Raw genomic sequence first — 1,153,433 nt, 5'->3', positions numbered from 1 at the left:
CTGGAGTGTTTCTTTACTTCTAAATGTAGTTTTAGTATAGTATAGTTACAGTAAAAATAACATTACGGTACAATTGTACAATCAATTTTTGCATTAAACGATCTTATATGTTTTCTATTAATTAAAAAAAAAAAAGAAAACGAGATTGTTATTTTCGATGGAAGCAGCGTTCTGACAAATATCATTTTAAATGTTCGAACAATCAAGCGTTCGCTAAATGTTACTGTCGCTGTACGCTTGATACCGAAAGTCCTAAAATGAAATTCAAAATATTTACCAAAGGAATACTCACTATAATATAACACGAATGCTGCTCTTCACTTTAAGACTGGCTAAAGGAGTCTAGCGGGCTATCGGTGCTGTGGATGATTTTATTGACCCTTTGTGATAAGGCTGAAGATAAATCCATTTCATAAACTCGGGCTCCTCTGGAGTTTAAATTCGATTCCGATCCGTGATTCGAACGCACGCAGCCGCTTATCATTTTATTACGAAAGCCAACGAAAGTTCTGGCCCGATGGGGGAAAAAAACATTAACTCTCCGGATGTGAAGCAATCAATCCTGACACAATTGCAACGTATTTCTCTGCGAAATGATAAAAGTATTTAATTCGCGAACCGATGTTCATGGGCGATACGTGAGTCGTTGAGCTGCTCGGCGTCCGCGATTTATCACACCGGGGATCGAAGGGATTTCGGTGCCGTCCCTTACAAATGTTTCCCGTCAAATATTAAATCGAGATACGAGACCGGTTTTCAAATAATTACGTTTCCTCTTCTTATCACCCTCCCTCCCTCTCCCCGCCGTCGTGAATTTCATCGGCGTTGTCGAGTCCGATTTTTCGAATTTCAATTCGTCGAAGCCGCGCTTTCCATGGCGATACCGGCGTTTATATCTTATCGGCTGATTAATTTCTTTTTATCAGATCGGATTACTCACTGCTCTAGGATGATAAGGGCTACGAAGTAGAATCCACCTGCCGGCGAAGCGCGCGTACGAATGCAAACTGAACACTGAACGGCTGAACTGACTGAACGCCGTCGCGACGTTACGGCTCTTAGCACGGCGCCGCGTTCCCCCGTTTCGTAACACGCAGACGGTGATCGTCAACGCTCCCAGCACGCTTAGATTTGTCGTTATAGATGGCGCCAGTTTATAAAAATCTATGGAAAAAAATTAATGGATCTACGACCAATCGAAAAGACCACCAAGAATAACACGTGCGAGGCTGAATTTCATCTCGGAGCAAAGGATCTTAGTTCAAAGCGCAGCAAGCACACTATTTTAATAACATAGACTTGGTCTTCTTCTTTTTTTTTTATTTAATTTATTAAGTAACTAACAGATTTATTAAGTAACTTTTATTAAGTAACTAACAGATTTTTTAATAAAATCTGGTTTAAAAAAAATATACTTGACCATAATATAAGCTATACTGCATGTATAAATAATATTTTTGGTAATGATATAGTTATAAGCGTAACTATAGAAGTATAAGATATAAAAAACATTGTAAAGCACGAAGAACAAAAAATAATATCTATAAAAATCAACTTTTTGGAATAACTAAATATATTTAAACAAATCATCGTGCGTTACGCATGTGCTATCGATAAATACATTAGCACAGCAGGAAATGACGAGGAAAAATTAATTTATTTCTGTTGGTAATGAAATTCCGAATGAGGTCGTGAGGCCAGTCAGAATATCCTTAGCGTTACGTTTGCCAGTAGTTCTTTTTCGGTCTTTCATAAGCGCGTTTCAGTGCGGCTTTGTTTCGAGAAGTAAGTAAAATAACGTTTATTTATCCCTAAAAAGTGACGGATGTACACGTACTTGCATTTTCCTTCCACTTGTATTTACGTTTTTTTCAGTTTATTTCTTGTTTTAATCTACCGAGACATTTATTAACTCTGAGTTTGAATTCAACTCTTCTTCACAAATTTCGAAACAGCTTTATATCTGTTTTAATATTGATAATTATTTGCTTATGATTTATTATACAATATACTATAATTAAAAGTTATATTTAGTGTGCTATTAAACGAACAAATCGTGTGATAAGTATTTGCAAAATATGCATATTAACATTAGGTATTTTATATAGTATTATGTATTTTATATGTTAGTCGTAATATCGACATGAAAGAAATCACGGAAGAGAATGATAGCGTTGGTAAAAGCACCAATGAAACACAAAAAGGGAGTATAAAATGGACTGCGGTTCTCTTTTACATCTATCTTCACGTGTTCGGTTTGGCCGGATTGTACTTTGTATTAGTCAAAGCGAAGTGGATGACGGTATTCTACTGTGAGTATTGCAAATTTTTACATAAACATAAAATAATGTAAAAATAGAATTATAATTAATTTTTTCTTGTGAATCTGCCTAATTTTCGAATAGGCAGAAAAAACAATATTTAAGCTGAACTGTTATTGTCATTAAATATTTTAAAAGATTTGCTTATTAATTTATAATTTTAGTTTTATTCCTCGTCACAACGAGCTCAATAGCGTTGACAGCAGGTGCTCATAGACTGTATGCGCATCAAACATTCGTCGCCATATCGCAACTGAGATTTTTACTAGTGCTAGCACACACTATAGCAGGAGTGGTAAATAAAAAAAAAAATTAACTACCCCGTCTGAATATTTAAAACGTTATTTAAGTATTTTAATGACTTAATATAGTTCCAATTAAACGAAAATATAATTAAAAAATTTGAAGAAAAAATCGTTTACGTCGTAGCAGACTTATTTGTAATATTTATTAAAATTCTCATTAATTTTATTTTAATAGTTAAATAACTCGTATATTTTTTTTTGATAAACTTGAATTGCGCGATACTCATCATTTATACATTCAAATATGGCTTTATCACAGAAATCGAAGTCACGCTCGTTAACATATTTGGCACATGTATACATACAAAGAACGTTCATGATAATTTACTATAATTAAAAAGCCTAATGCCAATCTAGGACCATACACTTGGGAATACAAAAAAAAAAAATAATGACGGTGCAATAAATTGAAAGCAGACTTCATCTAGCATTACTAATTAAATTTTCTTTTTGTTTTTTTCATAGGGCTCGATATATGATTGGACATTTTGGCACAGATTGCATCACAGATTTTATGGCACTGAAAAAGACCCGTTTAATCATAAAAAAGGATTTTTTTATTCTCACGTAATCAGTAATCTTATGTCAGCACCCTCTGATTTAAAATCATATGCGAGGGACATTGATATGCGCGACGTAGATATGGATGGTTACATATGGACCCAAAGAAAGTACGTTCTTTTGATTTATAATTCATACGTATCGCCGGAGTAGCTAATAATTTAAAATACATAATATTTAAACAAATATGTATATTGCGTACAGGCTCTACTGGATACTCTTCATCGTCTTCGGACTTCTACTGCCCATTCAAATACCTGTGAAATACTGGGACGAATCGTACACAAATTCATTTTTAATCATTGGCGCAGTACGGTTGTTAATAACAACGCATATTTCGTGGCTAGTAAACAGCGCTTTATTGGTCTGGGGCTTGAAGAAAGGAGACAAGTCGATATCTACTTTTAATATTAATTATACATATTTTAGCTCGAATATTAATAATTTTTTAATTATTTGTTTGTTGGACTTGTTTCTAATTTCTTCGTGTTTCAGGTTCCCGGTCGATGACAATTCGGTCTTTTTTCTGTCAAAGTCCTACTGGCTGAACTATCATTACATGCTACCTTGGGATTGGAAAAACGACGAGTTCGGCACTTATGAAACGGGATTTATCACGTTCGTCATTAAAATGTGGCGCGAGCTTGGATTCATCAATCAATTGAAAACCGCAACGAGCGATGATGTGCGAGAAGCTCTTTATAAAGTCGCCACATCGAAAATGACGATGAACGAAGCTTTGGATGAGATAAAACAGAATGCAGAGGAAACTGCTTACAAAGAAAAATTGATATATCGCCATTAAAAAAAAAAAAAAAACTTTAAATAATAAATCAATTTAGTGAAATTACTATTTAAAATTAATATTTCTAAAATTTATTTTAGATAATGAAAAAAATATACTTTTAAAACTTTTTACGTAAAATATTTAATTACAATTAATTATTTGCAGCAATGTAATTCTTATTTAAATCTCGATGTATACTAATCATCATGAAATAAGTATAACCGATAAACTTAATGTTTCTAATAAAAAAAAAAAAGTGATACTCGCTAAACTGAAATACTTACAACTGTTTATTCCGGCATTGCGTTTATGGCAAGTTCACGTATAAATGTTAAAAAATTAAATGTTTGAATTAAAGATTTAAATCCTAAGTAAAGATACGTAATGCATTTTCATAAAAATATATTTTATTAAAGACTTAATAATCTAATTATTAACGTGACAGCTCATTGTATACAGTACATTGTGTACAATACAGTCATGTAATTTCTTACGCTTATTTTTTTATAACAGCCGGAATAATTTTTATAATTTTGTGCTCTCGAAGTAAAAAAATATTGTAAAATTAAATTTTTATCTGCTAAGAAGAAATATCTTGTAAGGCTTCGTATCAGCATCCAAAAACCGCGTAATGTTTGCCTTACGGAATTACGATATTTAATACATGTACAGCTCGAAAGACAACATCGGGAGGAATAGAAGTTTCATTACTTCTCCTTACATGAATAATTTCGAACCATTTAAGAGTTTTATAATTTTTACAGACCCAAAAGTATAGTTGAAAAGTTACTTGAAACCTTTTTTGTAATTTATCCTACAGTTGTTGAAAAAAAATCGTAAGTATTTTCTAGGCGGAGCACTTTGAGATAGCATTAAGTTTTTTTTTTTATTAACTTTAACTTTAAGAACAAAATAATAATAATAAAATGTTAACAGTTGGCCAACCTGCCTTCCCTACTTTTTAAAATAAAAAACCTTATTGCGTTTTTACATGTAGTATCTCATGAAAAAAGAAAAATGTATTAAATTTACATCGAGAAAACGTATTTATAATATTTTCTGAACAGAAAATAAACGTGACGAAACAGAAATATGTTCTATGCATATTTGTATCGGGAAATATATAATCGTTTATTTAACTAGAGAGAGAAACAACGAGGTTCGACAGAAATCACAACTTCTCTCGTTGTTTTACAGTTTTATATTAAAAACTGTTATATAAAAGTTATTCTCAAATCTTACATTACGTTGACCGATATAAACTAAATGATAAATTAATATACACATACGTCGTACGTTCATCATATTCGCAGCTTCATTACATTAGATAATTACGTTCATTTTGGTTTACGCAAATCTATCCCTATATTAACACAAACCATTTTTCTCGCAAATATCTTTCTCCCAATTAGAAACATATAAATTGCTTATCATAGAAATAAGTTACACCAAATCCATTATTACAAACTTACAAACTAATTTTTATAATACGATAAACGTGAAGTATACTAATAGGAACTAACTAAAAGAAAAATTACAAAAATGTGATGCTACTTTAAATACGTAAAACAAAATTAATATTTTTTTTCGTTTTATCACAAAAATAAAAACTTACAGAATTTTCATACAGTAATAACGTCGAAAGAAAAGAAGAAAATATAACTTTTAGATTTGTCGAAGAATAATATTTCGCTGATGTTCTGGACGATGCAGTTCTTTGTCAAGTTAATTTTGATTTAACAAGGCAAGTATTATCAAGATTAATATTTGATTTAGAAAGCTAATAGTAAGAAATTATTCATTTTGTTTAAAAAGTGCAATGTGTAAAGTTTAGTTATCTAGTATTAGATATATATTAAAATTGAGCAACAGTTCACATTTTTTATATAAATTCTTAAAAACGATTTACATTTCTATTCAATCAGATTTGTAATTTTTGTGTTACGTTTAAATATAAATTTTTTTTTTGTTTTTTAACACCGTAGTATTATATTTTCTTTTTATTTATGCGATACTTTCAAAGGCAAAAGTACAAAATTATTATATTTAATCAACGTGTCAATTATACAAATACATGTGTATATATCCTCGTTATACTTATATCTTAATAATAACAAATTACGTGAATTATACAAATTGCTCGATAACTTTAATTATCTTATTTTAAACTAACTCTACGTTTCAAAAAGAGATAAAAAAAGCTTACCGAGCAAACGTGAGTCGTCTAATGATCCAGAACACCACCGATACACCACTTTACAATAAGTCCTGCTCGGTTACTAGACTTTTGAAAACTATATGGAACCTGCCAAATAATCTTACACCGTCATGTCGAAGCAACGACAGTTGTGAGTCCTGGAGGTCGATTTAAATAGTACTCTTTTTATTAAATTTCTTCAAACAAATCAATTTTCTGTCCATCGTGGACGAATGCCAAAATAAACCTTATTTGATTAAAAAAAAAAAAGAAATCTTGTATACGTAGTATTTTACTGATTCTTCGTATGATGATGCGTTACAACTGCCCCGTCTCTTTCTTCTTGCGTCTGATCGTTATCACCCCAACCCCATAACTCGTGGCTGCCGTCCCCTGTTCTTTCTACTCGTTTCCTTACCATGTCTTCAGACACGCTCTTCAAATCGTAAGCCCAACCGATCTTCGCAAAGAAGTCGATGAAGGCCGTTGTAAAGTTAACCGAGTAGTGACCAAACTCAGCCGTCTTGTAATCCCACGGGAAGACGTGATGGTAATTGTGCCAACCTTCGCCGAGAGCGAATATGGCAACGCCCTTATTTTCCGATGGATTGATATATCTATATTAAATAAAAACATCAGTTATAATTAAATAATGTTGAGCACACCGCTACAAAATTAAATATTTCGGGTGGGTCTAATAAAAATTTGAACGATAGAAAAAGAAAAGGCTGGATAGCTTTCCTTATCAAATAATAATTAAAAAGAGATACATATTTAATTTATTGCTTGAGGTGTATTAGCGCTTACTTGTCGTAGGGTTTGTTGCCGAACATATGAGCCGCGGAATTCACCAGCCATGTCATATTTAAAGTAAAGATGTAACGAAGAATCGTAGGAATGAAGTAAGCATTCGTCCACGTTTCGTTCCAAGCTAGGACCGGAATGACGGTTGGTAAAATAAAGCACATCAATGGCATCAATATAGTGTAATATCTGAAATTAATAATCAATTTATTAATATGGATATTTCTTTGCCGAGGAAAGAATTATTTCTTAGATTAGATAGATTATTTCTTAGATCGATATTGACAAATTTTTCGTACCTCTTTTGGAATGCTAATATAGGATCGCTCTCGAGATCGCTCAGGTCGATATTCTTGCCCTTTGCCTTGACTTCCGGGTGTTTCCTACAAAGTAGCCAGCCGATGTGCGAGAAAAAGAAACCTCTCTTTGCATTGTGCGGATCGGCGTCGGTCTCGCTGTATTTATGATGAACTCTGTGATCTCTCGCCCAATCAATCGCGGCGTCCTAAAATTCAACAAAATTATATATCTCAATTAATCTTAATAAATGTATAAAATAATTTTAACTGTTAATACAGTATTACATTTACAAGTGATGTTTGTTTAAAATTAAAAACAATGTTAATGCAAAGCGTACAACTCGTTGCACGTAATTCGATATGAATATGGAAAGAAAATGACGTAGACGACGTCAGCGAAAGTCAGACTTCAAAGCATTGTAAAGTTATGCCACCGGTAATCAGCTAAAGGTCTAAAAATGACGTAGTTCGACGTAGTTTTTGTAGGTTTACGTTGCCGGCTGTGAATGCATTAATGAGAGAGAAAAAACAAAAAAAGAAAAAATTTTAATTTGCTTCTTTTGCATCAAAAGCGATTCCGAAGTATTTCTGGCCGCTTATATACAATTTATATTATTCTATCTCACTTACATTTTTTTTTCTGAATATTTATGTTCCGATAAATAAATGCAAATAAATGCTAAAATTACGCGCACGTGCTTTCGTCACAAGCATTACGTATTGTTCGTTCATGTAATATGGAAATACTTTTTTTTTTTCTTTTCGTAACAATACTTATTTGGTAAATAAATCAAATAATACGCACGAATGATTCATTATCCTATTTCGTGCACGCGACGTGTGTCTCAAAGCCGACGTCACATTACACGTATATGAACGTGATTTATTTTATATTTTATTAGCTACATGAATATATCAATTCGTGATTATGATCGACCGACCGCCATATATCGTTAATATACATACACGGTCAATTAATATTCGTCGTCATATTGTAATTAAAAAATATCGTACGAGCAAAATTAATTACAAACTGTTCGTCTTTTCTATCACTGTCCGTGAATCTTTTCGCTCGTTTTCAAAATCTCGCTATAACATTGTTTTTTTTTTTTTTTTTTTTTAAGAAAATTTGCTTACCTGGAAGGCAATGGTATTCATAATAACAAGAAGCAGCTGAAGAGGCCATTTGGCTTTGTACGATCGATGTGCCCAGAGTCGGTGAGCTCCGGCTGTGATTCCCAAGCCGCTGAGTTGATACAATAAAATTGCTGCAATCGAGAAAATCATGATGTTACACGCAGGTCTCTTGTCGTTTACTCTGACGATCATCAATCTTCGCGGAATAACTGCTTCGCGGCAAATTGCATTACGAGATACGATGATTGACAACGCGGAAAAGATAATTCGTTAGTAAGACAAAATATCGAAACGCTTGATGGTAACAATCGCGTAAAAATACAGCGCGTTAAGTGTAACATATAATTTCTACAATAAAAATTACATTAGTAACGTACAATCGATTAGGTAAAATAAAAATGGGGAGAAACAAAAAATTTATCGCGCCAACGGGTCAGTCTCGTTCGAAGGAGCCTTAGAATTTTTCAGCTAATTTAATTAACGCCTTACTAATTAGCATCGCTAAAAAGCTTACGTAAGTGTAAAATTAAACAAAATATTACTATTAGCGAGAGGAATGTGTTGACGAAAATTAACTTTTCATCTAAATATCAAATAATCACATTTGCGAAAAAAATTCATTGTCAAGTATTTGCAATAAATTATGAAAAAAACAAGTTTTTTTCTAATAATTTTTTTTTCTTTTTTATTTTAACTAGCTGGATTATTCGGAGAATTCAAATTTGTTTTTTTTTTTATATTAAAATCCGATTTTGAATAGCAAAAAATATAAATAATATTTCCCGAGACAATCGAGATAATCAATTATTCTAATTACTTACCGAATGCGACGGTCAGCAATTTGGCGGACGTGAACGACAGATAAACTCCGTAAAGGGCGCCGAGATGCAGAAACGCGAAAACAGAGATATTCCTCCAAACAAGACGCCTAACATATTTTGGTTTATCCTTGGGCCCCTCGATCTGCGGTTCGCCGAGAGTCTCATCCTCGAATAACACTCCCGTCGGAGTACTCGTTATATTCGGTGCCATCTTCGCGTCAAATCTATAAACAGTTGCATAAAAAATATTTCATTAATTTCTTTTCCAAAAAGAAAAAGGAAAAAAAAAAATCGTACAAAGTAAATCTTACAGCGTCATCGTGACTCCAACGAATTGTATTCAATTGTATTTTGTTTCATTATTTATCAATCATTCATATTAATATTTTGTTCTTTGAATTTATTATAATATATTACTATTCTTGGTTTTAATTCGTCGTCGTCATATTAAAATAACATATACAAGTAAGCACCTGAAAAATCGAGAAAAATTTTGAAATTAAAGAAAAAAATAAAAATAAAAAGAAAATAAAAATTACAGCACCGAGATATTTAAAAATAGTAGAAGAGATCTTTAATCATCAATGCTAATCCTCATTTGGGAATTTATTTAATAATTCTTACTAATTACAGCACCGAGATATTTAAAAATAGTAGACGAGAATTTTAATCATCAATGCTAATCCTCATTTGGGAATTTATTTAATAATTCTTACTAATAAATAATCTGCAAATTTACGCACGGACCATTATGCTTCAAACTTAAATTGATCTTCTAAAAGGACCAAAGTCTTATATAAGCCGCGTCAGACTTAAGCTAATTTTATCAACTTCGTACATGCATTTCATAAATATAATTAAAGACAAATTTACATTTATTCTAATGAAAGTCGCTGTTGAAAGTAAAATTTCTTTGGCGAGCCTGTCATGACGACAATTATATCTGCGTACAATATTCGCTTGACGAAGCTAAATAGCTCGCGTAATATAATATCGTCGTAATTATCGATATTCTACAAGTATAAAGTTTCAAAAGCATTTGAAACGCATGGCAGTGTGTCGCGTGATGCAGGAGCGATCGATAAAAGAGAGAAAAAAAAAAAAAAAGAAAAATCAGTAACAGCAACAGCGATTTTATGAAGCACAATTAAACATATAGGGCAAGTACAAGTGCTATTTCCAGCTTCTTTCCCTTTTTCACGTCTATCGCGAAAACAATTTCGGCGCAGAGGCGAAACTCACAATAATCGCGGCTCGCAATTACATAATCGAAGACACGGAAAAGGTATTATAACGGCGTACACTCTCCCAGGTGATGCGTGACCTGGAAACGCGAGGTAGAGACGATTACGTCGCGCGTGCACGCACAAGCGCACCGGTCTATCCGTTAATTGGCATTCGGTGCAGTCGGTGGCCCCGACGACACCAATTCCGGGGAAATGACATTTCCAAGACTTTCACTATCGCTCGGTGTTACCGGCTGACGTCTCGAGTATCCCGGTTGAAAAGAAACTCATATTGCCGAGCACGATCTATCAGTGACGGCCAGCGAAACCGCAACGAGCGAACATGAGACGCGATAACGGACCTACGGCTTCTTACTGTTACAGACGGCGAAAATCATTTCTCTCGATCGTTCTCGCGAGTAGAAAAAGAAAACAATAGTCGAAAGGAAACCTTTTCTTTTATATTTTCACGACCAGTTCGATGATATTACCCGTCCGTGAATTATCGGTCCCGGGCCGTCTTCTCTCTCGATTAATCGTCCAAGCCTCCGTACGTGCCGTATCCCGCAGCCTTGAACTTTATCGATGGTACGCGCCGGCCGTGTCTGGGAAATCCGCCGTGTTCCGTGACCGCGAACGTCGCAGAGGAACGAGGGACCCGGTAGTGGCCAGGTCGAGGACCGTTTATCGACTACCGGCTGGATCCTCGACGTCGGTGGACGTCCGTCCTCCGCTCCAAGCGCAGACTCACGCGGGCGCCGGGACGCCGACGATATTCTCGTCGACCGCCGTCTGCCTGCGTCGGGACGTTGGTATCCGCCAGATCAACTGATCCTCCGAGCAAAAACCCGATCGTTGGGATAAGGCATGCTCGCTTGCCTTCGACGCGAATCGAAACCACGAGTTCGCGCGAGAGCGTAATTAATCGACCTACACGGGGATCATGTTCTACTAAGAATTAATATGGGGTCCAAGTAGTTTAATTAGAATTTTAACGCTGCGCTAGGCAAATGCTAGTATAGTGTTTAATCTTGTAATTTCAAGATGATTTATAATTACTTACATAAGGACACCAGAGGAATTTTCAGTAGAACGTTCTTTTTTTTTTTCTTTTCGTTTATTAAGCTGATGAATGCGATAGATTTTTAAGTACATTGTACGTTTATATTATAATCTATATTCATTGACGGAAGCTCTGGTGATTATGTACCGACTGTAGTACTTGAAATGAGTATAAAATAAGGTTGAGGACGCGGCCTCGAGAACTCAGCTTGCTCGAACCTTGATCATTGCCAAGGCTGCCGAGAGCTTCGCGGTCACTTGCGTCTATTTTATATCGATCGATCTAGTACAATGATATCGTATCAATTAACAATGATATAATGCTGTAATGAACAAAGAAAATTTATCATCTGCCATCGTACGATTTAATATTTATAAGTGCATTTATCGATTAAACGTTATAGTCATTAAAAAAAATATATTAATTAAAAAAAAAAATGTTTTAACAAACTGTAAAATTATTTTTTAATGTTAAATGCACATGTATGTAATTTAAATTACTATTATTAAAATCTGAATTTGATATATATATATATATATATATATATATATATATATATATATATATATATATATGCAACGTATACATCAATTATTACAAAATTGTTTATACGTTTATCGAAGTAAAAAATATCATTAATAAATTATTAATAACTATATGTATGGCGCGAAACTTGCAAAAAACGAATAATTGCTATAAAAATCTTGTTTGTCTTTTTTTTTGCATTACTAACAAGAAATACTGCGCGCTTAAATGCGCATAATTGTTAATTGATACAATAATTGGAATATTATGTTTCTTCACGATACGATCGTGACTCCAAATTATGTAAAATGTAATAAAAATACACTTTCGTAGGTAGGTATAATTGATATTTGCATAACAAATCGTTTAAAAGATTCGCTAATATAATGCGCATAGTTATTTTTAAACTGCAATCGAGATAATTAATTCCCATCAAGAGCGAGATTATCTAATTTAAATTCTAAAATAAATTTCGATAATTAAATAACTCAGATAATGTATAAAATCAAGAATTGTAGCGTTCATTTAATATTTTTTACGTTAATATACTATTTAGATTAATAAATATCATTAAAGAAAAGCAATGTAATACAGAATAGCGCATATAAAAATCTGTGACATGAAATAATCTAACACATGAAATTTTAATTGCGTTAAGAAATTAAGTGCTAGGCGTCGATTTTCGTTCTTAGTTATTACCGCTATTTTCAACAAATGCATGTAAAAAAACCTCAAAAAAAAGCACTAAAAACATTATAACAATTAACCTTACTGCATCTAAATTTAAAATTTGTTGTGATAAAACGCAGACACTAATTACAATATTCACGCATATTCATATATCATGTAAGTCTAAAGACAGTCACGTGGCAAAAAAAAAAAAAAAATAAGCTTTTTAATCTTTTTCCTATTTTGAAATTATAATACTTACAGCTTAAGAGCTTTTGATAACAATTGCAAAAGTGATCGGCTAAATGAGCGATTAGCTTCAAGGTTCAACTTCGAGTCCTTCGTTCATCTCAAGATCTCCCGAATCATTACACGCGATCTCTGTCTGGCTCGCTCCCTCTCTCTCTCTCTCTGTATTTTCCCATTCAGTCTGCTCAAAATCGCGTTATGCCGGTTGCGGTAGGGGGGCTTGGGAGGGAATAACCGTCTGATATAGTACGAGTCGGCCGTCCACTCGTACCAGACCTCAGCTGAGATCGTCTGAACCAATAGAATCGCGTCGCACAGCTCTCGCCACCTGAGACTAGCGAATGGTGACGGGGACGGAAGAAAACAGAGCAAACGCGCCACACGAGCTCTTCACGAATATCGACCGCGCATCTATTACTGAACTACTGACCATTTTTATAGCGCTGCTTAAAAAAGAAAAAAAAAAGAAAATGGACAGGAAGCGGGGGAATCTTTTCCGGCGATTACGCAATAATTTAAACAAATTCTTTCTGACCCTACTGTCGCATATATTCAGATAAATTTTACAATTTAAAAAAGTAATCAATTAGTAGATAAAGCATTAGTAATCGTATAAACTCGTTGATAAATCATTAATAGTTGGCGTGATTTCGCGGGTTTATTAGCCGTCGGGGGTGATAAGATATAATTTGTATTCATCAGCTGTTTTCCAGATATGTCGAATTTCTCCATCTCATCTGCTCCATAACGTAAACTCGAGTGTAATAGTTCATGCGGATAATGGTCGGGTAATGCTCGATGACCCTTGCATCATACATCGTATGATCATTATCTCGCGTGATTCACACATATGTGTTACGTACGCACATCTATATATACATATATACGTGCAGAATATGCAGTTCTTTTTACTATCGATTAATAAAAAGTAAAAAAAAAAATTAATATCATTGTTTAGATCAGAATATTCTTTCAGCACGCAACACTATTTTTTTTTTAATTTTTTTTTACCGGAATAATTACACGTCTGTCTTTCTCCTTATATTGTTTAATTTTTTTTTCGCTATTTGAAGAAGTCAATTATTCGAAAACGTTTTAGCCTTCTTGATCTTTATCCAGCTGAAATCGAAAGAAGCATCGCGTAACGTAGGCTTTATTCGTGCACGCATCTCACGCGACCACGTGGATGCGAATTGCGTACACGTCGTACCGGAGATGCGATCGCATTGGTCGACCGCGGCTCGTACGACCGCGTGGTACGCTTCTGGTACCCGTCGCCAAGTCACACATACACGGGGCTTATCGTTGAATCGCCACGACGAACCAGTTTCTTTCTAAATTCGATGTTAAACTTTTAATTCAGTTTTGAAGATTTACATAGATAAGCGAAGTGCACACTCACTCGCGCACCTTATCGCGAAGGTTTGACAATAGATAGCTTTTATTTGTACTACTTAACATTGACCGGGCGATGAACTGTAAATGTGTGAATGCGCGAATTTGTATGTATGAGCGGATCACGCGTGTAACGGCTGCTCATTTTATGTTTTGCCACTTCCTCATACGTGCGCTTCGTATCACGTAAACCGCGCGATCTGGCCACACTAACTGATCACGCACTTGCATTGTGACACACGAGCAAGTATTATTAGAGTACAAAATCGGTTATTGAAATTAAGTACTAAGTACACACGTTCTTGGTAACATTTTTTTTTTCTTTCTTTTTTTTTTTCTTGTATCGCAAGCTTTGATTATGAAATGGAAAATTAATTAATATTTACAGTAACAAGTGCACTGTCTTTTTTTTTTATTTACGAGTTATTTATTAGAATTTGATTTTTTTTTTTTTTAATTTAGAAGATTAAGAACAAAAGAATATATTAACTATATTATATTTTATTATATAAATATATGTATGTAAGTTATAAATTTTGAAAAAAAAAAAAAGAAAGAAAGACTTTTTAATCATTTATAATCTGTCGCCAATTTATAATCTTGTCGTCGGAAAGATTAAGTGTCGACCTTTCTTTACGTATACGAGAAAGTTAAGGAAATAACCATTACGACACGTGATCTGCAATCCTGTGTATAAATCTAAGCTTCTCGATATTTTTCAAACGGTGTCACGCCACATCAAGTCACCCCGGAAACAAAAATATACGCTTTCGCCGAAGACGTTACAAATTACATTGCTCGTTTTCAGCACATGTATACCTTCGTAAAAAAAAAAAATTGTATCGTTTGTTAATACGTTCGTAAAAAATATAATGACAGGCGATACGTATATATATCGCTGTTGACTGAAACATCGCGGAAATTGTGCTAGAGAGAGAGAGGGAGCGCTCCACAATGCGTTTTATTTTCTTTCATTATTTATGCTTACATGGAGAAAATAATATTGGCGAGTGAACGATAATATCCAACGATTATCTAGACAATTAGCTCCCCAACCCGGTCGTTCTCTATGAAGCGTGCAACAGGAAACACTTGATTGCATCGGAGAGAACGCGACGGAGGTATTTCGCAAATGTACGCTATTCTTTGCAAATTTAGCCGTTATCAAACGCACGCGAAGATCGTGCCGCTTCGTAGCTCAGAGAATATTACAAAAATTAAGCATTTCGAAATTTCGAGCAATTAAAAATTATATTTAAAATAAATTCTCTCCACGGGAGCGCGACTTTACAATAATTCAATAAAAATCAAAATAAAATAAAATAAAATATATTCGTAACCGCCTTTTTATCAAAATTGAAAAATCTGCTTAATCAACGTTAATAATAATTAACGGACTTTGGATTCGCATAGAAATACGGACTCGTCCACGGCGGATGAACCGATGGCTCAATGTATCGAGAGCAGTAGGTATACAGTAACGGTGCATCTTATGTTAGTGGAAAGTTTAGGAACACTTGGAATAAGTATAGTCGTCCAGATACACCATAAATATTTCCGTCTGTCTTAAGTGCGAGAAAGAAAAAAAAAAAAAAGAAAAGAAACTGGGTTCTTTCACGTTTTTATCATATCGCGAAATTATATGATGCTACGCGTACCAGTTGGTGATAGTCGCTCGTGACAATTAGCATCCGTGGATTTTAGTAGACGCACTTAAATTTACTGCTTACGTGGAAAGGCACCTATTAATATTACTTTTCTCCCGGGAGATATATTTAACAACAAAGGGAAGCTACCCAGCCGCAATCGTGGCTGATAACGCGTGGGTTGGAAAAGAGCAAACCTTTTGCATTAAAATCTATGAGATTCCCGCGGCGAGCGCATCACGCGGCTGGTCGATATATCTTTTGTCCCCGTACGTAATGCTATATTTGACTTGGTCTTTTTTTCTTTCTTTCCTTTTTTTTTCCCCCTTTTTTTATTTTATTTTTTTCTATGATGCAGAAGCAACGGGTATTACATCACACTACATTTTTTATGTCTTATTTTTTAACAAACACGATTCAATGCACAAAAAATGTGCATTTTTTCGTTGAATTAATTTCTACGGAATAATTACGTGCGTTGAAAACAAAAATTCTATACAATTTTTATAGAATGAATTGACATGAAACTTGAAGAAAAGGAAAAAAAAAGGGACGACTTGCAAATGAAATTTATTCCAATCTTTCTAATTTCTTTTTTTTATCGATGTATAACTGTTAATGTATTAACTAAATGTACGTATTCAATTGTATTTGTAAGTTACAGAAAGATAAATAATGCATGAAAATTCCAATGCACAAAATTTCACAGAACGCGTTTTTTTTTTTTAATCTTTTTATCCTACGTTCCATCAATACAACGTGCTAATTTTAATGTGCTAATATTAATGTAAATTATGTCCTATTTATTTTATTCGAATGATGACTATATGTATAGTCGTACAAACTCTATCATTTCTTTTTTCTTTTTTTTTTTAATTTCTATTTCATTCAATTATGCCGACACTGTTCAATAATTTAAATATTTAACACATACATATTTAACTCATCTTTTAACGCTCCGAGTCCCGACTTTTACTTTGATTAAAACAATTTTTAATGAAACCTATATTAAAAAAAAGACCATACAGATAAATAACTTGGTAATTAAAAAGATCTGCGAAAATACCGATCAGATAAACGGAAACATTATTTCCACCGTAATGTTCACCAAAATTAGACTGCAGAAGTATATTTAAATCGTATTAATTCACCTAAAAATTTCGCCGTTCGAGTTAACATTTTAGTAAGCGAGCCGTCCGAAGGGAAGGGTAAAATCTTTTGTCGCGTCGATTGATTGAAAGCCGGTAGGGAGCAATTACCGTTAAGGGTAGTTCAAGCTCGCGAGTAACGACCCTTTCTACCGAGATGAGTTAACCTAAGTCGGTTCGACTTGCGCTTTATTTTAATACTTAAAACGAGAAAGAAACGAAGTGCAAGTCAAAGCCCAGGATTCAACTTAATTTCCATTAAAATAAATATGAATAATCGAAAGTTATTATTTACGAAAGTATTAACTAACCTATTTTTTCGAAGACTCGCTTCGTCCCGAAGTCTGGCGATGATAGAGCTCTTCTTTTCGACTGGCAAACGCGACGGTAGACGAAAGTAACTGGCGACTGTTTCGCTTCTCAACCCTTGTTGTCGGCGAGGTGTATCGTTGACAGATGAACTACGATCGACGTTGGCAAAAGAACTGAAGAAGCCGGCACTATGTCTGAGAGTTAAATATTACTGCCGGCGCTTGAAGAGAGAAAGAGACTACCGGCGATGTTGGTGGCACCATCGCGTGCTAGTACAGCAAATCAACGAAACCGGCGCTGCAGCACGTGATATTCTCATGTAGGTCCACGTGCAGGTCCGAAGGTGCGTTAAGCGTGATTCATGACGTGTTTAGTGTTAATGAAGTAGCATCGTTTATTGTAAAGCTTTTACACGGTGCTTTACGTGGAATGATTAGAGTACCGGCTGTTACTCGTTGTCGATTAAAAATCGTAAAAGTCATAGCAAATTAGATGACTTAACCAACTAAATGAGACCGTCAACGCATACATTAATGTCGTTCTGGCGTTTATAAATGAGAAAATGATATAGTCGTTCGTATTTTTTTTTTTTTATTTTTTTCTTTTATTAAAAATAATTGAATTTATTAACCTAACCAATAATTAAAAAAAGTTAACAGATAACATTATATTTATTAATTATATAAATTAATCAATTTTACTTTTAATTGTTTTATTGTAAGCCCCTGTTTTTGCAATAGCAATCTTTATTACTGCACGTGTTAATAACATGATGATTGATTCGAATTTTATATGTATGTATGTATGAACTAACACCTACGCGTACATATATAATTATGTTAACGGGCTAACAAGAAATAATTTATTTAAACAAATTTAATCAATTGCATGTATTTTAAATATTTTATTTATGGTACGGTTAAATAATTGGTATGGTATGGTGTGGTTAAATAATTGTGGATAAAATATTTAATAATAAAAAAAAATGCGTATTTAAATTTATGCACACAAACATACGAGAGCAGACGTTCGAGATAATTTAAGGACTCGATATGAAATGCGCGCCAAAAAAAGAAAAAAAAAACAAAAGTAACATATACGGTTAATGTTGAATGTGGCGTGATTTATGCAGATAAGATTAAAATACTGTTTCGCGGAAGTGTGTCTAACAAAAAAAACAAAGTTTAATAGGACTTCGCATCTTGACACTGAACTTTTAATCGCATAAATTGGCCGGCGCGATAATAACATTGCATAATTCTTATATTAAAATTGATATCAGATCATTATTTTTAAATAGACGAATTAGAATTATCTCATCTACATACATTCAAATGGAATATTCATTTTTACGATAAAGTAATGATACGCAACTTTTTTTTTTTCCTTGTTTTTAATTAACTATAATTGATAATTAAACAACATTAAGAAAAAATAATTAAGAGTCACTCAGACGTATAATTGGTAACGTAAAAGAAAAAGTTCTAATGTGATTAATAAGTTCCGCGGCATGCAGCGTAAATTTTATCATCAATTTTTGTTTTACGGGCAACATAAATTAAAAATAACTTGTAATTGGTTTAAGGTATGTGTATAACATATATTCTCTTTAATTAGCGCATTAGTCACAGCCAAATTGTTTAATAAAAATAATTATCTAATGAATCTTTTTGAAAGGAAAAAAAATTTTTCTACGTAGCTCCGAGCGTATTTCTGCGCTGTGCAATAATGAGCGATCTGTTATTATTGTCTCGCCACTTTCCAATGCTTTTGTTTATTTTCTTTTTTTTATCTCACAATCTTTATCGTAGAAGAGTGAGTGGCATATTTTAATTGCTCGTCACAATGTTTGGAAATTTACATGCTCGGACATTTATAATGACTTTTGGACTCCTTTCACGTGAGCGTAGACTGCGATCGCGTTGCACGTGAAATCGATCATGTATGTCATTGGCTACAGTAATCAGACTGTATAATAGATTATTCGGCTAAAGTTCAAACATGTTCGCAGTTCACGTGATTCGAGTGGTAATATTGCCAGTTATGTCGTCACGAATACGGTGATTGTATCGTAACACGTTTATGCATATTTAATATATGCATAAAACAATGCAATTTTTTTTTTTTTTTTTTTTTTTTTTTTCTTTAGTTTCTAATTGACGTTCATATTGGATTTTTATTTCCGCACATTTACTTATAATCTCGAATAACGCATATGTCACCTTTGAACGATAATCCAAATCAATTTGCATATTCACCAATTTATATTATTAGACTTGTTGATATTTCTTGCTACTTTAAAATTACTATTACAACGACTGTGATTTTACACTAACTTTCTCTTATATTATTATTTCGTAAAATGGTTTAAAGCCAATTTATTATTTTAAATAAATAAATACATACTTTTGCGTATCACAATGCTAAGTAATACATTCTAAAAAATTATTAGCTACAAATAATTTAATGTGAAAAAATAAGGTTAAAGAAAAGGCTTACACGATTAAAGCATTTTGTTTGCAGAATCTTCTTTAATAAATATATTAAATTAATATTTTTTTTATCATGTATTTTGTTTTCTACATTATTTTGATGAATTATAGTAACTTTTTTTTTGAAAAAGTTTTTTTTTTTTTATCGTGCATATATATTTTTACCGACGAGAAATTTATCGGGTGAAAAATAAAAGATTAAGACTAAATCCACGTTTGATAAAATTATTTATGTTAATTGACATCTGATATTTTTTTTTTTTTTATTGCAATCGCTATGAGTCATGGCTACAATTTTTCGTTCTGTGTCAATGTGAATTTTTCGCTTAGAAATTACTATTATAGTATTATTAACAAAAATTTTTGTACACCGTTCTAAAAAAAAGTGAATCGATATCATTATCATAACCGAATTGTGCGTATTTAATTCCTACGATGCGTATATACGTTCTACGTAAGCATAACGTATGCTACTTGATCTTAGACCTAGAATTTATGTTCATTGACTCACTGACTCATTCCCCACAAGTTAATATTCTAATCTCAAAGATGAACTTTGTCTTTAATTCAATTAATGAGTCAAGAACTGAAAATCCAAGTGCAGCCTTAATTTTATAAATAATGATGCAATAACGTAATTAGATGAATAATCAACGTAAATTAATGTGTTTGTGAGATTTTTAAAATAAGTTTCATAAAAAGGTAGGTAGGAAAAATATATGATGACGTGTGCTTCTAAACTTTTTTTGCCAATAGTTGCAAGAAATGTATAAATATTGCAAATAATAAAATTGTTTTTCGCATATTTTATTTTTTAAACAAACATTTATAACATGTTGCGAATTACACTTTGGCATATAAATGGCGTATACGCATCTTTAAATTTAACTTTTTGCGCTTGGAAGGATTTTTCAAATCATTTATCAGACAAATCAAAATTTAAACGATGCTGTCATCTTTTTAAATATCAAATATTGACTGCATTTCAGACTGGCATTTATTTGTAATATATAGCTATATATACTTAATTAATTAACCATCAAGTGCCACAAGCTGTCTTTTAATATCTCAAACATTTATACATATATAAAAATGAAAGGAAATCAATCACCTGTATTATTCTAAATTAAACTTGTAATTTAAGTAATAATTAATTTATTATGTTACATATTAAATTACATATTTATTATATAAAATATGTAATTTAAGTAATAATTTAAGTAACTTACATACGTGACAAGCTTCATGTATACTGAAAAGCAGATATTGCGTTTGCTGCGACGACGGCAGCTCGCGAACGCGACTTTAGCGTCGTGTGCGTAAAGTTTCACATGTGCAGCATATATTATATACCGCGCCGGCCGGATTGCCGATGACTGATTTTTCCCTCGTTTTCTCATCCCTCGTTTTTGCCGTTTAGGATTACGTACGCTAGCCGCTGTCGCCGCAGAAAATGCCATATCTGCTCTTCGGTGTATAGTTGTTAACTAATCGTTGGTTGAATCGCACATTGGAACCTCGTCCCACTTGTAGGAGCCGTCGCCCTTTTCGGCAGCAACTTTTTTTACAAGCTCACGAGATGGTTTTTTAAGATTGGTCGCCCATCCGATTTTCGCGAACATGTCAATGAAGAGCGCCGCGTGATTCCAACCGTACCAATTAAATTCGGATGCTTGATAATCCCAAGGGAACTTATGATGATAATTATGAAATCCTTCGCCAGTTATAGCAAGGCTCACGCCCATATTTTCTGAGGCATGTAACGTCCTTAAAACCAGAAAAAAGAAAATAGATGTCAAATAAAAATCGTTAACTCAATTATTTGCTGCACTTCGGTCGATTTAACCAAAAGAAATATTTATAAAATGCATAATTTTCTTTTTATTAAATAAAACTTACTTGTCGTACGGTTTAGCACCCCATATATGAGCGAAGCTGTTTATAGAAAAGCTTGCGTGCGTCACGAGCATCACCCGGAGAACTTGCGAGGTAAATGATTTGTCCCAGGCTTCATTCCAAAAGTAAATCGGTACAAGCGTAGGTAAGATGAAAGATAATACTATGTTCAACGCCATAGCATGCCTGCTTTAGAACGAATTATTAATAAATAAAGAATATAAAAATAATTAACATTAATAGAAAAAAAAAAAGAGAGAGAGAGAAGAAAATTAATAATAAATAAATAATAATAATGTACAACGGAAAATTATTTGCAATTGCATTAACCTTTTTTGGAAAGCCATGATTGGATCTTCCAAGATGTCTCGCATATTGACTTCATGTAATTTTTTAACGACTTCAGGTTTCAATTGTTTTAAAAGCCAACCTATATGGCAAAAGAAGAAACCGCGCCGACTGTTGTGAGGATCTAGATCAGTATCAACATACTTGTGATGCACACGATGAATTCGCACCCAATTATAAACTGAAATCTATTGAAATAAATATAAAAGTGAAAAGTGAACATTTTTACTGAACGCGAATTGAATTGCACTTAAATTTATATAACACACGAAATTGTTTGATTATTATTATTATTTATTTTTTTTTTTTTAATTATTACCTGAGCATTTACAGAGAAGAAGGCCAAGATAATGAGTTTAAGTGGTAGATTAACTTTGTACGATCGATGACTCCACAATCTGTGAGCACCGGCAGTTATGCCGATGCATCCAATTTCATACAAAAACAACACTAAAAATATAGGAAAAAAAAAATTTATATATTTATATATTCTTACATATTTGTATGTATATATATGTACGTGTATGCATGTATTTAGCAAAAGGTGTTGGGTATGAAAGAAAATAACGAAAGTTTAAAATGTTAACTTTTGAAAAGAGTTATTTTTTTTTTTTTTTTTTTTAAGAAATTCACAATATATGACCTCGCTTTAAACAAAGAATATTACAGCAATATTAGGTAATATTTCATCATTGCTTAAACATTGTAGCAATAGTACAACGTTATCGCAAAATTGCTGTAATATTCCACGTTTCTTGGGTTGGTTTCTTGGGTATACATATATTCTTTTATTTGTACTTACACCACAAAATTGTCTTTACTTTTAAAGAAAAAATCGTGATTAATCCATGAATGGCGATAATGTGCAATGTCGAAAAGTATATTATTGGAGTCAAGCTGTCCAAGTTAAAGCGGTTTTTTTTTGTAATTTTATTTTTGCACTTGTTAACATCGCGAGTGTCGTCAGAGGTACTCGGTACCGTGGCATTCATGATGTTGGACTGTTTTTACTGGCAACTTATGGAAGTTTTACTGAAATTATACCACTTTAGAAGTAAAAAGTGTCATTATAGTAAACAATATGATAGTGGTATGGAAAACAATTGTGGATAATAAGTAGCATAAAATAAATAGTAAGACTTAAAATATTTTGCGAATGTAGAAAAAAAAAAGAAAAAGAAAAAAAAAGAAAGAAAACAACTAATTAATTCGTGAAAATTTACATGTTATTATGCGGATTTGATAACAAGAATTAATTTAATGGTTACCATTGCTCTCTCTTAAAACTGCTAATATGAAAGTTAATTTGGAGAATCGTACACAACGTAATTGAATCATTAAATACAACATTAATACTGTTGATTCGATCGTGTAATCAAACGCTAATTCGTAGATTTCTATTAATTGGTAAATTATTACATAATATAATTATATATAAATATATTTAAGTAAATAAAATTTAAATAAAATAAAATTAAATAAATAAAAAATATAATTATATATTAGTTATATATAATACATATATAACAATACGCGAACAAGTTAATTAAAAAAGAAAGTTAATTATTTTCTTTTTCAAGCAATAATCCTTTATTTTACTTTTGAAAATAGATTAAAATTATTTAAATTATATGTATAACTTTTTTGCCAATACTTTATCACTTTTGAATTTTATCGCAAAAATGTTAGATACGTTCGATATCGTTCCGCGTCTATTATACATTACAAATATCTTTATAAACGTAGCTGTTATCGTAAGTTAAATTATTATACGTACAGAATATAGTAAATTTTATTTTTTACCAGCAGGTCATACCGACAATTTTATACTTCTTAATTCTCGTAGCTCACAGCTTTCAGCTCTCAAGAAACAAATTAAAACACGTCTCTTGCTCTTCGTTATATTACATGTTTCACATATGTATATATTTACCATATGTGTATCACCCGTGTTTTGTTATACATATTCTACAGAAATAATATCAGAGATGTAATTACTTTTTAAATTTATAGCCTTTTTTATCTTACCTTTTTATTATACTGTCGTGCATTTTGTAATTTACATTTTATCTATTGTATTATATTATCGTTTAAAATAGTTTAATATTCGTTGTATACATTAATGAATATATAAAAAAAAAAAAAAATGATTGTATGTTATTAACATTTTTTTTTTAAATTCTCTAAAATTAAGGGACTAATAATAATGCCAGCTTAATTAATAGATTAAACGAACTTACCTATAAAGTTCGATTCTAATTATGCCCGTTGTCTCATCTGAATGGTAACTATGTAGCAGTGCATCTGCACGCCTTTTATTAACATTGTTTAGAAAATAAAAAAATTTAAAGACGAAAGCACGAGCGATTACTCGCGCTCCGTTTGCGCATTGATCGTCATAAGTTCAAGGTTTAGGTGCAAATTGCAGGTTTCATAGGAAAGAGAAAAAAGAAATATATGAATAAAAATTTTGTTATAAAAAAAAAAAAACGAGAAGGAAGACCATTTGGATGAGACAGACAACGGGCATAATTAGGATCGAACTTCATAGGTAAGTTCCTTCAATCAATTATGCCCTGGTCGTCTCGTTCGGATGGGTTTCTTTCCCGTTTTATTTTCTATAACAAAATTTTTATTCATATATTTCTTTTTTCCCTCCTCTATGAAACCTGCAATTTGCATCTCAACTTTGAATTTATGACGATCGACGCGCAAACGGAGCGCGAGTAATCGCTCGTGCTTTCGTCTTTTTATTTTTTAATTCCCTGAACATTGTTGTTAAAAGACGTGCAAATGCACTACTACGTAGTCACCATTCGGACGAGACAACGGGCATAATTATTATTTAATTATCTTAATTTAATATATATATAACAAAACATCGGTGTAAAATAATAAAAACGTTTATTAATAAAGAATAAAAATTATTTAGTCAGTTAATGGTTATACATATATAATTAAATTGACTAATTGAAAAGGGACACCTTTTGTTTAAACGATAAAACCTGTTTATATTTGTTATTCAATTTTATCAGCTGGACAGGGCACAGCATTCCACATGGAATGGCTTCCGTCACCTTTCTTCAGCACGACGCTTTTCACGATCTCTAGCGACGGTTGCTTCATATCATACGCCCATCCAATTAGCCCGAAGAAGTTAATGATCTCCGTAGTCACTGAATACCTTAACTCAGCAGCTTTGTAGTCCCATGGGAAAACATGATGATAATTGTGCCACCCTTCGCCTCCTGTCACTAGGCTGACCCATCTGTTTTCCGTTGGGTCTATGTGCCTGCCGTGAAAAGAATAAAATTACGTGCCAACGAAGATACAACTGCTAACGATAAGAACTTTTTACTGAATTCATTTTTCAACAAACAAATTGTTTATTATACGCGTAGAAATAATATAACGTTTTGCTTACACGTCGTATGGCTTTGCGCCCCAAATATGAGCCACGCTGTTGACGGACCATGTAGAGTTCAAAATGATAACGTAACGAATAACCTGCGACAGGATCGCTCGATACCACGTCTCGTTCCATCCGTACACGGGTATCACCACCGGAAGCAGATAGGCGAAGACAAATCTAAATATCGGAAAGTATCTGCAACAAGATGTCGTACATTAATTAATAGCATATTTAAATGCGGTGGCTTTTAAATTATATATCCCTTTCATAAACTTACTTTACGGATAATGCAGCAATAGGATCCGACAATATATCGCTCATGTCGACTTGGCGACCTCTTCGGATTACTTCCGGGTGTTTCTTTAAGAACAGCCAGCCGACGTGAGAGAAGAAAAATCCTCGTTTACTGTTGTGCGGATCTGCGTCCGTATCCACGAACTTATGATGCACTCGATGATCTCGCACCCACTGGTAAATATCATTCTACAAAAAAAAAAAAAAAAAAGAAAAAATTAATAAAATAATTAATAAAAATTCTTCAACTTTCTAACGCACAAAATGATATTATAAATGTTTGTCTACCATGCCGGCTGAAGAGTAGGCAACAGCCAATATAACTCTAAGTGGCCACTTTGCCTTATAAGCTCGATGAGTCCATAAACGATGAACACCACCAGTGACGCCAAATCCACCCGAAATATATAAGAATAAAACTTAAAACAGATAAAGTCAGTTTAATAATATTTAAAAATTAATTCATTATAATATTTTGCTCAATTCTAATGAAATTCCATCGCGTTTTATATTATCAATAAAAATACTAATTTTCTTTTTTTTTTTTTTTTAATTAAAGAAGCGTATTTAAGAAACTTAATTTTACTTATTTAAACTTGCATTTCTGTGTTATATTATTTTATCAGAATATTAGAGAAACGAAATTAAAATTATTCTTCCAAGTAATCCAAGAAATACTTACACCAAGCGGTCGTCTTTAGATTTTTCAAAAAATCAAAAGTGAAACAGGCATATATGAAATATAAATGAAGTGAAGTAATAAGTATGAGGTTAATCCACTTGACATTTCTTATCTCCCAGCCATCAGTTTTTGTAACAATTTGTCTTTCGCCTTGGGTGACACTTTCATCGTTTATTTTCTTCTCGGTCGAAGATCCTTCCTTTTGAAGATCTTTTTCCGTATATACTTTTAGATTTGTGTTTGATATATTCGGTGGCATCTCTGCTGTCGGTTTGTCGCAGAATTGACAGTCAAAAACTCAGTCACACACTGCTAACAAATAGATTATTATTTTTTTTTTTTTAAACCAGTTGATAAAGATTAAATTTATTGCTTTGCGATTAGTAACAGTAAATTTCACTGCTTAAACAAGTACGTTTAAAAAGTAATTTGTTTTTTAATATTCTTAATGATTTTCTCTGTATATAATCTACCTTTATTGAATTCCAGAGAGATTTATCCTTATTATTTTATAATAAAATCGATATTTTTACGCGATCGTAATGATGTGTTTCGTTTGGACACGTTATTCTGGGAATTCACTTCACATTTGCACTGCTTAAACATCCATAAACAAGTTGTATATATTGATTTGTAAGATACGTTTTATTTGCTGGGAAGAATAATGACTTGTACCGTTTGCTTGACATTTAATAGTAGGTCTTAATCATACATTCAAATCGTGATTACTGAATTGTCAGATTGTCATGCTATGCACTTTTATAAACTGCATTATCAGCACATTGCTTCATTTAAAATTGCATGATTGAAGACATTCGTATAATTGACGTAAGCAATTTTTATAATTTTCACACTGACCTAATATTATTATTTTTAAATTATTAATTAAGAGCTAATTAAGGCCGTAAACTTTTTTTTTTACGTAATTATACACATAAAGATATTAAAGATTACATGTGTTAATCTTTTGTCTCTTTTTTTTTTTTCTTTTTTTTCCTTAAAAAAAATAACGTATTAATTTTGATACTTTTATCTTAGTTATTTTTTTCCCCAATGAGACCACTTAATAGCAAGTATTTGGCTATCATCCGAAAAACTAATTTTGATACGGGAGGGTTTATTTTGATGGTTATCTACGAGGACTACACTAATCGATATGGCTTGCTAAAAGAAATTAATTTCCAGTATGTGATCAGTCGTCAAAGTGTCAGGGCACGAATTATGCATCGCTCAGTTTCAAGTAGATTATTTGTTAAAGTGTAGTTGAAAGAGGAAGGTGCTAACTTTAATCTCATAAAGTAAAGGCGTTCAAAATTAATTGATATTTTGACTTAAGTTTATTAAACCCTATTGTAATTTTAACTTCGACTAATTTTAATTATGAATTGATTGTAGTATATACAATTTTATTTTAGTTAAATTTTTAAGTCGTTATTTTTTTTTTCTGCTTATTTCTACCATCAAAGCTATTGACGTTAAGACTTTTTGCCCTTCTTCATCAAAGATTCACTGTATTGACGATGTTCGTGCTAACGTGGCGTTTGAATGATGAATTAAGGATTTGACGAGCTTCAACAAGAGAGCCCGGTATTTCACGATAGCATATATAATGCCCATCATCTTGAAATCGCTTGTTACCGGTCGTAAATTAATAAGCAGTACAACTCAGTAAAAATTGTCTTGACGAGTCGATGCATTGAGGTTTAACAGTGTACCACGAATCATCGCTCTTTTTTCCATCAGAGCCGATCCTTTGACAAAGAATAAATTTCCAATCTTTCGACTTCGTAAAATAATCGTAATTCTATCGACTTTTCAGAGTTATAATAATGTTGCCGATTACGCGCGTAGTCAAAGTTGGTGCCGGAGAAGTAAATTTGATACTCGTGATGTTAATGACGTTTCACGTTGTTGCTAAGCCTTGCGTCTATACATCGCCTTTGACGTTACAATTGTTACTGGAATATGCAGAATGGCGATCTTGGGATCAAGTGGTGATCTTCGATAACGTCAACTCGTTTAGTAAGCGTTCTGAATTTATTACCAAGTCCAAAAAAAAATATTAAAAAAAAGGAACAGCCTTCTAAATTTTTTTTATTAAATTTATTATTAGCAAGCGCGATCGCGTTAGTTTAATATCGAAAAAAAAAATAAAGGTGCACTAACAAATTTAAAATAAATACAGATTGCGCTCTTAATTATGCCCGTCCGTTGATCGAGTGCTTCAGTGAAAAGGGCATCAGCGTGTCTTTACAATCAGCAACGAATCCGAATATACCGGATGCTCTTACGATTCGAACGCACCGCGTCGGCTCGATTGTGCTCTTAGACGGACTAAATCTAACTGCATCTGATAATATCGTCCAACTGGTATTATATTAATTTTTATCTATGTCTAAAAAAAAATGCACGTCGCAAATTGACATTTAATTAAGATTTTTTTATTTTATTTTAAGCCGTACATAAACAGTGCGATAGTTTCGTTACTTGCAGAAAAAATTTATTTATTATTTATGCATGTACCACTTGTTATCAAAATCATTACCGTAAGAACTACATTTTAAAAGAAACCTAAAAGAAGGTAACGAGTCTATAAATCGTTCAACTTGCTAATTTAGAATAAATACATTTAATTTTTTTTTAATATTAAATATACTGCCGAATTACTCACGTCGCCGATATGGTGTGTCTTACTACGTACACTTTTATTTTGATTAAACATTTATTAAATTTATATATTGTTGTGGCAAATAATTATACAAGTATTATTTAAAAATTAACGCAATAAAATGTGTGTGTGTGTGTTTTTTTTTGTTTTTTTTTATTGGTAAAATTATATGTCTTCTCTTTTGCGCTTTTAATATATTCTTTATAACAAAGTAAAATTACTAGAGTAACATTTTGAGAGAATATATATGTAAGTATTAATAGATAAAAACAAGTTTTTATATCTACAAATGTAAAACATAAAATGCATATGTCAATACTCTCGAAATTTTAATATTAGCACATGATAAAACCAATGTCACGTATTAAGTTAATGCTAACAAAAACGCAGTATTTTATATAGCTGAAGTGACGTACACATCAAATTCATTAATATCGTTTGAATTTTTATTAACTTTTGACCTTTATTAACTTTTGAACTTTATAACTATTTTATTAATTAAAAATATTAACACATTTTCAGCCTTGAAAAGCAGTAAAAAAAATACGAATCATTTACTTTAAATTCAGTTCGAACGTGCAATTAATTCCAAGAATTAATGTAGATTATATGTCATAAGCATAGTTGAATAGTTTTATTAGTCATATTTAATTTTTATCTTTTAAATATCACGAAAGAACATGTTGCGTGCTGCGTTAACAATAAAATGTCTCATGGGAATAATTCCTATTTATCAGACGCTCACAGTGGATTTCGGGAATGACGTATACACAAAAGAACGATAACGTAGATTGCATTTTTGCTCTGTCATCCAACATAAAGTTAATTGCGATTCCAACAAAAATTTTTATCTATTATAGTAATTGTAACTCGTTAAAAAAAAGCATTTAACTTTTAATTAATAATCGTACCATTGGGATAAGCGTAAATTAATCTTGCTATTTCGAATTAAATATTCAATCATAATAAAATCCAAATTCTTTTAAACTCTCATATCTCGGCTATTATTAAAAACGTTATGCATGCGTATGTGTAATTCTTGCGCACTCGTATCATTAAAGCGAATGTGTTGACAGGCCTCTCAGAAATTTCTGTTTAACTATTACATCTCTTGGCTTATGGTGACCACGAGAAGAAACGATTCCACCATAGACACCGTTCTTCGGGATCTAAATATCGGCATCGATAGCGACGTGGTTGTGGCCACCTCGCCGCTAACGAATGACGCCGTGGCTTGGATATACGCTCAAAAATATCGCGATAAGTGAGTTGCAATTAAAATAATAAAACGTTTCACTTTAAATTAAATAACAGAAAGACAGGTAGAAATATAAAATCAAGATATGAAGATAACGAAAACGAGGAAAAAAAAAAAAAAAGAGAGAAGCGGAAATGTATTAAAATGTATTCTTTTGTATAGTTTTTTTTTTGCTATTTTATTTTCATAAGATTATCGCATTACACTAACAATGGCAATTTAAATTTGAATATTTCTTTTTCTGTAGGATATGTAGATTTCTAAGACAATACGGCGACCGCTTCGAGTTTACAGGACCGCCGGAGCGACGCAATGTTGAAAATGCGACGATTAATTTAAGCTATGCCACTGAAGAGAATCGCACCGTGTCGTTTTACTTGGTGCACACCTACAAAATACGCCATTCCGACAATGCCAGTTTAATAGTCCGATATCTCGGCTTCTGGAATCCGGAATCTCACACCCTCAAGCCGCCGATGAACGTGAAGCTCAGGAGTGATTTCAATGGCCTTCCCATAGTATTCGGGGTGTTAAACGGGACCAACGACGGGCAAACGGATGTCGCCGAATCGGAAGCCACCGCTAATGATATCACCCCGCTTTTGGACTTTGCTACTATAGTCACTAATAGCGTGAACGCGAGGTAAAAGAGCCACTAAAAGTAAATTAACTTTTGGCTTTTAACAATTTTTTTTAATGGCGTCTTTAGAAGAAGTAGATTCAGAAAAGTTTCACAACAGCATAATCCTGAAAAATTAATATAATTCATGTTAAGATTTGAATTTTATAAATATTTAAAAAATTATTATCTTTTGTCGGCTTGTTATTTGCGTCTTAAATTTTGTTTTACAGCATCGAGCTCGTGCCGCACGAAAAGCTCGGCACGCTGACTAATAAAATATGGAGTCATCTTCTCGGCGATGTCGTCACCGGCACGGTCGACATCGGCTTGGGATATATTACGGCAAATGACGAGGAACGTTGGGCGGAAATGACGTTTAGTCATCCCTTGATACGTTACATGTCGGTAAAAATTTTTTAAAGTAAAGTCGAAGAAGTTAAGCATAATAAACGGATGGTCAACGTAAACTTTATTGTGTAACTTTACATATTTATATTATCATATACTTTTATATTAATTTCCGTCACTTCTTGCAAATATATTCCGCTGATTTATTACGAAAAAAGTATTAATTTATCAATTATACATTCCGTATAAGTCGTATTATTAAATTGATATTAACATAGATTATGAAACAAGGACGAAAGGAGACTCGGCAAAATATACACGTTATCTGATAACTTATGCAAACGTTAAGCACAATTTAAAATAATGCAAATGAAAAGATTTAGGAGGATCGACATTTTAAAACCGATATCTACGATTTTTCGTTTAAATGTTTATTAAATGAGAAACGAGTAGTTCACTTGTTTAGCCGAAAATTAGAATGCTTAAAAATTATATAACGATATTATAGTTTATAGCTGTATTAATAAGACTTATACATATTTGATGATTTTCCAGCTACACGATCGTTATAAAATGATATTTTACGCAGGAGAAATATTTATTACCATCCACTGGAGACTGGCACGATGAGAGATATATTTCTTCAACCGTTTGACAATCGGTTACTTGGGTGCGTCGCAGGAACGTATCTAATTATGTTAATTGCAATGGCAACAGTCATTTACGCCGCAAAAACATTGTTGCACGATAAGGATGAAAAACACGTCGGTATCGGAGAGTCAGCACTTTGGTGCTTGAGTATCATGTGCATGCAAGGTTCATCTTTTTTTCTTTCATGATAAAACGTTATCACAATAATGTCCGTATTTTCCGTTTTTTTTTTTTCTTTTTTTCTCGGGGTTTCCTAATCTATTTGAATACGTAATTATATATACGTAAAATCGGCCGGTGGTCGAACGATGGAAATTTTCAGGATCTCCCTGGACACCTCGAAGCCCGTCTGGAAAAACGCTCTTGTTATTCAGTTTAATATTTTCCCTCGTGATGTACAACGCCTATGCTGGCTTTATCACGTCCATATTATCAGTACAGGCCACTGGAATCAAATCGATTACCGATCTTCTTTTTAATAACTTCAAGCTGGGATACAGTGCCGCCGATGACACGTACATAAGAGTACTATCTATACTATTATTATACCGCCATTAATTCTATACATAAGTATATTATTATTTTTTTTTTTTTTTAATTAAATATTTCATGATCAGAACGCGAACGACAGCAATCTCCGTCAGTTGTACATAAAAGCATTTCATAATCGCGAGTCCCGACTGGAGACGAGGACTGGCCTCATGAAAGCTGTTAAAGGACGATATGGATTCTTCGTAAGTGCGACTTTAGCACGAAGAGCCCTCCGAACTACTTTCATCCAGGAACGATGCATCTTAAAAGAGCTGCTGCTTCCGCAAACGCTCACGATCGTCGCTCTTCCCATGGCGAAGAGTTGCCCGTATAGAAAGATCATAAATCTCAAGTATGTGAATATTATCAAAATTTACGCGACACGTCCGTGTAACGCAGAACGTGCGTTCCTTTATTCTATTTTTGCAGCATATTGCGGATATACGAACGTGGGGTTCTGGACAAGATACAAGAACGGATGCTGCCGACGATGCCGCGGTGCGCATCGTCGGCGGCGTTTAACAGCGCGAGACTCGCCGACGTTTATTCGGCCTTCTTTCTCTTGGTGGCCGGCATGGTCATCGCAATTTCCCTCGGCATCTTTGAAAGAATATGGAACAAGCGTAAGCAGATGCGGGAAACGGTCGTGCGCGGCATACGCCGGCATAATATAATATCGCATCTCCACTTCCATCACAATCACGATGGTCGGGAACGTCTCAATGCCCGCCAGCCGCATCTGCAGGCAGCCGCTCCGACCGGGAAATTATGCGACTACGATCCCGCTTATCTGACCATGCTGCAGAATCATGCCCGTCAAGTACAGACGCTCGTCGGTTTTCAGGAACCCGACGTTCCCCCGGAGAAACCGAAAGGGTCCGTTTTGGAGCCGCGTTTGCAGGTGAGGCGGAGATCGACGGGTCCCAAGAGAGCGTCCTGGTCTTCTTTCTCGGGCGTACCCAAGAAGGACAAAGTGAAATCGACCGAAAGGATTCCGCCGACTTCGAATGCGGATAACATACGTTTCTTTCCGTTTCGCGATTAAAACGCTATTCCGCCGTGTCGAAACTTTTGTTAAGTCACTCAAATATAGTCATAGACAGAGCCAGGCAAATAATTAATCAATAATTGACGATGTAATTACTGTAATGCGCGCGCGCTTTGTAATGCTTAGTATTATTAAAAAATATATCAACAGTTGAATAAATAATGTTTAATTCTTAATTAAAATTAAATGAAAACGGTAATTTAATCATGCGCTTATATAAATGGCCGAGAAATAATTTTTTAATTTAAAATAAGCAGAATGATAAGTTCGTCAATTTCGGGGTTTCGCGGCGCCAAGTATTCGTAATCCGCTCGGGAATAATCGGAGCGTAGGAGTAAGTTCGTGACAGTACGAAGTGCTATTCCACGGCTACGCCCCTTTTAGAATGGCCGCTACGAAATTGGCGGGAACGCCGCTTGGTTAATTCCGATAAAGTCCGTAGCCGTCGCTTTCCGCAATTAGTAGTACGAGTCAGCCGCCATCGTACATGGTCAGATGATCAGAGATTCTAGTAGTATAACTAAACGATAAATCAGAAATTTTTTAATAAAATAAAATAAAGCAAAATCAAAAAAGAATTAATTAAATTGATAACGCGCCAACCTAACTCTGATTCGATCTTAACCCTCGATGGTATAGAAATACCAGTCATAAATAAGTGTTTCGAGGGTATGAGCGCAAGCCAGATTTTCACATATGATTTTATAACCAATAAATCATTCACTTTGCAGTGGCACGGTGCGCTAAGTTCGCCGGATGTAATGGATGTAAGGGCGTAAACGCCGGCGAACGTTTTATAAGTAAGAAAGGAGGATTCCTCGCATAAACGTCTGGTGCACGTTTCGAACTCACCCGGCTCGGCTTTGGACACGGCGGCCGACGCAAGTGACAGGTATGGTTCGAGCGGCAATATAAGATGATACTGAGGAACTTGCCGTTCGCGCAATGGGTACTGATCCTGATCCTCGTGTTCGTGATACTCTACCTGCGACTACGATTGAACACTCTCGAGGAGAGTTACCGATCCCTCCGTATGTTTTTTTTCTTGTTATAACCTTAAACATGGTCTTAATTTATTTGGTAAATCCAAGAGTATTATAATTTATTTATTAATTCTTTTAGATAAAATTGTTGTACAGGAGCGAATTGACAATAGGAACGATGATGGACGTCTGGAGACGCGAGGAGGTAGCGAGGATGATCTGGAGGACATCGTTATGATATACAACAGAGTGCCGAAAACAGCGTCTACCAGTTTCACGGGATTAGTTTATGACCTGTGCAAGCAGAACAAGTATCATGTGCTTCACATTAACGTGACTAATAACATGCACACTCTTACTTTCGCTAATCAGGTGTGTTGCAAAAATAAAATGTTTCATCAATATTTAAATATATAATTTTCATAGATTGTTACTAACAGAAATATTCTGTACAGGTTCAATTTGCAAATAACATATCAAATTGGAATAGTATAAAACCAGCATTTTACCATGGACACATGGCGTTTTTAAATTTTGGAAAGTAAGTACAATGAGATTTAAATCTTTACAAGAAGATAAGAAACATTTACTGAACAATTGTTTATTTGATTTTTATTTTTATATTTTTAGATTTGGTACGAAACGTATGCCTTTGTACATAAATTTACTGAGGAAACCTTTAGACAGATTTATATCTTATTATTACTTCTTAAGATATGGAGATAATTTTAGACCTCATATCATAAGAAGGAAACATGGAGACACAAAGGTTTGTGCAATTATTTAAGAATATATATAAGTATATATGCATATATAAAGAACAAATTTATCTGATAAACTTTTTTTTTTAGACATTTGACGAGTGTATAAATATTGGTCAACCTGACTGTGATCCAAATAACATGTGGCTACAAATTCCATTTTTATGTGGCCATGATCCAGCTTGTTGGTAATATCTCTTTATAATGTAATTTTAAATACAACAGTCATTTATTTAATACATAAATTTAATATCGATTAATTAAATATCATAAATTATCATCAGCTTGTTATTGCGATAATGCTTTTATAGGGAAGTTGGTAACAGCTGGGCATTAGAAGAAGCAAAACGGAACCTTCAAAAACATTACTTTCTAGTTGGAGTGACGGAAGAGTTAAATGAATTTGTAGAGGTATTAGAGAGTGTATTACCACGATACTTTAAAGGAGCGTATAATGTCTTTTTGCATAGTAAGTATTTGGAAAAATAAAAAATAAACGACATCATTTTTTTTTTAAGGATACGTAATCCCTTGCCATATGTTTCCTTTATTATAGTATCACAGTTAAAACAATATGAGAATGTCAATATTTTCTTTGATTTTAGATAACAAATCACACTTAAGACAAACGACGCAAAAACTCAACCCATTACCTGAAACGATAGATAAAATCCAGAAATCAGTTGTGTGGAAGATGGAAAATGAATTCTATAATTTTGCTTTAGAGCATTTTCATGCTGTGAAAAGGAGACTCATAAATGCTTCCCCTCAAGATGCGAATCAACGTTTTATGTATGAAAAAATACGGCCAAAGTAAACTAATTTTTTACATTGAATTTTACTCGTTGATTACCGCAACAATCGATTGCAAAATCTGTATTTATTGTAATTATGAGCAAAATAATTTTTATATAAAATGAATTTATAGAGTTAATATTTTGTTTTATATATGTATATAAAGAGTGTAATGCCAGAAATTTTTCTCAACGTCCTTCGTCTTAAAGAAAAAAAAAAAAACTATTACAAAAACTAAAAAATATAAATAAAATGAAATAATTTAAATCTCAAGGAACGATAATTAAATGTGATTAGTATTGCGCATTGTTAGTTCACTGATTTCGTTTCGGTCTAAGAGCAAACATATAGACTGGATATAAACCACGTGGGAATTTAGTCTGCTGTTGCTCTTTAATGCAAATGAGATCTGCCTTTTCAAATAAAGATCGCAAGTTTATTAATGGCCTCGTCATAGACGAGTCTTCTTTGTCGATTTCTATATTATTTGAAGTTGTAATATTTTCTTTCACGACTAGTACACCGTTATCTTTCAAGCCCAATCTGTAAATTTAAATTACAATACGAGGAACAGCGTCGTGCTTTGTCTAGGATAAAATAAAAAAATAAATCTTACGAGCAGTTTCTGAAAAATTCTATTAGGTCGTCGTCCTTTAAATGTCCCAATACCCATTGACACCATATAAGATCGTACTTACTTGTAGTAGGGCAAAAATTTTGCAATCCTTAAAAGATTATAATATTAGAAACGAATTTTTTACACACGCCAAATCTAATAAACATAATTACCTATAGGATAATACTGGCCGATTCTTGACGAACAGTTTTCCAACGAAATCTTTGCTACCTCTAGAAACTTTGGATTTTGTTCAACGAGGTCTACGTGCTTAAAAAATTTTAATAATAGATTTTTCGTAATTCTACCAATACCAGCACCACAATCTAAGGCAAACAATTTCGAAGGTGGATTTTCTAACTAAAACAAAAGAAATATTTTTTATACACATTTTGTCATAAAAGTTACACATTATATTTTATTTTTATTGAACATGCAAATAAAAATAGATTTAAGACATGTGTTGATAGATTGATAGGTTAGATCACGAAGTATACCTCGAAAAGAGACTTTAGAAAGAATATTGAGCCCTTGATATCAGTTTTAGAGATAAATCCAAAGCCTCCTAGCATCCCGTCCACCGTGGGCGGGATGCGGTCCCAATATTTCGCGGCTTCGGAATAAAATTCACCCTGACACATGATCGCAACATGCCGCGGCTCTTGCATCTTGCACGTTACGATTTGCTATGATTATCGTAAAAACGCTCGCACGCTAAGCACTCTATGTAGTCTACGACTTTTTCCAAAGATTTTTAACGTTCTTCCCATAAACAGTATAAACGCGACTCGATCCGTTCAATGACAAAAAGATAGTAAAAGATATCGGTATACTTGAAAAGAAAAACATATTGATTTGTAACTCAATTCCGAATGCGATACATCAACACGATTCAATGATATTAATTTTTTTAGAATTGTGAAGTTCTGAAAAGTATTTAAAAAAATGGTACTTTCAGGAATTGATAGATTATTAGGATAGTGTAATCAAATGAGAGATGACGTAAATAAAAACTCCAAAAATGTATTTTTTTTTTTTTTTTAGAACCTAATTTAGCTTATTAACTTAAATATACTTTGATGGAACATATCTTAGTAGTTTATAAATGTATTTTGACATAAATATATTATTTATATCTTTTATTTCATGCTTGTAAAGAAACAAATTGATGAAACACGTCCAGAATATGAGGATCCAGGTCTGGAGTGAAAAGTAAAGTTTCCAGAGTTGAAGAATATTTTTGTACTTGCTCTTGATGCTGCAATGTAAAATTAATTTTTTTTTTTATTATGATAAAACAAATCTCATGTATGTACGCTGGAAAGCAGATGTGGCGTTTGCTGCGCCGACAGCAGCTGGCGAACGTGACTTTAGAGTCATGTGCGTCGAGTTTCACATGTGCACGCATGTATGTACCGCGCCGGCCGGTTTGCCGAAGACCGATTTTTACCCGTTCTCTCATTCCCTGCCTCTGCAGCCTAGGATTACGTTCGTTAGCCGCTGTCACCGCAGAAAATCTGCCCTTCGGTGTACATTAATAGTTTCTGTAAATAGTAATCGATTTATAACTTACAGATAAAAAAACTTGTTGCAATCTTCCCACAGTCCATTTATACCAGTGTGTGTTATAGTCAATTCCATCCGTATCACAGCGCACTAAATGTTCCGATAAAATCATTATAAAACGCTAAAAAAAAAGAAATTTATTAATATATTATATTAATACTGAACAAAAGTTTTATCTCTTCAAAAGATTAAAAAAATATATATAAGATAAAAAATTTTTCTTTTTTAATTTAAGGAGAAATTTAGGTTTAATACGAGCTATATTTTATACCTGAAATATAATAAGGAATAAATTTTTCTGATCTGCTTGCGCAGCTTCCAACTTTTCCTCCATTCGTTCTACTACATCCTCCGATGGTCTCTCTCTATTCCTTTCTTTATTAGCATCTTCCTCGTCCGAAGAAGAACCTGATCTACTTTCTGCTCTCCTCAGTTTCTCCCTCGCTTCCGTCAATTCCGTACTCAATTTTGTCACGTGTTTATTCATTTTGCGTATTGTTAAATGTAATATTTCCCAAATATATAATCTGGAAACAAAAGTTTCTTATATTGCAATTCTCCTGAAATTGTGGTTATATTTCGAAGTAAATAAAATTAATAAATAATTATTTTATCGAAATATAGCAACGAGACAAACTTTGTAAATTCTGATGTCATCTCTTTGGAAAATATCCAGTTAGCAATAGCACTACATTCGATAATACCAGTCTTTAAAAATTTGTCAGTTAGTACCACCATCATTTGGTAATGATTCTTCCATAATGCATACATATTTCTTAATATACATATCTGAGCTTCTTCAGTTTCAGCGAGCACCTGTAAATACGAACTATTTACATAAAAAACAGACGCGCACATGCATTTGAATTATACAGCAATAATAATTTACCTTGAAAACGTAATGAAACTTTACTATAGCGGCAAAACTGTGACTGAAACTTTTCGAGCCGAGATTTAGTAAAGTTTGTACAAAGACGTCTATTTTTAATGGATTATAATTATTTGTCTCTTCGTTTTCTCTAGGACCAGGCAATGTATTTAATACATTTAATACTTCTTCTGGCGTACATTTACGCCTTATAGAAACCACCAATTCGTGTGCTGCAGCAGTACCAGGAAGTGAACCTAAAATTAACAAATTAATAAATTATTATGTTATAAATTACTTAAAACTTAAAAATAGTATTTTAATTCATAATTAATGAGATAAAATCGAAAAAAAAAAACAGTTATAATTAGAATGGTCGAAAAATGTTTATACTTACTAGCTCCTTCGGATGAATATTTGTAGACAGGTTCAGGAACTGCTGGAATTAGGTCTACATAAGAGTCTGGCATCATATCCCGAATCCTTTGATAATATGACAATCTAAAATTGTAAATTTATTTTTATTTTTTAATACTTATTTTATTAAAATAAATATATTTAAGTATACATAAAATTTAAAAAATAAGCCGACTACAAACCTTAAAGCCTTAAGTAAAACTTCTCGTATAAATTTTGGTCTTGGATGTTCTGAATCACGTTGCAAACAAGAATCCCAATCTTCCCACGACCAACGGAATTGGAAATTACTTAAATGGTATGCAAACCACCAAACAAAACGATCGAAAGCAGTAGCCGCCATACTGTCTATACGACGAAATAAAATCTCTGTGGCCTGTGCAAGTACCTAAAATTAATTCATATATTATTTTTATCGTATTTCAATAGATATTAAATTTTAAGGTGTATTATTTATATCGTTTATAACCTGTGGCATAGTTGAAGGTTGCAATTTGCAGAGTTCTATCAAAATTGATCCATAACAAATTTCTAAGTGTTTTGGGCTTGGTAATCTAAATAATTCACCAAATATCACTTCAACTATACAATAATCTAAAGGAATTTTGGCTTTAAATGGAAAGTTCAGTAGTTGTGCAGCGCTATAAAATAAAAATAGATAAAATTATTATATGATTTGGGAATAATAACGGTTTTAGCAATATATATATTACCAATCCTTTCTTTCAACGTAATAATTATTAATAATCTGTCGTAAATGCTCTTCTATAAGGAATCTTTCAATAGCATGACTTCCTGGTAATAGTGGCCCTTCAGCAGGACAATCGGTGTAATCAAACATACGAAAGACAACGGTGGGTAATGGGTACGAATAAGATTCATGATGTGGAGGTGGTATCAAAGGTGGCAAATTATGTTGCAATGCTTCACACAGAATTGAATCAAATGCAAGATATGGCCGTGGAATATGTTTCTCGGCCCAATTATCTTGTCTTAATTTACGCACTTGTGCCCACAAGCAATCTAAATATTCTTCCTGTGGATGAGGTGTATCGCTTGACCACACTCTCAATGCTGGTTGATGTTTTTTATTTCGTTTGTTTAAAAATATCTCTATTGTAATCATTAGATGGTCTAATTCTTGTTCCTTTTTTTCGTATAATTCTCTGCCAACCCATGGCAGTGTCGATAAAACGGCATAAACATACCTATAAATTACAAATTTTTTTATATAGTTTATGGAAGAGATATTAATAAGTAGATAAAAATTTTTAACATACCAATCACGTCTCACTTGAGGTACACCATCCTCATTTGCAGCATCAAGCATATTGTCAAATAATTGCATTAATGATCCACATGATAAAACATGGCAGTTTACCAAGTCAGCTAAAAATCTAAGAGAATATCTAGCTACATCCCATTTGCATGCTTTTAAAGAATCTTTGAAATTTTTCACCATATAATCAACAAATTCTCCGCCAAAATTAAAGTTCTTTGCATTTAGTAATCCAACAAGGGTGGTATAAATTGTGCATTTCTCTGGCATCTTAATAGCACAGTCTGTTAAAATCCGAAGAATTTTGCTACGAAATAAGCCTAGGTCTGCCTCTAATACAGAGGCCAAACCTTCTAAATTGCTTTCCAAAGATGATGTAGATTTTTCTCCAACACGAAGAATGAGAGATTCAAGACGATCTTCAATCTCTTGATTCTCTGATCCTCTCCTGCGTTTCTTATACACTCGATCTAAAAACGAAATAAAATATGTAATTCAGAAAACGTTATTTAAATTTTATTTTAAATTAAATAATTAATATAAAATTATTTTAAATTAAAAAATTAATATAAAATTATTTTAAATTAAATAATTAATATAAAATTATTTTAAATTAAAATAATTAATATGAAATTTATTAAGCAGAGTTTCAAATAAAAAAAAATAAAAATAAAAATAATAATTATATACATATATATTTAAAATGTGCATATTAATGTGACTTTCAGTGTGAACTTTATACGTAATCCGAATCAGTGAATCGTAGAATCAGGAGGGCGGTGATAAGTTTAAAGATTGCTTACCATAGCCTTCATCTTCTTCGTGTACCCTTCTACGACTCATGGTTGGCAAAATAGCCAATGGCTTTTGAGAGTCTGGTAATCGCAATCGTCACTCTCACAATCGTCGTAACTCTTTTGAAATCGTGGACCGCGTAATTGCAAAGTTTTACGCGAAATGTGCATCGAATTCTAACCCCGTTGAAACGCCGAAACGAGAATCGAGAAGCAATAAGGTGACGAGTGCAAAAGACGCACGCACGATTTGGATCGCGTCTAGCAGGAAAGCCACCTTCCACAAGTGAAAATTTCTACGTTCAACGATCAAAGTCGCTAAAAAACTTCCTGATTGGATGTCGAACGCTACGTGCCGTCTAATTAAAATCGTATTGTAGTCTATTCGCGAAAAAATTTGTTATTTAAATCGCTAATTCAACACTTTATTAAAGCACCGTAATGTAATTACCGGAATCGTATCGGCATTTAATTAAATTCATTTGTACTCGGCTGGTGACCGACGTGATCATGCGCATGTGTTGGGAGCAGCTCAGCCAATCTCGCGTCAGCGTAGTCCGTCTGGCCAACTGCAGGAACATGGCGTCTCTCGCGTCGGACACGGACGGAACGGACGAGCTCCGATGATCGCGGTGAACTGATTTTCTCGTATTCGTCACCCCCCGTCGCGTCGTCGTGCGACACGTCTCGGCAGTTCCGTCCACGAGACATCGGTTTCGTTTCCGCGACTGTTGCTGCTCGGGCGCTCGCCGATCTTGCGTCGTAGGTCGTGTGTACGTGTGCCTGCGTGTGTCGTTCGTCGCGCAGTGTTGTTTGTGCTCCGCGTGCGTGCGTGGGTGCGTGTGTCGCGGCTCTCCGCTCCCCGTCGCGTTGTCTCGTTGCAGCGACGTGAAAAATAAAACGTGCGTTTGCAGGGGGCAAGAAAAGGGGGGTGGCAGAAGTGCGTAACGACGTCCGCGGAGAAGCGGGAGACGGAGTAGCGCGGAGGCAAGACGTCGCGGAGGCGGAATTCGGCTGCTGGTGATCGATATGACACTCGCCTAGCACGCGCGATCATGGGCCGCCGCGCTGCCCGAGGATCGCCCACGTCGTCGTCGTCGTCGCTCAACACGACGGATCGTGACGTTACGACGGTGGAAGAGTGAGCGGGGTTAAGCGCGCCTCACTTCAGACGCATCTATCGCTTATCGTCGCTGCTCGACGTCGGGACTTCTCGAGAGAGGAAAACAGAGGGTGGAAGGATCCGGAGATCGACTGGAGTCGCTCTCAATCGTCTCCTTGGTCGTCGTTTCTCGTCGCTGGAAAGTCGCAGCGGAACGTCGTCTCTCGAATGCCGAGTGTGCCACGATGGTGATACGGTAAATTATTTGTTATTTATCCTCGCAGCCTTCCCGAAATCGTGAGAATGAATGAGAAAGAGAATGAAAGAGAAAGAGAGAGAAAGAAAGAGAGAATGAGAGCGAGTTAGCGAGCGAGACGGAGACGGGCGAAGGGAGGGGGTGCCCTCCTCCCCGCGCGCGGTCGATAACACTGCACGAGAGACAAATCGTGTCACGCCGATCGACGTACTGCAATGCACGATTTTCCCTGTTTGCGGCCCGATACTGCGTCGCGCATGCCACAAATACGCGCACACTCTTACGCCGATGCATGTCCCGCGTTATTTACCAAATACACGCGGCGAGGAATCTCGCGGCGGCGTTATCTCGGAGACGCGAGATTGGCGCGGCGATATCGGCCTCGCTGCATGGGATCGTTCTACCGCTCCCCTCGCCCCCGCGTGCACCGATTCCGCCTCGTTCATCCTGCCTTTTGTCCGCGCGATCGTCGTCACGGAGAATCGACGTGAAAGGTTCCGCGAGCTCGCCCAAATATTTTGAAAGCCGTCCTCTTCGGTCACGCTCGTCGCACGCCTCTTTTTCTCTTTTCTTTTCTTTTCTTTTTTTTTTTTTTCCTCCTCGCGACCTCCGCTTCTCTCCTCATCCGCGAAAGTACGTAACTTGTAGCTCGCTCCATTTCGGAAGGCGCGAAATTTCATTCAGCGCCATGGGCGTCACTCCGTCCGTTCATTGAACGTTGAAAAAAAAAGAAAAAAAAAAAGAGGAAGCGAGACAGAAACCGATGCTTGTGTCGCGCTAAATGGAAATACCTATTGTCAGGCAAACCGCCGTAATTCCGGCAGATTTCATCCGTGATAAATGCGCTCGGGGAGTTTTGCGGCTTTTCCGCCGCGCGAGAGCCTAAATTCCGAACCGCGCGTCATCCCTCAATGAAAAGAAATGCCGGGAAGTCTCGTCGGGTGCTCGTTGACGACGGCCGCTTTTACTCTTGATTGCGCCGAGCACAACGGACGGAGAAGTGAATCTTTTTAGGTCATCGGCGACGTAACTCAGTACGGCACTGTCCAAGTGGTTGCGAAAGACGGGTGTTTATCCTACACGCGATAAGCGTATTTTGATTGTAATTTGAATATCTGCTGACACTCGCTCGTCGTAATGACTCGCACGCGGACGCTAATTGTCCCGCTATTGTTGAAACCGAAAGTTACTTCGGCGGCATGACTACGCTCGCCGGACAGGCTCTCGGTTAAAACTTATCGCGGGACGGAGCTACGCATGAAAAAATGGAGAACTTTCGTGAAATCGCTACTTTCGTAAACTAATTAGAGCTAACCGTCCTGCTGCCAAAGGCTGTCGAGAATTAATCGTTGCAAAGAAGTCGATGTTCTGTGTAATTCCCTCCCACTCCACCCACCCCCCCCTCTCACCCCCTTCGTTATCTTACGTGTACGATCAATGTGCTTGAAAGAAAATTTCCAAATGGGCTTTCCTATGTGTTTCCAGCATGCTAGTTGTATGTGCTATGTGTGAGAAGCTTGACACTCTTTATTTCACAATTTATTACCGAAACTCTGTTCTAAGTGCAGATGTATTTGCATTTAGCGATTAAGTTGTTGCGAACAGCAGTCGTAATGGCCCATTTGTGTGTAGGAGTCTGTAGAGAAAACTTGAGGATGATTCTGTAAAGCTACAATTTTGCATAAGAGGTCCGATTACGTTTAGAACGTCCGACCGAGACATTTCTTTCTTTTTTTTTTCTTTTTCCCTTTCTTTAAAAGCACCGAAGTTAATTAATTTTCAGACTGTATCTGCTCGCCGTATCGTATCTATTACGTTATCTGTAAAAGTGGTGGTGTTGTCGCGTGAGAGAATTGAAACAAAGGACCACTTTTGTTAACAATAGCAGTTGCGAGGCAACGACGGACGGTTTAGGCGCACGCGCGCTTTCACGGATATGGAAAAACTTTATATTACGCAAAAAAACATAATTGTAAACCGGCAACACACCTGGCGAACAGAATAGAAAAGAGATACCCTCGATTAATTATGATCTTTATATTGAATGTTTTTCATTGCAGATCATAATTACCAATTCGCAGCTTGCCGTGTGCAAATGCAATCGCTCAGATATGTCTGCAACCGCGTGAAGACCCTTAAGACTGCCCGTCCTTACCAAGTACCCTTTTAAGTACCATGTGGAAGTAATAGTCTATAAATCCCACTGAAAGGAGGATGCCAGTAACTAAACGCATTCCATACCCTTCGCGGTAAGTAAGCCTACGGTTTACATATTACGTAATGTAAGCCACAAGAAAGATCTATTCTTCTCTATCACGGCTTTGTGTTCAGATTACGATTTGAATTTTCTTATAGAAACGCACCGTTCGTACGAAAAAAAAAAAAGAAAAAGAAAAAAAAAACACGAAGCGCGCCGTCACACGTTTGTGCGAAAATAAACGCACTTGTAAAGAATTACCTTGTAGAGAGTAAAGTAAACAAGACAGATTGGCACTGTACAGATACGCGACAAGGTGATGTATCGTCATAATGCGCTTCCTTTACTCGTAAAATCAACAAACGCCTTGCTGCTATCTCTAAACGATGCAAGATACGAGAGAAAGCGTGCCGGATTCGTTTATTTGACGTTTTAGCTGGTCTTACTGCGAATATATTAACAATATTAAGTCATTTCGCTCGGCATAAGTACTCAAAAACACTGAAGCCTCGCTGTACAGTCTTACATATCTCATATCTTTTTGCTTTTGGGTTCAGAAAGTATTTCCAGTTGCAGACATCCTTCTGTTCGACGTTTCCATAGTCATTAACATATTAATCCTGGTTTATTCTCCAACGAAGACTTCTTTTCCTTGGTGGTAGCTACAATAGCGCAAAATCAATCAGGGAGACAGGGAATAAATAATATAATTTGTACAATTTTAACGCAACATATATACTGTATGGTTATTCATCCTCCATTTTACTCTGACGATCTCCTAACTTAGGGCTATTATGACTGCATTATCTCTATGAACATTTATTTATCTTTCCTGCAAAAAGAATTTTTAATAAGACGAAAGTTCTCGCTGCTTTATGGGCTTAATTAAATTTATAACGCCATTATGTAATTGGTTCTTGGTTAAATTAATTGTTTTTATACACAAAATTAACAAATATATCTTAATAGTTATATTACAGGGTGATGTATCACTACTATCATTTTTTTTTCATGTATAAAAATTCGAAGAATTTTAGAAAAATAAAAGGAAGAAAAATAAAAATTGGTAATTACTTGAATAGAAGAGATTCTAATAAATATCTCGGCAAGTTAAGCCGAGATATTTATTAAATAAAAAAAATTAGAAAATCGTTTAATGATAGTAGAGAATCACCTTATATTTATGATACGAACAGTTTATTGTACGGTGTGTTTTACATTAGATCCGACGGCGGTAGTAGCGAGAGCCCATTGCTCGTGGAAGAAGGTGAGACAGTCGGTGCACCTCACAGTCCACGCAATATACACAGTCACAGCCATTCACATGGTAATCCACACCGATCTCACAGTTATCATCATGAAAAGCCCAAACAATTAGTGAAATACGGTGAACTAGTTATACTTGGGTAAGAATTTTCAGCGGTATAAAACAGATCTAAAGAAAGCAGAAGATTAACGACTAACAAATCATTATTGTCATTTTTACAGATACAATGGTTACCTTCCACCTGGCGATAGGGGAAGAAGGAGAAGTAAATTTGTATTATACAAAAGACCCGTGCCAAATGGCGTTAAACGTAGCAAGCACTACATCGTTAAAACGCCTCATAGTTCGCAAGCCATCCTCAACACGAAACAGCACTCGATTTCGTATACACTCTCCAGAACGCAGGCTGTTATTGTCGAATACACAGAAGATGAAAAAACAGATATGTTTCAAGTAAGCCCGAAATACTTTATCTTGTGAATACAGAGTTATTCTCAATTAATTAATTAATTAATTAAATTACGTGTCTTTGTAGATTGGCCGTTCGTCAGAGTCGCCTATCGACTTCGTAGTGATGGACACATGTGCAGGCGGCGGCGACGGTGGGCCTGCTAACGAAGGACGTGTCGCTCAAAGCACCATCAGTAGGTTCGCGTGTCGAATCCTGGCAGATCGATCGGACCCCAGAATCGCCAGGATCTACGCCGCGGGTTTCGACAGCTCGAGAAATATTTTTTTAGGGGTGAGATTCGCGAAATTTGTGATTGATTGCGTTATTTATTGCATCTAATAAAAAAAATAAAATTTTATAAAAATATTTTTTACAGGAAAAGGCAACTAAATGGCAAGAGAATCGTGAGATTGATGGACTTACGACGAATGGAGTGTTAATAATGCATCCACGTGGCCAGTTTTGCGGTGGTGAGGCTCAGTGTGGTTTTTGGCGGGAAGTTAGCGTAGGTGGAGGAGTTTTCTCGCTCAGAGAAAGTAGAAGCGCTCAGCAAAAGGGCAACGTTGTCGAGGATGAGAGCAACATTTTGCAAGATGGTACTCTTATTGATCTTTGCGGCGCTACTTTGCTCTGGCGATCAGCCGAAGGCCTTGCAAAGTCTCCGGTAATTTACAGTATTTCTTAAAGAAAGCTTTATAAAATTGTTTTGCAAAGTTTACATTAATTAATTGCACGTTCAATTTTTGCAGACTAAACAGGATCTAGAGGAATTAGTTGACGCTATAAACGCCGGTAGGCCGCAGTGCCCTGTGGGTTTGAATACATTGGTCATACCACGGAAAGCAGCTTCGGATTCAACGCAGCAACAGCCATATGTTTACCTTAAATGCGGTCATGTACAAGGGCATCATGATTGGGGCCAGGAAAAAGATAAGGTTACAAGAAGATGTCCCATGTGCCTTGTCGCAGGGGCGGTAGTTAAATTGTCTATGGGAATAGAGCCTGCCTTTTACGTAGACTGCGGACCGCCCACTTACGCATTTAGTCCCTGTGGGCATATGGCTACAGAAAAAACTGTCAAGTTAGTAACACGTATTAATTGCTATTTTTTTATATTTTTAAACGAATTATATACTTTAAATATGTTTTTTTTTGTACATACATATTTATATCACTCATTTGCTGTTTCTTTTGTTGCAGATATTGGGAAAAAGTAGCCATTCCACATGGCACGAACGGCTATATCGCGATCTGTCCCTTCTGCGCGGTACCGCTCGAAGGAACGCCAGGATATGTAAAACTAATTTTTCAGGATAATGTAGATTGAAGGTATAAAATAATGGAATCATGTAGAAATTAATAACTTCTTAAGAAATGTAAGAATGATTAAACTTAAAATTGAAAGAGCTATTGTTTTATTACAATACCAAAAGATTTAGGAAAATTAGAAAAATGTTTTTTAAAATAATTACTTATCTTTACGTTATTACAAGGACTTTACGGAAATCAATTAGAAGCATTCGTCAAGTTTTTTTATTGCTACCATAACGCGACATTCCCCCAAGTGGTGTGGTACTGGTGAAAAAAAAATTGAATCTACGATCCGAACAGGAAATACACTAGCAACTGTATCGTATGTTTAACGTTGAATATGCAAATATATGTATGTAACGCGCCTTTTTTTTACTTTACATTTACTGTTATTTAATTATTATTCATTTAAATTAAATAGAAAAAGAGGAAATTGATAGTACTGATATTATTGTACAAATTTCAGGAAAAAAAAGAGTGAAATTTATATACGAGTATATTAAAAATATCCAGATGTCCACCAACCTGAATGAGCCAGAAGACATTTAATCCCAATCGACTAGGAAATGTTAAGAAAACGATTGATAGATTTGTACAGTTCATTGTTCATAAAAAGTAAATTTATTTCGTACATACTTTCGTCCATTTCATAATATTAAATTTCGACAGTTTTAATTAAAGTTTTCTGATTTCTTGTTTAAATAAATTAAATTTCAAGGTACGTTGGCCATTATACAGTTACACGAAGCATCCGACAATATCTGACCGATATCATCCAACATCTAATTAAAAACTAGATAAGATCTTAAGATTATTATAAACATGTTACACATATAAGTGTATGTCGCGTACTTCACTTATTTTATGAAAAACTATAATATTCGAAATCTCGAACATAAAAACTAGAGTATACATTTGGCACGATCAAGAGGTATTTTCAATCGTTTTCTAATATAAATGTACTTTCTGCATTGATTAATCTGAAACATTAAAGTACAAAGCTCATGGAAAAATACAATTGTTATTCCTTTTACAATACGTTCTTTGTTAACAAAGTCCAAACGAATAGATGCTGCCTTTCATATAAAAAATAAATAAAATGTAATATAAAAAGCTGTTTAATAAAATAATTCAGTTAAAATGATACTTTTACAATAAATTTGTTTACAACAATTTTATAGTACGTTTATCAGCATTAAAAATGAAACCGATAAAATATTTCGTTTCCATGAATTTTGTTTCTTTAATAATATTATTTTTGCAATATCCATGTTTAATTATTGTGCGAAGTTTTCCTCACAATAATTGAGACGGATTTAATTATGGCCATTTCTTTTTTATGTACATTCAGTAAATATTTTAATTTACAGATACAACTTGTGGTTGTATCAGACACTTGTACATAAGTGTGGCTGTTACATGATAATTATCTGCAAACACTTGGATACTGCACGACATCATATAAAACCCACTATAAATTACTACCGTCTTCCATTGGCACGACAATTACACGCATCACAAACATCGAAAATACAATAATCTCAAAGCTATATCTCATTAACATCTGTTGATTTTTAAAAAGTCGTGTTTCTGGTTCTAGTCTAAACAAGCAATTCTAGTAGCGATATTTATTATAGGTAAGTATATATGCCGTGAAGTATTCTTAATGGCGTTCTTTCCTTTACAATATTGATTTTTGTTATCCGCGGTATATCTCGAATCGGTTGTGTAATTATATTTTTAATAGATCAACATTGGTGAAACTCGTAATGGAGTTTAGGTACGAATTCAAGACATTAGGCTCCTTTTCATTTACATTAACTTAACGTCTCTCACGTTTTACAACAAAATATTTAAATATAACGTTTCAAAATTCTTCTGTAGCTCGTTTATATAAAAATCTTTTTAAATATACCAAACATATTACGGTCAACAAAATTATATATCAAAAACTCAAAAGTTTCATTATTCTATTAGACAGGGTAACTCCTTATTTATGCCGCATTAGTTCGAAGAAATAAAAGGAGTAAAGATAACTTATTCGTTATAACGTTAATTAATTTGTTATAAATATAATAAATAAATAATACTTAAGTATTAAATTTTCTTTGGTATAGCGTATACGTACCGGAGTTACCCTAAGCTTACAGCACAGAAGTACGATACATAAATAATTGCTTTCAGTACTTTTCGGTACTCAAAGGATCACAGATTACATTGTCTTCGGCCAACTGGCGGATAAATAATTCGACAAACATAACGCACGGCCGAACAAATATAAAGAAGAAAATCGCAATGAAGGGATGGAGACGCGAGGGATTTTTAGTTAAAAAGGTGACGTCTCGATTCCGCGATTCGTAGCAGCGTAGAGATGGATCCTCTGGTGGTCCCGCAGATGGTGACGATGCTTGAATCGCTTTTTGCAATTCCCGCACTGATATCTTGGCCCGACACCACATTCGAGGCGCAAGTGCCTCGTCAGGTTGCACTTGTGCGAATAAGTACGACCGCATTTCGGGCAAAGAAACGGCGGCCCGTCCTCCGCGTCCCTTAATTGCTTCCAAACTGAAACATTCGTCGAAAAGAATATTATAAAAACAGGTACGCCGCACTCTCCTTCTTCTCTTCTTCCTTACGTGCTTTTGCGAATAAACGTATGCAAATTATAAGCGTGAGCTAAATAACGCAAAAGAAAACACCGAGTATACCCATAGCAAATCATGCCACAAGTCAGATTGACCATCACACATAATTCTCTTTTTGATATACAAATAATATACATTTATATAAGTCTGTTTCTTTTTTCTTTTTCGCGTTCTAGCTTATATACGCACGTTTATTATTGCATCGCAGCGTCTCGTCGTTTCTAATCTCTAAATACATGCATTTGCGAAGCGGGTGTATTCTACGAATTTCTTTTGATAATTTTACGTGATGTACCGTACATATAATTGCTCGCGCCTACGGTTGACTATCAGATTCATTGTATTTTATTCATTAATCCGCGTTAACTATTTATATATTATATGAATTTTATCTCTGTCGAAGGAACATTAAATCAGCGGACTCACTGAGACGTCGAATACGGCGTGTGCATGAGGTTATGCAAATTCGTAGACTTCGTAGTACACTCTGTGCTTTAGAGGTAATATTCAATGTAATATTTAAGTCAGCAGGGCTTTCTGATGCATCAAATTCTATAGCGTTAAATATATTTAACTAGATAAAGTCGGTAGAGACGGGAGGTAGAGTAGGGATGGGAAGGTTAGGGGTCGGAGGGGTGGGGAAGCGCGCAGCGTACGGAGCTCAGCGCGTACGTGCTCACTCAGCCGTGGGGATTCAAGTACGTCGGACGCAAAACAAGAGCTCCCGGGCGTACGGACAATTGATCGTATTTCGTAGAGAAAGCAATCAGTCGCGACGACTTCTCACCTCCGTGAGAGATCACGTCTACGTGGAGCACCTTTGGCGTCTCCACGGGTAACTTTAATTTCCTTTATATATCATTTATAATAAGTTCTCTCCGCGTCTCTTGCCCGCTCGTCGAATAATTGAGTAAAATATATTTTTATCGTGCGGATGAACTTGAAGCTCGGCTTGCTTTTGACCTCGCCTTTCGTTCGCATTAAGCCGAGATCGAACATAATTCGCATTTATAGACGTTCGACTTACGCGCGCTCCCGGTTGAGTGAGGCTGCCATTACTTTTCAGTGCTACCATCCGGCATTTTCCCTGGACGCACTGCCGGCAGAAAGAAACGCAGCTAGTAGGTAATGAAAGTAAATGGCTGGTTCGTTCAACACGGGAAAATGATCGAAGCAAGTCGCAATCGATGAGTATCGTGGCACATCCACCGGCTGCTTGGTTTTAAAGTATTAAATTTATAATATTTAGTATAATAATCGTTATGCGTAGTATATTTTTACGCGTTAAGAGTGTAGCGCTCGAGAAAGATAGAGATCAGCGCACAGGCGTACGTGACTCGCTCGTTGTTGCGGCGTCGTTTGAATATTCGTTCGCAGTTAGTCGAGCACCTTGCGAAGCTTCTAAAAATAATTACATGTAGTTTTTCATAACGCTGTAACATTTGCGCGGCCGATGGAGACACCGAGAGAACAGCGAGCGAGCGGCACACACCACTCTCGCACTGCCGCACATTTTCTGATCTTCACTGGCCGGCAGCCTAGGAGCATCGTCGCGGAGTTTCGAAGGATAACTACGATGGATAAACGAAGACGTGGCCCGATGCAAATAACCCTCTGCAATCACCGATTTTCACGGAGATTATCTGTAACACGAAGCGCATCCTCGGGACAATAATATAATTATGTAATTAATTTTTATTTCTCAAATTATGTTTATAATTACATGTCGATGGCTTGATTTTTTATTATAAAAATATATTTTCCCTTGGTATGATTTCGTCGCGTTAAATAGAATATTTTTCTTCTGTCAGGGTGAAAATCTTGTGCGAGGAACTTGAAAGACACGGCCCGACATTACAAGAGGATAGATTGAGAGAAGAAGGACTTGGAGAAGCTCTCTAAAAGACAACCTACTTCGGTGGATCAACCTCAAAGAGAGTATTATTTTAATTACATATAAAAAATGTATTTTAAACAGTATATATCTTTTAACTACGTCCGCGCTACGAGAACAAGTTTGATCAAAAATAATATATTAATCGAAAAGTAATATTAATTTTATTATAATATTTTAGGTCTTTTTTATAATAATTGAGCATTCTATAGAATGCTGTCGCATCAAAGATTTATTTCAGTCGCATAAAATCCCACGAATAAAATACGTACCCACTAAGTTTACTATAGTCACAAGCTTTTTAAAAATCAATATTCAATATGTATGTTCAGCGTGATATTTCTAAAAATCTTTTGTAACGCGTTAAACTCCGGAGCGACCAAAACATAAACATCGGCGACTTTGTTAGCGCGCGGCGTAGGCTCGAGCGATATTTTCCCCCTCTCCCTTGTTCCTTACTCGGCCGGGAGACCAACTACATACATGTGTACATACGTAGCGAAACTTCGACCGCATGTAATTGTATGGTAAATCGCGAATCATTTATACTTGTTCTATAACATTGATTATCCGATTTTAAATTGTAAATTACTTTCTTCCCATGGGTACAACATTATCGCGGTGGGTAGGCAATAGTTAATTAAGAATATTAAATCTTCATCTAATAACAATTCTTCTTTTCTGTTAAGAATAAAGAATTTTATCCGCAAAAAGAGGATTCGACCACCCTGGGACCACTAAGACAGTCATCCTGAGAGGAGGAGGAGGCCTCGGATAGGCATCCTGCCTCGGCGAAGCAACCCCGGGTAAGAATCTTTCTTTTAATTTTTACTTCCATTAAATTACCGTACTTTGCTACGTAAAAATTACTTTTCTTCCATCAGTATTATTCAAGACTCTTTTTAATTTAATTTTCATATTTATATGTTACAGATTGTCGCAGAAAAACTTCGCTGCTGTAGTAGGTCGCATGATTTTTATACTACTAACACTGGGGAATTTACCCCAATAAATAATACTCTAATAAACAAAATATGCAGGTTCCCATCGCGTAATTAATACAAAAATTGAAAATAATATTAAAAAAAGAAGCCGCGTATCTCGCGTATAATAAACTTAATTACTTTGAAGTAGATATTTGGCATTGACTAACCACATATAATTTCATATGTACTTAACACATTTTACTTCTCCGAGGATATTATCCAAGCAGAACTCTTGTTCTGTTAGATAAATCCGAAGGAATATTTCAGGATATTCTCGCCGCCGCAATAATCAACGTACGAACTGCAGCCAGTTCGTCGGGCGTTATATTCGGGATTACCGTAAAGTTATCGCGGGCGATTTTTATTGTGCGAAACTTATCGCGAGTACCGTCCAGTATCGCGCGGAAAATTGCAAGTGATTTTTTTTTTTTTAATTCATAGCTTTCGCGTTAAAGTAAAGTCACCCGGTCGCGAATTTCGCGAGTGTCTAGCATGAAGAAAGACGACTCGACACATCCCATCTGAGTGGAGGAGGAGGCCTGGGAGAGGCATCCTGCTTCAGCGGGGCAACTCAAGGGTAAATATCATTTTTAATTAAATTAATAATTTTTTAACAATTGATATAACTCGAACCGTCTCTACAATTTAATTTTTATTCTTTTATGTTACAGATTTACGACGCTGACTAACTCCGCTGCTGCGCATCTAACGGTGAGTGAACTATCTTTTAGTTTGTAGTGTAGAATTTTGTAATTTTCAGATATAAAATTCGTTTCCGAATAATATTAAAATACAATGCGAAATTAATAAAGTCGCGCGTAAATACGAATGAAATTCGCTGGATCATAAAATAGACGGGTTTATCTTTGCTGCAATTACATGATATATTTGAACATATATACATCTGTTCGTGTACATAAATTGTAAATTTCTACGCACGTATATTTGACATAAAGCTCGTTATCGTTGCGTATTACGTACTCCCTATATAAATTTGGGTGGGATAAAATATATTACTATAAATTATATGTGTAATATACAATATATATTATTATTTAACTGGTATGTACACGTATGTAAAATTCAGACTTCAGTTTTATTGGCACTGCTATTTACTTTCTATTAAGTCTAAAAATATAAATCTGTATTTTTATCATTGTCTACTGTCGCACTCGACATACAATTGAAGTACTTAATATACATTTTTTCGCAAAGTTTTTTCTTTATATATTGTATATTATAACTATATCAACATTTTATGCGTTTACCATCACAGTTTATTTCTAATTGGAGATAAATTACTTTAATTCTTGAAAACAATTATTTCTATTGGCAAGCGAATCATAAATATATCTGAGTAGATACATAAAACGTCTCGAAGAAAAGAGCATCTTTGCATATTATTTATAAAATTAATTTAAATATATTTAATCCTTCTACGTCTTGTATACATATTTTTATAAGTATCTCAGGTAGGGAATAAAAAGTTGCTTTGGATAAAAAATAATTATGGCAGTAACTCAGTCTATGAGCGATAACATAAAATTTCCTTCGGTCCTGCTATTGCTGATAACGAGTTCGATATAAGTCGGTTAAATATCAATTATATCTACAAGTTATCGGTCAACTCTATATCGTATACTGTATTTTTAGATTAAAAAATGCATCTGGCTTTTATACTACTTGTCGTAATTCACGATAACTTTCTACAACACGTTCTTCTCGCCTAACAATTACTAGTACCGAATGGTCTCAAGGTTTCTGATGAGTTTTCATATGTAACAGTAGATTATGCTTGTGCTTGGACTTCTTCTGGCAGATAGGGCATTCGAATTGCGGTTCCACGCCGCACTCGAATTTTATGTGCCTGTTCAACGAATGCAATCTCGTGTAGGCATTGCCGCAACGTGGGCAATAGTAATCGCGATTACCCGCGGTTACCTGGTTGCTGTTAACTTCCGTCAGCGGTAGGGCGTTTTGCATTTCCTCGACAGCGACGTCGTCAGGACAAACTCTCGTTAGATTATCGATTTCTCTCGTTGTTTTTATCGTCTCCTTGGTCAATTGGTTTTCCGCCACCAGTCGTAGATACATCGTCTGGTACTGATAGTACCGTTCGATTGCGTCACCTGGCGAGTACTTCCGTTCTAGAAAACACACAATAGAGTGTCAGTAAAGCTTCGCTGGAATCGTCGCGTCCTTTTGCCGGTGGCGATTGGCGATTATGATTTAGCTTAGGAATAATCGTCACGAGATCACGATAAAGACACGAACAGACACTGCATGAGTCGAGTTACACGTAGCCATTCACAATAAAAGCAACTGTACACAAGGCGTCTTTGATGATTGTAATTTTAATGGGATTATAGGATCTTTCTTCTTTCCGCGTGAGATGAAGGAATTTGTTCTATTTTTCTTAAAGCGTAATTTTCGCTGCATTTTATATTGAATTACAGTTTCTTTACGCGAAAAGCAATATTTTAAATTGTCTGCGGCACTCGCGCTAGACGTGAAAACTGTTGAAACTAATAGATTTTATTTCGTAAATAGAATACAACAAAACAAGTTTCTAGCAAGATTGATATAATAAATACAGTTTACCAAAATATAAATCTAATCTGATATTATTTGAAACAAGTAGTTAAAGTTGCGATAATGTAAAGCTTGGAAAGGTTTCGATTATTATTACTTGATATGTGATATATAAATATACGGAAAGCAGAATAATATTCTTTTTAGAAATTATACGTCATATTCTTTTTTTTTTATATTCATAACTTTATTAGTTATTAATTGGAACAATCTGTAATATAATATTATAATTAATATTTAACAGATAATATGTATTTTTAACACATTCTTGATGATAAAATATAAGATAATTGATTGTTTCGTCAATAACAGGAACTGAATCAATTCTTACATTATCTAGTAGTACTTAAGTTAATAATTTTGATAACAAATGAGATAATATTAAACAGTATAATCATGTCTTTTTATTTATGGAATCTAATAAGACGAGAGAGATCACATATTTTCTTAATCATCACCGCGAAAATTAAATCAGGTCACGTTCTTTTAATTTACGAATTTTTACTTTGAAAAAATTACGTTTATAAAAGGAAAAAAAAAATTTACCCGCCGTGAAGGGCGGTGATGTGATTCCGTAATTCGTATCGATATTTGAACTTTCGATCGCACGCGTAACAGGAGAACTTCTTCTCCTTGTTACCGCAGTCCACCCTTTGGTGCCTCCTCAAGCTGTCCAGCCATTTGTATTTCTTGCCGCAGTCGGTGCAAACGTAGTGAGTCGGTACCATCGGCATGTAGGAATCCCCGCCGTACACCTGAACAACCGGATATTCGCCACCGATTCCTAAAGTATCGTGCGCCTTCGACGGCGAGTACGGCTTGTTCGGGAACGGTAGGGACTCCTGACTTTCCTGGCCGATGCTACCCGCTTTCCGCTCCAGCATCCACAAAGGGTCGTATTCCTCGGGTTGATTTACGCCTGCGGCAAGAAAGCAGAGTATCGGAGATTAGGTGACGTCCGAATCGTTTAAAACATAGTCGAAGTTGCGAGAAAAAAAAATAAAATAAAATAAAATAAAAATAAAATTAAGAAATATGCATCGCGTGGCGGCAATTCGGTATAAGATCGAAGATGAGTTTGAATGAGCTGCATGCAAGAGGAAGTTCGAGATAGGGTCGATACTGTCATTACGTTGACTTTAATCATTCGTTTTGTAATAAAATTAGAATACTATGGAATGAGTGTTCGTATTAATTGTTTATAATACGCGTGACGTACTGTGAAAGAAATATTTTTACAATAGAGATTGTGTTAATAATTTAAAATCGTTAGCACTTTACTTAATGAAAGAAGTTTTTTTAGTTATTATATTATGCTTGAGATCAAAGTACATAGAAAAAGTGGCATCACACATAGCATTTTCGACATTTAAATAATCATTATTTATTCGTTATACAATTATTATTGTCGTGATAATTCAGAAAAAAAAAAAATTATTCAACGCTCGATTTTTCTGTGTATTCATTTTTTTAAATACTTTTATAATATATATAAAAGAAACTTAACTAATTACGTACAGAAGTTTAAGTAAAGTACATAAAATAAAGAATATCTTTTTTTTTATATAATTTTTATCAATATAACTTGCGTTGTTTTGATTTTATATTATTACGACTAAGGAACTTGCAATCCATGTTTGTTTGACAAAAAAAGAATTTTATTCCTGACGATATCTAACATAAGATAAATAATTTGTATATAAATTAAATCATAACATTTCTTATTAATTTGCATTTACAAAGAATTGGACGAAATTGATTTGAATATTTATATATAAATTTATATAAATATTAAAATTTTTTTATCGTGCGTGAGAATATTATAGAGATTTATTTACAGACATTAATTCTTTAATCTTGTACACATTTATTTCGAAAATGTTATTAGATATTTAGTAAAGTTCATATAGAATATGAAGCTAAATCTCTCATTGACTATATAATAAAACACATAAAGCTCTCTTTTTCGTGGACATCTGGGTTTATAGCATCCAAGTCAAAGAATTTTCTTGTAACTGTATTTAGAATTTATTAACAATAAAATATGTAATAAATAATTTTTTTAAAGTTAAAGTGTTGTAATATTAATTACAATGCTAGCAAATGTATTATTATATTTTTATATTGTGGTCACTATGCACTAACTTTTTGTTTTATTATTCGACTGTTCTATCGAATTAAATTTACAATTCGTGTTTCAGTTCTTAACGTTTGAGCCATTTATGCATTATGTTAGTTTTATGTTCGCCCCTTTTTAATCAAGCTTTCTTTGACTTGAACACTGATACACTCGCTTTTAAATTGTCAGATCGTGTCACACTTATAACGTTAAAGATAGTTCGAAATTGGCCCGAAATATGTATTCTTACGCAATAATCGGCAATTAAAAATTTGTTTCTTTTTTAAAAAATTTTTTATTTCAATACACATTAAGATCTATGTTGACTTTTACCGCTCTTATTGACTATTATTTATTATCTCGTTTCATATATTTTTTTAAATACTTTACGATGAGAAAAACTGGATCGAAAAAGACAAATCCATATGCTCATTAAAATGGTGTTCACTCGAAGAGTTATGAGAATGAAGCGAGATGTTAACATACGTAAAATATTAATACTTTACTACAACTTGATTGCAAGAAAGTCGTTAATATCGCTAAGCCACCGTAAAACACTTTTGAAACCGCACTTGAATAAGTTAGCTGACAGTCTCGTCAATAGTTTCAACAAATCAGTTCCAAACAGCGTTTATAAATTCGTATTACTTTACTCCAACTTTTAATTAGAACTGACCTTTTGTCTTTCTATCTAAAATTAATCAATATCGCGGATCGGATTCGTTCTTATAAGCTCGTCTTATCTATTTTTGATGAGATGTTGCTCTCTTTGTCGCCGCATACTTGTCGCTGATGTCTGCGCAGAGTGTCTAGCCTTCTGTACGATTTCCCGCATTGATTGCAATAATATTCCTGCTGGAGTCTCTCCAGCGTTTCCTGCCGATGGAACGACGCCAGAAACTCGTCACACTTTTGCTGGTGACGTTTCAGGCTGTCGACTCTCGTGTACGCTCTGCCGCAGCCGTCGCAACGAAATTGCTGGCAGGATTTAGCGTTTTTCTGAATTACGTTTGCCTCCACGCTATTCAGAATCGGCGAGTCGCATAGCAAGTAGTTAAGCTGGCCGTGAAAGGGCACCTCGCAGACTTCCGGTTCCTCGTCATTACTCTTTTCTGCGGTGCACTGTCCATTCTCGTCTGTAAAGATATCGTTAGTTTGTTAAGACGCGAGACTAGAAGACGTGCAAGGCGACTGGCAAGCGATTAACGTAAAGCCAGCAGCATGCATACTTTAAAATGCTTTTTAATTTTTGTCTTGATAATTATAAAGTGAAAAGTTAGAATTACTAAGAAGAAAAGAGAGAGAGAGAGAGAGAGAGAAAAAAAAGGAGATAAAGATAAAGGAGAAGAGGAAAAATTTTCAGTCTTCAATTTTTAAGATTTTGTTAAGATAACAAGAGGTTCATATATTTCTCTTTGTACATAATTTTATATAGAAAAGTAAGGTTTAAAAAAGTTCAATAAAACATCTATTCTATCAAAATTTGCAGCTATTTATTCATTTAAAAAAGCAATAACGATACATGAATATAGTATATTGTAACAATATGGATGTACGAACGTTGTAAATTAATTAATTTTTATTAAGAAGTACAGAATACAAGTGTATTTTAATAAGTTTTTGTACAAACTCTATATTTACGTAAGATTATTACCAAAACGACATCAATACAATACAAAACAGAAAAAAATAGAAGAAAAAAAATCATAAATTAATGTAGACGTATTGATGTATTAACATTCTTTTTATTATTTATTAATTTTACGTAGAAACTTAAATCTATCAAAAAAAAAAAAAATAACAATGTTAACAGAACCTGCTTCTCTTTTATCATTATATCTCATCATTTTCATTAGAATCCATATGCCAATTAAGGTTTATATAAAAATATTTGATTTTGTATAATTAAAAAAAAAATATGAGGTTGTTCTTTTTCGCCCGCATAATACGATAAATTAATAATTTTACAAACGTCATTCTTTAGAGTTCTTTTCTGATATAGGATTAAATTAGTGTATTAGTTCCAAAGTGGTACTCGATTGTATTTAAAGGTAGTTCTTCTTCTTAAGAAAATCCTTACATTAAGTTTCGTAAAGTAGGAAAAATATTTAAAAAGTCTAAAATGATATAAAGTAGATTGCGTTTGGCGCATGATATAGTACACGTTGTTCACGTTTGACCAAAAAAAATGCGTGAAGATGACACACTTTTAATTGTACGTAGATAATTATTTCTTCAAGTTTTGGTGGGTAAAAGACAGGTAACAGACTAGTTCCTAAGAAGGAATGGAGTTTCGTCCACAAATGCGAATTTGGTGTCTTCGAAGACTGTCTTTATCCGTAAACCGTATAGTGCAAATCTCGCATCCAAAAGTTTTAATTGGATATATTCTTGTAGCTTTGTCACAAATTACTGGATTGCCAGCGTAATTATCAAGCTCTTGATTTACGGTCAGGTTAATTAATCGGTCACACAGCTCGTTGTCACCTATAAATAAAAGAAACAAGAAACGTTCGTTAAGTTCACGTCTCGACCATTAAAAAAATCTGCGAAGATGTAAAAGAATTAATAATTTAAAAAAAATGTCTTATAAGCTCATGCATTAAAAAAAAAAGATCGTGCGTGAACGCGCTGTAATAAATGGAAAAGCATAACGCACCAAAATTGCAGAGCGTCGAATGAATAAAAAGTGTAACGTCACAAAAATATCTTACAACGGAAAAATAACATAGAAACGCATCACGGTGTTTAATTATTATTTCTTAAATATTACTTTATTGTTAAATTTACGGAAAGACAATTACAGAGAGACAATTACAGAGTGTAAAGCCTTATATTTTAAAATTTCATACTTGTCGAAATTCTCTAACAGTACTTTGTCATAATATAAACATAATCTGATTGTATTAATATTAGAAAAGAAATCGAGAGAAAAAGAGAATGAAAAGAGAGAAGTGAATTAATTAGAACAGAATAAACTCTTGTAAAAAAAAATATAGTTTTTATAAATAATTTTATTTCGAGATAGTATATACAAGAGGAGCGACATGCCGCTTACGTATTATGACAAAACCGATTTATGAAATGCTTTAATTTTGTTATGCTCGTTCATCAGGATGCCGTCTAGAACATAGAAGAGATTTTATTATTCGTATGAAATTGATGAGAGAGAGAAAGAGAGAGAGAGAGAGAAAGGGACATTAATATTATAATCACGTAAAAATTGAGATCAAGTTAAATCAGTAAGATATTAATTTAAATTACTTAGCACTTAATGAAATCTATTGCAATGAGTATTAATTGATGTACATATCTTATCTTATTATTTATTAAACTTATATTATATACATATATAAAACATTAAATAATTAATCTCGAATCGGATTTCAACGTTACTTTTTAATTAATAATTTCGCTAAGTTAAGGTTTATATTCAGTAATTAAATTTAAGCAAAAAAAAAAAAAAAAAAAATTCGCAGATTGCTTCGTAAGATAGCTTTGATGATATTTTTAGATAAAAGTCGGCATAACACAGATTTAAAATTCTATAACGAATTTTCTGTTATATATTATTTTGCAACAATTAAATACATTAGTTACATTATATTATAATTTAACGGGAAAACATATATAAAATAAAACTTCTGAATTCAGAGCATATATTACGTACGTGCTTTTTGTTATCAGAAATAAAACGCACAAAAACATATATAACTAAATTAAATGCAAATAAATGTACAATATACATTAGACGCGCAGCACTAATGCATTTGAAAGGGTACGCGGGATTAATAATTTATTAAAATCTTTTTCCGTTAATCATGCAAGACCAATGGGGTGTCCTCGCGAATCATGAAAAATGGCCACAATAAATGAAAGCATAAATAATTATGCGCTTTAACAATCTTATATTTTCAATACGATACGTACAGGTTACGCGTTAAGATGCATTGAGTTATTACAGCACTTTAGTATACGATAAAAAATAGGAAGTATACATGTCCAACATTCATTCACTCGCGGAGTAAAAAGCATGGACGACATCGTTTATGTCAAAATAGCAGTATTCGTTTGGCTCCGATTAACAGTTGACTATATATCGTATATGACTACTTTAATGACTAAACTGCACAAATAATAAATGATTAAATATATATTATCGCACTGTGACATCTTTATTATAAGTATGCGTCCAGACGTACGTAGATATGCGCAGCAAAAACAATCTTTTTCGCATACTTCGATTATTTATATCTCTCATGCGTAAAATCCATTTGGATTGTGTGAAATATAAATTAATACTTTTCAAAATTATAAATATACTTTTCTAAGTTAAGATAACACTTGCCTTGGTACATGCGTTTGTCTTAGATCGTTAGCAAATAAGTATCTACTTTGCACGAAATTGCTTTCAGTTTCTTATATCTCGGAAGTATATCCACACGATATACAAGCGATGAAAAATATTTTGACTGGTTCCATAGTTTGCTTTTTTTTTTTTTCTTTCTTTCTTTATATATTACAATCCTCGCTTATAATCGATCACTCTCGTTATTCTTCGTGGTTGATTAACGTAAATGTTAATCGTAGTCTTTCTTCTGTATCGTCTGATTCATTCTCCTCTCGCAGCCGACGATGTGGGCGTTTAGAACGAATCTGTGCTTGAATCTGCGGTTACAGATAGGGCATACCTCGCAGGGCACGACACCGCACTCAAGTCGCTTGTGCCGGCTTAAGGATGTCGTGGCCATGTAGGTTTTTCCGCACCTGTTGCATTCGTACTTGCCGTCGTTTGTGCTCATCTTTCGCGCACCTCTGGATATTTTGTACGGCGATCCGCCAGCTTCGTGCTGGCTCCACTCGGTGTTATCCGACATTAACATTTGGGCCAAAAGACCTGCAACGAAAAAACATTACGGTTAGACAATTTGCGTGTAAATTCGTTTGGCGTTACATCGTAATCGCGATACTTTTTTTCCGAACGGAAATTGCGTAAATAATTGTAACTAAAAATGTAGACTGACTGACTGACCAAAGGGACCGGTATTCATAGTTCGTTTTCGATTCAGTATCATCTTAAGTAATGTTTTAAGACGCTAACGCGACGCTGTTTATTGATTTATTAAATAAATCTGTACCTAAGCTGGTCTTAAATGTAAGAACAAGTTATGAATACCGACTTGTGACATATTTTATTTTTGATTTGTTTTTTTTTTTTTTATGGTACCAAATCAATGTAGAGGTACAAAGATAACACATATCTCAGTCATCATTTTCTCTCTGTAGTCTGATCAAAAAGAATTTCAAAAAGTGCAAAATTAATCTGAGGAAATACAATTTGTAGAATGTAATTTATACAGTCGCGAACATTTGATAAAAATATAAAAGGGAAGGTACATAGAAAACTTTGAATATAACTATCTTTTAAAATAAAAAAATAAGAAAATAAATTTGTTTAATCTAAAAAGTCGAAATATTAAGATATATTATTAGCAATTATGAGTATTTAATAAATGAGTAATACATTAAAGGTTTCATTGATTTATATTTTATTTATTATTGATAGTGTTTGGTAAGCATTGCAGTGATAAATTCGTGCAGTTAAGATTTTTATTTGCGACCGAGAAATTGAATAAAAAGATTTGATCAGAGCGTTTGCTAAAATTTATTTTACATAAAGAAATACAGTTGACGGGAGGGTGCGATATTGCAGAACAGATAAATTACGGAAAAAAAGAGCAGAAAAGAAAATAAGATAGAGAGAAAAAAAAAAAGAAGGCATGCTGATTTTTACTAGAATATCTGGGTTTAAAAATAGAATAAATCTAAAATTACAATAATATCAAATAATTATGTTCACAAAAGATTCTCAATATGCATTTTATTTATAAAATACTGAAACATATACTGAATAAAGTCCATTTTATATTATTTATAATTCACGTTATACTTTGGTAATTGGCGAATAAATATTATTTTAATGTTACGGAAGTTAGTAATATAGGATATAAAGGAAAGGAAAAACTTTGCACAAACAGAATATTTTTGAAATATTTTATTTAGACTGTATTTTATGCCGCTTTTAAGTAAATTTTCGCTTTTTAAAATTTCAATTATATAAACCAACTCAGAGAACAAGTATGTATATTATTTACGATTACATTTCCGACAAGACTTTTCATATTTACAAGGTAATATCTTGATTTCATTAAATAATGACGACATCGCAAATTTCGATTTATTTTAGTTTTCCTTTTTTTTTTATATTATTCATACTAAAGTATTTCAACTGTTTTGAAGAATATAATCATAGAATATATTCTCAGGCTAGCGTAAACAAATAAAATTAGGAACATTGTCTTTTGTTAGCACATATAAATTACTTTACATTTCACCGATTAGTTCGTAACTCATTTATACGTAAATACAATGAATCAATCTGGCATGTGATTGCCATCGGTGTTTGTGCTTGAATTTTCTTCCGCAAATCGAGCACTCGAAAGTGGGATCTTTACCGCATTCGACCCGCTGGTGCTTCTGTAACGAGTCCCTCCACTTGTACTTTTTGCCGCATTGGTAGCAAGACCAGGAAGATTTCCGCTTAGATTTCCAGGAAGACACTGAAAAAAAAGATTAGCGATCGTTTAGCTGTTCTTCTGATTTGCATTTTTTTCAACTGTAACATCGAAAGCGCTCGATTTAATGCGTCTTGGCGTTGCAGATACTAATGATAAATAATCGTGATAGATAAATGTTTCCATACGCTGTTTTCGGATGAGTTGTTAAAATTAAATTAATTTTTCCACCTTAATATGTGTTAATTAATATTTTAATGATGGGTGTCTCGCATCGGGTATTATTGCATGTAATAAAATTCGAAACAATTTTATATGAGAAATAAAAAAATACTGTATTGCGTTACAAATAACATGACAAGAATAGATTTTTATTAAGGTTATTACAATTAACCACATAGAAATAATATGTTCGTACTTAATAACAAAAAAAATTAGCACCTGATATCAAACAGGTAATCAGTCATTTATTACTTAACTAAAATGTAATACGTAAGAAGAAAAAACTCGAGCACATTATTATATATTATTGATTAACACATTACGCATACAATTGAAAATTAATAAGTTTTCTGAAAAATAATAATAAATCCGAACACTGTTCTACATCAGAAATTAAAGCTTAAATTCAACATTAATTGCATTGAAAAATTTATTGCATATGCTCGTTCGTAAAATCCAACGAAAATAAATTTAACAGCCTTTTTCTACGGCAAGTACAATATAAATGTAATTTAAAAAAAAAATTATATAACAATATATTTCTTTTTTCTTTCTTTTATCGAGAAATATTCTGTTAATTTTGTTTTTAACTCTTGCAACACTTAATCTCTATAATATAACGAAATGTATGTCCAAACGAGTGGCAATTAATAAATTCGCGTCAAGTTTGTATGCATGTCACTTCCTTTCGAAAAAAAAAACGCGCAAAAATTAAAGTTAAAGTTATTTTTAATATAGTTCAACATTTCTTAGAACGGATTTTTGCGTTTAAAGCTAAAATTAGGATCGTTCCTAATATAATGATTGGACAAGTGTTCCTTGAGTCTATCCCGCCTGTAGAATTTCTTTGGGCAAAAATTGCAATGAAGTGTCGCTTCTTTGTTACCGCACTGTAATTGATGACGGCGTAAACTGCTTGGCGTCGAGTATTTGTTACCACATAAATTACATGTATGTTCTTGATGTTTTAGAGATTTTTGAGGTTTTTGAGGTTTAGTCGAATTTTTTGTTAGGCGCTTCACAAAGTTCTCAGAGCTTTTTACTTGTAAAGAATCATCCATGCTTGTGAACTCATAAGAAGTTATGCTCCGTACCTCGTCCACTTTGAGTCCTGCACATAAAAATTCCTGTGAGCGGACATATTACGATAGGTACGATAGAAAATTTAATTCGGATCTTGAAATTACTGATTACGCGTGGTATATTCGGATGAAAGGAAAAAACAGTACAAATTTTAATTTAAATAAAAATCTTTATATACTCATTCATTATATAATAAATCGGTTAAGTTGTGTAAATTTATTTTAATAAATTGTCATTACAAATAACGAATTTAAATTGATCACTGTTAAAGTTTAAATCGCTAAAATGAGAATGTATAAAGAATTTAAAAAGAAAAAAAAGTCTGAGGATGAAAAGATTATTATTTAACCTCATGTATATCCGTGATTTGGATCGCATTGGTTTCAAAATAAATTTAGATTCTGTTTATGAACGAATTTCTCGCTCTCCCACTCTCTCGGTAATTATTCTGAACTTAATTCGTTTATTTCATAATGAGGTTTACAACTTCATAACAAATATAGTTATAAAATATGTTTTATTTGAAACTTTAGGAATCCACATATGCGTTTAAAGTAACAAATCACATACACGTTTGAAATAAAAAAATACTTCATCAATTTCATAAATCCAAATACTGATTTATGCCATAAGCCTAAATGTTAAATCTATACATTATTAATTTTACCGTAAAATTTATTGACATTGCTAAGTTTGCTGACCTTATTATTAAAAAATAGATTCGTTTAGAAACTGCTCTCTTTCTTAACAGCTAATCGTTATACGAATTCAAAGTTTGTTTGACACACTTCTTTCCTTGGCGTTTTCGTTGAAAAATATCGCACATTCATTTTTCGTTCGCAAAAGCTCGCGGCTAATTAAATCAAACTATATACAGATAAACAAGTAAAATCGTTAAACGACTGTATAACTATATTGCGAAACGTATCTCGCGTTACAATTTAATGCTGTGCATGCATTTCGCGTGCGACTGCCAGCGATGTTTGTGCTTGAACTTCCTACCGCAGATGGGACACTTGTAGGCCGGCTCTTTGCCGCATTCCACTCGTATATGGTTCTTTAGGGAGCCGCGCCATAGGTAACGCTTACCACATTGGAAGCAGACCCAAATCTTCTGCATGTAGACTGGAAAACAAGAAAAATCGTTCGTAGTATTTAATATCGAAGATCAAAGACTATCGATTGCGCTATCAAATGTTTCCCTCGCCCCTCGCGAAACACCGCGTTTATTTCGAACGATAATAACACCACCGTGTATTACTATTGTAATCGTGTCAATTATAATTTGATTTTTTTTTTTACTTTCTATTAATAAGCATATTAAGCTGAGAAAATAACACATATATCATGGATGATCGTTCTTTAATCGAATCTTTTTGCTAAAACTTTTGTTACTGCAACTTATACTTAATCCATCTAATCTAATGCATCGTCTAATTCCAAAATACTGAAGCACTACAAGAGAAAAAAAATAAAAAAGATTTTGATAAAATTTTATAATAGAGAGACGGGAGTGGGAAATAGTTAACGAAGTAAGTGATATATGTTTTCACTGAATTGCGATAAGATATACGTAGATAATTATCGAGTCTTTATTTTATAACACGTGATGAATAATACAGTTGATTTGCGATGGAAGTGCTTTTTCTTTTTTAAATGTATATTGTAGGATTTACAATTATTAGAAAAATAGCTTATATTAATTCTTGAAAAAATTCTTTATTAATAAGAATAATTTTGTTTGCAATGCGACAGAAATAATGTTTACAAATAAAAATATACAAAAGAGTAGCATCGTCGAAACAATAATTGAAATTGCAGTTTAATTTCTAACGTAATCGTAAAACATGTCCATTTGTCGTCAAATGCGACCGTAGCGTATGTCTGTACTTGAACTTTTTGCCGCAAGGTACGCAACTGTATTTGGGCTCTTGGCCGCACACTCGTAGATGGGTGTACATTGAAGACTTTCGGGTGTAAATCTTGCCGCAATTTCTGCATGGAAACACTATGGTCAATGAATTAGAACCATCTGAAAAACACATTAAAAATAATACGTGTATATATTTGAGAATGCATTTTATAACCGCTGTATTAATTTCTTTCATATTTTCCGCGATAAAAGAAAAAAAAACAACGCAATATATAAATTCGATAATATTAGAAATGGTCATCAATTTAATTCAAAATTTTAAGAAGTCATTATTTTAAGTTTAGTATGAGAAGGAAGTTCAAAAGTATTCAACATCATGTCCTTAAAGAATTAGAGACACTAATTAAAGAGTATTGTTAGTAAGTAAGAAAATAAAAAATTATTTTCTTCAAATAAATGTATAAAAGTACTACAACGACTTCAAAAATTTTCTTTTCGTTTAATTCACGCGCTTCGGCCCATTGATGTAATGACGAAAAGGAGAAAATAAGAAAAAGTGCAAATTTGATTTGATTTTCTTTTTTATTAAGAAACTTTCCATCAGTTCAAATAGCATCCGGGAATGATCACCTTTACTTTCAATATTGAAAATTTACAAAGTAATTGTTATGGCCCAAATCAACGCTATAATATTCTAAATAAAAACACAAAACAACGTGACAAAATATTTTTTATAATAGTATAAAAAAAGAAAAAAAAAAGAAAAAAAACTAAGGTAGCTAAGACATAATAATTACCCGAGTGAAAATTAATTCCAACCCTTATCTAATAATTAGCTAGCCAATTCGTGGTTCATCTCGCGACTGTCTAGCGAAACTGTCCAGAACTGAGCCAGAAACGTAACGTTCAAAGCGTCTGGATACTAAATAAATTTCCACTCGGGTAGATTATTAATTACTGTTGCAAAATGAATTTTGAAGGAAATTTTATATAAAAATTTTGTCACTCATATGAAGTTTGTGATCGTTCCCAAATTTTATACATAATAATCATCCATGACATCATCCAGGGTTTCTTTTTTTTTTTATCAGGGATTTAGTTTCGTTCGGGACTCATAATTAAACCGTAGTTTTATTTCGATCTGAGTTCCTATAATACTATGTTTAAAAAATTAATTATATATCACGTACTATTTTTTTTTTTTGTTAATATAAATAAATCAACTTTATTTATTATTGGTCATATTTGTGAATTGAATTGTGATGCTTCATAAGATGATGCTTATGTTTGAATCTTCTGCCACAGATGTTGCAAGCAAATCGTGGTTCGATACCGCACTCCATTCGTTTGTGTAGACTCAAAGATTCTCTCCATTTGTATATCTTTCCACATGTGTTGCATGGATAAGATAAACGGTACCTTACGTCTGAAACACATACATAATAATTTGAATTTATTTCTGTTGAACTAATTCCTGATTTCGATTTTGAAATGGATAGTTTGTGTGGTTTTCCGCGAAGAAATTCGTAAAAATAGGTATTCGTACGGCCTTATGTGCGTAATAATAATTTGTTAAAAATTTAAAATTATTTAGGCACTGTAACAAATTGCATATATTTATGTTTTATAAACCGAAACGTAGTTCACAACTCTTCTGCTGTGCATTAATATCTCGATAAGTAAAATTATCTTTTATTTTGTGGTAACGGATTTATAATCTAGATTCAAAGGAAATATGAATATTAACGTTAATTTAAAAAAAAATAAAATATTTAATTCGATAAAGTCTAATATTTTAAATAAAGATATTTTACTTACGGCGTATATATTTTCTGCCATCACATTGTTGTATTATTTACGTCAAATAAAAATAATAGATATATTTTATAAGATGCAACAGAAACTTCATATTTGCAAAACTTTGTAAAAATTATACAATATTTATACGTGCACTATTTCTAAAACAAATATAAGTAAAAATTATTAAACCAAATTATTATATTATGTATATTTTGTGCGTCAGTTTTTTTCTTTTTTTTTTTTTAATTTAAAACTATTGGGTGGGAGTAACGGATTAATACAGAGTTACTTCTTATTCTATTTTATTACGTTTTTCACATGTTTATTTCTTAATATTGATGTGCGTGAGCCATGTGAAGCACGAGCTGACGTCTAGGCTTAATCTTTACATTGCACACCGGACACGTATACTTATAATGGCACCCTTCGCGTTTGTGTCTCGTCAGAGAATGTCTCCATCGATATTCCTTTTTGCATGTCTCGCAGATGTATTTGCCGTAATATCGCATATGATATTGAGATTTGTAGACCTTTGTTATACCTACAAAAAAAATTACGACATTAGCATGTGCTCTTAGTTGTTCTTTCTTAATTTATGAACGTATTACAATTTCAATTCATTACATACTTATTTTTTAGTTTTTTCGTTTTTTTTTTTTAATTTAAAATTAAATATCACAACTTATTAGTTAGATTTTACTAGTACAAACTACTATAACTGAGTTCACTTAATTATTTTTAAAGATAGTCCTTTCGAAACGAAATGTATTCACAATTATATAATAAATTCACAATTTTTTAGTTAATTTTTGACGGAATATTGGAAATTTCGAAAGGAGTTTAGAAAATTATGAAACACCATAATCGAAAGCAACGTATGTATTTTTATTTTATATCTTAATGTATTTTCTACTTTTGCATTATCTTCCTTATATTCATATATGAACACGACGATGAACGTACTCATATACTATATTATATATACACACATATAGTATATATACAGTTTTTATTTCAATAATCAGTCTCTTTTGTTCTAATTTATCAAAGTATTTTCCTCAAAGAAATTATAAGATTTGTAAAATGATAAGCTGGCAATTATTTAAATTCACATAAATTTTTTACAGTAAAATGTAACGACAGTTGTTTTAAACAAACTTGATACATTTTTTTATCGAAATAATTATTAAACCCGTTATCTTTTTTTTATCAAGATAGACGTTAGTATCACAAAAAGTTATGTAAATACCATATTTCATTAAGTGGCAATAGATATAAAAATGCATAATATGAGAAAAGAAAAATCATTAATTAAATTTAATATTGAATTATATTCAATAATCTCTCACTTTCTAAATAAAAAATAACATTATGTATACATAACATGCATAAGATGCATAAATTATACTATACATTATTGTAGCATATACATTATTTTTATCAAATACGTATATTATTCTAATATTACGAAAAGCTTTTAAGTACAAACAATTAATAAAAATTATTCAATAATCAAAAATTTAAAGATTCAAATAATAATATCAAAATTATAATTATTAGTTATCAAACATTTAAAATCATTAACAAAGAAAAGAAAAAAAAAACAAATTAATAAAATATAAAATCACATGTCATAAATTTTTTTCAAGTATGTATACAATTCTTATATTTGTTACGTGGATTTTCTTAATTACTGATGACCGTTTCAAATATTTTTGCCGTTCGGGATAACTAAACGATGGACGTTGATCATGTGCTTCTTCAGCTGCCACTTATGTCTAATTTTCAAACCGCATATAGTACAAGTGTACTGCGGATCTTTACCACACTCTTCTCGTTTGTGCCTGATCAACGATTGCATCCACTTGTATTCTTTCCCGCATTTCGAGCAAAAATGTCTACCCAGTCTCTTGTAATAATCCGTCATGACATGTAGTGCTGGATCTGAAAAATAAAATGAACGACACGTTAATACATTCGAAGAACGACTGACGTAACTACGAATCCGAAAAAAAGAGTGTATAATTATCTTTCTGGTTTAGGTACACTTTCTAATTTGTATGCAACACATATATGCGCCATCAATTAGTAAATGAATCAAGCATCTTCTTTTCTTTTTTTTTTAATCACAAGTAATTAAATATTATTATTTTAGTTCTTCCCATTTTCCACATTATTATTGAAATTGCCGATTTTTTTTTCAGCTATAAAGATATTTATACACTTATTTCGTTCTTTGTAGACAAATGTATCTTACTTGACACTTTACTAATTACTTAAACAGATACAATTTGAGTACACTTTTATTTTCATAAGTATACAGCAAAAAGTATTTTAAAAAATTAAATTAAAATTACGTGACGGGAATAGTGACGTTGGTCGAAAAAAAAAAAAAAAGAAAAATGCAGATCAGAAAATGTATCAATGCTATATTTCCTTTTTACAATTGAATGCTGTAAATTTTTTTTTCTTAATCTAACGTTTAAAAAACTGCGGTTAATTTTAGATAATTTTACGTATTACCTTATGTGACGTACAATCATTGCCGCGTTTGTGTTTGTAATAGTCGTAAAATAATTATCGTGAGACAAACGTTTCACAGCTTACAAATGGTTAGAAACTATTTTATAGTATTGCTCGTATCGTACACTCGTTGGAGTTTATGCTACAATAATGTTTTGTATACACAGACTCATTGCAGTCTAACGTTATAATATTGCTTGTCTACTCTTTTCGACGTAACACACACTTAATTTTTACATTCCGCATTCATACCCTTATTATTAAATTACGTCTTATCAATTGATAATTGTATACGTTAAATACTTTTTCCCTGTAAAATTGGCGATGCTCCTTAATATCTCATATTTTGTTTTTACAATGCGGTCGCGACGCACACAGAATACTTACGCAAATAATTCTTCCTTATCGTAATACATATGCCTGTAGCGGCATTTTGTAGAAAATAAGTCATATACAGGTACGAAAAAGCGTGGCTGATAATCTCAAACAGTTACATTTAGGTTTTATATATGTCATCGTATGTATTTATGTACATATATCGGTGATAAAAAGCTACGATGCCTCGCGTTTTATTAGTTGAAAGTACCGAAGTAATGCCTGATAAAAAATTATTATTTAGAAATATTCTCTTCGAAGGCTATAAACTCGATACGCAAATCTCAAAAACATATACGATGTCATTTTTCTTTCTTTTTCTTTTTTATTTTATTTTATTCTTTTTTAAACGAGAAAAGACAATTATCTTACGTCGTACGTAGAAATTGCTTTCTTACATTTAATCTTATGAATAATACAGATTTGTACACTTGGATCGTATACTCGAACAATATCAGAGATATGGCGGGCGGTTCGTATCAATCAAGTCACAATAATCGTATATTTTTAAATATTAGGCTCGTAATATTTTTTCGATAACGGGTTTTATTTATAAGGGAATTGATTTCCTTTTATTTGTGAACGTTGTTCTCATGACGTAGCAGATAATCTTTGCGCCGGAATTTCCTACCGCAAACCGTGCAAATGTGTTTCGGCAACACGCCGCATCCTTCGCGTAGATGCCTCGTCAGGGAATCCGTCCACGTATAACGTTTGCCGCATTTGTAACATGTGAACGGTCGGTCGTAATTAACGCGGCAATGCTCTCTCTTGAATTCTGAAACATGCCACAAAAAAATCGAAATGTGAGATAAGTTTCGTTAACAACGTTTTTAATTAATTAATTAATTTTTTTTATATTTTTTACTTGACTCACATGACAATAAGTTTATTCCAATTTAGTCGAATCGATCAATTTGAATAGATTAAATAATTGGTGAAAATTGACTGACAAAAAAAATCATAAAATCTTAACTGCATCAAATCTTTGACTGTATTCCCGTTTTTCTAAGTAATATAATTTGCAATGTCAACGACATAATTGCGATTTAATAATAAATTTATATAGCACAACTAATAAGGATTTTTTATAATAATTTATACATACGTGAATCGTGAAAATTTTGATAATCAAAATTTCACAAACAATCGATTCGTTAAAATATATTAATACATGCTAGGGTAAATATTTATACGACGAAGTGAAATAATCGGAGTAATTAAACAGGGAAGATTTTCAATTGTGCACTAATACAACTAGAGTCTTCTAAGGTTTTTTTTGATACATTATGAAACTATCAATGAACATTTATTATTATTTTTTTTATTTTTATAAAAAGTTGGTAGATAAATGTCACCGCTAATTCTGAATTATCAACAATTAATGCGTTTCATATTTAAGCACCTCGAATGCACAAGCACATAATAAAGTATTCCTTGCTAAATTATCGAATTGTTTTTCACTTAGATTTAAATAAAACTTACGTCAATGAAATGAAAAATTGGCAAATTTCCATAAGTGATAGCATTATCTTCCTAAAGGATTATTTTTCACTCTGCAAAGAATTATAGGACTTAATTCAAAACAACTAAGTATTAATATATATGAAAATAGATTTGCTCATAAAGTTTTTCATACATTCATTAAAAATGAAAGTAACATCGAATAAATTACAGATACCCTAAATCAATAAGTACGTAAATTATTGTATGAGTATTATACTCAATTGGTTTTTACTGTCTTTATATTTTTAATCATCATTATCTTTCTCCAATCAGTCTGACTAAATGGCTAGCTCTCTCATTTCACTTTAAAAAAAAAATTGTTAACGCAATCGACATATTAATTATCATAATTAATTAATTTTGTGCCAATTCCCTAGTGTTACGTCGATAAATTTTAACAAGAACGTGATACGTTGTGTAATTTACAAATTCGAAATGCAATATATGAAAAAAAATTCATTATTATACGGCAGATATGTTAAATCAATGAAGAATCATTCGTTTAATATTTTATACGGTTTATTATGCGATATACACTGGACACGGTATAGTAGAAAAAATTTCTGATCACAATGAATTTTTTATAAAAAATGTTTTGCAATAGAAGAGGATGTTAATTGTCATGGCATTAAATTAATGAGTACAACTAATTATTCGTAAGGCAATGTTTATGCTTTTATTTCTTCCTTATCTTTTGTACAAAAATAACAATACTATGTATATATAGTGTATATAAGCAACATGAATCGTTCGTTACAATTAAAAATTACGCCATTGTTTCAACATTGATAACATTTAATTCAAAATAGCACGATTACGATTGGGCAAAAAAACAGTGTAACGACAAGAAAGTTGAACATTTACACACTCGTGTACTCTATATCGATTATTATTAAAGCGGTTGCATATTGATTGGAGGTAAAAAGAGTTTTATGAGCTGAACATTCACACAGATAAATTGAATAGGAGAATGTTACACAGAAAGTTATTATTATCATTATTATTATCACTATTACTATTAGTACTATTGTAAGCTGTGTACATCACACTCTTCGAGTATGAGATTTCAAGCCTTTCTGATACTGACGTCGAATGTTTAACACTACGGTATAAATCTATAAGTAATTCCAGAATAAATGAATAAAATGTGAAAGAACAAAGGTATTTATTTCTATCTAAACTTTTATCTAAATGTCTAAGAAGACACGCGCGCGCGATAAAATAAACACTTAATATTACATTGAAGCGGCAGATTAAAAAACAGATAAATCTTTTACTTTCTTTCAAAGAATCAATGTTACACACACAACAATTAACATTTCTCGGTTACTTCACGTAAGGCTGCTCTCGAACATTTTAAACGTTCATAAACGGTTTAATAATTCGATACATCTTTGCACGAGCATATGTGCCAAGTACATTTTTTTTCTGATTCAATACTCGATAACTAAGTAATTTAATTATAACTTACATTATGTTTAACAATTAAAAAAAAAATTTCCTACACTCTTTTGTTCATATAAATAACAAATCTTCTATGAAAACTTCAACGATTTTAATTTTTCTACGTATTAAAATTTGCTTTCCAAATTATTCGAATATTTTATCTAGTATAATAATTCAACAATTTAACAAAAAAACAAAAAAAAAAACGTTAGTTATAATAGCCTAATATTTTATTTAATTGTCTAGACCTAAAACATCACAACCGAAACAACTTAAAATTTAATATATAAAAATAAAAGGTTTAAGGATCAATTCGTTTTAATTATTGAAATAGTCTGGATCCTGCAATTGCGCAGGATCGATTGGAACGACACAATCGCAATAAGACATTGGTTGTAATTGCAAGCCTCTCTCTTTCTCTCTTTTCTTATGCACGTTTCTTTCGTGCCGCTTAGTGTTGCCTCTTTGCGTAGATGAATAATTACAATAACTGCAAGGATTATACGCCTTGTTAATGCATTCGCTTTTAATGTGACGGCGTAAGGAGGAATAGTTAGCGTAACTTTTTTTGCACACTTTACAGTCATATCCTGAATCCTTCGGATTCCGTAGCCGTTTCGGCTGTTTTAACAGTTCTCTACCTGAAAACAAAATTTAAACTTTGATTAACGCACGCGATACACATACATTCAGTAGATATCAACTACTCGGGATCTTCAAGATGTATTTATTTATGTAGATGAGCTTAGGTCGTTGACTGCGTTAAGCAGAAAAAGCTGCTATCACCGTTGTGGAAATCGTGAATTTGGTCGGCGTATGCTCTTAACTTCGACCGAGTCGAAGAGCACGCGTCAGTAAGATTCATTATTTCTGCAGCAGTTGCAGGGCGGTTTTTTTTACCGAACGCAGCCGTTTATCTTCAATTGATCGTAGTTAAACAGGTTGGTATTAACGTCAATCCTTATACTCGGAAAAAAAATCGATTTATATACTTGATGAGCTAAAAATTGCTAACTCGACGAGGTTTAATAAAAACCTAAATATATCAAAAAAAAATTTGTGCATAAATTCGTGCGGTTTGACGTAAGCAATTACCTTATATAAAGTTATCTTATTAATAATATATAACAAAAAATACATTTTAGGCATAACACTTTAGTTTTATATATTTTATTTGAATTATTATGCATGGATTCGTATCTGTAGATGATTTCACACGTTTCTTTTTTTTTTTTTTTTTAACATAAGTAATCTTCCAAATCTTCGTAGTCGTACCTTCAGGCGAGAAATGCTTTCATTTACAATTTATTTTATTTACATTCGTGATAGGTATAAAACTTTCGGTGATTTAACAGTCAATATTCAATATATATATTTACAATCGATCAAAATAAAATACACAGATTCGATATATTGTAATTACTATAAAATATGGCTAGTAATAATTAAAACAATTATACTCTCAGACTCTCGTAAATCAATATTTTTAAAATAGTGATACGTCTAGTTTTGATGATATTCTACAACAAAGTTACTAAAATTCTAGTGCGCCATTAAACAACAAGATACATCTTCCAGACGATTATATTCCCTTAGATGATTTACTCTGCGAATTGAATGCGTGGTGAAAATAATTCTATGTCGTTAAGCCGCAACAATTTATTTATCGTCGCATAACACGTCATCGGTGTTACTCGTTGGCAAGCTCATATTAGACAAAAGCGATAGCATCGTGCGTTTATAAACGTTCTCAACGGTGCGAGAGGTGCGTTTCTTTGGCACGACACTGGATTGAAAGTTCTTAGAACAGGTGCGCACGTGACGTTTAAAATTGCACTTTTGTTTAAAACCCTTGTGGCAGAAATCACAAAAGTTTTGCGGTAGCTTGAAGCACTCAATGTCCAAGTGACGCAACAGACTGCTCTTGTTCTGGTAAATCCTGTTGCATTGAGGACAACAGAACGGCGGCGTGACGGTGATTCTACCTAAAATTTATAAAATCGAATCGAATGAGATTACTAGATTCAACTTGGATGAAATGAAACGGAAATACAAAGCGTGCGTAATCTTTAAAAGCACAAATATATTTCTCTGAACCTGAAGCTCGCGGTAGAATTACTGTAGATGTGTATTAATATATAAAAAAAAATTACTTGATGTTTTTATATTTTGTTTTGTACTATTGTAATGTTAATTCTAATGCATTACACGCGCATCGCGATATGATTGAAAGATGTGTTAATGAAACAGTGATCGATTTAAGGTTAGTAATCTTCCAGATGTTATTGCATATAGTCAATAATCTTGCTGATCTTCAGGTGGTAGAGGAAATAAATAGAACAACTTCACGACTGAAATGATCAATAAATATATTTATCAAGCTTTTATTTGCGAGATCTCATCGTTGAATTTAAGTTTTTGAGCCACCAAGAAAGTCGAGCTTCGAGCACTGTAATTAATATTTCAAGTTTTCAAGTCTTTTTATAATTATGAAGATAATTAAGAATTTATTTTAATAAATACAAGGAGCGTTTTATTATTAATTTTTTTCTTTTTTTTTTTGCGCTTAAAACGAAGAAATATGTGGAGTCTTATTTTCGACATAAATTTTTTGTTTCATCTTCATTGTTGTGTACTGTTCTTCGGATGAGATTATTTTCAGAAAATGTTTTTTATCAATAGATATCTAACAATTTTCTGCTCCTTCGCGATCGATTATTTCATTCTTCGAACTTACTTAAACAATGTTTAACAGTAATAGCATCTGAATCGTGGTGGTTTACCACATTTTTGGACATGTTGGTTCAGAGGGCTCCTCCAAATGTAATTCCTATTACAAAGATGGTAGACAAAAGATGATATCAGTCACTGTATATGATTAGAAACGCTAAAGACATTAATAAAATATATCATAAAAATTATGAGGCTGATTCTGAAAATGAGAGAAACTTTGTTGTACAAGTCACATCGTGTTTCAATTAAAAAAAATCTAAAACAGCGATATTATTATATTGTCAAAATTAACATGCATTCTTACAATCACAAGTTTCTTAATTATGTGCTATTTAAAAAGGATTTTATTTGTATTGTAAAGTCTAGGATAAACTATTTATTGCATTACAAATTTTAATTCTAAAAATTATATATATATTATTAGCCATGTATGATTCATCGTAGTATGAGTTATCAAAAAAAATATTAATTTTTAATTTTCATAAAAGGAGAGTTCAACTTTGATCGCATTGTCGTAATCGTTGCGTACTTTAAAGAAATTAGATAGTTCTGTTGGTGTGAATTTATTCCTGTGCCAGGCTAATTTTCCATTGACATGCGTCACCTGAAAAAGAAGTAATTGTCTAGTTAGAATGGTTAGGTCGGAGTTACCAATGCTTATCTTTTCTACTTACGGAATGCTGACGGGCGGCACGGCCAAATGAAACATTTGCGTAATAAACAAAAATAGAAATAAAAATGTTAATTAACGAATGTCATTAGTCAGAACTATTTTCCATGGCCATGAACTTCTTTCACATGGCGTAGCCATGTACGCAATTTTGGCGATTTAAACGAACAGTATCTGCAATAATATTCCGATCCGCATTCATGCCGTAGGTGATAATAGAAGGAAAATTGATTCTTGAAGCGACGTCCGCAATTACACTGCGTACGACCTGAAAATATAAAATATAAGAAACATGTCAGTATAAAAAAAATAACCAGTTATAAATCAGTTAATACGACGAACAAATATCTCCTTACACGATGTTTGATGTAAGATCATTCGTTTTATTAATTATTATTAAATCTTCGGTATAAAAACTTGATTGTGTTTCGATTAAGACTTGGCCTTATATAACTTTATTACAATTTGGACAAAGCATATTTTAATAAAAAATTTTGGAAAAGAAAAATTAATTAATTATGTGAAATGGGCCATCCTGTTTGCCTAAATAAATATACGCGGTTTAAAAAATTTATCGGATTTTCGATGAAAGTTTTGCGACAAGAAGTTTAATATAAAAAAATATAAATTTTGATTCTGTGTCACTATCTGTAACTTTCTTACCTATAAAAGAAATTGTAAAATTGAATTTATTTCACATGTACACTTGTACATTAATTATTATCGTACAATTCGTAAGAAACGTAATTTTACAAAAATAATATAATTAACGCTAACAACGAAAAATTAATTAACGAGAGATAAAATCATTATTTTATATATATAAAATTTGGACTTGCGTGTAAATATAAAGTAAAATCAATTTGACTAATTCGCAAATTATACATGTGCGTCGAATTAAATATTATAAGAATTATAAAAAAAAAAAAAAAAATAGGGAAACATAAATTTGCGAATAAAATTAACTTTAGCATGCTTTGTGTGGACGAAATCTATCTCGCTGAGTAATTAAATTTATTTCTTTATTATTTGTCGAGTATTCTCGCTAACACAACGATTATTAATGATACACTCACAATTGGTGATAATTATATATGCTTCAAATTGCTCACAAAAGATAAATTCAAAAGAATACGTACAATGTGTTTAAATAAGTTTAAATACGTACAAAGCAAAAATCGGCAACATTTTGCGAGCTGCGTTTAGTATTACAAACAATCGTATAAGTTATAACATAAAATACATACATATCATATATGAAAAACATAGACAGATATTTAGAAAAGAAAACATAAATTCGAGTGATATTAGTATAAGTCGCGTAATCAGCCTATGCTCTAATAGGACCAATTAAATCGCAAATACATCTCGAAGTTATATTACGTTAATGAACAATATTACGCAATTTTTCTTGGCCGTTTATTTAATAATGTCATTACGCCATATTTTTTTTATTTATTTTTTTTTAACGCGAATTCTGCGTAACACCATTTGCATCATAGATTCGCGAAGAAGAAAAACGGAAGAGACGAAACATTATTACGTGTATTATATCTAATGAGAAGGCACGTCATGCGTGCAATCTCAAAACGGAATACCTGCGGGGAAAATAATAGGTAATAAACAGATTTACGACCATTTTGCAACGCAATGTTCAAGTTTCCTCTGTTCGCCAAAGTTCCGCGATTTCGAAATTATATGTCCGTGGCATTAGGTATAATTCGCGTTATATTTTTTGTCCTGTATTCATATATTATGTAACCGGAAAAAGCTCCTAACAAACGAAAGGAGCCAAAACGCTTATATACTAATTATTATCATCACCTTAACAACTAGAGGTATCTCTTTGGTTTCGCCCGCGTGTCCAAAATCATACACGTACATTTATATGTATGTTATGCATATTTACATATAGTTACGCATGTGTTCTACGTGTATTCATATACATGTATATATATATAATATATGTATATAGAATCTTTGCTTTTTCATCTCTGTGTATATATATATATATATATAGTTCTTTATTTTTTTTTTATATCTATATATAAGATGACTTCAAAATAATTTTATAGGCATCTCGTGTACAGCCATTTTTCATTGGCTTGCACGATGACTCGAGTATTGCATATAATAGCTGGCCTCATGTACATTGGCACAAAAATCGCAAGATAAACGCGAATGCGTGCGAATTAATTATAATTTTTTTTTTCTCGATTACATCTCGCAAAGCGATAGAAATTGCCACCGATCTTGTAAATTAAATTCGCCACGCAATTATATCATCGTAGCTAGGTTTGAGTATTAAAAATAGGTATTTTTAAAGATTTGTTTTTTTTTTTTTTAATGTTGTCACATAACAATTTACTTAATTAATTTTAATATAATTTATGCAACGATAAAATGTTTAAATTATCAAGAAGTAATAAGTTAACATAAGTAGTCAACGGTTAGAAATTAAGTGGAATGTTTCTAATCGATATGCGAGAAGATCAAGACAGTTACAACATAGATTGATAAAACAGTCGCACGCATATTTCGCATCTTTCACGGGTAAATAACAAATGTATACCTCTCACTTCGCACTTTCCTCTCCACTTCTTTTCTATTTTCAGTCTTTCTGTCACTGTATGTCCTGTTTTGCTCTCGCATATTTAATCGTAAAGTCGCGCGAAAACCAAGCTTTTCATCCTCTCTCGTGCTGTATTTCGGCTCTACTCTGCTTCGATAACATGGAAAACTTGGAAGACACATTCCGTTCGCTTTCACGTTTCGTATGGGGTCGATGTTACGCTGTATTAATCACCGTATATGGTATAACATTTATCGCATTTTGCACGTATACGTATATGAAAAGTTACAACTGGTAAATGCCACCGCTTATCCCCGTATTTATTCTCGAAAGTTTTTCTGCCACGTGACACGTAGAAAACATTTTATTATTTGATTGACAAAAAAAAAAAAAATTATTAAATTATTACATCCTCTGTCCACTCGAAAAAAAAAAAAATTAAAATATATCGATGCCTTAACATTGTTTAACAACTTTCACAATACGCATAAAATTTTGTCTGTTAAGTTATACAATTAGCCGCAGACAAAAGCCGTTGCTATATTTTTCTTTCGCATTAATTAAAACATGTGTATTAAAAATTTTCAATTTTGTCGCTGTACTTTATAACAAAATTAATTATCCTTTACGTTTACATTGTATAAAGGCAGACTCGTAAATTTTTTCCACAAAAATAGAAAATTTGGTTACGTCTGTATTAACGAGGAAGTTTTCGTGGGACAGCAAAGAAAGCGTTCCTGAACTTTAAAAAGTCAAGTGTCTGTATAATAATTTCCTTTGTTCTGCACGTGAAAAATGTTTCCCGTTTTGATTTTTATTGCTGAAATAGACATTATCGAATAACATGCTGTTTATACTTATAAATTATTCGTGCCAAATATTAATATTCGCTCTTTTTTCTTCCGAAAACGGAACATTGAAAATACGCAGGAATCGGCTGATCCCCGTAGCGCAACAAGAAACTAGACAACGCGACACACAAGTGTCGCATTTTTACAACAGCGTTTTTTTGATCACATTTTTAGGCACATAGAGTCGATTTGGACGACACACGAGAATCCCCTTATTAGTAATTCGTTTTTCATAAGAAAGATGAAGAAAGGAAAAATACAGGACGATACGAGTTAGTGGAAACGTAAGATCGCCCGGACGTGTAAGATTCTTTCGAAATTTTCAAAGTCAACGAGGAAGAGCACGTGGAAGCTGAGAGGTTCGCAGTCGCGCTTTTTTTTATTTTTTTTTCTTTTTTCCTTCACGAGTAGTTCCGATCGTTATTTTGCGTGAAATGTAGATATAATATTTCCTCATTCAGAATTTTTCATTGCGCTGTATCGCGATAGATGAATCCAAACAATTAAGGTATCTCGTAGAGATATCCATACTTTTTATGGAAATACCGATCGGACGATCGTGAAACGAGTCGAATGAGTTTAATTAGAAGATAATTGATAGATCAATGCGAATAGGTACAGATCGATCGTCAATATGACGTCTATATTGAGATTATTCGAGACTTCTTCAAGATATAGGAAAGAGCTTAGCTCGAGATTATGAAGCTTCTTCTAGCACAAAGAGAAAGGTAGATAGGTGAAGATGAATATTGAAAGAGAGAGAGAAAGAGACAGAGAAAGAGAGGAGGAAGTAACATTCAAAGATCTTGATCTGTAGAATAAATACGAGATTTTTTTTTAAATATTTTTAAAGTTATTTAGTGCTCACTTTGTTCTTGATCGGGACAAGACTTAACTATGATAAAAATAATTTTTTTTTTGTCGATCTGTTGGTCCTTGATCCTATGTCTTCTGGAATTCGTTGGATCTCGAAGGAAGCTCATATGTTAGGCTCAGGCGTGAATTATTTTATCAAAATTCTCGCGTTTCACGACTATAATTTCCGAAACGATATATGCGCTGCCTCGTTGTATTGGTATTTACATCAATTTTGATCGACATATGATACTCACTATTATAATTATCAAAATTATCATTAACTGATATGAATTGCCCATAAGAATGGAATAGAGACTGCGTCATACGATTTTAACGAAAAAAAGGGACGTGAATATTCGTTTATATAAACATTTTCGCATTTATCGAACTTTTTTTTTATACCTTTCGGACAATATTATTTCGCGTTATATAGCAATTATTTTTCTAATCTAATTTAAATAATTTTTATTGTACGAGATGTGAATGAGGAAACGTTAAGCAATTTTCATTAAATAAATTTTAAACGAAAATGATTTTATTTTAACTATTTATGATCTATTATTTATGATATCTTAAATCTTCTCTTGAAATAAATTAAAGTTTAAGTAGTTTTTTTTTGTCCCGACCAAGAAAGACGTTTTTCTGTTAATTGTAGAGTAAACAGTTTATAATTTATGCCATAATATATTATCGCAAATTATCGATATTATGTCGTAATATGTATGTATATGATATATATATATATATATAATACATACGGTATATGTTCTTTTTTGATTTAAATATATTCTCTATTTCGAATGTAATAATGTGGAGTAGGTTTTGTATATATTTGCGACCAGCTTAGGCCAATTTTTTTCATTTTTTTAGTATTTTTTTTTTTTAAGACTAGACGGTTCTAATTCAGATAGAAAGACGCGAACAAACACGACTAATAAACTTCCTACGTATTAAATATAGCTTTCGATATTAATTTTGTTTTTACGTTATAAAACGTCGAATCGCTAACGATTATATTTTTGTGCTATGGGAAACAAATTTTTTTTTTAGCATATCTATTAGTTCGAAATCTACACACAATTCTACAACAGACGAAGATCATTTAATCTTGTCTTGGGCGGTGACGGTGAATGTAACTTTTGACAATTAATTTTAGAAATTTTTGAATACTTCAATATTAACGAAAATTTAGATTACGTTTATCCATTGCAGATGTGGATTAAAATTTTTGTTTTATTTTATATTATAATTTCCACTTATTCATTACTGCAATCGTAAATACTGTAATTATTGCAAGTATTTCCGAGCATCGATATTTCATATTAAAATTTAATAATTAATAAATAAATATAATAATATACTTGTAGCACTGTCAATAGTTATGTTTCAATCGAATCGGGAGCAAAAAATTTATTCACTCATATGTGTCTACACGACACATGCGTACCGAGATCTTTTTATACCGTTCATTGATCGTCGCCCGAAAGACAATTAGAAAAGACTGCTTTAATTAGACTAGATTAACAATCCTTAAGCTAGGCTGAACTAGGCAGCTAGGATCGGTAATCTACGTGTATCGGGGGGGTGTTTCGTTGCTAAGAATTTCGCCCTGCTTGACTGACGATTAAGATGGAAGCACCTTACGGTCAGATCTTATTAGCGACTCTCGTAATCACTTATAATTAGTATAAAAATAACTGGGCAATTTAGCCATCTGGAGAAGACTCGAAGATGTCCCAAAAAAGTGTGTCTTATTAATTAATTTTTTTTTTGTTTATTAAAAAGTCGTTTTTAATTATTGTGTCTTCAAAAGTGATTTAAAAATATAGAAGCGTCAAATTTTTTAATAACTAAAGAAAACGTGTATTTGACGTTTCGATGACAGATAATTCATATTTTTAATTTTGAAAGTAATTATTAAAAGATGCAACAGAGCGTGATTTCTTTACACTTTTTTTGGCACACTTTCGTGAGTCTGCAATATTCAACAATGTTCTTATTTGACTTTTTATCCATCTATATATTGTTAAAATGGGAATCAACAAGTACTAACGTTGCGCCACAATGGCGAATCACTAATATTTTTTTTTCTTTTTTTTTCTTTTTTCTTTTAACATTTACTTTATCATTTTCTTAAAACGGTCACGTTTCCTTTCGTTCTATAATATCGTACAGATGGCAATTAAGTCTTGCCATAATCTTATTCTGAAAAATAAACATTGAACAAGGGACTTTTAAAATCTTAATATTTAGCGGTTGAAATACATATTGTCTTATGTAATGCACATCGCAAACATTCCAGTGCCCAGACAAAAATGCATCCTTGGTATAGACTTCTCAAATATTCCTCTTATTTTAAATTACTTGCCGTCTGACAAATAATAACTATGCAGAATAAAATCACCATTAAGGTGAGCAATAAAATAAAATCTAATAAGCTATGTGAAAAATAAAGAGAGCATATATCAAGATACTTAATTAAACTAATTTTTTTGGCACTCATTCTTTGGTAGATTTACGAATAATATCGGGCTTAAAAACAATAGAAATAATTAATAACAAGAATTGTACTACACACAGTTTTTTTTACATAAATAATAAAAATAAATAAATAAAAAAATCTAAAAGAAATATCTTCAATTTCTTGCGAGTATTTTCTTTTTCTTTTTTTTCACGTTGATCAAATGTAATTAAATTAGTTTTAAATTACTTTCAAAAAATAGATAAAAAAAAATTGATATTTTTGAATCCATTAAGAATTCAATGTTCACCAAACGTAAAGGTATATCCTTCAGATATTCGCGCGAGAAGTTCATCGTTCTCCGTGCCTGTCTTTACATAATTACTTCTCGTAATTATCTCGCAAATATCCGAACGATAGTTGTTTGATATAAGTTTGACGATAAATTTGACACTCGGATTTTGGCATTTAGCGGCTCAGCCTTCCCGATCGCGAATTGCGACCGCGATCGATTTTCGGACCCTATCAAAAATACCCATCTCGTTTTACGTCGCGACCTCGCAAGCTCTGACGAGTCACTCCCTGCCGTGTTGATGACGCGTTTCCCGTTGACTGACGACGATGCCGGATAGCGCCGGCTGTAGGTCGATGTGCCGGTGATTGATGTGCGCTTTAAGATTGCGCTCGTATTTCGAACTGAAGGCGCAGTGCGGGCAGCTGAAGGACGGCGCCTTGCCGCACTCGTACAGCAAGTGCCGCTTCAGGATGTACGCGTTCTTGTAGCTCTTACCGCATCTCGAGCAGTTGTGCCGGCGGTCGTGGTGCACCAGGCCGCCGCTGCTGCTGATGCTGATGCTCGGGTGATTATTGTTACGACTGGTCGCGTGCCGCGATGGACAATGCAGCCGGGGACGGCGCTGCGGCGTCAAGGGTGCCGGCACATCGCTCGCAGCTGCCGACGACGACGTCGTCGTCGCGGAGTTGGCGCTCCTCGAAACGCGTCGCGAGCCGTCGCCGGTCCAACCGAGGCCGGCGAAAAATCCTGTAAAAGACGCAAGCAGACGTGTCGATGGCACGATTAATATTCCGATCTATTAATTGTGTCCCCCCCATTCAGCCTGGGGGGGCCACGCGTGGTTACTGTACTCTTTACAACGGCGCGGGCCATGCCAACAAAACAAAATAGACATTCAAAATTTCAAGCTTAGCAACAACGAGCATGTGGCGTCGGGGATAGGGACGTAGGGCTAGGTAAAACGATTCTCGACGATGGGAATAATTAGCTACTCATCGAGGGGCTTTCTCGCGTTTGCTCGGCTGAGAAAGCCTCTCGTTCAAACGTGTGTCAAGTGTGAATCGACATGTCACGATCTTTTGTGAATTATCGCCGAAACGTACCCTGAAATTAAATTAATTTTCAATGAGAATAATAACACATTTTAACTGTCTTCACATCGGAAATAAGTGAGAAAGGATTTAAAAAATAGCTAATCCTGGGGGTTTTTTTTTTCCCTTAACGTTACATGATTAAAAATTTTTTTTTTTTTTTCGAGATGAAAAATTATAATCTTGTTATCCATGCTGGTTTATCGCATTATGCTGAAGAAATTCTAGGTCGATGACATTCGTAGGAATAGCTCACGTGCAATCCCCTTCGTTATCACGCTTACTTTCTGTAACTCATAATAAAATATTGATTGGTTTAAGTAAAATATAATGAAAATCAGAAAACCAACGTTAGGAATAGGGAGTAGAAGGTTTGTCGATTAATTTTCTAACTTTTTATTATTAACAAGTACATTTGTGTCGAAGTGTTCTATGATGCTTCTTGGTCTTCACCGAGCTCACGTCACCGCAGCTTCATCAATCTTTTTCTCTGTAGATTTGCGCCATCGATTGCAGCACCTGCAAAAAATTAAACAAGTCAGTATGCGGAAACAGTAATTAAACCATTTCCAAATGTACTCGGTATTTGTTCGTAAGGAAGACTCCAAATTATCTTTCACTATTCTCATAGATATACTCTCTTGATGTTCGTCATTATTTTCGTAATTTCACTTTGAAGTAAAATATAGAGATTGGAAGAAACCGACTAGAGATACCGTTTATAAATTACTTAAAAAGATTAGGATAAAATTACAAATTGTCACAGTCTTTATAATATATAATTTTAATATAAATAACGAGTCTTGTTTTTTTTTTTTTTTTATTTTAAGAAATTCTAAGCTCATAAACACTCTAATAGATTTTTTTAATTAGATAAATTTTTTTTTTCCGTTTTAATAACAAGTTATTAATAATAAACGTGACGTTCGCGTATGATTAGTACCTATCATCAATTATAAAAGCACTACTTGCACAGTTATTTTTAATCTTAATTGATATAAAGTTTCCGCAAAAAGAATTGCCCATCGCGGCTCGTCGCTATTCCTCAAATCATTCTTTCGTCAATCTGTAATAAAAACAAGTTTCATGAAGGTAGAAAACGCGGGTGGGATATTGCCTTTCTAGACTTTATTTTGCTCTAAATTGAATACAAGGCGCTCTACAAATTGACAAAAAAAAAAAAATAAAGAGGGAAACAGGCGTTTTGGAATGTTCGAAAGGTCCAAAAAAGATATGATATGTGTATACAGAAAGTTAAAAAAAAAAAAAGAAAAATAATAATAAACGTAAAAGGAAGTGCTAATAGAAAGAACAGGTATTCGAACGTTCGGCCCGTCGCGATCAACGCGGGATTAATCTCGTGAGTCTGTTCTCGCGATACAGATTTCTTTCGATTTCTATACAATTCAATGCAAACGAGAAAAGTGTGAGCTCCAACGCGAGTTCGAGACCGACCCAGCGTTCCCTGTGAGTTCCTTAAGTAAGCGACTCTTCTTATAAACGAACGCCAATAAACGGCGACGCGACGATCAAGTTCGCACTCCGCTAAATCACGTTATCTTACCGCAAAAGGGTGATCTTCGTATATGTATTTACAGATGTTTCATATATCTTGCATTGTATATCGTGGATGCACGCGATGTGCACGCAATACGTGTGTAAATGTCTCGGTATGTCGCTGTGAGTTTGTCGCAAGAGAACAAGCAAAAATGTATCTAGAAAGTTTATCGTTATCGTAGCGTAGTCGTTAATAATTGTTGCTCTCTAAATAATATTAATATAAAATGAAGGCAAAAGGAAAAAAAAAAAAAGTAATAATTGATAAATCATTCGTTCGTTGGCAAATACATGGCGACAAAGAAGATTACGATTACAAGTAGTATGTATTTTTTTTTTTTTTTTTTTTTTTTTTGCGTTTTGAGGCGCTGAGCGGAAGTTGTAAAATGCGTTTTTACTTTTACGTGCTCCTCTTTCATTCGCTCTGTTTCACTCACGCTCGCTCTTCTTCATTCGCTCTACCTTTCTCTCACTCACTACCTTTTCGCTCTCACATTCTATCTATTTCTGTACAGTCGAGTACTGTGCTTGTACTAAAGAGTATCGTACTTAAATTCGAGTGCCGAACGTCCATCGAGGGTCCCCTTAAAAAGTAAAAACGTTTGCGGTATCTGCGGATGATTCTCGTACGTAGTATGTATATAAAATAAATCGATATAGGTATGTATAGCGTGAGTATTGAAACGACTGCTTTCAATCGGAGCGATAATGAGACGAAGCTTCGGACGTAGGATCGAAGTGACGTTCCGCACTCGGTTTTCAAATCGCGCGCTCGTGACGCGATTTAGTCTTCGCTATTATTATTACAGATAATTGTACTGTTAATTCAAGACGAACGAAAAAGAAAAAAAAAAAAAAGGTGTCGAAATGCAAAGGAATCGTAGGAAATAAATACGGAATTGCAACACGTAAATTAAAATGTGTTAAGAATCACGCACACATATCGCGGTTGTCGCAGAAGTCGGGGAAGAAAAATGTTCACGCGGGGTTTGGGGGAGGGTGCATGGTTGATCGTGTAAAATGGACCGAACGAAGTACGTCCTAGTGAATATATTGGCAGTATAAAGGCGAGTGATCGAGATTAAATTTCGCTTCCTTCAGCATAAATAAATAATTTCTAAAAAAATATCACTGGTCTCGAGATGTACGCGGATCGTCGCCGTAAATTTCTGCCCGATAGAGCTACTCGTCGTAAAAATTTTCATCTTTTACTTTACCTTTTACAAAAAGCATTGTTTTCAGCGTGAAATCTTAGGCCTTTCTACTGTTTTATATTAAAAAAAAATTAAAAAAAAAAATTAAGCAGAAAAAAACAGGTTCAATAATTATGTTTGTTTAAGGAAAAATGTGATCTCTTTTCATCTAATGATGTACCTTATCTTTTTGAAATTTATCGCCGAGTAGAGTAGCTTTGTCGCACAGACATTTAACACACAAATTGGCGACACCCGGCTGAATAATACCGTAAAAATTCGTTCACAGCTGGATGCGCCCAGCGCCTCTTTTGTTTCGTTTGTTCTACAATAGCCTAAAATCTAAGTCGTACTTTTGAAGGCACTTAACACAAGGCTCTCTCGGTTCAAAACCTACTTGTCTCGACTTTCGCGTCTCTTCCTCGTACGTGCTATTCGCTTCTGCTTTGCAATTTCCTACAGCTATTCGCTTATTTTCCCGCGATTGCTTCTCCCTTTTCTTTTATCGCGTTCTCGCTTAAAGGGATACTGCCACAGGTGATTGAACTACAGTCACAATTACTTCTCACGTCATTCACTTTCCATCATTGTGCACTCTTGCATGTTTCCCTCTCATTCATACGACACACACACACGCACTCTCTTTCTTCCTTTCTCTCTCTATCTTTCTCTTTTCTTACATAGATGTAACACACCATCGGATTGATTAACGATCTAATTGCAGCATGTTATTCTCTTCTTAACAATAGTATGTTTGTTATAGCGAATTGGTTGCCTTGCGAAAACGATGTCGCCAATAATAGCCGAAAAAGTTTATTAAAATATCATGTAACGATTTTATTTAACATTCGTGCTCCCCGCGAAGACCGGATAGATCTTTTTGTTTTCTTTTTTTTTTTTTTTTTAATTGTGTCTCTAACACACCAATTAGTTGATCCAAAGACAATATGGACGTGCATATTTCTACGACATATTAATGCGCTCAATTAATGACGAAAGTGATTCCCAAAATCGTTTACAGTCCATCTTGCCGCGCCAACATTGATTCAACAATTTCGACTAGATTGAGTAAAATCGCAGCAGCGAGTTGCACACCTGACAGACTTCCACCCGGTCTTCGAAATCGCGATTTCGAGCGTCCTTCTGCGCGCGGGATATTCCACCAGCGGCTGACAATATAGATATAATTAATAAATTGCAAAAAAAAAAAAAAAACATAATAAAAACGAAAGCTCCTTTTTTTCTTTTTTTTTTTTTTTTTTTCAACGAAAGAGACCTACCAATATCGTCGTCTCGAAAATAGCAAACGTATCATTGCAGACTCACTCTCGAGCATTGCGCGCCCACGCAAATTTTTAGACATATCTATCAATTTTCTTAAATAAAATTTTTTTTTACGCCTACGTAACGCCTTAAAATCTAAACGCCGAACCCGATCGCCGAAGAACGCCGATTCTCGATCGCAAGGCCACGAAATTCGCTTGTTCAACTTTTCCGCCGATAATTTTGCACGCCATTCGAGCCATGTAGTTCCCAAATCGATGCAAATTCAACGTCACCGTTATTCACCTAACACAACAGCAAGGCTGTTTAGCAATTATATTGTTTGCACTAACGGTATAAAATTCGTGTTTCCTATTCGTTAAACGTTGTACTTGAAAGCTTAGCTTTAATCGTTGGATAAATCAATGAATCATTTTTCATCGTCTGGAAACTAACTGGCTCACTTTACATTCTTTCCTCTGCCAACGCAAAAGCTCTTAATAAATACATCTGCATTTTTCCGATATATATATTATGTATATATATATGTATATATATATATATATATCTATCATATATAGACTTTTAGAATAGAATAGAATTATCGTGTTCGCTATTTCTTCTTTTGCTTTCTTTTCTTTTTTTTTTATATCTCTTTCTATATCTCTCTCATTTATCCAGTGTCATTCATTCTCGCCCTCAAATTGAAGTAACAACCCTCCCGAAAATACGGCTAAAGGTATAATGAAGCTGATCGTTTTTATCGAAATAATCAAAACGTATTGTTCTTATTAACCCCCAGATCGACAAACCGATTGAAAGATTTCTTCCACCTCTCGCAATCTTTCCAATACTTTCCGGTAATAATATCGAACGGGGTCAAATTTTATAATACAATTTCGTGATATAAACCAGCATCTGTTCGCGTATTTTGAGAAACGTGAATGCGTGACGCTTATAAATTTTCTCTTTCCCGCACGCAAATAGAATAATATACTTCTCTATCTCTTTCTTTTTCAAAAAAATAAAGCACTGTACTTTCTAAATACCTGGATGGCATGCGTGTAACACTCGCGTATTATACTTCATCACGTATATAAATCTCTTTTTTTTTTCTCTCCTTCGCTTCACCCTCACTTTTCCCTCATTTTTCATTCCAAAGAAAATTTTTTCTCTTTCTCTCTCTCTCTCTCAAAAAGTGCAAAGCACAAAAAAAGGGCGGCCGATCGTCTGCCACAGGCACTATTAAACCGGGAATTCTTACGTCCTAAAGATAATATTCTTATAATATTCTACGTAACTTTTGATAAACGTAATGTTAAATAAATTTTTAACGATAAACGCGCCGCGTTTAATACCAGAAAAAAAAATAAATCTTTCGTTATCTATACAATACCAAATCGTATAATATTTTTATCCTAAACTCGCGAGTTTCTGTGTTGACGACCGACCTGAAAAATAATTTAGCATCTAAATATCACACGTAGCGCATCTCATAAATCGTCATAAATAACGTAAAAATTTTTGTGGTCGTATAGCGTAATTTTAATTGTAAGCAAAATCGAGCCATGCCGGAATGAATCCGAAACAACTAATACAAATTCTGTTGCTTAAAACCGAGCGATAGGCATATAATGTAATGGAATTTCAACTTCAAGATAGAGAATAATACAGATTGTTCTAGTTTGCAAATATGTAACAAACTTTCTTTTTCTCAAGAAGCGATAATAATTCAAAATCGTAATTTCTTTTTCAATCCCGTCAAGACCACAATTAACGACGTATTTCCGAGGGCAGAAAAAGATATGTCAAAGTGAAATAGCTTGTGGCTGCGTTTTCACCTCACTTTCTCTCGAGCTTTTAATCACGACAACGTAATCGACTTTTCTTTCGCAAATGTTTCTTCGTTTCGGTTAGAGTTTTCCCAATCTCCCAAACCGACACCAAAAAGAAAAACAAAAAAAATTACATACGTATCTAAACGCAAGGGGGGGGATTTTTTTTCCCCCTTCCCTCCTCGCATGGCGCGTCGCCGCGGCTACGATCGCCGTAAATCGCAATATATAAAAAAGAAAACCTAATTAGAAAGAGATTAATACAAAGCCCAATTATTACGCGCAAGACTCGAGTTAGACCTGATTAAAAGCTGTGTAAATAACACAAAGACCGATTTATAAAAAGCTTAAAGACGCTTCACCTACATACTCTTGTGTATATATATCTATATATGTATACATATAATATTTTCGCTTACTTATATTTCAAATCTACGAAATTTTTTCTTTTACCCACCATTACGCTCGTTCTCTCTCGCATGGTCTCAATTTTTTTTCTCTTCGTTATTTTTCTTTTTTTTTTTTCTTTTTTTTTTCTTTTTCTTTTTTTCTTTTCTTTTTTCAATGTTTCTCGTATCATCGACGCGGCGGGACACGCGAATCTACGCGTTTCACGCGACAGTTTTCGTAGGTCGGTGTCGTTTCTTCTCGAGTCATTTTGCTCTTTTCTTCTTCTTTTTTTTTTTTTCCACCCGTTTTATTATCTATTACTTTTTGACATATCCCTATCTGTGTGACTCGTTGCAATCTATAATCGTGACAGCCAGCCGAGTGATTTCACATAGACGCTCCGCGTCGTCTTCGTTATTATCGTGGTCGCGGATTTCGCGAAAGGCAAATCACTCGGACGATTATAAAGTTCCGTGTCCTTTTCATCCACATCTCGCAATATCCCTAATCATCTTTCGCTTTCCGTTTCTCAGTGCTCTTCCCTTTTTCCTTTTGTGTGTTTCACGCATTTTGAATTGTTTCAAAGGCACATGTATAGTGAATTACAAATATCATTAGCACGACACGGTCGCGCCGTCTTTACGCCTCTTCTTTCATCACATCGTCGTCATCGTTGCTCGTCGCTTCTCTTTATATTCTTCAACTTTTGTTGTTTTTTTTTCTTTTTTTCTTTTTTTTTTTTCCTTTTTTTTTCCCCTTTTGGCTGTAATTTTAAACAGAGCTAAGCGAGAGTGTGCAAGCCGCCGTAAATGCGGACGTATCGAACGAAGAGAAAACGAGTCGAATATGTTGAAAGAATACAACGAAGGAAGAATATCCGTAGCTCAATCAATCCATTACATTCTCTATTTTAATGTTCCCTTCTTATTCTATTCATTAATGCGTAATAATAATATTCACTTTAAAAAAAAAAGTTAAATTTAATTAGCAAGGGAGAATATGTAACGAGTCTTTAACGTGAAAGTTTCTAATTTGCGTATATGTATTTTAAAAATACACATTAACAATCCGGAGTTAGATAAAGGTTCCTTCGTTAGAAGTGTCAGTACGTTGCCGTAAAGTGTAGTCGTAATATTAAGGCACACGAGGTCTCCTATGAAAATAAAATTTCGATGTACGATTCGCGACTTTTCTAAAAATCCGCGAATTTAATTGTGTCATTTAACAGAAATTTTTTCAATTAAGCAATTAATGAAAAGAAATTTTTTTTAATAACTGTAACCCTGTCTGCAAGTTTCTTATTCCTCAATTATTTCTCCCTTTTTATTTCTTATATATTTTTTTTTTTTTACTGAATAAAATCCATAATTATTTTCTCCAATTTTATCACTATAATTTTATCACTTTCGTTGTTATCCATACGATTATTCCTTTCGGTTTCAACCCTTATTCTTGCCTTCGATCTATCTTCTCTCTGTACATTGTTTACACATCTCTTCGAATCGGCGCGACCGCAAATTCTCGCGGGAAAAGAAAAACGCCCATACTCGCGCGTTCCCTTTCTTTCCTCTTAGAAAAAACATAGAAAAAAGAGTCGTTAAGAGCTAGGACCTACTTAATAGTACTCTTAAATTCCTAATAATCTAATAATCTCCGTCGATGACGGCGGTCCATTGGCGTTACTCTCACGAGATATACTGTCTCGAGCGCTGTATCGCTTTTATAGCCTGTTCCATCCACTGCTTAATCGCATTTCTCTCGACCGCCGCCATTCATCAAGGCCTCGTGAGGCAGTAGTATTATCAATTATCATTCAATAACTATGTATCATCGATCCATAATCATATTTATCGATTAGCTTTATCGTCTACCATGTCGCCGCTCTCTTTACCATTTACTGCTACGTAACGTCATCATCATTGTCGATCACGTATCTTTCTTCTCTTCTCATTGTCGTCACCATAAACGTTATACCCTTTCCTGTTCCCGCATAATGCACTTTGCGTCCATTCATTTTCGATTTTCGGCCTCAGATCTCCGTCTTACTTCCCTCATTAGCTCGTTTCGCTCTCGCAACATATTTCTTTCTCTCACCGAGATCTTTCTCTTTCATTTCTCTTTCTCTCTTTCTATTTTTCTTTTCTGATGCCTTAATCTTTTGTTCGCTTACTATACGATACGCATCAGCGTGCGGCTACTATCGATCGACCGGACGAAGTCTTGGAAGCGAAATACTCTACCGCCAGTGATTTGTAGAAAAAAAAGAAAAAAAAATCCACGCGATATGCGTCGATTTTTTAGCACGGGACCGAAAGGATAGATTATTAATAGTTATTGCACTTGGACGGAAGACGAGTCCTTCTGGCCTACAATCTAGCTCCAAGCTATGGAGCTGATACTCTCCAGGAAGTCAAGTCAAAGTTTTTTCGCTGTTATGTAGCTTCGTTCGATAATAGTTATTTCATATGTTTTGTCCACCAAATATCGAGAAAAGAAAATCGAAAATTGCAAACCGTTCAACTTTTCGTCATAAAAAAAGTATAAGAATTACATATTTTCAATAACATGTGTAATTTAAAATGTTTTTTGTTGATTCATCAATCAATCAATTCAATTGCGATTGAATCAAATTTAGAAATTAAATAATTTTTTTTGTTTAAATTAATGTAGTTACCAGCAACGCGTGTTCGCGTTGTATACGTTTTTAAAATATGAAAATATTTCATTCGTGAAATCTTTTATAAAACAAAATTTTTAAGTTGTAAATTTTACACACTTAATAATTTATATATATATTACTTTCAAATAAAATTTTTTTTGTTTCATAATTAATATTCAAAAATTAATTAAAAAACTTTGTCAAAAATTTAATTGATGCATTTCCTGGATGCATATTATTGTCTATAAGGATTCCTCCGTTTGAAGTAGAGAGTGCAAGAACTGTAACTCATATTACCTGTACATATTAAAAAAAAAAAAAACAATTTTTAATCCGTATAATAAGACAAAAATGTATTAAAGAAAAAAAAAAATTCTCCACCGTAGCTTAAACTTTTTGTAATGGCTCGCACGATTCGATAGATCACAATTTGATTAATTTAAAACATATTGTTCCGTAAATTACACAAATATGTCTCAGTGTACTCTAAGTACTGCGTTCATCTACGAAATATTACCAATCATCGTACAGATAATACGCGTTACAGTCACTTCGGTTGTGCGAAGATTATTCTCGCGCTCTCGTTCGTAATCCGGGAAATTTTGTGAGGGGCTCCCTCCTGGGGAGATAAAAAATTCCGCCGCTTTGACTGGATCGAGACTTCGTCACGATTCTTATAAGATCGATCGCGAGCACCGCCCGCTGAGGAGCGCGCGATCGCTCGCACACCCAATAAGAAAAGGAAAACTAAATCTATCGCTTCGCTCGCGTTCAGCCGTCGCGCATACTTAACTGTATACATGAGTTACGAGTAATAGTAGCAATAGTAATAATAATAGGTAGTAGTATAGTTTAGCTTGTCTCATAAATATTGTCTACAGTATGGAAAGTCGGGCGGCCGTGACGCGCGCATTTGGCGTGGCGTAGGAATACGGGACCTAGGTGCCAGATAACATCCGAGCACGGATACTACTCCTTTCCCTTCGAGCATCCCATCGTTTGATTATATTGCATTACACTATATTGCAGGTTATCACGGGAAGAAAAACCCGCAATCTTCACAGTATGTTAAACGCTAAGATTTTTTTTTCTCACCACTTTCACGAAATCCCGTTATTATTCAAGTAAAGCGCAATCAAACGATAACGTACGATTTCAAGTACTGACTTATACATTGAAATTAATTAGGTAGACTTTGTGGTTTAGTTCGTAATATGAATTGACGTATTTATAAAGAACAATGTTCAATTTGTCTAATTTCGATTAAACAGTCGAATATGAATTTTTCTGCGAAAGTCAAACCTTAATTAAAATATCACTAAATTAATGAGGAGGAAAATTGTGAATGTTAAGAAATAAGTATTCGACACTTCGGTCGGAAGTGAAACTGAATAATTACTTACTGGGATGCTCGGTCAATTGGAACTTTAAGTGCTGTAAAAAAAAAAAAAAAAAAAATCACGATACCGTACTCGGTACACGACTGCTACGTCATGCCCATCGACCCAATCACGCGCGATCGAAATTGTGATAGAGGAGAAAATAAAGACTCGGTGTATGTCTGTGTGTGTGATAAAGGAATACGCGAGGGAGGGCCTTAACGAGGACGCTTAATTAAAAGGAGTTAATCATACGCGCTTTACATAATATAAATATATATACTCTTAAATGCATCATATAGGAATCTACGTTTGTGTATCTGGCAGTCTGGCGATCACAATGCTGTAGGAATACCTCGCGGTAATGTGGGCAATACAATATATCTATATGTATGTATATAAATACATATGTGTACGTGTGTATGCATAAATGTATACATGTGTATGCTCGGATGCGTGTGGCACGCGTGAATTTGCGTGTTGGCATATACGTGTCGATACGTATATGGAGATAATTCTCTCTCAATCTGTCTCTCTATCTCTCCTTATTAGCATGCGGTGTGTTCGCGAGTATGTATGTGGGAAGCATAACGAAATTAGCGGGGTATAATCCGCGCGAAATCCGTGTCTAATACTGTGTTTGCTTGTAGTTACATCGCTGCGAGAAATAGTGTAAATGGCTGTCTTGTCCGAACAAGACTGTAGAAATTACTTCACCCACTTTCAGGCCGTCTGTACAGCGCGGTGTTAATTTTTCCTTTTTCTTCGTTATTTTCTTTTTTTTTTTATCTCCGACAGTTTTAAAAATCTTTTTATAGATCTAAAATTAGGAGTACGATTGACTAACGTAAACGTTAATACTAAAATATATTGACTTAATTTATAATATATATTAAGTAATTTAAATCAGAATTTTAATAATATAATTTCGTCGCGAAAATATTTCCACCCCCCCCTTTTTTTTTTCCCTTTCGAAACATAACGAAATTAATCCAAGAAAAATCGAATGAATAAATTATTAATTATAGTTTCGCGATTATTTTTTAAAACAACACTTAGAAATACATATCTTTCCGCAATAAATATTTTATATAAATACTATATCTCAAAAAATAATTTCGCCGTTAATTTTGTAATAAATTTTACCGTACGTTTCTCTTAATAATAAACGTAAGTTTTTACTCTAAATATCCCAATAAATTTAATAAAATTTTCTAAACACACCTGCCTGCAAGTTTCATAAATAATTATAAATTTTTAAATAGAGACAAACTTTAATATATATCTTTTCAGATATTTTCTCTAAATATTTTTCCTTTTTTTTTTCTTTTTTAAATTAAAATGAAAAACTGACACTTTTAAAAAGTAACGGATTGCGGAATAAATCGAGGCACCAGGCAATATGATTAAGCGATAAATTTTTTCAATTTTTCATCCCGCTCCGCCCTCCGTTACGATGCAACATAAATTTTACAGCACAGCCGCTAGTACGGTCTGAAAGAGGTGAAGTTCTGGCTCGCTTACGAAGTTCAGTCTGCGAGAATTCAGAGCTGCCTTCTAAGCGACATTGATACTGAAGTGACTCTGTGGCTTGCAGTCATACGTTATCAATATATCGCACGAATATCGTTAATTGGGTCGATGGTTGACTGACGTGGCCGCGTATCCGATCTCTTCGGAATATTTGCTTTCTCTCACCCACTCTCGCATCTCTTTAACTCTCTCTCTCTCTCTCTTTCTTTCTCTCATTTTTTAATGTCCCCAGTGAGCCACACGCGCACGGCTGCGCCCGTTTAAAAATATGGAACCAGTGTGACCAGAATGGTTGCTATGGAAGAGCTCCGGTTTACCGGACGGTCTCAGTCCGACCCGGGGCGGGCCTAGATTAAAGGAAAAAAAAAAAAATATATATATGCAGAAGAAAAGTTCATTCTAACGATCGCGCTTTGAGCCCGCGTTTGTCACGAGATCGCTTCGCTACCGGATGTCGTTTAGAGTGAATGCACTTAAAGAATGTTCGATCGTTCGCGTTATGCTCTCGTGGTTCCACGCATCAATATCTTAGTTTGAACCGTAGGAAAAAGAAAAATAAAAGCGAGCGATCCGTCGAGTACAAACCAACGAGCTTGATAGTGAAGCACCTAGGCCGTAACAAAGCGCGCCCCGGATAGGAAATCGACTCGTTCTCTTGTTTACACGCGGCCTATATCTCGTTACGTAAAAATAATAATTAATTAATTAATTAATCAATCAATCAATCAATTGATTCACATAATAATAAACCTTAAAAAAAGGATAAAAAAAATATGAATCCAAGATCGAGATGAGGGGACGGGCGGTCTCCCCTCTCCCGAGAAGCAGAAGTCTCGACGCTCACCGTCGATAGCTTTAATCAATTATTGTTCTCAACGTTTCAACGTCATTGTACACCAATCTCGGAATCCTTGCCGTGTTTCATCTTCTCAATCTCCCCATTTTGCTCTGCTCGAGGTCGTGCAGACCGGACGTCGGTCGTGCGCAGGAGAGACGTGTCTCCTCTTCGTCGCGTAATCATCCTCTTCCGTTCTTCCTCTTCATCTTGCGCGGTCTCTCCCGTGCACGATCGCGCGCCCGTTTCGCAGACAACGTCGACGACGAGCACTGGACGTCCCACCCTCCTCTCGTCACTTTACACAAGTTCTTGCTTGTAGATCTTCTCCTTGTGCATTCGCTCCATATGCCGCGCGATATGCATCTTCTGCTTTGCCTTGTAGACGCAATGGGGACATTGAAACTGAGGTTCCTTACCGCACTCCCATTTTTGATGGTTCCTCAGGCTACTTTTCAGCTTGTAGACTCTGCCGCAGGCCGGGCAGTTGAAACCCTCCGGGTTAGACATGCCGGAGCCCAGGCCCTTGCCCAAGCCTGCTCCGGATCGCCACATAATCGACGGCACGCTCCATCTTTGCCAGGCTGCCGCCCATTTGAGGCCGGTGATGCTCAGGTCCTCGGCTGGAACACAAGATCCCCGGCTTTATTAGTATGTGTCCCGCATAAACGCGCGATCGATTGAGGCGAAATCTTTATTGCGTTGACAATTGCGCTCGAGCGGGAAACGCGGCCGACAGCATCCGACCGTCGTTCCCCCGAATATATATATATATTTTTTTTTTTCTTTCGACTTAAGAATTAAAGCTTAGCGGCTAAGGGATAGGGCATTGGCTTTAGAGATGCGTGTTGACGGCTCATTGACTCGATACCTCGACGTGCCTCTTCGACGTAGAGCACGCTTCGTGCTCGTCTCTCTTCCTCTCTCTCCCTCGTTCTCTTTCGTGTCCGCGAATTCTCGTTCGCACTTAAAAAAACAGTTCAGAAGAGCATCTCCTCGGCGTGTCCTAGAAAGAAAGCCACTTCGAAAAGGAGCCAGGCTCGAGGATTGTTGGATCCTTGCAAGCCTCGAGGCGCCATTCTCGATCGTAGATCCGTCGATGCAACGATCGACGTCGATCACTTGCCAGAAATAGAGAGAGAGAGAAATAAAAAAGTAATGCGTGTCCTTCGTGTCCCTACGTTCGAGCCCCAAGCAGCTAGTTATGAGCTTCGCATACGAGAAAGGAGCGGCAACTGCATGTTAGGAAAGTAACATTCACAGAACCGAGACCAACGGATTGTTTTAAATAAATCGTTAGCTTATAATGTTAAGTTCAGGACTCGTGTTAGTCGAACGGTGAATGTTTCTTTCGATGCGCAAGCGATGAAAGTTCGATACGTAAGTGGCATTTCTATGTACAAGACTCGAGAAAAGTTAGTGCACATGCTACTCCCCTGATATATCGCACAGGTGGAGAAGGCAGGAGAAAGAAATAAGAAATGTCAATAGCAAATATACTCAGCTGTTTAAATAGCTCTCACTAACGACGCTTTGAATCAACCGAAGATATGCAATAAGATCGATTATTTACAAAGGAAAAATGCTCGTAACATAATGACTACAGTAATTTTGGATTTATTCAGTTTCTTCATGCTTTCATTTAATTTCCTCGAATTTTAATTTATTTAATCGTAATTCTTTTTTTTTCCTTTTTTTTTACGAGTGCCATGTTGTAGCTCTCGATTCAATCGCTGATGTAAAATAATCAATGATCGTATTTCAATTATTTCATTGGTATTAAAAAAAAAAATGTATGGGTAAAAGTTACTAGCATATTATTATTTAGAGCTGCAAAGATAAAATTGGATGATCAAGAATGCATTTTATATCACAATTGCGTATTGATTGAAAATTACTACAGGACAATTTTATCAATAACATAATTCCTAGCTCATAAAGACGGATCGTAGGGATAGTTTGATATGACGTTAAAGTAAATTTATTTTCTTCAAACGTAGCGGACAGAAAATGTCGAATACGGTGTTACTTTTCATTCGAAGTCATACATTATCGATAATTGAGTTAATAATAAGCAAAATTTACGCCTGCTGCGTAACGTCATCAGTCTTAACAAGTTCACTCATTACGTGCCTTAGATTAATGTACAAAAATATTGGTTACGTCACTTACGAACTAGCAATTAAAAACTAATTTTATTTTTCTTTTTATTTTCATTATTTTTCTGTTTCGTTCATCTCTTCTTCATTGTCAAAAGAAATATAAACTTTTTTCTCATTGGCGCAAAGGGAATCTCTGTTTTAAGTGGCACTTATTATTTAGTATTTTAGTAACAATTACATTATGTCGAAGGCACTTTGCTTTACAAGAGCAAAAAAACTCTAAATAATTATAGATAAATTTATCACTCTATTAATTAAATTATCAAACGAGTCTTTTCAATTAAAGAAGAAAAAAAAATATGAAACACACACACACTTATTAAATATTGGCAAATCATTATCAATCAATTAATTAATTTAATCAATTAAATATTTTCAAACGCAAAGTTATACCTAATGAAACTTCTTAACAGAGCTTGTTTTAATCGTAATTTCTTATAAGAATATGCATGTAAGGCTTCATCATTAGTAAGTTATGCAAAGAAAAAAAAAAATAATGAGAAAAATTTGATATATTATTTTTACTTCTTTATGTTCTAATAAATTTAACTTGAATAATAAAATATTAGACGACGTTTGATATCACTTTAATTTACGGAATTTACTGTTTAAATGCCCACACGATTGTTACACTCAAGGTATAACATTAATTAATGCTCACAATTTATGTGACGTATATGTATATATGCATATATTATATACTTTATAACAGAAAGATATGGATTATACATATATGCATAAATATATATCGTAAACGTCATATTTTATAAATATAAAATATTTTAACATATAAATGTTATTACCTTACGACAGTTAATTAGTTCGGTTAATTTCGACATTACTCATGTTTTTGAAAAAGAAAAAAAAATAATACTTTAATAATGTGTTAATTACAAAAAATGTATGCAGTATAAATAGAGAATCTCACAATGTCCTATAATTAAAAAAAAAATTAATTATTCCGATAAACCCGATTAAATAATATTTCCACAAAATTACTTGAGATAAATGCTTTGTCGAAACAGAAGATTTTTAATATTATATATTTATTGGTGGGTTTGTTACGTATAGAACTATTTTATTACACGCAGAATTAATTTTCGTGAGACTTTTTTTACCTGCCGTATCGCATAATCTTCTCAAATACGTGAACAAGTGATCGTAAAATATTCAGCAATAGTTCTATCAAAATCTCGTTATATGTATGTCTTCGTAATATATTGCCTATTATTAAAAAAAAAAAAAAAAAAAATTAATAACTATCACACGTGCTAATTTAAAGTTCTTTGATGACCGAATAGCTTTCGGATTTCTTCCGCCGCGATTTTATATTAACAGAAGTTACCCTTCGCTCCAGTATCGAATCGTAACGAGATCAATCTATCTCTACTTTCGGCATGTGGGAATTTAAATAATTCCTCACATCCACTTTATCCTGATGTTGGCGGCGTATGTGACGCTGCCAGTGCGCTTTGCGTTTGCAACGTTGAGGGCAATATGGACATTTAAACTGCGGCTCTTTGCCACATTCCCAATGCTCATGTCGTTGCAGCGAGTCCTTCCTCCTGTACGAACGGCCGCATCTGGCGCAACCGAAGCGGCCGAGCGGCTTGTTCACGTAATTCCAAGCTTTCGGTATTTTCAGTTCGGCGAACGGCATTACTTTCTCCTGCATCGGCAGATTCGTGGATTCCTCCCCAAATAGGTTGATCATACTCTTGTTCTCCTTAGCCATACCTGAAAATGGAAGAAAACATAGCTTTAGATCAGTTCCACTATCCTACCGTTCCACTATTACGCTCCGTCGACGTGCCGTCGAAATCGAACATGCGATTCGTGCTCATCCTCAATAGGTCCTGAAATGTCATTAATAAGCAATTTGTGAGACACATACTTAATTAAATATAAAACAAATGGTAAAAAATCGTAAATAAAGTATTAATTTTGGAAAAACATTTTCGTAATTCAGAAAAATTTCGTTATTGTAGGAATTTATGAACTATCTTATGAAACAATCGTAAAAAGAATAAACATAGAAAATAAATCTTAAATTAATCATAATTATTGCCTAAATTTCAATAATTTGAAAGGGATAATAATCACAAAATAGGATTTTGTATAAAAAATAGGTCTACAAAGATTTGTTATTCATATAAAATAAATATACGAATAAAATTTTTCGCAATTTATTTTCAATTGCCAAATAATAATAAATTCTTAATTGGCAATAAAAATTAATTAAACATAATTTTGCCTAAATAACTACGATAAAATCATTTCATAATTTTTATTTATACATTTATATAAATAAAATGTAACGATTAACTTTTACGTTTATTTTTTTTTAAGCTTTTCATTTAAAGTTCTCTTAACTATTTTAAATAAAATTTGACTTTTTTTTTTATTTGCTTCACTTATTTTTGTAAAAATTATTTGCATTGAAAATGCACAGGTTTTTTAAATTTATTAATAATTTAACAACGAAAAACTTTTATTTTCTTGTATTAAAAACCACAGCTGCAGCATGTGCTTTAGATCTTCTTCACCTTGCCGTTTGATGACGATTGGAAGACAAGTCCGATGTTTTGAGATATTTGAAGTACAGATCACATTGATACGAAGTGACAATCATCTTGTTGCAATGACCAAGCCGGTTACCTGAAAAAATCAAAAACAGATGAACTACTGTTCGATCTATAAAAAAAAAAGAATGTTTTAATTTACATTAAAAGTATTTCAAAAAACTTACTTGTCTTTTAATCCGCGAAGTTGACGATACGACATAAAACTTTGATGAATAAATGATATGAAGTATATATGAAAATAAAAGTTTCACAAGTTTTTTATAAAACAAAATCAGATATTGGATATAAAGAATTAGAAACTTTTATTGTGATAAAGTAATGACACAATTAACATAAATATATGTTTTATTATTCACGCTATATCGAAACTGAAATCGATATTCGCCAAGCTTAAAATTAGATTCTACGATAAACATTTTATTTTGAGTGATAACTTCTGATAATTCAAACAATCCTAAACAGTATTTCGAGTTTGGCATCGTTTAAAATTGCAGTTATTCTATATTTTGTAGACTATCTTGCAAGCAAAGCGCGATAAACGCAACAGAAACTCGCTTTGAAAATTGTTTTTAATTCAAAATACTGTTAATAGACATAATTAATTGACCATTCATCAATCAGTATCACTCTATTTAACAGAACAGGCACTAATAACATTCTTAGGAACCATTTTATGTATTATTTTTTGGTATTTTTCATAATATTTTAAAGACTCTACAACAAAAGAACGTTGACTAAAAATAATTTTTCTACCTTAATACATATAATAATAATTTTTACACTCATTATTTAATGCGTTCATTTTACATCTCTGCTATATTTTTAACACGAAACTGTTCAACAGATCGCAAATTACTGTCATTTCGCCGCGATTGCTTTTTCATAAGCCTCTCCTGCATTGCCTGTCAAGCGGAGTTCTCGTTGTTCGCGATTGAGTTCTTGTAGAACATGTGAACGTTATAATGTCTCAGTAGACTATGCTTGTGCTTGAACTTTGCATGACACATCATACATCCGAATTTTGCCTCTTTGCCGCACTCGAGTCTTTTGTGACGTTTTAGGGAGATGATTCTTCGGTACTGCCTGTTGCAAGTGTCACACGGGTACATTTGGATGCTGGCGTGTTGCTGGTAGATCGCTGAAAGCATAAACATTCATTGGTTAGATCGATATTAATTAGAACGCTAATTGCCACTTGAAGAGAAAAAAAAAACGTCACGCATGGAGACAAATCTATAGTTTGAAAATTCATGAATATTAATGACTTAATAAAAGAAGCGTAAAATCTAAGTTTACTTGGTGCTTGATATTGCGAGAAAAGGCACATATTATTTGATGCTAATTTTTTTTACATTTTTAACGTTGAATAAAATATATTGATATGTGTTTGTTGTAAAGGAAAAATTATTTCTTTAGCAATATAAAATGCTGAATACGATAACGAGATTTCTCTGCATAGTGGTGTGTTATAATAAAAATTGTTTTTAATAATCAACGTGTTATATTTTTCATAAGTTTTTCAAAGTTTTTAATACACTTTGGAGGTAAGATCTGAAATAATTTAAAAAACAGAAAAAAAAAAATTAGTTTATTCCTAACAATGTAATCAAAGCTGTCAATGATCGGGAAAATCACTAAAGAACAAAGCATAAAATCGTTGTCACTAATAAAAAGTCAGAGATGAGTTTCGGGTGGAAAAAAAAAAGTAAACAACTCGATTTTTAAAAAATAACCCGAAATAAAGAATATTTCTTTATTAATAATATTAATAATAGTTATAGTATGAATTAATATAAAAGATACAATTATGATAGACATTCTTCCACTTAATAAACGTTCCAAGTAAAGAGAAGAGGGAAAAAAAAAAAAAAATTAAAAATATAAAATTAAATATTAGAAATACCAGATGCAACGAAGGGGGAAGAAAGTGTCGCGACGATATTGGTTCAAGTCGCCCCTTTTTGCTCGATACGCTTAAAACTCTAAAAACGAGGACTAAAAAGAGAGACGGAAAAGTTGGCGAGAAAACGTATAAAAAGTGTACTTAAATATTAAGCGATAAGGATTCGGTAACAAGAGTCTCGGAATAACGAGGGCCGGTCTCGGCCGATTGACTCCGCGGTGGCGGACAAAACTCCGCCGAATCGTATCGGCATTCATGATGAGAATCATGGTATAAAAGCTATGGGCTGAGACGTGCGACGGTGTACACCCCGCATCATCTCGCAGGCAGGCAGGTAGAGACGCGAGCGCGTTCGTAAATACTGATATCAAAAATACTGACGTGCGTCTCGTGGCACGTGGCGGACGCACGTCGACTCTCGACGTTTCTCTCGTTCTCTTTCTTAGCATTCCTCTTTCTCTCAATGTGTCTGCGTACATGCACCCGAAAATCGTTGCAATTCCTCTAAATATCTGCGGTTTCTCCGATCCAAGAGAGATCCGAGAATCCCGCTTGAACCAACGCTCATCCACGCAATTTGATCGTCGGTGCAGTCGCGTTTTGAATCACTTGACATCCTCGGATTAAAACGTATTTAAATTTATCTAAAGACAACATTGCATTTTATCATTTATTGAATTTAGAAAATGTATTTAAAAAAAAAACACACACACAGATCTAATTTTTTTTTTCAATCATCTGTAATTAAAAAAAAAAATTAATATTTCGAATTATTATTGAAACTTATACTTGGAGGATATATCGAAGAACCCGCAGATAAAAAAAATTGCAATTTAGTAAGTGTCCTATATGGTATATATGTGTGTGTTTATGTACGTGTAGAAGTGTATAAACATGTATAAAATATGGATAAGAGATATTCATATAAATCCATGAGTATGATCCCACGCGGCGCGGCAAACAGGTCGATCTTATCGATCCGTAATTGAAAAGTTGCGTAGATTATATTACATTAAATACTATATTATAAATAGCAGTTAAAAATGTGGTAGTAGTGGAAGTTAAATGTAAATACCGGAAATTCGCCACTGCTGCGTATAGAAAATAGAAAATACATTAAACGAGAGGTATACAGACAACAATCCTTACGATCGAAAGATCAACCCTTCGCGCGATCGACTCGTTTTTTCTTTTTCTTCCTTCTTTTTTTATCGTTTTTTTTTTTTTTTTCTTTTTTTAAGCTGCGCTCGTTAATTCGCATAAACGCGTACAAATGTGATCGTCAACATTACACAATATGTTAATCATATTCCCCAATTACGAAGTGGACAGTATTACCAATCTTTCGTACGCTGTCTACGTTTGGACGAAACAAACAAACGCATAACGCGAATAAATATAATTTCATTATATAAATACATGTAAATATATTGGCAAATATTACATTCGTTAAAGCTAAATTTATTTATTCGTGCTTATTCGCGTTTGCCTGCTTAGCCCCGGACACGGCTTGAGATACAATACACGCGCTAGGCGATTGTAAAATGCTGATCTTTGTACTTTATCGGAAAACGTAACATAAATCTTTCTGTCGCGTTTATTGAATTATTCTTTACGGTATATAAATATATTATATAGAGATATTTTGGTAAAACTGAATCTTTGTAATCTATCGCCAACATGCCATCCTATTATAAAAATGTTAACAATGTTCAACGAATCAATAGTGGTCTCTCTGCTACGTAAAATACGTGTGCGAAAAAAAAAAGAAGCGGGAAAACCTTCGTTCTCACATCCGTATTCACGGCCACGGACGATTTATTTGGAATAATAGATGATTAGGTATTGTCTATCGTGAGAACGTCTAAATGTTCTCAGGTAACCGATCTTCTGAAGATTGTTTCACAAACACCACTAGTAATAAACCGCGCGAGTTTAGCTTGCATCTCCATTTATCGCTTTTCTGTTGAAGGCACTTTGGAAACTTTTTACCTTTTTTTTTTTTTTAAAATGAAAATGTCTATGGAATTATGTATTACGGATTATAGTCGTATAAGAAACAAATCGAAAGCCTTGAACCATTTTTTTTTTTTTTTTTTGTGAGGTATTATTAAATGAAGCACCATATCGTTTCTCTTTTTGATAACCTTTGAGCCGACATGTCTTGTAGTGGAAAAATATTGGCGAGACATGCTATATTTGATCGATAGATTCTTAAAAATCTAAGTTTCACTGATGATAATATCGGATTGTTTCCCATTACATATATTTCTACTGTTATGTCAATTTTTTTTTGTGATTATACTTCTTTAAATCTCGTCGTATGTTACACATTTCGTGCGGAATGTTTTAAATGTTATAATTAGATTCCTATAATTTCTTTTCTTTTAAGTTTATAAAAATACTCTCGAGTTAAAAATATTTTTTATACTTTTTTTTATATAAAAATGAAAAAATTATCTGATCCGACCTAATCTGCTATTGTCGTTGGAATGTACTTGCGATTTTTGAGAAACAAATCTCGGAATGCTTTAATCGTGAAATTTCTTTGGTGGCATAGTCATACAGCGCGATAAAATGATAGTAAAAATATTCTTACCTATTTTTGTTTCTTTTTTAATTAAACGTGTTAGTCTTTGAAACAAAAATTGAAAAACCCTTCTCATTATTATTATTCTCTTACGTTATATTCCCGATTCCTGCCAATAAAAGAACGTACGCTGAAAGATATGGCGACGGCAGCTAGCGAACGTGATTTTAGCGTCGTGCGCGTCGAGTTTCACATGTAACGTATGAATTTACCGCGCCGGCCGGATTGCCGAAGACTGATTTATCCCCGTTCTTTCGATCCCTGCCTCTTCCTAGAGTTACGTAGAATTACGTACGCCTAGCCGCTGTCGCCGCAGAAAATCGCCACATCTGCCACATCTTCGGTGTACATTACACGTGTCCTTACGCGAACGTTTCGATAAACGGGTGAGAATATTTGTTATTACCGTTCTCGTCCTCGCGCTATAAGTCTTGTGCAAAACTGCGACGATATTATTAACGTAGCGATAGATTCTAGATGACAAATTATTTACGCCGTACATGGTAAAACGTGTGAACACGTGGGCTTAGAAATCAAAGCAGAAAAGTTACGCGAGCTATCAACTACAATTCATCACCAATCCCCAGCCAGTAAAATTAAATCAATAATAGTCTCCTAAATTCCTTAAGTAACCCAGTATCTTACAAGTAAATTGAAATGCTTTGGCCCGTAATCTCGCCGCATTTCTGAGTACGGCTATCCCATATATATCTTACAAGATACAAAATGTTAAGATTCAAGATCGGACGGCCACGTTTCGCGCTAATCGCGGCGTTAAACGATAATGAGATTACGGGGTATCAGTAAGCGCAAGATGTGCAAATTTTGAATCGGCGTAAAAGCCGAGTGCGAGGTAAACTAAAAATCGTTAATTTCTTCATTTGTTTGAGGTGTAATAAAAAAAAAAAATTCTTGTGATATTGTTAATCCGAAAAGTATTTGTCCGAGTTTCGTAAAATTGTCGGAATTGTTTTCACGCGGCCCTTTTTCGCGCGAATATTCAAAAACTGATATGTGTGCGTCTCAAATCTCTCATTTTATAGTAGCAGCTTTAAACATTAGCAGATCTATAAGACAAGTCAGTATTTTATAGTATATGTTGTCAAGTTTTCCCATCAGTAAAAATACTATCATATAAAAAAAAAAAACGAACATTTTTACATTGGATCGGATTTAATATACGCAGCTGTTTTACTTTAACCCTCTGTATTTTAGTAATATCACATGGATAAGAGTTAAATTTTTAAATGTTAGAATAATTTCTTAATAAAAAAGTAAAAAAAAAAAAGAATTTACTTGACGCGAGACGATATCAGGTCTTTTGATGTTAAAATGATATTTAAAAATCACATTATAAAAAAAAAAACACAAAACTACATCAAATGCAATATTTTCGTACATTAATAAATTAATAAGTTTTTTTTAAGCTTTTTTTTTAACTTTAGAAGTCGTGTTATTCTTTCAAAAGTTGATTTTATGAAAACCGTAATTCGTAAAAAAATGGATTAAACCAATTTTAAAATCATGTCAGAAGAAATGTGTATTTAAGTACACGATCAATTATAGAACATTAATAATTATTAATTATAGTCAAAAGCTCAATGTCACGAATTAAATCAATGTTCAAGTCGAGTCCAAAAACATTCCAATCAAATATACCGTGCGAATCCAACTAGTTCATCTTTAATCGGCGTTGTACCGTTTGTCGTGGAATCATAAAGGGTTAAAGAAAAAAAGCCGCGAAAGCTCGAGTGCCCCTCGAGATCGCCTGAAAAGCTTAGCGGGCCTCGCATTTGTTCAATGCCGAGGAGGTTCCTTATGAGGGAAGGCACGGGGGACGCTTAAGATGCTGAAGAGCCTTCGTCGTAGCCCATCTTTTGATGGTGCCGCTTAAAATGCACGGTCAGATTTCCGCGTTGTCGCGCTTTGTACGGGCATTCCGGGCATTGAAAGGCCGGCGGCTTGCCGCCGCACTCGACCGTCTCGTGGCGACGCATCGTGCTCTTCCAGCGATAGCCCTTGCCACAAAAGCGGCAGCGAAACTTTCGCTGCTGCTCGTGCGATACGCCGGCCATGAAGACGACGTTGAGGTCGTGCGGCCGCGGTAGCACCTCGAACGAATCCGGAAATACAACCTCGCGAGCGGATGCGGCGCGGCTTCCGCTGTTATCGCCCCCGCTGCTATCGTCGTAGCTGTTGTCGCCGGCCGCGATGTTACTGTTGCTGGCACGTCGGTTCGCCATGGCGATGTTGGCCCGCGTAGTCATCGTCGGTGCGGACGCACGGTATCCCTTCTTCAACGGTTGCCGTTTAAGGTTGGAGCGCAACAGGTTGAGTAGCGCGCCCATGTCTGCAACAGGGACCCAGCGCCAGCAGGGGCGCGAAGGTGGTAAAGAGATTAAATTTTTGAGAAAATAGACGATTAGCTTGCTGGCTCGCACGCCCGCTTGGTTTCGCGCGATCTTACACGGCGGATCCTCGCAACGCCACGCGGTATCGGTGGAAAATGTGGCTTCGTTACGCTGAATTTACTTCCGTGGACTTCCGCCGATTCCGCGTGCCGAGTACCTCGTTTTTTTTTTTTTATCGCCATTCCGCGGTTGATCACGCTTGTAACGATGTAGCAAAGTTATTCCGCCGTTCGATCAAGGATTTATCAATTTTATTAATTTCTTTTACAATGCAAAATAAGCTCTGCTTGGTTCCCTTGGCAAATTTTCACAAGCTACAAATAAAAATTACGTTTGCAATTATTACTTTCTTAAAAATAGCTTTGCTACAGGTCAAGCATGATCCGACTTGAAGATCGCGATAGTGCCGTAGATAACGATTTCACTGAACGACGATAATCGCATTAGAAGGATAGGAATGGATAGGAATGCAGAATACAAATGGGAATTAACGTTTGTCCACGAGAATGTATCTGTATGCAATTGGTAGAGATCAGTGAGATTAAACCCGTAACCAATCCAACACAAATGTATCAGCCAATAGCCCCGAAAATAAGTGCGCCCAGGATCAAATTTCGCCAAGGATACGTGGCTGTGTGAGAAGCCGTGAAGTAAATTAAAAGATTGAAACGATGGATGAGAGGAGGAGCTATAAAAAAAAAAAAGAAAATGACGTATCAACGAACGAAAGCTCGCGGAAGCGAGTCGCGATATGGACGCGATATTTTAGAAATAAATAGCAGACTTCGTTTTCGATTTAATTTCGCGAGTACATAGCCCCTCCTCATTCTCCAGCTTTTCCACCTCGAGTAAGAAGACACCAACCATTTTCCAACCCTTCAAACAAGATACCCAAAAACAAGATGCGACGACGTAGAATGATCCCGCGTTGAATCACCAAATCAAGACCGAAAGAAGACACGATTAATTTTCAATGTACACTCGAAGATTTATATAATACAATGTGATATATAATGTTGATACACGTATAGACGCACACGTGTATTTACTAAAATCGTATCGGTTAATTATACATAAATATACGGGACGTTCCAGATCAGTGGACGAAAATGAAAAAATAAAACTAATTAAGACAAGTAGAAAAGTCATATAATTTTGCAAAATTGTCGACCATTAATGTAAAAAAAAAAAAAAAAGAAAATTAAAATTTATACGTTTATATATTTTAAATTTTTTCTCAATAATAGTCGACGATTTTGTAAATAATATGACTTTTCTACTTATCTTGATTAGTTTTACCTCTTTTCGTTTTCGTCAACTGATCTGGAACAATCTGTATAAATGTTATATATTAATTTTATAAAGTATCCGCAAAAGCGACACATTAACAAAAATATAATTAATTTATTTAACTTCTTTACACCGATATAAATAATACCTGAACTAATAAACTTGGCCGATGCTTGACAAAAACGTAAAATATCGCCAACGCTGACATTAACACTTTGAATGCCGTGAATGTCGTAGATGATTAGCTATGAGAACGATAATGAAAACATTTATTTTAATTAAATAGCAATTTCATCAAATATTACATAAAAAAAAAATTTTTAATTCATGGACAAGTTACATAAAATTGTTCCGACATTCAATGTGTTAAAAGAAAAAAAAAGAAACAAAAAAAAAAGAAATTAGAAACAAGATCTCTCTAATTTGTGTAAATGCCGTGTACAACGAGCATGTGCTTGGACAGGCTTCTCTTGGGCGACCGTCTTGTAGAGCAGATCGACCATGTCAATTTCGTATTCTTCTTACAGCCATATTGTACATGGCGGTTCAGCGAGCTCTTAAACTTGTAACTGCGTTCGCAGTACATGCAAGGGAAGGGGTTCTTGAAAACGATAGTAGGCCCGACAACTTGACCTGAAACAAAGCGTCACAAACAGTATTTTAGTGCTTGTTCTGATAATACGCGATCGGCAATCGTGGAGGATCTAGTTGAATTCTCGACGAAACCGAGTCCAGACCCTGTTGAATTCAAAATTTATATTAAATCGTAGGAGAGAAATTTTACCATGGGAATAATTATATCCTCGTAATAATACTTCGTCGAGCATTAAAATTCGAACTCGACGAGTAATCTGTGAAAAATTAACATATTAATATTCAATAAACGATAACACAAAAAATAAAATATGCGGAGAGAGAAAGAGAAAGAGAGAGAGAAAGAGAATCGTAAAAATATTATTTTATTAACAGTGACTTAATTCTTTTTATATATTCGATATATACAGAAAATTAGACGTAGCAAAGGTATGATCGTGCCGCAGTAAAATAAGATTTATTTTTATAAAAAATATTCCAAATATAACAATGAATACAGCTCGTGGCTTATATCGTGTTTAATACATGTTGTAATTCGCCCCGTTTATATCTTGGTTTTGTACAAGATATCTTGTACTGGATCTGCCGAATAAACTCGCTGTTGCCGGAAACGAGAAGAACCGGCCAGCACTCTGGACTCTCGCGCACATGCCGATGTAGCGATTTCCTCCACTTATACGTCTTTGAGCAGGCCAGGCAGGTATTGCATTCTGAAAAAGAAATCAACACGTAGGTTCGTCAGCGATTTCGATGAGTATGCGCGTGAAACATCAATTATCTTTCGAACAAACGGAAACAGATCTCAACGCGGTAAATTCTTATCGCGCTGTGTGTGAACTTACAATTAATGTTTCGTGTTCGACCAATAGATTGATAATACAGATCGTAAAATAGTGACACAATATTCACTTTTTGAATATCAATTCATTTATAACACTGTAGGATTCTGCAAGTTTCACTGAAAATATTTTTATACGTCGTTTTAAAGAAGCAAATTAATTCTTTTTTTTTTGCTTTTTTTAGCGCAATTAGTAAATTATATTAGGTATAATTAACAGTTTAAATGTTAAAAATGATAATAAATTTAGATGATCGATGATATATTAATTTCCTCCTGTTATAGTATGCATAACTCTGTTTTTAGTACCATTATAAGTAATCTAATACAAAAACTTATTCTTATATTTTAATTTCTTTAATTCGGCAATTAATACAGTGAGTATATATGAAATATGGCAATATAAAAAGGGCATTGTTTCTCGCAAAAATAACAATTAAGTTGATTCATTCTTTAAAAGGGTGGAAGTCCCGTGGGTCCAAAATAAAGAGAGTAGCCGTCGTCTGTAGTTCACTCTCTTTCCGAGTAATAAACCATTTGGCACTTGAGTCGAACGAAATTAAGAATCTCTCGGAGCTTAAGAGGTAATGGTGCGCGCCGGTTTATGTACATGTCGATTTAGAATCTAGACATTTATTTACAAAGGCATTCATGATATTGCAATGTGTAAAAATACGCGGTCGCGTAAAAATTTACACCAGTTTACAACTTGCTTCTTATGAAGACGTCAAAGGTTTGACACGCTCGAAATATGAACAACTTCATAGACTTGTCAGCGTATTAAACTTTCTTTTTTAGTGATCAGTGCTTAGGTGATCATAGAAAAAAAAAAACATCTAATTAATTTCGTATAATACGACTTCAGCTCTGGCCTTATCCTCGTTGTGTCGTTCTTAGGGTCTGTCACCGTTATCCTTATCGTCCGTTTTCAGTATTCTCAGCCCTGGTCAAAGCCGTGCTTTGTTCGCATGTGCTTCAACAAGTTGCAATGTAACTTCGATCTCTTTGGGCAATATAGGCACTGATATTTCGGCGCTTTTCCGCATTCCTCCCTCATGTGTCGCGTCAACGAGCTGTAATACACGTACATGTTTCCGCATTTTCTGCAGATGTGCGGGTTGGCCTGATTCCCAGGTAGATAGCCTGCAAAGAAAAATGACACGTCCGGGTTATTCCAAATCGCTTAGATTGACCATTTATTTCGATAGTCGTTAATATTTGTCAGGATGTTACTTCTGCATGAATTATCTTTATGCAAATTTATATTTAGAAAAATATTCTGTTAAAATGTTTTTTTTTTTCCAAATTCTCTCGACATAATTATTTCTGTTAAATAACGTATTCGAATAGATTAGATAAAAATCACATTAATATTTAATTTTATGGCGTGAAGCTCAGCAGAAATTAATATTTTTTATTTAGATGGAATTTTATCTATATTCAATTTTATTTAATTTTATTTAAAACTATTAAAAAAAGAAAAATATAAAAATTGAAGTTTAATTGTAAAATTGAATATCAACGACTAATCTTTTCATTGTTAACCGAGTATGTTAATGTTGGTCTCGTAAAAACACATTAGGGGGAGAACGCACACGGAAAGCCTATATCTACACACCTTTTTAATTTGTACGTGTACTTTCTGCATATTCTTCTTGTAAAAGGTCTAATCGTTTCTGTCGGACATTAGACCGGGTTATGTAATTGTTAAAGACAAAGACAGAATAAGCAAACGAAACAAATGACAAAGCAAAATATAAACTTGCGATAAACATAATCGAATTCTCTCATGCACTCATTAGTATTCCCTTATTATTAATTGCGACATCAAATAATTTCCACATTCTTTAAACATTTCTATCGTTATAAATAAAAATTTATTTGTCACAACTAGTAAATTTTTCTTAACATTTTCATTTTATATGCAAAAGAGTGCTTGTCTTACACTTTTTCTTAAAAAGAAAAAAAAAATGCTCAATATGCATTTTTATTTATTAAAAATCTTTTTATCTAAAAAAAAAATGTTTTGAATATTATTTACTCAGTATCCAATCTGAATAATATTAAAAATAAAATAATTGAGCTTCAGAATCAAAAGGTTGATTTAAAATCGAAAGAAATACACGTAACAAAAATTTATCATAAATATAATCCGTATCGATACTTCATATTTCAAAGAGAAAAAAAAATCTATATTATAATTTGTACAATATTTTATCATTAAAATCATTGTATTACTTAACGATACTTTTGCCTTAGATAATTATTTAATAATATAACTTATCAACGTTGCACGCCTGTTAATAATAACTCAATTTACATAGCAATTGGTGCTACAATAAATAAAATTTCATAAAATCTTCGCAGCACAAGGCACCGAATATTTCTCAAAACATTTTCAACATTACAATTGTAAAACGCAACAGGGTTTCAACGCGAATGTTACTTTTAATCGCGCGCGTTTACAATGTTGTAAAAATTGTCAGGTTTTGCCATTTGAACTTGAAAAGAATTCCGTTCGTTCGTAAAGAAGCATCGGCAAACGTGAATCGAACACAACGACCGCGAAATTGATGTGAGAATTGCGTTTCAATCACTCGTAGAGTCAAATCTTAGCAACCGTGCTCCTTCTTCAGGTGATTCAATAGATTGAACTTCATTGGCATGATGTTGCGACAATATGGACAGGTATATAAGATTCTGCCGCACTCCTCTCGCACGTGCCGATTCAGGGCCATCCGTGACTTGTACGTTTTCTGGCACTCGCAGCACGTATGGAAACCTGAAACGTAAGGAAGAGAAATGTCTTAAATAATCGTCTCCACCCATATTACGACAATCAACACAACGCTCCCGCTCCCGCAAAAGCATTAGCATTGACATTAGCATTTTGTGTTTGTGGTATAATATCCGATTTATTTTCTGTGTTGCACTGGGTAGCTCGCTAGATCTTGAAATCCTGTCGAATTCTCCAAACGATATCTAAAACAGATAACGCATTCAATCACCTGTTAATAGCACCTTTCCAAAAATTATATTCGAAAACAAACAAGGACGTTATCGGTTGATTATGGGGGAGAAAAAAATAAAAAAAATAAAAAAAATAACAACGACGAATAGAAATAATTACATAGGTGGAAATTAATGATTATAAAATTGCGCACGCAAGAAATATAATTACAAAAAATATCTTTGATTAAAAGTAACGTTAAACTTTTAAACGGAAAGAAAGGGGGTTTGTCGTCCGGTTGAAATAAGGCCTGTGCTGTCATTACTAAAAATTATTATTAAAACTTCGACCTCGAGATTTCGCTAAGCGATCTGGAACGTAAAAGGGAACAACGCCGACTTGCTAATCGTGAATAAGACTGTCCTTTCGCATTTAATGCTTTTCTGACACTTTATTGTTGGTATTACGAAAATACATGCATTTTATAAATACTACGGATTATACGGTATCTTTAGGTATTTCGTATTTGCGTAAGCGGCCCGGCGTAATACTTTATGCCGGGATAAAATTTTTGAGACTGTCGTATGCGGTAAAAGAAAGAAACGATAGTTTATAGTGTAGGCAGCAATATCTATCATCAGATCTCTCAGTGCTGATCCTCGGTAGACAAAATATTCATTTATAGTATACTTTGTTCTTTCCAATGCTTCAGCCTTCGATGCAACGAGGTAACGTTCTATATTTCCGAAGGAAACACGCCTCCTTGTTTTGCGAAGGGAACAATGCGTGGAGGGCGTTGATTAGTTAACGTTTAAGAGTTTATACCGTTTTAAAGCGTGATACAAATGAGAAATAGCCACATCTCCTAGCGCTTATTATTGTCGTTCAGTCTTCTTTACAGTTCATTGTATTTAAACTACGCTACTACACTGCGTGGATATGTGATTTTGCCGCGTTATACTTCTGCAGATCTTGGTCGCGTCACTATGATACATAATTATATAATAAAGGGAGAAGAAAGATATACTACAAATGACCATTGCTATTTTTATATTATATATATTCTATAATTTTAGCTTGCCATCGTCTATCTGTGAGATCTGATTCGCTTCGTGAGAAAATGCGCTGTTTATTAGCTAATACAATATACCGAAACTATCTTATGATAACGACTCGGGGAACTATCTCGTCGTCGTGGCGAAGTTTAGGAAAAATATATTCTCCGGAGGGAACGCTTTCTCGGGATTTCTAATCGGGACTACGTAGAAAACGGTCGTCAACGTCTCGAGGCTCTCGAGCCGCTCTTTAGATCCTTGTATTTCAAAGCCGGATAAATTTTCGAGAACAGCTCGTCAATCACGACGGTGTGGCGTTACGCGCCACGAAAAAATCGTAATGACGACTAAGGCAAATTTAACAATTCCTCCTCGTTCCGAGTTCACCGTAGGTCGGCTTAAGTGTTCGGCGATGTGACTTTAAAGTGTTGCTCCGCTTGATGAGCGTGCAGGATAAAAGCCTTGAAAGCAGCGAACGGGCACAGTGGGCACTTGAACTGCGGCGGCTCGCACTTGTGTTTCAGGTAGTTGCTCCACATCTTGTAGAACTTGCTGCACATAGTGCAAGTATAGCCGAGAACCTGATCGCCCATGTACATCTTCCGGTAAGCTGGAAGCAGAAGAACCAAGTTAGTTAGTTGAGCGAAAGCCAATCGTGAGATTAAAGCCTCGCGAAAGAAAGATTTAACAAAAAAACAGCAGTATCGGGATTAAAACGATGAAAGCACTCACGGGTATCTAAGGCAACGGATCAGTCCGATTTATGAGATAACAATCATTTCACGTTGGAGCTTCGGATGAAGATATGATTCGTATGGGCGAAAGTAAAAGCAATACGTTTATATATATATGTATGAAAAAAAAAGAGTAACATACCTGTTGGAATTTGCAAAAAGCACGGAATGTTTAAATTAAATTTCAATTTAAAACGTGAAATCAATCAAATTTACAATCAATTACGAAATCTCATAATTGACTGTAAATCTCATAAATCTTACTACAAAGTTCTGATTGTCTTAGACAGATATTTCTAGCCACGAGAATATCGGAAGTTCGTTCTTCTCGAATGTTTGATAATCTTATAATTTAAAAGCTATTTTAAGAATCAATAAAAGCTCGGAAAATTCGGCAAATAATTCACACAAGAAAAAAAAGGCTACTTTATAAGTTTTGAGAGGAGGCTTAATTCGGGATGAGAAGGATCACAAAAATCAATTTACTAATCCGCCAAACACTTTTCTATTAAAGTACTCATTACTGAAATAATATGTACAAACATTGATTCGCTTTTCGGTATTCTAAGATTATAAATCGCTATAAAATTTAATAACTAAAATTCAAAAATTAAAATAGAAAAAAAAAAAAATAAATAAATAAAAAAATAGACATTGTATGTACATTGCATATGTTATGGAAAAGACTTCCATTTTATTTCACGTTTAACACAGTTTCATGAGCTCTATTTTAAAAAGCGGTGACGTTTCTTATGCCGGTTCAGGCACCAATTGTGGGGGGATTTTGTACGAGCACACGTCACAGCTTAGCCTCGGCCTCGCATTTACGCACTCTAATTTCCGATAGCCTCTACAGAGATCTTCCAAACGCGTAAGTCTTGCCGCAATCCGCGAATACGTAAATCTTCCCGTACGTTTCGTGGCATAATCCTGATGCCAAATCTCCTCCTAGTTCCTACTAGCTGATGTTGCGCATCGTCCTTTTCGTACGCCCTTTCGTGCCGCAACGCTAAAACATCAATGTCAAATCGATTAATGAGGGAAACTGATCGCAGAATAAAATGCACCTCGTTTGAACATTCTGAAAGAACCTCGCGATTAATACCGCCATAATTTGATATCGTGGAGATCGATAAAAAGAGTTATTAATATCGCGGGTATTGCTGAGATGGAAATTGTTGAAAGTCCAAGAATTAATTGGAGTGAAAACCTGTGATTTCTGAAAAATCCGCTTGCGTCATACCGAGCTTCTGCCGACGTTGCATTTATCAGTTTTCTTACGAAGAGAATATATGTACGTGATAAGGTACACCAAGCTGAAAGAATAATGTCAATAACTGATTAATGTAAGCAATCTGTTGATACATAATTACGATATATTAATTGTAATTATTTTATTAACGATTTAGTAAAAATACTGCATATGTGTACATATTCTTAAATCGTAAAAAAGAAAATTAAAAATATTTTAAAAGTAAAATTATTTTTAATTACTGTGGAGAGCTTTTATTTAAATCTTATAAACATGTTAAGAAAAATAAAATATATATCAAATTAAAAGTATATATACATGTAATACATTTGGTTTAAACATATGAAATAAAATTATACGAGACACAAACGTAATTCTTTTTTTAAATATATTTTTAATATCTAATTATAATAATTTTTTTTAGATAACATGCGTAAGATATAGAAAATAGGATTATATTGTATATATTAACACGTTAAACGCTGTCAGGTCTTGGAGATCAATATTATCAAGTTAACGTCGAACATTTAAATAAACTCGATGCGCAACACAGTCTCATATAATACATTGATAAAAAATAAAATAGTTTATAAATTATTCGAGACGTAAAAAAAAAAAAAAAAAAAAAAAAAATAACGTTACCGATTAATTTATAATTATAATTTATTTTACACTAAATTTTTAAAATATTTTTCTGAATGTCAAACTTGGCAAGTCGTAAACTGTTCTCCGTTCGTTCACTCGAAGACTAAAGAGGAATGCTAATGCATCAGGTTTTATCATTTATTTAAAAATTAATAATAATACATACATATTTATTATACAACGATGAGGAAACCAAAACGAGAATCTACGGGAGGGAATATGCTAGTTCATTTCTGAGATTCGTCCATGCGGTGGAAGGTTCTCATGTGTCTGCGAATGCAAAAAGAATAATTACTGCGAAATGTGCAGAGCTCACAGCGGAACGTGAAGGTACCGGTGCTGTGAACATTTTTCACGTGTCTCTCCATGTTCCCCTTATATACGCTCTTGTAAGGGCAGAAGCTGCAGGAAAGCGTCGCGTGACATGGATTCATTTTGCACCTGAACCGTATGTGACTTTTTAACAGACTCTTCGTGGCGAAGATTTTCTTACAATGCGGGCAAAGGTAACGCTTGTACATATGATGATGCATGGTACCGCTGCTGTGCACGTTCCAACAGTCATTGCCTGAAACAGACGAAGGAAGCTACGATGTAGCCGTGTTCGTCTCACGGAGACATTCGCAAACGATTATTCGCATAAAAGAGACTTAATTGTCTGATTGCCATAAACTTTCATACAAGCATAATTATGTTAAATGATCAATGCGGCCATACGTTATACAAACCGACTCAATTAATTTATTTACGTGAATATAAATTTTTACACAGCCTCGATTTAACTCTTGATTTTATTTCGCAAAATTAAAAAAAAAAACAATTATTTAATTAAATCCGATACACTGTGATGTCGTAGTGTCGAATAAGAATTAAAAAGAACGTGCTCATCTAGCTTATATATTATATTATTCAAATCGGTCCTTATTCATTTCTAATAATGCGGCATTATATATCTTTATTATTATCTGCAGTCTGAAAACGCATTGACGTTTAATACAACACATTTCAGATACATGCATTCAATATAACGACTAATACGGCGGTTTGATTTAAGAACGTATTGCACATCGATTGCACAACACGGGAGGTGGGTCGTTCACATTGCATATGCGAATTTCAGTCAAATACGTTTTAAGATTAACGTGAACTACTTTGAGAGTCGTAAGGGATTGGGATGCGTTTCGGTCGGCGCGAAACTCGCGCTCCTGCCTTATTACGAACCCATTGCAAATCTCTGGTGCACGTGTCGCATATGTCTGACGAGAACGTCCTTGCGGTTGGTCGTGTATCCGCAAAGATTGCAAAAAAATTTGTGCTGCGTGCCGCACACGGTGCTCAGGTGACGTTGGAGACTTGTCTTCCACGCGTAGCTTTTTCCACATTTCAAGCACACATTAGGTTTGCCCACATATTCCCCGAGATCTTCGGATAACTGGCTGGCCGGACCGAATCCTAAAAATTAGACGCAAAAATATTAGAACAGTCAGAGACTTTCGGGAAGGTAGCTTTTCATTACGTTGTACATACACGTGAACATTAAGCACATATTTATGAATCTTCTGAAATAAAATGAGACTCTTTATTTTACCTTTATTGCTTTCTTAACGCAATTGAAATCGAGACAAGCTCGAGTGTTCGGGAAATAAAATTCAATGATCTTTATTAATACAATTTATTGTTGAATAATATCGATGTCGAAGAGATTATCGTGGAGATTCTTCGCTGAAAAATATACATCAATTTATTGTATTAATATCACATCTGATTTCATTGTGTTTTTTATTACTGCCGTATATTAAATTATATATATTTTTTTGTTACATTTTCATAACGCAGAATAATTATTTTATTCGCTATTCACAATCATGTAATATAACTTTTAAATTTAACAAATCTATAAAATTAATTCGAATTTATTAGTATTATAACAGAAAACAATTTTTAGCAATTAAAGTGGGCTTTTCTTTTTCATTTATTTTTATTTAATATTGGAGGAGTGTACCGCTGTTGTCTTGTCCCGCACCACCGTAACTTCAACGCGTTTCCGCGAGAGATACGTGCTCGCGAATAATGTGATACTTTAACAGGGTGGGTATTCTGGCTCTGTGAGAACAGTATGGGCAAGGGTAAAGCGGTTCCATTTGGCAGAAGAAGTTCATGTGCTTTCGTAGGCTCCGCCAGTCGCTGTAGCGTCTCGTACACTTGAGGCACCGTAGCTCGTCCTTGCACTGCCTCCAAATTTCACGTGGCAATCCGTCGCAAAAGAATCGCAGCTTAGCTGAAACATGATCAGAATTTTATGTAAGCATAATGAGAAATAGAAGGAATATAAGACTGGATTATCGCCTTCCTTCCGCTATATCATCGATCGAATGTGGTCCTTCCAAATCCTAAATATCGACTGATTAGTTCGGACGTTTATATCTAAGAAAAAAAAAAAAGAGAATCTTTCAAGTCATTAGAACATACAATTATTTAGAACAGTACAGTGTGTTTCGTGATTTATTAATATAAAGCAAAAAAAAATTAATTAAAATAAGAATAATTATTTTGAAATAGTTTATTCAAGCTCGTAATTTTCAACGTTTCTTCTTTACACAATTTTGTCTCCAAATGTTTAAATAAATATTGAAACATTTTATATCTCAAAATGTATCGAGAAACACTCTGTACATAGCAGACGACGACACAAATGGATCGAACATACATTAGAATTTTTCAATTCAAGTACTTTGGAAAAAGAGAGAGATAGAGAGAAAGAGAGAGAAGTTTGGAGAGAATGCGTTGCTTTATCTTACATTTTCGCGACGAAGCGCGACGGCAGGATCAGTATTTAGATGAATTACATAAGTGGATTCCCTTGAGATTGCGTACGATGGTCCGAGCTGCAGAGCTTCTAATGCAATTAGAAACGAATTACACTCCAAAGAATGGTCGAAGATATTTCCATGAGGTAGTCGCAGCTCACGAAACGTCGTAATAATCGTGCCCTGTCGCAATCGCGTGACAGCCGGTGACACTCAATGAAACAGCGGGGCATGTGTAAACCGTACGATTTTATTATGATAAGTAACATTTTACAGAACAACAAAATTTCGTCGTAAATTGTATTCCCTTTGTATCGCAAGATATACATATATTTCCATAACATAGATATATAATGAATTGATCAATGCAAACGAACGTTCCGCAAATTCTAATTCATACGCGACAGTTGTCTTATTAATGTTTCTCCATATTGTCCGATAAACGTTAGGTCCTTCGCTTATTTCTTAATGTTTTATCTAAACACGCGCTGGCAAGAATATTCCCTCAAATTTTAACTTTACATTAACATAATTAAACAGATCAACAACTTTCGAATAATCTTCACAGCCGAAACGCACAAATATGACTAATAATTCTTAATTCGTCGCGGACGTACGAATTAGCAGTCTCAAAACAGGGTAAATGTACGCATTTACCTATTTTCGGAATTTTATTCGATAATATATACCGGTCAAAACCCTTTTTTTTTTCTTTTCTTTTCTTTTCAGATTCAAATCAAATCGCAACGCTCGTATGTCACTGAAAAACTTTCTTAGGTGCATCATTGTATGTTAACTTAGCCTAAATACCTTCCGTTATCGGTGCAGTAAATAAGTCGGGTGAGGAAAAATTGTAATTAGCAGCCGAGTAATTAGCGCAACATTAAAATACCGAGATACTAAAGTTAAAGACGTAAGAAGAGCTATCCTACTTTCACGTAAAATCTATTGCAGCATGTGCGATGGGGAAGCTACTTGTCGCCGTTACGAATTGAGATTCACGCCTCGCATTTCGGAGTTACTTAAAGCATATTTCGCATCAAACATATAAAACGGGAAAGCGGGTAAAACGTAACGCTCAAACATCTATGCTAATATACCTGACAGATAAAGACAAACATGCGATATTATCGCCCTAACAACACTCTGAAAAAAATTAACAACAAAGCATATTTGTGCGCTATGCTGCAATATATTATCGATGTGCACGTTACAAAGTTATAAGACACTTTTTGAGACAAGGAAACGTAGAATCGTTTCCAAATCTACTATCGCGGTATTATCTTCTCATTCTTATTTTTTTTTTCCTACCGTATTGCTAAGAAATTTCTATTTTTCCCTCATCACCTTTTTCTGGTGTTATCATTACAGCGTAACGCTAAAAAAAAAATGATCGCAGTCTTAAATATTACCACGCAAACGCAACGCACACATATACACACACACACATATATATATGTATACATATATATGTATATGCATATCGTACTTCGTAACTTAACGTGAGTTTAAGAGTTCAGATTTTTATAATTCGATAATTTCTTTATTTTTAAACACGCTCGTGCGAAACTACGTTTAAAGCTTATCGAATATATAGAAATCCAAATCCGAAGAAAAACAAAACTAAATGTATGGATAACCACATGCCAGACAGTGCGAATCATAAACCTATAATATTAAAAATACAATAATGTTACATGTACAATTTAGAACTTTAAAAAATAAAAAAAAAAATTATTTTTTTACATTTAATTTGAAATTAAATATTAATTGTTGAACACAAATAAAATGTTTTTGTTCAATTACGGAAGAGTAATATGTAACTTTAAATTCGCAGCATTGCGTTAAAATATTTAATAATATAAAATTCAAGGAAGGTAAATTAAATATAATTTCAAACTTAATCGATAATTAATTTATACATTGTTATAATCAAGAACGAGGCATGTAATATAATTCTGATGTTTTACACTTTGTTTCTGATAAAATCATAATTTTAATATAAGATATTAAAATATAAAGATAATTTATAAATTTATAATTAACGAAAATGAACATTTTGCGCTAAGTTAAAAGAAAAATATGTAAAATTTAAAAAACGCATACTAAATAACTCATTATATAATATATTATAATATATTATAATATAATATATTATATTATACAATATAATATTATATAATAATGTTACGTTTCTTAATAATAATCATAATAAATCAAATTAGCTGATAAAAATAACGTATGTACTTTATGTTAACAGTTCAGTAATAATTGAGAAAAAATTATTAAATGACTCGCACTCTTGCTTTTTAAATAATCGTAAACTCTTTGTCTTTATTTAAAAAAAATATTTAAAAAATTTTAAAAGCGAATCTTATTAATTTTCTTTAAAAATTAACATGCTCGTGATTATTCAGATAACATTAAAAAGAAAGTACTTCTAGTAACAACATGGGATACTTATTGTAACAAAATTTTCTTAATAAGGAACCTCTTTGCATTCAAAAATTGTCCAGAAATATCATTTTCTTCTTAAGCGAAAAAATTCAATTCCTAATCGATTTTAAAGCTCATTTTGTTCTTTCGTTTTTTTTTTTTTTTTTTTTTTTTTTGTAAGGAACTATATTTATTCTAAAGTAGCACTTTTTTCACCCAATTTCTTTCACTCAATATACTTTTTAAATGATTAAATTCTCAGGCTTTTTTTTTCGTTAAAAATTGTTTACATAAAAAAAAACTTTTTAAAATGCCAGTATTCACAAAAGCTCGTTGTTTATAATTACACTCCGTTCGTCTCACTTCCAATCAGGCTGTGATTAGGGTGATTCCTTGGTAAGAGTGTCAGTGACAGCGTCATTTTCATTGTCGTACCATTTTTTCGCGCAATCGCTCTTTACACTAATCACTGTTTCTTCTGAAGCAGCAATGCTCTCAGCATAATTGGATTCGTAATTTGATTTCAACATCGATTTTAACGAATCCCTGATATTTTTCAAGGGATGCCGATTCTTTAAGTGCCTAATCAGGCTTGTTTTCTGGGTGTAAAAGCTGTCGCAGAAGAGGCAGTGAAACTTAGGCACCTGATCGCATTCGTATTGTTTATGTCGCGTCAAGCTTCCTTTCATCTTGTACCTCCTATTGCATTTGTCGCACTTATATTTCCCGTTCGTGTTACGAATTTTGCCACAGACAGTTTTTAGGTGGCGATCTAGAGTAGATTTCTGCGATAAGCGCTTGTTGCAATTGTTGCACACGTAACTCTTAAGATTGGTTCGCGTTTTGGAGGCGCATGTTATCTGTTTTACAGGCGTTACAGACGCTACAGGCGCGAAGGGCGCAATAGGTGCTACAGACGCTACAGGCGCGAAAGACGCTACAGATGTTACAGGTGTTACAGCGGTTATGGTTATAGGCGAAGATATCGACAGATATTCGAAACTTGTAAGGAAATTGTTGTCGAAGTTAATCGGTGCTGAACGATTGGCGGGGGTGAGATCAATCGGGGCCTCAGGTAACATCGACAGGAATTCCGACAAGTTGGACTTGTTATCTGAAAATCAAAGTGACGATGTTAAGGAAGATCGTAATAGGATCGGATTTAGTTACAAAAGGCGAAAAAAAAAAAAGAGGAAATTAAATGAAAATTTTAGTATGTCTCGATAGGAAGTCTTTTAAAACGGATAGCGAAATGAATATAAAGAATAATCAGAAAATTTTGATAGAAAATCAGTTAACGTTGATGGAAATTAAATAAGCAGATGTTAGTTTGTTGCGATAAATAAATCTGAAAACATTGCGTTTTGAATAATGAGAAACTTATCAAATTGATAATAGGAATAGAGGTTGAAAATTGAAAAGACGGACGAAACAGAAAAAAAAAAATATTCAAAAAAATATATACGTGTGTCGAAGACACGTGGGTGAATAGTTTGCAAAGAAAGAGCGCGCGGATTATCCAAGGATACTTGGAAGAAATTAAATAACAAGAGTTGATACATAATAACGCACTGATTAAAAGAACGTTGGACTTTACAACTTCGATCATAGACATAGGATGGCAGAGGAAAGTAGAAGGAGCATTGATGATATATATTTTAGTAATAATTGTTGAATACATACGTACACGTGAATAGCGAAGTTCCCGGCAAACGACGGAGCCGAGAAGAAACAAAATTAAAAATGTGACATATACGCCGCAAGATTAATAAAAACTTTAAATGCAACTTTTAACCAATGCTATAAATAACGATAAATATTTACAGAACTTCAGAATCATTGGTAATAATTATTACAAAAGATCTTTAAAAAGAAAATGGCTCGTAAAGTTTGTCAAAAAATTAATCTTCAGTGGAAGACAGCGTGCACCCGCATCGAGCAAAGATTATTAGGAAGCGTAAAAAGTAACAAACGACCATGGCGTCTCGTTGACTGATTTATTGTTACGTCTGTTACTATTAATAATCGATATTTGTGGATCTAGGCACGAAGTGTTACCAGCGTCTACAATTTTATTTATTTGCGATCCAGTTTATAAAAATTGGACCGTGCGGCTCATATATAATAAGTACTATTACGTTGTTTTTTTTTTTTTCTTTTTTTCGTGCGATGGTCTTCGAGCGTGCATAGGATCGATGCGTAGTTTGGAGACACGTGTTACAAGTTTCACTTAATCTTCTAAAGAGCACTAGAATCTTCAACAACAGTAGACTACGAACAATTTTGGTTAAAAAAAAAAAAAAAAAAAAAAAAAAATAGATTGTATAGTCTCTAAAGATGTAAGCCCACTTGAATTGTTGCTCTTCGTAAAGACGTCGCGAAAGATTTCCGCTCCCGAAGTGAGTGATGAATTCTAGCCGGGACAGCTGCGCATTTCGTGAACAGACGATCTTCGATAATCGAGACGGTAAAAAGCTCTTCATTTGCAAATCTTCCGAATGCATTGTCTCTTCGGTGGCTGATAAAAATTGTGGCTGTGCATCAGGTGTCGGCGCAAGCTAATGTTCTGCGTAAAATTGCGCCCGCACAAATCGCAGGTGAAGTTTTTGCGGCCACCGCATTCGTACCTCAAATGCTTCGACAGGCTAGACTTGACCTTGTAACCGCGGCCACACTGCAGACATTTCAGGGTGAGATCTTCGTCCCTTAAATAATACGAGTGCCGCGACTTGCGGGGCGGTCCCGGCTGAACGATCATCTGGGCCATATCTGGAAGAAGACGAAGATGACAGTCGTATTAATCATGAGCTCACTCTACTGACCAAGATCGTTATACGCGAGCTTTAACGATCGAGACCTGATCCGCGCTAGTCCGCTAGATTGCGTACCGACTCTCACCTTCTCGATAAAGGGCACAATCAGCAGTTTGGTCGTTGAAAACGCGCGGATTGTAGAATCTCGTCCAAATTGATCAAACCGGCTGATTAAACAATTCAATTGTACACTTAAAGCGACAACTAGCCGCTGAATCTGTCTTCGATAACTGACTCGTCGATCATTAAATGAAAAAATTAACTTATCGAGATAAGGAAAAGATAAATCAAACGAGTGATTTTTTTTTAAGCTGAAGATACAAGATTGCTCACGTATCTAGTTTCTTAGGGAGACAGTCAGGATTTTGGGGTATCTATAAACGGTAAACGGTCTACAACACGAGATTAGATTCTGTCCCATTGACAACGTCGATATTATGAACTCCCGTCAAATGCCGTTGTAGACTCGTTTTCTGGGTGAAACTTTTGCTGCAGTAGTAGCATGGGAAATAGCGTTTCCCACCGCATTCCCATTTTATGTGCCTACGAAGATTGCAGGGCCTCGTGTAGTTACGTCCGCATTTCAGACAGGTGAAGCGAGACATCGAGAAACCTGCTGAACGAAAGAAAAAGTTACTCTGAGAATACATCCGTGCGCGTATGGTACATCAACGGAGAGCGATCTTTTTTTTTTCTTTTTTTGTTTTAATTTTTTCTTTTCTTTTCTTTTCTTTTTGCGAGGTGAAATTCTAGATTTGTTCAATGCGGGTGATCAATGACAAGATCGTATTCTTCATAAAATTAATAACAATCTTAAGCATCGACAGTGATATACTTCAGCGTCTTGATGTTAACTTCTTGTCACTGCATTTTTTTTAAACCGTTTGTTTAAATTTGATTAGCCTCACCATGCAAAAACTTACGAGAATATTTTATCGATAACAAACATCCGAGATCACCAATTATCATTTTTCCTACGTGAACAAGCTTCGAAATACCGATTCATTCATCATAGAAACAATGCTCGAAATTAATTCATTTTCCGGAACGTTTGTCATGGATAAAAATCTCTTTTAAATGGTCTACTAGTTGAAATATTTAAATATTTAAATAGCGTGTAAATAATAATATATATATTCTTAAAAAATGACACACGTATCAAAAAATGCACTAACATAATATATGATTAACTTGTCTTGCGAAAACAAAACGTAACTACAAACGTATATAATAACATTGTCAATATAGCCATTATTATAATAACTTATAAAGATCGAGATTTTATTAACTTTGGTAACTGTAAAAAACTACAGAAGCTAGCAAAGCAGAAAAGTTTTGTACAAGACGCTTTTTACGATTTTCATTTGTACACGAAAAAAATTTCACGACAAATTGAAGTCTAGTTCGTTTAGAGTCCATCTTCGAGTCGACGATATTTAAATCTTTGGGTTGCATTTGGCACTTGTGTTCATTGGTTTCGCCCACGGCGTCATCTTCCTGGGAAGCTTTCTTACATGCTGATCTTATTGATAGAGAATCCGATCGTACATCTTCCTTGGGTTGTTATATCTCTTCTTGACGGGCACCACTACGTTGTGGTGGTGCGTTAAATGCCTACGTAGACTGACGTTTTGCGTGTACTTATTCGGGCACAAGTGACAAGAGAATCTACGTTGTCCGCCGCACTCGAAGCGCACGTGTCTTGCCAAGTTGTGCTTTAGCGAGTACCTCTTCCCGCAGGCGGAGCATTGAAGGGCCTGATCTTCAACGGCGCCGGGATTCCTCACGCTCGTTCTAACTCTGGCGATCTTCGTGGCCGCGGTGTGAGCTTTTCGGCCGTAGGCAGCGTGATTTTCTGACGAACGGAAGCTCTCGTAAAAACCTGGAAAAAAAACAATATTCGTGCGCTGATTAATACACAGAATCGCGAAACGAAGATTGCACACCGATTCTTCTCCTTTACGTAGATGACCGTGGAACAATCTGTTTAAATCGTACTGCATTTCTCAAGCACAATTATTTTTGCCATGAAGATTTGCTTGGCCTTCGGCAAACGAATGCGGGAGCCACGACGTCAAAGCGCTCCGTTACCTAGTTACTTTAAAACTAAAATAAGATTTAGACGATACTAATGTAAAATTAAATCTGAAATTCTACACTTATGCACATAATGTTTTTAGATTTTCGTAAAACAATTATGAACAACTTGACAATTTTAGAGATCATATACTTTTTGATGTCTGTCGAGATTTATTATTTAAAACAATTTATCTAAACCTTGCATTTATAAAAAGGTGTGTGATCGATGCGATTGGCTGAAAAAGAAACAATTCAAAAGGGTATAAAGATTAATCATGCTGCTGCGTCAATCTCTTACGAAAATAAAGCTTACTAATAGTACCGTTAATCGGCTAGGGCAATAACATTAATATTTTGCACAACTATTACGGATTTATTTCACACCATGCATCGAACATCCCGAATTAATTTAAAATAATTAATCGAGTTCTCTATTAATTCCCTATCGTTGCAACTGCGACAACTTTTTCCTGCTTAAATAATAAAGAAATGAAGGATTAGCAATTTATTTTTGTACTGGGCAACACGCCCGTTTATTATTCAAACAATCGAGTCAAGATTATTTGTTCGCCAGCAACGTGAACCACTGAAAAAAAAAATAATAAAAAATAAAAAACGTTTCGGTTATGAGAATAAAAATTAGTTTCTCACTTAATAATTTAATAAAGAAATAAACATTTTCTCTCCATTATAAAAATGTTTTCGTGTGTTACTATAGAAGCGAATTAAAAATTACAAATCACATTTTTACTTACTACGGTGTTATTCGCTGTCTACGTTATCGAACAAATTTGCTGTGGATCCTAACGTCTTGTTAAATCAACAAAACATCAGTAAAGAATCTTTTTCAGTAAGCGACACTTTTGTCGGGTTGGCACAAAAATGTTATGGGCATTCAGCATGTGCTGTCGCAATTTGCCATTTTGAGTGTATCTGGAAGCGCATAGCGGGCATGCGAAATTCTTCTGCCCGCCGCATTCGAATCTTAGGTGTTTCGTTAGATTATGTTTCAATCGATACGTTCTGCCGCACTGTTGACAACAGAAGACCCCATTGTTCTTCAGGGTGTCTGCAAAGTCTTGCGCGGCAACCGTCAGCAGCTCTGCAAAAGAAAAATGATCGGTTAGCGTCGTGCGCGGCAGTTGCAATTAACGATTCACCAAAACCTACATCGAATATTACGTATTTCCGACTGCGAGCTGGGGTCGTCAGTTTTCTTTCCTTTAAGATGGGCGGGGAAGAATCAATCGTACACAATCGTCTATCAAAGATTTATTACGAGTTACATATATTATATTTATTTCTCGAGCGAAGTTTCTGATGCACTCAGTCATTCAATGTTTCATTATTTATTTCGTGTTCTTTGGTTACAAAAAGTTTGCATTTATTTTTTTTTCTTTTTCTTTTCTTTTCTTAAATGAAATATATATACATATATAAATTATAAATTGCAATATTAAACCTATAGACTTAGCTTTTTTTTTTTTTGAGCTTCAACAAATTCAGCTTATTATAAAACATTAAATGTAAATAAGATAACTGGTTTAAATTATAAAATAAACAGTATTGAAAATTAACAGCATTAATTAAAAACAAAACTGTATTCTTAAACTATTATATATGTATGTATATTTTCTTTTTATTATCTATAATGTCTATGTATGCCTTCTACTTCATAGCTTAAATGCCTTAAATCAAATTATATACATTTATTGAAAATCTTTTTAATCGTTAGATATATAGAATTTCACTCACAATTAATAAAAAAAAAATTGATTTGCCAAATATATCATTAAAGGAAGGAACTATAAGCAAATATCAAAATTATTGCAGTTATTCCACAGAAAACAAAACAAAAAAATATATAAATATCTCAGCTCTATTCCTCGAAAGGTATTAATTTTATTTCGTAAAGATGCGTTTGGGGGTCGAGAATTTCGGTGGCATGTAGAGATTGTGCCTCCGTAAAAGGTGCCGGCGCAGACTGATGTTCTGCGTGTACTTAGACGGGCATAAATGGCACAGGAAATTCCTCTGGCCGCCGCATTCGAATTTCATATGAGTGTGCAGGTTGCGCCTCATTTTATACGTCCGTCCGCACTGCGGACACACGACCGGTGACTGCGTCCCCGTTGATTTCTGCGTTTTCTGCGGCTTCCGTACCCTGAACACGTACCCTGGAAACGAAAAAGGAACAATGTTAGAGTATTTCTCCACGCTTAAGACGCCGCGCGCGTGACTGGCACGACCGAACGTAACTGGCGTCGACTCTTGCCCGGGCGGACATCTCGAAGAATGGCAAGATCAATTGCATGCACGATCCACCGTTAGATTACTTTTCGCACACGTAAACACTTTATTACGCTCCCTCGATCGCACGTTATGCACATTGGTGATACAACATACGAAGGTATAAACAGAGGAGGTATTGAAGCGCGCTTATAATTTCCTCGCAGACTTGTCATAATGAAAGAGCAGTTCTCATTCCCCGCCTGTGACAAAAAAACAAATTATCTGTATAAAGAATTCGGTATCTCTTGAGTTAGTCAGTAAATTTATTTCGCTACTTTTCTTTATACATTTAATGCTATATACAGATATTTGTCGAACGAAAAGGAGAAAAAGGAAAAAAAAAAAGAAAAATTTAAATGATCTTAATAGTTAAGTTGTTTTTCTTTGGTTTGAGAAAACAACACCGCGTCGCACCGCATGTTAATTTTCGTTAGGCAATCGGTACAATTTCTTTCGCATTTATTTTACAATCTGTTTCAATTGCTTGAACTCATACTGACGTTCTTACGATTATTTTATTTCGTAATATTGTACATAATACAACATTAATATTTTAAATCGACGTAATTTTGATACGCTGACGGAATTGATCAAAATCACTCTTACATTATCGTATTTCTCTCTATTTTGTTATTCTAATAAAAATTTGAAGTCAGCTCGATAGCAAGGAAGTTTCAAAGGAAAATATAAATTAAATAAAATTACGATTGTAATATGTCAAGAGTAATTCAAGTAAAATTTGCGTCATCGTTTGAAATTTTATCGTCGTGAAGATCACAAAATTACCAGAATAACCGGATTAAACAAATCGTATTTTATTTCCACTCGTTAACTGTCTAATATAATCGGAATATCAGTCTAATTTTAAGAAAACGAAATAATCGTCATCGTTCAACGCGTATTAGATACGACAACGTACTTACGATACTGATATCTTACATAACTAAATGTCGTCCCTTAAGGTTCAGCTTTTCAGACAAAAAACAAAAAAAAAAAAAACGTAAGACATGAATTATTAACATTATTACGCTAAATTCACTGTTCTACAACGGTATAACGTCGTCAAAGTACAGGATACTTATAGCTTAGTGCTTTGATCGCACGTGACGATCGAGATTGCCCTTCTGGGCGAACCGACCCTTACAGATAGGGCAGACGAATTTCGGCTCCACTCCGCACTCGTATTTCTGGTGCCGCCAGAGCGACGTGAAGAACGCGTACTCGCGGTTGCACTTTACGCAAATGTGCTGCTTCTTCTTAAACCTCTTCGACCTGTCGTAATCTTCCTGAGATTGTCGCCCGTACGGCTGCCGACCCTTGTTGCACTCGAACGCTCTGTGCCGCAGCAGCGAGGCTTTCAAAGCGAACGTCCGGTTGCAATCGTTGCAGAGATACTTACGAGGACCCGTGCCGGTGCCGATTACGCCGTCGTCGCACGAGGTCATCGAACGGAGGCGCCTACTGTACATTGCAATTCGCGACGTCGACGGTAAAGTGGGTATTGTCCAATTGGCCGGACTGTACGTCGTACCTGCAAATTAAGAAAAGAAAAGTTGATGAAGCTGAGCCTCGACGGTACCGACTCCGAATTTTTAATTCGCACACATTACAATTCGCGACGTCAGTTTGATTAATGCTTCGATTAAAAAAAAAAAAAAAGAGAAAAAGCAACTGGTGTGCATGATAAAGAATGCAACGGGATATCTCAGATATGACATGTAATCGCAATTAATAAAAAGGTATATGGATAAATCGTTTTTCTGAAATACCTGAGATATCAATTATTGATTAAAAAATATTTTTAAAAAATTAAAAAAAAAAAAAAAATTAATGGGCAAGGAAAGAATTTATTTAAAATTTATTTTAATACAAAATTTTATTCGACACGAAATGTTATTTTGTATCTTTTATATCTTTCATCAATATACATCTTTTATTAAAATTGAAAGTAACAGCGTACGATACGAGGTTGCAATAAAATGATTTAAAATGTTATAGTTAATAATGTAAATAGTTATTTTATAATAATAATTTTATGGTAATAACTTCATATGATAATTAAACTTTGGTGACGATTTAAAGAAAAAAAAAAAAAATTGATCTTATCATTCTACGAAAATTATAATTAAAGTAATTAATAAAATAATAAAGTTTAATATATTTTTACACTACTACATATCTAAAATATATATTTAAATAACGTCGTAAGTATATAGGCAGGGTATCTTAAAAATTCGATCCCATTTCTTATACTTCGGAAATATGAAAACCTAACGTATCACTTTGAAAAATTTCGCTCCTATATATTTCTCCATAATTAACATTTAATAAAACATTGTCAAAGCTTTATTAAGTCGGGGTATAACCATTAGTGGTCACTTGAACTTGTCACACGATTTTTTGTATATTTGCTTAATCACATCCAGCAATATAGCAACGAAAGACAATTCATTGACATTACGCGGGAAGTTAGAGGTTTTGGGTGAAATCGGGATAAACGTTGAACGTATTGCTGTCTTGCGCGTGAAAACTCATTTCGGTATCGGCATGTGCCTCGAAAACCTGCTGGTGACCGTATTGCAAATTCTGATCCAAGAATTGTTGGTGACGCGCCAATATATGCTTCATCAGGCTGTTCTTGTATCTAGTTTTGTGCGGGCAATAGGCGCACTTGAATTTCGGGTCCACCCCGCACTCGAAATCGTGATGCCGCTTCAGATGGTGCTTGTGCTTGTAAGTTTTGCCGCAGGTCAGGCAGGTATGCTTGTATATCGTAATGTACAAAGTATCCACTGAAACAGAAAAAAGAATTTGTCAACGGTTAGTACGTGTCGCTTTTCGTTACGGTGTTTCGTGACGGTATCGACATCCACTTCTTTCGGATGCAGGGTAACGATCTCGGTTTTCATCGCGACATTCTATCTCGCAGTGCATTAATCCACTGTCCGCTAAATATGCTTTGCGTGAACATCAAAAGGCAAACACAAATGTCATTTGTTTTTATGAGATTTATGAAACGTGAATTGCCACGTTGTCTAACAATGAAGACCAACTCCCCTTTTTTTCCGAAACCCCCACTTAATTATTTATTTATTTTTTTTTAATTGTTTTTACTGCTAATTATTTTACATTTTTAAAAATGTAGCCAATTATCGGTCATAATTGAGCTACTACGCTTTTTATTTTAGATGCGATTAACAATAATTCATAGTTTATAACCGTTTGAAGTGGAATAAGGAAAAATGAAGGGACTTAATCTGTAAAAAACTTCAGAAAAATTGGTATCGCGGAATGAGATGTAGACTTTATTAAATTGTTGAAAGGTGTATCTTAAATTTACGATTCTCGCAAAAGAGATATTCACGTTAGCATAACAATATAAATATAAAATGCTTCGCAAGTTGAACAGAATCGTAAAAAAACAAATAAACAAATAAACAAAAAAATAAAAAAAAGAACACCATATAATATTTAAACGTAATACAATGGTAGCGATTTCTTTAAACGATACTGAAGAAACTTTCGGTATATAGAAAATCTTACATAAATCACATGTGAAAGTTCTCGTTTATTTTCATACGAATCCGCCGTTTAATGAAAGTCTCGTTACCTTCGAGACCCTTATTATAAGTAACTTCGACACGAGAGCAAATAAAAAGTAGAGCTCGTTCTACGAGCAGATATTTTAACACCTATTATTTTACGTTTAAACGAAAATTACGTTTATACGTACATACTTAACACAGACCTTTATTAAATCTATACGTCTAAACATACATTAATGCGAACAGATAGTCATTTCATGTTAACACGTACATTTCGAGAAACGAAATCAAGTCAGAGCCCTAATAGAAAAAGTCGGCGTGGCTTAGCAGGCGAGATAGATCGATAGAGATTTCATGAGTTCTGTTGCTTAAGGGTAGTGCGAGGTACGAAGCCATGCCTGCGGTGTTTCATCATGTGCACGTGAAGGTACGACTTGTAAGTCGCTCTATACGGGCAGAAAACGCATTGATGCATCGGCTGCTTGCCACATTCATTCATCACGTGCCTCCTGAGATTCTTCATCTGATGATAACGGCGATCGCAGTTGTCGCACGCGAAACGACCCTGGCCGCGACACCGCCGTTGGTCCTTCGCCGTTCGTGTCATGTAATACATCTTCGTGTAACCTGCAATTACGAAGAGCATTTTATTAATACTGGAAGTAACTTTTAGATTCGGTAATCCTTGTTCGATGGACAAAATAGATTTCATAAATTTCCTGCAAGGTGTTCTTTTTAAATTGGATGTAAAAAGAAAAAAAAATATTCCCTTTTTTTTTTTCCTCAAAAATCCATTCACGTCCTATGTGCGATGACTTAAACAACATAAACGAAGATCGATAATTGCAAACAGGGATGGGTTTCGTTGAAATAGACTAAATCGCAAATCTTAATATAATCGAAGAAAAAAAAAAATAATAAAAAATAAAAAAATAAGAATGTATAATACAAAGCTATATGAGAAGAGATTCGTTGCATATCCGAATAGTGTAATACATAATGCGACGAGCATGCAAACACAATTACATTTCCTTCGCAATCTGTTCCATACTCACGCTTTACACTCTGTCTACGTCGATATTAATTGCAGTTTTTTTTTTTTGTCGTTTTTCTAAATATAAAAATTGATTGTTAGCCTAAATAAAATTTCATAAGCATTTCTTTCAACGTAGGTATATTGTGAAGATAAAAATCAGAAAATAATTAATACAAATTGCCGCCTGACGTAACAATTAATTGTTCGAATATTCAAACATTCGGACGTTCTAGCTTACTTAGCCGCACCATTAATTAAGATATTTTATTTATTTAATATTTCATACTTATTCGTACTTTATAGTGTAATATGCACTGTCCACAATATTATTATTAACTGCATGAGGCCATCTAGTGCGTCTACTTTTTTTAAATCAAAATATGTGGAATAGATCAACATTTTTATATGTTTAACGTCGTGGCAAAAAAATATCGTCGACAGCGATCTCGATGGCGAAACCCTTATTGCAAGCAATATCTTACATTATAACAGCTTGTATTAAATAAAAATTAACATCACGTGTATTTTATCAAGCTGATATCACAATCGTAACATCGTAACAAATATTTCTAGCTCATTTTACTTGAAACTCTATTTATTCGGGAAGTCACCTTTTAAGTATTAGAAGGAAGACGATACAAAATGTCGTTTCAAATAACTAAGATCTTTTATTGATTTTAATTAAATATTAATATAAAATCAATAATATTTCAAAAATCCACAATCCCAAAAAAAAAAAGTTAGTTTATTTATCTCGTTAAACTTAATAACTTGCAGTTATAAATTTTCTATTATTCTATCGATAAAAAAAATATATATATATCAAATAAATAAAATTTAATAAAGAGTTTAGTCGTCAAGTAATGGCAAATTCGGATGCAAATGTGTAATATGCTTCGTAATGCTAGCCCTGTACTTGCTCTGATGCTGGCAGTAAGGGCACTTGTACTTGGGCGGTTTACCGCACTCGACCACGATATGTCGACGCAGTGATCTCTTCACTTTATAACATCGCCCGCAACGAGGGCACGCAAAGGTCTTCATCGATCTGACTTGTGTCGCTGTTTGGTTTCCGACTATCCGGCAATCTGACCCATTTCGGTGCAAAGATACCGCCAAGGGATCCATTTCCTCCATAACGTTGAAGCACCATTCTGAAAGAATTTGTATTATTGTTAGTCGAAAATTCATTTATAATAATATTCTAAGCGTATATATATATATATATATATATATATATATATATATATATATATAGATATATATGCATACACGTTACAGTAATATGTTATGACCAAGTGTTCACGTAAATGTTCTTCCGATATACCATTGGTCCGACACAATCATACTAAAACGAAACAATTAACCAAAGATTTATCACATGAGAAAACTTGCAGCTCAGTGCTCGCCGTTGATTAGTACTTAACAATTAAATTAATAATAATATAAATTAGAAATTTAATTTAATATTTTAGGACCACATAATTTTTATTTACAGCAATTTTTATTATTAATATATATATATTTTTCTTTTTCTTTAAACACGTTTAAATAATCTCATTGATTTATCGTATCTAAATAAATTATTTTACACTCTAAGTGCAACATCTTCAATGATAAAAACTATCGAAAGAAAATATCTTTTATGTTTCAAAATCAAAACCACCGTGATTGCTGGAAAACAATTTAATTAAAAAAATGTAAGTTATATAGAACGTCATTAATCTTTTCATTTATGAAAGCTATATATAGTTACATCATAATTTAAATTAGGTACTTTTGATACATTAGATAATGTCACAGGACAAGTAAAAGAGAATAATAAACGACATTTGAATAAGGGTTATTATAAAAAGCAAGCCGTTTATCATAATTTTTATTTAAGTATCTATATAAATAGGTATCTATAATAATACTTTGCACGATATTCACGTATATATATATATATATAGTTAATACGTTTTATGAACGTACAGTAAAGCGTATTACTACCCACAAAAGCGTGCATAGTTTATATACTTTTCTCTTTTATTGTCGATCGTGCGTGAATATTAAGTCCACTTCATCTTTCATTAATTATTGTTAAATATCGAATTTGTTTTTTACCGATATTTCGAAACAGTTCTCGTCTCAATTTCGTTAACAATAAACTTAATCAAACTATCGTGAATATTATCGTTTAACAAAATTTATAAAGCTTCTAATAATAACAAAATCTAATAATAACAAAAATTAATTATGTATACTGGCTTGTAGACTTTTTCGTTTCGCAATTAACACATATTAATCTTTGATATTAAAACCGTTGGTGGCTGCTTTTCACATCGTATCAATAATGTTACTTTTTTTAAAGCATTTAAATAAATAACATCATTATATAAATATATATTCTCAGATATTAAATTGAAAAAATATTATTTCAATAATTGGTAATGTGTAAGAAAACAGGACGTTTTAGAATTAACATATTCGTTAAAATTATCGAATATTTTCTTTCTAAAAAAAAAAAAAAAAATTGTCTCTGTTTAAACTTCTAGAAAAACAAATTTACACAGTTTAAAGTTTATTAACTTAGAATTAAACGTTACGTTTAACTCTTAACTCACTAAATTGTTACTTAATAAATTTTTCATAACCTAAATTAACAGGAGTATAAAAATTAAATTGAAAAATAATAAACGTGTATAAAATAAAATAACTTTGTCTTTGATGATATATCTGCCGCTGCAGATACTTTACGAAAAATTAGACTTCGTAATAAAAAAAAAAAAAAAGAAAAAAAACATAATATAAAATATAATACAGACTGCGATCTTTTTCTTTCAAAAAATATAGAATGGTCGCGATAAAGTTTCAGGAAGATATTGTTTCTTTTTTATTATTATACATTTATAAATATCGCAGGACTACCTGACTGATGATGAAGCACAAAACGATGGCTGCTTACAAGAATATAGACTATTGTGTGTAGTGGAAAATAAATACTTATTATCGGCATTTTGTTAGAACATTCTCTGCTTATGAGATAACTAATGCAATACTAAAAAAAAACAATAATTATATGGATGCAATTGTAGGTTTTCAGAGTTAAAGGAAAGGGTTTATAATACGGACTTAAGGCTTAAACAGCTTGAATACGAGATAATTCAGAATCATCGTAAATGGATGAAAAATATTTACAATCAAATTAAATATGAAAAATATTAATATATTTTAGAATTCATTTGTTAACGAGCTTATATAATATTTATATTATACATACGTCTAGTTATATTATATAATTGCACATTATATAATCTTAATACTGTGATTAATAATAACTGCAGTCGTAAAAAAAATATATAAATAGCACGAATTCTGAATTATCTGGTACTGAATGTCGCACATGTAATATCTAATATGCTATTCGCGTTCCAACGCGAACACAATTTAATTCCCGTCCGATGATGACGTTTTGTTGCCGTTGGGCAAGGTATGAACCTCGCTCCATAATTTCATATGCCTCCCATTCAGATGAGTGTTCAGGCTCGACTTATGCTTCGTCCGGTAAGGGCACAAGGGGCAGTGAAATTTAGGCTCCACGCCGCACTCGTGCTTCAAATGCCTGGCCAGGCTGGAATAGTAGCTATAGACCTTGCCGCAATTCTTGCACGGGTACGTCATCTTCTGGCAATTCAGATAGCCGACCACTCGTGCGTCTGAAAAACGAAAGAATACGGGGACACCACGTTAGAAAGCATTGTTCATAAACGCGACCACAACTCTTTCGCATATTCGTGCATAGTATGTATAGAAGAATAGACTCTTCAACGATGTCTAGGATCTAGCTGGGTCTACTCGTCTATCTCTCGTAGCTTAGATTGTCTCAAGGGAGGTATGTGGCACGTTAAAGGAAAAAAAAAAAGGAAGGCCAACCTGTCTGCGTATATTCTCAAGCATATGTAACCAGAGTTTGCATTTCATGCCAAGTTAAAAAATTCGCGATCCTTGCGCGAACGTCGTTCTTTCGATTGCATCACAGTTAGTTTTATATGTACAGTGGAGGAAAATGAAAATAGATAAACATAAAGTCTTGCAGAAGAGCGATGTATTTAGCGCCATATATAAATGCCTTAATCCTTAGATGCGCGACGAATATATTTACTTCGGCAAATAAATACTTTACAAGTATTAAAAAAATCACATTTATAACCATTTTCCTGAATAAAAAGAGACGGGAAGTTTAAAACGTCGAGAGAATATTTCCTTTCGTGAACGATCGACGTCAAGTAATTTCGTTTAAGCTTCAAAAAAAAAAAAAAGTACGAGTCGTCAATAAGATCGAACATGTTTATAAAAATAAAACATAAAACAAATTGAAGTTGTTCAGATTCGCAAGATAAGAGTCAGTATTTTAAACGATGCAACTGTAAAGATAAAAAGAAAACTATAATAATTATAAGTAAAATAATCAATGAGTTTGCACTTAAAATCGGTTTGGTAAGGGAAATATCTGCACGTGTGTTCCGACGGTAATCAGTAAATCTTGCACTTCATCCGTTGCTATAATCTCCGTAAAGTTTTTACTTTTTTTTTTCTTTTTTTTTGTTACATAATAGACATTGGCGGAACAACGAGTGACTGTCTTCTGCAACAAATATATCGATAATAATTAATCTCTCTCAATTTTAATAATATAATATTTTAAATAGATAACACAATAGAAATATATACATCAGGATAAAGCAATAAACATTTAAAATATCCGTAATTAATTGTTAATAATATTTTCTACACTCGATGTAATTTATTTCTTTCTTTATTAATCGTACAAAGAGGATCGCAATATAATAATTATAAAATTATATTGACACCTTAAACGAGAGTCATTTATGTGCGTCTCAATTTTTATATTTGTAATGCATGGTTCAACAATTTATTTGATAATGACAAACAAAAATTAGAACGTGAAATAAAAAAAAAATTGCAAAGTTATATTTTTTTCATACACATTATTAAAATAATATTAAAGAGTTATGTAAAAAAAAAAATTACCGAGTGTAATTAAGAAATCAAAATTTTCGCGGCTTTGTACTGTTGATATTTCTCGTTCGCACAAAATTATAAACATATTTAATAACTACCATAACATTTATGCAAGAACAAAATTTATCATTTAATTCCGCCGCGTAAGAAAAATAACGTCAATCAAAAAACAAAGTCTCCAGGCACATTTTTTGTAACATTGATAACATTTAAAGTCTATAAAAAATTTTCTAATAACACTTAAAAAAAATTACAATATTCTTCGAACATTAAAAATTCGTATATGTTCTGTATTTATCATCGTAAATAACTCGTGACGGGATGCCATCTTTGTAGTATCGGTGTAGAAGTGACTTGGATAAAGAGTAGATTTCCGCGGCTTTTCTGAAAGACATCCCCTTAGCGACAGCATCAATGGCTCTCTGAACTCGTTCCAAATCGTGTTTATACATTCGCGATTTCCTCGATCTTCGAAACCGAGTCATGTAAATAAATGATCCTGAAACACAAAATAGATGCGAATAAAATACATTTATTATAAAAAAAAAAAAAAATTAACACTTGGATGAAAATATTTCGAAAGGAATTCTTTTACGTTTTTTTCGTATTCCCATCAGTAGAAAAATTAAATAAAGTCATAAATTTGACTGTTAAATAATCAAAGAACATTAAAAAAAATAAAATAAAATAAAATAAAATAAAATAAAATAAAAATAACGGGAAAAGATATCGTTAACAGTAAGAGGAGCGTATGGATATTTTGGAAGAATTGCGTAACTTTCGTTAAGGATATATCCTCCGGGAACAACGTTACGATTGCTGATAAATTCAACTACTTTCAAGATGAGCGACAACAGTCGAGAAATCTATACGAGATAAATAATTTATTTTATTAAGAACATTGAAATGGAAACATGTATTGCGAAATACTGTCAGTTAATAACGTATTTCATCGTTAAAGTAATCCATCAATAATATAATTTCGCTATTAGCTTATGTGCTCGCGTGGATCCTCTTCATGTGCGACTTCAGATTCCACTTGCGATTGCTCTTGTAGCTGCAATGCGGGCAGCACTCCGTCTTCTTTTGACCGCACGAGGTCTTGACGTGTTGCACGAGATGATGTTTCCATCGATACGATTTCGTGCATTTGGAGCATTTGTACCTACCAGCGATTTGATCTGCATGCTTAAACCTAATATTGCGAATGTAGTTGCCGGATCTGCTGCCCGTATTCGTATCAAGTATCCGATACCTCCTCCAGACAACAAGCGAACCTGAAACACAAAAGCCAGCTCGTCATATATGCGTTGAAGGCGACCGAGTCGTTAAGGATAATTATTTGTGCGCTACCAAAACGCGACCTGTTTTTAATAAAGAAACATTTACATCTAAGCAGCATGCGATGGACAGAGACATCTTCTAGAATATTTCCAGAATACATTTCATACCTATGAACAGAGGCTGGAACTATTACGCCGTTTATGTTCATAATACCCGCTCCAAACTGTTAAACTGCCCGTAAATAATTAAAAGATTACATCGTCGTCTTAATAATTTGCATTTTTTTTTTGCTTAAAAAACAAAGAACTAAAAATGTTTGTTAATTTAATTTTCAACTTTATAACAATTTATTATATAATAATTAATGATGACCAAGAGCGCTAAATGAAACGATAAAGATTGAATTAAGACAATTTTTGCGTGAAAGTTATTAACTCTGCAATAATGTAATCGTAAGCAAGAATTAGATAATTAGAAGAAGTCAAAATAATAAAATCATTAATAAAAAAGACATGTGATAAAACGATTAAAAAAAAAAAAATTTTTTTTGAAAGTAAAATAAATAATCGAGGAATCTCGTGATCTGATAAAATGTCAGAAATAATTTATAAAATGTATAAAGTAAAGCGACGAAAGGATGCAGTTCGAAGAATATTCTCGTGACTGCGAATATGTACACAGGTATTTATTTAGAAAGCAAACAAATGCGAAACATCGTTACACAAACACTTAATCTCTGCACAGAGCAGCCGACGCGACATGTGGCTTCACCGATCTATCGATCTACTGATCTATTGAATGGATAAATTACATTAGCGGTGCGTCTCGTAGACAGTGGGTTCGTATCATTATCGTCTCTATAACGTCGTTTTTCTGCCAAATGCATCATTCGCACAATAAGAAATTTCGTGGCAATATATAGGTAATTTTCTCTCTCTCTCTCTCTCTCTCTCTCTTTCTCTCTCTCTCTCTCTATTTTATTTTTTACGAGCATCGATACGCGAGTTCTTTCACTAGGGCGATTAGGTGGATCCTGAATTCGTTAACACGCATTTCTCGATATGCGACTCCTGTCACGTTTCTTCTTTAGAATTTCTAAAACTCCCTCTCTGTTTACGAGGGTTCGTTTACATTTAACCGACTCGCGACATTTTCACGTCGGAATATTATTTCATTCTTATGTTACGAAATGTTAACGTTTCGAATTTGGATAAATGACTAATGCGTTTAAGTGATTAATGGGACAATACAGCGCTTCGAGTATCTGATAACAATTCACCTACGATCTACATAATATCTTTTCGTTCTCGTTTCACTGTTGCACGATGTAAAAACGATTTGTGAACAAAATCAAAATATATACAAAGCCCTAAAAAGAAAAAAAAAAGAAAAAAAGGATTAAAAAAAAAAAATAAGAACCAACATTCACGTTAATTAAAAATCTGTGTGTGTATACTGTAAAAGAGGCCACGGATGCCTGCTTATCCCTAATCATGATTACATTGTTGTAAATAAAATTACTGATTGTTGTGGGATACGCTTAATTGCCGGTACGTCGATAAATTGATAGTAATTGTCGTCTAAAATCCGCTACGCCACATGGCTAAGTGTAGTTGGAGCTAGCGTAATTTATAATCAAATTGCACTATACTCGAGCAGTCTCTATAATGCACGATAATCGACGGTACAAGGGCGTATTACTAATCGCGTTAAAAAATGACTCCATCGACACCTTCTTACGTTTAATCGCTTATCCTTAAACCTATAGGTTTGACTTTTTAAGTTCATTACGTAGTCTTCGATGATTGCCGTCCTCCGACATCTTCCGCCGACTATACTTATAATTACGTGACTGTTAATGTCTCATTAGATAGTAATCAGACTTTCCTATCGCACATTGCACATACACGCACACATAAACACATACACACGAGCGGGCGCGATATCGAAGTTACGAATTGCGAGTAACAAATTTCGGGTTATTGCACGGATAATAAACGAAAAAGCGTTTACTTCGACAAATATGCGCAAAGAGATAAAAAAATGTCTGACAAAGAAAAACATTCATTAAAAAAATTCGATAAACCTAAAAATTTTATTAGCGTCCCAAACTGAAATAAAGTTCCTAAAAAAAAAGAAATATTAAAAAAAAAAAAAATAAATAAAAAAATAAATAAATAAAAATTGATAATCCTTAATGCGAGTATACCTAAATCTTTTTTATTCAATTAAAATCAAAATGTAATTAACGTATATTTATAATTGCACATTTCGCTTAGTATACAGTAAAATAATTAAAAAGATGTATTTTGTATTAAAATGCATAAAAATAATATCCACATGGGTTCGTCTGAAAACTTCAAAAAAAAAAAAAAAAAAAAAAGAAAAAAAAGAACAGCCTTTAGACTAGATCATGTTCACTCAATTAAATTAAATGTAATTACGTCTACAAAGTAATTAATCTCACGTCGGGCAATTTCTGCAAATGAGAGAAGCTAGCTTCCACGTATTAGAATCCCAAACAATCTGAAATAAAATAATCTCTTCGAGAGAAAGTGAGGTGAAGGCGAGCGATGCTAAGCACAACTTATATTAAGCTAAAACAGTCAAAAAAAAAAAAATCGCTCTCACGGAGTCTCGAACGTCAAGGATGACATCACACAGAGTCCATAGTACGACACTTATTGTTAGACCATACAGATCATTTGATATGACGTGTCATATTACAACTACATACGACGTCTTACGTTTTTGAGAGTCGACGCTCCGATAAGCTTCAAAGCAATCGGACATAAACGTCGCGCGCACTCGCCGCTTCGGCCGTCACGCGAGCTAATATTTTAGGTCTTCGTCGGATAGCAATACACTAGCTCGAATACGTGAGCTTCCTATTAAATAAAGAACATAGCGTTGGAAGTTACGGGAGGACAGTTTCGCGCGGGGCGTATTGATATTATCCGACTACCGGATTATCTTGTTTCCGGTAGACCGTAGCGAGGTTTTTCTCCTTCCGTGAAAAAAAAAAAAAAAAAAGATCGTCGAGATCTCGGGTCAATTCCGATCGCGAATCTCAGGCCGAATACCTCGCGGTGTTCGCGGTAGAATCGTAGATGCCGGTCCGGCGAGATACACTCGGGGGGAGGGTACCTGTCGCCCTAGTGCGACGTCTACTTGATGTTGTGCACCGAGAGCAGGTGCTTGAGGAAGCTCGCCTCGATCCTCGATCTGTACGGGCAGTACTGGCAAGAGAAGTGCGTTTCGAAGGTGACCATGCCGCAGCCCATCTTTAGGTGTTTCCGCAGGTTCGACGCCCACGAGTACATCTGACCGCAGCGGGGGCACACGTGCAGCCGTGGCCTCACGATCGGAAAAAGGGGCGCATCTGAAAAAAAGAAGCGTCCCGTTAGAGCGCGACTATAAAGACCGCGGAAAGAATTCGGGGTCTCATCCCCCGACAGCGGGGTCGGGACCCTGCGTACAGGGCCCAAAGTCGAGCGTTCACGAGGTAGCAAGCGTCGAACGCAACCAAGATAGTCTCTATACATCGAAGCGCATGCCTTGAGCAAGTCAGGAATGGATCCTCCACGAAGACGTCCTCGTGATGGTCCGTCTAGCGAGATGACGCTTTTCGAGGACGAGCTTTCCGCGCGAGTATCTCTTTCGGATCCGTAAACGCGTATTCAGATTATCCAGAATCCGTGCAAAGTTAGGAGAACCCGGCCGATCTTGCGGAGATTCGCGCGCGATCGACCGCCTCGAAAAGCGCTTCTTCGATCTCAAAGAAAAAAAAAAAAAATAAAAAATAAAAAATAAAAATATAAAAAAGTAAAAAAATAAAAAAGAAAAAACTAACACACGTGCGATTGCCTTCCTGTACATACGTACTTACTCTGTCCACTCTCGCGTTACAACATATCTCGATACCTATGACCTGAAACAAAAGTAATCCACAACGAAACAGCAAGTTCACCAAATCGCATGGTGAACGGTCACGATGTAACAACTGTAAAAAAAGAAACTCGAAAGGATCAGGAGGAAGTTTATATAAAATAGAATACAGCAAATATATTTTATTACATATATAATTTCTTTTTTTTTTTCTCTCTCTTGAAAAGAAAAAAACAATGGCCTCTTGAAAGAAAGAAAGAAAAAAAAAATTATATGACTTAATCACGCGCACGTTGCTACAAATTTATATTGTGCCTGGAAACTAGATGCCTCTTGAGATTGCCTTTGAAGTTCGACTTGTAATCGCAGAGTGTGCAGCAGAAATTCGGTGGTTTACCGCACGCCATTTTCTGGTGCAAACGTAGACTCGACGGCCACGAAAAGTTTCGTCCACACCATTGGCACGGGTACTTGACACCTGTAACAGAAATATTAGTTAGCGAGGGTGCCACTTGACAATCACGCGAGATAACCGGAGAACTTTCTCACAACACGAACGAAGATGCTCTTCGGCAAGTGTCTTTCTATCTGTGGGTGCTTCAAAGGTGCAATCTCGTGCGTAACAGCATGTGGCGATATATATCCCTGAAGCACTTCCATTAGAAACGTTATAATCGTTCTAAATTTCAATACAATTAATTTACCTTTTTATTTAAAATACATTTTCCATAAAATTTTCCACAAAAAATTAGACGATTCATAAATTTCGTACACGTTACATTAAAACTGCAAAAAGAAAAAAAAATCGTATTTGTTAATAACGCATCGGACTCTTCAAATAAAGCACCTGTAACATCTCGGATGATCAATCGATCCTGAAATCATTCAATATTCTTTAATAATAAATTAATCGTGCAACCAATCACGGTTTATAAAAGTTCCCAGGGATATTAAACGGAAAAAAGAAGACGCACGGCAAGCTCTATCGTTTAATATCACTCTTTCATTTCAACTTTCCGACTAGATTTACAATAATTACATTTTCTAATAATTATAAACAACAATGAAATCGATGCTTTCTAAACAACGGCTTCATATATCGACCGCGTTCGTTCAATAAATAATTTTCATAGCTTTGGTCTCTTTAAATACATGTATAGTGCGATTAATAACTAGTGCATAAATTACCTTAAATTATTAACAATTATTGCACAACATTAAATAATTTAAAGAAAAAAAAAAAAAAAAAAAAAAAAAGATATAATTATACAAAATCGTATTCCGGATGTATTCTCTGAATGTGTTTATGGAGACTGCTCCTATATTTAGTACGATGCGGGCAATAAGGGCAACATTCCTTCGGATCCTTCCCGCATTCGATCTTCAGGTGGCTTTTCATGTTCCTCAGCCAGCGATAATACTTGCCGCACTTCGGGCACTTGAAGGAACCCGGCTTCTTATCGAGATAGCTGGGAAATCTTAACTGAGAAACTTTCGGGTTCGCGCAATTAGAATTACGCGGAATTTTGCACCAACCGGTCATCTGATGCTGGGGATACCGATGCGCACTTTGCCAAGCTGTCATTCCTGAAAGAAAATAAAATGCAGCGGTTAGTAAAATGGTCACAGAGATTTCGAAGTAAAAAATTTTAACGGTAGACTTGAGTCCAATTAAAAAATAATAATTAAAAAAAAAGAAAAAGAAAAACTTTCAAACATTTTAATCAAGGAAATCACAGCGTGAAATGACGTCTTCACTGAATTCTTTTAAAGTTCGAAACATTGTTGCAGAGAGTTTATTTTTTACTTTATGGAGCTTATATCTACGATAACTATGTCCTTTAAATAAATTGAATATAAAATTATATTAATTTAAGCATTTTTGTGTTTTATAGAAATCGTTATTAACAAATAAAAAGCTGCTAACAGTTTTTAATAAGCACCATAAAATACTTTTTTTTTAAATTCTTTTTTTAAATGAATAAACACTTATCACTTCATGTTATATCGTGATTGGACTCATGCAAGATTATTCGTATAAGTATGTAGAAAAAAATGATCTAATTCGTTTATTGTATAAAATTAGTAAAGTACTTACAGATTCACGAACAATGATAAACGGGTACAATACGTGAGAAAAAAAATATATATAAAAAAATAAATAAAAAAAGAAAGGAAGACGAGGTGGATTTCGCATTGACATTGAAACCTCAATCACTTCGAAAATTAAATGTATGTATGTAATGCATGATTCTAGTACAAAATCATCTGCGATGCATTGGAACGCATTGATAATTCAGTATCGATAAATCCGATTGGCACTAACGCATTCTACGCTTAAGACTAATACTAATATAGATATATACCTATAGGAAAATATTACTAACGTAAAAGTAAATGTCAGGAAGTAACGATTGCGCAAATTGACGTACTTGTTACACATTACAAGTTTTTCTCTTTTTTTTTTTTTTTTTTATTATTCACGCAACGTACGCAATATCAATTGATCTCAATGGTAACTGCCAACTGCCTTCTCTATCCGCGTATGTAGTCAGACGAAAAATAGAAATCGGATAACCAGGAAGACCGCGAGGACCGTTTTAACACGCGCGTAGCGACGTTTACAAGCACTAGATGCTGCTGGAGAAGACATTCTTCCCGGGATGATTGGTGCGAATGTGCTGATACAGATTGCCGCGTTGCTTCGTCCTATGCACGCAATACGGGCACTTGAATTGCGGCTCTTTACCGCACTCGTGTCGCGTGTGCCTCAGCAAGGTGCCGCGATGCTGGTAACCCTTGCCGCATCTCTCGCAACGATACGGGTATATGATACTCCCGCCGCTCTGCTTGGTCATCCAGAGCGTTAGGTCCTTGATCGACATCATTGGCGAATAAAGCCGTTGTTGCAAATTCCTGGGTAGAATCATGCGCGGTACCGACGGCTCTGCAAGCGAGAGGAAGAAGAAAACGGGAAACGTTAGTCACGAAAAAAGATGCCGTAGCTGCGTTTATGAAAATATAATAATTAGAGTAAAGAGAGAGAGAGAGAGAGAAAGAGAGAAAAAGAGAGAAAGAGAGAGGGAAATACATTTTATTCTCCGAGTTATATTTAAACGTTTGAATAAATAATAAGTACGATTAAATACAAAACGAAAGATTAACCAAGTAATATTTTTTATGTATCTCGGATTAATTTCGTTTAATATGATATTTAATCAACTGTAAATTAAATGTATTACGATAAAAATTACTGATTAATCCGAATGCAAACAATTTCCGCGAAAATTGAGAAAAAAGATTTATTGAACTTCATATAAATTTATTTCTATAGATTATATAATTTCGTTTATTTCACTGACATTAGTCTACAAACTTCGCGGATAAATGCGCGTGAGCATTTACAAGTATAAAAAATATATCCGGATAAAAAATACTAGATCATATACATTTTTTTAAATATTTTCCTTTGATTTATATTAAGCTTCATGCATGTAAAATATTTCAAATTTTCGTAAACTTTAGAAATTACGTACATTGACATACGTATATCGCATTAAAAACGATATAGATACAATCTCTTCGATTTATATTCAAACACATGAAATAAAAATCGCCCAAGTAGTCGCAGCATTAACATTATTAAATGATGCCGGAAGACAAAGTACTATTGCGTAAAAACCAATCCAAATTAATTATATCGGTTCTCTGTTAAAAAATATAGTACCGTACGTTACATCGGAACAGTTTAATGGACCTAAAAAAAAATTGAAAGCATTAGTCTTATTAATAATTGTTACAAATGACGGTGTTAAACTATCGAGCAGCGTCCAAGTGTGACTACAATTAAGCATTCTTAGGAAAGTGACAAATGGTAACAATGCGGACTTGCTTTATTCGATTATGATGTAATCGACGAACGAATAATCTATTAGGAAAACGACTTTATTTTGATTAAGTCAGAAAAATGCTGTGTTTTATTCGTTCTCTTAAGAATAACGATAGACAAGAGATAAGACACAAGAATCGGTGTCATCCTCCTATCCCTCTATCGTGCCTAGATTCTGATCATGATGACTAGATACGTCAGCATCTGTTCAAATGCATTTAAAAAATATATATATAAAAGATAAATAATAAGAGCTTGTAAAAAATATATAATATATATATATAAAAAAAGGACACAAGGCTTATTTCGAGACAATTACGATTGACGAGTCGGCGGTAAGCATCGAATCCACAGAATACTAATACCGATTCGTCATATTGAGATTTGCCGGTCGCGATTTTTCGCGAGTTACGAGTTAAGGTCGATCACGTAGACGTTCTGGCCACGGTGGCATTGGCGGATGTGCCTGTAAACGTGACCGCGCTGCTTCATTTTCGCGGAACAATAAGGACACTGGACTCTCGGCTCTTGACCGCATTCGAACTTCGTGTGCCTCTTCAGGTGCCACGCGTGTATATAGCTCTTCGAGCAACGCGAGCACGTGTGCCTCTCGATGTCGCCCTGCAAGTGTCGGTCCCGGCGCCTCCTCGACGAGTGGAGCGGCTTCTCTTCGTCGTAGTTAAAGCTCTGGGAACTGTCCTCCATCATCACCAGGCACATGTTCTCCAGGTTGGCTTTCACTTTGATCGTCTTCGCGTCTAAAAAAGAAATCGACAGGACGCAGAATTAGCTGAATGATTGAGATGCGCGTGTGCCGTATGCGTGAAGGAGAAAAGGGTAAAAAAAAAAAATTAAAAGAATTTTTTTTTTAAACAAAAAAATCGTGGAGACGCTTGCAAATGTTACGCGAATTAATCCCGTCACCTGACCCTGAGAGGTTGAAGCTCGCGCGAGGATCTCCGTTTATCTGCTCAGCTTGCCACCGTCGACAAGCCGCTGCGTCCCCCGAGGAGCTATCAACGTAAGCATTCGAAATACATGAAATAAATGGAAATGAAACGACTATTTTAAAGGCCAGCAAAGTGCCATGAAAATGTTTTATTCAAATATACAATTAACAAGACGACAATATTACATGTAACATCGCATAATTTATTGCATGATAAAAGTGTATCGAATATACCGAGAGAAAGAGAGAGAGAGAGAAAAAGAGAAAGAAAAAAAAACAAAACAAATAACAAATTCGAAAACAATAAATCAATATCGTCAGATTATACGTCAACGTTGTTTAAGTGCGTAATCGAAAGAACGAGCGTGTTGGATAGAGCCTCATCAGGGCGATTCGATAATATAGATGCGCTGGCCGGAGTGCTTCCTACGTATATGCTGATTCACATGGCCACGTTGCTTACTGCGTGTGCCGCAGTAAGGACACTTAAACCTCGGGGTTAGACCGCATTCGTAACGCAAGTGCCGTCTTAGGCTCTTGATCACGGTGTAACCGTTACCGCACTTCGGGCATACGTGATTATGGCGACCGCTTCCTCGTCGACGGCCTCGAATCGACGACTCCCTAACGACGCTCTGACTCACGGCGGGCTTCGTCGAGTCATATAGGCCGACTCCGTAATTTCCGTACAGAAGAACTGAAAGCAAACAATGTAAGAGTTAGAAGAATAGTCGCCGATAGGCTGTCGTCAGGCTAATAAAAGTTCGTTAAAGTTATCGGGCACGTAAGTGCGACGGCCGTTTTGAGAAATGAATGTCTGGTGCTATGTGTACTTGTAATACCTTCGAACTAATTAAATCCGAACCATAAGCTGATATATAGAAAATATTTTGTAAACTGAGGGATAATATCGTGCGTGAATAAAATACATAAACGATATCGTCCAGCTTCAGACCCATTATAATTAGTTGACACGCGAATTCGTCATCAACTTTTATAATATCGCGCAAAACAGTTTGACATAAATTACACGTGAAATATCACAAAGACAAATAATTAATATATCTTAAAAAAAATAATTGAAAAAAAAAATATAAAAAAAATAAAAGAGAGAAAGCTTGAGATGGACGAGGAAATTTTGATTAGGAACTCCTAAGAAACTCACGTCGTTGTATATTCGTACCTGATGTAACGTAGTTAATAAGCACGTGCTCGTAATGTTGGCAATCTGTTCCTGAAAGTGAAATCCTTAGGACATAAGAGCATACAATTAATGACGAATAACAAAATGAGAGCGGCGTCGAAATCGTGAAAACGGGAGGTAATGTGGAGGTAATATTTATTATGTTTGAAATCATAATGATACACACCGCTCGCGGTGAAAACGGACGTTCGCACGTTTCGTTAGGATTTTAAATCGACGACGAATACTCTTTCGGAGGGGTGCTTTTTTCTAATATGACTATAAATCTGCGACGTTTGTTTGCTGCGCAAGTCACAATAAGGGCACTTAAACCTCGGTTCGTGACCGCATTCGTATCGGTAGTGACGATTACGGTTACTCTTCAAGGTGAAGCCGTGCAGGCACTTAGGGCAGTAGTAAAGAGTCTTCTGAGTCTGGGGAGGCAGCCGTTCATCGGGACCTGCGAAGTTCATGAAGGAGTCCACCATGAGAAGATCTGAAAGCAAAAACCGACCTGTGAGACTCGATCTCGGAGCCGCTAGCTACGTCTGGTAACTCCTGACATCGGGCACATCGACAAGTTTATCGTTTATTTACAATGTTAATCGTCAAGTTGCAGCTTTAGCTTCGAGAAAATGAGAAGTAGATAATAATTAAGCCGATCCGCGATTATTGGGGGAGAAAAGAAAAAAAATTAAAAAATAAAAAACACATCGAAGACACTTGTCACTGGCCCTAAAGAAGAAATGGCTCGTTAGAATTAAAGTGCAAAGAGCATTAACGTAAAGCAGCACATAAATGCAAGTAAGAAGTTACGGCTTGGATTATTAGATTACTAATCAATTAGATATTAGTTTCGTGGCACACGAGGGGAATAATCGAGTAGAAACGTTGACAAAAAAAAAAAAAACAAAAAAAAGAAGGAAAAAAAAAAGAAAAATTTGAACGGAAGAGACATCAAGCACGTTCCTCGTGTTCTTGAAAGGAAGAAAAGTCCGCCGTTAGTTTTGGCCTCGAGCAAACACCAAACGCGTAGAAGATCGTCTTTCGTGCAGCTATACAAGTTCCATCGGATAGATTCTACGTCTCCGAATGTTCTAAACTGAAATAATAATTGTAGTCAATTCGAGTGAGGGCGAGAGACTGTGGGAGCTTAGGATGTCGGAGAGAAAAAAAATACTGCAGCAAATCCGGCAAGTAGGGTGTCCGAACATCAATTTATTTTTATATTACATTTCCACAGCGACGATATATGATCATAAAACGTATCGCGGGAAAATCGCTATTGATATACCAACGGTGAAAACATGTTGCGTTCCTAATCGGCCAGGAACACCGCGAGGGTATCTTGACGTACGCCGTAAGAAGCTCGAGCAACGAACATTTACAGTCCGAAAAATTGTTTGCGTCCGTCAAAATACCCCCTCCCCTCCCCCTCCCTTACCCCCCGTGCGTATAAGAATCGCTTGCTCGCAAAGACTTGCACGACATTTCTAAATTACGCAAAGAACTTAATCCGAAAACGGAATGTATAAAGAACAATTATTTCTACGCGCAATAACAGATACGTATCGAGTACGTAACTTTCATCACATATGTACTTACTCAAATACATTGATATTACTATACGAATAATAATATCACAGCAACAAAAACAGTCGGCCACTAACGTGTTTCGTGTCTTTAAGAGACCTTGCCCATCCACGTGGATGCGATGCGAATTGCAAGAAACGAAGGCAGGCACGTGTCCGCGATAATTAAATCGCAAGGGAACTAAACGCGTGGACAAACTAATGCTTCCGCGATACATGAAGAGCAACACTTCGATCTACTTTTTATTTTTATTTTTTTTTTTTTTCTCCCGTTAATAAGTGAAATATGTTCTATGTTATCGTTTGCTATAACTGTCCGAGGTGTAATGCGCCTTCGTAAACGCATAGTTAAGAACCAAATCACGGCAGCGCGTGACTCTACATCGTGATTAAAACAGAAGGTTAACTACGTTTGTTCCGACCGCTTGAAACCCTGTTCTCTCAGACTTTCTGCTCCCGTTAGTAACAATTCAGTCTTCGTGATGACCACCGATGATCGCTTGGTGCGTCACACGTCAGCTATAACAATTCCGATTTGTCAATTGCACAATCGACAAATTCTTCGCTAATAATAAAACGCCCTGCGGCGTTACATCTGATCGATCCCGGTGGATTTACCTTTCAGACGCACGCAAATATATCTTCGTGTTCCAATCGTCAGCCTCACAACCTGAATCTTTAAAAGGTATACGTCTACGTGTTAAAAAACATACGATTCTCTTAAAGCCTCTAATAATCGAAAGATTGCTTATTGAATAGCACGCGAATGCTGGAACTCGGAGTAACCGAGAATGTGCTCGCGCTAAGATTTTATTTTTATTTTTCTTTTTATTTCTTTCTCTCTCTCTCTCTCTCTCTCTCTCTCTCTCTCTCTCTCTCTCTCTCTCTCTCTCTCTCTCTCTCTCTCTCTCTCTCTCTCTCTCTCTCTCTCTCTCTCTCTCTCTCTCTCTCTCTCTCTCTCTCTCTCTCTCTCTCTCTCTCTCTCTCTCTCTCTCTCTCTCTCTCTCTCTCTCTCTCTCTCTCTCTCTCTCTCTCTCTCTCTCTCTCTCTCTCTCTCTCTCTCTCTCTCTCTCTCTCTCTCTCTCTCTCTCTCTCTCTCTCTCTCTCTCTCTCTCTCTCTCTCTCTCTCTCTCTCTCTCTCTCTCTCTCTCTCTCTCTCTCTCTCTCTCTCTCTCTCTCTCTCTCTCTCTCTCTCTCTCTCTCTCTCTTTCTCTCTCTCGCGTAGACCTGAAAAAGCCTCACATCGCCGCCGAGGATAAATTGATAACGTATTCAGTTCTTCGAACATTATAAGTTTCACGTAGCACATCGAAAAGCTCCGCGCGCCGGCTCATTAACAGCTAAGCATAGAGATATTTCGTAATGTGTGAAGACGGAGAGAATATTTGACGATAATACTGAGTCCCACTATTCTAGCCGCTACAAAATTTACATTGTTCGCCGTATCGCGCACCAGCATACCCCACGACGAAGTTTGTCACGTTGCGCATTATCATACGGCTAAAGCGATTTTTATAAACGATCCGCATTGTTGTCCTCCGGTTGCATCATATATTGCATTTGATATCCGATAAAACACTCGACTGGCGTAGGAACCGCACCGCGCTCATAAAATTCTTAAGACCTAAGGACGTTCGTGAGGTAATTCTGTCGCGTAAAAATCGCGAGCGCGTTTTCCATCGATCTTGCGAAAATCACGACTTACCCCGAGCGAGAAGCAGCGTTGCATTAATACTTGCCCGATAAAAATTCCAAATGGTCAAATAATTAATCCCCGCTCGCACGAGTGCGGTTCCCCCGCTCGTCTTGAGAAATTAAATAAAAAGAAAAAAATTAAAAAAAAAAAAAAATCACTGTTTATCGCGCGAGATTTCCAACGTCCTGCACGATGGTTCTTCTTTTTTATTTGTTCTCGTATTTGAGATGCACTACGTAGACCTTCTGACCGGGATGCCTGGTCCTGATGTGAGACATCACGTTGGAAGTCTGTTTGCTGCGGAACTCGCAATAGGGACACTGGAAGCGCGGCTCCTGGCCACACTCGTATTTAAAATGCCTGGTCATATTGCCCTTGACGGTAAAGCAGCGGCCGCACTTCGGACAATCGAAGGGTTTGTTGTCGGTAAACGCCCCCTTCGAATAGGTATTTCTCACACGGCCGTGAGAATAATAATTAATTGATCCCGACGCGGGCGCGGGATGGGTCCCCCCGATGGACGGGCAATCCTGGCTGAAGCGTTCTTTGCTACCGCTTTCGTTCTCGTAGCCCTTGCAGGATTGCAAGACGAAGTTCAGATCCAGCTGCGGGACCATCGCATAAAAACCTGAAACTTCAAAGTCGATCGGTTAAACGAGGCGCAACGATCCGCCGCGTTCGGAGGCGAATGACGGGTATACGAAGGAGCCGAAGGCTTTCTCTCGGCGAAAGTTGTAAGGAGCTTACGGATTGCTTTCGACAGGAGTGTCTGGTAGGTTTGCTGGTTTGTTATTCATGCTTGCATTAGTGAAAAAGATACCTGTGAGGACCAAAGGGCAATCTTCATGACGAAACTGTGTTCGGCAACGTTCTCGTCGCGCGGGCTACGGTGACACAGAAGCACGGTGTGACCATACGAAAATGCAATCTAGAATCGGAAACTGTAAAACAAATGTAACATAAATAATAATAATAGTAACAAATTAAAGGCAAATAATAAGAAACGTAAAGCAACGTAACAAATCATAAATATAACGTAAGATAAAAATCATAACGGGAAAAAGAAAAAAATTATTGATAAATCAAAATAAATACAAATGTAAACTCGAAAAGTAAAATTACTACTCGTCCTTACTGCTCGTGAAAATCTACGTACTAGAGATTTATTAGAAAAAGTCGGAATCGTAAACGCCGGATTGTGCAATCTTCAAGTGGTGAAAGATGATTCCGTGCTATCCACGGATAATCGTATACTTGAAAAAGGTACGTGAACAAGAATGCCCTGCCGTTTTATTAAGATTCATACGTTTCCTCGGCAGACATGATAAAATTGCGATAAAACTTTATTTTACAAAACAACGTACAAGCGAACCTTGAGAGTTTCTTATAAAGTAGAAGCAACAATTCTTTCGGATCTTAAAGTACAGCGTCAACTATTCAAAAGTTAGAATCTCTCGACGATCCTCTTCCTGATGATTGACTTCGGTCGTCGCTTGGCAAAGTTTTCATGGCGTAGGGTAGTTTCTCAACACGCATGATACCGACCATTTGCGAGCATCTTTCTTGGCCAATTATATTATTTACTTCGACTAAGAAAGAATCAGGCACTAATTGCTGCATTGATTTAAATTAAAAAAAAAAAAAGAAAGAAAAAAATTGAAATAAATTTTTCTGTCGTTAATTAACAAATTTTAACAACGCATTTAATTGCGTTTTTATAGATAAAACAAATATTTCTTTGAGAATAATTTTTCCAGATTAAATCACAGCCATTTTATTAATATTTTATATGGTAACAGCTAAGTAATGCATAACAGTGTTTCACGTAAAATGTCACTCCCAATGACTGTGAATAAATAATAAGACTTTTCGTCTTGAATTGCCTGTTCACAATCGTTAGAAGCGACACTTATTCAACCTCGTGACACCCTGTATTTTAAAAATAAATTTTTTAATTACCTTTACTTTTAACTTTTTTTAACATAAAATTTTTAATAATTCTAACATAAAATCGTAACTTCATTATTTCACAAAGAAAAAGTATGGCAGTAACAAGCGAGGTTGAGAAACATTTGTCTTTAATTTATGTACGAAGATCGCGATAGAAAGTGAGCCCAGTGGAAAGACAAAAATTCACTTCAACAGCTCGAGATGAGGTTTGGAATTAGAGAGCTCGCGATCTTCCTGTCGTACTCAGAGCTTCATATCGAAGATAAAGACCTCCTCTTCCGGATGTTTCTTTCTGATGTGGGCGTAAACTGGGGAAGTTTGCTTGCTGCGAAGTCCACAGTAGGGGCATTGAAACCTCGGCTCGTGTCCGCACTCGTAATTCACATGACGGTCCTTGTTCCTCTTCAAGGTGAAGCCACGACCGCATTTTTGGCACTGGAACGGTTTCATGTTGTCGGCGCTGACCTTACGCGTGCGTATCCTCGATTTCCTGCATGCCTCAGAATTGAGCTTGCCGTCCGTTCCCGGTTGATACTTGCAGATCATGTTCGGCCCGAACGGCGACACCACGTGGAGTCCTGAAACACGGAGACGAAAATGCTGAAGGACATGCTCGAGTGCGCGCGAGAAAGAAATGTTTTTACGATGATCACTTGGCAGTTTATTCTCAGGCCGCATCATCGGGTTCCCCAGCAAGCAAACGCATAATGAAAATGATTAAATTTGAGAGAGGCTCCTCGCAAACGTGACCTTACACGGTACTCAGCATTTCCGTCTTCGTCTATACGCGTCATAAATAAATTGTTTCATTACTGCATAGCACGATAATTAATATTATTAGAAGGCCAAAGTGGCGATTGTCGAGGAACAAACGCCATCCTTGCTTTTAGAATGCCGTTTTATTTTTATGAATGAGCGCATCCGCACCTGCAAGTAAAGCGCCGGTGAGACGGATTAAAGTCTAACACATATATTTATGCTTCCGAGTAAAACAGAAATTAAACGATCGGACGTCGACAATTATGCTGGGGAAGGAGGGGGGAGGGGGGAAGGGGAGATAATAATGAGATACTCTGCAAATTAGCGAATTAATTGGAAATCCAGCTGCTAAGTTTATTGGAAGTGACAATCGTAATACGCGGACGCATGCTACATCAAAGCCGAAATATGACGTTGAGCTTCCCGTCGAAGTACAACGGCGACATATGCGGGTGATGCACGCGCAGATGACGTACGATATGTCCCTTCTGATAATTTCTTGCCGGGCAATACGTGCATTTGAATCTCGGCAGCTGTTTGCACTGATAACGCAGATGCGCTAGCATAGATTTCTTCCACTTGTACGAATTGCCGCAACTGGGGCACATGTAATCGCTTTGCTTCTTCACCTCGCTCGGATCCGAATAAACTTCTTCGTGGTTACTCCATCGTTTAAGAAAACTATCTGAAACCCATGAAAGAGCGAAATCGTTTTAGTAATAAGTAGGTCTTCGACTATCCTCGTAATGAACGTGTCCTGCAAAATAATGTTGTCACACTTCTTCATCGATAAAGCATGAAAACCACTTGAACAGGCTCGTTCGTTAAACGCTGTCGTTAAGAAAATTACAAAATCAAAAACGTAGACTTTATTATTATTATTCGTAAGAATTAATTAAAAAAAAAAAAAAAATATATATATATATATAAAAAGAAAAGACAAAGGATAACACTTAAATAATAAATTGTCTTTATTGATGCCCGCAAAAACGCAAGTTCAACACACGTTTCATTTACATTTTTCAATAAAAAAAAAAGGGGGGAACTGTTATATAAAATGTCCAGTGTGCATAATCACGATTCGGTGTTTCAAATTCACATCCACAGACAAGAACAGCCATGTCTATGTATAGTTACACATATGTAAGTTTTCATATATATTTATCGACAGTACAACGTAGATTCGTTTCATTAAACGACACATGATTTATTAAATGTAATTCCTTCAACGTAACTGCAATAATTTAGTAATATAAATTACATATTAATATATTAAATGTAATTATTATATCGTACAAATTAATTAAAACTCTATGTATCGATATAAGACTTTTTACAAACATATGCGATTCGCATTATGGGAATTACGTTAGGAAATACAGGATACCGAGATTTAACTCGTATCCTCTCGTTTTCTCTTCAGTCCTTACTTCCTCTAACAATTGTAAGAAAATCTGGCAGTTTTTATATCTCTCGTGTAGCCTGCGATACTCTCGGCAGATTTAAACTCGGATTTTCTTCAGACAAGCGCTCGTCTCATTGCACTATAATTATTGCCATTATTCGTATCCGGCACAAAGTAAATTTTTTTTTTTTCTTTTATTTTAATATTTAAAGAACAAAACGTAAACCTTTTTGCCAATTAATGCCAATTAGAACGTCTCGTGAGATATAATTAATAAGCCCAACTTTTTCAACGACTAAAGGCAGGATCAGTTTGTGGACAGTTTGTCCAAGTCGTTTCGTGGCTCCTGCCAAGCGAGTTTCGATTTGGTGATGGTGTCGGTGCAGTAGAGCTGACGGTTCGGATGGAACGTTCGTATGTGCGTCCATACGTGCGTACGTTGACGCAAGTGGTTCTTGCAGTAAGGGCATTCGAATCGCTGCGGTATGCCGCACTCGTATCTGTAATGCCGCATCATGTGGCTACGGTGTTTATAGGTGCGGTGACAATTCGGGCATTTATGGCGAGGAAAACCGTTCTGTATATCGATCATCTCGTCGTGATAGGAGCTCTGCAGGAACAACTTCGGAAACGGATCTGGAAAAAAAAGAATTCGCAACCGATTAGCGATGGAGAATGTGGCCAGCCCGCACATACGTCAAACTCCGCGCGCGAACTTCTTCGTATTCGTCTTTAATCCTCGAGGATAACTCGTTGGACGTGTTGAAAATTTCTCGTGAATGCGTTACACTCGGAGCATCCTGGAGAACTCCTTCCAGGTGATCTTGTTGTGCTATTAAAAATAAAAATAAAAGAAGAAAAAAAAAAGATTGTCAAGAGATGTACGGTCGAAAAAGTAATATCTATAAGGTCGTTACAATATTGGTGAACACAATCAAAAGTTAAACAGCACGATAGAGACACAGGAACACAAAGAGGTAAAATGGAAAGTAGAGATAACACTTGACAGGACAATTTACATTTTTGAGACCGAAAATACTCTTGTTACTTTCTCATAGATAATATTTTGCAGGTCTTATTAACGATAATGTAGAACTATGTACAATATTCGGTTTTAATATCAAATCATCTTATTTATTACCGACAATTTGCAAACAGTTGCAAACAGTACAGAATAACAAGATAATATATCATCGGCAATAATCCATTCTAAATAAAATTAAAACAAACATAAAAAATATTTAAAAAAACAAGAAAGAAAGAAAAAAAGAAAATTATAATTAAAATAAATCACTATAATAAATAAGAGAAATATAAATTAAACCAAAATTAAAATTTCTATCTTAAAAAATTTGTGTAAATTACCAGTTAATTGTTACCGCTTTAAACCGACGCTGATTAATTCTCTCTCGCTTGGTTTGCTTCACGCCAAGCGAGAGTCAACGTCGGCGATTTTCAGATTCAATTTATTTTTAATATTTAATTAATATGTCCAGGCAAAGACGGTCTTCGCGATTTTCAAGATCGAGAACGATCTAGTGGAAATATTGTCTTTATCTGGACATACTAATTAAATATCACAATTAAATCGAGCAAGAGTAACGGATAGGTAGTCGCGGGGGGCAGGGGGGAGGCGGGGGAGGATGGGGTGATAGCGAGCGCGGGCCTACGTGCCGCGCGCTAGGTGTATTCCCCCACTACTCCCACTCCCGCTTTGTCCTTCTCCAGCGGTCGCGCGAGACACACGTACGCGTTACGCAGCGACCGCGTGCTCGTGCCGAAACTAATACGTATTTGCGTTCAACGAGAACCTCGCGATACGAGAACCGTCTTCTCCTCTCCATTTTTTTGTGTAAGAAGAGCACGCGTGATACTCCGTGTGAGGAGAGCACGCGTGATTCTCCGCGTGAGGAGCACTTGTGTCTACGACTTCTTTCTTTAATGTAAGCTACATCCTTACTTATTCGCTCATCTCTCCGAGGTGATCTTTCTATTTCAGAAGTGTTGTACAGTCCCGCGAAACTTTTTATTAATTATCTGGGCTTTTGTTGCAGGTGACGCAGCTCGAGGAGGAAGGTCAGAGTTCCCGAAAGGAAGCTAGACACTTTGATACGGAGGTCTGATATTCTGAGAGGAGGAGGAGGCCTCGGAAAGGCATCGTGCGTCAACGGATCAACCCCAGAGGTAAGAAAAATTTTATTTTTAATTATCAATTTTGATATACCGTTTAGAAGCGCGTGCATTTTTTTTTTAAAGACTAAATACTTGTAGCATCTCTACAATTAAATTATATTTCTTTTTCTTGTTACAGATCGACGCAGCTGCATCTGCCGTCGTCAACGAAAGTGTCGTCACCGCCGAAATAAAAAATTATACGAACCGCAGCCGGTTCGTCGGTCGTTCCGGGAGTTTCGTATAGTGTGCGGGCGGATTTTGTTGAAATACGACTTTCTTTTGAACGCGAGTGCCGAACATGGAACGCGCGAAAGTGATCAGTAATTTTCGCGATTGTTAAAATCACGGTCGGGGTGTTCGCGAGTGACCTGTGCGCGGAAGGATGACTCGACACACAAACTGAGAGGAGGAGCAGGCCCGGGAAGGGCATCAGGCATCGGCGGAGCAACTTTTAGGTAAATATAAATTAAAAAAAAAAAATCTTTATAAAAGTAAAGCTTTACCTTTACTTTAATTTAAATACTAACATTTAAATACTACATTAATATGTTTTATTTTATGTTACAGTCACCGGCAGAACTCTACACCTCCGCTGAAGCTCATGCAGATTGGTAAGTCGCATGATTTTTTTTTGTAGTTTTGTCATTGTCTCCTAAAATAAATAAGAGAAATATAAATTAAACCAAAATTAAAATTAACGTTAAAAATGCCAATAAAATAAATTAGACACCCAATAATAATCACATAATAAAACAAAACGTAAAATCATTTCGTTATATTAAAAAAAATTATTTTTATTATTTCGTGTATGGACTAACATCACAGACATTAGTTAACTAAACTTTTACTAATTGTGAGTTACCGCTGTCTATTAAGATCGCCGGAGCGTCTTTCATTTCCGAATATATCTATCACGTAAGATAACGGAGCTATTCGTCTTGAGAGTTCTTTATCCGGTTCGTTGGAGCGAGTTCATTTTTGTAGGAGGTCGATGGCGTAGATGGGCCGATTGTAATGATTGCCTCGGATGTGCGAGTAAACGTGAGAGCGATGTTTGCCGATGTAAACGCAGTGCGGGCACTTGAAGCGCGGCGTCTTGCCGCATTCGTAGTCGAGGTGCCTGAGTAGACCGCGGTACCATTTGTAGATCTTAAGACACTTGGGACACTCGAAGATACCGGGCAACGAAGTGTCCACCTTCTTCGTATTTAATACGTTGCGGCTGGTCCGGTACCGGCGCCGATGACCCGGGACGATGATAGGCGTGACTTCGACGTAGCAGGGCCGAGTGTAGAGAGCTGTAAAAGCATAGGTTGATCAGAAACGGCGACTCGTCGACGGGAGGAAAAAGACGGAACGGTAACATTTAAGAGAGACAAGCACGTATCTCTTTTCGCGTACTGCGCGCGACATGCCGCTTTTACGGATTCTCTGTATTCGAAATCAACGTAGCCGACTGCGTTAATTCCATAATCTGTAAAATTAAACAAACGAGAAAACAAACGGCGAAAACAATAGATCCATGAATCATTTCAATCGAGAAATAAGTAAGCTACAAGTATAGGAGGAGATACAGTAATGTATGATAAGCTCACTTGTTAAAGCCAAGCTCAAAACGAACAAATCTAAAGAGATCGATACGAGGGATACTTTTGGAAGCTTTTTATTTTGTATCTTTATTCCTTTTTTTTCCGTGATATAGAAAGGGGAAAAAAAATACGCTAGATACATATATTAAAACTTTGTTCTTTCTTCTTCTTTTCTTTAACAATAAATATATTTCGGAAAAATTGATGACGAACTTACGACGAGCAATTAGAACACAGGCAAACGATGTAGAATCGTCAGGTTCAACGATTGCTCAGTACAGCCGTCTAACGTATAAGGGCTGATCGGGATGGTACTTTCGGATATGCGCGTAAATGTTCTGGGTAAATTTCGAGAGCTTGTCGCAGTACGGGCATTGATACTTGGGTGCCATGCCGCACTCGTGGCGCAGATGACGCGTCATGTTCTTCTTCAAAGTAAAGCCGCGGCTGCAGCGTGGGCAGTAGTGACTCTTGTGGACAGAATACACTTTGCGCCGCTTCCTGGCGACGTTCTGGCAGGTACCTGAAAAATTCAGAGTCGAGTTAGCGATAGTGACAATGCGCGGCTTCACTTTAAAGATTTCCAATTTCGCTTGAGATCCGTCTCGCATCTCGTCGGGAGAGAAAAAGATTAATATAAGACCAAACGTACGCTGCAACTCGGTTAGCGGGATGCGTCCTTAGAATTCTCACAAAGTAAAACGTGCCGCCTGCTCGTAATCGAGAACGATCCGGCTGAAAAGAAAATTCGTAATTTACGTGCACGCGCAATTGCTCACGTAGAAATTAAAATTACGGGTGGGACACACAGATTAACGTGACAAGACGAACACTGATTAACATTGATTGTTTTTGTCGCTTTGAGAATTCGTGTTATGTTCGCACGAAAACAAATTCGGTCCAAGACAAGTCAGATAAGGAACAAAAATTAATGAAGCCATACGATTTATTCCACACCGATTCTCCTCGATGGTATAATTACACATTAGCAGTCATGACACATTAAACTATATGTACGGTGAAGTTCACATGTCGTCGCTCTATCGTCCGTTTATATTCCAAATCAATATGTAACACCCGACGTGATATAATATATTTTATATTAACGTTGCGAATAACATTATCCAAAACCAATAATACTGTTGGATTAAAAAAAAAATATATATATATATTGAAAAATATTTATAAAAATATTAACATCCTCAAATGCATTAAATTAAAAAAAATTACTGCGTATAAAATTACATTAAAGAATCGCGTCCACATATCTAAACAGAAATATTTATTCTCACGTATGCAGTAGAAATATATTCTAGTCAATAATTAATACTTCGCTACGACATCGTTCAGGATAATTCGTTTTAACACATGTAGGTAGTCCGAGAGGATACACGGTGGATTTTTTTTTCTTGGTTTTAGATTTTAGATAGGCGTCTTTGCTTACGGTACCGTTTAAAACATTTTATTTACACTGATAGGGTGATTCGGATGCCACCGCCTGATATGCCTGTAAACGTTCGAAGACGAATGGTCTTTTTTGTGGCAATATGGACACGCGTATCGCGGTGGCTGGCCGCATTTATGCCTCATCAAGTCCCACGTTCTCCGGAACCCCGCGTTGCATTTCGGGCAGATATAGGTCACCAGTCTTGCGTTACCCCAGTTCGGCGGTCGTACATCTGAAAACAAGTCAGGACGTTAATGCGCTTTTTCCGATTACGATCCGCGAGGCGTGGAAGCCACGCTTCCCGTGAATGTGCAACATCGTAACGTGGCCAAGCGATACGAACATAATACGGTAGCCTGCGTATTCGATCGTGTTCACAAAGTCTTATTACTTTACATTACACCGTGTTCGATATCTGTGTGACAATTCGTTGTCGCACGAGCATTGCGTGAAAATTGAAAATCGGCATCGCTCGCCACACTCTGTAACGTTTTCGATCTTCTTTCGCTGTACAAAAAAAAAATATAATTAAAAGAAAAATAAAAAGAAAGGAAAGAAACAGAAGACAAAAGAAAATTAATAAATCGCATACATGACTAGAAAATGCGCAACATTAATGTGGAAATGCATTTCGAGGAATGATAAAGCACGACTATATGTCTTTATTGTCATTCGCGTTGTCTTTGAGTAATCAAGCAACGTGCAATAAATACTAATTTTATTCGCATTATATACATGTAATTTCTTCACTGTTACACTTTTGTGAAAGTCACGAATCCAGCTCGATTAATACAGAACAAAAATTGTGTCTCGTATAATCTAAATTCACATAAAATTAATTGACAATAAAGCTATTTATCACTTTTAAATCGTGTATCACAAAAATCACCGTAGTCTCGAGAAAAATTTATATAAAAATGTAGAAAAAAATTAATAAATGCAAAAATACTCATGCAGTATCACAACTACTTAATAAAAATGCAAACGTACTTTTTCAGACGAGCATTAATCGTCAAAGCTGCATTAAAATGTTTTCTTTTCTATCTTTTTTATTTTTTTTACTATTTTATTGAGGTAAACGATACATTCGAGCATCGCAAACGAGTCAGATTGTCGACTAAACATAGATTCGCAAATGGCACATTGTTACAATCCGTAGATTCGGAAATCGTAGTCTGAGCGATTTAGAATCGACGTACTATGTCTTCATTATTTATTAAAAACTAAACAAGGATGTAACATCCTTAAATAATTTAGGTTGTAATCCCTGAACGTATGGAATGCAATCAAAGAGCAATTTCCAAAAGTAAAATCTACTTCCTTAACAAAAAAATTCTTAAATATTATCAAGTCATAAAATCAAAAAATATTATCGAAAAAAAAAAATAGGTAACTCAAACACTTTTGAAAATGTGCTCTTCAATCATTTTATATTGCAGTCATAGACTTTGCAATCCATACACAATAGGAACTTATAAACGAGGAAACAAGATCGAAATATATTTTTACAAATTTACATAATTCACATTTATGTCTATTTAAAGATTCTTGCTTGTTGTACGCGGAAATTAAAATTATTAAATCATAAAAAAAAATAAAAATTATAAAATAACACTTAAACAAATATAAATTACCGTCAATAAAATTATTTTTTTTAATATAAAATTATTGAAAAATTCAATTAAAAAATGTTTAAAATAACTTTCCATATTTTCCATATTAGACTCAACACTTTCTCAATATTTCATTAAAAAAATAATAATAATTTTGATGAATATTACATTTTTTAATGTATAGACATAAAAGTTCGTTTGTTAGACTTATTATAATATATTTCAGTTCTTTGTTTTTAACACGTTAAACAATCTATCGTGTGATTCCGGTTGACGGAATCGCGCGGCGTAAATTTAAAGACCAACAAAAAGTGTTCAGTGCTTAACGTGTTAATGACGACAATGTCATCAGTACGGGCAAACAAAAAAATAAATTAAGAAATTAAAAAAAAAAAAAACGACTAACGTAAAATATATACATATGTATATTTTATAATACTGGCAATTTATATTATTATAAAATATACATTAATATATGTATATATAAAACATATATTATAAATTAAAATTTCTGCTTTTCCTATCTCCTTTTTACAACCACTTGCGTCACCGGTATCACAAAAATTAGTCTTAATTTAGTTCACACAAGTTAAGATGACTGCCCGATGGCAGACGACGACGAGTCGCGGAAAGAAGAGGTAGAAGAACGAGAAGACTCTAATCTGTCCACGTACACCGGTTTCCCATTGTGTCGCATTCTAATATGCTTGTAAATGTTCGACGAGCACTTGTCCCTTTTGCTGCAATAAGGGCACTTGAATCTCGGCTCCTTCCCGCAGTCGTACTTCATGTGCGTCTTTAGAGTCTTCTTATACGTGTAGCCGGCATTGCATCGTGGACAGTGATACGCCATTTTCCCAGATTGCCAGAACGGTCCGTTTTCGTTTTTGACCTCGTTCTGACTGCCACCGTAGTTTACCCTCAGAATATCCATGATACGGGCGTCGTATGGCTGCAGGAAACGTCCTACGAACAGGAAGAAGAAGAGCCATTGTTAGTTTAGATCAGGAATACAGTACGAGCGTGACGTAACTGTGGTCAGAAAAAAAAAAGAGAGAACGTAATAGGCGACACGATAAAAGGGAGATGAATGAGCGAAAAACGTAAACGAGAAGATCTCTCTATACCGCGTCCCTGTGTCGTCACAATCGTAGAGACGCGCGAGAGCGATGAATGAAGTAGTAGGGCAGAACGAGGACCAGGTAGAACATGTAGAATATCTGCCGGTGCGTTTCGTACTGTAGGAGCTACTGCATTGTGAACAGACGTACATATGCCTACGGAATACTGAAAAATAAATCAGATCGAGATCGTAATCAGCGAAAATATTAAAATTTGTGAAACATAACGAGGTTCCGCGCAATTCACGAAAAACAAGAAACTAATTTTACTTTTAAATTCACGAAATCAAGACGTATTTCTTTTCTATTAATATTGACATGATATGTGACGGTTGATATTAATTAATTTTAATACTGATCAAGGAGAATCTAAGCGAATCTAAATTTCTTTTGTCTAATTAAATTACATACAAATCTTATTTAATCAAATTATTAAATAATATGTTTTTTAATCTAAAAAGTTAATAAAAAAATTAATAAATGAATAAATAATTAAGAGAATAAAAAAATTAGTTGTTAGTAAAAATAAAAGTTACTAGGAATAAAAAGAATAATTAGTTCAGCAATAATAATTTCTCGCTGATTTGATCTTACCTAGATCGATACAACCATTAATCCTGAAAAATAGAAGTATACTTTCCACATAAAATTGTCGTAATTAAAAATACATTTTTAAGAGATCAATCAATGTTACAAGGAATGCGATGGGATAATAACATTACGTTTTAATTGACCAAGATAAAAACAACAACATTTATTGCTTAATGATCAAGAAAGTGTAATTACAAATCCACAGCGCAACGTTTAATAGTATAAATTTTGTTAAAAACGCGTATGACTAATATTCAATATTAATAACATTTTATCCATCGTCAACGTTTTAAGATTAAATGTAGAAAAAAAAAACTATACCGTAACATATATATAGAAATAAATAATGTTTTTTAATAGCATCTGTGAGGCTTAGTTAATTAAATAAATGATTAAAAGAAAATTCGCGAACACACGGCGATAAAAAACCGCTGAAAAAAAAAAAAATATATATATATAATTTATTCTCTAACATTTTAATTCTTAAAGGAATTTTAATAAACTCCTTTTAATAATAATCTTGATAACATACTGAAAAAAAAAAATCTTGATTAAAAGATTTCGATTAAATAGAAATAGATATTATATACGTACATTACAAGAAAACGGCACATACGTTATTAAACTTAATATAGAAGGTGTCATAACTTAGATTAACTGCTATTGGTTAATTATTAAATCAACTAGCTAGACTAGTCAGCGAAGTAGTTTAATTCGCCAGTTTATCTTTCGACAAACTCCTCAGTGTACATTCAATTTATATGAAAGTTCATTAAAAAAAAAAAAAGAAAAAAAAGCTCCTTCGAATCAATCGTTGAATATTCTTCTCAACAACGAAATCTTATTAAATCATCTATGAAAAACAACTATATATGATGTAAATTCATTTTCGACATTTTGATATTGACAAAAGTAATACTTATTCATAAACGTTCGAGATAAAAATTTCTAAATGAAAATCTTTATCCAACGATGTGTTCGCATCTCATGCCTTTCTACTGCAACCGATCTGGTTTGAAGAAGGGCATGTGCTTGTGAATCCTTCGCATGTGCTTGTACACGTTCGAGCTGTATTTGGACTGGTACTCGCAGTAGATACACCGGAAGTAGCGTTTCTCGCGATGATCGCCACGGAATCGTTGATGTCGCACTAGCTCCTTCGTGGTGAAACTGTGAGGAACGGCTGAGCCAGAGCAATGAGGAAAGGTGGTCCAGCTATCGCTGTAGGGCATGGATCTACCTGGAAGAAGTTGTTTTAAGATCAGACGAATCGAGTCAACTCCTCTCGTGCAGGCTTCATTAATCGCACAGCGCTCTCTCATATATCTCATTAATTCAACGTCCTCATATTTTAATAAATACACACACGTGAATCTGTTGAACTTGGTCTCGAGACCATTGGCCTGCAAGGTATATACTTGTCACCGTTACAAGAAAACATACGCAGCTTACACGATATTAAGCGAAAACATAAAAAGCAAATATACATTCGAACACGCGAAAATCGTCGGCATACTTTCAAGAATGACAGCATTCTTTTTCAAAGATGATGATGAGATTGATATCAACCTAAATAATAAAATAGTTAAAAAAAAAAAAAAAAAAAAAAAAAAGAACGGAAACTTAGACTCGTACCTCGTACTGTCGTCCGGTAACAATTCAACACGTAATTAAAAATCTTTGACACACGAGAATAAAAAAAATAAAGATGCTAATAAAACATTATAATATTAAAGAACACATTAAACATTGGTTTCGTTTTTTATCGTCTGTTTGATAATTTACAAGTTACATACATCAGATAAAATGCAACAATACAGTTAATTAGCGAATTAGAAAAGATTAAAATTCAATATATCGATATACATATAACAAATATAAAATATTAATAACACATCTTTAAAAATTAATTTGTTCTGTATGATATAATCTAACATTAAAATAACATGTACAGAATTTCATCAATAATTTAGAAATAATATTACATTTTATTAAATATATTTTTTATACTTAATATTTCGTTCAATATATTAAATAACTTGAGGAAATATATATATATATATATATTATATACATTTAAAATTAATTTAACAAAGGGGTAATTCGTATACAATGGCTAGAAATAAAAATAATAATTCATGAAACATCGTACTTTAAATACTTTAAAAGTTTCGAATATATATTATACAATTGCACAAAATTTATTTATGCAATTTTTCTTTCTAATAAATTTCAATTCTTATTGAGACACGTAGCATATCGGAAATTTCAAAGTTCGAATTTTGTTTTAATTTATTTGTACGAAAAAGGAATCTTTTTTTTTCCTTCTATTATTGCGTTTCTATCTATATCGTAAATTATCAAGGAAGATAATTAAAGAAGCAGTTCAATATTTCCACTTCGCTTTTTTTTTCTTTTTTTATTTATCTTCGAAGTAAAGTAGAAAATCAGAGGAGTCTTTAATTATCTCAAGTATCAATATCTCACACGTTATTAAATGGAAATAAACGCAAATAACGTTTAAATATTATTTACGCTCATCTCCACCGTGAATGAATTATATAAAAAGAAAAAGAAAATTTACTTTCTGCGTGCTCCCAAAAATTTTTGAAACAAAATTTTTATTCTGTTGGAGCGTATGTCTATTTTACATCAACGGCCTGATCGGTAACCCCACAATCAACGTGAAAGTTTTGCTGCAGAAATTTTAGAGAGCATGTAATTAATATAAATTAGATATTGCACTTATATCTTGTAACGCAACGCAGTAAAAACTTTCGATTTTATCACAGAAACTTGTCATTCGCGGATTATTAATATTAGTAATTTATATTAAAATTCTTTTATCGTAGAACGTGTTCTTCAATGATAATTATTCATGTCATCGGAAATAAATAATTACCCGAGTGGAAATTGATTCCAACCGTTGCATAATAATCAGCTAGCAAATTCGTGGTTCATCTCGTGGCTGTTTAGCAAAACTGTCCAGCACTAAGCCAGAAACGTAACGTTCAAAGCGTCGGGATGCTAGACAATTATTACTCTTTAATAACCAGCCAAAAAATGTTAGATATTCAAACGTTTTTCTCCGCGTACTAGTAATACTACGCGTCCTGACCTAGCTAACGCGCGCTCGGCTGCCGCGGTCGCTGACCTCCGGGCGCCGCAATAGTTGAGTGCGTGCGTGTGTTGATATCTGGCCGGCACTTTGCGCTCGAAGGCAAGGTGGAGGACGCGCGGGCGGCGGACGGCGAGAACCGGTTTGCCCGGCGAATTCGGCAGTCGAGCGAGCTATCTGAAAGATCAGCACACAGCAGTAAACAAATACGCGGCGAAAAGCATTTAGATATCTATTTTGGTACATGATCAGCTGGACAGTGACTAGTCGATCGATACTAAACAGATTTTGTTTCTTTTCTTTTTCAACGACAACTTTATTTTTTGAAGACAGTCATATATTTAATCTAACCATTAGCTGCAAAATCGGATTAGCTAGATGAATTTCCACTCGGGTATAATTAACTTGGCATATATATAATTTACTTTTCATTAGCTTATAAAATTAAATTTGCTCAAACGCAATTCATCTATCGATGAGATTTAATAAAAACAAATTTACAAATTGCAAACAAGCACGATTAATTAAATCGCGTTTATCATTCAAGTATAAATTTTCTTTAAGAAAAAAAAAAGTAAAAAATAAAGGGAGGGAAGGCAGGACCTTTATTATTAATAATTTCTTTTTTTTTAACCGATGGCATTAACTGTCTCGACACGAATTATAAATTAAATCTAAAAAAAAAAAAGGTATATCAGTCTCAAAATCGCGTTCAATACAGTTTAACGAATCGCAGTTCCATGTCGCGGTGCTTCGCCCGGATGTGCCTGTACACAGCTTGCGTGTACTTGCTACGCATTTCGCAGTGCGGACATTTGAAGCGTGGCATGTCGACACATTCTAGCCGATAGTGCCGGCTCATACCGCCGGTAGTGCGGAAGACACGGGCGCACCTCGGACAGGGAAAGCCACGCCGGTTCGCGGAGGCTTGGAGTCTGAGCGTGTGACGGGTATTCCGCACAACGCCGTGATATTTCTGGAGAACGATCGGCCTGAAATCTGCAAACACAAATAGAGATGGGGATCGAGATTAGAGCAACGACTGGCAGCCAGAGTTCTCTTAATAACGAGAGAAGCAGCGAAGAGAAACGGGTAATGCACGCAGAATATTTTTTTTTTTTTTTTCGGGATACCGCTTTCCGCTTCGTGAGCGATCGAAGGTTGCCTCGTTTTCATCTGCATCGACATGCTCGAAAATATAAACCTGCGCAAGCATCTAAAATCAGCCGAGGTTCTTTAGCCTGGCCAAACGTGGGTGGGACTCGTTTAGGCTCGCTATCGTTTTGAAAATCGTAAAACGCGTCCACTTAATTTTTTTTCCATTGCTGGATAGAACGGTTAAAAGGCGGAGTTTGTCGTTAGCTTAATTCTCGGCGTAATTCGTATCTAATTGCTTCCTCGAGCTTTTTATCTTCAAAGCTACGGATACGGATGGCCGATCAACCTTCAAATAAACACATTAAAAAAAAAAACGCCACTTAAATAGAAACATTTTCTTTCAAATGACTCAACACGCAAATGAGACGAGTTTGATTTTATTGACAATCACGTGTGTTAGTGTGTCTTAATGGCATTATCGTACAGCGCTCTTCCCCACTGTAAATTAGTAGAGCTTGTTCAGCGTGACCCTCTGTCCCTTGTGGATCTTCCTGATGTGATTGTAGATTGAATGCGACCACTTGCTGACGTGGCCGCAATACGGGCACTGATAACGCGGCAGGTTGTCGCACTCGTATTTGTAATGCCGATTCATTGAGTAGCTGTGCGAGAACGATCTCTCGCACTTCGGACAGTGATACATCTTGCTGTGCGAGCCAATTTTTCTTTGCTTCGTCCCGCGAAAGTGAAATTGCTCTGTCTCGTTTCTCTGCTCGTCCCATAATTCTGAAACCGATGTCATCTCACGTTAATAATTATTAATATATTCAATAACAATTGTCGACGTACGATTATTATAACCGCAAGATCTCATGAAACGGAACAAAAAAAAAAAAAACTAATAAAGTTTACTTCGTAGAAAAATAAAAATAAAGAGACATTTCTGAGACACTTAAAATTTGCGAATCATGTTAATTTTATTGTTTGATATATGTCGAGTCTTTTCAACTGGTTAACTCAAGCTACTTATAATAATGTTATTGTTGTGTGCCTGATGTATTTGTTTCAATTACCATACGATAGATGTGCAGCCTATTTTGCAGCTGCAAGTCGTCTAGAAAGGGAAGTCTGTAACAGGACACACAGCGATTATTCGCGTAGCAGTCGATGTATTTTGATGTAGCTTTTACGCGAAATTTACCTCGAGTCCATCATAGCAGCGACCGACGAAACACGTTAAAGGTTTTTGTGATCTACTGCTACAACGTTTTCACTCGGTGGTAATACTATAAAGAAGTATTATCAAAATAACGGAAAAAATTTTTTGGATCTTTCTTAGTGTCTTTCATTTATTTTTACATTTAAAAATTCTATATACAATACAGTCTTCAATTGGTTAATAGGGCTGATAGATTTCAATCACCGACTTACACAAATAAAAATCGGAGCAGCCCATGATTTCATATAAATTAACAATAATTTATTAAAATCATGTGTATAAATTATAATACTGGTAAAAAAAAAAAAAATAGTTTAATAAGATCGCAAATTAAATGTGCAATTAATTGTGCGTCTCTAAAACATTTTAACGTGTCGGCGAATTCTTTTGTAATTATTCTACAAATTCTCTTGATATCCCGCGTGTAGCTGCGCACGCAGGTTTGTTCTTTCCTCCGTTTGCGAATAGAAAAAAAAAAATATAAAATAAAAAACGAAATGACTACGATCAAGTCATAAATATTTATACAAACGTAAATGGCAGGAATACGAAGAGTTAAAAGATTCTCTTCGGCGAGTACATCCGAGGATATAAACTCTGTCGCTTCACGTTGCTCCATGATCGCCGTGGCAAAAGGTGTCGCGGGCTCAATAAAGCTTCACGAGCGTCACGTGCTGATCAGGATGCATACACCTCACGTGCTGATAAATGTTCGAGGTCTTCTTGCTGCAGAGATTGCAATACGGGCACTTATACCTGGGCGCTTTGCCGCACTCGTACCTGTAATGACCGAGCATGGTGTCCCGCCTGCTGTAACCGTTGTTGCAATTCGGACAATGGAACTTGCCGGTGTCCGAATTATATTGTATATCCCGTTTCTTAGCTCTTCCGTACTTGATCCGGCGCGTGACATGAAGCTCCATGGGCCTGCCACCTACAAAAGATCGTGCCACGGTCAACATCGTCGTGTCGTTCGATACGCGTCTCGCGGAACATCCTGTTCGAGGATGGACGCACCAAGATTCCATGCAGAAGGAATATTCGTGGGAATTAAATACGAAAGATATAGACAGAAAACGAGACAGAACGATAGTTAGCAAAAGTAAACTAGTAATAAAAAAAAACTAAAAAAAAAAAGTACGTGAGACATTAAAAAGAACGTAAAAAATCCGAGTTACGCGAACGTAACTCTTATTAATAGTACGTTGTTTTTTTTTTTTAGTGAAAAGATTTTTTTATTTAAATTTGAAAAAACATACGTGCGAACGATCAGTTTTATGACTAAGTCACATTGTCAGGTATAATGAGGAAAATGACTTATCCTCATTTAATTTACCGCAAAACCCCCGATTAAAAAAAAAAAAGAAAAGAAAAAGAAAAAAAAAACTGCACCAGCAGTAAAAGTTTAATTTACTTTTACTTTAACGACTGTATAAATTTTCTGAAGGAAACAAAAAAATTTCTCTTTACTAATAATAAACTTTATCTCGTGTTAGGAAGCGATTTGAGCTCGCAACAAATATTTTGTGCATTTCGTTTAAATTAAAAATTATAATTTAAAGCGTGACGAAATATGTACACATAAAATATGTCGCGCTATTAACTAAGTATTAAGTAAATGTTGACATATTACTTAATTGCAGTACAATATGTGAACACTATTTAAAAACACGAGCGAAAGAAATAGAAAGCTGGAGATTAATAACTCGGTGTTGGAAAGGGGATAGATAACATAACGCAACGCAATAACGAATCATCGATATAACTAGTCCTCCTAAATCCGTTTGTACACGCGGGGCAAAGGCACAGATGTTCCCTTGCGACGCGTGCCACATTCCAATTATATATAATAAATATCATACAATAAGTGAAAGGTACCACTTAATAATCGCTAACAGGTACGAAAAAGACTACTTTTGTTCAGGAATAAAAATCTCTAATCGAATAGATCATTTTCTTGAGCTTGTCTTTCGAGTGATGCAGTTGTAATGAAACGCGTTGACGCGCAGGGCGAACCGAGGCTCGCACGAAGGGGTGTATTTGCACGTGCCGCCTGCGGCCGCGCGGTCTGTCCTAGAACAGCGTGTTACAGATGACCAGCTTCGACGGATGCTTGTGCCTGATATGGTCCTGAACATTGAACTTCTTTTTGCTAAGCATGCCGCAATAAGGACACTCGAAGCGTGGCGGTTTGCCGCAGTCGTACTTGTAGTGGGCCGTGACGGCGCTCTTCGTCGAGTAGCTTTTGCGACAGCGCGGGCACTGGAAGCGGATCCTCATCTTCCTCGAACTTTTGTTGCCCGTACCGATTCCCTCCGACCACGGTAACATTTGTAGAAACGCTGAAAAAGACACGGAAGTGCGGGATTAGCTCGGTTAAATTCCGCGGCGGGCGTACCCCTCTTCGAGGTCGCGTTAGGGACGTAGGAAATTCGCAAACCAACTTTCTATCTCTCAAACACTCCGAAGCAGTGTACTCGCGTGAGAAAATAACTCTTGCCTGAGAGCCTGAAAAAAAAGCCTGAAGTGCCCGAAGGGTTCGGAACGAATTGCAAATTACTTTATGCGCCGGTAATAACTCGAAAGGATTCGTTTGGCCTGATACGGCAAAACTATTTTAGTATATATAACGATGAGGACACTCCCAAAGAGGCAACCGCTATTTTATTTCTAGCCTCACGTACACGAAGGCGGAATGACACGCATTGTTTAGTAAGATATGAACAATAAAGCAGTTAGATGTATCGTCAAGCTGTGAACAAATGGACCGCGCGGCAATCTAACGATTAACTATCGAACGGTGACGGAGAACCAGATCAAATGTGTCTACGATAGAGTGTTAGTTCGAAAGATAAATGTGCGTTTGGCTACTTTAAAAACTTACAATACGAGATGCGATCTCATTTCCACGAATTATTATCCAAGTTCCACAATCTAAAGATGTCTTACTGTTCTGCAAAAAGAAATAATTATTAATAAAATACGCCACTAATTAAACTCAATGTCTTCGAACTTTCCAGTTTCTAAATTGAAAGTAACGCATACGTTGTATTAAGATTAAAAATCGGGGTATGTTAATTTTTTTTTTCTTTTTTTCTTTCTTTATTAAAAATTATTTTACATATATAACATATATAACATCTGTAGAATTAATTAATTGACTCCGAATCAAGCGCTTAATCGGAACTTATTCTTGAACGTAAGGAAGTCTAACAGCTTTGAATTTCAATCCGGGATGCTTGGCTCTTATATACTTGTGGACTTTGTTAGAACGTTTGCTCTTTCCACAGTAAGAACACTGAAATCTTGGCGGGCAACCACATTCGTTATTATAATGTCGCATCATATGACATTTGTGCAGATAACGTTTATTACATCTCGGGCACGCGAACCTAATAAAAAATTTATAGACAAATTAATATTTTATCTGAATAAATGCACACAAAAATTACATGATAAAAAAAACCGTAATCGTAGTTAACGACGTCGCTAAACACAATTAAATAAGAAAATTTAATTACAAGTTTCACAATTTATAACATTTCGTAATTTTATATTATTAATAATACCTAAATCAATAAACAGGCGCCTCGTATCTTACCTTAGATCATCGTTCGAAAAATACTTTCGTCCCAGATTTCGTAAGAATTGCTTTCGAGCGTGCACATTTACAGCTGATGACAGAATAAATAAATCTGAAATGCAAAATGAGAAATCGTAGTAAAAAGATACTCGCCACTCATGCGGCGATGCACATTCACGTGATTGGAAAAAAAAAATATCATGAAGCGTAAGAAACTTATGGGATAATATTTTATTAATTTTAATTGTATATTCTTATCGTGCATTCGTCACAAAAACAGACAAAATTCTTATGTGTTATTTTTTTTTTTTACAACGCAAAAACGCATCTCGATTTTTAACAAAGATAGATGTAGATACTTTATTTGAAAATTTACACAAGTTTCTTGTTAATGTGATAGAAATTTTCAATATATTACTTTATTCTGTAAAAAGAAAATCAACAATTTTTTAGAAATTTAATAACATACATTTTTTATTTACATTACTTAAATCATATCGCATCGATGCCGCAGATATTCCGTGTCTTGTTTAATTTAGACTACTCGGCTAGGATATATCCATTATTATTCCAAGTGTACAATTCTATTCTAATCTATATATGTATAATTAATGAACTATTTAACCTAATTACTTAATTTTTTTTTTTTTTTTTTGATGAAATAGAACTAATCTAAAATTTCAAACCAATGCAGATTCATTTCATGCAAGTATTTACACTTATATATAGATATAGTTGTGCAAGACGTGATTATTTCTAATACAAGAATAAAAGAAAAAAAAATTATAACACTACGTGAAGATGTGTAATAATAACCTGAAAATGTAGTTATATTTCATGACGTGAAAGAAAATTTACTGGAACACTTTTTGCTGCAAAATATCAATCATATAGACATATCTATTGCGATGCTGGGATCGAACATGTTTTCGTACGTCTGTTTTGTATTTAGAAACAAACTCGCAATAGGGACACTTCATTGAAGGTTTCTGGCCGCAATAATCCTTAAGATGGCTCTTCAGATTCTTTTCCCATACAAAAACGCTCAAGCAATTCGCATTAGGACACGGGTATTTGGACTTTCGTAGTCTCTTCTTCTTCTTCCTCTTAATGATCTTCTTTGCGGATTTATTGTTATCTGAAAAAAGAATAACTCGTTCACGATGTGCTACAGGAACAATTATCGAAATGTAAAGAGACGATTATTCGCGTTCCATTAATCGTACTTAAAACTTTAAAACGAAACAAATCCCGTTACACCTGTGTGAAATAAAAGGAAATTAAAAAAAAGTAAAAGGAGGAGAACTGGCAAGTTCTATGTTGAGCAAGGCTATGTTGAGAGGAGGTGAAAGAAAGAGCAATTTTCTCAATAAGTTGTAAAAGTAAGTAAAACACGAATATCAATTTGTTTTTATACGTTTATTCAAACATTTTAATCAGTCGTATTATTTTCAAATGTAATTCGGATAAAAATATCCAAAAGCATACACAGCTTCTGAAAAATATGAAGAAACAGTATTGCACTGTATTAATACATTAATAAAATAAAGCTTATACGATAAAATTAATTTAAAAAAATTATTTAAACTTAAAAAAAAAATTTTAATTTAAATAATCTAAATTAAAAAAAAGTAATTAAAAAAAAAGCAAAAAAAATATTTATTTTTAGCAATTAATATATTTTACGCTATCAACAAAATTCGTTATCTTAACGTGGTTATTTTAAAAATAATCGTGCACATAAAGAAAAAACGAAAGTTAATTTAATTGATCGTTAATACATAGCTGCAACAATTTTTGTGGACTCTTTTAATGTGCCTCGTAATGTTGGCCTTCCACTTGCCACAATAATTGCAATAAGGACATTTAAAACGCGGATTCTTGCCACACTCGTTACGCAAATGCCTCTTCAAGGTGCACTTCCATACAAAGATGCAAGGACAGTTAGGACACTGGTACTTCGCACACAAATTCACAGTGTGCTTCGTTGTTTTTCTTCTAGAGGAACTCTCATAAAAGACACCTGTAAGCACAAAGGTGATTTCACCTGGTTATTAATTTTAACGCGATCGTGTGCGAAAATGCGTTAGCTTTAACAATGATCTGAATGTACGGATGTATAAGATAAAGCGCGTGCATATACATAAAATTGGATAACGTAACAAACGAAACAATGAATGTCTATAAAATATTATTAAAATAAATCAGCGAGTCATGAAAAAAAAAATCTTTACGACGCTATATTAAAAATGTATTTAAAAAAAAAATCCTGTAGATGTTAGAAACATTTAAAAGTAAAATAAAACCAAAACGAAGTAATAATATTCTCTGGATAAGAAAATAAAATTGTTTATTTTAAAATATTATTTATATCATTAAAAAAATAGATGATAAAGCCAATAAAATAAAAATAAAAATTGTTAAGTATCATAATTTAGTACAATATGTTGTAATAAAATTTATTACGTCTACAGTACTTGTTACTTATAACAAAAAAAATGTTTATCATAAAATCATTTAATTATTATATCATTCTATCCTTTTGACGATTATCAAAGGTAACGAACGTGATATTACTCATATCAGGTACATAAAATAAGCGTAAAATATTTCTGCAGTTTTTTTTTCTTTTTTTTAATTTAAAGTTTGCAGAAAGATATTAGTAGCAAGTTAATAATCCGGCAAAACAATCAATGTGGTTTCATGGCACAGTTCCTGATAATGTCCATCGTGTACACTTCATTCCTCTTGTGACTGTTGCGTACGTGTCTGTAAACGTTACTACGCAAATTGCAGCAAAAGCCGCAATACGGACACTGAAATCGCGGTTTTTTGCCACAGACATACAACAGATGCCTGCTCAGGCTGCCTTTCTTCTCAAAGATACGGTTACATTTCGGACACGAGTACGTTTTCTTAAAATCGAAAGGCTGCAACTTCGCCACCAGATACATCTCGTTATCTGAAAAAGACGTAAGCAAAAAAAAATGTTAAGGCAGTAATGCATTAAAAAATGATAATTTGATATCCGCGACGACCTCTTCCTCGCGTTTCATTATACAGCAACAAGAAATAACAAATAATCGTAAAAAAAAAATACTTACGATTTGCTCAGAAGCTCATTTAATTAAACTGTTCTCCAGCGAGATTAATACAATTCTTCATCCTAATTAATTCAAAATTTAACATAATTATACAGATAATCTTCTTAAACCGTCACTCCAGAAAAGCACACCTTAAATTCAAAAATATTCGATATCTTTATAGTACAATATAAAAACTAGTAAATTAAAAATTAATTTAAAAAAATGGATTATATCTTGAAGTTATATTAATAAGTTTAAGAAACTAAAGCGAGAATGGGCTCGCTAAAACCATAGGACAATCGTAGATAGATGAATACTCAAAATTTATTCAGATACATCAAATTTAATACAATCTAAAACCTAATAAAATATCTTTGGGCACGTTGCGGAAATAAATATGTAAATATACAGTGCATTTAATTATAGATACATACATTTTCTAAAAATAACATCTTAAATCTCTCAAAAAATTGTTAAAAATATTAAAGATATAAAATAACAGATCAACCAGTAACATTCAACGTTACAACTGAGATATACCTTGTAGCTCGCAAACAATCTCGAAAGGAAGACTCGTAAAATTCGTATCATTTATCACGGTTGATTTTGCTTGTTGCTCATGTCGAGAACGTAGACGCTCTCGTTAGGATGTATTCTGCGTATATGCGACCTCACGTTTGACGAGTGTTTCGTGCGATACGAGCAATATGGACAGTTAAATCTCGGCAATTGACCGCACTGGAACTTAAGATGATTATATAAATTGTTCTTGCGCGTAAACGCGCTGCCGCACTTGTGGCAAGGGTAATTTCTGCTTTGCTGCTCTCCATTGGAATTGTAGATGCATTGATTGGAACGTGTGTAAAATCGTCGCTCGGTAGCCGGCACGATCTCTGGAAGCAGAAAATTTCACAACGTAACTGGGGTGGAAACTGGGAATTAAAGTAACTCTGCTGCAATCTCGCAGTTTCCCGCATCGAAAGAAAAGGAAAAAAAGTACGCAGCAAAATGCGATAAGTGCAAATGCACGGTATTTCTATTTTTTCTTAAATCATCCTTGAGATATGTCGAATAATTAATTAAAAGACTAAAATACACAGATTCGTATTTTATCTGAGAGTTGCGCAAAGTTAATAAAATTAAAAAAGTACAAGTCTTCGTAGCTAATAATTTTTTTTCTTTTTTTTTGTTAAATACAGAGTGTCCGCGATCAAATAGAAATAACGTGAGAGATAGTTAGAGCTTGTCGAGATAAATAGAAAAGTTCCATATTATTTTGTAAAATTATTTATCGTTATTGAGAAAAAAATTAAAATTTCTAGCGTAAGAGCGGCAAGAAAGTTGCGAGTAAGTGAATTTCTTTGTCGCTCTTACGCTAAACATTTTAATTTTTTTCTTAATAACGATCGACAAGTTCACAAAATAATATGGAACTTTTCTAATTGTCTCGACAAGCCCCAACTATCCACCAAATTATTTTTATTTGATCGCGGACACTCTGTGAAAATTTAACACGTAAGATGCTACACATAAAAGAATAATAAAATTCTGTATGTGTAAAAGAATTGTTTATTAGTATATTACAATATTTTAGTCAGACACACACGAAAAACATGACAAACATAAAATATTGAAGATGCTATGTTAGTTTAAATATTAAAATTCGACTTTCTCACTATTACATAGATAAGCTTTTATTCAACAGTTTTTTTTTATTTTCTTTTTATTATTACTTTTTTTTGTAAGATATATTTTCACAAATTCTTTAGCAACAATAGATTGTTTCAAAGTTATCATCATTTTTTTTATCTGATTAAATTTAATATAAATATATTGAATAAGTTTTATTTCGCAAAAAAAAAAAATACATAAAAATAAAACAAAACTGATACAAATTTAATAATACAACATCAGATATCTAATACGTTTAATTATTTTCATCATCGATGAAAATTTAAAAATAAAAATTAAAATAATACATTTCTATCACAAAAAAACAAATTATACGAAGTAGTATAATCGATTACAAATAATTTTATATACAGGTACAGATGTAACGTTGAAAAAATTTCATTTTTCAAATCACTTGTAAGTTTGTTACATATCCAATACAAATATTAATATTTTAAAAATAAAGTTCTTTATTTCGATCACGCATTTCACGATGAAGACAGTATTAGGAAGGAAAAGATGTTACAGAAGTTGGCCTTACGGGAAACAAGCAAACGTCAATTGTCAAAGAGGTGGTTTCGCAAGTTTCAAATGGTATTTCGCGACTTATTTTAGTTATTTCAATGCATGAAAATTTGTGTCAACGTAATTAAGGGTAAAATCAAATGAGCTCTCGATTATTTAGTTTCGATAGAAAGGAAGTACATCGACGATCGATCGAATATTTCGGCCGTGAAGGGTTCAGAAGAACTGCGGAATATCAGTCTTGCGTATGTCTACTACGTAGACCCTGTTATCAGGATGCTTGCGGCGCACGTGTGCTCGCACATTTGACGGATGCTTCGTCCTGTAAGCGCAGTAGGGACAATTGTATCTCGGCGGCTGGCCGCACTCGATCCTCCAGTGATACTGTAGATTATGCTTCATGCTGAAGACGCTGTTGCAATTACCGCACGCGAACGATCTCCCATTTCGAACGCGCGGCGAGTTGACGGCATTCCTTATCGCGACTGACCCAAGATAATTTTTCCGCGTGCGCATTGGCACTGACTCGGAAGCTGAAAAAGAAAGCATAGAACGTCGTCGTCATCCACAGAGCCCGTTGCGAACATTGTTAAATCCCTGCACCCACGGACGAGATAAAAACAAAAAAAAAAAAAAAAAAAAAGAGAGAGAGAGAGAGAGAGAGAGATAGAAACAAAAATACAACACATTTAACGTAGGACATTCTTCTCGAGTGCTCGTAAGCGATCGACGTAACAACCGTGTACTCTGTTGGATCACGAATCTCGTGCGATCAATAACCCAAGACATTCGGTTCGTTACTATCGTTGAGGACACGCAAGCGTAACATAGATCTTCCACGGGGAGGTAGGACACGTCGCGAGAGGAGGATAATATTCTCAGGAGTACCGTACTTGACAAAACAGGTTTTATTCTGAAGGGAATCCAGGCTGACAATGTCGTTGAATTCACGTAACCGGCGTCGACTCGTCGCGCTGCTGCCAGCTGAGGATGTCGACGACGTAGACCTCGCGGTTCGGGTGCTTCCTGCGCACGTGGGCCCGTACGTTCGACGTGTGCTTCGTACGGAAGGGACAGTACGGACAGTTGAATCGCGGGGACTGACCGCACGCGAATTTCAGGTGATGCTGGAGATTGTACCGCCAATTAAACGCTCCGCCGCACCTCGGGCAATAATAGACCTGTCTGCAGGCCTGTCGTGGATGCTGGGCCTTGTGGACCGATCGGTTAGCGCCGCATCTACGCCGTGCGCTCCTCGGAGAGTACTTGCCTTCTGAAAAATGCAGACGTCCTACCGATTAGCCGTATTCATCGCCAGTTAAAACTTAGTACGCAAATAGACGACGAATCGTCAGAGAAGGATAATAATTCACCGCAAACGAAGGCAAAGGGAGATATTTACTAGGTGGACTGCGGTGCTAGAATGTCGATGAGTTTCAGACGACGATTAATTGCAGTAACTGAAAGTCTTATTTAAATTATTTGACTTGACGTCCGTCGAGTACGTTTAATTTAATGCACGGTCGAGCTAGTAATTTTACGAACGCATAATTGTCTATATTTATTATGGAACGATGAGTGAAACAGTACAAAACGTGGTACTAATTAACGCAGCTGGTTGTACCTAAACGACTTGTATATAATATTTAAAAAACAGACCATTAAATCATCTACAAAACTCTTTCTATATATAAATATAATAAGATATAAATGTGTAAATACGCTTGCACGTAAACGATTGGCACTGGAATATTGCTTTTTCCCATCAATATATAAAAAAAAAAAATAATACAACATAGAATTTTCATAAATTTGTTATATAGATTAACGTTGAAATATATAAATATTAATAACCACATCTTAAAAATATACACATTTATTCGACTAAGATTTCCATTACACAATTCTATTATTTAAAATTGCACAAACAAATTTTTTTTAACCAGTAAAAAAAGATGTCATGTAAAAAAAAATATTAAATTTCAATAACAAATTATAAATTGAATTGCAGCTCTTTAGATTAAAATTTAATAAAAAAAAAAATTTGTTTAATAAAAATATAAAAAAAATTCTATAATAGGTACGGCGAAGAACTTCGGTTTTATATTACACGTTTACTTTGCACACGTCAATGACATATACTTTATCGCCGGGATGTTTTCTGCGTACATGTGCACGCACATTTGACTCGTGTTTCGTACGATAAACACAGTAAGGGCAATTAAACCGCGGCGACTGGCCGCACTCGAATTTCAAATGATAGTAAAGATTGTTCTTGAGGCTGAAGACACTCGGACACCTAGGACAGGGAAATTTCTTCTGTTTCTCGATACTGAAATTGCCGCCGACGACTGCACGGCGTGACATCAGTTGCCTCTTAGTCCTAACGGAGAAAATTTCATTCCCGTAGATCACCGGGTGAATAAGTTCTGAAACAGAAGCGAAAAGAATGTCACATCAGAAATCACCCATTTGCAGAAACCTCATGCATTGTAATCTCTATGCTGGACTCCGTAAAACTGCCAAGCCACCGAGATTGATGTTGACATCATCCGTAACCGTAATTATATGTCGTGTAAAAAAAAAAGGCTACAATTTACAAAAATAAGTTGTTAATAAAGCAAACGCAGAAGAGTCTGATAAACAACAAGATAAAAAAAAGGATTGCTGGGAAGAAGGTTGATCTAAATTACAGATTTTTATTTCATATTTAAAATTGATCTCGATACATTTCACGATAAAAGTGCGTAAAATAATATATCGAAAAAAAAATAAAATAAAATAAAATAAATAAAATCTCGGCAACTCCCTTAACGATGCATTAGCTCACGGAAGATTTCGTTGAGTAATATAGGCCGACTCCATAATTTCCTTATGGAAAAACTGAAAGCAAACGATAGAACAATTAGAAGAATTAATCATAGATACGCTGTCATCAGGCTAATAAAATTGTACAATGTGTACTTGTAATACTTTCGAACTAATCATATTCAAACTATAAGCTGATATATAGAAAATATTTTATAAACTGACAACTCGCATGTACAAGTGAAAAATAATATCGTGCGAGAAAAAACTATGTAAACGAAACAAAAAATATTATTTTATTTTAGGCATTACTTATTACTTGCAAGTACTCAAAATTTTCCAATTTAATTTATTCGTACGTATGTGGTCTTGACGAAAAATATGTATACTTGTAAAATTAAAAAAAAAAAATAATATACATAATTTAAGAGGATAAGAAAGGAATGCTAATATTAAAATTTGACATTTTATTTATGCACACTTAACACATAGTCCACGCAAGTGCGCAGAGTAAAACAATATTTTCATTTAAACTAACTAATCGTCATCTTTATAATTATACGATAAAGCACAGGTAACAGTCCCGATTTAAAAACCAGTAAAATTAGAATTTTTCATACGATTAACAATAGATAACATTAACCTGGAATGTTAAAATAATATATTTTAAATTCAAGAGTACTGAAATATCACAAATGAATTAATTCGTCAACTTATATAAAATTTGAAATAATGTGCATAAATTTCAACAACATTTACACTACACGTGCAGCTAGAAGCTTTATACAGATCTCGTAAGCTTAATTATCGCATTGAATTATCGTATTTCACATTAAGCACTAGTCTATAGTATCTAAAAATAATGGCAATCATTTCTAATTTATAATATTAAAAAATAAATATTTAACTAAATTTTTTGATATAAATAAATTATTTTGACAGCCAATAAAATAATACTGCGTTGATATTAAAGATATGTACATTAAAAAAAAAAAGAAAAAAAAAATACTAATCAAGCTAAATAATATTTTCTCGCGTGAAAATCATGTACCCTGTAAAAATTTGTTAAATACTTCCTCACGTAACCGAAAGTTTCTTTCGTCTAGTCTTACTAATTAATTATTAACAGTAATCGTCATGTCCAAACGATTGATAATATTCTATTTTTTTTTTTTTTTTGATTCGCTATATTTCAACACTAATAACACAGATATTGGTAAATTCTTTTTACACAATCGTTAATTAATAATCTGAATAAGAATTGCTGCAATTAGTCATATCTAAAACGCGTAACAAAAGAAACACTATTTGGCACCGATCCTCCGTCTTCAAATGGAACAGTCATAGCGATCGAGAGTCAAAATCCAGACGGAATATGCAATACACAGCCACAACTATCTTCCGGGCTCACAGTTCAATTCTTCAGGTCGATTAAGCGGAGTCGAGTACGCGAAATGAGAGAAGTCGATGCGAACAGACGCCCGTTGAGTTCTGCGTTCCTGAAAAAGACAGATATATCGTTCACACGGCCTGCCGTGCTGCGCGTACCAGCGGAAAAGCTTACGGTATTCTTCGTGTAAATCGCGAACAATACCGCGCCAAAAATAAAATAGTATAATCTTCGGATGCTCTACCGTTGTACGTAGATGCGGCGTTACGAGGGGGTGATCTTCCCGTGACGTGCGACGTTTGACGTTGCCATCTGACGCGTTTGATCTTGCCGAGTCGTTGTTCTTCAGTGCAGGGTCGATTTTCCGAGTAGACGGCTGGTCTCAAGGGTCGCGTAGCTGGAGCTTGCATAGGTCGATGGTGTGCACGTCCCGACCGGGGTGGCACTTTCGCACGTGCCGACGCGCGTTCGAGATGTGCCGGCCGCGGTAGTCGCAATAAGGGCATTTGAATCGCGGCTCCTGGCCGCACTCGAACTTCCGATGATAGGTAAGGCCACCCTTGCGGCTGAAGACGCTGCTGCAATTCTCGCAGGGGAACTTCTTGCTCGGCAACTTGGCGTTCGCGTCCGCGTCGATCGCCTGCGGTGTCATTGCCGTCATCGTTGACGACAAGTACGACTGGAGGGCGTAGCTGTGGGTGGCGGGTGGTATCGCGCTGACCATACGATAATTCAAGACTGAAACACAAAAAAAAGGCCCGCCGCTCGCCTCAAAGCTTCTCGTATCCACGACACGACATGTCCGAGACAGAGAAACCAAATGGGAAGAAGGGATCAATGGACCAATTCGTGCGTGTCAAACCTTTTTTTTGGCGACAGTTGCGGTCGCAACGGTTTCTGCTATTTACGGTGACAAGCGGAGGTGCTATCTTCATGCGTGTAGAAATTATCGACGATCTGACGGTCATATTCAGAAATGCTACGTTCTTTGGTTTAATTAGTAATGAGAGCAAGCGAACCGCTACGGTCTTTGGTTGAATTAGTAATAAGAGCAAGCGATAATAATCGAAATGAGATGACTGTACTTCCACTAGCTTTATTCTGGAAAAAAAGACAAAAAAAAAAGAAAAAAAAAAGAAACAATTAACGAGTGCGTTTCACGTCGTTATGGCAAGGCTAAGACGAAAGACACATGAATTAACAGAGCTATCAACAAAAATTAAAAAATATAAATTGTTCTGTATTGGAGTTAGCTTTTCTCTTAGCTAATTGTAAATAACTTAATTATATACATAGTATATTTAGAGAGAACTTTATCTTTATACGATAGAGAGCAGGAGATATCTTCGGCGACGACGTTAGAGAAGCGAAACGTGGATCACGTCGACTTTGTAGCCGTAGTGCTTTCTGCGTACATGGGCGCGGATGTTGGACGATTTCTTTGAAGCGTATTCGCAGTAAGGGCAACCGAAACGAGGCTTCTGCCCGCACTCGTACTTGATGTGCGAATAGAGGTTGTTCTTCCGGCTGAAGATGCTCGTACAATTCGGGCAAGGGTACTTGCCCTGACATTGTATCTTCTGGCTGGATGGCATCTTGAAGCCACCTAGCTGTACCAAGTGTACATCTGCAAGAAAACGTTCGACCTTGTCAAAGCTCAAAAGTAATAGCCGTCGATCAATAACGCGTTAGAAGGATGGACATTTAAAAATAGAAATTAAATTAAAGCACAGCCATCAAAATGTCCCGGCGTAACGTAAGTCGCGCTGATATCAAGCTTGATATAAAAAGTCGAATAAATCTTCTTTATGGCACGCACAGTAAAGTTCGCACACACATACATACGCCGATACACGTAAGATGCAATCAAATGTACATTCTATTTATATACAGTTATAATATTTATATGATACACAGAGAAAAATAGTACATGCTTAATCGAGAAATTTCAACGTTCCATAAAATTTACAATCTCTTAATTAATATTCAAGATCAGAAAGTTCGCGCAAAAGTTTATGTCGTAAGAACGTTTCTCGTTTCGAGATCAAATGCAATTCGCGTTCGTCTAAGTCCCAGATAGCAGCTAAAATTTATGAATAAACGCGTGACTTTTATTCTTCGAACAATGGAGATGGCACGAACACTTGAATCTTGATACTTGGCGTTCGTACTTGAAGTAGTGCTTGTACAGATTATTCTTCCGGTTGAAAACGCCGTTGCAGTCGTTCAGGCGGAGTAACTTAACTTCGTGCAGTAGCATGTACAGTCTAAATAGCCGATCGAAGAGAGAAATCTTGTCCGTGGGTTGAAGAAAGGAGCGCGAAACGTTTCGAGCAGTCAGCTCGCGAAGACGCGTTCCCGACCGCTCGATGAGAGCGAAGTGTTAAACGAACAGAGAAACTAGACACGTTCTGCGTTAGGCACGTTACATTTCTACGAGAATAAAATAGTAGGGCCCATTTAAGCATTTGCCTACGAATTACATCTTATAATTCTTGAATCACATTGAATACTACGGTCAAACGCACTGGATTTTAATTAGCAGTCAATGACGTTGGCAATTAACACCCGAAAGAAACGTTATAGACGTTTCACTTTTCCTTCAAGTTAATTGACCGGACTATCTCGCCGCGATGCCTACGGCGCACGTGCTTGTAAAGATTCGATACGAGTTTCGACCGGTGATTACAGTAGGGACACTGGAATCTCGGCGATTGACCGCACTCGTAGATTTGATGTTCCCGCAGACCCTTCCGTCTCAAGAACACGCTCGTACAGTTTGAACAAGGAAACTTCTGAAAGCTCTCGCTTGTCCTCCTGACAGACCTGAAAACTAAAAGCACAACCTCTTGTTAGAAAATTATATTCGCGCAACCGTTCGACATCAGGAGAGACTTGAACATCGAAGAACTCGACTTTTAATCTCCGATACAGAGTGGCACATTTAACGTTTATGATCGAGGGTTTAGTGACCGGCGAAAGGACTCAAGTTCCTAGATATTCCAGGTAATTCCTCGTTGACAAAATGTAATTAGTGCGGAGCATTTACGAACGTCTTAATCAAACAACAAGGAAATTAATTAAATTCACGGACGAAGACAATACGTCACGACAATTACAAACATAAAAAAAAAATTAATTTGAAAAATAACAAAATGTTTTTCAAATCATTAAAACAAATTTCCTTTAATTTATTTTCATACGTGAGCTTTATTAACGCGATTAATTAGTCAATTAATAAAGATAATTTAAATTGATTTGGTGCAATATCGATGACGTTTAAAGCTCGTCACGAATTTTATGTATCTCAGAACAAAATGCCGTACTTTATTATTGCAACGTTCGGCGAATGTAACGTGTGCTATATCGGATATTGGATGGTTGTTGAATGTCTTGGACGTAAACGACGAAGTCCTTGTGCTTCCTCCGTATATGCTGATGCACATTAGACATTTTCTTCGATACAAGATCGCAGTAGGGACACTTGAATCGAGGCAGCTGACCGCATTCGTATTTCAGATGTGTCGTCAGGCTGCCCTTCGTATTATACGCGTTTTTACAATTTCGGCAGGAAAATCGTGCGTTTCGAATGGAAGTCCGAGAGCCGCTGTTCGCGTCTTTCGTCAATTCGGAAGACTCATTACAACCTGAAAATAAAACCCAGTGTCAGAATATCTCGCATGCAACATAAAATTTCTCTTCGTTTAACATCGCCGTCTATCCAACATTTAATGACAGCCAATGTGGAATGAAAATGGATGAATCTAAAAAATACGAAAAAATAAAACATAAAACATAAAATTGTCATAAAAGTTCAACAGCTTAATAACTTATTACTACATTGTTTCAATTAATTAAATTAAATCTCCGTATTTATTACAATAACTGTTATCGCATTTCAATATTGTATTTTTTTAATTTTTTTTAAATCAATTTTAATAAATCACATAATAATAATTTAAAAAAAAAATAATAACGCTACAAAGTAATACAATAAACATTTAAGAAACTTTATTTTTCAAAATGCAAATTTACAGCGATGTATTTGCCTTCTGTCGCATACATTGTATGCGACAGAATATACATATAATTTACATAAATACGTATACATTTTATTTACATAAATAAATATTAAATTACATACGTTTGTTAATAAACCTAATTATTGTATTGGTTTAATATACAACTTATTGTATATATACAGTATTTATTAATCGACAGATGTCTTGGACATAGACATCGTAGCCCTCGTGTTTTCGGCGAATGTGTTTTTGTACGTTCGATGATTTTTTCGAAAGTAGATCACAATAAGGGCACTTGAATCGAGGGGGTTGACCGCATTCGTATCTCAAATGCGTGAGTAGGCTCTTCTTCTGTCCAAAAGTGCTTGGGCAATTGGTACAGGGATACCTCGTACAACTTTCCATTTTGCTCCAACGATGTCTGAGATACGGCTTACGTTCTATCAAAGGCGAGGATGCATTCATCCCTGAAAAGCATCATACATCAATTAATATCGCGCACTCCTACAGTTAAGAACATACAGAACGAAATATTGAAAATCGATTACTGTGGAAAATCACCTACGCAAGTTGCAAAAGAAAACGTTTTCAATTTTTTAATTGTGGTTATTACATTGTTAATTTCGCAGGAATAATAAAAAAAAAATATATATATATATATAACAACTACGGGAGTTCTCGGGAAGTATTATGAGCTGTATACATATATGCAAAAGAGAAATTTTATTTCGAACATTTCGTATAACAAACTTGAAAGTATTTAAATATAGACATCAATTTTTTCACACATAGTGAAATAATTTTATTGTATATAATTCTTTAAATTTCCGCTTTAAATTGCATACTTCTTTTGATTTGATAAAACAGTTTAAATGTGCACTAATTTATAATCACATAAATACATAAATCGTACATAAATATAAAAAAAAATATGTCATAATAAATAATTGTCTGTGATATGTAATATGATGATTTTTCCAAAACAATTGATCTACAAAAGAGTCAAAAACAATTTCGGTGTACAAACTATATTTTATAAAAAAAATTAATTAAATAAAAAATACGAATTACGCGAACAAAGTTTATCTATTCTATTTATATATATATACATGTAATATATAACTTTTTAAGGATAAATTTTAAATATTACATATAAAACATATTCTAAACATTGGCCCACGTCTTCAACAGTGTACTCTCGATAGCTGCTTGTAGAGATCAATGATTTGCAGTGCCTTATCTTTGTGCATCCGTCGCACGTGAACGTACATGTTCGACGAGAACTTTGCTTTTTTCGTGCAGTACGGGCACTGGTACCGCGGTTCCTTACCGCATTGGAACTGACAGTGTGTCTTCATGTCGGAGAGCCTGGTATAGCCGCTATTGCATCTGGGGCAGTGGAACTTCTTTCTCACGACAACGGAGCCCTGCACGATCACGCTGTCCGGCCAGCGAGTCGTAGGGATTGGCGCTACGGCGGCATCCTGACGATGACCCGAGTCGATGTAAAGATACGTGTTATCTTCCGTATCCTCGATCGCGTTCCGAGCGTCTCTTCGCGATTGATAAGACTCCGGCGGCACGGCGCGTCCAGGCATTACCTGGGGTTGCACGTAAGACGACGAGTGCATCTGCCCGTAGAGCGTATCTAGAAAAAGAATCGAAAATTGCGGGATGCAATTAGCAGGGTCACGACAACGGGTAGAAAATACTTTTTCGTCCATGCTCTTCGATTCATCTACATTATCGAGGCTCGCGGAAATCGTGCCTCGTATCACAATCGCACACAGAAATTACGGATTATTACGAAATTAAAAGAAAAGGCCGACGGTCGCATACTTGTTAAACCGATCACGTTAACATATAATCAATTAATACACAGTAATGATAGTTACACACTTCATTTTTATTCTTAAAATATATCGTGCATATCTTTGAGTACTTTAAAGTACGCAAAAAAATTTTGAGTACTTTGAGCACTCCGTGACGATGGAGCATCGCCAGGATGTTGCTCCAACGTGATGAAACAATCGGGTTCCTCCTTGTAATACACAACGACGGTCTCTGAAAAAAGAAATAAATCCCCACGAGGATAAACCTCGACGATTGAATTTTAGAAATTAATATTAACGTTACAGACAGAAATGTGACGAATATTGAGAGTGAACTATGAATAATTTAAAAAAATAAAAAATAAATAAAAATCAACACTAAATATATTATGAAGATTTATATATTAAATTATTTTAATAACATAGTAATCACTATATCTATATGTACCTCGTAATATAGGTATTACATTATGTAATGAAACGAATAATGATTCTGCTTATTAGATATTGTAATGTAATATCGATGTGGTTATACTATAAGAAATCATATATTCAAATGGAATAACATAATTGCAATTATATTTAAAGAAACTTATTATTTAATTATTTTATGTTAAATGATATTATGGATATAGTTTCATAATTAGTGTTTCGAAAAATTTAATTTAAAAACTGTCTAGTAGTTTTAAGGCCTTTAAAAGTTAATTTCGTATTACAATAATTTGTTTCGATTTTAATAACTGACAATAAAGAAATATAAAAAAAATTAATTATTAGTAGGCGCGATCACAATAAATTATTATTCTGATGGCACCGTTTTATGCTACATGATACACACAAAAAAAAAATTGTAATTAATGAAAAGAAACACATTAACAAAAAATTAATCTTAATTAAAATGTGTGTTAAGTAGAACAGATAAATATGAAATAAGTGAATAAGCATAAATTTTATTAATTATATTACTTATTCACAAACAAAAAAAAAGAAAATTTAATTATGATTTCAAAGTATTTTAATTTAATTATTAAATCACAAAACGTGTGATACAACTGTTTGACTTGACTGTTAACGAAAAATTTAACTTGAGTCTATGCTAGACTCGTCTATGAACAACTCGCTATTCGGTTCTTCCTTTACGATCGTTTTAGTAGTTTTGGTAGAGTGTCGTTTAGTTACGCAGTGGTTCAGCTTATGACGTTCCGGAACGCAAAACCCTTTAAAGACCTTGCCGCAATCCGGACATTCAACAGTTTTGTTACACTCGTGCCTTTGATGGAATGTCAGGTTCTTCGCATACTTATAAGAGCGGCCGCAACCGCATACGAATTTATTAGACTCCGTGTTAACTTTAGAGTTCGGATTTACTAAGCACGTTGTCATGACGTGTTGCACAAGCTTATGCCGTTTTTCAAACTTCATATCGCAATGTGGACACTTGTATTTGTTTCTATATTCTGCGATATTCTTCAAGTTGGTCCAAGATGAAGAGCTGTCGTCGCTGAGCTCATTAGTATCGCTGTGGTGGTTATCGCTTTGGGAAATAACGTTGGCCCGCTCTCGATTATTGTTTAATAAGTTTCGTACTACTGTACTAGTTGAAGGCCCATTATCCACAGATTCGGCCTCTGTACCTCGAACTTCGCGTTTCCTTTTTATCGACACCGCCTTTTTTTGCGGCGACACTTTCTCTTTTTTCACCAGTAACATGATCTCTGGCGACAATTCTTTTTCTGTAACACAATTAAAAAAACGAACGGCTTAAAATAATAAATGGTAATAAAAAATTTTTAATATATTGCCAAGAAATTAGCAAAAATTTTCTTTGATTTAGACGATAAAAAATTATCGTAATCAAATTCTCAATGCAAGAATAAAAAAAAGAAAAGACAAATAAAAGAAATTAAGTTGCATGCAAGCCCATTGTAGTCATAAAAAGTGTACGCGGTAGGAAAAGATGTTAAATGTGCATAAAGGTTCTCTCTCTATTTCTTTTTTTTTTTAAAGCGCAAAATAGTCTTAAAACATTTTTTTATAAAGTCATGGATTTTATTATCGTAATTATACGTCATTTAAGCCACTTAAACATTCAGTCTGCACTGAACGCAAATACAACACAAAAGATAAAAACGTCGGGTTAAAAAAGTTTTTTTATAATTATTTAAATTGACGTTTCTTCGGCCCATCGCCTATCAATCTTCGATGTCGTCGTCGGTTTCGAACAAATAATCTGAAAGCAGAGAAACGCGAATCAGCAAAAATACCATTACGAATGCAAAAGATCTGAAGAGAGATAGCAATTTATAAGCAAGAAATTGCTTGCGCGGTGCACGATGGTCGGCAAACGGAACGTTTCTTGCTGAGCAAACAGGCAATACGAACTCGACGTTTCTGCAAAAAAATCAAAGCGCGCCCACTTAAACAAGATCAGAAAAGGAACGGCAAGTTTTCGTTTCAGAAATATTATAATTTATTTACATGTTCATCGTAACGTATCACAATAATTCTTTGACTTAGCATTCGGTTGCACTATAAACGATACGTGCCACGCGCGGCAACGTATACTGCACTTCAGCCTATCGATAAAAAATACCTCGACGGAAACCTATCCTGAGGAACATCAAACGTACTGCGTTGTCAAATTATCAACATAAGATTCCGAATAATTTTTTTAAATACAGTACAGTCCAGGATTCTCACTTCGTCACCGCCGTTTAGCGCCAATTAATTTTACTTAACGTTGAGACGCGTTAAAATCGCGGCCCGCCGTGCGTCCCTTTTCCAAGTGTCGGCGACAAAATTGCACAGCACGGAATCTCAGATATCGAGCGCATTAGCAAAGTTGGAAATTGCACGGTGCTCTCTGACGGTGTCTTCGCAAGCTGCTGCTGTGCAGAAACGTTTTGCCGCAGACGTTGCACTTCTGAGTGCGGCCGCACTCGTGCCGCACGTGGAAAATTAGATGCGATTGCTTGGAGTAGCAGGCGCCGCACTGCGTGCAGGAGAACGGTCTGATCTTCTGCGATTGATGGCACGTGGACCTCGGGTTCCAGTAGCAAGAGCTCTTCTGGTGGCTCCTCAGGTGGCCGGATTGCGTGAAGCCCTTACCGCAGTACTTGCAACTATATTTTCTTTTGGTGCCTTCGCCACGCGTCGAATTATTTGCGCTTAGCTCCAGTTCTGCAACACGATTACCGTTACGTCAATCGATTGCGCTCGCATTTAAGCAAACGTATAAACAAAACTCACGAAGCGATTATCTGAGACGAGATACGTTTATCGGTGGATAGCAAAAGTAAATGTTCAATTACATTCAATCATTTGCGGTTAAACGCCTCGATTATAATAAATCAGTATTCCATCTCTTATAATAAGCAATGTGATAACAATAATTATTACAATTTATTAAACAGTTATAAAATAATTTTAATACAATTATTTTTTTAATTAATTTATTTGTTTTTTTTTTTGGATTTATTTGAAAAATTTTATATATTGACCGCAAAAGATTAAAGGTTTATTAACAAAAAGCTGTAAGATATATTTCATGCGTACATGTAAGTTAAATTGACGAAGGGCTGTTTCCGTCACATCAAAATGAAACGGGGAAAGAATGCGCCGCGTAATCGCGATACGCGACGCACGACATTTTTGCAGCGAGAAGGAAAGAAATACGATACCACTTACTCCCACATTGGATGTTAAAATGTCTCTGTTTAATGCGCACAACGTATTAGTGATGAAATCATTGCTGCGTCTCAAAATGCGAGAATATTTAGTGACATTATTTTAATTTACATTACGCAGCTCGTTTAATTTTCGTTATTTTTGCTAACATAATATAATTTTTTTGTTTCAGATAAAAATATCCAGAGGAAGACTTTCGTCGAAGGAGCACCAGCCTGACATCCCGGTTGGAGTGGCCAGTGCTGAGAGGAGGAGGAGGACCTAGGAAAGGCATCGAGCATCGGCGGAGCAACCCACTGGTAAGGATCAATTTTTTCTCTTTTTTTTAACTTTGCCGTTTTCAAAACTTAATTTTGTGGTATTTAATTAAAAAATCAGAGGCGCGTATAATTTTTTTTTTTCTAAATAATTATTGAGATCTCTACAAATTAATTTTTTTCATTTATTTGTTACAGATCATCTTACCAACACTCCGCCGCTGCATATCCGTGAGTCGCATGCTTTTATTTTGTAGAACTTATTAGCATTTCGGGTGGGAAAACATTTTTATACTACTCGCGGCACAATTATATAATATAAAATAAATGTTTAATAAAATAAAATAATAATACACCGCGCCGGAAACCTAAAATAATAAAAACTTTTAAAACAATATAGATAAATTTAAAAAAAATGTTATATATTTTGTCTTAATTTCAGTTTCACACATCAATGTAAATTGCATACATCTGTATGGAATTTACATTGATATTATTTCAGCTCAGCACTTCTTTGGATTTTTATCTGAGCGGAATAAAAATTCTGCTTAGATAAAAATCCGAAGGAGAAAAGTGTCGTACGCCGAAACTATACGAATACGAACCGCAGCCGGTTCGTCGGTCGCTTCGGAAGTTCCGCAAAGTATTCGGACGTCTTTTTTTTATATAAAAATTTTTTAACGGGAGTGTCGTAGACTATCGTGCGAGTGTTCAATAAAAAATTAATTTTTGTCACAATAATTTTTATCGGGCGCGTTCGTGAGTGTCCAGTGCGCGGAAGGATGACTCGACACGTCCCATCTGAGAGGAGGAGCAGGCTCGGAATGGGCATCCTGCATCAGCGGAGCAACTTTTAGGTAAGCATAAATTTTTTTTTTAATAAAATCTTTATTAAAAAAAACTTTTACCCTTTTTTTTAATTTTATTAACTAATATACTACATGTCTACATTAATATTTCCCATTTTATGTTACAGTCACCGGCAGAACTCTACAACTCCGCTGAGTTCATGCAGATTGGTAAGTCGCATGATTTTTTTTCCGTAATTTATAATTGGGGTCCCTTAGAAAATAGCGCGCGCGTGGCGCGCGCATAGTTTCTTCTACTTATTATATAAAACGCATAGTCATCTCGATAAACGCATTTAATATGCGTAAAATTAATTTCTCACGAGCACAATTAGGAGAGGAAAGTAAATTAAAAAGTACGATTCAGAAGCACATATTTTATTTTTCTGAAAAAAAAAAAAAAAAGAAAACCGTGACGTATAATACTCATAAAAATATCCGCAGTACGATCAAACGATCTCGACGCGCCTTCCAACGTAATTAGTAACTTTTGTCTTCTTTAGAAGAGGATACATTTAAAATAAACAATTAACACGTCGTTCGAATAAATTAATTGTTAAAATTAACACCGATTATAAAACTCTCAAAGTTTTAGCAAGAGTGCAACGTTCCATTTTTTTTTTTTAACATTCGTAATGTAGTTTATCTATTTATTATTAATTATCAGGAAGAGATCTTCACCCTTGTGCTTGCGTCTAATGTGCGCGTAGATGTTAGGCGGATGTTTGCTCTTCAGCCCACAATATGGGCACTGAAACTTCGGCTCGCGTCCACAGGCGATACGTAGATGTGTAGCCAATGTACGTTTGTTCTTGTAACCCTGCGAGCATTGCGGGCAAACATAATTTCTTGATTTCATTCTGTCGATGTTGCGCCGCTCCTCGACCGAGAAGGACGGGTCCATGAAGCAGCCTCTGGTCAGATGGCTTTTCAGATGAGCTACCGTCGAGTATAGACAGTTGCAGAAATAGCAACGAATCTCACTAATTTGATTACTATCGAGCGACAATGCTGCAACAAACAACGACGTGGAATGAATGGGAGAGAAGTGCTATAAAGATTCGATATTTATTGAGATCTCTAACTACTAAACTCGTAGAAATAGAATAGATATAGAGGATGACAAGACAGCGTTTGGTCCGCATGCTCGAAAAAACCTGGAAGACGATTTGGTTTATACTTGATTAGTAAAAAGTAATTTCGGCTTTCCCATTATTAAACCCCGAAAAAGACATTCAATCGGATAAATATAAGAAATTTATTCCGCAACACGTAACAGGATATATTTGTGTACAGCCAACAATAAGACAACGAAAATAAGTTAAATTATTAATAATTAAACTAGGGAATTTAATTAGTTAATTTTTTGCGTTTAAAATTTTAAACGACAGAGACATTATTATATCATTAAAAGAAGTTATATGTTGTTCCGTTCGTTTGTCACTCGAATATTATTTTAAATATGCGTGATTACTATATTATAATATTAATATAACAGCTCATAAATTTATTCTCAGAAAATATCTTACAGGAAACATTAAAATAAAAATTCTAAATTTTCATCATCTATAATCCTAAATTACATATACTGCAAATAAAAGAATCTCTTTTAATTAATACTATTATAATTAAATAACATCGGTAAACTAAAAAAAAATTTTTTCTAGTTCCCTTCAATCTTTAATTTCTTCATTAACTTATTAATTTCAATATATGTTCGTATTAAAAAACGTGCTAAAGTAAACATTTAATTGCCAGTCTCGAGATCGATCACGTAAATCTTAAAGCCCACGTGTTTGTGCTTGATGTGCGATGACATGTTGGAACGTTGTTTCGTTCGGTATCGACAATACGGGCACTGGAATCTAGGATTTTTGCCGCATTCGTATTTCAAGTGTCGCCACAGAGCATTTCGTCGCTTGTAGATCTTGCCACAATTCTTGCAGACATGGTCTTGCAACGATTGCTGCGGAAATGACTGCTGTTCTTGCTGCTGCTGCTGACGGTGATGCTGCTCGGAGGTTTTCTTCCAGTCAATCGACTGGGGGAAGAGCAGACTCTCGTGCAGAATTGGGTATTCGGTCCAGTATGCTGCAAGCAGGTCCGAAACGAAACAAAAATGTCAATTTTGCATTCTGTAGGCAACGCGTGCTTCGCAATTCACTTTTACGAGTATTCCAGCAAGCAAAATCACTTTTTCCCCCTCTTTCTCCGATTCTTTTACGTGATCTTCCAGCGGTTGTGTATAAATACTATGCTCTACGACTAAATTCTCTAACTAAATTATCATCTCAGAACATAGGCAGCATTAGATAAAATAACAGAGGCAATGATTAAATTGTAAATGACGAATAGTTTTGGGGATATTCGTGTTAAGTAGGATCTTCAAACGTTGGAGTGGCATTAAATCTTCAGTGGAGAATTGTTATTTTAAATATTTTTCACGTTCAATTAATCGTTTAGATTTGAAGAAATTTATTATTTACAGCTCGCGTACCATCTTCTTATTCGCGAAATCTTCCTAAATAACGTGGATTTTAACTAAAATTAAAATTTTATTAAATTTTTATTAAATAAATTAGAGTAAGCTTGAAATATTTTCTATTTTTTCTTTTTGCGATAGAATAATATGTGAGTTAATAAATGACGATTCGCTTTACAATCGCAGACGAAAGCATTCCATCATGTCAAAAGCACTAAACGTAGCAGTGCAAAGAAATTAGTTTGCGTAAAACGCATTAATAATTTCAACATTAATTATGTATAAGTTATTTTTAAATATTTATTAAATTCTCTCCCCTTCCCCCCGTTTTATATAATTAAAAATATTATTTTCCAACAATAAATTTCTTTTCAAAGGTAACATTCCAACATAATTAGCAATGATTCTCACTGCAACAATTATAAAACTAAACTTTACCAATAAAGTATCCCTTAAACTTTTTTTTTTAACTGTTTGCAAAAATAAAAATTATCCAATAAATTAACAAAATACATTCAATGTAATTTGTACCTGTTAATAATATAATTAATTAAAGATAATAACATTTGCTTAAAAAATATAAATTTCACATATTGCCAAATTTATTTTACGCGATAAAAAAAAATTAAAAAAAAAAAAAAACAGCAGCTCGAAATCGTAAGTGAGATCAGAGACATTTGTGGATCCTAGTTATGTGATCGTTGAGGCTATCGGGTCTGGCGTAAAGTCTTCCGCAATACCGACAAACACTCTTCAATTTGTTAGGCCCACAGCCGTATTTGGCATGCCTGGATAAGGAGGATGGATACTTGTAGAATTTGCCGCATTTCCAACACCAATGCTTACGAACACCTTTCCCGAACGTCACGTACGATACGTAATCTGTAATGAAACATAAAACGAAGTGATGTCAGTCCTCGCAAAGATCGGTTCTGCCCCATGGATTAGGAATACCTCGGGTAACAAATACTATCCTCAGATGTATGAACACTGAAAGAAATTAATACTCGTATCCCTCGGATTTCCAAAAAACAATACAACATATAACAATTACGTGTTTCCGCCCACAAGAATTTATTCGGCCGACTTATTTAATCGAAAACCTTTTTTCTTGAAAACTTGTCAAACGAAAAATTTATAATAAAACCTTATCGATTCACTTAAAACGATTTTAACGGAACGACAAAGTTAGCACGTTAGAATAAAACCATTAATATCAATCAATCTTTTAATTTTATGAAAAAGCAGTATACGTTTAAAAATTAACTACACACACAATTTTTATATACAAACAAAAATTAAAAAAAAATTAAAATAATATATTTAAATTTTTCATTAAAAAAAAGAATGAGAAAATTTTCAATTTTATACATCCGTTTGTTTGCAAATCTCATCAAATTTTCTTTATTATAAATTTGTATTAAATTAAAAAATTATTTTTTAATTTTGACAAAACACATAACAAATTTTTATAATACACTCAGTCACGTAAAGCTGTTTCCCATACCACATCTAGATGAAATTAAATAAAACAATAAATAATTAAACAAGAAATATAATTAAGTTAAAAGGAACGTAATTACAAAGAAAATGGATAAGAAATGTAAGAAACGACTTTATACAATGTTACTTTTTTTTTTTTTATTGAAATACCATAAAAATTTATAAAGTTTATAAGTAACAATATCTAAAATCAATATCCAACAACGTATAACAGTAATATACCTATATCGTAATTTTTTTTTAAAAGCGAAGTCCCAACTGTACAAATTTGTTCTACATATAAACTCGTATAAATAAGATAATTGCATGTATTTTATAGCCTCAGATAAAATGTGCGACGCCAAAGTCGCTACATATGTATAGCATACTTCTCTTTAAATATAACTAATATTTCTGCAATAAAATAAAACCATCAAAAAAATCGTATCTCCGTAAAAAAAAAAATGTTTATAATTTAAAACATTTACCTCTATAATAAAAAAAAAAATAAAATAGAATAGTTTCATTTTTAAATAAATTTTCAGAATACAAATAACCTTTCCTACTTTCAAATTAAATTCTTTAATTGTAAAAAAATTAAATTTTTAATGCACATTTTTAAAAACTTTTCGCGTTTAATAAATATCTCGAACGTAGAAGCTTACAAAGCTATATCGGGCGTTAAACTATAATTATTTTAAAAATAATAGAGTAAAAAATAAAATATACATATAACATTATATACGAAGAAAAAATATAATTGTAAAAAATAAAATTAATTGTCTATTCAAATGCGAAAAGCAAACTTCCGAATTCCGATATTCGTTTTGTTAAACGATTCATTAAACATATAATAAAGATATTTTAATTTTCGATAATAGTTTCTTTTCAAATAATTAAAATTAATTACGTTAAAATGTATTCAAAAAAATTCAACAAGAGGCAGGAACAAACGTGGACTTCTTTTTATACACAAAAGTTTCGTCGCTCCTAGACAACACTTTTCAATATATTAATTAGCCTATCTATATATCATTGTATAATCGTATACTTGTGTAGAATAACTTAAACGCGTATTGCACTAGAAAAATAGGAATATTAGTCATTTGGCATTTCGTAATCAGGCTATTTGGCAGTTTACCTCCAAAGACACGCAGATACGCAACATACACGCAATCATTTATTTCAATTCTTGTTAAAATTCGTAAAGAAAATATCTTTTGTTATTTAAAATGAAATTCCTACTTGAGCACATACAACATTAATTCATATACATATAATCTTGGAACCGTAAAATAAAAAATAAAAAAAAATTATTGGTAATATGTTTAACTTAACATACATATTACGATAAAATCATATTTGTTGCGCAAAAATTCATATAAATTAAAAACAAAAATTTTTAACGCGAATTTCAAACCGCGAGTTCTTTAAATAAAAACATTTGCATAAAAATATTAAGGTTTTACTTAAAATTCAAATCAATCGTTACCTAAAAAAAAAAGTTTTTAGTCACATAAAAAAGTATTTCTTTATGTAACTAGCCTTACTAACAAATTCAAAATAAAAATTTCCTTTGGTACTCCTTTGGATAAGCAAATCAAAGCAAAAAGTACATTTAAAATATAAAGTTCATTAAACAAAAGAAATAACCTCTAACAAACCCTAAATTACCTAAAGTCTAATGTAAAACACCCGTTCAAGTAAAAAAAAAAAAATTATTGCGACATTAAGATCAAAATAAATTTTATCTTAATCTCTAAACGAAACAACAAATCTCCTTCCGCTGTCGCGCTGAAATATAATTTATATAAAAATAATCCAGCGGTTTGCAAGCTTTAGAATAAAAATTACAAGATTATTTATATATATTATAAAAAAGTTACTTGATGGAAAATATTAAAATCTCTTTTGAAAACGTATGGTGCTAAGACGTTCCCTCTCGGCTTCGTCGACAGTCACAACTACTTTCGCTATAAATTCCGACGCGTCCCCGAGGATCAGGCGGTTTGTCCATTGATAATTAATCTTCGATAGCTAGGCAGCGATTAGATCAGAATGCTTTTTCGGTGCGCCGAAGAGGTACAGCCGCGGTTATTTAGCGACGGAGCCCCCGTGGATGTTGAGAATATGTTGCTTGAGGTGATCCGGCCGGCAGAAATACTTGCCGCAGAGGGTGCAGGTGAAGGTATACCGGGATCCGAGACGGCCGCACTCGTATCTGGAGTGTCGCGTGAGAGACGACCGCGACCTGTACCCACGTCCACACATTACGCACCGAAATGGCAGTTCGCCGTCGCTGCTACTCAAGGCGATCTCCTTCGCGGGGCTGGCTGTAAGCATACAGGGGGAGGCCTTTTACATCATACGGGTTCCTACCGGGCGCACGAAACGAACCCCTCTTATCTGCAAAGGGTGACCCGTCGATCAAGACAGCGCGACCTGAACACTTTAATCCCCTTTTCTCCCCCGCCCCGACCTGTCTTTCTTTCTCGATCGTTGAAAGAAAAGCTCGAAACCAAGCGTGTGGATAATACTAAATCAAGCTCGCTCCAAAAGAAGACTGCGCAAAAAGTATTTAAGCTCCTAAACAATTTAATTTGAATTTAATTTTTTTTTCCCGTGGACGAGTCGACATCGCGAATGTTTAATTACCGAAGAACTTGACTAATGCACGTAACGTCTCATTGCGACAATGATCTCAAGTCGCATTGTCCGCGAATAAAAATTAATAGTTAATTAATTAATATGCGTATAAGTAAACTAATGTCCCGTTTCTTAATACAATTAATTTTCCCTGTTACATATCTGCTAATCACAAAGAAAAAAAGAAAGAAACTGAAAATATTTTTAAAGTCAAATTATCTAATACATTGTGGTAAAAATAATTTATTATAAAAAATTTCAAATAAAGCTATCGTATATAAACTTCAGCAATTTACTAATACTCATAAAAAAAAAAAAAAAGAAAGTCATTAATTCCTAAGACAGATCCTTGTGCACAGTCTTCATTATTTTGGGCTGTTGTTATTTACATGCTGCACCAAAAATGAACTGCTTTTTATTAGTGCATCCATTTTTACACCCGTGATGTAATTAATATCAACCCAACGTAAAATATGATTCCTTGTGTAGTCCGGCCCAATACACATATCCGCGGTGAATAAAACAATGCTGGCTAAAGTAACCACGTGGATGATTCGAACGCAGATGATCTCCCTTCGGCGAGAATCGCTAGAGATACATCTCCTTAATTTACCGATCTTTCAAATACGACATTTACTCGCGCCACTCTGACATTCACGAAGCTTACGTTTGGTTGGATGACAATGTTTCAGCATGCAATACACATCAATCAACAATCATAATTGCTTCCTTTATTCCATCGTTAATCGGATACTGTTATATACAATGCCAGCAGCACGTACCAGATGCTTACTCGCAACTAAAAAAGAATCAGTCATTTTATTAACGTAAAGATATTAATTTATACGCATCGTTAAAAAAAAAAAGTGCAACTTACATTGCACACATCAGATTATACAATTAAACTTTAAACTAATTTATTTTTTTTTCTTTTTTATTTTTTTTTTCCGTGTTATAATATTACGTACTTAAGCGAATAAAATATAAAAAAGTAGAATATGTGAGGCTTTCAATTAAATAAAGTATTTGGCAACTCCACAAATAATTATAATTACGAAAACAATATTTATTAAATATGATCAATTTCATAAACATTTTTTTTTTCTTTTTATTATTATTCACGGCTTTTACTTCGAAACGTGTAACAAAAAAAAAAAAAAATAATTAAGTAGCTGGAACTAATGAAATTATACATTGTCGTCATAAAAAAAGCGAGATAGTGCCTGAATAGAGATACTGGACCGTTTTCCACGTCCGGGAAGCGACGATGGGATCCCGCTTCCAGATGTGAAATAAAATACAAGAAGCTTCTGGCACAATGGAAATCGCAGACTCTTTACTACCGGTTTTCGTTAGTCGATACACCAAGTATCTACGATTTCCAAAACTTGTATAATATCCGGACGTCTTTCTCAGTGAATTGCTGCTGCCGCTGCTGAACCTGCACCTGCTGCTGTTCGCGCTGCCACCGTTGCTCCTGTCGTTGACGAAAACCAGCCTCCAATTTCTCTTTTTCCCAGAGACAAGCGGCGATATGTCCCCGCAGACCGCTTCGATACTTGTAGCTGCGACCGCAGTTTGGACAGGAGAGTCCGCAGTGTTGCGAGGGTTGCCGATGCACCCCAGTGGACTGTGACCAATACGGCGTGGCAGCTGCAAGCATCATCGGCCAACTATCACCCCGGAGATTAATTATGCGCGCGGACGCAAGAACATACGCTCAAATTTTAATAACTCTTTAATAATTCTTTTTCGAGAACTTTATTTTTACAATCACATTTATAAGCTTTCTCCAATACGTTTACTTCATTTTTCTCTCTGTTTCATTTATTTTCAGATTTTCTGTGCGTAACCCACACTGTAAAACAAATGTCGCTTTGAATTTTTTAATTGGTTATTTAATATAATTTGTTTCGTTAAACATAAAACCATTTATACAAAAAAAAAGAAAAAAAAAAGAAAAACACGTAACTTCTTTAAAAAATTAATATATTAGTTACCAAATACTTCGGAAGTTATTTCCTAAAATAAAAAGTTAAATGTTGATCGGTAGTCCGAAGAGTATTTAAAAATAAAATTAATGCCTACTTTTTCGATTAATTATGAATTTTTAGGTTTGATTATTATCGAAGAGGTATGAAATTTATACCACACCAAAGTTAGTAAAACTAATTGTAAGTTATTTCACATTCGCAACGAGATACAAGAACTGAAAAGCTGGGTGGGGAGGGATTTACAATAAAAATAGAGATCGAGAGATTCTGTTAATAGGTTCTTTATTTGTTCTTCGCTCTGGTCCATCGACTGGTCCGATTCGCATTCATAGATGTCGAAAAATTCGCTGGATGCAGATCAATGAGATACATACGAAAGCGTACAAGACTTTAAAGACGTAATTAAATCTCCCTCCTCATGTGCGAGTCTTCATATATTAATCTACTAAAAAAAAAATCTACTTAACTAATAATAAATCGAATTATTACACGACTGAAAAATACTTATTAATAAATATGATAAATCGAAAAAAAAACCGAACGTCATATTACTAAATAATTCTAGAAATCGACATGATCAATTTTAATTAACATTTTAACTAACAATAATAAAATTGATTTTTACAACATGAGAAACATTTTATTATTTACTAAGAAAAAAATATAAAAGTGAATTTTATTTAATTTTATATCTGAATAAAAGTTTTTTTATTTTTAGAATTAATCTAAATTTATGTTGTTGGTAATTAAACGAGTAATGTAGAATAAATTTGAAAACAAATTTTTTAACTGTTCAAATAAGTGCATAAAAGCAAACTTGTTTAATGAAACATTACTTTGAAAGAAACTGCGAGAAATTTTGATTAATATATACTTGTGCACTAATAATTAATACTTCCGAAGAAGTAACGAGAAAGAATATCATTGAAACACATATGTATAGTTGAATTTTCGTAGAAACTAGCCATTTATTGTAACAAAAATTGGCGATTAGCACCAGATTATTTCTAACGAGCCGATTTACAACAATGTTTTAACGCCGATTATATATATATATCCGAAAAAGTTTCTCTCACAAAGGTAATTCCTAATAATTCTGGACTCGATATATTTACAAAACGTACGCAATAATAATCACATAAAATACTAGTCCTCGTAATATTAAGATACAATTAAAACTTCCCAAAGGACTTTAAAATACGCTACTCAAAAATTTTCCTACCACTTCGGTAAACATTAATCACTAAGTCTTCAACGATACAAAAATTAATAAAATTATCTTCAATAAAACAATAAAAAGAAAAACAAAATGTGCTATCGGGTTCATCGTAAATAAAACAATGCTTCGAAAAATTACTAATTAAACGTAGCAAACTCTATTCGCGTCGCGGGACAAATTAATAAACGCAATTCTCCCAACCGAAGTATCGAATCAAACTCCAAGAGTGTCACCGAAAATTAACATTAAAATCAAAATTCAAAGCAATAACAATGTAAAAAACCTCGCAGCAGACTTTATACTTAGAGGCCAACTTGAAGTTCGGTAAATTAATTTCGATTTCTATCGAGCAACGCAACTTTCGCATCTACGCCCATGGAATGTAGATGACGACGATTGATTGCCCGAAAGAAAACGTAAACTACAAAAACTACATTTAAATATAGATATTGATTTGAATTTATCTAACACAAGAACGAAAATGTGGGATAAAAAAAAATCTTAATTCCTAATTTGATATCGAAACGCGCGGCTCATTCATTTGTCGACGAAACACAAACTATTATAAGAGATGAAAATCACACGAGAAAAAAAAAAAATTAGACTATACGAATCGATACGCTAGACTTTGTTGAAGATGCCATTGCCTCTGTTGTCGACTGATGTTGGGCCCTTGTTCTCATATTCTCTTTGGGTGTAGATGTGACGGATCAAACGTGATACTTTGACTCCTTGATATAAGGTGTCAAAACGATGGCCCTGTGACTTTTGATGTATCCGCATGATGTCCAGTCTAGAGAAACGATGCCGACAGGTCCTACAGGCAAATCGCTTCTCTACTCTGCACTCGTAGCGCCGACGCCTATCCAAGTAGTATTTAATCGAATAACGTCGATCGAAGCGTGATCGATATTTGAGACCTAATTCTGAAACACCGTAGGATTCTCGCAGCTATCACACGAGCATACAACTGAAAAAGCGTACCTACATTCACGAAATTCTCTTATCTCGACGAGAAACGCGAACAGACGATTGAACCAAGAAATTTAGCTACACTCTGTCTCGTCTAATCTCACATTTAACTGATAACTGAAGATTGCAAATCGAAAGATAGTCGGAATAGAAGCTTAAATCGAAAATAAGAAACAAATGCGAAAGAATATTCTTTTTTCTTTTTTTTGTTAATGGACGATTTTTAAATTTAATGTCCATCTTTTTTATTAGATATTCGAATAAATATTGTAAATTTTGTTGTTAAGTAATTCTTATAAATTTACCACTTGTACAATATATTGCAGTGCTGGTAATGATCGCTGCGCAGCAATGATTAACAGAGCAACAATAATTGCAATAAAGTGGTAATAGTCAGTTACAATAAATTTAACAAAGATAGAACAAGCACTTTTAATTAAAAAAAAAATTTCTATCCAATTGTAATATTATAATCTTTGGGCATAAATAATTTACAAATTTTATTCTTTCACATTTATGAATATTTCAATCAGACAGTCTAATTTGTATTTATTAGAAAACGAGGACGACTTTTCTAAATCCAATTCTACGAGCTTATACGAGTTGCATTATGTGATGTACTTATGAAAAGTCAACTCTGAACAGTATATACATACGCAAACTTCTCTAAATTGTGACAAATATTATAAAATTTTACATACAATTATTTTCGTTCAAATATAAAAAAAAAAACTTTCTGAGATGTACACGCTTGAAATTTAAAGTGGACTTAAAATCTCTGCGAAACCCGCAGCGAGTTTTTAAAACCAATTTAAAAATCACAACCCGTCAAGGAAAATTCGAATTTTCAATGAAAAATGAACAATAAATTCCTCATTTTAATTTTCACCGACAATTCAAATTATTTTTCTTCCATCGCATCAAAGAAAGTTTTATTTATCGCTCGCCGTTATCCACTAATTCCACGACTTTTATTAAAATTTTTGTTAAAGCTATGTACTGCAACACAGAATTAAAACTCACTGAATTTATTAGTTATATAATAATTCGATATCTGCGAAAAGCGACGCAATATTACACATAAAACTTAATTACTTTGCAACGCTACTCGCAACATATTCGAATTCTTTTAAACAACTTAAAGATCTGTAAGTGCCACATGTATATTCATAATAGCTCTAACAAAAATCAAAGATTAATTTATTGGTTTTTAATTGGATTTATAATCAAACGGAATTTTGCGCGAATCGAAAATGGTTCTGTACATACTGTTCACTCAAATTTTGCAAAACGTAAGTGACGAGGCTCCCTATTACGAATTAACAAACTCCTAAATTATCTCTTCAATACTAAACAATCCAAGGATAAACAAATTGCAACCTAACGACTTTAAAATCTCACCCATTTATGTCGAAATATACATTTTGCGATCTGATTAATTTCACAAAAAAAAACTCGAAAGATTCTACAAGTTTCCCCTCTCGAATCGAATATTTAAACTCAAGATCAGTCCATTCATACAAAAGAAATTATAGAAACATGATCACCATCACAAGGAACGCGATTGAAGCAATGGAATCCTTTTCTTTAACGTAGCACGTATGTCGAGCTGAAATGTTGAAAAAAAAAAGAACAAAAGGAATGGATAAAGGAGAGAAAGGAAAAAAAGAATATATCGGACATGTCATCGATTAGTCTGCATTCAGCGAACATTGCGCGACTTTGACTCATAAAAGCCGCACAATTTTCGCGAAACAAGTTCATAGAAAAATTTGTATAAAAAATTATTAGAAAATTTAATTAAGTCGCGCACTGAGTTTAAAGAATCTAAGTTAATCAATAATTATCAACTAGTAAACGTCGTGGCAATATTACGTCGCTTACCAGCGTATGTATTATTAAAATTATCTCGTCATTTACTGTTACACTTCACGATTTATGTATAAACCAAAAAAAAATCAGAGAAACGTGCCAAGAGTATATCTCATTTTTAATATAGTAAACAAATAGTGGCAGAAATAGAAGTTCTGAATTTGGGCAATGTAAAACTATCGGCTAATATATGTAAAAAAAATAAAATAAGATTAAACTTTTCAATAGCTGTTGAATGCTTAATTATTTTTTAAAGAACAAGAAAAAGATATTCAGAACCGACTACTTCTGCTAAAAATATTTTGCATATATAGATGTAATAAAGGTCGCCTTGTGCGCCGATACAACGCACAAAACTAAATACTTACGTGATTACAATTACCTTTTATGTTATTTTACCTTGACGTCGGAGAAACTCAACATGACAGCATCACATCCTCGCAAATCCGGTTGGCACATTTCTTTTTTTTTTTTTTTGTTTCCAAAAAAGCAAAGTACTTCTTTGAAAACGTCTTCGTCTCAAATCTTCTTGGTATCACAAATTTTCAGAATTAAATTAATAATTCATTATAAAGCATGGAAGTCATACATTTGTAGATTTCCATAAGAAAAAAAAAATTAACGCGATAAATACGAATATCATAAATCTTTCATAAAACTGAACATAATCATTGCAAGACTATCATTTAATAAAATTGATTTAAAAAGTAATTAACTGTAATCTAGAAATATCTTAATAGATAAATCTCACTTTTACCCATTCAAACGTACACACATACAAATTACACATAACTCCTCATACACGCAACAAATTCTTGCACAAAAATATGTAGAAAAATATCTCAATTTCTACGCATGTCACAAAAGTTTGATAAGATTACAGAAAAAAGTATCTATAAAATCCCATCAGACTTTTTAAGACAGCGAGAGCTTGATGTAATTTGATAAATACATATTTCATGTATTTTTTTTCTTTTTTCTATTATCAATCTACTTAAAAAGAAAACAAGATTAGATCATAAAACAGGTAAAATATATGAAATTAAATTACCATGATATTCGATAACCATGATAACTTATAATAACTCGTAAAAACTAGATGGATCATCGCTTATCATTAATTACCATAAATCTTACGCTGTATCATAAAATTACCAATACTGTACCATTCCCTTTATACATTACCAATTTGAAGATTTGAAATCGTCTTGATATCTTCTAGACCCTCGTTCGTAAGTTCTAAAATAGTAGAACCTTCGAACTCGAGCCGTCATCTTCATTCCGAGTTCTTGCAGATAAAATACACATCGCGAACGCGAGCTCGGCCGAAGCTCGAGCAAGAAAAAATTAAATTGTCGATCGAAAAAGCATAGATAAAAACAATAACCAATAAAAAAAAAACCCGATCTTCTCGAAATCCGAATATCCCAAACTTAGGATAATCGAAAAACTCAACCATTTAATTTACCTTTGCTATTGAACTTAAATCTCTGAATCTCAAAATGAGACTCAACGAGTTTACCTCTTAAAATTTTTTTTTTTTTCGTCCAAGATATCTGCTTCAATCTTCTCTCTTCTTTTGAGACCCTGTAATAATCACGCCTTGTTAACAGAAAATCCAGAAATGTGACAATTCATATAAATCGTCAGATCAAATTTAATAAAACATGTTCGAAAAGTGCAAAAGAACGACTCTTCTACAATGCTATCAGCTTGAACATAACGAGTAACGACATTGTCACAATCTTAAAATTTCTGAAAACAAAATATAAAAAATGTTAACACTCCAACACAATACAGTTTCACCAAATTTTAGAAAATTTATTTTTAATAATTCTAAAATACCGAAGTCAGAAAAACACATTTCCAACTCGATACTAAAGAAATAATGAATAAACTCTCTAAAATTTTAATAAAACTGAATAAAAATAATTAAAGACGAAAGTCTCTTTCGTGAGACGCTGTAATTTTTATATCGCTTTTAAATTATTTTCATCGTTGCTAAAAGCAAGAAAGATTATCATCTTTCTTATCAATATATCAACGAAAAAAATAATCTAAGATCGATATAAATACACATTAAAACACAAGTAAAATTTGCATTTTATACATATTTGCCATACACTCGATCTTCTTTTCGCACATTTATACCTCTTCATTCAACCAGACATTTAAAAAAATTATAAAAGGAAAAAAATTATTGTAAACGAAAGCAGAAATATCGCTTACGAGAAGTGATCTTAATCGTCTTACCAATGATTAAGACTCGCCGACTCGTACGTGTGGCCCATTTTCATTTGCAATAACGTCAAACGGTAATCAGCATGTTATACATATCATCATTACGTAAATAGGCGAAAATAAATTACGTATACACATCATTATACGCGTGTAGTACAGCACGCATAAATGCATAAGTAACGTGTTTACGTAGATTACGAGATTATATTGCGATATACCCAGGGTTATTGAAATTTCTGACGAATATCTCTATCGCATTACCTTTTTACCTTGACCTCAGTATTACCTGTTTACCTCATCACTCCAAGAGTGTTCTTACCGGAATGTATTATCTGTGCTGTTGCAATCTTCAATCTTCTTTCTTGAAGAAAAAAAAAAAACGGCGGCGCCAATCAATTTTGTTCTACGCTAAAAAAAAAAAAGTTGCGCGAACAAAAGTCAGCTGCACGCTACCAAAACCGCGAAAACGTGGAAAATGAATCCGTCCCCCCTTAAAAAAAAATTCCAACAGTCAACGTCTGAATAACATTAATTCAGACGTCATCTGTACGTTTTTTAACACTCGAGCACTTCGTTAATCCTTCAAGATCCGACGATCTTATTCGTCGGCATCACCTTTCTGAAACTCTAGCTCGCGCGAGAATACCACAAAGATAACGTTCGAATGAGATCATCGGAATCTAAAAGAACGCGATATGTCACGCGACTACCGAACGCGTTCGCAGCAAAAAAAAGCAACGAAAGCGCGATTCATCAGCTCCTGTTTTTTAGCAAACGTGCAAAAAGCACGCTTGCAGGTTCTCTTCTCTCTTCTGATTTCGCTGAATTCCTTAGTGGAACGTTGAAGGAGACATGTGCGCGCCGTTCCGATCGAGAAATCGCTCGATCGTAACACCACCCTCCCGCGCGTCCCGTCTTCATTTTCCTCTCGAGCTCTTCATCATCAACGTAGCCTAGACACTTGGAGTAGGTCAAAGTACAAAGATAAAGGGAGTATACAGAGAAAAATTATGACATGGCATGGTACAACAATACAACGATAATCGAATAACGAGTACAATACCATGAATAATGACAACGATGTAAAAATATGTTTATACGTAATCATTATAAGTATATGTATATATAACGATATTTTATATATCGAAAAATATAGTATTATATAGTGTTAAGCATTATATATCAAGTATATATAAATGTGAATATATACTATCCTTTCTTTCGAGCGCTCATATGTATACATACATACGTGGCGCATGTACATATGCACATATGAGACCAGTAATATTGTAAATCGGGTTAATTAAATAGTTCATGTTTTATGCGTTACGAACAAAGAAGCGAGTTATGTACACGTGGGTTAGTAAAAAAAAAAAAAATAATCGAACGTGTGTGAGCGTGAACGGCAGTGGCTATTACCCTTTTCTACCCGCGTAAATATTTCGTTTTGCATACACAGGTAATTAAATATCACTACCAGCACCATGCATACGTTGCTATCAGATCCCGTTCCCGATAACAACACGTCCACCGTCACGCTTGCACACCTCCGCAGAGTTAAGGTGTAATAGTTATACTACCGAAGGAAGCGTGGCATGCAAAAGACGAATTACGCCAAAAAAAAAAAAAAATATATATATATATATATGTAAATATATAAATATATATATATATATATATATATATGGCACAAATGGGTTGAAAACTATCGAGTGTACGTATACACGGAATGGACAAAGAAAAAAAATTATATATATATGAATATATAATATATAAATTTTTCACACATCGTTATATCGTACTGCATGTAACTCCTGGTCCGCGCACGCTTGCGCGACCAAGACATTTATGTGGCACGTGCTTTTTTTGTTCGTTTTACTGACCGCGTCTTTCATAGAGAGCCGCAGCACCCAAAGTATGCACATGTTAACATACGTGCGACGACGCGTGAAAGAGACATTGCACGACGTAGACGGATCACGGGGGGATCCCTTTTTCTTTTCCGGAGAATCGCGAGGAGCGGATTTTCGATCGGTTTCGCGACTTACGACCAGCCGTTATGAAAAGCGCGTTTCGAGGAAAGAAAAAGAAACGGGAGAAGAGATAGACGAGGCAGATGTATGTGGATAAAAGGTGATACCCACGCACTTCGTCGTGCATAATAAAAAAAAATTAAAAAAAAAAAGATGGGAAAGAAGAAAACGAAATAACCCCCTAAGTGACCATGGTAACAGAGCAGAGAATTCTATCGAGTACGACTGGCCGTACATCAACGCACCCGGTTGTTCGATCCGCAATCGACGAGAATGCAGGGTAATGCAATGTGTCTCTCACACGATTCTCGTGCAAGCTTCCCGGTTCGATTTCTGTGCATGATTTTAGCACACGCGACCCCGTTTGCATACATACATGTGTACGTGATTCTTTCTTTATTCTTCACCAACAAAAAAAACACGTCACGGCTACAATGGGCTGATTTCTTTTTTTTTTTTATCGTCTGGGATCTAAGGGTGAATCCCGGATCGGCAGAGGCAAACGCGAACGTTTCACTATTGTCGGAAGAAGCGGCCGGAGGCGATTGTCCACAAAGGATAGCAAGAATATTCGTCGACCATTCCTTCGAACAGGCGTGTGCGAGTGCGTGTGCATACGCGCGCGTTTGCCTTTACCCTTTATCTTGTCGTCGGGAACGCTTTTGCGTGTTTCCGCGACAGAAAATACGAGGAAAAAAAAAAAAATAAATAAATAAATAAAACGAGAGAGATCTACGCGCTGCGAATAACGTGGCGCAACTCCGGTCCTAAAGATCGCGAACTCGGCGTCTCGTCACAGAACTCACTCAAAGAAAGATCAACAAACGTACGTGAAAGACATATGAAAAAAGCGGTAACTAAAGGTGAGTACGAGAGAGCTTTTAAAGTGGAAATTTTAAAACAAAATAAAAAAAAAAAAAAAAAAATTTAATGAAGGGAGACGTGTTTTTCGCGGAGCAATAAAGCCTTCAAAAAAAAATTTAAAAAAACAAAGAAAGGCTATGAGACTCCAAATCGCGGTGGCTCGAGACATGAATTTTTAAGTATCGACCCTTCTTTTTGTTCCCGAACGGACTCCGTGCGAAAAACTAGATTCAAGGCAACAAGTCTCTGACGGTGAAAAAAAACGACCTTCGCTATCAATGCGAGCATCTGTCCAATGTATTTTTCTTTCAAAGTGTATCGCGCACGACACACTGATAATACGCGTTTAGAGAAAAACAGTGGAGGGCAGAATGCATTTTCCGTCTGCCGTGACGAGCTGGCAAGAGAAGCCCTCGCGATTCTACACGGGCACCTGGCGCGTAAGGACATCGCGAAAAGAACACTACCGTCGAGTACCACGTCAGGAACCGCGCGATCGCGAGTACGAATTTCGAGATTTAATAACGCTAGCATTGACAGAGAGGCCGCTCCTCTCTCTCCGGAATTACCTTGCCTCCCACGTTGGATCGTCTCGTTAGGACGATCGAGTATCCTAAAAGATTACGGGAAAAAAAAAAATCCCCCGACCGAGTCTAAGAAAAGTCTTCCCCCTTTCCTTATCTAATGTCCATATTAAAGATAAAAATTAACTTCTTGCACTACCTGTCTCTTTCTCTCTCTCTTTTCTCTCTCTCAACGTCTCTCCGCAAATTATTAGAATTTTTGTGCTTCGCGATACGATTATTTTAACGGAAATTAAAAGATAAGAGAAATAAAGCGCCTGACATTATATTAGTTTCATTCTTTCTCGTCGTAAAGAAATATCGCATCGTGATTTTTATATTGTTTCGCAAAGATTGCTCCGACACAATACCGAGACATCTTTTTTTTTAAGCTATCGAATAACTCGGAGAACGTTTTACAATCGCGAAGGATGCGCACGATTTCCGGCTCAACCATCTGGGATAACCGGCATCCGGTTGCATCTGCCGTTCAGTATTGCAGCTGTCGCCGACGCATTAGCAGATGCAAGCAGGCTCACAGCTGGCCTGTCGTTTCGAGAGACTACTTCGCGAAACCGAAATAATGATCCACGAAAATATCATCGTCACTTTCTTCATAAGCGAAGCTATTTTTCCCGAAATATATTCCGAGCTCCTATCGAACTTATCTGTCGCTCGTCATGCGAAAGAACCGATTTTTATCATAACTTATCGCTTATATTCGGCGTTGCAATTATTCCAATCGAACGATATTGCTTCCTATTGTCACGCAAAGTAACTGAACCGTGGGTCAATCTTGTCGTCGGGCGACTTCAACGTTGCGCAATGCGTATAATTGCCTCGATACGGTTCAACGAGTCTGTACAAGAGTTCGCGATAAATCTGGGTCATCAGTAAACCACGAGGGATTTCGTTTAATTTCCTCATTACGGTCTTATCTCCACTAACGCGTTCCTGGAGAGTTCTATCCCTTTGACTACGCGTTGCTCTACGCATTTGCGCCTAACTTTTACGCGCGTGTATTTATCAGCAAAAATCTAGAAGTGGTAAATATCACTAGCCAGTACTAGCAATAATAAATTACGTTTAATATGCAATATGAATTGGCTTTTGGCAGCCTCAATTTTTCGCACGCCCGATAACCGTATCAAATTATTATCAGTAATATTCACGTAAATATGTAATACTCCGTCGTGCCAGAAAATTTTTCTAAAAATAATACCGCGCAATCTAACTGCGAGTCTTTGTATCCCGCGCAAATAAGACACGTCAAAAACTTGGTTAATTCTTTCGCTCGCTCCTCGTCTATTTATATTCGAGAGAAACCTACCACGCGCGTTTGCTCTAAGCATCATGAAGTCCAAGGTCAGTGAATGTTCGTGAGAATGCCTCGGCCAGGCAATAAGCACACATGCCTATTATATTATACATAACGTTATTTGCTCGTGACCACCGCGAGCGGTTTAGGTAGCAACAAGCCTTAAAAATAACGAGCCTTTGAAAACTTCACGTTCGTCAATTCTTAGAGAATTGAATTCTCTCCCGTGAGGAAATATAAAAATTAAATTCGCCTATTGATGTGCCGACGTTCACGTTGAAGGTTGAGGTAAGAAATAAATTGAGAAAAGATTCGATTAAATATAATCTAATAAAGCAGATTTACGTAATCCGGAAAGCTTTAGTATAAACCTTGTCGAAGGCGACAGGCCAATATTCTTCATGGATTTACCGAAATTCACACAACGGTATGTATTCGTTAAACATTACGAAAAAAAAAAAAAAAAGATCCGCGAGGCGCACGTGTAAAGGCGTCACGTAAAAATTTGTGCGATGACATCATTCGAGAGTCAAGTAACTCTGCATAGGTTGCGTTAAATAGGATAGCTACTTCCTTCGAGCTGTAGAACCGTAGGAATCAGCGAAAAATAATCATAGTCGAAGGTGACGAGCGTCACCTCTAATATTCTATATATAGTAGTATCAAATTTCTAGAAAGTATGTAACGGCTATTGAAGTAGATACGCGAGAGCTCACGTAAGCCCCGTTATGAATTTCTGCCTGCCAAGAAGATTTAATGTTGCGCCTCGACTTGAATTTCCCGTAGCAACGGAGAAATAACGCTATCCGATAACGTCCCGAAATTTCTTTCGCCGCTCAATTCGCTGAGCCACGTATTTTATTTCGCGAGCGTACATTTAAAACAGCGAGTTATATTTCATTCGCATATATCCGCATCAAAACAAGTACGTCATACACTGCCCCGATTCATATAAGCATGTATTAAAATTCTCGTCGTTGAATTTATTGCACATCGTTGGACTTGATGAAAACTCGTGAACGTAAACAGATCGGTTTCAAAGGGAGAGAGAGAGAGAGAGAGAGAAAGAGAGACTATCGAGAGATATCTACCTACTCAATTCTATCATGGATCTTTACACCTACACGTTTTATCGATGACGCGCGATTCCGCGTAACAATTTTTATCAACTTTGTCTAACAATAGCAAATTAATTACGTCCCATTTCGTTAAATAAGTATTTATGATATTAGTAAAAAAAAGATTTTTCTTTTTGACCGAGATAACGAAGTAAAAAAATACTTATAATTTTCTGTTTTCCAATCGCCCACTTATCTCAATTATTTCTTTACAGCTGTTATAAGCGCGTTCACGTACAAAAAAAAAAAATTAAATTTTGCATTAGAGGAAGGTAATTACAGTATTTACTGCTAACTACTGTTATATTACTTCGCGCAAAATTATCATCAAGAATGAGATACAGTTAGTCCTTCGTGCTTTTTTTTTTTTTTTAACGGCGCGAAATTGACACGAGATAGTGGGTCTCGTGTTCTCCCTGGTCGGTTTGCGGGATGTCCTCCTCGCGCTGTCGTACTCCTTTCGGAGGAGAGAGAGGCCGCAGCGTCGCGCGTTGCAAGGCTGACGAAGACGAGACGATGATAAAACGTACAACGTAATACCGATTATAGGAAACCGATTGCGGTTGGCGCGATAAAAAAAAAAGGCGCGTGCGGCTCGTCTTACGTCAAGTCTCGCCTATCGCATGGCGCTACGCTAAGAGAGGAAAAGATAGAAAGAGATACACAAAGAACTTAAGAATTTAACGGAAAGCTCTACATGCTCTGGTAGAAAATAAAAAGCTCTTTCAGAGACCGTGCTACACTTGAACGCACCGGAATCTAGGTTGAACCACGTTATCGACAACGAAAGAAAAAGAAGCTCCGCCCCGCCTGCGCAATAGACACATATTACGCACGCGTGTACACGTCATTCGAAACTTTTGTTAACATACTCGGTAGTGAATGAGCCATTCTCAGGTCTATCACATTCAAGAGATATACATATCATTGTTTCCATTTCAAATTTTTCCACGTCATCTAGCTCATTCAAAAACAAGTACCATATGCTTAGTTCTACTGTAAGTTGATTAAAAATTTACATTTCAAACCGTGGAAACGACTCTGGCAAAAATGTCGTTCACATGTGAAACGCTCTGGCGAGTTGAGCCAATTACGAGTGCCTATTGTTACGGGGGTCGGAGTCAGATGAAAAATGATGAGAATGAGCCTACCTTGTGAGTCGCGATGAGCAGCCTGTGCGGCCTCCTGAGCTGCTAGAAAAACCTCATCCGTCGCTCCTCCGCTAACGCAGGTAGTTCCAGAACCCACAACACCCCCCGCATTACTTCGGTCACCGGTAACGTGCCATGAGCCAAGACCTGCTATAAAATAAAAAGCATCGTCCAATAAATTTTAATGCCCCGTGAAACATTTTTTACGTAATACAATATTGTAAATTATCGATATAAAAATTATAACATAAATCATAAGATAGAGATTAATTACAACTTTTCACAGAGTCTATTTAAAAAAAATATATTTATCCTTGCTCTTAAACGAGAATATATTTTAAATTAAATAAGATAATGATACTAAAATATAAGATATTTTTAAAAACTGATTTATCGTCCAAAGCTTAATTGTTGAATTATAAAAAAATTCTTATTTAAAATCATGAAATTTAATAATCAACATATTAAAAATAATAGTGATAACATCTTTTTAGGAATGAAAAGGGTACTTTATTCATAAACTCTTTTAAAAGGGAACAAAAATATTGGGACATATATAATATATATATATAATATATATATATATATAAGATCGATCAAAAAATTACACAGCGAAACACAGGGTTTCACGATCAAAAAATCGCATGACACTCCCTTATATAATGGAAATGCATAAAGTACATACATTATATATAATATATCCCTAATCATCCCTTTATACTCATGATTTGTTACACCAAGTAATATTTGGCAAGTTATGTAGAATACATGATAACATAACACATTTGCTCAAAAATTCGTGCTCGCACACATTCATACGCACATACAGAACAGCCAGACAAGTTTTAAACATTTTAAGCTTGAATACCCTACATGTAACACTTAGGAAATAGATAAATAATACTGGCAACTTCAAACTATTTAAAGTTCAAATACTTTGTACATTAACTTGCGCCATACTTTAAACTCGAATATGCATACATTATCACTAACAAGAGATCGAGAGTATTTAATCTTCGATTTTGATCTTTAGTATGGTAAAGCTACATCAAAAATAAATTGATTCATATTCAGGCTTTTTAATTAACGTGCTTTGTAAAAAAAAATGTTTTATTGCAATTAGTAGTATAATTTATAGAACACAAGTTCCGTGCAGTCGCAATGAGAGAACGGAAGAATAGTTATAGTGAGCAGAGTACAGATCCGGTACTCATCGGCGATGTCAGTCTTTTGTTAATTATTTTACTCTCTCACCATACTTGTATTATACATTACCAATTGTAATAAAAAAAAAAAAAAAAAAAAACTATTACGACCAATAGACTAAAAGCCAGCAGATTCATTTATTTTTAAAGTAAATTTGCCATATTAAAAAAGATCAAAACCAACCGTGAAAGTGGAATTATTGTTAAACAATTAGTTCGGAAGTGATTCTTGTCGGAGATACGATTTTTAAATAAATTTTACGTTAGAGTGCGAAGAGAACAGTCGTTCGGCAATATGTGTAAAAATAATATTTGATTTCTAACAAATCAAACTCACAAGTGAAACGAACAAGTAAAATTCTATATGAAAACAGAACTATATAATCACTATTAAAAATAACGATTGGACTCAACATTTAAAAAACGACGATTTTTATATGCACATTAAGTTTATCTAGGCTGGATTGGGGTATTGGAAGGTTGTCTCCATCTCCTCCTGACGACGTTCAATTTTTTCAAATAGAACTGCAGCGTTGAGCGATTAATGCCGTACATCTCGGACGCTTGAGTGGTGCTAACCCCCTGTTGTAATATTGCCTCCAGGGACATTTTAACCGAGTCTAAACTATACTTTCTGCCCTGCTTGTTCGCCAGTGATTTAAGCAACGCGCCTACGTCAACGTCTGGGCGCGGCCGCCTCATGTTTGGCACTTTTTTACATTCGAGGAAATGGGAAGCCCATGGGGCATCGCCGCCACCGCCACCACCATCATTACCACGACCACCACCGTCACCACTATTCAAATTCCCTCTCGACCGAGACCGCGCTCCCGCCCCCCCACCTGCAACGAGGAAACCCAAGCTAGTGTCGGCCAATTTGTTACACGTCCCGTTTTAACAGATAACAAAACAGAACAACGAAACGACTTCGCGACATCAAAACTATTCGTTCAACGAACAAGCCCTTCCCATTTACGATTAAGTAAGAACAAATTAATTTCGCAACCCGGTCAATACCGCGGACTCTCGTTCAAGAATCACTGTCCAATCGTATAAGACGTCAAGCTCCGCTTCGATCCAAATAAACATTTTGGATCGAAGATTCGCTACTGTCGTTGACTCTTTCCAGAGCATATAAATTTGATACAATACGTAATTAATTATTCGCTACATGTAGCAATCATATTCTTACATGCGGAACGCTGCTTAGCGATGCGCAAGTTTCAAATGCATGTTACAATTTGCATTGCCCCTAAATGAAAAATAAACCCTGCGTTTCGCTACGATAAAATCAAAAATAAAAAATAAATAGCAAATAATATTTGAAACTCACCGGGGTGTTGGGCGGGATCATGGGACGGTCCAGCTCGATTGTTGTCCTGTTCCATGTCATTAAGATCGTTCATATCTTCATCTAGCGTCAGATCTTCGACGCCCTCCTCAGCATCTTCTAGGTATTCAGACTTTGGTTCGATGAGATTATCGTTTGGCTCGGGTTTTTCGAGTGGCAGCTGTAAAATATTAAGATATATTAGAAACGTCGAAAGAGCTTATTTTACAGATAAAAACATGATCGGTAGGAGAAAATTATCTCGAACCGTTTCCACACTGCAGCGGTAAGTCAAAGATAGAACCAAGGCAGTAGGATAAAGAACGATTTTTTTTTACCAACGAAGCGAAGGAAACAGCGCTATGGGCGACAGCCTCTACTTAACCGTTGGCATACGTAAATGCGATAAACATTGAACATATTTTACCTGTAACATCTCGTCGGCAGGTTTCGTCAACTGCGTCATTAAAGCTGACCTGCCGAGAGAATCTGTGGGATCTGCGTGTACTTTTTCGTCTGCCACAGGCGCGATACCAAGCGCCGGTACACCCATTTGCTGAGGCATGTCGCTGGAATTCGATGCATCCTGATTCTCTATCGTACTATCTTCAGTCAGACTTCTTCTTCGAAACCTCTTTTTTTTCCTTGATGTTGGACTTTGTGAACCTTCCCTAAAAGAGTAAATCAAACATACAATACAGTTAGCAACGTTTTTAAAAAAAATTATGCTTAAAGTACAACGTAAAATATACATTATTTTTCTTCGAAGTGCTTACCTCGAGGACAACCCTTTCGACACCTGAGGACTAACCGTATCCTCTGGTAAATCCCCTACGGAACTTTGCGCCAAACTTTGCCTAGGAACTTTGTTCTTTTCTATCGTCAGACCGGAAGACGCGTGTGGAATGTCTAACGACGGTGCTGTAGGTTGTGAGACGGTTTTCTGTGGCCTGGATTCCGTCTTACTACTACCAGCAGTTTTACTTTCCGAAAGGCCCTTAATTTGCAGAGACTCTGCGGCTTTGAGGAGTGCTGCCAATTGGTCTTGGGAAATGTTTACTTCCCCTCTGTACATATAATCCATCATTGCCTTAAGTTCTTTGAATTTAACATCTTTGAGTATGAAGACTGGATGCTTGTCATAGTGTTCGCTGAGGAGGCACTGCAATATAAAAAGATATGATTATTTAAACAATCATATTAATTACAACATAATAATATAATCATTTATTAATTCATACTACATTTAAATGTTATTCTAACACGTTTATCTTATATACATTGTAGCACAAATGTGCTAAGAAACATTTAAACCCAATAAAGCTTAAACCATCGTAGAGTATATTTAATATATATAGAGATAAAATTAATTATTTAACAGTATCAATCTTTTTATATATCTTATGCTGCAGCTAAGAATAAATGCAATATCTGGGATGAGTTAGAGTGTACACGCACATACAATTGGCACAGATAGTACTTTATTAATTTTCCTAGAGCAGTATTCAATTATTGCAACAGCCGTTCTGCATCCCCACCCATATTAGGGTAAAATCCCAGGGCAAGTGCCCTGGAAATCAGCCATCTTGCTTTCCTTGTATTGATCAAGAGGACCTAGGAGGGGGTTTCAGGCTTTTGCTCCCCCTCCATCCTCCGCTATACCTCCTACACTCCTGCCCAGGCAACGTTCAACAAGCACGGCCATCTTGTTTCAACTTGAGATCCCTCTTCTCCCCTTGCTTCTCAACATCTATCTCATTCCCTCCCAACATGTTTCGTATTGATCTAACCCGACTGAACTAACTGAACAAAGAAGCAAGGGGAAAAGCTTCACAACACGCAATTACCATTTATTGCACTTATAATTATTCTATTAAGCCAAAACTTTTTTTCATTTTTTTTTTAATTTAATATCGTTGCTAATAAGCAAATGATAATTAACAAAATACAATCATTAATCAAATTTGATCGACACCGTTCTCTTAATTATTACAACAAGCATATCTCTAGTTTCAAATACAGGCAATGTCTGTCTCCAATTTATTACTACAACCAAAAGAAAAGATATGTTAATTTCAAAATAAGAAATGAAGTAATAATTCCCTGACTTAAGATTCTTTTTTTTCTTTTTTTTTTTTTAATTACATTATAAACGTCCTAGAAAAATGTAAAAAAAATATATACAATTAAAGAATGACAAATTGAATGTTTCGCTTACCTCAAAGTATGGACTGCATGCGGAGAGGACTACTTTGTGGGCCTTGAGAGTCTTCCCCTCCGCCGCCAGCGTGCAGTCGACCAACGTCCCGCTTTCGAGGAGTGTGTCGAAGTTTTGTATGAGCGTACTTTGGTGGTTGTTCCACCTGAGACAGAACTGCTGGTCGTCCTCCATGGTAGTTCTGGCTTCGTTTCCTCGTTTCTGCAGATGAGAAAACAAGCGTGGATAAGCGACGACGCGTAACGTGAACGAGAAAAGCCGGATAACGACGTACGAGTGCGGAACCTGCCGACGGAGCAGTCCTCTCTCTCTTTCTCTCTCTCTTACGCGCTGTTCGTTCTCCTTACCGCTATCAATCGGCTGAACGACCCGACGCTATCTCGTCCTCCCGCGACCGATTATTATCGCGCACATCGAGCTGACCGACGTACCCGCGAAAGTACGTCTTTTAACTTCCGTCCCGGTTCGACAGTCTCACAGTCCCCGTCCTGTCTCGTCTCGTCTCCTTCTCCCTCTTCGTTTCTCGCACACAGCCCTCGCGGGAGGACGACGGAGACGAAAGCTCCGCAGCGAAGCGCCGAAGCTTCCAAAATGGCCGTGTGAACGACGCGTCGGTCGGATCGGTCTTCTGGCCTTTTCCTTTGTGCGTGTCTGGTAACGGTAATAGACTACTTTGGTGGGGATGATGCAGGAGGACGCGCAAGCACCGCACACGCGCAATCGGGACGTCCGGGCTGCGCGCACGGTTTGCGCAACGATCGCGAAGGCTCCTGAGACCCAGGAACGGCAGCTGCGGTCCTACACGGCACCGCCACCGCCATCGAAACTCCTTTTTCTAGGATCGTTCGCGAATTTTATCAAGGGCCTCGCAATTCTCGACAAGTCGCGCGACAATAGAGAAAGAGAGAGAGATATTTAATCATGAGCGCAAATTAATTTAATTAAAAAAAAAAAAAAACTCTTAACGCGCAAAGACGAAAGGGAGGAAGACGGACACGCATACCTGAAGACGATGGTCCGGGCGAACCCGGATCTCCGAGAGTTTAATCACCGTGATAAACGACCGGGACGATCGGCCAGCGTACTTTCATCGTGATGTTCTCATCGACTATTACGACGCGTCACCAGCCCGGCCGGCGGCGTAACGAACAAAATCGGACCGAGTCTAACCCGATTTACGTCAACACGATTTATACTAGCAGCGCGCAATAAATACGGGAAAATCGATCACGCGGCTCGCGAGCGACGATAAGTGGGGAACGGCGAGATGAAGAGGGAGAGGATTACAGAACATGCAGCAGGACTGGTTTAGAACGAGGCGCGCAGTCGCGAGACGACGCCGCGCGCGAGGACGAAGAGGGGAAGAGAGAGGAGGAAAAAAAAAAAGAAAAGAAAAAAAAAAGAGTAAACGAGACGGAAAGAGTCGTTCCTCGGCCTGAGCGAGATTGCGTAATCTATTTATATTGTTATCTCGCGCGCGAGCGAGCGAGCGTTACGTCAGACGATGCCAAGAGCGTGTTGCATGTGCGTGCGTGTAGAGAACAAAAATTGTTGACCATTTTTCCCGATCGCATATCTCGGCCGCTCGCACACACGCGAATACTCGCCCGAGAGAAAAGCGCGACGCAGAGGAGGGGGAAGAAGAAGAAGAAGAACCGTTTTGCGGCGACGCGCTACCACCTCCTTGCCCCGTAAAGGGGCTTTCACACCCGCGGGAGTCGGCGAAGACGTGGAACGCCAACATGGCGGTTAGCGAGGTCGGACCCGGGACAAAATGGCGATGGGTGGAAAGCTCGCGGCGGAAAACCACGGGCGATCGATCCGCGGCGCGCCCGCGCGCGCCGACCGAATTCCCCCGCGCTCGTGCGTCGCGTCTGGACAAACAGCACTGAAATCACAAACGCAAACGCCACTACGCGGCAGGAAATTCTTACGATTTACCGCGGACGCGCGTAACGGCGAGAGCGAAACTCCGCGGTATCCGCGGCGCGACGTTCCCGAAAACGGCTCGAAGACACACTCGCTATCTCGTGGACCCACCCGCCGCACGCCATATCATCCGCAACACCCGACGTTATTTTTTTTTTTCTTTTCCGCGGCTCCGGGGACACGGCTCGCGTACACCGCTCGCGTATACCGCCCGCGTCTTTACGTGCGACTTGATCACTCACCTAATAAGGGGGATATAAAACAATCTAATATCACAGCAGTGGAGTCGGTGAAAAGTAAAACAGCGTGGATCGTCCAGGGCCCGGCGTCCACCTCGTGCGCTGCCCTTTTCAACAATGGCGTAGCTGAACGCCTCTCTCGACACGGCCGCGGTATACCGCCGTCGGAGGGCGCAGACGTGCCAGACGTTCGAGCCGCGTCCCCCGGGTGCGAGCAAGAAGGAAAAACAGGAAAACGGCGCGCATGCGCTCCGCACGGAAATTTTGCTACTGCGACGTGATTGAGAATAGCACTGACGCCGCCGAGGCCGAATTACGATCGGCGTCAAGATGGTCGCGACTTCAATTTTCAGCGGCTCGCGAAAGGCAGATTCGGCGGTCCTCGCGAGAGTATTCGCGCTCACCGCCGTAGTCCTCCCGGAAGAACGGACGAGTCGATTAAGAAACGTGTTTCGAAAGACACCTATAAGAAATCGCACCTACTGTAACGACCTATTTCCAAATCGCGTTACCAATACATTCTGTAACGTTGTTCTCAACTTTGTAACTCGAGCAAAAAATATCCGCGGTCTTTTTCATCGAAGTAGATCAAGTTCGATCGTTCATACGATTTATTTTTCGTATCTCCGATTCTAAAAAAGTAAAAAAAATAAAAAAAATAAAAAGAGATAGATGTTCAATCGAAATTATAATTTATACTGACGAAAATAAAAATTAATAATTTGTCCGAGGCAATTCGAAGAGTTTATGATTAAAAGATTCAGTGTAATTCGAATTTGTAACACGAAACTATTTTTTCAATTCTAATTTGCATTGCATTATAATTCCCGAGCATTGTATTTAACATTACATTCGTAAAAAAGAAAAAGAAATATTTAAATAGTACATCCCCACGCTATTATTTCGATAAAAAGCAGAAAACTGGTTTGCGGAACAATCACGATACGAAAAATAAATTTATATCGCTAATAAAAGTAGTGCAGTTCACTTCACGTTATAATTTCTTATCTTAATTAACAATTAAGTTTATAAAAAGCAGCTAATCTATCTATTTTTAAAAAATTGATTTTAATTTAATTACGCGATCCACGAACTTCTAATAATTTTATCTCAGCTGTGTTTTAATCGCAAAAGAATCTCCGCTTCATGAGAAAAAATATTTCTAAAAATTATATCTAAACTTCTAAAATTCAATCTTGCCACTTATCTACAGATATGAATATTACGTATTAAAAAAAAAAAACAAATGGCAAACATCCTGCCAAAGAAAAAAAAAGGCATTGTGAAAATCATACCGTTTTCGCGTGACTGCGGTTCAATCGACGTTCATCGTTTATTTTTTCTCGTCTTGGTTGTTACCGCATAACTCGTTCTCTCCATTACGACGCGGTTCTGCCCTCTCCGCCGTTGTTTATTTTATTACGCGTTCAAATTCGAAGGGTAAAATAAAGCCGGAACGGAATCCGATCGTAATAAATTCCGAGTGCTGACCGGAATGTCAATAAAGGCAGTTTAATTGCGGTAATAAAGCAGGCGAAAACCGCTAAACGCCGTTCGGGACTTACGGGTCCGCGCGCGTGTCCTTTTCGTCTCGGGCTCGTTGCGTGCTCTTTATGTAATTTTATGTAATTCTACGAGACGATCCACTTCGCCTCGCTCTTATCGCCGCGGAGATAATCAAAACAACTGGAATCCGGCGGTGCGAAAAGCTGCTCGATCGGAGGAAACGCGATCGGTTCACTGACTTTACTTGGCACGGCGATAAATTCGCAAATGAATAAAACGAAAATGGCTAAAGCGAATCTCGTGCCGCGATGAGATAATCTGCGTCGTGGCGGGTCGGTTTCAGGTCAGACGCACGTTATGGCGGATATCGCAGCCGCTTTTCTCATTCCCGAACGCTATAACAGTCATGGCCGACGCTTTCCCGAACCTTTCATAACGCGACCTCGATCACTTTTCTATATTTAGCGATCGTCGAAATGCCGCCGCAGTCACGATGCGCGTGACATAGACGCGTACGGACGCGTTAACGCGATAAGCGACACGGCGGAGAGCTGTCGCCGGTATGAGCGTGAACCGCACGGGCGATAATCTGGGCGTGTTACGTAATAAAAACAAAGGAAAAAAAAAAAAAAAATCAACTCCCGTCTTACATTATTATTCATATTAACAGATATGGATCAAGATTTGCAAGTCAACGGCGCGCCGGTCGAATTATAATTGCAATCCGATGCAAACGAACGCGGAATGCAAGGCGACGAACGAAAACGTAATCGTGTTCACGAAATTCGGCTTAATTTGCCGATTGACGCCTTAGAAATGTGACGTAAAAATGCCGACACATCGCTCGCTCGCGGCGGCGGCGATCGCGCCGCCGTGGATTCGCGAAAGCAGATTCTCACCGACGGCTAAGTTCGTCTCGCAGGCGGGACGTCTTCTACGTCGCATAGTAACCGCGAATAGTTTCGGGAACGCTTTACGAAACGAGCGTATTCCGCTTATTCAAGTCGATCCCCGAAACCTCGCCGACAGTCGCGCGAAACATTCGCGTTAACGTTAATCCGTACGCGGTGCAATAACCTCCGTTCGACGTTTCACGGAAGGCCGTTTCGACGGCTTCCCACGTGCGTCATTCCGGACGAAACGGAGAATTCCCGTGGAAAGGTGGACCTCGTCGGACGCGGGGACCGGTGGGTGATCGCGCGCGTAATGGCCGACCCGTCGTTCTCGGCCCGAGACAAAATGGCGAAAAACTACCGAAAAAGCTCGAGGAAAACTCTCGAGTGAGGCAGGTGCCCGCCCGGGGCGGCCGACGTCTCCGCCGGGATCGTTGGCGCGAGGTGAGAAACGCCCGTGGCTTTACCTCGTCGAAGGAGCGGGCATGCGGATAGAACGCGGCGACATGGCGGTACGCGACCTGGTTTTCCGTGAAACTTTCCACCGCGACGGCTCGCGGCGAGCAGGCGACGAAGGACGCGGACCGAATAAACGCGAGACGCGGAGGCGGCACCCGCGGTATCGGTAAGGCATACGGCTTTTTGTTCTTACTCACCTATGTATTGGCACAGTCTAAATATCACAAGAGGACGAAACTCGAGGGAGGAAAAACTACGCGTCCACTCCTCAGCGTGCACTACCCGAGCGTCATGGGTCCTTTTTACACAATGGCCGGTGCCGCGGTACGCGCTTACGATCGATCAGTTTCTGCGAGAGGACAACGCCACCGCGCACGGAAACGGAGCTCGCGCTGGTTCCAGCGCTCCCAGACGCGGCGCAGAACCCGCCGATTCGCCTTCTGCGCATCGGTCAGCGATTGGCGAGGGCACGCAATGAGAACGAGCCCCAGGATCGTCGAGACTCGCGAGCGGCATGGGCGCCGGTCGACGGTTGACCGCGTTTCCTCGAGTGCGACGATAAAGGAAAATACCGGAGCAGATCGTGTCGCAGCTTCGAAAGAGAGCGGAACAAATCTCTCGGATAATGTCAATGGCGGGCTCGAAAAAAGATGTGCCGGACGGAGATCATCTTAAGCGGCTGATTGGCATCGGAAGTAATTATTGATATATCTCGACAACTACTTTTCTGCCCGCGAAATTAACGAAACATTTTGAGAACGTTAAATCGCATCGGATCGCGCTCTTGCATTACGCTTGACGACGGGACGTCGACGTAATTATAATCGTAACGATTGATTCGAATGACATTTAAAACGGTTGACGACTAAAACTTGACGACGTAAACGGACATTTATTTCTCCACCGTCTAATTGCGTTCGAAACTGTCATACTACATGAAGCTCATTTTTTGCGGGTGTATTAAAAAAATGCGGCCGGTGTATTCGATACGCGGAGGCAGCGGGCGCTGACTATAAGTCGAATAGAAGTACAGATAACCGCTGACGCTAACAATGAGAGGACGGTGTTCCGGCTTTGAAAACGGTCCCTTCTAAAAATCCCGCGCGCGCTTTCGGGCGTTACGCGCCTGACGTCAGGCGCTGCAACGTTACTAGCGAGTGGTGGACCTGCTCGTACAGTGGGGAGGGGAGTGGAAGTGGGGATAAAGAGCCGGGTTTCCGTTCTAGAGCAAGTTGGAGGCGCAGCGCGGTCGGTGCGGGAGAGAGGCGAAAGGCGACGCGCGGGAGAAGTGGAAAGCCGGGAAGAGAGAGCCGACGAAGGGAAGAATCGGGGTCCACAACAAAATCGCTTAATCGCTTTGCGCCACCGTCCGCAACGGAGCACGGCTCATCCGTCGCCGCCGCCATCGCAGTGCCCCCTAGTGTGCATGCATGCTCGACGCAATCGACGCTGTCTTTCTTCCATCCTCTCTCTTTCCCCTTCTTTCTCTTTTCCCCTTTCACCCCCTGTCTCCTTCTCGCCGACTCGTTGCGCCTTTACCATCTCCGTTCTTCTCTCCTTCTCCCTCGCCCTCTCTCCCTCTCGTTTCCTCGCGGCCGCCGGAGTCTCCCGCTGTCTCTGTCTCCCCGTGATTCGCTATGCCACTTCGGGCCGCGACGTTTTCACGGGCAATCCGTGAGTGACAGCTGCCAGTGGGCAACGCGGTACGTGCGTGCGTGTCTCTCGCGTGACGGTTCGACACGGCCAGCACCCGGCTCGTGCGTGGGTGACAGTTTACGGTGCCGTCTTCCGCCCGTAACGTGCGTGGCGCGCGAAAATCGTAAACGCACGGCACCGAGGACCATTTTCACCGTATTTCGCGCCTCCGCGAACGGTTGTGATTGTCATCATCTGGTAAAACAACGAAAGTGTGTGCACGTCGGCAGCCCCTCGCGGAGCGGCGCGGGATTGGCGATCATCAACGGGATTCCGGATCGCCGTTGTCGTTGCTGCCCAACTGCCTGCTAACGTTGCCGCTGCGATTTGATTTCTGGGTCAAGTTATGGTGAGGTGAGTAACTGTTACTATTTTCCGCGGGGGAGACGTCGTCGAGACGACCGTGGTCGCCGTCAGTCGCGCTTTTTCATCGTTTTATCGACGCGTCCTCGACGATTCGTTCTGTGGTTAGACCGCGAGCTTCAATTTTTCAATGTACATTCGTCGGGACTATAAAAATCTTTTTTTTTTTTTTTAAATTAAAAATGACATTTTAGCGACTTCTTGTCAACGAGCGCTCGAGGGGTAAGTTCTTTTTTTTTTTTTTTTCTCTTCTGCCTTTTTTCCCCGTTTGATTATCAATGAGGCCACGTGCTTCCCGGGCAAGTGCGCCAGTCAATGAGCCAATTGCGAGACGCGAACGGGCAACAATACGGCGACGTCGCGCCTTTGTGCGCGAAATTACCGTCCTGTGACGTTGGAAATGTTTGATTATCGGTTTCATGCCTGTCCGAACTTCTAACTCGTCCGGATTCAGCACAAAAACGGAGTCTAAGACTCGAAAAAAAATTTTTCCGCCGACCCGGGGCTCGACTCGAAAATCGAGAAAAAGCGGCAAGATCTATAACTTTAACGCGACTGATTCGAAAGTCAACGATGACGAAACGTGCTTTCCGAGATAGAAATTGTATATTTTACAACCGCGCGACAAGCGAATTAAATCGCGTTCGAAACAATAGCCGAAGCGGCACAGCGAGAGGCAACGATTTTTCTCGCTTTTCTTTCGCGATCGTGGCCGAGGCCGTGCACCGATTTGATTGCGAATCACGACGCGTAATACGACTGGACGTGTGCGACACGGCCGACTCGTGACAAGTCGTTAGGATCTGATGAGAAGCACGTTAGAAGTAACGAAACCACAAGTCTTTGCTAGGACGCGTAAAAATACCGAAAGCGGATAACGCGACGCTTCTGATTTTAGGACCGCGGTTTTCGTTCGATTTACCTTTGTTTTTCTCCTCGGCTTTAAAAAATGAGAGAGATACGAAATTAATTAAACGGTTGTTAAAGTCAATTTGAATAAATTTGTAAAAATCAATCGTTGGGCCGGATTTCTCTTCAAGTCAGCGCACGCGTCTCCACGACCACGCGGTTTTCGGCCGCATGAAACGGCCGTGTCACCCGTTACGGTGGGTCACGTGCGCGATGCACCGGCCAATAATCAGCGATTACGAACGCGCGGGGTGCATTCAGACGCGAGAGCCGCGGCCGCGTCGAAGACGTCTCCTCCCGATATGAATCTGCAGAAAACTGCGCCCCGAAAATCCCGGAAGCTTACCCCAAAAGATTTCCTCATTGCGGAAACATGTAATATTATTCCGCGCATTCGTACACGTTCGCGTAGATAAAATGATTTAATAAAACAACGACGGGTAACGGGCAGCGATCGTCGTGCCGTGTGATTTTTCCCTTTGACAACGAAGCGAAGTGATGTGGTACGATAGTCGTCGTTGTTTTAATTTAATTTAATTTAATTATGCCCGGTCTAGACGTTGCGCAGGTACTTCTCCCTTTTACGTAATACGAAATCTATATGACGTGACTTTAATTAAAACAATATAATTTATAATGAATTAAAATTAATTGATAGAAGCTCGCGGCCCGCTATTCTCGACGTCGACTGCATTAAATATGATAATTGGATAGAATCTCTTTGTTTCTGTTAATGTAAAAGACCGATCTTGATAGTGGAGACATCGGAGGTGACGAGAACATCGTTTGGTCGTTATTAAAAATCAATCTTTTCGTCTCAAATAATATACATATATCACACTTAAGAATTTTTTTTTTTTTTACGTTAAAAAATTTTTAATGCAACATCTTTGAAACAGCTGATCTCTGTCTTGTCTTTGATTCTGGGAGGGAAAAATATTCAGGAACGAAAGGGGTAATAGACTTTATTCTCGCAGATTCCCAGGATTTGTTACCACATTTCTTGCTTATATCGTTAGTGTGCCAGTGGTCGAACGATTGTATTTTCCTGTCAACAATCGCGGCGCCGTAAGTTGCATCGCGTGTCGATCGCCGTGCGTGACACGGCCGACGAAAGGCTTCGCAGCCTCTCGTTTCATCGTGTACGCGGGCGCGTGCAGTAAACGGGTTTATCTTGGTAATTAAATGACCGTCAAATAGGAGAAAATCGCCGATGATTGATAGTGACCGATCGGCCAAGTTTTGTAATTGCATCAACACGCGCGCCCTTCTATCTCCCTTCTCCCCCGGGGAATACGTTAATAAATTCGTCGGGAGAGCTCAGCGACAGCTTAAAACAGGTACTTAGCTCGTTGAAATTCGCGACTGTTCTCCCTTTTAACATTCTTCCACGCCTATGACTTCAATCCGCCGTCGTCTTTAGAACAGGCACCAGCTAGTTGGAAAATTAACACGTCCAACGCTACATAATACTTTTGCGCTTAACGAGATTCATGCTGAAGATTATTAAACGATCGTCTCGTAATTAACGAATTACCAGTTTCAACTTGTTTTAGAGCGGTAAACGTATCGCGGGGCTTTCGTAAAAACGTGATTGAGAGAGTACCACTATATAATTGCTAATGAGAGACGCGAGTCGTCGAATGAGGAACGTTTTTCTTTCTCTCCCTCTTCTCTCTCTATCTCTTTCTCTCTTTAATCCTCCACGACATGATATTCCACGTATTACGAGAACGCTAACGTGAACGAATTCGTAGCCAGGCCGATCAAGGACCGAAAAGTTTAACGTTACGATCTTTCGTCCCGCGATGAAGCGGTCGGTGCATCCCGCGAAAGATTTTCTCCGCGCGCAACGGTCTGCCTATACATCGCGCTCGCGCGTCGTCTGATGATAAAGAGAAATGCTGCCTAGAAAGCAGGTCTTGGCTGAATCTAGGCCACCCTGATGATGGCGCGTGCACATTCTCCACAATTTTACTGTTCCTTCTCTCAGCCTTGCCTCGCGCCTCGCGCTCGATGGAACAACACCTTTTCTCTCTTCCTCTCTTCGTCTATCCATCTTGCGCATATTCTAGCTTCGGCCTCTCTCCTCCCCCCCCCTCGTCTTTCCCTTTTTTCTATCCCTCCGCCTTTCTCCTCCACCGTCTCACCGCATACGTCTCTTCTCTTCCATCGATCGCCTCCTTCTCTCTTCCTGCCTCTTTTTTTTTTCTTTCTTTCTTTCTTTCTTTTTTTTTTTTTCCCACCCGACGCGATTCAAGGATCGAGTTCCGGAGGACGACCAGATGCGAATCGGCGAAAAAAAGAGAGGGAACGCGAGGATCGCGGTACCGTAATTCCTCGCGCTCGCGCGCGCGCTTGACGAGATTTACAAATTGCAAAAGCGAGAACGAGTCTCGCCGCGCGCTGTCTCAATAGCCACGCTCGTTCGTAACTTCGTTTGTGAAATGTCGCGATGGCAACGAGTAGGCGTATTACAGGACGATGCTTGATTTCGCTACGCAACGCAAGGATCTCTCCCCCTCTCGCGAAATAACAGGAAAGATTTTCCGTTCGGCGAGGGAGAAGCGAACGGTCTTTCCGGTCCGTCCGTTCGAACCTTGACCCGAAGTATAAACGTAGGAGTTTTTTTGTAAGAAATTATTTAATTAACAGATTTCGCCAGAAGGCTAAGCTTTCCTAACGTTCAATCATTACATTTGTTTTTTTTTTTTTTTTTTTAATAATCGTAAAACCGCGTAACGAATACGAGCCTCGTGAAATGAATTTAGTGTTCTCTACTCTTTTCGTCTCTTCCTCATTCTTTCTTTCTTTCTTTTTTTTTTTGTCACGGTGTCATCCTTCGCTGTTATCCTCCTTTCGTTCTTCTTGGCCTTCGGAGCTTGAGGATCTGCGTAGTTTCGTAGCTATCGAATTTAAATGCGGCTGTCACACGGTCATTCGTGCGCGCCCAATTGAATCGGAGATGGTCTAGCATTTCGATATCGCTTATCAAAGTAACGCGCGTTTTACGGAGCAAAACTTAAGGTGACGCCGACGTCGAGCGGACGATGTGCGCGGCGGCCAAGCGTTTTCTCGAGAGCTGGATCTCGCGTGTGTATGACTGACAGTGGGGCGATCGAGAGCGACCTAGAAAGGTTTCAAAAGACATTTTCCCGTTCACCCACGTACAAAGCCGCCCTCTCGCCGCGGGAGTGCAGAGCCGCGCGACATGAAACCTCCGCGGTACGACGATTGAGACAAGGCGCACGTACACACACGTGCGCCCCGCGTATATACGCACGTACAATAGCGACGAAGAGGACGAAGGTAGCGCGAAACGATGAGGAGAGGCAGAAGGAGAACGGTATGGAGGGTGAAGGAGGAGGATAGGACAGGAGGTCGACGGAGACGAGGGGGACGTCGGAAAGAAAAGAGAACGCCGGGTATACGTGTATTTGATCGCGTATATAGACGCGGACACGTGTTAGTCGGACGCGCGCGCACGCAGGAACAACGGAAAGTATGGAACGTAATACGGAGAAAACGCTGGTAAAAGGAAAGAGGCCCCTCCGCCTGCCTTTCCAATCGAATCGGCCGCCCCTCTCGCCTTTGTCATTTTCTCTTTGTCCCCGTTTCGGATCTTCGTGTTCTCTCCCAGCTAAGTCGTCGTCGTGGCCTCTCTCTTTTTCGCACGCTCTCTCTTCCTCCGCTTCTCACCCTCTCTTCTTCTCTCTCTCTATCTCTCTTTTCTCTTTCTCCCGCTGCCTTTACTCTACCCGGCTTCCTGTTCGTCCTTCCCCCTTCGCCTGACCTGCGCCTGACTCATCCAGAAGAACGAAGGAGAATCTTTTCTCCTTTTCTCTCTCTCTCTTTCTCTCTCTTTTTTTTTCTCACTCCTCTCTTCTCCTCCTCATCTCTTCCACCCGGTATATCTCGGACGAGCGAAAGAGGGAAGCACAAAAAGAGCCATGCCAGAAGGAGAGAAGTACGGGAGGGAGAAGGGCACGAAATGCTTCTCTTTCTTCGCTCTGCGCTCGTGTACTGTTTCTTCTGCCACCCAACCCTCCCTCGCCCTCTCTTCTGCTTTGTCTCTTCACCCTCTGACTTCCCCCGATACCATCCCGGCTAGCCACCCTAACCTTCTCTCCTTTCTTCCCTTGCTGCGCTTCGATCTGCCTTCACCCGCCGCCTCTTCTTGCTCTTCCTCCTTTTACCTTCCCTCCCAAGTATTTTCTCCGTCCCTTTTCCTCCTCCCGACATCACCGAACCGCTCCACCTTCGCCTACGCCGACGTATCTCGCCCTCTCACCTTCGCCCTCCTCAGCTTTCTCTTCGACCCGGCTATATAGCAGTCATCCCTCGCTCTTTCGCTCACCAGCCACCCTCCTGTCTTTCACATTCACGTCTCCTTCTCATTCCTTCAACGTTTCGCGCATCCTGTTTCTTCTTCAAAGAGGACGACAAATGGCTTGTAGGAGATATAGGTAACATGAAAAAAGAGAGAGAGAAAGAGAGAGAGAGGGAGTATGAGGGAACAAGGAAAGGAGAAAAGGCTACAACATCGATTTCTCCATTCTGTCCTCAACTCGCTTAGGTAAAAAGCTCTCTTGGATCAATTAAGGTATTATTTTTGAAACTTTTTTTTTTTTTTCACCAGCAATACGTTTGAATGACAAAAGAAAAAGAAAAAAAACTGAACGGAGCTCCCTGTAATAGTTCGAATGTATACAATGTTACGAATCTTGCATAATTTTCTTACGTTTGTTGATTTAAATTATTCTCGGCTATGTCGCGCCTGATTCTCGAAGGGTCAAATTAATTAATAGACACGATTAGCGTTGGTGCAATTTCGTCGTACATCCTTCGCGCGCGATCGAAAAGAAGAAACGGGACGCAGGGCGTCGTGAAGTATTATCCCCGGTAAAAGGAGAAAGGAGTTTCCTACGTCGCTGCGTAAAAAGGAGCGGTGCCGATCGACGTGTCTCGTACATATAATTGCCAAGGATGCTAGATGTAGTCGGTGTAAGCTATTGCGCGTTAAATTATCTCGAAACGATTTCTTCTCGTCGTGTAAAGCTAACTGAAAGGCATCGACGTTTGATTAATTAATCCTTAATTAACGCGCTAAATATTCAGTAGCGGATTTCTAAAACTTTTGTTTTTGACGCGATTCACCGTTCGCGTTTATGCAGATCGCGAATCCACAGACAAGGATACATCGTATGTAATTAATGATTTCATATCGGAACATTACCGAGTTTTTTTTTCTTTTTTTTTAAACGCACAAAAAGAAGTATACTCACTTGCAGCTCGACGATTAATTCTATTTTTACTTGGCATTCAATTAATTTTGTTCTTTAATATACAATTATTACCTACGCGACGTTATTTTTATTCGCGGGACAAGAGCGGCCGCGCGTTCGCGCGAAAGGAGAACGATTATTGTTAATTAGCGAATCATAAAATGCCGGGGTAATTTAATCGATGCGAAATATTTAACTTTAGCCCACGGCTGGTTTTCCATCGAGTAACGAACCATGCATCGCGCCTCGCGTGCTATTCTTAAGATTACGACGTAAATGTCACACTCTCGGAGCTACGCGCGTTCATTCTTCTTTAGCGATACGTTAATAAAACTACAGCCGTTGGATAAAAGAGAGAGGAACGGGGTGGAGTACTCAATGAAGTGCACGATCGCAACACTCGCCGCCTTCGCATTGATCGCTTTTAAGACTTAGCATATATCGTCGGAAAAGGTAAAAAAATCGGCCACTTATCCGACTTGTAGGAAGTACATTAAATCAATTTTTTTCCACTCGTTGCCTCGAGAGGCGAGTCTCGCGGATTCCTTTTCTCGCATTTGTCTAATTGACACGCGCGTTTCGTTACCCTAACAAGTCGTTGCAACGGAGTTTCGTGAGTTTAGAAATTGCAGCGGCGCTGTTTATTTTATATACTAAATATAAACCTGCTCCCGCGATAGAAAATTCTCTCTCGGTAATGTCAGGGTTAAGTATGTTACACGTACGAAACGTGCCGTTCAACACGGAGAAAAATGCGCGTGTGTCCTCTTTCAGTTGGCTCGTCGTTAATCGCCCCCAGAAATTGCCCCGCGCGGTCCACTCTCTGCCTGAGTCACCCGTTTTCCATCCTCTTCTCTTCCCCGTGATAGCAGCTCTGCTCTTTATCTCCGTTAGCTCTCTCTTTCTTTCTCTTTTTTTGTCTTTTTCTCCCTTTCTCTGTCTTTCACCATCGTTTATTACATCCTCCACGTCCCTTCCTTGAAAAAGCAGCTCGTATCTTTCCTTCGGCTCTCTCTCTCGCTCTCTCATCCTCTCTCGGACGCTGTTTTCTTCCATTCTCTCCCCTCGCATTCTCGCTCATTGCACTGCCCTTATCCCCGAAGTTTCTCATTGTCTGGAAGGGCCATCTGTCTCCCCTGGTTCTTTTTCGACCGCTTTCATCCCCTTTGCTCCTTCCCGTTCGAGCGCTGCTCGCACAAAGGAGCTGACTCTTCTCTCCGCTATCCCCCGTTCGCTACCCTTTTCTCTCCACCTTTTCTTCGGGCCTCCTTCTTTGTTTCATTCGCTCCGAGCGCCTACTTCGGGAACTGCCCGCCGACGTGGCCGTCATCGCCGTCGTCATCTCGCTGCTCCTTTCTCCGTACTCAAGAAGTGCCATTTCCATTTCTTCTTCCTTGCGGAGGGGAGTTACAAAGAAGCACTGGCAATTCCTAGAGGCGATATAACGCATTCGATTTCTCCGAGCGAGTGGAGAGCGCGATGAGAACGTTCAACGACGTAAATTGCGGGCGCATCGAGGGAAAAAAAAAAAAAAAAGCGAGAAACGCGAGGAGAGAAATAGAACGGCTCGGGGAAGGGACTTGGAGAATTCTTTCTCGCGCGGGATCGCAGCTTCCGCGCTTAGTTCGACGGGCGAGGGAGAAAACAAGAAAAAGAAAAAAGGAAAAAAAAAAGAGAAATGTTTTAGCTCGCCGGAATCGAGACGTGATACCGCTCGCAGCGGTCCACGTGCGACCTTGAGCGAGACCCGCGTTCACCCTCCGCGTTTCGAAGGGTCGCAATCCCCCCCCGCTCGTGATCACGTGGTGCTCGGGGTGGTTTCCATGGTCCTCGTTTATCCCGCTCTGCCGACCGAACGAAAAGAGCTTGGAACTTGACGACGAACACGAGAAAATGAAGGTCGCGCATTATCGAGATTTGTCAAGCGGCAAGTTAATATAATGAATCCATATAAATGACACAGATGTCGTATAAAAGACGAGTACGGATTTGTAAAGTAGTGACACGCTTTTCCATTTTTTTTTTTTTTTTCTCCTTTTATTTTACATTTGTACATACATTTCTACAGCAGCGAAAAGAGTTGAATTAGTGAATAAATTGATTTTATCGTTGATAATTTAATTCTCAACAAAACGTATTGATAAAAGAAAAAGTGAAATAATCAATGAGAATGTATGCGATATTTTCCACGCTGCATCAGTCGCTGTGTAACTCCAGTTATTCTCGATCTCTGTCTTTTTCTTTTTCTCTCTTTCTCTCTCTCTTCTGTTTATTTATTACGTCTGTTCTTTGATTGACCGCGTTTGTACTCGTAAGTGACGACATTCAAGACGAGGTCTCGCTGCCGACAGTAGTTACAATTTTAATTTACGATTGTTGGCTGCGAGAAAAATCCGTTCGTGATACACCTACGGTTTTCTTTCGCCCTTAAACAAAAAAAAAAAAAAAAAAAAAAAAAAGAAGAAAGAAAGAAAAATCATAAAATATATTGTTACATTTAACGTTGATGTTTCTCTTACTTCTGATTATAATCAAAAAGCTGTCGGACAGTTTCTTACCCGGCATCAGTTCCCGAGATTAATTGCACGGAGTATCCACGGGATAGAACAAATATCTAGTTTCCTTTCGCCTTTCTTGGTTCTCTCCACGTGTCACGGATCTCTCTCGCCGTTCTCCTCGCCCGGTGAAATGACGGTTCCGGGTGCGTCCATTCCCTCCATCTCGCGAGGAACGTCCCCATCGCTTCGTACCTTTCGCCTCTCCTTTCCTTCCCTTCGAAAACCAGGCTGGCGCGGAGAACGGCCGGAGCAAAACGGGAGCCGTCTTCGCGATATTATTAAAAAAGAAATCGACGAAATAGTCGCAAGACAGTAGTTTCCATTCCTCCTTCCGTTCCCCATCGTTCGTCCAAGTCATCGCGACAAGAAGCTCGAGTTTAAAGGCTGCAAAAATTGACGATTGAAAAACATCTGTAACGTCGGGATCGTCAACGGGCCGGTGACATTATATCGCGCGGGCGTAAAAAGTTGCGGTATTAAAATAAATCTCATTTTAAAAAATGATGAACGATGTTCTCTCGCTTATTTAGCAGGCTTAATGTCAACTCGACGAAAGAGGATCCATCATTTTTTTTGTATCAGCCGCAGTCGAGATTAGATTTTGGCGGAGAAAGAGGTATCCCGGGGCGTAACAAAAAGAGGCCTCGCTATCGCGTACGGTTTTCTGAAACCGTACCTTTTAACGAAAATCGATGAGGGCAAAGGGGAACAGGTAAAGCGGCCGAGAAACAGACGCTCTCGGAAAAGTGAACGGAGAGAAACGAAGAAACGAAGGGCATTCGGAATGCGGTACTGTTATGCCTTACGGTATACAGACAGGACGGAAATTAGGACCAAACGACGTAAAATTCCACAGGCCAGCATGTTTATTATAATCCTTGCAAAGGAAACTTTTTTTTTTCTTTTTACACAGCTTTTATACAATGCTGTATTTCTCGCTTTACCCACTTAGGTAGATTTAAGTCATTAAAAAATTTAGCCACAGTCAAACCGCGTACGTTAAATATTAGTAATCGAACGGCTAAAATTGGAGTCTGCGACGTGAGATTTGATAGTCGAAAGCTAAGGATTAGGAGTTAAACTCGACGTCTGAGAACTTAAAATGTAGAGCGAAGAGTTGGACTAAAAACTTGAGAGAGCGTACGGATTTAAGAAATTGATTCAGAGTTACGGAAGAAAAAAAAAAAAAAGAAAAAAAGAAAAAGTAATCGAAAATTTATATTTGTAAAAAGCATGTCGAATTACGCGAAATCGTCGATGATTACGTTCTTTATCGAAGTTCCTGCCACCGACGTTTTCTACTCAGTGGCGTTCGGGAGATGAAATGTTAACCGAAAAACGGAGCCGGTCGTTTTGCGAAAAAGGAACGGTCGCATACAATTGCAATCGGGCGGGGAAACGTGGGAAGATCATTGATGCAAACCTGGCAACGTGTATGGGAACGGTTTTTACATCGACCGAAAGACATATCGCGCTGCCGATTCCTGCCATTCCTGTCCTCGACGAGAGTTTGTTTCAGAGAGAAGCGCGTCTTCCACGAAAACGTGATTGCCGAGAAGTAAAATCAGATACTTCGAATTTTTTTAAATAAAACATCCTCTTACGAAAGCACTCGAATACATTTGCTATTATGGAAAATCTTACAGATTTTAACGTGGCGAAATTTCACTCTTAAATAAGTTTCCTTCCGTTTACACGCGCTAGCAAAAGGACAAAATTAAATTAATATCTACAGTCCGTTTTTATTTAAATAATTATCTCATAAAGTATGTAGCCTGACAAGATCGTGTACTGAATCGTATTATCAGCTTGAAATATTACTTTTAACGATCGTGAAATGAAAATAGGCCTACTAACAGTTTTCATCTTCTTCCAAAGCGAATCGGATTTCAATGATACTTCAGCCTAGATGATAGTCAGCTGGCGAAGGCATTTTACTCGAATGAGTTTCGATCTCGTGCCAAATTTTAACTCCCTTCAAGAAAAGGTACGGTTTGAGTTTCTTTTACCAAGATCCGCAATGCAGATATTTTTTTTTTATTTCTTTCTTTTTTTTTTCAAGTCTTGCGACATTAGTATATGTATTTTACTCGAATATTGTATCGCGAGAAATATTGAAGTCGAAGGAAGAAATAGTATTGAAATATCTCAAAGAACAAGTTCATTTTACGCTGCAAATGTAAATTGGAACTCGTTGCGTTTTTCTCTCCTTTACTCATTTAATACAATTCTTCTTCTGCGTCTGCCTTTCTATTTTCAGCTTTCTCTCCCTTTCTATTCATTCTTTCTCCTCCGACAGTCGTAGACTTTGCGTCTCTCGTTTTCTTTTTTTTTTTTTTCTTTTTTGTGCTAGGCAAAGAAATCGATCAGGAACAGAATACCTGAAAATAATTGCGCTCGTGCAACTTTAAAAATTCGTACCTACCTTTTTATTGATTGAACCTTTTATCAAGCTCACGGGAGAAAAGCATGTGCTTTTTACATTTTCCAGACTCGCCTATAGATCAATCGCGCTTGTTTTCGATCATTTTCATTATCCTATATCGCGTTTAAACGTGAAAACATAAATTTTTAATATAAATTGAATATTTCTCTTCTGCTCCCACTTTTAAAATATTCGTCAAAAATTGTGCATTAAAAAAAAAAAAAAAATACAGATGGCAGGGAAATAAAAATATAAAACGTGCAAATACGAAATTTTTTTTAATGATTAAACTGTTGACAATTCTAACTGGTATATTGAAAATTTTGATGTAGCGTTCGGTAAAGTAATTTAACTTGCAAAGTAGAACATTTTTACGTAACGAGAGATCTCATTCGATCTCGTATGCCTGAAAAGAAGAAGCGGTATTTTACTTTGTTTTCTCAGATGGAAACATTTAATAGGAAATCGTAAAAGCTCAAAAGAAATATTCGCGACGAGGGTAGGTAGAAATATGCGACCGTATATACCTCTTTTCGTAATGTCAATTTCGACGACACGTTTTACGCCCCCGAGGTTTCGTAAAAAGACTGTTAATGAAAGCAGCGCTGTAATCTCAAATAAGTCTTCTTCTTAAAAAAAGAAAAAAAAAAAAAAGAAATCCAAAAAAATTCCAAGACTTTTCGTGAAAAAAAAAAAAAAATCTTTTAAGACTTCAATAAACTTCTCTTAAAAAAAAAAAAAGATCTTTACTGAAATATCTTTCAGATAAAAATGTCCGAGTCGGATTCTATTTACGTTCATCTCGGAAAATGATCCTACGAAAGTACTCGCGGGTAACAGTATCTTGTCCCTCGCGGCCAGATCAAATTGACATTTATACATCGCGAAGAAATTCCGGGTTATCATAACAGCGAGGTCCAAGGGACTTCGGGGCGAGAGAATACAGTACTTTATGCAAAATCCGTTGGTCGTCATGCAGATTTTATTAGTTCCCTTTATCATCGGCGTCTCGGCGTGGCCAGGATGGAAATCTAGGGTGAGGGAGAGGGGAAAAAGAGAGAGAACGAAACGACGAAAGAAGACAACGGAGAAAAGTCTCTTCGGAAGATTCCAGTCTCTCTTTCCCCCGCCGTTTAGAAACGCGAAATAGCGCCAAGATGGGGAAAACGGCGGAGGGAAGAAAAGGGGGGCGATGGAGAAAAGGGGGAACGGTAGTTTCCGCTTGCGTTTTCCCGGAGAAAGAGCCGGTTGGCTCCGCCGTCTCGAGAACGGTGGCCGCGAAAGGGAAAAATCCGGGAAGAAGCGAGGAGGCGACGCGTCGATAACGCTGGAAAAACGTAAAAGGCGCTGCGCGGAGAAAGAACTGGCGGATCGAGGCGCGGTGGAGAAGGAGGAGAGGAAAAAGGCAGCTGGGCCGGTGGTTGTGGAGGGAACGGAATGGAAAGATAGATAGATGGATGTAGGAGGGGGATAGAAAAAGCCAGAGGAGAAGAAAAAGAGACGGCCGGAGGGATAAAGGCGGGAAGGAGATATAGGAAAGAACGAGAGAAAAGGGGAAGCTGTCCTCTCCCTGTCGTAGGGGTTTGAGGAGAAAGAAGACCGGGAGAGAGAACGAAGGGTGGCGTATAACCGTGGAAACGAAGGGGCCGCGAGAAAATAGCGTCTTAGGCGTGGAGGGAAGAGGGAATGAGTAAATGGAACCAACGCCGCGCGGCGAAAAAGGGAAAAGGCCTGGGAGAGGGATGGAAAGAGGTGGTGCGGAGGGTCGTGGAAGAAACGATGAAACGACCGAGAGACAAGAAAAAGGAGGGCGAAGGACGACGAGAGAGATGAAACGATGGTCGTGAAATGGATGAGAAAGGCGAAAAAAGAACGGAAGAAAGAGAAGCAGAGAGTAGTTGGAATCGAGAGGGGAGAGCGGAGAGAAGAATGAGGGTGGCAGAGGAGGTTGGAGGAGAAGGAGGGGGTAAAACACGAAGAGCGAGTTCGTCTACTCCGCGAATGGCAGAGGGATAGACGGGGAAAAAGAAAAAGGATATGGCGTGGCAGGGAGGCGAGGTGAAATTGGACACAAAAAGCTCGAAGAAAAATTGAGATGAATCGTGGGAGGGAAGATAGAAAGGGCGGTTTGCCCCCCTTCTCGTGCGGGAAGGGAAAAACCTGTGCTCCTTCGAGGTAGGCGAAAGAAAATGCGAGCGTAAGGGATGAGAACTGGTCGCTAACGCCTAACTTTTTTCGATTCCTCTTCTCAATTTTCTCACGGTGTCGCTGTCTCATTTCCCCTAATCTCAGAAACAGGCTGATTCCATTACTTACAATAAAATTTCACGCTCATTATTACTACACTTATTACAACGGTTACGTTTTCTTATGAAAAATATAATTGGGAAATCGAATTCTCCTCTCGCAACGCGCGCTTCTTGATCTCTGCCCAAACTCTCGGTTTACCGTCTCTCAAGAAAGCGGCAGCTTTCTAACGCGTCCGAAAGATTAGCGTGCGAGCTAACCGAGCTCTCTTCTCTCTTCCTCGCAAACGTTTTTCTTTCTTTTTTTCTTCCTCCCTCTCCTTTTTTCTTTTATCTTTATTATCCTCCACAAGTATGTATGCACTCAGCGAACGAACACAGTCACGGCGACATTCTTCGGTGATGTGTGGCTGGTATGTTATTTTTATAACGATTGATTTGTCGTGAATATTCGCGTTCGGTGTTTGTTCGCTAAGTGCCTTATCGTTTCGGTGTCGCGGCCGCACATCGAGGAAAGATGACGTGCCGTCCTTTCACCCTCTCGCGCTTTCGTTAACACGCGTGTCAAGGGAAACTTGCTCGCGTCTCTCGCGATCGCGTCCCACCGTAAATTCGCAATCTCTCCCGTCGTTTTTCAAGCCCGAGCGTCGTCGTTCTCCACGGTACTTCGTTACCACCATCGGCGGCTTCCTCGCGTTCCTCCTTTCAGTGAAAGTGACAGGAAAATCGCTCGCAACGGGCCGCCGTAACTCCCCGGAGAAACCGGGCGAAGTGTTTTAGATCCTAGCGCGCATCGCTTAGCATCGCATCGCGTCGGCATCGGGACCGGAGGTGGTACATTGAGAAAGCGTATCGATGCCTGCGATCGATCACTACTGTTCGTCGCTCCCGAGTTTCCACCGCAGGTTTAATATCGCCGAGTTATCTGGATAATTTAAAAGCAGCTCCTTAGTGAATATTTTTTTTTACCAACATATTTTTATTTCAACTCTGTGTACTCGAAATTCTTTTTTCTCATCTCGTTGAAGTTAACGAATCGCATTAAAACATTTTGAAATACATTGATTTAAGTAACAGACTTTTTAATATTAATAATTTATTGTAAAATATTTATTGCGATTAAAAAAAAAAAAAAGAAAAATGTAGAAGAGGAATTTAAAACTTTTTACTCAACGTTTTTAATTTTCATTCTTTCTATCTTCCACGGGAATGGAAAATCTACGTTCTTCTAAGTTTTGCATTTATTACTGGACGAAAATAAAAAGGAATAAAATAAAATGTACAGTTACGAAATTCAACTTTTTACTACATCGTAACATCTAGCCGAAGGTATTAACATAAAATCTTCGTTGTATGCGTATAAATTTGCAACAATTTGCTAATTTTTTTTCCCAACGCAAACAGTGATTAGTTCCGTTCTGCCTGCGACGTATATGCAGAAGTGTCGTAAACTTTACCACTGTGCCGAGTTCATCTCGCCGGACTGTCCCCGTCTCACTCCGTTTCTTCACGTTGCGTTGCATCCGGTTTTCTCCCGGTTCTCTCTCCGCGGTCGCTTTAATTGCGCGTCTTCCTTCTTTCACTCAATTATCCTCCTGAAATCAACGCGGCTGGCCGTGTCGCAGGGGGCTCGAACAATGTTCCTCAAAACTAGGTGAACCACTTTTACGCCGCGATCGGATCGCGCCATGGGATCTTTCCGGCTATTCGCCCGCGCGAATTATTCCGCCGCGGCTAACAAATGCGAGGTAGAACGAACGATAATCCTGGAATATAAGAAGTCACTTTCGTGTAACGCGATTGAAAGGTCATTGGATATTCTCAGCGGCCCATTCGCGCTAGATTATTCCGTTGCGGATAAAAACGGCGGAATAAAAAGAATTAAAAAAGAAAAAAAAAACACGACGAGTCCAGATATAGATGAATGATCGAGCATAGAGGAAGCACTTTAACGCGACGCGATGAAAACGCAATGGATCTTTACGATCTATTCGCCTCTGCGAATTATTCTGTCGCGAATAACGAGACGGAATACAAAGCGGAGGTCGTAAAGCTTCCTGTCGAATGACAGAATTATCGTTATTCCTTTCCACTGAAAAACTGATAAAAGTGAAATCTTTTAAATACTCATGTATGCACCATTACGAGGAATCTATCATAAAATATTCCTGTTTTGCGACGTTTAACTTTGCGGATGAAATAAATATAAGAAGTTGTCTCGCTATAAAAATAACAAAAAAAAAAAAGAAAAAAGAAAAATAAAAAGAAGAAGTTGTCTCCGATCGCCGACTATATTTATTTTCGCTCCGCGAAGAAGAAGGAAAAAAAACCCACGAAGATTACGCAATTATTAAAAGATTCGGCTGCTAAAAAGGTGCAAGAAGCGCGATATCGCAAGCGAATACGTTAAATGTCTCCATCTATCATTCTCTCGCTTTTAAAAATATCTTTTTATCAGCTATCTGTGCGGCGTATCGATAAAAGTTGAAATCGAGAAAAAGTAAGAACTCTGTTATTATCGGCGTAACAATGCGTTCCCGAGCTTTCCTCCTGCCAGTTTACGAAGCTGCCTGGTGCTGCGAAATCACGCCGTTGCGACATGACGGATTAGATAAATCGGAATCGGAGGGCGAAAAAGAAAGAAGGCCGCGAGAAAATTACAACGCCGCGCGATCGATTGTCGTCGTTCTTTCCCGTTATCACGCATTATCAGCGCGTCTTCGCAGCCGGCACGCCAGGTAACCCAATTTCATATCAACGCGCGCGTGTACCTGTTACGCGATTCGCGTGTCTATGTGCCGTGCGACACGCACGCATTAACTCGCCGTACGGGCGTAAAGCAATCCGCGGCGATTTCGACTTCACGAAGAGATTTCGAGCGAGTCCAAGTTTCCCCAAACGTTGAAAAAAAAAAAGAAAAACCCTTGCGAAACGTAACTGCGTAACTGCGCTCCTTGAATTAACAAAAGCCCGAAACGACGCCTCGATGCATCGTCGAAGATGCTCTTCGAACTCGGAAAAAGAAAATTCGGGACACGCTTGTGCACCGTGATGCCCCCGATTCAATTAATTTATCCCTTTCTTAGAATCGATTCCGGAGAACAGACGGGGAATTAATTCAACTAAGATTAATTGAATTACCCCCAGGTAGCGAGCTTTATACGGCAACTTCGAAATTCCCAATTGGTCCCGCGATAGCAAACGGCGCGGGCTCGAAGGTGAAATTTCAGGGGATCCGATTGAAACGAATGAGCCGGCGTCTCGAAAAAAAAAGTTTTTCCCGAAAGTCTCGCGGGGGGTTTCGAACGCCGGCGCGGACGCGGTTGTGATTTCTCGCAATAATCGATCATGCACAGGTGAAACAGCACGCGCGCGTACGTACGGCGCGAGTGTAGATAGAGGTCGGCGAAGTAAGTGCGTCAGGTGCGCTCGCATACATTCACAAAACGTGCGTTACCTGCGAGCCGCTCGCAGGTGCGTCCGCGTCGAGGGCCCTCGAAGAAGGATAGCCGGAGAAACGGCAGATGGTGGCGAGCGTGAACAGTGAGACGTAAAAGGGATGACGAAGGGCGCGGAGATATCGCGGAAAAGAAACGGAGTTTCGAAGGCGAGGAGTCAGCTCGGGTAGGAATAAATATATTTATTAACGTTCTATTTGCGCGATAAAATATGAAGAAAGATCGGAAAGGTCAACATTTACGTTCTCAGCCTTTTCAAGTAATCGTAAGCTGAGGAAACTGAAAAATAAAAAAAAAAAAAAAACGGGAGTGGTAGATGGGATAATTTTCAAAGGTGGGAATTAAAATTTTTGTATAAACGAGAGGAGGCAGTTATGCGCCCGGAGATCACGCTTAAGTTAATTTCGGTTCATTTCAAAGGGATTTTCGTCAAGTAGCTGTAGGTGTCGATAAGGGTATATTCCGTAGGCAATTAATTACGAGGATAATAAGATCCCAGGTGTCGTGGAGATTTTCTAGCTGTTCTTCGAGCGTGCGAGCGAGCGGATGAAAGGCAACGACGAGCGTCGAAACGAGCGCAAGTAGCAGGGGAAGGAGAGCCATGAGAATGAGGGGGAGAGAGAGAAGGCGGCAGAAGGCGCGAGCTTAAAGTTTCCCCGTTATCGGCGCAACGTCTAAGCAACTGATAAAAGACCGTGTTCCTACGGACAGATAACGGTCGGAATGGCCCGGTATAAAGAGTCATAGATAGAAGCAGATAAAGCACGGTCCACGGAACAGGTGAATGTCGCGACGTGGGCAGACCAACGCCCGAAGCGTCGCGCTCGAGGCGCGTGCCGAAACCGATCCCGTTTCTGGACCCGCGGACATTTCGCTCTTTCCGCCGCGTCTTTCTTTTCTTTTTTTTTTTTCTTTCCCGCACGGTCCCGATTTCGCGGCGTCCGAAGTCCGATCAGCCGCGACCGTTATCGCCGGCTGTGATACGCGAAAAGTGGATTCCTGGTTTTCTTGTGTTCCCGCGCCTCGCGCTACGAAACTTCCGGAAGTAACGTCGCCCTAACTGCGATCCTTTTTTCTCTTCCCGCTCCCGCCGCTCTCCCCGTTCTTCCCTTTGCCGCTTCCGTTTATCTCCCCGCGCCGCGCCCCACATCGATCTTCTTCCCCTTTCTATTCCGTACATCCCTTTTTCCCCTTTCCCCCCTTCGTCGCCTTCGTCCCTTCGTTCGTCTTATCCCTCTCATCTCCTTCTCGTTTCCGCCACCCGCGCGCTTCGCCGCCCCCGCGGCGTGTAGAAAACCCTTGTACCTACCTATCTTGTCTCTCTTTCTCTTCCTTTCTTTCTCTCTCTCTCTCTCTATCTCTGTCTCTTTCTTTTTTTTTCTTTCTCTCTTCCTCTCTATCTCTTTCTCTGTCTTTCCTTTTCGCACTCGCGCGAATATCGTCGGTACATAAAACCTCTTGGAGATATCTTCTCTCAGCGGCCGTGGCGGAAAAAGAAACCCAATATTTCATGGAGACAGATCGTTATTGGGGCGTGCACTACAGGTACTGTCCCGCTCTCCGCGGATCGATCTCTCCTAGCGAAGGAAACGGTACAACGGGGATGACTATCGCGGCAAGAAAAAGAAAAAAAAAAAAAAAAAGCCGGAGGAAAGGAGAGGGAAGGGAATCACGCGTCGTCTCTTAGGGTCGTCGTCGTTGCCGATGACTTTTCGATGAATCCGTCGACGCGGAGAGAAAAGCCACTCGGGAAAAGAGAAAAATAAAAGGCAGCAGCATCAATCGATCTTTCCTGTTTCTGTTGCAGCGGCGGCATGGCCGGGCAGCATTACTGCCTGCGCTGGGACAACTACCAGTCGAATGTAACGTCGGTGTTCCACCAACTCCTGCAGACGGAGGCCTTCGTCGACGTCACCCTGGCGTGCAACGAGGCCTCGTTAAAGGCGCACAAGGTAGGTCGGTGTAAGCGACAAAGAAAGAGAGACAGTGATCGATAACGCGACCGCGATCGACAACGCTCGCGGAATCGAACGTCGGACCTCGATCTCAAGAGGAAACGAGATACTAGCGCCTGATGACAAATTCATTTCAGCAACGTGTTACTTATAAAAAAAAAAAAAAAAAAAAAAAAAAAAAAAAAAAGACATATAACAGAACGGCCGAACTAAATTTTAAGCAAAAATGAATTAAAGGACTATCCAGTTTTGTACGGTAAAGTTTATTCAGTAAAAATATCAATACATATCGTTAATTTCAAGCATCGCCTAGTAGCTCCGTGCTTCTCGCACCTACGTTCTGATTGTTCAAAGTCATCGTGCGAAACGTAACACGTACAGCGGATACCCGCGGCCGCGATCCAGTGTCGATCTCCAGCGATTATTCGTACTTGCGACATTTTGCACGCCGTCGAAATAATTTCCACTCGCGGGTGCATCCCCGACTACTAGTGCACGCTTTCTGATTCTCGATAGCTAATCGAGTTACCGATGTTCGGCTTGAAACGCGTAGGAAACTCGCGCGCACGAAACGCTTGGCAGTCCCGGCGCGTTTTCGAAAAGCAAAATGGAAAACGATCTCGCGATGCACGTGCGGGGCGTCCTTTGCCCCGCTGCCCTCGCACGTCGTGATTTAATCGGGATCGCCGAACGTGCGTTTACATATCTAAAAGTGCTTCTTCCGCGTGTCAAGGTGGTGCTCTCGGCATGCAGCTCCTACTTCCAGAAGCTCCTGCTGTCGAACCCCTGCAAGCACCCGACGATCATCATGCCGCAGGACGTCGGCTTCAACGACCTCAAGTTCATCATCGAGTTCGTCTACCGCGGCGAGATTGAAGTTTCACAGGCAGAGCTTCAGGTGAGTGAGCGAGAAATAAGGTCGAGCCGGCGTCGCGAGCGCGACGATTTCTCTCCCTCGGCGCGGGTCAGCCTCGAGAGACGGAATCCGACGTGGCTTTTAAGCGACGATGAGCCAAAACGCGACCGTACTCGATAACCCGAGAAAGCGTCGCGCTGATGCGAAGCTGTATAATCACGAGTAAGCTTCTTTATCCCGCATTTGAGCTAGCGAGCCGCTCTCGTAGCTGGTTTTCATTTTAGAATGCCGATACCTTTATCGATTTGCTGATCAGCGGGACGATGTATTCTCGCCCTCGTGCCTTTTAAGTATTTCAAAAGTACCGAACGGTCTGCTTTTAAGAGCGCGACGTGGAAATCATTCTGGGAAGCGGGTTTTTAATGACGCCCGGTGTCACGTGTCGTTGCCGTTACGATGCCGTCCAAGCTCAGAACGAAGCATAGCGATGCCAATGGTCACAGTTCGTAATCATTTCGAAGTGGTACCGACCGTGACTCGGTTGACGCTTCTTCGTTGCCTCCGTTGTGCATCGAAAATGCCGATGCGTTCCCCGATTTTCGTACGCGCATGTTAAATCACGATATTAAATAACGACGAGCGCGATCGTTTCGTTTTATCTTATCGCGCTTACGTGCTATTACGACGCATTGTGTGTTTTATGCCGCGACTTTTCGTCAAATCGATAGCGATTTCGTACGAAACCCGAGATGATGATGCGAGGGCCTTATCTATCGAGAGCTCGACGAAAAAAAGAATCTCCGTTGAATCCGATGACCCGAGGACGATTCGTATCTCGCAAATCAGTCTCTTCATAATCGCGATTATCTCCGCCGGATTCTTTTATCTCTCTGCGCCTTCGCCGCGCAATTTCCGCAGAGATGAAACTCCGTTTCATTTCGATACCGCCGCTCGCGTACATCAGCGTGCTCGAAACGGCGAGAAAGTACACCTACATCGGTGGTTCCTTCTCTCTCTTTTTATTTTTTTTTATTTCTTTTTTTTTTACACGACTCCGAGCGCCTTTAATCCTAGCTGAGGCTTTTTTTTAGCGCGCCTCTGGAATTCGTACAGCGGTGAAAGAAATGCCGAGGATACTTTCTCGCCGGAAACCATCCGTAGCTACCACCTAAGTCTTTTTTTTTTCCCCCTTCTCCCAGGACCTGTAAACATTTTCGAAAGCACTCGATTAGCTCCGACTATGTATTTACTCGAACTCTAAATAAGACGAATTGACGGTCGAAACCTAGTAATGCTGCCTGGGTACGTTGCGTTCTTTCGAAGCGGGATACGTGTTTCCGGTAACGGATATATTAGCGACGTTCGATACTCTTACGCGCCGAGAAAAGCCAGCGCGTTTCAACAGTTAGCTACGATCGTGCCGTTACCGGCCGCGGGAGCTATTTGACCGTTACCACCGCGTCATTTCCTGTTTTCGCTGGATCCGGAACGCGAGGAACGGGCGAGGGTTTTACCGACCGAAGCGCGCGCGCTTTAGGAACCGACTTGACGTTGGCAACAGTCGACGTCGGCTATCGACGGAACTTTAGCTCGCGCGCCCGCCGCGGCGTCGCGCTGCGAACGTCCAGTGCGCGGTTCGAAATGTCCGCTCTGGCCGTGGGCCGGCCGGCCGGCACGCATGGCTCGGCTTTTCGCGGAGTCTCGGCGATATCGCGCCCGCCGTCCGGCCTTTATCGTCGCGCGACGCGCGCGCCCGAAAAAAAACTTTTCTCCCCCGCGATCGCGCCCGCCGCGAACGCCGCGTACGAGTTTATTGTGCGTGCACGTGCACCGTGGTGTCTCCTGAGTGTCGTCGAATGATCCAGATTTTCCGCGGAAAGCAGGGGGGGGAGGCCCAACGCCAGGTATATCGCCGCACACACGGATAAGATAAGAAGGCTCGCTGATTGCCGGCCTGCCCCGAGGATGTCTCGTCAGCGATAAGAGGTACAGCTGCTCTCGTCTTTTAGCCTTTTGTTCCGCTCCCTTGCATCTCGAAATTACGCCGCTTTCGCCCGGCGCACGTCGGCCGAAATCCAACCCGATTTATTCGCGGCGAGAACGCGTACGCGCGCGTCCGTTGACCGTTGCAGTCGTTTCGGACTGACGCGAGGCTCGCGCTGCTTATCGCCGCCGTAAGAATGCGAGCCGCATATATTTTATCGCCGCCAGGAAATGCAGGCGACGGAGCGGCAGTAATTTTATCAACGATCGCGACGTAAATTGTCCGTATTAAATTCTGCTGCGTACGAGCACTTGTTCGGACTAATTGCGCCGAGAATGTTATTGAAAATATCGGCTGTAATTGCACGTGAAGCGTCGTTTAGATTCCGGAATTTTGCGGAAATAATTGCGACGACGGTGGACCGGCGACGCGCGTGTATTCTTGCGCCTCTGTTTCGACCGATCTCGCGAGAATTTATTTGCTCGATTAATAAATTAGTTTTGTACAATCGTTCCGCGGGCCGTCAATAATTTCCCAAACGTTGCGGGACGCAATCGCCGTCGCGTTGTACCGTTTCATTCAAAGCTGGCCACCGCGTGGAATTTATTTCGCGAGTTATCCGCGTTGCCGGGGCTCGTTTCTGACTCGATTGTTTGAATTAACATTACGCCCGTGTGAAGCGCAGGAATTTTTGTCGAATAATTTATCGCGCCTCAGAACGGCATTGTAATTTACTCGTTAAAACAAATTCTATACAACCGGCCGGCAGTTTCTTTTTTTTTATTTTATTATTATTATTTTTTTTATCTCATTTTATATTTTATTACAAATCAAATGGAATGAGAAACAAATGTGAATTATAACATATATTTTGCGATACAATGGCGGCATAAAAATATAACAAACATACATTTATGCATCGCTTACAAAAATTATCGAAATGAAAATAAATTCATATTCTGCTTGCGGTTGGCCCCGATTAAAAATAATCTGTATTCTCAGCTAGCTTCAATTCTCGGGCTTTCTCTTCTCTGATCTCTCTCTCCCTCTCTCTCTTTCTCTTTTCATCGTCGTTAATTATAATTGTTAATTTTGGAAGAATGCACCGAGAGGAAAAGAAAAATGCTTGCGGGTTCAAAAGTGTATAACTGTGTATTTTCTTCTGGGCTCCTTTTCGCCGCCGAGCCGCGGAGATCGAGCCGGATGTAGAAAACACGGTCACGGCGACTTATCGTAGAGATTATTTTCGCCGTGGTTTTCGCGTGAAACGCAGGGGGATACCTCGGCCGGCTATTTGAGATCGCGCACGAGACGCGGCCGGACGACGAACCTGATGCCTCGTCGTGTGTTTCGGGTGCCAAATTTAAATCTTTCTAACCAACAAGCACGGTCCCTCCCTTCCCTCCTTCTTCGGCGCGTTGGCGTCGCTCGGCGTCTCGCGGATTGATCGAAGTAAAACCGAAAGGTAACCCTCGAGCGTAACTATCAGCGTTCTTTACTGCGACATTCATTTTTATTGAATTAACTCGCCGATGAAGGACAAACGCGGTTTGTATCGGTGCCTTCTTGCAACCCCGTCGGGGTTGAAGCGAAGAGCGTCTGAGAAGAGCGAGGTCCCCACGCATGACAAACAGACCGTAACTTCAGAATTTGTCAACTGGAACTTAGTTCTCGACACTAGAACGACCGACAACCCTGCCGACATACGACGGAATTCGAATTTCCTGCTTTATTTAAATTGCGGAAATTATTACGGTGTAATTTTTAAATTTTTTTTTTCTTTCCTTTTCTTTTCTTTTTTTTTTGGAAATTTACATTGCGACTCGTCGAATTAAAAGAATAATTATACACGCCAATTTATTTTAAGTTATTTTAATTTTGAAATTCGATACGCAGGATATCTCGTAAGTACGCTAAATAACGTCGGTCGGGTCCAGCGTCAAGTGCCACCTTTTTAATTCCCCATCGTGGAAATCTTCAATCTCCCGGGGGAGGCAACGGGGAGAGGGGGGGGGAGGGAGGATTCAATTTTCATTTCTGATTCGCGCGGTATAAAAAATGTAAATGGGGCCACATTGATAGGATAAACGTCGGATTCTCCCGGTGCAATTTTACGTTCGGCGGAATAATATAAACGAGCCGAGGCCAGCGTCGCGGACGGGAATTCGAGATCGAGGAAGGAACCTATTTCGCTTTTTCACGGGCGCGCGCGATTGTTTGTCGCCCCGGCGTTCCGGCTCCTCTCCTCCTTCATCCGCGTGGGCTCTCTCTTTTTCATTCTCGGCGCGGACCTAGCAGACTGTTTGAACCCGGGTGCCGGGTGATTGAATATTTGCGTCCCGCTGTCGCGCTTCCCTCGGTACCTGCGCGCGGGCGAAAACACACCGCCGGCCCGCGGTCGCGAAGGATAGCCCCCCCGACACCGGCTCTCTCGTCATTTCGCCGTTTTTACCTCCCTTTTCGCCCCGCTCCGTCAAGCGGGACGTGCCGGCACGCAACGATGCTCGCGCCCGTGATTGGTGCCCCTCGTCGAGGTGCTTACTCGACCCGAAGCCCGAAGCCGCGTATCTTGCTCCCAGGATTCGCTCCCGGCGCAATTTCGGCCTGCCCGCCAGCCAGCGACACAAACCGATCGCATCTACGCGGTGTCCCTAAAGGAACGACGTATTTATAATATATGTATATATATTTGGAATTTTTATCGGTAACGTTTTACTCCACGACGACTCGGCGGTCGACCGAAAATGCAACAATGCAAATTTATCCGTAAAATAAACTGCCGAAGTGCCGTCTTCCATATGTATATATAAATATCATTTGGAAAAAATTTGAAACGATACGAGGTAATGAAATATTTATTTATTTGTTCGAGATACAAAAAGTTGACGCTTTCCGTGTCGTCGTTTTTTTCTTTTTTTTTTTTTTTTTTGTTACATGGAATTTTAATGGAAAGGTTTATAATAAGTAGACGTGTTAATCGAGAGTTAACGATCTCGGTGGATTCTTTTTATAAAGGAAACTGAAGCGTTATGGTAGTTGTACATAATTTCGGGACACTCTATATACGAGACATTCTCAAGTCCTCATGCCGTACACTCGGATTAAATTGAACTCCCCTGCTCCGCATATACTTCCACTTTCTGGTGGCAATCTCGAGGCTCTTATTATTTTAACATTATTTTACATACATTTTTCTACGCGAAGACAAAAAAAAATTGCTCGCATGCAAAATATCCGCAGCTCCCAACGTTGTCTAATTTTTATAAAAACATCATCAGATCGTGCGATTTTTTATTCTTTTTTATTTGCACGCGATCCGTTTGTCGTTTTTAAAAATCGATGCGCGACTTTTCCGTGCGTAACCGATCGACGCTGAAATTAGCTTTCGTGGAAGTTTCACAATCCAAGAGGGCCGCGAATACATCTGACGTGCAAAAGAGCCGCTATTACGCTGGCGATCGCGACGCGAGATGCATTTCGCATTTCATTTTCGGAAGAAAGCCCGCGCAAATCGTCGGATCCGTCCCTCGCTGTCCTTGACACGGCAGAGAGACGACGACACGCGAAGAAAACGCGTATCTCCCGTGTGCATCGCGGCACACCGTGCGCACTTGTGTGCACAGCCGATGTACTGGGTGTTTATAAAGTCGGCCCGTAAATCCCATTCGCCTGCGAAGACCCAAAACGATTGATCCAGACCCGCGCGAGATAACGATTAAACATTTATTCGTTCTTTTCTTTCCTCATCTTAATCCGATATCACGCGGTGAAGCAAGTGATAGCATTCGTGATCGTCGATTTGAAAGAAACGGTCGCAGAGCCGTCCTCGCTCTCGATCGACGGTATCCTTTCTACGATCGTTCGAAAGAAATTCTCGCTACGCGAAACGGAGGATGAAGAGGAAAAGAGGAGCGTCATTGTTCTTACTCGAACCGATTTATTTTGGTCAGGCCGGATGAGGATCGGGTCGTCCCAGATACGTTACAGATCTCGGGAAAATGATCCGACGTCGACGCTCGTAGAGCATCATCCCTGCGAAAAAAGCCGATTAATTTTTAATTACGCGAAGGCCTTTTAGACTCCCGGAATAGAACGCGGTTGTACAATAAGCATCGTAATTAAGCCAAACAAGTAGACCTTACATTATTGTATTCCCCCGTCGTTTTATCGAACGAAGCCGGCGACTTATTGACAAAGATTGAATTTCTCGAGTATCTTAAATACACTTGAAGGCTCCTCCCGCAGCGAGTAACTGTAACCTTGACTTTCTGATTCTTTGAGTTTCATCGGTCGGCTTAATTTACATCGAAAAGCTAATAGGCATGGATCGGAAGAATGCAGTAATGCGCGAGATGAACATTAGAGCGAGATGAAGAGAGAGAGAGAGGAAGAGAGAGAGACGGGGAGTGACGGGGTGGAAAAAGGGTCGCGAAGGGATTTATCGAGTCGAAACTGTAGCGCGGTTTAACTCCCGAAATTCACAATGTGTCGCAGATATTGGCGGGGCCTGCTACGTGAGAGATAATCGATACAAGGGGGTAGCAACGCGACTACTGCGAGACGGTGTAGCTATATGTTTTAACTCCGCCGGATTTAATCAATAATCGTAACGTTAACTGATATCCACGCGACGCTCTTCGGCGAGATCGCCGAGCCATGTTTCCTCCTCATTTTCGCTCGCGTCCCAGGCCGACGTTATTAACACAAATTTTTGTTTGCCTGCCTGGAAACAGCGTAACAGAAGCTGGAATTGCGAAATCCATTATCTTAATTTTGTTTTGTCGTTTATCAACTGCATGTATTTTTTTTTTTTCTTTTTTTTCCCCGAGAAACACGCGGAGGTTCCTCTTGAACGATCGCCAAATAAATTTATTATTACTTTAAAAGCTGCAAATAACTATTTTTTTTCTTTTTTTTTTTTTTTAATAAAGAAAACTGTACGAACGTCCTCGTGCATTTTACCAAATTTATTAATCGGACAAACTAATTATTTCGATTGCTTTTAATTATTCCGATATGGTACTGAAATTGAAGAGAGAAATGATTAGCAAATATAATTAATTGAAAATGTTTTATTGAATTCGATATTTTGCATTTATCATATGTCGAAGTCACCAAAAATATGTGACGGTCGAAAAATCGCGAGATGTAATTCCGCGTTTTGCTTTCTGTGCATTAAATTCACAGTTTAGCTATTGATTAATTTTTCAGATTCAGACTTTCCGCACGTAATTCATTTACAATCTCACCCATTTTTTTTTTTTTTCTAATATTCTGCAAATGAAACACCGCTCATGATACTCCAATGCGCGTTCGTCAGTTACCCAGCGCTTAATGTTAACGTTTATCGTCGCGTCGTGACAAAAGCGTTCTTCGCGTGTCCGTCGTTCCAAATATTTCAGGGGGAGGGCCAAGAACCGAAAAGATCGGTATCGAGCTGCGCTTCTCCGTAACGCCAAATGCGTGAAAGGTCCAGAAACTGAGTTGCCCTTAGTTAAATTTAATCGTCTTCGTTGCGACGTGCGTCCGCGTTTCACCGCGTCGCTGCGCCGCGTGTCCGCGACACGCGGCCGCGAATATCCGCGGAACGGAACGGAACGCATTTTCCGTGCTGCTCCTTTTTTTTTTTTTTTTTTTTTTTTGCGGAATCGCCGTCTACCGCTAGCTGCTGCTGTTGTTGTTAATCGACGCCGCGAGTATTCTGCGACCGCTGCAGAATGCTTTCGTAGCGGGCGACATCGATCGGATGGCGGAACGTGCGCTTGGTCCAAAGCACCTCCGGCTTGTAGGCGAACCGGGCAGGTTATCCCGCGCGAGACAGGGCGACGAAACCGAAAAAGAAGAGAGGAAAACGGAGGGACCGGGGAGGCGGAAAGATAAAAGACGCGAAGGGAAAGAAATCACGGCGGGTTCGACGAGGCTTACTCGCGCGACTGTACCGGGTGTCTGCGTCTCGTCGCTGGTCCAGCCGCTGTCGGGAGGGAAGAGGAGAGGGACCAGGAGGGGAAGAGCCCCGCTTAAATCTCGGCCTACGAAAAAGAGACCCGTTGGCGAACGCGTTGTCATCGACGATGTTAAACGTAGAAACGCGCCTTCTCCCCCTTTAATCGACCGACATTCAAATTCTCTTGCGCGTACGCGTTTTTTTTTTTCCTCCCGTGCGTATGTTTGCGAGAATAAGAGTTAGGTTTGCAGAACTGCCTTTCCACCTTTGCTGAAGCGAACAAATACGGGATAGAAGAGAGAGAGAGAACAGGGAAGGATCAAAAAACGACCCGTGAGGTACCCGTGTCTTATAATAGATCCATTTATATCGCTCGCTTTCAAGCGGAGTACGCTTCATCCTTTCCCTTTCTCATTCCATTCTCGTCGCCGTGTATATACTCGCGACTGATAATTCCGCTCGCCACGAGGGTACCGGGCCGGTCGTTCTGTAGGTCGCGGAATGACTTCATGACCGTAGCCTCCTTATCTCCCTCCCCCGCGGTCAACCCGGCTAGAAGAAGGGTAGAAGAAGCGAAACGCAAGAGATGCGCGAGGGGGGGCGGACGGGGAGGAGGCAGGCCAAGTGCGAAGAAGTAACGGTGAAAGAGAAGCGATTCGGTGATCATCTCGCGCGTTTCCTCCGCCGACTGTACCCGCGGTTTCTGCAACGCGGCGTGCGCGCCCCGCGTTTGTATTGCGTGCGTGCGTGCGTGCGTGCTCGCGCGCGAGCGACGTCGTTGCACACGCGTGTGTGCGCGACGAGGGCGAGCGGAGGGCAGAGGAGGTGACGGGCGAGAAGGAGAGGGCCGCGCGAGAGCGGCTGGAGCCGCAGATTCCCTTTGTCCGCGCAAGCTCTGCAACAGCCCACGATTCCACGTCTTCCCTACCCCTCGCCCTCTCCCTCTCGCCACTGCTGTTGCTGCCGCCGCCGCCGCCGCTGCTGCTGCTGCTTCGCCGCTCTTCCACCCACCCATCTCCGCACCCCCTCCGGTCTATCCGCGCCTCCGCCTCCCCTTCTGGACCCACGACGCGATCGCATCTCCCTCGCGCGCGCTCCGCCGCATTTCTCTCTCGGTCCTTCCTCCTCGCTCTCGCCGCTCTGCCGAATCCGACCCTCTCGTACCTCCGACCTCTCTCTTTCTCTCTCCGCCACTCGATCGCTGCTGAGTCGAGTCAGCTCGGTACGCAGGGACGGCCCGAGGGAGGAATGATCCGAGGGCCCGTCAAGGGCGTGCGGAAGGGGTAATTCGATCGTCCCCGTATGTCCACCGGGCCGCTCCGGGGATTCGAATTATTAAACTACGCGATTCCCTCCCTCTTCCCGCACTCTCCCCCCCCGGCCCGGTCCCACCCCCGCCGGCCACCCCGTGCGTCTCGTGATACCGCGATTTAGCGTTGGATAACGGCCGCCGCCGATGCCCTCGCTGCGTTTGACGCGCGTTTGAAGATCCCTCAAAGGTCCGCCGGAAGGGACGGAGGGAGAATTCCGGCTTCGTAATCCATCTAACGCATATTTTTACACGTGTCCCCGAGACCTGCCGCGGGAATTCGAAACCGCGCCGGCCGAAAAGCGGCACGGGGCGGTATTCCTCCAGCCCCGGTGATCTCCGCGTTTCGCGTCTACGTGAAAATGTACCTTCGCGCGAGACATGAATTTTCAAGCCGCGCAAATTACCTCGGAGACTCGAGGCCTCTCCCGGCATTACAAATTAACGATCGTTATTACACGGATAAGTGAGGGACTTCCTCCGTCGTATCATTTCGCGGCGGCCTCTTCCAGCCCCGGGCATTCTAACGTCGTCGTCGTCTGATGTCGCGTTTTAACGTTCGCAAATCGAAAGCTCGCACAGCTGATCCGCTCGCAGCGGCTGAAACGTTAATTACACCCGCGTAATCGCCGAAGAAGACGCATTCGAATTCGACGCGTCGAAGTAATTATCGCTAAACATTCGGTTGCGTAAAGGCTCACGACTTGCGAAATATTTTATTACGTGGGATTAAATGCAATTATGCAGCGACGCGAAACTCGCCGTCTGCCGGCCGTTTCGACGCCGATCGCCGTTGACCGTGCGTGCGGTGCGTACGTGCGTTTACGAAGCGACCGCGCCGAGGAAACGCGTCTCGGGTCGAACGTGTCGAAGTAAACGATCGCTCGGTGCAGCGAAAAAAAAAAAAGAAAAAATATTCCACCCTCTTCCGCGCGCCCGTCGCTGGCAACTTTCACGAGCGCGCACGAAAAATCTCCGACGGGGAAAGTTTGTTTACAAACGGGCCACGAAAGGAGTGCACGAGCGGATTGCACCCGCTATAAGTTATAGGGATGTTGGGAACGTAAGATTGTTATGTCCGAACGTTTTACTATTTTATTTTATTTTTTATTATTTTTTTTTTAATACTTTAATACGGAGACTTCGTTACTTTAATTCTTAAACCGGTCAACCCTCGTAATCGAGTTTCGAAAAATTATTTCCACGTGTTACTTTGTTGGAGAAGATCATGAATGATATTTTATTTTAAGTGACATTATTTTTTTTTGTCTTTATTTCGAGTAATATAATTAATTAATAGGCGAGGGATCGATATTCCTTTATTAATTCCCGACTCGATTTTAGGCTAAGTAAGTCGGAGCTTGTTCAGCGCGCGGAGATATTCTCCGTCGATTCTGGGTGTTATTAAAGCGAGTCAAAGGCGATTCGCGCGTAGCCCGAGACGCGAAACACGCCGACGTGTCTGGTGTGAATGCGAATTAAACGGGGAGAGAGGATGGAGTCGCGGTATAAGAGGAAAGGGGATAGATTTCGATTCTGTTGCTTGTAACGAGAGACTGACGACGGCGTGCACGCCGCTACAAAGACTCGACTGGAAAAGTAGCTCGAATGCATTCAAATGCACTATAATAAATAATCTAGTAATAAATAGTATCTTGACTCAATAGATAAACGTATAAAAATCTCAATTATTTATTAACAAAATTAAGAAAAAAAAAAAAAAGGGAAAAAGAAAAGAATTATCGCGTCTAACTAGAAGTCGAACAAAAAAGTAAATTTTACTTCGCGAACGTAATAGGTTATTAATTAAAATTATTAAACACTAACGAATGCTTAAAAATATTATACGAAACCCGAATATAAAAAGTAAGCATCGATTTTATTTATATATTCGTAGGGAACCGATCGAGTAGCGTCGATGATTGTTAGTGGAAAGATAGAGTGTGGCGACGGTCGTCGAATATCTCGTGGAAGAGTATTAAAGCCTCTAAAGAGCCTTCGTGCTAGAACGGACGTTCCGCAGACCGGCTAGCCGGCACCGAACGCCGCGCCGATGCGGCACGAATACCGATTGCGCGACGGCGGCGAAAACAACGACACGCTCTCTTGGGGAGATTATCCCGGTCGTCGTTCCGAAGCTCCGCCGATAGATCGATCCTCTCTGTCGTCCGCATACCTCTCGACTTAACGTCTCTCCGGAGCTGTCCCGCCTCGCCTCGCGTCGCGACTCGTGCACACACGCGGGTCGCCGACGTCCCTTCGTCGGGTATAACTCGCTCGGACCGTCGCCAGGATCGTGACGAAACCCCACGGTGCCTGAACGGCATTTTTTTTTCGTTTCGTTTGCTTTTTTTTTATCTTTTTCCTTTATGCCGAGCCACGGCATCTCTCTCGGGTTTTAAAGAAGGAACGTGGAAAATCAAAGAGGAATCGCGACATCTCTCGAATCTAATTTTTAACGCCCGTATCAGTAGTCTTTATAAAACCTTGAAGAGAGGCCGCGAACTCTCCGAGATTCGGCCGTTAACCCGGCATCTATCCCACCTTGGATCGTTTCTTGTTTACTCCGATTTTATGGTCTATCTTTTTTTAACTCCCCCGCGCGCGCGTTATCTCGGCGGATCTGGGTGCAACTGAAAATGGTCGATCGCGGGTAATCGCGCGTATCTATACGTCACAATTAGACAACACGTGTCTCCTTGGCCGTTAATATTAATGGGAGGTATTCCCCGATGGCTCACTTGCGACCCCAGCGGCTTCGTGGCGACGCAGGGAACGCGATGTCGCGCGTACACCACTGCCAATCCTTCGTCCCCCTTTCGCGCCCACGTGCGTGCGTACGACAATCTCTATCGCTGCGGCGGGCGCGAGTGGCTAATATCGTCTCCGTTGCACTTAGGATGAATCGCCTCTGTCTCTTCGTCCCCCTTCCCTCCCTGCCTACTACCCTCTTTACCCTCCTGGGTGTCTGCATCCGTCTTCGTCACGCTGGGTGCATCTCTTTCTCTCCCTCCCCTTATTCTATCTCTCTCTCGCTCTCTCTTTCTCTCTCTTTCGGTCTGTACGTGCCAGCCAAATTTCTCTCTCTCTCTCTCTCTTTCGCGCTACGCGCGCACAGTCTCGGACAGCCTGTGTACGAGCCGCGTTGGGTCTCCGTCTGCGTTTCACGCGTGTACCGGATCCTCTCTTTCTGGCCTCCACGCGCACACAGAGCCGCGTGTCTCCGGTCTACGTCCGTCTCGCCCGTTTCCGCGCGGGTATCGCGCGCGCACCGGCCGTCCTCCTCGCACCCGCGCAGGAGACGGCCGCGTTTCTGTCGAGCGCGCCGCAGACTTGGCTCGCCCCCAGTCGCCCCTCCGACCCCGACCGCGTCGGGCCGTGGTGTTGCCTCGTCGAGGCCCCTCCACTCGATCAGCATCCCCCAGCCGTCCCTGCGCGCCCGTCACCCTTTCTCTGTCCCACGTCGTCGCCCCGTCCTCCCGCGCGTTTCGGTCTCCCTCGCTCGCTCTCGCCCGCCGATGCCCCGCCGCGACCGGTCAGGTGCACTCGCTCTCTCTCTCGCGCGAAAACCCCCCCGTGCAAGTCGTCGGCTCACTCGCTCTCTGTCCTTCGTCGGGCACGCATCCCCCGCGTAGCCCGCTTCCTCGAGCGCGCTCTCGTCCCGTCCTTGTTCACGTCGGCGAATTTCGCGGCGTTCTCCTCTTCCTCCGCCGCCGCCATCTCCTCCTCCTCCTTCTCCTCCTCCTCTTCCTCGTCGTCCTCTTCCTCCTCCGCCGCTTCCTCCTGCACGCCGCGTTCTCCTCATCTCCTCGCTCCTCCGAATGCCGTGCGTCCTCAGCACGGAGCGCCGAATGCCATTTCACTTTCGTTGGGCTTCGCCGCGTAGGAGATCGGGCCCTGCCAGGAATTATCCTCTCGTTCTGCGCGCTCGTAACCTTCCCGTACGCGTGTATTTCGCCCGGCTTTCGCGCGGCTGCGTCGTCCACGACGACGACGACGACGACGACTACGACGGCGACGACGACGGCGACAACGGCGACGAGGACGATCACGTCGGCGACCACGGCGACCATCACCGCGACACGTTTTCTCGCAGTGACTTCCCGGCGACTTCTGCCTCCACCTCCGCGTCGTCCTCCCTCTCGCTCGTCGTCGCCGCCGTCTCCGCTTCTTCTTCTTCTTTCTTCGCTCTTCCTTTTCCTCGTCCTCTGCTTGTTTCCCGGCCGTCACTTCCTCCACCTCCGTCTCCACCTCCTCCTCTACCTACTACTACTACTGCCGCCGGTACTACTGCTCTTCTTCTTCTTCTTCTTCTTCCTCCGCCACCTCCTTCGTCTCCTCCTCTTCTTCTGTCTCGACGAGGGACCGCTCGCCCACGGAACGCCGCAGCCAGGTGAGTGATAAACGATATAACTTCCTTCGCGACCGGATACGGTAGGACGGGAGCGTCGTCGCTCGCGAGGAGCAGCGCGTCGCGTCGCGATATCGCTCGGCGGCCCCTGCAGGGCGATGGGCATTGCTCCCTTGGTAGATCGTCGCGAGAGGAAAAGGGCGAGTGGTGGAGAACAAGGGACAAAGAGAGAAAGAGAAAAAAAAATTTAAAAAAGAGAGAAACGGGCGTGCAACGCAAACTGCATGCGAGCTCTCGTCACGCCGTGTCGTGCCGAATTTTGTGCGGTCGCCGGGGTCTTCGCGTCTCGCCAAACGGACCCGCCGCGCCGCCGTTTCCGAGATATTTTTGTGCCGAACAACGCTCGCGTTGCAGAAGTATGCGCCAGCCGCGGCCGTCGGCCTCCCCCAGCCGCCACACCGGCCCGTCTCGCCGCGATCCGGATTTGTTTCGCCTCGTGGAACGTTCTTGTCGCCGCCGTTCGCGAAGCGAGGCTCTTCTGCCCTCCATCCTCCTCCTCGAGGCCGACGGTTCGCACCTCGCGGTACCGCGATTTTTTCGGAAACGTCGCACTTTCTTCTTGAACGTTTGCTCGGCGGAAAATCCCGGGTACCGATGCTGCTTTACATCTTGGCGAACGCCGAAGGTCACGCGTGCGAGAGCACGCCCGTAACGCGCGAACTGGCCTGCCGCGCACAAGTCCCTTCGTTGTTTAACAAACGGAATATACACCGCGAGCTCCGATCGTTTGAAACGCTTTTCGCGCTGCCCGCTCGTTTATGCACTTTGGCAAGTGCGTGTGGTCTGGCCACCGGACGAACTTTAACAAGTTATTGGCGTTTGGCGTGTTTCAATTTTAGATTAATATTCCTCCGCGAGCGAAAGAACCGATTTAATCTCGACTACAACGCTATAAAGCCGCTATTAAAAATATATCCAACATCGCGGATCGAGAATCCCTTCTCGAGAATAACCGTGCGCGAAAACGAAAGTTAAGTCTCCTTCCCTCCGCGTCGAAATAAATTTCGGCGTCGCGGAAAAAATTATGTGTGTCGTGTCCGCGCGGTTGAACGTATTAAAAAAAAAAAAAAGAATAAAAAAAAAGCGTCTGGAGAAAAAGTGAAGCGATCTCGGAAGAGCTTGGTGGGAAACGTTCTATAATAGTTGAAACGATTCGCGGAATTTAGCCGCAGTAATGAAACGGCGAGCCAGTGCGTGGCGAGTGCGCGTCTAAAGATACGACTTCCTTTGCGCGAGTGCGAGCACCGCGGATGAATTTTCCTCAAATACTCGGGCGATCGTGTTTATGTCCGAGCGAAATATGTTTACCCCTGACCGACAACTGACAAAACCGCACCGACTGCATACCGCTGTCATCACAATTGACACGCGCGAATTTTTTAGTCGCGAGCAGAAACGCCGTAGTAGCCGCTGGACCGGTTTCACCGACGTCGGTTTAACCCTAACCAACGTTACTTGACTCGATCCTCTTTCTTTGTCTACTACATCGTGACCGGCGCAACGATCTGCGAGAGGGGGAGCGTGAATCAATCTGCCCCGAGATTGATTTTCATAAAATCTATTAGTACCGATTGCTCGAAACGAGAGTTGTTTTATCCCTTTTAAACGTACGCGAAAATTAGTTGTCGCTGAAAAAATCCGACGCGAATTGATAACGTTCGATGGCTGGCGATAAATAAATAAGTAGATAATAGCGTCAGTGGCAGAAATTCGATTACGTTCGCGAGCTGAAACGGGACGCGTGTGCGCGTAATCTTACTACGATTAAGAAAGGTTTTTTTTTTTTTTCTTTATATAGACGTCTCGATCTTGATCCAAATATTGGGCGATACTTAGATTTACCGGCTGTCTATGGTCATTTGTAAAAGAGGGAACAACGAAATAGCTATGTGATCCGATAATTCCGATTAATTTAAAGTTCTCTGCTTCGACAGCAATTTGTATCACTTGTGAACTGATGAATTTAGTGGAATCGCATGCTTCGATAAATTTTCGATACTCCGGAATTGAAACAATATTACGGAAAATTTGATAACGTTCGGCATATTGACAATATTACGGGACATTGGATGACAGATGTTGAAGAATCGGTCGACATGAGAATTATCGATGAGACATTAAGAACAATTTTCGTGTGCGGCATTAAATTTTTTAACTATAATAAATATTGAATATTAATCGTTAACGTATTGCAAGCCGTATTAGCAATATATTAATCTTTCTTTTTTCTTTTCTTTTTAACCCTCGAGCGCGAGCGAAACGAGTGCTTCGATTTATCGCGAGACGTCGGTAACGTCGCAGTTTTTCTTAGGTATTATGACGAGTATATTATTTCGCAGAACAGCGTCTTCGCATAAAAAGATATGTGAAGCAACGATAACACATGTCGCGTATACATCTCAAGCTGCGTACACAGCGCATTCGTCAAGTGCTCGTTAGCTTCGCGAGCAAATTAGCTTCCCTGAACTATTTCACGATCATCTCGGCTCTTTAACATCGACGAATTATTCTGAATATAGGCCTCAAAGTATATTTTCTTTTTCTGCCCAAGAAGTGCCACGAGGTTATCGAAATATCTTTATATCATTTCTTTTTTAATTAGACTCATTAAGGTCTTTTATTGGAACTTTTGCCGAGATAAAGAAAAATAAAAAAGAAATTATACTAATTGTGCTACTTAATTTTCTATCAAGGATTTTAATTTCAGAGCTCTATACGTGCAGTGTTCATTGGCATATATCGCGATAACGTTTGTAGTTCTAGTGTTAAACATTTAGCTGAACATCCCGTGCGAGACTGCGAAGGTACGCTCGTAAAAATCCGAGGATCACCTCTCTTTTCGTGAAGTCGAGGGTAACTCGCTCTTGCGAAAGGCCTTTAAACTGTCTACCAGCCAGGTCGTTCCCCCATTATCAAACTCCTTTGCTCCACGTTCGTAAATATTGCGCCTACGTTGGTCACGACGCGATTTGCGGCTAGTTAAATTGTTTTTTTTTTTTATTCAAGTTGTCAGGAAAGTTGAGGAACTATTCAAAAATCCACACGCATTACGATGCAAATTAAAAAAAAAAAAAAAACAACAAAAAAACGTGCATAGATATCGTGATGTCGGTGCTTGGAATCAAATGCTTTCGAGGATCGTTAAATGCCACGAGCTCGATATCGGCGGCAAAATATGAACGCTTCAACATTAGTATCTCGAGGTATTAAATGCATCTCGGGGAAATGCATAAGAAATCTTTAGGTACTCAGCAGAATACCGAGGGGTGTCTTACGTCGGCCGCGGAGAAACATGATATCGATAGAGAACTATCAATATTTTATTATCCAAGTATTATTTTAGTACGTCATATTTTACATCTCCATACGCAGGGTGTCTCGGAATATTGATACCTTTCCGGTGTCAGTGGCGAAGTACGACGGGAATATATCGACAATAAAATATCAATGTACCCTTCGCTATTTATTCCGTGCTATCATATCCGTTCCTAGATACGTAACGTCATACCGGAAACTTAGAGATACCGGCTCGACGGCCGCGACGTGTCGATGACTGTTAATTTAAGAATATTCGCCGATGGATAGGAAAAAAACGTACGACGTTTCGATGCCGTTTAAATGTCCTATAATTCCCGTGTAATTCCCATCCCCCTTCGATGCATCGTCATGAAAGTCTGCGAGAAGACACCTGCTGGTCGTATTCTTACGTTTACTCGAGGGCGAGCACGTGGTGCGGCCAGGGTCGCGCTCCCATTCAGAAAGGAGGTTATGCTGCAACGTGGAGGAGAAGAGAGAGAGAGAGAGAGAGAGAGAGAGAATGTTATACTCGTGACGCCCGTTACATTATCAATTCCGTTATGGCGCCGTATTCGTAATAGTGGAGACGACCCTACGACCGTCTTCGGGGATCTCCCTTGCGCCTCTTCTTCTCACCGACGTGCTTTCACCTCGTGTCTCCTTTCTTTCTCTTTTTCTATCTTTCTCTTTCCTCAACGCGTTTATTCCATCTCCGTTTTTCTCTTCCCATTCTATTACTATCTTTCTCTCTCTCTCTCTTTTCTTTTTTTTTTTTCTTTCTTCTTTCTATATAAAGCACCTTACTTTCCTTCCCTCGGTACGTTCTCTCTTAGCGAGCAATCCCCTTTCCACCCCCACGACGCCCTTTTCACCCCTTTCTCTTCTCTTCTTCTCGTTTCCCGTGAAACCTTCCCGCGAAGGTCGAGCTTTTTTGCGGATTTGCACCTGTTGGACCTCCGCTACGCGCTCCCTTATTTCTTTCCGTTTCAGAAAAGCCGGTCGTTTCGCACGCAGGAGTCTTTTCCGATTCAGCCGATGAATTTCTCGCGCAACGTTTCCTTTCGCGCGTCTCCTTCGGCGCCCCCGACGTTTCGGTGAATTATTTATCGGCGCAAAAAACGGATGCGAGTAGATCGGTTTGATTGACAGGCAAATTTATTGAGGCTGAGACACACGCCGAAACGATCTTTGCGGCTGGGAGAAATGCTGTCGATTATAGAAAAATCGTTTAACGCACCAGAAAGTTTGCCGATAATCTTTACTTACAATTTTTAATTTCGCAGTTTTCACATCCAGTCCGTTTTTTTTTTTTTTTTTCGCATATCCAACTCCACGCACACTCACTCTTACAATCTTACAAAATTAGATTCTCTTATTTAAAAGTGCGAGTAGTTCTGTAGTTCGCGAAGTAGTTTATAGAGAACTTTACGAGCATTCTCAAAGTTTCCTTCAGGAAAAAGAAAAAAAAGCTTCTCCCTCTCCGTAAAACTTAACTTGACAATTCACGGCGTGATAACGCAAGTGATATCTTAAAAAAAAGAAAGAAAAATTTGAATTACATTCGCAAACAAACGAAAGCACCTGCAAAATAAAGTCCGGGCTTGACGACCTCTTTTTCCCACAATGCTCCCGGAGTCTAACATAATTTCGCGGATCACGATGGACATTTTGATTCCATATCGTACACCTTGTGCGAGAGATATTCCTATTCTACGAATTTCGAATGTAACGATTGATTCGATCGCAATCAACGTGCGGCCCGAAGGAAAACTCAGGCGGGTCCGCACCCGGAAGCAGAGCCGCACCACCCCCCAGAGAAAGAGGGAACGATGGAAGAAGGGTAAAAAGGGGGAGTAAAGGGAGAAATCGGCGCTTTTTTTTTTTTTTTGCCAGCGTCTCGCGTCAATTAGTCCGGGATAATTGGTCGGCCGATGCCCTTGAACCCTAAGTATTGATTGGTTAGGTCGGATTCTACCGGTGTGGCGATGTCCCTCTTGCCTCCGAACCGATGGCACCACCTCTATGCATCCACCTCCGAACCGACCAGCCAGCCAGCCAACCACCCGCTCCGCCGTCGCCGTCGCCGTCGACGCCACCGACGCCGCCGCTGCCTAACCCTCCCTCTCCCTCCCTCCCCCCCTTCATCGAACCCCCTTTCGCGTCCCGCGCGCGCAACCCTCCGTCCGTGGTTCTCCAAGTGCCGTCGCCGTTAAAGCACCTCGTGTCGGCAAAGGTTTTTCTACCCTTTATTTATTTAATTGAACTACGAAACGCCATTTCCCACGAACGCAATCCGAAACCTACCCCACACCGCCGCCCTTCGCGTTTCTCTCTCTCTCCATCTCCGTCTCTATCTCGCTCTTCCGGCTCTTTATCTCTCTTTCGCGGCCGCTTCCGCATCCTTCGCTGTCGAACTCGAGCAGCGACAACGCGGGCGAAATTCCATCGAGGGAATTCCACCGAGAATCGAACGTCATTTCGTTCGGATACACGGAGATGCGGCTCATTGCACGGTAATTTCATTGCAACGGACGAGACCCCTCGTTGTACGTTCGTGGCCCCCGCCGAATTTGATTTATCGTGTAACGTGCCTGTCTCGCGAGGACATCGATCGCTCTTTGTGCGCTTACGCTTGTGGAACGTCTACCGGTTTCCTAATGTAATTAAGCACCGTTATTAATCTGCGCGCAAGTCAATTTTTTATTTTACTTTTTTTTTTTTTTTTATTTCGAAAGAAACTGTTACGCACAAGTATATGTCGATAATTTTTATGTAAAACAAGATTGATCGTGCGAAATGCAAATTGTTTGCGCGACCATTTCGTCGGGAAAATTTTCGTAATTGCGAACGCATTACGTTAAATATTATTTCCGTATTGATAAACCGTAATAAGTCGAGATTGACACGATAATTCGGCAATTCTTATTACAAATCCATTACAGTTGCGGCGTGATAAAATTTGATGCTTGACAATTTTGCTCCAATTGCAAATCACTCGATTCGATCCATTAACCGAGAGAGAATGAATGCTGTTAAAACAGACAATGTGTACCGAAATTATAACGCGTCATGCATTGTTATCGAGTGTCCTTCAATTACACGGCGAAAGCGGTTGTAGCATTGGAAGAATAGTGACGGAGACCTTTTCTACAACCGATTTTGCCCAAGTTTATCGCTTTGCCGAAAAACGAAGAAAATCCGAAACTTTAAACGAACCTTTTAATATATATATATTTTTTTTTTTTTTTAATAATTATACTGACATCAAAATTAAATTTTTGATTCGCATAATATAAATTAATTAAATTAATTAAAATTTGTAAATTAACATCAATAATACGGTATCGGCAAACAGCAAATTATTATTACAAAATTAATAACATTTCATTTCTATTAAGCGTAGTTCGCTTTTATATAGTTCTTTTGAATTTATTTGAAGAAAGAATGAGAGGAGGAAGAAAATTAATAGTTTATTACACGCTTCATTCCCGAGGATTAGAAGAGTTTTCAGAGGTTTTGTTGCTACGTGTTAACGAGATTAATTATTGCTGCACGGTGCTTAATGCGGACGTTCCGGGGCCCGTTTAGCTCAGGCCGTGATCTTCCTTGCCGAAAGTCGCATCCCTGTCATCGTCGTCGTCATTCTCGTCGGGGGTGGCCGTTCGTCGGCTCGCTTCCTCATTCGTCCCCGACCGAGACGCTCGATTATCGCATGCCTCGCGACCCGACCAGCGCCATCAAACTCCCGAGCCGCCCGAGATCGAAGATCCGCGAACGTTTCGGGCGGCCGTGCACACGCCCGGCCGTAACGAGCCGGCGAACGGGCGAAGGCGCGAGAAAGACCCAGGGTGAGAGAAAGGGACAGGTGAACGGACGCGTGTGCGCGTGTGGAAACGCTTCGAAGTCATTGGTGTCGATGCCGTCGCGAGCAACGAGAGGAACGAGAGCGAGCGAGAGGGTGTGCGCGCGTGTCGGGGGTTGGGGGTGGTCGATACGGCCCTCGGGCCGCGACAGCCGCGTCGGAGGCCTCCCCATTCTTCCTGCAGGCGTTTTTGCCTCCGCCACGTTTCAGTTCTCTCCGCAACCCCCCGTTTCCTGCCCCGCGTCGTCCACCTCCTTCCTCTCAGCCTCCTCTTATCCCCTATTTGCATCTCTCTCCTTTTCTCTGTGAATTTTTCTCTCTTTCTTTCCGACCTCTCTCGCTCTTTCGTTTGCCCATCGCACTCTTCACCCTTCATCCCCACGTTCCTCTTCCCCGTCTCGCTCTCTCTCTACCCTCTGTCCTCGTCACACTCTCTCAATCCATCCAGCGTGATCTGCCACCTCACCCTTCGGTTCTCCACCCACGCAACGCGTTCCAGCCACCACTGACACCCTCTCCTCCGCCCGGTGCAACCTGCCTCTCTGTCCCCCGGTCCTCTTCCTCTTTCCATCCCTTCTGTACCTCCCCCGCTACTCCATCGCGGTGCCACTCTCACGCTGCCGGCAACCGCGCAGACCCCGCCTAATCGTGCCACCCCCGGCTTGATTAAAGAACAGAGAGGCTCCGACGTGCGAAGGTCGCTGCCGTTGGGCTCTCTCTTTCTCTCTTTCTCCTCCGTCTCCCACTCGCTACGTCGCTCTCTCATTTCTTGCCACGTCCGTGCCATCGTTCTTCGTCTCTTGGCCATCTCTAGGATTCTTCCGAGCAATGCTCTTCCCAACAACTCGGCCACGTGGACCTTCTAATGTCCCGGAAAGCCACGCGACTTTACGCCGTTACGCCACGCGGAAGGTGGCGTTCGTCATCTTTCTTCCCCCTCGTGACCTCACTTCCTCTTCGCTTCACCGTTCCATTCGTCTCTTAAACTTCCCTCCCCATGCTCCTTGCACCGAGATGTCAAGGTTACCTCGCGAGGATGTATCGTCGGACTTACGAGTTCCTCGCCTAGGTCTTTTTATCCACCTACTTCGCTGGAACGGCACACGCTTGAATTTACCTCTCCGCATTTCCGGGATAGTTTTATGATCAGGATCTGATTCTCGTTTCCTGCTTTTATGAGAGAAACTGTCGTCAAAATCCCTCGTGCCCAACCGGTGGAAGTTCGAGCTCGTATGTAAAAGGTCGTACTATCTTCGATAATTACAATAAAAAAAAAAAAATTAAATCATGGAGAAATTCAAGTAACTTCCGCTAGTTTATCCATACCGCAGCACAATATATATTTATAAACCATCTCTTCCTATTATATTCTACAATACCCGAGCCCGTTTATTCACCTCGAAAGCTCCCCGATTCTAGACATACGAAAATAGCTGTTTGCAAGTATCCCGCGCGCCTCGAGCGCTCGTAAAAGCAGAAAGGGAGCGAACCTCTGCTCGGGAATGGTTTTACCCGAGACGCGAATTCGGTGGCTGAGCGGAGAGAGAGAGCCGCCCGGAGTCGTGGACCAGGCGGCATATCTCGGCGCGGATTGTCGGTCGCTGCGACGCTCGCCGACGCTGATTTTCAGGGGAGCGGGTGGACGTCGACGTCGACGCTTGCCACCCTCCCGGTCGCCGCCGCCGCCGCCGCCGCCGACGCCCGTCGTCGAGATGAAATTGCACCGCCGCCGGGCCGGGAGGAACGAGACGCCGTGAACGACCGGGCTCTCGCGCGAGAAATATGCAAATTCAATCGGACCGGACCCAGGCCGGGGTCCCTTCGCCTCTCGCAAAGCGGTTTACCCGAAATGAGTATTTTTCTATTCCGCGTCCGCACCTTGATTCTCGAGTCCGCCTCGTTTCCGCGCGCGTTTCCGCACACGGCCGGCCCTCGATCCCGTTAATTAACGAATTAATTGCTTGCTCGTGGTAAACGTGTGGCGCTTCCTCCACGCTGGACGCTAATTTGCAAATGCCAATCCTAGAGACTACGGGGAGAGAGGGGGGAGGGAATTTCTAAAAACTCATAGAGCGCACGTGGAAAATTAATTGAGCCGCCGAAATCATTTCAGTTGATGTATCGATAATTTCAGGAATTAAAAAAAAATCGTGTCCGACGGTTTTCGAACGTCGCACGTTTCTACAAGCGCGCGTGCTTGTTAATACTCTTGGAGTTCCAACGCCGGGCTTTTTCTGACTTCTGTATTTTTTTTTTTGCAGTCGCTCTTGAAGACGGCCGACCAGCTGAAGATCAAGGGCCTGTGCGAGGTGCCGGAAAACAGAGACTGCCCGCCACCAGTGAGCCTGAGTTCACCGCCGAGGGAGTCCGGCACCCCGAGGTTGAACTACACGAAGCTGAAGAAGCATCATCAGCGGTACAAGAGACCCAGAACCGAGAGGTCCACGTTCGAGCCTCGTGCCACCGATTCGAGACATTACGATCGCTACAAAGAGGAAGAGGCCAACAGCGATTACAGCCGCGATAACAAAGAGGTAAGTTTGCCAAGTCGAGCTTTTCCCAGCTACTGCGAGATCATCAAATTACGAAAATCCCATTTTCAATGAGCGTTCTGACAATGCAAAAATTAATTTACATATAACTTAAATAATTTATTTAAAAATAAGCACCTTGGTTGAAAACTGTATTTGCGAGACACGTTTGTCTTTAACATTTCAACGTCTTTATGAGGAATCAAATTTTAGAATATAATTATAAAATATAATTATAAAAAAAAAATATATATACATATATAAATTTTTTAATAGAAGAGCCACTTTAATTTTTCTAGCATTAATCTCTGTAATTAAAACTAACCGATTTTCTGTTATTCCGTCGGTAATGGTATCTAATCATTGCGCACGCTTATTTTTGCTCGAGTCTTTTTTTTATGTTTTATTTTTTAATATCGCGCATGTTTGATAATGTGGCCATCTAAAAAATTTTTCTGAAGGTTAGATATTTAGCGCGATACAATCGGTCATAATATTGTGAGAAACTTATCGCGGTGTAGATAATTTATCCAAATTTAACTGTAATAGCGGAGATCGCTCCGTAACGCGTTGAAAAAGACCAAGAATAGGAAATCATACAAACGCAACGGCCGTTCCGTGTCGACGGGCTGTTCGATCTCGTCAGGGTCGACTCTAAATTCGTACCGGATATTCCACAGAACCATCGAGACTGGCAGACTGAAGATGAAGAGTGCACGGAGACAGCAACAGCAGCAGTAGCACTGGAAACTTGCCAGCGTAATAGTAACAACAACAACAACAACGGTAACGGCACGAGCAACAACGGTAAGTAGATAAAACTGTGATTTTTGCCCCACACCTGGCCTTTAGATTTTATTTCTTACTTTTCGTTTATTTCTCCGAAGACGTTTACTTAATTTCTTTCTTTTTTTTTTTTTTTTTTTTAATTATTAATATCTCGTATTATTATTCAATATATTTAAATTGCATTTTCTGTGTATTACTTTTAATTGTAAATGAACAATTGGATTTATTGGAATTTGATTTAAAAGAAAAAAAACAATTTTAACAATTAAAAACACGTGGCTGGTACGCGAAAGTATCCAGGTGTGGGGCGATTTACTATTTTCGGAATTGAACCGAACGGATTCTTTTCACGTCGAATAAAAAGGTGGCATGTTCTGTCATACAGGGCTAGGGCACTATGGCCACCATCCAGATCCCGGAGATGTCGATTTACCACCGGAGACCCAACCCACTCCTCCCAGCGCCACCCTGGTCGGCACAACCATCACCCATTTAAGAGATCCGGATCATCATTCTACAGGTATAATTACGTTTTTTGAATATTAGTTTCTATCTTCAAAATAACGGTGTAACTAAGTAAAACAATCGCCTTTAAATTCTCAGTTATTTTCATTAATTTTGGCTAATGAATAACATACAATAAAACTAATACCAAGTCTCAGTGACAAGGCACAATTGTGAAAAGATGTTGGAAATGAAACGCGCGTGCCTCGTTTCTTCGTCGCAAGAGGCCAATAAAAAGAGAACGGCATGCATACTTTAAGAACTATGAAGGCTCTTCTTTTTTTTTTTTAGCCCGTAAATTCATAAAAAATACAATTTCTTATTCAAGATGATAATGCGTTATGTATAACATCTTGAAGAAATTAATTAAAAGAGTAATAATTGTAAAATAATTTATACTACTCTGGCCAATTTTTCTACATTGATAGAGTTACGATTTTCGAGTTAGTCTTTTAAGTTAAAAATATTTCTTCGCAGGGCTCTTTTCTACTTCGTAAGTTTTTCTCTGGATCTACTCGAGGAGAACTTGCGCGAACTTTTACTCGCATCGATGACCGAATATATCTAACTCCATGGGAATAACGTAAATGATCGTCGCGTCTTATTTCGCTGATCGCGTGATAGAAGTCTCCCGTTTACTCAGACCATTCAACGTCGTATGTTTCTATTTGGCCCTCGAACGTGAGGGCACAACGTAGGGTAAAACACTACCGGGCTGAAAGTGCAGCCGGTCATTAGGCGGACAGGGAATCAAAATAATTGGCCTAATCACGCTTAACTGGTCGCGATTAGATTTGCGTTGCTCGGCCTGTAGCAGCAGCCCACGCAACCTCATTTAACGTCCTTCCGCGTCCAGTTTCGCCTTCGACAGCGCTCGCTTATCGATCCTCAGGTACCATCAAGGCTTACCAAGTTACTTCCGCGAGTCCCCTGACGAAGATATATACCGTCGCGAAAGTTATGTCGAGTTTCCTTGATACGAAACGCCAGCAGCAGCAACCGCACGTCATGTCCGATTCTTGCGATCTGTTTGCAGAGATTCAGAATTGCGACAGCGTCAAGATCAAATTCGAGACGCTGCACACGATGGACTCTTCGGACACGATCGACATCGACAGCCACATGTCGGACCGGGCGAGCGTAAGCTCGAAAAACGCCGCCGATAGCGACAACATAATGATGATAACACCAGAGTTGTTGGGATTGATGCCATCGGGAAGCTCAAGCCAGTCGGACTCGGGAGAGAACAATTCGAGAGGACACAGTGGACAATCCAGCTCGCATCATCACGGTTCAAAGTCGTGGACGCAAGAGGACATGGACGCTGCTTTAGAAGCACTGAGAAATCACAATATGAGCCTAACAAAAGCTTCAGGTAACATATATTCTAATCGTTTTAAATCATTAATAATCTGCCACAAAAATATGTTTATCGAAAAATAAAACTTTTTTTTTAAATAAATTAAATTAACAAATTTATAAATATTTAGCAACGTTCGGTATCCCCTCGACGACATTGTGGCAGCGGGCGCATCGATTGGGTATCGACACACCGAAGAAAGACGGTCCCACGAAATCTTGGAGCGACGAGAGCTTAAACAACGCCTTAGAAGCGTTGCGCACCGGCTCGATTTCGGCTAACAAAGCGTCCAAGGCTTACGGCATACCTTCTAGTACATTGTACAAGATTGCCAGGAGAGAAGGTATCAGATTAGCCGCACCGTTCAACGCGAGTCCCACTACGTGGACACCCGCCGATCTAGACCGCGCCTTAGAAGCAATTAGATCTGGTCAAACCTCAGTTCAGAGAGCGTCGACGGAATTCGGTATACCTACGGGAACTTTATATGGAAGATGTAAGCGGGAAGGAATCGAGCTTAGTAGGAGCAATCCCACACCATGGAGTGAAGACGCTATGACTGAAGCTCTCGAGGCCGTCAGGTATCGTATTAATACCTTTTTTTTCTTGGCAAATACATCAACTCTCTTAAATTTTATTAAGCAACGGATGAATTCTATATAATTAATAGAAATTATTAAAGCATAATTATTAAGCACGTTATAAATATTACTTTGAATTTATCGTCACAGATTAGGGCACATGAGCATAAATCAAGCGGCAATCCATTACAATCTGCCGTATTCGTCACTTTACGGGCGCTTCAAGAGAGGCAAATACGAAGAGCCCGTCGTCGGCGACATCTCACAAGATGGCACCAGTCCGCATTTTCATCAGAGTACCAATCAGAATCACTCGTCCGCCCTTCCAGATCAAATGCCTTACCCGGGCAGCTGAAACTTACCTCTTTACTAGAGTATTAAGTTAGCTTAAGCTCCGAACTTTTCGATTTGCGGCAGCTCCCCAAACAACTCTTTAAGCAAACACGCGCGGGCGGCATTCTAAGAGATTAGATACCGTTATCGGAAAGAGAATGTCATTACAAAAACGCAAATTTGTGACAGCGAAAAACGAAGATTTACCCGCAGTATTAAAAGTGGATCGCCGTAAGTAAGTATGTTATGTACATTGTATGATTTTTATGTCGGAACAGAAAACTTAGATTATATTAATTTATAAGAGTTATTTATAAAAAGCACACTGTACAGAAATTGGGAAACGCCCCAACAAAAACTACTTCTAGTGTGTAAGTGTCACTATGACGGTGAGGATAGATATTACGAATAATAAAGCGGCAGTATCTTGTTATGTGAAATTATGTGTGAAACAAAAAGTAATTAATTCGTTATTATGATTGAAAACAAAAGAGTGTAATAATAAATCGTGAAAGTACCTTCAAAATCTAATCTTGAACACATAATTATGTTTTATATTAAACGGTACGTTAAAATTCACAATAATAAACTCGAAATAAAGAATATTTCTTAAGTTATAATTTCACATAACAAAGATATATTTGTGAGCATGTGTCGACATAACGAAAAAAGCGTATGTATAATTTAGTGCTATTTAAAAAATTGGAATACGCAATGAGAAAAAGAGACATTTGTTATAATATACAAATGGCTAAAACGAAATTATATTAAGGGCAATATTTAGAACGAATTTACGATTGGCTTTATTATTTTGACGTGATATTCTCACGATCTATTTCACGCGAAATTGGCAAACGCGTTTAATTCCTTTTATAAAGTTAAATAAGTAATATAATACTCGGAAATTAAAACAAGATTGCAGAATAGTTCTGATATTCCGACGTGAAGGATTTTACAAGAACTGGTGCGCTAATAATTAAAAAAATATTCCACATAATGGACTGATAATGATTAGATTCTCTATTTTTACGTTATTAACTGTCCCGTTTTATTTTATTTTATTTTTTATTTTTTTTTGTTACGAAGAGGGATTAAAAAAAAAGATAATTTTAAAAAATAAGACGGCAAATATTAATGAAATAGGTAGATATGACTTTTAACAGTTTCTTAGGAGAATTTAAGATTCCCTCAGCTCAACTGCCACTCGTAATATGTTACACACATTAATTTATCATGCTCACATAAACTATATTACATAAAAATATACATATAAATATATGCTACTTATAAATATATATATGTACAGTTTATATATATTTTAAATTAAAAAGTAATGCAATCAAAAAAAGAAGATTTTATTTGTCAGTCTAATATTCTTTTTTAATTGCTTTTTTGCGATAGATAGATAAATTAATTATTATGACCGAAGATTTCATGCAACATTATAAAAATAACTCTGCGAAAGATTATATATTTATTATAAAGTAATGTTTAACATAATTTTGAGTGTATATTTTTAGATAAATGCATATTACAATATTTTAATCAGAAAATATGCATGTTTTTAATATAATATTTAATTTTTATCAAAGAATTTTTATCAATTTAGTAATATAATCATTTTTATATTATTATTTTTTCCGTTCTCTAAGATTTTTCTTAAATTTAGTTTCAAACAGATATTTCCATCGCGTACCATCTGGATAACGCCAACGCGCAATGCATTTGTCTTTAAGTTTAGTTGAAAATCCAGGACGACTAGGCAATACATAAAAAGCATTTCTAATTAATATAGGATCTTCGAAGTATCCGTGCTGATGACTGGCAAATTCCATCACACCACTATCCGATTGATTTAAGCAAATAGAATACCACATTTGTAAATGTTGCATCATCTCGCATAAGCCTATTCCACCACCGTGACCCCATACCGGTACTATAAGTTGAAAAAGTGGCGATTAGTTTAACAAAATTCATCTTTACAAAAATATACTCTCTAAATTATTAAGGTCCAACAAATATTAATACATGCAAACTTACTATTATATTTTTTTGCCATAAAGTATACAGCTAACGTTTCGTTAACTCCGCCAAGCCTCCCAACATTAATATTCCAGAAATCGACTCCGTCATATTTCAAGAATTGCTTGAACATGACGCGATTTGCACACATTTCACCGGAGGAAACTGATACGGGGTGCTTCAGTTTTGCTAATGCTTTTAATACTTCAGAGTGTCCTAAGACATCGTCGGAAGACGTCGGATCTTCTATGCAGGCAGGCTGAGTATGATCAATACCTTTCACAGCCGCTACCGCTTGTTCTCTTTCCCAGAACTGATTCGCGTCCACCATTAATACCATTTTGCCTATCATTTTACGTATCAATTCACATCTTTGATTGCTTTTCGGGATTGTACGGCCCATGCAAGTCTTGAACTTCGTAAACTCTAGCTTCATGAACTTTTTACAGACAGTTCTGATCTGTTGATTGCCGAAATGCCACGATCCAACATCAGCCGTATACGCCGGAAATCCAGTGACAGTTAGATCTTGCTCCCAATTCTTTTTATTCGGTTCGTTTCTCCTAAGCATTTGTATCGCCTCCTCCTCGGTCACCACGTCTCTACTGCGTGTGTGAAAAATACCAAACGATATTAAACTTAATGTAACAAGCCGAAAGCGTAGCTACCTGCTCAAGATTTCAGCTCACATATATCTGAAGTCCACCGTGGATACGAGCTGCTCGGGTGTCATGTCTGTGAGCAGTTTCCACAAGGGTTTATTCTCGATACGCGCCCACAGATCCCACAATGCGTTAACGATAGCCGCCGTGGCTAGGTGTACAACACCGTTCTCCGGTCCCAGCTGAAATTACATTCATGAGTCACGACACTTTAATTAAAGTAATTAGTAGTCGCGCATTACTCGTTTACCCATCGTAATTCCGGGTCGGTCGTTAATTGTCTCCAAAATGACGCGAAATTTGAGTAGATCTCCTCGGTCTTCCGTTTCACCACGTGTTTAAGCATGAGCTCGCATGTACGCACCACTAGAACATTTTATTGCCAATAATGAAAGACGAAAGAGAAAGGGAGAGAGTGCGTGGTATTGTTAATATGTACGCACCAAGTTCATTTCCTTTTCCCAGGGTAGCTGCGATACCGTATCCTTTATACTTCGTGTTGGTGTGGAGTATCACGTACGTGCAGGAATGATCAACACAGTTATGCTGTTGCAAAAAAAAATAACGTTAATAATGTTAAACATATATGTTTAAATAATTCGAGGGTAGAAGATTAATTTTTACGCACGCGAGGAAAGATTGTTTTATTCGAACGTCAATTTAAAGTAAACAAAATAGAATTTTTATCGCGAAAAAGGAGCAATAATTTAAGAAAAATTTGATTTGATCTAACGCAGCTTTAGAAATTAATTAAATTATAATAATCAAAACTAATTTTTTTTCTCTTTTTTTTTTTAAGGATATACTAACGTACCATCGAATCGCCTCCAATACGCCACATTGTTGTCGGAAATCTTACATCGTGTACTGTCATATTAACGATTTTTGCGTTAATCATTTTGCCGTATCGAGCAACAACGCGAAAAACTTGCGAAGCCGACGGTAACTTGCTTTTGACTAATAATATTATATGTGGCTTTGAAAAGTGTTTCTGTCTCTCAGGACGTACACATACTTCATAATGTCACTTTTTTTTTTCTTTTCCTATGTCACGTAGGGCAAACGTAACATGTATACATATGTTTACACGCAGTAAGAACACTAAGAAAAATATAAAAAAAAAGAGCAGATTAACATATATTATATTTAATTTATATTATAGTTAATATTAAAAACTAATCCACATAGTTTTCTTTATTGTAAAATAATTCGAAATTATTTCTTTAACGTCTAATATTAATTATAATTAAAAAAAAAATTTGTTTATTTACGTGGACAGCTGCGTGGACAGCAACTATATAGATATCTCGATCTTGCAATACCATATTTTCCAATTAATTTGATATTTTCTTTTCTGCATAGCGTGCATTTTTTTTTCACTTGTTATTTAACTGTCGATTCTTTGCTTGAGCTCTTGCAAGAGATGCAATGTCATCTGGAATAGAAATATATATATATGTATCAATGTTTCATAACCTCCCTGCACGCGCTCGACGTATGCAGTATGCATACACGTATGTATAGTGTCTAGGCTGGACAGTCCAGCTGTGTTCAGTGTCAAACGAAACTAGCTTCATTTATTTTTCGACTTGCAGGATAACCCGTCATTGGACGTTATCGAGTTAAATATCGTCGAAATTAATGAAATTTCAATGGCGCAGCAGCTAGCCAATTGTGTCTTCTGTAAAATTATTAGGAACGAAGAACCTGGCGAAATTATTTACGAGGTATGTACATACATTGACCATTGTTAACCTTAATTAGATCTTTAACAAATGAGGTGTATATAAAATACAAAATATCATATATATTTAAATTATAAATGTGCAAGTGCATGTTATATGTATTATGTAGCAAATATCTTTTTTTGTTTTTTTTTGTTTAATGAAAGAAGAGGAAGAATATTTTGGAGCATAATGTTAATTAGACCAAGTTTTAAAAAGTGTATTTTTGTTCTCAGGACGAGGATGTTACTTGTATTAAGGATATAAATCCAGTGTCCACACATCATTACTTGATATTACCAAATAAACATATACGTAATGCAAAAACACTTCAACTTGAGGATTCTGAACTTTGTATGTATTATTTTTATTAATGTATTCAAATTGAATTTTATTATATAATAATTTCAATTTGTACTAATTATTTATTTTACATTTTAGTTGATAAAATTGTTGCTACAGTGAACATTATTTCTGAAAAGATGAATCTTAATCCTGCATCTACAAGAACAGGATTTCATTGGCCACCTTTTAATACTGTCGATCATTTACATTTACATGTTATTTCGCCAGTAGAGGACATGAATGGTATAAGAAAAATGATGTTCTGTCCCAATACGTTTTGGTTTGTGAGCGTAAGTATAAAAATTACTAAATTTATTATATATTAAAGAAAGATAAATTCTATATTATCTTTCACTAAAATTTTTTTTATTCTTACAGACAGATTATGTAAAATCTCGCCTGGCAAATTGTAAATCGTAAACTATTAATATAAATTTATTTATTATTTGCTTCCTGGGAGTGCAATGGTAATCATCAGTAAGGTATTTTATTTGGTTATAGGTTTAAAAATATTTATTACAAGTTATAATAAAAATACGTTGATTAATAATTTTTTTAATTATAATATTAGTTTTATTTTTATATGAATATAAAATGTATTTTATTTAATATTATACCTATTGTGATATTTACTACATTTGTTATAAAATTTATTATATTTGTAAAAGATGTACATATTCCGTTTAAAAAAAAATTGTTTTTTATAAAAAAAATGATAGATGTAACTTAAAAAGAAATTTAATCACTTTTTTCTTCAGAATCTTGAGATGATACTTCTTCTTCAGTAATTTTATTTTTCCAATAATTGCCATCTGGATAGGAATATTCTAAGATGCTTTCTTCTTTAAGTTTAGTCGAATATCCAGGATTCATAGGAGGCATGTAAGCAGCACGCTTAATGCAAACGGGATCCTCGAAATGCTCGTGCTGTTGGTCCACGAATTCTATAATACGATTCTCAATAGTCTGACTTAAACAGATGTAGTCCCACATTTGGAGGTGCTGAACCATCTCGCACAAACCTACTCCGCCAGCATGTGGACAAACTGGTACTATAAGTAAATAACAATTTTTCCATTTTATGTAATTTTTCTTTAAACTTATTAACTATTAGTGGTTCGTCAGAAATCCAATATTCATTAGAATATTGAATTTTATTAATAACAAAAAAATTATATCTGCAGACTAAAATTAATCAACTTACCGTTAGCTACAAATGACATTAAATATACGCTCAGAATCTCGTTAATACCGCCGATTCTCGCTGAATCTACTTGGCAATAGTTCATTGCGTTATATCTCAAAAATTGTTTAAACATAATGCGATTTGCGCACATCTCGCCGGTGGCCACTCCAATATTATACGGCTTTAATTGTTTTAATATCTCGGCATGTCCGAAGACGTCGTCAGGAGATGTCGGTTCCTCTATCCAAGTGGGCTTGAATTTTGCCAACTCTTTCATCCACTCGACTGCCTCATTGACTTCCCACACCTGATTTGCGTCTAACATCAATTTGTTCTTGTAGCCTATCACCTCGCGTATCACCTCGCACCTTCTAATGTCCTCCTGCAAATTCTTCCCCACTTTAATTTTAAATGACGTATAACCGAGGCTTAAAAACTTGTGGCAAAGTTCCTTGACTTTTTCTTCGCTGTAGCCCAGCCATCCGACCTGAGTGGTGTACGCGGGATATCCCTCCCTGAGCAATTCTCTTTCTCGTTGTGCTTTATTATTCACTCTATCCTCAAGTATTTTTCTTGCAGTATGCTCGTTCACTGTGTCTCGACTGCAGGCAAAATGCATAAATGTGAATGTAATTCCGCGCTTTGATTTAACAAAACAAAAGAAAAATTAGTCTTACATGTATCTGAAGTCTATAAGAGAAACAAGTTGCTCAGGCGTCATGTCCGAAAGGAGCTTCCAAACAGGCTTTCCTTCTATACGTCCCCACATGTCCCACAGCGCATTTAGAATAGCTGCCGCAGCTAGATGTACCACGCCTTTTTCCGGGCCAACCTGAATTATTTAAATTATAATCGTCATACTTTCGCTTACTATTATTCCACGTAATATCGCGTATTACCCATCGCAATTGCGAGTCGCTCGTTAAACGTCTCCAAAGATACGCAAAATCCTTGTAAATCCATTCTAGTCTTCGAAACAACACGATCCTGCTTAGAGACTTGCATGCCAGTGCAACTAAAAAATATTATTAAATTAGCGTTTATCTAAAGTATTAATAATATATGTATATATTAATATATAAAGTACCAATTTCAGTTCCTCTTCCCAGGGTAAATGTAAGACCATATCCCACCACATTCTTGTTTGTTTTAATTGTTACATACACACAGGAGTAATCAGGATCGGTGTGCTATTATTATAGATAACAATATTAAATATAATTGTAATTTTATATTTAAAAAAAAGCTATGAATATAAGTTAATATTAATTTGTTTATGAATATTCGTCAATTCGTTAAAATAACGTTATCAGCGAACGTGTTGTCATGTAAATTATCTAATAATTTTTATAAATTTATACCATTGCATCGCTTCCATCCTGATTAAGCGATGTTGGGAATCTTATGTCCTTGATGTCGACACCGATGATTTTGGCATTAGCCACTTTTTTAAATCGTTGCGAGTGCTCTTCAAACGGCGGCATCGTGAAATTGACTGAGCAATAATCTCGTTACGTCCTAAAATTATAAACACATCGTTTATTCCTTATCATCTTACGTAAATATTTGCGTCACGAACTCTACCGTGTCGCGCGATATGAACATATATCAACATGCAATATCGGCGCAAAGATAGTTAAGAAATTAATTTTCAAGAGATCTCTTCTGCGTATACATTAACTGGTGCAAATAATACTATATTCAACCGTGTAACATTAACTTTAAAAAAAAATCGACGTTGACACAAGTATTAATTCTTCCTCCACGAAAATGAAAACGTGCCGCGTGTTTTTCGCTTTTTGTAACGTTATATATTTTTCTATTACTTCGGAAACTTTATTCAACGTACGTTTAACGACAGCATCGTCTTAGCTGAGAAGAGAAACAAGTAGGATCAAATGTACGATAAACTGTATTAATTCAAATTGTACCTTTTTCGTTTTTCTTATTTTTTTTTGCTTTAACCTCTTGAGTAGAATCACTTGATCGAAAAGTCAGGAGACGCTTTTCTTTGCACCCGACTTATCGTCGATTCGTATGTACTACAAGCTCCAGTGGCAACTCGTAGCGGATTTCGATGGAACTTCGGAAAATTCAGTTTCTCTACTTGCGCACGTGCGAATGTCGTTATTGTTCGTTTCGTTGATGTAAATAAAATATTAAAAAATGAATTCAAATGCGACATCACCGAGTCCATTCGAAATTATAGTAGGGACTTATGAGCAATATCTGCTTGGTTACAAAGTGCAAAATATCGTAAATGTAAGTACAGTTCGGCCATGTACAGGTTAAGTTTTTATAGTAGAAGTACAATTCAACGTAGAAATATATTTAAAAAAATTGTTAAATAAAAATTGTTTTCTTTCTATCTTTAGGAGTATAAAATAGAAAAAAGTTTTGCAACACACAGTCATGTCGCAAGCATACGCACCGTCGCCAGTAATGAATATCACTTGGCTTCAGCTGGAGCTGATGAAACTGTATGTCTGTACGACATGCGTTACAGACGAGAATCTGGCAAACTAGTACATCATAAAGGTGTGCAGATAAACGCACTCTATATTTGAATGCACTTAAATATGTATCATAATTGTGGATAAACTTTAAATACAATTTGTTCATTTTTTTTTTTTTTACAGATACTGTCAGTTGCCTTGCATTTTCACCAGAAGGCTCTCATCTATTCTCATGTAGTAACGATGGAAGTATAACTGTAGTTCGTTGTGGCAATTGGCAAATAGAGAAAATATGGCCAGTTGCACACAAAGGTATGGGTGTTAACACTCTGGCTATTCATCCTACAGGAAAGTTAGCATTATCCACTGGCGAAGATGGAGTGCTTAGAACATGGAACTTGATCAAAGGCAGACAGGCTTATGCTACTAATTTGGTACCGAAACTTAAATCTAATGCCAAATGGATCACTATTATTAAGTGGAGTCCGAATGGCGAGAAATATCTGTTAGCCGTTAATGAAAATATCTACATTTATTCTGTAGAAACGGCTGGAATAGATAGGGAACTTACATTTAACTCGAAGGTTATTTGCGTTGAATTTTTAAAAGATAATTTAATCGCGGTTGGTTTCGAGAACGGAGAAATAAAGTTTTGTGATCTCAAAACCTCTTTGCATACAATAAATATGAAAGCGCACGATATGAGAGTTAAATGTATCGCGCACATGAACGATCTGTTGGTTAGCGCCTCCAGTTCGGGAGAGATTAAACTTTGGAAATACAACAAGCGTAGTTTAAATATTTTACAAACCGTTAATTGTGGTGCTAGAATTACTTGTCTGTCTTTGGCACAAACTTATAAAGATTTAATGCAACAGAAGGAAAATACATCGGAGAAAGAAAAAAAAATAAAAACGACGAAACTTAGATTAAAGCAGGAAGTAATTATTGAAGATGAAGAGGATTTAGATGTTAGTAATCCTAGAAAAAAGACACAAAAAAAGAAACAGGGAAAGAAAAGAGCTATTGAAGACGTTGAAGATAATGTCGAGCCTACAAGAAAAAAAGTTTTAAAAGTAAACGAAATTGTTATTTCAAAAAAGAAGAGAGATAGATCGTTACAGATGGAAAATATTAATAAACCTACAAAAAAGAAAAAACTTTTAAAAAAGATTAAAACAACTTTGTATAACAAAAAACGGAAAGAGAATAGTGCTGCATCACAAATTACTTCGCCAGCAAAGAAAATTAAAAAGTTGAATAAAGTTGAAGAGCTACCGCTTTCTCATAAGAAACATAAAATAAAATTACCAATGGAAGATATCAAAGACGTTTTGCCTAAAAAAATTAAAAAAATAAGTATGGGAAAAGGGACAATACTAAGAAAGAAAAAGAAGAAAATAATAGGATAAATTTAAATTCAAGAATGGATAGGAGTCTCTTTAAAAAAAAAGTTTTTTTTTCCATCTGTGTGATATTTACATAATAAATCTAAAAGTAAGAATAGAGCGCTTAAGTGCTTTATAAATTACTCACTAGTTCCTATAATTATAAATCAGTCTATTTACAATTTCTTAGACTTATCACTGCATCAACGCCTTCTGTCACTAGAGATTAGACTTGAATGAGATAACAGTTTTTAGGCATCGTTACATTTTATACCGCTCGAAATAATGCGATAGAGGTTTACCACAAAATACACTTATGTGGCGGGTTCATTGGACTACCGAGAGGACACTTCCAGGCTTTTGCGAAGTCCGCATTGTTCGAGAGCGTGCCGATAACTCGAAAATGATTTGGTGCGTGGACACCTTCAATCACTTTGGACTTCAACGCTCCGTTCGTATAATTACCACACCAGACCTTAAAAAACATTAACGTTCGTGACTTTATTTTGTAAAGTTTTACACAAGAAAGAATTAGAAAATTTTAATTTGTTTGAGAAGAGAATAAAAAAGATAATTTTAAAATAACTTCGAAACTGTAAATCTTATAAATGTATAAAATTGTTGTAGTATGTTTAAATAACGTCTGATTAAAATATTTTTTTCTCTCTATTTTTAACTTGATGCAATAATAATGCAATTTGATCCGTCTATTAAATAAATCCGTTTAGTATTAACAAATAAAATATTTTTTTTTTTAATCAAAACTGATCTGTATACGATCTTTTACCAGGCGCTAAAAATTTCATAATTTATTGAATAAAAATTACATTTTATTTTCATAAAGTTGTGAAAAATGGAAACTTGTTTTACCTGTGCAAAACCTAAGAAAAACATTTGCTCGTTGCTGTATTTGACGAGACCAGGCAGAGCTTGCTGGTACTGATTGCGTGTGATCAATCTCTGGTATGCCCTGTAAGCTTCCCTGATGCCACCGTTGTCAGCAATATTTTCACCCTGAGTATTGACACCGTTCACCTGAAAATCAAAAGGTAAGTGGAATTAATTGAACACGCAATTAAAGAGCACCTTGGCACGGTTTTTTCTTGATACTTTCAACGAACAAAATGAACACGTTGTCACTGCGCGAAGCTCACCGTGAAATTATCACCCAGCTCCGGTAAATGATAACTGCTGTACTGTTCGATCATACATTGCACTTTCTCATGATAGTGTCGCAACGTCTCGTCGCTCCACCATTGCCGTAGATTGCCATTTTCGTCGTACCGGCGACCTGACACAAAAAAAATCATATAATTTTATATATTATTGACGATATGCGGATATTGTATTATGCTAAAGAAGTAAACGCGGACGAATAACTGTTTTAACAATATTATGTAACATACTAATTACACACCTTGATCATCAAAACCGTGTGTAAGCTCGTGGCCCATAATCGCTCCCATAGCACCGTAATTGATGGATCTGTAATGCGCAGTGTTAGAACTTAGTAATTTACAACAATGCATTACGTATAGAAGTTATGTCCTTTTCGTAAAATCATATTTTTGCATTTTTATTCAGATAACACTTTAATAAGTAAACGGTAGCTAATACATCATAAAAAATTAATTAATTGTCGGCCATAGAATTTTAATTAATTTTTGTACAGTTGATTAGATGTAAAAAATATCTGCAAAATGTATACGTACTCTAGTCCATTGCCATAAAAGGGAGGATGCAGAATGCCAGCTGGAAAAGCTAAAATTACATGTTCTCTTTAAATTCTGAACAGTTAAATGAAATTGAAATTGTAAATCGATAAACTACATATTAAAAAAATTTACTTCTCTTAATTTCAAAATTAGCATTAAATTACTTACTGACTGAGTTTAATATCGCGCTGTAAAATGCGTTCACTGTTGTGCCCGTCGATATCCATCTGCCCCTGTCGGGTTTCTCGCGCAAATTATTTAAATTCTTTTTCATTGCCACGTCGGTTAACTTCAAAAAGGTTTTAAACAGCTTTCCTTCAATCACCTCCACCTAACAAATTACAAATTAGAATTTGTAACTGTACGCAAATATTTTATTTAAGGTGAACTTACCCCTTCGTAAAATTTATCTAATTTTTCCGGATTCATGACCCACTCAGGAAATCCTACGAAAGGCCTCATCGCATGCAATTTTCTATGAGCTCGAGCTCTCGTGCCGGCATCCATCCAGTCTAATTCCGTGACCATTTCGTTAAACGCTGCCCTAATGTCCAGTAGCATTTCCAACGCCTGACAACAATAATCGACAGTAATAAATCATGGATCATGTTACATTTTCTCCTTAATTTAAAATACTGAATAACGAGTGAAGCTCTAATTCAGAGGTACTTCATTATTAAAATAATGATATTAATATTTTTGATTTATTATTATTTCAATGTGCTGATTCTTTTTTTCCTACAATATTTTAAAGGTAATTAATCATCGCACGTGTGCAATCGCAAACCTTTTCTCGTGCTTGCTCATTAAAGTATTTCTGTGCATAAACGTAGCTCATCGCCATTCCGAAATTTGCGTTAACGTTCCCTGCACATCCTTTCCAGCGCGGCATCTTCTCTTTCAAGCCGTAGATCTTCTGCGAAAACTGGAAACCGAGATCGCGGAACTTCTGCAGCGTCAGAGGGGCAACGGTCGAGTATACGCTCCACCAGACGTATCGCACTGAAAAATCGGCTATGCATTAACGATAATTATTTATCACCGCGCCTTATTTATCGACGCGTAATCGTCTTAACACGACAAAACAATCACGGACTTATTTCTATGGATATAGTGCGGTTCCGATAGCTTCTGACCCCTCCTCATCATCAAATGTTTTATCTATCATGGATTATCGACACTTCCAAGTAAAATTTCTTCGGTTACTACAAAGATGACTTGTCGCTTCTATTAATTTACTACTAATTGCAATTATTTTATTGGACCAAGATTAATTAAAATCGTTTGAGAGTTATTTGAATATGCGAGCGCAAAAAGAACGCTTTATGCAGTTTCCCCTCTCTATTTTTTCCTTTTAATGAATGCAAGTGGAAAAGCAACGATGCAGGCCGATCAAGCACGTAGCGCGCACCAAGTAACAATTGACAATGTTCGCTTTGATGAGGGTACGAAATTGGACGTACCTATCGTGGCAGGCGGAGTGATGGACAGAAGCAGCGGCAATTTCTGCAAATACTGCAGGTCCACGACGATAACTCGATCCATAGCCGGATTAATCGTAATGTTGGTATCCTCGAACACGGCTTCCAAGTACGTCGTCCAATTCCACTGAAACAGCGTTTTACGCGTTTAATCACTCATACATTGAGAGCGTTCCCGTTTCTAGGAGCTTCAATTAGAGATAATAAAATAATTGCAATAACACTTTAATTTCGTCAATATACTTAATAGTAATTTAGTATGTTTTTAAATACTATTTCGAAACTTGGCTTCCGCCTACCTTAATTAGAATTTTAAAATTATGTGTTTCCAAATACTTCTTCGCTAAAATGTAAATGTCGCGGATGTCACATTTCATGCTGATTTAACCGGCCGTTTACCTTGTACGGTGCAGATAAAGATTCTTAATGAGATAAACAGAAATGTAGATATTACCTGTTGTGCCTGTAAATCGGTGAGTTGTTGCAGATCATTAATCGTCACCTCGTGTAGGAGATGATCGGGACTGCGTCGTTCCTCGTGCGTCGCCATAATCTGGACGGATAAAAAAAAAATATTAAACGTATTCCTGAAAGAGATTATCCTCACGTTTGAAGTTAAGTAATCGGAGACAAGATTTGTTGGACTGTTCGATCAATCGCAAAATATTTTTACTAATATCTGTATCAAGCAATTGCATTAAAAAATAATACGTAAAATATTACTTGGCATAAATAAAAAAATAAAATTACAGTTAGACGATCTTACCTTGGCGAGTTTCGTGGAGAATTCTATGATCTCATTAGCATAATTTGTACTCATATTACCAGCCCCTGCCAGTTCGACCATTGATTTTACGTACTTCTTATACTCCATTAATTCCGACTCAAATCGCTGCGGTTCCAATAAGTAACGCTCGCTAAATCCGGGAGATATTTGTTCCAACTAAAAGAATTTTATTTCCTGCATTATTTTACGAGCAAATTCATACAAAAGAATTCTTGATGGAAAATCATTATTTCACACGAGATCAATAATGATAATAATAAATATCAAGTTAAAATTACTTAATCCTGAGCAATTTCTTTCAAATTTTTTTTCTATTAAAATATGCGGTGTTTTATACGCATTCTTACCAGCATTCGATTCCTCGTGGTATCTTTAATGTCTTCGTTGATGTAAAAATTGACAAAAATACTCAAGCCCAGTGATCGCAGGCTCGTACCGACTATTTTCGCTATGTCAAGAGACGGTATTTTATCCTGCATCGGCGGGTCTTTCGGCAAATCCATTTTATTGAGTAACTCGGAGATGGGTCCCAGTCCCATTGCTTCGACAGTCGCTGCAATTATCCATAACTTAACATACATTCTATCGTCAAGGCTGCAAATAAACGTTTTACAACCCGATTTTAATTGCACATAGCGCGACTCCTATATTTACATTTTCTTCGGAAAGACTTAATGCGATCGTTGTTTCTATTTAAATCATTTGCACGCTTGGATTTCCCGATTTACGATCGTAGTCGTCATTTGAAGTCAAGAGATCCGGCTACTTCTCCGCGATAATAAAGTAATCAATTTATCTTATTACGTTATTACTGATTACGTTATTGGCACAATAATAATACGTCGCAATGCGAGCGACAATGTATTGTTAGGTAAGTTTATAATCTTTCAAATTTATGCTTATGTAAATAACGTTACGCGCATGCTATTTTTGCATGAAAAAAATGACAATTAATGAATAATTTATCGTCGAAGCAGGTAAATTATCAGAGTTAACGATAGAGAATCTTGATAGCAAATTGGTTCGCGTGGAAATAATTATGTTCCTCTTCTATAGCATCATGAAACTCCTTGCAACTTAATATAACTTTTCAATTTAAGATTAATTTATAACCGTGCAGCGCCAGTTTATCTATTTTAAACTATTTTAAAAACCTACAATTTAATTATATTTATTTCACAAACTTGCTGAATTCTTTAATTAAAAAATTAGTAAATTAATGATAACGTAACTAAAAATTGTCTCTAAAAATTTCTTGAATTTCTTTTCAAAATACTACAAGCTGATTTTCAGTTCTTGAGACTTACTGACGTCCATGCAGGTTCTGTAAAGAGCTCTCGCTAGCTTCACTGGCTTAGAATCGGTTTCCTTATCCGGCTCCTCGAGTAAAATCCTTAAATTGTTCAGCAATTCCTCTCTGAGGAAACTCAGCTGATCCCAGAAAGTCTGACTTTGGGGGATTGGATTCTTGTTGATCCAGCCACCGCAGGCGAAGTTATAAAAGTCCTGGCAAGGATCCATGGATCTATTCATCGCGCCCATTACTCGCGCCGCTATAAAGATAAAAATACACTTATCCTGAGGCATTTCAGCGTAGTTAAACAAAAATTAATTGTCTTAAAAATTAACAATTTTTTTTATATTACAGAATATAACTTAAGAGATACCTGTTTCAATGCATTCCTCACTCTGGCACATCTCCTTGTACTTTTCGGTGCGAAAAACCGCCAGCTGCAAAGTCAGTGCTACAATAAGAGCGATAATGGTCACCGCTAACAATCCAACGACTATTACCAGTCGCATCTCTTTTCCGCTCGATTTCTTCTCATCTCGCTGATTGTAGTCCCTGTCCAAAAAAGAAAAAAAATTCCCGATAAAGTAAATAAAAAGTAATGCAAAGTGAGAGAAGCAAGATGTAAGAAAATCGAAAGTAAGAAATAAGAAAATGTTACCGACTCTTTCTTACAAAACAAAGGAAATACTTATTACCACGAGATGTCCGAGTTTCCTTTCGCGTACTCCACCGTATCTCTGTCATTTTCTTCCGGGTCGTTCACCTTCAAACGAAAAATAATGATATATATTTCACAATAATTGCCTGTTGTCTATTTCGTTATTCTATTTTATTCAGTCGATACTAACGAGCGTGCCTGTCGAAGAATATGCCAATCGTTGTAGCATTATATTTAACTCCGAAATAACAATTATTACTGCATTGCATGAGAAATTATTTACTTTAATCTGACAAAGAAGCAATATCTCGTGACTTGACTTCTGCGCTTCATAAAATGCGAAAATATAAGGGATCAAAGTGCAACTAAAACAGATGCATCTCATGTAACATAATCAGGGACCTTGAAGCGACTCTACCAAAGCGATTCACTGAGAACGATCGGCTCGATTTTCCTGAATAGCAGTTTAATAAAAAAAAAATGAAAAAAATAAAAATAAAAATAGATAGGAATGTATCTTTATTAAGCCATTAAAATAGTTCCAATAAATTGATTTCATTTCGATAAAAGTCGTTGAATTATTTTTATGACAAAGTAGAAAAGAGGTCCGAGGTCTTATTAATCTCGTGCAAATGTATTTTCCGCCTGTTTTCCGAAGAAGTGAAATAAACAATGGGCTTATAAATAGAATCTAGATCTTCGCGAACGACGTGCAGCCAAACGATTTAATAGTTCTCGTGCGCCTCGACGTTGAATTCCGCATCTGGGCTTTACGTAAACTCGCGTTCACTTTTCATTTATTTTTCGCGTCATTAGCGTGAATAGCGGCAATGTCGACAGTTTCGGGTTTAATGGAACGAGGATCTCGTCCGCGGACGCGCGACAGGATATTGGGTACGAGGAGAATAATGACTGAAGTAATCCCGCCGATTCTGGGGCAAGGTGAGTGTATCGATCATACGGTTTTAACACCGCAACAGATGATACCGCGCCGATTTAAACCACGGTGCTAGGCCGTTCTTTCGCGTAATTATGACGCGCGTGAAACAGGTCGGAAAGAACGATCTCATAGAACGCATTGTCTATCCCATACGAGAATTCTATTGGATCGAGGAGATACTTTGTATCATCACCTCGCAATCCGAAGTATGTAAAATAAAATCGACCAGTTATTTTGAAATTTAACAATTCCCGATAGTCCCTAAAGTATTTATAACATAGTTATTTTTGTAATAATTAAGAATAATTTTAATTAATATTTATAACGCAGTAGAAAAAAAAAAGGAAAATGTAATTAATCTCAAGTTCAAATTTTATCGTTTATTTTAAGATTATTTTGTAATGTTAATCGAAATGAAAAATTTCGATGAGACACTCGGATGCAAATAATGATTCAAAGACAACCTAATTCCCAAGTCACTCCGCTTCACCAAGTTCGATTAATATTAATTACGACTAAGTAAATGTTCTTTGTGTGCTCCATCTCGGATCTTTATTTGCCACATGCGTGCTCAAGAAAGCCTGAGACTGACCCATATCGGAATCAACTATCTCAACTTTTTATTTCATTAATTTCAGTTAACAGTACTTTAGCCCGAGTCTAGCTATAGTAATTTTTCTTTTTTTTCTGTCTCTTTCTTTTAATTTCCATTAACAAATAAGTGTTTTTAACGCGTCTCCTTTCGCCCAGCATTATTTTATTGATCCTTTCACCACCGACGATTTCAATGATTTCCTTTTTTTTTTCTAGCCTTGTAATTAAAGCGCCGTCTAACTTTAATATATTTGCAAACAAAGCACATGGTTTTGACATTATATTACTATGTTAATAAAATTTATACAATTTGGGAAAGACTTGAAATAAATTTTACATTAATCATTCATTAATATTTTTGTAATGATGTAACCGAGTTCTTTTTTTTTCTAGATTACAATTACAAATCAAGTAAAAGATTTAAACAAACATTGCTGAAATAAGCCTTAAACCCTCAAAGATTTACAAACCATGTTTGTGTTTAGTCGAGAAACGAGAATTCGATTTTTTGCGTGTGTCGGAGCTATGTCGGCGCGAGTCTGACAACGTTCCCATTATGTGCTGTGTTTCAACCTATCGGAATCGCCAGACTTCGCACGAGAAAAGTCAGCACCCTCTTTTTCTCGTCTTCTCCCTCTTTCTCTCATCTGTCTATCAAATAAACCATACGCATTATCGTATATTTGCTTTATTCTAGTTCTCTTCTCCGTTCGAATAAACAGTCCGATGTCTTACGATACCATAGGCACCATGAGTCCAAGTTAATTCTGGCCATACTCTTTGTTTATTTCTTTTCTTCTTCTTCTCTTTAATCTTTCCAATTTTAAGTGGTAAAATCTGCCATTCGCGCATTTAACAGTTTATTAATATCGCCGATAAATCGCGACTGCTATAATACTTTATTATTAATTACCATAAAAAAAAGGAAAGAAAAAATTATATCATAAATCTAAAATAAAAATTAATCAAAACTTATAAGAACGTATCTTGCCGATGAAACAAAAAATTATGATAATATGATCTCGTGTGATAAAGTCTTGTCGCTTCCTAACCGCGTGTCCTTGCGGGCCAGTAATTGTCATCCGAACGACGTCGCTTCCGATACAATTGTCATCCTTGCGCGACGTAAGATTTCCAAGTTTAACATCCAAGTCGAAAGACGTATGCAGCTTCGATCTAGCGATGCGTTTGACATTGAGTTTCGCGACGGATCGATGGAATCGTAATTGGCTTCGATGATCGGGGAAGTGTTCATCAAACTAGCTCACGTTCCCGGCGTTAATTGCAATAATTTAATATTTCACTTCCCGTTCTCCTAAGATGCGGATCCGGCAACGGTTTCGTCGCTGCGACATGAATACCGCGAAGCGAAGATAATGAAAGTCGCCAAGTATTATTTCTCTATTAGATTACGCTAAAGTCCGCGCGGTGTCCCTCGCCTTTGTCTCGCGAGATATCGCATGTAATTAATTCGTTATGTACGTTAATAGATTCCTCCTCACGACTTACGACGAAGCGACAAACAATCGAGACATGCATAATTCTATTTACTTCAGCCGCGACTCAAGGAAGCAAAGAATCGCGAGCGCGAGACAACATAATCACGTACGCGAAAGAAAAATATTCGAGTATTCTTCCACTCCATGTACGCAAAATTAAAAGAAAAAAAATAATTAAACGCGTTAGCGATGAAAGATACGACGATAATTAATTTCTAGTTCCATTGGCTTTGTTAAAACCTCCTGGTTTGACTCATATGAGCAGTTTCTTTAATTGGAAATATTAAAGACGTAATTAATTTATCGGCATACTTTTCTTTAATGATTATACAGCCTGATCATTAATTCCAGCTGCGAAACAACATGAGTAAGCTCCAAACACCGCGTGCATATCGTGACGAAATACCGTACAGTATTTGTTTTGTCGTCGATATTTTTTCTATTCGTCACGTCCAAGACGAAGAGTCTGAGGCGTTATCAGAGGCATTGACTCCGATCATCGTCCAGCACGTGAGTGTCTTTATCATTCAATCTGTATACTCCTCTGCTGCACGTTTCTGCCGTATCACGATGAAATCGGAATATTAAAAAATACCTGCTAGCATTTTAAACAAAGATATAAATATACTAAATTAACATATATTTATATATGGTAACGCTCGAGAAAGCGCGTTAATTATGCGTGATCGTTGCGCAGGTCGCCTTTGAAAATGATTAAAGTCCAATTGTTCTAATTAAGCGATACGCGTGTCTTTATTTATGTAGAGAGACAGAGAGAGAAAGAGAGAGGCATACGTTTAAAGTCCCGTTTAAGATCGAAATAATGCTAGTGCAACCGGGACAAATATGCACAGAGAACATACACAAGCCTCGTGCAACGCGTATCCTGCTGCTTGACAAGTGAAGCGCCTGAATACGCCATTGAGAAGATCCTATTTCAGCGACACGAACGTGTGGGGCGGTTGGTAAGTGCCGAGCTATTGATGCTTGAAACCCATTATCGTCCTGTTAGTTGATAATACAATTACGGTAGCGAAGGTGGTCAGTGACTTCTAGCGTCAGCGTGATCCCCGGGACCTCGGCGGGCTACGACGTTCGCCCTACGGTTCTCCGTCCGGCTTGCCGCGAAACGAGCTCTACGAAATTATTCCCGCGCTGCGGATCTCGTTCACGGACATCGGGCGAACGATCTGCTCAGAAACGCGAGACGATGAGCGAGGAAAAAGTTCGGCTTTCTGGAAATTCTCTTTACTTTCGCAAAATCTCAGTTTCACGGATCCCTGACCCCGAGCGGATCTCTAATTGCACGTCTAATTACAACGTCAACGTTCCAACTTTCGTGGATTCTGCGTTAATGGCTGGTTAATGGATTCGTCACTTCGTGGCTCTGGCCAGATTACCCCGTAGCCAACGACGGTCTAGAAAAAGCCGGAATAAAAAAAAAAGGAATAAACGATAATCCGCTCGCCTACATCGATTACCCTAAGCGACATAATATTGAACGTTTCTGACGCTGTGATTGAGACACGAGGCGTAATCGCCGCTTAACGAGCTTCCGGGGAAGGGCTCGTGGAATGAATTCACTCCGAGTGCTCTTCTTGCCATTGACTTAAATTTCTCAAACGAATCTCAATCCCGTCGGTCACCCGCTCGTGGATACCCGCACGCTCCACTTCTTCCGCTTTTTTTTTCTTTTTCTTTTTCCTTTTTCTTCTCCGTTCAAAGGAACAATCGCCGCTGTAATGATCTCGTCGGAATACTACAAACTAATCTGCGGCGTAGATAACAAAAAATTAGACGCGATTAGATGAGATAAACGATGATTGATGAAAATAGAGTGTAAACGACTGTTCTACGTAGGAAAAAAGAATTGATAATATTCATGCTACTAGTCGAATGGTTGAAAAAGCTAAAAAGCATCGGAGCTAAAGTGATTCAGCACCAATTTTCGTAAATATATTTTTTCTTTGCCTGCGTCATTTCCAGGTAGAGAAATTGTCGGATTAAAAAAACAAAGAAAAAAATCCGCGGCCGTGTCGCAACGGAGGATAATAGATAATCGCCGTAAATGGCGTCGCTTTATCTGCCTCGAGCACGAATAAAATGTGATTTTCGATGTTAGCAACTGGTCTTATTTTAATTATCCTTCACCAGCACGCGATTGACCTCTTTTTCCCTCTGGTAAGAAAACCAGAATTGGCTGCTGCAATGTTCGACTGCACTTGCGATTTCTAACGAAGTATAATCGAACACGGCAGTTTACTTTTTCCTCTTAATTGGATTTAATCGAGAGAAAAAAAAAAAAAAAGAAAAAGAAAAAATGGATTGATCGATTGCGGATCGAAAATGCATGATCGGCGCAAAAATGAAATTTGTTTAATACGTAACGACGAAGGCCTACAGTTTCTAATATTCGAAATGACAATCGATCGAATAATGAACGGCGAGTAAAAACAAATTCTCGTGACAATTTTCATCTTCGCGACAGCATCTCGTCGCAGCTTCTATTGACATTAAAATCTCTGCGTAAAAACAGATCGTAACTATTCGCGCGGAATAGTTTGCCCCACCTTTGCACGTCGCACATGCAGTGATAAGGCAACGGATGCGTAAATACCTTATGTTTTATGCAGAGAATCGGTACACGTGACGTTAAGAAAAAAAAACAGACCCGCGCGAATGCCGATAGCGAAGCGAGACGAAGGAAGGATTCCGACAACAGAAAAGGAAACTGTTAACAGGTGGAACGAGGCGCCGTACTTGCGAATCAATCAATTCTATAAGTATCATTTAACGCGTCGAATTTCTTTTTTTTTCTCTTTTTTTTTTTATGGCAAGTTTTTCTTTTCAAGCCCGCGAGTCAAGTTCTCGGCCCCGTTATTCCCCGACAGAAACGGCTCCCGAAGGCAGATTCGACGATAAAGCAAGATGCGATCCTTCGGCGTACATTCATCAATTAGAATTTAATTTAAATAAATCACACTTCCAATTGCACGCCGGCTTCCTCTGACGCGAGACGAATGTGAAACGAGAACCATTATACAAACATGTAGGATTTGCATGAAATTTCAAGTACAGCCGTTTGCCGATTCGGAGACGATTTTATCTCCCGGCCGCCGCTTTGCTGCGTTCTCTGCCGCCGATTTGCGTCTTTGGCACATGACCCGAATAATTATTTCATCGAGCGAAATTCGTCGAGCAGCACTGACTTATCGCATATAAATAATTCAAGAATATAAATAAACTCCTGTTAAAAAAAAAAATAAAAAAATAAAAAATGCTTTTCTTTAATAAGCGCGGAACACAATAGGTTCTTATCAGCGCTCTCATAATCACAAGATTGCGCGAGTGGTCGCGTATCTGCGAGAAAAAATATAATTCGCGGACTTTACGTTCCCGCACGAGGAAAAGCCAACAAATTGACCAGGGAACAGTCGACTGAATTTTAATGGGAACTTGACGAGACGAGCACAATAGCTCGCTCGCCTCAGGCTTATCCGCGTCCCTATCGGCACGCTTGTCCCCTTCAGTGCTATTTGAACAAGGAAGCATATCTCTCTTACCTTATATCTCATCCTCGCGTCTCCTTCGCCGTCCCGTCCTTCCCAATCCTCTACCTTCCCGTCCTTCGGTCCTCTTGGCCGTGTCTGCAAAAGAACGAGATAAGTTATTATCATTATTTAAAAAAATGTCTCATCCGTCGCGAATGCAACGGTGAATCACCTGCTTTGCATTGAATGACAGAACGCGAGCGCTCTTTTTTTTTTTTCTCTCCTTTCCTTTCTCCGAGCATCGCGATTTCTTTGTCATCGCTCGCCCGCGATTTGTCCTCCGGGGAGACAACGACGTCGCGGGAATAAGATACAATGTCGTCTGTCTGTCTGCTAAGACAAACTGTCTCTTTTTCTCTCTCTCCATCTTTCGCCTGAACCTTATTTGGTTTTTCATTCACCGACCATCACTGAGCGAGCACGACAAAATGGGATATGAAATGTTCAAACTTTAGCTTGACGAAGACGAGCCCGTAAGTCTCACGGCGCGGTAAACTTCGAGAGTTCGAAAAAAGAAATGGATGAGCGCGCGCGCCGAGACTTTTACCGGATGCAAGGACTTTGGTAGCGCGGATATGCCCGCTTCTATAATGATCTACCTTTCTGGGACCGGCATGGTACATTAACCGGTTAACGAATCGCGCCGCGCGCGATGTGGCTCAATTGTCTCTCAAAACGCTTTCGTTTCCACGAGAGCGGACACGCGCGAGCGATTCACCATCCTGCGCGGCTGAAATCTCGTTATCGCGCCGCGTAAATTCCTCGCGCCGGAGAAGATCGGTGCTGGGAGCGAACTCAGGTTTTCTGGAAGCCTCGATTCGATCTGCGCTCGAGGGTATTTTACAAGGGCGGTTCTCGCATTACGCTGCGACGTCGGAGAGCGAAGGAATCTCCGGCAAATTAGGCCGCGCGGAAAAGTACACGTACCGCCTAATCGAGCGGCGATTCACTCCCTTTTGTGCCGCGAAATGGCATCGTGAAATCGCGAGATCATTATTAAATCAGATGCATCTTGCCGGATCGATGAAAGCGTGCAGCGAGCAACCAGCTCTCGCTCAAGATCGACACTGCAGAGACGCACGTATACGAGCTCTACATTGCTGTTACGTTCATGAATGCAGTAGGAAAACTTGACGCTCAGCAGGAAAGAAAAACCAGAGAATATTTACGCGACCCGATCCTCCTTCCACCTACGATTAAAAACAAAAAAAACATTTTCTTTTTAATCGGAGAAAAGTCCACAATTTAATAAATCTAAAACAGATACGTGAAAAGTTATTCTTATACTTATCACAAGCTGCACGCTTTTATATACCCGTTATTTTTACAACGATACGCCGCGCTTCATTCTCTCGCGTTTCGAGTGATCTTAATGATCCTTTTACGACGCGGTTAATTCCAGATTCGTCGAATCGCGTTTACATAATTATCGTCTACAATACGCGATTCGCTCGTGCGTCCTTGACGACTTGTAATATCGTGAGTCGTCCTGCCTACCGTTTAGAGATCCGACCCTGCCTTGGTTTACGCGATGCTTTCGATTTCGCGTCTACTAATCGTATCTGCCGCCACGCATCTCGCGTGCAAGAATCGCAAGTTGCCGTTGCACTCATCTTCGATCATTTAACGCGGCCCGCGTCTCAAGATACAATACTCAAGTGGATGACTACAGATACAGTTTATTTCTTGCGCAACGGAATGTCCACAGCTGCGGATATCGTGCCTAGATGCGAAATAAAACATTGATTTAACATAAAAATGTTATACTAGTTTAATTGATAATTTATTCATCTAAGATTAAAAAAAAAAGAGATTACGTTCGCTAAGACGTATATTTTATCGCGAGAGATCGTATAAACCCAAAATTTAACTTCTTTAAAGCGATACGATACACTGAGCTTTCCTGGAGCTCAGCCAGAAGTAATTTACCGCCGAAGAGACACTTTTAACAAAAGCACACGCTATTAATCTCGCACCGCAAGACCTCTTCAATTACATTTTTCTCAAATTTTTTATATAGCCTGGACTAAGATAAATTGATTTAGTATATTTTGTGGTAAGGAGCTTTTTGTTAATAAAATAATTATCTAAGAAACAATAAAAATAAAAAAAAATAAAAATATTCTACCTCTTTTTCTCAAGAAAAGGGAATTTTAATTAATGTCGTAACAAATTCTAAGAATTTAAGGAAATTAGGAACTACTTTTATTATGAGCGGTTTCGTCGGAACGTTACTTTGAATGAACGTGAGCTGAAAAAGAATAATCGCGAGGTAAGCATACAAAACTCTGCGGTCTACAGTGTCAGACATGGCTTAAAAAATTCATCTTAGGTATTCTTTGTTAAGAGAAATGCTTTCACTTTCAATAACTAATAATTTCACTGTGCATTCTACTCTAATATAAATTCCAGCGAATATTTTTGAATATACAATTTTGTTTTAACGTGCAAAGCTTTAATAAGGATATGGCAACAAAAGAAAAAGCTTATTGACACGTTAAAAGAATAATTAATTCTTGAAAAATTACGATAATTAATTTCTATTTAAGTGTAAGCTCAAACATGCTTCGTGCGTCTGTCCTCCCAGAAACACGTCATATTGTGATAGTATCTTAAAGAATTTTTCAAAGTATGCGTCATATCACGATCGTATGGCTAAACTGTGCCACTATCAATACGTAGTTTAATGCTATGAAAGATTAGAGAAGTTCACGTCTTATAAAACCTTCGACCTCAGCGAAATATCTGTGTCGCGTGAGTGTGAAAATGTTTACGGTATCACGTTGGTCGAAAAATTTGACATCTCGCGTAATAAGCTTGCATAATGATATTTACAAAGAAAGTTACTAAGAATGTAGAAAATATATAGTCTCGCCTTTGAGGCAAAAAATATTTTTTAACATATCTTTCTATCTTGTGAAAAATGTTTACCAAAAATAAATTAAAAGATTAGGTCATCAAAAAATTGTTTTTAAAATTAATTACAATAATTTTAAAAATAATTAAACGTAATATAAAATTTAGTACATAAATTTAGTGACTTTAATATCTTATTATTTTTTTTTTAGAAAGAACAATGTTAAAAAAAATTTACAAGTATCTTTATATCTCGCGTGAAAGATGAATGCTTACCTATTCGCAATTTTCCTCGATGAAGATTCTCATAAGCGCATATTAGAACGTTGTTCTATGTGTCATTCAGATTTTTCTCGAGTGGAAGCAAACTCGACACGAAAAATCAACCAAAAACGTGGTTTTTTTTTCTCTCAACTCGTGGATTTTGTTTTCCTCTTGTGATGTCGTAGGCGCTTCACGTCATCGCTTCCAGAGAGTTTCGCAATTTTTCCTTCTCTTTCTTCGAGGTTCTTTCTTTTCTACTTTTCGGTAAACGCGTGTTCCATGTGCCGACCACGATGGAGGAGGACACGACTCGAGGACCGCTAGTAAACTAAACTGAAGTTTCGGCTTGTGGAGGAGCGACTCTAATCTTCGAATCCCCCACTATTTCCGCGCCACGATGTTCCGTCAGGAGCGGATTGAACCGTGCGATGTGCGGCTTAACGAGTCCGCGCAGATCGTCACCTGTAACTATATTTATTTTTAAAAAACTGCATTGCGCAACCATTGAAACACGCTCAAAGTCGAATTAGCTATTTTTATTCATACCACGTTACTCGCGCAATATATTTTAGTACATTCATTTAATTATAGAAGTGTTTGTACGATTATATTAAATACTTTACCTTAATTCCTGATTACTTTTCTTCTTTTTAAATCGTAAAATAAATTTTACTGAAAATGTATTCTAATAATCCAAAATGGCATAAGTCTCATAATCTACAAGATCCTTTCAAACAACATCTGGGTTTGAGGCGAGACCATTTCTTGATGGGACGACTTCTGAAAACTAGGCACCCAACAGCGGCGTTATCGTCGTCGCCGATCCTGACCGATCGACGCCGTAGATCCTCGCGCTTCCTCGGCGGCATGTTTTAAAAGACGTGGATTTTACTGTCCGTCAGCATTTGCCGCAAGGCTTCGAAGGCGGGAGGTGTACAGCGCGCCGTGCCCCAAGCACGGCGCCACTCCTCTCTTCCTGCGGACGCGCAACGAATAGTAATTGGCCCCGGCTTACTCCCGCGGATTAGATTGCAATTTATCTTGGCCTCTTTGACCCGATCATATGTTCCCCTCGGCCTCGCGAGCGCGTGGGTCGCGTCGGGCTAGCACGCGTATCCTACTACTATGCCTCAAGTCGCGTGGACGCTTGCGGCGCACCGAAAGTAAAGATACCCGCGAAGCCCGTGGCTATAAAAAGGGTTGAAGTCCATTAAAAGGCGACGCACAATCGTGAATATCTGTTAAGCCAAAGAAGATGTCCCATAAGAAACTCTGCAATCAAAATTAATTTTTGTTATACATTTAAAATATTATAAAGTTTCTTTACTTAATTTTTAATTTTTACTTTCATATCACAAAAAAAGATAAAAGATTTTATATTTTACCTTATTCTATATTTTGGTAAGCAGATTGTTTTTCTAAAATTAGTACTTTACTCATTTTTTCATTCCATCAACTTGTACCTTCAATTGTAGACTTGTCAGGAGAAGAAGAGACCTGAAAAAGTTGCGGTTTGAAAGACGTTATGTCAGTGTCAGGAAACAACATTTAATTGGTCTTTTTTTTTTTGTTTCGACATAATCGATTGAGTATGACGACTAAACGAGCGAAAAGAACAGTTATGAAATGTAACCGGGCGAGATATTTACCTTTTCGTCAACAAGATCCGAAACCCAGCTTTGATGCGCTTCGGTGAATCTGCTTACGACGATTCCGCGCTATTGAGCAACGCTTCGAGAGAGGAAAGTAATCGGATGATTCTTCTCTCGTTGTTTTCAAAAACAAAACTATTGCAACCTGTGTTACAGTGCGCGCGACCCACATCTCGAGAGCAAGTTAACGAAGGCGAAAACTCGATGCGTGCTATGGTGTATCAACGCAGCACTTTCACAGATTTCTGAAAAATGTAAGAACTAGTGCGGCTCCACGACGTAGAGTATCTTATTAGAATTTAATTTGTTCTTATTTGTCGTAGAAAGTTGTGGAAGCAACAATTTCTTGTCAGGCTTTTAAGGTTCAAAGGATGCGCGGTTAACATAAAGCTTCTATAATTATCGAATTTCAGTTGATCGTTAAAAGATTTGAACAATGAAGTACGCTGTTCTAGATTCACGCTTTACGAGCTTCATTTTAATCTTATAAATACCTTGGTTGCGATGCGCCCAAATTACGCCGAATGGATTTCATTGTGTCAAGATAGTCATTATCCTGTCAGCAAAACTTATAATAACCATTCGCTTAAGTGGGATACCCTATAAAAAAAATTATTAATTAAATTGAAAGGGCCTTGTTAAAATCTTGCTGCATACTTATTGTTTTTAATTACATTATATCAAAATATGTAAATTATGATAAAATTATTTCATCATTATAACATATAATTTTTCTTATCTTCTCGGCATTAAATTATTTTCTGAAAATCTACTGCTTTAATTGTAAAACTTTTCCTGCTGGTACATGTAAATTACTTAGACGATACTAAAGCTTCCGAAAAACTTATTTGTTGTCTTTAGAAAGTCGCGCGGGAGCCGAATAGCGGATCAAGCTCAATTATTTAAGGCGCCGTCCCCGATTGAAATATAAGTCTCGAGTTAAATATTAAACGGCGTAATTGACATACTGCGACTTGTCTGCCTCTGTTAGCTGCACCATCGTATGCGTCCGTGCGTATAGATGTGTGCGCGAGATTAAATAATTGCTCCAACATATATTATGCGGCCGGTGAACACGGAGAGGAGGCACAAGACAAAGTAAATTGACTTAACTGCTAACATCCATTTTGACTATAATCGCAATTGAATGTGACGCAACTGGACCGTTCGTAAAATAGTTGCAAACATGTTTGTCAAATTTATTAATTCGTATTGCTTGTTTGCCGACAATTTTAAATGAAGTAAATCGTACGCATTGATATACAGAAACTACGAATTTTATGGGTGGTTCGTTACATTAATCATTATACATGTCAGCTGTTTCCGGTAAAATCAATTCTGAAAAAGGAAATAACAAACTAACGTCAGATAAATTGTAATGCATCCAGTAAGAGGGAAGTCGAGATAATGAAAGGGACAAATTTTCACTGATACTCGTAGCGTGGGAAGAAAAGGACAAGAGGTTTTAACAAAGCACTGGCAGATAAGCTACCGTGACTTTATTAAAAATGTACAACAATTGGAGAGAGCGCTCCAGGTACAAAGACGACATAATGCGTTTTTTATTAAGTGAGATAACACCTCGTGAAAATCAAATAACAACCATCGATGACGAAAACGAGTGAGCGAGACGACCCTACGTGTCGTGATATCTGCAGTAAGCGCTGTCCTCGATAAGCTCCTGAGGAATCCATTCTTCCGCTGGAAATTGATGTGATAGAGTCACCGCGTGATCTTCCACTTCTTTGAGCACACGCAACAAATTTCCGCCCACAAGTTTTTTTATATCGGTCGCAGACCATCTGCGGTCTCTGGTCAACTCGGCCAGCAGCAAAGGGTAGCCGGAAACGTCTGGCAATTCCGTCGGCGGACTAAATAAGTGCAAACATTTCCTTCAATTCTTTTATCGCATAAGTCTATCAAAACTGCCCGAAAGTGCAAACGTACAACAGAATAAAACAGTAAGCTCTTACTGCATAATACTTCAAAAATAATTGGAATTATATCAAGCAGAAAAAAAATTGCTATGGGAGATCATTATTCTATCATTCTGTAGAAGCAAACGTGAAATCAATAGGAGTTCAATAGATAAAAATGATCGATGGAGGATTAAATAACCAAATAACAATTTTTAGCGAAAAAGCGGAACATTCTGTCAGACGTATACTAATTTTTTAAAAGATAAAAGAAGACAATCTCGTTCAATAAACTAGCGAGACAAATCAACGGCAATATTAATTATTGCAAATTAACCACAAAAATGTAGCTGGAAAGTACTTTGTCCACAAACAAGCAAACGAAATTAAAATAAAGTTGTACACAGCAGGAAAGTTATTTAAAAGTAATCGCGTTACGTAACACCTGCAAACATGCATTAGGAACCAGTGCATAATAAAGATACGGCAATACGCTGACGCGTTTTTGACTACCTTAATATCCCGTCATAGCCTGCCCCGAGGCCCACGTGGTTCACGCCAGCTGTTCGTCTGATATGATTGATGTGAGCTGCAAAAAATAAAAGAAACGGCGTTGTGTTTAACTCGTTCGTGTTCTCTCTCAAAGTTTTTTGATGTTTACGATTTCGAACTCTCAATCATCTTTTGATGTTTCTCATACCATGCTACTTACTCACCTATGATATCGTACATAGACGCCTTATCACTACAGCTCAAGTGCGCGCTGTCAAAACTGACCATAACCAGGCCGCCGTTAAGAGACTGAAAGAAGATGAAAACCACGCAATTAATCTTCAGACAAACATTGTCATCCATAAACGTTATACAATAAGCTTTTATTTCCAAAAATATTTAAATATTTCAAAGGAAGGTTTTCTTTTCCTCACCAAATTCCGCAGTACATCGTCCGGGACGTTGCTCGAAGAGTTGCAGAGAGCCTTGGCAGCGCTGTGCGAGAATATAACGGGTGCCTTTGTCACGGCAAAAGCGTCCATCATCGTCCTCACCGAAACATGAGAGAGATCCACGAGCATACCGAGCCGATTCAGTTCTCGGACGATTGCCTTGCCGAACGGCGAAAGTCCATCGCTATGGAAATCGGAGGGCGCGTCTGAGTTTGGATCGTCTACAGAAGACGAGTCTGCCCTGAAAATTAGAATTAAACTTTAAATATCACATCGACTAAAAAATTTAATCTTAAAAAAAAAAAGAAATATAAAAATGCAGTTATAATTTTCAGGATCGAATGCAAAATTCGCGACTACTTCCTTTCCGGCAGAATCAAGATGTCATTTATTCGTATTTAAACCTTAATCACTCGGTACAAGATGTAATAAACCTCCAGGGACTTATCAATCTTTTCGGATAATTAATATAAACATAAACCATGCAATGTGAAAGCAAACATTAGTTAATATCAGATGCCTATTTGCTCTTCCAAGGCTCGTTCCTTTCCGCTGCTATTACCGCATGCAATGTTTATGTGCGCGTCTTACGAGCGTAGAAGAGGTTAATCTTCCCGGCGTGGCGGTCGGACTTACCACGGAGTGTTGCACTTGTGGGTTAAGGTCATGTAGCGCGCGCCTAGCCGATGAAAGCTCCTGAGCACTGCCATAGAGGTTCCAATGCTGTGGCCACCCTCTATCCCGACCAAGCTGGCGATCACCCCGTCTCGGTGTGCATTTTCCAGCTCTCCACTCGTCGTCACCAGCCGGATACGTTTAGGGTAGCGCGAAGTCAACCGGCGCACGATGTCGATTTGCTCGAGGGTGAGCTGTACGGCATCGAGAAACTGGGCTTCGCATGGCACATAAGCCGACCAGAATTGCGCCCCGACTATCCCCTGTTCCAGACGAATCAAATCGGTTTGCCATTGCGGGCCCCAGCTGCTATTGCGCGACAGATCCTCGTCGAAAGGAAAGTTATCCAGCTTTGTGCTTCCGCGATGCTTGCGCAGATTCCAGGCAAAGTCGTTGTGCCTAATGGATATTTATTAAGAAGCATGATAAATATAAAATATACAATTCCAACAGTATTAGTTTAATTATATATACGTCTAATTTTTAAATAAACGTCAGACTGCAGACTCTTTGAGATTTTTAAGTATGAACTTCTTCGAGCTTCCAAACGACTAGCCGATAATTATTTTTAGCAATCTATTTTAACTCAGAATAAAAGTCTAAAAAAAAAAGTTAAGTATACAACTGTTACCCATCGATCAGTGGAATCTCTGAGAGCATTCTCCGAACCACCTGCAATCTGGCTTCCAGCAGATGAGAACTTCGAAGCTCCAAAGCGAGAGGCAGTCCTACGCCAGCTACTAAGGCACATCCGAGGAAGAAGAATCCAGTCATTACCATCCATCTTCTCACGGCACTGCCTCCTACAACATTGTCTAATATTAAAATTTAATTCGCAATTCTAGTTAAATTAAAAAATCGTTTCTAGATTTCTTTAACTGTAAGATATCTATGTATTTAAATGTCAATTGCATAATAATATTCGTTAACATATTATGACACACGTGCTACGAGTAGAAAGAAAGTTCAAAAGCAACCCTTCATCGCGGATCTTACGTTAGAAATAGAATTTCCCCAGAGAGACCGAGACGAAACGAAAGATAAATTACATTTATTCGCACGTATAGTCGTCGTGACCAAAACTTCAATTTGCGATTGAGAAGGTCGCCGAGCCGTGAATAGAAATCATATCAAATCGCGAGAGACTATCTCTCGCAACGCTCGTCGCTTCTCATCGCGCGACGGGCTTTTCTTCCCTTCGCTCGCGGTAGCTTTTACATAAGCGAACTCGTTGACGTGCGAAATTGGAGAAAAGAAAGAAATTGTCGCGTTCAATCGTCGGAAACGACCGGGGATGATGGGATAATCGAGAAAGTGCTCAGCAATCGAGCGCGACACGACGAATTAAATCCGTAATAATCTGATTTAACACTTTGCCAGTCATTACTTTTACGCTGATAGTAGTAATTATAATTGCTGTCAGATGTGCAAGTAAAAAATATATACAACGCAAATCATACATTTATAATGTATACCTAACATAAAAAATCCAGCCGTTTATTGAGACAGTAATCGTTCGGTTTAAGTACCTACTTTGTTATAAAATCAGCTAATTTAATTTAAAATTCTCTACGAGAGTATCTCGCAATTTCTCCAATATAATTTTTTTGCACTGACAAAGTGCAAAGCGAAACTTCACCGTCAAAGTGTCTTAATCTTACCCCGTATGCAATAAGGATTTTGATATGGACTCACTGCTCTCTCTCGGCGGTTCTTTAGCCTTGCTGAAGGAAGTCGAGACTCCCGTGTCCTTGATGTGGTGAAGTGCATCGCCGTTGGGCAATTTTCTCATGAATTCTGGCGATGAGAGCTGCAGGCAGGTCTGCAAAAATGCGCCGATTTACAAAGCTACCGAGAGCGTGCCTCCAGAGAGCAATCGTCTCCGTAAATTAAATCCTAAGATTGCAAACGATTGCGTAATCACCGCGTATTATCCGCGTATTATTGCGCGATTGTCGCAGTTTACGTCGGTATTAGCGGCCCTCTGAGTTATGAAAGACGGGTATATTATAAAGAAAAACGCGCCTGTCCTAGAGAAGAAGAAATATAGGAAACTACTTTGCATGTGAAACATCCCTGGAAGACTTTCCGTAAACGGTTGCAAAAAAAAAAAAAATATAACGTCCGTGAATCAACGTTTCCAGGGTTTCGCGCAAATTATCTTTACGTTTTCCTTTACAAAACTTATCACAACGCCTATCGTAGAATCTAATTTTCAAACGGAACCTTGCATCTTATAATACAATTGTAGGTGCCTTCAGATTCCCATTTTCGAACTGAACACCTCAAACAATCTCAACAGACTATCTTGACAAAAATGTGACGTGGACAAATAAAAAAGAAAACCCATTAATTAAATCATAAATACAAAGAAATGTAGAATGCATGATAAAAAGTAATATTTAATACTGTATGATCTTCATGTCCCAAGGCGTTGTAAAGAAGTAAGAAGTCCTAAAACTATTTTCTCACGTTTCCCATTACGTTTAAAAATAAAATAATATTTCGGAGAGGTTACAATCGACATCTATGACCGATGTGTGCCGCTCTGGAAGAAAAATCGAACCATTGGCGACTTACGCAGCATCCGTATATATCTGTGTAAGTAGACAGGTCATTAATAACGGAAGGTAAATAAAATATTACGGTGTAGGTCCTCTGGGGTGTTCTCTCGCGAGACCCACAGACGAATCAATTAGAAAGACGAGCTTCCCTCTCTGTCTCACCCGCACGTAATCGACGTGAAAATTGGTTCTCGTTCTCCTACCTACCTCCGAAAGGATGTCGACTTCCTTTCTCCTGGGAGGTGGCGAGTGATACACCATGCCATCCTTACCAACCCCGTAGAGCTCGAACATCTCGTGACTCGCCTCGGCGTCCTGTCGTCTTTACTTCCGAGTTTTTACTAATACCGCCGTCGTAAATACGGGAGGAACGGCGTCCTGGCGAGACGTCGGTGTCGGGCGCACGCGTCGGCCTCCATATCGACCCGGTCCTTCCGCGGGGGGTCTGCAAAATTATTAACAATAGAGAACTTCCGCGTGAGAAATGTCGTCCTGTCGAGTATTCGTAGCGCCGCGTCACCTGAAAGTAAAGCGTCGATTAGAAAAGTACAACTCCACCCGTCGAGTCTCGACGATATAATCTCGTTTCTTACTTGGTCGTGTGCGTTCCGTTGTTTCGGCGACCATTTCAAAATTGTACGTGAAGAAGGTAACGGCCGAGCACGAGAGCCGCGCTGTAAACGGCAATAGTGCTGCCATCGGGAGACGGTTTCCGCAGCCGCGGCGCCACGCCGTCCGCGCGGTATTCGCGATAATAAAGGGAGCGCTTCTTCCTGTCTTCCCTGCTCCTTTACCGACCCGCCATATTGTTTGCGATATACATTCGTGTGTGTACACGCTCGCCGTTCCTCGCCGTTCTCGCCAAGCGCGTGTTACTTTTTCCCGCGTACAGTGTACCGTAAAATTGGCAAACATTTCGCGCAAAGGCAGCATGAAGAAGATCAAGGACTACTCGGACGAGGACGATTACGAGGTGGACGATCCGGACTACCCGGAGGTCGAAGGCGCCTCCGAGGAGGAATGGACTCCGGAGGCCGGGCCCGAGGTAAGTCGACACGCAATTTGCCTAATTCTTCTCTCACCTCGCGGCCCACGGTCAATTCTCCCGTTTCCCCGACGTTCGCGTGCGGTAAAAGTCGATGGGAAAAAATACGGCACGGAAAGACGGCGAGAGGGAGAGAGAGAGAGAGGAAGAGGCGTGCGCCGTTGGCGTGGTGGCGGACATTTCCTCGCGGCTCAGATTTCCTAGTGGAGTCGCGATTCTTGCAATTTCTCGGATTTTTTTTCTGTTTCATTTTTTCTTTTTCTGTTTTTCTCTTCCTCGATCATTCGGGCGAGATAAGGAAAAAAGAACGGAGCGTCTTCGTGCTCGGTGACCGTGACGGAGCGCGAGGCGTCGGTAGGGGCGTCCGCAGTCTCTCGAGTCGCTACGCCGTGGAGGAGAAAAAAAAGCGCGGGGGCGATAAGATTCCCGGACGGTAATTCTCGTCACGAGACTGCGCCGCTCGGCTTCTCGCACGGCGATCCGCTCGCGCTGTCCTGGCGTATCTTTCGAGATAGGGCCAGGTTCCGTCTGGTACGATTCGCTCCCTCTCGCCCCGCGGCGGCCATCATTGCCGGCCGGTTGGTCGGGTCGGTCGGTCCGGTCGGCTGCCTGGTGGCGCCTCGCCGGTCGGTGATATTTTAAAACTCCGGAAGCGATCCATGTATGTCTCACGCACTTGTAACGTCTGTCTCTCTTTTGACAAAAACAAGAGTGGCACGCACGAATGCGTGCTTATCGATGAAAAAGCGAAATGTCTAAAGATAACATAATTCCAAATTTTTTTGATGGAATTTTTATACATTGAATAAAAAAAGAAGAACAAAATTAGTTATGTATATTGGGAATGTTACTTATTATTTTTTTTTACAGAGTGGCACTAAAATCAGGCCACAAAGAGGAGCAAAGAAGCGGCAGCATTCTGAAGAAGAGGAGGAAGAGGAGGAGGAAGACTTTGAGGAAGATGAGGAGGAGGAAGATGAAGAATCTGATTCTGATACAGGAAAAAAGTCAAAAAGGAAAAAACAGTCTAAGAAAGAAGACGAGGAAAGGGATTATGAAGATGATGAGGATTCTGATGATAACAGTTACAATGAAACAGGAGACCCACCAAAAGAATACACAGTAAGTTACCGAATCATGATTGGCATTTGATCAATTTATGCTGTTTTAAAATATGGCCTAAATTAATTTCAATATTTCTTGTAGTCTGGATCGTTTGTTCTTGCAAAAGCTGATCTTGAATCAAAGAATAAGGAAGATAATATATCTAAGGGTAAGTCCAATGTAGAAACGAGCCCTTATCCAACCTTATGGAGGATAGATGGAAAGGCATTGCTTCAAAAGTTTCTACCTTTTGAGGAAGATGGAAAAGTACTGTACAAAAGCACAACGACAGTAAGTGCATATATATATACATTTTTTTTCTTTTTTTTTTTAAATTAAAAGTAACTCAGTCTAACATTAGCTAAATTGATTTGTAATTCAGGTATAATTCATAGAAATTATTTCATTTTAGTATTCTGGATGGCAACAAAGTAACAAAGACAATTACATAGCAGTTCAGGTATCCTTTAAAGTGCAAAGTAGACAAGAGACAATTGTTGAACTTCATTTTGATCCAACGCAACCACAAGAAGTAAAGTATGTAGTTGTATCATGTTAACTACATTACGATCTAAAATGTCGGATAGTATACATTGATAATGACGTTAATAAATTTCTCTTAATTTCAGGGATGATAAAGAAGACTAAATTAGATCGAGTTTCTCTTATTTGTTTATATACGTCTTAAGGAAACATGTGTTATAAGGAAGGAAACGAAACATCCACATCTACATGTACACTACATGTTCACAATACATTTACAGTTTACACGTACACATGAATGGAGTTTGTAACATGGTACTATAGCAGGTTCATTTAAATATTTAAAATATAAGATTGGATGGACCATGGCTCTGAGTTTATTACTGGGAATAGCCTTAGCTATAATTGATATCTCTGACAGAATATACGTGTGAGCTTAAATTACTACCAAGAGAGCTACTCGCAAGCATTCGTTGCATTAACAGAATTTAGTAAACGCAGCAATGATGATTTTACTAATATTTTACCTTTAAAAGAACGTTCAATGTTACCTAATGTAAAAGAGGCGCATTGTTTAATTTTTATTATTATTAATTTTTTTCTTTATTGACCTCACTGTTAATTTTCGTAATTCAAATTTTATTTTACAGGAGCAGCGTTGGCCTTGTGACCTATGTGGTCATTGGAGGCGCGCCCTTAGTAAAAAATAAGTGGGACTGTGTGATTTCATAATCAGTTCGAATTTATATATATATATACATATATGCATGTATATATGCATATATATATGTATATGTATACAAGAACAATATAGATCTAGAATTAAATCACATATAACTTACTAACTTGTTATTACATTATTTCTAATATGATTATAACTTTTAAAAAATATGTTAACCAATATAAACGAAAGAAATTAATAGAAAATGTTTCTTATGAGTCCCACACTGCTACGGGCGATGCTAGGTTAGTTCTTGTGTGTCGCTTTATTATAAGATGTAACAAAAATTAGTATACACTTCCAGTAATTGACAATCTGCATTCACATATTTTGCCAAACTTGTAAAGGGAATTAGTTGTACAAAGTAATTTATATTATTATCGATGATTATATTTTGTCCCTGTTATTAAAAATAATTCAATCTCACAGTATATTTACAAAATTACGTTAATTCGAACATCGAGCTATACGAATGAATATAATTTGACAATTATTTATAACAAATATGAATACATTTAAAATAGATATTTGGATAGTTTGTAGTATATACGATTTGTTTTTACGAAGTGTTGTAAACTGTACATTTAGCAGTGTTTAGCTAATAAATTTGATAGACGCAAATTATAATTAAAACGTATAAAGAAAAATACAAAATTTAATTGTGATTAATATTTATTGAGTTTTCACAATTATATATTGTACTTTAATATTACAAGGCTTCTAATCTGTTTGTATAATTACTTTCTACATTCTTTACATAAATAATATATATCTTGGTAGGATTCTATCATTTAATATTGCGTAAGAAATCGGAGAATATATCATAGACTGATTTATCATGTAAAATGTGGATGTTTGTGTGAAACGTTTGTTACGTAAATGTTAATGTTCGAAAATTTTTGATTTATATTATATAACTTCTTTTAATAATCTTGTATTTTATGCTAATTATGGTTTTATTATATATTGTAACAAAAAATAAATACATTTTTCTTTATGAAGCGATTATTACGATTAAAAAAAAAAAGTTAAATTCACATTTAGTGATATAAAATAAACTTCCAATTGATGTTAGCATTTTAAGTAAAAAAAAAAAAAAAAAAATGGACAGACTTATATATACATTTCGTAACAATATATATTAATTTAATGTATTTAACGCCTTTTCTCATTTTTCCCCAAAAACATTTTTGTAAAATTGTATACATTCTTTATTTTTATCAGATCATTTCTCCATTTTATTTGGTTTACTAAATCGTAATTTTTTTTTTTTAGTATATTAGCTACTGATCCCGTTGTTAGATTAAAACTAAATAAATGTACATTGTCTATATCTATAATATGATAGATGAAAATATATCATTCAAAAAGTATTCTGACATGGCAGCATATTGATTAATTCTCAGTAATTCGATATCCAAAACCGAGTTGTCTTTTAATGTATTATCTTGATAGTAATATAAAGAAGAACAAAAGATTAAAAATTAATAGTCGAATATATAGGTACTGTACGAATAACAGTTGTAAAAGACTAGATATCGAGGTCTTTCTATGTAAAGTACGGAATGACCAGCATTTCACTTACTGTAAATATATTTATTAAAAAGAGTGATGAAAGTATCAAACTTTCATTCTGATTGTGCTTTCTCAACTTGTTTAATCTTCCTTTTGTGAATATATACGTACAAAAATATTAAATTTATACAGAAAAATTCTATCAAACGCGAAATAAAACCTATAGTGTTTTTTTTTATAAGCTAGAAATATTCAATCAACAAATTTAATTACAAAATAACAAAGATTAATTTAATGTTTCAAACTTAACAAATATATCGAAACATAATAGTAGGAATGCATGATCAATTTTTTTACATATAAATGTAAATTTTGTCAAATTTATATAAAAATTAAACAAAATAGTATAAAATTTAATAAAAAGTTTTCATATTTTACTATTTACTTGGAATATCTATTATAAATATCTTTCTTTGATCCCAAAAGAACCATCAGTATTTAAATTGATATTAATTTCTTTCATATAATAAAAACTTATGATCTTATTTATTATATATATTATATCAATATTAATCAAATATGAGAATAAAATTGTCACACTTCTTTTGGTCATGTTAATATCTAATATTGAATAAAATATAATAAAATATGTATGTTTATAGCTCGCGTTAAGTAAAAAAAAAAAAAATACATATAATATGTATACATATTTCCACATTCGTTATTTTTTAAATAGTTTTAAACAAAAATAAATTCTAAAAAATGTTCTTAAATATATATTATAGAAATATCTTTAATTAATTTCTTGTAAAGCAAAAAATTCAAAAGTATTTGATTCCCAAATAGAAAAATAGATCATTTCAAAGCGTTAAAGAAGTTCTATTAGTTTCAATCTCCGATTAAATCTACCGGAACTTGGTGAATTGGCCCTAACACATATATTTGCTTATATCACAAGGTGATAGTTTTACTTTCACCAAAATTGCCAACAGATTTTAAAATCTAAAATCCTGGTTCCATCCTGACCGATAATACGTTACTGAGCATATCACGAATCTCTGCCACTTCTCTCCTACTCTTCGCTAGCATGACCTCTAGTCTCTTATTTTCTTGCATGATCTTTTCCATCTTTTTCCGATATTTCCGTTTGTTAATGTGACAACAACAATCCGGGCAATTCTTACCGTGCTTACAATCTTTACATATTTTATTTTTATAACAACAAACTTGATTGTCCTCCGTGCAAGAATGTTCGCTCGATGCTGAATCTTCTTGTGCAGATTCAAAACATTCTAATCTGTCAATAGATTCGCTAATGTTTGATGGCGAAGGCATGTAATTAGGTTGACTAAACGAAGATTCTGAGTCTATTTTTAATTCTAGATCGCTTTTATCTTCGGCTGATTCGCGTGATTTCGGTGCATTTAATAATATACTATCAGTTACATCATTCGATACTTCGGTATCTACGTTAGGTTCTATTATTACTATACTCGGAATGCTAGATCTAATAGGACTTAAATCGCAATGATGCATTGCGGCCGTATCACATACTCTAGACTGTCTTTTGAAACTTCTCCTCTTTTTTGTTAACGTGTATTCCTCGTTTTGATGTTCAGTAATACGCATTGCGCTATCGCTAAATCGCCTGCCATAAAACGTTTTTTTTTTTGAGAGTTTAATATCAACTGAACCATCACTAGCTCTTCGAGTATCAGAAAGTTCGTGCTTGCTACAATTTATATCTGGTGAATCTAAATTATATTTTTTTTCTCTATCGTCTAGACTTACGTCACTTTGAATAATATTTAAGCTATGCTCATTTTCCCGATCTTTCAATAATTGATCAGAAAATTCGATAGCATCGTCAAACGAAAACTGCTTAGTTAGCCTTTTGTCATACTTCGAAAGATATTGGTGTTCAAGTGATATACTTTCCTCCGGAGATAATTGCTTTGATTCTACTGATTCATTGGTATCCAATGAACTATTGTGTTTACTTACTGTATTGCATGTCAGTTTCGTATCACTAGAAGATATTTCGATTAAGTTTCCATCGCATCCGAAAGCAAATGATTTCTGCCCTGGAAAAGAAAAAGAGCATTTTATCAATTTTATAAGAACAACCAATAAATTAAATATTAATAATAAAATTATTTACGTCAGATTTCCTATTTACCTATAATCATACGTTTATTCTGCATATCAGGACTTTTACAGCGCGACTGTTCCAAAAACTGTCTGTTATCAGGAGACAACACAGAGAGCTGTCCATTTTGTTGCAACGAACTATACTGATCGCAACTATACAAATTCGTATCTGCTTCATGGCTTTCATGTTCCCGCAAACGTTCCATAATTTTTTGCACAATTTCCGATGGGGCTACATACGGCGATCCTTCCAAAAGTAGAAGAAATAACAAGATATACCTTCTGTATATTTAATATGATCGATAATAGTAATTGTCATAAAATTATCAAACATAAAATACACAAAGTAAAATTTAAAAAAAAAACATATATATATATATCTCAGAAACGATGACTCGTGCATAGATTCTACCCATTAACATATATATCACAGCTAAATATTTAAAAAAATAAATTGCATACAATTTACAAAACTGCAATAATACTACTTTAAAAATTAAGAAATGTATTCCAACTCTATCGTTCAACACGTTATCACTATTGTTCATGCAAATTAACAAATCAAATAACACATAGCTAACACACGTCTACAACAACATCGGCACTTCGTAGTTGGTTTTACATATAAATTAAAAATCAATATAAGCAGAAGAAGCTGTAAATGTTCACTAAAATTCATTAAAATAAAAAATAATATAAACAACCAGAGAAACTCAATTAAACTTGACAAAACAGATCCCGATTCTCACGCGAGACTTACAAAATTATATGATCTGCAGTTTCCGCGCTGTCGGACACGTGTAGGGACGCTATTGCTTCCTACAAAATTATCATATGCTATATGGCAAAATGTTTGCAGATACATTTTGTACCCAAGAAATATAAATGTACAATAATCATTAACTTGACAAAAACGCTGGCATTAATTAATTTTTTGCGACAATATTAATAAAATACAAGTTATATATTATAAAGATTCTTAATATTTTTCACTCTTAGGTTCTAAGACTGATAAAGCATATATATTTTACCTGTTAGGCCTCTATATCCTAAAGATACTGAATCAAAAGATTCAGTAGTCTCCTGTTGCTGCTTAAGAAACTCATCTATAGCAATGCCTGGTAACGACGATGGCTGTAGGAACCTGCTAGGAATGCGAGATATTGTACCATTTTCCTGTGGACTAGCCGAAGAGCCACCGAACCCGAGATCGAGCAGAATCGCGGTTGGGTCCGCTCTTCGTAGTTCCAATAAACTTTCCACGCTACTACAGTGACTGCTGTCCGACTGAAAGCTTGCATCTCGCGCCAGTCTCTGATGAGGAAGCGAACTAAAATTTAAACAATTATTCGTTTATTTAATCTCGTCTCAATTATGGTAACTTGTTGATCATAAATATTTCAATATCATCAAATCGTTACCTTGGACATATTGGTGTATTCATTGCTGAAGAATTAGGAACATTAGGTGCCGATATGGTCATGCTTGGAGGCTTTAAGTCCTTAGAATATGGAATATCTTTAGGTTCAGTTGGTGTTAACAGTTTATGCTCATGCCTTGAACTATATTCTTGACATTCGCTCGCAATGATAATATCCGACTTCGTAGCCGACGGTATGGAGTCGATCCATTGCTGAACGGGTTCGTTGGTGCGCCGTCTCATTTCCCAAATTCCACGCAACCAATCCGTCACTTTTAGAATAGTTTCTTTGCCAACATTCTCTAATAAAACGTACAAAACATTTATAATACAATTCGATATACTAATTGTATTATAATAATACATGTAATAAATAAAAATATGCAATATTATGAAAATACTGAACGACGAAAAAATAGAGTTTAAAATTATTACGGAATCAAGTACTAAGCTATAACATACTTGAGTACTATCTAATATGTTTATAAAAGAAAAAGGTCAAAATGCAATAAATGATAAGATTTTTGTTGTAGAATGTATTATTGAACTGTAATGTGCGAACTGTAATGAAAAACAGATATGGAATATCTATTTTCCTTCTGTGTTCATTTAAATAACGCGTTTTATGAAATCTCAACACTGAAAAGTCAAGAAAAATATAATAAAATAAAAATAATTCGTAAAAACATTATATTATTCATACAAAAAAAAATTATTTCTTCTTTCCCTCTATTTCTACATTAAAAAATATTACTTTATAAAAATGATATAACTGTGTACATTTTTTTTGTATATCTGATCTTTGGTATTTTGCCAGGATAAAGTTGCACATGCCGAATGCAAGAGTCTAAGAATCGTTCAGCGTGGACTGCGTTTTAAATGTAAACATCAGAATGATAATGCCAATGATAAAAGCGTGTTTCTGCACATCACATTGCTCGAGAGTGACGTCACGCCAGCGAGAAATTTTGTTTCCTATGATAAAACTTAAGGGACGCTTTAATTCTACGAGTTTCATTGAAATTAGGGCATACGATCCAGTCGGGTAAATACCTGGGTCCATATCCTGAGCAGCACAAGGACAAAATATTGTAAAAAAAGAAACGGAGCGGAAGAAAAAAAAGAGAGAGAGCGTAAATATATTGCGTGAAAGCACGTGCCGTGCAGTACGCAACGTAGTAAATAAATTGAGTGGCATTCGCACGCGGTTGCGAAACCACAGGACCGTGCAGAGCAAAGCTGCGATAACAGGCAACTTACGTACCTTCAATCACGCGGATAAACCGCGCGGCATTAACGACGTGATGTTCCTGCGTACAATCGGAGCGATTCGAGGCACATGTTGCGCGCCCAGCGAGCAATTCGTTTGCGGCGCGGAGCGATTGAGACTGCCAGGCTCCCCGCAATCGCGTTCACTTGTCAGAGCGTCCGTGACACTCCGCACGCCCGCCACGTCATGTGCATGCCCGGAGATTCAGTGGCGAACAGATAGATTAGGCCTCTTTAAGTTCCCGTGAACCAGGCAGGAAATCCCAAATGAAATTCCAGCTCAAGATCTACAAGAAAACAGTTTCTTGATTAGTTTAATAAGAAAAATAACTCGAATGTAAATTCCATGTAATTTTAGTCAAATGTCAAATTAATAAATATTAATGTAAGTTTCTTGGAAGCCAAATTGATTCGTTCTACGAAGTAAAATGCATAGAGCTGAGATGAAGGTAAATTATATATATATATATATATAGATATATATATATGTATGTACAGTGTGAAATTAAGTTTATGAAAAATAGAATCAACCGATTTGACTTTAGAAAAATTTACATATTTGATTCTTCTGCAATCAAAAGCGAAAATGTCAAATTAATTTTTATATGATTAAGCAAATATATTCTAAATACCTTAAATTACAAGGTAACCGCATTGCCGGCTGTTCTGATGACTTTATATATGTACACATAGAGCGGAAAGCGTTCGCTACTTGAGATCCCTCGACGAACTTTTCATTGCTGATAACAGATGACATCATGATGCAGAATGTGAACCCAAGAATCGATATAATATATTTCACTTTTCGTAAATCTGCAATTGAAACGAGACGGATTAAACATCGAAAGAAACACAGATATAATTAAAACAATCATAATGTGACAGATAAAAAGATCACTTAAATATAAAAAATTTTCTTAAACATCTCGTTTCTCGTGTGACCGAGGCAAAGTTCTATCGCCTCTTATTCTAGGCATTACTATCGTACAATAAAATAAAAAGAGAAACCTTTTATTTTCTGAATTTCTCTGACGTGTCCTCGTCGAACTTGCTGTGGCATGAAGTACTCGCTACTTCGTGGTCTATGGCCAGGCTGGCCTCACAGCTGATGCATAGTGACGTCACTAAACAAAGCCATGCGCGCTCGGCTCGGCGCGCACCATACATTCGGCGTCCGCGGACACAGCGAGGTGCGCCCTGCGCTGCTCGGTATCGTGAGTGCCGCTGAAGCCCGTCGTTGTTGTTGGTTGTCATCGTCGCGTCGTCGCCCGCCTTCCTAACCGAAGATGCCGTTTATATCCAAGGACTGGCGCAGTCCAGGCGAGGAATGGGTGAAGACAGTCGAGGGCTGGGAAAAGAAGAAGATCCTTGAGTGTGCCAACAACAAAACCCTCTCGCTTCTCCTACGGTACGTCATTGTCGTTTTCTCTCCTCGCTCGCTCTCTCGCTCGCTCGCATCGAGTTCTCTCCTTTCCGCTCGTCGCCTCCTTCTTCTCTCGCACTTAACTCCGTCGCGTTCTTTGTCCGTTTCGCGACTCGACGCGGCGCACAGCTGTTACTTCCAGCATTTACATCGATCCGACTGACAGCTCCGTTTGTTTACATCCGGAGCGTCCTGGCACGCGGAGTGCTCGCAGACTCCATTAATCTCGCGAGAATGTGACACCCTTTCGGATACGACGGGTCCTCTTTATCCGCGATGATCCCAAGATTCAAAATTTGTTCTCGTTGTAGCTATTGTCTTCTAAATTGTTGCTCCATTTGCGCAGAAATCCCTAATGATTCACTTGTAATAATGAAATAATTAATCGCACGCGATCACAAATGCTTGAATCAAACGAGATAAGAATGTCAACGTTTCTTTGTTACCATTTGATCTTTATCTTTACTGGAGATATTTTGCGAGGCTGATCAGCTTCTGTTACAATTTACGATTGTCACGAGGCTGTACGGAGAGCGTCCTTGCGCAAGTCTATTGCTAATCCTGCAACACGAGACCCGCGGGTGATACCATGTCATCCAGCTGGCTCACGCGAGTCGCGATACGGATAATTTTCAAGCTCGCGTGTAACATAACTATTCAAATTGAATTGATATGTAAGACGCAAAACGCGCGATACGCGACGCGAAGTCATATAGTTCGTTCTTTTGAGTCACGCTTTAATCTATAATAAAATCATCGTTAATTAAGAATACGCGGGTCCATTCTTGAAGCAAGAATTGTCAAATATGACATTCTTTACTCATCGTAAATTAGTTAATTTGAATACCAAAATAGCAAATATAGTAGTAATGAAAGATAATTAAATATAAAATCGTTGTAAAAATAAAAAAATGCAGCAATACATAGAGCACAGTTAGTAAAAGAGCTAGGCTTATTGTATCGTTCAGTCATTTTTCATTGTGCTATCTCTTACCGTTCTTCAAGTTGACGTGATTGGGGTTCGAATTGATCGTCGATGCTCCGCGCTGCAGCCTGCGTTGGGTGATGCCATTTCCAGCGTCTCTCGTCGGTGTAGAAGTAACTTTTTATCTCTCTGCAATGCGTTAAAAATATATTAGAATAAGTAAAAATAACGAAACTAGTAACATTCGAGCTTGTGGGCTTAAATTATTCACGTTTCAACACGTTACGCCTTTTTGCTCTTGAATCAAAATTCTATTTCATTCAAACGCGAAATCCAAATAATCTCGCTAACGTAAAATTAATTGGCAGTCTCTGACATTTCCAATTTGCGATAGAAAATAAAATCTTAAAACCTGTTCCTCTGTAATATAGCACGAATTGAAAATAAAAGTTATTTCGCAGTCACCGCGGTGTATATACGCGCAAAAATCATGCAACGACGTTCACTCAACATATCGAAACCGATTCACGTGTCTAGATTTTTATCAGCGCGATCAGCCTGAACGCTTTGCGCGTGAGATTGTTCAAAAATCACGCAAATGGCATCGGGCTATTATGTGTCGCACGGAGACAATTATTTTTCTCTATACGGACAACAATGTTACATCCAGCGAAAGAATATAACATTTAGAGGTTTCTTAATACTCAATTTCTCAAAAATTAATTAGACTTTAACAAAAATATTTGTAAATATATATGTAAGTAACTTGATACCTAAAACTAAAATATATAATTATTAATCTACTCGTACAGTTTACTTGAAAACTTATAACTGTGTTTGTACGCTTATACTTTCAAGATTAAAATTAATAGTTTGCAATTATCTCGAGATCTGTCGAAGACATTGACGCGTCCTCGGAACGATCGCCGGAACAGCCGTGTATCGCAATGTCTTCATCCGGATATTGAGCTTATTGTGCTCGTTGCACCAGTTGTGTTTGTGACCGTGACAGACTTAGATAATTAGAATCGCAGCACATCGAGCTCCGCGCCCGTGAACGCGCTGTCAAAGATTCGCGGCACGATTCTTTGCTTCCGCCAAGTGCGCGTAATCTGGAAACAGCTGCATCCCGTAAATATTCTCTTCCTCCGCGATCTACTACGCCTCGTAAATATCGCGACTGGCGAGCATTCCAGCACGTGTGATCTTGATTAAGAGCAATACGCGATCGATCGTTCTTGTTACTTGCGCATTAATTCCGCTTATAAGCTCGACTTGAGAAATTGAGAGAGTGATGCGAATTATAGTTGAATCATTTAGAAAAACAATTGTCAGCCGAGACAACAGCAACGAGCCTAATTCGAATTGCAATATTTTTATGAATGCGCGTAGTATTACCATTTAAATTAATACTTTCCACGCCTAAAGCATAATGTATTATTAAATAATAATTTATCATAGCCGAGACCTGATTATTATAGTTTCTAGATTGGTCAAAAACTTTCTCTTCTAGAAGGCTAAAGACGTCATTTCATTCCTAGAAGAAACATTACACAGATTTATTGTGTGTAACGCTGATGCTCTTAAATCGTCGATTTTATGCCGGATTTATGGCAACCTGCAGTAGGCCGATCGATTCGCAACGCGAATGTGATAATTGCTTCTTATTATTACGCTTCCGTGACGGCTAGAAGTTTTCTAAGGTAGTAAAACGCATTGCACTGCTGCTTCTGTGTATTAGCTTCGGATAATAGTCCAGAGTCGAGCTACTTCTACGTTCTCATCTGAAATTTGATAATTAGTTTGCTGTAAGTTCAAATAATGGATACGTACCAACATTTATAATGCTTAACACTTAATTGCGGATGTATCTTCCGTTTATTTTTATTAGATTACCGTCAGATACTGGTGAACATTTGGCATCTTACGTTGTTCAAAATATTTCTTTTTCAATTCGTGCAGTTCTGTGCAGTGTCCCTCGTGCTTGTAATTAATAACACGTGCGTGCATGTATCCGGATTTTTTTGCAAACGTAAAGTCTCGAATATGTACATATACATATTCACGCAACAGGCAACCTGCAATCCTTTCATTAGTGTATTCCGTTATACCGTAAATATTCTTGTCATGAAACATATTATTTCAAACACATTAAATATTTGTTGTTAATAATGTCATCTATTTTTACATTATCGTCGAGTTAATTGCGATGTATTATAGTACCGGAATATAATAATAATGACCCAGTTATCACATAATGGTTATTTCATAGATTATGTCATGAAATATTTCGAAATAAGTTACGTAATTGAAAAAAAAAATCATCGCAAATTAATCACCAATCACCATGTTATAAACGAACTCAAGAATTCCATTTTCATATACATATTCTGAATTTAGCATATTATAATTATAGTTGATTGAAATATTTTCTTATATTTATTTTTATATATTCTCAATGTGTTTCAATTTTACAAAGATTTTACAAGTACAACAGTCAACCTAATGTGAAACTCACCGTGGTGCAACCATCGACAGAACGTTACTTCGTCGCGCTTTCTCGCACTCGTTGAAAAAAACATCTTGCCCGTTCTTTCCCTTCACGCTGAGTAAAGACGAGCTACGGAAAAGAAATGTAAAATTAATTAAATTTACCGGAAGTTTGAATTCAAAGTTTTGCTAGTAAAAAAATTCAATCAAATATTCAAGTTAAAGTAATTTGTCTTACAGAAGAAAATTGAATTGAGCACGAATTGTATCTCTCGATGTTTGCCGTTGACAAAGCTGTGAATCTCTGTGAAGATCCGTTCGCAGGAGAAATCATTTCGCTTTTTCGTCGATGGGATTTGGTATCCTTGAGCGGGCTAGGTCAAATTCTGAAAATGGGAAAATGTTGGCGCGTGTCTTGCCAGTGCGGAAGTGGGTCATGACCCACCTACTAACGTGACCTGCGCCAATTCGTAATTCTCTTCACAGAATACGAACACAGCCTTGATAAATTCAGTTAGGCAGCGCGGTCTCGTCGTATGTGGATTCACGTTGAAGCTGTCGACCACGATATTCTGCACAATAACAACAGGAACTAGAAAAATAGTTTAAAGAATTATTCGAAGTGGAAAAGCGTGTTTATATATTTATATATATTTTTTTTACTTTAAAGCATGCAAGTCGTGTCTCTTCCACTCATTTAATTTGATTTTCTCACGACTTCTAAATGAGAATAAAAGGTTTCGAAAGAATTTCCTCAAACGGAATAAAACGGGATCGCTTTCTTCTTGAAAGTTATTAGAATTATAAGGATGTCTTCATTAAATTTAAAGTCTTATACCTTTACAAACACTTACATAAAATATCTTTACGCCGGGATCAGAGTCGACCTGATTGTCGTGAATTAATAAGGCAGCTTTTTTTTACCGATATTATCATTCCTACACACGCAATAATCCTGATACAGTTACATGAAACGGCTGGAAAGTATTGTGTTTGCGTGCGATAGGATTTAAAACTAGTTTTCTCCGTTTCCCTCGTTGACTTAACATACGGCCGATGCGCCCGCCAGCGCCATTATTTCAACGATTCAACCATATAGCCATCCTACGCGCATTTTCTCAACCTGGACGGGATTAGAGTTAGACGTGGTGCGTGCACCACAGAAGGGTCGGTGAACTCGGTAGAAGTAAAAGTTTCGTACCGGCCGATCTCTGTATCTGTGAATTAATTATTCGCACGTTACGAAGTATAAACCTGTCGCTGGTCTGTATAGTATTTCTTTCCGTGCGGTATTATCTCGTAAAAAATCACCATTATCTATCCTTATTGTCCAACTTACACAGCAGACTGGCCTGACCTGCAAGATTTAAATAAAATATTAGAACATTAAATAGAAAATGTACACGTTAAAAACAAATAATTAAAGGTAACAGATATAATAAAAATAGGTACAATTATATTATTAATAAGAGTGTTTATAATTAAACTTACGTTTTGTCGTATTTTTAAGCAGCAGTGCAGCTTCTTATGCTTTCTCTATATTTTTTTCTATTCTTGGCCTATCGTTTAGTACATGTATATATATCCTGGATTTATTTCGTTTCACGGAAAGTAATTCTCGAAAACAGTCTTGTTTTTCACATTCTGAAACAACAGAGAATGAGTCAATCGATAACGAAGTTATATATGATCTAAATTTGAAAACAATCTTTCACGCAAGTCTTTTTAGTTATTCCATCACTATTACTCTCTGCATTACTATAAGCCTATTTTTCAACGTCAAATTTCTTCAAACCATTGCCTCTACATTTTTAGAAATTTTTATCTAGCTTATCCGTTTTGTACCATAAAACCAAACGATGCAATGATACTTCAAGTACAGAAAATGTATTTGCGTTGTACATCAGTCTTTGCATATCGCAGAAAACTAAAATAACCGGTGTCCTTTTACGACGCGGTACCAGAAAGAGAAATGACAGAATGAAAGCAACTTTTTAAGCCATATTTATCATCTATCAGCGTATTGTACTTATAACTTGGAACTATGTCACTCGCTGGTAATAATTTCTATGCTATAAATGTTGTCGAGATAACATTTATTAAGGTAAAACTTTTTTATTATTAATCAGAAAATCGTGAAACCTGACATTATGATTTAAATATTATCAAAGCATAAAAGTTTTCGTTTTTTAATTATTCGTAATTGATAACCTGATTTAATCGTTTGATCAATGTTTATTAACCGGTTTATTACTAAAATAAAACGAGCAATCTTAACACTGTGAATAATATGACGTCAAACCGTATATTTCAATATATGTTTGTCCTTCTACCTACAAACCATAGAACATTGACATGACATTGATCGTTCTAGTTCCAAGTTATCGATATTATACACTGTACTAAGGAATTTTCCACATTTATGGTTCTTTATTCGTTATACGCGTACAAACGCGTGTCTATGGTTGATCTCTTGTAATGAATACTACAAAATAATACTTATTATGTAACTTTGTAGACTAATGATACAAGATAACTACCTCTCTTTCTCTCCATCACCCTTCATCTCCATGTAAGCTGATTAATGTTAAGTCCCCTCTGGGCAATTCGGCGACCTTAAACGCCTCGCCGGGCCCGAGATTTGAAAGGGCAAGGGCACGTTCCACCGATCGATGCATTTAAATCGAAAATGCTCCCCCGCATTCAATGTCGTTCAGGCGGAAAAATCACAAATACGTCCCTCACGTGAAGCTGTTGTATGCGAATATATGCACGAGTTAACGTACAAGGTCATCGTTGAGTCCCTATAATAGAACATTCGTCGCAGTTACTTGCGTAAACAGAATCATCATATTAATTAGTGCAACAAAACGTATCTAAATGTAAAAAAAAAAGAACATCTTATTTGTTAGTTTTTTTTTCTAACGAAAATAATCTGGAAAACTACAGTGAACAGAGTATTCATTACAGAAATTTAATATCTCGCGATTTCTATTTAAATTCGACATAACGTTATTAGATTTTTCTTTCGAATATCGAACTTCATATTTTAAAGCGAGCTTATAAAAGACTGAATATCCGATGAAATATTTATTAAGAAACTATGGAGTCATCCTACAGTAACGTGTGATGACTAATATGATCGCTGGAAATTCAATGCATTTTTCTGCTCTTTTGAACTTATAATGAATCGTGACTGAAATAAGAACGTTATTGTAATCGATGAAAGTGATCATTAATGTCCACTTACAAGGTGTGTCCATGCCAATTATGATCATGTTATATAGCAATTACAGTCTATTGACGGCGGTGAAGGTACCACATTCGAGACAGATTTGTCGTGGCCTGATTTTACTGATTATATCGTAGACATAAACGCCTACACGCCTTTCTTTTTCGTCGATTACGTATAACGGTAATACTGATGACTCCCATCTCTAATCAAATCTAGTCGGTGCTCCCAGTCACAGTAAAAGTCTTTTTGTAAACGGTGAAATTTTGTGTTTCTTAATTTAATCAATTCTCTATATTTTATAATGTTATATCTAACGAGCGCATTACTTTTCCTTACAGCGGCGAAAAAGATGCCGGTGATAAAAAGGAGAAGGACAAGAAAAAAGGTAAATAGCGCAGTTCATATTAAAACTTGAGGACTTATCGATTTTAGCTGATGTGAGACCTTCATTAGCTATAATTATATTATAAATACAAATTTATCATAATCTTTTTTTTTTAAAGTTATTTTGTTGCAATATTAGTGATTAAATCTTATCTCAATTTTTAAAATATGAAAAAATTTTAATTAATGTGTCGAAATTAAGTAATTATTCTGCATAAAGATAGCAATAGAAACAATAATTTTAGTAAAACGATAATCTTTGTAAAGATCTGTGGTCGACAAGTATTTTTCTTAAATTTTAGAAAACGCCGTCCAACCACATTGTCACATTACACTGAAGTGTACACGTGAGGTGAGTGACTCCTTCCGGCCCGATCTTAATTTAGACACAACCTTGTACAAGAGGAAAGAGACTAGGATTTGCTCGATAGAGACAGATTGAGTGCGGCGAGTAAGAAAAAAGAGCAAAAAATACTTACAAACTGTCGACGTCTCCTGTATCTCCTATACTTAGACATTGTAGCGACACGGGATCATTATCCGTTCCTAAATTTACAGATTGCTGGCTTCAATGGCCTGAGTGACGCCCTGAAGAGGCTGGATTTCCTGTCCGCGGTTCATGACTGCCGTCGATTCAATTATATAGTCCGTCTCCTGGATCTCCTGGTCAGTCACAGCATGGGTGGTCTTAGCGGATGCGCTCAAAGAGTGCTTTTCAATATGCTCGAAGAAGTTGCTCTGGAAGGTAAAAGAATTTTATTAGCTTATAATAATTTTTAGATGAGAGAATTTATTCTTAAATTGACTGTTTTATAATATTTTTTTTTTTTTATTAATATCTCTAGCTGCTCTTGTTGTATTATTTTAGTATCACTGTCACAACAACAGACAGGAAAGTTGCGGCGACTCATAGAGAGAGTTCGAGCTTTTAGTGCTGGTTGTTGCTGGGGTGGTAGACCCTTGGGATCTGTTATCTTATGGGAAAAACATAAAGCAGCTCTGGAGAGAATTTTACAGATTGCCTCGTCCATTACTATCACCCAGGTATTTAAAAAGTTAAAGTTAACAACGATTCTACTTTTTACAAAAAATATTCATAATGAGATTGATTAATAATGAACGAGTTATTATAGCCGGACGAGGAGCAACAACCTCAATGGTCGGATCTACCGCCTGAGTGCCGTCGAGAGATCCTCCTACGCTTGAGTGATCCTTTAGACATCGAAGCCTCGTCCGAAGCATGCGAACACCTTGCCGTTTTGGCGCAAGAACAGCGAATCTGGCGCGAGCTCGCCCAGTACCATTTCACGCCGCAACAAATCGCTACCACCAGACAAAATAATCCTGGAAAAGACTGGAAAACTATATTCACTATCGCTCGAAGGTATAATCGTTTTACCTGTAAACTCTTTAGCGGCATTCAAAATTTTTTGCTCGACATATTTTATTTTATTCAGATCGTTCGGGTTGCGAGAAGAATACGCCGAAATGATACAGTTATGCCGTAATTGCCGTTGCTTGTTCTGGCGGTCGCTGGGCCATCCCTGCATCGCGGACCAAGATCCATCATTTCAAGAGAAACTAGCAGACGTCGACCAGGCGTCCCTCCACGTGCCGATCCCTCCGCAGACTTTTCTCAAGTTTTTCTCGCTGTGAAAGCTTTCACGACACGAGTATATTAGAAAAGCGCGTAAGGATAGTGCGTGTGTGTATATGTGCGCGCAGAAAAAGCGAAAATAGCGACATAACTGGCGCTATGAATAAATGCTATTTGACGGGATGAATGTTGTACATATGGGAAGAAAAAAAAAGTAAAATAATGGTTAAAAATGTTGCGCTGCATTTTAGAGAGAGACTTTAAGACGTTACCTTCTGAAAAATATATTTAACTTGAGATATATTCTTTCTCTTCTGTCTCTCAGTATACCAGTATGATTCTGGAAAATAGATATCAGTATTGGGAATACCTTCTTTGAGAAATTCGACACCGACTTTATCCGGAAAGGCCTACTTATCTAATAAACAAGCTTGACAATTGGGAGGATTCAAAAGCCGCCCAGAACCAGGAAAACACTGACACGTGTGCCTGCCACTCCGAGATCAATTCTTTTTTTATGGTCTAGCTTTAATTGCTTCATAATTAACACGCTCGGGTTTTATCGAAGAAAAGTCGATTTCGAACTTTCTCTGATCGTTAATCCTAACTGATTTCCATTTCATCAGGCTCATATATCTTGATCGAGTGCAATTTGTATTTTCTGGTTGACGGAATCTCCCGTGTAATATGAGATTCTTCATCTGGGTTTTCTTTGCTTCGAGATTCCTATGAATACGTTCTAAAAACGATAAGGGAAGGATATTTCCAGTATCCTTCAAATTACTGTTGTAGCGAGTAGATACTAGTCGTGTAATAATGTTGTTTGTGATGGAAAAAAAAAAGTCGTCGGGCGCCCATTCAAAAAAAAAATTGCATAAAATGATTATATCGATTTATACCAGCATGCTTTTGGTATTTAAAACTGATAAATGACTACGTGTGATCTTAGCACCTTTCAAAGTACGTCTTCGCTGATAGCAGTATCAGCCTTCGCGAGTCTTTCATCAATTTATTAAATGTTTGCTAACGAGAAATCTCGAAGCAGATTTGGCTTTCTGTAGTAAGAGCAATTTTTTTTCATCACTTAAAACGAGCTCGATCTTAACTTTAAAAAGAGAAAAGGAAATATAATTTTCTCGCGACTGTTCACTCGCGAAAATGTGCTCCAAGCGTCAAATTATTTTTTCTATACGATATCAACGAAGACAATCTAATTTATTCTCGAGGAATTCTTAAGAATTCTCTTCTTCCGTCAATACAGAATTATTTCGCCGACGTTAAAATGCAACGCAAGGATGATAGAAAAAAAGCCATCGTGCAAGAGCGTTTTTAAAATATCATACTTGTCGGACAGCAGGACAAGTTTTGTAGACAATTATATTTTTAGTGCTTTTTACGGTCCTATTGCATTTTCGGATTAGCATTTAAATTAATTATAAAAAAATGTATGTTTTGCGTTCGTGCTATTCTTATTTATCCAATGGTAAAACGTCCATCGCGCCAAAGAATATCGCACGTCGACTTTCATTCTTTATATTTATACATATATGTATATATAAGCTACTGTCTTTCGGTGCAATATTTTCTTTCTTACTTTTGTTGTTTATCTTGCAGCGATGTAAAGAATTGATAAGTGCAATCAGTCTAGTACTCCTATGAATCTGTCTCCAGACAGATTCTAAGGAATTTCTCTGACTGACTGGCTGTAGAAATGGCGTTGCTATCGTGAATTTCCAAAGGACAGCTCGATGTCCAAGCGTTGTGATGAACTTGTAGCTAACTTACAAAGTACAAAACGTGAATTATTATTATTGTCGCTCGAAAAACGGACGGGGATTCCGTCATCGCCTATACAGGGTGTCACAGTTAAAGCAATACAGAAAGATAGCGTGCGTTTGAACTTTCAATGCTCCGTATGTTTGTTTGCAAGATAGAACTTACATTTGCATTACTTGCCGCGCGTACACGTGCGTGTATTCAAGGCTGTAAGGTGTCGATGAATTTTTCAAAAAGACCTAAGTTACGATATATTACTTGTATTAATAAGCAACAAAAAAAAAGAAAAAAAAAGAAAACGATAAATTGGTAACGATCATGCGCACCTATAATCGGAAAATGAAAAAAAAAATCATACTGCCAAAGCCGGATGCTATTGCATTTAGCAGACAAGAGACGACAACGCGACGTTTTTTCCGCGTAGCGACGAGACGAGTTTTTTTGATATTCGCCGTTTTATTATTCGTGACCGTACTTGCATATATCGCTGCATGAAATGAAACTGTATACTGACCTAGTCATTAATCGAGAAGCCGACCAAAATCGCAGAGAGAAAGATCCAAGAAACCTGGGGCAGCTCATTATGTATATTAAAATAATCCAACGAACTTGGTCTCTGCAAGGTGTGTACATATAAATTTACGAAATATATGGAAGCGGATCTTGTGAATCAGGATTATTTTACTTACGTAAGCAGATGTGTAGAGCAGTGTTGTGCAAAATGCTTCAAAATAAACTTTATTTAAATATATATAAATGCTGGAGTCGATTAATGTAACCCTTATCTTCGTGATTGTTTTAATCATTTCGATACTTAATTGTAACTTCAATTTCAAAATTGAGATCTTTTCCTCGAACGTGATTTCATTTAGATTCGCATAGACATCACCTAAAAATTCTTGCGTGAAAAATATGGAAAGTCTCAATTTAATTTATACTTTACCTTTCTTATCTTTTTAACTTCTAACTTTTGACGATAGATATAAATCAACCAGGTTGTTCCTGTTTATATTATCACGTCAATTAAGATTTTGCCAAGCGTACTCCAATAATTTCTTTTAGTTAGGCATGAGTAGGCAACCGTTAGACAAATGAATTCTTTTTTTAGTTGTTGAAAAATTCGATGGACAGAAAGCGCGTTTCTTTACCGACGAACTATATACATTACCCACGCCAACTAAATGAAACCATTTACAGTAGAACAACGGAAGGTAATTCAAAATGATATTAGCGAGTTGAATCTGTTGAACGTTGAGCGGGTTCTTTGTTTTAAATACTTTACGTTAGTTCTGCAACTTTTGGCGATTCTTGCGAGCACTTGCATTGCAAGAGCCAGCAAGAACTATTCGGGAAAACGGCGGAAATGTGACGAGAGGAATCTTGTAAGGAAGGTTAAACGTGGATCTCGAGATGCTTGGCGGAAGAACAGCAAATGGCATTACCACTTTCAGTAGAGATGAGTATGACGATCATCAGAAGACTCTTTCGTCGAAGAAAGAATGGCCGGGTGTCAACATCAAGACAGGTGAGGAGAATTAATTTGTTCTCGATTGCGGTATTAAGTATATTGACACGTGAGACAATGTCAATTTTAATTTCAGGTTCGCAAGTAACATTTAATGGCCCAATGCTTGTCATGGAATTGCATCGACTAGTGCCTTTCAAAGATAATCGCTATATAAGCTTTCATCCGTTCAATATGCCTTACATTAAAGTGCGTAAGATCGAGCTGGTTGGAATTGTCACGAACGTTAAGCACAGTGTTAAGGATCTGTTTCTGACAAGTAAGAAATGAGAGACAAGGTTATTGACAAATTTATAAATATGTAAGATTAAACTGAAATTTTTTTGCAGTAGAGGATGGGACAGGAGTGATACAAGTGAATTACAAGTTGCAAGAATACAAGTCTCTGTTGAAACAAAGAAATGAGATTAATGAGAAATATAGAAACGAGGCTGAAAATTTGAAAACCTTTGGGGCAAAAGCTGATAAAAGTAGTCTAAAAAAGTTTCCTGATATACGTCCACATTTCAGTTATCCACGCAACGTATCTCCACATGATATAGCTGTAAGGGTGTAAAAATTATTATTTGTGTTTTAATTTTGTTATTATTAATCACAATTTATATAATTAAGTAAATATACAATTAAACTGAATCAAACCTGAAAAGAGGAAAATATTCTTGAAACAGATGTTTATTAAAATAATACATACGTAATTGTTTTTAATAGGTTTTAGAGAATAAATGGTCACAGGAAACAAATGGTGGTTTATTAGGTAAAACAATCCAGCCACTTGATTACGTATATGTCATTGGATACCCAACTATTGATACTCAGTTTCAAAAGGTACCTGAAAAAGTTACTGCAGACTTTATTGAGCATTCAAGAATAATTGTATTTGCAATGTCTCTCAAGTGTATAACCGAGGAAATGTATAATAAGAAATTATTAACGTGGTTGAACACCATTATTCGCCAAAGATACACAGATAATAAAGATGAGAAGGAAATTTAATCTGTCTGTATTGTTTTATTTTTTTTAATACAAGACGTTATTTTATTTCTAAACAAAAAGTAAGAGAAATTATATGATGCCGATTTTGTTGGCGACATCGAGCGCGTCGTAGTCGCGCGTTAAACGCACGTACGCCTTCTTTTTACCATCGGGCCTGATCAAAGTGTTCACTTTCGCTACGTCAACGTCATATAACTTTTTGATCGATGCCTTGATGTGGTATTTGTTGGCGCGGGTGTGCACGATAAAGACCAAAGTATTGTTATCCTCAATCTTTTTCATTGCTGCTTCCGTCGTCAATGGAAACTTTATGATGTTAAATGCATCCATGCTGAAATATTAAACAGTAATGCAACAACAGATTCTCAAAAGAAAATTATGCCGATTTATTTGTAGGGTTTAAAACAGAGTTTCAAGTCTTTACCGATTCCTGTTTGCCACAGATTTACGTGGATATTTTGGATTCCTTGGTGGCCTAAATGTTTTTGGCCTGTGGAAGTGGACGGACGTCCTGATCTTCCGCACACGAGAGCCATGAACACCCTTCAAGATCTACAAAGTAAAAGATGCAATTGTTAAATATGTGATATGTAACATATGCCTACTTGTCAATGTACTCTTGGATTATTTCAGCGGTGTTATGTTTTCATTATATTTCAAAGAGATTCCCACACTCAAAATCATCATTGATATTTTACAAAATATGAGAAAAACAAATAATTTGTAATAAAATTTCATTTTCAAGCACCTTTTTCTGTGCTTTGAGAGCTTTTTGAAGGGGAGTTGCTGGTTTCCCACCCTTTGGGGTCTTCTTGGCAGCCTGTACATTCTTTTTTGGCTTGCTAATCAATGGCTTACTGGCAACCTTAGCTACAGGCTTGGTTGCGGGCTTAGCAGCTGGTTTAGCAGCAGCTGCTGGTTTAGGAGTTGCAGGTTTTTTTGCAGCAGCAGGCTTTGCAGCTGCAGGTTGCTTTGTCACTTTTGACGTAGAAGCTGCTGTGGCTGGTTTCTTTTCAGCCTTCTTCTCTGTTTTTTTCTCTGCAGGCTTGCCTAAACAGAAAAATCAAAATTAGATCAAGCAATTGAGGGAACATAAGCAAAAATTAAATAAGAATTAAAAGTGTGACGGAAACTTGCCTTATGTTCAAAAACAATAACACATCTTAATCTCATTTTTAATTTCCCTACTTCTATTTTATAGGTTATATACACGCAAATGTTGTATCAAATAAATTGCCGGAGAAGTACTTCATGCGATAAAAAAAAAAGTATAACTCGAAGAAACGAGAGAATAAAATAACGCGAGGTATTTCTTCGAGGATTGTCAACGTGAACACGTGTTCGTTCATTCACATGGTTATGGTATCAAGTTCTTCAAGTCCGAGTCAAGGTGCGACATCGCCACATTCCTGTCTAATCGACGCGGTTTATTCAGGAATAACGTGTGTTCGAGAAGTAAAAGAACGAGCGAATTGTTGTCGAATCTCACCTGCCTTCTCCGTAGGCTTCGGTTTCGGTGCCATTTTACTAGAAAAGAACGACGAACCGTGGCGGAAGCATGAAACTCGACTGGCCCGGACTACGTCAGTCTTTGAGCAAAATAGTACAGAGGGCGACTTTGGCTGATTTCCGGTGAATTAATCGGGCGGCTAATGCGAACTAAATCTGAACCATTTAAGATAAACTACCTAATTGCAATCTTTTTCCTACGGAAAATCTGCAAAGCGATTGTAAGTTAAATTGAAAGTTCATCAATCCAAGCAAAATGTTTAATTATTATTGTCGCGCTATATATATATGTAGATGTAGATATACATATATTTTGTATGCAATCACACCTGCACAAGTCTTCCCCACGTGTTGCAGGCAAACACCTGCCACAGCAACCAATGTTTTCCCGATTATTCAAGCGGAAATCAACTGCGCCTTGGCTGAAAAATACGCATAAACGGATCAGTCGACATGTAACCGCACTTGTGCAATAGCACATAAAAAAAAGAAAAAATATATACATACATATATAATAAAAAAAAATTAAACTCGCAATAAGAACATGTTAGAAACGCGCTCCGCGGTTTACAAAATGATAAAAGAAGAGGCCCACGACGAAAGGCAGGTAAACTAAAAATTTGTTCGTGTGAATAAACACCTGAATGAACGTGGAACGTATGTCTACATCTTTTTCTCTGTTCTTTTTTTTTTTTTTTTTAATCTTTAGCTAAGTGTGCAAATATAATTTTATATATATAATAATTACTATTATTTTTTCTTATTTGTATCGCCATTTGTTTGTGCGTACAAAGTTTAATTAATTTCACTATATATCTAAATTTTTCTACCAAGTTTTTCAGTGTCGTAATTTACAAAACTTATTCATCACTTTTTATTTTTTACTATGTAACATGTGTTCGATACTTTTTATCTAACACATAAATCTTCATTTTATAATAAATTATAAAAACGGAGAAGCAGAATTGGCAATGCTTTTCTTCTCCTCTGTTCTCTGTTTATTTTACGTTTAGTATTTAACTTTTATATTAGCTTTTTGTCTTTTCCGTCATGTTATAACTTTAAAAAACATGTTTAATGAATGATAATACCTTTAATTATTCTTCCCCAGATTACTGACTGGCCACCATCTTTTTCATCGGAGGCTACACCGTACGATGAGAGCGATTTTGGCAGTTTGATTAGACGGATTTGTGAAAGCAAGAGCCTCACTCTACGCATCTCTAAAGCGATCGTCATCGGTGATGTTGCCGTCGGCAAGACGTCCTTAGTAAATCGGTAATCATTTTAACAAATAGCCATCATATCTGTTTGCTAAGCTATAAAACACTTTAATTGTTCCTTTCGGAAGTAATCCTAAGATTTAGATAGTAAAAATAAGCTTAATTAATCTTTTACGCAGATTCTGCCACAGATCCTTTAATAACAATTACAAGGCCACCATCGGCGTGGATTTCGAGGTAGAGAGATTCGACATCCTCGGCGTGCCTTTCCACCTGCAAATGTAACAAAATTAATGAGCGTTTTTTAGATGCGTTTGTAAATGCTTAATTATTACCGCTGTGTCGAACGATGTTAGTAATTTGAGACAATGGAATACTTGCAGATGGGATACCGCGGGGCAGGAAAGATTCAAGTCCATAGCGGCATCTTATTATCGCGGCGCCAATGGTAAATTTCTCTTTTCTCTCAAAGTCTTTTAATCCACCTAATCTGCATGTTGTATAACTTTTGTCTTTTTAGTGATTGTAGTCGTCTTTGATCTGGGAAACCTGATGTCCCTGATGCATTGTCAACAATGGTTGAATGAAGCAGATCGCAGCAATGTTGGTCCTTATCATATCTTTCTGGTCGGCACTAAAAAGGATCTATTAGTAAATATTATTCTTTGAAAAACGGAATGTAAGAATTCAGTGGCTCCGGTGATTATTTTTACAAAATTAAAGGATTATCTCTCAAAGTGACATTACATAATATATTTTTTCGATTTTATAAAACATGTAATTAAATAAAAAAAAAAAATCTAGTGCAATTCCTAACAGTCTTTACTACAATCAAATTAGATTTGCTATTTAATAGAAACTGGAGCCACTCAGTTCTTCTAACTTTTACTTGTAATATTCCTCTCGTTGAGCGTTTTCTTTTTTACGATATGCCAGTCTCATCCGGTGTATGAGATAATCGAGAAACGAGCGATCGAGGCAGCAAGGCGAATGCGGGCAGAGTATTGGGCGGTCTCGTCGAGAACGGGTAATGGTGTGGCTGAATTGTTCACGCGGCTCGCAGCACTTTCCTTTCATGCGATGGTCCTACGGGAGATGCAGAGCTTGAAACTTGAGCCGATCAACATCGGCTCGATAAGTAAGTGAAATCTAACGAGATTCTTACCAGCATAAAAAAAAAAAAAAACATACAATAGTATCTGCTAAGTAAAAACGATTAGCTGATAGTATTCTTCTTCCAGCGTTGAAAAAGCTGCCGAAGGAGTCCGAGATAAAACGACAAAAGATGCCCAAGTGTTCTAGATGCTCGACGTGACAAGTGGCTTTTAAATAACATTCAAATCACTAGAAACAAAGTAAATAAGAACGATAGAAAGTATGTTAAGTGTACTTTGCCGAATCTTGTCAATTTTATGCTTAAATAAGGTTATAAGCCGGCGGTATCGTATACGATAGCTTTGTCGCCAAATTACAGGTTACATTAGCAAACTTACGATTTCCATTGTTTAGATATAAAATATATAAACTAGTGACGGCGTATCAGTTGAATGCATGAATGCTAGTAAAGAACGGTCTGCGGCCATTTAAATTTGGCGCAACAGCTTGTCGAGCGTCACCACGCGCGGCGCAACGTTCGTTACGCGTCTCGTTACTAACCGTCTTGTAAATGATTGCTCCGGGCTACGAGAAAGAGAAACGACAAAAACAAAAGAAAAATAAGGACAGCAAACCGATATCGCCGACCCGGCCGACCGCTTCCGATCATGGCCGATCGCCGTGCCGTTCGCGCGATGCGTCTCCATCGTCCATGCACCTCTACAAGACTTTGATTTCCGTCGAATTAGTGCAGTCGCAGCGGGACTACGTAACGTTCGTGGCGTCGCCGTCGCTCCTGGAGGCCGAGCGATCGAGCACCGGACGTTTACCCCGAGACCGGTTGGCCGCACGCAGGTAAATTTCGAATTGCATTCCGACAGGTGATAAGTGTATCGCGCAGCCGCTGGACGGGGGCGGCGCGGGGTAAAGGGGACGCCGAGACGATCGGTCACGTGACCGAGGACCCTGAGATCACGCGAGGAGCTCGAAGAATTGGTTGCGAATCTTGCGATTTTCACGAAAAAGCGCGTGGTGGATTACCGGCAGGCTAGTGGAATTTAACACGCGTAGAAGAATCTAACGGTACGTGTCCGATTTGATTTAGCGTGCGATCGAAATCAAACTGCGTCGTTCTCTCATTCCAAAACTACCGATAGTTCTCGCGGCGAGGTGACTTGATCAACAAGCTCGTCAGCAGCAAACGAGATATATGAACTTAATACGTGTATAACTTTTTATCGATAGCGCAAGAGTTATATATTGCGTATGTTCGGAACAATCTGATCTTCTTTTTTTTCCGCAACGCGTGTTCTTTTAGCCTAACGTTGCGGTCGGCAGCGAATGTTTCGAGCTTCGTCGATTGGACAGACTACTTCCAGGTAGCTTATTCCGTGTTATCGAACGGCGCGAATCAATTATCCTAGAGTTACGTTGATTCCCAGCACGAGCGCGCTCAAACGTACGTTGAAACGACGCGAAAAGAGAAAAGCGAAAACTCTGCGAGATGAGTGTTCGTTCTCCCGACCGACGCTCACGCGAGATAAACGATTTTTCGGACGAGTATCTCTTCGGAGGTGATACGCCGATTACACGCTAACTCCGGCGTAGAGCTTTATAGATTAATTCTGGGAATGACGCAAGCGGGACGAGAGAGTGACTCGGCACCTTAATTCCGCAAGCTCCGCGTCCTACGTCGCTAGATAACGCATAAAATTTTATTGCTACATGATTGTATAAGGTCGCGATTGCGGTGCATATTTATATCTATTTTATATCTGCATATGTATTTTTTTTTTTTTTTTTTTTAATTATATCCTTTATGTATGCGCGCGCGCGCGCACGTTTGTTGCAAACGCGTGTCTGTACGTGTGTTGCGTGTGTGGCAAGTGAAACGCGGCAATTAATGTTGAGAAGTGGACAATACAGACGAAGTCTTGCCATCAGCTTCCAGAAGTCTTGTCGCTTTCACTGCCCGTGATAAGCGATTACTCGGAATGTACTTTTTCTTACAGTCGTATGTAAATACTTGGATTCCTATCGGGATTATAAGTCATCAAGACTGGTATTTGTAATTATAAATTCACTTTTCTAATAGCAATGTTTAAAACGCCTGTCGATATTTTGAACGCTTCGCGAAATAAGAAACGTTTGTAGCTCAAATTCCAGCAAATACTAAATACTGCCGTAGTTTGGTTGCAATATTCTGTGTTTTCTGGAATTATAGAACTGTCTTCAAAACTTAGCAATGTTGTTGTTTGTAGGAGTCGCTTCGTGAACGTGAGGTTTACCGCGAGTTTCCCTATTTAAGGACTTACGTAAAGGTACAAAAAAAAAAAATCGTCGCAGATAATACAGTAACTCACACGTCGGAAAGATTGATTGATTAATAAACGAGATTTTGAACTCGTCTTTCAAAACCTGATGAAATATGTCTTAATTAAAAGCAATTATCTGATGTAACACGTCTGATGGCAATGATGTGTTAAGAAATATTCAATGTCAAAGTACGGAAGTATCCCCAGAAATCAGAATTATCTTGTACGCTTAAAAAAAGTCAGATAAGTTATCTCTTCTTATCGTGATCTTTCGACCGATCTTTCGGCACGTGCTGTACATACATTTTTTTTTTTTTAATCGTAGATCGATGAGAACAATTAAAACTCTATATTTCGTTTCTCGAATGAATACTTGCTCGACTCATTCAGATATCGGATCTCGTATGGAAAGTCGTATTAAGTATCTTTTTCGCCGCCAAGCAATCGATCAGATGAAAACACGTGTGTGATCTTTGATCCGAATGTATTATTCAATACAATTGAGTTACGAAACACTATCAATATCGTAGTCACGTACTCGACGAAAAACTTGTTCTGCGTCGAATGAAAAAGAAAATATTTTTTCACCAAAATTGCATTTAAATCGCGAAATTAACAAACGAATGAAAGCATGGTTGACCGCTGAAGATTTTTGGTGGCGACACAATTTTCGGCGTAAAAAAAATGAAAAAGTGTACAGAATTATATTAAGCATGCATGTCGGATTTATTGATTAATTGTTTCATTAAAAAATTGTGACTTATCGCAAATATATTTCACGATGACGATTTAGCTTATTTAAGGTGATAAAATGTGCACTTACAGATCTGGATTTAGTTAGGGCACTAGCTGATGTTTATTACATCTGGATTTATCCATTTCAATTTATTTTGGTCGAAAAACAGTCGGATGGCGTGCATAGTTTCATTTTTGGTTTATTACAATCGTATCGCTTTCGAATATATTCTTCATAAAGAAAGGTTTTATGGTTTAGTTTTTCTTTCCCACACTGTTCTGATATTCTTGGAAACTCATTATACTTTTAAATAGCTTTACGACGTAGGAATCCTCGTCACAAGCTTTTAGTTGTTTTTTGTCTCCTTGCTTTGGATTCGTTGATGTCATCTCGATTTCTATGTGCTTTTCAATTTCGTCCTTAATTTTATTGTCGCTTGAATCCTGTTTTCAAGTAAAATACATTATACATTGTGAATATATTGAAATAACAGAGATGATCAATAGTTTCGCTTGTGCTATTTTATGTTTTATCTTATTATTGCTGAGTTTTAATCGCGCGTGGTTTGAATGATACGGATAGTCAAGGACTTTTGTATATCACGAATTATATTAATGGTTTACTGTACTTTGTTCTACACTCTGGTTACTAAGCACGTGGTTTAATTATACGTTTAAACAAGTCATTCGGAAATGATCGGTTTTTAAGCGATACATTTATTGCTGTACTGTAATTTCGTTTGTAAATCATAATGTAAATTAAAAGCTATGTACTGAGATCAGTTTATCACTAATTAACAAATATTATATATGTAAATACAATTTACATATGTAACTACCTATTGACAAGTTCTTACTTCAAGGGTTATTTTTTCTTTGGGTTCATTCATCTGAATAAGTCTGTTTGCCATGGTCAGGTAGCTTTGTCTTGCCATTAAAAATTATAGTCAACAGATTTCTAGTTTATTCAGCACTCTGATTTCTTGTCCACTCGTGTTTTATTTTCTTTTTCAATTGTAACTGTAAAAAAAAAAAAAACAAATTAATATTAAATAGTCGTTTAATATTACGCTTGTTTAATGGACTATTTAGTTGTAAAAAGAATAAATTTAGTTAATGTAAATTATACTTGCCTACGGGTCTCTGACGTGAAAGCAAAAAGAAAGCAAACAACGCATGAAGAGACATCATGGCGAGCATGGACGTGTGATTAAAATTATTCCACTCTATTAATGCCATTAGCACGAGCAGTGAAACAAATCGATTATTTAATAGTCGTCCTGGATATTCGTGAATTATTTCGAAAATTTTAATAGACACATGGCAGCCGAAAACGCACCGATACACATGAACAAACTCACGCAGATACGACAAAACAGCTGAAAGCTTGATATTCGCGTTCGTTTAACATAAATCGTCATATGTCGAAGCATGTTGTAACGCCTTGTGTTCGATTAGTCAATGATAATTCCAAAAATTCATGGAAATAATTCACAGTATTACACCATGATACGCGCATACATGTGTATGACGCGATAAGGCAATCGTATCTTCTACTACTATTGCAATTAGATGCGTGACGTACGTAGACAGTATATCGCCGGACGTTATTATTTGACAATCCTGACCTTGGCACAAACATTCGCGCACGCTCTACCTTCCTAAACTGTCACTCGTCAAACTAAATGGCTTATGACCTGTGTATTTTTATTCATTATTTCCTGCTGACAAATTAGTTAATAAATCATCACATTTACGACGAAATGATACTCAGCCGCGAGACTTTCAGAAACAACAGCCTATTCTTTTTCTATGATTATGAGAAAAAGAGTGAGACTTTTAAATGGGTAGAGCAGGGTAGAACTTGCGGAGTAAAATTGCAACTTTGTGTATAGTTGGCGGTTACCATTTGAAAAATTCTTTTCATCAGCGCCGTTAAGTCGGTTAAAAAAATTTCCTAATTACGTAGTTACATTAGTGCAAAGAGAATGCATGTCTCTTTTCACTTGCCTCTTCTTATTGACTTTCACTTTCTCCGTTTCAACGGTCGACTTCCATCTGCATTGCCGTTTTTCGAGAGCGTCGCGATTCCGGGCGATTCTTGGATTAAGCGCAATTAATTCTACTTGACAATGATTTGCTTGTCTCTGTATAAATCTTTGCAAGTAATACATAGACTGCAATAGTGTATTAATTAAGTATTCCATTACGAAATTTTTATATTAATTGACTTATTTAAATGCAAATTATAATCTTTGACCCTCTTCTTTCACAGTATAATAAAAGAGGTTTTTCTATGAATAAAATTTTGATTAAAACTTAATATTTCATATAATGTCTAATTTATCACGTTTCTTAACGAGCGGTTAATATATGCATGCATATGTGATTATTTGTGTAAGTGGACTAATATGCCAATTCACGGTATACTATTAAAATATTTAATTTCATAATCTATACTTTTTATTTAAAATATATCTGTACATTTGAATTTAGAAATATGATACTTTTTACAATTACACTTTGTTTTATCATTTAACGCAATGATGTAAAATTACGAAGTCGAGGCAGTTTAGAAGCTTATGTAAATTTGGAAAAAATTACAATTTTGCAAGACGGTAAAAATAATGCAATAATGAATAAGTTTTTTTTTCATTGAAACGTGTCGAAAAAAATCAGGAGAAAATGACAAACACGTAATCGTGGTCAAGCAAAATCTATTGCATTAAGTGTGATAAACATTTGCAGTGACGAGTTACGACTGTAGCGTTTGTATGACGAAACTCGAATCGCAATGCCGGTTGTATTGTTGACGATAGCATACGTACGTCTACGATTCTCGGCCTTGCGTCATCCATCACGAGAGCCTATTATTCAAACAGGATTTAGCATTAAGCTCACACCGAAGACTAATCCGTTGCAGTCGTGAGAATAATTAAAGTATATGCATTCGCATAATAGTTCTGCAACGTGTAGTTTCATTAATTCGAAAAATCATGATTGATTGATTTTAAAATTAATTCAAGTCATGTGCAATCAGGCACGTACTCATATACGTAGAAGGTCGCCAACCGAAATGTTGAGCAATCGGATTCCTTAAAAAGGAAGCAAATTTCGCGAGGCCTACGTTGTGCGAGGGGAAGTCTTGCGCATGAATTTTTCGAATAGAAACCGTGCAACACCGAACGTTTGATTGCGCACATAAACGGGATGACTTGCCACTTTATCGCAATTGTACATGCTGACGACGGCGACGGCGGTGGTGGTCGTCGCGTGCGCGCGACTACGACGCATACATATTGACGAACACGGTCATATCAGCTTGAGATTTGTAGTCTGCTTCGAGTTAAACTCGGCGATCGGCCAACTCCGCTCGGGTGCGCTTTTTAGTCACGCGCCGATTATCATCGCGAGAGGTCCACACGTGTCATCTCTTCAGGCACTGTACGTTACAGCCACGTGTGCTTCGCTTGCTAAGTTTCCCGCGAATTTCACTCCACGGTACGTTCCTTCGTCGCATGCACCATGGACCTGCCGGTAAGGGAACCATATCAGAAACAAATTAAAAATGATAAATCTGTGATATTGCGATGCGAGCAGATCATATCGCACAATTTCTAGGAATTATCAATTCCTAGCATATCCGTAGACCTACATCATCATGTATCGGAACATGTTTTTCAAACTTTTTTTTATTTTTTAATCGCTCATTAGTCGTAACATTGAATAGAAACACGTTCTGACCACGTGTCAGCGTTGCTAAGTGACTTCACTGATTTCAAGGTTGAACGCGCTGCTTGATGATTTTTAAAAAAACTGAGAAGAACACTTTTCGTTGGAACAAAATTTGAAAAAGAAAGGACTCTTAAGTTAAAAGTGTAAATTTTAGTTTTCTGAAAAGAAGTTTGTGAGCAATTAAGCGAATAATCGATAACATGGTGCTTAAGAATAGGCAGGTATTCCAAACCTTTAGCTTTTACATTTTCTAATACGTCGCGATTATTATCGGTTTCTTCTTTCCAACATTATCAATCAATAACTACGTATTTATCGAAACATGTATGTTAATTAGGTATTTGACAAACTTGGTGCATGTTTCTGCCATGTACGCCTATTGTTTCTCAAAAAATAATTGTGTAAGCTGGTGATATTATCGCGATTTATTGCGTTTGTAACACAAATGTGATTAAATCAGATTGGCCACTTGTGTTCTGTTAATCAGTAACGGCTTGTAAATTAATACTTTAATTAATTATGGTTTAATGTATAATAATTAATGAAACCATAACAATGGCTTAATTAATGAATTGTTTCGACCGATTCGATCCAACCAGTAATGTAAGTTCTCGAAGAGGCGTTGCTAGAACGGGATACCTCACAAGTTTCCAAACTTTCGTAGAACAGAATTTACTTACATAATAAACAGGCCGGAAAATTATGCGATTTTTTCCTCATTTAGCAAAGCCATTTGTTAGAAGTCATCGTGACGCTTTTCAATGATCTGAAAATTACAAACGGAATAAATCCCTGCAGATAAGGCGACTACTATTACATGATACTACATATAAATAGGAAAGTAGATAAGCAGAAGAATAATATTAGGCATTACAAAATATACATGTTGAGGAGCGATAAGTGTTCGGGCTCATTGCTCCTCGATGACGTGACTTACGTACAAACGTCACAATTTATTCTATTATTCGTTTGTAAAGATACGTGGCACGACGATCAGGAATTTAATGAACCCCTCTGTGTTATGCAACTCATAGGCAATGATATAATAATTATGTAAACTCTGCTTCTTCCTGCGCCACAAAATGAGTATTTTCTCGACGTCAGAATGACTGAATAATATCGCGCTCCTACAACATGAGATAACAAATCGCGGAACAAAAACGTGCAAAGTAATACCGAATAATGTGATATCGTTTTATTATCATTATCACCAATCGTGATCGTGATCGCGATCGTGAGTCATAAACCGACAATGACATCTCTGCATTGTCTCGTCGCATATCAGCGAATGACATTCAGAAATTTTCGAATGTCGGAATTTGAAGTCGCTTCAAATTGCTAGAAACACGAGCCAATCTCTTCGCGTAATAAGAGTCAATAAACAGTTTGATCGTTGGCACCGGAAAAATGCTGATACCTAATTTTTTTTAATGATAACAACTGCAAGCAATTCGCACAAGCTGAAATAAAGTAATAAAAAGAGCGATAATTCAACGTTCGAAAGAATGCTAGATAAGCATTAAAACAATATACAAAACTTGCAAATACAACATATTTTTTTAAATTAATATTAATACGTCGTAAAAACTACTTGAAATAAATACGTCTGGCAATTTATACTTCATTATCCCTGACATTCAACCTTGATAAAGACGAGATAGTTCAAGTCACGTCTGATTAAAGCTGCGAATACTTTAAAACAGCAGTTATACTTTTTTCAATACTACAATGAGGTTGCGAATGTTGGCATTTATTAATTAACATCCGCCTGCTTTGTACTATATGTCTGTACAATAGGAACGTTTCAAAATCTTCGAATAGACTTTCAAAAGTTGCCATATACCGCTACGACATATTTCATTATATGTATTATTAATGGCGGAGAGATTACATTGCTAATTGCGACACAAAGTTGAGAATAAAATAATAAGATAAATATAAACGTAATGAAAAAATATATATCGAATTTCACCTGTTTCGTAGATGAGGCTCGACAGTCTCGTAGAGGTGCTCGAAAAATAAATTCTGCTTAACTGATTGATAAATTGACTCGTGTTGAATTTTTCGCAGACTGTAGACGCGTCGCAACCTAAAGCTATAAGAATGGCAGGATCATCGGAGGGCGCAAGCAGTCCAGATGTGCCCGAAGAGGCGGCACTCATAAGCGTCCTGGACATTGGAATAGTCGTCATCATCTTTGCAATAACGGCCTATTGGTTCCTGAAAAAGAGAAAACGTGAAGAACTCACGCCGCCGACGAAGTCTTATTCTATTCAGTAATTATCTTTATCTTGGATGCGTAGTTTCCTCAATTATCTATCGATATAAAACCACAATAACGTACTTTTATTTCCGTCAACTTGTATTAATATCAGTCTCATCAATTAAAAGAATAAATTAAAAAGTCAGCTGAATCGAGATAAAAGGTAATTGGAAACGGATATCCAAGAATTAGTTTTAGTATTTTGCTGTATAATTAATGGCATTACAACGCATCAATGTTAACTTGTTGTTCTTACAGACCGACGTCATTTATTGTACCGCCATCGTCGGAAAACTCCTTCATCAAGAAGCTGAAAACTTCCGGACGAAGTCTGGTGGTGTTCTATGGGAGTCAGACGGGTACTGCAGAAGAATTCGCGGGTCGTCTCGCCAAGGAAGGCATCAGATACAAGATGAAGGGCATGGTGGCCGATCCCGAGGAGTGCGATATGGTATGCAGTCATTATTCCTGTTTTTAATTTGAGAGTGAAAAAGAAAATAGAGAAAGGTGTTACAATCAGTTCGCAATCGTTCTACATGCGAAGACCTACCAGACGTTTTTTTTTATGCGAAATAAAGTTCGTCGAGCAAAACTTCTCGAGCTGTTAAGCCAATTGAGACATTCAATCTTCTTGACTATTAATGTACACGTTTCTTACACGTGCTGTCGTAGTTATTTTATTTAACTGGAGACAGTTGACCTTACTATGGATGATAAATGATGATATCATTTATACTGCTGCTGGAAAAAAAAAAAAAATTAGAGAAAAGAAATAATGATTATGTAAGACATTTGTTTTCGCTGTTACAGGAGGAGCTAGTGCATTTGAAAACTATTCCAAATAGTTTGGCAGTGTTTTGCTTGGCTACATATGGAGAGGGTGATCCCACTGATAATGCAATGGAGTTTGTTGATTGGCTTAAGAATGGTGACGGTGATCTTACAGGATTAAATTATGCGGTATGTATTCATATAGAATATATTATTTCTTGAGTGATTTCCGGATCAGACACTTGGGTGCCCTAATTGCCAAAATTTAATTATCTTAATTGTTGTCCTTTTTTTGTTAAATAACTCTTTCCTTTTCACTTGCATAGTACAAGTAATTCAATTTAATTCCTATAATCTAAACAATCATGACGCCACCTTCATCTTTGAATTAATTACTTCAATCTTAATAATAATACGTTATTATGGCTTATAACGCGACATTATATGTTAAAAAAAATGATTATACGGATACGATTCAAGGATACTGTTGATGCAAATAGCGAATTTACCTACTTTTCCATTGTTTTCGTATTCTTCTCGCTCTCGCGTTTTTAAATAATTCTGTCCAAATTTATCATACAATCAAAGTTCGGCGCTCTGGTATTGGCGCATGGTGGTAGTGGTGATAGCACTACACATTATCAGCTTCTGAGTGTTGCGTAAATGCGTAGCAGTGTGGTGAAGCAGTACGCATACGCATTATGGCTCTCTCACACTGGACGCGATGAGCGATTCGCTATCAATTTCGCAAATATTAAGTCTGCATTCACACTGGAGGCGATGAGCGACGAACAATACGAGGTTAGAAAAAAGAAAATTGGACCGCTGCATTGCGTATCGTTGATCGACAGCGACGAAAATTGAGACTTTACCAATTTTACGAGCGACAGCGCGCGGACCCTCGTGATGGACGTGACGTTTGAAAAATCAGAGCTCTCGTTGGATATCGCTCATCGCGTTAGTGTAGCAGAGCCATTACGAGCAGTGGTCGTGCTCGGTGCCGTCGGTGTGTGAAACAGCAATTTTTTTAAATAGAAAATGAAAGTGCACGAGTATTGACGAGGCGACATTACGCTTATTACGATCCCCGTTCTCAGTTCAATGCGAATTTGTGAATCATGAACGTCGGAAATGTCGGAATATCGTGCGAAAAACTTTTCCACCTCGCTTTACGTCACTGCCGTCTAGTTGGCGCTGCGTTAACGCAGCAACGTGCGGTGAATAAAGCACGTGTCGCATACATGTCGCAAGAGGTATTTGAAGATAGCCGAATTCGAAAGTCGAAAAGAATTAACATGGCCGGAAAAAAAAAAATTATATAAAATAATGAATAACAAAAATCTACGCCGTTTCTCTTAAGATATCTGCTAGTTACAATGCATTGTAATGTTTTTTTGAATATTTTAACATGATAATTGCACCGCGTGATCATCACTTATTTTCTTTGTAGGTATTTGGACTGGGTAACAAGACGTATGAGCACTATAACGAGATAGGCATATACGTTGACCACAGATTAGAGCAGCTGGGTGCCACACGCGTCTGCGAGCTTGGTCTTGGAGACGACGATTCAAAGTAGGTTTCAAAATAAAAAGTCATTTCTTGTCGCGGCAATGTTAATTTCTACAATTTAGAATTTTTTTTTTTTTTTTTTTTTCTAAATAACGTTTAATGATAATTTTTTAAATAACTAATATTGCAGCATAGAAGATGATTTTATCACCTGGAAAGATAAATTTTGGCCGGCCGTCTGTGAGTTCTTTGGCATTGAAGGAGCTGGCGAGGATGTCAGTATTCGACAATACAAACTCACTGAGCATGTGGATCTGCCGGTTGAGCGCATCTATAGCGGTGAAATTGCTCGTCTTCATTCCTTCACGAACCAGAGGCCGTAAGTTCTTATATAATTGTCGCGGAATTGTATAAAATAATTTTTTCATGCTTAGCGTTTATTTTTAATTTTTTAATTTTAGACCATACGATGCAAAGAATCCATTCTTAGCCGCTGTCAAAGTAAATCGTGAATTACACGGTCCAACATCCGATAGATCGTGTATGCATATAGAGTTTGACATTGAGAGTTCTAAAATGCGATACGAGACAGGCGATCATTTGGCCGTTTATCCAGTGAACGATGCGGAATTGGTGAATAAAATTGGTGAAAAATGCGGCGTGGATTTAGATACCGTTTTTACCCTTACAAATACAGATGGTATTTACTTTTTATTCTCTTTTAATATTTTTAATTTTTATACGAGAATTCTGAATTGACGATTTTCTCAATCTAATATTTGTATTACAGAGGAATCCACAAAGAAACATCCATTCCCTTGTCCCTGCAGCTACAGGACTGCTTTGACACATTATTTGGACATTACAAGTAATCCGCGCACACACGTTCTCAAAGAGTTAGCAGAATATACAAGCGATCCTGCAGATAAGGAAAAACTAAAATTGATGGCGTCGACCAGCGCAGAAGGCAAAGCAGCTTATCAGCAATGGATAAATCAAGAGAACCGGAACATTGTTCACATTTTAGAAGATATTCCTAGCTTGAAACCACCATTAGATCATTTATGCGAGATTTTGCCACGATTGCAATGTCGATATTATTCGATATCTTCATCTCCAAAGGTTTTTTTTTTACATTTTAGTTTAATAATGTTTTTTTTTAATTAAAAATAAACCTTTAAATAAAACTTATCTGGTTTCTGTTTCAGCTTTATCCAACTTCAGTTCATATTACGGCAGTGGTAGTGGAATACAAAACGCCAACTGGCAGAATAAACAAGGGCGTGACCACCAGTTGGTTGAAACAGAAGCATCCTTCCTCTCCTCCTTGTGTCGTCCCGATTTTTGTAAGAAAATCTCAATTCCGTCTGCCGACACGTTCAAGCACTCCGATTATTATGGTTGGACCGGGAACTGGTTTAGCACCATTCAGAGGATTTATACAAGAACGGGACTTTGCTCGTAAAGAAGGTAGGCGTGTTCTTTTAAAATTTTATAACGCCGCATTTCAGAACGTCTTTTAAATATTTAAATCTTAATTTTAGGTAAGGAAACAGGTGACACGATACTGTACTTTGGATGCAGAAAAAGCCAAGAGGATTATCTCTATCGTGAAGAGTTAGAAGAATACGTAAAGAATGGTACTTTAATATTACACGCTGCGTTTAGCCGGGAGCAAGAGCACAAAGTTTACGTCACACATTTGCTCGAGAAGAATAAAGAAGAAATATGGCGTGTTATTGGTGAACAAAATGGACACATTTATGTTTGCGGGTTGGTTTAAAATCATCTATTTTTTTTTTTATAAAAAAATATCTTTTTTGTATCTAAATTTATACGTAAATTTTTTAATTTTTCGTAGGGATGCTAGGAACATGGCGCGCGATGTGCACAATATATTACTCAAAGTAGTAATGGAGCGTGGAAATATGTCCGAGCTCGATGCTGCAAATTACATCAAGAAGATGGAATCGCAAAAGCGATACTCTAGTGACGTTTGGAGTTGAGTCATTATTTGTATAGAGAAACGTACAGAAGCATTTTTTAAGTGCGAGGGTTTGAGCTTGATTCACTCAAGCGACAGGACGATCATTAGTAATGACATTCAGTCAGATCATTTTTCATTTGTTCTATGCTCACTTAATAATTTTCATCAGGTGAGTTTTGCCACATCCTGCTAAATAAAGAAACTATAGTTGAACTATATTTGATATAGTCAAAGCCGGCATTATGCATATAGTCTTCATAAATTTTATTATTTAACTGTAATTGACTTATTTTTCATATTTATGTTTTTCTGTATAATAAAACATATTATTTAAATACTTGAAAATATATATATTTATATGTAATTCAGCTTTCAATGAAACTAACGTTAAATTCACCAAGAAAGAATGTAATGTGAAGAGATTCAGTAATTTAGAATTGCATATTTGTATAAATTATTTCACTTATGTGTATTATTACACGCATATGCATAATGTAAATAAACACATGCAATTACATATGATTGGAAAATCGCTAAGCTATCGTAAAAAATTTTCTGCAGTTTTAGAATGTTGTATTTATGATATTCGTATGTAGCGTCTCTTTTTGCTTGATCAAATATGAAGTTATAAAACGATTATAAAGTTATTTTATAAATAATTTTATAATTTCACAATAATCAGCGTTTATTAAATGTAAAATTATTTAAACGGACTTTGCTTTACAGGCTGTACATTTTAGATTCGACAAATAGCTGGACGAGATAAAATTGTTTCTTTGTTTCTGCTCGTCTTGAAATATTTTAGCGTCTTTTTCATACGTATTGCTTAATAAGATATTGTCGGCTTTGGCTTGTCAGGCAACTGGTGAAGCACATCACGCAAATTATAGTTTTATCAAATTTGTTTATCATCATCCGCCATCGTCCGATTGCGATTAAACAATTTAGTTAAATGTTTCGCATTAAATATAATAATATACGAAAATATGATTGTTGTTGTACAACAAATTTTGTGCATTTTATTAAGTTTTACGTACGTAAGCATGTGTTCAAGTCTGAAAGAAAGTGTTTCATTATAAATTACACTCCTTAGAAGCGCTGATTTATATCAATTGGTGGTGATGTTAGTCAATATATACACATAAAGTGCATATTTTTATGCGATATTTCGAGCGAGTTTACGTCAGAGTTTGAAATGACGCTTTACATAGTTTACATCGAAGCTCGTGCACGTGAGCTAAAGCGATCTTTAGTGAAACCTAAAGCTAAAAAAGAACCAGTTATTAGTGGATATAATTAAATTTAAATTTAAATCATTACTCACTCCATTACAATGTGCAATAGGTCTCTTTTCTGTCAGAGTCACACCGCTGAACTGGTGCAGTAAGTTGGAGCGAGAAAAATATATTTGTTTTACTTTAACTTATTGCATTAATGTTCACCAGTTCAGCAATGTAGACAAGAAAACAGACCTAATATACAAGATCGAAATTGTGGTCACGTGCACCTTCATGGTTTGAGTCAATATTAATTAAAACTGTTAACTTTGGGGGCTTCCTGCCTCTATTTAGAAATTAACGTCGACTTGTTAATGTTATTATATAAAATGTTACAACAAACTATGAACAATTGCGAATAACACTGTGCTGCAATTTATTTAATATTATAACGTATATCAAAACTTGCACAAATTAAATTATGCCTCGTGGCAATTGTATAATAAATCTATATCTAATATTTTTACACAATGCATACAGGGATGGTGAATAAATATCACATCAATTGATACATTTATGTACAATAAGATGCAATTATTTCAAGCGTAATCTCAAATAGCATATCTAGAAATAGCGATATTTTTAAGTTAGACGAAAATATTCATATGCAAAATTTAAACATTTATTGTTTTATGATTAATTGTTCTGCAACTTTGTTTTAATTTTGTTATTTCTTTTGAACTCATAGGAATCTAGAGAAAAGCGTTTTATCGGCAGAAAGCAAGACCAAGCAAAACCTGAAAAAGAACGATCTAACCTGACGCATTAGAAACGCGGCTAACGTTTCGATAGCTCGCGAGGAATTGCGCAAATCTCGAACAGTTGATCTCGCAGGCTTGACCAACGTCCGCGCCACCTAGTCGCGTATCGCGATGGACGGCGGCGGAGTGCTGCGTGCGGCGTACTGCTGCCTCCGTACGGGCGAATCTCTTCGTTGAGAGGGAGAGAGAGGTGCCCCGCACCGCGGGAAGTGTGCGTGTGGTGTTAAAACGCGGAAGAGTTAGCTCGCGGATCCGTCGGGCGCGCCTCGCCGCCTCGGCCTTCGCCTCGCGACGCGGACGGACTTGACGGCGAAGCTGAGCGAAGTCGGGCGCGATCGCTCCGCGACGAACGGTCGGGTCGGTCGGTCGAACGGACGAGCGGATGGTTTACGGGGCCGCCGAGCGTGTGCGAATCATCGAGGGAAATACCTCGCCGTACCTCGCGGACTCGAGAACAGTGTGCTCGGCGCGCGCGCGCGCGCGATTCTCGGTGATGCGTTAAGTTGTCACCAACACCTTGCGTCCGTGCGCGTTGTGATCTTGTTCCGCGCGCCGGGACCCGAAGCTGGCTGTCAACGAACGCGGGTGGTCGATTATACCTCGCGGGGAGCTCGCACGGTGGGTCTCGAGAGAGTGTGAGTAGGTCGAGGTCCGAGGCCAATCTCGGGAACGGAGCATCGACTAGGAGGAAAGAGGTATGTCGCCCCTTCGGCGACGAGATTAAGGATCTCGCGTGTTCGTTCGCGCATTCCTCGGATTCCCATCTTAATCCCTTTATTCACGCGCGCCACCTCCGACGTGCGGACGCGAGATCGTCGCGCGCGCGCACGCACGCAAGTACTATCTGGTGCTGTTTGCGTGTGTATGTCATATATCTCTATTTCTCGACCGTATACTTGCGCGTGTGTGTCGCACGCGCGAGCGAATGCTGCGTGAATCAGTCGCGCGACGTCGATCGACGATTTTTACCGTGCCGTTTCCTCTCGTTCGTCGTCATCGTTGTTCCTGGCGTGAGGATCGATACGCAGCCACGGTGTTGAGTCTCGGTTTCGAGAAAGAGTTGCGCGACGGGGAAGGGAAAAAGGGGGGCTTCGCCATTCCCGACGAAAATAGCGGACGAGTCCTCTCGCGGTCTCTTTCTTTCGCGACGGTGTCCTTTGGCCGCGTTTCGCCCGGCATTATTTCACGTTGTCAAGTCGCGGAACGGATGCGTGAAGGGGAGGGAAGGAGGGGAGGCGAGAGGCCACCTTCGATCGAGGACGTTTCGCGTCGCCGGTAGCATCGTTGGCGGGGATCTTCGAGACGGATGGACTGCCGGTCGAGATCGGCGATGTCGGCCTGCCGCAACGTTCACAGCATCGGTCACGGGACTTGCGAAGCTCGCGAACACGTACCCCAACCTCCCCGGGCTACTTTCTGCCGCGTGTGCATTGTACACGTTGCCTACTCGCGTTACTTCTGGGTTTTGAGGTTATCTACTTTGCACGAAGCTCGAAAAGCGTCGCGACTCAGGTTTATTTTATGCCTAAACTGTCCTTAATTTGTCGTCGTAACCGAATGTTTAAGTAAGCTGGTTTAGATAAATGGTATCTTGAATACTGTTTCGGTTATTCTATTTTGAAATAGGTGCAATAAGTCAGAGTGAAACGAGTAGTTTCTCTCATTCTGACTTATTACCCATGCCTAATGGCTTCGTGACAGTGAGAGATCAAATGGATGGGGAAAAGAAAAAAAAAATAAACGGAAATAGCCATTGGTTAACAGTCCCGTGGACCGATGCTGGGGGCTAAAGGCTTGCCGGAAATCGGTGTTAGCACGTTTCGTGTGGGCGGTATTGCGGCTAGGAAACGTCGGTGTGCACGCGCACGTGAGAAAAACTAAATCTCATCGCGTAACACGAGCCTCCCTGCGTTCGTCGCTCTCTCACCATCTCGTTTATCGTTGCAGAATTTGTCGATCTCGCGGCTGTGCGCGGTGTGTCGGGTGCCAGTGCGAATTCGAGGATAAGCCGAGGAGACGTGGACGCTGGACGCGGATTAAGGATTAATAACGTCGGTGAGCCTCGCGAGTGTGAGAAGAAACCGCTTCGTCGTAGGAACGATTCGAGGAGGAAAAAAAAAAAAAAGAACTTTCCGGAGGGGAGAGACAGACGGCGAAGCACAGGATCGCCCTCGAGAAGTTACCTCGGCTATGACGAGGACCGGGAGTCGCGACGGTCGTGATTTGTCAAGTGAAGCCACGGATGTCGACGTAACCGTCATCCCGTTGAATGTGGAACACGATCTCGCGGCTCTTCGCTAAGGGCAGCAAGACCGCGGTGCAAGAGGAGACCGCGCCGTCGCTGCCGACGACGGCTAAGAACGAGCAGCAGCAGCAACAACAACAAGAGCGCGTGTGCAACGGCGTCGCCGACGACGACGCGCCTGCCGACGGTACGAGCACCGTCGATGTGTTCTACGACGCGGCGATGGATCGCGGCGCGAGTGCAGACGATCGACGCAGGCCTGCCGCCGCTTCCGCCGCCGCAACCGGTGCCGCGGCGGCAACACCAGCCGACCAGCAGTCCAGCGGAGGTGACTCCGACCACTTCGACGCCTACGAGTCCCGCCAGGTAGAAAATCTCTTTCTTTCTCTCCCCGGAGATCACTTATTTATTATTATAAAAAATTTGTGTGCCGCCGATAACGTCGGGAAAAAATTTCGAGTCGATATCCGAGCTCGGCAATTACGAATGTATCAGATGATAGATCTATATAAGATACAAATCTTATACAGAATATTGCACGTACGAACAAGCGATCTGGTTCTTCCACTGGACCAGCACAAAGAAAAATTTATTACGCCGCGTAAACTGGTTCCCTTTTCTCGTTTCTGAAGAGCCGGCAAGGTCGTTCCTGTTGCGTGCGAACGATCTCGTTAATGCTGTAATTCTTCGCTCGTCTTTTACTTTTATCGACGCCGCGGATTCGAAAGGAGGAGCCTGCGCGATCTACGATCGTTCCGAGAGCAAACTCATCGGTCGGCGGCGCGTTTTCGTTCGGTACTCCGGCCGCGGTAAGAAAGGATTTCGAAGCGATCTTATCGCGCGCACACTCTCGAGTGGCGATCCCGTCTCGATCGTTTCCGTCGATTAATGTACTGGAAACTAATACGCCTAATTTAAGGCGTGTCTTTCCTAGCAGGCCGAGAACTTTAGGAGCGGACGGGCTCCCGCATTCCACGCCGTAACAGGCGGTGCAATTATCAAACGTGCATTAAGACACGCGCTGCGTGCGACGGCCGTGCAATTAGCTGCCGCGATTTCTCGCACGTTACACGTTCCGATTTCTGAATCTCGGAGATATTCACGAAAATCTGAAGTATCGACTATGCATATCGCGATATCGTGGCCAATTACCGTTATAAGAATGATCCTCGTAACGTTCCCGTAAGCTAGGTGCGAATTCAATTACTTGTAGAAAGTGGAACAAATATTTAACGATAATATTAAACGCAGCTTTCTGTTTTTTTTTTTTTTTCCTTATATATTTTTCTAATAGGTTCGAACAATTAAAAGTAAAATTATGAAAATGTTATTCAATCCTGATTTAAATAATTTTCTTTCTTTTTTTAATTTTTTTTTTTTGTGTAAAATTGATTTTTTTTAATTAATTAGAATTTATCATATCCTGCCTTGGTGATCGCGTTACATATCTTCAACGTAGTGACATTGGATCAAATAGATTATTGATCGTGTAAGTAAAGCACCCGGTGTGCTACTGATCTTGAAACCGATCTGCCGGCCGATCCAGATCTCGTGTTCGGTCACGATTTTAACTCGAGACACCTGCAATTCACGTTGCGAACGACGAAGAAAGACGAGGCCTCGGCTACGTGCCTTGACGGCTCCTTTTCAAGTAATTACAACGACCGTGACACATACTCGGAAACGATTAATGTCGCGAACAAAGCACGTGCGTGGTGCACCTCTTATGCATTCCACGCATAAGATTACTAGGATATTTCGCTGCACGTATAACATTGCTATTATCTTCCACGTTAAAAATATCTGACAATTAAAATTCTTCATTTAGCATTTTCTGTTTTCGATCCTGTTTCAAAAGTCGCCGTTTCCGTAGCAAGCTAAAGCGACGCCGGGCATTTTTTACGTAACAAGAACGCATTATTCCGCGCTCGAACAGGCTTTTAAACGTTAATCGGTGAAAGTGACGCGTTTGCAGCTGGCTCTTCGAGATAATATCAGCGGTTTTTTTATATATTTTTTTTTTTGCGAAACCAGGCGCAAATAGGGAAATGTTGATGTGGGTGGCGAGTCGAGAGGCGGGAGTCGCGGCTTCGCACGGCGCCGTATTTGCGCGGTATTCAATTATTAAAGACGTTTGAATGCTCGTTAATTTATCGTTCACGGAACGTTTTCTCTCCCGTTGTTATTTTAAACGCTCTTACGAGAGCCGCAACATTGTTTCTTCGCAAGGCGCTCGATGGCTAAACTGACCCGGCTCGCAAAGGCGAGCTCTGACGGCGGAGGCGTCGCCGGGAGCATGAGATAGGTTGTCGCGTTACATCGCGTTACATGTATTTCTCTACAATACTTACGACAACGTCCTTCGCCGGGAAAGCAAGTAATCCAATACTCCGTGAGAAAATAAGCCCGCGTTGCACGGCGCATTGTTTTACATGCATTGTCGGATGCTTTCTACGAAAGGAAACGCGCGCCGAGTCATTCCGCGACCAATTCTCTCTGCGTCTCTCTCTTTCTCTTTCTGTTTTTGGGAAAGTTTCTGGAATGCTTGGAAACTGTTACGAAGTACGGGCGAAATAGGATTAAATAGTTTAAATTATTGTCTGCGCGGAGATCCACGCGACTTTGCCGAGCTATTTTTTTTTTTTTTTTTTTCGGTGCCACCTAGTTGTTCGTTTAATTAAACTGGCCTGCACCGCGTTTCGAGATGTAACTACGTATTTTGTACATGCTTATTATGCGACATATTTAGTCTCGCTACATTCGCAGCACGAATTTCTTTTAGTGAAGCTGCGAATGTTCTTAATTATCGTGTTTATTGTTTTTTTTTTTTCTTCTTTTTTTTTTCTTTTCCTTCGAGAGCACGGTTTCCAGGGCGAAAACAATTATTCGCAGTAAAATAACGTTTTAATTAAAAATAACCAACAATATAAAAATTCCTTGCCAAGCTTGGCTGGAATTAGGACATCTCGAACAGACGATTGCGCAGATGATTTTTCCTCGCTCGGTTTGGCATTTAAGACGCGGAGTAAAATTTATATGCGCTCTTAAAATTGGGACGTGATTATGCCGCCGTCTCGGAGATAAATATATTCCCAGGATAGGGCATCGGCGTGTAATTATTTTATGGGAGAGAAAGAGCTTCTTTTGTCGCCGGGGTCGGGAAGGGAGAGACCCCTCCGGTTTCCGCGGAGTGAGTCAGGGTCAATCACGTTGGGTTTAAGGGATAGCAGCAATATCTCGATTCGCCGCGTCCGTGTACGTACACGCATGTCGTGCGTCCCGTGCGTTCGCGTGGGCGTTCGTGGGTACGAAACGCAGCAGCTGACTCATGCGTGCGATCGTAGAGAGTCTCTCGCGCTCAGCGACTTCGCTCGCGTAGTGCGGCCTCGGAACCGGCGGCGTGATGTTCCCCGGTGGACGGCTATCGTGTACGATTACGTCCCGACGTGTCGCGGCTCGAATTGTTCTCCGGTGGAACACTCGCGCGGGATGATCGGCGATATGAGGTCGAAAGAACCGTGTTATTCGCGAGGTGAAAGTCGCCCCTGTAGCAGCACGATTTTACGAAGGTGTATTTTCGCGGGAACGGGACTTCAGGAAAGACAGCAGACGTTTTGCTGAGAGGAAAGTGTAAATGTATGACGATTAAGAATCCTCGCGCGCGAATTGTTCAGGCAGGTTCGACGGCGTACCGGAATCGCAATTTGCGTGCCTCGATCGGGATTTCTCTCTCACGCGGAACAATCGCGCGCGCGGTGCTTGGTGGTAGTGATTCGTCATCTCGGAAGTGCGTATCGATCGCGATCTTTACCTCGTTATCTCCATTCTCGGAGTCTACAGTGCCGCGGTGCAAGTGCAAGTCATAGAACGACTGGCGTTGTTATTTCTCAGCGACGCTTACGGTGGGGAACCCCGACCGGATTGCATGTGAAAATAAAAACGATTCCCCACGAAGGTGTCGGGGACTCCGTCGCCGATCGAAGGCAGATGTTGGGCCGCGCCATGGGAGAAACGCTTTATCGGAAAGGGAGCGATGCATTCCCGATGCAGCTGCAACTGTCGTGCGATCGTTGAACCACGTCACCGCGTTAATTATCATTTAAAAGGAAAGTAATAGAAGAAACAGGGGAGGAACGAGGGACGCGCGAAATAGCCGAATGCTTCAGTGAACGTTTCATCGTTTAATTATCGCTTTCTGCAAGTTTTTTTTTTTTTCGCCAAGATTTGAGAAGGCGTGACTTGAAGGCCATTGTCTTTTTTACTTCGAACGAACTTGCAGTTCGATTTTTGTGGTGCGCTGCCGACGCGAGGTGAGAGTTTTAACGAGCGAAAAGGTTCGCCGGGATAAGGCAAGGATGGCGAGTGAGGTGATGCTGGCGCCCACGCTGGCATCGATACGGGAGATGGACGACGTCAGGGATATGGTTAGATGCGCGACCGTCACGACGATTTACGTAAGTCGGTCTTGGTGCATAAATCGCGTCACATTGTGCTCCGAAATTGGTATTCGGAGTACCGTTCGATTTCTCTCGATTTATGTCATCTGCATTAAAAGTATGCGCGCGCTCTTTCAAAATTTTCGTCACGTCGTAGAACTTCTTTTATTTTTCTTTCTTTTTTATTTTATCTTGTCCAGACTTTGTGTGGGTTCGAGCTTATTGGACGCTGTTTTATTTCTCGGACATATGGCGCTTTATTTGCGGTTTTGTAGGAGCACGTGCGCCAAGAAAATGTCATAAGTTCGCGCGATTCGAAGTACGGGATGCCAATAATCCGCGGTTATTTTACGCAAGCTCTCGGCGTAACGAAGGACAATAGTGCCAAGGACAAGATTTCACTCCCGAACGCTAATCGAGTGATCGTCACAGGCGGTGAACAGCGACGGAGAGGAAAAACGGCGCGCATCGCTCGGAATCCGCGATGCACTTTCGATCTCGCGATACGGCGCCGCTCCCGTTTCGTTTCTTCGCGAACAGGTCAAAGCGACTGAGGAAACCGCTTCGTTGGAAAAACGACGTTAATTATCGAAGGAGTCGAGGATAAAGCGCCGCTCTTTTATTAGCGTACACATATTTTTTTCCGATTGAATCGCGGAAGAACGAGGACGTGTACTTTTAACGCGGCTTCCGCGGATTGCAATTTGCGATACGCTCCGGCGGCTTCTCTCGTTGGTGGAAGTGCTGCCGATTCGTTGCACAACTAATTAATAGGTCGATCGCGTATGCGGAACGCGCCCGGCGGAGATCTTACTCGTTCAGTCGTTCGTGGCGATACGCAATTAAGCGAAGTCCTTTCAAAGTTAATCCGCGAACGAGAGCTCACCTTACGCACCGTCGGAATACATACAATTACCGATTTGTACGATACATTCAGTGGCTAAACGATTTCGTTTCTCTCTCTCTCTCTCTTTTTTTTTCCCTAAATATAAGAATTAAATTTATCGACTGAATAATAAAATTTTCGTGCATGCGTCTCTTAGCCTTCGGCTCACTTTCGATTGGGGCGTGGATTGCCGAAATCGCGTAGGTTGTCATGGAATGACACTTGACTGCCCACTCGATAAATCCGCGTCCGAGATCGCACGTGCGGCGTCCCGATAGATCGGTCTGTGAAACTATTTCACGCTTACGTAAATTGTAATATAAAATACGCTTCTCTTTTTCTGCTTGAGTTCTTTTAAGTCTTATTACATCTGGGGCCGGGTGCGTCTTATATGGTTTCTACCTGCACACGACGCGCATTCTTGCGCGCGCGTGGGTGCGTGTGGGTGTACGGCACCGGTTCGCAATCGACTCAACAAGCCTTTTTTATATATATATATTTTTTTTTTTTTATCCTTGAGACGGTAAATTTTCTGAGGGGGCGTGTAGATTATTTTCTGATCGCTCCGGCTCTTTCTGCCGTCGAATAATGTTATCGCAGCATCTAACTCTCTCCGAGGGTAGACTCGCGTTTAAATTTAAGCGCATAACGCGAAGAGATTTTCTCTTTTTAACGTTTCTAAATTACGAAATGTCTCGGATAATCGCGTTTTTTTTTTAATACATATATGTCAACATGAGACGAAAGAAGCGTTTTGAAAGGTACTCGACTATCTGCGAGGTAATCTTATCTCTCCTTGTCCCTGCCTTATCTAGGAGAGGCATAATCCGTAACTGACGTTCGACCGTCTATCTACCCTCTATGTCACACTGTTTGCACATAAGCTTTTATCACCGCCCGCGGCGAGGAATTTGAAGCAGTAGCACGTTGCATTTGCATATTTGTTCGATTTAACAGACGGCGCAAGATTATAACGCCGGTCGCCTTATTGTCTCGCGCGCGACACATATTTTTTTTATATACTAGAAGAAACTATGCGCGTGTTATTTTTTAAACGACCCTAATTATAAATTACAAAAATTATACGACTTACCAATCTGCATGAGCCTCAGCGGAGTTGAAGAGTTCTGCCGGTGACTGTAACATAAATTAAAACATTAATGTAGACATGACAATATATTAGTTAATTAAATTAATAAAAAAAGGGGTAAAAGTTTTTTTTTTAATTAAGATTTTATTTCAAAAATTCGATACTTACTTAAAAGTTGCTCCGCCGATGCAGGATGCCCGTCCCGGGCCTGCTCCTCCTCTCAGATGGGACGTGTCGAGTCATCCTGCCGCGCACAGGTCACTCGCGAACACCCCGACCGTGATTTTACAATCGCGAAATTTATTTATTACTTTCACGCGTTTCCGTCCGGCATTCGCGTTTAGAATAAAGCCAAAAAATTACGCCCGAATATTTTGCGGAACTTCCGGAACGACCGACAATCCGACTGCGAACACGTGCTCTTCTCACACGGAGAATCACACGTGCTCTCCTCACACGGAAAATAGGGAGGATAAGATAGTTCTCGTGCCGGGCGGTTTTCGTTAAACGGAAGCACGTATTAATTTCGGCACGAGCACGCGGTCGCCGTCAATGCGTAATGTACGTACGTGTGCTTCGCGCGACCGCTAGCGAAGGACAAAGCGAGAGTGGGAGTAGTGGGGGAATATACCTAGCTTGCGGCACGTATGCTCGTTCTCGCTCTCACCCTATCTCCCCCGTCTCACCCCGCCCGCCCCGCGCCTATCTATTCGTTACTCTCGTTTGATTTAATTGTAATATTTAATTGGTATGTCCAGACAAAGACGGTACTTCCAGCAGGTCGTCCTCGATCTCGAAGATCGCGAAGACCGTCTTTGCCTGGACATATTAATTAAATATTAAAATTAAACCGAACCTCAAAATCGCCGATTTGATAGTTGAACTAAATAGGATTTTTTTGTGAGCTGAATTTAAAAGCGTTTAAATTGAGAGGAACCGTGCGTTAAAAATTGACAGTGTCTGTTATGCGACGTGAAACAATTGGATCTCAATAATTATTAAAAAAAAAAAAAGAGAGAGAGAGAGATTTTACGCGCCTCTAATTTTTTAACTAAATACCACAAAATTGAGTTTTAAAAACGTTCGCGTGCCCGGTCGTGCACAATAAATGTAAAACGAGTATCGGGCGTTCATAAGTCGCAAATGTATATTCAACATTTTCGTTTGCTCGCTACTCGTCCCGGCGGAAATAATTAAACAGGAGCTCGATCATTCGCGTATTCGCATAATGCAGCTGCGCTGCGGCAAGGAAGCGCGAGCTCCGTGGAAAACACGTGATGCGAATGCAAATAAGTTGTATGGCGATGGAAGCACAGGGGTGCGCCGTGACTAACGTTGTTATTGATAACTGCCATTCATAAAATTTTCAAGACGTTTTTTTAACGTGCCTGGCCAGTTGTGTTTATATTTAAACAGTTTCTGAAGTATGCGCTGCAAGAACGCTAAAGAGAAGGTGAGAAAAGAGAGAGAGAAAGATAGAGAAAGGGCAAAAGCGGTAAATGCACGCACGCACGTTGCTGCAGCGGCGTATTTTTTATATTTCATAATATGCACCTAGAGACTTCCTGGCTTAGCTTCTCCTCGAGAAGGTACTCATTATAGACGTGATAACGATTTTATTAATATTACATCGACGGGCTGTACGATTTTCACGATTGGATTTCGCATCGGCGAACGTATACGCGACGTGCCGCCGCGCATTTTTGCGAAAGTTAATTAACGCTGCCGTGCCGCGAGATTGATTAGAGGCACATTGTAGATTAATCGGTTGTTGAGTGACTCCGCATATTTCGGCCAGCGCGCCGTAATTAGTTTACGAGGAGTACCCTATGAATGCTGCGAGCGCGAAAGTCGCAGAGATCTCACATAAATCACGAAGAGCCGGGCCTAATTTGCGAAATCGTAAGTGTATCTAATTTCGTTTGTGAAATCCGCCGATTATTATAATCGCGATGTTCCTTCGCGTGCGCGGACGCACCGTAACAATCGAATTTATTTTAGGCACTCACGATTTCACTTTCCTTCGCCAAGAGCGACAGCTATTAATTATAAAAATTTTTTTGGATAAAACTGATTATTAATATTATTTTTTTTTTAATTTGTCAACTACTTTTGCGAATTTAATTATTACTTACTTGCGCTCTGTTTAAAACGCAGTAAGTACATCGAATCGTCGAAAGATGATTAATAGATCATCGAAGTGCTGCTTGCCGTGGACGTGGCCAAAGCGGTCCAAACGGATCTCAAATATACCGCACGTCACGTGGAAACGCGAAGTCTACAATTACGCGACGCGCGAGTAGTCGTTGACGATGGCCGCCGCTCTTTGAAGCGTAAATATAGCGCACAAAACGACGTGGAGGCTTTACCGCGAAGTGAATGGCGGTAAAGCTTCCTTCTCTCTCACCCCTTCCGGCTTCTTGATCGTTCATCGGTTCGTGAAATAATAATAAAAAAAAAAAAGAAATTAATAAACCCCTGTGTGTAAAATTCAGATAACTTTTACGGTTCGCGTTATCACTGTCGAGCGAAAGCAAACACGCGTGCGGCGAGGATCAGCGTTAATTATTCTCGCGAGGAGAGGAAGTCGTGTGCTAGGCGTAAAAAAAAAAAAAAAAGAAATCTTTATGATATGTAGAAACATATGCGGCGTGTGTATAATGATATGCGCGAGGCGTACGCGCCGTTTATCGTAAGCGCGCACGCACGCACGCACGCACGCATGCATTCACTCGCGCACGCACGGACGGGAACTGCAGTTTCATTTGCCCATACGGCAATTCAGGTCATTGACTCATCGACGAGAATATTAGTTGGACGTCGTTGAGAGTACATAGAATGAGAGACGGAAAACGAGGGAAAAAGAAAGAGAGAAAGAAATAAAAAAAAAAATTTAGTAGTATCATATTTCGGTATGGTGGTGGCAAAAAGTACGTGCAGAGCGTATCTGCGGAAGTTCGGTAAAATCTCGAGCCAGAGAGAAATAAATTGGCTGCTATTCAGAAGGGTGCGACAAACTTTGCACTTGCCAGATATATTTATGTAATAATGGCGAAGTGTCCGAGTACTCTCGAAACGGTGGGAGAAACAATTGTATCCAGAGGAGTGTATGCCAAATTAATGTAGGGTCCTTTATAAATGCACATACCTAACATTGATTGAAGTCAAAGGTTGAATAAAGTTATTTAAGTCGTGAATTAGCGTATGTCGAGGAATGAGACTTCGGCGGGATAGATAATTAAATAATCCTACGGTTGCTCCTTACGGTTTTTTCTACAGTTAATTTCCAGCTCGTTGATTTCACGGTAATAAAACAAAGAGAGAGAAAAAAAATGAAGTTTATTAGTCGATCGATTTTCGTACCGTAAATTTTTTTTTCGTTCGCACGCGGGGAAAGAATTGTAAAGCACGCGACATTTCGATACTCTTCCTTCGGAATCGCGGGGTAGCCCGCTTTCGGGTCGTTAAACCCTTCGCAATTAATGGAGAAGTGGACATGCTCAGACGGTCCTCGTTTAAACGATCATTGCCTTCAACAAAGAAACAGATGAATGAGAATCGTAGATAAGATCGGCTGGGATTTCCGGTCGCGCATTCGCTTCCCTTGCAATTCTCTCTCTCCTTCCACGTTCGCGGCCTTCCTTCCGGAATCGCCCGACGAGTAACACCTTTAATCCTTTCTTTTTACGACGATAAAACATTGAACGTTGCCGAAGAGTCAGCTTTTAAATTTCTCTTTTCTTAAATATTTTCTTTACGATTCTGCCGAGATATATCACGATCAATTTTTCGTTTTTTTTTTTTTTTTTTTAAAGGACGTCGTTCGGTAATTTTAATCACGGTCGAATATAATGTCTTCTTCAAATATCAAGATTTAAGAAATTAATTAGCGTGTCGATGTAAAATTTTTTTTTTTTTTGGGGGGAGGATTTTTGGTTAAATGAACATTGTTCTTTATTTTGATGTCACATCGTTGCAATGAGAATTTCCGCAATGCGCTACGACGTTGCACCGCGAAATCGAGGATGTATGCCGGTCGTTCGACAATCCTGCCAGCCGAGGAAAGTAGAAAGTCGCACATGTTTACAGATCGTACACGTTAATCGGACGTGAAACGCAGGTGCACACACGCGACTCGCGGGAAGTCGATCGTTTCGAACGAGGTCCTCGTTAACGGGCCTGCTATTAACGATTCTTCGATTCCGTGAAAACATTCTCCGTTGCAATTCGAGCGTGACGCGTTAAAATTTCGAAAGAACCCCAGAGCCGGGAAACTTAATCGTCGAGTTGCTCTTTCTTCGTACAGTTAAATTAAAAATAATCCGAAATAAATACTAAAAATATTCCTCTCCATTTAATTTACACTTCTGTGGAATAAAAATAAAAAAAAGAAAAAATTTTAAGAGGGTAATCTAAACAATTTTTATGTCGTAAAAAGAGATAACCGCTTTGGTAGGCGCAAACGTATACCAATTATGTTTCACAGAATTTTAATTGAGCTTTGAATCGGCGATTTCACGATAAGCTAACGGCGAGGCACAAGTGCGTTAGCGTTGCTTTCGGCTTGATATTTCATTGTCTCCAATTTAATCGATACGCGTACTTCGCGGAATACGGCTCGGAAACTTTATTAACGCATTTTACGCTTATCAAAACGTGAACATATACGGGTCATGTCATCTACACGCCACTGTGAGACGTAGTCTCTTATCTAATTCATCCACGAAGTGGGTCCTCGGTCGCGTAAGATTACCGGGAACCATACGCGAGCTTTATCATTAACAGTAGCATTGTAATTATCGCGATTCACCATCTCTCGCGCCTCTCTCTCTCGGTTTTGAAGTACCGTTTGGAGGGAATCCGGTTCGCACCGAGTCTTATTGATCGCGAGGTATGCTTCTGCGATTAGATATCGATGTGTTTTACACGGTTTATCGCCATATTTAGAAAGTTATTCTTGTGATTCGTGCATCTTTACGACGACGATCCTAAAGGTCACCGATGATTTATGAACGTGCAATTGCATACGTTCGCGCCGAGTGATAACCGGGCTCTTCTGAAATCGTACGATTTGTGCACGCGCGTTCCATTTAAGCATTGAAATACATTTATCTCGCTACCGCTCGTATGTGTGCCGTATAACGTACGATGTTTTGAAATAAATTTTGACCAGCGGTGCGTATTCGCGGACCGTATTACCGTCGCAATTAATGCCGTCTTGGACCGTTTCAAGTCGCATTAGTCATAATTTATTTTGTCACTCGGTTTATTATTGCATTACGGAATTGGTTAGATTGAGGTTTCACTCGGTAACACCACTCCCGGCGACCTCGTTACAAAGTTGGAGAGCACAACGCCTCCCCCGTTCCCTTTACGGGTGACACCGAGCAATTTCGCTGCACGCGCACAGCTTTGTATCTCGTTAACACCCTACATAATAATCCATGGCTCGCGGAATTACTTTCAAATCTCGTCCGTTTGGATCGATAAGTTTCGTTTATCCAACGGTACCCGATCGACAAATTTAATTCGCGTCGGATTCGGCTCGCCAGCCGAATGACTTCTGCTTTTATTGCCGAGGAGATCGTGGGCGTATCTCATGAAAATTACCACGCTCGTCCGTAATTAGCTGCATGAATCAAAACGCTACACGGCTACTTTTACGACGAAAGGCGGGCTCCTGGCCGTCACTGTTCATTAGTAGATTTACAGGTGCGCCACGCGTAAAAGTGAAACGTTTGCAGATAATCTCCTGAGCGACTTGAGTCGGTATGTGAATCTAAGTTAGCGAAGTAGCACGCTGCGAATTATTTAAAAAAGGAAAAAAAAGCGGAACGGAATTAATATAACGTTATAATTTTTATTTTCTCACTCTTAATCTCTCGCGCCGTTAGCAGTCGTGATAATGACCGATCGATTTTCCCGGATCTGATAGTGACTTCTCTAAATCCATCGCCATTCACAATCAGTTTTCGCTTCTAACGCATACTTGAAAAAACTTTTTCATAGCGTGCTGCACCGTTGATGATCGAACGGTTGCATAATACCAATGTAGTTACGTAATACCGTTAATTACATATCGCTCGTTAATTATTTCCACGCATGAAATCGACGGGACCTCACGAGGCGCGGTAAAACCCGCCGCACCGTGCAGGGATAAGAGCAGTCCTGATAAAATGATCGTGACCGTGGCGACTCGAAGGCCCGTCTTTTTTTTTTTTTTTTCCGCGCCGGGCAGCGCGGATCGTTCGAAACGGTAAACCTTCCCTGCTCTTAAAGTCGCGGCGAAATCGGTCATCGCGGTAATTCAAGCCGATCGGTATCCCGGCGATTAACGATACGCGGACCGTGGGCTCGATCGCCCGTGATCTTTTTCATCGCCGATGATCGTCGAGCGGAGGCCGAGGCGAAGAAAAACGGACTGTCGATGCGCGGAAATCATCAGCTGGAAATTTTTAATGCAACGCGCCCGCGCACGTTTAACGAAGTCCAGCGTAATTTGCTGCGTTAATTACGGACGAAAATGATGATTATATAAGTACGTCGCGGTACAGTTAACCCAAGCGGGATAGCAACCGTACGTACAGTCCGGGATATATCGCGATGCGGTAATACACTGCCGAGTGGAAAAAAAAGAAGAAAAAAAAAAAAAAAAAAAAAATGAGTCTCTTGCTGCCCGTCATATCTTAATTGATAGACCCCTTTCGTTTCGCGCGTACACACCACGGTCGCGTGTTGAGTAATGCGAATATGACTCAGCGGTTCTAATAACTTTAGATAATGCCCTGACATATCAACACTGGCAATTCTGTACTTCTTTCACCCCCGCATAAAACGTGTAATGACTTTTATATGAGCTTATATTACATTAATATTCTAACAAGAACTTAATCGGGTTTGTCAAACGTTTCTTGTAATCCGGAGCACATAGAATGTACCGTAATCCGACCTTGGCCATTGATTGCCCGCGATTACAAAAAGTATTCGCATTCCGGTATCGAGATATCGATGCAGCGGCCGGCCGTTCGCCTCGAGCGCGTTTCCTTGGGTTGTGCAACGTGCAGTGCACGGCGCTCGGCGACCGCACCGTCGGTCGAGCCCAAGGCGGTTAACGTGGCCACCGGCGCGTGGACCGCGATCCACATACGAAACAGTGCGAGGTTCTTTCCTATGCCTTCTTCGAAGCACCGCGCTAGGCCGACAGGCAGTCCTTCCGCGGTCTTCCTTCGCGGCGTTACGCGGGTAGAGAAAACGAGATCGCGGGTACAGGGCCAAGTGCGGGCGCGGAGGTAATGACACGTGGAAGTGATGCCGGATTAAGGATCTTTGCGCGAGAGATAAGGCCCCGCGATCTGAATGATCTGGATACCGCGGCTGTTTTCGGTAAGAGCCTCGCTTTGCGTCTTATTATTCATGGGCGAGTGCATTTAATAAATCCCGTTCTTTTTTTTTTTTTTTTTCTTTCTTCTTTCGGCAAGATCAAAAGTAGAAGTCGACCGTCGGGTTTGTCTAATTTTATCGCCTACTTCACTTTTATTCGTTTGAATTCGAGACAGAAGTCCTTGGTGAAAAAAAAATCGAGAAGACGATTATTTTTTTTTATTCCATATCGTGCATGTCTTGAAATTATTAATGACTTTCTTTTCCTGAATTTATTATATAAAGAGACTACCCTCGACATTTCCAGCATCGCTCGCGAATTTTGTTTACGCGGCGACGGACAATGCAGCTAAAATCGCATTACGCGGTGCAATCTGTCGCGACAATGTCGACAATGTTTCAACCTGTTTGCCGTCGTCGCCGATTACATCGGACAAGTCTCCCACAATGTCGAAAATAATTAATATTCAACAGCCGTGCCTCTTTCTCTCTCCCTGCACGCGCGGTTATTTTACCTCTCGTTCGGTAACGCGTTGTAAATACACACTCTACGTAAAAAGAAGTTAGCGCGAATTAGCGAATAGTTTTTTTAGTACACTCGTTTAGCCAGTCTTCGGTTTTGTCGGCAAATAAAAGGACTCGTATGCAAAATACGAGACGCGAAATTTCATCAGCGTTCATCCGCAAGTCTCGTCGCAGCTCGTCTGACGATAAGAAGAGAGCTCGGCTTGTGATTAAAATTCGACTCGCGAGTCTTCGCTGAATAATCTTATCGCAAATGTTACAAAACTGATTTCCTCTCCCGTGAAAAAAAAACTGAAGGGATATATTTACGTGCGGCCGCTGAGCGATTTAGAGTCACAAGTGCCGCTTCGAATTTTTGAACACGTACAAGTAAATCGAATTTCAAACACCGGCGTCGGATATTCGATATTATCGGAGATAGCCCCGCGCGCGAAAATGTCACCGACAATTTGCGGAAACGATTCACTTAAACCGGAGGGCGTAGAACCGATTTTCGAAAGAGTCGGAGGATATAATTCAATGCCACGCCGTGCTTCAGTCAGCTTTAGTCAGCTTTGGTCTTTAGGTCGAATGACGTAATCGGGTCAGTAATGAAAATTAATCTCAACTAAGATTATTATATACGCATTATAACACGAGAATTACGCACACCGCCGGATCAATACGAGCGTAGGTCACGATGTTGCGCTACGTATTCGCTAACGCGCGTAACTGACCGTCTCTAGGACTGCAGAGCAATTGCAGATATGCGGCGACACGTGCTCTCCTTCGAAGAGAATCACGTTCGCCGTCCCGTTAATTGTAAAACAATTCACTTCGATCCGTTTAATTTCAATTTCTTATCGCTCGCGCGCGCATACGAGTATTATTCTTTAAAAAGCATATAACGGTGCGTACATGTTTTCTCCGCGGTGCCTCCACGATCCTCCGATCACGTATTTACGTGCTCACGTTCCCAGAAGATCGCCTCGGGAGGATTCCGAGAGAATTTCACCGACGATCAATCCGCCTACCTCAACGATTTGTCGAGCGATTTGTTCAAGCGCATATTCAACGCGGTTATACAGCGAGAGATACGTGGAAAGCGAAAAGGAAGAGAGTGTTTGCAATGCGTAGCTTTAATTCATGTACTTTTTTTTTTAAATTTAAATTCCGTAAAAGTTCAATCAGCCTACAAACAGTAGTATAATTGCTGGATATATATTTCGAATGATATTACTTTAAAAGTATTATTTAGCTTCAAAAAACGAAGGCGTGATTTCGATAAACGTGATTGAATCGCAATTGCGATTTGTGCCTGCTGGGAATTTATTGGCATGGTTAGGTTACTCGGTGTACTTGATGCGGAATCACGTTTTCATAATAGACAAACGCAGGGTGGAAATGGGTCAGGCCACGAGAGCAAGTTATCGCACCTGCATGAAGAATCGAACCGAGCCATTAACTAGTCGATAGCTTGCTGAATGGCATCGCAGGAAGTGAAAGCGTACCGCGAGGTCGGTCAATTTACATTTAATTATCGCGGCAATGCGATATTCGATTTAGAGGATTTAGAGAGATTTTAATTTGTACAATAGCGCGTAAAGTCTAAACGTGACCTAACATTAATTTAATATTATATACCTGAGCTGTAAACTATTGGTGGACAGGCGCTTTTATTTTCCGTGTCTATAAAAATGAAAAGCCTAAAGCCGGCTTGTGGCCGTGTACTGCATCACGATGACGTGTTTCATTTTGAGCACCGTCTGCTCTATTCTTCGTGAGACGCGGAACGGCATGGCCGAAAGAGAATTCCCGGCGGCGCTATCGAAAAGTCGATAACGCTCCTCCGATTCAGCATTATGTGAGAACTTTGAGAACCCAGAACAATTTCATAAAATTCTATCTGACGGACGAACACAATGAACTCTCCTTTGGATATAAAGTCTATAATATGATCTTAAACCGGCAATTTTCTTATTTCACACGTAGGCTATTATTATCGAGAGAGTGCTTCGTGCGAGATAATATAAATGTGGTAAACCCGCATTAAAGACAAATATATCTCGAGCAATGTTAATTTTTGTATAAAAAAAAAATTCAGAATAAATTCAATGTGAATGTTAAGTACCTCTTTGTTTTTTTTTATCTTTTTGGGACGGTTTTGCGTATAATCTACGACAGAACGTGAGATAGATTTACTTTGATTCAGAGTTCCGCGGGGAAGAAAGAACAGACGTCGCCGTTGAAAGCAAACAGGAAGTTAGAAAACGGTTTGTTTGATTCCGGCGAGCACTTCGTAAGGAGCCCCAGCATCCGGCGCCGTGGTCCAGTCTATATCTTTCCTCGCCTTCCTTTCTAATGTTTCTCGGTAAATCCGCAGCTCCGCGAAAGTTTGAAGGTGTATACAAACTAGTCGCGGATATCCTTTTCAGATCGCGTCGACGCGCTAAAGTCGCAATTTCTGCGATTCTTTTTTCGAGTCCTTAGGATTCCTTCGTTTACGCAAGATGTTTCCGAGGTTTTTTTTAGGGAATTCTCGATGTGATAGACGCGAGGAGATCACGCTCGTTTCGAACAGGCGGTCTCTAAAGATGGTGACCGAGAGAGAGCCGCATAGTCTCGTAATAGCTCCGCGTCCATCTAGTTGCCTAGATACCATCACCTTATATTATATCACTCGCGAACCTACTCGTGGCTACAGGCAAACTGGATGGAAGTCATTCCAAGATAGAAAGCGCGTATTACTTCTTCGTGGTAATAAAAAACTCCGCATTACAGCAACGCATTTCCCCATTATAATACAATTTCTTTATATTGCCCGTGGAATGTGATAAAATTTCTGGTTTTCCGCTTTTCGTTAAATTGGAAAATTTTTTTTTTAAGTAGTATCAAAAGAAAAATAAATATAGTACGTCTCTCGAAAATTGAGAGATTATACGTAGGATTGTAATTAATTTTTTTTTTATCGAAGAGTGATATTAAATGGACCTGTGATTTTTACTTATTTTTTGGATCTCGAATTTTAAACTTCTTTTTTTAATATCTAATAATAAATAATTCCGGAGGTATGGAGCGGTATGAAAATAATTTCTCATAATCTCTAAAATCCTGCCTGTGCTTGTCCTAAAATTTTATTGAAATTAATGTTTCGTCTAATAATATTATTTGGTATAAAAGAAAAGTTTGAAATTCGAGGTTTAAGAAATGAGCGAAATTTGTCGTCACTCTTTAAACGTTAAAGCAATAGTATCGTTTGATAAAATTTATTTATTGTATTAATTTTTGCTATTGCATTTTCTTTAACATTTTCTTTAACGTCGGTTACGCCATTGACTCTAATCGTGACGCCGCCAGGCTCCGTCGTCTTTCACCATGCTCGTTTCGCGGATAGCGGCCTTATTGCCCGACCTAAACCGCGCCTAAGTGTGCGTTCACGTGCCTCGCAAATAGTCTGATAAATTCCTCGGGATATACACGCGGAAGAAAGGCCACGGCAGGTGGCCGTAGATAGGTTGCAGCGAACACGATGACTGAGCGAGTTCGATCGGGACGTTTTAATGCTTGTCGGCGTGAGCAATCGCGCCTTAAACATTTCTATTTCCGAAAGTAACAAGAACAAAAGGAATTTATCTAGGAAACTTTATTAATATAGATTTCACGAGTTATTTCCTTTCGATTCTCTTTGCGAAAACTCGGTCTTTTCAAAATTGTCGTTGCCTTGAATAAAAGTACATTACAATTTGAAGGAATTCCAAATTGGTGTCTAAAAAAATAAAACATTTAAAAAACGCAATGGCTGTTTTGCTTGCTCGTGATGCTGGGATAGACTTGAATTTTTTTTTTCTTTTCGCGAGGTATTCTTATTTAGTAAAACAATTTTTGTTGCGACAAAGACTGCATTTTACGCGGCAAAGTAGCTTTGTTTTTACGTGTCTGTAGAAGTTGGCGATACATCGTACGGATTACCATTTCGTATTTTTCTCGGATTCTTATCTGCCCTGCGATTGTATTCGCCTATTTTACATTTCTCACGTACGGCTGCGGTGAGATGCGTATTTTTCTCGGCTGCGCGACGTCGCGTGGGCAATGCCCATGGCCGAAATCCATATTAAGAACTTCCACCGTTACCACGGATTCAACATCACGTTTTCTCTGACGGTTGCTTTACTTCAAGCCGCGGGCGTTATAGATGCGGCAATAAAATTCTTTCTTATGCGTAATGCGTGCGTTGCATATTTTTATTTATCACGACGCGGCAAGAGAATAAAAAGAAAGATCTATTAATGTTATATTTTTACATTTAATCTGCGAGAGATTTTGCTTCCAGATTTAAAACATTATTCATTGTCGAAATGTATTTTGTATGATCTGCAGAAACGAGATCGTAGAAATTTTTCCACAGAACGCCTATAAATCGTCTGTAAATTGTGTTAATATTAAATTTGCGTGTATAAGCAATTAATCCGTAAAAGGCCGGGCAGGCTGCGAGCGCGGCAGATAATTTAAAAGTGAACCAACTTGTTAACGAGCGGATGCATACTGAAATACTTATCCAACAAAGCTTAAATTTTATACCTCCTGATTATTAGACTGTGTATTTGTCTTGCACGATAATTATTATCTTTTCAGTTGTTTTTTTTTTTCAATTTCGTTAAACTGTCCCCGTCGCGTGGCGAAAAGTTGTAAGCGGAAACTTAAATGAAAAATTCTTTTCCAATAATTCCTTTCATCGTTTTCTCACAGCGGTTTATAAATACTTCTGGGGAGGGCTTTGTAACGTTGCTCGCTGACGTAAATCCGTTTGTACAAATGAAAGCCGATGTTCTTGCGGCTGTCTTACTCGCATTTTCGTCGCGGAACAACGATCTGAATTGCAATCCGGGTGCCGATTACGAATCCCGGCCTAAGCTAATAAAGATCGATGACGCGGCTGATGGTCGTGGATCACCGATCCGAGACCGTCGTCTCCCCTCACGGCTAATCGGAACGATCGTATCTGAATCGCCTCTCGTATATGTTAGCGCAGTATTCCGCGTAATGTCATCGCAACCAGTTGTTAGCGATGACACGGCTTCTTTTTATAGTCAAAACGTAAACGTCATGCACGCGCACGTGCGTGCGTGCGTTGCTTCGGTGAATCGGTTCCTGCCAGACACGTGTGCTAGTTTACATACGCGAGACGTATAGAGAAGCCTGCCGAAGAGAAGCCACTTCGAATGCTCAAAATTTCTCGACCTAAAGCCTTAGCCCTACACGCCTACTTCGTTCTCACGCACGACTTCGCTTGTATTTTTTAAATAATTTATTTTTAATTTATTTTAGATATAAATGTTGCTTCTATTTTTTCTCTCTACTCGCGTACTTTTAAATCAAGTAAAAGTCATATTTCTGCTTAGATCAGCATCGTCGTCGACCTCGTTTTCGCCGAATATGAAATCATCGCGATCTCTCACCCTTATTCTAATTTCACAGCTCGGGAATCTCTGCTTCGAGACTTCCCGAGGCCAGTGCATCTTTCCGATGCGACTGACGTCAGGAACGCAGCTGACTGCATATGGAAATTAATTGATAGTTAAATATCTTTCGCGGGTTACGTGACAACGAACCGCTCCCATGTAAACTGTAGATAATAGCGCTAAGATAACATTGTTAACTAGGTAGCGATCGATAATCAATGCCCCGGTAGGGTAACCTGTCAGTTTTTTAAAAGTATATTATCGGTGCAGCGTGTTCATTCAGTTGGGAATTGCCGAGCAACATTGGCAAGGTCAATATAATTTATCTTACGCGGTGGGAAACGGCGTTTTAGATTCCGGAGCAGGAAAATTAAGTAGAAACACGCTCGCGTTGTTGTTTAATGCTGAAAAATTGCCTGTTTGGGAGAAAGGATTGAAGCAAGGGAAAACCACAGGGAACCATTTGGCGACGATGACGCTCGAATTATCTTTAATGTTCGCCGGGATAAGCTTTATCAATCCGACCGCGGTAAATGATTACCGCAGCGCAGGGCATTTTTACGGAATCGTCGAGGAACTTCCTCGTGCCACTTTAATCTTAATAACATATGGCGCGGCATGACCTCGTACGACGACCACTCCCATCCTTCCTGGCCCTCCAGGTTTCGCTCTCTTCTCTCCTCTTTTTCGCTCCCGTTTCCAAGCCAAGCTCGACAAATTGATTAGGCGTGCTGTTTCGCGTGCCAAGCTACCGGGCCCCGTCCAGGAAAGTTCTTCGCGAGGAATTTAGAAGCTCGCGAGGGATACGTAACGACTCGTAACACGACCGCGTTGACTTTGATTTCTATTTTCAATACTTATTTCCGCATAAAATTCTTTCTTTCTTTCTTTTTTTTTTTTCTTTTTGTTAGAATTGTACCAGAGGGCAGTTCGTTCACGAATATTCCGCAAGAAACTTTAGAATGAGCAATGTTTTTTTTTTTTCCCTCCCGCATTTTTAATTTACTAGAAGCAACCATGTGCACGCTTTGCGTGCATTATTTTTGGGAAGGTCCTAATTCATGCGCGTTATAATAATTGAGTAATTTATGGTCAACGACGTGTTATCGGTTTAAGAGACTAATACAAGCTACGAAAAGAAAACCATGCGACTTACCAATCTGCATGAGCTTCAGCGGAGTTGTTGAGTTCTGCCGGTGGCTGTAACATAAAATGAAACAATATTAATGTAGACAGGTTGAAAATGTTCGAACAAAAAAAAAATTACGCGTATGTATTTGATTTTTCAATAAAAATTAAGTTAATAAAATGACCAATTTAAAGAAAGAATTAATTCTTACCTAAAAGTTGCTCCGCCGATGCATGATGCCTTTCCTAGGTCCTCCTCCTCCTCTCAGATGGGACGTGACGAGCCATCCTTCCGCGCACTAGAAACTCGCGAACGCGCCCGGATTAATTACTATCGCGAAAATTATGAAACACATTCGCACGCTATTTTTCGGCACTCCCGTAAAAAATTATATCGTAAAACAAGCGCCCGTTAACTATCGGCACCCCCGAAGCGACCGACGAACCGGCTGCGGTTCGTATTATCATGATATCGGCGTGCGACACTTTTTCTCACTGCACAACAGCGGAGTTCCTCTTGATCTGTAACAGAAAAATAAAAAAAATTATTTTGTAGATATTACATCTAATTAAATAAAATAATGGAAACATGTTTTAAAAAATCTAAAGCGTTTTACTCCGAAGAAAAATTGATACTTACCCCGGGGTTGCTCCGCTGGGGCAGGATACCCTTCCTGGGCCTCCTCCTCCTCTCAGGATGTCTGCGGGATGTCGGGTTGGTCCTTCGTCAACGGCAGAGTATTATCTGAAACAGAAAAATTGCAGTTAATATTCTGTTCTGTTCGCTGTAATATTCCGCGCGTATTGTTTTTTTCTTACCGCGCGCGTGTTTTGACACCGGACGACCGGACGCACATACCAGCGTTAGCACAGGTAGTGCGTACCGTCCCCCCCCTCCCCCTGCACCCCTTGCCTACAGTCGTTGACTCCCGTACTTTCGCAACGCGTATGAAAATGAGCCGACTAATTACCGCTAGCGAGCACCCTACCCGATCAGGCGATCCATGGAGCGCTGATTGATCGGCGCGCCAGGGTCTCTATCACCACCCCCCGCCCTCCCCAAACGTCCCCTAGTGATAACGGGTGAGGCGCGAGAAAATCGCGAAGATCTTTTTCACCCGGACATATTAATTAAATATTAAAATTAAATCAAACCTTACAATCACCGATTTGATAACCGACACATTAATGATGTTACGTGAAAGTTTAAAAAGTTCGTAAGAAGCTGGGAGTGCTAGCCATTTTTGGCTTTCCTTCTCATCCAAGCGTATATTATGGGAAGTTGAAGCACGCGAGATAATTAAATTCTCGAACCAGCGAGATCGGCAAAATCAATGTGAAATCTGAAAATACGACGAGATAAGACTAATTTAGATTTTACTGTGATATACACAGTGCGCTATTTTTTAATGCGTTCGAACGGATTAATGCGGTAACTCGATGTGCATTCTGCGAGCGCTTGTAAATACGAAAGATCGGAACTTAGAACTTCGACTTCGCTCCATTACAATATGACTCTAGTAATTTCTTGCTCTAACGATCTGTTGTTGAATGATTAAATGGAGAGAAGTCCACTTTTGCGAAACATAACGCTTAAATAATTGAAGAGAGGGATAAAACTTCGTGTATCAAAAGAATAAAGAAGCGGATGTTTTGAACTAAAAAAATTCAAGCTGCAGAAAAATGTATAATAAGAAATGTATTGCACATGCATTTAAGAATCTATAAATCATACATTTTTTTTTTCTAATCTCGCGGGACTTTCAACGTTAGCGATCTTTCTCTTTTAACTAAATTTTAAACTGAGAAGTCTGCTGTTCACTGAATAATTGAATTAATTTTATAAGACGAAAATTCTTTTAATAACAAAGCGCTAAAAATTTATTGGACTAATTGGCCATCGTAAAAGGCCTCGACCTCGGAATTCTAATAATTCCGATTAAAGAGACGATAAAAAAAAATTAATTAGAAGTTTATCAATTTTATTAGATATTATTAAATCGATATTTTTTCATATATTTTTAATATTCTCTCTTTTTTTTGTTTTAGGCCAAGCAACGTGCCTCCGTAAAATGGCTCCTATCGAAGGCATACAACAATCAAGTGCCAGAAAAGCTTCGTGACCCTTATTACCGTGATCATGAGGTAAGCTTTGTGATTAATATTAATATTTTATTAACGAATATTACGAGGAATTCTGATAAAAGACGAACGATGTCGTGTTACAAATTGACGCTGTCAATAGCTCATTTTACGTTGCTTCGAAAATCCACTGAGGAAATATTAGATAGGAGAGACTTCCGCGAAGTTCACTGAAATTTCACGAAAACTAAACTTTGTACTTTCCTCCCACGAGGATAATATGTGTCAGTGATAACTCTTAATGTGAAATGTGTTTGAGTAAGTTTGCTCAAAAGAGAACGTGATTTATACAAGATATAAACTGCTCGTTACAGCTGTAATTTTCTACCAACTTTTAAATTGATTGCTTTTAAAACACTTTGTTCACGAAGAACAATTAAATGGTGGACAAATAATGTGATAACGTGTCGTGTTAACTCTTAACGAATCGGGTCGGGACTCGAATATTCTTAAAATAAATGTCGGAACGACTTGTGAAAAATGTTTCTGTCTTCCGTGAAATATGGTCATCCGAGAATTGCGTCAAAGATATTTTTTTAAATAAAAGTATATATCTCTAATTGACTGCTGCAAGTTAAATCTCTTTACAATCATAAAGACGCTTTCTGCGGAAACGTGCGTGTTTGTAAAATGAGGAGGAAGCTTTATATATTCTCATGAAATAAAGACGAGGAAGGCTCGCAAGGTATAAGCACAAACTTACATAGTTACAGTTTAAGGATCATAAATATTAAACGCCTTAGAAAGGAAACTAAGATAAATAGCAGTGTATCTATTTTTGCACAGAGACTAACGTTCGTCGACAGTATTTTTGCTTATTCATATTTGTTTCTCATTTGCTTCTTCGTACACTAATAATATAATTATATTTATTAGATCGACAGTACGCTAAGGTACCTGGTGCTTACTATCTTTAAATTATCTCTGCTTCGCGTATTTTTTTTTTCTTTTTTTTTATCACTTGCCCAGCAACTTTCCGCGAAAACTTATAGATCCTTCTTTTGATATTTCGTCAACGTGGTAGTCTTCCGTGGAAGACTTGCACGAGGCGAACATTCCTCGTTGCACCGTTGCTCTATGAATTGCGGTTGCTTGTTATCTGACAGAATCTCTATTAAAGTAATATTTTACAAAATATTATTTGTAAATCTATTTTTAGTTGTTTGATCGAGTAAGCTGAAGAAGAAAAAGTATACGAGAAGCTGTCGATAAGAATTTCTTGTTATAAAAATTATTGAGATATCTTGATATTTAGAAAGATAATTATTTATGAATTCTGCTATTCATATATATTATTCTAGAGATAAATGACGTTTACAGGAACAGGAGCATCTAAAACCGCAAATTGTTCACGCGCTTTCCAATGCGGAGCTCTACTGCCTCGCACTGGCCAACATCTATTCGGATCCCAACTATCACAATCAGAATCACTACGGGATCCTTCAAGCTTTGGCCAGGAGAGGTGTCTATGTTACGGAGCAGAACAATACTCAACTCACCGAAACAATTCTCATTCAAAATTCACCACTCAAGATGGTAAGCTTAAAAATAGTAATAGAGTCTAATTTTCTCATCTTTGACACGTACGAATATGTTTAAATGGTAATCTAAAATTAAGAAGAATATTATCCATAAAACTAAACAGCATAAAATTATTTTAATCATTGCACGACGAATATCTTTATATTTTGTTGCAGTCTGCGCATATGGCTGTGATAGAAGGCCTGATGGTCTTGTACGCGAAAGAAGTGGTAACGGGAGACCGAGTAGTTTCGGCGATAAGACGGTTTGACCCCCAGGCTGTAGTAGACGTACCGTCAGATCACGAGAAAGGTCTTCTGCTCTGGATTAATCACGTGTCGCACGCGTTAATATCTAAGATTCAGAGCGAGGAAGGTGGCGGCGATAAGACGCGGCTGCCCGAGCTACCCGCCGCCAAAGATTTTCAATCTTTGTGCGACGGTGTCGGCTTGGCGGCCGTTGTCGCTTTCTACTGTCCTAACGAGCTGAACTGGATGGAGATCAGGGTGTCGAAAAGACCCTCGGTTGCGGACGCGCTGCACAATCTCTCTTTGGTGCACGCGTTTTGCATCAGATGCCTGCCCTATTCGATTTTCCATATGCAACCCGAGGACGTCACGTATATGAGAGGGTAAATTAAATTAAATTAAATTTGAAATTAGGAATATAACAAAATATTTCATACATTTTGAATTACTTTAAAAAAAAATATAATTATTATTTTTGTTCTAATTATTCTTGTCACGACTTTAGATCAATGAAGCAAAACCTGGTCGTTTTTCTGGCTGACATGTACAACGTTTTAGAGATTCATCCGGCGAAATGCGTGCGCTATCCTGGTGAAGAGCGGGCGATGCAATATCTAGATGGTACGTGGACATTTTCTAATTCGGAATGAGATTGTTTATTAGAATTAGTAAATCTGCGCGACAATATATGGCACTATATTTCGATGGAACGAAAGAGAGAGAAAGGGTGGCAGAGTAAGAGGAATTGTGAAAATTGGTGGTGGATAAATGTGATTGGTGAAGGCTGCTATAAACACTGGACTTTTATATACCCATTCTATTTTTTTTTTTTTTAAATTATACTTTCCTCCATAATGTTCCATTACTGTTGCAAGCAACGTATATGTGTCGAGTATTATTTGCAATTTTATTCTAAATTAATTAAATTAATTCATGACGTCGCACAATAATACAAATTATTTTAAATAAATCGTAAATGAATAACGTTGCCTGCAATTGTAATGGCATCACGCTTTTTATCAGTGTCAATACACACACTCGATATCCCAGCCTCTTGATCCGAATTTACCCTAAGAGCAGCAATTAATTATATTATTTTTCATTTGACCACCATTGGCCTTTTTTGCAAACAATAAGATCACCGTTGCAACGGGCAAAGAGATATGATATACCAAGCGAACTATGAACTTTCCTCCACACGCAACACTTAATCTACAACTGTAATATTTCCATATATTTCTATGGTGTAACCTCTTCTTGACGCTTGATACGACAACGCTATCCTCGTCTTCTTCTTTCGTCAACTTCCGGTTGCCCATGAACTACATGATACGACGGGTGCAGCCTGCCCGCGCAATAGTCATGGCGTAGCTCATAAGAGAAGCCTACCACAGTCTATAGCTCCGATACCTGATCTGAGAAGCAACCTCTCCGTATCCGCGCCAGGTTTCACAGGTATCCATACGTTACCACACAAAGAATCAATCTCATGTCTACTAGGTTGGTCGTCTACCTTTGCGAGTCGCGTTTCCGTGGACTGACATTGTCGTTTGTTTAGAGTGTCTTGCAGGGATCAACGACTTCATAGTCATCTTATCGCGTTATCACTTATATGTAGGTGACATCCACGTTTAATGCAACGGACACTTGTCTAATTGCAAATAGTGTGTTTGATGAAATATAATAATTGTAACTATAATATACTTGTTACTAATTTAATTTCTTTTAATTAAAGTCATATTACCAAATTCTAGAATTTAATAACAGCGTTTAAGCTTTTATCATTTTTACTTTTTCTTTTTACTTTTTCTTATCGACAAATTAAATTACTGTGCCGTTAAAATTTTAATTAATTCTTTTTGGGAAAAGAGAAAATATGTATTTTTCTTCAACAAAACAAAAAAAAACTCAGCAATAAGTGAAAAAAACGCGTGATCCCACTGGGACTAATTTCTTAGTGCAGTTTATAAATTGTGAGGAGCACTGCTTATTACTAATCACGTATTGTTTGCATTTCATGCGATTACTATCATGAGAACATAGAACGATGTATATATATTCCCCCGGAAACAAACCTGCATGTGCATATTTTTGCAACACGATCATTGGCTGTCTGTCGCTTGCATTGGATCATTGGCTTTACCTTATATTTCTTTTGCATGAGATTTTGAGTGCGCAGCTATCAATCAGCGAGAAAGATGAAAACTTCATCATCGTTCATTAAGATCCACTTCATGTTTAGTTAGTACGATTACGTTGCAACGTTATATTCGTATTGTTTATGGTGCCATTTGGTTTATGGTTTATCATGTATTGAATCGTTTGTTTCACGTTATGTTCATTTTCAGATTCTTTGACACTCAACGACAAAATTTAGAAATTAGAATATTAGTAGCGTGACTCGATATTTTTCTCTCAAAATATGTGACATAGATTTTCCGTTAATATTTTGAGTCTTGAAATTTGCACAAGTTAAAATTCTCATGCCGTTATCGAGCGTTTCATCGACTTCTCTCGCTATGGTTCTCACACCGAGTACATTTTTCTTGTATAAAATAATTCACATGAGAATTTTACATTGTGCATTAAATAATCTTGCGTAAACTTTATTTTTAATGTAACATAGAGGATATAAATTTATTAGCTGTTGAGCATTTTACTGTTCCTTGAATATAATTTGAGTGATGAATGAGCCTTCTCATTCAATTAAATAAAAATACAAACAGGCGATGAATTCATCATTGAATTATTCTTCCAGTTACGAAGTCGACAAGCAACACTGTGAAGAAATCCCAATCTTTGCAACAAACTGCCGAGAATCACCCGTACGATGACAGGTGCGTTATTTAATATTTCAAGTTATTTTTATAAAAATAAAAGATGTATCAATTAGTAAAAACTCAAGTTTAGTTCTTATTATAGGCGCGCCGGTAGTGAAGAGAGTTTCGTGGTGCATCGTGGCAAGGGTATTCCTACACTGAGTTCCGTAGCTGATGAAAAATCTGGCCGAACTGAAGCCGCTGGTCGGCCAAGTAACTGGGAAGAACAACGACGGAGTTCCTACGCGGGACGTCGGTCTCGACGGAACAGTATCACGGACGATTCTCAGTTGACCATCGAAAATTTCGGCGGATCTCAAGTACGTAACGCACGTAATTATGCATAGCAATGTGTCATTCATTGCCACGAGAAAAATTTACTGCACAAGATTGTTTGAAATAGACGAATAGTGTAATAAAATAATTTTCTTTCTTATTTAGGATAATCTACACAATTTTGGTAGAAATCCGGATAAAGAGGTAGGCGCGCACACTGGCAAGCGCAACACCACCGAGCCGACGTTACCAGCGCGATCCAGCGTTCAGGATGTGTACGGTAGCGGCGTGCAACATATAATCGCGGACAACGGTTACAGCGGTAGCGAGGAACCGACGAGGTTGCGACGGCAAGCGTCTAATAGTAGTCTGGATAACGTCGCTCTTCGGCAAATCTTACATTCCAGCGCAGAGAACGACAATAATACAGACAGTGGCGGCGGTGGTGGTGGTGATACTCTAAATCAAACGAAGTTTGCCAGTTTCGCGAATCTAAGTAAGCAGAATTCGGAAAAGGGGATCAATTTTACATACACAGAACAGGATGATGCTAAGTCGAGTAGGAAACACGGTCAAAGTAATGGGAACGGGAACAACGAAAAGAAAACGACGTTTGCCACTCTCCCAAACACAACCACGTGGCAACAGCAGAGCAATCAGCAGTCGCAACAAATGGAGCAGCATTCTATTGGTAAATTGAAGCAAAAATCAAATTTAATTAAGAAACAAAACTTATTTTATATTACCACTAACAATAAATTAATTTCATTAATTTGATTTTATACAATTTTAAATTAGTGAAAAATTGTATAATATTAGATGAAAACGGCGGTAGTACCATAATGGCCTCGCAGCTGAATAATATACGATTGAAGCTGGAAGAAAAACGACGGCATATAGAGAACGAAAAACGAAAGATGGAAGTTGTCATGTCGAAGCAGCGGCAAAAAGTAGGAAAAGCTGCTTTTCTACAAGCGGTCACGAAGGTAAAAAAACACGTGAGATTATTTCGAACGTAATTTAGATAATCCACATAATATACATATTAAACACTTAAACATCATTAGTTCTGCGTATCAGTTCTACACGTATATCACTGTCATAGTTCAAATTTTAATGGTTTGTTTTTTTGATCAAAGAAAAACTACAAAATAATGCGGGTAATATAAATCAATGCAAATTAAAAGTAATATTTTATCGGGATAAAATATTAAAGTCTGCCATGTTGTGTGACGGTATTTTTAAATTTAGACTAAAAATTAATATATCTCAAAAAGTACAAAGTTTCTTTTTCTTCCGCTTTTATTAATTTAATGTAATATATGTTTGATTGTAATTATACCGCGGATGTTTGATATTGCTTGTACGTATGTACATATATAAGACTATTAATTGAATTTGTAGTATTACTCGTAAAATACGTGGATGTAAAATATGTATATAATTGCTTAATTTCAGGCAACAGTCGTATTTCATTTGTAATTCATATCTATTAATTTTTTATATATACTTATGTAGATCATCGTTTTAATCGCTTTGGTTGTACATAGTAGGATCTTATCTCCTCTTTGTTTGCGCCTTAAATAATCTCGGTTGCCATGTTATCTTAACACAATTCTCTTTCTGATATTTCAGCTATACTTGATGGTAAGCGCATGCTAACGCACTAAATTTTTGCATTACAACAGGATTGAACACCTCTATTTTAAATCACGTTTTAGTTTAAGCAGGAATTGTTAGTTTGACAAACACAAATTTTATTTGGCACGTGTTATTTTTAATTGAAAACGATATTAATATCTTTAAAATCGAGTGATTAATATTATTTAGTTATTTCAGTTGTGCATGGATTAATTTTTTAAGTATTACTTAACTAAATTGCAGGACATTTCTACAATTTATTTTTTATTTTTCTTTTAACGTTTGTTTTAGTTGTAAAGTATTGATAGAGTTGTGAATGCATTGAATTTGAAACAGTGTTCGAGAAAGTTAAAATCGTCTTGTTTAAACCATTGCATGTTGTTTTATGGACATAATTCCGTCCAAAAAAAAGTTTAATGTATTTAAAAAAAAGAGCTTTCAAGTCGAAACGTTTTAAATGTGATATACTTCCTAGTCAGAGTACTAATAGGGTATAATTATAATTATACCCTAATAATTAATATTTTGTTGTAACCCTTTTATAGCAACGTTGTTATAATAATATATCACACGTGAAATTGTGCAATATACATATAAAGAAGAGATAAGTACAATTAATTTTAATTATACATATAATGGATATATATATCCCCGCACGCACATTTACCTTTTTTTTTAATTTTTTTTATTATATATAAAATAGGATAAATTTGCGTGCTCGTAGTTTAAGCCAATTATTGTTCAATTAAGTATGATTTGCGAGCCACTTTGGATGGGCTTTGGCATTTAACGCGCTTGAGTGTAACGTGACCTTTGGCCGCGGGGAGACACTCGGCACCGTGGTGTTTGGTGGTGATTTGGTGGCGGACTCTGAGTACTTAACAAGGCACGCTGGTTGGGCTGGTTGCAGGGTAAGGTTAAATCTCCTTCTTCGTCAACGTCCGGGGGGGACAGTCCGGCCGAGACAATCGGTCCCCCCAGCCCTGTAACCTCCGGGTCTTCCGGGGCAACCCCGACGAGTGTTTCTGAGGCATCCTCTGTACCCCAACAACCCCTTCAAGAAAAACCACAGAGACCCTTCTCGCTCAAGGTACGATATAATTTAGCCAAGTGTTCCACGTAGACGAGAAACCCCGTGATAAATTACGTTTTCTAATTTTATTTTCTAGAAGATTTATTACGCGCTTATGTGAATGGCTTTTGAACGTCAGTTACATTTTTTAATTAAAAAACAAATTGTTATTCTTTTTTTTTTTTAATAAATCCCAATTGTACGTAGTAGTAAAAAGATTCAGATGTGATTATCTTCCCTATTGATGTTTAGAAATTATGAAGTTAAACGGGCAATGTACAATTGCTTTGTATATCCACCCTTTCAGTAGAAATTATATTTTCGATAATATATTCTTTTGCTTCTTAATGCCTTTTTTTTTTTTACGATTTAGAGGAAAACGAAACCTTGCCTCAAGACAGATAGATCCATTAAATTTTATAATGGTCCACTTGAGCGTTCGTTCATACAGTGCTCCTAGCACGCATGCAATACTAAACACTCTCTGAAAAATAACGCTGTATTTTTATCTGGTTTTTCTATCTTATTATGCATTTTTATATTTGGTGACGGTACTGAGACACAATTCAATATTTAATTTTAATGTTTTAACTTTTCCACTAACGGAATAAATTTCACTTCTTTAATGTATATACTTTGCCTTCTCAATGACTAATTCTAACGTTTAATAGATAAAGTACGAAAATTTAAGTTCTCACTGTTAATTGCCTTACTCTTTACGGATGTTGAGGCAAGTTGTCGGAATTTAACACCTGTAATAGCGTGTGCTTCAGATTAAAGCGCCGAGAACTTGGAGAAATTCGAGAAGTCTTGATATTATTCATAGTTACATAAGATATTGATCAAACAGATGGATAAATGTTGCATATATAACAGTGTCACCAAGTTTCCGGGCCATAACTGGATCGAGAAATCTGTCTGCGGATTGGCAATTATTACGAACGTAATAATTAACAAATTAAATCTACCATCATGTTTTATTCGTGCTTACTTCGGGTAAATATCTATATAGGGTCTTAAAATAACGAGATATCGTTATTGTATCACATCAAGGCAAACTCGAGGGATACACAGGTCTATAGATTTGTTATGCGTCGTCAGTTTTACTTATTTTAATTTTGTATTAGTTTATTGTTTTAATTTCCGTGCAAAGTATACCGTTCGTAATGTAATCAGTATACACTTAAACAGTATAATTATAGAATAACCCGAGGCTTAGAATTTTTTCATAATGAATATGATTAGAAAGTTCGACATTAAAAAAAAAAACAGAAATGTTAAACAGAAGCGTTTTCTCTATACTACAATATTACACACAAGTACGTATTTATAATACTTTATAATAACCTTCTGAAATATTCTATTTTTCTGATAACGAATGCAGGAAATTAGCGAGGATGTACGGGACGTCGAGCACAAATGGTTGGAGCACGACGGTAATGCACCGTTTATTGAGACCAGGCGTACTCCGGACATCGAAAATATGGATCCCGAACAGTACCGTCAATCCATAACGCAGTCAGTACTTCTTTTCGTATTTATTTCATAAAATTATTACGTAAAATTGCAATTAAAATTACGAAAACTAATGCGTAATGCGATGTGTTGTTCTTTGTCGTAGAATGAACAACAGTCTAAGCGAAATTCAAGCGGATATACAGCGTTTGGCAAATCAGCAGAATCAAATTCAGCAGCAGCACTTGATGTCGCAGCACCAGAAGCAAATGCAACATCAACTTCAGCAGCTGCAGAGTCTTAGTCAGCAGCACATGCAAGTACGTATGCCGAAAATAAATCCTGCGTCATGCCGTGACGGTTGCTTTTTATCAAATCTTTACCTTACAGTCTTACGGAATGCCACCGATGAATACGTTAGCGTCCAGGTTGCAAGATCCACAACAATCGCAATTCTATTTGCACGATCAGCCGCAAATGCAAAGGAGAATGTGGGGTCAGCCGGCGCCCGCACAAAGTCTAGCTAATGAAATGGCCGCAGTAGGCTACCAGCAGTCTATGGATTCGCGATATAGTCCTCAACCTACCGGTACTTAATATCAAACTAATTTCCGAACAAAGATAAAATCGATTGACTCGTGGTAACAAACAAACTCTGTCGAAAACTTATTACTAACTAAAAAACGAACAATTGTTTGGAAGCTGCACGAATCTTAAAGCAATTTTTCTTGACTGACTACTCGCGAAAAGCTTGCTTTTAGAAATTGAGAGTTAATCGCCTGTTATTATTATTATTTTTTTTTTTTTTTAATTTTAATACGCTTTAGTAGAACATTTCTGTTTTTCCTCAGCTTATCAGCAGGACTTGCGCATGTATGCGGATCCTACGAGAACCTGGGCTGCGCCCCACCCGACGCAAAAGGGATTCGTTTTGCACGACACTCAGGAACCAAGGTACCTCAACGGGGATCATAGTCTGTGTAATAATCAAATGAGTCACCCCGGTCCTACCAGCGTCTATCCAACATCTTCGTCGCTTTTCAACCAAACTCAAGCCACATCTGCTAGTCCGCAACATCGTAACGCTGTAAGTTTTACCGTCCGATAATTTTATAATCGCGCCTACTTTTCCCACATTTTTCTATGCACTTAATTAATGAAAATGATTAAAGTCGGAAGAATTATATATTTCAGTGCCTTATCACACTCGCTCTCTCGTCACAATTCTATTTATATTTATACTAAATAGCTTTTCTGCATACAATGCACGCATGCATGTGACTGCGTCAATTTATTACGAAAGACAGAAAGCCGAGCGAGACTGAATGCTGCACCCACAGGCAGCGGTTATATTGTGTGAGTGAAAAGTTATAGCTAAGCGTTCGCGATGCGTGCGCCGATCATCAGCTCGATTTGGTCACTTCAGTACGAAGGATCGGCCCAAGCGCGTTATGTATGTGCATGAAATCCAGTTGGTGATGTAATGCACGTTTATAGACGCTTGTTCTTGACACCCAACACGGCAGACACTACCTACACTGGCAGTCTTAGCACCTAGACGGTCGCGTCCGGCTCAGATTTACATCTCTGGTCTTCTCAAAGTGATTTATAAATTTGAATATGTATTACTTCGACTCGGACCTCGCAACATCACCGCGCGATTACTTCATTAAGGTTCGCTTCGGTTTACCTTACTTTTACGCGTTTGTGTCTCGACTTTGATTTGCAGAAGAAAACAGTTATTAAATTATTAAAAGAAAGTAACGTTACGATTATGGTGTCGCGATAGTGTTTTATACATATTGTTTTAGATTTTAAATGTGAATTTAATAATAATAAATGTGAATTTAAGTTCTATAATTTTATATATACGTGAGAAGACGTTTTTAAGATTTTGCATTAAGTTAAATTGAATTTAATTAAATTAAATTTGTATTTATCTCGCTTTCTAATTTGATTATATTTTGTTATCCTAGGTTCATCGAATAAGTCAGTTAATTAGTGAAAGCCCCGAACCTAAGAGATCAACTGTACATCATATCCCAATCTCATGTGAGAGCCCAACGGAGAAGAGGCAAGTTACAACTTTGCATACTCCGGTACCAGCCCCGCCTGCCGATGACATGAAGCCTCAAAATATATCTTTTATCGGTAAGCTATGCCTCATGAAATTTTTGTGTGACAAGTCTTATTTATGTTTTACTAGAAGAAACCATGTGCACGCTTCGCGCGCGCTAATTTTTGGAAGGTCCTAATTCGTGCTCGTCATTATAATTGAATAATTTATAGTCGACGACGTGTTAACGGTTTAAGAGAAAATTACAAGTTATGAAAAGAAAACCATGCGACTTACCAATCTGCATGGCAGCGGAGGTGTTGAGTTCTGCCGGTGGCTGTAACATAAAAAGAAATATATTATTGTAGACATGAATAATAGTTAATCAAATTAATTAAAAAAAAAAGTAACAGTTGATATTTAATAAAGATTTTGTAAAAGAAATTTATGCTCACCTAAGAGTTGCTCCGCCGATGCAGGATGCCCGTCCCGGGCCTGCTCCTCCACTCAGATGGGACGTGTCGAGCCATCCTCCCGCGCACTAGAAACTCGCGAACGCGCCCGATCAATTACTGAGACAAAAATTAATTTTTTTATTGAACACTTTCGCACGTAAGTCCACGACACTCCCGTTAAAAAGATTTTACATAAAAGAATAGCGTCCGATTACTTAGCGTAACTCCCGAAGCGACCGACGAACCGGCTGCGGTTCGTATTTGTATAGTTTCGGCGTGCGACACTTTTTCTTTTACTTTTTTCCAACGGGAATGTCAGGCTGGCGCTCCTTTGACGATAGTCTTCCTCTGGATTGTCCATCTGAAACAAAAAAGTTATATTTGATTAGCAAAAGTGACGAAAATTAAACGTGCTGCGTTACAAATACCCGACACGTACACGTTATCGATCGCGAAGATCAGTTTGCATCAGCTAATATTGTATATTAATATACAGTTGATTCACGGCAGCCGACCGGCCGGCACATATCTAGATTTTACGTGATAACCGCGCGAGTGACCGATTGATCTCTACTCTAGATCACTGCGTAGTCATAAAAATACTTTAAAAGATTTTCAGGCCTCGCGTTCCTATACCACGAACGAATATCTCCCGAATCTATTGCGGACAGGTCGATCGGAACTCTTGAGTTTAACTCTACTCGTCGACACTTCGTTCACGGCAAATACGCGAATTTAATGTGCACGTACACGAGGCTTTAACTTACTTGGTATCAAAAAGACATAGTCGCCGGTACGCACGATTAATCCGGGAAGGTAATCCACGCCAGATTACGTGCCCCTGGGCCGTCGATTATGCGTAAGACCTTTAAAACGTACGGAGCACGTGCTGCGTACGTACGTCTCGCTCGACCGCTGGAGAAGGACAGAGCGAGAGTGGGGGTAGTGGGGGAACGTAGCTTGCGCGCGGCACGTACGCCGCTCCCCCTTTCCCCTCGGCTACCTGTACGTCTCTCTCTCTCTTCCTCACCTCTACACAATTCAACGCGTTATAAAAAAATTAATATTTTGAATATTAATTGCAAATCATTACATTAAGGTATAGTAGTTAATTATAATAATTTCTTTATGATAATTACAAATGAGTGATCTACGGTCGACCTGCGCGTTGTTAGTTAACTTAGATTTATATTTTCCGGTTAGGTTAAGTTTTCCATCCTTCCTTCCTTTCGGCCTTTCAAGGAAAAGAGACAACTATGAAGAAAGTGAGACATTCAACAGGTTCGATTGTTAATTAATCGCTGTTCTTCTCCCGCGGAGTTCTCTAAGCGCCGAACTCAACGCCGAGTTGAATCCGTTCACGTTTTTTTGACGCTCTCGGCGAACTTGAGACGTCTAGATAAGGAGCAACGATAAAAGCGATTTTATTCTTAACATCAATTTGTTTTATATATAGGATCAGCATTTTTTTAACTGCCTTTTTTATTTTTTTCTTTAAGGTAACGATGACGATATCGCGCAGGGTATTCGCGGCTTAAACATTACATCGGGTAGCCGCACATACAGAATACCGTCGCCAACTAGACCTACGATATCGCAGAATTCCTTCCAACCTCACCCATCGCTGAGAGAAACGTCGCGTTCGGGTACTCCGGATGTCATACCTCTCGATCCCACGGACTCGAATGAGAAAGGATTCTACATCTCTTTCGACAATGATGCTCCTAAGAAACCGAAGCCGACCCTCAGAGTGAAAAGAACATCTCCTAAAAAGGTATGAGAAGGCGTTTCGTTATAAACAAATTTCACTTTTAATTTTTTATTAATTTTTTTAAAGTGAGACACTTGATCTTTTTTTATTTTTTTTTAGGAACGAAGCGTATCGTCCTACATCGAGCACGAAGACTTTACAGTGCGCCCGGAATCTCCTCCTTCTAGCGCGATAGAAAGACAGAAGCAAATGGAAGCTCAACGAGAATTAGAGCGGGAAAGATTGCGACAAGCCGACGAAAGGGAACACCAAAGGCAAGAAATGAGGGATAGAGAGCTTAAACGGGAAATAGAAAGAGAACGGCAGAGAGAAAAACAACGAGACAACAGTACAGACAGCCGACATGCTTCCGGAGTTGGTTTGGTGATTGGGAACCAACTCACGAACCCTGATCCGGTAATGTCTTATAATAATGTTAATCATTGAAATATTTGAAACAGGAGCACTGTATCTAATTATACGCTTTAGTTTTAATCATAAAACGTTTATGTATCGGATAATCTAATTAAATTTTTTTTATAGAATTCTATGGACGAAATGGAAAAGAAAAAGGAGAGGATAATGCTAATGTCATTGCAAAGAAGACAGAGGCAGGAAGAAATGAAAGAAAGAAAGGAAGTCGAAGCGCAAGCGCGTAGAGAACAAGATAAATTAAAGGCGGAGGAGAGAGCTCGCAAAAAAGAAGAAGAAAGACAACGACGAGCTGCTATCTTAGAGCACCATAAAGTGAAGAAAGCGATAGAAGAAGCAGAAAGAGAAGTGGGTGATATTTTTATTGTTAAATATTGTCTAATAAAAATAGATAAGCTAAAATATTGTTTCGTGTTTAGGGTAAAGTAATTGATAAGGAGCTTCTGAATGCAATAAATCCAGCAAAATTACGTAACAAGACTGCAACTGCTCGACCGCGACCGAAAACGATTCACGGAGATGCTGGTGCGGTATTGGATTCCGGGGCTCTTACACCCAGTCGCGGGAAGAAAGGTTCTTCTTCTAATTTAAGTACAGGTAAGATTTCTGTTAAAACGTATTTATAAAAAGTTAATTTGTCACAGCACTTCTTGGGGATTAAATATATTAGAAATTGAAAGAAATAGAATTTAATGAATTGATAGAATTTGAGAAGAAGAAAATAGAAAATAAAAATAAGATATGAGTATTCTTTCATAAGATATTTTCTTAATATAATTAATGTATATCTTATAATTAATCACCAAGAAGATAGATCTTTATACAAGTTTTGTCGTAAATGCATTTCCCTGTTATAATACTCTAATAGTAACAGTTTTCTCGATGTCGTAATTTGCATTTATTTATTGCATGGCAAAGATTTTTATGATCAGAGCCGTTTTCTCTTTTGTAATCTTAGCCATATCACTCTTGTTGTATTGTTTTTCTTTTTATTATAATTATAATGTTTTTTTTTTAATTTTTATTATGAATTTTACACCCTGACCACATGCTCACGAGCTCTAAGATTTTCTTGTCTATACTGGTTTATTGCCGCGTCCACGGTTATCATAGATCGCTCTCCAAGCTCGATAATCGAGTTTGCAATCGCGATATTGACGCCAAACTAGAATAGTACAGAAAATACTGAGCCGATTGTTTTGCACTAACACACTTACTGTAGCGTCGCTGACCTCTCCGACGATGAGGCGAGATTACTACCGAGGCTCGCAGGATAGTCTCACTACTGCCCATCTCGATGACCGACGTTGCTCCGGCCCTCTTTATCGGGGTGGCAGTCTCAGGGGTATGCACCACACACACACTCTCTCACAGCGCTTATACAGAACACATTTTCAAGTTTTTTTTCTTTTCTTAATTTTGAATATGAAAGTATCTGCGCAATAAAGTTAACGATTTAATTAATTTATTATATGCAGCAAAAGAAAAACTAGATTGTAAATTAATATAAACTTGAAACAAGGTATTTAAATAATATTATTATATCAAGTATATAAAGATATAATTGAAAAATGAAATTTTAATTTAACAATGAAAATGGTGTTCAATTTTTTAAAGACATAAAACTTGTTTGCAGAAGGCAAACTAATCCTAAGTAAATTTGCAATTTATAAAACGATATATTTGTGTAATAATCATTATTTTTTTTTACAAGTTATTTATTTTATTGCACTTCTTTCCGTTTATCCAATTTGGCATGTTGTATATCTTTTTTTTTTTTTTTTTTTCGGTATCTGTAATTTGATGTATAGTGCATAGTAAACGGCTAAAAAGTCACTTAAGATGTTTTTATACATATTATATAAGTAGTATAAAACCTGCAGTGAATTGTAACAAATTGTAATAGACATACCTCGTTTTTTTTTAGTATCTTCCGTAGATTCGCCTGACGACGGCAGAGGTTCCTCGCCTTGCCGCAGTGTGAATCAGCTTGGCCGACGTGGCTCCTACAAGACTTCCAGAGGTGGGTTCGATGTTGCTTATAGTTTATCGCGGGAATGTCGCAGGTTGTGTACGATTGTTCGTTTCTTAAACGTTTGGCTTGACGATAGTAGACTCGTTGCAGGATGTATCACACACTGGTATGGGCAGCTATGATCTATCAAGAACTTACGATAAATGTTTAAATATTTAATTAGCTTTTGATTATCCCCCTACGAGCGACTGAGCAAGATCACACTTAGCGGGTATGATTGTTCCCCGTATTTAAAAAAAAAATTTATTTTAATTTTTGTCTTTAACTTTTAGTAGCGCCTTGTAGTGAATATTTTTCAGTTGGAACGCAACGTTGTTCTGCACCAAAAACTGCACCGGCCACTTCAGTTCTTGATGTACATTTTCATCCCTTCGGATATGGCTCGTAGTTTTAATTCCCTCCTCTTTTTTTTAAACCTTCTAAAGCCTTTCCCGCCCGCCCGCGCCCGCTCGCTCCCTCAGTGAGATGTGCACGACTGAGACATCTCTTCCGCAACTTATTTAATCTTTTTGATACATGGCGTTTTGAGTGTAACAAGGCAAACATTGCGTTATTGCAGATGTGCAGGAGTCTCAGCAACAAGTTAGAGGCAGGCCTAAATACCAGACTTACCAAAACTTTAAGGGGAGAAAGTCTAATTCCCTGATGAATTTGTGCGGTAAGAAGCACCACAGTGACTTGGAAATACGTTCGATCTCCCTTCTATATCGTGCTACAATCTCAATGTGTCCCATGTATATATATTGTCACATCTGTCCCCAGATTTTTGTAGACAGAGTAGCACATATACACACGCACTCACACGCACCTACATGTATGTAGTGGCATGGTGGCAGGCTGAAAAGCACACAAAGGTGACAGTGGTATTTAACGACTCATACATTCGCACAACAGTCATATGCATTTTTTTTTACTTTTGTTTTATGTTTTGTGCAAAGTTCCACCAACGTGGTTTGACGACGAATAAATGGAATCTTATCTTGGTTCTCTTGTGCTTTCTGAGCGATTTTTCATTTTCTCGCTTCTTCTGTTTCATCGGCAGTTCCATTGAGGCGGAACTTTGCGCTTTCATTCTTGTAGGAAGACACATTTTCGCCGTTGCTGTTGCTGCTATTGCTGCATAGAGAAGGCTGGATTGAAGGCTTATTTAAGCTTGTTGTTGTACAGCACTGGGTGTGGGTACAAAGTATATCTTGTCGATCGGTGTCTTTTTCCAGATTTATTCTGTTGGTGGCTGTGGTATATTTATTTATAATAAATCCTTCGACTCGTGCTTAGGTGTCCTGGTTTATCCCATCACCTCACTTCGGACACCCCGCTCTGTATCCTCTCACTGTTCTTATTTCCAGGTATCGTGGCGACGAGGTATAGCAAATTTCCTTAGTGAACGCGATGTGCGATTTATATGATCGAAATTCACATGCCCGATGCTGGATGAACTTGCTATGTTTCATTATTTAATCAGTAATCGATCAATATATTCATAGTTTTCAATAAATAGTACGCTAGTAAATCATACGTTAGAATCGTGCTAGCGCAGTCAGCAGTTTAATAAGCTGATAGAAACGCGCTTAGAATTCTTTTATCGGATCACAAGCTGCAAATATTCCAAAAGTATATTTATTTTTTTTATAATATAACGCAAGTTATAAAGTTGAACTACTTTAAGACAAGGAAGATGTCTCGCACGCCTGTAACAAGTGATTAATACATATTTCGCGGGGTGGCTAACCATTATTAATATCGAAGTCGAAAGACTTTAATCTCTATATTCTGATTCGTTATTGCTTGGGTGACACAAGGAGAAAGATACAATATAGTCGTTCTTTAACGATAATTATAACAGACGTTCGCCTCTCCGTTGAGATTTCTATCTTTATACGCGGAGTGTGCGTTCGCAGGTGCAACAAGTAGTGATCAAAATGATATGGTGTGTCAACATATAGATTCCGACAGCGGCCTGGGCAGATCGACACCTCCGAGACGCGCCGCCAGTCCGGGCATAGGCAGCATGAGGCATCTAACGTCACCTTCGGGTCCCGGTTCGTTACCACCCGCCTTGATGACATCGAAAAAGAGGATCTACGACGACGGTAGCAGTGATATCAGCAGCACGCCCAGTTCTATGATGGACTACAACGGTAAGAAGCATCAGAATACATTGTTTTGTAAGAAAATATAATTAAAAGTCACTTTACTATTTGCGTGAAAAAAAAGATAGAAGATTAATTAATTATCTCCGCTGTAACAGGCCCAAGACTGTATAAAATGCCGATAGCTAAGTCGAATCGTAACATAATGCTGAACGCCGTGGAGTACTGCGTCTTCCCCGGCACGGTGAACAGAGAAGCCAAATCAAGAGTCTTGGAGGAGATCGGGCGGTCCGAGAGCAAACACTTTCTCATCTTATTTCGGGACGCCGGCTGCCAATTCCGCGCTCTCTATTCGTATTGTCCCGAGAGAGAGGAAGTAGCTAAGCTGTACGGTACTGGGCCCAAACAAGTCATCGATAACATGTTCGACAAATTTTTTAAGTAAGGAAACTTTACATTTTGAGTTTCATTATTTTTTTATCTCTTGTTTAAAACTTTGATCAATTTTGCATCTTTATAATTTTTCGAGTTACTGATTGCTGCCTTTTTTTTTAATTTTAGATACAATTCTAGTGGAAAATGCTTTTCGCAAGTTCACACGAAGCATCTGACGGTGACCATAGATGCCTTTACGATACATAACAGCCTTTGGCAAGGTAAAAAAGTGAACTTACCGAACAAAAAGGACATACCGCTTGTCATATAGTTTTACACAAGTGGTCACACACTTAACATTACGCTATTGTGCCCTCTGTTGTTCATAGTTACTATTTTAATACAGGCCCATATTAAATTAATGCGAATACGTTGCGTTCTTAGTCAATTTTATAAGGACAATTGATCGGTGCTGACTTCGTAAAGAAATAATCATGCGCCGCTTCCAATGGGGTTGAAAAGATCGCGAGAGAATATAATTACCAGAGAGAATGTGATTTCTTTTACTTTTTCTTGTATTTTTTGCGTCCGTTTTTCGTTATCCGTCAGCATCAATCACTGTGTCATATGATTACCAATATCTACTTATAAGAATGATTTGTTGTCCCTAAGATACACTTTCTTTAATTTTGCGGACTAACTCTCGTCATGTAATCGCCTTGTAATTGTGTAAACCGCTGCGTTACGCTGCATGAACGACTTATGGATGTATGCGCGAAAGATTATTTTTTTCTTGTGTTTGTTTTGTAAAAGAAAGGGAGAATAAGGAAGGACGACGGTAATCGTGCAGCTCGTATTTTTGTGTGCGCGTAATTTGTGTTTCGTACAGGTCTTTTTCCATCCTTCGCTAGGCTAGAGGGTTCTAAATTATTCAATGATTATCATCTAGTGCGTTTGAAACTTTTTAAAGAATATATTAATGTATGATGAGCGCGAAAATTATGAGAGATCATTAATCATCTAATAGATGTGTCCCGTGCGCTAATTAGCTTTGAATTTATATTTATTTTCTGTATAATAGCATGGAATGTAATCTCGCAAAAGAGATTTGTTTTATTTCTAAATTGGCTGTACTGATTCAGACTTTATCTTTTTTCTTCCACATTAAAAGAAAAAAAAATTTTGAATTGATGCTATTCAGAAATAAAAAAGAAACCTCAATCTTTTGTCTCTTTATATATCGATTTCCTTTTTAATTTTAATTTTTTTTATTTTTATATACTTATATGTCATATTTTAACGATTGAAATACGACATAGTGCTCGATATGGTTTAAACGGACGAGATTGATTGATTAATGATTTCTCATACTGCATATATTTTCTGCAGCTGTTATGCGTAGCGTAATTCTTGCAGTGTTCTCTTTGCATCCCCTTTTTTTCACGAGGGGTAATTAAAACCTTTTGCCAACGAAACGGCGACAGTTGCGAACGATGATAGCTCTGTAAATAAATCAATTTGTTGCATAATTAGTTGAGGTGTAAAACCAGCCTTATATGATAAATCCGGGCATATAATGTATGTGTTGAGTTTGATTTTTTTTCTCGTGGCGATTTGAACTGTGACATTTCAAGTTTTTATCATAGAAAACGCATGTTAATATACTGAAGCGACTGTTTTAATGCGAGCAATGTGTTTAAGTCGATGGATGATTAGATAATTATAAGTATGCACAGCAAGTGCATGTTTGCGTTGCCTCGAAAACGAAGTAAAAAGACCGTCGGAAATGGAATGTACGCGGTGCTTTTTTTTTCCTTCCGAACACGCTTCAATCTTTATCGTTTTGCAAGAGGAAAGTTGATAATGGATGTCGTCTAAACCGATGAACTTGTCTATACAACCGCGCTTTAATCTGAGCGGAAAACCTCGTTCTAAGATCTTACATTCTTAAATTTTTCGGAACCGTATTTCACTTTCCTTCAAACGAGAGAGTTTAAAAAAAACAAAAAAGAAAAAAAATAGTATGAAACCTTATGTTATGAATAATGTAATTGGACTAAGTGCGTAAAGACATTTTAACGAATTGACAGCCTGATTTTTCTTGAACCGTATCTCGCTACCGTGCATTACGTTTTCCTTGTAGGATTTACCGACAATGCTATACATCCCGCCGTTTCTCAGCGAAACTTCAGTCAGTCCGGGCGAACGGAGAAAGTAGCGGTCCAGGCATGCACATGGACGCTGTAATTTATCGGAGAAACTGTTATAATTTATTGTGCCATAAATTCAACGTTCGTTCTTCGCTTAGGACTGACATTGGCTTCCTATCTCGCTGAACGGGCCTTTTCGGTCGGATACGTTTCTTTTATTGTTTACTATAGAGAGAAGAGAAGAGCTAGAGATAGGTAGACTTCAAATAGATGTTTTATACGACAATATCGGGGGTCTATCGTTTGTACGATTATTTTCTCTTTGGTCCCGGGCTTCGTCCGCGATGGCGATGTCGCGGATGCCGCCTCGTAGATCATTCTCCGATTATTTTATACGATAAGTCTTCGACTCGGTACAGACTCGTTTCGAGTATAGGTAGACCCTCTATATTCCGCGATACGGCGTAATACAAACGTACACAGGATTATTAACGATATAATTAAAATTATAAATACAACGCGACATATCGAAATCCAGTTCTCCAGTAATTGAAACTGCGGGGAACTAATCTATGTATCTTCAATTCGCGTAAGACGTCACGGTCAGTTTGGCCGCATCGTCATGCGTTTCACCGTTCGACCATGTGTAATAAAAGTGATTTATGAGATTAAACTCCGTCGAAATGTAGTAATCGAGAGAGAGAGAGAGAGAGAGAGAAAAGTTTGCTGTTCTATATCCCTGTCTGTTGTAAATTTATCCGAGAGATGATAATGCGAAAGAGAAAGAGAGTGATAAGATAGAAAACTTAGAAGCAGTCCGACCTGACAATATCAAATGTGAGGTTACGCGCCATAAAGAGAGAGAGAGAGAGAGAGAAAAGTTATGAGATCTTTGGGATGCAAAATGTGGTCCATGGTGACGATATTTAAGAACAGAGTGAGGAAAAAGATATATGGTTGCAATTAATATATATATAAATATATACATAGTCATTAATCTTAAGAGCCAGCGAGAATAATGGCTTGTGGAAATGGGATTGATACAAAGTTATGACATTAAGAGAGGTCTCTCGATATTGGTCGCTTATGCTTGATATTTATATTTTTGAAAACTAGATATTATTAGTGAGCTGATAAAAAAAAAAGACTTGAATACGACATTAGGCGCGGACAAAACAGAATGGACCGAGACGAAAAAAGAGGAACAGGAATGCGTATACATATATACACAACTGAACGCTGCGGTACGACGTAAATTTGTACACCACAATTGAATCGCGCTTACTAATAATAAACGATTATTGTTACGTAATAATTATCGATTTTTATTGTCGCAAAATATTCGACGTCAAAGTGAATATATATCAGTTTTAAAACTTCTATCCGTGTCTCTGTAAATATTATGTTTTTATATACTCGTAAAACGAGAAATGTATGCCTACTTACTCGACGATATGTATATTTATTCAGTACGTCATGTAAGATTTGGGTTATAGTTAGTATCTTCGCAGCGAATGTCATTAATAAAATTTAATAACCCATTTGTAATAGACTTATTCTTCCGCGAATGGGTATATGCAAAGGTGAACCTTCGTCAAAATCACACCTTAATCGCGTATTCTTTGGGAGATTAAAACGTTTCTTTAGACAAGAACTTCAATTTGTAATATAAAATGTTTTAAAATGGAAATTATGTTCCTAAATAATAATTAAATTTTCTTACCTTTGTCTTCGATGCCTAAAATGCACCAGAATTCTTTAATGTTTCATGTTCGACAACTTGTTCTACGTTTTGCTGAAAAGTAAATGATTGCATTGTAAAATTTTATAAAAATTACGTTTAAAGTTTCTAAAGCACTTTGTAGGGACCTCAAGAAAAATGTTAAAGAGAATAAGTTAAATGACACTGACTTATACGCTTTTTCTCTTGTTATATATTTTATACACAGCAGCGAATTTGTCATTTGTTATTTTTCCTTGTGTATATGTAATATATTACAGTTCAACAGAAGTCGTGTGCGTGTGTCATGTATGCGAGAGATATATAGATATAAATATTCTTCGAACATTATCTCTCTGTGTGTGTGATTAAAGGACACTTCTTTTTTTACAGGGCACTTGCATGTTTCTTTAAAAAAAATTTTTCGAATAAAAAATCTACAATGTATATACACTTGTTGGGCTTCAATAGAAGTCTAACTATAAAAGTATAAAACATAATTGCATTATTCTCTGTTTGCTAACTCGTCGACGCAACGATCACGAATTCTCGAGATCGGATCTACATTAATGATAATAAATAATGGCTTTTAAATACTGATGTACAAATTGTTTGTGACTTACATCATATAATTAAACTATATGGCAGTGGTCTTGCTATTTACGCATAAAATGTCACCGTCTGAACACATTACCGGTACTTGCGTACGACAAAATTGTTCGTGCCATCGGCTACCGCGACGAAACCGGTGCGTATGGTCTCTTTTCTCTCCTTTTCGTTTTTTCCTATGTTCACCGTTACGACAATTAGATTAATGAAACGGTCTACGGTTTAGCATCTTTTGGCTTTATTAAGTCTTAAATAACTCGACGCCTGCGAATATATGGCACATTAATCCCGGTGCGATTGTTGAACCCAACGTGGCTCCTCGAGCAATCTTTGGAACTAAAAGCGCTGAACGCAGAGGTAATTGTCATTTCTCTTTACATCTCGCTATCATTGAACCGGGCAAGAACTCAGGTGAATGTTGTGCAATTCGGCCATGTCCGTCCAGTCTCGCCTTTCCCCTCTTATCATGACATTCCTGATACACCCGTTGAAGTGATCTCGTGTTAATAGCGAGCCTTTCTGAGCGGTTGCTAGAAATAAAAAAACCATATATTAATTTTATTTGTCATATAAATTTATATGTGCAATTGTAATTTACTAAAATTAAATAATGAGTATTTACCTGGTATACCACCTATATACAACGGGCCGGAGAAAATAGAGCTATTCAAATGATAATTGACGTTTGAAGGCAAGCCGTATTTTTGATCCAACTCGTCCACTTTAAGCGCCAGTTCCTCGTCATTATATACCGCCTGGATTCTGTGCCATTGATTGTCGCAGATTGCGTAGTGACTGGCGAATCCCTGCTCTACATATAATGGATTGTTGTCGCCTAGATCGCCTGACATAATCACTTTACCACTGTTGAGTTCTAGTGATAGAGAAGGTGAACCACTAGGTGCAGTGATTGACAATAATACGCCCGATACTTCCGACGTTCTAAACTCTAATTGCAGTTCGAGCACGCCGTCCACTTCGAAATTATTTCCTAAAAGAATATAAAATACTCTTAAAAATTTTTTAAACTAAATAAAAAAAAAAAATATCTACTCAGTTTTATCCTGCTTTTATTTTTTAAATATTTTGTTAATAATGATTCTGTGACTTACGATAAACAGCATAAGCTTCGCCCTGGAAATACGCTCCGCTCTCGACGCTCGGGAAACATTGGCCAACGTTGAAAGCTCTACTGGTGGACCCCACCATGTCGTACACGGTTCCATTAATTTTCAAACTTTTGATACATCCTTTCAATGTTTCCAATCTAACGACCACTTGTTCCGGGATAGGTGTTCCGCTTTCAGGCAAACCACCGATATACATCATAGACGCCAGGCCTATCTTTTTCGGTATTTTAAGAAAACGCGGTGTTTGACTATCCACTAATAAAGTAAGCTTCCTTTCCTCGTGAGTGATAACTACGTGATGCCAATTGCCATCGTTAAACGGTGTCTTAAATAATATTTCCTTCTTCTGTTTGCTTCTCACGACCAGAAGAAGCTGCCCATCTCGAATAAGCACCATCAAATAGTGCTTCAATCGGAGACCCTGTAAATATGCATCAAGACATATATAATTAACTAATGTTCGAATGTGATAACGCGCGCGCGTAGTGCGCGCACATATCCTTCTAATTAATTTAAAAGATTAAAAATAATGATTATATCGTTGGCTTTCTTACCGGAGTTATAAACAGCAGTCCATTGGGATAGTACGTTCTAAAATCGAATTCTATTGTATATTTCTTGTCCCAGAATTTTTTAAAATTGAGGTAGAGCTGTGTATGACTGTGTGGCTTATCGCCGAATTTTAAAGCACCCATTTCCAACGAGTAGTAAGGCACTTTCTGACATCCTTCGGGCTGAGTGGACATCCCTCGAGACAATGACGCCGATGGTGTGTAATTTGGTGTGTCTTTCTTCATATTTGGCCCGGGACGACCGATTAAAGCATGATCAAAATTAACTGCATCGTCGAATCGAAGATTTCTAAAAAGAAAAAAAAAAAAATTATGTCGTGCAAAAAATAAACTATATTTTATTTTTCATATTTCTTTCTGACTTACATATCATTGAAAATCACATCCTGGATAGCACCGTACAGTGGCGTGTTAATTGCAACCATTTTAGTATTATTAATGAGAGCCGGTAACCCACCAAAGAAAAGTCCTCCCGAATCCGGAGCCTTGATCGCAATACCACTACGTAATTTTCCTGACGTTTGATACGCATCATCGATTCTCAACTCTACTTCTTTTCTTTTTTTAATGACGGTAACTGAATGATATCTTCCGTCATTGAAAGTGTTATTCGATTGAAGAACTAGCTCACCGTGACCAGCGTTTAAGCGTACTTGCACTTGTCCATTAAAAACGCATACAGAATAATAACTGCTTTTCTGAAAAAATAAATTTAATAAATTAATTTTTTATATTCGGTTTGAACAACAATAGAAGTAAAACAATATTAAATAGTAATAGTAATAGTTTTACGTTTGCTGTTTTCTTGAAATTGTCGTTTATTCTGTCTTCATGACCCTCAAATGTAGAGAGAAGAAGCATAGCTGCATCTTGCGTGGTTCTGAAGGAGAAGCTTAAAACAGATTGTATTTTTCGCAGAGTAAATGAGGAATGCTCGAGATATCCGTCTCCATAAAATCCAACTACCTTCAATGGCTGCAATAATAGATAAATTTGTACATAAGAACATAAAAAATATAACAATTACATAAAAAAAAAATTTTTTATGGTAAATTTATTATTTTAAATATATCGTAAGCTGAGATTTACCTTATTGCCGCAACTAGGTTCCACTCCGTAATATTGTTCAGCCATTGGGTCGTAACCCTCCTGCACTATGATATTGGACATGCAGCCAAGGAACGACACCTGCGAAGGTAATAACAGTTTTTCGGCTCGGAAACTCGGCGGTAATCCACCGATATAATACTTGGCTTGTGCCAAATCTGGAATATCTTCCTTTTTAGGCTGTGGTGTGGGAACGTAGAGTCGTTTGTCATTATCACCGTCGATACTAAGCCTGCATTTCTCAATATTCTTGCGTACTTGGTACTGACGAGAGGCGTCTACTTTTGTCCAGTTGCCTGTGTTATATTTGTACATCGAAGACATCTTAAAATTAATATTCCCGCCATAGTTGACATGAAAAATTACTCTGCCTTCCCGCAGGAAAATCATGATGTACTGATTCTGTCATAATAAAACATACAATAAAAATAAAATTAACTTGTATAATTTTAACTAAGCAAGTGATGTATTTTTATAAATGAATTCGTACTTCTTTATTAATGGCCAGAAATAGCAGGGCATTCTCGTCAAATGTTCGAAAACTAATTGATACTCCAAATATGTACTTATTGTATGGACCAGATGAGACTCTGTTTCTCACGGCATAGCCCTCTCCATTAAAATTATAAGCTACGTCATCTCTGGCATCTTCCACACTGTAACATTATTTCATCGCGTTATTATTTTATTCAGTATATGTATAAATTTTATAAGATTATAATTTAAAATTTTTTACTGCGACTTACCCTTCAACACAAGCTTTACAAGCCATGTCTGGTGCTGTCGTGATAAAATTCCAGAGACCGATATATCTTCCGTCAAGAATCACTTGGTGAACACAACCCGGAAGACCATTACCGGCAATTAGTTCAGTTGGTCGTCTCTGCGATTTAGGAATTCCTCCTATCCACACTCGGTCTGTAGATAGAACGTCAAATCGACCATATTCAGGATTAGTCGTGTTAATTACAGGAAGATATTTTCCAGACGTCGAATACTGTTTGTGCACGTTTAGCTTGCCCGTGTGTCGCATTCTAAAATCAAGAAATATCAATTATTCAAGATTAGTTTCTTTCTCTCAATTAATAATAATTTTAATTACGGAAAAGTGACAACAATAATTTCGATTCGATCTAATAAGGCTTTTTTAAGATAGAAAAATTGCTATTTACCTTTCAGCCTCAATTCGGTACCAAAATCTATCATTGTGAATATCACCGCTTTCAAGAATTTCGGGATGTGTCAGTATGCCTGTGCCACCACCAACGTTCCATAAAAATCGTACTTTTTTATCAACTATCTCTAAAGCGATAAAATCATCCTGGAAAGAAATTAAAGTTTCACTTAAATGTGATACGTTATTAATTTTTATTTTATTTTATAAACAAAATTAATTTAATATTCTAAATATTAAATTATTATATGTGAAATTGTTGTATAACGTACATTAACCCCACTAGGCAAATAAAACAAAGAGCCTTCTTTGCGCGCAGTTGGAAGTGCGAATGTTATTACAATCGACGTCGTTGACGAAGGTTGCAATACCCTCGGTCTATACGAACGGATACATTCTTTACTTTCCTCTGATCGTAGAGAAACGCGAATCTAAAATATAAAAAAAGTGTAAACTTATTTTAATAATCTTACAATATGACAATCTTAAATTATTCATTACTGTATCAAAAATTATCAATTATAATTTATTAAAATATTTTTATATTAAAAAATAATTATTGCTTTACCCCCTCGGCGGTATTTCGAGCTTCTGCAATTTTGTCTTTTAGATTTTGCAATTTGGTGGCTAATGTGTCGTTCCATTTATCGAAAACAGCTTGTCGTTTCAATGCAGCATTCGATAAGCTTATTAACTTCGCGTCCGCTTTTTTAATATTGCTTAACGCTTCTGACACTAAAATACAAAAACATTTCTACAATAATTTATAATTTTACAAAATATTTAACAACGAATCAATGATTAATAAGAATTTAACATTCATCAAGTATATACTCGATAAATCATATTAGTTAAAAAAAGAATTACATTTCTCACTGGCAAGACCAATCTTCGAATCGCCTTCGCGCTTTAATTCGTTCAATTTTGGCTTTAGTCTTTCGTTGATGCCTTGTCTATAATCGTCAATAAGTCGTTGCGTATTTTTTGCTGACTTTGCTACTCTGTCGTTATCTTCCAAGATGTCCAACAGATCTTCATGCACTATTAATAAAATTAATACAATATTAAAATATTATTTATTCGATAACTGCATTTGTTAAAAATTATTAATAATATCTGTAATATAAACATACACTTTTTACTGTTACTCTGTAACTCGCGTAGTTTCACGTTGATCTCATTGTCTTTTATCCCAGTGCTGTTCAATGTATCTTTCAAAACGAGCACAGCTTGCTTTTGATCTTCTAACATCGCATTTGCATTTTTGACTAATTCGCCGTGTTCTTCTGCCGATTTCTCCTGTTGCACTGACTTGTGCAATACTTCTTTAGTATCATCCAATAGCGATTTTTGTTCCAAAGGAAGGAAAACCTTGAAAAAAATATTCACATTGTATTTATAGCCAACTTTTCCTATCTTAAAATTATGCACGTAATTTTAATTCAAAAGCAGCGCGCACAAGGTTTGTTCTATTATATACTGAAAAATAAAAATGTCGATGCTCTACATTCAAAGAAATGCAGACGATCGGTTTTTACCTTCTTATGCACGTCTTGAATAGATTCTTTGGCTTCTAGCGCGGTTATTTTTGCCGCGTGTAGGCCATCTACGATGTTCTTATAGGCTTGGCTTGCCTTCAGGGGACTAGCTGCAATATCTCGTGTTTCAACGAACAAACTGTACCGCAAAAATGTTGGCACATTATCGAATTATTAAGATAAGATTAATCTTTTTGAATTAAACTATTTAGTACGCTAACTAAATGCTCACCTTACATATTGATCGGCGTAACTAGACACATTCTTTGCATGTTGTACTGCCGGCACAACGTACTTCTCGTCGTATTCATAATTTAGTCGATATAGAAGTTCCTCCTTCATGCTCAGTTTTTCCGTCAAATATATTAATTTATCTCGTAAATCTGGGAGATCCTAAGAATATCATGTAAAAATAAATTTTTAGACTTCTTTTTTGTAATTATCATTGTTTCAACGAGCATAAAAATGTCTCTACTTACTTGCATGTTATTTTCCGCGTCAATGAGTAAACCGCGAGATTCGTCGACGAAGTTTTTCCCCTCGGTAATACTTTCGTTTGTTCCATCACGTAGTGTCTCAATACGAGCACATTGATCCTTGGCTTCGATGTACGTTTCATTGATACGATTGTACAAATTATCGTAACTGAAGAGCGTTTCCATGGTGTTTTCTATGATCGTCCTCACATCATTCAATTTTATTTTGAAATCTTTAGCGTCATTCTGAGCGATCGTCAAAGGCTCAGTCGCATCGTAAAGAGAATTTAGCCACGCAACATATTTGGTAACATCGCTAATATAAATCAAAGAATATTATTTATTAATAATTTATTTCAACAATCAACTTTTCTTTTTCTCTTTTTGCATCAAATTTGCAGAAAATTATTTAATACATTAAAACAAATACCTACTCAAGAAATGTTTCCACCTCTGTGGTTCTTCTGGCTATATCGACGGATTTCAAATAATTCAAGATTGTCTTAGCAGTTTTTAAGGCCTTTTTAATTTCTATTTTTCTGTTGTCGTTACTATACTGATGAAGTTGCGAAATCGTATCTAAAATCCGAGATAAAAGATTACTTTACAAGTACACACACCACTGTGCAATGGTATAAATAATAATTAAGATAATTTTAAGACAAATTAAATTGAACGTACTGTTTATATTTTTTCTTAAATTGTCGAGCATAATTTTCCCCGTAAAAACATTATTTTTCAAGTCGCCACTCTTGGTCTTCAACGTATCAGCATGTTTTACATTCTTATTTAACTGCAAATTAAAATAAAAAATTAATATTCTTTAAATAAAAATATACTATTATTATAATAATATTAAAACAACGTACACTTCTTAACATAGTTTCAACATTTTCCGCAAGCTTCTTGTAATCATGCCAGGGTACGTTTTTCATTCTTTGCTGCAGTTGAGTTCGCAGCTCCAATTCATCGAGATACGAAGTGACGTTGGAATCTATATATGATAGTTCTACCCAAGGGGGTGGAACGTATCCATCTGCTATATTGCTCGTTCCCTCGGCCATCTCCTCGGACAGCATTGCGATAGTATCGAGTAGAATTCCCGTACAATTGTCATTGCAAGCTACACATTTTGCATAATGGAATGTAAGCAATGAGTCGGTATGGTCACACAATACAAGAATTTGAATAACAAATTTTAAGTTTCAGAATGTTTGTCCACACAGACGTATTAATTTTAAGATAAAATTATTCGGATTGCGAATAAACTTACAAGTGCAAACATTGTTTATATAAACGTGTCGATACGCCGTGCACTGAGAGCAATCCCTGCCCGTAGAACCGTGTCTACATTTGCACTGTCCTGTCTCGCCGTCGCAGACGTCGCTCAAACTTCCTGCTAAGTTGCAATTGCACGGAACGCACTTGCCGCCCGGAAGGCCTGGAGAGCCGTAATAGCTGTAGGCGCAACGTTCGCACTTTCTACCGATGTAACCTGCGGCAAACCAGAGGTAAATGCACGGGAAAAATTAAAAATATAAAACAAATAACAGTATATAACTTTCTACATATTTTAACGAATTGTTTTAAGTTTTTTAATATTTATAACATTCTTATATTTAGAGATTTATTTTAAATTCTTGTTTATGTACCTGGTTTGCAGTGACAAATGGGTTCGTTGTCCGCACGAACCACGCAAGTATTCGAAAATCTTTTGTCGACTTGCGGACATGGGCATGATTTGCAGCCTCCAAACTCCGGATGACCGTAAAAACTGTCGGCGCAGACGTTGCAATGTACACCAACCGTATTCTCTTTGCAGTTCTAAACCGTGTTAGAAATTTTATTATTGTTATTAAATTAATAATTATTCTAGTATTTTATATGTATCATAGATGTATATTACTTTTTTTTCAAAGTAATTTTTAAATAACTTCTAAAATTTATCTGTATAAATAGTGAATAGAGATAATCGGCAAAAAAAAGATGCAAATCCATAAATGTCATGCAGATTCGAAGGCCATCTCAGTAAGAAAATCATCTCGTAACAACTTTAACTCATATCCTTATACACTTGTCTCTCAGCATACTTCCTGTCGCACTATCATCTTCGCGAATAGTGTACACCCATAGTAAAATGTTAGAGTAATGCTTACCAAGCAGTATCCCGTCTCTCGGTCGCACACTTCGGATCTCCCGTTGCACTGGCATCGTCTGGCTTGTCCGACAAGATCGATCACGATGGTAGACGTGGCTGTGGTGTTCTTGTACCACCTGTAAAAACCGATGCTGGGATCCTGGCAAGACGTGCCGTTGTATTCCGGCGGGCACTGGCAGATCTCCACTCCGGTCGCAAGCGGTGGCGAATGCGTAGGTATCAGAACAGCGGCGTCGAGAGAAGCTTCCAGCAATCTGAACGAGACATTTAAATTAATCTATTCACAAAATTATTTTTTTAATTAAGAATTTATGAATATAATACCAATTTCTAAATTTTCTTGAAAAACGAGGAACAAAAATTAAGCAAGAAAGAAAAAAGCATTAAAGGATAAATTATAAGAATGCATTTTATTTTTTATAATGTATCGTTTTCATTACTTACGTAGTTCTCGTAAATTCGGCGTTATCCGAAGCTTTCACGAGAATGTATTGCAGATTTTGTAACGCGACCATTAGAACCTCCCTGGAGACTTTATAATCAGGTCTGTTTTGCAGCTGCCATAGCGATTCGTGGAACCTAAGATAACAGACAACGTGTTAGCCGCATAATGTGGAAACGAATTGAACATTCTCGATAAATCTTTAGAAAAATTTTATAATATACAAATTTAATTAAATAAATTATTCAATAAATTCTAAATATAATAAATTATACTCTTTTAATTCTTTTACCTGACTTCATAACGATTGTCGTTCACTGGCAGATGCAGATAATACTCCAAGACGATTTTATTGTTGCCTTGCAACTGCACCACGGGATATCGAAGATTCGATCTTAGCGGTATCCCACCTTCCGTCGACGTTTTAAAGCGTAGAAACCCTCCGTAAGAGACGATCTTAAAAGATTTAATGAAAGTCTAATATTTAATGCAGTTCAAATAAATTGCTCAACATTTTTATTAAAAAACGAGATAAATTTTAATCGTTTTTCAATTAATTTATATTTCTAACGTGGAGTATACAAAAGATCTTTGAAAAAATTACCTTATCGCCCAGGAAAGAATCCGGTAATCTCCAGTATAAAGGATAACTGTAGTAAAGATTTGTGGGCAACGTGACGTCGCCATCCGAACCAGAGATTACGGTGAGACCATTTGTCACGTTCAATCCGCCGTTCACCGCTGGCAATATATTTATGGAGCCAAAGTTCGTTACCTGCTTAATCGTATAACAATCAGACGATACGGTGCATAAAATATTCAATAAAATTCGTTCGTCAAAATTCAACATGCGAAATTGATCTTACTATTATGTCATTAACGGTGTCGTTGATATAAAGAACGCGAGGCCGAGTCAATCTGCGTTGGCCCCAACTTAATCCAGCCTGCTGGCACAGAGTGCTTCTTCCAAAGCAAAAGCACTCGGTGCATCCTTTAACATTGTGCGACGCGAGACCGAACGTGCCTTCCTTGCACTGGTTGCACTGCCTCCCGATTACCAGTTCCTTGAAAATAATTTCTCAGTTAATTACCATCTAAGCGTACGTGTGCGAGGATTTTTTACTGAGTGGTGCAAATTGATTTTAAACCGAATTACCTTGCACGGGCACTGTCCCTTGTCGTCGCACTCGCAGATGCCGTCCCGGCAGTGCGTCGTCCCGGCCAAGCTGCATCCGCAAGGACGGCATCTCGGGTAGCCGTAGTAGCCTCTGGCGCATCTCTCACACCTGAGTCCGTCGTAGCCGAGTCGGCAAGGGCACTGACCCTGCTGGTCGCACTGGGACCGCGTGGCGCCTAGGGTGCAGGCACACGGCTTGCAGCCGACGCCTGGCACCAGGTCCCACGCACCCGGTCTACACCGATCGCAGTGTTCGCCGTAGGTCAGCCGGGGACACACGCAGCGACCGGTGTCAGGGTCACACACGTGGCCGGGTCTCACACACGAGTCGCAAACTGCAAAGAAATCGTAGAGTCTCACCGTGGGTTCTGTCGTGACTTTACGAGGATAGAAAAAGAGAACACGAGCGACGCTCGCTGGGACTACAATTGCTTCTCTTATAAACTTTAAATTGAGAATTCTGGGCGTTTACTTATCAGATACGAAAGAGAGAACAACTTCGTCGCGTGTTAAATCTCAGGGTAGCGAGAGCGAAGTTCACGTTGCGAATTTTTACTCTATTCGTTGTTCTGTTTAAGATAGATGTATCGTTTGCAAAGTTTATAGTATGATAAAAAAAAAAAAGGAAGAAAATAAAAAAGAATTACAAGAGACGTTGATTAAATTGTCGACTGTTTTGATTAAGAAATGTCATGTTTGTTAGGTCGCGAATGGACCGCGAAGAAAGGATCGACTCACGCTGACAGCCGTTCGAAGAAAACCCATAGTATCCGGACAAACAACTGTCGCAGCGTGCACCACCCACACCCGGCTTGCAGTGACATTCTCCTGTGTCGCTGTGGCAGGACACGTTGTAGGATCCCATAGTGTCGCAGCTGCAAGGAGCGCAGCCTGATCCAGATGCCAATCCCCAGTAACCGCTCTACACATAAATTAATCAATGTTAATTTAGAGCTTTAATCAGCAGAATAATAAATAATAAATAAAATAAAAAAAAAATTTAAGACGTTACTTGTCAATGTTATTGCGTGCGATTAAAAAAAAAAGCTTAAGGAATAAAAAAATATCCGAACTGTTAGATTATTATTTAAGCTCGATCGAACACGAGTTTTATATCGACGATAATCTGGAAGCTCGAAAGTGACGAGAAAGTTTTGAAATCGCGAAAAAATATGCTCGAGCGTCGAGCGAGACGCTTTTCTATTTTAAAGGAAGAACGTTTCGAATTCGTCGAGCGCATTAAAAAAACGTAGACAGATCCACTCGGCGTTGAGTTTGGCGCCTCCGAGAACGCCGAGCGAGAAAGACAATGATTAATTAATAATCGGACCTATTGCTGTCTCACTTCTTTTTACGCGGTTGTCTCTTTTCCTCTAAGGGCCGAAATCTCTAACGGCCATCTTAGTCTAGTTGCGGAGGCCGGAGCGCGAGGACGTGTTGCTAATTACTCCGCAATTACGCGTATTTTCGACCGCGGATAGGAAAGTACCGCGTACGAATCAGTGTCGACGTCGTCGATTTGGGAACGAGCGATCGTTTTCTGCACTCTTTTATCATTCCACTCATCGTTTTGTGCTTTATTTTCGGCTCCGAAAAAGTACTTCGGCGAGGAAAGGGTTATGTCGCGGGCGGCGCGCGTAGCGTCTAACATGAACCGCGCCGCGTTCGGTGTTTCCGACTCGCTTCATTCGCCATCTCCTTCAGCGACGTTCAGCGGGTTCCGGTGACAGCCATTGTCAAGACGCGAGATTCGCGCCTCGCCCGTCTTCTCCGTCGCGGTCGAGGTACTCATCCCGTTTCCAGCAAGAGATGTTTGAGGAATTCGAGGAAGATAAAGTGCGCGGGAAACACGTTTTATTCGCCGCTTACCGTAAGATTTCGGTATCGTTAATTTTGCCGACGAAAATTAATTGAGGAATTAAAAGCGACTTTTGGACCATGCTTTACATCGTAGACAGACTCTTGTGTTGAGATCGAGAATGAGGAAACACCCGACGAAAGTAAGCAACGCTACAAATCTCGAGAGTGGAAATTCGCACAACAGCTGATCGTTCGTCGCGTTTCTTTATTTTAATCATAAAAAATCGCCGCGATAACCCACCGTTTTTTTTTTTTCGGTCGTTCGGCTCGAGTGATCGTCATAGTAATTATAAAAAAAACAGTGTAATATAGGGTCAAGTGATTTAAAGTGCTACAACACGTTAGGATTTACCAGAATATTACCACAGAAGGAAGAAAGGAAGGAAGGAAGGAAGGAAGGAAGGAAGGAAGGAAGGAAGGAAGGAAGGAAGGACAGAAGGACGGAAGGACGGAAAATAACCTAATCTAACCGAATCTAATCTAACCGGAAGATATAAATGTAAGTAAACTGGTAACACGCCATCACTCGTAAATCATTCAATTGTAATAATCATTAAAAAAATATTATAATTAATCAATGTCCCCTAATGTGATAACACGCGCGGTTTCTTCTACTATAAAAAAAAATTTTATAAAATATAATACCGTAAAAATCGAGCCTTACCTTGCATTCGTTGCATTGTCTGCCAACAACCTGTGGCTTGCACTCACACTGTCCGGATACTATATCGCAGACGGAACCCATAGAGCCCAAATTATTGCAGCCGCATCCTGCAATCACGTAAAAACATCACAAATAAAATAACAATTCTTACAATCTCCTTATTTAAAATCTATATTTTTAATTTATAAAATCGGAGCAGCGTGACGAATTAAAAATTTTGCCAAACGTAAATATCTAAGCACAAAGTAATACCGAAGAAGCTACGGTTTTCTAGGCGACGGGAGAGCTAATTAAATCATCGGGACAAGCTTCGGCAAGTGCCGACAGCGCTCTCATTAATAATTCATACAAGATTATTAGTCCTTTCGCATTAATTGCACCGCACCGACGAAACACGTGTATCCATTTCTAATCAACCACTTCGATATAACGTTTGCAAAAAGGAACAACGTCTTAAACAAATACGTGAAAAATCCGGGTCCGGTAACCGTTGCCTGCACGCGTTCGCCGATTTTGTCCTGCGTGGTCACGCGTGAGCAGTTTGTTTATGCAGCATCGAGGGGATTTTGCAATTAGCGATGCCGTCGCCGCGAGCACCGCATTGTATTCAAATGCCGTAGACGACGACTGTCGCCCTGTAATGCCGCGGATATTATAAATTATGCATGGTCGCATCGAGTTGGCCGCCGGTTGAAGCGTATATCGATTTCCTATTAACGGTGGCCCTTACAAAGGGATTACTCGCGAGAATTGATTTGGCGACGCAATCACATGTTTACACGCCGCTGCCGGCTTGATCGTGCAAACCGAGAGACGTTCATCCGCGATTATTATACGCAATAGAAGACCAAAAAAATGTAGGGAATCTAAAAGACATGTTTCGTATTTTAGAATATAAATTTTATATTATATTTATCTAATTTTGTTCCACGAGAAATTACATGCTATTTTATTAAAGAGGGAATCTTTTAATAATTTCGAGGACAATCACGAATAGTAATTTATTTTCTACTGAGAACTGTATCGATTCGTTGTATAAACTACTAGATTACGTGTGTTAGAAACACTCGAGAGAGATGAATAATTTCCTTCGCGGTGTTTCTCCATCTCGTGTATCAAATCCAATCGATCACGTCGCGCGGGGCATTACTGTCCCATGATTATGTGCATAATTGCATCATCGAGTACTATCACGTTGGGCGAGAAATTGCATTATAGCCGGCACCTTCTCATAAATTAATATCGCATTGTAGAACCCGATTGAATCGGAAGTTATTAGCTGTTGAATAGTGTGCGGGATGAATTATTTACTCTCTCGTCCGAGGAACACAATTTGATTTCGATTTTTATCCTAAATTGCAAAATTTCTCGCGCAATTTGTAAGTTTTTCTTTTATTTTATTTAACGTTAAATGTTTCATTTGCCAAAAAATAAAATAAAAAAAACAAAAAAAGAAAGAAAAAAAAATTAATATTGCAAGAAATAAAATTTACGAGAACGTTAGTTCGTAAAAACAGACTTGCCGAAACCGAGGCTTCGTAGCCGATGTCGTAAGAACGCACGCGTGCATTTAATGCACCGTAATAATTTTAAATACCGTACTACGTGCTTCGGCTCGCCGACCGAGGGTTGAATAATTAACCGAACGTTTCAGCAATTTCGAAAATTAATTAACGACGCGGAATCAGGAAGAGAGCGAACTGAAGCGCACGTGGTGATGCGGCACGTCGCGCGCTGTAAATCTCGCGTTACTGCCGTCTTATCAATTAACTCTCCCGACGCAGGAAATGCCAGGGTTCTCCGGTTGATGCCCGGGATATATCAGATACGAGCAGTAAATGCTCATAGTATAATACGCCAGCGCTATCGTTAAAGATTCCGGTCTACGATTAAGATCCATCCGACTCGGCCGCGAACGCGGCGCTTATCTCTTTATTATAATTATAATTGTTGCGCGGCGGGCGCAACGAAAAATCCGAGGTCTTACGTATTCGTACGTCCGCAGCGAAAACTCGAGTGTCCCGCAATCACAACACTTGCCGGCCGCGAATCGGTGATCACGTCACACCTGACACCGCCGTTTGCCGCGAAGATTTTCGCGCGCTTAGGTGCGAAAGACGCGGCGCGTGACAGCACCGTAATTATCCCGCATTAGTTTAACGAGCAGTGACGTTATTACCCGCGGAATTATCCAGCTGAGCCGTCTCGATTTTCGCCGCGCACGGGGCGCGATTTGAATAATTATCGTGCCGCGCGCGTTGTAGATTTATGCCGCCTAATAACGCGCTAAGTGTTTTCCGCGAACGCGCGCGGTCGAGAGCTGTCACACTTGACGCGCGTTAATTCTCGCTGAATTATTTCGCGCGTGTCATCGTGAATTTTTCGCAGCCCGCGTCGCTCGTTAGAAAAAGTCACCGCTGACGGCGTTAACGAGAGCCCCGCTCGAGACCCGCGTACGCGTTATTCACGGCACTTCGTGGGGCTCTTGAATTATTTCGAATTCGGTAATATTTTATAAATGTATCTCGCGCGATAAATTTATCGCGTCACATTTAATTGATCGTATAACGAGCGCGATTTGGCCTTTTAGAGCGTTAATTCCCTCGTTAGAAATCTGTCACCTCTCCTTTTATCGCCCGGGCGTTTTCCAAGATAGCGTGCGTGCGGGTGGGAAGTGAAAATTCCACTTAATAATGGAAACAAATTCGCGCTGGCAAGGATTAAAGGCTCGTTAGCGCAAATATAGTGGCGGCGTGACGCGTGATTAATTCAGGCAGCCGTAAACGCACGAGCGGCGGCAATCCGCGCGCGCATAAATAATGATCCCGCGTCTCTCTAATCCCGCGGGGCATTCAGAGCCGGCATTTGCCGGCGAATAAATATCCGTTTCTCCGTTGCACAAAAGATCGGCGAGATCGGCCGGCGGGGCGATCGCTAATCGTGACAAATACGCGTCGTTCCTTAACGCCGCCGCGTCGCAATAGGGTTTATTAATTGTAACGAACGATTCGCGTCTTAACGTCGGCTCGGCTCGCATTCACGAAATGATTTAGGATTGAAATCACTGCCGGCGAAGGAGCCGGCAGTGGATTTATCCGATTATTAAGGCAGCGCACGTTCGCGCAATTAGACAAGCGTGCCTACTATATATATATGTATATGTATAGAGCCTCGCGATACAAATGACACACCGGGGTGATTAACGTGATGCATTAGCGGTGACAACGGTAATCAAACCGCGGGTAGATTTACGGCTCCCATAACGAACGGCCGAGTATAAGCCCTGCTTTCCCCAAACTGGCGGGAGGAACTCGTAATTTCGACGGGGTAACTTCTAAGAAACGTAATTACCCTCTCGCGGTAATTAAAAGCCAAAAGCGTAGGTACTTTGGGTACGCCGATCTATAAACGGGATTACATGCCGCGGTGCGAAAAGAAAAGTGATGTAGGTATATTCTTACGTATATGTATGTATGATTTTATGGCGAAAACGATAAGCATCGCAGTGATATTGCGCGTTTTAAAAGCCACACGTCGCATGCATCAAGAATCATGTTTATACCTGCGTACACATCGGCAACGGCCGTAATTACGCCCGGTCGGAAACGCCACGCAACAGACCGCGGCCGTTTAAACGTCACTTCTCATGCAAATCGGGGCAATCTTTACGGTGATCGGCGGTAAATCTGCTTTAGAATTTAAGTAGCTGTTTGTACATACTCTTGCCCCGCTCGCGGCGGTTTTACTGCGCTCGCTGTAAAGCATCTCGACGTCGACGGGCGCTGTAAAAGAACGCTTTTACTGCAGCATCGGTTTTAGGCGCCCCTTTTAACGAACGACACGCGAGAAAACGCCGGGCATAAACGGAAGACCCGCAAGACGAATCGCCCGGCCGTCTCTCTCTCTCTTTCTCTGTATTGCACAAGGGGGATCTTAAAATTACTCATGCAACGGAGTGAAATATATTTCGCGAGGTCCAGAGCTCTAATACTTCTGCGCGTAAAGTCGTCGAGTCTTAGAAATAAATCACCGGCCATTTTACGGTCACTTTTCTGGGTCTTTTTATTTTCGTCATAGTGATTTAATAAGACTGCCGGCGATAGAAACTCTACCGTAAAGCTGTTCCGCCCGAGGGCCGTTTAATTGGAAGGGCTAATTAGAAGAGCTATGCAAAAATGATACGAATCATGCGAGAAATGTTTCGTTCGTTTTCCTTCGCAATTACATCCTCGTAACGATCGTAATTACGTTCAGATGTAATAAATAAATTTCACACGATGTTGTATCGAAGGCAAAGACAACGTTGCGTGATTCGATAAACTTTTCTTTTTTTTTTTTATCACCGGGGTGCACTTTTGTTGCAATTACAGTCGTCGGTTATTAATCATTGGTAACGTCGTCGAGTCTCGTTAATGACGTTACCCACTTCGCGAAGGCGAGGAATAAGTTACGCAAGGAAATTCCGCGGGAAATCCTTATAAAATAAATGTTTAATCATTATAATAATCACGCGTAATTCGTCAGCGTTCCCTGACGTTCGATCGAGCTTATAAATCTCAGCGCGGTAAACTTGTACGAAATCTATTTCACGTGGCTCTCGCCATGCAAATTTTATTCATGGATTCGACCGCGGTAGCCTTTTAACTCGCGTATATCCTTTCCGCGATGACTGTCCACCGTGATAAATCGAGGAGAATCTTTTTAATAAGTCAATGCCCTTCCTATCTCATTATATATAATAAATTTCGCGCACGAAGGTATTGACTTAGCGAGATATGTAAAAAAAAAAAAAAAGATATAAAAATTTAATCTCACGTTGACGAAGGGCAGGTTTGGCAGGCGTCTATAACTCTTCAAATAATCACTTAGCAATCAAATTGATTGTGCTGCAAGTCGGGTCGACCCGTGCGAAGAAATTAATCGCCCTATTGTACGTCGACTTTTTAACGTAATAAACAAACGTAAAGTAACGATTTTAAGAAAACGCCTACGTGACGAAGACACGACGCGCCTTGGATAATCTACGTGATAGCGCAGCAACGATTGCTGAATGATTTATGTACGAGAACGTTCGCGCGCTGACGATCATCACGGTTTTCCATGTCGCATCAACGCCGGTCGTGTTTATCGGCTTTTACACTTTGATTGATTATAACACATAAACGCGATACACCGCAAAGGGATCGGCCGTCTGTCGTGTAATTAATGGCGTATCTTAATGGCCAATTGCGTCATTTAATCTGATTATTTAATACGCCATTTTTCATCCCCATTTTTACTTCTTCCTTTCTCTGGCTAAATATGAAAATCCGCCAGCCTCGATACGCGATCTTTTCTTTAATAGTTCGCGATTTTTATACCTTGACGATAACGGCCGGGAAATATCAACGAGATTACATTCGTCATGGAATATTATACGCGTTGCCCTTTATGCCACGGCGAATGTTTACTCTTCGAAGATACCTTCTCGACCCGATTCCATCCACTTGAACTCGTTTGGCGCCGCCTTTTAATCCGACAAAATCTCTCTCGCCACACTCGAGAAGAGTGTCATTCATTTATTTAAGCGGCCTCAACCCGTTATGCCTTTCGCGATCCACTGATCCCAAGATTCTTTCTGACTCCGGCACGATTATCTAATCAAAGTAATTAAATTAAAATTTTATTTTATTATTTTTTTTTTTAATTTACAAAATATTCTTGTAGATGTAGGAAAATTTTTTTTAATTCTTATTTATTTATTTTTTTGTTTAAAGATGTACTAAATATTTATTTAAACATCTTTATATTAAGTTCCATAAGTTGTTCGATTATAAAAATGTTGAATATCGTAGTTCAGGCTTGATTGCGCGAGTATATGTGCGTTGTATGTTCAGCTTCGCTCTTGTATCCGCTCATTCTCGAGTCGTCGACTCGAGCGATTAATTCGAAAAAAAATATATCGCATTCCTGGAATGGGCTCGCAATTTTGCTAGTTACGTAAAGAAAACGTCGGCATGGATCTCGCGTGTATTACACGTTGAAACCCGAGAGGCTCGGAAAGCGTGTATTGACCGCTCATCGAAGGGATATCGTTCCGTAAAACGAGCCCACAGTTAACTAGCAGGTAATTTCATGGCAATTTCTGCGTTTACTTCCCTTTCTCCCTGAATGAGCCACCCACTAATCGATCGGCTCATTTACTATTTAATCGAACGCTCGCAGGATGTCTCATCTCGCGGATTTGCATTACTACCGTCGCTCTTTTAGTTACTTCTGCAAGTGCTTGTTATTAATTTTTATAATAAAACATTAATAAATTGTTAGTAACAGCGTTATAATTAAAACTAGAAAGTAGCTTATAAAAATTTTTGTTAAAAAAAAAATAATTTTCAAAAATGCATTAATTTAATTTTTTAAATACTTTTTAAAGTACTTTTATAAAGTAAAGAGTGCGTTGAGATTAATGATGATCATCTATTCATAAAATTAGCTTCTCGTAGTTTTTACGTCAAGGAAATTTATTAATATCACACGTCTGGCAGAGGTCTCATTCTGCGATTAGCGCAATCAGAATGTTAATGGAATAGATTTGCAGACTCGAGCATTGCAAAGAAGCGATAAGATAGACTGCGTGGCAAAACACATGGCGTATATATGTTCGTTAAGAGAGGCAGGTAAGATTCCTTCGCAAAAACATGATTGTAGAATGCACGGCAAAATTATACGCATTCAACGTGACGAGCGCAACGATTACAGCCAGTATTATTATTAGTGCCAAATTATGCCAATTCGCGGACCATGAAAACGGTTTTAAATGCAACATTACACATTTTAAAATATACACCTTTTTAAGTTCATATTTATTTAATTAATTCGCGAATTATTTGTAAATCGCTGCGACTGATAAGTGACGCTCTTTACGACGCCGATGAAAAAAAAATTGTGGCACAAACTGCCGGCTGCGAAAATTCCATCGCCACTTCACTTCGAGTTACGGCGATGTTTACGCGTGTTCGACGATCAAACAGAGAATACCTCTATTTCCGTCTGGGCCGCCTGGAACTGGCGAGGGTGCTGAAAATTTGTTTTTAATGACGGCCTTTCGACGCGCACGAAAAAGAGCCTAAACGTTTGTGACGCAAGAGTCACGGGTGAAGAAGGAAAAAAGAAAAGGGGGAAGAAAAAAAAAAAAGATTCAGCCCGGTCGATGGACCAGATCGGTGGTCTCTCGATGGTCCAGACTCGCTCCTCGAGTCTCTTCGCGCGCGCCGAAAAAATACACTATGAATAGCTTTCAAGTAGCCGGTTTACATAATGTGGTTGCGTAAACGTCTGTGTTTAACGTTACGCGATGGAGGCGAGAACGGCCGGTATTATTTGACGAGGATATATCGAGAGCTAACAAAATAATGAAGTACGTGGATGACATCGTAGAACGCGATTAGAAATATCTTGGCGCGGATAAAAACAAATTAATATGCGCGGGGTTGCAGGGGATGGCGTTTCGCGTTGCTCTCGCGTTGAACGAAATTTAAATTAACATCTAGAATAAACCAAGAAGCGCGAAAGGCTATGCGCGCTATGTAGAAACTGTCAGAGGCTTCTATGCATTATTATTCTTGACAACATGACTAGGAAGCCATGTTTCAGATCGTCTACCAGTCCCGCGGAGATTTCTTATCGATCTGATCGCCGCGTGGGTGGATCGCCATGATTTACGAGCCGTCGTAGCGACAGCATTAAGGTGATCTATGGATCCTGGTGATTCCGACCCGAGCCGAGGCAGCGCGCGCTGCATAAGTTATTGCGCGTGATCTACGCATGCAAAATGGCGAGATGTCGCGTAGTAAATTTGATCCATCGATCCTGCCAGCGTGAACGAAGCTAATTCTCTCTTGGTACGATAATAAACTGCCGCGTGGACGAGAAAAAAAAAAAAAAAATATATGTCTGAAATTATTTTCGTGAGAATACAATTAATGAGCTCGATTATTTCTCTTATGCGTGTTCGTAATTGAAACTTGATGAAAAAGAAATTCGCAACGCTATCGGTTTTTATATACATTTCATTTTATCAGAAAAAAAAAACGACGAAATCGTGACGTTTGTCTTTTGTAGACTTTTTTCTTAAGAATCACGCGAGCTTTCGCGCACAAGAAGCAAGTTGAGGATTAACACGTGGAGGAAGACTTCCTCTTGCACGCCTATGCGTTACGCCCACGTGGCCGAGTGGTATCGGCGAGCGTGTCGTTAAAGCCGCGCGAAACCGTTCGTTTCACCCTGAAAAACCTTTGTTGCGCTACTTTCGATTGGGCAATCCGCCGTGTGGGCTCCGGCGAACAGTCGGAAAAAAGTACCCGGCGTACCACCTACGTTCATTAAGTTCCCGCCGCCGACGAAACCGAGAGAGTCCAGGATGCAGAAACTCGCGGCCGGATTTAACAAGCTCGCGAGCTACAAGTTGCCGCGCGCGCGGAGGGTTTTATCGAAAACGCCGGCAAGACGGCGACAATAAAATGCGGTTTCGGCCCGAAGGTACGGAACGCCTTCGGCGGAGTTGCGGTAACTCAAACTGGTCGGCGACCCCAAATTAGAAAGCGCGAGTTTTTCGAACGCCGCGCATTTACTAATCACGTTTCGGTGCACCGTATATAATACGTCGCAATTCCAGTCGGCCGGGAAAAGCATTTTCGGTTCTTCGGCGCTGATTTAAGAACGCTCGTAATTTCTTCGCCGATTCGTATGTTTTATCGTAATGTTTTTTTTTTTTCTTTTTTTTTGCGCGCGCACGAGCGTAACGCGTATAACGGTAACGCGTGCACGTAAACCGCAGTTACATTTTCTCTACGATATATTATTACGGCCACGCCTGCGGATTGTCCCTACGGAGGTTACTAGATTATTTCTGCAAAGGTATACGCGAGCCTATCGCTGAGGGTACACTTCCTATCTGCGATCGAGCGAAGTTCTTGCGGAGGAAGACTTCCGGTGCGCCCACACGCTCGGAAGAATACCGCGAAGAACCGCGGCTGTTAAAGCCTGTGGTCGAACCACGGACGGCGGCTCTCCATTCGGTTGTCGGAGGCACCGGCGATGGGTGCTCCGCGTGGAAATACGACCGTCGACGGGACTGTAAATCTCTCGTCTTCCGTCGCGTCCGGGCGAGAGATTTGAATTTAAGGCCAATCGTTTCACCCGTTCAAACAACCGAGACGCGTCTCGTTCGGATACAACTAATCTCTCAGTCGCACGATTCCGTTCTACATAAATCGTAGCGCGATTATGACAATTAAAATTCCTGCTTCGACGAATAAATTCCAACCCATCAGACATTAGATAAATCTTTCGCGTAATTAATTCGAATTCTTTCCGCTTCAAAGCAGCAGTTTTTTTTAAATATCTTTTTTTCTTTCTATTTGGTACTTTTCACACGTCGTGTTATTTTCGAATTAAATTCAAGCACACGCGCAACATGTTGAAGTAGACTCTACGGTTTGCGGTTTCGTTTTTCTCTAAAGCGGGTGTTAGAGGCGACGAGCAAAGTAAAATAGGGTAATAAACGTAGAAGGTGCTGGTGGCGGTTTCAACACCTCTCGATTCCATTCGCGCTTAATATTCAGAAGGCAAATGAGAGATATCGGCGCTTCGCCCGCTTGCGATCGCGCGATTTACTACATCCGGCGGAACGCGTGCTAATTGCGAACGTGCGTTTACAGCTAAATTAGCGGTCGCCTTGCCTTCATTTCGTGCCTTAGCGCGCGCACGTAGAATTAATAGTCGCATGGGACGAGCGTATTTACGAGCAGGCGTTAACTAATGTGACTTTTTCCACGCTTCTCTTATTCCCCGGAGGCCCTTGGGGTCCTCCTGGCGCGAGGGCGTCGAATTCCTTTCCCCCTTCCCTCCCCCGAGGCGAAGATCATTAATTTTTACCCGGCGTACGGTTACGAAACTTCAACGTCGCGAAGGCCGATCCCTTCGCACGTGGCTTGCCTAATTTATTACGTCGCTTTGTGCGCGATCACGGTTCAATTGCGTCATCGCGAGAAGCTGAATGAAAAACCGCGCCGCGACGTGATAATCAATTTCGAGGCCGATTGCAGTCGAGAGCAGTCGGGTGATTTTTAATACGCCACCTTCTTCATCGCGCGACGCGAAGAAAAAAAAAAAATTTAGAGTGAAAGTAAAATTTTACTGTGACGTAACGAAGAATAGTTTCATTTCACGGAAGGCGGTCGCGGAGAGAATGAAGTACCACAATCTCTTTTCCAGGAAGAGAGCGCGGGTTAACAAGGGCGTGTCATAATCGGCAAGATTGCCGACATCGGACGGCCTGTACGCGATTATCCTCGTCGCCCATTATCGATCAGATCGGTTGTCGTTGAATCGTAATTATCCCGCTCGACCGAATTGCGTTAAGTTCCCTACGCGAGATGGGATTTTCTTTAACGACAGTTAGCGTAAAACTGGAGGATCGGCCTGTCCGTTAAAGTTTCCGTTTCAGCGGGACTTCGGCGTGGCGGAACCGGCGCTTCTCGAACGCGCGAAAGAGCGAAAAACGTGTCGACGCATAAACAGGAGGGGGAGGGATATAAAATAAGCCGGTGATAATGATCGCGCGGAAACAACTCCCCTCGTTCTCAGGGTCGATTAATCAAAATCCGCCGCGGCATCGCCGCCAATGCCGCGTTTTCACGCCACGCACCGCAGGCACGTCCGTGCATTACAAATAGAGACGTGCGTGCTTAAGGCGTGTCCTACACGACGCAACAAAGTGGGCACTTGTGCCTTCTGCGAATTTATCTCTGCTGACAGCTCATTATCCGATAACGATAGGCACGTCGGAGAGTAGCGGTTACAACATCGGCTCGGAGGACCGATCCGTCTCTCACTATGTAACTCGTTTATCCCTCATTTTCATTTTTCTTTCGAATCCACCGCTAGCCGTTCCGAATGCATCATTTCAACGTCGTTCGCGGTGAAAGATTAGAGTCGAGAAACAAATGCCCCCTGCACGAAGAAAGAAGCTTGCGCTGTACCTTCTCGAATGTTGCTAGGCCGAAGTTAATTTCATTAATGAATTAATTAATTTATTTGAACGTATTTTATTTATACGTTGCGATTTCACGAATCAGTGAGATCCGCCCGAGTTAGAATACGGACTAATTAAGTGTGTATCTACTCTTTATAGTTTATGAATAGTCTGTAGATATGACGGAGAGGCGTGACGAGAGAAAATAGTCGGGGCGAAATTGTGCGAGGGGAGAAAATGTGTAAAGATCTGGATTGATTAAGATAATATCGTCGTTGATGATCGATCCTTATCCGGGAACGATGCATCTAGGTGGCCTGAGTACGTTTTGATTAAATCAGGATCGGTCTCCCTTGTCGTCTCACAAGTTTGACTCTCTCTCTCTTTCTCCTACCCGTAATTATATTTTAATTAATTTTTCGCTACCGGTATATTAATGGTGTAATATGCCCTTATGCTACCGTACGGGTAAAGTCTTTAACCGTCTTGAAAAATGCCATGTCCTCTACTATCAAATAAAAATCTCTCAAATTTTTCACCCCGATCCGAAGATTGATAATCTGCGGCATAATAATTACTCTCATTTACACAGCGCAATTAATTTACACGCGTATCATAAGCTACGCTAATTAATATCCGCTGATTTATACCTATATCATAAACGTAATTAAAAACGGTTGTTACTGTCCGTTCAATCGTTAACATTGTAATTTTTACCGGTAGATTTGAATTAATGATTAATGAAACGAGGGGGAAAAAGATAAATTTTAGATTAATTAAATATAGTATAATTATGTGGTACTTCGACATAAAAAAAAATATTTATTTATAAAGAGATAAAAAAAATGAGAGATGCCTCGAACTTTTGGTATCGCGAAAGAGTCGAGCGGAAAATCTCGTTCGACGGATCTCCGAGGAGCATCTCGAGCTTCTGAACTAACTGCGGCAATTTCTCCGACCCTGTCGTTTTCGGCGTATACATCGGCGATTTATATTTTTTTACTCTTATTCCGCGTCTTCGTGCACCGCCGTGGTACAAGAGGGATAATAACTCGCGGCGAACGGAAGAAGCGACGCCATAAAGAATTATACGTTCGTAATTCGAGTTCGGCGATACCACGAAGAGCCGCATGAAGACACTAAGCCCGGCAACTGTTCGCCTTAGGCGCGATTCTGCCAATGAGAAACATCCTCCCCAGACTGGCGGAGAGCACACTTTCGTGGTAACGAACGCAATGACACGAGTGCATTGAACCAGCTGTCGCTATTATTCCAATCTTATCAGTTTCTAGCAATTACAAGTACCGGCAGGTGAATGGGATTGAACGATAAATTAGATAACTTTTCTAATTTATGCTTGTGGCGAGATAAGAGATAAGAATTTGGCGTAAAAGAATTTATATAGAAAGTTAAAAAAAAAAAAAAAATTTTATTCTACGATTTTATTCGCGATAATTTATATATCTAAATTTTCGTAAATTTTTGTTATTAAAAAAAGTTCAATAAAAATCTTTACGACCATAATTGCATAGTTAAATCACATAAAAAAGAATTGTTTCCCTTTTTTTTTTTTCTATTCTTTTAAGTTATTGTGTTCTTGGCGTTTTAATCTAGTTTATAATGGAAATTAATTCTCCACAACACAAAGCTTTTTGTCGTATCGTTCGATCGATCCCAGTAGCTCCTGACGTACTTCGAGATTCGTCACGATTCTTTGATAATGCCGCGGATGACGGAATTTCACTCCCGAGAAATTATCGCTTCTTCTGGCAGTCGCGAGCGCAATCCGTTGAAATGCATTAACCACTTGTCACCCTGACATATCAATTAAAATTCTCAGCGATAAGGGATCTTACTAATACTATCATATCCCGATGGTGCCATTCCAACGCGTCGCGTATGTTTCTCGGCATCACTATTATCTAAATCTCATAAAATATATATCACATGGATTAAACTCGCAATAACTGAAAAAAAAGAAAAAAAAATAGCGAGTTACATCCATTAGTATTAAAGAACATCGTTACTTGTAGCTTTAGATGTAAATAAAATTATTCAGAAATTTTAATTTAAAAAATAACGATTAAAACTTTTAGTATAAATAAGTTTCTAAATAGAAAAAAAAATTGTTTCCGAAAAAATTTTCTTTCAAATCTAATTAATCTTTTTTTTTTAAAAAAAAAAAATTAATAAAAGAAAAATTTCTATCAGTTAATCCTTAACACTTTATAATATGTACCTTTGGAACATTAATCGCGCTAAAAAGATGACCGTAGGAAGCTCGTAAATATTTATCGCGCAAAACCGACCGGGATTAATTACGATATCAATATTTCACGCAATTAAATTCCAGCCGATAAACTTCTCTCTAACACGTACCTTCAAATCGAGTTTCCGTCTTAACTACTCGTCATTCTGACGTATCAATTAAAACGGATATTAATGCATAGTATATCAGTTGGCAACTGGGATCTATCTCTCTCCTCGCGAACATGTTTGTCGTCCTGCGGTATTCGTCATTCCGGTGGATAACGATTTATCGCGTAAAAACGTGAACGCGAGATGGTTACGAAAGAGATCCGCGCACGGACCGGCATATAAGGTGTGCCGCGACACTAAGAGTGAATTCCAAAGATAAATCCTCTATTTGTAAAAAAATGTCAAGATAATTTTTCAGTCGTAAACAGCTTCGAATTAAAAGTCAAAATTATACAAATGTAAGCAATAGCAATTTTTTTTTTTTTTTTTTTTTTTAAGTTATTTTAATTCCAAGTGAAAATTTCAAGTGTTAAATTCCGATTTTCTCGAAAACTTTTCAGTAAATCTCGACATTCGTTTTGATAAAGTATCAACGTAAGAACTCGATCTCTAAAGTGGATCTCTCATTATTACAATGCACTCTGTATGCACACACCTTCGTTCCGCGGGTGGTTCACACGTTGCGGTATCGCGACCCTTTTTTCCATCGATTCACGAGTAACTTAATACCCGATGCGATTTCAACGGCGGATTGCATTTCGCACTTTCGAGCCCGCCGTTTCATATTTACGCCTCAAGCCGGTCGTTAAATCCCGACCTTTTGTTTGAAACTCTTACGGTTTATGTGTATTTTCCCTCGGTAACAATCAGGCCGGTCGTGTTTAACGTTAGCCAGCGATTCAGTAAGGCGAACGATTGAACCCCCTTGATCCTGTTTCTAGATTGCACGTCCAGTCGAAAAGAATAACTAATTTCTGCGAAGATATTTATGACGGCTGCAATTAATTCAGATCAAGCTGTATCGCACGCTGTTAAGAGGTCGTTTATTAAAGCACACATTATATTTGAACGTGGCATATAGCTTCGCAAAACATTATTCATACCGATCAATGCGTCAAAAATGAGTAGTAAATCTGATTCGATGATAACGCGGCTGATAAAAATATTCAATATAAAATTCTATTAATATACAAAATAATCTGTACGTTTTTTTAAACGTCAGGCGCCAATTAAATAAACGATTCACAGTATTAAAATAATTAGGAGATCGAAATTTCGCGTACAGCCTTTCTTATCAAATATCACCGAAAGATATTGCGATTGCATTTACTGCAGATACGTAGAGCCGGCACGGAGATAATATCGAGGGAATACGATTTATCCTGGAAAACGAACGATCGTAGGATCGCGGTATCGCGATCGAATCTCGCCGATAGCGAAACGTACGGCGCGTTATATTAAGACCATTCGCCGCACAAACGCGGCTGATTATAATTGCCATGTGGGTGGGCCGTGAGTTACTTTTGCCTTCGTACAATTCGTACCGCCATCCCAGCGGATTAACATACAGACACATTCCCGTCCCGCTCTCGCCAATGGTGAAGTGCCGCCGTGAAAAATCTCTTATCGCAACGTGATTTTTCATCTCGAGCAAATTGAATTTGCGGACGCTTATATTAAACGTATGTGACATTTCGTCGTGCGAACGAGCGGCCGCATACTTTAGAGGTTTAACCGACATACATATACCCGAAGGTGCAACGCGCGCGAGCTAGCGGGGTCGAGTCGACTTCAGCGGGACAAATTTGCAACGTAAATTACGATCGGGCGGGAATTCCGACGAGTTACAGGGCCCATTACGGGGGCCGGGTACAAGCGGGGCGGCGTAATCGATGTATCAATTCTAATCGCGCTTACACGCGAGCCGAACTATTATCGCGCGCCTTAAAGTGCATTCGTCCATCGTCGACGCAATAATGCCACGAGCGGAGCTTTTACACGCTCGTAACCCCCGGGAAAGCCGTAACGAGCGTTACAGTATATGGCGAACGACGGCGTTTCCGACGGATCCCTCCTCCTTTCTCTCTCTCTCACTCGTTCGAATCGGCGCGGCGTGTGTTTACGACGAAGTGCAGCGGGCGTGCGCGCGGTTACGAGCTCTCGACTCCGGGGCGTTCGACTGGTCCGGCCGGCATCTAGCATTTCGCGTGGCGCGCACTCACAAGGTGCACGGCGAGAATTCTTTGCCCGCGATTCCCGGTAATTCAATACCTGGAAACGATTTCACCCCTCGTGTTACGCCTTTACGCGATATCGGTCGCCTCTCGCTTTCGATCGGCTGTCAGCCCGCGGTCGCGCGGAAATATCGCCCGCCGTAACTCAATTACGGTCCCGCAAATAGCGGCGGAACGATCGGGAGATAGCCCTTCGCGTACACGACGCTAAACAAATTTTCCATCGCAACCAAATCGCGCTCTCTTTCTCTGTCTCGTCTTAATAAATTCAATAATTTATTCCGTAACGTGCGCGCTTGCGTGAATCGGGCAAGATTTTATTCGATTTTAAAGAACGCGTGGCTATAAAAGGGATTAAAGGGGGAATAAATTCGAGCGCGGCCGAGCGAGAGTGGCGCTTCGGGTTGCGATAAGGAATCGGCTCGATAAATTTGTAGCGATCGCCCGAGGACGATCGACATAATCCACGTCATTCGTGCTCGTAAATGTCAGATCGACTTAGCTGAAATCTCCGAATTGATGACAATTATTCTCATGGAGTGTCGTCGAGATTGGCCGCTATCACTCCCGTCCGATCTGGTTGCGCTCGCTGGCTTGGCGCGTCGCAACTGGATCGACGGGAGAATTCGAGCACCTCCGAAGGGAAGGTTACTCTCAAACTTAGCATAATTTCAATGCAAGTATGTCGATACGAGATATTCGGATGCAGATCCGCGGAATGATTCAAGTGGAGGATACGGAGGATAAATTAAAAAAATAAAATAAAATAAAATAAGAAGCGTCAATGCGCAAGGAGACGAGCGCGATTTTCTCGTAAATTATTATGATCTTCGATATTTAAGTATTTTACGCGTTTTTCTCTTGGGCCACTTGTCACGAAAGAACGGTCATATCTGGAATTACGAACTAGGGTGCCATAATCTGCCATCGCTCGAAGCGTACCGTGGCCTTGGGTCGGATAAGTCTCGTGCAAAAGCAGCGTGTATTCGGTATCGCTTTGCGTTAAATATATCCTCGGTGGCATCGGTAAAGCTCGCTCGCTCTCGGTGCGATTTAATTAAAATGAATCGCGCAACTCGGATCAAGCTGAGTCGCGGCGCGGCCCCGCAATTATTATTGCCGTAATATATCACATTTTTGACTCGCCGGTTCGGCCGATTTCCTCCGCGAAGTATCCTATTGTTCCTACGTCAATGTCCTACGTAAGAATCCTACGCTATCCGTATCCTATCGCGTCTTCGTGCGATACGCGGTGTGTAACCCGACGCAATTCTGCGGCGCTCAGCGATATGCCACGCCGCACTTTTCCCTCCTCCTACTCTTAATTTATTTCAGCCGCTTATTAGCCGGCGGCCGACCTCGCTCTGCGCCCGGCACTCGCTTCTTACGTCAGAGTGATCATGACGAGCCAAGGATGCTCGTTTGTGAATCAACCATTCAGCCGGAGTGCGGTTAAAAAAAAAAATAAAAGTAAAAAAAAAAAGAGTAACGATGCTATTTTACGCTCGCAGAAAGACACCGCGCGGTTCAAATATCGCTGATTTCTTAACACGTAGATTAGAAATCACTCGTGGAATTGGTATTTTATAAAGCAAATTTGAATATTTTAACAACAAAAAGTCTGTTCACGAAAAGATTATTTTACTGTTGACTTAAGGGGTTAATAATAATTCAGCTATTCAAAGTTAGTCGAAGAAAATCAACGACCTGTCGGATTAATCCCTATCGCTCGAAAGATATGATTCGGTTAGAAATATTGAACACTAGGACTACCCAATGATGTAATCTTCGAGGTCGGAATAACGAGAGAAGTCGAGTTCGATGTATTTGCTATTATCTCGTATTTTACAAGTAAGCAGTTTTAAGCTGAGATTTAAAAAAAAAAAAAAAAATTTTTATCTCACGATACGATACTCGATCTTTCGCAATAAAATCTTACGCAATACATTATATACATATATCAATCGTAGTTCTGGAATTCGTATTTTAGCTGGTTCGTGTGCGGCTCGTTAACTGGCACGTTTCATTGATAAAAATTACACTCGGAGGCATTCTGGTGAACTAAAAGCCCTTGTCGGTTTTATACGCCGGGGCGCAATTTGCTACCGACTTGTTTCATCGTAATCAACTGTCGGCGTCAATATTCATCAGAACGCGCTCGGCGCGCGATGAACGGATCGCATCTCGGAAAGACGCGGCGGAGATGCATCTCTCTTGCGATCGGCATCGACCGCGCGGTCTGTCCGCCGTTTCTTATCGCGCGTCTGACGACCTAATTGCGGGAATCCGATCTGCCCCGGCGCCGAACTTGCCGTGACTCACCGCGTATGTGTACTTCGACGACGCGTGGCAATCCTTTCTAATCAATTTAACCGCGGAACGCGCGGCGCAAGGGTGGCTTGCGCGTATTTCGCGAACAAGTCACGTAACCGCCGACAAGCCTTTTCGCGCGTCAGCGCGAATTTTATACGACACCCGCCCGTGTTCCGTGGTATCACCGCGCATTCCCGTGAAATTTGATTTAGCGGCTTACGTCAGTCCGCGTTTTTACCTCCCATCGAAACGTATCCCGTCGCGAAGGTGATGCGCGACGGTAGCGGATCTCCCTCGCATTCCGCGACAACTAATCCATCTGCCGTTACGCATATATTACTTTTGAGGAAGAGCGGAATGTATAATGAATACCTCGAAATTTATGTTAATTGTCTGGTAACGGGTCGACGTCCGAAGCCGGACGACTGGTGGGGGAACGGGAGAAGATCGATCGGGCGCCTTTTTCGATTTCGATCCGCGCTGGGAGAGGCGTCTTTCGAGGAGGAAATGGTTATTCGCCGGTTTCAGCAAATCTCAGCGGAATCGGGACGAATCTTCCCCGCCCGTGGAAACGGAAATCTCCGAAATTCGCGTAACAAGAGGTTTAATGAGGGTGCACTTGCAAGCCTACGGTATCCGAACAGATTGCACACGGCATCCCGCCGATTATGTATGCGCGTGTTGCATGTGGATATTTCGAGACCGCAACGCACCTGTAATTTTGGATTACGGCAATCATATGTAGTATCGATGTATCGCGAAGATCACGAATGAGATCGTTGAAGATCACGAAACCCAAAAAAAGAACAAAAAACAGAAGAAAGAAAAAGAGAGAGAGAGAGAGAGAAAGCGTATAAGCCCCGCTGTGCGTGCTGCAAATTTCCGTAAAGGTGCGAAAACGAGAGTCGAGCTTTTTTGCAGACCGCGTTCAGACTTGGTACTCGCGCGGAAAGAGTTGGACGGCGAAAATAACTGCTAGTTAGGAAAAAAAGAAATAAAAAAAAAAATTCCGACAAGTAGGTCGCGCAGGGCGTGAGTAAGAATTTCCTGTCATCAATCTCGACGATAATGAACCCCATGCGTGCGCGATCGGGGAAAGTTACGTCTCGTTTATTGATTTGCTTAAGATCAACGCGTGGATACTTCGCGATTATGAGTACGCCGGGAATACGATGGAAGATAATGACGCGTGGTTCTGATATCGCTACGGAACGTAACGCGCTTCGAAGTCGGGAATATATTCCGCGCGATCTAATCGTCAATCGCGACCAACGGCGCTACCCTTGAACCTTTAAGAAAATTACTCCCCGCGTCCTCGAAATAAGCCAATTAACGTAGAACGAGGTATCGAATTACGTTGCGTAAGAGACGACGATCGTGATGCGTTCGCAAATGATATGGGTATTAGTTGGTATCCGTTTAGAAATATGCCAATATAAGAACGCATCGTATAGAAAACTACACGGCTCGCTCAAATTAATCACGAGCGTAATTAAGAGAAGGCATTAGTCGACGGCGCCTCGTAGAATGCTTATTACGGTGTCAATCGCCGGAGAAATATCCGCGCGATTATCGCGGTATTCCCTTTCTCCCCTCCCCTCTCGCGGAATATCGTACCCTGATAATTACACAGCGCGAGAGCGTGCGCGCCGAGATAGAAATGTAATTTCTCATGATATCACAATGAGCCGCACCTGTCCGCGCCGTGTTATTACCGGCGTCACCGCGTTTCGCATTATCTTACCGCCCGCGAGCGTGGATTTTCGCGTGTCTAAATTGCGATTTACCAGAAAGCAATCCCGACCGCTTGCAGTAGAAATGGCGTTTACCGTTTCCCACCGCGAGATCTCCTCATCGACTCTCTCTCTCTCTTTCTCGTTTCGTAACGGAGCGTGGCCTCTGACTCTCTGCATTGTAAAGGGTCAAGGTTTGCCACGAATCGCCGATCCGGTCGATTAAATACCGCAAGGTGATCGCGCGAAGCGCGACGGGAAAATTCGCGGTACAATGATTAACACCGCCCGGCGGCTCGAAGGCACCGCGCGCGATCCCGCCGGGTCGATAAAGCGCAGAGATATTGACTCGTGCACGCCGATTCTATGGAAGTGTCGTAGATAAGATAGCATCGCGAGGACGCGAGCTACTTCCGTCTGAGATGTACCGACGCGGCGCCTATTCCCGCCGCGGCTAATAACACCGGACTCGGAATCATTACGTTTATGATGCACGATGTAAAAAAAAAAAAAAAAACGTTCTCCGAGCGGCAAGGCCGACGTTATTAAACGTCGACCGGAGTGTATCACGTAGCCGCGGCCAACAAAAATCTCGACTCGAGCCGGGAAGCACGGCGGACGGGCCGAGCCGGTGCGGTTTTCTTACAAATGGGAAACGCTCGCGTAACGACAGTCGTCGGCGATCAGATACCCCGCGAGAAAACCGACTCGATTTTCCATCAGCGCGCGAGCCGCCGATAAGGTAATTAATTGCCGGTTTCGCCGCCCGTCCGCGTCACCGCGAAATTAACTTTAACGCGCCTCACGCTGCGCGGGTACACGACGGTATTTAATTGCGCGCGCTTAATTACGTTTATGCGCCGCGCGCTTTAGTCGTTCTCGGTGGGAAAGACGCAGAAATTACAATCCTGCGTCTATAAAGTAGCCCTTGGAGTCGTTATTAATGTATACAAAACAGGGATTTAAATTACGGCCGGCCTGTCCCGCTATTTTATCGCCATAAACGCGGAGACGACTCGTAGGAGAATCCGCGATTAAAATTCTTCATTCCAGCTGTTACGCCGCAAAAGGCGAATTTATTAGCGAGGTAACACGGCACGCGCAATTGTGGATCACTCCGCCTCGGCACCGTCTATTTTTCGCCACTTATCTGCCGTCACGCGTATAATTGCCGACCGGCTCTTATCGCGAACAATGATGCGAGAGAGAGAGGTTCGCGCTCGCTATCGCGCCTCCCCCTAAGTCCGTTTAATCGCGATCGCGCCGGCCGCCTACGCCCGGCCGTATACACGGGGCTCTCGCGAAGGCTGCATAACGACGTAGTTACGGGCTCGCGTATGGTACCCATCCGGCGATGCCCGGCGGCTGGATCCGGTGGTGCATCTATCCGTTTTGTTTGCTTCGCACGCAGGTGGATTAAAGGGCCCCGTGATGCCTGGCCTCTCTCGCGCTACACCTGTTATTGAATAATAACCACGTACGAGGCTCTGGCCGTTCCACGATCGGGATTCCCAACGGACCCTGGCATCGCGTAGGAAAGACGCGCTGCACGAATCCTACCCTATCGGTTGTTAGACGGACTGCCGGTGAATGCGTTTGCAACGAGCCGAGAACGATTCCGGTTGACGGCGCGGTAACGACGCGGGACTCGATAAGAATTATGAATTCGAAAGATCGGAACGAAATTCGATAAAATCAAGAGCTCGGATAACGTAGCGATGAAATAAAGCGGTATGTTCTAATTCGGCGTTACGCTATCTCGACGAGGGACGTTGCGTGCCGGTGATTCCGTACCGCAGCCGCATTCCGCGGAGGGGGGGGGAAATCGGGAGAAATGCGTGACAGCATCTTTAACTCCTGCCTCATCATCAATTATTACGAATCTTCGTGCTGCACTGCATAATTTAGTTGTCAACTACCGTACAGACCTCGCTATGCATATAACACGACGCCGAAGTACAGGGTACCGTTTTATACAATATCCGCGAGATTCACGGAATTATTCGCATTCGTTAGAGGAGACACACACCGATATTCTACTTCGCCCGGTTTTACAAATCAAAAATAAAATTCTGTAAAACAAAAAAAAAATAAAACTCTAAAGTCTCTAATATATTATCTAGCAATGTTAATGTTTTATACGAAACCCCTTGAGCTCTGATGGGAAATAATATTAAATTAAATATTCCACGATTAATCGGAAAGTTTCCTTTTCCTCAGCAGTTCATCGCGCCAGTATCCGATCTTAATCGTGCGGTCATAACGATCTAAATCTTTTTACGATATCGTTCGAGATATCGCTACGGTATCGGTTAAAAATCATTCCTTCGCCCACAGTGCAAACTGCGCTTATCTGCTAAACGATAACTAATGCAAACCATTATTTATGATTACCGCCGCGCAGCAGTGATCTGATAAACACGGAGACACGATGCAAATTGTACGAGCCGCGGCCTCTTGTACCGGTCGATGCCGGGCACAGAATAAAAAATTAAAAAAAGAAAAAGAAAAAAAGAAAGAAAAATCACGTAGCGCAAAAGCGGCCCGCGCTGCTGCAACGCGAACGTGACGCGGAATCCGCCGCCACGTGCGGTTGCGGGCCCAACGGGAACGGGCAGGAAGGAAGTTCGCCTTTTCGTGTTTGGTCGGACACGCGTGACTGCCAGCGAGATATCGCGAGATATATGCCTACACGCTCCGGCTGGCGTGGCGCGCGGAAGATGCGACTCAAAGCCGCCGCAAGCGCGATCCATTGTACTCTCCAACGTCGGCGAGAGAAGGAGCGAGAAGAGAAAGAGATGAGAAAAAGAGGAAACATCGCCCAAGCATCCCCCTATCCTCTCTTTAAATTCTTTCAGCCCGTTGCACGACTTTCGTGCACGCGACTCGATTAGCCTTACCTCACCGCAAATTTCCGAGTCTTCGTACATCGCGAGTGCTAAGACCACGCAACATTGTTAGAATCAAACGTTATTACCTCATAAGATAGTACGCGCGTGTATAAAATATCTTTACCACCCTTCGAGATAGGAGATTAATTTCTTTTCGGTTAATACCGCTCGCGAGCCTTCGAATAACGTAAGCGTGAATAGAGCCGCGGCTAATCAGGCTCGATCAAACGTCGGCGTCGTAATCGCATTATTGAGACGTTGCATCTGTCGGGGTCTTAAAGTATTTAACGACGCTGATCTCAATTCGCTTTATTTCCACCTCGTCGGCGGCGCGCGGGGGCCCGCGGGATGCTGTAAGAAACGAATCGTGGATTTACGAGCCGCGAGAGATTACGATTTATCGCGGCAACTACCGGAACGCCGATCGGAGTATCCTCGAATGTAAATCTATAAATTATACGCCAGCTCGTGCAATCGAAATCATTAAAACTAAACGGCTTCGTCGACACAACGCCGTCATTGTCACGCCGCGGATATTTCCCTTTCCCCGGAGTTTGTTCCGCGTATGCATAATCCGCAGCGTTTCGCCGCACGAAAAATTTTTATCTCGAGTGGGAAGCGCGCGCGAGTCGTTTCGCTCGAAAGGGTACAAAGGCAATCTCGCTTAGGCGAGGCATCATCGCGAAGGATCATCGCGGGAACGAGCGGGAATAAGACGTGTCTTCAGACCTTTGATCCGCGTGCGTGCGTGCGCGTATGCGTGGCGTGCGTGTTACGGATGCGTGCGCGCGCGTTTAAGTAAACCCGCGCGATGAGTTACAGCGCACGAAAATAAGAGCAAATAAGGGCGGGCAACTTCCCGACGAGGAGCCAAAGGGGCGAGTTGGCTGTATCGCGTTGTAAATTACTCTTATCGTGCGCGTCTCGCACCGGTTGACATCCTGACGGGCGAGAAAGTAAGGAACGCGGCGCCCGTCCGTCGGATTGAAATGTCCCTTACGTTTCTTTATCGCCGGGCTACGGCGACCTGCGTGAATTCCGGTCGATACGTCCGATGGTATCTCGCGATGCGAGGGAGATGATCTTTTTCTCTGTAGGCCTTTCGCGCGATTTGCTCGAGGAGAGGGAGGGGGAGAGAGAGAGAGAGAGAGAGAAAAAGAAAAAAAAAAAAAAACAGAAACGCATACATTATGTCAGCCGGCGTAATTCTACTTTGCATGCATCAGAGCTCATTATATTTACCTTAAGAATTTAATTGAATTTGAAAAAAAAAAATGGCATGTTGCGACGTATTAAATTTGCCTGCATATTACACGGTTGTGTGTTCGAGGAGAGAGCGGTGTAATTCCCGTCTAATTAAATGTAATCCCCGTGACGAAAGTGATTAGGCCGAAAGAACGCCTTCGCGATTGTCGTATCGAAGCAGTTTTATTTCCACGCGAAGGCGAAAGGGAGTCGTTGGCACACTGCGAGTGACGTTAATCTGTTTGAGCGGCGCCGATACGTCGCTACGAAGCTTAGTACCCCTGCGAGATGTTACGCAATTGCTCTCGTACGGCTCTCGATGAGAGAAAAACTTTTCCCTTCCGTCATAAATTCGATATGTACATTACAAAATATTCTGGGATTAGTTTTTTAATTCCATTTAAATTAGCGATATTAAATCTGAAAATTAACATTATTAAATTTAAAGTAGCTGTTGATGACGCGCGCAATATTGTTTTAATAAATCTTGTTATTTTTATTCCCGTCGCTTTTTTTTTCTTAATTTAACCAGAAAATTGAATGAAGACGGCGAAGATGACGGTGATTAAAATATGCGTTCTGGCGCGCGTCAACACCGAGATCTACGCCCAGGCCACCCTGCCTGCGAGCTGAACGTTTCCACGCGATTACGGGATCGTTGCGGGAGAGCACCTGGGGGCCGGTTTAAACACCCATCCACTTTTTGCATCGTCGTCAGGATGCACCGAACTCGCGGGATGCACTCGTAACTTAGCAGCGACGCCGGTGCCGGCGGTGAGCGCGAATCGTGCCCACCGTAATAAAATTGATTAATCTCTCGCTCGTGTAATCGAGCTGATTATTGGACGTCACAGCGCGGATGTTTATTCATGCCAAGTAATTTACCATGTCGTCCTATACTCGATCAATCCGTGCATCTTACGGCGAGAAGTGCACTTAAAGTACGAAGATAATTAACGAAATAAAACAGTCGGCGAGTTTGCCGTGTGCGCAAAGAGAACTTCGAATGATTCCTCAAATAAAACTTTCGAAATTGAATCGGGACGAGCTGCGACTTCAAACGCAAACCTAACTAGCAGAAGTTATTTTTCCCAAAGTGGATTTCTATGCGGAAGGAAAATATTTGTCGCGGGCCCCGAGAGTTCCATACGATTGTTAGAATGGCGAACAGAAATATGCAAAGATAAAACGCGCAATATCAGCGGATATACTTTTAACGTATACAACTATTCCTCTACACGTGCGTGATTCAATATTTGCGGTATTTATCAGTGTAAATGTTAACACAAAATGTTAGCGCAGGCTCTAAAATGCCTTTTCCACGAGATACCTCCCCCGATTAGGCAAGTCTTCAAACATAGAGAGATCCTTTGCCGCGTTCAACATTTTTTTTTTTTTACCGACGCAGGTATATATTCCAGGCGCGAGGTAAACCACCAGATCATTTTATCGTGGCCCCCGCGCGGATCTTAGATTCCGAAAGTAATCCCGGAGAAACCGCCCGCGAAAAAGTGTTACCTCGATCGAGGAAAAAATTAAAATCAAGTCGACGGAGCACAATGTAGCGTCGAGATCTTCCCAAGCCCCATCCTTTCTCGAGCGCTGATTACGATTTATTGCGTCGCTGTTTGTATCGCGCGAAACTTCGTGCGATGCTCGGTTAATGAGCCACATCCGTGCGCTTCGAGTTCCTCTTCTCATCGTAGGTCGAAGGTCGCGAGTCTAATCGACGCGAAGAGGTAATTGGCTAAGAAGGTAACGTTTCGCACTTTGCAAGTCGCGAACGAAAATCATAAATAAGTAACGCGATCGACAAAACTCGCATTGTAGCGCGTTGATAACCAAGTAATCCTAGAAAAGCGTAACGACTTCTTAAAACGATCTACAGTACAGATACCGTCTATCCGCATTTCGACTTTTGCGCTCTATCGATCGATTAATTAATTTCGCCAATTAAAATTCGAGTAATCTTCTCCGAATTGCGCCGCGAAATAGTGCAGACCGTGAATGACGAATCAGGGGCGTGGAAACGTTTAGCGATATTGCATTACGACGACGCGAGTGATTAATCAGCTTTAGCAGGAAATTAGTCAGAAGACCTCTCGTGCTATCAGTTACTTAGTTGTATAACTGCAACGGTAATAAAATTTTAGCTTATCGTAAAAACAATTTCTCTTCCGAGCGTAATATAACGCGCCCGTTAAAACGCTCTTTTTGCAACGGAAATAATTAATATTGAATAATTAAAATTGGTTGAATAATTCAATCAAATTGATCGGAAATTCTCGAAGGTTAATCTTCGTCGAAGGACTCGAAGCGTTTCTACTCACCGTACTTGAGTCCTCGCCACTTGGTGGCCGGCTCGCGGTACCTATAACTAGGAAGTACGATTCTGGGCGGCGGCCGGGTTTGCGAAGGACAAGGCTTGTAGACGACCATGCACCGTACGCATTTCCGGCTCGTGGGTGGAGTCGCCGGATATGCCGGTTGAATGTGCACGTAGGCCATAGGGGTGACCGATTGCGCGGAATAATGATTCGCGTATCGTTTTCGCCGGTCGTCGCCGGACGCCACGCTTCGGCTCGGTTCCTGAATCGCGGCCAATTCTGTCTCGTCAGTCGATCCCCGCGTGTCCCTTCGCCGGTCTAAGGATCGGATCTTCCTCCTCGAACCACCGTGCGACGTCCTGCGACTGTCTCGCGAGAAAGTCGGCCGATGCTCCGGAACGAGGGCTCTGCTATTGGCACTTTGATCCTGACTCGTCCATACGAAATTGCTCGTGACCATCAGATCTTTCAGATCCTCGCCTCGCGTTTCTTTCCGCCGCTTGTTGTCTAGCGGTATGACGGAATTTAAGAAGTGATTGTTGTTATTTTTATCTCGAAATTCACTATCGTCGCTGTTCTTCTGACGTTCCATTAAAAATATATCTTGCAATCTATCGTCTTTATAAATCGAAAAATCAGTCTCTCGATCACTGTGCTTGGTGTTATCGTTATCACTCTGTGGATCGCTGTTAATTGATTTTTCAAAGACTTCTTCGCGATGAATGCTGTTATCGCGTCCTCGAAAATTTCGCGACCGATTTGGAATTCGCGCAGACCAATCGCGGCTCATCTCACGTCTCGTCCTAGCAGGATCTCCGCGATCCCGTTCTCCCGGCCAATTTTTACGATCGTGGATTGCCTCCGCGGGGCTCATCGCGGAAGATTGAACTCGCTCGCGATTCTCGCGAAAAAAAAGGAGCTGGTCCACCTGCATTCCTGCAGCGAATTGCCACGCATCCCCATTCGCGGCATTTCGTTCGAAGGATCCCGGAATCCTTGCTCGTTTTCCGGACGTGGTACGCGAGGTTTCTTCAGCTTCGTTCGGTCTCTCGAAGTCTCTATCGTTGATTACGGATCGGGAAAATGTAGGAGCAATTTCTTCTTTGATATCCATCGCGCCTGTAACCCGCGAGATATGCGGTTCGGAGGATTTATATTCACCGCCTAATCGCGCGTTCTTCTCACCCGTCCCGGGAATTCCCTTTCGATCGCCTGAGTTCAGTGTCGATGCGCCGATCTTCGGAACACGATGATTACCAGCCGTCCTCGAGTTCTGAATACTACAAGGCGTCAACGTTGAGGAGCGAAGATAGTTATCGACGTTAATACTCGCCTCCCGTGATCTAGGAGCTCGTGCGCTTCTAGCCACGACGATCCTCGATCCTCGCTGTTCCTTCGTTTTTAACTTCGCTCTTGATCCTGTCTCCGCCGCGGTATCTACCTCAAATCTATCGTTACGTAACTTCGAGGAAGTTACGACGTCGATCATCGCCTGATCGCTGCCCTTTTTAGAACGCCGTCTTTCCCGCTCGCCGTGCCCTCCCGGTTCATTCTCGTCCGACGCTCGAGTCCCGGTATTTAAGTGCGCGTCGGTTCGTATAATTACGGAGTGTTGATCCCGGTCCGAGGATTCATCCGACGCGTCGCCGTGTTCCTCGTTCACGTGGATATTCCAAAGCGACGGTCCGTCACCGTCGATTTTCCGATCACCGACGTTGATCGATGGCGACACCCGGTGCTCCTCATAGATCACCCTAGTTTCCGTGGACGTCTCCGCGATCGTCGATCTACCGTCGCGTGGTTCTAATCGCGTGTTCTTCCTCCATGGCCCGTCACCTCCGATCTCTCGCCGCTCGCGGATGATCCCGTCCGCCGAGGCATAATTCAAGCCTTCCTTCACCGATCGCTCCGAGACGTAGGAACTGTCGCTTCGCGATCCATCCAGCGGAATCGATCTCGCGGGACCGTCGCCTTCCGGCCGGATCGCCGGCTCGAACCACCATTGCTGACCTGACAGCAGAAGGGTACCTGCTCCGAGGGCCAGCACGCCCCAGGCCCAGATTAATTTTCCGGGGTACATTTCTACCCCATAGTCAGAAGGGAGACTGTCTTGCCCCACGCAACACCTGTCATGACGATCGCATCTCTTCTCGAATAATGTCCGGCGGATATTCGAAGTCGACGATAACACGTATATATCTTTTTTAGATAAATTCCTAACGCAAAACTCGAACGTTGATTTACAAAGAGTCAATCGCAGTTATTTCGCTATTACGTAAAGTTTGTAAGAGAACAGTGTATTTTTTGTTGTCTTAAAAATTGTCTGTTACGCAGCTTTGATTTTTAAAGCTGAATATGACGCGGGATTGAAAGAACTGGAACGTTGACACCGCCCAGGATGATTCTTGAATACTTTTCACGCCGCAGTAACTATATGCGTAACTTTTTAACGCAATGACTTGCAATATTTATATAATTTTTTAAAATGTTACTTTTTATCTGCATAAAAGTTCGAGCATATATATTATAACTTCGCGCACGTTATATGTACACACACCGTTAGGTCTCGGACAGAAAATTAATTTACGATAAAATTTGATTATACCGAACTTATTATTAACAGTTATACGAGCACGAGATTCTGAGTTACAAGATCATAAATTATTTTCGCGAATATAACGAGCACCTTAGCAAACTATTCCGAGTTTTAATTTTAGAGAAAGTCGATGACAACTTTGCGAAACATTCGATGAATCACTCGCATTGCTGACAAGCACTCGTTCTCGTCCTGACGTAATCTCTTCATATCGATTTCATAAAAAAAAAGGATCTCTCACAGCATCGCTTTCGACAAAGTTAATTATATCCAAAATCACTTATATACAGTTCCTTCGCATTAAGCTCACGGAAAACATGCTAGAATAAAACCTACTCGTTCAAATTTTACTTCGTAATTCGCTTGTGCGAAGAATTGCAAACAAAAAAGAAAAAAAAAGGAAAAGAATTCGCAAGAGTAGCTGAGAAAATTTCGAAGCTTAAAAACAAGAAGAAAAATGTATAAAATTGTTGCAAAATATTCTTCGACGGGCGATCTTACGCTGTGGATTCCTCACGATTGCTTCACTTTGCCATTATTATTTTTTTTTTCGAATCTCGAAGATGAACCGGGAACTAGTAACACGTGGAATCGCGAGGAGGTGGACGTGTGTACCGGCCTCGAGCGCGGCTCGCGAGACACTGGCTTGATACCATTACCATTAGCTCGGCTGTGGGTCTCTCTTTCTCTCTCTTTCTACCTTCCTCCACCTTCCTCACTGTTGCCTCTTCTTCATCATCTTCTTCCGCGCTGGCATTCATGTTTCCTCCCTCCTCTTTTTTAAGAGAAGAAGACCGAATATTCGTGTTTACTATGCCACGCACGTGGGTGTGCAAGTATTCGAGCGGTTTCGGAGCGTTGGACGGCCCTCTTCGTCGGGGCACTCGAGAGTCCTTCGATACGAGGCTTTATCCGAACAATCGTATTGCACGAAATTACTCGATATACACTGGCGACATTATTCTCTCTCTGCGCATCGGTGAAACGCGTTATCTATCTAAACCTACATCGATAAGAATATCTCTACGTATTTTCCCACTCATTTGCTTCTCCAGTGATTTGCTCAATTATCATTCACACGTTTTTTATTTTTTTTTTTCGTACACTTTTACCATCCAAATTAAATGTACGAAAAGATTAAATAATTTATTTTACAAAAGATTTATAAAATAATTTTAAATGAGTGAGTTTTAAAATCCCTGGGTGCACATATCGTGCTGAATGATTGAAAATGACGGAAGTTGCGTGTTCATTGTCGTAAGAAAGACGATGTATTGTCATAAGAAGACAATGCGCGATTTTAAGAATACCTTGAGTTTACGACGAGGAAGATGGAGGGGGAATTAAAATGTCAGGTCCCGATGTCGCAGGACGATGACAGATGCCGGAAATTTATAATGCATTTGTCACGCGCGTACCCGGGGCTTGAAAGACACTCCAAAGATCAAGGCGTTCCTTTTGCCGAGCCTAAACGTTAAAAAGAAATTAACAAATATCCGGAAAGAAGAAAAAAAAAAAAAACTATTCTTGTAAAAGTTGTAACGCGCACTCACGCTCAATGACCCGTAGAGATCGAGTACGTTTCAATCGCACGTCATTTTCCGCGTTATGCAATTTCGACACGCTCGTAGACTGAGAAACGTGACGTCTATTAGCATTGCCCTTTCAGCAACTGGTGGTAGACAGCAATGAAAATACACGTATCGTGTGTAGAACTCTCTTCGACTACTGTTCTCGACTACCGAGTCGAGGATGTCACAGAGAATTATTCGTTAAATCCCCACGACGTCAAATAAAAAAAATATTCCCTTCCCTTATAAATTAAGATAAATAATAAAAAATATTAAAACTAAATTAATAAAAATTAGATTCAAGCGTAAATTTCTACAGATCTGCTTAGATATTTCAACGTGAGTTTTTCAAAATTAATAAGAAAAAGAAGAAAGAAATAAGAGACATATATATGTAGTAAAAATTAATCCCGTGAACTGTGAATTATGATAATGATCGCAGATAATCAGATGTATGACTTGGTTGTAAAAGTGCAACGGTATCCGTAAGAGAGCCACTTGTATGCGATATGTAGAGTCTTTCCGGGACGTATGCACGTGCCATGCACCTGTTATTTCACCGCGCACCGTAAGCGATACAAAGCGACCGCTCTTCTTGTTAATCGAATACCGGAAAGCCGCGTGTCGCGCATACAAGTGCACTTAGGTGGGTGTTTCATCGTGGGCACGAGTTTTATGAACTTATTACAGGTGGTCCCTTTGACCACGCGTGTCCGTCTGCGCACACAACGGACCAAGCACGTAGCACTTGAGAGAACGAGCCTGTGCTCGCAAAGATTGACTCGGTGTCGGTGGGTTAAAAATGTTCCATGTATGTGCCATAAAATCAAGATCGGAACAAATCAAAATGTTTACGAACTCTTAAAAAAAAGAAAAATAAAAAAGACGCACTTACAAAGAGTAAATAAACCAAAGAATGTAATTTAGAGATTGAGATCTGCAAATGTTGGTATAAAAATGATCAGTGAATTTCAACGGAATGCCGCTCCCGATAAGCGGGCGGAATTTATTATCAGCGTCGCGGTTTCTTAATTAAGATTAAGAGATTAAGTTAATGTATCCGTTCAATATTCTCAAGTGTCTCTCGCGCCGTTTCCAAATCGTATCTGTTATTTATTGCGCAAGTATTAATAATCATGTGCTACTATGCGCCGCTACGTGTCGGTGTTTCTTTCTTTTTTTCTTTTTCCTTTTTTTTTTTCCGCTCTCCTAGTCGAACACTTGCCGAAGATTTTAATACAGACCACCTACGGCTCACGGGACCAAGCGCGTTTTCGTAGCTTCGTTTTACGCGCGCTATCGCACGCCTGATTATTGCGCAACGCGGGTTATTATGAGAAAGCTATTTTTATGGTAGATTAGAGCGAGGTATGCGAGCTCTCGTACGCGCGCACTGAAATCCCGCGTCGTGAAATTCATGGTACGTTTATGGGACGGATTCCCTCCGTGGGACTTGCGAGTCCCCTCGGAGCACCAGTGTCATCGATCTCAGTTTGTTCACGGCAAACACTGTCTTCTCACGGGGCCTGGCGCTAACAAGTACCGCGTTTCGATATGTATATACGAAAGAACACCAATCGTTCGCGCCTCTCGATGTCGCCGCACGAACTCGTCGACGGAGTAAATCCAAATTAAATTCGTAATCAATAATTATAAAACGTGCCTTGAATGAAATTGCGCCGTCGTTGAATTAAAATTTAATTTATTCGCGTAAGTACGAATGACGCGTTTTCAAGGAAACCCGAGATAAAAAAAAAAAAAAAAAAACATTCACCGCCGGGTCAAACGTTATTAGACGCAACGATGATTATGCAATTATATAGATTATAGATATTGCAGTCTTGAATGTATGGGCGTTTATCTATGAAACACTGCTGCGTCATATATTCTTTCATAATAATTTCCGACGGAAAAGATTCTCCTTGAGCGACGCTTCTTGCCGCGGCATCGACGTGATTAATAATCCTCGCCATCAGTGAGACAGAAACATATCTCTTTATAATCATAATGACAAGTTCACCGATCATGCAGACTATTCAAAACAAGATAATTCACTCGATATCGTAATTTTAATTTTTTTTTTTTACTTCGGCTCGTGGTACAAGATTAATCTCGCGCGCGGTGTGGCACGGCTTCGTCTAAGCATCGCGTAATAATTAATTAATAATAAAATAATCGGTAGCGCTTATTCTCGCGTAAAGCGTCACGTTTCTCGCTCATTTGCGCGACGCAGCTATCTCGTAGCGATCGCTATCGCACATTTAATTATAAAAATACGTTATATATTTATATATATGTATATCTATAAATTATAAAAGCCCTTTAATTGGCATTTATTCTCTTCGAACTCTACATTGTTATTTCAGCACGTGCTTTCTCGCGTGCGACGCGACGATAAATTAGAGGCACGAGGAACAATTCACTTCGCGCGCGTTTACGTGGTTTACGATTCGTTCGAGGAGAGTGCCCTGCCCCGGTGTAAGCGAACCCGCGAACAAGACGTAACGTCGCGTAGACGTGATTTTACGAGGCCGTCGGTCCTGATGTGGGTAGCGACGAGACGCGCGCGAGCTCTCCACCAGCTGACGATTCGCAAATCCCTTCGATAAATCACGGCTCGTGATATGTAGACGCCATCAGCGCTGTGTCGCTCCGTCGGCGAGCCAGGTGTGGCTCGTCTCAGGATCCGCCTCGATATAAAATATAAATCCGGCTAGTGAAACATAACGAGAGGCGCGACGCGATGATTAACGATCGGATGCACCGACGGGCTCTTCGCGTCGGCGATTTCGACACCCTACGCGACTTCCGGAATGTTCTTTTTTTTTTCGTAGCTGGAAGAGACACGTGCGTTCATGTTCGCTTCTCGAGCGATCTTCAACAGTAACAGAACGCGAGGTTGTGCAACAGATATTCCTACCTGGGTTCTTTTTTTTTGGGTCCGATTCTTTAGACGTATCTACCTTGAAACACCGGAAATTGGATATTTCTTTCGGAATAATTTGTCCATCCTGATAATCCCGATATTCGCGGCGACTAGCGATGCCGATTAACTTAACGAAGGTATTATTGTTCGAGACGGCTCCACGTCAAGTAAACGAACGTGCCGAGGCGTGGAGTGCGCAGCTCTCGCTTTCGCAGTCGCGAAATTTAACGGCGACTCTTGATGGCCCGCGCGCGAGTAAATCGCGTCCGCGGCACGTAATGAGGATCCACGGTGAAAAGATTTACGATCGAATTCATTGGCTTCGACCTCTCTAACGGGTCTCTCCTTTTCCAGCCGTAACGGTCTTGCCTTCTTCTACTGTATGAGCGGACTCGGATTACGACGAACGAATATATACGTTGCCGACTGACATCCTTATCTTCCCGACCGTCGCGCCGCGTTAATATACGGCCTGCTGGCAATTTTCGCGAAACAAATTCGGAACGGCTGTCCTTCGTCTGAAAATCACTCGCTGTGAATAAACCGTGGCGAATTCGTGACCATTAGACATGATCGATCTACGTATGATTTCGTTCCTTACAATGATACTTTTCACGTAAAATTGTAAATGTATTAAAGAAAAAAAAAAAAAAAAATTAAAATTATAATAAGGATCGGAGTCTAACGATTTCAAAATTAAAAGCGCAGATAGCGGCATTCTCAAGGAGAGGAAACTTTACGTAGTATTCATGGTGGCGCAGGTAGAGCACGTACGTGACGGCGATTGCTATCTATCGGATCATCCACCAGCAGATAAAATGCCGCGGGGTCACGGCTACTTTTATAGGGTTGACTCGACGCGCATACAAAACTCGCTGCTATCGCGAATACTTCCGCGATTAGATCGCCCTTTCCCGCTTTTCCAGGTCTTCGATCTTGCCGCGTGATTGAATCACGCCCTCGAAGAATCGCGCCGCGACCGTGTCTCGTTTCTTTCGACTGCCTTTTCTTTTTTTTTTTTCAATCTTTTTTCTCTTTCTTTTTTTTCACGAAGGAAATACCTACGGGCGAAGATCGTGGCTGCAAATGTAGAAAGTTGGCCGCGACATGAGTCTGTTCATTGTGTTCCCTCCCGAGTTTTCTCTCCTTCTACCCACCGGATTCACACGACTGTAGGCCCGCAGCGGAGGTCCCCGGAGTTCTGAGAGCGTGCATTCATGAGGAGAAGACCCCGATAATACCGCGGCCAGACGCCCGGTGCATGTGCGCAAAGGTAACGTACACCACAACGCGGAGATTAGACGGATGGGAGAGTAGGAGGTACCTAATCGCGCAGGTAGCCGAGGACACGAGGTGTCCCGTTGCGAGGCAACAAGGTGCTCACACCGTGGGTGTCGCAATCTCTCATACTTTTCCATTAGATCCACGCGACGCCGCTTCCGGCGTGCCACCCGCTAGGTGCGAAACCAGGCGCATTAGTCAAATCATTTCTGGGACGTGCGGATTAAATTATATTTCACTCGAATAATCGACGCGCAACAGTTATTGCGAGATAAAAAAAGAACCGTTTTATTTCAGTTGTCTCGACAACGCGGGGAGAACCCGATCGAACGAAAATACGGCGGGGCTCGCTATCTGACCGAGATTTATCACGGGAGAAATCTTTCCTTTCCCTTTCAAAATTTTCTTGCTTGAGTTGTTTGCTCGAGCTGTTAGAGCCGCAATAAAATCTTAGAGCGCAATCTTCGTATTAAGATTTTCACGTCATTCACGGGCCCGACGTAAGAATGTCCGTCCATTACTATAATCTGATGTCGACACGATGCCTCTCTACGCCGTGAAGAGTACCGGTTCGCTAATAAACAGGAAAATCTGCTAACCCTCGCCTTACTGTCGAAGCAGGCTCCCGCAGCGTGCCTCCGAAATAAGCCCTCCGCTATCCGATTTCGCAAAATTCGCGAGCGATAAATCGAAATCGCGCTCCCAGAGTCGTTAATAAGAACTTATTGATAAATACGTCACGCGCTATCTGAACCGTGCCTTTCCTTTTCTTCCTACCTCTCTTTCCCCTCTTTCTTCTTTCCCGTTTCATTCGTACGCGTCCGTTCGTCGCCCACGTGCATCTGCATTCCCGCTGCACCGCCGCGTACAGCCGAGCGATAATGCAAGTAATTACGCCCGGCCGAACGCCACCATTATTAACGGCGACGTTTGCATAAATCGACGATCGCGATAATCGGTCATGCCGCATCTTTTGTATCTTCGGGCGTCGGAACGTTTCCGGTCTCTCTTACTTCGCCGCGGCTGTTATTACATCTCGCGTGGGCGGACGATAAAAACGCTTCATTGACGAGATTACGAGAAAACCGACGGGGTTCGTCCTTGATCATTACGCAACGCCGATAAACTCGAAGATAATTCACACTCCGGCGAAAGTCGCCGTTCGTGGGAAATAGAAAATTGCACTCTCGATATTTCGTGAATTTTAGCGCGATATTCTCCCGACGATTTTTCGAAGTATCTTCCCTCTATCGAAATCGAGAGCGATTACATCGATAGCCGATCGCCGCTCTCGCGATGAAGCGATCAAAAGATCGAGGGCGAGTCTAGGACATTACTTCTTTTTTTCGTTCCGTCACGCCGAATTACGCTTCCCTTTTCGTTAACAAGCCGTCGATGATCTCGAATGCTAAAGTCGGTATTAAATCAGCGCCGCTTTTTCATCAGGGAGGCTCTAAAGGCACGCATTTGACTCCATTACGAGAGCACCTAACACCCCTATGCCCCGCAGTCGTTCGCTAAATCATAACTCGGGACCAGTCTAATATCTCGTAAACACTGTCCACTCGATATCGAAAAATACCAGTCGCCTGAATTTATCTCCGCCGAGCGTGAGATAAAATACTGCCTGTTAGCGAATACGCGAGCTGACATGCGTGCGTATGGCTCTATTAGAGAACTCAGGCGTCAACACTTCTCTATTTTGCGTACACCAAGAGCATACGAGGGCTTAAACGCGAAGCGAGGAGCGTTGCGCCCTCGGAGAATATTTTTTTTCTCAAGAAATTTCGCTTACCCGACTGCGAATAAATAAAAAATCACATAATCCTGATAACAAGTGCAGAAATGAAAATTAACAACGTAATTGCGCAACAGAAACGAGCCGAGGAAAGTACGCTTGGATTCGCGGAATTAAAAAAAAAAATTCACAAGCTAGATTATTAATTAATAAAATTAATATAAGCGTTACTAACGCAGATCAGAGCGAAGCGGAAAGATAAGATCTGAATTATTATCAAGATCGAGCGAGATAAAAGGCTAATTCGAACATCTGCCGACGAAGCCGCGTATTTCCCCGCGTCTAATTTGCGGCAGATTATATCGATAATCTCTTTTCCTTAAATAACCATTACCAACCCCGATCCGCGATAATATCGCTCGCATTATTATCCAGTTAGAGAGACACGCGGTTATCCTACGTGCCCGCTAACTCGAAGACCAGCTCTCTTCGTCACCTGCCAAGCCAGGCCGGCAACGTTCGCCGCTCGTGTTTGCTCTGCACGCATCCGTCTACCGCGAACGGGAGGAAGAATCCGCGAGTGTGTTGACACGTTCCTAAGGTGCCCGCTCGTGGCAGGATACCGTTGATAGGACAGGCTCCACCTTCGTGGACCCATTGACGTGGCGGAAGGTTACCGCGAGGGCGGGCAGGGAAACGCGCGCGCGGGGAAATGACTTAATATGAAGTTACAAGTATGCTATACGAGCGATGGCCGGTGGCGATCGCTTGGACCACCCAGGAGGTGATTGCCGTGGAGAGAATATATCTACAGTCTCGCGTAGCCTTTCTTCCTACGTGCTTAATAGTGCCACGGCTTCGCATGCCGCATTCCTAGATCGTCCTGCGTCAGCAGGAAGCTCTCGCCAGTTCTCTCTTTTCTTTCTCTATCACCCTGAGATTCTCGAAGAGGTCCCCCCGACGAGAAGAGGAAATTAAAAAACCGTAAAAAGAGACGCGAAAACATCGGACGAATTTTTTTTTTTATTTTTTAATTCGATTTTGTTTCCTAAGTCTTTGATCCCCCGTTCGCTCGACCTTTTCAATTACAATCTTCTTCGGATTTAATTCTGCGGTTTCACTTTGGGAAGTTCAAGGCCTACGATCGATAGCATGCGTCCGTTATTAATTTACTTCTTTGACGCTGGCGCGTTAAACGAACTATGTATATTAAATTCCGTTGCATGAATTTATGAAGGGAGTGTACGTTTATTAGCCTCCCCTCGACGACAAGCTGTGCACCTTCGTCGATCGTCGCAGTGCAGGCACCGCGAAATACCGCCGACTCGAAACTCGCCGATAAGTCAAAGAGGGGCAGGGCAACATAATGTCGCTCTTCATGTTTTATGTATGAGAACGAGATTACTTCGGGTACCACCCACTTGCCGAGTGCTACCACGAGTCGAGAGTTACGTTTCGGTCTACCCGCGAAAAAAAAAAAAAAAAAGAAAAGAAAAGAAAAGAAATCTACCAGCGAGGCGCGAGGAACAATAGCGATCAATTGTGCATCAATACGAGATCGAACTCTGAATCGCTACATCAAAGGGCGTAACCAAAAATCCGGCATGCTTTTTATTTATATACATATGCATCTAACTAGAACTGAGAATTTATTTATCGCTATTAATCTCATTCTACACAAGCCGAATATTTAATAGAAAGTGTAATTGTTGCTGCTCAATTTAACATTAATAATAGTTAGCAGGTTGTTACGATCTACTGGATAAAAAGTATTTTAATTCACTTGCTGCGGACGTAATTATTAACGATATTATGCGAAAGCCTAGAAATTATCCGACTGTAAATCGGGCATTGTTAATGAGTTACGAGGATAGAGCTAGGGTGTTATAAACGGCGCGCTGCTCAAAAAAAAAAAAATCATCGTCGATAAATTACGCGCGCTGCAAAGACCCGTCAAGAATAGGGCGAAGGAGCGGTTGCTTGCACACACTCGGTGGCAATGATTACGAGGCGCGACGCACGTATTAGCATATTATCGCCATATTTCTGGGGCTGCTCTAAATCTCGCGTCGTATCCCATTAAGGTGTCGACAGTACAACGGAAGCAGAGAAGAGAAAGAGAGAGAGATAGAGAAAAAACGGAAGCGAGTAAAAAACCGAGAAGCGATGGAACTCAAAGGGCTCGATCGGCGGAAGGAAAAAAATGAAGAAGTAAACTCGGCTTCATTCACCGAGGTGTTTTATCAACATTCTCATGTGATCGTGCGTGCGATCGCGGCTTCATACGTGTGATTAATAAGAAAATCGGCATTCCACGGTCTTGCACCACCATCGTGCGAGACGTCGCATCGCGTTGCCTCGGGCTGCTTATAAAGCGTTCATTCTAGAACTTAATTTTTTTCAAAAATTCCCCTCTAAGACTTCAATCAAATTTTCAAGTATGAAAAATTGCAAGAATTATTTTGCATTTTTCCATTTCTTTTTCGTTTTTAATATTTAACTTGTAACCTTTCACTTTGATGCTCGAAAGCACGAGTCTCTTTCACTTTCATCGTTTCTCACGTGCAGCAGGAAAATCAATTTAGCGAGAAAGGAGTAGGTAAATCAACAAACCGCGCGCAAAAGTCGGAGATAAACGAGCGGGGAGCTTAATTATTATTGTTCCTCGTGATTTATTTTCATCCCGCGCCGGGATGCGATATTGATTATATTCCGCAGCTCGTTGAGATATCTCAACCACTCCTCCGAGGTCTCGAGGGGTTAACTGCAGGATGTACGACGCACGCGGCATCTTCAATGTACACCTGCGGGATGCACCTCGTGATGCTCTATAATACCTATAGCTCGGTGCATCGCGCACATTACGTTTATTTGATCGCATTAAGCCCAATAATATTCTGCACGGTATCTAAACGATTTAATGTACGTTTCTAGTATTTTTTTATTTTTAGTGCTATTGTTCTTCGACTATCTTAATATTATTATTATATGTATATTACATTATTTGTGCATTAAATTTTCGAATATAATCAAATACCGTTTTAGTCACAATTTAATTATTGTAATGCAAGTTTGCGCGGAACGCGGATGTAACCTGATTGCTACATCGATAATTATTTTCGGGAAGATAACTTCGCGATAACTTTGTTTGATGAGTGACATCAACTTATCGCGATCTATAAAAGAAAGGAAAAAAAAATGATATGTTTGAGAATGCGCGAAGTGCATGGTGTTTCACAACGTAGGGTTCAATCGAAATCTCACGAATGGAAAGCACCGGTTGCTTCAGTCCGAGCGGATGGATTCTAGACAAGGGGCTGTAGAGTATACGTTGTCCCGATCGAGATAGAAGAGATATATGGACTTGCCGAGCGAAGCTCGTGATCTTAGCCCTTGGCATAATCGCAATTGCTCGCCTATCGTCGAGTGTAATCGAGGCCGGTATTCTCGATTCGCGCACTTTTCCTTGCCACGCATTCTCCACGAAATTCATACGGGGACTCGGCATATTATATTTTTCTCGACAAAATCAAAATTTCAGAAATTAATTTATTTTTCGATAGTTAACTCGATTATTCAAGGTATTCGAACGATAGCTGTAACTTCTCAAATTTTTTTTTTATTTAATTAAAATGAGCAGGCATAAAAAAGAGAGACCTCGAAAAAAAATTTTAAACATAGAGCGCGATATTAACTGCATATAAATGTGTTTGCGTGTTATTTACGAGTTGCGTTTAATCAATATACCTAAAAGACTTACAAAACGCGCTAAGTAAGGAATTCAATGTTAAACGATGGTCTTTAATGCTCCTTATTATCTATAAAATTAATTAAGGGGCAGATGACCGCCCGCTGGCACGAATGAAAATTCGCTAGTGTACCGTGAGGTTTCCTGCTTCTGATATTTCATTGCCGACAGACTTTCAAGCGGCCAGCAGGAGCCTCGCAGTTTCATGAATGAAATCTCGAGATCGTCCGACGTGCAGCGATACATTAACGTTACTGGTCAGACCTGGGTTCTTTACCAGGAATCCTGAACACGTTACAGCCAGGTGTTGAGATACTACTTCTCTAACGGGTGAATAAAATACACTTTGAACCGGCTCATCGTTTATCATATTCTCTCGTGTTATTATGAATTCATAAAAAAAAAGAAAAAAAAGAAAAAAGAAAAAAAAAGAAAACGTCTCGTTATCTGTACACACCTCAATATTCTTACATATTTAAATATCAAACAACTTTCTAATAATATTCGTTTTGTATTTTTAATTACTACAAACTATATTTTTGATATAATTAAATAATACGCGAAAGAAATAAAATTATATTAAATCACAATGTAAAAAAATATATTATTTATCAAATAATTTATTTCAAGTTAAACGTTGAATAATCTTTCCCGAAATTTTGCGTTCGTAGCAAATAACTATCTTAAAGATATTCGCATCGTTCGTTTCAACGTGAGATGAAAGATTTTCGAGCAGCCGGCAGTAAATGGTTGATCGTTGCTAATTAGAGACATTTCAATTTAACGATACAGACGCGGCGAATGCTCGTTTTACTCCACGATAATTAAAATCAATGAGAGATATATATATATGCAAGGGACGAGCAAATGGTCACCCGTTAGAGGCGCAGCCCACGCGCTTTGAACGAGACGTGCAGACTCGTTGTATAGTCAGATGGGTATATAAGGAGTCGAGGACCAGCCGTGCGAGAGGGAAGGAAGAAAGAGGGAAGAGAAGAGAAAAAAAAAAAAAAATAAAAGAAGAAGAAGAAGAGGCAGAAGCTGACCGCAGGAATATCTGATGGGCCGATTGCATCATTAGCGAGTATACGTGCTCGCTAGTGAGTGCACCGGCGAGACGTTAGCTTGGCAGTCGAACCGATCGGCGAGCATCAATTAAATCTGATAACGATGATCTTTTCGACATTCGATGGGAATGATGTAGAACTTCGATTTCGAATCGCGGGAGAAATCGAGAGATCCGCAGGGTGTCGTGTGCGTGCCTCGGTAATGAGCTACGGTAGGCCAATACTCGTTGATGAGTGGCCGTTGGTGGTCTCTAATACGGATATATTTATGACAGGGAATAACGACGTTGAATTTGCTTGTTGTAATAATTTTAGTGTTGTAAAAAAATTAATACAGTCGGTGAGAGTAAAATAAATATACCTAAGTGCGAACTTTCGAACTTATAATTCCACGCACACGTATCGAAAGTTTTATTCAGTAATTATTGTCTCGGTTTATTAATTTAAAAAAAGATTAAAAAAAAATTGTCTGGTTCTATAATTGGACCTCGATATTAATGATCCCGTACGACGCGTTGTAAGAAACGTTGTTCGATTCTTTCTCTCGCAGTTCTATAATGATATTATTATCTTGATTACCTATAACGGATTGCCCACACTTCAAGAGTGTGCACCTAATTATCTATAATTAGATAAAGCACATTTTTTAAACTCGTAGAAGATACCGTGCTAATTAGAATTAAGATTATTGCTTTTAATTCGAGCGCAAATCGATTTGATAATACAGAATGTCTTAACAAAACTCTTTTTACGAATAATTAAAAGATTTTCTTTTTACCCGATTGAATTTTAATCAACGCGTCGTTCCATCATTTTATCACCGATACACTTTCGCACGTGATTTGAAATAGTAATCGTTGAAAAATCACCATGTCGCAATGGACACTCCGGACATTCAAAGGATTGACATTCCGACATTTCGTCGACGTTTTTACGCCGCAAAAAAAAAAAGAAAAAAAAATACCGCGCGAGGAAGAAGAGGCGAGTGGACCACGAGAGATTCGCGAAATGTTTCCGTTCCTGCTAACCGGTGGCGAGCCACCGTGTGCGGAGAGATTTTATCGGACCTACGAATCAACCGCACTTCGTGCGTCCGCGGCGATTTAAAAAGGAAACGACGTTTTATCGCGCCGCACGATCGATAAGGTATTATTCTGGAATGGAAGCTGCGAGCCCGCTCTTCACGGCTCGGCGCTGTAAGAAATGGAACATCGGTGGTGCGCGTCGAGATATTAAGCGTCACTCATACCGTACGGTCCAGATATCAAGAATTAATCCGAGTACGTACATACGTGTCGCGGCGATTTAACATCTCTATGTTTTATCAGCGCCGTCTTAACGCTCGCCGCTGATAACCAACGCGCTCCTAATGATCGACAAGATCTAATTCTCTCTCTCTCGATCAAGATCTAATTCTTTTCTCAATATGAAAAGCATAAAACAAATACCTGCGTTCGCAAAAAGTCGATCGGGCATAGACGTTGAACTGTTATTTATAAAAAGAAATTTTTTTAAATAATTTATTCGAGAAATGCGTTTTGATAAAAAAAAAACGAAACTGCGGAATGCAATGTAAAACGTTGACTTTTTCGAGGTCTGCAAAATTCTATGCACACTTGCGGAATTTCAATCGTTAGATAACGCTCGAATTCTTGAGCTCGCAAAGTGGAACATTCGTAATACGTATTACGAGATTGTCTATGTAAAGATGTCGTTTCTTATCGGCTTGGATCACGTTTGTTTCGAATCGACACTGGCCGGCCGATCGGTCGCAAGTTCCTCGAGATAATCCGGATTCTTTGCCACGGAACAGCTCTGCTCTAACGTGAAATTGAAAGGAAACCATTGCCCGACAAAAATCCGGTGAAATATTTTACAGAAGACTAGATTCTAGAGGAAGGAAAAAGTAAAGAGAACGTTTTACGTAGAGCGAAGATTTGTTGCGAGACCGCGTGCTTTGATTTCATTTCCCTTCCGTCCTTTATTATCCATCTTTTCACGTATTTCACTCTCGTTTTAAATAGCTTTAGTGCAAATATCCGAGCGCGTTATTCGAAGCGGCTATTAACTCAAGTCGGACTTCCCTCGTGCTTCGAGATTCGGACGGCTTCCGAGGAGCCCGGGCACTCGGCGTTTAACATCATCCCCGGGACGCGAAAGGATTCTAACGAGCCGCGTCGAGCCGGTCTCGATTCCTCAGGATCGCTCGACTTCGGCTGTAAAACCGCGCTCTTTATTTTCCGCCGCTATCCGCGAACGTGCATCTACATCTGCTTATGCAGATCCGCGATCGCGATACCGCGCGTACACGTGGGCGGACTGCGAGTCCCTCGCCCTGGGAGATCGACTTATCCGGACGGAAACCTGAGAACCGCGGGCGACGTGTATATGCGCCGGGGAATTGCTTCTGGTAGTCGGCGAAAAATGCTACGGGAGAGCCTCCGGGAAATGCGCGCTGAGGTAATTATCGTCGTTTACCGCCGACGTTTTAGATACACACTCGCAAACCCAGCCAGTACCGCAAACAAACTTCCCTCTCCCGTTTCATCTCAAACGGTCCTCAAACGGCGGAACATGCGACTTCGTAATAACGCGGCACGGCCGGTTAATAAAAGGGATTAAAATAGAAAAAGTATGTGTGCTAGCTGTCTATCATGTCAGCCTCACCGTCGTTCGATCAGAGACTTTCTACAGAGACGATCGAGGAGATAATCGCGAGGATAATCACCTCGTTTGAAATACCGATCGGTCGTGGAAGTAGCGCGTCGTTTTAACAACGGGTCTTTCTTCCCGACTAGGTCACGCTTTCGAGCAAACGGGGCTGCGTAGATAAAGTATCAACTTCGCTTCAAGAAACGTTGACAATGCGGGGGCCAGTGATTCATCTATGCAAAGCGCTGATTGCGTTTGCGAAAACGCGAAACTTGTTTACGTGTGTAAAAGTCCCGGGTGCCCCTGGGGTAAATAACGCTTTGTGGAAACGGTCGTTCGATATACCATTGCCGCAGCACGCGTATGCATTACGTATTATACGGCGTCTTTCCTGATGCAATCTATACGCATATCCGCGGCGAGCGACGCCAATTCTGCTCATTCACGTGAATACTAATGCGCTAAGAACGTTTTCCCTGCAAACCGTTTCGCACTTATGTGCCTCGCAATGTTACGCCGCGTTACGCGCCGTCGTAATATTCGTGCGAGACGCATTGTGTACTTATCGTTACCAACGCAAATGGGCAGAGCACTTTACGCGAAACGCGACCGTGCGCGTGACTGACAAATCCTCGGTATAAGCGCTTTAACTTCGGCTACTAAAATAATATACGTCGGTGAAGTGAAATTGCACAAATTTAAAATGATAATTAATAAACGTAAAAATATTTTTAAAAAAATCTTAAAAACGAATTTAGACTTTTGTATCGGAATAGAAGAATGTAAGTTAATTGTTAAAAATTTACCTTTCTTTTTTAACTGGAATAAAATAAAAGATACAGATTTCGAGATTGCAAAAAAGGTCGTCGTCGAAAAATTTAAAAGTGTAATAATCTCCGAATTTTTTTTTTTTTTGTACGATTACAATAAATGCGTTTCTTACAAATAGGACTCATGTTATATTATTATTTGTGCTTTTCCGTTTTGATCATTATTCAGGCGTAATGCTTAAACATTATTCGACCAGTGTATACATGTTACGTTGCCTTTGTTACGCATTATGGGCGTAGATGGAGGGTTAACCAAGAGAAGAATTGCCGTTCCGGTAGCACTTTTACGAGGCAAAGCTCGGTAATGACCGAAACACGCGGATTCTATTATCGGCACGTGTGCAACAATGCATGAGAAAAATTTGCATTCATTACTGCAAACAGTCGGACATTCTGCGGATCGAAAGGTCTGTAAAACGCCTTAAAAATGATTCATAACTCGCGGTGTAACGAAAAGATGATTAGCTAAGAAAAAGTCTCACACGTATTACCGTATTTAATGCGTTAACAATTACGCGGTATTAAAAATTATATTTGTGAAAGTTCACGAATATTTAAACGAGCCTGGTAATTATTAAACGAAAGTTCAAGAATTTAACTTTAACGATAAGATTTTATATCATTCATAGATTTTTTTTTAAGTATCACAAATTGAAAAATACATTTACTGAACCGTAAATCCAGCGCGAAAATAACGATGACTCGCTCACGTGGCATTCTGACTTTCCTTTTTGCTGACCTTCTCGTTTCATCAAATAAAGACGGGAGTTCGTTTTGGCATGTGTCCCGATTAAGATTGTGCCGCTAATTGTGTCCCGACCGCATCAGCAGCCTGCGCGGCAGCGGTTATTTTCGTATAATCCGAATGATGCACGGCGCGATTGTACTTATCTGAACATCACGTGCTAATTGTTTTAGAAATAAAAATTTACTGGTAAAAATGGAGCGCCCGTATAAAACAAAATTCTACAAAATTAAATCAGAAAAAATGTTTTCTTAATTTTTTAAATTATTTCTTGCTTTCAATAGAAATTTCGAAAGTGTCTAAGGCTACCACAAACTTTCGTTTAAATTTATAATTACATCCGCGGTTTCACGTGTTTACAATTTTACGAATCCACTTATCGTAAATTCAGCAGATTAGAATATTTGTGATATTATATATCCTCTCGCGAGATACGATACTAAAAACCTGCTCTCCCATATAGTTTTTACTGAAAAATGCGGCAAAACATTTTTTCAGACAAACGAATATGCTATACGACTTCTCGATCTACAAATTCTTCCGGCTTATAAACCACTTTATCTCCTGCCGTTTATTCTGATAAGCGTGATTTCACTGCACTGACTCCGCGAGGCATGCGAGGATTCGTGATTCCAGTCTTCGCCGGCGGAAAATACGATCTTATTAAGGTGCTACATCGTAGAATATCGCGCGACGCGTTTTAAGTACGTCGGCCACGTTAATTATATCGCTTAAGTTAGGATAAGGCTGCCTATGGACATCACGATCGAACGTCCCCGCAAAAGCACGCACATGCCATTTCTCCTTCGACTTCTCCTCCATGATTTATTTAATTGCGCTGCTTAATATTTGCATGTCTATTCAATTCGATCGTGAGAGGCCATTCGTTGAGTTAGTACGTTGCGTTTGATTGCATAAGCCGAATTAATGTATCCGAATGACGTGAAAGAAATAACAAGTCGACGATACAAAATTTAATATCGCTATTACACCGTTGATGTCACAAAAATCTTATTTCAAAACTACGATTCTTATCTAAATACGATTTTTTTTAATTCATAGTCACGTTCTAGATTGATTTTCTTTTACGTTTTAAAATTCATATCGGAAATAAACGACCGATTCATCCCGCGTCAAGAACTTATTCCGGGTCATTGGCAGTTGACACTCGCCTCTTTTTTTTTTTCCCGCTTAACAATACGGCCAAGATGATTTTGCAAATATCACAGAAGTGCTCAATCGACCGATATATATCCAGGGAACTCCCGAGACCTTTGACGTACAGGCGGTGCCGGTACAATCTAAAATTTACAATTCGTGTCTCGATCGCCCGCCTACGTTATTCACGCATGAGCAATCCCTTCGCATAACTAAGAATAAGAGAGTAAAAACATCGCGCTAGTGGAAGATATATTTAGCTTACAGAACAAGATCCTGAGCTTATTGAGAGAAACCTGTGACTCAATATATTATATTGCCATTAATCGAGAAAGAAAGAAAGTGCACGCTCGAGATATTAAACGTAAACATCTATTAGCGTAATTAAATTTAAAAAAAATATTGATTTATCTCATTTATACCTATATACAAATCGCTATTATGCGATTAACATTCAAAGCAGTGTGCATTTTGCCATTTTTTATTTCGCTTTCTAGGACCGAGTCGCGTATTTCTAAATCTTTGCCGGCTATTACAATCGCGAGATCTCAGCGAATCGGTTAACGATTAATCACGAGTATCCGCGACGCGACATTTACGGGCTATTATCGATAGTCCTGTGCACATCGAATTAATTTCCCAGTCCGCGAGGAAAACCGCCGGCCTCCGTTTACCACGCAATATCTCGATATCGAAATCGCGAATACGTAATGTTATTTCTCCTCATTAATGCTACTCCCCGTGATGTATACGATGTAATTCTCTTATAAACTCTCGTGAGAGCGATTTGCATTAATAAAATTAAAAGGAAAACCGTCGAAATTAAAAAGATATATCGCCATAACGATAATTTATTCTAAGCAATTATGTCACTATATTTGAAAATATTCTTAAAAAAAAAAAAAAAAATTTATAAAATAAATTAATAAAATTGCATGTCTAATATACAGCTGAAACTCTCTTTGTGTTTATTACTAAAAGACATTGTACATGATTGAACTGGTGTATGAATATGGCATATGTAATCGACGGATTCGAAATGGTGAAGTTTCCGCGATTGATAGCAATAATCTGACAAGTGCATCAACGTCATTTATGTCGCCGTTGAGGCGATCCACGGTTAAATGGAGCGTATCGTTCGTGAACGAAAGAAGATGGGATCCCATCGCAGGAAGCTAATTAACATCGCAGACGGCTCCCGAGAGCCTCAGGTTGAAACGAGCTAAATCTAAATAAACTAGAAACTCGCGTACAGCGCGCCGTGTCTCGCGCGGTATCTGCCTTCGTATCTGATGCCACTTATGACGTATGCTTAAACTAACGCTCATTGCTCACGAATAGTCGATCATCTAGTCAATCTTCATTACCGCGGAAATTTATCATCCCTTTCCGCGTTGTTTACCTCTTCTAATTACGCGAAAATCCGACATTCCCGATCGGACCTCCCTTCATATTAAGAATTAATTAACGTGTCGCTGTGCCTTAATCCCCGCGATTATCTCAGGCTTAAGGTCATTTTCCTTAACGTCTTGTATATAAAGAACTTTCACGTTACGTAATTAGAAAAGAGATTTACGCGCCGCGCGACGTTATTACCGGGTTAAGTTACGATACGCGGACCGGTCGTTTAAGCGCTAAGCCGACGATACTCCGATTCATCGAGATCGCGCGATCCTTCCCCCGTAACGGGATTTCAAGCGGCTGCAGATTGCGCGGACCGGTAGAAACTTCGGTTATCAGCACGATGACGAGAGAGCGAGCGTCTCGGATCCGGCCGGCGACGCTGAATGATCGCGATTTATAGAATTCCTCGTAGTAGCTGGCGATCTGGCGAACCGATCTCGAGTGGTCCTTAAGCAGAATTTGCTCACCGGTTCTATCGTAAAGCTATTGCCATAACGAGACTGTATCTGGACTTTATTCGCGGTCCTTACAAGATTATTCTTCCCCTTTCCCCACGCCAGAAATGTTAAATTCCGACGTCATATCGAGGTCTCGACGCGGTACGCGGCTTCTCGTCGCCGTGTTTGCTTGTAAATGTCTTCATAACGTTTTAATGCGACCGGACTATTACGTCGCGCCGCACAGGAGTTATCTTGCGCGATGAGCTTTGTTTTTGGTGCTCTTTGTCGTCTCCGTCTCTGTCTTGAATCTAATTTACACGGTAACATCGCTTTTTGCCTCGCCTTTGCGGTTCTGAGTTGAAGTTGTTCGACACTTCGTTTAATCGCCTCCATCTGTCTACGTCGCGTATGCTCGATTCGATCTTTTATCAGCAATCACTTATGTAGTTTCATTCAAGATGTTAAAAATATATTTTTGAAGTCAGCAATAAAGCGTTAATTATCCAGTCCTTATCGTTCAAATTATTTCCATTTGGTTTATTTTACTAAAACAACGGCGTGTTATTTTAAATTTGTTTTCTAAATTTATTTCGAACGAAGAAAACAAGTCGGAGATAAACGTCTCTCTACTGCGCGCGGCGATGAAACACGGGGAGTTGATTTTGTATCGCGAAAAAAGAATCAAGACCAGATAATAAAATATCCCTCCCGAAATAAAACATGAAATGTTATGGGTAACTGAGCGCGTTAAAGCAGCGCATACATTTGTATGATGTACAGTCGTATATAACCCGTCACCATGGGCACCCACAAGATTTACTTACCTTTGCAGCCGTCCGCTGATAAGCCGTAGTGGTCCACCTCGCAGCGATCGCACCGGAAGCCAACGACACCCCGCGCGCAGCTGCACACACCGCTTATAGAATCGCAGAACCCGTCGATGGCACCCACGTCGCAGTCGCATTCCCGGCAACCTGCAGTCACGTTCCCGTAACCCTCGATGCAGGAGGAACAGTCACGACCGGTGAACAAAGGTCCACAAGAACACTGGCCGGTAGTTCGATCGCACTGAGTCGAATTGCTACCGATCGGAGAACAATTGCATGCTGAAATGCAAACGGTATCTACGATCAGAATCCTATTAACGTAATTCATGACATCAACTATTAATTAAATCGCAAGATTTCTTTGTGCAATATATTATTACTATTTTAACGAAATCGTTCAATTAAAAATATCTTTCAATCACAAATAAATTAATAAGATTAATTTCTTTTTAATATTCTAAATAATTCAAAGATTAAAAATGTAAAATGTTGAGTGAACATTGAGTAGTTAAAAAAATAATAGATTGTTGTAAAATATAAAAAATAAAAGCGCCTTACGCATGCAGCTCTGTTCTAGAGGATTTCCAAAGTGCGCTTCCTTGCATCTTTCACATTTCCAACCTTCGGTATTACCACGGCATTCTAGACAGCGACCTGTTTCCTGGTCGCAAGCACCACCATTGCAAGTACATCGTTCGCAAGTCCCGCCGGGTGTTAAAGGATTACCATAGAATCCTACGTCACACCTTTTCACCCAAATCGACATTAAAACTTTTGGAAAAAGTTTCGTGACACTTAATTATTGTAACCATTATCAAAAAATTTTTTTTTTAAAATATACTATTAAATTAATGTCCACTTATTTTTCAATATAAATTTTTAATATAAAATTGCAAAACAAATTTGTAGAAAAAAATCACTAATTAATTTTTTAATTTAATTGAAATGCTTAGACATTTGTTTTCTTCGCACTATAATAATTGTACTTTAAGTTTTATAAAACTTTATTTAAAATGTATATCATATTTTTCTTACGTTTCGCAATGATCCCCGGTATAACCCTCGGGACATTGGGTGCACACGTATCCGCTGTTCATATCAACGGGATTATCAAGCTGACAACTCGGACTGAAATTGTTAGACTCGATGGAAAGAGGACACGCACATTTTTTGCAGTCCTCGCTAGTGCCTCTTGTCGCGATACCGTAATATCCTACAGCGCAACGATCGCACTTTGGACCTGTCGTATTATGTTCACACGTCTGAAAATTATGCAAACAAAATATTCCACAAATTAAAATTAAATATTAGCGATGCCAAATGTAAAAATAATTATTTTAATTTTTATTTGTTCCTTTTTCGCGATAATTAATTTATGGATTTAAGAAAATCTCACAGTCCGAAGATTAATTTTCTCAAAGAAAACTAACTAGTATCGCTCTCTGTAGAGCGCAACGTAACGAAGAGTTACATTAAAAGGCTGAGTCGATAAAATAGTTCGCGCAATAGATCCACGATCTACATAAAGCTCGAGTGCTGTGAACATGCTGTTGTGCACTGAAACGCAGATATGGTGTTTGCTGTGGCGACGGCGGCTAGCGTATGTGACCTTAGCGTGGTGTGAGTCAAGTCACACATGAAGCGTCGCAGTACGTCTGTTACGGAGCGCCGGTAGTCGAGGACTGAAGGGGGAACGCGGTCGGCGCGCTCCTTACTACCCCACGGCGGCCGAGGGAGGGGATCGAGCGGGAAGAAGTCACGTACGCCAGTCTTCAGCCGCCGTAGCAAATTCCATATTTGTCTTTCAGAATACCGGCACCAACTATACCGGCGGCAGATCTGACTTAATATCAACTGCGAAAAGGGCTAAAGGTATCTGCAGCAAAGCCAGTTGCACACTGGGAAATTTCTTACAAATGTTAAGCACTACATCGTATGCTTCACTAAAAAAAATTAATATATTAAACGTATTTAACGCCATAATAAATATGTTTTAACATTAAAAAATAATTAATGTTTATTATGTTATTTTTTATTTACCATTTATATATTTTTAATTTTTAAAAATTGCATTTTAAAATAATTACTTACCCCGCATTCGCCTATTACGAGGTCGCAGGAATTTGCGTGGCTGTTACAGTCACATTTCACACACATGTGAAGGTTATGATGATCGGAACTGTTGACAGGCATTTTCGCATATCCCCAAGCACATTGCTCGCATGACAATCCCATATATCCCTCAGGACACTCGCACATTTCAACCAGATTGTCGTCTTCTCCATCCGGTGACAAATCGCCCACCGTCAGTATGGCAGATTGAAGTCTAAAAGAAAATAGAAAGATTGCTTTGTTACGCGCTATTATAAAATTAAAATCGACGCGCAATGTATTTGTATAATAAAAAATCGAAAATTTATTCACCTTCCTTCGATTTGCTCTGAGTGGTATCGTGCTCTTATCATTAAATACTTGAGATCGGCGAGCACGCGCATCATCTGCGTTCTCGTCACGGGATCGCCGCGAAATTCGGTCCTCCTCAATCTGGTCGGGATGTCTTGGATGTCGCTTCGCACGTGAAACCAGCCTTGCTCTCGTAAAGGCACCGCTATTTCAGCTTCTTGAGTATTGTACTGTTCCTCGCCGTACGCAATGCGCATCCCATTGTTACCCTTGAATATGTGAATATCACGATATTAAATATCTGTTCTCTTTTTTTAATTTGTGAATTATGTATGCAAAAGATATGTTAAAGAGCGAATATTTACAACTAGGATGACGTTGGGCTCCATGGTCGGTTTGCCACTGGTGTCGCCTCGCATGACGACCCACGTAACGAAGTACACCAGATTGCTGCCGTACGAGGATACGCGATTTCCCGTATAAATCTGTGGCGCCAACCAGAAAGGACTATCGTACTCTACATCAAACGCTGCCACAACCAGCCATTCGTTGTCTGTGTCGAAGGTGGGAACGACTGCCCGAGACGCGTTCATGTCGGTCACCAACCAGTTCTCCAGAGTAGAAATCTAAGAAAAAAGAAAACCAAGTCGTGTAATCCACCTTCCATTATTTTATGGGAGGTGCTTATTCGCCTCATTGTCGCTATTTCAATTTTACTTTAATTCCATTTCTCGTGAATTTATATTTAAAATGTAATTTAACATGCAAATTAGAGAAATATTTTATTACAGTATTGTGATTAATTTATATCGATAGTAGAAAATAGTTTCAATAATAAAGCTCTTAGTTCTGATAAATTACGTGCAATAAGAAGCTATATGTGCATTTTGCGTATTATGATAACGTCATTCATGTTTTTTGCTCACATTTCAGTACGACGCCATTACCGTCACCGTAATTGCGGGTCTGCAATTTATCGGCGAGACTGATAAACTATAATTGACTCTTTATCCCATTTATCGCGCGCAACGAGAACGTCGCCCAAGATTAACGCCCTAAACCGAATGGCATGACCGGCGGGAGAAATGCCAACTAATCGTTCTGAATTTTACACCTGTCAGACCTTGACACTTGACAAATAAGATTTTCCGCCATAAAGATCAATCTCATCTCATATACGTGCGAAAGTTATTCGAGATTAACAACTACCATTAATTAACAAAATGTCTTAATAAATGATAAACTCCTGCGGACTTTTCAACGGGAAAAGTATTTTCTTCGCTTGAAAGTTCAAGTTTTTATGTTATTTTATTTCTAATTAAAAGTTTAAGTAATTTCTTTTTTAATATAAAAAAGTAACTTACCATGCTGAGCCGTAATCTCGCAGTGGTGCAATGATCCGCCACGTCAAAGCAGTAACAAGACATACACCCGTCGAGATTGTCCTTCGTGAGCGCGAAGTATCCGGGCTTGCAGCGGTCGCAGAATTCCCCGGCGACGTTCGCTTTGCACAAGCAATCGCCCTCGCAGTCGTGGGACGGCAGAATCCCGCGGGAGTCGCAGGGACATGGCATGCAGTCGGGGAACTGCCGATACCCGGCGGCACATTGATCACACTTGTATCCCGAGTATCCTGGATTGCACTCGCAGGCACCTGCCACCTGTAGAAGCCACGATCGACGTTCAAACTGATTAGGATCGATCGGCGAGCGCGTCTCCGGCTTAGAAATCACTCGGAACGGATAATCAATGCGCGCGTAAATCATGATCGCGCGAGCGATTACGACGTACAGCTTATCAGCTGTTTCTTTTTAGATTCGGTGAGAATAATCGCGGCAAATTCTCGCCAGATAGCGGAGAATAATTTTCTATTTAATATTCCAAAAGACGTTAATCAAAAAATGTTACACGTTCTTTTATATTTATTTAAAAAAAAAATTAATATATTAAAAAAAGAAATTTTAATTCGCTGAAATTGATGTCTCAGCGTTCGGTATAATTGTAAACGTAACAGTGATTTTGTCGAGATATTTGTGTAAATTAAAGTTATAGAAAATCCTTACCTTTCCCATACGCGTGTAAGAATCATCGGGAGTGCAGTAGCCTGTACTACCACGTGTGTTGCAGTCGCAGGGCAGGCAGGGTTCAGGTGCATCAGGTGCAACGCCGTTCGGCCTGTAGTAACCGACCTCGCATTTTTCGCAGTTGATGCCGGTTGTGTGCTCCTAAAATTTTGCGCAAACGTTATCGCCGCGAATAATGTTTCAAAACGTCGTTGAACCTTATCATTCGATAACTATTCTAATCAATTACGCTTGCAATAAAGTATTCCATAAAGACGGTGTGCATTTGTCACTGGGTAGCACGTTCGATTGCAGTTAAAACGGACAAACTGCGCTCGCGTCTCGTTTTAATTTCTTATCAGCTTACCGTGCAATTGATGCACACGCCACCGCCTCGGTATTTCCCACGGATATCCATGGACATTCTCTTCTCGGCCACTTCCTGGTCGTATTTGCAGGACGTTGCATGGCCATTGCAGTTGCACTTCTCACAGTGAAAGCCCTTGCCAGCTGTACCGGGCTTCCACGGGATCTGATTGTACATGGGGCAGCATTTTTCGCATCTTTCACCGCACGTGTGGCGCTCGCACTCGCATTCCTGATGCTGAGGGATAATGCGAAATACGCTTATCAGATACTGCGAAGTGTTCATGTTCGTAAGCTATACTTGTATTAAGTCATGCAGTGAATACGCGCGATCTGTTGCAGATAGACTGCGAAAAAAGAGCCTGCCAAGTTCGCTTCTGTAATATTTCCACGTAATTTTACTCAACTGAAAGAAATGTCCGTAAGCTTAGGTAGGCGTAGCGAAATTAATCGCAAGCTCACGTCACTTTCGTTTCTTTAATTAGCCAAATTAATTTTAATAACGTTTCCGACAAGTGCTAATTAATGTTTGAGAAATTAACACGAATAAAAAAAATTGTTCAGCATTGAATAACTCAATAATTTTTATTAATAATTTTCCCCTCAACATTACGATACGTAAATAAAATTACTCTTCAAGATGTAAAATTAAATAAATTACTTAATTAATGATTAGTCATGTAAATCGATACACCGAGTAACATTAGACCAGCTATCTGGATGTTACCGCGTTGCAAAGTCATAAAGACAGGACTTCATAGATGCAGTCGTCTATCCGAATGTGCAAACGATACGCTTATAATCGCGAATAACGATATGCCAGGCATAAAGTGGAATTCAAATTGCATTCGATGTTATGCATACGGTGCGTGCCCTTTATTTTGCGCGTTTTATTTTATTGTTCAAAGAATATAACAATCATCATAACATCGCGGAACTGGCACTTTCGATCATTCAGAAACACCATTATTAGAGCCAATTCGGATTATGTAAGTATTTTGAAGTAATCGCGTAAAGAATTGGCGCAGAAATAAATAACGCGGTGATTAATGGGCCTCGATTTCACCGAAATATTACATGCGTGCGTCCGATAAATGTAAATACATGCGGAAGAATGAAAAGGTTAACGCGACGCGTGTGGCCTTATCATTGGTATTACGAACGTACGGGCCACTTCGGTCAATTGCAATATCTCCCTGTTAACACGCGCCCGGTATTATTTACTGTCGATGATAATGGCCATCCCATGCGACCCGCAATCAAGCCTCGGTTTCTGCAATTACTCTTCGCCGCGGCGGTATTTAACGAACCTGAATTACATTTCATCGGAAGCCATAATGCTCTCAGGCCGTTATTCTTAAATCGTGATAGCCCTTCGAAAAATGTAAACCGCCGACTCAACGCGGTACTTCACAATGGTTGACCTTAATATTTACGACCAATTTTTGTCTTTTTTTTTTCTTTCTTTTATTGCTTCATCGTTCGGAACAATCTCTTTCCCTTTTTCTAATTAATTCACGTTTCTACAGTTAGGAGATAAAGAAAATCCGGCGGAGAAATATGCCACGGACGAGAGTAATTAATCACTCGCGTTGACTATTGTCTTCTCGCTTGCATATTGTTCCGCCTGAGATAGAACCGTGCCCGTAATTAAACGTGAATCATCCCTTGGGATAAAACACGTTTGCATTTTCATGATTCACCGTTTCTATTTTCAATTCTATTCCCGTGAGTCTGAGCACGTACCTTAGAGAAACCACAACATTGATAATAGTAAAAAAAAAAAAAAAAAAAAAAAAGAAAAAGAATAAAAAAAAATAATGGCGCCTGTAGAAGCACCCACTCCGCACGATCGCGGCAAAACCTTAATTCCTGGTGGTTTCTGCGGGCTTTGTAGCAGGCTACGATTCGAAAAGAAACCCCACCATTAGCGGCGTCGGCGGACAAAGACCTGACAAGTTTATAGCACTTTCGACGGATTTATTTCCCAGGCGGTGGAATCTGACTGTCGCTTTCGAGAGCACGACCAATCTCGACGCGTCATTATAATCCATTTTATATATTGTTAATCGAATTTCGCATTTTAATATAAATACCACGCGATAAAAAAAGAAATTATAAATTATTATTTTATATTTATAATATTACAAAAATAAACGTTCGTACTTACCCCGTGCTGAACGCTGTATCGACATCGTGCCGCATGTCCGGAGCACAGGCAACGACCCCCGATATTGATTTCCTTTATCGAATAGAAGGCACGTCTCTTATCGGCGAAGACCTCGCCGTTACGTCGCAGACCCTGAAGACGGAGTCGCACAAATTTGGCCTGAGTGAATTCTTGCAGAGTCGCGCTGTGGTTCAAAGCTCCAGGTCGACCATTTACCAAGTGCGTGTGAATCTTTCAAATAAACAATTAAAATTTCTATTAATCCCAACAATCTCCCACTGAGTAGTTTGAATATATCACTAATCGAAAAAAGAAAGAAAGAAAAATAATTGACAATCTGCGTTCAAACAATGTGGTTATTTTTTTTTTAATAATTTTAAAACTAAAACCATACTATTATTTAACTCTTTAATTGATTTTAACAGAATAAAAAGCTGCGAATAAAATCGGCTGTAGCTTGACGCAATATCTGTATATTTTTGTGGTTTCAACGATCAGCGACGGTCAATTAGCGTTGGCGGGCAAAGCCACTAAATTCCAGAGACACGGCCAAAGAAATAAATCATCCGCGAATGGCGCCGCGTGCTAAGAACAGAACGGCGTGTTCCGTAAATGGAAGACACGCGGTACCAAATAAGGAACAATAGCTTGTATTCAGAATACCTCGCGATCTTTCGCTGATTGCTAAACATTGTCTTTAATTATTTGTTCATGCCTCCAACGAGTCGACGAAGTTATCCGCGCGAGTATCGTTTTCACCACTTACGTACGCACAATTTGCCGCGTTTCTCTCCTTCACTTTCACGTGCTTTATTTGCAATCTTTTTATTTACGATCGCGAAATTCTGTTTTACGTGAAGCCGCAATATTACGTGGCTGCTCACAAAGACCCGCGTAGTAATATTTGCGTGTTGGAAAACCGATTGTAAACGAGAAGCGAACACACCTGGCACCGAGTTCTCGGTAGCACGGCTGATAATTAAAACTCTTTCTTTCGGAGCGGGAGCGTACGCGCGATCAGTTTCGTGCGAGCGGAATCGCGATGAGGGAAAGAAACGAAAGAGAGAAACGTGGAGAGAGAATCAATGATACAAAAACGGCAATCCCTACATTCCGACCATGTACGGCGCTACCTGGCCGTATAAGGGAGTATAGCGTACGCACCTTCCATAGGGAGGAGTAAGCTTGGCAGTTTTACGCTTCTACATGCGAGCCGGGCCACGCGGAGAAAAGGAAAAGAATAGGATAGAAGTGTCGGATGGAAGTCTCCCGACGTGCGGCAAACTCGTTACACCCGCTGCCGTTTCGCAAGAAAATACGTCTCCGCCACGGGAAGGAGGAGAGATTCCTGATACCTGAGGATCGATCCTCGCCGCGCGGTGATTACCTTTCATTCTCTGGTTTCGTCAAAAAAAGTGTTTTTTTAACGATTCGCGCAGGTAGACGGGATAATGAGGAGATAACATCGGAAATTTGTGTATCCTGAAGTAAGAATATTAAACGGCACTTGGCTGAATATTTTTAATATTATTAATATTATAATAAATAAAAATTTATGCGAGAAGCTTGTGAAAACATGTTGAAGATGTAAAGATCTCGAAATATTTACTATGTAGTTTTACGTCGAGGAAATAGTCTAGTTTGCTGTTTATTAATGACCTTAAATCGCTTCTGTGCCATTACTTCAGGGAAAACGATCAAAACGATTGGGAGAAGAGCGGGAGGGAACGGAAAAACGGGATCTACCGGAAGCGAGCGGATCGGCAACCCCGTTGCCCGTAAAATCAACGCTAATCATCCAATAGCGTAATTGCACACGCGCGGCCGCATAAGACCGAGGATAATTAACGATGTTGAGCGCGGTCGGCTGGATTTTCGCAAGGATTATTGATAATGACACGGTTAATCGCGCTCGTAGCGGAATGTACGCTGCGAAAAAAAATGCGTCGACGAGCATAAACGCTTGTTACGTCACATATGACGTTAGTTTAACGCCCGTCATAAAAAAAAAATAATAAAAAAAAATTAAAAAAAGAAAAAAAAAGAATAATCAACTGCAAAGTTAAACAATGCGTAATAAAATAATTCTACTTGACTTAATTAATAGTGCAAGCGGCTCGGAAACTGCCTTTCGGCTTTACTTTAGGGAAATAATGTCAATGTCATCTGACATTTAAATATTAAATCATTGCAGGTAACGAATAAAAGTAAAGGTGAAGACGGTTCATTTTCAGCGACGATCATGCATTATGGTCACACGGAGGTGTGCCGATTGGCAGTCTGACATTTGTATGCAACAGGTTATTAGAGATAGGTCGTTATGCTACTTTATGGCCAGCAGTTAAAGGGCTCGCGCAAAAAAATGCACTTTGACGTGTTTTTAGTACGGGTTAATTATTCGCGTTTTCAACGCTTGCGACGTTAAGATGAATACATTTACGTTATTTGTATGCGCAGCAACGTATCTGGATCTTAATGGTAGTTGAGTTTATTTTTTTCTTTCTTTTTTTTTTTTTACACATCGATTAAGTAATTTTCTTTTTCTCCACCGGTTTTGCAATGTTATAACGTTGTCTTGCGGGAGATAACAAGCTAACACACGCAAACGCAACGTAAATTCAACTCCGATAATAACTCTATTGTATAGAAGGAAATAATAAATTTAATTGCACATAAATTACTGAATTAATTACGATACTATTTTAAGAATGCAAAAACTAGTAAGATTATCAAGAAACTCTATTAAATCCTGTTGGTGTAAAATAAGATTGATATTACAAAGCGCTAATATTTTTTTAGGGACAAACAGACGTAAAAGAAGATAAAATGCAAAAGAACGAAGCTGATACCGAGCCACATTTTTTTCGAGCTTTGAGAAACAAGAAACATGTCCTCACCTCGCCGTTCTCCATGGGGGTTTGTCTGGAGTATTGGCTGGTGCATATGACCTCGTCGTCAGCTATGTAAACGGGTTTGCCAGCAACAGGCGGTGCCGAATATCTCGTCCAACATTCCGCGTCGCTCGGCGCGTAATACTGCCATGGTTGGAAGTTCTCGCCATCCAAAGATCTCTCCAGAATCCAGCCCGCGGGTCTCGGCGAGTTTGCGGCCTTTACTATCACGTACTCCACTTGGTAGACCTGAAATTTACATAACAACGTCGAGACGTCAGTAAATTCGGTCGATTTTTTACGACGTATTGTAAAGAGCGATATTAGCGCAGTGATATCACGCTGTAGCGTAATTAATAATTCATGATTCAAAATTTTTGAAAATCAAAAGGGGAAAGTGAAATCTATTTTCTTTACACCCACGGCATCTTCGTCTCGCGTCGTCGTAGCGGCGCGCGCCGAGATAAAAATCGCGAGCTCATTGCCGGAGGCCGGATTTGCAGGTCTCCCGCGGCTCGTCGGAAACCCCGCCGAGAGCAGGATCTCGTGACGGATAATTAATTCAAAGCAGTCACAAATCGCGTAGAACTAGTTGGCGCTCGCCTGTGTCCCATCAACGCGACGAATAGAGGAGCGCAGCATCGCGCCGATCTCGTTATCTTTTTTTCTCGGACAATCACCCCATCCGAGAAAAATATATCACGTGTTATTCGCAGAAGCGGATGTTGAATCCTTTATCTACGCGTAGGAACGCGAGAAATGTGCCTTTTATAAGCAGTTTTAACCAGGCAAGCGACGAAAATCAGCAGCCACTTCCTACTGGCTTCTCTATTTTGCCCGTCTATTATCTTTTCATTGCTCGCTCGTTAAAATAGCATATAAGTCGATAGTTGAATATTTTACATGTATATTTTTTATAAATACTCTAGTGTCTCTCGATTATGTTTTGATGTTGCCGTTGACGTGAACGTGAGTTATGAAATACCACGCGGCGTAACAAATCGTAAATGTTGCGCGCACGTAGGCGGATATTGCATTACGGGACGCTTTGTTGAGCGCTAGACAGGTGAATGATACTGTGCATGTATCGTGCATTATCATTACATAGCACACAATATTATGCTACATTTTAAATAAACGCTTCCTCACAAGTATTTTTAGAATTTCCTGTTTGTTAATATATTTAATTATCACAGCAGTAGATGATAGATCAATGAAAAAAAAATAAATTAGTATAAGAAATCTTCGATTAATTTAAAGAATATTTAATTAATATTATAATAAATATTAATATATTTTTTTTTAATTTTGTTTTTTTTTTTTGCTAAGCGATTATTCTCTTTTTCATTTATAAAGATATCACACACTTTAAAGCTTTTGCAAGTCTCAAGCATGTACGGGATATACAGTTGCATGCATCTCCGACTGCAGTCGTGATTTAACAAGACAGGAGAAGTCCTTCATCCTGCTGTCGGGCCGCGTCTTTGTCGTGGCCGTTGTCGCTGTCGTTGTCCTCGTTGTGTCGTCGTTACGCCGGCATTGTGAGACCGGACCGACGCCCACTTTCGGACCATAAAGACAGATCGCATGTCCGCGATACCGGCTCCGTTTCCTTCTAAGGACCTCGTCCAGAACGGTCGATTCGGACCCGAGGAGAAGCCGGCTTCAATTATCCGGCTCTTTTACCTCGTAGACCAAGTCGACGGCGCGTGTGTGGCTTCGTGAGCGCGGATTGCCCTCGGGCATCATAGAATCGTTACATCGGCGATCTTTAATTTGCACGGCCGATGCCTCGCCGTGAAATACATGACGTATTTGACGTGGCGGGCAGTATTAACGAGAATACCCCCGGTCTCGTTTGGCGTGCAGAATGCGCGAACGTGCACCGCGTACGACGGCGCTGAGGCTGCAGGGGAATACGTTTACGCGTCAACATTGTTATGACAGGAGGAAGGAAAAAGGGAAAGCGTTACGATGCCGGTCTCTTCCTGAGGCTGCCCGCCTTTTACCGGCTAAATATTTGCGTTGGCCGCACATGCTCCTCCGGTTTCCAGTCGCCGTCGGCATCGCGTGCCTCGTCACATGGGGTAGGTCATAAGCAAACAACGAATGCATTACTGGCTCAAGGTTGCCCCCTTTCGGCCCTCGAGGGTGCTGGATATTTTATGCGGACGGTGTATACAAGAATCGCGGAGTTTATCGCGCCGGCACACAACGGAATTATCGGGCGATAAGGCCGTTTAAACAGACAACCGTACGTGCGCGTCTGACTCGTTCGAAATAAACGTGTTGGGGCCACTGAAGGAGAGCACACGGAAACTGGGAGCTAGATCTGGAAGCGTGAGTGAAATCGCTGCCGCTCTATGTTCGCATTCCAGCTTCGCATTTTTCATACACGATCAGCGCCGACGAAAATTTACATTTATATAAAAAATTATATTTTATCTATTAATTTATATTTTATAATAATAATAATTATTATTTTTCTTTAATAACTTAGTTTTATAATTTTTATTTTTGAGAGCGATAATATCGCTTACCGTAGCGATTGTATTATTGCGTGAGAGACCGTCGATCCTACGCCGATCGTGTTGAGAAGCTGTTTCAGAGCGAACCACTTGGTTCAACGGGTACTCCGTTTACGTTCTTTGAAGTTAACGCGTGTAAATACTAGGCGGGATTGGATAACCTTGCATCAAGGAACGTCAAGGACCGTACTTGACGCACCTTACCTCGACCTTACGATACGTCGGTGATGTGGAGATCTCGGTCATATTACAGTAGCAATTACTAAGATTTCCAGTACAATTAAAAGATAATTCTGCGCCAATAAAAAAGTTTTATACTAGTCATTTCCTATTGCTTCATGTTTCTTTTTCTTCTCTTTTTTTTCTAATGCAAAATTAAATATTAGAATTACAGTATCGTGTTCCTTTCCCATAAAACAACTGAGCACTCGCAAACTCCTTTACAAGCCAACGTTATTTCTTCCACGAAAATGAAAAGTGGTCGGTACGAGAGTTACGCCCGATCTCGCGCTCGGTATCGGAGAAACATGGATTGTGTTTTGCCTCCCGTGATCACCGGTGAGGAATTCTCGAAGCAGCATCCACGTGACACGGCACGAGAAAAGAAAAAAAAAAAAAAAAAAAGCAACGAACGGCTCCCACGATCGCGAGCGACGGCTTCTTTCGTCAAACGCATCCACAACCTTGTAAGGATGCGCTGGTATTAGCATCGGATGACATAAATGGCTTTATAGCCAATGCGCGAATAAAGAAAGTCAATGATAACCTAAAGGATCGACGTTCTATCTTGAAATACAACTTGCGGCGTAAAATTAAAATATTAATATTTATTAATATCATAGTTATAATTTAAATGATCAACTGCGCGATACTATCCCGTTTTTTTTTTAAATTGCCGCGATCAATTGCTTTTACGTAATCGCACGGCCGATCACTCTCGAATGCTTTCCGAAGAAAAGGCTTTACTAGAATTATTAACGGTTACCATCCGGACGAAGTAGAGCATCATTAAGCGTGAAGATATCATCAGACGCAAGACTCCAAATGATTCTCCGAGGTGTAAAAGCGGCGCAAGAAACTAAGGAGCCGGTATCGTAAACAGATCTTCCTGCAACTCGCGGCTGTTATCCGCGACATAATCTCGAAGAAGAGACGACACCTTCGCCAGTAATGCTCGCTCTTATTCGCGCGCGTTTACAGCCGCGTTTTACAGTTTCACGGTTGCCAGCGACAATGAGCGACGCACCGCTGACCGTCTGTCGCGCGATCCGCGATAATAAACGAGCTGTATAAATCTCCAAAGAAGGACTTGGGTCACGACAATCGATCGGGTTAATGGCAAAAAAAAAAAAAAAAAAACGAGCGACAAGGGAGGGAAATATGTGAAACTTTTATGATAACCGAGAAGTTATCAGTGATTTAATCGATTCGAGACGCGTAGCGCAAAGTAATTTATGAGCGATTAAAGCGCGCTGTAAATTCAGCAGCGAACAAAGAGTTTGCGAGGCTCGCGTGGCGAACAAAAGTCGCCGGTCGTCGTCGAGATTCTCACGAAGTAAGGTGCTCCGGCACCCCCTTTATGGGCGCGACCAGCGCGAGAGAGACCCCCTTCTTGACCGAGGCTAAGGGGCATCACTAATAAATTGGCATTGCACGCTATCTCGCCAGGTCCGTAAATGGGGTGCACCGAGAGAAGAGTGCGCCGGCAAGAAAATTTACCGGGCGGCCGGTTTCCGAAGCCGTTAAGGCTCGAAGCGTCCGCAGCCCGCTTCGCCGCTGAACTTTCTTCAGGATTGAGCAACGATCGAAGAAACGTTTCGTCGTTGTTAGAATCCCGGCTGCGCGCGAGGTCCTTTTGCTATCTTTTCTTACAGAACCGCGAGTAATAATTTACACGCCCTACATACTCCGTTTTACGCAATAAATTGAATATTACTTGTCGCGCGACAAAACTGATTAAAGAAAATTTATATTAAGTGTGCGAATGCACGAAATATTTTAGATTTAATAAAAAAAAATTTTTTCGTTTACATAGAAAATTAAAAAAAAAAAAAGTATCTATAAGGCTTGCGTTATTAGGCAATCTCCTGTCACCACATATTAACGTTTCCCTTTATTGTCGACCCACGTAAATGGACCTACGATCGTTGAAGGGTGAAGAAGCAGTATAAAATGCAGAACAAAAGCGATTCTCTTGGAAGACTGGCGCCTTTCAACTCCCACGTGAGCAGACTTTGAAATATGTTTATCGCGAATTATTCCAATCGATTGGGACACGAACAGTACTATTGTAAATACTATTTTAATAAAGTATTTTAAGCGCAATTTTAGAGAGTGTATTAATAAAATTAATTATTTTATAATGTATAATAATATGCTATTAAAAAAAAAAAAAAAATGTATCTGTCGAAAATTAGTAAACAAAGCCTAAAGTATATCTTACTGTGAATAGTATTAAATATTTTTTAGCAACCATGCATATCGGGCCTACCAACGGCAATATTTTAATTTAATCACTTTATAAACATGCGTGACAAATTATTAAAAGCTGTAACAGTGAAATAAAACGTTCTAGATGGTACCGATAGCAACGATAAGAGATCTTAGAAAATGCATGCACGTGGTATGTAATTAAACGGCTAGCGCCCGATATTATTCAGTCAAGCTATGCTTAAAATAATTTGATAAACGAATCAATTAAATGTCGCCGCGAATAAAAGCCGGCGCGCGGCGTAACGTGTTATCATCGATTGCACGGGAGAATGTTGCATGGAAAATCTGCTCGAGATATGTTATTAAATCAAACCGCTTATTGCTACCTTCCATACTTTGCAATTGCACGTGACAATTTATTAATCCCGGTTACTCACGGAAATTTCTCAAAGTTTCAGATCAAACGAGCGTGTTTCCGCTCGCTTGATTCATAAGCGCGGAGTATAAAATATAATCGCGTTTATATTCCCCACACTTCTCGTTCGTTCTCCGTCTCTTTTTCTCTCTCATACGCGGCGGCCTTACTTATGACGGCCGTATTTTGATGATATGTCATGTCGCTAGCTACCAAGTCTCGGTCCGATGCATCAGACGGACCGTATGCGCGAAACGAGCAGATTTATCGGTGACGTCTTTCCGTTACTACCACTAGAAGGTGGACGTATTAATTGCGGATGGATTTAAAGTAATGCGAGACGACTTAATCCGATTACGGGACTCGTGACGGCGAGACGAGAATTTCGTCGACACGATCTGAAATTCCTTTGCTGGATATAAAATTACCAATGCTCAAACACGTCAACGTAGATCCCCGCGTCATTTTTTTTTCTGTTTTTTTTTTTTTGACGGCTGCGTACCGAAACTGACATTTTCCATCTCTCCGAAACGGATGATCGCAAATGTCATCTGATATGTATAACATATAACCGTACGAACCGTTTTACATAATTGTACATTGTATTATCGAAAATCGAATACGCAAAACGAGAGTAGACTTGGATTATTTCTTGGAATTTTCTCATACTTTATTTATCCGCTTTTTCTATAATCAAGGTATCGCAAATTGAAATTGACATGGTAAAAGAAAATATAATTTCCGTGGACGACTGCGTCTGGAAATCTAATTTTTACTTCGAGCGCCGTGAATGAAATTGAATTATGGAAAACGTCGCGGAGGGAAACGATCATTCGACGAAGAATGAAAGTCGATTGTGCATGTGTTAGAGAGCTTTGCGAGGGAAGCAAAATTGGATTTAGTCATGTAAGTTGGAGAGTGTAGCGACCTCGCGAGACACTACGTCGGGGCAATTTATATCGTTACCGAAGCAGCAATTTAATGGGGAAATATACGATCTGTGCTACTTTATCAGACGAATATAGCTAGTTTTATTCGTCACGTCTAAAATTATTTAATGTATTAATTCAATTTTTTTTAATTAAAAAAAAAAATATATATATACATATTTTGCAAAGACCTAATATATGGAAAGGTTAAAAGTTGCTTCCTAGTAGCCTAAGAAAATTCTTACGGAATTGAACGGTACCGTTAACTCTTTTCTCATACAACTTCTGTTTGCGCTACTGATTGGCATAACCGAGTGTCGGGATCGACCCCGCCTCCCACGCGTACGATGGAATAAATTAATTTGTCCGTGCCTGAAGAAGACCGCCTGACGGACAACCTTTATCTCGCTGCGCAGCGAGAGGGCCGAGACCGCGTTGCGCAATAATTAGTAGACGGCTACAAATGATCGTCAAACATTGAGAAGGGAGCGATCACCGCCGTGATTCGCGTGCGTCTTTTTATTTTTTTTTTTTTGCCGACACATGCTGGCCTTTCCTTGCGGCGAAAGAGGAGGAGTTAGGATGGTAACTGTCCGTGATCGTATGCAATTCATTAGTACTCTTAATGGAATCTTGAAAATGCATTTAATATATTTTGCATGCGAGACAAAACAGAAAATCCATTATGCAGGACGATACGATGGCTAATGAACTATCTTTCATGCAGTTCTAATGCAATTAATAATTCGTAAAAAAAAGTTAAGTTCAAGGGAAGAAGTTGCACAACGACCAATCTTCAAAGTTACAAAAAATTTATTAGCAGCGACACGAATAAGAAAATATATTTCACGGTACGTTAATAATACGGGATAAAAATTTAATTGCGCGTGTGATTAAACAGTTTTGGAATTACGCTTAAATAATAGTAAAATAATTTTTAATAACATATTTAAAGAAGTCATAGCGGAATCAACGTGCCTACTACTTATATCGCTGCACCACTCGCGTGAATCGTCAAAAAGAGAAATTATCCTGTCGAAGGATCGCGGAAGGATCGGACCGCGCGTCAAGCCGCCTCCCTCGAATAGCGCCGGAATGAAACGACCAAGTTATCGCTCGTCGTAGATCGACGTCACCTCTAACCCTGCGACGAGGTATCGAACGTGAAAAGGAGCAGCGAATGGTACTCGCGTCGAGTGGAGTGAAGCTCGAATCCTTCATTGTTCACGGATTAACGAGTCGAGAGTCGCCGTCGTTCCTCCGCTTGTTCGAGGTCCTCGAACCTGCGCACACGCCGTCCTCTCCTTTGGCCGGGTGAATGAATTATCTTTCTGGGGAGGGCGGGACTGAAGCGAGGGGGGGGAAAGGGAAGTGAGAGACGGACGAAGTCACGAAAATAATACCTCGTAGGGTGGAAGATCGCTTCTCGTCCGAAAGCGGGCTTGTTCCTTTTTCCTATTCATGGCCCGGACCTTGCGGGATCACGGATATGTTACACGACGTGTGCCTTTTTATCCGAACTTTATGACCGCGCGCGCAACATTATGCGTTATCGGATCGTTATGGATAGAGAGACGCTTTTGAATTAAATGCCGTGGCGTAGCGCGTGATGTTGCATTTCTTTGCTGCTACAAAAACGTCGAGAACACGGTGTAACTTTGATTCTTTATCTCTCTCCTTCGCAACTACTTTACAATTTGATTAACGCTATATTGAATTCTCGATATAATTCCCTAGAATTGAAATCTCTCCTCGATGGAGTTGTTCATCTCTTCTGATAGAGCAGTAAAAATCACTGTGAGAAATAAAAGATAAAAAGATCGGCGGTCTTTATATAGCTATCTATAATGGGAATGTACAAATCACCGTGGATCATGATAGTCCCGATCGAAATCATCGAATACGCTCGAGGTGGACGTCGGGCGGCTCGGTGGCCTTTTGTCGGAACAGCCACCGTTATGGCATGTCACGAATTTACCTCGTAATTCAATTCCCACGGCCACTGGCGATAATTACAGACCGCGCCGCGCGGCCCTTACGTACAACGGATTCACGGCCAGCCATCTTTTTGCCTTCTGCTCACAGCGTACCGTTGGAACGTCCGCGTTATAGGGTGAAGCGATTAAACCTCCGGGCTCCTCCGAGATGCCAGGCGCGGAGCGATAATCGTATCATCGATTCACGGTCGTCAATTAAAAGAAATAAATCAAAGGCCGCCGTAACCCGATAACAGATCGTAATCGAAATAATTAATCACGCGGCGCAATTTTGATATCGCGTACTAGAGACGACGTGAATTTTCCACGCAGAGTATTATTCTTCAAATATTTATTTACTGACTTACATACTATTTTCTGTATATTAAAATAGAATAAAAAAAAAATTTGAATCTATTTCTGGCGTCTTTTATAAATTATTTTTATCACAAACCTATATCGCTTTCTCAATAATTTTCAGCTTGATAACGTATAAGTATGTATATGTTGCATGCGATCGATTAAATGCCGTGCCATACACGAAATTATTTTTTTTAGATCTTATTTTTTTATTATTAACCCTTTTTTTAATCTGCCCTTTGTAGAAACAACTTGCCCGCCCGAGTGAATGGCGTGAATTATTATCCAGAGCTGCGTTCGAACCGTCAGGGAGCGGGTTATTAAGATATTTCGGAGCTCGATAATATTGCCCTCGAGCCTTATTGAAGACTTCCTTAGCAACAGGATCGCAACGCACGACGGTATTCGCACTCGTGTCTTCGCGTGTAAATTGCTTTTCTTTGATTCTCGCGAAACCGGCCGATAATTAAAACGTCATTTTATTTGTGACGAAGCGAAAGTTTTACGGGACGTTATCTCTGCGGATTTCGCGCACGCAATAAAAGGATCCCGCGGGGCGGGAAGGCACACACGCGAGTCGCGCTCGTATTGGAAATTGGCTTTCGTTAAGTCAAGAAGCGGAACGAAATTTAAAGCGACACTTTGTTTATCGCACCGCGAATCTTACTTTACCGCGATGTTGTGGCGGGCTGCGTGAAAAGGTCGCGCCGGCGAAAGGATCTCGAGGCGAAAAGACGTACGCACCTTCGAAACGTTTCGAAACCAGACTACGCAGAAGCATAATTAAATTAAATACTGATAGTTTCTATTAAAAATGCCACCTACACGATCTACGAAACACAAGCTCCCTACATAACGTTTGTAGTTATCTGCGTAAAAAAATTAGCATCCCCGTTTGCGTTTGTTAAAAAACAAAAAAAAAAAAAAAAGATTGATGGCCACCGTGTCAAAAGCACTTAAGTGAAAGAAGAAAATCAACCTTTACGTCCTCACAGGTGTGCGAAATATTTTAAGGCTGCCGACCACGACGCCAATCGTCGCTGATGGAAGCTTATGAGCCAACACTCGAACGCGAGGATGGCATGTCGTGACCGGTCGTGCCAGAACAAAATGTGAGAAAATCGAGGTATAAAAGGAACTGGCGATAAATCAATTTCGCCCTATCGCGCTCTTGGCGGAAGATCGTAGCGCGGTACTATTTAAATGCCAATTCTTTCCCTTCGACCGATCCAGCTGTTGTACTCGGAACCGGCGGTACGAATAAAATTACTCGATCATGAAGTAATATTGGAAAATATTCCTTACGGTGCTATTGATGATCGATACGTGATGCGGCGCCGTATTTGGATAAAAATATTTGTAGTACATCCCGTTATAAAGAGGATCAAGGGTCGCAAATTCGCCATCGTGACTCGAAGGCGGGCGGGAATGGAAAGCGAGATTACCGCGTCGGTGATAAATCGAATGAATTTCTTGCTTCTGCACCTCGTATCGAAAGCGTGTCAATTACGTGGTGAAATTTAATTACTCGGAATTATATTGAAGCGGCGAGATCGCGTCCGAGCGAAATATGAGAATCATTTGCATTCACGGATTACCTTCGTTCACTACGCGCCCCTCGTGGCACGACGCATTCTCTTAATTGCGATCACAGAATTATCGGGAATTGATTGAGCGTATCGGGGGAATTTATAATTGGAGGCAATTATCGGCGCAACACCCGAGAGATAAACGGGACGATAATATTAATTTGGGACATAGGCTACCGTTTATTGTAGCTCGGGATTTTAAAAAGAAATCACATCTCGTCAATAACGATGCCGCATATAGATAATGAATTTCTCGCGGGCCACCCTGACTTATTTAAAGTGATCACTTCCCGTCACGTCGTTACACTCTGACAACTTTACGGCAATTAAGCTTGTACCACATGAGATGCGCGCTTTCGGGTTATTTTTAAGCCGCACAGACTCTGCGAGAGAGCAAAAGGAAAAACGGATATAGACGGATGCGCTTGAATCATCGCGGCGCACGTGAGAGCACCGCGTGTGCGAAGGGTTAACGATCGGAAGCTCATAGATTTTTCATTTGTTTCTCCACTTTTCAGTCCTCCTATCTCGGTGAGGGGGCTATAGTTCTCGCGAGAGACCGGCCGGAAAATAATAAAAGCGATGGGAACTGGGAACGTTTATGGAGGCTGGGTTTGTGTCGCGCCGCAGGTATACCGGAGCAAGTATTTACCCGTGCACAGATTGTACACGATGCCTGCATACTTTCGGCTCTTCTCCGGCATCGAGGCGGACGTACGTACAAGTATTCGTGGTTCGGTTCCGAGGGAAGAGCACGGTAAGAGAGGACAAAAAAAAAAGAAAGAAAAAAAAAAGCGAGAGAGAAGATCCCGACTAAAGAGAAGCGAGGGCCGCAACTTGAAACTCGGTGGGCTTTCGTCTCGTACTGTTGATCCGACTGCTCACAAAATCGAATTACCCGGTCCGATTAACCGACGGTGTTTGTGGAGCAAAAGGATTGCGGTTGCGGCGTGATTCATCGACCCCGATCAATTATCGCTCTTGTTGCGTGCGAGCTTTCTTCCTCGTTCGTTAAATGCTTGAAACAAGTACCTCTTACAATGTATTTTTATAGCATTTAAATATCTCGTACCGTCTGACAAAGTTTGAAGATACGTGGATCGTAAACATTTTTTATTAAATTTTATTTTTTATTGATATTAGTTAATAAAATTGTAGAATAATATTCATCATATTTCTTTTTTTTTAAAAACATTGCATCTACATTTTTATCTCTGTTCTGATAAATTTTTTTATTACGAGTTCTTTTAAAACCGAGCGTTTCGAGAAACATGCGCGTTTTTAAAGAGTTTAATCTTCAGCCTGATAACCGTGTTTTCGTGACATGAAGTATTTAAGGGCAAAGAATTTATGTAACTTGTTACTAGGGAGGTTTCTCTCTCTCTCTCTTTTTTTTTTTTTTTTTTTTGTCATGGCTGACCCCTTTTTTAAAGGAGTCCAGGCAATTCTCTTTGAGAAACCAAATCGAGTCGTAAAATCGAGTGCTTTGGACCACCCAGAGCCCCGATAATACGTTTCCCCGAACTTTCTCGAGTAATGAGGTGATTCTACTCGTAACGAGCTTCGAAAGATGTTACGTCCATATTTACGTACAGAAGTATAAAATCACGTTCTTCTGTCGTCATTCTTGCAACCATATCTCTAGCATCACTCTCACAACCAGGCTTTTCTTTCTTTAACAATGGTCCACTTTGCAATTCAACTAACGAGTCTAAGTATGACGAATCTCATTTCTGGCCGCGTCTTTGTTGTATCTGTATCGTCGTTAATTTTCGTGACGAACAAATCCGACATGCTTGCATATAAATATCGCGATAATTTAAATATGTTAATTACATTTGAGAAAATCATTGCGTAATTATTATAAGACGATATTAGTAAAAAAAGAAAAAAAAAGAATTTGCGTTTTTATACGAGACTGCTCACGGTCTCACTTCCTGACTAATTTCACTAACGCACTTGGGATTTCTCGTTAACGCGCGACGAAAGCGATCCTCGCACGCGTGTTCGTCGCACGTGCGTGAATGTCTCTTGGCAAACTTCGCGGAGCATTGGACCAAACTGAGATCAGATTGGCAAGAGACCAGGACGTAAAATCTTTCGCGGCAGACCGCGCGGTGTCCATTCGTCGCGTCGATATTGTTCGTTTGACTAAATCTAAAGATCAGCTCTTTTTTTCCTTTTACCTCAAGAATTAAATATATTAAATAATTCAGTACATAAGATTGTTTAGAATTAAAATTAATAGAGACAGTAGTATATGATACATCTTTGTCTAAAGTCAATTTAATATTTAAAATATTTTTTTCTAGACGTAAAAATAAATTGCAAAAAAATTGTACCGGCGAAAAAAGTTTTATATTAAATGTTTAAAATATTATACGTTTATAAATATTTCTTTTCGAAGACGGATATTAATTAAATACGATTTATTTCAGCGGAATAAAATTCCTTCCCGTTAAAATTTAACTCACCCTTGCTCGTCGCGTCGGCACTTTATTCCGCAGATCATTTCGCGGTACTTTAGACCTACGTCCTCATTACTAACGGTCTCTCAAAAAAGGGACTAGCGCGCTCGTTAAAACGTTTTTCTCAGCTTCCCTCCCCCTACTCACAATTTGTTGAAGAACGAAGAGCTACACGGGGCATACCTGCGAGCCGGCACGTAAATTTCCAGAAAGGGATCTAAAGTTTCTCTATCTTTTTCATCTTGCGCCGTATACGTATCTTTCTCTATCTCACTTCGCACAAATCAGTTTCAATTCTCTCGTTTCTTGTATCTTTCTCTTTTTCTACCCATTTCACTATTGTCGGCAAACGATATAAATCGACATGAAAAAGCATAACACCGAGGAACGAGTATCTAACGAAAGGACAAAAGTCGTTTTACGATTTTTTTGGAGAACGAGGACAAAAGGATCTTTAATGCAATATAAGTCGTCGTGAGAGAAGAGACAGAAAACGAAATAAAAGGAAACTCTCAGATATAAATATAAAGCATTTCGAAGGAGCTGCTTTAAAAATTTCTGAACTTATTTCTTTAAATTCATTAAAATTGCAAAAATTATGTTTAACTCCTTTGTTTGTTTTTTTAATTGTTACGTGCAATATCAAAGAATAGAAAATTAAAAAAAATTTGTTTACTATACTACAACTTACCTGTTTGAGGTCCAGAAGAATCGTCACATACTCGTAATGATCGCCTCTGGCTAACGTAGGACTTTGCCACCATTTACTGGAACTCGAATCGAGGATATTGCTAATGTTGTGCCTCTTGCCAGGATCCGGACTCCTGGAATCGCAGACGGCGCATCTCGACGATTCCGAGGGTTTGCAGAAAGTCTCTGGACCCTCCTCGCCGCATGTTGCATTTACGTAAATGTCCGCTTTCGCAGCGACATTGAACGTGGACGGAAAAAGACCGCTGTTTTTTGAGCTTTTACTCAGACTGTATGGACCTCTATTCGCTGAAAATTAAAACAAAGAAACTCTGTTACGTTAAAATATTTAAAAAATATAATTAATCATAATAAATTTATGAATTAAAATTGAAGCAACGTTAACTTTCTATGTGCACGTTCTCATACGTTTGTTATTATTTAAACTATTATTAAAAATTCCAAAATAGAGCGGCGCATCGTTAAAATTTTTATTCTAGCTATTAATATTTTTTTTAGTTTTATTTTATGAAACTACTGGTGCCTTTTATTGATGAATCAGTACATTGATACATAGCGTTGATAAATCATCGTGAATCTCAGTGCCTAGCTATGTTTATTCTACAAGCGTCTGCTTGTGAGGTCGGAGGTGTACATTAACGTCTCATAAATTCGTCTGATGCAGAAAATACACGAAGGAAAGCTAATTTTACTTTTGTCTTTCAAAAATTTTTTTTCTATGATTTTTATTAAACAGGTTAAAAAACTTAAAGCCAATCAAAATTTGATTGACTGTTTTTAATTTTTAAACTTTTTTGTTACAAAAAAAAATATATATATATTTGTAATTTAGAAAAATAATAAATACATTGAACTTGTCTCGTTTAAAAAAAAAAATTGTAATAAATCTAGATATTCAAAAATATTAACTAAAAAAATGCAATTATTATCTTCATTAAATTTCAATTAATTTAATTTTAATTAAAAGTACTTTTTGCTTAACAGATTACAATTTTACACGTGTCATAAACTTTTAACAGTTAACTCAGTCTCATAAAAAACGTCTCGCACATCCGCGGCATGTGGCTTGCGGAACGTACACAAGCTCTGTTCGATTAGAAATGTCATTTATAGCATATTATAACGTGCGCATGTAATTACATTCGGACGAATGTCAGTTGTAATTATATTACATAAAAAAAAAGTTCAAATTTTTCGTGTACGCGCGACATCGTTCGACGCATATACCCTAGATTGGAAAATCGCGTGAGCGAAGATAAAAGGAAGAAGGATAAGATAAAAAAAAAAAAAAGCGAAACGTGTAATCGAGGCGACGTGTCCCGATCCCGTCATTTTCTGCTAGACGATGCATCCATCAACAGGTTTTGACAGAGCTAAACGCAAAACCAGTTGTGCGAAGCTGCGTTACGGAGATGCAGCGTAAAGATGTAGCGAACAGGTTCGTCGCCGCGCCGGTTCTCCGCGGATAACACCTGAACGGGTTACCCGCGTGTGTGCCGTACGACACGTAAGGATACGTGATGAACTATCCCCGGGTTAAAGAAAGACTCGAGATTTAAGAGACATTTTGCACCGGCGATAATGAATTGATCATCGTGGAAATTGCAAGGAAAGAAGCGATCGATCGGGTTTTTTTCTTTCCGACTCGAGAATTGATTAGCGGTTGACAGAAGGCTCAATAACTCATTATATGTTCTTATTAGCTTTTGGATTAATGACACAGTAAATTATTTCCAATCTTACACTCGTTATTATTTATAGAGAGAAACGTCGATGTTAATAAAATTTCGTGATTTGGTATCATGTGAATGTTAAAAGTAACGCTGTAACCCGCCCAAAATTGATGTTATTATTCAATATTATATGTTGTGGGTGTACGACTCCATGATCCATCACGCTTGATTAATGTTCACTTCGTGTGGATTACACACCGTCACGAAAGCGCGGCGGGAAATAATGATCCTTCGGTATCGCTCATTTAAACAATATTTAATAACAGCCTTGCTAAACCCTGTACAGCCTATACCGCGAAAGAAAAGTCGTTAACGGGGCGATGTTCCGAGTGCTACGCAAAACGCGCTAATCAGATTATACTAATCGCGCTGCAATATTTCACGTTGCTAACGAGCTTTTTGTTACTTTCTCTATTAATTCGCATTTTTAAATGCACGTGCCAGAGTATTAATTACGAGATATAGATATGTCGTCTTTAACGTGTTTATGTACTATTATTATTTATAAAGCCAAAAAAATGTAAAAAATCTTGTAATTTGCTAAAAAAAGTTACGATTATTAATTTTAAAATAATTATTGTATATAATTTTGCGTCAGATTATTAAAGAAATTAGAGAAAATATTCTCAAAGCTTTAATTGGTACTCTTAAAATAGCAGTATGCGAGAGCATCTTGACACAAAGTTTTCGTTCATCCCACGAGAAAATCCCTAACAAAACAAATAACCTCCACGTAAAAGGCGAAGCCTTCGCTCGCTGTTCTGGGTCCGATGACGAATCTGTACAAGACCCACTAAGCCCCCATGCGCACTCACGTAGCTCCCTATTTCAAGAACAACGTGGCAGAAATCTCCCGGACGTGCTGCTTGCACCAAACTGCATGCATTATGCGCGTGTAGAAAGAAAGCAACTGGGCGTTTATCGTAGAATGAGCGGACGCGCATTGTGTATGTATCGCTGCAGTCTACCGAACCGCTCCTATTTCTCACGTGGGTAGAGTATTGTTTAAACGGAAAGCGATATCTTCCATTAAAAACATCTAATAAGGAACAATTTTTTATCTACTGCCAAATAATAATTAATACTTTAGATCTGTTAATAAAAAAAAAAAAAATGTATATATTCTACATAAAATTACAGACATAAATAAAATTGAATTTTAACGCGCCAAAAGAGAAATATTTGCACATTATTAAACCACGATGGAAGTTGGGTAAGAACTCTCGCATGTACCGTGAAAACAATTTCGCATTCCACCTGCATTCCACGTTATGGAAATTCGAGAAACGATTTAAATCCAAACGATCGAGTTCAAGGTAATACGCCATCGTTCCCGTCCTTGAAGGATCCATTGATTATCATGAATCACGATCGCTTCTCCCTGCCTTTCCGATTGCACCCCCGATACACCTTGCAGCTACTACCGTAACGACCGCACCGGGAATCCCAAAGAGGCGTGTTCGACGTGTTGAAAACGCTTGATGCATTTTCGACGCATAGCAAACGCGTGAAACATTGAACACGGACGTGGTTCGCGCTGACACGGGATAGGAGACGCGAGTGATCAGGAAATTGGCAGAGGCTTGGTCCGAGAACATTTACTACAGTCATTTGTCGTGAGCGATGTATCCTTCCGTTCATGAATTGGCCTGTCAACCAATGTTTCAAGACACGCACGTTCTACGATCAAATTATGCCGCTCAAGCGAAACGCAATAAAAATGCAATAATTAATCCCCGCGATATTATAAAGATAATCACAAATGCACGAAAGCAAGTAAAAAAAAGAAGAAAAAAAAAGAAGAGGTCAGAATTTTTTTTTTCTAATTTATAAAATCTACACATCAAATCACCCGTCGATCCGAATTCTATAATCAGTCTCCTTAAACGCGTTTACTAAGAAAATATATTTAAGTTTGAAAGGCGCATGTATCCTGCTATCAGCTTCCGCTTAAACAAGCACTCTGCATTTGGTGCATCGCGCTTTCTCTTCTCCCGTAACTAACTATATACTCCACTTTCTCATACGCCCGTACATACTCCCCTTCTTATAATAGTCGCGACAAGGCGAGAGGGAGGAATCGCGTACGCGCCGATTCCAGAAAAGGAGCAGAGACTACGGGCATTGTGTCATGTCTACGCACGAAATCGGAGTCCTCCTCTCCCGCTTCGCGCTCCTTCTCTTCCACTGCCTCTCTCGCACTGTCGTGGATTTAAACCTGCTACGAGTGACTGATGACGACAGAAATAACCCCTGTTCCGTCTTTCCGCCGGCCGGCCAGCCGGCCGGCGTGGCGCGACGCACGTGTCCACGCGCGTGTGTGTAGTAAACCTACGCAACATTGCGCCGAGAGAGGAGACTGATTCGCGTGATTCGCATACGAGCGAACAACCAAGAGATATACCGAGTACGAAGAACGGCGCGGTACATCGCTACACGCCTCCGATGGGGTTTCGCGTCGTCGCGGTAAAGACTTCTGGTAATTACTGCTGAAGAGGCTGTCGTTATTATTAGAATCGGCGTCGTCGTAGCTTTACCTGTTCTAGCGCTTTTACGATTTGCCGACGACCAAATCGATTATCCCGAGGACGGTGCGGGACGAGAAGCTGTCAGAAAGCTTATTGGAATTTATAAGCGGAAACTAAAAGAAAGAAGTTAAATTTTTAATTAAATTCCTTTCTAACGACGCAGTTAATACGAATATTTAAACTCCGACGGAATTTATAATAAGCTCTCGGTTATTGATTTTTACTTATCCTTTTCCCAGTAGAAATTAATCGAATCCGTACAACCTGGCAAATCTAATAATAGAAATAGAGCGCAGATTTACGCCGGTCGTTAGTTCGTTCCGCTTCGTTACACGTATTACAAGCTGATTGTTCTACAAGAATTAACTTCTTCCTCTCGAGAATTAAATGAGACTGGTTCAAGCCATTCTTTACCCCGCAAAGAATTTCTTTTTTTTTTCTTTGCTCTGATAATAGGTGCATCGTGTTCTCACAAAGGACTCGAGAGCCTGCACTTAAAGTTACATTTCCTTTCGTGTTCACGATAACGTGTTTACAAAATATCCGGATGTGGTTTGATTCATATGCAACTGGCTGCGCCAGGGACGCGCTTGGTGGTCTTCATAACTAATAGTTTAGCCAGCTACGGCGTGTTTCATTCGTGTTTCGAGGATCGCATCCTCGGAGTATTAAAAAAAAAGAAAAAAAAAATTATGTATGTGCCCACAAAGCGAGCCACTGACTCGATTCAAGTCCCTTGTTCGGTGACGTAAGATTAAGTAGCCTGAGCTATTCTGAAAGTGACGTTCGGAAACATTTTTTTTTAATTTTATGGTTATAGCAATTAATCACAGATTATGCCGCGTGATTTCAAGTTCGACTCGACAGTTAATTATTTTAATAATACCGAGATGTTAAACAATTAACGATCTTAATGTAGTTCTAATCGGTCACATTAATCACGGAATATCGTATTTTGATAAATAACAAATTAATTACATAATTATACCTCTATTTCACTTTCAGACAAGTTTGATTTAATTTCTATTTTTAATTGTATATTAATATGAAAGAAATACGAGCGGCATATCGGCAACGTTACGTTTTCATAGCTATTAAAATACGCGTGGGAAATCGCGCGGTCACCTGCGATAACGGCGGTAAAATAGCGCAGAGTAGATACATTCGTTTCATCAGCGGGATACATATCAAGAGCGAATATCGACGCTGAAACAGGTATCGGTAATGAAATATTGGCTCGAGGCTGGAATCGCGGCAGGTCTATGGTTTATTGTTGCGTCATTCGTCATCGTGAAACCCACTCGCTTTTGAAGATTGATGCAACGTGTCAAGCGTGTGTACATGAAACATGAATGGGGAAATCGCGGCGGTCCCGCTGGCGACACGTGCAATGAGTTAGCACTTGACGCGACGAAGAATCCGGATGGCCAACAATAATTATAATAAATTATCGAACGCCGTCGTATCTGCGAGAAGAGCGCGTCACTTTACATCTCCATTAACATATCGAGCTTGTAAAGCGCGGCTCAGCGAGTTTGTTGATCGGAAAGTGAGAAAGGCAGTAGTAGCCGTGAGTGTCGGAGTTTCTCAGGAATGCTACTTAACTGTTCTTTCCTCCTAATGTCAATGCAACGTGTTGAGTCGTCTCGAGAAAAGAATTCTTTAAGAAAGGAAGAGCATTACGATCCTAACGTTACGATCCCGAAAAGTGCGATTTTAAAGGTCGGGATTGAATAGATTCCTAAAGGGCCCCCTCGTGATTCCGAAATATCGGCACAGCACGCGCACCATTGTGCGAGTGTGGCGAATTATTTACGATTTTGATTTTTCAGATCTTTTCCGGCGACCACGAGACTACCAGTAAGAAGGAAAAAAAGTTTTCCCTGTTGAAACAGTGAAAAGAAGTTCCCGCGACCGACACTTTAGAACGTCAAAGTCAATTTTCTTCGTGTAAAGTGCAGGCTAAAGCTGTATATACTGTCGTTGAATTTGAAGTACGTTCGTACGCGATAAAACGTACCGATTCTTTTAATACTTATTATCAGTCTGTGCATTTATAAGCTGCGTCATTTGACTTGCGCCTTAATAACGACCAATTAATGAATGACTTTAAAATTTTAATTTTTTATCTATTGTTTTAATTTAGTCGGCGCCCGAAAGCAAACCGGGAAAAGATTTCCCTTGTGATTTCTCAATGACACGCAAGTCGTGATGCATCGCGTATTCACCTGATTTACACGGATGCTCGGAATTACAGGTGCGTTTGAATGCCGCGAGAAATCGATTATCGGTGCGGCTATTCGTATAAGTGGCATCCCGCGGCGAATATCGGACCGAAAACGAAAACCTGTCGGTGCGGCCGTAATTGATGCCCGCTGATTGCCACGCGGCTCAATCGATTAATCAGACTCGCTCCCTGTGGGATTAACGAGGTGTAATATTAATGATCGCGGTGCGAACGCGCCAGTCAAGAATACGATGTGACACGGCGCCGGGATAAGAGAGAGATTGACAGAAATATTTGGCACCCGACCGTCGATTCCCTGCATGCACGATTTGATCTATTCTCGCGTGGGTTGAATTCGTCACGTTTTGCCGCGTCGTTTTAATTAACAGAATTAATCGTTCTATTTTTAATAATTACTTACACGTAACGTCAAATTGTAAATCTTTGAGTACGCGCATAAGAATACGAGTACTCGTACGTTGCAAATTAATTTCAAAACTGCGTCTGCACGCTCGTGGCCGGATCCGACGAGAGTTATGCGATCGCGTAAGAGCGAATTCGTATCTCGCTTTTATTCATAAGTGCTCTTCATAAATCCCCCGCTTGCAGAACGATTACGAGAGCAAGAAAGAATGCAAAGAGTACAATGAGAGGATGCAAGTAGCGACTACTGTGATAGGCGCGTACACACGTAACAATTCTTTGTTTACACACGTCCGGTGCACCTGGTGCGGTAAACGTCAAAGCGTCAAGCAATTGCGGATACGTAAATGCAACGTCCTGCGAACGACCGGCCGGCTCGAGCTGCTTTCGTAGCGCGTGCAATTTAAATGCCTGAGTGGCGGACGGCGTGCAACCACGTGGCTACCACGTACGTTAATGAACTCGAAACCGCTTCGCGTAAAGTATCCCCAAGCACTGATAACAATGGCAATTGCGAGGCGCTCTACAATTGTTTCCCGACCTATCCTACTCTCATTATGTTTGCACTTGACAATGGCGGATTTAACAAATGAGCACGATATCCTGTAACTAACGATATTGATTCAGTTCGAAGTGGCACGTTATTTGTGAAACTATCATGTTAACATAAAAAATTTTCTCATTTTTTCTTTCCCTTTTTTTTTTCAATTATATCCATTTACGCGGAAGTACAAATACTCGATCAACGTTGAAGTTACGCAGAAATACATATTTGTCTTTGAAGCATTATACAATAACGGTACTGATGTCGTGGCGAAAATAAATACGGCGTAGCAGATGGACATGACAAGAAGAAGCAATGACATATGGGAAAAGAAGCAGAAATAAAAAACGTAATTCGTGATAATTGCTTTCCTGAGAATTATTTAAGCACGTTGTGCGACAATCACGAAATGCGTTCATGCACTATGCACTCGGCAGTGAAGCTCACGATCGATGGTCTTAAAAGAACTTACGAGCATCGCTTTCCTGGTATAACAAGTGGTTCTCAGACCGATAAGCCGACCGAGAGCTCAGGACTTTTTCCACGCGAGACTTATAGAGAGGCGATAATCTGTGACGTGCGAGTCTCTCCACCGAAATCTCTACACCGCACGCCACTTAAGAAAAGCCATATTTTTTATACGTTATTGAAATAGTTTCCCTACAGCTTGTAAATCTCGTGGTTTTCTTTTTTTTCGTCTAACTGAAGATAACATACGTATAACGTGTACGATAAAGTCTAACAAGAGATAAATATATCATCATATAGTTTAAGAGATAGATATTAATTTCTACGCAATAGTTCAAAAAAAAATAAAAATAAAAATAAAAAAAATAGAACTATGAATATTTATTATTAAATTTATTTTTGCGCTTTATTAACAGGATTAACTAATATGAACAAGAATTAAATCTATGTTCATTCGATCAACCGGGCTTCGATTTTACGTCCGTAGACGCATGTAGCAACGAATTAATAGACACCCTACCTACGACGGTGGCCGACTTACATTATGTTCTACCCGGACGATCGCATTCACCTTCCGTGGATCGAATCGTGACAGTGCCGCCCACGCGATTTTCATATACCGATATTCATATACCGATTATTAATCATCCCGTCACTCTGACTAACGAGCCTTTTAATTCCATCTCTTCTGGCACGACACGCTAATGGGTTATTGATAACTACCGCGACGAACCGAAATCTAAACGAAATGCATCACGCGCGCACGGTAAAAGCTCACCTTAATTTGCGACAATACATTTATTGCTGTTTATTGCAAGAAATATGTTAGAATTTAATAATTAAAATAAATTAGGGACTTTTCAAAACGTAAACAACAACTGATCTTTTACAGTACTCTACACTCTATTTTACAATATAATATGATATGATATATTATAATAATACTATTTTATAAGTGTAATTAATCTAATAAAAATTTGCTCCGCGGAAAAGTTAACGCGAAAAGTTTCGCGCCACGGAAAATGTTCCCCGTAATAGATCTTACGAGCACTTCGCCGATTCCGGAACTCTTAGCGAATGCTCGAATGACTCCTATATTATTGCGCTGAATCATTTTCCTCGAGGTTTTACGCTGGCAATAACCGCGTTCGGACCTCCCAGACCGCAATTTAGAATGATAGCTATGCAAATTGAACAGCGCTTCGGCCAATCAACCCCTTTCGTGGAAGCGTTGAGTTCTTTCGAGGAGCCTGCCGCTCCTCTCGGGGCAATGCGACAACGCCACCCTGTGACAGGAAACGTTCTCTCCTCCTGCGAGTTCTTATCTTAATTGCACGACCGACAAAGGATCTGATCTGCGAGCGTGACTGGCTCGTCCCTTTCAAGTGTCTGGCGCGCTGTCAGCTCGCTGACGTCTTTACAACAAAGTATATAAAGCGCGCGCGGGGAAGACACGTTGCAAATCGTTGAATTAAACCTCGCCGTCGACCGCGCATTTTCACGTCCGGTCGCTTCCGCGTTGAGGACTTTCGTTACGGTGCAGCGTGCCGCATTGAAGTTAACCATATTAATAAATAACTGTCTATAAATTAACTTCTTACCGCGACAGAAGGAACGGGGGAATAATTGGCTGTTAAAACTGTCGCGATTATTTCGGCATTAAGTACGTTGATAAATTAGTACAATTTATTTTTATATTTAACGACGAACTCGATCGATTGTAGGTTTACGATCAATTGCAGGTAATTAAATGCGAGCATCGTAAAATTTATTACACGCGCAGGAAAAAATTACGTAAATCGCTTAGCACGTCTCGGTGAATACAAATTTGGTCGTGTAAACAGAAGGGAGAAAAAAAGGAAAAAAAAAAAAGCACAAAGCTTTTAACCCGCTTTCGAAAAGTCAAGTGATTACCACTTGCTTTCTAAAACGAGATGTTCCCGAGGGTGATTTATATGGCGGCTAAAATGCCGATTCACCGCGAAAAATACGCCGCCGACTTTCTAAGAGACATAAATCCTGCCGCGCGGCAATTTACCGCGATTATGTACAATGAAATCACCACGATTAAATTATTAGACGCCAAGAAGGGTCGACACCTGCTTAGTTTTCACGGGCATATTTCGTATTCGCTGTGTTCCTCGGAATATATTGCGCGAGCAGCTTTTATTGTGGTTATCTTTCGGTGGTCCGTTTCCGGTTCTCGGTGGCGCCCTGAGGCAGCGGAAAAAACAGAGCGATAAAGGCCGAACGCGAGCGAGTAGGCGTCCCGATCTGAAAGATGCAATTTTCGGACGAGTGGGCGGTTAAGCGAGCGAGGTGAAACGGAAAGGAGCAGGTTGAACGACCGAAACACACCGAATGGACATTTTTATTCTACCGCCGTTGACTCCTCGTTCGAAGATCGTGCAAGCGAGCGAGCGAATCGGGCGAGATGCCTTCGCCTCAACACGTTTGCTTTTACGACCGACGATCGACCGCACGTCGTTCCGTCACAATTTTTTTTTTTTTTACCGCAAATTAAGAATTAACATTTAATATACAAAGTAATAAAACACTGAAAGCTAAAAAAAATATATAAAAAAAAAAGGTATATTCTCCATTGCAAACTTTTTTTTTTAATAGTGTGAAAAATGTAAAATACCGGCTAAACTTATAAAGCAATTAACTGACAAGTGTTTTAACGTACGTGGCTTAAATAATGACTGAACATTAGCAAAACACACGGTGCACAAATTCGTAGACCTCAGTAAAACACGATGTAATTATGCTCTCTGTCGGACGCGCTTTGTGATCATCGCGCGCGCTGAATTCGGGAGAAACGATTACACGTGCCTGATGCACACGGAAGTTAACATTTATACGCACGAAACGCTTAAGGCGTGTGAAGTACTGCGTCCGTTAACACGAGCGGCGGGTCTGACCGCATTGCAGATGCAAAAAAAAATTTCGTAGCGAAAGCCGAGAAGGAATGCGAACCGCTATAGCCAATCGTTTCATGTAATTCGACTGTTATTACCGTCGTAACGTTCAATTTGGTGTCGTGGGTTATCGATTTTACACGTCCTCGCACAAAAATTTCGGCGAAGAATATTTATTTCCTAATACACCAATGTTCCGATAACGAAAATACATCGATAAATTTATCGCACAAACCTGCGTGCGAGGAACAAATAATTGGAAGTTGTTTCTGTCTTTCTTTCTTTTTTTTTTTTTAACAAAAAGTTCTACTGGAAATGATCAGAAATTGTACTAGAAATTATCAACAAAATTGGTACTCTATTTATTTGTCACGCTCAAGAGAATTTTCTTTTTTAAGAATTAGCATTTTCACCGCAAGTCGTGACTATTATCGTTAATGTTGAATTTATATTCCGAGCAATTCGCGTCAATCACGTGCGGGTATCCTCTTACGGTGATTCTTGAACGATTACCTGCAGCTTGTCGATCGTTATCGACGCTTCGTCGACGCGATCGCCGCGTGTCCTCGAGACGATTTGTATTCCGTCACAGGCCGGTTGCCGTTTTGCAAGGGATACGGGTGTAGGTAACCGTCTCACCTCATCGTTGCTATCATGCAATCGTTATTATCGCTCGCGTATTAAGGGGAAAAAAAAAAATTGCACGCAACGTCCGTTTAGCGATTTCGCGGTTTCCTTCCCCCAGAAATAATCCGCAACGCATTCGATCTACTCTCGATGCGAACAATGCGAAAAGCGGCAATTGTTATAAAACAATTTGAACGTCGAGCCCTGGGACGCAAAGACTCCCGATTCATCCGTACCATCTGGCGAGAGATTTCCTGCCACACGACAGAACCTATTTACGAAACGGAGGCGTGAGTTTTACGAACAAGGATTTCCCCTCCCTCTCTTCATTGCCAGACTACACCTTTTACTTCCGGTTGGGAATAAATGAAGCACACGCGTCAACTCAATAAATCATAACGTTCTTTTTTTATAACTGACACGTGGAATATTTTTAAAACCGCCAAATTGACGGCAGCGAATAAACTAGTCGCGTATTTTTATTAGCAATCAATTTTGCAAAGAGATAACCAATGTACGTAGATAGAAATGATAACGAGTGAATTTCGTCATCACGAAACAGAAATGCTCGCCATTCGATCGGGTAGTAAAGCGATCCAACCGAAAAAGGACACACGCCGACGGACACGTTTGAACTAATTTCGTCCGAGCCAATTAAGAACGGTAGCACACACGTTAAAGACTCGTCGTCGATAATTGATACGTCTACCGAACATGTAACAGACATCTAACACGAAGTCGTAAAGCTAAAATATCAGTAAAACGTATGTGATAAATGTCTAAAAAAAAAAAAATATAATTTAAACCCTGATGCCCGCCAAAAACATCACTTTAGCACTAATTAGTTCGACAGTTATTTAATTAATAGTCTATTTTTTATTGATACGCAATTTTAAAATACTAACTCTTCACCTAATATAATTAATTTTTTTCTATTATACGTATTATTTAAATTGCCTTACAGTAAAAAATTTAGATATACTTAAATAAAATATCGATCTTTTGAAAGAAACAAAAATGCGATTATTTAATTTTTTTTTATAATAAAAAAAAAACAAAATTCCAGTTTAAAAGAAAAAAAAATCTGGAAGCAATTAATAGACTGATTTTAGTAGCCTCGAAGATCACGGTTCGCAATTCAAGCGGATCGCCCTAGTCAATCTCGATTTCCCTTGAGGGTCTAACCTCGCGCCCACGTGGATCCATGAGCCCCCTTGGTACTTCGAGCACGTACACGTTGGCGGTGTTATTTTGTAGACCGGCCTAGCATTTAAACAGGAACAAAACGAGAAGTGCCGCGCGGAACGAGAATGAGATTATTTCGAGAGCGGCGCGGAGATTTCGGGTGGGCATCGCATCGGCTTCGAAAAGTGCCAGGTGCGCTATGTAACATCGACTGTGTTTATGTCCTTACTGACGTATTTCAAAATGATTGACGCCCAAGTTGCGAGCCGAGTACTCAAGATCAAGGATACTAAATGCAGTTAAAGCGAATAAGAACTGAACCGCTTAAAAATCAAAAGCCACGGAAAAGCTCGCGCTCTTTTCATCAGACTAAAATTTAAATTAAAACTCAACAATCGATAATTAATATTCTTAAAAAGGACGGCGATAAAATTTATTGAGACAAGCTTCCGATGATCCCGTGCATCCCGATCAATAAATCCATTTTATCTAAGTTCTTTTAAACCTCTCTCTCTTTAATACTTTTTAAAATAACTGCTGATCAAACGCGACGAATGTTAGAACAGAAACGCCCGCTTCTCCGAGATCGAACAACGAGCATTCACGTTGATCCATTGGAGCGAACGATTAAATCCGCTCTTTCTCCGAAACTAATTAAATTAATGATCCCCCCTCGGGCGAATCCTCGCCGTTTAGATAGAGTCCGGGTACCGCCTTCTATGCCTCGACGACTCGAGGGTACCGCAAAAGCGTCTTTATCCCTTTATCTTCATTCGATTCAGCCAGTTGCTTCATTATCGTCCCTCTCGTGGCTTAATGCCGCCCGAAAGTTTCGCAAAAAGTAACTGCATTATCCGAATCATCAATGTCTACAGCGTCAAATTTTTTAATACGATCGTACACCGTTTATCAAACATTTATAAAGGCGCAACGTACGAGAGAAATAATCTGATGGTTACCGTAATTGTGAAATAAATGAGAATACGCGGCTACATGATTTTAATATTGCTTTAGATGCGATCGATCATGAATCTATAAATAACTTTGATTATTCGGCCAATTAACTGAACGAATGTGAAGTAAATTACAGCTTAGGGCTGAACACGACATGCTATTGTATGCTACGCGAATGGTAAGACTGAGAAGAATATACGTTTCGCAATATTCCGGAGTGGAATTTCGCTCTTGCCGTTCGGCGTGCGAGCCAATCGGCTGGATTACAGAAACAGGAAGCAATACACAAGCGGATTGATGCAAGCGCGCTGCTTGATCCTGATATCACGAAGATTCGATCAGAGGCGGCGCGATTCTGCACGGCTACGTGTGCGATCGATCTTGCATCGAAAAGCCGACGGCAAAACGTTAATTATCACGCGTTATTTTTATTTATCGATGTAAGAGGAGCGCACAGTCATCGCATGATGGTTATTAAAAAGGTGTTTCTTACCCGATTGCCTTGCGAAAAAGAGGAGGGTATCTAACATAAGAGGCTTAAAATCGGAGGAGGGAAAAAAAAATTGAGAGAATAGAGAAGAACAAAACCATAAACGACACAATAAACGAAAATATGCGCCGAAGTTAATTATTCTCGATGACCAACCGTGATCGTTAAGCGGCTGTTAATTATCTCGTAAACGAGCTATTGGACGGACGAAAAGGTTCGAGAGAACATCACCGAAGCACGACGATCTAGAATTATGATACATTGTCGCGTTGAGGAATCTTGAATTTTTTTATTACACTTATATTAAACATTAACGATACTCCCGCCCGATAAAATTGAAAATTATACCAACGATACATTAATAAGCAAAATTTTCTTTTCCAAAGAAATAAATTGTAAATTAAAAATAATAAATTATGTAAATATTAAAAATATTACTATAGAAAAAAAAACTATTAAAAAAAAATATTGAATCTATTCTCCAGCTGTAACATTTTCAAAAATCTTTTACTGAAATTAATACTCTCAAGCAGAATTTAATTAATGTACACTGGTATAGTTTATTTCTAAGCGTCCATGAATAAACTCTCCGTGGAAAAGTCCGCACGGCCGCTCATAAATTACATTAAATTACACCGGCCGGAAACGCTTTACCCTCTTCTCGCGCTTTCTCTCTCTCTACATGCTTCTCCTGTCTCTCGGGCATTTTTGTTTTACTCGTCGCTCGAGCGCGCACGTTCCGCGTGATATCGCCGATATGAAAGAATCGATATCCCCGGGAGACCGCCTTTGATCACCCCGGAGTAACGAGGTAAAAAGGGTGCATTCGCACTCGCGATGAGCCCTACGGTGAAGAGATTCGAGGCGGTCGCCGTCGGTGTCGCTAAATATAAAGCGAGGAGCCTCCAAAGTGGAGGCTGCGGAATGTCCTAACGCTTAATATTCTCGGAGTAGACGCGCGTTTTACGAGGTCGCGCGGGATTCAGTTGAAATTTTCGATAATACTTGAAAAGGACCCCACGTCCCGGGCACGATAACGCGACTTTTTTTTTTCTCTCTCTCTCTTTTTCTCGAGTCGAGCCGGATAATATCAGCCGAAATTTAAGAAAGCGAGATCGCGCGTTATCGCGAAAGAAAATCACGCTACGAGGGGCTCGATCTCGGGGAAATTATCGTCGGGGATACGTGGCGCAACATCACGTGGACGTCATTATACGTTGCAGACCGTGCGAGTGGTCTTGAGAGTGCAATCCGGTGAAAGATTTAACGCAGTCCGAGTAATTAACTTTCACGCGGAAGAATTTATTTTATGAATTAGAAAATATATTCAATTATCGACGGCAATTACGTATTTAAAACTGGACGTCAAAGCGTAACGAGGAACGTTATCAAAGCTGAGAGTAATTACTTATGTATTTATTACGGAACATGAAGGTTCTATTTCTATATCCTCATAAATTGCACCGGGGATATTCGTAATCGACACCGAAGGTCTCAAATAATTGTGTGACTGCGTGATTTAATTTATTCTATCGACGTAAGAAAAAAGTTGTAAATAGAGTAATAAATAGGGCACGTACAAATGTATGTCAATGTGCGCATAAAATAGGATCGATTCTGTTTAAAATAAGTAATTTTCTCGCAATAAAATTCAATCGCGATAATTCGCGATAAATGTAGTTACTGATTTGAATAACGTTCAATATTTTATAGATAAATAGCTGTATTCTACGCGTATGCGTAACATTTACGTCTCATGCAAATCTGAGCGCCAACGTCAGTGGCCGCATCGACAGTGATAGGTATCGTAATCTGCATTTATAAACCGTACATAAAAAGAAATAAAGATCGTGTCGTGTGAAGTATGTCATAAAATTTCAAAAGAGCTATAAAAATATAAATAAATCGTGCCAAACAATGAAGAAGAAGTGCCCACTTTTTTTAAATGCAATTATTTTAATGTTTTCAATATGCAAAATTTAATTTATGAAACTTGCAATTAATAGAATATGAAACTAAAAAAAAAATATTTTGTTAAAAGATCTAAAATTAATATAAATTTAATTATTAAAGTAATATAATTTTTTTTCATTTTTTTCTAATAGAAATATTTAATTGTTTTATTTAAAAAAAAAAGTTGAATTAAAAAGCGTTAGATTACTGTAGTAATGTTTTATAAATGCAGATTTATTAATTTCAATCTAGGTTCAACTGCTTTTATTTTTTTAGTACCTTTTTTAATACTTCCTTTTAGTACTTAAACCTTTTTTAGTACTTTCTATCTTTCCTAGAAATTAAAAGAATTTTTACAAAAAATTTAATATTACAATTGAACCAAGATTAAATTTAATTTTTATTAATAAAAATATGCAAGAATAAAACGATTGTTGGTACTTACCCAGCTTGAGCTGGTGCCTAAATCCGCGTGCCAGGACGACGGTCAAGTTGCTAGCGATCAGCGAGAGAACGACAACGGCGAGGTAATGGAACATCACATGTGTCTTCTTCGTGGCGACGGCCATGGTCCACGAGGATTCCGGCAATGTCTCGATACCACTGAACAAAGGTGATCATTGACAGAAACACTCACATAAACCGTAAATGATCGGACGTGAAAAACAGAATAAAAATTCTTACAAGATTAGTTTTCGCGATGCACTTGCCACTCATCGATTCTCGTCACTCGTCAATTCTCGTCACGTTACGGCGTGCCATGCCGATCGTCTCGTGATAAGTCGCAAACGAAAGCCGGTAGTTCATCGAACGCCTCGTCGTCACTGAGTATCACCAATTCGCCAATGGTTATTGCGACTTCCTGGCCGACGTGTCGATGATCATGCTGAACTCGTGTCTCCGCTTCCTCCATGCGACGAGATTCCCAAAGTAACCCCGTGCGTTTACACAGTCTCCATCGGCGAGCTTCTAATCAACATCACTATCTGAGGCACATTTTTATGTGCCGTCGCCTCAGATTTTTCGTGACTCGAGCCTCGATGTTGCACACACACGGATTCGTACGGGAACAATATTCCACAACGGTGCCACGAACGATTCCACGACGCGCCGAACTTGTCGTAGTCTGTAAATTGAAAGTTTCAGTATAAGTTCACTAGGATAGCGATACGAAATGCTTTTCGGGGTCACTTGTTGCTCTAGAGAACGAGCGGGAAGCAAAAGATGTCTTACCGGCACGCTACTCGTTCTATCCTTTTCTCACGGATGATGAGAAACAACCACGACGATGATCACGATGTTCGTACGGCAGCGTTTCTTTTCCTCCGTTCACAAAGGCTCTGCACTTTTGAGATCACTTCGAGAGTCCGGGCCGAAGAGTTAGTCGCGCGCACGAGGGAAAAAGGGAAGCAAGGGAAGGGAAAAATCCGCGCCGCGCAACGCTCCAACACTTCCAGAACGAAGGCAGCGAGCGAACTGAGCAAGCATGAAGTAGGTGCCGAGCGTTGGTGGGGACTCCCACCCTACCCCCCCACTCTTTCGCCTATCTTTCCTCGCTGCGAGCAGTTCGACCAGAGTTGGTTACTGTTTACAAAACAGCTCGTGCTTGGGATACAATACTGGGAAAGGTGTTTTGCGACGCTCCTATATTTCCAATGTCTAGAAAATCTGAACACCATACCTGAAATCAACATAATAAAAAGAAACATTTTAGATAATCTTGGTACGCACGCAAATAAAAAATGTAAAGCAGTTGTTATAATTTAAAAAGTACAATATGAAACTGAAATTGAAAAATAAGAAACGAGTATATAGTTTACATTTTTATCGGATCTTTAAAATATAATTAAATTAAAAATATGAAACACTGTTATTTTAAATAACACTGACTAAAAATGTAGCTTAATGTTTGCATTGTCAAGGGAAAGGTTCAAGATGATTGATTTTCAATGCAATAAAAATTTATAAATGTTGAATATTGCAGAACAAATCGCTATAACAAATATATTCTAACACATAATACCGTAATATTATTGATTCAAAAATGTAATTCAAATATGTAGCTCTGTGTTAATTCTTACACGTCCTCTTTTATTCTCGTTTTTATTTATTTGTTTTCTTTTTTTTATTTTATAACAAGTGGAAATAAAATTTATTGTAATATACGCATGCACAAATGGTTCAAATGAGAGATTATCTCCAAAGTAAAATTTATGACAGTAACATATATTAGAAATATAAATAATTATTATACTTCTGAACCTGGCTAGAATTTTATTACATGTGTAACCATAAATATAATCTAGTCAATCATATTTTAAATTATTTTTTAAATCGGGTCAACAGTATTTATTTAAAAATTCTGTACAGATCCAAAAGTGATTATATTTTTCTCTGACTGCATGAGAAAAGAATCTTACAAAGACGCTGCTTGTAGGCAAACAAGCTTGAGAACTGCTTCGTTGCTCAACGTTTCCCAAAGTCGTTGTTGTTCGGTGCTCTCCAGGTCGCCGTTGTTCGATTTAAGGTCTTCCTTGCTAGATATCTTCCGGATCGCCGTCTTTTCTCTGATTCCTCGGGTCTTAACCTGGACAAAAAAAATAGTTTTAAAATTAGATGAAACATGAAACGGCCGCAATCGAATTAGAAAACAAACACACCACGTAATAACGAGTTCTGCAGAAACAGGCAGAAAACGAGACAAGAAAACGCACGTGGCGATTTTGTACGATCTTTCCACGTTCTCGCGGTTATACATGCATTAATTACCTGCACGACGACTCCTCGCTCGAATACAATCCGCGAAGCTTCGCTTTGCGTTGAACAAGAAGATGGCGGAGCCTCTTTTCGCGCCGCGAATATACGCGACACCGAGTTAAACCGAGATCGAAAATCCAGCTCGCACTCGCGGAACGCATTTCACACGACCGGGTAGAAAATCCGCGCGCGACGAACGTCTCCCTCCACGAGCACTCGAGACTTCCTATGCGTCGTATCTCATTTACGTCGTACTGTAAAAAAGTCGAGGACGCGCGCGCGCGAAATACCGGCGACTCTTTATTCCCATCCGCGATCTGTGTTGTATAATTCCAGTAAAATATACCTTTTTCCGAATAGATGAGGGTGCTCCGCAGCTTCATGCAGACCCGGGGACCTCGGTTCGTTTCCGTAGAGCCGCATAATCGGGAGAAAATGATAGCGCGTCGTCCCATGGCACTCGTCACGGAAGCTTCGCAAGGAATGACGTCACCTTACTGCGGTGAAGAGAGGAGAGCAACAGCTGCTTGTCTTGGGCGGCCACCAGGAGTCGCAAATGCGGATCTTCTTCTCGGGAGTAAAGTGCAACTCATACTGTGCCAGAACCTGTGACGGGATTTGTCCTTGATCGCGTTCCGATATAACTGTTATATGAGAAACGAACATATGATTAATTTTTTATCCGATCTTCCAAATATAATTAAGCTAAAGACACAAGATTCTGCAAGTTCAAATAACGCAGTGTAAAAATGTAGCTTATAAGAAGCATTGCAAAGCGTAGAATTAAAGATGATCAATTTTCAATGAGTTAAAAACCTGCACGAATCGTTCAAGGGGGCATTTATCTCCAGAATGAAATTTAGAACAGTGTGAAATATATTAGAAAAAAGAATAATTGCTTCTGGACGCGGCGAGAAATATATCATACGTTTAACAATAAATATAAGACTAATCAATCATATTCTAATTACTTTGTAAATCAAGCCAATCGTATTTATTAAATAATTACGTACAAATCCAAAGGAAATTATATTTATCTTTTACTGTATGAATAAAAAGGCTCACCAAACTAGCGTGAGTTGTTTCGTGACACTTCCAACGATGGTTCTGCAGGCACTGAAGGGACCGGATCAGCGGCCGGCCAGCAGCGACGACCGGCGACATGCGCGAACGAGATGTGCAGTAGCTTTCATGCGAATAAAGCCTTGCTTTGCGTTGAACAGGAAGATGGCAGAGCCTCCTTTCGCGCCATGAATATACGCGGCGCCGAGTTAAACCGAGATCGAAAATCCTGCTCGCACTCGCGGAACGCATCCCACACGACCGGGTTGAAAACTCTCGCGCGACGAACGTCTCCCTCCACGAGCACTCGAGACTTCCTATGCGTCGTATCTCATGTACGTTGTACTGCCAAAAGGTCGAGAACGCGCGTGCACGAAATACCGGCGACTCTTTACTCCCATCCGCGGTCAGTGTTCCATAATTCCAGTAAAATATACTTCTTTCCGAATAGAAGAGGGTGCTCCGCAGCTTCATACAGACCAGGGGACCTCGGTTCGTTTCCGTAAAGCCGCATAATTGGGAGAAAATGATAGCGCGTCGTCCCGTGGCACTCGTCACACAAGCTTCGCAAGGAATGAGGTCGCCTTACTGCGGTTTAGGGAGGGGAGCAACTGCTGCTTGTCCTGGGCGGCCACCAGGAGTCGCAGATGCGGATCTTCTTCTCGGGAGTAAAGCGCATTTCAACTGTAATATAACTGATGCAGTGGGATTTTACGAATATAAGTCTGGAAGTTTGCTCTTATTTTAATTACGTTCAATAGTTGGAAGAAACGTCTTTAAATAAAGTATAGAGTAATATAATGATGGTAACTTATAAAGAATTATTTTTCAATGTGAGAAATTTAAGGTGATTTATTTTTAATGTTTTTAATACCTTTAAATTCCAAATTAAATTCTCGTTCGCGCATGTCGCCGGTCGTCGTTGGCGGCCGCTGCTCAAGGATGAATCCGGTCACAGTTCTGGCACAGTTTGAGTTGCACTTTAGTCCGGGAAGAAGATCCGCATTTGCGACTCCTGGTGACCGCCCAAGACAAGCAGCCATTGCTCCTCTCTCTCCACCGCAGTAAGATGTCCTCATTTCTTGCGAAGCTTCCGTGACGAGTGCCATGGGACGACGCGCTATCATTTTCTCCCGATTATGCGGCTCTACGGAAACGAACCGGAGTCCCCGGGTCTGCATGAAGCTGCGGAGCATCCTCATCTATTCGGAAAGAGGTATATTTTATTGGAACTATCCAACACTGATCGCGGATGGGAGTAAAGAGTCGCCGGTATTTCGTGCGCGCGCGTTCTCGACCTTTTTGGCAGTACGATGTAAATGAGATACGACGCATAGGAAGTGTCGAGTGCTCGTGAAGGGAGACGTTCGTCGCGCGAGAATTTTCTACCCGGTCGTGTGGGATGCGTTCCGCGAGTGCGAGCAGGATTTTCGATCTCGGTTTAACTCGGCGCCGCGTATATTCATGGCGCGAAAGGAGGCTCTGCCATCTTCCTGTTCAACGCAAAGCAAGGCTTTATTCGCATGAGAGGTACTGCGCATCTCGTTCGCGCACGTCGCCGGTCGTCGCTGCTGGCCGGCCGCTGATCCGGTCCCCTCAGTGTTCGCAGAACCACCGTCGGAGGTGTCACGAGACAACTCGCGCTAGTTTGGTGAGCCTTTTTATTCATACATTAAGAGATAAATATAATTTCCTTTGGATTTGTACGTGATTATTTAATAAATACGATTGATCTGATTTACAAAGTAATTAGAATATGATTGACTAGTCTTATATTTATTGTTAGACGTATGATATATTTCTGGCCGCGTCCAGAAGCAACTATTCTTTTTTCTAATATATTTTACACTGTTCTAAATTTCATTCTGGAGATAAATGCCCCCTTGAACGATTCGTGCAGGTTTTTAACTCATTGAAAATTGATCATCTTTAATTCTACGCTTTGCAATGCTTCTTATAAGCTACATTTTTACACTGCGTTATTTGAACTTGCAGAATCTTGTGTCTTTAGCTTAATTATATTTGGAAGATCGGATAAAAAATTAATCATATGTTCGTTTCTCATACAACAGTTATATCGGAACGCGATCAAGGACAAATCCTGTCACAGGTTCTGGCACAGTATGAGTTGCACTTTACTCCCGAGAAGAAGATCCGCATTTGCGACTCCTGGTGGCCGCCCAAGACAAGCAGCTGTTGCTCTCCTCTCTCCACCGCAGTAAGGTGACGTCATTCCTTGCGAAGCTTCCGTGACGAGTGCCATGGGACGACGCGCTATCATTTTCTCCCGATTATGCGGCTCTACGGAAACGAACCGAGGTCCCCGGGTCTGCATGAAGCTGCGGAGCACCCTCATTTATTTGGAAAAAGGTATATTTTACTGGAATTATGGAACACTGATCGCGGATGGGAATAAAGAGTCGCCGGTATTTCGCGCGCGCGCGTCCTCGACTTTTTTAACAGTACGACGTAAATGAGATACGACGCATAGGAAGTCTCGAGTGCTCGTGGAAGGAGACGTTCGTCGTGCGTGGATTTTCTACCCGGTCGTGTGAAATGCGTTCCGCGAGTGCGAGCTGGATTTTCGATTTCGGTGTAACTCGGCGCCGCGTATATTCGCAGCGCGAAAAGTGGCTTCGCCATCTTCTTGTCCAACGCAAAGCGAAGCTTCGCGGATCGTATTCGAGCGAGGAGTCGTCGTGCAGGTAATTAATGCATGTATGGCCGCGAGAACGTAGGAAGGTCGTACAAAATCGCCACGTTCGTTTTCTCGTCTCGTTTTCTGTCTGTTTCTGCAGAACTCGTTATTACGTGGTGTGTTTGTTTTCTAATTCGATTGCGGCCGTTTCATGTTTCATCTAATTTTAAAACTCTTATTTTGTCCAGGTTAAAACCCGAGGAATCAGAGAAAAGACGGCGATCCGGAAGATATTTAGCAAGGAAGACCTTGAATCGAACAACGCTGATTTGGAGAGCACCGAACAACAACAACAACTTTGGGAAACGTTTAGCAACGAAGCAGTTCTCAAGCTTGTTGTGCCTACAAGCAGCGTCTTTGTAAGATTCTTTTCTCATGCAGTCAGAGAAAAATATAATCATTTTTAAATCTGTACAGAATTTTTAAATAAATACTGTTGACCCGATTAAAAAAATAATTTAGAATATGATTGACTAGATTATATTTATTGTTACAAATATAATAAAATTTTGGCCGTGTTTAGAAATAATTTTTTCTTTTTCAAATATATGTTATTGTTGTTTCTTTTACTGAAAGATAATCTTTATTTTGCAGATTAAAATTAGAGGGATGAAAGAGAAGGCGGTAGCATGGAAAGCATTAAACAACTGCGGTTTGGAATGCATTGGACAACTTAGCACTATAGTGGTGAGTTTTATTATTCATACAATAAGAGAGAAATATAATTATTTTTGGACTTATTCATAATTTTGTAATAAATATGATTAATACAATAAAAAATAAATTTGTTTTGTGCAGATCAAGACCGGAAGGATTAGAGAAACAATAGCTGCTTGAGAAGTATCGACCAATAAAGACTTACCTTGGAGTCAGGCAACGGCGATCTGGAAGGCACTAAACTGCGGCGACTTTGGCAGCTGATCGAGCAACCAAACAGCGTTTTGGTAAGTTTTTTAACTCATATATTAACAGAGATATATAATTCTGTTTGCATGTGTTTATAATATTTGCCAATTAAAAAACAAACTCGGCTCACTTACAAATTTTATAATCAATAATAAATTTATTGCAACTTACCATTTGATTAAATATATATACGTAAAGTTACACGACAGAATAGAGGAACGGGGAACAATAGAGTACAAAATAATCACCAGCACGCATGTAAATTTTTTAAAATTTTTTTACTAAAGAAACATATATTTTAGTAACGAACACACACGGATAAATCAGTGATCAAACTAAATCATACAAGATTAGGTACTTCGCTATTTCTTCTTTGCCTCTAGAAGGTTACAATGCTTTGGTTATCTTTTTTTTTTGTTTTGAATATATTATAGGATATTTACGGAGATATAATTAGTGTTCCTCTCTTTCGGCTTTTTAAGCGCTGAATTATTTTAATACCAAGCGGCTCGAAGTTCCCCGTTGTTCAATCATGGTCATTATTCAGCCGGTCAATCGCACAACCAATCGAAGAAACGCATTCGCTCACGCTATTTCTAATCGGTATACAATAGTTTACTATCGCTATCGAATCCATTTGCCGAGAATGCGTTTTGATCGTGATTGTGCGATTTTCAAACGGCTTATTTGCTACTTTGTCGCAAAAGTTAACACGCGTACTGTTGCGCTTATGCGAATTTTCATTGTTCAAATGTTTTCTATAAAAAAGTATATTTTAGGAAATTTAATGAAATAATAAAACTTGAGATTATCCCACACTCTTGAATACTTTACTGCCAAATTTTTTATGTAGTCTCTTATTCAATTTATATTAAAGTATGAATTAAAGTAAATCTTAAATATTAAAAATTTTTAATTAATTTTTAAAGATGTAGTCACGGATAAATAATATTCAAATAACGTTTAAAGAATTAAAATTGCGCAAGACGTAGAAAGAACCATGGAAAAATGAAAATTCGCTAATAAGTGCTTATACACTTGGACGATACTGCTGAAACATTGTTGGCAATGCCGATACGTCTTGCTGATGGGAGACGGTCGAATACATGGACGAGCACTACTCGTTCCCTTTTTTCGAACGATGCGCAATTTTAAAATCGATCAGTAAGATTCTCGTGGATGTTAAAAATCGTATGAAAGTGTGTATATATTTGAATTCGTGACGCTAATCCAACGGCAGTCTTTCTCTTGCTTCATTTATTGTTACACACGTGATATGCGCGGATACGGTATCGATATGACAAGTAAATAACAATAACACGCGTACTTAAACTACTACGTTAATCGAGCCTATCGACTGTTCGTGTCCTTTCTCTCCCGGCATTTCGTCGAGCTTTCGTTTAATTGACGGCGATCTGCTTAAGAGCGCCCGTGCAACACATCCAGTGTTATTCTGTGCAATATCAAGTAGAAGATTCGTTAAACAGCTTTTACAATATCGTTTAACAAGCTTCGCGATATCGCGCGCTAGTCACGAACCTGCATGCTGCGATAAGCTCTTGTATCGACGTAATGCCGACTTACGAATTATTTTTATTGCATTTATTACACGAGATCGATTTTTTTTTTTTTTAATGAAACGAACTCAAGATTGATGAATGTTTAAACGAAATAATCATAGATTAAGTAGAATTGATGAGATTAAACAGATAATTTATTAAGTCTTCCGGTTATTTGAAATTTCTGTGCACGAGCAATGAATAATGAGGTGAGACATTGAAAGAAAATTTAAACAATAATTTAAAACGAGATATTAGTTAAAGAGTGATAAAATAACATTTCAGTGTCCCTGCAGATTTGTACTTTAACTAGAGCTTTTGCTTCGTAATTATAATTTTTATGTTGTATTATTCTCGGAGGTCGAACGCGCAGAAAATGCAGCGCAACTATTCGTTTTTTTCTCAATTGTGCGCTTCTTTCTTATCGGGAGTATCGAAATCTAGCTTATGAAACAACTTACATTGAAAGCAGGTTAACACGATACAGGGTGACGTAGATACTCTCTATCAAAGAACGTGAGTTCTTCTTATTCGCATCTGGTTCGAAATCTCGTAAGACTTGTTAAATCCGTGCGCAAAGCTTTGCTTATCGCCGTTTCTTTTCACAGGATCAGGAAATATTTCTTTCTCGTAATACACGCCGATTGCGAACCATTCTTGAGATAAATACACAAACAAACCAACGCTCTATTTTTCTTTCTCTCTTTCTTTCTTGAGTCACATACATACAAGCATACAAAACATATGCACACCATGACATACAAGCTTATCGGTTTAACGTTAATTTTATAATCGAGATTCCTCGGCAACTGCTATAGATACAAACTATAGAGTATAAGATATAACGTCAGTACGCGTGTATAGTACAGATTGCTGCAAAAGATAGACTTTACAGAGTTCACAGTGAGCAATAAGCGTCACTCGATCAAAAAAGTTTCAGCGATTGAAGGTTTAAAAAGTTTGGATCAAAAGTATAAAAATATTAATTGTACCTTACATCGATATTGGTGAAAATGTTCAAATAGATTTGACGAAGAGAAATCTTTTCTTTTTTTTTTTCCGATCCGTAAATATTCGAAAGTTTTTCTTAGACTCTGAGATTACGTAGAGATCACGTAAGACAGTCACATTATTGGATCCTTGAATTTCATACATTTCGAATCTCTATATGCATCTCTATGTGCATTTACATGCTCCTAGATTTTTATTCTTATGACTTCTTGAATTTGTTAATTCAATTCATATATGTAGTCGCATACAGACGTAGATTTCTGATGCAGTTGTCGTTCAGTCTCAATAAATGTTATCGTTAAATGTAAGATTTGCTCGACTGTGAATTCTGCGAGTGGATAGTTTTTGCACCGTTAAAATGCGTCAGAGAATGCATCACTTGATACGCGCCGCGGCTAAATATACAGTATACGATAAGAATAAGATTATACAGATACGTAATCATAGTAGTAAAAAGTAAAAACAGTATGAAAAATTATTGTATTGTTTCCCATTACTTATTGTTACGTCTTGCTGTTCCCTACTCTCGAAGTTGTCAACTTAGATCTTGATCAATCTTTTCATTTTCTTTACACACTAAGATTACTATACTTGCGAGAAGTAATCTCTTTCTTTCTAAATACATTTTTGAAAATAAAATAGATCCGTCATGTCGCGATAATTATTCTTGAAGCTAAAGATGTGCATTATTAAACTTATTCTATAAAGTTATCAATTTTTGTATTGACATTTAGATCTTTTTTTTTTATCACATAATAGATTTCTTGTTTTTTAATCAATTGAACGTTTGATCAATTTCGAGAGTGGAACACCTTGTTATAAGTATCAACACTATGATCGTGTCATGTGTACGATGATTTCTATGATGGTCAATGTTCTCGGAGATGACAATATGACATGCTTGACTAATGATTAATAATGAACGATACGTATTTAATAGCAGCCTCTTTTAAACGGACTGAGAGTTTCGTTAATGAATTGTTCGATACGTTATCATTATTTAAATTTAATTACACGAGGCGTATTATCGAATAAATCAGCAATAGCGTGCGTTGTTAAAATTATCTTCAGTTATATTCGGTGCTCGGATCTTTTAAGAAATTATCGTTTTCTTGCACGCTTTTACCTTTTTTTTTTTTTCTATGAAAGTTACAATTAATCGGGAATAAAATTACTCAACTAATACAAAAATAATGGGAAGCTTAACCTACGGCTCGTTATACTTAACGTAACAGTTAGTTGCGAGTAAAGATTCAATCGAAAGTGTTCAAAGTTTATTTGAAGTAGCTAAGATGTTGCCTTAACATGCTATCTCAGTAAAGAATATAGGAGCGCTAGACTGAAGACTTTTGATGGGAGTATTTCCATGTTCTCGATGACGATCGCGGTGAATGGCATTGATTGTGTGTGCGTTTTTGTTCAATGATAATTGGACTATCTTGCAGACGGGTACTGAGATAAATCGTGTCCAAAATGGTTTATTATTGTCTGCTTACATTCTTTTTCTCATGTTAAATAATAATTATTATCACACCCGTGAAAATACTCCCCTCGTACTACTCCCTTAACTATTCACGTCGTTAAGACTTGTTTCTTTCGGAATTTATTACGCGTGTCTCGCGCCAGTTCGGTTCCTTCGACCGTACTGATTAAGATATTGCATAAACATATTTAAGAGTCGTAAGATTTTATCGAAGAATGGAATCGAGACCTTTGTTTTGAAGGGAAAAAAAAATCTGGCAATGCATTGACCAAATTTAATATCGTAAATAAAAACTTGAATTTGTTGAACTAAAATTAACTTTAAAATTATCATGCCATTGAGAAATGAAAATTATTTATAATATTATTAATTAGATGATGATAATAGCACGCGTGTAAATTTCTTGATACGATGTTCTAGAGATACAATCGTGTAAAACCGGCTTTCGCGACTGGTTCAGAACAGATCTCTGATTTATCAAGTTTCAAGAAGAAGAAATCGTCTTTATCTTTGTTTCACACGCGCGTTCTCGGTCTTTCGTTTATCGATTGTGTTTCCGTTGTCGATGCTTGCATCTTTTCCGACGCCAGCAAGAAATCTGTTAGACGTTCGTAATTAAAATCGCTCGAAGCTTCTTTCTAATATAAATACTTCTGAGAAGTGCGTTTTTAAAGGAAGCATTTCGAGGCTTGTTTAAATTACTGCAGCATTCCTTTACTGATAACAAACGGCAGTAGATATCGACAACGAAATTAGCTTGAAATGCACATTTTAATTCTACAAGATTTTTAGATTATTTAAGCACACGTATGTGTATATTGGAACTTAGGTTTTTATTAAAATAATAAATAATACGAAATAATTATTAGAGAAAAAAAGAAGAAAAAAATTTTAAAGGACAATGCATTGCACGATTCTGTAGAGAATTTTTTTATCTCGTTCTCTCGTTATCTCCTATCTCGTATTACCTATTATCACTAATTTCTAAGGGCAGTCACACCACACACTCAATATAAGTTGATTCGTGAATCCATCTGTCTTTTCACAATATCTGTCTATATATGATATAGATTCATCTAAGTTTTTTTTTCTTTTTTCTAAACTTTCAAGAAATACAAGCGCGTTGCGACATTCTAGTCTCGTCTTATAAATTTTAAATTATAGATTGAAAATCTAACAAACGAAGAACTGGAATGTATGCATTAAAATATGTTTAGTACGAACAAATTTTAATGTGCAGGATTCCCACAAGTCTGTTCAAAACTATCACATAGATATACATATAGTTGATGAAACAGACGAAGAATTTTTAATTATTTGTAATACACGTGTTTATAAATTAGATGATAATGTCTGCATTCCGCATAATAAGTATAGGTTCTCTCACCCTGCACTAGTAAAAATGTGTATATTTATTAAAGATCTATCCCTTTTCGTGGAATGTTTTACGGAATATCGCACGACGTTATGCAACAAGTTACATATATTATAATCATTTTATCCTATACACTTTTTTTTTTTAAGTGAAAATTCACTACTAGATTTCTCTCGTATTTCCTATAACCGTTAGAAGACGAGTATTCTGGACATTTCCAAAATTGATCCACTTTTAGCTTATCTCTTTAGTTGCCTCTATCAGGTATACGTACATTGATTTTGAAAGTACACACGGTATAAATGCGCTCGACGAATCGGGGCTGTGCCGAACGAGGCTTCGCCGGGTTCGTCGAAGTCGCGTGGATTAGTGCAAAAATTGGTTGTTCATGAATTGTTGATTGAGAAAATTAAAGAACTAATCCGCCGGTTGCCGTGATATGCACATTTGCGATATGATCCTTTAATTTGATATGCATACAAATATAAAATCGTTAGGTATTTGCTTTTCGGAATTGACGTTTGCCGTTAGATTGATTATTTTAAATTAAAATACCTTAATATCCTGAAATGTTTTGCGGTGATTCCAGAACAATTATTCTTAGTTAATACATTTATCCGGAGAAGTATCAGGCAAGAAATAAAAAAGATACTGCTGGACAGAAACTTGGTGATATTTTGATTATTTGATGATAGAGTTGGATTCAATTGTCCTTTTCATTTCTTGCGTATATTTCTATCGGAGAGCGCTAGACAGCGTGAGAAATATATTACATTTATAGTCGGCGCATGTATATCCGCTGGACGAGACACTGTGACATGATATCGCGCCAATTTTTCTTTTTCCCCGCGCTGTTGCATCGAACGCAATGATCACGCGGTTATATTGATAACGCGCGCTCGCGATTTCTTCGCGAAGAAATATATTCGTATTAAATTCTCCCTAACAAACGTGTTAAAAATTCTTGCCGTTTATTTTTCATTAAAAACCAGCTCTACCGCCGCTCTCACGCGCACCGCAATTAAATTGACTACGAATGAGTTTAAAAATCATCGATAATTTTTCCCCAGTCATTTTAATTAGCGAAACAAATTAACTTATAACTTTGAAAATTGTCCTAAAGTCTTTTAAGTTACGCTACAGGGTAATTGTCTCTAACCATTCACGAATATTTAACAGTTCGTCGCGAGTTGTTAAATTAAGTCTATTAAGATACTCTTCCTCAGACTTGAACTTTTTTTTTCTAATATCTCGTACATTTCTTTTTCCACTGTCCTGATCATGGCAGTTTAGCTAGCTTACGTGTGTCCGAATCCAACAATCGGAATTTCTTACCTATTCACCTTTCTCATTCTCTCTTTCTTTCTCTCTTTCTCTCTCTCTTCTTTATTTTTTTTTTCTCGCACGTACACTATCGCCGTTCACTCGTTTTCACTAGCTTAATCATTTTAATCAACTCCGCATAATCCAGGCACACACATTTCTACTCCTTATCCTCAAAGAAACTACATTTGCCAGTCCGCTTCAGCTCAGTTGCCCACAGCACGTGCTACCGTGCTTATATTAAAAGACTATTTTTTTACCTCAAATTTATTTGTCACTATTGTTAGCTGTCAGTTGTGAACATTACTGTGCCGGATGTAGTCTATTGTAAATTAGCTATTTCAAGACCATTTAATGAACTACAAATTAACGAACGATAACAGCACTTCACCTGAGCTGAAGGGGACAAATACGATCGAAAATAAAGATCGTGGTCTAAAGATCTTGGTTACGTGGAACGTTTACCAATCGCACTTTTCCGATTTACGGTCTGTCGGCTCGATTTGTAAATGTCTCAATCGTGGCGGCGTCGATATGCATGCCGATCAAATATATCACGCGTGATTCGCAGAAGCTACTCCATGATTTAGGTAAAATGAAGACATGCTCGATAATTTCGCCTCGCACGGCGACGTTTTTGGATACGGTGATCGAAGTACGAAATAGTATTAGCGCGCGAATTACCTAATTCCATCTTCCCAAAAATTTCACGTAAATTGATATTACTGATCGCAGATCGATATGGTGTAATCAAGCTCGAATAGAAAGTGTTAGATATGCAGTGGGGGTATAATAAATTTGTATCTTACTGCTACTTTAATCATTCGATTTTTCAATCGGAAAACAAAAGATAACTTTCTGCTCCAACGTGACGATTCGAGATTTTATGTCGTGATCGTTTCTCAATTAAAGTCTCATTTAATTTACATTCGAGCGTGACAAACGCATAATAATTGATAATACCGTCGTTTACTATGACGCGAGTTATGCGTTAAAGTCGCGAAATTAAAATTTTCTTTACGTTAATGATAAATTCTCTTACTCTTTTTTTTTTCTTTTTTTTCTTTTTTTTTTTTACTTCCTCACTCCGCTCTCGTCATTATAACTTCTACCTATGTATATGCTTTTCTTTTTTTTTTTTTTTTGCATTCGTAATCTATGGAAACGGCACAAAGCTGAACGGCTAATGGTAGATACAAGTATATTACAAGTACACGCTCGCCAAGTATTCGCTCGTTTTGTGCGCTTTGTCGGCTCAGAAGCGGAAGTGGAAGAAAGAATTTCTTGATTTATGATATATGAAGAAATCTTTGCGCGTTTGGCTACGTTGGAGAGCTCTTAAATATAATTCTTTATTAAAATGAATAAAATAACGATTGGAAAATATTATCCGAATGGATCGGTCGATTTGTTTATTGAAATTAATGTAACTTTGACTGTTATTTAAAAAAGTTTCTTTTAAATATTGGAGAGAATAGAAAAAATATTGAGTTATTAGATCAGAAATTGACTGTGAATAGTTGAACAAGGCAGGAGCGATAAAAGCAATTAATAGTGATAAAAATTGCAGTTTAAATTTGTAGCTTTATCGATTGAAACGTAATGCATCTTCAGCACACTTTTACGTCAAATACTCGCGGGCGTGTACATAACGATTTCACGTGCACGCGGTAACGATTTTCCGTGTGACAGTTTCAGCAAAAGTCTTTTTTTTACGTTTTTATTTTTAATCGTGTAGACGTTTCGAGATAAAAAGAAATTATTAAATAACGTATATACATATATATTTTATGTATAACAGTTAAAAAATATCTTATTTGCGAGATGTACATCGTAAATGTTAAGCTTAATACGCTTTTTTTTCAAATATTAAAAATCTATCCATATATTTGCCATTATAATTGGCTTGGCAGTTTACTGCTCGATGCATTGTGATACAATTTTTTTTTTATCTCTATTAGTATATTTTTATAGAAACAAATTGGAATCAATTATTCTTTTTGATATACTATCAATAATCTGTTTATTCAGTTAATGTGTCACGATGCAATTATCCATCGTAATATGCAGAAGCGTTGAATTCATTAAGACTCTCGCGAAAATCGTTACCGTGAACAGTGAATGCGATCCGTACTACTAAAACGGCGTTCTTCTCTCTCTACTGCTTCACAGAATACACACCGAGAAACACCTGACTTACGTGACTAGGCTACGTAACGAAAACTCATTGCGCACACGTGCACCACGAGATCGAAGCTCTCGTCTCTTCCCTTTTGCTATGTGCGTGCATTTGTTACTCTCATTCCATTCACACTCACGGCGCCCGCACATACGCACGCGTTATGTACGCGCACACGACACTCACTCACACTGTTTGCAATTAATTTTTGTCCAATAATCTCTCGGACCGCGTGTCCGCGCCTCGCATTACGTTACGCATGACGCTATCCCGGCTCCCGCCCTTTGTACACAATTTGCATGTATCCTCTCAAGCGAATTTCGAAAACAGCGCTCGTTCAATCATCATAAAAATCTGTTTACTTCATTAATAGCTCGATTAGCGATGCAAACAAATTTGTCGAATATCACCTCGGAAAGTATCGATTTTGCTTTTTCGCTTTTCCCCGAATATTTTTGCCTTGCGCGTTTGCAATACTTAATTATCTTTCATAATAACTAATCAGCCTTTATCGTTCAGAAATATTGCCTCGTGACAAAAATTTCTGATGAAACGTAGTTTCGAGATAAAAAAAGAAAAAGGAAACTTAAAACAAAAAGGATTTAGAAAGTTGTTCTTCGGGATGAAATTCAATTTTTCGCGTTTTCCTTGGATGATCAGTCGTACTTCCGGTGCGGCTCCATGTTTAAGGGAGGTCAGGATGTGGTTGGGAATTACGTCTGCGTTACTTGTGACTCGATGTTCGCTGATAACACGCGACCGATATCAGCTGAAGACGATTCGACGTCTCGCGTCGTCCCGTTCCCCAGAGGCGGTGAGGGCACCACCGCTCCGATTCACCCTGCGGGCTCTGGTCCAGGCCTGCCTCTGTTGACACAAAAGCGAATTGGTTATCCACGTTTGTTTGACTTATCGCTGATTTTCTCGACGTCTATAAAAGTTAATTTTGAATTTTTATTGTCCAATTGAAGCTACCAAAAAAATATTCGAAAATAATTAAAGGATTAAATATAATTAATAACGACGCGAAAATTCTAGTATATCACATCGCGATTCTTTGTTAAATTTAATTTTGTAGAAATTTACAGCCAGATTTATATGAATGTATAGGACGCGTACAATTCTTAAAAACTTAAATTCCAATTTAAGTACATGTGTACTACGTTACGTGATAGAACGGACTACGGTGTGTACTGTAAGCGGTCGTAACTTTGTTCATTTTTGAAAGGTAATATTGAAATTGGTAATATTTAAAGTGTAATATTTGAGCGTATGTACATTGGATCTTCGGTGAAGGAAATAATTTTCCCGTTATGCGAATTTAATTTTTGTCGATCGATTTTATGTGGCACGTATAAAATGAGAATGCTTTTCTTATGTAAATACGAGATATTTTATTCTTTTACGATTCTAACTTTGACATGAGTTATTACTTTCTCTCCGTACATTAAAGCTTCTTTTAATTTAATTAACTTTAGATTTTAATTAAGTCAAATAAGCAACCACGCGGTATATTGAAACTACTACGCGGTACATGTTAGCATTACTTTTTAATATTAATATTTTAGGTATTTGATTACCTTGTAATTACTTTTTGAAAAACGAAGAGTCTTTGATATACGAGTATAATAGAACGTCCACCCCGAGGCGGACCGTGTAATCGCGACAATGATTATACTCTTTGTAATTGAAATTTTCAAAGTTCTATAACCAAGCGTGCAAGTTACACAAGGTTGTGCTTCAAAGAGAACGAGGCAAACGATAGAATCGCGATGTGATTCCCGGATAGGTCACATTTTTTTAACTCACCTACACAAACCACTCGTCTTTCTGGCTGGAGGAGATGTCACTAAAAAAAACAACAAAATTATTATTAATTACAAATTGAAAGTAATAGACATCGAGGATAATTAAAAAAAAAAGAAAAAGATTAAATCAAGCGAAACGGTAGTATAGTTATATCAATCAAATCGGTAATGAGCATAAAACAGGCATAAAAATGTGTCCTGTAATTATTTCGCGCGGTTATGGGAAAGTTAAACGATTAGAGTCATTGGAGGGAACTCGACACTTTTCGACCGAAATACCGAGTAACAATCAAAGATGTACGTATGAAAGAATTAAGATCTCACCTGTCGGAACCATGGCTCCTCACTTTGCCTGGCAGTAGAGGCGGACCCGGGCCGCGCTGTGCCCGAGCCTGAGGCCCGCAGGGCGCAGCCAGTTTCCCGGCCGTGGCAGGGTCGTGGCCCCCGTTACTCCCATCCCCGAGCCGTAGTTCCCCAGGGACCCCAGAGTGCCGGTTGTGCCCTTCAGCGTGGTCATGCCCATTGGTAGACCGACGCTTGCTCCGTTCGATCCGTACATCTGTTGCACTAAAATGCCGTAAGACACATCAGTCCCGCCACACCACCTTCATCCCTTTCGATGATAAAGTCAACGCTTTCTTTGTTTTCTTTTTTTTTTTTTTTCGAAATCTACTTTCATACATTTATAACGCCACGAGATTAAAATTCTTGGAAACTCAGACCCGTCGACGCTATGCATGCAACCTATTTTTCCGCGAACGTGAACGGTGATACGCATTGCGCGACGAATTTTCTACGCGTCCTCTCGGCCCGTCATTTATCTCGACGAACGGAACACGGTTTGCTTTATGGGCGAATCGGAATTCGGGTCAAGCGGATTTCGCGAGTTTCGGTTGAGGAAATGCGGTTAACGTTCCCGACGATTTTTTTTTTTTTTTTTTTGGGGGCTCGCGCATGTGTGTATATTCGCGGAGACGTGATGTCGCGAGAGCGTGAAATCTACGCGCGGAACGTGACGGGGATAAGACGACCAGCGATCTTTGGTAGACCCCTGGCGAAGTTGTATGTATTTACGTTAACTATGCAAAAGTTTCGGCGATTTCGGGCGCCCGTACATCACGGCGTGGCTCTGACGTTTCGCGATTATGCTAAAGCGAAAGCTGGGGACGTGAATGGCGTAAAGTCCGTCCTTTTCGCCATATAACGTTTGCCACAATCCCAACTCGCGACGACAATTCGTTCTGACGACTCTTTGCATACGTACTTTTAAAGCTACGAGATATGTATTTCAGGATCTTTTTAAATACTCCCGTTTGAAATCGTATTTATATATTCTTCAAAGTTGTCTCTCGTTAAAGTGACAAATAATAATGTTTTAGGTATTCTCTTGATAATTTGAATATCGTTTTTATATTGTAATAAAAACGCGCGCGTATTTATTTAGAAATATTAATCGAATTAATTATGTGCGTGGAAATGCACGGTTGAAACTGCAGGGGATAAATATTTTCAAAAGCGTTAAAATGTTTCGAGCGTTACCAAATGGCATAGAGCCGAGCAGCTTTGCGACATTCCTGCACTTTTACTGGCTTATGCGATTTTTCAGTGCAAATAACCGTTGCAGCGTTAAATATATGCTCGGAACGTGAGGGATAAAGCTGTATACGACTTTAGAAACTCAAAGTAACTACGTATTAGCTTCATAAAAGTTCCTATTTCATGTTATTACATGTATATATTACGTACAAGTGCCACATTGTTAATTCGAAGAAAATTGTCCATTGCATTTTAATTAAATATTTGTTTTTTTTTTTGTTAATTTTTTTTACAACATAATAATTCAGTTACTCGAGATTATTATTTTATATCGCTTTTGCAAAAACAACGGCTTTTCGTTCACGCGAGCGATTTAAATCACTCTTGACGTACTTTGTTAAAGAATGACCAAATGCAATTGAACGATTAACTGCTTTCTATCGTATTACAAATTTGATATCACGCAATTCGGCTTGTGTGACAAAATACGGCAATAATGTTATGTTACATTATGCAAAAAAATATAGCATAGCATGCGTTTCTCATATTTTTGTGAAAACGTTGCACCGCTTATGATATATTACTCTATTATACGTTTTCGCTGCATAGCTTGAATTTTAAACGACTGTAATGACGATCAATACGGCGCGATATAAAGAGGGAGGGATTTATTACGCTGTGCTTAAAGCGATGAATTTTTTATTTCCCCCAACTTTATGTAGCATTTATATAACTTTACATTAAAATTGCGAACGCAATCAAATACCAAGCCGGAATAAGTTAAACGTACGCCGTGTTATTGCGTCGATACTTTTCGATGACTTCACGCGAGGAATGATTTATAGCCTGAGTTGATGTCCTAATTGTCGAATAATCCCGCGAGTGTGAATTTTTACGTGATCTCTCTTAATTCGAAATATCTCATAGGGGAACGGCGTGCATTCCGCGACGAAATTCCCATCTCGCCCATAAAGGGTGAGAGCCATTTTTTGATCTCCTCGACGACGTCGGCGTTTTCCGCAAATTCGCTGTTCGCGAACGACATTTTTCAGGGCATCGAAAAAAGGGCCGACATAGCCTTAAAGAATGCCATCCGGCCAAAAATTTACGGCCGACGCCAAAACTGTAGAAGAGCCGCGAAAATGGCTTCGAGGGAAGCAGACAAAGATTTTTATCGTCAGCAGATTTATGCTCTTGTTGTTCAAACATTATTCTACGATATCATATTTCTAAAGCGATACGATGATCTAAAGCAGATATGTATAAATTTAAAAGTTTATACGCGTGATTTTTGACAAGATAAAAAACCCGAATGGATTTATATACCATATGTCGAGTAAATAGCATAATCTGTTGCTTTAAAAGTTTAAAAATATTAATAGCGAAATAATTTTTATACGAGACAATTTTAAGTAATTATTTTCAAAGACCTGTTACACATCAGCGATCCGCATTTGTATAATTGCGTTAATAATATCGTTCTTTAATATTTAACGTAATGAACGACGATTTTTTGAACAACATTCTATTCTCTAAAGAGTCTGAAATAACAATTCCCAAGTAAACTATTCCAGCATATACAGAAGCAATCGCATGATGCAAGTTATATGGCAGTTGGAATACAACAGTGCCAAAAGTGAGCTCCCCAAGCTGACGGACGAGTACAGTTTAGAATATGCATGAGGTTGTAGTCGGTGGATGATCGCGCTTTCTGGGATCTGATCTTGCAGTATCCATATGCGCTATAAAGAGCTTATAGTAAAATCGCTAACAAATTTAATGACATCTAGTAATAACGGCAAGCAACGAATTATCTTGCTAAATGGGAGAGAATATTACGGTTATTTCAGAATAACCTGTATTGATTTTCGGCAATTGAGGTCGTGTAAAAACGATAACACTTGCAAATTCTATTACGTAGACTTTTATATAAAAATAAGTTTTATGCGGGAATCGAAGTCAATTGATATTAAAAGAAAAAAAAAAATGAAGAGCATAGTATGCCAGATATTTTTATTTTATATAAAAGTTTTATTTAAAAATAATGTATTTATAGTTCTTTTGCTTTTATACGATGTTTTCTGATTTATTAAATTATTATTTAATTACTTCAAGTACAACAATTAATATAAATTGTTGGTGCGATCTCGACCGATTCTGAAATTGCATGGGTATTATATTAAATCACACCTTTATAGTACGATATCGATGTATATCCAATTCCATTGCACTGGAATTAATAGAGAATTTTATGTTGAAATTCATATGGAAATAGAGGAATACATATTTCGGCAACATTATAAATACTTTTTATGGCAATTTTGCAATTCTTCTAAATATTTCTCAATTATTAAAAAATTATTACTTAGTTCTTTTTTTATTTTTTTTTTTCTTTTTCTTTTACAAAGGATCATAGAATAAAATTATTTTAACGAGACATTAAATGCGAATAGTGTTTCTTCCGTGAATCAGCAGTTATTTGATAAAACACATACACATGTAAAAGTATAATCGATAAGGCCATAAGAAAATTATTTCAAAGTTCTCGAAATGCTGTCAGACATAACATCGTGACTGTCGTAAATCTTACGAAAGAAATTTGCCTGCTTGCGAAAATAACCCCGGGGTAAAGTAAGCAGCCGGGGCAGAAGAGAGCTAAGGTAATGCGTAGCTAATGCGAATTCCGCGCGGTAAAGTTTTATTAAATTATATTCTACTCGGCGAATTCAAATTATCTCGGATACTGTGCCTGCGAGGGCATGCGTATATCACCTAACCAAGAGAAACGTGTTGGTGTGCTCGTACGTCGGGGTAAATCATGGAAAGTGGACTACACAGGATTTTTCTCTCACTTTTTTTTTTATTTTATTTTTTTTTTTTTTTTACGCGCAATGTCGAGTATCGCTGGACGGTACAGTGCAGTATCGTGATATACCTCCATATAAAAGTCGATAAAAAAAAAAATAATAATAAAAATAGCGAAAATTCGTTATAAGTAAAGCTATTAACTTCCGTGAACAACTATTTAAAAGAAAAATTTTTTTTCAAAAAGTTACATATAAATTAGATTTGCGTTATATTACACAGCGCTACTTAAAGCGATCTTCTGAAAGTGTCTTTTGAAATTTTTATATCTTTTATTAATTATAAAATTATAAAACTTGAGAACTTTGTTGATTAAATTAAGGTAATAAATTTACCCTTTCTTTTACATTTTCGTTACTAGACATTATCAAGCGCGCCTTGCACCATTTATTTCTACGTTAAAAAAAATATATACTATTTTACATACAATAAGTTTTATCAATAAATTAAAGATAAGTGGGTCCAGTATCCCGAAATTGTTACTAAAGCAAGACTTTTTTTATTCTGTTTAGATCAAAATCTAAGGGAGAGATCAACGCACCTTCGTCGCTGTTTTGAAATAAACGAACCGTAGCCGATTCATCGGTCTTTTTTTCGGGAGTGCCGCATAGCATCGCGGGATTATAGTTCATTATCTGGGTCTGATTTTCGTGAGTGTCGTATGTGGTCGACAAGAATTCAACTCGACATCCTGAGAGGAGGAGGAGGCCTCGGAAAGGCATCGGGCATTGGCGGAGCAACTTTAAGGTGAGCACATTAGTTTTTATTTAATAGTTTTCTTTTTGCTATTTATCGAGATTACTTTGTCTTTTTGATAACAATTAAAATAACGGTTTAATAATTAGTAAAAGAAATAGAAATAAATTTAAAATTTTAAAAAAGCTTAATCTTGTAGAAATCTTGCTTGGATAATAAATAAATTTGTTTTTAATTGACAACTGAAAAATCAATTAGATTAAACGCGTATAATTTTTTTTTTTTTCAAACATTTAATAGTATTACGAACGCTTCTATAATATAATTTTTATATTTGTATGTTACAGGATCGTCGCCGTAGCTGTTAAACTCCGCCACTGCGCATCGAACCGGTGAGTAAAAAATTTTTTTATCAGTATCAGCGCTAGAGAGATTACACATTACACGTGAAAAAACAATAATAATTTTTTATTTAAAAATAATATAATATAAAAATATCGAAAATAATAATATTAAAAAAATTCGCCGTAAAATAACGAAATGCTCCTAACATAATTCGATCTTTATGAATATTGTACAATCCATTCGAGGTGTTTTTAGAAAAGTTTTCGTCCTTTTTTTCCCCCTTTTTTTCTTCCATTTTCTTCTCCCAAGTTCCCTTTTTATTTTCTCGAAGACTTCTCGCGTTCTATTGCCGAGATTGGCATTCTTGCACACTTTGCGCGAGAGACCAGTGCGAATCAGCCCTTTCCATCAACCCTTTCCTCGACGATCCGTTGCGATGGCAAGAATGCGAGATTGTGGCTAGTAAGGATGTGCATTTCCGCTTAAGTTTAAATTGTGTATTCGAGGAAACGCTTCGCTCAACTATTCCAGCAACTTTTAATACAAGCACCGGTGCTCGCTCGCGAAGTATGATAATCAGTCGACTTTTCCGCTCGTAAATGATAAGGATAGAAGGACAGACAATTCTTTGGTCAATTTCAACTTTTCTTTTTTCAAAACCAAAATTTCGACGCGCTTTATGCATTCGATAAAAGTAGAAATTAAATTTTCGAACAAGAAAGATACATTCAGGACTACGTAACGTTATTAAAGAAGATGCTTATCTTTCAAGTCTCCAGAATAATTTGACTACTTCTGAATAACTTACCAATTGTTTAAAATAACATGTAACAATTAACGTGTATCTAGAACGGTATACTCTATTTGTAACGATTTGTCGTCCGCGGTATCACTGGTCGTGCCGATCTTGCATTCGGAAGAAACTAGTTCGAAGTCGATTTAAGAGTCTTAATTGGGCAGACGCGCGGCGACAATTTCGCAAATTAGTGTCGAGTGCAACCTGTTGCTGAGGCAGATGGGATTTGTCGTTCGGTTTTAAGCTATGATGATTGAGCTTACTCGGAAGAGAGAGAGATCACTCACTGTCTCGCGCTTTTTACTCCAATCATTCTTGCCGTCACGTAGCCGGTAACGAGGGTCTCGTTAGTTACTAACGAATTGTTTGGATACAATCGCGCGAAACCCCTAGGAACGTGCTCCTCGCATTCATTAACATTCGAATCAGGCCGCTTGGATTCCAAATGCTTTGATACCGCGGATTAAGTTGATTGGACCGCATTATTATATGCGGCTCTTTGAAAACTGTAATCTAGATAGAGAATAGGTGATAGAAAGAAAAATTATAACGATATTTAGTAATTTAAAATGAATAATTCTTGTTAAAAATTAAAAGCAATCAAACATTGTTTTCGAATTGTTATAATTAATTGAGTGAAAGTGCGTTAACATTTTTGAAAATTATCGTGTAAAATTTGCTTCCATCACAAAGGTATAATTATGAGTTCGATAGAATTACAAATTACAATATTTTATCTTGCTTTAGTATAATAAATAATATAAAATTTTAACAATCCTGTATTTTCTGGAAAATGCAAAAGTACAAACAGTATTAAAATAATACGTTGCATTAAATTTGTCAAACAATTTATTTGGTTTCTATTTTTTTAATACACATAACTCTTGAATAAAAATAAATATTTTATATTAAAAAATACTCTAGTCAAAAACTAGCACCATAACGATTTATATCAATATTATTAGCATAAAATGTAACAAAAATAAAAAAATTAAACTTAACGAAATTACTTCTATCAGGAACAGTAAAATATAATTTACTTTTTATTTAATGAACTAACGTTAAATAATTGGGAAGCCATTTATGCGATATTTTTTGAGAAATGTTTTTCATGACGTATACTAGCATTAAATTCTATTCTCCTGAGATCAATTCTCGAGAATCCAACAAGATCAGTTGATAAGGCTTCCGGACTTTCATAGCAAGACCTATCATTTCCTTGATAGGAGGTATATTCTCTCGTCGAAAGTCATAAATAGAAAGATAAAATCATAAATGGCACAAACAATTTCGCTCGATATATTACATTATTCTCAAGTAATCCGATATTTTATTTCAAAATTCATTACATTTTATATGTATACTGTAATATTTTATATACATATTAAATGTATTTTAATATGGAACGCGGTTATTTGTTTGTTATTAAAGTGTAATAAATAATCAGAGGCGAGATATTAATTGAGAAAATTAAACGTCAGATTCGCTGCCTGTAAATTTAGCGACATTAAAGCCTGATAACGTCGTCACCGCGACAATACGTCGGAAGGGAACCAATTGAAACAAATGGCTAACTTGATAGATAGACAAGCGGAAGATAGATAGATGAACGGATGAACTAGTTTTTTATTTGAATACTGTACATTGAGTCGATAAGAAATTGTACAAGCGCGACCATGTTTGGCCCACTTCTATGGTTTTGTAACATATCGATTAGCAGGTCCAGGTAGTTATTTGACCTTGGCATGTTACTAGATCTTCGTGTAGGGTATTAAATTCGCGAACTCGTAACATAACGTATTTCGAAGCTAAACCGTCTCATGAGAATTTCCCGTTTAATTAATCCAACTTTGATACATTCTGCCGGCTGCTATCTAAATTGATTATGTCTCGTATCTTTAATTGTCGTTTTTTCTCACGTAGCGTTTTATTGTAACTATATTGTAATAAATAGTTTTTATTTATATATTTCGCTAAGTAAAATTTTATATCTATCTATTCTCAGCAAGTAATATCATTATCTTCTAGAGGGCTTTTTTTAAATAACGTAACGTTACTCTAAAGTCTCAAGCACGTACTACGCAAAAATTTACGTAATATATACATATATATATATTTATTTCATACTGATAGGCGTCTTTAAATATATTCTACTTAAAGTTCGCTACACTTGAATAACTTACAATATTTTCTCGACAAAATACTCGGCACTATTGAGACGTCCCGATCTTCCGACACGCGAGGTGGTGTTAACACGAGTATCCTTTACATTTTTGCAGTAATATATCTTTCTTCTCGCGTTTTATCGATGTACATGGAGTTTGTTGTCGTAATATTTTCTCCGTGCCGAAAAGAAAATCTCCTTACGAGATACTATCGCGATCACTGATAAAGATTCTGCTGGTAAAAATCCTCCATCGTGAACATTCCGTCCGCGTACGGGCTGTGCGCTCTCGTCTTTGCTAGATAAAAACCCCGATACTGCTTATTGACATCCTCGCCCATCAGAACCGCGGGAAATCTAGGCGGGCAAAGACCTAAGAGATAAGCTACGAAACCAGAACAAGGCCAGCCCCAAAAACCGATTTTCGAGTTGATCGACTCGGCGAAATATTCGGCCGATCTGTGATGGTTGCAACCGAATGGATTTCCGTGCTCCCAGCAACCGGGCTGATTAACTCCGCCGTTCATGTAAAAGTCGATGTGGCCGCTAGCTTCGATTTTCCCTTGAATAAAGGCGTTTGTGTGCAACACGTCCACGAATTCGGCGTCGGTAGCGTCAAGCTTTTCGTCTTTATTGACCGTAACGAATAGCGGCATCGCCGGATCGAGACCGGTGATCCTCGGTAGCTTGTACGGTTTTAATGCATTGGCCGCGAAAGCCGGTACATGAGCGCCCAGACTGAAGCCAATCACGTGGATATCCTCAGCACCGTAGTCCCTTAGACGATCGACCAGCTGCGCCAAACAGTCGCCCACGTGAGGCACGTTGTGGACAGCCACAGGGTAACACGGCGCTGTCGCGAGCCGACGCCAATCGAGTGCTATGAGATTGTAGTTCCCTCTATTTAAATACTCCTTTCTAATATCAACCAGGTAGCTTAGCTGCATGTCTGAATTGTATCCGTGCACGATGATCTTAGTAGGCGCCGCTGCGACGAAATTAGTATCGGCAAGATTCGAGCCGGTATCGTTTACGAGTAATTGCTGACCTTCTTCCGGATTATGCTTGGTATAAAGAAAGAACGTCACTTCTTCGTCGGGGCAGGTCTGATTTGTATTTACCAAGCATGGTCCCACGAAGAAATCTCTGTTGATCTGATTATTTTCGGTGTTGCTCACAACGAACGTCTGCACATTCGCGGCTGCGGCGAGCTCGCAGGCTAACAAAAAAATCGCGAGAATCCTCCAGGTTGGTGGACCATCAGCCTGGTTGCTGATCGTCATCTTAGATCCGTCGATAGCTCCACCTTGACCGTGATATCGTGAGACGACACGTCTGCGAATATATCCAGGCGACCGCCTAGCGGGAACTGATCGGCGTAACGACTGGTCGATTGTCGCGGGCGAAACTCCGCGATAGACGAACGGCACGTACTGGACGAGTCTCGACGAGCTTGGAATCCCTAAAGAGCACCGCCACACGCGACGTTTTAACAGGAATGTTTGATAAGTTACGGATCGATGCGCGCGCGCAGAGTGAGTCGCGAAAAGTAAGGGCCGCAATTTTCAGTAAAATGTAGTTAAAACAATTTTTAATCTTACAGCTTGAAGTATAAATTTTAGATTTGCCCAATAAAATATAAAAGTCGCAGGTTAAGAGGCCTTTTTGAAATTTACTTTTATCTCCATAAGATTTTTCGGATGAAAAGTCGTTTATAAACACTTCACAGTTTAGTTATCTTTTCTGAATGAACACTTGTGTTCATAATGATAAACTGATACAAAACAGCGCGGGTTAAAATAAAATATTAAAAGAAGTTTCGGAAAGTATTATTTTATGTAATAAAAAAATATTAATATTTCTATATTTAATATTTGTCGCTTTATTTTACGAGAAAGAATTAATAACGATACATTTATCGATTTAAGAAATTAAATTCTTTTTTTTTTATTTTATTTTCTTTTAAAGAATTATTATATTCTTTTCACGACTCACTTAGTTTGCGAAAACTTAATGCAACTCCACTTAGGTCGAACCGATGATGCGTTAGAGCACACTGAATATTTTACTGGAACTTACAAGCGAGTTGTTTCACAGTCGAAATGATACTGACTGTTGATTTATTATTGATATCTGATACAACACGATAAAATAGTAGCGACGCTCTAATTAGTAAAGTGGTGCAAGTGCGTAGGAGCTCGTGGGTTGATAAATGACCGTGACAATGGCGATGAATCGATAAATATTTAGATGCGAGATTGGCTAGTTAGAATTTATCACTCTGATGAATACGAAAGATAACGCAACAGCATGTGTGTTGTAACGGTATTTGTCTTTCAAAAAACAAATTGAGTATATTCAAGATGTTCGTCTTTCTTTAAATCATTAAAATTTTCGATATATCGGCAGAAATATATTTTATCGTTATGACGCTTTAACGATAGAAGAAAGTCCGGAGATTTTAATGTCGGATTAAAGTAATTAGAAGTTGATTTACAGTACGGACGCGGTAACATGTGCCCTGCATCGCGTGACTCACATCAATGACATCAAAAGCTGCTTTGAATAATGCGCTAACTTCCTATTACGGCTTGAGTCTCGTTCGGAATAATTACCGTGATTGTACTACCAAATATCGTCAAAGCTCGAAATAAGTGCCATTTCCTTACCTGAAAATAAAATATCATCGATCGGCGCGAGGCTCCCCGTGTAGGATCCGCGCGTTTCGGAAGAGCTCGTGAAAGTGTTCGTTACTTCCGTTTCGATAAAGCGTGAGAAGGTGAAATTTCGTTCGAGTTGGCACGTAGCCTACAAACATATCAATAAACTTTCGCGACCGGTCAGGATGTGAATGTTAATCGTGAATCAAAAACACTTTTACAGTCGTTGCCGTTTGTCGATTCAAAGCTGTCCCAATTATGCGTATATTAACGCCTAAATTATCAATATTGCCGATCGTTTGTATTTGCCGGAAACCATTCCACGTTGCGGCCACGTGTATTCGTCATATATAAATTTCGCTCGATATTAGATAAATATTAGAAAGGGCTGAATAAATTTATTCGCGTGTAAACGCGATAGATAGTTACGAAAGACTTGAATATTTTAATTAAATATAAAATCCTACATTTCGGCAGGATTTTATTGAGCCTAGCCGTAAGCGAAACTAGCTTATTTGCATGAGCTAACAAATTAAAAGGGAGGTAAAAAACGCTTTTATTCGTATTTCACGTACAGCTTTCCTACATACCCGACCATTTGTAAAAAGTCTCTAAATATAGATCAGTAGTTTCTTTTCATAATAGAGAGCAAGCATTACATGCATACAAAGGAAAGTCTGTACTTCAACATGTTCCGAAAATATGAATATTTGGATGATAAAATGTGTTTGATATTCGAGTTTATTCCTCTTTTTATTCTTCTTTAATTTTTTGCTTTTAATTAATCGTGGTGGCATCTCATAAACTTAACTCTTTAATCTAATCTCGTCGAGCGTGTCGTTGATTAAATTAAATTATTAATTTCTTTAACAAATATTTTATTCCCGTGGTAGCATAATTGTAAAATAAATCGTAATAATACCTTTTCGATATCGAATTTTAAAAAGTAAACTTACGTATATGAAATAATTAATAACTGCACATTAATATCGTTATGTTGTTACGATTCGTATACAAGCAATTGATAATTAAAATTATTGTGTTTTATCACAATTGCGTCGCGGAATAAAAAAAAAAGGAAAACATCTACAAATGCATATTAATCATAATTAATGCGGTATAAAAGTTTAATGAAACATCATAATTTCAAAATACGAGTTTCAATAATGTCAATAATATTTATGTATTGCATAGTAGCGCTCATTTCAATTTTTCCACGCTTTGCTTAATTACGGTTAAAATTGCAATTACCGTAGATCTCCGTTAATCGTATTATATATACTGAATTTTCAAAGAAAATCGATATTGAGTACAGTCTACCTCAATTTGTGGCGCGCGGCCTATCAGGCAATCATACTGCAATCTCCATTTTAAGAGTGGAATCCGTGTTACATAGACGAACGGTGAAATCAATAGCATAAGCGGAAATACCTAAATTAGCTTATGTGGTTTATACATATATTAGCGATCGAATTCGGTTCATTCGAAAGTACATTGCCCACACTCGAAATAGACATTATATCGTATATAGTTGCAATAATTGCATGAGCGCGGCTTTATCACTCAATGAATTAATCTCGTCGGTTTGTCAGTGAACACAAACGTCATTTTCGATAACGTGTTAATTATAATATCTCGACGTTCATTAATAATAATAATAGCAGTTTAAAAAACTTTAATAATTCTCCGTAATACTCTAATTGATTGCTCGTCTTCGCGTTTTATCATTCCAAACTTTAAGTATTATTAATTAATTATATTATTTTCACAGTTACGTTACATATTTTGTTTTCCCCGTTTCATTCCCGAATATATTCAATTATGAACTGTTTTGTAACTATTTATTATTGAAACGATACGTAAACGAGAGTCGCGCGGAATAGCGAACGAGGTAGCGTATTTTTCTATTTTCTCAGCGAGTCTGAACACCATCGACGAAGTTGTCGAGTCCTTTTTGGACCAAAGCCAAAGCTCCAATGATATATCTTTTACCTCCATTTATTCTACATTTTTCTCTGTATTCCCGAGATAGTAAAATATCAAGAGTGCACATGCATAACTTTTTAGTTAAGATATGAGATATCGACATTTATTTTACAAGAAACTGACGTGGTATCGGCGCATACATCGGTACATGTGTAAATAAGTTCTTTCGCTACTATACTTTCTCTAATTTCCGGAATAGAACATAAATTCCTCTTTGGAAAAAGTTATTTTATCGATAGATTAAACATAAGAAGGAGAGCACAGAAATTAAAAAGCGTTTATGATTGAATATTTGGCTACGCAAACATTGAGGTGCACGATTATAAATTAACGTTTCTTCTGTCAAATCCGTCGTAAGCGCGACTTAGGGCTGTTAGGGTTTACCATATTCGAAACACGTTATTGCAAAAAGTTTCTGTTATGTGCGTCACTAATAAATCTTGCAGTACGCAAGCGAAGGTCGTGTTATCAAGCCGACGCGCTCCATTAAATCGGAGCGACGACGTAGCTAGTGGTCTTCTGCGCTCGTGTAACTTTATCTTTGTGAAGATAACTCCCTATTTTCAGAATTTCGATATAATTGATAGAGTTTTGGCTCTGTTCCAACGATTCAGAATTTTAGATACATTTCGAGTAACGTTTTTTTTTTAACTAAATATATGATACATGACATGATAACACAGAAATACTAATTTTCCACGTTACATCAAAATTAATGACACTTTTGTATAAATCAGGATCGGAGTTCTACATTTTGTTAAATAGAATTCTTGAAAATTTAAACTCAAAAGCAACGTGCAAAGTTTTAAAAATATGTCGCAATTAAGGTTTTTTTTTTTTTTTTTAGATAATTGATTTTCTTCTGAAGTCAATTTAATTTACAATTAAATTAGACGTGATTTAATAAAGCATATTATACTATATAAAACTGAATGCAAAAATTACTATTTATATAAAGTTAGATTTAGAACGGAATAAGAGCGAAATAATTTTGAATGAATTTACCTGGACGAGTGTGATTGACACCGAATCAATTTAATGAAGTAAATTGTTCATTCGCACTCGTCCGCGCTTGTTTGCTTAGACTCGATGCTTAACACGTATTTGAGCGCGGCATCGCCGATAGTCTGCACGTCAATAATCTGCCGAAACGTATCACTTAACGCATTGGCTCGTATTGCCCGTGTGCAAAGCCGAGCGCGCGGAGACAGACGTTGTTCCATTAGTCAGCCAAAAGGGCGCGTTTCTCCGGGAATTAATTATCCGTCGTGCTCGTCTGCCATTTGTTTCGGATAATCGAATTTCCAGTGCGCGGCATTGCGCGCGCGACGCCCGCCCCCCAGTCAGAGTGGCAGAGATAGAATCCCAACTCTCGTATATTAAACTAATTTAAACGCGAGCGTGCGAGCACCACTCTCGTTCTCGTTCCCTTCCTTCGCCTCTCCCACGCGACCTTTCTCTTTCTCGCAGTTAGTAATAGCAATAAACAAACAGGAACGAACAAGCCGCGAGGCACGCGTTATTTGCTATCGATTACCGTGGGGCCAAAAAACAACAGCGATACATCGATGGAATTGCGGCAAACAGCGCGATACCGTGCGCTAGAAATGCTAGCCGATTGAAATCACAGAAAGCCAAACGATATTATAAAACGAGCGCGAGTGGACCGAACGGTAGTATGGCGATCGATCGCTTAATGAAAACACCAACGTGCGTTTTGTTCAGCGTTTGCCCTCTCCCACTTCTCTCTCTTTCTCTTTTTCTCTCTCTCTCTCTCTCCTTTTTTTTATTTTTTTTTTTCATCTGTTTCCGTTCTCTAATTTCGTTGTACCGTCGCAGCCGCCGATATGCAATAGCAGTTACGCGTAAATAAATAACGGATGCCGTTGTAAGCGGCGGAATATCGCAATGGTCTATCGATCATCTCGCTGCTTAATTATAGCAGCGAGTGGGATTCAATCGCGACGATGGCTCCTGATTAATTTAGCGCCGACCGCAGATATTTAGGCTGGCTTTGTTCTGAATTGAAAGGTCGCGAGTTCGAGTAACGATGTCACGAATTCACCTCATGAGATGTTTGTCCTCATTACGTGTTTTATTTATACGTGTACGCCTGAAGGCTCGCGTAAAGATGAAGAAGGCCTGCCTTCGTTAAAAGAGCAATCTTATGCAGTAGAAAAAAGAAAAAAAAATTAAAATAAAAAATAATAATAAAAAACTCTAGAATATTAAACTCGAGTAGAAAGGTAAAGTGTCGGTAAAACAATCAAGTCACAATTTACGCGATTAAATTCTTCTTGTGAAAAGGCATTGTTCAAATATGAATCACAAAGGAGAAAAATTTCACCGTTACAGCGATGTAATTTCAAAAAGTTTACGAGAGCATCTACTCGTGTAAATGACGAGGTCGACAAAGCGATCGCGAGTAACCGCGACTGTTATTTAACTTCTCGTTCATAAATAAATGTAATTCTCAATCGCGAATGACGTATGATTGACGGATCGCCGAGTGTCTCTGTCAAATCTAATTAAATTAATTAATTAGAATCGTCGTCATGAAACGAGATGACGTGGAGAAGTGCGAGGTAAACCGGTATGCAATCAAATGAAAAGTAAACACTACACATGGAGTGTCCGAATGAGATCAGCATAATCGAGTATCAGCACGCGATACGAAATGACGGTGCATGATTATGTAATATTTCGTAATTGTAATAATATTGTAATAATTCTGAATCCGGGTCATTATTATATGTAATTCACTAATCCACAAACACATTGATAGATAAACATATATTATGTATTAATTAATGCGTAATACGCTCAAGAATTTAGATCCGCGTCGCTTTATATGTTTGCGAGCTAATATGGAATTAGGAAATCAATGGATCACATCCCGGTGAAATCTTTCTTTCATTTCTTTATGAAAAATCGATATTGATATCTGATTCGTGATTAATTAGGCTCACATTGATGTATTATTTTTCGAAAAAAAAGAAATATGTTGTCAGGTGCGCAATACTTTGTATTAAACTGATCAATGGTACAATGCACTGGCCGGCGTTTATGACCTCTTTTCTGCATAATGATGTGAGACATAATGGTGCTCTGATGTGCACATACACAGCGCCTGCGATAGTATAAATAAATGAATATTTTATACCGTAATCGCGAACGCGTGCGTCCTTTGATCATTGGCTCGACCCGTGCAGGGCACAACTTTGTAGCAAATCGGCTAAATGCGCTTGCTAACATATTCAGATGAAAATTAATTAATTTTCATAACTATTAATGTAATCCGTGCCACGTAAACTGAATTTTCATAATTAAATATTTTATATGAAAATAAATATACACGTAACACGATTGTATATAATTTAACTTTAAAATTCATAACCGTTTAGCGAAAATAGTTTGCAGATTATTTTGTAAATGTTCAAACTCAGTTACTTGAATTACTCGTGTTTTATTATTAAAGATAGCTCACTGAGAGAAAAGAAGTTACTCGTATATAAAAAATTAATTTAAAATACATTTACGCGTATATGAATATTTCGTTTTTTTTTCTTTTTTTTTTAAATTTTTGAAGTTGATTATTTTATCGCGGTAATCATTACATTTCTCAAAATTGATGCACGCAATATCCGTATTAAACGTAAAAAAGTCTTTTAGTATTTTGCAATTAATAACAATCATCGACATTGGTCATTCGCGTAACAAAAATTATTTTTACATCTTTTAACGCGATCGTATCGTTAAGTACAGTTATTTAGAGATTTTAGAGTAATAAAGTTACGCAATCCGTTGCGAGAGGGAAAGTATCCTCGTGTTTTGAAGCAATAGTACGTAAAGTAAAACCACAAAGAAAACGAACTGGCTAACCGTAGCAAGGTTGCATCGGCTACGAGCGGTTGCAACGACAGCGACAACGACGCGAATCGATCGTGTACGTGTAAGGGAGGTTTTTTGTGACTCACATGGGAAGCTGACTGGGGGATGAGACTGAGCATTGTGCGCGTTATGGGGGTGCCTCGGGGTAGGAACACGCTGCCTGCAAAAGCAGAGAACCGCCGCCGTAACCAGGCCGCCCATGCTGAGTATCAGAAAAACAAGGGCGACGGCGAACCAAGTAGTCTGCATGCCTAGGATCGTCGATGTCTCGGAATCTAAAGTTGCAATGAAAAGAGATTAATTAGAAAATTGTAAAATTAAAGTTGTTCCTTAACATTGCTTGAAGTATATACGTATATACTGTTCCAATTTTCATTAACTTTTATTAAAAGAGAATCTTATAATAAACGATATTGTATAAAGACTGCATAAAGACGATTAAAAAAGAAAAGAAAAAAAAAAGAAATCGTGGGGCAAACTTCTTGTAGAAGCGCAAAAATGCCTGATAATTAAACGTATTTAAAAATTTGACGTGACACACGTGTACTTTCGTCGAATCAGGAAATCGATATTGTAACATGTACTTCACGTTTTACCGTTATAGGCCACGATATCCGTAAATAACGCGAGTAATAAAAAACTTTACGGCCAACATTAATTTTTGAACGAATCGATGATCGTTACGATAATGGTAAAGTAAACGGTAGTGGTTGCTTGCAACGTACGATGCATAAAGTAATAGAGGAAACTATACATACATAAATAATGAACCACGTGAAAATTTTCAGAATTGTTACGAAATTGTAGCGAAGTTGTTACACTACACCTTTTAATATAACTGCATGGTATTTAAAAAATTATTTGATATCCAAATGCATTTTTTCATACGTCGTGTACGTGATATTGCTCGTTGTGTGATCGCGAAATAGTAGAAATTAATTGTTTGTTAATTGAAATCGGAAATTATAACAGGAATATGGGATATTAACAAAATATCAGTAGAATATGCTAAATTCCTGCGAGCCCAAGCATTATGCGACAAGTTAGTAATTTACTCCACCGTTATTGCGAGTTACTCTTGGATATGTAATGAATACGTGGCAATTAGTCTCTTCAGATGTCGACGCACGCGTACTTTCAATCATTAACATAAATGTTATGTAAATTTGGCTCGCACGTATTTGTAACCATTTCCCACGAAATAGTAACGAATTTCACGCACAGGCAAAAGCCGGGAAAATCATTACGTTCTAAAACATTTGACGAATCATCGGGGGTGTGGCCGTAATTATTGGGAAAATAAAAAAAAAGTATATATAGAAGCTCTGAGTTTATTTATAATTGGAGAAATTAAATCTGGGTTTTCCACAAATTACGCGAAATTTAATAAGTAATATTATTACCCACATACAACACTCGCATATCATATTTTATAAAACTTCTGTATGCTTTTATACTCGTGAGCTCGCATGAATTATACATCACATTTATAGACTACGCAAATTTATCTCATTTCAACCGTTTTATTACGATTTAATTTATTTACAGTTAACTTTTGCCGGTAAAATATTTTTCTAATTTACACTTTTTGCTTTTATTATCTTTTTGATATTCGAACGCATGACTAACTCTACTAAGTCATACGAGATTATATCTTCGCGATCTAAATTACTTTGCTCATTAAATATAGCGTGTCTCAAAAAATACAAATAGTTACTTGATGCATCGTACAGCTTGATGACGACCATATTGATTTCATGTTAACTACCACATTATTATCGTCTGCAGTGTTAATTACTAACGTTCAAAATAATAGTTTACAACGTAATCAACGACGTTTCAAAGAGAAAAGGAGAGTATACAATTTTTAATATTTTTCTGGTATTTTAATTTTAAATAATTTCAACAAAAATAAAGTCCAAGACCCAAGTTTAGAACTTACATTACATTATTTTGCGTTTAAAACTATTAAAAATCAGGTTTACGGAATAATAAAGGTTTAGGGAATAAAAAAAGGTGTAGGGAATAACAAACTTGTAAAACTTACTGGCACAAAGGGTGGAAGTAGCCTCGTCAGATCCATCGCCACAATGATTCACGCCATCACAAAGGAGATCCGTCTCGATGCAAAATTCATTCTGAGTGCATCGAAAGTCTTTGCAAGTGTGCTCTGGAAAAAATAATACAGAATAATTTGTTATGCGAGCTAAACATATTTTTATAACTTAATAATTTTTATTTATATCTACACTTAAAAAAAGAAAAAAAAAATACACGAGACGTGCGAGAGTTCAATTACCGCAGGACATTAAAGTCTACCTACAAGTCATGATATACTTTCTTTACATGTATAGCCATTGTATGTACTACATGCGCGAATGACCTCGTCGAAGGGTGTACACCTCTCGCGCTCGACGCGAGTTTTCTTCTGTGGGCGATGAAGCTCAATGACAGGCTATTTTGAGAATACACAAGCCCTTTTCATATGTAGCCTTTCGCGTAATTTTTCACGAGGCAGACATGACGTTATATACGAGATTATTCTTTGAAAATAATATATTCGCTTCGTAACAAAAATTTTAAAGGAGACAACTCCATACGACTTTGAAAACAACAACGTAGCACTACGTTTATAAAAGCGTAATTTAATTTAATGTCTAATTTATATGAATATCTCAAATATCTCAGGAGAGGCGTATCAATTGCATTTAAACGCACTTAAATCGAGCGTAACAAGTCTAAATCACTTTAATTTGCACGTTATTGATAGCTTTATTAACGAATATTCATGCATATTGAATAGCGCTTATAAAGAACAAATTTAATGAGATGTCTGATGAGATTGCCGGATGATACGATTAATTAATGCTAACGCTCAATTTGAATATCGGTCATCTATTAGATTACAGACCATCGCATTATTTAACATAAAATTACTGGAAATCAAAATTGTACCATCTTAATCCGCGAGGAAATTAGCCCTCGGCTAAGTGTAGGTGTAAAAGCAACCTGTTCGATTTAATTATAACGATAAGTTCGAAGACACACTCGATATAAAGGTATTCACGCGCACGCGATTCAATTATGGGGATCACTCGAAGCCCGAGTTCGGCATTAAGCTAATGGCTTTGACAATTTTACTCTTTTACTAATGAAATCTTGAGTTTCAATAAACGTTTTGTGCAACGTACGCGCATACCGCAAACTGCAAATTAAATTGTTTGCCATCAGGTGTCGAAATACCAAAGAGCGTTAAAATTTATTTCTTGATATTTTTGTAACCAAAAAAAAAAATTTATTAGTCGTCATAAATTGACCCTTTGTGCAAATTCATTATTTTATTATTATTAATATTAATTTTCATTATTGATGATATTATTGCTAATATTATACAATTGTTAATTTCGATATTATAAAATTGATAAAATATGTATTTTGCTTTAATCTTGCAATAATATAGAATTAATGAAACTGTTTCAAACATAAAGCAGTTTCATATTTTATAATAACGCTACTTTGAATATTTGATATTTACGCGTTAAAACAATTTTCAATCACGCGGAAAGAGCATTTCTGACGCATTCTCGGACATCGAACCGCCGTAATTCTTGAAGCATCTGGTCTAATTACGGTTCAAGCGGTGGAATGCAAGTAATAACGAGCGATAAGTTTTACCGATCGTGAAAAAGCTCACGGTGGGCAGCGAAGACAGCGATTTTCCGCGTTTGCCCGCCGGCAATTATAACTCTTCGAGGGCTTCCGCACTCGTGGTGAAGGTAATAAAAGGATTGACGACAATTCGAAGGGATAGGGCGCGCGGCAAAAAGGCACACGGATGGCCGTATGTAATTTTACGTAATTTAACAGTCGAGACTTCTTCCTTTTTACCCAAACTTTCGTGATTCACTGCCGTTCGCGGAGTTTTTTTTATTAAGGCTCTGAGAAAATAAAGACTCGGGAATAACAGCATTTAGCCGTAAGACAGTGGTAGGCATTCATTTAGCTCGATAGGCTACGTACAGAATTTTTATACGACCACTCGCAGATAAAGTAAATAATATTATAAATGCTGTAATAATTACTTCGACAATCACTTTCGTGCGTGACGTTATAAGAGAGAAAGAGAGAGAGAAAAGGCTGAAGGAAGATGGCATCAACGACTGTATGTACGGATACCCGCGACAGAGTCAATGTTTAACCTCTCGGATTGGCCAATCATTTAACGTTGGACGGTAGACACCGTATACACGCTCAAATATGCTCAATATGCCATCGAAATTAACAGTCGTGGCTAAGCAAACGGATGCGCAGTCACGCCGCACCACTGATGTGCAGTAATACCAAGTGTTATGCACATTGACACGCGCGTGTATTCGCATTTGCACAAGGCTTATAGGCTCGGTAGGTTCACGCATGCATATACTGAGAATGGGAATGCACGTGGCAGCTATGAAATTTGCTCGCAATCCGTCCATTCTCACGGGGAGTAGAAGAATGTAGAAGTTTTTATCGGCGAGCGAACGATATTTCAGTATATTCTTGAAAAAACTGCGTAACTGGCAGTCTGTTTTAATTACGTAGTTACAATATATCTAATTATTAACGCGTGTATACTCTATTTAAATTTGAAACTGGGGAAAAAGAAGATACAATCAAATAAAATTAATAAAAATTTTCTGCAAGCGATATGTATGTACATATATATATTTTTTTTTCTTTTTCGACTTTATTTAAATGTACATGAGTGCGTTTGATATGCTGAAATGAAACCATTGAATTAATTATGTTGTAAAATAAAAAGATAAAAAATATTAAAGGTAATTTCCGTATCGGGCTGTTAAAACTGAAGTAAAATTTACATCTCGCTTGCAGGGAGGACCTCATTAAACTCTGTCGTGAGATATAATACTCGCACGCGAAAGCACATGAAGGTGGCACGCTAACTTATACCGAAAAAGACTCCTGTAATCTTTTGAAAGACATGCAATTTCGCAATCTGTGACGTACACTTGGGATTTTGTTGTCCGTAGATTATAAAAGACGAACATATAGCTTCTACTTGAGTAAAAATCTTTAAACGTCTTTTAAGTACAACTTTGCAGGTTGAAAACATTTTTTTTTATTTAAAATACAATGTCTTAGGTAAAAAAAAAAAAAGAAAAACGCAATGTCTCAATATCTAATACTCAAATCAACTTTCTTTTTCTGGTCGATTATGTTTCATTTGCTGTTAAGCATTTTACGGAACTAGCCTTGCATTATGAACGTTTTCGTGTTTTGCCAGTTCCATTAGTAAGAGTGACGCTAGTAGACGATTTCGTTTGCACGTGCTGCATATGCAAGTCGATCTTTTTTTGCACTTTACGTGCAAGCTTGTCGTCAGATTTGAAGCAGAATGTTACATTCGACGTTGACGGTACGACCCGAGTTAAAATTGTAAAACTAATGGACCGTAATTCTCAGTTAAAAGATAAACAGTTATTTTCCAAGACAACAGCTACAAATGAATAAATAAAAGATTACTATCATGTCACGTCATTAGAAAACATTAATTTAGATTGCGTTAGAAATAAAAATAAAAAAACCCATCATTTCACTCTTTAACGTTGCGCTCGCCGTTTTGCTTATATGTATAATTTAATCTGCGTGACAATCCGCTCGCAAGATTGAAGTCAAAGATCGCGTGAGAAAGGTTGTATGTTGCTGTTAAGCTAAGCGATTCACGCTTACGGGTAATGACGCCGATGACGATGTTAAAGACGATAATAACAATAATCCCAAGATCCCGTTACTAGAAATAGTGGTGCATTTCATTAAGATAGATGAGTTCGATGTTACGCTAATTTATCTTCTGCTCAAAATACCTAGTTTGCAAAATATTAAAAAAAAACAAAATTTTAAGAATAGTAAGGTTTATTACATTTTTTTTTTAATACGTTTTTATATACGATATGTAAATAATTGATACATGTAATTGATTAATTAAAAATTGATCAGAAAGTAGCGTGTTCGTTGCGCAGTAGTATAGGTAGACGTATACACCGTCGTAATACAGTACGCTGGCGTTATCTTTCAATCATCGCTCTATTTACATATGATTAATGCATGATGCTTAAAAAACTATTACAGCATTTTATAAGTCCGATGACTTTGCGACACCACATTTTACTCGTATACATAATGCATTAACTACTTTAGCATGGAATTTTTTTTTTTTCTTAACTGACAAAAAATTATTTTAATAAATCACTTTCCGTCGTAGTTAAGAAAATAAATTGCCAGAGATTTATTCAAATAACAAACAACCCCGATAGAAATAAAGCGTCCACGTGGAAAATCGGTATCGAACATCCCTGCATCATGTAACAACAAATCGTTTTAAACGTGGCATAATAATTTTCCTGCGCGCATTCAATTAATTTTTATAAAATATTTTTCACACATTGTTTAACACGTTTTAACATCGTATCTCATCATGTAAATTTTTCCCTGTAAAAATATTTGTCGGTAATCTTTTTAACCTGAATATTTTTCGTTGGTACGCACGTCCGATTGAAAAACAAGTTAGGAAGAAAAGGAAAAAAAAAAAAATATGGAATACCGGTAATGGACGCCGAAGCGCATTTGCGTTCGAATGCATGCCTATTAATTTCGCAACGACGTGTAATCGCGCGTTCCATGGACGTAAAATCCATTCCGGCGTTGGGTGCCGACCGGGAGTCGGCGGTTTCGGATTACAAATACGCCTCGTCTCGTACCTCGCCGTTCTGCGCAACGAGCTTTGCTGGGGTAGTTCACGTTACGGAAGCATCATGCAAATGCATAAACACATTATTTGCTTATGCCGCTGGGGCGAAATTCGTGGCTTGCGAAAGTTCGTGGAGACGGTAAAGGGTGAGGAACAATGAGAGACAGAGAAGAAAACAGAGAGATTACAGTAGCAAGCGTAATATAAACAATAAAGGCTAAATAATTATATTTTTTAATTCTATTATTTACATAGTATTTAATAAAAAAAAAAGATTTTCAAAAACGTCTGTTAATTAATATAGTACGCAATAGAATTTTCTTTTTATAATTATTATCTTTCGCAAAGAATTACATATTTTCTTATGCCGATAAATAATTTTCATTTGAATCAAAATTAAAATATAGAGAGCCCGTTTTAAATTACATAAAAATATTTTATTACCTAGGCAAGTTATTTAAATATATAATAATTAGAGCCATTAATATCCGGCGTAATTGGCCTTTTCGAAACTAAATATAGTTATGTTACCGAACCACCACTAAGAAACCACGACAAAGATATTGTATAACGTAGGGCGGAGGGTGGAGGGTGCCCGTGGAACATGAATGTGTACAGAAAACATGCGTGTGTGCGACGTGTGTGGGAACCATCCGCATGGAAATCGGCTTCCTTCTGCCCATCCTAATTCCTCGTTCAATCTCGTGCACGATCACCTCAAGCAATGCGTGCATGCTCACGCTAGCGTGAATACAAGGGAGAGCACCCTTGGTGCACGCGCGGCTGCACTACATACACGTGCCCGTGGTGTTTATTTCACCATCGTTTCCCTCCTCTCTCACTAATTCCCTGCCTTCATCCTATTACCGCCATAAGAAGCATACCATCGTAAACTTCGTGTTGTCAAACGCTCTTCCTTTTACGAGCGTTAAAACGCATCGTGAATTCTCGATCGAATAATCCCAAGGCATACCTCGTAATAGTATTACAAGACGCGAACTTGAACGACAAGGCCGGGCGGGATCGAATCTCTTAAGGTTCGAGAAGCTCGCATGAAGAGCTCGCCTTAAAGGCGCGAGCGTGCTAATGAATTTCCTTTCCACGCCGGTCGCCTCGAAATTGCTCGTTTGCATCGCCTATTACAGGCTGCTCCCGTTAAAGTTCACCGCCGTAATCGATTTCAAAACAGTAATTAAGTATTAATGCGATAAAATTGATTTTAGCGCGATAATCGCTTAAAATTTTATATGGCGATTGTGCAATTTTTTACGAAATAATAATTGATAAAAAATGAGAAAGCTTATTGTAGAGATAATCAATTTTGCAGTTTAATATTTTGTGTGTTCTATAATTATTTAATTTTCTTATATGACGAAAAACGATTTAATGCAACATAGTTTTTTCTTTTTTTTTTTATTCGATTTATGTATGTCTTGCTTATCGAGTGCTTGTATAGTTTGTTACGTTTAATCTCGCTATATAACGCTCAGGTTTGAGAAGTATAAATTCTGTCATAAAACTTTTCTTTGAGTGAGCTTACTCATTTTTTTTTTTCGGCTGTTATCTCGAAGATGACGCTTGAAACTGTCACTCACGAACCAAGGGTGTCGTTGCAAGGAAACGTAAATATTACAAGAATCGCTCTCACGAAAATGCTTGGAGAAACAATGCGGAATAGCTTTCGGATGGGCGGGCAAAAGTCAATAACGTAGTTGGGTGCAGTCGTAAAAGAGAGAAAGAAAGAGAACCGTCGTTTCAAGTGAATCGTGTACTTTTCTCCACGAAGGCCATAGCTTTAGTCGGGGGGGCCCCGCATAAACCTGTACGAGCTGGCTTCATTCATAAAATGCATCGCGTGTCTGTAACGTTACATGTGATAGGGCGCTCCCGGTGCAACGAATTGCGAGGTGCAACAACCGTGAACCGGCAGTCCGGGGGTTAATGTCCGCGGATGATTGAACGTGTCTGACATCTTGCGCTTCCACGCTTGCGTCTAAAATAAAGGGTGTGTCAAACGCAGGCTTTATACGAGAACATTTGCATTTAACTAACGTTAGTAGGCATCGTGAGCTTAATAATAATTCAGAATTAATTGCGGTAAATTATTAGTACTTGACGTATAATTATATGTCGTTATATTAGGATTACTTAATTCTGTTGCTGCAGAAAATTTAATATATGTTGAATCTAACGTATGGATATTATATTACTAGATATTACAAATCGCGCGTTATTTACTCTCGATTTTTTTTTTTCACGTTAAAGAGAATTGTTTTATATTTAATGATTTTCGGTAATACGTATTATACGTGTAATACTTTTTTTTTTAAGTAGGGTACTATACATATAATAAGCTTGTTTCTCGTACGTTAATCTACTACTTTTATTCCGCAACCGTTCTTTGCTGTCTTATAAAATAATTCTTCTTCTGTTGGCCGGCTTTCTTCTAATATCGACCCTCACTCGTTAATCCTTGATAGTGGTGATACCCGATATTACCTCTGTTTCACATCGGGTTACCATAGTACGTATTTTATATGATACTTTAATCACCTTTCGTTTTTTATTTAATTACAATTTAATTTAAATATACATTCGGACAATAATTATATTAATTTTTTAAAGCTAATTACGGAAACTATAAATGATTGCTGTAGTCGACTAACACCGCGGCGTATTTATCGATTATAAATTTATGATACATTAAATTGAATCAGCGTATCTATATTGCGAGACGTACAAGGGGAGCGCGGGGGGAGGACAGGTAGGGAGGTAGGTGGTGGGGATGCGAGCGGTAGGCGGCTAGCGGTGAGCTCGAGCCGCCTACCGCTCGCACGTACGTGACTTCCCCCACCCATACACACTCATCCGGCACAGGTAGACCACGCAGCACGTATAGTTAAAAGAGCACGCGGTCGCACCGGAAGTGAGGTGATAATTCGTTCTACGGAGACGTATCCCGGCACGAATTGCATCTTCCACCCTTCTCTTCATACGGAGAATACGGGCGAACAGTTCCCGTCCCTTTAAAGTAAGTCCAATCCCCATTTAAGTGTTATACGCGTTAAGTAGCTACGCATATCACCGGAGCAGGGCTTTAACTCGTCGTACGATCGCTGTAGACCCTCTTCGGGTCAAGCTCCGAGCAATCCGAATCGGTATATAAATTCCATTGTGCGACGCGTAAAGGTGTGAAGCGGGCGAGATTGAGCAGCGGTCGCGACACAAAACATCGCGTAATATACACGTGATAACCTTGAGCGCTCTGGCTGCCGGTCGAGCACGCGGTTAGGACACACCGAGAAATATCGTCATTTTAATAATCTTTGGTCTCGTTCCTGTTTCAGATGAGGAGAAGCCGAAGTACCGCGTGCCATTCGAGACATTCTGAGAGGAGGAGGAGGCCTCGGAAAGGCATCGGGCGTCGCCGGAGCAGCTCCACGGTAAGAATTATTTCTATTATTTCTCTGATAATAATTTTTCAATGAATATTAATGTGAACGCTCCTACAATTTAATATTCATTTTTGTGTTACAGGATCTTGGTGTGCTCTACATCCCCGACATCCTGAGAGGAGGAGGAGGCCTCGGAAAGGCATCGGGCGTCGACGCAACAACTCGAAGGTAAAAATCACTTTGCCTTTACGTAAAATTAATAAAACGCGTAAAGAATTTTTTTTTCTTAACTGATTTAATTTATACATTGTCACTAATTTCCATTTGGTATTTTTTTTCTGTTGCAGATATTACCGCGCCGTTATCGCCGATATAAGTATTTATACGAACCGCAGCCAGTTCGTCGGTCGTTCGGGGCTGCCGACAGTTACCGGGCGTTTTTTTACGATTATTTTCTATTCGGGAGTGTCGAAAAATTTGTCAAGTAATTTTCGCGATTGTAGCTTCACCCGGACGCGTTCGCGAGTTTCCAGTGCGCGGAAGGAGGGCTCGTCACGTCCCATCTGAGAGGAGGAGGAGGCCTCGGGGAGGCTCCTGCTTCAGCGGAGCAACCCAAGGGTGAGAATCATTTTTATTTACATAGCATTAAAAGTTTTTGTTATTTATCGTGCTTGCTTTGTTATCTTGCTATTAATTAAAAATAATAGAATTAAATAATTAGTAGAGAAAAATGTTAAATTTTACAAAGGCTTAATCTTTTACAAATCTTTCTTTTAATTAATAATAGATAAGTTTGTTTTTAATTATACAAGTTGAAAATTTATTAGAGTCACGCAAATATAATTTTTTTTTTTTTTAATAATGAACAATATGTTAAACGTTTTTTTTATAAATTTTTTATTTTTATGTTACAGATTATCGTCATGCAAACTCCGCTGCTGCGCATCGAACCGGTGAGTCGACATTATTTTTTTCCATGCATGCGTTACGATTTTATACGTTTCGTCATAGGAAAATGCGCATAATTAAATACACATAATTAAATAAAAATAATAAAAATTAATTAAACATATAGAAACGTTAAATAAAATTAATTTAAAAAGATTACTTAATAGAGGGACGATTAAGTAGCACTATAATGATTGTCTTCATATCGTTAATCCGTTTTACTCGTAATGAAAATATCTACAAACCGCAGTTCCGTGTAAATTTTATATCAATGTCGCTCACGAGATGAACTCGGATCGACTTTAATGTGCAGATTAAGCGGACGAACCGAAATCCTACGGATAATCCTACCGAGACATAGTCAATTAAATCGAAGTGAGGACCGGTAAAGCTAAAGATCTCTATTAGAATCCTTGGAATCGCTCTTTCGAATTCGAACGTTGGGCGTCGTATTGGTGCAGGCAATTTCGTTTCGTTTTGTTTCACAGTTTCTTCCGCATTCCGACAATATTTATTGTTAAAACAAAAAAAATTACCTCTACCATAGGATTGATTTGTTTTACACCCATCCTGACCTTTACAAAGCTATTGAATCCACAGCTTTAGCTTTACTCGCAAAAATAAACGCGAACGATTTTCTGCAGAGATTACACAGATTTTGAAGGTATTAAAGGTTTCAGGCTCAATTTATACAGACTCATTTTATTTAAAAATATATCTAATCGTGTTTTTTTTTATTATTTTACAAAAGGATAAAAAGTATTAATTTAATATTTACTTAATTTTTCTTTCTTTACAATTTCCCTGGTTTGACGCAAAAAAATATAACTAAGTTATATTTTACGCGATTTATATGTATAAATTGGGCCACGTACGTTTAATAACACCTTCGCGAATACTCTAATGCTTTATTCTGCTAACATAAACAACAATTCTCTTCGATATCTGTGCACTTGTAAACCGCGAAACGTGGAATGGTAGAGTGTATCGTTGATTAAATTTCATCGGTGGTTCGCCCTACATCGTCCATTTCGGCGATGCTTCGCTGAATGATAAAACTTTTCGTGCACATGCACTAGATGCGACATATTACCACACATTCATCCCCCCATACCGCGTCAGAAACCGGCACCGCTAAGGTCTCGTCCGTTATTACACGAAGCTGGTTACTGTGCAATTTGCCGGAATTAAGTCTAGGAAATCATCGCCTCATTTGCAAACGGTTATATATCATAAACGATACGCTTCCCGATTTAGATGAAAAAATATAATCGAAGCATTTTTCCAATTATTATTAATAATATTCAACTTTGATCAGAAATAATTAAATATTTTGTAAAAAATATAATTATATTTTTTACATATTTATTGCTAGAGACGTGTAATTATTTTTCTTTTTTTTTTTTAAAGAGAATATTTTTTTATTTAGCTTTGCAATATGAATTACAATAACATCTAAATAAACAAAATCAGAATTTAAGATAAATAAAGGGAAAAGAATGAGGTTTTTTATTTCATAATGACTGACTTTTAAAAGTAACTTTTCTTTTACTTTAAAACAAGATTTCGCGGAAATTCCTTTTACAACTCTCTCGAGAAAAATCGCTCGGACGTTATATCGAAGCTGTGCGTGCTTACAAAAGCTCTTTGAAATTGGTATTTCTGCAAGTTGGTCACGCTCGGTGGCTACTAACAAAAATTTCATGAATTGAAATGAAAATACAGAAGTACTGAATTTAAAGAAACATAGAAATATTAGCAAACAAATAATTTACAGTACTATCATCTTATTGATTTAGATGCTAATGTATAAAAATTATAAGATTTAAATTGTTTTGCGGTTTCTAACTGGATAATAATTTTTATATAAGCACGATTACGAAATATAAAAAAAAAGAAAGTTTACATAAAATCAAAGTTAAATCGAAGCATTCTATAAAATAAATCTCAGACTACGTGCTTTCGAATATTTGCTCTATTCTACTATAATTTTAATCTAAAGATATCAACACGTTCATTCCACGAAACGAGAAGATTGCCGGGTAAAGTAAAACTGCTGTTGATTGTAGGGAATTATCGTACGTGCATGTATAAAAGTAGAAAATAAGAGCTTGGAGCAAAAAAATTCAATAGATAATGTCTCTATTACATCTACCACTATTGATAAAAAAAAAATTACTTATCCCAAAAATATTCTTGACAATAAAATTACAATTAATCATCTCTTTTTATATTAATAGTATTTTTATTATTAGTATACATTAAATATAAAAGTTGTTAGATTTTAAAGAACAAAAACGGGAAGTGCTGATCAATTCTAGATCCATTTTGACTTTCATTGTCTTTGCCTTCCGATAATAATTTTCGAATTCCGGCAAAATGTACAAAGTCGGGTGGAAGAGATTGATACGACGATGCTTTCTCCGTTCGCGGCGCGAATTATATGCAGGGACGCATCCAGACAAAAACGACGTAGGGAGCGCGTGATATTGAAGGGAAAAGAACGAATGCTTTCGGGGGTGTTGGCGCATCGAAATCGATATGCGAATGCTACCCGATGTCGGCAAAAGTCGGAGAAGATTGAAAGTGCGTCCGCACTACGACGGCAAGAATTGAATTCGTTGGGCAAAAAAAAAGAGAATAAAAAAAAAAGAAGGACGGTGGAAAGCGAGAGCGGCGTAAGACCTCCGATGGAAATGAGAGACGAGGGTAAGGGGCGGAAGAGCCACGCGGATGAGATGGAAGAAAATGGAGGCACTCGGAGGAAGTCGTGCGCGATGGCGCATGAATCATCCTTCCGATCGAGATCACGAAGAAAAAGAGATCCCTCTCCCCCGTCCTTCTTTTTTCTAACTACTGTAATGCCGCGCGCCAGAGATGAAGTTATTAATTCTCGCTATTACACTCTCCACTCGCGTTTTTTTTTCTTTTTTTTCTATCTCCGTCGTTGCACATCTGCAGCGAAGTGCGATAAAACACGGGAGGGAAAAATCTTTTGTACGTTATTGAGTTTCTCGGTGTGTCACGAGGATTCCGGGCGTAAGAAATCAAATACTTTATATGCTGTTTATTCCCATGTGCGAAACTTGTCCCTGCCACCCTTTCCACATAACTCGCGCGCAGTTAACATTGCACATGTCATTTCGGCGTATTATCGAGAAACCGACATACTGTTCGCGCCGACAGACACATGTAACTGCCGCCCTGCGAGTCCCCTGCGATGAAAGTTAAGGGAGAGAAATCGCTGAGGACGCACGGCTAACTATTCGAGCCGAGATTGAGAGACTTGGCGACAAGGTACTTAAGTGTCTCACTGGATTACACGGTCGGTGCTGACAGCAATGCCTTACACGCGTGAAGACACGTTCCGGAGTGTTTGAGAGAGAGAAAGAGAGAACCTCGCGCGCAATTTCAGACACTTTAGTGTTTCTCACGTTGTACGTTATTTTAGCGTTGCATTTAGAAATATATTTGCAACCGCGATGCAACGCCGTCGGATATTTGTCATGTAGATATGTGCCTTCTTGAGAAAAACGCAAATCGTTTTCTTACCTCGCTTCGCGATACTTCGCCGATTTCGCTGCCTCAATTTCCAATATTTATTTTAACAAAAATTCACGGTGTTATAAGAATTCTGTTTGGCGCGTCGTCACGCAATCTGTATAAGCTTTTCTCAACCGCAACCGTTTCCGCGCGAATGCAAATACTTTAAACGTTTTCATTGCCACGTGCAATTTGCGGTATACGCGGATCGATCGTTTAAAACAATTAATCTTTGCGTCAACATTTCTCGGTTCTATTCTATTTCGAGAATTGAGTGTGAAAAATATGCGCGGGGTTTCTCAATTAATCTAAACTTCGCTTCGGCGATTAAACGCGTATCGACAGTTCTTTTTCGGAATAGCTATAATTCATCGGTAAACAGGAGACGGACAGGCGGAATACGGAAGGACAGAACGTGAGGAAATACGACGGGCATGGAAATCTGTCGCCCAGACAATACCCACGGGGGGGGGGAGAAGGGTGGGCTTTCCTCGATTGCGGCTGGCACTTTTTAACCGCGCCGAACGGAATTCGTGGTGGGTGCCCCCGCGCGCGCGATTGCGCGCGTCCGCGTTCCATTTATCAGCCCGCGTGATAACCCTCGCAGGTATTCTACCGTTCGATCGGAAGAAATTCTCGGGCCAGCGCGTGAGCCAATTAATTACTCGGCGATCATGAAATTCCGAATAATGTGAGATCCGAGTCATCGACGGCCGTAATTGACTTGTCAGATATTCGGCTGCATCCCTTTATTCGCTTATCAAACGTGCCTTCTGACCTGTATACCTTCCGTTTCGAAACGAGCCAAAAGAAGGATCGTTGTTTCGCGCAGAATCATTCCCAGAGGTGCAAATATACTTCCCCCCTCCCCCTCTTCCCTCTCTGTCTTTTTTAAGTAATGAAATATTGAGCAGGTCGGTACATACAATTATTTTATATTGATTTATACAAAGAAATATTCTTGTAATTTGAATGGAAGTATAGTTTTTTTATAAATTGAAATATGCCACGTAAAATTTAGAAAGAGTGTAAGAACTTTCGAAATAGATACTTTTAATTATATAACTACGACGTATGAATGTACTCTGACGCAAGAGATAATTTTGTGGAAAAAAAATAAAATAAAATAAATATGAGATAGAGAGAACACGTTATAACGAGATATAAATCTGCGGGAGTAAAAAGGCCGTGTAATGTCACACGTCAAAATGTCGCGTTTTTTCAACGGAGCCGAGAAAACGGATCGCGCGTAAAATGTGTTTTCTGTCAATCCACGTTGTCAGACGCGCATTGAGCTCCGCGTTCTTCCCTTCGCAATGAGCTTTCGCGCCTATGTATCTTCGTTTTATTCATGTTATACGTTAAGCCGCTAACGTCGGTCCTCGTCCATCAATTAATCACGCGAGGTAATTAGCGGCGCGCAAAAAGGAAAGAGCATATCGCGGGCGCACAATAATTATCGTAGTGAGGTTCGAGCGTTCGCGTTTGCCGGATCGGTTCGAACACAAATACATGAGAGATGCGACGGCGGTATCAAAAGGGATGAACTGACATGATGGGACGACCGAGGGATAAACGTTCGCGTGGCGCGGGGAAAGAGGATAAACGTGGCCGCTCTCGCGGTTCGCATTCTGCATAATTATGGCAAATTGGTGCAACGCTACCGCGATGTCGCTGAACCGTAACTTGCGTTCGATAACGAGCGCGTGTTTAGCTATGTAGAATTCCTGCGGCAACCGCTATTGAGATCGTTGATTCCGACGCTTCCGCTGGAGATTTTATTTCAATCTAATGCCGTATTAAGGGAGCTAATAGGTTTTAGATATCGCGAACGTCGACGAGATCGGCGAAGTTAAAGAACAATCTTTTCGAGACGGATCCATGGTTCTTAATCAGCGGTGCCGATAGAATAGGAGCCGAAGAACAACAGCGATAGTGCGCGACCGAGATTTCGCGTTCTATGTTTAGTTCCGAACTAACTTATATTAACTCTCTCGGATTATCCTTGAAGTGCCCGTTATAACCGCCGGAAGATTACAACTTGAGGAAATTGTTCGGCAGACGAGAGCTAAAGTTCGACACCTGTCGAGTCCCGAGACTGGATAGCTACTTTGCCGAGACTCTCAAGTCATCTTGGATGTGGATCTCAAGTGTGAAATGGCGAAGTCTCGTAATACGAAGATTAACGCTTCCCCTATACTCGATATTATTGCCACCCGTGTCTTATTTTACGACACCGCGTCAAAGACGCACCAATTTTCCAATTAAAAGCACGAAATTTTTATCTAATAATTATTTCACTACAATAATGATTATTTAATATGAAATAATTTAATTCCGGTATGTTATTTCGTTCGATTATAATATTTTTTAGAAAAACCACGGGTGAATATAAAATCGATGCGTTATGCGTGTCGCTGGTATCGCTTTACGTGTAACAGTATTTGTTATTAGTGCATTAAGCCGCATTTTACCGCGCGGCGTAGCGTTTTGTAATCAAGAGAGCGTGGAATGGCGTCAAGCGCCTGTGCATTTTATCAGGATTCCGACGCGAAGATATAAAAATATAGTGGTTGCATTTGTCCCCGGTGCTCGTTTCTCAGGCACCTTATTACATGAAAATATTACGTCGGGTCTCACGAGCGGGGAGGCGAGATAACGATTCGCGAGGAGCGATGTGGTACGCTTTTTCCTCGGTATTAGACGGCCCGGGGTGAAAGCACTTCATTTCAATGTTCCCCGTATTATTAACAGTCTATGTCGGCTTCGAAGGCCCGCTCGATAAAATCGTCAGCGAAATGACGGGAAACGTTTATCGTCGTGCCGCGATTCGCGTCGCGTCGCGTCTTCGTAATGAAAAATTGTTGCGCGCGAATGAAGCGAACAAGATCAGTCTTCGTTAACACGTCCTAACGATGTCATTGGTACGATTCGCGATCAGGCGTTACGGCACTTGTATGTATATCGCGTCGACGCGGATACAGAACACGAAGCCGCGAATAGAATCGAAACGAATCGAATATCCTGTCCTGTTAACGCACCATCACGCTTTTGTTGCCGTCGCGAAAAAAAATCTCACAGCCGACGATCGGTCAACTCGTGAATCGAATCGTCGAATTAAAATTTCGTGCCCGCGTCGACCGCGCGATGTGTCTATAACGACGTCACTTATTGTGTCGACACATATTTCAATTACAAATTTCATTCAATATTTATCCGCGCACTTTTTGCCGTTGCGGATCCGCGTTACATATGAAACGGTTTCCGGACGCGTGCTTTGCTAAACTCGCGTGAAAACTAGGAAAAATGGATCTTCAAACTGGTCAATTATGTGCGCTATTTATCTTGCGAAACTTTTATAAAGCCTGCTTTGTGGTGAGACCGCAGATTTTTGACATTGTAATAAAAATTCAATGATATTTATTTCCAAAACGTTAGTAACAATTTTTTTAGCAATAATTAAAAGCTTTAAACTGTTTTTAATATTTAGTTTCTTTGATATTGATTTATACATATATCAGTGAGTTAATTAAAAAATAAAATTCAGTATTGGTATTATTCTTAATACTAAGCTTGTTATTCTGTTACATCTAACGCTTAAAATAAATGCTCTCTTTATTAAAGCTCGCTTTTAGATATATATGTAGTTATGCAACTTCGCACATGACTGATTCAATTGTGACGTTATTCATTGGTACGAGCAGTATCACATGAATAGAATAATTGAGCTTTATCGCGTGGTTAAACGACTGCACTCTGAAATCGTGCATTAAACGTAGACGCTGGAGAAAATACGATCTCGGGGACGAGTAGGAATTGACACGGCGCTTTAAAGAAGGTGGATTTGAAAGGCAAATTTAATAGCTCGAGAGCTAATGAATAAAAGCGATTGAATGATAAACTTAGATCCCGAGCCGACGACCACGATACAATTCGAAAGACGGATTAAATCAGTGAGGCATAAAAACGAACCGCGGAAGAACAAAAAAAGAAGAAAGAGAATAGAAAAGAAAATTCAACGTTTCCTTTTTCCGGGCGAAGCACTAGGAAATATGTTTTTCAAATGTCAGGAGCATGTGAATAAATTCCAAAATAATTGTATCTGAATAAATTGATCGAGATGTATCAAAGGAATTGATGAACGGATAGAAACTTTAAACGCGAAAGTCTTTCCGCTTATTTGTTAAATAGTATATTAAAAGAATGACGTACACATTTTACACGCAAGCGTAAATCAATTTCCAGAATCGATATCGGAAAAGCGCGTTCTTACATCGCGATCGAAAAAAATTTATCAATTTGTTTCAAGCCTCGCGCTTGCGTTCGGATTGCATTTCTGCATGTCAGAGAGCCGATTGGCCTCCGCGAATAAGTTGAAAACGGTTCCCATCGACAAATACTCACTCGGATCCTTGACGGCTGTGATGACGAGGCGGAAGCCATTCGAGTTGGTGCCCCAGGCGTCGGTGACGTATTTCAACGTCACGAAGTTTGTGCGCGTGTAAATCGCACCCACGGTCTGCTTCGTGTTTCTGCAGGATAGGTCTGCCTGGAAACAAAAGAAAATTGCGTTCGTCGAGTACGTGCCACTTGAAGGGACCGGAGGGAGGAGGGCGCCTTTTTTTTTTTTTTTTGCAGACTCTTGTGCTAACGATGCAAATGTCGCGAGCGTGATATCGAACGAACATGGGGCAGGCGACGGGCGCTTGATTTACGCGCGGATAGTTTTATATCGCAATGGACTAAAAGTCCCAATCGATCCCGTTCGTGGAATGTCACAGGGAAATTTGATTTATGTTGCTGCGCATCTGCGAGGGAAAAGTAAATTTGACGTGGAAAACTTTGCGTATGAAATCTTGAATATTATTGATATTTTAATTTTTTACTTTTGGAGAGCGTCTATCTCTCCGCCTGTTCTCTCTGTGATAAATATTTTATAAGAATTTTTATTTTGTCGTGAATATTACTGGGGGTAGAGATCCTTTTTAAATTTCTCGTATAAGGGCGTAAAAAAAAAAATAAAAAGTAATGTGGGCTCATATTTTGCCTGTAATATTGCCAAAAATAATAAAAATGTTCTCTTTTACATGTCATTAACTGTTCCCTCGCACTTTATGAATCAGGCCGCAATGATAAAGGGACCGTAATTTTATCGCGGCGAAAGTCAGAATAGCGGTTCATAAAAGATCGCGTAAACGTCAAATAACGTTGTTTTCCCGAGATGGCGGGCACTTTTAATAAAGCGGCTATCCGCACACGATGCGTGAATCTGTCCTTTTTCGTATTTTTTTTTTCTTTTTTTTTTTTTTTAGAAGTTTATACTGGTACATTTGTAAGCCGGCTTAAAGCGCAGCTTGACGCAAAACAAAAATAACGTATCCGAGTAGATAATCCTGAAATACGAGCCGTAGATATCAATTCAAGCAGCGGCAACGAGACCGTGGTCGGTGAGCAAGAAATTTATTCGTAGATTTGCAACGCGGTATCTCGCTCGTTTACCTCGAGACACGAGCAACGTAACACTTGTTGCACCCCCTACGGAAGAAACCGGAAATAAACGGCTACCCGAAGATAAAAAAAAGAAAAAGAACGTGGTTGAGAGCGCGTATCGATTTTATATAGCCCACATTTTTTTTTTTTTTTTTTTGGAGGATTTTTAATTGTTTGAAAGTGTTGCCACTTTTTCTGTTTTTAGTGCATAATGCACGGAAATTGAATTAGCTTCGTCATTATTTATCACGACGTGAAACAACTAAAATCATTGGCCGTGTTCGCACAATAACGTCGAAACTCGAGTACGCGCTGAAGAACATAATCGAGTTGTAAATGGTAATTAAATGCAGACGTTGCTGCTTTATTGGGAAAGCAACGTTGCGATCCTAGCTGTATATTTCTTTTTTCTTTTTTTTTTGCGTTTGAATTTTATTTAGAAATCAAATATCTACGCGGCATAGTAAGTTTCATTCGCTAACAAGCATCGCGATCGCGTAAAACGTGCAATTTATCGGGCAGTCCTTATCTGGTATCGCGAAAATCGCAATTTCGTGCCGCGGAAAATTCAGAGAGGAAGAGAAAGAAGGAGTTTCACGATGATAACAGTTTAAATTACATTCCGCACATGCGCTTCCGCATAAACAACTTTTATTGAGATTTTAACTTTGTTTCGCTATACGCGACGGACGGACGAGCTTCAGTCGTACTACTGCATGCGCTTCTGATTCGAGTAAATGCACCCTTTACCTTCCTTTGATCAGCGGCTTCGTTATTGCAAAATATTATTGAATCTATCCACAAGTTGTTTAATAACTGTCTTCTTCCCGTTCCAATTAACGCGAACAAGAGATTGAGCTTTGCCAGAGATAATCCGCATTTAATTATCCCTTTTCGTTCTCCGATCATTAGCTTTCATCCGTCTGCTCTTTTTCTCGCTTTCTGTACGTCATTCTTTTTCTTCCTTTTCTTTTTCTTTTTTTTAATCTTCTGCACGGCTAAATAACAACGTAATTTCTGCGTATCAGATGAACGGAAATAATTAGCGCGCTAGATGAATTTCCGAGTGCTCGCATTAAAAATACAAGCAGAGGATGTGCTGAATGTTGAAAATATCAACTTTTCATTCTTGTTTATTTTCACTGGCGATTCTTATTAATTTCTTATTAGCAAGTATTAATATGAAAATATAGAATTATTTTCGTACGAAATTTCTTATAATTGATGTCTAAAAATTGCAATTTTTATTACTGCATTAGAACTCTTAAGAGGTGGAGTAAATTTTTTAGATCAATAAAACTAAACCTATAATTTATACTTATACTTTACAAAATAATTGTAAATATAATTCTAACAATTGCTTTCACAGTTACAATGCATTTTTTTTTTTTTTGCATGACATGCAAAGTAATTTAAGATAAGCTAATCGTTAAATATTATTCGTCGTTAAGCCATGAAGGATAACGTGCTTGTGCAACGTATTAGCAGATAACACGTAACGAGAGAGAGAAAAAAAAGAAAGGGAATAAAAGTAAAATAACGGTCTAAAAATAAAAATACAACTGCTCGAGAAACTAGGTCGCCGAGAATAAAGTTACGGAATAAAGTCTGTAGTTATATAATGACACAAATTCTTTTTTTTTTTTTCTGCCGGTCGCTAATAACTGTAGAGAGAATTGATAAGGTCGAAAAACCATAGCGTTAATCTACGATATAAATTTTATATCATAGCCAGTTATGAACGCGAGTCATTATTTCTTTTTATTACTCTACACTTGAATACTCCGGGCACTTTACGCGACCAAAGGCTGCTCTTCCAAGTGCGATGTTTAGATCGGGGCGTTTATTTCCGAGGGGAAAGATTTCGTTGCTCGCGCACGCAACAAGCGCATAAAAAGCCACGTTGTCGGAAACGTATATGTAGAGGGTGCAATAATCCGCTCTGTTTTGAATTCGATATTTAACCGCGACGGTCAAACGGCGCGATGAATATCGGCAAAAAACTTTTCACGCCGGCCCGTAAACAATTACGATAATCAAACGCCGCAGTCGAATTTAATTGCCAGTATCTCGTCGCTGAATGGAGGTCAGTCTAATTTGCGATCGTATTATTATCGGCAATACTGTAGGCGCACGGTGATTCACTCTCGGACTGATCTATAGGGTCTATTTGCGCGCAGCAAATTGTGTACTCTGTCTGGTATTAGGATTGCGTCCGTACGCGAACGGCGGTTTAATAACGTGCTCACCGATCGACCGCATGTCAACCGGACGAGTACTTGTCAATTCCGACGACGAGAGTCATCGATCATGCACGAAACGTAGGGTTAAGTAATCTGCATCGTCAAGCAGACAGCCAAGCTGTAGACGTAAGCCGGCAGCAGGAAGGGCTGCTCTTGTACCTGCATAGAGCGTCGGTTTACCCTTTGATATGCCGTTGACGTGCGTTCATGGCAAATGAACTGACACGATCGTACATTCGAAGGTCCCCCCGAGTACCTCGTTCTACACGTCAATTTTTTTAATCTACGCTCTCGCATTTAAATGAGATTTATCGAAATTTCATGTTGTCCATTTGCAGTCGAATAATATTGATGTAGAAGATAATTTTATTTCTTTAATATGGAAAGTACAAATTATAGATAATATAAAATAGAAAAAGGTTTTTTTTTTTGCGCGCGCGGTTTGCGATTCACGTGAAAGTTAAGAATTTGAAATAGATTGGACACGGGAAATAAGGGAAAAGTCCGCGGAAGGGTTCAAAGATCGTCGCGAGATTAGATACATCTTTCGGGAAAACGTTGGGTGAATGGCAATGCCGTGATGCAAACGCGAATGGAGGTCGCCGTCTCCATGAGAGGACCACCTAATCTACATTTACATGACTTTCAACGTATCACGCGAGAATAGAGCGAATCTCCCAGCGAAGTCCCCAAGGTGCAATTTCTTTTTCGTTGAGGAAAAAGTCGATGAAAGAAGGCCTCGAGCGAACTTACGACAATGCCGTCCTAAGTTGATTCCGAAGAGGTTCGAAAGAGGCGCCGAGTGGCGGCCGGGGCGAGACCATTGTCGTGCGTGCAAACAACGAGGATCCTTCGAGGATATGTAGCTCGGTTTGAAATCCCGACTGAAAAAATAGCCCCGAGCCATAAAATTGTTCGCTGCCCATCAATCATATTAAAAATAGATATCCTTATATTAAATGACGTGACAGAAATTATTTGGGAAATTATTCATCGCGTAGCGGACGAATCGGTTTCAAAAAAGACAGATGAAAGCAAATTGACTTATCGTATTTTTTATTTTTTCAAATTAGTGAGTAATAGATATTGGGAAATTATTTTTCTAATCGAGAACCATGTTGTATTGTTATGGAAATGTGTATAAATAATTAGTAAGCAATAATTCAGACATGCTTGCACGATATATTTGACGAAATCGTTCAAAAGCTTGAATGTTTCATAAGGAAGGATAGATAGTATGTATTACATCGATGGCTCGAAGAGCAGCCTCATATTTCCGCATTATATTTTCCATAAAATTTGTCGCGGTCACATATATATTTCCGACGTAAAATTGCACTTCCGCCGTTATAAATTGCGTACAGCGCGTGTAAGGCCTTTATATCTCGGATGCGGTTGCCAAATGCACGCATTTTACGACATATACGAAATTCGTGTAAAGTCGCCTCCGACAGAAATATCACCGCGTTATTTACTTCATTCACCACAAAAGATATATTACTGAAAAAAAAAAAAAAAGAAAGAAAAGAGAGAAGGGATAATCCAGCGTGAAATGAAAAATGTTTATAATTAAATTATTTTAATTTTAATTTTAATTTGTCATCAAAAATAATTAAAATGCAGTACTTTTAAGATTAAAATATATACATTTTGTTACTATAGTGAACGCGTAAAATAGACGGAAATTTTCAAACCTCTCGATAAATGCTCTTGCGAAAACCATTATCGACGCGAGCGAGCAGCGTTTTCTTCGCGCGATCACGAATTCCGGTCCTTCGCTTCGCTACGACCTCTCGGCAAACTTCGAAAACGATGAGATCCAGACGGCTGCTAGTTTCGCAAAGTTCGCTGACCAATTTCTCACGGGCGGGAAGCGACGCGAAAGCTGGTCCAAGACATTACGCGATACCTATGGTGGTGACGCTCCCATAATTAATGATCCCATAAGCCAGAATTATCGCAACGATGCGCCGCGTTGATATCGATCTCCGAAGTCTACAGAACCGTGAAATACTTCTCCTCGTCGAGTCATAATTAATAGATAGTAATCAAATATTATAGCCCGCCGGCGCGGAGAACTGTCCTTTCGACGGTAAATTATTATGGCGGATGACGCGAACGCATCATGATTTACAGCTGAGCGAACACGTTTCATAGATAGCGCGATTACGGTTAACAAAATCCCGCGCAAACATTCGATCATTAGTTTATATTCCTCATACACGATACAATTTACATTTGCGCCACGCTCATCTTGCATCGTTTCACCCCTTTCCCTGCGCAAAAGTCGAATATAATTTCTTCGCGTAATGTATTCATAGAAAGAAAATCCCATTTCGGATTTTAACTAACGGGCATATTATTTGTTTCTGTGAGAATTTTATTTCAATTTTGCATTACTATAAATATTGCCCGAGGTATTCTCGCGGATAAGCTGGCCGATGAATAACACATACGCTGAAAAATCTTTTATATGCAAATTGTTGCGCTGCATATTATTCGCTAATTGAATATTAATTTCCGCCTTTTATTACTGGCCTATTTCAATCCGATAAAGGGTCCCTTCTTTACCATAACACAGGCAAGACAAAGCGTTATTTAATAAGAACTTTTTATGCAATTTTAGTCGAGTTTACTCGACGACGTAACGTAAAGAAATATCCGCGGTGATCGTAATTAAATTGCGCGGGCAGCGATCTTTTTCTGAAATATTATTTGAAATTAAAATGTCGCTCAAAATTTCCGTTTCTTGTATCAGAGACCACGGTTAAGGTACACTCGCTTGTTACGATGAAAGTTAAAAATCTCAATAAACCCCGCGCGCGTAAGAAAGCACTTTAAAATGTATTCCGTAACTTATTTTCGCGTCACTTTTCCGTACGTGAAAAAGAACGGGCCGGCGCCGCGCCGAAACGTGAAAGTAATTTGTTGGATGAAAGCGTTCAAGCAGGGGGAGCGGGTCGCAGAACTTTTATTTCAACTTTTAATCCGTCAAAGCGTTCATCAGGGAAAATTTGCACGGGGGAAAAAAATTAATCTGATAAAATAGCTCGCGAGTGGACACGACGGACGCGCGAGGGAGATAGTGCAGCTTAATAACGGAATGAAATACTGCCACTTAAAAGGCCGCCGGGCGAAAATAAATACGGGGAGATAGAACGTACGGGTAATGCGTTTATTATTCCCGGAATGGCGTTTCACAAAGTTTCCATTACAGCGTAGCGTTGTGACGGGACGAGAAAGCGCGGTGTCGTAATGCGACTAGGGTGCTCGCGATCGTCGCGAGTGCAATTTTCTGGCGCGACAGTAAGGAGAGCCTTTTTCATCGCGATAATTAACCGAGGGGAGACGGGGAAGTGCAGGCGTAAATTACGACAAAACAGGTACTCGATAAAAATGAACGTGTGCGAAAAAAAAGAGGGGGGAAAACCCGCGTTATTATCGCGATGCAAATCGTCATTTGCGAATTTATCAGACCGACGCGAAACGTTGAGGCAAGAAAAATGTTTACAGTCACAATATTGTCGCGAACTCTTCAAGTTCTTGACTATGACTATATACATATACGCTAGGCTGCTCGAAAAAGTTTTGGTACAGCGGCAAGCAAAACAGTTATTAAAGTTACGTTATAATCACTTTGCTAAGCTCTTCGTCTGTTAACTTTGCAGATTTTATAAGCACTCTTGTCTATGTTTGTCACAAGTTTTAAAGTAAAAAAAAAAAAGAAAAATCCTTGCAGCTTACAAACCTTAAATTTTCATAATACATTTCAATCTGTCCGTATTAACTATTGACACAAGTCGATGCATAATAATGCACATGATTCATCTAGTTTCAATAATACGTCAAATGATGAAAACTTGAATTATAATCGCTCACGGTGATGAATTCAGCATTTGCTTAGCTGCGATTATTCGTATCAATTCATTAACCGCGAAACATCGCTCTCCATTTATCGTCATTAACCATCGACCGTAAATATGTCTGTTGCGACACAGGCAGCCTACGAGATCTTAATCAAACGAATCGGGAATTACACTGGAGTAAATTAATAATGCAGCAACACCAACATCGTCTCTTGTCGTGCCTGATTGGCCCAACGAGCTTAACAGCCCCGCCATTCATCTCGCGGGGGATCGATCGCGAACCCTTGCACGATACCGCTCTGTAGTCTGAAGCTTATCGGAGGGTAACGGGATGTCGGTGTTACGGGGGGGTACACAGCGCACGTAACACAGGAAACCGGAAGCGGGATGGATGAACGCGAGTCCGAGACGGGCCATGCTTTCTAGCCGTACCCGTAGACCGTGCCTTGGAAAGCTTTCGGAAGAGGCTTCCCCCGGTTTATCATAATTGCATCTCGCGGCATCCAGACCCGCGCTCTCTTAACGAGCACGCAGCGCGACGCAGGCAGCGTAGTAGCTTGGGAAATTAGTATCCGGGTTTATGCCAAACCGTCACCGCTATGAATTATGGATACATCGGCCAGCCCGCGTTTCGCGGTTCACGTGGGTTTTTTTTATTTTTTTTTCTTTTCGCGCTTTCATGCGAAAGCGCACCCCGTTACTTTCCGCATTTTTCTTTTCGCCCCGACAATACTTTTACCATGTGGCCGCGAATGAAGAAAAAGTTATCTTAAACGTGAAAGACGTCAGCGTGACGTCAAGACGTTTTTTTTTTTTTTTTTATATAAATTTTTTTACAAATTAAATTGATTTAAATTAAATCGCAATATTATTGCACCTAAGATATACGATCCGATTTCGTACACAGCAATCAGTTAACCATAGTGAACTACATCTACTGAAATTTAGCACGACATTGGCGGGATTAGTTCCAGCGGATCGTAGGACTTCCATTGTTCAGATTCAGTCGAACCCATCTCCGCCGGTACATTCCGGATTGTCCTGACAGCCAGACGATCCATCAGCTAATCAGTTCGCTCGGCTTGTTTCTTGGAGTGTGCCGTTTTACATGCGGGCCAACGTCTATGCGGGTGTTAAGATCGCTTTTATTCGCAAGTGCTGGCCCGTCGTTACGTTAATTTCTTAGAAACTTATCCGTTGAGAAAACCATTTGCATAATTAATTTTATCACTAAATGTCTCGAGAATATACACAGCGGCTATTAATCCGGGAATATCGAATGAACAAAATTGAAGTTTCTATAAACGTTATATTAATTGTAAATGCCTGTTTCTACAGGAATAAAACATTCGACGCGAAAGAACACTTTTGTGATTTTGTTAAACTTTCCGTTCGAGGATTGATTTTTGTCTTAATAAGTATTATTTAGATAAAGTTCGTCAGCGGATTAATCAAAGTTTTGATATTAATTTACGTTTGCGGTCTGATTCTCTTCAATATTCAGTTCTTAGTTTTATTAATACCGGTATCGGTTTCAAATAGTTTGTTATTGGTTTTGAATACATTTTTATTAAAAAGAGTCAAAGTTTATTACGCAGCGAATGTAGAAATACAATAAATTTTTTTTTTAAAGCTTGTAGTCGATAGAAATCGACATAAAAACTCGTATACAAAGTGTAAGCGAAGCTTAAGTATAATATAAAATATAATGAGTAGAAATATTCCATGAAAGTTGATCCCTGAAGAGATGCGTGTCTACCTAATGCTCTTGGTGATAAAACTTTTTATGTAAATACACAATTTTTGTATTAGTATCAAAGTCAAAAAGTAGAATTTACGTAGACGGCCGCGCCGTAAAAGTCGGCGTTAGTCAAGCACTTTCGCATCTCGGTGTAACACGGAAAGTGTCACGAAAATATGGAGATTTATATACGTAATGCAAAGTAGGTATTTCTCGCGAACGTATACATTCCGAATATCATTGCTGCAGATCTAATTTTTTTTTCTCGGAAAATACAATTTTTTAATAAATTGAGTATTATCTATACGCGGTTGTACAAAAAAGTAAAGAGAACTGTTTAACGAAGTAAATTATTTTTATTGAAAATTATAATACACTTGTATTATAAGTAAAAAGTAATGAAAGAATTTATGATTTTTTAAAATAATTTTATTTCGCAATTTTATTTCCCTAGGTAGCTTTTAAACCGAGTTTAAATTTTATGTTTCGTAATTATTCGCTCTGTAGTTTCTTTAATTATATTGCGGGATTGTTTCAATGTGCTCGTTACTAGAACGGGATTCTCACCGGTGGAATTATCTGTCGCTAATATGACTTTCGCTATCGGAGAACCTGACGGTACAACTTCCGGAACGACGCTTCTTTCATACCTTCATATTTCATTGGCGCTCTCTAGACTATCACCACCTACTTTCGCGAACTTCGCCGACCGTGCCGGGCAATATTTTAAGCGAACTTAATATAGCCAATTTATTGTCATCTCGAAAGATCGTTTATGGCGAGCTCGCAGCACGTGTTTAACCCATGATTTGCATTTTATCTCCGAGCTAATAAAAGTAATGTTTGTATTGAATTACGAAGCAAAGATATATATTCATATTTTTATATGAATAATACATTCGTGAAACTGGCAATAATTTGCAATACTTAATATTACAATTGAATAACAAAAGTAGTAATTACATTATCATAGTTATAAACGTTGTTTAATATTGAATAGGCAAACGATCGCATTCCTCGTCTGATAAACGCTGACAAGTAGGTGTAGGAGGTACCTCGCAGACACATTTAACGCACCGAACACTGACATCTGTACTTAGATTCAACTCGTCACCGCGGCGCATAGTCATATTACCAAAATGACAAAGATCTGTCTCGTCTAAATTCTTCCCATCTTCACCTAAAAAAAAATTAATCTCGATAATAAATTTATTTTACGGTCAATTCGAAAGTTTTAAATAAAATTAATAAAAAAAAAAGAGAGAGATTAAGTTTTCTAAAAATAAAATATTTTATTAATACTAGAATAAACCATGCGCGCGTGCTATTTTTCAATCCTATCTTAAAAAGTTGGTGCGTTACACATGATTTAACTTTATAATTGTTGCCCAAAGATAGATGAACTTGTAAGGAAAAAAAAAAAAATATATATATATATATATCTTTGGGCAACAATTATAAAGTTAATTCATGTGTAACGCATCAATTTTTTAAGATAGGATGTTATAAAACATTAAACGTACCATCAGTATTTTCGTCTGTAGAGTTACTCCCGTTAGAAATAATAAAGTCATCGCTGCTTTCTAAAAAATTATTATTTTTAAATTATTAAATAACAACATGCATAAGCACAGGCAACATAAATTCGCAGCTCGCTAACTTACGGCATCTCGAAAATAAGCTGCAATCATCAGTTTGCGGTGTTTCATGGGAATAATAAGCCGGGGCGCATTTTTTAAAAATGGTGTATGGTTTGCGGAAATCAGGACTACAATATGGATGTTTAGGCTTCGCGCAAAAAGGTTCAATATTTTTTCCTAAAAGTATGTAATAAAATTAAAAAGGTAAACTATAGGCTTTAAATTAGGCTTGAATCTTAGTCACTTATTAAGATGTATTTTGCACATATTTGCTAAAGTAAAGTGTCTAGCACCGAAAAATGTAAAATGACGAAAAAATGTCTAAGATGATCTTTACCTTCATAGCCTGGTTGGCATACACAATTTAAATCCGGTTCACCTTCAACATTGAAGTATTCTCCATCTTTATATACCGTTCCGCTAACATTACATATAGCTCTGTCTTCGGGATTTTCAGCTGTAAGGCGTAAATAATTTTATTTAAATATTTCACGATTAAAATATCTTGAAAATTTTAAAGTATAATATGTAAAATTAACATTCTTAATTATTAATAATTATTTTTTTTTATGAAACGTAATTGAGATAACGATGTATATTTTGTACAAGACAAAGATGTTTATATTGCATTAATCGTAAAAGCAAGTCATGCAAGCAAGAGTGATGAAATTATTATAAATATGTATATGTAGAACATATGGTTCTTTATTAGAATTCAATTTATACTTACGACAAATTTCTTCTCCATAACAACAACGTAATGGAGAATTTCTCCTATAGCAGTTTGGCTTTGGTGGTCGTTGAAAGCAATCGACTACCGCGCAAACAAATACGGCGCTATATTAAAAACAAATGTAATTTTAATAAGCAAAACTTAAAGTTTAAATAGAGATTATAGTTAAAGAAAATATTGCTAGCTTTACTTACATCTCGTCGCTTCCTTTAGCACAAAAGCAACCGATGTCACAAGGATTCGCATCCTCCTCTCTAAGTTTTTCCCCGATTTCGTATTCTTTACCATTGACATAACACTTGGTAGGTGATCTTTCTTTTAGATGATCACAGTTATATTTCGTTGCGCAACAATCGCTTTCCTTTTTATATACCGGAGTACAACCGAGAACCTTGTAATACCCCAATGGACCGGGGCACTTTGTTTGATCGCATGTTTCTTTATAATTAAGAAAAAAGAACGAAAAGAATTAAACTTTCTTTATATTATCGAACGCGATAAAAATAGATATTTATGTACCGATAAAAGAATCGTTCTGAGTTGCTGCATTATTTTTACGTCACAGATTTATCGAGTAAGAATTATTAAGGAAATGTAACAGTCATAAAAATTTAGTTTCGTAATGTAATAATTAGACATCTAAAAAGAATTTCATAATCGTACATTTTTTTTTTTTTTACCATTTTTATTATTTACGTACGACTGACCTTGATCAACTGCGACAGTAAAGCCGATGAACGTTAGATAGGTACATATTTGAGTGAGAGAACGAAAGCTACGACGTGACATGTTCGAACAATGTTAAAACTTTACACGACTTTTGTTCGCGCGGTGTCCTTTATATCTGATCAGTAGCCACGAATGCCACGATCTGTAAGTGGACACGAGATAGACCGTGGAATGCATAAATGACCCAGACGCAGAGATACAGATAGATAAAGAAGGGGAATTAATACGTACATACTATTACGTAAAATAAATCATTAGGTTATCTTGAAAGTTAGTTGACATTGCAAAACTATGATTAACAGTTAAAATTTATTATTAATTTTTATGAATTAATATAATAACGACTTTTATTATTATTAAATTGCAAGCATAAAGTAGAAAATTTTTAATCACCATGTTTTTTTTTTTTTTTTTAACATGCGATATTTAAAAATATATTTTTATTGTAATCAATACAAGAAACGCAAGTTGCATTAGAGTTTTATACATATGTAGAGAAGTTTTTACATTTACATACTGTTACTATAAAATTCTGCATCAAATAACTGATGTAATCACATTATCACAGATATCGAAAGTATTTATTGATTAAAAGGTGGATGTTTTGTAATATCGCATTCATCGTCCGGTAAACGCTGACAAGTAGGCAAAGGAGGCACCTCGCAAACGCATTTAACACATACAGAATTGTAATCTGTAGCTTGATTCAATTCGTCGCCACGGTGCATGGTCATATCACCGAAATGACATACGTCTTCATCTAAAAAGAGAAAAAAAGAACATAATATGAAACATTATTTGATATCATAAAAGTAGTTTCAAATATAATTCTTTAAATATTTTTTTTTTTTTATCGTAAAAGATGTAAAACGTACCATCGTCATTTTTGTTGGTAGATTTTGAGTTGTTCTCATTGTGAATAACAGTGTCGTTATTATTTTCTAAAAATAAATTTAAAAATTATTATTACATAGTTGACGTTGGCATGCATGTATGGTATACGTGCACCACGCAACAAATTGCAACTTGTGAACTTACGACATCTCGAAAATACGCTGCAATCAGTCTGCGGTGATTGAGTGGAATAATAAACTGGAGCGCAGTTACTGAAAATAACGCTCGCATCATGAAATTCGGGACTGCAATATGAATGTTTAGGCTTTGCACAGAAAGGCTCGACGTTTTCTCCTAAAAATCGTGACATTTTTTTTATTAGGGAAATAAATTACATTTAATTAAATTAGAGACGTATGTTATAGTTGAAATTAAATTTAATTTTTCTGTCGAATATAATTGTATATGTATATAGTATGTGGAATATGAACGTAAGTTACATTTACCTTTATACCCTGGTTGGCATATACAACTTAAATCTGGCTCACTTTCAACAGTGAAGTAATCTCCATCTCTATATTCCTTTCCATTTACAATACAAGTGGCTCTGTCTTCAGGCTTTTCAGCTACAAGAGATATGGACGATTTTATTTGCATATTTGACATACACTTTACAACAGAAATAATTTTCACGTTGCTAAATGGATTGTTAAATTTGAATAGTACCAAAGTATTTTAATTAATATTACTTTCTAACAAAGTTCAATAAATATTTTAAGTATAAAGCACAGGCCACAAAATTATCACAATTTAATTATTAATTTAATTAGCAATCGATTATATCGAAAAATGTAACGATTAAGATTTTTTTTTTTTTTTTTTTTTTTTTTTTTTTACTTACGACACACTTCTTCCCCGGGGCAACATTGTAACGGAGAATTCTTTCTGTAGCAACCTGGTTTTGGCGATTGATGGAAACAATCGACTATCGCGCAATTAAAGCTGGCTCTGTATTAAAAGAATTTGCGTAGTTTTAATGAATAAAGTTTAAATAATATTAGAAGGAGCGAAACGGTTAAAAAAAAATTCGTACTTGTTATCGTTTTCACTTACATTCCGTCGTGTCCTGTGGCACAGGTGCAACCAACGTCACAAGGATTCGCGTCCTCGTCCCTGAGTTTCTCTCCTACTTCATACTCTTTGCCGTTCACGTAGCACTTCGTGCGGGATCTCGCTTTCAAATGATCACAGTTGTATTTTGTTGCGCAGCAATCGTCTTCTTTTTCGTAGACCGGATTACAACCGAGAGCCTTGTAATGCGCCAGTGGCCCGGGACAGTTTGTTTTGTCACATACTTCTTTACCGTAGGAAATAACGAAAGGAAGTTAATACGAGACATGGGCGACTGATAAAAATTCATTAGCCAAATAAAATATTTATTCTTAGCGCGTAGAGCCGCGTCGTTATTCGCGTCACGGAGTGATGCTAGGCGCGCGGCATGACACGATTCTAAAACCTAAAATGTCAACGTTCGTATAATTGCCATTAACTAGCAGCCGCGATTTTATTTCAAGAAGATTCGTTGAACAATTAAGTTTGAACTAACTTGAGTATCACTTTGCGATGTTACACTTACGAAATTTATATTTAAACAACTCTTTTTTTTTTTTTTTTTTTTTTTTTTTTTTACAATTTATTGCGCACTTCCAAGCGTGGTTTTCCCTGTCGTTTGCGACTCACCTTGATCATCCGCGATTGCAACCGCGATGAACGCCAGATAGGCGCATATCCGAATGAGAGACCGAGGATCACGACGTGTCATGTTCGAGTCAATGTGAAACCTTACACGACTTGCGTCCGCGCTGCGTCATTTATACCTCGACCAATAGTCGCACTCTGGAAGTGGACACGAAAAAGAAGGTGAATATATGAATGACGCAGACGCAGGGACACGATGTAGAAAAAGAGGGGAAACTACGTAGGTGTAAGAGTAAATCGAAGAAAACACACGCGTTAAAGAGCGTTAGAGAATCTGTCTAGGAGGCGGGGGAGGGAGGGAATATGCTAGAAAATAAAAGTCGGTACGATAGAGAATCGGAAGCTCGGGCAAAAATGATCCGAACCGATACGAGGACGAGGAAAAATCTGAGGAATTGCACAAGCGTATAAATAACGCAAACAGAAAAGAGTAATTTGCTTTATCAGTCATCGTGCTGATTTAATAAATTACATAACTCTCATTGTATCGTAACGAATTATCTTTTGCCTTGAATCGCTACGTTGAATCTCTGTTGAACGTATTTGGTTTAATTTTCGGAAAGTCAATTTGTTCTTTTGTTATTATTAATATCACTGGACGTATAAATCATACGCGGTTTTAATACACGAAGTTGCAAGTAAAACATTGAATTTGTAATATCATTATCGGTGTAATTTTATTATATATAATGTTTGTCAGATATAATACTTTTATTAATATTTAAATGAATTTGGAATAAGATTTTGCACATTTTCGTAAAAAGAAATAATAATAATTACGGCGTCCTATTATTCGTAAAGATTAACAGAAAATATAGTACCATTTGGGAATCTACACATGCCATTTTTGAAACTTTCGAAAGTTTGACAAGTTAGCAGCGGCGGTACTTCGCAAATGCACTTCGTACAATCGGTAGAATTTAATGGACTCAGCTTGTCACCGATTCGCAATCTTAAATCACCCATTATGCACACATTTTCCTCTGGAAAAATACAAAAAAAATACCAAGCGAATATATGAGTTATATCTTGTAATTAATAGTTAAAGTCGCAATTGACTCTTATTAGACGGGATATTATAGCACGGTATAATTAGTTTAAGTTTTAGGTCGTCACATTCATAAAAAAAAAATGAATTGACTTAGTGTAATAATTAAATAAAAAACGTACCTTTATAATATTCGTCGGAAAGAGAATTTTCAAGATGGGGAATAACGAACTCGAGATTTTTCTCTGAAAAATTCAATTTAAAAAATGTCACAGGACGAATAACATGAAGTGCATGCGTAATTAAAATCGTTTTCGCAGACTTACTGCATCTCATGTCAATGTAACACTTTTTAGGAATCGGATCCAATATATTATATGAAATATAGTTTTCGTAAAAAATAGGAGCACATTTGTGACGAAAATAGTCTGTGTGATCGAATGCGGGATGGTTACAAGAATGATTAGCTCGTACGCAAAAAGGCCAACCGTTTTTTCCTGAAGGTGGAAATGGTTCAGTAATAATTAAAATAAATATACGCTTAATAAAACTTTTCTTAATCGCAAGCCAAAAATTAAAATAATTTTATTTTAAATAATATTATTATCACCGTCATTATTTTCTGGTCGGCAAACGCAAGTCATGTCGTCTCCCACGAAAAAAAATTCACCGTCTCTATATCGTCGGCCGTGTACAATACAAGTAGAAAAGTATTCCGGATCATCGGCTAACACATTTATTTAAAATTTTATAAATACACGTGAACAATGTATAAAATTTTTATAAGAATCACGAGAAATATTTTGATACTCACAACAAACTTTTATAGGATTTCCGCAACAACTAGACATGTCATTCCGTATATAACAATCATCGTCGTTAGATGATTCGGGGCAAGAAGCACCGCTGCATTCAAATGCAGCGCTACGTTAAATAATTGCAGTTTAAAAAAAAAATCCAACACATTTGATTATTATATATTAGTTATAACTTGATTATTATTTATAACAATAACTTCAGCTTTCATTCACATTAAAGTCATACTTACATTTTATTCTGACCTCCGGATTTACAAACGCAGTTGTCCTCACAAAGATTTGCATCTTCTCGCCTCAAATATGTATTTAGCTTGTACACGTGGCCGTTGATATAACACTTGTTCTTAGATCTTTTGTTCACGCGGCTACAGTCATATCTTATCGCGCACCGGTCACCTGTGCTTAAATACACCGGGACGCATCCAATATCCTCGTAATATTTCACTGGACCCGGACAGGGGGTTTGATCGACTTTAGAAAAAAGAAAAAAGAAAAAAAAACAATAGAAATACGTGATACCGTTCGAGATGAGATATACACCAGCGACATATTGGTATCCACCAGTGACATAAATTACACGGTTTTCTCTCCGTTGCTGTAACGCGTGGTTAATTTTAGGTGTGACTATTACATTCCGAGAATAGTTAAAACATTGTTATCTACGTACTTAAAATATAGGCAGCTAGATAATGTATTTTGAAATTTATTTCTTTTATAAATTTACCTATGTAAAAAGCAGCAATTATGGCGATGACAAATGCCACGTAGATAAACGCTTGAACGCAGAAACGTGTTTCTTCCATGATCGGACGTACGTAAATATGCTACCGACTCGAATGTTCACATCACATTATCTATATTACCGGGGCTCGCAGGAAAGGACGCGCAAACAGGAATAAACACGTGGAGAGTAGAAAAATAAATACAATGAGACGAGGCGGTTATACGTATGAAGTATTATTATGGATAGAACATTGTACAGTTCATAAACATTTTTCATAATTATTTAGCTAATACAGACAGTTAAAAAAAAAAATTATTTCAGTCTCTAACGCAGTATTAATATAAAATCCGCAGCTTTGAATATTTTGTCTAGCGCAGTTCCGGGTGCAAAATAAATACCTCTTACTTTATTTTTAACCAAACTGTTGGCTAACATTTTGCAAATGCAAATGATTTCGTGTAATCGAATAATAGATAATCACATTAATCGTGAATAATGTCAGAAAATATTTTTTTTTTTTTTTCTTTAGTGGTACGGAATAAAAGTTGTATGTCTAATTACGGAATTTACATAATTAAGATGATTAACTCGGAGAATATATGTATAACCTTTTTGAATGAATCATGGATTATCTGGCCCGAATATCGTAATATTTTCTGTATATATTTTTATTTTGCCGGCGAACGCCAACTGAAACAAGTATTAACTGCACAAACGTGATCTCCCGTACGCTATGATAATAATTAATCGCGAAGAAACGTGCGATATCGAATAATGAACGAATAAACGTGTAAAACGAATTTATAGATAGAACTTTTTTTTATTTTGTGACAAAATGCCATTAGCGTTGTCTTAAGTGTCCCGGCTTTCAATTAATAAAGTATTCATCGGCACGGTGGGGGAAAGATAACTGACGGATAGACGAAGATCTTTGCAGTTTTGAAAGAACGATCTGCGGAATATCGGGATACTAATTCTCCATTTCGAGGCGACACTCGAGACGTAACGCCATTAAACGCGTTACCGTGTCGGCCGTATGGCCCCGCGTAAATCACAAGGCGGGAATACTCGCGGAACCAGCTCATAACTGCGAATTTACTACACGCTGCTCGCCAACGCGTGCTACTCGTATCTCGTGGACCGAATGTTCGCCATTACACCCGGTTACAGCGGGTCGGCCGATGTAAGCCGAATAAGTTCACCCGCTTGGGAAACTGATTTATCGCGTTCGAGGGATTGGGTCATTAGTCTTATCCCCGTAACTAATGACTCAATCTCGGTCGTCCCTCCCCCTGCCCTCCCCCCTCTCCCCCCCCTCAACTGCGGATTTATCGACCTACAGATCGTACGATTGAACTGAATATTTCCATGGCGGCCGACTCGAGCGAACGTAACTTGGCGCGAGGTGCTCGAATCAGCAGAGAATCTTATCGCAAACGCGGCGGCTCCTTTCGTTACGAAGGGCACGTCGACCTCGGTAAAAATTGGAGCGGATAAATAGCGACGTGGCTCTTTTGGGATAATCGATATTTGCGTAATCTCGTTTTTATAAATCAAGTGCACGGGTTTGAAAAGGTAGAGGGCGGGGGGAAGCTTTTAATCGGTGATAAAATTAAAGCGTTCATTAATTTAATTAATAATTTTCCATGGGAAGTAGATAAAAATAAAATAAAATAATATTTAATCCAGGTTTACATACATTTATGTTTATTATTAATTTGCAATACTTGATTAATGTTCATTGAGTAAGATTGATATATGGCTAATTAATACACGTACACATTAATTATACATATATTATAGTATATCATTGTTTGCTATTTTGTGATAAAATACTTTTAACACTTACTTATTTTTGCTGGTGTTTTTAACGTTCAGTGCGCAAAATGTTTAAGTGAACTTTGAGCGAAATTTAATATTACACGAGATGCGTCCGTATAAATTACTTATGCAACTGAAAAGGTAAAGCGAGAGGACTTAATGTTCTTCATTATTTTAGTTCACTTTGCGAACGTGAAACAGTAGTAATTCAGTCTTTATTAACGCGACACAGCTCTTGGGTTTGTACGTTTATTAGTAATTTGATATGTCTCGTTCTCAGTACCGGCAGGATAATTAATTACTAGTTAAGAAAATGACATAATTTTCGTATTTAGCAATGTGATATTCCAGGGTAAGACAAATGGTACCTAATGAAACATTAATTAGAGGCTTCGCGCGAATAGAAAAGAAAAGAAGGATTCGATAAATTACGTCACCCTCGGTGCATTTAATTACGTATAAAATTAATATTGGTTTAAAATTAAATTTGTAGTATAAATGTTTAAAATTTAATACAGTTTTGTACGATAGATAAAGAAATACAATACAATGTGTCAAATGCAATAAAGGATCTTTATATTTCATGTGAAAGCGTCGAAGATAATACCGATTTTAACATAAAAGAATCAAAACAGATATATTGGTAAATTCATGTTATTCCGATAAAGAGATGAAAATAAAGCATAGCAGAAACGACTAAAATATGCACGAGGTGATGAAATTTGAAGAGATGTCTGTCGGTATCTTGAAGCCTTCGATGCAGAGAATTTCGCGGATGGTACGATCTCATTTCCGCATGAGTACTCTCAAATCATCGTCTAGTATTGAAGTTTCTATCAGTTGTAAATGCTTGTAACGATTTATTGCACGTGCAGGAAAAAAAAAAGTGTTCGCTTTTAAGCTCGTTAAAATTTCTCAGCGAAAAGTTTCTCGCTTTGAGTATTTGTAAATAAACGTAAAAGAGAAATGTGTTAAATTATAAATTGAGCTATTTCATTGTAATTAGAATTTAATTAGAATTTGTAAAAAAAAAAGAAAAAAAGTAACGGTAAATAAATAAAGAATCTTAAACTATTTTTACAAGCTACACGTTCGATTATGAAGTAGAACGTGAAATTTTAACTTCACACATTTATCGACGTGGAAAGAATTCGATGACAAAGTTACGTGACATATAAAAGCTGAATGGAAAGGTGAAATTATTTACATATTTAATCGCGTAGAATTTTCGCCGATTCAGAGCGTCAATTTTGGATTCAGAAGACCGCGAGATAAAATGGTTATAATTAGGATAATCGAAAAATTAAATCGACGGTTCAACACCCAACACCTTGTCTTAAGGTGCGATTTCACGCAGCTAAGCAAAGCTGGCGTTGTACCGCGTGGTTAAAGATATTTCTCCGACGCCTGCACCTTTATAGAAACTGGCTGACGTCGGACGTAATCTTTTAAATATCGTCACACTGGCGTATAATCCTTTTGTTACGCCGCGCGCTTTTCGAAAAGCCATGATACTTCAGAATATCGCGCGACATAAATGGTTACGGCCAAAACAGCAGCAACTAACATAAATTCGGTCAACTTAACGCTACAACACTTTACGGTAACTCTCTTAGTTAGTGCCCCTTCCTCCCCTTTGCCCCTCGTTCTTCTCCCCGACGCCTCGACAAGACTGCACAGCTTCCGGGAACTTACGAAATTCCACGGTAAGCACTGCACAAATTCTCGAGGGCGATATCATGCCGTAAGAAAGTTCAAGTCGACGTTATCATTACTCGCACACCGGCGCAATCGCGGGATACGTGAGAGCTTGAACGGCGGAAGAACAATCCTTCAACTGCCATTCGTCGCATTAAATGGCTTTTTATTCCAATAAATCCACCCTCGTTTCGTCACTCTTACACAAGTTGCGTTATATTGCAATTTGTAATTTCGCAACGGAAAATTTATTATACAGATGATAACAGTAGCGATATAACGTACGCGTATGTTAAAGTAAATTATTACACGTAATACTTGTATAGAATAATTTTGCGAATATTAATAGCGTTTCAATTAATCTAATAGATTTTTTTATTTTATTTTTTATTTTATTTATTAAACTGCTGATGCGAGAAAGTGCGATATATTTTGTAACTTGTAATAATCATTTCACAGAATCATAACATTAGCATGGTACAGAAATTGATTTCGCTCAGTGCTCGTTATCCATATTCAATGTTTGTCGCAATTACCTTCTATTTGGCCCGATTCACAGTACAGTTGGCCGCTTAAGCGCGAGTCGATATCTATATCTCACGCTGCATTTACATAATTGTCAAATTAATTTATCGTAAAGTAATAAATGTTGTAAAAGAAAAAAAAAAGAGAGCCTCTAGACGTGACAAGTAGCGTTGAAACTTTTATACAGCACAAATTCCTTACAACGTGCGAATTATGTTCACATATCTATCACATGTGCTACCGTGACAGAATAATTCCGAACTGTCGACGCGTATGAGAAAGCGTGATGTAATTTAAATAATGTGATGCCGTACATGAATCTTTCATAATATCGAAAGAAAATGCACCCGTACGCACACACGCCGAACGACTGTATTAAATATTCATGATTGCCGCGCTACTCGCAGGCAAAATGAAAGATCCCTCCGGTAAAGTCGCGTGTAACAGTAAACGGAGTTGACAGCATATTTTCACGTTTCGATTATTCGAAGTTCTGCTCCGCGCGGTATAAAAATGACATTTGTCAAAATGACATAACGATCTAAATGCTCAGCCAGTTTTTAAACACACAAAAAAAAAGATATATATATATATATTTTTTTTTCTTAGTCTTCGTTTACCCTTTTACTCGAGAAAAAGAAATATACGTATAAACAGTTCTAACTATTATTCGTGTAAAGCTCGTAGTTAAAATCTATTGTTTAAAATAATTGCGCGTGTAATATTAATAACGGTATATTTGGAGTGGCAAGCAGGAAAATATGTAAATTTTCATTCAAAGATTTCGCGTACGTAAAGCGCGCGAAAATACGCAGATTTTCCGAGCTACCATGTTTGCGCTTGACAACTAAATGGAAAATTGCATGTATGTTGAAGACACTCTAAAAGTTAGCGTGGAGTCGACGTGACTACAAGCTTAAGCCTTTGTCTGCGCCAACAGCCGTCAGGTTAGAGCGAAAAGAAGAACGGCGGCTTACTCGTGCTCGCCGCTGAAAAGCATATACTCGAAAACTAAAAAATTTTAAAGTAAGATTAAAAAAAATAATTAATTAATTAATTAATTGTATGACGTCATAGTGAGAGGTGTAACGCACTCAATTAATCAAAATTTATACTGCATTTTGCCCAAGGATAGATGAACTTGTAAGAAAAGAAAAAGAAAAAAAAAAGAAAAAAACAATTTTGCACACTTTAGAATTGATAAATCATTTCATGCAACGTTTGTTATATGGTAAACGGTTGCCACTTTTGTAATGATTAAATTACAGCAGCAAAGCGATGCATTTAGGAAGTAGAATGAACTTGCTTTCGGTTTCGAATTAAGTACAACACAATATTTCCCGTCCCCTAACCAGAAATATACGAGTACGATGCAACAATATTTATTTCATATTGCTATTACGTTGAAATAAACGTGATATTTTTTAAAAAATATTACGTGATACTCGCTGAATAACAATCGCTCCCAAATGATAACGCGAGAGCAAAGCATAACTGTGCACGTAAATAATTTATAAAAGGCGATTACGTTATTGACGATACGATAAGTTGAACTTTCGGAATTTTTACGTGAAAAATTACTTCGATAAATGCTGCGCGCATCAAAACTATATCAGCAATCTACTCGAGAGAGAGAAAGAGAGAAACACCGCGTGATTCCAATTTTTTTTTTTTTTACTAGCTGCGAGAAAACACAGATATTATATCATTGAAAACAACAGTAGGAAAAAAATTTACGACTCGGCTATTTTAAGTACTTATGCAACTCTCACTCTTATGAGATGCGCGTGTAAGAAACGCCGTCGTATTTCCAGAATAGAACGATTATTAGATTACTATGTCATAAATATTGCGTAATCTTTATTTCTCGTCATTATATTCGCTGGTATCAGTAAAAGCGGAGTTTTATTTTATTAATTCAGTACTGAGATATCCGCGGATTAATTAAAAGCTATATGTGAAGAAGAGAAGGAACATTCCGTAATGCCCCCGCATATCTAGCGGGAGGTATTTAGTGGCGCGTCGGTGCTGAAACATGGAAGATGCCGCGGATCATCTCCCGCCTCCATTATCAATATCTCGAGATATTTGCGAGAGCTTTGTACCGGGGAGCCTCTGCGGCGGGCGGAGGCTTTTGGCGGATTTATGGGAACGCTTTTCGAAGTTCATCCGTTAATGACCGGGCCTTACCTTCTCAGGCGGTGTAACTTCACTCGCGAGCATCCAAGCTACCCCGTTACTCGCTTCGTAGCTGGCTTAAACTAATGACATGTTGAAGCGATATCGTCACGACTTCCGGTACTGCAATCACCACCCTTACGATTATTTGAGACCGCGGCCGTATTGTCGGTTGACGTCTTCATAACGTTCAACGAAAAATTAAACGTAAACGGAGTCGGTACGTCTATCAAGTAATTTATTAACAGCAGAAATCTACAGTGCTTTGTTTTTGTCATACAACACAGTTTACTCTTCAGTCTCATCTCTGCATTTTTAATCAGCAACGTATTTCTCCTTAAAAAAAAATATCTTATACTCTCTCGATATCTTTAATAATCCATAGAGTTTAATCAGTCTACTAATTGCAAAGTAAGTTTCGAAACAGTTCACTTTGCAATTATTACACTTCACGGATTTTGCCAAGTTTTCTCTAAAAGTATCTAACACTTAATTTTTCTTCCAATTATATAAACTCATCCGTTGTCTTGATTCTTGCCGAAGACAAGAGCGAAAGATCCACAGTAAGTAGATGTTTCTCATCGATAAGGAGTTAATTACGTTATTTGAATTAGCAATTAAAGAACAGATTTTTCCGCTAACTCCGCTGGCTGCCACATCTCTCTCTCTCTCTCTCTCTTTTTTTTTTTTGCGAACGAAGTTAGCTTCGCGGGCCAAGTTAATTACAAGTTACGAAATTAGAACTTTACCGCCTGTTCTCGGATCCCGGGACGCAAATTAATCCAACAGGGCGGGAATACAAGAAAAAGAGTATAAGCGGATCCTGTTAAAAATATCGTCCTCTTAGCGACGCTCGCATTGGAACAGCGCAATTTGAAAATTAAAACTTCAGACATTTCTCATGACAAATTTCCTCCTTTACGTATATTCGGTTCATATAGGTACGCATAATGTGCTCTTGCACTCACAAGTAGAAAGATCGCGAACATGGAATATATGTATACATTGAATATTCAAAACATTAAGATTAATTGGCCGATCTTTCTAATTTAGACGCCTGTAATATTCCTTTTTTTCGCGCGGGAAAGACTTCTATCTCGTTGTTAGGATTAAAAAAAAAAAAAAAAAGAATTACCATACAGCCACACAAGAATAAAATTCAAAAATTAAAACTAAGTTTCTTTACACGGCGCGACAGAAAATAATAAACTTAGCTCGGTACTTTTGAAGTTCGCTCTTCATTCACACTTATTCGTATTCAACTTGCTGCATTTATGACTTCCGCTAAAAGTTTCAAAGAATGAATAATACATTTCGTATCCTGTGTGATATGGCGATACGTACTATTCTTTCCCTTTCCCTTCTAAATACAGCTACATTGCTGAAGAAACAGTATATCGGAATAAAAGTTGTCGGGGTATTTTTTTTTTTTTTTCCTCGAGGAGATACCTCAAAAAGCGGAAAAAAGTCTTCGGCAAAAAGGCAGGTGACATAATATGAAAATAAGAGTAAAGAGAGCAGCGCAATAAAGAGAGTATGCTTAATGGCCCATTAGAAAAGTCGTAAAAAAAGAAAAAATTTAAAGTTAAAGTGCTATTACCCAAAATTGTATTACCCTTCCAACTTTTTGTTTTCTGTCACACGTATATCTACGCGCATCCGCGACACGCCAATGCGATGAAGTAACCTTCGTATTCGCGTACGGCCGATAATATGCTGCGAGAAGCATCCGAACATAATTTAAATTAAGAGGATATTTTGCCGACTGCAGGGTCGTTTATTTTCAGTAAATTATGCCCCTAAATTATGCCAGAAGCCGTACTTCTCCGCACTTCGAAAACCGTGAGCGTCATCAGAGGCAAATGCATACAGAGTGGCTAAAGTAAAATGCAACTCATATCCAAGCTGTCTATAATTCACTACTCATTCGTAGCGCGTATTATTTGCAGACGCGAATATATATTTGTAAATTTTTAATTATATAAAAAACGACGCATTAAACAGCGAAGTATTTTTGTTTCTAGATAATACTTAAAACTATTTTATGTTATTAAAAAATAATTAGATGAATGCGACTGCTGCCATTTGAATTGTCTTTAAATACGTGGTAATTAAAAAAAATTTTTACATCTGTGTAATAAATATTTCTGAGTCTCTTGAGAGTAAAAAAATTTTAATAAAATTAATTTGAAAACAGTACTTTAAAATAATATTTTTAAGTGGTTTTTACTACAAATACTTGTGTATATATATAAATATATATATATATATTTTTTTTTTGTTATTCTATTTAGGGAATTTTTATACGTATAGAGACCGAACTCATGTGATTTTAGCCACCCTATATTGCAGTCGGGCTGCGAACGAGAGCGTTGTTTACTGCCGGTGTGGAAGCGTAATTGAGTGCGCTTAATAAATAAACAAGCTCGTGCTCGGATACGCATCCACGGGATGCATAGGGAGGTGGCTGTAAAAAATGAATTCATTTTTCAGGGAATGTTGGTCGGCTCGGGAAATATATCGTCGCGACATTCCACTCGAATCGCAAAAGTACTCATGAAAAGCTACAATAATCGCCGTTGCGTTTAATCAATTTTCTCTGTTCGATACATAAATTGTTATTTGCGATAAGCGCGTTAGACATGAAACAGAACATCGAAACATTTTTCATGCGAAAAAGACAAATGATAATGATTTAATGAAGACTCGCTGGTAGTATTCGTCGGGTTCCTCTGCGAAAAATCGAAGAGGGGAAACTTGAGACAATGGGAGAGCCTGAATCCGTTCGCGTCGTTCTCTCAAGAAACAAATCTTGATTAATGGCGCAAGTTTGCGTTACCATGTCCCGCACCGGCCATGTTCGGAATGCATAATGGTGGAATACATTAAAATTCAACCTCGCGGACGAGCCCACAAGAGAAGAATCTTTCTCTCTCTTCCCTCGCTCTCTCTCTTCTCTCTCTTTTTCCTCGTCATAGCATTATTCTAAACGTAGAAAATAACACCGTTCTTCTTGCAATTAGCGCGGCATCTTTGATCGATGACGGCAATTAGGTCGGTCCGCGTCGAATGCACGCGAGAAGTGCATCGACTGCACACGCCGATCGTTAGGGAAACCGAAGGAAAATCCTTATGGCCAATTGTAAACGTTACGAGTGCAACATCAGTCACGATCTTTCGTTAATGGCCAATTCACTGAATAAAGTCGTTCGCCGAAGAAGCTACTTTCAACCGTCTTCGTGCCACGTCATCAAATTAATCGAAAATGATCGGAGGATTTTTAAATTGCTCGTCCTTTGTAACTTTTTCAATAAAAAAGAATTTATTTCGCATTGAACGTGATTGCGGACTACATTGAAAGAAACTGATTGAATCATTTTCTTAAGCGGTAACAATCGGATATTCCAAATAATAAAACGTTAATTATTTACAGAAACATTATTCGCACGTTATGTTTAAAGTATTAATTATTCATATCTCGAGCATTTTTCTTTTTCTCTTTTTTTTTTTAATTCTCGTGGTCTTTACTCGAGCATTCTTCAAAGCGTTTCATTCTTTTAAAGCATAATAAAATTCTTTCTAAATATTCGGCTAGTTTACTATTGTAGGAAGCAATTTTCAGAAACTATTTACAGACATAAAATGCAGCGCGGCAGTTAATCTTGTTCCTTTTTATTTTTTATTATTATTATTATTTTATTTTTATTTTTTTTATTTTTTTGTATTCTCTGTATTTCGCCGAGAGTGATTACTGTGTTACGTAAAACACTGGCTTCTCGCCCGTTAAGAGAAAATGTTTAAAAATAATCGTCTAAAAATATTATAATGCACGCGCGTCCGCGAGCGCAAATAGCGATAAACATAAAAGTTAATATTATTTTCCGAATGGGATATTACAATTTCATTTGTGAATTTTTGTTTTCGCCCTAGTAGCGAAGCCAAACTCGTATGACATTCTGTATTAGCACGTTTAATACCGTCTGCAATTTCTAGTTGAAACACGAGCCACGCAGCAATTTCAGCGCAAATTGCCGCGTTTTAATGGCTCCCAGTTGATCCTTTAAACACTTTCGTTCTATATAGCATTAAGTAGCTTAATAATTAACTCTTGTGTAGAACTTGCTCTCCGGCAAATTTCATTTCGAATTAATTGAAAAATAATATCTTTGTGCGTTTGCATCATTTGCATGTGCTGCAGTTATTTAAACGTTTCGTGTATTCGTTAAACAATTCGCTCATTAACATATCAAATCCTCATTAGACGAAACTTTCGCTTAAGTTAGTTACTGAGTTAGCCTTCGCTTCTGTTAACACGTTTAGCACACGTTGTACAACACCGATATTTGCCTACTTTTCTTCGAAATGGCAAGCGCTCGCTAACGAAGAAAATAATAGAGAGACTTTGAAAGATTTCATACGTAATGGTGATTTACGTCAATTTCGTTGAGAAATTGTTGAGAAATCTCAAGGTGCTAGCCAATCTAAAAGCCGGATCGTCAGAACGTCTGTCACGGCCGCGCATTAATAATTTTTGCATGCTTTACATGAGAATATGCTTCGTACTATATCGTGAAACATTATCTCGACCTCGCCTTGACCCGATTTAACCATCTCGAGGCGATCTCGCGTCGACCAGCTGAACCAACTCGTTTATTTACTCACGCATTCAAATTAATTTTTTTTAACGCTTTATTAAATGAATTATATCGCTAAAAATTAACTTTGCGATCGAGGAGAGGAAGGATATTTATTCGCGCATTAACGAGTGAAATCCAACATCAGGGAAAAGTTGCGCGAATTTCAAATATTGGCGCGTTCCCGCACTCTTCGACGATTATGTAACCTGAGATAATCATAATTTAACGTAAATTAAATATCTCCGCATAATGTAATGCGACAGCCGAGTTTCCAAACGGGATAATCCCCGCGCGTTCAATTATCGATATCGCAAAGGAAACGTTACCGCGTGTCATCTCGCTCCGAATACCGTCGCCGCGAGCAGACTCTTTCATTACCAAAATCTCGTTTCGCCGTAGCTATATCGATATCAATTACTTTTTCAAATCCATCACTTTTTCTTCTCGATAATTTTTCCTGAATTTATTCCTTTTATACGTGTACGTTATCCTCTCGATCGAAATCGTTAAAGGAAACGTGAGATGTCTTATCGAGGCGGCCTTCACGATAATTCCCCACGAAAGCTATAGAGCCGAACACTCAGCTCTCGATAATATCCCTCGTGCGCGCACACACGCGTAGATTTGATGGCTGCGACTTACCTTGTAACTGCCGACCGCGTGCGCGCCGTCGTAGATGTAGAGATGGTCGTTGCAGTCTAACTGCAGCTGATCGAATCGGAGCATAAACCGCTGGAGGATGCTGTGAGTCTGGAAAGTAATGGCGCAATCGAGGTCCCTCTCATTTTGCGAGGTAAGAACGGCGCCGTCTATCTTCCTGTAGAGATCCCGCAGGTAGTACTTCTTGCAGACGTCGCTCATCTGGTCTGTAACGAAAACAGAAACAGAGTTAGGAAGAGAGTTAATCGACACGATCCGTTCGCGTTTGAGATGCGCTCGATATATTGTACATACAGGTTTTTTTTTTTTTTTTGTATTTTAAATCTCGTAGAGATTTATTTAGCAACACATGAGTTCAGAAGGAAAGTTGTGAAGTACAATTTATGAAGAATTACGTGATTAAATATTGAGATAATAATTATTGAAGAACGAATAAGTATGGCGAAACGCGGGTATGTAGAGCCTGTAGGTGAACATTTCAATGTTGCGGGGGTTTTGAAATTTAAATCTCTGTAGGGCTTTAATTAATTTGATTTATATATAGGTTTCTAAGGTCTTTCGACGGCATCCTTTGCGGTGCTGATTAAACTGTTTAAATAGAACGTTATTATATCGTTTCATAAATTGATGAATGCGTACTTAATTTTTTAGTCGATACAAATAGACAAATTTGTTTCAGACATAATTTTTGGTATATTTTTAATCGTAAATCAAGAGAGATTTTACGATAAAAATTGTAGTGTATCGTTTTTATGATTTTTATCGCAAATCAACTCTGCATTCGGGGAGGGAAACTGGTTACAAAGAGAACATTGGTATTGAATTAAAAAACCAAAATAAAAGTCAGCCGTGCAATATTTTGCTTTTTACGTTTCGGCGGAATGAAACAAACATGCAATCGCACTTGTGCTCCATTACGCGCCCGCTTTAAAAACTGTGCTTACAAAGATGAAAATCGCGTTTTTTCTAGGTCAGCTACTGAAAATTCCACTTTTGCACGTGGATGACACGATGTGACGCTTTCGTACAAATAGTCTACAATGCCGGCGCGGCAATTGCACCGCGGCAGATTTGCGGGATTTGCATTTAAAACGAATGATAACGAATGCACGAGAGTCGGCAGTCGACGCAGTCGCGAAATAAGTTACAGACGCACTTTGTGTCCTCGCGGAGCAGGACGATATTGCGATCGCTGTAGTTTCCCGGCGTTACGCCGCAGCATATTTCGGTAACAGGCAACAGAGGTTGCAGTTTCTCCCGGAACTTAGCGTTCGCGCGCGTCTTCGTTCCTCTCGCGAGAGTCCCCCTCCTCCCTTTTCCCTTTGTTCGCGGCACCCATTACCATCCCTTTGCAGCTGGGCTCTGCAACATCGAAATTACTTGCTCCCAAGACCGGCGGTTTCGTGACGCATGCGTTTCACCCGCGCCGGCCTGAAGTGGTGCCTGCAAAACGGTCGCTGCGTCACCGTCCAGGCACACGCGTTTTCGACTGCGTGTGGGGAACGCGGCAAATAAACAGCCGCGGGAAATCCAACGCGGAGCATTGCGATCAATTACATAGTAATAATTTACCGGGAGTCCCCCCGCCCCATTGGCAAGATACGAGCGCGAGATAGACGAAAAGCGATGAATTCTGTCGGAGCGGCGTGTTAATACGAGTGCGTTATTAATGCGAACGCTCGGGTCATTACGCGTCATTGTGCGAAAGTGCGCATAATTGCAGAATGCACTAATCTATTTAAAATAATTCGCCCTGGGAGCAGGTATTTTTCAATTAAACGCGATTTTAAAGCGCCTCCCGGGATCTCGCAGGGTTTAATCTCGGGCCTTACGATAATGTTTACGACGTGACGAGGTATTTATTACGTTGCGTAATGGGGCATATTGGGCAAACGTATTTGTTTTATCGAGTTACGACTGGTGCGTACCGACAACAATTGTGGGTAATAATAACTTCGTCAAGCCTGTTAACTTTTACTGCCATCGGTATGAAATTTTACGAGTTTTCCTCACGCCTCCGTGCCGCCACCCGCTTGTCGAACACGTACGTTGCGTTGCACATCTGGGTGAGGCGGGTGAACAGGAAAAACGTGACTCACCGTTAAGTAATGTATTATGGCACGCGCAGGTGGCATTTCCGGATCGACGATGTAGAGGCTCGATGCCTCCGAGTCCGTGCTCCCGGTCACACGTGAATCGAGAACCAACCGGCGCGCGATACTTTTACGGTATCGGCAGACCGTCGATATTTTCGCGGCAACGCGACGTGTCCAAGGCGCGCCTGACAATTACGACACGGAGATTCTATCTTGCGCGATCAAATATTTCGAGCGAACGTCAAGAGCGTTTATTATCTTAATACTCGAGCAAGGAACTTCTCGTTGTCTAGTTACTCGAGATACTCAAAACCGGTCAAAGGGAAATTTGAGCGTAACTTCGGAGATTTACAAAAGGTCTTTTGTGCAGTAGGGCGAAACTGGAGTCTTAAAGAGGCTAAATTCGGTGCCCGGGACAAGGATTTAAAGATCAGAAAAACAAGCACCGAAGACACAAATCTTCGTCGAGTTGAGGATCAGTTTTAAGGAACATAAATTTTGTCCGTACACCGAGAATATTTGAGAGAGAACTATTTTCCCCGGCCATCATGATTTAGCGAATTAAGTAACTTTATTGTAGCGAGAAGTTTTAGTTCTCAAACTCTCTCGTATAAGATGATCCGCTGTAGACAACATGCGTACATAAATTCTGTAAGATTTTCAACAAGATTTTAGTATCTTATTTTCATAGACAAAAATAAAACGGACGAAATTTTATGTTATTAATAAAATGAGATTTTTTAAAATAAATTTAATGCATTAATATTTTATAGAATTAATGAATTATTGGCTGCTCGTAAATATTATTAAAATGTTAAAGATATCTTATCAATATTTTCTTCTTGAATTCTTTTTAATTTAAAATGCACTTGATATTTACGTTTCAATTGTGTTTATATCAAAATATTCTATTTTATATTAGATTTCTGGAAATGCTTGTATCACGATCAATGCTTGGTCAGCTCAAAAGCGATTACGTTCTTTAATAGGAAGCGCCTATTCAGACGAGTAACGATCAAGAACGCGCGTCCTGCTGCACTTAATCATTTACAGTTCCTCATCGAAGAATCGATTCGTTGATTCGTGTAATCATTTAAATGCGCGTTCTGACCGATAAGCGGGCTGAGTCGAATTATTCGACCGATTGGCAGCCGATTGATTCATCCGTCGAGATAATGGTTCGACTCGGATCTCAATGCAAGCACGATTAACTTTAATTCACCGCACTTAATAGGACAAAATTTCGCTAAATTTTCGGTTACATTTAGATTATAATCTTAGAAAACTAAGATAATAATCTTAGATCAGCTTCGTTCGCGCATGTTAAACGATAGGAATTATTTTAACAATTTTCAAAGACGGGACAATTTACGCGGAGCCGTACAGCGTTCGAAGAAGCATGAAGAGATCTATTCGACACGGTCGAGCTTCGTCCGCGATCGAGGTTTCTTCGGTGCCGTCGATTCGTTCCGGATGGACGAGCCGCAGGAACGAGGGGGCGAAAATAAAAAGCTCGTAACGAGGGGGGAGGGTAGAGGGGGCGAGATAGGAGACGTGGCGTCGTCGTCGTCGTCGTCGTCGTTCCGAACAAGAAACTCGATTGAAAAGTTTCCGCTCGTCTCGCGCGACGAAAGATAGTTTTCCGCACGGCGCGCCCTCGCAGCTGCCGATGGACCATTCGCGTTCAAGGCGAGAACATTTTTTGGGCCGAGTCTCTTACTGAGATTCTCGCGGAGATAAAGATGCGCTATTTTCTCCGGCGGCCACACGATGCCCCGGTGTAAATACGGTATGGCGAACGGCGTCATCGGAATGCCACGTGCGCGGTGCATCTCGCAATCGTCGAGCGGTCCGGCTTCCTTCCGCCAGCATTACTTCCCCCTGCGGACTCCTGTCATACGAATAGACGAACCGCTACCGCCGCGTCCACGCCGCAAATCACACAGGGCGATTCAGATTTCGGTCTTGCATGCGTCGATAAGTGAATCGTGGCGAAAGGTGGAAATAGGAAATAATACCTAATACGAGATTATTGATTATTTATACCTCCGACGACGTAAGGAGGCTTTAGCGACGGATTATTTGTTGAGACTCCCCGAGAATCAGCCTGCGTAATAAATATAATTAGTCCCCCTGTTCTCTCGGAGAAGGAATAAGAAGTGCACACGCAGAAATTCAATTTCGACTTGAAATTGACGGAGAAAGGAAATTCCGTTGTCTGTGCGCCACCCTCGAAACTTAATTCGTTAAGATGAGTTTAATCTCCGATGTTAAATATCTTCGCAATTAAATCTTCTTTCAAATATTTGCTGAGAAAAGGTCGACTCAAAAAGTCGAAGAATCTTGGAGGAATCATTAAACGGGTATTGACATAAGGTGAGATTAAATTGCAGCAGATACACATTTACATCAAACTGAAAAACTGTTTGAAAGATAATTAATAACGCGCGGCTCGAAAGAAAAAAAATTAATAAATAAAGGTATCTGTAAGTAGCAGAAAATGTTTAGAATAAAGCAAAAACTGGAACTAACAATTAACTTTTCTCGATATTAAACGATACTGAAATTTTTACTCACTTTTCAGTTAAAGTTACCCCCGCAATCTAACTTTGTCTCGCGATAGTTTGACGTTCGGTAAAAACTTTAATACACAGAATGCGCCCGTTTTTAATAATTTTTCTTGTATAATTTGTTATCGGATTTATGCGTCGTTTAAACTCGTTGAATTTGTCGTGCACGTATACAAAACGAATTTCGCGCGGCTATTTTATACGTGAAAACTCTAGTATTTTTTCTTTTTTTTTTTTTATTTTATTTTATTTTTTTATTTTTTAACATCGTTGTATTGTCTGATAAACGCAGATCAACGATTCGTCATACAATCGACGAGGCGGTCATTCAGGAGTGCGTCCGTTCGCGTTGAAAATATCGACCCGTCGCCCGATGGATCGCACCGTGTAATGTCACCGTGAAGTTTCGAATTTCACGTGAAGTCGCGTGCAAAACGAGCCCTGCCGCGGGTGAGAGGGAACGAGCGGACTTACGCGAGCGACCGCGAAACAGGGAAGCGAAACGAGAAGGCGCGGGAAAGAGAGAGAAGTTTAACGAAAGAGAATGAGAGAGGGAAAGAGGGTAAAAGAGGGAGAAAGAGGAGAAGAGAAAGAGGAAGAGAGAGAAAGACGAATGACGGTGGAGGGAAAGAGACCCCTTTGGTCACGATGGTGCGCGTCGGCCCTACGACCCTCTGGCAACCACCCCTTCTCGTATGCCACCATCCAACGCGACCCTCCCTCTTGTACCCGGCGTGCGCCCTCCACCTCCGCCTCCTCGCCCTGGTTTCCTTTCTCTCTCGCACCCTCTCTCTTCCCGCCTTTCTCTCTCTCTCCCTTCTGGCACGATGTAAGCTCGCTCCGTCGATCAATATTACTCTCTTCGAGCGCACCATGGCTCGTCTGAGCGCCAACCGAGCGCTATCATATTAAGTTCCGAGCACTTTCCTCTGAGCACTTGGAGAAGCTTCGGCACATTGCGAAAGTTTTCTCGCGCGAATACGCCGTGAGCGCGCGATATTATCTGTATCTCTCCCTCGTGACGGGGGTAGCATCGCCATTTTTTACGACCGTGCCGGGCCTCTATCTATTTTCTTCTTCGTGCAGAGCGAATGCGAATTTTCACTTATGCCAGATACGTTTTATGTCACCGGATGCTGCATCTCTCCACGGTAGAAATTGCCGTGACTTTGCTTTTCACGATATGTACCCTCGGCGAAAATTAACGCCAACTTTTACTCCGAACGTTGCCAATTTGCGCGAGACCTGAGAAAAACGTTTTAGACGTACACGCGGCAATTTTCCCGATAGCTTTTTGGAGGGCGCGAGAGGTAAAGAAATTATTTTTCAATGGCCCTCAATTGGCGCGAGTCGTGAGACATTTGAATCACGCGTATTACAGTACGTAGTACCTTTAAACTCGCAATGAAATTATTTCGCCGAGTAAAAATTTACAACGTGCGTGTATCGCAGGTCGAAAGTTGTTTTTTTTTATTTTCTTTTTCCTTTTTACCTCTGTCTAGTCGAATAAATCTAAACCTCTATCTCGCGGCACAAGTGTTTTTCCTTCAATTTTCGTTCGCGTTGGCGCGAAAGAGAGTGGTCGTGCTTCGCGAGCATTTCATCGCGAGGACTCGCGAGTTTTCCTTGCAATTTTATCCACCGGGATATAAGAAAAAGCCTGAAAACAATTCCTTTTGCTGCAGATGTAATGCGAATGTTTTTAAATGTTTATCTTTGGGTCGCTACGTTTTAACTTCAATTCCATCTTTCCCGCAGGGATGACTGATCCGCACAGTCATTTGGGCTTAGCAAACCCACGGTTCCCGAGCTCAATATACTGCGGACATCCACATACACGCACGTGCACGCACACACACACACACACACCCGCACGTTCTATACGAGGCGAGGTACAATGGAAATTTAATAAGAGAAATAAATATAAAATTAAATCGCGGATTTAATAGAGATGTAATGCATCCCGTGATTGATCTTTCTGCTTTGATCAAACATTTCATCGGCCGTAAAATGTTAAAATCTCAATCAAAATTCATGTCTAATGAAATCGACATGCTTGCGTGGAGGAGACCGGGCAGATGCGATCGTAAAAATTCTTCATCGCGAGCGGATACCCCACCGAAACTGCGTGTTGCACCACTAAAGGTGATACTCGTGTTTTGAATACGCGAGCCCGAGGGTCGCGACCCGGCCGTAAAAATTCGCGACACGGCGACTCGTCGTCGTAGAAATGGCACTTAATCCGCGTCGCCGCGCCCGGAGTATCGACGTTTCCGAAAGAGCACTCGACCTCAGACTTTTCACCAAGTACAAACTTATGAGCAGGAAATAGCGACGTTTAATTCAAACCGCATCTCCACGAATCCCGTTCGAAAAGTATAAATTTCGAAGTCGCGCAACTTCCGTTATTAGGTAAAGATTGATATATATTTCGGTTTATCTGGTGCACGGTACTACTATCTATAAAAAAAAAAAAAAAACCACTCTTTTAATACTTCTCTCTTTAAGGTTTTACTCCTTATGGCGCCATCCTTAAAAAGAAACCTTCAATTCTTGTTTTATATTTTGTGAATTTACTTCAAACTCGTTCTAAACTTACCAACGTAAATTCGTTTGATTTAGAAACTACGTACGTGAACATATATGTGCGCACGGTATCTAGCTTTAATGCAACCCGGTACATAATGGATTTATGCGTCATTATTTTATTCAATACGTTCCATTAAATACTCTATGGTCACATACATACGTTAATCAGTTAATATACTAGTTAATTAATATATTAAATTCCGTTATTAAATTAATGCCGACGAAAGAGAAGTATCGATTGATATATTATCTACACGCGGGCTATCATATTTTACGGCTTTCGTGTACCGCGTTTAGATCCTCTATTATTTAATAATTAATATTAAAAGCAGGATTATTTGCTCAGCCCTCAAAGTTTATCCAGATTTCAAGTTAAGTCTTGGGTGTAATAATTTTCTATCTTTCGCCGTGCATTCCACGTGAAAATTAACGCAAAGGGAATCGTCTACGCGAACAGACGGTGAAGCGTGTGCTACGTGCACGCATCGCGATAGGATCGATTTTCGCCGTGGCATCGTAAACCTTATCAATCCCAAGTAGGAAGGCGCGCCTCGCGCAAGACACATGCGTCCCTAATGCATTAAGACAACTTTTCTTCGCGCGGAGAATATGGGGGCAACCCACTTTCCGCGGTACACGGAGTCGCGGATGCAGCTTCGGAAAACGCGAGAACTCCGGCGTCGAGAGAAAGAGAGAACGTTACCGACGCGAATCGTAAAGAGTAAATTTTAGAGGAAGGCAGAAATAAGGGGGAAAAACTGAAGATATTTCATACGGCCGACTTTCCCCGTTTCCGAAAGGGATTTTGCGAAATCCTTTCTTCCCTTCTGCGAGACGAGCGGAAATAATAATACTCGGTTGTTACCGTCCGTCCGATTACGAAAGGGACAAGTTTGTATAAAAAAAAATAAGAAGAAAAAAAAATGAAATTGACTTAACGGAACTTTTCCATTCAAATAATTCATTCGCAAGTCGCTCGCGCGTCGAAAAAGGTGGCAGTAATATTTCGCTCGTTTCCGAAGAAGCTGCGAAAACTTTTCCCTCAATAGGAACGTAACTCGGTTCTGTTATAACTCGCGCGAGAGAGCTAATCCAATATTGCTTTTAGCGCTCTGCATATGAAGAAACAGCGACAGAATTCGAGGATTCGCGAAAAGCACGATTTGTGGTAGCGCGCTGAAAATGCCGATCGTGATCTGACGTAACGTCGACGCGTACGTAAACCGTATTTTTAGCATATTCCGACACCGAGAAGACTAAAGGACCATCGGCGGGAATATTTCTTGACTCTCGTCCCTTCCCCTTTCTCACCCTTTCTCTCTTTCTCTTGCGAGAACGGCGCTCGCGACGCGCCGATAATCCGTGACGCGAATTCTCGCGTTCTCTTTACGGCGGGAGACAATTTTATTGTGCAACGCACGTTGTCCGCGCGGTTATCGAGAGCAATGATAAATTTTCAGATACCATCTCGAATTCTTGCCCCGATATCGAGAGGCGAACGACACCGATGGATGGGGATATGCCGGCGATGTCCTAACAGAGATATATTCTGCTTTTGTATCGCGGCCATTTTAAAGGAGCTGATGAAATACTCCGGGCGGCTTACGGCCTGTAATATTCTCAGATCGGCTTAAATTCTAACGATATATATAATATTTCCAGCTCTAATCTTATTGTTAAATAAAAATGAAGGGTTTCAGATCGGAGAGTAATTCGTGTAATCGCATCTTGAGGAGTAAAGCCGAAGTATAATTAAAGTATCACGAGCCCGCGAATCGTAACTCGAATGTTTTATTTTAAATATCACTAGCGCGATATACGTTTGCGTATACGTCGCAAATATTATTATTCGCACATGACGTGACGCATTTCTATAATTTATCCTCAATTGCAGCATCACGTCCGTACAAAAATAGCCTTTGCAATTTCCATTTTAACGCTCGTTCAGTAATTCATTATCTTATCATTTATACTGTTAAACACGATGGCATCCGCAATTATGTCGTTTCATTGTAAAATACTGTTATTCAATTTAGTGCATTTAATTAAGCGTGAGTTGACTAAAGCGACGTAATTGACAATGCAATTTTTAACGAAGTCATCTGCGTCTGTCTCGTGCGGAAAGGTGCGTAATTGCAGAGCTTTAAAGCGTCTTCGCGTGTTTTTAAATTATTTGTACGCGATAAGCCGGATTAAAAATCAGGTCGGGCGTTGATAGAGATTAAAGGAAGCGCGTATCGTAAAAAGGAAAAAAAATATCTCGTACGAATGCGAAAGCATCCGAGCCGTCGCGCTTCGGCACCCCGTCTCTTTGCCGGCGTCGCAATCCTTCCTCAAGTTACATCGATAAGAGGCGGCACGAGGTGCGTACTTACAGTTGTCGTTCTTGCCATCGGCGCGGCCGGCACGCTGGCACAGCACGAGCGCCAAAAGCAAGAGGGCTCGAGTGCCCCCCGCTAAGCACATCCCTGCGGCAGCCTTATCGTTATCGGCACGCGCACATCGTCCGCATCACCCCCGTGCGAAAGGCACAGATAGGGCCGTCGTGTCGGTTTCCTCCTTTGCACGCGCGCACGCACGTACCACCGCGTGGCGAGCACACCCTGACGAAGCAACCGCACCCCGCGACGTGTCCCGCGCGACTGAGCGCCTCCGCTCAGTGCGATTTTACGCGCGAACCGCCCCCACACACGTCGTTCCCCGTCGTCGACGTAATCGTCGTCGTCGTCGTCGTCGCCGTCGACGTTGAAAGAGAAAGAGAGAGATAGAGATAAAGAGGGACGGAGAGAACGAGCGAACTCGCGCGTGCGCGCTCAGAATTTCGAGAAGGGTGTGGATGTGGACGGGGGTTGAAAGGACGTACTACGCCGACACCCACGCTCATTGTTGAGGCGAGTTAATGAGGACGAGCGTAACCGGCTTTTCGACCGGATTACGCTACGTCGCGGCGCGGCGCGGACGCGCGAAACGTATCGCGGAACACGTCGCCCGGAAAATGCGGACGAAAGTGACGATTGGCTCGCGAGCCAAGAGAGAATTTCAAATGAAATTGCTTGACTCGACATCGCTTGCCCCCGGGAAATGCAATTAGATATGCAACTGCGGATCAAAGTATCGACCATGTATTTTCTATTAAGTTATTATATCAATAATTAAAACGCGCCACAGAATCAAATAAGTTATTTAAAAGTATGTCGGGTGCCGACGACTGTTGGGTGGTGGCATTAAGTCGAGATTCGACGCGTGTCAGCGTTGTAAATATCGTCGCGGCACTATAACCGAGTGCACAGGGTGTTCCTCTGGCGGAGCCAGATGCTGCATACGGAAGTTACAACCCCGGTTACACGCTTCCGCGCCGCGGTCGCGGGTGAGAGCTGGAAATCGCGAAGAACTTCCCGCGTCGCATTCAATTTTGAGGAATATTAGAATGCGTCGCGGACGCCGCGCCGACCCTCCCCGAAGCAAGCCGCGCACGGACGGCAGAAAGTCGAGAGAGGGAATTGCAAATCTTGACCGCCGTGATTCGCGCGCGAGTCGCCGGGACGCGGAGAAGTTTGCGCGGATCTTGAAAGCGGATGCGGATTGTCGTTGGTGCACACGAAGTTATAATACCTCGGCGTCGAGCCGCGAAGTCGACCAAAAGGAGGGAACCGTCGAAGTGCCAGGTGCGCTTTCGCAGGCGTTTCCCGCTGACATTGACGGGAAAAATCTCGGGTACGCGTTATGAATATAAGAAAATTGAAATAGCTGACATTACATGAAATAGTAAAAATAAAACAGCGCGCGGGACATGTGTAAGAGAAATCGATTATCGAAGAAGATACGTTATATATATTTTTTTGTCTTCCTCTGATACTAAAAAGATAGGAATATTGCTCGCAAAGAGATGAAATTTTCATTGAAATTCTGTTGCTCGTAAAATACAAATACGCCACAGTTACTTTTAGATCTGCCATTACATTAAGAATAAAAAAAAATAATAAAATTTTAATTAATATTTTCTCCGAGCATAAGAGATAAAATTTATTTTATTATTATGTATAATAAATAATTAAGAAAAATTACGTATAAGAGTAATTAAAGCGGCATCCGTAAGTGCGTTAACAAATTACAGTCGATGCGGAGGAAAAAAAAAATTAACTCTGGTGTCTTTCGGTAAACCGTCAGAGATGAACGGATTCGAGCGACGAGCGATTAAAACCCTTTCCTTTTGGGCGGAAAATTAGATTGCCGTCGGCAAGCGGGGTAAAGACGGGCAAGGTGACGAGATTAAGAAGTCGTCTGCGGAAAACTAAGGAGGTGCGAAAAGTCGCCGTAGTAAATCTCATTTTATAAGCGACGCGAATGAGTTATTGTCTGGCGGCCGGTCGATTCTCTTCGTTCCGAAAATGCCCTCGCCCAAGAAAGCAAAAAAACAAAAATGAAATCTACAAAAATATATTCCGACGATTGTTGCTACAAAGTTCGATCGTGTAATTTTGGTTCGAAATTGATAGGGTGAATTTTTCGAAATTTGCGATCAGATTGCGAGCAATGGGAATACGCGAGCACAAACGCGATTTAATCTAACGTAAAAAGTGTGGATGTTCACTGGTAATCTCGCGTTCGATTTATTCGACGAGGATGCACTATCTTTATAAAAGATCCGAAAATAATGCAGAAATTGGATGCGATAAAAATATGAATATTTTACATCGTCATTGACAGTCAGAGAAAAAAAAAAAAAAAAAAAAAAAAAACAGCAATGCATATTTTACTATCACTGACATACATGCTTTGCGCAATCGACACGAAACTTAAATGGTGCATTTTTCCCCACTTTTATTTAAAAAAGAATAATAATAATAATAATAATAATAATAATGCTAAATAATTTATCTCTTAACAGATTTATATTAAATAATTTTATTACAGTCTTACTCGTATAAAATTATATTCACTCGTACTCAAAATTTACGTCTTACAAAACTTGAACTATACGTATCGCTCTAACGTAATTGTCAATTACGAGACAATAGTTTAACAATCTAGAAGAGAGTCACTGCGCGAAGATGATGATTAATGAATGGAGAGCATTATCGCCGCGTTGTCGATGATTATTACGGTCGCACAAACCGGCGGATGACGGTGGCACAATCCAGTCAATAAAATCCCGCCAACTATTACAATGCTGCAATTTCCACCTCTGCGGATCGTAATACCGTGGCATCATACAAGCGAGAAAAATCGATAACATACGACGTGTCCATCATATCCATCGCGATGTCGTGAAGCGATGACACGACGGCATATCGTGGCCAGTCAAAGGGTTAAATCGATACCGTGATTTCAGGCTATATTGGGAAACCCTTGAATGGTCAAAATAGTAAAATACGCATGCCATCGTAACAATACTATTTTGGCACATTTTTTTATATTTTTTTACAATTAAATATGAATTGTTTTAATACCTATTGCAATTTACGTACACAACACAAAATGTAAGCTCTTGGTAAGATACCTTATTAGTAATCGATATTGATTGTGAAAACATCTCTTGACAATTGTACAAATTTTTATATTTCTCCCTCATCTACATTTTACTTCTCTCGCTCCACCTTTGTCTCGGCCCACTTTACCGTATCAGCGACTGTAAAAATCTCTTTTACATAATCCGCAAACGTTTTATTACGCTTTTGAAGCGCCACTTATTAACAGGTCTTTTCTCTCTTTTATCATATTTCTCAATCTAGTTTTCATCGCGCGACGGCTTTTCGTGTGGGTTAAATAAAAAAAAAAAAAAAATAAAAAAAAAGCTTACACCGTTACGTATTTTAATAGCTGCGCTTTAAATTAGTATCTCGGTATTAAAGCGAACTCTCGCCATCGCCTCGGGTGGTTTTGCAGCGAGGCATTAAATCGGACGTTGCAACGCGAAATTTCGTTTTAGAGAATTAAACGGGAGATGTGCATTCGGAAGAACGCAGCCACGCGACGCTCGTGGCTGCGAACTATTACGCTCGCACTCTGTCCGGACTACGTTTACCGATTAATTAATCTTAATCTCGATTAACTGCACAAAAGCAACAGCGAACACAGTCCCTCCTATATCTTTTGGTAAAAGTAGATTTCGACGCAAATTACGACTTGGCGACACGACAAAGCTGCACGAGTAGGATCGTAGGTCAGAAAAGTCCTAAAACACTTTTTAATAGATTTATCCTGGAATTTAATCTTTAAAAATTCCTTAATTAATATCTGATTGTTGCTTCGACTATAGTTATTATTATTATTATTGTAGCAATCACCGAATAATTTTATATTTGATCGCAAAGTTCAGATTTGCTACAATTTATAATTGATTGTTATTTAAGAAAAAGAGAAAAAGTATACGACGGGATTTATTTTCTACGCGGCCGGGGGCAAAAATTAATTAAAATGGAAATCATGAAGAGAAAGCCATGGCGACGACGTGGATAACACACGCGACACGTATGATCCCGGGATCTCCATCTCTTCTAACAATAAGAATTGCACGGACACGTTCCTAATGGCCATGCCATTTAAATAATAACGCGTTCGCGAAATAGTCGGACATTACCTTTTAGCTTTTTTTTTACCTGCTTTCTCTTCCTCCGTTTCCCTTCGGATCTTTTAGAAACGGTCAAAGTCCTGTACCAGGATCTGAAGAAATTGCGACATAAGCGCCAGGAAAAGTCGCCTCTTATTCGTTTTACCGCAACTCCCGTGAAATTTTCGTCGCTTTTACTTCAATTTCAGAAAGACAAACAAAACGCGGCCGAAGTCTCGAAGACAATTTCTTATTTAGCTCTATTAAACCCGACGTGAGTTCCTCCATTTACTTCCGAAATAAGCGTTATTCAAATTGCGCAATTATAAACCGTCTGTACCTGCCCGGGTTGAATCTGCGAAACGGGGTACGCCATCGGCGGCAGAACCGCGATAATTCCGCGCCGCGCCGTTAAGGTATTCCATATCTTTGAATAAATTTCGCGGATGTAATCCGCGTAAACGTAGACGACCGGTTTTAAGTGCTCCGGGCGGACTCGTAGCCCGCAGAAATCGTTATACTGGTATTGTTAACGCGACGCATTCACACGTAGATCGTGAAACAAATTTGCACCCACCGAAGACGAGATTTGTCTCGATGCGATCGTTATCGATGCAACTATATCGCATCGTGGAGAACCGCCGGAGACTCCGAAGTCGATTATGCATTGCATAGTTACGATGTCTGTCGCATAGTTCCGAGAGACGGAATTTCGATCAAATTTTAGAACACTAAAATTAATGAACAGAGTATCTAATGAAAATAAAAATCGATTAATTTTTAATATCACAGATTTAATTTTATAGAACGTGTTAGGTAGCGATAATCTTTTGTTTTAGCTAAAATAATAATTACGATTTATATATACATATATGATGATTATTAGCAGTCAACAACTGGTCAATAGTTAAGATCATTGAAAATTGCTACACCCCGAGTATTTCACCGTTTCAAATTTAATATCGCTATTTCGAACTGCGTTTTGTAAGTTATTTTTTCATTAAAATCGCGTTTTTCGAGCGATTAGAGTAAAAAGTTGATGTAAATTGATTTCGTGGGAAATTTTCCTAATTTTATTTTGATACGCCGACGTTGGACGACAAAAGGCGAGCTCTTGCCACTTCATTTGCCAATTCTCGCGGAAAAATAGCGCAGGGTACACACGTCGCGCGGCGTTTTTCTCGCCCTCTTCAACATGCGCGGTGGTTACCACAGAATTGGATCACGCGTCCGTGTTTTTTTTTTTTTTATACTCTTTTTTTTTTACTTTTTATTTCTGTATCCGCGACGTGGCTTTCGCGATGCTAGGCACGCGTCGCCGCTGAAAATCTCGTTTCGGAATCGATTAAAGTCGACTGCGGTGAGAAACCCACTCGGGGTTTTTGCTGCGACGCTCTTAAAAATGTCGACGAAAATTAATCGCTCGCAAGGTCGGAGCAATAATCGTAAGCATCGTCGTTAGTTTTCGAACTCTTGGCCGTTATTGGCCCTCGTCGTCCGGATCGTGCCGCGAGAAACGCAGAAAGGACCGATGAAACGTCAGGTGGTAACCTATGGTGTTAATCGAGCTGCTCTAAAGTTGCTTTCCGCAAACCTGTCGCAATAGTGGCCGAGACCGATAATCGATCGCGGCGGTAAAAGCTCGTGGCGTTGCAACTGAACGTCATTGACAATATAATTTCGTAATTAACCAAAATATAGATGCGCCGTCCGATAAATTTCTAAGTTCACCGATTACTTTCGAATCAACTTTCAATCAGACTTCACGCGAGCGTAATCGCTCGGCAACCTACTTTTAAGTTTAAATTGGTTTCTTCTAACTTTATTGCGCGCGCGACACCGTCCACTTATACACACGGTGCTTTATTCTATTTATTACAAGCTGCTCATCGGAGCAAATTTCAATTTTGATTTTGCAATATGAATTGCTCAGGGCAGAAATGTTTTTCGCCGTCTCAAGGTCAATAACGCGTTTGACAGTGGCCTCGCCACGTCGAGGGTTTTACCATTCAGACGGAATTTCATTTAATTAAAAGAATCCCTCGCGTCCGCGTAATTCGGATAATACCGGGCAAACATTCTGCCGATGGACAGCGGTAATCGAGGCTCGTCGTAATGCGAGCCTTAATCCAGGGATAATCTCACGGACGGACTATACGTTCTATCTTGAAGATAACTGTCGCGTAATTCCGGGCGGGTCCCGACGAAAAGATTAAAAACTTTCTCTTCGGCAAGGAAAAGAATTTCGCGTTCTCCGCTGAAAATTTTGCGAAATTCACTGGGCACGATTAACCGAGGGGTAAGCAAATCGTCGAAAACACGCGACTCGAGGAGGGACGGGCTCGTTGAGCGGCGAGAATTGATCGAGTAGCGAGCAACGTAGCCGCGGATTATTGAAGGTAGCTAAGAAAAAGTCGCGTAGCGGCCCCCTTTCGAAGGAAGAAAAATTATTCTCTCCATTTACCTTCTGTTTATTAAAATGACGGTACGACAGATTTATGGAATATTCAAACCGCACGCGATAAGGTACTATTTGCATCTTCGAGCGAATTTTAATTTGAAGTTCTACAGAGATAAATCTGCGGTTAATATCGTAAAACTTGCGATTTTCCGGCAAAATAAATACGCCGTGACATATTTGAAATTGTTCTTGGATTAATAAACTTCTTTAATCAAACCGAAATTTTTATGGAGATTTATCACGAATTAGAAATTTAAATTATATTATTTTTAGACGTAAACGGAATTTTTAAACCTTTGCTGAATAAGAAATTACAAGCTTTAAGTTTATTTAAAGATATATTTTATTTTCTATTGTTTAACTTACAATGAAGATGACAATTATATATTGTTTGTATCCGCCACCAATTTATATTATTTCTTACATTTTTATAAAAGCTTATATATCTTTAATCAATCTCGTTGTACATTTACTTTAATTCGTGTTTCCGTCGCATCAATCCACTGAAGTTACCGGGAAAGAATTTGCTCCGGAATTTATTAAAAATATAAAAAGTAAAATAAAATAAATAGCAGTAACTGGGTCTCGCACGAACTCCGACATTTGACCGGTAAAAACATATGAAAAATTTGGGGCACGCCTTTTTATACGAAATATCGATTTGACGGACTCGGAGTGCGGATCGGATGTAACTATTCGTGTTGCATTCTAAAGTGCTTCAAAAACGGAAGTCGTTCATTTCGTTTTTATCTCTGACACCGGAGGAGACACGGAGAAACGGAGGCTGGAAACGAGAGCATCTTTCAAAGACACGTCGTTGAAGTATTCGCGATCAAATTGAAATAATTGAACTTTAATCGAAATATATTCCCGACCTTGGGAATCCATAAAGTGCCTTCATTTCTTTCGACGTAATTTACCGACGAAAGAATGCCTCGGAATCAGAGCGCGAACAACAAATTAACTGGGTGACTCGAAGTTGTAACGAGTTTCAAGAACGTCGTCGCCATTTGTTCTGGACACCTTACGGTGACTACGCTCAACTCACAATCAGTTCAACCCTCTCTCTGTGCCGGCTTTCTTGCCTCAGAGTAATGTCGAGAATAATTAAACGACCTGCAGACAGGTGCATTAGCCGGCGACCGGATATTCTACGACACGAGGTAGAAAGATTCCTTTCTCGCAAATACAGTCGGCATGATCCCTAACTAAAAATTCTGGACGCTCCAATTTTTTTTTTTCTTTTTTTTTACATCGAAATGAATTAATGTTATACATCGAAAAAGCGAAAATTATCGTTCAGCAGATAGGAATAAAATATAAGCATATGCGAATAGGTGGAGATATAGGACTAATTAACTATTGCTTCGGATTGCTAGATTTCTTTGCGTAGTAATCAGTCGAATATGCAGAAATTTGGCATTCTGTTCGTAAGATTTGCAGTAAACTGCTTCGTGCTCTCAATGCAAACACAATAAATTATGAGATACGCTTGACCCGTGCCGCAAAACCTTCAATTAATACTCAGGTTCGGCATAACCGCGATCGTTAACAGTAATTTCATTCACGTAACGGCAATTTCGTAGCGAAATTTGTGCGCGGCGTAGCGAGAATAGCCTCCCTATTTTCTTCGCGCAGGTCGAAACTACGAAATAGCTTCACCTATCAAATGAAACAGCCATAAATCTTGCAAAATCGACCGCATACCACGGTAATGCAAACACGATCGATCACGAGTACGACATGAAAAGTCGCGTAATGTCTCCCTCGACAGAGCGCTCGGGTTTTTTTCCTTTTTTTTTTCTTCTTTTTTTTTTTGTTTCATCGTCGAATCGACGGCTTTCGGAATACCTGAATTTTATATGGATCCTCTCGCGACACGGTCGAGTTCTCATTTTTCCAATGGCGCAACAAAGTGCGACGAAATTGGACCGGCATCAAATTCGTGCAGAACCCCACGCGACCCGTTCGTGTAGTCGCCGGGATATTTTTTGGATTAATAGGTCAGGTGTTTTAAATAGATATAAAATTGAATTTTGTGTGCATGAATTATTCATGTCTTTTGAATTGGAGAATACACTCGTGTTTCCCCGGCCTTTCATTTTCAATTTTATCCCCGGGGAGAAAAATTCATGGCAGTACGTCGCCCACGATCCTGTAATCTGTCGCTACGCCTCTGCTCTTCATCGAATTTGCTCGTGCTTCGGCGAGAAAATATTCGACAATGATATATCGCGTTAAAGCAGACTACGGTGGTAGGCGGGAAGGACGAGGGGATACGGAGGGGGAGGGACGAGCGGGAAAACCGACGAAATTCGTATTAATACTTGTCAAAGGCAAGCGGCGAGGTAGAAACGCGAAAGATCGGGTAGCATTTCCCCGGCCACGTCGAGCGGACGATTCGCATTTTCTTTCGCGTTTTTCTTCGCGACTTCTCGAGAGTTTTTCCGCTCCTTCCGCTTTACCTTCGCTTCCCGCCGCTTGCACTTCGCGGTCCACCTGTGCATAAAGAGATGAAAGACGTGTATAAGCTAAGAGAAATGTTTCTGCGCAGATGCACCGACCGCTTTTTCCGCGTAACTGCCGTTACACGGTCGTTCCCGTCGTGCTCCTCAAGTTGAAGTTGCGAAAGACGCCTTTTTGCACCTCTTAAGTTCTCGTGTACGTTATCCCGATGCGCGAGATGAACGATGCCTAGGTGGAGAAAATGAGGAAGTTGACCGTCGCAGATGTTTTTTTTTTCTCTCAGCTGATACTAAATGCGGTTAAAAACGCTTAAAAAAATTAATGCGGTACAATCGATGCCTCTGTTTTCTTACGATTTTACGGCAATAATTTAATCATCGACGTCAATTTCAAATGCAACGCGAAATGACGTTTCTGGAGCGTGTATTAATTTAATAACGCGTTAAATACTCGGTAATGACGAAGTCAATTAATAGAACGTCTCTGTCCGAGCAATCGTTTTAAATCGAATTTATAACTATTATATTTTTATAACTCCCCGCTAATTGTATTCACGGCTTCTTGATAATTTACGCGATTGTTATATACGTACATGTACATACGTACAATGATCCTACGTGTCTGCAGGTGAAATGCAAAGTAATCGCGCGTCAATTTTCCCGACGTTATCAAAGTAAATGCACCTTGGCACAGCGCGCGAAATTTCCGAGACGTTGAGAAGTTGCCGCTCATTTTTTTTTTTCTTCTTTTTTTTAAGAGATGCGAAACTTTATTGGCGCGAAAGGATTGATTTAGAATTAATGGCAGGTGACTGGCAAGATAAAAAGTGAAGCGTTATAGACGAGAGAGGGAGAGAACTTTCGGCTCCTCCCGATACTCCATCAGCTTTCCGTGTCTTACGGCGAAATCCAATTACCTATTTATTTTCGGGAACATCATCGTGCCAGGACGGGGAGAAAAGAGAAAGAAAAAGTTGTGCAAAAAGCGCCTTATCCCTCTCTCAGAAGAGCGGTGCAGCGAAACTGCTGGATATTCTATCCTGATCCCGTCGGGACAGCTAAAAGAAATAAACTGCAGTTTCCTTGTTTCTTCGCGAGGCACTCGATCTAATTGCTTTCGCCGCATTAAATCTCTCCGCGCGATCCACCGGGTCATAATGCGGAACATCGTGCGCACATTGTGCGCGGTGCAATTATGTGGCTAGCGTATTTCAACCGTGCTGTACATACAAGATATTTTTGCGCGCGAATATCGTCCGTGGAACAATAGTCGTCGAACTGTGCGGTCGAGCTTTTATCAGCCTCGTTATTTATGTTACATTTGTTCGCCGCCGCGTCGTTTACCGATCTGATTAATCGGGTTCGTTAAACTTTCAGCAAAAAAAAAATATATTAAATAAAATAAACATTTTTAACTCGAACATATAAATTTTCTACAATCAGCTCAAGCTCGTTGTCGCAGCGGATTTGTCGAATTTGCTACGGATGCGCCGGACAAGTAAATTAGAAGTATACGTATATTACATAAATTTTGTATGGAAGTGGGCATCAATTTTTAATTATGAATCTAATATTCGCAATATTCGTAACATAATTTTTGAATCGCATAGTGGTACCTTTGCGTAGCGAGCAGAGATCGCAGCGTATGCGTGTAAGTGCGAACGGCGCTTGCGCGACGGTGCGCCGTGCCTGCTCGCAGCAGCCTCCCTCTTCACTTCTCTCTCTTGGGCCGTCGGAGTAGGACCTGCGGAGCGGGCGCTCCGCATATTTAACGAAAGACGATACAATCCCGACGAAAATTCCTTCTCCTGATCATCCTCTGCATACAAAAAGGCGCGCAAGTTCATCTTCCTTCCTTTTTAAGTAAGTCCTGTTCTCATTTGTAAGTCAATTGTGTTCGCTTCTTCGGGCCGGTCGCGTTAACCACGAACGATTAAATTCAGGCCTATTTCAATCAAGTTCCGGGCGAGCTGATCGACAATTAATTTAATGCAACTGAGGACGCTTCTGCCGGCTGTGGAATTTCCGTAACACGCTCAACAGAAATGTCTTTGGTGGTATTGAAAGTTGATCGTCGATCAGTTTGGTCGAAGCTCGTTTGAAGTGGGATTTCACCCACGAGAACCGCGACGTATTCGTAGTTTTGCGTAGCGGGCAAGTGAATACCAGGGATCGGGAACGGTTGGTCATGTCTCTCGCGTGGTGTGAACGGCACCGAGGATCGTGAGTCCCGGACGGCGTTAGTTGGCGCGGGCGCGCGCGGTGCGGGGGGATCGCCTGCACAAAATGGCCGACCACGCGCTACGTAGCACGTAGCGGAGGAACAAGAGAGTCAAAAAATAGAGTCGAGCGACCGAGCGACCGAGCGTACAGCTGACGAGATAACCTACAACAATCACACGACTTGTGATAATCTCGGCGACGAACGAGACTCGCGCGCGCGACGTCCACGTCTTTCTGTTGCGCATAATGCTATGGTCAAACGCGGTTAGCAACGCGAGCGGAAGTAATTACATTCTTAGAGTACATTCTCAATGGATTTGTTAATAACCATCCAAAACTTTTGTTCTGTTTCAGATCCAGAGGGGAGAGAGAGAGAGAGAGAATATTCTCGTCACCACTACGCAGCGATCGAACCGCAGCCGATTGTGCGAGCAAGGAGAATCCGGGACAACAATCGACATCTCGAGGAGAGAAGGAGGTTTCCCTCAGAGTAAGCAGAGCTTTAATTTTATCTAGATATACATACATATGTTATTATATAGAGATACAGTGTTGCATGATTTTAATGGAATTTTTTCACGGTCGCAATACTGTAAACAAAGATCGGACGGTCGAACGCGCGTGGCCTTAAGCTGTACTCCAGAGTCACCTAAGCCGGCAGCCGAGCACGCAATAAACACGCAGAAAGCAGTTTTGTGCGAAGGTGAATCTCTACGTATTTAACATATGCATACAGCTATCGAGTACTGCGAGTAACCTTTGCGACTAGTAATATCAACGCGGAGAAACGTGCCGAATATATTTAATGCGCTGAGAATAAATACGAAACAAATATATATATTTTAATAATATATTAAGTTTGGATTTATTATTAACCAAAACAATATCTTTTGCTTTATTTCAGATTAAGATCATAGGATTAGAAACTAGCCTGGGCAATCTGAGAGGAGGAGGAGGCCTCGGAATAGGCATCCTGCTTCAGCGGGGCAACCTCAGGGTAAGATTCACTTTTTTTTAACACAAGACTAATAGCCTTGTACTTTCAATTCAATTATTTTAAGACTATTAATAGTTTCAACATCTCTACAATTTAATTTTTATATTTGTTTGTTACAGATCAGACGTTGATATAGACGTCAACTCCGCTGCTGCGCATCGACAAAGTTTGTCCGCATGTTCATTTTTACTTTATACATATAAAAATTTCGGGTGGGAAAAATAAAATACTCACAGAAAATTATATTTAAAAAGTTCGCGTAGGTAAATTTATTAATAGCTTAGGATAAATCGCGTAAATCGGGAACTTCGCGTAAATTAATTCGCGTTATTTATATCCAGTATGTAGAAGTAGAAGTAGTTGTAGTGCTTATACATATATAAATTGAAATGTATAAATGTGCAAACAATATTATTAATAATAGTTTTCTTTCAGCATAGTTCTTCTAGGATGTTATCTAAGTAAAACTTATTGTTTTAACAATATTGTTTTAACAATAAGTTTTACTTAGATAAAAATCCGAAAGAGAACTTGAAGTATCGTCGCCGCCGATAATTAATTAAACGAACCACGGGGTTCGTCGCGTATACCGAATATAAGTAATCGGGCGTTTGGATTTTAAAACGGGAATACCGCCAGTGTCGCGCGAGTAATTTTCATTAACAATCCGCGAGTGTCGCGAGTGACCTGTGGAGATGCGAACTGAGTTCTGAGAGGAGGAGCTGGTCCCGGATGGACATCAGGCATCAGCGGAGCACCGTTTGGGTAAATATTTTTTTCCTGTTAAAAAAAAATGTAAAATCTTTTTCTGCTTAATCAACTCATTTCACTATCCAATAATAATTTATAAAATAATAATAATTATAAAGAAAAAAACAATTTTAATTTTAGAAAAATTTCTTTCTTGTAAAAATCTTTTCGAAAAGTTAGATTATTATATTTTCAAATATCTCTTTGGAAAAATTAATAAAAATTAATAAATATTTTATGCACATTTTTTATATTATTTTTTCATTTGTGTGTTACAGATTATTCTCTCATCACTGGACTATGTAGCTGAACTCCGCTCGCGTCGCATCAAATGTGAGTGATAAATTTTTTTTTACCAAGGCAACGAATTAACGATTTACGATAAAATAATTATATTCTATTATATTATTATAATTTTAAATATATCAATATTAAGTAATAATTGAAAAAATATAAAATTCGGAGATTCGTTGCCTATTATTAGCAGTAGTATTGTAGTTCAAAAGTAGTTTAGTTTGGGGAATCGAAAGACGAATACGTCTTTCACGACTATCTGCGGCATAGTCGACATTGTCGATTAATTTCCGAACCGTTTCCGTTTTAAAATATCGTTTCCGAATTCGCTCACGCATTATAATAATTTTATTCTCACTATAAAAAATAATAATTTTAAACGGAAAACACGATAGTAATAAAAATTAATTAACACTTACTCCCGCGGTAGGAAAAAAGCCAAAAGAAAGACCCAATCTGTAGCTTAGAAAAATAACGTTAATGAATTCGATTCTGGCAATAATGAATTCAATCTCACACATGAAAAATAAAAGTCGTATCTATTTAATTATACATATAGTTCATATTTAATTATGTATAATAATGACTGACTGCTTTTTTATCTATCTACCTTTTTTTCTCTTTCACTTCTTTTTCGTTTATACTCCCGCTCGGTCCATTTCTTTTCATTTGCACTGGTATTGCATTACTACTTATATGTATACGAAGCGAATCGACAACGACGATAAGAAGACGAGCGCGAGATCATTACGTGGAAAGTAAAATATCATTTGTGATAATAACGTGTATGTATGCGCAAAATGCCGCCATACTGGTCGACCATCTGCTTCAATTACGTTCATTAAATGTACACGCTTTACGAACGCGACTTGGTTCTTTACTTTTGTTACGAAACTTTTGCAAAAATTTAATACGACTACTAATTTAATAATTTAACTAATTTTTTTACTTTTTTCTCTCCATGTCGTCTATAATTATATTCGAATATTTTATTAGCGAGGAAAAGAGGGAGAGGTGTTATTTAATATTAATTAACTTTATTAAAATATTCGTATTCTGTTGCTCGTTGCATTTCATTACAATAATGTAGTAATTGCTCTTGTTGCTCGTGCGGCATCCCCCTTATTATTTTAACGTTATTAAAATGAACCGGAGATGTTTAATTATGAATTTGAGGTAAATATATGTGGTGCGCGCAGTGTTACAACTTGTGCAGCGTACATATTGCGAATAGCGGCCGCGCTATTAGATAAAACTGAAAGTCCGACGAAGTGTAGGCGATGAATGCAGATTACGGACAAATGCCGATTCCGCGAGAAGCACGACTTCCCCTCCCCCCTTCCATGGTTATTATTGCCCGATTAATACCGTGTTTCGCAGTCCGCTAATAGATAGAGCTCCCGCGTGCACCTCGCCAAGTATCTGAAAACCGTGTAGCCATTTATGTACGACCACCGAGCGGTTGCTAAGACGACGCCTTTTCCGGCAAAACTTTGGGAAACTCTCCCGCCGTGCAATTCCAGTCAGCTCACGTTCTTCAATAGCTTCAACAGCAATAACTTTTTCGCGGATACCGCAAAACGACGAGGTATTCGTAGATCGATGACTCCTCGCTACGGCGAGATCGCCTCGGAGTTCCCTCTGGCTTCTGATTGCAATTAAATTTTCATTATTCATGACCGGGTTCGCGTTATGCGTTTCGCAAACGCGTAATTGACAGAAGGCGAAGTCGGGCTCGCAATTTAAAATCCAACGTAACGAACGATGCAAAAGATAAAGTTCGAATCGCCCTGGGTTGCGCTTTCCTCGCGAATGTCCCTTGCTTTAAGCTGACATACTTTGTTGAAACGATAAGGCAGAAGTTAAATCTGTTTGCTTTAAAGCCATTTTATTAGTTGAAATAAATTTTGAGATCGATGATAAAAACAAACTGAAATACATTTTTAGTCTTTTCGATATTATTCTACTATTTTTATTTGCTAATTAAAGTTGATTTAATTGTTTTCCGATTTAAAGACATAACTTTTTAAATAATGTTGAGCATATCAATAAGGAAATATTTTTCATTCCAAAGAGAAAGAATTTTTTACTTTGGTTAATTTATTTAAACTTTATTTATGCAAACAATTTTAACGAATTATGGTTTCATTTTGAGGTAATGAACCATCAAGCAACGGGCTCGTTGGTCGTTTATGGAACCTGTAACATTCACATCGGATCCGGGGTTTCCCTTAATCTTCCGTCCTTAATCCCGATTAATGAGAACGTAATCTTTTACCAGACTGCTCCGGGTATGCGATAAAGAGGTCCCCCAGATAACTATAATTCCTGCCTTCTATTGTCTTTAATAATTACGCTCGGTTGGCGCGCAGCTTGTTAGACAAGACAAAATTACCAACAGCTAATTATTATTAAAACTCGCGATCTTGGCGTAAAAAAAATTCTTTAAAAAGACGATCAAAAACGCCATGCAGCTTTTATATTCGTTTATCTCCGCATTAAACCGCAACTTATACTTTCTTTTGTGAACATTTTTTTTTTTTTCTTTTTTTTTTGTTGCCCTTCCAAAATTATTCTATGAACCGCGTTACGTGAGCAAATAAAACGAAATCCGCATTAGATTTTTCAATTCAATTCGCACGAGCGACTGAAACGCTTCCCGTTTCTGCAACTATATTTTTCCAATTACAGCCGGTTGCATAAAGCGCATATTGTTTGCCGTGCGTTCGCGTCGCGCGATATACGTATGCGCGTCGCGATAACCGCGTAGCGATGCAATCGCGAGCTGCCGATAACTCAAACTCCCCGTATATGTAATCGCACCACTTTCAATCGATACATACTGGATTCTCTGTTATCCTGCTATTTTAATCCTAAATTTGCCAGCGTACAATACGCGTCTTTATTATCCAAACTTGAAACGTTACTATTATTATCATAAAAATTTTAATTAGTAATTTGTTAGAAAATATACATCGCGATGCATATAATAAAAAAAAAATAAAAAAAACAGCTAGGTATTCTCATAATGTATTATTAAAAAATTGAATCAAAGTGCAAAAGAAAAAGTAAGTCTGTTGAAAAATTTTTATTACTAATCCACATTCTCCTATGTCTTCATATTCTTTCTGATAACGTAATTTTACATGTCCATTTTCTTAATTTAGAATCTCTAAAATCTCTAATATAAAAGCACCAGATTTATGGATTCATTATCGAGCTTTATTTTCTTTAGCAAATGGCCTTTTTAACGCTGGACATAAAAATCGCCATTGAATATTTTCACCGTAACATTGTCTAAAGATTGATTTACGATTACCCTGCACGCTCTCAGATATTAATCGATTAAATTCGTAATTAAGTTTAGAATTTATGAGATCACTTTAAAAAAAAAAAAAATTCCGTGCATATATGCAATCGGAATTTTTTGTAGGAATAATTGTGGATTAATAATAACATAAAAATAAATGGCTCAAAGATACTTTTTTAGAAAAAAAAAAGAAATTATTTTAATTTGATTAATTTGATCCCGTGACATATAAAATACAGACCAATAGCATATTTTTCTGTAAATTTACGAAAAACCACAAAACTGTTAAATAATAAGGGAAATTATTAATAAGAGAAAATATTTTTGATTGCACGGTCACGTATGTAGATAAATGTAGCTAGCAGACCAAGCTGCTATCCACCACGTTAATTTTAGTTTCTCTAAGTCGTATATTCCATGCATTCTACCAATTACTCATGGCATTCATTACAATATGCGATCTTCCTTCGCATTTTATCTTGTTTTCTGTCTCACATTACCTTCCTTCATTTCGATATTACTGTGCTAATTTATTAACACAATCTAATTAAAAAATTATATTTTATTAAATTTTTTTCTCACATAATTATCTTTAGCATTAAATATACATAGATTAGGTATAATTTAATAACTACGATTACCGATCGATAGAAAGCACCGATTAACATCACACAAAAGTATCCACAATTAAATCTCTTATATTTCCTTAAAAATAAGATTAATTAGAAATACATTAATTTTAATAATGCTTATTTCTACGATAAAAATTGTGGCCTTACTTTGATCGTGTCACTAAACATTGAAATTAAATTGTACATTATTTATGAAAAATATTTTCTTAATTTATATGAATGAAAATTGAGCCATAATAATTAATATAATTAATCTATAGTAAAATGTATACAGAGAAAGATTAAAGCGCGACGTAAATCCAGAATCCTTCGCGATATGAATATTTTTTAACGCCGCCTGGGCAAAATCAGTTCATCACGGTATTACACGCCGTATTTACAACCCTGCGATGTATACCGGTCGCCGGATACACGAGCTCGTTTCTATCGCGGGATTAAAGTACCCTTCGCGTCGGTCTTAAAATCGACGAGAGTAAGGGACCAATTTGTTACAACTCCCTCCAGTAGGGTATATACTGTCGTTGGCGTCGCGACAAACGCGGTCTCTGCACATCACCGGTTATAATTCAATCAAGTACCATATAAATTCGACGAATCGAACGGGGAGAAGCCCCATGAAAATTGCAATTGCCAGGCGAAATCGCGTTGTCGAGCCTGCGCGTGCTCGATAATATAATTATACGATTCAATGTTGATCGGATGCGAGATTTTCAGGGTGAATAAATAAGAAAGATCGCCAGACGACGTGCGTAACTGCGTAAAATTGGATTTATTAACAAAAGTTAATGTCGCTTTATACTTTTTGCTTTTTTCATGCGGTTACAATTACGAATATGTTATATTCTTGATTAGACACGTTTATATCTATAATTAGAAGAGATGCAGTTGAATTCGGGGCACGCACTCATTTGATTGCGTTGTTGCAAACGTAACAGACTCGCTTGTAAACCGATCTTCGTCGTGGATTTCAGTCATGTGCCCTTGCGGCTAGCTTTATGTCTCTCTCTTTCTCTCTCTCTCTCTCTCTCTCTCTCTCTCTCTTCTTCTCGAATAGATATTTGCAATTTAACCCTCTTTGTTACAACCCTCTGCATATTTCGACCATTACATACAACCCTCGACCATTCAGCGCGCAGAGATTTCTGGTGAAATAGTTCTCCTTAGCTAGCAAAATCAATTACCCCGTAATCCGACTAAGCCCTCATGCTTTCAATGTATATAGAAAAATACACCGGTAGTCGACGTTTATCAGGTTTTTGCAAAGGAAACATCATGATAAAGAGATACTTGCTTATCATAATTTTAGAATTAATTTTCTAAAGAGTACTAGAGGACATAAAATCATTAATGCAGTCTATTCTCTTTAGACTTGTATTTTTTTTTTCGCGATGTATTTACGATTTTATTTGGTTTGCCACGTCGATATGTAAAATATCTTTGCGTGATAAATTTTATATATATTTTTTTTTTACTTCCTCGCTAACTACTACGATTTTTAACTGATACAGGCGTCGTCGGTAAAGAGCATTTAACAGTGAAATAACGGATTCGTAATTGTTCTCGAGGAAACCCAATCCCGAGAGCGAAACCTACGCGCGGTATCTTCCACCATTCGGCAAGTGTGACGTTTTAATTAAAATCACGACACATATTACCCCCCTCTCGGAACGTTTAATTGCGCCTGTGATTAAATCTGGAGGCCAAAATACTTCGCGAGAATGATAATTTTTAATTATACCCGCCGACGTGTCTACGACGCAGAGGTCGTAAATGAAACGCGGTTTCAATATACGTGATTAAAGTCGGAGCTATCGAGGCAATTTTGAAATTATTATTTAGAATATATTATAAATTCTTTCGTGTTACTTTCCGAGAGTGATTCGTAAAGAAATGCAACGAGTGAGGCTCGCATGTCGCTTCAAACACTGAAATATCGAAAGATTCAAGTAGTAGGATTAATCCGCGCGGTAATTTCGCGCTGTGCAAACTTGAACGGACACGGCCGCTTCTCATATTTCTGGCCAGCTATCTCCATATTTCAGCGAAGTGCACTTAACGTCAAGTATAGTCGCAGATTCGACAGAACGAAAGTGATGCATCCGGTGACATATTTTCGATCGCATTGTAGATTACGCGCCTTTATTGTGCACGCCGAATCAGATATATTTAAGCGTCCATCAGATAAACTATCAGCGTAAAGTTTTATTTCGTTCTTTTATCATAAACGTAGTGGAACCAAAAGCTATTCGGATATAATAAAATATTTAGAATAAAAAAAGTGTCCCGTGCTATTTTGCATTGTAAATTTTTTTTGACAAAACAAAGATTTAAACATATATGAAAATATTTTAACTAAATATCAAAGTCAGTCATGTTGTACATAATTATCTATATTCACGAATAGAATGTCTTGCAATATGTCGATTCACATTTTCACCTGTAACAGTTCTTTATTACTATTAATAATAGACATTCGTTATTTACCGCGAGACACGGTTCATTAATAAGCGCCATGTCGATTTAGCGTAATATTAAATGCCGGAATAGTATACGTATGAAATATACGACTGTGGGTGGGTTATTTTATCAATTTTATGAGTCATAGCGCCGCGGTAAATTACTGTAAATAATTTAGATAATGATCAATACATCCTCGTTACGCGCCGTGGATAAGTAACAGAGCACTTTTCTATTGGAGGACAAGAGGTAACGCAGATCTAGGCCGGGGTGGTAAAATATCGCTACTTACGAAACTGTACGGAGAATCGGAAACACTTCTGCCGGGCAGAAACCAATAAGACAGAGAGGGTTCCCAGACACCTTCATTGGTTTCGACGGCGAACCTATCGGTCCTCGGAGATACGCGAAAAAACGCAAGGGAACGGAAATTTCCTCGACACCGCCACCGGGAGAGACGATCGCGTTCGATTAACTCCCGCGAACTCGAGCGGCATCGTCATTAAATACACGCTAATCCAGCGTCGTCTCCGTTTTTCTCTAATTTAACAAACCGAGAAGTCCGTGCGTTTCTCTTTTTTTTTTTCCTTGCAAAATACACGGGATTTTAAAGAGATTAGGTGGTTTTCGCGAAAGATTTCTCCAGGGTGATGTTAGATGAACGATATTTCGAGAGCCCGGAGATATTGCAAATTATTAAAGGTACCTTACATTTCCACTTTGCGATTCCTCGAACTCGTGCTCGGATTGCCAAGTGCATTAATACTTTAATACACGATTAAAAATCTGATGAGAATCAAAATCGGTATGTTTATTCGTATTCCCCGCATTTGTAATGCGATTATATTATTATGTTTCCATTTCGTCGTGGCACAGTTGCAAAACTCGTCCGCGCTGCCGGTCATGCGATTGCGCAATTGTTAAGCCACGTAACGTATCTCGCATGCAATCTGCCGGCGATTTCGCCGCGGTGGCCACGGGGGACTTTTAATTTAACCGTTCCGCGAATATAAACTGCAAACATCCCCGCGCGCAATATGCGCGTCTATCCGAGAAGCGTAATATTCTTTATTAATTTTCCGGAAAACCTGTTCTCCTTTTAGGAAGGGCGCGCAGCGAGACGATTATCGCGGGAAATTCCGACTTGATGTGCGCGAATCAGGTAGGGAGGAGCCAAGCTCGAGATATGAACGTGACGGAATAAACGCCCGCGAGGCTTGAGGTGGCCGCGAATGTCGGGGGGGGGGAGGGAAGGGGAGGAAAAAAAATTAAAAATTAGGAATTATCGTGCATATTCGCTTGTCAGCGGTTCCGAAAGATATGTGCAATTTTCGACGGTTAAACCCACGTGACGCCTCCGCCGTCGCCGCGTGACGCGGCCAGAAGTCGACGGTGCACACTTCGCCGGCCACTTTTGGCGAAAATTCAGCATATTTTTGCATAACACCGTCCCTGCGCCCATCTCCTTTCGCCGCACGGCTGCGACGCGGTTTTATTATACGATAAAGCCGCGCCGGTTTACCGCCCGGGCGTCGCAGGGACTCGGCGTGAAAACGGCGCGCGTTTCACCCTTTCATCCGTTTCCCTCGGCCGGCGCCTCGTTGTTTCCCCTTTCGTTTTTTGCGGTAATTAAAAACAGACGCGCGTATACCGAAAACATCGGTGGGGGGTAGAACCGGAACGATTAAAAAAAAAGCTGCCGGTCAGTTTTTATAAAACGGTGTCCGCATTGCGACGCGCGCCAATTGGGAGACATCAAAGTCGAAAGGGGGTTAAATCGATTTATCATCGTTAGCGCGTGCGTCACGATTTAATGACCGAAGCTTTTTATTTTTTTTTTTTTTTTCAACCGTACGAAATGTCGAAAGCACGCGAAACGGGCTCGCGGCTCGCTGCAGAGCATCTCTTCGCGCAGGAAAAATTCAGGTCGTGGCTTCGATCGCTAATTAAGTCAAAAGCTAAGCAAACGGGCGGGTGAGATCTCGAGGGGACTTATTACACTCGGATTCCCGGATGTGCACCGCCGCACGAAATGTCGATCCCGTGAGTGGGAGCTTTTCGCGGAGCGCTCGATTAGGGCGCCGTTTACATCGGGTTTGTACAAAGCGCCTGCGATTCGAACCCCGATTCGGCAATCCTGGACACTAAGCGGTAGTATAGGACCGAAAGGGATTTAACCGCGGATTTGCTCGGAATTTCTACGAGATCTGGCGTTCCGGTAACTAGTAGGTCGACTGCACACGTACACACAACGCTCGGCGTTGTTCAAGCGCACGAGATGATCTTGATCAAAATTCGCCGGGGCCATTAGATCTTACGACCATATCGTTTGCATATATTCTTGGTCTCATGCTAACCAACATATTTCGAAGCTTGGAATTTCTCCCCGCCGTTAAAAGGACGTAGAGCTTCATAAAAATTGATCGAGTATTCGAATACCTTCCCTAATAAATTTTATCACCGTCCTTTGACAACTTTTGCCGCTCTTATTTTCTCGGAAACTCTAGTATTATCTCGAGTCGTGTAAACGTCAAAATTTAATGAAAAATAAAAAGGCTGTTATTTCACCCGCGCTTTAAAACTCGAACGGCTTGAAATTTCCTGCGACAGAGAAACTTGTTTTCATCAACAGCGAAATATGAAATCGTTATCTCGAGTCATCGTCAATCGCCACCCAATAAAGCGGCGATGAATACGAAAATATCGCGACGCCAACGGGATAACGGGAAAGTGAATTATCTCGCTTCACGGAAACGTGCTCCTCGTGAAAGCGAACGGAGGAAAAAAAAAGCGTTGAAAAAGAAAAAAAAAAAAAATCGGAAGGCGGATGAATCTGCGTCCCGACGAGGAAAGCACCGGGGAATTAATCTGTAATCCGTCTACGATTATCTTGCCGTTGCAGCACCTCCGCTCTCTCCTCGACGGAAATCACTTTGGCGGAGATTTCACGCAGCAGTGAGAGCGAGATGCAGGGGAGAGAGGGGGGAGAAAGCGCTATTCGCGTCTCGAAATTTCTCGTTAACGCAGCGTGAACGTAACGAAACGTTTTGCCGGAGATCGAGAAGACCCGGATAACTCCGCTGTCAGTGAATAATTTGCGGTTGCGGAATTTCCATTGATATGCAACACAAGCGACGACGAACCAGCTTTCATCTCGAGCGAGCGCGCCGTTACACCGCGGAAAATGCCGTTGTTGGTACAGTAACGCTGTAAAGAAGCCCTCCTGTAGTCGCGCGGCGTGTCTGAGGGTTGCTCGGGCGGAGAAAATCTATTTCACGCGTGCGTCCCTCCATCGTCGGCGTTTCAACGGCGGGATATCTAATCGGAAAACCCGACAACGGTAACGATCGCGAAATATTCCCCGGGCCACCGGCGCGTTGTCGTCCCCCTCCCTCTCCCCCGCGTTTTCGCGCGTTTAGAAATATTCAGGGCGGATTACGGTTGTGAAAAAGCGCGACCTTTAAATCCTCCCGGGAATGAAATTTCCGCGTTGATGCACCGTTTTTAAGACTCCCTGTGTCTGCGGATGTAAGTATAACGGCGAAATAGCGCGGCGCGAGCTGACGGCACCGCCTCCGGGCGTCATACTTCCATTTTCGCGACTACATCGAATTAGCTCGCTCTAGTAACGCGAACGTAAGGAAAAGGCGGCGTGCGTGTAGGAGTGCGCGTATGCATATATGCACGTACGTGCACAGCCGCAGCATTCTCGTGACTTATCGTGGCACGTCACGTGTTATCCGATATCAGGGGAGTTACGGGGATTATCAGCGCCAGTTCTCACCGTACTGTATTTCGCGGTAACGCGATCATTTCGTTTTTTATCTCGGCGTTCCTTAGGACTTAATCTCCTCGATGTGAGCTCGGCGCTGTTTCGTAGCCGAACGTAGAAAAATATTAAAAGTGTCGGAAAAATTATAAAAACTTGGAATCCATTTAATTCGATTTTATAACCATATGCCATTCGCGAGATTTTCAATTTGTATACATGAATAATTTTTGAAGCTCAGGCGACGAATACGTAATTTGAGATTAAGATAATCGTAACTTCCGACATTCGATTTCGTTAGGCGTCTTAAGCCTCAAAAACTTAGGCGGCTTAAAAGACACTGTTTTATAAATTATGCGGAATAAAGAAATATCTAAACTCGTTAAAGTAGACTATGAAATCCCGGGAGGGCTAAAAATTGAAGGAACTTTCTTGCATTTTCATTTTGAGCTCACCGCGCGCGGCCGAACGCGGGCGAAACGAGATAGAGAAAGAGAGAGAGAGATTCTGAAAATCTAGGACGAAGCTATCATCGCCAGCAAACACCGTTTGAAGCTGAAACTCGTGTAGTACGAACCCGAACAAAAGCCGCGTCCCAAGCTCGAGAATCTCGACGCCAGACGGAATCTTGAGGGAACAATCTTCAATGCTTAACGGCGAGGAACAGCCGGAAGATTGCGGAAAAAGCAAACGTTCGATGCCGGGACAGTATCGCGCGGGTATTTTAACGCGAAATTGTGACGTAGAAAAAAGGACGAGTAATTTTTTTACGTGTTTTCGGCACTTTATCGAGAAATACCGCGGGGAAACGGAGAACGAACTTGACCGTTCCGATGTCCAATATGTCTGAAGGTTCGCACCTGCGAGCGAAGCGAATATATAGGTCACCGCATGCCGGTGACATTTCCTTCCGCAAATCGGAAGCAGTCCTGGCAAGACATAGACGACGACGGTACACAACGCGTATACGAAAGTAGAGGACCCCGTCCCAGATTTCTCGCTCGATTTTTCCTCGAGGCGGGATTTTTTCGTAATAAAACTGTCAGAGTATCAAAATTATCGGAGTCACGAGCGATTGGAATTTCGGGGAACGCGTTTCGGAGACGAAATTTTCAGCGGCGCGAGCAAATCCACCTCTACCTCTAACGTCACGATTGAATTTTATTTTAACACAATTTGCGCAGGAAAACGCATGTTTATTCCCTGCTTTATTCTATTGAATTTTCAGGAGAGGGTGGGAGGGGATAGATGGAAATTCTTTCTTTCTCGCAGTCGGAATACCCCGCTCTTGAATTCATATTTCCACTGCGCTATTATTTCGGGCATTAAATTTTCTGAATTAATCTTCTGTCAGAATGCGATGAATATACCAGAAGCATGCGTAATAAATCTGCGTGTATCGGTGCCAACGGTGCCGTCAAGCCTCGTTCCGCGCTCGCAACCTCGTCGGCAAAATGAAACAATGCGGGCGATCGGCGCCGGTATTGTCGGAGATGCGCCGCGGACGCCGATTTCGTGCTGCATTTCAGTTGCGTTTCTGAATCGGTGACAAATGGAAAAACGCTGCACGAACGCGCGTACGTAAACGCGGACTCTTAAATCGCGGACCGCGCTCGCGGTACGTTAATCGATACATGCGCTGCAGTTTACGCACAGCACGGTGAATGTCGTAAATATTCGTGAAAATTGTCCAAGAGAGACAGCTCGCGAAAAACACTAGCGAAAATTTGATTTTCAAAGCGCGCCGACATTTGCGTTACCATTAATCCGGCCGTTAATTACTTAATCCATTGACGCACGAAGCTAATTAGAAATTAATATTAGCCGGAAAATATCATTTTTGACATAGCGACACTTTCTCGAGCACGGCTCTCGGTTATTTCGCGATCGTTCCCCAATTAGCAACGCTGACAATATTTAATTAGCAATTCTCGTGAATAATTAATCGCTCGTGTTAAAGATAGCCGAGCTCAAAGATCGTATTCTTAAAACTTGTGACATAGATCCGCAAATGGAGAACTATATTTTTAATTTGAAAATTATGATAATAATATAGTCACTTGTATCGCGCGGTTACATTCTCGCCTACACGCGAAGACTGTCGGAAAGAATCGAGCAAAGAGAAATGGCAAATTCGCGAACTGTGCCCCGCCTTGCAACAAATAAACGCTGTCTGTAAAATAATATTAAAAAAAAATAAAGAAAACATTTCTAAATTATTCGCAAAAAAATAGTTTAGATTTTTTTTTCATCACAGTCAAGTGATAAAATTTAGAACAATTATACAAAGTCTGATATCCTCTTTAAGTAATGGAAGTCGGGTTTAGAGACTAAAGAGACTTGTCTTGAGCTTTTCCTTGCCGGCGACCGATCGCGCCCTTCGAATAAAAAAAAATTTTTTTTCCCTCTCAGATTATAGGGCGAAGGAAATCGAAGTCGTTTTCCGTTTCATGAAAAAACAACACTCTAGACGAAGTTAATAGAGGGTGAGCAGCGTCTATTTCCCCCCAATTTTACGGAATCCCAGGGGAGATCTTCCCGGTAATTGCATGATAAATATATTAGAAGAGACGTTATCAAATTTTGTTACAGTCCGCTCTTCCAAATGTCGACCGTTTAACCTCGCGTGAACTCTTTAACATTACGAATGTTTTAACAGCCGCCGTCGTATAGAATATAACGATTCGGGCCAGTCTTCTCTAAGTTTTTGTAGTATTCCCACTGGACATATCGGGTTATTATCTCGAGACCTTCCGCAGTTAAGAAAGAAACGAGATTACGTCATTTACATATAAATAAGATAATTTTTTTGTGTCATATAATGTTTTATAGTTATTGAAAAATAGTCGAACGTTGCAATGTTAAGTGCAGAAAAATTTTATTCATTCAATGTTTTCATTAAAAAAATTAAAAAAAAAAAAATTAGGTTCGCGAGATACGTTACGCGATAATTTTTGTGCGTAAAAATTCGGAAATATCTGGCACGGCATCTTTTATACCAGATGCTTCGAATCGGTCGCGCTCTTGAAAATAATGTTTCCCCGAAAAAGAAAGGCGGCGAGCGAGAAAGGCGGTGGCGGCCCGTGTGTTCACTCACGTGTGGACGCATGCACACGCGGAAACGCCGTGGCAAACGCGGAGCCGAGATTTCCCGAGGAGATTTTCCCCGGATCGCATTTTCCAGGCGGGAAAGCTCGCCCGGATAGCAGCCCCATGTTTCGCCGGGGATTTTATCGCGGAGAAATCCGCCTTCGAGAGAGGCAGACTGCGAATCGCAACAGCAAGTCGAATCACCCATGTGGTGCACGGACGCGCGGTACACGCGTGTGCGTGCGTGCACGCAAGTGCCAGTAGAGACAGTTCTCCATTATCTTCAGGGATTTTTTTTTTTTCCCCTCTTTTGCCGAGAGAGAAACGAATTTGCGTCACGTCGAAGTGGCTTACTTTGAAGCATCCGCGAAGCGATTCGCGCAAAGAAATCCCGCACGGTCGAGAGCCCGAGATCCGTGATAATGCGATGCTTTCGCATCTTTGGTACGCCGCGTCGAAACGACGGTCCAAGGTGAAAAGGAAAGAGTAAGCGAGGGAAAACTGTCGTGACATTCTTTCACCGCGAATTTTCCGCAGTCTGTCGTTAGGGTAAAAGTGCGAGAGAAAGATGGGACGCGTTTAAACGACGGGACGGGATTCTGACACGTGATATTTTTTTAAACATTTCCCGTGAGTTCACGATATTAATGATCGGTATCATTATTTTCTTTCGATGTTTTTCTTGTTACAAATTAATGCCTCGCATTACGGCACCGAGAGAGAGAGAGAGGCAACGCCGTCTGAAATCGTCCGAGCCACTTTCCTGCAGCTTTCGGGGCGAGTTTTCTCTTACCTCGCAATTATCAGAACGAGAGGAAATTGTAGGAGCATAGCGGGCATTTCCGCGCGCGGCTACGCGGCCGTTTCGGTAATCGCGTTGGCACTTTTAGAACGTGCGCTGAAAAAGCTCTAAAGTATACCGTATATATACAAGTAGCCGGGCGTTTCCGGTGCAATTACGATTAAGGCAATTATCGTAAACGCCCAGGCCGGAAATATCGTTGCGCATCGAGAATGCATTTCGTGAATTCGCAAACATCTCTTTAAGGTTACTGCCACTCGGCGCAATTTAGTTATGGCATTGCCCATCGACCGACGATTGCTACCCCTTTTAGAGCCCGCTATTTTGCCCTCTTACGACACCACTATCTCTTAATTGCGTTAATATTGATTTCGTATAAATATGTAGTTCCGGTAAAACGTCAAAATATTTAACTCGATATATTTTTTTTTTTTTTTTTTTTCTTTTCTATCGATCAATCATAATTATGTACGACTGTCGGCAAATATTGATCGGGCAAATTTCCGCGCGCAGTTCTTTCTACGTCTCGCCGGTAATTTAATAAGGCTTACAAATTACGAAATGAGCTCTCGAGCTTTCCGCGCGAAATCTATCGGCGCAAAACGATGCGCCGCATCATATCCGTCTGACTTAAATGGCGTTTGCAGAATGAATATCTATAAAAACGTCCCGTTGGTCGCGATAGAACGGCGATAACGTCAGAAACGTGAAAGACGAGCCGGGCTCGGATGTTTCTGTAATTTTGCGAAATTACGGAAAGTACGCTCGCGGTTATCGCGCGCTCGACGTTTAAAATATAACGAGAAGGTGGGAGCATCAGAGAGCCAAGCTACATTTTCACACTTCCTGACCGCGACGATGCGAAATTATAAATTCCAGTCAGACGTGGCAGTCGTGAAAAAAATTAAGATGCGAATCCGAGCCTCGGGACTATCGCGAGCAGAAAAGGGGAGAAGTTGAAATTCACCGAGGTAATTTAAACCGAAATCCGATCTAGTCGTACAAACTCATATCTTTGCTTTAGCAGAAAATAAATGTTCGGAAGGGGGTATTCACTCCGAGGAATTTTTATTTTCCGCTTTTTTTTATTCTCTTTTCTTTTTCTTTTTCCTTTTTTTTTCCCCCAGTTTTCTTTACGTAAAGCTCTCAATTATCAGCGCTGTCGCATACCGCGGATAGAATAGGCGGGCGCGAGGTGTGTGTATCGGCGGACGTGCGAAAGCACCTCCGTGTCGCTTTAATCCCGTGCTGAATAGGAGAGAAGCCATAGATATCTCCGCAAAATATTTTCACGAGCGACGTGCCAACAACGCGGGCGCCGCGAAAAAAGCCGACGACGGGGGGGAGAGAGTGAACCCCGCCGTGGTATTCATCAGCATCTCGGCTCGGTCGTTGCCGAGTGGATGATGGAGCGATAATGACATTCGATCGGTAGGAGGAGGGGGGCGCCTCCCGGAATATTTGCACGAAGCCCTCCGGGCGCTTTCGCCGCCTTCTCGTCGTCGCGCGATCCGCGATGCTGTGCACAATCGTGCCTTCGCATAACTTGGGCGCGATCGTGTCCGCGTGCACCCGCATGCGCATTCCACCTCGTCGCGGCACCGATTTATCACCGTACGATGAATTAACGCGACGATAAACGCGACCGGCCGTTAACCCTTTCGGAATTCCCGGCTGCAATCGGCGGCTCTAAGAGAGTTTACGCAATTCCGCGAGTAAAAGCTTTCGCTCCGCGCTTTATACCTGGTTCCTTGACGGATTTTGAATGGTTAATAAATGACTTTGTAAAGCTCGACGTTTGACGTTGCGATTTGCGAGAAGGCTCCTTTCTTCTTTCGTAACGTAAGCCGTACATAAAGTTTCTACGAGATTCAATATTAATATTTCTCTCTTGTTGATATATATTACGGATTTTTATTGTATTTTTAATTATAATAAAAATTTTAATACTTTGAATAGAATATAACAACGGTAATTATTAAATTATTAATTGGTTAAATTAAAATTTTCTTACATATTCTTTAATGTGTAAAATAATTTAATGAAAAGTAGGTAATTAAGTATTTATCTAGAGACATAATTATGCGTATGATTAATGAATTTTTTAGACCGAGTAATGATCTGCGCGTAGCTTAATATTAAAATATTTAAATTAGGTGATTCTTTATAATTAGACTACTCGAAACGAGGTAGAACACACGGTTGTTTCATACTTTATGACTGAACCGAATGTAACGAAGTAAAATATGAAGCCTTTTCTCTCCTTTTCTTCAAAATTATTATAAATGGTGACATAAAGAAGGGCAATGAATGGTGCAAGTTTTTGAGGGTGGTCGTTTACGAACTCACCCTAGTTCCCGGGTATTAGGGTCGAAGCTAGAGAAACTATGTTCCCCTTCGTACTTTGAGACTCTACAGCCAGAAATCGTTAGAAATGACGCAAGGTCATGGTCAAAACAAAGACGAGCAACGTGTTCGACTCGATCGAAAGCTCGGCGCGTGATTTAAAGACACGCGATAACATAATTTTAAATTTTATTTATATAGTTAAACTATTTCGTTAAACAATTTCGTTAATTAGCAAGCTAGCGCAGAAACCGTTCGTTCACCAGGCTCGTTATTCTGCGATGTAACTGCAACACAATTCTTGACAATGAATGCATTTCGCGCATTCATTCCGCGTTGTTGACGGAGGGGTTGAAATTAGTCAAACGTCGGATATCAGGGTGCGGTAGCCATCTTCCACGTATCCACAGGATACAAGGGCCGTTGTTAGAGACCTTAATTAAGGAGCCTCAAGCACCAATCCTCCTCCCGCCTCCACTCCGTTGCTAAAGCCGTCTGATCCTGCGGAGACGAGATTGTCGGGCCTGCCACGGTCAAGAGTAGCTCCCTTGACACCGACGAGCGGAAACGAGACGCATACAATGTACATCGTTACACACCGTGTACACCCTATAGCACCGTGGTATTGGAAACGTCGCTTCGGACAAAAAGCACCCTTCATGAGGTCTCCCCGTCACGTCGTTAATTGCACGTTCGGAAAGATGCGCGTTAAATTTCACGTAACAACGTTATTTAAACCGTCTGACGATTCGCGATCTGCAATAATTCAGCGATACCCATTCTGCAGCGAACTATAATAATTTGTAAGCCGAAACAGGAAAACATAAATTTTTTTTTTCTTCCCCGGGTTTTATATTTTTTTTTCTCAAGAATTAATCTCGAATTCGTAGGTAGCGTAATGTTGAAATAGTAAAAAGAGACATATCGAATATTTTAGACCGAATATATTAAAATTCAGAGACCGAAAATTTAATAACTTTCACTGCGAATATAATTTTTTTAATACAAGCAGAAAACTCTTTACGCAGCAGCGATTAAAAAGAAAAAAAGAAAAAGCGTAACAAATAAAAATCCAAGAATTAAAATTATCATTCGGACGATCCGAGTAAACACTTGACTTTTAAATATCACGAAATTCGAAGCACGTAACTCGCACGTGTCCCTATATTACACCATCTTTAGTTGCGTACTGGCGATAATCTAACTCGGACTGGATGCTGCGAGCGTTTTAGGGTCGCAAACTGGGTCGTCTAGGACCCGCGCTCCGAAATTTCCGCGGAATGTCAAGGTCGAGGGTTTGTCCGAGCGAAAAGAATTTCTAGGCGCGTCGTCGAACGAAGATTGGACATCCTAACTATGCAAAGACAGAAGGGAATGCGGGACACGCCGGGAACCCGGGGGGAGTTGGGGACGTCCGCGGAGAATCGAGGCGTCGTGTCTAACCGTGAAAAGTTGCCCTCGTCATTGTAATGCATATTGCCGTGCACGTGCGCGTTCTAACGCAACGGTGCGGGCGTCGAGAACGCCTGATAGCCCTATCTCGTCGGATCTTGATGAGCGCGTCCTGCCGCTGCGATGCGAATGCACGCGACGTCGAAGGGGAAGGTCCATGCGCGCGTGAAACGCCATTCATAAGAGCGCGCGCGCATTGCGACGTGGCCGGCTCGACTGAATGCGCGATGCGATGCGAGAATAGCGTACACAGCTCCCCGTAATTTGTAGCGCGGGGGTGGTACAATAGAGTCGAACTCTCCTCCGCAAAGACACTCATCCGTCAACGGTCCGCGAGCCCGACTGAAATCGGACAGCTCTTCCTCTCTCGCGAATTAATCATTGATATTCCGTCTGAACGTCGCTCGATTTTCACGCGTTTTTATATATATTTGAAATTCTCTCATAATTAATAAGTAATTTAATTTTAACGTAAAAGTATTATTTCCGCAACGCGCGGCGTATTACCCGAACATTACCGCACTTTGGTCTCGTATTCGCGTGCAATAAACGTGAATTAGGTCGTTTTGGAGTAACCATTTCCGGTACATTGATGCAAGGCAGATGGCGAATATGGCTGTATAAATCATGTAATCTACGTTAGCACATAACGAGGTCACGAAACCACCTTGTATACTCCGACATATCCCATTGTCAATTTTGCATGACGTATCCCAGAACTCAGATTTTCACATAGACCGCCCCATTCGTCCGTTCACGCGACAGCTGACGTCTCTCGTGCGAATTGTAGCAATTGTCTTTAGACGTGTGCGTTTTCTGCGTGTCTCCGAATCAGATTTTTAATTAGCTTTTCCCTTCGGAAACATCCGCTGGAAACGACGTCGCGATAATAACGTGAGATTATATTACTAACCATATTTTTAACGTACGTAAGAAAATTATTACGATATAAAGAGAATGAAATATTTTCGAAATGACCAAAGCTCACTTGTCAAAAATTAAATATTACATGTAGAGTGCAGTTGTTCGGTGTGATTATTGCGAATCTTTTCCGTCATAACGGTATAGTTACAAAAATTATTCAACTTCCCTGACAGCGATTAAATAAAATTTAATGCGACATCTCTCTTTTTAAATCTCGCGACGCTTCGTGAAATTATCGAGGAATCCATCTCTGGTTCCGAATGTATATAAAAATACGGAAGAAAATTATTTCAACGCCGAAATAAAAAGAAAAAAAGGGAAAAAAAATAGAGGAAGATTAAAAGAGAAACGGAAGGGCGAAGCTAGAGCAGAAACGATAGAAGACGTGGACGAATAAGACGTTAATCGTAGAACAATGAGCCACTGATATCACCCGGCCTCCATTACAATCAACCGCGTTATTGTTCCAGTCGGCGACCGACCGAGCCAAACTGGGAAAAGGCGGTAGAGATTAACGAAGAGATAGCATCGTCGGGGAATTTAAAAACACGTGGATCGTCCCGTCAATGTCGCCGTCATTACCACCGTTATCTTCTTTGTCGTTGTCGTCATCATTCTCATAACGACGACGAACAAAACGTCGAAAGTCTTTGTCGGAATTCAGGAATGACTGACTGACTGGTGTTATAAGTTTCGGGGACGAACCGTTAAAGTTGACCGAGAGAGAAACGTCTCTTACTCTCGAAACAAAGATTTTCGAGGTCTCTCGAGTAGCGAAGATCCCTCGCGAAGCGAGTCCTAGACTCGCAGTACTATGTTTCCAAGTCGCTTAACGTACTACAACTAACTGTTCGCAACTGCTGTCATCAGTTTACGGCGTCGAGCGTTTCGCTGTTCCTTTATTAATATTCGAGGTTTAGGACTAATGCAAACAAAGACGAGAATTTACTTAAAAAAACGAACGGGGTGGTCGGGAAAATTTATTAGAAATTTACTTTAATAATTTCTTCATGCACCATGTAATTGTTTTTTTTTTTTCTGCAAGCTCTCGCTTGTAAATCGTTCGTTCATAGCACATGTCTCTAATCGCCGGTAATTAAACTCTTTATAAAGTTTTGATTTTTGTTCTTTTTATAAATTCATATCAATCATTTTTTTCTTAAAAAAAAAAAAAGAAAATATTGAGATATATATTAAGGCGAAAAGAACCAAATCCCACGGTCTAACATAGGACACGGTCGTTTCTGTGAAGGATATGCTTTGAGCCTGTACAAGTACCGCGTAAAGCCGGGCGCGGCTTCTCTGCTAAGTGCACCTTTGCAGCAATTACCATCCATTAAGCAGATAATTCGATCCCGTAAGGCCGGAGAGCAGGAGGTGGTTCTTAAGGATCGTGACCCCCAACCAATCATATCAACTGAGTAATTACTGCAAAAGTCGGAAAAAGCAGAATGTCGTGCTTTTGCGGTAATGAAACGCGCGGTGGAAATTCAAGAGGTTACGGAAACGCGTCCGTTTTTAAAACGTTTCTTTGAATGTTAAAGTTTTCCGTATTTTATTCGAATAAAAAAATAAAAAATAAAAAAAGAATCGAGAGTCCGACACGCGTTTCGAAATGGGATGAAATAATGGTAACATTTTTATCAAAGCTCAGGTCAAATAGAAGGAAAATAGTAATTAAAGTGAATAATAAACGTTAATGCACTGCTGAATGATTAATCGGATTTAAGAAACAACGTAAGAAGCTTTTCATTAAGATTTATGAGTCGTAACAAGAAATTCTATTTAGTTTTTGAGAAAGACGTTGGAAAATAATTGATCAGAATTAATGGATTTTTAATTAGATTTATCAAACAGTAAGCACATATGTACAAACATAAGTGCATTTTCTTTTATTTGCATAATACCTATTTAATACTTTCGTCTACAATATAATATTTATCATACATTAAATCGTAATTCGCTAACCTGATAAAATTAATTTGCAAACTTTATGCATCTGTTATACATAAATCGATTTCGATCGACGACATTAATGGCTGCCGTGCGAGCTCGTTACATCTCGTAATTGAAGCTATCGTATTGATTAGTTTTAATCAACTTTTATACTCCCGCCGACACCGCTGAGGCTCCATTTTGTCTTAAGCGGGTTTACGAGCGTAGAACAAACCTGCTAACTACAGCGGGAAATCCAATATAACGTGAGAAGACGGAGACGGAACAATACCGCGGGGGTGCGCGTGCGGGTGAACGATATACGTGCAACGTGTGTACACTGACCGGCAATAATGGCCTGACGCTCTGCGGCGACGGCAGCTAACGTGCGTGAGCTCGGCGTGGAGCGCGCGAGCCGTGAAGCGCCGAGAGCGAGAGACGGGGAAAATTTGGTGGGAGGCGTTCTCATGCTCTATCCCGCTCGCAACCCGTGCGTTTGAGAGAGAACGCATGAGTGGTCGCTAAGAAAAGTTATAGGCGCACCGTTCTTCTTGCACGCGTTCGTGTTTATACGGGCGCGCAAGGATAGAAATAGATCGCAGAGTACGCTATTAATTCTAGCATATACTTCAAGCATTTCGCGATATGACAACCGAAATTGAAGACCCGTACTAATGTTATTAAATATATAATTCTACGTTGCGTGTAATTTATTTTCGCGATAATTTTTCGACAATATATCTCGAGAAGAACATAGGACGGGCGAAACTAGAGGTGCACCTCCGATCTTCGCACGCGTTCGTGTTTATACGGCGCGCAGAGATAGAGATAGATCGCAAAAGTACGAATTATAGCGTATACTTTAAGATTTTCGCGACTAATGATAACCGAAATTAAACACCCGTGCTACTGATATTATAAATATATAATTTTACGTTGATTGTAATTAATTTTCGTAATAATTTTTTGACAAATAAATAATGTCTTGAGAAAGACAATTTAAAATTCTGTTTTCTGTCTTGAGAAAGACAATTTAAAATTCTGTTTTCTGTCTTGAGAAAGACAATTTAAAATTCCATTTTCTGTCTTGAAAAAGACATTTAAAAAAGACGGTATTTCAAATTGTCTTTTTCAAGACAGAAAATGGAATTTTAAATTGTCTTTCTCAAGACAGAAAACAGAATTTTAAATTGTCTTTCTCAAGACAGAAAACAGAATTTTAAATTGTCTTTCTCAAGACATTATTTATTTGTCAAAAAATTATTACGAAAATTAATTACAATCAACGTAAAATTATATATTTATAATATCAGTAGCACGGGTGTTTAATTTCGGTTATCATTAGTCGCGAAAATCTTAAAGTATACGCTATAATTCGTACTTTTGCGATCTATCTCTATCTCTGCGCGCCCGTATAAACACGAACGCGTGCAAGCGAGAGATCGGAGGTGCACCTCTAACAGTTTCGCACCGTCCTCCCATGCGTTCTTTCTCGAGATATTATTTATATATTTGTCGAAAAATTATCGCGAAAATAAATTACACGCAACGTAGAATTATATATTTAATAACATTAGTAACACGGGTCTTCAATTTCGGTTGTCATTATCGCGAAATGTCTTGAAGTATATGCTAGAATTAATAGCGTACTCTTGCGATCTATTTCTATCCTTGCGCGCCCGTATAAACACGAACGCGTGCAAGCGAGAGAACGAAGGTGCGCCTATAACTTTTTCTTAGCGACCACTCATGCGTTCTCTCTCAAACGCACGGGTTGCGAGCGGGATAGAGCATGAGAACGCCTCCCACCAAATTTTCCCCCGTCCTCTCGCTTCTCTCGGCGCTTCACGGCTCACGTACGCGCTCCGCGGTGTGGCCTGACGCACACCACGCTAGCTCACGCACGTTAGCTGCCGTCGCCGCAGAGCGTCAGGCCATTATTGCCGGTCAGTGTACGTGTACGCGCGGCATAAACTTTCCCCGTCAGGGAAAAAGATAGCTGTTTCGGTCGCCGCGGTAATTCCTGTCCCGCCGCCGTTGACTGCGAGACGGTAATTCCGCGTGATAAGTAAAATCCCATCGCGCGGAATTTTTATGGCCCCGTTCGCATTCTGATTTTCATCGCCGGCGATGTATCGGCCGCCCGCCGGCGAGCACTTTTCCAATGTTGCGAAACGCGATAAACCGTATCACATCCCCGGCCCCGAATTTCAACGAGTCACGATCGTAGTCTATGCGGCGAATCCCGGTTAAAAAAAAAAAAGGAAAAAAAATATCGAGTACAGATCCATCAAAACGCGAAGCTTTAACTTCGCATCGAAGCGATTAGAGGGTATCTCATTTGTAGAAATCGGCGATTTCAACCGTGATTATTTCCCCGTGGAGAAAAAGAAGGGAAAAAAAAAAGGGTGGTACAACGAATGCACAACCCGGACCGGTTTCGCAGAAGGGCTGCGGGCGTGAAACGGTGGACGGATCGTAAAAACGGTAATCGCTCGTGCGAGCGGAGGCACGTTTAACAGCGCTTTCGACGGGCGGGAGCGTTGGTTGTAAAATACAGTTTTAATTCGCGCCGCGCCCAGCTTTAATATGCACCGGTGCGCGTCGCGAACTCCACGCGTTCCTCCAGAAACACCGCGGATGCTACGCGGCGGCGGAGGTCGCGGCGGGACCAGACGAGTTAGTTAAATTGCAGAAATAAATCACGGGCGCATTGTCGCCCCTGGCTCCATTTTACGATTTGACGGGAAGCACTGTCGCGCGCACGGGATGCATTTTAGCGTAATTAACGTGGTAAAGATCACGTTTATGCGTACAGTTTGTACACACGCTCACATATCTAATTTTAAAACAATCTGATCAAATCGTCATTAAAGTCAAAAAAGATTCGGAAAGATTTAAATTACAAAATCCAAGATAAAAAATAATACAAATTTTAACACTTTTATTTACGATTTTATTTATGTTTCGCGAATTTGGTGTACGAATTTTAAGCATCTTTAACGTTTTCGCATCCGTAAGCGAGTCGTTTTGCGTCTTTGCACATTCCGCCAATTGATTTAGTATCCACACAGAGCGGGACACTAATCTCGCTATTTACCGATCGGTTTTCCGATGCACGTGTTCACGTTTTCATGCCTAAACGGGAGAAGGGCACACGTAATGTATAAGGGTAGTGACCACGGTCGATCGTCGATGGAAATCACTCCGTTTACCGACGATTTCTCTGCCACGTGCACGCCGATTGCGTTCGTGTAAACGTGTAACACGCTCGATTAATCCACTGTGCGCTGCGGCGCGCTGTTAACAACGTTGCTACTGTGGTCTAGCTTCGATCTCGACGATCGAATGACTCGTGTCCAGTTTAGTCAAACGGTAGAAAGCGTACTTGAAATTTTGCAGATACTCAATCTGTCTCTATACCTTTGCGAGTCCCCAATTAAACGTGCGCGAAGAGCATCCGTCTTTTTATTTATTTATTAATTTTTTTTTCTTTTTTTTTTAAGAAGTTAAAGATTTACTTTACGAGCCTGGTAGCGGAAATTAACCGTAAATTGAATTAACTGTAATTTTATTCGTTTCCATTTATTATTTATATCTCTACGTTATTTGAAAGTATCTACTAGAGCGAAATCACTCCCCGAATTGTTCAGATTTCGTATTTCGGACCCAGATAAACATCGTGGCTCCTCGATCGTGTCCGCGAGATCGCGTGTTTCGAAAAACAACCCTATCCGAGGGGGTAGGCGGGAGGGGGAGGGAGATCGATTCGCTGACTCGACGAGACTCCACTCTGTCCTCGTCGTATCGCGGCGATTCAATTTTAGATTGCGTCCTTACGACGAGAATAAAACTGACCGGAAGTCACTACTCACGGGCCCGTGCTCGGGAGCATGTAGATCGCCTTTACGCGAGAAAATAATGAAGACAAATGCACCGCGGGAGTGCTAAAAGATAGATACGTGACGTAGTGCCGCGGTAATAAAGTCGTCTACGTTTCGCCCTGCCGTATTATTTTTCATTTGATACATGTGCACATGTGCAAAATTAAACAGGAACGCCCGCGACCTCTCAACTTCTCGGCGCGCCCGGCTTTGCAGCGCGCCTCTCTCGCGCGCGAATTAATACGCGGCCAGGTAATCCGCGGGGCGGAATTTAATAAATTCGAAATAAAATTTAGTACTTCGGAAAAGTGACATTCACTACCGCGCGAACGAGTAAAACAAAAAAAAAAAAAAATTTGATTTACTCGCGTCACTGCGAACACCGCGGGATAACGTGCGAATTATTGCTCTCCCCGATACACGCGAGCGATTACGAGAATAAACGTAGCGGTCTCCTCTTTGATATTTTACAACGGCTCCGTGCGCAATTCATTCAGCCACTTGGCTACAAAGTCGAATAAATCTGTGAGAGAATGAGATCTTCATTAGGTGAATTAATAAAATTGCAGGCTGTCGCATTTGGCACGCGAACGGAGGGGGGGGGAGGGCGCCGGGGGTTGGCGCGGCCGGGGCGAAATTGTGGGTAATGTAAATGTGAGAGCATTGAAACGACGTTCACGCAACGGGGCACGAAATGAAATAAAACCGCCAGCCGCGGCGTATCTTCGGCGGTGTCAGCTTGTACCGTGGCCGGGTCAGCGTGTTGCGCGGAAAACTTCTACCTTTCGGTTTTCAATTTACTTGAGGAATGCATTTCCGAGTCTCGGGAGGAAAAGCAGAAGAACTCGGTTGCTCGTCTTCCATTAAAGAGAAAAATATAACGCTCGGCCACCTACACAAGAGCGCATTCCGACACGGTTAACTTCCGAGCGTCCGTACTTTCAGAAAGGAAAGCCCATCAATTTTTCGCTAAATAAACGCTAATTAACAAAAACGAAAGCCAGATAGCTGTCTGAGAAATTTTTCCGGTCGATCATTCGGGAAGACGCAGCCCCGCGCATACTCGATTTTTTTTTTTTTTTTTTTAGTTATTCGACATTCGTTTGTTAGACAGTTTTCTGTTAATTTACGAAACCATGAGTTGGAAACTTTTTACAACGCACGTACTTTTACTTATCGTGGAGGAGCGAAAATATTTCTTTTCTATTCCTACCAAGAAAACGGCACTTTATTGCGTCACGTCAGAATTTTGTAAAACAATGCATTGAGTAAGGAGGAATTAATTCAAGCTGCTCGCTGTTTTCAGAATTTTTACCTGCATTCATATTTATGCGCATATTTAGAATGCCAGCCCTTCTCGCATGCGGCTCTCATATAAAGAAATGTATCGCACGTTCCATTTTTAAAAGCGACCGGCGGAACCAATGTGCCAATGCGTCGCTTGTATATTCGGTGTTGTAAAAAGAACTCGTGTCCTAAATTCAACGGCGGCGAAAGAAAAGAAGGGGGGAATCATGCATTCAATACGTTTTATCTCGCGCAAACAACTGCGGATCGCCGTTCTTTTTATCTTCACCACTAAAAGCACCTGTAGGTAAAATCGCATCACGTGATTACGTTTTAATACCCGGTTTCCCAGTGTGGAAATATCGATAAGCGAAATCAAAAAATATGTATTGAAAAATGCTGAATAGATCCCCAATTCTGACGCGAATGTTATTGCCGGAAATCACGTGTGCGAGATTAAAATTTAATACTCCAATGTAGTTAAACGGGAGGAAAATAATTACGTTTACTCGTTTACGTTTTTCACCGCTGCGTTAACTGTAATAAAAATTTCTTAACAATTTTAACGCGACAAAAATAAGAATTATTAAAAAAGAAAATAAGTTGAGTTAAAATTCAATTTTTTTTTATTATATATTTTTTATTTAATGATTCGCCGTTACGTTCGCGTTACATTATCGTTACGATTATTATTAAAATTTTATCGTAGAACCGTCTGATCTTTTTCAATGCCTTTGGGAAAGAACTTTTTTCCTTTGAAGACTTATTGCGACTTACAGTTTTCACTTCGTTGGAAACGAAGTGAACTTATGATAAAAGCCGCGATTTAAAAACACGTCGGGGAAACAATCCGTTCGATAGAAATGAGACGCCTCATTGATAAAATTTTACCGATGTCAGCAAATAACACCATCATTTGATTCGAGCCGGGAACGATGGTAGAAAAGTGAAAGACGTCAAGAACAGAGACCGCACCGTTTTCAAGTTTGAAGAAGCTTCTTCAGACCACTTGCGCGTTGCGGGCCTTTCTTCCAGTAGTTCTGAAACAATTTAAGTACCGTCTCGGGGTCCGTCCGAGAGTTCCTTGACTGTCGAACCTAAGTGCAAATAGACATCTCGAAAAGTTCGTGAATACTGGCTCTTGACTTAAGCGATCTCGGAAGGCGAAATTCCGAAAAATAAGTTTGCCTTGCGCGTCTTGATATTTAATAAGTTCCACTGCGGATTAGTATACTTCTCGAGGTAGAGGCGTAAAATGATAGTTATATTGTACTTTTAAAGAACCAAAAGCTGAATCTGAACGAGGGTAAGAAGTTGTGAAAGCCTGGTCCATTTCAAACGACGTAATTACCACCGAGTCGTTGATTCTATTCAAACGGGGGGCACATTAAAAATACGCGAGCGATGCGGTTCCACGGGAAAACGTCTTAGCGAACAGTCATCGATAATTACGCGCATCCTCGCCTCACCGCGAAGTCGATATCGAGGCAAATTGGCAGAATAATTAAGCGCGCGATAGAACGAGGTCGATGTTGAATGCTGCGAATTAATATCTCGTTCCTCGGTTTCGCAGTCTCCCCCTCCCCCTCCCCCACGCTTCCCCCAATCAATTCGTCAGAGATCTGGAATCAAGCGGGGACCGGACCTCGCATCCCGAATCACAATACGACTTTACAGAGACGCGCGAGGCGCGGTTCGAATTCGAAATAGCACGTTTCTCTGTCTTTCCCCGTTCCTCGTCTCGAGCGATATGATTTCCAGGTGGAGTCATTGTCACTCGGTTCGGTTTCGCAGAAGGATATCCGATGTCGGACTTGTAATATCTGGGACGAACAGACGACAAGAGCGAATAACGCCATCAAGAGTCGTCATAGCAATCGAATCGCGGAGTTTATTTCCTCGGGCGATCGTGTATTTCAAATAAACTGTTCTTTAGAATACTCGAGTGGAAATTGATTCCCACCGTTATCTAATAATTAGCTAGCCAATTCGTGGTTCATCTCGTGGCTGTCTAGTAAAACTGTCCAGCAATGAGACAGAAATGCAACGCTCGAATCGTCCAAGTACCACACAATTATTCCTAATTAATGACGAGCTAAAAAAGCTAGATATCTAAATGTTTTTTCGCCGCGTACTAGTTTACTGTTGTGTACTGATTTTACGCAACGCTCGACTGCCGAATTCGCCGGGCTAACCGGTTCCTGTGATAGTGTGTGAGCACGTGCGTGTGTTTACGTCTGGCCGGCACCTTGCGCTCGAAAATCTTAAAGTTGTGGACGCGCGGGCAGGGGACAGCAAGAACCGGTTTGCCCGACGAATTCGGCAGTCGAGCGAGACTTGCGTAAGGTCAGCTTAACAACAAAGCACTCCGCGAAAAAAGTTTAGACATCTATTTAGATACACAGTACACACCGGGCAAAAACTATACAGCCGATACTAGACAGATTTTATTTTTCTTTTTTAATACTTATAATTTATGCGCGACCTAACCACCAGCTGCAAAATCAGATTAGCTAGATAAATTTCCATTCGGGTAGTTTATAGTTTCATTTGTTTAACTATTGTCTTTTAACTTTTTTTTTTTTTTTTTTCGAGTTTTCTTTCTTCTGACATTGGTCGCTCATAATTATTACATCGGAAAAGTATTTATTTATTTAAAGCGAAAGGTGGTATACCTGATTTAATTTTTAATGGTTTGACTAATAGCCGTGTATTTGCAATTTAATTGCAGCACGGTCCGTGAATCTCGATAATGGGGGTTGAAACGGGGGACTGTTCAATCCGGCCGTCGAAGAGAGAATGCGGGAACATTTCAACCGTTACGTTTTTTTTTTCTTTTTCTTTCTTTTTTTTTTAATGCTTACACAAAAGGGGCTGGTCAACGGTAACCGCCCCTTCGTGATGCAAGTCGTTTTCCTCGAATCCTTTAAATCCGTCTCGTCGAATGATTTCATTTGCGTAGCTATAACTTCGGACGGCACCATGAATTCCGAGCGCCCGGCGTCCGTCTGAGTTCGTTTGCATAATTATGGCTCGAGTACGCTCCGCCGTCGACCGGAGACTTTGCGATATTAACGCAAGTGCATGATGCCAACTGTATTATTAATTAATCAACACGGGTCTCTTTTCGAGCTCTTGAGATTTCTTCGGGCGTTTCTAGCAATCCAGAAAATAATAGAGGACTTTTTCTTGTAACCTTGTTCTCCTTATAAATTAAATCAGCGCTGAATATAAATCAAACCCCTTTGGCACAGATAAGAATAAAAGTGTTACGAGAACGGAATCAAAAATAATACCTATAATGTTAATACAAATAAGAATATAGAAAGAAAATTATTCGCGAGATAAATTGTGACTGTTATCGCGCTCCAAGTGTTTTATCGTACCGAAGCGACACTTTGAATAATCTTTGCTCTTATTTTAATTAAGAAAATCGCGTACCTCCACTTCGTTAATCAGCGATATTTGATGACACAATTCCGAGGTATTTAATACAGACGATTTAACGTAAAGGTATCAGATAGATGTTCGGAAATTTTTCAACGAGAAGAAATTATCACGTCACGCGCAGGAACGATATCGCCTTCGCGGACGGATATCTCTTCGCGAGTCGTTATCCCGACCTAAACCCTTTTCTCGCGAAAGCCGCGAGCGAGCCCCCTAGCAAATCTTATTTGCCGAAAGTTTGAAAGGGAAGAATGGGTACCGACAAGGTGCGTGATACCGATGCCACCCTGTAGACGACAGTGAAACATTAAGGGAGGGCGCTCCTAATGACTAAGTTCCGCTGTTTTGCTAATTATCCGAGACTCACTCGGTCTCATTGCTCGAGCAGTCTTCCTCCTCTCCTCCTCGATCTATTCGTCTCTTCTTTCTCTCTTATCCTCCCCTCGTCGCTTTGGATCCGTCGTACCGACGTTATCCCGGTTCGGACGCTGCAGCCGTCGCTTCTTTCTCATCCACCATCTTCGCGCGTCATTGTATCGCGCGGCGTCATGAGAAGCGATCATTAGTCAAGGACCTCTCGCGAACAGCCACCCCTATTCTCAGGGGGGCTATCGATCAACGGCCGAAACAAGTGTGACCCGCGTTCTCCCGATCGAGCGTCGACTGATTTGCCCCGGGGCAAAGAATAAGAGCGGTGATTAACGGACTCGTGGGCTGTCTCGTATCGCGCGGAAGATTTAATCGCATCGAGCAGCTAAGACGCGCTACACAAATCACGTCGTGGGCGACTCAATGGGCAACCGGTTATTTCCACATCACACGCGTCGAAGGCGATAGTTCTGTGTAATAGAAATCGCCGAGGCGAGCGGGACCCAGCGGAAATTATTCACAAGCCCGGCCGCGGCGGAAATTCGACGGGTTGAGGCGGGAGGGGCGGACGGAATTTTCGAGTAGTGTCCTCTCCTTCCTTCGTCCTTTTTGTTTCTCCCGTCGCGAGTTTCTCCCCCGGTTCTCGGGCCGCGCCGCGAGTTTCGCCGGCGGCGGGTCGCAAACTTTATCGGGGTCCAATGATGCATCGTGTCCGGAAATGGCGAGGGTAGTTCCCGGCCGGAAGTGTGGCGCATACGTGTATGAGCGCCACGTACACAGTCGGAGGCTCGTAGGTGCGACCGACGTGCTCGCGTATCTCTCGCGCGCAACACCAACCCCCCGACGCGCATAAATAGTCCGGCCACGACATCAGCGATCACCCCGAAAACTATTTTATATCACGCGCTATCCCCGCGAAATCCGAGCCGCTTTTATTTCGGCGAAACATCCCCCGAGTAACGCAACCCGCGCCCTGTCATCGATGCTTATAATATTTCATCAAATTTGTATTAATTTTGGAAATTAGCAACGTTAAATTGTAAGAATACAATTAAATTTGTCATTTCGAATTAATAATAGATCTCGTTTAATTTTAAAGCAAACATAAATTAAAAAATACTTTTGTCCTTTATAAGATTATGTAGATTATTATATATAGATTTTTTTTTCTTTTCTATGTTATTTCCTTAATAGTGAAATTATTCGTTTATATTACTTTTTTTTTAAGTACGTTAAAATCATCTGCGAATCCTGCCGAATTCATTGAATTGGCAGCTGCCGATCTGCGCAATATTCACATACTAAGTAAACATGTCGCGAAATATCGTTTGCGTAAACTGCGTGAGCTCAACTGGCCAGTTATACGTTTATCAGGCGGTTCTCGCTTTAATTACTCGGGATAAATGCACAGCAGAAAGAGGAGGACAGAGAGAAAGAGAGCTATCATAATGCACATGATGACATTATACAGAATGTTCCGCGTCTATCGGCTTAATTTTTACTAACAGCTTCGCAATGCAATCAATTCTCGTCGATTTTATTCAGGCGGATAAAATTATGGTGCGTCAAGCCATACGATCGATAATGAAAAAATTAACATGGGTGATTAATAACCATTTCCTCTGGACATTTTAACTCGTAAATCAACGCGTAATTACCGGAAGGGATCCGCTGTTAAATTAAGGCCGCGGACTTTTGTGCGGCTCGAGAGACAACTGTAAATTTCAACTCGTCGAGCTACCTTACGTAACTCGCTCGTGTGCGAGTTCCAAGCCTTCGATTCCCGATTAAACTCCACCGCCGTCTCTCTTCGGCTATTTCCACGAGTAAATCGCCAACGACGTTGATATCTCTTAACGATGTGTGCTCGGGCGCGTCGTTGATTTTCCCGTAAATGATCCTCTCTCGTCTCGGAGGCATCCACGACGGGGCGAGAAGAAAAGAACCGGAAGAGCTGGACGGGGTGAAAGGGGGAGGGGGTGCGCTGGGCAAGGGTCGATGCATCGCGTGAGGCCGCGTAAAACGTACGGGGGCGATCGTCTCCCTTCGTGCGGCGGATTTAATGGTGTGGCCTCCCCGTAAACGCGTTCCGGAAACGTAGCCACTCGCTCGTGGAAACGAGCCCCTCCGACTGAGGGAGAAAAGTAAGGCACCGTTCGGCTCGTCTGACTTTCCTCCCCTAATCGATCGTGCCATCGACGATCTCTCGAGCTAATTGAAAACCGGGAGTGCACGGAAATCGGTGGATTGTTGCAACGAAAACGGCGCCGTTCAATTTACTCGATCGTTACCGCCGCGGTGTTCTCCCCGCGTTATTCCGCAACGCGGTTTCGGTTTCACGCTGAGCGCGCTTTCGAAATACGCACGTAACGCTACTCGCGAGATCTAAATCGACGAGTCCGATGCGGTAGACTTAAATTTTCGTATCCACGAAATTTGTTTTTTTTTTTCACGGACGGTGACGGTTCGTAGCCTACTAAATTTTTTATAGGCATTAAAAAATAAATTAAAATAAAAGACCAAGAGGAGATATTCGAAAAGCAAATCGAGCCACACGTCGCAGATCTTCCACCGAGGAACGACGAAATTCATTTTCGCTTCGAAAAGGAGGGTGGAGGCTCGCGGTGCCTCGCGCCGCTTAATTGCCGGAGCGGCATAATTTCAAAGACCGTACCAAGTCGACGTTTGGAAATGATATGTTATTTACTGCGAGGCAAGTGCGGGCGACCCCGTCGCGATACCGCAGACCCGCCGCAATTTATGGCCGCGACAGGGTGTACGCGCGCGAGAGCTCGCTACGTGCCCGCGACGGCGGGGTGTCGCCGGGTATATTAGTCGCCCGGGTATATCTGGCAGGCCGCGATAGCGTATCGCTGGACGGGCGGGAGAGAGCTGCGTTTCCGCCGCGGGCGATGCCTCACCGTCTCGAACACGTGCCGCCACGACGCCTCTCAATGACGCCGGTCCACCTGGCGGTAGTTACGCATTTATGATGCACGGGCGGCTAGACGATTATCGTACCCAACACCCTGGAAATAACGACGCACGGGTTGCGTCTCGAGCGACGATGCAACGGGAACGACTGTTCTTATCTATCGCGCGAAGGTAATTTTCTCTCGTAAACTGAATTGCCCGAGCTAAAACCCGCGCGTTATTTCCTCGCGGCATTTAATTCATTTGCGGCGAGGCGTTGCTCTTTCACATGTCGATCCGGCGTTCGAAGAGCTCTTTCCCTCCCCGTATGAAAAATCATTGATATTGCGTTATTGCACGCGACGTCGTGTTCGCGGCCGCTGTCCGATGCGCCGTCAGTCGAGACGATGGCTCAGCACGGAAATTGCCAAGAATCGCATCGATATCTAACCGAGGGAATCGCTGGCGAACTTTCTAATCACTTTTCTTCGTCCGCCTTCCGGTTCATCTCTGCCAATATTATCTGAAATTGCTTCGGGACGGCGAATTCCCCCGGGGGCGGTTTTATTGTTGCCAAGACAAGCGTTTAATGCGCGCGCGATTGCGCCGCGGATGATTGAATCGTCGGAAATGTTTCGTTTTATCGCGACAAGAAATGGTATAATAGTCGGGGCAGCTTGCCCAATCGAAGTCCTTCCGATCTTTAACGAGGGATTTGATTCTATTATTAAATTAACATGATAAAAAAATTATATAAATTATTTTAAAAAGATTAGAAGTTTCGCGACGACAAAGTACGCGTACGATTTTTTATTTTTATTTTGCATTAATTATTATTATCAGTAAAAAAGAAAACTTTTTATAAGATTCCTATCAAAACCGCGTTCTGTCTTATTAAACCGCGAATACGATTTTCTTATTAAGCGGAAATACCGCATAAAAGATTTGAATGCGATCTAATAAACGCGTGTTTCTCAAAATTCCTATTTCACGGTCGAGTGTATCCACATGGAAGTGCGCGCGGCTTCTCCGGAATTCCGTCTGACCTTTGTAACACATTTCTACGATGCATAATGTTATTATTACTAAGCTACCTACAGCCAGGTTGGACCGTAATGCCGGCTGCGCTAACGTTGCTCTCATTTGCTTTGTGGTTCTTGTTAACTCGAAAGCCTGTGCCGCAAGTCGTTTCGGATATTTCTCTTGATAGAAAAGCCCTTCGGGTAATCAGAAATCCAACATAGGAGTCCCGCGGCGAGTCTCAAAGAAGCTAAATGTTTCAGGCTATCTGCTTTGACTTTGAGTTCTCTCTTGCAGATGACTTCCACGCAAATGGAATAGGAAATATTAATATCAGCTTGTATTCGCGCCATATGCAGAATACGCGGCGCAAAGTTATGCGCTGGCACGAAAAGAGCCTCTCTAACTTTGGCAAGTTCTAATGCCAAATTGTCGAATTATCAACGGCCGGGTCTGACTTCGCCGTTACTCAATCGCGGATATTAATTTCCCGCGAATAAAATTAATTACCGTGACACACGCAGTGATGCATTTATTTTATCGAGACTTCGTGCACGCTTTCTACAGAAAGGAAAGACGATTTCAAATCGCTCCGCAGACAGGCGCGCTCGCGGTGCCCATTTCGAAGAGTATTTCGCAAAGTCGAATATCTCCTGTGACAGCTTCCTTCGGAAATCCAATATATCTTGCAGAACCAGTACGAAATTGTAAACATCCTCGATCAACAAATTTCATCTGATCGTGGTTCGCCTTCGTAATATATTTAAGATTCCTAAAGATGGACACCAGAGTCCTTCGTGCTCCTTCGCGCGGAAGGGTGCGCAAAATAAATCGGGGCCGCGTCGAGTTATCTCGAGATCCGAGACGATCGCGGAGCGATCAAAGGAACGGAATCGAATGGTGGAGGGGCCGGGGATGGAAGAGAAAACTCGTCTCGGGGAGGAGTTATCCATTGGAGGTCTGAATGCACGTAGAACGCGCGGGTAACAGCGCTCTACTGCCGGTTCTATCGCGAGAAATATCATAACGCGAACACGTATCGGCCATGCATTATGCACACGCCGCAGCGGGATTCCATACGGACGGGAAACGGGCGCGGGAGATGGACTCCCAAGAGAGGAAATCCTGTCGCGCTGATCTACAGTCGGTCCCGCATATGTAGTCGCATGATTCCTCAAAAATAAAAAGAATGTATTAAAAAACATAAAAAATAAAATACACACGCGAATCAAACGGATTCAAGATTTCGCCAACTGACGCCGATACGTAAGCCGCGTACGATTTTTGATAAACCTTGAAATATTCAACGAAGAAGCGTTAAAACTTTTTTAGAAATTCTTTGAAATGAAATAACGTAATAGCACAAATATACGTATATATATATCTGTTTAATTTCACTTTGCGTGCAGGGTTAAATGATAATGCGATGCTCGCGGTTGAATGCCGCCAAGTGGTAGACTCGTCACAGAATTGAAACTTTGTAATTCCCTTGGCGAAGGACAAGCGTTTGCGGTATGAATGCGCGCCCTTAAAATCAAAGCTCCTCCCACGCCGTGCTGAAAATTTCTCCCTACGAATAACGGTTCCCCGAACAACGGACGTCGCGTCCTGCCCGGGATTCGCGAGATTTGCGCGTTGCGGATTATCCGCCGCAGTTACGGTGCAAGGTAATCTTCGAGAACGCGCCGGGACGAGATTAGGCAGCGGTGATGACGAAAATAAGTTGCGAAATACAGAGCGGGTGATACTTATTGTAATATCGCTTGAAAATTGGTGGAAATGTAGCTAACTCGTGAAACGAAGTTAAATCCTGTCCATAAATAGAACAAGCAGATAATCATTTTTCATATATATATATAGCTCGCTCTCGAGTTTAATTCACGCGGAAATATCTTCACTAACCGCCGATGTAATCGAGTATCACTCGACGAGAATCTAATCGAAGCTTTTAACAATCGCACGAAACAATTAAAGTGACAGTTGTTAGATAACAGGAAAGAGAGATCCTTGACATTAGTTTTCGGCGAGTAAAGCTGAGAGTATGCCGCGAGTCGACGCATCTCTACAATTTTCTCTGCATAGTGCAGCTTTTGTTATATGTGCGCTTTCTCGAAGTTGGTCGAGCATTTTATGCTCGCCGCTCGTATGATTAATACATGAAGCGACCTGTCCGAAACACTCTAGTAGCGGTAGGGAACGCAGGGACGCCGCCGGGTTTCCACGACGCGTTCACTGAAGGGGGGCCGGATTGAACGGAATGGACCGTTTCTCGCGAGGGTGCCGAGGGAGACCAAAGGGGAGAAGGGAAGCTTGCGCATAATCGCGCGCACGACAGGTCGCGACGATGTAACGTAATTCCGTCTCGGGAGATTCGGTAACCGGAGAGACGTCGTCCTAGTGTCAGTTGCACGCGGCGTTGGCGAACGAAGTAACTCTGATTAATCATTAAGTCCGACGCGGCGGGCCGAACTCCCGGCTTGATTTTCTGGATATCGTAAAACGGAAACGGGATTAAGCACACGTGAGAAAATAATTTATAATTTCGGGGTGTTAAATGGACCGCCAGCTCTCGCGCATGAGAAATTGAGCACCGGAGAGCGTAAAATGTTTTGAATTTACGATACGTCCGTCCGTCCGCAGATTAGTCGCCTCGTCGAGGAAAGCTCGCGTTAAACCTGACGCAAACATTACTTTACTGTTGCAAAATGTCGCCGCGTTCCAGGGAAAAAACTTTGATGTTTTACTAACGTATCTTTCTTCTCTCTCTCTTTACAAGCAATCTTGGTTGTCAGCGGAATCTCGCGAGCATGCATCGCCAATGAGTTCCAAGTGCGGTCATTGTATCGGCGATTGCACAGCGGCTTCGGGTACCAGGTAGGCGCGATTTCCGGTTGGTCGGTCATGCAAGTAGTACAGCTCGCGCATATCCGCGACGGTCAGGCCAGCGTAAAGGGCGGCCGGCTCGTACCAGGAAAAGGGTCTCTAGGAATGTTTACGAGCACGAACGGCACCGGCACGGTTTTACGAGCTCGTACGATGCGCGCGTGCGGATTACGAAGCCACGAGGGTTGAGGGTCGAGGATACTTTCGAGACTCCGCGATACCGGCCGAAGTGATATTCCTGAAGGGTTGGAAAAAAAAAGAATATATCTCTTGAAATGTCTCCCGAGCCCTTCGCAATCCGGCAGCAAATTGACGGGAATAATTATTTCCGGATAATAGCTCGAAATAATACGGGCTCGAGATAATATAGGCGCGTCTCCTGAAATTGGAAACTTGAATTAAATCTCGAACAGATTAAATCTTATCTAGGAGGGGTAGAGAAAGCGAAACTTTAATAGAAACCTTTCCGAGAGATGCATATATTAACGCACGACTTAACTCGCGAGTCGAAGAATTGATATTTAAAATTTCAAGGCGAATTAGTTTTCCTGCAATTTTTTTTTCTCTCTCTTTCTCTCTTGCTTTTTAACAATCGTTCGAATTTGTCGAATTGAAAATCTTTCTTATTGGTTGGTGAGACTAACCCGTCAATGCCGCGCCTCTGCTCGTAATAAAAGACTTCGCCAGGCTCAAGCCATTCGACCATCTCGCATTTCGCGACTGGAAAACAATTTACCGATGGTATCGAGGGTGAGATTACGATGAGTCGAAAGTACGATAGCCATCGACGAAAAAATACCGAGTACACTTCGTGTTTATCGAGGTTTACGTTTGTCCTCGCCGTTAACGATAGTGCCCTACTTTTGTAACAGCTCACAACGCCTCGTATCATCCAAATCCTCCGAACCCGTTGAATTGCGCCCGCAACTACGCTACGACGCCGTGGAACACCCTCATTACCGACGATATTACGAACATCATTATCCATTATTTGTTTATTCATTGTGTTATTTCGCTTCCTCGAACTATTATTTAATAATATAGCAAGGGAAAGGTATTTTGAGCGACTAGTAATCGATCAGCGCCAACTATTATACCGCTTTGTTATGCGTTTTAAGAAAAGTCGACGTCTTGTCATAATAATTCAATTCCAGTTCCGTTTAAAAAAAAAAAAAAAAAAAAAAAAAATTCTAGATTACTGTCGCGATAAAAAATAATTAATATTCCTTGGAAAGTTTTATTTTACTTTTACTCTAATTTTAAGTCTACCATCCGGGTCGACAAAAATCGAGATTCGACCGTGTTCTTCGCATTAGAGTTTTGAACGATCGACAATACTGCAGAATTTTATCAAAAGTGTCGTTTTGAAATACGGTTGAAGTCCCGAACACATACGGCGAAGCACAACACGGCTTTCTATCGGTAACGATTGAAATCAAGTGGTGACATTTTCGTGAAGAGAAAGAGAGAAAAAAGGGAGGGTGGGAAGGGTTCACGCAGATCAAATGGGACGCCGCTCTACCGCAGGGTAATATTAAAACCTCGATGAAAAGGAACTTGCGCGAGCCGGCAGCGTTAGTCCTTAGACATCCTCTTTCCTTCACCTCGTTCCTCTTCTCAGTTATATGAGAGAGGACGAATCTCCGTGATTGCCTGCCGCTGAAAGGGATCATGACGATTTTTTGTTTAATTTTCCGCTCGACGCCGGAGGTCGAGAGAGAGAAAGCGCGAAGTCGGATACCTATTCTTCACGAAAAGAAGAAAAAAAAGAAAAAAAAAAAGAGAGAGAGCAAAATCGAAGGATCGATATATACTCGTCGCGCGTGACCGAAATCCGGGATGCAGCGACGCGACGTTCGGCAATTCTGACGATGTCCTCGGAGATTCCTGTCTCGAGATGTCAGTGGCGAAACAGCCACTGCGTTGCAATTAGGCTGGCGCATGTTTCGCCGTTTCTCATCGCTGAATCCGCAGTTACGTAAGTTCGTTCGCACGCGGGACGACAGGCAGTTATGCAACGCGGACATTTGGACCGGCGGTGATCGATACTAGGCATTTTGCGCGTAGAATCGTTTAGGGAAAGTCGTAGCGAACGGAGTGGACAGTTCTTGCGACATGCAAAAAAAAAAAAAGAGAGAACCGCAATTCTTCTCATTTTTCCCACCCACCGTCCTCTTTTCGCGACTGAGAAAAAGGAGAAACGAGACTAGGCGGGGTTGAACGTGCAACGGATGCTAAAAATTCGCAGGGTGAAGGGCCGCGTCGGCCTGGCCGGGCGTCGAGCGAGAGGAAAGGGGTGCTCGGGAAAGTTGCGAGTATCCAATCATAGAAGGATATTGTGGGATCATAACTCCGTTTGCCGCCGACCCGTCGAAGTCTTGAAGGACTCTCTTTCTCGCGCTACATCATTTCTACCCTCTCGAGCGTCTGCAAGTAGACGCTGACTCGGCGGCCGGAGATACCAATTGTTTCGCGACGTCTCGTCATTCTCGCGACGCTGCTCCTTAATTTGACGTAATGAAGAAAATTTGTTTTTTTTAATATTTTTTCTCTCCCTCTCTCTTTCTCTCTCTTTCTTTCTCTTTCGTATTTTCTTTCTTTATTTAATTAAAAACTGTTATAATTAGGATAATACACGAGATATTTCAGCAAATCTTTCACGTGACATTCTCATCAAGTAACACCGGCACTCGCCGGAATAATTAAGCGCTTTATTGTCCGCGGGTGAAATATAAAATATTACAACGATATGGAACGCGCATTTTGATGTACGAGTCGTACACTTCGCGATAGCGGTGGCGCTAACCGGGACAAATTACGAATTATAATATCACGTACGCGGCGAGCGACGTTACGCCGGGCGCGGACACGATGATAACCGACTGTTGGCCGATAAACAAGCGAAAAAGAACGTTGGCGAGTTAACACGCTAATGCAGCCGTCCCGTTTGCGCTCCGCTTGCAGAACGCGGTCGCATAAAATGAATTAACGGATCAGCGAGACGAGACGGGATGGGAAGAGGCTCCGCAGCTGCGTTATGAAACCGCGACCGTTCTTCGGCGACGAAACACGCGGGGGGAGGACTCCCTCGAATAATAAGGGATGAAATATGCACCTCGAGTTACCCGGGGCCCCGAGATGATACAACCGCCCGGGACGAAGCACACGCGCGCGCGACTTCTCGTCGCGAAGGGATTTCCTTTCTTCGTAATCTTCCCCGCTTCCAATTAATCTTCGCTTCCTTAGCGGCGAGCGGTAGAAAAAAATTAATGAATTAAGAATCGCGGGAGAGTGGTTTATCAGCCGTTCTCCGTGTGATACGCGAGTCTTCCGCTAAACTTTCTCGGCCCTCAAATCTCGTCGCGAAGGATATTACGTTTAAGTTAAATTTTCCCGTTTTTTTAATTTCTTTTTTTATTGGCAGTATAAGGGAGTTTGATCGTACGTGACGTTTTAATACTACGGAATCCGCTGATAATCACGGTCTGCGTGTTTTCTACAGAACGTTGACTGTTAAAGTCGCAATCTTGAAACGCGAAAACGTGTTCTGCGTTTACTCGGGGCGAGCAAGCGGTCGTAATTAAAATTTGTCTGGGAGGAGTCGTCTCGAATCTCGCAGTCGAGTCGTAGACAGAAACGAGGGTCCGAGAAAGAGAGGGAGAAACGAAGGAAACACCTGAGGATGGCAGCGACTTTCACGGGATTTCCTACCGACTTTCGTCTGCTATCTAACAATCATCTCGCGTATCTTAATGCAGGATCGCGTTTGCGAGTGCGCCTTGATCTCGTTAAACTGTCGCAACTTTTCGAAGGGTGAATCACCGTCGTCGAAACGACGGGGATGAAAACTCGCGGAGGGGTAAAAATTTCGTGAGATGCGGGAACGATTTATCCGTGCGCGAACCTGGACGAGAGGCCACCGCCGGTAAATAACGAAGACAGATTCCCGTTGCAGAAGTTTTTATTGAGATCGACGACCACGCGTCGGATGTATTTTTTATTTCCCTCACCGATGAAGACGGGAATTCAAAAATTCATTTAAAAAAAAAAAAAAAAGCAAGAAAAAAAATTTCGATAAATCCATAAAGTGTTCGATCGCAATCAATTAAAAGATATACGTGCTTCGTTTCCTACGCTTCAGTTAGCGCGACATCGGGAACGCTTTGCGAAACACGGTGGGCGCGGCGAGGGAAAGCCCGGTATCGATCTCGCGCGCGTTTCGCAATGTATGCGGATATACGCGCGATAAGAAGCTCCGCGAGATTTCCTCGGTTTCATCGTCCCAAGCCGGGGGAGACTTTATTTCCTGGAGGAGCGCGCACGGAGAGCGGAAAATGCGGTACGCTCACATTCTCGGGGACGCCGCCGCTATTCGCGGGTACCGCCGAAGTTGCGCCAATAAATCTCACCTCGCCGGGATATTACTTAACGCACCGACGTTTCGACGCGCGATAAATCCCGCCGTCGAATCGGTGATGCACTTCGCATCCGTCGTATCGAATCCGCGGGCCGGGCTGTCGGTGCGAATCGCCCGGCGTATCGATCATCCCTGGCGAAACAACTGTCCGTTGCTCTTTACGCCTCGCCGCATTTTCGGAGATTTCGCCCCGAGATGCGGCGGGGATTCGATGCGCGAACGGCAGTTTCTTTGACTCGTAAACGAATTCGCAGAGCGCGCGAGCCGAGAAATCAGAACTCGTCCGAGGAGAGTAGCTTCAAATTTCCTTGTTCGCGAATGCCACGTGCAGATTTTTGAGATTGGACTAGACGGAAATAATATACGAACGGTTCTTCTTCGCATTAGTCTTTCGTGGCGTGATCGTAACAAAATGCACGAGTATAACTCTCTGCTAATGATTAGGAAGCACTGCTTTTGTATTATATTGATCCTTTACCGTGCGAATAAGCTCGTAAGTTTTTTTTCCAAACGGCACTCGTCGAAATAGGTATCTCGCGTTACCCGACGACGTGCGGGGCTATTGCGTCTTTAGAAGCGACACACGTCGATTGACCCGGACTCTCCCACAGGTGCAATATACCGATCGCCGGCGTCACCACCGCCGCCACCCATTTCTGCCAATATATTCCCACAATGATCGACCGATAGCCGCCCCAAAATCCCACAACCCGCGGCGCTCGCTCCGAATAAAGACAAACAAACCGCGTCGACCTACCCTAATTCCGTCGGATGCCGCGGCGGAAAGTCGGCCATCGGGGCGGGAAGGGTGGAATTTTCGCCCGTCGGAATGCCCTGTATTTTGGATTATCCGCCCGGACGTGGATAGAAGCTCAAAGCCGGGAGTTTCGCACAATGGATTATGCAATCTGAACAAGGCTCGTAACAATCGAATTGGAAAACAATCGAATCGCGCGGATAAAAAGTCGATACGCGAGGGGGGAGCGCGAAATTGATCGCGAAATAAAAACGCAGCTGGCGATTGGAACTGTTATCGAGGAACGGCGGAAAGTGAATCGAATCTTCGAAAGAGGCGAGATAAAAATTGACAGCGCTACGTAAGTCTGAGATACCGCGTGTGTATAGGCTTTAGAACGTCTTAATTGAACTTTGAGCACAAGATACACCTCGGCTCATCACCGCTTTCCCCACGGCGACGCGTTCTCGTTGATCGCGCTCATTAGCCCGTGAGATCTAATTTCCATTTCCCGGAAACGCCGGGTCGAGCGGAACTTTAGTTTATCGAATTGGAGGAAACTTGATCCGCCGCGGACGAATCCTCGGGCCTTCTCTTAATTTTGCCAGCTTGACGGATAATCAAAGCTCGCGACTCGATGAAGTAGAATATGAGGAATTTATAACGGGCCGAGCTTTCGTAGGCTCTTACGATTTTTAAAACGTCTTTTTCGCCACGAACGCGAGCGAATTTTTTTACGGCAAATTAACGTTCAGATTTACCTAAATTATTTTAGAATTTCGAGGCGCTACCGTGACGCAACCAACGTAGATTAAACTTTAAATCGATTACACCTCGAAGGTAACATTCCGCGAAGATGACAAATTGCTTTCGACGACGTAGTTGACTTACCCCTAACACGGAGCCGAATATCGACTCGAGCGACGTGCGATCGACCGCAAAATTTCCTTCCCCGATTCTTAATTGGGCGTAGGACAGGTTTGCGCAGCGGAGTTTCTAATTGGCCCTCTCGTAAACGGGTGGCGGATCGTGCACTTGAGGTAAAACACGGTAAAATATTCAATCAATTCACCGTGCGCGTCCTACAAGCCGGGCGAGACGATCCTCGAGTAACGATCGCTCATCATCAACTCGGAGGACACGTCCGACGATTTATGAGCCATAAAAGTTTTGCGGAATTAATGCAGCCGTCGCTTAACGATCCGCTGAAGTGCGAAAGGCAGCTCCTCAAAATTCGTGTCGCAGTGTATTATCAGGATCGTCGAAACTTCCGCGGCTAATCTCTATACGCCATGCCTCTTATCGTTATTATAATCATTTTTAAAAAGCAGTCGCCGCGAAAGCGACGATATTTCATTCAAATATTAAACTTTACATAAATATTTTACACGCCGTATAAAGAAATTTGTCAAAAACGAATTACGAGATTATCATTAAGACAATCGATTCGGTGGGATTAGACAGTAATGATAGATTGGCGTGTTGGAATGATAGATAGGCTAAGATAATTTATTTGTTGGCGTCTTTGAGGAGGTATCGATCTTAATCCCCCCCCGAGCTCTTCGGAAAACTTGGCGTCCGCCGTTTGCACGGCGAAGAATTCGCCTCGAACCGATGGTAAAGTGCGGCAATTTGCCGCGCGACAAATTACTCGGGCTTACGCTACACTCCTCCGCTCCGACATGTCACCGGGACGGTTCTCCGTGTCCCGGCTCCCACTCGCTTTCATTATTCCGCTAAAAGCCGAGCGAAAATAAGACGTGTTCATCCATCTTAATTCATGCGCCGCAACGTTTCCGCTACATTTGCAATATCCGCCCGTTCCTCCCCGGCGCGGTTTTGGATTCCCCGAGCCAGCTGGCTGACTTTCACGTAATTGGAACCACGTCGGGCCGGCGTCGGGCGCGGCGCGTCGGCTTTCGCCCGCGGAAAGAAAACGGCGACCCCGCGCGACAGACCTCGTAAGAGCCATCCAATTTAAACTAGATTTCAAATAACGTCGCGCGCCACCCCCATCCCTGATTCCTTATTAATGTACGCGCACGTGTCGCGAAACGCCCGTGAGACACACGCGCGCACGGCGAAGAGCGAGCGCGATAAAAGTTCCATTTCCCGCGCATTAATTCCGGCAAGGAAGCCTTTATGACGGCAAAGCCGGAGTTCAGAATTCAATGGAACTTTTCAGACAATGGCGGCCGCCGACTTGTTCGAGGAGTGGTTCGGTGATGCGGAAGCAAAGCAGATGAAAAAGAGGAGGATCGCGGAAGAAGAGGCGAGGGCGACGGCGATGGTGTCGCTGGATCTAAGACAGTGGTTCTTAACTCTTTCGACGGGCGTTAGATTTTCGCGCAAATTCGTGCGACTTAAAAAAAATTAAAAAGAAAAAGTTATTTTTATTCTCGCCACTTTTAAATATCTCGCTTCTCACGGAAAGGTTTTTTTTTATCGCTATTTCGAATCGACAGTTAAACGTCGTATTCTTTAAAAAAGATCTAACGCAATCGTTCCGGTAATCCTTTTAAATTATACGCGAGTCCGTTCACGGTTAAGAACCACTGACTTAAGGATCGTAGGAAACGGGGCGGGAAAGAGGCTGAGTGCCGTGCGGCTAAAGTCTACCGACGACGGTCTTTGTACCCTCTCGTCCTGGCATCCCAAAGATTATTCATTCGGCCTCTTAATTCATTTATCTCTCTCGATACTCTGTGTTCCTCTCGCGTTCGACCGCCGCTTTTCACCGAATACTCGGCGACGCCGATGGCGTCGACGGTAGCTTTTAATTTTATAAAGCGGACAATAAATTGGAACCGCACCGAATCATTATTCCAGCGGGACAAGTTATATCGCTGGGAGAGAGAGAGGAGGGGAAAAAAAGGAGCGAATAATTATTTCGATCTGCTCTCGATGCCGCAGTCGGATAAAGCGACGCATCCGCCGTCAGTAAAGTGCATTTCGATCATTTTTAAATACTCAGCTTTCTAAAGACTTGTACTTCCTCGCAGCTTCATTCTCGAGGGATAAAATCACTGGGTTAAACACGGTATTTTTCCGTGTACACTTCGCTTATTTACGATCCCAGATTTTACGGTGCGCGAAAATAAAAAATTAATTCGGATGACAGATATTAATAAAGAATAAACTATATTTTTAAAGATTCTAAAGCGTGATTTTAATATCGCACGACGCGATTAATATTACATTTCAACTCTCTTAATTCACGCCTCGGCGTGCTGGAATTTGTGAGCTAGTAAATTTGTGACTTGAGATTAATTTAAGTACTTCTGCTCGAAGGGACGTTCTTATTCAGTTTTATCGTGTCCCGAAGTTTCTCGTCATGTTTTGCGCACAATGTACCCCGCCTTGCTTGCTCGGATATGTAGTTTATTTATCGGCGAAATCGTATCTATTAAGCTAGCGAGAAAGAGGGGACTCGAGAAAAATTTAGGTTACCGCGGAATATGTCGGTTCTTCACGGGGATATGCGTGTCTCTCAGTGTCTCGGTTAGAATTGGAAGTCGCGGACGGTAAGAGGTCGCACACCCCAGCGGGTCGCCCGAGATGGAGAAGTAGGACAAAAAGCTCCGAACGAAACTACCTCCGAGCATCCAATATGTCTGTCCCGGGCTTCGATTTTCCTCCCCGGTATCTGGGCCACGAAGGTTATTACACCGTGTTCTTCTATAACCGACTCGTGTCCTCCGGAGTGAACGTCATTATTACGGCTGGCCATCTTTCAGCGGCTCTCGATCGGACTGTCGTCATTTCGCTTACATTGGATAATAGAGTTTTTATCGCGGAAATGGAAAAGCCACCCCCTTTTTCCCCGCGAGAATTTCAACGTTGGCTTCGAATCCGTCTTACTTCTCGTTTCCCGCGATGCTCGGCGACGCGCCGCGCTCGGAGGCTGCATCTCGCCTCGCGTCGCTTCTTCTCGTATTCAGTTCTTTCTATAAACGCGTGTCTATCACGCGCGCCTATTAATCAAGCAATACAGCTGCTGGTACAAGAAGCGAGAGCTGGCATCGATCGCGGGAATCTCGGCAAAGCGAAAAAAAAAAGAAAAAATAAATAAACGTTGGCTAAATTCCGATGCAACGGAAGCGGCGATCGGGAGCGGGGGAGGGAAAAAAAAAACAAAAAAGAAAAATATATTGCGTTCTCTCGTACGGCTGGCCAGGATTTGCGTATCGATTGCAAGTTGTTCCGATACGCGTACACATCCCGTTGCAATTCCAAGGCACAGAGAGCGCTCTGGAGCCTCGAGTACACGTGTATGTACGCTGAAAGGCAGATATGGCGACGGCAGCTAGCGAACGTGACTTTAGCGTAGCGTGCGTCCAGTTTCGCATGTAGTACTGCATGTATATACCGCGCCGGCCGGATTGCCGAAGACTGATTTCTTCCCGTTCTCTCATCCTCTGTCTCTGCCGCCTAGAGTTACGTACGCTAGCCGCTGTCGCCGCAGAAAACGCCATATCTGCTTTTCGGTGTACAACGTGTAACGCGATTGCGCGCGAAACGAGAACGCCGGAAAAGAAGCGCCGTTTTGTTTCCATCGTGGCGATTAACCGGAGCACCGTTGTCTACAAACTGCATTTATTGGGTTTATCGGATCGGTAAGTCTGCCTGTTTGCCCGTCCGGCGAAACCCAAGAATAATGTTGCCGATTTCGACCGACCGATTTTCATTACGTTACATTCGCGACTACTTTTGTCTTTTTTTTTTCTTTTTTTGGTCGAATAAATTGGTTTTTTTTATTTGTTTATTTATTTTTTTTTTTTTTTAGTAGTTTATTTCCTTCTCATTGCACCTCCGACCTTAGTATCGAGTGCCCATTTGCGTGCACCACCCTCGTTTAACAAGAACGTGGGACTTGCGCGACTTCATCTTCGAATTCCGGAACGGTTGCACCGCACGACGCGGCATTCGCGGAATTTTTTAATTGACGCGTCTTGCCGAAAATGTTCCGCGATATTTCCGCGGTAATTGCATCGTTCTTGCGTGGCCCGATTAATCGGGTCGGAAAATTCCCACGAACGTCTGCGTTAATTTCACGTTAAATGCGTCGCGATCATAAAGGAGACTTGGCGCAAATATGGTCGCTTGAATACCTTAATTATGTAAATTTCCGCGGTGCGCGAAAGGGAATAACGCCGGGAAGAGAAACGGAAGGCGGGAACCGTTAGTTCGTATCAGTAGGTCGCGCGCAATTGCGAGCTAATCCTATTTTATTCCGAGTCACTTCAGCCGGCTGGAGCACGAGGCGCGGCAATATTTCCCCACGTCTGCGGCAAAGCGGAGAAAAATGCTACGGTCTCGAAAATTGCAACGACGGTCGCGGGATTACAGCCGCAACCAGTGGCGGATCCGGCAAAGCCTGACAGTCACGAACGCGTAACGAAAACATTTTTATCCACCGGAATCTCTCTCATAACTATCCCCTGTGCCTCTGCCGGATCTTAATTTCTAAAAATACGCTGTTATTCAGCCGTACGAATTTTATACGCTTAATTTAAAAAAATATTTTCACGAATTTATTCACGCGTTTGTCACAAAGATAATATTTTCTTCCGACCTGTTATCGTCTTTTAATTGTTTATATGAAAATATATATATAAAAAGATTTAGCAAAATATTGTTTTATTTGTCGCTGGTACTTGTATTACTAGAACAATGGGGTAGCCATTCTAGAATATAGCGTCCCAGAAACTTTTATCTCCACAGATAGGGAAACGCCTATGTGTGCCACTGAACAGGCGACACATGGAGCTGGACTGTGGATATGAAAGAGAAGGGAACTGCTGAGATCTATGACAATTCCTGTTATCTCTCTTTACTCTACTTACTTTTACCTTCTCCTGCTAGCGGAGACAATTCTCAGGTCTTTGGCCGCACGCGCGCCCGGCGGGTCTCGAACCACAGACCCTACGAACGTTCCCACTTTTAAAGACTAGCGCTTAACGCGCGCGACCATCCCGAGTTTCTTTAACTCATAGTCAGTATTAGTCTTTTGACTACTCTCCTTATTACACATTATATTTTTTAATAATATTTTCACTTTATAATAATTTAATAAAATTAATTACTGAAACTCTTTTTTAATTTTAATATAAAAAATATTAATTAAAAAAAAAAATTATAAAAATTACAAAATTTTAATTTTAATTTGAAGTATTTAATAGAATCACGATTTAATACCTATGTTAATTAAAATGTTAAACTGAAATTATAATTATCGCGACGGCTCGTATTAAAATAAATAAAAATTCGATATCGCTCGCGATAGTCCGTCAGCCAGGCTGCGAGCGGGATAAAGGAAATATCCTAAGGCGCGCGTATCTTTGTCGAGAAAAACCGTCGGCGACTCGCGTGCACGTGTGTGCGTACGCGACGGAATGCATCTTCCGACGACGCCCCGCGCTAGCTTTCCGGCGTATCCTTCGGCGGCGATTCTCATGGGGGTATCGGCGAAAAGACGTATCAAATTTATCACCCCGGCGAGACGCGGGGGAGAGAAAGAGAGAGAGAGAGAAAGAGCAAGTCGGCGGTGCGCGCGGCAGCCACCAGCCATTTCGCGGAAGTGAATTTTCCTACACACAGCTCGTGGTCCTTCACGTCTCTTTTCGCCACCTACGACGGAAAATGGTATTACGGTTATTCGATTTGTTTCCTCGCATACACCTTGATAACTCCCCGGGCCGGAAACGCCGCGAGATATTTCGCGAGCGCCATGAATACAGACGACGACGACGGCGACGACGATCGAGACGCGTGCTTCGAATCGGCCGACGTCTCCTTCGTTTATTATTCGTACACCGCGCGCCGAAAGCGCGCCGGGAAAATTCAGACGTGCGGCTTCGGCCCGTTTATTGTGAGCGCCGTTTTGTAAGAATGCACGACCGAAGGGACCGTGAGTTTCAACGGATCGGCTAAAATTTCCCGAACGTATTGCATAGTCCGCGACGGGATATGTTTGATACAGCTTTGCAGGGAATATTTTGGAAATTAATTTTGACATTTTTTTTAATCGGAAGCATAGGGGAAATCAAAATTTAAGGAATAGTATAAAAAAATCTATATTCACCGCGATTTGTACCACAAAGTGAATCAATTTTTTTTCCTTTTTTTTTTTAATTCATTTATTGATACCTAATTCTTTTCGAACGTGCGACTAGAGGATTTTCATTTAAAGGCAGGAAAGAGACGAGAGGGATTAAAAAGAACGAGCACTCGAACTAGGAACGCTTGTATGTGGAGATTCTCATAAAATTGAATGCCTTTAATTAGTGCCAGTCAGTAATACTCGACGCAGAACGTTCTCGGAAATCTCATTAAAGACTCATTGTTACTAATAACGCTTTTCTCATTACGGTCAGCCGCAACAATAAATTTGAGTTCGCCCTGTTGTTCCCTGATTAAATAGGAAGAAACTCATCGGTAGGATGAGAGAAATTGGAAAACAAATTAAGAAAGCTATTTTAAACGTAACAATTTTCACCGATGAACCACAGAATAATATTCGACATATTTTATTTTTTTAATAGCGCGTTAAATTACAGAGCGGTAAAAATACATTAACTAAGTCGGTGGCTTTCAGTCGGGTGGGGTAGGTTCGCGATATTCTCCTCGCCACTCTCGCATTCCTTAGCCAGGAGACAAATAGATAGTACGCACGTGGTTGATAAGAGATAGCCTTCGACCGATCGAAACGCTCGAGCCCTCGGAAACTTACGAATCGAATAGAACACCGCAATAAATCTCGCAGCGATCGGCCGAAAAGTGAACCGCAAGCGTTACGACTTTAAGCTTGTCGTGATCGCTGAGCTTTTCAGACCCTTGTCGGGACGAGAGAAACCCCTGGGCCAAACCTATGTAAGACCGGTAGGGCTTAACAGAGGAGATCGAAGGCGTCTGCCTTGCTGATTCCTTCCGTAAAGGTGCGAGGTCTTTGTCAAGAGCGAAATTTTTTTTCTTGCCAAAATAATTTCAAATTAAAAATATATATTAGAATCTTATCTTAATCTCGAGATACTAGAATATCGTTATATTAAATTTGAAGGAATCAAATTTTAATTAATAATTTCTGTAAAGTTAAAACTCCATAAAATTTCTAATTGCTTGATATATTTTTATTTCGTATAAATCTCGTTGTCTTTCCAAATTTCTTTTAACCGAGTGGTATTACGTGCCATTTTTAAATATTTAAATTAAATTAAAGTAAATATAATTATGAAACGGATAACTTGCATAAAGCAAATTGAGCTCTCACGTAAATGGCGGGGCGCGCTTTCACAGCCGAGTTTCAGCCGCGGTTTAATTCGCACAGGTTTAATCTAGCCAAAGTAGGCATGAAACCCATGGTCTCATTGTCTCTTCAGGTGCGCGAGTCCATTATTTATCGAGTAATGTACCCTCGCGAGGACGAAGCTGAGACGAATAGGCGGGCGGATAGGTAGGTAAATCTCTCGCAACGAGATGCATCAGAGAACGCCGTTTGTCTGATGAATGTTTCAGGAATGTAGTACGGGGGCCGCGAGAGGGTTTAAGTAAACTGCCGCCTGCACCCCCTACTCTCGCGATAGATGACCCGTCCATGTATCGAGGCTATTAGACGGGAAAACCAATCGCCGGCCGGATTATCTCGTCGGAAAAACGCGAAATGGACTTGAGCCCAGTGACACTGAAAGCCCATTTCTACCGTCAATCAGCCCGACATTTGTTCGCCCCACCCCTTGCCGTTACTCGAGATCTGTAAATGATTGCTTAACCGTCCGCGGCCCGCTCGAAGGAGACGCTTGAGAAATATATTGAAAGCTGCATCGCCGAGCAGACCAATATAAAATCTCCATCTGGAAATACGATCCTCGCGATCTCGGTACCGGAACGATAGGGTCAAATCTCTTTTCTGAAGTGACTCGAGTGCTCGTTCTTCGCCTCCAGCTTTCAAGAAAATTTCTTCCTCTCCTACTCGACTCTATTTCATCGCTCAATTTTATTGTCCGCTGATAATCTAAATTTATTTTTTATCGATACGTCTCAGCACGCACTACGCGAAAGAATAAAAAGACGAAGAACGTATTTTACAGAAGAGGAAAATGAAAGAAAAAAAAAAAAGGATCTATGAAAAAGAAATGTTTTCAGAAACAAGTGCCGATTTAGAATAAAAAATTTTAAGATGTATGCAATTTCGATGAATCAGCCGCGCGTATTTTAACAGCAAAAAGATTGTAATCACGATTGTATTACAATATTGATATAGTCCCTCGTAGTGCGATCACTTTGAATTAAACCATCCCGGTTAGCAATTCTCTATTCCTTTCGAGATTACAGACCTATCTGTGGCATAGACGAGTAGACAATATTTAGTCAACCAAAGTTACCGCTAACGAACGTTAGTGCAATCAGCTCTTAGAAAGGACCCTTAATTAACTGCGACTGTGATACTACTAACGCGACTTAACTCCCTTAAGTCCGCCGGACTTAGATATATATTGACCCCCACGATCCATGAATATTCAGTGACAGGTTTTGTTTTTTCTATAATTATACGGACGAATGTCACGGTAAATTATTTTAATTAAGACTACAAGACCGTCGTTTGCTACCGCCAATTTTTCGTATATTTTCAAAAATAATTTTAAAGGTCAGTTTAACGAGATAATATCGCGGATAAATAATTAGGTATATATTTTCACTATCAGATATCGTTCTCTTTCGTAATCTTGCGAGACGTCTGACTGTCGCTCAGACTTCGCACGCATGTAGGAAGCCATGAAACAAGACGGAAGTCATTCCGGTAGAGCTGTTCGGGAATAGAACTACGTACCTGTCGCAAACGTGATTCCTTTCGCTCGTAGTGTAAAGCACACGCGCGTGTAGGAGAAAAGCGACGGGTCCGCCTCGGTCGAATGGAAGCACTCCTACACAAGAGGAGAACTCTCCTTTGAAGTCGATCGAGCACCGGGAACGCGGGGGACCCGCTTGCTCTCAAGAAACGCGTGTATCGAGAGAGAGAGAGAGAGAGAAAGAGAGAGCCGATGTTCGGGCGCGGCGCAGCTCGTAACGTCAAAGGCCAAAGGGGAATGTAAAAAGTCTTTAATCAACGGCTCGTTTTTTCGTCCGATTCGTCGGAACTTCCATCCCGCCGTTATTCCATCTCGAGTCCCGCATCGCGTTCTCGATCCTCCAGGTGCCAACTGATAGCACGAATTTTTGTGCTTCACATTTTCCCGTGAAATAAAGAAGGGGTGGGGGAAGGGGAAAAGAGTAAAAGAGAAAAGACAAATGTGCATGTTCAAGTGACACCGAATTACATTTCTCCAAAAATGAATAATCGATGTTGGAACGCGGGTTGAAAATTAAAAACTTCTATTGTCACGAGAACGCTGAAACTTGAACGTTTGCTCTTGAAATTTATTTCTTTTTTTTTTCTTTTTTTTTTTTTTTTTTCTTTTTTTTCTTTGATCATATTTTAAGCTTTAACGCGGCAATCGTACGTACTCCGCGAAATTCCTCGACGAAATATACACGGAAAACTTTGCTAGCGCATGACGTGGCATTTATTTCGAGCGAGTGGTTCATTCCCCGAACTGTCATCCGTGGGCCAGATTTTTAGGAGCGCCGTCAAGCCCTTTCGCGACTGGGCGGTGTGCCAGCGCAAGTACGTTGACCAAGGAAAACTCGGTGCGACAGGGTAACGTTGAAAATTTTAGAGAAAATGTAATCTACAGAATCAACAGCGGCCGAACGTAAAGAATAACGAGAGCAGTCTAAGGAGCTACGTGTACGAGGAAAGAAAAAGTAAGCAAAACGATGTCCCGCGGATTTAGAAGAGCCATAGAGACGGTATCTTACCGTCGACTACGACGTCGGTCTCGAGTGCTCGCCGGGTCAAGATAAATCAAGAGTAATCTCGCCATTAATATGTCACGCTTGGAATACCATGTCGCGTGTCTACGTACGTACGTACGTACATTGTTGGCCGAGCTTTAATATTGGGAAAAGTCGCGCCGGGAAAATCTCTTCGCAAGCAGGTGCGCTTCCCCGGTCCTTGGCGAGGGTGCGCCTGCTCCTGCCGGGCGTTGAGGAAACGTTAAATATGACCGGGAGAGGATCTGTTTACACTGCCCTCGTGCGCTCGGTGAGCGAGGTGAGACAACATTTACCCTAGCCGGCGAAGCGAGAGCCGTCTTCACGGCTATAGGGCCGTGGGACTACATCGTCCCTCGACTTCTTTGAGGCGGCGGCTGTGGGATGATGGATGCAGTCTCAATTTCCCGGCCGTCTCCCCGCGACCCGCCCCCAAACCCCCCCGATACCGGCTGTAGGGAAGAAAATCGTCTGATGCGCCGTTTCCGATCACGAACCTCTCTCCGACCCGACGGTTTCGATTAACGGCCGGCGAAGAACGTGAATCAAACGAAACAAACACGCCGTCGGTACTAGGTAGCCGGGATTTTCCGCATTTTTCCCTGACTGCGGCCGGCCGGCCGGCGCGGTCGATCGAGAAAATGTCGAACGGGACGCGCGGACGAAGGTAGATATGTCACTCCCGAGATCTCCGCGCGCGTCTCATATTTCTTCGCATTGGCAAGGGTACTAAAATCACTCTCGAAAGCTATGAAATGGGAAGAAACGACGTAGAAATCTTTTCTGCTTTATTCAGTGTCAAATATCAATTTAGCAGTCTTAGCTCCGAAATAATAACGCGCGTTTAAGTGCGCGCTTAACGAAATTAAAATTAAACGATTTAATTCAACCACACTCCTCGCGATGCGAGGAAAAAATTTCTCTCTTTCTTTCTTTGGTCAAACAAAAAGCTTGTTTCTTTGCTGTATGGAAAAATAAGAAAAAAAAAAAAAAGAGAGGGGGAGCAAATATGGTTTCATGAGATTCCCGTGCTCCGCACTTTCGCCGTGCCGTACCTGCGCTCTTCTGCCTGCACCTAATTAATTAACTGCGAACGCTGTGGGCTGTGCATGCCCTTTAGGAAAAACCTACATTTCCTGCGCGCGAAGAGGACAAAGGCCGTGGTGGTTTGACCGAGAAACCGCCGGCCGCAGAATTTATTCTCCACCCGGCGAAGTGCACGAAAAGCTCATTCCCAGCGTGCGCGACAAAGGTGTGCGTAACGTAACGGTGCGCAATTAGCATTGTACTTTCCGTTCCTTCCCGTTTCGATCGGTAACGAGACGAGAGAATTGCGACACTCTTCAAAGGTGCCGTCTTTGCCGCGCGAAAACATTTTCGCGGTGAAATTTGCATGCACGAGAGGGAGAGACTCTACCGGGCGAGGGAAAAAAAAAAAGGGGGAAAAGAAAAAAAAAAATAGCAGCGTCAAGGGTCTTTTCGACAGGCCGTGTCAATCTTGTTTTAATAAAGAATCTTTTCTTTCTTTAATAAGTTGAATAATTTAATTGACGTTTCTCGCGAAAAAGAGAAATGTTCATTGCAACACGACTTCTGTCGTAATGAAGATTTAACGTGCGTCGTACAATAATTTTGCACGAGAAATTCACTTAAAGCGCTTCTAAATTTTCATTACGCGAATTTTTTAAATTGTATTTCTTCCTCCTCTTGCCGTTCCCCGGGGAGGTCCGACAGCCTCACTCCGGGATTGCAGCGAAATGTTTAACTTGGCCGTCGCGCGACAGCGCGTACGCGCGGATTTTACACAAAGGGCGCCGCGAATTCCGGCGGCGCAAGGGTACGTAACGTTTGAGACGGAGAGCCGACACGCGAATTTAAAATACGCTGCACGGTCGTCGACGGTGTTCTGACACGTGTATAGTGCATTTCACGTCTTCGCGTAGACAAACGATGGCAGGTGAATTCCGCGGGCACCTTTTGTACGTCAGAAAAATTTCAAAGCGTACGCGGGCACGCGCGCGGAAGATAAATCGCGCCGACGGGAGCAACATAATGAAAGTGCAAGCGCGCGCGTCGAATTTCAATGTTCAGTCGCCCGAAATGAGTCTATCATCGACAGCGTAACCGACCCCTTCCCTCCCCCCTCTCCCCCGTAAATTCACGCAGTGCCGGAATCGAAGAAGAAAGAAAATTCAAAAATAAAATCCAATTTTCCAAGCGATCATTTTTATATTTCGCTCCGTGCGATCGTAGCTCAGAGATGATAACTCCCGTACACGCGGATCGAGACAAAGATCCCGCTTATCCAACAAGACATATTTATAAGCGAAACCGCCCGCATGCATCTACTTCGCCGAATAAAAATCCAACAAGTGTTTGCGCTCGGCGATCGTCTAAAATTTTCTGTACCTCGCGGAACGGCAATTTTCCGTTTTAACATGGGGAACGTCTAGAAAGGAGTCACATCCTTTTTCCCCTGTGCCGCGGCGGGATTAAAATCGCGTCAAAAATTCATGAGGTTCGATCACGGGGAGCGACCCAGCTCCTCGTCGACGTTACGACTTTCTCGGGCGGAAGAACACGCGACTGACTTTTCCATGCTTTGGGTTCTTTTTTTTTTTTTTTCTTTTCTTTTCTTTTTACACGTCGGAGCTTCGATTTGGGCTTGGCACGAAATCGAGTACAAGAAGAGAGGCAGGAAGAAAAAGAATAAAGGCGAGAGGAGAGGCTCCTCACGGATGCTTACGAAAGTCGCGGTAAAGGAAAGAGAACGAGGAGGGTGGAAAGACATTCTTATAAATTAAACCCCCGTGCTCCAACGCCTCCCTCGCGTCTTTTCCTCTCCCTCTTCTTTATATGCAACTCTCGTAGCGGGCGCATTGTGAGCCTCGGTTCGGTTATTTCTCCCCGGGGAGCAATATACCCTCGAAGGAAAATATACTTAGACGCGCTTTGTAATGTTTCTTTCATCCCCTCGCTCGCGGAGAGATGCAAAAGATCAGCCCGTGCCTTTCGCGGCGGAGTGGCTTTTTGATTCGCGCGGACCGTTACACGTGGACGCGATCGGTCGGAAACGAACGGAGCTCGCGAGAAGCGGGACCGATGAATGAAGTTTGTGATTCTCGCGGAACTGCAATTTCGCATTTTTCTCGCGCACCGTTTGCCGACTTGAGAAACAAACGCCGGAGCGCCACGGAACAAAAATAAAGTTTGACATAAGTTTCGTAACGTATTTCTTGGACTTCGTCGAGATACAGCTCCCGAGGGCTTCGTTATCGATAGAATTTGTATTGAGGAGTGTATCACGAGTGCTTTAGTCAAATATACCCTGCTTTTGTTCGCGTATTGCGTGATGAAAGCACAAACAAAAAAAAAGCAAACGAAAAAGAAAGAGAGAGAGAGAGAGAAAAAGAGAGAGAGAGAGAGAAATTTATACTACAAGAAAAGTCGCTTATTACAAAAAGCAAAGTTCCGGGCCCATCTTCGTAAACCTCGCATCGTTTCACCCGCCATTCCGTTCTTCCTTACGTGTCTGCGGAATTCTGAATCGTCTCGTCTTATTCTATCGAAGACGTCGCCTTCGACGTCAACGAGAAATACCTCGTTTTCTCCTTTTTTTTCTTTATGAATTTCTTTCTCCGATTCCGCGTTCCAATATAGAGAAAGTTCGTTCGTTGTCCGCGAACGTTTCAGCTGGTCGGCGTGCAGTGCCCTCATTTAACTCGGCGGCATTGTAGTGTTCTTTTGCGTTCCTCCCATACCACGACGCGACGACGATAAAGCATCTATTTTTTTTTTTTTTCTCTTCTTTCTTTCTACCTCTTTTACATTACATTTTCTTTAATTCGCCCGCGGCTGGGTTATTAACGGCGTATTATTTTTGTTCGGTCGCTCATTCATTGCACAGTAATTAGCAACACCGTATTTACGAAACATTTGTCAAAGAACGTTCAATTGCAATATCACTTTGTATTTTATATTTTAGTACCCTGGCTGCGTAAAATATTTCGCACCGTCTCTTATCGTATTTAAAAGTATTATTATTCAATAATGAAATGGATAGTCATTGCGTTAATGAATTGTGTGGAAGCTACGAAATTATTATCAGGAATACCATTTAAGCGCCGTCAAATTATTTATTCATTCACGCGACGACGTGTGTCTCTTTCGCATAATGTATCAAGAAGCGGCAACGAGAAATGCAAAAGAAAAAGTAAAAGAAAAAAAAATGTGTACTTGAAAAAAAAGAAAGTTATGTATCTCCGAAGTTGTTGAAAACTTCGTCAATTTGTAAAAGACACAACGGGAGCGTTTAAAACGTTCTCACCCTTAAATATTACGATCGGCGTCCTTAACGTCGTTTCACGTGACGAAAATTAGGCGCCGAAGTTCGATAAAATTCGATGATAGGGATCGACGCGGCGAAAGAAACGCGGTAACGATTTGCCAGGAAATTCCAATTTAAAGTAACTTTGCTCCTTACGTGAAATCGATGTTTATCCCTTATCGACACTTTGAAAGGTCCCGGATAGACTGCAAACACCCTAAGTCAGCAGAGCGCGCGGAGACGAGCGGGGGATGGATAGCGGTGGCATGAACAAAAGCTTGAGGCGAGAACGAGGACGAGGAGGAGGACTCCGCGGAGGAGCGAGGATAATGGACGAACTAGCGAACTGCAACAAAATTCCAATTTGAAGAAAGTTTACTCTTCGCGCACGTTAGGTGGGTGGGCGGGGAGGGGGGGAGGAAGGGAAAGAGGAAAGGGGGCCACCGTTCGGTCGTTGCACCATTGTAAAGTAACGCGGGGGTATAATGCTTCGGGTCTGTGCTGTAAAAGGACCCGGTTACGGCTGGATACGAGAGACCAACGTCGCAATTTGGAAACAACAATGAGAAACGAGTAGAAACGAAAAAGGAGACGCCAAATAAAAAAAAGAAAAAAAAAAAAAAGAAAAAAAAAGCACACACTGGGGGCAGAGGGGAAGAATGGAAGAGGAAGATATATCGTCGCGATGTGATAAAAGCCGGGACATGACATTTTCCGCTCCTCGAGACAAATCGTATAGAACTCGCGCGAGACTTTTATTCGGCGGATTTACTCGGGAGGGGGCTCTCAAAAGTACGCGAGTTTTCACCCGGAAGGAATTAATGAACTAAATGATATCTTTTTAAATATCTAAATTAACACCTTTAATCTCGTCGCGAGAGAAATAATCGCATTTACATTTGAGTCACTGAGGTGATTATTTCGAGTTGGTAATTTTAAAGGCGCTCCCGCATATCTGGGTATATTAATAATCGAGGGTGCGAAACGCTCTTGATTCTTAACATTGTAATCGCGATCCCCGCATACTTGTCTACACCTCGGCATATTCGACATCACGTCTCGGCATCGTGACGCGAAAATAGGGCCCCCCCGTAAACAACGCCGCCGAGCGAGCGACCGAAATTCCGATAGGGCGCAACTCGAGCAACTTCGACTTCAACTTCGGTGACGGCCGGATCGATGCCCGCTCGTTATCGACACTTTAAAACGCCCGGCGAGATACAGCCGGGTGCCGATCAATCTACGACGCCAGGCGGAAAAGGGAGGGATAAAACATGTACGCTGCGGGGACTTGGAGCGGAGGAGGAATCGGGGGAGGGTGGGATGGTACCGGGAGAATGGACTTCGGTGGAGAACGAGGGTAATGGACGAAGCGACGAACTGCAACGAAATTCCCAGGCAGTTCGGCGAAGCGCGGAGGGACGAGGGAAAAGCTGTTCAAAACCCCCGAATGATACCTGGGGCCGATCGAGTATCCCGGGTAGGATTGATTCGCCGACGCCGATTGGCCGTCTCGAGGTTACCGATACCGAAGCCCCGCAATTGAGCCGCCGTCACCCTCTCGAAGAAGGGCGAAACGGATGGCGGAACGTCAGGTGAGAGACTACGCCGGCAGTAATCGGCACCCCCGCGGCTCGCGCGTCCCTTTCCTATGAATCTCAGATAATTCTCGCGCGTCGTTCCGACACGACACTCGAAAGCCGCCGGCACGAAGTTACGAGCTTGCGGCTGCAATCTCTTTCTTCCCCGTTTCTCTCTGGCGGGACTTGTCGAACCGAGGAAACCTCTTGGAGTTGGCGTCGCCTCCCCAGTCCTCTAACCATCGATACGAAAGTGAATCCCGCGGGAGGTCGATCTGTATAACCGCTTTATTATCCCTAATTTCGTTTTGATAAGGTCGACTGCCGTCAGTCGTGTACGCGGATATTCGCGTCGGAGAAAGAAATATTTCCTACCCAAGTCCTGAGAAATAATAAAAGTCTTGTCGTACAACGACGTTGCCGCGAACGTAATTCTTCGTAACGTCCTCGATAAAATATAATAAAATCGGCACGCGCACGTCTCGCGGAAATTAAATGGGATCCTGCTTGCCAAAGAGATGTCCTCTTAGCGGTTGACGCGTGGATTGCCCCGGGGGATAAGTGAATGGGAAAAGAGCGAGTCTCCATTCCGGCAGCGAAGTTTCTTGCCGAAGGAGTTTAGCAAGAAATCAAGCCGCCAGACAGTGACAAGGGAAAGGGTTGCTGGTTCTTGAGGTGGACGTGGGGATGGAGGACGAGGGTGCAAGAGACGCGCGCAAGAAACACGAGGGTGCGATGCTACATCGGCGTCGGAGTGCAACGCGAAAGCGAGAGAGAGAGATCGTCCCGCGCGCGAGGAACCGACGTGCGAAACTTTATCGTCCGGATGTACGTACTACCGGAGACGATCTCCGAAGCTCCGCTCGGCGAACGTAAAATTTATGTAATCGATAAATAATTGGACGGACAATGGAAAGCGCCAACGGAATACTTCCAATACTTCCGTATTGTTGTTGCAAAATGATGGATTGTATCGCGGCCGGTTGCCCCGTTCGCGTTTATTCGCGAATTGACACTTGCGGCAAGTACGATTCGCCAGAATTGGACTCGCAATTTTATTTCAGTTTAATTAATTCGTCGCGGGATCGTCGACTAACAATTATAACGACCTTTATATCACGCGCTGGTAATACCTTAATTAATTAATTTATCAGCCGCTATTTAAGTTCGATAGCGGCGCGATGCAGAAAATACTTTGCGTGCATTTAATTTTAGAAAGAAAGAAAGAAAAGACCCGTTGCAGGAAAGCGAAATTAAAAAGATTTATCGTTATACCAATTGCACGCAATATGTTCGTGGAGATATGAAAAATTAAGGACCGACAACCGCGGAGAACGCATACCCTTCCGCGATCGATCAAGCACGTCCTCTAATAACCGATTGATTTATTACTTAAATAGTAACACGTGCAGGCGTATTGACAGTTCAGCGTGCTGTCAATAGCGACTGCTTTCACAATTAATTGAGCAATGCCAATGTTAATCGAGTGAAATATGTGCAGCTCAGTGATTAAGCTAGTCCGCAAATTGAGTGTTCGTGACTATAAGCACCGTAATTGCGCAACTGATTTGACATTATTATAAATTGCTCTCGACATAAAATATTGTAGTCCCGATCTGCGCGGCAAGATGCGATCGTAAAAGCGTATATTCCGTATAACGAGGAAGAAATTCAAGAAAAATCGAAAACACGGGGGGACCTAAGTGAGAAGATAAATTTCCTCTTATTAATTAGTCACTTTAACAAAGCGTATAATTCGCTCTTAGGTATATTTTTCTCGTTTACTATAGCACGGGAAAGGTGAAAAAAAAAACAAGGGTGGACGGAAGGGGGGTGGGGAGAAGGACGCGGCGAAAGGGAGCAAAAAGTCGCTGCCAATATCCTAAGTACCTTATCGGCGAATGGAAAATGAATCCACTGGCATTCCACGGAGCGACAACGTACGGGCCCCGCCGTCATAAATCTAGCACTTCCGGCCCGCGGCGGAAAGTAATATCGAAGTTTGCGTCGCGCGACTAGCAATAAGAGCTACCGTCTTTCCTCTTTCTCGCATGCTCCGCTTCGATCCGGCGCTCGTAACTCGCCGCCAATCCCATTCACATCACCCTCTTTCCCGTATGATGCACGATATATCGGCGCGAAAATAGCATTCAAAGCGACACGAATTTCTTTACGACGATTCGACGCGACTCGGATAACCAGCACGTCGCGAGAGAATATTTATTGGATAAGTAAAAATAGAAAAAAAAATTTTTTTCAAACACGCAATTACGAGATGATAAGAAAATTATATAAAATTTGAAGCTGCTTGCTCGATAATTGAGTAGAAGATAAAGTACGCGCATTTCGATGGACCGCATATTGAAGATCGACGCGTTAAAATCCACAAGTTGTCGCGATTATTTATGAAAGCCATAGTAGCTTCAAAATCCGATTTAACGTGCAAAGGTCTTCTAATCGCGCTTCAATTTCCGGACTTAAGCTTTAAGTTTGACTGGAGAACACAAGATCAACGACGAACCCCCTCTAAGCCGCCGTAGGCGAGAAACGCAAAGCCAAATATTGCACGTTAATTAAAGATACGTGACAGGTATAACGTGTGCGTGTTTGAGCGTGTGTGTGTGTATGTGTGATATCGTTTAAGATATAAAATTATCATCGCGCGGTAAACGCGACACTCGGTCCGCTCGAGGTAATAAATGTTCCTGCGCTAAGCTCAGCAAGTAATTACAGTGTACTTCCTGCTTCGCAGTGATATACCTATGCTAATACAGTGCGGTGGCAATTAAAGAGCCATTCCAGCGAGAGCATCCATTAAAATCGTACGAGATACTTGGGTCTCTCAAGTAAATTATATCGAGCGTCTCGAAGACCGCTCACTGTTTATAGCTTGATGTTATCAATCCGATAATAATTAAATTTCGTGCACGCTAGTTCACGGGTTGTTAATTAACGCAGAAACTCAGATTACATTACGTAAACTTTAAATTATTTTCTGGAAAAAGAAATATATATAAATTATTTCTTTTTTTTAACGCCAAATGTAGAAGTTGGATTTAAAATTGAGAAGAGTTAATAATTGTGCTCATTTAATTTTAAACGACCGTGCTGAATTTAAAAGGTCGCTCCGCGTATCGCGCCGGCAGCGATTCGCCTAATTTTATATCCAGCGCGCTAGATTTGTTTTCAAGCGTGAGGAAACGGTGAAAAGTCGCGGCACGTTTCTACCACTCGAGAGAAACACGGCTTCAGAGGCATCGAGGATGGATGCAAGGCACGGAGCAGCCGGGCCCTTGAAAGCCTGCTGCAAATATAGAGCAAGTGTACTTTGGTCCGAGAGAAAGACCGGGGACGCTCGAGTGCGATTTTATCTAACGGCGAACATCTATGTACAGAAGACCGAATCGATGACGCACGACGACGGGAACGTACTAGGTCGAGTTTCACAACAAACGAAACAAGTAGCGCGAAATAAAACTTAAAATAATCTGAAAATAATAATCATAATTATTGGAGAAAGGAGGGGAGAGCGTGCAATATTCTGATATTATAATATGCAAAAAGTATTTCGAAATAGGGAAGGAAGAACGAGTCCCTCGGAACTGTCCGTAATAAAAAAAAATATATAATCGATATGGCGGCGGTGGCACGGACGGAAAATTTGCCTACGGAGGGCAACACCACGCGTCGAAATATTGTTATATATATTTCACAATATATTCCCAGAATATATGGACTTTTAGATGCGAGAGCAATATTTTCGGAGGCGGGAAGAAAAAAAAAAATATAATAATCCCACGCGCGTACAAAGCGAGCTCGCGAATATATGAAGTTTTGCATCTGCATCACATATTGTGTCAAACAACGAAACGGAATCACCGTCATAAACGGAAATATCGTTAGTTGGCCTCGTTCTGGGAAAATACGATCCGACAGTTCTCCACACTTTATTAATACGGTCTTGCACCGCGACGAGCAGAGCTCTGCGGCTTTCCATTTTTCAGCCCCCTCCCCCTCCCCCTTCCCCGAGATGAGAAACGCTGGGTTGTCGTATTAGCGGCAAATAGAGAGGGAGAAAAATCGGACGTGCATTTTGTCGCGTCGCCCGTACGGAATCACGCCCCAGTCCGAGCGTTAAATGATTTTTATAAGCGGCGCAATCAAGTGTTAATGATCTACGCGCCGCACGCTCTAGATCGCTCTCCCGCGTTCTCGGCTCGATCGATCGATCATTCGCGGCCTGGACGGTGAAACGCCGTGTGCTACCCGAGCTAATTTGTCCGTCGCGTAATTAGCTTCGTTTATCGGCCGGTGCCGCGTTCGTTCCCCGACCCGTGTTACCAGGCGTGGGTGTAATCCCGGCTTGGCTGCCGCCGGTGCAAACAATTAACGTTGTTCCCGGTAACTCCGGCGTGATTACCGCAATTTTCGCGTGCCGATACTTCGTCAGGCAGACGGGCCCCGCGGCGGCGTCACGATAATTCCGTCGCGGAAACGCGCGCGCCTCTCGCCGCGGCAGAAGTTTCATTCAACGTTACGGAGGACGATCGGCTTATCATCGCGCGTTGTGATTTTCCCCCGTCGAAGTTACGCCACCCCCCGCGTTCCAATTTGTCGACGTTAAACGCACATTAATGTCCGCCATAAAACCGCAGCCGCAGGGATTTAACGAAGGGGAAACGTTATGAAAATGAAAAGAGAATTTCCCCGGGAATGCCGGGAAGCAGTAAACGCAGGTAGAGCGATATTCCGAACGGCCTACGCCGTCAAAGTCTAACGAGTCACGGCCGGAGATAATGGAAGGTATATTTTATTATGTTGTTTTATTACTTCGTCCGCGGACGAACGGGAATGGTTATATATATTTTTGCGAAGGATTTCGCGTAACGGAAATACATTGTGCGGCGCGGGTGAAACATGTAAGGCGAAGCGGCGGTAGAGAGAAAGGAGAAGAGGGAAGTTTATTATGTCTCGGGGAGAGAGGGAAGATATCCCCTGCGACGGAAGTTAGCAAAAACTTGAAACCTTGGCTGGATAAAAACGGATGGAAGCCGAGAACATCCACGGGCCGATTGGACAATCGGCAAAAACGCTCGAGGGTCATGCCGCGCGTCTGTACAATAAAATATGATGCTCGCGTACACAAGCCGTACGCGATAATAAAAATAATAAAAATAGTAAAAAGTAAAAACAAGAAAATTATATTTCCCGCAATGAAGAGTAATTTAAAAACGTAAAACTGTTCGGTCCTGAGAAACGCGTCATAAATTTTGAACTCGACAGCACCGCGCCCGCGAATTTGTCGCGCACAATGAAACTCGACGTAAGTGAATTAGCGAAACGCTAATTTGACTTGCGCACGGTGGAACTTTAGAACTTTAATTTCCCGAACTCCGTCTGTGGCACAAAATTGCCTTCGGTTGTTGAAAATTGCGAAAAAGTGCGTAATAAAATTCCTCAGCGTAGAATAAACATGAACGCTGAAATGAAAGCGAAAATGAAGGTTTCTTAAATCCTCAGAAATTAGAAAAAATTAAAAGTTAAAAAGAGAATTTAAAAAAAAATTACTCAACGTTTAATGTTTCTCTTTTAACACGTTTGTATAGGCAAATGAAGCTCGATGATAGTTAGTTAACGGCGAAAATGGCAAAAATTCGTGTGCCGCGTTAATGAAGCGTGTCTAGCGGAGGTTAACGGCATGCTGTTCTCTTTAACCGGATTCGCGGGACAGAGGGTCGAGCCTTTGCACTCACGAAGTTGAGATAACGAGGCAATTTCATCAAAAAGATAGGATTCTACGTACGCCGTCGATTATACCGCTTCGATTAAAGTTGGGGTTAATTTAACTTTTTTCCCGCCCCCCGAGATCCCTACCTCCCGACTTGAGTATTCCTAAGTTTCTCATTCAGGCTTTGGCTAACGATAAATGCGCGTTTAATCACTATGTTTTATTCCGGGAGCACTTAACAGGCGAGATCTCGAATGGATTTTAAAAAGAACGGGAGGCGACGTAAGCAGCTCGCGAAGCAAAATCCGATTATTAATAGATTATTAAAAGAATTGTGTTTTTATTGCTTCAAAGAACGCCGCCATATTTTTTCTCTTTATATATACATGCGAGATAATTATACGTAATGCGAAAGCAATATTACGACGGGAAAATAAATAATAAGATTATTAACGTTATTTGATCTTCTTTTAAAAGAAAATTTAAATTTAAATCGAGGCAGTTCCGACAGATTTTTTTTTCTCTCTCTTTTTCTTTTCTTTGCGTGCAAAGGAAGAACGTTCCATTTTTCAACCACCAGCCGCAAAGATAATATCTTAGGCAATATCTTTTAAATATTTTCTATAAAAAAAAAAAATCTTTTTTCCTTTTTCTCTATAAATGTACACACTTCAGGAAGGAAAACCGAACAAACACAGCGACCGCGCAAATTCCTCGGTGATGTTACCTTTGTAGTCTCGCGTTCAATGTCCGTTCAATATCCGTTCAATGTCCATTTGCTAAGTATACACGCCCGCGTTAAAAAACGTAGCGTTTCTGCTACACTCGACCCGCATACTTTTTATCCCCGATGTACAGAGCCCACGATTTTTCAACACATTCCCATCAATCAACGATTTCAATCGGCGTGCTGCGGCCGTCAACGAGACCGGTTCATTCTTTTCCGTCGAGCGCGCGTGAGAGGCAGCGAGCAGCAGGGGGAGGGAGGGGGAGGTTACTACGCAACGTAGTAAACATACTGCACGCGTACTACGCGCGTACTACCGTCCGCGTCGTGTCGTGAATGAAAGACGCCCGCCAAAAACTTGTTATTCCCTCCACCCCCGCCCCCTCCCTACACCTCCTCCGGCAACCGGCGAAAAAAATCGACGCGTGGGGAGTACGAGACGTAATCTCACGCACGTGTTCTTATCGCGAGGAACGGCACACGTGCGTGCGCATACTAAATAATTTTTTAATGTCACGGTGCACTTCGACGTAAAATTTTACGTAAAAAGAACGTAGCCGAAAGCTCGTTTTCGCAAGCTACGTCGAGCGACATACGGCGACAATGCGTTCGATCGCTCTGTTACGTTGACAGACCCATTATGAACCTGCCGTTTGGATTAGCGCACCTGTAATATTAACGCGAGTGTAAATTCGAACGATGCAATTACGTATGCGTGTGCCCGTGACGTGCGGAAATAAATTCAGTATTTTTGTCGAGTATATTCTAGATGAATTTTTCACCGAATTTGAGATATTTTGAGACATTTATAAGCGGAGCAGGTGCGATTGGACGTCTCCGGTGACAATTCGTGCGTAAATAATCGACAGATAAAAGTCTACGGTGTTTAAAATCTTCGCACGTGAGCGATTTTGCAGGAAGACTTCTCGTAAGTCTTCAGGTGGTCCAGTGAACCACGCGCGAGCCTGACGGTCGAAGCGTCACGATCGCCACGTGATAATTTTGCGGAACCCGATTAAAAAACGATTAAATAGATATGCGAAGTAGAATCACCGCGCGCGTGCCATTGTCAGAGCTGGTACTCACATTTTTTGCTCTTCTCGCCGACGACGGTGGCCGATAGGAGACCCAGGACCGCGGCGACGATTAGCAGGGTGGCGGGCATCCCCCGGTGACGCGGCGCCGCGAGCCGCCGGCCCGCGGCCGTGCCCCAGGACATCGCCGACATATCCGACGCGTCTCAACGCGTCTCGCCTGCCGCCGACGCGACGACCGGCTGCTGCTTCCCGCTCCGCGTACTCACCGCCGCACCCGCGCCGTCGATGATCACGCGATGCATTACCCGCCCGCGTTGAGTACTCACCGCCGCGAGGACCTACGACGCGCCGCGGGTGCTCCCTCGCTCGCCGCGCGCTTACGTCCCGGGACGACAAACCCGGAGGGAGCCGGTGAACCGGAGACCGGATGGTCTCACCGGATCGCGACGGGTCGCACAGCTACCGACGACGGCGCACGTCCCGCGATACCGCGTACGTTATTGGCATCCGGCCGACGCTCGAACGGGGGCGACTCGCGCGACTACCGCTCGGCACACAGAGGTGCCTACGACGACGACGACAATCACGGCGACGACTACGACGACGGTGTCGACGACCACGACGGCGGTGACCGTCGCTCACGGTGTTCGCGCACTACCGTCGCGTCGCTATCGATCCGCTGCCACCACCGACGAACGAACGAGCGGACAAACGGCCCCCGTCGCGTCGACCTTGCGCGCCGACACCACCGTACAATGCACCCGCCGTCGCGGCCATCTTGCGTCACGCCGGGGTGTGCTCCACCTATTGGAACTTCCGGCAATTCGCAGCGCGGGGTATTTTCACCCCTATGAATTTCCGCGGCGCGCGGGAACCGGAGGGCCGGCCGGGATGAGACTCGATCGCGACGTTTGTTTCCCCGCGTGTTTGCCCGACAAACGGAAAAGCCGAAGGCTGTTTTCCGTCGGTGGCGAGGAGAGGAAGGAGGAAGGGTGGAAGGGACGAGGAAACCCCGGGAAATCCTGAAATTTTCCCACCGAGCGAAGCGGCGTTTGCGAAGCCGCGCGACACAGCCCGGCTTCCGCTCGCGAACGTGACTTTCGCGGAAACGATTCGCTTAGGAGCGCAGCCGGGAGAAGCTCCCGGATGGTTTTCGCTTCACCTTGAGCCTTAAGCCTCCACCCCGACCCGCCGACGAAACCCGCATTATCCCTTTCGTTCATGTGAAGACACTCGAGATAAATGATCCGCTTTGTTCCTCACCTGTCGCGGATATATCGGAAATAATATGCCTTGCCTCACGTGATGCGTTTCACGTTACGGCCTTACGTAATTACTTTATCGCGCGCAATAACTTTATACGGTTGCGTCGGATAACACGCTACGTCGCGCGACTACGAAGCGATCATCGGGTTATCGAGCCGCTAGATTATCGTGAGAAATATAACTCGCGAGGGAAGATTCTCCAGACGTTTTACCGAGAAGTGAAGAACGTTGGGTGTTGTCCGGCCGCGTCGTCGATGCAACTTCTAGCTATCGCGATTCAATGAAATTCAACGCCCGCGGTTTCTCGCATCGACGATGCAGAACGCGATTCTATTTCATCTTATCGTAAAAAGTCAACGGCGATCTCGATAAAGCGAGATTAACGTAATCGGAATCACGCGGTGAACTTTGCGCTACTAATGCACGTAAGGAATTCTACAGCCTTTCAAACGCGCGAAATGCGGAATCGGGACTAATTTGAATCATGCCGCCGTGTGGAGTTCATAATTAATGTTCGCCAAACGTTCGGGTGTACTTATCTCGCCATCGCGCTAAAGAGAAACATAAAATATAAATTCGACCACCCGAGCATCTCGCAAACTCAACCGTTTTGCTGTCACTTTGTCGGACGAAAATAAAAAAAAAAAAATGATACTCCGCAAACAACCTTTGCAAATAGATTTCAAATTATATGCGAATGCGCGATATGCGCGTCGTCCTGCCGGTCTCGTTTTATGGGAATTTCAAGCGAATTTGTGAGATTAACGCGGAACGAGTCGCGTGACGTTACCGCTTCGTATACTTTGTAAATAGAAATTTTTCGTTTGAGCGTTCAGCAGCTTTCTCGCGATTTAAAAGGCCATCGTCGCCGGCTTTCAGCATTATTTTTCCCCGGGAATCGTTCAGGCCGTCGAGTAATCGGGCTCGCATGCCGCGCAGGTATGCACGTGCGTCCGTTACACCTGATAGCGAGCGCAACGGCGCGGTGCACGCGGCCGCGATAACGTTATCGGTGATGCGCGATCATTTTTCTCCCTCGATCAAGGCCTGTCCACGTCATCCTGATTAATATTCCCGCCGAAATGCGCTCCGAAAAATCCCCCTTCGTGCCGGCTCGTTCGTTCTCGGTCCCGATTGAACTTTGCCCGTAAAAATCTCTCGGAAAAAATGAAAATCAGCATGTAGTCTCGAATACTTATACGCACTTATTTGCGGATTAGTACACCTGTAATCGTACCCCTAGACCACAAGCTGACTGATAGAAAAACAGTTTTATTTCTTAAGACAATCCGCGGACTCGCGGCCACTCGTGGACGCGCAATGTCGCGTTATCGGCGAGACGACGCGAGCTGCGTGTTCTATTGACAACTTAATGTGCAATTTTTTTTTTTTTTTTTTTTTTTATTTTTTTTTTGTTGAGCGTATCCCTTTTGTCACGCTCGAAAATACTGCGTGATGAAACAAGCAGACTCATTAATTCGTTCGTTCGATTAAAATGGAGTTTGGATCGGAACGTGAACTCAGATTTCTCGGCCTGCCTATCTTTCGCGTGACAAGTGACACTAAATTGTCCGGCTAAACGATTAACAACGCTATCACGAATCCCGAAAGTATGGCCATCGTATTGATGCGCAAAAGAGAGGTATTCGGCACGAAAGCGGTAAAGAGATTGCCGTCCGAAGTGGCAGCGGCGGAATAAAACGATACCGCTTATCACTTCCTTTCGAAAACGAAAGTGAAAATCGATGATGTTTGCGAATGTTTCATTCACCGATTAATACCAGGCGAATTATAATAATCGAATATTTACGCGCTCGTTGCCTGAGGTTAGTTAATTAATCAGCCTGAGCAAAGCAATTAATCAGCGTGATAACGGTATGTACACCCCGATGTTTGGCTACGAATACCGTTTGAGGCTCATTCGCGTTTCCCACGCGGGAAAATTGCATTTGTGACAGCTAATCCGGATAATCCGGCGTTTAAGAGAGATGTTTAATTCCTCGGATATCTTTGCATAATTTAGCTAGACACACAGAGACATCCTGCATTTAGAACATTGTTAAAAATAAAAATAAATCTAAAAAAGAAAAAAAAGGGTCTCGTTAAATAAAATTTCTCTTTTCGTGAAAATCAATTTTAATATTTAATTTTATTAATGCGTTAACAAATGACGGTAAATACTTTTCTTTAATATAAATATTACGTCAGTTTAATTTCAATTTCTTGTGCAAACGTCGTTCCAGACTTAATTTTCTATTTACGCTCCTCAGGATTTATTTCATTAAAGTTTCAAGAGACTTTTTCTTCTTTTTTTTTTATTTTTTATTTTTATTCACGATTCTCTTCGTCAAATTATATCGCCGTGTAATTCCGATCGCGTTATTTGCACGCGCTTACCAGGCTGTTTAGCAACATCATGACGATGCGCGATTACACACACGCGCGTACAGGCATACGTGCGTTCGGACAGCCGATCTACGGTTGAAATTATCACGGCATACGCGGGTCAGCGAGTTATCGCGAATACAGAATAGTGCCCGCAGACACGTCGTTCCCCGTCAGTCGCCGGGAATCATCGCGATCGCATGCATGTGCGCAATATATCATTATAGCCGCCCAATGACATTGAAAACGCTAATAAACAGCGGCGATACAGAATCGATAGAAGTGCGCCGATGTAAATTGCACCGCTAATTAAACGCATCGGTGGCCGTTGAATTTTGCAAGCCCTCTTGCGAGCGCGGGATGCGCGTGAGATTCCGGACGAAATGAAAAATTCACCGCTTGTTCGGCGCACACATACGCTAAGTGCATACTTAAGTGACATTACTGGATAAACGAAGTTGAAACGCTGTATGAGTTTCCATCTGTAAAACACCCACAGTCCCCCGGTTTGACTCGTGAAAGATTTAATGTTTAACGTATAACACGCTGGGAATTTAATGCAGCCCCGTGCCATTCATGCATTTTCAGTCGCGCTATATCTTTGCGAATCCAGCTCAAGCAGAATGATCAAGAAAGCGGAACAAAACTCGGATAAAATTAATAATAAAAGAAGAACGTAGCTGAAACGGGTCGTTTTATCTGCACATTTCCCTTCGCAGATGTTTTTCGAATGAGAACACTGCAACAAAGTTGCGCGAGTAGCTGAAGCTTTTTCATCAATTACCATAAAATCGTTCGCTTGTTATTATCTCGTGCGATCGAAATTCAACTTGGAAATATTACATTCGCGTATTCTTTAATGATTGTATTTTCTTCGATTTTGTAATAATTATCAATCGCATCGCGATACCGCAGCCGCGTTGCTTTTTACCTTACCGCGCCGCGTGTTCGTGGCAAGGAATTTTCAAGTTATTTCCAATTTCCAAAGGTTCGAAAAGAGGAAACGCGCGTCTGAGAGAGTACGGGGACTTATCGTCGAAACTTGGCGCGAGGCTCGCCGCTGACAAATCGAAGTCTGGTAGAATTTATTTATCGACAAATCGGGATTGTGCTCGTCGCGAGCGCAAATCTCGAGACACGGCCGCCCGCGTTTCAGGCATTCCCCGTTCAGCGGGAATTACTGCGAAACTCGATTTCTTCCGCCCGTCAATCCGTTTCTACTTGCAGGCAATATTTCCGGGCGCGTTAATATCTGCACCCGCAACACGTTCATTGGAAAACGTCAGGGATTGCCGGGTGATGTTTTATCTGGACGGAAGAGACGCCGGCGGGCGCGACTCGTCGCCCGGCCGTGAAGGAAACTTCGGCTGGTGGCTGAGCGATCTGGATATCACGGAGTCGTCGAAAGCGTATCGCGTTAAGAATCGTCATCGATCACTCGGATCGTTTTTGTCCTCCACCGATTCGAACGATTCCGAAAGCTGTGACTTCGCGCGGGATGTGTCCAAAAGGAGCGAGGAGAATAAGATCTGCGAAATAATCGAGCTGAGCTCGTTCACGCGACACGATTTCGATCTTTTTGAGAGAGACGCCGGCAAAACGGTGAGTTGTGACGATTTAACATTTATTAACACGTGTTGAAATGTTCAAAGGGTCAAATTTTTTTTCTTTTCTTTTTTTTAATTAAAATCCTCGCGAGAGACTCTTCGAATTTTACATTCATGTGAATAAAATTATTAATATATGTATACATATTAATGTAACAGATTAATATTGGTGATTTATCTGGTTAATTTAACTTTAAATGATGTAAGTAAGTAATACAAGAATAGAAGCGGGAATAAAATTTTCAATTTCCTCTCATTGTGAAGATTTTGCGTATAATAAAATATTCCACGGAATTACTTCGTTAGTAATAATTCAGATAATTCAGCATCAAAGAGTAACGCGTAAAGCTAGGGCGTTCAACTGTGTTTTTAAAATATCTGTCCGAATCTGACGAAAATGTTATTCGCGCGGAACACATCGCCATCACCATTAACGTACTTACAAAATTAAACTATGAGATGGCTGTTAAATTAATAAGCGCCAGATGTAACGCAGCGCACTTTAATTTTGCACCCGTCGAATTTCTCGTTCGCGCTTTCCTTTCAGCGAGAATTTAGTTTATTTACAGGGCGCACACGTACGCACGCATACACACGAAGCTTCCGTGTGCACGTGGTTGCATCTCACCCGCGGTACATTTGTAAAATGTCAGCCTCGCGAAACGTGGATTTTTATTCCCGTTGGCACGAATTTTTTTTTTTTCTTTCTTTCTTTCCTTCCACACGACGTCTACATATTACACGAATTGTATCCAATCTGATTATCAGGCCGTCGGAGACTGCTCAGTTAATTAGATAACTCGGCGAATAAATGTAAAAGAGCCGATCCGGGCGAGTGAGTGATACCACTTGCACACGCAAAGACGCGAGTAAGCACTCGTCATTTAAAACCGCAAATTAGTTTAAAAATGTATCGAACATCTTCGCTTTTATTAATTTTTTTTATTAATTTTACATTCACGCTTGTCGAAACCGCGAGACGTTAATGTAAGTCGCGAGGGTCATGACAGCGCGATTAATAAGCGATCTAAATGCAGAACAGCCACCCTGCGACTGTAACCAGCAGCGACGTCAAGGAAAAACGCGACATTCCGGTTTGCTACACCCCAGACAGGTTGATCAGATCTCAAGAGTACCAGATACCCGCACCTCGCCGTCTTACTTCTTCCCGGATGAGATTCGCGGCGGAAAGCGAGAGCAAAGAATGGAAGTGGCGTTATCAAAAACGGAGTTCGGAGCCGAATGGTCTCGACTCCAAACAAATCGGTACGTGAATCGAGGCTCTTCCCTCCGTTACCTTTTTTCCTTTTCGTTCGATCGAGACTCGAGGAAGGAAGCGCGCCGGTCGCGCTTTGGTCCCTCTCGAACTGACTCTCGAGTAAAGCCAAGCTCGTGGAAACTCGTCCGCCGCTGCCGCAGGTGACCTAATAAAGTTTCGCGGTTTACCAATGCGCGGAATCGAGTTGCTTGACGTATCAGATTTACTTTGTTTCCTTCGTCCTCGGGATCGGCGCCGCCGTCGTAAAGATGCCGGAGTGGCGTGAGACTGCGAAACCGGCGCATTGTTGCGGCCACGCAAAAGGCCGGGAGTTCGATTGAGTCTGCACCGAGTAGGGGTTGAAGAAAGTTAATGGAAGCAGCTCCGAGGTTTGAACGATCATCCGAACTCGAGCTCGATCGACGTTCTCTTCACCAGCTACGTGGGTGTTGCAAAATCGTACGGATATAAGTGTTGTAGATAGATGTAACGCCGCAATGAAATAATGCTATTATTTTTTTATATTTTTTTTTATTTTGTTTATTTTATTTATTTATTTATTTATTTCTTTTTTTTTGCCGCGATTCAGTGCTAAAAAACTCTACAGATTAAAGAATATCTTATCAAAATTCGATCAAACTAATTGACGCGAGGAAATGTGCGTGGAATGAATGTGAAATCACGAACGCAGGTACAACGCAGCTAATGATACTTCTGAATTTCCTGCCGCGTCCGAATGTCAAGACACGCGGGATCTTATCGCCCGCTTTCGACCGGCAATGGACAACCGCTGATTATAACGCGCCAGTGAGAACAAACGACGACCCTTCGATCGACGGGGACGAGGTACGAACAGTCGACAGCAGCAGATTGAGCTCCTTGTGGGACGATAAAGATCCAGCCACCAGGTTGTCTTCCCCGGAGAACACTTCCGGTATACAGAGTTACGATTGGAGCTTGGAGACCCTGAGCGACGCGCAAAACACGTCCATGTGTCTCTACGACGAACTGCCGATCGCAAAAGAACATGCAGAAAACGTACGTGTATGCTTTTTCACATCACGAAAGAAGTTAACAGTAGTTCCTGCGGTGGAACCAAGTCAGTCCTTAGCACGACCTACATTTAAAAGTTTCTTTCATTTCCGTCAAAGTTCGTATTTAAAAAAAAAAAAAAAAAAAAAAAAAATAATAATAATAATTTGTGAGATTTTACTGTGCGATTTGTCAGCCGACTGATATATAATAAATTATGCCGTAGACTCGAGATATCGCTATTGACGAAGTGGCCTCTATCCTTGAAGATCTTCGGAGCCATCCTGGGAGGACACCGGTCCGTCTAAAGTACGAGGAGGATCGATTCTCCAACAACACATCTTCTCACGACGAGTTAACCAGGCTGGCGCTAACTATCGAAACTGACGTAGAACCGGCAATTTCCGATGACCCAAATTATTGGATATACCATTTGCGCGATAAAATAGAGCAGTTGCAGCTTGCCAATAAAGAGATCCACAGAGATATACGTGCTCTACATGCAAGCTTCCAGGTAAACGTCTTCTTGTCTTCACTTATCGCGCATCCTTTCTCTTTTCATCCGCGTGAAATAAATTAAGATCTCGCAAATTTAAAAAGATCATACATTATTAATACAAAGAAGTCGAATAATCTGCATTTTAATATTTTGTTTCCGTTCCTAAAATTGTCATTATAAAATATTCAATATTTAATACAAAAGTCTTATGAATTTTACAGTGCGATGAAAAGAAAGTAATCAATTTGTTGAGTGGTACAACTAGGTTGCTCGAAGATATTCACTATCTGAGACACGTCGACGATGTGGTGAAGCTCCTGGAAGGTAAACTCGTGAACGTGCCTCAAAAAAATTGGCCTTTTATTCTAGGACGTAAGAAGATTTACGGAGAGATAAATCTGATCATCTGATAAAAATCTTAAAAATTATCTTAGATCTCAGAGAATCAAGATCTCAAATCAGAGATGAGTAGTCGAGTGCGGAAAATAAAAAAAAAAGTAAAAAATTGTTTTTTAAACTTATTTTCAAAAAGCCTCTACGTTTGTGTATCCGTCTTTAAAAATAGAAGGTATATATGTATTTAATATTACTAAACAATTTATTATTTATAATTCGTACATATTTAAATTCGTGTACATAGCACCGAGTAAAAAATTTCTAACACATCGTTGCTACTCGTCGTTTACATTACCGTCGTACTATTTTATCGCTATTTCGTCGCGTTTCACGGCGACGTTTTAATGCCATTTGTAATACCCGTCCATAATTACCACATCACATTAAATATTCATATTTCAATAAGCTAGGTCTACACTTAATGAAGTCTATTCAGCGTTCCGTTAATACTTGTCGCCCTTGGTTTCGCTTTTTTCCGCGGGCACGTGAAATTAGGTGACATCCGTGCGCTGCATGTGTCTGACGTGCTGTCGAGAGGAATCGTGGTAGGCGATCCCTGCGCGCAACATCTCGCCATGTCGGAACACATCATGGGAAGCGGAAAAGGACGGTAAAGTGGGCAATGACGGTAGCAGGCAGCTCAGCATACTGGGACCGCTGTCGGAAGAGTAAATTCCGTTTGTCGGCGGTACCATGGACGAGCTGCACGTGGCCGGGGTAGATCCCGCCAGCGGATGTCCGTTCTGATCACCGGAACTCAATAGGGTTGAGCCCGTACCCATCAGGTTCCCTATGGACACCGAAGAGCTCTAGACTTTGCTGATACAAGGTAATAAGATCTAAACACCATAACTTATGTATATTTCTATATTGCAATAAGCACATACAAAGTAATAAAAATTCTAAATTAATTATAAAATGTTATATACGTCGAGTGTAAAAAAAGGAATGGAAAGCGTTTCAAATTTATTATATTTATCGGCATTATTTCACGAGTTATTACGAAACTTAACATCACAGAAATTAATTGTGTTATAATAAATTCCATGGCGAATATCCCAGTCGTAATCACGTTTTCGTAAAACATTAATAATTATCAGTGCTTATTAATCGCGTAGTGTAGAATTTATGCCCACGTAAAGGAGGGACTTGCAATTCGCACGAACATGTTCGCGGTGTAATCGCTTTATTGAAAGCGATAACGCATTCGGTGCATCCATTAATCCTTCGACGATATCGTGTACATCACATAATGCGCGTGAAGCGTTAACATTAAAATTTTAATACCAATTGTGTAACATTTCTCAGTCAAATCAATGGCTTGTGGCCAATGAGATCATTAACAGTATTATTCTTCAAACGTTTTATACATGGAAGAAATCTTTCTTTTATTAATTCTCTTCCTTTTCTTTACTTAGGAAATATTTTTCTTCCATATAACTTTGTTTAAATTCAAAAATTTATTACAGAATATAATTTTAAATAATAAACTTTAATAAAAAAAAAAGAAACAATTCTAAAGAATCGAATTACTTGTGAATGACTTGCAATTCACCTGGAAGACTCACGCTTGAGGCGGAACTGACGGACGAGGCGATCGACAAGGGTGTCACCAGGGGAAAATCTGAGCCTTCGGAGGATCTCGGGGTAAGATGAGAATCGAGCCTGGCGGTGGGACGAACGCAGGCCAAAGTCGATAGGCCGAAGTCGTTGGCTCTGTCTGCCGCCGCCACCGCCGCCGCCGCCGCTGCTACACGCCGGTGCCTCGAGTGTATTCCGGGCTTGCCACCGTTGCCCAAACCGAAGTGCAGAAGCTCCAGGTGTCTTCTGAGATTCCTCGACTGACGTAAGATCGCACCGCACAGCGGGCACGACACCGGCTGATCGGACAGACTTCGTCCCTTCGACAATCCGTCTCCTAGAATGAATTCGAATCTAGACACTTAATCTAGACACCTATCGGATTGAAACATCTTACCCCAGGTACATTATTGCTTTTACATAATTAATTCTAATATTAAAACAAAAATTAATGGAGCGATAAAAAAAAAGGTTTTTTTTTAATAACGTCACAATCGTATTTTGTGAAAAATAACATAGCATAAAATATCACGTATTTTATTTGCGCTTTATTGGGAAAGAAAGAAAACTGGATACATTTATACCCGTTAGTCTTATTTCTTTTTCAATTAAAATACTAAAAGGTCTTGCGTGTGCTATTGCCAACAATCCACGTACGCAGCAGAGCTTGCCATTACAAAATAGGAATGTGCGCCGATCATTTTTACGTAGTGGCTGTTGAAAGATTCTTGATTTAAAAATTCACGATATATATATTCGGTAAATGATAGCCCGTATTATTAGACATGTATTATTAGACCAGTCTATGATAAAGGAGAATGATTAAAAAGGCAGTAAAATAAACGCAGTGGACGAAGTTGAATTGTACAATTGCACGAAACCTCGATTATCATGTAAGCCAATAGTAAAATAATAATAATTTCATGATCATTATTATCTGCTTAAATCTGCTTCAATTAATTCTAGCGTATTATCTTATATATTAACGTGGAAGATTCTTGTATAAAATTAAACGCGCAAATGTACTCCAAATTTTTTACCTAGTTAAATAACGCGTACCTCAATAATTACAAATAACCATTCGCTTAAATGTTTGTATACTATACAAGTAATGCAAAATATCTTTTTATCTCTCCTCTCAGTTCTTACACGTCACACCACTCACCACAACCTTGAGTATCGTATCACTGTAACACAATCTGCAACCGAACGAAGATCGCAAGAAAATTAATTAAAATTAATAACGTGTTTATTTCGATACTCTCGGTGAGTTGGTTCTCTATACATTTATCTAGCGATCGTCGGCGACGGGATACTGTTCGGCGACGATACCACACTGTCGGGCTCGTGCGACGTTGGCGAAGGTAAAATAGGATTGCAGACTATTTGTTCACAGTCGTTACTGCCACTGTCAGTTCCATACGTTACCGATGACTGATCGTTGTAATTCACTTCAACCTCAGTTTTTATTTCTGGCAACAACACCAAATCAGGATTTTGTGTCGTTGTCGTTGTCGTTGGTGTCATAGTGGACGTCGTCGAATTGTGAAACCGGAACTTGCAAGAAGATAACAAATGCCTGCGGAGATTCCTTGCCTGGCGTAGAGTCGCGCCGCAGAGCGGGCAAACACCCGGACAGTCGGAGGCGCCGCGAGACTTCGACTGATTCGCGGCTCCGCTCGGCGTCGTTTGAGAAGCCGTCAAGCCGGACAACGCCAGGCCAGATGGAAAGCCGCCCATGTTGAGAGATGTGTGGAACTGTGGTATATGCAATGGTGAAAACTGCATAGGCATTAGCGTGTGTAGTTGAGATTCGCCGTCCGTAACTTGCTCCTGATGCGCTGCCTGATGATTATCCGCGACGGACGACTCTTGAAGCCGCGGACTGTCATCCTGATGATTGTTAGCGTAGCTTCCAACCAGGCAGTTGCCCGCTGTTAACAGACACAAACACAATGTTACCATACAGGGCTGAACTGACGTTGCTTTGGCTTACTTTGAATTTGTTTCCCTCTTTCTCTCTCTCGCTTTTTTCCTCTCCACCTTATCCTCTCTATCCCCCTCTCTCGCTCTCGCTTTCACGGCCGAACGAATCGAAGGACGACCAATCAGAAATATGCAGTTCAACCCGATCGATGGTTGTGCTTGTGTCCGTTTTAATTGATACGAAAAAAAGGCCCACGTAAATATACGAAATCTGTTGCTAGCGGTGTAACTTTTCAAATATAGTGTTTGTGATATAGCTACCGTGCTGAACGTAAATATACCGGACACAAAACACAAGTAGAAATTACTGATATCGTCTTGCATGCTTATTTAAAATTTTCATAATCAACGGAAAAATTGTAATAAGCACAAAAAATTTTAACTAATGAAATAAGAAAAATTTACCCGATAAATTATAGAAAACGAATATTTTTATCGCACAGCATTTAAGAAATATTTCATAAGCAACAAAAAAAAAAATCTTAGTTCATTTCCCATTTAAAACTTAATTTAGCAAGGGATGAAATTTTTGTCGAACGTTACATTACCTGTGTCATCGCCTTGATCCATGGTATCGTCGTCTTTGCTTTCATAAGGCAATGTTCTATTGTTGTCGTCCAAAGGCCTGCTTTCGCTGTCAGTGGTATTACTAGTGCATTGCCATTTTCCAGAGGATGTCGACGACTTCCTTCTTTTTTTTCTTCGTTTCAGAGGGTAATACGAATTGACTGCCGCCGCTCTCGACAAACCATCGTTCGACGCCGTAGGTATCGCAGATGCAGGAACTTCTTCTCCACTCTAATTATACACGCACGTGCATCAGAAAATAATTTTTATTTAAGAGACAAAAGATATAACAGACGCATACCTCTGTTAATATAGTTGGCGGCGTTAATCCATGAATGGATAAACAATGAGCAGCTTGAAGCAAAGAAGGCAACTGTGCCGGTTCGACACTCACTTCTCCTCGATATACGAATTCCAGCAGAGATTCTAAGTCATCCGCTGCAATTCCCGCTAGCATAACCACCGGGTGTTGACATGGTGTACTCTGTGGACGATACATTGTAAGTTTTCGTGCCATCTTTTAACTATATGTATAATTCATGCTAGTTTCATCATACGTGTGATATAACCTTTAACAGGTCCAACAGGAACGGACTGGCTGCACAGAGAACAATCTTATGTGCTGGAAAACTACGTCCTCCAGCAGCCAAGGTAACGTCCACCAAATCACCGTGTCCTCTCAACAGCTGTACAGCAGAAGCCAGAGAGGAACTAAACTCTCCCCAAGACAGACTGTAGAGCTGGCTGCTGCTACCCATTCCGTCTGGAAGAACTTAACTGCAAGAGAGACAGGTACGTGTAAATACAACTATTTCATTGAGCACAAAGTGTTAGAATTTATCAAATATAAGATATTCAATCCTTTAGAACTGTTTCAATAGAAAAACGCATATGTCCTGCTCGTCAAACAGAAGAAAGACGTTTGTTTACTATTTCACACAGCATTTCTTTTAACATATTACAGAATAAAAAAATTAACGGAAGTTATACGATGATTGAAACGAACGTAATTAAGATCCGACTGTAAACAGTAATCCAGGAAACCGGCTCCGGGTACCACGCGCTTCGTCTCGAGAACAAAACGTGAATTGCAGACGGTCCTGAGGCTGGCTAACGGTAACGACGCTCGCGTGTCTTTCTCTCTCTCTATTTCTCTCTGCTCTCTTTCTCTCCTCTCTCTATTGCCGTTCCCTAATTAGTGCCCCCACCCGATTAAGCGTCGCGGCGTCGTGCCGCGAGTTAACCTAGCAATACGGGACCGCTACCTGCGTGACGGCTGAAGGTATCCTCTTACGACGTCGTCGCCAGCGGCGACGCGGGCGGGGATGACGTGGCGAGTCGGGGCTGCTCGCTTCCCGGGGCCGGCTGATCGCGCGTCCCGCAACCAGGTTGGTGAAAGTCGTGACCGGGGGTCACCTGGGCATAAAGTCACGGGCTCGCCCGCACGCGTTGTCGGGCGACGCGGACAACGTCCTCAGAACGCGTGCGTCACGCGCATCGGTAACGGCGCGGGTAGGCGACGTCGCCGACGGATTGTCCTCGTCGTCGTCGTAACTGTCGTCGTCCGTTCACGGGCCTCGCTGGCGCGGCACGCGGCACCCTCGCTCTCCCTCGCAGGCGAGACAGATTCAAACTCCTATCGCAGAAGCAATCGCGTATGCGTGCTGCACGTATCGTACATACATATGCGCGCGGTGCACGAACGTCGCGCTGCGCGACGCAACGACACGGTAACGCCACCGCGCGACAGCCGGACGAAGCCGCAAAGATGACCGGAAGTCGTCCGGAAGCGCGGTTCCGAATTCGAACACGAAGGAACCTCAACATCGCCACTGAACGCGAGCTATATCTACTTTTCTTAACATTTTTTCATTTCTATCTTGCTTTTTTTTAATTAGAAAATTATAAAAAATTAAAACTAATTATACAATTTATGTTTATTTTTAGTTACATTGTTGGATTTACTTCCCCCCCTTTTTTTTTCTTTTTTTTTAAACGCCAAGTGTTTATTTCATGGTTCCTTCGTTCTTTTATTGCACTTTCTTTGGGTCAGTTCTATACAAGATAAAACAGGAAAATAGATAAGTGCATACGCGAGAGAATCAAGTTTGCCGTTGCGCGTGGCAGTTACGCGAGTACGCATGCGTTACCACGTACCTTGTTATGACTGACACTTCGCCAACGGGACGGGACCGTGGGGACCGACGCTCGTTGTAACAGTGCTCAGGTTTTGCCATTCTCTTTACCGAACTTCAGTGCCTTCCGAGCGGCGCCGTCTCTCTTCCGTATTTTTTTTTCCCTCTTCTTTCTTTCATCTCTTTCATCTCTCCTTCTCGCACTTAGCGGCACGCACGTTTGTTGTGCACGGCGTTTGGTCGTTGGCAATCTCGTCTACGTTGTCACCGCGAAATGTCGTCCGGCAGCTGGGAACTAGTAAGCAGGAAAAAGGACAGGAGCAACGACAAGTCGAACAAGCTGACGAAGGCCGAGAAAAAGAAGTTCATCGAGAACGCGCCAAAGGTTGAGGACTTCCGTAAGTACCGTCAGTCATAACCTGCGCTCTTTTTCACTCCCGTAACTTCTGCTCTAATTTGCAATATGCAAGAATGACGCAGCTCGAGCGTCTAATTCACCGCTTTCGCTTATAAAATGTATAAAGAGCCGCAATATGGCACTGGTATTCATATTTTACGAACGTCCAGAAGTCATATTTAAATTAATTTTATTTTACTGTTTGCCTAAATATTATAAAAATTATGTTTCTGACTTAGTATTTGTATTATTTCAGTGCCATTGAGTCAAGTAAAGACGCTGTATGACAATTTAGATGGTAACAAGGAGAATAAGAAACCTGTGAAGGCACCAGGAAAAGAACCTAAGGCAAAGGAAAATGAAGAAAAGAAAAAACAACAGCAGAAACAGCAACAGCATGCCGAGAAGAAAAAACAAGAACCAAAGGAGAAACCTCCAAAAACTATTAAGGATGCATTGAATGCTGTAAGATTAACTTTAAATTTGAAATTATATTTGTTATTACATCTCTTTTTGTGTATATATATATATATAAATATATTTTAATATATTAGATTTTAAATAATTTAATTAATTCTTTGCATACAGATTAATGCACAGGAGCTCAATGATCTTCTGGCCACTGCACAAATGAGATTTCCTGAGGCTCCCTTACTCTGGCTGAAGGAACTCGATGCTTTCCTCAACATTAAAATACCTATTAACAAAGAAGATACAACATTCTCAGGAAAACCCAAGGACTACCCATTAAGTTTAGTACCTAAGGAAATCTATTCTATATTAGAACGAGCAGTAGAAATGACGGGTCAACAAACTATACAAATTTTTTATGAGAATATTCTCACGGCAATGGCCACCGATATGGTCAAAGGAGTACCCGTCATCGGTCACAAGATATTTTTGCAGCTGCTAGCGCATTTAAATCCCGAAATAACTGCCGCAAACATTCCCAAACTGATTACTATAAAGAACTCGTATGAGAACAGAAAAAACATAGGCCTGTCGCTGTTGTGGGCATGGTCGCAAGCCGGCAAGAAGGACCTTGCGATTGGCTTGAAAGTTTGGCATGAAATAATGGCACCGATGTTAGAGACAAAAGGTTACTCTAGTTACGTCGTGCAAATTCTGAATGATCTCGTTTTCGAACACGATAACGTCGACGATCTTGGTCTGGATCTGTACCTGACGATTATCATGGATACCACATATTCTCAAAGGCTTCAAAACATTCAGCCCGCAAATTTGGGAAAAGATCTTAGCGCAAGTATCGACAAACTGAGAGTAAGTGACACAAATGCGATATAAGCATGGCATATTTTAATTATTTACGATATTATTTCGGTATGCAATAATAAAATCATTACGATACAACTGTCTTTTACAGTCGATATTGTTTAGAAACAAGGATATATGTTACTCAAAACTGTTTGAAATGTTAATGGGAAAAGTGTCACCGAAATCAGAGCAGAGCTACAGGCACGAGCTGATTAAGGTTCTCGCGGACTGTCTCGTTAAGGAACCTGTTTGCTTCACTATTTGGAATTCCATTTATACCAAGCATTTATATCAATCCAGTCTTCTTCTATCATATCTTGGTAAGCATTTGCAAGTGTAAAATATATTTAATTTGCGCAAAATTTCCATTTTGACTAATGCAAAAATTTATATATTTATAGATACGAATCTTCCTAGTTTACAACCGAAGTTCAAGACCAAGCATTTGAAGGAAACCCTTGGAGCTATTCGAAATAATAATGAAAAATGGAAAAAAGCCAAAGACGAAAGCCTGGCGCTTACTTGTAAGAAAACGTCTCAGGTGAGTCTTTCATTTCAATTATATATTTTTAATCTTGATGTAATATACGAAGTAAAGCAAGCCGAGGAAATAAAATTCGTATTTCAAAATATGTTATAAATAAATTTAAATGATTGAGAAATTTGTATTAAATGACGCGTTATATTTATCTAAGATAGCGTATTAATACGTATCTGATAACATATCGTATTTAAAGTGCCTGTATTTCAAGGCAATTACCGCACTTTGAACAATAACAATACATTAAATTTGTGTTAAATATTTTATTAAAAAAAAAAAAAAATTATACAAAATACTTGTAGCATAAATTATAAAGATAATTTATTAAGAATTACGTCACGTCTGTAAAGCCTACAGATCAGTGAATATTAAAATAACGAGTGAAAATTACTACATAATTACTAATCATCAACTTTGATGACACCTGAAGCATGGCGCTTCTTTAATAATACGATTCCGCCGTCGTCACAATGATCGCGTGCGAAAGCAGGTAATAAACCATGACTTGCATGCAACCCATTTAATACAATGTATTTATTATGCGTTTTCACAATGCTCGAACAATACTTTAGCGAGTTCGCAGAAAATTCATCTGCTTCGGCATGAATCGGGCGCTGAACGGTCGCGGACAATTAAACTTAGAAAGCATTTTCTTACGCGAATTCCTAGATCTTTGCTAATCACGTTTCTCATTTTTTATCTCGTAACTTTCAACTGCGCTACGGTAATTACGTTGCCGTAGGCGCATTCCGAGCCTAAGCTTTATTAACAACCAAACTGATTTTATATCGGAAAATAAAAAAGAATACTGATAAACAAATGAATGAGCTTAGGAATTAAAATTTAATTGCCGCGAGTTCAGTTAAAGAGTAATATATCATTTTATTGCGGTGATTACGTCTCAAAGTCAATCTTTTACTGGCACACGTCCACCGGGACTCATTTATCTTACAATTTATTCTGTTTGTAGTAGAATTCAGATGCATTATATAAATATATAAAAATATATAAATGTATTTCATTAAATATTCTTAAAATTAATACTTCTAAATTAAATGTCAAACTTTTATATGCATCCGCACATACATTCTCAAACAGAATATTGTAGTTTTCTCAAAAATCTGTAAAAAGACGTGTAAACAATTTTTTTTTTTCTTTATACGTGATGCTGAACGGTATTGAAAAGTTCAACCGAGCAGCATTGCTTTGTTGCTCTGAATCAGTATTCGTTATCAAAGTGTGCGTGCAATTATCGATAAGAGGCTTGACAAAGTTGATCGGTTCGCCTCGTGTAACAACGCCAGTAGACCAGTAGATTAAGCTGGCATTTGCGCGCGTCGCAGTCTCCGTGCTTCCTATCCGTGTGTGGAATTCTACGCATTCTACGCAGCGCTCGCGTTCATCCCCCAGAACCTTCCTTGGTCACATGTACGTACATACAACCAGCGGTCCACGTAGCTGAGAACGCCACACGGACCCTATTGTAATTCGAATTTTCTAGCCTGCGCCTGTGCGTCTCCTTTCGTCGCGTCCCAACGAGGCTACCTCTCTATGCTAATCGCTCGGTTCGGCACCTCAGTGAAAACGTGCGGCTTCGACAAAGTCGACCTTGGACCTTGAAAAATATAATGGAAAAAGAAGCGGTAAACAAACCCTATCGGCTCCGTTCAGTGAAACGATAACGCGACGTCTTTCCTGCGACTACATTTGAACACTGATCCGCTTTCCTTTCCGCGAAAAATTGTAATCTCTGTGCGCCTGGCCTCGTCCGAGACCCAGATCTTTAACAAAACGAGAGGAGAAAGAGAAATAAAAAAAAAAAAAAACGAGAGAGGTGGGGAGCGATAGAGGTGGAACCACGGAAACAGTTTCGAGGAGAGGTCGTTCCCTCGAAATCGGGGATTCTTCCTAACGGATTTTTAAGTGCCGAGAGGCGCCGGTTAGTGTTTCGTTTTTTTCGGCGGCGGTCACGATCGAGCGACGCCACGCAGCAGCGGCGAGACGTCGCAGGTTAAGGTAGCCGTCGTTTACGCGAGCGTACGTGATTATTGATCGTCCCGGGTCCCCTCCTCCCCGCCCATCGACGCGCGACGGTCAGTGACGACATTGGCACCGCTCGCACGGCACGGCACCGCACGCGACTCTGAACCGTTTTTCCTTTTTTTTCCTCTGAATCGCCGCCTCCTTGCTCTTCTCGCAGCACGAAGCGCGCGGCGAAGCTTGGCGTGCGAGAAAAACGCGTTCCCCTGATTTTTCCGCAGGTAAGAGACTCCGCGCGCTTGCACGCAACGACGCGATTTGCCGATTAACGAGAGGCTCCCCGATCCTCTCGCGGGAGATCTCGCTCGCGCTAGATCCCGCCCGCGGAAAATTTTCCTCCGCGCCTCTTAACAATGACAAGGCGATTTGCACTCGCGCAACGACGACGAGAATTGTGGATACGCGCCGCTGGCTGTTCCGCGCGTTCGATCTCCAGTAGTGATTATCCTTGATAAGGTGCGCGAGATACGCGGTCTCTTCCTCTCGCCTGGCGTTGTGCAAACATGTACCGAAATCGTGATCGAGTCGTTGTTGACACGTTTGTTTGACGCTGACAAGCAATTAGAACTCACCGGCGTCGCAGAGGAATCCCTCCCAGTAGTTTAGTTTCACACGCGTGATTTCCATGACTTCGTTTTCCGAAGCTCGGGTAGAGTTGAACAGAGACGTTGGTGAGAAATGATATCCTAACACGGTTTGTTCTTTCAGGCACTACTGAAAAAAATGACGTCCTCCAGCCGTGGCTTTCCGTGGAGATTTGCTAGTCTCTTTCTGTTACTTCTGATCGGTGCTATTGTAGCATTCGACACACAAAAACACGGCTCCTTCGAAGGTAAGAGACTTTAGCAAACAATACTTCATTGTTCTGCTTCTCATGTCATGCATGTCATCCAGATCATTTTATGTTTCATTAAATTCTTCTCATTTTTGCATTTTTCAAATATTTAACCATGGCATAAGATTGTCATTCAGGGGGAATCTATATGTCATCCCATGGTAATGGTTCACTAACATTTCCATTACTGTCACAAACACTCATCAATATCACACTGCCTCTAATCGCTTTCTAATTAAATTGGTGAAATTGATTTTATTTTGCCTTATTATACATTGGCATTTTATGTTGTATTTATAGCATCCCAAGTTGGAAAATTCTTGAAAACTAGCGGAATATTGAAACATGTAGAAAAGGCGTGGACTACTATAAAGTTATATTGGTCTGCAGGACATAAAGCAATTAAGGATAGCTCACCGGAATATTACAAAGCCGTTGTAGACTTTTGTACACCATACGTTAAATTAGCTGGCGATTTTTATCTCGTAGCAAGAAATATTTCAATTAAGATGTATAATAATGTTGCGGCATACGTCGAAAAGAATGTACCCATTATTTTGGATACAGTAAGTAACGGTGAAAATATAAATTTTTACGGTACGATCTTTCCTATAACGTACATTTTACAACGTTTTTCTTTCATACAGATCGAGCATTACGTTCCAGGGATTTTGGAGCAAATTAAATCTCGGAGTCTTCAAGGATTAGAATTTGTGAAAGTTTCTATCGTTCTGATTGGAGAGAAAGTTGTTGAACATTCCAACGCGTCGATACAGTGGCTGCAGACGAATGTCTTCGTGTAAGTATACTTATACATAATATGGAGATTAAGTAATTGAACATTTGACCGTGACCTTCTCTTCTTTTCCTTTCCCTTTCAGAGGCAAGCTCAGCCCAGATAGTCTTCGTAGCTACGCCATATGGGCATTCGATACGACACAGTCGTACGCCGTGCAAACGTATGACTGGGTGTATGAGAAAGTGCAGACTCTCTCCAAAGTGCCATGAATAAAATCCAATGGTTTGCTGTATAAATAATTATTGCATCGATGACAAAACCTCCATCTCAATACACGACTCGGCATTTGTTATTTATGTCACGGAAGCGTTACATATATTTTTTGAAGATCACGAATGCGTCAGCCATTTTACCTGTGATATCTCGAAGAGAAAATCTATATCTTGTTTTGGTTGGCTCTGACGAAGAAAATTTCGTGGTCTTCTAATAAAGTGAAACAAATGCGAAGATTTTTAAGATAAATATTTTTTTGTCACATTTTTTTTTCGAAATTATTATTATTAGATAATGTATATGTGTATATCCATTTACGAGATTATTCATTGTATGCAAGTCGTCGCAAATGCGATATTCAACATTTTGTATTTTCATTTATAATTTTGAGAATTTTGATTGAATATACATTCAATTACATATTGGATGATCCAATAAATATTTTTTCGTAATTGTTCTTGTAGATGTAGTAAACAAGTACTTGCTACAGATAATAAAGAGATTTCAGGAAAAATTACTTAAGAAAGATGGGTCATGGTAATAACAGCGACGAAAGCAGAGATATTTTTAAGAATAGCAGAATAGTATTAATAAATATCGCAATATAATAATATAATAATAATGAGATGATAATAATAGCGATGAATATGAGATATGCTAATATAATTTTAACAAGAATATATTAAAGTTTTACATGGGAAGAGAGATCTGTGGACTGTGACATTAGCCACTTCCATAAAGCCACGTATGTAAAAATGAGTGTCTTCATTTACTCCTTCCAATAGAATTTCGCCAGCGTGCATTATTTTATTCTTTTTCATTTCATTTTGCACATGTTCACAGCTTTTATCCCTGATTACTTCCGCGAGTGCATATTGGATCAACGCACTCAAAGTCCGTTAATCTTCACAGTGTCGAGTCAATTCGTGCACTATAATTCGTACGGGAAGAAGAGCTTCATTGTATTCTTATAAATTTGATTGCACAGATACTCCTCTTCCTCATCTCTGATTCGCGCTAATACTTCCAATATTTGACTGCAAGTAAATCAAATAGCATCGTGTATACAACACAGGTACGAAATTATTTTATAAGTAATTCTCGTTGTAGGAAAAAATAATGTACTTACACTATCGTGCAAGGTTCGTTCCGTCCTTTGACCATCTGATCTGCTTGCCACTTTTCTTTTTTTACAGATGAAAAGTGCGTGATAACGTCGTTCGCGGATGCGTGCGTCGGCCTAATCTCGCACCAAGGGCAATCAGTTTCTATCATGAGCCTGTCCGATGGAATGGTAGTAATCGCAAAAAGATTTTCCTCCGTTTTTAACGAGCTGAAACAAAATTAAATTATTACGTTGTTCTTTTTTTTTTTTTTTAGCTTTTATGCTGCAATAATCCTACCATCCGTTGACGCCAATATATAAACCTAATTGCAGTATAGAATTGGCGTCCTCTGGATTGCCGTCAAAAGAATGCACAACGCCCGGCGTCAATTCATTTTTGTGCTTTCTCAGAATTCGTACAAAGTCGTCGCTGGCGTTGCGGCAGTGTAGGAACATTGGTAGCTTTAGTGTAGAACACAACGATAATTGTAGCTCGAAATACTTCTTTTGAGTCTCTTTAGGGCAGAAATTCAACCTGTCGTAATCCAGGCCCATCTCGCCAATAGCGACAACTTTGTCCTTGTTGTTTAACGCCAGATCTGACAATGATTGAAGATATTCCTCTGGATTGCCACACTCTTCGAATTCATTGCAACGAGTTGGATGACAACCAACCGTTGAATACAGTCTATCTGCAATTTGTTGATTAATGACAGTCAATCACTCATTTCAAATGTCTCATTTTAAATTAACTCGATTAAAATTCAAGTTTGCTAAAAAATTACTTTCAAAAAAAAAAATAAAAATATATGTAATCTATCACATAAAAAAGTACCATCGGTTCTTGCTATTTCAAGAGCTTTCTTGCTGTCTTCCACGCTGCCAGCCGTGATAATAATCTTCGAAAGATTATTTTTCCAGCTTCGCTCTAAAACCTTGTCTAAATCCGGTTGATGCTTCTGTGACCCGTGATAGATCCCTTGATACATAGAATCCGTTAAATTGGCTCCGATATCTGAAAAAAATTTACCAAATTCCATTCACAACGAAAATAAACCCAGCGTTCCCTAGAAAAGACGAGGGTGAGAAAATTCAACCGCGATCGTCGGGATAGAATTTTATTCAGATACAAAGACGACGGTGTCGCATATTTATAACCTTACTTCGCGAAGCAAAAACACGCGTGAGATGTCGTGGAGCGGACGCGAGATCTTTTACCTATGAATTTCCGTAAATTGGACATTCTGGCTGCGATCATGAGACGTTCCTAAGTAGAGAGTCGTTCGTGCGGGTGCACGATCTCGAACAGACGGAAGAGGTTAGCAGGTGTCCGTCGTTTCGACCGGCTCGGCCAGATAGACACATGGATGAGGGCAGACGGAGGTCTGACTGACATTAGTGACGTTGCTCTTCCATGCGCAGTAGTGATCGTCCCGACGCTATCCTCGTTACCGCATGCCATCGATCCGCTTATATAGCAATCGCTAGTTCTGATCCTCTTAATGTATGTCAGAAAAAAAAAAACAAATAAAATTTGGAGCAGTCAGGAAAGACCTTAGGTCCAGATCTTGCTACGTAAAACAGTCCGTCTCTATTCGTATGGTTCTCTTCTCGACAATATAATTATATAATTAATTAATGTATATCTACTATAATTTGCGTGTAATTACATTAATCCCTTTTTTTTTCTCTCGGTAATAAATATACGTTAATCGAACAAGTACAGTCGAAAAGAATTTTTCAGGTTTGCAAGTTCTACTCCACGCACATTTACATATATTATTATTATTATTTATTTACATATATATAAGGAATATGTATAAGGAATATCATAAGTGATAATTGCATATCTTTTATAATTTTTTTTTTTTTTTTTATTGTTACAACATTTTTTTTGAAGATAACAGATACAACGAAAATCTTTCGTTTGCTTAGTCTTCTATATTTATTACAAATCTTAATTTATATAAATCTTAATCTATGTAGATAAGTGTTTCCGAAGTGACTCGATACGCTCTGTGAATGTATGGAATCCTCTCTCGGCAGTTACTCGCGAATGGAATATTAACAGATGCGAGGTTTAGCGTATTACTGTATTGCAAATGCAACACCGTCGTTGCTCTTGAGGTCCTAGGGTTTGTTTGCAGTACACGCATTACCGGAGCGATTTGATGATCGTGTTAATCTTCTCGATGCAATCTTCTTTTTTCCTGGAGATCGTCGTTTCCATGTCGATAAATTGCTGACGACTGATCTTGCCCGGAATCAGCTTTTCCAAGTACAAGCTTTGCAGCTGGCCGTAGATTTCCTTCAGATAACGATCGCACTTCTGTAGTTCCTGAATGCGATCGTACACGTCGCTAGACTCGGTCTTTATCTTTTGCGCGATTTCGTTGAGCGCGTTGTTCGCCGCTTTGTAATCTTGATTGATACCTTTTATCGCGGACAAAAATCCATTTGTGTCTTTAGACACTTTTAAATGCGCCAGCTGCTCCTCTAGACTATAGTATGTGGCGATTCTGCGATCCTGAGCAGCAAGTATTTTTTCACACTGACCGGCGATCCTCAGCTTGCTTTCCGAAGCCTCATCCTTGTCGATAGAAAAGTCGCATCTTACGTATACTATGACCGCCAGGAACATTAGCCATAACGCCACCATGATCATTAACGGTTCCTGCAGCATCAGGAGTCGCGGGAACGTGTATTTCAGTCTGAAGTTCTGTATGTGATTCTCCACCAAATTGTTTTTAGTCATGGATATCACTGGACGCCCGGTGATGTCCAGATATGTATAGTGCCAAGCAACTGGCAAGGAGGTCACGGGATAGGGCCATTCTGGATTGATGTTCCGCGAGCCCTCCGGTAAGATAATTTTCAGAAGCATTTCGTCTACAACCATGTCGTCGAAGATATGATCCAGCACTCTCATTTCCAAAGCGAATTCGTCGCTAGAATGAAAGAGATATTCGTAACTCGGTACATTGTATCCAATCGTGTAACGAGTTTTCCAACCGCCGAAAAGTGGGAATCTCGGCCTCAAATTCAGCTCTACCGAGTCCTTCTTAATACGAGTGTGCGATGTAGAAATGTTACCGATCTCGTCTCGATAATAAATGTCGGAGGCAGCCGCTGGCAAGATGGTATCGAAGCTCTGAATGCTGGCTTGGCCTGACTTGGATTCGCGGGCGTATTCGTAACGCGAGAAAGGTCCTTTCAGCAATGCTCCAGTATGCAAAAGATCGATATGTTCCTCTACAGCTATGTTACCCCAATGCGAGATCTCAATAATTCTTTCAACTCTCGTCACTGTAAGAAACTTGTTGTTATTTTCAAAGTGTACTGTCATCTCCTCGTAGGCAAACGGTGGCTGAGTCTCGTATGGTCCGTAAGCCAACATCGAGCCAGTCTGGGACACTGGCTTGATCTTGGTGTAGCTTTCGAGGTTGCGAGTAGGCAGTGCCACGTATGTGGTCTGCTTGATAACGGTGTAAGGTAGGCAGGCATATACGTTCCCTGTATACTTAACTAACTGCTTCTCTTGCTGAGTGATCTGCTTGGGATGAGGTATCAGCTCGTGCGTGAATATCGTCTCCAGCTCGATGGTAAGAGTACGACGAGGTGGCAGATGGTTGCCGAGATCAACGGAATAAAAGACCCGGTTGGGATACTTAGGCACCTGAGCCTTTCTCACCTTGAGCTCCTGCTTGCCAGGCTCCACGCGCGCCGCTACGTAACTGACCGACTTGGTTTGGGCGTCATCCAGGCAGAAGAGAAAGTTCTGAACGGCACGATCCTTGCCGCTGTTGTCGATCACTATCCGCGTGGTGACTTTAGTCAACTGGGACTGTAAGTCAATGTGTCGCTCGACGCTCCGAACAACTAGGTCCGTGTCCACGACGTCGGCCGCGACGTAGCTACCCAGGTAGAGCGCGAGGGCGCAAATCAGCGCGGCCACGTGAACGCGAGGCATCGTCAACGGGGCTCTGAAACCGATGAGACAATTAGCGGCGGTGTGAAAGGGTAACGAAACCTCGGTCCCCGCTGGTCCCTGCTGGGACGAAGTACCGTGATAAAAACGCACCGATGTGTATTGTGCACTTGCCGGTACGCGGCGACACGGTTAGCAACAAATACGTGGCGTTCATCGATGGCGCCGGTCAGTCGCGCGCATGTCGATGCACTTTGTCGCGTTCGGAAAGCATAGCTGAAGCGCGGTTAATGCAATTATAAGGCGGCTGTAAAGCCACACGCGGAAACGACCGCCATGTTCTTTTTCACCGGCGCTGTATTCCGTTTTATTATTTCTTTAATTCTCTTTTTTCTTAGTATCAAAATAATTTCAATAATTAATTTTAATGCCAGTGTAATTAATACATTATCTGTTTTTTAATTTTCAGAGATTAAAGGAAGGTGAAAAATAAATTAAACGTTACCGGAAGTAGACGGAGGGCGTAGTAGCCTCGAGTGCCATTGGCCGTGGCCAAACTCCGCGATTTCAGCCAATGCAATGCGAGTTTCGCACAAGCGCGCGATCTAGATTCGCGTGATCCATGGTCAGTGGCTCTTGCGGCGATCGCGAGCCAGTCTTGTTCTTTTCAGTCAATGATCACCGCGAGCCGTCCGCTCTCGAGTGCGGTCTGAGTTTTCCCACGGAAAACACCACTTTATCCGTGGGTTTATCGTCGTCGCGGGTGTCGGAGAGGTTTTTTCGTTCGCCGCGTGTTCAGCTGAGCAGGTAAGCGAACGGTCGGCGAAATTGGCGGCCGCGTGCCGCGTGAGGCGGGCACCGCGTAACGGCACGCGGGCGCACGGTCGCGCCGCCGTCCAAGCGAAAGCGGCTCGCCGTTCGCGGCGGGTCGTGGGGGCCGCGATACTTCGGGGCACGTGGTCATTCGTCGTCGCCCGCAAGACGCGTATTTTCTAACGCCGGAAAGCCCGGAAGCGGTTATTGCCCGATACCGCGGTCGGAGTTCTCGCGACGGCTTCCGCCGGAACGCGCGGCGGCGGTAGCGACGGCAGCGTCCTCGCCGCCACCGCCACCGCCACCGCCGTCGCCGCCGCCGTCGTGATCGTCGTCGATAACGACGGCGGGCGGCATCGCGATCGCCATCGGGCGATCTCTCCTCCGTGCCTGGCGCAAAAAAAAGCGCCGCGCGCGCGGCGTCGCTCGCGGATGCCATGTTCGCGCGCCGTGCCGCGCGGCGTGCATAAGTGTGCGTATGCCGTTTGCACGCACGCACGCACCTATGCACGCAAGCATGTATTCACGTATACGCTCTTACGCCGGCGGAGCATTAAGTGGTAGGGGCGGGAGGGGGGTGAGCACGGAAGGAAAGAAGAGAGCGCGCGCGAGCGGAGGCAAGAGCCAGCCACGTTGTACGCGCGGCGAAACCGAAGGTGCACCGTCGGACGGGCGAGAGAGAAAGGGAGAACACGGTAAAAATTTTTCGGGCGATCATCTATCCGTCGTGTCGCGACGCAAGCGTTGGCGTCGCACCGCGTCGTCAATGGCCCGCGATGCCACCGCCGGGACCTCGTGCACGCGCTCGCGCCCGCCATTGTCGCCGCGTCGAAGGCGCGGACGAAGGTACCTCGACGGAGCACGCGGAGCACGTGCGCGCGCCCGGTCGGCGTCGCCGACGTGATTCGCGCGCGTCGCTGACCGGACGCGCGGGCCAAGCGCGCGGCGGGAAAGGTGCCATCTTATTCTTCGTTCCCCGCGTACCGCCATCGTTTCGATCGACTCCGGCCGGCGCCATGCGGCGTTCCGGTCCGCTCCGGCCGGCCGCTTCCTGTCCGGCGCGCGCGCGCGCGCGCGCGTGCCCACCTCGAGACCGCGTGAACCTCACGGCTCTTTCAGCCGCGAGCAAAGTGCACGTTCACGCGCCCAGCGTGCTTCGTCCCTCCCTTCCCTCCCTTGCCCCCCTTTCACTGCCCTGGAAGCGTTTAAGGAGTCATCTGTGTGCGACGCGAGGTCGAATTCGCTGCCGCTGCTACTGGGTGAGCGCCGACCCTGGACAGGATACGCCGAGATTCCTCGCGTCTCCCCCTCGCGTCTCCTTTCCGTCGAGATTCGCAAGCGCAATTTCGGATGCCGTACGCGACCACGCTGACTAGGTAGTTTTTCGCGAGCTCGATAAGCGCCAGCTCGAGAGCGCCGCGCGAAGCAGCACGACGCGCACTCCTCTCGGTTTTATTTCGCCAGGCTGTAATGCAATTACGTTGACCGCGTAAAATGTAACATATGTTGCGACGCGACGCGCAAATGGGCACGAAACGCAAGGGACTCTTCGCGTCTGTGTCGTATGCGTGACATGCACTTTTGAAGGTGTAAGGTTACTCGGGTCGAACGTTTAGTGCGCATATATCAATTTATACGAAATATGCGTTTTGGCTAATAGTCGAACGACGGGATACTTGTAACGTAAATTTAATTATTCCTTTAGGTAGGCATAGCGAATAATTGATATGACCGAGGCGAGACGATGAATAAAAGTCGAATGATTTTTAAGCTACGTAACGACACATGTGTATATCTCTTTGTACGTTTGCAGGCATAAAAAATGAGTTCAAGCGCGTGTTACAAATGTAACCGTATGGGCCACTTTGCCCGGGAGTGCCCACAAGGTGGAGGCAGAGGAGATCGTGGACGCGACAGGGACGGCGGCTTTGGACGAGGCCGAGAGAAGTGTTTCAAATGCAACCAATTCGGACACTTTGCACGCGAATGCAAGGAAGATCAGGATCTGTGCTATCGCTGCAATGGTGTCGGTCACATCGCAAAAGACTGTCAGCAGGTTAGTACCTCCTCTTGAACTCCGGGGGATTCGATCTAGCATTCGGCTACAGAGGCGATGCAAGCGCGAATTTGCGACCCATGTAGAGAATGGGGGTTGGTTGTCGTTCATCGATTGCACCGGCTACGTGCTTTTCTTTTGACAGGGGCCGGAGTTGAGTTGTTACAATTGCAACAAGACTGGTCACATGGCACGCAGCTGCCCAGAAGGCGGCAACGATTCCGGCCGCTTTGCGATGCAGAGCTGCTACAACTGCAACAAGACGGGCCACATCGCTCGCAACTGCACCGAGGCCGGTGGCAAGACTTGCTACATTTGCGGCAAGACTGGTCACATAAGCCGCGAATGCGAGGAGGAGAGGAAGTAGGAGACAACCGGAATCCGTGCCGCTCGCTTAACGATAACGATAAGCCGTTTACCGTCGCGCGCGCCACTACCGGAGATGGTAGCTAGGTAGGGATGTGCGGACGTATGTCTCGTTGACGCGTACAATTCGCAGAGGACACGAGACCTCGTCGACATCGTCGATATTAATGCAACTAATTCGGCGGCGTCAATCGTTGTCTTTGCCGTTGCCATTAATGTCTCCGTTGTCGCCGTCGTCGTTGTCATCGTAATCATAATCGGATACCATCTCTCCATGCTCCCAACTCCCGGAGGCCAGCTAGCCCACCCTCCCTCAACCCAGAGCCCTCCTCACCCCTATTCCTAATCTCCTTCCCCTCTCTGCCCACCGTTGTTCTCTTCGCAAGGATTTTTTTTTTTTTCTTAAACGATGTCTTTAAGTTTTTATTGCTGTTACACATCCGACACCCATACACGTACATTTGCTACTGCGTGTGAATGAGAACAGAGATCATCCTACGAGTAACACGTCCAACATTTACATTTACACGTATGCAACACATACACACATTTAAACACATACACATACATATACCATGCATTACAACAACCTATGTAATAATATTATAAACTTCTTCTTAGTCGTGCCGCCCGTGCCGGGCATCGTGACAGTATCATGAAATTTTTTCATGTATATACTGTGCTCCTGGGATATTATGTGCGCAGTAGGGTCCCATTCTCTTCTGCGAAATATTATAAACATTCTATTGCATTAGAGTAGAGACATGAATCCTCTGTCCCTTGACTTTCGAATCGTCTCGTACGCGCATTGTTTTCGAATGCAAGATGTATGGATTCTCGGGAAGCCCACATGTAACCTCGCCCCCGAGATTCGGCGTTCGGTTTTGCGCGACGCGCGAGACTGCCTCCACGCATGCCCTCGACGGTTCTCGCATTTGTATAATGACCAAAGTAAATTTTACAAAATGACTGGCACGATTGAAAAAACTAGAGTAACAAAAAGAAGCAGATCGCCACTTGGTGGCCTGTTAACATAAATGAACGTCTTCGCCATTGATTCGCGAACGAGTCACAAGGCACGGGCTCACGTCGCACCACTTTTCGCATCCACGCATCTTGTATTCTCCGGTCCTCCCTCTCGAACTCTCTAGCCGACACTCATAAATTGACGAACGAAAGAAGGAATAGAAAAGAATTTGGAAGCGAACGCGGAAAAATGGGGAAAAAAAAAATATGCGAGAACACATGCCGGCCCTGAATGCATAAAAATAAGATTTAGTAACGCTAATTTTTAATAAAGTGTAAGGATGTAATGAGGATCTCACAGAGCTGTACTGTGCATCATTTTTGCGTTCTTTTTGTCTTCTTTCCTATTTTCTTTTCTTTTTTTTTTAAATCATCGGTCTCGTCTAGTTTCGTATTAAGTACGAACAAAAAAAAAAACAACGGAGTATAGTTGTAGGATTATCAGTGTTTACAGGTTTATATGCAATTATACTCATACCCTCCGACTTCGATGAAGTAGGGCGAAAGAGAGATGTGTGCGCTTTCTACGGTTTTTCTGTACGTAAGTGGAAGGACCAAAATGGTCGCTACATCGAGATGTATGTATATACACATTTAAACACGGTGGTCTGTACAAGTTAACACATTTTGTACGTACAATCATAATTGTTGTAATGACATGACTATAGATTCATATTGTTCATACCGTCACCGGGACTACTGTTGATGGGCTCGCGACGGAAAGAAGAGCCCACAGAACGAAGTGTACCAACCTTACTATATCCTTACATGTTGCTGAAAATACTTCGTTACTAGGTATATGTATATATATATGCGCATGTGTGTATACATATATTTATGCATATGTGCAGGAGCTGTATTTTGTACTGTAAAAAGCTAGCTTATACTCTGGTCGTTGCTGGTGACTAATTCCAATGGTACGATTCTCCTTTGTATTTTCACGAGAAAAATTATATTTTTCATGTATAGAATATATCCCGAGGTCGATATTCTAATTTTTTTTTTTTTTTCTTACTTACATAAGTTGTAGGAACGAAATTTTTGTAGATGCGATCGAAGAAAATTGTGACTGATTCGTGGGATAAAAGAAAACGTAAAGGCTATCATTCTCCGTTGCACGCGAAGGGGACGACCACTTAAGCTCGACGCGAGTACAAAGCAAGATTTTTTCTTATAAACGAAGGAAAGAAGATATGAAAACGCGCGTACCAAACACGACGAAATTATGTTTGCGGAAGCTGCGACTCGTCTGATTGTGCAGGATTTCATGAGGTAATGCGCAACGTGAACAACGCAATTAGTATAAGACGCTATTAGAATCCCGAATACTTTTTTGAATATACCCGGACCATGTTCACGCCAAGTAGTAACAGAAGCGCGACGCGCAGTATCAGTTCCGGACGGGGCGAGTCTTTGTTCAAGTCCGAAAGGCGGATCGCGCGAATGTCGCTGTACGCCGAGAGAACTTTGGCCACGACGTTCACGCGATCCGTACACTTTGCGGACTTCCGTGGTTCTACCAGCAGCGACAATTGTGTATTAACGTTCAGAAGCCAGGCGTGCCTGACTGTCTCGGTGGAAGAATGGCCCGGGTCGTTCTCCATCCCGTTTCCGGGGTGGCGGCGTACCCGGCAGTATTTCTTATAGTAACCCAGGTGTCCTGCAACAATTTTATACACTTAACACACTGTTCGGGACTTTAAAAAAAAAAGAAAAAGAAAAATTACCGGATCTCATTGCGTAGTTTCGGTGTGCTAGTGCTCACGACGAGATTTGGAGAGGATCAAACAAATTGTACTTCGCTATATTGGACCTTCGCGGACCGCTGGCGCTATCGACACACAGAAACACGTCGGACCAAGTATTCCAGACAAAGCAAAGTGTAAACGGACACCCCGAAAGGGGTATCTTTCACTTTTAAGCCGTACTTTAAATTAAATGAGATTTCATTTAAGTTTAGCAAAACCTTCGTCTCTCGCCGATGCTGGAAAGAAACGAAGGCTCGTTCAAATCACATTCAAAGCTGCATGTCTCGGTACTTCAAGCGTCGTTCGACTTTTTAAACGTCTCTTTTATACTGTCTGGCTGGGAATGACTCGGGTACACATCACATGCGAGAGTAACAGTTTGAATAGATACAGCCGATTCCCTCCGCGACACAGTCTCCGTGATTTGTTGGCAGCGCCAAAGGTCTAGTCGAGCATACGAATAATTATTATAAAGAGTAAAAAAAAAAAAGAGTGCGATTAGGGCACCTGCGCTTTTGTCTCTGCTACAAGACTTACGTACGAATATTGTAAAGAATACGACTGTTACAGTATATGAATCTAATTCGACCGGCGGCGCACGCCGGGTCCACGGCTCGACTTATATATTAAACTAATCTATTAATACTTAAAAAAAAAAAAAAGAAGAAGAAACGAGAGAGAGAGAGAGAGTGAGAGAGAGAAAAAAGAAGGAAGAAGACAAGGAGGATGAAGAGGAAGAGAAAAAAATAAGCTACAAAGTAATAAAAGGATTATGGAGTATTCGAAGTTATGTTTTTAAACTGAATTTTTGAAATAGAATGTGTACGGAGAGGCAAAGGAATGTTCTTCTCTATTTCTTTCATTTACTTCCTAAGTGCGACAGTTTCTTCCTCTCTCCAAGAAGTCTCACCTTTAAGGATTGATTCTAAGATTCGTAATTCATTGTAAGTAGCTTCTAATATTTGTCTATTACGTTGAGCTCTAAAAATATCTTGTATATGAAATGATATGACCGGAATGAAATTGATTTCAAGCTGAGCTGTCCCTAAGCTGTTTAACATCCCTCTGCTCGAGGTATTTAGAGACAGAATATAGCAATCACGAGTTCAATTAACTAACAGTAATATTTTTCATCTTTTTTTTTTTTTTCTAAGTGCTGTTTCTATCGATGCAGATTAATTTCAGTTTAATCCCTTTTCTTTTTAATTTTAATATGTAATACATTTTTCTTTAATTAAACCTGGCAAGTGAAGTTAATCTGCAATCAATGTTGGAGTCTCAGGTTCTTTCTAAAATTTCCCAGACCGTCCAATTAATTCACGCTTTGTGGTTTCAGCTGATACGCCCGTATACGCATACGCATAAATCACTGATCGTCGAGAATTACGTAATTTCGCTAACGCATGCTCCTGTTTGGATCTTGGCAATTGCCCGTCGCCGTGAACGCGTAAATGGACTCGTCAAGAATTGATTGACTGATTGATAATTGGCAATCACCTCGGTATGCTTGCGCCTCGCTAATCCCGCACGAGTTTGTAATTTCAAGAAGAGAAAGCTCGATATTAACGTGCTGTTATACAAGAATCGTTCTACAACATGATTCCCGATTGTTTAATCAACGTTTAATATTCGCCGACGCGAATTAGATAGTAAACTCGTAGCGATTTTCGAACGGAATTCTTCAGCGAGCTTTCACCGCGCTAAACGAGTGAATCGCCCGCACATGATGCTCGCGAAACCTTCGACTCCGGCCAGTTTTCTGTGACTCTGTCATTCTAGCTGCGGATCCTACATTTTTATCTAAGTTATCGCCGGGCGACACTTGGACCTCTCGCTCATGAATGAGCAAGTACACGGGGGAAAAGCGAGTGAATGGAGGATCGAGCGGGTCACGGCGCGACCTGGAAAGAAATATAAATAACCGCGTGGCGTCGACGCGTGAACGTTGACATCCACGTGTCTCGATTATCAAGCGAGAGCTCGTCAGGTAGGCGGCGAGGAAAAATCTTTTTGTCACCGCGGGAGTGGCGGGTGAAGGGAAGGGGAGGGAGGAAGAAGGTCGAGTGGCCTCTGCCGGACAAGCGGAACGTTGGATTGAAAACCAGAATCGCGGAACGCGCATCCGGTTGTCGCGTGATCTCACCCGCCCGCGCCCCGTCGGCCGAATCGTCGTGGTCGTCGTCGTCGTCGTCGCGTCTGTCAAAATCGGCGCGGAGGTGTCACTCCCCGCGGTGACGGTCAACGACGGTGGCTCCCGGCCACTGTAGAAGAATGTGAGAAGCCCAGGGAGCGCAGAGAGGAGTCGCGCGCGTTGTCGAAGACAGGAGGAGGCAACGGAGACACGAGGCGTCGGTGGTGAGCAAAGAAAAAAAAAAAAAAAAAGAAACGAGATCGGCCGATCGACCGAAGGAGATGCGCAACCACGGCGACCGGCGGTCACTCGTATCACACGCGATAACGACGCGGTGCTGGTGGTAGCGCGGACGGCGAGGGGGAGAAAGCGGGAGCGACACGAGGAGTAGAAACGCCGGGGGAGAGGCCAGCAGCGTCCTCGTCGTCCTCGTTCTCGTTATCGACTTCGCCGTCATCGTCGTCGTCGACGTCGTCGTGCGTGCAACAATGGCTGCCACCGTCGACGGGCTCGAGGAGCTCAGGACCGAGATCGAGCGTCTGTCGCGCGAGCTCGACTTGGCCTCCACCGAGAAGATACAGTCGGCGCAATACGGGCTCGCACTGCTCGAGGAGAAGTCCGCCCTGCAGCAACGGTGCAACGACCTCGAGGCGGTCTACGAGAACACGAAGCACGAACTGGAGATCACGCAGGAGGTTAGTGTAGATCGTCCTCGGGGATCTGGATCTAGGGTTGACACGCCCGCGAAAGAGCGGAGATACTGCTTTCGCGACAGCTTGATTGACAGCGATGATTAACGTGTGTAATGATAAAAATAGGCCGTATGTACATTTTTTTCGTGCATAGTAAACAGTTTAACATGGAATTTATGAAATGAGAATGCAACTGAGATACTGATCTATTTTCTTGAAGTAAAACAAGTAGGAGGACTGGTCAACATGTCACTTTGACCGTAGAAGAAATGTGAAATGACTCATTCAGTATGCCTGTATTGGTCAATCAACATCCAGATATCTATATTTAGTTATCTGATGTAAATGTTTTAGAAAAAAAATATTCTTACGTATTGTTGGGTACATTAATATTTATAATTCTGGAAACGCAAGAAACTCATTATTTCTGTCACTCGTGGTGTGTCGTATAAATAGTACTCGCGTAAAAATATGTGTATTTTATTGTGATATACAAATAACTTACATATTTTATTATTTTAGGCGTTAGCAAAGTTCCAGACGACTACAAAAATAACAGCAAAGAGCGGCATTGAGCAAGAAGAGAGTCTTCTTAACGAAAGCGCTGCTCGGGAAACGTCTTTGCAGTCGCAGATCATCGAATTAGAAAATGAAACGAAACAGGTTTGTGCCGAATTGGTATTTATTGGACTCGCGCGAACGAAAGAGTTTTGACGTGTTGTTAACTGTTTTTAGTTGCGACATGAACTGGAACGAGTGCAGTCGGAGCGCGATCATGCACTGCAGGAGCGCGAAGAGGTCGGAAAGGATCATCAGCAGGCGGAGACAGAGCGCAAGTCGTTACGGACAGAATTACGAGAGTGCAGATTCAGGGAGACTCGCCTACTTCAGGACTACTCCGAGTTAGAGGATGAGAATATTTCTTTGCAAAAGCAAGTGTCCGGCTTGCGTTCCAGTCAAGTGGAATTTGAAGGTGCCAAACATGAGATTCGACGACTCACGGAAGAGGTTGAGCTGCTAAACAGTCAAGTTGAAGAACTGACGAATTTGAAAAAAATAGCGGAGAAGCAGATGGAGGAAGCATTAGAGTCATTGCAAGCCGAGCGTGAAGCCAAATACGCTCTGAAAAAAGAACTGGATCAGAAAATCAACAACGAGTCGATCTACAATCTCAGTAATTTGGCGCTTTCCATTCGAGGTATCACAGAGGACCAGACGATATGTAGTGACGGCGAGGACGACTCGCCGGCACTACGTAGAATCGAGGCGGACTTGAAAACGCAAGAGCCAGGCACGTCAGCAACTGATAAACAGGTTGACTTGTTCTCTGAGATTCATCTGAATGAATTGAAAAAATTGGAGAAACAGCTGGAGCTCGCGGAGACTGAGAAGGCTCATCTGACGCAAAATCTGCGTGAGTCGCAATACGCGGTTGAGAAGAGTCAGACGGAATTGCAATCGTTCGTTGCACGAATAGTGCAGCTGGCAGCGCATGTGCAATCGCTACATCATCTTCACTCTAAGTTGCCGGAAAAGCAGAGCGAAGAGACGACGTTAGATAAACTCAGTCAGGTATATTTATATACGATTTTTTTTAATTAAAAGAGAAAAAAATACATTGTAAAACAGTTTAATATTACTTTATTATTAATATTATTTTAATAATGCTACTATTTTAACAGGCCGTTGTGCAATATCATCAGTGGAGTACCATGTCTGCTCGCGAAATTAATCAATTGCAGAAAGATCTGTCAGAATTGGAGAACGGTTTAACTGTCTCGGACTCCACGCAGCAACTGAGAACAGAATTGACGAATCTCAGGAATAAGGTATACATGTATTATTCGTGTTTTACTACGATGTCTTACTATGTGTTATTGCAAAACTTGCAAGGAAAAGCGAAGGTGTAAGTTAAAAAAAAATAGCTTATAAGGTGTAGAGAAAAAAAACAAGAGTTTATTATTGGTGAGAGTATAAGTATATGCGATACTGGCGCAATCATCGTGCAAAAACGATAGACTTTGAATAGAAATTGTGGCGTTTCAGATACCCGAGTCAGAGAAGAGCCTTCGAGAAAAGGTTGGGTTACGTGTGGTCCCTTTGACGTATTTACCAGATATTTTAATAACAATTTGTCTTGTTGGCTCCTCTAATGATCCGTACAATGGTACTCGCTTCTCAGTGTCTTAACAATTCACATCGCTTCCTATATATTATACTTCTTTATATATTTAACCGTTCATATTTTCAAAGCTAATAAATTCATTTCATTAATTAAATCCACGTATAACAATAGTCGTACTTCTCTGAACGCAGTAGAGATATATCCGTGTTTTTACATGGAATCTAATATAAAATGCATTTGAACGAATATCAATCGAGTGCTCGAAAGACATGACCAACGGATCATAATGTGCTATGCATTATCATGTGGCTTTTGAGACAGAATGCGCTTAGGAACGAAAAGTCAAAATCGATTGCCTTTCTTCTACCTAAATTTCATACAATGTATCTAACGTAGCATGTCGATCGGAACTGGCCCGAGTCTGTTTTGCACGATGCTCGAAGAAAGAAATTATCTACAACCTACGTCGTAAAACTACGCGCGAACTATAGACCTTACTACCTAATTATTTAATACATATTATTTTGCAAGCATCTCATGAACAAACTTCCGATAAACACGCAGTATCAGGCAAAACGTTACTTAATGCATTTATTGCGACCTGGTATCGCGTTTTCGTCTGCATGTTTAAAATCTCCCTCCGTTATTACAGCTCCTGGATACGGAACAAAGAAGTATGCAGCTCGAGTCGGACGTGTCCACTTTGTCGAAACTCACCGCTGAAGCGGGCGGTTTCCTTGATTCCGCTCAGAACGATCTGCAGAATCTATCCGACGAGCTCGCGCAGCTCTACCATCATGTATGCACCGTTAACGGCGAGACGCCTTCGAGAGTAGTGCTGGATCACGAGAAATCAGAGATCGTGCCCGAAAAAGAAGAAGAGAACAGTAAGATGGATTGGTGCCGAACTTTGTTCAAGACCGATATCCAGATTAAGGATCTCGAGAGCCTCAGTAAAGCGAAAGAAATTGCGAAACACATAGAAACCGCAATGGACCAAATAAAGCATCTTAGAAACGCCGTAGAACACACAATTGAATTATCCAAAGTCAAAGGAATGCAATCCAATATTTGCAACGTTTGCGAGGGTAAACAGATTTTTTTTATATTTTAGAAAAATATTTTACAATATGAATATGTAATTTGAATTTTGACAATAAGCAATTTATTATTTTAATACGATTTTTCCAGCTTCTGTGAATGAGAATAAGGCAGACGTGACTGATCTCCAAGAACAAGTTATCAGATTAAAGGCCTTACTCTCCGCTAAACGAGAACAGATTGCCACCTTAAGAACAGTGCTTAAATCAAATAAAAATACGGCAGAAGTGGCGTTAACAAATCTGAAAAGTAAATACGAAAACGAAAAGAGCATCGTTAACGAGACAATGCTCAAGCTAAGGAATGAGCTTAGAATGTTAAAAGAAAACGCTGCAACATTCTCGAGTGAGTATTTAACTTTTAAATATCTTTCTTTTTCTAACCAATTAGATGTTTTTAATTTAATAGAAAATTACCACACAGAGAAATATTTTCACAATTATATTGGATAATTTTTTTTGCTTTATAAATTCTTACTAAACTTACCCATTTTTAAGATACTATTACAAAACTTGCATTTTATTAGTAAAATTCAATAATATATCTTTTTTCTATTTTGTCCCACTAACACGTGCTTACTAATATTAATAAAAAAAATCTATTAGTCTTAATAAATTCTTTGCTGTTAATATTGTGGGGTACCGCGGTTGATTTTTCAAACTCTCTGATTTTCTGCCATGATTACTGTGTTGCATAATAATTATTAAGCATATTGTTTCATATAACATATTTTTTTTAAGTGTAACTAGTCAAGCATTTTTATTACGCGCTTATTTCGAAACGCGTTGCTAGCAAATTATTTATAATGTACCTGGTTTTTGGTTGATGCATTTTTCTTATCTGCCATAATTTTATATTAAAGGTGCCTTCCGTTTTATTATGAAGCCTAATTTTTGTTTCGTCTTTCGTGGGAAATTTCAATTTACTTCCACTTCCAGTATCCCGCCGTTCCTCTCATTCGCTTACCTCTATATTGTGTTAAACCCTGCTAACCATGCGCTGTCCAGGTCTGCGTGCAATGTTCGCTGCACGTTGTGAAGAGTACGTGACGCAAGTGGACGAACTTCAACGGCAGCTCGCCGTGGCGGAAGACGATCGGAAGACGCTGAACCAGTTGCTACGCTTAGCAGTGCAACAGAAGCTCGGCCTCACCATGAAATTGGAGGAGCTCGAAGTTGACCGTGAGCTGCGCAATACCAGGAGACACGCTGCCGGCGCGAATGGACGTGGCAGACCACGATTGTCGCAACAGACGAACCGTCCCCACTTAGGCAGAGATTTCTTCTAGAAAATGATGAAGATGTGGAGTAAAATATTCTGAGAGAAGCGAGAATTTTGAGAACTTTTTCGAATTTTTCTACTGCTCGTTACCAGGCCCGTTTCGCGGGTTTTGGAAATCTAGTAAGTATACAATTGACTTCTTCGTTATAAGGAACGTCCGCAGTCTCGTTATCCGTGATAATGGTTTCGTCGCGTCGAATAACCGCGACGCGTATTTTTACAAAAGGGATGGACGGGATACGCGTGAATGCTCGAGAAAATGAAAACGTAAGAGAAAAGAAAAAAAACGACGACGCCGTCCTCATTGATACGGGGAAGAATCGCGCTCGGTGAACGGGGAGTAAGGGCTGCGTTTTGAAGGCTTCGAAATGTTCAGTTTCACACCCCATGGATTTTGCTCCATATCATAGAGTCTCTTCAGGGAGCTCTGCCTTGTGTTACCACTATTGTTAGTAGAGGTATTTAGGATACAAAGAGGAGTGTAAGATACACACTTTCGTTGATGGCGCTTCGCTATTCGCGGAGTAGTTACTGCATGTTTAACGCGAATTATATTCCGCGATAATGCGCGTTAGTCGTGTCAAACTGTTAAGTGCATTAAACTAGCGCGAGCGTTCTATCGATATATTCTCGGTCGTTTTTATTGTACGAAGAAAACCATTTCGTCAACGTCGATTCGTCGAGCTCTATTATCGCTTTAGCACGCTTATTTATTAACGCTTTACGTATTTTAAACGATTCAAAATATATTCCGTTAATGGTCTCCGCATAATAATCGTTTCCGGAACGTTTTGTCGGATAAAAAAAAAGCGTACGTTGAAAGGGGAGACGCAAGAAACTTATACCGTTTAGAGGGAGTAGATAGTGGACGACGGAAAAATTTTACCGCATACCATAGAGACAATATTAAATATCGCGCGTGACCGATAGCATTTATAATCAAAGTAGATGGAATGTTGTAGCCAAGTAGCTTTGAAATTTTTAAACGATAGCCGAATAAAATAGACGATATAGGGACCCATCTTCCAAGTAGTACCACCTCAGGTCACTCGCCACTCAGATGATTAGTCCACCCATGCTCATTTATTTTATGTTAACGATGTTTCACAAGTAGAGAAATCGTTTCTCAATCCCTACGCGCTGTCGAGTCACAGGAATATTTTATTACGCTGAAAACTGGAACGACTCATACTTTGTGTCTTGGCGAATAACGTTACGGAAAATTACACGTGAAAGAGTAAGATGTGAAAAATCTTAGTTGTTCTTACGTTAAATATTTATAAATTTTAAATGCATTACATTATAATTCTAAGCAGCATATCTTTCTCTTCGAACGCGAGGTTGGTTGTTCCAGTTCCATAGTATCCAACGTTTATTTATTTAATGCATTATCGGAGATCGGTATACGTTGTTAATTGTAAAACTTGCGCGATACGATTTTTTTTCCCCCGCAATTTTGTTGTAGAAACGGCCTAAATGGGCTTTAGTAGATCATTTATGTTGACTTCTTGGCAGCTTGTTGAATCTACACCTATTGTTCATCAGAAGTTAACTGTTTTATTAAATTAACTGTACTAAATGCAGCTACTCGACGCAGGTTTTATTACTTGTTAAGTTAAGTTTATTTATATTTTTATGTATATGTTTTCTATTATCGTTTGTAAAGCGTTTCGCAAGTCAATTTTAACTCATTTGATGCATAAACGTCGTTGATCTCGTTTATCGAGATTGCGAAAAGGTTCTTTGTTTTAACAAAGGGGCGCGCGACAAGAGCTCTAATTACAATTTTATTGATTACCGCTTGTACTTTTGTAGGAGTAATTATCGTGATAAGTGTGCTCACTGCAACTTGCAGGATGCTCTTTTTACTTTACATTTTACCAGAAATGTAGCACATTATACAGATATAACTTTAGTGGCGTACATCACATAGATTTGTAAAAAAGGTCATTCTCAATTTAGTAAAATTATTAAATTATTATATTGAATACAGCATAATATTTTATAAAATATTGTACATGCAGCATTTTATGAATTTTATTCTGATTATTATCGACGCTGTGGTGTGCAGTTAAAAATGTAATGGAGCATCTTGCAAATAAATTTGTATATGTATACATTATTAATGATATCATGGATTGTCAATCAAATTTGTTATTGTGGCTATTGCTATTATCTTTATTATTATTATTAGTATTATTATCGTAATTATTGCCTGTCGGCTTCATCACGGTGAGACAAATACCTAAAGAGAATTTATCGATCGTTCATTGACTATCAATCGATTGATTGTCGCTATTATATTATATCTATATCTTGTAATTATTGCGTCACCTGTGTCTACGACGCAAATGGAGAAACACCATTTCCCATTTTATACAGTTCTTAATATCGGTCACATTTTGTCCGTATTCTGAAATAAAGTTTTCTTTTTAGATTATTATTTTATTAAGATCATCGACATTAACTTGTAAGTAGATCATTGCAATAATTCAATTTACGAAACTCTCTAGATTTTTAAATTATAATGCCTAGATTAGAAAGACAAATAACGTTTATTCAATCACTCTGATCTTGATGCAATCAACTCTGAATATCTAATTTTACCTATTTATTCTGAATGTTAAATATTAATCTTTGAGAGTAAAACTGGGGAATTTGTACGCACTTAAGCGCTAGACACAGGTCGGGCTAATTTGTGTCCAAAAACCGAGCCAGTCTCAGACCACCGTCCCTTCCCTTCTCGCATCGCATCATCGTCGGGGACGAGCCGGGTAGTAAAGAACATCCTTCCGTTTCTCGAGAAGTTGTCCTTACTATTTTTCATGAAAAATTTCGTCCTCAACTCTACCTAGCCGTCCGCGCTGCTCCACGCGACTGGAAAAACGTACACGTCAGAAATGTCGGAACTTATAAATCTGTATTTTGAAGACAATTGTAATTCAGAAACTGTGCATAATTATCGATACTTAACAGTTACGTTACATTAAATAATATATTTAATATATCTTTTTAGAAACTGTAAAGTCGTTTTACTGATAAGACAATCTGCAATCTGCTAAGATCTGTACGATTTCTGTGTTGTTAAGAATTGAAACTTTTCTGCTTCTTGTTAGTTGATTTAAAGATATTCCGATAATGAGGCACAATTTCCGAAGTCTTTAAAATCGACGATTAAATACGAGTGCTTAGTCGTGGAAGCGCACACCTTCGATAACTTTTGCCAAAAATAATTCTGTCCTTTTGAAGGGCCGACACGGTCCTTTCAGTACATTTACGTCCTTCACAAAGTTCCTCCACGTCGTAAATGGTTGCGTATTAAAGCCGTAAACTTCTATTTTTGAATTTTTATCTCATCGGTGTTGGGGAAAAAAAAAAAGAAAAAAGAAAAAAAAAGAATCTTTTATTGTGCTCAGTTAGCGACTGGTATTTTATGTTAATAATTTATATTAATAATCTCTTAATACTTGTTTAATCTATCTGTCTTGTATAAACTCTGTATAAACTGTAGTTTCTAAGAAGGATTCCAAAAAGTACGCAACTAAATTATTCAAAGTTCGTGTTTAAGATTAACTAGAGAGAAAGAGAGAAGAAACAGAGCGAATTTGAGACATAATAAGTTAAATAATCTAAAGAGAAAGAGAGAGAGTACATTGTGAACAATAATATCAAGATCTATCCGCTGAATATTGGTTACTAGAGATTGGAATAGCGGATAGGTTTGCTCAAGGCTTCCACAAAAGCTTTCATTGCGTCCCGCTCGGTAAACTTCCCGACGATGGTGCGTTTAAATCACGATACGTGAGATTAGACGTATATAAGGAAAGAAAGAGAGAAAAAGAGAAGAATAGGACTCGAGTAACGAGTTTTAATTAGCTATAATGGCGTAGGCTAAGAAATTGACTGTGTAATGTATGCTGGAATTATTATCTCTAAGAAAATTTGAAAGAAGAGCTCTCGATGTAACGATGCGTGTGTAAAACGTCCCGACGGATGTGATGTGCTGCGTTGTAACCGGGTCCATGTTGCATTTACGCGAGAAATTTTTGCACTTTGTCATCCGTAGATTTATATTTCTTGGCAATAATTTTGAGAGACGCGAATTGAACGACGCTATCGGTGCTTGTGGTATTCATTCTGTATCTTTTTAGGCAGCTATTTCTAAAAGGCATCGTTGTTATTAATATAGGATGTTTCACGTGGCACTACAGATTATTAAAAAATCCATAAGCTTTGTCAAAAACTTATATCAATTTTTTTTTTCAATTACAGTAGTAGACATTGCATTTTAATGTACAATAGAATGCGTACGTAGCTCAATTAATTTGATATTGCGTAGAAAATAAATTAGTTGCAATTTAATATCAATCGTAGTATTGACATGGACTTGAATCATAATATTTTAATTTAATGTGTAGGTATAATATTTAAATAACTGTATTGCCCAGAAAAAGGCCAATGCAACTTTAGAAGGAAAGAATTTAATTAATTATTTATTTTCTATTCTCGATTGTAAAAGAGAAAAATCTAATGGAATTTGAAGCATGGACCCAGAACATTGTACATATTGTAAATGCATTCTCTAGCGTTACGACATTAATAATACATTGTCTAAAACGTACCAACATCGTGGAGATTAGCACGGACAATTTATACATACACATACAAATATTATACGATCGTCAACGAGCATATTATATTTTCTCCATAGACACAATAGAACGTTAAACATTAAGGGAAGAAATTAGAAATAATCCCGGACCATTTTAACAACTTCGTGATTTTTTCTCTTGTGTTTATTGAGAATTAATCAGGTGCAGGGATGTGCCAGAGGGATGTCGTTTTAAATTAGCTGGGAAATAGCTGTTAAGTAGATGTTCAGTGATATTATTTGCAAAAGTATCTGTAAAAGTGGTACCAAAAAAGACAAAAAAAAAGAAAAGAAAGAAAGAGGACGACATGTGTATTCAAGCCACACCCGTGGTACCTGGAGTTGACGTTATAAAACTGATACATTATACGTAGTAAAGATTCTTTTTGTAACATAAAGTGAGAAATATAATCATTTGTAATAGGACTGCAAATTAATTTTTTTTTATATATTATTTTATTAATTTTTGTTCTTCTTTATTTTGTTTAGCATTTATCATCACCAAAATACAAAATGTATAAGAAAAAATTGTAATGTTAAGTTATAATACTAAAAAATAATGTTTGATTTATCGTTGATTCGTACTATTTTGATTTGTATGGCGATAGTAATGGCTCGTAGTGGATTTTATTAAAACTAAAGTTTGTTTGCCCCGTTTTTTAGACATACTACTGAGTGGCTCCCGATTCAGTAGTATGTCCCACTGTTTTAACATGTGTTCGAACGTGTGAATTATATAAAAAATAACTTTTATTCTGTAATAAGTTGACGTTATGCAAAATGGTTTTATAGAGAACATTTTCTTAATCTTGGTGCTATTGCATCATTGGTAAACGCTGGTGATATAACCTATAACTTCTCCCAAAGTTCAAATCACAGAGTGATTTTGTACCTGTTTAAATAATTCTGTAATAATTAATATTTATGGAATAGTCGTTAATTAAAATGTGAATAAGTTTTGAACAAAGAGATATTGTTGATTACATAATTTATTTGTAATACACGGTAACTTTTTATATTACATCATGACATTTTTGGAATACGTACAAACTTTGTCTGATAATCCTTACTTTGGCGCTGGCTTTGGCCTATTCGGTCTTGGAGCTGGAGCTGCCTTGTTAAGAAAAGGCGTTCAATTTGGAACCGTATTATTCAGGTACGGTGCTTAATATTAAATGTATTTTGTATGACGAACTTCTTTAAATTAATTCACGTTATTTTTTTTTTTAGGCGGCATTACATGATCACTCTGGAAGTGCCATGCCGTGATAAAAGTTATCAGTGGCTCCTGCAATGGATCACGCACAAAGGCGCACGAAAGACGCAGCATCTGTCTGTAGAGACCAGTTTCGAACAAAGGGATACTGGTCACGTAAAGACCAAATACGACTTTATTCCGAGTATAGGAACTCATTTTTTCAGGTATGTATTATTACGCTCGCGGTGAACGCATTCTGAGACTCGCGAGTTTCGCGAGCCGAATCTTGGTCGGCGGGATGTTTTCCGTCGTCAAAATTTGAGCGAGCACGGACGCAAAAATATTAAATTTTTTAAACTTATATTTGTTGCATAAAATATTAACGATATATTGTATTGCACTAAGGCTTGTCCGGTTTTTCTTTTAATATGTCGCTAATTTTTACAGGTACAAAGGGAACTGGATAAAAGTACAAAGAACGAGGGAGCAACAGACTTTAGATCTACACATGGGCATACCATGGGAAACTGTACAGCTGACAGCGTTTGGCAAAGATAGAAGCATATACTTCAATATTCTTGAAGAAGGTTGAGTTTTTACAAATATTTAGATATGTTACTTGACAATGGAAAATCAGTAGCAATTCTGAATTTGTATAGCCAGACAAATGGCTTTGAAGGAACATGAGGGGAAAACTATAATGTACATCGCTATGGGGAGCGAATGGCGACAATTTGGGCATGCCAGGAAGAGGAGACCGGTGGAATCGGTGGTACTAGATACCGGCGTTTCTGAGAGAATAATAAACGATTGCCAGGAATTCATCAATAATCCTACGTGGTATAGCGAGAGAGGTATTAAGTTTAAGATTTTTGTTTTTTTTACAAATCTTTGATACGATAAAAAATAGATCTGATATTTATTTAATAATTAAAAACTATTTTTATAGGAATACCGTATCGCCGAGGCTACTTGTTACACGGCCCTCCAGGTTGTGGCAAGTCTTCGTATATTACCGCTTTGGCCGGAGAATTAGAACGTGGTATTTGCGTTTTGAATTTATCTGAAAGAGGCCTGACGGACGACAGACTGAATCACTTATTAGCAGTAGCGCCGCAACAGACTATCATCCTACTTGAAGATGTCGACGCTGCTTTTATCAGCAGAGAAGAATCTAAAGCAAGTAAATATCGGAAGCATAAAATAAAATAAAACAAAATAAAATAATGAATAAATTACTTAACATGTTCTGATATACTTTACTTTCAGTCAAAGCAGCGTACGATGGTCTCAATAGAGTAACGTTCAGCGGTTTATTGAACTGCTTGGATGGTGTGGCTTCTACAGAAGGTAGAATATTATTTATGACGACTAATTACTTAGATAGATTAGATCCAGCACTCGTTAGACCAGGCAGAGTTGACGTAAAAGAATATATCGGTACGTATAAAAATAAAATAAATAATAAATCTAAATATATGTATAAATTAATAATTTTGATATTGTGCTCTTAGGATGGTGCAGTGCAAGTCAAATTGAGCAAATGTTTCTAAGATTTTACAAGGAACCAGGCGAGAATCCTAGTACACTTGCGAAGCAGTTTGCGGATAGTGTTATATCATTTAATAAAAACATTAGTCCGGCACAGATTCAGGGATACTTTATGTTTCATAAAAATAATCCGAATGCAGTTATAAATAATGTTGCACAGATCTGGGAGCTCACGTGATAAAAAGGTAAATTAGAATTATAAATAAAGTTATAAATAAAACTACATGTGTTTTGTGTAATTACAATATGTTACCTGAATTAAACGTAAAAAAAATTATACATATATGAATAGGATATAAAAAAATTTATGTATAATACATATATATATTTTGGCAGCCTGTTTTAAAATTGATTTGCTACATTTTTTCTAATTGGAACGTGCCAATTTGTACTGTAGTTACTATAATTTTAAAGCAGTTTCATATGTATTAATTAAATATATAAAAGGTATCTATCTAAAATCATCTACAATGTATATGAATATATAAAATTTTCACAAAGAAAGGATCTAATATACGAGTTACATATCGAAAATAGATCTATCATCACTGGGTTCATTAAAAAATTTTTGAATTTTCTATTTTATATAGCTATTAATAAATAGTTTATGTCGAATTAATAGATATTTGCACCTGTTATGAAATTTATTTGATATTTAGATTTTGTTTCCTTTTAGCCATTAAAAATATGTACAACATAAATGCTAAACTTTAATTCATTGAAGTTTGATCGTATTGTATAAAAGTCAATTTTTCATGTACAATTTAATTTCTAATTACGACTGCGCGTTATTTGAAGAGACGACATACTATAGCAAAATAAACGTGACGTACATCTTTGTTCTGTTCTACACGATTCTATATTTACAGTTGTATTCTTCATGACTTTATGATATAAATTGGTCTAAACGCTGTATGTTACTATAAAAGTTTCTTTTTAAAGTTAATAACTTCTTTTTTTAATATATAACAATTAAATCACCGAGTTTACGTTTTCTGCACATGCACAAACAATTATAGATGTATCTTCTAATATTGCAATATATATTAAAGTTATATTTATCGACAGTATCTCTGCATCGTTGACTCTCAGAGTTATCTCGTACGCAAAGTTCTCTTCGCATCAATTTAGAATTTAGTGAAATTATTGCAAATGGCGCAGTTTAAACGTAACTCAGTTTTTCAGTCCTACATATGCAATTTAAATTTTATCGATTTATTTAAAAACTCCAAATGTACGGTTCGTAATTTAGAGGATCCGTTTGTTCCATGTGACTTGCGTGACTACTGCCGCCGACCATGCACGATGGGTAAGCGACGCCGGAATTGCTCGGACCCGATACGGGTGGAACTATCGGTGCTAATCTACAGTCTGGTCTCTGTTGCATTAGCGGACCCATTGGTTGCATTGGTTGTGGTGCCGGTGGTGGCGGAGGTGGTTGCGGCAGTGCAGGAGGCGGCCCGGAAATATTATGTACTGATTGCATTATATTAGGACCTGAAGCGTAACTTCCCACTAAAAAAATAAATTTTTTAATAATTAATTTTCTTCTCAAATAAATGTATATATGTATATACATATAAAGAAATTACTCGCGATACTTACTGCTTTCGGGATTATGGAATGGTAATGCAGACTGTTCTGGTATTATGTTTGCTGGAGGCGGAGTTGCTTTCGGTGGTGGTGGTTCATTAATCTTCTTTTTCCGCGCGACACGTTTTTGGCTATTATTTACATTTCCCTGATTACGTTTCTTGTCCCCGCTTTTTCTCTTCTTCTCGCCGGGTAGTTTTGGTTTGTTGGGACGATTACCGCTTGGCTGCCACAGGTGAACTGTATGCACTGCATTGCCTTCACTAAAAAATATATACGTCATGTAAATCGTAAGTTTTGTTTTCTATATTACAAAAGATATTTTATATTTAATTTCTTAAGAATTTTTTTTTTTAAAGAAAATAGTTAACCTTTGTTTTTTGCCCAATTTCCAGCTATGTATCCCAGCTTTATGAAGCCTTTCTCTAATCGTATCTACACTGCACTTGAGACCTAGCGCAGGTGCTACGTATTTAGCGGCAGTGAGAGGATGCTGAGTAGCCATCGCGACGATGGCTTCGTCTTGTTCCTTGGTTGTGATTCGACGTCGACCTTTCCGTTCTTTCGTTTGTACATTGCCTTCTTTATGCCAACGTTCTAACCATCTTTTAACAGTACGTTCCTTAATTAAAAAATATGTCCATGTAAATCTTTTGTGTTAATTCTCTCGAGTTTGTAATATAATTTTTACAACTATTTTTATATAACATAATACAGAAATCTATAATATACGATCTAAATTTAATTTAAAAGTGCATAAAAGAAAAGTTTTTGACATACCGATCTATCTATCGCTAAGGCGATGGACAGAGTGGACAATCCAGCCTCAGACATTCCAATCATGCGATTTCTGATTTCTACGCTAGTTTCTAAAGTTCCTTTTGCTTTGCCGCCTTTCTTCTTTTTTTTTCGTTCTGATCTTTCGCCGCTTTTCCGCAATGATGTCTTGTGCTGTTGAGGTTCGCAAGATGACTGACTATTTTCGTTAGAGCTACAAGTATTTGAACTGTCCGATCCTATGTTCACGCTCGTATGCTCGGGACTAGATATGCCAGATTGCAAGCGCTGATGATGCTGTTGTTGAATGTGGTGGTCTACTGATAATCTCTGATCGATACTATGATGATGAGACTGAGTATTCTGTTGATGCGACTGGTCTTGCAATCGCGTTTGTACGTGCTGGGCCTGTTGTGCGTGATGTTGCTGCTGTTCCTGCTGTGTGTGTAATTCTTGTAGTTGCGTTTGCGGTGGAGGATGCTCGTGAGGTATAGGATTCGGCTGTCCCTGTCAGTATATACGAATATGATTAATATCTTGTATAACGCGTATTGCATGTATATTTAAAAAACAAGACAAACCTGGGGATAGTGGTGACTACCTTGCACTAAATCTAATGGCCAATTTTGTACCATGCTCAATCCCGGATGTTGATAAATGGGCTGCGGTTGTTGCACCAAGCTTAACGCGTTGCTAAACTCTGTCTGATTCGTAGACACGGGCTGCGAAGAAGGTTGCATTTCGGTGACTTGAGGGGCGGAAGGCAGTGGAGGAAGATTTTGTTGAGGAAATACAAATCCTTGCTGCTGATGTTGTTGCTGCTCCTGTTGTTGCTGCTGCTGCTGCTGTCGCTCCTCCGTTCTCTGATTCTGTTTCAGACTTTCCGACAGCACGTCATCATTGCTGTATGTCTCTCGAGATTTGATTTTTTTCGAAGGGCTCTTTTTTTTAACCGTGACAATACTTTTTTCAGGTTTTCCCGAGTCCCTGGAAGATTTCTTCTTGCCTAACTGAGTGCCAGTCGGTCGCCATACCGCTTGCTGAATTGCTGCACCATCCGCATCGCTAAAAAATAAGTTGAATATATACGTTTCTATATGAATCGCTGTACATTTATAATTGTAAGATAATTTGAATAATTTATGATTCTAAAATGCATTGATAGATATTAACCCTAATGGAATCCTTTGCATGTATTTCCGCGATGGACTCCAGTTGTGAATGCCAGCTTTGTGTAGCCTTTCTCTCACAGTGTCTACGGAACATGTGAGACCTAATGCAGGAAGAACTGCTTTCGCTGCTGTTATAGGCGTCTCAGTCGCCAAACGAACGATCGCTTCGTCCTGCTCCGAAGTGGTGGCCCTTTTACGTCCACAACGCTCTCGTGTCTCGACCGTACCCTCCTTATCGAATCTATTCAACCACCTTTTCACTGTGCGTTGCTAGAAACAGTCGAAAGACAGATCAGTAAATTTATCGCCGAGTAATCTAAAGAAGAAAGAAGAATTCAACAAAAGCAGAAGTGAGTATCTAAAAGTTTTAAATTTATAATTTATTTACCGAGCAGTTGACCGCTGCGGCGATCTCTCTTAGGCCCAGACCGGCCTCGTACATGCCCACCATCCGGTTCCTCAATTCGGGGGTCGTCTCGTGGACGCCTCTCGTCTTCCCCATCCTCTTTGTCTTCGGTGGCGATGTGCCGCCACCGAGGATTTAAATCGCACGCGAATGTGTGACGTACGCGAAAGAATGCGGATCACGTGACGAGAGGCGACCACCGATAGCCGCCTTCGAATCTCTCTTTCTCTCCTTTTCCCTCTCAAAACTCGGTTTCGCGGCCGCTCGCGGGCATCCTGGAGAGCAACTCGACTCACGCGGGATCCATTAACTCCGCGATGAGCATCTTCGTCGCGCCTGAATCGTCGGCATCGCGTCCGCGCGTCGTCGAAAGCGTCGCCGAAGGGCCGTCGACTTTGGATTCTCGCAGTCACCGTTCTCCTTTTTTTTTTTTTTCCTCTCTCCTTTCACTCGGACGACTCCCGCGTCGACTCGTCCTCGCGCTTCAGGCTCTTCTTCCTTGCCGAGACGCGCGGCCCTTAACCGCACCAAAGGGATAGGGAAGTACCCAGCGATAGAAATCCGCGGTCAATACAACTGCCGCCGCGGTACAGTCCGCCCGAGCAGATCCCCCCGCGCGTGAACAGACGCCGATGTCGAGGAGGCGCGCGCGCGCGCGGATGGCGGCGTCGGGACGCCGCGGATCCCGCTTCTCGTTGGCCCCGGCGAGTCCTCGCGGCAGGCTCGACGCGTCGTCGAGTCGCGATCCCGCGGACTGTACCGCGCCACCGTCGGTACAGTCCGCGGCGGTGCGGACGCGAGCGACAGGTGTGCCTGTAAATTGCACAACACGAATCTCCGTGGCTGAGCCGCGACGAGAGGAAGCGACTGGCGGTACGCGTCCCCGACGATGGGCCCCCTCGTGCCTCAATCCCGATCGCCCCACGTGCCGAGGCCCGCGAAATGCCGACGGTTAACAATTGTCCCGGTACCGAAGACGGTCAATAATTCCGCCGGCGACTGTACCGGCCAGAAGTGAGGTTATTCACGGGGCGCGCTCGCGCACCACCGCCGGAATTGTATTGACCCGGAAAACTCGCGGCGACCCACGTGTACGTGTCACGTCGCCGCGCATTTTTGTCTACTTCTAAAAGCATGAAAATCACGCGAAGCAGCAGCGAGATTTGGTTGTATTAATGATATAATTTATAAATTAATTTAAAAAAAAAAAAATAATAACTTTTTTTTGTTGGCGTTATACAGCGTGAAAAATGGTAGTGCTGCTGCGTTTGTTACGAATTAATAGAAGAAAACTCTAACGGCAAAGGTAAAAAGACTTAGTTCTTAAAATGCTTCTTTTAACGTTCGGTTGTTTCAACGTTTGTATATTTCTTTTTTCTTTTGTAGAATATTTTTTTTTAATATTCCGCAGAGATGCGCAATGCATGCCTGCTGATGCAACACGCGCGGAAGAGCAGCATGACAAGGTAAAGGTATGAATGAATAAAATTGATGAAGAGTTAAAGAATTTTCTTTTTATTACTAAACTAATTGTTTTTTTTTTTCTTTTTGCATAGATTGGATTTACGATTCCTAGTTCGATCTGTGCACGATATTTCAATAGTTAAGACCACAATTAATTTAGGAATCTCGTGACAAGGGCGAAAATGATGATGATGATGATAAGTTTCGGTAGGACGATTCGTTACATAAAACTGCGTGAAACCTAAAAACGAAGACTGAGAAACGGAACGGGACGATGGAGTCACATTTGTGTCGACGTAGAATAGAGGAGATATTACGTAGGGTCGGATCATAAACTGGTAACATCCGCCAATCAAGTCCGTCTGTCTATGTGTACGACCTGGCCTAGAATCGAAAGCTCTTCTGTACCGAAGAGATGGTAATTTATCTTCGCATGAATGAAAAGAGCGCGCTACACCACGCCGATATTATGCAATGTAAAGTATTTCGATCATGATAACGATTCAATCGCGAGTACGTTAATTAAAAAATCACTATCCAGGCGAAAAGATAACGGGATGAAGTATTCGAAGGTAGTTTATTCATTGCCTAATTGAATTTCTCTTCTTCAAAAAGCGAGAGAACAATAAAAAAAAATTTGCGCTACGTTTTCTAATTTAATCCTAAATATCTATCCTTATATTCGACTGAATTTTCTGCAGGAGCGTCTGTTATTGAAAATCGTTTGCGGAAAATGGCGCAAGGGCGGCACACGAGAACGAGAGAGGATGAAAGAGAGAGAAGGATGATAGCTCGGCGACCTGCTCTCGAATCAGCTTCCAGGGCTGCGCGCGGTAGGGCTCTCGCAGCTTCCACCTCTGTCTCTCTCTCTCTGGACCCTATGTCACATCTCTCATCCTGATCCCCCGGTTCGGCCACCGCCACTCTCTCTCTCCCGTTTCTGACGTTCAGTCGCACCCTCACCTCGCGCACGGCGCGCACTTCGCACGCCTTCGCAAGTCGACACGTACCGGAAACGGAGGAAGAGGACTCCGCGACAGTGATAAGGATACGAAGCTCGAGAGACATCAAGGATGAAGCTCCTCGCACTCACTCTGGGTTTCCTCCTCCAAGCATGGATCGTGTCCTGCGGAGTACGTAACAAAAACGGGGTAGTGATAATCGAGACAGATGATCCTGTAGGGTGGAGGCTTGAAAGAAAAGTTATATCCCTTTGAAAACGAAATTGAAAGTATACAGTAAAATTCAATGGAAATTGTTTCAATTGTTCTTTTATAATTTTTCGAAAATTAAAGAGTTAAGTTTGACTATGTCTTTTAAACGAAACTTGATAGAACTCAGAGAGATTCGAGGATTCTCAATTCCGGGCGGCCGAAGATAAGACGTGCGTTTAATAATGTTTTCTTTCGGGCTTTATATTTTCTGTACAGATTTTTAATTGTAATCGTTTAACTTTTCATTCAACGTCGCAAGTTAAATTTGAGATACTCTATGCATAACAACAATGGGTTTTATATTAAGAAGGAATAATCTTTTTTATTTCATTTATTTGTAGTTAAGTATTAAAAAGTAATATTAAAATAATTATAAAATTAATTAAATATTGAAAGAATTGGTGAACAGAAATAATTATATTACAATATCTTTCTGTTAAAATGTAATAGACAAAAATATATGTCATAATTCGCGAATATATCTTTTACGAAAGTGTTTGTCTCTAGCTATCTATCTGGACTAATGTCTATTAATGTCTATTTTGCAGACGAGACCCAGCTTCGTTTCCGATCAGATGATCGCGACTGCAGCCAGTGTCGTGAATGCCTGCCAAACGCAAACGGCCGTTTCTACAGGTATATTCCAACAAGAGAGTTCATTCACCTCCGGCGTGAATGAAATTATTGATCGCACTTTTTATTTAACCGCGACGACGCATAAAGTTACAGCTAAACCGCCCTGCCTCGAATTCCAGTTCCTAATTTTTTTAAGAAACTCACGATGGATCCGCTCTGCTATATTTAAAATAATTCGGAGGCTCGGTTTTACAAATGCGAGTTAATCTAATTGGTCGATTAACTTTCAGAGTTGTAACTCATGTTTTATAAAACTGATGTATCTTTGACATAAGTTATATGTTCGGCAATTGCTGCAACCCTAAAAGTTAACCAACCGATTAATTTAACTCGCGTTCATGAAACCGGGTATAAGAAATTTATAATAGAAGTTATTTCTAAAATATATAAATGTATTAGATTTATATCATTCACGTAATATTTTTTTTTAGCTGACATAGAGGCGGTGAGAAACGGTCAGTGGCCGGAAACACGTCAATTGAAGGTGAGTAATGAAACACGAAATAAACTATTAAAAAAAAAATATTAATTTGATTTAATTTCTTTCAGTGCTACATGTATTGCCTCTGGGAACAATTTGGACTGGTCGACGACAAGAGAGAGCTAAGTCTGAACGGGATGCTGACGTTCTTCCAAAGAATACCCGCTTATAGAGCTGAAGTCGAGAAAGCGATCAGTGAATGCAAGGGGCTCGGTAACTATTTGGGTATCTACTGTCCTTTTTTCTTTTTAGTTCGCCCCATCGATCGATTGCGTGTGCTCGAAATTTATAAAATCTAATCTTCTTAAAAAGTATCAAAATTAATTAGCTTCAAAATTGAGAGCTTTGAATCTTTAATTAATCTTTTTATATTTATTTTTCTTTTGATTCTACGACCCAAATTATTTCATTTTATTTTCGATTACACACGATCCTTCGTGTTACATCATGTACAGCAATTAATGGCCAATTATCCCTGTGTTCGCAGCAAAGGGTGATAATTGCGAGTACGCGTACACGTTCAACAAGTGTTATGCAACGTTATCCCCGAGAGTAAGTGATTCCAAATCATTTAAAATCAGATTGTGTTAATCTGATCTCACGTACAATTGCAATATTTATTTTTCAGACTTACTATCTATTCTAATGAGCCGCGGAAGAACGATAGCTAGAAGAAGACCAAGAACAAAATGCTCAAGATACAATTTCGCCGAATATGTTGAGATGTTTTTACGTTTGAACCACTTTCTACATTAACGTGTAACTGCTGTACAAGCCGTATCGCATTAACCCGTATACGATGTGTCGATCATGAAATAAAAAATTCAGCGATCTAATCGATTATATTTTCCGTTTTTGCTTTTTGTACCTTCGCTGCGGCACAAAACCGAACGTATTTTACATATTTAGAGAAGCGCAATGTGTTTAAAAAATTGAAACTTTGTAAATTATGATCTCGAAGTTTTTCTTATTCAAAGAAGACATTATTTGTATAAATTGTTTCTATCGATATGATTGCTAGATAAATTGATTGCGCTCTCACGTGTAGGCCTAATTTGATATCGCAAATTGCAGCAGAACGATCCAATTGCCAGTTGAGGTCACATTTGATGATCGAACGCAACGGATGGAGAGATTTACAACTATAATACACTTGAAACGTTTATTCGCAAACGAGTCTTTTGTGACGATCGCAGAGCAGAAATAGCGCCGCGGCTCGTGCGTGTTAAGTGAAAAAGCATTACGTTATAACACGACGCCAGCTTTCCCATCGAAATGAGGAGTGTTTTGCTAATTTAAAAAATAAAACTCATGTATTTCAATATATTGATCGTATTGTTAACTCTTTCGCTAATTTTTTATTAGCCTTCAATAATTAAATTAATTTAAGAAAAGGTTTTTTTTTATAAAACTTTAAAGCGCCTCTGCGTCTTCTGACTCAGCCTATATTTTAGAAAAATAGAACAGCAATCTCTACGATTTAATTTTTTAGACTCAATGTAAATCTTGCGACAGTATGATTATTCAATTGTGGAACTCCGGTTGCACGATCTTATAACGAGAAGTTATACAACACGCAAGATTACCGCGGCTTATAATTAAAAGATTAAAACATTTCATTTGTCAGCTGGCGTACGTAGTTATAGTGCTTAAGTTCGACGTCTAAGTGTGCAATTTTCAAATTTGAAATTGCAGACTATGGAACGCGGAAGGAATTACCGTGCGATTGTTACTTGGGAAATAGCTTAGATACATTGTATAATTACAGTCATTTATTACGTACACTGTATGTTACTGATATACGTTTGTTTGCCGTCATGTTTCTCGTTTACGACCGCAAGCAAAATTTAAACTGTCGCACAAAGTATCATACCAATTTTCTTTTTCCGGTGGTTTAAATAATTTTATTCCTACCCCAATTCCTGTTTTACATTTTCTGAGAGTCTATAAAAAAAAGTTTTAGACTTTTGTGACGAGACAAGTATTTTTTAAATTGTTTTACACGTCATACGGTACAGATTTGCAAAGAGCACTTCAAAGTGCTTTCAGAATATATTTTAAAGAATATAATGTGACTGTGACACTCGAAATTTGCGCTCTGAATCTGGTACTAAAAATTCCGCTTATCCTACTTCCGACGCAATATATATTTGTGTAATTTGCAGATAGTTGATTTTTGTCTTTGCCAGCTCATTAATTATCTCCCACTTTGTTCCCCAGACTCTAATAAATTCTCGTTGATTCAGCGCGACCGCGCACTAGTCATTCTAGATGGTCAAGTAAATGTTTTTCGATTAAATTTGTTGCTCGTGAGAAATGCGAGAAATGGCAAAAGAAAGCTTAATTCTCATCTGTGCCTGCTTAGTCTTCACGCAGTTCGTCGTCGCCAATGCCGCTAATGATGAAGTGAGTACAAATACGATAAAATTAAAGGATTTGTAAAATTACTGATATAATTTTGTAGGATATAGATTGGACTACTCTTCATGCAGAGTTAAGGAAATTAGCTGGAAACATACGAAAAAAGTGCATCGGTGAAACTGGCGCAACAAATGGTACGTTTCTCAATGTGTCGCATTAATGGCATTAGCTTAAATTAAATTTTCTAAGTATTTAATAATGATAAAAATGATTTTAACTACAGCGGAGCTAGAGGCGGCAGATGTAGGTGATTTTTCTGGCGAAAAATTAGCGTGCTATTTTAAATGTGTGATGGAAAAAGGAGGAGTGGTAAATTTCTTTTCGTTTTAAACGAAGATATAATGATTAAAACCAAATCGCTAAATTTTTAACTTTTCCTTTTGTGTAGATGAAAAAAGATGGTAAATTAAACCTCAAACTCATGGCCAAGATGTTGCCGCAAGCATATAGACATATTGGAGTAGAGATGTTAGACCAATGTCGTAATACTGGCAAGTATCAGTTTGTTAAAATAATAATATTGATTTTGATGTTACATAAAAATTACATTTGCACAAGAATTACATTATAAGTAATTATTTTCGCTATATTGATTATAAATATTTCACATATTATATAATTATAATTTGTTTTTAGGGGGTAGCGATAAGTGCGAAATAGCTATGATTTTCAACCAATGCATGTACAAAGCAAATCCTGTGGTAAGTATATAATTAATATACCAATTAATATGGTAATTTTAATGCGTTATGTTATATGTCTTATTATATTTCTTTTCAGGCGTATTTCGTTATCTAAGATAAAATAGATCCACGTAAATAAGTGCAAATAAAATCGTGAAGTACTGTTTGTTAAATTTAACATAAAACTGAAAATAAAATGACTAGGTATTCGTTGTCTTTTTCTCGTTGTTATATTTATTTACGAAATAAAGCATCTCGTTGAAAGAATAAGAATTGTATATATTATTTGCAAGAAGATTTATAATAACAACTTTATGAATATAACAGCAATTTTTGTATGTACATCTTATTTTATGTAACAGTCATATCACGATTTACGCATTAGATGCAATCGACATAGTGCCCATGTCAGTGCATCATATCTTATACATCTATACGTTTTACGTTTAATCACATTATTAGTGCTTTTGACATACATATAAATGATTCATTTACGTTTAAGAGAATACATACCTATTGTGACAGTTCTTCAACAATCCTTCCTGTACATTTTTGACAGACTGTTGACATCATTACGAATAAGTCTCACTGTGTAAATGATAATAATAAGATCTATACTTTTCGTGGTTTCGTTTTCCTCTTATTAATATTCATTATTTGTTCGACTATGATGTCATCCGCTCTGGGATCAATGGGAATGGCTTGGACAGGCGTTCTGGAGCTCGGCACGGGTTTAGAACGTCTCTCTACTAGCGCGTTCAACCAGATCCAAAGCTTATCGCGATTGAGAAACGCCAGCGCGACTAGCATGATAAACGGCAGTGCGATTACCGATGTCTGATTCATTTCACCCTGATCGACTTTCCGTTCTGCGTTAAATGCCAACTTGACGTATTTAAACGACGAGTTTGCCTCGAAGTAGACCGGCATAGTGCGATATTTGTGCACGGCCTGAGATAACGATGATTCCAATTGAACAAAATACTTTCTGCCGTCAGCTTGCAACGGTGGAAAATGAACCAAAAATCCAGCGTTGTAATTGTCGGCGTTCTTGTTAGTGAATTGATGCATATCTAATTTAGAAACGTGTACCGGTGAGTCAGGAGCATCCTCTCGACACAACTTTATTTTGATCGTGCGATAGTGCTCCGGTTGGGAGGATGTGACGTGCACTGAGACGTCCGTGCGCGAGATCGGATGGAAGGCAATTAGGCGCAAATTACGAACATCTTCCACTGGCTGCACCGACTCCGAAGTTATGTGTAAAGTGGCAGGAATCGTATGTTGTATATGAGCGTTACTTTCCACATTCGGTTTTAGACGGAAAACATAGGCGCACTGCAAAATTAATTAATCCGTCACGTTATAATCGGTATCAAGCAATTAAAATCACTTTGGCATATTTTTTGCTTAAAATATATTATTAAGATAATACTTACTTTGGGTTGAAGACCGCGAATCCTGAAGGTACCGTTCTCCTCGGTCGTAGCTTCCTCTTGGAGGTTGGAGCAATTATTTTCACCCTGAACCTCGACTAGCAAACCCACTTCCGGTTCTCCATTCAAAGATGTAACAGATCCGTAAGCACTATAGGCAACTCTGTTACCGAATACATTCACATTGACGGTCGCTCCTTCCATGACATTGATCATTTTTGACGGTGGATCAAAGCGGTATTCCTTCATCATGGGTCGTAGATAATATTCGCCCGGTGATAACGAATTAAATATAAATATTCCGTCTTCGCTGGTTATACTGTTCTTACGATAATTTTGACCACCAGACAAAGACAGAAGTACACCCTGCAAAATAACAAAGTGTTAAATTTTTTTTTGCGTTAATATTTTATTTGTCAAATTACCTGTAATGAAGATTTATCAGCTTGATCAGAAACTTGCACGATAATCTCGGCCAATTTATGAGCAAAGAAAACTCCTTTAGCATCAGGCCCAGTAATTACAAAACCTTCTTTTTCAGCTGTAACACTAATAGCAGACATTTATTAATTCCTAATAATTGTCATGATAATAATCTATGTATTACCGATATATACCTATAATCGATTTTTTTATCCAAAGGTCCAACACTGTAAATCCCATCTTTTTGCGTAACTAAAGTATGAATTGAAGACTCTTCATCTTTTCTAATTATTCGTACGGTTACACCTTCCAACGGTGGTGAAATATGTCCGGCTATAATCTAATTATATTTTTGCTTTAATAATATTAATATATTTATACAATAATAGTTACGTACCTTTCCTAAATCACTGGCAAAACTTGCAATATCATTATGGCAATCATTTACACCAAAGACTTTCAGAGATGGTGGATTAAAAAGTAGAATGTCCGATAACGGAGTAATAGTGTACATATTATCCGTTTTTGCCTTGAATTCAAACTCGTATTTGTACACATTATCTTTTTTAATATGTTTCAGTGGACCAATTCTATTAAAAAATATATTAATAAAAAAAGATACGCATGTATATATTTTTATACATCTCAAATAATTAAGACGTTCCATTCGTTTGATAAAATATAAGTAAAGTATTTTTCTCAAAAGATATTACTTACGTAACACTGTCATTTGAGTCTTCGATTTTTACTTTGATATTATTTTGCACGCTTAAACTTATAATACTGCCTTTATGAGTGTGTTCGGTAGAATGTAATAAGATCGGGGAGACATTATTCGTGTCCCAAGTATAAGAGGAATTTTCATACACATGACAACCCTTCGGGATAAAAGTATATGCTCCAGATTTAGGCACACAGTGTCTCATGCTACCTTTATTCAAAGGCAGAGTTATTAATTTCGTATTATTAGGCTCAAAGTACTCTACGGCCGTCTCGTGAGAAGATATGAAAGTGATGGAGAAACCGGTATGCTTAAACGGCGGCACTTCGGCGCGTTCGGACGTTATTGAGATCCTGTAACTAGGATTTTCCCAGCAAAACACATCATTGTCAATGAAAATCTCGTAGTGGCCAGGTAGTATATCCGTGAACTGATATTGACCATCTAAGTAATGGAAAACAACTTCACAGACAGAAACAGTAGTATCGTATTAAACTAAATAGGCAATACTGCAATAACAAATAGGTATAAATATTTTACGTTGCTTAAAATCAAATTAATTTCTAAACTTACTGCAAATGCATTATTTAAAAAATTACTTTATTTTATAAAACCATATTTGTTATTGCAGTTTAAGTTACACTAATAAAAAGATTCAATTAATGATAAGTAGCATTTATATCAGCACACCTTTAGCTTGTACCGTCTTTATTGTAACTCCATCGAGTATTTTCAAAGTAACAGAGACCTGACTGCAATCCGTTCCTGGTAAACAATGTACTGTTCCTGTTAATGTAGCTTTTAATTGCAAGAAGTTGACATTAATAATTGGTTGAGACGTCACATCAATCGTTTGTTGCAGTGGATAAAATCTAAAAATATAATAAAACCCTTATATTCTATAACTTTCTTACAATTTTATAAATATGAATATATATTTTAATTAATTTTTACACTTGTTACTCACTGTAAGCCTTTTGTTTTTTCTTCAGTGCTTACAATTACGCTTAATTGATATTTATCTGGTGCGAGATACACTGAGTATTCTCCCGTTTTTTCGTTGGTGTTGAGTTCCTTATAGAACGTAGCAGCCGTATTTTGAATTGATAATCGGCGAAAGTGTAGCGTTCCTTTCGCCGACAAAGTTACTTTTCCCGAAACTTTATATGCTGAGGGTATCATCACCGGAAGTTCAGGCGAAGTAGAAGATATTTTCACAGTTTTATCACCAAATTGTACATTTGCTAAAAAAAAATGAATAATTTGTCGATATAAATATTTTAAAGATTTACGTTTCGTAATGCTTAATGTTATTAAAAAATACATTAACAATCTGATCCTCGATAATAATAAAAAAAAACGGTAATTTAATCATGCGGCTATATAAATAACCGAGAAATTAAAATTAAATAAAATGACAAATTCGTCAATCATGGGGTTTCACGGCGCCGAGTATCTAGAAACGTTCGGGAAAGTATCAGAAGTTTAAAAAGAATAAGTTGGTGGTACGATCACCTTTTGCAATAGCCGCTACCTCACACAACCGAGAAATCCGCTACGATTACAAAATGTGAAAAGTTTTCTTTAAGAAAAAATAAATAATATATAACGCGCGCGCTTTACAGTATCTAGTGTTGTAAAGTTTTACGTACGGGATTCTGCTTTAAGTATATATTGGCCGGCTTTCATATTCTCCAGTACATATTTTCCATCCTTATCTGTAATAGCTTTTTTCGCAACTTCTTTCTGCGACAAGAATATCTTTGCTCCTTGTAAAGGATGTCCATTCGCAGAACTACGCACAAGACCACTAACTGTGAAGCCAATTACTTCAAAATCTTCAGTGAGAACTACGCTGGTGTGAGTAACTTTGAAAGATAAAACCTGTGGAAGAATGCTGTAGATTGTCTTGCGACTATACCAAGGCACTATCTTGTAATCGCCAGATGATAAACTGGAGAATATAAATCTACCGGTATTGTCCGAAGTCACAACGCAAAGCGGTGCCGTTTCAACCGTCGATTCAAAACTTTTTTCGTCAGGAGGAAGCTCACAGTTTTCGGCAACGCCATTCTGTAAAACAAAATATTTTATTCTACATATATACATATAATTGCATTAAAAAAATTTATTAGTAATAAAAAATTAAATCATACGCCATAAAGGAGAAGGGATACACCAGCCACCGGTTCATCCTCATTGGTGACTTTGCCACTGACATCATATCCTGATACTACTAAACTACCGTCTGCAAGCTCTGTGTTTCCTTCTTGAACAGTTACTTCAATTTTATTTTTTTTAATTGACCATCTAAAAAAATGTAATTATACTGTTACCATTCACTTAAAATTAATTTATTGAGAATCAGATTGTACACTTACTTTGAATGCTGTGCAACAAGAATATATTTTCCAGGCTGAATGGGAGTAAAATAAAATATCCCACCTTCTGCAGTTAACATTGATTTAATGGGAACTTGTTCACTGCTGAATACAACTTCTGAATACAAGGAAACAGTTACTCCTTTAGGACCAGAATCAGTACCTAAACTAATCACCTAAAATAATAATTTATATTAATTTAGTAACACTTAAATATAATAACTGTTAAATTATCAACATTAAATCGTAATTTTCATCAGTATAAATAATTTTAAATAAGAAGCAAAAAAAAGTTTATTACTCACACGCCCTGTAATACCAAATCCTTTGAATGTAAAGTTAATATCCTTTCCCTGGCTGCAGTCATCTGTGACACCATCTACATTTAATGTTACCTCTGTAGGCTCAAAGCTCCATCCTCTGGGAGGATCAACCTAATATATCAAAATACAGAAAACGTCTTTAGCTTTTCGTAAACTTTTAAATAATATAAATTAAAAAAAAAAACATTTTACAAATGTGTACTAAAAGACAACGTTAAAACGTCATAATTATTTAAAGCGACATAAATAATTAGTAATAAATTAATATATTTACGCTACATAAAAATGACAATTTTCTCAAATAGCGCATACTATTTAATAAGCGACATGATAATGATGGTGCATCTTTCCAACTTACTTTCAGCACATATTCACCCTTGTCATACAGAGGTAAGAAATAATAGCCGGTGTTGGGCGCACACTCGGTCTGGTCCTTCAGACTGCCAGTCTTCGTGTACCTAATAAATTTATTTCATAAAATTCAATTAAAACGTTGACGTGTAATGCTCCGATAACCTCTCGTCGGAGCAGACACTCACAGTTTCACGTGTACTTTCGTGAAGTCAATGTCGGCGTGGCTTTTCAGGAAGCCGCCGCATCCTAGAATATCCTGAGCAAATACGGAACCCGCGGCGACGACCGCCAAGTACGCGAGAAAAACGAGACGCCGAATTAAATCCATATCATTTAAGGTTTAAGGATGCGTTCGAAGAGAACGCTACCATTATCCCGCTGTCGGCTCTGTGAATGAAGTTGATAGCGTTAGCGTTTTCTCTGAACGCACCCTAAGGCCGGTATTCATAGTCAGATTTTATATTTCAGTTGGAAAGAACAAACCTATGATCTTCAAATAAGAACTGACTAGAAGTGATAAGGCCGAACAAATTCTACTTCTTTATTTCAATACTTGAATTTTGAAATCTTGAACCAAGCGCGTCAACGTACGAAGATATTTAACTGCACGAGCGTTTTGCATTGCGATGCATTTTCATCCTCGACGGTGTGCCGGTCGCGGCGTGTCGCCGATGAGGCGATGAAGAATCAACGAGTTTTCTTCGCAGAAAAGTCGAGAAATTTCAGAAGACCGAAGACTTCGGCGGATAAAAATGTCTCTCGTGCCGATGATACCGAATCGTTTACTGGCGTGATCCCTACTCGATGACGTTGGCGTGGGCGAATAACGGGCGATGCGCGCCGCCGGCGGCGAGCGCCTTCACCAATCGGCGATCGCGTAGTATCGCCGCGTCCGGGATATGTCGCTCACGGAATCAAGATGGCATCCGAGGACGGTGCGGGTATCGTGTCAAACGTAGGATGTGATGTAAATAATACGAGTCAGCGAGTGATCGAGTACGCCGGGAGCAAAGCAGGACGCGCCGCGCCACCCGGGACCACGTCGCGCACCGTCGTCGACGAGACGGACGGCCGCGCGTACAAATCCACGCGCGACACGCCGAGGACGCCCACGGGTCTCCCCGCGGCGTCACCATTTCACGGCAACACGGAAGAGCACGCGTTACGGAGAGACACGGGCCGCGCGGGCCCGTCTGGTGATGTGGCCGAACCGGTCGCGAGCAATAAGTCCGACAGCGAGGCCCAGCAGCCGTTTCCCCAGCGGCGCAGCATGTCTCACCATGGTGATGACCTGGACGGCGCCGCTTGTCTTCCGGGAGAGCCAGACGGTAATTTTCGCCCGTTACGTTCACCACCGCACGTAGCCTCTCGTAAGATGCTTTCAAGCGACAGATCCTCATTTCTTTGATATCCGAATCTCTCGCGATGTTAGGATGCACTTGTCCCAATAGGCTGACAGCTAACTGCAATTCTGCATTCCATTGCTCTAACACATACATAGAATGTATAGATAAAAATATCACTACAATGAGTTAGATTTTATGGCTTGCATGGCATGTATATAATTGTTGAAACATTGCTACCAAAGAATATTTATAAAATTTAGATTTAAAAAAATTTTAATAATTTATATTTATTATTTTACATCTATTTAAAATGTGCAAAGTCTAGATAAAATAAAAATATATTTCTATATATTTTTGCTAATGTACAGAAAGTATGTAAAGCTTTTTTTTATGGAATTAACACTAGAACAAACTAAAATAATTATTATGTAATTTTTATTATAATAATTATCTGTGTTAAAATTCAATTATATATTTTTGATTTACTATTAGTTTGAAATAAAATAACAATAAATTAGTTAATCACTTTCATAAAAAATTATGCTATTCTGATTATATGTTATATAAAAGTTATAAAATAGACAGATAATTTATAATAAAATTAATACATCATATTTAATAAAATTTATGTTATGCAGGAAGTTCAGATCATTGCAACAATGATGTAGTAAAAACTGCAAAGGAAGCAGTTGAACACACTTCACATGTATGTATCAATTTTATAAAATATTTTTTTATTATTTTATTTTACATTGACAAGATTTTTTTACTGTTGAAATAATATCATCAAAGTAATCTTTATCTGATAATTTTATTTCCTGTTTAGACCGATTCCACATGTAACAACGACACAATGTTATCTGGAGAGGTACACATGCTATCTACAAAAGCGAAATTAGAAGGATGCGTGAATTTCTCCAATAATACACCACAGTTAGGAGAGAGTCCACAAAGTAATGGCGAAGTTATTAGCAGTCCTAGGAGTCCTGACTATCCACCAAGAGTTTCTATTAGTCCTCATCCCCATAGTCCAGATACAACATTTCCCATAGACATGATGTCTGCAAATTCCACAGTTATTATGGACACGGCAAAATATAACGAAGAAAACACAGACAATACAACCACACGTATAGATAAAGTAAATGAAAATCTGTTTTGTTCGTCACCGAAAAACTTGAGCGATTTACAAATTGGCACTACAGAAATAGAACCAGCCAAACAAGATTCTGCAAAGGAAGACATTACAAACGGAGGAGAAATAATAGAGCCTATTGAGATTAAGAAAGAACCTATAGAGTCGGAAGAACTTAAAAAATCTGAATGGGCGGAAGGTCATTATTCGGCGATAGAATCGCACAAAACAGAATTAGCAACAGCGTCTCAAGATAAATCTACAGATTCCAGTGCTAATCCAGCTTCCAGTTCACATTCAAAATCCTATTCGTCTTCGAGAGAGAAACGCTCAAAGGAAGACAGACGATATTGTTCACGATGTCACAAACGCAAAGGAATAAAACGAGCGAGCATTGGTGTACAGTGCAAACGAGATCGTCATGTTTTATCTTCGTTAAGTAGCAAGGTTCTTCCCTTTTCGAAATCAGTTAATGAAAATCTAAGGTTAAATCTACAAACAAAAAACTACAAAATGCTAAGCAATCCAGTGACAAAAAAAGAATTGTTGGAAGGCCTAAAGTACAAAAAATTCATCCATATAGAAACGTATCCTAATGGCGGTGCGACAGTTGTCCATATGTTTCAGGATGAAATTGGTACTTTAACGAATGAACAAATGCAAGAATTGGCACAGGAGTACTTCAAGGTATGTAAATGTTATAATAATATTCTTATATTATTATAACATTTATATAGCTTTAATTAATGAAATAATTGAAATAGCTTTGTATTGTATGCGATTTTAATTTCATCATAGATTATTTAATTTTATATTTAACTCGGAGATTTTTATTTTTTAGGTGGTTTTCGGTGAAGATGAAAATGGAAATGCTCATCATGTTATGGGTATAGTACATAATGCAGCTGCATATTTACCTGATCTATTGGATTATATGGCAATTAATTATCCCACGTTGACTGTAAAAAACGGAGTATTGGGTAGAAACAGTGATATAGAAACGACTACAATGGCTCAATACAAAGACCAAGTTTGTAAAGCTTATAGCAACGGTACTATTAGATACGGGCCATTGCATCAAATAAGTTTGGTGGGCACTGTTCATGAAGAAGTTGGGGGATATTTTCCGGATTTATTGCAAAAATTAGAGGAGAATCCATTTCTAAAAATGGTAAGTAAATACATTGCAAATTCACATATGTGTTAATGTGCATTTTCTAATGTAATTATGTCGTATTTTAGACAATGCCTTGGGGACCTCTGTCCGTCGTAAAGATGGATACGCCGCAAGAATCAAATGACGGCCCTATTTTGTGGATCCGACCGGGCGAACAGCTAGTACCAACGGCCGACATTAATAAAAGTCCATATAAACGACGCAGGACGGGCATTAATGAGTTGCGAAATTTGCAGTATTTACCACGGCTTAGCGAAGCTCGAGAGTACATGTTCGAGGATCGTACAAAGGCACATGCCGATCACGTCGGTCATGGATTGGATAGAATGACTACAGCGGCAGTTGGTGTGCTGAAAGCTGTCCACGGCGGCCAGCCATCTCATTATAATAGGATTACAAAGGATGTCGTGGCTTTTTATGCGGGCGATTTTACCGAACTTGTCGAGAAGTTGCAGCTGGATTTGCACGAGCCGCCGATATCGCAGTGCGTACAATGGGTGGAGGATGCAAAGCTAAATCAATTACGTCGACAAGGTGTTCGTTACGCCAAGATAAATCTTTATGACAACGATATATATTTTCTACCACGCAACATCATCCATCAATTCAGAACGGTTTCAGCTGTCTCAAGCATTGCTTGGCACATTAGACTGAAACAGTATTATCCAGAATCGCAGCATAGTACGAGCATCAGACACAGTCGTACAGTAAATGAATCGGCACATCGCATCAAAGAGAAAAAGCCTTTGGAAGCTGTAGGTATAGGCGACGAACAGAAAGAGAATACAAATCGGCAACGTTTAGAGCAGAAACTGTCGATCGATTCTCTCGAAAAAGCGAAAGAAAGAGCGGCCGAATATCAGGGTAATTTGAAGAAATCCGATCAACACGGTAAGCATCGTAAAAGTCGACATCACTCCAAGCATTCATCGCTCAAACGAAAAGAAGACAGTAGCGATAATCAGTCATCGGATCCATTTGGTAACACTAAATCGTCCAAAAGTGAAACCAACGAACAAAAGCAGAGCAACGACAAAAGAGATGAGAAGAGATCTGAAAAGAAACATAAAGATCGCCGTCGTAGTAGCGAGAAATCGAGTAATCATCACACATACAGTAGCGGCAGTAGCAGTTCCGACATCTGTCATTCTTGCAAGAAGAAAAAATATGATAGCAACGGTCATAAATTGGAACACCGTTGCAGTCATCACGAAAGATCCAGTAAAAGTGTATTGAATAAAGAAAACGTCACCGGTGTAGTAGAAACGAGAATAGTTTCCAAGTTTGATAGTTCGTCATTCTTAAAAGAAGAACCTAAGCGACGATTGAGCGGCTCAGAATTGTCTCCATCGGTGGACACATCTGGAAACGGAGATTCCTCGCCAATTGTTCTTAAAGAAGACTTATTGATGCAGCGACAAATTGTTGCTAAAACGTACGCCACTGAAGTTGTGGATAGAGCATTGGAGATAGCTATCTACAAATCGAAGACTGACGTTGAAGAGGTGTGCCAATCGCTGCGCGCTGAAGTTTCGGAAGCTTCGAAAGAGGTGTTAGAAAAGATTCACAAAGAAAGCTTCGAGATCGCCGAGCAAAGGTTTAAAGATGACCCCTCAAAATTAGAAAGATACTGTCACTTACTCGAAATGGAAACTGTTTTAGCATTTACGTTAAAAATGGAATGCGCGACAGAAAATGCTGTTAAGGCACTGATTGAAATGGCAGAAGACGAGGCGAAAGAGAGGGCAAAAAATGAAAAACCCAGTGACTTTGCAAATGACGGTAATCCATGCAGCGAGACTTCGGCAGCGACGTCAACGACAATTGGTGTCTCGTCGTATTCCTCTTCATCTGCAACATCCTCTACGTCTCCGTCTACTGAAAACGAAAGACACAGCAACAGCAGAAACGGCAGCAGCGATGAAAATTCGCCAAAGCCGTCCGACTCTCATAGCACAGCACATTCGAAATCTAAGTGTAGATGCAGGGATGAGAAGGAGTGTAATGAGCGAAGGCACAAGAAGAGAAGAGATCATGAGAGACGAGAGCGAAAGCACGACCGACATCATCATCGGAGTCCCACTCATGGAAAATCTGAACCTAAAGCTGCCGAAGAGTCTAACAAGGATGATGCATTGAGTATTCCTGGATTATCAAATAATTACCCTGTCGAAAAATCAGAGCGAGTGAGCTCGAAGAACGTCGAGAAAAAGTCGGAGGAGAGGAGAAAGAAGTGTCATTGTGAACATAATTGCACTCATAGGCATGCAGAGAAAAGATCGTCCAGCAGTAATACCAACAAAGACAGCCACATAACGTCGAGTCGTTCCCACTCGTCTTCGAGCTCGAAGCACAAGAGGAAATCTAGTTCATCCGGTGAGCACAAGGAGGTAAAAAGACCTTGTTTAGATAAGGACTCGAGCGTACGAACCTTTGAATCGAGTGCACAGGTGACCAACGTGGTAAGCACGACGACGGTGACAACGACGACGACGATTACGACAGCAACAACGACAAATCCAACGCATTTGTCGCCGACGAACACTGTTGTGTCGACCACGTGAAAAGGTGATGTTTTTACGAATGTAATACAATCTATTCGTTAAAGACGCGGATCTGCCAGTGGCAGAGCAAAACCGGTGTTTTACTTGGGCGCGAATTCTAATCGTATTCTTATCCCACGCGTTTAAACGTGCAAAAAACGAGGGAATAAATTATAAACCACGGGAGACGTACTTTTACCTAAAGTAGAGATCGCCGTGTTTCAATCCAAAGACAAGAGATAGAAGTCTTTTACTTGATCGAAAGAGTTTGCTACCTTCATCCTTCTTCTCGCGATTACATACACGTACATATACATTTAAACACGCATACGCATACCGCCTTAGTCTCGAAAGGAGAAGCTAACAATACGAGAAACTAGTATTGTTCTTTAGAAAGTACATGTATACACGTACACACATACAACACGTATACATACACCTCTGATACAGGATTGCAAAAATTATTTTGCTACGAAAGAAATCCGGACTTCTCGTACACCGCTGAGAGAATAAAAATTAATATTTATAGTATAGACGACCAAATATATGAGCGGCGTAGGAAAGAGAAATTTGTACAAATTTGTGATTGTGAAAATTAATCCCAATTATCATAACGCGGAGCTGTGTACTTGTACATAGATTTAAATATTATTTCCTTTTCCGAGAATCATATCTCATCACGCGGAAAGCTCGCTTAAGTTATTTATATGCGTTATTCTATGCGTAAATTATTTATGATTTTTTATTGGCCAATCTGTGTTAACGTAAAGCCATGTCCATCTTATGGAAACTTGATCGCGATTTTAATTGATGCGGCCGTACTCTTTTTTTCACACTATTTAATAGTACGATTATATGATTTGTGCTATTACCGAATGTTTGCATCTTATACGATATGCAGACGAGGTCTGCATATCGCATAAAATTGAAATATTCATTTATATTTCACACATACACACACATATATTGTATAATGTCTTGAGAGATAAGACATCTTGTACATTACATGAAACTTGACTTGAATTAAGGTACTGAATATATATAGAATAAGAAAAACATTTTTGCACGCGACTTTACGTTTGGTATACACATTGCAAAATTGTCGCGAAAAGTTACTGACTTGATAATATCACTTATTATCTGTTGAGAGTTTATCTTATCCAGTAATAGAGTTAAGTATCAAGAATATCTTAACGCGGTAGTTGGTGGATAGTGCTAGTTATCGCCGATCCCTAGATCTTTTCATGAGGGACATAAAGTAATATATTTCAGTTAGTCGAAAAATTTCTTCTTTTCTTTTTTTCTTTTTTTTTTCCTTTTTTTTCTTTGCTAAAATCATGGCAACCATACTAACAAATGTACAAAAACTCGTCGCCTTCGCAGATAAAAATGATTTTACATCGCAAACGTTACTGATATTTTCTTTATCTCATCATAAAATTAGAGTATTCTAAAAACACTCGATTTACATTTATTTAACGATCGCCGATTTCAAAGAAACGTCGATAAAATAATGATTATTGCATTCAAACGATAAGAAACAGGTTTTATTTAATCTAGATAAAATTTCGTATATATTTATTGAGTTTTACGTTTGCATTTCTTTCTTTTTTTTTTTTCTTCGTTATTAAATACTCCTCCACATGTTTCGTTGCATGGCCGTACACAATAATGATTATATTGTTCACCGTATATTTTATTTTATAAGTTCATCATAGAGCACGAAATACGTTATTATGTTTTTAATATAAGAGAGACATTAAAAATGTCAACGTATACGTTGTGTTACGCTTTCGTTATACATGTAAACCCGTTTTAGAGCTAATGTAGCTGATTTATTTTCATTTTACGTTTATATTAGTTCCTTCACATTACGTTCTTAATTTAGAGAGACAAAAACTTGTAAATCAAGAAATAAAAAAGATTTAGTTTACTTTTCAGTTGTATACGTATTATAGTTAAACCGCAGATTTTGGTCGTAGCATTGACACGTCTGAATAGATAAGTTTGTAGCAGGAAAAAGTAACTTCCCTCCCTTTTTTAAAGTTTTTTTTTGCGTACAAAAGCCAAGAACAGAATAAAAATGTATTTATTGGGTAATAGAGTACGACGAAAGTGTACACAGATAACAGATGTCTGTAGTAATCTGCGGCTGCAGAAAATCGTGTAAAAAAAAAAAAAAGTCGTTCGAGCGTAACGATGGAGTGTGTGTAAAATTGCATAAATTCTAGTTCCATAGAATCGTAGGTGCCTAAAGTCGGCGATGATCCAATGAGATCATTAAAAGCGAACTTTTCGCCATACAGCAAGACCTCTTTTTAGACACTTTTCTATCCCAAAGACTCTTTCTGAAAGTTTACTTTCACGCATTGTCGCTCGAGACGAATGAGTTTTTCGACGGATTGAAAACCGACGAATAAAAATGAGAGACAAAAAAAAACGAAAAATTCGTACGAATGTGAAAAAAAAATTCCAAGTACGCGAAATTCGACAAGCGGATAATTACTTAAGAGAAATACTAACTGGTGCGTCCGCGAGACAAAAAAAAAAAACTAAATCGAGAACAGAATGATCTGTATGTCTCCTTACGGGAGGGAGGCTGGGATCAATCGGTAATTTTTTAAATTTGAGTCAGAATATAGAACTCTTACCCTTACGATTGAGCCAAACTCTTCTGGACTAATCACTCGAAGCAGTAACGTGAAGCTAATATATATATATTCATAGGTGCTGGATAACCGAATACGCCACTTGATATTTTAAGGTGCCTTCGCTCTGTTCGTTGCAGTAAAAGCTGTACGGTAACCACCGATCATTTATCCGATCTATAAAGAAAATCTTGGTTTAGTATGTGTGCGTGCGTGCGTGTATATGTATGTGCATATGCGCGTGTATGTAGTGTGTGTAAAATTTAATCAGCAACGACTAACACGAACGTATCGATGTGTTGCTTTCGCTCCTAAAAACGTCTTATCGCGCACGCAAATTTCTAAAAGAGAGATGAAGAGAAAGAGAAAGAGAGAGCAACGACGAGGATTTTTTTTCACAAAGCTTGTACAATAGATATCTCTGTAAATAACTGTAAGATATTGAAATTAGGTAGGCTGTCGAGAAGTCTCGTCGTGCTGAACGAAGGCATGGCTAGACTTTCTTCGAAAATCCCGACTGTAGTGCGAGTATTAAATTAAGAGAACAAGAATATATACTGACGAGTTAGTGAAAAATACTTGTTAAATTATGAAAGAGGATTGGATTGAGACTAGAAGGGCAGACGTAATTTTTTAAACAAGCATATAGAGGACAATTTAAGTTAAAATTGAGTTTTTAGTTTAAAATTATGTCGATAAAAGTGCCGCAGAGAAAGGGGCAGGATTGAAAAATCAAAAGAATGTATATCTTGGCAGTCGGCCCTTTTAGTGTTGCCAAGAGTTACGTAGAGAAGAGAAAGGAATATTCACCAACTTCCTTTTCGAAGTAGAAACGAGATGGCCTGCGTCGATAGAACTATTCTTTGTAGCTGCAATTATTTCGTTGTAGAATTTTCTTTTATTCTCCTTTCTTCGAGGAGCCTATGCTCTTACTTTAGTTTCAATATAGAACGGATAACGAAGTGCTGCTAAAAAGAATAGGCTTGATAAATTGAGGCATATCGATTTTAGCGTCTCGTGGCCTTCGTGTTTAGGGAGTAGGGTTTTTTCCTTGTCGATAGATTTACATTGTTAGTTAAATGTACAAAATCTTGTCGGCATCAGTTAAACGAAAAATGTGCAATCGCCGTGTGACCCGCGTAATTAATGTTCTGTTGTAAAACGTGACTCGAACGTTAACAGATGTAGAGAGTTTATTAGTTTTTAAACGTAAGCGAGGAGTACGTTTTACAATACTTACACGTCGGAAAAGAGAAACGAACTCTAATCGGCTTTATTCCGTTTTGCTATACTCTCTCTTTCTCACTCCCTCCGATCTCTGCTGCAGACCGCGATCTTCGTAACTCACTGAAGGTACTTTCAGTTTCGATAATCGCCTGATTGCTGATGCAAGCGGCCGATCCCTCAGGTTCTCCGTTCGTCGCACTGCATTGTATAAAGAGAATTAGACGTACGTAAAAGAAAAAAAAGAAGAAAAGACTTATGCAAAAATCATAGACATGCTCACGGCGTGACGGTGATCCTGAGGGATCGAAAGAAGCAGTGACTCCGCAGACTCGTGCACCGAAATTCTCCGCTCCAGGCGGAATTGTAATCTGTATATTTCTGTAAATATACCTGTAGACACTCGGTATGTGTGGCGCGAGATGCGACAGTGGACCGGGATGTAAACGAAACGTAGGGACAGGATGCAAGGGATCGATGCGCTGTGCAAACGACGATAGGAACCCAATCACGAACCTGAGAAGGGAAAAAAGGAAGAGTTAGAGGAGGGTTCTCTCGAATACTTTCCAGAGAGTTGATATCACTTCATCAATTAATAATTATTTGAAACACTTCCAGTAAAGTGCAAATAACACTCGCAATAAGAATATTAAATGAGAGAGTTTCAATCTTTTTGAGGATAAGTAAAATTTAAACTTGGGGAAGAAGAGTTTGCAGACTTGAAAATGTTGGTGTTGAAAAAAAAAAATCTCATTAATATAAATTTATTGCGCGAGTGGTTTGCATTTTATTTCGACTTTTAAAAGTACCTACAAACGGAACGGCACAGTTTTTAATTTATAAATTTGAAAGGAAGGAATTTCATGACGAGTGCAACTTACAATATGTGATTCTTCTTCTTTCTCAGCTTGTCTCGCTCTGCGTCTCGCGTGCGCATCCTGTTCCGACTCGATGATCGAACATTCGCTTGTAAAAGAAAATCAATGTAGCGGGAGGGAGGAACAGCGCGCGGTAGTTAGCGCCATCAGGAGTTTAATTATCGCTATGCGAACAATACGCGTATACATACGCACAAATACGTGCGTATGTATACGTGTACGCAACAACGGCTATTATTCTATTATCTCATATACATGATATATATTTGCGTTGACCAGTGAGGAATCGTAAAGGAATAAGCATATAGTTATAAATATGAATATCGTAGCGTTTAGTTTTACATATTATACCCGTCACACGTGTAGAAGTCGCATTCCAACGTCTAAGTTTTTAATGAAACAAATAAATTACTTTGGGATTACTCGGATTACGCTTTGTCGATCCCACGCAGATTTCCGCCCGCGATCATTCTGCACGGCTGACATTCTGATTTCTCGACGCTCGGGAGAGGTCTTTTAGGTTTTTCTAGGGAAGCCAGGAAACGTCGCCGATCGCTTCCCGCGAAGGCAAAGCCACACGGAGGAAGAGGAAAAAGATACGAATTTTGTTAGGCCGGGCATCCTTTCTTTCGAAGACCGTGAGTTAGATTCGGTCGCTTGAACAAGAGTGGAAACTCGCGCGGCAAATTTTTTGCGAAGAACGCCGAACGGTTGGCAGGGCTGGCGGGTTAAAAAATGAAGAATTCGCGGGCGAAGTATGAATAGAGAATTTTGTAGGTCCCTAGCGCGAGATGTCGACACTTATCGGCATCGCTACGCGGCCTGCGCGGTATACTGTGCAATACTGGCAGGTGATTTTTACGACCATTTGACGATTTGACGTGACATCCACTGCCGTCGACATGCTGCCCCGATTCTTCAGATCTGCAATAAATGCTACTCAACAGGGTGCAAAGCGATTCTCCACAAGCTCTACGGTAAAGTATTACTGCCTCGAACCGCAAGGTTACTTTTCTTTTTCATTAATCGACCGGAAGTTAATTAATGTTAGATAAATATACCCACAAGTGATGTAATAACATTTTTACGTATCTCCTGTATCTCTAAATATCCAGTATATAATAAAAATAGCAATTCAGTGAGGCAACACGTCGTATTCGGAGAAGATATCTTCGAGGGAATCTCACTTCGTTTTATGTAAATTTATATTGGTGTATATATTTATACACGCGTATATTAAAAAAATTACATATTTTTTTTATTAATATATAGGCCATTAATTGTGCCATGTTTGCTTTATCTCACGGATCACTGGTGATAACCAGAAGATTCGACCTCTAACGACACATATGGCGGGAGAGATATCACTTGTCACCTATCAGTTACGTAGGATTCGCATACCGTCGGATCGCGATGCTGCAATCATCGAAGTATCGTTATGCAACTATAAATTCGGCTCCAATGTTAAACTGCCATGTCGTGATATCTTCGAAACCTGATTGAGAAAAAAAATAAATTTTAATTTATTGCATATGTATTTATATAATTGCTTATGTATTTCAAATGAGTTATTTTTTTGAAGTACTAATATCGTGCTTTTTTTTACAGCAAGATGCGAAAGTCAGTGTTATGGGAGCAAGTGGTGGCATTGGCCAGCCACTGTCTTTGCTTCTCAAGCAATCACCTCTTGTTACGGAATTATCACTGTACGATATTGTGAACACACCTGGTGTTGCTGCTGATCTCTCACATATGAATACCACAGCGAAGGTGAAAGCTTACAATGGTCCAGATCAGCTTAAAGATTCTCTTAAAGGCACTCAGGTACATCATTACGATTTGCAACTAAGCTTCGCTTTAAATTTTCACTATTAAGTTGGAAATTGTTTTTAGGTTGTTATCATACCTGCAGGAGTTCCACGTAAGCCAGGAATGACGCGTGATGATCTGTTCAACACAAACGCTTCCATCGTTCGAGATCTCGCCGCTGCAGTGGCCGAAGTCGCGCCAAAGGCCTTCGTAGCTATCATCTCAAATCCAGTCAACAGCACAGTTCCAATAGCAAGTGAAGTGCTTCAGAAGGCGGGCGTTTACGATCCTAACCGCATATTTGGAGTGACCACTTTGGACATCGTCAGAGCGAACACATTTATCGCGGAAGCAAAGGTATAAAATATAGTCGCGTAAAATAAACTGTCGCGTAAAATAAAATAAAAAAATGAACGATGAAACCTGCAGCAGCCATGATAAACTGAACTTCGTTTGTTTTAACAAATGTGTGTCGATCTTAGTAATTTAAAATTTGTTTTTCTGCTCAATATTATTTAGTTCGATAATGTTCGAGATGATAAAAGTGTATTGCTTCATACTTTTATAATTGTGAAAAAACGATTAGTAAGATAAATTAATTTTTTAGGGCCTGGATCCGTTGAAAGTAAACGTACCAGTTATTGGTGGACATAGCGGCATCACTATTATCCCATTGATCTCGCAATGTACGCCATCGGTTTCTTTCCCAGACGACCAGCTTAAAGCACTCACCGAAAGAATCCAAGAGGCTGGCACCGAGGTTGTTAAAGCTAAAGCGGGAACTGGATCCGCAACTTTATCCATGGCTTTTGCCGGTGCGCGATTCGGCATTCAGCTAATCAGAGCATTAAACGGGGAAACCGGTATTATCGAGTGCTCATACGTCAGATCGAATGTCACTGATGCCAAGTACTTTTCGACACCGATTCTTCTGGGTGTAAGTAGAAAAAAAAATTAATTACGTGACATATTAATACGTTTAAATGCTATAAATAATTTATTTTTTTTATGAAATTTCAGAAAAATGGAATTGAGAAAAATTTAGGATTGGGTAAATTAAGCAGTTTTGAGCAAAAATTATTGGAAGCTGCTATTCCGGAGCTTAAGAAAAATATTCAAAAGGGAGAAGATTTTGTAAATAAAAAGTAAATTTTCTGTCGGACCTAATTAAATAGAGTATAAACCATAATTTGGTAAATTGTGGGTGAGATACACAGCCTGTTTATTTTGCAATTATGAGGAACTGTCGAAATAATAGAATTTTTTTTATCACAAATTTATTTTTTAATCTTTTCAAGTTATGACATATAAATCTGTTAATATGCAAACTTGTAGAATTGTATGAAAAATATTATCAAGCATTAGGAATGTATTATAAATGAAAAATATATAAATGGAGAAAGATATAATCAGTAATTTGTAAAATATAACATAGTGTATAAAATAAGAAATAAAATAATAAGACTTTGCAATTGATATATCTACTCGAGAACAATTTTTTGCATGATGTAATAAGAATTCTTATCATCTATCACACCTATCATTAAACTGTTTATTTAAACGGAACACATTATGCGGAACGTTGGATTATTTACTTCCCGAAATAATAATAGGACAGACTTACGATTTTTATGTTGATCATTGGTGCTTAGAAATTCTCTACTTATTGCAAATTTATTTTCACAGCTGATCAAGAAAAAAATTTTAGAACGAATTTCTTTGGCTGGCAGTTAAAAGACATCCGTGGATCGTAGAACACAAAAATTTGCCTAAAAGAAAAGTGTAAATTTTAAAAAGACTTAAGAATGTTATTTTTTATGAATACTTGCTGTGCATCGCATTTATACATATTTTCCTATCCGGATAAGACCAGGACATAATTAGGATTAAACATCACTCAGGTGAGTTCGTTTAATCATAAAAATAAAAGATATAAAAACTTTAATAGCACTTATACAAAAAGAAAATTAATTTTACACGATTGACAAATTGTCGAATTTGGTTTCCAAACAAATTGTTTTTATATACTTTTATTAATCTTCTATTTATTATAATTTGCAGGTTGTGTATATGATAATACAGAATTTTCGTATGTGAAACGTATACGGATGAAATATTTAGAACATGCTGGCTGTAACTTGTAAAAAATTTAACTCCGCATACTTTTCACACGACACTAACATATAAAACCGATTTTATTCTTGTTTATTTAATACGTGATAATCTTATTTAATTTACATAAATTTCATATAGGAATCTCATGAACTTAACAGCTGACATTTATTACTTAACAGTATCACAATCACGTACAGAGCTACATGAAATAATGCGGAAACTAAATATTTATTCACAAAAATATTTGGAGTGCATTTGTTCATGTAGCTTTGGTAACATAAGATTATAACTTAAAAAATTATAACAAATATCTTATTTTCAACGATATTGATATATATAGTATAAGTATTATAATATTATATATCACAAATAAAATTCATTTTCATATACAGCTTTTCTTATATATTGTTTTATATTATAATATAAGCATATTTAAAATAATTAATTTTTGAAGCGTAAATTGTTTATAACTATTTTGGTATAATCTTTGTATAGATTTAATTCGTAAAACCATAATTATTAAAATAAAATTTAATACAATGTACGGCACAGTACACGTTGATATAATCCTCATTTAAATTAATATTACATAACATTAAATTAAATGGATACATGCACATAATTCAATTATTATGTTAATATATTTTGCGTACGTATTTAGAAAATTAAAGCACCTAGTAAAATTTTATAATTTTGAGACTACAAAGTGATAAATAAATAATTTTAACGTTAAAAATAAAATTATAAATTTATAGATAGCAATAGGAATATTAATTTTCATATCTATTTTAAAAGCAATTTATAACGTAATATTATCCTTTGTCAAAATTGGATCAAGTGTGATTCTGAATTTTATAATATATATTATCTCGGACGATAAATATCTACTTCATAATATCAATCGTGCGTATTCAAATGCATACTGGTTCATCTCTTCAATATATGTGAATATATAGACATTCATATAATAATCAATAATGTCTCACAATTATCATTATATTACATTCTGTGTCATCATAAATTAATGCTAGCTCTTTTAAAGTGATCGATGCTACAAGAAAGATAATGCACTATTTTGCGATTTTACTAAATGGTTATATAGATGTTTGAGGCAACTTATATGCAAGATAATGCTCAATCTCTCATCAACACCACAATATAGTGAGAATATATTTCGCGCATATTTTGTATCTTGAAATTAGAAATGTATTATATTATACCGTTATCTACCCCAAATAAAAACATCTATAACTATATTTATAAGCCATAAAATAACACTGATTATTCTAGTTTCAAGATATATATATATGGCATTTAATTTACAATAGAAGCAATTAATATTTTTTTTATGTTGCGTCTTTGGCATACGATATATTAATGTTCAATTTTTCGAACATAGTTATATATGGATATTCGCATGCGTTTTTACGAAACTTTTGCTTTGTGTTTTATCTCATGAATATTTTATATGGCAATATGATAAAATATTTTCTCAAATGACGGTGTATATATTGTCTGTAGTACATACACACATATTTTCCATTTATTCTAAAACTGGTGGCAGCAAATACCGCCATGCATGTTCTAAATCCTTACTAGCATCCGAGCAACGTCGCTGCAATTTATCTTCTGGTGAAAGCGTTGCCATAGGAAACTCACCCTGTAAACAAAGATTATATTATTAGTACTTGCATGCACCATTATGATGCATTATTTGAAAGATATATATCTTACCAAATGTGCATCCGTCCATAATGTTTCTAAGACTTCTTTAAAAGTACACAGCTCGGTATAATTTGTAAAATATATGACCCAATCACCGCTACTTTCGTGGACCTCTCGACATGCAAATTCCTGCAAATATATGATATGCTTTATTAGCAAATTCCACTCGTAATAATAAAGCATGAAATTGACAATCTATTGATTTCTATTAATGTATATTTACCAGTATACACCACGATTGTTGTACCAATGGTACTCGAAATGCCGCTAGATCTTTAATAGAAGCGCACGAGAGCGTTTGGCCTCTTTGCGTGCCAGGATGAACTTCTTTCATCGCCACTAAGTGTTTTGTAGTCGTAACGAGACTGCAAGGTAATGGCTCTCTTTTTTCCGTGCTATCGAATAAACCCGACGCACTCTGAACAAAACTCTGTAACCATTCGGAAGCCACGTATTCGTCCGGAGCAGCAAATTGATATGACTTATTCGGTTTCAGCAGTATCTCAAACGTGTGTGGTCGATGGGAATTAGGAATCCTTCTGCATCCTTGACATAAGCCCCCTTTTAACGGTATTGCACGCTTAGGAAGCCGTTGATTTGAATCCGTGAACATATAAACCACTCCGCCTTTTAATACAAAATAGCCAGCCTCCCAAGGATGCGTAGGTGCGTTCGGATGCAAATTTTGATACGTATGCGGTCGGAACATCAGATCGCCCTCTTTCATTGGCCCACACGGTGTGCTAGGTGGTGAAATATGTTCATCTTCCATATGAATAAGACTATAATGCTGTATTTTTTCATCCTATAAAAGCAATTAAACCCGTCAATAAAAATAATCTTTTTTTCTATAATAATGTACGATGGAAGATATATGGCATTTACTGCGCCGACGGCAGCTAGTGAACGTGACTTTAGCGTCGTGTGCGTAAAGTTTCACATGTATGTACCGCGCCGGCCGAATTGCCGAAGACTGATTTTCTTCCCGTTCTCTTATTCTCTGCCTCTGCGTTCTAGGGTTACGTACGCTAGTTGCTGTCGCCGCAGAAAATGCCATATCTACCCTTCGGTGTACAGAGAAATGATAACGTAATAAAGTATTAATATTGTATAAATATTTCGTATAAATTGTAATAAACAAGGAATTTTTTTTTAGAAAATTTTTACTTCTTTGTTATAAGACATTAAAAAAAAAATTAAATTATAATTTTATAAAGCTTTTGACAATAGTTTTACATACGGGATGCACAGCTGTATCGGTGAGAATTGAATTCCTCAAAATATGCATATCTTCATAATTTAATTCTTTAACTGCAGGAAGCTTTGGTTTTGTCGGCGATCGTCTCATGGCCATCTCCAAGTGGCTGATTAATTCTGAGGTAGTTTGTGAGCTGCCAGTAGAAAATAAGTATTGCATTTCACAATCAGCATTGGAAATTAAAATACTTTGCGCATTTGGGCCAATCTATTTATATAAAACAAATATATATTAATTAGTAAAGTGCATACATAGTATATATCAAGAAAAAAATACAATATACTGCATACCATAATAACATCTAGTTCATTATAAGGAATAACGAACTGATTACTATAAGAATGGTCAATTTTCGAGCCAGTTAAATATAGCGTTTTGTCTGTCAATAACGCTATCATCGGCTTGCTTTCACCATTTGTCATGTACGAACTTCTCACTTTATATACTTTATACAGTTCCTCCGTTTTATCACGATAGATATGTCTTTTGAAAAGTTCACGTAGCTTTAGGCTTACTTTTTCACCGCTAAATTCCTGTTTTTCGGCAGCTACATTTTCTTGTATTTCTTTATCGAGATTGTCATTGAAATCTTTGAAAGAATCATAGCTCATCTTAATTCCTTTAATGTATAAAGTATTCGTTTTCGGTGATTTCTTGTTCTTTTTTGTCTCAAATTTTCTCTCAGTAATCGATTTTAGAAATCTGCTCAATAACGACGTCTTTGATGGCGCTTGACGTAAAGGCGGCGCCAACAGTTTATTGCTATTTTCACCCGACAGTATCGCAGTCATATTGCGCTTCTTTGACGGTGAGAGTAAATGTCGACTGCTCTTGCGTTCCTCTGTTTCAGATGTTGTTACGCTATCCACGTCCGACCAATCACTTGAATTAGCATATTTCTTTGAATTCACCGATTGCGGCATCTCCAGCTTAGATGGAGGATCTTCAACGATATTACCATATGCTTTTTCGACAATATAGGCTTCCTGTGCCTCATTATCTCCTAATTCTATTTCCATTTTAGGCCTCAAACTTTTACCTGGATCTTCTTGACCTTCCGGCGCACCGCGCTCCGATAACGATAAATTGCAATTGCATCTGCAGTTGCGTTGACATGGCATATCAATACACAGTTTCGACAATTCTTTATCAGTTCCATCACTGTCAAATGCATTAGACGATGATGATGAATACGAATAGCAATCAGAATGCACGTCCCTGCCGGTATTCATGTTTTTCTGCACGTATGGCGAATCTCCGTGTGCACACCAACTGTATCTAGTTTTCTGAGCATCTCTCTGTAGAACGGAACTAGGCAACAGAAAACTCATGGAAAAATCAGCAAAATTTTCATCATCTTCTAACTTCATTGTTTTCAGAATATCTTCGTGAAAACTGACTCGTTTTTTGCTTTCACCCCGCTTCTTTTTACGTTGCCTACGTTGTACTATACCCTCTGAACTGGATGAAGATAGAATGCTAGCGTCGGTCATATTAATCGTGTTTAAAATGCCATAAGACGCATCCATATTGTCGCAATCAGAAATGGTCATGCTCAGCTCTAATAAATTCGTGTCGTTATTAATTAGATACGAATTACGAGGCTCTATGTTCTTCTTAAAACTATAAGCGGGACTATCATTGTAGTAGGCGTTTCTTTTACTAAAGTCCTTTACGTCGTTATCAATATTGTTCGTTTTATCCAGTTTTGCCTCGTCCAGACTTTTGCTATAGAAATCGTAGTCTTTAAGAGTTTCTAAACTAGAGCAATTCATTTCGTTATCATCCAACTTTCGCGTTACATTCTGATTAACTATATCGTTTTTCGTCATCATAACAGTTTGAAATTTTGTTATCGCTGGTGATTGTATTGGCGTTTTGCCGTCCTCGCTCGAGTCACTAGATCCCAAATTTTTATTATGTTCTATGCGATTACTAATAATCGTCTTGTACTTATTATTCCGATATTTAGGAATATCATCCATTGAATAATCCTCCTATTAAAATTAATATATTACAATGCATTATTCGTTGGATGTATAAACTTCTTTTTTTTTATATAATTTCAACTCAATTAAAATTTTACCTCTTTATAGCTGCTTCCATCAGTTTCATTTGCTATATCCATGTCACTGTCGAACGCAACGCCACTGTCTCCTGGAGAAGTTAGGCTCGAAACGCTAGAAGATCTTAAATGCAGCGACAAAACTGTTCCCGATGGATTTACACTCATAGGCCTTTGAGGCATATAATTGCAGATATCCAAATATGTCACATCCTGTATAATATTTACGTAACAAAGTATTAGTTTTATTACACATACAACGTCTCAGATCAAAGGACCGATATTTTAAGGATAGATAAGTCTTTTAAAGATTTTTTTACTTGTCTTTAAAAGATCTTATCTACCCCTAAAATATCGGTCCTTTGATCTGAGACACTCGGTATATCAAGCAGTTATTAACACCATATTTATCTAACAACAGATAATTCTGTGTAAATAGGTTTTTTTTTTTTTTAATTCAATAACATGTTTGTAGAAATTTTCCATGAATAAGCAAACTAAACGATATCTAGTCTGCACGAAATAAAGTGTGTACTCGCAAATAAAATGATAATCTCCTGCCCCCTTGTAACTTTAAATACGACAATCTATCAAACTGTGCATGCGTGTGGGACTCTTATTATGTGATTGATGTTATTCATTAGTGTGATATGTGTAACCAGGGGGTGATTACTGATATCTACATAATGATAAGTATAAATAAGAATAAAAATTGCACCATGCACTGAACATTGAACGGAGAAAGAGAAAGTTGATTTGATTCCGTTACTTCTTGCTAAATGCTTCGTATACTATTTATAAGTTGTTATTCATTATATCGATTTAACATACCAATTGCAATGTGAAGGACACATTTTCCAGACCAGCAAGAAGATTAACAAGTTGATTAGTCTTATCAACGTCTCTCACAAGTGCATGTGGAAAGTACTGTTTCTTTAATGTCTTCGTGTCTCGCAATAAACAGGCTAGATAGCTCTCAAAACTGCCTTCACTCAAAGTATGGTAGAGCCATGCTCGACCTGTATAAAATTCAAACATATTAAAAAAGAAATGAAATAAGTACATTTATATTTAAATGCATTTTTAAAAGATAAATGTTCTTTAATGTAAAAGAATACTATGATAAGATATCAAAACATACCTTTTCCTATCGAAGTTAATACACTCTGCAAAGCGTGTATGACTACAACTGTGTCCTGATGACTAAGTTCTCTAGCAGTACCCCAATATCCGTGTCTTTCCACACGTAGTCCATGGCGCAATGCACGGTCGAGCCAATAAACGAGCCAGGAATCACCATCCAAAACTACCGTGCCATAAAGACTTTGGGCATAAACCTGTTCGAGCATATGTGTTACATAAATTTCAAAGTTCTCAAATGCAATTTTTTTTGCATAAACTAAAAATACTTTCTGTTAAAAGCAAATAATTATTGTTGAAAGCAAATTAATTACATAAAGCGCAAAATATGCTTTTACTTTCAAACACTCCCACTTTTAGCCAGCACCATTTATTTCACTTTAATTGACACAACCTAGAAGCGATCCAAAATTATAACGTCAATTTTAGACCTGTTCTTTTTAATGGCACAAGGTTTTTAGCACGGAAGAAAATCAAATAAGTACGCGATCAATAATTTCGGAGTAAAAAGAGAATATAACAAAAGAAAGCTTAGGTGAAAAGGAGTCTTTATCAGCTGTTCTCTACAACACATGGCTGTCAATGAGACGTCAGGGAAGCCAGTTGATTTCAACGAGTGTGACTCACACTTCAACAATTCTCGCGATTTTGTCGTTGTGAGCAAAAAAAGTAGAACAAGTGAGACTCGCCGTATGGTTTTTTATTAGCGAGCAATTTCACATTAAAAAATGCATGCAACGAACGGATGCGAAAGAACTGCGGAGTGCATACACGTTGCGAACAAGTATTCCTATATATGTGAGAACGTTCGATTTGGAGGCGCGCTGCGTCGCGATTAACTCATGAGCAGGTTGCGACGTCACGTCACACACATATACATTTCCCGAACATGTATATGCTCCGACTTTTCTTCATAGGTACGATACGCAGTTAAAACGAAATAAATTTCACATTTGTCTCGGTCACTTGTACTTTAAGATATTTTCCCGCAAATTCTTTTGTTTCACCAATTATTGAGTAACTTTCTTCGAATTTTTTTTCTTGCCTCGTTTTTATCGCAATGTATGCCGTTCGTTTCACGCATTTCCTACTAAGATTTTAATCAAATTAGCTCACCAATGCAATTAATTCTGAAGCCAAAGCCAAATAAAAAATGTCGAGCGCAGCAGAAATATAATAGTAATAATTACAACGTGCATGTGCATTTAAATCTCTACGTGACGACTAACCGATTTGACAGTAAGTTAACGTAAAAACGTTCGATAGGCGACAGATGCAACAAGCAGGGGCGATACGTGCCAACACATAAACCGCATGAGATTAAAAGTTGTCCAATCTTATTATAAAATCTTGATTCAAGGTAGGACGAAGATTAGATAGTGACTAGGTCAGAAGTGACGGACCGGTGTAACGTCGACTAGATTGGACTTCGATACTTCGTCGTAATCACGCGAAAGTACTCTCTATAGCCACAAGACCAACCGCAAATTAACAATTGACGTAAGACACACTTTTTCGTGTCGCAGAGTTCGTGCATCACATGCGGCAGAAACAGCAGTATCGGGCGTGAGTGTAAATACAGGAAAGTGGTCTTGGAGAGCCGGGTATACGATCGGTTGCTCACCAGTTTGACAGCCTTCGTAAGCTCTTGCAGAATCCTACCCTTGGATAGGACCTTGTCGGTGCAAAGATCCATGTCCTCGCAGCCGGACGGCATCTCGTCCTCACTTGCACTTACATGGTCCGTGTCCCGTTGACGTGAAATCGGCTCGTACGTGCCGCGGAGAACGGTGCCGAGGGTTTTGCGAAGCAAGCCGGACCAAACGGCAGCACCCACGACGCGGTTGCTGGTGTCCCACGGCTGAATCGCGCTGCCGTCGGCAGCTTTGTCGCTGAACGTGCTCATTGATTTTAGCTGGGCGCAGGTCACCCGCGATTTTCGAGCGACAACGCCGACAACTGACCGCACGAGCAGAAATATCCGACGGCTTTATGCTAGCGTTCTTCTTCCACTTCCTCCGCGAATGTACATCTTCTATCTCGAGAATGACGGTGGGAGCACTTTTCTGTCCATTCTGTTTTCCATTGCGCTTATCACGTCTACTTGTTTCTATTTGTTGAATATAACTTTCTAAAAAATCTATTCGTGACAAATACCTCCGTTCTAAAAAAAATTAAAAGAAAGTTATTATATTTTTTTTTTACATAAAATTAATTGTTTTAACTTGCAATTTTTATATTTATTTTAGGCCAATTTTCACTATTATTTTTGTAATCAACTCGTGAAAGTACGCAAGTATATATTAATTGAAGGTATTGGATTTTCGGAAGTGCACCCGTTTAAAATTAATATTTAACAAAAATTATAATATATTGTAATTAATCTTACCAAATATGCGAGTTAACCATCAATTTAAGGATTAACAGCTTCCAGGCAAACTAATGACGATGAATAAACTATTGTATGTTTAAAAAATATTCAACAAATAATAAGTTAAGCATGATACAATGCATTTTTGTTGAAGAAACGAGTCGTTAATTAATGTGATAATTAATCGGTTGTCATATCTTGTGTTTGAAGTTTTAACAATTACTCGACTTGTTTTAATCCAGCTTAAAAAAAAATTGTGATACCAAAGCAACATAAGCCTCATTGTACTGAAAAAAATAAAAGAAAATTAATATATTTTTTTATTTAGATAAAACAAATTATTTGGAGCAAGTATTTTATATTTATAATCTTTATATTTTACTTACGTAATACTTTTTCATTCACAGCGATTATCTTTTAAGCTCAAGGATACATTTAAAATTATAAATTTACATTCTTGCACTTGCTTTTGCTGATAGCAAATATGGATTTGATATTGATTCAAGATTCACCTTATGGCACAAGCTGATAATAATATAATAAACTATCCCTGTAATTTATAAAGAAAATTAAGAAAAACTGTGTTAGATAACATCGTACCGGCTTCATTAATAATACGATAATCCGTCAACATCCATCACGTCAAGCTACTAGATTTTTAATAATCGTTACCGTCTTTTATTGCCGATTAAACTAATATTCGTTAATAAGACTGTCTCAACTTACGTGTGCAGGCATTACTTTCCGTAGATAAAATACACGGATTCGATTATTAATTTACGTCTATGTCGTGGACACACGTAGATAGACTGTGGATTGATGTGTAATTCTTACAGAATTTTCGATTAAACTCCGCGAGTTTAATGTTAAGCATGTCACTTCGGCTTGACTGTCACTGCAAATTCTTCTAAAAAACACTGTAGAGATGCTTGAACTATTTTTTGTATTCACAAAAAAGAAAAATATTGTCTAAAGAAAAATCGCGCGACAAAATAACAGTACACAAGATGTCGGAGTGTCGATATGACACGTTTAAAATCCCTACATTATCTTTGTTACAATGCCATCTACTTGAAGACGTTGCAACTCATTTGTGCACGTAAAAACTTGAAATCTTTACCCCGAAAAATCAATTAATATTAATGTTAATTACATTTACGAAAAGTTCAGATGGACATATCCATATATATTCAGTTTTAATGAGGGTACACGATGTCGTATTAAAATCGCAGAAGTATTTTCAATATCTATATAAATCGGACAGTGGACTTACGAAGTCGATTGAAAATTTAATTTGCGACGATCTTCCGAGGAATCTGCCTGATTCCGCTTGATCTCACAAAAGCTAATCAAACGCGAATATTTATCCGAATTACATCTGACTTTCCTTTTTGATTTGCTCTTGGAGTTTTGTACGCGCCGCGCAATTTCCTCTATGTACCTTTGATCCTTTTTGCTAATGTAGAAACGTTTACTGTCGTTCGAGTATTTTTCCAGTTCCCTGAAATATAATAATAACTTAAAACAGAGCTTTCGAATTATCGTCTCAAAAACAAAAATTGATTTCGTTATAATAAACGCTAACATTACGTATTCCAACGATAAAGTTTAGAGGAGTTTCGTGACGAAAAAGAAGGAGCGAGAGAAAGACGAATGGAGAGTTTGTTACGAATAAAATTGAGCAGATCTCACCTTTGACGTCGGAGCAGCTTCACAATTAATTTGTTTAAGTACTGTACTTCTTTCCGTATCATTTTCAGCTCGGATTCTTTTTTCTGGAAATAAAAAGAGGTTAATACAAAATGCACTTGCTTGTTCAATATATATAATGCTTTGATAATAACTAAATTAATATTAATAAAATTAATATATTATATTAAAATATAAGCACGTATCTTGTTAATACTGTTTAAATTATCAATATTATTATTAATTAAACTAATGGGATTAACAATATATTTTTCCTGCTTAATTATATGTATATTTCGTTAATTAATTAAAATTATGATTAATTAATTATATCTATATTTTTACCAAAGCAGTTTACCAAGTAGTCTAAGAGTTACAGTGGGATATTTAATTAAAATTTTCTCGAGGGTTTACTCATTATTAACACAGTACTCTGCACATCAATGCATTACGCTAGTTTTCGAATTGCAAGCTTAATATGCTATCAAGCTTTCGGTTATAGGTATTACCGTCAAAGTATCCGTAACTGCTCGAAGTTCATTCTGGCAAGTTTCACAAAGGTGACGCGAAACGATCGCCTCTGCGGTCAAGCGTGCTAATTGCTGCTGACAATTCCGTTCGCGCTCCATTGCTTTATTCCAGGCTTCTTCTCGGGCGATCACAGCATCCCTCAAAGTTCGCATATCTCTTTCCAGCAATTCATACTCGGACCTAATCTCATTGAGAATTACGAGTTGTGAATATAATTAAAGAAGAGTAAGGCCATAGAAAATTGAGAATACAGTAGCAAATTTAAGATAAGAACGTGTTATTTACGATAGTCGAATGCAATTTAAGTAGATTATTATCAGATGCTCGTGATCATGTTTAATTCTTTCATAACTTATTTGTTAATTACTGTATTTTATCGTCAGATGCTCAATAAGATAAAACAATAGATTCCATTCAGTTTTAATTTTGCTGGAGACTTACTTTGTGATAGTGATCCGTGTAAATGAATCCTTTTGGCATCCCTCTAATTTTCCTTGACAATCTTTGCAGGCTTCCCAAATTTGTAATCCGCGATCAGTCTTAGAAATTATATTCGTCGAGGAGGTACATTTATTTTCTAAACATTTTTTGTCGTATTTCTGAAATTAATATAAAACAATCTAAAATTATATTTAAAAATAATTTTTTCTTATTCAGTAGTTATTATTTTTACCGGTTGCTTTGTTAATATATTTACCAAGTTGGCTTTTTCTTTATCAAGTTTATTTTGCAATAATGATACGTTATTTTCCAATTTCTCTATTTTAATTACGTTCTCTTCCTGTCTGCACGTCATTCATCAGAGAGAAAATTTGTATCAAAATTTAATATTTATTAAAAAACGAACAATTATATTTTATAATTGTATTGTGCAAATTATTTTGTAGACGTGATTGAATTAATTAATTAATCACGGTGTAAGGCCTCACCGCTTCGTCAAGCTCTTATTTTTAGTAATAAGATCACGGTTTCTTAGATGCAACGTAGCGTTGCTATCTTCCAAGAGCTTCAGACGAACTTGCATTCTTTCGATCAAAACCACCGGAGCCGATTCACGGTGCATCATTAGTTCGTATGTGTGTGCATTCCTGATTCTCCCCATTTGTACACTTGAATCTGGTAACAGCGGATCACCCGTGCCTACGACACAAGTAATTTCGAGCTAAATTAATATTCGTGCGGTTTTGCGACTGACACGCTTAGGATTGCATTTATCGAAACGTATAATAAGACTGAGAGCTTTTTTGATTGCACCATATATATAAAAATAGATAAGAAACGAGTCAATCGATTTTATAATATTAAACAAATCTTATTTTTTCTACCATTTATATGTGTTTAAAATTTATACTTTTATCTAAGAATTTCTTTAATTCTTTTTACCTTTTTTAAACGTATCATTATTATTTCTGCTTAAATTAGACGATCTCCAATTTGAATAATTTTCTGAAAGATGAACAAATTTATTTAATTAGCTAATTGTATATTAAGTGCCCAAATTAAACAAAAAAATATTTATGTAATAAAATTTCTTTTTAAATAATAAAAATTACGTACTATTAGTACAGACTTTGGTGCAAACGTTTTTGACGGTAGATGTATAGTGGGTAGTTGTACAGCAGCTATGAGGATACTTGAAGTTTGAGGATACTTCATCTTGATGCAGATCCATTATTCGACAATGAGTGCACGACATCATGTTCCCATCAATTAAATTGGCAAATATGATCCCTTTTCAAGAGTGATTTCCACACCAATTGTTACAGAAAAAATTTCTTTTATGTATTCTCCTTAATTTTAGATTAACAAAAATAGAAATTGATCAAGTCATTTTCGATACAGCAGCCATCGATGCCGCAATGAGGCACCTATACGAGCTTCGTGCGAGGATCAGCTCTAAATATCTAAGTACTCCCGATGGAGAACTTAAGTACGAAAAAAGATTACATTTCTAATTAATATGGATAATTATCTTTTGTAAAATATAGTTAGGTTATATGTCTAGGAAAAGGATAGATTCTTACCTATATGAATTGCCGGGGCTTGTGAAGAATAACTTTTCTTTTCTTAAGTTTTCCGACGAGTCCTAGTTTTGAATTCTACGTTTATCCTGTACGTGGCGGAGTTTTAGTGGGTATGGCCGATGCCCCACACTACCTGGAGGGATCGGCCCTTCAGGTGTGCGTAAAAAGTGCGTTTCTTCCCACACGAAATAAACAAAAGAAAAGAAAAAAGCGGCCATTACAAAAGAGGCGTGGTTAAAAAAGTCGCGGGAACAAGCGATCGCAATGCCACCAACTTACTCTCCCTATACTCTCAGATGTTTCAAACGATTTCAAACACTCAGCGCCGCGAAATTCCGAGACTTACGAATCCAACTCTCTTCTTCTCTCTACGTTAAAGAAAACTGCTGTACGGGAAACAGAGTGAAAGAATGCGCACGAAAGGAAGGTAATCGCATAATTTATATTTGTATATACAGTCATTTTACAATTGCGCACTTTGTTACACAGTGTAGCTCGATTACTTTAGGTCAGCGAACGCCAGGTGATCTCGGTAAAGACGATATTAAAGTAAAAAGTAAAAGTCAATTAATAAGGGGGGTGCGTCTTGCCGCTCATTATCTTTTGGGCGACGACGCTGAGTGGGATATTTAATGTCCGTCCAAGCTTGGAAGCTCTGTTAAGCTTCTTCGACGTATTGCAGGACAGACCGGAGCCTCGCGTTCTCACCGCAGGTTCAATGCGTCTCATAATTTCTAATTGTATCGATATTCACGTGCCCGCTGTCTTTGCTTGCAGCGGCTGATCGTTATCTCTGGCCTTGAACGAGCGGTGGAGAACGGGAGGCTGATTCTTTTCGCATTTCCGAAGGCAGCAAGTTCGCGAATATCTCGATCATCAAAATGTCCACACCTTCCGAGGGAGGGAAAAAACATCAATCTTGGGGATCTCTACGTCTAGATTGGCAGTAGCGTTAGTCGTGTATTGCAACGGAAGCCAACATCATCTTCCTCTTTCCGCGCTTCGGACTCAGTCGAAGCGGCAGCCTTATTAATAAACGATTCTCAGTCGAAGGTATGTGGTTTCAGCGCTTTCTTATAATTTAGAGAACCAAACAGGACCCGATATGTAAGAAAAAGCGTTAAAGAAAAGAAAAAGAACCTTTTTTTTTTCGGGAATATCAAAAATATCGAGATATGCAACGGAATGCCCGTCGAATCTTGAAAAGAGCGTACAATTCTTTTTCGCTTTCTTCTCCGTTTCGTTTCTCGATTATAAACGTGAGCAAAAATTACGATAGGATAACGGTGCTTAATTGCTTGTCTTTCTCTATCGAGTTCGATATGTCAACGATAAGATAAACCGGGGAGGGCAAAAGACCTTCCAAAAGACAAAAACTCGCGTGTCGAAAAGGGAGGGATATGTGTGCGGAGATTGCGCGCGATTGATATTCGCGTTGCTCGTGGATATGGTTCAATTGGACAGCGATCGCGGCTGATCGATATGTCATAAGAGCGTCATATTTACGCGATTTTAATCGCGCCGTGAAAAGCTGCGGTCCGCCCGAGATTTCTAGCGTCTTCACGAAGATGTATCTCATGTACATATTTCTCTTTCAACGGTACTTAAACAGTTTTTAATACGTCTCTCGCATCTTACGCGAATCCATCGGCTTTTCACGAGGCAATTAGAACTTTCGTGATATATCACGGATATGTGTACAAAGAACGTTCGAATACGAGGGTTGAAAACCCGACGATGTTCGCCGCAATTTCGTGTAAGCGTATTTTCCAGGCCGCGCATTAAACTTCCACATTTAGCGCCGAACAGCCGGTTTTGTTCTGTTACATTATTGCAAGGATTTCTCCGTACAATTATCGTCACAAACGTATTTAGCGGCAAATGTCGGATGTCAATACAGGCCGAAATTAGCGGGGCTTGATTCACACTACCGGGGACGGATTTAATTGAAGTAAAATATTAAAAAAGTTTCAGAAAAGTACGGCCACTTTCGCACAACGTACTCGCAAAGAAAAAATTAATTTTACATTAACTTATATAATCCTATATATTATTACGTATGTACTTTCCCGTGTTGTTGCATTATTGGCAATTATAATTAATTCTATAATATTTCTAAATTAAGAAACGCATCGAGTATTTACCTTGCACACACCATTAGTTACTCAAAGCATATGTATAATATCAAATTTGTATTTTTACGTACGTCGATAATCTCATTATTGCGCCTGCTTTCAATTTAAATAACATAATTATGAGCTAATAAACTTAAGCTATCGTATAAAATTAAGAAAAGCTATATTAAAACACGCAGTCTTATGATATCAATCTTATTACATATGTTACACGCAAGAAGTCGAATCATCATACGCAAAGTACGTATTTCATGTTTAAATCATACATTGAAACAGTCGCACCTTTGGATAAGTTTTTAAAATTGGATACGCATCAATTTGTTAACGTTGAGCTATTGCAAAGCATCATTGAGCCCGTAGTTTGAATCAAGCCTTCTACATTGTCTCCGGAGATGTTAACAACGAATAATTTGCGACGACGACCGATATGTTTGCGATTATGGACGTTTGCGTGGTCTCATCGATCGTCCCTACAATGCTTCTTCTCATAAAAGCGATCGTTGTTCACGTCTGTATAACTATCGCAGCATTTGATAAATTTCCGAATTAATTCGTAACGTTTCTTAGATCGAGATTGCGTTAAGTTCGATTGCCAACAGTGCGATTTCGTTCCGACAGCTTGGCGAATTAACATTTTCTTTCTGCAAACATTTTACATCTGATCATACACTGTACTTTCTATTTAAAGCGCGACTAATATTTTTTTTATTCTTCTCGATAAATGCCGACATTAGAATAAATTCGCTGTACATTTCTTTACACGATGAAACATTGTCTTTTTTTTTTTTTTTTTTGTCCTAATCGGCTTGTTTTTTTCAAGGGGGGAAAAAGGGAGACAGAGGGATTTGCACGATATTGGCAAGCGAATAACGTTACGACGCTCGCAAGCAACGGAAGTGAATTACAGTCTCTTGGTGGTCGGAAAACGGCAAAAAATTCGACGGTGTCTCTCAACGTCACGCATTATCAGGGGGGGTTTCGTGGAAACGCGCATCGTCGGACGTGCCGGATGTACATACAAGGGTTTCTCGAGGGTGAGCCCTCGCGCCGCTGCTACTATCTCGTCTCGCGACGACGTCTACGTGACCGGAAGAAAGCCGTTTCTGCCGCTCGCGTACCGCCGGTGGTAATCATGTAAACATCCGCCGAACGTTTCCAGCCTGTCCTGTGCTGACTCCGTCAGGAGCTTCAGCTTGGAGTTGCCGCGACAATTGGGAATTAACGATTCCATTGAAAAAACAGAGCGCCACGCAATTTCGCTAGCTTTACATTTTCTTTTTTTACAAAATAGAATAAAATAATATAATACATCTCCAAGTGGTTCGCTTAATTGTTCGGTTTACAGTATTTTTTTCCTAATAATTTATCGTTTGCTTAATGAAACTCGGCGCGTCTTGGCATTTCGCTTGCGGAGAGAGAGATGCGAAAGGGTGGAAACGTTTGACGGTCTTGAAAATTATCAACAACGGTTGCACAAGATAGGAATAAATTCATGTCGATTTAACTTAGGCGCTCAGCTATTTCGTCCAAAGGGAAGAACACGTTCACATTAGCTCGACATGCGTGCGTGTGGTTGTCCATATATTATATGTGTATATATATATATATTTATATATATTTATATTTGTATTTATTTATGTATATGCGTGCATATAACGCACTCTCTGAGTCACGCAAAAAATAAATGATGCGCATCGCGAGCATCGTTCGAAGGCTAATCCGTGAATTGGTTACGATTATTAGGTCGTTACGATGATCTTTAGGTCCGGTTACAGTATGGTACACTCTAGAACGAACAATTAAATTCGTCATTTAGTTGCGCGTGTGAAATTATTTACAGAAGACTCGCGTGAAATTCCGCCGCGTTCTTTTTTGCCGCTCGTGCACGCAAATTGTAACCGCTACGCGGAGAAATCTGTCGCATCCTGTCGCAACGCGGCCGTGTACAGGCGTAACTTTTGCGAGAAGTTGATTCACGTTCTAACTAATAATTAAAATAAAGTGATAAAGTTGATCGCTTTGAATACTTGTTTTAGACTGGCTCATGTTACATATAACTAATTACGTGAAGTAAAATATATAATTACAATTTGGACACACTTTTATATTATAATTATTGGATGCGACAACATCGTTTTGGTGTTTGCAAAATTATTCAACGTTTAATATTGAAAATGGAAGTTCCTGAAGCATCTAGTTTTTTAAAAATTCAATAATAAAATATAATCTTTTCTTTTTTCATAAAAAGTAAGCGATTTTTCATGATTACGAAATTATTTTTTCAGATCTACAACTCATGGAGACCCAAACGATCACGGATTACGTTCGCTTCGGTCATCAACCTATCTAAAACTTGACCCCGATTTTCGTCCATCAAATGGAATGTAGAATTTTCTGTATATAAGTGGTAAGTATAATATATAATATATATATATATATATATTTATATATATATTTATTCTCTTGCGCATTTGTAAAAAGCCTCCCCTACCTAAAAACAACGTGTCGTGTCGCGTGAGTTTGTCTACTATACTGGCGAATAAATCAACAAGTCCTTTAAAATACATATTTCCTCTATTTCCGGGGAAATCCACGGTCATTTAAATCTCTCTACCGAACACTCAAACATAACACCGAATCATCATGTCTTTCTTTCTCCTCTTCGTTCCTTCGTCGCCGTCGTTTCTTGCCGCCCGCGTGCGCTTGCCGCTTTAGTCAGTCTTGGCATCGTAAAACGTTTAGGTGCTTCAGTACAATTTAATTATAAGTACAGATTCTACAACGAGGTACGGACACCCCGCTTTCTTTCTCTCTCGCTAAATCCACGCTGCTCGCGCGTTTGCCGCATGCGTATACAGATAGATTCATACGTACACATATGTATCAATATCTATATTAATCTCGTCGCCTTAAAAATATATTATTGTCTTTCGATGAAAACGTAGCACTTAATTCACTCCCGTATCTTCTTTTTCTTTTCTATTTTTATCGTCATCCGTTCCCTTGACGTAATCTCCACGGACTGTGGCATCTCTGAACAATATAAATGTGAAATAATCGCGGTCAAGCTTCGTAGCTCTTCTTTACACTTAAACCTCAATATTGTGGTCGGTTTGTGACGGGTGAATGATCGAATGGTGCTACTATGAATACTTCTCTCCTATTATCTCTTATTACTTATTTATTGGATGGCCCTATAAGAAAGCAGTACTCGCGAAGTTTCTACAACACGTCGGTAAACCTCTAATGTAATGTCCGCACTTTTCATGCATGATAACAGTAGAGCTCACGGTTTAGATTTCAGCAACGTAATCGTCTTCTAAAGTGGACGATCCTGCATTCTAAAGTGGAAGTATTTTGGTTCTCAGTCTGGTTTCGGCTATATATTCGGACGTTTAAACGAGTACTGCCATTACCAATTATAATTCTGCATTATCTTCACTATGTTGTTGGTGCTAAATTGAGGGTCCTGGTTCTACATCGGATTTAAATTCCCATTTTCCCAAAAATATCGCGGGAATCGGAAGTTTCGGACAGTTCTGGTCCTACGAAACTCTGGTCCTGCCGAGATAGTTGTCTTATAAGAAACGTGATATTAATTTTTTTTTCTCTCTGAACAAAATTTCTGACTTGCAATTTCTATGAGAATTTTATTTCTTTATTTTCTTTTCGAAAATGTGGGTTTGCAACTTAGCTTCTCCCTGAGACGCGAGTTAAGGACCCAGTGCGATTCATGGGAACGAGGACCATCTTCGCACAACTTTGGCAGGATTCAACACGTCACTCGGTTGGATCGAACATGAGTCTTCCACATTTTTCGACGACGATCTTCGTTGCACTTTGCATTCGGTCTGTTAATTCACTAGGAACTCCAAACATATCTGCTGACTTTCCAACAGCGTGAGCTAGTTGACGATTATCACAACACGCTGTTACGTCGATATTTAGGTGACCGCCGATCTTGGTCCGTCGCGTGTGATTTACGCGCTGAGCTTCGCGTGCACGTCGCGTGATCAACTCATCGTCAACGACGGCGATGTCATCGGATCAACGAAGTCTTCAGATATCGACGTCGCATTGGCGATCGTCGGGTTCGGGGTTCGTTATCATACGTCGTTGTCGTGGCAGAAGTCGATCTTCCGTCTGGCGAGTTGCAGTCGTCGCTTGTCGACGATGAAGTCCGTCACGCAACCCTTGATGCCGCGCTGGCCGGGTTTACCCCCGACGAAGATCTTGCCGTTAGTTGTTAGCAATGTCGTTTCGATCGAGATCTTGACGGGCACGTTCTCGTCGATCTGGATCGTACACGCTTTTCGCCGCCGGGACGCTCGGATGTGGTGGAAGACTCCGTCGTCTACTCTTTCCTACAATGATATATGTTAATAATAAGGAACGTGCAAAAATTTGAGGGAACCGAACGTATCGATTAATATTAAAATTATAAATAACAATTTTCCGCCATAGCGTTTACCTTGCTTTTTATTGAAATCTCTTCGTCAATCTTACTCTTATAAGTGAGTACCACATGACCATCATGCAAGGATATGAAAAGATGCTCCATTTTTCCTCGTCCTATCCATGCGATAAGACCTTCCGGATGTATCGTTCTAAGCCGTAGTTCAAACTTGTTCGATTGCTGTCCTCTGCGTCTATATGAACGCATTTAGAATAAAAAGCATTTATTAAAGACGTTTCAATTTTAAAGCTAAGCACATGCGAACAATTCATACTACAAATCAATATGTTTTTTTAATACCAAAATGCATTTAAATGAAAAGTTAAAAGAATCGATAAAAACAATTAAAAAAAAAGGAAAAAGCTTTTTTCTATAAAAAAAAATTGGAGTTACGCTTGAATTAGCTGTAACGTCAGCTGTCAATGTTACTGCGTGTGAATTTTTAGGAAATATGAATTTTTACGAAAAATATTCGGATTATTAAATTATTTTCGAGGTTCGCTCGAACAGGAATTTTATAACAACGATGATTTGGGAGCTCGAAAGTGACGCTTGGACTTAGTGACTGTTTCAATTTCTTCGCGGTTCTCTCTTTTTCTCGAAATATCGAAATCTTGAATGGCCATTTTAGTTTAGTTGCGGAGGCTCGAGCGCGAAGACGTGTTGCTAATCGCTCCGCAATTTCGAGGATTTTCGATCGCGAATAGGAATTGTCTCATATGAATAAGCGTCGACGTCGTTGCCTCGGAAACGCACTATCGTTTTTTGTATAATTTTATTCATTTTTTATTCTACTTATCGTTTTGTGGTTCGAAAAAGTGCTTCGGAAAAAAAGGGTTATGTCGCGAGAGGAGCGCGCGGAGCGTTCGACTTGAAGAGTGCCGTGTCCGGTACTTCCGACTCGCTTCACTCGTCATCACCTTCAGCGGTATTCAGTGGGTTTCGTCAACCATCATTATCGGAGCGAGAGTTTTATATCGTAGCCAGTTTCTTACGTCGAGATCGAGGACGATTCGTGTAAAGATCCGGCGCAGCGAAAGTAAGCAACGTTACGAATATCGAAAGTGTAAATTTATACAACAAATAATCGTTCGTCGCGCTTCTTAATTTTAATCGTAAAATCGTAAAAAATCGCCGCGATAATCCACCGCTATCCTTTCGGTCGTTCTTCTGTCGAGTGATAGTAATTATAAAAAAAACAATGTAATATAGTGTCAAGTGATTTAAAGTGCTATAATACATCAGGATAATCCAGAATACTGCCACTGAGAGAAGGAAGGAAGGAAGGAAGGAAGGAAGGAAGGAAGGAAGGATGGAAGGATGACAAATAATCTAATCTAACCGGCAGATACAAATGTAAGTAACCCGGCAACCGGAAATTATTATAATTAATTTATATTCGAATGTAATAACGCGTGCGAATTGGAATTTTTTAAAAAGCATTGCGCGCGTAGCGCGCGTATGGTTTCTTCTAGTATTTTAAAATCTGATATTGCAGCTCTTGACTCTTTTGAGTTTAAATTTTACGTATCAAAGTAAAAAAAAAAAAACGATTGTATTAGAAGACTTTAAACGTTGCTAATTATTGATTACGTAACACTCGGCGACGGTTGATAAGAGCTATTGTAAGAAGTTACCCATCTAATTGTATTCAGTTACGTTGACAGCTACGTCAATTACATTCTCTATTACGCAAGAAAATAATTGGCTAGTCTATGGTAGTCTACGGTAAATTGCCAGGGATGTAATTATCGAAGATTGTCATACGATACTACAATGCAGGACAATCAATCTATCCCTCAAACGAGTACACCGCAGCGATTTTTTTTTTTTTTTTTTTTCTGGAAAACTTACTCCGTGTAATCGTAACTGTCGTACTCGTAGTCGACGTCCTCCTCCAAGTCGTAGTCGGAGTAGGACTCCTCAAAGTACTCGCCGAGGGTAGTGTTAGTCGAGTTAGTACTAATTGGTGGTTACACAATCAGATGGTTAGTGAGACAGTATTCGTTAGCTGGGAACGCTAATTAGTCTAGTAGTCGAGCGACCGAGGTCTACTAATCTCAAGTGCACCTAATCGAACATCCTAGAGGATGTGCCGATACGATCTAAAAATTCGATCGTCGATTCTTTGACAATTTAAATGAACGCTACTCACCTTCTTCCGTAACGATGTTTAAACTGAAGGAAGTTGTCGCCTTCGAAACGTACGGGTCGTTCAGATATCTCGGTGCCGGATACGTCGTAGCCCATAACTATAGGAGATACGTGTACACTGAGAGGCTGATATGACGTTTGCTGCGGCGACAATTGCTAGCGTGCATGACATTAGCGAGGAACTTTTTCTTCCGTCCTTGATCGAGGGCGGAGATCGAGAAGACCGAGGAAAAAGTACAAAAAAGAAACGCACGCCACGCCAGTCGTCGCCGTAGCAAACGCTATATCTGTTCCTCAGTGTATAATTGCTTGATTTTAACTTGTAACAGCATATATTTTATATTAAGAAATAATAAAATCGAAAAGCAAAGACTTACAGAATTCGCAATGTAAGCCATTGTAACCACTAGCGCATTTGCAGAGGTAACTGTTCAAGAGTGGAAAGCAGACCCCGCCGTTGTGGCAAGGGTTCTCGTTGCTGGGGCAGGGTAGACCATCGTAAATCTCTGTGTTGTGTTGAGTAATATTCACGGCAAGGTTCTGATATGTTTTGCCATTTACCATTAGTCTCTGCACGGCGCCTACTAATCCGGTCCAGGCTCCGGACAGCCGATGAACTTCTCGCCAGTGCCTGTAGAAATAATCATTCGTTATTTAAACAGTTATTAAAGCTTATTTTTTACACAATTAAGTAAACGTTCCATATAAAATAATTTTATTATAATATCTAGAAAAATTTCAAGACAATTAGCTGAATAATAAAGCTTGAATAGTTTAATAAAAATAACGCACTTAACGCCACCAACGTAAAGTGGCATTTCCAAATTCAGTTCCGTGAGAGGACTCCCGGACAATCCTCTGGCGACAGTTCCATCATCGAGCTGAAGAACACCCTCTCTGCCAAGTCTGTTAATCCTCACGCAGTGCCACATATCTCGACTGACCGGATCCGGTGATGTGATATTCGCGATACCGCTACCGAGATTAAATCTAAACTCCAGCCTGCCGTGAACTAGGTTCAAGCTGATAAAGTCGCCCCTGCCATTATTCAGCTGGCCGTTGTAAAGCAGGAGACCATCGTTCGCACGTGTAAGGAACCATAACTCAATGGAGAACGCTTTCGCGACGCCTTCCAGGCACGGTAGCTCCAGGTATCCGTTCCCATTCATCTCGGGAATCAATAGTTCCGTCAGTTCGGCGTCCACTAGAAAAATAAATATTATTTAAAACAACTTGGAAAATTCTGACAAATAAAATATCAACTTTTGGTATTTCAATCTATACTAAAAAAAAAAAAAAAAAAATAATATTGTTTCTGAAAATAAGCCTGGCAAAAAGTTTTCATCTTTCAAATAATTTTCGAGTGTCGCGGTACTCACTGATCTCGCAATGCTCGCCGGTTCTACCTGGCGGGCACTTGCATACGTATCCTCCCTGCGGCAGAATGTCACAAGTGGCACCGTTCTGACAGGGCTCGCCGATGCACGGGTCCAACGATTCCTCGCAGTTTCTCCCAGTGAATTGCGGCGGGCATATGCATCTGTAGTCAGGCGAGTCGTATTTTTCCACCGCGTAATTGCTGTGATCGTAATTTTTCTCGTACTGCAGCTCGGAGTCATAATCGCTTTTTCTCGCATTCTTCTTAGTCCTTCTCTGGTCGATCGATGTGCAATGAGATCCTCTGCATCTCACTATGTTCACCTCGATACCTTTACCGTTACTTCCTCGATTGTTCCGGTTTTTACCTCTCTTCTGTAATCTCCTGCAATCTCGGCCGTTACAGAGGTCCTCCTCAAAAATAGGCTGACACGTCGCACCGTTCTGACATGGTAGATTGGCGCACGCGTTATCGCCGCATTCTTTGACACGATAACTCTCGAGAACGTCTCTGTCGCGACCCACGTGGAGATCTATGTTGTTCCGATTGATTTTCAACTTGCGTATGCAGCCGAGAAGCCCGTGGTTGGTGCCAATGTTATCGTAAACCCTAAAAAAAATTTATGATTCCAATAAGAACAATTTTTTTAATTAAAGTAGATAGTTCGAAATTAATTAAACAATTTTTTTTAATTATTAATTTAATATTAATTTTTTTTATATTCTTGTTTTCTCTTTTATTACTTGGTGAAATTAGTTGGCATATTTCCGATAAAAGTATCTTGGTTCAAGTCCAAAGACTTTAGCATTCCTTGACTCTGTCCGGCTACGTCTTCGCCGTCGTTAAAAATCAGCACTCCGTCTTTGTGATATCTTTTAGCCGCCACTCTGTGGAAGGTCTTCATGGTCACTCTTTCCGGTGACGTGAGTATCACCGGTCCATTCCCCAAGTTATATCTAAATTGCACATATCTGGAACATACAGTCATTTATCACAATATTAAAATGCAACGTAAATATATATATATATTTGTTGCCTTATAAAAAAATATATATTTTTGAGATGATTGTGATAAAAGATACCAACCCGTCGACAATGGCCAGCGAGACGAAGTCGCCGGTGCCGTCGTTTTTCTGCTGATTATACAGTATGATTCCATTGTCCGCATATGTTTTGAACTCGACCTCGATGCTGAATTTGTGATACGCTTTCAACCGATTCATCCGCACGTAGCTTTTGCCGTCAAAGGAAGGTATCTCGTAATCCCGCTTGTTGATCTCCTCGTCGCAAAGCAGCCCCGTATAATTCGGTCGGCAGATACAGACGAAAGTTGCGCTGGGCAAGTCGATGCAGGTCGAGGTCATGTGGCAGGGATAAGATAGGCAAGCACGAAACTCCTGAGTCGGTGTCACCGGCACGTAATTAGCTGACGAACGATAAAGCAAAAGTTAATTTAACATACGTTACAATTGATTCAACGAGAGGAATTTTTTTCTGTTCCTTCTGTCTCACCGAAACATTCCTGCCGATCGCTAGTTTCTGCGTAACCCTCGGAACATATGCAGCCGCCGTTTGAGCATTCGCTGTTCGGTATAGTGCAATCTTTGTCATCGGTGCAGAGATCGCCCAGTAAAGCGGTGACCACTCGAATCGTCGCCGGCGTCGGTCGATATACCGCCGCCACTCCTGCAATATTTTTTTTACTTCGTAAAAACAGCCAGTGCATATTGAATCAAGCTTATTTAATTTCGAACAGACGCACAGTAGATTTTAAATTAATTAACAATGATACAATTAAAGTTTTACAACCTTTGCATGGCAAAGTATTATTGTGCCACGTTTCAAGCATCGCAAGCAATTTCGAAGCACTGTCACAGTGTTAATCCACAATAAACAATAAATCAATCATACAGTTAATGAAGTGCGGCTCGACATTTACTGAAAACGACAAGTTCACCATGCTTTCGAATATAAATTATAATTTTTACTGACTGCTTATTTTCTAAGAGAAAAAAAAAAGGGAATACGTAAGAAAAGATAAGAGGCCTGTAAAAAAAAATCTTTTAGAAAGGGACGTTTTCTTTTTACCATGTTTTAAATTATCTCTGTCGATGGTGATGGTTTCTTGATGAGCTCGGTGGGTGTAATAATATCGTGGGTCCGGTTCCGGTACCAGGAGATGCCGTGTGGATTTAGACAATGGAGACATGGCGGCTGCTGGCTGTGTGTATTGCACGGCTGTGTATCTCTTAACGGGGAAGTCCGTATTAACCATGGGATCGTCTGAAAATGTTAGGGAAAAATTCCGTTTCTACCATTACATTCTTCCTTCGCACGTACTCCATTGAAGTTTCGTCTACCTCAAGGTTTGCAATAAAAAATGCGTTTATTATAACATTTTTCTGCATATTACTCCGGCCAAACAGGATTCGCGTTTCGTCGCTGCGCGCAGTGTGTGCATGTGTGTATAGATGTGTGAAATTCTATTGTGTAAAAAAGAAAGAATTAATCAATTTCTCTCGTTAAAAGTTATAACGATGATGACACATTTAATAAATGTATACGCGCAATTATTAAATTGTAACGGAGAAAAAAAAAAGGTTTTCTCTCCGTTTGAACTTCTGTTAATTAATTTCGAGATGAAACTCCGGTCCCTTTTTAGAAAAAGATATTTGTAAAAATAATTAATTTATTTTGCCGCGCACAATAAACGAAAGTGTGCGTCGTTAAAACATTGACGTACGTTTTATTCACGTTATGTAATAAAATAATATTTAAGCACAAAAGGTAAAAGAAAAGAAAAAAAAAAAAAGAAAAAGGGAATAAGATCTCGATTCAAATAAGATTATTAATTTTCGTTTGAGTTCAAGTAATTCTGAAAGATCAATTTTCGTCCGTGCTTATGAAAAACCTCAGCGGATCAGGAAATTGTTGGAACGGCACGTTGAATTTTCTATAATGATTTAAGTTGCGGTCTTGAGAGCTACACCCGAAAGCTTTAAAAAGAACTCGAGAATCGTTTTAAGAGCTGCATCCTAATCTCGCAACTCACGCTGCTCTCGTACCTCTGCAGCTTTTTTTTTTTTTCTTTCCTTTCTCTTTATCTCTGCGAATGACTTGTTCTCAAAATACCATTCTTTATATTAAGATATAAGTATGAATAAATGCAAGCTATTACTTTAATCCGACAGATCTCTGCTTTAGCTTATCTTTTACAAAGGAAATGGAAGAAATGTTACGCGAAACTATACGGAAATTATAAATCAAAGTAAAAGATTAATAAAGGATTTAATCAAGTGCTTTGGTTCAATTAATGCCGAAGTATCGTATGGAATATCGTATTGCTTATCTCCGTAAAGTAACTTTACTTTATACTTTTAATTAACTTTATCTACGAATTTAAATTCTAAAGCTCAAGATTAGATTCGAGTTATTACGTATAACCGCGATAACTTCGAAGAATTTATAGAATTCCACGCTGCATTCTATAAATTATCTATTTATTACTTATTATAAAACTATTCAGCTTCCATTGTTCTGTTTTATTTCTATTCGCGCGAGGAATTCGCGTTATCTCGCTTGACGATAAGCGTGACGGCGACAGCGACGACGGTGTTTCTCTAAATAATGAAAATCGAAAAGCTAATTCTATCGGCACGGCGTAACGCAAAACTGTTAACAGGAGTCGCAGTGACCTTAATAGGATTTTAATTATTTTCCAATTGCTACGTCGCTTCCTGTTATTGCTCGAAAACTTCCGTTATTTTTTTCTCAACAATTGCCCGTCATCTTTCTTTCTCCCTCCTCGAGCTCTGAGTTCTCCTTTTCCTGAACTCACCCCCTCGCGCATTCAACAATCCGCTTATTTGTCTTCGTATAATCGATTCGTTTATTTACTGCCGTTACGAGAACGAGCTTTTCTCGCTTTCATGTACTGTCGTTGCAAATATTCCTGCCTTTTCTCTTTCTCTGGAGTCGCTTCGGTCCATTTGAGGAACGAAGACCTCGATTGACTCGCGAAGACGGTGAAATACGACACGAAAATATAATTCAATGTTTTATGATAAATTTCTTACGCTTCTGTCTGATAGATATATATATCGCCTCAAATTTAGAACGTTTACATGCCTGATAAAAAGAACGACACGCCGCGCGACGCTGAGAATTTAATGAGTCGAAGAGACCGATTGATTACCGAAGGACGCCTTAATTAACGAGTCCCCATTTCGTTAATAGAACATTAGTTTAATTAACGGCAAATAAATATTTTCTCATAAACATATTTTTAGATCGAGATCTATTTTCACGGGAGGAATGCTGCCATTAAATTTCCTTATGAGACAGAATTTTAATATTAATAATATCTCCGCTTTATTATATTACAAATGTCGAATTACGTAGGTGATTTATTGATTGCGGACTGTTTCGGGTATCCATGCTCTTCTCAATTTATTCCAAAATGATCCTCCGGCCATAAACATCTTCATTTAAAACGTTGATCGCGGTCTTATTTTTTTTTTTTTTTTTTTTTTTTTGATTATCTCAATATTCCTTTTCGATAATAACGTCATCGTCGTGATTCCCGCCTGCGTCAAGTGTATCTTCGCGGGACACTCTAGTGGACCAGGTCGTACGCCGTCTTAGGATTCTTCGGCGAAATATCCTACGGCGTGACTGTCTTCCTTGCGCCCGGGAAGCCCAAAGAGTTTCGCCGTCACAAGAAATTACGGCATGCATTATTTACCAGGATCCAAAGTGCCGGCGTCCAGGATCCACATCAACCTGTCATTCACTCTCCTTCACCCCTCACCCCTTTCTGCCGTCGTCGTCAACTTCGATCTTGTGCGTTGACGGGGGACGAGACGAACAAGAAGAGCACATCGAACGATAAGGAACTCCATGACCACCCAAAGTCGATGTATACCCGATGAAACTGCTGGAGCGAAGTTGCGAGGGAGATAGGGAAGAAACGGCGGAAGAGAAAAAGAGAGAACGGTAGAGGGGGAGGGGGAGAGAATCCGCGAAGACGGCGTAATCTGATTTATGTTTGACTCCGGAGGACGAGCCCCGAAGAAGAACTTTTTAAGAGATTGACTTTCAGCGAGGAGAGCCGAGACCGGCTGAAAGTGAGGAGGGCGGTGGTGGTGGGCGAGGAGAGCCGGGACGGGGTGGCTGAGCAATCGAAAATAAGGGACTGGGGGGGGGCTCGCGAGAGACTTTAATAGATTCTGACGTTTCGCTCCGCGAACTTCGTCAGGGGCTCGGAATATCTTGAGAACTGCGAGGGAGAAGGCGGAAGAGCAACGGGGAAAGGTGAATCTTCCTCATTCCTCCGTACTTTTTGCGTGGTTTATCGCGGCGCGGGCTAGATCCGCCGGTCTGATTGAGTCGGGCACCGAATTTAATACCGGAATAATCAACGGTCCGCGAAATTAGATCGCGATCGCGCGGCCGTCTCCTCTCTGGGGTTGTTTGTAATTAGTTGAGGAACTCTCGCTAATGATGCGTACGCTTGTTACATCTATCGCCGAGTCTGTGGGAAGGGACGATCGATTACGCGCTATCAAAGTAATCACACAGGAGAGCTTCCGGTTTCGAGACAACATAATTTCACGGTACAGAAATAAAAGGGGCTCGAACGAATCGAAAAAAGCGCCTCTATCGCAAGCAGCATATTTCATTACCTATAAATCATGCTGGCTAACGATAACGTCGCGTGTCTATAATTTTTTAAATAATTACTAAAGAATCTTCTCCAGGATAATTTACTTTCTCATCGATATCATTTTCCGTCGAGACTCTTCAGTTTTCTTCCACGAAGAAAATAATACCGTCCGAGAAATATCGAGTAAAACTCTCACGACTGACAATTTCGAATGAAACTTTGTTGGCCGTATCTCTTTGCGGCGAGAAAGACGGGAGGGGGCGGTGGGAGGTAAGAGAGTTATGCGAGTCACGCGGGTTTAATGCTCGCGGCTGGACCGCCGGACCGCCGCCGGTTACCCTTCTGGATGTCGGTTCTTCTCTTCTGGAGACACGTCCCACGGGCGCCAGTTAAGACGAGATCACGCTGGAAGTCCGCGGTGATTTAGTTAAAACCACCTTCGGCGCTCGCTCAGTTTCGCGAGTTAACGTTCGCCAACTTTCTTTATGTGCAAATGCGATGGTCGCACACCTCCGGGGATGTTTTAACACGGTTCCGGCCGAACAAACCTAGTTGCACGTACATATTCGTGCCTTTTTCTGTAATGCCACCATTTTTCGGTACAATAAATCGCGGAACAAATAAAAAATTAACAAAAAAAAAACGAGCTTGCAAAACGCAAATCAAATATACGGACATATAAATATCGAACGCGTGTATAATTTGAAAACAATTAATTAATTAAAACGGTAATCAGAAATTTATCAAAAAAAAAAAAAAAAAAACAATATATTTCACTGTGCCTTAATAATTACAAAAAGTTTTTATCACGGCGATATATATTTCACAGAGACTTTTAATTCTCTCCCGCGACGAAAATACAACAGTGGTTGAGAAATCGAGAAAAGCTCTCGCGGCTGACGATCGCGAATAAAATTTTATTTCCTTTGTGGCGAGGGGAAAGAGGGCAGGCTCTTCATTTTGTACTCTCATACCCTTCTACATATCGAACCCTTTTAAAAACATTGGCACTAATGAGTCTAGTGGCAATTGCAATAATTATGTAACCGCGAGCGCTTTCGATCACGACGCTTCCATCAAGTAAATTAGGAATATCGACTCGAATGTAATTCATTATTCGCTTACTTTGCTTCCTTTCCTCCTCGATTTGTTTGTAACCTGGCCGTTGCACCGCGAGTACGTATTAATCACAAGTGTTATTCACGACAACGACGGAAACGTGCGGCTGATTAAGAAAGCAAGCAAAGTAGCAGCTGCGGTTGTTCCGGCGTGGTTTGCGGGTGCGGGGGTTACAAACATATATATACATGTTAGTAGAAACTTGATAAGTTTATTAATGTTTGGATATACAAAGTGGACTACTGGTTAGGTTTTTCTAGAGGCAAGCTGGGGGTTCGTTCTCTTTTAATCGAACCTCTCTTCCGCCGAAGACAGAATTTACGCCGTTACGCTTATATTCCGAGTCTGTACTTCCTTATCGTAGCAAACAAGAGTCTTCTATTTTAAACAATCTAAATTATTATAAGCCGATGTCACAGAGTTGTGCGCGGCTGCCTGACAGCTTTCGCCAGGTCACGGATCCTACCAAACCGTTCTCGAAGGGTTCTCTGTTCCTGACAGCGGCAATTATCCTCTCGTATACTTAAACTCTTCCCCATTGTACAAATCTCCCGACAGCTCCCGAGCGATGGTTGCTACCGCAGGTTCTAACTACGGCTATCTAAATTTACCCGATTAATTTACAGAGCCGACGAGTCGTCGACGGATTATTTTCGATCGTCGTAGGCGGCTTCAGCTCGCGGCAATACGCCGCAGTTTTTGTGTATCGGGAGATTAATTTTACCACCGACGCGCTTTCCTCTGTTAACATCGCTACACAATTAGGCATACTCTTCTCGACTACGAATTACGAGCTCCGACGTCCGCCTAATTTAACTACGAGCTACTGGCGACCGCTGCGGTGCCCGCAGCTTCCTCTCTAAGGGACGTTCTCGTTATTAGAAGCCGTCATTTTCAAACGTGTTTTTTTTTTTTTTTGGCTGTGTGTGTGCGCGCGTTTCTTTTTCAATAGCGCAGAACGAAAAGCGACCTGTTCGGCGGAGTGCGCTCAGTGAACCCACCTCTGCAGTGGCCGAAGGCCTGAGTGACCACGTCGGCCTGATGGCGGCACGCGTAGAGCCGCAGCTCGCACTCATTGTCGTAGGTCTGCCCGTCGCTGCCGCAGACCGGCACAGACGGCATGTCCGCCGGGCAGGCAGACGGACAAACGCAATTCACGCCACCGATCTCCGTGCAGTGGCCGCCCGAATAGCACTCCAGCTCGTTGCAACTCGTCGGTACGGGCGGCGTCATGTCCGCTGCGGAGCAAAGCGGATTATAGCGCGGTGTTAATAACCATTACGGCGCGATACCCCCGTCAGGTCTACCCCGAGCGTGGACCTCAAGTCGTTATCTTGAGCGTCCGAGGGATAAACAACGTTTGACGCGAGACAGGTTAAAACGATGCGCGAGCCAGAGGAATTTATTTAATTCAAGCTTGCACATAGAAATAGACAAGAAAAAAAATTTTTTTTTTTAATTTAATTTTTATAAGAATTGTTAGTATTAAATCTCAGCCGATCGGCGGCTTTCATATATTCAAACCATTATTGTTTTATGAAATACCTGAGTAACAGCCGGTGGACGTTAGTATTTTGTTGTGATCGTTGCAGATTGTGCACTTTTGTCCCTGGATGTCGGGCTTGCAAACGCAACGTCCTGTCATCTGCTCGCAGTCCTCTCTAACGGATCCGAACAGCGAGCAACCGCACGCTGTGTCGAAAAAAAAAAGATAAACGTGAATTAATTCCCGGTAAATAATTAACGATCCCATAAATGCAATAAAGATTGCACACATCAATATTAATTATATAGACGTTTAATAATAGTAAAAAATTAATATCCTTTAAAAAACATGTTTTATGCAAATGCTTATCACAGCAGCGCATTCTCCGTATTCAAATTGCATCGCGGATGTCTCCATCAGACGATTACGCGAGCTAATCGCGACGTATATCGATTAGCCTTACGTATGCATCCCTGATGGCCCTCGCTTATCTTCGGCAGACCCCAGTAGCCCGGCATACACCTGTCGCATTTGAGGCCGCCCACCCCCGGCTTGCACTCGCATTGACCGGTTTCCGGGTTGCAGGTGTCAGACACGCTGCCGAGTCGGTTGCAACCGCATAAACTTGGGCAACCAGCGCCGTCCGGGCCGCGCGCGGCGGTTTTCCCGTCTGGGCAACAGCCATGCCACGAGTCCGCGCATTTTACCACCTGGATACCGTGAACTGGAAAAAAAAAGACGCATTTGAGAAACTTATAGGACACGTTGATCTCCTTGGTGCGAGTTCCTCGTGGCTTAAGAAATCGCGTCTCGCAAGAAGCGCGCTTGCAATGAGATAGTGAGCCGCGATACGTCGAAGATAGTTTTATAAACAATTTATTAATGGAGTGCATTCGCGCGGATAAGCAAAAAAAAAGTCGACATTCCTGACCTTTCTTGCAGCAACGTGCGAATCGCGGTGTTTGGTGGCAGTAGCTATTGCTAGGGCAGTCTTTACGCTCTGGTCCACTACCGCAGTCGTACTCTTTGCCCTCGGAGTCCACTAGCGGGGAATCACCGTTGCAGGGTTTGGTTTCCATGCCTGCGCGAACGTCGTCGTATGAGCAGAAATATATTTTTTTTCTTCGCAATATTTATTCGCGAAGTCGAAGCAGTTAATTATTATATTTACAAGATTAAAACGTTATATCGACCAAATGTAAATTCGTTAGTAAAAAGCTCGAGAAAAAAAAAAAAAAAAAAAAGACACGAAAAGCGTAAGGAGTTTATAGCGAAAGCTTCGTCCGTTTTGTCGTCTGTGCGTTCTTCGCGGAGTTCCGAACCTTGGCAGAGATCGAGGGGTCGCAGCCTCAGCTCCTGCTGCCTCTGGCAGGCCTCCATCTTCATGGCGCAGAGGGAGGAATAGATCCTGAGATCGCTACCGCAGACCGGCCGCATGTTCTCCGGCGAGATGGAGGCGCAGTCAAACCTGCAGCTGCACCTGGGAAACTTATCCGGGCCGAGCTCGCAAGTCGCCTCGAAGTCGCAGTGGATGTCCTTGCACGCTTCGCGCTCCTGGGTGCTGGTTACGTCGGCAATGGTGGTGACCACACGCGTCACCGTGGGCGTCGACTTGGTCGCTGTTCGGAAGCGGTTAGAAAGCGGCGGTTAGAGCAGTTTATCGTTAGGCTGGCAAATCGTTAATGGCATGCGGTTAACGCGACCCCGGATCGGCATTAGAGAACGGGCGTCCTAACAAGCGTCTCGCTGGTAATTGCGACCGTCCCCGAGTTATTTTCAATTACGGCGCCTCGTGCACAGCAACCTCGAACGATCACAGAAGAGGTACATGCGAGATGTCTAAACGTCTTTGGAACTCCATAAGCGGCATCGCGTTTTAAGCGTCACGCTCAAAGAGACTGCGGATCGCGTTACGTCAGACGCTCAAACTCGTTGTCAAGCCACAATGGCTTTTCATTACGTCGCTTGAGACGCACGGATCGCAGAGTGTTAAACGTTATATACGCGGCAGCTTTGCTACAGCCGGTCGCTCGCACCTTCGAGTTAAGAGACGTGTAAAACGCGTGCGTTTGATCGCGAGTTTTACGCCGCGCTTTCGCCATTGAAATTTTCCTCGCTCGCGCTGGCAACAGGCGGCGGATTGAATGCGATGAGGGCCTTTGCGAGCGGAGTTCGCGTGGTATAAAAGACGTGTGTTAATTTCGGAAACGTACTCAATGCCGCGGCGGCCAATCTCTCGGCGCAGTCTCCGTAAAATATAACGTGCAACGCCGGCAACTTGGGATCCCTGCCGCAGGCTGCACGCTGCAGCTCGCACTCAGACTGGTAGGTTTTCGCGTCGCTACCGCAAACAAGCTCGCCGCTGCTCTCTGGACAGACCTTCGGGCACACGCACTCCCCAGCCACGCAATGCGCCCCGTGGTCGCATTTCACCCTCGCGCACAATTCTGCAAAACATTCGGTTTCCTCCCTTTAGTTGACTCGCAGCGAATCCACAAACGAGAAAAAAAATAGTAGCTTAATTTTCAAGACGTCGAAAGACTAAAAAAAAAACGTCGGAGTAAATTTACTTATTTTTAATTTTCGTCAGCAAAAAGTTTCATTAATTTGATTGATTGGAATTATTTACAAATATTATAATTAATATATTACACTTTGTGGTGCTGTTATATTAAACTGAAAGCGTTTTCGCAATTATCTTTTGCAGCGGAAGGCAAAGAATAGATTATTTTACTTCTTAGTAATATTATTAATGCATTTAAATTCACAATATTAGTAGTACGCATTTACAAGACGTGACATACGCACGTGTGTGCGCTACTTACCGCAGGCACCCACGTAGCTAATGTTGACGAGGCTTTGGTTAGTGCACGACGCCCTTTTCAGGGCGCACTCGTTGTCGTAAGTCACCCCATCGGATCCGCAAACCTTTTCTGTCCCGGACGGTTCCTTAACCTGCGCACAATTATGCATTCCATTTCAATTGCAATCAAAGTAAAAACAAATCATTTGTAGCAGCATAAAATTAAGTAAATGCGATCTTGAAATAAAATCACGATATCGATTTCCTTTCGTACGCGAGGATTTTCGTTTAAAAACGACGAGGGAGGACGTGGTGCGCCGTGAAGGAACAGCGAAACACAAAGAAATGAAATAAAAATGGAAAGCAGAGGAAAGGATGAGGGAGTGCGTGTCTCACTTGTTGCGCGATACAGAGATACAGGGGTGCGTTTGACGGACAGTAGGGCGAGGGCGAGGATGAGGGTAGACGGGGGAGGAGAGAGAAAAGCAGAGCAATAGCACAGGAAAGAGCGAAACTTAATTAGCTCGGCCGTCATATTCGCGGCTGCTCTTGTTTGCTTATTACACTCGCGTTTCATGCACTTGGCCACCCACCGCCAGTTGCCACGGTTTATATTGGCCAGTTGCGCACGTACAGACCGTTTCAGAGCAAATCGCTCGGTCAGCAATGTTTATTTTTACATAAACGTAACTCGGGTTTATACATTTTTTTTTTTATTTTTCCATTCCCTTTCAAAAATGTAACGAGCAGTTTCGACGCAGGACCCAACGAGGTTAACGCACGATCAATCTTAAACCCGATCATTTACGTAAAGTTACGGCTATTAAACTAAATGATGACAAATCCATAATAATATTTAAAGTACAATTAGCGAAGTGGCAATAAATCAGGATAAAGAGCGACTGTCACGGAAGTAATTAGTAATTCATTTATATGAAGTAACTCGCTTTCCTCATCTGGGATACGCGACGTAGAATAATTACGCGAAAGAGCATTCGGGAAAGAGTATTCACTCGATTTAATTAGAATTCGAGAGAAGGGTTTCCGCGCGGATGGCTTTGGCCATTTTGACGACGGAACGATGGTTATTATTACGGCCGTCCTAAATACAGCCACATCCAGTATGCGGGCCGCGGCGAAGTTTCCCCGTGGCAAAAGCGAGAGAAAGAGAGAGGCAGAGGGATAGAGAAACGTCCGCACGATTTAGTTGGTTCCCTGTTAAGTTTAATTGACGTCAGTCAGCTCATTTTCTGAGGTTAATCCGCGTGCACACGCGGGCCCGCGGTTCGTGTTTCATTAAGAGGATTATTATGTGCGCCCGACGCGCGTTACCTTCTGCAATTATTCCACCCGGAATTAGGAACGAAACCATCTGCCCGAATCCATCGCGCCCACGTCGTCGACTCACTCGATACCGCAATCGCGTTGCCCTTTGCCGTACGATACGGCCGCGAAGAGGCGCCGAGATTCCTTGCCTTACTTTTCAACGAATGCACGAAAAAAAAAAAAAAGAAAAAAATTAATCTGAAATATTCAATAGAAAGATGAGAGATTACGCCGCGGTTCTTGTGATTTCCGGTCGATAGATCGTCATTCTCCGCGAGAACACGTCTCGAGATTCGCGTTGCGGGCAGAAAGATCGCATCGTCGGCTCGCCGATACTTTTCAACGAGCATCCGTGACCGACCGACCGAACGACCGGACTTTCCCTCCCGGAAGAGTGCCTCGCTTTCGGGACGGAGCTTGCCAATCTAATCCTTTTCTCAACTCTTTTTCTCGTCCCCGACGTTGGATGCATTCCTTATTCCTTTCCCGGTCCTCCTACACGGACGACCGCGGTGCGACATCGAGGGAATTCCGAATTGTTCGCCGTCTCGTCAGCAGGACGCTCCGCGAATCGTGAAATCCGAGCCACTTCACCTATCGCTGTCGAAATCGGCTGAATTTTCCGCGGAACCGCTATCTTGATGAACCAACATGCTCACCATTCTGAATGCACGATCACCGTGATGGGAGTCGAGAGGCGCACGAGAGATAGGAAGAGAGAAAGGGGAAGAGAGAGAGAGAGAGATTGTAATATCCGCGCGTGCAACCGGATACGAAAAATTATTTATCGGAAATCGATCCGGAATAGGCAAATAAATCCGCAGAAATGGAAATCCCGTGGAAATGAACCGAATTTTAATGTATCGGCGCGTATCAAATCGTTACTATCAAGCAGTTATTAGCGGAAATAATATAAGCACGAGTGAATCTCAAAACTCGCGAGAAAATAACTCGATCTCTCGTTGGGAAGCTCATTTACTTTTTATTTTACAATCTAAAGCGTCAGATATTTTTTTTACACCCTCTGGCATCGTCGCGGCGGTCTAGTTTCTTTTTTATTCTGGGCATTTACTTTCGTTTTGTCTACGTTAAAGAGACCTGTTACGCGTGTACGACTTTTCCGTAATAAACTGCGTGTCTTACATGGTAATTAAAATTCTTTTTTTATTTCTCCAAATGTGATTTGCATGCGGCCTTTAATTGTATTTATTTCTTTCTTGATTGCGAAAATTACGAATAATAGATTCAATCGACAAACATCGCGATGTAGCCGTCGGTGCTAATCAAATATTAGACATAATATTCGGCATAATAATTAAATTTACAACGTGTTAAATTGTGTTACAGGTGAGAGGCGAGAGAGGAGGGTAAGGAGGGCGCGGAGCGCGGGAGGTAGATGGTGCGCACGCAATTCCGCCATCCTTCTCATTCCTTCGCCAGCAGAGCAGCACGCAGCACGTGGCGCTCCGCAAGTACCGGAAGTAAGGCTCAATTTCAGTGAACAGAGATGTAACCCGCCACGAATTACGCTCTCCTATCCTCGCCCCGTACGCAGGGAGCATCTGTGATCAGTTTTTGTCTCATCTCTGCGCGACACGTGCCGTCATTAAAGGTAAGTTTCATTCTCATTTATACGTAAAGTAGATTCGCCTCATCGGGCCGATCGCCCGGTAATTCACAAGTGGTTAATAGCGAGATTTGATATCAGAGAACCGCGATGCATTCGAGTTTAATTGTTCTGCGTAGAGAACGAGCACGGAACAGAGGTGCGGGCGCGGAGCGAGGGGAGTAAGTGGTGCGCGCGCCGACACCGACGTTCTTCCGCCTTCCTTCGCCAGCAGCGCAGCACGCAGCACGTGGCGCTCCGCAAGTATCGGAAATAAGACTCAATATCAGTGAACAGAGATGGAACCCGCCACTAATTACGCTCTCCTATCCTCGCCCCGTACACAGGGAGCATCTGTGATCAGTTTTTGCCTCATCTCTGGGCGAGACGTGCCGTAATTTAAGGTAAGTTTCATCCTCATTTATACGTAAAGTAGATTCGCCTCATCGGGCCGATCGCTCGGTAATTCACAAGTGGTTAATAGTGAGATTTGATATCAGAGAACCGCGATGTATTCAAGTTTAAATGTTCTGTGTAGCGAACGAGTCGGTGGCGCGGGCTCGTAGCTCGCGCGCTAGCAGCGGTCACGTCGCTCACACATACAATGACCGGGGCCCACGGACACGGCCGGCCACGGAGCAGTGGAGTGGGACTACTTGGCAGGATGCCAGCGCGGACGGCGACGCACTGGTGACCTACTTGTCGCATCGTCGCGCTTCTTTTCTCTCGCATCGTCGCTCTCGCTCTCGCCTCGGCCGGTGAACGACCTCACAGCTGGCGTTGAGACCTACGACAATTCGGCGGCGTTCACGGCTCGCGCTCACGGCGTCGCAGCATTTCATATCGCGGCCTGTCTCATTCGCCGCTTCACGCAAGTTCTTGAAGCCGTCAGGATAATCCAGAAACTATCACAGTAGGAAGGAAGGATGGGTGGATGGATGGGAGGAAGGAAGGACGGAAGGATGGAAAATAATCTACCCAAACCTAACCGAGAGCTACAAATGAACCGGCAACACGCCGTCGACCGTAGATTACTCAATCAATTGTAATTATTGTATAGAAATTATTATAATTAATTAATGTCCCCATTTATAATAACGCGTGCGAATTCGGATCTTTGGAAAAAAAAATGATTACGGAAACTAATAATGATTAATTGACGAACGTAATAATGTATTTATCGGTTACAAATTTGCGATACATTAAAATATTCGGCATAATATTCACAATCATATTCGACTCAATATTCACAGTAAAATATTCAGTGTATTAAGTGTTACAACGCGTTGGAATGTTTAGAGAACGCAACGAACGTACACAAACAAAGGTCGGCCGGCCACGGCTCACGCAACATTCCTAATCCCTCCTATGCTACATACTGTAGTCGAAGCTCGGTAGTCCGCACGTAGAGTTCTTAAACAGCGCTGTTCTCTGCTGATCGAAAGGTAGGTTATATTTGATAAACGATGATATCGCGGACGTGAATTAACTTCTGCGATGTATGATTTATACGTGCAGAGTACTATGTATATAATTTTTAGCGTAGATCCGTAATTCTTAAATATAATACTAATCGAGCAAATCTTTTTCTGTTGCAGATCAAGGTCGAGAAAATTGTATGTGTTTGTCGTCGCCTGTATCAGTAAAAGAACGAACCGAAAAATTTTAATCGACAGTGTTTTTTGAATTATGTAGCTTTCGCGATTAAATTCACCCGGGCGCGGTTGTAGCGAGTGCGTGGAAGGATGACTCGACTCGACGTCGCCACTGAGAGGAGGAGGAGGCCTAGGAGAGGCATCTTGCTTCAGCGGATCATCCCCGAGGTAAGGATCATATTTCATTTTTAATTATTAAATTGAGAGATTAATTAGAGGCACGGATAAACTTTTTTTTTTAATAATTGATTTTTTCTCAAGCATCTCTGCAATTTATATTTGTATTATATGTTACAGGGTCGTCGAAAGTGATTAAATCCGCTGCTGCGCATCGAATCGGTGAGTAAGAATTATTTTTGTACAATATCTGCGTTGTAAAAACAAATACATAATTCTTAAAAAATAAAAAAATAAAAAGCAATTAAAATAATGAGATGAAACGATTGCATCCGGTGAAGTCGCGCGGATGAAAGGAAAACAAAATGTTAATTAAACTTCTTTCTTCGCGCGTTTGTTTCTACGTTGCGTGGCGGAATACCGCTGAGATTTTCGACGTTTTACGAGAGGCCCATTAACTATTGTCTAAAACGAAACATGAAAACGCCATTCACGCCGTGGAAGAAGGACGTAATAAACCGGTCGTGTCGCGAAACTCCGTTGATGGAAAGTCCTGAAAATAGCGCATGCAAATGCACTCGATCCCTTCTTTTTCCCTGTCCCTTCACCCTCTCGCGCCGCCACTTAACGAAGCGGCTTTCTGCTTTTGCGGCGCGCAGCATCGAACGGTCTTGGGGAAAACGCGAAATATCGTCAACGACCGGGAATGCATATATATATATTTATTAGTGCAAGCGCGAGCGGGACATTCATCATCGTGAATGAATATTTTATGTCGGTTACGCTAACGAGCGAGCCTCGGCGAATCGCCACGGCTATCTCGAAATGATAGTAAGATCATAGCGAGTATTCGTATTTATTCTTCTCCAGAAGAAAACCCTATCTTTGCGCGGTCAATTACCGCAATATTGCAAAATTGATATATGCATAATAATTATAAAGAAAAAAAAAAAAAGTAAAATAAATGTAAAAGATGTCGATGTGATTAATAATAATAATAGTAAACCGAATTTAGTATTTCCCGAAGAGGCTGTCAGCCTCAGATCGAGAGTTACATTTCTCTCGGCGTTATATTTCCGTAGAAACAAGACAGGCGTGACATTTATAAAATTTCGGTGATCGAAATGGCGCGAATGCAAATGACAATTCCGAATGATCCAAGCGACCCGAATATTTGATTTAATATTCTATAATGTGCGTCACATGTTTTACTGATATATTTACCACCGGTCGCGTTATTCATTAGAGCATTTGTTTGATGACGTTATTAACGTATATTGTATTAAAATATGAAAGAATAACAATGCATGTTTGCGCTCGATGCTCTCGATAATTCTAACAGTTAGAGCGCATATCGCGCGATAGAAATTAAAGTTGATAAAAAATTAATATAAATTTTTATTAATAACGTAATCGACTTACCGAACTTTCGCACTTCGAAGGACAGACGCACTTAGCTTCTCCTCCGTTGTCGCTCTCGCACTCGCTGTAGAACTCGCATTTCTTGTTCTCGCAGCCATCTAAGAACAGATCGAATTTAAAGTCTTATGTTGTTCCGCGGCGGGTTTCTGTGTATTTAATGCGTATTCAACCGGCACATCCTTTCGGTTTCGTGACACGCGCCGGGGCCACTTATCACGCGCCACCCCTTGACCATTCCGGCGGAAGCAGGCCGGCCTCTGACCGCTTCAGGATAACATTAATAAAGATTCTCGCGCGTATTTGCATAACGGCGTCCGTTTCAAATGGAATTTTCAACGACGGCGGGTGGGAAGTATAACTGGGAGAACGAGGAGAGAAATCAAGACAAAGGGTGGCGCCGAAACGCGAGTTGAGGAAGTCCTGGGTGGAAAGAGGGACGACGGTGGTGGCTTGCTAGTCGCGAAATTATCTTTAGAATTCATTGAAATCCACGGCGGATGCGGGAGTAGCCGGAGAGGCGAGGGAGGGCGAGCGGGGGGGGGACACGAGAGGGATTCACTCCGTCGACGTGTCGATGATACTCGCGGCTTGAGGTGACTTCCCTCTCCGGCTTTCTTGAAAACGGGACACCGCGAGCGTGGAATCGTCGCGCGAAGCGTGACTAGAAATACGGCGAAAGGGAACGGGGATGGAGATGGGGTGGGTGGAAAGCAACGCGCGAGGAAGTGCATGCATATGCAGCGTGCATGCCGCGGGGTAACAACTCATATGATTCCGACCGCGGAACAGCCAACGTCGCAAAATCACCGGGCGGTGCACGAAAACCGAATTCCACGGCACGTTTCGCTCGATTCCTAATGCGAGCTCGAAATTGGTAATGGAAATCGTCCCTTTCAGTTAAATTTACTACGAAAATTCGCACAATGCTCAGTAATTTATAAAATTATATCTTTACGGAACTTAATTATCGTTCTCAATTAATTTCAAATTTTTGCTCGTGCGTTTTTCCCTCAATATTTTCGATTTCGCGTGCCACCGCCACGCTCGCCCGATATTAAAAGTGAAGCAATCTTTTTGGGCGCGCTCGCTGAGGGTACGTGTGTTATGAAGAAAGTTTGGTAAACCTTAGCATAGATTTCCGTCGCGTTGTAGGTACTTCTTCCAGGGGATGATCACTTTCACCCACCGTCGTTCCGGTATCCCGTTTCATCAGATTTTTGTGATGGAAATTACTGTTTGTGTTTAGACTAACTCTTGCGAGTACGCGATTTTATATTCCCCGAGCCTTAAAGCCTTCGATTGAGGGGGAGGAAGGGTGAGGGTTGACGGGAGGGCTGACTGGGTTGATGGAATCGCTGTTTGAACGCATCCCCGCCGGCGCGGGCTTTTGATAAATCTTCTGTCTGATAGTGGAATGCGCTTGTCCGCGTTGTACGTTGACAAGTGGAACTTTTTAATAAAGATGCAAATCAGAAATGTTACGGTTTATTCCTGCGTCGGGTCGTAAGGCGCAAACACGAGTTACGAAATATTTCCGAAGGGATAGGTGTAAAAATAATCTGATTGATCGCCCCGTTAATCTTTAAAATCAAATTAATTCACGCACACTTCGCGACAATCCCGTTTACTCATCTCGCGTTTCGTGATTACGTATATAGGGCCATCACGGCATCTGCGAGGATGAATGATTTGCGTTGGAAATGAATAGCGCCAGGTGACAACCGTTTTCCGAATTCTAATACCGAGTCACGCGTTTGTTTCGCGCTGAAAAGCGTTTCATTTGCGAGCGATTTCCATAAAGAGATGCGAGGAGATGAAACTGGGCGAGAAGAAGCGAGAGAAATGATTTCTTTTTTCCCCGTCTCGTTACGGTGTCGTCCTCATTTTTACGGAAACAATGACTGTCGTGCGTGTAAAACTACAACTTCAACTTTTTATAAAAACACAATAGTCAAGTCTTAGGTTCAATCGTATTAAAATTGTAATTAAAAATCCATGCCCCACGGTAAAATTTGTTGAGCAAAAATGCAAATCAAAAAATGATGAAAGCACGATATTTATCGAATGTTATTAAAAAAAAAAAAAAAAAAAATTGTACGAAGCGGAAAATCGCTAAAGAATTTGCGTCTTTTTGAAACCACGGTCCGGATAGCGGCTCGTTCTGAAATATCGAAGGCGAGGGGGCGAAGAAAAGAGTGAGAGGGAGGGGGAGGAGGCAGATTAATAAGAATGAAATTGCAGGGTAGGGGCCAACGTCGTAAAGTACACGGTCGATGAAATCTCGCTCACTCCTTTCTCCCGCCCTCCCGCCCTCTCGGGATCGACGGAGGGCACGGCGTCGTTATTAAAGGCATCGTGGAAAATAATAAAATGAAGATTAATAGCGCGAGCTCGCGTGCAGCCGCGATGATGCATCGTCGAGTGCAGTATGCATGAAGTTGTTTACGATATCGTCCGGAATTCCTATTGCGAGGGAGGAAACGGGAAGAAAAGAAACGCTCCGCTGCATGAGCAGTATCGCTGAAAAATATCTGACGTGAAGTACAGCTTTATCAAACAGCACATGTCATACGTATGGCGCACCGGCGCTGATAAAACCCGACGGTGATGGTCGAATGTTTGCAAAATGATTAAGTCAATCTTATTTAGGGACTTAAGGATTATTACAGCGGAGCGATTTCTTCTTTTTTTTTTAAATCCTAATCCACTGATCGTAGCTCGTCTCCCTGTTCTCCAATCGGTGCCGGGTTTTTACGGTCGCGGCGGCGCTTTATCGCGCCGTATCGAACGTGAGGAGGCAAAAGTGCGGACGGACGGCCGATCGATGCTTAATTCTGGGGGAACACGCGAGGCCATCGACGTTAATCAAGTTTCATGCCGCCGCGCTACTTAAGATCGTTCAGAAATCCGTTATAAATTCAATTTACCCGGGCCGGATATTCAAATTAGTCGTAGCAAGTTTTAAGTTACCGCCGCACCGTCGGGGCGGTTACGCGACCGTATATTAACCCCCGCTGTCCGACCACTCCGGCATATTAAAATCGCAGATTTGTTCTCTTAGCGCCCCCGCCGCGCGCGGGAAATTATTTTCCGCGCTCGATATTAGTGCCGATAAGAGGAGCTTAATGCGGGACAATCCCGCGGGATTGGGAGCTCAGAATTTTATGCGATTAATTGAAACACTTTTCGAAGGACTTCTGCTTAAGAGATTAACTTACCGACAATATATATTTTTCCCGCGACAAATAAAAAAAAAAAAGGGGGGGATGGAAGAATGGACAAGGAAATTATTAAGCGAGACAAAGGAAGCTGTTGGAAAATAAAATCGTGATTGAATACGTTCCGAGTAAACGGGAAAAATTTAATCGCACGGAAGTTAACGTTACATAGCTCAGACTTTTTAATTTACGAGCAATGTAGTCTAATGCTTTCGCAGCAGCCTTTGTTTTTGTATTATTAGACTGCCTCTTTATTCTGAAGGAAACCGGAAACTTTTTTTAAAGCACAGGGAAAAGATTTTTACTTATATTTGGTGAGAATTATTTATTCGCGCTCTCTTTCGCGGAATAACGTCGGCTATAAAACTTAAAATCATCATTATTTTCCTTCTGCGCGCCGTTACGTTGGTATCGAATAATTAATGAATTGATCGTCGACAATAGTATATTCGGAGGCATATGGGAGCACGGACGACTCCCGCTTAAATTTGTTTTCGGGTACTCACTGCACAGTCCTGGGTAGAGAACGCGTATCTCCCGTCGATGCTGACATGCCTCCAAGCGTAGCTTGCACTCGTTACTGTAGCTGATGCCATCATCGCCGCATACGGGTTGAAATTCTGCCGGACAAGTCGGACATTCGCACACGGCGCTACCGCCGATTTCTGCGCAAATTGCGCCCCATTGACACACCTGCGAACCGAATAATCATACGTGAGATTACACGGGATGCATCGTCGGGCGTCTAGAAAAGCGGCGTCTAAGCCGCCGCTTTGTTTTCTTCTTTTAATTAAGCGTCGTAATTTCTTTTTTTTCCCTGATCTGTTAATGACAAATTATTGAGTGCTGTAAACAGAATTTATAGATAATTATATACATTGATATCGCAACGATTTTTTAACTGCCTCGAATAAAGGCAATGTAGCGGAAGTATAAATAAAGAACGAGTCAGATGGCGGAAAGTCTGCTGGCCGTATCGGGAATATCGCGTGGTTCAAAATCGTTCATGAGAAATACATGGGAACGGGAAACTCGGCACGGGAATGTTTTCCTGAAATTCATCGAGCTCTCGATCGCTCCTCGTTTCTTTTCGTGCTAGTACCCACTAGCTTTCCCGCAGAGATATCCGGGCATAGCGTCATCCAATTAGCGACAATTGCTTTTGGCGAAGGAGCTTGTCGAAATGGTGAGGATCTCACCTCGGGCTTTCGAATTTTGCGGGGGAATCGAGAAAGTATCGAGAGGAAGAAATAGTGAAAGAGAGGAAATTCCCTCCGCACTCTATCCGAACTCTTGATCCCTTCCAATTTCTGCGGTGAATACATCCAGCAATTTCCATTTCGCGAGCGAGCTCGGCATCGATTACGAACCTTGTTCTATAGACCAATGACGCTTATAGTTTAAATTTAACAAACAATAAGTTACCTAGTGCTTCGAATAATGAAATGTAATTTTTACGAGACTAAAAATAATCTCGGCATCACAAACGCGATTTATGATTATTTAAATCTCTTATCGTATAAAGCCAAATAATTTTTTTTTTCTTTTTTCTTTTTTATTAATTTTTTTTAATAGAAATATTTCTGCTTCTGCTATATTTGTCGAATTTAATAAATCGGTATATAGTGAAACGTCTATAAAATATTGCAACGCGGCTTGTCGCGATTTCTAAATAGTCTCCCGTCGTCGAGACTCCGTGAATCCAACGAGAGATCTTGCCCGCGTTGAGCCGAGCGCGGAAACGGAAGCGGAAACCGCGGACATGCCTCGTGTTTCCGTCCGCCAGGCACCGGGCGAGACTGACCTTCTCGGAGCAGGGTCCTCTTGAGCCGCATGTGCCGACGTAGGCGACCTCGATGTTGCTCCTCGTCAGACATGCCTGCCTCTTCAGCTCGCACATAGACGTGTAGGTTGTTCCGCCGCGGGCGCACACGGGCCTCATTACCGGTTCGCATTCCGGACGACACTCGCAGTTGGCGATTCCTTGCCGATTGATCGCGCACTGCTCGTAGAAGCTGCACTTTGCCGTCTCGCAGGGATTGTGTCCTGCGAAACCAAACGATCGCACGACTCTCGTCGAGATCACTTGTATATTTTCGCGAAACGTCAAAGGAAATATATATTTTTTTTTATTGTCGAGAAAATATCAATAAAAAAAATTTAATTAATTTATTGGGTGGGAATAAAATGAAATTAACAGCCATCTTGGCTTTATTACCGGAGCTGCACGCGCCGTTGTAGATCTTCTTGAGCGGTAATCTCGATCGGCATGCTTCCTGTCGGAGGTTGCACTCATTCGAATACGTCTTGCCGTCGCTACCGCAAACCGGCGAGAGCTCGAGGCCGCATTGTTCGCCGCAACGGCAGACTGGTTGCCTCGAATCGTTCAGCTGACAGACTTCCGGCTCTACGCACTCGATGCTTCCGCACGGGTCTGGAAAATTAATTTGTAAATTACGATTTCGATACACGTAATTATATACATAATCATGATTGATATAATTTCAATCGCGCGGGCGGTAAATAATATACGCGTTATATCGAACGATTGTTGCACGGAGAGTCTGCGCGATCTTCCGAGAAGCGTTAGAAAAAGCATTTAATTCCCTTTAACGAGGAAAGTTATTCTCTCTCAGCTTTGATACTTATATTTACCCGCGGCAGAAAAGATTCTTAATTATCTTCGAATTACCGGATTCATCTCGAATAATTATGGGAGTTGATCAGGTGATCCGCGCGCTAAAAGTTCATTTGCATTCGATCGGTTTTTCCTATCTCATTTCAGGAATTACTATTAATCCCGGCGAAATCGAATGAATTTAAATAACCTCCTTGCGATTCCTTTTTATGAGCCGTTATTTGCATACGAGAGACGAGATCTCGCGCAACGCGAAGGCGCGCAGATAAGAACCGATTCGCGCGAGGACTCGAGCAGTCAGGTCGTGGTTCGGGGAAGTACAGTCGCGCCGAGATTAATCTTCGACTTCCGCCGAGGAAGGAAGTTGCACTCCGTTTCCCGTTTACGGGCTTCGGCCTTATACCGGCGGCTGACGAGGCAAGTTCTCCGCCGGCGGTGGTGGTGTTTCTCGGCGTTAGCTCGAGTTACAGTCCAGCGGAGCGACTAAACTCTCGACCCTTCCGTAATTCAAACCTCCGTCGACGCACGGGTACGTCGGCTCGTTTGAGCTTCGGTACCGATCGATCACGAGGGGGAGGAAAAATATCGTGGCATTCGCGAAATCGCGAGATGACGGCCGTCATCAATGCCGCTCGGGAAATGATATTTGGAATGTTAAAGCGGTCTGCTGTGTTCTGATCCGCCCTTCGCGTTCTATTCACCCGACGCGAGGGGGATTAGCGATTAATGGACGACGGGGATATTTCTCGCGGCGCCCTTTTCATCGCCTCGCAATTTTATCTCCGCCCGGGCGGCGTCCTTATATCGCGTTTCCATCGCTTGCATCGAATGAGATAGAACGGTGTCATCGCGCCCTTTCAAGATCTCCGCGCCTTAATGGGATTTCTCATCCCCCCCCCTCCCCCCGCTTCTTTCTCGCCCGTTCGTCCGTTTGCAGCAGCCTTCATCGAAACACCGGCCACGATCCGATCCTTTGCAAGGGGGGGATGGGGGCACGAGGATGGTTACGCGTTAACTTCACGCGACATTACCCTGATGCGGATTTCTTTGTATTATCGGGGCGGGGGCCGCGACGTGAAAGCCGCTGGAAGACCTTTTCAGTATGGACGACGAACTTGCCGTTCGACGGCTGGCATCTCTCGTGGAACGTGTGCAAAGACGGGCGATGTGGTATATCGTGACGCCGGGTGACTGATGGGCCGCTTGCACATTCCTCGTATTATTGGTGGAATTATCATTTAATTTAACGGGGAAAAGAGACGCGACGGATACGGAATATCGATTCTCCTTAACAATTTCGGCCGAGTATAAATATATATATATCGATCGCGGAACGTCATTGTCGCGCGGCGAATTATCGTTCGAAAGGAAAAATTTTATACCGATAAGAAAACACAAGCGCCTTGTCCCCTCCGGTCTATCGACTCTTGATGAATTCGGAAAGCAGCCTTTGAGGTGATTTTCGGATGGAAGAGATGAGTCGCGAGGCAACCAACTTACGTACACACGGCGAGAGTGCATCCTAGTTACTTCCGCTAAAGCAACTGCAAATATCGATCCTTTTTAGACGCCTTCCTTTCATGTGCAGATACCGCGCGCATACCTCTCCCGGCATTCTACGAGCACTGCGAGCGGGAATATCTCAAAATCGCTCGGCGCACGGTAAAAGCCTTGTAAATTGCCCGTCGCCTTCATCCACGGGCCGAGCGAGTCAGCATCATCCGTTTCCGTCTGTAGCTTTACGATTTCGCCGGTTTGCAAGTCCGCCTTTCTCCGTGGAACGGCGTATCGCGCCGCGCGATGAGATTTTAAGAGAAAGATCCTTTATATTCGTATCTCCCCGAGCTTACGCGCGCATCAAATAAAAGTAAAGGGGAATGGGAAAAATCCAGCGAGATGAAACGCATGTTAAACGGCGCGTAAGCTATATCGCGCGAGGTGTAAACCTCCCCTTGTCCTGAAATCCCGTCGGAGCATCTCGTTTTCTTCGCCCGCGTCTCAACCGCGCCGTCTCCCAAGATAACATCCGGAAGTCTCTCTTTTCGCCCGCGCGACTCCGGAAGCTATGGGAAGTTATACGACGCGGTTTGACATTACGCGGAGCGTAAGGTATAAAGGTATTATGTCTGGGGAGCAATGACTGGGTTTATGTTAACGGCACCTCTGCGATACTTCCGGCTTGATGTACGCTGCGTCTTCCGCGCGGCTGACTCCGCTCGACCTATCCGCGCTCGCTTCTTGTCCTCCGTGTAAGTCTTTTTGCGAATTTTTCCCTCTCGCTTCTTCCCTCGGCCACTTAGGTCCCGGGACCCGTAAACATGAGCGCGTCAGAGCGCAAGACGCAATTTACGGGGCTGCTGCCGACGCGGCATAGCCGAATTTGAGTGGCGGTGCAAGCCGGACAAATTGCTCGCCTGCTTGTATAAAGATAAGCTTTTTACTAGCGTCAAGGCGGCCGGGAACTGCCGTCTCGATATCTCACGAGATGACGTTGCGGCTGCACTGACAGCACCGTCGAAGTACGATAACGTTCCTTTCTAAGAATTTGATTAATTAAACTTCCTTGCGTGACTAGTCGGCTTTTAATTAGAACGACTTTTGCCGTTCTCGTCTCTCCTAATCAGCTTCCGGCGCGCTGAAATTTACAGATTCTTTCCGAGTTGCTCCTGCAGCTTTCACGTCCGCCTCTGGCAACTCCGTTAAATCGATAGCAATAATATGACACCGTGATTAATATCTAATTTGCGGACCGTGATATCTGCGGCTCGACGGCCGTGTTACCGGAGCTCGTTAGCGGGGCCTTTGAATAATGAGCGCAATACTCGCCTCCTCTTCCCGTAATCGAACTCGCCGCGAATCCCGCCAAGCGCCGGCCAGTTTGTCACCGCCAGTTTTTAACGAGACGTCCGTTCTTGCCGCGTCCGTCTGGCTGCAGCGCAATCTCGCCGTTATCGACACTTACACGATCATCGATAATCGATCGCGCCCGTTACTTACGTCCACACGTTTCTTGCCCCGTTTCCAGACGCTTGCGGGAGATCGTTCCTAAGATGGGATGTTCCTTTCTTTCCTTTTTTCGCCGACACCGATCTCCAGTCCGATCGTACAAACGCGCCCGGTTTCTCGACTGAGGAAAATCGTTTCTATCGCGCCTTGACACCGCCGAAATTTCCGGCTCGTTAGGTCCCGTTTGCAAGAAGTCCCGCGGATAAACACATTTGCTTGTTGGCTTGTCTCGGGGCCCTGGTCTCGTCGTTCCTTTTCCTCTACGCCGCCGTCGTTTCGTTCTTCGTGCAAGGGCGCGAGCGTATCTCGGTTCAGCCCCGGCTCGGCGAGTGTGAGAATTTAGTTGAATCCATTTCCGAGGTGCCGCGCCTCGGGAATCCGACGTTCCTTCATGGGCGGCTCTACCTTTTCTCGGGCGACCCTTATTTCGGCACGTTCGAGCGTGAAGAAAATAGCACCTTTTCTTTTTCTTACGGGTGGATATGCGTGACGGGAGCGACTTGCGGGCGGTATCTCGCGAAAGTGGGAAAGGTTAGATAGAGCGAGCTGGCGCGAGATGATAGAAGCGCCTCTCTCTTTACGACGTATGTCGAGAGAAAACTCACCTGGGAACGCGGTGGCACGAGCGAGTAGGAAAATATTTCCACGAGAAAGCGAAATAAAAATTTAATCAATACGCAGCCATTATCGATGACGGAAATGTAATATACGAGACGATACTGAAACGCATTGCCCGGCTGCGTTCGGCGGCGATAAAAAGCGAAGAACCGAAGTAAATAAAAAAAAAAAAAGCGGCCGTAATAACGAAGCTCTACATTTCGTTTCTACCGAAAAAAAATTTCTTCATTAATTTATGCGCGGCTAGGATTCTTCTATCCGAAATTAATATTAGTATTTTACTTCCTCCCGTTTTCTTTTTAAATTGAAACTTTCGTGGAATGCCTCGACGCTGCACGTCGCTCGCCTCGTGCTGTATTTACGATGCTAATAAAAGTAGCTTATATAAGGAATCGATAATTACGATCGGCTCGACATCGCCGCTTTTGATGCAGGCTTCCGTCTCGCTCCACCCTCCCTTCCCTGCAACAAGGTTTCAGAACGCGGGAAGCACGACTTTGCTACCTCTTTGCTCGCGTTTCACCGTCCAATCACGACCGCGAAATAGTAGACTGCGCTCCGATGGAGACCAAGGAGGGAAGTCGAAAAGTCTTGAAACTTTTGGGAGTTAATTTGATTTATCGTACCGTCACTTCGGATTCATGGGCTCCGAGCGACGACGTGGCGGGAAACGGGGGGGAGGAGGGAGAAAGTGAGGACGGAACTGCGGGAGAAATTCGCGAACGGGTGAGATTCCGCGAGGCGGAGGTGGTACTCCGCAACGGGAATTTATTATCGATTCCGGCGTTTAAAAGGGTCGCAACTGGCGCCGATTGATAAAAGGGCAGCCCCATTGTTGTACTAGGCTTTCCGCCCGACGAGAGAGAACCGGGGAACCTCGAGTCTTCTCGTTCCTCGCCTCCTTCCGTCCCCGTCGCTCGCCTTTCGACCATTTCTAGCCGGATATTGCGTTTCATTGTTCCCGGTATAATACGACGGCAGAAACAGTGGAACGAAGAGGGAAGGGAACGTTCATCTCTGTAAACTTCCGGCGCTCAGCCCCGCCGCCTTTCGATCTCCTCGTCGCTCTTACGTCGCTTTTACGTCTCTATTACGCGTCCTTTTACCGCACACGTCGCATTATTAAGCCGCCGACGATCGTACGACGAGCATTTGCGGGTTTACCTCGCGCAGGACTATGAAGATTATTATTTTCGAGCATCGTTCTTCTCCTCGTTCAGGTCCACGGCGCTCCGTGCGATTCCAACGTAAGAAGAAATCTGCACTTTTAGCCACGCTCTAGTACCCTTCCCCACCCCTCTCGCGTCGAAAAAATCCCGTGCACTTTATGAGTCCTTTCAAAGTTCATCCGTAATTTTCACTCGTTAAAATTGCAGTGCAATTTGCCCGCGCGATGTTGAACCGTTAATTAGCCACCGTTATGCAAAGTTGGGAAAAATTACTTTTTAGAAAAAAAGTTAAGGAGAGTAAAAAGAGTTGGGCTGGCGCGAAAAAAAAAAAGGAACTGTTGCAGAAACAATGGTTTTTTTCTAATTTTTTTTTTTTTTTTTTGCGTATATTAGAAAGTTTAAAAATAGAACAGTCGGTAACTTGAGAATATTACAAGAGTATTTTGCGCGGGCGCATTCGGAAAGCGGAAAATAATTACGCCGGTCATTTATTTTCATCATCTGGATAGTTTTTGTTCTGCTCGCGGCGCCACGAACTCGCGTTAACTTCCAAATTTCTCCATCGTTATCGAATTGCCTGAAGTTCACTGTGTAACCCTTCGCGTTCACGTGTCCCCGGCGATTATTCCTGAGGGATGCAGATTGGAATCGTTCGGCGACGTATTTAACCAGCTCGTTAACCGGCGGCCGCGATTACCGTAACCGTTACTGTCCGCCGCGTAGGATTTTACTGCGCCACGAAGACGACCCGGTGTGAAAGGGCGAAGGGAGAGAAGCGAGGATGGACTTACCTAATCCTAAGCAAACACGGCCTACTCCCGGTAGCTACCTGTCTGATCAAACATTTGTCTTTACTACTCGGTTGATTAAACGCCTGCCAAGTTTGTACTGGTTCCGTTAGGTAGAGAGAAGGAAAGCTCGGAGGGTTAGACGAGGGGTGGGCTCTTATTCGTGGGTGTGTATGGAACTGTGGACACGAACGGTGACAAATGTGCGGAAATGTAACGCATTGAGAGATGGATAGATAAGACCATTATAGATCTCCAAAAAGAAAAAAAAATAATTTTATTAATGTAGCTTAATCGATATTATAAAATTTGACATAAATATTACATTTTAATTTTTTTGTGAGAAAATTTTACTTGATTACATTTTTTTTTTTAATTAATGTAACTTAATTTTTTATTGAAATAAATCTTATTGGAGAGAAAATCAATTCTGACGTTGACAAGTAATTTTAAAGTCGCAGAGAGTTCGTGAGAGATGCCTGGTTAGGAGTTATGGAATGACGTAGATAGTTATGAAACGGTTAGGGATGATTCGGGAGGGTGTTTCTTTGCCGCTTAATAAATCGTTTTAGCCGAAACGTAAATAACCGTAACGAAATATTGTCTGCGGGAAAGATTCACGCAAGATATCCTTGCTTTAGTCGCTCGGCACGTGATAATTTGTCAATGAAGAACGAATATCTCGTAGCAAACGGATTTTTATGTTACTCCTTACGATACAGAAATCAAATTATTCCAAACATTAATTCTCTACGCTCGCTCTAGAAGCACTTACCGCATTTGCCGCGAAATGCCACAGTGATGTTAGCACCTTTCTCACAAGCGGCTCGATTTAGGTCGCACAGCGTCGGATAGTCGATTCCATCCGTGCCGCAGACAGGTCCCGATCCCTCGTGATCCCCTAAATTTGGGCAGAATTCCAAGCATTGGCAGGTCGCCTCCTTGCCATCCCTGCTCCGCACACATTGCGAGCCTTGCGAGCAGTTGAGCTTCTCGCAGGGATCCTTGATTTCTGTAAAAAGACGGAAAAGCATCGAGGTCCGACGTTAGTTGGCGTCGTGATCAGAAATAAATCTGCCGCGCGTTGAATAATCGATCGGGCAGGCGTGTATTCATTATCGCGCACTTTACCAGCGAGAAAATGGACCGAGTATGGGATCCGCATTGTGCAAGACGTATATCTCTTCTGGTCTACTTGATAATGCTCGTATTCCGGAAACAAATCGGTAATGGCGCGATAATCCGTTGAGTAGTTGAACATTACAATCAATCCCGGAATTAACGGCAGCTGCCGAAAGGGCTTCGATCGCGAAGTAACGAAGGGCTAATGACGGGTACGGAATCAACGGTGTTTCATCGAGCGGCGTATGTTTGCCGAGGACAATCACACGGCGATACGTAGAATTTAATGTTCCCGTGTTTGCGAATTGAAATTGGCGCATCCAGTTTACGAGGAAAATGCCAAGCGGCGTGTAACCCTTCGTCCCACATTGCCTCCCGCTGGAATGCATTTCGCGCAGGTTACGAACGCTCGCTGCTATTCACAAACTGTATGCATGTGTGCGCGCGTGTCTTTCGAAATTTGATTAAGTTTAAAACGTACGAGAGGAGCATGTAAATATTCCAATCCTTGCATTCTGTTTTAAAGTATTTGCTTATTTTTATTCATAATTGAAGGATTCAGCAAATGGCATTCTTTTCAAGCAATTTGTAATTCATGTCTAACTTTGAGATAGAATTCTGTCCGATGCAATTTTACTTCGGATTGCGAAAATGTAAATTTCGATATACGTGTGTAGATTTTGATTCTTCGGGTCCATCTTGCGAGCGTGAAATTATGACGAGAAATCTGAATTTCGACGCAAGTCATGTACGCATCGCCTAAAGAGAGTTTTACATTATTCTGCCTTTGCTCTATATAATTAATCCCGATGTAATTTTCTGCAGCGAAAAATGCGCTCTGTGCCGCACGTTTCGCACCTGAGCCCAATTATTTTTAATCGTTTATTTACAACTGGCTTTTTATGATAATCAGACGTTGGCGCGGTGCGTTGGCTTTTCCACTTAAAACGCGGCGATCCGTTTACAGCGGCGCGCACACACACGCATCACACGTGCGTGGAAAAATTCGCATTTCCGCGGCGCTTGATCAATGATATTTTTTCCGTATCGCGAGTTCACCGCCGCCCATCGTCGAAATGTAATTGCGGGCCGTAAACACGCCGGTCGCGCGTGTACGTACCATACGTTACGTGCTGTAACGCGCCGTGAAATTAAATCCGCCCGATTCGCGATGAATAAACTATCTCCCGCTGGGATTCATTCGCGACGGAATTTACGCGCCGCCGCGTTTTCGGCGGCGGGAGGGGAAAAAAAAAAAAAATAACTGGGCGCGTGTCCCGAACAGGTATCTATCGCGCAGCTTGGCGTGCCGGATCATTAATCCCTAAGGGCCGCCTTGAAACAGCCACGTATGTATACGTGCATATGTGTGTATGTAGAGACGCGTGGAGGGTTGTTTGTGCCCCGTTAAAATTTTATCGCGCGTGCATGAGAGAAATTTGCGGCTGCCAACTGAATATTTCCGCAGACGGGCGTCGTAACCGGTGAGATATATTTCTCGAGGAAAGTGGACGTGATGGTTTACACGCGGTTACTGCATGAATCATTGGCGCGGCGCGACACGAATACGAGAGCCTTTGTAGCGTGTCGCGGATGTTCATGTCGATATCAAGCGCAATACTTCACGTACATTTAAAAAAAAAAAGCAAAAAAAAAAACTTACGAGATTATAATCCGTAATAAAACGATTAAAGGCATCGAAAGCCAGAGTTTTGAATTTCAGGCGCAACACAAATACATATATTTTGTCGTGTGCGTGTCGGTGTCGCCGACGATAATAAAGAGGTTAAAAGAAATGATTTTTAGTTGCGCTTTTCGCAGTACCTTTCGGAAAGACGTAGCAGCAGTTGGATACTGTTAACGTTGTGCACATTATCAGCAGAAAAGCGTACGTTAACATTGCGCGCGAACGTCGTCGGTGTTGACCGCCGCCTTTTCCATTAATTAAATTCGCCATCTCGTCCCCCGTCCACGATTATTAATTTTCCTCGATCAAATTCGCCCTTTGTTCCCTTCTCAGAGGTAGGGGGAGGGGGAGAGAAAAAAGAGAGAAAAAAATCGAAGACTCTCCGCCGATCGTAGGATCCTACGCGAGTACGGCACCAGGGATTACATCTCGCGATCTCGTAATCGAGTATGAATGCGACGTGCAACAAAGCGAATTCGAAAATAGAGGCGGTGAGTTTCTAGCGTTGCACGGCCAGTGGCGGTGTCAATTAGGAATGGTAATTGGAAATTCAAGCCGCCTAAGCGTTCGTGCATCGAGGAGAAAGCACGGTAAAGGATCGCGGTAAAGGATTTACGCTACGTGGAATGCTAACGAAGAGCTAATGACTCGTATCTTTGTTCCCAATTGCCCAATTACCGTTCAATTTTTTTTATTATTACCGTTGTCACCTCCTTTTTTTCTAAACATTGCCCCCGCGTCAAATTGATCATTAAATTGACTTGTCGGAGCTGGAATCTCGGCCGTTCGCGAAGGCTAATGGCTTGTATAGAGTGCATTCACGGTTCAGCGCCGATTAATCTTGTTGCGTTTCGCGACAATGGCTTTTTCCGACGCGCGATTTGCCGCGTAAACTGAGCGATTGAGTTCCGTCATCTATTTAACTCCTCTCGGGGCTTCGCGGAGAAGCGCCCACTCGGCTTCCTCTTGCCCGCCCTCCCTCTCGTTTCCTTCGTCCTAATCAGCGGATAGCGATGCAAAGCGCCGGAACGTCATTACGGGCGTCGAAAGCCAGTAGCTGAGCCGGATGATTGATCGCGGTCTCGTTTGCATTCAATAACTCCCCATCGGTGTATTTTCGATTTGGCATTCACCGCAACTCGATTATCATCGTTAATGCATTTAATTCGCCGGTCAGTCGTTGCGCCGGGCGGCGCATTATTAATTATCGGCATGACAAATGCAATTAGTGGCCGCGTATCTCGCGCGTGTATCCCGCCCGTCCGTCCGTCCTTCCGTTCAGATGTCGTCGCGACTGCACTTGTCTCTGATACTTCCTTCGATATTATGGCTTTCTCACTTCGAAGCGAGCTTCCCCTCGTGTGCAACGGGCGAAGGTAAAATTTTACATTGTATCGCGGTGTATGAACTAATGGCACGATAGTGGCGGCAACGGAGGTGTTCATTATCTAAGGCAAGCTCTCGAAAAACACACAAAACGTGTCTACAGACAGCAAACAACTATAATGAGTGGGAAGCGTGTATGAGCTGCACTAACGGGCGTAGCCATTTAAAACAATATTGTTATATCCATTTGCGAAGCAGGCGAGCATTAAGTCTAATAACAGGAAGCACTCGACGTAAACATTTACCCTAGAAATTTCTAAACTGACCCTATTCTTACGACCTAGGACTCGCGCGGCTAAAATCATCAAGAAGAGAAAACATAACCGATATTTAACAAACGACGTGTGTAAACGATGCACTGAAAGTTGATTTTTTAATTTTTTTTTTTATTTTTAACTCGTTACTCGAGGGATTTAAGGCGCAGCGTCTCGAAATACTTTTTGTTGTCTTGAAAGAGGAGGATTTTAAAACAATGTCGCATGCGAATCGAAAAAATTAAAAATAATGACGTTGATATATACGGGCGGGAGAAATGACAAAAGAAAACTTCAAAATATTCTAATGACCGTGTCGCTACCGGGACAGATATTGGAGCGGGCGCGGCAAAATTAGATCTGGATTTAAATTGCAAGGTGAAGTTAATGAGGTGACTCAACTGAGAAATGGATGTTGAAGTTACTAGAGTTTGGAAACTGAGCGGATCCCGTGGAAGTTCGGCCGGAAGTTGAAGTTTTTACGGACCGGGAAGGGTAAGTCCCGGATGCCCTTAACGACGGTCAAAATGTTCATTAAAGTTCGGGCGACGTGAGCAAATGAGAGACGCCAGTATTTCCGCTGATAGATCGCGCATACCGATTTTTCATAATTAGCGGCGCCGATCGTATCTTCAAACTCGCATTTCCCAGTTGCGGCACGGCTATTGCATTACGCTCGGGTAATTGACGAAAGTGTACACTCGCGATTTTGCAACAGCGTCAATGATAATTGTTACGAGCATGGCACTCGATTAAAATACATCGGTTATCGGATATAAACGTACGAGTTGAATTAATTGAACGTGAAGCGCTTTATCCCGCGTCTATATCGATTGCAGTTTTTCGTTTAAAGTGTCGATCTCGTAAAGAGAGCATCTCGGACATCGTTCAAATAAAACACCTAAATGAAATTGTTTCAGTTTGCAATGTTAGAGCCTCGGACATTGTTTATATAAACGTGCCCGGAATGAAATGAAATTGTTTTATTTAGCGATCGCTGCGATCCGTTAGGATTTTTCGTACGTAATTTTCATCATAAATTCTTGTTTGTCGCAAAAGGCGAGCTCGACATGATATAAATAGCGCGTCAATTATTCATACCCGTTATGCGACGGCTGGAATCGAAGACGCGATAATATTTTTATATTCGCCACTTTTAATCTCTCGGTATGACCCGATAAATAATTCTTATCAGCACGGCGCAATCGTCCTGAGCGAATCAACGCAGATTGCGGTTTTAGGATTTAGGTAGATTTTAAACAATTGTATATCGCGTGAATTGCGTTCTCCAACAGAGGCAGTCGCGCGTCAATCTATTTTAATGAAACGGGGATTTCGCTGCCGATTAATGACGGAAATTAATACACCCGATAGGAAAGTGTCATTAATGATCCTTTCGTCCGCTTCTGTTCATCGGTGATGAAATAATTATCCGACCGCGTCCTCTGAAAATTATTCGCGGGGCTTAAATCGAGGGGCCGGATGAGCGTTGTTTCGCGCGTAGTCAGATTAAACGGCCAATTTAGCAAGAGAAAAGTACATTTCGCCGTAGCCAACAATTGTCTAATTCGGATGAGGCTCGTAGTCGAGACAATGCGCGTGCATACTGGGGGAAGAACAGCTCTCCCGTCTCATCTCTGTCTCTCAACCCCCGTGGTCCTTGCCCGAGCTCTTCGGTCCCTTCGGACAGCGCGTCGACGTAATATCGTAATTAATAATCCATTCTAGTTGGTTTTTGCCGGTCCACCTGACCGTCGCAGCTTGCCGTTACCGCTTACGGGTAATTTATTACCGCAGACCACCTGGGTGGTGTTACTCCTCCGCTTTTTTTTTCCGTTGATGATCATTTCAGTTTCAACGGTTCCGTGAAAATATTGATCTCTATAATAATTTTCATTTAAATATCGCCTCTCTGCTATTCTTATGAATTATAAATTATTAGAACAATACTTGATACTTTTTCTTTTTAATGTGCCAGCTATTAAATCGGCGATTTTGAGCTCTGTTTTAATTTAAATATTTAATTAATATGTTTCAGGTAAAGACTTTTCTCGCGAGTGTCCAGTGCGCGGAAGGATGACTCGACACGTCCCATCTGAGAGGAGGAGCAGGCCCGGGACGGGTATCCTGCATCGGCGGAGCAACTCTTAGGTGAATATACATTTTTTAAAATAAAATATTAAATAAAAACTTTTACCTTTTTTTTTTTTAATTAATTTTATGAACCAATTTACATGTCTACAATAATATATTTTATTTTATGTTACAGCCACCGGCAGAATTTTACAACTCCGCTGCCATGCAGATTGGTAAGTCGCATGATTTTATTTATCGTAGTTTATAATTGTATCTCTTAAACTGATAACACGTCGTCGACAATAAACTGGGACATTTCGAAAAATAGCGCACGCAAAGCGTGCGCATGGTTTATTTTAGTATAATATAAATTTCTCGAGTTTTTTCTTTTTTATTTTTTTTTTTCGCGGCCAATTTCACGTACCGCTAGATAGAATTTTGTCTTCAAAATCCTGTTTCGAAAGCCTCAAAGTCTTTTCGCGTCAAGTCGATTTCGAGAGCCGTAACGATAAACGTCACGTCGAGCTATAACGCTTACGGCCATCAGACGACGCTCTCGTTTCATGCAAGAGTGCTCACGCCGTCTAAAAGGGTACAGCGCAGCAGCGCGGCGATAGGATCTTGTTGGGCGCGTCTAGGGTGCAATTCGACGCAATTGCCAATTAGTGGCTCATTACCGAAACGTATGACGGCAACAGAGGGACAGAATAGATCATGTGGTGAAATCGTAGGCGAGCGGTAGTTTCGGGGCTTCTCCGATCGAAGGGGGAGAAGGGGAGGGGGCCCAATAATGGGATTGCTCTGGCTCTGGACGCGTGTACCGGGTCCGATCGTGCTGAATGAGCCTCATTAGGTAAAGTTTGAGGATCGAACGGCTATTGACGGGTTAGGGAATAGAGGAACGGACGTCGAAGCGAATGACGAGGCCAGCGGCAACGTAAGGGCCAGGCCTCGAACAGGACTGTCGATCGAATCGACCGATCTGAAACAGGGACCCATTAATTTCCACTTGCGCGGTCTCGCCGGGTGCTTGTTCACGCCAGTTGTCGCTTGACAGCTCGTCGAACGCTGCAACGGGTTTCGTAAACCGCTGTTTACAAGACCGTTATGTGCCGAGCGTTGTGATTTTACGGGAAATGTCCTCGCGGCTGGCCCGGATTTCCGAGCTGCGTCCGAGTGAAAGTGTCTTCTCTCAGGTAGAGCCTTGCACTCTCGGCGCTCAATAGCAATTGCAAATCAAGCTCAAAGCCCCTCGCGCGCGCGGCTTAAATAAATATCATCCGAGTAATCCCGACTTTCAACGTCATTAGCAGAGTTCCAACGAAATTCAGGCGCCGTCGCGATTGTGCGCGGACTTAATCTAATTCCGCTCGCGAATGATAAACGGAATCAAACCGAACTTCGTGATTACGTTCTATTGGTCGAAAAGATCAAAGGAAAATGTATATACGCGTATATGCTGGAATCTTCGAGTAAGACGCACCGCCAAAATTATATAAGCGCACCATGTAATTTCGCGGAGGGAAAAGATTTTTACGCGATAACGATGTTTTCACTTTTATGAGCGAAATAACATTCAATATTTGCGAAATAGAAATGCGGCCCCGAAATGCTGTTTCAAAATGGAATACGAGACCGAAGTACGTGAGATGAATTGTAAATAAAACTAAATATCTCCGTTTTATTTCTTCTTTTTAGACAAGTCTGAGGTAAAGCTAATAGCAAAGAATTAATATATTAATCAAATTCAATATTTCATTTAATTCGAGGGTACAAATATTTTTAAATATATTTTTCTCGTTATTTTTATTTTTTCGGAACTTAATTATACATATATCGCATATGTACATTTTTGCACTTGTAGTTATAATATTAATTCGTATTAATATTAATAAATGTCATAACACGTAAAATATTTTATCACGTAATCTTAGTTTAAATTTTTCTAAGTGGTTATCAAAGATTAAAATACTAATCGATACCCATTTCACGTGGAAAAGACAACGGGACTTTGTTCGTTTGAATTGATGTTCTCAATGTTCGATTTGTCTCGGGTCAATTGAACATTGTCGAGAAAAGGAGGGAGGTTGTTCCCCGGGAGGATGCGAGGGGCATTTAAAAGCGCAATTATCGCGGGCTTAATTACAGGACGCTTGTTACATCAGCTGCTTCGCCCCGGGCTCGTCCGTGCCATTCGTTCTTTTGACGCAGAATCCTCTTTCACGGACTTACTTGCCGCGCGCGATAATTCTCCCTGCTAAGTCAATTCATCTGTGAAATATAATGTAAAAGAGTCCGTTCTGCGATCTACTCGTGTTATAAACGTCTCCTCTCCAGTCATCTTAAAATCCGATCGCTGAGATTAGCGCCGCGCGCCGCTTCGAATTAATAAAAGGTTCGGATTTCCGCTTTGCGTAATCGTAAGCAAACCGACGCGATAGACAAAGATCAGAATTAAATGACAAGCTATATCAGCGATGTATTTTTTTTTTTTTTTTACAACGCCGAGGAGAAACGGATATACCTAGGAAAAAAAAAAGAAAAAAGAAACTGTAAGCGCACTCGGGAGTGCACGTAGGTACAATTACGTTTGCAGAGGCGCAATTACATTCTGCCATTAAAAGGGACGCGTGCACGCGAGGCCGTGCAATTAGCGGCTGAATCGTCACATGTTCTGCTGACGTTAACCGATTTTTAGCGAGCCGAGTAAACGTATTTGACCGGCAACGTGAGCTAATCCCGGCGACGGGCCGTTCTGGGCCGCTTATCTGTCGCGGTCTGACCGCACCGTGGATAGTTCAACTTATCTCGCCCGACCCCGCTCGTACCGTCCTTATTCTAAGGACGCGGCATGCCGGTGGCAAGCATCGCCGCTTATCTGTGTATATCTAATCAACGACCCTTTCTGGGGGGCGCGTGACACGCGTGTTATCGCGAGGACGAGGGTGGAACGCCAACCGGAGGTGGAACGGAGGGGGTGAACTCAAGCGCGGCCGGGCGCGCTTGACGTGCGCACGTTCGATGCGGCGATAAGCGGCGATTAATACGTTATCTGATCACTTGTGCACGAGCACGGATTGCCGTCCTGCATCGCCCGCGACTTTTTAAGATTGCGATCGCGACAACGAGGTGCCGTCCGTCTCATCCTCCGTCGCCGCGTGACGGCACCTCTTCGGAGAAGACAGGTCTCACACCGCGGTAGGATCTGATTTCGAGAGAAGGCCTGCTCGCGGATAATTAATTAAATGCAAAACGTTTGCATATCGGGGAGGGAAGAGGGGTAATTTAATTTTGAATCGCCGTTTTATTTAATTTGCACGGATTCATGCGCAACAACATATTGCGACTTTAATGATTCACAAACAATTTTTAATACTACGTTAATTCGTACGTTTTTTTTTTATACATACGCGCGTAGGTAAGGTGATTTGCAGTATTAACATTTGAAGAACATGTGTTTACGCACAACGGCGACGTGTATTGCGCGTTACAGGGTCAGCTCAACTCTTTTAATACGTTTTGATTAATATCCCCCATTCGATTTTATTTACTTGCGCGAAATTCCACGTTTATTTACGTGACGTTTAATTGCAGAAAATCTGACGCGGAGGAACAGGCGGACGCGCGCGTGATCGCGCTATTTTTTAATTACAGGAAACATCGAAATGGCGCACGTTATATTTATCCGCGATATTTTACGTCACGTAGCCGTTTGAATGTATTACATAGAGTATCGATTTCCGCTGCCTTTTTTTTTTTTTTTTTTTTTTTTCTTTCTCGTCGACGTACTCCCCGGAATCAGAAATTAAAGTCACGTACGCGCGAGCGTCCGTTAAACGGAAGTGGAACGGTGAACAGCAATGATCATCTCGCTATGAAGTGCCACTTACTGCTTACATCGTGCATATACATTTCTAGTTCCTTTCGAAACTTATTATTATTATATCCAATAAGTCTTTAGCTTTACCTTAATTTAAATCGTATATTTCTACAAAAGCACATATATTAATTAAAAAAAAAATCTTGTAATTATTTAGATTCTTAATATATTTTAACATTTTTATACGCAATAATTATTACAAAAATAAATCATAGAAACACGTCTATATGTACGATGCATTTAGACACTTAATTAATTTTGAGAAAACGCCAAAGAGGGATTTTATTCTTAAACATTCCTCTAGTGATCTAGCTTTTTAGATTACTCGGTATGTAAACAAACGGGAATCTCTTGCGCAAAGTTATTCCGCGGTGTATCCGAAGGTCGATCTCGAGGATTTCCTTGCGAGTGCAATTCCGTGTCTGCCTCGCATTCGTTTCGCGACTGCGAGCGCTCGCCGATTGAATTACGGGAATCGAAGTCGGAGGGGGGCGGTGTTTCGCTTATTCTACCATCGTGCGCCCGGGATAAGAGCAGGTCGCGCGCGATACGAGATACGTGGTTACCGGTGGTTGCGTTTACCCGCTCGCGGAAGGTCGCCCGTTAATGGAACACGCGCCGCAGCATTGCTGCTCTCGTTACATCTCACCGCCGGTCTTCTCCGCCGTCCAGAAAAGGTTTTCGCTCCCCCTTCCTCCCCCACGAGTTCTTTACCGAAAGTGTATTTCGAGGTCGTTAACTCTCGACCCCCGTGCAACTTCCTACACCTCCCCCCCTCCTCCCACCCCCCGAGGGACACGGCGCGCGTCTCGTTGTTAAAAGGAACCTCGTCCGTTCCATTACCGTCGCGATCGTTTTAAATCGTATCACTTAAGTCCGTCGGTTAACTCCCGCCCCGTTTCCCGAGGTTTATCGCTCGCTTCCTCGATTTATCGCGCGCCCGTTCGTCTCCCTCTCTCACGCCCGCCACCCTCTTTAACGCGCCCGAAGAGTTTTCCGTGTTACGTCGCGGTCGAGTTTTACGCTCGGCTACATTACCCGTCCGACGGTAGCCGGTGCTGGAGTGTGCTTCCAATTACGTAATTAACCCTTCCGCCACGCCCGGCGCAGCCGTACGGTTACGCAGTAACAATACTCGGGGATTGTAGTTGCGAAACTCAGGCACGAAAATTTAAATGAATGAGTTAGAGACGGTTATATACTCAAATTAACGTTGCCGCGTTCGAATCTCGGTCCGGCCACGGGGGGGTCCACGGGCGGGGTGAAAATAAGTGCCGGGAAGGGTAACGTGCGCACCTATTCTCCTTGCAATGTTTCGAGAATGACGCGGTGCCGCTTATTTCTCGGGAACGCGTTAACAAATTCTGATGGTCATTTCCCGCCGTCGTTGGGTGAAAGAAGGAAGGAAAGGCGCAGACGGAAAGGGAGGGTGTTGGATGGATGGTACAACGGGCGAGATGGAAGGCAGGGAAGAACGCGGCTAAGAGGTCCTCCGACACCTCCGGGGAAATACCGGAGCTCTCGTAAAAATAATGCGCGGCTCGTTTGTTGCGTCGGACAGTGATTCGTCCGAGCGGGGCCGGCGACCCGAGAAAATGGCGCGAGGGCCCTCGCGGGGGCGAGAGGGAGGGCGGAACATTTTTCACCCGCGTACTTAGTATTCGTTACAGCGGGAGAGGGTCGTCTCGCCGGCGCGAATTTGCGAGGAATGGGAGCGAGCGAGCAGGAGAGGCAATTTCTCGTGAGGCGATATCTGACCGTGCACCGGACGCACCACTGAAGGCGCATCTCTCTCCATATCTCAGATTATCCGTGAAACTTCCGCGCGGGGCTCGCCCATGCAGATTTCCGCGATGCTGTCAAAAATTTTCCCACCTCTTTCCTCCTCCCGACGCCCGTCCGCGTTTTGTAAAAGATACGCGTTCCCACTTTGCGCGTACGCTGCGCGAGCCGTAATAAACATAATCACTGTAGCTGTTCCGGTGAACGAGCAACGTTATGCAGTTATACGACTTCCGAGTAACAACAATGCGAGAAGCGTCGTAACTCCTCGCCCGGTACTTTACGGGCCGTTCTTTGAAAGGCCGCGGGGATATCGGGGGACCCAGCGGGCGTCGTTTTTTTACGCACGCGGTGATTAAAATGCGGGGCGGGAAGTCGAGGTGGAAATTCGACGGCTAATTAAAGCGGTATTAAACGCGAGGTAAGGGGCGGTAGTGCGCTAGATTACAAAGGAGTCCCAACAAATTTTCAATTTCCGTTTCGCTTTTGCTCGGGTAAACGAATGGCGAGCACGAAGATGCGCCGCGGGGCATTCTCCTATCCCATCCCGCGAGAATGAGTTCCAAGAAGAGCGGAATTCGTCGGAACGCGGCAGTTTCGCCTTTGCCACGACGTCGGCGCGGCGGAACGCAAACCCAAAGCGTTAAACGAGAAACGGCCGCGATGTACACGGGAATCGGCAGGTTCGCCGGGACAGCTCGTTCGGTATTTCATGTCTGTGTAAAAAGTGAGAGAAACTTTATCCCGGAGCCGGCGGGACAGCTCCCCGCGAATTGGACAGACGCGAGGCGGACTTGCGCGAGCCGGATTGGCAATCTAACTACACTTAGAAACGCGTTCGAACAGGATCGAAGGCAGTCGTACGAAAGTTTTTTAACAGATTGGAGCGCGAGTGGGAGAAACTTCGGAAACAAAGTAGACTGATTGCACACGAGATGTAACTACTCTCTTTGATTGCTAGGTAAGCTTTCGTACGGCGGAAAGAAAAGAGAAAAGGGAAGACCTGAGAAGGGCCGCGGGTAAAAAGAAGAAAAAGCGTTTACGTTAAAGCGGAAAGAAAGAAAGAGGGTGGATTATACATTCTTTTTAACGCAGTAATACGGTATTAGCCGTAGGAATATTAAGCTTAGGGAAAAGCGCACCGGTATTTTTAATTATTACAGCTCGGCCCCACAGCGCTCCCGTGATTTCGTCCGTGATCGTCGGTTCGATACCGTTCACATTTTAATAAAAATTAATTTCTTTTAATAATAAAACTGAAAAAATTTGTATCGCGCGTAATTTGCCGTTTTCGTATTGAAAACTATTAAAGCTCGGGGTCTAAAATTATTCACGTCCCGAAACCCGACGATCTCTCGTAGTTTCAAGAACAATAAGGCAAGAACTATTTTGACGTGATATCGCGAAATATGAAGAAAGATACGGCAATTTTTATCGTTAAAAATTGAATTACTGCGAAAACGCTGGCAGGAGGGAATCGAGATATAAATTCGAAGAGAAGGATACGGAACGAGGAATCGGTCAAAAGAGCATCCTCCTTTGCGGTAAATGCCGCGCAAGCAACATTTTGTCTGGTAACATTTATCATAGAAATTGGCTTTGCGGATCCTTTTGATAGTCGGATATTTTCGATGAATGCGGAAGGTCCGGGGGGGAGGGGGCGAAGAGAAAATGATTACGCAGGAGATCTCTGTCGGATCGAAGAGCACAGCGGCGGCGGAGGAATCGGCGTGTAGTCTGGCCTGCGCGGAATGTAGCTACTTCGTTTTGATTACAAAGACACACGGTGGTAAAGGCGGGCGGGGTCGAAAGAAGAGAGATTGGCACAAAGAGGAGACTCGCGTTATGAATGTGCTACCTTAACGAGTGGCGAATCCTTTACATCTTTATTAAATACAGGATTCGCGGGCACGATTAATTGCGCTTCCGTTCGACGTCGAATTGCACATCGGGCACCGATGCACGCCGGGCTTTTATAAAGAGACATTATAACCGTTCGTTTAACGACGAGACCTTAGAATTAACCCTTTATCATAAAATCGATACCGCGAAGCACGCAGGAACGTTCGACTCCGGCTTGTGCCGGTATGTAATGACAGAAATTACATACGCGAGTTGTTAAGCCGGGCAGCGAATGTGTAATTTATGAAAGCACGCGGACGTTGGCTGGCGTGTCGTTAAAAGCGAGTCGATACGTTTCCAGGAAGGAAAAAAAAATGGGGGAGAGAGAGCGAAAGAAAAAATATAGCTGCGCGGGTTGTAGAGTCAGGATAGAAAGGGTGATTAGGCGGTAGGTCTGCCCTCACGGCGAAGGCTCGAGACATTGTGAGCGATGAATATTTAAGAGCGTTATTTTACACAGACGATAAGTCAAATCGAGAGACGTTCTATCAAAAATATTTGAGCGCCCTGCCGAGAACGCGCTGTTCGAAACGGTATACATTTTTGTCAGCGCGTTGCAAAGCTACAGATAATTACGCGTGGAGGTGCGTCTAAGCGATGAGATTCTCAAATATATCTCGTGGAATTTATAATTTTATTAGATGCAACTGGAAGGTTTACTTATGTTAACTTTTACGTTAAAAAATAAAGTTGTACGTGCCACAGGTGTACTTTTAGAAATTAATTGTGTAAACTACTGATAATTGATTCAGCCGACGAATATTGCGATGTATATTAATACCTATCGGACCGTGATGTTTGTTACAAGTCACAAATACATGATACAGTTTAACAGTTGGATTTAATATCGGATATACATATAATATTCGGCATAGAGCTCGGCCGGGAATTCGAGCGCGTCTCTTAGCACAACGATATCCGTGGGATCGCTGTAAATCTAGCGAGATCCAGTCGCATATTTTTAGCCGTTATCGCGGGCAATGTAACATGCCCACCGATCGCATCGAAATTTATCTCCCGCGGCCTGTGATTAATAACGCCGCGGCCCGGTCACGATATATCACGCATAATGATGTAATAACGGGCCCGCAGTTTCGCGGCCCGAGTCACTCCTTATCCCGCGGCAAACCTAATAATAATGCCGAAAGAAACGACGAGGTCGCCGTGATGGATGAAAAGCGGGCGGTGCATCGGCGCCGTGTTCGCATTAAATAAAATACCGCCGCTAAGGGACGCGATTTTAAAAGTTAGCAACGCATACCGGGAGCGCTATGCGCCCTTCCCCGACCCGCCCTCGCGAAAGATCGGCACGCTCGATGGGGAATGATTGATGCAACAAGCTTATCGATGACATCGGAGCGCAAGATTGTCCAGCGGAGGGGGGGGGAGGGGGAAAGGGGTGCTGAATAATTTCATTAATCTCCAGATGAGGATGCTAATGATCATCGATCGGCCGTGAAGTTTCTTAACCGACAATTAATTCGACGTCGTGCACGGATTCAAATTACCTCCTCGGTCGGGGGGAGGTTTTTCCGTGGATTAGAGTAGGTAAATGCACGGCGGGATCTCCTCTCGCTGTTTTTACGCGGGATAAATTAAGAAAACTTTTAAGGAGCGTCAGATCCTAGGATCGGTGTAAGAAGTAGGCTCCCGCGGGGGACAAAAATTGAACGGATTAACGGCGTTTGAGGTGCAATCAGAAAAAGTGCTTCTCTCTTCCTCGTGGAATGCGATACGTACGAACGCAGTTAATCGTCGACGATTCGACCTATTCGCGGGAATGCGCGTCGCGAAAAGCGAAAATTTCCAAAGATGATCACACACGGAATTAAATGCGAACGCGAGTTGAAAGGCCGAAGGGGGGTCTATTGATGGTCGTACGGCGGAAAGGGTGAAAAGGAATAAAAATTGATATTGCCCATGTATAGCGGCCGCGCAATTACAGTCGACGATTAAGCGTACAAATCCTTTCGGCAGCCACTCCGATTCATTTGCTCGCTTAAGCGTGCCGTTTGACAAGTTTCTAATTAAATTTGCATTTAACGGCGAAACGAACGTCGTGCCTGACAAAGGAAGAATTCTCGCTCGACGGTCTCCCGCTCGAGCGAGGTAATATCATTCGAATAAAAATGCTGATTGCATTATAGAGAGGAGGATTTTTTGCGGCGGTTTCCTTTTTTTTTTTTCTTTTTTTTCCCTCTCTCTCCTTTCTGCGGGAACATTGATACTCCGCGATAAAGAACAGTTTGCAGACAAGCGTTTTATTACTATTCGAGCGTTAAATCCGCTTTAGCATTATGTAAATATTCAGACGTTATTCAATACGATTTCTCATCTAATACTCTCTTCCTTCTTTTTCTTTTTAATAAAATGATAATCGTTCTATTGGAAATAATCGTTAATATATCGTAATAACCCTCGAATAAATAGTAACGCTTTTCATTTCAATTCCATGTCTGTTGCCTTATTAAATATTACTTAATTACAAAAAAATTAGTTAGCATCGTAGAAACCGGCAACAATTAAATCATCTGTATCTATTCTGCTAATTAGTAAAGTAAATGGATGTAATTGACTTGTTCTTGGCTGGCGCTCTCACCAGAGCAGACGGCGGACTTGTCGACGTGCATCGTGCTTACGTCGCGTTTTCGGCACGACATTTCACCCCCGAGTATTCTCAATATTACGTTACCTCTTTCCGCTCAGTTACTATTTGATCGCCGTTGGGGTAATTCGCACGTGTTTCGAGAATTCCCGCCGGAAGCCGGAACATTTACTCAATACGCTATACCAGAGAATTCGCTTTCTCTTTTTATCCCCTTTCTTTTTGTATAAAGTCTCGCTCTTCTTTCCCATAAATTACTTTTCGCCACTGCTGTAATAATATATATCGTACACGTATGTACGGGAAGATTAACGAGCTTCCATATATGATACAAATATTCTAAACGCGCCGTGTGATAATGTCGAGGGGGACCGTAGCGAATCTTCGCGCGAATATCCTGTGCTTTTCAGCAGCGTTTCCGCGGTGCGAAAAAAAAACCCTTTATTTGAAAGAAAAAAAAAAAAGAATGGGGGAACGGAGAGAAAACCAGAGCCCGGCCGCGATATAACGCTACAAATTTGACGTGACGTCATTAAAGTACGGATACAAAACCTACTTTCCTAACACTCCGAAGACTATTTTCGAACGTCCGCGAACTCTCTAACTTACTTTGTAGTAGTCCCCGCGAGCCATGTAAAAAGCTCTTAACGAGGTTACTTGCGCGACTGTGCCGAGGTGAGAAAACATTTCCGCGGCAAGAAAACATTTCCGCGGCGAAGATCGTCATATCCCGGAATAAGCGTATCATTTTTGGATAAAATTTTTATTAGCCGCTCGCAGACTTTTCGCATCGGCGTATCTCACTCTGCCGTAAATGTTTCACGTTTAATATCCGAAATCCGATTCGGTGTGTTTAAAATATTATCAATGACAAATCGTTTGAAAATAAAATAAGCGCCGCGTCTTGCAGTTTTAGTCACGTTAATACATTTATAGCCCGACATAACGGCGAGATATAGGGAGTAACAGCGCCGGATATTCCATATGTGGACAGGCTACGTGAATATCCGAGGTTAAACATTAAACTTTTACCGTATCGCACACACGAATCTCGATTTAGCTTACCCTTCATCTCTATCAATTTTTTTGCCGCCATCTCTTTGAATCGACCGAGTTAATTCGGTATTACCTGCATTATTTATCCTCTGACATAGTGACGAAAGCCCTGGCATATAATGTTCATCGGAAACTCAATTTATTCTCCCGCTGCATCAATCACGTACGACCAATAGCTTCTCTTGTTTTATCACCGACATATTGATTAGAAACTAGATTGGTGAGAAAACACATTTATCCTGACCCAATCTTTCCCGATCGATATCGCTACCCCTAAATATATGTATGCGCGCATAAAAATTTCAAAAGGGGTGTTTAAGCGGCATGAAACAAATACCCTGTATAGAAAATCTGACTACGATCGCGCGAAGCAATCACGCTCGGGGGAAAAATAAAAAATTCGGCCGCAATTATTCGCGTTTCGTGCGAATTGATATTATTATCTAATACACCCAATTAAATTGTCTCGTGACGAACAATATCGTCGCTTTTACATACGCGTGTGTAACCGTTATCACCGTCATCGCGCTCATTATTACGCCCGAGAATGCATTTATGACAATGAATAGTTAATAATGCAACGCGCCGTCAATGCGGGCCCGCGATCTGGGAAATTATTTATACCCGCGAGCCTATCCTGTAATAATTATGGCGACGTGAAAGGTCGCGTCGACGCGTCGAGGATATTTTTGTTAATTTTAATTTAGGTCGATAGCCGCGCGTCGAACGTCGCAATCGCGCGGTCAAAGAATAATACCCCGAGAGGAGGAGCGGGTCGAAGTTACACGCGATATCGATTCCTTGGCCTAATTCGTCCGTGCAATTAAACACCGCGAGTTTTTGCGCGCATGCGATTGACCGCGATTTCGCCCTCGGCGTTTCAATTTAATTCGATAATACCGTCTTGGAAGCGCGTAAACGTCGTACCCTACGCGGGGTCGCGTGAGTTCCCTTAATTTTGATCCCTCCACCTCCGCTTCACCCTCTCCTCGATGACCAGGTCGACGCGGTCGACGGGGCACGGTTAATGATTACTTTCGCGTTTCCTTCTAATCGCGAGGTCGCCCGTTTTTCTCTACTTTGGCATTTTCCTTCAGTCTCTCGTTCCACCCGCATCTCTCCGCATTTCTAACGCGTTCCCACTAAATGCAGCTTTTGTAACGAGCGATAGTAATAATCGGATGTTCGTTCCCAAATTGCGGTCCACGCTACTTTTAATTCGGCGTTTATATCTTTCCGACAACATCGGTGATCAAAGGGTAGTTTAACGCGCAGCGCGATCATGTTTGCTATTCATAAATATCTAAGCTCCGCTGTGTAATTCATGTAACTATTTAACAGGCCGTGTGTAAAATGAATATTACTCCAGGGTCAAATATTGGCGTGGATAATAAATGGGTGGCGGCGGGCACGAGGGAGCGACAGGGGGAGGGGAGGAAAGGATTAATAATATATGTTCGTGCGTGCGAGCGGGCACCGGCGCTTTTCCCCGAAATCGGCCAAACGAAGAAAACAATAGCGCACGAGAGCACAAAGCCTTTATCGAGGGGTCGAGCGAATTAAATCCTAAATTATTCGCGGGCAAGGCGAATACCGGGATTCTCGCTATAAAGCGCCGTTTGTTTCCGCCCGCGCGGTGGAATTCGTTTCGCGTTCGCGCTCGCTCGCGCGAAAATGTCGGCGAAGAAAATCTAAGTACCGATTATACGCGTGGCGTCGGATAGTTACCGCGAATATCGGTCAACGAACGCGACTCTCTAAATTTCGAGGTTTAATTCGAGCCCCGCGTGCGTATACGCTTTTCCACGCAGATGCGAATCGTCGTGCATCTTTCCCTCGTGCTTGCAATTAAACCGAGCAACATCCGAGCATTATTAAACCGAGACTGTCAAAGAGGTAAAAGGCACTCGATGCTGTCCGAGATACTCGTCGACGTAATCATAAAACACGGCTGCCTCCACACGTAAACCGGCGAAACCGCCGAGCGCGACTTCGAAGCGCGAAATGAGACTTGCGGCACGAGGTTTACTTACGCGTGAAAATTCGTGGTGCCGTTTAAAATCTTTATGAAGTTCCGCCTCTTTTATTTCCCTTTCGTTCTTTTTCGGTAATTTATATTGTCGAACCCGAACGCTTAACAGTGCCGTTCCGAGGCGAGATCGCCTTCACGAAGTGAGATTGATTAAATGTCCCGTCAGCTTAATTCCACGCTTTCGGTCGTTTAATTGTTTAATCGCTTAAATGCGCTTCGGCTGCCGACAAAAGCGACGATTAAAAATGCTATCCGATTTATCATCGGCGATACGCGAGAAGTTGAGACGGTCCCCCGACTCGATAATTTTATTATTAATGCAGCTCTGTGAACAACGATACCGCGTGGCTTACGCTAACGTACTGTTCCGTGAAACCGCACTTAATTAACGATGGCTATCCAATTGCTGAATAATTTTCTCTGACTCAGTGGCATTGCGTAAATAGTTGCACTTTCGTAATAACTTCAGCTCGATTCTCAAGCCGGAAAAAAGGTATTTTAAATTAAGTTTAACAATTCGCCTGTGCAAGGAGCCTTGTCAATTTATTTCGAGCATTAATTACGTAACATATTTTTTAATTATTCAGAATGTCTCGATTCCCGTCTTAATATACGATCTCGCAGTATTCATTACTTTCTCTGATTACGTCTGGAAGTATTATCTCAGAACGCTCCATAAACCTCTCTTTCTCTCTTTCTCTCTCTCCTTCTTTATCTCCGCAGTGGTACAAAATATAATACCGGAGAGAGATCGGCCAGGCGGAGATGCAGCTCGTACTCTTAGATCTCGGCTCGTGCAACTTTAAAGTAGTTTGTGTCTACGTTGGGGTGTGCATAAAGGCTCCGTGCACCGTGTATGCGGGCGCCATAAACGTTTCTCGGTTATATCGGGTGTGCTCGTTTATTTACGGCTTATGTATGTACATAAATGTACACTCGGCGGAGGGAAAGGGGGACCCCTGGTGAAGTTGCTTCCGCCCGGTTTCCAGTTTCTCGCTTTCCGGCTGCGGCCCGCGTGCGGATTCCGCGCAGATCGTTTGGAAAAGACACGCGATTTATCGACGCTTGCGGTCCCGCGCCGCGTCCGACGTTCGACGTAATCACGCGATGTTACAGCGACGTACGAGCGCCCCCTCGAATTGATTAGCCGACGAGAAATTCGTCATTTACTTTGCAATTTATTATCAAATTAAATTGTAATAGGGAGGACAATTCTAATCGCCGATGAAATTTTATAATACTATCTGTAACGCGAGATATACTCGGACTCTCCTTCGTATTACTCGAGCTTTTAATTTCGCGTTTACAGGCGAGATCGTTTCCAGAAATAATTCGCGGACGGGCCTTAAATATATCGCGCAGCTCCGCGGGCACATCGTCGAGATTTCTACACGATTATGTCAGGCGTGAAAACGCGAGGATTATTTTGCGATAAAGATTCCCTCGCTCTTTCTCTCTCCCGTCGTGTACGTGCGACGCGCGGCCTCGTCGCCGCTCGTATCGCATACGAAAGCTTTCAGCCGCGCTCGGCCGGCTCATTAGGAACACCGCGTATTTGGGTAAGAGCTTTCCCATGAGCTTTCAAACAGATCTCAAAGCTTTGACCGTTCGCACGTGTTCGCGAAAGCCGACTGCCTACTTGCCTGCCCGTCTGCCTGTCCGCCCGCCGAGAACGACGAGATGCCGTCGGGATCGCTTTTGCGCATTAAGGATTTTCTCACTGAATTGGGAACGAAATACTTTTTTTCGGGCTCGAAAACGATCGATTTTGCATCGGCTTAATCTCAGATTAATTAAAGGGGGTATAGAATCTGCAGAATTATCGCAACGAACGGCCGTCTGTCATATCAAACGAATATTGTATTGCAAAGTATTTTTTAACGATTTAACAGTTAAAGAGAAATGTGCGTGCACGGATTATATTTTCATCTTTATTTTTGCACGTATATATTTTTTTTTATACCTGCGACGTGATTTTATTTAACGTCTTTTCGTCCGCGTTTTTATTTCTTTCGCTTAAAACGTCATGTAACTTCTATTCCCCCGCCTCTCATTATGCGAAGCACTGGTGTACCGCATAATAATTGAATTATTCTGCGAACTTAATGAAACTATAATCTACGTTGGAGATACGTTCAATTATTTAATTAAGGTTAACGCGCGTTACGTCCGGCCGATTAAAAGTAGTTTCCTTTAGCAGCCATCGCGCGGCCCAGTTTTATTTCCCCGATATTTCATTATCATACGTAATTAATATTTGCACTGCCCCGTTCATCAACGCGCACCTCCCTCGAAAATTTTTATTTGTCTTAACGATCGGAAAATGCGCGCGTCCCTTCGTTAGATTTATTCAGAAATCAGCACGCTTGCAAAATAAATGGGGATTATGCTCCCGTTGAGATCCGTTAACGAGATTCGCTTATTTCTATTAATAGAAAACGCTACGTACAGCTGGAAATGACAAATACGTTGCGATAATTATGCGAGAAAGTCTGGCGTTTAATTAATACCGACGATTATTCCGCATTTTTTATTCCATCGAGTGGTAAAGATATTTTTGACACAGTTTAGAATTAAATAATGATAGTCAATTTGTAGCGGTATAAATGTATAATACCCGTCGTGTCTTTAATGAACAATTGCGAAATATTATCGGTCACTTAAGGAAGATTATGCCAAGAGTTTCGTGATAGTAAAAAAAATTAAATTATTACGAGCCTGGAAGTTTAGATTAGCTATCAGCGCTCTCTCAGTTATGGTGGATGGGTTCCTCGTCGGCTGATATGCAAAGGATTATATTTGAAAATAGTATTAAGCATTTAAACGTAGAGAGAAACAGAGACCGAATTCCAACGTGACGGCTGATATCCTGCCTGCGAGCGAATAAAACTGGTCAGCGAAATAAAACAGCAGATTTGCTTCAAGTTTCCATCTAATTATTCATGAAATATTGATTGCCGAACGTCGGGCGCGCTTATACAGGGAACGAAAAATCATATTTTTATTTTGAAAGAAACGTAATCGTTAATCCAATTGCCGAGCATTATGACATTGCAGGAATAATTATTATCTTTGTGACACTTGGCGTTAAAATACGTTTGACTTGTGGAGAAAAAAAAAAGAAAAATCTCCGATAAAGCTGTTAGAATTGTGTTGGCGTATTGACAGCTCCGTTATATTTGCAATTTGCGTGCAGCTAGCGCGACGCATAATGATAAATCAACGGCACGGGCTGACGATATAAAAAGTAATTTATTTTAATGTCTCCGAAATTATTTCCCGGACGGTGCTGGTGGAATTTTGAAACATTTCGCACAAACGACAAATGAAAACGTTCATAATTCGTTGACAACTTTCTTCGGTGCGTGCATTATTTATCGTGCTGTTAATTGTTTATTAATTAAATAAGTTCTGTATAAATTAATGGACCCGGGCGTCATGCATTATTGACATTGTTCCGTTTATACCTTTCATATTTTATGAATCGTCGGCGCGTGATTACTGCCACCGTTGAAAATGCAAATTTGTAAAATGCAATTACCTTTACGTCCGATAATTTTGAAAAACGATTAGACAACGTTCAAGACGACGAGCGCTCGTCATTAAAGGGCCAACGATAGATCTCCTCTCGATCGGTAAATTTATGAGCGATATTTTCTTTTTTACATTAAAGAACAATCTGTTTTCTTTTTCGTGACCGAGATACGAAGGAAGAATAAACATGTTCGCGTCTGAGTGAAAAATGCCGGTGTATTGCAGAAAAACTTTATTCCCCCGTTGCGACATTTTCTTTGTATAAAAGTAATCCGAGTCCAGATGCACGCAAAGGTATAATAAACAAAGAAGTCGAGGTAATCGGAGCCACAAAAGGAAACCGCGCGCGTACGTCAAACCCGGCTGAGGTAAACGCGGGACACACGAAAATTCGCGGGCAGGTCACGTTGCTCAGTCAACAGAAACATAATTTAAAGTTAATATTTCCTGGGTGGTACGCGAGACTGAGAGAGGTTTGTCGGAGTCACGGACGTCTAACGTGGACCGCGTTGTCTCGTCATGCAGAAACGAGCTTCGCGGCTGGCACGTGACGTGAATTATGTACCGCGGCGGAGTATTAGCCAGCGCGTGACACTACGATATGTTCAGGTAAAATCGTGCAAGGGACGAAGGGCGCAGATCGTTGCGATCACAAACATCCGCGCGCCCGCGTCGTCGACTGGCAGCGGCGGGTCTGACCATATACTGGACATTTTCACTGCGGCCTTTACGAGCGCGCTCGTTCTCGCGGCTGTGGAAAACGAACGGGCAACGGGATGTTTGCGTTTCTCAATATCGATTTCGCCACACAATCAACTATTTATCTACGGGGACTACGTTTTCTACAAAACTCTCTAGCGGATTGAGGGGGGGGGGACGAGCAGCAAAAGCGAGCAGCGGGAATTCGGGGTGGCGCGCGAAGTCGAAAGTGGCGCGCGTCGGTATTTACGATCGTGGCGCCCCGGCTTTCCTCGAATATGGCGAGCAGGCGCAGGCAAGGGGATGATCACATACACACGCGAGACGCGCCCCGAGTTCTCGCACGAGGACGTCAGGGAGGTTAGCTCCCTTCCTCTCGGCTGCACCGAACTCGGCTCGACACTTTTGCCCTTTCGGAGGCGCCCTCGGGACCGGCGGCACGGAGAGTATCTCCTTTCTCGCGGAGGGTCGCTCGCTCAGGGCCTAAGCTCGGCCTCGCGACGTAAGACGCGACCGGGGAGAAAGCGGTACGAAGACGGGGCGAGACGCAAATTTTAACGGGGGTTGCTCTGCGGCCAGTCGGCGGAGATTTTCCGGACACTGAGATTTGTCTCCGGCGAGAGCCACCTCACCCCCGAGAGGCGCTGCCGACCTCTGATATTGATTTTCCGGGGGAAAACAGAATAGAGGTGTATCTACGACATTCCGTTGATTCCAGAAGGGAAAAGGAGAGGAATAGGAGGAAGGGAAGCAGAATGACTCCTTCCCTCTTTCGCCACCCCCGCGTTTCCGGCTCTACCGTCCCTCGCGCTCGTTACTTCTCCTTTTCCCCATACCGCAATGTATGCGCTTCTATTTCAACTTTTGAAAAAAGAAAGAAAAAAGAAAAATTATACTTTATACGAATTTGCTCAGCTCCGCGTCCTCGCGGCTTATTAAAATCGGGCATTGTGTGCGTTACGTTGTAGATTACATCACGCCGTTTTATGTTTCTATTAAAACTCGCGGGCTACTAAATTATATCAAATAATTCTAGCAAGAGTGGCGCGCGCGGGCATTTGGTGTACGCCCGAAGTCATAAAACGATAAAAAATTTATTCCCCCCCCCGCTGTCCCGTGAACAGGAGGGGGAGGGGCAGACCTTTTTCACGCGTTTGTCGCGTTATTACGAATGCGTCACGAAATTATCATTAAACATTTGTTCGTTAATGCTACGAAAATAGAATATTCGACGAAATATCCGCCTCACTGTTTTTCTCATAAATATGCGGTCCCGGCATAATTATACCGGGCAACAATGAAATGCTTTTTCATTCAGGCTTGATTACGCGATTTCGTGTAATGTATTTTTCAGCATTTATATTTTCGCGCAAAAGAAACGGGCGGGGAAAAGCGACCAATGTGAAATCCCGCTGTTGAATTTTGCTAGATACCGCCAGATTAAGCAATAGTAATTACTACGGCCCGCGATTAAACTTGTAAACCCCTAAGGATTCGCACGCGGTGCAATCATACAATTCAGCACGCAACAGGACGTTATAGAAACTACAATCTTCGTTATTGTCGTGTTAACGTAAAAAAAAAATTAAATAAAATAAAAATAAAATAGAAAAAAAGAGATAGTCGCGTTAACTCTCAATTCGCTCTCCGTATTCGGGGCGATATACGAGAATCTTTCCGGATTTATAGCGGTGCCAAATTTTTCTGTCAAATGGATCACTTCCGCGAACGATACTTGAGTCGTTCCTGTCTCCTCTAAGAATAGTGTCAAGCGGAAATTTTTCGAAAAGGAAAAAAAAAAAAGAAAAAAAAAAATTTCCATTGGCTGGGAAGAGCAACGGGATGCATCTCCGTTCTCCGTCCCTTCTTCCCTTCGTGTTTCTCGGGTAGGTGTTCGCGCGTATCAGCGACCTGGTTTCCTTTCATCCGTTTCGATTCACGGCGGCGAGGACGACGAAGGACCACGTACATACCCGTCCGCGTGACAGATCGCACAGTCGGATTGCTGACACGCGGAATATCACATTGTCATCCCTCCCGCATGAGCAGGCGCGACGTATCAATCCTTACCTGCCGAAGTGGAATCCGATGTTCCCTCACGGCTAAAGCTTTTCGAAAAATAGGCGAATAAGCCCCGAAATATAGATCGCCCGACTGAATCGAAGCATCGATTTCTTCTTAATAAAAAGTATAAACCAATCGTGGATTCATTTGATTTATTTGAGGGTAAAGAAAAAGAAACGCGGACTCTTTTATGGATCCTCGGCGCTAATTGTACAGTATCTAATTAAATTGGACAGGGTATTTTCCACGTTGAGTATCCTGTTATTTTTTACTTTTCTTTTTCATCGTGTCGTTACGATGCTAAACACGGTTGCTTAATTAGCGATGTGATAGTTCGCAGAGGAGATTTTCGGTTTTAAAATCCTCTTACGTTGAATGAGAGCCGACTCCGCACGCTGTTGTGTTTTCGTTAAGACGGACCCGTCTTAGTGTGGGACGCGACTACTTGACCTTTTGTCGCTTCGGGCAAGAAGTAATTCTACCAGGCTCATCTTAACGAGCCATACGATCTCTCTTATTTGCAAGAGTCGGCCGTGACGTTCAATAGGAGAGAAGCTTGCGTGAATTAATGACGGCCGTGCTAGACGAACGGACGATACCTTCCCCGTCTTGTATTTATAATTTCACGAAATTCGCGCGGTCGGTTATAACTCGCCCGGGACCAGACGGAACACTTTAAATTATGACGTAAATGAAAGAGGAACGGTACATCATTTGAAAGCGCGATATAAAATTAAACCGTGAAACAGCTAACTTAGGAACTTAAATCAGACTTGCTTGAGCTCCCGTTGGTGACTGGCTTTGCTTTCCTTCGGGTGGGTATCGCGGAGTATCAATTACGGTATCGTTAAGGAAGAATGGTGAGAAAAGTAAGAGGTGGAGAAAGGAGAGACACTAACAATGCGAAGGAGGGCGAACTTGGGTAGGTAAATCCCGGGAGAAAAGTTCTTGCCTTGTCGAAATCATGGTTCCCCCTTCGAGGGGAACTGCAAGCTTGGCCCGCCGCCGTATTATACTGGCGCGGAGTACCCTTGAATCCACGCCGTGACAAATTAGTGGGAATAAGGGGGCACCCCTCGCACGCGACTCCGCCGTGAAAGAACGTAAATGGTAATCCGCAAATAAGCGCTCGAAATATAGCCTGGGGGAACGAAGACTGCCCACCCTCGACAACGACGTCCCCGAGAAAGTAGAAACCTCTCGCGTCGCCCCTAAAGATCGTGGGGTGGGGGGGAGCGCGAAGGGTTTAGGGCTTTAAATTTTCCGCGTCAAATCGACGTGACTCACGGCTACGATTTATGCGCGAAAATACGAAATTTCGGAACACGCGGAAATCCATTTCCGGCCCGGCACATATCAGTCAGCAAAGCGCGGGCTATCGATCAACGAGTTTGACGCTGTGCTCGTAGAAATGCAATAAGTAAGGTGAGCGAATTGAAACAAATTTAATAAGAGCGGCGCGCGGTGGTTATGGGGCGGGGGCGGGTGGGAGGGAAGGGATGGAGAACCGTAGATAGTTCGAAACTCGATATTAGCTCGCCGCGTAGCAACTTTTGAACGTGCCGAACCGCACCTACCTGAATTATACATTATAATCCTGCGTGAGTAAGAAGTCCGACGCGAATTTCGCGGCTCGTGTATGCCACGCAAGATCAATATCCCAGGCAGTATATATTAAGAAGAAAAACGTGGCGTCCGTTTTAAAATAGCACGTAGAAAACACGTCCGGATCGTTTAATTAGTTAATTAATTAATTTTTATTTCTAATGAAGTACGAATAAAAATTATCTCTGTGTAAAGAGGGGGGGGGGCGGATCAACCCACCGCGAATGAAATAACTGAATCCACGAGAATAATCTCTGATTGTTAATTAGCTGTTAATGCATTTAGAATATGAAAGGTATACCCTCCATGACACATATCCTCCGCCGACGTGGTATAATCATGATATATTCCGATATTAAACATTCATCGAGTTCAATATTTCGTATCCCGGTAATTTCGAGTCTGCGGCAAATATGAATATCCAGATGAAGATAGTTTTCCGGCGTGTGCAAAAGCGTATTTGCCGTAGCGCAGATTTTCGATATGTCGCCGCAATAGGAGTATACGCGGGAATAGAAAAATTCGTTTTCCCCTTTTTTTTTTCTTCAATTTTTATTTTTATTTTTATTATTATTAAAAATTGAAATCTGTAAACCAAGAAGCTGCAGGGCTGCAGCATCGGGAATTACATTTCTGTCGCGATGCAGGTCTGCGCGAGCATATTTGCGGACCGTGAGTCTACGAACCAACACCCGGAACCTAATTTACCGCCGCTCGATATAACTTCCGTTATTGTTGTCGATTATGTTTTACATGCATTGAGAACAGAGGTGAACTATAGACGGTCATTATTAACGGTCGAATTTCAGTGCAATACCATCGTCAATCTGCAATACATCGGCGGCTGCGGTCATAATGTTACTAAACAAAAGGGATTTGCAATTGTTCGTCCGTGCTAATAAACCGTTTGCCTTTTCCCTCCGACGAAGTTATCGCGAAACAAAGAATTCGCGTGTCTATCTGAAACCACATGGTATAAAATCGCGGTAAAAATACGCCATGACGAAATAACATATAATTAAAAAAAAAGAAAATTTAAATAAATAAAATCAAGCTATTAAAACTTTTTCAAACATATAATATAAGTAATTCAGTAATTATAATATATGTGTATTTGAGCACGTACCGCTCGCTAGTATTATTATACGAAGTAGTGGGAAACATGCGGCGCAGTCACTTCCGGATGAATAACGCATTAGCAATAATAGAGTTTCGCAGATAAAAGTCCGTGGGTGGTCCTCGTGGAACAAAAAGAAGGCGGTCGGATCTCTTTTCTCGCAGCGACGTCCGCCTCATTTTCATGTCGCTCTTAGTCATCCCGAGTCGAACAAGGGCCCGGATATATCCCCCGCGTCGGGTTGTTTCTCACTCCCCCTTTCCCATGCCATTATTTTCTCATACATACAATTAGCGTGGGACTGTCCGCAAATTAGCAGCATGACGTTTTACGACTCGAGACGACAGTCGTAGTCACAAATGGTCGCGCTCGTCCGGAAGACGTTTTATTTTCTACGCGTGCTCGGGCGAAGGTGTCTCCCGTTACACGAACACTTTTTGCCTCTCCGTTTAAAGCAAAAGGATTGTTTGACGAGTCATTTCCGGGCCAATTTCGCACCGTTACTCTCTATCGCAGGCTGCAATCAAGTCTGTTGTCGCGACGCCAATGAGGATTTTTCAAAAAGTCAATTCCGCTCGCGCGAAAATAGTAAATCACACGCGCTTGTCTCGGCACCCTGTCTCTTTTCTCTTGCGAGCGTATCATTTGCGTTCTCGGTTCGCGAGGATGAATAATCTCGATACCGTCGATGCGGCCGCACGCGAGTCACTTCCTATTGCAGTTTCATGGCGTACCGGCGCGATCGCCCTCATTACTGCTTATGGCATTCAGTTGCGCGATGAATTAGTGTTATTAGACGTCGCCTAATATACCTACCGGAAGCTTTGTCATTCCGCAACAGGTGGTTACATCGAAACGCGGCTATCACGCACGCGGAGACGCATTCGTCGGGGAAGAAAAAGACGATCGCCAGCCGAACGGCTCGTAACTGTCGATTTACTCGTGCACGTTTTCCGAAAATATTTGCCACGCCGCGGTAATTAACGGCCCCGTTATAAAGCGCGATAATCCGCGCCGCGGTGATAATAAATCCGCAGAGGTTGGAAAAACTCTTTGCCGCGATAATAACAATCAGTTTTGTCCGAACGAGGAACCGAAACGCCCTATTTCGATTAAGATATTCCCGTGTCACCGTGATCGATACACTTTCAACCACGAATCCATAATCATCAATCATCGATATCTGCCAATTATTGCGCTAATGGCTTCTGTAATAACCGGACGCATCCGGCAATTGTCCTCTCTCTAATATATATTGCATATAGGCGCAAATGGCCGTTATATATAGATTATCCGACAAGTTCGAAGGGACACGCAAATCAGGAATTAAAGAATGGACGATCGTAGATAAGTAATTCAATTACGTTCGATTCCGTATTTATTGTCGAGCGGCTTATTTCATTCCGAGCATCCGGGAATACCTTCAAATATTTTATTTCAGCTGCCTATTTCTGCTCCCGTTTGAAATGCAATTACAGAGATTGACTTTGTTAACGTTTGCGATCTTCCCCGTGGCGAGCTGTATCTCTCCTCGTCTTTGTAATTGTCGCCAAAGCGATCAGGAGGCGGAACGTTTCTGGAGCGTAATTATGTGACGGAGTTTCATAAACGGTAATCGGATAGGCGCGATGAAATTTGCCGAGATTCGTCTCGCCGTCGACGTAGCTCCGGCCGCTCGTTTCGACGGCCGAAACGCTGCAGTTGGCGCTTTAATCAAACCGTTCTTGGCTCCGAAATGAAGCGGAACGATGAAATCGCAGGGACCCGAGCCGCCGGGCCGCGAGATTCCGTCTCTCGGCGGCCAGCGTCCGGTTTCCGGGCGAATCGGGCACGCTGCGGCCGATTCCTGTGCCCACCGAATCGATTCGCGCCTCGTGGTAGGAACTTTGTGCGTTAACGCGCGAGTAACTTCCCTCTGCGCATCGCATAATGCGTATTTATGCCGACGGCGGGATATCGATGCGTGTCGATGCTACGGTCGTAAATGTAAATGCGCGCTCGATCGTTCGCGCGACAACCGGGGGTCCGTTTAAACTGTTTAGGCGCAACAATTCGATTCCTCAAATCGGACTGTTCTCTTTCAACGTTTCCTCTTCTCCCGTAATTTTTTTTTTTTTTTTTTTTATTAAACAGGAATCGCGCGAAAAGCCATGAGTATCGAAAATACAACAAATAGTAATAGCCATCTATTCGCGGAAAGAGCGCGATATGCAATAACGCCGTTTGAAATATTTACACGATATCATCTGGCAAATTACACGTCATGCAAATACGTCATGCGTACGGATGACGGTTTGTTTACAGTTGAAGAACTGTTTGCTCTCAACAGCTCGATAACGCGCAACGATATAGAAAGCGGAGCTTTTTTTTTTTATTTTTTTTATTTTTTTTTTTATGAGGTTTCGGTTGAAAGAGAGATGATGTCGAACACGGCAGTTTTACTCGAAACAGTTTTGCGCTAATTCTTGCATTTTTAAATTGTTTTTCGAAATAAACTTCAACGCGCGAAACTACGAGACGGCTCGAGGTGAGGTTCGTTTTACAAATCATCATTAGGTACAATCTTTTAATTAATCCTTTCGAGGATCGGTGTAATGTAATATGTTACTCGTTTACTCGCACTTTACTTGACATATACCGGGTGATTCGTGCTGGTGTAAACACGTTTCACCACACCTGTGATGGGTAATAGGAACCAGAATGCGAATCGTGTATGCCTAAATTGAACGGGAAATTTACTGTTCCGCGAATCTCGGATATCCTCGACGAACCGGAAAAGGGGGGGGCTGGGAGGGAAGCCAGGTCGTACCCTTCCACCCTTCTTTCGGTCGTGAAAGCCGAAACCCTCGTCGGGTTTCCCGTTTCGGGAGTCCCGCTCGAAAATCACGAAAACTCGCCCGCTCCCGCCAATGTTGAGTGCCAATCAAACGGGGGAGAACTCGAAACTGTCTGCGAGCTGATGCCAAACCAATTGGAGTGTCGAATCGCGTCGCGACCAACGCAACGACCCCCTTTACCGTTACTTTTTCACGATCCACGACACGGTATTTCGGCCGTTGTCCCTTTCCCGCACGGTGCACATGTCATCGACTCGTCATTCACTTTTGCGGTGCTGTCGGTTCGCCTTTCCTCCCCTTTTTTTATGCCAGTTATTGAATATTATTATTTTTTTTTTTATGTGAAGTATCGCTTCATTGGTTTGATATTTATTCATTCTGCTGTCATTTATCCGCGGTACCGCTGTTAACGAATCAGTAAACAAAAAAATGTTTAAATATACGGTTTGTAAACATTGTGTTTTTTTCGAAACTTTAATTAATTGGGAAATGTCTAAATTTTGATCAATTTAAAAAAAGTCTCGGCGTACCGAATGCCACGCACTGATCGTTTGGTTCATTACTACAAAATATAAAAAAAAAAAAATGCGTAAAAAGTAATATTTGTAATTCTTAGAGTATTAATATTGTATAATATGAATATTGAAGTGACGGTTTAAAATAATAAACGTACCGCGTATGATAATTTAGCACAATTTAGTTATACCACATGTATAATATTCTGAAGACGTGAATTTAATGGTGAGAATTTCATTTCAGCGCAGATGAAAAGATAAACGAATTACACCTGACACTCGTATATGAATTAATTAATAATTATCGCTAATGAAAAATTTCTTTTATTCCAATTGATCAAAATTATTATTGTACATATTTTTAATTAATTAAACTTGTCGAAGATACGATATTAATAAATTATATACACGCGAAACGTTCCCTCTGACGAAGCTGGGCGAAGCCCTTTTAAACGTCCTCGTTGCGAGTCATGATTTTCGCGAAATTCGCGAACCGCCGTGATTATCGCCGTCACTTCTCAGGGTATTCTTGAGCGACTGACTATACATATATACGAGTACGTATAATTGCCTTTATCTGAAATTTTCCTCCTCAGGAAGCGCGGTTTTATTATGTGGGATATGTAATGGATGTACAAAACCCGGCGTTATGTAATTGCGGTTAACACACACGCGTTCTGCGGGGCGGCGCGCGAGGCCCGAGGTATAAAACCGGCACCGCACTCTAATCAACTCGGGCAAGTTAATCGGCTTGTAACGGCTTTATGACACATACGGTATACTTTAAATAAGGCATGTCCGCGCCCGTTAACCGAGCTAAATGCAGACAGATAGTTTGCGCGCGCCCGCGCGCCCTGGAGAACCCCCTTTGCAATTCTCGCCGCTCTCCGTGGAATGAAATTTTCGCGGGACAAAGTGAATGCTGGAGGGGAACGAGTTAATTGCGAATAGTTTAATAATGCACGCCGGCCGGCGGTGTGTTCATAATGGAACGCTCACGCAATGGTCACCGTTGCGTACCGTTCGGTCAATTGTCATTCGGCCGTGTAATTAGCAACAACATTATTGTATTGCCTTTGATTGTGTTGTAATAAAGTATCTCTTTGGCGCACAGACCCAGAAAAGGGAGAAGGAGCGCGCGCGCGCTCGCCTATCGCTTTTCGAGGCTCTAATTCAGGACACGCGTAACTAAAAATTACGTTAGTATTCATCGGAAAGCCGATATTTAATATCAAAATAACGGCTTTCATTTATTCTACAACTAAAAATATATAAATATTTATTTATATAAAATTTTATTTCGCGAGTATGTGGATTATTTTTGAACGGCGACTGTGCGATATTTAAAAAAATTGCGGATAATGGGTTTAAAAAAAAAAAAATAATAAAAAAAAAAACAGAAGTTGCAATGCAAAGAACGCTCCCGCGACTCGTTAGGGGGATTTGGGACTCTCTATGTGCCTCCGCGATATTTCACGGCGGAGCAGATGAACGAGGGTGAAATATAAAATGCGGAAGGGATGTTACAGCGTGCTATCGCGCCGCGTCGGGGTAACGAATAACGAAGTTCGCCGCGTAACGTCGTTTCGCCGATCGATGGGGCATCATCGGTCCTTCGATATCTGACTGTCGGCTGCTGGTTTATACGAATGAGATTACCGGAAAGCACGAGCGGCGCGGGGAGAGCCTCAGGTAGATCGGACTCGAGAAGGTAATGCGAGCGCCGGCGGTCGGTTAAATCCTGTACAGCGGCGCCTTTAACCCGGCGCGTACACGTCCCCGCGTCGTGGAATCTCCCTTAATCTGCCCTTCCCTCCACCCACCCCTGGTAACGTTTACACCGGCGGTTAAAGCCCGAACTTAAAATCTCGAGAGGGGAACAAGCCGGATGTGCTGTCGCGGACAGCAAATCCCAGCGTACTGCCTTATATCACGTTCTACGAGGAGGGGTAAGCGTGCGCGTAATGCAAATGCAGAAAAATAACACGGCGGCCTTTCATAAATTACACCGCGTTGTTAGGTCTAGGGCTTATAATACTCTTTTAATATATGCGGTCGGGAAATCGTACTGTAGCACCGTACCAAGTGATACACGTTTCCTGCGAGTGTCTTTCGTAAAGAATCAAAGATATTAATATTCGTCTCATAATATTCAGTAAATCGAATTAATATATATGAGACTTATTTATTTTATTGTCTTTCTGAAAAGTTTTTTCTTGAGAATATTACAATAAACTGCGGGGTCCGTTTATTTTACGTCGTTATGTGGCCGTCAATGCGAGCGGTTTAGTTCACTAAATTTCATGATATTCTCCTAGCACGTAGTTTCAGAAACGCGGTCACTAGTCGAGCGATGTCCGTCCGATTAACCGAAATAGACCGTTTACGTTCTACGAGAAGGCTGTAACGGCGCACGCGGCCGGAAGCAGAACGGAAGTCTCCAACGCGGATATCCTGCGTGGCACGGCCAACGCAGATTTATTCCCATATATTCCGCCGCACGAGCGATTCGATGACATGGCCGATCGGCTGCGCATACGTCCGAGAACCTGTGCAAGCGTATTTCGGCGAAGGCACGAATACGTGATCGTGCAGACTGATCGGAAAATGAAATTTGCCGTTCGCGATATATATCAGGGAAATTCAGCGATGAAACGAAACGCTGGTAAGTGCGATTTGATAACCGTTTTAAACCCGCATTCCATCTTACTCTTCCGTTCAAATATAATAATAGAAAAAAAAAAATATATATATATATATAAAATACATGTATAAATGTAGAGAATATTAGAAAATACGCGTCGTTGGAATATCCGTCGCTCGGCGAAATACATTTCGAGGCCAGATTGGCTTTAATGTTTGACAAGGTAAAACCTCGTTCCGAAACGTTGAAAAATTTGTATCGACCAAAACGGACGTGCTGCATTATCGAGTTTAATTGCAGACGCATTTCCGCGATGAACAAATAATCTTAACCGCACGCGTGTACGTCGGATGCGGCTCGCAGGAAGCCGCAGAGACAGGGAATTGCGAGGGAGCGGTTAGACGCCAGGCAATCGACATTGGATCGCGAGTTTCTGCGCAACAAGGCTCGCGAGGCGGACGGGGTATTAGTTTGCTGCGGAATCAGTGCCACCGGAAGTGAATCCTGGATCGCATCCTGCCCCGCCGCGTTCACTTTTCCACGAGCGTAACGGGGGCACGTCGGTTAGATTCTTGCTCACCCCGGCGAGGCGGGGGTGGAAAGCGGCGCGATCGTGATGTGAAATCGTTTTCGCGTTTCTGGTTAAAAAAATCCCACGGGCACGAGCGGGACGCTGTTCGTCGTGAAGGTAAACGACGCCAATTACGCTGGCGGAAATCAATTTCTGCCCTTTAGTTTTCGAAACACGACGGATCGTTGCGGGAAGAAGGGACTTTCAGATATTTAAAAACATATATTCGACAAGAGCTGCAAAATTTTGAGCTTTAAGCGAGTTATATTATTTACGGGGCGTTATCAAAGGTAGACTCCGCGAGAGAGCTCGGCGCTTTCGCAGGGTTCAGGACATTACTCTCAAGTTGTAGTTGATTACCCTACAGCGATTAACAGCACGATACACATGCTCCTTCACTTCTGCACTCACGCTGTTATATCACTTAATGTCACTTCACGTGATGGCTCTAAGCTTGATATTAGCGCGGCGGACAGCGAGCCATTTATCATCGCAACAAATTTGTCCATTAACCGAATCGAAATTTCAAGTTTCGTGCTGTAATATTTACGCTTCCTGGCGGTACAGCGAACTGAAAATCTTGCATAGAATTTTATAAGCGAATCGAGTTACTTTTTTTTCGCGCGCGAAACGTCGCGGAGTAATTCCGCGGGATAATTCTCTCCTTTTCGGAGCCATATGGGGACGGTGAAACAATACAGCGGTCGGAGGGGGGGGGGAAAGAAATGTGTTCGCTCGCAGGACACCGGCCCGGCGTCGGTGGAGTCGCGGAAGCGATAACTGGCGAGATAACAGGCGGAGCGCGTTATCGCGCGACCGAATGGCACCATTACCGGTTTAATATGGTCTCTCATCGCCGTTCGCCGCTGCATTACGCAACGTTGCGCCATTGCTTTGCGCACGACCGAGGGTAGGTAGCAGCCGGCCGGCCGGTGCCAGGTATATCGAGACAGATAGCCTTTCGGGACATTGAGCGCGTCCTGTTCGATTGAACATCCTGCAGCCGTGCGCGCGCGATTCTATTTGCTGGACATATGTGGTCCGTATCTATTTGCGTTGTCTCTGTGCTGTCCGCGGTTATACGTAAGAGGGTTGCGGGGCCCGGCTGGATTTAATTACCCGCTCCTCCACACGTTGCACGCGCTCATGTCGTCAATATGTCCGCGAGTTAGACGTTCGGCGTCCCGTTCGTCCGGCTTTCAGCGTGTCGCGTATTGAGGAAACAGCACCGCTTCTTTAGAACGTTTGTGTCTTCATTGCTGTATATAATTTTGTAGGTGCGATTTAAAAAATTACAAGAGAAAAATCCACAAAATGACTTCTCTTTAAAAGCCGCGTCCTTTGGTTTACTGCCGGTAATTTTTTTTTTTTTTTTTTTAATTTCATTTTACGTAGGTACTAGATGCTTTACTGTGCAATTTCGCGGTAGTGTTTTAGCGAAATTAAATTCACGTGTAATCGGCACCGCGCGGGTTTTCACGTCCTCCAGCCCTCTCGGCAAGCGTCCTCGATCGTGCATTGCGCTTGTTGACAATATATCGCGGCGAGCGTGCGAGCGATTCGAACGCTAATGGCCCGTGTCAGCCATTTTTCTTTTCCCTTCTTGATTCGAGTGGCCGCATCCGGGCGACCGGTTACACGACGTCGACATCGGCCAGTCCGGTAGCCGGGGGAAGGGATTAATATCGTATTTATTCAAATTGGCCATTAGGCAACCACATCGCGGTCGCATAGACCTGGACGTGTACGCGAGCGAAATAAATGGACTCCTCATGTAAATCGAATTTTCTTTCTCGAGCGGATATCAATATTTACGACGTCACGGAATTGCGCGTCGCGTATCACTATATCCGATAAGCGAGAGAGACGTCTGTTTGCCGATCGGCATATTTGCGTATAAATTGTGTCTGTCCGCTTGGTCCGCGATGCCACTCTAATTCCCGCGGTGGGTACCTTAATAAGATGCGCTTTTCCACTTATTTCCCTTATTTTGCGCGACGGGAGAGATATAAGCCGGCTCTCATTTCTGGAAGGACGGGAATTCCGGAAAAATATTTTTCCCCGTATCCCGTGGTGGTTCCCCCAACGTTGCCGGGAACATGCAAAATATATTATTTGCGCGCAAACAGTATTGCGAAATGCTCGCCGATTTGAAAAGCGCGAAATACGCACGAAAATATGTTTATGGGGATTTGCGCGGGAGTTCAAGCAGACCGTCACCGGACGCGAAATTATTTGTGCTATCTGATATTTAACGACGTGTGTCGCTGCGCATATTAAAAAGCCAGATATTCGATATGGTCCCTTTTTTTTTTTTGCATTCGTCACAAGTCACTTCGTTGAAATGCAATATGTATATATATAATTTTTTTTTTTTTTTTTTTACAAGCTTGGCGATCGAACGAATAATAATCTCCCGCGATGTAATACCTACGTGCGATATTCAATATCGGAACTCGGCTTGTGAACGCGCGCGTTTATGTGTGCTGAAATCGCCGCGATTGTCATTCGTAATACTCCGGGACATTTTGCGCCGCGCGAAATTTATATCCGTCGAGTCGATTGTCGCTACATGTACACTAATTTTGTCACGTTCAACGAGCAACGTGCGTTGTAAATAGCATTTGACACGCGCAAATGCGTGCGACGATTTCTGACGAAACGTTTGGACGTTTGCCAGCCGATTTATGTATCCGTGCGGACGCGCAGATACGCGGGAACAATCGATATTTTATTTTTCCTTTTTTTTTTTTCGTAGCCTTTTACTTTTTGGTTTCGCGTTTCATTGCTCAAATTGTAACTGACAAGGCCGCGGTCGCGACCATTCTTTGTGCCGGATCGCAAATAGGACCGATACATTCCGAGTTTCATTCGAAACACGTGCATTTCCCGGAGATTACATTACGCTTTTTCAAAATTGAGAACTTGTCGATGTAATAGTAAAATAATACTACTCTTACTGCGTTTGTAACTTAAGAACTCAAACGACCAAGTAAAAAAGCGTTTACTGAATACAAATCGTTACTAAGAAGTAACGATATATTTTTTAAATAAAATACTCGCGGTCGTTTGATGCGCGATAATGACTGAAGAATCGACCAGCGTCCAGCGACAATGTCCCGTCGCGGATTATAAATTCGTGAATACGTAATGCGGTAAGGACACGCGGGGGCTCTCTTAAGTACATTCATACCGTGGCATAAATATTCATGCGAGTAACGTGATACCTGTAGTAGTTCGCCTCGCACAACATCCTTTTAATTTCGAAGTGCTCGGCGAGAGTCGCCGTAGATAGAAGCGGAGAAGCCGATCGGCACGTAAATCGAGTATCGCGTGAATATAGGGTGGGCTTGGCTACGATGCGGAAAAGATGATCGCAAAATAGCCTGCACTTTTTCTCGTAATTACGAAACAATTCATTTTTTTTTTCTAATCACCATCGGAAAGCACGCGACATTCCACGTACTTTGCGGACAAGCTAAACTTTCCAGACGGCTTTACAATTTACCTTCGCTAATATATTTTTCAATAAAACTTAAAAATTCTAATACCATTCGCGTCGCATCGATCATCACTAAGCTGTCAGAACGATCCCGCGCGCCTTCGGTATTATTTTGAAAGGAATATTTTCTCGGGAATGCTGTACCGTTCTTCGCCATCCGCAAACTTCGCGAACGTATTCGATTATAACTTGCACCTCGAAGAGTGCAAATAAATGCGATAACCTTAAATTCCAGTAAAAATGCATGGTACCGTTCTTCATAATTTTACAACATTTTTCCTGCAGAAAAATAAACCTGCAGTTTATATTGTTTAAATTATAACGTTTGGAGTTCATTATTTATATATGTGAGTTCTTTCCTTTTTTTTTTTTTCCTTTTTCTAACATTTCAAAATATTCACCGAGTATTCGTTTCTTTTGTAAAACATTCAACGTGACTGACGCTGCGTGCAACTTGTCATTGAGGCAAGCAAAGGGGCGGGAGGGAGGAGAATGGACTACGTGCGCGCGAGGTAACATGCATTTTTTTGTGGTTTAAGGTCTCAAGTGTACGAACATTGTGAAAAAGAACGGCGCTCTTCATGCTTTTTTCACACTCACACGTTCGCGTTATTCTCATGCACGCTCGCGCTATTTTCATACACGGCGCGTTGCGCTGCCGCGATTATATTGCGTTGCACGGCGAAACTCCGGTAATAATGCCACGTGTTGCTGAGGCCTAATGTCGATAATGATCTCGATAATGGCAGCGGTACGTTGTCGGCGCCGGCCGACACGTCCGGCGTCCGTACACGCGATTCGAAAAGAATTTCGGTTGCGCTCCGTTCTTTTATCCGAGATCAATGTTTCACGCGCCCGACGCTTTTGCCGGCCTTTCCTGGAAACTCGAGGATTCCGAGCTCGCCCATTGTTCTTTCGAGGTGCCGGGCGCTTTTCTCGCTCGCACGAATTAGAAATCGATATCCTTAATCTTCGTCTCAACCCGCGACGTTAATTATGCAAAGCGGCCGTGATTAAATCGCACGTCGTGCACCGCCGCAATTGAGTACGAAAATCGAGTGCGACGGGAATCATTTTTAATATCTAGCCACGTCAGCTGCAACGCCCGGGACCCCCCCGCTCGAACTACGAACCCCTCCTTCCTCTTTTTTGAGGACTCCCGTCTGCGATCCGGTGCTCGGTGAATTGCAAATTCTCCACAAAGAGTTTGTTGCCGTGATCTTCTCGCGCTTTTCGTTCTTTTCCCCTGCAAGTTACAATTGCGGGGGACACCTCACTCGATATTAAATTTCCACGGCGGTCGGCTGCGGGGGAGTTCGACGTATTCATTTCGCTTTGCATAATGCGCGGCTCGTGGATTGATACGGGCGCATTATCGTAACGCAAGACGGAGAATCGTAAACTCTGAGCCGCAACTCTTCAAGGTGGAACATCTTATATTAAATTATCTTCCGAAGCGATCTCCATACTTCTCGCGAATAGATAAAATGCAGGGACAGTTGTATAATCGCGACGCGGTGGGATCAAGTAGATCGAAGCGAGGAGCGATTTACGGCACAGCCGCAAATACGGCGGGTATCCCTCGGTTTTTCCGTACGAGCGACGACAATTGCCCTCCGGTGGGCACGGGGAGCTTCGTAAAACCGGAAGTAAAGAGCCGTGGCTCGAAATGTCACGGGGCTCATTGTTCACGAACGCGGCGCGGCCAATGGCCCACGGCGTGCCATCGGACCGGAAACGGCGGTCCCGGCCAACTTTAGCCGTGAAACTTTTCGGATTAGTTCCCGCTCCGCCCGACCGCTATGCTGAAAATTTGCTAGAGTAGACGACTGCAATGGATTTTAAGGCTCGCGTAAAAGTAGGGTACAGCGCGCGATAATACTTTACTCGAACCGCAATGTACGTGCACAGCGATATACAAAGAAAAAATGTCGATTAGGAAAATTATTTTTAATATAGAAAAAAGAGATTTGATGTCCTGAAATTATTTCGATAAAATCTGAAGTTATAATTATTGGGTTTTTTTTTTTTTTATCGATGTTGAATAAATATATTTTGTCGAATAATTCGTATATAAAAAAAAGGCTTAATTAGCCACGTTCAGGGAAAGATTTCCAGCGTTATGGAGTTAAGTGGAATAGAATGCCGAATGCGCGACCGCGTGTAGAAGCGCGGCAATTTACGGGACGTCCATTCTCGGGCCGCGAAATGCAATATGTTTGCAGTCGACGAGAACATAAATTTATGATTTACGGGGACAAAGGAACACAGGCGGGTTTGCGCTCACGCGGCCGTGTTACGGCCGCGTGAAAATGTACGCGCGAGCGTTCGCGGATTTACGGGGCGACGCACGTTTATGATTCGCGAAACACCTGTTCATGCTCTATAAGGGAAAATGTATTTATAACCCAGTCGAGCCGTCATAAATCTGCTGCACATAAGAGTCCTCCGCATCGGGATCGAATTAAGGGAAAGGGCAACCGGATCTTTCCTCTCCGCGCTCGAGCCATTAGACCGAGCTGCGTTAAAATCTCAAAGTTTGACATCAGAGTAATTGATTAATTAATATTAATAATTTCCATAAAATTTTTCAAACCAACACAGTAAAAAGTTTAATGACATTTAACTTTATCCAAGAAAATTTTCGGTTTAAATCCTAGCCGGGTAATAACGTTTGTCACATTTGAAATGCATTGCGGTTGAATAACGTTGCATAACGCGCTCTGTAGGCGCGTGTTTGCGATGTATTTGTTACGATCTATCGGACAAAGTACCTTGGCAGACGTCGCGGTGAGTTTATGATTTAGGGTAGCACGTAGGTTTTATGGGCCGCGAAGAAATATATGTGTAATTTCGGTGCACGATCCCGTTGCGTGTGTGTCGAGAGACTTACGATGTAATGCCGGACGCGTTCGCGCGCGTGACAGATAGAGAGATACCTCTCGATGCCGCTTTTATCGCAGATAAAACGTCCGCAACGTCGCGACGCAACGGCGCAACAAATTTGGTATTTGTCTCGCGTTTACGTTAGCAATATAAATAAACTGCGACGGTGGACACGAAGGTGGGAAGCACCGCGGCGAAGAGGCAGTGAGTATATATTTTTCTCGGCACCGATTTCGCGTTATCTTTCAAAATTATATTAAATGTAATTTATTGCCCGCGGTTTGTAAAAATAACTGAATTTACGAAGCGGCCGCCGTCGTGACATGCCCATTCCCCCCGCGAATAATGGAGAACGAGAATTTTTCCGGAGTTGGTGATTCTTCATGCTTCCACGCCTCGCGCTCCTAAGCGGGACGTAATTCGGTTTACACGGTGTATAAATTTTGCGTTTTATTTGCCAGTCGCGCAATAGGGACGTAAATTACGATTATATTTACGTAGCGGACGCGCTCAATATAAATTCGAAAACCGTTTGCAATGGTAATCCGCACGGGCGGCTACGACGACGGAAGGGGGGAGGGGAGCAGTTTCAATATTCCACGCCGGCAATCGCCGGTTTCCGGTACCCGTGCATTTCCTCCTTTTTCGTATCCCGCCGCCTTTCGCGCTCGTAAATTACCGTCTCACGTCAGCGTGGCGACTAATCATGTTCGCCGAACGGGCGGCTGCGAGGGTGGCGAAGGTCTCGTGCGGAAACTCCGCGAAGGATGTCCACGAGGCGGAGAATTGCGGTGAGTGAATTCCCTTCACGCCGCAACAACTTCTCGCGAATAGGGGGGGCGGCCTCGCTGTTTTGACGTTTATAAATAATTTTCTCTCGGCACGACCGCGGCTATGTTTCGCGGTGAAACGCGAAGACTGAGAGAGTAGAGGGAAGAAGGGGGGTGACTCGAGGTAGGGCGAGCGGGGCGAGGGGCTAACCTCGAAAACTTCACCGCGCCCACGGGATCGGATTTGCGGCTGGAAAAGCGCGCCAAGGTGGTGCCGAGCAACTTGAGGAACTTTTCTCGGTCGCGGCGCGCGATCGGGGGAGGGTAGGTCGTGCAGAGGGGGTGGGAAAGGGCCCTCAGCAGACGGGCGGACCGAGCAATTTTGTTGTTTCGCGAAGTTACAACGGTGCCCGACGTCGCGTGGCGTTTCTCCGGACGGACTCGGTCGAGTGAAATGTAAAATAGAAAATCGCTCATGCGAGAACAATCCCACCTCCCTCCCCCCCCGTTCAGCCCTCCGTCTTTTCCGCCCAAGTGTTTGGAGATTCAGACAAGGCGACGCTCAGACAGGGCGATATTGCCTGTAGGGATTCCGAGCTGTCTCGATATTTTCGTTTTCTTTCCGCGCGATTGTTGAGGAATGCGCAATTACAAAAGTATCAGATTTAGGCGTCTCATAAAGCGATCCAGGTCAAATTAAAAAATTTTTTTTTTTTATTAAGATTAATTAAGGAAGAAGCAGCGAACGATTTTTTTTTTGTTCAGTATAATTCGTCATAAAAAAATGCAGTTTAGTAGTTTTATTTTGAGATAGGCAGAATGAATTTCGAAATATTGTATTAACGCAAAATAGCCTGCAAAGAGTAAGTTTCGATAACTAATTCTAACTTCTGTAGTAACTCAAACTATCTCTCATTGCGTTCTATTTTCCTACATTCTTGCGATTGGTTTCTAAATGAATTTCCTCGTCTTGATAACGATATATACGCTTTGCTGCTCAATTCCCGAGAGAACATCCAGCTTGTTTGACCAACGCTATATTCAAATCATCCGATCGATTGCACCGCAAATAGAAACGTTCCGTTCAAGTCAGACAGACACGGTTAGGAAATTCCGTTGACTCTTGGAGAGAATCGATAAGTCGTAATTCAATTACTGCCGATACCACGGCTATATATACCGTAATAATTCAATATGACGCCTGCATATCCGTTAAATTATCAATTAAACTCGCGAGACAAACTCCGTTAATTTTATACGAAGCGTTACACAATTATGGCTCCATAACGTTGATTTAACTATCTCTTTATTCGATTTATTCATAAAAACATTTTGCTAGAAAACAACCGGTACAAATCAAGAAGGTAAGAAATGGTTCCGCTCGACGGAGCCTACAATATCTCTTCGCTCGGTTAATATATCAACCGATTTAGTATACGTATACATATACTATGTATCAATAAATTCAATCTAGAGAGTCCAATTGCTATACCTAATCTCGACGTTATTAAGTTTGCTATCATAAAATTCGTCATTTCCTCTTCTTCCAATTACTTCGAAACGTACGAATACACGTACGTTCTAAAAAATAAGAAGGCGCGATCTTACGAATGACGTGCCTAGGATGTCTCTGTGCTTCGCGTTAATAACGTCACGCCGTCTAATTTCGCGCTCTACGAAAGCGCGGAGAATCGGAAACAACATAATCGCGGTGCCGTAATTAATGGCTGGGCGGAATTGGACGGTGGGCAATCGAAAATCATTTCGCCCCGCAATCACAAGCGAAGGATCCGCCACGAACAAAGGCACAAACGACATCGAGAACCGTCTCGTCGCAGTAAAATGTTTACATTACGCGTTTCGTCTCTAATTTACGGAAATCGATACCCGTGCTCCGCGCAATTGGCCCCCCGTGTAATTTCCGCACGCAGCGTTTTCACTGCCGCGGCCGCGTGAATACCGATACTTCTCGGTTTCAGTCTCCCCGATTTAATTAACTCACCGCACAGTCCTTTTGACGCAAATGCACGTGTGCGAATTAACTGAAAATCCGTGGATTACCATTTTATTAAGTTAGTAATGATTAAACCGCAAATTCCAGAATGCTGTTCGTCTATTATTAATTTTGCGACTCATCTTTCTCCCGTGCCTCTTCCATATTTCGATACATTTACGACGAACGATATTTTACGGTGCTAGTGTACCCTTTTTCGAAATAAACACTGTAAGTTATTTTACTTTATTAATATTAATTTTTCTTTTTACGTTCTAAAATTTTACACGTCTGCATTAAAATGTAATCCAGTTTAATTTGAGTTTTTATTCTTCGCCGTAAACAAAAAAAGAAAAAAATATATATATATTTAACTGTACGGCACACGGAACAAGATGAGCTTTCGCTCAAATCGCGGGTTAACTTTAATTTCCAGACAGCGCGCGAAGGGTTAAACATCACGTAAGATTAATCGCTATTTTCGCGGCTTTTTACCCTCCCCTTTCTGCGCCCGTCTATCAATCTGCTCTTTTCACACATTTCACTTTCTAACTTCCTTGCCGGAGCCGCGCAATCGCCGGTATCCCGAGGGTGATTCTAGAAAAGGTGGCGACGAGAGTTAATAGCGATTCCCGGTTCGGCTGTGTGCTCACCTTTTTCTCACTGCCCCTCTCTTATCGTCCCCGCCATTATAATCCGCCGGCTTATAACTTTCCTGTGAGAGGCCAAGCGGGGGACGGTTAAGGTGGCGGCTTTTTCGGACGTCGCCGTCCACGACGGGTGGGAGAAACGACGGCGAAGAATGAGGAATGAATCTTCGGACGAATGCATAGGCGGAATCCTCTCGCAAGGGGCAAAGGGTAAGGGGAGGGGGATTTTAACGGGGAATCCCGTCCGGAAAGGGATTTTAACGAGTTCGCGATAACGCTCGTCGACGGGAGATTCGGGCCGCCGCTTTTACCCCCTCGGTTCCCCTCGAACCTCCTTCCCCTCGCGAAATAAAAAGCGCGGCTCCTCTTCTCTCATTCCGACTCCGTGGATTATCTCGCGATTCGTGAAATCCCGGCCTTCTCGTATAACCCGTATGATTTTTGCGCATTACGTTCGGGACAGCGGTCGATGAAATCGCGTGACCTGCAGCCGCCTGCTGGTAACATCTGAATTTACCTCGGCAGGGTTTTTTTTTCTTTTCTTTTCTTTTTTTTTTATCTTGATTTTTATCTTCACCGAGAACAACGATTCCGGTCACTTTGACTGGATTTTAGTACCGCTCTCAAACTGTCATTTGTAATTGTTCTTTGAATTTTTCGTTAGGTGAAATATTATTTAAATGTAGATCAGGTACATGCGAAATTTTTTAAACAACGTACGCTGCAAAATCGAATTTAATACCGCACACAAAAATGTTTATAACCGCATAAAGCAGTGCACAAAATTTATTTGCTCAGGAACGCGCGGAATCTAAATGATCGTTATCGAAGGAACAGCTTCCACTTATTGTTTTAGCGCGTGACGGGGAAAGCGTGTAAATCTGGTTATATCGCGCGCGATAAATTAGTCGGTCCTAGCTCGGAACTGTTATTACGGTTATAGTAGTTTAAACTGCTCAAGTTTCGTCAATAGCGAACACTTCGCCTCGAAAGCGCCGATTTGAAAGTGAACCATATATTTCGCGCGTTGTTTATGTTCGGCGAAAATCGGGAGAGAGGCCCCTGGCGTTTTCGCGAAGGCGATGATAATAAAATTAAAGCGAGGTAGGACGTTTCCTGCGGCGTTTTATTCGGCGTCTCATCTGTCACGAATTCGCGAGCGAAAGGAAAAACGCGACGGGGAAAGTCAGCGGCTTTTATTTCTCCCTTTCCGCAAAGCGACCCTCTCTTTACTTTCGTCTTTATGGTGAATAAACAGATCGTAACTTCAATAGTGTAATGATCGCTCGGAGAAAACGGCTCGTCGGTTTGAAAAAGCGAACAAACGATTGAAGGGCGACACACGAGGGACGGAGGTAGAAAGAGAAAGAAGGGAATAAAGTTTTATATGAGTTTCTTGTATCCGTGAAGTCCTATTAATCAGATACAGGATATAAACTGTAAAATAAACGGAGCAGATAGATGAAGGAAATATGTTAGATTTCTTTAAACAACTTTCGCGAATAAAAAAAAAAGAAAAAAAAAAGAAAAAAAAAAGACGAGCCAAGTTTGACGTAAATCTTCCCGGGCGTCTTTGTGCCAAGTACGGGGACGACCTTAGTCGCGCAGTTTTAAAAAGTTGAGATTTATTCAATATTGAGGATTAAAAGTCCCAGTTACGAAAACGCAAAGTACGATATATAGGTAATGACTGTTAAATTATAAGCTCGCGGAGTAGCTTATTTCGAGCGAGAATGAAATTCTAATACGGCACGGCGTACATGTATATTCTCGTTGCACTAACCGCTACTCCGAATATTAACTGATTGGATCATTGCACGCGAACTCGTTCGATACCTCATACCGAGCGTAATAAAGCGAAATCGAAATCTTTTATAGATTCGCGGCGTACTCCCCTCAGTCCCGGAACGGTCCTACTAAAATTGGACGAGATACCGGGCTCCCGAGCTCCGATCATAAATCCGTATATCAGCATAAATTTTTCTCGTCCAGTCCGACGGTGTATAATCTCGGATAGATAAGTCGCTAACGAATCGCGCGCTATAAAATTCCGATGAAATTCAATGCGTTTTGTTAATACAGCGGAAAAAGCCTCTGTGCAAATACGGCTACGCGGAATTTTTCAGAGTATAAACGAAATGTCTTTTTCTTTCTATCTCCGCTCCATCATTAAAAATTATTTTTACTCCTCTGTTGAAATATACGAAAAGGTATTTCAAAATATACAACGTCGACAAATATAAGTTCTTTCTCTCTCTCTCTTTATTTCTCTTTTTAATTTGTTATTCTTCCCGTTTACATCACGACCGCCGTGTCTCGAGTGTTAACCCGGGCCGCGTTGAATTACAAAATACGAAGACAAACGAAGCCGGCGATGGCAGATCGATCTCAATGCGATCAACGAAGAAGCTTCGAGTTCGCGATAGCAGTCTCGACGAGCACGACTGTACGGGGTCAGGGTTTGAAAATGCGGGAGGAAACCAAGGTGGAATGGGGAGGACACCCTTTTTTCGTAGGGTAGCGGCGTGCCGAATCGCAGTTTATTTCAATTATTTAAATCCGCGTTCGCCCGATTCTACCTTTCACCCCTTCCACGTTCCATTCGCGAGATTGGTTTAATTCAGTTCGACGCGCGGTAAGGGAACGTCACGGAATTCCGTCTACGTGATCAGCCTTCCGCTTCGCCGGTCGCCCGCCCACCCGCCGGTGGGTGGTGGGTAGCAGTCCGCGCCGATTTTCCGCAGGATAGTGCGGATATTCCGTGGATACGATCGACGTATACCAACCATCGAACATTTACCCCTGTCGCCCTTTCCGTCCACCCTTTTCGCCCGCTGTCGTCCTGTTTTCGGCCATCTCGCCCGTTTTCACGACCCTTCGAGCGTGGATAACGCGGCCATCGTGGCACACCTACCTACCGTTCGCTCCATGCGTTTGGCCCTTCGTACACTCGCCCTTCCCACTCATTCTTCGAATTCATGTCCCACTGCACCCGCCCTGCCACCGTGTCCCCTTTTCATGCGGGCTTTTCCGACGCAGCGTTCACGAATTCGCATGCTCAGCCGCAACTCACCGCCGCGAAATCGAAATTCTTGCTCTTCCGAGCGCAGTGGGTGTATGTGTGCTCCGCACGAAGGACGAACGGAAACTTAACGGGACTACCGAGGGCAGGGAGCAAAGGTATCCGCAGTAGTGAATAAGCGTCAGTTTAGTCCGACAAAACCGGACATTAGTCACGCGCCCGAACTTTTACTGCCGACGTCGTGAAAATGTTCTCGATGTTTACGCAATTTTTTTTTTCGCAAATAACTCGCATCGAACTCAAATTAATTTACGCTCTTCGGTTCGTAGAACGGTCAGATATCGATTTTTGAAACATTCTTGAATTTTTCCTTTATTTTTTACGAGATAAAACGATACTTTTTGCGAAGGCATGTGAAAGGAATAAATTGAATACGACGATCCTCCCCCCCAAAAAAAATCAATATACAAAATAAAATAAAAAAAAATAAAAGAAATAAAAATAAAAATAGATAGAAGCTAGGTAAAACAAGTAAAAAATTCGACTACGGTCGGCCGATATAACTCGATCCGAGTCGAGTCTGAGGTTACAAGTATCGTGTACACGTTTTCTCTATTTTAATTCCCGGTCAGCGCGCGGCGATGTTTGCGCATTCGTTCGGCAGGTCCAATCAAATATTTGACTGTAAATATGGTGGCTAGCCAGGGTTTTGTGTTACGTTGTAGAGGAACTCGTTCCTTGTCGCGCGCATAAGAGACATAGATCTGATCAGGTCGGATGTTGACTTCCCGCTGGTAAAAGGATTTTACAGAGGTTGCCGTCGCTGTCGCGTGATTAAAGAAAGGAGCGTTCGCACTCTCGAGCGTAATCTCGGATCGATGTTACCCCGGGACGGGTTCGTGTTCGAAGTGGCGTCAATTATTGTGCCTCACTTTTCCCCGACGGCCCCCCCTTCCCCCTCAGCCTCGCGGCCACCCCGATCGGTGTTGTGCATTCGGAGTGTACGTGAGCGACATACCTATTACGCTGATCCAAGAAGTCGTCGGGAGTCACGCGATTTACGGCGGGAACAATGTTGAATTAATCCGCGAATGTATCGTAGCACGCCGCTCGGGAATCTCTCGATCGACCGCGCGATGCCTGAATTTTAGATGATTGAGAAACGAGAGCGGGCTCCCATTTTCTTTCTTTATTATTTTCAATTTTATCAGAAGTAGAAAAAAGTAATCTGTTAAAAAATCATTAGTATCAATGTCGATTTTGATCTTTAAAATATGTCAAATATCGTTCCGGAAGGAAAGGAGTTGAATTTAATTTGACGAATCTAATTTGAAACAGCGATCGTTGCGAAGGAAATAATTACGAGGGAAGAGCAAAAAGATACGGCTCACACGCACGTACGTATGATTCCGCACGTGTGATAGACGCGGCAAATTTAATTTTTGGACACGAGAGAGTTAAGTCCGTCGACTCCCTTTATTTTTTTATTTTTTTTTTTTTTTCGGAGAAAGTGCGCAAGGTTAACAAGATGAGGAACATGATACCAACCGCGAAGAGATGGGTGGAAGCGGTTAATTTAGCGGCAACTAAGGGGTTGCGCAAGCATGCGCCGCCCGCAGTGGCTGCCAAGCTGTCGCTGGAACGTGAACGGGGTGTCCGTCGCACACCCCGATCACGTGTACTATTCTCGACTCCAGCTAGCATCTCGACAAGTTCTGAACTCGGCTTAACACAGGCCGGGAGTTTTATACCCCTCCCTCCTCTGAAACGTAAAACGTAGCGCAGGGCGGGCCGGGTTCGCGGAAGTTCCGTTTGCAGTACGAAGTTCCGCCCTTGTTAGCTTGTTCTCTTCTAAGCCGAGACTACGTAAGCCTTTTTAATGACGGGAGCCCCGGAGACAGGATATTCATGCAAGAAACGTGGCGCGTTTTCGCAAAAGGGATCTTCATTATTTCGCGGAGGCCGGCCTCTTGATGGGGGGAGGGGAAGGAAAAGGAGGGAAAAGAGGTGAAACGCGGGCGGAAATACTGCCGCGGAACTTGCGCGGAACTGCGATTACGTCTCGACGTATCCCGAAACGTGATCGGCAGCTGGCGTAACTGCGCGCCGGTGCGCTATTAACGGCGTAACACGACTGTTCGTCTGATTTATCGTCCAACTTTCCTCGACAACAATAGCCGCTCGCACGCACACGTGCGCCCGGATGTGTCCAAGAAACTTAAAAGTATCAATCCTCTCGGCCGCCACGATTTCCCCGTCTATAAGTATTTTCTTCACTTTGAGGCCTTCGTTTTCTTCCCCTCGTTTTCGTTTTTCCTTACAACTTTATTTCGCCGTAACGATCAACTGCTCCTGCCGTCCGGCGGTAGGTCTTCTCGCGACGAGATGCGCGAATTCCGGTTTAGCGCGGCGCGCTATGCGGATTTTGAACTATGCGCCGGCTATTCTCGCGCGAATTGATGCCGCGCAATAGCGGATCGATAGACAATCAATCGGCAACTATCATGTCGGGGCGAATCGACGGAATCATCGCGTCAAAAACACGGGACGACAGCGGGACGGCTGGCCGACGGCGACAGCTGCCAACAACGCGTGCAATTTTACGTATCGCGAGCACGGCGGGACGGCGTAATATATATATACATATATGTATATATATATATATATTGCAATGTTTTTCGTCATATAAAAAAATACATGGACATTGTCTGGCGCGACGCGGCAATCTGCGAGAGCGTCAAATTCATCATCGGCCGTCCGCTCGGATATTACGCGTGACGTACTAACGAATATCAAAGAAGTGGTACCGTACCGTCGTGCCAGCGCGAATGTTATCAGACGCATGATCGTGACGTTGATTAATGCGCAAGAGAAAAACTTTTTTTTTTTGATCCGCAAACAAATTTTCTGAAGTTAACATACGCCCGTAAACAAAAATGCAACTCCTTCACGGTGAGAAATATCACTTTTAAAGAAACCGAAGATTCGTTTTATCTCGCTTCAACCGAGTGTCCGGCGATAACAAGCTAAAATTCGGCTCGACTCCTTCCTTTTCTTTTCATACGGTTTTTGAGCCATCCGGTAAGTGCACGGGGTCAACCGAACGCTATCGTGCCACTGTAAAATTCAAATTCCACGGACCATTCCCACCGGGCAGAAAAAGAGGTGGAGGGAAAGGGAGGGAGGGAGGGAGACCGAAACGACGTCGTCTGTACACGTACGGGTGCAGGAAATCCGCTACTTCGCCGACTGGGTGTTCCCAGAACGTGCGTCGACTTCTTTGGGGTTTAATTCACGGTCTGCGTCAACGGGCTTGCGACCCGCAGAGGCCGACATGTTAGTTCGTTACATAAACTCGGTCTAAATAATAAACGTGCACTCTGACAAACAATGCGCAGGCGGCTCGAACGAAAATTCAAGTAACGAAAGTCTTCAATTGCTATTTCTTGCATTAAAAAAAAAAATTGTCTTCAAGCTTAAACAAAATATTAAAGTTTGTTTTTTAAAATAAAATTAAAAAAATTAATTGCGCAAGCTTAATTATCTGTTTAAAATTTTCGATTTTACGATTATGGTTTTTCCCCAATTTCAATTTCGCAATTGAAGCTCTCTTGCGATGCAGGCCAATAGCCTTGCACGTATAAGCTGGTCATTTTCTCCCGTTTTCCCCAAAACTGTTCTAGTAGAGAACGGGCTATTTTCCGCCCTATTTGCCCCCTCGTTTTCTCCCCTTAGAAACCATTGCGAAGAACGGCTGGCCCCGGGCTAAGCGTCATTTTAAAGCGAGTCGGATGACCAGTTAGCTGGTAAATACGTGAATGCGGCATGAGCTTAAGAATCTTCCGCGTCGTTCGTCCTTTATGAAAATGACAGTCATACGCGAATATAATAGGACGAGTCGCGGAACTGAAAATATGTTTCATTGTCGGGGCTACGTGCGCGGAGTTTTATTGTAAAACTCAATAACAAAGTTTAAGAGAACAAGATTGCTATTGAACAAACCGAGAGGGAGCGCGAACGGAAAAGTTTTGTAATGATGATGGAAACGGCATTCTAATTTTCATGGCTTCGAGCAAAATGTAGGGAAAAGGTACGTTTGAAATAAGAAATTTAAGGACGGTTCGTGATTATACTGTTCCACCGTCGTCCTACGTCATTTTTAGTTCTTCCCATAGCTTTTCCCGCTCGCTACTTTTTCTCTATTAATTTTCGCGAATATTAATAAACAAATATAAAAGATAGAACTCGTAAATTTCTCATTAATTTTAATTTAGATATTATATTGCATATATATATTTTTTTTAAATAAAACATCGCAATTAAATTGTCACCGTAATTAGAACTATTTAAATAACATAGGTTGAGTAGGTGATAATTTATCTTGCGTGGCATATGAATGGCATTAATTACCAAGTTATTCTTTACGACCGTGATAGGAAAAAACTTTTTTATTCTTTAAAGAGTCGATGGTTTCTTTTTTCGCCGTGCGTCATGGTCATTAACGACGAAACAAAGCCTTCGTAAACGAAAAATATTGTAATGTCTCGGTATGTTAAAAAGTTGCAAAAAGAAAAAAAAAACGTTTGTTTATCATCTATTACGTTCTCGTCGGACTTCAGACTTATAATTAGCTTGTCCGTAAAGTTGCACTGTTGATTCTGTGCTACTTCCGGGAAATGGGAATAAAAAATAATTAGGTCGCTATAGATAAGGCACCGGCTCACGACCCTTTTCCTTTGCACTTAAGAAATTCGCTGGAAGATCTGCCACCGTTTGCATCGACAACAAGTATTTTCGAGGGCAAATAGAAGAACTCCGATAGAAAATAAGGGCAAAATTTAATAAAAGTAAACCAGAGAGTCTCTGGATATCTCTTGAAAAGTTTCTATTTCGCTTTTCAGCGTAATAAATATTTCGTTGTTTAATCTCCCGTCGTTTTTTAATTATATAAATTGTAAAACCTGATTGTTACGTGAAAAATGCAATTATTCACGATGCAGGAAAAAAGTATAATGAATCGTCCATGCGTTTATATAAGATTTCTATCGACTGACTGAATTCAAATAATTTAATTAACGATAATGATTTCACGAGTTAATGTTATTCGTCCAGTGGTTTCACGTTTCGAATATAAAAGTATATAATTTTTTTTTTTCGTACAACGTCGATATTCACGATTACAAAAATTTAAATGAATAATTGTGATACGCGACAACTCGCGAGTAAATTACTTTGAGGTATTATCTCAGGATATAAGCTACAACTATGTGCATATTTCAAGTTGAAACATGACTGAGGTATGAATAAATATGCTAATTATTGCAAGTACAGTAAAACAGAGCATTTTTAAGAGTGAGAACCGTTAAACAGGTACATATATGAGCGTTTAGGACAGTGTGAAATTTACTTATTTGTCTGTCTTAATGTATTTGTTACTTAAGTACGTGCAATTAAAATTCCATTAGTCGCAACAATTCGCAGCGGTATTAGTCAGGCCATAAACGAAACGATACACGAACACATATGCGCGCAATACGTATAAGAGGATCACGCTCGCAACGTGGATCACTTCGCGTTTAGAACCTTGTCCCGCACGCGCGGTAATTTCGATAGTTCCATCCGTCTGGGAGCCTCGATTTATAAAATACAATCCTGTAAGTCAAGTGATATTCATTTACCTATCGCAATTTAATTAATCCGAATTACCATTCGAATATTAGTTAATTGTGACAAAACTTTAGAAAATAATTTTTTAACACTTCTAGAAAGTTTTAAATATTGAAGATTCTATTGTGATTTTACAAATACGTCGTGTTTCAACGATGGCACAATTTACCTTCGACGAAATAAAAGTCTTCGACGATAAAATGGATGAAATGGATATCATAAAAAATCTAGTTGACACGGAATGCCAAGAGAAGGCTTTTTACATTGCAGACATCGGTGATATTATAAAGAAACATCGGGAATGGACGGCCAAGTTACCCAAAGTCACCCCATATTTCGGTATCTGAAAATCACTTCGTTCTTACACTCTCTCAATCGTTCACTTATCGTGACGTAGATTTTTAATATTTATTTAATTTCATTTACTATCTCAGCAGTCAAAGTAAATCCGGATCCGACGGTAATTAAAGTTCTGGCAGCTTTGAACGCTTGTTTCGACTGCGCGTCTGAAGTAAATCTTTAAATCTCTCTTTAAACGTTTCGCGAAAATATTTGAAAGTAATTGTAATCTCCCTTCAACAGCATGAGATAAAAGAGGTAATGCAGCACGGAGTGCACGGCGATCGGATTATTTTCGCGCATCCTACTAAGTATCCGTCTCATATAAAGTACGCTAAACAAGCCGGCGTCAAGCAGATGACGGTGGATAACGAAAGTGAATTGTACAAAATCAAGGATATTTTCCCAGAGGCCGAGTGAGTAGCGCGATGCAACGTAAAATTTGCCGTTTTTAAGACTTATCGTAAATTATTTCGAACGCCTTCGTGTGCGGCAGGGTCGTTATACGGATACGATGCGACGCGAAGAAAACGCCGATACAGCTGGGATTAAAATTCGGTTCCGAACCGGATGAGGAAACCGTGCGTTTAATACGGCTTGCGAAAGATCTCGGGCTGAATTTACACGGCTTTAGCTTTCACGTTGGTAGCCCGTGCGAGGAGCTCGAGGCTTACGCCAGGGGGATCGCGTTGTGCAAACAATTAGTTACTGTCTCCAAGGCAATCGGGTGCGACAAGGTGCAGTTGATCGACATCGGCGGTGGATTTCCGGGCGAGAATGGAACGGACATTGACAAGGTATAATACAGATGTATAGTTACTCTCCGATAACCGCCATCTTTCGTGCATCAAGATAATCGATTAAAACGTTAGACATGAAATTAAATATTACTTAAAAAATTAATAAAAATTTAAAAACGGCTTTTAAATATTTAACATTTAATTATACGTGAATTTAGATAAGATTTTGAGATATCTGCGTCTTTCTTAGGGCAATATATATATATTTATGTAATCCCTTTAGTTCGCCGGTATTATCAACGACGCGATACGGGATCTCGACTCTGGGATAAGAATTATCAGCGAGCCGGGAAGGTACTACGTAACTACCGGCTTCACTTTAGCCTCGCATTTGCATTCGAAAAAAGTGATTTCGAAAGACGGGGTATCAATAAGAATGTATTATATAACTTGTGGAGTATACCATTCTTTCATAGAGGAGCTTTTGGGTTTGGAATCTAGGATGCCACAGTTACTTTACAAAGTAATTTTACATTTCGTTACGCGTAAGTGCCGAACAAATTCTTAATTGATAAGATGGAACACTTGATTTAATATCGTAGCCAGCGAGCGAAGAGAAATTCCTTTCTAATGTATGGGGACCGACCGCCGACTCGTACGATTTAATTCTCAAAGATGTGAAATTGCCCGAGCTTCGCATAGGTGATTGGTTAGTTTGGAAAAACATGGGAGCTTATACAATTGCGCTGGCTTGCCCGTTCAACGGATATCCGATTCCAATTGTGATCCCATTTATTCGACAGAGCCAATGGTATTTTGAAAACAATGCAATACAAATAATAGAATTTTTTAAATAAATAACACGTATGAATTAAATTTTGTTAATGCTTTCAGGAAGGCTTTTAAAGAGCAAATTAACTCGGTATGAGAAGTATTGTTTTACAAAATCCATCGAATTATACAACTAGACGAGAATAATTAAATGACTAAATGTAAATAAAATTTAAAGCTTGTTCCATAAATTAAGCTAAACGCTCTTATATGTACATTTAATTCTACACTCATTAAACGATTAAGTTATAATTTGAAATGCTTGAGTACGAATAACTTAATCTATATGTAGACAATGTTATCGTCAACCGAAATCTATTTAAGTAGAAATAAAATAAAATAAGTGATGTTTCTTTTTATCAATCGCATGGCGTAACTATCTATTTGTCATAGTCGTCGATGAGCAATTAAAAATTAGTATCTAATATACGGAAATCGACTGTCGACTCGGCCGATTTCATACTTAAGGATATTCTATTGCCTGAGCTTTATTTTATACACATAGGCGATTGGTTAGTTTGGAAAAATATGGGCGCTTACACGTTAGCTCTTTCCAATATATTCAATGGATTCCCGATTCCAGCTGCGAGGCCATTTATTAGAAAAACCCGGTGGCTAGTGTCTTTATATCTACATAAAAATTATGTGTATTTAAAAATATTTCCCTCCCCCTCCCCTCCGAAAAATCGCATAAAACATAAATATTTAACGCAAGCTTTTCATTTAATAAAACATCAAATTTATCAGGGAAAAAAAAATTATTATTTTAATATTAACGTACGTAATATTATATTGTTTTATTATTTTAATGCATATCGCACTTGCTGGTTAGATTATTCGCATAAATGCCAATTACGTATTTATTTTAATTTTTAAATTTATCGGGCATATATCATTCTTATCTTCGTCTCGCTAATGGTTGCAAACTGCACAAGATGTAATTGATTAAACGCATGTTACACAGTCGTGATAATAAAGAGTAACGGTAGGCTTTCGTCGAATACACGAGCGATCCACGTGCGCCGAGTGATGCAAATAACCCTGCGATTACGTACACATGACCAGGCCACATTACGTTATAACTATCCGGCTAATCTTTATTTCCAACAATAAACCCCGCTGGCGCAGATAAGAACCGCGGCCGAGGCGGGTTATAAAAAGTACACAACTTCATCCCGAAACTGCGCGCCTTTTAATGAGCACCGAACAAAACGAGTGGCGGAACGTTCCATATTTCATCGCGAACTGAGAAAATTCGCCGCGCCGCGGTCTGTGCGCCCATTGACATCGATCCTCGCTGCTCCGCTATCTTTCATCTTTATCTATAATCCTCGTAACAGTCGTTTAGAGTTAAGTGGCACAAACGACCGCCGCGTTCATCATTCGCAGATGCCGTACAAAGAGATGATTGTCCATTAATCCTTCGTAAAAACGGCGCTACAGCCCAATTCCGGAGACTCCATTCTGCGAAATTCGGAGTACAATGCGTTGAACTTGTTAACATTCAAGCTGCAATTATTTTCGAGGACCCCGCGATTTAAAAATATCCGGCCGACGTCTTTACTAATTTATTTATAAAACCTGTTAAATGTATTTAATAAAATAATAATATTTCGTAGGCGTCAAATTAATTTAAGAAAAATTTCTTTAATTCAAAATCAGTTTCTAAGAATAAAAATCATCGTTCGCGTGCGCGATACGTTTCAGCGCGTTAAACGGCGGACGAAGATCGATGTCGCTGTTAAGGCTGCGATCTCGCGATGTCTATTTCACTTTTCGTTTCGGGTTCTTTTTTTTTTTTACTACCTTCTCTATTTCCGATGTCCCTTTCTCATCCCGCGGGAGACCCGGGCAGGCGGCTGAGCACTAAGTATGCATAGCCCGATTTCCGGGTGCCGAGTACGCGCTTGGACTTCACCTCTGTCCCACGGGTCGGTCTGTAACTAGTTGGCACGATGCCATGCATAGAGGCGCGTGCTAATAAGTGCACCGACTTCGGCAGCGATATCGTTATGCCCGCTAATATTCCAGTGACTGACAAATGCTGCGGGACCGACCGCATCTTTTTCTAAACACGCCCGAGACACTTTTCCTTATCGATCCGAATAGAAATAGTTCTTTGCTTTGCGAGATTAACACCGAGATATTTTACACAAATGCACTTATCAAAAAATAAGACGAGATATATTTTATTTAGCGGCAAAATGTACGCGATATTTTCGTTAAGAGGTCAGAACCAAATAAGTAATTATATCTAAAATTTGTAGTTTATTAAAAAAATATATCTAATATCTAGAGTTTTGCTGTATAAATGCATTACGCGAAAATCGCTTATTGGATTACATGGCAAAACTTGGGGGCGGGAGAGGGAGGAAGGGCTGAAAATATCGTCCAACAGCGAATATGAAAGATAAGGTTGGATTACGAGCGACGATCTATCGCGAGTTTAGCTTTCTGAATCGACCCCCTTCGCTCGTAGGTTCGAATAACCGGGTTAATTCCGATCGGGAATTCGGCGCTTTCTCGTTTCTCTCTTTAGCTTGCGGCTTCGATTGGCTTTGCCGCGCAGTTTTCACGAAGAAGAAAATGGCAAATCGGTTGTCAAATATCCGCCGCAAATACACGATCGATTAGCAACGGATTAAGAATCGGGGTCGCGCGAGGGCCATCGCGATGACGATAGCCTGCCTTTTTTTTTCTCCTGCCTCTCGTATTTCGGCCGTACGTCGTATTTTCGGCGGCAAGACCAATTTCATGCGCGTCACACTGTGAATGACGCTGCTTTAATAACTTTGAATTGCGGTCGCGCTGAATCAATAACCGGTCCATGTACGGGCACGCGCTCCACCGTGAGCCACGTGTGTCTCAATTCGACGCACGCGTTTTCCGCGCAGAAGGATTAGCAGGAATTGGAGCATAAATTCATTAAGACGAACTGGCAGATAATTATCACGCTTAAAGGAGTACGTACAACGGAATAAATTACGTTTCTACCGTTAACAAGCGGCTTGCTTGTCGTTCAGATGTTCTCGTGTAATTTAGAAAAGCTAGGAAAAGAAAAAAGAAAAGAAAAAAAAAATAGATAAAAATCGTATAGTTTAACATGTGAATTAAATCAAAGCGATTTTAATTTTTAATATATATATAATAATTTAATTCAACGTAGGATTAATTGGTCGTTCGAGGATTGTTATCTGGTTTGTTCCGACGTCGGCGATTAGTTGAGAGATATCGTTGGGATTAATTGCTAATCGAACTTTTATTATTTATTTCGTTACTTTGAAATCGTCTCGGCGATAATTATCATTTCCGCGCGCGTAACGCGTCTCGACGACATTATTTATAATTAATTATTCAAGCAAAAAATGCGCGACTTTGTACGCTGCTTGCCGTATCACAAAGCTTGACAGATATAAAACACCGTGCGTTCGTTATTTATTTGTAATTTCAATTAACGAGTTTGAGACCTGCCACATTATTTGGAAGCTATTCGGATCCTTTGAAGTATTATTACTTCAATGCGCGATATATATTATTATGTACCGAAATACGATGTAACGATCATTTAATTAATTCACGGCAAACGCGCGGTTTTGGTAAAATACAACGTTGCTCGTGGCACGCATGCAATTTATGCTTAAAAACATAACGCGAACTTTATGAGTCAACGGGCGCGCGCATCAACATCCTTTGTGAAAATTCAATCAGCTTAATTCCGCTGTACTTACCGTGAATTAATGTTACATAACACGCGGACTGTATTTCGGAATCGCGAAATGCAGAAACGGCTGCGGTTTACAATGCGCTTGCAACCATTAGCACGCAACGATTAGTCAATAAATTTCTTTACGAACTTTACAAATACCTCAGCCGGCAATTGCCGATTTCTTAAACGTAATTAAATTAAAAATGAAAATTACTCATTATCTATTCTTTAATTGTGTATTATATTTTACACAACGTGCGTCGCAAATTAAATCGAAAGAGTCGAATTTAACGTCTCGCTTTCGTCACACAACGACGACGATAATTCTCAGGAGAGTTCGTTCTGTACACACTCGCATTTTTTATCTCGAGATGCTCTAAAAAGAGGGGTTGACTCTGCCGCGTCGGAGCGGATCAAAGGAATCGGCGTACCTAATTGCTATTTACCCCGAGCAATCCCCCTTCTTTCGTCGTTCCCCGACGAGAGTTGCTGTCCCTCTACTTTTCGAGACGATCGTTTCCTCCCGTCCGACCGCCGCGCGCGTTTCTGTCGTTACTGGAATTCTAAAGGATCCGTTTCCCCTCCGCCGTAAAGAGGGTCGTCGTCCACGGGACGAGCTCGCTCCGGAGACTCGTTACAAGGGTTGTAGCAGCAGCCACTCCCCCCTTCCTCCTCCGCGGCATTTTCATATCCAAATAGCACTTGACATCGAGCGGATGTTTCAGCCAAATGCACGAGGGCGAGGCCCACTTGAGGAGCGAACGCTCGAGGAAAATAAAATAACGTCTCGGAATCGAACGTGTTATTCGCCGCCGGAAAGTAAACGGGCACCTACGCTCGCTCTTTTTCGTAAAAACCCTCGCTATTTTTCCAACGCGAATTTGAGCCCTCGTCGCGGGATAGATTTTTTTTTTTTACTTCCTCCGCTCGCGAGCGCCGCGTGCCAAAGAATACATCTTGTCCCCGCGCAAGATATTTGTATTAGCTGTGTAAGCGACTTGAACGAGCCCCCCTCCCCCCGTTTTCCCGGTAATATATTTGTAGGCGAGGCGGCGAATGCCGAGTGACTGAAAATAAGCACGAAAGAAATTATATATATATATATATATATATATCTGCCGCGACAATTCTGTCGAGATTCTCACCCCGTTCTTGGGTCCTCGCTGCCAATTTCGTTCGGACGCGTGAACGGAAGTTCTTTTACGCCAGCTATTCTATATATTTGTCTGGAAAATATCGCAGGAGATATAACAGAATGCTGTGTACACGAAATGCAGCTGGATCGAGTGGGGACGCGCGCGAACGCGAAGACTTGAAAGTGTATAACGTCGCGCGGGAGACAATACCAGCTGAACTCGATTTTCCGGCTGTCGTTAAACTAACGGGCGTTTCCGGCTGCAGTTTTCTCGCTGCGCTCGCCTTTCCTCCACGGACGCGTCCCGGAACAACGTAAAAATGGAATATTATCCATATAAATAATTTCAAAGGGGATTGGCGAAGGACAGAAAAAAATCACGCTCGTCGTTCCGCTTCGGTGTATCGCGAATACTCGCGACGTTCGGATCGTTAAAAAAAAATAAAATTAATTACATAATTTTGTTTGAGAGCGAAATTAAAATTGCGGTAGAAAGTATTTTACCATTTTTTTTTCAATAATTTTATTAACTAATATACTAGCATGTCTACATTAATATTTTTCTTTTTATGTTACAGTTATCGACAGAATTCTCCAACTCCGCTGAAGTTCATGCAGATTGGTAAGTTTTTCTTTTTCTTTCTTCTATTTTATATAAAAGTACACGCTTGAATGTTTACGACTTGGGAGGGAAAAAGGAAATCGTTCACTTTTCCGAACCATCCTACAATGTGAGATTAAATTACTAAGCTCCTCTATAAATCTGTAAGGAAGCTATGATTATTGCTAATGAGACTGCGTTGCCTTTGCTCGCGCATCCTGTATCCCGTCGCGCGAAGCTCGGTCGTTTCCAGATCTCGCGAGGAAGCTCGACTCGTGCTCTTTTTCAGGATTAGCGTCCGATGGTCGAGCGGAATGAGAAAGAAAAAGAATCGCGAAAGAAGGAGCGAGTGTCGTGAGAAAAAGAAGAGGGCGGGAGACGATAAAGATGGGAAGGGAAAGAGTAGGATAAAGGAAAACGAAGGGAGAAAGAGAGAAACAGAGCGAGAGAGACACAAGTCTTTACGAGGGACGCATAACTCATGCCTCTTATTGAAACTTCCGCCTGAGAATGGATTAAGACGGCTTGCACAGAATTTGTCGAAATTTCCGGGACGTATAATTCATTTTCTTACATCTATTGCATCCTTTTCCATTTCGAATAATCCACGCGGATACTTTTCCTCTACGTGCAAATAATTATTTTGCATTATGCGCTAATTGATATCCTTTCGACGTATTTATATATAATCGTCAACGTTGCAATTGATAAAAAAAAGAAAAAAAAAAATTACGCCGTTATTAATTTTTAGTTATGCACATCTCAATGTATAATAAATAAAAATAAAGGACTGTAAATAGGATTTTGCTGCGAAACGATCAGACAGTTATATTCGTGCTCATATTGCGTTTTTCAAATCGATCTATCCTTCGTCTTCGTTCACTTCGACAGAACCGTCGAGCTTTCAGCGCGCGGGCGAGGTATAAAGCTCGAGAGCGAAGGAAAGGATAACGGTTCGAAGGGCGTAGTATCTTAGATGCGAAATTGCGCGACGCCGTTGCCACGTGAACGAAATACTTGGTTCGCTCTTTGCCACGTGACACTCGCACCTTATAGTCAGCCGCGAAGAACTACAAACAACTCTTCTGGGGTGCAACTTTCGGTTCGCAAGTCGGCGGACAATTCAGCTCGATTGCATTCCCGGCATTCGCGGCGTGTACAAGCCACAAAGAAGCGCGCTCGCGAGGAATCGTTTGCGTAAAAGTGAACTTTCTTGTGCCTTTCTCTAAGGACGCGATGTCCACTCGGTCACACGAAGGGATAAAGTCGCAAAGAGAAATTTCGTTAAGGCGGGACTGGCAGAACGTTGCGGTAGCGTTTTCGGCATTGAAACAAATGAGACTTCTCCTCGCGTCGTCTACTCAATGTTTCATACTTTTCTCCCTTCGTCAGTGGTCGTAGGAAACGTTATACGCGCGGCTGAAGAATTTCTAAAATAATTTCATCCGCAGTAGAACGCACTTTACGTTACGTGCAGTCGAGGGGCTCCAGATTAGTCGTCTAGTCCTAGTTCTCGCGCCTATACGCAGCCTCGCTTTATTCTCGCTCGCCTGCGCGGAAACACGTTTCGTATAATTGGTCTAATCTAATCTCAGTTCCCCGTACGGCGCGAACAAACTGCAGGAACGCCGCGTCCGGTCATTCGGAAGTATCCCCCCTCGACGTAATTGCGGTGGAAGGTGATATTATAGAGTGCCCCGTGGATCGGGTGATATTTCACGGTGATATTACACGCTGTATCCGCAACAATACCGAAACTTACTATGCGAATACACGGCGGCGCGCTGGTTCGGTGTCATTATAAATCGTGGAGGTGAGGCGCGGAAGCACGGGCGCTGGAACCGGAGTGCCGGAATTAAATTTCGCTACGCGGGCAACGCGTTTCCGCCGCGAGTGGCACCGCCACCGAGGTAAGAGAAATAAGCACGCGAGCGGAATAAGAAAAATGGCGAGGCGCAGAGACAAGTGGCGGAAAAGCGATGGCCCTCGCTTTCTCGTTTAAATATTTCAGGCGCATTGCAAATTAATCCCGCGCGCGAGCGTTGATTACGCAAGTGAAAGAAAGGGAAAACGGAGAGCGAAACGGATTTTAAAGCGAAATCGCTATTTGCACGCTCCGGAGTAGGTATCGCGGATGAAAATTGAGATTATTTAACGGGCACAAAAATCAATGCCGGAATAAGTTTCCTCAAATAGCAGTCAATATATTGCGAATTGCAAATGTTAATTAAAGGCGGTGACCATAATGAGCGTATCAACAACTAAAACGAATATTACCGTGTGAATAAATACGAAAGATGACAAACTGCCTGCACGTTTTGTTCATTATGAGGATTAAAAATGTAGGAAAGCTCCCGCGTAAATATCTACCTAACGTTTGAATTAAATTTTGCAAAAAGCAACGCGAGCTCGTCCGCGGTGTAACTGGATGAAGGGGAATAAGGAAGGAAAATGTTAACAGACACGAGCACGCAAGAAATATAAAGCAATCTTTTCGGGGCGCGTCGGTGTTCTTGGAGCACGTAGAGGTTCTCGGAATTGTTGTTGCCGGATTATTGTTACAGTGCATTTTGACGCACTGCGTCTTTTCAACGAGCTAAGATGTTCGAGGGGTCCGGTAAATTGTCGAGAGTTTCGACAGACTCGAAGGTAACGTAAATCATTGGCTCCCCACCCTCCCTCTTGTCCTTAAAATTCGATCTTAATTAAAAAAAAACGAATTGCTTTTTCTCCTTCCGGCGGCGGGACTTTCATTCGGAAAACGCGACGTATTCCAACATCGGTCGGGGAGAAGCAATAATACCGGAGAATGCAGTGGTTCCCCTCGTTTATCACGCGTATAATTACGCTCACTTTACGCCCGCTATACGAATGCCGGAATATACGCGTCGGCTCAATGTCGTTATAAATCGTACCCGTGCTCCCGGCATCGCGGGGGCGGGGGAGATCGCGATGGGCGCCCGGAATTAAATTTCGCAAGGAGCAACGTGTTCCCATTGCGACGGGCTGGAGCGAAGAAGACGAAAATGCTGTCGCGCGAAGTTGGACCGCCGGCGAAGGAACGGAAAACAACGTTTCTGGCACGCGTAACGGAAATGGTATCCTATTAGATAAATTTTCACGGGCACGGCGGAATAATTGTAAGCGGCAGAGGAAAAAAAGGAAACGCAACCGTCGCTCTAAAATTAGCTGAGAGAGGCATAGGCCGTAAAAGAAACTAAATAAAAAAAAAAAATGTTTAACGAAACGTACTAAAAGGAAAAGATCTCTCGAGCAAAAAGGAAGAATAAATGCAGTTAATGAAAATAATAAAAATTATTAATTTTCCGGAATGTTTTTATGCGTGCGCGATGGCTTCCGTCGCATTCCGCGTGGTTATAAATCGCGGCGGCGCGCAGTAAAGGAAATGGAATTAAATTTTGTGCGCGAGCGAAGCGCGCTGCTGCCATTGCGCCCAAATGCAGGCAGCGCGAAGAAAACGGCAGGATAGGAAGATAGCGGGGTGGTACTCGACGGCGGGACTGCAGGGCAGGGGGGGGAGGGGTTGGAAAACAATGTTGCTGCGGCATGTCGGTGTGGCAGCAACAGCCTCTCGCAGACGTCTCGTGCGCGAGCCGCCTGTCCCATCAGTTATCGTCAAAACGCCCTGAAAATGCCTCGAGCCTCGCGGGCTGTAATAATTGAAGAGACTTGCACGAAACCGGAGGGAGGGGGCAAAGGGGACGCGAGGTGAAATTGAGGCGAGGTAAATTGAGAGCCGCCCTCGGATTAAGGGATGAGGACGACGACGCTCGGCTGCCACATGCGTCCGCGGCGATACAGCTATGCTTTCGGTAAATTATTGCGAACGGATACCTGCCGCATTGTACTGCACTTGCACGTCGTTTGGAATTACATGATCGAAATTATGTAAAAAAATATTCGGGTTACGTCGGGAGAGCCAACGTCAGGAGAGTCACCTACCTGCGTTGTTTGATCTTTAATTTTATAGCTTTAACAATTTAATTTGTATCTGGAGATATTATATTAGTTAAGCTTTCATCGTCGGATTGGTTTGCGCACCACCGATGAAAGATAATGGGCAAAAGAGCATGTAGAAAAAATAGTACGAACTGCGATGGTAAACTGAGCGCAAATACTATTCGATCTGTGATTGTTCGCGAACGGTGCGTATAAATATTTGCGATCGGCTCTCGAATTCTTGTAAAAGTTCGACATGCCGTAAACGTCGATTGCCGTTTTGCGTTTAGTTTAGTCGTTCCTTTTATTATATTTTATTTTATTTTATTGCACCTGAGAACGAGCTTGCACCGATACATTCGTAATCTAATAAAAAGAAAATTGGTGTAACGCGTAAATTAGGTGGAAGTGCTATCTTTGTCTGGACATACTAATATTAAAATTAAATCGAACAAGAGTAACGGGTCGGTAGCTGGGGGGAAGGAGGATGGGGAGAGAAGCGAGCGCGAGCCTACGTGCCGCGCGCTAGGTAAATTCCCCCACCACTCCCACTCTCGCTTTGTCCTTCTCCAGCGGTCGCGCGAGCACACACGTATCCTACGCGCTGTACAGTAAGCACGTGTCTCCGTACCGAAAGTAGTGCGTATTAGCGTATTGAGTATTCAACAAAAACTCTCCCTTCACGATAACTATCTTCTCCTCATTCTCCGTGTGAGGAGCACTTGTGGCTACGTCTTTTTTCTATAATGTAAGCTACATCCTTACTTATTCGCTCATCTCTCTGAGGTGATCTTTCTATTTCAGAAGTATTGTACAGTCTCGCGCAATTCTAATTAATTTTCTGGGTTTTTGTTGCAGGTGACCAGCACGAGGACAAAGGTCAGAGTCTCCGAAAGGAAGCAAGTCACTTCAATAGGAGGTTTGATATACTGAGAGGAAAAGGAGGCCTCGGAAAGGCATTGGGCGGCGCCGGAGCAGCTCCACGGTAAGAATTATTTCTATTATTTCTCTGATAATAATTTTTCAATGAATATTAATGTGAACGCTCCTACAATGTAATATTTATTTTTGTGTTACAGGATCTTGGTGTGCTCTACATCCCCGACATCCTGAGAGGAGGAGGAGGCCTCGGAAAGGCATCGGGCATCGACTCAACAACTCGAAGGTAAAGATCACTTCGACTTTACGTAAAATTAATAAAACGCGTAAAGAATTTTTTTTTCTTAACTGATTTAATTTATACAATGTCACTAATTTCCATTTGGTATTTTTTTTCTGTTGCAGATATTACCGCGCCGTTATCGCCGATATAAGTATACGAACCGCAGCCAGTTCGTCGGTCGTTCGGGGCTGCCGATAGTTACCGGGCGTTTTTTTACGATTCTTTTTTATTCGGGAGTGTCGAAAAATTTTTTAAGTAATTTCCGCGATTGTAGCTTCACCCGGACGCGTTCGCGAGTTACTTGTGCGCGGAAGGATGGCTCGACACGTCCCATCTGAGAGGAGGAGCAGGCCTCGGATAGGCATCCTGCATCGGCGGAGCAACTCTTAGGTAAGAATTAATTTTTTTAAATAAAATCTTTATTAAATAAAGACTTTAATCTTTTTTTTATTAATTTTTTAAAATAATATTCATGTCTACATTGAAATATTTCTCTTTGTGTTACAGCCAACAGCAGAACTCAACAACTCCGCTGCCATGCAGATTGGTAAGTCGCATCATTTTTTTTTTTCATTGTTTGTAATTGAAGACTTAAAAAATAGCGCGCGCGTAGCGCATATGGTTTCTTCTAGTCGAATAAAAAAAAAAAAAATGTTAATTAATCGCGAGCTATTTAACAACAATATTCAGAGCAGTTAACGAACAGATATTTGCATGAAAAATAAAACAATTCTATTTGTAAAATATGCATCGATTCCGGCCGCGGGCGCGCCTATATGTGTGATGTAAAAACACGGTGTCAAATTTCCACATGAATTATCGCGATTAAGCATACTTATTATCGTCAATGCTTGATATACATATATCTTCCGACTAGCTGAAGCTGCTAATGAAGCGCAAAACAAATTAATTATCGCACGACGAATTGACGCCATCGTTATGACGGCCACTCTTTCGGATATTAATTATAATCTTAATTGCACAATCTGTTAGCCGATTATGACGAATGCGGTGATGTAACAATCATATCGGATGAACGAAATCTGATAATTACTGCGCCGCTGGTAATTAGTACGCGATAATAAGATAATAACCGTCGGAAAATAGTTATTATTAATATATTCAATTAATACGTTGTTTAATCACTCGGCGGATTTAAAAGCAGAGAGAGAGGGAGGAGAGCGCCTGTTAACGGTACGATAGACAAACGTGATTTCTAATTCGATTGCTTTCAAATACTCGTCCCTCCGCATTTAGCCACGTGAAAACCGCGAAAATAAATGGCAATTATCGTAATTGTCAACGGGATTTTACTTCAAACCGGTAATAAGAGGCATTCTCGGCGGGACGAATTGAAATGCGCTACGAACATGGTATTTTATTACACCGATAACCGTTAGAATTAATTGCCATCGTAATTGAACGACGAACGAGCCGTGGTTGCGTAACGGAGCGACTGTTATATCGTCGATCGTTACCTGGCGATGTGGTCTGGCCAAAATAACGAATTGCCGCCGATGAAATTTCAGCGTTTCGTTGTCTTTGAGTGCCTCTCGCGACGGACGTACCGTTTCCGGTATTAATACTAACCGGAATCTTTCTTTGTGCGCGACATCGGTCGGAGCCGCGAGTCGCTCCTTCGCCGCGGATAAATCAATCGAATCGGGGAGGCCGCTGGAATGGCAATTACACTTTATTACGAGCGATCGACGCCGCTTGCGGTGCGTGACAGCCGTCCGTAAAGCTCGTGTATTAAAGTCCCCGCCGCCGTCTAACAAATTACCGGCTGTATTTTTGACGCTGGAAATATAATATTTATGACATATGCCGCGCTGAATCGAGGCACCGGCGCGATATTAACAATCCGAAATGAGAGTATTTGCATGAGATTTCGGAATCGAATACACATCGCGGACCAACTCGATCCCTTATCGATCTCAAACAGATTTTTCGCACGGCACGAGCAGCTGTCTCACGTATTGCCCTCGCGACGTTATCTTGCTTCTGAACTTTATTAGTTCATTATTAAATATCCGGCAATGGTAAAAAAGTTAAGAGGCTCTGTTGAAGAAGATCCCGCTTGAGAATAAATAATAGTAGAGTTACGCGATCCGCTTGTGCCCGTCGCGCCTGAGTTTACCAAAGTTCTTTAATATGTAATACGCTCGCGCGATATCGATGTCGTTCGAACGAACGTCTCTCTGCCTCGGTTGGTTGCGAGCCGGTGAGCAGGTTTAAAAATCATTACGAGCTCTCTAAAGGATTCTACGAATGGCAGTTTGTCGAATCGTACGCGTCTCGGGAGAATTGGAATAGCGAGTGCACGAAGGGGACGGGGTTCGCCGAGCGCCGGGGAGGGGAGGAAGGGGTGAGTGAAGGAGCCATTTCACGGAATGAAGATGTATGCGAAGAATCAGGAAGTCGCTGCTTGCCTTCCTGCAGCAGAGGAGCTAAAGCACTTTCGTCTCCGTGGCGAGCGACGCGGGGAACATTAGACACCCGACGAAGGAACCGAAGCGGCGTCAACGACGACGAAATTGCACGCGGATTTATTTATTTCGTCCGTGTTGTTTCTTTTCTCTTGCCCGCTTCCTCCCCTTCCCGCCTCTCAGTCGGGAATCACTGGAAAATCGCGGAACGAGGTAGGATCAGTTAAAAACGAGCGAGGTATACATGGCTAGCGTTTGGTACGTTTATGTGTTCTAAGGAAAGTCCGACGACTCGGTAAAAAAAATATTTGCGGTACGTTTAAACAAAAGATAGGTAATTTAATAAAATACTATAAAATTATTTTACAAATTATTCACATCCGATTTTTCGCTCCCGAACGTAATATTTAATTCTTTCGGGGTCTAAACTTGTCGAACGTATAAGCTCCGATAAATCTATGGAACCCTAAAAGTCTCTTCGATTACGTTCGAAAAGACTGAGAAGATTCATCTGACACGATGATCGATCTCGCCGGTAGATTTCCTCTTTTCGATTCTGACGTGATTATCGCAAAACGTTTACCATGCGGGATTCGCGAGAATCGTTTAGCACCGACAGTGCCCCGACGCCCTGGCAAAAACCTGCACTCCGTTGACCCAGATGCGCGTCCGGCGGACAGGGCTTCATTTTAAAAGCCATAAAAAGCGCTCTTTTTGCCGTCCGGTCGATCCCGCCGTGTCCGCGGCGTGCGGAAAAACGCGCGGTATTGCGCGCATTCGACTTTGATCGCCTGACACCATCGCCGGGTCGACCCGCACTGGTACATCGGTCGTTCATCATCGGCGAAAGTTTGATAAAACTTCATCGTCCGCGGGGTCGAGCGGCTCTGAGAGCCGAGGGACGTAAATGAAGCGAGCCCGACGAGGTATATAATGATTAATTTAATTATCTTCCCATCTCTCTTTTTATTTTCCCGTCCTCGACGCGGATTATGATTCACCGGCTGAAAAATTCGCCAAACACCGTCAGCGGCTCCTCAGCGTCCCTCGGATTACTTTCCGTTGATATCGAGAGCCGGCCGAGAGTTATGTGACGGCGGGATTAAGATCTAATTTGAATAGCCGCGCGAGACTGGTAACTTTTGCGAGAGCGATATCGGCCCGACAGGAAGCAATTATGTATATCGAGAGTGTATTAATTGACGTGGTTTTATTTAGCACAGACGAATTGATTCGTAATTCCACGACAGCGAAAAATATAAGACTCGCTAAGGACCTTATGGAAAATTGTCCGTTTTAAATTTTCCACCGTTGACTCGATAAATCGATGCAGTAAGAATCTAAATAGATATACTAATAAAATGAAGATGAAAGTCCGCGCTGAATAATTTAAGAAACAAGAAAAAAAATAAAATAAAAAAATAAAAGCGATGCATTGAGTTTCATCAGTTGTAAGTTATCATTTTTCATAGAGTAGTATTTTACTTAAAGCGCAATTTAAATTATATTATATAAAAAAGTTTCGTGTAATTAGACGCGTATAAGCTGGATTTTGATGAAATCATTGAGGAACCCGAAGAACGTGTCGAATGTATCGAGCGTACCCTATTTCCGTCTTAAATAAACCTCGGAAAGACGAGAACTGGGAATGATGAAAACGTGTTTTCGGCGGCGTGACACGAGTCGAAAGAGCAGGATTAGGAGAATGAGATTTCCGCGTAGGAAAAGGCCTAAGCCGATAAAATTAATTTAATTCCTCGTTATTTTCGTTTCGCTCTCTATGCTGTTAAACGAAAGGAAAAGGCGAATCTAACGGTAATTCGGGGAGATAGCACCACGGAGGAACGAGTTTTTATTATTTTTTACTCTCTTTCTTTTAACGTACCTTAATTTTATTACCACTGTCAAGAGACGTGACGTGCTCGTGTTTTATGTCTCGGGAGACTAGATAGCGCAATTGTGGTAAAATATTAAATCGTAGTGAAATTGTGGTAAAGTCTTAATCATAAATTTGCTTTTTAGAGTTATTTTTAACGTTCGGTTGAATGTAAAAATTTTTTCAGACGCTAAATGTTATTTCGTGCGTCTGTATAATTAAAATTTTACATTTGTTTTTCGCAGTATCGTCGTAGTTATTTGAGTCAGAAAGTTTTTTTTTTCAAAAATTAAAAATTAATGAATCGTATCTTAATTAATACTTTATGAGTTACTTATATAAACCGCCACGAAGATAATTTAATTCTTTGTTAACAAGCATTGGTTAGAAAATGCATATCTTGCATATACATTACGTGTTAGTGTAAAATCGTATTTTTAGATAAAAACAAAATTCATGTCGCGTTGTAGAAGGAACGGCAGAAATATGTCAGGCAGATAAATGTCAAGAAAAGCACAGGTTATTTTACACTGCCCTACAATCATCTTTTTTCTTTAACCCGTCCGTTTTTTTTTTCACTTACATATATTAAACATACTTTGACTATATTTCGATGCCGAGAAATCGTATCAAAAATTTCTGTTAATATTTAATTTAATTAAAATTTAAGGCTATAAATAAGCTTCACCTATTTTATTATTGAAGCTCTTGACATTTTATTCGCGTATAGAATTTTACGTTTCACAGTTTTTATTACCGAATGTAATTCAATATTTTACGAAATTATTGACTTTTAATTTGCCGAGAAACTCTTAGTTAAAAATAATCTTTTTTTTTCCTTTTTTTTTTGCAAGTGTTAACTATTATTTACGAGCTTTGAAGCACGCGGTTGATTTTTTTAATGCACTTCTCATGCATAATGCAATTTCTTTCGCATGTCTTATCGCCGATGCTAAATAAGTAGCGCAGAATGAAGCTCTATAACTCGTCCTACGTGTTCGATTTCAAAACGTCGCATATATCTCAGCGTTTGATTGAAATACGATAGACAGCTTTCCGATCTCTTTGTTTCCTTTTAGTCTGTTAGGATAGTTCGTGGGCTTTGCAGAGAGACTGAATTACAGTCCCTGTCTTTCGCATTGACTGGATAAAACATTGGATTTCATAAATACCGACGACTTTTACGCTGCGACGTGAAATGTCAGGGTTTGAAATTTTCGTAGCTTCGGCGGCGATATGAGCGAGTGCGATTGTCGAGCTTAGGGATAAGAATATTTCAGCTGTGGTGTAACAATAAAAATGTCCCGTCCGAAAAATAAGACCCCGCGATATTTGGCATTCGGCCATCGAGGATATGCAATTTATTTCTAGATTTTACAGCGAGCCGGCGCTGTTTCTGTTGTATTAATATTCTGTTGTATTAAATTATACACGACGTTGCCCTGATCTCTTTGGAGGCCGAATCCTGCACCGGCTAAATTATATATCCGGTACTGCGAATATAGGCTAAGGGTACATAGCGTGAGATAAGCAGATAAAGCTTTCAAGCGAGAGAGAGAAAGAGAAAGAGAGAGAGAAAGAGAGGAAGAAAGAGAGAGAGGAGTGGAGCTCCGCGTTCCCTTGCTCGGCAAAAATATGAGGGGGTCGGAAGCCCGCTTAAGACGGCCGCTTATCATTCATTCTGCTTCCGCGCTCCTTCATCCATACCGCCACCTTTGTCGGCCATCTCTTCGAAGTGTCTATGATCCGATGAGCTGATTAATGGCGAGTACACAGGATTTTTACCGTTCTCGCGCAATGATGCAGAAATATTACGTGAATACAAATGAAGTGCAAGCGGAGGAGTTTGACGCGTGACTTTAAGATCACGGGGCTAATATATAGAAAATTTAATAAAGTTAATCTCGGTAAAATAATCTTTCAAATTCACATAAATTAATTATAATATCTATTTAATTACAAATTCAAAAATTAATTTGATCTGGAATATAATATCGCATGTAGAACGATAAAAATACAACAGATGAATCTCCGTAAGATAACAATCTTTCGACGTGAATTTGCGGATATGATCTTCTTACGGACGGGAACTTATAAACGGGGAACAGAAACGATAGCGAGGACAAAGGGGGTTCATTCGCAACGACGGTCGCGGGGCGCACGAAAATCGCTTGGGGATTCGCGCTGTTTTATGGGACGTTGGAACGCTCGTTTCGCATTGTTTGTTCGCATAATAATTTACGTGCCGGGTTGCTTGTAGGATGACTGCCGGCTGGCTGACTGGCTGGCTGGCGGCGCGAATAAGAAATGCTCGATATATGTCGCGTCGTGTGAAATAGGAGCAGCGAGGATCAGAGGTGGCGGAAAGGGAGGGCAAACACGCGGTGTGGAATGATGCGACAAGAGGCGGCGGTGAGGAGGAGGAGGAGGAGGAAGACGTGAAGTATACGTGGGTTAATGCGGACCTAGGAGAGACGAAGCCGTTATCTCGCGACTTTATTTTCCCCTCGTTTCTGAGAAGGAATCTCTGCCCTCCCGCGGGCGAATGTTCCCACTGTCATTAACGTTCGCTCCTCTTTCTCATTTGTACTCTTTGTAGATTGTCCATCGTACCGTGGCATAAATCCGTCCAACAGTTGCTCGCACGCAAAAACAAAAATCTATCCTAATATTTTATATTAGCGTAATTATTTAATCATTAAAAAAAAATGATACACGTATTTAGGTATTATTATAAAAATGTGGCGGCTTGAATCAGGTGTTTCGATTATTTTACGTCAATGAGTCTCGAGCTTCTCCGAGGGCGAGAAGTTAAACTAAAAGCGTGCGCGAGTCTTCGGAGATTGAAACAGAAAAAGAGATCGGATCTAATTCCGGATTTAATTTTAAATTTAAAGAAGTGTCTGGACCGCCGTCGCGCTCGAACTTTGCGATCCGACTTCGCGACGTGTACACGTCTGCACATTTCAGAACTTCGGTGTAACGAAGTGGAATCTTAAGACGTTCGGCGTAGGTAGAGGGGGAGGAGGGGGGGGGGGCTTTTGCATTGTGCGCCAGTCAGACGGAAGGAAGGTTTCACGACCTTGCAGCTTCGCGCGTCCTTTTAACGCCGGATGGGCACTTGAGCTTTCATGACCTTGCGCATCCGCATTGTCCGGTCTTTCAGACGGCGGCGTCTTTCGCGCGATTAATTGAAGCGGGCCGCCGTAAGGGCGGCGCGTTAAGTAGAACTCACGAAACGGCTGAATCATCTCCTACGAGAAACTTGAGGCGACGTCCGTTCGCCAGGACGAAGACAATGACGCGGAAAATAGGGGAGAAGGCGGGGGGGGGGAGAGGAGTCTTTGTATGACGTACTCAAAGGGGATTCAACGTCGGCGTGTTCGGAGCGACGTGGGACATTAATCAAGATCACGAGGGGTTTGAGAAATTGCGACTCTCAAAAATATTATCGGACATCCGTTTGCCAGGCCGGGGTCCCTGCCCCCACCTGGATCGAGCGTTCAGCTAGCGACGATCGATATGGTAATCAAAGGGTTAACGCACGGCGCAGCGCTGATGGCCGGCTCTTCGACGAATTCGCAGATCAAAGCGATTCCCACCCCGCGCCTCCCGTGGGTATTCGTATTACACCCTCGTCTCGTATTCGCTCTCTCGTGCTAGCGCGGATCCTCCGCGCGCTCGCACCAAAAGAATTTCCATCGAAGGGTTATACATCTCGCGCGTTATCGCGGTAATTTCCATGTGCTTCTGGGATATACATACATCCCCCGCTTGGGAGTAACGCATTCCATTTGCGTATCTGCGCAGCGTGTGCGGTACGCCCCGAGTGTTTCTCCGCTCGGTGATGTTCGGAAAGGAGCATCGCGATGTATATACGGCGCGGTAACGGGAGACGTAAGGTCGCCGCGCAGGTCTGTCCTGAATAAAAGATCGCTTCGAGAATCAGCGCGCGGAGTCGCGCGGAACCGCGCCGCGCAGAAACGAGAGCGGGACCGTAGCAAAAATCGCGTATCGGATGCTGGTTAATTCATGGTAGCCCGGGATTCTCGCGGGATGGACAGGCAAAAAGAGAGCGGAAAGTGATAAAGTACGTTTCGAGGTGTACGAGCTCCCGTTTCCCTGCGGCTTTCACCTACGTTGCGCGCTCGCGCGTGTGCGCCGCGTTTTGTCTCGCTTTCTCCGGCCAATTTTTTTTGTTTTTCCCCCCGGCTCGCTCGCGTTTAGTTTTGAGATATCTCGGACGTGGAGGAGAATCTCGAAGATCGAGGGTGGCACTTGGGCGAGCATGTTGAACGAATTAAAGTTTAAAAGGCTGCCAGCGTCGCCGCGAACCTGCGAACCCGGGCAGGTCGAGCTTGAAAGTTTCAGCTTGGCTTTGTCACCGCTTAACCTTAGATGAGTAATGCGGGGCGTAATGGATGCTTGCGATAAGCAACTCATTTTAGAACTGTTCGCGTGACGCTAAATCGACAACATTAATCTCCTATCGCTATTCCTACGGTCCATTTCATCATCAGAAATTTCTTACCGCTGAAAGTTTCCCGATAACGATGAATATTTATTTATTTCAAGCGGATTTTTGCTTTATCGATAAACTTTATTAGCCCGTCAACTACGAAAAAATGATTGTTTCTCGGGCATTCGGAATATAATTAACAGACCCGTAAAAGCGAGCGACAATAAAATTAATTTTCTTTTTTTTTTTTTGTACGGGGAACGATACATGTCGAATATAAAATAATGTCATTTATATTCTTGGGAATTTTTTCCGATTGTCGAGCGTATCGAACGTCACGCCTTGAGAGGTGCTTTCATTTTCGCAATACCAGTAGAAAATAACGCTAGAACGATACAAATCCAGAAAAGCATTATCATTACGGCAGACACGATAAACAAATTTGTATTCTGTACTTTTGCTGCGAGTAACGTCATCAATAAAACATTAAGATGAATGTATAATATAATCGATCGAGTAAGTCGTATTGCAAAGAGTGATTAAAATTTAATATCGACAATAAATAAGATGAGAGATATAATTATTAGATATCGATGAAGGGAGAATATGTATCATTATCGACTAGTATCTGCAACCGACGGCTCTGTCGTGTTTTATAAACGATACTGCTTTTCCGACGTACGAGTTTTACAAGGAATCGCAAACGAGAGACACTCACCGCATGCACCGTGATGCTTCACTCGGATGTTCTTCTTGTTCTGGCAGCTGATCTGCCGCAGATGACAGTGGTTCGTGTAGGTCACGTCGTCGGATCCGCAGACGGGATCGGACGTTAAAGAACACTCCGTGAGGCATTGACACACACCTTTACCCTTTTCGGACACGACGCACGTCGCGCCCCAGGAGCAGTAAGTCTTCTCGCAAGGCTCTGAAAGCGAAAAAGCACGTTCTTTTGATTTCTAACTCGCCGAACACGTTCGGTGTCTCAAAGCATTTCAAGCCAGCTCAATCGACGACCAACCGTTCTCGAACTCTGTATTACGCTATTTTATTTCGTCATTATTCTAGTACTATTCAGCGAGCTGCCTTGCCGGTCTATCGCCGGTAATACACGTTTGAGAACAATTGTTTTAGATTAATTTCCAGACTAGATAGTTCATAGAGAGTTCCACGGTTAAAGTGTTGAGTGCTAGAGTTAAGCGGAAATTTAGTTCAGAGCTTAATCGTCAAGGTATTTAGGTTGAAAATTAATAAGTGATAGAGAACGATCGCCAGACATTTAGCTGGACGAAATATTCCCGTATTATTCTACCTATATCTACGTTCTACAATTTTATTCTACTGTCTATATAGCTCCACCGAGAAATTCACAGTTTTCTGAATCTCTTACATATTATTTTAGTAGTAGTAAATGGTTTAAGGTCTCGCATAAAAAAAAAATTGCTTTTAAAATGCATAACAATAGCTGCAGAATGACCTTTTTGTTGCAAATTACAATGTCACGCGGTGCCAAAAAATCCAGTTCTTCTTTCTTCACGTTCTCCACACAAAAGCCTCGGTGGGGGGAGGCTAAGACGTTAAATGACATTATTATGGTAATCGGTCTACTTTTCATTCCCGGTTAAAAATTATTCGCGCCCTTAATCCCTGAAAGTTCCACCGTTTAATCGATTTTCCAAAGAAAGCGGAAGACCATCGTTAAGCCGGTCTGTAAGAAACCGATTGTGTGGACGGAATCTAAACCGATGGAAGATCATACGAGTGGGTGGTTTCTGTCCATCGCGGTTTCGCCTCACGCGCGTAGAAAACGTAGTCTTTTATTCGAGCAAAATCCGAGCGCCATGCGGTTCCGGCTATACCTCGACACGCGGCGAAAGTTTGCGTTTTGTCTCCCAACAGAGCTGTCACGAACCGACCGTCCGCGGAGAAACGCTAATTACAACGGAATTACTCGACAAAAATAATTAGCGGCTGCAAGTAATCTCGCGGGAACATGAAAAAAAAAAGAAAAAAAAAAATTCTTTTCTTCCTCCGCTTTCTTTCTCGTCATCTGAATCTCGAAAGAACTCGGTGCTCTTCGATCAAATGCAGCACGTCGATGTACACTTGACGCTTACCGGTTTGCTTTAAGACGAAAAGATGTGTCGGAAGAAAAAGTGAGTTCTATTAAATTCGGTTTAGTTCATCGTTCAGCACGTTTAGGCCCTTATCTTTCTTTCTCAGCCGCGCTCGCCCCCGGTGTCCCTTTGGCGATGTAGGCGCAATCAATTTTACGGAGAAGTTCGCCCGGGGGAAGATGGACCCGCACCGAGAAATCCCGGCGGATAATCCGCGCGGCGCGGTCATTAATATAGCGGACGAGTTGATCCCCGGCGAGGGAGAAAAAAAAAAAAGAAAAAAAGATCGCCGAATTCGCCGAGCGAGCCAACCGATTCGATAGTTCCTTTCACGATGAAGGAGACTTTCTTCCGCGCGTTCTTCGTCGTACTTCTCTATTTTTCGGCCATCTCGCGTGAAACGGTCGCCGAACGACGTCATCCGTGTGCTACGACCGAAAGAAAGCGATAAAGAGCCGTTTTTCGCTTTCGTCCGATTCTTCTTGTCGCCGTTTTAGAATGGACGCGGCTGCGCCGAGCCACCGGCAGCGAATTTTCCTCGCAGGGAATCGCCTCTCATTAGAGTACCTTTTTCTATTTGCACGTCTCGCCCGAGGGAACACCTTTCGAGACGTTTTTCGAAAAAGCGTTTGAACGTTCGTGATACCGCGACGTATCCCACCTGTTCTTCTCGCGATTAAAAATCATGGAACTTCCCGTTTCGATTCTGAATTATTAATTATGAATTAACGAAACAAAACGTGAAAAACCTCGTCGATAATAAATATTAATTTATCGTCAAATACATTTTCTTTATAAAATAAATCGAAAACATTTTACGTTAATTGTCAAGAAAATGGCAAGTGCTCTCTCTCTCTCTCTCACTCTCTCTTTCCCTGCTATTTTATAGGGAATGAATTCACGGCCGTTTTCAACGGATCCATCGCGCCGCGGAATTTTCGACTTTACTGACTCCGCATTTTTTTTACAACTGCTTTTGTCACGAACGGATTGGGAGCGCGTTTCACAGTCGGCGCCATGTAACGCAACTGACTCTTGATGCGTTTCGAACGAAATTATATCCGGCCCGATGACGCCGCCGCTTCCGTCGACTATTGTTTACAGCGAGCGGTGCCGTTCACCGCGGAGCATTGCCGCGCTGGCGTGATTTTTGGTGGCCGGCGACAATGCCATTTGTACGATCTCTCGCTCCAAGAGCTGGCGCCATAAACAAAAACCGGGAGGGCGCGGGTCCGGATATGACACGGGACACGGTTATTTTCCCGCAATGTGGAAAATGTGACGGTTTCACTGTCCGCGGACTTGGACGGGCTAACTCGCTCGCGAATTTTCAATAAAAATATCTTCCGGTCCGTTTGCATCGCGAGCACCCGAATTTCATGAATTTCCGGCACGGAAGGGCGCGAATTGGATTTTCGTGTGTTGCAAAAGTTTCATAACTACGTTGACAAGAAGAGGGCTCATTCGGGCGGGTTCTAATTATGGAATTTACGGTAGAGTATTTTGCAAATTTTTTTTTTTTTTTTAATTATAGGCGGACGTCTTTCTCGTCTTTCGGGCGCGATATGCGTCAGCGAGGCCTATTGCGCCAACTGTCAGGCTCGCGTATTTGTTTGCGTTCGATGGGGCGGTTTGCGTCGGGGTAGAATTTTCCAACAAATTTATCTACAGCGAGAAATGATCAGCAATCAATGTTTGCTTTACGGCTCGGCTAATTACGGTTTTCACAGGGCGCCGTTTGTAATAAAATTTAAACACAAAACAAATATAAATAAACCATAAAAGTGTAAAGTCAATTTTGGTGTGCGGTATTAAAAAATAATGATTTAAGTTAATGGCTAATAGTAGCGTCAAATTTATTTTTCCTATAAAATAATTTAAAAAAATATATATAAAAATTTTTACAATCAGAATTTTAATAAATATTTCAAAAATAAAAAGTTTTAGACGTGATTTGCTATGTGGGGGAAAGCCGATTTTGTTAGAGATCCGTTCGTTTAACCGACATCTGTGTATATATTGCATAAATCTGCACATAGATCTGCTTGTAATTCATCGAGTAACAATTTGTCGTTGCGAGAAAAAACTCTCGTGTCACGAGTAATTTATTGTATCGCAGCCTAGGCAGTTCAATCATTCGACCAGACATCGGTGGTAAAATAATATGTATAAATGCCGCAGGTAAAAACTGCTCCACGTCGTACGAGACCTGTGCAACGTGGATCAATTTAACCCGGGACAAGTTTCAAATATAAATTTTACATATAAAACACAAAAAAAAAGAGGGAAAGAAAAATATACGATTTCCGCAATTTCGTCAGATTGCACGACCTTACAATTGTCGCTTGTAAAACGACAAATAAAATCATGTCGCTTAGAATGATTTTTATTTTCCGACAATTTTATTTCAGGCACTCTATCTCTCTCTCTCTCTCTTTCGCAGGCGTGCATGCATTCTGCATGTACTATTCGTGCCGCGTGACCGCGCAAACGGGACACCTCTGTTTTTCTAGTCAATTAACGTGAACAATGAGAAAGCGGGGGAAGTGCGGGGAAAGGCTCGTGAGAAGAAAGTCGACGCGCACGTCACATCGCGATCGGGATAAAATGTTGGTTGCGAATAATTAATCCCAGCTGCGCCTGTTCCGCGGGGATGACGAAGACAGATCAGGGGTGGGATCTGAGCGAAAGGGAGGCTTTAATTGCAGCGCGAATAGAACTCTTTTCCGCGTGCCGAAAACTCCCCCAGTTTCCCCGCGCGAGTTGGATGGCGAACGTTTGCGGACGCGGCGACGTCTGGCCGAGGCCCGTGATTAATGTCCCTCGCCTCATCGGATCGCCGGTATAATTAATTAACCGCTCGCCGCGGTGTTCGCGCCCGTGTCCCGCGGGCTGGGCGCGACAAGGAAGTCCATCTTATCATCGAGATCCCCCGCATCGGGTCGACGCCCGGCTTACCGGCGTCGCGTTGTATCAGGGCCGCGATTAATTTCCAATCTGATCCGCGGCTAATTAGATGGAGTTTTGACCGCGCGTGACCACGGGGTTCACCGATGCGACGTTAACAAACGGGCATATAATCCAATTCTAACGAAGACGCATGGAAAATTGACGCAAATATCGACGAAAAAACAGCATACTAATCAAATTTACCTTCCACGCGTGCAAGTTTAGCGCGTATCCCTGCTTCGCGTTTGTTCCAAGTTATTAAATATTTCGTACGTTCGTTACGCGTAATTTCATGGCGGATAAAAAAAAATTTTTTTTTTTTAGAAAACAACAGAGATAACGTTTCGGCGATTAATTGGAGAATAGCAGTTTATTAATTAAGGGGCGATATTTTAAAGTGAAATTCAGTCGATTATAAATCTTCGCGGTTAATGTTACTTCAATAATCATTCACTATTGTGCGCCGGCTTGCTTTATACATGTTATATCGCATATTGCATTATCATTACGCTTCGGTTTACTGAAATAACGATAATAACACACTTCCTTTAATTCTGCACCGTTGTGCAATCGTACATAATTCATGACTGCGAGCTGCAAGCAATTGTGGCATTTATTGTGACGTGTTATTCGCCGTAATATCGTTACACCAAACGTGGCGTTGCGTACCGTTGTCCAGATTGTGGCAGGCGAAATAAAACCGCGGCAAATTTCGCTCGCGATAGTGATGCATCCGCTCGGAATTCGTCACCGAACTTTATTCGCGTGGAATTGCGAGTTTCATAAAAAGCACGCTGTTGCAAATGCGGGTAAAAGTACGGCGAGCGTTAAGAGGCCAATAATTATTAACTCATTATCCGCTCGCTGTCGCGCGAACTACAAAGAGTACCGGCGCGACAGTTCGGAAAAACGACGGGCAATTCTTTCGAATTTATCAAAAAGTCTGGCTTAAAAAAAAAAAAAAAAAAAAAAAAGTAGACTTAAACGACTCTCAAAATAAAACAATTTGGCAACAAATGCCTTCGCCGATAATTTGTCAATAAGATTAAGCTAAGTTAAAAAAGAAAAAAAAAAGAAGCAAATATAATGTACAATAGCTGTCGTAAATTTTTAATGAAATTCATGATCTACGTGATAAAAATGAAAGCATTTTATCGCGAAGACACCGAGATTTTATCAGACCGCCATTTCCAGAAGATTTTCTCCTAATAAAATTCTGCACGGCTGACTGACGTCCGTATTATTCCCCCAACGTTGAAACGGCATGTAGAATCGCGAGATATCCGCGGAAAACGAGCTCATTCGGCAATCGACGCTCTTAACTTTGGCCATTATCTGTACGATACGACCACCTCGAGCACAACCGTTTACGATCGCCTTAACCGCATAGTTATGTTCGTGTATTCCTTGCCGGAAGAGAGTCGCATCGCGATAAGGAAGGAACAGATAACACGACCGAGGAATACTTTCCTCGGCGTCCTTTAAGCAGAGATTTCGACGCTCGATTATCGCCCGATAATACCAGCAATTGAATAAGAGAGTTTAAAAGCCGCGGCCAACGATTGCAAATCAATTAAGTCTCGAAAACTTAATTTTATTACGTTATTTTTATTATTATTTTATAATTTAATTAGCGACATCAATCAAATTCAACGCTCGATACGCTCGGAAGGAATAACTGTTCTTTTCTTTCGTTCTCTTCATATTCGCGAATTGAAACGTAAACTCCACATTTAATATATCCAACGAATACTTGGCCACCATCGACGCGCAATAAAATATCCGCCGTCACGAAAATACTGAAGGCGCATGTAAAGTGAGAAGGAGAGAGGGGAAGGAGGTTGTATCGAATAATACGGCGAATTTCTTTCGGATTTCGTAACAGTTTCATTTTAAACGATGACTCGTCCGCTCGGTCGAATCTGGAATCCCGGATTTTCTAGGAGGAGAGCGCGGGAACGGCGAGAGGTAAAGGGGAACGAGCGGCCGACGGTCAACGACATACGTCCTCCTCCAACCGAGAAAAGAAAAGTCCATCCTTCCTTCTTTACTTTCGTATGCGAAACGAGTTCGCGAGGGGGGGTCGTCCTCGAGGGAGAAAAGGCGGTCGGTGAAGGTTATTAATACCTTTCGCGTGTAATCCGTCAACAAGTCCCCCTAGCTATGTCGCGTAACAAAAAGCTCGGGGGGGTTCCCGTGAAAAGCCCGAGAGCGGTCAGTCACGCTGGCGCGTTATCGAGGGGGATATAAATGCGACGGTCTATCGATTTCGTGTCCGACTTCTCGCGGGGCGCGTCGTCAAACGGAGGCCACGCCGAAGGGCCCGGGCATATCCCGCAGCCCCTGTTGTAAGGGCCGTTGTAAATTACGTTTCGACATGACGACGCGGGTGTATCGGAGCACGTCAGGTGAGCTGCGACGCGATGCAGCGAAATTGGAAGCTGTCGAGAAGGACCGATGATCTGTTGCCAAAGCACGAGGCGTCGTACTTCGTTTAATTAACCCTTTAATTGGACGCTACTTGTTTCCGCTCGAGTAATCCGAGCGCGCGGGGGTCACGTAAGCTTTTTAAAAGAAAGTTTTCCGCGAACATATTGCGCTTATACATAATATATTTGATCCGGTCGGAGTTTCGAATCGATAGACAAAGTTCTATTAAATTTTTAACGAGAATCCAAATTTCATAATAAAATTAACGCAGCTGCCGATCGAGCGTGCAAAAATACTTCTATTCAATCTCCGGTTTTGTTACACCTTTGAGATAATCTATTATCCAAATTATTGCCCGCAACCGTGGACTTGCTGATTGCAAGCAAATATAATTACAATTAATTACAATGAATTACAATTAATTACAATTAATTATAGGCTTGACTTAGTGTGCTTAATTATTAAATTAAACGCGCGTGTGTTAGTTACGTGCGTGATATTCAAAGAATAAATAGAGCATAATTTGGATTTATTATACAGTTGTATTTGCAATTTTCAATCAGGTAAAATTTATATATCGTTATATTAGATATTAAACGGATGCTCGTTGGGTAACTCTAAGTTGCAATTCCTTCGTCTATCGCGAACTTATCGGCGTAAGCTACTTGATCGATTAAATAAATCACTGAAAAGTTTAGAATAGGCGAGCGAACAAGTACGCAAGTAAATAAATGCGTGAGGTATTGTAGCGTTTAATTACCGCGAAACGAGCCATCTGCTATCATTAATAATTAATTAATTGTCATCATTATATGCAAACGATTAATTGATAATTGCCGGAATAATTTATGTACACTCCACTAATTAGTCCACTCTGCGCACTGTTCATTCCAACTGTCGATAATGCAACAACAATTGTCATTATTATGAAATAACGCCAAGTTATGATAAGTTAATTATATATATTTGTTCTATTCATTTTGTCCTGCTTAATTTAACGCGTTTCATGCCAAGTTGACTTTACCCTTCATTCGCAGAAACTTTTCCTATGTTACGAATGGAAACACGGATACTAATTCGCACGTGTACGCTTATCGTCAAGTGTTACATTTTGATCTAGCAAATTTTAGAGAGCTGCAAACTCGCAGATTGTTAAACTACAAATTACCCAGCTCATCGGCATAACTTGACTGTTGACCTCAAGTGTGGAAACAAAATGTTAGCCTCGAAAGGGAGCGTAACTCCATATCACGTTGCGAAACACGGGCTGTATAACTAGCGCCCTATCTTTATTGACGTAATCGATTCGTCCCGGTCGGTCATCTTCCCCGTGATTCGAAGTGAAGAAGATATAATCACGCGGTCAACTCGCTCGACCCCAGGGCAGGGAACGAGATGGTGGGTACAAGCGGCGCGGTTGCAAGGGTGGGCGCGAGGGGGGTGTGTAACCCAATTAACGGCAGTCGAACGTTCAAGTAGTCTGATAATACAGTCACGAAGAGCTCGCCGTAGCCGCCGAGTAAATAAGCGATCACGCGCGAGAGTGGGTCCATACCCTTTTATTTCCCCCGACAGAAGAAGCTTACCAACTAATTATCCTTCCCGACTACCCTCGTCCCTTTCGATCGCCAGCTACATCCGACAAATCCTAATTTCAGCATCTTCTCGATCCCCGCCGTTCTCTATTTCAAAGAGTTCGATTTCATTGAACAAATAATGGGCCGACGAAAAAATTTATACTTCCTTGAGAAAAGAAATTTCGAAATTAACGATCTGAAATCCCTCCGACATTTCGCGTTTTCATTTAAACGTTCCGCTTTCAATATGACACGGATATTGAAAAAAAGAAAAAATTTCAATTTTTCGAAAAATGTCAATAAAGCCGATAATGAAGCGGAAAAAAAGCAATTTTCCCGGAATTAAATAAAATTCTTGATTTCACTTCCTAGATTCGCAGTTCGGAAACTTATAAACTTTCAATTATTTAATAACTTCGTTTATCAAAAGAGTAATCGAGAAAATAAAAATATTAAAAAAAAAACAAAAAAAAAATAAAAACGGCGCTGGAATAAAGTACAGATTCCGTGGATTATTCACTTCTAGGTACTTAGCTTGTTAAAAATGTATCAACTAATGGATAGATTAGCTGCTTTCTAAGGACATGATTTTATGTATGCGACGATATTACCCTCTCGTCCGTGCTATCATAAAATTATATCGATTCACGACTGGGCGGAGTTTAATGTCAGTGTTATGAGTAGCAGTACAAATCTTCTGTTTTATGGCCGACATGGCTGACAGGAATAAATGAGAATTTCAAACGTAGGAAAGATTTAACGATAACGCGGCAAGAAGAGGGCAGTCGTATCAGAAATCTGAACGTCAGCGTTCCTGCGCTACTTTACTTTTTTCGCACAATGTGTACTTTAAAGCGGTAAAAAGAAAGTAACGCCGGGGAAAGGCGGGCGTTAAAGAAAATTATCAGCTGCGCTGATAAAAGCGGATACGTTATCTGAAAACAATCTGCTACTTACGAACTCGCAGTTAATAAAATGAGAAATAAAAGTCGACTGACCGTAAACTACAGATTTTTTTTTTCTTTTTTTTCTTGTTGGGGGGGCGAATTTAAAAACTGATATTGACAGAGCGATTTGAACGAGGCGCGGGAAGTGATTTCGAATATCCAGCGATAGATATTCAGTGATAGATTTTACTTTCTCTCTTCCTCATTCGAGGGCACTGAATGTGCAAACCCATCGGATTAGCGGGCAACGGTGACGCTGCGACACTAATCTACGTGCACCAGGTTGTCTAGTTTGACCCGGCTGTCGCTATCTATGTGACACGTCACGATAGAACGGCGCCTCGGTCCAATCCGGGCATTATGCGATACGGAAGGATCGTTATAGGAACTTGGCGGCGCGACTAATTACCAATTCGATCGGCTCCGAAGTCGGGCTGTATTATTAAGGGATACCTTACGCTTGGTTAACTGTTATTGTTTCCAACCGTGTCGCGATATTATGCAAACCAGCAGGAAGAAGCTCCTATAACGTGTTTGCATTCGTGACGTTAGGTACGGCGGAGTCGAACTTCTTAACTGCGAGACAAAACTGAATCAGCGATATATTCGCGTTGAATAATTGTAAACAGCAATGCCACAATTTACGCCGTGTGGAAAAATGTTCAACGCCGTCGTCGGCGGGTTTCGCGTGTGCCGAGCGAGACGAATAAAGGGAACGAAGTTCTCCCTGCGTTGAAACTAGCACTAGATTGCGCAAGATTAAATGCCACGTTTGCCACCGATGAACGGGCTTAAAGCGTTAACGCGCTTCGGAAGAGAATAGAGAAGCTAGAACAGCCCCCGGGCGGTTAAGCTGATGAATCGCGCAAAAATCACGAGCCCGCGAGAATCGACACGTGGAAGCCCTCAAGCATCGACGGTCCATTCGGTCATTGAGCTTCTCACCCTCGAAGCGGCGGTGGTTAGGTTAAGCCTCCGTGGGTTAGGGTAGGTCAACGCAGGTCGATCGGCCGTCGCGTACGTTAGTTTGCGTTTTACGATGGCAGCGCGACATGAGGTGGACTCGCTTTAGCTTGGAGGGTGCGAGAGATTTAACCGCAACTTTCCCAACCGCGCTGCAATTATAATGCTAATTCCACGTACGTGGCTTTACAGTTAATTGTCGGGTGACTTTCTTCGTACCAAATCTGCCCATCGCACAGCCGTTCTCAACCACGTGATTTTGCATCCGGCGATTACGCCGGTGTTTCAAATAGCTTTCTTACAAAAGTTCGCAGAAAAATAAAAAGATTATTTCGTACGTGCAATTGTGATTCTTGTATAAAAAAAATTGGCGTTATGCATAAATAATTAATTAATCGATTTTATTGTTGCCGTTTATTAAATTATATATATTTTTTTTGTTACAGATCGACGCAGCTGCATTTACTGCTGTCGTTATCGCCGATATTATTAATTGTACGAACCGCAGCCGGTTCGTCGGTCGTTTCGGGAGTTCCGTTAGTTATCGGGCGTCTTTATCACGTTTAACTTTTTACGGGAGTGCCGAAAAATAACGCGATATAGTGTTAATTAATTTTCGCGATTGTAACTTCACCCGGGCGCGTTCGCGAGTTTCCAGTGCGCGGAAGGATGACTCGACACGTCCCATCTGAGAGGAGGAGCAGGCCCGGGACGGGCATCCTGCATCGGCGGAGCAACTTTTAGGTAAGCATAATTTTTTAAAATATAATTTTTATAAAAAAGAAATCTTTTACCTTTTTTTTTATTAAATTTATTAGTTAATATATGTACATATCTATATTAATATTTTTCTTTTTATGTTACAGACACCGGCAGAACTCTACAACTCCGCTGACGCTCATGCAGATTGGTAAGTCGCATGATTTTTTTTTCGTAGTTTTTAATTGGGGTCTCCTTAAAAAATAATGCGCGCGTATCGCGCGCATGGTTTCTTCTACTAAATAAATAAATTCAAAGTTACGAACATATATTTATAAACCGTGAAAATAATTGAAGAGAAAGAAAGATAGGCGGAGAGAAAAAACTGACGCGAAATAAAATTATTCCGTTGTGCATTATTTAAAAGTCTCGAGTACCGCGAAATAGATTATCTCCCAGAAGAAGATTATGTCGTTTCTCATCCCGCTCGTTGTATTTTGAAATACACGCGAAGGTATAATAAGAGTGTACAAAAAGCGGTAAGAAACGGGAACGATGAAAGCTTTCCAATCACGGCCAAGAAGCCCCGGGAAACAAGAAACGTCACAACACCGTGAACTTTCGGCTCGCTTTATTTCCGACGAGAAAAATGTTTCCGCGGCACGATGCGCGCCCCTCGCGAAGAAAAGGAGCAATTTATTTCGATATTTCAAGCCCTTCTTCCTTTGATCCACCCCGAGGAAATGGAAACGCTCGCCCACAAGAGTAGTTGCGCACTTAATTTGGCTGCGCTGCTCGCGAATGAAAACGCGACTCTACGGAATGACTAGCACCGGTATTTTGTGTACCGATATATCTTTCATTTTTATCTTTTTTTTTTTAATAAATATTTCTAATCAATAACTCTTTCGAAACTTTAATAGCGTAGTTTTCTATTTCCGATGCCGTTGCCAAATTCTTTTAAATTTGATCCTAGCCTGTTTCTTTTTATTCTTTTTTTATTTGCGTCTGAATGTTCAGTTAAAGAGAGTCGATCAGATTTATTGAAAAATTCTGAAGATAGGCCGTTAATTAATTTGAGATAGCATGCGTATTGACGTATTGTTACGCCTTGGTATTAGTAATGGATCAGCGTGAACAATGTCGTGTATGTTTAGCCGCGCGCGGCAAGAAAAGTAGTCAATGTCAACGCGCGGTCGGGTCGGCAGCCCGCTGAGAATTATAATCCGGACGCGGGACGCCTAATTAATTAGTCTGTCTAGGGTGCCCATCCGCGGATTATGTAATGCCTGACAGCCGACGGGATACTGTAATTACGCCACTCAGGAATATCCAATTGGATACCTAACTCGCAAATAATCGACACGACGGTATTAACGGAGCGTGTAATATTAATACGGCGTGCTATAATCCGTAACGTCTTCGCCAAATTACGAAGACTTTCCAGACGTCTTGTAAATTAATAACTATTAATCGTCTGAAACGAATGTGTAAACGTTTAATAAACGGGTTAATGTAATGAACTCCCGTCTGTCACTGAAAAATTACAGAACTTTATTACATTTTAATTTGAGCTAAACGTAAAATATAAAACAACGTTCTCGATAAAATTTATTTTAAAAGATTAAAAATGTGCAACTATTTTTTTTTTCTTTTTCCATCTACGATACCATAAACACGACTAAGGTCCATGTGATTCGATTAATAAGTAGAATACCTCCGGTCATTACTTGATTACGAGATCTGTTAATTGGCACGTGGCAATCATCGCGAAGCATTAAACGATCAAACAAAACGCACGAGGGCGCGTACGCGCGTTCGTACAGAAGATTCGTCGAAATTGAGCCGAGGTATCGGACTGAAAATTCATATATACACGATGTACACGCGAGAGAAGGGCATCAGCCACGAAATTGTACTGCTGCAGTCGCACCTCATCCCCCTATTTCTACTTCGTCTCTGTTTCTCGTTCTCTCCCTATCTTCCTCCACCAGTTTCTCTTGCAGCCACAGGATTTATAAAGGGCCATGCACAGAGAAGGTAGGGAAACGCGACCACTTGCGAATCCAGGAATACCATCAGCAGTTAGACAGGAACCACTAATCAGGCTGTTTCCACTTAATTTGCCGGAGTAATTAAGCGTCTCGTTCGCCTTCGCTCACTCCCCTCCCCCTCCTCCAAACCCATGGTCAAACCGAAAACCAAGTGCTTTATTATGTACGGATCCTATTGTGTCACGGGACACCATGCATGGCAGCCTGCGCATGCACCGCGCGATTACCGGCTTTCTATTACGACTTCTTCCTTCCCCGTCTCTCTACCATCGTTCTCTCGGACTTTTCAGTGCCTTTTCTTTTATTCTGTTTTCTTACATTAATGTTTATAAATCGATGTAAAATATCGCGCCGCCTCTTTCTAATTTTTTTTTTCCCCTCCGGTCTCTCTTTTAATAAATTCGTGTTTGGTTACTTCGCGCTACGAAGTTATATTAAAATGCTAAATTAAAACAATTGTTTGCCTTCATTAATATTGATAAATTTACCACATTATTGTGCCAGCGCGATGTTATATTTACCCATTAAATACATTTACACTATTATACCGTTACGCATGCAACTGTAACACATCTATTTTTCTAGAGCGAGATATTTCTGCATTATTTTACGTTTCGCATATATCATTCATTTCAACAAAGTGACATTCTTTCATAGTCAAAATAATAAATTTATATTAAAAGTACTGAGAATTAAAAAAGTACATGAATTATTTAGAGTCTCGTGGCGTTTATGCGCGCAAATTGAGAGCGCGGGGGCGTAAAAAGTTTTTAAGTGCAAACTGCGATACGGTGCCGATTTGCAAATCGCATTAGGGTGGGGAGGGGGAGGTGAGGGTTGGGCGATCGCGATTGAAGTCGCAGTTACAGATACTTGAGCCCCGCGTCGAGAGCGCGTTTACGTGTTCTCGAAGGAAAAGAAGGCTTCCGTGAGGAGCGACGATGGCCCGTGACCCGTTCTGAATCCCATTTATTTTTCAGGGAGGACTTGTGTATACTCGGCGCGAGCGCGGCCTTCTTTCTCCCTTCCCCCCCCCTGTCCCTCCCACGCGTTCCAGTTGTATTATGGGCGAGCCGCGGGTCTGACACACCGTGAAATTTTAACGAAGTCTAACTTGTAATTCGTATATCCTGCCAGCGAAATTTCAGGAAAATGGATAGGATAACTGCCGGCGCGAGCAAACGCGTAGAGATGGAGATTTCTATTTCGGCCCCCGACCGCGCGCGTGCACGGCATATGCACTCGTTTCAACGATGATATATTTATTTCCGTCCCCGTCGCCGTGGCTGTCATATTTCTAATTGCATCCAATTCCCTCTCCTCCTCTTTCTCTTTCTCTCTCTCCCGCAACTTTATCCGAAGATATTCCCAACGCTTTGTCACGAAAAGATATTTTATATAAGATATATATTTTATATGTACATATAAAATAGCTGCAAAATCCTGAGATTATTTGAAGATTATGCATATTCACGTGTGTCGCTCGGTGATGCCTGATCGGCGTTTCGCGCACGACGCGAATTACCGGATATCCATTTACATATTTTATATTAATGTGCATTGTGCAAAAGCTTTAAACCGCGAATATTATAGAGCGTTATTTCAGTTATCAATTTTTAATGATAAAATTTTGTATGATGCGCGCATATATGCAGTTATTAAAAAATACATTTTATATTCCTTTTATTAATAGAGATTAATGTACTTACTTTTTGCCGCTGCGAAAACGCAGTTATAAAAACAAGTAGAATAAATAATGATAAACGCAGGTTCTTAAAATTGTTCATAAAAGAATTTTTCTTTAAATAATATCGTGTGTATAATTTAAATCGGTGTTTTAATTTCACCGTGGATTGAAATAAAACGTAAGCGACTGAAAATAGAGATTGCGCCTATAAAACCCGTTTCATTCTTTATAGCTCACGTGTTTCGCAAAAAAAAAAAAAATAAATAAAAGCGCTACAAAAGATCGATTTAACAAGCGCGAGGATCTGTCATAAAAATCCATCGATATAACGGTTTAACAAACGTGTACACAACTATTGTTATTGCTAATTGAAACGTTTCTAGCGGGCAGGTTCAATTCGCTTCTCCCGTTGTGCATTTTGTCACGCCATCCCGCCATAAATCATACAGATAATTAGATTTAAATAAATAAGACTGCAGCCGGCCGCGAAATTCGGCCAATCTGGCGGAGGAGACTAATTCGGCGCTGATAGCATCCATTAAATTATTTATACGACGACATGTAAAATGACCCGAGTGGAAATTCATCTAGCTAATCTGATTTTGCAGCTAGTGGTTAGATCGCGCAGATTAAATATATCTCTTAACTAGCGACTAGCTTTCGACAGCCCTCTCTCGCCTCTCCAATTATTTTCTTTGTTGTCGACGTCGATGCTCGACCCTCGCGTCACGTGGAGGGTCGCGAAAAAGGGCGCGACGGGACGGGATGCTGTTGCTACCCATCTCATTTAGGGTTGCCGGGCTCGAATCAAGAAGGGGGGAGCTCGGCGGGGTGCGTAACGGGGCGCTTAAGTATCCATTATCCGTTCTGTCGGGTCGCGGCCGCGGGTACAAAAAGCTCTCTCGCATCTCGAGCGCGTCTAGGCTAATGGTCGGGGCACGGCCCACATCGTTCCGCGGTCGAATAAAAGCGGCCGCCGTGTACGTACAGCGACGAGGAGAGTCGGCCAAGAGAAGAGGAATCGCGCATCTCCCCTAGGCATTAATGAAATATTCCTAAGCGCCGGTGTGGGCGGCGTTCGCCGGTATTATTTCGAAGACCGGCGCTCTCGCAGGATTCCGGGAAATACTCGGCGTCCAACAGGAAAATTCACGCGGTTCTCCAATAACGTTAAAAGCACGAAACTTCACATTCGGCCGGCCGGCCGGCCGGGAAGCTCTTCGCCAATGAGACATCGAGCTGTTTTATTGAACAACGTCTTGGAAATTGCATGAGGACGAGCCAACGCCGGTTGTCGCGTCCGCGAAACGGTTAATCAATGGAATCTCCGCTGATGCGCTTGCCAATCTTGTATTGTAGAAACGAGCATAATTTTCGCATTCAGTTCATTTATTGAATCTCAAGCGAGAATTTTTTACAAGGATCAGTACCGCGTTTCGCGCATAATTTGCATTTTTATTTATTTTAAAATATTTCTTATGAATTTTTTTATTTAAATGTCGCATATAATGAGAGAGCTTTTTAATTTTTCGATTAGTTTTATTTCTACTTATTTTTTTTTTTTTTTTTTACAAGTCTTATCTTTTTTTTTTTTTAATTTTTCTTTCCACTTGGCTTAATTTTTTTCTGACTGTCCTACGAATTAGTCGGTACTCTTTTAAATTGCGCGTCTCTGTCTACCTTCATTTATCCATTCTATAATCTTATCCTGGTTCATCTTTCTTTGGAGTCACGGTAAAACATCGCGGTATAAAAGGTAACGGCAGATCCTTCCCTTACTTATTATTACGACCGCAATAAGCTCTTCCGAATCCGATTTGCGGCTCTGCGGGATTATTAAGCGGTAGAGTTGTCGGGACGCGAATCAATTTTGCGCCTCTCAAAGATTAATCGCGCGCTACTTTGCAGCTCCCGGTGAATCAGTTAAACCGACGAGATCTTCTTCGAGCAGGGAACACATCTGTTATACGCGCGTACGCGCGAGCTACAACCGCGCGAACATTTTTCGGTAACGATAATTGAATCGCGGAGTTTCTTTTTTTTTTTTTTCGCCCCTACCTCGCGATTTACCGAACGCGCCGCTACCTGCAAACACGACAGAGTCCATTTTAATCAATCAATTCGGCAATTAGCGATTATTCAAACGTCCGTTCGTTCGTTTAGCGTACGTGTCATCGGAGAGCCAAGCGGGAGCGTATATGAACTTCGCAAATACCGCGCGAAACCGCGACGTCGAGCGGGAATTGAAACGCATCGCGATCACGATTGGGGACACGAGAGAACGCGCGAAGACAATAGCTTCGGGGGAGGGGAGGGGAAGGAAATGGATCGCGGGGGAACGTGACGGGTGGGCAGGATAGAACGCGAGTTGCGCATCCCCGTCGAGGAGTCACGTACTTTATAAAACCCAGCCGTTACACCGGTGTCGGAGACGGGAAACGTCCGTGTGCGCACGCTGGTGCAAAGAAGGAAGCAGACCGGCCGGAACATATGCTTCCCCTCGCAATATAACGTGGAAGGGAGGTAACGTCTCCGACCGATAAACCCCCGCAGAAATGAGCTTTTTTTCCCCCATTTCTCTTTTCGCGCGACCGCCATCGCTCCTCTGCAATTTTCGGTCTGTCTCCTCTCCTCCTTCTCGTCCCTCCGGCCCTTATATCTCTTTACGCGAAAGTCGATTTTTCTGTTCTACCTTGTAACGCGGTGACAAACGATCTCTCCAATAGATAGCGCCGGATAGGTATATAAGGTAAAAATTTGCAGCGCACTGAAAGATCGAAAAGAAAACACCGTCTACTGTCGTTCGTTCCAACCTCGCGTACAACGCACAATGTGGATATTCTATTATCTTCGCGACGTTTAATTGCGAAAGGGAGCTCCCCGGGATCTCGCTCCACTATCTCTTCAACTTTAAACGTCATATTACTTCTCGAGGACGGCGACGTCTTAAATTCTCTTGCGACGATTCATTTTATTAACAACTTCCATTGTTTCGAGTCCCGCCGATAGTTTATAAGGAGTTTCGCAGCGGGAGTAGTCCGATGGGAGTATCGTCCTTCCCGGGTTCGCGATCTAACGGCCTCGACTGGCGTAAGACTAACTCACCGCTTCCGGTGCGAAATCCGATCGAAGCCGCTCGTTCAGCTGCGCCACGCGAAGAGCGGATTTCATTTCGTTTAGAATCGACCTGTCGCAGCGGAGTCGGGCGCCGACCTGCGGAACCCTATAGACACGACGCGTTGGCGGTTATATTTTAACGAGGACGTCACGTAGCTCCGACTGCGAGACACGAAAGGATGCCGCCGCTCGGGCGTTTCGCCCAGAATTCCCTTCTCGCATCTGCCTTTCTCTCGGCTGCCAGTCACGCGAAATCTTCGTTCTCCGTTTTCGCACGTATATCTTTTCCGGCGAGATCACTGCCGCTTTTATATTCAACGTTACTTCGGCGTTACGCGGGCATCGGGCTTTTGTCTGTTTTTCTTTCTCTTTCATCTCTAAATAGAGAATAAACAGCATCCGCGCGTTTCCGACACGCCGATCTCTTAAATCGCAACTTTTTCAACGCGTTTGACAACTGCGCGCCAAAGAGATTTCTCGATCGTTAACTCGTTCCATATTTTCTTAACTATTGAACAGCTTGCAATGCACTGCGAGGCATTTGTGCATTTTTTTTTTCTTATTTTTTATTTTTCTTATACTGCAATTTAAATTGAATAATAAGGGAAGAGATAAAGAATACCGGCAATCGCAGTGAGATTGTCGTAAAGCGAATATAGAATCACGAGAATAAAAAGAAAAAAAAAAAATATATGTCTTGATGAACAGATTTACATATGTAATATAACGGATTATATTCGGATCATTTCATTTTGTCTGGTATAGAAAAATGTGTGTGTCTATCTCGCGCTACTCACCGTTACTTTGCGACGACTTCGGGCTTTCATACGCGGTGTTATTTTTCTGTTATATGAGCGCGCACGAGGAGTGACACATACGGTGTTTACGAGCGCTCGTTTGGAAGTACAAAATATACATGGAGCTCTCAAAATTTGCGAGTGACGTCCTTACATAAACTCCACGCCGGATGGCGATAAGAATGCACACGTGTGTGACGAATTTGAAATAAAAGATTTATCGCGCTTTTAAAATCTCGGGCCGGCGGGCGAGTTTAATAGGAATACGAAACAGTTAACGTTTCACGTTGCATATAAAGTAAGATTAGCTGTTTGCTTAACGGCAAAATCGCTCGCGTGCAGCTAAAACTTTATTCGCAAACTCCTGTAAGATTAAAATGATCTTGCAGGACCGTTGGAAGCATATTGAGCGGAAGTTCATCTCGCGTTAATTCTATTCGATTTAGCGGCCGCTTCTGTAATCACCATCTACTTGGATTAACGTCCGCGTGAAATAATCATGAGGCGGGCACGTAAGAGAGACTCACTCGGCTTAATCGGGCTCGTCGCGTTCGCAGGCGCGCGGTAATCTCTAATTTTGTTTTTTTAACGGGGAGCCTAATCGCTCATTTACTCTCAACGTATTTAAGTCGAGAACTGCTAGCGGATCTGTTGCCACGAGCGACACGGGGCTAGAGCGAGGTGACATTCTGTTAGGCGTCAAGTAACCATGGTGCTCTTCAATCGAACGCGGCACCCCTGGGATATAACATATGAAATAATAATGTGTAATTGTGACCAATCAAATTACCTATGCAAACATAAAACAGATAACGTCAGCCGCACGATATCCACGAACGGGTAATTCTTTAAGATGCGGTAGATTGCCAAGCGGATAGTTGATTACGGCGGATTGGAAAGATATTACGAACCTGACGGGGATATTAAGTCCGCAACGCAATTGATTTAACTGCATTATAAAATATTTGTTAAACGTATGCTCTATTGTTAAAAAAAATTATTTTATCTGAAATAAAAATTAACTTTTTAATTTCCGATCTTTATATCTTCTGTATCGGCGCAATATATAATACTTCATTCATTTATGTCGATCTAATAGAAGATAGCGTGATATCTTGATAACTCGTTTGGTTCGTTTCACATGCGCACGATTATGCATTACACGGTATTATTATTTACGGGCTCCAGAAATATTTAGCTAAGTGGCACATTGTATCATGACTTATGAATTCTTGACGTTTGTTTCGCTACGCGATATAATTCCTGGTAGTTACAAAATTAAACTCACACGCGGAGAGAGTGTAAAAAGTTTACGGTAGAAAAAAAAAATTTTTTAAACTACATCTAGAAAGGATAATTTTTTAAAACACGTTAATGTTAAGATACTGTAATTAATAATTTCTTGGATTGCAATATAAACACAATCGGCCCACGATTTAAATCGTTTATCTTCTCGTCTCGTAACAGTACGGCGAACATGTTTAATTCGTCATCGAATCTCGAAGAAAGAAAGAAAAGTAAAAGAAAGGGAAAAATATGGCAGCTATTTCGTGCTACGGATTTTCAGTCGTTGATGTATCCCTGCTTTGTTATTTCTCGCATTTTGGGAATATTTCCGTACAAAATCAGCGCTTCCAACGTTGAAATTTGCCCATCGTGTTACATGCTATCGACCGCCGTGGTTTGCGTTTACGGCACTTTACAATTAGTAATTCTGTACGACATGAATGTTGCGAAGAATATTTTATTTCAAACCGTAACGAGAAGACTCGAGCGTAACTCTTTCTACATTTTCGGTGCCTTTATAACGGTCACCACATTTATCTTGAACAAGCCGCGAATGCGTTTCCTTCGCTCTATATTGAAACACTCTTTGAAATTATCCCCGGTGTCGTATCAACATATGTCTAAGCTCATTCACTTAAAGGACATTTGTGGATTTTTCTTCGTGCTGATTTCACTGGTATACAGTCTTATGGAGATGCATTTTAGTCTCTTACGCAAGTGGGCTATAGTATATTTAAATTTGGTAATGTATCAAATGGACATGTTGTACATGAACTGCGTATGCGTGTTAAAAGCTTGCTTCAAGCAAATCAACGACAGTCTGACGCATATACGAGAAGTCGCGATGAACGGCGAGCCATATATTTTGAATGACACGGGTTATAAACAGAGAAATCAATTTTTATTAATTGAGATTGAGGCTGTGAAGAAACAGCATCAGGCAGTTAGCGAAGCGGTGCATACGTTAGAAACGATTTTCAGCTTGCAGCTTATTACCATGGCAGTCATGACTTTCACTCAAATCACTTTCAATCTGTACTTTATCATAACGCAAATGAAAAGCTCCATATCTATTAGTGATTATGAGAAGAGCATTTATTATAGTTATTCCATATTAATTACGGCATATCACTTGATAAAAATAATGTTGATAGTGTGGGCTTGCGAAACCGGTAAAAGACAAGCTATGGAAATCGCAATCACCGTTCACGAAATATTTAACAGCACCAGCAATGAGCAAATAAAATACGAGGTAGATTGAAAAAGAATCATTAGACTTTCATATTTAAATATAAAAAAAAAAATTTAATTACGTCCCCGCGTATATTAATGTAATTTTTACTACATTCGTTTGCCAGATTAATAATTTTGCCTTCCGATTTTATATTGAACGGCTTTATACTATTAAATATATTATAAATGTAACGTTACAGCTGCGCCTATTTTCCTTGCAATTAATGCATCATAAAAATACGTTCTCTATAAAGGGGCTTAATATGGACGCTTCGCTGCTGACATCGGTGAGGAATTAATCATTTGGTTTCATTAATTAAAATAAAAAAAAAAAAATATATTTAGCTTTATTTTATCGTATTACTTTTGTAGATAGCCGGGGGTGTCACTACGTATCTATTACTCTTGATACAATTTCTGTTTGCGATTAATATCTGCGATAAAAAGTCGCCAATGAGTATGGAAGATTCAGTTTAATTAAAAAGATAAGAAATTTAGAATATTTTACGTCGTATATTAATTGTACTCTACATAACGTTAAAGAGTTACAAATAGTACGGTTGATTATTTTCTTTTTTTGTATCAGATAATATATGCGTTTTTAAATATTATAATTTAAAGTTATTAAATACATCATAATATATAATATTATTTCTTAATAATTCACGTTTAAATATCTATAGAGATAAATATTTGAATATTAATAAATCAACTCAACGTAAAATTAATTTTTAATTTGTAACAATATGTATAATTAATATATTAAAATACATGTCGGATGAAATGTCGCTTCGGTGATAACTGATAATATTTTAATGGCATATAAATAAAAAAAAAATTAATTTTTTATTTTAATCTTAACACATTGGCGATATTAAATGAACAAATTTTCATATAAAATCGCATCTTAATAGTTTGCATCGTAGATAAAAAGATGTGTGTCTTGCAAATATTATTTATCGAATTATTAATACACCCATTTGAAATTGTGAAGAACTACTGTTAGGTATGTCGAATGAAACGCACCTAAAGAGACATTTTGTTAGGCGTCAAGTAACCATGGTACTCTTCGTTCGACAACTGCACCCTTAAGATGCAACATGTATATAAAATAATAACACATAACCGTTGCGACTAATCAAATTACGTACGCAAACATAAAACAGATAATATCAACTGCATAATGTTCGTATGCACCACAATGTAAGATACGATAACTTACGTTTCTTTTTTTTTTTTACATATGTATAATATAATTACTTTCCGTGTATCTTATAGATTAAAAAAATACAACGCTTATACCATATTTAAAAATTCTCGAGCGCTGTGTAGCTACAGAACGCAATAAATGTTAGTTATATTTAAAGTAGAACTCGAGTGTAGAGTGCGAAGAAGTTTGTCGTGAAAAAGAAAAAAAAAATTACACGTGAAAGAGAAATTTTTGTAAACGCGTTGATTGATATCAAGGTGCTCCGATTACGTAATTAATATTTATTAATTAAATTATTATATTAGCAAAATGTCTACGATTTAGATCGTTTTTCTTTGCCAGAGCGGGGTAGCAAATATGTTCAATTCGTCGTCGAAGTTTCCACGGCGTAAGAATAAAAGAAAGGGAAATTTACGGCAGCTGTTTCGCAGTACAGATTTTGAATCGTTGATGTACCCATGCTTCACTTTCTCCCGCATTCTGGGATTATTTCCATACAAGTTTAACGCCTCGACTATGAGAATCTGCAGACCATCTTACGTACTATCAGTCGTTATCATCTCCGTTTTAATTTATTTAGTGATATACATGCTCTACCAGATAAACGTATATAAAAATGTTGTATTCAAAAACAATTTGATCAGGCTACTTGATATCAATTCTTTTTATATTGTCAGCGGTTTCTTGACCGTCACTACGTACATGTTGAATGGACCACGTGTGCGTTTTCTGCAAACTTTACTCGACCACTCTTTGAAATTACCGCCTACGACGTATCAAAGTTTATCGAAGTTTATCCACATTAAGGATATTTTCGGATTCTTCTATCTAGTCTCGGAAGCGATCTTAATTGCCTCCTTGAATATCGTGCCATATTGGCGCTTATTGCTTTTAACGTACTGCGAATTAGTGAGGTTTCAAATGGATATGCTGTTCATAAATTGCGTTTGGCTGTTAAAAGCTTGTTTTAAGAAAATCAACGACGATCTATCGCACCTGCGAGAATTCATCGCGAGTGAACCGTACATATTGACCGACAATTATTACAAGCAGAGAATTCCGTTTTTAATCTTAGAGATAACAGAGCTAAAGAAACATCATCAGAATATCAGTAACGTGGTGAAGATGATAAAAATAGTTTTCAGTTTGTCAATTATTTGCACATTACTCTTAAGTTTTCTTTCTGTCGTCTTTAATTCGTACTTTATTATGACGAAAATAAAAAAGAGCATCTATATGAGCGACAAGGAGAAAGAGGCTTATCAAGATTATTCTATGTTATCTATATTTATAGATTCCGTAAGAATAGTGGCAATAGTTTGCATTTGCGAAAGCGCCAAAAATCAAGCTATGGAGATCAAAAGTACCGTTCACCAAGTTTTTAACAGAACCTTCAATAAAGAAATAAAATACGAGGTAGATTGAAATAGAACATTTGAGCTTTTACGTTTTAAATATTTGTAATATATTATCTAATATATTAATCGCGTATATTAATACAATTTTTTTATGTATTAATAGTCAGATTTAACAACTACATTCTATTGAATAATATTTCTTTTTTTCAATCTAATGTTGCAGCTGCGCATATTCTCCTTGCAGTTAATGCATCGTAAAAATGTGTTCTCTATAAAGGGGCTTACTTTGAACACTTCGCTCTTGACGTCGGTGAGAAATTAATCATTCGCTTTCATTATATATAAATGCGGAAAAAATATATTCAGTTATATTTTATGTAGTTTTATGTATATACTTTTGTAGATAATGGGGAACATCACGACTTATCTGTTACTCTTGATACAGTTTCTGTTTATAGCGCATGCTTGTGACAAAGGATCTGAAAATACTTTTGTCGACTTGATCTGATTCACAAAGAGATGTGTACACCAAATAAAATATATTATTAAAAAAAAATTTAAGTATTGAATATAAATTAAGAAAAACTTTATTATATATAAAGATAAATATTTGAATATTAATTAATCAACTCAACGTAAAATTAATTTTTAATTTGTAACGATATGTATAATTAATATATTAAAATATATGTCGAATGAAATGTCGCTTCGGTGATGACTGATAATATTTTAGTGGCACATAAATAAAAAAAAAATTAATTTTTTATTTTAATCTTAACACATTGGCGATATTAAATGGATAAATTTTCATATAAAATCACATCTTAATAGTTTGCACCGTAGATAAAAAGATGTGTGTCTTGCAAATATTTTTTCTCGAACTATTAATATACCCATTTAAAATTGTAAAAAACTACTGTTAGGTATGTCGAATGAAACGCACCTAAAGAGACATTTTGTTAGGCGTCAAGTAACCATGGTACTCTTCGATCGACAACTGCACCCTTGGGATGCAGCATATATATAAAATAATAACACATAACCGTTGCGAATAATCAAATTACATACGCAAACATAAAACAGATAATATCAACTGCATAATTTTCGTATGCACCACAATGTAAGATACAATAACTTACGTTTCTTTTTTTTTTTTTACATATGTATAATATAATTATTTTCCGTGTATCTTATAGATTAAAAAAATGCAACGCTTACACCATATTTAAAAATTCTCGAGCGCTGTGTAGCTACAAAACGCAATAAATGTTAGTTATTTTTAAAGTAGAACTCGAGTGTAGAGTGCGAAGAAGTTAGTCGTGAAAAAAAAAAAAAAAATTACACGTGAAAGAGAAATTTTTGTAAACGCGTTGATTGATATCAAGGTGCTCCGATTACGAAATCAAATTTTATTTATTAAATTATTATATTAACAAAATGTCTACAATTTAGATCGTTTTTCTTTGCCACAGCGGAGCGGCAAATATGTTCAATTCGAAGTTTCCACGGCGTAAGAATAAAAGAAAGGGAAATTTACGGCAGCTGTTTCGCAGTACAGATTTTGAATCGTTGATGTACCCTTGCTTCACTTTCTCCCGCATTCTGGGAATATTTCCATACAAGTTTAACGCTTCGACTATAAGGATCTGCAGACCATCTTACGTACTATCGGTCGTTATCATTTCCGTTTTAATTTATACAGGGATATACATGTTCTACCAGAAATACGTATTGAAAAATGCTGTATTCCCAAACAATTTGATCAGGCAAATTGATTTCCATTCTTTTTTTATTGTTAGCGGTTTCTTGACCGTCACTACGTTAATGTTGAATAGACCACGTGTGCGTTTTCTGCAGACTTTACTAGACCACTCTTTGAAATTACCGCCTACGACGTATCAAAGTTTATCGAAGTTTATCCACATTAAGGATATTTTCGGATTCTTCTATCTAGTCTTGGAAATGATCTTAATTGCCACCTTGAATGTCGTGCCGTATTGGCGCCTAATAATTTATGCGTACTTCGAATTAGTGAGGTTTCTAACGGATATGATGTTCATAAATTGCGTTTGCCTGTTAAAAGCTTGTTTTAAGAAAATCAACGACGATCTGTCGCACCTGCGAGAATTCGTCGCGAATGAACCGTACATCTTGAGTGACAATTATTACAAGCAAAGAATTCCGTTTTTACTCTTAGAGATAACAGCGCTGAAGAAACATCATCAGAATATAAGTAACATGGTGAAGATGATAAAAATAATTTTCAGTTTGCCAATTATTTGCACATTACTTTCATGTTCTCTTTCTGTCGTCTTTAATTTGTACTATTTTATGACAGAAATAAAAAAAAGCATCCATATAAGTGATAAGGAAAAAATGTTATTTCATTATTTTAATGTGGTAATTATATTAATAAATTTCATAGAAATAATGGCAATAGTTTGCATTTGCGAAAGCGCCAAAAATCAAGCTATGGAGATCAAAAGTACCGTTCACCAAGTTTTTAACAGAACCTTCAATAAGGAATTAAAATACGAGGTAGATTTAAATTGAACACTTGAGCTTTTACGTTTTAAATATTTCTAACTGCCTACGTTCCGCGTATATTAATGCATTTCTTTTACGTATTAATAGTCAGATTTAACAACTACATTCTATTAAATAATATTTTTTTTTTTCAATCTAATGTTGCAGCTGCGCATATTCTCCTTGCAATTAATGCATCGTAAAAATGTGTTCTCTGTAATAGGATTTACTTTAGACACTTCGCTGCTGACGTCGGTGAGAAATTAATCATTCGCTTTCATTATATATAAATGCGGAAAAAATATATTCAGTTATATTTTATGTAGTTTTATGTATATACTTTTGTAGATAATCGGAAACATCACTATTTATCTGTTACTCTTGATACAGTTTCTGTTTATGGCGCATGCTTGTGACAAAAGATCTGAAAATACTTTTGTCGACACGATGTGATTCACAAAGAGATGTGTACACCAAATAAAATATATTATTAAAAAAGATATTTTAAGTATTGAATATAAATTAAGAAAAACTTTATTATATATAGAGATAAATATTTGAATATTAATTAATCAACTCAACGTAAAATTAATTTTTAATTTGTAACGATATGTATAATTAATATATTAAAATATATGTCGAATGAAATGTCGCTTCGGTGATGACTGATAATATTTTAGTGGCACATAAATAAAAAGGAAATTAATTTTTTATTTTAATCTTAACACATTGGCGATATTAAATGGATAAATTTTCATATAAAATCACATCTTAATAGTTTGCACTGTAGATAAAAAGATGTGTGTCTTGCAAATATTTTTTCTCGAACTATTAATATACCCATTTAAAATTGTAAAAAACTACTGTTAGGTATGTCGAATGAAACGCACCTAAAGAGACATTTTGTTAGGCGTCAAGTAACCATGGTACTCTTCGATCGACAACTGCACCCTTGGGATGCAGCATATATATAAAATAATAACACATAACCGTTGCGAATAATCAAATTACATACGCAAACATAAAACAGATAATATCAACTGCATAATTTTCGTATGCACCACAATGTAAGATACGATAACTTACGTTTCTTTTTTTTTTTTTTTACATATGTATAATATAATTATTTTCCGTGTATCTTATAGATTAAAAAAATGCAACGCTTACACCATATTTAAAAATTCTCGAGCGCTGTGTAGCTACAGAACGCAATAAATGTTAGTTATTTTTAAAGTAGAACTCGAGTGTAGAGTGCGAAGAAGTTAGTCGTAAAAAAAAAAAAAATTTACACGTGAAAGAGAAATTTTTGTAAACGCGTTGATTGATATCAAGGTGCTCCGATTACGTAATTAATATTTGTTTATTAAATTATTATATTAACAAAATGTCTACAATTTAGATCGTTTTTCTTTGCCACAGCGGAGCGGCAAATATGTTCAATTCATTGTCGAAGTTTCCACGGCGTAAGAATAAAAAAAAGGGAAATTTACGGCAGCTGTTTCGCAGTACAGATTTTGAATCGTTGATGTACCCATGCTTCACTTTCTCCCGCATTCTGGGATTATTTCCATACAAGTTTAACGCTTCGACTATAAGGATCTGCAGACCATCTTTCGTACTATCGGTCGTTATCATCTGCGTTTTAATTTATACAGGGATATACATGGTCTACCAGTTAGACGTATATAAAAAAGGTGTATTCAAAAACAATTTGGTCAGGTCACTTGATTTCCATTCTTTTTATATTGTTAGTGCTTTTTTGACTGTCACTACGTTAATGTTGAATAGACCACGTGTGCGTTTTCTGCAGACTTTACTAGAACACTCTTTGAAATTACCGCCTACGACGTATCAAAGTTTATCGAAGTTTATCCACATTAAGGATATTTTCGGATTCTTCTATCTAGTCTCGGAAGCGATCTTAATTGCCTCCTTGAATATCGTGCCATATTGGCGCCTAATGATTGGTATGTACTGCGAATTAGTGAGGTTTCTAACGGGTATGATGTTCATAAATTGCGTTTGCCTGTTAAAAGCTTGTTTTAAGAAAATCAACAACGATCTGTCGCACCTGCGAGAATTCGCCGCGAATGAACCGTACATCTTGAGTGACAATTATTACAAGCAAAGAATTCCGTTTTTACTCTTAGAGATAACCGCGCTGAAGAAACATCATCAGAATATAAGTAACATGGTGAAGATGATAAAAATAATTTTCAGTTTGCCAATTATTTGCACATTACTCTCATGTTTTCTTTCTATCGTCTTTAATTTGTACTATTTTATGACAAAAATAAAAAAAAGCATCCATGTAAGTGATAAGGAGAAAAAGGCTTCTCATTATTATTATGTGGTAACTACATTAATAAATTTCATAGAAATAGTGGCAATAGTTTGCATTTGCGAAAGCGCCAAAAATCAAGCTATGGAGATCAAAAGTACCGTTCACCAAGTTTTTAACAGAACCTTCAATAAGGAATTAAAATACGAGGTAGATTTAAATTGAACACTTGAGCTTTTACGTTTTAAATATTTCTAACTGCCTACGTTCCGCGTATATTAATGCATTTCTTTTAACAACTACATTCTATTAAATAATATTTTTTTTTTTCAATCTAATGTTGCAGCTGCGCCTATTCTCCTTGCAATTAATGCATCGTAAAAATGTGTTCTCTGTAAAAGGGTTTACTTTAGACACTTCGCTGCTGACGTCGGTGAGAAATTAATCATTCGCTTTCATTATATATAAATGCGGAAAAAATATATTCAGTTATATTTTATGTAGTTTTATGTATATACTTTTGTAGATAATCGGAAACATCACTATTTATCTGTTACTCTTGATACAGTTTCTGTTTATGGCGCATGCTTGTGACAAAGGATCTGAAAATACTTTTGTCGACACGATATGATTCACAAAGAGATGTGTACACCAAATAAAATATATTATTAAAAAAGATATTTTAAGTATTGAATATAAATTAAGAAAAACTTTCAACTGCGTATATCATTCGTCATTAAGATATAACTATCGATCGAAAAATACCATGGTTACTAGGCTACTAACATTGATAGCGTTTTAATGTTTTATAATAGTAGATGCTCTTAGTTTTAAAGTAAAACCCTCCGCGTACAGTCATGCTATGTCAAACGCACGCGCTAAACAAAGTTAAAGGAAAAGCTGTGACCGAAATTTTCCAATCAAATTTCTAATTGGTTTTAATTAAATTGTAATAATCAATCGAGTATTTATAATGGTATTAATTGTGTTTATATTGTACTGATGTTTAGTAATCGGTACGTCAGCAAAACGTGCCAAGTATAAGATGTGGGAAAAAAATTGGCGGCTATTCCGCGCGACGGATTTTCAATCGTTAATGAATCCGAACCTTACGTTCAACAGAATTCTTGGAATATTTCCATATAGATTGCGTGCCTCGACGTTCGAACTTTCCAAGCCGCTTTATATTTTGTGGACTATAATTTTCTGTGCGGTTGTGTTTTACGAAGTTGCGATACTTTATATATTTAATTTTTCTGATAAAATCAAGTTGGACATGTTCACTAATATTTCATCCAACCTTACTCGCATATACGTAATTTTCGAAACGATTGTTTGGTACATTTTAAACGGTCCGCGAATGCGCTTGCTTCAAAATATATTGGACGTCTCGTCGAAACTTCCTCAGCAGTCGTATCACAAACTGTCCAAAATAATACACGCCAAAGATATCTTCGGCTTTTTCCTTATATTGTTTTTCATATTGAATATCCAGATAAAGGATTTTTTAGCTTTCAATTCCATCTTCGAGGTTATTAGAATGTACCCACCCATAGTAACTTTTCAAATGGACATGCTATACATAAATTGCGTTTGCGTCTTGAAGGCTTGCTTTAAAGAGATCAACGATAATTTGGAAAATCTTCAGGAGTTAGTAATAAATAATATCTCCGAATGGATTAGTTACAATCAGCGACAACCGCTCTGGATAATAAAGCTTAAGGGTTTGAAAAAGCAGCATATGGTAATAAGTAACACGATGCAAATGCTAAATTTAGTCTTCAGTCTGCAGCTTCTCGCTACTTTGGCTATGTGCGCGAAGCAGATAATATTCTATGTATATTCCGAAGCGATACGATGGCAAAACGGATTGTCTTTCAATTGGGATATACTTTTTGATTTCAATTTTCCATTGTTTATAGTGTTTTACGGTATTAGAATAACGTTCATAATATGGGCTTGTGAGAGCGGGAAAAATCAGGCGATGGAAATCAGCACGACTATTCACGACATGATTAACAATACTAACGATAAACAAATGAAAAGCGAGGTAAAAAATAAAATGCTAGGATATTAGTTCAATTTTAAAGATTAGATTATTTAAATTTATTTAGCTTTTATTTAATAATTTTTATTCGCCGTTTGCAGTTGAAACTATTTTCCTTGCAAATAACGCACTGCAAAAATGCATTCTCCGCGAAAGGTCTTATCGTCGACGCGAAACTGTTCACTGAGGTGAGTGATCGAATGCCTAAATAAATCTTTAATTAATTAAACATGTATCTAAATACTTCACGTGTTAATTTTAGATGATAAACAACATTATCACGTACTTGTTAATTTTAATACAATTTTTAATAATATCGCATTCTTGCGACGGAAAGAAAAATGTAACAAAATACACGCAACTGTATTAATAAAAGAAAAAAAAAAAAAGAAAAAAAATAATACCTACGATTTTTATCAAAGAAATATATTTGGGAAAATTAAAGATTCTTAATTTTTTACGAACTATATATATATCTCTCTCTCTCTCCTTTTTTTTCTGCGTCATGTTCAATAGAAGAAAAAGGAGACAAGATTGTTCTGCATTATGAGTGTCGATGATACGATATTGGGGCGAATGAATTTCATTACAGCCAACGGACGCATTTAATGCAGAGCAGCGTCGGCGGTCTAAAGACTGGATAGGCCAACTCAGCACCCTGATATTTCTTTGAATAGAGATCTGTGCCGTGCGATAGGCTCGTATAAAAGACGGGGGTGAAGACGGAAGGAACTCCACCTCTATCTTGCCCTTTCACTCGCCCACTTCTCGCCGCCGTAGTTCTAACGTCACTTAGCATATTACCGCTCTCTGTTCCTTTAGATTCAAATTTTCACGCTCTGCCTCTTATAGATAAAGCCCGGGGACCTAAGCTCGTTAGCAAACCGAACTAATACTCGTTGCAGGTGACACCAAGTGCGAAATGAAATAACACAATCCGGATACGAAATATATACGCCGTCGTGATTAAAGTACAGATGTCATGATAAATCTTCCTAGATATTACTTGATTTAATATGATTTCGTAGGAAAATTTCTGTCGCGTTATTCAGCTAAAACCTGACACGTGGAATGTAAATGTAATTTATATAACAATAATATAGTATACTACATATAGCTATTTAAATTTTCGGTGCATCTCGAACGCGATATATTCGTTCCCGCTATTAACGATCGCGGGTGCATCCTTCCGCCTTCTTATCTCAATTAGCCGAATCTTGTTTGGCAAATCGTTATTTCTCAATCTCTCGTTACTCACTACAGCCCGTACCGTTATTATTTAATAAATCCTCACGCCGCGCCCAAATTAATCTCCCGAGGCGTAATAAACGTTTTACGTCTACGTCCAAAGTCGCATCGGAATCGCGGAATAGCGGTGAACTCGACACGCGTAACCCGGGAATAATCCGTCACCATAAAAACCGCGTCCCTGACAAGTCCCAATGGCGAGACAAGCGAGGAGTACGTTAGAGCCCGGCTACGTGAGGCGTTGGACGGACGACGCGGTAGGGAAAGTAAGCCGCGCGAAGGTAGGTATAACGCGCTGGGACTGGCAGCGGAACGAAAATCTACGGCAAACACAATTTTCCGCGTTAACCCGGACGAGGAGGTCGTAACGAGAGTCCGGTCCAATCGCTTAATATTCATGGGGACCGCGGCAAGTGGGTTTTAGTGTTTCTCTTCGGCGCGCCGGCCGGCCAAGTGGGTTTATGGCTGTTTCCACTTCGAAACGGCCCGTCGCGGATCGAACGGCGCGTTTCACCCACGAGGATTTGCCTCCCTGACAGCCACCATACCGTAATTCACGTCGGAACTTACGAAACCGCGGCTAGAGAAGACTTAGGCAAGTTTAACGCGCGTTAAGCAAGGAGGAAATAAAAAATAATTTCTACGTCTATAAAAAAAAATAAAAAAAAAATAAAAAAAATACTTGGTTTCAATATTTAGTCACTATCGAATATTTTAGATTGAATGAGACTAGTAGAAAGTGGTTTTCCGCGTTGCTGGAATGTATCATCGTTGATTGCTGAAAATGCAGGCGTAATGACGATTGTTGCAGTTATTCGATTGACCAGCACCACCGAACAATACGAGATGTAATCGACACACATGTCGCCAATAACAGCCGATTCTGATTGACTGTTAAAATGCCGTTTGAAATTATAATCCTAACTAAGAGCTGTCGCGATACAATTGCACTCGATGCCGAATTGACGGGTTACTTCGTTCGCAATTTTAAACGTAATGTAGCAAAACAACAATTACATCAGTAAAAAAATAAGAATATAAATCAAAGCAATGACGTTAATTATACATTAAAAAATTTTTTATGATATTTAGTAACTGCTACTTTTGTCCGTCGTTCAGCGATTGCGTGCCGTAGCTTGCGCGCAAAATTTCTTACGTATTAAAAAGTATGCACATATGTGCGCGTATAAAAATTAAGATAAAAAGGTGAGCCGGCTTTTCTAGCGTAACGTCAGTACAATTTGAAGCATGAATCACCGCTTTGCGACGGGCAATTACGCGCGTCATTTAATTAAGGGACACCGGCATAATAAGCACGTTATGTTTGAGCCAGTAAAATTAGGCATTCATAAGCGGTGCTTTGGATTCGTCCGGAAAATACAGGGGAACGTGTTGGGGTCGCTGGATGCGGATTTTACTGCATCTGGATGTTAAACGGCGCACGGCGCATCTTTTTTTTTTAATGTCACTTTCTATGTAAACCAGTTTTTTTTCTGTACAAAAACAGAAACGCGAGTTTGGCTGTATATCACGAACGAGAAAGTCTTTTGTGCGTTTCAAAAGACGCCGACGAATCGGCATTCGCGCAACGAAGACGCGGCTGTTATTAAACAGGAGATAAAAACCAGAGAGTCGAGAAAAATGTATTAACCGGCGTGGTATATTCATGCTTCAATTATATTTACGGGGACGCAGATAGGAAAATATGACAGTTGTTAAAAGCAATGCTTATATTGAAATCGGAAAAAAAAGGAAAGGAACTGGCGTTACAGATACCTCACTTCGCTCGACGTCGATTTAAATTTTTCATCGAGATCTATATTGGACAGATATCACCCACATTGACGTATTAATTGCGACACGTTGCGGAATAACAATTACACGTGTAAAAATCGCCCCCGATGTAATGTCAGGCTCGAGCCATTTGTTTTCTAGCTTTCTCAACGGGGTCAACGAGAGTCGTAAATCAAAGCGTGAACGATAGTGTGGATGCTTCCAATCAATTAGGCGGATTCGCGAAAGAAACGATTTCGTTGATCGAATCACACTTGTTATTCCCTACGTAACGAACGAAGGCTCCTTTCAAACCGCGATGCAATCCACCCACTGTCTCTCGAAACAGCCGTAAAAAAAAAAAAAAAAAAATAAATAAAAACGTCACGTCAAGACACATCTTTCAGCGCAAAGAAAATTTCTATTTTTATAAAATAGAAGAAACGCCGTCCAGATTTAATTAATTTATTTTCAATCTTTTCAAATTTTAATTCGCTTTGCCATTGATAAATTAATTCAGTTCAGTAATGTTTGCACCATTTAAGTAAAAAATTAATTTTCGAACGCTACATCGTGTCTTACGAGAAACTAATATCACCATTAATCCACGTATAGCATTGCAGTACGTAAATCTTCCCTCTCGCTGGAAGATATCGCGTGTATCCGATATAATCACGATTGTGGATCGCGAAGGCTGCTTCGTAGCAGAAATGAAATTTCTTCGCGCGAAAAAGATTTATCGGGCGTGCCATTCTATACAAATGGATGGTTGCTACTCTCTGCGAATTTATATGACGCGGTTAGGAAAATTGCAGACGCGCTAGAAAAATTGCGGCGCGCATAAATAAAACGTTTTAAAATAAAAATATCGAGCAATAGCCGCTCAATTCAATTCCCGTAACAATTAAATAAAAATTGTGGTTCATAAAAAGCCATTAAGTACTCCAAATGATTAGTATTGTCGTAAATTAACGTTGCCGTAATATCTTTCGCTTGCCACGTATATAAGAATGTAATTTTGCCAGAAGAGAACCGAGATTGCGCCGTTCGAATCTACCATCGATTTTGCGATCGCTTTCTAGTGTCTAACGTCATGTCCTCGTCAAATCGAGCCTTTATTGATCCCCGACGCATAGTCCGACGTAATCGGACTGCTTCGTAATCGGCGAGGCTTCTAAAGTTGGTACGTTCCGTTAGATACGTCATTCGATTAACGTTTATTGGACGGGAACATAGTTTCTAGGATAGCCTAATCGGCCGATAACGAGTGATCAACAACATCATGAAAATCAGGACACTCTCAGATCAATTGGCAATTAACTATCGCGCCCAGAACGGACTTTATGAAATCTCGATTCGATTACGCCGAAGTGTGTACTCTGGCCGGCGCGCAGAGATTGAGCGTCACCGTTTGGCAATGGCGGAAAATTGGAAATTTACCTAAGCAATTTGCCAGGCGCGCGCTCACCTGATCGCCGCCGTCATCGTTCTCCTCCTCGCGATTCCCTATTATTTCCAAGTAGGTCACCCGTGCGACCTGTTAAAATTTTCAGCACTGCGGCATGTTTCGGTAACTATGACGCTTTAACGTGCTTTAAAACTGGGCCGCGTGTCAGTAAATTCCGTCCAGATGATGTTTAGCGCTGCCGTTTAATAAGTTCCGCCCGAACTTCGTTCCGTCGATATTAATAAAACTTGTTCGAGTTTACGATTTACGTTTGTTACACAGCCGCAATATTACGGATAATAAATCACGTGGCATATTTATTAAAATTATCAATTGCGCGCGGGATTTCATTCAACAAAAATATCCAGAGTTTTGTCTTCTTTTATTTTAATTATTTGTTGTTACCTCGCTGAACTAAAATTGTAACGAATCGATGGTAAATGAATGGACGGGCGACGAATGCTCCAACGTGGAAACGTTATAGTTTGTTGAAGATTACGCTCGCTTCTCCAAATAATTTGGCAAATAAAACGCAGTATTTCTATCCCAACACTGAAATAAGGGAGCCTTAGACGAACGGTGTCTTAATATTCCTAAATAGGGAAACTTTTTTTTCATTTTCACCGCCATTACTCGTTTGTACGGCTCAATCCGCCCCTTGGCCGCGACGCAGAGATATATACACGAACGACGATATTAATAAAGTAGGAAGAAAGTAGTTCGCGAAAAATATAAAGGATCCTGGCATTCACGGGAGAAAAGGAGGATAAAAGAAAACGGGAGAATCCAGCGGAGGAAGATAAAAATTTAAAAAGACGGAAGCTCGATGATAAAAAAAATAAAAAAAAGAAAAAGAAAGTAGGGAAACACGTGTAAAATAAAACGAATGCAGAGAGAAAAAGGAGAAGGAAAGAAAAAGGGAGCTCGCTACGAAATGGTCGGCCATCCGTCAAGCATTGAAGACACGCGAGATAGAGATGTATTGAGAAAGCCGGGACAAAAACCTATTGTTAGATACACAGGAATATAGTACCGTTGCTACTTGTCACCTTTCAACCCCCTTTCGACGACACCCGTAGCTTGTAAGTGCCGGTCGTAGATATGAATACGAAAATGGAATTGTATCATCGGCGCGAAATTATTTGCTACGCTCGAAATCAACGACAATCATTACCACGCGATCGCTCCGCCGCGGAAAACCGAAATTTCCTAAGACTAATCTTAATCTGTTTTTATTAATATAATTAAAAAAAAAAAGAAAACATTTTTTTTTCTTATTGACATCGAAAGATCGTAGAGATAAACTTGAGGCGATTATATTTTACCACGGCATATGTAAACTTATTTAGGCCACTAATTACAAAACTTCAGGTAAGACCGATGAGTCTCATTACGCAGCTCATAGCAAATTTAAACATGATCTAATTAAAAATTTTATTACGCCATAAATATACATCTGCACCTTTAAAAAAGCTTCAAAGATTTAAATTTTTCGCGCAGCTTAATCGTTTAATATTTCGCCAAAGATGTAAATAAAAAAAAAAAAAAGACGTCAGTTCTACAATTTTTTTCGGAGGCTTTGTGGGAGGCAAAACTATCGTATTACCTCGTTACTCGTTTTCAGGAAGTGTAAAAGTAATTACAAGTGGAGGAAGTAACAAATCGCTTCGTCTGACAGCGGCAATAAACGGCGGCGAGTATTTTAAGTAGTCCAGTCATTTTACTGTCGGACACGCTAGCCCTCGAGAGCGATTTTCCCGTGAAAGCGTAGCAGCCGCTGTGTTTCGTATTTCATTTAGAGTGACGTTTATGCCATTGAAATGGGATACAGTGGTCCGGAGATAGCTGGATGTTGCGTCGGAGAGAGAAAGAGAAAATTACTTATACAATTTGTAGAATTAATTTGCGCTACTGTTCTATTTTTTTCTTTTTTTTCTTTTTTCTTTTATCTCAAACTTATATCTTTCGCGTCGCGATATTGCGGCCGTAAAAGCAAACGCGTACGGCTCCCTATCGAACGATGTCGATTAATTAAATAATATACGGTCTGTGAAATAATTTTATTGTCTCATTTCACCGGGTTTTTCCTCCCAGGCAGATATCCATTGGCCGTAAACCACCGGCGACGTAAGAGGTAGGACACAGTTATTTGATAAAGGCAGCTTCTATCGCGTCGTCGCGCCGGTACCGTGCAATCTATTACAGATTAATTGGCGTTTCTATCAGCCCCGGAGCTCTCTCTCTCCGGCGCCGATCGATCCGTCGGAACCGGGAAAAAAATATGAAATCTAGTCCTTGCACCGCGGAGGAGGGAATGCACGGAAACGTTAATTCGATGCGATGGGCCGGCTCGTTCGCACTGTCAATAACGCTTTTTTTTTTTTTTTTTTTTTTCCTCTCTCGCATCGACGTTGCATCTCTTGTATCGATGGGACGGCGGAGAGGGCCATTGCCGAGTCGCGTGGTTTGTTCCTGCAGCTTGGTTATTAACACGACGCCGCGATCGCGGCAAAAGCCCTCGTAAAGCCTCGCTCGCCGAGTGGCTACCTGCGAACGAAGTGTCGGACAGGTGTCAATCGCCATTGATACCGAAAGAAGAGGCCCTCTCCTGAATGTACATATGTATAATGTGTACGTATGCACGTATATGCAAACGCACGCATATATGTATGTACATATGCGCCGGGGTTAATTGCGAGATATCACGACGAGGCGGGTGGGTGTCGCCGACAATGGAAAACGCGGGCTCTGATGGACACCCTCGATTAACTCGAGGGCCGCGAACACTGGGGGGCGGTTCGACCTGATCGCTTGTTTTCTCCCCGGTACTTTTTCAGCTTTTGACAACGATCGATTGGCGCGAATGGGGCTAATACGATGGCCGCGACGTTTACTGATGACACTTATGATCGTGAATACCGCGGGCGCTTCCGCGAGGGCTCCTCGGCTCAGCCGGCGCCGCGTATCGCAGATATCGGCCGTGTGCAATTAATACCTTAATATTAATTGAATGTCATTATCGTTGTAATTATTAATAACGGCACGCGCACGGATGTACGGATAACGAGATCAAATGTATTTACAGATGACAGTTGCAATCGCGCCGGCATAAATATTAATCGTATATTCGATAAATTAAATATTTGCCAATATTATCTAAATTATAAATACTATCGTTATCAATCGGTATACTTAAAATGTTTATTAATGCGAATAATGTATGCCGTTAAATATTTTATGAAATAAAAGATGAGCCGTAAATCGCGATTCCATAATATCAATGCATATTATGCTCGAAAACACGGCGGTGTGAGTGACGCTTTCGCGTGCGTGTTGAAACTTTTCGCGCTACACGAATGGAACTATTTGTTTAAACAATATTGGACAAATAAATATTCATTAAACTCCCGCCGCAGATCAAAATCGAATGTTGCAGTGAATGCGGTAGTTATAAAATTGATTAACATACAGAAATAACAGTCGACGCAAAATGATATATAAATATTGAACGAGCTATCGGAAACTTAGAGAAAATTTTTTACACAAATATGTTATATTTATGAAGGTGAAATTTTTTTTATCGATACGTGCGTTGTTTTCCGTATGATAAAGCAAGAGAGTATTGGCGTTCGCGAATCGAGGCTCTCGAATAAAATTGCCAACTTTTCTTTCACGCGCCAGAGATAAGTATTGAAAGCATTTTAATTTCGATAAGTCGTTAGCGAATTAAATAAAAAAAAAAAAAAAAGAAAAGATTAATAAATAAAAGTCTTTTACGTGTCAACGATGTGTGTCGTTCCGGTTGACAAAATCAATTAGTTTGAGACAAAGTGCGTGCCGCGGATAACCGGAACAATCGATCGCGTTTCCTCTCTCCTTCCCTCTTTCTCTGTCTCGTTCATTCCTACAATTAGACGAGAGAAGCATCGAAACAATCGGACGCAACCGGCTTTGCAACGCGATACGGATATGGTCGAGGACGCGCATATTCGTCCCTCCCCCGATGTCACCCGGACGATGACGCGTCCTGACAGCCGGAATCGCGGGGAAAGCGATTCCTGCGCGTGACATCCGGTCACGCGGTTCGCATACGAGAGTGCGACGCGAACTCGATCGCCTCTCGCGACGGCGAGAATGGAATTCGACAGGTCACATCCCTCCCGACCCCCTTCTGCCACTCTAACCCCGCCGACGTCGGTCTCTGACATATACTCCACTCGCTCTCTTGATTCCTCGTGTACGCGCATACGTACTCGCGTACTCGCATGTCCGACCGCATACCTCGTCTTCTTTGCCCACTTTGTAACCCGGTCTCTCGCTCGTCATTATTCTCCCGCTCCGTCTCGCGCGCTTAATTCGCTAATTACCACCGGTAAATAAAATCTGTTGGTTGACCGTCGAGCGCCTCTAAATCAGATATAATTATTTTCTATATGACAGCGCGCGTAAGTTTTATTCGTGAAGTTTTTTTTTTTCGCGTTATAAATGTTGACGTAAAAACAATTTTAATATTACTGTTGCGAGGCGCAGGGCGCTAAAGGGAGGATTTTAAATGGAATATTCTAAATTTTTATGACAACTGACATTCCTTCATCTATGATAATTGAGTGGTTTTTATTTAATTAGTCAAGGGTCCCTGATTAAAAAACTAAAGGGATTAATAAAAGAATGGCGTATTAAATTGCAATTCCACGACTAATTGCTACTGCCTACATCTGTATAATAATTCTTAATTTATTCAACCATACTCTGTTGTGTATTCCATCTCGTCATGCCTCTTGAGACGGGATTTGCCCTAGAATAATAAATAGACTTTCCTCCCTGTTCTATCTTTTTACTCCCTTTCCCATAGCCCTTTGCACAACTTCCCACCTTTTCCACTTAGACTTTTCGTCCTCCTTCCGCGCCGTGCCCCACGCATACAATTTCTTTCTCTCTCGCGGACGTGCCTTCCTCTTCGTAACATCCCCTTTCCGTGCCACCCCCTCCGGTGGCCATTAAACGTCAGCGGCAGACCGCCGATGACGGAGTACCGCCGCCGTTGCACAATGCTCGAGTGCAATCGCATCGAGACGAATACGCGGACCGAGAGGGGGGGAAGAGAATTGACGGTGGTACGCGATTCTCAGTTTATTATTTTTCGCGCGCGTGTCGACATCGCTGTCGGCAAGGTGGCTCGTGATCAAAGGCGGGAAGTGATCCTAATCGAGTCCTAGATTCGACGCGGGGAGGCTGACAGATGGATCTAACGCTCTCTCGCAGGCGGGAGTGACAGCGCGATAATTGCAACAACGGCGTCAACGTCTTCGATAACGGTCGCGTTGCATTAAAGTAGATCGATTCCGGGCATTGTGCGATCGCCGATGACGATGATTTGTCAGGCTCGCGAAATATCACGCGACGGATCCCGCGGCGACGATTACGCTCCATTGTAATGTGACAATAGCAGGCCCCATTCCTGATGCACTTTGCCGGAGTGGACTCGGGGCAGTCGCCGCATCGCGGACTGACAGAATACGCAGTTCCTGCTTTATTATTTCGTGACGTGTGCCCGTGACGTCAATTCGATGGGCGTCATAGTCGATTGAGCGCCCATCTAATTAGCGTCAAGCCGCACACGGATCCCGTCCCGACATTAGGCGCCGAGGGACTCGTACGTCCTTCTCCTCTCCCTCTCACCCTCCGTCTCATTCATAGTTAAACAGAACCCCCTGTACTCCGCTCTTGCCCGTTAATATTAGCGCTGCCAATTCCGCGCAGCGGCTGTCTTGCATATTTCACGCCGGCAAGTTCCGGCTTCGATTGCGAAGTTTATTCCCATTCGCAAAGTTAAATTTGGCAATTCGGAAACTTGGTTACGTCTCGATTGTTGCTAATTCGGCAATTATTAGGTATTGCGGCGGCAGACCGGTTTGATTGCTATCACCGTTATCGAGAAGGAAAGACGGAAATGGAACGACGGAGCGAGCTTAGTTTCACAAATCGCTAGAAAATACTTTGTGCAGTCGCGCAATTAATAAAAACATCGCGGCGGGCGACGAGCCATTTCCCCCCCCTCCCCCTCCGCGCCGTCGGATTTCGACGAGGATCTGATAATAACTAACTTAATGCAGCGAGAGCCAGCGATGAAAGCTAATCCGTGTGAAAATAGTCTTACCGGGCCGAAATGAATTGAACAATCGCAACGGAAACGAGATTTTACGGCAGCGTGTCGGCGCCCGGCCGCGTTACGCTTGCAGCACCCGGCAATCTGGCCGCTTCATTTCTGGGACTCCGTCCGGGGGTGGCTCACCCTCGGTGCTTCTACACCAACAGACACCGGCCGGTTTCGACGAGGGCGAATCTAGAAATTAAATTTCAGCGAATCCGGCTTGGAATGCCAAGCACCTTGTACGAGAGCCAAACTAACTTGCTTGCCCATCCCTGTGCCCCTCCCCCCTCCCCTTCTCTCTCCTCCATCTCCTCGCCTTCTCAATTTTCGGGCCTCCTAGCCGGCTATCTTTTCGACACCTTCGACATCTCCGCGCGGAAAGAAACCCTGGCGATTGAGATAAAAAGGGAAGTAAGACGTCGAGGAAAAGAATGGTCCCCTCTCGATTTCGATAATATGACCGGCTGGACGTTTCGTCGCGACGAGATATAGAAAGAACGTGTCCCTTTTTCTCTCGCAAACTTGGCAGCTTTTTACCCTGACTTTTTTCCGTTCGCGCGTACTCTCCGCCGGTCCATTCCGAGGAAACACTTTTGTTTTTCCCCGGCGAATAGTCGTCAGAGATCGCATCTACGCGACGAAGGCAGAAGGAACAGGACGGAGAAAAGTGGAAATCTGACTTCTGAAGAACCTTGGCCCTTATTTTTGATCCTCGAGTGATAGTCCGAACGTATTTTTTTATATTTTTTTTTTATTCGATAGGTACGCGGATAAATATAATGTTGATTTTTCTTGCTTACGGAAATTTCGATTATTTATTTTGAATAAACGTTATCGCGGTAGATCGGGTTAGCGGCTATTTATAACGATATCATAATTCCGACGGATTGAACAATACCACCGAAACCGCTCACTTTCTCGTTTCGAGCAAGATTTCCAATTCATGAGGAAATCCGAGTTCATCAGCAGCACATATATACATCATGGTCAACAGCGCATTAAACCTATACCGCGAAAATCAATTTCGACGGGTCTTTAAAGTCGGCGGATCCGCTTGATACCGCATTTTTTTTTTCGATCCGACGGAAGGCACCGTATCTCGTCGACGAAATGTAAATGACTAATGTTAATGCGCGATTAACAGCCGGACATGGTAACGGAATGAACGCCGCGCCGCGGAACGCAGTACATACGTCTGTGCATTCGCAGCATCGGTAACTCGCTTAACTGATAATAGCCTGCACCTTTGTGGGACCGGCGAGCTCTTTGTGGAGTCGATTTGCCCTGTATCGATTCGCGCGGCGAAAAGCTACGCTCCGCGTCCACCGCGCCGATGCTCATTAGATTTGGTCTTTGCTTTTAGTTCCCCCGGCCATCCCCCCGTCGACCGTCTCCCCCGAAGCTTCCCCAGCTGAGCTATCTCTAACTTGCGAGTGCGAGATTGCTCCAATTAGGACCGCAGCGCACGTCAAAGCGACCGAATCATAAGCGGGACATAGTCGAATAATCTATGAAATTATCTCCGCCGCAAGAATTGCTCGGAGAGCAATTTAATGGCGGACGCTAGCACGACGAGAAGCTAATAAAAAGTTTCCGCGGAATAACAAACGTTAATTAAATTCGTCAGCCTCGGCGTACATCCTGACCTAAAATTTGCGCGGCGACGAGCGTGATTATTGATCAGGCTCGCGGCGCACGTAAATTCCTTTACGTTTAATACGATATTCAGACAGACACTTGGGATTACGACAGATAATGGCTTCTCAGATCGCGCATCATTGACGAGGTATTAGAATTTTGTTACGTAGTCTTTACGTAACAGTCATTAGATTACATTCAGTTCCTACGTTGCTAACAACCTCCCTTCTCAAAGCCGGGCCGCGCTGGTCATTGACGCGGCAACAAAATTACGACGAAAACGCTGATGGCATTCACGTTGCGGCGCAAAGACGGGAGCTTTTCAGAGCCCGGCGCCTCTCGCTGGTAATTAATGACGCGCGAGATATCAAATTGCTGACTGGCGTACGAATAACGGCCGATACATTGGCGCGAGGTCGGCGCGATCTGTATTCGGATTTCCGCTGGTTTTAGATCGATTAACTCGCATCATCGTCGGGAGTTTCATGCCTCGCTCGCATTCAGCTATTCTCTTTCAAAAGTCGCCGCGGAGATTCGCTTACTCCAGCAAATTTGTCGCACGCTTCTAACATTCGTGTCTTCTTGCGATAACATGTCATATGTAAATTTCGCGTCAGTCGGATGTTTCTCCTTCGATTCGTCTCTCGCGGTACGCTCGTCGCTCCGTTACATTTTATTTTAATGGAATTAATCAGCTTCTTTTACCGGAGTAATTTTTTTTGAAATTTATTTTACGTTCGTACGCGTCTACATTTTATATTTTGTGTCTTGTTATAAGTTCCTCCTTGTGAATCGAACATTGTTAATACAGCTACCTCATGCGTGTAGATCTTGTTCCCCGTATTATTATCCTCTCCGTAAATTGCATTTATTCATTTCATAAAAAACGTTATTGTTATTACCGTCCTACTTTTCAACCGTCCTTTTTAATGGCCACCTTATTCCGCTCTCGGAGGCGCATCGGAACTATAAAGCGAGTGGCATGGAAATCAGATTATACAGAATGTGGGCAACGTAAAGTGGACGTCCCCTGCAAAGAACGTTTCTATAGATACGGTATGACCTAGATCTTTGATGCTTTAATTGACATTGAGTGGAAATGTAATTAGAAGCGCCTCTCTTTCTTTCGAGGCGCATTCGCCGATAAGTCGCGCCGATTCACGCGCGCTTTTCTTTTGTGATCTACGTTTATCGATTAAGAATAATCGTCGGGAATCTGCCGATTGAAGTGGCGTGTTAATTGAAACCACTCTAAACAATTCAATGCGCAATACAGACTGCGGATAGCGGAGTCTCTCCCCGCGAAAGGTCAGCTAAGCCAAAAATAATCGACTCGAGAGACGTTTTTACTTTACGATATTACGCCGTTAAAAATTAAAATTTAAAACAACACCGTCGTAATTAAATTTAACATCGACTGACGTATCAAAGTGGATTGCAGAAATAATACAGAATATTCAATATATTGCATATGTAACGAGAATAGATTATTCACAAACAAATTATTTAAGAACTCTAGTCTCGTGCTATTACTAGATATACGATCATTCAAATCGAGTTGAGTGCATTTAGGTGTTTGATATTCATAGACCTCTCTTAAAAACAAAATGTCACGAGGCCACAGTTTCATTGCTAAAAATTGTTAAATTTAAATGCAACTCCCCAACGTTATTAAAAAAAAAAAAAAAAGACATATACGATGTCGCGTCGTTTAATTAAAAAAATCGGATATGTAACGCTCGACTCTTTCTTCTCCTAACTTTTTCTCTTGCTCGTTCTCTCTTCTCCTTTTCAAATATGCTGAGATAATTAAGTCGAACCGGTTAATTAAGACGCCAGACACTGCATTTGGCAATTAGTATCGTGACAGGAAAGATGCACTCCGTGCATCGGAACAAAGACAAAGAGATTCCACTTGAGAGAGCGCTTCTCGCTTGTGCATGAATCGAGCCGTAATGGATGGCAATTACTGCTGAGTGCAGACCGTAACACTTCTCGATAATCGCGCCGCCATTTTCATCGAACGACGGAAACGAGCAAAGAGCAGTAGATCAGACGAGCGTTTCGTTGCTCCGGTAGTCGATGGCAAACGAGAATCCATTCGGAATTGGAATCATTCGGTTACTGAAATATTTTATACGCAATTATTTTTTACGCGCGAAGTTAAAGTGGAATCGTATTAAAGATTTATTGCAAAATTTGAATTTACTTCCGCGTGCCATAAAAATTTTTCCGCGCCCGTCGCGATCTTCGGTAAGCTTCCTCAGCATTTTTCGGATTATTGCGAAGATTAGAATTATTTTAACCGCTGCGCAATCTGTTCTTAAGTTATCGCTAACAGAAATCTTTCGTAATATCGTAAACAACGGATTGTAATCGAGGGCTGAAAGGATTTAATTGGGAGCGCGAAATTTGCCGGGGCAAGATAACGCTTAATTTATAATATAAAATTTAATGCAAACCTCATAGACTCATAAATCCAAAAATAATTTCACAATGATAATCTCAAATCCGGCTGTTGTAGGCGGGCGGTGTTTGGAGACGCGTTTAAATTAAAGCTGTTTTACGGATTTGTCTGTAGGGATGTGGCATTTTTCTCTTATTTATAGCACCGCTTGTAGATTAATGTCGTTATTGACTGAGTTACTCATGAGAAATGTCGACAGATTAAATTTTGAAATTAATAAATTACTCGGCAGCAGTCGCGCGGGACACCGATCCAACGCCGACGGTTATTTACGTCATAAAATACAGCGCGTAGCCGAGCAGATATTAATTTATCTCCGAAAGTAGTTTCCATTAATTTAAAGCAGCAGGCGCGGTCGTGTCTGCATTAACTGTACACTTGTATACGCGATTCCTCCCTCGATTCTCTTTCTCTTTCTCTCTCTCTATCTTTCTCCCTCTCTCTACCGTACACAAATAATATTGTAGTATACAGAAAATGCCCGAGAAGAAAATGAAACGTTAATAAAATTCAAAATAAAACACCTGACAAATATCTCCCGTTATTTATCAATTAAAAAATTGAATTCTTATAAAATATCGATGTAATGCTTGGTGAATATTTAATTCGAGCGTTCACATACAAATATGATTACGCGATATCAGTGAGAGAGCATGTCAAGAAACTGAACGAGAATGCAGAATGAATTTCTACTTCGTTACTACTCCGTTAATTGGACGACTAATTACTGTTAAATCCGTAACGCGACTTGAGCAGAAATGCTACTGCGTTTTGTCTGACATTCCATAAAATTGCTCTCTCCTCTAACGTCAATTAAAATATTTAGTTTACTATGCGGAAGAGCTGTTGTGATTGCCGGCGTGGCAACAGAACGCGAGCAATAAAAAAATTAATTAAACCGGCCGTGTCAGTCTCAGCTAGATAATGCAGCATATAATTTTTACGCGATAAACCACAGATGTATGCACGATCATATCTTACGTGCTATTTTAAACGCATCTCGTTTATTTTAACGTGACTTTACATACTCGATACGATCAAAATAATATTCGGGGCTTAGAAGACGTTGGGATGGGGGAAAGCAAATGCAAAAAGAACTTGTGAAAATTGTTTGAACTTAATTGCAGGCGCGTGCGACTTGCGGCAATCTCGGTAGCGAACGTGGCTCGCGCGCGTGGTACACGGACCCGCGGATAGCCGGCCGCGCGGCAGTCGAGGTGGGGATGGTCCAAAGAAAGTAGGATACCAGCGCGTCAGCTGACGTGCGGGTGTCCTGCTCTTCGCGTTATTTCTACTCTCTCGTGCTTCTATCGGCCGGCCGATCATGCATCCGGCGCTGTTCGGACCTACGACAATCTTCTCGGTGGCGTGACTCGCGCGCGCGGTGTTAGGTCATCGTCCTGTACAAGACGGCTGACGCGACGACTAGCGGATCTCAATACGCGCCGAATATTTGTCACACGGTGGGTGCGTACAAATATATTTTTGATTAATTAAATATATATATAATTAATCAAGATAAATTGTAATTAACAAATTAACACGTTTCAAATAACTCGACTCAAAATATGTAAATTTCGTTGCTGTGCTTTTAACGTACCGAAATACCTCGGCTCATTTTACTCGCGGATACACCAAGTACAACATTTTCATAGAACTACGACGTCGTATTATCGCTCTAAATAAAGACAGCAGCTTAACTGCAAAGTGCACGGTATTAATCGTGGCTGCGAGGATAATCCATAAATTGTCACGTAATTTACGGCGCATACGGCGTATCGGAAAATTGATTTTTACGTTGCGTTATATATATCTTATCGTTGAAACAATGTTTGTACCCCACCATTGTCGGTTTTGGAGCAACCACGGAAACGGCGCTGCGCACGATGCACATCAAGCTTCCGCTTTGACGCGCGTCCTACGGTACAAAGCTTAGCATATTGTATTATAACTACCTGTCGACGATGACGTGTAATTATCGAAGTATTCCGAGGACCGGCAATCTTTTAGGTCAAATGATTATCGATCAACTGCGACGGATCAAGAATATTATAATCATTTGTTAAATTTAAACGAGAATCAAAAGCAAGGGAGCTGAAACGCCTCTTAGACCGTCAAAAATCGACTTTCTTAGCATTTCTGATGTAAGTTGTTCGTTTATTCAACTGCTATCTGACATCCAACGATTTTTCGCGCGTATTTCTAAAAAAGGGCACGTCGCCCACGTTTCTCCTCATTCGCATTCAACGCCGACGTCGCGATCTAACGAGCGTTGATAGAATCGCGTGTCGAGGACCGGCTTAATCATCGAGACAAACGAAAAGCCGCGAATTTAAATCTCGGCTGCGCAAACAGAGAGCGGTGGTTCAGAAACGATTACGCGTCCTTAAGATACGTTCCGCGACCGTGAAGACACGGCGAGATGGAGTTTTTCCTCGCCTTTCAAGAACAGAAGTGCTCCCGCCGTATTTGGATCGACGAGGATTAACGCCTGTTAGTCGCGCTACGATCTCGGCCGCGGTGGCAGAAAGATGACGCGCTGAAACGGTCCCGCGAAATCGCAGGCGAGGAACGTAGGGCCGGGAAAGAGAGGGTGAATGGGTGTAATTCCTAATGGATGGAGCGTTAGGCGACGCTCTGCGCCGCGACGATGAATGTTAATATCTCGGCTCGGGGACGGAGTGGCAAAGTTTTCAATTAACGTGAGCGAACCGGGGGATTAGCGGGATGAAGCAACGTTAGCGAAAGAGAGACGGTGACGGAGCCGGCCCGATAGTCGTCCCTTTTGGGATTACAAGCCGCGAACCGACGAGCGGCCTGGCATATTATTCGGCGCTAATACTTTCAGCCTCGCGGGGTCCAGACGGCCCCGGTGTCTTTGAGCGAGAAATTGAACTGCGTGTCGCCGGTTGCTTCATCCATTCGTCCGCATTATTTCGAGATTAGTATTCTGCCGCGCTTTAACACGCCTTTAAACGATCGTGGAGAACTTCGGTTGACGTTTCAGTAAATACACTCGGGTGTAATTACCATGCTTTCGATTAAACGCAAAGATATTTCGTATATTTAACTGGCGAGTCGTGAAATAAGATGGAGATAGCTGATATTTCGATCGTGTGTTAGATAGGAATGCGAAAGTTACAATCCTCGTGTCTCAATTTACTATCGGATAAATCATTCGGCTGACTCGTCCATTCCGAAGAGCAGGTTCCACTGCTCGAACATTAAATACGACCGCGTGGTTCGACAATTTTGGAAACAATGCCGAGATCGTGGAGGACGTGGACGTGGTGCGCGAGCTACGTTCCAGAACGCCGGAATCCGAGAGTCCAATGGTGAGTTACCTTCGAGTGGCCGAGTATTACCGAGAACCTTGCGGAGGAACATACCACCGCCGGCAACAGTGGCACTCAGCGATCGTGTTCGTAACGGAGCCGGGCAAGAGATTTTCTCAACAATTTTCGAAACTTGAGCCGAGTTATCCTTGGTATCTGATATTACCAAAATGCCGGAAAACGAGTTGGCAGAAAAAATTTCGTGAATTTTCACAATAATTTCAACGACACGGGGGAGGAGAGGGCGGGGAAGGCGGGAGGGTCGGAAGATCGATCTCGCATAAATGCAGCAAGGATGTAATAAACTTCGGAATTAAACTTGGAAACTTCCCGCCGGATATATAATGTACGCTTCAAGATTTGCAGTCTGCGCGCTAATTAGTGTTGATCTCGAAAGCTATGCGGGACGTTGCAAATCGTCGAGCGAAGTATCTCACGTCTCTCGAACAGCCGTCGCGTCGGGTAAATTCTGAGGTGGCGCGAAGTTAAAAAAAGAAAAAATAAAAAAAAAAAAAATAAAAAAATTCGACGACACGTGTCGCGCCCGCGAAGTCCGTTAATTACAGAAACAATCGGTCCTAACTTGTTACGCATCATTCCCGGTTAATTAATCGCCAAATGCAACTGGCACCGCGAGGCTGACACGCGCAAAAAGGACGCGGCGTAATTCCCGATGTCTGGGGCCATAGTATCCACAAACGTCAGGGAAATTCCGCCCGCGGAATATTTCGGAGATTAATGCACCGGCAACTGGCGAGGACTCTTGAAAGATGAAACGTCGGGTATTGTCGGCCGCTTCAGAACTCCGTCAAGAGTTCCTGGCGCGCATGTAGCAATCGGATTGGATTACGCGTCCGGACGCGCTCCGGATATACGTCCGGGAATGGTACGAGGATACTGTGACGGAGTTTGAAGGACTTCGAGGGCGATGGATGATATTTAGTACGGGAGCCGATGTACGGAGCTCCCGCACGCCGGTTCGCATCCACGATATCCCGGTGCGCGGAATGCACGTAACGTTGTTACGCCCAACCGATCCTCGGGAGGTTATCGCGCCCGGTATTTAGAGTCCTAATTAGAACGGCGGCATGTTTGTGGAAAGCTGCGCCGATAGTAGAAGCATATAATTATGCTCCGGGGGCCCTGCACACGTCACTGCAACGCGAAATCAATTATAAATTTCATTCGGAGATTTTCGCGATGCTTTATCGATACTCTTTTTTTTTTTTTTTTCCTTTCTTTTTTCTTTTTCCCTCCCTCAGTTCTCCAATAATTCTTCTACTCTCGCATATTTCCTCGAAATCCCCAACTTCTTATTCTGAAAAAGTAATTAAGGATTTTTCTTCGCGTAAAACTTACAAAACTTTTCTTTTTATACATACACTTCGAGATCTTAAAAATATGTTCGTTTGAAAAACCGATGAAGTTATAAGCATTCGACTCACTCAGTCTGAACAATTCGAGTGAAGATTGTGTATAGTCAAGAAGGTTAAGAGAAAAAAAAAGATCGAAAAAAAGCACTCTCCCTGAAGTATAAAAAATATTTTTACACGACCCAGAATAGCCGATAAGTGTGAAAAGATTGACTAAAAAATTGAAATCTGTTGAACTTTTACGAAACTAACGCTTTTATTTTCTGAAAACATTTTTTACACCGGCATCTTAAATATTTCAAGAATTATTCTATCAACTTTTAACTCTGCTAAAATAGCCGTACCTTTTTTTTCCAAACAATAACTTTGATTTCACTTAAAAAATATATAATTATAAATAAACGAAAATATAAATCCTGTTTTTTCAAAGCGCTGAATAAAAAGAAAGAAAAAAAACGTTAAAACTCAACAAAGGAGGAATCCATTTAATCATTGACTACACAGCTTAACTTTTTTATGATTTGCAAATGACTAGTCCATTAAAGATTTTTTCTGCAACAACTTGCAAGTGCACGTGTACGGCATTCCGCGTCTAAGAAGCTCCCATGACTTAAACACACGAGCGAAGGGTGCGGGAAGGAAGCGGAGCGTTGACGTTTATTAAGACGAAGAATTTTGCCCACCAATGCACGCGCGCGCTGAAGATCCGCGTCTCGGACGGGAAAATATAACGCCGCTCTATACCCAGCCCTCGCCTTCTTCATCCTCGTCCCGAACAGATTAACGGCGCGAGGATATTCCACGCCCGGAATGTTCATATCGCCGTTTCGAGTCCGCGGGTGCCCTTCCCGGATACCCGGGCGCGGGGGAGGGGGGAGGTTGCTGCACCACCGCAGAACTCTCGCGAGAGAATTCTGAGGCAACTGACAGGGGATAAACTGCGGAGGGCGCAAAAGAGAGGCGAAGGCTGAAGGCGGATGGAAGGCGGGTGCCCTGAAGTTTATTAAGATTAAGGACTTCATTCGTAGTAATTCCGGCGCAGCGTACCGCGTCGTACTCGCTTCGTACTTTCGTAATAAGGAGGCCCCGGCGAGGTCGGGAAAAGGTTGTACATTTCCCTCGCGTAGTCTTATAATTATTGCACGAGGACCGAGATTATTAAAAGGAAAATGGGCCACTCTCGATGGCAGAAAAGGACGATGTAACTGCTACCGTTTGGGCGAGGACTGATGTCGTTTTAATAAGGAAACATCGCGTTTTTAATCGAGTCGTATTTAATTTCTCGAAAGCTTCTAAGCTGATAAATTTTTTTTCTTTCTTTTTCAGATTCATCGGCGAGCGAGATATTAATGACGCAAGAATTCGGCGCGGCTTACTTCTCGAAGGTACGTATCTCAAAATCGAAAGTGCCTAGCTCCCGAGCTACCGGACAATTAATAACACTTAGGATGTTCGCGAAGGAGCCCTACGGCTTCCTGTAAACCCGTTGATATTTATTAGAATTTGTAGGGTGGCCGACTATTACCCTGGGTCGTTGTTGGTACCACTTCCGGTAGGTCGCCGGCACGATCGTAACTACGGGAGAGTTCCTACGGTCTTGCCGGCCCCTTTCTCTTCCTACGAGCCATTTTCGGATAATTGTAATCTACGACGACCCTGATTCTTGTGGGAGTTACAGCGCCGCGAGAGAGCAAGACAACACTTTGCCCGTGTGTCCGAGCGCGAAAGCATGAAAGATAACAATGCTCCTTCACCGTTGGTGAAAGTCCCGCAAAATAATAACGTCGAGCGCCAGTATATTTATTCTTTATTTATATATATATTTGATTTTTTTCCTTATACCGTTATATGAATTGTAAATAATTCGAGATGAGTGGCAATTTACAATTTATATTTTAGTATCAAGAGAAATGTTTGTTGATAAAAAAAAAAAAAGAGAAAAGTAAAGAGCTATTTCATCGTGATTTAATTTGTATGCAATAATTGGTCGGACAGATTTGGGATTAAATACGGTGTAGATGATCTGAAACCTGAGACTAACGTTTCCGGAATTATACCGCTTTGCGTGATAACGAGAGAAAGAGAAGGAACGAAGTGAGAGGATTTTTTATTACGCTAAGATATTCGCCTGAATATCAGAACATTCTCTGTCTCGGTTGACGAACGACTCGGTCGTTAAACAGATAAGAGGCTATTAATTGGTGGAGCTTCAACGTCAAAGATTTTGCCATAAATCTCAATATATAGAACGCTTTATCGTTGAAAGACATTAGTCGTCTTACGAGTGAAATATTTAATTGGCTCTTACCGATGTTGATGCGTACGATCTTTCTGGATGGATTTAGAACGTGGAATATTTAATAAACGTGACTCATTAATAAACTCAAAAAGCATTTAATAAAGTCGGTAACGAATCGTTTTTAAACAAAGAAAGAAATCGGAGATTGTTTTTCTTGCAACTTTCCGATTATTAATATTGAATCCGTGTAATTAAAAATTTAAATTAAGAGATTACGCTGAAATCAAATTTAATTTAAATCGACTAAGAACTTGCGCCCTACTTCCCTTTTCTATTACAAACGAGATAATTTTAATGTAAAATGTAATTTTAATATCTATTTGTAGTATTTGTAAGTCAGTATTTTAAACGCTGGCTTGCAGGCGTCGTAAGGCGATGTTATTAGAAGATTCGTATAATTTTACATGGCACGAGCTCATTGGACGAAATTACTCGGTCAAGTTTGGGAAGTGCTTTAATCTTCCTCCCTGAACTTTGATGCACATTTTAATCTCGGCGTGAGTTTTCCATCCGGAAGGAGTCCAAGTGTAACTTTTCTTATGATACAACTACTTTCTCAAGAGGCTTCTCCTTTTTGCCAAAATTATTATCCATAGTTGCGGAACGCGTGGTCTTCATTTAAAATTAAAATAAAATTGAGTTTCAAAATATATCTTTACATATTCCAAAATGTAAGAAAATCGACATCGCCGTCCGGGGTTCTTCAAAATGAAAACCAAATACACGCGTGTAATAATTAAACAAACTATCAACGCCTAAGGTGTTCTATTAAAAAACGCAAACGCTTCGCCGCTCACGTGTCCGGAGGTTAATAAAAACGCATTCATGATATTACGACGATGCTATTAAGTGTCCGAAGTTCGAGGGGCCGAGGCGATAATGCTCGAGAAACTATCCTCGCGGATGTGTCCCGAGCTAAGACCAAAGTTCGAACGGCCTTTAATTAACTCAGCCCTCAGCCACATAGCCTAACGATAATCCACTTTCCAGTCCCGGTACGTCCGCGCGACGAGGATCCTCTAATGTGCTTTTTATTGCTCGGCGGCGCGAAATTTCGTGGCGAAATTATAAATTAAATTCCGGGGGCTTCGGCCTCTCGGAACTTGCCACTTAGACTCTTCTGGGACGATATTACACACATGCGCCCACGGCGGTCGTTTGAATTAGGCGTCGCCGTGCTGTACTCGCGCTAACCTCTCGTATTCCCTGACCGGATAACATATATTTATATACCTATATTAACAGCACAGTCGCCATAGAACGCGAAGGCGTCACGATTATCGTCACGAATCGGCTTTAATATAATTTTAATTTAAAATAATCTTACGTGCCCTGCTCTCCATTTTGCTAATTCTTGCAGTCGAATATTTTAAACAGATAAATTCTTGCTGTTAGCAGGTAAAAAAAAATTATTTCTAAAATTTATTCGCATTGTAATAAATAATATGTTAAAAAATTTTATATAGAAAAAAATAATTGACTTATAGTAATTAATAATTATTAATGATAAATATATTTTACGTATTTTTAAAATAAAGATTTATGTAGCTTTGAAAGGTATAATTGATAATAGGTTTAAAAGTATCATAAGATGTTAGACTGTAATAATACAATACATATTACATTTTCCACGACACTTTTCAGTACTTTGCCGACTCGAATATCCTTCTGAAGTTCGAGATAATACTTTCGAGCCCGGGGCAAACCTCCTGTAAACCTGCAAACTACCCGCGACTGCAAAAGTTAGCACTTCAGATCTAAACTTATATTCACGATGTCGCAGACGAAGAAGTAACCTTTGGTTAAGATTCACAACTAAATTAAAAATAACATTTTTTCAAATCTAATCGTTTAAATTCACTAACAAATTTATATTTAAAGCCTTAAATTTATTTTTTACTCCCACACGTTTATGCAGAAGTATAGAAATAATAGAATATGTAACAGAAAAAAAAAAGAACGCGAGAAATGGGCGGATAAGAAAATAAACGTGCTCGTCTATGTAATTGCAGGCAGATATCGGCGAGGTTTTCTTCACTTAGACTCACGTCTAAGTGTTCGCTATTTTCGAGAGCTGCAAGTGTTTCGTCTCCTCTCGAAACTTCCTCCGTGTAGTCTCTCCCGGCCAAAGTTTCGGGATTCGGAGACGAAAGTTCAGACGCCGCGAAATTGGGTCGGCCCGCTGACGTAATGAAGGGACACGGAGTCTTTGTAGGCGGTAGGGGGAAGAGAGGGCGAGAAAGAAAGAGAGGCAGAGGAGCGCGCGGTTGGCGAAGTAGCAACCGAAGTTTGACCCTTCTCGAATACATTAAAGTTACCGTTTCCGGCGACGACACCGTTCGCCCTAGAGCGCTACAACGACCGCTCTCTCGTGGAGTTGCCGACCGGATTAAGAGGCGAGATAACAGCCCCCCGCCCCCGCCCCCCCCACCCCGCGCCTCCTTCGCGGCAGACGGGAAGATTGTTGCGGAAGAGGTCCCGCACTTTCGCGCGGGCGATACTTCCGTGTCCGTGGGAATGGCAGTTCCTAACGTCGCCGAAACTCGTCCAGCAACAACGACGACCATCGGAAATTTACGCTTCGCGCCCGATTCGCACGGCGGACTTGATTAAATTTGTTTCCCGGGTGTCTTTAACAAGGAAACACGCGGGAGGAGACCGTAGAAATTAATCGACACGGATAATCGTCGTGTCCCACTCTTTGATATAATGAGATAAGTTCGTATGCTCGGTTCGAGAAATTAATATCGGACATCGCCTTATGCGCGAATGATATCTACGTACATATTAATTTTCTACGCAAATTTATCGTACAATTATTTTCAATTTAACCCGAGCTTACGTGATCACTGTGTTTGAACTCGCACGCGGAGCAAGACTTGAAGCTCAATTTTTTTTTTTTTTTGATCGTTGAAAACAACGTAGTCTAAGCACGTAGGATGAACTAAGGTTTCTATTGCCGAGGTTAAATCTGCCTAAAAGTTGATCTTTAAACCCCGAGAGGTTCGCGGCGGCGATAACAGCGATAAGAAACGGTCAGGTCGTATCACGTTGTCAAAGTGTCGTCGCGAAGGAGCTCGTTTTTTCCCGGTACATCCAGGCGAGCCGTTACCTTCCTCATCGATCTCGCCTTTCCTTCCTTTCTTCGCTCGAGAATGAGGAGCGCGCGCACGGATTTGCCAGCAGATTGGATACGCGCGCGGTTTATACGCTATTTTTCTCGCGTCGTCGCAAAGGCCACCGAAGGCCGTGCGAAAACACGGGCGGAGGCGATAACAATGTTCTCTCCGATCCAAAACCCTCCGCACGATTTTCCTCTCGTTACGCGGTCTCTCTGTCTCATTGTGCGCTCGCAGGACTCTCTATTTATTCCCTGGCACACGCTCGGCTCCTTCGGTGGCTCGCACAAAGGTAATTCTAACGTGACAGCGCGAGGAAATGCGAATTTGAGCGGCATTGGAGAGGCGGGTTTATGTACTGTCTACGTGCGCGCGCGACACGTTGACGTATACGGTCGGATCAGGTGGATGTTAGGGGATCGCTCCTCGACGGGTCGGCGACGTAAATTCCTACCGCGATGTTGTGGCCAAGTGCATTCGCCAAGAACGCCGGAGGATCCTCGAGAAGCTTGATTCTTGAAATACGTTTCATTGCGATCAAATTGTAATCGCGAGACGCGACTTTTCATGGCGAAACTAATCGTTTACGTTTGTTTTACTAAAAAAACAGAGTTCTAAATTTCCGAGTTTTGAAATATTGCCAAGATTTATCTCGAGAGTAACGGGACTAAAAATTTTGAAAAAAAAAAAAAAGAAAAAAACAGACGGCCACTCGACGTAACTTATTTATTTCATAAATATACTCTGAAATGGGAACGAGTGAGACGTAACGAAAATATTGCGTAACGTAAATTCAGCTAAATACCGTCCTACGAATAAAAGATGATATTTTTTACGTGAAACTGACAGTCGCGGTCGCGTTCCTGAAATGCAATTTCACTCGTGAGTTTTCGCTCTTAGAATCGTCGTCGTTGTCGTCTGTGAAGTACTGGCGAAAATAATAAGGCAGAAAAAACAAGCCAGCGGCAGGATTCAGAAAAGGGCCCGACGGTCTAGCGAGGGAGAAAAAGGGAGAGACGTCAGGGGGAAACGTGGGGAGGGCTGGTAGTCAATATTTGCATGCCGCGGGGCGGCCGGAAGTGCACTCCAACGACGAAGAGACAAGAAGCTCGTCGGCCCGGCCGACCGCACTCTTCACCTCGGACAACCCGCCGTTGCAAGAGAGTCGTGAGAGTCAAGAGACGAGCCTTTGAGGGCCCTTCGCCCGCCGAAGCCGCAGAGTCGCATCACGCGAGATTCCTCCCGAGCCACCCAAGCCTTTTTTACTCTTTCCCTCGTCCAAGCGGAAGACCGCCGTTCCTCTATCGAGGATGACTTTCTGTCGCAAAGGCACGACGAAGGCACTATCCTCACCGCGAAAAATTCGAAAGCTCGGTCCCAACTAATTACCGCGACAGTTTTTCTCCTCGTTTCCGCAAGAGGACCTTTCACGAGAGTCACAACGAAGAGCCGGATCGAAGTAGACGCGTCCCTTATTCCGTATTACCACGCACGGTGCAGCTGTAAAATTATGCGCGCTCTGCCTTGTGAGAAAAATGTTCTTCGTGCCCGCGCTTGTTGACTCAGTGCATGCGAACACGAGATAATGAATTTTTAACGTCGCCCTTTTACGCAGGCAGGCCGCCGCCGCGCCCTGCGAAACGTGACGGGACCGTGTGCACCGAATGGGGATAAAATTGGCCCTAAACTTTTCGGCTGAGAAGAGCCCCGGCGCTCCTCGGGGATAAGCATTTATCATTCACATCGCGCGCTTTATCGATTCGAGAAAAATATGTCTTTTGTATCTTTTATGATGGCTCATAGGACTCTCCGAGGGGTCGTTTCTTTTCGCGAGTGAATATTACATCGTTAGAAATTAGCATTTGACAAGAAAACAGTCGATAGAAAATAATAAAACCTCCCCTTCTTTTTTTTTATTCCAATTTCCGAATTAAATTCGTACAACACAAAAAATGCCCTAATATTAAATTCTGCTGAAGTAATAAAAAAAAAATAAGTCATATATTTAAAGACCAAGTAGATTTTCAAATTCATCATCGACGGGAAATAATTTCGGGCCGGCGAGTTCTTGATTGTGAGATAACCCGAATGATAACAACGCGGTGCAATTTACGTCGTCGCGCGGGCCATAATTTTGAGCGTCCCCAAGACAGTTTTCCGTCGGCGAGTTGTCCGAAAGCATCTGTCACATAATTCGCGGGTTACACATGTCGGCGCTTCCGTTTGGCGCGGTCGCGTCGCAATCACGGCATCGTTCGTGCGACGGCGGCCGAACAATTCTGAAAGTACAATCGCGGGAACTCTCCGCGTGTTGCGTGTGCGTGTGGCGGCAAATTCTCCGCAATCTCGGCCGAGGGGTCCCAGCGGGGAAACACGAAACGTCGCGCGGCGTAAATATGCGGCGCGAACGAGAGGAACGGAAATACGGACGAGAGACCACCCGGTCGTCTGGACCAACGGAGTCGTGGCTGGGAATCGTGACTACTTGTTCCATGCAAATTCGATTTGCAAGTTCGATTCGCGAGCGGCGGATTCGCTGGACTCGGTCCCAGCCAACCCGCTCCAAGACAACCGTACCTTCAGGACGAGAGTTTATGCGAGAATAATAACAGAGACGTGTACAGAGAAAGAGAGAGAGAGAGAGAGAGAGAGTGCGAGAGAGTGAGAGATGCGCACGTACAATGGTCGGTCAGCTGGCGGTGTGTTGCCACAATCAACGCCGAGTGGACCACAACTGTGATTAACAGAAATCATTCCGCTATCTGTCCGCCGTGGAATCTCGTTTCCAACTAAACAGAATAGTCATCTCGACTATAATGCAGTGCCCTGCACTCGCCGAGGGTATATCTGGCATAACGACTGCGTCCCGCCCAAATAAAGACGATTAATTATGCGGCAAATTGAAAATCGCGTCTCGGAAATGCGTCTTTGATATTACTTTTATTTCTATTTATTTTTGTGCCACGTTGAGTTATTTTATGCTACGGTAAATTAATATTGCTGCGAGCTATCTAGACGTTTTCTTTTTTTTTTCTTTTAAATTATACTTTCGGATACGATTGACTTTGACGAGCTTTTACGGTCGAAAAAATTCGCTGATACTTCTGAATTACATTTCGGCGGGCGGTCGCCTTTTCCGCATACCGTTCTGAACCTCACGACGGTGAATCAAGGAGGCAGGAGAAGAGAAGGGAGCAACGGCTACTTGTTCTATGCAAATGCGTTCCGCAAGTTCGATTTAGCCGAACGTCAGATCCAGGCGGATCGTGCGGCACTAGGTCGGTCCTTTCGGTACACACGGATAATATGCCCCAAGACACAGATTATCATACGGAAATACCAGTCGCAGCGTTTTCGGGTCCTTTTAGCGAAAGAATAAATTTTCGTGGCAACCAGCCACGTTGCTGAAATATTTAAAAACCGACGAAAAAGGAAGAGATACAAATTCAATATAAAAAAACACGCGGTTGAACGACAATCGAGAGTAAAATAAAAAAAAAAAAGAAAAAAAAAGAAAAAGAATAAAAATGAGTTTCAACGCGACGACTTGCGACATAGATCTGTGTTTCGCTGCATTTTGAGCGCAGCGTCGATTCACCACGTACCTGTTATGGCGATCCTGGATCATGTTTTACTATATACTCTGCGAGAGCGGCCTGTAATCGCGCAGACTCCTGCTGGGACGAAGATCGTTTGAAATTCACTGAGCGAGCCGGGCGAGCTCGCGTGATCCGCGGATAAAACGGGAAACCTGATAGCTGCCGGGGGAACGGGCTTAGATTTCGCGGAGGGACATAAGACGCAGCTAAATCATTCAGATCCGAGAGTCCCCGAGACGTCGCTAAGTCCCGCACGACGACCGTGCCGCGCCATGTTACCGAAGCGAGGGGGGAGAGTGCAACGAGCACGGGCGGTTCGCCGGTTGCGGGGTAAAACGACAAGGTCTGGAAGGCCATTGTCGTACAAATTCTATGGCGACGTCGGAGGGTCACGTTCCCGGCGTAGCGACGAAGATGCATTCCTCGAAGGTCCCCGGGATTTTCGCGACTTCGGAATTCTTCCGGGATACGCGCGACGTTAACCCGAACGCCCCTCCGCTCTTTCGCTTACCTCGGTCTCTGCCTGCCGCCAGCCGACGACGGTGTGCGTTGAATGGATCCGGACGGCGAAAAGATTATCGCCGCGTTGCCCGGCGCCTCGTGTTTCTCTGTCGACCGCAGCGGGATGACGCGCATCGTGCGAATTTCCAACGAGGTGCCCGTCGTCTATGCCTCGCTACGACGAACGTAAAAAGTGCAAAAAGATGGCCGGTAAAGATACCCGACGCGGCGTAATTACGTCACGCCGGGAAATCGCGTTAACCTGATCGCGTCTCCGTGCGCTCTCTCGCTTACCTTTCTAACCTGTCACAGCCGACGATAATTTGCGTAAATGAATCCAGCCGGCGAAAAGATATATTAATGCCGCCTGCCCAGCTCTTCGTGTCTCTCTGTCGACCGCAACGGGATGCCGCACTGTGCAAATTTTTAACGCGGGACCATCGTCTACTCAGAGAGAAGCTAGATAACTAACCCCACTACGTCTATTTTTTACCGAGCACGGACATTAAGACACTAGATGGCAGGAGTGGACGGAAGGGGTAGCGCCGCAGCGTTCGTAAATACATTTAAAGATAAATATGACGCTTACTTGCGGTGACAGCGGCTAGCGTACGTAACTTCTCTCTTCCTATCCCCTCCCTCGGCCGCTGAGTATGGAGAGAGTAGGGGTGGGGCGCGTTCTCCCTCGCAGTCTTTGGGAGCTAGCGCTTCGCGACACACGGCTGCGTACGCTTTGTGTGACTCTACGCACACCACGCTGAGGTCACGTACGCTAGCCGCCGTCGCCGTACATACACACAGGCCACCGTGACTCCGCATCGCCTACACGGTCACTTTGAAACTCAACAGCTAGCATTAAAATACATCGCACGGCACAACGAGAGCTCCCGTGCGCACCGAAATTCCGGCGTACATATCCGGCTAAAGAAAGCGATCCGCTGTGGCAAATTCCCTTCTGCGACTCGGTCATCTGTGCACGGAGAGAACATACAAACGATTCTTGCTAGTTTAAAGGTGATTTTTAATATCATTGCATTCATATGCCGGTTATATTTCTGTTATTAAATGCCGCTCCGCGCGAACGATAAATTAACTAAGGGCTTATTTTTATTATGCGGATTAATTTCGATCAATTAATTCGTTCCTCATTTTATTCTAAATAAAATTAGAAAAAGATAAAGAGCGCGAGTCGAAATCAAAGCTAACCCCAGTCGATGATAGGAACTTGATTTAAGTCTGCTTCGATGAAATTGCGATTAACTTTAGTATTAACAGTGGCATTTTCATTGGTCGCGTGTTCTGGAAATGCCGCGACAGGCAGAAACGCAGTTGGTAGTATTGAAAGGTAATGGTTGATACGTGTAATCCGGGAACTTGATCGAGGCGGACCGTGATCGTTGAATATCGCAATCCATCCACCGGCTGCAAGCTCGTAATGTATTAATCCTTGTAATATTCAACGTGATAATCGGCGTGCGTAGTTTACTTTAACGCGTAAAGAATGTATCGCTCGAGATAAACACGCAGAGGTCGAAGCGTGGGTGGCGTACCTTACTCGCATGATTTCGTTACGGCGTTATTTTAATATTTACTCGCCAGGACATTGCGGAGCTTACGGAAGGAATAATATGTATTCTTTTATGCGCAGGGATTTTTTGCGACCTTGTGCGGCCGATCAACACACTCAGAGAACGGCGAGTAAGAGATGAGCGAACGGCGTACGGCGACTAGCAACTCCCGCGGTATTTCTTCGTTTCGGTCTTCACAGTCGCGAATGTCGCGAGTGCCGCGAGTGCCGCGAGTGACCAGTGTGTGGAAGGAAGGACGACACCCCAGACTGAGAGGAGGAGGAGGCCTAGGAGAGGCTTCTTGCATCAGCGGAGCAACTTCATGGTAAGAATTATTTCTCTTATTTAAAATTAACAATTCTTTATTCATCGAAGTTGTCTCGTCGCTTCGACAACATTTAAAAGACACGTAAATTAATTTTTTTAACAGTAGATATAATTGCAAGCATCTCTACAATTTAATTGTATTTTTGTATGTTACAGGACATCGTAGCTGAATAACTACAACTCCGCTGCTGCGCATCGACCGGTAAGTCTGAGAATTACATATTAAACAGAAAAATTAGGTAGGCGATTGACTGGGATCTTTAGAAATTTATTCAGGATTGTAACCTGGATAATAATTATTATCGAAATCTGTAGTCGCTCCTTCTGTGCATAATTATCACCGGGTACGATGCCGAAGTCATTTCTGACCGCCGGCGGTGACACGATTTCGCGGCGTTAGCGTAATCGCCTTTCATTTTGCCGCGACTCACGCGAGAGTCGTGTTTATCATGCGCTTATCACGAACGTCGCCGCGACAATTCTCGCCGCGAACTGCATCCAGGCAAGCTCAACTCTTTCTCTGTCCCTCGAGTTGTTTTATACGAGCTCGTGCACAAACTTCGCGGCAACTGGCAACGATTTTACACGAACGGGGCGTTTTTCGCAAATCCCGGTATCGAGATCCGAGATCGAAGGTGCCATTTCCATGCAGATTCCATCGAGGACGCGGATCATTGACCGGAGAGTATATAGCAGAGACGAAACTTTCCGCAATCTGCGCGAGATGTTTGCCCCTCGTCATCAATTTTCGCGCGATCGAAAATTTCATGCGCAAGAGCTGTCGAGATATTTTTTTTCTTTTTATTATGACGCATTACAAAAAAAAATATATTGTAGATATTAATCTTTAGGTAGAATTTTCGGGAGGGAATAAAATTGGTGCTCGTTCAACCATTTCACACGCGGTAAAAGTAAAAAAAAAAAAAATAAAAAACATTAAAAATAAAAATGCGATAAGTGTCATGATCCGCGCGCGTTTCGCCGGACTTCGCGCGGCGATGTTAACGAACCGCACGGCCCTCAGCGATCGGCGGCGATTTCCTGGGCTCGATTTCGTTGAATTCCCTCGCGACACAACCGCGAACGAGGAACGTTACATGGATGGGAATAACGGCCGCGTGCCGTGAATAATATTCGCGGCGAGGCGTTTCGCGCTTTTCACGGGACTGTAAATCCGCGGGAATTTATCGCGCAGCGCAACGACACAATAAAACAGGGATAAAGTGGTAGGAGGGGAAGGAGCGCCGGTCTTCTGTCCGTCCGCTCGCTCGCCGACGCGAGCTTTTTGACGAACTTGAACGCCACGTTGACGCCACTTATCGCGAGAGCGACGCGTAGATAGGGACGGGCTAAATGAGAAGTTGTTACGAGATATCGGTCGACGAGAGCACTTCAGGCGCGACATGCATCCCCGAATATGTTCCGAGTAACGATTTAATAGCGTCTCAGGACTATAAAGTGTTATGAGGCGACGCGAGCAAGGGACGACACGCCTGTCGAGCCAGGTGGGAGCGGTGACGCTCGTCAACGTATTCCCTTCTGTTACTGCCTTCCACTTAATTTTACATCAATTCACGTTCCACTCCCGTGGTCTTTTTCGCGGAAGTTTCCGTTAATTTACTCTCCGCTCCGGATAATCACCCTCGTTTCGAGCCTACCCCTCGCGACGAAGATGATCCGCCTTCGGTAGCGGCGGAAAATTTCTTTTTCATCGACCGCCCGGCTAATTCCCGAGTTACGGTCGTCATAAAATAATTTTACGACGCGATATATTCCCTCGACAGTGCAACATTCGATCCTCCCAACACTCGAAATCATTTATCAGTCGGTCGACTACCGCGATCCTTGATAAAAAACGCACGCCACGGCGTATGCACGGTCCCTCCCTCCCTTCCCGGCGTATAGATTATCTCCCTCACGTCCGCACGAAATATGTGCATTTATTACAAAATACCTGGGCGTTGCAGCGCGCGCGCGTTTCCTTCCCGCGTTAGAAAGCGCGAGGCTCGTCCCACGTCCGCTCGGAACGCGTGCATTTATTCCGCCGTCCATTCATCGGTGATAAAAAGCGATATTCCGAAACGAGAGACGGTACAAAGATAACAACCAATTTATCGCGCTCGATATCGCTTATTACTTGATTTACGGCGCGCTCACTGTCAAACTTTATTACACGGCAATTATTGATCGACCGCGGGATTCTCGCAATCGCTTTCCTCATATCTGCGCAAAATGTTTTTACCTCGAGAATCGCAAAGCTTCCACGAAAACGTCTCTCTTCGCCCCCTCCCCTTTTTTTTTTTTTTTCTGTCTCGAAATATCGCATCGCGCGCGAAAAACGGTCGTAAATCGACGAAAGAGGAATATCAATTAGCTTCGCGCGTGCTAACAGGCGGGACAAGTCTTAAATACCCCGACAATGCCTCGGAGAGTCGTGCAACATCACTGAAGCGTCATCGTTGCGATGCACGGATACGCCCGGCTTTGTGCGGTAACGATCCTCCCTAATTAAGGCGCGCTCATAATCGTCCGCCCACACATCGGCGCAGCCGTCCGTGATTGTCGGCGACGATTGCAACGGTCGGTTGTGCCCTTGTCAGTTCAAAGCGCCGCGTGCGCCAGCCTGAACAATGCGCAATCATATCGAGCGGAAGAGACGCCTGAAATATGTTGCGACTGCGACGCAATCCTGGCCCTAAACAACGACGCGCTCGCCCTTCGAATTCGCCGAAAAGGTTTAATTTCTCCGCGAAACCAACGGCGCTCAAAATTAGAATCCTCTAATTATTTTTCGCGCGAAAAGCTTCATTTTTTTTTTACGTTTTCTATTCTGTCATCGTTCTCTTAAGTATACTTCCCTTCCCGCGTTCGTCAGCAGTAACTTCGCGAGACAATTGAGGGAATCGCCACAGGGCGTCTTTCTTGCCGCGACAGCGAGCCATCGATTATTCGTCCTCGAGCCCATTTTTTGTTTTTTTCGTCGTCCGGCACATTTACATTGTCACGTCCAAACAGGTCCTTAATTAAAAGCGGCACCGCGCGCGATCGTCGGGGCACGAGAATTCGACTGGAAGGGGGATACACGCGATAATACAAAAACTGTATAATCATAAATCACGGCCGCCACCGGTGGCGTATTGAAAGTGCGATATTTTGCCCGCTCAAGTAAATGGCTCGGCGATAACATAAGCTCGTTCGTCTTAATTAAGGCCCAGGCCTGTGTTCTGCCCCTCCCCCCTCCCCTTTCGCGCTAGATACGGAAAACAAATCGACATCCAAAGCCCGCGTGTGCACGGTAGCCCTGCCGTGCGGTCGTTTAGATCAGCGTTGAGCTACCTACAATCTGTTAGCCGGTTGCATACACATCGTGCTCGAGAAAATAGCGCGTTTTCGCCCGATGCACTACAAATCAGCAAGGGAAACGCGGCGGAAAAATTCCAACGGGATTTATAAATTATATTCGTATTAATTAAAACGTTAGCTAATTTTTAGAATTATATAAACGGTAAATAAAAATTTTCTCTTTTTTGTTTTTGAAAAAAAAAATGAAATAATTAATCTCTCGACGGAATATTGCTTGATAAAAATTAATCACGGTAAACAGATAATTATACGCGGTTTAAATATAAATGACGACATAATTATATTCGGATATATTTAATTATAACTTTGACCCGCAAAAATGCTCATCTCCGTCGATATCGTCTCTGGGAAATTGACTTGGCGCAAGCGACGGCCGTGAAACTTTCGCGAGTGGCAGCTTAATAAGGGTATTAGCTTTCGACATCTCGGCATTTTGCGGAGCGCGGTGCTTTTTCGTAGCTAAACACGCGGTGGGCGAATTTCATTATAACCGCGAATACCTTAATTAAGCCGAGTCCACAATTGGCTATCCGCGAGCGTACGATATATATCGACGACTACGGCGTTCCTGTGGCTGCGCCCGAACAATACATCCACGCGCAGGCCATTCCTCCAGGGTCAGGAGGCAGCTCGAAAACCCTATTCAATTACCCCGCCTGAGTGCACCGAGTGTCCCGACCGGCGGCGGCGACGATACCACCTGAACGCTGCACGCCACCGCGAGATTTGTGGAGACTTAATTACACGCGGCGCGTAGTAGATCGCGGTAATCGACTCGCAAGCCAGCTACATTGAGGAAACATCGTCGGGTCCCTAATAATAGAGACGACTGAGCGATTAATCGCGCAGCTGCGGCCGCACGTACGCCCATTACTTTCGCAAACGATACGGAATCCGTTGCCCGGCGAGACTCGTTTGATAATATCCCGCGAGGACGTCGGAGGGATTAGCTTCAGCGACAACGACGAGACGAAGTATCGGCGAAGCTTCGCGTAATTATTTCCTCTCCGCGGAACCGCGCCCGCCCGCGCTTAATTACCCGGCAGCCAGGAACGCGCAGTCAGTTTCTTTCGGCATTACTTACGCGCCTGCGACAACGACAACGTCGCGACGTCTGCTTAACATCTGACGAGCAGAGCAAGCGGCGCATATACGCGTGCGGTTTTAGGGCCGACTAAGTTGGAAGCACGACGGAGTTCGCGGTCCCCGAGATGTCTCTCGGCTTAGCGAACTAAAGCAAACTATCGCTGCTGCTTACCGTTCCTGACATACCGCCCAAATGCGCGGCCGTAGACAAAGCGGCGGTGAGACAACTGGGGGATCAACGGCGTCTGAACAACCCGCCTCCGCCTGGAAATTCGCGCTCACGCGGAAACGATTATCGGGCCGTGCGAAGGCGGCAGACGTCTCGATCGTATCTGTGCCATTTACTAATCACACTAAAACACGTTACGTCTGACATAATCCCGAGATGTTCGTTGCACAATAATCACGACGCGGTATAAGACAGGCATCGGGCGAGAACTTCTCGAGAAAGAAAAAAGAAAAAAATCGCAATTATAAAAATTAAAGCGTCGCATTTTGATAAATTTACTTTATAAATAATACGTGATAAATAATTATTTATTTATTTGTTAAAAAATTAATTGAAGAATATTGTCATTCTATTTGCATCGTATTCGTCATTGTTTTTCGTAAAGCGAGTTTTCGGTATTTGTCCCGCGATATAATTAGTATTATCCAGCTCAATTATAAAATGTAATGTTAAATTTCGCAATATTCCCGCGTGGTTTCCCTACATTTACTACCTCTTCCCCTCCCCCGTGCACGCACATAATCTAAAATATGTTAACTGCGCTATATGCGCTCTTATTACATTGGTAACGTTAATTGAATTCTATTTTCAATGGCCGCGAAGGTTGATGTATTAACTACCGTGTGCGCAAGAACGTAAACATATTACGTCAATACGATCCTTCTGCAGTAATTGGGTCGAGACTCTAATTGGGATGTAATCTACTTGCGAATTGCGACGAGCCGATGTGTTTCTCGTCACGGATTTAGATTCAGAAAACAACCGCAGGATCGCGGAAACGTCGCGATTCACGCGCAAGTACGTAAACAATACGCGAAAGATGAAACCGAAACGTAGCGATGTACCTCGCCGAGAGATATGAATTTCTCGCGAAAGCGCGATCGATTAATAATTATTTATTTCACCGTCTCCGCAAATGCGCCGACCGAGCTACTTAGTGCGTTACGAACGACCGATTGCGCGATCGTTGAATAATCGCTGAAATGCGCGCCGTCGAAGGCAATAAAGTCTCCTCGGCGGAGCACTAACTAGCTCCGTCTCCTATTATGTCGACCCTCGGCTCCACGTTTGAGAGTTCGATAACTCGTAAAAAAGTTGAAGGACTTCGACGCCGCGCGTTTTGAAATGACGGCAACTTTTCATAATCGCGGAACCGCGACCCCATCTCCGCCCGGTTCTCGACTCCTGCGCGCCATTCCGTTATCTATATACTTCTAGCCCGTCGCCATCCAGCTCGTTTTAATCGGCAATGTCGTTGTACTCGCAGCCAACCGTCCTCATCTGGGTCCTTCACTTAAGCTCCGACGATAAAATTCCCCGACGCGAGCTCATAGATAATTGTGCGGCTAGTAGAAAAAGTATCGCCGCACTTTTGAGAGAGAGGAGGAGTGGGCAAAAAAAAAAAAATTTAACTTGAATAAAAAAATTTAGAAATTTACGGAGCGAGATTAAAATAAAATTTATTTCCGACCAGCTGCACTTCTCGTCGAGATGTTGATTAATTTGCGAAATGAGCAATGCGGAAAAATGCCGCGAATCTAACCAAAATCGCGAAGAGGGGGAGGGAGGAAGTGCATTGTTAACGAAACAAAGGACGTGGTAACGCATAACAGCGTTGCATTCGCAAGTTAATCTCGCGAAAGCTGATTGCTTCTCTTGATGATTCCCATAATGCCGGATAATCCGGAATGAGCTCCGTATATGACGATAGGAACGATTCGTCGTATTCAGTAGAGACAGCTGATTTTACCGGTTAAGTTTTAACGGTGGTTTTATTGCGTCACAAGCCGGCGACGATCATTTTGTCAGGCGTCATACTCGTTAATTATCGCAGAATTACGTACACGGAAAGAAAGATGGGCCCGCGCAAAGGGGGCGGGAATCGAGATTTCCGCAAGCACGACGCGTAATAATTCCCGAATCTCCAATCAGTAGGATTCACGAACCACCGAGGAAGTTAGGTGTCCGACGATAACGCTTAGCTCTGAAACTCGACAGCATGTGCGAAATGCTGGGCACTCAATTTTATTAATAATTAACTGCAATGTATTATTACATAAATTTTATATAATATTGTTCGCTATGAATTGATAATCTAAATATTATAGGTAAAAAAAAAAATAATAAAAACGATTCTCATGTTAAAAATAAAATATTATATTACATTTTAATCATTTTAAACTGGCAATTTTTTTTTAAATTAACATTCTATTGGATTAAAAATTAAACGATACATATTATACAATCAGTAAGCACCCGCGCGGATTATTTGAACTAAAATTAAACGTCCAGGGAGCTTCACTGGCAAGATTGACGATTACTGCGTCCGGTTAACATTCAACTTCAAGCCAGCGGCTTATTAGAAAAAAATGTCGCCTGCGTTTAAACTACCGTGCACATAATTTCCGGCTAAACTTTCCTCGCGCCAATCTTTCTTCTGTTCCACTTAAGGTGCCGCCGCGGTATCATCAATCATTGAACAATGGCGGCCGAAGGCGAGCCGGCAAAAAGTGAAGCTTCTCGGCTGATTGTCGAGTAGGCGTGCATGTGCGCGCGACACAATGGAAACTTTCGCGCCATTGTGGCAGACGGCTTGTCGGACAGGGCTCCTTCGAAATAAAAGCTATCCCACGCCCGATCCCGCGCACCCTTTGCCCGCGACCTCCGACCCTTTTCGCGCCAAGGAAAGCTTGTCGGTGGAAAGGGTTAACGCGGCTGGATAACCCCCGCTAATTCGCCAGCGAGTGGCCAACTTTTCTTTGTCCCCGAGATCGGATGCGCCCCGTGGCCTTATCTCCCGAGTCTTCGAACAATCTCAGCGCGAGCGGTTCCTTTGTAATTAGTCCACCGTACTCGAATTAATTTATCAGGCACGCGTATTTCTCGCGGATAATTAAAATTAGTTTTCTTAGCACGCGATCAGGTATTCGAATTCGTGGCGCTCGAAGAGCCGGAGGGGGAGGGGGAGTGCGTGCACGATTTCGGTGAGATACGAGCTCATCGTTTCGAAATATAATTTCTCCCGGTACGCATTGGCGGGTAATACAGCGCTACGTAACGCCGACACTTCTTGCGCTAGGGGTCCTTACCCAAGTGTCGACCCGGAAGATCGAAATGTGTTTCACCCAACGGCGCACTAGAATCTCGAGAGGCAAGCACGAAGATGGAGTGTACACATAAATCGCGCGACTTAAGCCCGAATAATAGACTATCGATTTTGTTCTCGGAGTCCCGTGTGTGCGTTTACTTAGCGGAAAATTAACCGGGCTCGCGCGACCGAATTGCGGAGGGCTTGAATTTAGAAAACGCCGGTTCCACGTGGACGTGAAACTTTTCTCGAGACGCGTCCCCCGTTGCCGCCGCAATAAACCATCGCCGCGCGTGCGAAAGTCACGTTGCACGTCGACCGATCGAGAGCCGGCTGTAAAATAATTGCGTAACAGAAATCCAGTCTTTCCCTGAAAATAACTGTTGCATCTCGTTTCCGGAACTTCTATCAATTACTGTCTAACTAATGCCCGTAGGTTAATAACGGGAGTAGAATTGAAATTTCGAGCTTTCTCGGCCTCCGGCAGACCCGGGTCTTAGGGCTCTTGTTGAACAAACGCGCGGCAAAGCGCGGCATTAGTTACGAGCGAAGTTCGTAACGTACGATCAGGTGTATCGCTAGGCTCGCAATAAGACCGCAGCTTTGAAGAGGGAACTTGCAAAGCAAACTCCCGCGCGTTACTGCTCTAAAATGCGATACGTTCTAAAATACTCAGAAGAGCGAGCGAATTGTCTCGGCCACGCGTGCGATTGCGTCAATACGGATGACTATAAGTTCGCGAACGTTTTGCGAGAGCTCTCTGGAGATCCTCCGTGATATATTTATCTTAAACGTGCAGTTTAATTACGTTCTCCGTCTCCGCGTGAGACGCATTTTCGTTTCGTTTCAATCAAGGAATTTTAACGCGTGCGTTTCACATCGATGCGATAACAGCCCGTTTTGTCTCGCGCGTTAAACCCGCGCGATAATTAATAACGTATTACGGGACGAATTAACGGTTTGATATAAATACGTGTAATCACAAATTGTTACGTGATCGCGGCCTCAGGTGGGATGCCTGCCGAGGGAGGGAGAATTGTACTGAATAACGCGGCGCAATAGACGCGCCTTTAAATTCTACGGGGCCACGTAATTGCTGTCGCTGTATGTGCGTATTACAAGGAATGAGATGTTATTCACCCTCTCGCGAGTGGTGGTAGTTTAATTCAAACCGTGCGTTACAAGGCGCGGTACACATGTAGCTACCACATCGAGCATCGTCGATCTTGCCTGAAGCAAGCAGATAAAGCGACGGCGACACGTCATAGGTGCGCGTGTTCTGGGAGCTCGTTAAAGCGTGGTCGATATTTGGTTATCAAGCCCCGGCTAACGTTACCGACCCTTATTTAGATCGCCCGATGAGGGACAAATGACAGTGAGACGGCGCAATAAAAAAAAAAGCCCCGACAAGCCCGCAATTAATTGGCAGCGAGTCCAGATTGCCCCGGCGCTCCGGTGTAATTGCTCTTTCACGATATCGCGCGGAAAGAGGCGGATCCGGCCGCGTTCGGCAGAGATGAAAAGTTAAAAAAAAAAAAAAAAAAAAAAAAAACATGCCGCTCTCCTTCGCGAGGCGCGCAGCCATTTCGCAGTTATCGATGGCCTAGTTCAGAAATACAACGCGGCTTGAAATTTAATACACCGCGAAAAAACTCGTTTCATGTTCTTCGAATCGCTGCAAATTAAGCGGAAATTTCCCCTATGATTTTCTTCCGAATACGCGATACCGGCGTTGCTGGTCTCGGACTTTATCGCACTGCTTTTTGAGTCGGTTGTTTAGCGTGATGGCAGTAGTCTCGTTAAATGCAGAAAACATTGCGAAATAAGGCCGTTGTTGGGATGTGCGTTCTAATATATTTTTCAGTCGCTTTTAAAGTTCCTACCACCGTCCGTAGCCGGTCGAACCGAATATTTCACGCGTAATTCTCGAACGCTGCAAATCGAAGAGATTGCCACGGTCTGATATTGTCAACGCTAAAGTCAATTGAAATCGTTACGCTTTCCAATACATTCGGCGGAATAATGTTGATCGCGCTCCATATTCTATTTATTTTATGCCCTCGCGCAAGCATCGCTCGATCCCATCATAAATTCGGACCGAAGTAGTCGCAATACGGACTCGTTACGTATCGTATAAATAAATAAATAAATTTACGGAGGAGGAAAAAGCCGTTTACTCGCAATCTTTCCGCGTTTGACCTTTGTCGATGGAAAATTGAATCGGGATTCGAGGGAGAAAAACCGCGGGAGGTAAAACCGGCGAAATCTGTCGTTGAATTTTCAAACATCCCGGATACAACGCGGTCTCGGATAAGAAAGCGTGAAAAATCGAAATTGTTACACGCCTTCCGAAGTACGTTCGACGGGATAATATCGGTCGCCCACGACACCCCAATTTTCTTAATACTTTCGCGAGCAGTTCGATTCCGTCGTGCGAGATGCCGTGCCGGGGAGAGTAACGTATCTATCGCGCGACGCGAACAAAATTCGTAGGATCGAGATTGGCTCCGATGGCGGATATAAGGAGGTCGGGACTGGTCGGGCACTCCGTTTCCGGGACACATACGCGGATCTCGCGCGAGTCTCACGAAGTTATAAATCTGATCGATATCTCCTACGGCCGTCAAACCGGCTTGCGTCTTCCTTTTTCGCCCCGCTTGAAAAATCGTCATTCTAAAAAACAGGCGATAATCCAAAGTAATCTCCGGCTTCGAATACACCGCGCGAAATCAGCCGGATTTCCAGTCGTTAGCGAAAGTCATCACTAATGACTCGTTTCATGGATGAAGTCCATCTCGGCGCGATTTTTTTCGATGTAGAGCTCGACAATCACATCGCATATTTTTTTTTTTTTTTGGCCCAAGTTTTAAAGGAATAATATTTTTTTTACAATCGACTAATGTACAAATCAGACAAATAAATGAAAATGAATCGTTCCATTACGCAGCAGGCGCTATCGTACATTTCTCAAAATAATTGTAATTTGGAACAACATCCGTCATCAGTTACAAAATGGATGACGGCGATGCAACTGCGATTTTTATTCCATTACGTGTACGCGTCACGATTTATCGCGTTTTACATATATACAAACAATTTTGACAATGATGATTTGTAGCGCTCGCACGAAAAACATGATGAACTTTTATAAATTGCCCAAGACTGAAAAATATATCAAGCGCGGGCCTTCGACTCTCATCGGCACAACTGGCATTCAACCGGATGAAAAATAGCATGGCAACAGTTTGCCACAAGGATGAACAATGTTTTTCTATATAAATATTGCGCCAAGGGACTCCGAGAGAAACAAAATGAGAGTGAGAGGGGGGGGGAGAAAGGGAGAGGCAGAAAGAGAGAGAGTTTTTTAACTGATGGAGGAATAGTTATCGGTTCGTTGCATGCACGGACGTATAAATCTACGATTGCCGATAACCCGCTTTTCAGAATAAATAACGTTGCGTTTTTCAGTTCTACTGGTGGCGGATCGTGCGTTTCAAATAAACATATTGCAACGCGTAATCCCTAAATACTCGTAGTTTGTTGGGTAAAAAAAAAAAAATGTATGAAACTGTCAACGAACATATTCTCGTCAATGCCGATCTGGTGTTTCTATAGAAACCGAAGTGATTAATCCCGGGATGTATGATAGCCGCGAGGGAGAAATTATACAAATCCGCTGCGGTATCGTCGATTGATCGTGAACTGAGGAAAACGTTTAAACGGATTTCGCGTTATCGTGCGCTTACAATCTTCGCCGGGAATCGCGATTTAGATGAACCTCCTTCCCGAGAAGAGGCTCGCTGGCGCGCTTGTTCGGTTTCGCGCTGCATCCCGGCGAGATAATTGATGCCAATATCCGGAATGGATGTCGAATAACTAGATCCCGTATAGGCCGCGACGTTTACGCGCTCGCGCGAAGTCTCGTCGGGCGCGCGTCATCCGAGCGGCGATGTAATCACGTCAATTTGTTTGCCGGAATACAAGCCGATCGCTCGTGACAGCGACCAGTGACACGATCGGTTACATCACGTAAAGTGATTTCATCTCGGGCTTTCGCGTCTTGCGCGGTGACGTGGAAACGCGTGACTTAGACTTCGAGAATCCTCAGCACGACGATTATCGGCTTTTCGAAATGTTAATTGACGCAATATTAATATCTCAGTACAGTCGCGCTACGTGTAAACCTTGCAATTAATTTTTATTTCGCGAGTCTCTGAAATTCTTTACAAAATTATTATTGACTCGAAAAGGCAGATGCGATACAGTTATTGAGGCCCCTTGTCCCGTAATATAGTTCAGTGAGGTACGCGTTAAATCTGTACTCGACGCAAGATATGCGCGTAAAAGGAAGTCTCAGACTATTCGTGACGGTAATTCCGGACGCGGTTTAACCACGTTGCTACCACCGGTGGTCCCAGCATCCGCCCTCCTCTCGATCTTCATCCCTCGCTCGGCAACGCGAAACTCAAAGTTGAATGACAGGCGGGAAGAGAAAGGACGTAGTGATGCGAGGGAAACGGGAAACCGAGAATGGAACACGGAATGTGGAAAACGATGAAACGGGACGTAAAAGAAAATGGAGCGGGAATAAAAGTGAAAGAGCAACATACAAACAGAAAGAGACGGAAATGAGACGAGGAGAGAAAGAGAGATAGGGAGAGAGAATAGCTAAGATAGAACGAAGGAACGCGGAAACTTCCGGTACAGAATACTCGGAAGCTTGATTGTCGGCGACGAATTGAATTAAACGCTAGCAGAAAGAGGGTGAGAGGGAACGGCGGGGCAAGCAGGAGCGAGTAGGAAACCAGAATTAATTCGAGCTCGAGCGATTAGCGCGAATTAAGTTCCATCCCAACGAGCCGTCTCGATTAAACGCGCGAGCGCGCATTGCAAATCGCCGAAGTGCGCGGCGAACCAATTGACAAACACGGGCGCTCACGCACACATACTGGAAAGTTTCGGCTATAACATTCTCGCGGCTATGGTCGAAAATCGCGGGACAATCGTTCCTTAGTCACGAGGCGCGATGCAATCGTCGTGTAACGCTCCACCGACATTCTGCAAATTGATTACAGCCGAAAACTAATCAGAAAATGTTACGTCGGCTTTACAGTAATCCCCGCGTTATAAAAGCGAGCAGATCTGCCCGTATCGCGTAGGATTTTCGGTTTTAATTAATTTCCAGGATAATCCGTATTGAAATGTTGTTCTACAAGCTTTTAATTGAATTTAAAATCAAGCACAATTATACATATATTCAACGTTACATATTGAAAAAAAATAAAAAAAAGAGGACGGAAAGCTGCGCTTCGTCCTGAGATACGCCACGTAGCGAAAATACCGCGGGATGATGTATCAAAAAATCAATCACGGAGGAGTATATAGTGGTGATGATACCATTAAACATATACATAAATATAAATATACACATATATATACATATATATTATTAACATCATAATCCATTATCAATATCTATTCATGTGCGTAGGACGATAGCATGTATGCATCTCTCGTGGTTATCTTCTTTGGTGGTTTTGCGCGGAATATCCACTGCGTACACGAGTAATACATTACCGGTAATGTTCATACATAGGCGATTTTTGGCGCTGTTCGAGCGCTACCGTATATATCCTGTAATACTACGCGATTCGCCCGCGCAGTTTCAGGATAAAAGGGATCGGAAATTAATTTAAGTGACTTGATCGGTGAAAGCGAACGATGTTATCGCGATGAAATTCGCTCGCTATATTCGCAATATTTTAATGTTTCTATTTTGTACACGGTGCGTATGTGTGCGCTGATTTCGAGTAAACCGATTTAATAGTCCTCGTTATAATTGAACATTACGTTTTTAACGTAATCTAGTAATTTTTAAAATGAACAAAAAAAAAAATGTTTTTTTCATCGCAATGCTTTTGCCACGAGTGTTCTTTCATGTAGTCCACTTCGGGGTGGAGTAAATTTGCCGCAAAAAATTTTAATAAAATTAATAATGAATATAGTTATTAATAAAATATCACACTTGCAATAATAAATATACAAGAGCGAATAAAATATCATAATGGATAAACGTAAAAAAAAATTGTAAAGTACGGAAGAGGTCCGTTGCATTGTGTCACGAATAAGTTGAAAAAGCCTTTCGTAAATTTTTTTTCTCCGAGACCGCCATCGGTGATCGAGAGTTCGGAATTAAATGCGCGAACCGTGTTATTGCTTCAACTTTTCGATACTTTGTACCGGCGCTGCGCTTCCGGCGCTTCGAGGAAGCTAGGTAAAAACGGGCGTATCCCGTCGCATTATACCGGTATTTGTAACCGGGCGTGCCACGGCGGCCGTGCATGTAATGTATACATTACCCGAAGCCGATTCCGCCGGTGGTGCATGTACGCGTATCCTGTCGAGACGTTTCTACACGTGCGGAACGCGGGGCACAGTCGCGTCGCCCGTGGTATGTGTGCGTCTGCACACGTCGGGACTCACACCGCGGCGGATTGCGCGCGTTATGTTGCGCCCGGGGGCACGATAATTCAGCAGAAAAACCGCGAAACATTTGTCCGGCCGCCATTAATTCCGAAACTGCCCCGACGTTTCTGGCGAATCTGCATAAAACCGTAACGTACCACTCGATAATTCGACCGATACGCCCGTTGCCGACCCTACACCCCCGCATCGCGCGCCCCCGCCCTTCGTTCCCCGCTTTTTCCGCCCTTTCGCGATCCCCTTTCTCTCTTTTTCTCTTTCTCTCTATGCCGCCAGGTGGTTCGGATCGTGTTTTATCCACCGCTTTTTTTTTTTTTTTTTCCCGCGCTCTGCACTTTCCGCAATTCCCTACAAATCCGCTCGATGTCACCGGCATGCGAGGGAGGAAGCGGACCCTTTGCGATCGTGTTACACGATACGGCGCAGCCAATAGCACTCTCGCCTGCTTCCGGCCAAACTATAATACACTCTATCTGCGCACGATCAACTTTCATTTCTCTCTCATTCCTGCTCTCTCTCGTCCCTTTTTACATTTGCAAATGTCGCGACGCCCTTTTTGCATATTTCAGCTTGAAGCGCCGCAAAATAATTTTATCCGCTTGAAATGCGTAGACGCCGATCGGTTTGGAAATTAACATACAATTCTCTCGTTTAACTTTCTCGTCCTTCGGGGGAAAAAAAAATTCAGGCGTGATTTAAGCCCCGGGTGCAACAAAGATATCTAAAGACAAGTAAAGCAAACGAAAATTCCGACGCCGGACGTTGGACGAATCTTTCCGCCGCTGCCTAACGCTACTGTTAACTACTGCAGCTCTTATCTACGCGAGTGAAATGCGATGAACGTAAATGAAAGCGCAATTCTGAGTCGATAAAATTTATAATTCAGTTGAAAGCGTCGCGGTCGAAGATATTCCGACTCCGTTACCCCGATCGCCGTCTCATGACATCATTAATTAATTTTTCAAAGACCTTACGGCGAAATCACAAGTGGCATTGTGCGAGGTCGATGCTTGTGAGTGTCTGACAAAGAAAAAAAAAATTGTACAGTTACCGAGCGTTCGTTTGCTTTTAACGCCCGTTGCTTTCTAATTAAACCAACCACCGAAAACGAGAAATTGCAAGCGCATGTTTTTTTGTCTTTTTTTTTTTTTTTTTCGAGGTCGACGCGCATGGTTGGTTGGCCGCTAAAAGTCGGCAGTCGACAGGGCAGGGAAAAAAAAAGAACCGCGGCTAATTAATTCTGATTGCATTAATTGAAGGGTCTCGCGCGGAAATCGTTCGACTCGAGTTCCAGCGAACTTCCAGCAAATTAAATAAAATTTCTAAAGGACAATATAACACTCCAATTTTCACGAAATAAAAGTAAAACGTTTCACGACCGTGTTTTAAAAAATACGCCTTTGTGCGTAAACGCGTACATTTAAGAGGCGGGTGGGAGAGGAGGGCACTTACGCAGCTAAGTATTCCGTAACATTTAATCTTCCACGATTATGAATCGTTAAAGAGAAATTAAATCCTTTTACGACATATAATAAATTATAAATTTAAGTCATAAAACTCGTTAATCGGACCTATCTCGCAGCAGGCGACGCTTCCACGTGTTTCTCGCGAGACGCAATTTTGCGAGGCCATTGAAGATCGACGATCCCGCAAATAATAATTATAGCAGAGACACAAAGCGGCTCTCAAGAGCCTCACGGTGCACCTCTTGCGATCCAATCCCACGTCATCCCCTTAAAATCCCTTTGTCGACCCCGATAATCCCACGTCGGACATGGCTGAGACGGCATCTCCCGTGCTCGGCGCTCTCTTTTTCCAAAATTCTATTACCACCCTCGTGTTCGCGCGTAGATTTTATAATCTCTTTTCACATCGCGCTAAGAAACGAGAGAAAAAGCGAAAGGAAAGAGAGATGTAGAGAAAAGTCGTTGATTTTTTTGGATCGCGAAGAGTAAGCAAAAGAAAAAAAAAAAACGAAAAAAATCCGGTCCATATGTCGAGACGCATTTTGCTGCAAGACGTCCTGATTGTTCCCGTCGTTATCCTGTTTTTTACATCCCAAATAAATAATCGTCTTTCTGGACCGCCCGTAACATGGGTAAATACAAAATTTCATGCTTTTTTACTTGGTACACGTGGAAAATATGGCAAAAGGTATTGCGACCCTTTGAGAGAAGCAAAGAGGAAAGGAAATTAAAGTATCTTCTACCATTCTCTAAGCGGATGATAAAACTATTGGAAAAAAAAAACAAGAAAGAAAAATGAATACATTAGTTCTCTCTTTCTCTTCCCTTTTCAACGCGGTTTGCTGCATAGAAATCGCGCAGTACCTGATAATTTTTTGCGATCGGCGTCGAGCGATTCTCAAATCCAATTCTTATCATTTACGTTTTGCCATCGGGACGTACAGGCACCGTTTTCGCGTCAATTAATACCCGCCGAAGAGATGCGGCGTCAAGCGCTAATAAATATAAATGTACTCTTGATCGCGGGCGATTTTGCACGCATAACTGAATCGCAAACCGATACGCGGCGACGATCGGCCGGCCGTCGACGTTAATTCGCCCAGACTGTATATATTTCCTCCCGCCATTCTTTTCCCATTCGCGGCTCGGCCGTTTGCTGACGTAGATTAAAAAAGCAGCTCCATTATAAATAATTTAAATGCATTGCCGGGGAGCAAAAAGCGCGGATGGCCGACTCGGCGACGACGGACGGGCACCGGCAAAATTGATACGACGCGCGCACGACTTTTCTCGTGGAGTGAACGCCACTCGTTGCGGTCAATACATCTCCGGTCGCAGGAGTATGTGCGGATTTCATATATATTTATTTATTTGCGAGCTCGCTTCTCCATCAGCTCGCCGTTCCTTCGCCATGTAAATCCGTCCCGGAGACGGGAACGTCCGCGCGCTTCGATTTTTCTGATCGCTACTGGACGGATTGCCGCGTTAACGTGGACGTGTCGTTAAAAAAAATATTATTTCCCTTTCTTTCTTTTACTTAAGTAAGTTTAGAGATGAAAAAAAAGAAACCGCGGTGTGGAAACAAAAAAAAAACGGGAAAGCGACGTGACGTGAGAGGCGCGGGCTAGAAAAGCGAGGAGAACGCGGCGACGGTAACGCGCGAGTACACGTATCGCCGATCTGGCGCACGAAAAGAAATCCCTCTTTCCGCAATTCCGTCGGGTTTCCCCGGCGGAATCCTAATCTGCCGGCGCGGCGCGGATGTAACGGACGCCGGTTTCTCTCCCCCGCGTACGACGGTCCTCGATTCCTTTCCGAGTCTGCTCTCGTACTCTTTTCTTCGGCCAGTACCGCGACCCAGGCGGTAGAATAGAACGATATAGACCCGACGCTGGGATCCCGGGATTACTATCCCGTAGCCTAATCAGCCAGATTGCCTGCAATTTGCCGTCCTTATCTCGGCGGCGCCCTTCACCGTGCCTCCCCGCGACTTCTCCTCTTCTTCTAGCTTCATACTTTTCCGTTCCTACGCGTCTTCCGCCCTTCGCATGAAAGACCAACCTCTCGTCATAGGGCGACGGTCGTTTCGCGGGTGAATACTTCTTTTTTTACCGGTTTTCGTCCTGCAGGGCGCACGCGAATCTTTGGGCGAATTACATGGGATTTAGGTGAATCGGTACTTTTCCTACGACGAAGGGTCGAAGGACGGGTAAGCTCGTCGTCGCTCGGTGTCGGAAATTGTTCCGGCGGGGCGTGATAAAAAAAAAAAAAAGAGAAATTACGCAACGTAGTTGTTCTTTTGTGCGAGGGCACAGATTTAGCGCGATAAATTCGATTTTTCTAAGTATCGACTACGGCGTAGGCGCCGTCGAAGATTTTCCGCCCGCTGAAAACCGGCGATCTTAATAAAATCTTCGTTAATAACGAAAATTAATTGCGAACTGGGAAACGGAAACTCGCGAATAACAAGGTGCTGGCGGCGCTAAGCGCGCAGCTAAAACGAGCGAAATTGCGACCAAATTAATCTGTATTATTCGGGAATAATCACTGCGGGCCGGATCGTCGATAACTTAAACTCGCAAAATTCGAAAGCGCGGATCGTTAATGTCGATTACGGGGCGCAGTTGCACGCGGAAACTCTAGCGCACTCTCGTCAACACGAACAATTGGTAATCGAGAACTGGCGCATGCTGTAATAACTGTATATATTGTTAGATGTAACACTCACCGGCATTATTACTGGCGAAATTTAGATCCTTACCTGAAACAAAGAACATAGATTATTATTACGTGCGTCGATAAACATTATCGATAAACATTTCGTAGGGCGGAAATTGATATCGAAATGCGGATAACGTTTCTAAATTGCATTAGCATACCGAATCGAAATATCAAAAGCACAAATATACCGGATCGAAACTTCGGGGAAGCAGCCAACCGTGTTGATTCCGCGTGCAGTTTCGCGCGTTACGAGGAACACCGTACGGTTTCGAGCAAGAAATAATGTCCACATTTGGCAAATAAGGATACAAAATTATATATTACTGGATTACTTTTAATCCTGCGACAATGTAAAATAGTTGAGACAATTTTGAGTGCGGTTTCAGGTAAACGTATAATTTACAGTTATGAAAAGACTTGCTTAATATTTAACATTGTTATTAGAATCGCTGTGTCCCGTGAACAGTTCTCGTCTGCTTTTCGAGCCGTTTTCAATCAATTTTAACGCGACTCGGACCGATTTAACGCTCTCCGTTCTATTTCGAAATTAAGAGCGGCTTCGGCAACCGAAATGTTAGAATTTAGTCAGACACGCGATCCTTCGTGTTGCGCACATATTATTTCTCGCATAAACCAACGTGTAATCCACGCGCAAGTAATTTACCCGAGTACACCGCGCATACTGCAAATACACGAAATGTTTGTAGTTACATATGATCCTCTAGAAATGCGGGAGATCAAAGGTAGCATAAATAAGATACTGGAAATAAGAACGCGAGGCCTTGGGCGTGCGTTTGCCTCAGCGCAGATGTATATGAATATTTTGATTCGCAAAAAAGTGGAAAACAGATACAGTTGATTTCGCGAGAACAAATGTGTCGAGTCGCGCACATTTTTTGTCTTTCCACGCCGGTGGAAAAATTCAATTAACATTTCGACATACCTCGCGTCATTATAAATACGTGAACCTACTTCGGATGCACGGGATGATTGCATTGGGACGCTGCGTACGTTATCGTCATAAATATTATTACAAAAACAGCACGCGAATTAAAGTACAAGTCGCATAATGCATGTGACTGGCTGGTAAGGTCTCGAGAAAGGCAACCCGATGCGATATTTACATGGTAATGGATCTTGGGAATTCGCGACGTTTTTCCCCCTCGCGATAAGGGATGCACCGTCGTCTGCAGCAGCTCGTATGCCCCGAGATTCGTAGATCTTCGCAGTGGCGCTCAACTTCCGGGCGGGCTCTCGAATCGGCGGTACGCACCGGAAGTCGTTTCCCCGAATAAGGGTTCTAAGCCCAAGCTCCGCGACGGTGACCGCGAAATATATATTAAATCCAGTTGTTTTATTCATGCGAGGAAAGGCGAAGCTCTCGTGGAGTTTTTGATAGCGACTCCCTTTTACGGACGGCTTCTTCGAAAGAAAAATGCCGAGCGGATCAGCGCTGAGATAGAAAATCCGGATACGTGTGTATGTGTGTACGCGCGCGATAGGGAAAGAAAATTCACCAGACGATGACGACGAAAAGTATCTAGAGACGTGGTCAATAGCGGCCGCTGCCTTACGAGAAAGTATCGTCGGAGCCCTTTTCTCGCACGCGAAATCGCGGGTCATCGACGGAATAGCTACTGTTTACTGTTCACTCGCGTTGCCCGTCGAGAGAAATAGCGAACAAGGAAAAGAGAAATTACATTTATCTATATGATGCTACCGCGCTCGAAGGAAAAAGCAGCAAAAATAGACTATGGCAAATATATACACTTCGAAAGAGATACTCTGGAACGAAGTGCACATCTGGTCTCGCCTCTTTCTCGCGTAATATAAAAATTTTTGAACGGCAAGCCATCTCGTAGCCCTGCAAATAAGTTTCAATCAATTTCGCTCGAAATTATTCCCTACCGCGCGAAGCCGGGCGGCGTTATAATTTAAAACAGGCTCTCGCGTATTCTCTGCTCGCTCAACGAATTTACGATTATCATCGAGATAAATCGGTCCCGATCCGCCTTTATCAAGAATGGACGTATAATGCGGGGCGACCGCTTGAGCGTGATCGATAGTGCCGGTGAGAAAAATAAAAGACGGCCGCCGCTTCTCTGTCGCCGATCGAAACGATCCTCAGAGGACGTCGACAAAGAGCGCCGTGGCCATCACGAAGATTACCGCAGGACGTTTCGCACAGGAGCGGTAGCAGTAGGGAGGAGGCTGATTTATTTGTTGTCTAACGTCCCGACGAGTCCTTCTACATTATTTACCCCACTCCCCTCCGCCGCCGGGGGGTGGCGAGCGCGTCCGGCACAAAAGGGTGGATTCCACATTCGATCGCGGGATCAATGGATCTTGTCGGCGAGAGATTTACTGCCGCCGGTCCTTCCGTCGCGACGTCGGGGTCACTGTGAAGACACCTTTATCCGCGCGATCCACCCATCAGCCTCCTCTTTGTCAACCGGATCGAGGGGTGTACGGTCGCGTATACGAAACAGACAGAAAAAAATGCAAATTGAGGGAAGGGACAAGCACGGCTCGTGTCTTGCGGCCTGAAGGGGAAAAATCGCGTTAAGCGCAAGCAACATTTTTCACGCTGACGGGTCCGGCGAAGGCGAGACGAAAATATCTCCCGGTATTCAAGCAAAAGACCATGGGCTGGAAAAGAAAGATAAGGTCCGCGTTAATCTTTAAGTAAGACCTCGCGAGATAGATTCTGTACGCATTTCCTCCTTCACGCGCGGTCGATCGGTAAATAAGTAAAAAAAAAAAAAAAAAAAAAAAAAAACCCTCCCGAGTAAATAATGCAAGAGAGCACGTGCATCCAGCGGTCTCGCCGTGATAAATTTTGTGCTCCTTAAATAATCGAGCGTCTCGAAACCCCTAATCACGTGCTGGAAGAAGAACTGTCGGAAATTGCGCGGAAAACGCGCTAACAATCGGGAACCGTGTAATAAAAAATGGAAAAACGTTAAAAGTAATAGTACGCGAAAGGCGCGGAATTAAGCACGAGAAAGGAGGTTGCGGGAGAGGAGGGTCGGGAGAGACGGCGTAAATAGCACTTTGTATCGACACAACCCGCGTACTTTTCTCTTCACCCCCGATTGTAACCCTCTCGACGAGCTTAAGTCCACTCTTCGACTTCCCTTCGCCGGAGACGGTTTTTTTTTTTTTTGCTCTCCCCCTCTTTTTTATCTCGACCGCTTTCGATCAGCCTGAATCTGCCACTTAGCGCGATCGTCCCTCCAACGACGGCAGCCCTTCGAGAACGAATGGATGGATTCCCCGTTAAAGCACTAAGTAAAAGCAAGCCCGGGCTTTAGCGGCGCAAGAAAACGGGCGAGAAGAAGAGAGAAACGGGCGGAATAAGTTCGACCGACGGGGAGGACAATGCGGTAAAAAAAATAGCTAATTTCAAAAGTGGTCACCGCCGAGGGCTAAGGCCGAAAGCCTAACGAGAATTTCAATCGCGCGTAGCATTCCCGATAAAACAACGGGCGGAACGAGGAGGCAGCTTTGTAAAAGGGATTAAATAACACGCGGTTATTTTTAATCAACAGAGATTACGTTGAACGCGCACTACGCAGACATTTCTGCGAGTACTCTGTAAAATTAACGTAAACAATAACAAGTTAAATGAATATGCTCCGGTGTAAATTGAGAAACTACAATCCCGATTTATTTCATTTCCTGTAAATGGCTCCGCGCTAATTACGGAGTAACGCTATTTACACCGGCGAATGCTTCACCGACTTCTTGATATTATTCGCTCTCCGTTCTAATCGCACGGACATACGTAATTTTGTTGGGGATAAGTTTTCTTTTAACTCGACGAAGTAACGATAAAAGAATGGAATTACGTTACTCCGTATAACTCTCTGGGAAATATATACATATATATTTATCAGGTTTGTACTCTTGGGTTTCGCGAAGCATTCAGTGCCCGACTTGGCCGTGACCAAATCTGAGCGCTTCCACAACGCGCGCGAATGTACTATGCATAAAGGAATCGCTGTAATATCAACCGTGGCTGCGCCATGAAAAATTGAACGTCTTCGACGTCCATTGTTCTCAGGGATTGAGAGAACCTTGGATTTTACTTCTCTCCGGCAATCGAATTTTAATCCTCCTACAGAAACTGAGAAGGCACACGGGTCCGTAGAGACAGAGAATACAAAATCACACTCCGGATATCTCTCTCTCTCTCTCTCTCTCTCTCTCTCTTTCTCTCTCGCAAATTTTTAATTTTTAATGCACTTCTGCCGATAGTTCATAACGAAATAAGTGCGTCATGAAACCGTTTATCATTTCACGTGGCCGTGCGCGATGCGGCACGCGAGAGATACATATAAGAAAATCCTATTCTGAAGTAAAAGTATCTTTTCTTTTTCGAGTTTCTTTTCACGGAACAAATTCACACGTGTATCAATTTCTCACGTGATACAAAGAGCGTCGAGAAAAAAATTTACCCGTAAAAAATTTTATGTTCTTTTTTTATTAAAAATAAAACAAAATTATTTAATTTCAATTTTATAGAGAAACTTTAGAGAGAAACTTTTTTTTTTGTAATATTCGTAACTCACGCTTTTAATAAGAACGAACAGAAATATGCAACTGTGCATGGCCACCTGCGAAAAGAATATACCGATACCCAAGCCGCAATTTCTTCCCGTTAGAACTCATTTAGCCGTCGATGAAAGTTTATAGTGCTGCGATTCACAAGAAAGGCGGGAGGCGCGGTCGGCACGTATATCCAACAGATCTTTATTGTCGGCAGGGTCATATTCGCCATCGAGATATATCACGGCTCGCAGCCGGTTTTCTTAGATGCACGCGACTGGTCGTTCATAGAACGTTGCTGAAGTAAAATAAATAGCATCGCGGTGCCGTGCGTAAATGAGATGAATATTAAGTCACGAACGAGCGTTCACCCTTGAGTAATATTAAAGCCCGTAATCTTACCGGCTAAATATTCTCGAAAGTATAAATTCTAAAATTAAATTTCTCAGTCGAGTCACACGAACTCTAATATCTCTGCAAAAAGAGAACATAATAGTCGAATATCTTGTACTCCTTTCGAATTGTGTTTTTTTTTTCTTTTTCTAAGAACTTTATTTAACTTGGAATAAAATTTATTCTTGCCGCGAAGTGAAAATAATAAAATCGTTCAAGAAGTAAAGAAGGTCACTCGAGACGGCGAACGCGTAAAACGTTTAGCAACCCGTTTCAATCGGGCACAACAGAATCAAGCGTCTGCAACGGTGCAGTAACGCTTCCCGCAACTTCGACACTTCGAAGTTCCAACGGAATTCTCAGCGTCGCTTTCGGCGATCCTTGATGCATACGCTTCGATTCCGCCCTCTTCTTCCTCGTCTTTACCGCTTCAGCGACGTGGAAAAGCGATACATGACTCCCGCGCGTGCTATTGTCGCTCTTGAATGTCGTCAAAATGGCAAGAGCGTTTAGGTAAAAAATTGCGGCGAGGGGAGAGAACCGGGGGAGGAGTGGTTGAGGGAAAAATAGGAGAGCGAACGGGAGAGGAAGAGAACTATCCCTCTCGCGGCGGGATCTCATCGTTCGTGGGATATGGACCGTGGAACAGATGGGTGTCGCCCGACGTGAGGATAGAAGAAATGTTATTCTCTCAGAAATTATTCCCCGGCTCGTTCCTTTCCTATTCGCCTTCCTCTTCCGATTCCGCAGTGCCGGGGATCCAGACGACCTCCGCGCCAAAAAGACGATCCGTTCGCGCGAATTTTCCGTCCGCTCTTTTCATCCGGGCTGATAAATCTTTATAACGAAGAGAGCAGCGACGTCGACAACGGCGACGACGACGGACGGGAGAAAAGAGCATTTTCACAGCCATCAAATCGACGTTGTATATCTCAGGCGGAACATTTTATTTCGATCATGCGAGGCTTATTCTCGTGGCAGACTCGCGTAGAAATTTTTGCAATGCGATATGAACAGAAATTCCGAGTTTTCTTTTAACGCGTTACAAAAATATAACGTGATACGTGTTTCATGACATCCGGCGATTTGATAACTTATAAATCAACACGCTTGAGGTACTTCCAGCCAAATTAGACGGAGTATTTTTAATTTAACATTTTTATAATTTTATACCGGCTCCACGATGATTTGCGGATTAAAATATCTGTGATGCACCTTTTCCAGAGAGAAAGACAGAGAGAGAAAGAGAAATAAAAAATACACTTTAGCTAAAATATCTATTTTCTCGCCCGCGTACCTAAGACAAGCGCGGTACTAAAAATTCACCTCCGTTTCGCGCCAGACGCTTCCATAATTCTCCATGGTGAATGCCGGAAACGGGAATGGCTGATCATTTGTTCGGCACATGTGGATAGCGCGCCTCCGCATCCGCGTTCCGTGCGTTTATTTCTTACGATATACAAGTTGAACAGTTGAACGATAACAAAGTGGATGAATTACGTAATTGCGATACATGATTGTCAGATAAATCTCTTTTGTATTTTTTGTCTTTTGAAAATTGGCGTGCGGAATATCAAATAAAAATGCATTCCTGAGAAAACTCCGGTGACTGCAGGTGTAATCTCATTTCGCGGTAATATGACTCCCTCGTCGGTTTGAGAGCTTTAATCTTATCAGTGAATGATGACCCGCGATGCCATGTGGTGGTGCATAGAAGTACGTAAAGACACGAGACTTGCCGCGAAAAAGAGAAAGAGAGAGAGAGAAGGGAATGGCGGACTTTTTCTTTCACACCAGCCTGAAAATGGCCATTAGATGGAGGAAAACTGGGAATTATTGAAGTGATATTGGAAACCGATAAGGACGTAGACGAGAATTGCTCGAAATGGACGCTTAGATATGTGTTAGGCCGTACGTGGTAAAGATGAGGGGCGAGGCGGAGTCGGGGGGCCGCGGTTAGCAAGCGAAATTTTCGTTAGCGCGATTTCGCTCGAGATCCAATAAAGCTGCCCGCGATACACGAAACGGGCCTCGTAAATGGTACCGGGGATATTTATAGAGCGAGATATAGCGATGCATACGCAATTATTGATTTTTAGGATTAAACGATAGACCGTAACTGCTAAAATGTGCGCGACATTAATTCCAATTTAATTTACGTTCATTGAAAAAAAGGAAAAAAAAAATGCCGGCGAACCCGCGGACATGCTTCATTCGCGATTAACCGTGTCTAAATTAATTAATTTAATATCACAGCCCTCGTACTTCGATCTCCCTTGCGTACATATATTGCACGCGTAATAATCTAGAAATGGACAAACAAATCTTGGAAGAATGGGACGGATAACGTTCCCCGAAGTGAAGACAAACACGCGAACAAGTCGCAAGATCGGCTTTACAAAATCGACTGCAGACAGGAACGCGATAAATACCGGTTTACAAGAACACTACCGGGGAACATGAGCCGTCGTAGTTTGCCGGATTTAGTAGCCTGGGTAAATCGCAGAATTGCTCGCGCTCAATAAATGTAATTAACCCCGGTCGCCCGTTCAGCGAGTCGCAGCGTCGCCCGGCCGTGCGTCTTTGGCGAAGAGGAATATTCATAAAACCCGTCGTGTATAATGCCGAGAGCTCGAATTAAGATTACGGTTGAGCGCCGTATTTGCGCTGGCCAAATATAATAAGACACGCGGTTCTCATTCTTCGGTCGACGATCGTAAGCCGGACTTTAGGCGGCCGTGAACGCGTCCGAAAGCGCAAAGGTCTCATTGAAATTGACAAGAAAAGATACGCCGGGACAAAACGAGTGAACACAACTATGTTGCAATCTTGGCGAATAGGAAAGTCACTTTATTAAAACGCATCACTCGACTTTGTGCTTATATACTACGTATATACATGTACATATAATATATATTACACCGATATTAAATTGACGGGATATTAAAACGTATCTCGCGTGATAACTCGCCTCGGAAATGTCACTTTGTCTCCTAAATCTACTTTACGCAAATGTGCTAAACGTAGGAATATTTATTACAATTTCTACAAACAAAAGCGTGTTCTTAAATGTAATTATTTCACATGCGATTAAATTATTTACGTTATATTCCCGCCGTAATATATGTGCATGCAATATTACGTATTACAAACTGAAACGTAATAATTCTTAAAGGCGAACGTTTCCCTAAAACAAGGAAAATCATCCTTTCGAATCGCGAGCTAATCCTAATTGATTGTTTCTAAATACGGTATGTTCAAACGGAAAAATTGCCGACGCGCCGTTGCGAAGTGGCGCACGAAAAGTGCTGCGCTTCTCAGTTTCCCCGTCGTGCTTCTTTTGCTCAATTAGCCCCGAGGTCTGACTGTGCTGGCGGCGGTTCCATCGTTTTCCAGCTGGCGGAATCGACGAGAGAAGCGGAACGCTTTCTACCATCCGAGATCAGACGTAACCCGCGTTTTATTCGGGGTGCTTACGTTCTCGTTGGCGCTAAGCTTCGCAGTTAACGCGGCAAAAAGATACTTTAAAAAAATATACATATAAGGGGAAAAAGAAGTCTTCAAAAGGGAAAAAAAAAAAGAAAAAAAGAAAGTAGGGAAAAAGAAACACGGAAAACAAAAAGTAAAAAGAAGCAGGACCGAGGAAAATAACGACAGAATCGTGGAAAAGTCTCGCGGCAAAATTTTCAAGTAGTAACGCTCAATCTGCGGTGAAACGCAAACGATTTCGGAGGTAGGCCGTGCCTGAGGGAAGGGGAGGGGAGACCACATTGTTCGTTGTGAAACAAAGGGATCGGTCGTGGTCCGACGATTATTCGCCGTTTACTAGACCGACCGGTGAATAAAAGGGCAAGGGACAGTCGGAGCGAAACGAGAAAGAAGAAGGCGAAAAAACGAAAGACAGATATCCGGGAGAATAAAGCAAACGCGGCGCGGCCGATTGCCGGAACAAAAGAGTGTTAAACGGGAAAGCGGCGGCAAAGGTACAGGTGAAGCACAGGGAGAGTGAGCGGAAGGAAAAGAAATGAGAAAAAGAAAGATTGACCGAAGGAGAAAATGAAGGGCGAAGGGGAAGGCTAATAATTAATTGATGAAAAGTTCGATGGGGACGGTAGGAAAAAAGAAAAATAAAAAAAGTAAAAAAAATATTGCAGCAAAGAGAAACTCAAATGACGGAATATAACGGATACAAAAAACTGAAGCTTCTTAGTCAAGTAACCGTAGCGTAACGCCTTTGTAATTCCGTGCTCTGGCATAGTATGATGATCTATGATCCCATAAACTTCTTTTTGAAATATTCTCTTATAGCGAAATCGCTTTTAACTTCTATTAGAGAGACAAAAATTACATTATAAAAGTCACAACGCGTTTCCCCGTGAAATACGACGTTGCTGCAACGTTCTTGATCGCAGTCAGATCGCAGTCGGTTTGATCCGTTAATTATCCTTACGTTAAAAGTAATTAAAGCCGCGAGAGGCCGTGTATCGTGTGGAAACTTGACGCGACCTATCTGCCATCAAGTGACGAGAAACGTTGTACGGTCGAGTCGTAAACAACGGTACGAGTAGCATAAAGCAAGATGCGGACTTTCATAACTCGACGGCGGACGTATGCGTCAATAGATAACAACAAGAATGTAGTTTCCCCGTGAAAAAGATGGTGCGCTAAGGTACGGCTTGGCACGGCGCCATTGTGTCTCCAACGAGCATTTTTATATGGCGGAAAGGTTGGCGGAATAATGCACTTCCTTCGGGTGAACGTCCGGTTTCGCTTTACCACGCGTTGAAAAAAGTCGCAGGAAGCGAACCGTGTTGCACTCGCGGAAGTACCCCGCGGAAGTTTCGCCAAGGAGTACAAGCACATAGGGAAGAAACTTGTATTGTTGATTCAAGTATCCGCATCGTAAATTTGCGGCCTGCCCTCCTACTCGTACATCGAAGTACGTCATAGAAATGTACCGACAAAAACTCGCAAAAAAAAAACCTTAAACTAAAAAAGGTATACAATTAATATTCATGTACACGCGCGTATAATTTTATAAAGATGCGAGTAGATCGCTTTCAACGAAATTATCAAACCCGCGAGGTACTTATTCGAGGGCACTTGCGAAAATCAAGCCCGGGATTAACTTTAGAAGTAGAATTGCTCGAAATTTTAAGGGCATTTTACGTGCAGCTACGAATAAGAATAAATTCGCGACGGGCGGGGGCGTCACTTCTCGCCGACGATACAAGGTCAACAAACACGCGAGCCGGCTAAGCCTCGGAGAACCCCTGCCTTTATTATATTTAGCGAGCGCAAACAATCGTTCCTGCAATCTACGAAGGCACGTGGTAGTGCAAGCAGCTAATGCTACTTCCAAAGTGACTCCATTATTGCAGTCGAATATATTATACAAACATGGCCGCTGCTGGTTAAGACCCACACCAGGCGCCCGGCCGCCCTCGGTTCTGCTACCGTGGTACCAAAACCCGATTCCCTCGTCCCCCGCACCTTTATGCATTAGTGATGAAGTGCTTCCTAACCTGAAATTGTCTTTCTCGCCGAGACAGGCGCCGGCACGCCCGACCATCCACGGAACAACCTTTGTTCCCGACTACGAGGCACGGATGTCGCCTTCATTCCTCGCTATTTTCAGTCACTTGGGACGGTCGGGAGGGAATAATTTAGCATGACGTATCAGCAGCTGGATACCTCTCCAGCTGTACATTTTTCTGCCTATTTAAATGTTACATCACGTCCGTCAATTGAATTCCGTCGCATGAAATAGAAATCCAATGTCTGATATATGAGATCCTCGAATGATTGTAAAGAATCGAAATCAAAAGAAATTTCTTTTAGAGGCAAACAATTAAAAATAAAAAAAGAATATTTAGTCTTCAATTAAAAAAAAAAAAAAAAAGAAAGAGTAATAATTTTTTTTGATCACTCGCATCGATGTAATCTCGATCGAATCCGATCGACCAAGAGCTCAGAAAGAGCGAAGGGATCAGAGTAAGCTTCATCAAGGAGGCGAAGGGTGGCGGGAGCGAGATTATTTTTTTAATATCCGAGATCGGACAGATACGCGAGAAAAGTTGGGTATCTCGCGACAAGGGAGGGAGAAGTGACGTGGCGAGGAATAAAGGCTGATCGAAGAATGGGAGAGAGAAAGAAAGGGCGAAATTAATTTTAGAAAAGAAAAATAAGCGGCAATCGATTCATTTGAATATCGCGATCTCGCTTTCCAGCCGCGAAAGAGAGAGCGGAGAGACGGTCAGTCGGTTTTACGCTCGCTACCTTTCGGAATATCGATAATATCCTTCCGGACGAATAATTTTATTTCTGTCTGCCCTGGGATATATTAGTTCTTCCGGATCCGCGGTTCGGCAACTTATATCCTCCATCACGTTTGAACTTTGCATACACGCCATCCCGGCACACATCCCTCTTCTTCTGCCGTTCCTTCTCCGTCGCTGCCTTCTTCTTTTGCATCGGTATATTGAACGTGCTTTTGCGCCCTTATCGTAAAGGAACTTTTACGAGCCATTCGCCGTAAGAATTTTTTGCCAACTTTTATACGCACGTATGTGGAATTTTACGTATAGCTTACAGTGTAACGTTCATTGCTCTTCTCGTCGGATGTATACCGCCGGAGAATCGCGGCCGTGTGTGCGTGCCGCGGTATATTATCCGAATACGATTTATAAGAGAAAAAGCTCGACCTATTATTACACGATAGCGTGCGCCGCGGGTAGGGCGACGCGTCTATTTCGCGAATCGCGCCGTAACAACGTGACAACGAAAAAGCTTTATCCATATATTACCGCTTCGACGAAATAAATATATAAAAAACCGACGATGAGATATTGAATATTGAAAACGGTCTTGAATACGCGTATATATTTGCGGCCGCGCGTACATTAATTTTTGCCGTCTCATTAATATATTTATAATGACTGCTGTATGACTAGTTTGCCCAAAATATCATTCGGGTCCTTTAAAAGCCTCTGCATAAAAGATAAACTAGTGCTCGCTAATAAATAAAATAACTGCAGCGTGTTCCTCAATTTTAGATAGGAGCACGCCGCGCTGCCAGCCGAGAAGTAATTACGTGTACGATTCTCTCCGATTTTATCTATACACTGTCGGGAATCCCGATTTATGTCTCTTTTCAACCGGGAATAGGGACGACTCTCGTCGCTATCGATGCCGTGATCGGGGAAAATTCGGGGAAGATACTGCTTCGAGAAAGGAAACAATTATCCATGTCAAATTGCACGGAATAAATTTCTCCGTAACCTTAGGCCTTCGTACGACAATAAGTACAGTTGGAATATAGCATTTTCTCGATAATTTTCGTGATGAGAAATAATTTCTAAAATGTTTCTCGTACCGTTCAGCAGTCGCAACGAATTTAGAAAATCGATCCCACGGATTTCGACGACTCGATACATTTATATGTAGGTATATCGTGCCGGTGAAACTTGTTAATTATATTTGCTTCGTTCAAACGTTTACACCGTTCGTTAGAGGTACTGTAAACGATATTTAATACTTTCCGCCCACCGTGCGACGTCTCCTTCCTCCAGTCGTATGTTTGCGCCCGCCTGAACTTTTCCTTCCGCCCGTAGGTAAAACCGCGAAAAACCGTCGGGAATCGAAGGCGGGCAGTATGTACAAAGGCGCGTGTGCGTCTGTGCGGAAGGTAAACGTACAACTTTAATACCGTCGGACAATTTAATGGCCTTCTTTCTCCTTACTTTTGTCCGCCGCGGGAGGATATTACCGGCGCGGTAAGCAGGAGTTGCAACGAAAAAGCAATTCGAAATGAAAGGAAACGGCGGCGGCGGAGGGGGGGCGGGGGCAGGAACGGACGCCGGCGGTGCCCCACGAGAAGAAACGACTTTATCCGCCGCCACAAAGAATAATTACTTCGAATGTTGAAAAGCTTTCGCAACGCCGCGAATACACAAAGCCACGTCACGGGGGAAGGGTCGAAGGGGGGAAAACAGGGGGAGGGAGGAGGAGAGGGCACGAGTCAAGTAGCAAGTCACTCGCTTATCTTTCCTCCCCCGCGGTTGAAAAATGTAACGCGCCGCTTGACTTGCCGCGAAAGTGCCGGTTCTCGTGTAAAACCGACGTAAGCCGCCCCCTCCTCCTCCCCGTCATACCCGTTCCGGACCTTTCGCCGTACGCTGGTATCGACGTATAAAATGCATGCGCGACGAAAATGGGAAAATACTGAATACCACTCGCCGTAAGTCGTCTCATACAGAAAACATTACGGATACGTATATATATATATGTATATATCTCCCCCGTAAAATAGAAACCTGTATATCATTCACGAAGCCTTTCCCTACCCGTTCTCTTTATGTCTGATTTATTCGTGGCGATCCGAGCGCTCGTTTCACCTTTAGCGGAATGGCGAGATATATTTACGAGCGCGCGCGAGATGGAGAGGCGATTTTTTGAATATTTTAAGCGATCACTTGTCCCTCGGATTTTTCGGTCGGCGACAATATTTTCGCCGGCGGAGAGGAGCCCTCGAAGCTGGAAGGCGCGGATAATTGGCGATTTCGTTGAAAAGACGGGCGGAGATTTTTCCGAGCCACCGAGCTCGCAATGTTTAATTTTATTAACGTGTAACCCCGCGGGAGCTTTCAGCGCGAGCAGGAAATAGGTACGTGGGAAATTACGAGCGTGATTACACCGTGTAAAATGTACGGAATGAAATGGAATCATCTTCTTCCTGACTTCCGGGCGCGGACTTTTTTTCTGGCGAAAACGCGATTTCCCTTTCAAATGGCCGCCCGTTTCAACCAGCGTATTATTCGGCCGCGTGAATGGGATGGAAATTGCCAAAAATAGCCGGAAACAGACGCGCACGGGCAGCTGCATCCACGACGCATGGACGGAAGGCGACCCGGCGTCATTACGGCAGTAGTACGAACCGATTCCAGTTGCGAATTATTGTACCGATGTTCGATCAATGAATGTAAACGTAATGAACGGATGCGTGAAACCGTAATTCTTCTCAAAGCCCCGGCAACTGTCTATCACGCGGGTCGATTGATTATCATGTCGATGAACGGTGTTCCATGCTTCCGTGAAACTTCCGCGTTTCCTTAAATACTTATCGAATCGGAAGTAATTTTAAAACAGCCCGTTCGAGGCACCTCGCTTTTTAATTGTTATACACGTTACTTAAATACAAGTGCTAAAGGAAAACAATTTATATTTCTGCACTCTTTACGTGTCTGCGTAATTTGTAATATTCGCCAATGTTCATATTTAAATACGAAATCCAAGAGAGAGATATTATCGCGAAGAGCGGAAAGTTTTTATCCCGAAATCTCCTAAAACATTTTTTTTTTTTACTCTTGCGCGTCCGGTGACCCAGCTTTCCACGGTGCACGTATAACAGAACTCCGCAACGTCGTAATCATAATTATCTAAAATTCCGGCGAGGCGACACGGGGCATTAAATAATAATCGCGCCCATCTTGCATAACTCCCGGGGGTTGCGAGCGGCATCAAAACACTGGGGCGGTTCTCGCGACAGAAGGGTCGCATTACAAGCGCGGAAGTTGCGAAATAATTCGTCACGCTCGGACGTGCACAATGATGCCCCGATCCGCGTGTGGTCGAGCGCGAGTCGAGGCGCCCGGGTTTTCGCGGGCGCCGAAAAAGTTTTTAAATAATTACAAAGAGCCGCGGGGTCGGCGGATGCGACCGTCGGTCGGCGAATTGTGCGAAGTGAGACAACGAGAAACGGGGAACGGCAACAGTGAAGGGTTGCAATTGAGTCGGATAGCGGTCTCTCCCGGTTGTCCCTTTCCCCCCGGCCCTTTTCTCGCACCCCGTTCTGCCCTCTATCACTTCCTCCCTCCCGCCTCGGCCCCCCTTATTGCCACGTCCGTCCCCGCGCATTCGCCGCCCTCGTTCCTCCCTGCGGGCATTAATGGGAAAAGTTTGCTTTTATCTTTTAAACGCCCGGCAACACTACTAATTTCTAACTTTGGGCGTTACTTGTACCTACTCCACCGGTCTCGAGTGTACCGGCACGACCAGTAACGCAGTCACTACTTTCCCGACCAATAGAAAATCACCGCCATTCGTTCTATCCGCGCGCGGGATCTAATGGGCCGGCTTGAAAAAAAAAAAAAGAGGAAAGAGAGAGAAAGAGAGAGAGAACAGAGGCGGCGAGAAATGAAAAAAAAAAGTGGAAAAAGGGAAAAGAGCCATCGGCGCATTTCTCGATGCACTCGCCTTCGATCGGACGCCGCCCGCCTCGTTTCAGATCGGCGAATCGAGACGTATTTTATTTAAAAGTTGGCGAGTAAGAAAAGTACCGTAAGAAGTTTACCAATTTAACGTTATCGGATATTTTCTTTTTTTTTTTTTTATCTTTCCCGGTCGCAGAATCCACTGCGTGTCAGTTGCATTTGAATGAAGGTCTCACTGTCCGTGCTTGAACAATGGCGTAAGTTTAAATTCTGTTTTTGCATCCTTTACCATTCCGTTCGTGCGGAATTAACTCCCTTTCGCATAAAAACATAACGCAAAATATCAGAATGCATTATTACAACTCTCTTTTTGTTGGCGATAATTTTTAAAAGGCAGAAAAAAAAAAAAATCGTTTAAATTACTTTACGTATAAAAATTCCGAGTTTGGAAATCAGTTGAATTCACTGCTTCCCTTGGATTAATACATGACGTCAGCCGCGTTAAGCTTGACGTAATAAAATATTTCTGAAACTAGTTAATAAATTTTGCGGCCGGCGTGCTTTTTTTCAAATCGCTGGAAAATCGTCGTGGGTTTTTAAACGTCAGCGTATCTCTAAATTTATAATCGCTTTTTTACTTTTCATATACACGCGCGTATTTATTTACGCGTTTACACAGCGTTTCTTTTCCCCGGCGGCTTAATTAATTTTTAGAAACTGCACAGCGCCAAGAACAATAACGCGGAAATGCCGCGCGCGAGGGAAATGGGTAGGGGCGGCTGCCATTAAGATGCTAAATCTCGTCTAGCCGGATCAAAACCGTCACGCTCGAATGCCGCGGAGGGCTCCTGGGAAAATGAAAGAACTACACGGGCGTGCCTCTATCTCTTCGGCGATAAAACGGATTTTATGTCGCGTTTAAAATAAGCCGTGGGACCGGTCGCGCGAAGGAGCAACGCCACTCGAGGTAATTATACCCCCGCTATCTCCCGTGCGAATCGTTAAGCTTGTACGTAAGTCTAAATAAATTGAATAAGAGCAGAAGGCACTCCAGTTAATTAAAGAATACATTATCCGTACGCGGTTACATTGCCGCTCTGTGTACGTACTTCCGCCGCTGTCGCGGGGTACTCACGGTAACGCGCGAAATTGCATATGTGCGAAACCGGCAGCGTGTCCCGCGGGCTCTTCTTTCGAAATTATTATTTTGCATTTTGCATTTAGTTCTTTGGCCGCTGGCACGGCAACGAGCGCGCGCTCCGCTACCTTCCTGCAAAACATTCACAAACGTACGTATTTGTAAAATAAAATTATAGCAATGGCTTGGAGCTTGATCCCTGTCCCGACCGATCGTATTTCGCACTTTTTTCCTTTTTTTTTTTTTTCGCCGTAAACGGAATTCTATTTGTAACAATATCGCCTCCGTGCCAAAGTATAGTTTATAATAAACGAACGACGTGACGTTTGAATAATTTTAATGCCGTTAATTTCACGAGTATTAATTTTATGGCACGTTTACGGTCGATAGTTCCACCGAAGTATGAGCGCGATATCGATTTGTTGCGCTCACTTATTGCGGGCCGCATTAAACCAGCGGAATGATCGTTAAGCGGCGCGCTCGAGGCGCCAAAATGCAAGCGCGGATAGAGAAAATTGCGATTTAACGGTATCTGAAGCATGATGGAAGTAAAATACGTACAAGGGACTCCGTCGTTTTCTTTCCTTAACAGAACAATTAAGCGGCTTTTCACGTTACGTTTAAACAATTCGCCTGACCGGCCGCGAAGAAACAACGTTTCAGCGTGCGTCAATTACATCGCCGTATCGTCTCCTCTGTTAATTAATCCTTTCTCTCCTTCTCTCTCTCTTTCTCTTTTCTCTTTCTCTCTCCCGCAAGCGAAACCTCCTTGCAAGATATACCGGGACACCGCGGAGAGAATCGGAGAATATACGAGATGATCCTCCGACGACGAGCTCGGATTCCACTGCGATTATTGGTCTTCTCGCGCATGATTAATTAACTCGACGCAACGGCATGTCTGCCTTACCGACCCCGTCTTTCCAATGTATATACATATACTATGTATGTACATATCGCAGCACAAGTGCATATACGCAATATGTATATGCATATATAGCGCGTGCATATCTAAGATATCACGAATAATCTTACCTCAAAAATTAAGCACCGGAAACTTCGATGTTTTAACGATATTAATAATAAACTTGCAGTCTAAGGTGTACATTACTAAAATGACACAAACAAAAAACGCGAGACATCGCAAAGTGGAGCGAGCTCGTTCGGAGCGGTGTGCAAAAAAATTAATGCCCGGCGTGTTGAATTATGACGATAGCGATCGCAGTTAACCACTGAGGCTATTAAAAGGTTAATAGGTAATAATTAGATGCCTCGAGCGCGATATACGCAACTGTAAAGCGCACCGAATACAGTCGACGCTGTATCTCGATAAAATTACGTACTCTATGCCAAGTAATTAATATTTCTCAAATAATCGCCCACGGAACGTAATTAAAGTCGGTACCGGCAAAGCAGATTATTAAAATAAAACTGATAAGCAATAATTATTCCGGGACTTTGGCCGACTTTGGAAAAGGCTCGCCGCCGGAAGTGCACCTCGTGCAAACGTAATAAATTCGTGCTCGCCATAACAGATTACGCGGATTGTAATTAGGGTTAACCCGACCGTCGCGTCGTACAACATTGCTAATCCTGGTGGAAGGAACCGCGATTGGTCGGCCGTTTCGTGTCGCGGCGAGCAGGCAGATAAAGCTGTCCGGAAGTAGTTTAAGCCAGCCACGGACGTAACTACATCTGGACCCATTAGGACCGGAGATACAGCTCGTTACAAGACAACGAGCTTTCGACCCCGGACCCTCCGCCGGATGCTAATGGTAATCAGGCACCGTCGAAGGGTAAGTCGAACCGCGCTTGGTATTAGGATACGAAGTTTGATCTCGTCCGCGAGATAAGATAAAGCGACTTCCTCTTTCTGCCGGGATAATACAAATGGATGATCTTGCTCGAGGTACAAAATCAATTTCACAGTGCAACAATACCGCGTCGTACGCGCTGAAGTCTGGATCGAATTATTAAATATCTCATTATTAATCTTTCGATAAAAAAAATTTATATAAGATTTTTTTTTAATAAATTAGGAAAAGGGGAGGGTTAATCACTTGCTCTACGCTTCTAATTTTTTTTTTTTTTATTTAAGCAATAATTACAAACGTACAAATAACGTTATAACTTCTGTTGTTAATGCTGCGAGACGCGAAATGGTAACGGCTTGAAATCCATAATGACAAATACTGATACTCCGTGGTAGAGCGCTGTTTCCAAGCACTTCCCGCACAAAGGAGATTAAGGGAGCCGGTTACATTGATGGAATACCGTATGCATCGCGTGTCTGTGCGCCTTCCTACACAACACCTTGCGCTGATTAATTCAACTTCCATACCGCGCTGAGCCCGTTCGCGTGAATTGGCGTGCCTAGGCAATCGCAATGTCTTCGGTGGCGCAATAGCTCGTCAGGCGATGCGTTATAAATCGGTGAGTTTGATCGCGCGGTTTAATCCACGATAAAAACAAAAGGGAAATGGTAGATCTGTAATAAGAAGCCGTTGCACTCGATCGAGCGCCGCGGGACGCTCGCGAGCGTACGAACCGTTGTGAGAGGCGTTCGTTGGTCTATGCAAATTATCAGCGGTGAATGCAGCCGACTCGCGGCTACGCCGTATCAGGCTTAACGTGCATTAACATACGTAAGACCTGCCGCGCAACATTATAAAGTCTAATATATGTAGAAGGGAGAAGCGGCCCGGCGCGTGCCGCACGAGCCGCCAACTACTTCACCGACTTGCTTAACTTTGGTATTAGTACAGTTTGACCAAACGGCATTACCGTGCCGCTAAATGATAATTGATATGCAAATGGGTGATAACGCGAGACAGTCTTTGCACGCCTTTCTTCCGTAAATACCGCCGGCGTGAACTTTTTCTTTCGCTGAATGTGTGCGGATGAAAAAAAAAAAAAGCGTTATTCGCGAGTTATTCAGTAGTCGGAGTCAACCGCACGTTGAACAAGAGAAAAAAAAAATTCTCGCGAAGACGCATCTATTTGCGGAAAAATCTTCTGAAATGTGCCACGCAATTACGATTTTGACTTAATCGGCAGCTAGATATTCCCGGGCGAGATTCGAAAGGACGATATCTCTGCCTGCGCTTGAACCGCCTTGATTTCCATCGGGTACAAGTCACCGAGTCATAGTTTCATTGTCGAGAACGAGCTAATCGTATTCACGCGCGGTATCTGATTACGGCGCCGCGCAGTGTCGCCGTCATAAAGCGAAGCAACGTCTACTTTAAAATCTAGCATGTATAATGCATCGTATGCATGCGGCAAACAAGAAGGGCTGGGGGGATAAACGCGAACAAAAACACGTTATTCTCTTGCCGCGCGCGCGCCCCTGGTAGCCAGTTAATCATCGGACGGTGGAGAAACCTCGTTTGGAAATGTCCCTCTATGACCTGTACTCAAAAGAGATCCTACATATGGAAATAAAAGGCGAAGCTCGAGCTATGACGTTGCCATTCCGCGCCCGCGCATACACACCGCGATACTTTTTTAATATCACTTCTATTATCCTTTGACAGATCCCAATCCATCTGCAGCTACGTATTATAGTTCTGTCCCTGTGAAGCTGTCAGATCTCGGCGATGCTTCAAGTTGCACGCGTGCTATTTACGCGCGCGCTATAATGATGAATAGATTACAGCTTTAAAAACACTCGCCTCTCTGACGCTTCACACTTTCGTGGTCGTCGTGAAAACATAATTTATGATTTTTTTCCTTCCCGTAAAAAAAAATCCTAACGCCAAGACCGACTATTCTGCAAAAAGCTTCAAACTTCTTCTTCTTTTTTTTTTATAATTTAACTGCAATAAGAATTCTTAATCATACAGAAATATTAATGTAAAAACGTACACTGTCGGGACTTTTAATAATTTATACGTATAAATATATTTATTAAAAAAAAAAAAAAAATAGGATAATGGGATAACAGAGTGTGAAATAATGTAGGTATCGTTTATTATTCTTTCGGAATTGCAAATTGTAAATCTTTACTTAGCTGCTCGCTCGAGAGCGGCACGTTAAAGGGAAACAGTTTCTGCAGTTAACGCAAACGCGTAATACCGAACCGGCATAAATCCATTGTTCGCTGCCGGGCGGCTCCCCAGCCTCGCGTAAGAGGTGAATCGAAGGAAGTTACAGCTACGGGTGGGACCCGTAGTGGAAGTGGTGCTAAATTCAGCAAAAAACGAAGATTAACCTTTTGTCTCCGGGCCCGCCACGGTGCTCCTTTGTCCGAGTTGAGCACTCTGTCGCGACACTCTGTTTTTGTCCAATGGCGCGCGCGATCCACTCCCTTTCAAACTCCACCGTCGCCGCGCATTCCCGACTGGTCTTCCCTTCCTCCTCACGTTACTTCCGCAGACTGGCCACCGGCGGTCCGGTCCTTTCGGGGGTTTGTTTCAACCCCCGCGTACGGAATACCTCGGCACCGACCCTTTTACACGACCAATGCTCACGTCCAGACATTCACCTCGAGCGGCCCCTCTCTCTTGCCAAAGTTAAATCCTACGGCTCTGTAAAAGCCACCCTTCTCGCGCCCTTTTCCACCCCCTCCCCCCTTGCCATGTCGACGGGTTCCTCCGGCTTTTATCGGACTGCGGCGGGCGCATGCAAAGGCTCGAAATATTCTGACCAATCCTCTTGCAATGTGGCTGTAAGTACGATGTCCAGCCTCGTTGCTGTTTCCCTATCGCGGTCCACCTCATTTTCTACATCCGCGAAGGCTCCCGTCCGCGAGCTTTGAGATGCACAGACCGCACTGCAAATGAGCCGTTCAACATAATTCCCGTCATTCGTTTTCCGTCGGAAGTAGAGCGCAGCGATTGGCACGTCCCGAATCGAGAAATCGGCGAAATAAAATGAATAGGATAAAGAGTCGATAAAGACCCGAAGTGCAGATTACTATTTTTTATGCTGTCGGGTAATTAATATATTATTCATACTGCCGTTACCTTATCATATGCACGCTGCTGTTAAGAAAATTATTTATTATATTTACTCGAGCGTAATGTCAAAATAATTTTATTGACACGGAAAGGCAGGTTGTAGCAAAATTGTTACGCAAATAGCCATTTGTGTCAGCTAACGCATTTAAATAATTTCTTACGTAATAGCTCCGCAGTAAACTGCGAACCTGTACGCGTCCCTTTTATGTCTGGTTGCCGCGAAGCTCCGTAAAATTTTTAAAACAAACTACCGCCTCTATGTACAAGTGCCATAAATTTAATATTTCTAGTGAATGTTATGACAGTAAGTCTCTTCCCGTATCGCTGACGTTGCATCTCTACGGTACGTTGAAGTAGAAATGCACTGAAGAACAATTCACGCTAAGTAAGTTATAGCCCGTAGTAAGACCGTGGAAAGAGAATGGGTCGACCACCGTGCGGTCGGTCTGACCTCACCGCGAGGCATTCCACTGCTACTTAACGCTCAATACGTTCCACTTACGGCTGACCCCGCGTCTATTTTCACCGCTAACGCCGCCTCGAACGTCGACATCCCCGCGTATTAATTGCGGAAAACGGGTTGTTAGTTTCTCTCTCTCAAAAAAAAAAAAAAAAAAAACACGAACGTTAAAAGTCGCGTGTGAAAAAATAGAATCGAACGCGATCCTGCAATAAAATTATCGATTTTTTAAACCAAAAAAAATAATTCATGGTACTTGTAATATTATCAAAATTTAGATACTTTAATCGATCACGAATAATAAGGTTTCCTTTTTTTTATTTTCACGAATTTTATTTTACATCGCACTTTTAATAGTGCTTTTCTTGTTTTTTTTCCCCCTGTTCCCTCAGATAATAACACAATGGGTAGAACAATGGACCGTTAGGTATTTTTACACGGATTGAAATTCGGGTGACTTGCTGAGCCGACGTTTTCGCTAATCACTCGTCGGTATCCGATGCAGAACGGCCCGGCTCGGCGAAGCGACACCAGCGAGACAATAGAAAATTTGCAGTTCACCATCCACTTTATCCAATCGCATTTAGTTTTTTATTTCCGCGCTTTTTTTTCCGGACGAGAAAGCGGCTATCGCGCGCTAGGCAAATCTATCCACCTCTCTTCTCCGCCCCCGTAGTCTCCCCCGCTTGAATTATGCGATTATCAGACATAACGGCCGGTGTACGTGCGGTCGCAGTGGCGCATTGTTACAATCGCGCCGCGACGCATCGGCCGGCAAAATGTCGTTACGGGCCCTCGCGTGATCGAAAAAATAGAGAAACAAAGGCGAAACGAGCGAGAAAGCAAAGGGATAATGGAGGCAAAATGGATTTGTTAAGAGACACGTTTTCAAAAGAGGCGCGAAAGAAGAACAAAAATAAAAAAAAAAGCCGAAGATAAACGAGAGAGATAAAAAATAAAACAGACTCCCGTCTTATCGATCGACAAAAAAAATCGTAGAATTTTCGGAAACGCGAGACAATCGTAATCGATAACGAAATTGAATCTCATTAAAATTACACGATCAATTACACCGGCCGTTACGTCGGCAAGCGTAACAGCTGGCGCGGTATCACGCGTACGTTGTAAAACCGATTGTTGCGACCGCCGTGCATTGACCATCGCGATTTCGACGGCAACGTGATGATCGGTACCGGTGATTCGCCCGGGCGAAAAAGAAAAAAAAAAGGTTCTGCGCGTTAAAAAAAAAGAAAAAAAAAAAGTCCTGCCACCGATGAAATACTGCCCAGAAAACCGAACGGTCTTCATAAATCCAGCGCGTAAATCAGTCTTTATGGAGTCTCCCTGCGAGGGGGAAAGGGAACGAGAGAGAGACGACGGAGGCTATTTGGAACACAGTGTGTACGGGGCGTTCCAGAGAGATTGGGATCTGCTGGAAAAATGCATTCTTCGACGAATCTACAATTTTCTTTCCGCGCAAAAAAAAAAAAAACTTTTATCGATCATCGAGTTTATCGTGGATTGTTCATTTTAAATTAGCTGCGCCAACGTTGTCGAGCGAACTCTTAAATCGATCGCGTTCACACGTACTCGGCGCATAAATTACAAAAAGAAATTGTCTACTGTGTTAGAACGTTGATTAAATTAACGGGGGGACAAGATATATCGCGATGTGTTCGGAAACATCTGGTCTTAAAAGGATAGGCGTCGTCGGCGCGGAAAACCTGTATAATTATCGGCGTTACGCGATCGAAAATTAATAATGAAATGCCAGCGACGAGCACATTAGATAAATCATTTTGCGGGGCCCGATAAATATTTTTCCCCGGCGTCCGGCCACGAAAGGCAGGGACGGTTATCGGTCACGGATATCGGTCAGTGATTTATCATCGATTAAACGGACGTAATGCACCATTGTTGCTGGAACGCGCAGTCAGATAGGCAGGTATATGAGGTCGTATCAGGATTCCGTTCATCCTGGTATTGACTCGCAATCGGCCGTGTATCTTGGACTCGGTAGCCGTGGTGGTCCAACGAAAGGGACGCGACCAGAACAAGCCACAATGCGCGTATTATTGCCGCAATCGGTTATCCGACTGGTTCTCCTCCTAAGAACCGTTCTCCTAGAATGCCGCGTACAATCGCCCCCGATACATTCCGCCCGCGGAGGTAGGCACTTTCGTAACGATATTGCCGCACAATGTCGAAACGCTCTATTCAAAATTAGAGCTGTATCTCTCGTCTGATTCGACTTTTCACGAACAACAAAGCGTCTCCGCGGTCTCTCATATTACCCGCGAATAAAGCGACGTGCATCCGAAGGTGAATCCATCCGTATAAACTGCGAGAATAATTTTTGGTTTCAAACGTCGATAGAATTAATTATTTATTCAGCCTCGTTATCCTTTCGCTTTTAATAAATTATCTTTATCATTTCAAGCTTATAAATACTAATTCGTAATGGTATTTATTAACGCATATAAATTTTCAGACGCGTTAAATTTTTAATGCTTGTTCCACGTGTATAGTTTCGTAATACTGTTTGAAATAGCGACAAAATAGAAATATGCGAGTTTTATTTTATGAAGAGCTTACAAATTTTCTCTTTTTCTCTTTCTCTCTCCCTCTCTTTTTCTTCCACCGAGAGCCACGGAAATGTGCAGAATACTTGCTATCATAGTATTTCTCTTTGCTAGTAAGCACGTTGTGCTTGAACTCGATATCGCGCGGACACAAAGGGGCTCGTCGATGCGAGCTATAGTACTAGCATTATGGGCACATAGAGGGTTCAATGTGACAATCCAAGGGATGTATTCAGCGCGCGTATCAGCTTTAACACTGCTCCGCCACCTCTATATTTTCGTACGTGAATTGAAACAGTAACACGATTTCTTAGCAGATTATCGCGTTCAAGAGTGAAGTAAAATTCCTAGACAGACGTTATTTTTTATGAAAATTAAATATTCTTACATAGGATAAAAATATTACGATTACGTCGATGTAAAAGATATTAAATAAGGTCGTCATTTAACATTTTGAATAACGTTAAAATTCCACCGAAGTAAAACTTACTGTATATGTATATAATAATCCTGACAGCTTCAAACAGTTTGAGTTTTCAAAACGTAATTTCTTTAAATTAATCCTTATTGTTAGGTACGTAATCTTCTTAATTACATCTTCGTACAAACATCCTGTCAAAGAAATGGTACGCGAGTTATTTAAAAATGCTCATATTTGATGACACGGTCAACATAGATATTTTCTCTCGTGGGATGAAAAGGAAAAACTGTTTGCTCGGACGCGGACAGAGGGAATTCAAGGTGCTAAAAGATCATGTAAAGCGCGCGGCGTTTCGCCTCGACGCACAACTTCGCTTCGGCCGTCGTTTTTCCCCTTTCGAACAAAAAAAAAGAGAAAAAAACCCCGTTTCTAAACGTCGGTTTTCACGGGTTTTCCTTCGCTTTCAGAGGAGCGAGACTCTCTCGCGCGAGGGCGAAAGAGAACGCGCGGTGCGTGTATAAATCGGTGGCGTTAGCGATACAGAGCGGAGGTTCGTAAATCTCGGCCAGGCTATCCCGAGGGAACCATGTCTCAGTCACAGCACGGTGCTGCAGAAGTTGCAGCATCCCGGCAGGAGTGCGCACACATATAAGAGCGGCGAACGGCGCGCAGGTACATGCACCGGCGAAACCGGAGAAACCGCGTCAATCTCGCATTTAGTTAATGCGACTTTAATCCGCTAATTTAAGGTCGCGCGCCGTTACGGGCGGATTTATCGACGGATTCAACGCACGACGATTTTAACGAACGACCGCGGTAAAAGCTACCGGCGCCGTGTACACGATCACCGTCACGGTGAAACATGTTCCGAAGATCCCAGGCAATCAGACATGCCTTTATAGATTTAGCGACGTTTAAATTAGAAGAGTATATGCGCTCGATATTCACAGGAAAATAATATCTATGTTTAATTATGTTTTTATATTTAATTAATATTTTTCTGGTAAAAACGGCCTTCGCGATTTTCCCGTATCCTTTCCGCAACCATCAGCGATCATATTCGGGCACTAGGCGACGATACGGGGGGGGTGGTAGGGGACCCTAGCGCGCCGACCAATCACAGCGCTCCGTAGATCGCCTAGTCGATATCGATCCACGCGACCCGTCGCGCAGTAGAGTAGATACGCCGACCACGTGCGGAGCAGCGGTTCTCGAGACAAAGATGCCGAGGCATCTACGTGTATTCTTTCACGCCTTATCATCGTGTACCTCGCCCTATGAACCGCAGTGTCCGGCACAGGACACCGCCGTTGTCTATTCACCGACGATCGACCGATTAAATACAGGTAAATTCTCGTTCTTTATTCCGCCACGTGTTAGCTTTGCGTACTTTGTCGGGCAACGATACGGCGAGCATCGAATTGTAGGGTTCGCGATCGAAGTCTTGTCTAGATTATTCGTCGCGCTTCTTAATTTTAGTCGTAAAAACGGGTGTAGGCGCGGGGAGCGCGAGGAGTAAGGGGAACGGTACGTATTAACTGTGCTTGCGTTGGAATGTGCATCGAGGTCACGCGGCACCAAAGCACGAGCGCGGTACGATAAACAAACACACACTCAATAAGACATTGAACAGAACAGTATACTAAGTACAATTTTTTTGTTTCAGATAATATTCAACCATTGACGAAGGATCAACCCGACATCCCGCAGACATCCTGAGAGGAGGAGGAGGCCCAGGAAGGGTATCCTGCACCGGCGGAGCAACCCAGAGGGCAAGTATCAATTTCTCTTTATAAATTAATGATTTAGATTTTTTATAATATTTTTTTATTATTTTATTTAATTAGATAAAATATCTACAATGTAATTTTGTAATTTTTATGTTACAGATCAAGAGAAACTCCGCTGCTTCGCATCGTTGAGTGAAAAAAAGTGCCGCACGCCGATAACAGTAATTTTACGAACAGCAGCCGGTTCGTCGGTCGTTCGGGGCTGCCGATAGTTACCGGGCGTTTTTTTACGATTCTTTTTTACTCGGGAGTGTCGAAAAATTTGTTAAGTAATTTTCGCGATTGTAGCTTCACCCGGACGCGTTCGCGAGTTACTTGTGCGCGGAAGGATGGCTCGTCACATCCCATCTGAGAGGAGGAGCAGGCCTCGGATAGGCATCCTGCATCGGCGGAGCAACTCTTAGGTGAGCATACATTTCATTTATAAAATCTTTATTAAATAAAGACTTTAATATTTTTTTTTATTAATTTTTTAAAATAATATACATGTAATTTAAAATGATATACAAATAATCTACATTGATATATTTCTCTTTATGTTACAGCCAACAGCAGAACTCAACAACTCCGCTGCCATGAAGATTGGTAAGTCACATAACTTTTTTTTCGCAATTTGTAATTGAATCTCTTGAACCGGCACCACGTCGTCGACCATAGATTACTCAATTGTAATTATATAGAAATTATTCTAATTAATTAATGTTTCCAATTATAATAACGCACACGAGTTTGGCCTTTCGAAAAATAGCAAACGCGAAGCGTGCGCATGGTTTGTTCCAGTATAATAAATTTTCATTTAATGCTCAAAATTAACTTTTAAGTAATTATATTAAATTTAAACGCCAGCGCAACCGTGTGACTGTCAAAATTTAATTACAAGTTAAAGACAGTTTAAATAATGCACATTTCTTATTAATACTGTTTTATATCTTTTACAAGTAGAAAAAATAATAATAAAATGTACTTTAATCTCGTTAGATATTTAACGTATGCATATTAAATAATACTGTTATGTTTAATAAGTTCTATCGGATAAAAGTGTATTACTTTTTATTTTATAATAAGTAATTTTTATTTTCTCACGCTTGTTTTAACGGGATTTATTTCCTCAAAAATAAAAAGGCTCGAGGAGAATAGAGAGGAACGTCGATAAACGAGGCCCCGCCGGTTCACGAGATTCACCCGGCTGATTAATTTATGCTCTCGACTTTCGACCGCGCGTTAGGTATAGGCGTTTCTACCGCCCTTTTTTAGTTACCGTGCTGGCGCGTTGACATTTTCACGCCGACTGATATTCGATGCGACGTTCCCAGGAACATTGTATCGTCGATTAACGTACTGTTAGTAAGTGAGACCTCGTCACGTTATTTCTCCCCTTTAAAATAAAGTTTAACCCGAAAATACCCGACACGTCAATTAATTTTCGTGGCACAAAGTGTGCCAAGCAAGAAAACCAATTTGCGTCGCCAAGACTGCAACAATTAAATCTCCATCTTCTTTAGAATAGGATTAAAAATTTATATTTTTAATCGGAAATTTAAAAAAAAGAGAGAAAAAAAAAATCTATATTTACTACTCGTCGATTTGTAAAAAAATTCAATTACTTTTCGCCCGCCAGTTTTAACTCCCTCACGCGATTGTTATAGATCTATTATAAATTTTCGTTGCGCGAGCGTAACGGTGTTCTAACTGGGATCCCTTAAATAAATATCGATCAATTAACGAAATCTCGTCGAATCCCGCGAACGTTTCTACTGTAGCTCTCGGTATCGGGAAACTATCGCGGGGAAACTGTTATCGGCGAAAGTCAATTAGCTTCGCGCTCGCAGGCTTTAGCACACAGCGGCACAATAATGTAATAAAATGTTTATGTTACTGCGCACCTGCCGCTTATCGCGAGATAAACCCAAGAGAGGATCGGCTGACGTAGTTTCTCCGTCGAAGAACGTTGATGCACCCACGGTACACACATATCGCTCGCTAGCCGTAATAATTTTAATTAGATCGTCCCGTAATTATTACGTCTTTAGCATCCATCCTCTCGCATCGTTAGATTCGTAAATATGCAGCGCGGTTGAATTTCCCTTTCGTTCGAATAATAGCAATTTTGATCTTGTGCTTCTCCGCTACAAATTCGTAAATAGAACGTGGTGTTATTACAAGTAATAACTACTCACGCAATTGCATTACAAAACGCGGGCGTTCGCTACGCATATCGGATGTAGTATCGTGTGCACTCCAAGATTGGTACTCTGGCGTACCGAGACGCCTTAACGAGTTTGTTCATCGTACGTGGATTAATTGCGATCAAGGTACGATACCGATTCCAAATTAAATACTGAAAGTTTATTGAAAATTGCGGACCGCAATCGCGGCGCGTTTTTATTCGCGCGGCAGCGCGAATGTATCTTGCCAGCGACGTTTCTATCTATTGGGAATCAATAGTAATTACGAGGGAATTATCTATTCATTGATGCAAAATTTTTTTTTTTTCTAAAAAATTTAATTTATTTCCCTTTTCCAATTTTAATTAATAGAATAATAATAATAAATCGAGATCCTTATTGGTAAAGAATATTTCATGAAATGTAAAACCCATTATTATTTAAATCCCTCCGATTATCTTCGTAATTACTGAGATCTATATAATTATGCAACCGCCCGTCGGAATATCGACAAGGCTCTGTAGTACAAATTTCCGACCGCTCCTTGCTTTCAACAGCAAGACAAGTGACTCAGCCTGTCATCGTTATTGCTCCCTTTTCCACGAATAAAAATATAAAAACGCGAGATACCTATAGCGACACGCAAAGTTCCCCGTTTTCGATATCGAAAAATCGCGTATCATGGAAGTTGTAATTTCCTCCGTGACAAAGTAACGATTGCGCTGAGCTCTTTCCCGCCGTCGTCGCGTAAATCCTCAACTCTTTTGCTGCTCGCGTCGATCGACGCCTCGCGGAGCCCAAAATCGGAGTCGGAATCGGGCGCGGGGGAGAGAGGGACGCTTTGGGGTAGTGTAACGAGAAGAAATCGCGGGAGTAGCAGGTATGAGACGAAGGCGAGTTGGATTTAGCTGGTGGAAGTGAGGATAAGGGCCAGGGGAAACGAGACGAGAGACGCGGGCGTTCTCGGCGGGGCAAGTTTGCCCTCATCTACCCGCGGGAAGCAATTTCTTAGCGTAACCTTATCACCGCGCTCTAGGTAGGTGAGACACCACCGCGTACTCGATAAAGGCGTATAAAACTCACTGCGGCGCGCACCGTGCGCGAAGGAGCGAGCACCAAGTTTCCGCGAAAAACAAGCTGGGAATACTAAAAGCGGGGAAGCGATAAAAGCATCGCGGGAAAGCCCTCCTTCGCCATTGACCTTCGACCGAGTTTCGTACGCTCCTTCGCCGCGACTTTCGTGCATCCGACCGGCGGCAATCGGCAGCCCCTCGATTATTCTCGCGGCCCCCGCGATCCGTTCCGTCTCTCGCGGGGTTGTTTTCAGATAATTGAGTAATCGATAGTTCCCGTCCCCCTGCCGGTGGGTTACCTCGGTGTATCGTGTAATTGCAGTTAAATGGCGATAAATCATCTCTTTGTGAAAAGTATACGGCCGGCCCGGCGTGTCTACAGCGTCGATGAAATTGATGATGAATTAACGAGATTGCGGATGGAGTGGATATGATAAACAAGCGGCTCCGTCAGTAATCGATGACAAACGATTACCGGAGCGCCCTCTCCTCTTTTTATTTTTTATTTTTAATTTTTTTTGTACAGACGTTCGGTTTTCAGAAACGGTGTAATAAAAAAAATACGCGCGTATACGGGCCACGCGCCTCGACCGGCTGTAAAATAATTGACTCGCCGGGTCGTTTTGACGGGCGATACGTCGGCGTTACCACTTGGGTGTACCTAGGCTAGTTGTCAGCCCGCTACCAATGAATTGAACGAGCAAAACGCAGCCGTCGCGTATCGTTTCCCTCCCCCGCCTCCCCCTCGGTTGCGCCCTCGAGAGATGACACAATGGCGTTTCGGTGGCCTTTTAGCGAATGAAAGCCACTCGGTCCTCGCCTCCGTCCCTGTAGACCGCGACGGTTTCGGTTTCGAGTCGCATCGATCCGCCCGCCGCGGACTAGGTTTACGGGACAGCGGTTCTCAAGCACGTGCACGCGGCATATTCGACATTGCGCGACGCATTCCGGAGGTAAATGTCTACGTTTACAACGCGCGATTTTCCCACGCGCGAGAAACTTGGGCCTCGAGTTCCTAACTAAATGTAAAAAAAAAAAAAAAAAAAAAAAAAAGAAAATAGTCGACGCTCCCTGCATTTTTCGACCGTAGACTGAGCCACGCGAGAAGCATTTCCGTTTCAACGTCGAACTGTTTGGCCGACGCGGCCTTAGATTTACCGCGCGATGCAAATATTCCGCATCGATCGCAAAAGAGAGCCCAGTCATTCCTGCGTTATTTACACGCGCAACGTAACTACACAGCTAACGTAATATGCGAGTACGTAACTACAACGCCCGTCTATTCGCGCAGAACTTTGCGTTACATATAATACGTAACGTATTTCCCTTGACGTGCGTACCACCGCGTACATACGCGTTTTCGATATCCGAGCGAATATGTAGAATCCACGGACTAGCTATTAAATACACTCTATTGAATTAATTGTCTGAACGGTCGTATCATTACCAAGCGAATGTGACGAGACAGCCCGGCATCAATTTCGTGTACTTTGAATTAATATAATATCTCGGGAAACGCGTACGCTGGAAACGGAAACAATTTCAGGAAGTACAGTTCCTTTATTTTAATTCTGAGATGCAATTAATATTTCCTAAACATATAGTTACAAAAAATATAATGGTATTTTTTTTCTTTTTTTTATTTACAAAAATTGTAATAAAATTCTTTTTTAAATTATTTCGCCATCGAGAGATTACCGCTTGTAATAAAATGGAAACTTAATTAATACTCGTATTTTTTACTAGCTTACATATTGATGCTTTAAAATTCTTGAGAAATAAAGGGACGCTAAATTAATTTTTGACAGAAATTAATATCGAACAGCTTCTCTCGTTTAAACTTTTTTTTTTCAAATAGTTACTTCGTAATCAGCCACGTGTTTTTTTTCTTTTTTTTAAATAAATATTTCAAACGCAATATAATGTGGTAGTCATATAGAGGATGCAAGAGTTGACGGCAATTTTGGTATTAATATAAACATGGTGTTTACTACGGAAGCATACGATATATAGCAAGTAATATGACACGTAATCAATAGGACGTAGCAAATACCCATTTTCGCGTTTTATGTCGCTGCAAACAGCTATCTTATATGAGACGTTATACTAGTTGGTCCGCGACTTTGCAAAGCCCATGAAATAACCAAGAGTTCGTGCAGCACACATATAATTAATTTCACCGGTAGACTGTGCGATAACTTTGAAGAACGCTGTTTGACTGTACCTTTGTCGCGTAGAATCGCGGCTAATTGTATTATGTATCCAACACGGGCTATTAAAGCAAGTCTTGCAAATAGCCACAGTAGCGAAATCAATGTTAATTAACAACGGCGGCAACTTCTAATTAAATTACCCGACTAGTTTAACGTCGGTATTTTTGCATCCCCGTCGAACTTATCATCGAGCGATGAACGCCGCCGACGAATTAGGGAATCGAGATCGCGGGGGGAGCGAGTTAAGAAGCGCAATGATAACTCCGAGGCGTATCGCGCGAGCGCTATTATGGACGCAGCCGAATCAGGTAATGAGAGTAGACGCGGTAACGGGAGTCGGGAATGGTAACGAGAGTAACCGCGCTAACGAGGATGATACCGAATTGTAGCGGGTGAGTCGCGAGGTAGGAAAGGGCAAGATGCGCGACGGGATTCCGACAACGAGAGAAGTAGTCGAACGTAAGTACTCGCGGAAGGGCGGGAAGGCCGGGGGGACCGATACCCCGAGTCTGATGGGGCAATTTCGTGTTTGGAAAGCCCGAAGATGCCTGGAAGCGGGTTATGCCCGCTTGGGATTACCTCAACGGTGACTACGAAAAATAAGGCGCGGGGGGGAAGGGGAGGCGAGCTCGGAAATACCAAGTAGACTGTGTCAATATCTGCGTATGCGATGCACGTACATCGCCGCGGGGAAACGGGCGCCGGCGGGAACATCGGTAGCGAGAAATTTTCCAGTGTGTTATGTTTTACTAAGGATTGTTTGCGCTTGTATTTTATTCAAATATATACGCGCGGGCGCGGACGTGTGTATGTGTGTGTGTGCACGGCATCACGCGGGCGTATAAAATGCCGAGGGGAGGGAAAGAGAAGGAATCCCGGGTACGCGAGTCGCCATCGAGAATTCTGATATCTAGTCGTTCGGAATGCCCTCCTCATTTTGATGGCGATGCTTTTATAATTTTTCACAACCGAGTTTAATGCCGGCGGGAAACGCGGTAGTATTTGGCTCTTCTTATTCCCTTCCAGAGATCTGAACGCGTAGTCAAGAGCAGCTTTTAATATCGCGAAGAGAACTCTTCCTAAAACGTTGCATTTAACAAACTTCGGTTTTTATATACATGTATACACGTTTCGTCGAACTCGAAAAATACAGCGTGGTATAAATTCGCAATTTTTCGCGTATTATAAACCGTTACCTTTAGTGCGATTTATAACCGTTCTCCCCGATCAAATCTCCGAACGATGATGGGATTATAATTACTCGCTCGAGGAAACAAAGTAAATTAAACATCGTTAGAGAAGGCGAGGATGTGCCGGCAGCGGCGAAAAGTATATCCTTGGCGGTCGGCTTGCGGGACGCGGGCGCGAAATACGTGTTATCGCGATTATTTCGGCGGCGATAACGCAATTTCACGGTACACGGGGCAACACTCGTGTTCCGTGTAATTGAGCCGTGCTGTCGGTCGTTTGAAAGGCCGCCACTCGGCCCGCATTCCCGTCGAGTTATTCTTCGGAATAACACGTCGCCGAACGTCGCGTGTTAGACTATCTAAATCTGCGATTTCGCCGGGAAGTCCATCTCGTTTCTGCAAAAGCATATCGGCGAATACCGTGAAATTCAACGATTTCGTTTACCCGCTTTTTTATTTTTCTTTTTTTTTTTTCCCTCTTTCTTTAGTGAACGTGTACCGTTTAATTCGTAGATTTTTCCGCGATACGCAAATCGATTTCAAGGTAAATATAATTACAAACGCGCGCGATGCGATTTAGTTTCGAAGAATGAACTTCGTAATTTAAAAATACGATATACGTGTAATCGTAATCGTTTACCGAACGATGACGAAAAGTTGATACTCAAGGGGACCGGAAAGTACGGAATTGTCTCTGTGATCTCTCGTTCGGAAAATCAATATTGCAGAGTGGGTTCACGAAGTTATATAGCTCTGTGTCGAGCGTCAAATGAATGAAAAGCTACCCGCGATTTAGATTGGCATACCGCTGATATTACGTAGTATTATGACTGAAAATACTTACCCTCGATAATGGGATGGCGCGGCTTGTAGGACATGTCTGAAAAGAGAAAAAGGGATTGGTATTAGTGAAATTAGTTACGATCCTCCACATGTGTACACGCAATTACTTACAAAGCCCCTCCCCTACTCCCTCACTATCTTTATAACAATTTCGCGAGCACCGCAATTACGACATTCCGGCATTCTAACTTTAACGATGTTTAGACTACCCTCTAATTAATTAAAACTCGAACTGAAAACTTGCATTCGGTAAAAAAAGAAAAAAAATTATATAAACAACTGCTAAGTCGGCAATTAATATAAATAGAAAAATAATGCTTATCGCGAGGCTTTCGGAAAATAAATAATATATTATTTCTGATGTACTAGATTTATAAGATAATTCGCACACTTTTCGATCCGAAGCAGACGGAGGTCTTTATTGTCCAACCGTTTAAAATGCAAATCAAATAAAACACAGCCTCGTGCACGAGCTGTGAAAAGGATTGCCCTCTGTTTCTCTCTCTTTTTTTTTTTTTCTTTCTCTCTCTCTTTCTCACTTTACATAGAATTAAGTAATTTATATTAGTGCTTACGTCGTGATAAGATTTATTCCACTTAATTGATGCAGCTTAATTAAGGGTTTTAATTCAATTAAAATCCACCTTAATTAACTGACCATTCTTACCGGTCGTCCAGGATGCGGTTCTTGTCGCGTAACGAGCCCCACGAGACGCGGAAATATAAATGCACAAAGCGTCTATGCAGCCCGCACTTAGAACGAAAGAAAGTACAAACGTGCACCAATATTCCAAATAGCGACGTTTTTTAAAGAAATATAATATTACTGCGTCATTACACGCGCTGCATTACTTTTTATTTTATTTTAATTTTTTTTTAAGTTATTGAAACAATTTTTTTCAAACATGATAAATAAAGAACAATATCATAGCATATATTTGCGACGGACGAGCAGGCGGAGAAAATCGAACGCCATTGCGTTCTGCAAACGCATGTACGCACGCATTCAAAGCTCCTCCCGCGAAACTTTTAATTATTATATCCGGACGACCCTTTAATGAAGAGATTCTATGCGCCCATATGATGTTGAAAATAATTACAAGTTTCCCATATGAAATTCGAGAGATGCGCGGAAAATGGATTGCCAAACGGGGAGGAGGGGGGGAGGGAGAAACGTCCGTCACGAAGGCACCACGGTATCAGTGACGTATTGTACGCGCCGTTATCGGGATGGAAGTAATGGAGAAAATAACTGGAATTTCTCGAAGCAGAATATTAATCCGGCGCTTTCATCGCCGCCGACCGTTGCGAACAAAATTCCGCGGCAAGTAATGACTATCGCGAACAGAGGAGAGCGCAGTAACACGCTAAATTCTAGGCGTTTGTTCTTGGATAAATTCGGAGAGCCGGCTCCTCCTTTGAAATTTAAATTGCGACATAATTATCAAGCTCGTAACACGGGCGTGACACGCGGCCGTAATTAAATCACGTCAAAGGCGTGTCACGGATATACGTAATGCGTTTAAAAAAGATGAAGCGCGAAGACGATGGAAAGTATTTCGCGGGTAGTTCCTCGCGAAATAAAAACATAATCCATGCGATCGAATACTCTGTTAGCCTAAGAAAGAGCCGAGGGGGATGACGCGGGTATCTCCGTCGCGAATCAGCCGGTGTAACGACGTATTGAAATGCGCCTCGCATATAGAGTGGTGTGTTAAGCGCGCGAATCGGCCGTCCCATAAATTTCGAAATCGGACACTCGGAAGAGAGTCAGGCCGGGACAGATCTCGCCTAGGATCGTATCTCGGTGTGTGCATACCTAGTACGCCGTTGCGACGCAGTTTCAGCCACGCGGCGCCGCCAAAGCATCGATATGTATGCAGGTCGGCCGTATGAGAATTTGCGCGCGCCGATATCGCACCGATATTCTCCCTTTTCCGGGATACGGGATGCGAGATACCGCGACGGGATTGACGCGAGGACGGGAAACAGCGTGTTACCGTGCACTAGGCGATGGATAACCGCGCTAATTGGCTTATGAGACGTGCGCTCGCGGATGGGTGCGAGCCCGCGAGAGCGTCGTGCAATTCGCGTAAGAGCCTTCGCGCGGAAAACTTCTGACTGATGACGAAGACGCGAAACGCGAGATCGCTCGATTATCGCGTTACACGCGACATTTTTCCCGTCTACCGTACGCTCGTTGTTTATTGCGAAATGTTATATCGAGCATATGATAGGGTACCTCATTTCTGTCAATAATCTGTGAATAAATATATTAAATTTCAATTATATAAACATACGAGAGAGTAAATTATGCTGCGCTATTTGATACAAACAGAAAAGTAGATTATAATATAATTACCGTTATTTGGGGGGAAAAAAATTATTACATTATAATTACGTATATTAAAAAGATATAAATAAAATAATAAAAAATAAAATAAACTGACGATAGTCCACGAACTTCCACGTAACGTTTTGGCAGGGTATTCGGAAATTAATTCGCGCAAGATAGATATCGATGTGCGCCAAGTCCTAGCCGGATATCAATGTGGTAACGGATAACCATCGAGACAATAGGACACAACGCGGTTGAATAAACTCGTTAAACGACCGGGCTGTATGCATTCGCGCGCGGAAACTTCACGGAAGGCATCTGTATCCGGAAGATTGCACAGATCGATTTTATGCGCACTCGAGGATTCGATAAAGTGCATTGTTCTTGGTAGGATTGTAGAATACTGATGAGAGTACAAGGGAGAAGGAAAGAAACGGAAACGTCGTAGAAGAAACTCCTCGTGGAAATCGTAGAAAAATATAAAACCGTAGTGCATACTATAAATCTATTGGAAAATTCCATTTCTATCCCGTACAAAGGGGCAATATGTTTTTATATGTAATTCGTGTATTTTAAATCTAACGGCACTTTATAATGGCTTTATTTCCGCGCGGCGGTCGCGTGGCGGGGTTCCCCCCGAAACCGGAAAGGAAGCAATTGCGATCCAAAAACGACGGAAACGGGATACTTTAATGCGCGCGATAAATTCTGGACAAATGGCGGCGCCCGTAAATGCCGGTGAAATTTAAGCGTGTATAAATATTCGATGCGCATGCAATATTACGCATCCTCGGGACGATTGTTCGGGTACAACGGCGGGGTAATTCGTACGCTTTTCCCGCGCCCGTTTTATCGCGGTTCATAAACATAATGTTCTCGCACGTGAGGAGAGGCGGAGAGTAGTATTTTATAGAGAATTTTCGCGCGTGCACGCAGACGCCATCCTTCATTCCTCTCCTTTTTTTGCATTCGACAACGTCTCGCGACCGCGGGATTGTCTCGGGATCTCGCTGGAAACGCCGGTGAAACACTCCCCCGACTTTCCTCATTCGTGAATATATACGAACCGCCCGTATACCTGCCAAGCAGACGAGGTCGCTTATGTAGCGCACGTACTACTGAAGAGGATACATTACACGGAATATATAAGAGCTGTAATGTCATAAACGAAGCACGAGATTTTGTCTGCTTGCTTGCTTTGTCATTTCTCCAAACGTTGAGCCGTAGAAAAGCTCATAAAGGCAGCGCTTGTAACGCAATATGCGGCAGTTCGAGTAAGTCAAGGCCGTAACAAACAGTTTTATTAAAATTAATCGCGCATCGCCGTTAAAAACCATTTTTATGTTATATAGAAAATATTTAAGCTGATTACGGAGCAAAATGAACGATGCAACTCGTATATTTTTTTTCTTTCTCTCTCTCTCTCTATCTCTCTTTGTAAAAATATATATTATTGTGCCAGAGATTGCAATTGCGTTGTGAAAAGATATTTGTCAGGATATCAAACGTGCATTCTCGTTCCGCGATAAACAACAGTAAATAATAAATAGGTAACGTTTGCACTCTCTCTTTCTCTATCTTTCTCTCTTTCGCTCCCCTCTTAGAAATACTTCTGCGATAAGAGCGTGCAGTATTTTTTGTAAGTGCACTTTGTTTTGCGTAAATAAAAGTATCGCTTTATCGCGCATACTAGTGAAATGCATGCCGCTCCATAAAAGTTGTAGAGCTCCGCGCGATGTAAATGTAAATTGCATTCTGCATACACGGATAAAAATATTTTCGTGCGAGGCGACGTTCACCGGTACGAGATATTAGTTTTATTTATTGGCGCGCTTATAGCACCGCTGTTTATCAAAATTTTCAATTTTCCCGATAAATCCGCACGCTCGAGTTGGACAATACCTACTACCGTCCCGACAATTCGCCGCATTCACCGAGCTCGTCTGCGAATTTATATGTTTCGAATCGTCATCTAGCGTAAACCGTGCCCGATCGGTGGATACGGATGTCAATCCCGATGCGTGCGTGTCTCAGTTATGAAGATGAGATGGATGCGTTCAACTGTGTATTCACCGACCAGTTGGATCACAGTTGGTCTATCAATCCAGTAAGCTTAGTGCAACATTAGTTCGATCTTCATCGCGAATGTCCAATATTGTCAATAACTAACTCGCGTATAGAGTATTCAATGGGGTTTACGCTGCAAATCTCTCGAGGCCTTAAATTCGCGCGCCGGTTTCTGCGGCGTAAATTTGATCGCCGAATCCGATCGATGGGAAGATCCTAAATTCGCACGAATTTATTAGAGACGTCTGTATAATTAAAAAAAATTATTTCTCATCAGTCTCATCCGTTCTCAAAACCTAGAAATGTAACACTCGATAATAACGAGCTGGAAAAGCTAGATATATAAACGTTTATCGCCGCGTACTAGTCTACTGTTATTTGTTGACCTTACGCAACGCTCGACTGCCGAATTCATCGGGCCAGCCGGTTCATGCCGCCCGCCGCCGTAGTGTGAGTACGTGCGTATGTTTTTATCTGACCGGCACCTTGCGCTCGAAATTCGCAAGGTGGAGGACGCGCGGACGGCGGACGGCAAGAACCGGTTTCTCCGGCAGATTCGGCAGCCGACCGCCGCGGTAGTGTTAGTACGTGCGTGAGTTTACGTCTGGCCGGCACCTTGCGCTCGAAATTCTTAAAGTAGTGGACGCGCGGGCAAGGGACAGCAAGAACCGGTTTGCCCGACGAATTCGGCAGTCGAGCGAGATTTGCGTAAGGTCAGCTCAACAACAAAGCACTCCGCGAAAAAAGTTTAGACGTCTATTTAGATACACAGTACACACCGAGCAAAAACTATACGGTCGATACTAGACAGATTTTACTTTTCTTTTTTAATACTTTTTTATAATTTATGGCAGTACCAAGCTAGTCACAAGTTAAGAAATATATTTAATTTGCGCGATCTAACCACTAGTTGCAAAATCAAATTAGCTAAATAAATTTCCACTCGGGTTTTTTTTTTTGTTTTATTTTTTATCACTCTTGTTACACATCGTGCATTATTAAACCGTTAAAAATAAATTGTAATATAATCGGATGGATAGAAGTTCGGTATGCGAAATCAACGAGGAGGAAGTCTGATTGGCCGTGGTAATATCTAGTGCAGGGGATCAACCGCGGTGGTGTATATGTTTGTATGTTCTACGAATCTATCAAACTGTTTGCACGCTCGATGTTGCACGGATTACAGGATTGCGAATCTGCTTATCGCGTTTGCCGGAACAGATGAGATTCCGATGTAAAAGTCAAACAGTCCGAATTGAAAGTTGAATCCCGCGCAGTTAGTTATTTCGCGCGCGTATAAACAAGCGAGCGCATTCCCCGTGAAGTCACGCCGATTGTCAATTATGGACGGACTTATATCGTTCGCGTGTGCGTAAGAATTTCGAGGTACGATAATTCTCTCTCCCGGCAGCCGTATCTTTTTTTTAATCTCGGTTATTAATTAATCGACTATGGACAAATTAGATTACATTCAATGTGCGGGAAAGAGAGTTTAAAGGAGATTAAAGCGGCGAACGCACTTCGCTTGCCGGGCGAGATCAAAAGCCGCCTCCTCCCCGAGTTGTTGCAACGCGCGTAAATGGCAGCACGCTTGACGACTCGACTAAACTAACCCATTACTTCTTTTCCGAGTTCTGGGAAAAGCGCGGAAAATAGGGCCGCGATCGCGGCCACTCGCGCCGGCGATTGATTCCCGCGATATTTCAGAAGCGGGAGAGAAAACTTCCCTCGAGCTCGATCGCGGCGAAAAATGAAGAAAGTTTCCCTTCCGGAGGAAGGCCCATGCTCACGTCTTTCGTAACTGTGCCCACGTGCGCGATATACTTACGCCGGACGTGTCGATTTTTCGCCCTTGGCGGAAATCCGCGAGAGAGAAAGAAAGACAGACAGAGAGACAGAGAGAGAAAAAGGAAGAGAGAGGATATGCGCGCGTTAAATGATATAAAACGCAACAAAGTGAATGAAACACTCCAGCGTGCCGAAAAAACGGATTCCGCCGATCGTTGACGGACGATCGGTCGGATTACGCGATATCTTTTTACGAGCAGAGAGAAAGAGAGAGAAAAAAAAAACACGTAGTCGCGTCGCGATGAAAACAGCTCGCTCTTTAATCGAGAAACGAGAGGGGCAAGAGTATACGATCAATTACGGTATAACGAGTTAAAGGCGATATTCCGCGACGATAGCACGAATAGCCTCGGGATATAATTATTAAGCGAACAGTCGCCTCTCTCTCTACTTTCTTCTTAATTCTCGCGCATTATTTGCCTCCGCCGGGTTGACTTTCCTGTTTAAACGGGCTGAAACTTCCCTTTTGTCCATCGAAAGTTTCGAATAAACTCCCCCCTATCAGATAATATTACATTCTTGTGTAGGGCGGGCTAATGAACTCTTACGTGACCCCTTCCGCGTTAGGTGCGTGACAATTAGTTTTTACCCCTTCCGCCTTGAACGTTGTATTAGTATCGAGCCTCTCATCAGCGCTTTCCTTTTTTTTCCTCCCTCGAGTCGTACGAAAATGCACTCTCACTCGGCTCCAAGTAATCTCGTAACGGATCGCGGAATGATGATACAACAATAATGCAAGGCTGGACGGGAGACGAAGGGCGCAAATTCGGCCGCGTGATTGCCTACTCGGGAATTCCATTAAACTGTCAACCGTCACTCCTCGGCCGTGATGACAATTGACGGTGATGACGTTAACGCGGTCAGTCGCTAATAATCGGCCGAAACGGCCGGCTGACTAAAAAACGAGCCTCGTAATGAGGAGTAAGTCGCGGGCGTCGTGTCACCGCTGCCCCTTTATTAAATACTTGGCGAAACCCTACGGTGAAATATATGCAAAGCTACGAGTGACGCGTGTTTCGCGTCGAGTCGCCGACCGTTATCGGCGGAAACATCAATATCCGCGGATTAGCCGTCAATTCGTAAACATCATCAAATGAACCGAGAGCATCGACTGGCACGGGCGAGATCGGAACCGAAAATTTTCGAGTTTATCGCATAAAACTGACGGCGCTTTGACAAACGACTGCAGCGGCAGAAACTGTCGCGACAGCTTTGTAACTCAATAGTTTCCTATTTCAGAAATCTCTTCATATGTATCGACAAATTGTCATGTCTCTCTCCGTTTTGCGCGCGATTTTTACACGGACGGGTAAAATCCGATAACATATCTCCGCGCATGCACGACGATTTTTCGAGAGGGAATAAAAATTTTAGCGTTTGACCGCGACAATCGATCGCCGCCTGGGCTCGCCTGATTTTTATCAAACGGAAAGATACTCCCGACGTGAGGACCGGGAGCGTTGTCGCGCGGGTCCACGGCCGGTCAAGCCGGAGCCGCGACACGCCGTGAAACGAGCCAGCGGATAATTTGCGGCAAGAAAAATCGCTGATAAAATGAGCGGGGCGATACATCAAGCGGGGCAAGAAACGACGTTGAGTAGAAAACATTATCACGCGGCTCGCGAGCGGAATATAAACCCCGTCGATAGCGCGGAGCATCGCTTATATCCCTGCGGATAGGGGAAAGGAAAAAAGGTGATCGAATTTTTGAAGATACCTCTCGTCGAGAGAATTTCTGTCTCGACAAATAACAAGCTCGTAATGAACTTAAAGTCAAAAAGTTTACCATATAATATTAGTGCCATCGAAGGGGTTAAAGTGAGAACGTAATTTACGACGGCGAAAATATTGAGTCCGGCTTACAACATTAATTTCTTTCGACGTTACCCGATAGCACCCGTCTTCATTCGAGCAGTCGTGAATTTCTGCTGTAATAATGGATTAATGTCACGCGAACAAGTGATCGATCTACTTCTACCGGCGACAGGCAGCAGGCAGCTGAAACTTAATGGTCGCATAATCGCATACATCAGTATTAAGAATAAACTCCTAGAGCCATGCCTGATTTTCGTTACAAATAATAATAATAATTAAAGACCGGGCGGAAAGCGGCGAGCGAAAATGTATTCCGCAGGAGCGGTATTAAATATTAATTAATATTAAATTAATTAATACTACTTAACTTGTCGCAATTGCTAATCCGGGTCCAACAAACGGATTAAAATAGCTCAGCGTGAAAAATATATTTACGAAACGTAAGCCCAATTAAATAGTAATTATACTTATGAATACATCTATGTAGACTTAACAACGCATTTCTTTTTTTCGCGACTAATAAAAAAAAAGCTACAATAAATTAAAAAATAACACAAATAATTCAGTTTAATATATGTACTTCGCGATAATTTCAGAGAAAATAATTTCGCATTGTTTCACGCGCCCTTTGTTTCATCAAAAATTTATAAGTAATTTATACGGAATCACGAACAATGATCTGCGCTGTGTAGCAAGAGCAATAACCACAATTAATGTCGATTGCGCGAAATTAATGCGCGCGTAATTTCCAGCCTACCAGTTTAACGGGGCCCCCGCCCTAACAGTCTCTCGGTAATCGTAATCGACACCCCGCAGAATTTATTACCAATTAATTAAGTAACACTTTGCGGAACTTTCGCGACCGACCCCGTGCCGATCGGGGACACCGGCGCAGGTGACGTTACTTCGCGCGGCCGAGAAAAGGGCTCGTAAAAACGCCGGGCGGAAGGTCGAGCGTCAATCAGCGCGCGCTGGAAATTACAAAGTTCCGGCGAACTCTCTCGGCCGTAAGTTTGACGTCCTTAACAAGCCCACCCGCTGCCGGGCCGCGCAGTTTTTCCGAAGGAATTTTACACGGCGTTCCGGCAAGGCCGGGCGACAAGCCCCGGCAGGGGGAAATGGCGCGGAAAACCCGCGGCCGCGCGGAATCGCGGGCTAGAAAGAAAGGCCCGGCGACGGTTTTATTAAATTAAACGTCAGCTCGAGCGACGGGGCTTCCCGAGGAGCGCCGCCGCGTTCTTGGCGACTTGAGCTCCTTTCCGCCCGTCGCGAGGGCTGACCACCTCGGTTCCGCGCTGCACCGACAGACGCGGCTTCCGCCGTCGGTCGAGTTTTCATTTCGCGGCGAAACCAAAAGAGAATTCCTTTTTCTTTACCGCGCGTTTCGCTCGCAGAGGTTCGCCGGGCGATTTATGTATAACAATCGACGACTCCCGGGAGATAGGAATTGTACGTCGCTTCTCTCGTGATAAAAGAACTGCACTTGCGAAAATCGATGTCGGACCTCTCGCTTTCGGCGGAACGAACTCAACAAATACATACGCCCGCGACTTTACGAACGCCCCCTCTGTCCCCCTCAGTTCTCGCTGAGAGCTAACTCCCTCGCGTTACAAGTTCAGACAGCGGAAGTGAAATAATCTATATTAGCTATTTCGCGACGCCTCTCTACGGTCCGCTCGACGCAAATAAAGCACGGCGCCGAGTAAATGCCGACGCGAGAATAGCATAATAGGAAAACTATTTGGCGTAAGTAATCACGACAAAAAGCGCGCAGATTCCTGCAGGGAACGATCCTGGAAAGGACGCTCGGAAGCTCGGGAGTTTCTTGCCGAAGGCCGCCGATACGCGGTGCTTTTTCTCGCCGCGAAAGTTTTCGAGTTTCACAGAAAGCCTTGAGGAAGGTTCAGGGTGTGGAAGCGGAGGGCGAGAGGAAATGTCCGTAATGGAGCGTCGGGGCGGGAGGGGGGGAGAGAACCAGGCGCGGGAAAAGGAAAAGATAGAGAGAAATACGGAGGAAACGCGGTATAGAAGGACGAGCGGAGAAAGAGAGAGAAAGCGAAGAGACCAGGAGCTGGTGGGATTTATAGGTGCCGGACTTATTAACTCGACGGCGAAGTTAACATTAATCTTGACTCCAACTCGGTAACTCGCGAACAATCCCAATCGCGAACGATTGGCGCGACCCTCCCGTCCTCCGGTGAACCATCGGTCGGGTCCAGCCGCCGCTGTTCGTCTTCGTCCTTCCGAAAATCACGGAATCGCCGCGCGAGCGAGAAGCGAAGGGAAAACGGCGGAGAGACTTAATCCGGACGCAGAAAATGAACGGAAACACAGAGGGTGCGCCAATGTGCGCCCGTCACAAATTTCTAAGCGGCGGAAGGTAAGAGGAGGCGAAGTTGCTCGCTCGACAATCCCCAGCGGGAGTTAATTCGAGGCGCGCATCCCGGAAAGATCGGACGAATCTACGTGGGAGAGGAGAAATCAAACTTGCGCCTCGGCCGGAAACCGCCCCTCGGTTCCGGGGCGAAATCGACGGCACGGCCGCGCTTAAATCAACTTGATACTTCGATTAGTTTCTTTTCCGCGAAAGTTTTTGGATTGAATTTGCATGCGCGGACGAGGGGGTACCGCCGGAGAAGTTCTCGCCCGGCGCCCACGCGTATACTCGAGACAGCGCGACACCGTTGAATCGGGAGCGATAAGGTTCCGGCGATCGATCGAAATGTATAAATTCGGCTGTCTCGTTTCGCGTAATAAGGCGAGCCGAAGTCGAATGTTTCCCTATCGCGTAAGTTCCGTTACGGCGACGTAGATACCGATTTGAATCTTACGTTAGTCTGGCGATTTAATAACTCGTTTTGATCTTCGATCTTCTCCGCGAGGAAGAAAATTCCCGTGTCACCGTTGTTCCCGGCGGAATCTACGTAGAGATAATTCACATAAAATTTAGTCTACCTTGGGTGCTCTTCTAATTTAATGCGGCACACGGAGCAAGATGTTCCGTTGTGACGAATAGGAGGTACCGTAGTACTGAACTTTCTATTTCGCTACATTCTCTTGTGGACGACATTTCTCTGTTTCTCTCTCTTTCTCTCTCTCTCCCTCCCTCTCTTTTATAATAATGTAATTTGAAATCGCATGAAACAAACGCGCTAGCTCTTTACAGGATGGTAAATCGCTTCAAATCCTCCGGCATACGAACTCCTGCAGCTCACTCTCCCTCGCCCTTCGCCCCGGCAGCGCTTTTACAGCCTGAGAATTTATCTCGGCGGTGAATTTGGTTTGTATCAGTTAAAAGGGTGCAAGTTTCGCCTCGTAATTTCCGACGGTTATCGCGCGCAACCTAACGAATTTTACAGCCGCAACGCAGTTTCGCCAATTTTACAAGCGTCATTCCAAGAGCCGCGATAAAGCGATGCAGCGAGTATCGGCGCGATTTTTTTTTCTCCCTCTACCTCCCTCCCCAGCACGTGTGCGCTAATCATTAATATTATACAAAGTTTTCACGTGCATCGCTGGCTTTAATGTGCATTTAATCTTATTCGTATCGCATTGCGGATCGCGGGCAATTTCGATTAAAATGTTAACGTTACGAACTTAATAATAAGTTTTCGCTGTATCGATACTTCTATTTCCAATATCAGGCGCCGTATTTCGTTTTCTCTCTCTATCTCTATCTCTCCCTCTCCCTCCCCCTCTCTCTTTCCGCCCTTTCCTTTTTTTTTTTTATGCCGATGTCGATACCAAATATTGATATGGAATATCGCAACGGTACCCTATACGCGTTCGTGCCCCGCAAAAGGTAGCCCGCAATCTCGTACGAGATGCCGCAAGGCGAACCGCGTTCGCGATCTGGCTCTTGCCTAAAGATCCAATTTCGCCGTGCCTTTTTCCAACCCGTTCGTGCAATCGGCGCCGTTCCGCCCTTCGCGTCGAACGTAGAACGGACGGGGAATTGCGGAAGGGCGTTTAAACACCTCGGATCCCGCTGTCCGTCGCGGAGTGAAGAACGAGCGGTAGTCGATGGATATACGCGAGCGATCTTACCCGCCTAACTTTCGTGCGGCGATCAAACGCACCCGCGGCGCGGAAATTCGCCGGGACTTTCGTGCAGCTGCATGCGAATGTGTCATGTAACGCGATTATCTCGGGCGGGGCGAGCGGCGGCGGTTTACACGTGCAGCTGCGAGACGCGGTAGTACGTATCGGGTTAACAATGTTCCGAAGCCGGGGGCGCGAAGGGTAGCGAGTTGCAAACGCCGCAATCTGATTCGCAATGCTGAAACGCACGCGATAAGAAACGAGAAGCGCGCGCTGTGTGTTAACTTCCGAGTTAAACATTCCGCTCGTCGAGACGCCAAATTTATCAGACGCGCCGAGTTTACGCGGCCCGATTGTCTGAAGCGAAGCGGCCCCGCTGAACCGCGGTAACTCTCGCGACGCTCCGTTCCGTCCAGACTTTTTAACGCGGCTCGTCATTTTGCCGCGGGAGCTCGAACGTAGGCACCGGAGACGGTCGAGGTTTACTTTTTGCCAAAACCGCGCGCCGTAATTGCGACCGATAATCGACGCCGTGAGACTCGCGTTGGTAAAATTATTATCGTCCCGTCCCGTGACAGTACGAAGGATACTGCAAATATGTTGACAGACCGGCGGCATTTACATCGAGGTACAACGTCGACGGTAGTATATCCCGAAGCCGGCGCGGGTTCTCTATAATTTATGTGGGACAAACCTCGACTGCGGGGTTTATGGGGGTCGTACGACGGCGGATGAGGGGTGGGCGAGATATCTCCGGCCTTAATATGATCGGCGACGCCCTTAATCCCGAAACCCCGTTTCCGCCGCCCTCCCCCGCGCGCGCGGCAAGCTTGCTCTAGAATGAGGACGAAATGGTGGAATCGCGGGAAGCTCTCATAAAGGCAGATGCGGACACGTGCCTTACATACTAAACCCCGATCCTGCGCCAAAGCCGTCGCACTGCACGTTCGTGGCTATGTATAGGGTGTTCTAGAACTGTCGTGTTTCCTGCCAGATGCGGATTCCAGCGACTAAAGAGAATGAGAGAGAGAGAGAGAGAGGAAGGAAGGGGGGCGAAGATTGATTTTTGTTCGGCCAGCATTTAAATAATTCCGATCTCATTTGTTTGCACCGTTCAATTTTATCGCGCGGCGACTTCTTGCCGCTGCCGTCAAGTAAATATCACATAACCGTCGTAGTTACCATAGTTCGCAACTTAACGCGGGAGGGGAGGATTCAATGAAATCAGAGTCACGGATGGCGTTACAGTACGCGCCGGCATTCGAATTGAATTTCCGAAAATTCCTGCGAAAACACGCCGACCCGACAAGCCGCGCGCGGACGGACGATAACTCCGGGATTCCTACGCGCGTCGGGATTCCGTCGCCGTAGTTGTATTGTCCGCGTCGGACAATGCGCCGGCTGATTGCGAAGCGGCCGGGCGAAAACTTGACCCGAAAATAAACCGAATCGCTCGAACGCTCCGGCAGACCGCCGCCAAACGCAGTTGCCCCGAAATACAGAAAGGAAGAGAGCCGGACGCGGCGGGACGGGCTTTCCGGGGGTGTCTTGGGACAACAAAATCAACCCTTAACCACACCGTACCGCGGAGGCGGGTCGCCTATACCCCATTCCCCGATAGATCTTGAAACAGAACGCCGATTTTCAATTTATCAGAAATTAAATTGGCGCTAATTAAACTTGAGATTTAATTCGCAAATTGACTATCTAATAATTACGTAAATTAATTTTTGTTTAAATGCGAGAGAATATCGAAGAGATTCTAAATTTTATTCTACACGTGGCGGTAAATTGAATCAATTAAATTTTGCCTCGATTTGGAGGAACTTTGGATTTTAAATAAACTCGCCTGTGTGCGAGAGCGAACGCTGAAACGAATTTTTCGATCCAAACATCGGTCGACGCCTATTGTCGCGGCGCCGTAGATGAAACGTCGATCCTGTCGTTGTCGCGCGCGGGAAAGCAGACGTAGACAGGAAAAAGTGGCTCACGCGCCGACGAGTCACGATGATTTGCAAAAAAAAAGAAAACGGTATGCCTTTCCATCCTCGAATCGCCCGCAAGCCGCGTACGTTGATTGCTCGACAAATTTAAGCGTTTCCGCGTGCTTTACGAATTTTATCGTATTGCCCCTATACAACGCGCGCGTTACCGAAAATGCGATAGCCCGGGAAACGGCCAATAACAACATTATACCGATGTTCACAATTTCCAAGTCGACGGTCGCGAGTGCAATGCAGCACGTTGAACGTAACGAAATAACATTGCTTCGGAAACAGCAGCATCGATGTAACGTTATTATTATTAGTTAACATTTCGCTAGGAAGTTGTTGGCGGAAAACAATGATAAGACACACCAGCGATACAACAATACGAAAACGGATCACGTGAAAATCGCGGTACCGTTCGCTAAAGAGATTGCTTCCATCTCTGTATCCGCTAATGGATTCCCCTGGAAGGACGGGATAAATAAATGGGCGACGGTGGTACGGCTGCCGGCATAAAAGTCAGTAACATAAAACACAACAGCGACTGTTCTCCGGCACCGACAACGTTCCGTAAAACCGCGTAAAAATGCAGCATCTATGTTGAATACTACACCCGATATCCGGGACGAGAGAGAAGCTGACGCGGGGTGGGCGGCGGCGGCGGCGGCTTAGTTTTATTTTTCCCGTAATAATGCACGGACTGCCTTCTCCTCCGCTCGATTATAAATACGAATCGAAGCGTGTGTGAAAACCGTTGCTCGCGGATGACTTGGTCCGCCCGAGACGATCGCTACGAAACAGTTTATATTCTTTGCGGGTACGGAGCTCGTTGCCGAACGCGCTAAAGCGTCTCGTAAACGAGAAAGAAGCACAGAAGCGGATATAGAGGAAGTTCAGGGAACCGAATACTGATTACACATTATTATCTAGCATTCACGAAAAATTTACAACGTTAAAATAACTTTGAACAAATTGAATAACTCCAACAAAAAAGAAAAAGAGAAAAAAAAATTATAAATTTTTACAATATTTTTAAAGTTAAGTTAAAATACAATTGCGAATTAATTTGCGCTATTAATTTAAAGAAAATTAATTTTAATGTAATCATTTTAAATCTGTGAGCAGTGAGTTTTTTTTAAATTCATTAATCCAATTAAGAAAATAATTTTCTTAATTTCGATAACTTCTTTGTATTTATTTCCGCGATCGCTTTTGAATCTGGAATTAATTTCTTATGGGCGAAATTCATTTATTACGCAATAATCGCTTCCCTTTTCTGTCTCTTAGTTTCCAATAAATGTACCTACACGTTAGAGGAAAATAAATTTCGCGAATGATACGTTCTTTTAGGATGTCGTTAAAGGATGTAGTAGATCTTCCCTCATATATATAACACGTGATCTGCGGCCCGTAAACAGGGCTGGAGCGATAAATCTTTACGGCGAAGTTATTTCGGAACTTATTAGCCGATGCGAGATGCAATTCTTTCGAAAGTTCAACATGTCAATCTATTTATACAGCAGCGCATTATATTAAGAAAAAAAATATTACAAATTTATATCTAAAGTTTTATTTTTAATTTAACTTTTTTCTTTTTTGTAATATCAATTGTTAAATTACTCCAACTCACGTGTACGAGTATTTATATTTTTGTCTCGCAAAAAATTGATATATCGTTTTGAGGCTTTTAAGCAATGCTAATTTATTTAGCGCTGAAAGATATTCACTTCGAAGTTTGTAATTCGCTAGAATAATTGGAAATAAACCATCTATGTAAACTACGAGACAGCCAACTGCCATGGCGGAGGCTATAAACTGTTATGATCCTACGCTATCCTCTAACAAGCTTATCTGCGGGGAAGGGTTCCCGGTTTTGATATAGGGCTTGACCATAACCGCGTAAGCAGAAAAGTACTCCTGCACACGTTTTCACGACGGTATTTATCGCGATATTTCATACAGCGCGGGATATTCTAACGCCTTTTTTTTTTCCCCTCCCCCGTCGTGGATGTTTTCACCTGAAAACGCTCGCGGAGTTCAGTGTTATTTTAACACATTCGCGCCCGCCGCGTTGCCCGCGTTTGCCTCCGAAAATTTTTTTTAACGCGATCCATTAGCGAGTTTGGCGCTGAAATTAATCACTCGCGGCCGCGCGCGTGAATCAACGAAATTGTTCAATTAGTTACTTGTTACCCGGTAAACTAAGTAAGAACAAAGTTACGTCCACTCGTGCTTTTTTTTCTTTCTTTTTTATTTTACGGAAAAAAAAAAAAATTTTTTTTACGCGCGAAAGATTATCTAAAATTCGATCGCGGGGCGGGCGCCGCCGACTCGCTCCGGGCAAACATCTAAATCTAACACGAGCTTTCCTTTAACGCCGGGTCACGGAAAATTGCTAGCTTCCCTATGTAATGCGACTTCGCGCTCCTTCCTGTTGCCATTCGTCCTCAACAAACACGATCGCACACGAAGCGAAAACGGATTGGTCTGTCCGGCGCGGTCCGTCATTCTTTCCTACCTATTCTCCTTAAACCCACCGGTCCGTTGGCCGCATTGTAATTCCGACCGAACAGTTTCGCTAGTGGCAAGTCCCTACGTGCCCGGCATGTCAAATTCGACATATAAAACTGCCGCGGAGACAGTAACCGTTTCCGGCTTAACGTATCGCCGGCACGTGTCACCGTGCTCGTCGCCGTCGCCGTCGTCTTCGTCGTGGTCTCCGTCATCGTCTTTCGCCGTCCTCGTCGCCGGCGCCGGTCGCGGCGATTACTATGGCGAACGCGCGGACGCCCGTAAATAATTGGTATCGGATGCTCATTAGCTAAATCACCCGCTGTTATCACCGAGTCGCCTCACGAACGCTGTGTAGCACGACAATAAAATACATTGGCTACGGGCTATCTCAAGAGAAATAAATAAAATCCTCGCGAGAACGTGTATGATGGTTTCGCTCGTTATTTTCTACGGGTTAAATTTATTTATTTTTTTAATCGTTGTATACCGTAAATTTTATAAATAAAAAGAACACGTTAATAATGTACGTCACGAACTAAAAAAATGCGAAATTACGTTCTGAAAAGGTCAACTGATTTTTGTATTGCATTTAGGTAATTGTATTTAGATAATTAGATAGGAACAAATGGTGCAATTTATTAAAGAGAGATGAATGAGAAACTGCGGGTTTAGTGATAACAACTTTTCGCTCTCGAGTGCCTTATCACGGATCGATATCTAACGTTTGTTCGACAATATTCTTAATGAGCTGTTGCCGGAAAGGTAAATTTAATTAAATCGACGAATGCGACACTCGATCGATGCAAAGATTGCCGAGTAAGAAAATATATTGTTTAATATTTTTGTCGAAATAAACGAGCGATGTCAAAAGCTGTTTTCGGAAGCTGCGCTTAAAGTTCGTAATTGCAACAGGCATACAAGTGTTAAAATATACATAAAATTAAATATTAAAATTAACAACGTTCGAATAAATCGTGCTTCTTTTTCTCGCTCGCGCGTATGGAACTCAATGAGTTTTGTTACATGCGATATTTATTCAGCATGCCAAAAACCGTAACAAAACTTTTATTACAAAAAGTACCTGCAATATTGAATTTTCGCATTGAAGTGCATTTCGGGCGAAAAAACGGTTCGCGAATTATTTTCAAACAAGCGAAAAAGCCGAACGGGTATTTTCTTGGGGGGAAAAAAAAGTGTGCGTAAAAAGTAAAGCGCGCTGCTTCCTCGCGAAAAATGCGCCGTGTTAAATAATGGCTGGCTGAAACTCACAATTAAAGTACAACAGTATTCCCGCGACGAAGACGAAAATGACGACCAGGAGCACCAGCAGGAGCAGCAGAATCGTTGGCCTGCACCAAGGGCTCCTGATTACCTCGGTTTGCCTGCCGTCCTTAGATCGTTTCTGATCGACTACCGCGGATTCCCCGCTAACGTTTACCACGACGCCCTTGTAGGTGTATTGAGGCCCTTTTTTGTCCGCCAAAAAACCGTGGTCGTCCTCGGGATCGGAGTAAACTCCGTAAGCCTCGAAATTATTTTTTCTATATCCGTTCATTTTCTCCGCGCCGGTCTCCTCCTGATCCTGGTGCTTTCTGACGTACGCGCCGGACGATGACGAGCCCAGCTCGCCGATTTTCAAAGTCTGATCGTACGACTTGTCTTGATATCTCGCCGACGAGGTGCCCTCGTACTTGGCCCTCTCGTAACTCTTCGAGCTCGTAAGCTCGTACTTAGACTCGTAAGTTTTACCGCCGCATTCGTACGATTGCTCGTCATACTTAGGCTCGTAGGTGGGCCTCGACTCGTAGGTTGGCTCGTAAGACTTGCTGCTTTCGTACCTGGGCAAAGTGCCGTACATCTTGCTGACCGAGTGATACTTGCTCTCATATTGTCTAGGCGGCGGCTCCTGCTGCCCGGCGCAGGTGCCCAGGTCGTAAGCGGAGTCGTGAGTTTTCACGCCCGATTCGTAGCCCTTGGAGGCGGTCGGCTCGTAGATCTTTCCCGGATGATGATGGTGGTGGTGGTCTTTCTTAGGCTCCAGTTTCAGTGTCTCTTCAGCATAGCGGGACGCGTATTCGTAATCAGTCAAGTCGCGCGAATAGCGTCTGCTGGGGTCCTGGAGTTCCGGATAAGCTCTGCTGAGCTTCTGCGCGTCGGTTCGATCGTAGGGCGCGTCCAGGTCCGACTCCTGGTAGGTGCGCTGATCCACGCGGCGATCGGCGCCATATCTTAGTCCGTCCTCCGGGTAGATCCTGTTGTCGTACCTCTCGAGATTCTCTCGATCGAAGCCGACTCCCGCTTTGCGATCATAATTACGGTATCCTCTCGGCTGATCGTGGTAGGCCGCCTCGTAGGCCGGCGCCGCCGAGGCGGACGACTGGGGGTCCTGGTAGGACTTGATTTCTTGGTACTCCAGATAGCGGGAGGACCTCCGCTCGCTACCATAGTCCATCGAGCCCTCGACCACGTTAGGCAGTTTGCTGCTCAAATTCTCACCGGTGCCGGCGGACAGCGCCTGGCAGGTCTCCGCATGCTCGACCAGATTCGGCAGCCGCGACAACGAGCTACCTGGCGTGTTCTCCGTCAGGTCGAGCTTGAGGCCGTTGCTGCTGGTTCTGCGCATTTTCGGGAATTCGCATGATCATTTCGCGAGACCGCGCTACGACCCGTGGATAGTAGTCGCCGATAATAGCGATAATCAGAGCCTCGCGCTAATTAATTAGGAGCGCATTTTTTTTTTTTTTTTGTTTTGTTAGTAACGGATTCTTCACGAGGTTAGTGGGCGATTATATTATTGCATCTGCAAGCAAAGGGAAAAGAAAAAATTGTTAGTATGGTTAGTAGAAACTTAATATCTATAATTTTATGTAACAGTAAAGATTTCGGAAATTAATTATGTTAGTAAATTAGTAAGCTATTCGGAGAATATTACGTATAGAATTTAATTTAAAAATAATTCATCTCATGCGTGATTAGTCGCCAATATACTTGTGCTAAACCATTCGATATTAATTAATCCATTTTCTCGGGGCAAAAAGTTTTAATTGCCACTCGGTGGCTTAAATCGCTTCGAAACTTTCCGCGGAAGTGAATTTAGCAGTGGCTGCAGTGGCACGCGCCTGTATTTATTAGCGGTTCATTATCGACACAAGTATATCTCTCGGCGCAATATTCGGGAGCGGAGGAGCAGGTGGAAGCAGCGATAGTCCGTAAGCGCTTCTCTAGACCGCGATTGCCCTCCGCATGCTCGGCAGCTCACGAATAGCCACTATAGCCAATGATGACGATAATACTCGATCGTGCGTGACCGAAATGCGGCTATATCGCAGTCAATGATAATGTGCCCGTCGAACACATATATCAAACGAAGTTCCCGGAAAATTCAAGTCGCGATTAAACGCAACGAATAAAGTAACGACAGCAGTCGGTGTTTCGCATTGTTATTTAATGTACGGGGGAGAAAAAAATCTTTTTGCCGTTCAATAAAAGCCGGCAAATATTCCAAATTTAAATATACGGTCGTCGCTACTTCGTTTTTTCAAAGTTAGGCTACATTCTCCGGAGAAAGCACCCTTGGTTCGAGGATTTTAACGAGGTCCACATTCAATAGAGTTCCGATTTTAATTTGTTGAATAGGCCGACACGGCGCCGTCAAATCGACGCCGGATCGATAAATCACATTATCGAGCCAAGTCTTTCGATTACAGTCATATAATACCGTCCCGCCGGTTCCCGTTCTCATTGTCAGTCGGCAGGACGTACTCGCGATTGAACGCCCACGACGGATCGATCGATAATTAATTAAATGCGATTGCGGAGTGGTACGACAAACGTTCGCGCGCGTCCCAGAAGTTTCCGCGAGAACACCGGCAAGAATACCCGTCCGTCTATCGTTTCTCGTAGTTGGGGACTTCCACGGGAAGTGTTTCGCAAATCTACCGGCTGCGACGTTTGCCTTACATTGTCATATCGCATCCGAAGCGGCTGACTCCGCCTTTAATCCTTAATGAACGAGCCGGCATTACGACGTAACTTTAATCGAATAAAGTTTCGATCGTCGTGTGACCGCCGGTTCGAAGGAATTATGAAACTTGCGAGAAACGAAAACTCCGCGGCTGAAGATATAACCGTAGCGGAGATATAATCTAACTGTACCGCGGCGCTTCGGACGTCCAAATTGTTATTTGACTTCTTTCTTGTAGTACGGCGGATATAAAAAAAAAAAAAAAGAAAAAAATAATAAAGAACAAAATTGTAATTTGCACGCTTCACCCGCGCGAGTTCGAAACGAGAGGACGATCTATGGAGTCCCCGCGACAAAGTACTTCGCAACAAACGCGAGCAATACGTCGTAATTGCAGCGCCGTTATCAGTAATTACTTCCCGATAGTTTCGAGTAAGCGATTTAACGCGGCGAAGTGAGAATATTTAAGCTTTAAACGCATAACGTTCCCCGATAGGGCATCGCTTTTCCGGCGAATGCGATCAATCGCCGATGATCCTGGCGCCGGTTACGAGCCGACGCTGCTCGTCATAAAATTTTCTCTAGCGACTAAACTGGAGTAATAAGTATGACAAGGGCTCAAAGGAGATTGCTGTTCCGCATGCAAATATGATTAGTTCCGGCGCGTAACTTCATTTGCGTATATTAAAAGCGCGGATAGCTCACTTTATGCAAACGACGATGGGATGGGCGTCGAGAATGAAGAAGGAGGAGCGGGGGAGCGGGACGAAGAGGGCTTTCGGGGAGATAAAAAGGGTGGGGAAAAAAAAAGAATGTTTCGCGAAGAATTATAAAGAGCGGGAGGAGCAGCAATGGGGAAGAATAGGGCGAGAAGCGAGAGAAAAAAAAAGAAAAAAAAAAAAAACGGGCGGCGGCGTTCCTTTCTGGATCCTGATTGCCGGTCGTTAAACGTCCCGGCCGCCTTGCACTTAGGCGTAATGTAACCTCATAGAGACAATGGTAATCGCATGTCACTTGACGTTCGCAAAATCGTGTCTATAAGCTCCTTGCGCGGAAAAAAAATAACAAAAAGAATAAAAAAAAAGAAGAAAAAACCGAGAGACATTAACTACGAGAAACGTGCCCCCGTTTGCCTCCGTAACGTCTGGCGGTTCATTTGTCAAGCGTTCGGACCTGCCAGCGTTTTGACAAGAACCGAATATGCTTGATACCGGATACACGCGGTATTTCCACCCAACGCGGCAAACCAACGGCGTCCTCCATTTATATATCTCTTTCTCTAGTATTAGCTTAAAATCCGACACGCGGTGTCATTCGGCGCCGCGTTTATTCGTCGCGACGGACGGCGTCAGAGCGACGACAGGGTTTAATAAAAATCGCGACACGCGGCCGAGGGGGGAAAGAGGAGGGTTCCGATTTGTTCTCTTTCCGTTATCAGTATCACGCAAGTGATAGGACGCTAGAGAATCTCTCTTAACGCGAACACGCTCGAAAAGATTCTCCGCCCACCTCGTTCTATCGCTCGGGCAAAATTCGGATTTGCAAAACGGGAATGCCGCGGCCGCGTTTGACTCACCCCCGCAACGAGAGTGCGGAATATCCGGGGGCATCGCTACGAGAACACGAAATTAATCCGCCTCTCGCTTTTTGCCCTCCCGCAGTCGCCATCGCCGCCGCGCTGTCGCGCGCGTTTCCTCTGGCGTTTCGCGTCGAGTGGCGACGATTATTGTCGCCGGTAAACGCGCCCTGGTTGCCGCCGGAAACAATTCGGGGCCGCGAGCCGTCCGGATTAGCAAACGCAAAGCCGCGCGAAGCGTTATTCTCTCGGTTCCCGTTTCCCGTTGCGTTCAAATTCACCCTCCCCCTCTACGTCCCGCAAATACCGGTACGCCGTATGTGCGATCGTACGTACGAAACTATTTTGCTTAATGAAGCGCCGTTAAAACTTTCCCCGATAGGAAACCCGGGGCCCCTCTCGGCTTCGTCGCCGGCTCCTTCGAACGGCCACTTCGGTGGATATTCCGAAATTGCGCGCGACATATCTCGCCGACTAATATAATTTCATCGCGGTATGCGCGGCTGTTCGACGCCAAGCAATCCACGACTACACAGAATGAAACACTTCGCATAAAACGAATCAGAACCGCCAAACACGCGAAAATGCGATGAATTCGATCCATCTGGTTATAATCAGAACGCGAGAAATTCATCTCGTGTCACCGCGTCGTCTTATTAAATCACGTGCAAACTTAATTAGAGGAAAATATCGAACACGATAATATTAAATCGTGGTTGAAGTTTCGCCGAGATACTTTTTGATATTTTGTGGAGAGGAAAGAAGAAGACGGAGAATATCGAGAAATATTTGAAAGAAACAAATTAAATTACCTTAGGGCGCTTAACTTTACTCACTTCAATTTGCTTGTGTAAACAGAGTTTCTCCGCAAGTCTCATTTCGCAGATCGTGCTTTGATAAATTTTGGATAAATTTTTCTTCGACGATAGTTTCTATTTTTTTTAATTTTTAATTGGAAATATGTTTAAATTTCTAGTAAAGTCAATTAATTCTTTGTAATTTTTATTGTGCTATCAAGTAAGTAAACGTTTTTTTTTTTTTTTTTATTTGTGGACGTTACAGTAGAAGATACATGTAATTTTTTTCTATCTTTTTTTTCTCGAAAATCTCCACAAAAAATTCTTATTTTTACAACAAACGTTTAAGAAAATAATTTTTCGACGTTTTGCTGAACGCATGTTATACGCGGCGTCGTTCGTCGACGGATGCAACCATCCGCCGGACGATCGAGAATGAAATTGCGTTTTGCAAAGTCTCAATGAAAAAATAAATAAATAAACGTGTCCGGCGTGAAAATATTTACAGCTGCGGTCACGAATATTTCACTCTCGTGTACGAGACCAAATAACATGCCTCGAACGATTTCGATGGCAATTTTTAGGCGCGTTACTAGAACCGAAATTAGATTCGTACGTACATATCGGCAATTTGCCCGTGGAAAAGCTGAATTAACTTCGGCTAAGATTTGTTTGGCCGCGAGCTGCTATCCAGCGAGATCGATAGACCCGGCAATGACGTTACAGGCAATCGTCGATTCCAGTACTCCGGCCTGGATTTTCTCCGAGCCAATAGTAACGAGAAAAAAAAAAATAATAAATAAATTTACCGCCACGTATACGACAGCACGTATTTTTTTTTTGTCTGTAAATTCTTCGTCCAATTTTTTACGCGACTTTTTTCTTCGAAACTTTGTAGAAACTCCGAAAAATGCAGGCTTCCAAATTCGCTAGCTGGTAGAAATTGTAAAAAAAAAAAAAAAAAAAAAATACCCAACCAAACGATTTAACGCACGTGATTTTTCACCGTTCGAAAACGTGCAAGCGTCGTGACAACTACGGCAACAGATATTACGTTTTCGGGGCACAAGATTTTATTCGAAAATTGTAACGCGACGGGCGCATCTGCCGGAACAGTCCATTCGGCCATTTCATAAACAATTTTTAGCGCGATATTCCGTCGCGCGAAATCTGCTCTACAACGAAAAACATTATCGGCTTTACAAAGTTTCGGCGCGCGGCAACCGGCATCGGCATCATTTTTCGGCCGTTTATTCGACCGTTTGGCACGTCATGACTGATCCCGACATTCCGCCACCCCGCAAAATCATCCGCTCTTGTCGCGAATACCACCGCCACTACCTCCCCCTCGGCCCCTCTCTTCTCTACCCACCCCCGACAACCAACTCCCGACGGTCCCGTAAAAACTCTTGAATTATTTATGTTTTTTCCGGGAGCCCACAGTTGCAGTGCGGGATGCAAATGCATCTTCTTTTTTGCCGTCCCTTTGAATGTTTAATGTCGGCCCGCAAACAGAACTCGACCCTCCTTTCTATTCACCTACTATTCTCTCTCGGTCACCATTAGTTTCCATCTCTCAGTCCTCCCCTAGTCGGTCAACGAGATATGAAGAAACGAAACTGGACAAAGGTAAATGAGGCGAAGAAGGTTGCTTTAAAAAAAGACGGTAACAATAAAATAAAAATAAAAAAATTAATAAATAAATTAACACTATAAAAATAACTAATTCTTTAAAATTATTTTTTAAATCAACTTCTATTTAATAATCAAGATGCGGCTATTAAAAACTCGTAGAAAGTCTTGAAAGTAATTACAGAAAAGAAGTATTTCTCTAATACTTAATTTAGTACTAAATTTCACTACATTCGTATATCAAACGAATGAAGATATTACATGAAAAATATTTGCAGACTATCCGATTAAAGTTATATAGATGAAAGAAAAATCGTATGTAAAATAAGTGCGTTCATCCCTTAATATTTTTTTATTAGCGTTAAAACCGACGCTGATTAGTTCTCTCTCGCTTGGTTTGCTTCACGCCAAGCAAGAGTCAACGTCGGCGATTTTGAAGTTCAATTTAATTTTAATATTTAATTAATATATCCAGGCAAAGACGGTCTTCGCGATTTTCAAGATCGAGGACGACTTGATGGAAGTACCGTCTTTGTCTGGACATACGAAATTAATATTACAATTAAATCGAAAAAGACTAACGTATAGATAGGCGCGAGGGCTGCGGGGAGTGGTGGGAGGAACGGAGCGAGAGCGAGCGCGAGCTTACGTGCCGCGCGTTAGGTATATTCCCCCACTACTTCCACTCTCGCTTTGTCCTTCTCCAGCGGTCGCGCAAGCACACACGTATCCTACGCGCTGTACAGCAAGCACGTGTGTCCGTATCGAAATTAATACGTATTCGCGTTAAACAAAAACCTCGCGATACTATTTTCTCCTTTCTGTTCTTTGTGCGAGGAGAGCACGTGCGATTACGTTTCCTTTCTTTAAAGTAAGTGATATCCTTACGCGTGTTGCGTAGACTCGCGAAGTTTTAACTAATTATCTGGGCTTTTTATTTGCAGGGATCAGTGCGAGGACGAATCTGAGAGGAAGCTAGTCACCCTGACGGGAGGTCTGAGAGGAGGAGGAGGCCCAGGAAGGGTATCCTGCACCGGCGGAGCAACCCAGAAGGCAAGTATCAATTTCTCTTCGTAAATTAATGATTTAGATTTTTTATAATATTTTTTTATTATTTTATTTAATTAGATAAAATATCTACAATGTAATTTTGTAATTTTTATGTTACAGATCAAGAGAAACTCCGCTGCTTCGCATCGTTGAGTGAAAAAAAGTGCCGCACGCCGATAACAGTAATTTTACGAACAGCAGCCGGTTCGTCGGTCGTTCGGGGCTGCCGATAGTTACCGGGCGTTTTTTTACGATTCTTTTTTACTCGGGAGTGTCGAAAAATTTGTTAAGTAATTTTCGCGATTGTAGCTTCACCCGGACGCGTTCGCGAGTTACTTGTGCGTGGAAGGATGGCTCGTCACGTCCCATCTGAGAGGAGGAGCAGGCCTCGGATAGGCATCCTGCATCGGCGGAGCAACTCTTAGGTGAGCATAAATTTCTTTCATAAAATCTTTATTAAATAAAGACTTTAATTTTTTTTTTTATTAATTTTTGAAAATAATATACATGTCTACAATGATATATTTCTCTTTATGTTACAGCCAACAGCAGAACTCAACAACTCCGCCGCCATGCAGATTGGTAAGTCGCATTATTTTTTTTTCGTCGCTTGTAATTGCGGTCTGTTAAAAAATAGCGACGCGTAGCGCATGGTTTCTTCTAGTATAAATATAAAAAGCAACGTAGAAAAAAGAAAGAGTAGGTTAAAGGCGTCAAGAGAGGGTTAGGCGAGAGAGCAAGCACAGGTGAAATCGATTTTAACCGGCTGGTGCGCCGACCTATCGTGCGAGTCTCGAAAGTTACGTATTAGGTGCTTCAGCCGTAATGGGCGCAATCAAACGTTAGGATTACCAGGCGGGGAGAGGTGGCGGAACGGTTGAAAGGGTTGCCTTTGCAGTCTCAGGTGCATAAACGAGCTTCCAGCTGCGTAAGAACGGCGCACCTGCGAAGGTACTAACGTGTAATCGTACGAGAACTGTATAACGTAACGCATGGTTCAAGTATTGTTTAACAGAAAAAAAAAAAAAAATTGTAACGGCAAATTCAAGAGAATCAATTTTCTCAAAAATTATAAGACCCAATATCTTTACACGTCAGCTTAAAGAGAACAGCTTGGTAACCGAATTACAGAGCTACAATTTCATTAAGGCTATATTACGGGACTTTCATTTCCACAAATTAATTAGCGATTATCAGATTACATTTAATCGTTTCTAATTAAGGCGGGATTAAAATATTTCAATGTTTTTCTCGTAAAATCAATTGCTTAAGCTTGTGGTTTAATTGCGCGTCACCGCCTTTTCTCGACACGAGCATCGGCATGCCGCGCCGCTCACGGATCTAATTTTCAAAAACCATTCGGTATAGCTCGCCCACGTCTTATTGTCACGGTACAAAGCCGACAAAAGGTCTTGCACGATATCAGCGTTATTTTCATGAGAAAAGTTTGCAAAACTTTATTTTCATAAAATAGTTACGACACGCCGTGTACGTTTCCACTGAGAATTTTCACGTTTCACAAAGACGCTCCTGCGAGAGTAATCGTGTCAAAATTGTTTCAAGATTGCGCCTGTGCTACTCATAAATGTTAACGCGACTGCGCTGAGGAACACTAAGATCCGCCGTCTTATTCTTATCGCGGTAACACCGTCGGTTGTACACGAGCCGCTTGCAGCGAGTAGAAAAACCCCTTGATAGTCAGCTGTGTAATCGAGAACGCATATAACGTATGTCGCGGACGAAGTGTACGCGTTCTCTAGCAATTCCGCTATAAATTCTCGTTAAAATTTGTCTTAACGAATATCCGGTTACCTCCAGTTTTCTTCCATATTAAGCGTTCGCGAGCAGAGCGAGTATTGAATTATATTCCAGTTTTCGTCAAAGTCGTCCGCGCAGCTTGTTTACTTTGTAAAATCTAATTCCCAGCTAAATCGTCTAATTCGCCATGTTAAACGACTCCGCGGCGGCATAGTTGACGTAGAAATGGCTCCTATTTTTCTCAACTTCCCTCGAAGTCCACGGTACTTCTCGCGCATACATGCTCCGCAAGATACACCCCGTACACATACTACGTAAAGCAGCTCTAAATGAAGCAGGTTGCGCGCATTGTGTACGTGGCTGTTAGGCTACCCTCGGTATGGCCCTTCTGCGTCCAGCAGGAGTCCACAGTACACCCTCGAGAGCACTTTGGTGCTCGTGCAACGTCTCGGCCGGAAAGGACTTTCACGATCCCACCCCTCCCTCCCCGTCTGCCTATTTTTCTCCGTTCTCTTCGCGCCCGGCACGCCGCGCTCGCTTCTTTACTTTTTTTTTTTCCTCCGTGCCGTTAAATAAATACTTAAATAAAAAGAAGAAAAGCACCGGGGCCCTTCCGTGTCTTCCTCCCCGGCGCGGAGGACCGTTTCGTTGGAAAGCATATTATTATCCCTCCCCTTTCGGCCCTCAACCCGCGTCGCTTATCATTTACGTAACATCTGACTTATGGAGCTCCTTCTGCCACTAAAAGGTTTACCTCATCTGCCGTTGTTGAGGATACAATGAGGGCGACTAGGTATAAATATTTCCTCCGTTACACAGAAAAAAAAAAAAAGAAAAAAAAGTATAATACTTTTAAGTGCGAACAAAAAAGTAAGAAAAGAAAATTAGAAAAATTAATATCGTCCAGATATGCAGATAAATTTATATCTCGATATTGAGTCCAAACACATCCTAGATTCTTAATAACACTAATTCCGTGCTGGAAGAGAAATCTCCTTCGTGTTGCAATTAAGTGCGATTTAGACGACTAAAAGCTGTTCGGAGAACGTCGATTTTTCTCTCGCGCTTCCTTCTTTTTTTTTTTCTTTTTTTTTTTTTTTCGTTCTACCAGCCGGCGAATGTTGTTTCTCCACCAACTTCCTTTCGCCCTTCGTAATTCGGTTTTCCACGGACCAGTTAATAAAGATCGAACATCAACAGTGCAGAGCAAACACAATTACCCCACGGATCTTCGAAAGCGATCACGAGATTTTTCAAGTCGCATGCGAAACCCTTTTCTCGATCTATTTTAAACAAGATATGATAAATACAAAATACGTACTTTCGATAATAGCTTTAAATTTAAAATGTTTTCTACAATTGTTTCGAGAGAAAGCATAAAAAATATATGTATATATTATTCTTAATTGGCAAAGTATTCAAATCGGGGGAAATTATGATCTGTTTTAACCATGCAATCGGTCACAATCAAAAGCATTCATACATGTATTAAATTATTATATTAAATTATGCATTATCCAACAGATAAAGCACGTTCAGATATAATTCCCGAATTCTATTAATAATTTCAAATGACATGACTAATAGCACTCTTCGCTACAATTTCCTGCGAAATGACGTTATTTCGGATTAACTTGACGGCATCGTTAATCGAGATTCCATCAGCCGCGCTGCCGCAATATAAACATCCGGTTAATCGCGCATAACATTATCGCAGGGAAAAAATACAGTCCGAGGAGGGTGCGCTTAAGCCGAGAGAGCTTCATCATCGAGTTCCGAGAGAAGAGTTTCGCACATAATACGAATTTATCGATCATCGCCTTTCAGTCTGAAAGTTCGTTTCCGACGAAAAGAGAAATAAAAGAAAAGATAAAGAGAAAGAGAGAGAGAGAACGAAAAAAACAGAAAGGCGAACTGAATTACGAAATTTCAGAACGACTGAAGGATCTTGCGTAAGCAGGGCGACGGAAGGGAAGCGGGATCGGTTTACGCCAAACCCGCGCGGAAAAAAGACTGCAAAGATAGCGGGAGATAAGGAAAAAAAGAAAAAGCGCGACTATTCAGTACGACGCATTCAGACAACTCCATTCGCGGGATTTTTTCTTTTACGCACACTTACGCGGCACGGCTTCTCATCTTGCTTCATTCCCTTTCGCCCTCGCCCCTCTCTTTTTCTTCTCTTTCCGCGGAAATGCTAAATTATGAAAATAATGAAAACGACTCGCAACTCTTAAACGCTACTTTTCCGTCTAAAGCGAGCTGTCGCATTTGTTTCATAAAAAAAAAAAGAGAGAAAAAAAATACGTCGGTTAAATAAACGTGATAAATAAGCGACGACGTCGAATGCGGGATTTGACAAGCGGGGGTAGCCGGCGGTACGGATTTTGTCCATAAAGAACCCTGTCAAATATCACGCGAAAGCGTAAACCTAACAACAATCGGGAATGCGCCAGTATTTTCCGTGACAGGTTCATTTCGCGTTGAAGAAGAGGGAGAATTAAACGGTCCCGGGCTCATTTGAAGAAAGGACGTGGATAAAGCGAATCGGGAGGGGAGGGGGAGGTAAAAAAGAGAGATCGCGCGATAAAACGATAGGGCGTCACCGGTCGAGTTTACGACGAGATGGGGCGGCGGGTGGAGGCTTGAAAAAAAAAAAAAAGCGGACGAGATAAAAGTACTAGCGGCAAACGCGACCGAAAAAAAAGCTCTCTCTTCCGCCGCCGCGATCCATCCCCGCATAATTAATCAGTTTCGTGGGGCAGTAATTACGGCGTGTTTCCGCGCGATCGCCCGGATGGTTTCCGCGGGAGAAAGAAGCGGTGAGAAAGAGAGCGCGGGGGAGAGGGAGAGCGTGAAGAAAGGAAAAAGATAGAACAGCCCATGGAGTAGCGCGCTTCGAGGAAAAGATAGGGAGGAGAGGGCGGGAGGTGGCGAAAGGGTGGAGGATGCTGGGATGCAGTTTTTTCAATTCGCCGCAAACAACGTGCCGTCGATAAAATCTGCATTATTCCGCGCGCCGCGCCGCGTCGGTTCGTTAGTATTATGTATATACACTGTTAGGCGAGATTATGCTCCCGGGTAGAAGGAACGGTAGATTTACTGGACTTATTTAGAAGTGATTATGTGGACCGGAAGGGAAAGGGAGAGAAAGAAGGGACGGAGGAGGTGAGAGCAGGCGCATCTGGTTTCTCATCTCTGTTAATAAACAACCGCTATTAGCATTATGCCCGGGGAATTCCGAAACTTTTCCGTCGCCACCGCCCTTCCCCGCTCACGAAAGAGTTTTACGCGAAGTTAACATTCGAAATTTTCAGCCCGCGGTATCCTTGCAGCGTATTTTATTAGTCCAAAGTGCCGGGATGGAAGATTATTAAATGTGCGAGTAGGTTAAAAGTGATTAAAAAAAATTAAAAGATTAAAAAAAAAAAAAAAAGAAATACCCGAGTCCCCATTTTCATTCTCTTCGAATCTGCGTACGATACGCGACGCGTGTGTACATTTTATTACGTTGATTATTACGTTGAAATCATTGCGAGCCGACGTAGAAAGTTAATGATTTAATTAGAAATATAATAACTATCCGTATAAACTCTAATAACACAATATTGCCGCGTTTGCCGCAGTTTATAAACGATTATTGTTACGTACTCAATGCTGGAGTTCCCGTTTGGAGATCGATTCTGCATACATTAAACGGGTAGAATCAGCAAGTAAAAGCGACGACATTATCTCCGTGATATACATAAATTACGCGCGCGTAATTAATCTGGCTGATAAACGCATCTACGAGAGCGAGCGATATTTTCTTCGGGACTTTGACTTCGAACGTAGACTTCGGAACTGCGTCCGTTTGCTCGTTCAATCTTCTCCTTTTTCTTTTTTGTTCTCTTTTTTTTTCTCTCTCTCTCCCTCTCGCGAATGCATATACATGTCTCGGGGTTTTATTGAAAGCAGCCGATCGCACGGCTCAGTCCGCCGGCGTTGTAAAATTCTTCTCCCTCGCATTAAAATCGTAAAACCGGACGTGCGTCGAGATTGCGGCGCCAAGCGCCATAAAGCGTTACCGACGTCTCTGAATTACGACTGCCCGGTCTCGCCGGACGCCAATCCAACAGATTCCCTTTCGGCTTGATCCGGCGATTCCTACCACTTTGAAATTCGTCTGAATTTCTCATAAACGGCGGTACGACCTTTCTCACGCCACGCTCCCGCGGGGGGAGTGATATTATTTTATTATAATACGCGCGGAAGCGCAAAAACGCGGTTGAAAATTAATTTGCGCTTGAAACGATTCGCAGTGAATAATCTCTAATTTATACTTTCACAAGAATGAAAAGAAATTTTTGCAATAATATATCGTTTCGCAAGTGAGACGTGCCAGGGTATATCACGGACGTACGAACGACTGACTCTGTACCGACTGTATCTACTTGCGCTGGAAATTACTTTCTCGAATCGTCGCGCTGTTACAGCCTCAATATCGCGCCAGTATGGATTACAAGCGCGTTCAAGTATCAGGCCGCAGCTCTCACACACGCGGGAGTGCGTCGAGGCCGTCGCGAAGACGTTCTTTTGCAACATTTCATTGCAACATTGCAACAGTTCGCACGAGTGCGTAAAAGTGACAGCGGCGTATTTGCAAGCCGTGGCGATTTAAATAATTAATCGAATTAAAGCCCCGGACCCCGGGTTCGGTGCCGGTTGCAGACCGTGCCGCGCGCGCTGGATCCCTTCCTCGCCCCCTGTCCTCTCCTCGGTCGCGCTTGAAAACTTGATAATTTAATTTCGCGCGGCAAAGGAAGTTAATCCCGCCATGACGACGGAGGTGACACGGCGGCACGAAAAAGAGGAGTGGCGAGGGAAAAGGAACGAAAGAGTTGAGAGCGCGTCCACTTCCGGCGCAGTCCGGCCCTTTCCGGAAGGAACACTTTTTAATGTTCGCTTCGCCGTCGCGGTTACTAAGAGCTACGTTTAATTTGTTTCACGCAAATATAAAAAAAAGGGGGAGGGGAAGTAATAAAAAAATATGAAAGATAGATTCAATCGAACTTATTTCGAATTTTACATTTTTAATCGGTCAAGCGTGTTGAATAATGTATACACCTGCTCGTCGCAGACACCACAGAAATTTGCGGTTAATCACTCGGCTTTGTTCAAACGCGATCGATGGTTTTAATCGCGGATCCGCGCCGTCTTAACAAGACGGATAATCCCGGCGGCGATGTCGCGCCGGAATCATCACGCCGGATGAATCGAGCGCGTTTTCATCTCGGAGAGGACACCGAAGTCCGGGCTCTTCGGGCATCGACGATCATCGATAATGCAATGAGGAAGGCAGGCAGGCAGCTGTCACTCGCACGCGTCCCTCGTGCAACATCGAGCCGGCGGTTTCAACCCCATTGAGGCGCACGGAAAGTAATTAACCCCGTGTTCGCCGGTTTTCCTCCCCCCCCCCTCCTCCCTCTCACGCTTTGCTTCCAGTCGTTCGCCTCCCTGGTCCGAGGTCAAAGCGCGGAATCCCTTTTCATCTCGCGGATCATCTAATTGACGCGCGTCTATACATCAATTGTCAAAATGGAGCTGGATCATTCGCGCGACACTTTGATTTCCATCAAAGGAGTCATATTATTCTCGCCTGCTTTGATACTAGCAAATCTGCTTTCAATTCACCGCGCATTGTCGCGTCTAAAGACTCGAGCACGCAATCGCCTCGCGTACTGCGGAATTAATCGTCTTTTGTGAAATTAGCGCGTGTAATATTCGGCAATTTACGCCATCGTGGCTGCGCGAATAAATCAGAAGTGACGGAACAGACTTTGGTAAAAATTGTTGGCAGTATTGTACACGTGTACTGGTTAAAAAGAGATCTTTTTTTTCTTTTTATTGTTTTGCCAGACAATCGGTCCTCGCGAAACATTACAAATTTCCAATAGTCTTCCAATTTATCGGTCTTCACCCACCCCCTTTCCCCCCAGTACTCACCGGATGCATGTATTTCTGTTATTCAAAGCCCGGTTTAATCATACATCCGAAAATAGCTCGGAGAATACCGATTGCCAAACGTATTAAGACCGAACGTCTACCTGTCCGAGAAACAAATAACTGCACTCTGGTAAAAATATAAAAAAAAAATAAAAATAAAAAAAATAAAAAATTAAAACGCTCCGAGATTCATCTCGATAAAGACCGAAGCGAGGTCGAAGAGCAGGGAGACAGCACGGGGTGAAAATAATGGTAATCAAACCGACTGCCGGTGTCGTCCAGAATTTTGTTCCATGCAACGCTCGTTAAGAGAAGCAGGAAGAATGGAAGTAGGAAAAGAGAAAAAAAAAAAAAAAAAAATGGGGGAAAACCCCCGCGCGACCGAGCGAACGCGGGCGAACGAAACGGGGGCACGTGGATCCGATAACCACCCGATACCGGAGGACTTGCAAATCCGAAATGGACGAGTGCGGACGCGCGGCCATGGGAGGGAAAGCACGCGTCCTCTGGGTTAAACCTCGTTTCCGATTGTTCCCGGGCTGTTTCTGGTCCGGCGAAACACGGTCGCACAAAAGTCACGTTTCCCCGATCCGCGTCGGGCCGCATTTTCATTTGCATTTATACCGAAACGGCGGCGCGGGCGCGACGGAATTGAATCCGCCGTGAAGTCGCAAACCCTGCACGCCGGGATGCGTATCAAGCGCCAAATAGTGAACCGTGGAGGGCATATTATTGCAGCCCGCGCGCGCGGGGTTTGCCAATGGAAATTAGGGACTTGGCACTACCGTTTACGAGCTTGCACGAGAAACCTTCGTGGAACGCGCTTTAAATGTCTGAAGATAAGGTCTAAAATGCCCGGGACCGCAATATGCGCGTTGATTACGGCGTAATAAACGAGGGTGCATAACCGCGCGCAGTACGAAGCACCGCGAAATAAAGCGCTGCGAGACATAAAAGCAATGCTAACGTTGTTCAAAAGAGCACGGACATTGTTAGCATCCCTTGAGAAAGGAAAGATCGCATGCCACACGTTATTTACCGTGCCGAAAATCAATTTGCACACCGTTGTGTGCCGCGGGCGGCGGCCCTTAAATTCACTTTTAACACGGCCCGCCGTTGCTTCCCACCGGAAGAGATCGGCAATACGTTTTTGGATAACATTATGCTCGTTAGGTGGTATACAGGGTGTCTCAGCCCATGTGTAAAATCCTATACAGATAGGTAGGTCTTTCCGAGATAAATAAAAAAGTTACTTAACATTTTGTAAAATTCTCAATTGTTATTGAGAAAAAAATTAATTTGTCTAGCGCAAGAGCGACAAGGAAGCTGCGGGCGAGTGAGCGCGATAGGCGACGGCGCCAATCGCCTGTCGCGCTCACTCACCTATAGCTTCCTTGTCCTCTTGCGCTAGACATTTCGAAAGACTTGCGCTAGACAATTCGGTATATAATTTTTTAAAAATACGTTTAGTCGCGTAGAAGTGAGTAAGAGAGAGAGAAGGAAAGAGAGAGATTAAAAGATCGCGGGGTAGACGGCGCGGGCAGTCGACAGCCATTTTCCTTTCCTTCCGGTTCCGGTGCTCGAGCAGCTCGCACGCACGCAGGAAACGCTCCGTTCATATTCGCAAAAGTACGCGCTATCGGTGGACGGAGACTTGTAATCCGACGTGAGATACATTCTTTCATCAATCTTTCGTACGCGGAGACCATCCCCGATCGCTTCTTTTATCTTAAAAGTAAGTTATACTCTCATTTACGGGTACGTAATATTCGCGTCTCTTTATCGTTCGTAAATATACAGTCGAAGCTCAGTTAAGAATCGTGGCGTAATCATACATTCGTCTGCAAAAGACGTAATATCTACTCTCAAAATATCGGTCCTTTAATTCGGGACTGTTTATCCTGAAAAGAAGCGTAATCAAAGCTTGCTACTCCCTCGTGCCGTTCGTAAGCGATCTAATAAATGTTTCACAAGACGTTCGATTCGTTATCATTACTTTATATCGACGTACCGTAATTTTCAACACCCCGCGTTACAAATAATGATGAATTATAATCCCCCCCTTTCCCGTCGCCGGTGCGACAGCGCGAGCTGGCACTCCTGTAGACACAGTGCTTGAGTACCGCGGATCTTCTCGCCTCGCGTAAAACAAACACGGAAACCACGGAATTGTTGTTACCGCGCGAACGCGAATAAACAACGGGGCCGGCATGCGACCGGCAAAACCTAGGGTGGGCGGATTGTCGAATCTTGGCACGATTCCTGCAGCTGCAGTTTGGTTCTCCGGCCTGGCCTTACCTCGGCCAAGTGTACCGTGAAGAAAGGCGTACGCGACACAAAAGCGGAATACTCCATTCTCCGTAAAAAGACGCGGAACGTCGTGCGGTTACGCCGTGTCAGACACCGAGAAAGGGACGAATAATACGCCTTCGCCTTTATTCGCAATTTCGCTTGCAGACAACCGTGACGAGATTAGACAATTTTTCTTTTTTTATTAATTTAAATAAGATGCAGATGCATCGAATTAAACTGATATTTAATATTAAATTAATGCAAACGGCGGGAATGCTACAGTCAGAAATTTTAACGCGTCTGAGGTTTACTTTATCAAGTATATTCCTACTCTACGCGTACGAAAGTATAAGCCACCGCGTGCTCCGCGAGTTTATAGAAAGCCCTGTAAAAAGTTTACAGCTCGTCCGATATATTTTAATTATGTATCTTCAGGTGCTTTTAAGATTTTTTTGTTAAAAGTTACCTTCAACTCTACTTTTTAGTCTCACAGAGTGCGCGATGTATTAAGAGAAGCTTTTACACACGACATCGATTACGTATCGCTTGGCGCATAAAATTAAAAAAAAAAGAAACGCGTACCCGTAAACGAACACAACGTTAGCGAATTTATGAAATAGCGTAATACAGCATCTAAGGTAACCGCCGTGGAATTATTAGTCCGAATAGTCCGAGCGTGGCTTAAGTGCTTCCTGAAGAAGACGGTGTAAAGTTTCGTCAACGGTAACGAGTGGATGATCGATCCCTTCTCGAGGGATGTCGACCTAAAGCTCTCGCCGGATATTTTGCGACGTTCATGTAAACTCGATCGCGAACGTAATACGTCATGTCTGTCTTTACTGTCCGAGACACCGCTGCGTCCCCGTGGATTCCCTTCCAGTCTACAAATCATTTTCGAAAGGTTAATAGACTAACTTTTAATAACTTTTATTCACGAGGCGACTTTTTAAGATCAACTAATCGCTTCTCTATAAAATAGTCGTCGGGGGGGCAAAGCCATTTATTCGCTCGAGAGATATATTAAGCAAATGACCTTACGTGCCTGTATCGTCGCGTAACTGTCGATGATATAAATACATAAAATACATGTCGAAGGTTTTCCCGATATGACGCATACCGATCGGCCATTTCGAGTCAGAACTTTGGTATTTCGCGCGAGGTATTTTTACGAAAATAAATTTAAAAAACGGGGTCACGGAGTGGCCTGAAAATGCCTTACGTCTAAACTGAAAATAGTCGAGGAATTGTAGGTCGCATTAAGAGATTTACAAACGGCGTCCGAAATATGAAATGAACTGAATAAAACAAGTGTTATCGGGAGAACGTTGCGTGGACGGAAGCGTGCTTTATGGAGTGGCATCAAATCACCTGGGCAACAGTCCATTGCTGTAACCACGTCTATAAATCGATAGAGGAGGGAAGGGCGGGACGGCGGTTTTATCGATACCCGCGGTTTCCGATTTCCATTCGCCACGAGACGCCCCCTTAATCCACGTTCTTCCATCAGCCGAACCATCGACCATGACCTCGAGCCCATTTCAATCCCCGACGAGCGAGCAAATAAATTATTTCGATCTCTCTTCTTTCATCCTAAAACCGCGGCGCGCTTTTCCAGGTCACCGAGGAAAATAGAGAAAAGATGTCCGTGTCGATTGCCAGCAAAAAAATTAAAAAGATAAAAGAAGAATCTACATCGCGATAAATAAATACAGATTAGGCATAGATATAAAATTAAATGTTTCAAAGATCTTTCGTAACATAGACGAGGCTAATTCTCGCTTCTCTCGAAAACGTCGTGAAAACGAAATGGACGATTCTTGTCCGAAGGGCGTCGAGTCGGAGGGAAAATTTTCGGTAAAGCGTTCTACTTTACGTCGGAGAAATAATTTTTAAGTATACATACATCCCTAATCCCGGGCGTAAGAGGCTTACACTAAGCCGAAGGGCATCGCTCCGCCGAGAGCGACAGATTTAATTAGCCAGGCGACGTTACTTGAAAAATCGCGAAGTCGACGGATCGTTGGGGAGCGCAGTGGCGGAATCCCTGTTCAGGGGGACGGGGGATGTGTTTGCACGCAACACACCCCCGCGGGACGACGTTGCAGGGATTGACAAGACACGGGCGCGTACCGAGCCGGGGAAAGGTTTTCGTTGCAGCTGGCTTTAATGAGGCAGGCGAGAACATCTCGTGTATGCAGTACCGCCAAGATCTAAGTACCGCAGGCGAAGAGGGTGTAGCGTAGAGTATCTGCAAGGTAGATATAGGGCTGAAGTGCACGACCCCTGTTTATAGTAGGGATAGATGTCCCTGATACGCGAGCGCCGGCTTGCGTTACGCTCGGAGGCGGCTATCATCTACCGCCATCAAAACGACGACACCTCGTTCATGCTCCCGGCAGTCGGGGATAAATTTAGCTGGCGAATAACAATATGTCCGACAGGTAAATGATGAGAAAGTGGAAAAACTAACGTTGAAAAGAGGATGACGGAGGATGTCTGCCGCGAAAGAATTCGTCGTTCATCTCGGATAAGAGCGCAGATAAGAATGGTTATCTAAGGCGGGTGAAAAAATACTGATCTCTTAAATTATATTAATTCTATACTTAATTTTATTAAATCCTAACGATTGAAATCCGTATTAAAAACTACATTGGATTAAAAATATATATATCTATATTAAATAAAAATAGTTTCGATATTGAAGTTTAAAATTGCACTCTTAATTAAAAAAATTATTTAAAACTTCGTATCGGATACACTTTTTGAAATTTCATGAAATTAATTAACTCCAGCTTGACGGGTATCAAGGTACTTAAAGTCGAAGATTTAGAAATCGTACATTAACGTGACGTTTAATTTCTCATTAAGAAAGGATCAGAAAATATCTGTCCGCGGAGGAAGTAACAAATTTTTGAATATTCCGTATACGAAGGTCTCTACAGTTTGGTTTTAATGAGGTAGACGATGACGTTGTATGCAGCAGCTAAGCCCTAAGTGCCTTGCAAGAGATGATGTTTGCATCTCTCCATAGGCCATATACCTTCAAGAAGGATTGGCATACAGAAAGCATAGGACTACATACAATATGTAATAGATATATGCATAATACGTTACGAAATGTTATGCTTCATATAAGCGGCCTATCAAAATGACAATTATTGATTTAATAATACTGAGTAACTTTTCAGCACCGTGACACATTTGTTTAATTTTAATAATTAATTAATAATGGTCGGTCCGAAAATACAATTTCATGATATTTAAATTTTTCACATTAGAGCACGATATTCTCGCGACGGCTATATATTTTCTGATTCGCAAAAAAAATATCGCTTTACAATTCGTCAATGCGTATCGTTACAAATTTATTTCCGCAATAAGAATTTAATTGAAACGGGAAAATAATAATTAAAATTAAGCTGACATTCACTCTCGCGGCTACGAAGTGAGAACCAAGCGGAAAATCAATCAGCATCGCGGAAAAAACGGCGATAATAAATTCGCTTCGATCTAACTCGGTCTTTTAACGTTAGAATTAAATACTAGTCGAATATAATAAAAAAAGAAAAAAATTAATTTAAAAATCCGTTGCAACAATCGTTATTATTTCGCGCGAAACTGGAGATCAATTGTAATGTCGCGACGGAATCTTGGAAGATCTCTAAGTCGTCTTTGACCGTTAACGGCTCCGAGACATAAGAAAGATATAGAGTTTGCAAATGCCGGAATGTATCCCTACGTTTACGCGGGTCGTGCAACCGGCTTAATGAGGCGACTGTCTCGGAAAGAGCCCGAGAACCGACGGTACCTGAGCGCAAAGAAGGGGGGAGGGGGGGAGGCAAGAAGGTGAGATACGGAGATAAACAGCGTCGCCTGTTTCAACGAGACACCGGTGAGCGACCGAAAGAGGAGGTGAGAGGGTGGGTCAGAGACGGTGGATAGGGCCGCGCGCTTAAGGGAACTCGAACTGTCGAGTAAACGCTCCTCTGCCATCGTTCTCATTTCAAGTCTGCGCAAAGCGCTCAAATGAGCTGCTATTAATACCGCAGACGTACAGATGTTACGCGAACGTTCATTTCTTTCTCGAATCCCCGCGCGTATAACGCGAAGCGTCGCTGCACGCCTTTTGCGAGGAAGTTGAAAGAAGGAAAATTGTTATAAAAAAAAAAAAAAAGATCTTACACAATTAGCGACAGAGATGCAGATTCGCGGAAACGCGACGTTGAAGTCTTACGAAACTTTATACTAGAAATAACAATTCCGTATAAAAAGCGATATCTCCCTCCGCTCTTTTTTTTTTTTTTTTTTTATTCTCTATCCGCCTGCCGCCCGATAAAATTTTCGTTAAGAGAAGATCAGGCTCCACATTGCTGACCTAATCCGCCTTGTTCCGATGCCAATTCTGCGGAGATAAACGCCGCGCAATCTGCACGAAAAGAGCTCGAACCGCGGTGGAATCCATTTGCAATTCCGATGTAACACTAGAAACCGAATAAAATTAGATTCAATCAATATAGACCGAGTGCGGCACCTTGCCTGAATACGCTACATTCCAGCGTAACGATATTTCGCCGCGAGATGAAAGAAAAGTACACGCCGCTCGCGTGCATACCTACGCCTGAAAATAAATAACCGGCGTCTCAGCGCGAACGCGGGGCGCCGTTCTCGCGATCGATGAAGAGTGCAAGGTGCATCGACACCGCATCGATGCACTTCAGCAATCAGTCAGTGGGCTTTTACCGGTCTTTGCTACCTCGGTGATCGATAGGCCAGACCCGCGCGGCGGCCGGGTATAACAATCGCTTGAGAAAAACGGTTTCGCCCGCGGATTACGTAGTAAGCACGCGCACACATACATCCTACGCATACCTGCGCGCGGGAGAAAGTAGACGCAAGGGGAGAAACAAGTGCGACAAGTAGCTTTATGCGCACGGGGCGATACCGCTGCGTGCATATTTCAAGAAGCGCCCGCTCGTATAGATGCCCCCGATTATTTTTATCGGCTCGTTTTCCCGACCGCGATCGCGCGGATAGCGACGGCACCGTGAAGCGGAAAGCGTCGCAGCGCGCGGCAAAACTCGGGAGGGCAGCTCGGTAGGCACAGGTGATATTTTCGACAAATAAAAACGTCCCGGTGCAAGAGCGAGATAATTTTCAGGGCTGGGGGGAACTGTAAAGATCGGCGCGATTTGAAAATCGCGGACGGGTCGTCGAACCGCGGGGGCCGCTCCACTCGTTCCCGTTTCCAGGACGGTATTTATAGAGATCGGAGATAGCGTCTGTCCGACTCCGCTCTACTACGACAGTGTGAAACAGTGATCAATTACGTCTCTCTATTTTCCTCGCACTTCCCTCGCTGTACTTTGCAATACAACCCGGCCATTAGCGTCTCCGTCATAAATCATTTCCAAGTTTTCTATGGGATCTCTAGCGTTATTTCACGCGGAGCGATAAGGTTTGATGTAAAAATAATTACGGTATCGATATAACGCGAGCGTGCACACCGAGTTCTTTTATTACGCCGAATCAGCGCCGCGCCCGGCTCGAAGCAGCGGGCGTGCTACGAAGATTATTCTATACGTAGATTTAAAGATAACTTTAAATCAACTCGAAAACTTTTAATCCGATTTCAATTCGAGCGCGTCGTCGCCGCTATTTTAAATCGTTATTCGGTATAGAGGTCCGCGTCTCTTTAACTCGCGCTCTCCGCTTGTTGTGTCCTCGAGCCTCGAAATGTTCGTATGATCTCCGGCGGTTGCTTTGATCGAAATATCCGTGAAGGCTGCCGGTGTCAAAGCAGCATCGGGGGCCAGAGAGCGGCGACGGAGCCGGTATTAAAACCCTACAGCTTTCAGCACCTGGGGACTTTCCCGCGGGAGGACATTTCCGACGCGCATCCTGTTGTAGTTTGTCGTCATCGTTCGCGCGAGAATTGTCGTCGGGTCGAGGCACGAAAAATCGAAACTGCAAAGCGCAGTACGCGATCGAGAATAGATAAGAATTGCCGCGTTGGTTTTTTTTAATTTTTCTTTTTTTGCGCGCGCGTCCGCGGGATAACGGAGGCTGAATGAAGAGCGAACAAATAATACGGCGTTCGAGAGAAACGAAGGATGACGCAGGGCGGGATAGAAAGAGCAGAAATCTCGACGAAAGAGAAATGTAAATTTACCGTCCCGCGACGCGCTTTCGATAAAGTAAAAAAATAACAGTAATGAAACGATTTCGAAATACGTGAAAACAGAATGAAACTTCGATATTCGACCTCGTCTATAATTGAATAAAAAAAAAAGAAAAAAAAACAGAAATAAAAAGGTGGACGTTATAAATGTCGAAGTGAACGCTCGTTAATATGAGATATCGACAGGTATGCCGAACGAGGCATAACTACATTTAAGACGTCGCTGAATTCTAAAAAATATAAAATTAAAAAAAAAAAAAAAAATACGGTGAGACGGGGGGAAAATTGTTGAGAATCGGTGTATTTTACGAAGTTTTGCGTGAGGTAGGGGCGAGTGTTTCCTGATAGATTTCCTTTTTAGCAACTTTTGTCTTTTAGTCTCGGAAACGGACGCAGCTTTCGAGCTGCTATCGTCCTGACGGCGCGGCTCTACATACAAGACATCTCCATTTAGATGCCACCCCCTCCCCCCTTGTACCCGTCTCGCGCCGCCAACCCCCTTATTCTCGGGCTCGTCCGGTTCTCCTCAGCATCCCCCGCGTGCAACCCGAACGTTTCTCTCCGTTTTATTTCGTCCCCGGCCTTCTTCGTCTCGCGTCATCCCGGCCTTCGTAATTTTTTTTTTCTTTTTTTTTTCCTCCCGCCCTCTCCTTTCAGCGAGAGACGTCGTCAGGACGAATGTCACATTTGCCGTTTCATATTCGACTACGGTATTTGGTCTCGCGGTGGTGTACGTGTCATCGAGTTTCTCAGCCGATGCGCAAACATTATTTGGACAGATAAAAAGTTTATCGCGTCTCAAAGTGTTCGCGGGAGTCTTTGAAAGGCGGACTTTTTGAAGTGCAATTTTTAAAGTACCGTTTGACGTTCTATCTGGGAAGTCTCTTACGATGAACAAACTACTTGCGGCCTCGGGGAACAATGATTAAAGAGAGTAGGACCTCTTTTATAAGGATAAAAGCGAAGTATAACACGATCCACGTTGAGCGATTACTTCAATTAACGTTATAGGGAATTAAAGAGAATTTTCGAAGAAGGGGTTAGGCGGAGGGAGGGAAAAAAATCTACGCCACGAGTTACGATCGCGACGGTATTCGTTGAATCGCACGCTGTTCGCGCACGATTTTTGGGGAAACCTCGTGCCGTGCAACGCTATCAACAATGGCACGACTCTTGGATTATAGATCCGAGGTTTGCGCGCCGAATGCAAAGCGACCGCGCCGAATATTCGTTTGCGAGGGGAATATTTGATAAATACATTCCCGAAAAAAAAAAAAAAAGCTCACACCGAGTTCAAAAGTTCAAGCCTTTTCGAGCGGATTGGAAATGTATCCAAATATTATACGGAAATCAGGCACCCATACATAAAACCGTAAATGGATGGAAAGAGCAAGTATTTGAATGCGGCCGTTTATTGATATTAAATGGTAATATTTAACGAGAAACAAAGGACAATGTAATGAATGCGATAATGACATAAATCACAATAAAAACTGTAATTTCGTATAAAATCATGATAATAACGAGGAAGGTTTATTAACGTTGGCGGTCTAATTTCATTAATGCGGCAATTACCGATCTTGGTTGCATTATTTAATAAAAACGTGTGTATGAGCGTTTGTTTGCGCTCCGCACCACTCGCCGTTTCGCATTTAGTCGGAGGGGAGGGGCACGCGAACAGATAGAACGCATGTACATGAATTATGCATGTAAAAGTAACTAGCCCGAGAACGTTTGCCTCGTCCTTCCCCGTTTCAGTCACTTCGGATTTCGCCTCATTTATCCGCGCCGCGTTTAAATCTGACCCGTGACGTGGCGAACTACGAGACGCGATTGAAGAAAATAAGCAGAAGCAAAGAGATTAAAAGAGGTTCGTCGGCGGATCGTATCCGTCGAAATCTGTGCTTTACGCGCGGCATTTACAGAGTCAACGACGTGACTGCAGGCCGGCGAAAGAGTTCGATATCCTCGGGCGTAGGGCGCTTATCGATTTCCGTGGGATAGGTCGCGACGTACACGTGACGGAATCGCGGCGGAGATAGCGAGCGGAAAGATGTGGGGAAGGGAATAAAAAAATGCCGCCAATCGATGCGCGGGCGATCGGAGGTGGCTTGCGATCTAGATAGCCGCGGTAAGGTGCGAACGAGGTAGTCGACGAAGGCGAAAAGGGGAGGAAAAGTGAAAGAGAAATGTGTACACACGTCGCGAACGGCCGCGATCGATCTCAAGTATAGGAGTAATACTTATCGCGTCCCCGCGAGAGAATGCGATAAATAGCAGCGAAGAGAACGCGCCGGCTGAAATACTATACTCGGCGGTATAAGTCGGTTACTCGTGTCGTACGTTTTCGCGCCGCTGAGGTATCTTTATGCGAAAAGTTGGCCGACGTAAAGAAACGCCCGGCTTTAGACTCGCGGGGGCCGCACTCGGTGCGTTCGACTCGCGCCGAGGATGTCGAACGTGAACAATTGAATAATAATTGGCCGCCGCCGCGCTCAAAACAAAAGCGGAGTCGATGCGAATAAATGATCGCTTCTTCCCGACGATTAATTATCGCGCGTAATTGGTAATTATTCAACGACAACTATCACCGGCAATAACTGTCGTTCGTTGTGTAATAGGAGCTACTGCTTGCACGATCGAATATTATTAAGTAATATTGACGGTCTGTACTGTTGCCGGGATTAGTTGCCGCTTTGAGTTTAGCAATATGAAACAAGACGAGGGACGTGGCAATATAGAGGCAAAATGAGCGACAAGGTAACATCTTGCTAGCATATATAGCCGACCTGGGTTAATTAACATTCGTGTATATGTATATCAAGCGCCTCGTGGTTAAACCTGGACTTAACGATATGGTCTATTGATTGTACGACAACGCGTAAAATTGTAAAGACACGATTGCTATATTATTTAAATATATGAAACTTAACAAATTTATTTATATTAAATATAATAAAGAAAATTTAATAAAATTAATCAACTTCTGTAATATTAAATCACTGAAGTTAAATCGAACTAAAAGTTAAGTATTCAGTTATAGTTCTAGTTATCAGACATTGGACAATTATTAGATTAGATCTTTCATTCTCTCTAACGAAAAATTTCACGCAGAAAGACGTTGTTTTATCAGCTAAGCGTGGCAAGTTATAAAGAATTTTGATTTAGCTCGTTCAGGCAGCGTGCCTGAAGGAAACTTCAACCACATAAGGGCTCGCGTGCGAGTTATCGGGGCAGCCTAGCGACCAAGCCAAATAATAAATTATAAATAAAAAACTGTTTTGCATCGCTGACGGTACGGCGAACGAGGAGGCATGGCATCGAGATCACAATGCCCATTTTTAAAAACAAGAGGGCTGATTAATTAGATGCATATATCATCCACGCTGTTATACATATTTTTCAGAAACTTGTCAGTTATCTCGTTGTTTTTTTTTTTTTTTTTTCCGTAACATTTAAATTTTATATTGGCGTTATGAATTATATGCATACATAAAAATAAAAAAAAATATCTATTGTTTCTTCTATAATAATTTGCCATTAATGAACTTAATACGGAAAAGATAAATTATATAAAACAGAAAACAGGAAACAAGAACATGTATATTTTATCACATTTCAAATTCTGTTTGACGGCTATCAATTAGAGGCAAATTTGTACCCGATTTCTGTCGTTTGCACAGCATGCGGATGGTTTATGCTGCTAATCGCGTGCAGTTCTATAGGACATATTTCACAGTTCGTGTCTCAAACGTGATTTTCCGCATCGTTCCCAGAAACACGTTCAACGAACTTTTTGCACGGTTATTTATATTTTTCTCGCCGCAATACAGTCGTAAAACGGTCACGTATTATTGAATAGTTTTATACGATTAAAAGTGTCTCCCCGGGGACGAGGATTATTGCAGAAAGAACAGCAAATGGTTTTAATAACGAAATTGTTTTAATAAAATTTTAATAATTTCTTTTTCGTTCGTTAGAAAAATACATACTAAATACACAGTAATGTGTTTTAAAAAACGTATAAATTTTTGACGTTATTAAATTCGCTTCGCCGATGAATTTTTTTGTTAAACGCCGCTGTTTAGCAGCCAATCTCTGCAGCTTTGCCTGTCAATCAGTTTCGAAATGCGAAATAAAATCAAACGCTATTTCAACTGTTGTAATATCTTTGAATGTACAGGAACCAGCGGCAATGAAAACATTTCCTGGTTACTTTATTGCCACGGATATGAATCAAATTTCCGCGTGTGTAACGCACGTTAGCAAATTACGAAATAACTCCGGATATAAGCAGAATCAAATTTTCGCAGCGTATGCAATTGTCAAAAAAAAAAGAAAAAAAAAAAACTTTTCTCTACGTGGGAGTTGCGCTTTCAGGATTTTATGTTAGGGGGAAAAAAAAAAGAAATATTGCTTCCTAAAATAATCACGAGAGAAAGGCTCGATCTTTGCTATCCTTAATAGCTTGTTGCGAACGTTGTAGCGCTTGCCATAATTCTCGAGCTTTTTCTTCCGACGCAAGAAATTTTTGCAAAGCAACGTGGACGCTCGCGAAAGAATAGGGGGGGAAGGGAGGGGGACAAATAGCAAGCGGAAGAGAGAAAGAGAGAGAAAGAATGGAGGAAGAAAGAGAAAGCTGAGAGTCGCCGGGAATATATTTCCCGGTTGTCTGCCGGTCCTCGAGGTAAAAGGGCATCTTTGGACAAGCGAAGCATTTTTAATCTTCAAAAGCAAACGTACAGGGGAGAGTGGCGGAGCCCGGAAGAAAGTGGCAAAGTTCCATCGCAAAGTTCCGCGGGAGTTATTCAGCTTGCCAGTGTCGCCGAGACACCGGGGCTTGAGAACCGAATATTTTATTCACGATTGTTGAACGAATGGAGCACATTGTACACCGGGGCTATACGTTTTATCCATAAAATATTTGATCGTACGAAGATCGGAAACAAAGCGTAGTATCGCGGCGGCGTATTTACGCGCGGCGACCGGAACAGCTGACCCGATTAGTGGTCGGGCGATTTAAAACTCGGTCGGACTACTCGAATTACAACAATAAGCTGCAAAATGCGCATTTACCCGGCACGTTAGCGCGTTGAAGAAACACGCGCGTATTGTCGCGTCGCGCGGGTTATAAACAGCGCACTAGTAGGTTAACCCCCGACAGACAGCTTCCACCCCCGCGGTAAGAGAATTAATAATTCAAAATGAAATAATTCACTTTGGCCCCGGGCATTTTTATTCCGCTTTGCTGAAACGAAGTATCTCCCGTAGTTTGAAATAATTATGTTTTTACCAGAGACGCCCGCGTTTTCTATTCAACTCCATTTTATTCTACGCGAAAAACGAGAGAAATTTGCGGGGAATTAAGCATTCTCGCGTTACATAAAAATATACGAGAGAAGCGACGGGGCGCGCGCTATTAGAGTAAGAATACAGTGTACCTACATTATCATTATCCGGATATGTATACAATTATGGATGAGTATCAGTTGTATAGTCGTTTGAAAATTAAATTCGATATGCATCTGTGCATGCACACCTACATCGTCGTTTTTACACGAAATCACATGCGAACGCAACGGGATGCAAAATCTCGAAGAGAGATTGGATATTAAGGGAAGCAGAGCGGGGGTGCGGTCGCGAACGTTCTTTTTATAAGAAAATGCATGGATTACAGCTCGTAAGAAATACAAATTGTCTTAGATAAGGTCGCGCTGCACTGATCGTTCTGATTAATGTCCGGCTTTCTGGATACACGGGCGGTGTACGTGAGCATGAACATGCAGCCGATTTAGAGGCGCTTTGGGTGCGATTACGAGCTGGCGAGGTAATGCTCTAGAGCAGCAATTTTTACGCCGCAAGCCGATGATTTTTCAGAAGTTAACACGTTAAGCGGTTAAATAAGAGGATAACAGTAAGAGTTAATTTTATTTTTACAATTCATATCCTACCCGTGAAATCTGTTTTTACTTCATTTTACCGTAAAGCCAGAAAGGTATTAGAAACCAATTTCTTTTTTTTTTTATTTTATAGAAAATAATTATTCTCGCAATTGGTGGATACTCTATTAATCACCGGAATCGCTAAAATACGCGCTGGGATGTCTAACGTATGCGTTCTGTAATCAAATTAATTATAACACGCGCTTGTAACTAGAATTCGGCGGAGTTTGAGGAATACGTATCCCTACGTGGGAAAATGTCGTGTTTGCTCCGGCTGATCAAATAGACGCGCGTGTCTGACGAATAGCGCGTTCCATTTATCGTCTCCGTCGGCCTGCCTCCGCGTGAATGCAATCCGCGCAGAATGCGGCGCGATTCAAGAAGCAATCGACACGAAAGAATCTAAACGGGGCCTTCGTCGGCTCGTTTACCTTCAGCCCCCGTGGATTTGCTTTTCCCCGGCGCTATCACGGACCACGTCGGACCTTCTCGACTTTAAAAAAATTTTTTTTTGATATCCGTTTAAATGAACGTTCCGTCAGTAGGACGTTTATATCACGCGCGCGGCTATTAAAGTACGGAGTGCTTCAGATACGCTATTTGCGACCGCTCAGTTCCGTTCGGCTAATCTCTATTTTAACTTTTATCGTTTATATCGAGGCGCAACAATTACGGCGTGTGCAACACGAAAATTCTCAATGCATACGAAGTGTGCATTGCACGAGCACATGCACGTGTCTCGTGTCGTCGCGCCATTAACCTTTCGGGGCCAAGACTCCGGCATTTTGACCCGACATCCCGACACCCTGGCCCGGTTCGCGTCGATATTTCACGGTGGCTAAAGTCGAGTGCTCGCGAATCGGCATTCCCCTTTCGCGTCTCGCGGATGTGCATTTTTAATGAGCCTCTTGTCCACGGGTCCGTTACCAAAAGTAAAATCGCGACGTAATAGGCATATAAATTTCAAAGATAATTACATTAATGTTAGATAAAATGTTAGATAAAAGTAATAGAGAATTTTATTTTACAAATTGTCACTTGAACAGATAGATTTCTCTCTCTCTTTCTATCTCCGTTTTGCTATTCGCGGTAAAAAAAAATCCGTTTGAAAAATGTAATTTCGTTGAACAAAATAATTTACGAATAAAATAAAAATTTAGACAATTGTTCGCTCGCGCGTGTTATTAGCGCGTTCTAATCGGCGGTAAAACGTCGCTTTTGGCTGCCGCCGACGTCAGCGATAAAATATCGTCAATTACAATCGAATCGCAGCTTCCGTGCGAGTCTCTCGCGTCGCCGCATCGTCGGTCGTATGAGATAAATTTTTTTTTCCGCCGCGCGCAATTTCGGAAAAAAAAAATTTTTTTTTTCCCCCGCATTGAGCGTTCCCGCGAGCGTACTAACTTTGGAGAGCGGCTGGACGGCAATTTTTCAACGAGCGAAACGAGCCGCGCGGGCCCCGGCAGTTTATTACGGTCGTAGCGTGATTTCGAAACTGCCGCATCGATGACGGTGAACGGCGGCGCGCGAATTTCCGGCACGTTAAAGTACCGTGAAAAGGGTACCGCGAGGTCAGAAGGGCGCGCGCAAATACGTTGACTGTTCGTTCCGCGGAACGTTCAAAAGCTCCCAACAGCAGGGCGAAAGCTGGATCGAAATAAATGGCAGAGTCCGCAATAAAACCAAGTAAATCGCCGGGTGCATACCGGTACCTTTTTCGCTACAAGATACGAGGATTCGTTCGTAAATTTTTACTTCTCGCGCTTTTCGATTAAAATTGATTTTTCAGGCAAAAAGAACGGCGAAGGGAGTGCACTATCGCTTTTTTAAAAGTTATATTCCGACAAAGGCGGAGAGAGATAGGCAAATGAATCGATAGATAGGGGGAGAAAAAAAAAAAGAAAAAAGAAAAACGAATATAAACCCTTACTCTTCCTTTAATAATTCAAACATAAATAGAATGATCAAACGTGCACTTTAAGCACTAAATAATAGGTGCGAATATCGCTTGGCGGAAACAAGGGCCCCCCCTTTATACATACGAATTCCCAATTTTTCGGAGGAAGAGAAACACCAGAAACAAAATATAGTAAACGATAAAAGTAACTTGCGCGAAAGGCGGCCTTTTTTCCCCGGACGAAAAGTATACGGCGACGTATCGCCGGTAATGTTTAACATTTATTAATCGCGTTTAAAAGGGTTCGAGCGCTCGCTACTTCGCTTACAATTAATAAACTTCCGCGAGGATCCCTTGCCGAGGTGCCTGCCGGTCTGCCCTTTATCTCGCCGGCGCGATAAAATAAACGGACGCCCCGGATACTTGAAAAAGAATGGGCCGGGCGGAATTCTTGAATAAAATTACTCGCCGGGGCGCTTACAAGGTAGTTACAAGGCGGACAAAGAGAAAGTGGTCCTAATTAAATTCTGGGGGGATTACTTGGGTTTATGATCGGGCGTGATTGCTCGAGAATCTCCTCGCTGCGACTCACGGCGAGCTAAATTAAACACATCTCTTCGCGAGAGGATCATACGCTTTTGCCGTTTGCTGAATTAATAGCGAGATAGTAATAACAAGATAGTAACAGCGTTACGCCGCGACACCGGCGATAACAAATATAAATCGCGCAAACGTGCAGGGCCCGACGGTGACGAATGGAAAGGAGATTGAACGGTCGTGATTAAGCGGAATTAAACCGCGCTTTATTGAAAGTGGCGCGGGCACAAAAAAAAATAAAAAAAATAACGTTTGTTTAAGCAACTATTAATTGCAAATTAAACTTGGATGTGACATTCAACCTGGCCAATACTTTAAAATATCGACATTAAAACGTTTTCATGCGTACACGGCCTTTGGCGAAAAATGATATCAACAAAAAAAAATATGTATATATATATCAATACGTTTAATATTCGTGTGCATTCCATTATCCTTTGCACCTATCTGTGTTTACCTTTTTATATAATATTAAAAAAAATATTGCACAATTTCACTGCAAATATGTATTTCGGTGTTACCGCGTGCATATAAAATTTGAAAGTTATAAAATAAATAAAGAAAATTTAATCCTCCCAATTATTAAATACGCATTATCGATTAATTAAATTTGGAATTTTAATTATTAAAAAAATATGTAAACAACGAATATATTAATATTTTAAAATTTTATCTAATCTCGTGACTGTCGAAGTTGTTAAAACCGTGGAAATAGGAAACCAATAAAAAATTTATAAATATATTGTGCAGTATTACAAGAATATATTATTAATTGTCTCTATAAAAACTAGCACGACTAAATGATAAATATAACCGGCACGAATCCGGCGCGCGGGTCAAAAACAACCCATTCCGCAAGGCTGCTTCTTAGTTACAGGAGTTACGCGGTCCGAAGATCTCGGGCGGACCAATTACACCACTGAATAATTGTACGAAGTTACGAGTTGCGCCGTTAACAAGTAATGTCGGAGTGCTAAACGCGGTTCCGGTTTCTTGGCCCGAATAATTCCGCCGGACTATGCCGGGAACTTCGCACGGTCGTAAACAAAGCCCGAAAGAACGCTTACTTTTGTCGCATCTCTAGAGCTCGGCAGGCAGTTTAGAAAAATAAACGTACCGTAAAACAAAGTCAGATCGCTGCAATAGATAATTTCGTATAAAAGTAAAAAAAAAAAAAAAAAAATAAAATAAAAAGTTACTGAATAATTCATCTAAAATGGCACGATAATAAATGCAATAAAAGTTACCTGAACGAAAGTAGATAATAATAAAATAGATATAAAAAAAAATGAAAATTATTATACAAAAGAATATTATACAAAAAGTGCAACCCTCCCCCTTTTATAATATTTAAAATAAGCAGTAATTAAAAATAATTAATTAAAAAATAATATCAAGCTTCGTTCAAATAAGAGAAGCGAAAATGATTAAAAAACCACGGGAATAGAATATTAAATATTTTATTAAACATCTCTTTGATCTCGACTAAGAGTCTTTAATTATTGTAAAACGAACTATCGCGAGATCAGAATTAAGACACAAAAAACGCGAGTAATGGTGAAAAACTGTTGAACGGGATTTAATAATTTTAAGGACTCAATATCGCCGAGATTAATAAAATTCATCTTTTTCTTCATAATGCCGCGTCCCATTACATCGATATTCCGCTTGACAACGGTGAAAAAAATAATAACGGGAGCACGTATGCATCAACTTCAAGAGATAAGCAGCACGAAAGTAAGTACTTTCTGCTGCAATTTAAACGTAAAATACCTTTTATTACTAGCGCCTTGCGATATTGATTTTACCGTCGCGAATGTATGTCGCCGTAAATGTTTTACGTTTTTTAAATTATGAGATTAATAAAAGCTCCCATTATATAAAGTACGATACAAAAGCACTCGAATTGTTCTCGTTAGTCCCGAATTTCGGCGCCGTACGATCGATAGATTTCCGATTACTGTCAACGCGAATGATGACTCCGGGGAGGGAGTCAAAGGATCGCGCGATCGAAGATCATGATTTATCGAGTAATCCCCGACGAGTCTCATTACAGTTTGTGCCATAGAGTTACCCCGGGCCAATCCGGGGACTTTATCACACAGGCGTCATCGTTACAACAACGTGGCGTGCCAATCGATCCGGCCGATATCGCGCGAACTTAAGCTGCAACGCGGAAGCTTCCGGGTAAACTTTCCTGCGATTAAGACCGGTAATGTACGAAATTGCGGCGAGATAGCTGTGCTGCGAGTCCTCCATGCCCTCCCCTCGTTCCCCCCGCTCCTTCGTCGAGCTTTTCGCCGGGATTTCGACGCGAGGCCCGCGTTTATCATCGATCGCGTTACTTCCACGTCGACGCTAACCAAGTGACGTGTCGTGTCGCCGAATTAACACCGGCATTTCGCCTTTTGCCAAATTACGCGGTAAATTTACAATTATCGATATCCCATTAAAACGCGCAGTTTTGTTTAACCGACCGGCGGCGGCCGGGGCAGAACACTGAAATTGGCATGTGCAACGTTAACCAAAATATTGTACTTCGAAATGAAGTGAAAAGCCTAATTGTGGTTTACGCCAATTTACGCGCGAAATTACTGCCGAACAACCGGGAAAAAAAGGGGGAAAAATATAGCGGCGTCCGCCTTTACTTTAAAATTTCTACGTATAATACATATGAATACGATACATCGGTCGAAACGCCGCGAAAATTAATTGCCACCGCGCGTTTTGTTATTTAACGGCAAAATGGAGCGGCGTCCACGTGTTGTGTATTCAAGTCGCGAATAGAGAAGCGGAATGAAAAATCGGAAGCAAATCACGGTTTGCGATAAATCATATCGCGTTACGGAAATTTCTCCTGCTCTACCATATTTGGCAATTAACGGTAGCGTGTGATGAGAGAGGAAAAAAAAAAAATTAAAAAAAACCTTTCGAGAGCCGTCGACTCTCGGTGTAAATTCTCATATACTGATCGATACTTCCTGAATATCAGCGAATTCCTGTCCGCAATATTCGGGAGCAATATCCAATGCCTACGAGATAGCTATTGCGAGTTAATCTCAACCGATGATTTAATATAGAGCATATCTGAAGTGTAACTCTCGACAATCGCGTCAAACTTTGGACTATAATATCGACCCTGACCTCCGTTTTTCATAGCTAGGGCGCCCCGCCGCACGGAAGATTTGTCGGTTATCACTACTGCTGACCGTAAAATCCTGATCACGTCTATTACCGTTCGTGACCGGCATCGAATGTCACTCAGTCAGTCAATTGTATCAATATAAAAAATAAAAAAAAAAGAGAGAGAGCAGACGAAAGGGGCGAAAACGAGGGGCTTAGGAAGTATCAACAAAGCGTCAAATCGAATCCGCGTCGTTGCTGGGCCTAATAAAATTGACCAGCCGCCAATTTCGTGCTCTCTTTAACGAACAAGCGGACGGAAATGTTCCCGGTGCGACTAATAAATTTGACACGGCAACCGGCTGTACCCTCACTCTAAATCCCAGCGATTTGTATTCCATTTTTCAAGCGGTAACGACGGTATTATTTGCGTCACGGTATTATTGGCGGGGTCACGTTCCGTGGGAGCCACGTACAATCAACGAAACACCATTTATTGCACATTCGGGGGAAAAAAAATATAGAAAGCAGGTGTCACGGTATCCCCGGCGCGAGTCAGACGAGTGGATATCCTTTTCGCGTAAATTTTCCATTTTGGGCGGGTGAAAAACGAATTACGAATTAATGCATTGGAAACCAAAATGAAGGAAGCAAACGCATGATGTGGTATAAATTTAAATTGCTATTACGTGTTGTAAAAATTTATTTTACTGCGATAAATAATACATACAGTTTAAACATACAAAGAAATATCAAGTCTTTTTTTTCATTATTATTAAAAAATATATACAGGCGTAATCGAAAGTAAAAGGTAAAATCATGCGGGGAGGACAGTCGCGTGATTCAATTTTTATTATCAGGCCATTTTTTAGTATCAGGCAAATCCGATTCTTTCGCGCCCTATGTTCCGCGAACTTAGTGGGGGAGATATAATTGGGAGGAGGACAATCCTGAGCACGTGTCCTTGTCCTCCGACGAGAAGGTGCTAGAGAACTATTACAGCTGGTCGATAATCCAATTTCATGTGAAGCGAAACGATCACGGAAGCCGTAAACGTACGTCGCCGGAAATTCGTACGCGGAAGAGAACGAAAGGGGATTTCCCCGCGTCTTCGCCGTCGCCCGTTCCCTTTCTGCCCTTACGAAACGTCTCGTCGGGCGTGTATCTCTCGACGTCATCGTCCGCGAAAGAATTTCGTGCGAGCCACCGCGCGCGATGACACCAAGTCTGAAAATGACTTGCTCTCGAAAAATCACGCTTTTCTGCCTCCTCGAGTTAACGCGGAACGACACCTCAACAAAAAAAAAATAAATAAAAACTCAGTTTCTCTCTTCCTTTTTCTCTTCTTTCCATCATCACAGTGACAGAGGGAAAAATAGCGCAGGGTGAAATTGCGATCTCGCCGTGTGGCTTCGAGAAATATTTACCTGATAACCTCTTCGCGCTCCTCGTCTCGACTCGGTCGATCTTTAATTAACGAGCCTCGATCCTCGCGGTCCCGTTCGGTCGTACGTTTCACACTGCACAGGACGAAGATCGAATTCCAATCAATAGAAGCCCCGCTCGCAACGTGCGACGAGAAACAAAATTGTATGTCATTAGCAAAATTGCAAGTTTCGTGCGCGGCACTCGCCGCGTTGCGTCGGGCCGGCCGGACTAATGTTCGCTTGTACTATTTGCCACCACACCGCGGCACCGAGCGTCCACACCGCGAGTCGGCATATTTTTTTTTTTTTTTCCTCACGTCGCGAAACAATGCAAGAGAAACGATGGCTATCGCGAACGACTATCGATCCCACGCGCTCGTAAAGCTCGCGAGACTCGCGCGGTACTTTGTTACATTTTTCGTGACGGAGATGATGAAGAGCCGCTCGCGAACACGTTACCGAACGTTCGCGCGTCGAGTTTCTGATCCGTCTTTTATGTTTTCCGCGACTTCGCCGGAGTTTTCTAAATTGTCGGTGCGTCGCGGACGAGCTTTCGCCGAGGGTTTCGTCAATACGGTACGTGATGAATCTTGGTGGATCGCGATATACCGCCTGACACTTCACTGATATGTTTTTTGTAGATAACTCGTCACGCACGGCGTCCTAAAATCGTTGACCGGCGGCTCGCTTGATCTCGTACGTGACGAATAAATTCTCTATTCCTCTCGGGTCATTGACGTATTCTCCGTTCGAATAAATCGGCTCTTGATACCTAAATCTTAATAAATTGCGCTGAACTCCATCAGTTTCCGGAGTAATTCGCGGAGAGCTTCGCCGAAACGTTTACACAGACTATTCGATCGACTACGTCCGTCGGCCAGATTTTCGGAGACGCTTTCGTTTACCAATCGACGGGCTGATGATCGCGCGCGCACTGCACATCCACTTCTTCGAATCCCACTTCGTGCACTATTCACCCGACGGATTTCCGAGTCAGGTCATCATCCGTCCGCGAAGACCGCTGAGCGCCCGTTTCTCGGCGGAGAAACATCCCTGTCTCACGGCGCTGGCTCGCCGTCAAAATCCACGATCCACCTCAGAACAGACCTCTTAGCGAGAGGCTTTTTCGTCTCGCCGGAGCGACGAAACCTCCCCGTCTCGCGAACCGGAAAACCGACCGCGACGTGAGCGTGCGGGACGACGGGATCGAGGCGAAACGTCCTGCGGACGTTCGCGGTACGCGCCGGATAATGCACCGTAGGGCGGACGACGGGAGAAAAGAGAAACGGGGAGAGAGAAAGAGAGAAAAAGAGATAGGAACCGTAAGCGGACGCGCGAAGGCTCGGCACGCGAGTTCGCCGGCCGACTGAAGCACGGTTCGGTTGTCAGTCGACCCCGCGCCCGAAACTCGACTCGTCTTCGTCGAACGAGTCCGCCGTCTCCGTCGGCTCTCCCTCGGGGACAGAGGGTGGCTCGGGGGTGCGCAAAGAGTGGGACGGGACGAGCGGAGGCGCGCCTGCGCCAGGTGGATCCGCCGACGGTGGTATTCGTTGCACTCACTACCTGCCATTCGGTACTCCCTCGTTTCGCGATGCACAGCCGGCGAGCGAAGAGACCCGATATCGAGACGACATCGATAAATTGATTCGAGGGCACGCGGACCGCTCGTTTCATCCAAGAAGGATTATTGCGACCGATGACATTCGTTCCTTGATCATTATCAATATCCGTTAACCGTGTCCGCGATACTTGAACAAGATAGAATTACGTAACAACGTAAACCAAGAAAACGCGTCGACAAATCGATTGACGAATAAATATAAAAAAAAAAAAGAAAAAAAGCCGATATGTATTTGAATAATCTTCCCGTCGAAGAATTAAAACTGCCGAGAGATCGGTTCCTTAATCAATGCTCTTGATATTTATTCTCTGCAGTATTCAATTGCACGGTTTTAATGGATTTAGTGGATCAACAAAAACGGATTTCCAGCGTCGAATTTAGAATTTATCGGATTTTAATTTTCCCTCAGTATATGTATATTCTTACGCCGCATCCAGCGAGAAATTCGGATATTTTCCTCGGCGAAAAGTATTGAATAGTAAATCGCGTAAAATAATCAAATTGATTTAATAAAGTTATTCGATAAGTATTTTTGGCGCAACTTTTTATAAAATTTTGACATTTTGTTGAAATAATATTTTATTGCATACTTATACATATAGTTCTGTAATCCACGTTACCGAAGCGTTCACGATAATCACGAATAGCATGTTCGCCAATCGATTCTCGGACATACTTCGCTTTTCTTGAGGATGCAAAATTATAATTAAACTACTTTTTAATTATTTACGGATTGAAAAAAAGAAAGCATCTTTTATTCACCGAAGTTTTTTCGATTAGATTCCTTTTGTGCTTATTTTTATATTAAAAATACATATTATTTAATGTATTAGAAAAATTAATGTTTCATCGCGGGAAAGTTTTACCGAAATGGATTAAATAACACCCATAATTATTAATATAAAATAAATTTATTACGTGTATACTGCGGACGGTTTTATCTACTGCATTTAATTAAATATTTAACTATAATTACATTTGTCATTTTAAACGTAATTATATTTTATTAGCTCTTTATTATCCCAACTTCATCGTTCGTCGAGATTATTGTTGCGCGTATGCGTCACGTAAATTAAAAGGACAGAAAACTATACGGTGATATTTTTTAAGTAAAATTTGAATTTAATTATTTGAGATAGTCGCGGCATTAACTTCTCGGGATTTTTCTCGCGGCGGAATCACGGGCTCGTTTCTTTCGAGCTTCCCTTCCTTTTAACGTCGAAAAGAGACCCGGTAGTGTTGGCATGATTAAAACAAAATCGTCGTCGCGTTATTGCCGGTGCCGCGTTTTCTGACGAATTGCAGCGGAGATTCGCGGAGGAAATTCCGCGCCTCCGGCTAGGCGGAGGGGCCGCGTGATTTATTGCGAACGCCACATAATGCTAGACGATACGGTGCAACTCGTTCGTTTTAATGTCGCTGTTTCATTTTACGGACACGTGCGGCGTCATGTTAAGAATAACGATCGAGCGACAGCATCGCCATCGTCAAGTTTATCGAAAGTCTTTTTAATTGTCAGGGCACGCGGTTAAATTTAAGCCTTTCGCTAAAAATCTGAAGCGAACGAAATATTGGCCGGCAAAACGGCCGGTGGACACTTTCGTTTCCTCTCGCCGCTTTATTCACGCTATTCACCGCGGAGCTATCTACGATCCTTACTGTAAACGGTCCGGTCGCACCTGGCTTGCAACATTCAGAATGTCGGTGCCATCGGTCACGAAGGAGAGAGACGGATCGAGCGGATTCTGATAGAGCACGGGAAATGGCGGCGGGGAGTGAGAAGAGGGTGGGTGGGTGCCGCGAGGGGACAGAGAGATCGAGGACGTCGGGGTCGCCATAGGGTCGCAGTATGTAGGGTAGTTGGTAAAGGCAAACGCGAACAATTTGCCGTAATAATCCGATAACTGATAATATTGGCAATTTGGCCGAGGACTAAACGGATCTCGCGGAGCGCCGCTGCGTGCGTTATCTCGATTATTGTTATTGTCCGTAATCGTTAGACGGGGTGGGAATTTCGATCGCAAATGAGTGTCACTCTTAGAGATACCTTTTCTACCGTCGCGAGCGCATTGTCGCATCTATCACCTCTCTATTTTTAAACAAAGAAATTTTTTTATTATTTTATAATTAATTTTTCGATTAGAATTTTTTTTTTTTTTTATTATTTAATTATTAAAAAATTGTTTCACAGACTTGCTAGAATTTTAGATGTTGAATGGGCGCGATCGAGTATTTTATCTCGTGATTGTGCAGACCGTGGATAGTACGTTATCTACTTAGTTCTCGTTTTTATTTTACTTATTACACGTCCGAGCCGTACATCGTAAAATTCGATACTCTAATTCGGGCTTATTACTCCAAAGTACGATGGGCGAACTACGAAAACTAATGAAATTGCTGAATCAGCAATAATGAGAACTGCTTTGGAGGGAAACTGAATCGGCTGGCAATAACCGTGCCGATTTATTTACTCGATTATTCGCTGGAAGCATTAGATATCCAATTGGATTATTCGCTTTATGGCATTACACATCATAAATGTTCTTTAGACGCATAAAAAGGATTAAACGGTAACAAACGCGAAACAATTACAGGAATAAAGAAAAAGTCGAGGGATACAGGAGATATTTCGGATGGCCCATATAAAAATATAAACGACTAAGAGTAGCGAGGTGGGAGCCGTCGAGAGATCGTGGGAAATGAATCGGCTTTAATTCGGTTCGATCCTTAAATGCAAAATTTACGTAATGCAAATGCGAACTGTCGGTTCGCGGTGGAGTCAATCGGATCGGGAAAATTAACGAAACAGGTCGATCGGTCCACGAGAGAAGGGAAGCTCGAGATCCGCTTTATGCAACGGGGAAAATCACACTCCGAAATATCTCCTGCTGGTATAGTGTCGTCCGCTCCGATGTCTGTCCGACGGGAGCGGTACGAGCCACGAAAGCGTGATCATCTCGAGGAATCTCGAGGTCCGACGGCGCGGCGGGCCGTGCCCTCCAAGTTTGCGGGAAGTGGTTTCGGGGTGATTGATTTCCCACATCGAATCGACGCTCGCACAGGGGTAGAGACTTAGGCGGGAAGAAACGGTACTGAGATCGAAATTCCGCGAGTCTGTGCCGCGAAAAAACGGACCCTCGAAAATACAGAGTCAGCTGATCAATCGTGATCCACGCGCCTTAATTGACAGCCGCACTAATAATTTCTTTTAATTATTTATACTTTTAAATTTTAATTAGTCGCGTGCGCAATTGTACCTCGGAGTTTCGTTATGACCACGCAGTTACGTATTAACCAGTCGAATAAATTAATTTATTTAACTGCGTCATTTTTTTATAACAAATGCAATTACAGTTGTCTCATAAATCGACATATAAATTATAAAATTCAATTACCATTTCAAATATCACATGCGGCTAGGTTTCAGATAAAATAGAAATGTTCATTTAATTGTAAAAGTTTAATTAAATGTGAACAAACATTTCTTAAAATGCGTCCCGCGAGCGCTTGGAATTAGATGGGAGTGTACATGCGGGAATTGCGAGGGGGTTTCCATTTTATCGCGAGCATCGCGGTGTCTATGTGAGGAAACGCAGCGTAGGCGCGACAATTTTACGTTAATCACGCCGTGTCCACGATTCTTTCGCGAAGTGAAAGGGAGAGCGTATGCTGCGAAACAGGGGAGGCGCGGCCGAGAGGAAGGGAAAAAGGGGTGAAAAAGGCACCGTCTGTCTCCGGCACGAGAGTTGAATTCGTTCTTGTTAGGGTGACACCCGCGCCGGGGTGAAAGTCTCTCGTTCAAACGTTTATATAAAGGGTTGCAAGTGGAGACAGTAGCTTCAGCCGGCGTCTTCCCGAATCTCGGCGAGGTTAATAGACGGACGTGCCTGAAGGACATGCTCCAGGACTCCTCTCGACTCGATCCCTCGTACTCCCCATCTCAATGCTACGCCCGACTATTTTTGCTAACCAGCTAGGTTTCGATCTTTTTCTTTTCTTCCCAACCCGACGTTGTTCCCTTAAGCAAACCCGAGAGACCTCGTCGTTCCGTCCCGACCTCTCAACGTGAAATTTCGAGCCTCCACGCGCAGTCTCTTCTCGTTCTCGTCTCACTCGCTCTCTCTCTTTTCAGTTTTCTTTCTTTATATCTCTCTTTCTCTTACTTTCTTTCTCTTTATATCTCTCTCTCTCTCTTTCTCGCTCTCTCTATGTGTGTGTGTGTGTCTCAAGTCTGTAACACCGTCTGTCTTACGGCGATAATATGTTAATCAGCTACTCGCAATGTTAATTAATTGCCTGCAGTCCCGACGAAGTGTCGAACCCCGCGTGAACTTCAAACCGTCTGCGCTCGCAGCTGATAAATAGACAGTTATTCCATTACAATGGAAACTCTGTTCGCGCATCAAACTCCTTGGCATTCTGGTGCACACAATTCCCGTTTTATCTGCAATGCATATGCGAAGCGCCTTGCTTACTGGGGGGGTTTCTCAGCGCTCGAGGCTTTTAATACCAAAGAAAATTTTTATAAATTATACTACGCGATACGCAAATGTTAACAACGCCGGAGAAATAACAATTAAATTTTTTAGCAAAAATTCTTTTCCGCCCGTGCTCGAATAAATAAATATTATTCCATATTTGTAATAATTGATATCTGATAAGAAACCAAGACTACATTAAAAAAAAAAAAAAATGTATAATGATACGAATGCAGATTTCGTAATGGTTACAAAGCACCAGTAGTTTCACCCAGATTCAAGTGTACAATGACGTCTGTGAAGTAATGCGCACCTTTCGTGTGATTAATAAGGTAACCCGAGATTAATTATTCAGCCTCAATTAATCAAGCTGACGGGCATTACGCGGAAGAATATCTAAGCCCACTAACAACCCAATTCAAATCGGCGCGTGTTTGCATGAGCGGAAGCGTCGTCGAGATATCATCGACGACCGCGATGCGTGGAGCTCCGAACGATTAAGAATTGCAGGCTTAAAAGCGTACGCTTGTACGAAAGAAGCCCGTGTACGCGAAAGTCGCGGGCGATCCAAAGGTTCATAATTTAAGAGAACGAAGACAACGGATTGCAGAGTCGGGACCGTTGCCACTGATTTATTATTAATTTTTGTCAGACGTGATTTACAGACCAGACGGCATTATTCTCTCAATACGTCGTGTAACCGCCCACTTACGTCACGGAGGAGCCGATATTTTCGTCGCGATCCCCATTGTCATTTAACACATCCATAATTTTCCAACATGCAAATTTACGAGCGGCGCGACGACGCGATTAAAAGTTTATTAATTTAAATTCAGCATGCGCGCGCCTGTTCGGCGAAGATACAATGCGAGTCTGAGGTATAATTAAAGAGCCTCGCAAAGTTCGCGATTGCGAGGAATCGGCTTGAGGCGCAATCCGCGGTTAAAAGCTGCGAAAGTAGCGAGCGTCGCGATGCCGCCGCCGTCACGGATAACGGGGTCCCGACAAGTTCGCGGGTCGTCAGATTTCATCAGCATCTCAATGGGAAACCGCCAAGCGAGAAAGGTAACTTGCTGTTCAAACAAAACCGTCCTCGTGCGCTCCCCGTCTTGTCATTGACTTCGAGATCTTCTTCGTCGCGTAAGAACCAGAGAGAGTGCGGGCGAGCGAGAGAGAGAGAGAGAAAGAGAGAGAGAACGGGAAAGTCGGGCCCGTAAGTCGATGCGCTCCGAGACCACCCCCCGGGGGATGGAGGCGCAGGATAAACAGGGAAGTGCACGAGTCAGCGTGTATGGAATATGCTCTCGCCGGCAAAGCCGGTGCGTTTCAAAGCGGTGCGCCAAAGGGAAAGGATACATGCGCGCGTAACCGTGTCCGTGAGCGCGTACACATGCTCCGCGCTTTCACCCAGCGTCTCGATCTTTCGTTCATCCATTTTGCGGTTCGCGGCGCGAAATAGGGAGGACGAGGGGGGTAGATTCGGGATGTAACACGAGTAAACAGAAACGCTTTTTGCAGGCGTCTAAAAATGGAAACGTCGATGTGCGCGCGTACCGTTTTCGGTGGAACGAGAATATCGCGCGAGGGAAGGTCTGCGTCGAATATTATATATATTTTTACGCGTAAGGGTCGGCAACGAGGGACGGCTAGAGATAAAAAGAAAAAAAAAAAAAAACAGGCTCTTGTTTCGCTATAGAATTTAAAACCACGTCCGCCTGGAATATACTTTCCTCATTACTCACATGTAATCTGTTAACTGTCAACGGGCGGTTCTTCGGCGACGCTGGACGTTCCATAAGCCTGTATCGTACATATGTAACTTTTTACGCGAATCCGATTGCTGAAACTGTGAAAGGTAGAGACGCGAATTGCTAATAAACCGCGGAGTGAACACTTACGAAAGCGGGAAGAAAACGCCGGCCGTAATAATAAATCTCGCACAACACGGTATTTTACCGTGCATTATTACAAAGTAAAGAATCGCGAGGTAATTTACGATCCGAAATGTTCACCGTAATTCAATGCGAATTTATCCAGCACCGCATATTTCGTGACGTTTACTAATATTATTTATGCGAGGTCGCGATAGGATAATGTGTAAAATGAGGCGCGAACGTTTAACAGTTCGTTCAATGCCTCGCAGCTCTTCAAAATCAAATCCGATAAATCATGCGCTAATCGCCGCACACAACTGCGTTTTAAATTTAATTACAGCCACGAATTTCACGGAGTAGACAATGCGAGAGCGGGAGAGATCGAGACCGATTAATAATAAGCAGGTTAACGGAACGAATTAAATAAAATTAAAAGGTAAGCCCGCGGTATTGCAATAGCCAAAATTGTAATATCAACAACGAGTCCTTAAAATAAACGCGAAGAATTCGTTTTCGAGGGAACGTAGCGTGAGAATTAAAAGATAAGCTCTCGCGTGCGACGCTACTAGTTTGCGCTTGCACGAGCAATTTTTATTTCTAAAGAGGAATGAACGTAACCTTTTAGGCTGATTCGCGTGGCGGGTTCCCAAAATAATTTTCACGTTTCAAAGCCTCCGTGACCATAAAGACGGCGGCGCACGTAAACCGAACGGGCACGCTGGCGACGCGTACGACCTTATACGCGCCCGGGGAGACGTAAAGCTTCGCGCGGGGGTAGTTTTATTCCGCGAGGCATAAAAGTGCAAATTTTTAAACGCCAACGCGAAAGACAATCTCTTTATACCTTCTCGCCCGTTACGTCCGCGAAATTGCGTTGTCACCGCGTCGTCGTCGCCGGCTCTTCCTTCGCCGATCTTGCTCCGCGGCCTCTAGGACCGCAACGATTCCCCGCGAAAAAAGATGAGGGGGATGGAAATAAAAAGGGGGCGCGGACGGGAACCGGAAAGAACCTGACGAAGCTTAACCGCCCGTCGCGACGACCGAAAACGTCGGCTTCAGCCAGACGGCGTTTATCCTTTTTACGCGGCGGAAAGATAACGGGATAGAAATTTTACGTGGATGATATTTTCCTGAATGATACGTACCGTTCGCGACGCACTTCTTTTCCCGGCCCAGGATACGTTTATTTTCAAGTGGCGCGCAGTTTATTTCTCGACGCGAAGTCTTTTAATTCATTTCCAACGAAACGTTTAATAAAAGAGACTGCACTTTAATTCGAAATGCAGATGCATCCTTCGCGGAGTATCGGGGGCCAATCTGTTTGCAAAAACTAAATGAAAATCATCATTTATCTTGCTTCAACGTTAAGTATCTTAATAAATCATTAGATACATATCGAATGTCTTAATCTATGTCGCCGTCCATTGTGAAGTATGGCGGAAAGGAATTTATTCCGACCGACGTTGATGAATTATTTTGTTTGTTTTACGGCAATTTCTCTTGCGAATGGATTACGAAGCTGAATTATTACCGCTGAGCGCCGCCGCGCTAAGATAGACCGGAAGAAATGGCTGGCAGAGGAAAATTAAAGATAACAACCGGGGCACGTACCGACGTGTTTGCAATAATTATTGCACGAGCGTAGAACGGCAAAAGGAATTGGCCGCGTAATCTCCGCAATATTCGTTTTTCGCGGGCGCTACGGCGATAAAAGTTGAATCGAAGAAGGCGAATTTACATCAGTCCCAGTTTAAATTTCAGCTACGAGAAATCCTGCGAAACGGAATTTCTCAGCCCTGACGCGTATCAAAGTTTTACGCCGGAAATATATCCCTCTTCTTTTTTTTTCTTTTTTTTTTCCCTCAAGCAATCCGTGCAATCTTCAGGAAATCTTCGGTTTATAGCGTTCTGATATTTCAAGGATGACGGGTACCCCGCGAATTATCCCTTCTTGTCGTTTTCCCGTGATAAAATTTGAAAAACTTATCCGAAAACTTATCCTATGCGGCGAAATAAAATGTCAATTAAATAAAACGATATTATTGCAGTATCACGCGGGTGGGAAAAATATATAGTATCGCGAGCGTTTCGGCTGTTTTTATACACCCGGCGGTTTCTGTTAAAAGATTATGGAGATCTTCATTACGCACGGTTCTTTACGGCGATTTGCATACCGTCTGTCTCCCAAGCTGTCGTTCATAGACACCCAGCACACGATCCCGGGCGATCTTATGCACGCGGGGTCACTTAATCCATACGGAATTCCAGAGGCGCGACTACTCCTCGCCTTGCATGCCAAGTGACCCGCTTACATTACGTCTTTTCGCAGTTCCGCCGCGGTGGACGGACGAAGGGCGGTGGTGCGCGGCTCGGTCGCAAGAAAAGTCAGGCGGTTTCGGCAAAATGGCCGTCCGGTACGAAAGTTTAACAATGGAGAGGAAATTATACGGTCGGAGATTCGCGGAGACGCTGTCGTTTCGGCCGCGCACGCAAAAGAGAGAGAGAGAGAGAGAGAGAGAGAGAGCGAGAGAAGGGCTGCTGGTCGACGTGTGCCTCGAGAAATTTACAGCCCACCCCCGCCGCCGCAATGAGGAGGCGAAATCGAAAATCAATATTCGAAAGGTATAGAATGCTCGACGAGACTGACAAATGGCCCTCGCGCGCGCCGAATCGCTAAAATACTGTCGTGTAGACGAATAATCCGCGAACTCGCCGTGCCCCGTCGTAATTAATAAACATGTTTGTAATTTCGCCGCCGCGATATTTTATCGGCCCGGCCTTGTCCCACCCTGGGCACGGAAAATATTGTTTATTACCGCCACGTTAATTAATTGCCATAAATGAAATATGACGTCGAAGAGTCCGCGGTGAGATAGATATGGAAATCGTATGGCGGCCCGAATGATCAAGACCCATTAATCGCGCCTGATTCTGCGGGGATAATTTTTGCTAGATAACTCATTTCCTAGCACGCTAACGCAATTTCGCGTGCACTCGCAGGCCAACGCAGAAGCGATCGCGCGCGACATCCTGCGCTCATTCACAGCGAGCCGCGTTGACTCACAATAGCATCGACTCACGATGTAACGGGATATTGCTACGCTATATGAAATATCACGGAATTCAAAGATGGCCGGCATCGGACACGCGAGCGGGGCCGGGAGTAAAAGGAATTCAATTTCGTGGAGGTGGAGACGCCTTTTGTGCGCGATAGCTTATGTAGGTATTTATATAGCGATGCTCTCGTGCACGTCGATATTTCTATTTAGCTTTCGAACGAGGAGATCGGGACGTCAGGCAAAATCCGAGCGCCGCCGGGAGACGCGAGGAATAAGCCTGTTAATTGACTAACTGCGCGAGGAACGTTCGAGCCGCGCCGCTGTACATATTCGCCGCGGCCGGCGATCGCAATGGAAAATAAAATGAGTTCAACGGCGATTAGCGTAACCCCTGGCTCGACGAAAGGTATATTATTCAACAGTAACATTATTTCCGCAATACGTTAGGATGCATCGCGCCGCGGCCACGATGTTCCACAAAATTTATAGCTTACCGATCGCGGCGTAGGTAATCTTCCCTTCCGCGAATACACGCAATTCTGCCGTGAAACGGGAATATAAAAATGCGAAACGGTGGAAATTACACGGGACGAGGGGAACGCGTTATTTGCCGTGCGAATCGAGTTTTACAGCCTCGCGAGACGACACTTGCCCCCTCCCCCCCCCGGGGGACGATGAAAAGCAGCCGGCTTCTCGTCTATGATGCGGAGGGAAAATCTTTTAATCAATGTTTAAACGATTAATTGCCAGTTAGCTTGCCCGGGAAATGGTCTTGGTACGTCCAAACAGACAGCGAGGGAGACCCCGAGTAGGAAGGAAAGCGAACCCCGCCGGTGTACGAGCTTGCGTTTGCCGTGACCGTGCCCCATAAGAGCCGTGGCCTTGATAAGAATCGTTTCAATTATCCATTCAATTACCGCGGAGCAATTCGTAATCGTCGCGAAAGCTGGAAAGCCCGGCTCGGGAAATATCCTCGAGGCGTTCCCTCAACGTCCGCGGGAGATAAATAGTTGCGCGGGAGAAAAATAAAAATTTACACGCGTCATCCTTAATTCCTTCCTCGGTGGCGAACGGAGAAATCTCGTTTACACAACCGTGTTCCCTTATCACTTCGCGAAACAACGTGACCGTGATTACAGAACGTATCCCCGAATTTTGATTTACATTTAAATCGACGATGAATTAAAATCGTCATTAAAGAAATAATCGTTGAAATATATCACTCAGGGAAACAATAATTTACTCATTCCCTTTCGGTTCATCGCTCCGACATTCCTATATCGGTCGGATAAATCGCGCGAAATACCGTCGTTGATAAATGGCAGTCGCTCCGACACGCTTGCGAGTCGTTAATCGCGGGAGTTAATTAATCAATGTTAATAATCGCTAATTGTAATAATCGTAGAGAACGATCGCGCCTGGCATCTCGTAACACTTGCCGCGATGGTGCTCCGAAGAGTAATGAGGCACGAAACGGCCGCTGCCCATTCGAATCTGACTTCGAATCGCAAGATCAATATGATAAAAAATAGCAAAAATAAAAAAATAATAAAAAAAAAGCAAACATTAAACGTCAAATTATTATTTTAACAGAAAAAAAAAAATTCGTCGTATGTGTGCGTCTCTTCTCATGCGTGTTTCAAATCATATTCACGTTGGATTGTTACATCACATAAAATTTAACTTTTATTTAAAGAATAAACTCCGTTTTATTTTAATAGAAACGGTAAATAAAATTGTTTGTTATTATTAATTTTTGTTAAATTCATACGGAGACAACGTTACGTATATTTAAAATAAACAACGTGTTGAATTAAATTACGAAAACTTAATATTGATTAAAGTTACATTCGACGGTAAGATTTAACAGCAGTTGAAATTAATTTTCAAGTCTAGAAATTAATCATCAATTAATTATTTTAATGTTCGTTAAAAAAGAGACTGTGCAACAACAGGAATTTGTTATTACTGACAAACTTGTCAATATAAATCAGTAGATTTCTACAATAGCATGCATATAACAAATCAAAAGATAAAATCGACTACACAATCAAAATCAATATCACGTGAAACTGTGAAAATCAACAACAGATAACAAATCAACGCGTAAATGCAGTTATCCGAATGCGTGAGTTCTACGCGATATCATGGACCAATTTTCTCGCCTACGACTCGGAAATATTATTTCTGATATTTTTCAAATTAAGCATTTCTAATGGTTAGTTTCGAAAAAGTACAAAATATATATATGCATTTATATTGCATGATAAATTGCCAGGATATATGATATTTCATTAATATATAACTACACATTAATCGAAAGCATCTAAAAGCTGTAACAATGTTTCGTTACATGTACTTTACTAAAATTTTTAATAATATATAAGTATGCGCATTACACATTTTCTATCGCGTATTTTATTGACAAATACGAACCCGGGCTAGTAATTAAATATAAAGAGTATTAAATTATCTGCTAATTGATTAAATTATATTAATAAATAACAGATTCGGGTATCGCTCTAATTTTAATTAAACTTATCTGGACTGATCGAAGGTTTATTTAAAATCCAACGCAACAAAGTTGCGCGCGGCCGCTATCGACACTCACGATTCTCATTTACGAGGTTATCCGCCCTTACTACGGCGATTATTGAACCAAACTTTGTTGCGAAACGCGCCTCATCTCCTCCTACAACCACTAGTTAAAAGCCACATGGGGGACGAAAGCTTCGGCTCATCAACGATCGCTGAATAAGAGAGAGAGAGAGAGATCGAGACAAACGAAGAGAAATAGAGAGGGACAGGGATTTCGGTCGCTACCACCGGTATGCATCAGAAAGCAACCAGGCCGATCGAAGGTTCCGGTTAGCACGGTTGGACTCGCGTTAAAGCAAGTTACACGAGTACTCGGACGCGAAGGTATTGTACGCGCTGCGGTCCGCGCACCTCAGAGAGTTTACCTGGTCCACCGAGTTGCCGTGGGTGCGTGCAACGCGCACGAGACCGTGACGAAGTGCGATGAACCGAGCCGTGGATCGTGGTGTTTGTAGACCGTCGTCGGATCGCCGCCGACCACGACGAGACGCGCTTCCGAGCGCGCGATTTCGATCATCTCAGTTTCGGCGAGCGAGGGAGCGAGAGACCAAGGGCGGCCAACGTGGCAGAGGGAAAAGGGTGAGAGCAGGGAGGGTGGAGGGACACGCAGCGGCGGTCGACTGTGTGTTCCGACGTAATATGGGCTTGTTCCCGTTTGCAACGCGGTTCGCCCGCGCCTCGCAATTAGCCTTTGTCGCGAGTCTGCCAGCCAACGATCTGACCCGTCGCCTCGATCGCACATGCCCTTTTCTTCGGGCGCGGCTTCGCGAGCTCGCGGCAGCGGGTCTCTCACGCGCGCGCGAAATAATTAGCAAACTCGCGCGCAACTCGTCGCGCAGCGAGACTCCCTCGCGAGTTCGACAACTTTTCCCGCCAGCTCGATAACGCTTCCTGCGAAATTTACAGTCGCTCCTTCGGCATTCCCCGGGCGTAACGGTGGTCAAAGGTATCGGTGGTAACTCAAGGACGTATCCCACGGCTAATGACTTGTTAAACGACTACGGGGACTAGCGTTACAATAATTGACAGTCGCTAAGACGTCCTTCCAGGGCGCAATATAATTACAGAAACTATTGACGTATTAACGAAAAGGTATTTACGATCAATGAGCACCGCTCGTGAAAATAATCCCGCGAGAGTACACTGAACGGAGATGTTCGTGCTAATTTCGAATATGGTTGAAATAAACGTGTATCCGCTGACGAGATTAATTAGTATAAATTCGCTGAAGTGGCGCCGAATAGATATATCACTCGAAAGGCCGGGACGACAGGGCTCGAAATTCGATTCTATTCGATAAAAATGCGCGTATCCCTAAAAACACTTCGCTCGTAAAAAACGAGCGCGATGTCTTTTGATCGGAAAAGTATACAATTCGCCGCGTTAGCAATTTATGAGATTCGAACATTCTTTTCGGTTTTTCTTCGTCGGTTTTTAAGCAATAACAATTAACATCTAATTTACGCGTCACACGAATTTTTTTAAGATAGAATTAAAATTAGTTTATTTTAATTTTTTATTCTCTCCGTAAATGTGTCGACTCCCGTTAATTTCGTTCATCCCTTCTCGATTCGCTGCTAATTATTATCGGCCGAAATGAAATTCACTTCCGCCGTTCAAATGTAAATATCCGTTCGGTCGATTTTGACGACGCCGCCCGCCCGATTGCGGAACATGTTTATTCGCGGTTGCGTGCCGGAGATAAATTCAGCCGGATGATACGATTGACGGAGGCTTCCTTCCGAAATGCGCTGAAAATATTCGTTCGCGCGCGTCAGAATGCACGACGTGCGATTTACGACGTGATGAAATACCATCACCCGGGCCGCGTGCGGTTATCGAGGCCCCACGGATTGCGCGAAAACGGCGGGATGAAAAGGCGCGCGCGTAAAACCACCGGCGATATTTGCACGGCGATGTTTATCGTCAGCGCGGCAATTAACGGGGGAGGGACCGGGATTTAATTGTCCTTGACCAATTATTCAGTTGTGTTCTTTCTCGCGTGGGTACCCGATGAAAATCACCGGTAACGGGTCGGCGTTTTCCGTCGCGCCGAATGAGTCCGCGTTCAATTATTTGGCTAATTACCACCGCGGCATTATCGGCGCCATCGAGATTCATTCTGCGTTGTTCGCGGCGAGCACTGATCCGAGCTAGTTACGTCCACAATCCCGGTCTAACGTTCGTTCGATATTAAAAATTCGCAACGGTAAATTCAACGTAGAGTTAATTCCGGTATTACAAGTGTCAATACTAAACAATTAATTTAGCTGACCCTTTTCTTCCCCCGTCCACCTTGCCCGCCCCTTTTCTCTTTGCTCTGCCTGATGAATGGCCGACGAGCGGTTTATACGGCGGTTGAAACCACGCTGAAATATTGAGGCGCTAAGCCGGGCGTTTAGCATTTTTCCGGGAGGACTACGCCGCCCAGGTGGATTGCAGTTCTCGGACGGGCTCTGCCGAGGGATTCGCGAGGGAGGTGATAAATATTAAAATAACAATTTGAATTCAACTTTCGTTCAACTCGCGGCCGAGGATAGCGAAGGCGGTACCGGAAGCGGTACGGAGAGCTGAGAACGCGATTTCCGAAAGGAGGAGGAGGAGGACCTGCCCGTTGTGAATTCATACAATAATCATCTTACGTACTTAGTCCGCTTTTTAGCATATCCATCGGCCTCTTCCGTTTTGGCACGATACGGGCGGCCGGTACTCTCGACTGAAATAACGGCAGCGGCACGGAATCGTGGGTGAAGCGAAGGTTGGTTAGCCGAGGGGATCAAATATTTAAGAAAGTCAGACTCGTCCGATCGGTTAAATGATTTTCCCGGAAGCGGCGGCCGGGTCTCGGGCATTAACGAGGCATACAACAAACAACCCGTTGAATCCGTAAAGTACAAGAAATTCGTGGATCGCGGTAAAAAAGATCCGTTTGCCGAATAACGTATCCGATCTCTTCCGTTATAACTGCGGGGAAAACTTTGGGTACTGCCCGGGAGAAAGAGAGAGAGAGAGAGAGAGTTCCGCGGAATTAATTACATGCGCGTGCGGAGACTCGGTCTCGTCGTCGGAACGACGGAAAGTCGTCGTCGTCGTTTATTAAAACCAGACGCGAATTTGAAGCCGGATCGTCGCGCCTCGCAGTAAGGAGCTGCGATCAATAATAATAGTCCCGCCGACAGTATGCAGTGCCGCTATCAAGCGTCGGCCAATAACGCTATCAGGGTGCCCGTAATAATTGATAATGCACTTTGTGTGCCCGAGGAAACTTTCCACAAAGACACCGACGCCGCTCGTGCATAAGGAATGGTAGGCGAGAGGGTGCGCGCGCGCGCTCGCGTCGGTCAGTGCACCTGCTCGAAACTGCAGTTCCGTTGCGCGGAATCGATCAGGAAGGCCACATGCAAAGACCAGCCGTTACATAGTTCTAGATTCGATAGCGCATTCCTACGTCCTTTTTCCCACGGCGGGCATCTATGGGGCCGCTCGCGTGTTCTTGCATTTCGCACCGGCGGAAGGGCGAAAGGGAGGGCTGGGCAGTCGATCGGTGGGTGCTTTGACTTTGCGGCTTTCGCCGGGTTTCGCGAAAACGGCTGTTATGAGCTAACTTCCGGAACAATGCGATACGCACGGGGCAACGAATGCTTCCGGTAACGGCGGCCCCAGGTCGAGTAATATCAACAGCCGCGGTCGCGAATATGAACAACTTGAAGCTGCTCGGATGCCCTCACGTATCGTATTCGCTCCAGAATCCCGTGCATCCGACGTACAAACGCGCGAACTCGGTAGTAGAGCGTGTAATAAACCGCGTTTTTTTTCCCTTTCGTTCTTTTTTTTTCCCCCCCTCTTTTCAGTCTCTACATCATTAGCAGCTTATGTCGATTCCGTAAACGTGAATCAAAAGATTGACCCGACGACGGTGAATCTTCTTCTATTTTTTTTATATTTTTTTTTTTTTTCTCTTCCCTTTCGAAACTTCGCCACTTCTGAAGTAGCGCGAAAGAGATATCGGCACGTTCAACTCTCTCGAAATATACGGCGTATAATTTGAAAGAGGGGTGAAATTCAAATACCGTCCCGTAAAGTTTAAGGCAACGGGATATAACGGGGGCTAACGGTACGTTAAAGGGGAAAAACCGACGCTGAATAGAGGAGAGCACGTGTGGTTACGTTTCCTTTCCTTAAAGTAAGTGATATCCTTACGCGTGTTGCGTAGACTCGCGAAGTTTTAACTAATTATCTGGGCTTTTTGTTTGCAGGGATCAGTGCGAGGACGAATCTGAGAGGAAGCTAGTCACCCTGACGGGAGGTCTGAGAGGAGGAGGAGGCCCAGGAAGGGTATCCTGCACCGGCGGAGCAACCCAGAAGGCAAGTTTCAATTTCTCTTTATAAATTAATGATTTAGATTTTTTATAATATTTTTTTATTCTTTTATTTAATTAGATAAAATATCTACAATGTAATTTTGTAATTTTTATGTTACAGATCAAGAGAAACTCCGCTGCTTCGCATCGTTGAGTGAAAAAAAGTGCCGCACGCCGATAACAGTAATTTTACGAACAGCAGCCGGTTCGTCGGTCGTTCGGGGCTGCCGATAGTTACCGGGCGTTTTTTTACGATTCTTTTTTATTCGGGAGTGTCGAAAAATTTGTTAAGTAATTTTCGCGATTGTAGCTTCACCCGGACGCGTTCGCGAGTTACTTGTGCGCGGAAGGATGGCTCGTCACGTCCCATCTGAGAGGAGGAGCAGGCCTCGGATAGGCATCCTGCATCGGCGGAGCAACTTTTAAGTAAGTATAAATTAAAAAAAAAATTTTTTTTCTTTATTAATCTCATGAATTAATTGACATGTAAACTACATTAATATTTTCTTTTATGTTACAGTCACCGGCAGAAATCTTCAACTCCGCTGCTGTGCAGATTGGTAAGTCGCATCATTTTTTTTTTCGTCGTTTATAATTTCGGTCTCTTAAAAAATAGCGCGCGTATTTCTTCTAATATATTTAAAAAAAAACAATGTAGGAAAATTTGAAAGACCGTCGCGCGTTTTCTTCGCTATCGAGCGCTTGATTAGCAATTGTCGAAGTTCCCCGTTGCGATAGTGTACTCGTAGAAAAATGCGTCTTGCTTTCGCTGAGTGAACGACGGAATAACGGCACCGTTAAACAAGCCCGAGGAGGAGGGTTCATTTTAATCGAAGGTTACACCACCGGCAATAATCGGAGCAGTTAGCCATGCGCCAGCCTACGACGCGGCTGGAATTCGCTGATAACAGACTTAAGAGGGGTGGGAAGGTTAGCAGGGGGAAGAGGCGAGGGTGCAACCCCCTCGATCTCCTGCGATCGTGTACCGTGGCGAGTTACATTGGCGGAAGAGTGGATCACGAAGGTTGCGATGGTGAATATCGCGTATCGATGTCGAACGGGATAATCGATCGGAATTGCTTTCTTAATTAGCGGTCAGGGCATTTAGAGTGGTCATTCAATTACACAGTCGCGTAATCTACTTACGGTTCCCCTCCTGCCGAATAGCGCATACAGCCCGGCTCTTATAAGTCTCTGAGAACATGCAATACTCTCGAAAAAAAAAAAAAAAAAAAAAAAAAACAACGTCCAAGCGTAATAACGATATTAAAAATCCCAAAATAAAAATAATAAAAATTAATTCTACAAAATTAATTAATTAAAATTTTCCTCGCGCTCTTTTTTTTTTAAATATAATTTACATATTTTATTTTCGAGCTTAAATCGCAGTTTAACTTTCTCAAAATTGTTAAATGCTGAACGTTACAAGTACGCTTTATACCGATTCGTTCTTGTGTCCATAATTCGAGAAACGCACGTCGGCAACAGTTAGCGCATTACCTCGCCGATATTCTTGTGGCGGGACGAAACATCGCGAATTAATTTCTGCAAGTCGGTCCCGCTCCCACGTTCTCCCTCTCATCTTGACGGAACTGCTTTTTGTTCCCACGGACGGCACGAGGCTATACATCCCAGACGCGGACACGAGGGGCTTCCCGCTAGACCCCAGCAGCCTTCTTCCGCTCCGGCGAGCTTTTTACTCGTCTTCCGCTGCCCCGTCCCGGCACGCCCCCGCGAAATATGTCCCGGGCTTATGAGAGGGGTCGTCCACGGTTTCGTGTTTCTTTCGCGGAAGTGAATGTTTTTAATTTCGCCAAGAACGCGCGCGCGAGAGCGAGGTAGAACGGAGAAAGCGGGGTCCCAGACGAGAAGAGAGACGATGACGGCGCGACGAGAACGACGACGACCTGGCTCGTCTGCTGTCTGAACCGCGGGCCAGTCTGCTTTGTCGTTTAACGCTTTTTACCGCCTCGCGAAACCGCCGGAGACACAGCGACATCACGGCGCGGAGAGAATAAAAAAATTAAAAAATATATAAAAAAACGGCGGAAAAAGACGGTGCTAGTCGCGGCCGAATTCTCGAATACAAATCAATAAATTTATAATCGCGAAGCGCGACAAATGTAGGTTCATATACGGAGGTCAATTTGACTAATGAACTTTCCGGCAAAATTATTAATTATTACGTTACAATTGTCGTATTACGCACATCTTTTCGTATACGTCGAATACAAATTAATCGCGGATATCGAAATCTTCATCTTTTTCCCCGCGTTATTTGTCTGGCTATTCGAAACACTCGATTTTACAGGAAGGCCGCCGTACATCTCGCTTTCACCCCGTAAATCGCGCCCTTTCATATTCGTGTGCGAATCGAGACGGTGTATTGGGTATCCCGAGTCTTCCCTGTTGTACCTTCTTCTTTATCCCTCTTTCGTTTCCCCAGCAAGCGAAAACCCGGTGCGTCTGACCAGATGGAATTTTTCCACTTTATTTTCTCGACCCTGTGCACGATATCAAATTCCATCGTTCCCGTTTGCCCCCCTCGCCACCCGCGCCCGCACGCTTTCGCGCTGTATTTCACGTGCGCACCCGTACCTCCGTCTTCCCCTACGGCTGTCCGTTAAGCCGAATTTACACGGTTTACCCTCGACGATCATACCGGATGAGCCGGGCGAAACCGAAGAGAAATATTTTCATAAAAATAATCACTCGCGACGGCGCGACAGGAGTTTCTTATTTTCCCGTGTTTCGCAGTCGCGAAACTCCGGAGTCGCGACAGATGATTTAACGTGACACGCACGGATAAACGTACCTGAGAATTAAAATAGAAACTTTATATCCCGCGGGCGTGGGTTAAAAAAAAAATTTGTTTTAATTTAATTACTGCAAAACGCTCGCGAAACTGCGCCGAATTCTGTTTTAGAGCGGTAAGACATGGCGAAATAAAAAAACCAATTTCTTTTTCAACGCGTTTGCACGACGAACGATTCGTCTTAATGCGGCTTCGAAAAGAGCCGTATAAATTCGGCTTTAGGAGATATTCAGTTCCCCCTTTTCCGGCGGGCGGCGGGTAGAAACGCTTCCTTTCGCGAGCGGGCGGACAAGACAAATAAGAAGAACGGCAGGCACGCGACGTGGCGGACTCTTCCGAAGTAACGCGATTATATCGGGGCCGAGAGGTCTGCCCCGGGAATCGATATTTATCGGGAAGTGGGCATGAAGTGAGAATAAATTTGTCGGAAGTCAAGGGGGGCATCTGCGACGGGGTTTCGCTTCAAGACGGAGACAGCGGGAATACGTGCATCGATTAAAAACTAGTTGAATAGCAACGAGATCGGGCGTCCGGACGTGACAGATCGCTCACACGCGGCAACGATCGTAATACGCGTAACTCGATCGCGATATTTACAGCAAAATCGCACTGGTTGGTACTGCCATTACTGGTTGACGAAGTCACTCGGAAAGATATCGTTTTATTTTTATTTCTTTTAATGCAACTTAATTAAATCGCATTTAGATATTTTTATACGCGCGTGAATTAGCGGTGTACTTCAAATATTGATTACAACCATTGTTGCTACGGGTTATTAAAAATATTCAATCTCGTTTTATTCGCAGCCGAAAATGGGCGTTATATTACACGTTCATTTAGCGTGCGCGAAAACGAGAGCGCGCCGAGCGAAAAGCAAAGTATTGTATCAAACTGGGTTCTGATAAACAAAACTGGATCGCTCATATATATCCGACCGAGTGGTCCAACGTGAAATAGAAATAAATTTGTCTGGATTTTCTTTTCATTCGCGAGCGGTGCTGCACGCGGGGAGGAGCGACACCGTCTTCGCTTCCTAATCAACGATCGCTTTATCAAACTCCCCCGGCCTGCGTGATTACATCGAATGCACGGAGATAACGTCGTTATTCCGCGAGCGTGATATCGGATCATCGTTTAATAAAGTTATTATAGAGCTACGCGACACATATGCGCTGAACATATCGATGTTACAACGAAATATAAAGCAAAATATCGAGCGCAGATATCGCAATTGGAAACTCTATTTTTCTCCTTTCTAAAGCGAATCAGTTGCAATAGTTGCTACGGCGGAAATAATTAATGATTCGCGTAATAATAATTTCACGAAAACGCCATCGTTCCTCAAGAACAATTTTCTCTGTACATTAAAAATTAAAAAAAAAAAAAAATAATAAAAAAGAGAGAGAAAAGTTATAAAAAAAATTTTATTTAAAATTTTAATATAAATTGTGCACAATTAAAAAGGAGACTTTATAAATAATTTATAAATAAATTTTATACCAAAATATATTGTTATCCGTAGATCGCTCGCGATTCTGGTCCAATTAATTGATATCGCGTGTAACAAAACGTATATTATCGAAAGTAACGAAAAATTATGCAGCCGATGTATTCGACGGTACTATGAAATACAGTCAAAACATATTAAACAAATAGCTAGTAGCTTAATTAATGATAATTAATGATAAAATTGAAACCGGCGTTATGAATATGCAGCGCAATAAATACGTAACACGATGTAATACAAGAAATACAATAGAGCGCAATCGAGACACTGAAGCGCAATTACGCGATATAATACTCGAGTGAAAATTGAGCCTAACCGTTATCTAAACTGACCGCTGGCCAGCTCGTGGTTTATCTCGTGGCTGTCCAGCAAAACTGTCCAGCACTAAGCCATAAATATAACGCGGGACCCAAGCCGAGAAGAAAATTACATGACAGTATCGTAATTTCAATTGCAAACATGCTTTCGCTCGGTTAGCTTCGCGACGTGAAGCATCTCAGCATCTTAACCATAGCCCTTCCCTCCCTCCTCGCGCGCGCGTTCGGCTGGGATTCCGAGCCACCCGTTAGCGCTAAACACCCCCGAGAAGTCGGTAGACACATCGCTTCGCGCGGCGGAAGTTTCAGTTTGGGAATCCTCTGCGATTATTAGTTGGACAAGTAGTTCGCAACGTCTCTCGGGGAGAGAGACGGTGGCCCCGGCGGGGTTAAAGCGAGGCTTGATTAGGCGCGGCAACTTGTTTCCGTCGCCGGGTCTCACCCTTCCCCCCCCCTCGCCCACCCCTCTCGCCTCCTTTTCCGCGAACTTAAACCACATTAAATTGCGCTTAAGTCAAGCACGTGCTGAAAATGCCGTCGTCGCGAGAACGAGGGAGATCAGAGAGAAAGCGGGGATGAACTGGGGTCTGGGGCCGCAAGGGGAGGAGGGGGGGGGTGGAAAATGTTGTTGGCGGCGGAAACGCACCGTTAAGTATATGCGACTGGAATAATGGCATCTGATGGGAATATCTTCTGCAAATTTCTACCTCCAGACGCCTCGCTTTAACACATAACAGGTCCCGCGACAGTCGAAACTTGATTATAATTAGAAACTCGCGAATTATTCCAATTCCAAAGACTTAACGTTATAGCGCGCGGTCGCGTTAAACGTCGGAGGATCCGGCCTTTATTCCCGAAACGCGGACTTCGTGTTTATTTACTGTCCCCTCAGCTAAAACATCCGAACGTCGTGATATATTTTAGAACTGTGCAGGAGAAAAGGCAAAGGGAGACAAAAGAGAAAGGGAAGGAAAGTGCTAATTAAAATAAGTATAACGCGGCGAAAAATCTGGGATACAATCTAATGAAATTTGCATTCCTCGCGGAGTTAATAAAGATAATTTTACGTATCACTGACGCCTCGGCTTTTATTTTCGGGATTTTATGTTTCTTTTTCATTACAATAACGAATTTTACTATCTGCGATTCGTCTGAGCCACGAAGCGAGATAAGGCACGACAAGAAATCACAAAGAAGGAAAAGAAAGCTCTTGGCGTCAAGCGTCATCTTTGCAATCGTTTTATGCGTAAAAATCGTGAGACGTTAAATGAAGGGAATCTCACGTGTAATTATATTCGCGGAGAAAGTTACCTTTTAAAAAGCGGAGAATTTTCTCTTCCTTAAACGAAACGTAACTGTGTCGTTAATTATTAGTCATCGAAAAACTAGGCCAAAACTTTAACTGTGACTTCGCGATGTGCATTCCTCGGAATATTACTTTCTAAAAGCATTAAATTTTTTTTTTTTTCTTTCTTTTTTTTTCACGAACAATTTTATGGTAATGCAAGAAAGTTTTCGATCTCGTCTCGTTTTCTTCCGTCCTCACTAAGGTGACTTTAGCATTAATTTACAACGCGACACAGCATCCGGTGTTACGAGTCGCCGCACTATCGTTTTGCACTGCAAATATGAGCGAGGAACAACGGTCCAATTTAGGGCGGACATATTGCACGATGCTGCTGCAGGCGAAGGTTTGAGGACGACCGAGCGGAGGAGAGGAGGCGACGGTGGCGAATGTGTTTGACTGTATTAGCTAGGGGTGTGTTTGCCATGGGCAAACGGACGAAACCGGTAATTATATTTGGCGTCGATTCCTTAAGTACACATGGCTGAGTCACGGCGGGGGATGCGCTATAGATACCGCGTCCATCAAAGGGGCGTTATGTATGTACCTCTCGAAGGGTGAGACGGACTTCGGGAATCGGCAAATACTGACGCGAACATGATTGGAAGTTAATGTCGGCCATGCACTGAAAATTAAGATCAAGTACGATCACACGTCGCGTAACACTCCGCCTGACGTCCCAAATGCTGTAACTGCGATAACGAAATTTCCATCGATCCTGCCAATTTCCTGTGAAATCAATAAATCTTCCATTCGAAAGAAGCTATTATTTCGCGTCTGCATATATTTTTTTTTTTTTAGGAAGAGCTTTAAAAAATTATCCGTACGAAAGACGCGGTTTAACATTGCAATTTAAAAAATCTGTAGAGAAACGGACGCATGTAGGGAAATAAAAAGTGATTGCAGATGAGGTGTGTGATGCTGGCACCCCCAAATTAAGATTTTTTTTTTTAATCAAGTTGCATTCGTTTGTCCATCGTTTATCCACGTAGGTCCAATAAAAAATTTTATTTGTTCACCTTTATAAAATAAAATTATTTAAGAAAAAAATTTTTTTTTGTACCAGTACCCCCACGATACAATTTCTTTATTTTTTGAGTGTCATACGTTTGTCCATCGTTTGTCCACGTATGTCCAACTAAAAATTTTATTTGTCTGACTTTTAAAAAAACGTTATATGTAAGTTAAAAAATTAAAATTATATACAAGGTGTTCCAAACAATGTGTCTCTCCCAAAGACTATGAGTAGGAAATTGGAATTGAAGACGAAAAGTCAAATACAATTTTTAAAAACTCTCAATAATTTTAAAGAAAAAAATTAATTTATGTAAGCGTAAGGAAGCGCGTGAGTGAGCGCGACAGACGCGGCGCCATTCGCCTGTCGCGCTCACTCGCACGCAGTTTTCATGTCGCTCTTACGCGTACATAAATTAATTTTTTTCACGAAAACTATTAAAAATTTTTTTTATTGTATTTGACTTTAGTCTTTAATTCCAATTTCCTACCCATAGTCTTTGAGAGCGACACATTATTTGGGACACCCTGAATATGGTTTTAATTTTTTAATTTAGATATAACTTCTTTTCAGAAGTTAGACAAATAAAATTTTTAGTTGGACATACGTGGAAAAACGATGGACAAACGTATGGCACTCAAAAAATGAAGAAATTGTATCGTGGAGTACTGGTACTAAAGAAAAAAATTTTTTTTAATAATTTTTTTATAAAGGTAGACAAATAAAATTTTTTATTGAACATACGTGGACTAACGAATGCAACTTGATTAAAAAAAAAATCTTAATTTGGGGGTGCCAGCATCACACACCTTTGCAGATGTCAATTTTCGATAAGACTCGACGAGGGTGGCTCTAATTTTATCGAGGAAGCAGTCGAGAAGATATCCATTAACGAAGGCGAATTCTTTTCTTTTGTTTCACGCGTCCTCTCGTTTCCTCTTTCTCCTCGGCGGAGAAGACGAGTAAGAAGGGTCGCGTGATGGCATCTCTCGTGCTCGGTAAATAAATTACTCCGGCCTTATCAGGAGTAATAGGGGTGCGCACGACACAGATTGGTCGACGTCGGGCACGCGAATTAAAAGTTACTGCCAGCGCTGCCCGCGTTACTGACGCCAAAAAGATGGTGCGGCGGCGGCGACGGCGCCAATGGTTCACCGGTAAATACGCACGTCCCACGTAAAGGTCTAGCGAATGCGTTCACGCGAGTTCGTAACTCTGTTTGAGACTCCGTCAGATTCGCCGCATCGATTACGTCTATCGCGTTACTTTGCGAAACCACGTCGGTCTCTCGATAAACCGACGCTCATTAAAGACCGCGAGATTTTTCGAATAATTTTTAAAGTTAATTTCAAGTACGGTGATCCCTTGGCTCGAGTTTATTTACGCCCGTTCAAAGCCCGTATCTCTCTGCGCATATCTAAGAGCTTTTATTTTCAGAGAACTGTTCGAGTAACGTTCGACAATGCGCTACGGAGTATCTCGAGAAATCGACGAGCGATCGTTTCTAGGATTCGCGGAATCTCGCCCCGTTCTCTCCTTCCTCTCGGATGCACTTTAGCGCGCGAAGCGATACGGCAACTTTTTTTTTTTCGGCACGTATATCACATCGCGGGATAGCGAAACGACCGGGATACTGCGGGGCCGAGCGACGAAACTTTTCGCGCCTCTTCCCTTGCGCTTCCCTCGCCCTTCTGCCCTCCGGCCCGTCTTCCGTCATTTTCCTCGCCCGCTTCCCAGAGAATCGTTGCGAGGAAGTTTCGCCGACCCTCCTCACCGACACGCGCCGATTTCGCGAGACCTCCCTCCTCCGTCTCTCACCCGCTTCATCTTCCCCGTCATCGTCGGAGCGACGACGGGCGCATCTGCGAAGGAACTTTCGAAGGAAACGTCAGTCGAAAAAGTAGCATCCGCCCGGGCTGATTGATACGATTTTATTGGCCCGCTGAGATTTATCGGTGCCGCCGCTTTACGCATGATTGATTCGCGCCGACTTTGCGGATTTACTGCCGCCACGCATCGTGGTTTCTCTGAGGATCCGGAACGCCGGACGGTCGCGAAAAATCGCGCGTTATGAGAGGCAAGGAGTGGATGTTAAAACGCGCGCGGAGAGGACGAAGATTCGGCTTCCAAACCCGAGTGCCTCGCGATTGCCGCGTCGCGAGCCCGAATTATCCTCGCGCGGTATCTCTTATCCGGATCCCCCAACTTTCGAGTATCTTTCGCTGTAAGAAATTACGTTTTAATCACGACGCAAACGAGGTAATATTACTTTTATTTGCTTCTCGTTAAAAATGTTTCAGACATCCGCGGAAACTCGGAGTCGAGTGCCCGTTTATTTTGCGAGATGGCGGAACCACGCGGGCGAGTTTCGCGCTTTTCAATTGTTACACGAGTGGGGTCTTGAAGTCGCCGGCGCATAAATATAGATATGTGCGCGGTTAGCGTTAATACATATCGATGACTGTGCTCACGTGCACACAGACACAGCGACTATGTGGAGTAAACAGGAAAATAATTAACGGGATATCACAGATAATATTGATAATTATTTCGCGCAAAGGATAATAATGCGATGAGAGAGGTATATTACGTTACGTCCTTCTAAAATAAACGTGTAATTAATACGAAATGATTCGCGCGATATTTTCGCGAACGCGCAACCGGTTTGCGTAAAACGGTAGGAATAAATGGCGCAAGAAAATATTATGCTGAAATTTGGAAATGAGCGCCAGGGACAACGGCGATTAAATTGCCGCGAAATTAACGACATAATAAAAGAGTGCGCGGTGGGTAATTGGACGAGCGGATCGCCACGAATGCCGGCCCGTAGAAAGGAAACGTCGCACTAAATCTGTTTCTCTTTTATTTTTCTGTTGCGGGTGAGTCGCTGAAACAATCGTATTTGTCATCCGCGAAATTTTTTCCCCGGGACTAATGGAAACCCTTTGCGGTAAGACCGCTCCTTGATTTACGAGCGCGGGATATGAATGTGCAGGTGGAGGGTTCGGTAAAGGTGTCGGGACTGAGTTATTATCTGAAAAATATGTTTTCGCGGAAACTTCGGATTAAATTGACAAAGAGCCCAAGTTTTCAACGTTACGAATTGCGCCCCCTAAAGGCGTGATTTATATCGGCATTACGGGCTTTTTAAGAGCGGCTTCGACGTCCGCGAGGAGCCGAAATTTCTTTGATCGATACTTGGACGGGAAACAAGAATTACAATTTCACCTCCATCTGCGCGCCCCGTGTAACAAATATAAAAATCATACTTACCGCCAGCACTTAGTGCACTTTAGAAATAGTACCTCTTTCAATCATTTAAATTTGAATTAAATAGAAAAACAGGTAATACATTTGTTCTCTTTGTTAAATATGAACACGAGAGGTCGGGGAATGAGAATTAAATTAGTGTTTTAATTAAATCTGCTACGGATAGAAAAGAAAAAAAAAAAAAAAATATTTAACACAGCGTGTTGAATCTTTCCACTTTGCACGTTTATAACGAAAGGATTCTTGATTATCGCGATTCTTTCTAACAATTAAATTATGCCCTCTTTTCGAAACCGGCCAAATATATGTTCCACTCTAATTCGGGAATTCCCTCGTAGAGTAGGGCCAGATATTTATGTCTACATTCCACTTAGGCCACCCGAGAGCATGTATCCCCCGGTGCGAGGGTGGACGAAAGAGGGGGAGGGAGGAGGGAGGGATTACTCGTCGTCTACCCTTCTTACCGCCTAATTGATCTTCGCCTCTTAATTGCAATTAACCTCGAACCTCGAACGTAATTATAACGGAATTAAATTAAAATGCTATGAGAGATGAGTGCGCGGACGCCGGTAATGAGGGGCAGATAAAGAAAAGTTATCTTTCCATCTCGAAATTAAATCGCAAAAATTTCCCACTTCTTGCCTTAGACTTTTCGCGAGTGCGGAAGGAAGCGCACGTCGCTCGGCCCCAAGTTTGTTTCATCGGCGGGAAAAGTTTCGCGAGCGGATTAATGAGGAGTTATCCCCGGGATTGTTAAAGATAATCTCGTTTCAATGAGCGGACATAATTCGCGAGGGAAGATACCTCGCGAAAAATAATATTGATTCTTTTCGCGGCTGAAGTCCCGTAGACGATATATGAAAGCCGCGTGTGCGAGCCTCACATCCGAGCGAGACGAACTAGCGTTAATTTTACATCTACAATTCGTAATCGAAAATTATTATAACACAAACTTACAGAGAGTACATTCCAGATTTTATTTCTTGACGCGTTCGACGGGGAACTTTATTTCTTGGAGAGAAAACGCACGCGGGCATCTATCTCGTCCCCGAGGGACCGGTACGGGGGCAATCGGGGCGTAAAATCGAACGGATTCAATTTCTGTCTTGATTCGCCGACTTCATTACTCCTTTACACACAGTTAGCTATATACCGAGCACCCTCGTACATTTGCCGGCGCCCTTTTACTCTTCATGATTCGAGAGGGGTCGTTCTCCTCGCGGGCGGATGAAGGCGGGGATGCGAGGGGGGTTACTTCGCTCAAGGAAGCGGAGTTTGAGTCACGACCGGGATAGAGACGTAGGGCGAAGGGACGAACGCCCGGCATGATCGTGAGACGAAAGGATGATGTCGGAGTGATGAGCGATGGTCGCTTCTTCCTACAGCGGAGGGAGCTTCCTTTGAAACAAAACAGCGAAGGAAAACTTTTAGGTAGCCTTTCAAGGGGAGGGCCGTGTCATAAACTTTTATTTCTCCGGAAGATTGAGAGGATCCGCGACGCGATTTAATGAAACGCATTGCTCCATCGTTTCGTTTCCGAACGCTCGGCGCGACGTTTACAAGTAATCGCGATTGGGACGAATTTTACGCGCGTTCGTTCAATGCTAATTTAAACGAGAAAAAACTGCGCGCGGTCCGCGACGATACTATCTTTTTTTTTTTCTTTTTTTTATTTTCTTTTTTTTTTTCATTAGTCGGTCGCGTCTGCACAGTAATTTTGCAGCCGAGCAATACGTTCGAGATAAAAGCGGAGATCGCGATAGGATCGGATGGGTACGTTTAATACTAAACGCCCGCCAGAGATACACGTGCCGATGAATCTGGGATTTGGTGCGCCGTTTGCTCAATGGGGTTCGGTTAGATCCGAACACCGGTTTCGCCGAGTTTGGTTTCCGCGTATTTGGGCGAAGAAATTGGGAAAGAGACGATGCGGTGTGGAAAGGAAGAGAAAGGACGACCTGATATACCCCGGCGCGAAAGGTAAAGGTATTACGAGCGGCGGGGAGAAAGGGGGAACGGTCGAAGTCAGGGCTTGAAAGGGTGGAATTTCGAGAGCGCTAAAATTGGATCAGGGAAACCTGAAAGAGAAAGAGCCGCGGTGGACGTAGAGAGGAAACGAGAAACAGAAGAATAGCTTTAACGAAATGCGACATTCACTTTTCTTCGCGCGTTACAAGGTTTTGCCGTCGTAGACGTCGCGGTGGAATAAAGAGAATCGAGTTATACAGGGTGTCCCATACCTCATGATCCACCCGGGAGACATGAGTAGTTACAAAATGTTAAAGAAATTTTTTATTTATCTCCCTAAGACCTACCTATCTGTAGAGGATTTTACACATGGGCTGAGACACCCTGTATGTATATACAAATCTGCGAGTTCTAAATTCAAATACTCGGCATGCTGCGTTCGCAGCGTTTTGCAATACAAAGCGCATTCGAGATACGATAAAGGTTGCGGTGTCTGACGCGTCGCGTGTAACACGGCACGCCGTCAAACCCTCGGTCGCCCGGCCGGCTACCCGGCGGTACACGCAATCGAAAATTATATACCGAAATAAAAAAAAAAGAATTAAAGTATTCGAACTTACGCACATTTCGCTACGTTAGACAACGTTGTCCACGTCCAGGAGACACGCCCTCACGACCGCCATTAGAATTCTAGGAGTAGTTAGATCGCAACTGCGGCTAACTGTATCGCCTCGAATAGTATCGTACGAGTAGGTCCAAGCTGTTGCCTAAGCCGCGAACGGATAAATGTTTATCTCGAATTCTAATCAGATCGATCCGCGCCGAAGAGGATTAGACGAAGCGATGACGCGTGAATTGAGTCGTAATCTCCGAACGGTTGAACGATTTATCAAGAACGTGAAACCTTTCAATTCACTTTTTTCTTTCTTTCTTTCTTTCGGAACACGCGATTTATGTTAATGCTTAAAATGATCGTGAGTTAATTGTGATTTATATCCGGTTGCTTTCAACGAGCACCGGAAGTAAATATCGTGCGCTATTCAAAGCTGTAATAAACACGATTACAACGCAACAATGTCGGTCAATCGGTAACTGCATGTCCCGTGGCTATTGTCTTGTGTGGAGCCGCTATACATAATTAAATCACTTTTCGAATTGCGGGCGAAACGAAGGCGTAAATGCGATCGATCGATCAATCGGAGTAATGGAGATATTGCTTGTTATCAATCGGTGACGCAAGTGTCTTTGAAAATACATCGAGGTTCTTTTTTTTTACACGTTTTTGGACCTCGCGAAAAAAAACAGATCCCGCAGAATCGCGCCACGAATCTTACAAATGACATTTATGATGGATGGCGCTTCGGCAAGTAGTAGATTTACCATCGCAATACACGTCAATATTAGTTTCGAAAGTACCGTCAACCGGGTCCTAAATTAATATTCCATTAAGGTACATGTCATTAACTAACGGCCGATTTTTCGATTTGTTTCTACCTCCGATGCTCGAGCTATTAAAATTCAACGATTTTTTTACGTCGCACTTATTATCCGAATCTAACAATGTCCCAGTTTAATATTTCACGTCCGTGTAATTGTCTTTAAAGGTCAGCATCGACTTTCGCGGAATTATAAATTGAACGGACCTCGCGGGGACGCGATAGGCGGTCGAGATTTTTATTATTTTAACAGCTGCGAGAATGGAGCAACGGCGGGAAGGTTTGTAAGGAGTTGTCATAAGTTTGCTCTATCCGTAGCAGCGGAGCCGGTCGCTGTTAGATGCAACAGTCCGAAGCTGCCGGCAGCAATGTAGACAGACGCCGAGCCAGATAGTGCGACGCACGACAAAGTCAGGACTTCGCGCGACAGTTTCGTAGCTCGTACTCGGGATGTATCGTTAGGGCGTTTGTCCCTCGCCTTCCTCTCTCTCTCGCAGGAAGACGAGGATCGAGCGAGTTGTACACCCGGCACCAATGGGAACACGTATTACCGCGACGTGTCAATTGTTCGCGGAAGACCGGAAACTTGCCGTCCCTTCCTGTAATCCTGTCCGGGACACGCCGTGTTCCAAGGGATGAGTTTCAAGGCCGACGTGGGTTTCCCAATAATGCCTCGCCTTCGCCCCGTTCAATACGCGTCGCTTCATATTCGCGTTCGTTTCCACTTGGGTCAGCCGATGGAAGTTCAGGCACGAAACGAGGTCGGCCGACGGAGGGCAAAAGGGAGCGGCGCTCTCTCGTTCTTCGCCGTCTCTCTATAAGTTTCCGAGCTCGTACGACGCGTTAAAGTAACGTGGAAGCGACGCGAATTGGAGCGAACATTAACGCGGGCGGTTTTTACAACGGTCTAGCGCAGATAACCGCGGAGATGAAATAAAATAATGAACTTTAGAGAACCGAGGGGGCGGGAGGAGGAGGCCGGCAAAGGTTAAGGTAGAGCAAGAGAAAATATTTCCACGTGTCACGTCGTTCTGTCAGCTTCGCGGACGCGATTGTATCAGTCGGATGCACACGCGTTTGCATTTGCGCGCGTATACACGCGACGCCTTGCCGCGGGGGTCCGGCGTTAATTAAGTAATTTCAATTAAAATTCTTCAAAGTTCTCTCGCCGCTTTTGTACGCCGTCATGGCCGACATCTTTTCCCTGGGAGTTGGATGAGCACTCGTCACCGTAAACAAGCCTTACTCGCTCCAACTTCCGCGCCAATTTGTATGCAAAACTTGCCGCGTGAGGTACGCAGCCGTATTAAAGAGACCGGGTGGTTCCCGTGCCGTGCGGACGACACCGAAAACGGCTCCGTCGTGAAAAAAAAGTGGCCGGCATAACCGCAGTTGAAAGCGGTTAAGATAATTTCTTGCTCGATGAATCAAAGAGCTAATAAACTTTTGCACGCTCGTTTTTCGAGTAGGCAATCCGTCGGGAAGTAATGTATCGTTATTTTATGCCGCCGGGGCGCGAAAGGCGAGCGGAATTCTTTGGTATCACGGGAAAACAATGCAGCGGGAGCGAGATTTCTCGATAATGCCGCAAATGAAAAGGTCCACGCCGTTGTTGTGTGTTGCCCGATCAATCGACATCGACGGTTCTTGTCTCTCGATATTTTTCGCGCGAACGGCGAAATGAAAAATGGTGCATAGGAGTGCAAAATCTTGTTGAACGCTTTTTCGAAGGGCCTCTCGGCCGGCTTTGACCCTTTGATGGGCCGCGTCACGAGGTTAATTGGGAATCGCTCGACCGGCGTGCCGAAAAAAGTTAGAAAGGAACGGCGGATGAGGCAACTATCGAAAAGAACTATAAGTGGTGATGTGTTGCACGCGAAACAAAAACTTTCCGACGAAATAGAAAGGTCCGAACAATTGCACTTGATGGCGAGGGATCAAACCTCAAAGAGCGAACTCGATGAACTAGCGAGTACACGAATATAATTTTATAGCTTCGATTATTTTATAGTTTCAATTAAATATTTGAAATTAAAAAAAGCGCAAAAGCGAGAGCTGAAAGTTTTCTGTGTCGGAAAAAAACGTCATAATCCCGGGAAATCTAAAAAGACAAGAAGATCGAACGGGGAGGGGGGGATGAACGCCACAAAGTTTAAGCGGGACGAGCTGGGTGGCCGGGATGAAAAAAACGCATTTCTCGGGGCAATATATCAAAGAGATACGCGTGTCCGGGCAGATCACGAGCGGCGGCGCGCCCTCCGTCCTTCGCCCTCTCCCGCGAAGCAACGTAAACCACCGGCACTACCCTCTGTCCCACCGGTAAGCCCTGAAGAGATAACCTAATGCTTGGCCCTATTAACGCGGGAGTTTACCGCCCCCGCGGCACCCTTCGCCCACGGTCTAGTAGCTGGAGCCACCCCGGAGTCCGTGGATCCGGCGTCGCACGTGGAACGGGCCCAGCGACTGATTCACCGTGGCGGCGGCCTTATTCCGATTATCTCCGCCGCTTTTAATTGCCAGCTTAATGCACTCGGCCGCCGCGCTTCGCCATTCCCAGCCGCAGCCGCGAAAACGAGAACTTCACCGGGCATTGTTTCCCTCGTCTCGCGGAAAATTACGTCGGCGGAGAGAATTATTCGAGACTCGGATAAATCAATATTGTCGATAAAATAGCGGAGAGGAATGAGAGAGAAAGAGAGAGAGAGAGAGAGAGAGAGAGATAAAGAAAGAAAAAAAGAGGAAAAGTTGTTCAACAATAAACAGCGCGTACATGATACCCACCGTCGTTCCCCGTCGTCTCCGGAGCGTCCACGTCGCGACGGGTCAGTAGTTTACGATTTCCGGTATTTGTTGTCCTGACAAAGTGGAATTCGGGCATTAGAACCCGCGTACGTTGCAGCCGCGGAAAACGAGCGGAACGACACCGCGAATGGTGAACGCCGGAATCGCGGGTCGGTGCCCTCTCTCGCAAAAGCTCGGCGTGCGCGCGAATACAATGGGCGACAGGGCGCGTATATTCGTTATCGTCCCTCGGTTATACACACACGCATATGCGTATCGGAGAAGGATACGCGTCCCGCGAGAAAACACCGCTGATTTTTATTAGCGTCGCGCAGCGCTCAGCACATTTTTGCCCGCCCAACATTTTTCTCTCTAACAATCTGTGACAATAAAATATTATTCTTCGCGATAGGACGAGACGCGCCGCAGCCTACAATATCGTTTATATTTTTTAATCGTTCCCGCCGCGTGTCGAAAACCGACTGACGTGCTCTTCTCGGCGCGGTATTATCGAATTACTTTTTAGCACGAAAATCTCCGAGTGTTTGGAAAATTTTAATTTTTTTATGCGTATAAAATTAAGATAAAAATCACGAAGGAGTCGTAAGAATCAAATAAAATCTGAGGAATGGTAATCTACAAGTGTGAAAGCTCAATAATAATGAATCTTTGTAAAACCTTTTTCTTAATTCGTCACTTTTTAATTGCATCGAATTTTCAGCCCGAAAGCGGATACGCGATGAAAGACTGTGTGTAAATTTATACCCGAAATTACTAACGCCGCGATTTCGCGTCACTGTCAAAGGGATGAAAGATCGATGGGATCATTACAGCAAATATTTGCTTCCTGCTGCGCGGATATCGTGCCGCTCGTCATAGTCGTAAAATCCGATCGCGGCGGATATATCCTTTTGTGGTGCACGTAGCGTACGTTGGACAGGGGATAAACTGTTAATTATAATTACGTTCCTGCCGGCGCACATAATGATGACTGATTTGTCCGAGGCAAACACGGTCGGTATGGCGATCCTCGCAATATGGAAATGCGCGGTTGACCAATAAATTATGATAAATTATAATAAACGACGGGGATGACTTCCATCCAAGTGGAAAATGTTTCATTCGGCCAGTCATAATCTCGGGCTTTTGTCGGGAACAAAAATTGCGCGAAATTCAACGAACTTGCTTTTGGAGAAGAAAAAAAAAAAAAAATAGAAAAAAAATGAATCTTTGTCACGTCGAGCTTTTTCTTTTGTGCAACGGTACCTACTATCGATTACGCGATCTTTGACTCGTCTTCTCTACTCCCCTTTAAAACGAAAATAAAATTAAATAAAAACAATGCAAAAAAGAAATTTACTTCAAAACTGTATTTTGCCGAAATAAAATTTAAATCTATAAAAATCAATGGACTGGATGTGAAAATATTTTTTTTTAATTTCCGTGGCGGTGAAAAATTTCATCGGCAAGTTTATCGAATTTATTTGGCGCACGGCTGACTGCGTGGTGTTTGTCCAAATCAGATCGGACGTTAAACGCAGATGCGGGGCTGCGAGAACGCGCACGTGTATGAACGACGAGCGTCAAGGGGGGTCGGTAGCTTTTTAAGGAAACAAGAGCCGTATGTTCGTAATTACAAGGGGCAAAGCTGTCGGCGAGATTAGGCGGGCAAGCTTGAATTCGTGTCTCTGACCTTTCTAAGCTGTTTCGATCAAGATCCTTCGCAATGCCGCGGCCGTTTATACAAATGTCTCTTGCGCGGCTTCGTGATAATGTGCAACATTTTGCATGGAGATAATTTAAGCCAGTCTCGTGTCGCGTACACTGAGAATGTGCGTTGGAGATATATCAATGCGGGTGTTCCGAAAGGAGTTGACACATGTAGCAACAAAATGGTATTTTGTACGCTCGCGTTCATTAATCTAGTGGCGTATCTCTTAACGAAGTTGCGAGCAGATTTTTTTTTTTTATGTAAATACTATTTTGAACTTTCGTAAAGGGAGATTAGGATAATCGTCTGCGGTGATCGTGTAGTGGAACAGATTACACGAGACGACGTTGCTTATGAGCCGGCGCTCCGCTGAAACTGTCTCGTAGGGCTAACGAAATGGGAAGGCGAACGGAGGGAAGGAGGAAAAAAAATTATACAGGGTGTCCCATCCCATCTTGACAAACTCTCCGAGTTAGATAGGTCTCGTGGATACAAGTCAATAAGTTCTTTGCCGTTTTGCAAAATTCACGATAGTTATTGAGAAAAAAATTAATTTGTCTAGCGCAAAAGCGACAAGAAAGCTACGCGTGAGTGAGCGCGACAGACGAGGCGCCATTCGTCTGTCGCGCTCACACGCCCGCAGCTTCCTTGTCGCTCTTAAGTTACACATTTTAATTATTTTCACAATTACGGTTGAGAAATGTATAAAATAAAATAGAACTTATTGACTTGTATCCACGAGACCTATCTAACTCTGAGAGTTTGTCAATATGGGGTGGGACACCCTGTATATATATAGAGTCGGGGCTTTATCGCGCAATTTATCGTCACGACTAACCCTCAGCGTTATCACGGATTGGATTAAAACAGTGATTAGCACGAGAATCGGGCGTGTTAGGCGTGCGTGCCTCCCCGTGCTCTTATCAGCGTTGCCTATACGATAGCGATCGGACATTTAGTACCCTCGATAGTGACGCTAATCCGGAGTTACGAAGGAAGGAAGCAGTGGTTGTCAACCGTTATCCCGCGGGGGAACAGCGATTTCGTTCACCGAACCGTACACGCAATCAGACGAGCATGTAAATGCTAGATTAGGCTCTCTGGTAGGTCTACATGCACTCTCGATTTGCCGGCGAGTTCACGGAATGAAGAGTGCCTTCCTAAATTTAGCCGACACTCGCGGCAGAAATGTCGCTGACGAAAAGATCGGAGCGTTACCCTCGAAAAATTAATTGCGCCAATTCTTTAACTTTGAATTAAAATTTTCAGATAATATCCTGTGCAAAATTTTTAATGAGACATTGTTTTTTTTTTTTAATTTTCTTGCGCCGCGACGAAAAATTCGCGGGTCGACCGAGACAGCGTCTGCGAATTCATATAGCTGGGTGCTTTCGACGTGTCATCTATCAACTCGTCTCCGCCTTTTCGACCATTCATTACAGCGCCGGCCGTAAGTGTGATTTATGGGGCATCTAATTTGATTAGGGCGATATGAGTGGGACGCTACGTGATTGTAACGCCAACGATTTCATGCTGTACCGAATGTACCCGCTAATGTTACAAAGGGGATCCATTTCATTGATCAAATTCGTCGAATGATTTACTTCGTCCCGTCAGGCAATTTTTGCACTCTTGGGCGCGGTATCTCCACCGGCCGAGAACTTCCCTGGTGATTTAACCGGCGTCGCGCGTTTATAATTGTCGTCCGTCACCCCGGCGGCTATCCAAATCCACTCTTATTAAACTCGACACGAATCGGAACACTGGAGTGTACTTCGGAGTCGCGTTGAAGAACGAAATAAGCGGTTAAGGGGTCGATATCCATCTTGCGCGATCGACAGAGGTCGAGCGGGGGAGAAAAATTACTTTATTCGGGGCAATATTTGACGCAACCTTGCGTCAAAATCCCACACACGAAATTGAAAGCAAACTGTCTGACTCTTGTTTAATTTAATTCATACGAATAAAGGCAAAAGAAAGATTAATTTTCACTGTCGAGAAATGTTAGAGCACTTACTAGACGTCAAATGCATTTGAAGAGATAGAAAGAGAGAGACCGAACAGTCAAACGTTTATCACGGAGCACTGACCTACTTCGCGTGGACCAAATCCTATATATTATAAAACGTGAAGAGCTATCCTCTTCGATAAAACGCCATTTCAAGCTCGAGCGCGCGCACACGCTTTGGCGCGACGCAGGGCGTAATTTTCCCTTTTATCGAGTCTGCGGGACGTTGAAATTACTGGTCCCGTATCGAATCAGATTTTCGGGTTAAGCGAGCCGCTCGGTGCACTGGAGTATAAATTTCAATGGTTCGGCAGCGGTCACTTAATTTTCAACAGCGCCCAGGTCAAAGCACTTTCTATTACCTTGCATTACCGCTAACAATGCACCTGCAGAGATCGGTCCGGCTCGACAATGAACCCCATTCCGGTTTATACGGCAATGGCGGGTCCGAAACTATCGCGACAGAATTGCATTTTCGGTATTACGCCCGCTTTTATGGATTAATCTGACGGTTTTATGAAGATCGGCGAAAAGAAAGAAAAAAAAAAAAATCATAAATATTTGCGACGCTTAACTGAATTTTCATTTTGCCGACGTTATAATTATAGTAAGTTAATATATTTTTTAATATCACGACGAATATCCTAGGAGTAAATAAATCTATTAATAAAAAAGCTGTTACAAAAATAATAAAAAATATTAAATCGTTAATCATAATGTATCTGCTTTCGTCGTCATAAAAAATTATTTATTTTTCCAAACAATTAATCAATCTTTTTTCGTTCGTGTTAAAATAAAAAAAAATGTCCCAATCGATTAATTTTAAATAATATAACGGAAAGAACTTATACAGGGTGTCTCAGCCCATGTGTAAAATCCTATACAGATAGGTAGGTCTTAAAAAGATAAATAAAAAAGTTCTTTAACGTTTTGAAAAATTTTCAATACTTATTGAAAAAAAAATTAATTTGTCTAGCACAAGAGGACAAGGAAGCTATAGGTGAGTGAGCGCGATAGGCGACGGCGCCAATCGCCTGTCGCACTCACTTGCCCGCAGCTTCCTTGTCGCTCTTGCGCAGACAAATTAATTTTTTTCTCAATAACAATTGAGAATTTTACAAAATGTTAAATAACTTTTTTATTTATTTCCCTAAGACCTACCTATCTGTATAGGATTTTACACATGGGCTGAGACACCCTGTATGTATATACAAATCTGCGAGTTCTAAATTCAAATACTCGGCATGCTGCGTTCGCAGCGTTTTGCAATACAAAGCGCATTCGAGATACGATAAAGGTTGCGGTGTCTGACGCGTCGCGTGTAACACGGCACGCCGTCAAACCCTCGGTCGCCCGGCCGGCTGCCCGGCGGTACACGCAAGGTATCAGGCCGCAGCTCTCACACACGCGGGAGTGCGTCGAGGCCGTCGCAAGCGCGCGCCACGGTACACGGAGGCTTACGGACCTAGCGCCGTCACCGGTCCTGGCCCGCTGTTGGTCGTACGGTATATTTATTTTTTTTACGGTATATTCTTGTGCCGATACGTTCTGGAAGTCCCGCAGCAGAGGATTTCGCTCGGACCTCTCAGATTCACGAGCTGCCGTGCGCGGCGAAATTTCTTCGCGACGTTCACGGCTTTCCTTTTATACGTATTTCTTTTATACGGCAAACTGTCGTCACACGGAAATGATTCGCGGAACGGAATAAGGTAAGGAAACGTCCGGACGGAAATCACGGGGGCGAGGCGGCGGTGATATTACCCCGAAGCCTTCCGGCGTACCTCGATATTTTGATTTCTGCCATTTCTTGATCTGCCCGATGGGACACGCGCAGCATTTGCGTCGCGTGCATATTTCACGGGACAAATGGCTTGCGGCAACAATAGCGGATATCGGCGGATCTATACTCCTACAAGACGATCGGGAATATCGAACGGGGAAGGGAAGGAAGACTTTCCGCGAACCCCGAAGAAGCCGGAGGGGCGGAAGGCGGAGGGAAACGGAGGGCGGAAGGCGAACCTGGAAGTCTCTTGTGAGCACAGCCATTAGCTTGTCGATATTATACTATCGTATCGCGTTATACCGCCGGCTGAATATCGCTTAAAAACGGCGCGATATTATTCGAAACAAATCGTAACCCTCCGCAATTTCTCGATTAATAGTCGCGCCCGGACCGGCGCGAACGTTTTCGTCAATTCTAAATAGCGACGTTTCCGGCCGCGGGATCGTTCCTCCTCGCGTTTCGCGGGCGAGATTTTCTAAGTCATAAAACGCGGGCGAATCAAAATTTCGGCCGCTGTTATCTTTTACCGGCGCATTGGGAAGGGGCCGCAGGTTGCTGGAAAAGCACGGGCTACATTTGTTTTACGGTGCAAACGGAAAAAATGCGGAAAAAACAGAACGTCGGAGAACGACCGGCTTTCTCCTTCAACATCGGCTAGAAACTTTTCCATCGTAATTTTGATCCTGCAACCGAAGCTCGCCCCGGCTACGCGTTATTTACAGCAAGGATGAGCGCATAAAGTTTTCTCCGTGTTTGTTAAAATTCATCCCGTCTCGTACGCATCTGATTAATAATATAGTCCCGATCGAAACTTTTTGAATATTTTACATTATAATAAAAACATTTTAATTAAATTAGCGGCGGCGAGCTTTTCAACGGTGGCGTATTGAAAATAAAAAAAACGAGAGATAACCGGTAGATTAAAAGATCGCCGGGAAATGCATTTAATTAGTTGGTCAATTAATTTTAATGATATTTAACTCCGCACTCTTTGTATTATAAAGGAACTTTTCCGCATTGCCGTTTTCAATCTTTTGTGTTTATGTCATTCGCACGCTTTAATTGTTAACTGCGAAAAAAAAATTCAAAGCATTAAAAGCGCTCTTGCTCGAAATTTATACAGACATTCACGATCATCGTTGCTTTAGTGTTTCATATTTTATATTTAATACGCACGTTAATATTTTATGGATAAAGAACTTTGTTACAACGCTATATCGATACGGTATCCTTTTCTCGGGGGAATTTTTTTTTTTTTTCTCCACCGCTAAGATTGCTTCCTCAAGTCATGGGCGTTTATAAATTTTATATATTCGATCCGATCCGCCACACTATTAAACTCTCATTGCGAAGTTCCGATATTAAATTATCCGACATTATTGACGTTATCGGTTTTACCACTGCCACATTCGAAACTTCTAATCATATCTTCCGCCAGACTAGAGAGCTATCTATTTCTTAACAAAATTAAAGAGAACGCAAAGTAACAGTATTATACTTTCCAGTCCACTTTTCTTCGTTTACCTCGCGCGCCTTAAAAAAGTTTAAAGTTCCGAACAGATTAAGCAGCTATGATCTAGAATTCTAGAACGACCCGCTTGAACTTACGATTTAATAAAAGGTACGGGCAGATTTTTGTTGGAGACGTACGAGAAAAAAAAAAAAAATCTGCCGGCCGAAGTCACCGGAGCGGACAGAAGGAAATCCGGGGGAGGAGACGCGCCGGTGTCGACCCACGAGGATACGAGAATGTACGAACCGGATCGGAGAGGGCGACAGTGCCGGTACGACAAACTGCCCTCGTGGGAGGAATCTTTACTGGGTCGTCAAAAAGTTCGGCGCGATTTAAATCTCCGCGGCCGCGGGGGCGAAAAGGGAGAACACCTGAGAGATCCAAGATTCGCGTAAAGATATCGGCCCGTGCTTGAAGGACACGCTCGGGCAGTTGCGTAGCACGTATAAAGCACCTCGTAAGACCTTTTACAATCCATAAAGTCAGCGCGTTCTCGCGAGGGGCCGAGTTCTTCTCTTTTCTCTCTCTCTTTTTTTTCTTTTTTTTTTTTCCCACTTGTTCGCGACTACTGCCTGGACCGGAATTCCCGTCCTCCCCGGAACGGAAACGATTGCAAAACGCGACTGCGCAAGAAAAATCTTCCCGTGCCAGCAACTTCTTTTTATATAGTTCCTCTATTCATATAACCTTCGAACGCCGCGCGCTCATTTATGCAGATATAAGGGACGAATGTAAAACTATATTTATAGAGATCGATGTTCGAGTTTATAGGTGATGTTCCGAGGAAATATTTTAGGGACGGAAAATTCCCGGAGAGAGACGGGGGTTTCAGAAAGATTATTCGTGAATGAAAATTCTTTATACAATTCCAATTATTCTTAAAAAATGTTTCGTGTGCTCCTCGCAAAATAACGACCGGTCAAATCGCGACGCCCCTCGAGATCTGTTGCAGCAATTTGGAAGCCTTGCGCCACCCTCCGCAATGAATATCGACTCGATTATCAGCGGGTTTCGAGCGATTCTGTCTGTGATTGAAATAAAATTCGCGCGCGCGTTGTTTATCGAGTGCGTTTATCGGCGAAATGCGTTCGCACGGGATCAGTCGGCCGACGTGGTGAATTTTAGCTTCGGTGATATCAGATCCGCGTCGAGTGCGCTGTGCAGATGCCTCTTGATACGGCGCGCAAATTAATTCGGTGTAAGCGAAATCGGCAAAACGATTCCTCGATAACTCACAAATGCGGCGAACAGAAACGCACGCCTGAGCGATTTCGGCGACCGAAGGAAGATGTACCGGCGTACCGAGCGAAATGTACTGCAGTTTAAACGCGGTAAGAGGATTAGAGGATATCGAGAGGCGTGTGCGTGTAAAAAAAACCCCAAGTTTAAATCGCCGTCTGTTGCGCAAGTGAGAACGCGCGAAAATAATAATAAAAAAAAAAATTCACTTTACGCGATACGAACTGGCCATGCACTCATTTCTAAAGAATGCACTTTGATCGAGCGTGCTTTATTGCGAGCATATGAACGAAATAGCTTTCTTTTTGCTTCCACTGCATAAGTCCGTATTCGAAAAAAAAACTGCCGATACGAGTTTTAGGATTTAATTTAATCTCTGTTTTTATTATTAATTACTGAAAATTTGGTGAATTAAAAAAGAATAAAAATAAAAATAAAAAAACATATACAGGGTGTCCCACCCCATATTGACAAACTCTCAGAGTTAGATAGGTCTCGTGGATACAAGTCAATAAGTTCTTTGCCGTTTTGCAAAATTCACGATAGTTATTGAGAAAAAAATTAATTTGTCTAGCGCAAAAGCGACAAGAAAGCTACGCGTGAGTGAGCGCGACAGACGAGGCGCCATTCGTCTGTCGCGCTCACACGCCCGCAGCTTCCTTGTCGCTCTTAAGTTACACATTTTAATTATTTTCACAATTACGGTTGAGAAATGTATAAAATAAAATAGAACTTATTGACTTGTATCCACGAAACCTATCTAACTCGGAGAGTTTGTCAAGATGGGATGGGACACCCTGTATTAAAATATACTCTCATAACTCGAGCAATTTTTAAATAGCGCAGCAATTCCTATTGATATGCCGCCGATGGTATCTCTCATAACACTTCGCAATTTGAATATTTCAATGACTATCCGCGTCGGTTTTGATATTCGTTTGTTTGAAAGCGCTTCTTTGCATTTGACGGCATTCAATTCGCCGGGAGATTGATTTATTAATGATTTCATTTTCCGTTTCTCAAGAGAAAATACCGGCATCAGGAATTGATTCATTCGACACCGAGCGGAAAGTAACCCCTGCCGGAGGGAGAAACGACTGCGCGTCATTCGGTGATTTATATCGAGTAGAAACGTCGGAATTTATGCCGGAGATCTCCCGGGGGTACGATCCACCCGCGATTTCCGCCTCCTGTAACGCCTTCTGTATCGTCACGCGCTTGGAATAGATAAGGACAGTTTCATGTAGATACGTGAACTTTGGCGCAATCTTCCCTGCAAATCTTCCGCATTCACAAAAATGCGAACGCGATACGTATGTTGTCGATAAATGAGAGATGGCCATTCGATCCGCGTGTCAAAAGCTTACCTCAAATATATTAAACGTACGTTTGTTACCTGTTACGTACAGCATTTAGCTCCAATAATACCGGCGGGACAATGCGGCTTATACCGGGCTGCATTTTCAACGTTATGTACATTAACCTCGCGAGAAGGTCCCTCGTATTGTTCGCGCACCCCTACACGTGCAACGCCGACGCGGCGGCCGTGAATATTTGCGCGAGCACACACGACGCCGCGCATAAAATTACGGCGCGGGGGTCCTCCTTCGAAATCCGTTTAACTATGAATTCCCCGCGAATGTCGCCGGGTAATTTCGCGGCGAAATGTATCGCGCCTTGTACGACCTAAACCGTTAGCACGCATTCCCGACAACGCGCGAAGAGTCGGCGGTTCTCGCGTACCGCATCGATTTCGCGTGTAGTTAAAAATTACGGTGCATGTGGGCGAGGCAACGTGGTTAAAGTTAAGCACGCGTTTCTTTTCTTTCTTCCTCCCGAAACTATCGACGAGTTTTCAAGTGCAAAGAACAAAATTTTCCCCGCAAGCGAAACTCCGCCGCCGCGTGTAGATCGAACGAGGAGGATCGGCAAAGAGTCCGCCGTGGTGGAGGAAGAAATACGAGCTGGTGAACAGCCGACGAGAAAAAGCAGTTAGAAGTCAACAAAAAAAAAAAAAAAAACGGGGGAAAAAAAAGAAAGGAAAAAAAGATAGTAAAAAAGGGAAAAAAAGAGGCGAAGGGAGAAAGGGGCTAATCCAGACTTTCCAGGAAGAGGATGGTGAGGAGTAAAGGCCGAAGGGTCGAGGCAGACGCGCCTTCGTGCAATCGTAAGGGTGAAAGACGACATTAGCCGCGCCTAAAAAGCTACGCACTAGTTCTTCGGTGCAGCGTAGTCGAAAACCGTGTACCGTAAAATGAAATCGAATGAGATGTCGGAAAAAGCGTAATATATATTATCCAAAAAACAATAGGCTGAGAGAGAAAAGAAAATATTCGCTGTATATTATTAGATTCTCCATTCTTCGGGCGGGCTATTACAAGATAAAATCATGGCACGGTTATTACATGCATTCACAACAGAGCAATGCATTTTTCTAGTGAAAAATCCGACTCTTCTGACTGATAAAAATGTTGATTTCCGCGCATTTTACAACGATCAATTGAATCAAAAACAATAGCGCGCGCGGGCGCTCGCGTTTCTTCTCCCTTTCACCGGCTTTCTTCCGTTTCTCGTCTCTTTTTACCTTTAATTCCGCGGCAGAGCTGCCGATCGTCATGCGTCTCGAAAATAGTACAAGTCACTCCTGAATACGCTCCTCGCGCTCGACAGCCGGATAATGGAGGAGTCGTTATGAAGTAGAAAGGATGCTGAAGATCTGCGTTTCATCTCCGTCCGGCCGGAAAATTACGAGGTACTCTCTCTCCCTTTCTCTCTCTTTCCTCCCCCGCGCATTACTCCATCCTTCTCGCCTAATTATCGATAGTTAAGAACCTCGGCAGCAGAGACGCGCGCCATCGATTATCGAACGGACAATAGTCCGAGCCCCCGTTCGGCGACTTAACAACGTGATTTCCGGACCCGCAGAGATCGATCAATTAAAATAAGTGGGAAGGAAAATGGCTCGTGCTCCTCCGCGTTCGCAGAACGTCTCGCGCGCGCTTGGAAAATAAGCGGATCGGTTCTGATGAATTCGCGGACGTCGAAAGACTCGAACAGCTCATGTAAAATTAATTGACAAGCCGCGTTTAACGTAAGACAAACGATGTCACCTGTAACACCACTTTCTTCGATGTAAACGATCGTTAATTAATAAAAAATTAATCATTCCGCCGAACAAGGCTTGATGTAAGCTCGAAAGGATGGACTTTCTGCAGCACGCTTTACGCGCAGCATCCTGTATCGCTGGACGTACGCGATCAACCGCGCCGGCCTTGAAAAACTCCGCAATCCTTACCTCCTTAACTTTTACGAGCGTTCGGTTGGTTTACTTTTTACGGTGGTGAAAGTTCGTTTGCGGAAAAGTAGCGCGGCCGTCGGCAGAATGATTTCGCTGCCGCTCTGTAACTGCGGCTCCTAACGGGATCGCGGGTGGGAAAACCGGGTGGGAAGAAAGTCCCAATCTGCCGGTACCGATTCGCGACAAAATAGTGTTCGGTTCCAAGGGGAGAGGAAAATAAATGTGTCGAGGTATCCGAAAGAAAAACTACTCGCGTACGCGTTTCCCTCGCTATTAATTCCATTTGATTAGAATTTAAAATGACATTGCCACCAGAAAATCTGCGGCTTTCAGAGGGCAATGAGAAAATTATCAAATTTATAAACGGACCGAAGCTTTTTACGAGATATATAAGCCGTATTTTCTCTTAACGTCCATTTATTCCCGTTCATAATTTATACTCGGATAATTTATATGCTCTTTGGGAAAATTACAAATAAAAAGCGACTCGGAGTTAAGAGCAAACAGACACAGTGGCGTAACATACGAGGTTCCTCAATACAATCTCTCTTTGTAGACGCTAGCTTTGTAAACGCCGGTGATAACGAAAATTCTTTTCGCGCCTTTCATCTCGGAATAATCTTCTTATAGTGACTAACTTTGTTTTATGATAACGGAAAATTCTCCTCGCGCTTTTTACTCAAAGATTGAAAACCTGCAATTTGTGAAAACAAATTGCCTCTCTTTAATCTTGCATTTCTGCATATTGCGTCATACATTTATTATTTTATCTTACAAAGGGGAGAAAATACTGCGTCATGACACAAATATTTTTCAATTATTCTTATTAAATATAAAAATAATCATTCCGTTCGTTGGTTCGCGGCGTGGATGTACATAATTCTTTCTCGAGCCCCCTTCCAATTTACAAAACCCCATGTTTCGTTTCGCGTGCAAAAGCGCCTACTTAAGCACCGCGGAGAGCTACGACCCGTAATCAGCCACCCGGTCGGCGACGAGACGCGAAATCGAGACGACAAAAGGAGGACGGCGAAAAGGTCGGCGCGATATAAAACACCGCGGTGAAGAAGGGGAGGGTGCGCCGTTACGGTAAATTACGTCGGGAGTACAATGCGAAATATAAAAAGCGGGGCATATAATAGACGGGGTGTAAGTCGCGGTGTCTAAGAAGAGGCGAGATACCGTGACCCAGCCGCCGATGAACAGCGGCAATTCGCGAGATAACCGCAATATATTCGCGCAGAGCGAACGTTAGTGGAGTTAAAAGAGCCGCTCACGCACACAGCCGATGTGAGACACTGAAAAAGAAGCATCGACGGACCCGGAATCTTTCTAATATTTATCTTCATCTGGACTTGTTAGCGCAAAACGTTGACACCATTTTTTTTTTTTTTTTTTTTTTTTAATATATTTTTCGTTCGCAAACATTGTCGATGCGCTAACAAATACATTTCTGAAAAATGTTCTCGCGATACACGCGTGAGCTATTTGCGAGCAGTCGGCCGACAGATAGATAAGCAAACAATCGATGTATTTTTTTCCCTCGGAAATGAAAATCGAAATGCAACGTTTGCAGATCCGGACGTGTTCGGAATGATATCGGTCGGCTCTTTAGTCCTCTCTCCGGAGCTTTGTTAGACGATGACGCAACACGTGGCTACAATAATAATGATTTCAATATAAGACGCACATCCATTGTTTCACCCTTCGGATATACAAATTCTGTACGCGTTACGTACCTGTTACAAACGTACGTTTTATTACCCTGTATAATAAATTAATAATAATGTGGCGATACAACGGATATATATCGCATTTGTGTCACAAAATCAATTAAACATGCCATTATCACATATTATTATTCCATCAACGTCCGTATGTTTTGCATATCCGTTTTACACGTTTTGCTGGACTTGTTTGGAATGCATTGTCTGGAACCGCTTTAATGATAGTAAAATTTGTCACATGAATGCGAAGTATACTTGTATTAGGGCCGAATATTTCATGAATAAATGCATGGCGTGATGCATCTTTGGGGCGTTTCAAAGCTGCAGCGTTGGAATTTTAACGGAGTATATTTTCTCAGTCAATTCTTTCATGCTTCTGTATTTAATCCCGTTAATATTTGTTAATTACTTATCAGCTTACTTATACTATGAATATACAAATCTGCGAGTTCTAAATTCAAATACAATATTTATCGGAATATAACTTTTAAAAAAGCGATAGTGCACTCCCTTCGCCGTTCTTTTTGCCTGAAAAATCAATTTTAATCGAAAAGCGCGAGAAGTAAAAATTTACGAACGAATCCTCGTATCTTGTAGCGAAAAAGGTACCGGTATGCACCCGGCGATTTACTTGGTTTTATTGCGGACTCTGCCATTTATTTCGATCCAGCTTTCGCCCTGCTGTTGGGAGCTTTTGAACGTTCCGCGGAACGAACAGTCCGCGGTAAAAGTGCTTAAAGCTCGCCCTCCCCCTTTTCCTAAAAATGTGCAAGACCAGATAATTTTTAAACAAGAGGGCGAATAAAAATAATTAGAGGTGATATTTTGTACCAAAGTTAAAAATTATTCAGCCTGTGCTGGATTTTTTCCGAGGAAAATCTCGTATAAAATTGTAATTATTTTGAATAATTCGGCTTCATTATTTTGAATAATTGAATAATCCGCCATTGACGGCTTCTTTGTCTGGCGATAGAGCGAACTGGCTTATACTACCGGAAAATCTCGCCCGGCGGAATTACCGGACGGTGAAAGGAGAAAGGAAGGAACTAGTTGACTTGTTTGCGGCTGTTTCGCGAGCGATGAAAAAGTCACCGGCGACGATTTTACACGGGATAATCCTTTTTCTTTCCCCGACATGCCCGTTCCGCCTTTACCCTTCGCCATCTCCGTTCCGACAATTCTCTGCGTCGCGTTCGGAAAAGGAAAATCAGCTCGGCCGATTCGCGCCAGAAGCCTCGATCGGCTTCTCTTCTTCTAGTCCCGTCGGTGATCGTACAATGCGGTATAAAAGGGCTCTCGAAGTGACCTGCTCGATCGTTTCGCGGACAATACCGTTTCGAACGACCGACACGTACTATTTTCGGCGGCGACGATGAGCCATTAAGCCCCAGCGATAAAGTCGACTAGTACTGCTTGTGAAATATTCACGCGCGTAGCTCGAGGAGCGTAAAATTTTTCTGATAGCCGCCGGGACTCGTCGTGCAAAGCGAAGATTACAATATATTCCCGACGTTAGGAAAGAGTGCCCTTGTCCGAGACGCGCCAGCAAGCAACCGAAAAGTATCGTTTCTTCCCGCGAACAACGAGTGAAGGCTGGAAAAAAAAAACGCGACCCCCGCCTGTTGTTGTAACGAAAACGAGCCGCGACGCAGTGAGATTTCATTATTTCAAAATGTACCCACGCCACGCGGGTATTATCCTTTTCATATTTTATTCTACGGATTATATTTTACGCTTTCCCCCTTTTTCTCTCTCTCCTCCCCCGAATTTCAGCGACGCGTACAACATACAGGGTGTCTCAGCCCATGTGTAAAATCCTATACAGATAGGTAGGTCTTAGGGAGATAAATAAAAAAGTTCTTTAACATTTTGAAAAATTTTCAATACTTATTGAAAAAAAAATTAATTTGTCTAGCGCAAGAGGACAAGGAAGCTATAGGTGAGTGAGCGCGATAGGCGACGGCGCCAATCGCCTGTCGCGCTCACTCGCCCGCAGCTTCCTTGTCGCTCTTGCGCTAGACAAATTAATTTTTTTCTCAATAACGGTTGAGAATTTTACAAAATGTTAAAGAAATTTTTTATTTATCTCCCTAAGACCTACCTATCTGTAGAGGATTTTACACATGGGCTGAGACACCCTGTATGTATATACAAATCTGCGAGTTCTAAATTCAAATACTCGGCATGCTGCGTTCGCACGCGTTTTGCGTCGCGTGTAACACGGCACGCCGTCAAACCTTCGGTCGCCCGGCCGGCTGCCCGGCGGTACACGCAAGGTATCAGGCCGCAGCTCTCACACACGCGGGAGTGCGTCGAGGCCGTCGCAAGCGCGCGCCACGGTACACGGAGGGACAAGTACAAGAAGGAGGCGAGGAATATCTAGCGGAGACCTTGCCTTGGGAAACTTTTAGCGGAACTGTAGGATTCTAACCCGGCTCAGTTAATAGTAGCAGCGCGGTCTCGTGTAGTTTAACCTAGCCTAACTTATCCTCAGATTAGTTCAACGGACCGTGTACTTGTTCACTGGCCCCACTTCGCCGCCAACTCGCTACTAAATGCTATCTATAATCATGCAGCTCTGGTAGTTGCGCGGAAAAGATTATTTCAACGACCGATTAAGTCCGTCCGAACCTCGGAATCATATTTAATATCTTCGCTCGAACGAGCGTCTGGCGTGTTTATAATTTTCCAGGGGAGCAGCGCGTTCGGTAAATTTTTTTTGCAATTGAAATCGATTAAATTCCCATTTATATTTCGAGCTTTCCGTTTGCATTAATATGTCACGTCCGCGACAGTTTCGAAAAAGGACCTTTCGCTTTGATCAAATCAGACGGAACGGATTGGAAGAAAGCTTGGTTCAGCTGTTAAGGGAATCCAAATGACTCGTCACTGTCAAGCCATCCATTTCAGCGTGCCTTTCTGCGGTCGTCGCGAGACCCGAGAAATTGTCTGACAATGAGCGAGAGAGCGGTAGATGAAACCAGAAGGGGTTCTGTAGTTCCCTTTGCGACGTGATCGATGATCTTGCGCCAGGGCGCCGTACCTTTCCGTTTCGCCACCTTGCTCTTCGCTTATCCGCGACGTAACGGGAAAATTTTAATTGTCTCTTGCGATAATTTTCATTTCGTCACGTTAACACTAACTGCGAGTTTCCGCGAGTATACCAAAAAAATAAGAGCGCCCGTAGTTAAATTGAGGCGCGATAAATTCAGCCCCATAACATTTTTTTTTTTTTTTACGCGTCGCTAAGTGCATGAATTTAATTAATTATAAAATATAATAAAAAGTTCTTGCGAGGAGTGGCAATTTTTCTTTTGAGAATCTGCGATTTTAATCTCTCGGACGTAAATGCGCGCCGTGCGAAAAAAAGAAAAGTGCTGAAACAATTGTGGATACGCGGTGTAACATAAAAGTCTCTGAGAGATAGTAATTAAAATTTAAAAGAGCTCTTCTCGGACCTGCGAGAGGTCGGAGAATATTACTTCTCGGGATGTAAGTACAAGGCCAGCGAAAGGATTGCGGAGATATGCAGAAGAAGCCAAGACGATGGCAAAGAGAGATAGAGAGAAAAAGAGAGAGAGAGAGAGAGAGAGAGAGAAAGAGAGGATGAGTGGATGGAAGGTGTTACAGAGAGCGAAGAAAAATTGTACGTGGCATAATCGCTGCTTGAGCAGTGTCGAAGCCGAGTTACCACCACAATCGATAATATTTTAATTATTTAAAAAAAAAGTATTTGGCATGCCTGTAATGCGAAGACCATAGATGAAAAGAGATTGAATCACGAGTGAAACTGCCGGTTTCCTTTTAGCAAGCTCGTCGGACTCGGAAAGAATCATCTAAAACCTGAGCCGCTGACAATCCAATTCTTGGCGACTTCTTAATTAGGTGCTTCGCGGCAACACCTAATTAAAGTTCTCCTAATATTTTATGTATAAATAGAATAGAAGAGATCGCAAACTCCCTCGGCCGACGAGCGATTTTTCATTATGCCCCAATTTAATTATCCAATAGCTCCGAAAGTTTCATCTATTCTTTTTTTTTAATTAAATACTTCGTGGCGCGTAATGATTTTACAATATTGTAATTACGCACAGAAATTGCATCAAATTGCATCGGGCGGTAAATATTTATTTTATAATCCGTCAATACACGGTCCTATTTTCAGTACTTAGTCGATTTCACTCGATGTGAATAATTAACTGCGATAATTATCGCAATTAATATTGCAGAGACTTCGAAAATTATAGATGTATGTACATGATCTGTAATCATATTATTCAAAACGGAATACTGATTTACACAGTCATTAAATAATCCATGCCGTAAATTATCAGGGAGAGGATTTAAACTAGCATTTTTTTTTTTTTTTTTAATTTAGAATTTATTATTTTTTTTATTACCGAGAATATTATAAGATCGCGACAAATAAGTTATTGACGTTCTTTCCTCGTTGTTGCACATTTCTCACGATACGGCGGCGGAAAGACGCACGCGGGCGAGACGCGGGAAAACGGGTTATCGCTGCACGAGGGCGTATTGAACCCGATTAACGTCGGGCTGCCAGTAAATGTCAGTCTACCCACTGCTCGCAATGCAGTCTTCTGCAAGAGGTAATGCAGTTGACGCTTTTGCCACCGGCCGAGCGAGATATTTGCTAAGAGGATTTTACATTTACAATTATTTTATATATCTATACAGGGTGTCTCAGCCCATGTGTAAAATCCTATACAGATAGGTAGGTCTTAGGGAGATAAATAAAAAAATTCTTTAACGTTTTGAAAAATTTTCAATACTTATTGAAAAAAAATTTAATTTGTCTAGCGCAAGAGGACAAGGAAGCTATAGGTGAGTGAGCGCGACAGGCGATTGGCGCCTATCGCGCTCACTCGCTCGCAGCTTCCTTGTCGCTCTTGCGCTAGACAAATTAATTTTTTTCTCAATAACAATTGAGAATTTTACAAAATGTTAAGTAACTTTTTTATTTATCTCCCTAAGACCTACCTATCTGTATAGGATTTCCTCGGAGTTCCTCGGCGGGATCTCGTGAAAAAGGAAAGCGTGGCAGGAGGAGAGGGACACCTCAAAGAATTCGCGACATAAATATTGTCCACGCCCAGGCACCGAGTTTGCAGCCTTGCCCGCGGACACGGCTCCCTCTCTTCCCGTGGATAGATTCCCAGCCGTCGTCCCGATCTCGTCCTGCCACCTTTCTGCTGAATTATTCCGTCGTCGCGAACACCTAACCGCGTGATTCTGTGACTCGGGTGAAAGTCTCGCGCAGATCACGTTACATAGAAAATATGATCTATTTTTTAATAATACATTAATAAAATAATAAAGTAGAAAGTTCCTTACATTTCCATTAATATAACATAGTATACCGATACGCAGTAATAAAACAATTATAGAAAGCGATTTGCTGACATGTCTTATCTTAATCTGTCGTTAATGATCGCGAGGGGTGCGACGGCGAGATCGAACTTTTTTGCATTGATATAAATCCAGCCGGACCAGATCGAAAAGTGAAAATGTTTGTCTAATAAATGCAAAGGAGAAGGCATTTTTAAGACGCGGAGCAAGAAGAGTGGAGAGGACGGAAAAAGAGAGAGAGAAAGAGACGCGAGTGGAATCGTTTTGCGGGCGACTTCGTGTCCGTCGGAGTGCAAAAAAGTATATTCGAGTGGGGAGAGAAAGGGGGAGATCCCGAAAGAATTCAACATAAATATTGTCCACGCCCAAACGACAGCCTTGCCTCGGGGACGCGTCTCCTACCACCACGTGGTCTCCTTTTCCCCGTGAGAACACTCCACCACCACGGTCCCGTCACCACTACCTACCAACAGCCGCGTCACCGGGATCTTCGTCCCCATATCGCCTCCACCGGACCTGACCACCACCACCGTCGCGATCGGCCACTACTACTATAACCAGGAGCGATCGTCATCGCCACCATCGCGGCGCGATCGCCATCGCGACGAAAACTAATAAAACGGAGGCGCAAAGCGGTCGCGAAAGCGGCGGGAGAAGAACGGCCCGTGACTCTCGAGGTTGCGAGCCGCTCCTTCCGTTGGCCCTATTGAAGGGCGAAGGTAAATTTACAGCCCGAGTGGGAAGGGTGAAAATTTACTGCCGCGCCTCCGTGGACGGTCGTCGGTCCCGAGAGACGGCTCTCGTAGTCCGCCGTGAGCGAGGCGGTAAAACTCCGCCGAAAATCGAATAATGACTGCCGGGGGCCGACGTAGATATGCAAAGGGGGAGGGAACGCGGGCTGTATTAAGTGAATGAATAAGCAACCCTTTGGATAGGACGGCCGAGCCTCTCGTCGCTCGCGCTGGGAAATTTATTTAAATTTTTACTGCCCTATAAATAAGCTAACCAGCATTGGCCGACGGTTGCCGGACGGGCCGATCAGACGCCGATCCGACATCGTGATCGCGTATCAATCTCGAGATTACGGCCGTTCGGGATGGCAATATATGATATACACGTTGCTAGTACCGTGCGCTAAATTGCGAAGAAAGACGCTCTTTTGGATTATTCGGTATACGGCGAGAATCATACAATATAGGCTTTAACAAAAAAATTGTGATAAAGTAATACGACGATTCACCGTTTTTTTTTCTCTCTCTCTTTCTCTCTTTCTTTCCCGTCTCTTGAAACGCTACTTTTTGCCCCGCCTTGAGAAAGCGAGAATCTTTTGGCGAAGCCGAAAGTATTTCAATAGCACGTTTGCCACGTATAAAAAGAAGCAATTACAAAAACGGGTTTCTCCGTAAGATAAATTTCAAGAAAATCTGCCGCTGAGATTTCGCTCTATCTGATTCCGCCGACGTGATTCGTGTGATTTAACTGAGAATTAAGTATGCGATTGCCTTTGCGACCCATGTGCCATCGGAGGCCTCGGCCGTGCCGAGAGATTGGTATCGAAAGCTCACGCGGGACGCAAGAGATATCGATTATCTAATTGGATAAAAACCGAGTGGAATCGCGCGACGACGTCCCGGAGATCTTAACGATTCGGTTCGCTAACGAGATAGGCCAGTTCTAGGTAGCGGCGCGTTAACGACGAAGTCCTCCCCCCGTCCGAAATATTTTATATCCGAGGGTCCCGCGCCGGATACGCCATTAATTTCCGAGGAGTGCCGTCGTTTCGCGCCTAATAAATGCTCGCCGCGGAAAGGATCCCGGTGATCGTCAGTCCGAGCGCTTACGCTTTCTCGATTTGTTAATTTATTATTCCGCACGCCGTAAACGCACGCATCGCACTTTTATTACAGCCGCAGTTCGTAACAGATTTATTTCCTCACAATCGCAAGAGCCCACGTCGCAAAAATAAGAAATAAAATGACGATATTGACGGACCCACGTCATTTTGAATCGCAGGGATAAAAGATAAAAAATAAAATAAAATAAAGTACGGAACATGACCAATGAAATAAGTAAATTGAAGTTTTGTCGCTGAAATACAGATATGTTATAACGCTTGTAGGTTGTCTGAATTCATAAAACGGTCGAAAACATTAATAATGTGCAGGGGTTAGAATATTCGACGAGCGCGGCATTAAATTCTCAGCTTAATCGATCGTAAAGAGCCGGTTTCCAAAAATTTTCCGCCTTGATTGAACCGAGCTCTCGCCCTCGTCGCGGAAAATAATACAACACGCGAGGGCACGGGAATAATCTAACTTTATCGTCAATAAAGATTCGCAAATTTTGCACGCGCGACAACGAACGTTCGCATCGATCGCCCGGATATTCGGCCGGAGGTGTAAGATACTTCTCGCCGACACGATTGTAAAATTTCTCGGCCCTTCGTCGTCGCGCAAAATATTTTCGAGAACGTTATTTCGGTTCCCGGGAATCATTAAAGTTTCGCGGTCATCAATAACGCACGGATCTTATGTAAAATACTATGCAACCGCAATCGAATCTTCCTTCACGGTATCGGCGGGCGATCGCGCCGTAAATTTTTCCTATCTCGATGGCGCGACGACGCGGGGAATTACCCTTTTCTAGGAAACCGGGCGAACCTTTTCCGTGGTTTTCGCGGGGGTCGCGCGGGGAAACGAGACGATAAATTTGTAAAACCAATTTAAGGCTCGCCCGTACATGAGCCGCGCCTCGTACGATGTCCCGGCTTCTTTTATCTGTAACTTCCCGGCGACGTATCGGCCTCTTATCTCGGGCGGAGACAATTCGACAACGACCGCGGCCGTTCTCGTAAGAGAAGGCAAAGGAAGGAAAGCGGGATTCGCGTATTCGGACCCCGGGAGGAACATATTCGGCAATCGCGACGCCTCCGGGACTCCTCCGTTTTCCCTTCGCGCTGCTCGAGCGAGCCGCGATAACGCGCCCGGCGTGTGACGTCGTTTTTGAAATATCCCGATAAAACTGCGGGGCCTTCGTGACTTTTCGGCGTGGCGCGATTTACGCCGCGAGATGGGACAATTTGTCGTTAATACGCGACGCGGCTTGTATCCGAGGGCCGTGTCGGGGACCGCGCGAGACGCGAATGCAATAATGGCCGATAGCTGGTCGCGCCACGTCGAGAATAATTCAATGCGTCGGAGCGAGAACGGCTTGGAGAGTCGTGTCTCTTCCCGTGGCGGCAGGGAGACGCGATGTATGCCGCGATACCGAAGATTTATCCTCTCTCCTCCGAGCGACGCAGAACGATATTGGTTATTCCAAAGTGTCGATATCGTAGGTGCCGCGCGGAGTGTAATTTATCGCACACCGACGAGATAGTTTATTATTAATACGTGCAACTTGCGTCCGATTGCGAAAGGGCTACGTACTAAGATACTCCCGGCCAGGAATAATCCCCGCGGGTGCGCGCCGATACGAGGCGTGCTTTGATAATGACACCGTCGATGCCGCGAGCGGGGCGACGCCGACCGTGAGTTCCCAATAAAATCGGAATTATCGGCGGATTATTAATTAACGGTACGTATCGCTTGTAATCGATTCTGCAATTATTGTCCATCCCGCGCGAGCCAAATGGATTAATTAAAATAGATACAGTGAGATGCAGATATGGCATTTCCTGCGGCGAGCGGCGATGGCGGCTGGCGTACGTAATTTTCCCCTCAGCCCTCGGTGACCGGCGCTCTATGGCACATCTACGCGCGCGCTTCGTGTGAGATTCGACGCACTCCACGCCAAGATCACGTACGCTAGCCGCCGTCGCGGCACCACAAACGCCATTCCTGACGGTGAGTGTACATCGAAAAAGGAAATACGTTGAAACACGTGGAAAAAAACGATTTTTCGCAAGCCGCGAGTTCTGCAGAAAAAAAAATATATAACGGGAAGAAAAAAGCCGGCGCCACTGAGCTTTTAAGCAAACGGTTTAGTTTATTTCACTTTATCAAAACGCATTGTGAATCTTTTTATTTTATCTTTTTCTTTTTCACGATTCATAACTTGAATAGTTGTCTTAAACTTTATTTGAAAACGACACGTGCCAGCGCCGTTATTCCCGGTGCTGGAATACGTCCTCGGGAATTTTATCGCGAACATTGTGCGCTGATTGTGCCGCGTGCATGTATAACACGCGTGTAAATTTCGCCCACACGCCGCTCGACGCGGCGGGGGAAACGCGTTTCTCTTCGTGAACTTCTATCCCCGCATCTCGCGATCGTCGCGGTAGGTAATTAGAAGCGCGCGCCGCGGTGATTTAGCGTAATGAGAAACGTAATAATTACACTGCCGGGGACAAGTTCCGCGCGGTACTACCGACGATCAACGTAAATCTGCGAAACGTATAGGAATCAATTACAGAAGGCGTTCGAGAAGCCACACAGAGCGCGATCAGATACGCCGCGGCGCTCGAGATCGTTATCTCGCTGTACGATCGGCGAAGAAACGTAAATCTCGCCGGCAGTATCTCAGCCCATTACGAAAACAGCGTAAATCCAAACGATTTCCACTTATCGCACGTAATAAACAATGAATAAAAGAATTAGCTCCTACCAGTTACATAATTACAAAAGCGACTCTTATTTTAACTTTGAAAATAACTACGATATGAATTACCTCCTCGAGGTGTTCCGTCCATCGTCGGACGCGATTTTCCTCGATACAGTCAACGGACGATACGGAAAGTAATATTAGAAAATAATATTTTATTACGCCAAACAAAACGACGGAATATAATGCATCATTTTTCCACATTGAATGCGGCGCACCTGAGGGTGCCAGGGATTTTTATCGCCGATATTTATTACGTGTGATAAACGTGTAAGAGACTCGCGGGATGTTCTTGTCAACACCCTATCGCCAGTGCGAGGTGCCCCCGAAAAGTATCAACTCGAGGTTCAAGAGATCGCCGTCCTCTCGTTGCTCGCTGCAGGCGCCGGGGAGCGATGGGGCACTTTATCACGGGGAGTGGATTTGCACATCGGGGCACCGTCGCGCACGTACGTGGTTTCCAAGCGTGCTGGCCGTAACCGGCTATATACGGCGGCCCATAAAACGCGCCAAGTAATAATCGGTGGAATCTTTAGAACCGCGGTGCCTTATTGGCCACGCGTGCGCCGCGTTCCCTTGCCCGTAGATGGTTCACCGGCCGCGTTTATTGCATTCGGCAAAGAGAGGTTCCCTTTACTCTCTTTCTGCCCCCGATAACGATCGGCATCAGGGTTTTCCGCTCAGAAAAGTCGTTCGTTAAAAAAAAAAAAAAAAAAAAAAAAAAAAGAAGAAACGTCGGACGCGACGGGCGAAGGCATTATCTAATCTCGAATTGACTACGCGCGCTCGTAGAATTTAACGACGGACGTCCAGGCCGTCTGGCTGGATAGACGACTAGCGGGTGTAATTAATACGCCTTTAAATTTTATAAGCCTCCTGCAATCGAGCAACAAAGTAGGCCGCGTCTAGATTTAGACAAAGCAATTACAAGAGCGCGCGCGCGTTCTCTATAAACCTCGTCTATAAATGCGTTTGAAGATTAGCATAACCGAGGAAGTAAATCCCTCCGTGTTTAATTCGCTCGCGTGATTCTCGTCGGTCGCGAGCACGGGAATTGTCTCGCCGTTGAAGAGGAACGAGCGGCGAGATCGGAGCGTGACGATAATGGGAAGGCGAGCGCGGGATGCTGCAGGGGAAGAGGGTCTGCCGATTACACGGCGTGCTCTCGCAAATCACGGTGTTGCATGCATCGAAATGAGGAGCGGCCCGGCTACCATAACTCCGATTAGTTAAGACGCCGCCTCGTAATGCGGCTTTTAATACATGCACGACGTACGCTGCGTCCCGCATATTTTACGAGGCCGCCGTAACGCGTGTAATCCGACGGGCGGAGATCGCGACGCGGATACGTGGGAACGCTAATTATTTGTGTAACTCGCGAGGACGAGCGTGCATAATTGTTTATTAAAGGCCCAATCGATCGCGGTTCGATTTCCGCCGAGTTATTTAAGACTATTTCGAAAACGTTAATTATCGATCGGCTACTTGAACAAGCACATATCAAAAAGAGCGCAACAGTTTGGGGGGGGAAAAAAAAAGAAAAAAAAAAACGATAAGTTTGATATTTAAATCATAACGTAATTACTCGTGTAGTTGATTAGTGCGTAAATAAAGTTATACGTAAGCGTACACGGGGATAATTACAGGGACAGCGAGACGTGTAACTCCGGAGGAAAATGTGTAATTTTCAAGAAACGGGGAAAGGGGACTATTAAAATTGTCAGCCGCTTGTTCATGCAAATTGCAACGTGCGGGCGGTGCGGTCGTTTGTGCTTTGACGAGACAATAATCGGCCGCGCACGGCGACGATAGACCGCCAATCTCGCGAGATGCGGTCGACGGGGAGAAGATACATTTTTAAGGGCTTTCACCGATTTTTATTTCCCACTGCGGCGTGCTCGTGATTGCTTTTCGTTCGCGGTCTGCGGTGAAAAATTTCACATGGCGCTAAAGTAAAGTCTTGGCGATTTGCTAAATATATTTACGGTCAATATTAACGCTTTGATCTTTCGCGAGCATTCCCGTGATTGCAATGAAGATCCGCGGGATTTAGTCGGGATTTATAACGTTGGTAAGATCTTCACGACGCGTGATTCACGCGCGACGCGAGAGTAGCGAGGACGTTAAAGTGATGGGATTCGATTGCGAAAGGATGCGGTTGCATTGTGCGGCGCCGTGACAATGTGCCGCTAATGGCGCGTACGGAGGAAGGAAGACGTTTGTTTCTACAGAGCTGCACGTAGGAGGACAGCAACATCGCCGCAAATATCTCAGACGTGCGAGAGGAAAATGATTTCCAACCGGAAGCCTCATTCACGCTTTTACTCGGTTTTTTTATATTTTATTTTACGAGAAAAGCAATTCGACTAACTGATAGAAATTAGCGGTTTTACTAATCGTACAATGTACTAAGCTCGCTCGATAAAAATATAAATCCTTGAAAAATCTTGAAAGATTTCGCCAGAAGGCGTCGTCAAGTCTCACGGTAGCACCACCCGCAACGCGCGGATAAGAGCAAATTACTATGATGGCGCGTTAGCGTTAAGTGTCACGGCTTAATTAAAATCTCGTCTCATTGGGCCATGAAAGGGGATAATCCCGCTTGAGCAACCCGCTCGCGTACACGTCGGCCGTGAAATATATCCGTAGATTATGGACTCGTTCGTGCCCGCGCGCGATCGAGTCGTCGAAAGGGATTTAAATCGGCGGCGGCAGCGCGTACGCTCGAAAAGCATGCACGAGATACGGATAATACGAGCGCGGAACCCGTTAAATTGCCCCCGCGACGAGATAAGCGACCGGCACGAAATAATTAAGGGCGGACGAGCCTTAACGCGATCGGAGCTGACGTCGCTTGCGATATCCGAGCCACGGCGTCTCGAACTGCCGATTCGTATCGTTAACGCGAGGAGGATCGTTGAGTTCACGACCAGCTCACCATTCAAATTAGCACTATTTCCCTACGTTTCATTTTTTTTTATCCCGTTATCATTATAAAACTTCCGAAAATAAACAAAATCACATCGTCGAAATACCAATTATAATTAATAAAATATAAAATTGTAAAAAATAAAAGAAACTTTAAAATGGTTTTGTTCTCAAAAAAATTTGTGAACTTTTCTTTCTCGCAAAGTAGAAGTATCAGTAAATAATTGATAAATTGGAGAGAACTATTTCGCTGTTAGAGCTCGGATCGTGAAACGTGAATCTACATGAACTCGTTTTACCGTGCGAGGCCGTTCCGATAATAATAAAGATATTTTGCATATATTAACGACTAATGGAGGCAATAATGGGCGTATCAGCGGCACAATATTCCCGCTTTTGTCGGCGAAATATCATCGGGGGAAAACGGGCCGTCGTTTCTCACCGACAAAGCGACGCACCTGCGCGAGTGCTAGACTGCGAATTTCACAGGCAGGGGAAATCTAAGGAGATCTAGGAAGCGATCCTTTAGCGTACCTGACAAGCGTGACGGGATACGTTCGCGCAAACTGCTAGGTAATATCAGTTGCAGCGGAGTTATGCGACTTTTTAGACATACGGGGGGGCAAGACGAGTTATAAACGCAGCTGAGCGACATCTCAAATACGCGAGATGAATAGTCGATATGAATATCCAAGAGGCGAAATATCATGTATTTATACTCGAGAACGTTCAAAACGTTAATTGCAAATTTTAACGCTCGGTCAACAATTTCCTCGAACATGTTTAATTTTCATTATTTTTACTAACAAAATATAACTTTTTTTGTTTCAGATGAAAATCCAGAGGAGCACTCCGCCGAAAAGTGTCGCACGCCGAAATTATATATACGAATACGAACCGCAGCCGGTTCGTCGGTCGCCTCGGGAGTTTCACAAAGTATTCGGGCGTTATTCTTTTATATTAAAATTTTTTTTACGGGAGTGGCGTGGACTATCGTGCGAATTAATTAATAAATTGTGACAGTAATTAATCGGGCGCGTTCGCGAGTGTCCAGTGCGCGGAAGGATGACTCGACACGTCCCATCTGAGAGGAGGAGCAGGCCTCGGATAGGCATCCTGCATCGGCGGAGCAACTCTTAGGTGAGCATAAATTTCTTTTATAAAATCTTTATTAAATAAAGACTTTAACCTTTTTTTTTATTAATTTTTAAAATTAATATACATGTCTACATTAATATTTTTCTTTTTATGTTACAGTCACCGGCAGAATTCTTCAACTCCGCTGCTGTGCAGATTGGTAAGTCGCATGATTTTTATTTTCGATACGTAGCACCCGTATAGTACCTTCTAGTTAAATAAAAACCGGAGAGAAATAATTAGGAAACGTGCTCGCAGAAATGCTCTTCCATTTCTTTTCACCGGTGACTTTCACTTTTACTTCCCGGGGATTTTTAAGTAACAACGTTTTTACGCGGACGGATCAAGATTCTTTTAATCGTTATTAAAAGCACGCCGTCGAGAGTTCCGTACGCAAGAGGTGTCGCAAGGATGAAAACGTTTCAGCGATTAACGCACAGATTATAAAGAGTCAATCGGCAAAATCCTAAAGTCGTTGTGAAAGAAACGGCCGCCTTTATCGCCGAGCTCTTTTAAATTCCACGCACTTAACGCGCGATTGGACCTATCGACCATTAATCCGAAAAATCATATGGCGCCTCCGCAAGAGCGTAGACCACTTTGCGGCGGGCTCTCGAGATTATTGAGAGGCACTTTCAAAGGTAAGCGAGACTTAGCGCTGCATTGCGCCTGGCTGTGAATCAACCTGGGTTCTATTACAAAAGTTCTTTCATGTAACTTACTCTTTTTACTTTTAAAACATATACGCAAAATTAAATAAAATATAACTACGATAATTTCGTAAATAACCATGACATAAAATAGCAGCCGGTTCGTCGGTCGCCTCGGAAGTTTCAAAAAGTATTCGGGCGTTATTCTTTTATATTAAAATTTTTTTACGGGAGTACCGCGGACTATCCGCTGCCATGCAGATTGGTGAGTCGCATGATTTTTATTTTCGATACATAACGCGCGTATGGCTCCTTCTAGTTAAATAAAAATCGGAAAGAATTAATTAGGAAACGTGCTCGCAGAAATGCTCTTCCATTTCTTTTCACCGGTGACTTTCACTTTTATTTTCCGGAGATTTTTAAGTAACAACGTTTTTACACGGACGGATCACGATTCTTTTAATCGTTATTAAAAGCACGCCGTCGAGCGTTCCGTATGCAAGAGGTGTCGCAAGGATGAAAATTCTTCAGCGATTAACGCACAGATTATAAAGAGTCAATCAGCGAAATCCTAAAGTCTCATTCTGCGTGCAAATTATTTGCGGCCTATTATCCAAGGATCCGCAGTGCATTGTCCTACGATCCATGATAGCCAGTCGTCCGGAAATCCTCACCTCGAAAGGAGCTATTGGAAATCCAGATTAACCGACCATCACTGGAAAGTATCTCTCTGCAGCTCTGAAAAGAGCTATTCTTTCTCTGAATAACTTGCATGCGTACAAATCATGTATTATCCTCTGTTACGATTAATATTTGTTCTTTGTGGTAAATGTCTCATCCTTACATGTATTTCTATAAGAGGTTAGTCTTTACGCCAATGCGCAAGAATTTTCCTCTTTTTAGGAACTCTTCCTGTTCTGTTTACTCTTTGATTTTTTCTTATCTTCTCGTGTTTTTTCTTTATCTTCATAGTTGATCTACAGAAGGCATAGAAAATTCTTCGTGTTTCTTTGTAATTTAAGATATCTTCTTTATCAATTCTGTGCAAGAAATCTCCAAACACTCCAACCATTTCTCAGGATCCTCTCCATCTCGGCGGCAACTGCGTCTCCGACATTTACGCACACTCGCGAATCCCGCAATTCTCGTAATTGCAATCGCGATTGCGTGTTCTTCTGGTAACGTTCGCATTATTCTTCCGCCACAAATTGAATAAAGATTTTTTTTCTTTTTTTTTTTTCGTGTATCTGTCGTCTATTAAGACTGGTAATTATACTACCGCTGCGACAAACGTGAGACAGTCGACATACGCGCCATAGGTGGTTAGAGTTGTAATAATTCCGTGGGGTTGAAATCGATTTAATGATCGGATAAATAAAAGTATTTATAATTATGCCCTTACGTTAATTGCGCGACGGAGATGACTTAGGATTCGTACGGGAATTGAATGTGGCTCGGTGTGAGAAAAACACAGAAATGTCGTCACGCACGATCAGTGAAACAGGTTTCCACGCGCGTATCATAAAAATATAGCCGGGGTGTCGAGCCGGCCGTCGCATCGGGCCTGGTTGTGACTAATGGCGGCCCGCGGGTCACTTTCATCCTTTTATGGCGAAAAGCCGGAGTAAAAAATCGTGTATCCCGACGGGGATTAAAGGTCCCTACGTGCTCTAATAGCCTTTAATTGAAAGGCCACACCGACGTCGAGCGGGGACGATTTTTGCCCTCGACATCTTTATGCGGCGTAACGTAACACGGCAACTTGCGCGAAATCGTGCCTGGCCCGCCGCGGTTGTTCGCCGTTACATATAAAATTAGGAGCCGAAAAGGCGACGAGGGGGAAACGCGACCGCGTTATTACGTATAATGACCCGTCGTAATAGCCGCGATTAAAGGCATTCAGGCGTGCCGAGGAAATACGCGGCTAATCCGATATTCACTTGTCGTCTTCGGTAACTTCATCTCTTAATCGTTCGCTCCGACGCTGGTCTACGAAACGGCATTAATTATGCTGCCCCGGCAGCCTGGATGGCGGCCAAGTGCAGTAGGAAGTGTATTCGAAACCGTTATGAAGGTAAACCGCGTTCAGTCAACTTCTTGGCGAGCCTCGAGTGCCAAAATGACACTGACTTGAAATAATAAACGATAGTATTTTAACCTCCGCCGACTGTAAGATAAACTATTTTTTTAGAAATTGTTTCTTACGATTGTGGAGTTTCCTATATTTTTAAGGAATTTCCACTGTAATCTGTACGTCGCACATAATTATTTTGCTATTTCAAACCGCTTGAACACGCGCTGTAAGCGGTTCTGGTGAATGGCGAACGAACTGCTTCACGGTTCCGTAATGGGAGCATATTTAACCCAATTCGGGTTCATGACGGTGCAGCGTGAACGGCCTCGTTCTTCGGGAACCGCTTACACTGTTAGAAAAAACCTTAAATTTCATGCCCTATTAAGATATAAAAGTAAATTAAATTTAAAACATTTGTAATAAAACTAAACCTTCATGTACATTTTAATAAAATTAATAAAAGTATATAAATGTATTAAATATTAATACATATTTAATACGCAAATAATAAAAACAATTTTAAATTACAGTACATTAAATACATTTTAATGTACGTGTATATTGCTAGGGATAACAACCATGGTTTAAGAAGACGGTCTGATGAAGTGACGTGATGAAGATTGCCATTTCGGTTTAGTAAATGTGAATGTGAATGTGACGGACGTTTTATACGGCGAGAATTATAGAAAGTTAAATTTAAGGTTTAAGGTTTTTTCTAACAGTGTATATAATATATTATAATTATAATTATAAACCCTATTACATTTAAATAAAAAAATATAATTATAACAATAAAATAGACATTTCTTATTGACTTTTAATTAAAATGTAAAGAAAGCATGTGGTTAGACCCGTAAATAAAATGCAATGAACACTGAATATGAGTATTCATTTACTGATGTCTTAAATTATGGAATTTAAGACATCAGTAAATGAATACTCATATACAGTGTTTATTACATTTTAAAAGTCAATAAGAAATTTCTAACAGTGTAACGGCAGCTTCGCAGCCGCGGAACATCGCGACGCGATATTAACATTAACGGACGATAATAACCGGCGCGTTTCGTGGAACGAGATTAAAAACTTTCTTCGAAAGAGATCTAATGAAATTCCTGCCGGCGGAGTCCGCCTTGGGAATACGAGAGGATCCTATTTCCGCCGCATCGGGCCTGGAGTAGACTATCATTTCGTGACCAAGTGCTTGTTTACTCAGTTACTCGAGAAGCGCGCGTTCGCGGTGGTTAAACACTCGAGCAGCGGTCGAGCATTAATGCAGGCTGTATCGCCAGATGTCCGAGAGTCGACGCGACGTGTCCGTGCGACGCCTCGCCGGTAATTCAACGTCGCGACGTTCGGATAAAGTGGACCTCCACTTCGGTAAATTTCTCCTCGCGCATACGCGTTACGCGCGCTACTTATCGGACAATACTCATCACGGTCTGATGATCGTCTTCGGTCCCGAGGTCGCTTTGAATCGATGCTTTATCGGTACCCTGAGCGCCAAACACCCGCGATAAACGTCGTCTTCAACGACAAGAGCTAACGGAGAGTCGCGAATGCGTCGCGAACTGCATCCAGTGGAAGCCGATACGGCCATTAGCCTCGTGAATAATCAGTCGAATGAGAGATATATTCGCGATGGAAAGAAGCGCGAGAACTTGCGTCTCAATATGTCCGTCTTGGCACGGTTTGACGCGTACGGTTCGTCATCGTATCGCGACAAAGACCTGTCCGGTGTGCGTATCAAAAAAGAATATAATCGGCCGTTGTTAAAGTACGCCGTCGTAATCGCGCGTAGCACGGTGGGCGCGGACGGTCTCGTCTTGAGATCATTCGGAATGACAGCCACGCTTCGTATAATTGAATAAAGGAGCGACGCAATTATCGCGCGGCGGGAAAATCGGAGGAAAAATCATATGATGTCTCCGCAAGAGCGTAGACCACTTTACGGCGGGCTCTCGAGATTATTGAGAGTCACTTTTAAAAGTAAGCGAAACTTAGCGCTGCATTGCGCCTGGCTGTGAATCAGCCTGAGTTCTATTAAAAAATTTCATGTAATTTACTCTTTTTACTTTTAAAATATAGACGCAAAATTAAATTAATTATAACTACGATAATTTCGTAAATAAGCATGACATAAAAAAGCTAATATCTTTGTTAATTAATAAACGAAATTTCGACCGTTTTTGTACCCCTCCGATGTCTCGTATCTGTCTCGTAAACGTAGAACTCATTGGAATTCCGGATACGTAGCTCTCGTCGGGACCGTGGGCCGATCGGAATGGCTCGTGGCGGAGCGGGGAATGTTATTCGCGTGTAACCCGCTGTTCGGTATCTACAACAGATCTCGGTGCGAGCGGCAAGTGAGGGAGCGCATTCAGCGAAACGCGGTGGCTGTCGACGTAGATCAGCGTGGTCATTCGGTAGTAACGAAAAGAGGGAGAGGTAATAACGCGGGTGGGTACACGAGCCGGGAAAGTACGGCGAAATCGATGCACGATCGCCGGTGACAGATACACGTGTACTCGCGTCGAGTCAAAGGTGGCAATGAATCCGCGTCGAGTTCGATAATCTGCGACGTCTAATAATAGAGATTTTATTAGCATCGAAAGGGAAACGTATTGCCGCGAGCCGCGTGAAGAACTTTACTTTCGTTAAGATTCAGCGTCAATCTTATCTCGCCGGTGTCGTAAATCTTTATTTAAATAATTCTAGAATTAAAAGATTTAATTGCCGAGTAATTATATTTTCTAAAACTTTTCGCAAAATTTTTTTTAGACGGCTTTCGAGATGCATTTTTGAGAAAACGTTGACCGTGATAAGTATGATCGACGATGTGAGATCGTAAATAAATAACGCTGCGGAATTGCGTGATAAGCGTGTACGTCGCGGTGAAATTATCACTTCTGAGATTAAAACTGCGAGCTGGTTTAAAAAGGTAGATGCCACGTGAGATAAGTGACGTACTCGTGTCACCATGTCATTTATCCGAATTTGTAACGACTTTAGCGAGAGAGATAAGGACCCTGTAATGTCCTGTACAACGTCAGGCCGCGTTTGTCCACATCGCAAGCGAGACAACATGCAATGACGCGACGCGACTTGACGCGGGGCAATCTGCGTTGCGAAACGAGGAGACAGCAGCTCGTACTCATTAAGAACGAGCAATAAGAGGAGAGAGACGCGCCTGAATTACTAACTTATACAGAATTATATATTACGACCCAATCTCTTAAATAGACGATTCAGCAATCTCTAGAGAAGGAAATTTCAGTAGTCATTAACACAACTTTAACTCTCCCGAATGGCCTTTACACTCCATAAAGAGGGTGGGATGCATCGAGCGCGAGCTCTACAGAAAAGACACGCGTGGAACGTGAAGGGACAGCGGTTGCGTGTCAGCCGGACGAGCAAGAAAGGGCCCCAACAAGTCAGATCTTAATTACACGCGACCGTTCGCGCATGGCTCGTCTACGTAACTCGGCTGTGCGGACACAGCGCGTGAGATAGCATTTCGAGAAGATCGGTAGCCGTGGAAGCAAGGACGTAGATCATGCTAATGGCATTCCGCCGATACGCGGCTTTCTATGCCGTTACGATTGCCATTGATAGATAACGCGATACGCGAGTAGTTGTGGGCTATCGCGCGACTTCTCTCCGTCGTTCTCGCGTCGTAAATCCCCGCGCGCGATGGGTAATTGAGACATGGAAAAGCCGGGGCAGATTAAACGTCGGAATAAATATACCTTGCGGTGAATCGGCGCGATTCTAACGAGCGGACGCTGGCCATCAATCCGCTGTCGCATCGACGTTAAGCCCAGCCGCACTTGCCGGGGACAATTGAGGCGATCGTAACATTTTTACAGACTACGTGTATATTGTAGAAGAAAAGAGTTGCGATTAAAAATTTTCGGATGGTACGAAGGGTTCTGGGTGAGTTTTCGCTGCGAGCCGTCGGATTACGATGATGATACCGTGCCGACGTTTGTTCCGACGCGGCATATTTTTTTTATTTTTAAGCGCATTATTCGCATTAGCGAGGGACGAAAAAGAGGGCTGACGGACCGCAAGGAGAAGTATTTTTCAGTGAGTTTGAAGGCGCGGTGGGGACACACGGTTATGTAGATGAGATAAGTTAACTACAGGTCCTCGGTGGTGAGACACGACATGAATAATACGGCCGTCGACCCGTAATTGTATTGCGCTTTCTGGTCGAGCAGGATCGCTCGATACCTCCGGCGTGCCAGATTCCGTCGTAATCGCACCGAAATAAAAAATGTAGCGGGGCAAAAAAAGAAAAAGAAAAAAAAAAGAAGGGAGCGACTATCACCGTCGCTATTTCGCACGCGGATAAAACGCGCCGTGTTCTGCTATGAATAATAACTTTTCGAGCAGCGCGATTTCACTACACAATTAATCTCAATTCGTTTCGCAAGCCGCTTTATCGGTTTCCCGCACCAGTCGCTCGTCGGAGAGATCAAGCGGGGACCTGTTAGAAATTAATCTTGCGACAAAGCAACACGTCGGGCTCAATTAATGGATTGATAATTTTTAAACATACCGATCTCTTTATTTGTTAATTTAATTTTTTTTTTTAATTCCTGGCATATTCCGAAAATCGTAATTACCCGAGCGACTTCGAGTCAGTCTTTTATGTACGACTATTTAACCGGAATTATTTTCGTAAGAAGCAAGTGGTGTCCTTAGCGTCTTCATTAATGCCAGATGCTAATCACGCCGTTTTCTAAGACGGCGATCGGGAGCCGTATAAATCCCGCGATAACGCGTACGCGCCGACAGACAGCGAGAGGCGGCAGCGGTTTCTACATAACAGGCCCGCTTCTGCCGCACGACGGACAAACGCGCGACGCCGAGGAATCCCGGTTTCTTGCCTCCGCACATAAATCAAGCGGCGCGCTCCCATAGAGCATTGTTTCGCGGCTTACGAAGTATTATCGATGGCGATTCTACGTACAGCTGTTAATCCGCACGTGAGAACGAAGGGAGGAAGTGAAGGGCGGTCAAGCGGGGGAAGAATGCAGGGAGGAGGGGGAGGAATCGCCGCTGATTTACGGCTAATTAAGGTTAACAAGCCATTTAGTCTATTATTAAGCTGGCGTTTAAAGACCGAAAATCCACGGGTGCATAAATTACCTCGCCGACAACCGCGAGAGGAACGGGGATGGTAAAGAGGCGTTGAACGGCGCGCAAGCCGCCCCCCCCTCTGGGCGCCATAATCGGTCGACATATTTCCAAATTAAAGGCCCGGGTCGTTGGGTCGTTCACGCTGTGATTTTAAATGGCGAATCTGCCGTGGCGTCTGTTTGTTTCGAGATTTGTTACGGCCTACCTCGAAAACTACACTCCCGTCCCTCCGCGCCCGCAGACTCCGCGTCGAGAGGATCGCTCATCTCGCTGGCCGCATCGACGTCGATTGTTCCGATCCTTTCGACGCCCGACGAAGGTCGAAGGTCCCGGATACTTAATAACGAGTTTAACAAATGACCGGCGATGCGATTCCCGAGAGGCACTTAGCACGAAAGAAGTCGCGCTCCCGCGAGACAATGTCTTTTGAAAGCTGAATGATGAAAGCGCACGGGGCGAGATTATTTATTTGGTTTATGTAGAAACGCGAGATAAGAAATTACGAAGAACGATTATTTCTGACGGATGTAGGGTTATTTGCGCCGAGCTTTGTTTCAAAAATGCAAATCGTAAGCCGCTAGGCCGTAACAGTATGAATAATTACGCGAGAAAAAAGATACGGCCAGTTTAATTAGTTGATTTACGTATATTGGCTTAGATTTATAGGCGCGCATTCCATAGTTGCGCTTGAAAATTATGTCTTTATTATGCGAGAATTCAGAGAGTCCATAGGCGATCAGCTTCATTATTAGTTTACGGAAGAAGCGAGTCGTCGCTTGCCGGAGAATATTCACTGTATGACATTCGCGGACTTAAAACTTGGAGAAGCCGCGGGACTCGAAAGTCACGGATATTTGTCTCGGAACGGAAGAAAATAATTTTCCGAAAAAAAAAGTCGGTTAACGGGTCCAGCGTAAAAGGAAGCGTATGTCCCGGTGTGTACATTCACATCCACGTAAGGGTCTCGTATCTCATTTGCGTAACCCTCGTCGGTCCGTGGTCGGCTCGTGGGCTCGCGACGTCGAGATAAATTCGTCTCGCTCGAATCATATCGCAATGCGATATCGCGCCGGTCTATAAATGCTCGGTGGATGAAAAACCGATGGCGCCAGGCGGCTGCTGCAGGTTATACAACCGTGCGCGCGAATGCGCCGCGTGTCGCAACGCGCGTAGAACTTTTACGCGTCGCGGAACGGAGCCCCTTGATTATGTATCGCCCGCGGTGCGCTATTACACGGCTCTCGGTTTTGCATATAAGCGCGCGCGTAACCGCGCCTTTAAATGCGGGCCGCGTTTGCGTAAATAGTCAAGGAAATGGGAGAGGAAAAATCGCGATTAAACGAGCCGTAATCAGTAATTCTGACTTCTTTTTTAGCGGACCCGTTAAATAATTCCCCGCGTCGCGAACAGAACTGTTGACCGTATTATTTGAAAATTTAATTCACCTGAAAGAAATATGTCATTCATCTTTTAAATAATATAATTATTTTAAAATAAAATATTTAAGAAGTCACTAAAGTATTTAAGTATAGAACTTATAACAAAAGTATTGATAAAGTTAAACGAGATATTTATTTTATAATTTATCTCTCGTGGTGGCCATCGATAAAATCGGCCGATTTATGTCGCGGCACGAGATAGGGGGACCACCGTGTGGCGCCGAGGTCCCAACAGTCGATTATATCGCGCCCCGCGTGATACCGAGGGGCGAGAGGCCCTAATACAAAATTTACGGTAAATTCATGTAATGGCCCGTGACATTCTCGAGGCTTTGAAAAAGCGAGAGAGAGAGAGAGAAAGAGAGGGAGAGGCGATCGTCCCACGCGCGCTCACAAAATCGGAAAGACCTCGCCGTGGCGAGTGAGCGGCATAGGCCGCCATTAAACGCGGCGATAAAGACGCGATTGAATTTGATTATAGTGTAATTTCGTCTGTCAAAATAGCGGCCCCCGGCTCGCGTCACTTAAAGACAGGATTCTGGACGTGTTTGCTCGAAAGGATTCGCGCCACCGTGAGAGGAACGTTCTGAAACGTTTAAAGAGAAAAAAAAGAAAAAAACGAAGTACATTTCGTGAGTTCTGAAAAAGATCGTGTGGGTATATTGTTTCACGGTTTCTTGGAAAGCTTGTGAGAGCGGAGGATGCGCATTTGCATACATGATTTCATCGCTCGTGGACGCACAAATGATATCACCGATGAAATCACGGCGAATGGGAAAGGCGAAGAGGGAGATAAGATCATTTAATAGCTTTGTCATCGAGCGTAAGTCGTCGAGAGGAGAGAACATCTTTTCCGTGATTGCGTTAACAGCTTGGCGCCAAATGGAACGACGCGAGGTATACGAATTCTTTGTCAAGCACGCTCTGTCCACGGACTGCTAAGTCACGACGCGAAACGAGACCAATGTTTGTTCTCGCCTAATTCCCGAGTAGGACTGCTCGCGCATTTTTTTCCTTTCTTCTATTTGTTTTCCTTCGCGAACCGTTCGCCCACTTCGGCTCTCGCGCCTTCCCTTCACTCCGCCGGGCATAATAATTAATGACCATTCCTACGAAGAAGGCACCGCCACCCAGGGTCGGTCGTTGCTAACCGCAAAAAATAATTATGAATTCGAAATCGTCAGTTATTAATACCGAAAACTTAGACAACGGTCGACGCGAATACAGAATGTTGAGGTGTGTGATGTTGGCACCGCCAAATAAAAATTTTCCAAAAATTTAAGTTGCATTTGTTTGTCCATCTTTATAAAAAAAATTATTTAAAATTATTTAAAATTATTTAAAAAAATTCTTTTTTTTTGGTACCAATATCTCCATACAATTTCTTTATTTTCTGAGTGCCATACGTTTATCCATCGTTTGTTCACGTATGTCCAACTAAAATATTTATTTGTCCAACTTTTAAAAAGAAGTTATATCTAAGTTAAAAAATTAAAACCATATACAAGATATTCCAAACAATGTGTCGCTCCCAAAGACTATGGGTAGGAAATTGGAATTGAAGACTAAAGTCAAATACAATAAAAAAAATTTTTAATAGTTTTCGTAAAAAAAATTAATTTATGTACGCGTAAGAGCGACATGAAAGCTGCGTGCGAGTGAGCGCGACAGACGCGGCGCCATTCGCCTGTCGCGCTCACTCGCACGCAGCTTTCATGTCGCTCTTACGCGTACATAAATTAATTTTTTATGTAAGCGTAAGGAAGCGCGTGAGTGAGCGCGACAGACGCGGCGCCATTCGCCTGTCGCGCTCACTCACGCGCTTCCTTACGCTTACATAAATTAATTTTTTTCTTTAAAATTATATATGGTTTTAATTTTTTAACTTAGATATAACTTCTTTTTAAAAGTTGAACAAATAAAATTTTTAGTTGAACATACGTGGACGAACGATGGACAAACGTATGACACTCAGAAAATAAAGAAATTGTATCGTGGGGATACTGGTACCAAAAAAAAAAATTTTTCTTTAATTTTATTTTATAAAGGTGAACAAATAAAATTTTTTATTGGACCTACGTGAACAAACGATGGACAAACAAATGCAACTTAAATTTTTTTTTTTTTTTGAAGAAGACATTGGGGGAAATAGTTTAAATTCTCGAAAGGAGGGACGTTCGGTAATTATCAAACAATCACCGTTCAGCCGCAAAACTTCATTATCTGTCGCAATTACAACGTCGCCGAACCGAGCCGCGGAATGCAGACCGATCGCGCGCGATAAGGACGTCGTAATTGTCGATGTGAATTTTTAAGGGCGATTCGCGGCTGGTTTTTCTGCACGTTGACGATTCTTTCGTCGAATTAAGAAATACCAGGGCGTCGTGTTACCCCGCGCTACACGCTCCTTTTTTTCTAAACGATCCTTGGTTTTACTGCCTGCTGCATCGCACCGCGTTATATGCAGTTTCCCTGTAGACCAGCGATTAAACCATAAAAAAAAACCCGCAAAAAAAAAACAAAATTAAAAACAACATTGCAAATTAATAAAGTTTTTCTTTCTTTCCAATTATTTGAAACAAGCCTGCCATGAATAATTACAGATAACACTCGAGTACTTTCATCGTCGATTGCGAAGTTTGCGATGTTAAATACTGACTATACTTAATGGGTAGAAGTATCAGCTGTGTGTGTCAATGCGCCGACTATCTAATTTTCTACGATAAAGGTCTGAAAACAAGCCGGCAAACACGGCACAGGAATCTCCGGCAATCGCGATTATTGCACTTCTAGAAGCCGCGCGCGGAGAGAAACGCCTCGAGGGGTGGGGAGGGGGAGTAAAGACCAGTTGGTAATTAGCAAACGGTCGTGTTAGCGTACTTTTTCGACGGTATCTACCTCTTGCCTCGCCTAATTGCCGGCATTTACGCGCTGACAATCGTCGGCGTTACTGCCGACCACGGCATCGCGGGGAAACGGCGTATCTCGAGCCGATGCGCGATTTTCATCCGCGGTAAGAAGTATTGACGAGATACGCGACCGCCGCCGCGCCGACACTAGATATTTCCACCCGTCAATTAACGTTAAATTAAAATCTCTGTTTAATATCGCCGGTTTGGATTAATTGTCGGTGCGTAAGCCTTTAATCAGAGGTCCCGTTTTTACCGCGGCGGCATCTTATTGCGAATTCAATCGTCGGCGATAGCGTCACGATATTGCGATCCAGATGCATAAGATAAGAGATACGCGGCGATGAAGACGGTGAAATAAGAAAGTTCAGTCCAGTTTAGAAGCTCGAGTGTAATATATTTTATCAACTATGGGGGGGAAAACGGAATCGAATGTTCTTTGGGCTCCGAAGGAGGATGAATATCCGTGGTCGGCGGCGTCCCCGCTCGTAAATTTTTACGGAAATTAAAAGCAACAAAATGACCCTCGCAGTGGTTTAACGCAAGCAATATAATTGTACTTTCTTGCGAGCGCGCAGTTATGGCAGTGCGCTGCACATTGCCTCGGGTGCAACTTCTCGTCTCATCACGCTGAAGCTTAACTTCATCTTATAAAATGCTATCTCGCACATACACATAACAAAAAAAAAAAAAGCGTGTCTGTCTTATAATTTTTTTTTTTTCTGTTTAAATTTGTTAATGTAAAATTTAATATTGCAAGAACGAACTATTGGCACGAAAAGAACCCCCGAGTGCGCGTTCAGCCTTGAGCGCCTCGTGGATATTCCTCCTTCACGCATGCAGGGCCCTTAATTTCCGAGCCGAGGCTGATTTATCTCGAGATCGCGTCACGAGTTCTTTCCGAACGGAATCACCATCGCGCTGCACTATTAAAGAATAGCCGTGCGTAATAAAAAAAAAAATCTTTTATTGCGATAAGACCGAATAAAACTCGATCTCCGACGTTTGTTCGTAATTTATTTATTCCGGCCCGACGTGCCGGATATTTATTTTATTTTATTTTTTCTTGCGTCAAAGCCGCCTCGGGCGTTTCGGGCTTTTATTTTATCTCGGCACCACGGAGATCGACTCTCGTTGTCGCGCGGGGACGCGATAGCCCGGACGGAATTATATTATAATTGGATTCGTTCGCAAGGCGGGGACCGATAATTTTGCGTGCCGTCCGAATTCCCCGACGACGTGGTGTATATGCGCGCTTTCGGGCCTGACGTGGCGCGATACCGCGGCGTCAATCGGGCTGTCGGCCGCATCCGGGAACGCGCCCGCGGGTTTTAGATAGAGCCTTGGCAGCGGTGGCGAGAAGTGGAACGCCCGGTATCTCGATTGCCCGGCGAGCTGACGGATCGACAGGTGAATATGCGGAGAGGTATACAAATAGTCCCGTACAAAATTATCGACGGATCTGACGGTTCACGGTGGCCGGTATCGCGAGGGACCATCGGAGGGAGGATCCGTCCTGCCTCCTTCCTTTCACGAAGAGATCGAACGGGACCAGTCGGCCGAGGAGTATCGGGAGCAGCCTGGTTTTCCCCGACGCGCTTTTTCGTCCCCTTTCAGTCAGGCTCGCGTTTGACAGCAGGCGGAAAATTTATTTATTTGTTAATTTATCGCGGCAACTCTCGGTAGCGGCCGTCGCCGGGTTCAATCGAAATTAATTTGCATCTTAAGAAATTTAATTTGTAAGTTTCGGTATGCAAATTTTCGCGCGGTCCGCCGGGCGATTAGTTATTTTCTCAGATAGCAGGGATTGTTTTGCAACGCGATTTCAGGCCGTTGGGTGGGTTATTCTCGTCTTACCTCGTGGACAACGCCAACGAGGCGAGGCGTGGGCATATTTGCGTTTTGTCGGCTTCGTTACCTTGCGAGAAGAGACGATCCCGCGCGTCGCAGGCCGAGGCGGAGTTATCGATAAACACGGCCGGTGTAAAAACCGCGAAGATACATCTCAAGATTGGAACGGGGAGGAGACTCCACCGACGGAGAAAACAGGATCGCTTTTAGCCTTATCGCGCCGACAGTCCTAATAGGACGCGGGAGATGCGCGTTTACCGCTCGAACGCCGAAACTTGAGAGATAAGGGCCGATAAGCGGACGGGAAACGAGGGTCCATGCTCAACATGAAAGTTTGAATAATTATTATACGACAGGGCGCGATCGTGTAGCCGAAGGCCTGTTAATACGCACTTCAAGCGGTGCTTGATGAATGAATCTAGATATCCGTCCCGCGCATACGCGCGCCGCGAGCATTAACATAAGCATTACTCAACATTATCGCGTCCATAAAGCTTCAAAGATTTACGCTTCGTTATTACGAGCGCGTTTAGAATACGAGGCGCGGATCCGTTCCGCTCGGCGACGAGCGCGCTGAGGATTCCGCCTCGGGCCCGGTCGCTAACATTGGTTAATGCCAATTCCGATTAGCGCAATCTCCCGTCCTAATTGGCTCGAGCTTAAATCTAAATTGCCGGCGAGTCGATAATCCCGAAATTAATTTGCACGCGCGCCCGCCAGTCCAGCTGTAAGGTCTATATTACAAGCGGAAGAGCGTAATCGCGAAGCGCGGACGAGAGATATTCAATTAACTACCGCTTGTCTTATCCCCCGGCTCGTCACCGACCGCGATGAACGTAAAATTCAGCGCTGCACCCTCGCGCGATAACGAGCCGCTTTCCAAGGCCCCACCTCGGGGAAAAGGAGGCCTCACAGCGAAGTCGGCGTCCCGCCAAGGACGAACGGGGATCTTTTTTTTTTTACGCGCACGAAACAGGACAATCCGCTCCGTATGCAAATGCAATTTCGCTCGTACTTGCGCGTCTTATGATCGGTAATATTTCGGGTGTGAGAAATGAGAGGCAATCTATATGTAAGTAAGGCCCCGGACGATCTCGCGACGCCGCGTGTCTCTGCCGAGGCCGGGCTTCTTCGCCCGAGGGAAAGTAGCGGTGGGAGAAAAGACTTCCGTGTGTGAGAACAACGTCATTTACATCCGGACTTACATGACGGTTCATGTAGATCTTTACTCGCGAGGAAACCTCTCCACACGTCTCCAAAAGACCGGGATTTTCCAAAGCGACCAATTAGCAAAGAAAATTTTTTAATTCACAAAGAGAAATCTCTTTTTTTTTTATTTAACGTGACAATTTTATTTCGGTACATCGCGTCGAACGCCTCGCGAAATTTGACGCTCCTCCATTATATTTTCAAGGAGCCATTTCCTGCCGGCGTTTATTTTCCGCGCGGTAAAAACGATGCTCTCCGCGAGACATAGAATATGTATGTTTATTTGCATATGTTAATCCCGCCGCAGTTTATACTCAATACTTTTTAAGTAATTCAGGAAGTTCCACGTTTGTCTCACCTTTTTCCCCGCTCGCGCCGCGCGTTTTTTAAGCAAAAACGACTAGAGCGGAATGGCACTAATGCGTAAATGAAACGCCACCGCGTAGGCCTTGCGGCACATTAACCGCGCGCTTCAACATAGGATCGAAAAATCCGGAGCAGTCTTTGCTGCTTGACGAGAAGCGCTCTTCGAGCGACCCCCCTCGCGGCGCCCTCCTCTCGTCCGTCACCCTCGGTTAATTGCAACTTCTCATTTACATAGAGGCCATCGCCGTACTACCATTCACAGGTGTGTGATGTTGGCACCACCAAATTAAAATTTTCCAAAAATTTAAGTTGCATTTGTTTGTCCATTGTTTGTCCACGTAGATCCAATAAAAAATTTTATTTGTTCACCTTTATTAAATAAAATTATTTAAGAAAAATTTTTTTTTATAAAAATGGACAAATAAAATTTTTAATTGGACCTACGTGAATAAACGATGAACAAACCTATGCAACTTAAATTTTTGGAAAATTTTAATTTGGTGGTGCCAGCATCACACACCTAGAATGCTGGACGTCCGCCTCAAAATCTTTACTATCGAGCCTACCTCTTACGGATAATTAAAGTCGTAGGTCTACAACGGTGGACTTCTCTTCTCGGTGTATTTTACTACTAAACCAAGTAACGACTTAATGAAGAAGCCAATCAAAAATAATAAGAGAAACAGCACGGAGAAAAATTTCACCTTTAACATTCGCTCTTCTTAAATATCTTTTTCTCTAATTTCGAAAAATAAGAGATAAAATAAATCAGGGAGTTCGGGGCTTGACGAGGAGAAAAATCGTCGCGCTGGAAATCAAATGTTAAAATTCTCTAATTAGTGAACTTTCTCGCGGTCAGAATGTAGAAGTAACAGATGAGAATGCAATTAGTGTAAAAAAAAAAAAAAAGACAATCAAAGCGACGGACACGTGGACGAAGACCGAGGCTTGCGAGACTGGAAAGTCGATTCACCAAACAAATGAGTCAGTTATGCTCTATCCTCCCCTGCCCCCCCTTTACCCGACGTCATTCGTCTCCCGGCCTTCTTGGTCGCTTTGGACCGTTCCACCGTTTTAATGGCTCTTCTGGCACACGGGCGAAGGAACGCCGCAGGACGAGGGACGGACAAAACGGAGAGACAAAGGACCCGAAGCGAAAGAAACCGCGGTGGAAAAACGAAGGTGCGTTTATTTCGCCGGCGCGGAGAATCACGCGACAAAAGGAAGAGAAAGGGACGGAAGGGCCGAAGCGGGTGGAAAGGACCGCGAAGGAAGCACCGCGCGAGAAGGCGTGGTGAGGTGTGGTCAAATATGTTGAGGGTTGCTTCCTCCGAGATTTATATTTCATAAATTACGTGCCAAAGTCGCACACCCAGGACGAGAATTTAACCGCGGGTCAAGTCTCCACTGCGTCTTCTATCTTGACGAGAAACGAAGCTCCTAAACGACGCGCCGAGGTCGCTAAGTTTTACAATTAATAAACGAAAGCGCACCTTCGTTTTTCCACCGCGGTTTCTTTCGCTTCGGGTCCTTTGTCTCTCCGTTTTGTCCGTCCCTCGTCCTGCGGCGTTCTTTCGCCCGTGTGCCAAAAGAATTATACAATTAAATGACAGAATTATACATTATCCACTTATAAATAAATATTTTTGCTAGGCACGCGATAATTACGTTATCGTTTTCTGTACGTCACCGTTAGGATATAAGTGAGGCCAGGAATTTCTTAGAGGCGATCTTTATTAGCCGCGAAACCTCTCGATCAGACGTTAATAACGCAACGATGACGTTTGTATAATAAACACGTACAGTGGCGCGTCACAAGTGTCTTCAAACCGATTCTTATTGATTGCTTAAGTGATCAGCTGTCTAGTGCTGTTTCCAGTTGGAAACTTTCGCCTCCCCCCGAAACTCGCGCGTGTGGCCACGAGCCGCGTAGCGTTAGATGAAACGCACATACTCGTCGTGAAAGAAGCTCTTACGCGAGAAAAAAAGTGAGGAGATGAGGACGCTCGAGGACTAACGGGGTCTGCCCGCAAATGTTACATGCGAGAACGTTGTCTCACTTGGCCTGTATGCTCGGCATACATTTTCGAATATCCGACAGAATAAGAATCTCCACAGAAGTTAAAAAGCCCTCTTATATTTTGCATAAAGTCGCTCGCAGGTTTCCTGACAGTCGCAGGCATTTCCGTAGAGAAATCGTCGATTAGCTTATCTAGCGAGCGCGGTTATTGTCGATCTCTGATAGGGGCCTTTATCTGCCGTTCGTTTTATCGACCCGCGCTCCGGTGATTGGGCTCGAACGCGATTGGATGTACATTTTACGTCTCATTCCGTATGCAAAGGAAGCAGCAGAGAATTACCTTCGCGAAACGCGCTTTTAATTCGAGCTTCGGCCCCGACGCGGTTTTACGATCTTATGAGACCGGCCATCGGCCTAACAGTAGCGGACTTTTGCCCGCGGCAAACTGTCTGAAATTGGAAGCGAGCGTGGTTCAACTATAGACACGTGCGGCGTGTGATGACACGATGAATGATTTAATTTTCACGAATAAAGCTTATCACGAAAAGCAAATCGCTTTCTAAAATATTTTTTTTTATCACGCGTTTAATTCACCTGGAAAAAAAGCACCGACAGCTTAAAACGAACTAAATTGTTTCTGGAAGTTAACTGACTGTCCGTTTTCGTTGTAAAAAAAAAATCGCTAGTAAAGTTATTCATATTTTTACAAGCTAAACTTTCTCACGTCGAGACAAAGCTAAAAGACTGCCGAGCGTATTCTCCTGCAATTACTTTCGAACGATGGAGAGGAGAGAGAAAAGGGAATCATATCTTGATTGTACGAGATAAAAACCGCCGCTGGTTTATCATCCAGAGCCAGTAGGAATTTTAATTTTCTCCGGAAAACAGAAACTGGTTCCCTGTCGTAATGCCAGACGCCGAAAAGGAGAGAGAGTTAGGTGCATCCAAGGCATTCCACCCACTCAACGTCGCAACGCCTCTCTTTTTTTTTCTTTCTCTTTTTTGCTGACTCTTTCTTCTTGCTCACTCTCTCTTTCTTTCTCTCTCTCTCTCTGTTTCTCCGAAAAGAACCGGCACGCGTGTAACGACATTCCACCCACTATTCCCGTTCTCCGCGTGGAGGGGAAAAGCGACACGTGTCGAGGACAAATGCGAGAAGGGAAACGAGACCACGTGTTTTTACAAAAGATTTTTTTTTACGACACGACGATGAAACGATGACGAGTCACCGATCATGAAGATGAGAAATCGTGTAAGTGCACGAGGCACAATTTAAATGCCCCATCGCGATCTCCAGAGCAAATTAAGGTACTCGGCAGAGAAACAATTAAATCTCATTCGCCGCGGTTTGCCGAGAATGTTGAATAAAAGGTAAAACGAGGAAAAATAGGGTTAACACGGCATCCATTTTTCAAGACTTTTTCTACTTCCGTCGTGAAATCCGTGGCACGCCCACTGTCGCCGAGCGAGCTAGATAATTGAGAAATTGCCAGATAATTTTCCCGAAAGGGTACGTTATAATCTCACGTGCGAGTATCCCTTTTCTCAAATAAAGAACGGACGCGCAATTACGGCATAATTATGACGTTCCGAAAGAAAAGACGAATCAGGTTTCGCGTTGCACGTCGCGTAAAAACACACGCGGCCCTCCAGCTCCTCCCGGTCTTTCATTTGCCTTCCTCTCGTTTCGTTCCCCGTCGGACGTTTCGTCGTCGCGCGAGGTGCTCCAAAGATTCCCGACAAATTTGCGCCGTGTCTCGGCCAAGCGGTTAACACGGCGAAGCAACTCCGAAGCTTGTCCACAGCTTGACGAATCGCCAATTACCATGCCATTACGGAATGACACAATCGCGCAGAGCTGTTTCGTAAAATTTGCATCGAAACTCGATACAGGGTCGGAGAGGCGCGCGAAATGAGAATATAAAATATGCCCATTACATATTTCTTGTCGCGAGTCCTCAAAATAAACGTAACTCGTAAAATTAAACGTCTGTAAGTAATGAATTTCACGCGCACGTGTTTCGTCCGCGGGAATATTACTCGCACCTTTCTCTTCAACTTACAAATCCCGCTAGAATGTTTTTCTTTTTATTTTTTTTATTTAATAAAAATTGTATTTTGACCTCAAACAAATCTTCATGATAATTTTGGAAACACGGAGCTTAAAATGCTCCTCGTCTGAACATTTCCCGAAATAATTCCTGAAAGGTTGCATCTAAATTTGATTCGATTCTCTGCCTTTCGTAATTATAATTAAACTCTGTTCAATCTAAATATGCAAGTCTCGTCACAAATACACAACCGAATTTAGGTGAGATTTAAAATCTTTGGAAAATCTAATTTGGTACAATAACGGATGAACGTTTCATGCAAGCTTTACAAAACAGCCAAGTATTACTTCGTGACTTAATGAATTGCCAGTTGTGCATGTCACTCACGAGTCTTCGCCACCTCTTTCCGAAGTATTCGCAGCAATTTCACGGCGCCGCCAATCGCACGCGAATCTACTAAACTGCGCGAAGCATAAGTCCAGACGTTCGTGCAAAAATTTCTTTCGCAATTGCCATTTCGCTCGTGCTAACCTCGTCACTACTTCGCTGCGCAAGAGCGTTATTTCGTACACGATCAATGTCTCTTTTATTATTTTTCTTTTTTTTTTTTTTACATCAGCTGAGTATTGCTATCGCGATTAGGTGTGTGATGCTGGCACCCCCAAATTAAAATGTTCAAAAAATTCAAGTTGCATTTGTTTGTCCATCGTTTATCCACGTAGATCCAATAAAAAATTTTATTTGTTCACCTTTATTAAATAAAATTATTTAAGAAAAATTTTTTTTTTGATACCAGTACCCCCACGATACAATTTCTTTATTTTCTGAGTGCCATACGTTTGTCCATCGTTCGTCCACGTATGTCCAACTAAAAATTTTATTTGTTCAACTTTTAAAAAGAAGTTATATCTAAGTTAAAAAATTAAAACCATATATAATTTTAAAGAAAAAAATTAATTTATGCGTAAGGAAGCGCGTGAGTGAGCGCGACAGACGCGGCGCCATTCGCCTGTCGCGCTCACTCACGCGCTTCCTTACGCATAAATTAATTTTTTTCTTTAAAATTATATATGGTTTTAATTTTTTAACTTAGATATAACTTCTTTTTAAAAGTTGAACAAATAAATTTTTTAGTTGGACATACGTGGACGAACGATGGACAAACGTATGACACTCAGAAAATAAAGAAATTGTATCGTGGGGATACTGGTACCAAAATAATTGTTGTAAATAATTTTTTTTTATAAAAATGGACAAATAAAATTTTTTATTGGACCTACGTGAATAAACGATGGACAAACCTATGCAACTTAAATTTTTGGAAAATTTTAATTTGGTGGTGCCAGCATCACACACCTATCGCGATTGACCCTACGTAGCAAGGATCGAATAACGCGAGAGGCAATTTCAAGGACGACTGAGGGAATTCCACTAACGTTTGTTTTTTCCACGTCGGCCCTTTCCCTCCTGCTCCTAAACAGTGGCACTTGAGGCCTGCCTACGTTCGTACGCGCGCATACAGGGACCCGTAATTGAAAGCTGTTACGCCTGGTACTTTACGGCTTTGTCCCGCGGCCATGCAGAACTCGATTCTTAACGTCTCTCGAGACACGAGTAAACGGGCCACGAAAACGCGCGGCTAATTAAATCCGTCAAAATTCATCAAAAATAGTCGTTAGGGCCACCCGCCCTGCGGCGACCTTAGCGATGCGCGCCCGCGAGATTCCGATCTGTTTAATTGCCGCACTTCTCGGTGTCCGCGAGCTAAAAATTCCGATCGACAGATAAAAATCGTCACTTTTCTTATTAAAACTTTTTACTTTCCCCGGTAATTTTCCCCGAGAGATTTTCCGCATTTCGCGGAACACCCTGTATTTTTAAATCGTAATACTTTTTTATTTTAATTTGTATTAAACAATCTTTGAATAAATTAAAATGAATTCTATTCTGTAAAACCGTGCCAGTGGCCATCGCCGGAGTGAAAAATACATGTGTTATCTGAAATAACGGACCAATTTACGATGGACATACTAATCTCGAAGTGTATTATCCCAGCAAGTATCGCGCGCTCGATCGTGATATTTAACCGAGAAGTAAATTAGATCTCGTGGCTGGCTGTGCTCAAAAGAACCCGATACTACTAGATAAGCACAGAACTATTATACAAGGTTTCTCAAAAGTTCCGCGCTTACCGAACATTCTTATTATAAGACAAAAATTAAGAAGCTAATAGTTAATTAAATATTTCAATAACGAGTAGAAAAAGATAAAAATAATTTTTAATTTCGATAATCTGACTTTTAGTTCAATTTAAAAAATAACCCAAAAAAAGGAGAGCGAACTCAGGTTTAATTATTAGTTCAACGTTGAGAACTAAAAATGATAAAAGATTTTTTACGCAAAGGCTATTCCTTTTATCGTCTAATTTCAACGAAAAGCTCGCAGCGCGGGCAGAAGGTGTACACAATTTCTGACACAGCCAATATGTTCGGGCGTGCAATTCGAAGATGCCGCAGATCGCCATCTGGCACACGACTTTTCGTGCGGCACGCGTTCGCAGCGAGACAATAACGGCGATAACGACGGTAATAATAGTAATAATAGCAATAACGTCTTTATGAGTATCCTAAGAGAGTGGGCGAGATTGCGGCTCCTTGACCCCGGCAGAGAGCGCGAGGAAGGGTCGAAAGGGACGCGCCGCGGTCTTAACAGGCGTCGGGAATCGGTAGCTTGATAGGTCTCCCGGAGGGACGGGAAAAATTAGAGGGAACGGGGAAGAGGGAAACCTAGAGGGAAACGGACGGAGGAGGACAGCACTCATGTCACGGTGCCCGCTCGAAATAAAACGCGTGAGAGAGGAAAGCGTGTGGCGAGCAAGGTAGAAATAGTGACGGCTGTCAAAGCACATAACGCTTATACTTGCACCTCTACTTATCGGACCAAGATCTCCGGCGAAGTGTCCGTAACATGGATGCCGTATTATTTCCCCGTAAATGTCTTACAAATAACGATAGTCAAAATCTAATCGGAAACAACGTCCAAACACGAAATAATAATACGGCTAATAAAAACGCAACGGTAATAAAAATCTTTAAAAATAGTAACTTTTTTCAACGTTGTATTAAATTATTCAAAAATTAATATAATCTGTTTTGTTAAAAAAAAGAAAAAAAAAAGCTTGAAAAATGTGCAGAGTAAAATTTTCCCGACATTTTTATTTTTAATGATTTACATTATTTAACTAATGTATAAAGATATTGACACGATCACACAGCCAGGCGGGATTGTCGACCGAAAAGGGCGGGGGAACGAAAAAGAAATGAAAGACCTCGCGCAGGCCGAGGCATGTTGAAAGACTAATTGACGAGGCGCTGGAAAAAGAGGGCGAGGGGAAAAGGGCTGGCGATCCGACGCGCACCCCCGTAAATATCGTGACACGCGCTCAAATTAATGACCCGGTCTTACACGCCGGGGAAAGCGAGCAGCAAACTGGTATCCTCTCGATGGCACGCCGTGTCGAGATCGAATCAAAACACTCGGTCGACCGAGTCGCCTTTTCCTCTCGAGCGACACACGCTCCAGCCGAACACCGCAAATCCGTATCAGTTAACACTTTCCCGAGGAAAAGAAATTCGAGACACAAACGCGCGTATCCGAATTTATCCAAATCGAGCGTGTAACGATATTTTCAACGGCGCTCTCGAGACTTCCGTCCCGCCGTCTCAATAAAAATACCGCGAGCAACATTACTCAATTTAATATAAAATACAGAATGTCCCAGACATAACGAAGGATACTGGGAGGATAAATAGAACTAATTGAGACAAGTATAAAAGTCCCACGTTATTTTGCATTATGTGCACTAATTGACGTCACACGCGGAAAATAGTCTCTTTCTTCCCAGATCTCGCGCCCGAAACATCGCGCCCGAAAATCCACCGAATTTAAACTTAATCCGTACAGATTAATTTAAATCAAGAAATATAAAATTGCATTTAATCAGAAAAAAAATATATATTAGAACATCTAGTTTTATCACGTTTTATTAACTTCCAAAAAACTTTTTTTTTTATTATTAAACGTATTATTTTATATTCGTGACAAGTATATTTAATATCGAACGTTACGAAAAGCGCTTCAGATAGAGATGTGTTATGTACGTGTTACGTAACTCTGGAATTGCAATCTTGGTAAGGTATAGTTCCCATTGATCGAGTAGTCCGCGAGTGTGCTTAATAACGACAGTCTCACTGAAATTTTCAAAGCTGGATATGACGCAGGGCAAAAGGGGTTAAAGCATTGCTCGCTAAACACACCTCGTGTTTCTCGCTACGGAAAGAGGCCCCGTATTCGTCGATGTGTCGGCCGAGAGACGATCCGCGGGAGCTCAATTTCATTCTGACGGACAGACACGCGTCTCGCGAAGTTGAAGACTTAATAAAGGCTTCTCCTCGACGATAGTCGTCCCGGGGTATAGATGAACATCGCGAACACGGCGACGGGGCGGATGCATGTGGCACATCGTCGGTGCGTGCAGATCTCTCCGGGAAACGTTATCGGGTCAAAATGCTCGCTACATGCGCGAAACAAAAGTCCCAAGCGAAGAACAATATGCATGTACACATAGACGCTCGTGACTCGTATCGCACTGGCGTGGATTTTATCGAATGGGCTACGCCGCGTATGTTAAATTAACTTCGTGTGAGAGCGAAAGAAAGAAGCGACGAGGAGAGGGGAAAAATAATACTGTCGATCAGCGCAATAAATTTCCAAAATTTTAACTATTATAAAACAGACGCGTAATTAAAATTGGTATTTTTATACCCCTGTAAAATAAATATTAAAATATCACGTTGCACAGTAGTACAATAAAATAACATGCGAAAAATATTAAGTTACGGAAATACAATGCAATTTTTTTTTTTTTTGCAACAAAAACTTAGGCCGATCTTTATTGAAGTTCCATACGTGCCGGTTTGATGTAAAATAAAATGACGAAACGGCGTAAAAATTAAAAAAGATAGGAAAGGATTACGAGCTCGAAACTGAGAAAATCGCATATCTCTGTTCGAACGGTTCGCAATCTGTCCGAACGTTCCGCAGGGACAGCCTTCATGAATTTTGATGCGGGGAAAGATTTCCGGAAATTCGCTGGGCGGACCGAATCTCGGCTAAAATCGAGCGGAAATTTACATGAACGAACGATTTACGCAGGTAACGTACACACGCGAACGACGATCGATGTAAGGGAACGTCAAATTTCACCGGCGCGAAACTTTTGCGGCCTCCGCCGATCCGCGGGCGAGAATCCGCTCGTATCACGTGCCGCAATAATTTCTGTAATTACACCACTTTCTCCTCCCCGTCGCCCTTTTTCACGCCGCAATTTAAAAGTCGATCCACGAGGCAGCGACAGACGTGATGGACGGGCACGTGTTCCCTCCCCAAAGCTGAAGGCTTAATAAAGCCTTTCCCAGCAGTCGAAAGGGCGAGGTTCAAAAAAGCACAAGAGATAAAAAGCAGATAAGACTGAATTATTTAATTACGAATTTTTAACGCCGTTAAATAACTCCGACAGCTACTAGAATGTGAACGAAATAAGGTACGCAATACCTCAGGACGCATAATTTAATCAGCTTTAGATAAATAGGCACCTATGTAGAACTCTCGCACGTTACGAGAGCGTGCGAGGAGTCGGTCTGGCGTGTTTCTTTTTCGAAATTACGAAATACGGTGGAAATATCGATCCGGCGTGAGGCGGCTGTATTTTACGATTGCGTGAAACGTACAAAAGGCGGCATGAAGGAGGATGATAAAACGGCGCGTTATCCCCGTGGGGAAAAGCGCGAGCGATACGCGTCGCGTGTGCAGCTGATAGAATTAGCTAGCGAAGCCGGGTGTTCCTTAGCTCGCGCTGTAGGCGGATACTTAAATGCCGCGAGTTGAATTCGCCGCCGCGCCGTGCGAGAGGGTTGCCTTGGCCTCCGCGAAATCACCGAACAAAACGAGTTTTGAATGATATCACGTGATGCGATCTGTAGTATTTCTCGATAAATGGAGTTCAAAATGTTCAAGAGCCTTCTCTCTTTCTCTCTATCTCTCTCTTTCTTTCGAACGCACAAAGGTGCGCAAATTAGCGTGTTCCGTTCTATCCGAATTAGTGCAAGCCTTTATGAATGTCAAAATAATAATCGTGGCTCCCACTCGCGTGGGAACAAGACGGGACTTTGCCGGATCATCAAGAGAAATCCTTTCAGCAACAAAATGCAAGAACGTGGCGTGGGCAAAGCGAGGATTTCACTACGGCCGTTCGCGGAAAATAGATCCCCGCGTCCTGTATCCTACTCGGGTCCCGGGCTCTCGCCATTACTCTCTCGCCCGCTATTCGCGCTCGGTGACGTGGAAACGCCTCACGAAGAGCCTGCCGTGCGGGACTACGAAATTGCTTTACCGCTCTCGCGCGGGGTCTTTAATTTGGTTTACTATCGGCTCCGGCTCTCTCTTCTTCTCTCCCTCCCCTTCTCACCCACTTTACCGCGCGCGGGGTACAAACTTTACCGTCACCTTTTTCACCGGAGATCTGTCGTTCAGCGAAGCACACGAAATTTCCCGCAGACAAGCCACCGCTCTAATTAGACGCGAATTACTACGCGGCGAAACGGCGAGCATTCCGCGCGAAAACAATGTCTATGTGAGAACCCGTAATGTGATACTTTATTTGTGAAATTTTTGTTTCGATGTCCGGCCGAAAATAAGCGTGAGATAATTTTTCGAATGAGAGACGGGACCGTTTAGCGCGTCTCATTGATGATGATTCTAGAAAATGGTGCTTTTAAAATCCGTTCAGCGTCCTCGACGCTATTCACGTTACGCGAAGACCGAAAAATAGGATACGGATGCTCTTCGAACGCGATCAAATCCAGATAAACCGCGGTATTACTCGAAAACTCCCTTACACGGTTAAAGATCCGCCATTGACGGATTCAATTTGTTTGGGCCCGTGGAGAACGTTGCCCGGCTAATTTCTCCAGGCGAGTAAAACGCGCGAGCCTCTCCGCCCCCAAATCCGTTTTAATTAAAAGATTTCGCTTTACGTCATTATAGGATTTTCCCATGAGCATGGTGTTGACCCTTCGCGAGACAGGCTATAACTATCCCTCGCCGAAAAAAGGTACCTTTATTATCCCGGGTTAGCTCCGCGGCAGACTATTTATTTTTGAACGAATGTGAGAACTTCGGGTTACGTGATAATTTCGCGATTATAATAATATTACGTAAACAATCAAAGGAGACGGGAATATACAGGGTATCGTCCCTAACATAACGAAGAATACTTGGTGGGTGGGTAGATCTTTTAGAGACAAGTGTAAAAGTCTCATGTTTTTTTGCATTATTTGCATTAATTGACAAAAATAAAAATTTCTAAAAATTAAACTTGTAGGGCAATAGGAGCGCACGGTCAGAAGCGGCTTCGCCTCAGAAGTATAAGTCCTTTTTACTCGACTCAAGAATTAGACGATGTCTCGCTCGCGCGTCGTCGGTCGCCTCTCCGCACGCGTTGCCGCATCGTTTCGCTCGCGCGTTGTCGCATCGTCTCGCTCGCGCGTCGTCGGTCGCCTCTCCGCACGCGTTGTCGCATCGTTTCGCTCGCGCGTTGTCGCATCGTCTCGCTCGTACATCGTCTAATTCTTGAGTCGAGTGGGAAGGACTTATACTTCTGAGGCGAAGCCGCTTCTGACCGTGCGCTCCTATTGCCCTACAAATTTGAACACGGTGTACCGTTTTTTTTTTCCCCCCCGATTTATTCAATTATTGAAGGAGATTGGGGTTTGAGGAAGAAGTTGCCTCGGGGCCCTTCGGTGGATTTCGAATACGATGTTTCGGGCGCGAGACCTGGGAAGAAAGAGACTATTTTCCGCGTGTGACGCAAGATAGATCCCGAGGTTTAATAATGAAGCTGTCCGTTTATACGTAAAAGTATCAGAATTTATACAGGGTGTCCCGCGAAATGCGGAAAATCTCTCGGATGTAAGTAGACATTAAAAATATATTTAGAAAAGTTTAGCACCAATTTGTCGAATTCGCGATCTTAACATTTATACGAATTTTTATAACCGAGCGAATAAGAGCGCGGTCTCTTAGAAGCGGTCCACACCTAATAGCATTGACTCTGCCCCAGCTTATCGATTGGCTGATCTATCTTTCGACCGGTCTAGTAAAGATAAGAGACACAAATGGGGGGGAAGGGGGCATCGAACAATCGCTAAGCGACGAAAAAGCTGGGGCAGAGTCAATGCTATTTTCTAAATATAAAACTTTTCTAAATATATTCCTAATATCTACATACATCCAAGAGATTTTCCGCATTTCGCGGGACACCCTGTATAATTTAGCGAGAGTGGTTTCGAATATATATATATTTTTTTTTTTAATGGAAAGAAGTTACGAGAATTTAAATCCGCGTAAACTTTTCTGCGGAATTATTTTAAGAGTCTTTCGCTTTAAACTGAATATAAGTGTTTTCAGGTTTTTTACGCTTATTCATTACATTTGCAATTCGCATTACATATAACAGGTATAAAGAATAGACTTCACATTCACGATAATTTTTATTCCGTTTTTTTTCTTGCACATTGTGCCGTATTCTCTTACAAGAATCGTGCGTGAGCGTGTTGACACGCAATGTGTCGCCGGCACGTAGGTGGATAAAACACGTCAGTCGGTTAGCATTCAAGGTCCACAATTGTCTCGACAAAAGCGTGAAAGAAACTAAGAACGGCTGAGGTATCTTGTTGCGCGAATTAATTTCCGAAAAAAAAAAATAAAAATAGCATGCAACTATTTTTTATTTTTTAAATTTTCACGGTTCTAAATTTATAACAAATAAACTATATTTGTAATTAAATATTTTATAATATAGTACACCGAAAGGCAGATTATTTTCTGCGACGACAGCGGCCAGCGTACGTAACTCTAGGCGGCAGAGACAAGGGATAAGAGAATTGGGGGAAAATCAGTCATCGGCAATCCGGCCGGGGCGGTATATACATGCGGCACAAGTAAAACTCGACGCACACGACGCTAAAGTCGCGTTCGCTAGCTGCTGTCGCCGCAGCAAACACCAAATCTGCTTTTCAACGTACAATATTTCGATCTACGAGTAATAAAATAAATATCTGCATCGGAGAAGCAGCAAGATTATACACGCCTGCTTGATGCGTCAATAAAAAAAAAGCAAAAGTACGTAAAGTGGTTCGCAAGAATTTGATTCATCGCGTAGCGTTTAACCCCCGAGCATTATTAAATCACGGTTGTTTCGCCTCGCGCAGGCGAGCCGTGCCCCTTTTCGTCGCGTTAATCGCGCCAGATAAAACGACGCGCATTATAAATAAATTACGACCGTAATTTAACTCTTTTACGATCGAGAGGGAGAGAGCTGGCCCCCCCCAGGGCCAGTGATACCGTTTCAACGTGACGTACCTCCGAAGACAGTCGCCCGAATTGTTTCGTGGACTATTAAAGAAATTAATGTTGGAATTATAAGCCTTGGCTTCCCGAGGAACGCATCGCGACTCCCAAAGTGATAGGGCAGCGTGATTTATTTAATAAGCGGAGATTAAGTGCGGTCTCTCGCTTTCTCGGGCCGGCCGCCTCGATCCTTTCGCCGCCGGGATCGGTTTACGATGTTAACGACGCGACACGACGACGTTGACGAATAAAAGTCCCCGCGCAAGCCAATCGTTTAATCTTAATAACTCACTGCGCCGCCTAGATCGACAAGACTATCGGGCGTCGCTTTCCCTCGATCGCCCTGCTCCTTTTTTCCGTCATTTGCAAGTCGGCCACGGTGGCGCGGGATCAGTCTTAGACATTATACTTTGTGTCGTCGCAAATGAAATATACTTCACGCAGCCGCGCGTAAAGGAAGATAAAACGGGTCGCGGGTTAAAAACGAGATAAGAGGCGCTCGTGATAAATCAGAAAATTTTATGGACTCGTAGATTTGAATGTATTTCTTTAAGGTTGTTGAAGGCTGAATTGATTACGTTTCAACAGAAATTTCATATAGCCGCAGAACGCTCCGCAGCACCGAGTGTTCACCAAAAAAAAAATAATAATTAATACGCACGTTGCAGTATGTATTATAATTGTGTAAGAGCTCTTACGTGAATCACGACGGTTATGTAATAAAAGATTTCACACATAAATTAACGCCGAAGTTTTCACGGAATTTACTATCGTATTTGAACGATATTTCTCCACGCGAAGTTAATATCGTGCATTAGTCGTTTCGCGGCGGGAAAAAAAAAAAAAAATGCCGCCGCATGAATAAGAGTTCAATAGAAATAATGAATATTCTAAGAATAAATTAAAGGCGATCATTTACATAACGACCGGGGGCTGTTTACGCTTTACGACATACAAATCACTATCTCATTATTTGCACCAAATTGGAATGTCAATCCGTGTGCCGATTTTTACCTCGCCTCGGTTCCCATTTGGGGAGTATCAGACCGCCGCTCTCGCCTCACTTTTACATCTAATTTCGTCGTGCGCGAGCAATAAACACAGTCCCTCGCGTTATAAGCCGCGCCAGCATGGCTAAATGAATTATTAATAACTGGAATTACGGCCGATAACTGTACCGCGGTTCGATCGCGACTAATTACGACCGCCGGTATTGTTGGCGCGACAATAATTTATAATAACGAAGCCAAATCGGAGCGGTGGCCATGCGCGCGGAGACCACCGTCTCATAATTTACGTGAAATTAAAACGTTGCCTCGCGCATCGATTTTTATAAGTCGCGGCGCTATTCAGAAAGCGTCAGCCGGTTTTCATTTAATCTGATCTACGCGCGCCTATTTTTTTTTTCTTTTTTCTCCGATCCCGGCTCGGCCACGTATTCGAGTCGTTGATGAATTATTAATGACTAAAATGTGCTAAAATTATGGCCGATAACTGCAGCCCGCGCTCCGGTACGTGTCCGGCTGTAATCTCCGCCGGCCGAGTATCTCGAAAACGCGTCGCCGTAGACTACAAATTATCAACGCGAGAGGGATTAATGAAGCGTGACTTATCGATCATATGTTTTTCTGCTTTTTCCCCTCGCCGTTTCCCCGCCGCGAGATCGCCGGACTCCGCAATGAGCACGGCGGGATTAATTATTTATACAACCCGCCGCTTCTCACTAATGGATCGTCATTAATTCGGTTGTAAAAGTAAACGAGAATTCGTAGTTCGTAAAACGGTAATGAGGATCGGAACTGTAACGGCGCCGTAGCAATCCGAGAACCTTATCGAGCAGTATCTTAAAAGAAAATAAATGAAAAAAAGGGGGAAAAAAAAAGGGAGGAAAAACACGTGATCGACTATAAATTATGCGCGACAGGAGTTAATGAAGCGTAAGCCCGCTAATTTCACGCTGCATCTACAACGTGGCAATTTGAAGGAGCGCGACCCTGACAAACGATTCGCGCCTCCGTTTTGCGTTACCTACACTTCCGATCGTTGCCACGGGGTTTCCCCCTTCGCGCCCGGCGCCCCCGAGATATCATCGATCGCGATCGCAATCGTGATCGTGATCGCGATGGGGCACACGCGGCTCATCTCGCCGGTCGGCGCAGCGCGTGGGCGCTGGATAATTACGTTTTGAAATCAGCCGCGATGCAGCGCAGCATCCGACTGCAACAATGATCGCGCGCGCCTCAATCGGGGATCTATTATCGGCTTCTTTCGGGCGGCGCGCACAATGAAAAATTAATGGGGTTTCCTGGCCGACGCCGCGCGGCGGATCGAGCACGTGAACGAACAGATGCCTATTAAATTTTGTTACCGCACAGTACGATATCCGACGCGTTTCACGTCGACGATCTTATCCCTGAGAATTTAATGAAGAGGTTACGATGAAGAAGTTGCGAGATTAGGTGCGCTGCTGAAAATGAACCCTACTTAGGAAGCATTAAATTTCTTGATTTTGAGGGAAAGAGAGAGAGATGTAGAAGGGACACGAGAGAAATCCACGAAATCGGGCACACCTGGGCAGTTATGTGACTGGGCGTGCCTGTGTTGGCTGGCAGGACGCGTGGGTCGGCACCGTATTATGCTGATCCCCCCCGAGAGAAAGAGAGACGACTCGCCTCGGAGTCTGAACCGGGTCTCAGGACCCGCGGCACGGAGAAAACGGCAAGTCGCGCCGCAAGTCCTGCCGCCGCGCCGGGAACGAGGCGTCAAATAAGACGCGAAGCCATGCACACGAACGCGAACGTGGGCGACCAGGTGCAGCTTCGCCGGGCATGCCGTAATTACGGTATCGCGCCGGCGTGCGCGAAACTAACGATACCTCTGCGAGGGAAAAGAAATGAAAATTCCGGTAAAAGCATACCCGACGTTTTACGACCGAAGTAAAAACCTATTTGAAATTTATTCGCGCGAGTTCGCGATCTGGAAGTCGCGGCAGCCGCGACGATAAGGTGCGCGTTATCACCAGAAGTACGCTATCTCGGCGATAAAAAGAGAGCCACGACTCAATCGGGAGCGACTTCTACGAAAATTACGCGCCGGAAAGACGTTGATAGCGCGGAGAAAAAAAAGACGTGCACGTGTGCACTCGGAGGTATCGCGATTCCCTCCCACGGGTGAAATTCGCGTGCGAGCCAGGCGGGATGGACTCTCCGGCGTGATAAAATTGACCGCGGTATTCGCGAAGGAAAGCGGCGACTCGTCGATTTCAGAAAATCGACGTCCAATGAACGAGCGACGTCGTGATTAACGCGGCGCCGCGTAGTCGCGATCGGTCGAGCAAACGATAAGATTGGCGGAGAGAGAGGAGGAGAGGCGGGCAGCTTCTCTCAAGATGGTGCACGCGAGTTAACAGTACATCGATCCTAGCCGTCGCACCTCCACGTTAATCGCACGATGGTCTTGCAATTAAATTCCAAGGCTCGAAGACCGATTGCGAGGGCCGAAAGCCGAGGAAGGGCGCGACGGTGACGAGCGGATAGACCTATAGCGCGGGAAGAAGTCCCGTTTTTGATGGACACCGAGAGCCGCCTCGAAGATGCGACGGTCAGATTAGATCGCGAAGCGTGTCGTCAATCTCGTACGGCGGTGTCGCGCGATTTTCTTAGCGGCAGCCACCCTTTCATTAAGCGGCTCTTATTTCCACGTTCCGAGATCGACCGCTCGGCGCACGCTAAGCGCCTCGTTAATTCCGATCGAGCAGGCCCCGCGGGCACCGCTAGAAAAACTTCTAATTATACGCGACGGCTTTCGTGAAAGATCTCGGTGACACTTTACGGCGGATTACGACGCCCGATGTATCCGCGTATATCGGTGATTGCGATTTATAACAACGGTTCTTAACGATGAGCGTGTCACTCGCCGATTTGCGAACTCGACGTGACGCCGGGCGATTTTCGCGCGAGATCAAAGGCGCGTCGGCAATTCAACAATTGGTGTAATCCCGCCGGAGATGAAGCACGGGACGTATTTCGCTCGAGAGCAGGAATCGCGACGAATCGGAGGGATGCATAAAAATTGTGATATGGATTTACTGGTCGGGACGCAACGTCGACGGCGACTATAAGGAACACCGCGATATTGACAGTTTTTTTCGCGAGACACTCGGACAAAAAATATTTTTACGAGCCAGTCATATCGGAGGTGTGCGATGCTGGCACCCCCAAATTAAGATTTTTTTTTAAATTAAGTTGCATTTGTTTGTCCATCGTTTGTCCACGTATGTTTAACTAAAAATTTTATTTGTTCAACTTTTAAAAAGAAGTTATATCTAAGTTAAAAAATTAAAACCATATACAAGGTGTTCCAAACAATGTGTCGCTCCCAAAGACTATGGGTAGAAAATTGGAATTGAAGACGAAAAGTCAAATACAATTTTAAAAAACTCTCAATAATTTTAAAGAAAAAAATTAATTTATGTAAGCGTAAAGAAGCGCGTGAGTGAGCGCGACAGACGACGGCGCCATTCGCCTGTCGCGCTCACTCGCACGCAGTTTTCATGTCGCTCTTACGCGTACATAAATTAATTTTTTTCACGAAAACTATTAAAAATTTTTTTTTATTTTATTTGACTTTAGTCTTCAATTCCAATTTCCTACTCATAGTCTTTGGGAGAGACACATTGTTTGAAATACCTTGTATATAACTTTAATTTTTTAACTTAGATATAACTTTATTTTAAAAGTCGGACAAATAAAATTTTTAGTTGGACATACGAAGACAAACGATGGATAAACGTATGGCACTCAGAAAATAAAGCAATTGTATGAAGGTATTGGTACCAAAAAAAAAAAATTTTTTTTAATAATTTTTTTTATAAAGGTGGACAAATAAAATTTTTAATTGGACATACGTGGACAAACGTATGCAACTTGATTTAAAAAAAAAGTCTTAATTTGGGGGTGCCAGCATCACACACCTTTATATCGGGAGGATATATAGTTTCCACGATTAATCCGGCTGTTTGATCGCGTCTCGCGTCGCGAAGGGATCGCTCGTACGCGATAATCTGCGTGTCTAACGCCTTCCGTAAGTGCGTACAAATATCCGTGGCGCGTTTAACTCGTCGCATGGGTGGGATTAAACACCATTGACGATATAAATTTCTCGGCCGGTCCTTAATCTCGGAGTCCGCCGCTTTGGAGGCCGGCAATTGGGATTTAGTGTGCGTACCTAAGAGCGCATACGTCGTCCGTCACCGTAGAGCACCGCGCGGGGCCGAGGGGGGTCGTTTGTACGCGGAGGCCGAGGGGGATTAGTCGGCTGATTGTTGCGGCTCTTGGTTGTTGCAACGGGGGTTCACCGGCGGCGGCTTCTACGGTTCGTATTGCTCGCATTGCCTGTGCCGGCGGTAGGCGGCTGATTGCTGCGAGAGAGCAGCCCCTTAACGCTATAAAGCGTGCATTATGCACGCTTTATAAACCAAGTCGCTGAAAAATTAGTCGCGAAGCGCGTCGGGGTAACCCAATACCGTCGAGCGAACAATCGTCTAAAGTCCGACACGTCCTACATATTGATCGTTTCCATTTTACTCGGCTATTTTATTTCAAACACTTTTTTTTCGGCGCAACTCGTCGGTTATTTTCTTAAGCGCTTTGACGACACACCGCTTTCCGTCCTTGCGAGAATAAAAAAAGAAGAGAAGAGCGGAGAATAGATGCGCTTTCCGTCCTTGCGAGAATAAAAAAAAAAAGAGAGAAGAGCGGAGAATAGATGCGCTTCCGTATGTCAGAGTCACGATCGTTGTCTCTCATCTTTTCAGCCAATAAAAGCTTTTAACGCCCTAGCCATAATTCGAGGCTCCGCGAAAATAAGAAAAATGCTTTCGAAAACTTTGTAGTCGCGTCAATATTGTTGTAAGTAACGCTGTTATAAATGCATCGTCGAGTAGGTATCAGACCGCAGTTACTCGTGCAGAAAAATATCTAATTTAAAAAAAATAACACTAGAAAATATTCATTTCTTAATGAAATCTCTTTAATTAGTTAAAATTAATTTAGATTTATAATTATTAAAACATATAATTGTAATATGTTGTATTTTTGTGATATATTTAAACGTAGCAAACACGAGGTATTTCAGAAGAAGAAAGAACATCTCTTCTATAATTTTCTTATTTTGTTTCCAAAGCATTAATTACGATTACGCAATAAACCGGGCGCGTGCTATAAATTATGCTTAGTGCATCATATATGCTGGCACCCCCAAATTAAGATTTTTTTAAAAATTAAGTTGCATTGTGGGATCCGAGTTCAAAAATACGCCTGCACACAAGTGGATCGGTAATTAATTGCACGGCAAGATCTCGGGAAAAGAGAGAGAGTCGTAACGAGTCGTTCGAGTCGCGAGATTTATAACCGGCGAAATGAGTGATGCGCCGGGTTACGAATTTACCGTGGCCGAGCTGAAGAAGACCCTGCGGGCCAGAGGATTGCCAACGAGCGGAGTGAAGCTTGAGCTTATCAAGAGGCTAAGCGAGCACGATCCGAACATATGGGCAGAATTGGTGCCGATCGCGAGATCCACGCCCGTGAGGGACGATGCGAGTCAGGAGGACGATGAGGAAGCAGAGGCGCAGGTGGAGGACGGTGCATCTCGAACCGAGGAGCCGCGAGAAGACGACATGTCGGGCGAGAGGGAAGCCCGTGAAGGAGCAATGCGTCTGGAGATCGAGCTTCTCCGGCGAGAGAAAGAATGCGCCGAGCGGGAACGGCGACTCTTGCAGCGCGAATTGAAGGCGCTGGGGAATTCTCCTGTGGCCGGGAGCGTGGCCGCGGGAGCTATTTAATTTCCGTCACAAAAATCTACAAAGTATATTCTCCTACAATATATATATATTATATCGAAACTACTCGCTAAATTATATACATTCGCACGTCTGAATGTCTGAATCCTCGAGCTGTCAAGCTTCGCCAAGGTTTCCATGCAACGCCGTACTAAAATCAACCGATGACAGGATCGAAATTGTATGCAGGCAACATTCATAGAATGTATTAAACGGCAACGCGAGCCGTAATCCCTTGCGAAACCGCGCTGCTCTCTCTCGACGACGAGATATCCATTAAGCGTGAACGGACAAGCTGCTGCCGGTATCTGTAAGCGGTGGCTGCGCCGGGCAGTCCGTATTCCGACTTATCCAATTAACGGGAAGCGTTTTAGCGCGACGCGATGCTAGAGTTGTCTCGTTAAAGCGCGAACGCTTCGCGTTTCCGTCGCGGGGAATGGGTTGAAGCTTACCTCGGACGGCGGCGTTCAGCCTGTCGAGATTCGCGAGCGTGAGCGGCACCGGGCCAAAGTGCATGACGATCTTTCCCACGTCGCGACGCGCCATGAAGATGCCGGTGTAGCCGCGCCTGATGTAACGGCCGCAGGTGTCGTTCGCGATTAGGTCGACGGTCACGTCCAAAAGGCCCTTAATCGCCCGCTTAACGCGAACGTGCAGCAGCTGCTGCGCGTGCCGCAGTTCTTTGACTTTGCCGGTGAAAATATAGTCCGCCTGGCGGACCTTCTGCAGGAACATCGTGTCGTTCTTGATCGTCGCGGTCAAGTTCGCCCGGCACTCCAGCAACTCGCCGGTCGAGAAGCTGGCCGACGACAAGCTCGCCCATAGCACCACGAAACTGATCACCGAGTAGCTGACCATCTTGGCGTCGATAATTCTTATTCCGTATTCGCGATTCAGCGCATCGAAGGTCTCGGACACGCGAATCCGGCCGGTCCCGCGTTTCGAAATTTCGTCGTCGTGCACTTAATACGATAGTTTTTTCTTTTTTTTTTTTTATTTGTTCTTTTGAAACGACGGATTATTTAAATATTGCACGCACGATTACTTCAACACAATTTGCATTAGTTGCAGGTCACGTTTCGATATTAATAAAACATGCGAACGTGCGAACGCCCTCCCCGCTCCTACTTCGTAAGTCTATCTTAAAGACTCGTGTTCTATACTCCACTCGATAAACGTCCGTTGGGTCCCATTTGATCCGAAGTGCGTTCGATTAATTCCCGTGTCTCGGGCCGAAGACGTATCTCGAGGACCTCCTATCGTCGGCAGTCTCCTCCAGAGATGCGCGACGTTAATCAGAAGGCAGCCGGTGCCGACCGACTTCGTGAGAAGAGACTACCGCGGTGAATTTCCGAGCCCGCTGCCGCATCCTCGATAAAGACACGCTCGGACGTTAATCAGGGGCAGTCGAAACTCAGTCCGGTTGATTAATTCTCGGCTTCGAATCGGGGACGGGTCTCACGGTGTCGCGGCGAACTGCGGCCGGATCGGCCCGGGCTCCCGTAGTCCTCTAAATGGAAACGAGTCCGATCTCGAGCAACAGGTTGGCGCCGCGTGTCGACCCACGCTCGCCGATTTCCAATCCGCGTGCCAACACGCTCGTTCGTTCCTTCGTCGGGGGCACGCAAACGTACGACGTTTTCTAACCGCGATCGACTGATCGATAAACCGCCGATTCCGCCTCCCCCGTCGTCGTTTGCCGTTTTATCGCCGCTCTGATGAGACCGGATGCCGAACGCGGTCGTCAGCGAAACGCCGCGCGATCGTCGACTGGTTTCCGATCGTACCACCGAATGATCCGACGATCGAATTCTCCGCTCGTCCGCCGTATCGTTTCGATAAAATCAGCAAGTCCAGCTGATCATTCGCACTAACCGCGCCCGCCGTCGTAAACGTTCAGTTTATCGCGCAATTGTTGAGACGCTTGTCGACTGTCGCTACATCTTATTTTTCGTTGATAAATTATATTCCGCGATCGACACTTTTCACAAAATATATTCATGAAAATTCGAGGAACTACCTCGGGTGTAAAAGCAGCTCGCGAAATTCACCTGCGACTAACACCACCTTCGATTATTTCAACGACTGTTTTTTTTTTTCTTTTTTTTTTTTCTCGAAATAACAAATAATCAAACGTATAATAATTAATGTTTCATATCCCGAAACCAAAATGTAGATAAAAATTCGTTAAATTATTTCAAGCCTAGAAAGCATTAATAATTTTACAAACTTTAATTATAACGCTCGTTTTACGTTTAGTCCCAATTAACCAAAAAAAAAAAATATATATATATACGTCTGTCCCCAGAATAAAAAAAAAATAAAAAATAACCAACGACCGTACAATAAATTTTTTTCAAACGAATCAACTGTGCAAGCGATGCTGCGAATTGCGCCGAAGCTTTCTCGAGCGGTTGTCGCCGGACACTCGGTGAGATCGCGATACCGTTAGAAAGCGTTAACGCACGTCGTCACTCAACGCCGCACTCGATTCGATTTTCTCCGCTCGTGGGAGCACAGCTGCACACGGTTGTCACTTGGATGCGATCGGGCCCGCGCGATCGCCGAAAGCACTGCCGGCGCGAAATTCGCGGCGGACGTTGTGGTTCGTGGGATCTCGCCGCCGCGAGCGTAAACCCGCGCGAGAGTGAGAGAGCGGCGATCGAGGTGGTGGCTGGTCGCGTGGAGGCACGCGCTGGACTGAGGAGGGCTAAGTGTGGATGCTGCAACTACAACGTGTAGGCGTAAGTCGCCTTAGAGAACCCGATGGCGGGCCGAGAGGGAGAGCGAGACGCACAGGACGGGCCCGAGAGTGTGTGCGTGCAGCGCGAGAGGCAGAGGGGGACGAGAAATCTCAGCCGGGTACGAAGGTGCACGCGAGAACACGCAGGCACGCACGCGGGCCACGCACGTGAGCGAGCACATCCGCGGTGCGTTCACGCTGGCTTTATCCGCACGCGCCACTCGCGCGCGGAATCCCGAGAATATTTGCGCGAAAACAGCGAAAGAAAATCAACAAGTATAATTTGTATTATATAATAATACAATATAAATATATACATTAAATACAATAAAAATACAATATAAAAATACAATATAAATATACAATAATAAATAAGTTACATCGACAAAACCTCCACCAAAGAATCAAAAGCGATTATTAATAATAAGAAAATTAATTCCTACCTTACGATTAGCAGACGGTCACCCGATGTATCCCGTGCCTCGTCATCCTCTCAGACCTCGTTGTAGTAGGTACCCGTATGACACTGATTATAAATGCTGAAAAATGAGAATTTTGTTTTTTTTAATTTTATTCAATTGATTATGTTTTTTAATTTTTAAGCAGTTAATCATAAAGCGATTAATAATAAGAAAATTAATTCTTACCTTAAAATTAGCAAACGGTCGCCCAATGTATCCCGTGCCTCGTCATTCTCTGAGATCTCGTTGCAGTAGATATCCGTACGACACTGGCGATACCCTTCGATAGCTTCGACGACAATGCGATGTTACGTTGTCGTGGCGATCCGAGTTCCCCCTCCAGCTTTTTCTTCAGATCACGTTAGGACACGTTCGCAAACTAGATGCGATTCGGTTACCATCTCGTTCTATCACCGGGCCCAAGACCGCTATCTGGTGAGACCAACAGTAACATGTCACACTTGGCGAGTTATGACGTCACGACGAGTCTTCTTCCGTTCGCGAAAACGAAGACGAAACGGCTCACGGCGGTGGCGTTTCCATAGCCATCTTGGATACCCGCGAAGCCGTTTTCGCGACCGCGGGCCCACACTTCACTTTGAGAATTTCGATGCACTTCTCACTACAGTTTTACGACTCCCGGTGCGCATTATTGTACCGAGAAGCCGGTCACGACGCACAGAACTCGACGACCCCCCTCGTCCCCGCGAGCCCCCCGCGGCCCACAACCCGATTCGCCAGACTCGTACGGCTTCCGCGATGATCCTCACGGCCTCCTGGTGGTCCTCCAGGTTCGCTTCCTGTCTATCTTCGTCCGTCCGAGACTTCAAGGTGGATCTGAGCCGATAATCGAACCCCAATCTTCGATTTTCGAAGACAGACGCGACGAGACAGCCATCACTTGCGGCGAGGATGACTGCACTGAGGCGCCAACCTAGATGACCGAAAAATGAAGCGCTTGTTAGTCTCCGTACAGTGGCGCGACCTGATTACGTAAGAATTACGCGGGAATTGAAAAATAATCGGAAAGCGTCTTTGCGTGCAGGAAAGCATTTATTCGAGCCGTTTTTCCCGGCGAAGCTCAAAATATCGTCGCGGCCGCGTATTTCGGCGAAATAAACGGAGGACATGTCGATTACAACGTTGATTAATCGCGATTTATTAATTACATTTTTATATATCATATATATTATTATTTTTCACACAATAATTATTTTTATACAATAACTAACAAAATTTGTTCGTAATTCCAATCTTCGTAAAATAAATTTGCAACTCTGAACATCTTACAAAAATTAAATTTTAAACATAAAAAAAAAATGTTTTTAATATTTCTAATACATTCATTTATCTCGAGCAATGTTTAGCTCATGTAAAAAAAAAAAAAATATCTCAAAAATAAATAATCAAATCGCAAGATAAAAAACAGAGAAAAATCAAGCGAGAGAAGACTTGCCGTTTAATTAAAAATTAATTTTTAATACCGTTAAATTTAGCAGATTAATCGGCGCAAAAAGATTTGATAGCTCGTTTTCTACGAGAGCAAATTAAGTGTCGGTCGTGAAACGCGGGATCAATGCGTCACGACGTGTTCAGTAACGAGGATTCCGACGATGCATTCCGCCGCGGTTCTATTGTCACCCGGGACTCGCATAATGCACCCGGCTTGACGGTAATGAATGCCCCGCGGCCGGACTCGTGGCCGCGAACGAGATATCTCTCTTGTTTGACCGGGTGCGCCAAATCCGCCGCTGGCACGCGATCGTATTCGCAA

The 1,153,433-nt window shown here is 40.9% G+C and overlaps 54 protein-coding genes and 6 long non-coding RNA genes across 145 annotated transcripts in view; 30 read left to right on the top strand and 30 right to left on the bottom strand.

Moving 5' to 3' along the window:
- LOC139107268 (acyl-CoA Delta12-desaturase) overlaps positions 1 to 1,049 on the bottom strand; it is a 12,048-nt gene extending 10,999 nt beyond the window's left edge. The window contains exons 1-2 of one of the 3 annotated variants that reach the window (XM_070664845.1): positions 941 to 1,049; positions 293 to 586 (exon numbers count right to left, since the gene is read on the bottom strand). The gene's annotated coding sequence lies outside the window, so the exon portion shown is untranslated. Of the gene's footprint in view, positions 1 to 292; positions 795 to 940 lie in introns of those variants that run through there. The other 2 variants (XM_070664932.1, XM_070664756.1) reach the window with 2 other exon arrangements.
- A 596-nt stretch (positions 1,050 to 1,645) lies between these two features.
- On the top strand, positions 1,646 to 4,909 carry LOC139107891 (acyl-CoA Delta-9 desaturase-like). The gene is made up of 6 exons (XM_070665816.1): positions 1,646 to 1,785; positions 2,131 to 2,312; positions 2,486 to 2,616; positions 3,092 to 3,297; positions 3,392 to 3,577; positions 3,683 to 4,909. The coding sequence occupies exons 2-6, from the start codon at positions 2,144 to 2,146 to the stop codon at positions 3,990 to 3,992; spliced, it is 1,002 nt and encodes a 333-aa protein (XP_070521917.1). The 5' UTR covers positions 1,646 to 1,785; positions 2,131 to 2,143; the 3' UTR covers positions 3,993 to 4,909.
- A 171-nt stretch (positions 4,910 to 5,080) lies between these two features.
- On the bottom strand, positions 5,081 to 17,662 carry LOC139107424 (acyl-CoA Delta-9 desaturase-like). Of its 3 annotated transcripts, none has more exons than XM_070665131.1 (6): positions 17,465 to 17,662; positions 9,233 to 9,456; positions 8,412 to 8,542; positions 7,275 to 7,480; positions 6,979 to 7,164; positions 5,081 to 6,788 (listed from the first exon to the last, which is right to left on the bottom strand). In XM_070665131.1, the coding sequence occupies exons 2-6, from the start codon at positions 9,441 to 9,443 to the stop codon at positions 6,464 to 6,466; spliced, it is 1,059 nt and encodes a 352-aa protein (XP_070521232.1). In that variant the 5' UTR covers positions 9,444 to 9,456; positions 17,465 to 17,662; the 3' UTR covers positions 5,081 to 6,463. The 3 variants fall into 3 exon arrangements, with proteins under 3 accessions (XP_070521232.1, XP_070521315.1, XP_070521145.1); XM_070665214.1 differs by lacking the exon at positions 17,465 to 17,662 and adding an exon at positions 10,950 to 11,096; XM_070665044.1 differs by lacking the exon at positions 17,465 to 17,662 and adding an exon at positions 9,544 to 9,686.
- Positions 17,663 to 20,030: 2,368 nt separating this feature from the next.
- Positions 20,031 to 24,937, bottom strand: LOC139107967 (acyl-CoA Delta(11) desaturase-like). Of its 2 annotated transcripts, XM_070665930.1 has the most exons (6): positions 23,979 to 24,937; positions 23,004 to 23,233; positions 22,521 to 22,651; positions 22,184 to 22,389; positions 21,857 to 22,042; positions 20,031 to 21,724 (listed from the first exon to the last, which is right to left on the bottom strand). In XM_070665930.1, the coding sequence occupies exons 2-6, from the start codon at positions 23,191 to 23,193 to the stop codon at positions 21,445 to 21,447; spliced, it is 993 nt and encodes a 330-aa protein (XP_070522031.1). In that variant the 5' UTR covers positions 23,194 to 23,233; positions 23,979 to 24,937; the 3' UTR covers positions 20,031 to 21,444. The 2 variants fall into 2 exon arrangements, with proteins under 2 accessions (XP_070522031.1, XP_070522117.1); XM_070666016.1 differs by having other exon boundaries at positions 20,032 to 21,724; positions 21,857 to 22,039; positions 23,004 to 24,937.
- Positions 24,938 to 25,088: 151 nt separating this feature from the next.
- LOC139107583 (acyl-CoA Delta-9 desaturase-like) lies at positions 25,089 to 27,512 on the bottom strand. 2 transcript variants are annotated; one of them, XM_070665422.1, is made up of 6 exons: positions 27,063 to 27,512; positions 26,590 to 26,901; positions 26,196 to 26,326; positions 25,891 to 26,096; positions 25,626 to 25,808; positions 25,089 to 25,493 (listed from the first exon to the last, which is right to left on the bottom strand). In XM_070665422.1, the coding sequence occupies exons 2-6, from the start codon at positions 26,846 to 26,848 to the stop codon at positions 25,220 to 25,222; spliced, it is 1,053 nt and encodes a 350-aa protein (XP_070521523.1). In that variant the 5' UTR covers positions 26,849 to 26,901; positions 27,063 to 27,512; the 3' UTR covers positions 25,089 to 25,219. The 2 variants fall into 2 exon arrangements, with proteins under 2 accessions (XP_070521523.1, XP_070521437.1); XM_070665336.1 differs by having other exon boundaries at positions 26,590 to 26,898.
- Positions 27,513 to 28,051: 539 nt separating this feature from the next.
- LOC139108486 (glutamate receptor ionotropic, delta-2) lies at positions 28,052 to 33,877 on the top strand. Its single transcript, XM_070666881.1, has 9 exons — positions 28,052 to 28,611; positions 28,775 to 28,959; positions 30,334 to 30,521; positions 30,763 to 31,158; positions 31,368 to 31,538; positions 32,075 to 32,301; positions 32,459 to 32,661; positions 32,754 to 33,019; positions 33,097 to 33,877. The coding sequence occupies exons 1-9, from the start codon at positions 28,419 to 28,421 to the stop codon at positions 33,710 to 33,712; spliced, it is 2,445 nt and encodes an 814-aa protein (XP_070522982.1). The 5' UTR covers positions 28,052 to 28,418; the 3' UTR covers positions 33,713 to 33,877.
- Positions 33,878 to 34,240: 363 nt separating this feature from the next.
- LOC139107695 (heparin sulfate O-sulfotransferase) lies at positions 34,241 to 36,343 on the top strand. Of its 2 annotated transcripts, XM_070665586.1 has the most exons (8): positions 34,241 to 34,384; positions 34,447 to 34,746; positions 34,838 to 35,070; positions 35,154 to 35,239; positions 35,329 to 35,467; positions 35,550 to 35,647; positions 35,771 to 35,928; positions 36,065 to 36,343. In XM_070665586.1, exons 2-8 carry the CDS (start codon positions 34,632 to 34,634, stop codon positions 36,274 to 36,276), a joined length of 1,041 nt encoding a protein of 346 aa, XP_070521687.1. In that variant the 5' UTR covers positions 34,241 to 34,384; positions 34,447 to 34,631; the 3' UTR covers positions 36,277 to 36,343. The 2 variants fall into 2 exon arrangements, with proteins under 2 accessions (XP_070521687.1, XP_070521637.1); XM_070665536.1 differs by having other exon boundaries at positions 34,281 to 34,746.
- Positions 36,344 to 36,449: 106 nt separating this feature from the next.
- Ntmt (N-terminal methyltransferase) lies at positions 36,450 to 37,844 on the bottom strand. The gene is made up of 4 exons (XM_070666536.1): positions 37,368 to 37,844; positions 37,044 to 37,230; positions 36,871 to 36,979; positions 36,450 to 36,797 (listed from the first exon to the last, which is right to left on the bottom strand). Exons 1-4 carry the CDS (start codon positions 37,536 to 37,538, stop codon positions 36,569 to 36,571), a joined length of 696 nt encoding a protein of 231 aa, XP_070522637.1. The 5' UTR covers positions 37,539 to 37,844; the 3' UTR covers positions 36,450 to 36,568.
- A 31-nt stretch (positions 37,845 to 37,875) lies between these two features.
- Cbp80 (nuclear cap-binding protein subunit 1) lies at positions 37,876 to 42,161 on the bottom strand. The gene is made up of 11 exons (XM_070660505.1): positions 41,804 to 42,161; positions 41,002 to 41,470; positions 40,435 to 40,929; positions 40,191 to 40,362; positions 39,904 to 40,109; positions 39,702 to 39,805; positions 39,326 to 39,561; positions 39,074 to 39,252; positions 38,708 to 38,963; positions 38,444 to 38,557; positions 37,876 to 38,128 (listed from the first exon to the last, which is right to left on the bottom strand). The coding sequence occupies exons 1-11, from the start codon at positions 41,841 to 41,843 to the stop codon at positions 38,015 to 38,017; spliced, it is 2,385 nt and encodes a 794-aa protein (XP_070516606.1). The 5' UTR covers positions 41,844 to 42,161; the 3' UTR covers positions 37,876 to 38,014.
- A 222-nt stretch (positions 42,162 to 42,383) lies between these two features.
- On the top strand, positions 42,384 to 48,471 carry Pli (E3 ubiquitin-protein ligase pellino). 2 transcript variants are annotated; one of them, XM_070664065.1, is made up of 8 exons: positions 42,384 to 43,152; positions 45,213 to 45,401; positions 46,573 to 46,755; positions 46,838 to 47,069; positions 47,152 to 47,358; positions 47,444 to 47,731; positions 47,817 to 48,148; positions 48,268 to 48,471. In XM_070664065.1, the coding sequence occupies exons 2-8, from the start codon at positions 45,367 to 45,369 to the stop codon at positions 48,392 to 48,394; spliced, it is 1,404 nt and encodes a 467-aa protein (XP_070520166.1). In that variant the 5' UTR covers positions 42,384 to 43,152; positions 45,213 to 45,366; the 3' UTR covers positions 48,395 to 48,471. The 2 variants fall into 2 exon arrangements, with proteins under 2 accessions (XP_070520166.1, XP_070520251.1); XM_070664150.1 differs by lacking the exon at positions 45,213 to 45,401 and having other exon boundaries at positions 42,386 to 43,152.
- A 4,963-nt stretch (positions 48,472 to 53,434) lies between these two features.
- LOC139108762 (uncharacterized) lies at positions 53,435 to 54,984 on the top strand. Its single transcript, XR_011546718.1, has 3 exons — positions 53,435 to 53,723; positions 53,851 to 54,480; positions 54,575 to 54,984. It is a non-coding gene; the product is annotated as an uncharacterized lncRNA (long non-coding RNA).
- Positions 54,985 to 55,640: 656 nt separating this feature from the next.
- On the bottom strand, positions 55,641 to 231,622 carry LOC139105269 (longitudinals lacking protein, isoforms H/M/V). 32 transcript variants are annotated; one of them, XM_070662364.1, is made up of 8 exons: positions 231,441 to 231,619; positions 226,218 to 226,418; positions 224,776 to 225,161; positions 224,427 to 224,670; positions 224,003 to 224,180; positions 221,465 to 221,614; positions 57,042 to 57,414; positions 56,014 to 56,050 (listed from the first exon to the last, which is right to left on the bottom strand). In XM_070662364.1, exons 2-8 carry the CDS (start codon positions 226,389 to 226,391, stop codon positions 56,029 to 56,031), a joined length of 1,527 nt encoding a protein of 508 aa, XP_070518465.1. In that variant the 5' UTR covers positions 226,392 to 226,418; positions 231,441 to 231,619; the 3' UTR covers positions 56,014 to 56,028. The 32 variants fall into 32 exon arrangements, 31 of the variants coding, with proteins under 31 accessions (XP_070518547.1, XP_070518465.1, XP_070518630.1 ...); XM_070661889.1 differs by lacking the exons at positions 56,014 to 56,050; positions 57,042 to 57,414 and adding exons at positions 121,414 to 121,769; positions 122,423 to 122,653 and having other exon boundaries at positions 231,441 to 231,620; XM_070662286.1 differs by lacking the exons at positions 56,014 to 56,050; positions 57,042 to 57,414 and adding exons at positions 132,790 to 133,513; positions 135,028 to 135,159.
- On the top strand, positions 198,631 to 199,919 carry LOC139108801 (uncharacterized). The gene is made up of 2 exons (XR_011546732.1): positions 198,631 to 198,703; positions 198,860 to 199,919. It is a non-coding gene; the product is annotated as an uncharacterized lncRNA (long non-coding RNA).
- Positions 231,623 to 233,130: 1,508 nt separating the features above from the next.
- Positions 233,131 to 281,218, top strand: LOC139105141 (pipsqueak). Of its 2 annotated transcripts, none has more exons than XM_070661117.1 (9): positions 233,131 to 233,292; positions 251,990 to 252,134; positions 252,871 to 253,035; positions 276,062 to 276,334; positions 277,012 to 277,138; positions 277,485 to 277,640; positions 278,661 to 278,999; positions 279,115 to 279,565; positions 279,716 to 281,217. In XM_070661117.1, exons 1-9 carry the CDS (start codon positions 233,285 to 233,287, stop codon positions 279,918 to 279,920), a joined length of 1,869 nt encoding a protein of 622 aa, XP_070517218.1. In that variant the 5' UTR covers positions 233,131 to 233,284; the 3' UTR covers positions 279,921 to 281,217. The 2 variants fall into 2 exon arrangements, with proteins under 2 accessions (XP_070517218.1, XP_070517303.1); XM_070661202.1 differs by lacking the exon at positions 233,131 to 233,292 and adding an exon at positions 251,564 to 251,727 and having other exon boundaries at positions 279,716 to 281,218.
- LOC139108171 (uncharacterized) lies at positions 233,880 to 236,383 on the bottom strand. Its single transcript, XM_070666267.1, is given in 2 exon segments — positions 233,880 to 236,209; positions 236,293 to 236,383. Coding segments are annotated over 2 exon segments (324 nt in total). The 3' UTR covers positions 233,880 to 235,976.
- Positions 281,219 to 281,353: 135 nt separating the features above from the next.
- On the bottom strand, positions 281,354 to 283,532 carry LOC139107090 (mitochondrial enolase superfamily member 1-like). Its single transcript, XM_070664414.1, has 6 exons — positions 283,397 to 283,532; positions 283,026 to 283,128; positions 282,833 to 282,948; positions 282,610 to 282,764; positions 281,939 to 282,525; positions 281,354 to 281,834 (listed from the first exon to the last, which is right to left on the bottom strand). The coding sequence occupies exons 1-6, from the start codon at positions 283,478 to 283,480 to the stop codon at positions 281,530 to 281,532; spliced, it is 1,350 nt and encodes a 449-aa protein (XP_070520515.1). The 5' UTR covers positions 283,481 to 283,532; the 3' UTR covers positions 281,354 to 281,529.
- Positions 283,385 to 285,411, top strand: LOC139108388 (adenosine 5'-monophosphoramidase HINT3). 2 transcript variants are annotated; one of them, XM_070666751.1, is made up of 5 exons: positions 283,385 to 283,524; positions 284,178 to 284,309; positions 284,543 to 284,660; positions 284,748 to 284,941; positions 285,030 to 285,411. In XM_070666751.1, the coding sequence occupies exons 2-5, from the start codon at positions 284,235 to 284,237 to the stop codon at positions 285,069 to 285,071; spliced, it is 429 nt and encodes a 142-aa protein (XP_070522852.1). In that variant the 5' UTR covers positions 283,385 to 283,524; positions 284,178 to 284,234; the 3' UTR covers positions 285,072 to 285,411. The 2 variants fall into 2 exon arrangements, with proteins under 2 accessions (XP_070522852.1, XP_070522765.1); XM_070666664.1 differs by lacking the exon at positions 283,385 to 283,524 and adding an exon at positions 284,011 to 284,096.
- Positions 285,187 to 287,875, bottom strand: LOC139107028 (mitochondrial enolase superfamily member 1-like). The gene is made up of 7 exons (XM_070664281.1): positions 287,769 to 287,875; positions 287,199 to 287,355; positions 286,925 to 287,027; positions 286,737 to 286,852; positions 286,515 to 286,669; positions 285,856 to 286,439; positions 285,187 to 285,703 (listed from the first exon to the last, which is right to left on the bottom strand). Exons 2-7 carry the CDS (start codon positions 287,319 to 287,321, stop codon positions 285,390 to 285,392), a joined length of 1,395 nt encoding a protein of 464 aa, XP_070520382.1. The 5' UTR covers positions 287,322 to 287,355; positions 287,769 to 287,875; the 3' UTR covers positions 285,187 to 285,389.
- LOC139106745 (p21-activated protein kinase-interacting protein 1-like) lies at positions 287,783 to 290,524 on the top strand. Its single transcript, XM_070663731.1, has 3 exons — positions 287,783 to 288,099; positions 288,213 to 288,375; positions 288,477 to 290,524. Exons 1-3 carry the CDS (start codon positions 288,004 to 288,006, stop codon positions 289,703 to 289,705), a joined length of 1,488 nt encoding a protein of 495 aa, XP_070519832.1. The 5' UTR covers positions 287,783 to 288,003; the 3' UTR covers positions 289,706 to 290,524.
- Positions 289,731 to 306,256, bottom strand: LOC139104827 (endothelin-converting enzyme 1). The gene is made up of 18 exons (XM_070660577.1): positions 305,944 to 306,256; positions 305,333 to 305,788; positions 302,213 to 302,296; positions 295,654 to 295,721; positions 295,332 to 295,510; positions 294,972 to 295,217; positions 294,012 to 294,217; positions 293,644 to 293,820; positions 293,332 to 293,430; positions 292,860 to 293,004; positions 292,184 to 292,398; positions 291,790 to 291,966; positions 291,565 to 291,727; positions 291,394 to 291,442; positions 291,099 to 291,166; positions 290,836 to 290,972; positions 290,552 to 290,716; positions 289,731 to 290,156 (listed from the first exon to the last, which is right to left on the bottom strand). Exons 3-18 carry the CDS (start codon positions 302,222 to 302,224, stop codon positions 289,980 to 289,982), a joined length of 2,283 nt encoding a protein of 760 aa, XP_070516678.1. The 5' UTR covers positions 302,225 to 302,296; positions 305,333 to 305,788; positions 305,944 to 306,256; the 3' UTR covers positions 289,731 to 289,979.
- Positions 306,257 to 306,863: 607 nt separating this feature from the next.
- On the bottom strand, positions 306,864 to 313,502 carry LOC139106819 (dipeptidase 1). 2 transcript variants are annotated; one of them, XM_070663933.1, is made up of 8 exons: positions 313,279 to 313,502; positions 312,203 to 312,329; positions 311,139 to 311,310; positions 310,469 to 310,906; positions 309,815 to 310,073; positions 309,605 to 309,689; positions 309,402 to 309,477; positions 306,864 to 307,572 (listed from the first exon to the last, which is right to left on the bottom strand). In XM_070663933.1, the coding sequence occupies exons 1-8, from the start codon at positions 313,363 to 313,365 to the stop codon at positions 307,542 to 307,544; spliced, it is 1,275 nt and encodes a 424-aa protein (XP_070520034.1). In that variant the 5' UTR covers positions 313,366 to 313,502; the 3' UTR covers positions 306,864 to 307,541. The 2 variants fall into 2 exon arrangements, with proteins under 2 accessions (XP_070520034.1, XP_070519945.1); XM_070663844.1 differs by lacking the exon at positions 306,864 to 307,572 and adding an exon at positions 308,234 to 308,843 and having other exon boundaries at positions 313,279 to 313,500.
- A 349-nt stretch (positions 313,503 to 313,851) lies between these two features.
- LOC139108249 (mitotic apparatus protein p62) lies at positions 313,852 to 317,430 on the top strand. The gene is made up of 5 exons (XM_070666414.1): positions 313,852 to 314,116; positions 314,987 to 315,238; positions 315,323 to 315,511; positions 315,633 to 315,757; positions 315,850 to 317,430. The coding sequence occupies exons 1-5, from the start codon at positions 314,003 to 314,005 to the stop codon at positions 315,866 to 315,868; spliced, it is 699 nt and encodes a 232-aa protein (XP_070522515.1). The 5' UTR covers positions 313,852 to 314,002; the 3' UTR covers positions 315,869 to 317,430.
- Olf186-m (Ki-ras-induced actin-interacting protein-IP3R-interacting domain olf186-M) lies at positions 316,542 to 323,925 on the bottom strand. 2 transcript variants are annotated; one of them, XM_070660910.1, is made up of 8 exons: positions 323,788 to 323,925; positions 323,412 to 323,592; positions 322,775 to 323,066; positions 322,564 to 322,576; positions 321,512 to 321,812; positions 321,122 to 321,420; positions 320,119 to 320,337; positions 316,542 to 320,023 (listed from the first exon to the last, which is right to left on the bottom strand). In XM_070660910.1, exons 4-8 carry the CDS (start codon positions 322,571 to 322,573, stop codon positions 318,942 to 318,944), a joined length of 1,911 nt encoding a protein of 636 aa, XP_070517011.1. In that variant the 5' UTR covers positions 322,574 to 322,576; positions 322,775 to 323,066; positions 323,412 to 323,592; positions 323,788 to 323,925; the 3' UTR covers positions 316,542 to 318,941. The 2 variants fall into 2 exon arrangements, with proteins under 2 accessions (XP_070517011.1, XP_070517091.1); XM_070660990.1 differs by lacking the exon at positions 322,564 to 322,576.
- A 123-nt stretch (positions 323,926 to 324,048) lies between these two features.
- Positions 324,049 to 335,279, top strand: LOC139107816 (F-box only protein 32). Its single transcript, XM_070665706.1, has 7 exons — positions 324,049 to 324,187; positions 331,191 to 331,237; positions 331,539 to 331,588; positions 331,795 to 331,981; positions 332,105 to 332,280; positions 332,370 to 332,620; positions 332,694 to 335,279. The coding sequence occupies exons 1-7, from the start codon at positions 324,066 to 324,068 to the stop codon at positions 332,890 to 332,892; spliced, it is 1,032 nt and encodes a 343-aa protein (XP_070521807.1). The 5' UTR covers positions 324,049 to 324,065; the 3' UTR covers positions 332,893 to 335,279.
- On the bottom strand, positions 328,203 to 331,818 carry LOC139108712 (uncharacterized). The gene is made up of 3 exons (XR_011546714.1): positions 331,716 to 331,818; positions 330,158 to 330,421; positions 328,203 to 329,261 (listed from the first exon to the last, which is right to left on the bottom strand). It is a non-coding gene; the product is annotated as an uncharacterized lncRNA (long non-coding RNA).
- Positions 335,280 to 335,852: 573 nt separating the features above from the next.
- LOC139108085 (uncharacterized) lies at positions 335,853 to 337,127 on the top strand. 2 transcript variants are annotated; one of them, XM_070666224.1, is made up of 4 exons: positions 335,853 to 336,134; positions 336,211 to 336,393; positions 336,467 to 336,678; positions 336,843 to 337,127. In XM_070666224.1, the coding sequence occupies exons 1-4, from the start codon at positions 336,020 to 336,022 to the stop codon at positions 337,125 to 337,127; spliced, it is 795 nt and encodes a 264-aa protein (XP_070522325.1). In that variant the 5' UTR covers positions 335,853 to 336,019. The 2 variants fall into 2 exon arrangements, with proteins under 2 accessions (XP_070522325.1, XP_070522242.1); XM_070666141.1 differs by having other exon boundaries at positions 335,861 to 336,134; positions 336,464 to 336,678.
- Rpl23a (ribosomal protein L23A) lies at positions 337,123 to 338,768 on the bottom strand. Its single transcript, XM_070666307.1, has 4 exons — positions 338,617 to 338,768; positions 337,876 to 338,177; positions 337,552 to 337,679; positions 337,123 to 337,458 (listed from the first exon to the last, which is right to left on the bottom strand). The coding sequence occupies exons 1-4, from the start codon at positions 338,648 to 338,650 to the stop codon at positions 337,197 to 337,199; spliced, it is 726 nt and encodes a 241-aa protein (XP_070522408.1). The 5' UTR covers positions 338,651 to 338,768; the 3' UTR covers positions 337,123 to 337,196.
- A 310-nt stretch (positions 338,769 to 339,078) lies between these two features.
- LOC139108558 (ras-related protein Rab-34) lies at positions 339,079 to 341,190 on the top strand. Its single transcript, XM_070666985.1, has 7 exons — positions 339,079 to 339,243; positions 339,748 to 339,914; positions 340,039 to 340,140; positions 340,243 to 340,307; positions 340,380 to 340,510; positions 340,796 to 340,997; positions 341,101 to 341,190. Exons 1-7 carry the CDS (start codon positions 339,181 to 339,183, stop codon positions 341,172 to 341,174), a joined length of 804 nt encoding a protein of 267 aa, XP_070523086.1. The 5' UTR covers positions 339,079 to 339,180; the 3' UTR covers positions 341,175 to 341,190.
- A 470-nt stretch (positions 341,191 to 341,660) lies between these two features.
- Positions 341,661 to 356,060, top strand: Cpr (Cytochrome P450 reductase). 2 transcript variants are annotated; one of them, XM_070660789.1, is made up of 11 exons: positions 341,661 to 341,809; positions 349,810 to 350,015; positions 350,261 to 350,453; positions 350,813 to 350,962; positions 352,224 to 352,348; positions 352,476 to 352,664; positions 352,747 to 352,985; positions 353,076 to 353,407; positions 353,494 to 353,755; positions 353,830 to 354,058; positions 354,147 to 356,060. In XM_070660789.1, the coding sequence occupies exons 2-11, from the start codon at positions 349,843 to 349,845 to the stop codon at positions 354,289 to 354,291; spliced, it is 2,037 nt and encodes a 678-aa protein (XP_070516890.1). In that variant the 5' UTR covers positions 341,661 to 341,809; positions 349,810 to 349,842; the 3' UTR covers positions 354,292 to 356,060. The 2 variants fall into 2 exon arrangements, with proteins under 2 accessions (XP_070516890.1, XP_070516807.1); XM_070660706.1 differs by lacking the exon at positions 341,661 to 341,809 and adding an exon at positions 347,400 to 347,541.
- On the bottom strand, positions 344,001 to 348,971 carry LOC139108622 (uncharacterized). Of its 3 annotated transcripts, none has more exons than XR_011546691.1 (3): positions 348,420 to 348,971; positions 345,138 to 347,535; positions 344,001 to 345,024 (listed from the first exon to the last, which is right to left on the bottom strand). It is a non-coding gene; the product is annotated as an uncharacterized lncRNA (long non-coding RNA). The 3 variants fall into 3 exon arrangements; XR_011546707.1 differs by having other exon boundaries at positions 344,002 to 344,448; positions 344,844 to 347,535; XR_011546697.1 differs by having other exon boundaries at positions 344,002 to 344,448; positions 344,862 to 347,535.
- Positions 356,061 to 356,469: 409 nt separating the features above from the next.
- Patronin (calmodulin-regulated spectrin-associated protein patronin) lies at positions 356,470 to 401,891 on the top strand. Of its 16 annotated transcripts, none has more exons than XM_070659133.1 (28): positions 356,470 to 357,005; positions 358,258 to 358,921; positions 381,488 to 381,583; positions 382,901 to 383,116; positions 383,278 to 383,732; positions 383,855 to 383,970; positions 384,694 to 384,804; positions 386,108 to 386,186; positions 386,260 to 386,488; positions 386,610 to 387,135; positions 387,243 to 387,430; positions 388,080 to 388,091; positions 388,996 to 389,175; positions 390,542 to 390,675; positions 390,791 to 390,932; positions 391,003 to 391,201; positions 391,464 to 391,699; positions 392,589 to 392,763; positions 394,623 to 394,897; positions 394,994 to 395,290; positions 395,417 to 395,653; positions 395,725 to 395,902; positions 396,528 to 396,650; positions 397,233 to 397,328; positions 397,900 to 397,998; positions 399,287 to 399,481; positions 399,592 to 399,874; positions 399,995 to 401,891. In XM_070659133.1, exons 2-28 carry the CDS (start codon positions 358,580 to 358,582, stop codon positions 400,137 to 400,139), a joined length of 5,364 nt encoding a protein of 1,787 aa, XP_070515234.1. In that variant the 5' UTR covers positions 356,470 to 357,005; positions 358,258 to 358,579; the 3' UTR covers positions 400,140 to 401,891. The 16 variants fall into 16 exon arrangements, with proteins under 16 accessions (XP_070515234.1, XP_070515144.1, XP_070514977.1 ...); XM_070659043.1 differs by having other exon boundaries at positions 356,472 to 357,005; positions 386,272 to 386,488; positions 390,779 to 390,932; XM_070658876.1 differs by having other exon boundaries at positions 356,472 to 357,005; positions 390,779 to 390,932.
- A 1,942-nt stretch (positions 401,892 to 403,833) lies between these two features.
- On the bottom strand, positions 403,834 to 506,407 carry Wb (wing blister). Of its 3 annotated transcripts, XM_070658580.1 has the most exons (43): positions 505,385 to 506,407; positions 488,867 to 489,174; positions 475,484 to 475,726; positions 472,587 to 472,817; positions 470,418 to 470,654; positions 470,051 to 470,212; positions 469,352 to 469,648; positions 468,353 to 468,613; positions 468,009 to 468,256; positions 467,676 to 467,910; positions 466,620 to 466,846; positions 466,143 to 466,330; positions 465,582 to 465,863; positions 416,586 to 416,692; positions 414,800 to 414,983; positions 414,041 to 414,396; positions 413,751 to 413,948; positions 413,489 to 413,659; positions 413,177 to 413,340; positions 412,887 to 413,021; positions 412,441 to 412,696; positions 411,937 to 412,108; positions 411,558 to 411,779; positions 411,154 to 411,407; positions 410,966 to 411,077; positions 410,719 to 410,863; positions 410,288 to 410,600; positions 410,041 to 410,201; positions 409,809 to 409,947; positions 409,404 to 409,641; positions 409,138 to 409,311; positions 408,839 to 409,005; positions 408,543 to 408,701; positions 408,269 to 408,417; positions 407,843 to 408,130; positions 407,587 to 407,752; positions 407,079 to 407,498; positions 406,782 to 406,964; positions 406,356 to 406,687; positions 405,972 to 406,278; positions 405,400 to 405,838; positions 404,910 to 405,278; positions 403,834 to 404,817 (listed from the first exon to the last, which is right to left on the bottom strand). In XM_070658580.1, exons 1-43 carry the CDS (start codon positions 505,506 to 505,508, stop codon positions 404,675 to 404,677), a joined length of 9,666 nt encoding a protein of 3,221 aa, XP_070514681.1. In that variant the 5' UTR covers positions 505,509 to 506,407; the 3' UTR covers positions 403,834 to 404,674. The 3 variants fall into 3 exon arrangements, with proteins under 3 accessions (XP_070514681.1, XP_070514764.1, XP_070514853.1); XM_070658663.1 differs by lacking the exons at positions 465,582 to 465,863; positions 466,143 to 466,330; positions 466,620 to 466,846; ... (8 more) ...; positions 488,867 to 489,174; positions 505,385 to 506,407 and adding exons at positions 442,605 to 445,517; positions 445,699 to 446,313 and having other exon boundaries at positions 403,851 to 404,817; positions 413,489 to 413,662; XM_070658752.1 differs by lacking the exons at positions 465,582 to 465,863; positions 466,143 to 466,330; positions 466,620 to 466,846; ... (8 more) ...; positions 488,867 to 489,174; positions 505,385 to 506,407 and adding an exon at positions 442,605 to 446,313 and having other exon boundaries at positions 403,851 to 404,817.
- Positions 506,408 to 530,946: 24,539 nt separating this feature from the next.
- On the bottom strand, positions 530,947 to 677,323 carry LOC139105886 (uncharacterized). 2 transcript variants are annotated; one of them, XM_070662214.1, is made up of 6 exons: positions 676,742 to 677,323; positions 587,739 to 587,962; positions 559,078 to 559,222; positions 542,087 to 542,209; positions 540,126 to 540,314; positions 530,947 to 532,964 (listed from the first exon to the last, which is right to left on the bottom strand). In XM_070662214.1, exons 1-6 carry the CDS (start codon positions 676,881 to 676,883, stop codon positions 531,721 to 531,723), a joined length of 2,067 nt encoding a protein of 688 aa, XP_070518315.1. In that variant the 5' UTR covers positions 676,884 to 677,323; the 3' UTR covers positions 530,947 to 531,720. The 2 variants fall into 2 exon arrangements, with proteins under 2 accessions (XP_070518315.1, XP_070518321.1); XM_070662220.1 differs by lacking the exon at positions 676,742 to 677,323 and adding an exon at positions 597,387 to 597,668.
- Positions 567,837 to 571,190, bottom strand: LOC139105898 (uncharacterized). Its single transcript, XM_070662233.1, has 8 exons — positions 571,094 to 571,190; positions 570,581 to 570,824; positions 570,384 to 570,490; positions 569,991 to 570,110; positions 569,678 to 569,830; positions 569,537 to 569,596; positions 568,977 to 569,193; positions 567,837 to 568,840 (listed from the first exon to the last, which is right to left on the bottom strand). The coding sequence occupies exons 1-7, from the start codon at positions 571,173 to 571,175 to the stop codon at positions 569,000 to 569,002; spliced, it is 960 nt and encodes a 319-aa protein (XP_070518334.1). The 5' UTR covers positions 571,176 to 571,190; the 3' UTR covers positions 567,837 to 568,840; positions 568,977 to 568,999.
- Positions 571,539 to 573,850, bottom strand: LOC139105913 (uncharacterized). Of its 2 annotated transcripts, none has more exons than XM_070662269.1 (7): positions 573,690 to 573,850; positions 573,063 to 573,306; positions 572,851 to 572,957; positions 572,456 to 572,575; positions 572,154 to 572,303; positions 571,991 to 572,056; positions 571,539 to 571,875 (listed from the first exon to the last, which is right to left on the bottom strand). In XM_070662269.1, exons 1-7 carry the CDS (start codon positions 573,769 to 573,771, stop codon positions 571,697 to 571,699), a joined length of 948 nt encoding a protein of 315 aa, XP_070518370.1. In that variant the 5' UTR covers positions 573,772 to 573,850; the 3' UTR covers positions 571,539 to 571,696. The 2 variants fall into 2 exon arrangements, with proteins under 2 accessions (XP_070518370.1, XP_070518379.1); XM_070662278.1 differs by having other exon boundaries at positions 573,063 to 573,303; positions 573,690 to 573,827.
- Positions 574,354 to 580,252, bottom strand: LOC139105903 (uncharacterized). 2 transcript variants are annotated; one of them, XM_070662256.1, is made up of 7 exons: positions 576,238 to 580,252; positions 575,744 to 575,984; positions 575,510 to 575,619; positions 575,306 to 575,422; positions 575,022 to 575,192; positions 574,878 to 574,940; positions 574,354 to 574,690 (listed from the first exon to the last, which is right to left on the bottom strand). In XM_070662256.1, the coding sequence occupies exons 1-7, from the start codon at positions 576,314 to 576,316 to the stop codon at positions 574,497 to 574,499; spliced, it is 975 nt and encodes a 324-aa protein (XP_070518357.1). In that variant the 5' UTR covers positions 576,317 to 580,252; the 3' UTR covers positions 574,354 to 574,496. The 2 variants fall into 2 exon arrangements, with proteins under 2 accessions (XP_070518357.1, XP_070518348.1); XM_070662247.1 differs by having other exon boundaries at positions 574,878 to 575,192.
- Positions 606,253 to 611,181, top strand: LOC139105936 (uncharacterized). Of its 2 annotated transcripts, none has more exons than XR_011546262.1 (3): positions 606,253 to 609,200; positions 609,313 to 609,707; positions 609,827 to 610,726. It is a non-coding gene; the product is annotated as an uncharacterized lncRNA (long non-coding RNA). The 2 variants fall into 2 exon arrangements; XR_011546261.1 differs by adding an exon at positions 610,736 to 611,181 and having other exon boundaries at positions 606,256 to 609,200; positions 609,313 to 610,472.
- Positions 677,324 to 678,728: 1,405 nt separating the features above from the next.
- Positions 678,729 to 685,411, top strand: LOC139108079 (uncharacterized). Its single transcript, XM_070666093.1, has 6 exons — positions 678,729 to 680,811; positions 681,571 to 681,945; positions 682,988 to 683,216; positions 683,900 to 684,246; positions 684,467 to 684,754; positions 684,961 to 685,411. Exons 2-6 carry the CDS (start codon positions 681,643 to 681,645, stop codon positions 685,147 to 685,149), a joined length of 1,356 nt encoding a protein of 451 aa, XP_070522194.1. The 5' UTR covers positions 678,729 to 680,811; positions 681,571 to 681,642; the 3' UTR covers positions 685,150 to 685,411.
- On the bottom strand, positions 685,319 to 687,609 carry LOC139108302 (uncharacterized). Its single transcript, XM_070666457.1, has 3 exons — positions 687,585 to 687,609; positions 686,691 to 687,077; positions 685,319 to 685,925 (listed from the first exon to the last, which is right to left on the bottom strand). Exons 1-3 carry the CDS (start codon positions 687,607 to 687,609, stop codon positions 685,627 to 685,629), a joined length of 711 nt encoding a protein of 236 aa, XP_070522558.1. The 3' UTR covers positions 685,319 to 685,626.
- Positions 687,076 to 690,027, bottom strand: LOC139108089 (transcription activator GAGA-like). Its single transcript, XM_070666105.1, has 4 exons — positions 689,839 to 690,027; positions 689,571 to 689,753; positions 689,251 to 689,500; positions 687,076 to 688,650 (listed from the first exon to the last, which is right to left on the bottom strand). Exons 1-4 carry the CDS (start codon positions 690,025 to 690,027, stop codon positions 688,004 to 688,006), a joined length of 1,269 nt encoding a protein of 422 aa, XP_070522206.1. The 3' UTR covers positions 687,076 to 688,003.
- A 1,450-nt stretch (positions 690,028 to 691,477) lies between these two features.
- Positions 691,478 to 698,018, top strand: Tmem214 (Transmembrane protein 214). Its single transcript, XM_070666068.1, has 10 exons — positions 691,478 to 691,496; positions 691,613 to 691,802; positions 692,058 to 692,266; positions 692,390 to 693,082; positions 693,186 to 693,396; positions 693,478 to 693,617; positions 696,366 to 696,489; positions 696,793 to 697,058; positions 697,140 to 697,291; positions 697,374 to 698,018. Exons 2-10 carry the CDS (start codon positions 691,679 to 691,681, stop codon positions 697,498 to 697,500), a joined length of 2,046 nt encoding a protein of 681 aa, XP_070522169.1. The 5' UTR covers positions 691,478 to 691,496; positions 691,613 to 691,678; the 3' UTR covers positions 697,501 to 698,018.
- Positions 698,019 to 698,169: 151 nt separating this feature from the next.
- Positions 698,170 to 700,257, bottom strand: LOC139108095 (deoxyribonuclease TATDN1). Its single transcript, XM_070666118.1, has 5 exons — positions 699,828 to 700,257; positions 699,445 to 699,624; positions 698,908 to 699,301; positions 698,634 to 698,837; positions 698,170 to 698,541 (listed from the first exon to the last, which is right to left on the bottom strand). The coding sequence occupies exons 1-5, from the start codon at positions 699,865 to 699,867 to the stop codon at positions 698,436 to 698,438; spliced, it is 924 nt and encodes a 307-aa protein (XP_070522219.1). The 5' UTR covers positions 699,868 to 700,257; the 3' UTR covers positions 698,170 to 698,435.
- A 203-nt stretch (positions 700,258 to 700,460) lies between these two features.
- On the bottom strand, positions 700,461 to 702,814 carry LOC139108071 (ribophorin I). Its single transcript, XM_070666080.1, has 2 exons — positions 702,691 to 702,814; positions 700,461 to 702,592 (listed from the first exon to the last, which is right to left on the bottom strand). Exon 2 carries the CDS (start codon positions 702,577 to 702,579, stop codon positions 700,765 to 700,767), a length of 1,815 nt encoding a protein of 604 aa, XP_070522181.1. The 5' UTR covers positions 702,580 to 702,592; positions 702,691 to 702,814; the 3' UTR covers positions 700,461 to 700,764.
- Positions 702,815 to 703,189: 375 nt separating this feature from the next.
- On the top strand, positions 703,190 to 709,387 carry Cnbp (CCHC-type zinc finger nucleic acid binding protein). Of its 4 annotated transcripts, none has more exons than XM_070662761.1 (3): positions 703,190 to 703,344; positions 705,164 to 705,406; positions 705,552 to 709,218. In XM_070662761.1, the coding sequence occupies exons 2-3, from the start codon at positions 705,173 to 705,175 to the stop codon at positions 705,771 to 705,773; spliced, it is 456 nt and encodes a 151-aa protein (XP_070518862.1). In that variant the 5' UTR covers positions 703,190 to 703,344; positions 705,164 to 705,172; the 3' UTR covers positions 705,774 to 709,218. The 4 variants fall into 4 exon arrangements, with proteins under 4 accessions (XP_070518862.1, XP_070518866.1, XP_070518880.1 ...); XM_070662765.1 differs by lacking the exon at positions 703,190 to 703,344 and adding an exon at positions 703,917 to 704,045 and having other exon boundaries at positions 705,552 to 709,387; XM_070662779.1 differs by lacking the exon at positions 703,190 to 703,344 and adding an exon at positions 704,490 to 704,609 and having other exon boundaries at positions 705,552 to 709,387.
- Positions 709,388 to 710,656: 1,269 nt separating this feature from the next.
- On the top strand, positions 710,657 to 720,953 carry Bicd (protein bicaudal D). Of its 3 annotated transcripts, none has more exons than XM_070662732.1 (8): positions 710,657 to 711,372; positions 711,892 to 712,032; positions 712,105 to 712,941; positions 713,052 to 713,198; positions 713,416 to 713,448; positions 714,147 to 714,582; positions 714,686 to 714,940; positions 715,603 to 720,953. In XM_070662732.1, the coding sequence occupies exons 1-8, from the start codon at positions 711,166 to 711,168 to the stop codon at positions 715,881 to 715,883; spliced, it is 2,337 nt and encodes a 778-aa protein (XP_070518833.1). In that variant the 5' UTR covers positions 710,657 to 711,165; the 3' UTR covers positions 715,884 to 720,953. The 3 variants fall into 3 exon arrangements, with proteins under 3 accessions (XP_070518833.1, XP_070518840.1, XP_070518838.1); XM_070662739.1 differs by lacking the exon at positions 715,603 to 720,953 and adding an exon at positions 715,201 to 715,566 and having other exon boundaries at positions 710,661 to 711,372; XM_070662737.1 differs by lacking the exon at positions 713,416 to 713,448 and having other exon boundaries at positions 710,666 to 711,372.
- A 192-nt stretch (positions 720,954 to 721,145) lies between these two features.
- On the top strand, positions 721,146 to 724,191 carry Bcs1 (Bcs1 chaperone). The gene is made up of 7 exons (XM_070662753.1): positions 721,146 to 721,683; positions 721,758 to 721,949; positions 722,173 to 722,312; positions 722,385 to 722,579; positions 722,675 to 722,908; positions 722,995 to 723,165; positions 723,240 to 724,191. Exons 1-7 carry the CDS (start codon positions 721,553 to 721,555, stop codon positions 723,452 to 723,454), a joined length of 1,278 nt encoding a protein of 425 aa, XP_070518854.1. The 5' UTR covers positions 721,146 to 721,552; the 3' UTR covers positions 723,455 to 724,191.
- LOC139106183 (uncharacterized protein DDB_G0284459) lies at positions 724,004 to 727,801 on the bottom strand. The gene is made up of 7 exons (XM_070662748.1): positions 727,207 to 727,801; positions 726,820 to 727,088; positions 726,228 to 726,711; positions 725,650 to 726,153; positions 725,241 to 725,491; positions 724,882 to 725,132; positions 724,004 to 724,791 (listed from the first exon to the last, which is right to left on the bottom strand). The coding sequence occupies exons 1-7, from the start codon at positions 727,318 to 727,320 to the stop codon at positions 724,496 to 724,498; spliced, it is 2,169 nt and encodes a 722-aa protein (XP_070518849.1). The 5' UTR covers positions 727,321 to 727,801; the 3' UTR covers positions 724,004 to 724,495.
- A 659-nt stretch (positions 727,802 to 728,460) lies between these two features.
- On the top strand, positions 728,461 to 731,864 carry Obp10 (odorant binding protein 10). 2 transcript variants are annotated; one of them, XM_070662801.1, is made up of 9 exons: positions 728,461 to 728,530; positions 728,611 to 728,696; positions 728,781 to 729,106; positions 729,390 to 729,821; positions 730,451 to 730,538; positions 730,970 to 731,022; positions 731,088 to 731,244; positions 731,507 to 731,571; positions 731,648 to 731,864. In XM_070662801.1, exons 4-9 carry the CDS (start codon positions 729,762 to 729,764, stop codon positions 731,663 to 731,665), a joined length of 441 nt encoding a protein of 146 aa, XP_070518902.1. In that variant the 5' UTR covers positions 728,461 to 728,530; positions 728,611 to 728,696; positions 728,781 to 729,106; positions 729,390 to 729,761; the 3' UTR covers positions 731,666 to 731,864. The 2 variants fall into 2 exon arrangements, with proteins under 2 accessions (XP_070518902.1, XP_070518910.1); XM_070662809.1 differs by lacking the exons at positions 728,461 to 728,530; positions 728,611 to 728,696; positions 728,781 to 729,106 and having other exon boundaries at positions 731,088 to 731,232.
- Positions 731,865 to 731,979: 115 nt separating this feature from the next.
- Positions 731,980 to 734,339, top strand: Obp11 (odorant binding protein 11). The gene is made up of 7 exons (XM_070662789.1): positions 731,980 to 732,237; positions 733,240 to 733,425; positions 733,484 to 733,574; positions 733,664 to 733,749; positions 733,829 to 733,931; positions 734,077 to 734,141; positions 734,221 to 734,339. The coding sequence occupies exons 2-7, from the start codon at positions 733,336 to 733,338 to the stop codon at positions 734,236 to 734,238; spliced, it is 453 nt and encodes a 150-aa protein (XP_070518890.1). The 5' UTR covers positions 731,980 to 732,237; positions 733,240 to 733,335; the 3' UTR covers positions 734,239 to 734,339.
- A 66-nt stretch (positions 734,340 to 734,405) lies between these two features.
- LOC139106160 (BOS complex subunit NOMO3) lies at positions 734,406 to 740,145 on the bottom strand. Of its 2 annotated transcripts, none has more exons than XM_070662722.1 (14): positions 739,947 to 740,145; positions 739,766 to 739,865; positions 739,390 to 739,518; positions 739,085 to 739,260; positions 738,860 to 739,013; positions 738,356 to 738,776; positions 737,671 to 737,947; positions 737,394 to 737,575; positions 736,700 to 737,165; positions 736,380 to 736,572; positions 736,177 to 736,322; positions 735,985 to 736,108; positions 735,563 to 735,925; positions 734,406 to 735,461 (listed from the first exon to the last, which is right to left on the bottom strand). In XM_070662722.1, the coding sequence occupies exons 1-14, from the start codon at positions 740,087 to 740,089 to the stop codon at positions 734,736 to 734,738; spliced, it is 3,600 nt and encodes a 1,199-aa protein (XP_070518823.1). In that variant the 5' UTR covers positions 740,090 to 740,145; the 3' UTR covers positions 734,406 to 734,735. The 2 variants fall into 2 exon arrangements, with proteins under 2 accessions (XP_070518823.1, XP_070518828.1); XM_070662727.1 differs by having other exon boundaries at positions 736,700 to 737,147.
- Positions 740,146 to 740,644: 499 nt separating this feature from the next.
- LOC139113088 (uncharacterized) lies at positions 740,645 to 751,134 on the top strand. The gene is made up of 5 exons (XM_070673975.1): positions 740,645 to 741,089; positions 741,746 to 741,813; positions 741,934 to 742,929; positions 743,084 to 743,413; positions 743,485 to 751,134. Exons 1-5 carry the CDS (start codon positions 740,681 to 740,683, stop codon positions 745,981 to 745,983), a joined length of 4,302 nt encoding a protein of 1,433 aa, XP_070530076.1. The 5' UTR covers positions 740,645 to 740,680; the 3' UTR covers positions 745,984 to 751,134.
- Positions 751,135 to 751,507: 373 nt separating this feature from the next.
- On the top strand, positions 751,508 to 753,997 carry Mdh2 (malate dehydrogenase 2). Its single transcript, XM_070674029.1, has 5 exons — positions 751,508 to 751,689; positions 752,321 to 752,536; positions 752,606 to 752,878; positions 753,129 to 753,458; positions 753,542 to 753,997. The coding sequence occupies exons 1-5, from the start codon at positions 751,615 to 751,617 to the stop codon at positions 753,668 to 753,670; spliced, it is 1,023 nt and encodes a 340-aa protein (XP_070530130.1). The 5' UTR covers positions 751,508 to 751,614; the 3' UTR covers positions 753,671 to 753,997.
- Positions 753,998 to 754,510: 513 nt separating this feature from the next.
- On the bottom strand, positions 754,511 to 762,731 carry Prd1 (pruning defect 1). Its single transcript, XM_070673987.1, has 9 exons — positions 762,449 to 762,731; positions 760,826 to 761,021; positions 760,516 to 760,703; positions 759,706 to 759,897; positions 757,910 to 759,616; positions 757,602 to 757,826; positions 756,585 to 757,166; positions 756,371 to 756,490; positions 754,511 to 756,296 (listed from the first exon to the last, which is right to left on the bottom strand). The coding sequence occupies exons 1-9, from the start codon at positions 762,728 to 762,730 to the stop codon at positions 756,180 to 756,182; spliced, it is 3,609 nt and encodes a 1,202-aa protein (XP_070530088.1). The 5' UTR covers position 762,731; the 3' UTR covers positions 754,511 to 756,179.
- A 605-nt stretch (positions 762,732 to 763,336) lies between these two features.
- LOC139113104 (uncharacterized) lies at positions 763,337 to 770,193 on the bottom strand. The gene is made up of 11 exons (XM_070674021.1): positions 766,973 to 770,193; positions 766,799 to 766,861; positions 766,345 to 766,555; positions 766,113 to 766,200; positions 765,857 to 766,014; positions 765,394 to 765,595; positions 764,888 to 764,970; positions 764,469 to 764,696; positions 763,922 to 764,112; positions 763,582 to 763,745; positions 763,337 to 763,482 (listed from the first exon to the last, which is right to left on the bottom strand). Exons 1-9 carry the CDS (start codon positions 767,112 to 767,114, stop codon positions 764,103 to 764,105), a joined length of 1,185 nt encoding a protein of 394 aa, XP_070530122.1. The 5' UTR covers positions 767,115 to 770,193; the 3' UTR covers positions 763,337 to 763,482; positions 763,582 to 763,745; positions 763,922 to 764,102.
- A 152-nt stretch (positions 770,194 to 770,345) lies between these two features.
- LOC139112706 (agrin) lies at positions 770,346 to 1,152,542 on the bottom strand. 10 transcript variants are annotated; one of them, XM_070673825.1, is made up of 29 exons: positions 1,151,846 to 1,152,542; positions 1,151,642 to 1,151,737; positions 1,013,726 to 1,015,256; positions 995,847 to 995,882; positions 961,862 to 961,894; positions 882,013 to 882,222; positions 806,974 to 807,210; positions 800,198 to 800,413; positions 799,784 to 800,025; positions 798,486 to 798,672; positions 794,762 to 794,859; positions 788,658 to 788,787; positions 788,046 to 788,279; positions 787,155 to 787,451; positions 786,764 to 786,913; positions 786,296 to 786,556; positions 785,892 to 786,038; positions 785,348 to 785,584; positions 779,651 to 779,845; positions 779,075 to 779,248; positions 778,649 to 778,988; positions 778,306 to 778,533; positions 777,564 to 778,171; positions 776,977 to 777,388; positions 776,562 to 776,815; positions 776,186 to 776,282; positions 775,885 to 775,992; positions 774,046 to 774,223; positions 770,346 to 773,938 (listed from the first exon to the last, which is right to left on the bottom strand). In XM_070673825.1, exons 3-29 carry the CDS (start codon positions 1,015,077 to 1,015,079, stop codon positions 773,681 to 773,683), a joined length of 6,921 nt encoding a protein of 2,306 aa, XP_070529926.1. In that variant the 5' UTR covers positions 1,015,080 to 1,015,256; positions 1,151,642 to 1,151,737; positions 1,151,846 to 1,152,542; the 3' UTR covers positions 770,346 to 773,680. The 10 variants fall into 10 exon arrangements, with proteins under 10 accessions (XP_070529926.1, XP_070530064.1, XP_070530070.1 ...); XM_070673963.1 differs by lacking the exon at positions 1,013,726 to 1,015,256 and having other exon boundaries at positions 1,151,846 to 1,152,529; XM_070673969.1 differs by lacking the exon at positions 1,013,726 to 1,015,256 and having other exon boundaries at positions 1,151,647 to 1,151,737; positions 1,151,846 to 1,152,529.
- On the top strand, positions 790,607 to 793,477 carry LOC139113134 (uncharacterized). The gene is made up of 2 exons (XR_011547634.1): positions 790,607 to 791,971; positions 792,106 to 793,477. It is a non-coding gene; the product is annotated as an uncharacterized lncRNA (long non-coding RNA).
- LOC139113099 (ornithine decarboxylase 2-like) lies at positions 856,036 to 864,306 on the top strand. Of its 2 annotated transcripts, XM_070674013.1 has the most exons (7): positions 856,036 to 860,395; positions 860,491 to 860,567; positions 860,639 to 860,811; positions 860,892 to 861,192; positions 861,419 to 861,658; positions 861,738 to 861,946; positions 862,030 to 864,305. In XM_070674013.1, exons 1-7 carry the CDS (start codon positions 860,212 to 860,214, stop codon positions 862,061 to 862,063), a joined length of 1,218 nt encoding a protein of 405 aa, XP_070530114.1. In that variant the 5' UTR covers positions 856,036 to 860,211; the 3' UTR covers positions 862,064 to 864,305. The 2 variants fall into 2 exon arrangements, with proteins under 2 accessions (XP_070530114.1, XP_070530103.1); XM_070674002.1 differs by having other exon boundaries at positions 861,738 to 864,306.
- Positions 901,698 to 903,464, top strand: LOC139113124 (putative gustatory receptor 28a). Its single transcript, XM_070674053.1, has 2 exons — positions 901,698 to 903,170; positions 903,352 to 903,464. Exons 1-2 carry the CDS (start codon positions 902,109 to 902,111, stop codon positions 903,448 to 903,450), a joined length of 1,161 nt encoding a protein of 386 aa, XP_070530154.1. The 5' UTR covers positions 901,698 to 902,108; the 3' UTR covers positions 903,451 to 903,464.
- LOC139103945 (putative gustatory receptor 28a) lies at positions 904,712 to 906,377 on the top strand. The gene is made up of 2 exons (XM_070659129.1): positions 904,712 to 905,777; positions 905,919 to 906,377. Exons 1-2 carry the CDS (start codon positions 904,719 to 904,721, stop codon positions 906,039 to 906,041), a joined length of 1,182 nt encoding a protein of 393 aa, XP_070515230.1. The 5' UTR covers positions 904,712 to 904,718; the 3' UTR covers positions 906,042 to 906,377.
- On the top strand, positions 910,867 to 913,167 carry LOC139113116 (uncharacterized). Its single transcript, XM_070674041.1, has 3 exons — positions 910,867 to 912,576; positions 912,675 to 912,761; positions 912,836 to 913,167. The coding sequence occupies exons 1-3, from the start codon at positions 911,572 to 911,574 to the stop codon at positions 912,941 to 912,943; spliced, it is 1,200 nt and encodes a 399-aa protein (XP_070530142.1). The 5' UTR covers positions 910,867 to 911,571; the 3' UTR covers positions 912,944 to 913,167.
- Positions 1,152,543 to 1,153,433: the final 891 nt, after the last annotated feature.

The sequence above is a fragment of the Cardiocondyla obscurior genome, linkage group LG01 (genome assembly GCF_019399895.1).
Source record: "Cardiocondyla obscurior isolate alpha-2009 linkage group LG01, Cobs3.1, whole genome shotgun sequence".
In the NCBI taxonomy this organism is placed as follows: Eukaryota; Metazoa; Arthropoda; class Insecta; order Hymenoptera; family Formicidae; genus Cardiocondyla; species Cardiocondyla obscurior.
Note: the sequence above shows the minus strand (reverse complement) of the source record. Positions and strands in the feature narration are given on the sequence as shown.

Excerpts from the sequence above, each read along its gene's own strand:
- LOC139107891 (XM_070665816.1), top strand. The coding sequence starts at position 2,144 with ATGAAAGAAATCACGGAAGAGAATGATAGCGTTGGTAAAAGCACCAAT. Across the intron at positions 2,313-2,485 it reads GTGGATGACGGTATTCTACT|TTTTATTCCTCGTCACAACG; the intron begins GTGAGTATTGCA and ends TTATAATTTTAG. Across the intron at positions 3,578-3,682 it reads GGCTTGAAGAAAGGAGACAA|GTTCCCGGTCGATGACAATT; the intron begins GTCGATATCTAC and ends TTCGTGTTTCAG.
- LOC139107424 (XM_070665044.1), bottom strand. Across the intron at positions 8,543-9,232 it reads ATTGCTGACCGTCGCATTCG|CAATTTTATTGTATCAACTC; the intron begins GTAAGTAATTAG and ends TCTCGATTGCAG. Across the intron at positions 7,481-8,411 it reads TGAATACCATTGCCTTCCAG|GACGCCGCGATTGATTGGGC; the intron begins GTAAGCAAATTT and ends GTTGAATTTTAG.
- LOC139107967 (XM_070665930.1), bottom strand. The coding sequence starts at position 23,193 with ATGAATGCCACGGTACCGAGTACCTCTGACGACACTCGCGATGTTAAC. Across the intron at positions 22,652-23,003 it reads AGTAAAGACAATTTTGTGGT|TGTTGTTTTTGTATGAAATT; the intron begins GTAAGTACAAAT and ends CTATATTTTTAG. Across the intron at positions 22,043-22,183 it reads ATCATGGCTTTCCAAAAAAG|CAGGCATGCTATGGCGTTGA; the intron begins GTTAATGCAATT and ends TTCGTTCTAAAG.
- LOC139107583 (XM_070665422.1), bottom strand. The coding sequence starts at position 26,848 with ATGCCACCGAATATATCAAACACAAATCTAAAAGTATATACGGAAAAA. Across the intron at positions 26,327-26,589 it reads TCTAAAGACGACCGCTTGGT|TTTTATTCTTATATATTTCG; the intron begins GTAAGTATTTCT and ends ATCTGTTTTAAG. Across the intron at positions 26,097-26,195 it reads CCTACTCTTCAGCCGGCATG|AATGATATTTACCAGTGGGT; the intron begins GTAGACAAACAT and ends TTTTTTTTGTAG.
- LOC139108486 (XM_070666881.1), top strand. The coding sequence starts at position 28,419 with ATGTTGCCGATTACGCGCGTAGTCAAAGTTGGTGCCGGAGAAGTAAAT. Across the intron at positions 30,522-30,762 it reads GCTCAAAAATATCGCGATAA|GATATGTAGATTTCTAAGAC; the intron begins GTGAGTTGCAAT and ends CTTTTTCTGTAG. Across the intron at positions 31,159-31,367 it reads ACTAATAGCGTGAACGCGAG|CATCGAGCTCGTGCCGCACG; the intron begins GTAAAAGAGCCA and ends TTTGTTTTACAG.
- LOC139107695 (XM_070665586.1), top strand. The coding sequence starts at position 34,632 with ATGATACTGAGGAACTTGCCGTTCGCGCAATGGGTACTGATCCTGATC. Across the intron at positions 35,071-35,153 it reads CTCTTACTTTCGCTAATCAG|GTTCAATTTGCAAATAACAT; the intron begins GTGTGTTGCAAA and ends TATTCTGTACAG. Across the intron at positions 35,468-35,549 it reads GGAAACATGGAGACACAAAG|ACATTTGACGAGTGTATAAA; the intron begins GTTTGTGCAATT and ends TTTTTTTTTTAG.
- Ntmt (XM_070666536.1), bottom strand. The coding sequence starts at position 37,538 with ATGCAAGAGCCGCGGCATGTTGCGATCATGTGTCAGGGTGAATTTTAT. Across the intron at positions 36,980-37,043 it reads CGGCCAGTATTATCCTATAG|GATTGCAAAATTTTTGCCCT; the intron begins GTAATTATGTTT and ends TAATCTTTTAAG. Across the intron at positions 36,798-36,870 it reads GAATTTTTCAGAAACTGCTC|ATTGGGCTTGAAAGATAACG; the intron begins GTAAGATTTATT and ends TTAAATTTACAG.
- Cbp80 (XM_070660505.1), bottom strand. The coding sequence starts at position 41,843 with ATGAGTCGTAGAAGGGTACACGAAGAAGATGAAGGCTATG. Across the intron at positions 38,964-39,073 it reads ATGACATCAGAATTTACAAA|ATTATATATTTGGGAAATAT; the intron begins GTTTGTCTCGTT and ends TTTTGTTTCCAG. Across the intron at positions 38,558-38,707 it reads TATTCCTTATTATATTTCAG|CGTTTTATAATGATTTTATC; the intron begins GTATAAAATATA and ends CTTTTTTTTTAG.
- Pli (XM_070664065.1), top strand. The coding sequence starts at position 45,367 with ATGCCAGTAACTAAACGCATTCCATACCCTTCGCG. Across the intron at positions 47,732-47,816 it reads AAGGCCTTGCAAAGTCTCCG|ACTAAACAGGATCTAGAGGA; the intron begins GTAATTTACAGT and ends CAATTTTTGCAG. Across the intron at positions 48,149-48,267 it reads GCTACAGAAAAAACTGTCAA|ATATTGGGAAAAAGTAGCCA; the intron begins GTTAGTAACACG and ends CTTTTGTTGCAG.
- LOC139105269 (XM_070661308.1), bottom strand. The coding sequence starts at position 226,391 with ATGGAGGACGACCAGCAGTTCTGTCTCAGGTGGAACAACCACCAAAGT. Across the intron at positions 225,162-226,217 it reads CATGCAGTCCATACTTTGAG|TGCCTCCTCAGCGAACACTA; the intron begins GTAAGCGAAACA and ends TTTATATTGCAG. Across the intron at positions 224,181-224,426 it reads CTGCCGACGAGATGTTACAG|CTGCCACTCGAAAAACCCGA; the intron begins GTAAAATATGTT and ends AATATTTTACAG.
- LOC139105141 (XM_070661202.1), top strand. The coding sequence starts at position 251,693 with ATGGAGACAGATCGTTATTGGGGCGTGCACTACAG. Across the intron at positions 251,728-251,989 it reads TATTGGGGCGTGCACTACAG|CGGCGGCATGGCCGGGCAGC; the intron begins GTACTGTCCCGC and ends TTTCTGTTGCAG. Across the intron at positions 276,335-277,011 it reads ACAGCCGCGATAACAAAGAG|AACCATCGAGACTGGCAGAC; the intron begins GTAAGTTTGCCA and ends GATATTCCACAG.
- LOC139107090 (XM_070664414.1), bottom strand. The coding sequence starts at position 283,480 with ATGATTAACGCAAAAATCGTTAATATGACAGTACACGATGTAAGATTT. Across the intron at positions 283,129-283,396 it reads GTATTGGAGGCGATTCGATG|CATAACTGTGTTGATCATTC; the intron begins GTACGTTAGTAT and ends TTTTTGCAACAG. Across the intron at positions 282,526-282,609 it reads ACGGTGGACTTCAGATATAT|TAGAGACGTGGTGACCGAGG; the intron begins GTGAGCTGAAAT and ends TCACACACGCAG.
- LOC139108388 (XM_070666751.1), top strand. The coding sequence starts at position 284,235 with ATGGCGCAGCAGCTAGCCAATTGTGTCTTCTGTAAAATTATTAGGAAC. Across the intron at positions 284,310-284,542 it reads CTGGCGAAATTATTTACGAG|GACGAGGATGTTACTTGTAT; the intron begins GTATGTACATAC and ends TTTTGTTCTCAG. Across the intron at positions 284,661-284,747 it reads ACTTGAGGATTCTGAACTTT|TTGATAAAATTGTTGCTACA; the intron begins GTATGTATTATT and ends TTTACATTTTAG.
- LOC139107028 (XM_070664281.1), bottom strand. The coding sequence starts at position 287,321 with ATGCCGCCGTTTGAAGAGCACTCGCAACGATTTAAAAAAGTGGCTAAT. Across the intron at positions 287,028-287,198 it reads AGGATGGAAGCGATGCAATG|CACACCGATCCTGATTACTC; the intron begins GTATAAATTTAT and ends CTATAATAATAG. Across the intron at positions 286,853-286,924 it reads GGGAAGAGGAACTGAAATTG|TTGCACTGGCATGCAAGTCT; the intron begins GTACTTTATATA and ends AATATTTTTTAG.
- LOC139106745 (XM_070663731.1), top strand. The coding sequence starts at position 288,004 with ATGAATTCAAATGCGACATCACCGAGTCCATTCGAAATTATAGTAGGG. Across the intron at positions 288,100-288,212 it reads AAGTGCAAAATATCGTAAAT|GAGTATAAAATAGAAAAAAG; the intron begins GTAAGTACAGTT and ends TTCTATCTTTAG. Across the intron at positions 288,376-288,476 it reads CAAACTAGTACATCATAAAG|ATACTGTCAGTTGCCTTGCA; the intron begins GTGTGCAGATAA and ends TTTTTTTTACAG.
- LOC139104827 (XM_070660577.1), bottom strand. Across the intron at positions 295,511-295,653 it reads GGAAACTCGGACATCTCGTG|GGACTACAATCAGCGAGATG; the intron begins GTAATAAGTATT and ends TTTTTTGGACAG. Across the intron at positions 292,399-292,859 it reads CACTCCGCCTGCCACGATAG|TGCGATACGTCTGGTGGAGC; the intron begins GTACGTCCAATT and ends CCGATTTTTCAG.
- LOC139106819 (XM_070663844.1), bottom strand. The coding sequence starts at position 313,365 with ATGTTCGAGCTCTACGGGGTTGGTAAGGATGGCATGGTGTATCACTCG. Across the intron at positions 310,907-311,138 it reads GAGATTCCACTGATCGATGG|GCACAACGACTTTGCCTGGA; the intron begins GTAACAGTTGTA and ends AATATCCATTAG. Across the intron at positions 310,074-310,468 it reads CACAAGTGCAACACTCCGTG|GGCAGACTCGTCTTCTGTAG; the intron begins GTAAGTCCGACC and ends TCTAATTTTCAG.
- LOC139108249 (XM_070666414.1), top strand. The coding sequence starts at position 314,003 with ATGAAGAAGATCAAGGACTACTCGGACGAGGACGATTACGAGGTGGAC. Across the intron at positions 315,239-315,322 it reads ACCCACCAAAAGAATACACA|TCTGGATCGTTTGTTCTTGC; the intron begins GTAAGTTACCGA and ends TATTTCTTGTAG. Across the intron at positions 315,512-315,632 it reads TGTACAAAAGCACAACGACA|TATTCTGGATGGCAACAAAG; the intron begins GTAAGTGCATAT and ends ATTTCATTTTAG.
- Olf186-m (XM_070660910.1), bottom strand. Across the intron at positions 321,421-321,511 it reads AATACACCAATATGTCCAAG|TTCGCTTCCTCATCAGAGAC; the intron begins GTAACGATTTGA and ends TTTAAATTTTAG. Across the intron at positions 320,024-320,118 it reads GAATAAACGTATGATTATAG|GGCAGAAATCATTTGCTTTC; the intron begins GTAAATAGGAAA and ends TTTCTTTTCCAG.
- LOC139107816 (XM_070665706.1), top strand. The coding sequence starts at position 324,066 with ATGCCGTTTATATCCAAGGACTGGCGCAGTCCAGGCGAGGAATGGGTG. Across the intron at positions 331,238-331,538 it reads GGAGAAGGACAAGAAAAAAG|AAAACGCCGTCCAACCACAT; the intron begins GTAAATAGCGCA and ends CTTAAATTTTAG. Across the intron at positions 332,281-332,369 it reads CGTCCATTACTATCACCCAG|CCGGACGAGGAGCAACAACC; the intron begins GTATTTAAAAAG and ends GAGTTATTATAG.
- LOC139108085 (XM_070666141.1), top strand. The coding sequence starts at position 336,020 with ATGCTTGGCGGAAGAACAGCAAATGGCATTACCACTTTCAGTAGAGAT. Across the intron at positions 336,135-336,210 it reads GGGTGTCAACATCAAGACAG|GTTCGCAAGTAACATTTAAT; the intron begins GTGAGGAGAATT and ends TTTTAATTTCAG. Across the intron at positions 336,679-336,842 it reads TATCTCCACATGATATAGCT|GTTTTAGAGAATAAATGGTC; the intron begins GTAAGGGTGTAA and ends TGTTTTTAATAG.
- Rpl23a (XM_070666307.1), bottom strand. The coding sequence starts at position 338,650 with ATGGCACCGAAACCGAAGCCTACGGAGAAGGCAG. Across the intron at positions 338,178-338,616 it reads GAAGCCTACGGAGAAGGCAG|GCAAGCCTGCAGAGAAAAAA; the intron begins GTGAGATTCGAC and ends TTTTCTGTTTAG. Across the intron at positions 337,459-337,551 it reads TCTGTGGCAAACAGGAATCG|CATGGATGCATTTAACATCA; the intron begins GTAAAGACTTGA and ends TTAATATTTCAG.
- LOC139108558 (XM_070666985.1), top strand. The coding sequence starts at position 339,181 with ATGTTAGAAACGCGCTCCGCGGTTTACAAAATGATAAAAGAAGAGGCC. Across the intron at positions 339,244-339,747 it reads AGGCCCACGACGAAAGGCAG|ATTACTGACTGGCCACCATC; the intron begins GTAAACTAAAAA and ends ATTCTTCCCCAG. Across the intron at positions 340,141-340,242 it reads GTGCCTTTCCACCTGCAAAT|ATGGGATACCGCGGGGCAGG; the intron begins GTAACAAAATTA and ends GAATACTTGCAG.
- Cpr (XM_070660706.1), top strand. Across the intron at positions 350,454-350,812 it reads ATCCCGAGGAGTGCGATATG|GAGGAGCTAGTGCATTTGAA; the intron begins GTATGCAGTCAT and ends TCGCTGTTACAG. Across the intron at positions 353,756-353,829 it reads GGACTTTGCTCGTAAAGAAG|GTAAGGAAACAGGTGACACG; the intron begins GTAGGCGTGTTC and ends TCTTAATTTTAG.
- Patronin (XM_070658876.1), top strand. The coding sequence starts at position 358,580 with ATGTGGAACACGATCTCGCGGCTCTTCGCTAAGGGCAGCAAGACCGCG. Across the intron at positions 383,117-383,277 it reads AAAATTCACCACTCAAGATG|TCTGCGCATATGGCTGTGAT; the intron begins GTAAGCTTAAAA and ends ATTTTGTTGCAG. Across the intron at positions 387,136-387,242 it reads AATGGAGCAGCATTCTATTG|TGAAAAATTGTATAATATTA; the intron begins GTAAATTGAAGC and ends ATTTTAAATTAG.
- Wb (XM_070658580.1), bottom strand. The coding sequence starts at position 505,508 with ATGGCCGTCGCCACGAAGAAGACACATGTGATGTTCCATTACCTCGCC. Across the intron at positions 411,408-411,557 it reads TATAAACAATGTTTGCACTT|CTTGCAATGACAATTGTACG; the intron begins GTAAGTTTATTC and ends CAAAATGTGTAG. Across the intron at positions 404,818-404,909 it reads GTATATAGGTGGTATACCAG|CAACCGCTCAGAAAGGCTCG; the intron begins GTAAATACTCAT and ends TTTTATTTCTAG.
- LOC139105898 (XM_070662233.1), bottom strand. The coding sequence starts at position 571,175 with ATGTCACGTCGTAGCTTTCGTTCTCTCACTCAAATATGTACCTATCTA. Across the intron at positions 570,111-570,383 it reads TTATGGAGAAGAAATTTGTC|CTGAAAATCCCGAAGACAGA; the intron begins GTAAGTATAAAT and ends TACGCCTTACAG. Across the intron at positions 569,194-569,536 it reads TACAGACGAAAATACTGATG|GTGAAGATGGGAAGAATTTA; the intron begins GTACGTTTAATG and ends ATTTTTTTTTAG.
- LOC139105913 (XM_070662269.1), bottom strand. The coding sequence starts at position 573,771 with ATGACACGTCGTGATCCTCGGTCTCTCATTCGGATATGCGCCTATCTG. Across the intron at positions 572,304-572,455 it reads ATGCCAACCAGGGTATAAAG|GAGAAAACGTCGAGCCTTTC; the intron begins GTAAATGTAACT and ends CACGATTTTTAG. Across the intron at positions 571,876-571,990 it reads TACCAACAAAAATGACGATG|ATGAAGACGTATGTCATTTC; the intron begins GTACGTTTTACA and ends TTCTCTTTTTAG.
- LOC139105903 (XM_070662247.1), bottom strand. The coding sequence starts at position 576,316 with ATGGAAGAAACACGTTTCTGCGTTCAAGCGTTTATCTACGTGGCATTT. Across the intron at positions 575,620-575,743 it reads TCCGGAGGTCAGAATAAAAT|CGCTGCATTTGAATGCAGCG; the intron begins GTAAGTATGACT and ends TATTTAACGTAG. Across the intron at positions 574,691-574,877 it reads TTCCGACGAATATTATAAAG|AGGAAAATGTGTGCATAATG; the intron begins GTACGTTTTTTA and ends GTATTTTTCCAG.
- LOC139105886 (XM_070662214.1), bottom strand. The coding sequence starts at position 676,883 with ATGTCGGCGATGTCCTGGGGCACGGCCGCGGGCCGGCGGCTCGCGGCG. Across the intron at positions 542,210-559,077 it reads CACAGCCGTCAAGGATCCGA|AGCACACTTGCAAAGACTTT; the intron begins GTGAGTATTTGT and ends TATTTTTTCCAG. Across the intron at positions 540,315-542,086 it reads TACTTCCACCCTTTGTGCCA|ATTCCGAGACATCGACGATC; the intron begins GTAAGTTTTACA and ends TTGCAACTTTAG.
- LOC139108079 (XM_070666093.1), top strand. The coding sequence starts at position 681,643 with ATGTTTTATCTGGACGGAAGAGACGCCGGCGGGCGCGACTCGTCGCCC. Across the intron at positions 681,946-682,987 it reads AGAGAGACGCCGGCAAAACG|AACAGCCACCCTGCGACTGT; the intron begins GTGAGTTGTGAC and ends ATCTAAATGCAG. Across the intron at positions 684,247-684,466 it reads CAAAAGAACATGCAGAAAAC|ACTCGAGATATCGCTATTGA; the intron begins GTACGTGTATGC and ends ATTATGCCGTAG.
- LOC139108302 (XM_070666457.1), bottom strand. The coding sequence starts at position 687,609 with ATGATAATCGAGGTTTCGTGCAATT. Across the intron at positions 687,078-687,584 it reads AATCGAGGTTTCGTGCAATT|TGTCTAGATTCGAATTCATT; the intron begins GTACAATTCAAC and ends GTCTAGATTAAG. Across the intron at positions 685,926-686,690 it reads CTCAAGCGTGAGTCTTCCAG|GGAACCTGATGGGTACGGGC; the intron begins GTGAATTGCAAG and ends CGGTGTCCATAG.
- LOC139108089 (XM_070666105.1), bottom strand. The coding sequence starts at position 690,027 with ATGGGTAGCAGCAGCCAGCTCTACAGTCTGTCTTGGGGAGAGTTTAGT. Across the intron at positions 689,754-689,838 it reads TCCTGTTGGACCTGTTAAAG|AGTACACCATGTCAACACCC; the intron begins GTTATATCACAC and ends TATCGTCCACAG. Across the intron at positions 689,501-689,570 it reads CGCCAACTATATTAACAGAG|AGTGGAGAAGAAGTTCCTGC; the intron begins GTATGCGTCTGT and ends GTGTATAATTAG.
- Tmem214 (XM_070666068.1), top strand. The coding sequence starts at position 691,679 with ATGTCGTCCGGCAGCTGGGAACTAGTAAGCAGGAAAAAGGACAGGAGC. Across the intron at positions 693,618-696,365 it reads CTTGTAAGAAAACGTCTCAG|GCACTACTGAAAAAAATGAC; the intron begins GTGAGTCTTTCA and ends TTGTTCTTTCAG. Across the intron at positions 697,292-697,373 it reads CTGCAGACGAATGTCTTCGT|AGGCAAGCTCAGCCCAGATA; the intron begins GTAAGTATACTT and ends TTTCCCTTTCAG.
- LOC139108095 (XM_070666118.1), bottom strand. The coding sequence starts at position 699,867 with ATGATCGCAGCCAGAATGTCCAATTTACGGAAATTCATAG. Across the intron at positions 699,625-699,827 it reads CAATTTACGGAAATTCATAG|ATATCGGAGCCAATTTAACG; the intron begins GTAAAAGATCTC and ends AATTTTTTTCAG. Across the intron at positions 699,302-699,444 it reads TGAAATAGCAAGAACCGATG|ATAGACTGTATTCAACGGTT; the intron begins GTACTTTTTTAT and ends AACAAATTGCAG.
- LOC139108071 (XM_070666080.1), bottom strand. The coding sequence starts at position 702,579 with ATGCCTCGCGTTCACGTGGCCGCGCTGATTTGCGCCCTCGCGCTCTAC.
- Cnbp (XM_070662765.1), top strand. The coding sequence starts at position 705,173 with ATGAGTTCAAGCGCGTGTTACAAATGTAACCGTATGGGCCACTTTGCC. Across the intron at positions 705,407-705,551 it reads TCGCAAAAGACTGTCAGCAG|GGGCCGGAGTTGAGTTGTTA; the intron begins GTTAGTACCTCC and ends TTCTTTTGACAG.
- Bicd (XM_070662732.1), top strand. The coding sequence starts at position 711,166 with ATGGCTGCCACCGTCGACGGGCTCGAGGAGCTCAGGACCGAGATCGAG. Across the intron at positions 713,449-714,146 it reads AGAAGAGCCTTCGAGAAAAG|CTCCTGGATACGGAACAAAG; the intron begins GTTGGGTTACGT and ends CCGTTATTACAG. Across the intron at positions 714,941-715,602 it reads AAACGCTGCAACATTCTCGA|GTCTGCGTGCAATGTTCGCT; the intron begins GTGAGTATTTAA and ends TGCGCTGTCCAG.
- Bcs1 (XM_070662753.1), top strand. The coding sequence starts at position 721,553 with ATGACATTTTTGGAATACGTACAAACTTTGTCTGATAATCCTTACTTT. Across the intron at positions 721,950-722,172 it reads ATAGGAACTCATTTTTTCAG|GTACAAAGGGAACTGGATAA; the intron begins GTATGTATTATT and ends TAATTTTTACAG. Across the intron at positions 723,166-723,239 it reads TGACGTAAAAGAATATATCG|GATGGTGCAGTGCAAGTCAA; the intron begins GTACGTATAAAA and ends TTGTGCTCTTAG.
- LOC139106183 (XM_070662748.1), bottom strand. The coding sequence starts at position 727,320 with ATGGGGAAGACGAGAGGCGTCCACGAGACGACCCCCGAATTGAGGAAC. Across the intron at positions 725,492-725,649 it reads CCTTAGCGATAGATAGATCG|GAACGTACTGTTAAAAGATG; the intron begins GTATGTCAAAAA and ends TTTTTAATTAAG. Across the intron at positions 725,133-725,240 it reads AAATTGGGCAAAAAACAAAG|TGAAGGCAATGCAGTGCATA; the intron begins GTTAACTATTTT and ends TATATTTTTTAG.
- Obp10 (XM_070662801.1), top strand. The coding sequence starts at position 729,762 with ATGAAGCTCCTCGCACTCACTCTGGGTTTCCTCCTCCAAGCATGGATC. Across the intron at positions 731,023-731,087 it reads CGGAAACACGTCAATTGAAG|TGCTACATGTATTGCCTCTG; the intron begins GTGAGTAATGAA and ends AATTTCTTTCAG. Across the intron at positions 731,245-731,506 it reads GGGGCTCGGTAACTATTTGG|CAAAGGGTGATAATTGCGAG; the intron begins GTATCTACTGTC and ends CTGTGTTCGCAG.
- Obp11 (XM_070662789.1), top strand. The coding sequence starts at position 733,336 with ATGCGAGAAATGGCAAAAGAAAGCTTAATTCTCATCTGTGCCTGCTTA. Across the intron at positions 733,575-733,663 it reads TGAAACTGGCGCAACAAATG|CGGAGCTAGAGGCGGCAGAT; the intron begins GTACGTTTCTCA and ends TTTTAACTACAG. Across the intron at positions 733,932-734,076 it reads AGACCAATGTCGTAATACTG|GGGGTAGCGATAAGTGCGAA; the intron begins GCAAGTATCAGT and ends ATTTGTTTTTAG.
- LOC139106160 (XM_070662722.1), bottom strand. The coding sequence starts at position 740,089 with ATGGATTTAATTCGGCGTCTCGTTTTTCTCGCGTACTTGGCGGTCGTC. Across the intron at positions 739,261-739,389 it reads GATTTGGTATTACAGGGCGT|GTGATTAGTTTAGGTACTGA; the intron begins GTGAGTAATAAA and ends TTATTATTTTAG. Across the intron at positions 737,948-738,355 it reads TATACTTAAAGCAGAATCCC|CAAATGTACAATTTGGTGAT; the intron begins GTACGTAAAACT and ends ATTTTTTTTTAG.
- LOC139113088 (XM_070673975.1), top strand. The coding sequence starts at position 740,681 with ATGGCATCCGAGGACGGTGCGGGTATCGTGTCAAACGTAGGATGTGAT. Across the intron at positions 741,090-741,745 it reads TCTTCCGGGAGAGCCAGACG|GAAGTTCAGATCATTGCAAC; the intron begins GTAATTTTCGCC and ends TATGTTATGCAG. Across the intron at positions 742,930-743,083 it reads TGGCACAGGAGTACTTCAAG|GTGGTTTTCGGTGAAGATGA; the intron begins GTATGTAAATGT and ends TTTATTTTTTAG.
- Mdh2 (XM_070674029.1), top strand. The coding sequence starts at position 751,615 with ATGCTGCCCCGATTCTTCAGATCTGCAATAAATGCTACTCAACAGGGT. Across the intron at positions 752,537-752,605 it reads ATTCTCTTAAAGGCACTCAG|GTTGTTATCATACCTGCAGG; the intron begins GTACATCATTAC and ends AATTGTTTTTAG. Across the intron at positions 753,459-753,541 it reads CGACACCGATTCTTCTGGGT|AAAAATGGAATTGAGAAAAA; the intron begins GTAAGTAGAAAA and ends ATGAAATTTCAG.
- Prd1 (XM_070673987.1), bottom strand. The coding sequence starts at position 762,730 with ATGAGCACGTTCAGCGACAAAGCTGCCGACGGCAGCGCGATTCAGCCG. Across the intron at positions 757,827-757,909 it reads ATGAACTAGATGTTATTATG|ATTGGCCCAAATGCGCAAAG; the intron begins GTATGCAGTATA and ends TTATATAAATAG. Across the intron at positions 756,297-756,370 it reads TATGGACGGATGCACATTTG|GGTGAGTTTCCTATGGCAAC; the intron begins GTAAGATATATA and ends CTTTGTTTACAG.
- LOC139113104 (XM_070674021.1), bottom strand. The coding sequence starts at position 767,114 with ATGATGTCGTGCACTCATTGTCGAATAATGGATCTGCATCAAGATGAA. Across the intron at positions 765,596-765,856 it reads ACACGGATCACTATCACAAA|GTCCGAGTATGAATTGCTGG; the intron begins GTAAGTCTCCAG and ends CAATGAGATTAG. Across the intron at positions 764,971-765,393 it reads CAGTTACGGATACTTTGACG|AAAAAAGAATCCGAGCTGAA; the intron begins GTAATACCTATA and ends TTTTATTTCCAG.
- LOC139113099 (XM_070674002.1), top strand. The coding sequence starts at position 860,212 with ATGGCACAATTTACCTTCGACGAAATAAAAGTCTTCGACGATAAAATG. Across the intron at positions 860,396-860,490 it reads CAAAGTCACCCCATATTTCG|CAGTCAAAGTAAATCCGGAT; the intron begins GTATCTGAAAAT and ends TTACTATCTCAG. Across the intron at positions 860,568-860,638 it reads GTTTCGACTGCGCGTCTGAA|CATGAGATAAAAGAGGTAAT; the intron begins GTAAATCTTTAA and ends TCCCTTCAACAG.
- LOC139113124 (XM_070674053.1), top strand. The coding sequence starts at position 902,109 with ATGTTTAATTCGTCATCGAATCTCGAAGAAAGAAAGAAAAGTAAAAGA. Across the intron at positions 903,171-903,351 it reads ATGAGCAAATAAAATACGAG|CTGCGCCTATTTTCCTTGCA; the intron begins GTAGATTGAAAA and ends GTAACGTTACAG.
- LOC139103945 (XM_070659129.1), top strand. The coding sequence starts at position 904,719 with ATGTTCAATTCGTCGTCGAAGTTTCCACGGCGTAAGAATAAAAGAAAG. Across the intron at positions 905,778-905,918 it reads ATAAAGAAATAAAATACGAG|CTTTTTTTCAATCTAATGTT; the intron begins GTAGATTGAAAT and ends TGAATAATATTT.
- LOC139113116 (XM_070674041.1), top strand. The coding sequence starts at position 911,572 with ATGTGGGAAAAAAATTGGCGGCTATTCCGCGCGACGGATTTTCAATCG. Across the intron at positions 912,577-912,674 it reads ATAAACAAATGAAAAGCGAG|TTGAAACTATTTTCCTTGCA; the intron begins GTAAAAAATAAA and ends CGCCGTTTGCAG. Across the intron at positions 912,762-912,835 it reads ACGCGAAACTGTTCACTGAG|ATGATAAACAACATTATCAC; the intron begins GTGAGTGATCGA and ends TGTTAATTTTAG.
- LOC139112706 (XM_070673825.1), bottom strand. The coding sequence starts at position 1,015,079 with ATGCGCAGAACCAGCAGCAACGGCCTCAAGCTCGACCTGACGGAGAAC. Across the intron at positions 995,883-1,013,725 it reads AATACTGTTGTACTTTAATT|ACATGTCCTACAAGCCGCGC; the intron begins GTGAGTTTCAGC and ends TTCTCTTTTCAG. Across the intron at positions 779,249-779,650 it reads CAGAGATAATTTAAAACATG|GAGTGGCGGCGGTATATCGA; the intron begins GTAAAAAGAAAA and ends AAAATATTGCAG.